The sequence below is a fragment of the Panthera onca genome, assembly GCF_046562875.1.
Source record: "Panthera onca isolate mPanOnc1 chromosome E1 unlocalized genomic scaffold, mPanOnc1 haplotype 2 h2.Chr16_ul_1, whole genome shotgun sequence".
Lineage (NCBI taxonomy): Eukaryota > Metazoa > Chordata > Mammalia > Carnivora > Felidae > Panthera > Panthera onca.
The window spans coordinates 437,600-1,591,032 of record NW_027675808.1 but is presented as its reverse complement, the minus strand read 5'-3'; the positions used below and the strand labels follow the sequence as shown (position 1 = coordinate 1,591,032).

At 40.4% G+C, this 1,153,433-nt stretch overlaps 18 protein-coding genes, 10 long non-coding RNA genes and 5 pseudogenes across 58 annotated transcripts in view; 14 read left to right on the top strand and 19 right to left on the bottom strand.

Moving 5' to 3' along the window:
* The window catches only part of LOC144615360 (uncharacterized), a 20,326-nt gene extending 4,116 nt beyond the window's left edge, over positions 1-16,210 (bottom strand). The window contains exons 1-4 of the mRNA XM_078442289.2: positions 16,105-16,210; positions 8,023-13,449; positions 5,687-5,758; positions 343-414 (exon numbers count right to left, since the gene is read on the bottom strand). Of these exons, the coding sequence (XP_078298415.2) occupies positions 343-414; positions 5,687-5,758; positions 8,023-13,391 (5,513 nt within the window). The 5' untranslated portion in view covers positions 13,392-13,449; positions 16,105-16,210. The remainder of the gene's footprint in view (positions 1-342; positions 415-5,686; positions 5,759-8,022; positions 13,450-16,104) is intronic.
* LOC145715112 (uncharacterized) lies at positions 6,389-7,849 on the top strand. Its single transcript, XR_014137125.1, has 2 exons — positions 6,389-6,720; positions 6,926-7,849. It is a non-coding gene; the product is annotated as an uncharacterized LOC145715112 (long non-coding RNA).
* A 21,244-nt stretch (positions 16,211-37,454) lies between the features above and the next one.
* Positions 37,455-61,015, bottom strand: LOC144615361 (integrin beta-3-like). 2 transcript variants are annotated; one of them, XM_081794703.1, is made up of 9 exons: positions 60,929-61,015; positions 60,414-60,503; positions 59,576-59,710; positions 57,704-58,133; positions 51,552-51,774; positions 50,287-50,387; positions 47,749-47,868; positions 41,901-42,067; positions 37,455-40,567 (listed from the first exon to the last, which is right to left on the bottom strand). In XM_081794703.1, exons 1-9 carry the CDS (start codon positions 61,001-61,003, stop codon positions 40,502-40,504), a joined length of 1,407 nt encoding a protein of 468 aa, XP_081650829.1. In that variant the 5' UTR covers positions 61,004-61,015; the 3' UTR covers positions 37,455-40,501. The 2 variants fall into 2 exon arrangements, 1 of the variants encoding a protein (XP_081650829.1); XR_014137112.1 differs by lacking the exon at positions 37,455-40,567 and adding an exon at positions 44,374-44,597 and having other exon boundaries at positions 41,998-42,067.
* On the top strand, positions 48,665-48,819 carry LOC144615366 (U2 spliceosomal RNA; annotated as a pseudogene).
* A 140,874-nt stretch (positions 61,016-201,889) lies between the features above and the next one.
* On the bottom strand, positions 201,890-300,563 carry LOC144615356 (EF-hand calcium-binding domain-containing protein 13-like; annotated as a pseudogene).
* On the top strand, positions 238,409-238,535 carry LOC144615368 (U4 spliceosomal RNA; annotated as a pseudogene).
* A 1,270-nt stretch (positions 300,564-301,833) lies between the features above and the next one.
* LOC144615267 (leucine-rich repeat-containing protein 37A2-like) lies at positions 301,834-646,149 on the top strand. Of its 9 annotated transcripts, XM_078442166.2 has the most exons (12): positions 616,914-617,064; positions 617,787-618,028; positions 618,122-618,176; positions 625,246-625,317; positions 625,881-625,955; positions 633,785-633,903; positions 635,932-638,093; positions 638,476-638,580; positions 642,768-642,817; positions 644,349-644,403; positions 644,483-644,625; positions 644,727-646,149. In XM_078442166.2, exons 5-12 carry the CDS (start codon positions 625,885-625,887, stop codon positions 644,827-644,829), a joined length of 2,808 nt encoding a protein of 935 aa, XP_078298292.1. In that variant the 5' UTR covers positions 616,914-617,064; positions 617,787-618,028; positions 618,122-618,176; positions 625,246-625,317; positions 625,881-625,884; the 3' UTR covers positions 644,830-646,149. The 9 variants fall into 9 exon arrangements, with proteins under 9 accessions (XP_081650816.1, XP_078298289.1, XP_078298292.1 ...); XM_078442164.2 differs by having other exon boundaries at positions 617,787-618,176; XM_078442165.2 differs by lacking the exons at positions 617,787-618,028; positions 618,122-618,176 and adding an exon at positions 617,671-617,727.
* On the bottom strand, positions 428,393-440,012 carry LOC145715115 (uncharacterized). The gene is made up of 6 exons (XM_081794710.1): positions 439,970-440,012; positions 437,833-437,973; positions 433,800-433,871; positions 432,769-432,912; positions 432,229-432,300; positions 428,393-428,913 (listed from the first exon to the last, which is right to left on the bottom strand). The coding sequence occupies exons 1-6, from the start codon at positions 440,010-440,012 to the stop codon at positions 428,627-428,629; spliced, it is 759 nt and encodes a 252-aa protein (XP_081650836.1). The 3' UTR covers positions 428,393-428,626.
* On the bottom strand, positions 448,089-471,429 carry LOC144615362 (EF-hand calcium-binding domain-containing protein 13-like). Its single transcript, XM_078442291.2, has 9 exons — positions 471,363-471,429; positions 468,185-468,328; positions 467,539-467,610; positions 463,582-463,731; positions 462,012-462,062; positions 458,218-458,361; positions 456,352-456,423; positions 452,060-452,203; positions 448,089-448,162 (listed from the first exon to the last, which is right to left on the bottom strand). The coding sequence occupies exons 2-9, from the start codon at positions 468,282-468,284 to the stop codon at positions 448,125-448,127; spliced, it is 771 nt and encodes a 256-aa protein (XP_078298417.2). The 5' UTR covers positions 468,285-468,328; positions 471,363-471,429; the 3' UTR covers positions 448,089-448,124.
* On the bottom strand, positions 471,575-492,305 carry LOC144615342 (pleckstrin homology domain-containing family M member 1-like). Of its 5 annotated transcripts, none has more exons than XM_081794698.1 (8): positions 492,169-492,304; positions 489,597-489,809; positions 486,351-486,439; positions 482,602-482,849; positions 480,241-480,867; positions 474,118-474,344; positions 473,030-473,188; positions 471,575-472,184 (listed from the first exon to the last, which is right to left on the bottom strand). In XM_081794698.1, exons 3-8 carry the CDS (start codon positions 486,396-486,398, stop codon positions 472,060-472,062), a joined length of 1,434 nt encoding a protein of 477 aa, XP_081650824.1. In that variant the 5' UTR covers positions 486,399-486,439; positions 489,597-489,809; positions 492,169-492,304; the 3' UTR covers positions 471,575-472,059. The 5 variants fall into 5 exon arrangements, with proteins under 5 accessions (XP_081650824.1, XP_081650825.1, XP_078298389.1 ...); XM_081794699.1 differs by lacking the exon at positions 492,169-492,304 and adding an exon at positions 491,200-491,873; XM_078442264.2 differs by having other exon boundaries at positions 471,577-472,162; positions 492,169-492,302.
* On the bottom strand, positions 504,446-536,339 carry LOC145712419 (leucine-rich repeat-containing protein 37A2-like). 9 transcript variants are annotated; one of them, XM_081794683.1, is made up of 13 exons: positions 532,935-533,091; positions 532,276-532,332; positions 529,923-530,094; positions 529,767-529,806; positions 524,672-524,743; positions 524,034-524,108; positions 515,835-515,953; positions 511,292-513,807; positions 510,805-510,909; positions 506,572-506,621; positions 504,980-505,034; positions 504,758-504,900; positions 504,446-504,656 (listed from the first exon to the last, which is right to left on the bottom strand). In XM_081794683.1, exons 3-13 carry the CDS (start codon positions 530,014-530,016, stop codon positions 504,554-504,556), a joined length of 3,372 nt encoding a protein of 1,123 aa, XP_081650809.1. In that variant the 5' UTR covers positions 530,017-530,094; positions 532,276-532,332; positions 532,935-533,091; the 3' UTR covers positions 504,446-504,553. The 9 variants fall into 9 exon arrangements, with proteins under 9 accessions (XP_081650809.1, XP_081650808.1, XP_081650807.1 ...); XM_081794682.1 differs by lacking the exons at positions 532,276-532,332; positions 532,935-533,091 and adding exons at positions 530,303-530,450; positions 531,827-531,878; XM_081794681.1 differs by lacking the exon at positions 532,276-532,332.
* Positions 539,733-553,047, bottom strand: LOC144615286 (integrin beta-3-like). Its single transcript, XM_078442196.2, has 10 exons — positions 553,043-553,047; positions 551,631-551,854; positions 550,243-550,495; positions 548,226-548,388; positions 547,438-547,599; positions 544,547-544,642; positions 544,032-544,121; positions 543,194-543,328; positions 541,312-541,741; positions 539,733-540,355 (listed from the first exon to the last, which is right to left on the bottom strand). Exons 1-10 carry the CDS (start codon positions 553,045-553,047, stop codon positions 540,147-540,149), a joined length of 1,767 nt encoding a protein of 588 aa, XP_078298322.2. The 3' UTR covers positions 539,733-540,146.
* LOC144615269 (integrin beta-3-like) lies at positions 572,846-603,467 on the top strand. Its single transcript, XM_078442176.2, has 6 exons — positions 572,846-573,107; positions 590,589-590,674; positions 598,179-598,374; positions 599,506-599,758; positions 601,614-601,776; positions 602,403-603,467. The coding sequence occupies exons 1-6, from the start codon at positions 573,041-573,043 to the stop codon at positions 602,640-602,642; spliced, it is 1,005 nt and encodes a 334-aa protein (XP_078298302.2). The 5' UTR covers positions 572,846-573,040; the 3' UTR covers positions 602,643-603,467.
* On the top strand, positions 605,365-610,316 carry LOC145715101 (integrin beta-3-like). Its single transcript, XM_081794704.1, has 5 exons — positions 605,365-605,453; positions 605,879-605,968; positions 606,672-606,811; positions 608,265-608,689; positions 609,647-610,316. Exons 1-5 carry the CDS (start codon positions 605,379-605,381, stop codon positions 609,853-609,855), a joined length of 939 nt encoding a protein of 312 aa, XP_081650830.1. The 5' UTR covers positions 605,365-605,378; the 3' UTR covers positions 609,856-610,316.
* Positions 614,104-615,569, bottom strand: LOC144615280 (uncharacterized). Its single transcript, XR_013553710.2, has 2 exons — positions 615,226-615,569; positions 614,104-614,529 (listed from the first exon to the last, which is right to left on the bottom strand). It is a non-coding gene; the product is annotated as an uncharacterized LOC144615280 (long non-coding RNA).
* LOC144615283 (uncharacterized) lies at positions 619,941-632,411 on the bottom strand. Of its 2 annotated transcripts, none has more exons than XR_013553713.1 (2): positions 632,253-632,411; positions 619,941-620,138 (listed from the first exon to the last, which is right to left on the bottom strand). It is a non-coding gene; the product is annotated as an uncharacterized LOC144615283 (long non-coding RNA). The 2 variants fall into 2 exon arrangements; XR_014137121.1 differs by lacking the exon at positions 632,253-632,411 and adding an exon at positions 620,579-620,660.
* Positions 646,150-647,305: 1,156 nt separating the features above from the next.
* LOC145715102 (uncharacterized) lies at positions 647,306-657,870 on the bottom strand. The gene is made up of 4 exons (XR_014137113.1): positions 657,772-657,870; positions 654,172-654,304; positions 648,843-650,955; positions 647,306-648,174 (listed from the first exon to the last, which is right to left on the bottom strand). It is a non-coding gene; the product is annotated as an uncharacterized LOC145715102 (long non-coding RNA).
* Positions 657,871-657,890: 20 nt separating this feature from the next.
* On the top strand, positions 657,891-678,347 carry LOC144615272 (pleckstrin homology domain-containing family M member 1-like). Of its 3 annotated transcripts, none has more exons than XM_078442185.2 (6): positions 657,891-658,009; positions 663,735-663,823; positions 667,321-667,568; positions 669,303-669,929; positions 675,576-675,802; positions 676,732-678,347. In XM_078442185.2, the coding sequence occupies exons 2-6, from the start codon at positions 663,776-663,778 to the stop codon at positions 676,998-677,000; spliced, it is 1,419 nt and encodes a 472-aa protein (XP_078298311.2). In that variant the 5' UTR covers positions 657,891-658,009; positions 663,735-663,775; the 3' UTR covers positions 677,001-678,347. The 3 variants fall into 3 exon arrangements, with proteins under 3 accessions (XP_078298311.2, XP_078298310.2, XP_078298312.2); XM_078442184.2 differs by lacking the exon at positions 657,891-658,009 and adding an exon at positions 660,488-660,576; XM_078442186.2 differs by lacking the exon at positions 657,891-658,009 and adding an exon at positions 662,890-663,334.
* On the top strand, positions 678,067-701,540 carry LOC145715114 (EF-hand calcium-binding domain-containing protein 13-like). The gene is made up of 10 exons (XM_081794709.1): positions 678,067-678,187; positions 678,485-678,556; positions 681,585-681,728; positions 682,303-682,374; positions 686,181-686,330; positions 687,850-687,900; positions 691,548-691,691; positions 693,474-693,545; positions 697,436-697,579; positions 701,467-701,540. Exons 1-10 carry the CDS (start codon positions 678,067-678,069, stop codon positions 701,502-701,504), a joined length of 1,008 nt encoding a protein of 335 aa, XP_081650835.1. The 3' UTR covers positions 701,505-701,540.
* Positions 701,541-838,861: 137,321 nt separating this feature from the next.
* Positions 838,862-862,425, top strand: LOC144614339 (integrin beta-3-like). Of its 2 annotated transcripts, none has more exons than XR_014137111.1 (9): positions 838,862-838,950; positions 839,376-839,465; positions 840,169-840,308; positions 841,753-842,177; positions 848,124-848,346; positions 849,511-849,611; positions 852,029-852,148; positions 855,296-855,519; positions 857,812-857,897. XR_014137111.1 is itself a non-coding variant. In XM_081794702.1 (9 exons), exons 1-9 carry the CDS (start codon positions 838,876-838,878, stop codon positions 859,375-859,377), a joined length of 1,407 nt encoding a protein of 468 aa, XP_081650828.1. In that variant the 5' UTR covers positions 838,862-838,875; the 3' UTR covers positions 859,378-862,425. The 2 variants fall into 2 exon arrangements, 1 of the variants encoding a protein (XP_081650828.1); XM_081794702.1 differs by lacking the exon at positions 855,296-855,519 and adding an exon at positions 859,312-862,425 and having other exon boundaries at positions 857,812-857,978.
* LOC132677247 (U2 spliceosomal RNA) lies at positions 851,078-851,232 on the bottom strand (annotated as a pseudogene).
* Positions 862,426-883,632: 21,207 nt separating the features above from the next.
* LOC132676114 (uncharacterized) lies at positions 883,633-890,132 on the top strand. Its single transcript, XM_081794708.1, has 4 exons — positions 883,633-883,741; positions 886,396-888,970; positions 889,175-890,011; positions 890,103-890,132. The coding sequence occupies exons 2-4, from the start codon at positions 886,454-886,456 to the stop codon at positions 890,130-890,132; spliced, it is 3,384 nt and encodes a 1,127-aa protein (XP_081650834.1). The 5' UTR covers positions 883,633-883,741; positions 886,396-886,453.
* LOC145715099 (leucine-rich repeat-containing protein 37A2-like) lies at positions 889,766-933,901 on the top strand. The gene is made up of 14 exons (XM_081794680.1): positions 889,766-891,087; positions 893,352-893,423; positions 898,681-898,752; positions 902,607-902,678; positions 903,399-903,479; positions 914,212-914,283; positions 914,847-914,921; positions 922,733-922,851; positions 924,885-927,046; positions 927,429-927,533; positions 931,721-931,770; positions 933,313-933,367; positions 933,447-933,589; positions 933,691-933,901. Exons 1-14 carry the CDS (start codon positions 890,135-890,137, stop codon positions 933,791-933,793), a joined length of 4,134 nt encoding a protein of 1,377 aa, XP_081650806.1. The 5' UTR covers positions 889,766-890,134; the 3' UTR covers positions 933,794-933,901.
* Positions 891,261-892,721, bottom strand: LOC145715109 (uncharacterized). The gene is made up of 2 exons (XR_014137122.1): positions 892,390-892,721; positions 891,261-892,184 (listed from the first exon to the last, which is right to left on the bottom strand). It is a non-coding gene; the product is annotated as an uncharacterized LOC145715109 (long non-coding RNA).
* On the bottom strand, positions 903,052-905,856 carry LOC145715103 (uncharacterized). The gene is made up of 3 exons (XR_014137114.1): positions 905,701-905,856; positions 904,173-904,314; positions 903,052-903,477 (listed from the first exon to the last, which is right to left on the bottom strand). It is a non-coding gene; the product is annotated as an uncharacterized LOC145715103 (long non-coding RNA).
* Positions 908,888-921,286, bottom strand: LOC145715107 (uncharacterized). The gene is made up of 2 exons (XR_014137119.1): positions 921,201-921,286; positions 908,888-909,085 (listed from the first exon to the last, which is right to left on the bottom strand). It is a non-coding gene; the product is annotated as an uncharacterized LOC145715107 (long non-coding RNA).
* LOC145715110 (uncharacterized) lies at positions 923,425-924,890 on the bottom strand. Its single transcript, XR_014137123.1, has 2 exons — positions 924,409-924,890; positions 923,425-924,088 (listed from the first exon to the last, which is right to left on the bottom strand). It is a non-coding gene; the product is annotated as an uncharacterized LOC145715110 (long non-coding RNA).
* A 3,450-nt stretch (positions 933,902-937,351) lies between the features above and the next one.
* Positions 937,352-946,011, bottom strand: LOC145715105 (uncharacterized). The gene is made up of 3 exons (XR_014137117.1): positions 945,952-946,011; positions 942,348-942,480; positions 937,352-939,130 (listed from the first exon to the last, which is right to left on the bottom strand). It is a non-coding gene; the product is annotated as an uncharacterized LOC145715105 (long non-coding RNA).
* A 44-nt stretch (positions 946,012-946,055) lies between these two features.
* Positions 946,056-966,546, top strand: LOC145715100 (pleckstrin homology domain-containing family M member 1-like). Of its 6 annotated transcripts, XM_081794695.1 has the most exons (9): positions 946,056-946,189; positions 948,545-948,757; positions 951,359-951,518; positions 951,919-952,007; positions 955,516-955,763; positions 957,498-958,124; positions 963,775-964,001; positions 964,931-965,089; positions 965,935-966,546. In XM_081794695.1, the coding sequence occupies exons 4-9, from the start codon at positions 951,960-951,962 to the stop codon at positions 966,057-966,059; spliced, it is 1,434 nt and encodes a 477-aa protein (XP_081650821.1). In that variant the 5' UTR covers positions 946,056-946,189; positions 948,545-948,757; positions 951,359-951,518; positions 951,919-951,959; the 3' UTR covers positions 966,060-966,546. The 6 variants fall into 6 exon arrangements, with proteins under 6 accessions (XP_081650821.1, XP_081650820.1, XP_081650818.1 ...); XM_081794694.1 differs by lacking the exon at positions 951,359-951,518 and having other exon boundaries at positions 946,057-946,189; positions 948,575-948,757; positions 965,935-966,545; XM_081794692.1 differs by lacking the exon at positions 951,359-951,518 and having other exon boundaries at positions 946,057-946,189; positions 965,935-966,545.
* LOC145715106 (uncharacterized) lies at positions 948,455-949,603 on the bottom strand. The gene is made up of 2 exons (XR_014137118.1): positions 949,327-949,603; positions 948,455-949,032 (listed from the first exon to the last, which is right to left on the bottom strand). It is a non-coding gene; the product is annotated as an uncharacterized LOC145715106 (long non-coding RNA).
* Positions 966,266-990,007, top strand: LOC144615285 (EF-hand calcium-binding domain-containing protein 13-like). The gene is made up of 10 exons (XM_081794707.1): positions 966,266-966,386; positions 966,685-966,756; positions 969,778-969,921; positions 970,496-970,567; positions 974,380-974,529; positions 976,049-976,099; positions 979,749-979,892; positions 981,677-981,748; positions 985,899-986,042; positions 989,934-990,007. The coding sequence occupies exons 1-10, from the start codon at positions 966,266-966,268 to the stop codon at positions 989,969-989,971; spliced, it is 1,008 nt and encodes a 335-aa protein (XP_081650833.1). The 3' UTR covers positions 989,972-990,007.
* A 137,533-nt stretch (positions 990,008-1,127,540) lies between these two features.
* Positions 1,127,541-1,151,113, top strand: LOC144615186 (integrin beta-3-like). Its single transcript, XM_081794705.1, has 9 exons — positions 1,127,541-1,127,627; positions 1,128,053-1,128,142; positions 1,128,846-1,128,985; positions 1,130,448-1,130,872; positions 1,136,803-1,137,025; positions 1,138,190-1,138,290; positions 1,140,709-1,140,828; positions 1,146,499-1,146,665; positions 1,147,999-1,151,113. Exons 1-9 carry the CDS (start codon positions 1,127,553-1,127,555, stop codon positions 1,148,062-1,148,064), a joined length of 1,407 nt encoding a protein of 468 aa, XP_081650831.1. The 5' UTR covers positions 1,127,541-1,127,552; the 3' UTR covers positions 1,148,065-1,151,113.
* On the bottom strand, positions 1,139,758-1,139,912 carry LOC144615337 (U2 spliceosomal RNA; annotated as a pseudogene).
* Positions 1,151,114-1,153,433: the final 2,320 nt, after the last annotated feature.

Here is a 1,153,433-nt window from a genome sequence, read left to right as displayed (position 1 = left end):
GGTATATGAACACTTACATAACAAGGTTCATATGGGTGTCCATAATTGCTCAGACTTCATTACCCCTTTTCCTCTACAACTGAAGGGCTTTTTCCTATATCTTGTCTATAAAATTAAAAAGTTGAAAATGCATAGGAGGTATTTAATGCTAGAGATGGGCTGGGTCCCCACAGACTTACAGAGTTATAGAATTTAATAGAGAGAATTATAGAATTCCACTATAGAGAATTATAGAATTCTACTGTTAGAAGAAATTGTTGCAATTATCCAATTTGAACCCTGTATTTTTTAATAAATAATATAACTAAAAACTCATAATAAATGATGAACTGATTAACTTACAAATACTGGAGGGATAGCAGGTCTTCAAATGTGTCTTTATGTAATTCGGTCAGATAATTGTCCCTGAGAATTCTGCAAAATGAAAAGGTCATTTCTGGGTCAAAATGCAAAAATAACTACAACTATTTGCTACACAGGACCGCTAGATGTGAGAGAAACCTGGGTAATGGTGCCACCAAATACACTAATTCTTATTTAATGTAGGGATGGTGATCTCTGCTGTTTGATTCAAATCTTTTCTTCTCACATACTCCTTTGTCTCTCCTCTCTCTCTCTCTCTCTCTCTCTCTCTCTCTCTCTCTCTCACACACACACACACACACACACACACACACACACCCCTATCCACTCTTCACACCAAAATGTACATTTAATGCCTACTCTCTGGATCATAAAATCTCTGTTAGAACCCAGCCCTGAGTGGCAAAAACATGGACAGAACTGCCACTTCCTCCTCTCTTTTCCCAAATTTTATTGTGGAAGCCCTATTTATAACCATATCAGTGCTACAAGTAAAGCCATCTAATTTTTTCCCCATCTAAAAAATATCTGTGAGAACTAAAAATGTGCATAAAATGCACATAACATAAATGCTCAGTTTAATAAGTATAGAGTAAATACCCGTGTAACACTATTTGTTCATTCTACTGTTGGTGGATACTAGATTTTTCTAATTTTTAGTTATTATAAACAGTGCTGCTTTGGACATTTTTCTGTTTATATCCTAGTACACATTTGCCTAAGTTTCTCCAGGATTTAACAGGGGTACAAAATTGTCTTCCTAAGAGGTTGTGCTATTTCAAGCTGGCAGATTGAAACATGCCAAGTCTCTACCAAACTCCAAACTCCACCAAAGTCCCTAAGGATGATTAGAAAAGATACAATTAGAAAATCCACAACCTTAGCTCAAAGCCAAGGGAGTAGCTCTACAAACACTCCCCACCAGAAATGCCTTGGAGCCACCTACAGGGTGATTAGCTGGGATACTGCAGTAGGACCAAGGACAGCACATCAACCCCACATCCTTCCTCCTTGGATCTGGCAGCAAAGGGTGTTTTCTTCCAGGCAGGAGCCATTGGTGTTAGAAGGGGGCAGGGTCCCAGAACCCTGGAGGAAGGGTATACACTCTGACTAGCCATTAGAAGTCACCTCCCACCTCTTCTTTAACTCTCAGGGGGACCTGTCACCAATAACAAGCCCCGTGGTTCATTTCACCTCTTCCTTAGGACCAGAAAACAGAAGCAAGTCAAATCTCAACTACAAAGATAAATTGCACTCAGGAATGACCAAATGGAGTGAGAAAGCCAATTCTATTCAGGACAGAAAATAAAAAACAAATATAACAGCTTATAGTCAATGACACAGTTAACAGAGAAAACACAAAAGGATTTGAGAATACCAACATTAATGGGGCACCTGCGTGGCTCAGTCGGTTAAGCATCCGACTTCGGCTCAGGTTGCAGTCCATGGGTTCAAGCCCTGCACTGGGCTCTGTGCTGAAGCTCAGAGCCTGGAGCCTGCTTCCGATTCTGTGTCTCCCTCTCTCTCTGCCCCTCCCCAACTTGCACTCTGTCTCTCACTCTCTCTCTCTCTCAAAACTAAACAGTATACAAAATTTAGAATGGCATCATTAATATATCCTCAGACAGAGGTAAACAGTACATCTAATAAAAAGAACCAACTCAAGATTATATGAATGAAAAGTATTATCATTAGTAAAAAACTCAGTCTATGAGCAGCAGAAACGGTCGTTGAATAAATTAGAAAACTTGAGAGATCTGGCCACTGATTTCTTACCAATACTTGAAATTCTATGTATTTATTATATTTACATATTTGTTTTTATATTATATATTTGTAAACCCCTTGACAAGTGGGATATTTGGTCAGTTTTGTTCTTGGGCTTATATCCCTGGCATGTAAAACAGTTCCTGGGACATAGGAGATGCTCCATAAATATTTGTTGAATGAATTCAGAAAGTGACAGGTATCAATTTGCAAATATACTACTTTTAATTAAAACAAATCATTCATTTATCATCATTTATGAGAATAAGTACAACTTCACAGGAAAACAAATGTCTTTCTCCACCTCCGCCCCAATTTGTGACTCAATCTTTTGAGACAAGAACCTTTTGAGAATTTCATAAAAGCTATGGAATGGACCCTTTCCCTAGAAAACTGCACTTTCTTGAATACGTGCAAAGGTGTGCATGCGATTTCAATTTGCAGACCATCCCTTTAGGGCTCAGGTCCGTGAATAGAATGGACTGAATTTGTGGGTGCCAAACTTGGATGGGAAATAGAATCACATCTCTATTTTCACAAACCTCTAACTAGAATTAGCATTTCCTTCCATTATGAATGTAGGCAACAAACCACAGATTAGTGTAGTTAATTTGGTCCCCAGCAGAAATCAGATATTTTCATATCACATATTTGGCATGGATATCTCAAAATATCATTTATTCTCATCAGTACCTTGAAGTTATAATAGTTAGTAGGCGTACCATTATATTTTGTTATTTAATATTCTAACAGAAGCAGATTTATTGCTATATCACTAATCTTTTTAAAAATTTTTTGAAAACTCTATTTCCACATAATTTCCTTTTCCTATATATTTTAACTTATTATACATTTGAAAACATCATCCCAAGAACATAAGCTTCTGCAGATCATCAATACATATATAGAAGGGTGCCTGGGTGGCTCAGTCTGTTAAGTGTCCAACTTCAGCTCAGGTCATGATCTCACGGTTCGTGGGTTCGAGCCCCACATTGGGCTCTCTGCTGACAGATCAGAGCCTGGAGCCTGCTTCCAATTCTGTGTCTCCCTCTCTTTCTGCCCCTCCCCTGTTCATGCTCTGTCTCTCAGCAATAAATAAATGTTGAAAAAAATTTTTTTAAAAATTTGATATATAGAAAAAAAGGTTAAAAATCCTGCCCCAGGGGACTATTGACCCATAGTTAAAAACTTCTGTCTTACAAGGCATAACCCTCAAGCTGAATTAGAAATCATCAAATCTTGGGGCACCTGGGTGGCTCAGTTGCTTAAGTGTCTGACTTCGGCTCAAGTCATCATTTCACAGTTTGTGGGGTCGAGCCCCACATCAGGCTCTGTGCTGACAGCTCGGAGCCTAGAGCCTGCTTAGGACTCTGTGTCTCCCTCTCTCTCTGCCCCTTCCCTGCTCACTCTCTCTCTCTCTCTCTCTCTCTCTCTCTCAAAAATAAATAAACATTTAAAAATTTTTTAAGAATCATCAAATCTTACCAGATTCATCTTCTAGTATATAAACTACCAAATACACGCTTTTCAAAAAATATTTTTTTAACTTCAGTTTATTTTTTTTAATAGGTAATATATATTTGCATGGCTCAGAATTCCAAAGGTATATAATACACAATTCAAAGTTTTTCTCCTACCCCTGTCCCTCAGCCTACCCACTCTCTCCACTCTCTCTTGTTCCTTGTGCCAAATTACTTTCATTTTTCTTACAAGTTTGGGAAATAAGATCTCCAAGTTAGATACTATCATGAGAAAATATAAACTATATATAGTATTTAAGAAATTCATAAAATTCATAAGAAAACAACTACCTTGTTCTACCATTTGTCCCTTACCAGTAAGGTTATCAGACTAAGGGGCAGGGGGGAATCTACTTTAGGGGGATCATAATCCCTACATTTAGATTACTATGACTGTTATGTCTTTTATTATTAATTCAGAAGTCATTTATGACTTATCTACCCAAGTTGAACTAATGATATGACACACAATCTGTCATGAAAAATGCCAGTCAGTTACTTTGAGTATAATATTGTTTCCAAAATTACTTGTGTCTACACTGACTTTTTCTACAAATCAATTTAAAAAAAAGATAACAAAAAAATTGGCAAAGGACAGAAAATTCAGACAAGAAACACAAATGCCCAGGAAACATACAGAGATATTTAAATGTATACGTAATCAGAAAAATTCAAATTCAGAAGGGACCCATTTTATTCACCCACCAGATCAGCCAAGAAATGGAGAATATCCAAGAGTGGGAGGGTAGGAGGAAATGAATGCTGTCATGGTGTATGGATTGGTGTGTAAATTGGCACACCTTTTTTGAGGGCAATTAAAATTGTATATATCGACATCGTCTTCATCCCAACAGTTCCATTTCCAGGGATCTATTCTACAGAAATACCCACCCACGTACACAAAGATGCATGTATGAGGTGGTCCATGCAGCAATGCATGTAATAAGAAAACTGGACACAGCCTAAACATCCATCAGGAGGGGAATTACTAAATCATAATACACTCATACTATGGAATATTATGCAGCAGCTTGCATGGATGGGGTAACCCTCTATGTACTGGAAGAAAAAAAGTCTAAGACATACCACGAAGCAAAAGAATCGAGTTGTAGGATGTTACAATTTATGTAAAAAAAAGATAAGAAAATCACACAACAAACCTATTTTGCTGTAAATATGTATGTAGGCAAATGCATGGAAAAAGGTCTGGAAGGATATATACTAAATCCAGAGTAGTGGCTATCCCAGCAGTGGGGGGATTAGAACATAAGGCAGGTGTTCACTAGATCTGTTATTTCATCAAAAAAATTTTTTTTAATGTTTATTTATTTTTGAGACAGAGAGAGAGAGGGAATGAATGAGCAGGAGAGGGGCAGAGAGAGAGGGAGACAGAATCTGAAGCAGGCTCCAGGCTCTGAGCTGTCAACACAGAGCCCAACGTGGGGCTTGAACCCACGAACCGTTGAGATTATGACCTGAGCCGAAGTTGGACACTTAACCGAATAAGCCCCCCAGGCCCCCCTGTTATTTCATTTTTATATATTGAGACTATAATCACGTATTCCTTGTATAATGGAAAATAAGTTGAAATTGATTCTAATTTTAAAGGGAACCTGCCAAATTTAATTTTTAAAATAAACACAGATGGGGCGCCTGGGTGGCTCAGTCGGTTAAGCGGCTGACTTCAGCTCAGGTCATGATCTCGCGGTCCGTGAGTTCGAGCCCTGCGTCGGGCTCTGTGCTGACAGCTCAGAGCCTGGAGCCTGTTTCAGATTCTCTGTCTCCCTCTCTCTGACCCTCCCCCGTTCATGCTCTGTCTCTCTCTGTTTCAAAAATAAATAAACGTTAAAAAAAAAAATTAACACAGAATTGCAATCGGTAGAGGTCGAGTTGGGATATGGAAGGGGAAACACCTTTCCTCAGAGCTACTGACTTCAAAGTTCTGGACCAAGAAGGACCTTAGAATGCAGTTAGTTTTTTTTTTTTTTTTTTTTTTTTTTTTTTTTTGTATTCGTATTTGGAGAGAATATACTCACAGTTTCTCAGCCCAACGGTATCCCTTCCATACATTTTCATCAATGTGAGAAATAGAGTTTCCTTGGAAATTTCTGTGAAGAAACACAGTTCAGATCCTTGAATAGGTAGGAAAGGAATGAACAGAATAAATAAAAGAATCACTGGCAACCTTGTGGGGAATATTCCAATGCAGTAAATGCCAACTTTCTAATTTCCGCGGCTATCAGCATCCCAGGTGGTGCAATTAATAAAGAGATAGCGTGGGGCCACTGGCACAAACAAGCCAGCTCCTTAGAACCTGAACTTCCTATTTGTTCCATTCCTTGGGTAGATAACGCCTGTTAATTACTCTGGAGATAAGTATTTTTTTCCCCCAAATCACTTATGTGTCTAAAATGGTTCCTTCCACAAATCAATGAGAAAATAATAATTCAACGAAAAAAATGGTAAAAAATTTACCATTATCAGCAAACAAATGTAAAGAAGCCCTCTACTGAAACCTCTCTAGGTGTTAGAAGGATAAGGGAAGTTAGAAATTAGAATAACTAACATGGAAAGATTTCTTAGACATATTGTATAGGGAAAAGCAACAAATCACTGGGCAAGGAATTAAAAAGTATCCCCTCATTAGGAAATTAGGAAAAAATGCAAAGGAAAGAGATGGGAAGGAAGGACACACACCAAAAAGGTGACAGGAGTTATCTTATGAGTGGTAGGGAGGGTGGGGTGGGATTTTCACGTTTTATCCTCTATACCTGTGACATTAAAAACAAAAAAAAGTATCCATGATAATTCATGTATCCATGAATTACACATGTTTAAGAGAAGCTATTAAATGCCTGAGGTTCAGTTTCAACCGCTAACTCTGCGTATGACTTTGAATCTTTACCTTTAGTTTTGTCCTCTTCCCTCAGCAACAGCTTACCTGGTCAGTTTATATACACATTTTTTTCAGGGGAGTCAGGAATAAATTCAAAACAGATACCCATCTGCCCATGTGCCTGGTGGACATTTCCAGTCAACCTGAAGCCTTCTGGTTGCTCTGTGTTCCCTGGTAAAAGATGCCTCAACTTCCATCATTCTTATCTGGGACAGAAGTTTCAGAGTAATATCTGAGTTTTCTCTTTCCCGTGCACACCCCACCCGCGACTGTCATCAGTTAGTCTATCTTGTCACTTCCTCCTTTGCAGTGCTCTCAAGGCTTTTCTTTCTACTCTTTTCAGCCACTCTGAGTCGGCCCCTTGTTACTTTATTCCCAGGTTTTGTTAGAACATTCTATCTGGTCTCGCTGGATCAAGCTCTCCTCTCCAGATCGGCCTATATGGGGAACTGAAAATAATCCTGTTTCAGCGGTCTGTATATCTCATGCTTGAAAACTTTCAATGGCTCTCTATAACTCAGAATCTAACGTTCAAACCTCTCTAGCTGATAGTCAAGGTTTCTCGTAATTGGATCTTTAACTGCTTAACCTAATTCTTAATTCCTGATCATTCCTGCAGCCGTGCCTTTGCCTAGACTTATACCCATTTTTTCTCTATTTAACACATCAGAGCCACTCTTTAAGTCTCAGCTAAAGTGTTAGCTTATCCATGCAGCTCTCCCTGACCTCCATACTCCGCTGATTACAGAGTCTGCTGAATTCCAACACCCATGGTACCTCTTTTAGTACTTAATTACATGCCACCTCCCTTTTTATGACCATTTCCTTTCTTCCCACCTGTCATTTCATGTTCTGAAGACGATTTCATCCTAGTGTGGCGCCCATAGTACTTACTCTTGGGTTGGGCCCAAACTGAGTACTGTATGTGGAAGGCCGGGCGTCAAAGATGAGGTCTGGGGAATCAAAATAATAACAGCTAACACTCATATTTCGCCAGGCACTGATCCAAGTGCTTCATATGTATTACCTCATCTAGATCTCACCATAATCCCATGAGATGGTAACTATCATAATTTCCATTTCACAGAAAAGGAAACTGAGTCACAAAGCTAATAGATGACAGACCTCGGCCCAAACGCAGGCAATCTAGTTCCAGAATCTCTACTCTTCACTACTCTGTTGTATCCTATTATAGAGGATGGAGCAAAAATGGGAGAGTAGAGGTTAAGGAATGAAATAATGGGGCTAAAAATTGGATAAGGAAAAAGAATAAGGACAATTACAAGTAAAAGATTGCAGAAGGGCGAACAGTAGTAAAAAGGAAAATGAAGATAAGGGATAGTTGACAAAGAAAAGGTAAAAACAGAAAGTCAGTCAACGTGGTTGGGGAGATGAGGAAGGCCCAGGGCGACATTGAGGAAGAGACTGCCATGTCAAGCAGGAGGCAGAGAACAAACAAGTAAAGGCGATTCTTACAAGATGGTGAAGGTGCCGTTGTAGGTGTCGGGCTCCAGCACGGGCACTCTGCGGAGCCTCTGCTGTGGGCTGAGACCAACACACGACAGTGTCTCCTCTTTGCAGGTACAGCGCTCACATATTTTGAGGTCTGTGGTGGCATTCTGTTCTGGTTGCCAAGTTAAAGTTGTGTATGCCTTTTCTGAGGTATACTTTACAAAATGCACCACAGGATGTTCAGTTGTTGGAGGAAAACCTGTCTCAAATGACTCTGGTTGCTGACTTACAGGAATTTCTAGGTCCATAGGTGGAACCGTGACTTCAGTCAGGTTTCGATGTTGACTCTGAACCTGTTTTGGATGTGCAAGTGTCACCTCAAGGTCCTTTGGGGGAGGAGTTGTAGTCTTCTTCAGGGTTGTCGAATGTTCAGCCTCTGTAATAGGTTCTGGAGTTATAGTAAGCTCCACATGACGAAATGGGATGATGGGTGATGCTGGATGCTGACCTTGATCCTTACTTGGAGTTGGAACTGTCACTTCCTGCTGGAATGGATATTGAACTACAACCTCCTTAGGTGGCTCTGGAGGCTGAGTTGGGGTGTCTCGCATGGTTGGAGAAGGTTCAGTCTCCACACTGGATCCTGCAGTTACAGTAAGTTCCAGGTCCATAGGTGGAACTGTGACTTCAGTCAGGTTTGGATGCTGACTCTGAACCTGCTCTGGATGTGCAAGTGTCACCTCAAGGTCCTTTGGAGGAGGAGCTGTAGTCTCCTTCACGGGTGTAGAATGTTCAGCCTCTGTAGTAGGTTCTGGAGTTATGGTAAGCCCCAAGTCCACACGATGAGCTGTGACACTGGGCAATGTTGGTTGCTGACCTTGATCCTTACTTGGAGTAGGAACTGTCACTTCCTGTTGGGACGGATACTGAACAACCTCCTTAGGTGGCTCTGGAGGCTGGGTTGGGGTCTCTTGCATGGTTAGAGAAGGTTCAGTCTCTGTAGTGGATTCTGGAGTTACGGTAAGCCCTGGGTCCAAAGGTTTAACTGTGACTTTAGTTAAGGTTGGATGCTGAATGTGCTCTGAATGTGGAAATGTCACCTCAAGGTCCTTTGGAGGAGCGGTAGTCTGCTGCAGGGCTGAGGAATGTTTAACATCCGTAGTGGGTTCTGTAGTTACAGTAAGCACCAAGTCCAAAGGCTGAACTGTTACATTCGGCAACCACAGACGCTGAGCTTGATCCTGATCTGGGGTTGGAACTGCTGCCTCTTGATATACTGGAGGTTGAGCTACAAGTTCCTTAGGCGGCTCTGGAGGCTGATCTGGGGTCTCTTGCATGGCTGGAGAAGGTTCAACCTCTGTAGTGGATTCTGGAGTTATGGTAAGCTCCAAGTCCAAAGGCTGAACTGTGACCTCAGTCAAGGTCGGATGGTGAGACTCAACCTGCTCTAGATGTGGAAATGTCACCTCAAGGTCCTTCGGAGGAGCTGTAGTTTTCTTCAGGACTGTAGAAGTTTTAACCTCCACAGTGGGCTCTGGAGTTATGGTAAGCTCCAGGTCCAAAGGTCGAACTGTTATATTGGGGAGTGATGAATGCTGAGCTTGATTCTGACCTGGTGTCAGAACAGTCTGCTCCTGATATACTGGAGGTTGAGCTCCAATAACCTCCTCAGGTGGCTTTGGAGGCTGAATTGGAGTCTCCTGCATAGGTAGAGGAAGTTCAATCTCCTTATTGAATTCTGGAGTTATAGTAAGCCCCAGGTCCAAATGTTGAGTTGTGGCCTTATTCAAGGTTGAATGCTGAACCTGAACCTGCTCTAGATGTGCAAATGTTACCTCAAGGTCCTTTGGAGGAGCTGTAGTTTTCTTCAGGGCTGTAGAAGCTTTAACCTCCATAGGGGGTTCTGGAGTTATGGTAAGCTCTAGGTCCAAAGGCTGAACTGTTACATTAGGTGACGATGGATGACGAGCTTGATCCAGACCTGGAGTTGGAACTGTCACCTCCTGAAACAGTGGAGGCTGAACTACAACCTCCTTAGGTGGCTCTGAAGGGTGACCTGGGATCTCTTGCGTGGTTGAAGTTTCAACCTCTGTAGTGGGTTCTGGAGTTATGGTCAGTTCCAGGTCTAAAGGCTGAACTCTGACTTCAGTCAAATTTGGATGCTGAGCCTGGACCTGCTCTGGATGTGGAGGTGTCGCCTCAGTGTCCTCTGGAGGAGCTAGAGTCTGCTGCATGATTGTAGACTGCTCAGCCTCCACAGTAGGTTCTGGAGTTACAGTAAGCTCCAGGTCAGCAGGCTGAACAGTAACATTGGGCAAGTTTGGATGCTGAGCTTGCTCTTGTCCTAGAGGTGGAACTGTCACCTCATTATGGACTGGAGGTTGTGCTACAACCTCCTCAGGTGGCTCTGGAGGCTGAACTGGGGCCTCCTGCTGGGCTGGAGGAGTTTCTGCCTCCTTAGAGGGCTCCGGAGGTTGAGTTGGAGACTGCTGCAGAATTGGAGATGGTTCTACCTTCTCAGGGGCCTCTGAAGGCTGAGCTTGTACCTCCTGTTGTGTTAGAGAAGGTTCTATCTCCTTAAGTGGCTCGAGAGGTAGAGATAGGGTTTCCTGCTGGACTGGAGATGGTTCCACCTTCTCAGGAGGGTCTGAAGGCTGAGGTGGGGCCTCCTGCTGTGTGGAAGGTTCTACCTCCTTAGGGGGCTCAGGGGATACAACTGGGGCTCCCTGCTGAGTTGGAAAAGATTCTGCCTCATTACCGGGCTCTGAAGGCTGAGCTGGGGGCTCCTGAGGTGTGGGAGAAGGTTCCACCTCCTTAGGGGGCTCAGGGGATATAGCTGGGGACTCCTGGAGGACTGGAAACTGAGCTGGGGCCACCTGCTGGGTTGAAGATTCAACCTCCTCAGGGGTCTGTGGATGCTGAGCTGGGGACTCCTCCTGGGTTGTAGGTGGTTCACTCCCCTCGGAGGCCTGTGGGTGCTGACCCTGGCCCTCCTCCTGGAGAGGGGAAGGTTCACCCTCTTCCTGGGCCTCTGGAAGCTGAGTCGGGGCCTCCTCCTGGGTTGAGGATGATTCACCCTCCTCAGGGGCCTGTGATTGCTGAGCTAGGGCCTCCTGATGGGTTGTAGAAGGTTCAACTTCTCCAGGATATTCTGGATACTGAACTGGGGTCTCCTGCTGTGTTGGAAGTTTCTCCTGTGTGGTAGATTCTGGAGATTGCGTTGGAGTCTCCTGTTGGACTGGCAAAGATTCAACCTCAGGGGACTGTGGAGGCAGAGTTGGGGCTTCATGCTGGGTTTCAAAAGCTTCCACATTAAGAGGCACTGAGGGCTGAGCTATAGTCTCGTGCCGAACTGCAGAAGGTCCCACCTCTGTAGTGGGTTCTGCAGTCATGGTAAGCTGCACATCTGGAGGTTTCACACTGACATTGGGCAGGTTTAAATGTTGATCATGGTAGTGACCTGGAGGTGAAACTGTCATCTTATGATGCCATAGAGGTTGAGCTGGGTGCTCCTGCTGGGTTGGAGAAGGTTCCACCTCCCTGGAAGGCAGCTCTGGAGGCTGAGCTGGTTGCTCTTGCAGGGTTGCAGAAGATTCTATCTCCCCTGGAGACTGAGCTGGAGTCTCCTGCTGGGTTGAAGATTCTGCCTCATTAAGGAGCTCTGCAAGCTGAGCTAAGGCCTCCTCCTGGGTTGGAGAAAGTTCAGCTTCTCCAAAACGGTCTGGAAGCTGAGCTGGGGGTTCCTGTTTGCTTAGAGAAGGCTTACCTTCCTCAGGAGGCACTGAAGGCTGAGCTGGGGTCTCCTGCTGCCTTAGAGAAGGATCAATCACCCCAGGAGGCTCGGAAGGCTGACCTGGGGTCTCCTGCTCACTTGAAGGCTCAACCTCCTCTGGAGGCTTACCCGAGGTCTCTTGCTGGGTTAGAGAAAGTTCTGCTTCCTCAGTATGTTCAAGAGGCTGAGGTGGGGCCTCTTGCTGGGCTATAGAAGATTCAACACCTTTATCAGGCCCTGGAGTTGTGGTAAATTCCACATCTAAAGGCTTACCTATAACCCTGGGAAACATTAAATAATCTGGATACTGACCTAGAGGTAGAGATGTCACCTCATCACTTACTGCAAGTTGAGTTAAATACTCGATAGGGAACTCTGGAACTAGAGTTGGGGCCTCCTGCTGGACTGGGGTAGGTTCAACCTCCTCGAGGCGCTCTGCAGGCTGAGGAGTGGCCTCCTGCTGGACTGGGGTAGGTTCAACCTCCTCGAGGCGCTCTGCACGCTGAGCAGGGGCCTCCTGCTGGACTGGGGTAGGTCCAGCCTCCTCAGGGTGCTCCGCAGGCTGAGTTAGAGTTATGGTAAGATCCAGAGGTTTAACAGTGACATTGGGGAAGCTTGGCTTCTGAGCTTCACTCTGACTTGGAGATAGCACATTTACTTCATGATGTGCTAACAGTTGAGATATGATGTCCTTAGATGGCTCTGGAGGCTGAGCAGGGGCCTCCTGGGGGGTTGGAGAAGGTTCCACTTCCTCGGGGGCCTCTGTAGGGTGAGCTGAGGCTTCCTGCTGGACTGAAGAAGGTTCGACCTCTTCAGGGGTACTTGAAGGCTCAGCTGGGGCTTCTTGTGGGTTTGCTGAATTTCCATCCTTAAGGGACTCTGGACGCTGAGATGGAGCCTCCTGCTCAAGTAGAGATGGTTCTGTCTCTTCAGAGGGCTCTGGATGCTGAGCCTGAGCCTCCCCTTGGGGCAAAAAAGATTCAGCTTCCTCAGGGGACTCTAGATGATGTGGGGTCTTCTGCAAGGGTGGAGGAATTTCAGCCTCCTCAGAGAAGTTTGGAAGTTGATCTGGTCCCCCTGGGAAACCCATAGGTAGGTTCTCCTCAGGATACAGGAGACCCATATTGGAATCAAATGACTGGTGATCTTCGGCCTGATCTAAACCTACAGTTTTAGTCTTACTTTTGAGATGAGGAGGCGGAGCTATGGTCTGATTCTGATCCCAACCTGGCACTGGAACCACCTCTGGGAGCCTTTGATGCTGGGTTAGCTGGTGATTCAGATCCTCATCTGGCCCTGGGGGTAGTTCTCCAAACGAATCCGTGTCCAGCAATGGAACCAAAGTCTCGGTCAACTCCTTAGGCGGGGCCAACATCTGGGCTGGAGCAGAGGACCCCGGGTAATTAAAGCCCCCCGGCTCAGCTGGGCGTGTAAGTGCCTGGGGCGATTCGGGCGGGGGATCAGAGGAGCGAGAAGACCAGGGCTCAGCCGCCTCCAGGGGGTCGGAAGTCAGCTGGGCAGGGTCCAGGGCCCACTCCGGAGGCTGAGCTGCCTGGACCAGCAGCCACAACGGTTGCCACATAAAGAGAAGCAGTGGGGCCAACAGGCGCAGCCGGGACATGACACGCGGAGGCTCCGGGGTGCAGCGACCCAGGCGAGTGGGGTACTGGCGCTGGGCCCTGAGCGGGAGCCAAACCATTATGGCAGCCCCATGATGCGCACGCGCAGTTAGCAACTGTGCGCCCTCCCCGCCCACGTCCCACCCTTTATTTATGATGTCTTTATTTACGCCACCTTTATTAGCTCCCTGGAGATGGGCTCCGCACCAGCAGAGCGGGCCCTTTTCCCAGAATCACTTGGGGCCCAGGCCTCCCTCCACCCTGCAAAGGCCACCACTCCCCCCCACTCCCCCCCTCCCCCCTCCCCCCCCCTCCCCGGCCCGGGGCTGCTCACAGCAAGGTAGTACTTGGACTCAGATCTGGGTGGCCCCGCACTCCCGCAGCTCTGAGGGGTGGAAGGGTGGGGGAGTGGAGCAGAGCTTCCAAGGAAGCCACAGGACCTGGCATCCTGGGAAATTAAAAAATGCTAGTCCAGCTCTAGCAATTTGAACTCTTGCTCTTCAAAGCTTAAATCCGAGAGACGTTCTTCCTCCCCCTGGCCATACTGCTTCCAAGAAAAGTAGCTGACCTGCAAAATAAGCACCAGTTAGGGCGATGGGGAGGAGAACACACTTCACAGTCAGATATTCTAAAATGTTGCCATTTCCTCTAAATTCTCAGTACCCATGGCTGATTATTAATTCACCACTCTGTTAGATGGGGGCCTACCACTGAATCTGCGATGGCCCCTAAATGTCTGTAGGAGGAGTTTGGGGGGAGTGCTAAGCAATTCATTCTGGGAAAGAGGGCCGGAAACCAATTCTAGCCCTTTATTTACACTGGGTGGGAAAACTTCCCCCATCTCATCTTGACTGGACATAGCCATTGATCTAGAAAAAGTAACAAGGCCACTTTTCAGAGGTCCACTCTGTGCGCCCACATGGAGAAGGCACTTAGGATGTTATAGTCAGCGTGTTAAACAATTTTCTTGAAATACTGCAACTAGCACTCAGTTTACTTCCTTCACAGCCCCTTTTCTAATGTATTTTTAGTCCTTGCTTATGGTCTGGCACAACCTCTAGCATGTAAAATGCAAGAGAGAGGGGATTTTTATCTTAATCCCAATGTCTAGCACACAGGAATAGTTTTTATATGGAACTGATTCCAAGACTGGCCTCATGCAGGAATGGATCTGTTGCTATAATCAGGTTTCTGAAATCTTTAGCATCAATGCTGAATCTTTTTCTCATCTTTTCACCTTTTTCAGGAAGCTAGACTTTTTTTTTTTAATTTTTTTTTTCCTGAGAGAGAGAAAGCGTGAGCGGAGGAGAGGGACAGAGGGAGAGACAGAGAGAATCCCAAGTAGGCTCCACGCTCAGCACAGAGCCCGACGTGGGGCTGACCCCACAAACTCTGGGATCGTGACCTGAGCCAAAATCAAGAGTCGGATGCTCAACCTATGGAGCCACCCAGGCACCCCAGGAAGCGAGACTTCTCAAAGCCTAAACTTGGAAACGTCTGAAGTTTCCTCGACTGGTTTGATTTAGATTCAATTAACATTATTATTTTGCACGAAAAATCTTCCAGTGCTTTTTCAGAAAGTAACCATCTTCTCTTTCTCCACTCTCTTCCCTTCAAAACAAACTTTGCAACTGTGGGGTGAGTGAAATATTCAGAAATCGAGGGGCGGCTGGGTGGCTCAGCTGGCTGAGTGCCTGATTTCGGCTCAGGTCATGATCTCGCAGTCTGTGAGTTCGAGCCCCGCGCCGGGCTCTGTGCTGACAGCTCCGAGCCTGGAGCCTGCTTCAGATTCTGCGTCTCCCTCTCTCTCTGCCCCTCCCCAGCTCACGCTCTTTCTCACTCTCAAAAATAAATAAACATTAAAAAAAAAAATCTAAAAAAAAAATTCACAAATCTAGCCCCAAATTAAGCTCTCAATGAGCTGAAACACATTTTTGCTTTTTTTTTTTTTTTTTTAACATTCTGTATGTGGCACATTACTATTTTCTTTTAGAAATTATTTTGGCGGGGCGCCTGGGTGGCTCAGTCGGTTGGGCGGCTGACTCCGGCTCAGGTCATGATCTCGTGGTCCGTGAGTTCGAGCCCCGCGTCGGGCTCTGTGCTGACAGCTCAGAGCCTGGAGCCTGTTTCAGATTCTGTGTCTCCCTCTCTCTCTGACCCTCCCCCGTTCATGCTCTGTCTCTCTCTGTCTCAAAAATAAATAAATGTAAAAAAAAAATTTTTTTTAGAAATTATTTCGGCAACTTCATCCCTAATTCAGGACATCCATGTGAGTGATTTACAGAAAAGTTCTTCAGCAAGATATTCACGCAAGATATATATGAGATGCCGACATCTGGGTGATACATCCTATTTGAATGGCATAATGGTTTCAAACGCTGTAGTATAATCACATTTAAGGCCATAGTTACTCTGTTCCCAAATCCTTGAGATTCTGTTTGAGGGGAGCTCTAAAAGGCTTGTGTCCTCTCCTATGTCCACAACTGTGGCAGTGCTCTGATGAAATTTGCTCTCCAAATTTCAAATAAGGGGTCAGAGCCAAGGGTCAGGACTTCAGGAAAAGCCCCAGAAATCCCCTGCAGTCAAAAGCAGTTTTTGAGTTTCACATTTCCCAAAGGATGATAGAGCTAATGCCAAAGTCTTCCAAATTCTGCTGGTTGCTTTACATTATGGCTACAGTGGCTATGTCACCCTTGAACTTTAATCTCCACATACTTGAATTAAATCCTGCAGCTCGTCTTCAGTACTGGCATCTGTGATCTCTTCACAGGGTCTGTATTCCACAGCTATTTTACCACTTTCTGAAATAAAGTGAATAAGGATTGGAAAAAAAAAAAAAAAAAAAAAGAGGGCGCCTGGATGGCTCAGTCAGTTAAGCGTCTGACTTCAGCTTAGGTCATGATCTCATGGTTCATGAGTTCAAGCCCCATACTGGGGTCTCTGCTGTAAGCACTAGAGCCCACTTCAGATCCTCTGTCCCCCTCTCTCCGCCTCTCCCCTGCTTACTCTCTCAAAAATCAACATTTAAAAAATAAAGTTAACAAGATCAATTCAGAATTTTCCTTGTTCTAAAACTAGCTGTATACAATGATAGCACCCAATAACTAGACATTCTTTTTATTTATAAAAGCAGAAAATAAAAGCATTTCCCTAGAAGTTTTCTCATCTCACACTTCAGTTTTTAATCATAACTATGTGTGAAAAAATACACATGAAGTTAACAACTGTGTAGTTCAAAAACGCTATCATCTTAAGAGATAGGAACTAAGGAATAATGACACAGGAAGTTAAAACTATGGAAACAACAATGTTCAAAATCAGATGACTAGACAGTAAGGCATTAGGTAGAGGTCAGTGTGAGTTCTGGAATACAGACCATGGACTATAGCTGATACTTCATGTTAGAAACAAGGCAAGTGTCTACTCCCCGGAAACAAAATCCCACCAGATACGATGAACAATGCTTTGGAGGGAGAGGGAGGGGGAGGGGGAGGGGGAGGGGGAGGGAGAGAATGCGCTTGGACAGTTTATTGGCAGAAATGGCCCATGTCCCTTATAGACAATACAATTCCCCTTAAGGCAAAGTACAGCTACAACATTTTGATCGTGTACAAGGGATACCATAGCATGTTAGGGAGAGGTCAGCAACCCAAAGGTTTAGTTTGGTTCTTAAAGGTTGTTACTCAGAATTGACAGCTAATGGAGATTCTACCTGATGACCAGGGAAGTCAACTTTCACTGCAAGAGCTGTCCAGGCTGGAAGCCTGAGACCAATCCAGGGTCAACTCTTATGGGCAAATAAGGCCTCTGAAACTTAGCTAGGATTTCTCAGTCTCTAAGCCTGCAAGACTGTGAAGCGGCGAGGGCGGGGTGGGGGCGGCAATTGTTTGGGGACTCGTTACTAATTATAAAATTCCCTTGGAGCACAGCCTGTAACATTCACACCATCGTAGAACTCAATAGAGAACACAATCGATGCTATTCAATAGCCTGACCACTTTCAAGGTTCACAAAAATATAGCTGACCCTAATATAAGAATCATATTCATGGCACAAAAACAGACACATAGACCAATGGAATAGAATAGAAACCCCAGAACTAGACCCACAAACGTATGGCCAACTCATCTTTGACAAAGCAGGAAAGAACATCCAATGGAAAAAAGACAGTCTCTTTAACAAATGGTGCTGGGAGAACTGGACAGCAACATGCAGAAGGTTGAAACTAGACCACTTTCTCACACCATTCACAAAAATAAACTCAAAATGGATAAAGGACCTGAATGTGAGACAGGAAACCACCAAAACCCTAGAGGAGAAAGCAGGAAAAGACCTCTCTGACCTCAGCCGTAGCAATCTCTTACTCGACACATCCCCAAAGGCAAGGGAATTAAAAGCAAAAGCGAACTACTGGGGCCTTATGAAGATAAAAAGCTTCTGCACAGCAAAGGAAACAACCAACAAAACTAAAAGGCAACCAACGGAATGGGAAAAGATATGTGCAAATGACATATCGGACAAAGGGCTAGTATCCAAAATCTATAAAGAGCTCACCAAACTCCACACCCGAAAAACAAGTAACCCAGTGAAGAAATGGGCAGAAAACATGAATAGACACTTCTCTAAAGAAGACATCCGGATGGCCAACAGGCACATGAAAAGATGTTCAACGTCGCTCCTTATCAGGGAAATACAAATCAAAACCACACTCGGATATCACCTCATGCCAGTCAGAGTGGCCAAAATGAACAAATCAGGAGACTATAGATGCTGGAGAGGATGTGGAGAAACGGGAACCCTCTTGCACTGTTGGTGGGAATGCAAATTGGTGCAGCCGCTCTGGAAAGCAGTGTGGAGGTTCCTCAGAAAATTAAAAATAGACCTACCCTATGACCCAGCACTAGCACTGCTAGGAATTTACCCAAGGGATACAGGAGTACTGATGCATAGGGGCACTTGTACCCCAATGTTGATAGCAGCACTCTCAACAATAGCCAAATTATGGAAAGAGCCTAAATGTCCATCAACTGATGAATGGAGAAAGAAATTGTGGTTTATATACACAATGGAATACTACGTGGCAATGAGAAAGAATGAAATATGGCCCTTTGTAGCAACGTGGATGGAACTGGAGAGTGTGATGCTAAGTGAAATAAGCCATACAGAGAAAGACAGATACCATATGGTTTCACTCTTATGTGGATCCTGAGAGACTTAACAGAAACCCATCGGGGAGGGGAAGGAAAAAAAAAAAAAAAGAGGTTAGAGTGGGAGAGAGCCAAAGCATAAGAGACTGTTAAAAACTGAGAACAAACTGAGGGTTGATGGGGGGTGGGAGGGAGGGTAGGGTGGGTGATGGGTATTGAGGAGGGCACCTTTTGGGATGAGCACTGGGTGTTGTATGGAAACCAATTTGACAATAAATTTCATATTAATTTTTTTTTTAATTTTTAAAGTTGTATTTATTTATTTTTAAGATTTTAAGTTGATTTATTTATTTTGAGAGAGAGAGAGAATGAATGGAGGAAGGGCAGAGAGAGAGGGGGACAGAGGATCCAAAGTGGGCTCTGTGCTGACAGCAGAGAGTCTGATGTGGGGCTCGAACTCACAAACTGTGAGATCATGACCTTAGTTGAAGTCAGATGCCGTATGAACTGAGCCATCCAGGTGCCCCTTAATTTTTAAAAAAACTTTATTTAAATCCAAGTTAGTTAACATATAATGTAATAATGGTTTCAGGAGTGGAATTTAGTGATTCATCACTTACATATTACTCTCAGTGCTCATCCCAACAAGTGCCCTCCTTAATGCCCATCACCCATTTAGCCCATCCCCTGCCCACCTCCCTCCATCAACCCTCATTTTGTTTTCTGCCATTAAGAGTCTTTTATGCTTTGCTTCCCGCTCTCTTAAGAATCTTTTATGGGGGCACCTGGGTGGTGGTTAAGTGTCTGACTTCAGCTCAGGTCATGATCTCAAGGTCCATGGGTTCACCCATGTCCGGCTCTGTGCTGACAGCTCAGAGCCTGGAGTCTGCTTCAGATTCTGTGTCTCCCTCTCTTTCTGCCCCTCCCCTGCTCACATTCTGTCTTTCTCTCTCTCAAAAATAAATAAACAATAAAAACTTTTTTTTAAAAGAATCTTTTTATGATTTGCCTCCCTCTCTGTTTCTATCTTATTTTTTCCTTCCCTTCCCCTATGTTCACATGCTTTGTGTCTTAGATTCCACATATGAGTGAAATCCTATGATATTTATCTTTCTCTGACTTATTTTCCTTAGTATAATACACTGTATCTCCATCCACGTTGTTGCAAGTGGCAGAATATCATTCTTTTTGATTGCTGAATAGTATTCCATTGCATATATATTTTGCATTTTCTTTATCTATTCATCAGTCGCTGGACCTTTGGGCTCTTTCCATAATTTGGCTATTGTTGACAGTACTGCTAAAAACATTGGGGTGCACGTGCCCCTTTGAATCAGCATTTTTGTATCCTTTTGGTAAATACCTAGTAGTGCAGTTGTATCATAGGGTAGTTCTATTTTTAATTTTTTGAGCAAACTCTACACTGTTTTCCAAAGTGGCTGCACAAGTTTGCATTCCCACCGACAGCACAAAAGTGTTCCCCTTTCTCTGCAATGTCACTAACATCTGTTGTTTCCTGAATTGTTAATGTTAGCCATTCTGACAGGCGTGAGGTGGTATCTCAGTGTGATTTTGATTTGTATTTCTGTGATGATAAGTGATGTTGAGCATCTTTTCATGTGTCTGTTAGCCATCTTCATTGGAAGCCATGTCTTCATTGGGTAAGTATCTGTTCATGTCTTTTGCCCATTTCTTCACTGAGTTGATAAGTTGAGTTTGATAAGTTCTTTATAGATTTTTAGGAGCTGGTTCTTTTAAAAGATCAGCAAAATTGATAAACTAGCCAGACTCATCATCAAAAGAGAGAGAGAGAGAGAGAGAGAGAGAGAGAGAGAGAGAGAGAGAGAGAAAGGACTCAAACAAACAAAATCACCAGTGAAAGAAGAGAAATAACAAACACCACCACATAAATACAATTATAAGAGAATATTAGAAAAAACTATACACCGACAAATTAGACAACTGAAAAGAAATGGATAAATTCCTAGAAATATATAACCTACCAAAATGGAAGCAGGAGGAAATAGAAAATTTGAAGTGAATGATTACCAGCAAGGAGATTAAATCAGTAACTAAAAAACTCTCAACAAACAAGAGACCAGGATCAGATGGCTTCACAGGTGAATCTTATCAAACATTTAAAGAATAGTTAATGCCTATTCTACTCCAACTATTCCAAAAATAGAAGAAGGAAAAATTCCAAATTCATTTTATTAGGTGAGTATCACCTTGATACTAAAACCGGATAAAGACACCACTGCCAATATTTCTGATAAACATAGATGCAAAAATCTTGAACAAAATACTAGCAAACAGAACCCAACAATACTTTTAAAAAATCATTCACCATGATCAAGTGGGATTTATTCCTAGGATGTAAGGGTGGTTCAGTATTCGCAAATCAATCAACGTCATACATCACATCAACAAACGAAAGGATAAAAACCATATGATCATCTCACTAGATGCAGAAAAAGAATTTGATAAAGTACAACATCCATTCATGACACAAGCCCTCAACAAAGTAGTTTTAGAGGGAACACACCTCAACATAATAAAGGTCACATATGAAAAATCCATGGCTAACAAAGACAAGGATGTCCATTCTCACCACTTTTATTCAACATAGTACTGGAAGTCATAGCCACAGCAATTAGACAACATAAAGAAATAAAAGGCATCCAAATTGGTAAGGAAGAAGTAAAACTCACTATTTGCAAATGACATGATACTCTATATAGAAAACCCCGGAGCCTTGTAGTTTTTCATTGCTGAGGAGACCCCAGGAAAGACAGTGTGCAAGCTAATTTTGAGCTGCCTCTTTTTGTAGTCTTAAGAGAGCAGAGCACCTGTTGTCTGACTATTAGCCTCTATGTTTCTGTAGACAAGTCTTATCTATACTCCTCACCATGGCTCAGCTCCAGACACGCTTCTTCATGCTTGTCTGGATTTGTTCAAAATCTCCAGACACTCTTTTGAACAACTTTTTTTTTTTTTTTTTTTTTTTTGGATGGGGGTGGCCAGGGTCTGCAGTCTTTCCATTACTAGCAGATATTGTTCTTGATTCAGAGATATCCACATAGCATTTGCCACAGGTGCTTATCTTTACTTCATCTGTTGATGTACAGAGATTCTTTTTTTTTTAAAGTTATTTATTTTGAGAGAGAGAAAGAGCAAGTGGGAAATGGGCAGAGAGAGAGGGAGAGAGAATCCCAGGCAGGCTCTGCACCATCAGCACGGAGCCTGAGATGGGGCTTGAACTCCTGAATCCTGAGATCATGACCTGAGCCAAAATCAAGGGTCAGACGCTTAGCCCGCTGAGCCAGCCAGGTGCCCAAGAGACTATGATACATAGTTACTTCTAAATTACAAGATTGTCATATAGTCTTCTTGTTGAAAAAGTCTTTGAACTAGAATAGGAATTATTCTTGTAATAAGAGCTTTGCAATACCAGTATATGGATGTTTGTTGTTACCCAAACAGTTGTATATTTTTCTAAATTTGTAGACTGAACATTGATTTCTTTTTGTATAAATCTAATAATTAAGTCATTGTTCTTAAGTTGAAGATGTAAGTGATTCAGATTTCAGATTTTTAAAAAGTAAAAATCCAAATAACTAGTGAGAGAATTCTTTCAGAAGTATTTTAGTTAATAAATGCAGGAAGAATGAAGAATTTTTACCATTTTGCAACTCCAAGTGAAATAATGGGTTTAAGTAGTGATTATCAATAGCTGCTAAAAACTATTAATTAGGTAAAAGGCTGACAGAGAATATTATGATGGATGGGATCAGAATGACATCATCAGAGTCCAGATGTAGATTTTCACATCATATAGAAAGAGATACAAAAAAAAAAAAAAAAAAAAAAAAACAAAAAAACAAACAAAAACAAAAAACAAAAAAAAAAGAAAGAGATATAAGCTAATGCACTTCCTCATGTGATGCAATATGAAGCACATGATACTAGGTGTAAATATTCTTTCTGGGGAAAAAAAGCAAACCTGAAATCTAATCAAGTGTTTAGGTCTGCCTAGTGTACAGAATGTGTAGGTGGTAGAGGAACATTTAAAGAACTCCCTGGAGGGCTGCCTGTGTGGCTCAGTTGATTGAGTGTCTGACTTTGGATCAGGTCATGATCTCACAGTTCATGGGTTCAAGCCCCACATCAGGCTCTGTGCTCACAGCTTGGAGCCTGGAGCCTGGAGCCTGCTTCGGAGCCTGTGTCTCCCACTCTCTCTGCTCCTGCCCCACTTGTGCTGTCTCTCTCTCTCTCTCTCTCTCTCTCTCTCTCAACAATAAATAAAACACTTAAAAAAATTTGAGGAACACCCTGGAGATATAATCAATGAAATCTAGAATGTAAGAAATATTAGAACAGATGACCCAGTTTCTTTAATAAATGAATGGCAAGAAAAAAGGGAGGGGGAACTGTTAAAGTTTAAATAAAACATACTAATAAAAAAGAAAACCCTAAAGACTTCACCAAAAACTACTACAACTGATAAATGAATTCAGTAAAGTCACAGGATACAAATCAATATTCAGAAATCTGTTGTATTTCTATACACTAATGATTAAGTAGTAGAAAGAAAAATGAAGAAAACAATCCCATTTACAACTACACCAAAAATAACAAAATACCTAGGAATAAACCTAATCAAAGAGGTGAAAGACCTCTACTCTGAAAACTGTAAAACACTGATGAAAGAAATTGAAGAAAACACAAATGAATGAAAAGACATTCCATGCTCATGGATTGAGAGAACAAATATTCTTAAAATGTTTATACTACCCAAAGCAACCTGTACATTATTGTAATCCTTATCAAAATACCAACGCATTTTTTAACTAGAAAAAAACCCTAAAATTTATATGGAACCACAAGAGACCCCAAATAGCCAAAGCAATTTTGAAAAAGAAAAGCAAAGCTGGAGGTATCACAATTCTGGACTTCAGGTTATATTACAAAGCCGTAGTAATCAAAACAGTATGGTACTGGCACAAAAAGACACATAGATCAATGTAACAGAATAGAAAACCCAGAAATAGAAGGTTCCGGAAGATGGCGGCGTAGGAGGATGCTGGGCTCACCGCGCGTCCTGCTGATCACTTAGATTCCACCTACACCTGCCTAAAGAATCCAGAAAACCGCCAGAGGATTAGCAGAACGGAGTCTCCGGAGCCAAGCGCAGACGAGAGGCCCACGGAAGAGGGTAGGAAGGGCGGCAAGGCGGGGCGCGCTCCACGGACTGGTGGGAGGGAGCTGGGGTGGAGGGGCGGCTCGCCAGCCAAGCAGAGCCCCCGAGTCTGGCTGGCAAAAGCGGAGGGGCCGGACGGACTGTGTTCCGACAGCAAGCGCGACTTAGCGTCTGGGAGGTCAGAAGTTAACAGCTCTGCTCAGAAAGCGGGAAGGCTGGAGGACAAAGGGAGGGAGAGCTGCTGAGCCCCCGGACGGCAGAGCTCAGCTTGGCGGGGAACAAAGGCGCTCGCCAGCGCCATCTCCCCCGCCCATCCCCCAGCCAAAATCCCAAAGGGAACCAGTTCCTGCCAGGGAACTTGCTCGCGCAGCGCAAACACCCAACTCTGTGCTTCTGCGGAGCCAAACCTCCGGCAGCGGATCTGACTCCCTTCCGCTGCCACAGGGCCCCTCCTGAAGTGGATCACCTAAGGAGAAGCGAGCTAAGCCTGCCCCTCCAGCCCCCGTGCACCTTGCCTACCCACCCCAGCTAATATGCCAGATCCCCAGCAACACAAGCCTGGCAGTGTGCAAGTAGCCCAGATGGGCCACGCCACCCCACAGTGAATCACGCCCCTAGGAGAGGGGAAGAGAAGGCACACACCAGTCTGACTGTGGCCCCAGCGGTGGGCTGGGGGCAGACATCAGGGTGGACTGTGGCCCCGCCCACCAACTCCAGTTATACACCACAGCACAGGGGAAGTGCCCTGCAGGTCCTCACCACGCCAGGGACTCTCCAAAATGACCAAACGGAAGAATTCCCCTCAGAAGAATCTCCAGAAATAACAACAGCTAATGAACTGATCAAAAAGGATTTAAATAATATAACAGAAAGTGAATTTAGAATAACAGTCATAAAATTAATCGCTGGGCTTGAAAACAGTATACAGGACAGCAGAGAATCTCTTGCCACAGAGATCAAGGGACTAAGGAACAGTCACGAGGAGCTGAAAAACGCTTTAAACGAAATGCAAAACAAAATGGAAACCACGACGGCTCGGCTTGAAGAGGCAGAGGAGAGAATAGGTGAACTAGAAGATAAAGTTATGGAGAAAGAGGAAGCTGAAAGAAAGAGAGATAAAAAAATCCAGGAGTATGAGGGGAAAATTAGAGAACTAAGTGATACACTAAAAAGAAATAATATACGCATAATTGGTATCCCAGAGGAAGAAGAGAGAGGGAAAGGTGCTGAAGGGGTACTTGAACAAATTATAGCTGAGAACTTCCCTGAACTGGGGAAGGAAAAAGGCATTGAAATCCAAGAGGCACAGAGAACTCCCTTCAGACGTAACTTGAATCGATCTTCTGCACGACATATCATAGTGAAACTGGCAAAATACAAGGATAAAGAGAAAATTCTGAAAGCAGCAAGGGATAAACGTGCCCTCACATATAAAGGGAGACCTATAAGACTTGTGACTGATCTCTCCTTTGAAACTTGGCAGGCCAGAAAGGCTTGGCATGATATCTACAGTGTGCTAAACAGAAAAAATATGCAGCCGAGAATCCTTTATCCAGCAAGTCTGTCATTTAGAATAGAAGGAGAGATAAAGGTCTCCCAAACAAACAAAAACTGAAGGAATTTGTCACCACGAAACCAGCCCTACAAGAGATCCTAAGGGGGATCCTGTGAGACAAAGTACCAGAGACATCGCTACAAGCATAAAACATACAGACATCACAATGACTCTAAACCCGTATCTTTCTATAATAACACTGAATGTAAATGGATTAAATGCGCCAACTAAAAGACATAGGGTATCAGAATGGATAAAAAAACAAGACCCATCTATTTGCTGTCTACAAGAGACTCATTTTAGATCTGAGGACACCTTTAGATTGAGAGTGAGGGGATGGAGAACTATTTATCATGCTACTGGAAGCCAAAAGAAAGCTGGAGTAGCCATACTTATATCAGAAAAACTAGACTTTAAATTAAAGGCTGTAACAAGAGATGAAGAAGGGCATTATATAATAATCACAGGGTCTATCCATCAGGAAGAGCTAACTATTATAAATGTCTATGCGCCAAATACCGGAGCCCCCAGATATATAAAACAATGACTCATAAACATAAGCAACCTTATTGATAAGAATGTGGTCATTGCAGGGGACTTTAACACCCCACTTACAGAAATGGATAGATCATCTAGACACACGGTCAATAAAGAAACAAGGGCCCTGAATGATACATTGGATCCGATGGACTTGACAGATCTATTTAGAACTCTGCATCCCAAAGCAACAGAATATACTTTCTTCTCGAGTGCACATGGAACATTCTCCAAGATAGATCACACACTGAGTCACAAAACAGCCCTTCATAAGTATACAAGAATTGAAATCATACCATGCATACTTTCAGACCACAATGCTATGAAGCTTGAAATCAACCACAGGAAAAAGTCTGGAAAACCTCCAAAAGCATGGAGGTTAAAGAACACCCTACTAACGAATGAGTGGGTCAACCAGGCAATTAGAGAAGAAATTAAAAAATATATGGAAACAAACAAAAATGAAAATACAACAATCCAAACGCTTTGGGACGCAGCGAAGGCAGTCCTGAGAGGAAAATACATTGCAATCCAGACCTATCTCAAGAAACAAGAAAAATCCCAAATACAAAATCTAACAGCACACCTAAAGGAAATAGAAGCAGAACAGCAAAGGCAGCCTAAACCCAGCAGAAGAAGAGAAATCATAAAGATCAGAGCAGAAATAAACAATATAGAATCTAAAAAAACTGTAGAGCAGATCAACGAAACCAAGAGTTGGTTTTTTGAAAAAATAAACAAAATTGATAAACCTCTAGCCAGGCTTCTCAAAAAGAAAAGGGAGGTGACCCAAATAGATAAAATCATGAATGAAAATGGAATGATTACAACCAATCCCTCAGAGATACAAACAATTATCAGGGAATACTATGAAAAATTATATGCCAGCAAATTGGACAACCTGGAAGAAATGGACAAATTTCTAAACACCCACACTCTTCCAAAACTCAATCAGGAGGAAATAGAAAGCTTGAACAGACCCATAACCAGCGAAGAAATTGAATCGGTTATCAAAAATCTCCCAACAAATAAGAGTCCAGGACCAGATGGCTTCCCAGGGGAGTTCTACCAGACGTTTAAAGCAGAGATAATACCTATCCTTCTCAAGCTATTCCAAGAAATAGAAAGGGAAGGAAAACTTCCAGACTCATTCTATGAAGCCAGTATTACTTTGATTCCTAAACCAGACAGAGACCCAGTAAAAAAAGAGAACTACAGGCCAATATCCCTGATGAATATGGATGCAAAAATTCTTAATAAGATACTAGCAAATCGAATTCAACAGCATATAAAAAGAATTATTCACCATGATCAAGTGGGATTCATTCCTGGGATGCAGGGCTGGTTCAACATTCGCAAATCGATCAACGTGATACATCACATTAACAAAAAAAAGAGAAGAACCATATGATCCTGTCAATCGATGCAGAAAAGGCCTTTGACAAAATCCAGCACCCTTTCTTAATAAAAACCCTTGAGAAAATCGGGATAGAAGGAACATACTTAAAGATCATAAAGGCCATTTATGAAAAGCCCACAGCTAACATCATCCTCAACGGGGAAAAACTGAGAGCTTTTTCCCTGAGATCAGGAACACGACAGGGATGCCCACTGTCACCGCTCTTGTTTAACATAGTGCTGGAAGTTCTAGCATCAGCAATCAGACAACAAAAGGAAATCAAAGGCATCAAAATTGGCAAAGATGAAGTCAAGCTTTCGCTTTTTGCAGATGACATGATATTATACATGGAAAATCCGACAGACTCCACCAAAAGTCTGCTAGAACTGATACATGAATTCAGCAAAGTTGCAGGATACAAAATCAATGTGCAGAAATCAGTTGCATTCTTATACACTAACAATGAAGCAACAGAAAGACAAATGAAGAAACTGATCCCATTCACAATTGCACCAAGAAGCATAAAATACCTAGGAATAAATCTAACCAAAGATGTAAAAGATCTGTATGCTGAAAACTATAGAAAGCTTATGCAGGTAATTGAAGAAGATATAAAGAAATGGAAAGACATTCCCTGCTCATGGATTGGAAGAATAAATATTGTCAAAATGTCAATACTACCCAAAGCTATCTACACATTCAATGCAATCCCAATCAAAATTGCACCAGCATTCTTCTGGAAACTAGAACAAGCAATCCTAACATTCATATGGAACCACAAAAGGCCCCGAATAGCCAAAGTAATTTTGAAGAAGAAGACCAAAGCAGGAGGCATCACAATCCCAGACTTTAGCCTCTACTACAAAGCTGTCATCATCAAGTCAGCATGGTATTGGCATAAAAACAGACACATAGACCAATGGAATAGAATAGAAACCCCAGAACTAGACCCACAAACGTATGGCCAACTCATCTTTGACAAAGCAGGAAAGAACATCCAATGGAAAAAAGACAGTCTCTTTAACAAATGGTGCTGGGAGAACTGGACAGCAACATGCAGAAGGTTGAAACTAGACCACTTTCTCACACCATTCACAAAAATAAACTCAAAATGGATAAAGGACCTGAATGTGAGACAGGAAACCATCAAAACCTTAGAGGAGAAAGCAGGAAAAGACCTCTCTGACCTCAGCCGTAGCAATCTCTTACTCGGCACATCCCCAAAGGCAAGGGAATTAAAAGCAAAAGTGAATTACTGGGACCTTATGAAGATAAAAAGCTTCTGCACAGCAAAGGAAACAACCAACAAAACTAAAAGGCAACCAACGGAATGGGAAAAGATATTTGCAAATGACACAACGGACAAAGGGCTAGTATCCAAAATCTATAAAGAGCTCATCAAACTCCACACCCGAAAAACAAATAACCCAGTGAAGAAATGGGCAGAAAACATGAATAGACACTTCTCTAAAGAAGACATCCGGATGGCCAACAGGCACATGAAAAGATGTTCAACGTCGCTCCTTATCAGGGAAATACAAATCAAAACCACACTCAGATATCACCTCACGCCAGTCAGAGTGGCCAAAATGAAGAAATCAGGAGACTATAGATGCTGGAGAGGATGTGGAGAAACAGGAACCCTCTTGCACTGTTGGTGGGAATGCAAATTGGTGCAGCCGCTCTGGAAAGCAGTGTGGAGGTTCCTCAGAAAATTAAAAATAGACCTACCCTATGACCCAGCAATAGCACTGCTAGGCATTTATCCAAGGGATACAGGAGTACTGATGCATAGGGGCACCTGTACCCCAATGTTTATAGCGGCACTCTCAACAATAGCCAAATTATGGAAAGAGCCTAAATGTCCATCAACTGATGAATGGAGAAAGAAATTGTGGTTTATATACACAATGGAATACTACGTGGCAATGAGAAAAAATGAAATATGGCCTTTTGTAGCAACATGGATGGAACTGGAGAGTGTGATGCTAAGTGAAATAAGCCATACAGAGAAAGACAGATACCATATGGTTTCACTCTTCTGTGGATCCTGAGAAAGGTAACAGAAACCCATGGGGGAGGGGAAGGAAAAAAAAAAAAAAAAAAGAGGCTAGAGTGGGAGAGAGCCAAAGCATAAGAGACTGTTAAAAACTGAGAACAAACTGAGGGTTGATGGGGGGTGGGAGGGAGGGCAGGGTGGGTGATGGGTATTGAGGAGGGCACCTTTTGGGATGAGCACTGGGTGTTGTATGGAAACCAATTTGACTGTAAATTTCATATATTAAAAAAAAAAAAAAAAAAAAACAAAACAAAAAACTATATGCACCCCTATGTTTACTGCAGCATTATCTACAATAGCCGAATTTTGGAAGCAGCTCAAGTGTTAGCAGCCCATCTATCCATTGATAGATGAATGGATAAAGAGGTGGTATACATATACACACACACACAAGCACACACACTGGAATATTACTCAGCCATAAAAAAGAATGAATAATCTTGCCATTTGCAACAGCACGGATGGAGCTAGACAGTATAATGCTAAGTGAAATGTGTCAGAAAAGACAAATACCACAAGATTTCACTCATATGTTATGAAACAAAGGGAAAAAAAGGGACAAACCAAGAAACACTCTTAACTATAGAAAATAAACTAATGGTTACAAGAGGGGAGGTGGGTGGAGAATGGGTCAAATAGCTGAAGGGATTAAGAGTACACTTATGATGAGCACTAAGTAATGTATACAATTGCTGAATATTGTACACCTAAAACTAACACTTTATGTTAACTATATTGAAATTTAAATAAACAAACTTTAAAAGCCGTAAATGAAGTCGGGGAGGAGTGCTTATTGTTACATGAAATCATAGAATCCACAACAGAGCTAGGATGATTTCAGAAATCTTTCTGGTCAGGGGTGCCTGAGTGGCTCAGTGGGTTAAGCTTCTGACTTCAGCTCAGCTCATGATCTTACGGGGCGGGGGGTTTCGAGCCCCACATCGGGCTCTGTGCTGACAATTCAGAGTCTGGGGGCTGCTGCAGATTCTGTGTCTTCCTCTCTCTCTGCCCCTGCCGCACTTGTACTCTCTCTCTCAAAAATAAACATTTAAAAAAAAAGAAATCTTTCTGGTCCAATACCTTAGTTATATATAAGGAAGCTGATACACAGAAAGATTGTGATTTGCTCACACAACGTACACAAAATAGTAGCAAAATTCAGGTCCCTGACTCCCAAATCCAGGGATACTTTCACTAAATTTACACTGCTGCTTAGTAAACCCAGAGGCACAGCTAGGCAGAAATATGGAGAATCTAACTTTATTTTGTTTTTAGCGCTCTGATGTTTGCACTGCGCTTTCACAACTGCACTTTCTCACTTGCTGAGTTACCACCACCTCCACATCTGCTTCCCTCCCATCACCCACCACTTCTGCAAAGTACTTTCTACTCTTTCCATTTGGGTTCCCTTCCAAACCGCCCCTCACTTCCTCCCTCACTTCCCTTGCAGCGATGACCGCAAACGTCCATTAACAGCAACTGCAGACACCTCTTCACCGCACCTGTTGCCCTTAACGTTCACACATGACCGGCACCACCCCCAACTACCACCTTTAACAATACTGACTGAACTTCCACTTCATGGAAGAACCTGTGCTGTGGAACATTCCAACAGGCCCTGCTCGTTTAGCCTTCTGGCGAAGAAAGTGAGTAGACCTGTGAACACGTTAAACCACTCACCAGATGAAAACAAGTGCTCTACTAGAGGTCTGAGGGTTTGCTCAAGAAGCAGGGAAGCGTCCCAGCCACCATGACCTCCACCCTTCTAGAACCACCACCATTTCCGAGGCACCACGGGATCCAGCCGCGTCTGCCCCTTTAGTGCCCGGCCCGCCCAGTCACATCGCTGCCCCTTCTGGAACCTTCGTCCATCTCCGTAATTGTTCTACTTTGTCCCTCGCACCGGGTGGCACGCTCCTCGGCAAGTCTTGCCTCTCCACCTGTGTCCCCCCGGGGGGGGGGGGGGGGGGGTGTCCCACCGTGAACCCCCTCGGGCTCCCAAGGGTGTCCCCGTCCTCCCGCCTCACGGGCCGAGGCCCTAGCCCAACGGGATCCGAAGGTCCTAGCTGCAGGCCGCTCAGCCCCCCCGCGTGGCCCGGCGCTCTCGCTGCGCCGCCTTCCCGGGCTCCCACGCGACGAAGCCCCGCCCCCAGGTCACCTGACCGAGGCCGACGCTCCGCCCACTGAGAGGCCCGCGCTGGAAGAGCGCGGGACCCAGGGCACGGCCACCGCCACCGCCTCCGCCACCGCGCAGGGGCTCCGGGGCAGCCGGGAGCGGCTGAGCTCGCCGCCGCCTCCGCGCCGACTGGACGGCGCTGCGGCCCCGCGGCTCCACCCCACCTCACAAGGGCCTGTGACCTCACCCGGCCCCGCTCGGCGGCCCAGACGCGAGCTCCTCCCCGCGCGCTGTCCTCCCGGCACCTGGATTTCGCCGTCCATCCCGCACTCCCTACCCTTCCTGCAGCTGTCTTCGTTCCCTGGTGCAGTGTCCCGCCCCAGTCTGACATCTTTTCAGGATTATCCTGTATCCATCCTTTGAATACTTCCCGCCCTGCCTTCGAAAACATTCCATCCTTCTTGGTTTCTACCGCTCTGTACCGGACAACAGCGCAGAGCTCTTTGTCCCGACACTTTGCTGAAATCTGTTCCAGGCTGCCCTTCAGAGGACTAACGCTCTCTTTGGGAAGAGATGCTTTGTGTTTCTTCGAAGATCAATTTCTTGTGTGTGTGCGTGCTGCAGATGAAATGTTACTGGTAAAAGACAACAAAGCGATTTTTCACGGCTTGCCCCAAATATTATGTCGCTAAAACGTTGTACGAATCCAAGACAGTGAAATTAATCATTTTTAAGGTTTTTGCTACACTAGAGTCGTAATGTTCTGTCAAGCGGAGAGCGTTTTGCAAATATGTTCCCTCTAAAGCTCATGATTTGAGGTGTAAAGGTAAATTTTCAAAAAGGTAAAATTCACATTGATTGAGCCAACCTGAGCTCTCCGTTGTTAACATTGTGGTGAGCAGCGTGGGCTTTAGAGCTGGATCTATGCAAATTCAATTATTGAGTCAATTATCCTAATTATTTACTGTATGCAGTGGGGCAAACTAAGCTCTCTAAGCCTCAGTTTTCTCATTCGTTCAGAATTGTGATAATTCAAAAATGTTTATGCAGTGCTCAAAAAATGTTAAAACATTTAATTACTTCAGAGATACTTGTGCCCATTTATATCTCAAATCCTGTTGTGTAGGCATTCTTTAGTATTCTTTAGTATTTTTAGTATTCTTTAGTATTTTAACATGTATGTGTTTTATCTCCCTAAACAGTCTGTAAGTAATGAGTGCTGAGACCATGTCTTTTATTTTTGTAAACACCCCACCCTCCATTCCCTACTTCCCCACCTACCCACACACACTGTTTACAGTCCACCTCTATTAATGAGCTGAGCCCATTTTCCATCTATTCATAAGACATCAACTTCTAACGTGTAAGGATTATAATGGTTTCAGTCTGTCTGATCACCAGATTGTGGACGCTTCACAATCTTGAGCACTTGTAGTTTGTTAGTACTGAGTCTATTGATGAGTTAGTTACTGTATTAGTCAGTTTCAGAGACGCTCACCAAATAGCACCAAGAGTATAGTAGTTAGGATTAGATTCTTTCACCTAACAGAAAATCCCTAAATAACAGTGGCCTAAGCAAGATAGAATTTTATTTCTCACATTCAAGAGGTTCAGAGATGGTCACTCAAGGGTGAATATTGCTAACCATAGTTGCAAGGACACAGTCTTCTATTTTACTGCTCCGGTGGCATTTTTTCCAGTGGTGGCTTAAGGGAGATATCACAGGCAAAAGACTCTCAAAAGATTTTAAGGTTATGCTTCTTGGATCCTCTCATTCAAATAATATGGCTTCTAAGAAGCTTAAGGCTTTTGTCCTTCTGCAGAAGCCCGAGGTAGCAAAAGATTTAGCTCAAAGATATTTATGGGTAGGGCTTTTATTTTATGGGACTGAAACCCAATTAAGATTTGCAGGAGATTCATAATTTTTTTAAAAGAGTATTGTAATTGTCAGAAACACTGCCAGCTTGGGCTGAAGGAGTCAGAGCATGAAAAGGAAAGAGGTCTTTGGACCCTCAAGCTCTATAAGCAGGAAGCAGGCTGAGAAAACTATTTCCATGTAAATATATGCTACCTTTAATGGAATAAAGATGGCTTAAAGGGTAAAACCAAAAGCCTAGAAGATAGAATGAAAATCCATGGAGAATTATTCCCAGGCCTTTCATATGGAACTGCCAGCCTATACCCAAGTGACTTTCAGAACTGCTATGGACTGGGGGCTTCTGCAAACCTGTTTTCTGCCCCTTGAAACTGGAATGTCTATAACAGTTACCCTATCTGTCCTGCCATTTTAATTGGTTGTTGCAGGAAGAGAGCATTATAGCTTTTTCCTTTAGTTCACAGGACTTCAGATTAAGAGGCACTATACTCAAGTAGCCAAATGTAAGGAACTATATCCAAGAAGACTCCTCTGCCCCAGGACCTATTTAGAGGACAAGACTCTGGACTTTGAGTGAATGCTATAATGAGATAAGACCCGGGGTCCTTGGGAAGGGGGAGCACTTGTTGCAAGTGAGGGAACTAGGAATAAGGAGTGACCAGAGGGTGGACTGTGGCAGTTTTGAACTATGTCCACAAGTTCTTTGGTGTATTAGTTTCTTGTTACTGTAACAACTTACCACAAACTTCAACAACAATGTATTACATTTCTGGAGGTCAGAAGTCCAAAATTGGCCTTACAAAGGCTGCATTTCTGGAGGCTCTAAAGGAAAATCTACTCCTTCCCTTTTCCCGCTTCTAGAGGCTTCTGCATCCCTTGACTCGTGGCAACCTCACACTGACCTGTTTCCATCATTACATTTCCTATTCTCACTCTGACCCCCTTATGATTGTATTAAGGCTATCCACATAATCCATGAAATTTCCCTGTTTCTGCCCTTAATTACATCAGCAAAATTCTTCATTCCATGCCAGGTAACATATCCGCTGGTTCTGGGGATTAGAACATGGGTGCCTTTGGGAGAGGGGGATGGGCAGGGGCAACAATTTTATCTACCAGGGCGCTCATACCTTCAAGAAGTGGCATCTAGGTTCATGAGTTCTAGCCCCGCGTCAGGCTCTGTGCGGACAGCTCAGAGCCTGGAGCCTGCTTCAGATTCTGTGTCTCCCTCTCTCTCTTTCTGCCCCTTCCCCACTCATACTCTGTCTCTGTCTCTCTCTCTCTCAAAGCGTAAACATTTAAAACAATTTAAAAAAAAAAAGTGGCATCTGGTCCACGCTTCTTGCATGTGGACTAGTTGTAGCGGGCTGCTTAACAACGAATAGAGTATGGTGGAAATGCTGACGTGACACGTACAAAACTACGTCACAAGAGATATTGCAGCTTCCTCCTGGCTCTCTCTTGGCTTCCGCACTTTGGGAGAAGCCAGCTAACATGCCGCAAAAACTGCAAGATCGCGTTTGTGGTTTTAAGCTGCTAAATCGTGGGGTAATTTATTATGCAGCAATAGATAACTACCACAATCCCTCAGGTCCCATCCTGTTCCGTGAGGTCTGCTTAAGTTCTAGCTATTGTCTCTACAGTCGGCCTACCTGAAGAAGGAAGGGGAGAGGGGAGGCATGCTCCCTTCTTAAATGGCACGCGATGGAAGTGGTATGAACCTCTTCCATTCACATCTGTCTACAAGATGGACAGGGCAGCCTAGGAGAAGCTTGGAGACATAGTATCTATTCCAGGCAGCCATGTGTCCAACGGGAAATTAGGAGTTCTGACTATGTGAGAAGAGGAAAACACATATGGGGGCACAATTAGCAACCTCTGTCACAATGGGGGATTATAAGGGTCAGGAGAAGCAAAGTTGAGCATAGATCCATTAACATTTTTCCTAACCAATCTCTTCATTGGCCACCGAATGATATTTACACACCCAGCACTGTGATCTCTCCAAAGAAATCATGCCAATTGTATGAGTCACAGGAAAACCCAACTAATAGAAAAAAAAAAAAAAACCCACAATGAATTGCGAAATTTTTTTTTTCTTACAAAGCTCTTTTCAGGGACACTGATAAAGAATTTACTGTGGAGATTTTGCCTGAAGGCTGTTAAATCTCCTAAATGTTGCTTTCTAAATGCTTCTATTCTGTGAGCATTCTCCCGTGTATTGTCAGAAAATACACAGCTGATGGAAAATGTCTTCTCTGTGCAAAAGTTTAGAGAGACAGCACTATGGCAGCAATCGCAAGGAACACAATCATGTTAACTGACCTATAATTTTCTTTTCACATGCTAACTATTCTTGGATAGTCTCATTAAGTGGATTTTTAAAAAAATTTTTTAAGTTTATTTTTGTGAAAGAGACAGAGCAAGTGGGGGAGGGGCAGAGAGAGGGAGAGAGAGAGAATCCCAAGCAGGCTCTGCACCATCAGCACAGAGCCCAATGTGGGGCTCAAACTCACAAACTGTGAGATCATGACCTAAGCCAAAACCGAGTCGGACACTTAACCGACTGGGCCATCCAGGCGCCCCTTAAAATTTAACAATATAGATAACCCCAATCACAAGCATTTAAAACTGCCTGTGTGCTTTAGTCAAACTACAAACTATCAGAAATAGATATTTCAAGAAATATGTTACAAAACCAAATAGAAATTATTTTTCAACAAGCATTAAATGGTTTTCTTGCACAGCATATGTTACTGTTTCCTTACATCAGTGTGAAAAATGAAAATTATAGTTGCACTATAATTCCAAGGCAACTTGCTTGTAATTGATCCCGGTGGTCATTACATGGCTGTCACTATAGAGTTCAGACTACACAGGCCAAGAGTTAGGGGATTACAAATATGATTTGATATATAGCTTTTCATTTCATTTTCACATAAAGTCCTCCATTTTACCCAGATATGTAGTCATCAGTTACCATGAAGTAAATAAAACACAGTGTACCTACAAAATTTCACCATAAAAGGTCTCAGTGTGTGTTCACATAATCCTTTTATGACGTCATGCACCGTCATGTTTTTTAAAAATGCACGTTATTTAAGGAATGGAAGACCCAAAGGCAAAGATGATGAGTGTGCCATAAAGTACTTCAACCCCACACTGTCAATGCTCAATACATTTTAAATAGCAAAAAGTGAAGTTGCAAATTCTAGAGTCTTACCCTATAAAGTGATAATGCTAATAATTTCGATATTCATCCCATCTCCTGTGAATTAAAGGTTTTCTTAGATGCCTGCCAAGTATCCTGTTAGTTGGGTTTCTTTCCCTGTGATTTTGATCTAGTACTTCTTTTAGTTTTTCATGGGAATTTGTGGCTGTGAGGGAACCAGAAGCCTCTGATCACTTAATTTGGAAAATGGATCAAAAGTGCATTTTCATTTTGTGTGGGTAGATATTTGGTTCTCTTAATATACCCGCCAAGCTGTATTCATAATCTTTTAGTAACTGAGATGATTTAACTGCAAACTTAGTAAGCCAGAAGGACAGGTAAGTGACTTCTTAAGTCAGTGGTTCTCAAACTTGAGTAAGCAGCAGAATCACAGGGAGGGCTTTGCTGAAACAGAACACCGGGCCCGGCCCCATCTCAGATTTTCTGAGTTAGTAGCCCTGGGGCGTGGCCTGTGCATTTTTATTCCTAACAACTTCCCAGGTGATATGGAGGCTGCTGGTCCTCAAACCACATTTTGAGACCCAATTCCTTAAATAAAAGTTGGGCATTTTTCCCCCTAAAGCTGGGCATTTAAATGATCCTGTCAATAATCTGCCATCAAGCCTTTATTGTACTGATTTATGCCTCCTGCAAACAAAACCTAGGCCAAACTGACAGTCTGTTCTATTGAGATTGCACAAGTTCCTAAAAAATCCCCAATTAAAAGACAAAAAACTCCAACTCTTAGAACAGCAATAACCTACTCAGTTTGAAAACATTATGAAAGTCTAAAGAAACACTCTGGGTTCTGGAGTAAACTTCAGTCCCCGTGGTGGTCATCATTTGGTTACATTTGGAAACAGGCTTGTTCTAAAATAATCATTTTTGAGGCGATGACATTTACTCTTTTCACCCAAAGAAAACAGAAATAACAACACAGGAAGAACTGGGCAGCCTTAGGTCAATTCTTTTTGGAAAGCACATTTAATTTACTGTTGCACAATTCAAACAGAGGGGGTGGTTAGGAAGTCAGGAAGGCACTTAAGTCATTTCAACCAGGAATACCTAACAAAGAGAGGGATCTTGAAATCATGGATGGTCTAGGAATATCTGAGAGAGAAAGAAGGGATTCGTTATGTGACAACTTGTCAGGAGCATCCCAAGCTTCCCATTACTATCCACACACCCTGAGACTGAACATACATTCTCTCCAGATGAGCTGAGCACAAATAAATAACTTCTTTGGGCTGTGCTGATACCAAAATACTATTTAGATGTTCACCCTACGTGATGCCCAAACTGACTGCCATTTGCTGTCTTGCGAACGCAGCTACAGGTTCTCCCCGCATACAAAGAGTATTGGTCTTTTTTTTTTTTTAATCTTTATTTATTTTTGAGAGAGCGTGAACAGAGAAGGAACAGAGAGAGAGGGAGACACAGAATCCGAAGCAGGCTCCAGGCTCTGAGCTGTCAGCACAGAGACTGATGTGGGGCTGGAACTCACGAAATGTGAGTTCATGACCTCAGCCAAAGTCAAACACCTAACTGAACCACCCGGTGCCTTTTTAAAGCCTAGGAGTCTCTTTCCAGAAGCTCAAAGAGTCCTACTGATTTTTTCATCCTTTAAATATATGTTCTTCCTCCTTTGATATAGTGTCTTCATATAAACCATCTTATCTAAAGAAAAGGTCCAACTACTGCTTTAATGGACTCTTGTCTCAGTAGCCAAAGGGTATAGTTAGGTTCTAAACTTCTGGGATTCATTATCGACCCTCCCCTCCCCCATTTACCCCTCTACTGTACTACCATCCCTTTCAGTAAAGAGTAATCCATGGGTGAGACAAGGCTCAGTCATTTGCCCTACTCCTAATTCCAAGGCTTATTCTCAGTGTTAACACACGAATACAGAATACACATTTCAGCTACTTCTTAATGGATTCCTCTCCCTTATATGTGGATGCAAACGTGTGCAAAGTGAGCTAAGGAATAATAAACTAAGTGGAGCTTAAGTGCTACATTAGGAAATGTGACTGCTAACAAACATTGGAGAAGGGGCTCTAAGAGAGGACAGAATGAGGCTTTTTCATTGAGAAAGGTGATGTGGAATGACATCTGCTCTTGCAAAAGCTGGTCTCTCAGATCTCCCAACTTAACAAAAAAAGTAGTATCAACATCTCATGGAATCTTGACTGTATGTCTGATGCCACAGTAAATCCCAGCATCTCAGATTATCAATATTGAAAGACACCTTCCAGACTGGCTGGTCCAAACTATCATTTTTCAAACTAGAAAACTGAGCCCCGAAGGGAAGGAAGAGAGGCTTGCCTTAATTAAGGGTAAAACTTCCTCAGCTGCAACAATGAGGCCAGGACTTACATTTTCTGATCGTCAGACCACTGTCTATAGCTCTTTCCTTTTTCTTGATGAATGGGGGGTGAGGGTGGTTGTTAATGTTTAGACCAATGTGAACACCAAGGAAGCAACTGCTAGGAGAAAAGAACCACTTGTACCCCTCCTGCTCAGAATGGCCCAGCATGCCCGTGGGGCCATCCCCACAGGCTCCCAGGATGAGAGAGCCCCTACAGATCCAGCAAATGGGCAGCAACTCCCTATGAATGATGCCAAGTGGGAGGGTCTGTATCCATCCCAAGTCTATGTGGGGTTGTTTGTTTGTTTTTAAATATGCTCCTTCCTCCTCAAATAAAACTACAAAATATAATGCAAATGTGTTTCTGTACATGTTCCTTTAGATTAAGCAAGCCTCATCATGGTTTCAGGTGACCCAATGAGAAAAATAAAATAAAATTGCACTTGTGGCCTCTCAGATTAAAGACTGAGTTAAAATGAGGTTGCCCAGCCCGTAGGAGAATAGGCCACACACGCTGATACAACTGGCCCATCATTCTAAATGTGGCACATATGCCCAGCAGACTCAGAGACCCATGGGAATGATTCCTTCACAAGACAGCCAAGAGGTAGATAAGTGCAATCAGCCCCATGGATGGATGTAGCACACAGAAGCACCAGATTGGGTGTAGGGGCGGGGGGGTGCCTTGGACAAGGGGCAGAGGGCCTGAAGGGTGGGGCCAGATCTCTGGCTCTCATCACAGCACTCTCCCTGGGAGGAAAAGCGTCCGGTCATGAAAGAAATTCCCAGTATGTAGCAAATGTCTACAGCAGTGAGAGTGTAGACGTAGCAGGTAAAGAGGTGATGCTGGTCTAAGGGTAACACGCGTCCTCCAATCGAACTTCTAGGGTGGGGTGCCAAGGAGACAAATGTGAAGGGTGATGATTATGAACTGGGGGACTCTGGCACATTCATCCAGGCCATGCATGACCCCTGAGTGGCCTTCCCATCCTCACTCCCAACAGAATTGCTGGCAAGGGCTCCCCTTGTGAGAGAACCATACTGGATTGAGGGGACAGCAAAAGACATAGGCAACTCCGATGGCTGCTCTTGCTTCTGATTTCTCCGTCAGCCTGAGGGAAGGCAAAGGAGATCAAAGTCCAGATGACACGACAAGGCTGCGGAGCCCAGCATTTGCTATCAGAGCTGCTGAGCGTCGGACCCAAGAACCGTCAACTCAAGGCAGAGTCAAGGCCCCTTCCTCTGGAACGAGAGGCTCAGCCCTGCCCTTCTCTTCGGGAGAAATGGCCGGAAAAGGAAAGCTGGCTTCTCAGTGAGGTAATGAACAGTACCTGCTCAGCTACGTGGGTCACCCTAAGGTTAAGCAGGAAGGATCCCTGAAGGAGGCATTCTGCGGACAAAGGCTGAGGAGCTCCACGTGTCTGGACACACCTCAAGTTTTAAATTACACACTCCCCCACATGCAGCACACTCACGCGCACACACGCACAGAGACCCACACCTCCACATACTGACATTCTTGTAACCCACCCCACTCCCAGCCCCCGATCCTGCCCCACGGATTTCGTTCCCTGTAAACATGACAGCAGATGTGTCCACAATTCTGGGACAGCCTGACAGTGAACTGAGGATGACTGCTTGTCATTAAGTGCCCCGGTAGGTGATGTTGGTGAAGGTGGATGTGGCCTCTTTATACAGTGGGTTGTTGGCCTGCGGAGAGAACAGAAATGTGTCTTACAGTGAATTCCTCAATTGTTCCCTGCCCTCAATGATTACATTTCGCCTGAAGAGTTTACCCAAGACACCTTTCTCCGGGCTACACCATCCATGAATCGCTTAATGCTCATTGTAACCCCATATTCGCTCCTGAGATGGGAGTGGGTAGGAAATAAGAGGAGAGAGAAAGTGGAATGCCATTGTGCTGCTGTTTCGAAGGGGTTGAATTCAACCCATTACTTTTTGGTGATCCCCAAACACCTCAGTACCACTTGTAGCCAGTATCTATTTCCTGCTTCTCTCCTGAACTCTCTCTTTTGCCCTTCTCCAATTTTTTTTTTCTTTTGTTGTGACTATGCTGGCGGATGCGGGCAGAGACGAGAAATGTAGCAGGTGGTAGCTGAAACAGAGAGGATAGCTTTCACTCAAAATAATTTTAATTTGTTCTCATCTCATCCTTCCAAGCGCTACCCACTGTCATGTTAGCAGGAAAAAATAAGACCCTCACTGGGTTGCCCAAATTATTTTCTAACAAAAAGTGATAAATCCCATAAGATCTGGCCGTCTTTAGGAGTCCCATTTCAAGAAATACAACACATTCTCATGTGCCGCTGAGATTCCAGATTTCTACACTGTACGAACAGAAACATCTCAAGTTTCTTGGGACCCTTGAGTACCAAGGCCTGAGGTGACCATCAAATGAGAACAAACTTTCAGCCTCCCGCTAGACATTCATGGACTCAAACAGCCATTTTGGAAGGTCCAGAAAAAAAAGTCAGAATGTGGAAGATGAGCCAAAGGAGAACAGAGCAAAATTAAGTATATAGAAAGTTCTCAATAGATGCTTGATTGAATGCAATCAGAATAAATTGCAGAGAGGATATGTTTTAAGAGGCTGGCCCAAAGAGTCATTTCTATCATAACTTGATTCTCTCCCACAATTGGGCAAGCTGTTGAACGTCTCTGTGCTCAGTTTTCTTATCTACAAACTGGCAATAATAACGTTCCCCACCCCCCATCATTTGTCCTGTCTTCCTCAATTAGAGAATATGTTTCCTTTTGATTATGTCAGTGTCCAGAGCAGAGCTGGGCCCTACCTGTACTCAGTCAGTTCTCACCTATGGGACCTATGGTCACTGTGTGGCAGTGAGAGACTCAGGTGGTTTTCAGGAATAATAAAGACAACAGGACCATCTCCCAATTTCCACAACAGAGACTAACTGGGAAATTATGGTGCTGGCTGAACCTGGCTCCCCTAAGTACCTACTATTTCCAGTTGAGGCTCTCAAACCAATGACTTAAGAAAATGCCCAGCCCCGACTCTTACTGTGTCCCATTTTGCTCTGGCTCGCTCTTCCTCAAATTTAGCAAACTCCTTCCGGTCATGGATGGTGATGAGGAGCTTCCAGATGAGCAGAGTAGCAAGGCCGATGAGCAAAATGGCCCCCATCACTGAGAGTAGGACCACCAGGATGTCAGGACCCTTGGGACACTCTGTCAGGAGAGAGCACAGAGCAGGGACGTTGTAAAGGCAACCTGACCAAGTAAGAAATTACTAGAAATCTCTCTGAGGGAAACAGGGCTTACAAAATAAATCAAAATTTTTAAAGGGGGGGGGGGGAGCACCAATATTTAAGACAGCAATAATCTGTCCTGAGTAGTTTAAATTAGAGGTCATAAGCAGGTCACCCCCGGTAGAATCTAACCTACTCAAGTGTTTATTAAAAAGTTGATTTTATGTTAACTCTACTGGATTTAAAACAAAAGCTTGATTAAATTTTTATTTTGTTGGCAGCATGGAATAATCAGGAGATTATCCCCCTAAAACTTCAGATTCTTCTTCTTCCCTTTAAAAACATGAATAAATAGAGGCGCCTGGGTGGCTCAGTCGGTTGAGCGTCTGACTTCGGCTCAGGTCATGATCTCACACTTTGTGGGTTCGAGCCCCGCATCAGGCTCTGTGCTGACTGCTTGCTCAGAGCCTGGAGCCTGCTTCAGATTCTGTGTCTCCTTCTCTCTCTGCCCCTCCCCTGCTCACGCTTTGTCTCACTCTGTTTCTCAAAAATAAATAAAAGTAAAAAAAAATTTTTTAAACATAAATAAAAAGGTCTGGAAACACTGCACCCACAGGGCAGCTCTGGTTAGATGTGAGTAGCTGCTGTCCCCTTTAGATGGGACACATTTTCTAGTTTGCCAGACTTGTCACCACCCTCTTTTCTCCACTAAACAGAGGCAACATGTTAACTTGTCATGGAGGCTGTGCTACTGTGGGTTCTGGAGCTAGACCGCCAGGGTTCGAATCCTGGCTGACAACTTACTTTGCTATGTGACCTTTGATAAACTATTTAACCTTTCTGGGTGTCTGTTTCCTATCTCTCCATGTTTAAAATGGAGAAAGTAATAGCACTGAATTCCAAAACTTATGAAGCATAGTTAAGTTAAATATATACTTTTAAAAATTGTTTTTAACGTTTATTTATTTTTGAGAGAGACAGAGCATGTATGGGGGAGGGGCAGAGAGACAGGGAGACACAGAATCCGAAGCAGGCTCCGGACTCCGAGCTGCCAGCACAGAGCCCAACGCGGGGCTCGATCTCACGAACTGTGAGATCATGACCTGAGCTGAAGTCGAACACCCACTGCGCCACCCAGGCACCCCAACTTATTTATTTTTTTAAGGATTATTTCTTTTTTAGAGAGAGAGAGAGAGAGTGCGCATGAGTGGGGGAGGAGCAGAGAGAGAGGGAGACACAGAATTTGAAGCAGGATCCAGGCTCTGAGCTGTCAGCACAGAGCCCAATAGGGGCTTGAACCCACGAACTGCAAGGTCGTGAGCTGAGCTGAAGTAGGACGCCTAACCAACTGAGCCACCCAGGCATCGGGCTCCATGCTGATCATGAAGCCTGCTTGGGACTCTCTCTCCCTCTCTCTCTGCCCCTCTCCCCAACTCGTGCATGCTCGCTCTCTCTCTCTCTCTCTCTCTCTCTCTCTCTCTCCCACAAAATAAATATTAAAAAAAAAAGAAACCTGTAAAAATAAACAAATAAGTTAAATATATTTAAAGAACTCAGAACACTGCCTAGCACAGACTCAGTGCTCAATAACTATCAGCTACCATTATTACTCGTGTTCTTGTTACACCTGTTTTCACTAATTTATTTACCTAGCTCCTTAGGCATTTGTATTTGTTTCTCTGGTTTGGATATGTACATCTCTGAGGGCTGGGAACCTAATGTCCTTGTTAGCACAGAGACCAGGAAGCCTGCCAACCCAGACAATATTTTGGGTTCCTTCCCAAAATATTTCGTCATCTTTAATCCTAACCCTATTGAAAGCCGACTTCCTGTTCAACCCTAGTCAACAACCAACACAGACAGAGGTGCATCACCCCTCTGAAGACCAAGCTGACTGTGCTCTGCAGAGCTCTGCTTCCCATAAACCACAGGTGTCTGATGGGTGACCTCACTCCAGTAACTTCTCAGGTGTTATGTAATTAGGTGTTTGAATATACGGGTATTGATGGGTCTGGAGAGGTGGTCATGCCTACTTTCCACACTGTCTCCCACCTTCTTCTCTAAACATACACCCTATGCTCACCACACATGACCCAAAAACAACCACCGATGCAGACCCAAGCTGGCTATTTCCCAAGCTACCAAATTATAACCTGTCTATAATTAAAGGAGCATCTGGAGAGAGGCTGTGAGGTTCCAGTGTCTGAGTTCCCAGGAGTGAAGGGCACCAGCTCTTCCGGGAACAACAATTATGAATTCTTGGGAAGAGAGGGCTGACCCTCAAACCTCAGAGTGAAATCTCTTCAATTCTGCATGTCAGTATGGGCAGGACAAGTAGAATGTCAAGAGGTCTTCAGGCAAAAACATCTATTAAGCATTTGTCCTGAAAGGAGTAGATGGCAGGATTCCCGGAAGAAGATGATGAGATCAGCTAGTCTCTAGAGAGCTCTCTCAGCCACGGTGATGAGGACCCATCGTGGAGACCCAAGGTCAGGAAAGACTGGGCAGGGCTGGCAGGTTTGACAAAAGCACAGGAAATCCAGTTAAACTTGAATTTCAGATAAACAATAATTTTTCAGCCTAAGTAGGTACTAAATGTTGAATGGGACATATTGTATTCGACGAGGCAACTCTATCTGGGAGTGATAAGGACCCAGCTCAGCGGAGCCCACTCCACATAGTAGGCTGAACACCACCCAGTCAAGGCCAAGCCCTTTGGCAGTGCTGTCTCTACTGCCTTGCAGTGGCCCAGCCCTTCAGGGAGACCATCCGCAAAGGCATGAGTTGGGGAAGAGAATGAGAATAATCCCCTCCTATGCTCTGGGACCTCAGATGACACATTCTGCACAAAGCCAGAACCCCTGAAAATAGTTGGGGGCGGTAGGTGAGAAGAGAGGTCAAATTCAGAATTCCAGGGCAACAAGATAGGGAATATGGGTCTGGGGTCCCATCTCCTCATGTGGAGGATGGAATCTACATCAGAAAAGCTACTCCACCCCCCACCCTGGGGGGTTATTTGTACCAGCTCAGGTTATCACCATCTTTCTGCCCCATAATTCCAAGTAGTGGATTCCATCTAAGAATATCAAGCCAAAAGATTTTGGTGTTACAGCAGAAGCACCTGCAAGGATTGTTATAGCAGAGATGAAGTAACGTTAAACCCCAAAGCAAGAACGTACTGCCCTTCAAAAATGAGAAAGCACAAAGGTGCAAATAGGGCGGGTGTGGAAAAATCCATGAAACGTGTTAACACAGGTGGGCGGGAAAGTGTGAGGGGTCATGGCCAAATAATCCACATGTGCTCCCCCACAGATACATACCCAGACTCTGCCCTCTCCCCTTCCCATGTCAGCTTTCCCTTGAGTCGCTAAATAAAATTAAGGTCATACCCTTTCCTTTACCTTCCTTCTCCCTTCTGAAGGGTGAGAGCCCTGGGAAAGGCAGGTGAACAATATCACGGTAGGGGGCGCCATGCTCTCCGGTACCCATGCAGCCAGCAACACCCTGGCTGACCCGGATGTAGTAGAGCTTCTTTCCACTGTCACCCGCTTCCTTCTCCAAGCAGCCAAAGTTCTCCGAGCAGGTTATCAACATGTATGCAAGCCTGCCTGTCAACTCGAATAATCAGTCCTAGTAACTCATTCAAAACCCGTTTACTAAGTATCTTCTCTGTAGATGACTGAGCCAAGTATGGAGATATAACGATAGATAAGACAGATGGTTCGTGTGTTCGTGGGGCACGTGATCTACTGAGGGAGATGGGTGATTAAAGAAGCAAGTTAATGGTGGAATGAAGGCCCATCTAAGGGAAACACAGCTGCTCTGGGACTCAAACAGGAGCACCCAACCGAATCAGAAGAAAGGATGATGGAGGAGGTCTGAGAAGGCTCACTAGGGGAAGTGATGTGTCCAAAGCAGAGGCACTCAAATATTGGGGCGTCTCACAACTGCCAGGAGCACTATTCAAGAACACAGAGGCTGGGGACACCTGGGTGGCTCAGTCGGTTAAGTGTCTGACTTTGGCTCAGGTCATGATCTCACAGTTCATGGGTTCGAGCCCTGCGTTGGGCTCAGAGCCTGGAGCCTGCTTCGGATTCTGTGTCTCCCTCTCCCTCTGCCCCTCCCATCTTTCTCTCGACTCGTGCTCCATCTTTCTCTCAAAAAATGAATGAACATTTAAAAATGTAATAAAAAATCAAATAAAAAGAACATAGAGGCTCATGGAAGCAGCATGGGGCTCAGGACTCTCGATTTTTTAGCAAGGGGAACATAGAAAAGTTGGAGACCCACTTTCCTAAAGCAGGGGCCAGCAAGCTATTGTCTGGGAGCCAAATGTGGCTTGCCACCTGTCTTTCTAAATATACTTAGGCTTGTGCATTAAATATAGACTATGGCTGCCTTCCTGTTACAATGGCAGAGTAGTCATGGCAGAGACCACAAGGCCCACAAAGCCTAAAATATTTATTTTGAGACAGAGAAAGCACGAGTGGGTGAGGGGCAGAGAGAGAGAGAGAGAGAGAGAGAGAGAGAGAGAGAGAGAGAGAATCCCAAGCAGGCTCCACACTGTCAGTGCGGAGCACAATGTGGGGCTCAAACCGATGAACCATGAGATCATGACCTGAGCTGAAATCAGGAGTCACACACCTAACCAACTGAGCCGCCCAGGTGCCGCCAAAGCCTAAAATATTTAACCCCTGGCCCTGAACAGAAAGTGTTTGCTGGACCCTGGTCTGAAGGAGGATTTGAAGAAATTTCTACAGCTGTAGGAATCAACTGACGAGCAACCAACTGACTTAGTCTCTGCCTTCAGACATTGTTCCTTCACTCATAGAAGCTCCTGTCTACCCCCCGCCTTGGCACAGCCCTTGTCCCTCAGCAGTATCACTATCAATTTACATGTCCCTCTCCCCCTGGCCTGTGAGTGCCACATCTGCTTGATTTATTGTTATATTCCCAGCACCTAGTCTACTGGCTGATATACAATAAGTACTCGAAAATATTTTCTAGTGATTCATCGCTTCGTCTGTTGTGTAAGAGAAAGGAAGGAGACGGGGGTGGTAAGGGGAAGAGAGCTAATCTACTACACTGGATGGCGACAAACCTGTGGTTGGTCTGTGTATGACGGATGAGCTCCTCCTGCTTCCAGAAGGCTGTGAGAGCAAGCACTATCTTTTCAGTGCTCAGAACACCTTGGCTTGGTGCCTCAAAGCCAGTACTGTGTCTCATGGTGACCCTGGTAAGGTCAACACCTCAAAGCATCAGGCCTTCCTCTGAAGCAGCGAACAGGTTGCCCTTGGCAACCACCTGACCTTAAGTGGAGCGGATGCTGAAGAGTCCCAGACTTTAAATTCCTCACTTCTTAATACTGTCACCTCAAAAAAATGCCAGGATGTATTTTGTCCCTTCGTGGGATCCATATCTACCTTCTTCCTTTCCTTACTCACCTTCTTTTTCTGCCTCCTCAATTAGCAAGTCACTTTCTCACAAAGATTGGTATTTAAATATCTCCCACCCCCAGATGACAGGCCCTAACTTACCACTTGTAAGGTAGTCTTAACTTGGCTGTTCTGTGTAAGAGGCGTAATGGGTGGAAATTGCTGCCTAACGTGGCTCTCCCTCTCCCTATAGGTGCAGTGTCAGGGGCCCTGGCGGTTCACGTACCTGGCTCCTCTACCACATAGAGAATGGACTTTCCACTGGAGTCTTCATAGTACTGGAATCTGACAACACAGTCATCTTCATTCTTGTACGTGCAGTTCACTGCATCCTTGCCAGTATCCTCTGAGGAAGGGGAAAATATGGGAGAGTGAAAAACAAGGCAATTCCTGGAAGACGGGGCCATCCCCAAACCCCAGTCATGGGACTTCTGAGAAAGTATGCAACAGGAAACCCTATGCCTGACATTAGGCAAGATGCCTAGACTTGAGATGGCTGTTGTGCCTGGCAATTGCCTCTAGATGACCCTCGCTGCTGAATTTTGTCCCTCCCAGACCCTTTTTGGTTCGTATTCCTTCCCTTGGAAGGGACATGACAGAACACATGACACAGTGTGATTCAAAGCCTGGCTCTACCACCTGTCAGCTGCGTAATATTGGGGAAGTTACTTGACCTCATTGGCTCTTTCTTCATCTATGAAAGGAAAAGGATAACCCACCTCACAACACTGGTAGAGAACTAAATGATGTCAAGTGAACAGTACCTAATAGAGAAGGGTGTTCCCTTCCCTCTCTTTCCTTTCCCTCCTGGCTCAACTATTCTCAATAGTTTGTTGGCAAAGCCCTTACATTTCTTCCGTTTCTGCGTCTGATCCAGTGTTCCTCTCCAGAGCCAGCCTCTCTTCTCTGACTCCCATCACTTTTTTGTAGGCTTCACCCCTTCTAATTCTGAAGCCTCTTATTCTGACAGGGAAACTATAGGTGCCCCTCTATCATTTGCACCACGTCCTATAGTGATGCAACCAGACAGGTAAAACTGACACACGATGATGTTAAGCAAATGCACCAAGATCACAACACAAGTACGTGATGGAACAGAACTAAAACAGGAGTCTCAGAGCACACCAGACTTGAACTCAATGATTGTTTCTCGGCCTTTTGGCTAAGATCAAGTGTAGTATCAGACTTGAACTCAATGAGCCGCCCGAAAACTAGTGGTATAAGAGTACAGTGGAAAGAGTAAGGATTTCCAGATTCATTCTAAGCTTAACTTGTTCGGGCAAGTTATGTAGCTTTCCTGAGATTCAGTTTCCTCATCTGCAAAATGAAGATAACAACAGTACCACAGTTCTACTCTACTAGGTGGCTGAGAAAAAGACAAGATCATGTGTATGAAAAGATACTTGCCTAACTTTTATAAGTTACACAATTCCATACAAACAAGCATTTATCTTTATGATTATCATGGCACGGGGGTGGGGGTAAGAGAAATACTTTCAACTAACCTGAGATTCCCCTCTGGTCTAGGTAATAAAAACATCTCACATCTCTCTCAGCAGTCTTGCCCGCCTGAGCTAATCACAGCATACCGATTCTCCTCAGGAGGAAAAGCCGTCTCTTCAAACTCAATCCCCAAATCATGCCCCTCACCCCCCCCCCCCCACCAGCCCCACTTCTGATATTAGCCAAAGGATCCAGAGAGCTGACCCTTTTCTGTAACACCCCAAGCCAGAAGCCGACTGACTGGCTGTGTCTCACTGTGGCTCTCACTGAAAACATGTTTCCTGCCTTCGTGAGAGACAGCTATCTCAGGAGAGATTGCCATCTCCCTAGACCAACCAATGCCTAGCTGACCCAGATAACATCAGATGTGCTGACAGCAACAAAGATTATCCCCTTTTTGGTCAAGGTGAAATTCAAACTACAGGGGCGCCTGGGTGGCGCAGTCGGTTAAGCGTCCGACTTCAGCCAGGTCACGATCTCACGGTCCGTGAGTTCGAGCCCTGCGTCAGGCTCTGGGCTGATGGCTCAGAGCCTGGAGCCTGTTTCCGATTCTGTGTCTCCCTCTCTCTCTGTCCCTCCCCCGTTCATGCTCTGTCTCTCTCTGTCCCAAAAATAAATAAACGTTGAAAAAAAAAAAAAAATTAAAAAAAAAAAAAAAAAAAAAAAAGAAATTCAAACTACAATGACTGCAGGCAAGAGTTTTGCTCACCACTGTATTTTTATCTGTCTTATTCTAGGAAGGGCTCCAGAGAGCCAAAAAAGGCTACAGCATTATGATTTTAGCTAAAATCCATAAGGGTGAAGGTTTCCCTCCAAACCAGCAGAGCAGTATGCCTGGGCATTGCTGAACACTCTCAGTTAAGTAAACTCAGTAAATGGTTACTAGCCTCCTAAACTGACATCACCTAGCCTAGGTTTCTTCATCCGTAAAATGGGATGCATTGTCTTCCTCTCCCTGGGGAGGTCAAGTTAGGGTTGATTTCTACATACTTTAAAAGTTATCTGTAGGGTCTTGCTGAGTCTGTGGGTGCCGGGAAGCAGCAGAATGGGGAGGGACTGTGGAACAAATTAGCAGAGGGCACAAGAGGACTCAGGGAAGCTGGCCTTTATTAAGTGCCTAGTGTGCATCAGGTCTGTACAACATGCCTTTGAGGCAGGGATTACTCTTCCATTTTACTGATGAGACATAGACACGTTTTGGGATCAACTGAAAACTTCAGCAGCCGCATATGTGCACAATTCTAAGACATGCTGAGCTTACTGAGCTCCTTCACAGGCTCAATCTCATCACGACAGTAACGGCTGCAGGTATTTTCTTTATGTAGGTCTCCTCGGTCAAATTTCTTACACTCCACACACTTCCTAAAAGAGAGACGACACAGAGATTAAGACAAGGGAGGAGAGGGACGCCTGGGTGGCTCAGTCAGTTAAGCATCCGACTTCGGCTCAGGTCATGATCTCGCCGTCTTCGAGTTCGAGCCCTGTGAGTTTGAGCCCTGCGTCAGGCTCTGCGCTGACAGCTCAGAGTCTGGAGTCTGTTTGAGATTCTATGTGTCCCTCTCTCTGCCCCTCCCCAATTGCACTCTGTCTCTCTCTCTCTCTCTCAAAAATAAAGAAACAAAAAAGACGAGAGAGGAGCAAACCTACGTGTGTGTCAGTCCAGCTCTGACATCCACACACCAGAAAGCTGCCCCACCTTGGAAAACAAACACCGAAACAAAAACCCCTGTAAGACAATTCTGGGGGACCCAGAGGGTCGGGTCTGGAGTTCAGGGGTGGGAGTTCCTCCTCACCCAGAGGCAGGGCCTGGCAGGCAGAAGGCCCCAGTCCCCTCATTAAACTTCTTCATGTCCCATCCGAGAGTGTGACAGGAGGTAAGGCGTGTGCCACTTCGAGGAGCCTTAAAGGCAGAACCGGTCATGTAATCTGGGGACCCAGCACAAAAGAAGATGTCAGGCCCCTTGTTCAAAAATCCCTAAGCATTACAAGACAGTGCCAGCAGAGCGGTAAACCAAGCATGGGGCCCTTCTAAGCACAGGGCTCTGTACAAATGCACAGGTTGCATGCCTATGAGCCCAGCCCTGCTGAAAGTGGCAAGAGAAATGGCAGGAGCTTCCCCTGACCCCAGATGAGTGGAGTTTGTACTAGCGAACATCTCCTGTTTCACAGAATCCTTCATAACTCCAGCCCAACTCTCCCACACGATCGGAACATGAGAACGTTCCCCAGAAGTTCCCTGGTTTAGCCTTCCTCCCAACTCAGGGATTCAGGATGCCATCCCAGGAGAGGGGTTTCTCCAACTGGAGTCCAGCGGGTGCTACTTTGGCCCCTGCATGGTTGGCTCTCCCTCCCTCTTTGCCCAAACTTTTCCGTGGGAAGAGGAAAACTAGCCTCTTAGCTGCAGCGGACGCCTCCTCCTGAAGCTTTGGTGAGTAAGAACCTGGAGGGTTGGGGATTCTAGCCTGGGGGACCCCCTCCCTCCTTCTAGCACCCGACTGGCTCCAACTCACTTCTCTGCCCACTCACTTCTTAAAGGTGCAGGCGTCAGGGCAGGTGGGGCACTTCTCACAGGTGTCCCCGTAGGAGCCGGGCTGGATGCACTTGCAGCTGCCGCACTTACACTCGCCCCGGCCGCTGCACAGCAGCCCGTTGCTGGACATGCAGGTGTCGGTGCGCGTGGTACAGTTGCAGTAGAAGCCGGTCCAGTCGGAGTCACATAGACAGTCCCCACAGCTGCACTGGCCGTGACCTGAAAGCACACAGCCCGAGGGGGCGGGCAGCAGGTGAGGGGCCCCAACCCGTGGCTCAGCCTGCTCTCCAGCTTTACCCTCATCCACCCTCCTCCCACGGCCACTCATTAACACCCCACGGAAGCGTCACCACCTTCTATCCTTCTAGCCTCATGCTGCTAGCTCTGCCTTGACGCCCTTTCGTCCTGTGATCGCTACCAAACTCCCACTTACCTTTCGAAGCTCAACTCAAAAGTTCCTTCCCCTCCATAACTTTTTCTGACCTCCCCGGAGCAAATTGTCTACTACGTGTTCTCCCAGCACTTACATATGCCTCTATTTTAACCCTCATGACCAGCCCATTTGCTTGCCTATCTGTTTCTCTTTCTAGATTTTGAGCTCCACAGTGAGAGAGGACATATCAATTTGTCCGTCGGCAGGGATTAGCGTAACGTCTGAAATACAGTAGGCATGCAATTAATGTTTCTTTATCCATTTATGCAACAAATATTTATTGAGCTCACACTGGGCACTGGAGATTCGGCAGTAAATGAGACAGGAAAGGTCCCTATTACCGTGGAGCTTGTGTCCTAGTTAAGTTCCTGGGTAGGGTGCCTGGTGGCTCAGTTGGTTAAGCATCTGACTCTTGATTTCAGCTCAGGTCATGATCTCACGGTTTGGTTAGTGAGGTCAAGCCCTGCATCAGGCTCTGGGCTGACAGCCTGGAGCCTGCTTGGGATTCTCTCTCTCCCTCTCTCTCTCTCTCACACACAAAATAAGTAAATAAACATTAAAAAAGAAAAAAAAATCCTGGGAACCACACACACATTCACCAGCATGTGCCCTGTGTTGTATCATCACAGTACTGCAGAGAGCCATCAGCCCTAGTAGGAAAGACCTACTCACTTTACTGCATGAATGTAGGAATGGGAAAGAGAGATTGGGGTAGGGGGTAGATTGGTTAAATGCAGGTGTTAACTCTCAGTGCTACATCCCCCTAATCACTTAACAAGGCTTGAAAACTTGGCTCTCCCAAACTCAGAAGAAAGGGTGACTCATTCTCAAGGATTCCGAATCAGGAAGAAGTGGATGAATAATAAAAATCTGACTGTTAATCAGAGGAAAGGCAGGGAGCCAAGGGGAAGTAACCTCAACGGGTCTCAAAATCATGTCACTGTGTGAGCGGATGGGCCCCAAGATGGTGGAGGAGAGCGAGGTGCATAGGCTCAAACAGACACTAGCTGGCATCTTCTGCTCCCCAGGGACCCCAGTGGGTCTGACTAGAGGCCCTTGGTCAATGAGTCTCTCTGCCAGTGATCCTAGCACCATCCTCTATTCAAGACTCAGACACACCTTTGCTGCCTTGGAAAGAGATGTCTGCTTCTTTCTGGATGGCAAACATAAGGTCAGCTGCCCCAGCTCCAAATATCTGGAGAGTAGAGCCCGCTCCACCCGGAGGCAAAGGGAATGGTCTTGTGTAACCTTTGTCCACCAGTCATTGGCCCAGGTCTGAGGGCAAGACAGCTCCTGTCAGCTGAAGATAATTCCAAGGAAGGGGCAGCTGTGAGCCATTATCAGCAGCCCTAACAGCAGCTGGAGGGGCCCCACAGTGTCTACTACAAGCAGCTTTCAGTGATGGCTCCCGAACAGGGAAAGGCAGACGCCACAGAGGTCTGGCAGCACCCGGAGGCCTCCGCCTCCTCAGAAACCCTTGTCCCATAGTGTTTCCTTTGTGAGGCCAAACAAAGTAACCTTTGAGAAGATGGTCTGCCAGGCCAGCCACGGAGCGAGGCTGGAAGTAGAGTGGCGGGCCGGAGCCGGCAGGCCGAGCCCGAGCCCTGGCAGGGTCAGCCCTCAGAAGGAAGCTACAGTGCGGTAATGTCACAGGACTGGCATCCCTCCAGCAAAAGGGTGGCTGAGCCTGGGTTCACAGCAAAGTCAGAGGAGGAGGGTGAGAAATGAAGAGAGAGTGTAAGAAAGAGGAGGGAAATAGAAAAGAAGGCAGCAGGGGAGGGGTGGAGATGAGGGAGGGGGAGGGGTAAGGGAGGAGCAAGTATTTTAGGTCAGAGGGAATGACCTCTCCCTATAGAGCGTGACTCCCAGGCCGATGTCAGCCCCACTCCTCCCTGCCTTATGAGCCGACCCTTTGTCTGACATCCTACTTCCTCCATGAAGCCACCCAGGCCTCCTCTGTTCACACTGGGTCTCTCTCCAGGAGACTCCTATAACATTCCCCAGGGACAACTCACTTCTTTTCTTTAATTTTTTAAAAATGTTTTATTTATTTTTGAGAGACAGAGTGAGAGTGGGTGGAGGGGCAGAGAGAGGGGAAGACACAGAATCGGAAGCAGGCTCCAGGCTCTGAGCTGTCAACACAGAGCCCAACGCGGGGCTCAAACTCACAAACCACGAGATCATGACCTGAGCCGAAGTTGGACGCTTAACCAACTGAGCCACCGAGGCGCCCCAAGGACGCCTCACTTCTAAGATCTGGCACGTTCTGCCTCATGTTGTGAATTATCCTCAGGTAAGTTAATTAAGGGCAAAACTGTCTTATTCATGCCTCCCTATCCCACAACACTACAGCACAGAACCTGGCTCAGGGGTGTCTGATCAATCTATGCTCATGGATGTCCCTCGGGGAGAAGGATGAGTCCCTCGGGGAGTCCCTCGGGGAGAAGGATGCACTCCCTGATGTTTCCGAAGGAAGTGCTGATAACAGATGACCACAAAAGACCATGCCTCCAGCGGGGAGGGGGAAGGCCAGAGGCTGGGGAAATGGCTAAGTCATAGCATGCCCCCCTCGTGAGCCACTGCTTGCAGCAAAGAACAGACCAGGCCAGCAGCCCAGGGAAGAGACAATGGTGAACTGGTCTACAAACTGAGTGGTCAGGAATCACGCATGCCCCCTGTTCACCCGTGTGGACTGAGCGCCTGGCACAGAACAGGTGCTCAATAAGTGTGTGTCCCTGAGCATCCGTCACTGGGGAGTGTGACGGCAGCACCACAGGATCCAGACCTGCAGCCAGTAGGCACACAACACCCGGGCTGGCAGTGGGGGAGGGAGGCCTCTGAGCTGCTGCCTGGGGTTCCCTCCTGAATTGGGTGGAGCGCATTGCTGACGAGCTGTGCTTGCACCAGTGAGAGGCAGGAAGCAGGCTGCTGAACCCGATGGCTTTGTTTCGCAGCATCGGTGGGGCCAGCAGCTGAAGGAAACACACTCTGCCCGCGGTCCCTCCCACCCTGCCTCATACCAGACCAGGAACCAGGAGGCTTGGAGGACAAGTGGCCCTCCCTCTGTCCCTGGTGCCCCCAAGGGGCTATCTGTAGGCCTCACGTAGGACAACCCTCTTCCCCTCAGCCCCACCCTACTCCCCGTGGTCTCCCACATCAAACTTACCATTCCTTTTGGTACTCTGAATATGATGTAAGTACTATTCACTAGTAAAATGAGCTGAAATGCCTCCCTCACCCTCTAATTCAAACTGCTGTTGGGGGGTCCGTGCCTGATCTCTTTCTCCCCTAATCTCCCTGCTACCATTTTTTTCCAATCTCTGTCAAATTTTGCTGACATGAATAAAGGAAACAATGTTGTAGATAATAAAAAGAAGTCTTTTTTATGTGACTTGGGCATGTTTTAGAATGACATAGATTTATGGGGCACCTGGGTGGCTCAGTCAGTTAAGCCTCCGACTTCAGCTCAGGTCATGATCTTAAGGTTTGTGAGTTCGAGCCCCATGTCGGGCTCTGTGCTGACAGCTTAGAACCTGGAGCCCACTTCGGATTCTGTGTCTCCCTCTCTCTCTCTCTCTCTGCCCCTCCCTCACTCATGCTCTGTCTCTGTCTCTCTCTCTCTCTCTCTCTCTCTCTCTCTCAAGAATAAATAAACATTAAAAAAAATTTTTTAAGTTTTTTTAGAATCAAATTGTTTTTTTAACATTTCTTATTGAGAGACAGAGACAGAGCATGGGCACAGGAGGAGCAAAGAGAGAGGGAGACACAGAATCTGAAGCAGGCTCCAGGCTCTGAGCAGTCAGCACAGAGCCTGACGCAGGGCTGAAACTCACAAACTGCAAGATCATGACCCGAGCTGAAGTAGGATGCTTAACCAACTGAGCCACCAGGTGCCCCCTTTTTAATTTTTTTTTAAAAGAATGACATAGATTTACCTTTCTAATCAAGTTTTCATATACATATATATATATATACATATATATATATAAATTTTAAAGTTTATTTATTTGAGAGAGAGAGCGAGCTCAAGCAGGAGAGGGGCAGAGAGAGAGGGAGAGAGAATCCTAAGCAAGCTCCACAGTGTCAGGGAGGAGCCCATCGTGGGGCTTAAACTCACAAACCCTGAGATTGTGACCTGAGCCGAAATCAAGAGTCAGTTAACCATCTGAACCACACTGGCAGCCCTTTCTAATCAAGCTTTCTTAAAGGCAGATGTTAAAGTGAACATCTGGTTGGATTAGTTCGGCTCCTTTAAGCCCCATTGCAAAGGAAGCCAATCTCCGCCATAGATTTGATCACCAAAGAAGCCAATTATAATCTGTGTTAATTAACCACACAATACACCCATAAACCAATCCTAAACAACTTGCAAATGTCTTTGATCTCTCTGTCACAAGAGGAATCAAGCCTCAGAGACCATAATCCAGCGAAAACCTATCCCCAGTGCCCCAGGAACTACTCAGGCTGCCTAGTTGCCTCTGCAAGTATTGTCAGCACATACAGACGACATTCACATTAGTTCCACTTGGTCTAGCTGGGGAAGTAGCCTAGGAGCAGTCTTTAGGGCAAGGAAAGACCAGGTTGAGATTTTCCGTGGGCCTCAAGACTTTACTGAATTTTGTAATGAGAAGGACAAAAAGTATCCTGCAGGTAGAAGGAGCCAAAATCGTAACCCCCAGTTTGCAGGCTGGGCCTCTCAATGGCAATCCTTTCCCATGTCTGTGCTGTCCAGCATGCCACGAGCCACGTGGAGCTCCTGAGCAACAGAGGAAATGAATTTTTCATTTTTCATTTATTTTTTAAATTTTTTTAAGTTCATTTGAGAGAGAGGAAAAAAAAAAAAAACCTCCAATGGGGGAGGGGCAGAGAGAGAGAGAGAATCCCAAGCGGGCTCTATGCAGTCAACACCCTGGCAGTGCAGTCAGAGCTTTAACCTACTGAGCCACCCAAGCGCCCCTCATTTTTCATTTAACTTAAATTTATTTAAATTTTATTTAAGTTATAATTCAATGTGACTAATTTACAAATAAATAGCCACACGGGGCTACTATATCTGACAGCACAGATCTAGAATCCAAAACGTTATAGTGCCAATAGCGATAACAAAATAGTGCCAGCATGTAAAAAGAGCTTATGATTTTCCACTCATTGTTCCGAGTGTATTGGCTGTTAAACGTGCTCCATTGCCTTGCTTTTTTACTATTTTCCAAGTCTTGTCATGAAAAGACAAATTCATGTAAAATAATTACTACCAACTTTACTACGCATTCTGATACCATGCAGTTTCCGAATCTGTAACTACTAAAAATCTAATTACCAGCAGCCAGAGATTTTTTTTTTTAACCTAAAAAGGGAGTTGTTCCGCATCCTTGAAATGATCAAGAGCCAGTGATTTAAAGTATTAGCAGGATGGCAGGTGGAAGAAAAGAAAATAACGGTCTTCACCTTCAGGCTCCCCCACTCGTTCCCATGCTCCAGGAGAGCAGAGGCTCCCTTCCGCTGTGTACCCCAGGAGCAAGGACGCGGGGAGCAGAGCGGAATTACAGAGAACCTCCTTCCTGTCTTCTGCCGTTGGAGTGGAAGGACCATCCACTCGGCTCTGCCTGCTGGGCCTTCCTGTGCCCACCTAAGCCCTGGCCTAAGTTTCCAGAGGCTGTGGATGTGCGAGCGAGCGTGCGCGGGTACAGGGGCGGGAGGGTGTGCAGTTTCACTCACCTGAGCACATCTCCCCCTTATAGCGGACGCAGGAGAAGTCATCACACTCGCAGTACTTGCCCGTGATCTTGCCAAAGTCACTGCTGTGGCAGACGCACTGGCCACACAGGCACTCGCCCCGCTGGCTGCAGGCGGGCTGGCCCTCCCGGGGGCTGCACTCTTCCTGCTGCGAGGGGCGGTAGTCCTCTTCGGAGCACTCGCACTGGGACCCCAGCCACCCGGGCCCGCAGCGGCACACCCCACACTCAAAGGTCCCGTTGCCATTGTTGCAGCGGCGGCTGTAAGGCTCAGCATGGGCCTGGCACGCACAGTCACAGTCGAAGGTGACCTGAACGGTGAGGCTGTCTTTGAAGCCTACAGGCTTGATGGTGAAGGACTTCTCCCTCTCCTGCGGGCAGCCTCGCACCTTGGCCTCAATGCTGAAGCTCACCTGGGTGGAAAGGAAGACCGCATTCAAACACAGGCGCACCCTGTTATCACTCCAGCCCTGGAGGGAAAGAAGCCCCGCCCTGCCCCGCCCTGCCCCGCCCTGCCCTGCCCGGGAATATCCAAACTGGGTGTCTCATCCCCCAGCAACCTGGAGTTCCTCAGCCTCCAAATGACCAAGGTCTGCAAAGCAAAAAGAAAAGCCTGGGGACAGTTGTCCAGTTGTATCTGGTTGGGTGCACAGACATAATTTACAGTCAGGAGAGAGGTTGGTTTTGGTTTTTTTTATATATATATCTATTTTTTGGGAGACTGCAAGTGGGGGAAGGGCAGAGAGAAGGACAGAGGATCTGAAGCAGGCTCTGCGCTGACAGACTGACAGCAGTGAGCCTGAGGTGGGGCTCGAACTCACGAACTACAAGATTATGACCTGAGCTGAAGTTGGATGCTCAACCAACTGAGCCACCCAGGTGCCCCTGGATATGTGTGTGTGTGTGTGTGTGTGTGTGTTTTAATTCCACCTGTGAAATAAGCCAGCTCAAGCAGAACAGAACCTGTGATCTTATAAAAATTCTTCTCTGGCCAATGAAGCCAGCTGGACTGATTATACACAAGGTCAGTCAGCCAGACACACAAAGCACTATATGGCACCACACGATGCCACACAGTGACCAAAGGCTCAGGATCTACTGTTTAATTTCCATATAGTACATCATCACTTGTGCAGTCAAACACCTTTCCGGCCAATATTTCTTAGACAGGATATGTGCACATGTTCTAGAATATAGATAGGTGTACGGACAGATGGATGGACCTAGATACAGAAATGATAGAGATACAGGTGATACCGGTGATAGAGATATAGCTATCCCCCTTTCTGCTTCCCTCCCTCTTCACCAACCCCTCCCCCCATCGGCAGAAGCAGAAGAGAACCAGTAAGGAAAGAAAGCCATAGAGGCCACAGAGGGACCTGAGAGGCAAAATGAACATTTGCGTTCTGGAAGTCTATGACAGTGGGTATTTGGTATTTTTGCCTGTTCCATTTGCTGTTGAATCTCCAGCAGCGAATGATGCCTGGCACAAAGTTGGCGCTCAGCAACTATCGGTAGATGTGACTGCCATTTCACATTGTAGAGGAAAGACAGGTATTACCTTAGGGGAGGCTGGAGACTGGGCCAAAGGTAAGAAATATTTTCATTTGCAATCAGCTGTGCATAAACAAACAGAGGTAAGCTAAACGCAAGTTTTTTAAAGATCTCCACGTAGCGGAGAAGTTTAGACAACAGGAGTCAGAGGAAAAGGTTGGCAGCTCCGTTATATCCAACTTGTAATGACCTTCGGGAAGAAGGTGCAGGGGAGGAATGGAAGGGTGCCCACAGACGCTCAGGGGCAAAGGCCAGGGCCAGAGCTGAAGCTTCAGCCCCTGCCCAGCCCAGCCCACCTCACCGTGTCTCCAATCTTGAGTCCGACACAAGACTTGAGCCCAGGGATGACCTCGTTGTTGAGACAGGTGGCGTTGAAGGATAGAGACAGCTCCTCGGGGAGGTCCCGCACTTCCAGCTCTACTTTAGAGCGGATTTTCTGAGCAGAAAGGGGGCAAAAGAAGGTTAAGGAGATGAGCCGAGAGGAAGTAGACAGGAACCAATTCCACCCCAAGTAAAATACCAGGTGGCCATGGACTCACCGCGGCAGTGCTGGGTGCTGGGGTTTGCTTAGAAGCTGCCAGAGGAGAGCATCCTTAGGAGCCTATTTCTTACAATATTTCCTGCCCAAGGTCTGCTCCTCTCTCTCTCTCTGTGCCCCCTGGTGTCTAGTTGAATCTGGGTAAAATCTAAACCAGCCACACCCTCCTGCAAGCCTCAGAGACATGCAAAAAGGGAGGGCTAGCACTGGTCACCTTGGATAGTAGCTTTTTTTACCTAATTTTTAACCAACCTCATCTTCCCCTTGGCTCAGCTCCCTCTTCTCTCTATTGTTGGAGCCCTATCCCTCACCCTGTCCTTCCTCATCACCACCCCCAACCTCTCTTTCCTTTCCACCTTCTCTAAGCTCTTCCACCCACTGCTCCTGACACTCCCTGGCAATTCTTTCTGAGCCATTTCCCTCTCAGAAGGCTGCATTCCTCCCAGTGCTGGCCATCAGCCAGCCTCTAGAAGAATAAGAGGAAGGCAGTGAAGGCTGCATCGTGGACTCACATCCAGGACTCCAAAATCTGCGTTCCCTCCTGGGGAATGCCGAGTGAGGTGGGTTCTTAGCAGACCCAACCCCAGTGCGAGACACTTACCCCATAAGCATCAACAATGAGCTGAAGGACGTTGCTGGAATTGGCAGACAGAACCCCCACTGTCGTCCCTGGGATGAGCTCGCTATAGTTCTAGAAGGTAAGACAGAGAGATGTGCAAGGCTGACTAAATGAAGAGGGTGATCTCAAAAGCCCTCCCCAAATCAGAATGAGGGTCTTGAAACGAAGATTGAGGGAAGGATGGGATATTTTACTTGTCACTTCCAGGAACAAACCTAGCAGTTTTGCAGCCCTGAGAAAAATTATAAAGAACTTCTCACACCCCTCTCCCCCAATAAATTACTCCCCTCCAGCACCACAAACACCAACACACCCATCCCGTGAGGTTCAAGGTTGGAGGAGAGAGACCATAAAAAGGAGCCATTTGCCCCTGGGAATAGGCTGGAGGAGGGGCTTTCCTGGTTGGGAAGCATGGCCCGTGCTAGTGTGCCTGGGTTCCCAGAGACGGCTCCACCCAATACAGACCCCACTCCCGAAATCCCTGAAGGCACAGTCACCTGGTAGAGACTGACTACATTTTCCGTTACAGCAAAGATCAAATTGATGTTTTTCTGGGATAGCTTCTCGGTCATCAGCCCCAGAGAGGGATACTCCTGTAAAATGGGAGGATGTGGAAGTCAGTTAAGAATTCACCTGAATTCTACACCTTAGAACTTGGCTGATTTGGGCTGTGGCCCAGACGGTGGTGGTGCTGAAACCTTTTCACGCCATGATCAGTGTGAGGCAATGGACTAAGTGGCAACGCAAACCCAGTTGTGAACTCCAGGGACAGATGAAGAGGCAAAGGCTGGTCAAAGCCAAGCATCTCAGGGCACCTGGCTGGCTCAGTTGGTTGAGTGTCTGACTCTTGATTTTGGCTTAGGTCATGATCTCACAGTTCATGAGACTGATCCCCGCATCAGGCTCTGCACTGACAGCGTGGAGCCTACTTGGGATTCTCGCTCCCTCCCTCCCTCTCTGCCCCTCCCTGCACACTGCGTGTGCTCTCTCTTTCTCTCAAAATAAATAAATAAACATTAAAGAGAACCCAGGCAGCTCAGTTGGTTGACGGGGTCATGATCTCACGGTTTGTGAGTTGAAGGCCCTCATCAGGCTTGCTGCTGTCTGCACAGAGCCCACTTCTGATCCTCTGTCTCCGTCTTTCTGCCCCTACCCCACCCATGCATGCGCACGTGCGCGCTCTCTCTCCCTCTCTCTCTCAAAAATAAATAAAACGTTTAAAATAAATAAGCATAGGGGTGCCTGGGTGGCTTAGTCGGTTGAGCATCCGACTTCGGCTCAGGTCATGATCTCACGGTCCGTGAGTTCGAGCCCCGCATCGGGCTCTGTGCTGACGGCTCAGAGCCTGGAGCCTGCTTCCGATTCTGTCTCTCTCTCTCTCTCTGCTCCTCCCCCGCTCACACTGTCTCTCTCTCCTTCAAAAATAAATAAACATTAAAAAAAATTTTTTTTTGGGGCGCCTGGGTGGCGCAGTCGGTTAAGCGTCCGACTTCAGCCAGGTCACGATCTCGCGGTCCGTGAGTTCGAGCCCCGCGTCAGGCTCTGGGCTGATGGCTCGGAGCCTGGAGCCTGTTTCCGATTCTGTGTCTCCCTCTCTCTCTGTCCCTCCCCCGTTCATGCTCTGTCTCTCTCTGTCCCAAAAATAAATAAAAAAAAACGTTGAAAAAAAAAAATTAAAAAAAAGGAATTGAAGATGTAAAGCTGAGGGCTATCACTCTTGCCAGCCTCAATTTTCTTAATGAATTAAAAAAAATCTGGTTGAAAAAAATGATGTTCAATGAATGCTTAGGGAATTCTGGTACTGGAGGCAAACATTATGTAGTTCTAAACAATAGTAGGTTGACTTTTGATGAATGAACTTCCAATTTAGTTTTTTCTATTTATTAAGTTCTCTGAATCACTGCTAATCATTTATATTTTTTCCCATGTAAACATGAAATTTGATATTTCTCTTCCTGAAAATTTCGAATATGACAAGAAAGTGTGGTGCTTTACTTCCAAGATAGAACATCAGATTCAACTGCTAAAATAAAGATTGAGGTCCAAAAAAGCATACATTTGCAATCAGTACATATGACAGATGGCAGCATTCAAATTCATATCTTGGAAACAGTATAAAATGAAGATCTCATATTCATTTGTATTCTTATTATGTTTCTCACTCACCTTTAAGGGACTTCACACCATCTAGCAACCTGTTTTTAAAGACCTTGTTATCATCTATAAAAAAGAACACAATTAAGGTCATAGAGAAATGATGTGGCTATTCACTAAAACTCTAGTAAAACTGAGATTTTCATGATTTGCCCTAGAAACTTCCCTCATTAAAATAAAGTTTGAGAGAAAATTAGGGAAAGTTTATAATATGGTAAGTCTATCTAAAATTTAGCATACAAGGCACTCTATAACATGCACAGCTTTTTTGGAAAATATCACCTCTGACCTTTTATCCCCTTCCGGTCTAACACCACTTCTTTCCCTTGGTTGCTTCCCACAACTGCCTATAGGTATCTAAAAAGGTAAGGGTAGCCTCAGAAATGTAGTCCCCTTGATGGCATGAGTCAGCATCATGGGGATGATTATTCCAAAACAGAGAGTTAAACTGCATAGATGGAAATTTCCCTCTACAATAAGTGAACATTTAAATTATTTTGTTTGGCATTTGCTTGTTTATTTACTGTTGCATCTTAGCAAATGGGGATAGTTTGAGTTTCTAAAAAAAAAAAAAAAAAAAAGCTTAAGAGGGGACAAAACAAACACGGGGTAAAAAAGAAAGGCAAACCAAGAAACAGACTCCTAACTATAGGGAACAAACTGATGGTCACCAGAGGGGAAGATGGTGAGGGAAGGGTGACACGGGTGATGGGGATGAAGGAGGGCACTTGAGATGAGCACAGGGTGATGTGTGGATGTGTTGAATCACCAAATTGTACACCTGAAACTAGTATTACACTGTATGTTAACTAACTGGAATTTAAATTAAAAAATCTTTAAAAGCTTCAAAGAACACTTTAAGGTCACATCAGTATATAAATGCCTACCATTGAAAGGCAGATTTTTCAGCAGCTTCAAACGTTCCTTATCTGTGAACTCTATTCCCATGTTTTTCAGAATAGCTTTCACATCTTTGACATCAACCTCCCCTCCTTAAAAAAATAGACATCATTACATATACGAATTTAAAGGATCATCTAATGACTCCAAACAGGGAAAATTAATCTATGGCTATATAGATTGAATCGGTACAGAATAAAGAGCATAGGCCAATGAGACCTCTCCAAATATACTGACGATGACTTTCACAGAAAAAGAATTTGATCTCTAAGTGCTAATAAAAGAAGTCACAGTCACAATGACAATGGCAAGGCAACTCTGAACCCTGTGAGATTTACATTATGTATCTGCTATTCAATTGGAATATTATAAATTACTTATTCAAATAAATGTATAAAATAAGGTAAGATCTGTTAGTCTCATTTTTTGTCAGTTATCTGTAGTCTTTATCAAAATTTTACTTCATATATTATTTCACTAGTACAGAGTTTGGCCATTCTAAAAAAGAGAAGAACAAAATATACAAATAAAAAATATACCAGAAAACAAATGAGTTGCTAGTAATTTAATGAACCAAGAAATAAATGCCATAACTAATATGGCAATTGAGGAATAATGATGAAATGTAATTATTATAAATACTAAATGTTTTAGATTCATAATTTCTCTCTTACCTGTAGTAGCTTTTACTCCATCCATCACCTCTTTCAGACCAACCATTCCATTAGCTACAAGAAAAGGCACAATGAAAATAATGTCAGAAGCCCAGAAGACAAATTTAAGACATATATTTTAAGGAAACAATTCCATTAAAAATTCCTTACATCTTCATTTTACCTGAGACCATTTAGAAAATGCCTGGATCTCAGGGAGTTAAGATGATCTCCATCAATACAAAGGTCTCTTGTATACTAGAAACTGGGTCAGGAAAAGTGTGCTCTTCCTAGTATTTTGGATGCCATTATAAGCCATAGCTGAAGATACTATTGGAGTTGGCCAGGTATTCTGGTAACTTTACTTCATGTACCCACAAACAGCTGAGGAAGGGACCACTAATCCAGCTTGGTATGTTCTAAGATTGCTTCCTGCAGGAGATGTGTGTGAACTACATTAATGTATCAGAGCAGTTGATACGAAATATGGAAGGATGGAAGAGCCTTCACATGGAGGAGAAGTTGAGAAAAATGTCCAGGGACATCATGCTATGTGGGTAAAACTACAAGCAGCTCAACATGGCTGGAACAGTAGAAAAATGAGAGAAGATATGTCCACACAGGCAGATGGAGCTTGAAGGTCTCATGCACTATGATAAAAATCTTTGAACACGTTTTCGAATGAAGATTTCATTAGACAGGAGGATAGATAGAAGAATGGCTTGTTGACTTCTCTATAAATAGATTTTCAGATCCCTATTATTTTGCTTTCTTATTGTTTAGACTATTAGAGTCCTGACAGCACCCTCTGCAGTTTTTGGTATATTTACGGAGAGGTGATGCTGTTTTAGGTTAATTGTAATGAAGATCCAAGATTTATTCTGACTTTAAAATTGGGCTCTCCTCCAAGTGTCCATCAATAGATGAATGGATAAAGACGTAGAACATGTGTGTGTGTGTGTGTGTGTGTGTGTGTGTGTGTGTGTGTGTATGATGGAGTATTATTCAGCCTTAAAAAAGAATGGAATCTTGCCATTTGCAACAACATGGATGGAGCTAAAGAGTATAATGCTAAGAGAAATGTTAAAGACAAATACTATATGATTTCACTCACATGTGAAATTTAAGAAACAAAATGAGTAAACAAAGAAAAAAAAAAGAAGAGAGAGACAAACCAAGAAGTAGACTCTTAACTATAGAGAACAAACTGGTAGTTACCAGAGGGGAGGTGGGTGGGGGAATGGGTGAAACAGGTGATGGGGACTAAAGAGTATACTTATCACATATATATAGAATTGTTAATATATTATATACCTGAAATAATATAATTTTCTATGTTAACTATATTGGAATTAAAATTAAAGACTTCAGTAAAAAAAATAAAATTGGGCTCTCCTCCAAGCTTTCTAACATGTATCTGTCAATTAAATCTATTTTCAAACATATCAGATATAAAGGAAAAATTAAAAAACGGCCTGAGGTCATCTGTAGTGTTCACCATCAACTTGTAGATTTTTTGACAGCTTTGCAAGTTCCTCTTCCGTGAGCTCAAGTCCCAATTTTTTAAGGGTGTTGTCCAGGTTATTTACATGAACCTTTCCCCCTTAGGAAAGATAGAAGGTAGGAACATGAAAAAAAGGTGTATTATGCCAAAATTCTGCATGCATATCAACTTTCTATTTATTTATTTATTATGTTTGTTTGTTTAAGGTGAAGTGATTTTTTCGTGCATAGAGAAGGGGTGTACAGAGTTGAAAAAAAATGCAAGTTCCATATGGAACTTCCTACAAGATAAAATATACGCTGTTATCAGTTAAAATGTGGGTAGACTGCAAGAATCATAAATAAGGAATGATACCAAAGTGAGGAGCCAGGATTCATAATTGGAATAAAATTGTCAAGTTGGGGAATGTCAGACAGTATGACTTTTAATTAGGTCTTACTCACCATTGAGAGATTTCACACCCTTTAGCAACCTGTTGTGATATACCTTTCCAGCAGCTGTAAGAAAAGCCATAATTCATGCAATGGGGAAATTAACATGAAATCGCAAAAATGGTGTGAAATAAATAATAATTTAAATAAACAATTTCAAAAATAACATTTTAAGAAGAGTTGTCTCTAATTTTTAGTTTATTTCATCTAATATAATGAAGGTTGGAAACAGAAACCTCTCTCCTTGTGACAAACCTCTTTATTCCAGTACCTGAGGAAGTCTCCTTGCTCAAACATGAGTATAGCTTCCCTTTGCTTTTAAATTTCTGCTTCCCATCTTTATTTTTTTTTCATGGATCTCCAATCTTTCTTTTTTTTTCTCTTCTCATGATATGAACAAATTAGTAGCTTGATAGGTAACAATATGTTTATCTGTTAATGTCAACTCTTGTCTAAAGGGTTATTTAACTTCCAATATAAATTCTAAGCGACAGTGACAGGTTGCTATATACTTATAACTCAATTTAATATTTTTTCTTTTATACTTTTGGGGAAAAATAAATAGAAACAAAGTTGAAAATATTTGCACAGACCTAAAGACCAACAAAAGACCTCCATGACACCTCTATCAATCTCACCATCAATTGGCAGTGTTTTCAGTAGCTTCTCTTTTTCCTGATCTGTGAGCTCAATCCCCAGGCTTCCCAGGAAAATTTTCAGGTTATTAGAATCAACCTTCTCATCTTTTAAGAGAGGGAACAATAGACATATAAGCTTTCGGAACTCTGGTATTATATCAAGTTGTAAAATATGTACTATGAAGTTTAATGATATCCTAATTTCAAGATGAGGTGTTAGGCGAAGATATTCTCAATTGCAGAACCCTTGAGCATATCTTATGGTAATAAAGCATATCTTTATGAGCGTATCTTATGGTATCTTATGGTAATAAAATACCACATTTATTATAAATTGAAGACCATTTTTCCTAAAGCTGGAAAAAAACAACTTTCAGAATAAAATCTGATGAGTGAATTAAGATAACGCAGATTCTTATATAAATTATTCTTCAAAAACATTTGCTTTGGTAAGAATTATTGATGATATCAGGAATACATTATCTTGATCATTTCTAAGCTTCACCATGCCATTTTCTATACATTTCTAGATATTTTTCATTTAAACATTTGTGACCCGAAGCATATTACTTGCACAAGTAACAGAAAACTTAGGATTTAAAATTGACATATAGTCTTGTATCCTAGTGTAGAAACTTTCCTAATGTCAATCCATGATTCATATATTTAAAAATAAAACATCAGAATTTATAAGATACCAGAAATACCACTGAAAAAAACTATTATAAAGGACTGAAACCCTAGATTTACATCAACTTCTCATTTACCTGTAAAAGTTTGCAGTTCCTTCATCGGTGTTTTAGGAGAAGTCCTCCTATCAACTGTAGAAGAAAATTAAAGTCATAATGAGATATAAAAGACTCATGAAATATTGTGAAAGACAATGTCGGAGTAAATATAATAAATCCTAACTTACTATGTGCCAGGCATTATCTTAAGTACTTTATATATGCTTACTTAAGAACTATTTACTGAAGAATATCTTTCTAGGCTATTAATTTATTCAGTTTTCATTGTCTTCATTAATACTAGAAAGAAAAGCCTAAACATAACAACATGCCATTTCAAAAATATTAATTTTACTTATAGTTCTATACTATTTCAAAGCTATATGCATTAGTAATGGGAAGAAATTCAGAAGTACTGTCATCTAAGTGGCCTGCATTTTTCTTTTTAAAATGTGGAAGACTGTCTTCTAGTGACCATAATATGGGTAAAGAACATAAAAGACATTCATACAAAGGGCAATGTTTTCACGGTGACTTGGTAGCTGGCTGCTTATATGCTCTTTACATGCTTTGCCCATATTTATAGCTTCTTACTATCAGTGTAGATTACCATTCCTAAGGGCCCTTTCCCCGCAACCTATATTGTCCAAGCTCTCCCAACATGGAACTATGGTATCTGGAAACTTGCTCACCATCACCAGGGAGATTTTGAGTCAGAGCCTCAAGTTCCTTATCTGAGAGCTTGATTCCCATATTATCCAGTATTGCGTTCAAGTCGTTGACATTGACTTTCCCATCTAAGGAAAGAGAGTCCATGAAGAAAATTATGTAACTTCAAAAAAGAGGTTCATAAACCTTTTAGAGACACATGCCCTGTTGTGAATTTCATGAGCTATATGCTAGTGTTCACAAAGATTACATATCATTTCAGGGGGGGTCATATATTCTCTAAAGCCTATTCACAGACCCCCCTTAGTAGTAAGGTTAATAATCCTTGTTCTAAAATGTGGAGAAAAAAAAACCACAGCAATTTTAGAACAAGAGACTAAGGACCTTATTATGCCTATAGAGAAAGTCAACTATGACATTAGAACGAAGGTCACTTCTCGTGAGATTTGTCTTGGGGATCAGACTACAAAATACAAAGTTTTAAATATCATTGAATAAATGCTAAGTGAATTCTAGTTCTGGAGGCAAACATTTTTTACTTCTAAACAATAGGTTTTGATGACTGAATTCCCAGTTTAGTATTTATCTGCAGCTGATTAAATTCCCTGAATCAGTACTAATTCTTGTCTGTCACATTTTGCTATGCAAACTTGAAATCTGGTATTTTTTCTCTTGAAAAGTTTGGAAGAATCTTGAGAAAGTAGAAGGCTTTCTTCCTAGATATAAAGTAAAAGATCAGCAGCTACCGTGAAGCTTGATCTTCAGTGGGAGCATAAATTTGCAATCAGTATATACGATCAGTATAGCAGCAACCACTAATACCTTGGAAACAGTATAAAAGCAAGGATCCCATATTGGTCTACACTCTCATTATGCCGCTCACGTACCTTTTAGAGACATCACAACTTCTAGCAACCTGTTTTGAAAGATCTTGTCATCATCTGTAAGAAAAGGCAGAATTTAAGTCACAGAGAAATGTGGAAAATCACAGAGAAATTAGGAAAAATGACTTTTCGAGAGTTTTCTCTTATTTTAATAAAATTTGAGAGAAAATTGGGTGAAATTTAGCACATCATGCACACCTCTGTTCTTCTTCCCAATCCTGCCTTTATTCACTTCCAATTATTAATCCTTTCTTCTTTCACAAATCCCAGTTTAACCTTTGTTTTTTCCTTTTTTGTTTTTCCCTATTGATAAAAAGACTCATCATAATGGAAATGCTGCTTCCTAATCTAAAAGTAAAACCACCTAGGGATTCATTTCAGGTATAAGTGGACTTTCTAAAAAAACATTTTTTTTTTTTTTTGAAATGGATTTTCTATATCCTAGAACTTAGGAAATGGAGGTAATTTTAGAGCTTCTCGCAGACGCAGAAATCTAAAACTTCTTTTTGGGGACAGCTGGGTGGCGCAGTTAATTAAGCATCCAACTCTTGGTTTTGGCTCAGGTCATATCTCACGGGTTGTGAGATCAAGCTCCGAGTCCAGCTCCGTGCTGACAGTGCGGAGCCTGCTTGGGATTCTCTCGCTCTCCCTCTCTCTCTGCTCCTCCCCAACTCACACATGCTCTCACCTTCTCAATATGAATAAATAAACTTAAAAAAAACCACTCTTTGAATACATCAATATTTAAAATGCTTACCCTTAAAAGGAAGAGTTTTCACCAGCTCCAAGCATTCTTTACCTTTGAGCTCGATCCCCATGTTTCCCAGAACAGCTTTAACGCTACTGACATCAACATTTTCTCCTTAACAAAAAGATCAAAACAATGACATACATGGAATTTAAGTACAATCAAATTATTGCAAATAATTAAACTAAATTATGATGCTAAAACAATAGGATTATGAGCTGGGGAAAGTAATGATCACTGAGCTCTGCCCAAATACATGGAGATAATGTCATTTATGGAAACATAATTGCCTTTTTTAAAAATAAGTTTATTTATTTTTGAGACAGAGAGAGACAGAGCATAAATGGGGGAGGGGCAGAGAGAGAGGGAGACACAGAATCAGAAGCAGGCTCCAGGCTCTGAGCCATCAGCCCAGAGCCCGACGCAGGGCTCGAACTCACGGACCATGAGATCGTGACCTGAGCTGAAGTCAGACGCTTAACCGATTGAGCCACCCAGGTGCCCCAGCTTTCTAAAGGCTAATAAGAGATGGCACTCTCACTCTTAAATACTGAGAACAATACTGAGGGGTGATCGGGGGTAGGGGAGAGGGGAAAGTGGGTGATGGGCATCAAGGAGGGCACCTGTTGGGATGAGCACTGGGTGTTGTATGGAAACCAATTTGACAATAAATTATACTTAATAAAAAAACAAGAGAGAGAGAGATGGCACTCTCAACGGCGGTCATGAGAATGTATCCACAGGAGTTCCAACTATGGAGAACATAATTAACCAAGGGCCCCACCTTCTGCTTTGAAATTAACCTGTGTTTTTTTGCACTAATGCCATATGTATCATTGGCACTGGCCAATCACAAGTGCAGCCAAGATACTAGGGGAGCCCTGTTCCTGGAAGATACAGAATGGTGATTCTAACCAGAGGATTCTTGAAAGCACTTTTGCCAGGCCCTCCTCAGACTGCATGACAATCTAGGATGCTTCCGCCCAAACATTTCTTCCTCTTTCCTTCACCTGGTGCCAGATTTGCCCTGCAGTCTGACAGCCTCCCAGCCTTTCAGGCATCCTCCTTATTTTCTCTTACGCAGGCATTTCCCCTAATAATGTCCTGGCATGTTTAACCCTGCCCCGGCTTTTGCTTCTTGGGAGGCTTGGACTAACATACTCAAAATGACAATGACACAAAGTGGGTATTATAGATCTCTTTTGCCAATTTTCAAGCTGCAGATGGCTTATCTTCATAATTCTATTGACATGAAGAATGTATCACCTCTCCTTTAAGTAATTACCAGGGTCTTTTCCAAAGATTCATTTCACCCTTTATTGTACGTTTTGGCTGTCTTAAAATAAGGAAAATGAAGCGTATTCGTGAAGAATACATCAGAAAATTCTCCAATTTCTGGGCTACTGGCTATGAAAACCTTAAACAAATAGGAGGTAAAAATGATAGAATTAGCCTAGCAATTAAGGCATGAAGAAAAACAGTACTGTAAAAATTAGGATCCTATGTTTACATTAACTTCTCAATCACCTGTGACAGCTTTCACGCCATCCATCACTTTATTCAGATCAACTTTTCCATTAGCTATGAAGAGAAGGGACAATTGAGACATGTAATCAATGTCATGAGCTCCAAAAAACATATACAAAGGATATATGTTGATGGAAAATTCCACATAAATTCCATTAATATCATAATTTTATACATACTTATATTAAATCTGTGAATTTCAAGGATTTAAGCTGATCTATTTTTCCAGTGTTTCTGGATCATTGGTATTTATCAGCTCTCTGGTAGCACTTCAGGTACTGCTGTGAGCCATGAGTGCCATAGCTCATATAGGAACCACTAATTCAAACTAGACTGTTAAATGTATACATCATAGAGTATGTAGTGCCTGGACAAGTTAAAATATCAGATTTTAACTAAAGGAAAGGGGAATGCATAGAAAGAGTCTTCTACATGGAAGAGGGGCTGAGAAATATAAAGTAAAACCACACCTGGGTACAACATATACAACATATACATATGCAGTGCATGGAGAACTATAGTCGGTTCAGCACTGCAGAAGAATAAAGTATGGATTTGGGAAAGGAAAGTTCATACAAGAGAGGTAGGTTGGACTCAGATTATTAAGGGATTTGTAAGTAATTTTAAGAAGCTTAGCCTTTATCTACTAGGTTATATAGAATCATTGAGTGGTTATAAGTTCAGGAATGATATGGACCAATTTGCATTTTATTTTAATTTTCTTTAACTTTAAATTATAATTAATTTTATTATTACAAAATTACATTTATATTGAAATATATAGAGAGTGATGTCATCAAGACGGTGACATAAGTTTTTCCTGACTTCAGTCCCCCTCACAAAAAGACCATCTTGCAAGTATCCACAGACAAGACACCATTGTGAAAATCCCAGGATATGGTTGTGAGGCTGATGAATCTCCCTGAACCACAGAGACTGAGAAGGACCACATTAGAAGGGTAAGACAATCAGCTATGCTCTGGCTGCACTGCCCCTCTCCCAGGCTAGTATAGTGCTGCACTGAGAGGGCTTCCCAGAGCTATGGTTTCTCTGGTGGGAAAAAGAGAGCCCAAGGTAGACATCCAGCTCCTCCAGAGTTGGGGGTTGCTTCCTGGAAGGCCCACTTGGGTCCTGTCCCATAGGTATTGGGGGGGGAGGTATCCGTGGGTCTTAACCATTTGAGATCAGAATGAGATGGAGAAGGGAAACATTAACCAGCACTTGGATCTTGGCAGATTGTTTCTCCTAGCAGCAGTGCCTGAGTAGATATCTGACACAGTGGTTTTGCCCATCTGCAGAGCCAAGATGGTGGTCCCTCTGGCCAGGGAACCATTCTGCTTGAGTTGGGTCCCCAGCCAATAAGCCTTTCTGGCCTTGGAGCCTCTTCTATCACCCCATCCAGATGAGGAAGCAAATTCATGGCTCCTGCCTATTGCTGAGTATAGATAGTCCTCTGTCCTGCCTGACCAGAAAACCTATTGAGAGCATCCCAGAGACTGTGTAGATTACCCTACAGCCCCTCTTACAGCAGTGCCTGAGTGAAGAGCCCACTCATTGGCTCTGCCTCTCTGCAGAACTGAGCTAGTGGCACTATCTGGCCAGGGATATTGATGGATACTCCTGCCTGACTCAGGTACCCAGCCAATAAGCCTTATCAGCAAAGGAGCCTATGATACAGAGACTGGGCTGGGAAGGAAATTCAAAGCCCTGACCAGGGATGAATATAGCTTCCAGCCTTATCTGACCAAGAAGCCTAACCAGAACACCTGGGAAGTTGCATAGTCCATCCTACAGATCTGGTTATAATGGTGCCTGAGCAGAGACCCCAAAACTGACAACCTAGAAGAAATGGATAAATTATTCCTAGAAACATACAACCTACTGAGATTGAATCATGAAGAAACAGAAAATCTGAAGAGACCAAAAACAAGTAAGGATATTGAGTCAATAATCAAAATCTTCTTCCCCAAAAGTCCAGGACAAATGGTTTTATTGCTGAATTTTTACCATTTAATGAAGAATTAATACCAATCCTTCTCAAATTCTTCCCAAAAAATTTAAGAGAAGGGAACACTGCCAAACTCATTTACAAGGTAGCATTTACCCTGATACCAAAGCCAGACAAAGATACTACAAAAAAATTAAAACTATAGGCCAATGTCCCTGACGAATATAAATGCAAAAATTCTCAACAAAATTCTAGCAAACAAATTCAATAGCACATTAAAAGGATAATATAGCATGATTAAGTGGGATTCATCCCTAGGATGCAAAGGTATTTCAACATGTGCAAATCAATAAATGTGACATACTGCATTAATAGAATGAAAGATAAAAATCACATGATCATCTCAATTGATGCAGAAAAAGCATATGACAAAATTCAACATCCATTCGTGATAAAAGCTGTCACTAATTTAGGTATAGAAGGAAAGAATCTCAACATAATAAAGGCCATGTATGACAATACTCAATACTTAACATCATACTCTAACAGTGAAAGGTTGAAAGCTTTTCCTCTATAATCAGAAATAAGACAAGTGCTCACTCTTACCACTCCTATTCAGTATAGTACTAGAAGTGTTAGCTAGAACAATTAGGCAAGAAAAGAAATAAAAGTCACCAGAATCAGAAAGAAAGAAAGAAAGAAAGAAAGAAAGAAAGAAAGAAAGAAGTAAAAGTGTGTCTATTTGCAGATGACATTATTTTAAGTATAGAAAATCCTAAAGACTCAACCAAAAAAAAAAAAAATAACAACTTGTTAAATTTAATGAATGAATTCAGTAAAGATGCAGGATACAAAATCAACATACAAACATCAATGGTGTTTCTATATACTAACAATGAATTATCAGAAAAAGAAATGAAGAAAATAATCTCACTTACAACAGCATCACAAACTATAAAGTACTTAGGAGTAAATTTGGAAGAGACACAAATAGAAAGATATCCTGTGTTCATAGATTAGAAGAATTATTAACATTAAAATGTCCACACTAAGGCAATGCCATCTATAGATTCAATGTAATTCTTAAGATTCCAATGGCATTTTTTACACATACATAAAACATAATCCTAAAATTCATTTGGAACCACAAAAGCTAAACCAATCCTCAAAAGAAGGGTAAAGCTGGAGGATCACAATTTTTTACCTCAAACCATATTATAAAGCTATAGTAATCAAAACAGTATGGCACTGGCATAAAACCACACACTTGGACCAATGAAAGAGAATCAAGGGCTTAGATACAAACTCATACATATATGGCCAACTTCTATTTGACACAGAAGCCAACAATATTCAAGCAAGCCTAGAATACTCAATGGAGAAAAGAGTGTCTTCATTAAATGGTGTTAGGAAAATTGGATATTTATATGACAAAGAGTGAGATTAGACCACTGTCTTAAACTGTTCACAAAAATCAACTCAAAATGAATTAAAGAATTAAATGTAAGGCCTGAAATCATACATAAAATTCCCAAGGGAAACGGAGAAAAAAGCTCTTTGATGTTGCTCTTGGGAATGATTTTTTGGATGTGACTCCTATAAAGCACAAGCAACAACATAAAAAATAAACAAATAAGTAGGGCTACATCAAACTGAAAAGCTTCTCTGCATGGCAAAATAACCATAAGAGACCCTTAAATACAGAGAACAAACTGAGGTTGATGAGGTTTGGAAGGGAGGTAAATGGGTGACAGGCACTGAGGAGGGCACTTTTCAGGATGAGCACTAGGTGTCATATGTAAGAGATGAATCTCTGGGTTCTACTCTTGAAGCTAAGACTACACTGTATGTTAACTAACTTGAGAATAATAATAATAAAAAAAGAATCAACAAAATGAAAAGACAGCCTATGTAATGGAAGAAAATATTTACAAACCATATATCTTATAAGAGGTTCATATCCAAACTATATAAGGAACTCATATACCTCAATAACAAAGAAACCAAATAACACAATTTAAAAATGGGTGAAATATCTGAAAAGACATTTTTCCAAAGAAGATATTCAAATGGCCAACAGGTCCATTAAAAGGTGGCTCATCCTCACTAATCATCAGGGAAATGTAAATCAAAACCACAATGAGGTATCACCCCACACCTGTTAGAATGGCTATCATCAAAAAGACAAGAGATAGAAAGTACTGGTAAGGATGTGGGGGAAAGGGAAGCCTCGTGCACTGCTGGTGAAGGTGTAAATTGGTGCAGCCAACGTGAAGAGTATGAAGGTTCCTCAAAAAATTAAAAATGGAACTACATATGATCCAGAAATTATGACTTGGGTATATATCCAAAGTAAACAAAATCTATGTCTTGAAGAGATAACTGCATCTTCACATCCATTATAGCATAATTTATAATAGCAAAGACATGGAAAAAACCTAAGCATCCATTGATGGAGGAATACATAAAGAAAATGTGGGGTATATATACAATGGGATATGAGGGTATATATGGGGTATGTATACAATGGGAATGAGTTTTGGAAGCGTGTGGGTGTTTAGGAATTTGTCCATTTCTTCCAGGTTGTCCAGTTTGCTGGCATATAATTTTTCATAGTATTCCCTGATAATTGCTTGTATCTCTGAGGGATTGGTTGTAATAATTCCATTTTCATTCATGATTTTATCTATTTGGGTCCTCTCCCTTTTCTTTTTGAGAAGCCTGGCTAGAGGTTTATCAATTTTGTTTATTTTTTCAAAAAACCAACTCTTGGTTTCCTTGATCTGCTCTACAGTTTTTTTAGATTCTATATTGTTTATTTCTGCTCTTTTCTTTTTTTTTTTTAATTTTTTTTAACGTTTATTTATTTTTGAGACAGAGAGAGACAGAGCATGAACGGGGGAGGGGCAGAGAGAGAGGGAGACACAGAATTGGAAACAGGCTCCAGGCTCTGAGCCATCTGCCCAGAGCCTGACGCGGGGCTCGAACTCACGGACCGCAAGATCGTGACCTGAGCCGAAGTCGGACGCTTAACCGACTGTCTGCTCTGATCTTAATTATTTCTCTTCTTCTGCTGGGTTTAGGCTGTCTTTGCTGTTCTGCTTCTATTTCCTTTAGGTGTGCTGTTAGATTTTGTATTTGGGATTTTTCTTGTTTCTTGAGATAGGCCTGGATTGCAATGTATTTTCCTCTCAGGACTGCCTTCGCTGCATCCCAAAGCGTTTGGATTGTTGTATTTTCATTTTCGTTTGTTTCCATATATTTTTTAATTTCTTCTCTAATTGCCTGGTTGACCCATGCAATCTTTAGTAGGGTGTTCTTTAACCTGCATGCTTTTGGAGGTTTTCCAGACTTTTTCCTGTGGCTGATTTCAAGCTTCATAGCATTGTGGTCTGAAAGTATGCATGGTATGATTTCAATTCTTGTATACTTATGAAGGGCTGTTTTGTGACCCAGTATGTGATCTATCTTGGAGAATGTTCCATGTGCACTCGAGAAGAAAGTATATTCTGTTGCTTTGGGATGCAGAGTTCTAAATATATCTGTCAAGTCCATCTGATCCAATGTGTCATTCAGGACCCTTGTTTCTTTATTGACTGTGTGTCTAGAAGATCTATCCATTTCTGTGAGTGGAGTGTTAAAGTCCCCTGCAATGACCACATTCTTATCAATAAGGTTGCTTATGTTTGTGAGTAATTGTTTTATATATTTGGGGGCTCCTGTATGCGGCGCATAGACATTTATAATTGTTAGCTCTTCCTGATGGATAGACCCTGTAATTATTATATCATGCCCTTCTTCATCTCTTGTTACAGCCTTTAATTTACAGTCTAGTTTGTCTGATATAAGTATGGCTACTCCAGCTTTCTTTTGGCTTCCAGTAGCATGATAAATAGTTCTCCATCCCCTCACTCTCAATCTGAAGGTGTCCTCAGGTCTAAAATGAGTCTCTTGTAGACAGCAAATAGATGGGTCTTGTTTTTTTATCCATTCTGATACCCTATGTCTTTTGGTTGGCACATTTAGTCCATTTACATTCAGTGTTATTATAGAAAGATACGGGTTTAGAGTCATTGTGATGTCTGTAGGTTTCATGCTTGTAGCGATGTCTCTGGTACTTTGTCTCACAGGATCCCCCTTAGGATCTCTTGTAGGGCTGGTTTAGTGGTGACAAATTCCTTCAGTTTTTGTTTGTTTGGGAAGACCTTTATCTCTCCTTCTATTCTAAATGACAGACTTGCTGGATAAAGGATTCTCGGCTGCATATTTTTTCCTGTTCATCACATTGAAGATCTCCTGCCATTCCTTTCTGGCCTGCCAAGTTTCAGAAGAGAGATCGATCATGAGTCTTATAGGTCTCCCTCTATATGTTAGAGCATGTTTATCCCTCGCTGCTTTCAGAATTTTCTCTTTATCCTTGTATTTTGCCAGTTTCACTATGATATGTCGTGCAGAAGATCGATTCAAGTTACGTCTGAAGGGAGTTCTCTGTGCCTCTTGGATTTCTATGCCTTTTTCCTTCCCCAGATCAGGGAAGTTCTCAGCTATGATTTCTTCAAGTACACCTTCAGCACCTTTCCCTCTCTCTTCCTCCTCTGGAATACCAATTATGTGTAGATTATTTCTCTTTAGTGCATCACTTAGTTCTCTAATTTTCCCCTCATATTCCTGGATTTTTTTTTATCTTTTTCTCAGTTTCTTCTTTTTCCATAATTTTATCTTCTAGTTCACCTATTCTCTCCTCTGCCTCTTCAGTCTGAAGCGTGGTCATTTCCATTTTATTTTGCAGCTCATTTATCGCATTTTTTAGCTCCTCCTGACTATTCCTTAGTCCCTTGATCTCTGTAGCAATAGATTCTCTGCTGTCCTCTATAGTGTTTTCAAGCCCAGCGATTAATTTTATGACTATTATTGTAAATTCACTTTCTGTTATATTGTTTAAATCCTTTTTGATCAGTTCGTTAGCTGTTGTTATTTCCTGGGGATACTTTTGAGGGGAATTCTTCCATTTGGTCATTTTGGATAGTTCCTAGAGTGGTGCGGAACTGCAGGGCACTTCCCCTGTGCTGTCTTGAATAACTCGCGTTGGCAGGCGGGCCGCAGTCAGACCTGATGTCTGCCCCCAGCCCACCGCTGGGGCCACAGTCAGACTGGTGTGTGCCTTCTCTTTCGCTCTCCTAGGGGCAGGATTCACTGTGGGGTGGCGTGGCCCGTCTGGGCTACTTGCACACTGCCTGGCTTGTGGTGCTGGGGATCTGGCGTATTAGCTGGGGTAGATAGGCAAGGTGCATGGGGGCGGGAGGGGCAGGCTTAGCTCGCTTCTCCTTCTGTGATCCGCTTTGGGAGGGGCCCTGCGGCAGCTGGAGGGAGTCAGGTGCGCCGCCGGAGGTGTGGGTCCGCAGAAGCACAGCGTTGGGTGTTTGCGTGGTGCAAGCAAGTTCCCTGGCAGGAACTGGTTCCCTTTGGGATTTTGGCTGGGGGGTGGGCGAGGGAGATGGCGCTGGCGAGTGCCTTTCTTCCCCGCCAAACTGAGCTCTGTCGTCCTGGGGCTCAGCAACTCTCCCTCCCATTGTCCTCCAGCCCTCCCATTCTCCGAGCAGAGCTGTTAGCTTATAACCTTCCAGATGTCAAGTCCCGCTTGCTGTCGGAACACACTCCGTCCAGCCCTTCCGCTTCTGCCAGCCAGACTCGGGGGGCTCCGCGTGGCCGGCGGGCTGCCCCTCCGCCCCGACTCCCTCCCGCCAGTCCGTAGCACGCACCGCCTCTCCGCCCTTCCTACCCTCTTCTGTGGGCCTCTCGTCTGCGCTTGGCTTCGGAGACTCCGTTCTGCTAGTCTTCTGGCAGTTTTCTGGGTTATTTAGGCAGGTGTAGGTGGAATCTAAGTGATCAGCAGGACGCGGTGAGCCCAGCATCCTCCTACACCGCCATCTTCCCCTCCGTCCTAACTCTATTATTCACTGATTTAATACAGAATATTTTTCCCCAACATAGAAGAGGTGTCATATATTAATGTCAAATTTAAAAAAAAAGAATTTGCTACCAAGACACAGAATTGAAATTATTTATTCTTATTTATTATTTTGAAAGAGAAAGAGAGACAGAGAGAGAGAGAGAGAATGAGTGAGGGAGGGGCAGAGATAAAGAGAGGGACAGAAATCCCAAGCAGGCTCCATGTTTTCAGGGCAGAGCCCCATGTGGTGCTTGATCTCATGAACCTCAGACCATGACCCGAGGCAAAATCAAAAGTCGTCTGCTTAACCAACTGAGCCACCCAGGCACCCCAGAATTTAAATTTTATTACTAACATGCAGAGATTTAAAAGTCTAACTCTAAGAAATTAGATAAAAAACGATCTATTAAATGAAGGATAAAATGGTAGAATAAGCAAAGAAATAAAAGTCTTTGAAATATAATTTTGAGTATATTCTTAGATTTATATTAACTTCTCACCTGTAAGAGTTTTCACTCCATCCATCAATTTATCAAGATCAACCTTCCCATTATCTATAAAAAAAAAGGTAAAGATAAAAATAATAAAATGATGCAGACTCAGAAAAACAGAGTATGAAAACCTTATATTGTGAAAGTCCACTTCTCTTCGTTGTGCTCTATGTCAATCCTCAACTTATAAATCCAGTTCTTCAGAAATCCTGTGATAGAAGACGTGCCCTATTCCCTGTCAGACATGAGCCAACTATCGTCCATTGGCCAAATCCAGCCCACTGCCACGTATCTTTTTATTTTTTCACCACCTATTTTTATATGGCCCATGAGCTAAGAATCATTTTTACATTTTCAAATGATTGTAAAACCCAAAAGGATATTATTTGTGACACATAAAACTTACACAAATTTAAAATTTTAGTGTCCATAAATAAAATTTTATTGGAACACAGCCACACTGATTTGTTTACACATTGTTTACAGCTGCTTTTGTACTACACCAACATAATGGAGAAGTATGACATCATCCACAAAGCCTGAAGTATTTATTATTTGCCCTTTATAGAAACATTGCTGACCCTGCCCTAGAAGATAGAGTCCACTCAGAGGCAATTTATACTCCTGAATTGTTTAGATTCACCCTACTTTATAAACCTGGAAGAAACTATTATTGATGTTGGCCATGTTCTATGACCCTCCTCAATTATGGTATATCCATAAATCCTACCTATCATTGTATAATAAAAGGAAAAATGAAGCAATCTTTCATATATTCCCAATATAATTTTTTAAAAAAGTCTTTTCAATTACTATGATAATCATGGAATGGCTAGTGACATATGACTGGTGTATTTTTGAAGCAATTGTTAAAAAACTTCATTCATCTCATTATAGGCAAATTTCCCTTTTTTTTTTTTTTCTTATTTTCCACTACTTTTATTTACTTAGTCATCATACATTAGTTACTGACAAGTGGTCAAGAAGTTCCTAAGAAGAGGTATGGTATTTAACAGGATCACAAAGATTGCCACTGAAACTGCTAGGTTGGCTCGTCACATTTCCACAGATTTTGATGGTAATGAGACAATGAGCCCAAATGGATTAAGATAGTTTATTACTTATACCCAAGAAGTAAGATCAGCATGGTGTTGGATCTCTGACACTTTAGTCCCAGAGTACAACACGGAACCAGCTGGACAGTGGACTGGTGGGACATACGATGAGTTGTTCTGCTGCTGGGGAGCTCACTCAAATGGTACGCAGCAAGTTTTATAGACTTATACAGAAATCTGCAGCTGTATCCTAAGGGAGAGAGGCGGAAAGTTGTGTTCAACTGAAACTAGGGAGATGAATGAGAAATGACCTGTGACTGTCTCCTGTAGATAGGGAAACAGATGGAGACACTGCTTGGTGGCAGCTCTTCACAAGGCTGTCTACTTCTCCTTATTCCAGGAGGAAGTGTGACGCTTTCAAGAAAGACTTTGGTAAGATTGTGGTCAAGATATATTTATGTGGCCTAGGTGGAGATGTGCAAAGTTGTTAGAGAAGAACCATTTCCCTCAAATTACATATCTAATATTTGAAATATGCTAGGTCTTAAGGGTACAAAGATAATTAAAGTACACTTTCTACTTTCAAGGACTTCAGAGTTTAGAAAAACTGGTATGCTGAGTAAATAAAATTCAGAGATAGTGTACTTTTATGGAAGACTCTGATCAAATTGCCTGAAATTTTCCCATATACACCACATAGTAATTTTCCTTTTCCATAAATAACAAGTTAAATTAGGAGATTATTATCTATTATTGTTGAGTCAAGTATTTTATTTATTTATATATATATTTTAATAGAATTTACTATCAAATTGGCTTACATACAACACTCAATACTCATCCCAACAAGTGCCCTCCTCAATGCCCATCACCCTCTTTCCCCTCTCCCCCACCCTCCATCAACCCTCAGTTTGTTCTCTGTATTTAAGTATCTGTTGTGGTTTGCCTCCCTCCCTCTCTGTTTGTAACTATTTCTTTTTTTTCCCCTTCCCATCTCCCATGGTCTTCTGTTAAGTTTCTCAAGATCCACATGAGTAAAAACATGTATCTGTCTTTCTCTGACTTACTTATTTCACTTAGCATAATACCTTCTGGTTCCATCCACGTTGCTGCAAATGGCATAATTTTATTCTTTCTCATTGCCAAGTAGTATTCCATTGTATATATAAACCATATTTGCTCTATCCATTCATCAGTTGATGGACATTTTGGCTCTTTCCATAATTTGGCTATTGTTGAAAGTGCTGCTATAAATATTGGGGTACATGAGCCCCTATGCATCAGCACTCCTGTATCCCTTGGGTAAATTCCTAGCAGTGCTATTGCTGGGTCAGAGGATAGTTCTATTTTTAGTTTTCTGAGGAACCTCCACACTGTTTTCCAGAGCGGCTCTACCAGTTTGCATTCCCACCAACAGTGCAAGAGGGTTCCCATTTCTTCACATCCTGGCCAGCATCTATAATCACCTGATTTGTTCATTTTAGCCACTCTGACCACTCTGATCACTTGGTGTGACGTGGTATCTCAGCGTGAGTGTGGCTTTGATTTGTATTTCCCTGATGATGAGTGATGTTGAGCATCGTTTCATGTGTCCATTGGCCATCTGGATGTCTTCTTTGGAAAAGTGTCTATTCATGTCTTCTGCCCATTTCTTCACTGGATTATTTGTTTTTCAGGTGTGGAGTTTGCAAGTTCTTTATAGATTTTGGATACTAGCCCTTTATCCGATGTGTCATTTGCAAATATCTTCTCCCGTTCCGTTCCATCGGTTGCCTTTTAGTTTTGTTGATTGTTTCCTTTGTAGTGCAGAAGCTTTTTAACTTGATGAGGTCCCAATAGTTCATTTTTGCTTTTAATTTCCTTGCCTTTGGAGAGGTGTCGAGCAAGAAATTGCTGTGGCTGAGGTCAAAGAGGTTGTTGCCTTTAAGGAAAGTATTTTAAATATACATATGTCCTATTGTAAAAGATAGATTACAAACTGTAAGAAGAATATGAAAATCATCTAGGCCTGGAAATCGGCTAACTTGCTTTTTTTTCCTTATAATTTAGAATATTTATTTTATATCATTGAATGATGTTTAGAGTTAAACCGATTTTTAAAATATCACTCTTATGCAGGGGCGCCTGGGTGGCTCAGTTGGTTGAGCATCCGACTTCGGCTCAGGTCATGATCTCGCAGTCTGTGAGGTCAAGCCCCCCACCTCGGGCTCTATGCTGACAGCTCAGAGCCTGGAGCCTGCTTCAGATTCTGTGTCTCCCTCTCTCTCTGCCCCTTCCCTCCTTGTAGTCTCTCTCTCTCTCTCAAAAATAAATAAGAAACATTAAAAAAAATTAAAAATTAAAAAAAATTAAAATGTCATGCTTATGTAAACATAAAAATATGCGAGATAAACTTGCAATTACTATAATTTCATATTTAGAATCTAATTCTTTTAAATTGCCATTCAGCTCTTCAACTCAGAATCACTGGTGTCTGCTTTTGTCTCCAAAATATTGTCCAGTGTGCTATCAACAGCACTGGTGACACAGCATTTCTTAGATGAGGGCTCCACTAGAGTTTTTTATTTAAAGCTAACAAGAAATTAAAAATGTTTTTTGAGAGTAGTTGACACATAAGGCTACATTGGTTTTAGGTGTACAACGCAGTCATCTGATAGGTTTTTACACGTGATGCCATAGCACCACAGGTCTAGCTACCATCTGTCACCATACAACACTATTACAATACAATTGACTATATTCCTTATACAGTGTCTTTTATTGCATGACTTATTCATTCCATTACTGGAAGCCTGCATCTCCTACTCCTCTGCATCCATTTTGCTAATACTCACATCCCCACCCCTCCGGCAATCAGTTTGTTCTCTGTATTTACAGGTCTGATTGTTTTTTTGTTCGTTTATTGACTTTTTTTTTAGATTCTACGTGTGAGTGAATTGATATATTTGTCTTTCTCTGACTTACTTCACTTAGCATAATACCCTCTAGGTCCATCCGTGTTGTCCCAAATGGCAAGATTTCATCTTTCTTGATGAATATGGCTGAGTAATATTCCAGTGTGTGTGTCTTCTTTGTCCATTCATCTATTGATAGGCACTTAGGATGCTTCCATATTGTGGCTATTATAAATAATGCTGCAATAAACATAGAGTGCATCTATCTTTTTGAATCAGTATTTTTGTTTACTTTGGGTAAATACTCAGTAGTGGAATTATTGGATTATATGGTATTTCTAGTTTTAATTTCTTGAGGAACCTCCATACTGTTTTCCATAGTAGCTGTACCAATTTACATTCCCATCAGTAGTGCACAAGAGTTCTTTTCCTCTACATCCTCACCAACAATTGTTATCCTCACCAACACTTATTATTCTCATTGTTTTGACTTTAGCCAGTCTGACAGGTCTGACTTGATATCTCATTGTGGTTTTTATTTGCACTTCTCTGATAATGAGCGATACTGAGCATCTTTTCATGTGTCTTTTGGCCATCTGTATGACTTCTTTGGAAAAGTATCTATTCAGATCCTATGCTCATTTTAAAAATCAGATTTTTTTTTTTGGTGTTGAGTTGTATAAGTTCTTCATATATTTTGGATATTAACCCCTTATTGGATATATCATTTGCAAATATTTTCTGCCATTCAGTAGGTTGCCTTTTTGTTTTGTTGATAGTTTCCACCACTGTGCAAAAAAGGCTTTTATTTTGAGGTAGTCCCAATAGTTTACTTTTGCTTTTGTTTCCCTTGTGTTAGAAGACATATCTAGAAAAATGTTGCTACAGCTGATATCAAAGAAATTACTGCTTGTGTTCTCTTCTAGGACTTTTATGGTTTCAGGTCTCACATTTAGGTTTTTAATACATTTTGAATTTATTTTTGTGTGTGGTATTAAAGAGTGGTCCAGTTTCATTATTTTATATGTAGCTGTCTAGTTTTCCGGACAAATGGTCCAACAATACCATTTGTTGAAGAAACTGTCTATTCTCTATTGTATATTCTTGCCTCTTTTGTCATAGATTAATTGACCATGTCATCACGGGTTTATTTCTGGGCTCTCTATTCTGTTCCTTTGATCCATGTGTCTATTTTTATGCCAGCATCATACTGTTTTGATTAGTATGGCTTTGAAGTAGATCTTGAAATATGGAATTGTGATATCTCCAACTTTGTTTTTCTTTCTCAAGATTACTTTGGCTATTTGGGGTCTTTTGCAGTTCCAAACAAATTTTAGGATTATTTTTTCTAGTTTTGTAGAACGCGCTTTTGGTAAATTGCACTGAATTGTAGGTTGCTTTGGATAGTATGGACATTTTAACAATATTTGTTCTTCCAATCCCTAAGCATGGAATATCTTTCTATTTGTTTGTTGTGTCATCTTCAAATTCTTTCACCAATGTGTTATAGTTTTCAGAGCACAGATTTTTTTCCCTCTTTGGTTAAGTTTATTCCCATTTCATTCTTTTTGGTGCAATTAAAGTTAACAAGAAATTTTGACAAGTTGATGTCTGATGTCCATCCTCATTGCTTTGAACTTTATTTTACCTTTGTGAGGGATTTGGCAGTTTCTTTTGCCTTCACTTACACTGTATGGTGTATCATAGGCAATTCTTTTGTGTATGCATCATTAACAACAGGTAGTATAGATTTTCTACTTGTGGGTTTCTTTCTTTCTTAGGTCCAAAAAGCATTTTGTTGTAGCTTTGCAATAAAATTTTGAAAAACAGAATTGTGGTCTTTCCTCCAATGGTGAGATGTTTTCTTCACTAATCATAAATTTATACTTTGCCACTGTTTCCATGCTTTTCCTGTAGACACAACTTTCCCTTCAATTCTTAATGACAGCGCAATTTTTTTGGAGAAGTTTTTAAACAGCAATTAAACTCAACACATGGGGTACCAACAATACACAACTTAAAGTGGTAACGTGCCACAGTGACAGGCTAAAACCAAATTCACAAATGCAGACTCAATGACAAGAATGTAATAACTCTACTATGTGATTGGTAACAATTATAAGATGCATCCTGATTCACATGCTAAAATGTGAAAGTATTATTTACATATATATATTTTTTATTTTTTTTTTAATTTTAAAGAATATATATTTTTTAAATAATGAAATATGAGGCTGATTCTGATTCTGCCATGGCCGTATCAGCTCTCTACAATCTATTTTTCCTGATGATTAGACTAAAAGTCTAAAGAAAACACAAAAAGCAACAACACTAGACTGTAGAAGAGAACCAAAACTTGCAGAAGTGACTGGCAAGGGGAGTGAGCCTTCTGTTTTTGTTTTCTCTTTTCCCTAATGTCTTTGTCCTGAGGGTGGGGCCCCAATCACAGAACTGCGAGGCAGAGCAGGAAGCTAAGATTGATAAAAACTCCATCTCTTTGACCAGGGAAACCTGGAAAAGAGGCCCCTTCAGGTTGGAAAATATGGCGTAATTCCAGAGAGGAGAGAACAATGGAGAAAGGGATCCCCTAATTCTGTGTATGAATCTGTAAAAGTCTTGGGCTCACTTTTGAGTTGTGCATGCATGAGACAGATACAAAGAAAGCATTCTTGCAACGGCTTTGAGAACTGAATTAAGATTTAAACCAGGGCCCAAGTCTCAGACTAACCCAAGTGGCACATGCAGACAGACCCACAGCAGTAAAACAAAGCTTTGTAGAATGAACTGAGACTGGAACCATCCAGAGAAATGGGAGATGGAATTTGTGTTCTGAATCTCAGAGTTGATTACCTGCTAAAACAAAACCCACCAGCATTGTTCAATGAATTTTAAAAGGACCCAGAGTCTACACAACAAAATAGTTGACAAAGTTGAGGATACAATTCAGAATTATTTAACATACAAAAAGTTAGGAAAATGAGATCAATTATCAAGTGAAAAGGCAATCAACACATGCCAATCCTTGGATGACTCAAGTGTTAGAATTATCAAAAAAAAAAAAAAAAAAAAAGGGCTCTAAAACAAATATTTTGGTCACAGAATCCCTTTATGCTGTTAGAAGTTTTTGGAGACTCCAAAGAGCGTCTGATTGTCTTGTATGCTAAATCGTAAAACAAGTGTTAACAAAATTCAAAGGACTGAAATCATGCAAAGTATGCTCGCTGACCACAACAGAGTTAAATTAGAAATGAACAACCAAAGGAAATCCGAGAAATTCAAATATTTTGAAATCAAACAACACATTTCAAAGTAATCCATGAGTCAAAGAAGAAATTACAAGAGAAATTAGAATGTATTTTTATCTGAATAAAAATTAAATACATGAGACACAGTGAAGGTGGCGCTTAAAGTAAAATTTATAGCCTTAAATAACTATGTTAGAGAAGAAGAGAGATCTCAAATCCATAATTAAGTCTTTATCTTCATCTAGGGAAGTAAGAGCAAGCCAAACCAAAGACAAGCAGAAGGAAGAAAATAATGAAGATTAGAGTGGATATGAGAACAATGACAGAGAAACTCAATGCAACCAAACATTTAGTCTTCGAAAACATCATCAAAATTGACTAGCCAAGAAAAAAAGAGAGAGGACACAGATGACTAAAATTAGTAATGAAAGAAAGGATTAACCTATTGAACTTAACAGTAATTTAAAGGCTAAAGAGGGAATACTGTGAACAACTTTATGCCAGAAATTAAACAACTTACATGAAATAGATTCCAAAATGGACACAAGCTGCCAAAATGGAATAAAAAAGAAACAGAAAATCTGAGTAGTGTTGTAACACACAAGAAAATTAAGCATTGGAAATTTTCTCAGAGAGAAGGGACTATGTCCAGATGGCTTCTTTGGTAAATTATTACAAATAATTAAAGAAATAATATCAGTCCTACATAAATTATTTCAGAAAACAGAAGTGGGAAAAAACACCAATTCATTCTATGAGGCTAGTGCTACCTTAATATGAAAGCTAGACAAAGACATCACAAGACAAACTCCAGTGGTGATGCCTTGTAATGATACTGGGAAGGAATGAGTTTTAGTAGAAAAATCAAGAGCTCAGACTAAGACAAGTTAAGTTACAAGTTATTTGAGCTATCCAAGTGGAGATTGCAAATAGGTAGTAAATAAGCCAAATAGAGATCCAAGGAGTGTTTTAGGTTAGGAATATCTATCAGTGATTCATTACCATACAGATAGAATTCAGAGCTCAAAAAGTAGGTAAGATCACTTAGAGAACCCATCAGAGCCTTGAGTTATTTCAACGTTTTGAAAGAAGGTACAGAAAAGTAGAAGAGGGGAAGATAAGATGGGGAGAAAAAAACCCCAACTAGTTTCATAGAAATGGATCATTCTGCCCACTGTGTGTAGAGTGGATTTAAAAGTAACAAAATTATAGGCAGAGAGAGAGAGAGTTATCTAGCAGTCTAAGAAGAGATAAAAAGAAATAGAAATAAGGGTAGTGATACAGGGCTAAAGAGTAGGAATGGATTTTAAAAATATTTAGGAGTTTAAATAGGCAGCAGCAAGTAATTAAGTGGACAGAGATTTCTGGCAGGGTCAGTGAAGGAGAAAAAAGGATGATCAGTTTAAAAAGATATGGAATATATTAGATTACGAATTTTATCCTTGAACAGCTATTTGGGGTGGACTAAATAGAAATGTCTCAGAAGATTTAGAATAAAATAGTTTGAAGACTGGGGAGAAGACTGGAAAGAATATAACTGATGGTTCAAACAGATGGTTAAAAGTAGGGGTTCATAAAATCACTCAGGGAGAACACATAAAGCAAAAAAGCAAATGGTTCAGATCGGAAGAACTAAGAAATGAAGCGTTAGCAAGCGTATGATCACTTTTAAATTTAATCCGTAGAAGTTTTATTCTACATTCTGACTATTCCTCAGATAAACATTCTGGCTTCTCTGGTTTCTATATGAAAACATGTTGATAACTTTACATTTTAAAAATGAGGCAGGATTTCTTTTTACTTTAGAATGGGTTCTACTCTAAGATACATTTCCTTTCAGCATCAAATAATCCTAATTTCAAAAATTCTCATATGCACATTCACAGGCAAAGCTCTGCAGAAACACAGAGTAATAACCACAGTGCTTACCGTTAACTGGTAGGTTATCTGTTAGACTTTGAAGCTCCTCTCCTGTGAGCACGATTCCCATGTTTTCTAGAACAGTATTGACCTTACTTCTTTCAACCTTCCCTCCTTAGGAAAGAGACACAAAGAATGACAAAAAATATTAAAATATGAAAGAACATTAAATACTAGAAATCTATCAGTGCTCTGTTACTATTATATTGAAAATGTTTTTACTATTAATATGAAAAAACTAGGAATAAGGAAAAATAGAATCCTTTTCAGTACTATTAATATTGCTTTGAAACATGAGTACCAAACTCTATTTTAACATTGTGTTAAAGAGCCTTAAGCTTTACCTTGATGAAACTATGGACAAGAAATAATTTATGAAGGGATTTTGCAACTTAAGCTAAAGACAACTAATTGAATTTGCAGTAGAGAAGGATTTTGAAAAAAACCTCTCAGTTGCCAAAAAACTTGTACTGCTTTCCACTGGAACCTGACAATTACTTTATGCCTGGTTTATCCATACTGTGAAACAGTTTATGAACACCGAGTTTTTGGTGAATATTTTAAGATAGAAAACTATTTGTATTAGTTAAAAAGAATAGATAATTATCTTGTAAACTACCTAGCATGGTAGTTTACAGAGGGCTTTAGTTAAAATGTTAAAAATTTAGTTAAAAATGTTCTGAAGCTGAAGCAGGAGCTGAGGCTCAGAGTGCATGGAAAGGAAAATTTATTATTAAAATTGTAAAACAGGAGGCCTAGAGACTAGAAAAACTAGATAGGTAGGGAAAGAGAACTACAGGGAGGCCGACAAGTATCTGGCTATCATTGTCTCATTGTTAAGGTGACGATTTAGTTGATAAAGACACATAGCAAGATGCTATCAAATGGGCAGCATGGTGGACAACTTCCACATTAAATTAAAAAATAATCCTGCTCCCACTCTTCTGGAGGGCCTAGGAGTGCGAAGAGGCACTCTTCTTTTGACAGGTGACTCCTCTCAATAGGTACCAAGTGGCAGAGCTTTTAAGTCATTTCTTCATTCTCTTTATGTTCTTCTCTTCTTTTGGACTAAGCACTAGGAGGGAAAGCAAAACCAAAACAAATCCTAGGCACAAGTTGGTACCTTTGCCTACATTTTTTTTTTTGTCTTAACTGAATCTCACACTAAAAACACATTCTTTTTAGGGGAATTATAATGAACATTAATTTATGATTTGGATTCTATCAGGAAACAATGTCCAATATTTCTAACAATAGAAACTATTTTTATTTTCTTTGCTTAACTAATTTTCAGACTACCTACCATTCTCTTCATGTTTTGTTTTATCTACCTAGAATTCAATTTACACTTTCAAGATTAAGTTATGAAAAATACAAGAAAATGTGGGACCTACAAAGATTTAAAAAAACTCATCACAAAATACCTCTTTTAAAATAAAGAAACTACATTTAAAAATCAGTTCATAAAAGGATGGCTTGGGTAAAGCTCTAATGATATAAATTAAAATGTTAAATCTCAAACTGCTCATTAACTCACCTTTGAAAGACTTCAGACCATCCAACAATCTATTTTGATAGATCTTCCCAGAAGCTACAATGCAAATCACACTCTATGTCAGACAAAGCATTATATAGATGCTCAGAAACATAATACATATACTTCAGAATTTCAGGGAGGGTTTTCATTTACTGAGTAAATATGTTCTTATTCATCCTCTAATAACAACAAAAAAATGAGACGGGATACAATAGTGACAATTATGCCATTCTAAACCCCTGACAGAACACTTGACAGTCTCCCTATGCTGGTTTCTTTATCCTTTGATTTCTCTTGTCCAATTCTTCTAAAATTCTCTCCCCTAATCACATTCCTTCATTTTTTTTCTTATAGTTTTGTCATTGGCTAGAGGGCATGACATGACAGCATTTATTTTGCCCCTGGTGGCCTGGGTTATATAGAGAGATAGAGATATATAGATTGATAGATATAACTTAAAATCTGCCTTTTCTAATTACTTTAAATATATATATATATATTTTTAAATGCTAAAAGAGAAATAAAAAAAATTAAGTTTATATATTTAGAGAGAGAGAGAGAGTGAGTGGGAGATGGGCGGAGAGAGCTAGGGAGAAAGAGAGAAAGAATCTCAAGCAGGCTCCATGCTGCCAGCACAGAGCCTGGAGCAGGGCTCAGTCTCACGAACTGTGAGATCATGACCTGAGCCAAAATCGAGAGTTGGACGCTCAACCGACTGAGCCACCCAGGCGCCCCTAAAAGAGAACTTTTAAAACTTCTCCCATGGTATCATAAAGCTAAGTATTCTAGAAAGCTACTAAAGTATCTTTATGGCTCACCATCAACTGGAAGCTTCTTTAGCAGCCTCTTTTGTTCTTTATCTGTTAGCTCAATACCCATGTTCCTCACAAAATCTGATAGATGTTGCACATTAATGTTTTTTCCTTTGAAAATATGAAACGTGATCATTCAAGAATTTTATAGAATTATTTCAAGTAATAATTTAATACTGTTAAGCATGTTTCTTCCTAACTTGAGGAAGTTCAAAGATATAATAAGATATATACATCCATACAGAATTGAGAAGGGTCATATATCAAATTTGCTTAAAAATACTGAAAAGTATGATTTCTTAATCTGACAAGAAGTCAAAGTCGAAGAGAATAGATTTTACCTAAATAACTGTCTGATTAATGAAATATCAACATCAATTCATTTATACATCTTACCAGAGAATACTATATATTTAAATTTTTTTTTCTGAAATATGTTATTTGCTCTTGATACTGACAACAAATAAGCTTTTTTAAATGAATATAATCTATTGTCAAATTGGCTTACATACAACACCCAGTGCTCATCCCAACAAGTGCCCTCCTCAATGCCCATCACCCATTTTCCCCTCTCCCCCACCCCTCCATCCACCCTTAGTTTGCTCTCTGTATTTAAGAGGCTCTTGTGGTTTGCCTCCCTCTCTCTCTGTTTGTAACTATTTTCTTCCCTTCCCTCCCTCCATCATCTTCTGTTCAATTTCTCAAGATCCACATATGAGTGAAAACATATGATATCTGTCCTCCTCTGACTTATTTCACTCAGCATAATTCTTTCCAGTTCCAAGAATGGGAAAAAAAAGCTTTATTTTGCTGTTGCTTGATATACTCTGACTTGGGAATCTATTAATAATGTTGAAGTGAGTATTATTAGTATAAAAACTCCAGAAAGTTCAGAAGTTATTAGTAAATTATAGGCTTTTAATTACTATATATAAAGGTAAACTGGGGGACATTAGGAGCAAATGTTTCATTAGAAAAGGTTGAAAGCTACAATTTACAAACCAGCAATAGAATGGTAAAAAATATGATTTAAAACTATACTACTATATAAAGTCTGCAGATCTTGGTTTTATATAACTTCCCACTGACCTGTAAAAGCGTTTAATCCACTACACAACTTTTTCATTGTAGCTCTCCCATATACTGTAAGAAGAAATGCAAATAATAAGAAGAGACAGTGAAACACACAAGTAATAGGAGAGGAAAATATTCCAGCAACACTTCCGTACTAATAATATTCTCTACTTTTACCCTCTTCTTGAGAATGAGTGTAAAGAAGTTGAATATGAAAAATATAACGTCAACAGTACAACTATGACTTAATCCTTCTATAAAAAATCAAACCTACAATAGTCAAGGGATAAGATTCAAAAGCCATTTGCTGTCCAGGGTCTACTTTTTAGCTCTAAGACTTTGAAGAACTTTCTTATTTCTATCAGGCCATGACAACGGGTTTATGTTTGGTACATGCTATTCAAAAATGTTTAAACTTGGGTTTCAGCAGTGATTTTCTCAGGTAATGTGTTCTCATTCAATATTCCCTGATGTTTTAACAGACCCAGAAAGATTTATTTCCTCCATTTGGATTACAAGATAAATTATTAAGCACTTTGAAGACAAATCCTTTATATTAGCAATTGGGGGGGGGCAGTTATCACACTGATAGACTAACAGATTTTATTTCCAATTTAATATTTTTTTTGAAAATTTTATTTGGGTAATTGTAGATGCATATGAAGTTAGTAGAAAAAAATAGAGAGAGATGCCTTGTACATTTTTGCCCAGCTTCCCTTAATGATAAGACTTACAAAGCCATAGAATAATACCAAAAACAGAATACTGGCATTGAGACAATCCACCGATGTTATTTAGATTTCGTTAGTGTTACTTGTACTCATGTGTATGTCTCTGTATTATTAAATTCCAGACAATTTTATTACCTGTGTAGGTTCATGTATGCACTGCCACAGTCAAGATACTGAACAGTTCCAGTCCCACAAGGACCCTATTATAACCACATCCACCTCCTTCTGCCTCCACCAATCCCCTATCTCTAAATCCAGGCAAGCTCTAATCTGTCCTCCATTTCTAAAATTTTGTTATTTCAAAAATGATATGTAAAGATCTTACAGTATGTAAGCTCTGAGGTTGGCTTTTTTTAGCTCTGGATAATTATCTGGAAATTTGTCCAAGATGTTGCATGAATCAGATAGTGTACTTTTACTGATGAATAATAGTATTCCATAATATGTATGTACCACAAGTTTGTTTAGTCATTTACCTGTTGAAGGAGACTTGGGCTGATTCCAGTTTTTGGCTCTTACGTTCATGTACAGATTTTGTGCGAACATAAGTTTCAAATGTGTAATTGCTACGGTAGCTCTATGCTTAGTTTTGTAAGAAACTGGTACTTTTTCTATAGTGATTGTATCACTACATCCCCACTACCAAGTATGAGTGGTCCGGTTTCTCTAGCATCCTCATCAACATTTGGTGTTGTCATTATTTTTTATTTTAGCTATTCTGATAGGTATGCAGTGATATCTCACTGCAGTTTCAAATTGCACTTCCTTAATACCTAATGACGTCAAGCATCTCTTCATGTGTTTATCTGATACCTGTATATCCTCTTTGGTGCAATGTATTTTCATTCATATAGTTTCATATATTTTCCCCATCTTCTTATTGGTTTGTCTGTATTTTATATTGCTGAGGTTTTCTCAAATCAAAAAAAAAAAAACCCTTTTAATGTTTATTTATTTTTGAGAGAGAGAGAGAAAGACAGAGCACGAGAGGGGGAGGGGCAGAGAGAGAGGAAGACACAGAATCTGAAGCAGGCTCCGGGCTCTGAGCTGTCAGCATAGAGCCCAAGACGAGGCTCAGCCAAAGTCAGACGCTCAACTGACTGAACCACCAGATGCCCCTATATTGCTGAGTTTTGCCATAGATGCTGCTTCTTTGTCAGATGTATCATTTGCAAATATTTTCTCCCAGACTGTAGGTTGTCTTCCACCATCTCCACACAGCTTTCCAGAGTGAAAGCTTTTAATTTTAATGAAGTACAATTTATCAATTTTTTCCTTTTGTGAATCATGCTTTTCGCATAATATGTTTCTAAATCAATGTATTCTTACTAGGCAGCATAAGCATAAATTACATAACTCAAATGTTACCAATAAGAATACAGTGAAAAATATATCTCCTTTATAAACATCTCCATTGTCAGAATTCTCTTCCTTCTAAGGAACAAACATTGACATTTTTTGTGTATCTTTTTTAGAGATATTCTATGCATATGTTTGTATATAAGAATAGAGCTGACTGGTTCTTTTGATGGCTCCATATATTAAATTGACTAGATGTTCTGTAATTATGGAATCAATTTTAAAATGCATCAAAATGGGTATAAATTGCTTTTCCTTGCATTTTCAGATACCATTGTTTTAAGAGAATATATCTTGTTTGTTCCAATATTCTCTTCCCCTCTGTATCAAGTCTGTCTTATGGGAGGATTATATTTCTGTTCCCAATGATACCATGCAATTTGCTTTGTCAAATGAAATATTTGAGTCTCTTCTGAGTAGAAACTTTAAGAACTATCACATGGCTCCATCATCTCTCTTTTTCCTGTTACAAAAGTGACACTGTCCAGACAGGGACTGTTCTTGCATCCTATGCCCTATAGTAGAGAACAGATGGACAGCCAACCTATGGGCAGTATCTAATATTGAGTGTCATGCAAAAAAACTCTGTTGCCACTGAGATTTGGGGGTTGTTTGTTGCTACTGCGGCATAGCTAGCTGATAATAGGAACTGGAACCACAGGGCGCCTGGGTGGCTCAGTCGGTTGAGCGTCTGACTCTTGGTTTCAGCTCAGGTCATGATCTCACAGTTCATGAGTTCGAGCACAATGTTGGGCTCTGCACTGACACTGAGGAGCCTCCTTGGGTTTCTCTGTCTCTCTCTCTCTCCCTCTTACTCTGCCCCTCCCCTGCTTAGGCCATCTCTGTCTCTCTCAAAATAAAGAAACTTAAAAAAAAGGAACTGGAACCACAAGTGTGTTGCTGTCTTAGCAACAACAAAAGTAGTAGCAAAAACACAAAAACTATGTGGCATTGGCTCTGGTCCTGGAAGTGTTTGGTGAAGAAATTGTTACTGGAGCCTGGAATGAACCCATGCCTTGCAATGGTGTTGGTGAGTTTATCAATTTCAACAACTTAGAAGGCAGATAATGTACTGAATATGCTTGTACTTTAAAAGAAGAAGCTGGGTGGGGCGCCTGAGTAACTCAGTCATGTAAGCCTCCAATTCTTGGTTTTGGCTCAGGTCATGATCGCACAGTTTGTGGGTTCGAGCCCCACATCGGGCTCCATGCTGAAGCCTGCTTGGGATTCTCTCTTTCTCTCCCCCTCTCTGCATCCCTCCTCCACTCCCTCTCTCTCTTTCTCTCAAAAATAAATAAATAAACTTTAAAAAAAAGAAGAAGAAGCTAGGAAATACAGTGTTACTAGAGTATCTGGTTGATATTGGCAGCAACGGACAAGTTACTACAAAAAGAAATGAACCCAGAAAACAACTGGCTGGCTAGCAAGCAAGGATAAAGGAGAACAGAGAGAATCCAGAGAGTCTGGGTGTGACATGGCACAAAAAATGAACTAGTTCTCATCTTCTACAAATCGAAGATAACACCTGGAATTTCTTTTAGTGACCAAGGGCATTCAAAACTAAGGCTTCTGGCAAAGACAATATGAAGAGTGTGATCATCATTCCTTTTGTTGAAACCTCTGATTTGATTAACATGGTGCCTAGTAAATCCTCCAAATTTGAAAAAATAATTCAGGAACAAGCATCTTAGGTTGTGCTTCTCCTCAGGGTAGTCTGATAAAACTCAAGGGGTCTACAATTAAATCTAATGAGAAGCACATCTCAAAAAGAATTGTAGATGTAACTACTGGCACATTAAGCAAGTCGTAATCAATCAGATAAAAAGTCAACCCTATTTTAGTGTAAAACTTAAACTAAAAGGTACTCTGTTCATGACTTAAAGTGGGGTTCCTGCCCTCTACAAATAGGAAGTACACTAAGAAAGTTGCCCCAGCCCCCAAGAAGGGGTTATTCTTCAATGCCTTCTTCAGATGTGAGAAGAAGAATAATGGAAAAGGGTAGAACTTCTTCAATCCCATAACCAAGATCCATAGAGAACAATGAGCTGGGAATCTAATCATCATGGTAAGATTTTTCCCAAAGAACTTAAAAATATTTTCAATGCTCACCATCAGTGGGCAGGTTGCATTTGAGATCCTTAATTTCATCTTCTGTGAGTTTCCATCCCATGGTTTTCAAAACTGAATCAAGTTTATTGGCATTAACAATCCCTCCTTAGAAAAGCAAAATGGTCAAGAAATAGCCAAAGGAAAGAAAAATACAGTTTCTATATTTAAATAACCTATGGGCCCACATGGCTGTAGTGTAGGTGGAAATATAAAGGGTGTCCCCTGTCAGAAATATTTTTCTTTTGCAGGCAAGGGATCTTTTTCTAAAATTTTTGTTTGGGGGATTTTAGTTCTTAGAAATTTCCGTCTGCAGAAAAAAAAAAAAACAAAACTGAAATCTTGAACTAATTGTCCAGAATGCATTTTATTATAGTCAATTAGCATGCTGTATAGTTTTTGGATTTAAATAACTTAAATAGGCTCATATATAGCATGACAGTTGACTTGTTTTAACAAATACATCAAATTGTTGACATATACTAATGTTATTTTCAGCAGGAACATCAAGTGTCTATAGTACAAAGAGGGTCAATAATAGATAATAATAGATAATAGCTCTTTAAAAAGAACCTCTTTCTTTAGTGGGATCATGGGGACAGGTTTACAAAGCATAAGCTTTAAAAGGGCCTGCATTACTATTTAATAATTCATAGTAATGAAAAACATTATTTTATCTTCTCACTAATAAGTGGGCTCATTTTTGTTTATTTTATTGATTGTCTCAACGCCTAACCAAATTCCCCAAATATTTTCCCTTTAATTTTACTGTTCTGACACAGACTTTATTTTCTCTTATGTAAAATATTATTTAAATTTCTATATGGAGATGATTTGCTCACAGGTCTATATCAGAAGCTAGGAATGATATCAGTATTTAAGGAGGTTAGTGAAGTTCACAATTGGATATCTAGGACATAGTATAATGTGTCTCTTAGAATCAACTGGCTTTGTATTATGCTTCTCACTTACCATTAAGAGACTTCAAACCATCCAGTAACCTATTCTTGTAGACTTTTCCTTTAGCTACGTGGAAACATAAATCAGGTCATACACAAGTAAGTGATGTGGAGATTCACCAAGGCAGCAAGTCATTATTTAATGTAAGGAGGATTTGTAATTTTCTCTAGAAAATTTCCAATTTACTTTCAAATTTTTAAAAATGATATAGCCACCAATGTATCCACTCTATTCAATTATTGACACTTAAGCATGTTAATCTTGTAATCTTAGTGCTTTTTTTTAAAATTCCTTTTCAGCTCTCTAATGTCCTTTTCTGTTCTCTCACCTAGTTAGTACCCAGTATAACTTTTACAATTCCCCATCTATAGAACCACAACTACAAAAGGTACTTCTTAGCCCTGATGGCAGGTTGTGAATAAAGCAGCAACTGATTTCCAACTAAAAATTAATGGAATTCCTTCTTAAAAATCTTCTCTTGAAATGTTTTTATTGTAAAGAATTTTAAATATATACAAAAGTAGAATAGAAACAATGAATCCCCATATACACTCAGCTTACAGTTACTGATGTTCTACCATTAGATAGCATCCTTTTAAGGTGAAAACGTACCATTCATTTTTTTAAAAAAATTATTTGCGTACATAAGTGTATAAATTGAACCATATCACAATGGCTGTACTTTTTCGGTCTTTGTTTTTGTTTAAGTGCCTTTTTCTATTTCTTCCTTCGGAGTCTATGGTGCAGCCACAAGTCCCTAGATGATTCATGTTAACAACCTAGAATATACCTACATATTATCTATCAGTATGTGAAGATACATAATTACATGAGTGAAATCATTCATACTAAGTAGTTTTTGAAAGCATTTTTTCTATGCTATCAGAAAGTATATAGAAGTTCCCATAAACAAAATAAGAAATGCGTGCTTCCTTCAAGACCATATTAATATTTTAAATGCTTACCATTAACTGGCAGGTTTTTTACGAGCTCTACACATTCCTTATCTGTGACAGTTACTCCCATGTTTTCCAGAACATCTCCTACATCACTGACATCAACCTCTCCCCCTTCAACATAACAAAATGGTCACAGATTAGTAGAGAGAAGGGCCTAACCACAGCCCCCCCCAAACCTGTTGACCCTTTGCAGCTTCAGCTACAATAGCTGAATGAGCAAACACACACAATATGTTAACTGTTCGCCACTGTCATTAATTGGGGGTAGAAATAGAATTTCTCTCTTACGCTTAGTAAAGTAATAGACATACTGATGCAGTTTATATAATACAAATTAGGACACTGTAGGCATAAGATCCATTTATTTTGTAAGGATATCATCTCTCCCCTAATCTCTTAACGATAACGGAATTTTATCTCTGTGAAAGTTTGCTGTATCATTAGCTATGCTAATTCAAATTTAGGCTTTCAAAATCAAGAATAGTGACTATTCTTGGCAAATATTCCAGAAACTAAGAAATTTGCTACTATAAATTCACACTGAAAAATTAGTGCTAAAATGCAAATGTTCTAATGTGTAATTCTGGGCAACTGTATGCAGATATTCATCAATATAGCAGAAAAATGGGTAGAATAGAATAAAAAAGGGAATGTGAAAATGATGGTTCTATATAAAAATATAAATTAGCTAAAGAATAAAGACATTAGATTTATAGAAACTTCTAATTAACCTGTAATAGTTTCCACTGCTTCCATCAATTTTTTGAGCTCCGTCTTCCCATTAGCTGTAAGAAATATCATAATTTGGCAATATTATAAAAAGATAAAGGAGCTAAATTAAGAAATAGAGATTCTCCCCACAATTTAATCTCACCAGCCAAAAACTTCTATGCAATGGATTGATTGCAAAGAATTCATTCTATGGTAGATAGAGGGTTAACCCAAGAAAGCTTTCTCTGTCTTATGCTTGCAGGAATGTTACAGTAGGCTAAGTATGTTGTTTGGTCTCTGATAGCCCTTCTGATGCAAACGCAAGCTTCTTCCCATGGTTGATGTTGAAAACATTTTTCATGTTCTATCTTTTACTAATACTTTTCTTTAGTTATTTCAACTATTAATTTGGAATGGCTGGTTATGTGTTCTCAATCTTTTGTTACCAGCACATGCATAAAGTTTGGGTAAATGTTTCTACCTTTCTATGTTTGGGAAAAAAGAAATCATTAGCTAAAGCTAGAGAGTTATAGCAATATGGCATTGTTCCAATATCAGGAAGGATTGATCAACCCCCTAAGACCAGCTACTTTATTTACTGGGCCAAGTACAAAATGAAAACGTGGGACCCCTTGTTCAAAAATCAGGAAAAAAAGCTTTGCTTTTTTTTTTTTCTTCCACAGTCTTGTTCCCAAACTGTCATGGTGGTGTTTTTGTTTTAGTTTTTGTTTATAAGTCAGCTGGTAAATGTTGCACTGTCACAGGCATGGCATCTTCTAGGGTTGAGTGCAGAACCTCACAGGCACCCTGGGTGGTCCCATTACTCAGCATGCACGAGGCTCACTAGCAGCAGACTTCCTTCCTTCCTCCTGCCGCCAGAACCACACATCTGAAAATTGAGTCACGTGTCTCACTTTCCTATGCACTGGTTGCCTCAACTCACTATGGACAGGCGACTCCCAAGAGTAATGCAGCCTTGACATGGGGACACACTAGATACCTGGAAGGGGATGAGGAACAGGCTTGACCCTGCCAGCCCAGAGTGGGGACTGCTGCTGCCATGTCTTGTCACAAGATGCCTTCAGGTACAGGTTGCCAATGCCAGCCCTCCCTGCAACCATGCCCAGGTCCCTGCTGGGGTCAGGGGATGCAGATGTTGCCAGGCATGGTGGTGAAAGGGAGGTTGGCCATACCAGAGGCTGTGGAGTGGTTGATCCAGAATACATCCTGGGGACTAAATGGCAGGGGCAGTAACATGCCTGAACCAGGGTGCCAAGCCCCAGCCATGCTCTAGTTTCCCATCAGACTTCAATTAGGAAACACAAATTCAAAGATAAAATTGTGAAGACTCTCTTGTGGCACTTGGGCAGCTCAGTCGGTTGGGCGGCCGACTTCGGCTCAGGTCACGATCTCACGACCCGTGGGTTCGAGCCCCGCGTCGGGCTCTGTGCTGACAGCTCGGAGCCTGGAGCCTACTTCAGATTCTGGGTCTCCCTCTCTCTCTGCCCCTCCCCTGCTCACGCTCTCTCTCAGTCTCCAAAATAAATAAACATTAAAAAATTTAAAAGCAAATTATGAAGACTCTCTTGATGGCCAAATCAGAGCACTAAACCCCAAGCATGGCACTCTTGAGATCACGGCTCTGTCCAACTAACCTCACTGGTTGCACACCACCATTCCTCAAAGCAAAATAAAGGAAGGCCTACAATTTCACAAATCTATAAACCAAAAGCCTCAAGAGGATAGCTGACTGCATAAACCATAACCCCTGTTCCTTAGGTCTTTCTAACATTTCTGAGTGATGTTTTAAAGCATAATGAGAAGGTAAGTGATTCGACTTGAAGAACATGAAGCTGGAATGGGCAGGTGACAGAGAAGCCAAGCGTGTGCAAGAGAAGCAAAGAAGCCTAAGACTACACCTTTTTTCTTTTTTTTTTTTTTTTTTTTTTTTAAATTTTTTTTTCAACGTTTATTTTTTTATTTTTGGGACAGAGAGAGACAGAGCATGAACGGGGGAGGGACAGAGAGAGAGGGAGACACAGAATCGGAAACAGGCTCCAGGCTCCGAGCCATCAGCCCAGAGCCCGACGCGGGGCTCGAACTCACGGACCGTGAGATCGTGACCTGGCTGAAGTCGGACGCTTAACCGACTGCGCCACCCAGGCGCCCCGACTACACCTTTTTTCTATTAATGAGCCAGTTTCCCCATTGCGGAACTTAAGGCTTGTCTAAGTTGTGGTTGGTTACAGGCTCCTTTAGGCATTAACAGTCCTCAGCTGGGGACAAAGCAAAACTATCTGCTGCAATCTGGTGTTGGGCTTGTTACCTGGAAATATATACTGTTAACCTCAATGAAGATGACTAGGAAACAGTGTTCCTTTATTGATTTATTTTGATTTGATTTAGTTTTATTTTATCTTCTTCAGTTCTAGTCTCACGGAGACTTTTTAGGGAAGGCCTCCTGGGCTTCAAATCACATGGTGCATGTATATTTGAGGCAACTGTCAATGAATACAAAACAAAACACAAAAAGCAGCCAACTACCTACCGATACTCTGATTTCCTCTCAGAGCGTAGAATCATAAATGGAAGTGGATGCCCAGACAGATACTACATCTCTACCGCCCCACCTCCGCCTCACATTTATTTAGGTGCAGCCACGTGACCGGTTCTCCACAAAGGGATGGCTAAGGAAATAACGTGTGCACTCTCTCTCCTTCATGCTCTCCTTTCCATTCCATTATTCGATAGAAACGATGACAAGGCCTTAAAAAGGAATCCAACAGGCAAGGAACCTGGATTCCTGTATCGCTGAATGGAGAAGAGCCACTGTCCGTTACCCAAAGATACTCTCGCCTTGGACTTTCACGGGGGAAAGAATTTAACTTCTGCTGCATTTAACCGGGACATAATTTCAGGTTTGTTTTTAAATAAAAATGTAGTTTACCCTAAATAATACGTGATCTGTTCTTAAATGAAGACTGTTCATCCCTATCTTTGCAAATGCTTCTAATTTCTTTTGGTATACCAAATATCACTAGTTAATATACATTCTCTTACACAAGCCCATAAATGTAAACTCCTAAGGCTCATTATTATCTACAATGCTTACCACTAAGTGGCAGATTTTCTGCCAGAGCTTCACGTTCCTTTTCAGTGAGTTCAATTCCCAGATTTTCCAGAACATTGTCTAGGTTATTGGCTTTAACCATTCCTAAGAAACAAACAGGAAGTAATCATAAAAAAAAATATTACGTGATTTCCAAAGATTATATATAATTTTTTTTCTCACATGCATTTTAGTATGATAAAAAAAACAAAGGAAAAGGTACAATTTATTTGTATTAGTGAACAGGCATATAAGGTTGACTCAGTAAATCACCTAAAATGATGTCAAGAACAACTTAGATAAAATGTTCTGAGGTTGGGGGTGCCTGGCTGGCTTAGTCAGTAGAATGTGTGACTCTTGATCTTGGCGTCGTGAGTTCAGGCCCCACATTGGGCATTTAGCCTACTTAAAAAATATTCTGAGGTTGAAGCATTACTGGGTGACAGGCTGTGATTATGTGTTTAAAGTTACTATTTGTAGTATTAAGTAATACTCATCTGTTAAAAGAGGGGCCAAAAGAATAGCAATGATAGGACTGTCCCCATGGGGAATACAGAGAGAATACTGTGCAGGTCTGTCCCCAAAACAAAGCCAAGGTATCAGCTGAGAGGGATAGTTCAAGATTCAGATCATCAATGTTCTGCTATTGCAATATACAAAAAGTATATTAAAGATGAAAAGACTATAAAAATGGACTCAATGCTCTCAAAGAGAAGTGTCACGAATAACACATTCACCACAAAATTCTCCAAGGAATGTTGCTGACTGGAATTATTCCAAGTATCTGGCATGTCAGGAGGCCAACTGCCACCTGCAAGAGGCTTCTCTCATTAAATAGCAGCAAACCTTCTACCCTTTTCCTCTTTCCCTTCCTACTTCCCCTTCTGGTCTCTTTTTCTAAGGACCTACAGGAAGAGGAAGTAAAAAAGCATTTTGGCCACAATACCATGCTTCTTTTCCACATTTGCTGTTGCTGCTATTGTTGTTAACTGGTCTTTAGGAAAGAATGTTTTATAGAAAATAACTTGAGGGGCGCCTGGGTGGCTCAGTTGGTTGGGCGTCCGACTTCGGCTCAGGTCATGATCTCACAGTTTGTGAGTTCGAGCCCCGCGTCGGGCTCTGTGCTCACAGCTCAGAGCCTGGAGCCTGCTTCCAGTTCTGTGTCTCCCTCTCTCTCTCTGCCCCATCCCCACTCATGCTCTGTCTCTCTTTGCCTTAAAAATAAATAAAATAAAAAAATAAATTAAAAAAATAAAAAATAAAATAACTTGATTTGTGCCATAAAATTATTAAAGATCACTCCAAAATCCTTTGTATTGTTGTTGGGCAAACACTCAGAAAAACTGCCTATGATATTCTGTATATTATGTGTTGTATAAATTAGATTTCAAATGATTCTTTGGGGGTGCTATTTAGAAATATTCTCCAAGAGTGAATGGATCCCTTGCAATACTATACCATGGGTGATTATGCAAAAGTACTTAACATAATGAAATAAAAAAAATCTAAATACAGGAATGTAGACATGACTCAAAACCTGGGGGTAAGATGTTTGTGTTGATATTTGTGTTGACATTTAGCAGACTTTTCTGCTAATCATGGTTCTTAAATACCTTTTACAGACTTCACACCATCCAACAATCTGTTCTTATACACCTTTCCAGTAGCTATTAAAAAAGAAAAACCATAATTTATATCCAAAGGAAAAGAACATGGACACACAGTTTTTGGGCAACTGGGTAATTCTAGGAGCAATCTTTTTTACTCTTTCCCTAGGAAATCTGTTCTATCTCCTCATCAAATAAAAATTATTTTAGGAAAAAAATTGTGACAAAAATGTACCCAGTGTTCAGCAACAAAGAAGACTGCTGGGAAGACTATACTGTGCAGGAAAAAAAAAAAAAATCACTACTTCTTTATGTCCCCTCCCCCTTTTTTTTTTAACCTGTGTCTCACTTCCCTCAGTTTCCTTCCTATCATGCAGGCCTCTCAGGGGCGTGACTGGGTAGTGTTATTACAACCTGCATCAACTCTGATGGCAATATGGTTATGGTTAAAGAGCTGGGTTGACAGGTTGAATCTGTACGTCAGCAAACTTAATTTGTTTTAAAAATTATTTTCAGTACTTTTTAGGAGAAACAAAGAGACAACAATTTAGAACTGCTGACAATGACCCCCAAAACCAATGTCCCCGGAAAGGCTGTTCTGAGACTTATATGGCTCACCGTCGATAGGCACCGTCTGTCTCAGCCTCACTAGTTCCTTTTCAGGGAGCTCGATCCCCAGGGCTCCCAGGACCTTTAGCAGATCGTTGGCATCAATCTTTTTTCCTTTCAAAAGACAGGAACATCAGTGCGTGACAATTTGGAATCTAATGATTCCAGATAATGAAAAAATGATCACCTTCAGCTCGGAAGTAGCGAGCGAGTAAAAGGAAACACATACAACTACACAGAATCACAGGGAGGCCACAAATAGAACACAGGTCCTTAATCTCCTAAAAGGCATACTCTCTTAGTGATGGATCTGTGTGCATCTAATGCAGCAGAGGGTAGATTTGCTTTTAAGATTGGCCAGCAAATTAGAATGATGGAAATCATGGAAATTTATAATTTTGGCAGGGGAACTTAGAATTCTGGGGAGATCCTAAATTATGTGATTTTTCTCTTCATATATGCCTATCAAGGTATGGGATTATTTGAATATTAGTGAGGTAAGTGATATTATTGCTTTATTAAGAACATTTGGGCCAGATTTCTTACCAAGACACAGAATTTTCATTGTATTTTTAAAATTTAAGTTGTACAAATAAATACAGCATAAGATTCTGAAAACAAGTATTCAATGAGACATAATATAAAGACATATAAACAGTTTGGGGAAGTCGAGGAGATATTTTAAAAATAGTACAATTTTATAGTAACTTGCCACTCACCAGAAAACATTTTCAATGCATCCATTAACTTTTTCACTTTAACCTTCCCATTATCTGTTAAGAGAGCCATGTAAATCAAATACAAATATAACACCGGCACTCATTAGCAATATGGAATTTAAAAAAGAAAGCAATATATGTATACTCTAATATTTTATCCTATATTCATCTTGAGCCAGAAGTTCTAAAATATTACTAGAGCTTTGATTCATTGAACTACAGAAAATTAAACCTCTGGTAGTTAAGGATGAGATATAAAATTAAGTCACCGTTTCCCACAGAGTCTGCTTCATGACTCCTATACGTTGGGAAACTCTCCACTGTTTACATCATGCACAAGGAACAGAATTTACAATTTTTGTGTGCTACATATTAATGTTTGTATCTGGCTCTTACAATTGATCTCCTTATGTAATAGGCTGGTACTTAGTAGTTCCTGACTTTTTTGTTTTTTTTTTTTTTGACACAGAGTTTCTTACTCCTTTATTCCCTATGAGTAAATTAATGATCACTTCAGTGATTGGCTTGAGATAATTTTAAAAGGAGAGATTCTGTATATTTTTAAATCAATATTTAAAGACATTAACATGAAAGCATATTACAAAGATAGAAATTTGGGATTCTATAGGATCTCAGATTCATTTTTCCTTACTAGACCAAAAACAACTAAGACATTGCATTTGCACAAATTATTATTTTTTGTCTAATTTGTAGATGACAAATATGTAAATAGAAGCTTCATGTCATTTTTGTTCTTTATTATCTTCTGGCTCTAAAAGTACAGAGCAGGCCAATACTCATTTTTAAACAATTTATTGAGATATAATTTGCATACCAAACAAATTCATCCATTTCAAGTATACAAGTGAACAGTTTTAGGATATAGACTGAATTCTGCAACTATCACTGTAATCTAATTTTGGAACATTTTCATATTCCACAAAAGAAACCTCATTATCAAAAAAGAAACCTCATACCATTAATTTGCAGTTCCCATCTATAGCCCCAACCGCAGTCCTAGACAATCACTAATCTATCTGTGTCAGGGAAAGTGTCAGGACTAAGTGTCAGTATATTATATGAGGAAAAGATTTCTAAAAATCCAAATGGAAACATTAATATGTAGTACATACAGATCTGCTTATTCTGGACATTTCCTATAAATGGAATCATACAATACGCGCTCTTTTGTGACTGGCTTCTTTCACTTAGCATAATATTTTCATTGAACCACTGCATTTCAGCCCTAATTCAGCTTCAATTGTATTTCAGTGTTTCTAGTTCTCCAAGGGAGCTGCCTGAGAATGTGGCCTTTATTTAGATCATGGAATTTGAAATAGGAGTGGGATATTATGTAGCTTCAGAAAAAGGCAAAATTCCGTATGTTATAGCCTGAGTGTTTGCAGACCGCTCTGAGAAAATGAATGAGTGCTATCATACGGCTTTGGAATGTGCCTCTCATGTTTAATCTCCCACATTTTCTCTTTTATTTTCCTATTTTTTTCTGTATCTCCTCTAGACCGTTTTTCATGTTATTTTCACCCCTAATTATTTATCTATTCCCTCACTTTTTGTAGTCCTAATCAAACAACTATGTTTTTAGCATTCCTTTGGATCCAGAATTAAAAAGATTGATGAAATATGTTAATAAAATGACAAGAAAGAATATTACTTTATTTTCTTTCTGAGCTCATTTTTAAGTTTTTACAAATATCTTCTTACTGGCAAACAAACTTCTTCAGAGATGATTTTATAGAAGCTCACAACTCAAGTTATATTCAGTGATGCAAAAATTTATATGCTTACTCACCATCAACAGGTAGGTTCTTTATCAAATCGCTATTTTCCATTCCTGTGAGATTCATTCCCATGTTTTGCAAAGCAGTGTCTAGGTTAGCAACATCAACAATCCCTCCTTGGAAGAAAGAGAAGAATGTAAGCAACATTGAATAACCTTAGAATGTGACAATAGCTATGAATTACTGTGTGTTATAGATATTGGTTTCACCTTAAAGAAAAAGGTCGAATGTATATTCGGTTGTATCTAAGAGTGTCAGTAATAAAGGTGGAATTAGAATTTCCTCCAATGAGTAATTGTGGGAATCCATTCATATAATTAGCTTTTAAAGACTGTGGCAGAACTTCAAGATGATTTACAGAAATACAGAAAACAAAATTCATATGCTTCTGCCAGTAGGAAAGTATTATTTTTGTTTGCTGAACAGTTTACATGGTTCTTTCCTCTGAATAAATTTTCCCAAAAATGTCTAATAATTTCTCTCATTTTGTGAGACTGAAATATATATATAGTAGAATATGCATGACATACATTTACCATTTTAACCATTTTTCAGGATAGAGTTCAGTGGCATGGAATATACTCACCTTGTTTTAGAACCATCACCCACTATCCATCCCAGAACCTTTTACCTTCCCAAATTAAAAGTCCGTACTCCTCAAACAATACTCCTCATTCCTCCCTACACCCAGCCTCTGTCTCTACGAATCTGACTGCTCCAGGTTATCTTACATTAATAGAATCATACAGTATCTGTCTTTTTGTGATTGGCTTATTTCACTTAGCAAAATGTCTTCAATGTTCACCATGTTGTAGCCTGTGTCACAATTTCTTTCCATTTTAAGGTTGATGAACACACAGACTGAGCCCATCTCTTGGCTCTTTGAATAGTGCTGGATATACAAATTTGGATACGCACTACAAAAGTCTGAATGTCTGTGTGCCCCCCTACCCCCTGCCATTCATATATTGAAAGCCTAATTCTCAAATTGATGGTATTAAGAGATGGGTCCTAGGGGCGCCTGGGTGGCTCAGTCGGTTAAGCGGCCGACTTCGGCTCAGGTCATGATCTCCCGGTCTGTGGGTTCGAGCCCCGCGTCGGGCTCTGTGCTGACAGCTCAGAGCCTGGAGCCTGCTTCCGATTCTGTGTCTCCCCCTCTCTCTGACCCTCCCCCGTTCATGCTCTGTCTCTCTCTGTCTCAAAAATAAATAAATGTTAAAAAAAAAAAAAATTAAAAAAAAAAAAAAAGAGATGGGTCCTTTGGGAGGTTATTAGGTCATGAGGGCAGAGCCCTTATGAATGAGATTAGTGTCTTTATAAAGGATAACCTGCAGAGATCCCTTGCCCCTCCCACCTTGAAATGATACAATGCGAAGTCACTGTACAAATACAACCCAAAGGAGGGCCCATGCTGGCATCCTGATCTTGGACTCTAGTCCCCAGAACTGTGAGAAATGAACTTCTGTTGTTTATAAGCCATCCAGTCCCTGGAAATTTATTATAGCAGCCTGAATGAACTAAGACACATGCCCAGAAATGGAATTGCTGAATCATGTAGTAATTTTAAGTTTTTGAGGAACTGCCATACTGGTTTTCATAGTGGCTGCACCATTTCACGCTTCCACCACCAGCGCACAAGTGTTCCAACTTCTCCACATTCTCACCAACACTTGTTATTTTCTGTTCCTTTTTGAAAAATTTTATTTTTTTAAATGTTTATTTTTGAGTGGGGGGAGTGGAGAAAGCATGAGCGGGGTGTAGTGGGGGGGGGGGGCAGAGCAAGGATAGAGGATCCAAAGCACAGCGTGATGTGGGTCTCAAACTCACGAACTGTGAGATCATGACCTGAGCTGAAGTTGGATGCTTAACTGACTGACTGAGCCATGCAGGCGCTTCTGTCCCTTTTTATAAAATCGCCATCCTATGGGGTGTAAGGTGGCATCTCATTGTAGTCCACTATAAGTCTAATTGTTCATTTGTAGGTAGTCAGAATGCACTGTGGTTGCCCGTAGGGTTTTTTGTTTTGTTCTGTTTTGGTGTTCTGTGACTTCCTTACGATATGATTAACCAGAGACCTCTTAAGCAACATTTTAGGACTCATTACGTGCCCTGTGTTTTAGGACCCATGTCTTTGAACAATCACAAAAAATTACCAACTGTTAGGTCTTCAAATTAGCATTTTCTTTCTTTGTCTCTGTTAGCTCTTTTGTATGCTGTTGGATAAATTGGCAGATTTTTCACTCTGACCCTCAGGCCTCTTACTCCTCCTTCCTGTTTGTAACGTTTTTGTCTCTATGCTGGAATCTTGGTAATTTTTTCAGAGTTCTATTCCAGTAATCCAATTAATTCTTCATTTACATCTGCTAATAAAACCATTATGTTTTTAAATTTTTCAGGCTAGACGTTTCATTTCTAGAAATTTTGACTCCTTTCAAATCCATTTTTTCCTGTGCTAGTTTTTAAGAGTATTTCCATTTTCCTTTTGTGAATTTAGTCATTTAAAGCATACTTATTTTATGGACTATCTAAAATATTTGTATCATATGAAGTCTTTGGGGGTTCCATTTTTTATCGTATATATTGGCAAATTTTTTTTAAATATACTTTATTGTCAAATTTGTTTCCATACAACACCCGGTGCTCATCCCAACAAGTGCCCTCCTCAATGCCCATCACCCACTTTCCCCTCTCCCCCAACGCCCATCAACCCTCAGTTTGTTCTCAGTTTTTAAGAGTCTCTTCTGGTTTGCCTCCTTCCCTCTCTAACTTTTTTTTTTTCCTCTTCCTCTCCCCCATGGTCTTCTGTTAAGTTTCTCAGGATCCACATAAGAGTGAAAGCATATGGTATCTGTCTTTCTCTGCCTGACTTATTTCACTTAGCATAATACCCTCCAGTTCCACCCACGTTGCTACAAAAGGCCAGATTTCATTCTTTCTCATTGCCAATGTAGTATTCCATTGCATATATAAACCACATCTTCTTTATCCATTCATCAGTTGATGGACAGTTAGGCTCTTTCCATAATTTGGCTATTGTTGAAAGCACTGCTATCAACATTGGGGTACATGTGCCCCAATGCATCAGCACTCCTGTATCCCTTGGGTAAATTCCTAACAGTGCTATTGCTGGGTCATAGGGTAGATCTATTTTTAATTTTTTGAGGAACCTCCACACTGTTTTCCAGAGCAGCTCTACCAGTTTGCATTCCCACCAACAGTGCAAGAGGGTTCCCATTTCTTCACATCCTGGCCAGCATCTATAATCACCTGATTTGTTCATTTTAGCCACTCTGACCACTCAGCGTGAGGTGGTATCTCAGTGTGGCTTTGATTTGTATTTCCCTGATGATGAGGGATGTTGAGCATCGTTTCATGTGTCTGTTGGCCATCTGGATGTCTTCTTTGGAAAAGTGCCTGTTCGTGTCTTCTGCCCATTTCTTCACGGGGTTATTTGTTTTTCAGGTGTGGAGTTTGCGAGTTCTTTATAGGTTTCGGATACTAGCCCTTTATCCAATATGTCGTTTGCAAATATCTTCTCCCATTCCGACGGTTGCCTTTTAGTTTTGTTGATTGTTTCCTTTGTAGTGCAGAAGCCTTTTATCTTGATGAGGTCCCAATAGTTCATTTTTGCTTTTAATTCCCTTTTGGCAAAATTTTTTCATCTTTTGTAATTTTCTGTTTCAAGTTCATTTTAAGAAAAGTTTTATAGGGAAAATTCTTCTGACCATGATGTGAGGATGAATTTCTTGAATACTAGAGTTACTACAATGCTGGTGCAAACTTTAAAAAAATTTTCTTTTAATATTTATTTCTGTTGAGAGAGAGAGAGAACGCACGTGCATGTGAGTGGGGGAGGTGCGGAGAGAGACTGAGACAGAGAACCCAAAGCAGGCTCTGCACTCTCAGCACAGAGCGTATCATGGGGCTCAAACCCACAAACCATGAGATCATGACCTGAGCCAAAGTCACACACTCAACTGACAGAGCCACCCAGGTGCCTCACTTTTTGTTAAATTTTTGTGAGTTCCTGGGCCATGCAGGGAGTGCAGATATGAATTGGAACCAACATGAACATAGGTCCATAGTCATGAATTTTCAAAGAAGACATTTCTTCATGATCTTAGAATCCATGACTATACACATAAACTTCCTTTTACCTACTTGTGCTGATTAGACATTTTTCTAGTTTACCATTTCCTTAAGGGTGAAGTTATTCAAGAGTTCTACTTTTATGTGGATTTTTGCTTCCATCTTAAGGTAAAAGAATGGTACAGGAGGCCATTTCGTAAAATAAATACAGAAAAGATCTTTGGAAAAAACATGAATGTAGTTTTACACACACATACACACACAGTGGTAAAGGCTTCTCATCTGCTTTTCAGATTCAGATTCATCTGCTTTTTTGCTATACCTGTCACTCACCTTTAAGGGTTTTTACACCATCCATCAACCTATTTTGGTACACCTTTCCAACAGCTGTAAGAAAGAAAGAAATCAGACCACACCCATGAGAGATTAAGTTAGGCATTTAGGAAAGACAGACATCATAATTTACCCCCAGAAAAGGCCTAATTTAATTGTAAATAACCAAGAAAACAATTAACAAGTAGAAAAAATTTTCAATATGGCTCCCTGGCTTCTGAGGGAGTTATTATGGGCACTCTACTATGCTGAAACACACACATCTTAATTCCCTAGGCCTCCCTTTAATTTCCCCATTTTCCCTTTCTGGTATTTTCTCACTCTTTTTACTTTCCTGTATGTCCCTGTTTATTCTTGAGGATGCCTTCTGACTAGAATCAAAAGTTAGAATAGACACTTCCTTGACTTAATACCAGGTTAGTGACTGAAGGGGCCAATGATTCTATAAATAAAGTGGCACTGCTGGGGTTACTTCTTAAACTGGAACTGCATAATTCCTTCTAAATCCTGTTCTTATCAAATGGAAATAATTCTAGAACTTCTCAAAAAATAAACACAAGTCTAAGTTCCTTAAAGGCTACATTGTTTTTTTTTAAATACTCACCATTGACTGGCAGATATTTCTTTAGTTTTGAGCACTCCTTATCTGTGAGCTCTATCCCCATTTTTTCCAGAATACTTTGAATATCACTGACATTAACTTCTCCTCCTTCAAAGAAAGAAATGTAAGTAGATGAAAAGTTTGGATATGACCTAAAATCTCCAAAATATGAAAAAAAGAAGTCATTTATCTATTTAGCAGATCATGCAACAGCTATGAACAAAGTAGCATGAGACCTTTGCGCCATCAGACATCATGGAAACAGAATTGTTCCCTTTACTCAAAAAATTCAATATCTATAATTATGGAGTAAAGCAATTTTTTTTGAGTAAAGCAATTTAAGCAAGATATAAGTGGCTTGGGGGATTCCAAGTTATTTAAAATATCACAGATATTTAAAATTCAGTGTCTCTGTTATTACCTTAATTATGAGTGTTGTGTCTGGTTTTACTTCACTACTTAATATGTTAATTCAGCATAATGTGCATTTGCCTTTGAGAACATTTAATTCTATTACACAAGTGAAGTAAGTACATTAGTTCAAGTTTGTAGTTTACAAAACACGGGCTACATCTTTTAAGATGTTTTGCAGTACAGACAAGTAGTTAAGTAAAGGGTATGTAAGTGAGATAGAAGGGAATGAAAGAACTGAGCAATATTTAATACTCACGAGGCATTACATGCACATGGAGAACCTGTTCACTAAATATATGCTAGGCTAAATGTATAAGAAGCGTTAAATATTTGCGATACTCTAAAATTGCTTGAGGCACCAAATATTCAAGATGTGGAAAATATTTATGACACTTGTTCAAATGACTCTAATTTGGCAATCCATTGGTGACACCATTTTTAGGTCTTCTGTGTCCTCTGCTCAAGGAACACAAAACCTATGGCTCTTTGATGGCCTTAATGGCAAGCTACAACTATTAGCTACAGGTACTTGTCCTTGTGTCTTTCTTTTTTTGTTTTTGTTTTTTTTTTTAAGTTTATTTACTTTGAGATAGAGTGGGGAGAGGGGCAGAGAGATTGAGAGAGAGAGAGAGAGAGAGAGAGAGAGAGAGAGAGAGAATATCCCATAATGCAGGCTCTGTGCTGTCAGTGCAGAGCCTGACATGGGGCTTGATCTCACGAACTGTGAGATCATGACCTGATACAAAGTCAAGAGTCAGATGCTCAACTGACTGAGCCACCCAGGTGCCCCTAACCCTGAGTCTTTCTGAAAGAGTTTGTGTCACAGGCTAGAGCACTTTCCATCTGTGGTCCATCTGCTTGAATCTCAATTCTGGTCCTTATAACCACATCAGCAGCAGGGAAAACTAATGCTGCTGAACAGAGAGAGACACAAAACTTATTATGCACATCACACACCTTAGATTCAAGTAGTGTAGTCCTTCCATTCACTCTACCCTGAATTTGTTAATGTATTCCATATTTCTGCCCCATTTTTGCTGTGTGTTTTTATTTTATTTTGTTTTGTTTTGTTTTGCTGTGTGTTTTTAAATGATGTAATACTGTGTGACTCAAACATTTTAACTGGGTCCATGAGCCTTTCTGTCCTGCGCACTCTGGGCTAGTACTTTGAGGCTACGTTTGCAGAAAGTCAGTTTCCCTTCATGACACTCAGATTATGCATATCGAAGTACTGTTTGGAAGAAACCTCAGAGGATAAAGAATTTTTTATCAAGCATTGCACTTCAGTATATAGTGTAAATATCAAAAGTTAAAATTCCATACAATTTATCACATATACAAGGACTACTTGGAGTAAAAGAGGGTATTAAAAATAATTCGTTAAAATTAATCTCCCTCCGTGGTAAACCATAACAATCGAGGATGTAAGATCACTCTGAAGTTAAACTCTAGGCTAGGAGTCAGCCAACTTTTCTATAAAAGTTTATAAACAATAGGAAATATTCTAGGTTTTGTAGGACTTATGATCTCTGTCACAACTACTCAGCTCCACCTTTGTATGGTAAAAGCAGCCATAAATAATGCACAAACTAATGGGCTGGATGTGTTCCAATGAAATTGTTTACACAAACGGAAGCAGATTTGGCCCAAGGGTCAGAGTTTGCCAACCCGTAGTTTAGACAATTAAAGTAGAAACACTTCCCCAATAAAATGGTAAAATGGCAGAGTAAAAAGGTAGTGAGGGAGAGTTGGAATAGAGCATTAAAATATAACTTAATGTACGAATTAGGAGCTTAGAGTCACAGTAATTGTTCACTAACCTGTAACAGTGGCCACTGCATCCATCAATGTGCTGAGCTCAACCTTCCCATTAGCTACAAGGAAAGCCAAAATAAGGTAATAAGGCCAGAGAGCCATATATAAACAGACAAAAAATAGGGTAAATTGGGAAATAAGAGATCGAAGTTCATTAGCTCCACTGCTTTATCTGACTCAACTATAAGGATATAAACCCTGGATTTAAAGAATTAACTCCACATTAGTTGAGGGAGAGTCTTTATCTCTTGGACAAAATGGAGTCTTGAATGAACCTCTTGAATTTGAAGGCTGCTCTCCATCTTACTGGCAGGGTGAGAGGTCCCAGTGACTTATTTGGCTGTGTAGCAATTTATCAGCTTTGGTTCAGCCACATTTGTCAGAGGAGTCTTTGGGGACCACCTTTCTTGTCTTCTTACCTTTTCCCAATTTGTCTTTCTCTAGTTTCTTTGTCTATCACAACTGTCTTGGGATTTTTGATCACATAAATTGGTGACCTGTTTCTTCGATTAACACTATATACACTTGTGTGTAAAGATACGTATGTATTTCTCTTTAACCCTAAAAGATGGGTAGATATTTCAGAGAGTCTCCAAACTGAAAGGACTTGTGGTAACACAATAACTAGTTACAAAGGGGATTCAACAGTTCACTGAAAGCTAATGGGTTAATAAAAATTCTACGTGATGAGTCGAATGTGCAGACTTGCTCTCCTATGTCCTAAGGCTTCATGAAGTCCTTGTGTAACACTAGTAATTATTTTTTTTTTAAAAAAGGGTCATGAGTCATAAAAAAAGCAATAAACTTTAGAAGAATATTATGCCTTATTGGTAATAACTTGGAAGTAGGATGGTTCTGAGGGGGGGTTTCAAGAGAAGGCCAAGTTTGCACCCGTGTGCTAAGTATGAACAAGTATTCCCTTGTATACCAATGAAATTGGCCAGGATGTTGCTGGTTGTTTCAAAATGAGTATAATTTCTGCCAAACCTTCTTTGGAAAGCAGAAAACTGCATGACTGATGATTAGGCAATTGTCTTTTTGCTTTGATAACATTTATACCAATGATTTGGAGCCCTTTGGTTATGTACTGCTCAAATGAAGTGTTAGAAGGCCAGCCTATATTTGACGTTCCTCTTGAAGACTTTCTGTCACTTTGAATTATTTGTATTTTTCACTGTTTTTCATTTGTTTAGTCTAATTATTCCATCATTCCATTCATTCTTCAATATTTATTGCCTCTAAATATAAAATGATGTAGGTATGGTTTCTACTTACAAGAAAATCACAGTTCATAAACAAAGAAGAGTGACATAAAGACACTCACTTTTTATACAATATGCTGAGTATATAATAATATATGTGTGAATAGGATGAATTTTAAACTAAGAGGAAGAGTAAATAAAGTGAATTCCAGGGATCAGGGAGCTCTGGAAAAGGTAAACTTTGAGATTAATTTTATAGACAAGAATTGGCCTGGTGAAATATGCCTAAGTATTTTTGTTCTAGGAGTTGGAGAGTATGTGGAAAAGGACAATTGGATAATCAAATCAGATGCCATGGTACAAGCATTAAATAACAAAGAAGATCTGTATATTAACTGAAGAAAATTTCATGAATTATCTACTAAATTTCAGGCACCATATGAGGCACTAAAAATTAAAATATATTTAATAATAAATTTAATATAATTTCTGAACAAGTCAGTTTCTGGGGTGAGACGGACAAGTAAACATACTGTAATAGAGCAGTTGGGTTGACGTACAGCAAATGATAAAATCAGGAGATGCTCCCGCTAAAATTCATCCATTTATAGCTACTGCTTTGCAACAGGGTGGAGAGCCGACTATATAAGAATCTTGAACCCTGCCTATATCCAATACTATGGTTCAGACACTGAGGTGTTATAGGGCAATGTGGAAGCAGGAAATAATATAAGATAAAGCCAAAAGGAAAGCAAGGGTCAGATCACAGACGTATGAAATAGTCAGCACTCCTAATTGGTAGGACTTGGTATTCAATGAGATGTGGCACTAAGAAAAAGTTGCAGTGAAAAATACCAATTCGGGTTTTCTAAAAAATATTTATTTATTTTTTGAGAGAGAGAGAGAGAGAGAGAGAGAGAGAGAGAAAGAGAAAACGAACAATTGGGGGAGGGGCAGAGAGAGACACACACACAGAATCTGAAGCAGGCTGTAGGCTCTGAGCTGTCAGCACAGAGCCCAGCACGGGACTCGAACTCATGGACAGCGAGATCATGACCTAAACCAAAGTTGGAGGCTTAACCGACTGAGCCACCCAGGTGCCCTGAAAAATGTCAATTTTTAAATTTGTTTTACTGAGAACATGATGGTGCCACCAGCTGAGAAAGGGAATGTATAATTAGGAGATAGTTTTTGGTAGGTATTTTTAAATATAGTGAATTTAAGATCTGAGGCTTTGCTGAGCAAGAATGAATTTGGCAGATACAACCCAACAGGAATCTGGATGTGGTTTTACCCAACCCATATTTGGGGAGGAATTTGGGCTGCAGAAAAACATCTAGAAGTTTTCAGCATATAATGACAGTTGGAAATAGGAGTGTGGATAATACTGTCCACTGAAAATTGTAACACGGAATTGTAAAAGTTAGAGTGATTAATGGGGCTTAGGACACAACTATTTGAGGGATACTAATAATAGGGAAATTAGTCATATTTTTCTTCCTTCCTTTCTATTCTATAGCCTATGAGATTCATTTTGCTTCTTGTAAATTCATTACTGGGTCAGAAAGTAGTTATAATAGTTCTGTGTGTGATGCTTGGAATCCAAAAGAGAAGAGGTTAAAGATATGGGGCTTATAGAAATGAAGAGAAGGCTAGTTTCTTCTCTAAGCTTTGCAAAAATGTCATTTCGATACTAGGTAAAACTAATTATGGACACACTCATGTACAAGTGCAGAAAGTCTCCTGTAAGATACAGTAGTATGTGAAACACGCACCGGTAAGTGGTAGATTTTCTGTCACATCTTCGTGTTCCTTTTGTGTGAGCTTGATTCCCAAGTTTTCCAGGACAGTGTCCAGGTTATTCACCTTGACTTTGCCTCCTTAGGAAACATACAGGAATGAAACATGAAAAAAAATGAGTTTAAAATATTAGAAATATATTTTTGAATGTGAATTGTTATCTGAATATATAGACTTTGTCATTATTACAATAAAAAACAAAAGAGAAAATGTACTTATGTGATTATTACTTTTCTGTATGAACTCCCATTTAACATGTCTAAGAGCATTAAATAATCAACAGAAAAATCAGAATTAGTAATTCTTCCTTTAAACCTTGAATAGAAGCCTGTATTATAAACAGCTCATGAAGGGATAGGCTACATGATTTGATTATAACCAATATTAGAGAGAATAGGAATGAGCTTTGATGATAGGACCTCATTAATTTATTAACTAGCTAATATTAAAACAGAGTGAAGATCATAAGGTAACCTTAAAAACAAGCAGAATCTTAGCACTTTTTTAGATAAAATTAATCATTTTAAAGTGAACACTTTAGTGGAATTTGGTACATAGTCACAATGTTGTACAGATATCACTTCTAGTTCCAAAACATTTTCATCATCCCCAAAGGAGAGCCCATACATATTAAGTAGTCACTCCCTACTTCCCTCTCCACCCAGCCCCCCGCAACCCTAATCTACTTTTTGTTTCTATGGATTTGCCTTCGATCTTCCTTCATAACAAGTTTTCCTTACACAACTCCCTAAAAATTTGGTAATCCTTTTCTTCATAATTTGCTGTGTATGATTAGATTTTTTGGGTTGTGAGTATGGATTCCTAGAAAGATGTATTGAGACATTATAGCATAAAATATTATGATGATGAAAGTAACTAAGTAACTGGGGTGCCTAGGTGGCTCAGTCAGTTAAGCATCTGACTCTTGATTTCAGCTCAGGTCATGATCTCAGGGATGGTGAGTTCAAGCCCTGCGTCTGGCTCTGCACTGTCAGTGCAGGGCCTGCTTGGGATTCCCCTTCTCTCTCTTTCTCTCTGCACTCCCCCACTTACTATCTTTCTCTCTCAAAGTAAATAAATAAACTTAAAATAAAAGAAAGTAACTAAGTAATCTATACATAGGAAGCTAGACGGGACTCGCATCTAAATGATAAATGTGAACCTTGAAGATTTCAGATGTCTCTGCCTTTCTTATCAGGCTTTTAACCTACCCTTAGTGGATTTCACCCCATCCAACATTGCATTCTGAAATACGTTTCCAGCAGCTAGAGGAAAAGGAACAATTCATGTCAGAAGGGAAATGGTATGAACATTCACTTACTTACAACTTCAGTAAAACAACTGTAATTGAGTGGGAAATGTGTTCTGTCTCGGTATTAAATTTAAAAAGAAGTTATGGAAAAGAAAACTGTCTCAGTGTGACAAATATATGTATTTTCTGGCAAGTAGGCGACTGACAGCTGAGGGAAACACTATTATGTTGGAACAATCACACATCTTTCCTTTTTCGGTTGACTTCCCCTTTTATTTCTTTTCCTAGTCCCCTCCAGTTTCCTTCCTTTTCTTCCTTAGGATATAGGCTGATCAACTACCTGACACTCAGATGGCAAAGCTATGGCTGAAGGGTTTGGTAAACTGCAGACTAAATCCAAATGACAATGCCTTTTCCTAATCAATTTCAGGATTTTTCAGAAAGCCCTCGACAGGTAAAAATTTTAAATTGTTCACACGGGCCACAAAACCAAGTTCCCTGGAAAGTCTTTGTGGCTTCTGTATAGCTCACCATCCACTGGCAGAGTTTCCTGCAGCTTTTTAAGCTCCTCAGCTGTGAGCTCGATCCCCATGCTTCCCAGAACTTTCTCCAGATCACTGACATGAACTGACATTTTTCCTTTGAAAATACAAGAACATTAATGTCTGAGAATAATCATTCCATGAAATGGTGAAAAATTCATTCTCATTATAATGCATCCCCCCCATCTGAGGAAATGGAAGGGGAAAAGGAAACACGTTTACACAGAATTATGGGGAAGTCACATAATAGAACATAACCCCTTAGTGTTTACAAAAGGAAGGTCTTTTATTTCTGGGAACAAGTCTGCCCTGCTGAGAACAAATTTGTTTTACAATTGGCCAGCAAATTAAGATACTAGATGGAAAACATATAAATTCAGCTATCATTTATTGTATTTATTCTTGTCTCTGAATAATGTGGCTTTTTTCTACATAATGACAATAATTTGATCCTGTCAAAGCTTTACAGTGTAACTGGAATAAGTGTGCAATGCACAATATAATGATTCCACAACTCTAGACATTAATCCGTGCTCATGATAACAAATGAACTCTTAATCCCATCAACTTATTTCACTCATCCCCTCACCGCCTCCCTTCTGGCAACAATGTGGTCTCTATAGTTAAGAGTCTAGTTTTTTTTTTGGCTTGTGTTTCTGTTTTGTTTTGTTTTGTTTTTTTAAATTTTTTTTTAATGTTTATTCATTTGTGTAGAAAGAGAGAAATACAAAGCGTGAGTGGGGGAGGGGCAGAGAAAGAGAGGGAGACACAGAAGCTGAAGCAGCTCCAGGCTCAGAGCTGTCAGCACAGAGCCCAATGAGGGGCTCAAACTCATGAACCATGAGATCATGACCTGAGTCGAAGTCGGATGCTTAATTGACTGAGCCACCCAGGCGCCCCATTCGTTTGTTTCTTAAATTCCACATGAGTGAAATCAAACGGCATTTGTCTTTTTCTGACTGATTTATTTCACTTAGCATTGTACCCTCTAGATCTACTTAAAAGTAATTTCTTATTGAAAGATTGAGCGACATTGGCAAAAACAGCTGAGCAGTGAGTGGGTTGCTTCATGAAACTATCCTTCCACCGAAACACTAAATGAGTGAGAAAGAACTACCAGAATCAGTTGATTCTGGAACTGATTAGAACTGATTAGAACTCTGGAAAAGAGTCCAAGTTTGGTACATCAACCAAGTGAAAGCAGAATTGAGAAAAAGGTGACTTATAGTAAGAGAGCTTTGTGGCATTTTGACCCCCTTCCCCAAACTGTTTTTGATCATCCATCCCTGTGAGCAAAATATTTTCCAGGACAAAAGTGACAGTCTCTTATTTACCTGTAAAAGGTTTCATTCCATCCATATGCGTTCTCATTTCAACCTTCCCATGAACTGTAAGAAAATGTAAATCAAATACACAGTGGTATTCACGGAGAAATGCAAAACAGGAAGCACAATGGCATTCATTGGCTACTGAATTTTATCCCCCACCTATCCCAAGGAGCACAAAAGGACATGGAAAATAATCATTCTACTTGTTACAAAGGTGCCTGTTTTAACAACTGCTTTCATCCATTGTCATATGGCAAAACTCTAAAGGTGTGAGATTCAAAAGTCACCTTTTCTCATCAGACTTTATTTTTAGCTTTAGACTTTGGAAAACCAAAGATGATTTGGGCCACACCAGGGAAAACAAAATTTAAAACTGGGATCTTATTCACCACTGTTTCAACTGGACTTTTGAAATTATCTCTTTCTTTACTGAGATTCTAATTACTATTTCCTTTCATGTTCACTGACCCAGGCAGACCAGTTTACTCTTGATTTGCATGACGTATGATTTGCTTGAGGGCAATATTCATTTTGAGCTTAACTTCCCAACTCTAATGATGTGCATAGTTTTCATAGTAGACACCCAATTGAATTTCATACAAATTAATATTTAAAAAGACATTAATATGTTAAAGAACAGAAATATCTCACAAATAGATGATTTTTGAGATCTATATTTTGCCAAGAAAGAAAAACGACCTAAAAAACTGTCACTGTTGGTAAGTTACTTGAAAAATTCCTGATTTTAGATTGTAAGTAATAAATTATAGTATACAATATCTAAAAACCCCTATACGGTGGAAAATTTACAAATGAAGGTCCTGGATAACTCAAAAATATTTACTGAAGTATTAGAAGTACGCAGTGACTCTTAGCAGAAGCTGTGTGACACTTACATGTACACAATAACAAGTATTAGAACAGGGAGCAGGATAAATATACATGTATTCATTGGTTGCTAAATCTAGGCTAACGAGAATCTTCCTTGTTTTTCTTCTGGATCTTTTGAGGCAGAATACTCCAAAAGTTATTTCTGTAGTAAAACCATTTAGTGAGGTCAGGAAAGCATGAAGATACATGTCAGTTTTATGGGGCCACTGGAAATTCTCAGAAACAAAGATGATAACACCTATTGGGTGTAAAACTTGCTATTTAACTTGGGTCCTACTTCAACTGAATCTTGCCCTCTCCAGTAAATTCATATCTCCGTCCTGACAGACACAGTATGAGAAAAGCTTTGCCCTAAATGGGGTCTTTCTGTCCCAAATGATATAATTGGGGCTCTATGCTTGAGCCTTAATCTTTCACAAAACTTCTTTTTAAGCTCAATACTGATGGTAACTCTTCAGATGAGCAGATCACCAATAAGCAATAACTTAAAAATTTTAACTCTGGGGGTGCCTGGGTGGCTCGGTCGGTTAAGCATCTGACTTCAGTTCAGGTCATAATCTCATGGTTCATGAGTTCAAGCCTGCATCAGGCTTGCTGCTGTCAGCACAGAGCCCACTTTGGATCCTCTGTCCACCCCCCTCTTTGTCCCAGCCCCCGCTTACGCTCTCTTCGTGTCTTTCAAAATAAATAAATTAACTTTAAAAAAATTCTAACTCTGACTTAAAGAAAAAAGGATTAATCATTCCACATGTCCATTTTATTTCATGTGTACTTTTTAATCTCACAATGATTTTCATTATGTTGGTTGATCTGAAATTATTATTTTAAAATAAGGAACAGAAATCAATGGCAATACCAGAGGATAGTTTCAAATAATAGCTATATTTCCACCCATAATTCTGCTTTTTTTAGCAATATTAAAAAAAATTCCACCATAATCTCAAATAGACAAAAAATAGTTTTCTATTATGAAAGCTGATTGTTCCATATCTAGTCTCATTCATGGATACACCATTGCAAGCAAAGAAAACAAGACAATGAAGACCACTTGCATGGTCCTTCTTGTATACTACTAGTGGTAAAAATTAGAGAATAAATTAAATGAATTAACAAAAATATTTTTAAGGGTACAGTGCTTATCTTACACAATGATGTGAATAAATGCGCCTTAATAAGATGAGCAAGTATTGATTCATCTAAGGTTATATGATAGTTAAGGAATGTTCCAGACAGATACTTCTTAGCCCTACTATAACGTTCTCAGGCTGATATTTAACATTTGCTTATTTAGCTTGAGAATTCTTTTAGCCCCAATTCAGAATGTACTAAACTTTAGACTTTGTCTCTAGCCCATCAAGGGAGATTAGAGCTTTGGGAACAGTCAGTCCTTGAACCATGGAATCCAGCTCAGAATGAGGGGATGTAAGCAGAGGCATAGGTGGGGGCCACTGAGCATTCAGGCATTCCACACATTCAGGCCTGAGTGGTTACTGTTCCTTTTCCCCTCAAGGGTATCTGGAAAACTTGGTCCTATTCCTTTGGTGCAGGAAATAGGTCCTACACTTCATATTCCTCCTTTATCACGCTTTTTTTTTTTATTTAAGAGAGAGAGAGTGAGCGCGCGTGTGCACGAGAGAGACAGACAGACAGAGAGAGAGAGAGAGAGAGAGAGAGAGAGACAGTCCAAAGCAGGCCACACTCTGCACAGAGTTGGATGCAGGGCTCGATCCCACATCCCTGGGACCATGACATGGGCCGAAATCAAGAGTTGGACGCTCAACAGACTGAACCGCCCAAACGCCCTTATTCTGGCTTTCTACATGTCCTTGAAAATGGTGAGGCGAAGACAGAAATGCTATTTTAATAACCTCCCACTTAGGGGTACCTGGCTGGCTCAGGTGGTAAAGCATGCAACTCTTGATCTCAGGTTGTGAACTGAGCTCCACACTGGGCCTAGAGCTTACTTAAAAGAAATTAAAAATAATTTCCCACTTTGGGCTCTGCTCTCTTTTCTCTATAATTTTTAAAAATTTTTTCTGTGTTAAAGCTTCTTCTATTTAATGCACCCCACTCCCTTCCCTCCACAGCAGGGTCTCTCTCTAATTTTGTTCAGTTCTAATAGTGGCCTTGGCCTTGGCCATACTCCAAGTGGAAATGAAGTTATTGAAAATGTCAAGGGGCAAAACATGTTTACTTTCAGTCTGAGTCATCTTTCATGTTTTCCGTCTTCTTAATGCCAAAGTAGAGTTTTCAGAGATTCTTTTATAGAAGCTCAGATTAACCAATTCTAACCAATTCAAACATATCTTAAATACTCACCGTCAGCTGGTAGATCACGTGTCAGATCATTAATTTCCTCTTCTGAAAGGTTCATCCCCATAGTTTGCAAAGGAGAATCCATTTTATCGACATCAATAATCTCTCCTTGTGAAAAAGTAAAGAATATGGGGAAAACTCACTGATTCCAAAATGTGACCACTCGCATTACTCACAGTGCATTAATGATTATCAGTCTCATGAGGAAAACAAGATGTAATATAGTCTATTCACATATATCAAGGGGGTCAATAAGGATGTTAGACTTTGAATAGAAATCTTCCAGGTGAATGAGCAATTTTCAAATCTTTCACAGCAAATGGTAAAATCAAACTGTGGCTGACAATGAGGGTTTTTTTTTTTTTTCCTGAACTCCCAGATTAGATGCCTCAACTCCCGACAAAAATCTATAATCAAGTTCTGTTTCCATTTATGTGGAGGACGATGTTATTCAGACCAACCTTCCTCTGGAAACTGAAATCTTGGATAAAATGTAAAAAGCATCTCCTCAAAAGTACTAAAGAGCTGATAAGAGAGTAAGTTACTAGTGCAAAGTCTCATCAAAAGTAGGAACCTAGGGAGGTAAGCAGAGCCCTGTTACTGTTTCTGTTCTAATGATACTTGCTCCATCTGGATTTGAACTGTCATGTTGATGACCTCATGGAGTGTGGGTGATTCTGTCCAAGTGCCCAGCAGCAGCAAAGGCAAGTATTCCTTAGGAACATGCTTCCATCCTTAGCCTCAAAGGTTTCTTTCTATAATTTTCCAAGGAAAATAGCTCACGCTCAAAAGAACCAAACACAGAACGAAACAAGTTACCTGAGAGACAATAAGCAGAAATAACGGGCAGCAGCAACATGCTCATAAAAACTTTAGATTTAGAAGTTATCAGGCACAAATTACAAAACTATTGTGCTTCCTATGTGTAAAGCAATGGAAAACAAGCTAAAAGTATCTGCATCTGCAGGAGATAGGAAACAATACAAAATGACCCAGGATAGCCGAAAAAGAGAAAAAAAAATGTTTAGAAATGAAAAGAAGGGGGAAAGAGGAGGAAGGAGGGAGGAAGGAAACAAGACAGCTGTATGGGAACATGAAGGGGACCTTGAACCACGTGGAACTCATCCTCTACCCACTAGTGAATCTAGGGCTGTGGGAAAGTCCTTTGGGACAATCCTCGGTTTAGTGCCAAGTAGAGGTGGTGTGTCTTTCCCGAGCTTCCTAGTGGGCAGCTCACGGTGTCTACGGGGCACTCTTACTGGTGCACACCGTGCATATGGCATTGTCTGCACCCATGGAGGCCGGAGCTACAGCCAAGTGGGTACATCACCACGTGGTTAAATCTTGACTCACAATAACGCGGATCTGTATTGAATGTGGAAGATTTCGATGTTAAAGTTGAAAGGCTAGTCAGTATTTCTATACCACAGAAAACAAGAAATAAGGGTGCATGATATGCTTTCATATTTCTTCATTATGTTGGGTTTTATTTTTTTATTTTTTTTAATTTTTTTTTTTTAACGTTTATTTATTTTTGAGACAGAGAGAGACAGAGCATGAATGGGGGAGGGTCAGAGAGAGGGAGACACAGAATTGAAACAGGCTCCGGGCTCTGAGCTGTCAGCACAGGGGCCCGATGCGGGGCTCGAACTCACAGACCGCGAGATCGTGACCTGAGCCGAAGTCGGCGCTCAACCGACTGAGCCACCCAGGCGCCCCTATGTTGGGATTTAAACTTGGCACAACAGTAAACACGTACATGTGATAAGTCCTCTCATAATATAAGTGGTTTTCAAACCCTAAGAAATCAATCTTCTCACCAGGAAATATGTCACACAGCAAGTGGAAAATGAAAGAAAAAAAACCAAGACAAATACACTCCTACTAAAAGTCACACAAAAAAGATGTTTCTATAAAGAACAGCCAGAACTGGGCGGGGTGGACAAGGGAGCGTGTGTGTGTGCGTGTGTGTGTGTGCGTACAAGGGCTGAGGAGTGAGGGGTTAGATCTACTCATAGCAAAAGATTATAAAGCTGTTATACTCAACACAATTTAGAGCATGAATAAGCAGACCAATAGAACAGAATGGAAATTCTCAAAATAGACAAGTGCACGTGGAAATCAAGTATATAGTTAGGATGGCATCTCAAATTCAAGGATGTGGTGACAGACTTTTAAATAAATGATTTGGGACAACTGTAGAGCCGTTTTCAAAAAGATAAACTAGATCTGTATTTCCCGATGGAATGCAATGTGAAATAAACGGTATTACTTATGAAGTATTCTTGTGAAAAAATGTTGAAGATGAAAATAACTAAGCCATCAGAGCTGACTCCTGGTTTATGAGGAATACGGACAACAGAGAAACAAGAGAGATGAGAAAACAGACAAAAACGGGTAAATTTAGTATATGGGAAATTTTTCTTTTTTTAGTATATAGAAATGCTACAAGACAATTGGCAACCCAGTTTCTTAAAAAAAAATCAGTGCCTAAAAAGAAAAGACGAAGAAGGTAGAGGAATAGCTGTAGAGTACATGAGATTTAAGTGTCATAATAGATGCAGTGTGTAAAGCTTGTTTGGTTCTTTATTTGAATAAGCTCACTGTAAAAAATATTTTAAAGAAGGGAAATTTAAAAATTAGCTGTATAATGGTATTGCAGTCATGTAAAAAAATCCATACTTTTAAGAAGATGTATACTGAAGTATATAAGGACTAAATGAAAATTTGCTTTGAAATATTTCAGTCAGAAATATAAAAAATAAATCAGAGGGGAGCCTGGGTGGCTCAGTCAGTTGAGCATTGGACTTCGGCTCAGGTCAGGATCTCGCGGTTTGTGAATTCAAGCCCCACGTCAGGCTCTGTGCTGACAGCTCAGAGCCTGAAGCCTGCTTTGGATTCTGTGTCTGCTTCTCTCTGCCCCTTCCCCGCTCATGCTCTGTCTCTGTCTGTCTCTCAAAAATGAATAAACGTTAAAATTTAAAAAATAAATAAATAAATAAGAAGCAAGTGAGATGAATCTTCATAACTGTTGAATCTAGGTTCATTCTATTATTCTTTATTCTTTATCATTCATTATATTATTCTTCCTACTTTGTATACATTTGGAAATGCTCATTATAGCCAAAAGGCAGAAAGAACCCAGATGCCCATCAAAGGATGAGTGAATAAACAAAACATATACACATACAACAGAATGTGTTATTAGGCAACAAAAAGGAATGAAATTGTATACCCATGTTCACAGAACATATTCACAATCACTAAAATGTGGAACCAACTCAAGTATCCACTGATGGATGAATGAACATATATACATATAGTAGAATATTATTCAGTCTTAAGAAGGAAGGAAATTTTGACATATGTTACAACCTGGATGAAACATGAGGACATTAGGGTAAGTAAAATAAACTAGTCACGAAAATAGACACTGCATGATTCCACTTATATAAAGTATTTAGATTAGTCAAAACCATACAGACAGAAAGTAGAATGGTGGTTGTCAGGGGCTCGTGGTAGGGGAGAATGGGAAGTGTTTGTTTAATGGATATAGAGGTTTTTTTTTTTTAATTTTTTTTAACGTTTATTGATTTTTGAGACAGAGAGAGACAAAGCATGAACAGGGGAGGGGCAGAGAGAGAGGGAGACACAGAATCTGAAACAGGCTCCAGGCTCTGAGCTGTCAGCACAAAGCCCGACGCGGGGCTCGAACTCACGGACCGTGAGATCATGACCTGAGCCGAAGTCGGACGCCTAACTGACCAAGCCACCCAGGCATCCCTAATGGATACAGAGTTTTAATTTTACAAAATGAAAAGAATTCTGGAGACGGATGGTGGTAGTCATTGCACAAAAAATGTGAAGGTGCTTAATAACACTGAACTGGACACTTAAAAATGGTTAAGGTAATAAACTTTATGTTATGTGCCTTTTACCACCATAAATAAATTGGAAAAAAGGAAGAATCGAATATTGATACATGCTACAATATAGATGAACCTGAAACCATCATACTAAGTGAAAGAAGCTAATCATAAAGACTACATACTATCCCACTTATATGAAATGTCCAGAATAGGTAAATCTATAGGGACAGAAAATAGATTAGTAAGTTGCCTAGGGCTTGTAGGGTGGTGGGGAGAGAATAAAAGGGTGATAGCTAAAGGATATAGGGTTTCCTTTTGGGGTGTTCTGGGTATTCACAAAGTCCTTTGATAAAGCTACTAACTATAATGAAATTGTAATTAGTCCCAATAAAGTAAATGATAACCCAAAAAGGGACATTCAGTGACTCAGACTAGAAGGACATGGGGTAGAATGGGGAGATGACAAAGAAGAAATTGGAAGAAAATAAGAAGAGAAGTTTCGGTCTCTATCTCTGTATTGTCTATGAAACCACCTTTTTACCATGTCATTGAGAATTGAAGAGACTGCAATAGGTTACAAGGTTCCTTGAGCGGAGCACGTGGGTAGCTCAGTCACTTAAGCATCTGACTCGATTTTGGCTCAGGTCATGATCTCAGGGTTGTGGGATCGAGCTCCACGTTAGGCTGTGGGCTGACAGTGTGGAACCTGCTTGGGGTTCTCTCCCTCCCTCTTTCTCTGCCCCTCCCCTGCATGCTCGGTCTCTCTCTATCCAAATAAATAAATACAAAATAAATAAACAAGCTTCCCTCAGAATACAAGTTCCCAAATACAAACAAAATAGCAGTACTTCTTATAATGTCAGAAGACAATTGATTCTGTGTGGGATAACCAGGAGAGCGTCTCGGTACCAAAGAACAGTTGGTATAAGATTACTACAAAGGGTTTATTCAAGTACAAAAGTCAGCAAATATTTGAGGCATCTGTTAATATTGTACTATCACTCGCTAGGATTGCCATTCTTTTTATTTGTTGCTCTCATTTGGGGAAGAAACTCCTTTCATTTATTCTATTCATTAATCAAATATTTATTACATAGCGAATATGTAAAAGATACTTTGCTGGGTCGGGGGAGAAAGATTTACAATGAAGGATCAGGCAGGGTCTCTGACAAAAGAAGCTCACGTTTTATAAAAGGCAAGAGTGGTACTCATTTGTAATACAACTAGTTAAGTGAGAGTGAGGTGAGGAAAGGTCTCTCGGTGTTTTAGCTTATATTACTAGGGTAATAACGATAGTACCACAATTGTAAAAGAGTATAAAAACAGAGTTTTCTCAGCTACTGGAAGAGCCACTGGCATCTTCCTGAGGAATAATTCTTCATTGTGTTGAAAAGCCCGATGAATTGCACAGCACTGAGTATCCTTGACGCTCAGGGAATATGATGCTAAGAGCATCCACTTTTACAATCACTTGGTGACAACAGTTTGTAACAACCAGATATTCCCCCAACATATTTCTAAAAGCCCCATGTAGCTGCTTTGGTCAAATACCACAATGAAAACTATGAATTCAGTTTCTGACAAAATCTATGATGTCTGAAGGACAGTCATAGAAATGTCCTACGCAGCACCTGGGTGGCTCGGTTGGTTAAGTGTCTGACTCTTGATCTCAGCTCAGGTCATGATCTCATGGTTCGTGGAATTCAGTCCTGCGTTGGGCTCTGTGCTGACAGTGCAGAGCCTGCTTGGGATTCTCTCTCTCTCCTCGCTCTCTGACCCTCCCCCACTCTCTCTGTCTCTGTCTCTCAAAATAAACTTTAAAAAGAAAGAAGTGTCCTATAAAACTTATAACACACAATATTTGAGTGAGAAAATTGATCTGAAGATATAAATCTAAATATTTTGAGGATATAGGGATGATGGGAGAAAGGAAGTTTTTTCAGAGAGTGTTAAATGAAACAATGAACTACAAACAGAACTTCATTCTGCTCCCTGGAGTTTATAAAAATGAAGAAATAGGACTTTTACATTAGGAATTAATCCCTCCTTAAGATCTGCAAATATCTTCTGAGTGCTTTAGAAATTCTGGTATGCATGTTCACAAGCGCTAACTCCCTTCAAAGACACAGTTATTTCTAAAATCCTCACCATTAAGTAGCAGGTTTTCTGTCAGTTTTTTCTGTTCCTTTCCTGGGGGCTTAATCCTCATTTCCCCCAGAATGCTGTCCAAGTTACTCACATTAACCTTCCCACCTTAGGAAAGCAATAGGGATGGGAAATAAGAAAAATGGAATGTTTCCACAATATTAAAAATGCATTCGTTTCTGTGTATTATTAACTTAATCAGCCCGTGCTAATGATATGAAAAAAGAGAGAAAGTGTAATTTATGTCTTCATATTATCATTTAACATTTTAAATAGTAGTACCAAGACTCATTTGACTTTTCTAATTATCTGGAAAAATTTAATAGGATGGGTAAAACCAGAACCTGTCTCCTTTCACCTTATCTTGGGACAGCTTGAGACAGCAAAAGGTGCTAAGGTATATTTTAGCACCTTAGGGCTATTAGACCACAGATCTCATTGCTGCAGACAAGAACAGGAGCCATTCTCATTTTCCTGAACTCCCAGGTCACTTCCACTGAACAATTGCCAGTCCTTCACTTCAGTGTCTGCGGTATAGACCTAGATTTGATTTTCCAATTTAAGATTTTTTTTTCATCTTATTTCCATGCTCCCTGTCCCCCTGACTCTTCTCTGGCCTTTTGTGGCCTGTGGAAACCTCAGCATTACTTATGATTCACAGTGAAAGAAGTTGTTGATATAATAAACTTAATATAAGTTTTTAGGATAGCATTCATTTCTATTTAGAGATGTGTTCTGTGAGTTTTTAAAATGTCTTCTTAGTGCCAAATTAGTGGCTTTCGAGAGTCTTTCCATCACTTCATACGCCCAAGACTTCCCAAGTGGTTCAATGCTATATTAAATGCTCAGCATTAATTTGTAGATTCTGTCTCATATTTTTAGGTTCCTTTTCTGTAAGATTCAACCTCATGTTTTCCAGAACAGTGATTGTTGTTATATCAACATGATTGTTGATATCAATCATCCTCACCCCTAGGAAACTGAAAGAAATAACACCAAAATGTAGTCACTCTTAAATGTGACCAAAACTATTAATTCGTGTATAATATACAGTTACAAGTTCTAGCACAAAAAACATAGCTAAATACATTGTTCAAATATTTAAAATATGTTCAATAATAGAGTTAGAGTAAAATATCTTCCTTTGGTCAGTCCATAGAGCAGAAAGCTTTAAAGGTAATCGGTGAGCTTCTCAGTGAAATACACTAGTGGGGATAACAAATTTCATCCTTCCATCCAATAAGCATGATTTTTTTGTTGATGATACCCAGAGAAAAATTTATTTTTCTGAGTAAATTTCCTTAACCATTACTAATTTTTTTGTTTATTAATCACTTTTCAGACTAGACTTATGTTCTTCTTTGCCACAAATTGTAAACTTTTCAATAAATTATGGAACTCTATCCCCCAGGATAGAACATACATTGTCTGCAAAAGCATGGGCGGATTAAAAGAAGCATAAATATCTTATCAAAATATCTGAAAAGTGGCAAGTATCAAAATTTAACATCTTATGTATATTTTCATCTTTAAAGGCCTTCATTGCACAGCAAAGGAAACCATCAACAAAACAAAAAGGCAACTACTGAATGGGAGAAGATATTTGCAAATGATATATCCAGTAAGGGGTTAAAATCCAAAATATGCAAAGAACTCATACGACTGAACACCGAAAAATGACAAATAATCCAATTTAAAAATGGGCAGAGCACATGAATAGACTTTTCCAAAGAAGACATGTAGATGGCCCACAGACACATGAAAAGATGCTCAGTATCACTAATCATCAGGAAAATGCAAATCAAAACCCAATGAGATATCACTTCACACCAATCAGAATGGGTAGTATCAAAAAGATAAATAATAAGTCTTGGTGAAGGTGAGGAGAAAAGGGAGCCCTTGTGCACTATTGGTGGGAATGTAAATTGGTGCAGCCACTCTGGAAAATAGTAGGGAGGTTCCTCCAAAAACTAAAAATAGAAGTACCATGTGGTCTAGTAATTCCACTTCTGGGTATTTACAAGAAACAAATGGAAACGCTAATTTGGCAAGATACTATGCCATTTTGTTTGCTGCAGCATTACTTACAATAGCCAAGATGGGGAAGCAACCTAGGTGTCCATTAACAGATGAATGGATATAAAGAAGATGTGGTGCACATACACATAATGGAATACTACTCGGCCGTAAAAAAGAATGAAATCTTGCCATTAATGACAACATGGATGGACCTGGAGGCTATTATGATAAATGAAGTAAGTGAGACAGAGAAATACAAATATCGTATGATTTTGCTTACTTGTGGAATCTAAAAAGTAAAACAAACAAACAACAGACTCATAAATAGAGAGAACAGGTGGTTGCCAAAGTAGAGGTGGGTGGGGGATTAGGTGAAATAGAAGATTAAGAGGTGCAAACTTCTAGTTATAAAGAAAATAAGTCAGAGGGATGAAAAGTATAGCATAGGGAACAGAGTCAATAATGTAATAACTATGACCACAGAAGGCAACTACACTTCCCATGGTGTTTCATAATGTGTGTAATTGTTGAATCACTATGTTGTACACACGAAACTAATGTTATATGTCAGTTATCCTTTGGTTTAGAATAAATTAATGAAAAAGGCCTCCGTGCCAACCATCAGCCTATCCTGACAGATGTATCAGCTTTAAGAAGCATACAAATCAAAATCTCACCAAAATTCGTTATTAAGCAACAGAGAAGCCATCATTTCACAAAGTCAGATTTTACATTTCCATACAGTACAAATATACTCTCAATAATTTTTAAAAATATATGAAATGGAGAAAATAAGGCCACTCTTCATTCATTGGCACCTAAGGCAGTTATTGCTGGCCCTCTAACAGGCAGAACCCCTCCCATCCATTTATTCTTTGTAATTTCTCATTTATTTCCATTTCATACTTTTCAATGCCTTCCTTTTCCTCTTCTCATTTTAAAATTTCAGAATCACAGTGTATTCAAGAATAATAGCCAGGATTTCTCAACCATGGTCGCAGGATTTCTGACTAAAGCCACCTCATTCCCAACTAAGAATGAGATGACACCGTTGGTATTTCTTCGTAAGAGAAAACAGTCATTACCTTGTAAAAGATTTTTTTGGACAATCTTTTTCACTTAGATATGAAATAGAATTATTAGAGAAATTCTCACCATCGACTGGCAGATTGTTCACCAACTCTCCCTGTTTCTTATCTTTGAGTTCTATCCCCATGTTTCCTGGAACTTTTTTCATGTCATTGACCTCAACCTCTCCTTCAAAGCAAAAGAAGGGAGACTTCTGGTATTATTGTGAATGATGTCGTGATTCCACACAATTAAAAAAAAAAAATTGCCTTTGTAGCATTACAGCTAACTGCTGAATGAAAAGAGACCCAGCCTAAAAAAATAGGCCTTTGGGCCTACAGAGAAGGTTTCTCGTTATTTCTAGCATAATCTCTGAATGATAGGCAGGGCAACAGGGCATGCGATTTGAGTATAAACTTTGCAGTACATTAGAATGATACAGATTGCTGATCTAAATAGTTTTATCAGCACCTTTATTGCTTTGAGATCGCCTCTAACTTTACCAAAACTTTCCTTCACTTTTTACTGTGTTAAACTGGAATTTAGCTTTCCGCCATAAAAGAAGGTATGCTAATTATTGGCAGAGATTTCAGATAATGACTTGGGAAACAACAAAGAGCACTGAAGTTTTATTGCTAAAAGTTCTGATAATCTATTATCTAACTGTAGGCATTTATACATAAACATTTTTATAAGATGTGTAAGACAGATTTTAAAAGTCCATGCAATCATGATGTGGAAAGAGCATTATATTGTAATTTAGTGGAAATAATTTGGTTCTTAGATTTCTAGTAGCATCTTACTCTTAGTTGTTATTCTATTACCTGTTTTGGCTTTTATTCCACCCATTCCATCCATTAAGATACCAACATCAAAGTTCCCATTAGTTGTTAAAAAAAAAAAAAAAAAAAAAAGACTTAGTTGGGATCCAGAAAATGATAGAGCTTTAGAATGAAAACATAAAGTACCCATACTGTAAAAAAACTTAAGGCAGAGTCCAGTATTTCCACTATTTTATTTGAGTCCATTTTTAATTTTTAATTTCAGGCTTTCTGGGGTTCAATTTGTATTTGCAAAATGGACTCGGAGTCTAGGAAAAACATTTTATGATGCCACACTAGTTCATAAACTCTACAGGACAGTTCATGCTCTCTGTGTTCATCTTTGTTCTGGCAGGGACAAGACTCATGCAGGTACCAAGAGTAAAAGAAGTAAAGGCCATAATTCTCATCTCATGTCTTTTACTAACATACTTTCTCCTCTTCTTTCTAATCACTGCGTCCATTTCAGTATGGCTGCTGACTAATTATTACTCTACCACTGCAGTAATTGCTATTAGTTCTTTATGACTCCAAACAATTATTATTTTTTCTTATTCTTTTCTGCTCTTTTCAGTTGATTCATCTTTCCATACTCATGGATTATTCATTTATCAATTCATACATAAAGGGAGACAGATATAAAGCCTCACTCCAAGGAACCACCAAACAGACCAAATAATGACAGTTCTTTGGCAATAAGGCTTTGAAAGAGCTCCAGTTCCCCTCTGCTCCCTCCAGTGGTTTCCAGGCTACTAGTTTTCACTGCAAATAGAAAATGTTATTTTTCAAGGCTATTATGGAGCTGTGAGACAGAGGATGGGAATAGGGCAAATTAAAATATCACAAAGCTCACTATTCTTACTGAGATTCAGTCTTTTTTCTCTTAAATCCTCCCCAGATTGCAGCAAACCTTTGGTTAATTTCCAGTTCTGAAAATGTTAATTTTGACAATTTTTGCCAGTTTGCTCATTGCTCTTATGGAGGAGAGAGTTTTTCGGTGGCTCCTATTCTGCCTTTTATCTGACATCGACAAGTGAGTTTCTGAAGCTAAAAATAACCTCTGGCAATTGTTGATAGTCCCACTTCATTATTTTTTCCAGATGTCCCAGGGAAACTTAAAAGCATAAAGAAAATAAGCAAATAAAAAACTAACTACATGTTTTTCATTGGTACACAGTAGTACTTGAAAATTAAGGAATGATTTAATAAAAATATCTTTTGGGGAAAAAAAAACTCACCCTATCAGAAGGGTATAAAACCCATGGCAAAGACATAACTAAATAGTATATGAATCAAGTGAAAAAAAATATTTTTCCAGGTAAGAGGCAGTATTCAGTAAAATGTTTCTAGGTGATATTGCTTGACCTCAGTGGATTGTGCTCAGCTAAATATATTCTTTTTTGGTTTATTTAAAGTGGGGATTACTTTGTGATACATCACACTTCAATCCTTATATTTTATTTAATACATACAATACTGACCTTGAATCGTGAAGTCTGGTCCAAGGATATGATGATCCATACCTACATAGAAGTAGCAAAAATGTCATTCATATTGGCTGAAACCAAAGCCCTTGTTCCTGTGAAAACTACTAACCTGACTGAGGCCCCAGCAACATTCTCAGCCTCTACTAGAATACTAAGAAATGTGATACACTAGACATTACGTTCCTTGGGTCAAGGACTATGTCTGTATTTCGTGGTCACTGTATTTCTGGCACTGAGCAGAATACATGATATATAGTGCTCAGTAAATGTTTGTTAAATAAACGAATAAGTATCAACTTTAGATTAATATATTGAGAGAAAAAATAATTCTTATTTCAGCTACATAAGTCCTATAAAAAATGTCAGCTGCAAAACCCAAATTTTCATGAAGGCATAATGATATCTAAATCATTCACCATCAACTGGTACATCTGAAGCATCTGAAGCAACTGGTACATCATTAAGTTCCTCAGCTGTAAGTCTGATTGCCATGTTTTCAAGAATAGAGTCAAGGTCATGGTCATCATCTTGCAACCCAACAAAAGAGAAAGATATGAGGACATTAAAATAAAAATCAAAATATAATATAAATTCCTAATGTATGGTGGTATCAATTTCATCATAAAAAAAGAGGCTAAGGACATTTAAATTTTTAAAGAGAAATACTAATGGACTAAAATTATCTATTCATTTATACCCAAAATATCCTACACTGAAGATAAGCTTACATAACACAATACATCAGAATAAGGCTGAGACACCACTCAGGTTAATTTTAGCAGCAAAACTGCAAACATAATAGTTTTTTTTATATAAACATTTATACAAGGAGATTCAGTTTGGTCACTGTATTTCAAGATATACTATCTTAAATTTTTATAGCTGGGCCTAAATTTTATTATTTCCACATCAAAAATCTAGGTAAACCTAAATATTTAGAACACCTTTTAAAAACAAGACAAAATTATTTAATCAGTATGAACATATGTGTGTATTAAAACTAATCGTGGAAATATATATGAGAATGGCAGGGGGCAATATTTAATAAGAAAAAAAGCAAAACACAAGAGTCTCAATCTGACATCTTTATTTGAATCTCACTCACCTTTTACATCTGCACAATTCAGCAAACTAGTCTTATATATTCTTCTACTAGCTGTAGCTGCAAGAAACACATAATTTAGGTCATAGAGAAAACATCTAGACATGCTAAAACAATATCAAATATCCAAGTTCAGAAATATACAGCATAAAATAATTTGCTCCTAAAATTTACCTAGTATCTTCTAGAAATAATAAAACAAAAAATGTAAACGAAATTCTTAATATGGTAAATCAATTCTTTAGCACCTGAGACAATTATTAATATTTACCAGGCCAAAGAAAAAACACTTCCTTATGTTGTATTTTTTCTGAGTCCACATTTTACCCCCTCTACTAGTAAGTATAGTTCTACATCTCTCCTCGTCCTCCTCTCCAACCCAAGGCATCTCAATGGAAGGAAAAATAACTATCAATATTCCTTAGTCCAAATGGCAAGACTGATGATTGATGAGCCTCTTGATTTAGACATATTTTTAAATGGTAATTTATGTGTTCCTAAATATTAAAAATAATTACCTTTAGAATTATGGATATTTTTAACTCTAACTTCTAAGTGATCTAGAATAAACATGGAGATTTGGATTATAAAAAAATTGTAGGCTATAATTCTAATTCCCTCAAGATTCTACCTGATACTTGCAATGGCTGAACAACTCCCTGGATGACTATATTAACTCTCTTGAAGACTATTCTGATATTTGAAATGCCCACCATTAATTGGAAGTAATTTCTTTAGCTCCGAATGCTCTGGTGAGGACTCTATCCCCGTATTTTGCAAGACATTTTCCAGGTCACTGAGGTCAACTTCTCCTCCTGCAGAACAAAAGAAGTAGAGAAAGATGACATTTTAAAAAATAGCATAATTTCCAATTATTAAAGAGAAATAAAGCATAATGATACCTGCTAAAAAATAAGCAGTCAGTTACAGACACAAAATGAACAGTGTTTCTTTAACACTGGTAAAAGAGATGCTCCCATAATAATGGTTATAAAGTAATATTTCACAATTGAATAAGGTTCATATAATTTAAAAATTATTAGAGTAATAAAGATGATCGGTACAAATAACTTAACATAGGGTATGGAAATTAAGCTAGAAATCAATAGCAAAAGCTACTAGGAAACTCCCCTAACTTTGGAAACTAAAGAATGCCTCTCTAAATAAATCATGTGTCAAAAAAATAAACCATACTGGAAGTTAGAATATTTTGAATTGAGTAAAAATAATAATATTACATATTAAAACTTGTAGGATATGGTAAGGTCGTGCTGAGGGAAATTCACAGCCTTAAATGCATGTAATAGAAAAGATGAAAAGATCAATAACCCAAGGTTCTATCTTAAAAAGTTAGGAAAGAACAGCAAATTAAACCCCTCAAAAGGAGAAGAAAAGTTCTAAGGACAAAAGCAGAAACTACTGAAATGAAAAGCAAACTTTAAATAAAATCAATACAACCAAATGTTGGGTTTTGGAAAGACCAACAAAAGTGATACATACCTGCACTAAGACTGACAAAGGAAAAAAAGAGAGAAAGCACAAAGAATAAATATTTCTAATGACAAAAAGGACATTACTAAGAATAGCCAAGAAGAGTTTAAAGAAGTAAATAAAATTGGGAGGATTTATGCTTCAGATATCAAGACATATTAAATCTACATTAAAATAGTAGGTATACTGGTGCAAGGACCAGCAAATAGAACAAAGAACAAAAAGAATAAAAAGTCCAGATATAGCAACACATTTATTATCTTTCATTTATGAAAAAGCTAGCCTTACATTAAAGTAGGGAAAGGATCACCTTGTCAATAAATGGTGAATATCCATTTAGAAGAAAAAGGGACCCTTATCCCACATCATATAGAAAAATCAATTAAGTGGATTATAGATCTAAATGTGAAAGGAAAATAATAAAGCTCCCAGAAGTTAAATAGGAGACGTTTTCATGACCGCGGCGTATGGAAGGATTTCTTCAACAGGCTCCCAAACATTCTAACTATAAAAGAAAAAAGGTTGACTAATTCAACTACGTGTCAAAGAGAAACTTTTGTTCATCAGAAGATAAAATACAAGAGGAGACACCACACGGCACTGCCAATGCCCCTGCGGAGAAGCTGAGATCGCCACCGAATTTGAAATATTTAAAGTGGATACAAAATTGTTTCAGTAATGCAGACAATTAAGTGCGTTGCTGTGGGTGACGGTGCTGTTGGTAAAACGTGTCTCCTGATATCCTACACAACAAACACATTTCTGAATATGTACCGACTCTTGGTGACAACTATGCAGTCACCATTATGATCGATAGGGGGCCATACACTCTTGGACTTTCTGATACTGCGGGGCAAGAGGACTATGACAGATTACAACTGCCAAGTTATTCTACAAACGTATTTCAACGTATTTACGAATACATTTCTACAAATGTATTCCAGTCTGTTATTCAGTGATCTCTGCCTCCTCACTCGAAAATGTGAAGGAAATGTGGGTGCCTGAGATAACTTACCACTGTCCCAAGACTTTCTTGCTTGTTGGGACCCAAATTGATCTTAAAGATGACTCCTCTACGATTGAGAAACCAAGAACAAAGAGAAGTCTATCCCTCCGGAGACTGCTGAAATGATGTGAAAAGCTGGCCCATGACCTGAAGGTGGTCAAATATGTGGCGGGTTCTGCACTCACAGAAAGGCCTAAAGAATGTATGTGACGAGGCAATATTGGCTGGCCTGGAGCCTCCAGAACCAAAGGAGAGCTGCTGCTATGAACAACTCTCCAGAGTCCTTTCTGCACTGCTGGTGTCAGCATTGTACTAAAAGCAATGTTAAACTAAAGATGAAAAATTAAAATTCATTTCTGCAATAATGACAAGTGCCTTGCACCTACAAACATGCACTTGTGTGAGACAAGGCCCATAGGTATGATTCCCTTCCCCTTCTCAATATTAGTTAATTCAGTAATTGTGTATTGTCAGAAAGTGATTAGTACTAGGTTTTTATCTTGTTGTTTCAAAAATATTTTTTTTGTTGTTTAAAAGCAAGGCATGCTTGTGATGACTCTGTAATCGACGAATTTGGGTTGTTAAAGCTACTCCCAGGCTCCATCCACTCTCGAGTTGCAAATATTTATGTACCCAACATGAAAGCAGCCAAATACATAAAGCAACTATTAATAGATATGTAAAGGAAGAAATTGATAGCAATGAACTAACAGTAAAGGACTTTAACATCCCACTTATACCAAATATATAAAGCAACTATTATTCTGGAGAATAATCTGGGAAATCCAGGTTTTTTCTTTTACCTTTATTGGGGGGGGGGGGGAGGAGAGAGTATGTGGGGCATTTGTTTTTATTTAGTCATGTTTTTTAAATTCATTAGCCACTGGACAGCTCTTAGAGGGAAGAGGATGGACTGACTCCACATTCCATTTCCTAGATCAAGTTTAGAACACTTGTCCCCCACCTGGTACTCTTAGGAAGGAGTATAGTAAACGCCTCATTTAATAACATACTCATAGTTAAAAGTTGCCTTTTCTCTCCACCCATGAGTAGGTCCAGTACTTGATGAAATTCCTGAAAGTAGGGAGAACCTGTCTGGCCCCTCCTCTTTTCTAGGATGTACTCTATACGTGACTGTGACTTTCAGGGAAATTTGATTGCCATATGCTATTTTTTTGACATTACTTTCTAACTTCTTTCACTGATAAATGAAGAAAAGTGTTTTGGGGGGTATTTTGAAATACATCCAATGGATTGAGTGTGTAATTAAAAAACATTTTTCCCTATCAAAAAAAAAGAAGATAAAATATAAGTGAAAAGTTAAACTATACAGTAAGATATTTATAATTTATATAACCTGCAAGGGACTTGTATCTAGAGTACATTAAAAAAAACAAACAGGTAAAAGATAAATGAAAAATGCAATATGAATTTCTGGGAAAGATGGCAAAGTAGGAGGATCCTAAGCTCATTTGTCTCATGGATACCCCTCGATACACCCGTATCAGTGTAACCAACCCAGAAAACAACCTGAAGACGGTCAGAACAGACCCTCCACAGTTAATTGAAGAGAAGAGGCCACAATGAAAAGAATGGGAGGAATAATGGAGATGTGGTTAGAACCAGACCCCCAGGAAAACCAACCACAAATGTGAGGGATGCCACAAGCACGGAAAAGGGAGAGGAAGAGATCTCCTGCCAGGCACCCCAGACATGGGTGACCTGCACTGTAAAGACAAACCCCCGTAATATTTGTCTTTGAAAGACAGAGGGGCTTAACTTTTTTTTTTTTTTTTTTTAACTTTTACAATCACTGGAGCTTAACACCTAGAATTTTAAAAATCACTTGGCTTGGCTCTGGGAGAGCTGGAGGGCAAGAGGAAACAGTCTCCATCCTTAAAGAGACAGCATAACAAACAGCCCTGCAGGGATACAGCATAGAAGTGGCAGTTTGAAAAGTGGCTGGGATATTGAGAAAGGAGATTTATTTACTAATCTCAGAACTTCTCCTGGAAGGGCAGGGATTTTTAGGAGACTTCTCCAAGAATAAAAGACCTGGCAGGCACCATTTCTCTCCCCTACCCCCACCCTAATCCAGATACCCAGACAGCTGCAGGAACCAGCTGGAACACTTGCCATGTAGCTTGCTAACACCGCTTCACCCACTCCTGCATTCTCCTGCAGGCTGCCCCCTCCAACCATCCCCACTGGGCAGGAGTCCATCCAAAGCAGCACTAGATGCCTCTCATCTTGTAAGCAGCAGGCAGCTCCAACACTGTCCAGGACCACTCCCAAGTGACTCTTGCCCTGGGAGAGGGAATATAATCACACACATCAGTTTGACTATATTCCCAGCTCTGGGATGGGTACAGACCTCTGACTGCCAGCTCTACCCACCAACGATGATCTCACAGCGGGCAGCAGAAAGTGAGCACCCTGAAGTTTGGTACAACCACAGTTCTGGCAAATGGGGTGAGGCCAGGCATCTGGTCTGACCCAACTCAAGCCCAAGGTGGCCCCAGACTGGCCCTTTAACATCACAGGGACCAAACCTTGTCCACAACAGGCAAAGAAGGCCATTGCAGATGACAACTGATGGCAAACATGACTCAACAATCACAGCCCTAGGGCATGCAACACCCAGAGAAGACACCTGAAATGCTAGTTTTTGGTGAACAGGGGACATTACACAACAGGACACTACAGGGCCTCTTCTTCATAAGACCACTTTTTTCAAGATCAGGGACATAGCTGACTTTCCCAATACATAGAAACAGACACAGGGAGTTAGACAAAATGAAACTGCGGCTTATGTCCCAAATGAAAGAACAGGTCAAAAGCACAGCAAAAGAGCTAAATGAAACAGAGATAAGCAATATACCCAATAGAGAATTCAAAGTAATGGTCATGAACATACTTACTGGATGTGAGAAAAGAGTAGAGGATCATAGTGAGAAATTCAACAAAGATATTAGAAAATATAAAAAAAGAACCAGAGATGAAGAACTCATTAACTAAAATTAAAAACACACTAGAGTGAATAAATAGTGGACTAGAGGAAGCAAAAGAACAGATCATTACTGAAAGAACAGTAATGGAAAGCAACTAAGCTGAAAAGGAAAGAGTAAAAGAACAATATAAAATGAGAAGAGAGAACTCAGTGACACCATCAAATGTAATAACATTAGCATTATAGGGATCCCAGAAGGAGAAGAGAGAGAAAAGCAGCCAGAAAAATTTGTTAGAAGAAATAATAGCTGAAAAATTCCCTAATGTGGAGAAGGAGACAAATCAAGATTCAGAAGACTCTGAGTCCCCAACAAAATAAACCCAAGGAAGTCTACACCAAGACACATAATAATTAAAATGGCAAAAAATAGTGGTAAAGAGAGAACTTTAAAAGCAGCAAGAGAAAAAAGTTATATGCAAGGGAAACTCCTTAAGTCTATCCGCTGATTTTTCAGAAGAAACTCTGCAGTCCAGAAGGGAGTGGTATGATATATTCAAAGTGCTGAAAGAAAAAAACCTGCAACCAAGAATACTCTATCCAGCAAGGCTATCATTCAGAATAGAAGGAGAGATAGACAAACAAAAGTAAAAGGCATTCCTCACCATTAAACCAGTCTTACAAGAAATGTTAAGAGGAATTCTTTGGAAAGGAAAGGCCATAATCAGGAGCAAGCAAATTAGGAAAGGAAAAAAATTCACGGGGGCATACAAACATAACCAAAGTGGTAGATCAATCACTTATAAAACCAGTATGGAAGCTAAAGCATAAAAGCAGTAAAATCAATTATAGCTATAGAAATCAGTCAAGGAATTCACAAAATAAAAGGAAGTAAAATATGAAATCATACATATAAAATGTGTGTGTGTGGGGGGGGGGGGTGAAATTTAGTGCTTTTAAAATGGGTTCAAACTTAAGCAACCAGTACCTAATATAGGCTGCTATACGCATAGGATATTATATATAAACCTGATGGCAACCACAAATAAAAAAACGTGTAATAGATATGCAAAAAACAAAAGAAAAAGATATTGAAGCATATCACTAAAGGCCATCAAACCACAACGGAAGAAAGCAAGAGAAGAAAGGAACAAAGAAGAACTACAAACGCCACCAAAAGCTACTAGAACCGATAAATGAAATCAGCCAAGTTACAGGGTACAAAATCAATATACAGAAATCTGTTGCATTTCTACACGTTAATAATGAAGTAGCAGAAAGAGAAATTAAGAAAACAATCCCATTTTCAATTGCACTAAAAATAATAAAATATTTAGGAGTAAATTCAACCACAGAGGTGAAAGACCCACTCATTGAAAACTATAAAATATTGATGAAAACATTTGAAGATGACATAAACAAATGGAAAGATATTCCATGCTCATGAAGTAGAAGAACAAATATTGTTAAAATGTCCATAGTATGCAAAGCAATCTACAGATTTAATGAATTCTCTATCAAAATACCAGTAACAACTATAACAAAGAGTCCTAAAATTTATACGGAACCTCAGAAACCCCAAACAGCCAAAACAATCTTGAAAAAGAAGAACAAAGCAGGTGGTATCACAATTCCAGATTTCAAGTTATACTACAAAGCGGTACAAATCAAAACAATATAGTACTGGTATAAAAGTAGACATATAGATCAATAGAAAAGGGTAGAAAGCATGTAAAGCATATTTAGGCATATAATCCACAATTATATGGTCAATTAATCTTTGACAAAAGATTATACAATGGGAAAAAAAGACAATCTCTTCAACAAATGGTGCCGGGAAAACTGGACAGCTACATATAACAGAATGAAACTGGACCACTTTACACCCCACACCAAGGTATACTAAAACGGATTAAAGACCTAAATAGGAGACTTAATACTATAAAAATCTAGAAAAGAGCACAGGCAGTAATTTCTCTGACATCGGCTGTAGCAACATTTTTTCTAGATATGTCTCCTGAGGCAAGGGGAATAAAAGCAAAAATAAACTATTGGGATGCCATCAAAATAAAAACTTCTGCATAGCAAAGGAAATAATCAACAAAATTAGAAGACAACCTATTGAATGGGAGAAGGTATTTGCAAATGATGTATCTGATAAAGAGTTAGTATCAAAATGTATAAAGAACTTACACCAAGTCAACATCAACAAAACCCCAAATAAACCAATTAAAAAATGGGCAGAAGACACAAGCAGACATTTCTCCAAAGAAGACATACAGATGACCAACAGACATGTGAAAACAAGCTCAATATCACCTATCATCAGGGATACACAAATCAAAACTACAATGAGATATCACCTCACACCGGTCAGGATAGCTAAAATCAAAAACACAAGAAACAACAAGTGTTGGTGCGGATGTGGAAAAAAAGGAACTCTCGTGCACTGTTGGTGGGAATGCAAAGTGGTGCAGCCACTGTGGAAGACATTATGGAGAGTCCTCAAAAAAACTAAAAATAGACTATCCTATGATCCAGTAATCACATTACTGGGTATTTATCCAAAGAATACAAAAACACTAATTCAGAAGGATATGTGCACCTCTATGTTTATTGCAGCATTATTTACAATAACCATACTATAGAAGCAGCCCAAGTGTCCATCAGCTGATGAATGGATAAAGAAGATGTAGTGTGTGTGTGTGTGTGTGTGTGTGTGTGTGTGTGTATGTATGTGTGTGTGTGTGTGTGTGTGTGTGTGTATATATATGTACACATACACACACACATACATATATATATATACACATACATACACATACATATGTGTATATATATATATAATGGATATATGGTATATATATATACATATACATATATATATAATGGACTATATATATAATGGAATATATATATAATGGAATATATATGTAATGGAATATATATAATGGAATATATATATAATGGAATATATATGTAATGGAATATATATAATGGAATATATATATAATGGAATATATATGTAATGGAATATTATTCAGCCATAAAAAGAATGAAATCTTGCCATTTGCAACAACATGGATGGAGCTAGAGACTATAATGCTAAGTGAAATAAGTCAATCAGAGAAAGCCAAATATCAAAGGATTTCACTCATATGTGGAATTTAAGAAAAAAACAAACAAAGAGAAAAAAAAAGAGTGAGAGAAACTAAGGAACAGACTCTGAAGTACAGAGAACACACCGATGGTTACCAGGAGGCAGATGGGTGGGTGGGTTGGGGGATGAGTGAAGTAGGTAATGAGGATTGAAGAGTACACTTAGCTGATGAGGACTGAGTAATGTATAGAGCTGTTGAATAATGTATAGCTGTCACTAGAATGTACACCTGAAACTAATATAACACCTTATGATAAATATACTTGAATTTAAAAAACAAATAAAAAATGTTTTAAAAATTCAGTATGTAGAACACAGACATCCAAGCAAATAGGCAACAGACATGAAAGGAGCTTTATCGTAGAGGTATCCAAATAACCAGTAAACATGAATGCTCAACATCATTAATCATTAGGGAAATCCAAAAATAACAGTGGTATACCACAGCATGCTCACCAGAATGGCTACAACGGAGAAGAGAGATAATACCAAGTATTAGCAAGGATGTAAAGCAATGGTTGATGTGTCAAATGGTACAACTGCTTTAGAAAATGGATTGACAACATCTAATCAAGTACACACAATCCCATCTAACAACAAAGAAATTTCATTTCTAGGTGGATGGCCTAGAATTGTGCACATATGTTCACCAAAAGGCATATACAAGAATATTCATAGCAATATGTTCTTCATAACTGCTCCAAACTAGAAATGTCCTGTGACGGTAGACTGGATACATATCTTGTGGTATACTGATGCAGTGGAATATCGCACGGCAATTCAGGTACAACGAGCTAGTCAGAAATCATTTTACCTACTACCGCACATTCTCTAAAGATCTCCTTGACTGTAATTTGGTAGACTGTACAATATGCAGCAATGAAAACTAACAAACTGCCGCTACATGCAACAATGTGGACAAATCTCAGAGAATAAGATGTAATACAATGTTACGTGAAAGAAGTCAGACATCATGGAACACAGATCAGATGACTGCATTTATACAAATTCCAAAAGCGGGTGAAACTAATCTGTGGTCCTAGAATACAGGATGCAGTTACCTCCAGAGAGTCCAGAGGACATGACTGTGAAGTGGTACAGTGGATCTTCTGTATTACTGATAATGTATTTCTTCATCCAGGTGATAGATAAATATGTATGTCCACTTTGTAATAATTCTTAAGCTGGACACACTATACAATGTAGTAATTACGTGTTTCATACTTCAGTAAAATATTTATCACAGGAAAAAATATAATTTAGTGTAGACTTGGGATCTCATATTTATAGTAATTTCTCACTGACCTGTAATAACTTGTACTGAATCTATCAATGTTTTTAGATCAGTCTTCCCTTCAGCTAAAAAATAAGACATAATGGAGATACAAAGCAGGTTCTTTAAAAAATTATAAAATAAGAAACCAGAAATAAGCTGAATTTCATTATTCCACATCACCATTTGGGCTCACTTGAATTGCTTAATTCTTAGTTTTATGACATTGATTCTATGTTACTTTTTAAAATTTTTTTAATGTTTTAATTTATTTTTCTTTGAGACAGAGAGAGACAGAGTGTGAGCAGGGGAGGGGTAGAGAGAGAGAGGGAGACACAGAATCCGAAGCAGGCTCCAGGTTCTGAGCTGTCAGCACAGAGCCTGACGCAGGGCTTGAACTCACGGACTGTGAGATCATGACCTGAGCTGAAGTCGGACGCTTAACCGACTGAGCCACCCAGGTGCCCCAAGACATTGATTCTATTTTAGTAAGCTGGCCTTTGACCCTTGAACCATAAAGTCTGGCCCATGGAAAAATATGCTTTTACTCAGCTATTTTAGTCCTTATAAACAGGATAGAAAATACCATCCATGCAAGTTAATTCTCTAAAGGCCCTCGATTCTGGTAATGCTATGACTCTTAAGTATGAGTCTCTAGTGAAGAAAAGTCTATTTTCATCTCTGGTTTACTGCTAATATACTCTGATTCTCCCTGTTGCTCAGAATTGCTGCAAATGATTACAATGTATTAGAAGTAAGTATTAGTGGCCCGACCAAAGGCAGTTTTTGTTTTCCTTAGGAATCATTCACTTTTTCGCTCATTTACTCTATCATCTCTCACTCAACATTTATAGGGTGCTTACTTATAGGCCAGACACTCTGCTAGGTACTAGATACAGAATACCCTTTTCTATTCTAAGGTCACATTAAAGTGACAAGACAGGCAAAGAAGCATACATTTACACAATGTGGCAATTATAATGAAAAATGTATGCAGTTATTGTGGAAACACAGAGAAGAGACATCTAATGGAGCCTGGGTATTTAAAGAACTTACTAGAAAAAGTGCCCTCAACTCTAATAAGCAATGGTGAGGAGTAGGTCAAACAAAGGGGAAGGGGAAACTCTCTGAATAGCGGGGAAAGTATAAGCAAAACAAAGATGCGACAAAAAGCATGATATATGTATGCTTGGAATAAAAGTTCAATGTTAGTGAGGGTAAAATACTAGATTGGACAGATAAGGCCAACCCAGATAATGAAAGAACTTGTTTGCCATAAAAAGGACTTGAGACATTCCCAAGTACCAAACTGAAAGCCATTAAAGGATTTTAAATTGGTGCAGAATGTCATCAGATTTGCATCTTATATGGATCACTCTAATGTCTAATATTTTGTGGAAGCCCTTGTAGTAGCTGAAGTCAGGAATGAGAGGACCTAAAATAGGGCAGTGGTAGCAGGGAGTGAGAGAAACTGATGGATTTACATATGGGATTTTTTCCAATGGTTTATTATGAAAATTTGTCAACATATAGCAAAGTTGAAGGAACTGTGCAATAAACACCCATATGCCCACCATCTGATTCTACTATTTAACATTTTACTATACTTGGCTTGTCACATATCCATCCATCTACCCATCTGTGTGCAGCAATTTTTAAATTTAGGTTTATATAAAGGTAAAACTTACAAAATTAGGTGGCAGATAATCCAGATCGTGGTTGACAGGAATTGGGGGAATCAAAAATGAATTCCATATATCTAGCTTAGGTGAATAGATGGATAGGGAGAGCACAAATGAGATTGAGAATACAGGACTAGGAGACTGGACAGGAAAATACTGAATTCAGTTCTAAATTCTAAATTCAGTTCAGTTGAGAAAAAGAAGCGTCCCACGGAATATCCAAGTAGAAATGTGTAGCAGGCATTTGGATACACCAGTTTGAAGCTGTATAGAAACACAGATTTACAGTCATAAGCATGTAGATGATAGGTTGAACAAAAGACAGTGATGAGATTACCCAGGTAGAGTATGCAAAATGAAAATCAAAAAATGAGAAGATCCAGGTTAGGAGGAAAAAAACACAGAAGCCAAAGGAGAATAATTTCAAGAAGGTGAGAATTATCACTGATACAAAAGACAGTAGAAAGCTCCAATAAAAAGTCAATAATGTCTAATGCAACTAGCAAATGGCAGGTTACTGGTGCCCAGAGAGAACTTTCAGTAGTATTATGGGGCTGTGTCAGAAGAGAGGAATGATGGGGAATGTGAGAAGGGTACACAGTGGGCTTGCATTTATTTCCTTTTCCGTCATTTAACTGTGCTTCCTCAACATTCCCAGATGTGAAAGATGGTCTTGGAATCAGTCTAGTCAAGTGCTTTGTATTCTATATACATTCAGAAAATGGAAGACAGGATTAGTTCTTGTTCTAGAACTACATTTTTCCCTAAGATTTTACATCACAAAATTAATCTGGTTTCAGAATAACTCTTACATAGACCCTCGAGACCAAATTTTCCTGAAAGACTTTTTATATCTAAAATGAGTCACCATAAAGTGGAAGTTTTCTTTTCATCTCTCCAGAATCTTCTTTGGTGAGTTCAAAGCCCATGTTCCCTAGTATCTTGTCCAGGTCTCTGACAGCTACTGTCTCTCCTTAGGGAAAGAGAAAAAAATATGAAAATGCCTACTAATGCTGAAATGTTCCATATATTTTACCCATTCATTATAGACTTGGCAGAAATATGCAAGATCCATGGAACATGTTTCAGTTTAAGGCAGAGCTTCAATATGGTTAGAATTAAGCTCACTTCTCTTAAACCTTTTTGGAAAAATAACCATATACCCCATAAACTTCTAAAGGAACGGAATTACTTTCCAGTGTATAATTTTTATGATAGAAACAGGCAGGGGGCGCCTGGGTGGCTCCGTCAGTTGTGTCCGACTTCAGCTCAGGTCATGATCCCACAGTTCCTGGGTTCAAGCCCCACATCTAGTTCTGTGCTGACGGCTCAGAGCCTGGAGCCTGCTTCAGATTCTGTCTGTCTGTATGTCTCTCTCTCTCTCTCTCTCTCTCTCTCTCTCTCTCTCTCTCTCTGTCCCTCCCCCACTCATGCTCTGTCTCTGTCTCTCAAAAGAAACTAAATGTTAAAAATTTTTAAGAAAAATAAATAGGCAGTTCCAGTGAAATGAGAAAATCACCATGGTTGGAGTAAGAACACAAGGGTTGAATATTGTTCTCTACTATATATTATCTACTGGAACTTAGGTAAATAACCTAACTTTGAGTCCTAGTTTTCTGTTGTATGAAACAAAGATGAGACTATCTCTCAGAGCTTCTGTGAAGATAAAATAACACTTATGAAAAGATCTAGAACTCTGTCAGGTATGTAGCAGACGTTTGATACGTTATGTTTTAATTTTTTTTTTTTACATTTATTTATTTTTTAGAGACAGAGTGAGACAGAGCAAAGTGGGGGAGGGGCAGAGAGCGAAGGAGACACAGAATCTGAAGCAGGCAAGCATTCAGCACAGAGCCCAACGTGGGGCTCGAACCCACGAACAGGGAGATCATGACCTGAGCTGAAGTCGGTCACCTAACCAACTGAGCCACCCAGGCGCCCCACGTGATACATTTTAATAACTACATCTAAGCCAAAGTAGCATTGGCTTCCTTTTTTTTTTTTTTTTTTTTTTTTAGCTCTAACTAGATCATTGCCTGTGCTAACCAAAATCACAGAATAATTACATTCTTATTCTGCGTTTCACAATTAACCTGCAATAATAAATTCTGTCTCTTGGAAAATTTGTTAAAATTCATATCAATAAGATCAATATAAAAGCCCCAAAGAAAACAACCTACCAAGATAAAATAATTTCAATTATATTGAATCCATATGTTGGAGAGTATCAGGATTCTTTATCACATGATTAGGAAATAAGACAATAAGTGATACATTGCGAGTGGTTTGTTGATTCATCATCAGTCTCACCTTGGAAAGGTAAGATTTCATAATGATACAGCTTCTTGTTAGCTAAAGACAAGGCAAAATTCAAATCACAGAGAAAGAGAAATGGAATTCATGAAACTGCTTAAGTTTCATAAAGAAGCACTTTTCTGATTTGGCTTATACATCTCGAATACCTATCTCCATAATAATATAAAAGCTAGGTCAAAATCTTTTCCCCTTGAAGCAGCTGTGAGTGACATCCTGCCATGTTGAAACATGTGGTACAGGTATGACATCGTAAATTGTACTCATGTATTTTTCTTTTTCATATTCCTTTTCTTCCATAAAACTTTTCTATTCAGCCATAGAATTTATATAACTCAGAGGAAAGAGGGTTTTTTTTTTTTTTAATTTTCAAAAGCTACTTTTTATAAAGCAAACCTGAAAATCTAACATTTCATTTTACTGTGAACCAGAGGGTTGAAAGGGAAAAAAAAAATGACACAAGGAAGCTCCCTTTCCTCCTTCTTCCCATAGCCTGTTTGGTAAGAAGAGGAGGGGAAAAGTCCGTTAACTACCTGAAGGGAGTGGGTGAGGGGAGGAGAAACAGGTGATGGAGGAGAAACAGTTTCACATCTGAAACTGGTATCACACTGTATGTTAACTAACTGGAATTTAAACAAAAACTTAAAAAATAGAGTTAACCTAGTTTCTTCCGGTTTAAAATAAAAAGTTCCTTTTTGGTTGACCTAGTTTATTTTGGGAAATTCTCAGTTTTTCAAACCTTTCCGCACTTCCGCTCTGAGAGGCCTCCTCGTAGTATCAGGGAAAGCTTGGGGGTCCTGCTGCCCGTGAAGGAGGGCGGCCAGACCTTGGGTTGCCCTCTGGATTCTCGATAGCCTCTTCAACAAAATCCACATTTCATGAGTCCTGACATCTCCTGCTGAAGCTGATGGCCTGAGAAACTTGTGGTCTGTGTCGTTGTGGTCTGTGTCATTGTTGTTTTGTTTTTTAGCAAAGTCAAGGTTCTTTGGTCCTTCCTTCACTAACTTGGTTGGCTAAGCCCTAGCATTCACTGGTGATGAGGTCCTCTGTGTCTCAGTCAAGTATTCTGTTAGTCCCCAGACCATACTGTCTACTCCATAGCCTCTGGAGGGATCACCTCTCCCTTTGACTTGGTGTCCCATGGCAGACCCACTGACCCCCATCTCTGAGAAACCTTCTACATTGCTTACTGGGAGTACGTGGGAAAACTGGATATCCTTCATACCACACAAAGCCAAAGGGGGCAAAGCGGTGGCCTGTTTCCAGCCCTCCCTCTGCCTAAGAACACCATACCGCAATATCTATTCTGGTGAAAATGGCATCCTGTCTGGACACTCAGTGAGGTGGTGACATCCCAGAGTTCCAAATAGGAAGCACGACAAAAGGTCTCCTTGGTTTTTTCTATACCCTCACTCCCATCCCATCAACACATCTAGAGTTTTTCTTCTATCTTACCTCCTATCAGGGTTTGATTAGAAAGAAGGGTTGAGGGTAGAGATGATGGGGGTGTGCAGCAGGCAGCAAGAACACTTGAACCTTCTTTTGAGAGAGAGAGAGAGAGAGAGAGAGAGAGAGATCTTTATCTCTATTTCTCCCCCCAGTTGCACTTTCTTAAACCATAGATTCATAAATACAGAGAACAAACTGTTGGTTGTCAGAGGAAAGGGGAGTGGGGGGGATACATGAAATAGGTGAACAGAGTCACAAAGATGAAAAGTACAGCATAGGGAATATAGTCAGTAATATCATAATAACGTTGCATGATGACAGATGGTAACGACATTTACCATGGTGAGCAGTTAGTTAAGTAGATAATTATTGAACCACTACATTGCACACCTGAAACTAGTATAACGTTGTATGTCAACTATACTTCAATACTTTAAAAAATATTGCTGAGAATACTCTTGCAAAAATATGTTTTAAAAGCATTACTATCTCAGGTGCGCCTGGGTGGCTCAGTTGGTTAAGTGTCTGACTTCAGCTAAGGTCATGATCTCATGGTTCGTGGGTGTGAGCCCTGCATCTGGCTCTGTGCTAACAGCTCAGAGCTTGGAGCCTGCTTCTGATTCTGTGTCTCCCCATCTCTCTGCCCCTCCCCCCCTCGCAAATCAATAAAACATTAAAAAAAGTTTAAAGCATTGCTCTCTCAGTTTTATATCAACTTCTTACCTGTAACAGCTTCAGCTTTATTCATTAGTTTATTAGGTTCAAGTCTTCCATCAGCTGTAAAATGAGGTACAAATTACAGAGATCATAATGAGGTTCAAACACATGAAATTCTTAACTGTGAAACAGCATAAGAAATCAACAATTTCCCATGATTTTTACTACAACTGTATTTCTCTCCCCCCCACCCCCGCCCATGCCTTCATATTCTTTTCTGTGCTCCACCCCACCAGGTACATAACCCCACACACCAGTATTTCCATTCAGAATGCTTTTATTACCTGCCCTGGTCTATAAAGTCCATGTTAGGACTACTTCACCTCTATTCCCACTTCTCTGCAAACTAGGGGGTCTAGGACATGAGCAGTCATCTTCCCTGTAAAATTCTATTTTTACAGACTGATTCATTTAGTCCTGTTTCCTTCACATCCAGTTCCCTGTCGATATCAGTTAGGCCCTTCCTCTTTCATGCTCCCCTTGCCTGTGGAGCCCTGTCTGGTCCTAGCTGTGGTTCCCATTGCTCGCTCATCACCCTCCTTGGCCAATCTTATGACTGTCCCAGGTATGATCATATCACCAAAAGGGGGGAGGCAAGATAAGGGCTTTTTATCACATTTTGATTTTTTTTAACATTTATTCATTTTTGAGAGACAGAGAGACAGAGCGTGAGAGGGGGAGGGGCAGAGAGAGAGGGAGACACAGAATCTGAAGCAGGCTCCAGGCTCTGAGCTGTCAGCACAGAGCCCGAAGCGGGGCTCAAACTCACCGACCGCCAGGTCATGAACTGAGCTGAAGTCAGACACTAAACCGGCTGAGCCACGCAGGTGCCCCTCACATTTTGTAATCATATAAAAATAGTAGATAAATTGCTTAATGGGTAGGTTGTTCCACAACTTTCAACATTTTGATATTTTTTAATCAGATTTGCAAGTTAAAGGATTTGTCAGTGTTTCCTTAAATAACAGTAATGCACGTTACCCTATGCATAAAATGTTCTTAGATTTATAAAGTTGAAACTCCTGCCTTTTAATATTGTAAAAAACACAAACAAACTTGTATCTTGTAAATTTTTTCCTGCATTGAGCTATTTAATAGCAGTGTAATACAGCTGTATTTATTCTATAGTAATCCTTTTCTTCAGAAGCTGATTCTTCATCATGTCTTGATTCTGTTTTCAAAGTGCAGAATAGCATTTTAAAAGGAGAAAGGAGGAAAAATTGAAAAAAAAAAGTTTAAAGAACAGAATGTTGTGTGCCAGGCCTTTCTTGGTGGATTGGACTGGGTATACATGGTAACGGTGGCAGTTTAGGGTGCTACCCCGCTCCCAAAGTTCGAGCCCTTCGTCGGGCTCGGTGCTGACAGCTCAGAGCCTGGAGCCTGCTTTGGATTCTGTGTCTCCCTCTCTTTCTGCTCCTTCCCTGTTCATGCTCTGTCTCTCTGTCTCTCAAAAATAGAAAACATTAACATTTTTTTTAAATAATAAAAAGAATATTGTGGGATCTTAATGATGCTTTTTGAATCAGTGATACAGAGGAAAGGTTGCCAAAGTATTCCTAGAAACGTAAGTTTGGATCTAAAGTACTAACAAAACAAATACATTTCCATCTTTCTTCCACACCTCCCAAATGGAACTTTTGGAAACCATAAAATTTATTCTCAAGGAAGAGAGCCTAAAGCATAACACTTAAGGTAATTTTTTATTATTTTTTATCATTTTCTATGGTTCTTTCTATAAGAATTTTATATCTAAGAAGTTTACATTAATAAAAAGACTTCTCACAACATAGAACCATGTGAACGATGTCTATGTAAATGTCACCTTCAACTGACAGGTGCTTCAGAATCTTACAAAATTCTTTACCTGACATCTCCATCTTCATGTTTCCTAGAAAAGTGTCTAAGTTGCTGTCATCAACCTTACTTCCTAGGAGAAAAATAGAAGCGGTAAAAGCTACGAGAATGGGAAATGCTAATAATTTTCAATTTCAGAAAAATACTTCCTATTATCTTCACATCGCTATATTCCATTTCAGTGTGAAAAGAAGAGTCTTTTGACATGTATTCAGATGCACACTTTCAGTTCTTCTATCAGAAATAGAAACATGGGGGCGCCTGGGTGGTGCAGTCGGTTAAGCGTCCGACTTCAGCCAGGTCACGATCTCGCGGTCTGTGAGTTCGAGCCCCGCGTCAGGCTCTGGGCTGATGGCTCGGAGCCTGGAGCCTGTTTCCGATTCTGTGTCTCCCTCTCTCTCTGCCCCTCCCCCATTCATGCTCTGTCTCTCTCTGTCCCAAAAATAAAATAAAAAACGTTGAAAAAAAAAAATTAAAAAAAAAAAAAAAAAAAAAAGAAATAGAAACATGTTCTTTTGATCATTTTAAAGAGAATATGGCTATAAGCACAGGAACATTTAACCCAGTACAGCCCATATGATATTAGACAAGAAGTGTTACTGGCTGATGTTGAGGGAACAGTTAGGAGCCACTATGTAAACTGTGGTAGGGGCACCTGGGTGGCTCAGTCGGTTGAGGGTCCGACTTCGGCTCAGGCCATGATCTCACAGTCTGTAAGTTCGAGCCCTGTGTCGGGCTCTGTGCTGACAGCTCAGAGCCTGGAGCACGCTTCGGATTCTGTGTCTCCCTGTCTCTCTGACCCTCCCCCGTTCATGCTCTGTCTCTCTCTGTCTCAAAAAAATAAATAAACATTAAAAAAATGTGGTAAATAAGGAGTCATGTAGCCATAGAATGGGGAATCAATTTTCAGCTTGTACTCAGAGGAAAAAGTGATTTCTCTTCCAAAATGATACATTCGGTATTCTCTGCCAGCCAATTCATCAGGAAGATATAACAATCATAAATGCAGATGAGCAAAATTAGAGAGTCTAAAAAGTATATAACAGAACTGACAAAATTTCATGGAGAAATAGAAAATATAACAATCATAATTAGAAATGTGAGCATCAAAAACACATGAGAAAAAGGTAGTAAATAACAAACAAGGCCAACATGGTTAATAGTGCTTAAATATTAAGTTTAGATCTGAAACTTTTTGGAAGCTAAGGCATAAAGGGGAACTCGGGTTATTACCTACACAAAGAAGCACACTGGTCTTTGGAAGAGAGATTTTTTTTTTTTCTGATATTAAATTTCAAGGAGTGCCTGGGTGTCTCAGTCAGTTAAGCATCCAGCTCTTGATTTCAGCTCAGCTCAGGATCTCATGGTAAATTGTGGGATGGAGAGCCACATCAGGCTTCACGATGGAGCCTACTTAAGATTCTTTCTCCCTCTCCCTCAGCCCCTCCCCTGCTGGTGAGCACACCTGCCCTGTCTCTCTCTAAAAAATCAATCAATCATCTAAATTTCAAGACACTTTTCATCACTAAATAATCTAATGGGCAACATCTTCTGAAGATATAGTGACACTCTTGATATGGCCATTTTTTTTTTAATTTTTTTTTTTCAACGTTTTTTATTTATTTTTGGGACAGAGTGAGACAGAGCATGAACGGGGGAGGGGCAGAGAGAGAGGGAGACACAGAATCGGAAACAGGCTCCAGGCTCCGAGCCATCAGCCCAGAGCCTGACGTGGGGCTCGAACTCACGGACCGCGAGATCGTGACCTGGCTGAAGTCGGACGCTCAACCGACTGCGCCACCCAGGCGCCCCTTGATATGGCCATTTTTAACACCAGTTCCCAAAAGCAGTTGATATATACTATTAGGAAGTTGTCTCAAAAAAGGCATTTCTAGGGACGCCAGAGTGGCTCAATCAATTAAGCATCCGACTCTTGATCTCAGCTCAGGTCTGGATCCCAGGCATCTCTACAAAACATCTCTTCATAAATATTTTTTTGCTTATCAAAGCTACATATATGTGCTTATCCAAAAGTAGGTGGACATGGTCAAAGAAGTAAACCTTGAATTTCTGCAACCATAGAGGGCACTTAAAAATGGACGATATGAAGTGGTTTGAATGTGTGTATAATTTTGGCTTGGTGTCAGAGATATTCTTCTCACTTACACGTGCAAAATGTAAATCATTCCTTCCTTTTCAGCACCATCGTGGCAAGAAAGGGCAGCTTATCAGAGAATTCAGAGGCCTAAGGTTACAGAAATACTATGCAAACCCAAAGAAGAAAAGGGTCCTTAACATTATAATTGACAAACATTGTGCTAAAATTAAACTTTGAATTAGTGTATAAAGAGAAACTAGGGGCAAAAACATGGAGCCCATACAAAGAAATAACCAAAGAAAACAACGTTGAAATAACAAAAGATGGGGCGCCTGGGTGGCTCAGTGGGTTAAGCGGCTGACTTCAGCTCAGGTCATGATCTCGCGGTCTGTGAGCTCGAGCCCCGCATCGGGCTCTGTGCTGACCGCTCAGAGCCTGGAGCCTGTTTCAGATTCTGTGTCTCCCTCTCTCTCTGATCCTCCCCCGTTCATGCTCTGTCTCTCTCTGTCTCAAAAATAAATAAACGTTAAAAAAAAAAAAAAAAGAGAAAAAAAAGAAATAACAAAAGAAAAAAAACAAACCTGAAGAAAAATTTTCCTAACAGTAACAAAGATTTTCACTCATTTCTTAAAGAAGAATTATTGTAAATCAATATCAGGAACCCACTATTTATCATTTTAATATGTCTCACACAATTACACTTGAGTTAAAGTAGAGTAACTTGCAAACAGTGTAATTCTAAGTGCTGGTTTAGTCATTCTAATTAATGTGATTTTTTTCTTCACAAGGTCCTCAGTGGAAAGATAACTGCAGTTAAGACTCTGGTCTCAGACTAGGCAGAAGAGGTAACTAGAGCTCTCTAAAGGGCATGTTCTCATGTGCTACATACACATTTGACATGTGTGGAGTAAAGATACTACACAATTATGCCAGTGGTAAATCAGTTTAAGACCATCTCAAAATCTAGCTAGGGTTTTCCCAAGAGATCTATAACCTACATATCATTAGCTATCTCCATTCAACTGAAAATTCTTACTTTCAGGTAGAAATGAAAATCCTGAATTGACTAAATTGCCAATGAACCCTTCTAAATTCACTTTCCCATCTTCTGAAAGAAAAAATGCATGTCAGAGAACAAGGAATATGAACAGAGATTGGCAACTGTAATTGCTATACTGAAAAACGTTTGATATTTTGTAGATTCCATCAAAAAGACAGACTCATGCGTATCATTCAGACACATACCCTCCTACCGTATAGATCCTCCTCTGTATGATGCTACTTAAAATAAGTAGAACCCAAGTGGGTAGTTGGTAGAAAAGAGCTCGGATAATCCATGAAGTGGATAAACCCTTTAAGGATTCTTGAAAAGTTCAAACACATGCATGTCAGCTAAGATAAAGGATACCTAGAAATGTTAAATGCTCACCCGTGATAGCCACATTCTTCAGGGATCTTTGAATCGCATCTTGGGATAATGGAACTCCTATATTTTTCATCATGGAGTCTAGATCATCAGGAGTGACCTCATTTTTCCTAATGGCGGCCAAAGTTTTCAAGGGGCCTTCTTTTTCTATATTCAAAAAAATATGCAATATACGAAGTTAAAAAATATGTAATATTCAGTGGGTCCTGAGTGACAATAATTACTACTAGTAGTACTACTACTGCTACTTCTACCACTTATTAAGTATTCAGCTTAGTGCTTGCTAAGCACTATGCTAAAGTGCTTTATACACACCATCCCATTTTATCATTTAAAAAAAATTTTAGAATGTTTATTTACTTTTGAGAGAGACAGAGACAGAGTGAGAGTGGGGGAGGGGCTGAGAAAGAAGGAGACGCAGAATCTAAAGCAGGCCCCAGGCCCTGAGCTGTCAGCACAGAGCCCTAGGCGGGGCTTGAACCCACAGACCGCGAGATCATGACCTGAGCTGAAGTCGGATGCTTAACTGACTGAGCCACCCAGGCACCCCTCCACCATCCCATTTTAATACAAAGATTCTGTGAGGTTGTTACCAATATTTCCCTTATTTAACAGATAAGGAAACCTAGCCTTAGAGAGGCTAGTCTGTCTAAGCATACACAGTTATTAAATGTAAAGCCAAGTGTGAAGTGCAGGCTATCTGATTTCATAGAACGTTTAGGCGCTAGGCTAAACAGGGCATTGTAAATATTTAATTTGAGATTGAGGAATGATTACATATAAAGGAATCTCAGGACATCCGCTTATACTCATCTCTGGCATATCAGAGGCTGGGAATTCCATTAAAGCTAGGATAACTAAGCATAAAAGTAATTCTAGCAATTCTCTTGCCAAAAATTAGATAACCAGCCATAGTTTGATGTGACTATTCTTAATTTTTTTCATTCAATGGATACTTGGATATATCCAACACATACATACAAAAAGTCCCCCAAATAATGGAAGGATCAGCACTGCTATCAATACCAAAAAAAAGGTAACATTCATTTCTGAAAGTATCATGGTTCAATTGTTCAAGTAAGAAAACAAATTTTAAATGTATTATGATAAACACTATCATATCATAAACATTAATCCTGTAAGAGATTTGCTTATAAACAACATACCTAGGAGAGTTTTATAGATCCCATTCAGAAAACCAGAGATTAAGGACAAAATATTTTGTCAGTTGAAAAAACATACCATTTTGGTTACATCCTAAACACCTACAATCTAGGGAATAATTTCATTTTTGTAGCTACCTAAATTAGGCCTTCTGAATTTTGTTCAGTTTCAATCTCGGGAATTAAAATTTAGAGGAAATTAAGCCATTTCAATTAATCTCAAGAACAAAGGCTCCAAGGAGACCCAGAAGTTCCACAGATATCACAGATATCTCACAGTTGGAGATGTCAATTAAATGAACACATTAAAACCAGATTACATTCAATGCCTCATGGCTAAGGCAGTGGAATAATGAGAAGAATACCTCTTACAAAATATGGAGGAAGCTTGTATGTTTCAACATATTCCTACATGTTTCAATAGTTAATCTTCTCATGATAAAATCCCATTTTTATGAACATATAATAGGATAAAAAAAGAAAAGGTAACATTGATTTTTTTTTTTTTTTTTTTAGTATAGCTGACACACAATGTTACATTAGTTCCAGGTATACAACTTAGTAATTTGACAAGTTTATACGTTACGCTCTGTTCACCACAAGGGTAACCACCATCTGTCCCATTACATCACTATTACAATATCATTGACTGTATTCTTTATGCTGTGCCTTTTATTCCTGTGACTTATTCATTTCATAACTGGAGGCCTGTATCTCCCTCTCACCTTCACCCTTTTTGTCCAACCCTCAAGACCCTCCCTTCTGGCAACCACGAAGTTGTTTCTGTATTTATAGGTCTGATTCTGCTATTTGCTTATTTATTTATTTGTTGTTTGTTTGGCTTTATTTATTTATTTATTTATTTATTTATTTATAATTCTTCTTTGTATTTTTAAGTGAACTCTACACCCAATTTGGGTCTTTTTTTTTTTTTTTAACATTTATTTATTTTTGAGACAGAGAGAGAGCATGAACAGGGGAGGGTCAGAGAAAGAGGGAGACACAGAATCTGAAACAGGCTCCAGGCTCTGAGCTGTCAGCACAGAGCCCGACGCGGGGCTCGAACCCACGGACCGTGAGATCATGACCTGAGCCGAAGTCGGACGCTTAACCGACTGAGCCACCCAGGCGCCCCCCCAATTTGGGTCTTGAACTTAAAAGCTTGAGATCAAGAGTCACATGCTCCACCAACTAAGCCAGCTAGGTGCCCCTGTTTGGCTTTTTTTAGATTCCACTTATAATTTGAATCATATGGCATTCATCTTTCTCTGTCTGATTTATTCCACTTAGCATAATACCCTCTAGGTCCATCTATGTTGTCTCCAATGGCATGATCTCATCCTTTTTATGGTTTCCTTATTCATTCAGCTATTAACACTTAGTTAATCCCTTTTGAGTGATGGAAAAATACTATAAGTTCATAAAATTTAAGTCAAGAAAAGGTCAGGACTAGGATCCCTTACTGATTCATCATCCAGAGTACATTTGTTATATACATGATGTGCTTCAGCATTAGAAAACTGCACAAATGCATATAATCAAAACTAAAGGTTTCCACTCAAAATTTTTATTGTTAAAAAATTCTCACTTACTTTGAACTTTTGTAAAATATGGCATTTTCATTAACTGAGTCAGGAAATCTTTTAAGTTCACTTTCCCCTCATCTGAAAATGAAACATCAAGAAATGAATGGTCTTTAACCCAAAGATACAAAGGGATGAGCTCAAAAGATATGCATGCTTACCAAATCTTCAGAACCAAGTTAGTCCTGTTTTCTAACTCTGATTCTGCTAAACACACCTCAGACTATAAAAAGGAACATGATTATGATAACTCTTGCAGTCTTTTTTGTTGTAGAGCCAATGAGTGTTTTATGAATTTTACATATATTTTAACCACTTGGGACCAGTGTTTTTTGGTATGTGACATTCTCTGAATTTTTCAGCATTACAAGTCCTACTACCACTATCTATGTTACGAAGGAAGAAGATATTCCCTACAAGTACCATAAACCAAACCCCAACCGAAATACCTAATGGAGACTATATATATACTTATAAGCAAAGATATATTAGTAAAGGAAGTGTGCATCTTTTGTTTTTTATTGGCCATGTATTTGGAACTGAAGAAGAAGAAAAGTACCCCTTTGCTTTGCATGTAAGTTAAACCTCCCACTGGCAGGATTCCAAAAACACCACTGTAGCCCTTTGAGGACTGTGGGGAAACCAAACTGGTAAGTGTGTGTCACCACACTAAGGCTTGGCCCTGCATTTCAGGGGCTTGAGAGAGCTGCACAGCTCCTGTCCAATAAAAACGTATGATTCAAACCTCAGGAGGCAAAGCAATGGGATGAAGACAGGATCCCTAGGATAATTCAACATCCCTAGGATATCCAACATCCCTAGGATAATTCAATATGAGAATAATCCAAAGCAAATTCTCACCCAAGCCTAATAGGGAAAATCTAATGTTGTTGAACTCACTGCATTTGATTCCTAATCAATCAGCTCTGTGGGTTTATGAGTGAAAGTAAACACAAGTGTGATATGTAATAAATGACTCAGAAAAGAAATACTTACTATCAAGAGAAATGGATGTAAGCATCTCCTGCAATTCTTCCTCTGGCAAATAAATCCCCAAGCCTTTCAGTATAGGTTTTATATCATCAACAACAACTTTTTCATTGGTGACTTTGTTTAAGGCCTTTGCAAGTTCATTAACCTCTATCAAGAGAAAATACTTTCAGTTTAGATGCAAATTCTAAACAATTAGCTTAAACTATGATTCAAAAAACTAATATAGATACCTAGCATTTTTTTAAGCATTCACCTTAAATATTCTCTTGAGGTACATACACATCTAACTCTCATTTTATACCTACAAAATAGATCACTTATAGGGCAAACTCGTAGTAGAAATTAAGCCTTGCTATCTGTCTCCTTCTGTCCATCTATCTTTGCCTCTCAAGTTTCTTACATCCTTTCGGTATGTGTCCAGGGATCTCTCTGCTGCCCCTAGTCACTGCCACCTCAAATCTACCTCTTTCCCGTTCCTTTATTAAACTTAATTTGTCTTATACTGATTCTCTTGTACTTAGATCTGAGAACCTTGGTATACACAAGTAACAGCTAATTAATCTGCTGATAGAATTGTTATTGTTTTTAATATATGAAATTTATTGTCAAATTGGTTTCCATACAACACCCAGTGCTCATCCCAAAAGATGCCCTCTTCAATACCCATCACCCACCCTCCCCTCCCTCCCACCCCCCATCAACCTAGAATTGTTATTTTTTAAATAATTTTTTAAATAATTTATTTAAAAAATTTTAATATTTTTTAATAATTTTTTAATAATTTAACAATAATAATTGTTAACAGAAGAGAGAGCTTTGCTTCCCCCTCCATGTCAGTTTCCTTCTTATTTAATAACAATACTTTAATAGTGGCCTAAGATAGGTAATACAAGAGAATGTCTTAATGATAGTAATTTCTGATGCTGTGAAAGATCCTACAGAGCTTTTTTTTTAGAGGTTAACTATCCTTCCTATCACTTTAAGTAGTTATGTATTCTGTCTAGGAAAAACCCGTATTTATTCTCTAATAGTATATAATCAATCTGAATTTAGCACTTTGGAATATGGATTTATAACTTCTGACTGTGATGACTGTACTTCCTAGGTACAAAATTTGCTGACACTGCCTTTGTATTCAGGTAAAACTTTTCTGCCTAGAAATAGACACCTAAAAATATGATAGCTATAAGGTAGTTAGTAATTCCATTATGTATTTGGGGAAAGACAAACTCAGCCATATTATAATTTGCAATGTTATAAAGTAGGTATTTTATCATTCAGATTTTGTGCATTCCCAAATCTATCCCACATCTTTCTACTTTATTCCTCATAGACATCTAAGTCATTCTCACATGTTTTGTTTGGGCAGGCTAGTCTCCTCATCTAGAATATACATCTAAATTCTCTCCCCAGTCCAGCAACCAGTTCAAGCTCTATCTGCTCCTTTAGGCTTCCCCAGATTATCATAGTTCGTTCTGATATACCATTATATATAATAATGGCATAATATCAGTATATATAAGATGTATTCTTCTCATTATACTTAAATTCTTGTAGCTCTTATGGCTGGTGCCACATGATCTAGTATACAATCTTCTAAATGTCTTTTTTTCTCTAATCTCACCATAATCTCCCTTGTGAGCACAAGACCCTTGTGCTATAATACTTCTACGATCTCTACTATGCATACCAAATAGACTCACTAATTGTTACTTGATTATTGACTATTTAATGTATTTTCTCCTCTGCTCCCTTAATGTTTCCATTCCTCTATCCTATTGTCATGCCTACCTACTATTCTACTTCCCTCCATTCTGTATTACTGAGCTTCTCAAATGAGTAATTTAGTATTTCTTGCCCCTATTTCATCACCCAATCCCTATTTTAAGCTCCCATAGCTCTCTTGGAACAATACTACTTTACATTTGACACTTTTTATAACTTATGGGGTACTTCTATATTAGTTCTTTTGACAGCCACAAAAAAATCTTATGAAATATATAGGACATGTACTATTATCTATAGTTCAGCACATATACCTGTATTTTATATTTAGATGAAGTGATTTGTCCAAGATCATGAGGAAGAAAACATTAGACTACAGGTCAAACATTCTGATGCAGAGCACAATGCTTCTGCTATTACAAAGAACAGCAAATAACCTCTCAATCCCCTTCTTTGTCAGATCTAATAATCTTAGCCTTCACTGTCCTCTGTACAATTTGGGTAGCTGACTACCTGCTCTCACGTCTTAATTAGCTTCCTTCCTTCCAATTACAGAATTAGTACACGCCGTGCCACGTGCTTAATGATTTACATTTTAACGGTGTTTGGTCTTAATACTCTTTAATATCAAGTTTCGTTTCATTTAGCAATGTATTTTCAACATTTTCCCTTGTCAGCATATTATTCTAGGAGTATTATTTTTAAATGACCACATAGTATTCCACTGCATCCTATCTTCCTAAACCAAAATTCAGTGGAATCTTAATAATGAACCCTCTTAGAATTTTCTTTCAGAAGAATTGGCCCAATTTACACAAATACGTAGGTAGTGAAAAAAAAAAAAAAAAAGCCATTCATTTCACCACATCCTTTCCAACTCCTATTTCTCCTTATTCTCTTCTTATTCTTCTGGAAGAACTTTAAGATCATGCTGTCAATCATTTCCTCCAACACCTTCCCACAAAAACATCTCTTCAGGAATTATATTACATTTATCAATTAAAGAGAAGTGACTTATGTATGATATGCGACATCTATCCATAAAATGGTAAAATCTTTCACATTTTACCTACCACAATCTTTCTCATTTTACCTTAAGGGGATTAGCATTAACTCAAAGATTGATAAAACAATCAAAGTAATGAAATTGACTAAACAGATTAAGAATCTAGGCTAGAAGGTCTTGGTCATTGCTTTTTCTTCTCTATATCATCTCTGAGATTTATTTCTCCTGATTGTTATCCAGCTGTTACCTCCATGAGGCAATTACATGGCCAAATTGCATCTCCAGCTTTTCTCATGTGCCTATTTCTCTGGATAGTCTCTGAGGTACCATCATTGCTACTAACTTGAAATAAATATACTTTCAACTAGATTCATTCCTTCATTAACCTAAGTTGGAACCCATGGTTCTGTTTTCATTTGTTTCTCTCTAAACCCAGACACCACAGTTTTTTCCCCTTTTAGCATATCTCTTTCATTCATTTTTCCTTACTAGTCCATACTGAGGACCCTATTCAGGTCCTCACCTCCCCAGGCCTGTATTATTTCCAAATTTTTCTAAATACCATTAAATACTTTCCCTCTCTCAATCCAATCTCCACACTGCAATGGGAGTGACTAAATTGATCATATCACTCTGTTGTTTAAAATCATTTCATTGGGGGCATCTGGGTGGCTCAGTCAGTTAAGCCTCTGACTTCGGTTCAGGTTATAATCTCGTGGTCCGCGAGTTCGAGCCCCACATTGGCCTCTGTACTGACAGCTCAGAGCCTGGAGCCTGTTCAGATTGTGCCTTCCTCTCTCTCTGCCCCTCCCCTTCTCACTCTCTCTCTCTCAAAAATAAACATTAAAAAAAAATAAAATAAAAACACTTCATTGGTTTCCATTATATTTTGAATTTGATTCAAATTCCTTACATTTTTTTTTTCAATATATGAAATTTATTGTCAAATTGGTTTGCATACAACACCCAGTGCTCATCCCAAAAGGTGCCCTCCTCAATACCCATCACCCACCCTCCCCTCCCTCCCACCCCCCATCAACCCTCAGTTTGTTCTCAGTTTTTAACAGTCTCTTATGCTTTCACTAGACTTCAGCCAGAAAGGCCTTTCAGTTTCTTAAACATATGTGTTATTTCCTACCCTAGAACCATTCACAGCTTCTTCCTCTTGTCTGAAAGACGCTTCTGCCAACTCTTCCAGCAGCTGATTCCTTCTAATCCTGTAGGTTTCAGCCTAAATGTCACATGTCAGAACATGCTTCCCTGGCCATCCTATTTAAATTAAGTCCCTGCACCTTAACGCTCTACCTCCTCCTTGTACATTTTCTCCTTAACATTTAGCACAATTTGTAGTTATTTATTTGCTCATCTGTCTTTCTTCAGTGAATTCTCTGGGGTCAGAGACCAGTATTTACCTATCTTGGTTACCGGCATAGTGTCACTCATTTGCTGACTGAATGGATTAAATAAACGATCTTCCTGCTTCTAGTGGCTCCTTAGTCCAATCCACTGTTAAATCAATTTTTAGAGACAGCTTAGTACCTGACACTCTCTTGCCCAAAGACTATAGTGAGACCTGTTTTGAGCAAAACATTTAATATCTCCTCCAATGTAGACCTACCAACTATCTCTCATTCCTTATCTTTCAAATCCTACTTACGCCTCTGATCTTTTCTTCCCTTTTAAATCTCTAGGTGTCAATGTTTTCTGGTTTTCCCTCTACCTATCAAGCAAGATGCTACCCTTCCTTCACAGTTCCTCCATTTTTTTCATAGGAATCTAATCTTCACCTAAACTCTTAAAATAATATGCATCACTAATTTGCCCTTACAGAATACTAGTTATATTTTTATGTAAATGACCTATCTTTTCATCTAGATTTTAAGATTTCTCACGGCCTACTTTATGCATATTTTTGTGTTCAATATATGTGTGCTGATCATGATAATACTAATCTGTAAGTTATAGCATTAAATGAATTTTGAAACCGAACCATTAACCTATAATACAGTAAAAAAAATAGCTGCACATGGAGTCCAACACTTGCTGTGGGGTCTTAGGTAAGGTACAATTTCCTCGAACTTTACTTTTCTCTTTCTTTATTGTAAGATTTCTACTTAACAGGATAGTCATAAAGAATAGTTAAAAAATAAATTATGTGAGGGGCGTCTGGGTGGCTCAGTCGGTTAAGCGTCCAACCTCGGCTGAGGTTATGATCTCACGACGATTTGTGAATTTGTGATTTCAAGCTCTGCATCAGGCTCTGTGCTGATAGCTCAGAGCCTGGAGACTGCTTCGGATTCTGTGTCCCTCTCTCTGTCCCTCCTCTGCTCATAGTCTCTGTCCCTCTCAATATAAATATATATTTTTAAAAAAAGAATAATTATTAAAAAATAAATTATGTGAAAGTGCTTGGTAAAACATCAAACACTATGCAAAAATATTATTTGCCAACCATTAATGATATTATTTGAAACCAAAGAAAATAAAGTATACCTTTAGAGACTATGAAATAAAACTATGTACTTTTGACCCTAAGATACTTTTAATACTGAAAATAAGAGTTAAAGAAGAGTTTTGGTAAGTTCATAAAACATTAGGCAATTAACTCTTTTTTTTTTCAATATATGATTTTTTGTCAAATTGGTTTCCATACAACACCCAGTGCTCATCCCAAAAGGTGCCCTCCTCAATACCCATCACCCACCCTCCTCTCCCTCCCACCCCGCATCAACCCTCAGTTTGTTCTCAGTTTTTAACAGTCTCTTATGCTTTGGCTCTCTCCCACTCTAACCTCTTTTTTTTTTTTTTTTTCCTTCCCCTCCCCCATGGGTTTCTGTTACGTTTCTCAGGATCCACGTAAGAATGAAAACATATGGTATCTGTCTTTCTCTGTATGGCTTATTTCACTTAGCATCACACTCTCCAGTTCCATCCACGTTGCTACAAAGGGCCATATTTCGTTCTTTCTCATTGTCACGTAGTATTCCATTGTGTATATAAACCACAATTTCTTTCTCCATTCATCAGTTGATGGACATTTAGGCTCTTTCCATAATTTGGCTATTGTTGAGAGTGCTGCTACAAACATTGGGGTACAAGTGCCCCTATGCATCAGTACTCCCGTATCCCTTGGGTAAATTCCTAGCAGTGCTAATGCTGGGTCATAGGGTAGGTCTATTTTTAATTTTCTGAGGAACCTCCACACTGCTTTCCAGAGTGGCTGCACCAATTTGCATTCCCACCAACAGTGCAAGAGGGTTCCCGTTTCTCCACATCCTCTCCAGCATCTATAGTCTCCTGATTTGTTCATTTTGGCCACTCTGACTGGCATGAAGTTATATCTGAGTGTGGTTTTGATTTGTATTCCCTGATAAGGAGCGACGTTGAGCATCTTTTCATGTGCTTGTTGGCCATCTGGATGTCTTCTTTAGAGAAGTGTCTATTCATGTTTTCTGCCCATTTCTTCACTGGGTTACTTGTTTTTCGGATGTGGAGTTTGGTGAGCTCTTTATAGATTTTGGATACTAGCCCTTTGTCCAATATGTCATTTGCAAATATCTTTTCCCATTCCGTTGGTTGCCTTTTAGTTTTGTTGGTTGTTTCCTGTGCTGTGCAGAAGCTTTTTATCTTCATAAGGTCCCAGTAGTTCATTTTTGCTTTTAATTCCCTTGCCGTTGGGGATGTGTCGAGTAAGAGATTGCTACGGCTGAGGTCAGAGAGGTCTTTTTCTGCTTTCTCCTCTAGGGTTTTGATGGTTTCCTGTCTCACATTCAGGTCCTTTATCCATTTTGAGTTTATTTTTGTGAATGGTGTGAGAAAGTGGTCTTGTTTCATTCTTCTACATGTTTCCGTCCAGTTCTCCCAGCACCATTTGTTAAAGAGACTGTCTTTTTTCCATTGGATGTTCTTTCCTGCTTTGTCAAAGATCAGTTGGCCATACGTTTGTGGGTCTAGCTTCTGGGGTTTCTATTCTATTCCATTGGTCTATGTGTCTGTCTTTGCGCCAATACCATGCTGTCTTGATGATTACAGCTTTGTAGTAGAGGTTAAAGTCTGGGATTGTGATGCCTCCTGCTTTGGTCTTCTTCAAAATTACTTTGGCTATTCAGGGCCTTTTGTGGTTCCATATGAATGTTAGAACTGCTTGTTCTAGTTTCGAGAAGAATGCTGGTGCAATTTTGATTGGGATTGCATTGGATGTGTAGATAGCTTTGGGTAGTATTGACATTTTGACAATATTTATTCTTCCAATCCATGAGCAGGGAATGTCTTTCCATTTCTTTATATCTTCTTCAATTACCTTCATAAGCTTTCTATAGTTTTCAGCATACAGATCTTTTACATCTTTGGTTAGATTTATTCCTAGGTATGATGCATAGGGGCACTTGTACCCCAATGTTGATAGCAGCACTCTCAACAATAGCCAAATTATGGAAAGAGCCTAAATGTCCATCAACTGATGAATGGAGAAAGAAATTGTGGTTTATATACACAATGGAATACTACGTGACAATGAGGAAAAATGAAATATGGCCTTTTGTAGCAACGTGGATGGAACTGGAGAGTGTGATGCTAAGTGAAATAAGCCATACAGAGAAAGACAGATACCATATGGTTTCACTCTTATGTGGATCCTGAGAAACGTAACAGAAACCCATGGGGGAGGGGAAGGAAAAAAAAAAGAGTGGGAGAGAGCCAAAGCATAAGAGACTGTTAAAAACTGAGAACAAACTGAGGGTTGATGGGGGGTGGGAGGGAGGGCAGGGTGGGTGATGGGTATTGAGGAGGGCACCTTTTGGGATGAGCACTGGGTGTTGTATGGAAACCAATTTGACAGTAAATTTCATATATTAAAAAAATAAATTAAAAAAAAAAAAAAGATTTATTCCTAGGTATTTTATGCTTCTTGGTGCAATTCAATTAACTCATTTTTAAAGTGAGTTAGATATTTTCAAAATTATACTCAAAAGTTAGATAATTCACACAGGGCATCCATCATGTGACGCTGCAAAATGTTTCTTGGTACCACAATCGAAAAGACAAAGATTCAAGTTGGAAGGATCACTGATCCCAATAAGTTAAATATATGAAGTTCCAAAGGGTGTCTGGGTGGCACAGTCAGTTGAGCGTCTGACTTTGGTTCAGGTCATGATCTCACGGTTCGTGAGTTCAAGCCCCATGTCGGGCTCTGTGCTGCCAGCTCAGAGCCTGGAGCCTGCTTCGGATTCTGGGTCTCCCTCTCTCTCTCTGCCCCTCCCCTGCTCACACTCTGCCTCTCTCTCTTTCCAAAATAAATAAACAAAAAAATTTTTTAAAAATAAATTAAAAGAATAAATTTCCATCAGAATGAGAATTCACATGTTCTCTATGCAACTATAAAAGGGAATGAGAAAGGCCTTTATATTCTGATAGGAACAAATATCCAAAATATATTACTGTATTAAAAAATCAAGGATACAGAACAATGTACATATCATGCTCTCACGTAAAAAGTGAGGGAGGGATATATATATATCATATATATATATATTCATACATATATATACATACATATATTCATATTTTCTTGAATGATCTAAGTACTTCCTGCCTCAAAAATAAATAAAACATTAACAAAAAATTAAAAAAAAAAAAGAAACTAGTTACTTATTAGTTAGTTACTGGGGAAAAGGAATAGGAACTGAATAGACCAGGCAAGAAGGTTTTCATTGTGTATCTTTTTTTTTTTTTTTTTTAACGTTTATTTATTTTTGAGACAGAGAGAGACAGAGCATGAACGGGGGAGGGTCACAGAGAGAGGGAGACACAGAATCTGAAACAGGCTCCAGGCTCTGAGCTGTCAGCACAGAGCCCAACGCGGGGCTCGAACTCACGGACCGCGAGATCGTGACCTGAGCCAAAGTCGGACGCTTAACCGACCGGGCCACCCAGGCGCCCCGCATTGTGTATCTTTAAATACTTTTTTACTTATTTTTACTTAAAAAAATTTTTTTAATGTTTTATTTTTATTTTTGAGACGGAGAGAGACAGAGCATGAGCAGGGGAGGGGCAGAGAGAGAGGGAGACACAGAATCCAAAGCAGGCTCCAGGCTCTGAGCTGTCAGCACAGAGCCTGATGCTGGGCTTGAACCCATGAATTGTGAGATCATGACCTGAGCCAAAGTCGGACGCTTAACCGACTGAGCCACCCAGGCACCCCAATACTTTTTTATTTATGATCTGTGTGAATGTATTACCTAATCAAAACCCTTAAATTTATTAAAATATTTTTAGGGTCATGTATTTTTGGCAACCTTGTTAGAAGATATATTATTTGCTTCAATTACAAACTTGCAATGTTTCAAACTAGACTTACATGAACACAGGAAGCTCACCTTCATCTGAATACCCAAAATACTGAGCGTATACCATTCATTTAATCTTGTAGCATATTAGTTATATGTTGATGTAAGTAGTCCATCACTTTTCAACAACTAGCTAAAAGTTTCCTATATTCTAACTGTGTTCAAAACTTCCTAATTATTCTCACCTCTAAAATCTCGAAAACGCTTAATGCTCTTCAGTGCTAAAAGGGCAGTCTTTAGAGAAGTATCTCCCTTTTCTGTGAAGACAAAAACAGAAGAAAAATTAGTAGATTCAAGAAACATAAAGTACTTCCACAGTGAGCTAAATCGGTTCTCTTGCTGCCCCTTAAAGCATCTTATGGTTTTCTAGCTACGTAAACTTTTGTCCTGAATGCAATCTACAGTCTGCCTATTTAAATCCTATTCATATGTCAAAACCAGCTCCTAAGTCTAGATTTCTAAAAAGCCTTCTGTTGAACCTAGATGATACCCTCTAACCACTACTCTTTCCTTTTTCTTTCCTTCCCAAACTATTTTCTGGAAAGAAATGTTCTTATTCATCATAATCATATTGTCATTCACACATCAAACTGGTCTTATCTAGCTTCCACCCTCTCAAAACTGCTTTTACCAAGTTCACCCATTAACTATTTACTGCCAAATCAATGAATACTTTTTTTTTGGTCTTATTTAATACTTTCCTCTTTCATTCCCAAATTAATGAATGCTTCTTAATTTGTTGGTCTTATCTAATACTTTCCTCCTTCAAACTCTTTTTTCTCTTTGTTTTGTTGCTATAGCTTTCTTTTGGTTTCTCTCCTACCGTTCGTTCTAGTTACTTCCTGTTACGTCCTTTATAAACTATTCTTTCTCCACCGTTACTTAAATGTTAGCATTTCAATGTCCTTGGCCCTCTTCTTGTTGCACTCTATAAACCATTCCTGAATTCTCTTGTAACTACAAACTGTATGTTGCTGACTCTCAAGTTTCTATTTCTAGGCTAGACCATTGTCTACTGCACATCTTCAACTCCGTGTCCACTCCATGCCCTCAAACACAATATTTCCTTTTTGTGTGATATATTGAATGTGGTTCAATGAATCCAATGTGCGATATATTGAATGTGATTCAATGAATTCAGTGAATTCAAATGAACTGATGATTTTATTTCCATGCAAATAACAACTCTTTGGGACAGATCAGATACATTTTTTTACTTCCATATTGCCAAATTTTAATTTGATCAGTTCTATATTTATCCCCCTGTGGCAGCTGGAGCACTGACAGTAGACGGAAACTTTCCTCATTCCAGTCTATCAAGGAAAATCTGCAGTTAAAAACTTTGATCAGCAGGCATTCAGAGAATGGTAGGTGGCAAATAAAGATCCTAGTGGATTATTCTAATTACATTTTGTTTTACCTTCATAACTTAAGAAGCTGTAAGAAAAGAGAGAGGACAACTTTCTGTGTGTGTGTGTTTTTAATATAATTTATTGTCAAGTTAGCTAACATTCAATGTATACAGTGTACTCTTGGCTTCAGGAGTAGAATCCATGATTCATTGCTTACATACAACAATATACAGTGCTCATCCCAATAAGTGCCCTCCTCAATGCCCATCACCCACTTTCCCCTGATCCCCACCCCCCCATAAATCCTTAGTTTGTTCTGTGTATTTAAGAGTCTCTTATGGTTTGCCTCCCTCTCTGTTTGAAACTATTTTTTCCCTTTCCCTTCCCCTATGATCTCTTGTTAAGTTTCTCAAATTCCACATGAGTGTACACATAGATCTCTCTTTCCTTGACTGACTTATTTCACTTAGCATAATACCCTCCAGTTCCATCCATGTTGTTGCAAATGGCCAGATTTCATTCGTTTTCATTGCCGAGTAGTATTCCACTGTATATATAAACTACATCTTCTTTATCCATTCATCAGTTGATGGACATTTGGGCTATTTCCATAATTTGGTTATTGTTGATAGTGCTGCTATAAACATTGTGGTACATTTGCCCCTATGAATCAGCACTCCTGTATCCTTTGGATAAATTCCTAGTAGTGCTATTGCTGGGTCGTAGGGTATTCTGCTTTTAATTTTTTGAGGAACCTCCACACTGTTTTCCAGAGAGGCTGCACCAGTTTTCATTCCCACCAACAAGTGCAAGAGAGTTCCCATTTCTCCACATCCTCACCCACATCTGTTGTTTCCTGAGTTGTTAATTTTAGCCACTCTGACCTGTGTGAGGTGGTATCTCAGTGTGGTTTTGATTTATATTTCCCTGATAATGAGTGATGTTGAGCATCTTTTCATGTGTCTGTTGGCCATCTGGATGTCTTCCTTGGAAAAGTGTCTGTTTGTGTCTTCTGCCTGTTTCTTCACAGGATTATTTGTTTTTCATGTGTTGAGTTTGGTAACATCTTTATAGATTTTGGATACTAGCCCTTTATCCAGTATGTCATTTGCAAATATCTTCTCCCATTCCATCAGTTGCCTTTCAGTTTTGTTGGTTGTTTCCTTTGCTGTACAGAAGCTTTTTATTTTGATGAGGTCCCAATAGTTCATTTTTGCTTTTATTTCCCTCGCTTTTGGAACTCTCATCACTGTTATTTAACAGAGTGTTGGAAGTCCTAGCTTAAGCAATCAGACAACAAAATGAAATAAAAGGCACCCACATTGGCTAAGAAGAAGTCAAACTTTCACTTTTTGCAGATGACATGATACTCTACGTGGAAAACCCGAAAAACTCCACCAAAAAGCTGCTAGAACTGATACATGAATTCAGTAAAGTCACAGGATATAAAATCAATGTACAGAAATTGGTTGCATTTCTATACACCAATAATGAAACAATAGAAAGAGAAAACAAGAAATCAACCCCATTTACAATTGCACCAAGAACCATAAAATACCTAGTAATAAACCTAACCAAAGATGTAAAAGATCTATATGCTGAAAACTATAGAAAACTTGCGAAAGAACTTGAAGAAGACACAAAGAAGCGGAAAAACATTCCACGCTCATGGATTGGAAAAACAAATATTGTTAAAATGTCGATACTACCCAAAGCAATCTACACATTCAAGGCAATCCCAATCAAAATTGCACCAGCATTCTTCTCAGCGCTAGAGCAAACAATGTTTTAATTTGTAGGGAACCACACAAGACCCTGAATAGCCAAAGTAATGTTGAACAGGAAAACCAAAGCAGGAGGCATCACAATCCCAGACTTCAGGCTCTACTACAAAGCTGTAAACATCAAGACAGTATGGTACTGGCACAAAAACAGACACATAGACCAATGGAATAGAATACAGAACCTAGAATTCGGCCCCCAAGTGTATGGCCAACGAATCTTTGACGAAGCAGGAAAGAGTATCCAATGGAAAAAAGACAGTCTCTTTAGCAAATGGTGCTGGGAGAACTGGACAGTAACATGCGGAAGAATGAAACTGGACCACTCTCTCACACCATACACGAAAATAAACCCAAAGCGGGTGAAAGACCTAAATGTGAGCCAGGAAACCATCAAAACCATAGAGGAGAAAACAGGCAACAACCTGTTTAACCTCAGCCGCAGCAACTTCTTACTCGACATGGCTCTGAACTTTCTGTGGTTTTGACAGTTGTATTAACATCCTTCTTTAATGAACGCTGTACGAAGTTTTCACAGACTCTAAGTATGAGTCTAGTTTGAAGTGTCTAGTGTCAATTGGCACAATGGATGCAGAGAAAAAAGAACTAGGATAATTGGATGCGCTAGATATATAAAAGTATTGACTAATGTTATTACAAATTATTTTTATGATATTCTCTTACTTATTTTCACCACTTTCTTTCCTGGTGTATTACTTTATATTGAAGACAGAAGAGGTAAACACAAAATTTAAATAAAAGAATGAAAAATTAAGATGAGGCAAAATTAGGTCTAAAGCAAGCAATAACTGGATTAATTTGCATCTTCTTTTTAAAACAAAATCATTTTATTATAAATCAACCCTCCCATCTCAGTTTAAACTGTTATTTTGGGTTTTATAACATATATCTGAAAGGAATTAGTTTTCACATATTAATTGGTTAAAAGAATGAGCATTTCTGAGAAGTCAGTTTTAATGTAAACCAATGACTATTTGTCTAACAATTTCTTACTTTTTAAACAATTGAAAACAAGAAACTTGAAGATTCATCTAGGGGGCAAACTTTAAAAATGACCACCTACCCAGTGGTAGTGTAGTTCCTATTAATTTTTTTATGTTTTTATTTTATTTCTGAGAGAGAGAGAGAGAGAGAGAGAGAGAGGGAGGAAGGGGCAGAGAGATAGGGAGACACAGAATTCAAAGCAGGCTCCAGGCTCTGAGCTGTCAGCACAGAGCCCGACACGGGGCTCGAACTCACAAATGGTGAGATCATGGTCTGAGCTGAAGTCTGATGCTGAGCCTCCCAGGCACCCCTCCTGTTAAATTTTTTTTTTTTTTTCAACGTTTATTTATTTTTGGGACAGAGAGAGACAAAGCATGAACGGGGGAAGGGGCAGAGAGAGAGGGAGACACAGAATCGGAAACAGGCTCCAGGCTCCGAGCCATCAGCCCAGAGCCCAACGCGGGGCTCGAACTCACGGACCGCGAGATCGTGACCTGGCTGAAGTCGGACGCTTAACCAACTGCGCCACCCAGGCGCCCCCCTCCTGTTAAATTTTTTAAAGCAATATGTACATATTGTATATTCAGAAATATGCAAGTACTTATATTTTTCCCGTTAGCTGGAAGAACCTGCAAAATAAATGAGATACTGTGATGTAGGTCAAAGTAAGAAGTGGAAACCCAAACAAAAACATATGTTTCTCATTTGATCTTTCTACCTACCTCACATTGTATTATGGCTGTAAATATTTAACCTGTTCTCCCCACAGAATACTTTTAATTTGCTTACAGTTTAAGTATTCATTTTTCATCAGTAACCAAATGCTCAAAATGTATCCTCTCCTCATAATTCTCATGGAAATTTCTCCAAAATAATATCACTTTTCTCAAACAGTTATAAAGCAAAATTGTCTCAATGATGCTAAACATGGCATGTTATTGAAATGTAAAAGGCTTCCACATCTAACTGAATGAATTAAGAAAAGCTTCAAGGAGGTTACATTTTTACTGACTTGGCGGCATATTTGAAGGTTGACAGAAAGACTCATACGGAAAATGTATATAAGTGAGTATGATGCGTTCTGGAAACTATAAGTAGTTTTTTAATTTTGGATTTAGTTTAAATTATTCTATTTGTGTCTAGTAAGTGTCTTGAAACCTTACAAAAATGTGTCAGAAAGTTTGTGGGCAAAGGTTAATCTTAACAGGTCCAGTAACGGGAACTAGATTTAAAAAGGCCTTGTGCATTTTGTGAAGGAATTTAGATTTATCTATTCTCATTTCAATCTCTTCCCTCCATCATGCCCTTCATCAAACACAATATATCCTAAGCTGAATTCATCTTTGCACTAAAGCCTCCTCCTATATTCCCCAGCTTATTAAAATGCATCACTTGGGTGCCTGGATGACTCGGTTAAGTGACCGACTCTTGATCTTGGCTCAGGTCATGATCTAGTGGTTCGTAAGTTTGAGCCCCACATCAGCTCTGCGCTGAGAGGATGGAGCCTGCTTGGGATTCTCTCTTTCCTTCTCTTTCTGCCCCTAGCCAGCTCACACTCTTTCTCTCAAAAATAAATCAATACACTTAAAAAAAAAAAAAAAAAAAAGACATCACCATGAAATGTCTCCCAAACCAGAAGTCTGTTAATCATTCTCAATTCCTCTCTCTTTTCCTTCCCTAACTTAACCAAACAATGAAGAATTTCTGCCTCCTAGAACTCATATCTGTTCACTTCTTCCCATCCCTGGAGCCAATGCCTTACATCAACACTCATTACTTTTAACCCGAATTCTTGCATGCCTTCTAAAATGTGTCCTTGCTTCCAATCTTGCCCCCCTCTGCTCTTTCTTAACACTGCTATCATAATGCCCATTACAAAGTGCAAAATTAGTCATGTCACTTTTCAAATTTGACTTCTTCAATGACTCCCTAGAGTCTTCAAGATAAAATTCAAACTCTGTTGCTCAGAGAACAACAAAGATAAAAACAAAGCCCTTCTGGATCTGCTCTTGACTATATGGCCACTTCATTTCTTTCTTTTCCCACTCCTTCCACCACTATGCACCATCAAGTTGATAGTCAAACATCAACCTGAACTGTAAAGCTTGTTAAACACACACACACACACACACGCACGCACGCACGCACGCACGCACACATACACCTTGGCCATGATTCAGATATTCTGGGTTTTTAACAAATTCCTAGGTAGTTCTGATGTAAATCAGTCTGAGATCCAATGCTGTAAGTCCTACTGGACTACTTAGAGTTCCTTGGCTTCTCCATGAGCTTTGTTCTTCTGTACTTTGTACATACTGAACATTCCTTCCTAACTCCTTTCAGCCCCTTTCCCTGCACCTGCAATTCTTGGCTAGTTCCTACTCATATTTCAAAACTCAACTCCAACAGCATCTCCTCCAAACAGCCTCTCTGACTACCTTATCCAACCCTGTGTGGGTTAGGTACCTATTGTATACGTTCCCATAACACTCTGTTTACCTCTGTCGTGGTATTTAACAATTGGAATTCGCGTTGTTTGTCATCTTGACAGACTGTAAGCTCTTTTATCTTTATATACTTAGTGTCTAGCAAGCAACAGTGCTTAATAAACTTTCATTGAATGAATGAAATAGCTCACCTCTGAACTCTCATACAACTCACTATCATCACTTGTGGAGGAAAAAACTCAGTCCTCCTCCTGTGTTTCTTCTTTACTCTCACTCTACGGCCACGCTTACAGCACTCTGACACTAGATATGTGGGGGGTTTTCTCCCACCAAGCAATTCTCTGCAACACCAACTGAGTGTCATACAATTTAACGCAATTCTGACACTATCTACCTGGAGATGGCATCAGGTCTCACAGGTTAAGGGTTCAGTCCCATGAGACTGCTCCCCCTCCACTGCAGATGCCAATCACAAGTAGTAGGTCCCCAGGTTACCTACAACTTCTGTCCAACTTGGCTACAAATTGGAGGTTCCCATGACTTTCTCTCCCTTGGACTCAATTATTTCCTAAAATAGTTCACAGAACTCAGGGAAATACTTAACATTCATCAGTTTATTAAAGGATATGATAAAATATACAAATGAACAGCCAGATGAAGAGATACATAGGGTCTGGGAGGTCTGGGAGCATCCCAAGCACGGCAGCTCTGTCCCTGTGGAGTTGGGTCAGTTATCTTTCTGGTATGTAGATGTGTTCACCAACGTGGAAACTCCCCAAACCCCATACTATTAGGATTTTATGGAGACCTCCTCACATAGGCATAATCAATGATTCACTCCATTTCCAGACCCTCTCCGTTTTCTGAAGAATGCGGGTGGGGGATAGAGCTGAAAATTCCAAAGTTCCAATCATGGCTTATCCTTATGGTGACAAGTCCCCACCTAGAAACCAGAAGCCTTCCCAGAATCACCTATTAGAACAACAGATGCCCCTAGAGTTCTCATCACTTAGGGATTTGCCAGTGTTTTAGGAGCTCCGTGCCAGGAATGGGGTTGAAGGGCAAATATATATTTCTTATTATAAATCACAACACATCACATCACTATGTCCCTGGCTATTACTCAAGTACTGCCATATACCATTGTAAATTCACTAAACCTTTATCTCTTATATTGTTATATACCCTTTTGTTGTTTACAGCTTGCCTCACCAACTAGACTGAAAGCTTCCTATGAATATTTTATATTTACTCGATTATCTGACACATTACATGACCCCTTACATATCAAAGACACTCAGGATCAGGTCTGTCCCATAGTCATACAGGCCAGGCACTGCCTAACGCTGAAGGGTGCTGTTTACAAGCACCCATAAGTTGTGCTGTACAGCGGCTCCAGTCAATATGATTAATGAAACAATGCTTAAACCCATTTAATAATGGGATAAAGAAAATACTTTTAGGAACTGAATTTAAATGAATAAAAGAACCACATAATAATTGGCAAAATTTGAAAATTATACATTGTTTTCTCTGAAACCTCTTAGGATTCAATCAGTCTCCTCCCACAAATGTCTCCTGCAGAGGGGAGAAAGTCCTCCCTCAGTCTCTTCCTGGCTCAGAGCAGTTTCCCTTCAGCACAGCTTTCACAGAGAATGACCTTGCCTTCCCTGAAGATGCTAAAAACATACACACAGATACACTCTGATGGAATCAACACAGGATACTTCATGGGTCATAAAAAATCTTATTAATCTTATTCAAAGATTTTTCTGTCAAGATAAATCTATGATCTCAGTAGACACGCTCTCTTAGAGTACTTTTTCCATTAGGATAATAAAGAAAAAAATTATTGGGGAGTGATGAATGGAGGATAGGGAAGGGGAATGGAAAATTTGCTATCACTTTATTTGGAAAGTCAACGTAGTTATATATACCATCAACATCAAGCGTTTTCACTAACATCTGGTGTTCTTCAGGCTTTACAGAAACACTGAGGTCATCAAAAGCATCTTTCAAGTCACCAATCTGAATTCTGTTGCAGTTCATCAAGTTGACAGTTTGGAGGGCAGTACATAAACCTGAAAACACAGGGGGATTCTATAGGTCATATATTTCAATTAATATTATCATTATGATTCCAAAATTAATAAGCCAAACATCCCTTTATTCCAAGCATATTTCCCTGAGATGTTCAGTTATTTTTGTCTCAAACTAAAAAAACTAAGATGACTCAGTTTTGTTTTTGTTTTTTAACTTAACTGCCTTACCAATGAGTTACACAAATCATCATACACTCAAGGTATCAGCTTCTCAAAAGTTAAAATAGGCCATTGCATCTTTTAGGGAAATGTTTCATTGTATATGCATGAGACAGAATTTGGGGCTTACTTCTGTCTATATGAAATAGCCCAAATTTCAGAGTATAAAAATATTAGTCCTGAATTTTCTTCTGCTTATTTTGCTACTGCTTTCAGTTTTTGCATATTCTTCATAACTTTCACTCTATTATTAGAAGTCCGCCAAGGAGTGTGGGAGTATTAAGGTGCCCCATTCCCAGCTCTTATCTAAAACCTCTAGGGATTTTCCCTTCTAAATGGGGTCCTTAGGATTAGAGCCAAGCCTCTGTCTGCCTTTTCAATGACTCCCACAAATCATGGTACACTCAAGGTCACTGTTTGGATTATAATCTCTAGTTTATCTAAGAGAATATTTAAAAGGAGGCAAAGTACTGGTACTCAAAAGAATTGCAGGAAAGAGTTGTACTATTTAGTAAGACATTATTAGATAAGACATTTTCCAACAAATCCTAATTCATGAGTGCCTTATTTCTCCAATAAATCCCAGCAGGTTTTTTTTGTAGACATTACAAACTGATTCTAAAATCCACATGGCAGTGTAAAAGTCCTAGAATAGTCAAAACAACTTTTTTTTTTACATTTTTTTAATGTTTATTTTTGAGAGAGAGAGAGCGCGAGAGAGCGAGCGAGCAAGCAGGGGAGGGGCAGGGAGAGAGGGAGACACAGAATCCGAAGCAGGCTCCAGGCTCTGAGCTGTCAGCACAGAGCCTGACATGGGGCTCAAACCCACGAACCATGAGATCATGACCTGAGCTGAAGTCGGACGTTCAACTGACTGAACCACCCAGGTGCCCCAGTCAAAACAACTTTTTAAAAGTAGAACAAAGTTAGAGGGCCAATACTACCTGAATGGTTTCAATGTTTATTGCAAAGCAACAGCAGTCAGACAATGTGGTTTGTGTAAAAACTGACAAAGAGGGGCGCCTGGGTGGCGCAGTCGGTTAAGCGTCCGACTTCAGCCAGGTCACGATCTCACGGTCCGTGAGTTCCAGCCCCGCGTCAGGCTCTGGGCTGATGGCTCGGAGCCTGGAGCCTGTTTCCGATTCTGTGTCTCCCTCTCTCTCTGCCCCTCCCCCATTCATGCTCTGTCTCTCTCTGTCCCAAAAATAAATAAAAAACGTTGGAAAAAAAAAAAAAAACTGACAAAGATTAATAGAACAGAAGAGAGAATCCAGGAAATAAATATATATGTATATTTATATGATTTGTTACAAAACTACAAAGGAATTTCCGTATAGAAAGTATAGAGAAAATACAATCTTTTCAACAGTGGTGCTGGAACAAATGAAGGTCCATATGCAAAAACAAAACAAAACAAAAAGGAACTCTGATCCATACTTTATTCCACATATAAAGATTAACTCAAAATAGATCACAGAGCTAAAATACAAAACCAGAGGTGCCAGGGTGGCTCAGTAAGTTAAGCATCCGACTTCAGCTCAGGTCATGATCTCCCCGTGAGTTTGAGCCCGCCTCAGGCTCTGTGCTGATAGCTCAGAGCCTGGAGTCTTGCTTTGGATTCTGTCGCCCTCTCTCTCTGCCCCTCCCCCACTTGTGCTTTTTCTCTCTCTCTCTCTCTCTCTCTCTCTCTCTCTCTCTCTCTCAAAAATAAATAAAAATATTAGAGAGGTCATGAGATCATGACCTGAGCTGAAGTCAGACGCTTAATTGACTGAGCCACCCAGGCGCCCCCCCATCCAACATTAAAAAAGATCTGTACAGACACTTTATAAAGATACACAGATGACAAATAAGCACATGAGAAGATGCTCAACATCATTAATCAGTGAGGAAACACAAATTAAAACCACAATGAGATACTACTACACACTTATTAGAATGATTAAAATTAAAAAGACTGACTCCACCAAGCACTCCCAAGGATATGGAGGAATTGGACCTCTTCATACACTGCTGGTGGAAATGTAAAATGGTGTGGCCACTCTGGAAACCAGTTGGCAGTTTCTTAAAAAGTGAAACATACACCTACCATGTGAACCAGCCAATCTTTGGTAACTACTCAAGAGAAAGGAAAGCATATATTCATACGATGAATATTGTTGTACACAACTGTTCATAACAGCTTTATTTATAAGAGCCCCAAACTGGAAATAGCCTAACGAGCCGCACCAGGTAAGTAGACAAACTTCAGTGTATCAGCAAAATGGAGTGCTATGCCAGTAATAAATGACAATGAACTGCTGATACATCCTACGTGGATGAATCTCAAAATAATTATGCTGAATGAAAGCATCTAGCAAAAAAGAATATACCCATTTTATAAAAGTCTGGTAAATGCCAATGGATCTATACTGGCAAAAAGCAGATCAGTCGTTGCCTACGGATGAGGAAGAGGATGGGAAAAAGGCAGGAGAGATTACAAAGGAGCATGAGGCAGCTTTGCAGGTCAGGGATGTGTTCATTACCTTGATTGTGATGACAGATTTATAGGTGTGTGCATATGTCAAACTGTGTACTTTTAATTATAAAAATATACAGCTTTTGAATATCATTTATAGCTCACAATACTGTTTAATAATAACAAAAGGCAATGGGAAATATGACCCACCTTCAAATTCAGGAGCTGGCTTATTTGTGTTCAAAGCCTCCAAAATTTGTTTGAGACTTACTTCACTATTTTCTAAAAAGTAAAGTATAAGGATTATAAAATGGCAAGGTGTCAATATTAATAATCATCATTAAAATAACCATGACAGGGAATGGTGTGTGTGTGTGGGGGGGGGTGGGGGGGGGAGGGGACAAATTTTGTTAATGTCTGAAAATTAGCCAGATAAAAACTAATCAATTTAAAATAATTTTACCACGAATCTATTCCCTTAAAACAAGAAAAAATTCTAACGGTATTATTTGTCTTAATTAAATATTGATGTATACATTTTACAAATGTGATGCCAGACAGAGGGTGACTCTTAAAAATATTTCCAAGAGTAAAAAAATATTAATTTTAATTTGTTCTCAGTATGCCTACATTCTCATTATGTTTCTAAGACCTAGTTTATCTAAAACATACATATATAAAACATATCCCAAGCACACAGTAAAACTAGGACTTCAACAGAGATTGTTCTTTTAAAAAGGACTCACCATCAATAGATGCTTGACCCAGAATTTCCTGGAACGTCTTGTTGCTTAATAGAATTCTAGCCTTCCGGAGTTGGGACCTCAGCTCATTTATAGGCATCTTATCATTTCTGATCTTATCAAGAGTTGTAATCTCTTTAAATAAATCTGTAAACATGTCAAGAATAGAGAAGTGATGAGGAAGTTGAGGCAAAGCCCTTTTTTAGACTTAACACCCTAACCTGCACAGAGTAGATGCATTACAAAAGGAATTCTGAGTTAGAGGGCTTTCAAAACATGTCAGTGGGCTCTGTTTTCAGAAGTCACTTAAACAATAAGCAAAATTTAACATACCCCTAGCCAGCTAAAAGTTGAGTTTCTGCAACATTTTGTAGAAGTTTGCTTTTATTTATTAACTATTTCTCCTCAAAGGTTTTTCTACTACATGCTCCAGTCTTTCATAGACTGTAAAGCATTTCAAGAACAGCTTGATAATAAATAGCTCTTAGAATGAAGTCAAATATCAAAAATAGAACCCAGCTAGTTGGCAAAAGGAAAACTGAAAAATATAAATCTGTTATACTCTGAAAAACAGTCACACCCTCTCCTAGGCATTAGAAAGCCTCTCTTTCTTGCTAGCCTACCTACTAGTATTACATGCAGTAAATCCTTTTTTTTTTTTTTTTTTGTACTTTTTTTTAACGTTTCACTATAGGTGAGAAAAAGAAGCATATGGAAATTATCGGAGGTGAGAGAAAATTGTATTAGATTCACCAGGGGAGAAAATGTGTACCTTATACTGGAGCATATACTGAGACAAACTATTTTGCTTTAAGAAAGCATATCCTAGGAATGTAATTCTAAATAATTCATTACAGTCAAAGCACAGATTAAATATGATAAGGAATAAGAAAGCAGATTATAACATCTTGATACAGCAAAGAAAACTTAAGGAATTAAAAATACAGGGGAAAACAAACTATATTTTAGAAAAAGAATACCATTGAATGATCTTAGAAATTTACTTTTAATTTTCATTCTTTTACTATACTTACTATTGAATGGTGTTGATGGTTTAGGTGAATTAATGAAAACATCAATTACATCTTTTAAGATCTTTTTACTTTCTGCAAAGTTAAGAAATAAAATGGAATTTAAATAGATTTTAAGCTCATTAAAGCAGGGATCTGGTATTGTTTCAATTTCATTCAGCTTTCAAACTTCTGTGACCATAATGCATGGTAAGAAATACACTTAGATTATGAGCATGTGCGTGTGCACACACACACACACACACACGTACACACACACAAAAAGGGAATGCAAGGAAACACAATCTGGGAATTGCAAGGTACAGTTAGGATTCAGACCTTCCCATCCCCTGCCCCGAGGCAGGTCATAAGACACTCATGTGAGAGATGCCCTTGCTATACCCAGAGGGAGGGTGCATCCTTATCTCTGAAGACTGAGGGTTGGAGGGACACCAAGAGGAATCTGAACGAACAGACCTTACTAAGTTTCCCCTGGTTTACCACGCTCAGCTCATCTCATTTTGTCCTATCACAGTTTTCTACCACTTTCCACACTTCATCAAAGCTAACACCAAAACATTCAGCTTTAACAACTCCTTATGAATATTTCCCTTTCATGTAAAATTTATATTAACTTTGAATGCTTTTCTCTTGTTGATCTGTCTCTTGTTACAGAGCTCCAGCTGGGAACCTAGAAGGGCAGAAGGAAAAGATTGTTTTCCCACTCCTACAGAAGCCTGCTTCAGGGGTCATAGGCTGGTAGCCCACAGACTGAATATAGCTGAGAGTCAGTCATGTCCATTGTCCTAGGGAGTGGTGGGGTTTTCTTTCCATTTGAATTTAACTATCTTCATCTAGGACACATGCTCTCAAGTTACCTTACAGTCCACACCCCTTCCTTTTGTCTTACAGCCAACTCATTTTATTAATTTTGCATTACGTGCCTGGCTACCGCAGGCATTTGAGTTAGCGGACTCTGCAGAGCCTGATTCAAAAGTTACCCTTCTCTATTGAAGTCTATTGTAATTTATCTAAATGGCAAATATTGGAGCTATGGCACTATACCTTTTGAAGTGGCAGGATAATTTGACCCATCTTTCCTATTCGAAGCAGTTAGCTTGGCCTTAAATATTTCCTCACTCCTGAGATTTTTGTAGACTGAGAGTTTTGGTAGGGACTATGTTTGCAAAAACCTAGAATCATTGAAGAAAATATGCCAAATGCCTAAATAGAGAGGAAGAGTTTGTCTGGAGACAGAGACAGAAGGAAAGAGAGGGACAGGGAGGGGTTGAGAGACTAGAGGTTTGATGGGAAAGAGTGAGAATTACCCTGTGGGAGCTTCCCTTCACACAGATGCAGGATTACCACAGGCTCCAACAACAAAGCATCAGTAGAAACACAATGCAAGGAAGTTTTAAAAGCTCTTCCTCTGTCTCCCACATTATGGTGTGACTTTGGAATGGGAGAGGGTGCCAGTAATCAACCACCCTGCCCCCAGGGTCTGATTTAATTTAATTGAAAGAAAAAAATGATTTCAATTTCTGGTATTTAGTAGCCAGATATCTGGATCAGCCCTCCTACTAAAAACAACTAAAAATTCTAAATAAAATTATTGCTATAAAAAAAAAAATCTTGGGGCGCCTGGGTGGCTCAGTCGGTTAAGCGTCCGACTCCAGCTCAGGTCATGATCTCACAGTCCGTGAGTTCGAGCCCCGCGTCGGGCTCTGTGCCGACAGCTTGGAGTCTGGAGCCTGTTTCAGATTCTGTGTCTCCCTCTCTCTTTCTGACCCTCCCCGACTCATGCTCTGTCTCTCTCTGTCTCAAAAATAAATGTTAAAAAAAAAATTTAAAAAAAATCTTGAATTCATCAATGTGTTGCCAAGAAAGTAAGAAATTCCCAGACCAAACAACTGATGAAAGGCTGTAATCCAGAAACACGGCGACTGTTTTTACCCAAAGAGTGTTTGCCAAAGACAAAACAAAACAAAATTGGATGAATTTTAGTTTGTAGTTTCAAAGGCTCAGACAAAGCCTAAGTTCCTCCCAAAGTGGAGGGGAACGTGGGGTGGTTATCCTCAATTTACAAAAATGTTTCTCTAGATTTCAAGACCCAGAAAAAAATATCAAGAATAAGAAAACGTTCCTCCTTTATAGATAATTTGACTTTTCTCTCTAGCTACCTTTAAGATTTTTCTTTCTCTTTGGTATGTCACAGTTTCATCATGATAACCCTATGTATGGATTTCCTTTCATCCTATGTGGGATTCACTGGAATTCTTGTATTGGTAGGTTTAGGTCTTTCTCATTCTGGAAAATTCTCAGCTATAGTTCTCCAAATATTTTCTCTGCAACCACTCTGTCTCTTCTCTCCTGTGTGGCTATATATCACATCTTTTCATTCTTTCTTTTTCTAGCTTTACTGAGATATAACTGACATGTAACATTATATTAGTTGTAACTAATATATAACGTAATCAGATACACATATATATTTCAAACTGATTGCCACAATAAGTAGACCTCTTCATTCTGCCTTCCTTTTAGCTTCTTCTTCTTCTTTTTTTTAATGTTTATTTATTTGGGGGAGAGAGAGAGAGTAGGAGATGTGCAGAGAGGGAGACAGAGGATCTGAAGAGGGCTCCATGTTTACAGCAGTGAGCCCAATGCAGGGCTCTAACTCACAAACCACAAGATCATGACCTGAGCAGAAATCTGATACTCAATCAACTGAGCCACCCCAGCGCCACTAACCTCTTTCCTATATTCCAACTCTGTCTTTCTATGCTGCATTCTGTATAATTTCTTCAAACTCCTTTGCACTTCATATTTCTCTCTTCACCTATGTTTAATCTGCTAATATTGTTGTCTGCTAATTAATTTTAATTATTATATTTTTAATTTCTTTAAGTCCTGTTTCTTTCTTTTCAAATTTTAGTTTCCCTTACATGTTTTCAAATTTATCTTTTTTTAGAAGAGTACAGAAAGAGTGAAATTAAAAGAATAGAAAATACATATATATCCAAAAATATACTGTATTGCATATTCGCAGGTTGCTCAGAGAGTAAATCTTAAAATTTCTCAACATAAGAAAAAAACCCCTTTTTAACTATGCATGGTGACGTGTTAACTAGATCTATCGTTGTGATCATTTCATTCTATATGTGAAATATATATACAAAATGTCACAAAATCAATGGTAGAGAAGAAAATGATACAGATGAAAACATAAATTGAGGAAACAATAAACACGATAGAGAGGATCAGAAAGCCAGGAATTAGTTAAGAGTTATTAAAATTGACAAACCGCTAGCATAAATGACCTAAAAAGAAAAAAGATGGGGCGCCTGGGTGGCTCAGTAGTCAAGCGTCTGACTTCGGCTCAGGTCATAATCTCGTGGTCCATGAGTTTGAGCCCCGTGTCAGGCTCTGTGCTGACACCTTAGAGCCTGGAGCCTGCTTCAGACTCTGTGTTCCCTCTCTCTGACCCTCCTCCACTCTCTCTCCCTCAAAAATAAATAAAAACATTTTTAAAAATCTTTAAAAAAGAAGTATCTGATTTTATTTATTTTTTAAAATGTTTGAAACATCTTTTTAAACATTTTTAATGGTTATTTATTTATGTTTGGAGGAAGAGAGAGAGGGAGAGAACAGGGGAAGGGCAGAGAGCAGAGAGAGAGAGAATCCCAGGCAGGCTCCGTCCGTCAGTGCAGAGCACTGTGAGATCGTGATCTCAAACCGTGAGATCATGACCTGAGCCAAAATCATGAGTTGGACGCTTAACTGACTGAGCTACCCAGGCACCCCAAGAAGTATCTGATTTTAAAACCTGGATAAAAACAGTACTTGTTTCTACTAGTCTTCTCCAAATAAAGAAGAGTATCCACACACTTTCCAAAAGGGTTACAACAATTCTCAGTAACCAGTTTATAAACATAGCAGTCCCATAACAATCTTCCTAAACCTATGGTATTAGTATTCTTAAAAAAAAAAAAAAAAAAAAAAATGAGCCAGCATGAACACGTATAGTCTAAACAGGAAAACTGAGAGGTAACTCAAGAACTCACCATCTGTTTCAGAGTTCAGTAACACCTCAGGTTTTTCTTCATTTAAAGGTTTCTCCAGGCCCTCCAACGCAGATAAAAGGTCTTTAACTTCAACTTTCCTATCAAAGACACTATTAACAACGTTACATGCATCTTCTATTCCTAAACAGAGACATGACAAAATACAAAGATATCTAGTTGGTCAGTCTATCCAGAGAAGCACATAACAACTTGATTTGGGTGAGATGTATTCATTTTCTAGAATACCCAGTCTTGAGAGATTTTGCCTCTCTGAAATATTCTCCAAACTGAAAGCTCTACAACATTTATAGGTTTACAATGCTTATATCAGAAAACAAGACACACTGAAATAGTTTACCTTACTAGTTCAACACAGGAAGGTAAACAAAACAACAAAATACCAAAATTATCTCTAAGAAAATAGTGCCATGATGGGGAAACAAAAGGGGGCACTTGGGTGGCTCAGTCAGTTAAGTGTCTGACTTTGGCTCAGGTCTTGATCTCACGGTTTGTGAGCTCGAGCCCCACATCAGGCTCTGTGCTGTCAGCGCAGAGCCAGCTTCAGATCTTCTGGCACTCTCTCTCTCTGCCCCTTCCCTACTCATGCTCGCTCACTCTCTCTCTCTCAAAAATAAATAAACAAACATTTAAAAAAAGGCAGCCCTTTCTGTCTTTATCTAAACATTTGGAAAGAATGACAGTGTTGTTGATGACATGCCAATAATTTGTTGCTTTACTAACTCAAGTGTTATTCATTTATATCTTTTAATCTCCCTTGTATCCAAGTTACAACTGTCTTCTTTATTATGTCCTCCCTATTTTTTCCCCTTCATCATACTTCCTAAAGAGTTCTTTATTAGTCTTTTGAAAGAACCAACTTTTGGTTATATGGATAAGTGCGTGTGTGTGTGTGTGTGTGTGTGTGTGTGTGTGTTCTATTTCACTAACTTCAACTTTCCACTTTGTTAGCTCCTGACTAGCACTTTTCAGGGGGATTGTACTGCTCTTTTGTTGTTTATGCTGCTGGTTAGCTCTGTAAACTGAACGTTTAAGATAAATTGTTCTGGAGGCGCCTGGGTGTCTCAGTCGGTTAAGCGTCCCACTCTTCATTTTGGCCCAGGTCATGATCATGTCAGCTGCGCTGACAGCAAGGAGCCTGCTTGGGATTCTGTCCTTCTCTCTCTCTGCTCTTCCCCCCCGTCATATGCACTCTCTCTCCGAAAATAAATAAACTTAAAAAAAGATAAATTATTTTTGATATTTCTTGTTTTCTAATAAAAGCATTTAATGCTATAAAATATCCTGTAAGATTGTTTTGGTCACACTCTACACGATTTGATACATAGTGCTTTCACTGTCATCATTTCTAAAATCTTTCAGGTTTCTTTTATTCTTCCACCAAGGAATTACTTACAAGGCAATTTGTTTTTCATCTTAAAAGCAACACTTTTCCTTTCTGTCACAAATAATTTTAATGTCACAACATCATGGTCAGACTATGTGGTCTGAATGACTTCTGATTTTCAGAATTCACTGAAATTTTTATTTGTGGCTTAAATACATCATCTATTTTTGTGGATATTCCATAAGTATTTGAAAAGAATGTGTATGTTTTTAGCATACAGAGTACTCTAATCTGTTTCTGAAGTCAACTTTGTTAATATTGTCACTTCAATCTCAATCTCTTTCTCAATTTCTTTCAATCCGTCTATTTCAATCTTATCTATTTAGAATTCAGTGTTTACCTGGAAATAGATATAAATATGGTTGTGTTTTATGGGCATTAGTAGAAATCCAACTTATATAAAGCATTCTTTGTTATACACGTATTCCATTTTTTCCTTTCTTCATGGAACCGTATTATTACTGAGGTCTCTCTCTGGTGCAAATGTAAATCTAGTTTACTGTTATGACGTGTATGTATGGACCATATTTTATTCAACCATTTCCCAAATCATGGACTCATAGATTGTTTTCATTTCTTCCCTCCCATAATGTTGCAGGGAGCATCCCTGTACATGTCTCTACAAGAAACTTCTCTGGGCTATTTATCTGACAATAGAATTATTGGATCATAAGAAATATGCATACTGAATTTGACAAGTACTGCTAGATTGCAATCTGGAATGCTGTACCATTTTACCTACTCACTAGCAATTTGTGAGTATTGCCAACTCTCTTCATACACATATTTAGCTATGTGGGTTTCTCCTCCTGTATACTAAGTCTTATATCCTTACTTATTTTTCCAATTGATTTCTTTCTTTCTACTGTTGATTTGCACTGATTTCTACTGTTGATTTCTACTGTTGATTTGTATTTCTTTCTACTGTTGATTTCTACTGTTGATTTCTTTCTTTCTACTGTAATATTTGCAGAATTCCCTTATATTTGAGATATTAATTTTTTGTTAGTTATCTTGTAATTATCTTCTTCCAGTCTGTTACATGTTTTAGAGTCCTTCATTTACCAGAAATCCTTAATTTTGATGTGATCAAATCCTTTTTTACCCCATGGTTGTGCTTTTGGGGAGTAACATCTTTAAGAAGGCATCCATAACCACAAGGCACAATAGTTTTTCTTGCATTTTCTTCCAACAGCTTTATAGTTTAATCTTTGAGATCCATTTTAACATTCATTTGATTCTTTGAAGGTTATTTTTGTATATGGTATGACATAGGGATTCTACTTCATTTTCTCTGCATTGTAAGGCAATTTTCTCAAATCAGAAGCTAAATAATACATCTTTTCCCCCACTAACTGATGATGTCATTTCTATCACATTCCGAGTTCCCATTAATAGAAGTCTCTACTGGGTTCCATATTGTGATGCACTGGTCTATTTTCACAGGTCTATATTAAAACAGCATTATGCTATGTACTAACATGTGACAAAGCAAGATCTTTATCTTTTTTTTTCCCAAAAGGGTCTTAGCTATTCATAGATCTATAATCTTCTATAATGAATATAGCATTAATTTGTCAAGGTTCCCACCAAACTTATCCTGAGATAGTGAGTGGAACTGCATTCCAAGTACAGATTATTTAGAGAGAATCCACTTATTTCAATACTTCTTTTAAAACCCCAGTTTTAGGACTACAGTTCTCAATCTCAATGTCTGTGGTCCAAGGCTGTTTTTAGTGTCCCCATGATAGAACTGTGCTGAAATTTCAAAACAAACCGAAAAAAGTTAAGCATTTAGCCAGTGTTTTTCACAAGGAGATAGAGAGCAAATGTAAAAAAATATATATATGAAGAAATAAACAAGAAAGATAAGAATACAGAGGGGAAAAGTCATTAGATGTGATTTAAAAAAGCAAACCTGTTACTTTGATTATAAGATGGATAACCCCATCAGCATTAGTGAGGACAAAAGAAAGAATATAGCAATAAAACACATGACAAGGAAGAAAGAGAGACAACAGAAATTTTTTTAAATAATTCAAGAATATTACAGTATGGAAAATATGCATCTATGTGTGAAAACCTAGAGTTTACAACATGAACTGAGTTTAAATGAGAAAATGCATAAAAGGGGGGTTTGGTAGAGTATATATAAAGTCTATATACACACATACCTATACATACACCAACCCCCAAAAATGAAGTTTCTGTTCATATGCATTTTGAATTTCATACTTACTGTGGCACTCGATAAATTCATCACTGTTGTTCAATTCTCTGATGAAATCCTTAAAACTCACCACTTCATCTTTTTTTAAAAAAGAAAAAAAGAAAGAATTTAGGTATTATTGTAAAAAGGACCATTTGATGTTATAACACCAGAGCTATAAACACAAAAATAATGGAGAGGACTGGTAATCCTATTGTGACACATGTGATATGCAGAATAGACCTAAAATAAAGCTGTCAGAGATGCACTTTGAACATCAATTCCTCTGATAAAAACCCGTAAATTGATAGACAAGAAACAACTTTTAATTTCTCTTTTAAAAGATATATGGCAGTATATTTCCTTTGGCATTTAGAGTGAAACTTCTGAAATATGCAAAATTTGTTATTTTAAATTGAAATAATTACTCACCGTTAGGATTAGTGTTATCCAAAGTCTCCTTTATTTTATCATCTGTTAGATAGATTCCAATGGCATTTAAATTTTGCTGAAGTACAGGAATGTCTTTAAGTTCATTTTTGTAAATGTTGATGTTGTAAAATTGATTTTTATTTCCTGGGAAGAGATAATCACCTTCAGTTAGAAAGGAATTTTCATGTTTCTCCTTTATATTTTAATTTTTTTTAATGTTTATTTATTTTTGACAGAGAGAGAGAGAAAGACAGAGCATGAGCTGGAGAGGGGCAGAGACAGAGGGAGACACAGAATCTGAAGCAGGCTCCAGGCTCTGAGCTGTCAGCACAGAGCCTGACACGGGGCTCGAACTCACAGACCGCGAGATCATGACCTGAGTTGAAGTCAGACGCTCAACCGACTGAGCCACCCAGACACCCGTCTCCTTTATATTTAAAAAAAAGTGGGGAAAAAAATCTCCCAAGATATAAAATTATACTTAAGAGAAAAGGCAGTATTTGTATTTATTTATGTACCTACAATAATTTAAAATAGGTGACAATAGGTACACAGAAATGTATAAATATAAGTAAGGAAACTGGGGGAAAGAAACAGAAGAGCAGCAAAAATAAGACAAAAGAGAGCAACAGACAAAGTACATTTCATAAGGTCATATACATTAAATTTTGCAACAATATCAAATGTGCATGCATCTAACAAGAGCCTTCCAAATATAGCAAAAACTTGCAGAATTAAAGGGAGGAATGCATGAACCCATAATCAGAACTGCAGATTTGAAAATCTTGCACTTAGTAATTAATAGAACAACTAGAATAAACATCAGGAAGAATTAAGGGCGCCTGGGTGGCTCAGTCAGTTAAGTGTCTGACTTTGGCTTAGGTCACGATCTCACAGTTCATGAGTTAGAGCCCTGTGTTGGGCTCTGTGCTGACAGCTCAGAGCCTGGAGCCTGCTTTGGATTCTGTGTTTCCCTCTCTCTCTGCCCTTCCCCTGCTCGTTCTCTCTCTCTCTCTCTCTCTATCTCTCTCTCTCTCTCTCTCTCTCTCCCTCCCTCCCTCCCTCTCTCTCTCAAAAATAAATATTAAAACAAAAAAAATTTTAATGTTTAAAAAGAATCAGAAATTAGAATATCCAACAAAACTAGCAAACAATCTAACCAAATGATATTTATAGAACACTACCCAACAACTACAGAATATACATTCTTTCAAGTGCACATGGAATATTCACCTAGGTAGACCACATGCTAGTCTTTGAACCAAATCTTAATGAATTTAAAAGAATTTAAATTGTACGAAATAAATTCTCTGACCAAGGTGTATTACATTAGAAATCAGTAACAAGATCCCTAGCACATGTCCAAATATTTGGAAATTAAATAATATAGTTCTTTAATTTTTTTAATGTTGATTTATTTTTGAGAGACAGAGAGAGGCAGAGCGTGGGTGGGAGAGGGGCAGACAGAGAGGGAGACACAGAATCCGAAGCAGCTCCAGGCTCTGAGCTGTCAGCACAGAGCCCGACACGAGGCTCCGACCCAGGAACCATGAGATCATGACCTGAGCCGAAGTTGGACACTTAACCAACTGAGCCACCCAGGTGCCCCTAAATAGTACATTTCTAAATAACTCATGTTTCAAATGAGATATCACAAGGTAAATTAGAAAATATTTTAGGGCGCCTGGGTGGCGCAGTCGGTTAAGCGTCCGACTTCAGCCAGGTCACGATCTCGCGGTCCGTGAGTTCGAGCCCCGCGTCAGGCTCTGGGCTGATGGCTCGGAGCCTGGAGCCTGTTTCCGATTCTGTGTCTCCCTCTCTCTCTGCCCCTCCCCCGTTCATGCTCTGTCTCTCTCTGTCCCAAAAATAAATAAAAAACGTTGAAAAAAAAATTTAAAAAAAAAAGAAAATATTTTAAATAAGTGATTATCAAATCACAACATATAAAATTTTGTGAGATGCTGTGAAAGTGCTCAGAGGGAAATTTGTAGTTTTAAATGCTGGAAAGGTATAAAATCAGTAGTACAAAAAGTAGTGGTATGAAATTCTTTTTTCTTAATGTTTATTTTTGAAAGAGAGAGAGAGCGCGCCTGCGAGCATGAGTAGGGGAGGGGCAGAGAGAGATGGAGACACAGAATCCAAGGCAGACTCCAGGCTGGCACGGGGCTTGAACTCAGGAGCCGTGAGATCATGACCTGAGCCAAAGTCGGACGCCTAACCGACTAAGTCATGCAGGCACCCCTGAAACTCCTTTTTAAAAAATTCTTTTTTAGAGTTGTATAATACTCTACTGTACATAGAAACTAAAGTTTATTCAACTAACCTCCAATGTTTACACATTAAGTATTTTCATTCTTTTGCCATCTCAAATAATTCTGTAATGAATAATCTTATGTATCTATATTTTCACATTGTTGGAAGGTATCTTCAGGGAAAATTCCTAGAAGCAGGATTGCTGGGTCCAAAGGTAAAGGCATATGTAGTTTTGTTAGACATTGCCAAATTCCCTCCATTAGACTGGTAGCATGTTAAACGCCCACCAGCTATAGGTAAACGTCTTTTTCTCTACAACCTAACAGTTGTGAAGGTTTTCAATTTTTGCCAATCTAATGGGTGAGAAATTGTATGTCCATTTCAATTTGCATATTTCTTATTATGAGTAAAATCAAACATCTCTTAATATGTTCATAAGCCATTTAAGATCTTTTTTATGATTTATATATCCATGACTTTTGCCCATTTTTCTATTTTTCTTCTGTGATATACATTATAGTTTCTACCATATTGTTATTTGTTCTTTGACTTTACCTATGATATTGTATTAATAGATAAAATTGTTTTTTTTTTAAATTTTTTCCAAGATGGATGTCAGAGAGCTTACTGCCTATGTTTTTTCCTAGATTTTTTTTAAACGTTAAAAAAATTTTTTTAACATTTTTCATTTGTTTTTGTGAGACAGAGAGAGAGAGAGAGAGAGAGAGAGCGAGCATGAGCCGGGGAGGGGAGGAGAGAGAGGGAGACACAGAATCCGAAGCAGGCTCCAGGCTCCGAGCTGTCAGCACAGAGCCCGACGCCCACAGACCGCGAGATCATGACCTGAGCCAAGCCAGACACTTACCTGAGTCACCCAGGCGCTCCTCTTCCAGGAGTTTTATGGTTTCAGGTCTTACAAGAGCAAGTATTTAATCATAGTCTAAGATAGGAATCCAGTTTCATTCTTTTGCATGTGGTTGTCTAGTTTTCCCAACACCACTTATTGAAGAATCTGTCCTTTCCCCACTATATATTCTTGCCTCGTTTGTCATAAATGAATTGACCGTATATGCAAGGGTTTATTTCTGAGCTCTCTGTTCTGTTCCACTGATGTCTGTTTTTATGCCAATACCATAGAGTTTTGATTACTATACTTTTGTAATAAAGTTTGGAATCAGAAAGTATGATGGCTCCAGCTTTGTTCTTTCTCAAGATTGCTTTGGCTATCAGGGTTTTCTATGGCTCCATACAAATTTTAGGATTGTTTGTTCTAGGTGTGAAAAATGCCATTGGAATTTTGATAGGGATTGCATTGAGCCCGTATATCGCTTTGGGTAGTATGGACATTTTAACATTATTAATTCTTTGACTCCACAAGCATGGAATATCTTTCCATTCATTTGCATCATCTTCAATTTCTTTCTTCAATGTCTTATAGTTTTCAGTGTACAGGTCTTTCACCTCCTTGGTTAAATTTATTCTTAGGTATTTTATTCTTTTCAATGCAATTGTAATGGGATAGTTTTCTTAATTTCTTTCTGATAGTTTATTAGCAAATAGAAATGCAACTGGTTTTTCTATTTGATTTCATATGGTGCAACTTTACTGAATTTGTTTATTAGTTCTAACAGTTTTTTTTTAATAGGGCCTTTAGGGTTTTCTACATATAATATTGTGTTATCTGCAAATAGTAACAGTTTTATTTCTTTCTTTCCAATTTGGATGACTTTGTTTCCTTTTCTTGCCTAATTGTTCTCGGTAGGACTTCCAATACTATGAACACAAGTTGAGTAAAAGTAGTGAGAAAAATTACGGCATAGGGAATATAGTCAATAACACTGTAATAACATTTTATTGTGACAGATGATAACTACACTTATCATGGTGAGACGTGAGCAATACATAGAATTATTGAATCACTATGTTGTATGCCTGAAACTAATATAACATTTTATGTAAACTATATTTTAGTAAACAAAACAAAACAAAAAAACTGGCAAGAATAGGCATCCTTGTCTTGTTCCTGATCTTAGAAGAAAAGCTTTCAGTTTTTCCCCATTGAGCATATATGTGGCCTTTCGTATATGGCCTTCATTAAGCTGAGGTATGTTTCTTCTGTACACACTTTGTTGAGAGGTTTTTTTTAATCATAAATGGATGTTATCTATCATAAATTGATGTTTGGCAGTTTCTATCAATTTAAATATATATCCCAGCAATCCCATTTCTAGGTATTCAACTAGGAGAAATGAAAATATATGTCCACACAAATACCTGTACATAAATATTTATAGCAGCTTCACTCATAATCACCAAAACCCAGGAAACTTCAATAGTTTATCAATTGGTAAATATACAAACATTACATTCATGTAATGGAATAATACTCATCAATAAAAATAAACACACTGCATGCAAAAAGTTGATGAATGTAAAGTATAATATGCTATGTGAAAGAAGCCAGACTCAAATGAGCTTCATATGTTATGATTCCATTTACATGACAACCTAGAAAAGGCAAAACTTTAGAGTCAAAGAATAGATCAGGGGTCACCAGGAATGAGGGTTAGCGAAATGGATGGACTACAAAAGGACACAAAGAAACTTCTGTGGTGATACAGTCTATGTGCTGTTTAGTAATGGTTACATGACATTATTTTTAAGAATTCAAAAAACAATATACCTAAAAAAAGGTGAATTTTACTACACGCAAGTTATACTGCAATAAATATAAATTTGCTCCTCAAAAATATAGTCAAGAGAGTAGTTGAGAATACATAAAAACAGAAAAGATAGGTATAAAATCCACTTTGCTAGGTTGGTCAAAAGTTTTAAAGTTGTCTTCTTTTTATTTTTCAAATTTTTATTCAAATTCTAGTTAGTCAACATATAGTGTACTATTGGTTTCAGTAGAATTTAGTGATTCATCACTTACATATGACACCCAGTGTTCAACGTAACAAATGCCCTCAATACCCATCATCCTTTTAGCCCATCCCCCGCCCACCTCCTTCCACCAACCCTCAGTTTGTTCACTATAGTTAAGACTCTTCATATGGTTTGCTTCTCTCTTTCCCCCACCTTCCCCTATGTTCATTCGTTTTGTTTCTTAAATTCCACATGTGTGAAATCATAGGTATTTGTCTTTCTCTGCCTGACTTATCTCACTTAGCATAATCCAGTCTGGTTCCATCCACATTGTTGCAAATGGCAAGATTTCATTCTTTTGATGGCTGAGTAATATTCCATTACATATACATATACATACACCATAACTTCTTTATTCATTCATCAATCCATGGACATTTGGGTTTTTCCCATAATTTGGCAATTGTTGACAATGCTGCTATAAACATCAGGGTGCATGTGGCCCTTCAAATTAGTATTTGTATACCTTTTGTGTAAATACCTAGTAGTGAAATTGCTGGGTCATAGGGTAGTTCTATTTTTAACTTTTTGAGGAAACTCCATATTGTCTTCCACAGTGGCTGCACCAATTTGCATTCTAAAAATTATTTTCTCATTGTTTATAATATTCTAATAAATTCAGGTCAGATATACCTAGTGAATAATCTCAGAGAACAGTATATAATCTAATATTTTTCTAGCACTATCAAAGTAAAACCACCCATAACTTTGAGTTTGGGGTAAATTTAGCAGTCTTTGCCATATAATTCAAACACAAGTTATATAAACTAATACTGTATTGTTTTATCTTTAAAAAAATTTAATGTTTGTTTATTTTTGAGAAAGAGAGAGACAGGGAAACCGAGAGCGAGTGGGGGAGGAGCAGTGAGGGAGGGAGACACAGAATCCGAAGCAGGCTCCAGGCTCTGAGCTGTCAGCACAGACCCTGATGGGGGGCTCCAACTCACAGACCACAAGATCATGACCTGAGCCGAAGTCTGACGCTTAAACAACTGAGCCACCAAGGTGCCCCTATATTGTTTTATCTTTATATTGTTTCTTACTTACCTGTGCTTTATCTAATCCTGTGTGTTTTTTAAAAGATGTTTTAAAAAACATCTTTTTTTTAAAAACATCTTTGTTTGTTTGTTTGTTTACTATTTTAGGGAGAGAGAGAGCACAAGCTGGGGAGAAGGATGAAGGGAGAGAGGAAATCTTAAGCAGGCTTCATACTCAGCGCGAATGGATGCAGGTTGAGCCCATGACCCTGGAATCATGACCTGAGCCGAAGTCAAGAGTCAGTTGCTCAACCAACTGAGTGACACAGACGCCCCAATCCTGTGTTGTTTTAACATGAAAACCACTGCCTGTCCTTCCACACAGAGCCAGTAGATACATATTAAGTGGAACTCACCTGAGGCTTTAGGCATGTTCAATGTATCACAGAACTTAATAAAAAAATTCTTCAAAGGTAATCTTGCCATTTTCTGTAATGCAAAGTAAAATGTAGATGAAGGAATTACTGCTTCTGAATTAATCTGTCAGCAGTTAATAGTCAAGTTATAACAAAGGTGAAAAGCCCGGGGGTCAGCCTGTACTGTTCCTTCTTCCTTAACTTCTGCATACATATGATTATCAATTTCTATTCAATTATTTCCAAATACTGCTTGAATATATCACTATATTAGTTAATGCCTATGCTATTACAATAGCATTGCTAAAAATCTATCGCATCAGTCTCATTTCTCTCCATTTATTTTAAACAATGCAGCAAGAGAGGTCTTTCTCTTTAAAAAAAAAATCTGGTTACTCCTCTGAATAAAACCCTTCAGTAGCTCCTACTTGTCCAAAAACTACAAAAGCAAAACAAAACAAACACACGGTGGGCAGGCAAAGAGGCTATAGGCCAATATTCCTTACAAATGTGTTAACATCTAAGTGAAATTCTAGAAAATAGGGTTTAGCAGTATAAGCAGAAACTAAAGTTCTAGATACCTTTAGGACATGCATTTTCACTGAGGGTGATAGGCTTTCAGGAAGGAAAACAGGTTCTTGGAGGGGAAAAAATCTTAGCCATTACAATGGTTTGTGGCCACAGTACATAAGCAAATATTTATTTTTGGCATTAAACATTCATAGCGTGTGGGATGGTGAAAAAGACAAAAATGTCTAAAAAGTCTCCTTAGGGGAGTGATATTTTTTTTTAAAGGTTAAGAAACACTACTTTTAGGATAATGGTAACCACCTAAATTTACTCTGGAGAAATCTAAGAAAAAGGCTTAGAAATCCATAGGACCAAAGATGGCATCTTGATGTGGAACTCAGTGCACAGAATTTGGTGGTGAAGGAAAAGAAAGAAGCAGTTAAAGATGAAGTCCCTACTAAACAGTATCAAAATGTCAGAAGGCTCACTACCCCCACCTCCCACCCTCTGCCCCAAAGGTGCCATTAAAGTAAACGGACTTCATTTACTTCAGTAGAAACTGAAGACAGAGCTCCACACTGAATGTGCCACCCAACACCCTCAACTCTTTCAACAAATCAGGATAGAAATGGACAAAGGAAGATCTGAGATGGGAGCCAACAACTCAGAAAATAGACTGTGTAGAAAGACCAAGTCAGCTCCAAAATAAAGACTCAAGTAAAGTAAAGGTACACAAGGTAGAATGGATATGACAAACTATAGTAAGGGACATAAAGGATAGACATGAAAAGAACCAAAAGGAAAAAAAAAAAAAAAAAAGGAGGGGGAGAGAGAAAAGGAAGAAAAAAAAAAAAACCCAATGCAAAAAAAAAAAAAAAAAAAAGTAGAAAAGTTTACAGCAGAAGTGACAGAGCCCAGAAATAAACCCCACATATGCTCAACTAATATTTGACGAGGCAGCCAAGAACATTCAATGGAGAAAGGATGGTCTCTTCAACAAATGGTGTTGGGAAACTGAATAACCACTTGGGATACTCCCCAAAATTACCTCAAAATGAATTAAAGATTTAATTGTAAGATCTGATACTGTAAAGAAAACATAAGGAAACAGCTTTCAGACATTGGTCTTGGCAATGATTTTTTGGACATGACACCAAAAGCACAAACAACAAAAGCAGAAATCAACAAGTAGAACTAGATGCCATTTAAGATTTTTCTTTTTTTTAATGTTTATTTATTTGTGAGAGAGAAAGACACAGAGCATGAGCAGGGAGGGGCAGAGAGAGAGGGAGACACAGAAACTGAAGCAAGCTCCAAGCTGTCAGCACAGAGCCCGACATGGTGCTTGAACTCAAGAATCATGAGATCAAGACCTGATGTCGAAAGCTTAACTGGCTGTAGTCGGACGCTTAACCGACTGAGCCACCCAGGCACCCCAGAACTACATTCAACTTAAAAACTTTTGTACAGCAAAAGAAACAATCGGCAAAATGAAAAGGCAACCTACAGAATGAGAGAAAATATTTGCAAACCATATATCTGATAAAGGATTATTATCCAAAATATATAACAAAGAATTCACACAGCTCAATAACAAACAAGCAAATGAACTATTTTAAAAATGGGCAGAGCAATAGAATAGGCATTTTCCCAAAGAAGACATCCAAATGACCAACAGGTGCATGAAAAGGTGTTCAACATCACTAACCATCAGGGAAATGCAAATCATAACCACAATGAGATATTGCTCAAACCCGTTAGAATGGCTATCATCAAGAAGACCGGAGATAAGGATTTGTGATGATGTGGAGAATGGGAACCCTCATACACTGTTGGTGGCAATGTAGATTGGTGCAGCCACTATGGACAATAGTATAGAAATTCCCCTCAAAATTAAAAATAGAACTATGATATGAACCATCAATTCCCCTTACAAGTGTATATTCAAAGGAAACGAAAACAGGATCTTGAAGACATACTCCTGTGTCTATTTCAGCATTATTCACAATAGCTAAAATATGGAAACAATCTAAGTGCTCATCAACAGATGAATAAACAGAGGTAGTGTGAAAATAGACAACAGAGTATTTTTCAGCCATGAGAAAGAGAGAAATCCTGTCATTTGCGACAAGATGGTAGGATCTTGAAGTCCTTATGCTTAGAGGAGATAAGCCAAAGACAAATGTTGTATATATCGCTAATATGTGGAATCTAAAAAAGCCGATCTCACAGAAAGAGAGCAGAATGGTGGTTACCAAGGACTTAGGGGGTGGGGTGATTGGGGAGATACTGTTAAAAAGTACAAATTTGCAGTTAAAATGAATAAATTCTGGAAATCTAATGCTGTGCTGATCTAATACTGTATTACATAATTGAAAGTTGCTAAGAGACTAGATCTTAAATGTTCTCACCACAAAAAAAGAAATTGTGATAATTACGTGATGTGATAGAGGTGTTAGATAACATTACAGTGATAATTATATTGCAATATATAAATGTATCATCAACACATTGGACACTCTAAACTTACATAATGTTATTATATGCCCATTATATCTCAATTTTACAAAAAGGAAAAGAAAAACTCTGTGGAGGTGGAGTGGGGGGAAAAAAAGCTCTAAGTCACTAATATTGAGGATGAAAATGAAGGTATCATTACAGATGAAGCAGAAATCAAAAAAGATAAAAAGCAGATGTCAAGGACAACTTTATCCAATACATTTGAAAAGTCAGATGAAATGGACAAATTCCTATAAAGACACAGCCTGCCAAAATTGACAGGAAAATAGAATATTTTCTTGGTAATACCATACAATTTCAGAAATTAAATCAATAATCCAGAATTTTTCCATAAATAAAACTCTAGGCCCATAAGGCTTCACCTGTGAGTTCTGCTTAACATTTGAGGAAGAAAAAAATCTCTTACAGAGAATAGGAAAGTAAAGAATATTCCCCAACTCTTTTGAAAACGTAACAAAAATGATATTCAACAATACCAGTCATTAAAATAACGCAGTTATTTTGTACATTTATAAACATCTGCTTCCTTGAGCCAATGCCGCAGGCAACACCCCCTGAGGTATTCCTGGATATCAGCATAGTTTACCTTCCAAAGGGTTAACACGTGGCGAAGGGCCTCACGGACTCTGTTGTACTCTGTGCATGGCACTCTGACTGAATACTGCCCGTGCCAGTCAGTTCACAAAGTGACCTCATCTCCCAAGTACCACCACCCACAGGGATAAAGTAGGCCCAGACTCACCCATCTGTTCAGTTTCACAGAGCTCAGGCTTGGCACACTATGGTGGCACTGGTGCTCACCAGTCATCTCACTGCAGCGCACCCCCCCCCCCCCCCGCCCCAGGGTGCCCTCCATTGCTGTATATCCCATCCATACATCTCCCATCCCCACTGGTAGATGATGGCCTTTACAACTAGATGCATTCAGACTACTAACCATGTTCAGGTCCATGTCTTAATACTTCATCAAGTAAAACATTAGCTGCATGAAAGTCATTGTTCATCAATAATGCCTTGAGGCTAGAGACATCAATTAGATCATTCTGGAGAATTTGAATAGTAATGAAGAGTAGCTGTGTAACTGAGAAAAAAAAAAAAGAGCAAAAACGTGCTTCAACAGCAGAAATAAGAGTACATTGTTCACTTTCACTTAATGGGCTTGAGTTGCATAAAAGAACTTTACATGAAATTACTAGTAGTTTTAAAAACCATTGTGTATTGTAACAGCTAGCAGTTACTGAACACTAAGTGCTGGAGACTCTTCTGAGTACTTCTACTTTACCTACTTAAGTCTATTATTACCTATAATAATTCCAAGATAGGCATTATTATCCCCATTTTTCAGATGAAGGAATTGAGGTTAGTGAGATTTAAAAAAAAAATTTAATGTTTATTTATTTTTGAGAGAGACAGACAGACAGACAGACCACGAGCGGGGAAGGGTCAGAGAGAGACAAAGATGCAGAATCTGAAGCAGGCTCCGGGTTCGGAGCTGTCAGCACAGACTCCAACGTGGGGCTCAAACTCACTAACCGCGAAATCATGACCTGAGCTGAAGTTGGGCGCTTAACCAACTGAGCCACCCAGGCGCCCCGAGGTTTGTGAGGTTAAGTGATTTACTAAAGAATACACTGGTATTAAGTGGCAGGGCCAGGATTCAAATCCAGGCACGATATTTCCAAAGCCCATGCTCTTAACTACTGTGCCTTTCAAGTAGACGTATGTAACTGGTCAACCATGATGCCTACAGCTACATAATACTTCATATGTGGACCCTGAAATAATTGTGAAGCATTACAAAGAAGTTTACATCAAAACTTTATTGCCTTATTTCACTTAAAGTTATGTTACAGAGACAAAATAAGAAGAAGAAGAAGGTGCTGTTTCTGTAAGTCGTGCTCTTTATATTTATCTTATAGCCCCACAAATCTTGACAGCCTTGGTCACTTTCCAATGCCTTCAAACAGTTGTGGTTGTTGATGCTGTTTAATTTAATCCACATTTTACTAGCTGTTCTCAGCAGGAGGGTTGGTTTCACATAAGCTACTCCATCATAGTCAGAAGTAGAACCAGGTAACTCAAGCTTTATAGGTAAATTTGATGCCCTGCTCTGGTTGAAAATTACTGTTTAGGTTATTACTTTACTACAAAGCTATAGTGATTAAGACCATGTGGCATAAGAATAAATAAAAATCAATGGAATGGAACTGGGAGTCTAGAAATAAATCCATACATTTCTGATCAATTGATTTTTTACAAGGATGGCAAAACCATTTATTTAAGGGGGAAAAGAATGATCTTGTCAACAAATGATGCTGGGGTAACTGGCTATCTGCATGCCAAAGAATTAAAGTGGACTCCCATCTCACACCACATACAAACATTAACTCAAAATGAATCAAAGATTGAAATTAAAAGGCTAAAACTATAAAATTCTTAGAAGAAAACATTAGTATAAATCTTAATGATCTTGGATTATGTTTAGACATGATATCAAAAGAAGTGACAAAAGAAAATATAAACTGGATTTCACCCAATTTAAAAACGTTTGTGCTTCAAAGGACACCACCAAGAAAGCGAAAAGACCCATAAAATTAGAGAAAAGATTTGCAAATCATCTATCTGATAAAGCTATAGTATCCAGGACATAAGAACCCTAACAACGTGACAAATAACCCAATTTTAAAATAAGCAAAGGGTACATATCTCTAAATGGCCAGTAAACACATGTAAAGATGTTCAAAGTTATTAGCCATCAGAAAAATGCAAAACAAAACCACGGTGAGATACTTGTGAGACTAGGCTAGAATAAAAAAGACAGACAATGTAACAAGTACTGACAAGGATTTAAAAACTTTTTTTTTATTTTTTAATGTTTTTATTTATTTTTGAGACAGAGACAGAGCATGAACGGGGGAGGGGCAGAGAGAGAGAGGGAGACACAGAATCGGAAGCAGGCTCCAGGCTCTGAGCCATCAGCCCAGAGCCTGACGCGGGGCTTGAACTCACGGACCGCGAGATCATGACCTGAGCCGAAGTCAGACGCTTAACAACTGAGCCACCCAGGCACCCCAGTACTGACAAGGATTTAAAGAAATGTACAATGCTGTTGGGAATGTAAAATGGGGCAGCTGCTTTGGAAAATGTTCCAGCAGCTCCTCAAGTTGAATGTAAAGTTACCACGTGACCCAGCAGTTCCATTCCTAGGTAGGTACCTGAGAGAAATGTAAATGTACGTCCACACAAAAACCTGTACTCAAAAAAATGTACACATGTTCATAACAGCATTATTCTTAGTGGCCAAAAAAGGGAAACAACCCAAATGTCTATGAACTGATAAATGGCCAAAGAAAATGTGGTATAACCACAGAATATTATTCTACCACGAAAAGGAATAAAGTACTCATTTATGTTATAATGCAGGTGAACCTTAAAAACAGTATGCTGGGGCGCCTGGGTGGCTCAGTCGGTTGAGCGGCCGACTTCAGCTCAGGTCATGATCTCATGGTTTCGTGGGTTCGAGCCCCATATCGTGCTGACAGCTCAGAGCCTGGAGCCTGCTTCAGATTCTGTGTCTCCCTCTCTCTCTGTCCCTTCCTCGCTCTCTCTCTCTCAAAAATAAACATTAAAAATTAAAAAAAAAAAACAAACAACAGTATGCCAAATGAAAGAAGCCAGACACAAAAAGCCACAAATTATATAATTCTAGTTATATGATGTTCAAAAATCAACACAGATAGAAAGCAGACTAGTGGTTGTCAGTGGCTGGGGAGAGTGGGGAAATAAGCACTACAGGGTACAGGGGTTTTTTTGACGTGATGAAAATGTCCCAGAAGTAGAGTGTGATGGTTGCACAACTTTGTGAATATACCAAAAACCACTGAATTGAACACCTTAAAAGGATGAGATTTGGGGCTCCTGGGTGGCTCAGTCGGTTAAGCAGCCGACTTCGGCTCAGGTCATGATCTCGCGGTCCGTGAGTTCGAGCCCTGCATCAGGCTCTGTGCTGACCGCTCAGAGCCTGGAGCCTGTTTCAGATTCTGTGTCTCCCTCTCTCTCTGACCCTCCCCCGTTCATGCTGTCTCTCCCTGTCTCAAAAATAAACATTAAAAAAAATTTTTTTTTAAAAAAAGGATGAGATTTTATGGTACGTGATTTATATCTCAGTAAAAATGTACATTTGATAAATAATGCCATTGATTATAAAGGTGTTCTAATTTTAGAGATATTCAAACGTGAAGAAAAAAAGACATTTGTTTCCCCAACGCATTTAGAAATACATTGTTGGCAGGGGTGTCTGCATTTGCGGAGAGTTCTTTGGTAGGTGTTCTCTGTAGACATGGGCGTTTAGGGAAAGATGCTGGTGTTGAAATGGTTTCCCTAATTTCAAGGAGCACGAGAGGAACTTTGGGGACAAAGACCAAGCAATTGTCTTTATGCAGCAGGGGCAAAATGATGTGGTTAGGCCACAGAAATGACATGGTAGTAAGAATGATACAGGGATTAATGGCCCAAGCATTTAAAGAAACTAGATAGATGAAGCTAAGATTTCTATAAATGAAATCAATGGCCAGTCCATTTGGGTAAACCTGAAAACTCCAAAGGCCTGTCTTGAGACAGCACAGAGGGTAGTGGTCCTTCACCCAATTTCCACACCTGATTTAATTCATAGATCCAGAACCCCTTGAGTGAAGAAAAATTTATCTCCTCTTGAGGAAGGACTTTATATTAACAGCAAAGGTATTTACTGTGTATCTTCTTCAACCCTGTTTTATTTCTTTTCCCTCCTTTATAACTTTGTCCCATTTTCACTTGTTTTTTTTTTTTTTTTTTTATATCGCATAAGCTGCTTGAAATCCTTTTTGACACTATAGAGACTACAAATTAAACACTTGAAATCCATTTAGTGATTTTTTTTAAATGTGATTTCATTATCTTTATTTTACAGTCACTTCTTTAAACTGGAAGTATTCACTTACCTACGGACTCTTTGAAAGGTGGACTTCCTTTAATTCTTTCAAAGAAATCTTTTAAATTCACCTCATTATTATCTGGAAATATCAAAATCAAGCATATTGTCATTAAAACCCTGATACTCAGTCAGTACACAAAATAAAGGCTCTGATTAACAATACCTAAAATCTCATTCTACCTTATTTTCTCTCTCAAATGGCTGAAACTATTTCAATGTAATTTTTCATACTTTCAGGAACCACACCTATTGATCAGTTAATGATATTAATAGTTCACTTTTTTTGACTTCTTACTCAAAAGTAAGAACTTAAAATAACTTTTGAGTTCCTTATGTATACTAAGTATCCTTTTATGATGCTTCACATTTATTAACTAAAATATGCACAAGAATTCATTCTATAACATGCTTGATGTGCCTATCCTTAAAAGATGAAAGCAAAGAGAAATTAAATAACTTGTCTAGGTCACAAGAGCCAGAAAGTGCTCGAGGCTGTATTTGAACTAAGGCAGTCTAAGGCCAGAGGTGACAATGTTAACTATTGGGACACACACACACACACACACACACACACACACACACACAGGAAATAAAATGCAGTAATGTAACCACAGCAGAAAATATAGGGCTATACCTACAATGAAAAGACTTTAACTTATAACAAAATGGCAAGCTGGGTAGCACAGGAATGATTACAAATTCCTAAAGATGCTGTATGAAATACTTTATTCTATAAATGCATTATCAAGTTGTATGAAAAGGAAATAATAAAACGTTAAGTGGGCACAGAGATCCAGAGGGGAAAACCAAGTGAATACTAAGCCTACAGCTATTTGGGGATACATATTAGATCCAAAAGCAGCAAGGTGCTTGATTTAAATGTTCATGCATATTCATAAAAGAAATCTTGGGTCCTGCTACACGGAGAGTTTGAATTTAGATACCAAATGAAACTGGGATGCTTAAAGAATTTCAATCCAGTGAAAGGGAGATTAAAATATTATATTCACTGGCCCATGTAAACACCAGGGTGACCTAAATCTTCCCAATTTTGAGAGGCAGTGGGTAAAAAAGATCACCTGTGAAAAATCTCCTGCAACTCATGTGGGCTTAGGGTCTAAATTTATACCACTCTCATGATATGAAAAACTCCAGGTCAAAACATAAAAATTGATTGAGGTCAATAATAATCTATGGCAAAAGCAATAACCAATCAATGCTGGGGAGGTACTCTTAAACCTAAGACATGCTCATGGGATTCCCATAGAAAAAACAAGCTGGTTAAGATAAACCCCAAATAAAAAGCCACCTAAAACTGGTAAAACTCACCAGCTTCTAGAAGTATTCCCACACGATTTGACACTTAAGAGTGGATGTAAATAGGAAAGGAGATCAAGTTCACAATACATGAAGTCAAAGATGGAAAACAAAGATAAATATGTGACCACTTGGAAACAATGATCAAGACTAAATAATTATTCTTCTGAGATGTAATGAAACCTTGGGTATTTCCTTTGGTTAAAAAAGCAGAATGGGACAAGCAAAATAAAAGGTGAAATTGGGTCTCCTCTGAAGAAAGACTGCAGATCAAAATGAAGCTGCTGATGTCATGTCTTTGTTTTATTACATAATGGTATTTTCCCACCCATGCTTACAAGAAATGAATGCTAATTATCTAAATAAGCATATGTAGAGTATGAACAGATAGATACGGTCAGTAAATAAATTAGCAGACTATTTTGGCTCTAATTTATATCAACCTAGGCCTCACTGCGACTGCCTTTAGCATTTTACCTCCATATAAAACACTCTAAAACTGGTTCCTATAAACAGGAAAAAATGAGCAGAATCTCAAGCCAAAAAAAATGCTCACCACCGATGTCACAATATTTAAGGGCTTCACTGACGTCCTCCTCAGCTAAATTAACATTCAAACTTTTCAGGGCATGCTCCAAGTTACGTATGCCAATCTTGCCATTATCAACACTTGTCAAGATATAAGCAGCTTCTTTAACTGCTACAAAGATAAATAAATATATATAAGATACTATTATTTTAAAAAATGCAAAATAGTTTGTCCAGAGTCCACTATAGGTGAACTCTCAATTTAAGTATATATATTTAACTAAAATCTCTGCAGAAAAAAAGCAAAGTATTTTCTACTTGTAACTGACAACCTATTTATTTCAAGCAGCATTTAAAAAAATTAAGGGCGCCTAGGTGGCTCAGTCGGTTAGGCATCCAACTTCAGCTCAGGTCATGATCTCATGGTTCCTGGGTTTAAGCCCCGCATTGGGCTCTGGGCTGAAAACTCAGAGCCTAGAGCCTGCTTCAGATTCTGTGTCTCTCTTTCTGCCCCTCTTCCACTTGTCCTCTCTCCCTCTCTCTCTCTCTCTCTCTCTCTCTCTCTCTCTCTCTGTCTCTTAAAACTAAACATTTTAAGAAAAGAAAAAATTAAACCAAAAAATTATATGCAGAATATGATGGGTTACCTGAATCCACTCATCCATTAAATACTGAGTAAGCTGTGACCCTTTCTTAAATAATAGTAACATCCTGTACATGTAGATCTAAAGACTTCTATCAACTGATGAAATAAACGAAAAAAAAATGCTAAAATTTGAGATTAAAGCTCTTGATCTCCAGGGCCACTACCAGTCTATATTGTGCTTTTGTGTGAATTGAAAAAAGGCACCCCTCTCTATGTATCAATTACAAAGAGGCATACCTTCCTCTAGGTAGCTGCAATCTAGCATTGGTGGTCCTAGCCTGGAGAGCACAGTGGAATGTAGAATGCATTTCAGTCTCTACTTGTACCCTCTCAACCAGGCATCTTTGTGCAAGCACAACCCATACAACCAAATGTAGTCCTGTTGATACCACACCAATTTAAAATATAAAACATGATCATTACTGGGAGTTTCAATTTTTTGTCAATACCATTTCTCACCCCATTTCTCTCTCAACCCCAAAACGAAGTTGTCATGTATGTTTCCACAGTCCGAAAATCGTTGCATTATACTAACAGATCTAAACCTTCAGTTGGAAAGAATACCATAATACCATTTTAGACCTATATTCATTTTTACTAACATTTATTTTATAGCTACTAAGACCAACAATGAAAATTTCAGCCCTCTTAAAGAGTTTCCTTTAAATTCCTTGAAGACAGGGACTGAATTTGTCATGTCTGTAAATAAAATTATAATACATTATATAGTTGGTACTATGAGAAAAATGTGTGCCAGATATGAGCACTGAGCACTCAGATATAAAGCACTGAGACAGTTCACCTAACCTATAACTCTGAAAAGTCTTATGGGTTGAGGAGTGATGTTTGAGCTGAGTTTGGGGGGAAAATGTGAATTTGTTTGACAGAAAATATACAGAAAGGAAACAGCACATGCAAATATACGGAACCAAAAGCACATGGAAGATATGGAACCAATTTAAATTATAATAAGTAATATGGTTACAGAATAAATACAAATGCAGAAGTGATGAGAGATGAGGCTAATGAGATAAGAAGACAGATTTATTGTCATTCTTTAATTCCATAAATATTCACAATTATATAAGTCAATAATATAAAAGATTTGAAACAATGCCTAGCACAGTAAATATCATCTAATATTAGCTATTCAATTAGCTATTAATAAGGGGCTTCTGAAAGCCAAAATTGTGCTAGGATCTGGAGAAACAATGCTAGGACTTGTAGCAAAATGGAAACATGGTTCTTGGCCCAATGATGCTTCCAGGCACGTAAGAAAAAGAATCATTAACCAAATAATCAAAAATATGACTAGAAAACAACCAGATTTTAACATGGGCAGAAGACCTAAATAGACATTTTTCTGAAGAAGACATACAGATGGCCAACAGACACACGAAAAGATATTCATCACCAATCTCAGGGAAATGCAAATCAAAATAACAATGAGATATCACCTTACACGTGTCAGAATGACTAAAATCAAAAACATAAGAAGTAACAAGTGCTGGCGAGGACGTGGAGAAAAAGCAGCCCTTGTGCAATGTTGGTGGAATGTAAATTGGTACAGCTGATGTGGAAACAGTATGGAGGTTCCTCAAAAAGTAAAAACAGAAATACTATTTGACCCAATAATTCCACTACTGGGTATTTACCCAAAGAGAACAAAAACACTAACTCAAAAAGGTATATGCACCCCTATATGTTTATTGCAGCATTATTTACAACAGCCATGATATGGAAGTATCTCAACTATCTATCAATAGGTGAATGAATAAAGATGTGGTATATTATGGAATTTGACAAAACCATGGAAAAGAATGAGATTTTTTTTGCCATTTGCAACAACATGGATGGACCTAGAGGGTATTATACTAAGTGAAATATGTCAGACTGAGAAAGACAAACACCATATGATTGCACTCATATGTGGAATCTAAAAAACAAATAAAAAAAAGAAAAGCAAAATCAGACCTATAAATACAGGAACAAACTGATGGTGGCCGGAGAGAAAGGGGGATAATGGGTAAAAGGGGTAAAGGAGAGTAGGAGATACAGGTTTCCAGGAATGTAATGACTATGTCATGGGAATAAAAGGCACAGGAAAGGGAATATAGTCAGTGATATTGTAATATTGTTGTATGGTGACAAATAGCTATGTTTGTGGTGAGCATAGCAAAATGTATAGAGAATCACTACACCTGAAACGAATATAACATTGTGTGTCCACCGTACTCAAATAAAAAAAGTTTAATGAGAAATTATATTATTTTGGTCTTAATGAATTAAGATAATTCAAAGTTCTCTAATATTTTTGCTACTTTTTTTCCTAAGTAAGCTCTACACCCAACATGGGGCTTGAACTCATGACCCTGAGGTCAAGAGTTGCATGTTCTACCAACTGAACCAGTCAGATGCTCCTACTTTTGTCACTATATAAGCTAAAATATATTGAGCATTTCTAGTGTCATTTAAAAAAATATTAATGGGTATTTATAGTATGAAGTAAATGCTATGAAAAAGACATAGTTTAATGAAAGCTTATAATAAAAGAAGCTGACCTCGACTAGCAGATAATGACAGGCTCCCTAGAGGAAATTGACATTCATTCAATTTTTTTTTTAATGTCTATTTTTGAGACAGAGAAGGAGACACAGAATCTGAAGCAGGCTCCGTGCTCTGAGCTGTCAGCACAAAGCTCAGCACAGGGCTCAAACTCACAGACTACGACATCATGACCTGAGCCAAAGTGAGACACTTAACCAACTGAGTCACCCAGGCACCCCATCACTCATTTGAAAGATGAGTAAACATTAACTAGGCAAAGAGTGTCAGGGAAAACTATTCCAGGGAACAAAATACGCAAAAGCTTTGTAGTTGGAGTTCTAAGGAAATGAAAGAAAGCCATTGTACTTGAAAATGCAGAAAGCAAGGGTAATGGTACAAAATTATACCAGAGAGCTAGGACATGCAGGATTTTGATCTTTAACAACAATGAAAAATGTTTAAAGAGTTGAAAATAGGGGGACATCACACAATCAGATTACTTTTTTGAAAAAAAAAAAATTACTCTGGCTGGAGTGGGAAGAATGGACTAGGAATCCATTGGCACCTGGCAATGATCCTAAAAAATAACTCCTTCATAGGGAATGCTTTCTTGTATACATATATAAAGTCCTTACCATCTGCTGTTGGTAGTTTCAGATTTGAAGACAAAGCCTCTTTCCTAAAGTCTGCAAATTTAAATAGAGAGATTATGCCATAAGGAACAGCATCCTGATTTTACCCAGTTTGGAAGAAAACCAATGGATAAATTACATACTTCATTTCTCAATAACATTTAGCATTGACCATCCCCTTCTTCTCAAAATCCTCCACTAGCTTCCAGAATAACGTTCTCTACTCATCTTCCTCTTACTTCTTAGACTCCATGGATTCGTCAAGCTCCACCAAGCTTCTTAAATGTGGCTGAGATTCTAATGTTACAAATGCTTCCTTTATCCCTAAGAGAACAGCTTAATCCCCAGGCTCATATATTCAATAACGTGTTTAATTATTAGTCTGAATTGTCCTTTTTTAGTCCTGCCTGCCTACCTATCTATCTAATTCTGGAGCTTTTCCTAAGGACAAGGTGCAGTTATACGCTTCATCCTATACATTTTCTACACAAATGCAAATTGATACAGAGATCTATTTGAGGGACAAGTGATAGAAACAAAATATGTCCATTTGCATAGATGGACCACATCGCAGTTAGAGAGCAGTTTAGAATAACTCACAACTAGTACAGGTATTACCTTGAAGCAAAAGGAGGTTAGAATCAAGATACATTATATTTACATTAATTTTTAAAATGTGATCCAAGCAGGATTAAAAAAATATAACTAACCTATTAAAAAGTACTTTCAAAATAGTAGGTTTGGCAATTTTACAAGATAACTCTAAAACAGAATTTCTCAACCTGAGCAAAATTACATTTGGGGCCAGCTAATTATGTGGGGGAGTGCTGTCCTATACATTATAGGGTGGTTAGTAGCATCCCTCACCTCTACTCACCAGATCCCAGCATTCCTCCCCCATCAGTTTTGACAATCTAAACTGTCTTTGCAGATTGCCAGTTTTCCCTGAGACACAGATCTGATCTCATTTTTTAGCTGAAGTTAAATTTAAAGGCAGGGGATGGCTTTCCAAGTATTGATAAAACCCATCTGGGTATATCCCAGATAAGAATATGGATGGATCAGGTAAATTCTTTGTAAATAGAGCAAATAGCCAGATCAACACTTACACAGAATGTTATATAGACCAATGGTTTAATTGTTCAACAATAACTTGTATTTTTCAAAGAGCCTGTCACCTAAAAGAAAAAGAAAGCTAGACAACTATTAGGACCTCTCTAAAATTCATAAAAGGAAAGGGATTAACTTTGAAATGAAATTACTCTAGAAAGAAACATTTTAAAGCCATATGACAACGTATATAAATACTTTCAGACCAAGTTTACAATGCAGTCCAAGAGATCATCCAGGAATTTGATACTGTAATAACTAAATCTCCGTGAATATAGAATATAAGATATATCTCTAAATCTGATCTGTAGTAAATTGCATTTCAATACATTTACAGTAGTATTTAGGAACTAAGTATTAAGATTTAATTAATTAGTATTTGGTAAAATATTTTAAAACCTTGGATAAAATTTTAGAAGAAATTTTTATTACAAGTTGCTGGTTATCTGCTCAATCAACTCACCGTCGAGCAAGGAATCATCCAACACTTCTTGAAAACTATTATCAGTGAAATAAATTCTATTGGTGTTTCCAAGTACATCTGCATAGTTGTCCTTGCCAGACTGATCACTTTCTTCCATACATTCCAATGTACCGATGATGTCATTCAATACTACAAACACAGAGAATATACATGCAACATGTAATTCAGTCCATGGATCTAAATTTTTGGAACATAACAGTAAAACTGATGGATTCTTCCAGTTTTGCACTGTCCAAAATGGCAGCCACTACCCACATGTGGCCATTTAAAAAGGTAGAGCAATCCGTTCTCCACTATAGTTTTCTATAGCCCCTTATCTTTATTCTTAAAATTATTTTGTTAAAACTCTGGGTTCTGCGTGGGCTATTCCTTTATGAACAAAAAAGTGTGCCAAAGTTTCTCTAGTGATTCTATTAACGAGCTCACCATTTCATAAAAAATACCCTCCATTCGTCACACCTGCTCCCAAACTCCAATCCTTCCCTTTCTACTTTCTTTCCCTACACCCCTTGCTCCTGTCAGCTCACTTTACCCAATTTAGAGAATCAGCAAAGCCTATTATGTTTAGCATGATAATATCAAACATCTGAACTAGGAAATCCATGACTGACCACCCCCCCCTTAATTAAAACAAACAAAAACCTCTTCACATTTCTAAAGTACATGTCTAAAAAAATAATCTTTCAGAATTCATTAAGAGAAATATATAATAAATTACTTTAAAATTAGCTAATTTATGTGAAAGTATAATTTAATATATTATGTTGTTCCATGAGTTAGTCATTAGTCATTGGTAAGAAGTTTCAAAAATAGGCCATGTGAGGAATGGTTGAAAGGAAATCTGAGTCCAGAGAAAAGATGATTCAACATAAAAGAAAGAAAATATAAGAGCTCTCCTCCCATCCCTGGAGGGCTACTGACGGGGAAGAGTCCAAATGTTAAGTTTGGGAATGGAATTATAAGGCAGGATTTCCATCAAATATGTGGAACAATTGACTAGTTCTACAGCTGTCCAAAAATTATGGAATGCGCTGCTTCAAAGAGTCATAAGGATTTCCAAGACAAACAGTAGGATGAGTGTCCCTTACGATTAGCCTGTCCCTGAAGCCCACTAATGTGTTTTTTAAATTTTTTTTTAATGTTTATTTCTGAGACAGAGAGAGACAGAGCATGAGTGGGAGAGGGGCAGAGAGAGAGGGAGACCCAGAATCTGAAGCAGACTCCAGGCTCTGAGCTGTCAGCACAGAGCCCGACACGGGGCTCGAACTCACAAACCGCGAGATCATGACCTGAGCCAAAGTCGGACGCTCAACCAACTGAGCCACCCAGGCACCCCTAATGCGGTTTTTAAATAAACATGTAAAAATCGAAAAAACTCCGTATCTAATTAACACAGAAACTATCAAATCCTCTACTATAGACCTCATTCTCTGACCACAGTAAACTAAAAATAAACAACAAAGAGAGGACAATAATGAAATTCAAATTCAAATTTAAAATTTTTAAATTCATTTAAAATTTTTCAAATAATTGCTTTCAAATTTAAGGTTTTTCTCTTAGGCAACTCTTACATCAAGGAGAAAATCAAAATACAACTGAATATGCTTAGAAAAAAACAAGAATAAAGACTTTGATAAACCAAAGTCTTACTGAAATGAAAATTGATAGTCTTAAACATTTATTTCTCAGTAAGAAGAAAAAAGTAAGTTCATAATTTAAACAACTTAGAAAAACTACAAAATGGACAAAAGGGAACAATAGAAAGGACATCCTAAAGATAAAAGCAGAATTTTTTTTTTACTACAAATAGAAACACTAAAGATAAATCTAAGATGTAGAGCTTTAAAAAGAGAGATAATTAAAAGATCTGCTAGGAAATCTAGAAGAAGATATATATATATATATGTGTATATATGTGTGTATATATACACACATATATACACACACACACACACACAAATATATATATACAAATTTAAGAATGAGAAAATAACCAGACACAAAAAAATCAAAAGAATTATCACTGCATAGGATTGTACTAATATTCCCAAAAAACACTTGAATAAAATAAATTTCCTAGGAGAATAAAAATTACCAAAACTGACAAAATAAAACAGAGGATGGCAATAAGCAGTCCACCAAAATCAAAGTCAAAGATGAATAATAAACTAGAAAAAAAATGGCAATAGACAAGACAGAACATTAATGTCCCTTATATATAAAGAGCTATTTAAAAAAAAAAAAAGAGCTATTTATAAATTCATATGAAAAAGACAATCTAATTAAAATAAAAGAAAAGCATATTCGACAATCATATGAAAAATGTTTTACCTCACTAGTCATTAAAGACATGCATATTAAAACAATAATAGAATTCTTTTACCAGCAGAATTTTCAATAAATAATATCCATTACTGATAAAAGTGTGAATTTTTACAAACTTTTTGGAGGATAATTAAGCAGTAGCTGTTAACATCTCACATCTGCATATATTTCAGTCTAGCAGTGTGACTTCTGAGGGTTTTATCCCCCAGGAGAACTTTATGCACATATATACATACAACAATGCTCATCAAAATGTTTCAGTGGTGAAAAATTGGCAAATTTTCAGATTTTTAATTGGCAAATATCATCAAAAGTGTTGTGGATAAAATGACAGTACATCCCCCAAATGGAATATTATTGCAGTCTTTAAAAAGAATGAGGTTGCGGGGCGCCTGGGTGGCGCAGTCGGTTAAGCGTCCGACTTCAGCCAGGTCACGATCTCGCGGTCCGTGAGTTCGAGCCCCGCGTCAGGCTCTGGGCTGATGGCTCGGAGCCTGGAGCCTGTTTCCGATTCTGTGTCTCCCTCTCTCTCTGCCCCTCCCCGGTTCATGCTCTGTCTCTCTCTGTCCCAAAAATAAATTAAAAAAAAGTTGAAAAAAAAAAAAAAAAAAGAATGAGGTTGTTTATGATACAATGGAACATGGAACAATATCTAAGATACACTGTTAATTTCTTTAAACCTGCAAGTCGTGGAATATTATGGACATGGTAATTTTATTTTAAATTTTTTTTTTAACGTTTTATTTATTTTTGAGACAGAGAGAGACAGCGCATGAACGGGGGAGGGGCAGAGAGAGAGGGAGACACAGAATCGGAAGCAGGCTCCAGGCTCTGAGCCATCAGCCCAGAGCCTGACGCGGGGCTCGAACTCACCGACCGCGAGATCGTGACCCGGGCTGAAGTCGGACGCTTAACCGACTGAGCCACCCGGGCGCCCCCATGGTAATTTTATTTTAATTAATTAATTATTAATTAATTGATTTATTTATTTAGAGAACAAGCAGGGGCAGAGAGAGAAGAAAACAGAGGATCTGAAGTGGGCTCTGTGCTGACAGCAGAGAGCCCAATGTGGGGCTTGAACTCACAAACCATGAGATCATAACCTGAGCCAAAATCAGACATTTAACCAACTGAGCCACCCAAGTGCGTCTAATTTTTAAATAATATCAGAATACACAAATATTCATAGATTCAAATAAAAAAGGCTAAAGGGATATTTACCACACTTTAACAGGGATATTTCCAGAAGGTGACATTACATGAGCCTTGCACTTTATATCTCTTACATTTCTGGTCACTAAATTTTTTTATAACAGTTTCAAAATTACCATTATTATATAATAAAATGTCCTTACTTTAGCTATTGGAAAACATCATAACCTTGTCATTTTCCCAATCTTTTCCATTCAAATACAAATTCTTAAATGAAAAACAAATGTAATCAAGTTTGCCATAACTGGAAGAGTTCAAATGTAGATGAAACAAACATTTGGCACAGATACTACAAAGAAGATCTGAGCACCAAATATAATGTTTGGCTACGTGACCTCTGAATGAGTCCTGTGTTGTTTGCCATTCAACAGTTTTACCATAAAGTTCTTACCAACAAAAGTGGAAAATTTCTGAGTGTCCTTCAAAGCCCTCATACAGTCTTTAACATTCACCACGTTGTCATCTGTAAGAGAGAGAGGGGAGGGGAACAGACAAGAATCCCTGGAAAACGTAATATTAAAAAGCTCATATGAAAATCAAAACCAGCATACAATTTCTTTACTTTACATACAAGATACTTGGGATTCATTTTCACCCACTGTGCCTTGCAATTAACCTTACAAGATTGTAGATACGCTAGTTCTGATTCTACCTGTAAGGCAACTAACCTACTAAGAAAGTTGTAAGTCCAATAACTTTACTTGGTACAAACCAGCAAAGCTAGGTTTTCTATTCACAGAGCTGGAATTTCCAAACTATGTGTTAGTCACTAAATCAAGATCTATCTAAAGAGAGTGGATACCAATGAGCCCACTCCCCCACAAAATTTCTACCTGCTTGCTAAGAGTATTCTCATTAACTGTAAAAAAGGACTTTAAAAGAAAGTCTCCTCTTTAAGGACATTTACAGCAATACAAGCAAATACCTATAGATATTAGCTCAAAGGAGCCCTATTCGCTTGAACAAAAACCTTGCACACTTTCTTCAGTTACTCCTACCCAAAACAAAAAAATGGATAATAATATTTAAATGCTTACCAGAAACAAGATCTGACTGAAGAATTTTCTCTACCTCTTCTTCAGGTGACTTAATCCCAATATTGCCTAGAAAGCTCTCCAAGTTCTTCCCAGATATCATGTCACCTTCAAGCCCATCAAGAGCTAAGACAATGTCTTGTAACTCTAGAAACAGAAAAAAGTGATTCGGTAATTGAACTAACCTCTGACTTAAAAAACAACAGTAGCCATCACTCAAGACTTTTGTCAGTGGTAGTCCATGAGTTATGATCACCTCTTGAATAAGAAATCTCAGTGAAGAATCCAGCCCTCAGGAAATTCTAAGTCCAGCAAAACAATATGCTTGGTCTGCCATGTTTCTTTGGTGCTAATATAAAATTGGCACAACCAAAATGGTTGCTATGGCTGAATTTTTCACTGCAATGACACAAAGTAGTTATTTTAAACTAGAGCTCTAATGGTAGCAAACAAAATTAACTCATCCTGGTGGAAGTGAAATAGATTTCAGAATCATGAGAAATGTAAAATTGTAAACACAAGTATCACAAAGACTCACTCACCTTTTCTTTTCAATTCTACCAAGATCCAGTTGTACTCTGGCATCTGGAATTTTGCTTTATTTCCAGCCCTTTCAAAGGAGGCAGTGTTAAGTACATTCAAATCCTGGCTCCAGGATTTGTGACCTGAAACTATCTGACCTTGAGCAAATTATTACTATTTAACCCCTCTATCAAATTCAGTAGTCTTATATCTAAAATAATTTAATAATACTATCTACCTCACACAGTTAATATGGAGATTAAATATATGATGTATGAAAAACACTTAAAACAACATTAGGTATATAGCAAACACTAAGTGTCATATTAATAGCAATAAAGTTACTATTATTATTATTATTATTATTATTATTATTATTATTAAGCCTTCAGGAATAGCTGCAAACAGTAATCACAGCTTCTTAGTACCTCCGATCCCGCTTCACTTTCTGTCCCCCTAACATCTCAGCGAGGCAACTGCAAATGACAGTCACCTAAAAACCTGTATCAGCTCTGCTTGTTTTACCTAAAGCTTGGTTCCCTTTAAAATATGGTTTCTTTGCACAGACACCTTAAGAGGAGTCTGCTCATCCTCCCATGCTCCACATAGGACCAGGAAGCAGAGAAACACTCCTAAGATACTGCTGTCTGGCTATTTTAGTTCCACCTTCAATCAAACCTATCCCTCCCCTGAGATTCAGGCCTGTCATTGACCTACACTACCCTCCGGACACCATCATCTACTGACTTTCTGATCACTCTTTCACCTTCTTGGAGGATCTTTGGTCACCCTGCTCATAATCCTCCCTCAGCCCCATTTCCCATTATCATCTGATGACAATAAGAATGACCTTGACCTCTCAACTCCAAAAACTTTCACTTCCTTTCCAAAGTCATCCAGATCAATGGCTATCCTTAATCCTCATCAATACCTAGAACTGCCTGCCCAACCTCTAAAATCTTCAACTACAAGATCAGACACTGACCATAATCCCTTAAAACTGTGTGTATACTGAAGGAAAGCATAGAACTTGATCCACAATATGCCTGTTTTCTCAGCCCCTCCAAGTTTGTCAACAAATAGTCCAGGCACAGTGAACTAACTTTATCAGTCAGTAATGAAGGGAACAGTCTGAGCATATGACAGTCAACCTTGCAAGGAGACTTTTCTAAAAAGAGCAGTTTCAGGCCTGCTATGTTAACACTTTTCTTCCAGGGTGGCCCTTCCTCACTCTTCCCTGTAATTATTGGCCTTTTCTTGCACTGGCTGACAGATTCCAGTGTCAACCCCCAATCATTATGACCAGCTCCCAGATTCAGGTACCTAAACTACACCTTTCTCCTTTTTCACTGTTCTCCTTTCTCAATGGTTTAGTTTCCACTTTTTTTTCCTTCCTCCACATAAAAAGTTATCTGTCCTGAATACCAGTCTTTCTGAACTCTGTTTTCTGATTTCAAAATTAACTACCATTTACCAAGTATATAGTATGTGCCTAATAATTAGATTATGTGCTTTATATGTGTTTTTGCAGTTGATCCTGACAACTCTAGGAGAAACGTGATTTTATTAGCTTCCTTGTTTTAAAGATGAGGAAACCAGAATGACCTACAGAGACTACCCAGCTGGTAAGTCAAAAACCCACAAACCACCATGTATCAAACTCCATAGCCCATGTTCTTTTCTACCTGTATGCATTGTTTCCTATAGCACGGCTAATCTATTTCACTATACTATATTGATGCTAATTATGTTACGTGACCCAGGTAACATATTTATATGTCAACAGGGAATTATTAAGTACTTTTCTTAACCTAAAAGAGAAACAATGATGTTAAAAATTTTATACCAGGGCAGAGTGGTTATGAAAAATCTGAAAAGTATCTATCTACTTCTTTACACCCAGAAATGACTCCGCTTCCGTTTTCCTAAACATATACCTATGTTGTTATTCTTCTCCTGACAGCGCTCATTGACCAAACAGTCATTTGAATGTTATTCAAATAAATTACCAGTGATAATTAAGTTTTAAACTTATTTTCCCAATAGAAAAGTACACAAACTCCATGAGTATGATCTCCATTGGTTTTAGGTCTATGATTTAACTTTTAAGCAAAAATGGAAGTCAAGTGGTAGGAAATAGCCATGGTACCAAAATGCACATGGTCACTCTTGTATGTTAACAAAATCCAAAGAAAGGAACATGAGGAATGTCTACTAAAGGAAGAGGTAGAAGATTTCTGAGAAATTCTATAATATATAAGCCTTTACACAGGGTAGAGTCCTAAGTCTGAGGCTAAAAATGGTATAGAAAATTTTCATATCTGAAAAATTGTAAAGCTAGTATCTGACTTTACATAAAGTCCAGAACAAAACACACACACACACACACACACACACACACACACACACACACAAATAACAACAACAAAAAAAGGGATTTAAAATAGGTTACACAGGCCCCATTCCAGAAAAAGGCATTTTTCTTTCATCATGGATGCTGCCAACTTTTAATCAAAATCAAGTTTTGCCTGCCTTAAAACAGATCAATGCCAACATGGTAAGCAGAAATTAACAGAACTAGAAATTCTAAAAAACAAAACACAAAGACATCCATTCAATAAAAGTAAATTTAACAGTCACAAATAATTTACTAGTTACCTTTTAACCTGGAGGCATCACGAATATCCTTTACCACTTGTCCAAATTCTTCTATTTGTACTTCATCATCTTCTGCAAGAAAAACATTTTTTTTCAGTTTATTTATTTATTTTGAGGGGGGGGGGAGGGGAAGAGAGAGAGGGAGAGAGAGAATCCCAAGCAGGCTCCATCCTGTCAGCACAGAGCCAGACAAGGGGCTCGAGTCCACGACTGTGAGATCATGACCTGAGCTGAAATCAAGAGTTGGACAGTTAACTGATTGAGCCATTCAGGCACACCCCCACCCTCCCAGCCTTTTTCCTTTTTTAACATACACCATGGTCAAAAAGAGGATCCTAGGTCGGGAATGCTTACGTTCTTTCTCACGTTTCTAAAGCTCTGTTGAAATACTTAAGCAGTTCACTTGGTCATTTCCCCCACTTTATTCAGAGAAACTCAACTTTTATGATTTATATATTGAGGGACTCTGTAAGATTTCATTTAGAAGAAAAGGATTCTACTGCTTTACCAGCACCAAATATAAATACAAAACCAAAAATAACAAGGTTCAAAACTTTGCAAACCACTGCATTAAAATAGGAATTAAATCACATTGTACTGAAGGTCCAATAAAAGGTCTCAGTAAAAGAGAGGGAAAAAAATCGCTATTATCAGGTAGTATCATATTTTCATCAACCCTCTTCATCTCAAATATGTTAATAAACAAAACAACCAACACACTTAAAGTTCAAAATTACCAGTCTCACTTAAACAGGAGCTTAATGAAGAAAAAGGGGTAAGTAATCCTCACAGGGAAAGACAGTTCTTTGACAAAGACCGTAGACAGCATGCTCTTGTTACGAGGCTAGTTTTGCATAAACATTTCACATAAAAGAGTGTAACAGTACATTTGTAACTTCAAGGTATGAAAAATACGAAGGAGTGGAAATGTTCACCTGTGGTTGTGTACTACCTGTCTCCTACATGCAGAACATCAGCAGTAAATAATAGTCTTATTTGAAAAACTGTAGAGGTGCCTGGGTGGCTCAGTTGGTTAAGCGTCCGACTTCGGCTCAGGTCATGATCTCATGGTTCATGAGTTTGAGGCCCACAACGGGCTCTGTGCTGACAGCCCAGACCCTGGAACCTGCTTCTGATTCTGTGTCTCCCTCTCTCTCTGCCCCTCCCCCCACTCCTGCTCTGTCTCTCTGTCTCTCTCTCTCTCAGAAATAAATGCTAAAAAAAAATTTTTTAAGAAAAATTATAGTCCATGGTCTTTGTTTTACTTTGTAAACTCATTTTTGTTTTGTTTGAATCTTTTTTTACTTGCTAACTTAGTAGTGGTGGTGGCCACCACAAAGTCTATTTTACAGTATGGATATCTGAAGTCATGTTAATAAAAAAACGGGAATAGATCTCTTAACATTTCCTAACAGTCCCCTCTGTGTTCACGGGATATGCCATTTTCCAGTTACATGTTACACAACTTGAAGGTAATCAATGCATATTTGATCAATTTAGAGTAACAATAAATTAGATATTAACATTTTTTCTGTTGGACAACCAAACAATCTGAGGTTTCTTTATATTTTCTAAGTGTATATATTGGCATATCAACCAAGTACAAGATACAAGGAAAAAAAAAAGATTGACGAAAGGCAGACCGACAGTCTTATGTATCTTTTAATTGTAATATTTGGAATACTTACCATCCACTGTTGTTAATTTCAGCACAGCTAGGAATTCATTTTTTTTCAAGTTACTATTCAAGTTAGACAGAGTGGTCCACAGGTGAGAAATCTTCATCTTCCCTTTGCTGAGATTATGGAGGTTTTCAATAGCATCAGGCAATACTGAAAGGTAGATCACACACAAGTTTTACAACACCCTTGTCCAAGAAGTTAGTACAGTTAAACTATTACCTGGAACAGTCAGGAATTAAGGTTTTTATGGCTAAGAAGAATAACAAATACGTTATAAATGATTGCCAATTTTCAAATATTAAAACACAATAAAATATTGAACACCAAAATTAGTGTTTCTTTGAGGATTCTGAAATATTTCAAGAACTTATAGTGACCCACTGCTGAATAACCAATATAAAGAGTCATTTTCATTGACTTATAGATTTACAGAAGTCTGAATTCATAAACAACTCCAACTGATTAAACCATGAATTAAACCATAAAACCAAAATAGCTTTTGCTCTACATCTCCCCCGAACATCGTTCCCTGGATCTTACTTTCTCTTCAATCTACTACTGCAGACCATGGAAAGAAATTTTGTGGGGTTTTTTGTTTTGTTTTGGTTTTGGTTTTAATTCCAATGGAAAACCTTTGGAAGGTTTAAGGGGCAGGGAGTGAAATTATCTCATTACCAATGTGTAAAAGGATCACTCTACTACTGTATAGAGAACAGACTCTCTGGAAGATCAAGCAGTTAGGAAGCTAGTTCAGAGAAAAAGATGACAGTGGCTTCAGCAAGGGTAACAGTGATGAGAACAAGAAGTGGACAAACATAGGACGTGTTTGGAGAATAAAACTGGAAGTATTTTTAAAATTTTTTTTTAATTTAAGATTTTATTTTTAAGCAATCTCTACACCTGATTGTGGGGCTCAAACTTACAACCCAGAGATTAAAAGTCGCTCGCTTTATCAACTGCACCAGCCAGGTGCCCCAAGACTGAGAGTATTTACTGATGAATTGAATGAGAAGCTGGGGCCATGAAGAACTCCTAGGTTTAGAACTTAGCAGCTGAGTGGACAGTGGTGTCGAAAACTGAGGTAAGAGAGCCTAGGTAAAGAATAAGATCGTTGGACAGCAAGAATTCTTTTTTATACATATTAAGTATGAGATACATGGGGAGTCAAAAGAACAGCAATATTATTTAAAGCAATAAGATGATTCGGGAAGAGGCTTAGAGAATGGGACTCAGAATGGATCCTGGGATCATGCTAATATAAAATCCAGTCAGAAAAGAAGGAGCCAGAAAACAAGACCAAAAAAGAGCTAGGTCTACAATGGAATATTATTCCGTTATGAGAAAGAAGGAAATCCTGACATTAGGGACAAAAGAGTGACAAGCACTATGCTTGGTAAGATAAATCAGAGAAAGACAAATACTTATAAGGTCTCACATCTGAAAAAGCAGAACTCAGAAACAGAGTAGAATGGTGGTTACCAGGAAATTAGGAAGAGGCTGGTCAAGGGTACTAATTTACAATTAGAAGATGAATAAATTCTGGGCATCTAAGGCACAGCATTGTGATTATAGTTAGCAATACTATATACTTGAATGTTGCTAAGAGAATAAATCTTGGTGTTCTCACCACAAAAAAAGAAATGATCATTATGTGATGTGATGATGCTGTTAGTTAACACTATGGTGGTAATCGTATTGCAATATATAAGTGTATCAAATCAACACTTTGTACACCTTAAATTCACACAATGTTATATGCCAATTATATCTCAATTTTAAAGAAAAAAAAGGAAGAGCCAATAAGGTGGGGAAAAAATGAGATGACGGTGTCACAGAAAACATAAGGAGAAGAATTTTGAAGAATAAACATATTAAATTAAAAATAATGGTTGAATCATTATGCTGCACACCTGAAACTAATGTAATACTGTATGTTAATTACACTTGAGTTAAAAAAAAACTATAGAGGTAAATAAGATGAAAATAGAAAATTGGCAAATGGAGTTAACAAAGTGAGATTTAACTTTTGTAAAAAGCTAAGGTGGAATGTCAAGGTCAAAAACCTGAATGAGTGGGTTTTTTTAAGTTTATTTTATTTCTATTTTGAGAGAGACAGAGAGAATGAGAGCAGGGAAGGGACAGAGAGACAGTGGGAGACAGAGAGACAGCAGGCTCCATGCTGTCAGTCAGCACAGAGCCCAACATAGGGCTTGAACCCACGAAACTGTGAGACCATGACCCGAGCCAAAATCGAGAGTTGGATGCTCAACCAACGGAGCCACCAAGGCACCCCATGAATGAGTGTTTTTATTTTTTATTTTTGAATGTTTATTTTTGAGAGAGAGAGAGAGAGAGAGAGAGAGAGAGAGAGAGAGCATGAGCTGGAGAGGGGCAGAGAAAGAGGGAGACACAGAATCTGAAGCAGGTTCCAGGCTCTGAGCTGTCAGCACAGAGCCTGACACAGGGCTCAAACAGCTCAAACAGCACAGAGCCTGACACAGGGCTCATGAACAGCATGATCATGACCTGAGGCAAAGTCCAACGCTTAGCCGACTGAGCCACCCAGGTGCCCCCTATAAAGAGAGAACTGGCAATATAGAATGACAATAGCCAGATTCCCCTTCAATTTCCAATGCAAAACACACTCTATACTGAGTTAAAATATCAATAAAAATAATATTTGGTGATGAATTGAATCAGGGAAGTGGAAGTGGTGGAGCTAGGGCCATAAGGAAAAAAAAGACCAAGAATGACTCCTAACTTTTCAGCCTAAACAACTGAGTGATAAGCTCAATAGAAAGGAAAATCACCAGATGCCAGAAGTGAGGAAGAATTATTGTGTGTGTGCCTGAGCTGACGCCATGGCAGTCAGATGGTATAATGCATAAGTAGAGAACATAAGCTCTGAGTTGCTTTTTTTAAAAATTAATGCACTTATTTTGAGTGAGAGAGAGGGCATGCGGAAGGAGCAGAGAGAGGGAATCCCAAGCAGGCTTCTCACCGTTGCATGGATCCTGATGCAGGGCTTGAGCTCACAAACTGTGAAATCATGACCTGAGGTGAAATCAACAGTCAGATGCTTAACTGACTGAGCCACCCAGGCGCCCCATGAGTTGCCTTTTTTTTTGAGAGAGAGACAGAGTGTGTGCATATGGGAGAGGGGCAGAGAGAGAGAGAGAATGCTTTTTTTTTTAAAATATAACTTATTGTCAAGTTAGCTAACATACAGTGTGCTCTTGGCTTTAAGAGTAGATTCCCATGATTCATCGCTTACATACAACACCCAGTACTCATCCCAACAAGTACCCTCCTCAATGCCCATCACCCATTTTCCCCTCCCCCACAGTCTCCCCATCAATCCTCAGTCGTTCTCTGTATTCAGGAGTCTCTTATGGTTTGCCTTCCTCCCTCTTTGTTTGAAACTATTTTTTTCCTCTTCCCTTCCCTCATGGTCTTTGGTTAAGTTTCTCAAATTCTACATATGAGTGAAAACATGATATCTCTCTTGCTCTGACTTATTTCACTTAACATAATACCCTCCAGTTCCATCCATGTTGTTGCAAATGGCAAGATTTCATTCTTTCTCATTGCCGGTAGTATTCTGGTGTGTGTGTGTGTGTGTGTGTGTGTGTGTGTGTGTGTGTGTGTATCACATCTTTTTTATCCATTCATCAGTGGATGGACATTGGCTCTTTCCATAATGTGGCTATTGTTGATAGTGCTATTATAAACATTGGGGTACACGTGCCCCTATGAATCAGCACTCCTGCATCCTTTGGATAAATTCCTAGTAGTGCTATTGCTGGGTTGTAGGGTAATTCTATTTTTAATTTCTTGAGGAACCTCTACACTGTTTTCCAGGGAGGCTGCACCAGTTTGCACTCCCACCAAAAGTGCAAGAGGGCTCCCATTTCTCCACATCCTCACCAACATCTGTTGTTTCCTGAGTTGTTAATTTTAGCCACTCTGACCTGTGTGAGGTGGTATCTCAGTGTGGTTTTGATTTGTATTTCCCTAATGATGAGCGATGTTGAGCATCTTTTCATGTGTCTGCTGGCCATCTGGATGTCTTCTTTGGAAAAGTGTCTGCTCATGTCATCTGTCCATTTCTTCACTGGTTTGTTTGTCGGGTGTTGAGCTTGGTAAGTTCTTTATAGATTTTGGATACTAACCTTTATCTGATATGTCATTTGTAAATATCGTCTTCCATTCGATCAGTTGCCTTTTAGTTTTGTTGATTGTTTCCTTGGCTGTGCAGAAACTTTTTATCTTGATGAGGTCCCAATAGTTCATTTTTGCTTTTATCTCCCTTGCCTTCAGAGACGTATCAAGTAAGAAGTTGCTGTGGCTGAGGTCAAAGAGGTTGTTGACTGTTTTCCCCTCTAGGGTTTTGATGGTTTCCTGTCTCACATTTAGGCCCTTCATCCACTTTGAGTTTATTTTTGTGTATGGTGTGAGAGAGTGGTCCAGTTTCATTCTTCTGCTTGTTACTGTACAGGTCTTCCAGCACTATTTGCCAAAGAGACTTTCTTTTTTTCCTTGGATACTCTTCCCTGCTTCATCAAAGATTAATTGGCCATACCTTTGTGAGTCCAATTCTGGGTTCTGTATTCTACTCCACTGGTCTATGTGCCTATTTTTGTGCCAATACCATACTGTCTTGATGATTACAGCTTTGTAGTAGAGGCTGAAGTCTGGGATTGTGATGCTTCCTACTTTGGTTTTCCTGTTCAACATTACTTTGGCTATTCAGGGTCTCATGTGGTTCCCTACAAATTTGAAAGATTGTTTGTTCTAGCTCTGAGAAGAATGCTGGTGCAATTTTGAGTGGGATTACACTGAATGTGTAGATTGCTTTGGGTACTATCCACATTTTAACAATATTTTTTCTTCCAATCCATGAGCCTGGAATGCCTTTCCATTTCTTTGTGTCTTCTTCAATTTCTTTCATAAGTTTTCTACAGTTTTCAGCATACAGATCTTTTACCTCTTTGGTTAAACTTATTCCTAGGTATTTTATGGTTCTCGATACAATTGTAAATGGGATCGATTCTTTGATTTCTCTTACTATTGCTTCATTCTTGGTGTATAGAAATGCAACCAATTTCCGTACATTGGTTTTATATCCTGCGACTTTGCTGAATTCATGTATCAGTTCTAGTTTTTTGGTGGAGTCTTTTGAGTTTTCCATGTAGAGTATCATGTCATCTGCAAAAAATGAAAGTTTGACTTCTTTGCCAATTTGGATGCCTTTTATTTCCTTTTGTTGTCTGATTGCTGAGGCTAGGACTTCCAACACTATATTAAACAACAGTGGTGAGAGTAGACATCCCTGTTGTATTCCTGATCTCAGTGGGTAAACTCTCAGTTTTTCCCCATTGAGGATGATATTAGCTTGGGCTTTTCATATGTAGATTTGATGATGTTAAGATATGTTCCTTCTATCCCAACTTTCTGGAGGGTTTTTACTAATGATGCTGTATTTTGTCAGATGCTTTTTCTGCATCTATTGACAGGATCATATTGTTCTTATCCTTTCTTCTATCGATGTGATATACCACATTGATTGATTTGCGAATATTGAACCAGTCCTGCAGCCCAGGAATGAATCCCACTTGATCATGGTTAATAATTCTTTTAATATACTGTTGAATTCAATTTGCTAGTATCTTGTTGAGAATTTTTGCATCCATGTTCATCGGGGATATTGGCCTGTAATTCTTTTTAGTGGGGTCTCTGTCTGGTTTGGGAATCGAGGTAATGCTGGCTACATAGAATTAGTCCAGAAGCCTTCCTTCCATTTCTATTGTTTGGAACAGCTTGAGAAGAATAGGTACTAACTCTGCTTTAAATGTCTGGTAGAAGTCCCTTGGGTAGCCATCTGGCCCATTTGTTGGGACTCATTTGTTGGGAGATTTTTGATAACTGATTCAATTTCTTCACTGGTTGTGGGTCTGTTCAAATTTTCTATTTCTTCCAGTTTGAGTTTTGGTAGTGTGTGGGTGTCTAGGAATTTGTCCAATTTCTTACAGATTGTCCAGTTTGTTGGCATATAATTTTTCACAGTATTCTCTAATAATTGTTTGTATTTCTGTGGTGTTGGTTGTGATCTCTCCTCTTTCATCTGTGATTTTATCTATTTGGGTTCTCTCTCTTTTCTTTTTGAGAAGTCTGGCTAGGGTTTTATCAATTTTGTTTATTGTTTCCAAAAACCACCTCTTAGATTAATTGATCTGTTCTACTGTGTTTTTTGTTTTTTGGGTTTTTTTGGATTCCATATTGTTTAGTTCTGCTCTAATCTTTATTATTTCTCTTCTTCTGCTGGCTTTGGGGTTTCTTTGCTGCTCTGCTTCTAGTTCCTTTAGGTGTGAGGGTAGATTCTGTTTTGGGGACTTTTCTTGTTTCTTGAGATAGGCCTGGATTGCAGTGTATTTTCCTCTTAGGACTGCCTTTGCTGCATCCCAAAGGGTTGGGAATGTTTTATTTTCATTCTCATTTGCTTCCATATATTTTTAAATTTCTTCTTTAACTGCCTAATTGACCCACTGATTCTTTAGTAGGATGTTCTTTAACCTCCATGCATTAGGAGGCTTTCCAAATTTTGTCTTGTGGTTGATTTCAAGTTTCATAGCATTGTGATCTGAAAATATTCATGGTATGATCTCAATCCTTTTATATTTATTTAGGGCTGCTTTGTGACCCAGTATGTGATCTATTTTGGAGAATATTCCATGTGCACTCGAGAAGAATGTGTATTCTGCTGCTTTTGGATAAAAAGTTCTGAATATATTTGTCAACTCCATCTGGTCCAGGGTATCATTCAAGACCGTTGTTTCTTTATTAATTTTCTGCCTAGGTCATCTCTCCATTACTGTAAGTGGAGTATTAAAGTCATCCACAGGGAAGATGGCGGCGTAGGAGGATGCCGGGCTCACCGCATCCTGCTGATCACATAGATTCCATCTACACCTGCCTAAATAACCCAGAAAACTGCCAGAAGACTAGCAGAACGGAGTCTCCGGAGCCAAGCATAGACGAGAGGACCATGGAAGAGGGTAGGAAGGGCGGAGAGGCAGTGCGTGCTACAGACTGGCGGGAGGGAGTCAGGGCAGAAGGGCAGCCCGCCGGGCAAGCAGAGCCCCCGAGTCTGGCTTGCAAAAGCGGAGGGGCTGGACGGAGTGTGTTCAGACAGCAAGCAGGACTTAACATCTGGAAGGTTATAAGTTAACAGCTCTGCTCAGAGAGCGGGAAGGCTGGAGGACAACGGGAGGGAGAGTTGTTGAGCCCCGGACGACAAAGCTCAAATTGGTGGGGAACAAAGGCGCTCGCCAGCGCCATCTCCCTCGCCCATCCCCCAGCCAAAATCCCAAAGGGAACCGGTTCCTGCCAGGGAACTTGCTTGCACCGCGCAAACATCCAACGTTGTGCTTCTGTGGATCCATCCCACTGGCGGCGGGTCTGACTCCCTCCCGGTGCCGCAGGGCCCCTCCAGAAGCTGATCACGGAAGGATAAGCTAGCTGAGCCTGCCCCTCCCGCCCCTGTGCACCTTGCCGATCCACCACAGCTAATACGCCAGATCCCCAGCACCATAAGCCTGGCAGTGTGCAAGTAGCCCAGATGGGCCACGGCACGCCACCCCACAGTGAATCCCGCCCCTAGGAGAGGGGAAGAGAAGGTACACACCAGTCTGACTGTGGCCCCAGTGGTGGGCTGGGGGCAGACATCAGGTCTGACTGCGGCCCCACCCACCAACGCAAGTTATTCAAGACAGCACAGGAGAAGTGCCCCGCAGTTCCGCACCACTCCAGGGACTATCCAAAATGACCAAACGGAAGAATTCCCCTCAAAAGAATCTCCAGGAAATAACGACAGCTAACGAACTGATCAAAAACAATTTAAACAATATAACAGAAAGTGAATTTAGAATAATAGTCATAAAATTAATCGCTGGGCTTGAAAAAAGTGTAAAGGACAGCACAGAATCTATTGCTACAGAGATCAAGGGACTAAGGAACAGCCAGGAGGAGCTAAAAAATGCTATAAATGAGCTGCAAAATAAAACAACCACGGCTCGGATTGAAGAGGCAGAGGAGAGAATAGGTGAACTAGAAGATAAAATTATGGAAAAAGAGGAAGCTGAGAAAAAGATAAAAAAAATCCAGGAGTATGAGGGGAACATTACAGAACTAAGTGATGCACTAAAGACAAATATTCTACACATAATTGGTATTCCAGAGGAGGAAGAGAGAGGGAAAGGTGCTGAAGATGTACTTGAAGAAATCATAGCTGAGAACTTCCCTGATCTGGGGAAGGAAAAAGGCATTGAAATCTAAGAGGCACAGAGAACTCCCTTCAGACGTAACTTGAATCGATCTTCTGCATGACATATCATAGTGAAACTGGAAAAGTACAAGGATAAAGAGAAAATTCTGAAAGCAGCGAGGGATAAATGTGCTCTTACATATAAAGGGAGACCTATAAGACTTGTGACTGATCTCTCTTCTGAAACTTGGCAGGCCAGAAAGGAATGGCAGGAGATCTTCAATGTGATGAACAGAAAAAAATATGCAGCCAAGAATCCTTTATCCAGCAAGTCTGTCATTTAGAACAGAAGGAGAGATAAAGGTCTTCCCAAACAAACAAAAACTGAAGGAATTCGTCACCACTAAACCAGCCCTACAAGAGATCCTAAGGGGGATCCTGTGAGACAAAGTACCAGAGACATCGCTACAAACATGAAACCTACAGACATCACAATGACTCTAAACCCATATCTTTCTATAATAACACTGAATGTAAATGGATTAAATGTGCCAACCAAAAGACATAGGGTATCAGAATGGATAAAAAAGCAAGACCCATCTATTTGCTGTCTACAAGAGACTCATTTTAGACCTGAGGACACCTTCAGATTGAGAGTGAGGGGATGGAGAACTATTTATCATGCCACTGGAAGTCAAAAGAAAGCTGGAATAGCCATACTTATATCAGACAAACTAAACTTTAAATTAAAGGCTGTAACAAGAGATGAAGAAGGGCATGATATAATGATTACAGGGTCTATCCATCAGGAAGAGCTAACAATTATAAATGTCTATGTGCCAAATACAGGAGCCCCCAAATATATAAAACAATTACTCACAAACATAAGTAACCTTATTGATAAGAATGTGGTAATTTCAGGGGACTTTAACACTCCACTTACAGAAATGGATAGATCATCTAGACACACAGTCAATAAAGAAACAAGGGCCCTGAATGATACATTAGATCAGATGGACTTGACAGATATATTTAGAGCTCTGCATCCCAAAGCAACAGAATATACTTTCTTCTCGAGTGCACATGGAACATTCTCCAAGATAGATCACATACTGGGTCACAAAACAGCCCTTCATAAGTATATAAGAATTGAAATCATACCATGCATACTTTCAGACCACAATGCTATGAAGCTTGAAATCAACCACAGGAAAAAGTCTGGAAAACCTCCAAAAGCATGGAGGTTAAAGAACACCCTACTAAAGAATGAATGGGTCAACCAGGCAATTAGAGAAGAAATTAAAAAATATATGGAAACAAACGAAAATGAAAATACAACAATCCAAACGCTTTGGGATGCAGCGAAGGCAGTCCTGAGAGGAAAATACATTGCAATCCAGGCCTATCTCAAGAAACAAGAAAAATCCCAAATACAAAATCTAACGGCACATCTAAAGGAAATATAAGCAGAACAGCAAAGACAGCCTAAACCCAGAAGAAGAGAAATAATAAAGATCAGAGCAGAAATAAACAATATAGAATCTAAAAAACTGTAGAGCAGATCAATGAAACCAAGAGTTGGTTTTTTGAAAAAATAAACAAAATTGATAAACCTCTAGCCAGGCTTCTCAAAAAGAAAAGGGAGAGGACCTAAACAGATAAAATCATGAATGAAATGGAATTATTACAACCAATCCCTCAGAGATACAAGCAATTATCAGGGAATACTATGAAAAATTATATGCCAGCAAACTGGACAACCTGGAAGAAATGGACAAATTCCTAAACACCCACACACTTCCAAAACTCAATCAGGAGGAAACAGAAAGCTTGAACAGACCCATAACCAGTGACGACATTGAATCAGTTATCAAAAATCTCCCAACAAATAAGAGTCCAGGACCAGATGGCTTCCCAGGGGAGTTCTACCAGACGTTTAAAGCAGAGATAATACCTATCCTTCTCAAGCTATTCCAAAAAATAGAAAGGGAAGGAAAACTTCCAGACTCATTCTATGAAGCCAGTATTACTTTGATTCCTAAACCAGACAGAAACCCAGTAATAAAAGAGAACTATAGGCCAATATTCCTGATGAATGTGGATGCAAAAATTCTCAATAAGATACTAGCAAATCGAATTCAACAGCTTCTAAAAAGAATTATTCACCATGATCAAGTGGGATTCATTCCTGGGATGCAGGGCTGGTTCAACATTCGCAAATCAATCAATGTGATACATCACATTAATAAAAGAGAAGATAAGAACCATATGATCCTGTCAATCGATGCAGAAGAGGCATTTGACAAAATTCAGCATCCTTTCCTAATAAAAACCCTCGAGAAAGTCGGGATAGAAGGAACATACTTTAACATCATAAAAGCCATTTATGAAAAACCCACAGCTAACATCATCCTCAATGGGGAAAAACTGACAGCTTTTTCCCTGAGATCAGGAACACGACAGGGATGTCCACTCTCACTGCTGTTGTTTAGCACAGTGTTGGAAGTTCTAGCATCAGCAATCAGACAACAAAAGGAAATCAAAGGCATCAAAATTGGCAAAGATGAAGTTAAGCATTTACTTTTTGCAGAAGACATGTTATTATACGTGGAAAATCCGACAGACTCCACCAAAAGTCTGCTAGAACTGATACATGATTTCAGCAAAGTTTCAGGATACAAAATCAATGTACAGAAATCAGTTGCATTCAACAGTTGCATTCATCAGTTGACAAATAAAGAAACTGATCCCATTCACAATTGTACCAAGAAGCATAAAATACCTGGGGATAAATCTAACCAAAGATGTAAAAGATCTGTATGCTGAAAACTATAGAAAGCTTATGAAGGTAATTGAAGAAGATATAAAGAAATGGAAAAACATTCCATGCTCATGGATTGGAAGAATAAATATTGTCAAAATGTCAATACTACCCAAAGCTATCTACACATTCGATGCAATCCCAATCAAAATTCCACCAGCAATCTTCTCGAAACTAGAACAAGCAATCCTAAAATTCATATGGAACCACAAAAGGCCCCGAATAGCCAAAGTAATTTTGAAGAAGACCAAAGCAGGAGGCATCACAATCCCAGACTTTAGCCTCTATTACAAAGCTATAATCATCAAGACAGCATGGTATTAGCACAAAAACAGACACATAGACCAATGGAATAGAATAGAAACCCCAGAACTAGACCCACAAATGTATGGCCAACTCATCTTTGACAAAGCAGGAAAGAACATCCAATGGAAAAAAGACAGTCTCTTTAACAAATGGTGCTGCGAGAACTGGACAGCAACATGCAGAAGAATGAAACAAGACCACTTTCTCACACCATTCACAAAAATAAACTCAAAATGGATAAAGGACCTGAATGTGAGACAGGAAACCATCAAAACCCTAGAGGAGAAAGCAGGAAAAGACCTCTCTGACCTCAGCCGTAGCAATCTCTTACTCGACACATCCCCAAAGGCAAGGGAATTAAAAGCAAAAATGAACTACTGGGACCTTATGAAGACAAAAAGCTTCTGCACAGCAAAGGAAACAACCAACAAAACTAAAAGGCAACCAACGGAATGGGAAAAGATATTTGCAAATGACATATCGGACAAAGGGCTAGTATCCAAAATCTATAAAGAGCTCACCAAACTCCACACCCGAAAAACAAATAACCCAGTGAAGAAATGGGCAGAAAACATGAATAGACACTTCTCTAAAGAAGACATCCGGATGGCCAACAGGCACATGAAAAGATGCTCAACATCGCTCCTCATCAGGGAAATACAAATCAAAACCACACTCAGATATCACCTCACGCCAGTCAGAGTGGCTAAAATGAACAAATCATGAGACTGTAGATGCTGGAGAGAATGTGGAGAAATGGGAACCCTCTTGCACTGTTGGTGGGAATGCAAATTGGTGCAGCTGCTCTGGAAAACAGTGTGGAGGTTCCTCAGAAAATTAAAAATAGACCTACCCTATGACCCAGCAATAGCACTGCTAGGAATTTACCCAAGGGATACAGGAGTACTGATGCATAGGGGCACTTGTACCCCAATGTTTATAGCGGCACTCTCAACAATAGCCAAATTATGGAAAGAGCCTAAATGTCCATCAACTGATGAATGGAGAAAGAAATTGTGGTTTATATACACAATGGAATACTACGTGGCAATGAGAAAGAATGAAATATGGCCCTTTGTAGCAACATGGATGGAACTGGAGAGTGTGATGCTAAGTGAAATAAGCCATACAGAGAAAGACAGATACCATATGGTTTTACTCTTACGTGGATCCTAAGAAACTTAACAGAAACCCATGGGGGAGGGGAAGGAGAAAAAAAAAAAGAGGTTAGAGTGGGAGAGAGCCAAAGCATAAGAGACTCTTAAAAACTGAGACCAAACTGAGGGTTGATGGGGGGTGGGAGGGAAGCGAAGGTGGGTGATGGGTATTGAGGAGGGCACCTTTTGGGATAAGCACTGGGTGTTGTATGGAAACTAATTTGACAATAAATTTCATATATTGAAAAAAAATAAAGTCATCTACAATTACCGTATTATTATCAGTAAGATTGCTTATGTTTGTGATTAATTTATAAATTTGGGTTCTACCAAGTTGGGGGCATAAACATTTACGATTGTTATCTCTTCTTGATGGATAGGCCCCTTAATTATGACAATAATGCCCTTCTTTATCATTTGCTACCGTCTTTACTTTAAAATCTAGTTTGTCTGATATAAGTATGGCTATTCCAGCTTTCTTTTGACTTCCAGTAGCATGATATATGGTTCTCCATCCCCTCACTTCCAATTTTCAGGTGTCCTCAGGTCTAAAATGAGTGTCTTGTAGACAGCATATAGATGGAACTTGGTTTTTTATCCATGTTGATACCTTATGCCTTTTGATTGGGGCATTTAGCCCATTTACATTCAGAGTTATGACTGAAAGATATGGATTTAGTGTCATTGTGTTATCTGTAGGTTTCATGATTGTGGCAATGTCTCTGGTCCTTTGTAGTCTTTGCAGCATTCCACTCACAGAGTGCCTGCAGGGTTGGTTTAGTGGTCATGAATTCCTTCAGTTTTTGTTTGTCTGGAAAAGCCTTGATCTCTCCTTTCACTCTGAATGACAGCCTTGATGGATAAAGGATTCCTGGCTGCATATTTTTCCTATTCAGCACATTGAATATTTCCAGCTACTCCCTTCTGGCCTGCCAAGTTTCAGTGGACAGGTCTGCTACTACCCTTGTGTGTCTGCCCTTGTAGGTTAAGGCCCGTTTGTCCCTAGCTGCTTTCAGAATTCTCTCTTTATCTTTGTATTTTGCCAATTTCACTATGACATGCCTTGGGGCTGACCTGCTTCTGTTAATTCTGAAGGGAATTCTCTGGGCCTCCTGGACTTGGATGTCTGCTTCCTCCCCCAGATTAGGGAAGCTCTCAACTATAATTTGGTGAAACAAACCTTCTGCCCCTGTCTCTTTCTTCTCCTTCTGGAATTCCTATGATACAGATATTATTATATCTCATTGAATCACTTAGGTCTCTAATTCTCCCCTCGTGGTCTAATATTTTCCTCTCTCTCTCTTTTTCAGCTTCATCATTTTCCATGTTATCTTCTATTTCACTTATTCTTCCCTCTGCTCCTTCATCCTTGCTGTCTCTGCATCTAGTTTATTTTGCATCTCATTTACTGCATTTCTTAATTCATCATGACTATCTCTTGTGTCCTTGATCTCTGCAGCAATAGATTCTCTGCTGTCTTCTATAGTTTTTTCAAGCCCAGCTCTTAGTCTTATGACTATTATTCCAAATTCTTGTTTAGATATATTGTTTATATCTGTTTTGAGCAATTTTTCTGGCTGTCATTTCTTCCTAGAATTTTTGAGAATTCTTCTGTCTAGTCATTTTGTCTAGTTTTCTGTCTTTTACGTGTTTTAATAGTTTGTTATGTGTCCTGCCCCTGTGAGTACTACTATGTTAAAAAGGGGTCATATACTATCCAGGGCCTGACCCTTCAGGAGGTGTTTTTGGAGTGTGTCACATGCTCTCTGTTGTTGTGACTCTGGTTGCTTTATACCCCTACTCGCACTGGTGGTTTGGACTTTCCACCAGGCGTGCTTTGATTTGTTCATTGAAGTAACCCTGGAAAAAATTAAAAAGGGGAGGGGGTGGAAGAAGCCTTATCCCATAGAAAGAGGGAAATGACAGAAGCAGGGAAAGAGAAAAAAAAATTGAGCAGGCAGAGAATCAGAGAAACTATATGGCTTAATCTAGAGAGAGAGAGAAAAATAAAGAAGGAGGAGATACAGAAGAGGTGTAAAATGCATAGATTAAAAATGCCTGCTTAAACAAATTAACAACCAGAATAGAGAAGGGAAGGAAGAAGAAGAAGGAGAAAAGACAAGAAAAGAAAATATGTATTTCCAAAAATCAAATCAGAAAATGAAAAACTGCCGGACCGTTGTCCGATGGTGCCCTGGAACCAGTGGTTGTGCTGGTCTGGAGGAGGGACCCTCTGGTTGGGTAAGGGTCAATTCTCCCTCCAGCAGATATGCAGTTGCCAGGCATGGTGAGGCAGGGTTTGGTGTAAGCAGTCCAACCTCCACTGGGGGCCTGCTGTCCTGTTCCCTGAAGCCCCACCATGTTGGTGATTGGAGGAAAATGGCATCGTCGCAGTTTCTCCTCCCTAGACCAAACCACCCTGTTCAGGCAGCCCTCACAGCACAGCACAGGCACGATCTGGTCAGTTTGTCCCGCTCCACAGTCTCCTGCACCTCCCAGGCACTCAGCTGGGATTCAAACCCCAACGTCTTAAAGGATCCCACTCCACACACCCGGGTTCTGGGGTGGCACCACTCTGCCAAGCTGACAAAGGGCCTCTCAGGACAGAATCTTAAGCAGGATCCATGCCCAGCACAGAGCCTGATGTGGGGCTCCATCTCACAACGCTGCGGTCATGACCTGAGCTAAAATCAAAAGTCGGACACTCAACTGACTGAACCAACCAGGCACCACTCTACCCGAGTTCTAATCTTAATTCTACCACATACTAGCTATGTGACTTCTTTAACCTCTGTGCTGTGGTTTTCCCATCCATAAAATAAAAATAATAGAGTTGATGTGAGAATTAAGTGAGTTAATAAATAAAAATTATTTAGAACAGTACTGGCACATAGTAAACCCTCAATAAATGTGAGTAATATAATAAGTATTATTGTTATTACTTGATACAGACAAGTCTAGAATTATAGAGGTGCGTACTTAACACCAGGGCCCAGGTAGCTCAGTCAGTTAAGCGTCGACTTCAACTAAGGTCACGATCTCTCAGTTTGTGAGTTCGAGTCCCCCATTGGGCTCTGTGCTGACAGCTCAGAACCTGGAGCCTGTTTCGGATTCTGTGTCTCCCTCTCTCTCTGCCTATCTGCTGCTCGCACTTTGTCTCTTGCTCTCTCAAAAATAAATAAACATTAAAAAAAAATTTAATACAAAACAAACAAACAAAAAAAAGACAGGGCCCAGCTTTGCACAGTGGCAGTATCATAGCCAATGAGGTTTATCCGAGGCGCGATTATTGCTAATTGAAAACTTTTCCCAAAAAAGACAGGGCCCCGGAAAATCTTTCCATCTGAAAATTATTAATAAAAACACTTTAGTCACCTTTTTAGGAATTCAAGAAGAAAGCCTGTTCTCTGCCAGAGGTATGACTAGAAGGAATAAAATCTCCAATGATAACCTAAATCCCAAGGCCATCATGTGTGAGTGTCAGGTTCCAAATCAATTTATATAATACATAAATCTCAAAGAATTAATATAAAACTGTCACCAGCTAATATCTTTATGGAAAAAAATTAAATTGGATCCCAATTTCACTCTAAACATAAAAATCAATTTCAGGTGAATTAAAGACTTAACTATGAAAAAGAAATACTTAAAAACTTTTAGGAGAAAATATTGGGAAATATCTTAACGTCCTCAAAATAGTGACAGGCTTCTATTTTCCTTATAAAGGCTAAGTTATCTGCTAAATGTGAGAAGGGCTAAGGTTGGAGTAGGAATGGAAGTTTGAGAGAATGGAGATTGTTAATTAGTTATTTCAGAGAGTAAAAGAATAAACTAACTGGGAGAGGGTGGGAATCACATAATTCCTAGGTAGTGCTGAGGGCCACCAGACACTGATGGTCAAGATTTCAAAGTGTTCAATCTGCTGAGCTATATAATTTTCTCTAGAAATGATGTCAGCCACGAGGAAAAGCCAGGGTTGGGAGTTTTGTAAGACAGGTGCAACCAAAGGGCAATTTAGGGTACTGAAGACTGTAGGGTATTCGAGGTACACAGACCAGTGATTTTCAAGTGGATAAGGAAGAAAAGTGAAAACAGGGAGACTGGTGGGTAAGGACAAAGTTGAGGGATAAATGGATAGAAGGTCCCAATGAGGTATACAGAACCAATAAGCTGTCTGGTGAAGAAATGAGCAGCCAGATGAAGAAAAAAGGAAAACAGTGAATATAAATGTGCAATATTTAACAACAAGAAAGGAAATTTAACTATAGATACGAGTAAGATAATATACTATACAACTCCGTGATAATAAAACTTTTTAACTCGGGGTGCCTGGGTGGATCAGTTGATTAAGCATCCTACTTCGGCTTGGGTCACGACCTCACTGTTTGTGAGTTCGAGCCCCACGTCGGGCTCTGTGCTGACAAGCTCAGAGCCTAGAGTCTGCTTAGATTCTGTGTTTCTGTCTCTTTCTGCCCCTCCCCGGCTCGTGCTCTCTCTGTCTCTCAAAAATAATAAAAATGTTTAAAAACAAAAACAAAAACTTTTTATCTCCACGAAACTAAAATTCCTAGGATAAATGAAGTGACTAACAATGCAAATAATCTCTTCATCCAATTAATCTATTATGTTCCACCTTGTATAGAAAGCAAATTAAATTGATTTCTAGTGTAAGGTAAAATAACTGTTACTTAAAATGCACTATTACCCAACAGCTAAGCACAAAATAACAAAATGCTACTTTTCGCTTCAATTTTTAAACTAGCTTCACTCCATTTAAAATGTACATATAAGACCTTGTATTTCTTTACAGTGAGCTTCTGAGTGGCCAAGACTGTCTTTCTCATCTTAACAGCTCATCAGCTTAACAGAAAGCATATATAACAATGGCTCAGTAAATATTACTGAATAAATTGGAAGATGGAAAAAAATATATAAACAAATGAAAGAGGAAATTCTGCATATGAGTACTCAGCGCTAGTCACTAGATGGCATCACTTCCCCAAACTGGGAAGACGTTTTACATCTTCCGAAAAGGAATTTTATATACACGGTTCTAGCTCTTTATAGTAAGTGTGAGGATAAACAGGAAGCTCATAAAAACTTTCAATTCATTTGCACATGGAAGTGCTCGAGATTTAGAAATCATTAACAGAGAAGATTGAAACCAAACATCAGCAGTAAGCCAGGCATCTGTTTGGCTGATGATCTACAGGATGACTACCTCTTCTAGTCTGCTACACTCTTCTAAAGTTTGTCACACCAGTTGGTCCACTAAAAGCACAATATATGTTGGGGTGGGTGGCTCAGTCGGGTAAGTGTGTCCAACTCTTGAGTTCCGCTCAGGTCACGATCTCATGGTTTGTGAGATCGAGCTGTGCACTGGGCTCTGTAACTGACAGTGTGGAGTCTTCTTGGGATTCTCTCTCTCTCCCTTTCTCTCTCTCTGCCCTGCCCCTGCTCTTTCTCTGTCTCTCAAAATAAATAAATAAACTTGAAAAAGTAAATAAAAGCACAAAATGTGATGTTCTTACATAATTTTTCAGAGAAGCGTTCCGTATTGGTCATCATTGTATCAATGAAATCTTTAAAATTCACTTTTTTCGTTTCTAAGGAGAAAAGAATATTTTCTTCAATATCTTCAAATGTTAATTATGACAACTATAGAATTATGTAAAATAAATTATAGGGAGATAACATGATTATAGCCATCAGCTAATACCACTAAAAATATATGGTTCTAAGAGGAAAAAGCAATTCAACACACAAGGAGAAAGTAAAACTGAAAAATGCCAGGAAAGTTAATCAAAATCTTTCTAGTTACAAGCGTACAACATTTTTAATTTTAACTTACATTATCTTGTCTTGGCCTGACAACAACTCAAAGATATGTCGGTAAAGAATTAGTGTATTATTTTATACATTTTAAAAAATACTTAGACATGATATCATGATTTTTTTCCCCAGGTCACAAAAGGAAATACAAGATCAGAGATTAGAAGTGAGCTTTCTTGACCTCTGGTTTCTCCCACCTCAGGCTACCATTCACTTTGTTATCTTTATTCCAGTATGCTTTTGAAACTATTAAACATTTTAATAGTCATTCTATACTTAGAAAATGTCTTTCTTTGATTATATATAATATCCCAATATTAGAATGGATAAAGATTTCTAAGAATTTTCTAAGGCCGCATATAAAGGTTTTATATAAATAGGATGAGCTTTTGATAACACTACTCCTTTGTTTATCCCACTAAAAAAATCAAATTCCAGTTCTAATCTATAAAAGATAAGGCACAGCCTATTGCCTATTTCCAAGATAAAGAATCTTTGAGAAGTTTACTTTAAGGAGCACCAAATTACTTTGTATTCTTAACCAAATATTTAAAGACTTGAAAAAAATGAGACTTTGAAAAATTCTAGGCGAATGTTAGAGTTAATGAAGATTTACATTCACTAACAGGAACATATAACTTTCTAAAGCAATAGATTCCCTATTTTTGATAATGTCTATTTGATACACAAATGTTTTAGCTGAACCACTGAACCCACCTCCCATTTGAAGAACATTATTGTTTTAAGGACAAAATTACTTTTTATTTTTATTATTTTTTAATATAGTTTATTGTCAAATTGGTTTCCATACAACACCCAGTACTCATCCCAACAAGTGCCCTCCTCAATGCCCATCAGCCACTTTCCCCTCTCCCCCACCCCCATCAACCCTCAGTTTGTTCTCAGTATTTAAGAGTCCTTATGGTTTGCCTCACTCCCTCTCTGTAACATTTTTCCCCCTTCCTCTCCCTCACAGTTGAAGAACATTATTAACACCACTGCATCTGCGTCTGTGCTTCCCCCATTCTATTCTACTGCTTCTCTACAGAGAGAACATTGCTGAATTTTTTAAAATTAACCAAGGTCTTGCTTTTTTACATAAAATTTTACACAGGATAAACAAAATATTCCTTAATTTTGTTTTACAGCTCTATAAAAATAATCACACTATAGCAACCTAGACTTGCTTTTTTCATTCAATATATTTCCAAGAACCATCCATATAGTATATTGCTATAGTTCATTTTCACTAACGTACACATTATCAGTATTTCATCATGCATCAGTGGTAAATACCACAATTTATTTATACATTCTATCACCGATCATGTTGTTTCTTTTTGTTCCTTCCTTCCTTCCTTCCTTCCTTCCTTCCTTCCTTCTTTCCTTCCTCCCTTCCTTCCTTTTTCTATTAGGATCAGAGCTGCTATGAGCACTTTTAACATGTCTCCTTGCACATCAGTGCAGAGATTTTCTGGGATGTATCACTAAAAAATGGATTTTCTAAGCCATGAAGTATGAAAACCTTACAGAATACTACATAATGTTTTTCAAAGTTCTTTCACCACTTTTGCCTTATTTACCAACAATTAAATTAACAGACCTTAATTTTTGCCAATTTGGTCAGCATCAAAAGGTATTTCATTGTGACCTAAATTTTGCATTTCCCTGATTACTATGATGTATAAAAAGACTTCATATGATTATTAGCAACTTATGTTTCTTCATCTGGCAATGGCTGTTCTTGTAATTTGGCCATTTTTCTCTTGGGTTGTTAATTTATAGGGGTTTTCTATTTATTCTCCACAATGATCTTTCGCTGTTATGAGTGTTACAAATAATCTTTACTCTGGAATGCCTGGGTGGCCCAGTCAGTTAAGCATCCAACTTTGGCTCAGGTCATGATCTCACAATTCATGAGTTCAAGCCCCGCTTAGGGCTCTGTGCTGACAGCTGGGAGCCTGGAGCCTGCTTCAGATTCTGTCTCCCTCTCTCTCTGCTCCTCCCCATCTCATACTCTGCACCTCTCTCTCTCTCAAAAATAAATAAACATTAAAAAAAATTTTTTTTAATAATAATCTTTGCTACATTTGTGGCTTGTATTTTCATTCTGTTTGTATTACCTTTTAATAAAGAGAAGTTCTTATTTTTAATGTAGTCAAATGTATAAATCTTTTCTTTTCTGGTTAGTGATTTTGTATCTTAAAAATAATTCCTTGTAACTCTAAGTCAGAAAATTTTTCTTCTTTCTCTAAAGAGAATTTTAGTGTTCGTATCTGGAAATCATTACTGAATATGATATATAGGTAGGGATCCAATTCTATTTTTTACATTTGAATAATTAATTATTCCAGCACCATTTATTAACTGGTGCTTCCCCTCCCCCCCAGTAATCTGCCACCTCATTATATATGTTTCCTTATATGTGTGTAGATATATTTGGAAGTTACTTATCCTGTCCTATCAGTCAATTTCTCTATCCCTGTGCCATTTTCACACTGTTTTACTTACTGTAACTTTATAATGAGTCTTAATATCCAGGGTAGCAAGATCCCTCCAACACCACTCATACACCCTATCCACGTTTTTCTTCCTCAAGAGTGTTTTAGCTACTCTTGATCTTTGTTTATGCATACAAATATTAGAATCAATTCATCAAAAAAGTCAGGGTTTTATTAGAATTGCTTTAGATAAGTAAATTAATTATGAGAATTGGCAGACTTGGGGGTCTCTGAGTCCATTAATATGGGATATATTCCAATTTATTTAGGTATTCTATAATGTCTTTTAACAAAGTCTTATTTTCTCACGTAAGGCACATAACTTCTATTTGTTCTATTCTTTTTTTGCTTTTCATTATGGAAAAATTTTAATACACACAAAATAAGAAATATATTGTAATAAAAGTTCACATACTCTTCCTGTACTCTTCACATACTCTTCATGGCCATTCTTATTTCATCGATAGCCCCACACACTTGTCTATCTCACAACCACCCTTTCTCTTTAGAAAAGATGCTGCTAAGTTATAAGGGTAGAGATACTCAAAACTAGTACCTTCCTTATGAATTATAGGCTTTGGCATAATAAAGAGTCATTTGTCCCATTTAATGACTTCTGTCCTGACCTCTTCCTTGTCAGAAAGCAAAACCACAAACTCTACTTTCTTTTTGTTTGTACTTTTGCCTATAGGAAAAAAATGTCTGGAAAGACTGTTAATACTGGATATTTCTGGATCATGGGATTTTGTGTGTTTTGTTGTGCTTTTGAGTATTTTTCTGTATTGACTTCATTTTAATGGACTTTTTTCTAATCAAAAAAATAAAGTCATTATTCTGAGGGAAAAAAATAGCAAAGTGACCATCTTTTCACATGTGTCAACCCAGTTTTCACTTACTGTCAGCTTCAGTCAACTCTGTGATCTTCTCAAATTCTGGCTTAGAAAGGTAAACTCCAAAATGCTGAAGACAAGTATTCATATCCTCATAATCAATATTTTCATCTTTAATTTTATCAATGGCTTTAATGACATCAGTCAACACTGAAAATAAAGCAGTATGCTAATGAGTATTAAATATAAGTCAAAAAGAAAACACCAATAGTAAGATGAATTTTAGTTCTAACACTAAATAAACAAGCATAGAAAATAACTTCAGAAATGTTATATATGAAAAGAATTACCAGAATCTTTAATACTGAAAACCAACAAAGTACAAAATGAGAGCCAAAAATATATTCTACTTTGCTATAATCTCTGTATCGAAGGAAGTGCCAATTTAATTGCAATTTAAGTGCACAGGAACAAAAATATTATACAATTTCCCCATTTAATTTTCTAACAATTTAAAGTTTCTTAGTAGTCTGTTTCTCGGTAGCAGATACAGAAATAAGTAGAAAACTTTCAATCCTGAATAATGAATTGGGGTAAGATTTTGTAGCAATACATGGCTCAGTCCCTGGTTAATCTTAGTTTATCTTCTGTGTACATAAATATTATCACTTGGAAATAACTATCCCACATGTCTTTTTATGATACTTTGGAATATATGCTTCACAAATTTGGGCAGTATTCCCTCCATTAAATTTAAACAAATTTTTACTGCAATGAAAGCTTTAATGTTTATTTTTGAGAGAGAGAGAAAGGCACAGCATGAGTCAGGGAGGGGCAGAGAGAGAGGGAGACACAGAATCTGAAGCAGGCTCCAGGCTGTCAACACAGAGCCAGACATGGGGCTCAAACTCAGGAACGGCGAGATCATGACCTGAGCCAAAGTGGACCCTCGATCAACTGAGCCACCCAGGTGCCCATGCAATAAAATTTTCTTAAAATAACTTAGAAACACATAGAATTATTAAGGGGGTCGACAGGTATGCATGCGGGTGTGTTTTTGTGTAAATTTTGGAACAAACTAAACTCAAATAGATTTTCTCTAATAGAAGATTAGGATAGGGAAAGTGAGGAAGCTGGGCAGTGGAGGGCATTAAAGCCATTATCAGGAGTTAATCGACTTTAGGCAGTCACTGGATGTCATTATGGATTACTAAACAAAGAAATGATCAAAATGATGTCTGAATTAGATGATTCTTAAAATGATTCTTAAAAAGGTAATTTTTATGTATAAATATGTAGAACAAGATATATGATACTATCTTGTGAAAGGAATTTTTAGATGAAAAAAATTCTCACTTAAAAGTAAATAGCTTTACTGGGCACCTGGGTGGCTCAGTTGGTTGGGCACCTGACGTCAGCTCACGTCATGATCTCATGACTCATGGGTTTAAGCTCTGTGTTGAGCACTGTGCTGACAGCTCAGAGCCTGAAACCTTCGGATTCTGTCTCCATCTCTCTCTGCCCCCTCCCACTCTCGTTCTCTCTCTCTCTCAAATATAAATAAACATTAAAAAATTTTTTTTAAAAAAGTAAACAGCTTGTGAGTGATGTCAGTAAGATGGTTGAGTAGGATGCCCTGGACCCTTCTTCTCCCCACAAACACACTGATTCAGCAGAAATTAAAAAATAAATTCCTTTTGTGAGAAATTAGAAACTAACGGACAGGCTCTTGTATCCCAGGAGAATGCAAAACCAGACGTACTGAAGCTGGTACAGAGATTTGGGACACCCTCCCACAAGTGCTGCCTCCAATGCAGCACCATATGATCCAAAAAAGACTCTAGCTCCCAGCTTCAACCAAGGGGAAGAAGAGTTTGGTCCACATATCCAGAAATTCAGCTTTTCCAAAATGCCTCCCCAGAAGATTGGCGTCTGTTTTGCCAGCCTTGGAGCTCTGATGGGTCTAGCACAGTCCAGTATTTGGGGTAGAATAAAGCGATGGCTTGGGCTGGTAGAAAGCAGTGATCTTCCCCTCTGTTCAGCACAGGATTAGATTAAAATTCCGAGCTGTTAGTTTCCTCCTGGAGAGGTAAAGAGTTTATCCAGCACATCAACTTTTTCAGGGCGTCCCAAAGAACCATCAGCTATCTTGTCAGTCCTAGAGCCTGGGGAAGGAAAAAGGTGGTAGAGGCCTAGGGCCTATCAGGCTGGGCCGATGGGTGGGGGTCTTCTCCTGTATAGGGACAGTATGTGAGGACTGGGAGAGCTGCCTGCTTTTTCTCTTGCACAAACACCAACACAGAAAGTCCAAATGGAGATTTAATGACTAAAAAATATGATGACTGAAATTAAAAGTTCAGTGGATGGACTCAACAGCTAAAAGGAGGAGAGAAAGGTAAGAATCAATGAATTGAAAGCAACTGAAATCATCCAATGAACAACACTGAGAAAATAAACTGAAGAAAAAAATGAACAGTTCCAGAGACCTGTAGGAATATAAAAATGATCTAACATTTGTGTCCATCAGAGTCCCAGAAGAAAAGAGACTTAAAAAGGCACTCAAAGAAATAATGCCTGCACACTTCCCAAATTTTTATCAAGAGACATTAACCTACAGATCCAAGACGAAAGTGGACCTCAAACAGGATAAATCCAAAGAAATCCATGTCAAGATCCATCATAATTAAACTTCTGAAAACTAAAGACAAGGGAACATTTTGAAAGCAGCCTAAGAAAAACACTATAGGGAAAGAAAACCAATTTGAATGACAGAATTTCCAGCAGAAACCATGGAAGCCAGAAATAAGTGACACAATATTTTTCAAGTGCTGAAAGTAAAGAACTATCAACGTAAAATCCCATATTCAGAAAAACTATTTTTCAGGAATGAAGAGGAAATCAAGATGTTCTCAGATGAGAGGAAACTAAAAGAATTTGTTGTCAATAGACCTAAGAATGGATAAAGGAAGTTCTTAAACAGAAAATAAAGGATAAAACAAAAAAACTCTGGAATATCAAGAAGGAAAAAAGAAAATGGTAAGTCAAAATATGGGTAAATATAGTAGGCTTTCCTTCTCTTGAATTTTTTAATCAAGTCTGATGGTTGAAGTAAAAATAATACCACCTGATGTGGTTTTAAATATATATAAGGAAATATTTAAGGTAATTATATCATAAAGGAGGGAGGGATGTATATGGAGATAAGGCTTCTGTATTTCACTTGAACTGGAAAAATGATGACACCAATAGTGTGATAAGTTATGTATATATACCTGAAGCAACAACTTTAAAAGAGATATACTCTGAAACACTATAGATAAATCAAAATGGAATTCTAAATATGGGCAAAAGATTTGAATATATATTTCACCAAAGATATATGAACAGCTAGTAAGCATGTGCAAATAAACTTGACATTATCAGTCATTAGGGAAATGCAAAATTAAAACCATAATGAAATTCCACTACACAATTATTAATTATAATGATTATAAACAAAAAGATAATACCTAAATGTGGAGGATAGGAAGAAACCAGAATCCTTACACATTGCTGGTGAGAATGAAAATGGTATAGCCACTTTGGAAAACAGTTTGGTAATTTCTTTAAAAGTAAAACATAAATTTACCATATACACTAGCAATTATTCTCCTAGGAATCTACCCAAAAGAAATGGAAACATGTCCACAGAAAGACTGCAATGCAAATATTAATTTCAACATTATGCATACCAGTCCCAAACTGCAAATAAGCAAAGGTCATACATTGGTGAATCATCAACAAAATGGAATATACCTATAAAATGTAATATGGACTTATTTAACCATACAAAGGAACAAACTACTGATACATACAACAACATGAATTAGCCTCAAAAAAAGTGAAGTCAGGCACAAAAGACCACATGTTTTATGATTTCATTTATATTAAATGTTTTTTAAAAAAAGGCAACTTTATGGAAACAGAAAGCAGATCAGTGGTTGCCTGGGAATGGAGGTAGAGATTAATGATAAATGGGCACAAGAGAATTTTAGGAGTGAAGGAAACGTTACAAACCTGGATTGTGTCCACTTCTGATTATATATCCCAAAGAATTGAAAGCAGGGGCTCAAAGAGGTATTTGCATACCCACATTCACAGCAGCACTAGTCACAATTGCCAAGAGGTAGAAGCAACACAGGTGTCTATTAATGGATGAATGGACAAACAGAATGTGGCATATACATGCAATGTGATATTAGCACGAAAAGGAAAGAAAAATCTGGCACGTGCTACGACATGGATGAATCCTGAGGGCATTATGATAAGTGAAATAAGCCATTCATTCACAAAGACAAATACTATATGATTCCACTCAAGTATCTGGAGTAGGCAAATTCACAGAAACAGAAAGTAGAATGATGGTTGTCAGAAGCTGGAGAGGCACAGATGGGTAGTTGTTGTTCACTGGGTATAGAGTTTCAGTTTTGCAAGATGAAAAAGTTCTAGAGATTCGTTGTACAACCGTGTGAATATACGTAACCCTAATGTTATTGAACTGTACAGTTACAAATGGTTAAGATGACAAATTTTATGTTACGTGTTAGATACCACCATTAAAAATAAATTTTAGGGGCACCTGGCTGGCTCAGTCCAAAGAGCATGAGACAATTGATCTTGGGGTTGTCAGTCTGAGCCCCATGTGGAGTGTAGAGATTATTTAAATAAATAAAACGTTAAAATAAGATAAATTTTAAAAACAGTATAACGGGGGAAATGGGAGGGAGAAGTCGGCTACAACCACGACACTACTTCACAAAACAGCAATGAAACGGTGACTAAGTTCGTGAATGAATGATTACAAGGTAAAGCACTCAAGAAATTTGCTAATATTGTCTTTAAGAACACCACTTAAGCAATTCATCATAACTGACAAATTATAATGTAGCTTTTTTTTTAAGTTTATTTATTTTGAGAGAGAGAGAGCACACAGGGTAGGGGCGGAGAGAGAAAGAGAGAATCCCAAGCAGGCCCTGTGTTGCCCACAAGAAGTCCAACACAGGGCTTGAACTCACAAACTGTGAGATCATGACCGGAGCCGAAACCAAGAGTCGGACGCTTAATGGACTGAGCCACCTAGGCGCCACAATAATGTAGTTTTTAACATGAGACTTCATGTAAGTATAAGAGAAAAATCTCTTCCTTTGGATTAATTTTTCTCTATCTGAGAAATCCTTTGGGAAGACACAAAAAGCTTATCTTTCATTTTTAGCATATGAATAAACAAAAGGAAATAAAAACAGCAAGGCTTAGTATCTTTCATTTCTCATTTTAATCTTGCTGAAAAATATTTAATTATTTGCATAAAAACCCAAATCATTGCAAGCAAAATTTTTAACAAACTGATTGTGGTGTTGATTGTATGACTCTATACATTTCATGAAAATTAGTGCATGAGTGAGTTTTATGTATGTAAATTATAGCTTAATACAGTTTTTTTAGAAATGTTCTAAAACAAGGGAAACAAAACCAGTATTTCATTCAAACAAGTTCCTTATAAAAAAATTAAAAATCAAATCACCCATCAGTTGCTAAAAATGGGGCTAATCACCTGTTGGAATCCCTCATTACCTTACTATACATTTATGTAGTACTTTACAGTTTTTAAAATCCATCTAACAATTCTGTGAGGGAAGCAAGTTAGCTATCACTACCCTAATACATCAAGTTTTCATGGCTTGCCTGAGAATTTCAGAACTATTAAGTATCTACCCAAAAAGCAAACTCAGTTCAGTTGAACCTCTTTTCAACCTAACCACTTCTTTCCTCCAAATCATTTTAAAATAAATTTCCTACCTACCATCACATTCAGGAAGACTTTGCTCCTTGGAGAGAGCGCTCATAAAGTCATCTAACTTCACCATTCCATTTCCTGTAAAATAAAGACTTTAGATCATGCATTCTTTATATTTTTGCATAAAAGGTAAATTCATAGTTTCATACAACTATGAAAAAAATTACTTCTTCACTTCATCATAATTCTATTTCTCCTTTCATATCCTGTCTCCCTAGATGAGTCTCTGAATTAGGTCAGTTCGTTTCATTTTGATAATTACTCAATAATTTTTAAATACCTATTATAAAGTGCAATGGACTGAGCTAGGTCCTCAATTTTTGATAGATATAGGAAAAAGGAAAGGTGACCATATAGATGGACCATGAGAAACTTAAGGAGTCTATTTCATACCATCATGAAAACCCAGTCAAAATGCTATCCATTAAGACACCTTGACAATACTGACCAATCCTGACAGACCCAAGTGTCCCCATTACTATCAGCTGATCCAATTAACTACCTATTTTTAGATATACACCCTCCACAGTGATCCTACCAATCCTGATAAGCAACATGAAAGGGCTCAATAATTTTAGTAGCACCTACACCTTAGGTTTTTTTTTTTTTTTAATCTTCTTTCCCATTTGCCTTAGCTAAGAAATTTTGCTCAGGTTCTAAGAATTCATTTCTAACATATTCCCAAGTCAGTCTTTCCCCAAAATGTTGCCTCTGCCCTCTCCTCAGCTGAACTTCTGTTGTGGATGGGTCTTACTTAATGATAAAACAACTTCTCCAATACAAAAGCTCTTCCTGGAAACTTAAAATCTGCCTTGAACTTAGGCTGGTGACCGGGATATGCTATTTAACATCTAGATGCTAATCATCTGCCTTGATTGGTTAAGTACCATTAGCCCTAAATTCCTAGTTGTAGCACTTCCTTACCATTTTGGAATCTCCGGTTATTTCTTCTTGGATGCTTTAGGCTATTTGCTCAGAGATTTTTGTACCCCTTGGATTTTGTGCTCTTATTGCCTGAACCTCCCTACAACTGGGCCAGCCTTTCCAGTACCTGTCCCATACGGGAAGGCATAGCTAGGGATAGTGATAGAGTGTTACATAACAATTCTGAGATATAAAAGGCCTAGTCCCTCCAAACCAATGCATTAGGGCAGATTTTCCAGGAATTTTTTTTTCCACTTTCCATTTTTATATCTGTTCTTTTAGAATCTTCTTTAGCATGGCCCATTCTGTTCCATTCCTAGTTGAGAACTTACTCCATCATTTAATACTATCCCATAAAAGTATCTAATTTTTTCAAAAAGTTTGGTATTATCAGTCTCACCATTTTGAGTAGTCTTTGCCACAATCTCCTTGAACTCTTTGTCTGATAAAGTAACTCCTATTGAAGGCAAAATGGATTGAAGTTCTTCTGCAGCAATGTAATTTTCTTGGAGTTTATTGATAGCTTCACAGATGTTTTGTAAATATACAAAATGTAGAAGACTATTCAGCCACAGAATTTATGTGTCTTAAGCAATAATTAGCCCCCAAAGTCTTTAGCAATTAGAAAACAAGTTTTATCTAATTATTATTACCTCATATGACTGCTTTTTTCTTCATATTTCTGTTGTAGCTTACATTATACCTAAATATTTCCCATATAGCTCAAACAGAAAACAATCTTGAAGTTCTATAAATGTTTATAAACTACTTGTTTGGAGGAACAGCCTGTTCCAGTGACCCAGCCAATGCTGCTTGGTTCTGATTAAAATATAATGAACGAGTTCAAGAGATCACAACAACAAAGTGTTTTGTCTAAATTCCAGGATTCCAAGCAAACAATGAGAGTTCTTCCCCTTCCCATCATTTTAGGCTACATGTTTTCAGTTCACAATCTTCAAAATCATAAAATCTTAGCAGTAGATACGCATGGCCGTCATGAGTCCCCTAATATCATGCACTGAGATAGGCATAGTATCACTTCTCTGTAATTCCCACCAAAAATGCATAACCTGAACTTACGAAGAAATATAAGGAAAACCCAAAACGAGGGACATTTTACAAATTAACTAGTCAATACTCTTCGAAAGTGTCATGGTCATGAAACTATCCTAGATCAGAGGAGACTAAGGGACACATGACAACTGAATGTAACGTGTGATCCTAGATGAGACCTTGAACCAGGAAAAATACATTTATGGACCAATTGAAAAAAATTGAATAAGGTCTTCAGATGAAATAGTAAATAATATTGTATCAGTGTCAATTTCCTGATTTAGTTCACTGTACTGTGATTATACAAGATCTTAATACCTGGGAAAACGAGATGAAGAGTATATAGAAATGTCTTTCCCTTTGTGTAATTCTTATGATTTAAAAATTATCATAACATGAAAAGTTAAAAATGTTTTTAAAATGTATATCAAATGACAGTCACATTTCAGAAATGCTCAATTACCATCAATTTATCTTGAGAAGTTATACCAGATAAACTATTTCACACTTCTCTTTACAAAGAATATTAAGTATGGCAAAGGTTGGCGACACCAGCAAGATAGATAAGCACTTTCTTCCACAGGCTGCTTCTACCCATGGGCTAAATGCCTACTATTCCACTGTTCCTTTAACAAGTGTTTTAATCTTACTGGAATATAAAGAACTCAGAATTAGGAATGAGGCACAGAGTAATAGTAGTGTATCAGTAAAGGAATCAGAAAGAACATTGTTGTGCCTCCTTAAAAGAGCACATTTTCTGTTCAACTGAGTTGTTTAAAATTTGTATTACTGTGTAAGAACCACTAGTATTTCACTAAGCACTCATTTTAACAATTACCTTCAATATTAAATGCAATAAAAAGATAAGTTTCTTTCAAGAAAATAAACAACTTGAGTAACTTCAGCCAAGGACTATAGGAAGGAGTATTTAATTAAGTTCCAAACACAGGACTTCTGTGATAGAGGTACCACGGAAGGAGGAAACTATATATTGGTTGGAAAGCCTTGCTCATCTTTGAGAAAGACCATAAAGCCCTGGGGACCCAAACTGTAAAATAGTAGTTATTTTATCTTTCTTCATATTCCCATGTCCAAAAGAGATGATATCTGAAGCATTATCATATCATGTTGGATATGGATATCATATATTTAAATTACGGAACCTGAACAAAAATTTCACATAGACTCCTTACATATTTAGTTTAAAAATTATAAAATAAGCATTTCCAAAAGAAAACAGGCCCTCTATTTCTAGGGAACTTGAGTGAGTTGAATTAATCTCTGAATAAACTTCTTGGTCAAAGTTAGGCATCTGAAAAAGGGAACACAACCATCTAAAAAGGCACAACTTAAAACCACTGTGTTGTATACACTGATCTATATACCAGAAGTGGTGATTACTCAATAGCACTGACAAATGAAATGCAAACAACTGTCTAATCAATGGTTAATTCAGCTTGTTTCTGTGATGACTCAAGAACTCAAGGACCTATATTTTGACTTACATATATGATACTGACCCAGAGCATTCACTGCAATCTTTTCTTTCGACGAAACCCGTTTTAGGAGGCTGGAATGCCTTCTCACAGCTGGCTTCTGAAGTTTCGGGATACTAAAATTATCACTTTTATCCAGAGACTTTTTGAGGCTTGTAATGCTCTTCAAGCTATGTGACGTAGACTTTGAGTCATGAATTTCAATCTTCTCTGAACTTTTCTTAAAGTTTATGCCATCCTTTGAATATGGTTCCCAGAATCCTGTATCACTGCTATCAACCCCATTTAGGAATTTTTTTATTTGCAAAGGATTTTTTGATCTTTTAAGTTCAAGGTAATCATTATCCTCCATAATTTTATGATATTGGAGGTGTTTTCCATTTAACTTTGGGAATAATGATGGTTCACGTAGTCTGGAAGAGAAACTGCTTTTCATCCTATACTGTGGATAACATTCTGATATATTTGATAACTTTCTGTTTGAAGTAGATTCATCCAAGGCAGATGATTCCATACCTGCTAAGCAAGAGAAACATATTTAATTATTCTATTTACCTGTACCATTTGTAATAGTTTTTAAAAAGTAACAACTAAGTCCTCATGAAAACTATTCAAGAAATTATCAATTGCTTAAATAAACAAAGTTTAAAAAGTTAAATAAGGTTAATATGTTGAAAAACTAACAGAGCTGATAACTAAGACTGAAATATTAACTAGGTTAAATATAATCTTCTGGTTTAATATATTTAAATTCTTTTATCCAAAGCTATTTGAAGTTGCACCAAATCAAAAGTGATAGCCTACTGAAGGTTGTAGTTCTCATTCCCCACTCTGCCAATTTTGAAAGATTATAGGCTAAATATGCCAATACAGCTACAAATCCCTTAGTTATGAGCATACTGAAGTATAAGGAAGTTGGAGTGGGGAAATTTTTATTTATAAAATCAGAATACAGGGGCACCTGGGTGGCTCAGTTCGTTGGGCATCCCAGTTCGGCTCGGGTCATGATCTCACTGCTCATGGGTTTGAGCCCCAGATTGGGCTCTGTGCTGACATCTCAGAGCCTGGAGCCTGCTTCAGATTCTGTCTCCCTCACTCTCTGCCCCTCCCCCACTCACGTTCTGTCTCCCTCTCTCTCAAAAATAAACATTAAAAAAATTGTTTTTCATTTAACATCAGAATACAAATATTTACCCTCCTAAAGATTCTCAGTACTTGTGGGAAAAAATAGTTTGTATATAAAATAACCTCTTCAGAAAAATATTAATACAATGTCCCACTGGGGCTTCCTTTATAAAATTCATCTGATGGCTCAGAATAGTACCTTACATTTGAATAACACATTTTAAAGTATTTCAAATGTTATAATACTTGATTTTATGATAGACTATTATTCTCCTCTTAGAAGTTTAAAATATGTTTGATCATTGAAGGCAAAACTTATAAAACATTGTCTGAAGTTTTCAGTGTGTATAGTGGTAATACATAATAAAATTACAGCTTAACAGAGGGAGGGTAAAAAGATCTATATAAGGGTAAAACTTCTATATTCCACTTGAAGTGGTAAAATATTTATTTTAGCATACTAGAAAAGGTTAAGTATGTATACTATAATCCTTAAAACAACCACTGGAAAAATACAGAGATATAGTGAAAATACATATAGAATAAATTCACATACTAAAAAAATGCTCCCCAAAAAAGAAGGGAGAAAATGGTTGAAAAACAGAGGAAAAAATAGAAAACAAATAATAATATGGTACACCTGGTCTGAATGTATAAGTAATTACATTACATATGATCTAAACACTCCAATTAAAATACAGGAATTATACAAATAAATACAAAAAACATCACCCAACTCTGTGTGGTTTACAAAATACTTCAAAACTGGTGATATAAGAAGGTTAAAAGTAAAAGGATGGAAAATACTTACCATCTAAGCACTAATCAAAAGAAAACTGGAGTTATATTAGAATCAGAAAAAGTAAACTTGAGAGAAAAGAAAATTACCAGTGATCACATACATATTGCATAATGATAAAAGAATCAGCTCACCAAGAAGATAGAACTATTCTAAATGTGAATTCACCTAGCAACAGAGATTCAAAATGCATGAACCAAAACCTGACAAAACTGAAAGGAGAAATAGACAAATCTACAATTATATTTGGAGACAATATTCCTTTCTCTATAACAGAACTAGTAAAAAAAAATCAGCAAGGATTCAGAAGAATGAATAACATGAATTATTATGCATGGGAGTGGGTATGTGATTATTAGTAATATCTATGTCAGAAAAGAAAAATTAATGAAAAAACTTCCACATCAAAGACAAAATTAGAATTCAAAATAAACTTTGAAACGTTCAGGTAATAATAGCAAATTGAACAGCCTTCAAACACTCCATTTAAACTAAGGAATTTTGGGGATGCCTGGCTGGCCCAGTCAGTTAGGTGTCCAACTTCAGCTCAGGCCATGATCTCGCGGTTTGTGAGTTGGAGCCCCACATCAGGCTCTGTACTAACAGCTTGAAGCCTGGAGCCTGCTTTGGATTCTGTGTCTTCCCCTCTCTCTGCCCTCCCCGGCTCGCTCTCTCTCTCTCTCTCAAAAATAAACTAAAGGAATTTTTAAAACATCACAAATCCATAATAACAAAAAAGAAGAGGAAAAGAAACTACTACAATTAAATTTTGGAATCTGGAAAGCTGATGAACTTAGTAGACCTGAAAAGGCTGAACCATAAGGCAGAATGGGGAAAGCCAAGAAGCAACCCAGTTCATAACACAAAAACTCCAAAAGCTCATAAATTAGTAGCATTTAGGTATCTCTAAAAGTGAGGGTAAGAGTGAAGCTAAAAAGAAAGAACTGGTTAAAATCCCTTTAAGTAGTAATTTGATACCTAGGGTCTCTTCACACGGCCAGATATTCACTTTTATCCACTGGGCACAGCCAGTTATTGATCTTCTCCTACTCCAGCAGGAAAGTGACAATTCATCAGAAAGGGTTAAACACAAGGGCTCTGGATTATGGAATACTAAACACAATAGAGGGTAGGAGTATTACCTGCAAAACTCGGAGGGAGGCTTACACTGAATAATGGGAACTTCAGTCTTTCGTCTTATTTAACACCTGGAATTCTATGAAGCAAGGCTATACCTGCGGGAAGGATATTCAAAGTTTCTTTGAACACTCTGACCATCTCAAAAGGAAATATACCCTAAAGACAGTCATATTAAGGGTTTTCCAGGCAAATAGCCCAGCCAGACCACCCGATAGCAGGGTTTCTCAGTCTCAGCAGTACAGGCATTTTGAGACAGATACTTCTTTATTGAGAGAGCTGTCCTGTGTATTGTAGGATACTCAGAAGCATCCCTGGCCTCTCACCACTTGATGCCAGTAATACAGATTGTGATGACCAAAAATGTCTCCAAATGTTTCCAAATGTTCCTGGGGGAAGGGGAAGTTCGGGGCGGGGGGCGGGGGAAATCTCCGAATCATCTCTGGTTAAGAATCATTATCCTACAATGGAACTGGAGAGTGTGATGCTAAGTGAAATAAGCCATACAGAGAAAGACAGATACCATATGGTTTCACTCTTATGTAGATCCTGAGAAACATAACAGAAACCCATGGGGGAGGGGGAGGAAAAAAAAAAAAAAAGAGGCCAGAGTGGGAGAGAGCCAAAGCATAAGAGACTGTTAAAAACTGAGAACAAACTGAGGGTTGATGGGGGGTGGGAGGGAGGGCAGGGTGGGTGATGGGTATTGAGGAGGGCACCTTTTGGGATGAGCACTGGGTGTTGTATGGAAACCAATTTGACAGTAAATTTCATATATTAAAAAATAAAAAAAAAAAAAAAAAAAAAGAAAAAAGAATCATTATCCTACAGCTCATAATCAGCTAGTTTTGCCCTCAGTCTCAGAGCTTCCAAATAGCTTTTGAGTTCACCATTCTCAAATATGAGTAGACAACCAAAGATCACCAGACATTTGAGGAACACTCCTAAAATGAAAAACAAACAGAAAAAAATACCTTGGAGGAGACAGAATATGAATGAAAAAGGAAATCTCAAAAGCATTGCAACAGAAGTTCTTAGTTGCAACAGAAGATATTGTTTGTGGAACAATAGAAATGCTCATGAAATAAGAGGAGGATATTATAATAAAATAACAGAGGGGAAAGAAATTATTGGAAATTTAAAAGTACAAATGAAAAACTAAATAGAAGCATTGGAAGATAAATTTAAGGAACTCTCTCAGAAAACATAACAAAGAGTGGCACCTGGGTGGCTCAGTCAGTTAAGCATCCGACTCTTGATTTCGGCCCAGGTCATGATCTCACAGTCGTGAGATTGAGCCCTATGTTGGGTTCTGCGCTGGGTGTGGAACCTGCTTAAGATTCCCTCTCCCTCTCCCTTTGCCCCTCTTCCACTCTCACTCATGAAATAAATAATAAATAAATAAAGCATAACAAAGAGATAAGAGAAAAAGGTTAAAAAAAAAAGGAATCATCCCATTATGTCACATATCCAAATATCAAGAGTTCCACAGAGACAGAAAAAATAGAGGAAAGGAAATCATCAACAAATTATTTTAATTTTCCAGAATCAAAGGACGCTGTATTCAGCACAATCGTTACAAAGAAACTTCTTTCAAGGAGACTTTCAGAAGACTAGAAAATATCCTATATGCTTGAAAAAAAAAAAAATCAGTGTCAAAGTCAAGAGTCAGAAAATTTTGCACTTCAATGGCAATACTGAAAAGTAGGAAACATAGAAAATTATTTACAATCTAGAATTCTGTACCCAAACTATCAATAAAATATGAAGACAGAATCTGTCATAGGAGGAGAGAAGTGAAAAGTCTCCAGCATGTTAATGAAGAAACATCTCAAGATGACAGTTGCACACAAAATGTAGAGGGCAACAAATTCATACTGAAGAACATCAAAATACTCTAAAGAAGATTTCTTCAAGAAGACAAAACTACTAGAATACCTTGTGCAGACAAACTTACGAAGAGGATATTTAGACAGTTGGCAGAGTCTAAGCTTCAATCAGTAATATATATACTTTTTTTTTAAACCAAGCAAATAAGTAAATAAGACAACTCAAAGAGGGAAAAATTGTACAGAAAGAGAAAGCAGCCACAAGATACTTACATGTGGCTCAGCAGTGAATAGTGTGTACATAAATATATTAACATAAATACAGAATTAAAACTTACTCAATTACCCTATGACTATATTAGGAGGATGGATAGGTATGGGAAGTGGATATGGTGGGGACAGGGAAAATGAAACAGAGCTAAATCCTTATTTTTCATATTAAGGAGTTTACTAGGTCTACCCAAAATTTTAAAAAATCAACAAGAAGCAATACAAACATGTTATTTACAGTCATGAAAACAAATATCAGGTAATCAGCTAAAATGTTTGCCTCTGGAGAAACTGAGGAAAGGATCAGGCAAGAGGCTGCTCTATTTGTAGCAAGTTTATTAGAACTATATAATTCTTTTTTCTAATCTTTTTGAATCTTTATTTATTTTTGAGGGAGGCAGAGACAGACTGTGAGCAGGGGAGGAAGAGAGAGAGAGGGAGACACAGAATCCGAAGCAGGTTCCAGGCTCTGAGCTGTCAGCACAGAGCCCAATGCGGGGCTCGAACTCATGAACCGTGAGATCACGACCTGAGCTGAAGTCAGACACTCAACCAACTGAGCCAAATTGAGCTTAAAATTATACACATAGATAATCTTGACCAAAGGATGTCCGGACAGAGAAAGAAAAGGGAGTGACACCATGTGTAATAGGAAGAGATTTTTAAAAACATACTTAATGGAGAAAAACAAAACTAATCATGAATGATACTGAATAATATACTAAAAACAATTTTTAAAAAATGTTTTAATGTTTATTTATTTTTGAGACAGACAAAGCACAAGCAGGGGAGGGTCAGAGAGAGAGAGGGAGACACAGAATCTGCAGCAGCCTCCAGGCTCTGAGCAGTCAGCACAGAGCCTGATGAGGGGCTCGAGCTCACGGACCATGAGATCATGACCTGAGCCGAATTTGGACATTTAACTGACTGAGCCACTCAGGCACCCCTATATTAAAAATTTTTAACTGTCAATGTCAGGATGTCAGAATGACCCACAAATTGCAAATTACATTTTTTTTCTTAGTGTTATTATTTTGTTTTAAAGTTGACTTCATGTTGCAAAATATTAAGGGAAAGATAAAAGAAAATTATGGTAGTTACATAATCAATACTGATTAGGTATATTTAGGATTTAAACTTTTATCTAAAGAGTTAGAGTAATGGGGGGGGGGGTGCACACGGGTGGCTCAGTCGGTTAAGCGTCTGACTTCAGCTCAGGTCGTGATCTCGCAGTCTGTGAGTTCGAGCCCCGTGTTGGGCTCTGTGCTGACAGCTCAGAGTCTGGAGCCTGTTTTGGATTCTGTGTCTCCCCCTCTCTTTCTGCCCCTCCCCCGCTCACGCTCTGTCTCTGTTGCTCTCAAAAAATAAGTAAAACATAAAAAAAAATTTAAAAGAGTTAGAGTTAATGGGGTCAGAGAAGGCTTTCAGATTCCATATGATAAAACCTACAAATTAGGATTTAATTTAAAGGCAATTTATTTATAAATAAAACTTGCTGTAGCAACAAGAGCTCACTTACAAAAATCTTCATACTGGTGCTGTAGTTCATCCAAAATAAATAGAATATCTCTAATATCCACCATGTGGTTACCTGTAATAGAAAGAGTAAGTTCAAGTGCTGTTATTTCTTTTTTGAACACAAATCTAGTTTCCATCCCATTCTAATACAAAAACAACACAGAGATGTGTGAAAGTAGGAACAGAGGTTGTGAATAATATCTAGAATTGTTAATAGCTCAGTATACACTGAAACATAAAAGACCATTATTTTCTTTTTCCCTTAATAAAAGAGTTTCCCATCAAAAGAAATTAGTCACATTTTAAGCTCCACAGCTAGGTAATCAGGTTAATATTTCATTCATTTAACAAATAGTGTTTTGAGAATTTACTATAGGTAGAATTTCAAGTTTTAGCTCTTTTGTCTTTCTCACTGGATTGTGAGCTCTTCAAGAGTACAGGATGTCATTTGTTTCCCCAATGCCTAGCAAATTATATACTTCCTAGCACTTAAAAACTAATTTTTTTGAGGGGCACCTGAGTGGCTCAGTCAGTTGAGTGTTTGACTCTTGATTTGGGCTCAGGTCATGATCTCAGAGTTCATGGGTTCGAGCCCCACGCTGGGCTCTGCGCTGACAGTGCAGAGCCTGCTTGGGATTCTCTCTTTCCCTCTCTCTCTGCCTCTCTCCCACTTGCACTGTCTCTCTCTCAAAATAAATAAATAAACTTTAAAAAAATTATTTTTTAAAAATTATTTTTGATAAAACAGGGAGGGGGACAAAACATAAGAGACTTGTAAATATGGAGAACAAATTGAGGGTTACTGGAGGGGTTGTGGGAGAGAGGGTGGGCTAAACGGGTAAGGGGCACTAAGGAATCTACTCCAGAAGTCCTTGTTGCACTATATACTAATTTGGACGTAAATTTAAAAAAATAAAAAATTAAATAAAAAAAATATTTTTGAATGAATAAATATACTAAAGGCTGTAAAGAATCATGCAATGTCTACATTGTGGATAGCAGTAAACCATTTACTTAGCATCTTACACATGTACAGCACTCCCATAATTATAACTTCTACCATTCCTTCCCTTGCCTCTGTCTAAAACCATTTTCCTTCTTGGACAGTGTATGACAGAGAATGGGGTCAGAGACAGTGACCTCAAATAATGTTGTTCCAATTGGACACCCAATAGTTCTTGCCTCCAAATGTCTAACTTCGCTTGACATTCAAGGTGAGAAAGACCAGGTGTTGACTTACCTACTTATAAAAATACTAGGTTTGTTCTTCAGCCTATGCCTAAAAAATCAACTATTCAGTTATAAGCATAAGCAAAGACCCTGAAAAGAAGATGCCAGTTTTTAATGTGCCTTTTGAGTCCAAGAATTATTATATACACTATGGTTTTGGTGTTGGGTAAGATTGATTCATTCTGCTTCTTTGAAAATTGGTAAGCTATGTCAGGTCCAGGACTTTAAATCACTGCAAAGCAAGTAAGTATTTGACCCAACCAAAGAAGTGCTACACCAATTGATGTTAAGTTGCCTTCTGATTAGAACTGCTTCTCACATTCTGGGGGTTTTTTTAATTATTTTTAATGTTTATTTATTTTTGAGAGAGACAGAGACAGAATGCAAGTGGGTTGGGGCAGAGAGAGGGGGAGACACAGAATCTGAAGCAGGTTCCAGGCTCTGAGCTGTCAGCACAGAGCCTGACGTGGGGCTCGAACTCACGAGCCACGAGACCATGACCTGAGCCGAAGTTGGACGCTTAACCGACTGAGCCACCCAGGCGCCACTCTTACATTCTGTTTTTTTATTTTCTTGGTATTTATTCTCATTCTGTTCTTGATTGTGGTTCTAACACCCCAGTGAACTTCTGGAACTTCTGTAGAGTCCATATCCCAAGTTCTTAGATCAAAGCATAAGTCCTAAAATAATTCAAGGCTTCAACCCTCAAACTCGTGAATTTGATCAGTGTAAAGTTTCTGTTGGATCATCCAAAAATTAATCCAATGGAGAAGGCTGTATTGTTTATATCTGGTCTCTACTTAAAGAACTCCCCTTTCTGGAAAGAGGTCCAACATTGACCAGTGAGCATGCAGTAGCCAACCATGTATAGATTTACTAGCTCTCGCTCAAATTTATTCCTTCTTCTATGCAATGACAAATACTTCTCACACACATCTAAGACAAATACTACCCATTTATATAGTCTCTGGTGGCCAAATAAGCATTACAGAATCTGAAATTACTATTTTGACCCCTATCTAGCTTATCAAAACCTCAATGAATAATTCCTGGTTGAGACTGAGACAATCAGTACAGTTACAGGTAGCATTTACTTCATAAGAGAAGTTCAAAACAGCTTCCCACTCTTACATTTGTCCTTCTGGAGGAAGCTCATATTGGAACTTTCCTTTCCATTCAACCTGGAAAATGTAACTATCTAATGTGAAAAAAAAGTATCCTAATCATCAAAGTCATATTCAAGGCAACATTACTTTGAAGGTGTTAAATGACTATTAACACATTTCCATAATCTCCACAATAGCTCCACAATATCAGAGACCTTCTCATCAAAAATCGTACTAGTTACTACTTTTCACCCAATTCAATTACTAGATCGGTAAATACCACGAGAGAAAAAACTACTGCACCAATATCCTATCTCAGAAACCAAACTACCAGAACTGTCATCAAGTGATTTTCCATATTCCTCTTGCCAGATCTTAATGAAGCAAATGCTTATTGGACTTCCTTGCAAATTCCAGCAGCATTCCTCTTCATCATGCATACTCATGAAGATATTCTCCATGTTATCAGTACTGCTCCAAAAAACCAAACCAAATACAAAAACAAGATGTTAAAACAGTACCTATATTGGGGCGCCTGGGTGGCGCAGTCGGTTAAGCGTCCGACTTCAGCCAGGTCACGATCTCGCGGTCCGTGAGTTCGAGCCCCGCGTCAGGCTCTGGGCTGATGGCTTGGAGCCTGGAGCCTGTTTCCGATTCTGTGTCTCCCTCTCTCTCTGCCCCTCCCCCGTTCATGCTCTGTCTCTCTCTGTCCCAAAAAAAAAATAAATAAAAAACGTTGAAAAAAAAAAAAACAAAAAAAAAACAAAAAAAAACCAGTACCTATACCAGGGTGCTACGACTTCTACTAGCAGGATAACCGACTTATATCACTCCTTACTTCAAAATTCTGTTACAGAAGAATCCATATCTCTTACCGGGGTAACCCAAAACTTTTGGCATTCTGAGGGTGTCCTTTCCTTTAATGTTTAAGTAAAATAGCCCCGACCCCACACCATACATTATATGAACAGCAATCAATACTCCCTCCAAAATTTGAAGATTCCTGAGTGTTTTATACTCTGGCAGTTGATTTTCGTTTTTTCTATTCCCGTGGACTCCTGATCTCTCTCACATTATCACATCCTATAGGTGCTATCTTCTCTCCACCCCAAGCCTACCTAACACAGAACCTACAGACCCTTTTCCTTTAAATCCACCCACCACATGACTAACACAAGGCTATTGTATATAACCAACTCTTACTAGATAACTTGAAATTAATGAGAGTAAGGGATTTCTTTATAGCACAGCAAGCACTACATAGTATTGTCCTAAAGTTCTACAGCCACTCTCTATTGATTGCTAGACCCCCATCCAATCTTAGGTTCCCTCAGTGTTCCTCTTCCAGCTGCCGATTAGCCACTGTTGTATTCTAAGTTCCTGTTGTTGTCTTATATAGAGTACTTTACCTTACCTTTTTGCTCAAACTAGGTATCTCCCAATAGGCTTTAGCTCTCATAATCAAACATACCTGTTAAAATGATTTTCCTAGTCAAAAGACAAGGACCTCCCCTATGAGGAATTTTACCTTAAGTCACAACCAGGTTATTAAAAATGACAAAATGAAAAAATCTTATTCTCTCTGGTTGGAGGAGATGGAGTGAAGGGTGAGACTTATTAATTCATTCAACATATATTTGTTGAGCAGTTAATATGTGCCACAAGCACTGTATGGAGTACTGAGGATACAATATTGAGCAAAAGTACACATGATATCTGCTTTCTTGGTATTTAGTCTTATTTGAGATACAGATCTTCACAAAACCATAAGAAATAGGGGTACCTGGGTGGCTCAGTCGGTTGGGCGTCTCATTTTGGCTCAGGTCGTGATCTCGTGGTTTGTGAGTTCGAGCCCCGCATTGGGCTCTGTGCTGACAGCTCAGAGCCTGGACCTTGCTTCAGATTCTGTGTCTTCCTCTCTCTCCCTGCCTCTCCCTCACTCACACTCTGTTTCTCTATCTCTCTCAAAAATAAACAATGAAAAAAATTTTTAAAAATATAAGAAATAAAAATTGCAACTGTGATTAGTGCTGTGAGAGTGTATGAGAACTTGACCTAGTCAGAAAAGTCATGGAAGCATCCTTAAAGAATAGAGTGGAGTTTAGATCCAAAGTATGAGTCGTAATTCACTAGGAGGGAAAGAATGCTCCAGGAAAAGAAAAGAATATATGTAAAGGCTATGGCAGGAGGAAGCCTGGTATATAACTGAAACTCTAAGAGGGCACAGTAAGCAAAGCAGAATGTGGTCTGAGATGACGCTGGAGATCTAAGGTAAAGGCCAGACATTGCAAGTCCTTGTACGTGACCTTAAAGGGCTCTTCATCCCAAGAAGTATTATTAGAGTTTATGCAAGGAGGTAACATGATCAGATGTGTGGGGTTTTTTTATTTTTTTATTATGTTTATTTATTTTTGAGAGGGGAGGTGGGGCAGAGAGAGAGAGGGAGACAGAATCTGAAGCAGGCTCCAGGCTCCGAACTGTCAACACAGAGCCCAACATGGGGCTTGAAACCACAAGCCTGAGATCATAACTTGAGCCAAAGTCGGACACTTAACTGACTGAGCCACCCAGGCGCCCCACAGATGTGTGTTTTGAAAAGATCATTCTGGCCATAGTGTTAAGGGGGATAAGACTGGGTGTGGGTGGGGGCACCTGGGTGGCTCAGTCGGTTGAGCGTCCGACTTCGGCTCAGGTCATGATCTCACAGCTCGTGAGTTCGAGCCCCCCGTTGGGCTCTGTGCTGGCAGCTCAGAGCCTGGAGCCTGCTTCGGATTCTCCCTCTCTCTCTGCCCCTAACCCACTCGCATTCTGTCTCTGTCTCTCTCAAAAATAAATAAACATTAAAAAAAAAAAAAAAAAAGACTGGATGTGGGTGGACTTGTTAGGATGAACAGTGATGGTCCTAAGGAAAAATTATGGTAACTTGGACTAAGGAAATGGTGGAAAATAGAGAGATTTAAGAGATATCTAGAAGTTTAAAATAATAGTAATTCACAACGGTTGCATGAGGAGAACAGAGAAAACAAGAGTTGTCAAGGATAATTCCCAGGTTTCTGCTTCCTATTTCTTGAGACTATTCTAGTGCCAATGGGTTCTATTTAATTCCTACAACAATCTATGAAATCAGCATAATTTTTCAGTTTAGCTCCCCAAGTACAAAGCCTAGAAATCCAGACCAGAATTCCATAAGCCAAAAAAAGAAAAAAAAAAAAAAAAAAAAAAAAAAGCCACAGTGGTTTCATATGTAATTTCTGTTGCTTCTGGTAGAGCATGCCCTAAAGGCTATTTAATAATATGACTTGAGATTAAGCTTTAAAATCCCTATTTTATGGGCATCTTTATGCTCCAGAACATCCCTCCACTTATGTCTATCAACCCAGAACTCACCATAAATGACTACCTACTAAAATCCATGCAGCCTGGTTCTATCTTCACACTACATCCCAGCCACCAAAGACCCCCTAAAAGCCACCACTGACAAATGACAAAAACCTGTGGAAGCCCATGGAAAAGGATGCCATGTCTGATAATGTTCCTGCCATATTTACACAAACTGTTCCCTCAGTCTAAAATGTCTTTCTCATTCTTCATTACCACCTTCAACCAACTAACCCCTATTGATCCTTCAAGATTTAGCTCAGACATCACATTCTCTGATTATCTTTCCCTGGTGTTTCCAGTATACATTTGCAGCCTAACTACATTCTGTAACAGTATTTGCTATATACGACATTAAATTTTCATTTTATTTGACTCTTTCCACGCTAGAATGTGAACTCCTTTGGAAAAAGAAATGTGTTCTATTCATCTCTGTATCACCTTGCATAGTTCCAAGCACAGTAGATATTAAATGACTGACTCATTAAATACATGGATAATCAATGAATCAATCATTTATCAATCCATTATTATCAGACACCCCTGGTGACATATAAACATGTAATACAAAACATCTGCTAAATATATTCATAATGTTTTTTTAAAAATCTACATTTTGCAAAGAGTAACTGAATAGCATGAGAAGATTGTGTAATCAAAGCTATCTAATAAAGTTAAAAATTCAAGAAATTTAGGTCTCCTAATTTGTGAAGCCAATGCCCTTGACATTAAAGAAACCATCTCTCCACAAACAAGAAATGGAAAAGAGAGGAAAGTTTGAAAAGAAAATAAATACATTTTTCTCTTAGATTTTTATCAAACATACCAAAATCTAATAATTTTAGAAATTTCTCATTTAATTTTTCTAGACTATCTCTTACCACAGACACCAGTAAGCAACATTGATAGGTGGCAAGAGGTAAGAATCAAGAAGGAGAGATAAAGGATGAATCAGAGCACTGATATCCAAGAAAGGTATATTTACATAGTAATTCAAATAACTCACTGTCTATACTAGCATGTTTTATCACTTCCTGGAAAAGTTTCAGGAATTACAGGAATATCCATGCTATCCAAAACAGCAGCCAGTTCATCAGTCGCAACTCGACCACTTTTTATCCTACAGAAAATCTTCAAGGCATTCTGGAATGCTGCAAAAATATAATAAACAAAGAAGTTATTTTATCATGAGAATCAACAGCTTTTCTTGGAGGGGCTGATTTTGTGTCAACAGCCTACCAGGGTACAATACCTTTACATAGGCATAGGGTTTTCTAAAAATTTACCTGCAAGTAGGCATTTGCCCAATTCCATTTGCCCAATTTATATTAGGACCACATTCCTAATATAAAATGTAATATTTGCTATTATCACTATTGATATAATATTAGCAAAGATAGGTGGTATTTATTGAATGCTATCTATATGCCAAACATTGTGCTAAAAGCTATAGGCATTGTGCTAAAAAGCTCTGGATTATCTGATTATTCTGTATTCACCGCTTAGTTAAGCCTTGTAACTAAAATAATTTCATATCTATCAGTGGTATAATCTATAATAGCAAGGCAGCTTAATCTAAAATTTGAGGGCATCATTGTTTTAAAATGTAATTTAGAAAAAATAGTGTAAAAGAAAGAACAGAATAGATGCAAAATTTCTCTTCAGATTTTTTATATTACAAAGAGTTTAGCAATGGTTTAACCACTATTTAAAGGTCTTCTATTTCTCCACAGAAACTTCATTTTCTTATGCTAACAGTCCTTAACATCAAAAATGAATTGGAAAGATTTGCAACAATATGGATAGAACTAGAGTGTATTGTGTAAGTGAAATAAGTCAGTTAGAAGAAGACAAATATGTTTTCACTCATATATGGAATTTAAAAAACACAACAGATGAACATAGGGGAAGGAAAGGAAAAATAAGATAAAAACAATGAGACTCTTAAATACAGAGAACAAACTGAGGGTTGCTGGAGCGGAGGTGGATGGGGGATGGGCTAAATGGGTGAGGGGTATTAAGGAGGGCACCTGTTGGGATGAGCACTGGGTATTATATGTAAGTGATGAATCAGTGGATTCTACTCCTGAAACCAATACAACACTGTATGTTAACTAATTTGACTTTAAATAAATAATTTTTTAAAAATGAATTGGACAGAACACAGTTAAATGAAAATATTCATATTAATGAGAGAATTTTCCCTAAACAGATGTCCTCCTTAAAATCTAAACAGATTGATACCTGTGTCCTAATGCTAAATTTAAGTGATCCTCCGACTACCGCACCCCTTAATTTGATAAGGAAACACAATTCCCATAATCAACTTCAGAGAGCGAATCACTTTTTGTCAGACTACATTTTCTCAGAATTCAGGATATAACAAGCCTAGTGATCCACAAGTTCTTAGATTTGCACAATCATGGCGGAAGAACTGGGCATTATTCACTCATCCAACCAACCAGTTGTTATTGACCAGGCGAGCAAAAGTAGCAGAGGAAGGACCTCTGGGAATCCTCTCCTCCATAAAAGCTGTGAGAACACGGACGCAAACTGTCAGAATCAACTTTTTTCAAAACTCTGGCTATAAATCAAAGGCTTAGAGTAATCCAAAGAGTGTTTTCTTTCAGAAAAACGGCTGAACTTCAGTAATAGTGAGCTTTGTGGCATTTTAGCTTGCCATTATTCCCATCTTACCATCCCAGCTTCCCAGGAGCCTTGAAAACTAAGAGCCTACCCTCATGATGAAAAACAGCCGCCTGACAGCCAATGGAGAAGAATGAGTTTGGAACTTCTTCAAAGCCCCATTCTCTAAGAACTGTCATTATTAGACCTGTCTTGTGGCTCCCTGGAAGACCCTACTTGCCAAGCTGCCTTATTTGACCGGACTCAAAGCTTGCCCAAGGCAAAGAGCCTTTTCCCTGGAAGTACTCCTCAAACACAATCAGAGGCAATTAGTTAACATTATAACGGTCTGAAGTGGTGGGTAATAGTTGGAGCAAGCACTGGATGTTACATGTGAATGATGAAGCACTAAATTCCACTCCCGAAACCAGTATTATACTATATACTAACTAATTAGTTTAAGTAAAAACTTGAGACAAATGAACAAAAACCAGTCAGATTCAGGAGCCCTGCTCTTAAATGCTATTGCTGCTCTTCCAATGACATACTAATATTTTTTAGGATTAAAAAAAATTTTTTTTTTTTGGAGAGAGAGAGAGAACAGGGGAGAGGGGCAGAGGGAGGGAGGGAGGGAGGGAGGGAGAGAGGGAGAGAGAGAGAGACAGAGAGAGAGAGAGAGAGAGACAGAGAGAGAATCCCAAGCAGGCTCCATGCTTAATGTGGAGCTTGACTTGGGGCTTGATCCCACAACCCTGGGATTGTGACCTGAGCCAAAATCAAGAGTTAGATACTCCACTGACTAAGCCACCCAGGGGCCCCGACCCACTGATTTTTAAAAATCAAATAAACCCACAACTGTACAAAGAAGAAAGATAAAAGCAACACAAATTTCCCAACCAGGGCATGCAAAAAATGATGCATTTTGATTAATATCCTACTTGGATACCTTTCTATGTCTCTTTACGTTCATCAACGATTGTGAACATTTCACTCAATTAAAACAGTACATATAGTATACTGCCTTTTCACTAAAAATATGCCATGGACCTATTTACAAGTCAATAAATGTAGATTCATGCCATTAAAAAAAAAACAATTGGGGCAAATAATAGGCTAACAAACAAGCTTAAAAGGAAAATCTGGGAAATGAGACGTCTGTAGAGGCCTTTGAAAAGTTCCAACATATTCCTGAGCATCTAGATGGCCACACACATAAACAGGTCTGTACCCAGGAATACCAGAGTAGGTTCTGAACTCTCAGGTCTGGCTTACGTTGAGGATATACACACGCAGGAAGTGAAGGCTAAGGAAGAGTTGAAAACTATCTGTCTGAGTGTTGAAGGCATGCCCCAATGCACACATAGGGGTCCCTCTGGTTCTCCTCTACCTAATAACTGGCAACTAATTTTGCCTTGAAAGGAACTTAAGGACACAAGCACACATATATAAACTATAATGTGAAAATAAATATGTATAAAATATAAAATATAAGAAAAGATATTCATTGTGAAAGTGTCTATAATAGGAAGATAATTAGAATCAATAAAGGATTAGTTAAATAAATTATAGTACATCTACATTTTTCAGACACCATGCAGCTATTAAAAAATAAAAGGATCGAGCACCTCGGTGGCTCAGTTGGTTAAGCATCCGACTATTCTGGCTCAGGTCATGACCTCATGGATTGTAAGATCAAGCCCCACATCAGGCTCTACACTGACAGCATGGAGCCTGCTTGGGATTCTATCTCCCTTACTTTCTGCCCTTCCCTCACTTGCTCTGTATCTCTCTCAAAATAAATAAAAATAAACTTAAAAACAATTTTTTTTAAGTAAAAGGCTGACCTACACTTACTGGCATGGGGAAAACTTTCCAAGACATATTACTCAGTTAAAAAAAAAAAAATCATGCTAGACAACAAAGTACATAGCATGATCCCTTTCTCTTAAAGTATAAGATGATCATATTTTTCCCTTTTATTTTCTTAGGGTCTCTTGATTTCTAACTGTATGCTTGATCTTTTCACTTGCCTCTATAAGACCCAGGTACTCTAGTTCTCTTCTGCCTAGTAACTGATAACTCATTTTCTCTTACAAAATATGTAAATATATACATTCATAAATGCATATAATAAAAGATGCTAAAGTCAACATTAACTTTAATATAGGAAGGATTAAAGAGGGTATTTTACATTTATATACTATTATATTGCTTGGATATTTTACTAAAAATAGTGTATTTGAGAATTAGGCATACTGTTTTAAGAGGAAGAAAAGAAATTTGGCACTTCTTGGTTGGTCTCAGAACATTTGACCATAAATAATAAATAAGGTCAAAATAGAAAACCAGAACTTGAAAAACAAAGGAATACATGATAGCTCAACTGTGGCTCGACAAGCAGGCAGTACTTAGGTACCCAAACACACTTACAAATCTAGTCAAGAAAAAGCTATAACCTGAAAACCAAGTAGACAAAGAGGAAACCCAGTGCTATAGGAGTTAATCAAAATGCCAAGTAGGAAGAAATTCAAAGAGGGAAAGCAAGCCAAGCATCACATCTATATTGCTAACTGATGCATACGGTAATGTATTAAATAACATTCACTACATTAATGAATAAACATTAAAGAGTTTTTCTTGCCTCTTGCTTCTTATCCAGGTATATAAAGATTATCACATTCATATATCCTTGATTCCAAGAAAATACAGGCTGGTTGACAGAAATATATAATCCCAAGGACAGATCATAGGAATTTGATCTTGCCTAATGGCAAAACCAAGGAACTGGTTTTTGTTTTGATTTGTTTTAACCCAAAGAACTGTTAAAATTAGGTCGCAAACCCTAGAGATCTCAGAATATTGGAAGCACTGTTTCTATCAGTAACATGAATATTTCTTCCAATCACTTTCTTTGCTATTTATAGGAGTGTAAACTAAAAGTTGTTAGGAGATCCATCAGTGTCGGAAATTTTTAGGGAGAAATACAAGCAGATTCCAAAGAGAGCAAAGAAAGTACTATTCACAATGGAGAAGAAAACAGATATGAGATTTCAAAGGGAAAAAAAGAAAAAAACACATGAACAAAGAAAGGCCTGGAAACAAGAATGAAATTGGCATGTATAGACATTTGTGTCTATAACTGGAGCATGGGGTTCTTGCCTGGAAAAGATTCTACCAAGAGGAAAGTGGCAAGAAAAATTATAAGGGGGTGAGGATGTCAAGCATAAGGGTTTGGACCACATTCATTTCATCACAGGAAAAGCATCTAAATTTTTGAGCAGGAGAATGATATGACAAAAATCGTGTGTTAAGAAAATCTAGCAGTTGCATGCAGGAATAAGTGGAGATTATGGATAGAAAATTAGGATACTCATTGGGGTGGACAGGTTTTTAGTGCCTTTTATGAAATAACTCGTGTCTAATTTTTCTCAACCTAGGCTACAGGGGAAAAAACTATGTAAGAGATCTGAAAAAAACATAAATTCATATAACCATCCCACCCTAAAATCAGTGACAATCAAAATCATTCTTTTCTGCAATTTTGAAGAATCGTTTTTTTTTTTACCTGGATCCTGGGAGACCAAATAACAAACATCATTCACAGTCTTAAGGAAATCTGAAAAATCCAGCATTCCATTAACTATAATAATGGTTCAGAAACAGAAGGAAAAAAACTGCATTAGCAAACTCATTAAGAACATAAGATAAAAATGCAAACTAAAAATGTGAATAGAATTAACTGATAGTCTAGAGGAGCATTAACATTAAATATAGAATGTAAAAAGAAAACCTATCATAAAAACATAATTACACATTTTAATTATATAGTAAATAGTGCCCAGCAATAATCAAAATGATATAGATTAGAATTTAAGATACTGCAATATTCTTTACTCAAAGCTCTAATTTTTATACTTGTCATTAGGTGCAAAAAAATCATGCAATTTGTCAATTTTACATATATAATGGTTTTACCTGAAAAGAATAGGACTGATTTCATCGTGTTCTAGCTAAGACCCTCTATACCAGTGGTTTTAGGGGAGATTACAGATCCAGATGAGACTCTAATGAAAGCTTTGCCTCAAATCATTCCATCTCCTTCTCTCCTCTCCTCCTTTCCTCTCTCTCTCTCTCTCTCTCTCTCTCTCTCTCTCATTACACACACACACACACAAAATGCATTAAACAAATGCACAAAATATTGCACAATATTAAAATCTTCATCCAAAAAATCATCTCATTTATCACGCAAAAAGTAATGCCTATTTATTAAAAGAAAGAAAGAAATCTAAATTGTACAAATGAAAATTTCAGTAAGAAATTATTGCTTGGTTTGAGTGAGAAGTTGAAATTATGGAGCTTTTTTTTCTGCATGTTAATGCACAGGTCATCTCTGATGAGCAGCTAGAGCTGAAAATCCAGATTTACAAAGTGTGACAAAACACAGAATCAGGATTCTTCTGCCTCATTTTCTAGACAAGCATAGATCTGTGTCAAGCAACATCTTAATTTTTCAAGACTCTTCAAGTTAAATAACTCTAATGTCATTTTCCTCTTCATATAGTAAATGAGGCCAATTTTGAAAGGGTTTATCTGTGTTTGGAAGAAACTTATTATAAATTTACATTTTAAATTAATGTAATCTGAACAAAGTAACTTATAAAAGAACATTTCAGTGCTTCTGGTGGTCTGCAGGCTTCTACGTTCAGAGAAATTGACAAGGCTTAGTTGTTCTCATTTCTAAACCACAGAAACACTTTCTGGATTGGAAAATTTGTCAAGTTGTCTACCTCAAAAATTTTTTTTCAGTGTAATAACTTGAGAGTGGTTTCTCCTTTCCTTCAAAGAAACAATGAAACATTTGTGCAAATTTCAATCAATTATTTTGATTTGTTTTCTGACTTCTATGTGATTTAGGTTTAAACAAAAACCTTATAGATAAAACATCAAGAGCACAATCCATACAAGAAATAGTTGTAGACTAGACTTCTTCAGAAGTATGAACTTAAGTTGAAAGATATTCTTCAAAAATTGGGGTGGCTGGGTGGCTCAGCTGGTTAAATTCCGACTCTTGATTTTGGCTCAGGTCATGATCTCACAGTTGGTGAGTTCAAGCCCCGCATAGGGCTCTGTGCTGACAGGGCAGAGCCTGCTTGGGATTCTCTTTCCTCTCTATTCCTCCCTTGCCTGTGCTCTCTCTCACATATCCAGTAAAGGACTCGTATTCAGAATATATACATTCAAAATGCAATAGTAGGAACACAAACACATTTTCAATGGGCATAAGATATACAGGTAGCAAAAAAAGCACATGAAGATATATTCAAAATCATTTGATCATTCAGGAAATGTAAATTAAAACCACAACGAGAAAACACCATACATCTATTAGAATGACAATTTTTAAAGGCTCACCAATTCCAGGATTGACAAGGATGAGAAGCATCTGAAACTGTCATAAATTGTTCATAACAATGTAAAATAATTCAGCTGCTTTGCAAGCACAGTTTAGCAGTTTCTAAAAAATTCAAATATACCTACCATATGACCCAGTCATCCTACCATCAGGTATTTACCCAAGATAAGTGAAAGTATATGACTACACAAAGACACATAAATGAATGTTTACACCAGCTTTATTTGTAATAGCCAAAAACTAGAAGCAATCCAAACATCATCAATTAATGAATGGATGAACAAATCATGGTACATCCATAAGAGAGAACGCTGCTTAGCAATAAAAAGAAATAAACCTGATATGTACCAAAGCATAGATGAATCTCAGTATAATTAAGCTGAGTGAAAGAAATCAAACTAAAAAAATGAGTACTTACTGCATGATATCATTTATATAAAGTTCTAGAAAATACAAACAATCTGTAGTGACAGAAGCAGGTTAGTGTTTGCTTGGGAAGTAGTGAGGGGGGGTTGTGGAAAGAGAATGGGGGCTTACAAAGGGGTATAATGGGATTGAGTTTTCACAAGTATATACATATGTAGAAATTTTCAAATTGTATACTTTAAATATGTCAAGTATATACCTCAATAAAACTATAAAATATGCAGATAATTTAAAATCCATTGGAATAGCCAATTCCAAAAACAGTACAGAGGTTTTGTCTAAAAATTAAAAACAGAACTATCATATCATCCAGCAAGCTCACTTTTGGATATATACCCAAAGGAAATAAAAGCACTGTCTCAAAGAGCTATGTGCACTTCAAACATTGCAGCATTATGCACAATAGCCAAGAAATGGAAACAGCCTAAATGCTCACCAACAGATGAATAAAGAAAATGTAACCTCTATGTATATGACATATTCTGGAGGGTGGAGGGAATGGGCAGATGTTTGTCAAAGGATACAAACTTTAGGTATAAGATGAACAAGTTCTGGGAATCTGATGTACAGCATGGTGACTATAGTTAATAATACTATATTGTATCTTTGAAATTTGCTGAGAGACTATATCCTAAGAGAGTAGTGTTCTCATCACACACAAAAAAGGTAACTATGTGAGGTGATGGAGATGTTCTTTACTTGATAGCTGGTAATCATTTCACAATGTATATGTATATCAAATCATTATGTTGTACACTTTAAATATATGCAATTTATATTTGTCAATTATATCTCAATAAAGCTGGACAAGATAACATGACTTGACATAAACCATGTTCCTATAGGTATATGCATATCCTATGACCCAGCTTCTTCATTTCTAGAAATCTATCCTATAAAAATATTTACACAAATGTGCAAGAATTGATGAACAAGGATGCTCTTTATAGCATTATTTGTAATAGCAAAAATTTTAGAGGTAACTTCACCATTAATCAATATGAGACCAATTAAAATGTATATAACAAATATCCAGGAAAAATACCTACCAAATTATTAAGTGTGTACTATGAAGAATTGTAGGGAAAGATTGAGGTGAAGAGATAATTTTCGTTTTGTAATTTGTAAACTTCTTTAAGCTAAAAATACTAACTTAAAACAAAAAAACCTTTATATTCAGTTATTAAACTTTTTCTTGTATTTGCAATTTTTACCAAGATATTCAATATAGGTCTACATTTTTTCAATGTAAAAATTAAGGAATAAAAATTTAAACTAACATATGTTATCTAAAATTGTTTGTATGGACACTAATAATGAAGCAGCAGAAAGCGAAATTAAGAAAACAATCCCATGTACAATGGCACCAAAAATAATAAAATACCAAGAATAAACTTAAGCAAGGAGGTGAAAGATCTGTACTCAGAAAACTATAAAACATTGATGAAAGAATGTGAAGATAACACAAACAAATGGAAAGACATTCCGGGCTCACGAATTAGAAGAATATTGTTAAAATATCCATACTACCCAAAGCAATCTACAAATGTAATGCAATCCCTATCAAAATACCAACAGCATTTCACAGAACTAGAACTAACAATCCTAAAATTTGTATGGAAACAGAAATGACTCCAAATAGCCAAAACAACCTTCAAAAATAAAAAGAAAGCTGGAGGTATCATAATTCCAGATTTCAAGTTATATTACAAAGCAGTAGTAATCAAACCAGTGTGGTACTGGCACAAAAATAGACACATAGATCAATGGAACAGAATAGAAAACACAGAAGTAAACATACAGTTAAATGGCCAATTAATCTTCAACAAAGGAGACAAGAATATGCATTTGGAAAAGAGAGTCCCTTCAACAAACGGTGTTGGGAAAACTGGACAGCAACATGCAACAGAATGAAACTGGACCACTTTCTTACACTATACACAAAAGTTCAAAATGGACTAAGAACTTAAATGTTAGACCTAAAACCATAAAAATCCTAATAGAGAGCAGAGGCAGTAATTTCTCTGACATCAGCCATAGCAACATCTTTTTAGATACATCTCCTGAGGCAAGGGAAACAAAAGTAAAAATAAACTACTGGGATTACCACAGAATAAAAAGCTTTGGTACAGCAAAGGAAACAACCAATAAAACTAAACAATAACCTACTGAATGGGATAAGATGTTTGCAAATGACATACCCAATAAAGGGTTAGTATCCAAAATATATAAAGAACCTATATAATTCAACACCAGAAAAACAAATAATCCATTTTAAATGGGCAGAAGACAGGAACAGACATTTCTTCAAAGAAGACCTACATATGGCCAACAGACACATGAAAAGGTGTTCAACATCACTCATCATCAGGGAAATGCAAATCAAAACCACAATGAGATATCACCTCACACCTATCAAAGTGGCTAAATTTAAAAACACAAGAAAAAACAAGTGTTAGCAATGATGTAGAAAAAAAAAAGGAACCCTTGTGCATTGTTGGTGGGAATGCAAACTGGTGTAGCCACTGTGGAATACAGTATGGAGATTCCTCAAAAAATGAAAACTACCATATGATCCAGTAATCGCACCTCTGGGAATTTACCCAAAGAATACATAAACATTAATTCATAGGTATATAGGCATCCCTATGTTTATTGCAGCATTACTTAAAATAGCCAAATTATGGGAGCAGTCCAAATGTCCATCGATAGATGAATGAAGATGTGGTGTGTGTGTGTGTGTGTGTGTATATATATATATACACACACACACACACACACACACACATACAATGGAATATTATTCAGCCATAAAAGGAATTAAATCTTGCCATTTGCAAAAACATGGATGGAGCTAGGGAGTATAATGCTGAGTGAAATAAGCCAGTCAGAGAAACACAAATACCATATGATTTTACTCACATGTAGAATTTATGAAACAAAACAAATGAACAAAGTGGTGGGGGGCGGGGGTGGGGAACAGGACAAACCAACAAACATACTCTTAACTATAGAGAACAAACTGGGGGTTACCAGAGGGAAAGTGGATGAGGGGATGGATGAAATAGGTGAAGGGGATGAAAAGTATACTTATCTTGATGAGCACTGTGTAATATAGGGAATTGCTGAATCACTATATTGTACACCTGAAACTAATACAACACTGTATGCTAACTAACTGGAATTAAAATAAAATAAAAACAAATAAAGTAAAATAGGTTGTATGGCTTTGGAGTAGACTTTTATCTTTCTGTCCCTCAGTTTCCCCAACGGTAAATCCAGGTAATTGGAAGAAACTCCATCTGAAGTCTTGAAATCTAAAGTTCTAAAGATTTATTGCTTTGAATTTCTTTTTTTTTTTTTTTAATTTTTTTTTTCAACGTTTTTTATTTATTTTGGGGACAGAGAGAGACAGAGCATGAACGGGGGAGGGGCAGAGAGAGAGGGAGACACAGAATCGGAAACAGGCTCCAGGCTCCGAGCCATCAGTCCAGAGCCTGACGCAGGGCTCGAACTCACAGACCGCGAGATCGTGACCTGGCTGAAGTCGGACGCTCAACCGACTGCGCCACCCAGGTGCCCCTGAATTTCTAATAACAGTATTACTTAAAAGCCTTAAAATGTTCACATCCTTTGACCTAGCAATTTCAATTTTAGTAACCTATCTTTTGCCTGATGAGATAAAGAGAAAAAACCCAGCTTATAACAGCAAAAATATTAGAAATAACATATTTATTTAGATTATTTGTTATATAGCTTATTTTTCAAAACAATTTGTTTTTGTGCTTTGATCTGTTCCACAGAATAATTCACAGCTGCCAAAAGCCAAGCTCTCCAACCAGCCTGATGGCAGGGCCCGGGCGGTGGACGGATCGGGACTGCATGGCGGCGCACCGACAGCGAAGCTTCTCGTACTCCTGCTTTTATGTAATTTGGCCTTAGCATTGGTCAGGGAAGCCCCCCTACCAATGAAAGTACCTGGGGATTTGTCGGTTGGGGAATTGCCCATGACAGGCCCCCTGGGAAAAGGACCACGGGGGAAAGAAATAAGATTCCGCAGGGAAATTATGCGGGCCTATATCCAGCCCTTGCCACCCCCTGTAAAGACTCCCCTACCTAAAGGAAGGATAGCCCCATATATTTCCCAGCCAGGGAGGGGGACAAATGGATTTGAAATCCCCACCCTGGCAACAAAGGAATGTATCTATGGATACAAATTACTCCAACCCTAGGCCCACTTGGCCCCCAGGAGGCATTCCAGATGATAACTGGACCTGGTGGGTTAAGGTACAGAATGGTTCATTAGTTCCTAGGTATACACTGTCTCCCTGGGAGCGCATAAGGCGTGGGTTCCCAGGGCCGTCTTGGCTCCCTCCTGGCACCCCGGACCAAAGCGAATAACTTTTGTTCCTTATACGCAAATGGTTCAAAGAAACAATTAAGAAGTCATGTCCCTGTAAATGTTCCACTTGAGGTGTTGAGAGATAGATGACCTTTCATGAAAATAGCAAAGCAAATGCTTTATAGACTATAAATAAACATAGATACATAATGAAAATAATATGAAGAAATTAATCAATTTCTTGTAACGTTACAAGAAAATAACCATGTTGTCCCTTAATGGGTGATTACACAAAGGAACATTTTTAGAATTAGGTAAAGCCAAGAAACATAGATGACGCACGCTACAAGGAAATTGCTAACAAACATAATGCCACGGTTGCCGCAATAAAGCGGCCAGTCTAACACACTGTTGTTGTCCGTGTCCATTTGTTATTTTCGCCGACACCGTGAATCCTTCAGGAACCCCAGGACCTGCTGGGGCTGGACCCTGGCACACAGCCATTTAAAAAGGCAGTGTTGGGGTGCCTGGGTGGCTCAGTCGGTTAAGCGTCCAACCTCGGCTCAGGTCATGATCTTGCGGTTTGTGAGTTCGAGCCCCACGCCCGGGCTCTGTGCTGACAGCTCAGAGCCTGGAGCCTGCTTCTGCTTCTGTGTCTCCCACTCTCTCTGCCCCTCCCCCACTCATGCTCTGTCTCTCTCTCAAAAATGAATAAATGTTATTAAACATTTAAAAAGGCAGTGTGGATCTGTATTTATTTACATGGAAAGTTGCCTAACATATAAAGTTAATAGAAAAAGGTAACAAAATTGTATGCATGTGAGTCAACATATATTTTTTCTAATTATGTGTTTATGCATATGTATATACCACAGTTACACACATACACGCACACACATGCTTAGAAAAATCCTAGAAAAATATATGTAAAAATACCAAAGTTCAGCTCTGGGTAGTGGGATTACACATAAGTTTTATTTTCTCCTTTCTATTCTCCTATGCTTTCAGAGAATAAAGTTATTTCCACTTTGAATAATTATTTTAATAATAAATCTCCAAAAAATTATATGTCAAGAGAATTAACATATGGATAAATAAACATGTCAGAAAAAATAGAGTTGCTTTTTAGTCTTTCTAAAAGTTAGATTTATATTTATTATTTTATTTTTATACCCTCTGAAAGTTGTGCACAGTAGACACTCAAAAAATGTTGGGGTGACTCGGATAGATAGACGAATGCACGCTATTGTAACTTGTCAATTCCTGTTAGGTTGCTAAGTAACGTTCTATTGGTGGTCCATTTGACTCCTAGTATTCTCCATCTACAAATTTTTTATAATAACCAATCCACATCTTTTATTTGAGTAGCTTGATGCTTTTAACCTCAGAGTATTACTGTGTCATTGTGGGTATTAAGTTTATTTTATTTCTGACCAATCCTTCAACTTATCTATACCATTTTTATTCTAAACTTATCTCTCCTCCTTAATAAGCTTGGAATGATCTGTAAATGTAATCAGTTCTCTATTTATTATTTACTTCTTTAAGTATTGGACACTGACAACAAAAGAACAATTACTTTTCCAGAGGTTTTAAAATAAAATTATTAGGATTTTGATTTGCATTTTTTTGACTACTGAGGATGGAAAATATTTTTATATGATTATTGGCTACATATATTTTCTTTTATGTGATATTCTTATCCATGTGTCTTACTCACTTTTCTATTCCATTGTTTGTTACTAATTTGTATGAGTTCTTTACACATTCTGAAAACTAACCACTAGTCACTTCTGTGAATTGCAAATATTTCCAAGTTCATAACTTGTCTTTTTACTTTAAAGTGTCTTTTGATAAATAAAAGTTCTTAATTTTAACATAAATATATTAATCTGGTCTTTTATACTCAAACACTTTTGCCTTAAGAAATCTTCCCTATCGTATGCAAGTAGCAAAAATTAAAAGTCTAAAAATATCAGATGTTGATGAAAGTATGTCATAATCCAATCTAGTAATCAACCAATCCAATTGTACCGGAGGCCCAATTTTTTAATATTATCGTAAATGTGCAAAAAAAGGTTTTAGAACATATTATAAAGCTTAGCTTTCCTATGATTTGTAATTAATCTGACCAACATAGAACTTACATCCATGTTTGCAAACCTTAAACTAATAATGAAAACACAAAACTTACCATCAATATCAACAGTCTTTAGTGCCTTTTGCATTTCCGAATCACTTATAAAAATCTTCAAGGTGTGATGGATCATTGGCAGATCATTCACATAAATTTTACCACTTTGAATTTTGCTAAAAATTTTACAGGCCTTCTGAAGTGCTAAATACACACGACAAAACGGTTAATTAATTCAAACGAATAATTATCGTCAACCCCGCTACACTCTCTCCCAATGAAAAAAACAACAATGATCAGTAAAGGAAGAAAGAGGAGCAAGTCTTTGTGTTCTAATTCTTTGCTTTAAAATCAATCTCATGATTTCTTTAGGTATGTCTAGAGTTAATGACCTCCAAGTCTACAAGTTTCCTAAACAACTCTCAGAAACTGAGAAAAGTCATGCAAAGCTCACATAGCAAAGGCAGTCACCATTTTCCCTGGGAATGTTTAAATCCTTCTTCCATGCTCCCATATCACTTGGTACATATCTCAGACAAAGCTATTGGTATTGTGATTGCTTGCATGTCAATATCCCTCACTCAACTATCAGGCTCTAGGGGGCAAGATTTTTCATTCTTCAAGTGCCAGTGTCTACTTCAGAACAGATCCTCAAAAAATGTCTGTTGAATTAAACTGAATTTAGTTCAGTGGGTACTACCCTTAGTTTTCAGAAAAAGAGGTGCTAGATGACAGTGCTAAATACCAGAGAAAGACTAACATATTGATAACAATGTGTTTTTTTTAATGTTTACTTATTCTTGAGAGAGAGAGAGAAACAGAGTGCAAGCTGGGGAGGGGCAGAGAGAGAGCGGGAGACACAGAGTCTGAAGCAGGCTCCAGGCTCTGAGCTGTCAGAACAACCTATGTGAGGCTCGAACCCATGAACTGCAAAATCATGACCAGGGCCGAAGTTGGACGCTTAACCGACTGAGCCACCCAGGCGCCCCACGATGGCTTTAATAACAGGAGTTTTAGTAGAGTATTAGGGGTGGAAACCAGGTTTCAGTGAAATAGGAAGTAAATAAATAATTAAGGAAACCAACTCTTTCAAGAAGCTTCTTTGAAAAACATAGAGTATAATATTGACACAGTCCCTGAGGAAGCATAAGAAAATTCAATGAAAGAAAATTAAGAGTGAAGGGATTAGTGACATGAAAGGGACTCTTCTCCAATGAGAAAATAGGGAAGGCTATGGATGTTGTTTACAATCCTAACAGTTCTCCTCATGAGGAAAACTTTTTTTCCTTTTTTTCTGTATCTATATGAGATGATGGATATTAATTAAACTTACTGTGGTAATCATCTCACAACATATGTAAGTCAAGTCATTATGCTATACACCTTAAACTTACACAGTGCTACATCTTAATTATATCCCAATAAAACTGGAGGATAAAAGATGTCTGGGGCACATGGGTGAGTCAGTTGATTAAGCATCCAACTGCAGCTCAGGTCATAATCTCGTGGTTCGTGAGTTCAAGCCCCACATTGGGCTGTGTGCTGACAGCTCAGAGCCTGGAGCCTGCTTACGATTCTGTGTCTCCCTCTCTCTCTGCCCCTCCCCTGCTCACGTTCTGTCTGTCTGTCTCTCTCTCTCAAACATAAATAAACATTAAAAATTAAAAAAAAAAAGGAAAAGATGCCTAACATAGGGGCACCTGGCTGGCTCAGTTAGTAGAACACGCAACTTCTGATCTCAGGGTTGTGAGTTTAAGGCCCACGTTGAGCACAGAGATTACTTATGAAAAAAAAAAAATAAAAAGATGCCTAATATGATGATCAGAAAGGAAAAATATGCTAAATGACTCCATAAATATAAAGGAGAGGCCCAAGATACGGGAGAGTTCAGTGTCAAGAAGTGAAGGGGGAAAAAAAAAGAAGTGAAGGGTACTATGTACCAAGAACTAAGTCCTAGTAAAATCAGTGACTCTAGTGCTTACTAATATATTCATTGGATGTAATATTCACACTTTTTTCCCAAAATATTTTAACTAAAATAAGCACATATGTTACATTTTGCCTATCAATATAACAGAAGATATTTCTAAAAAAAGACATTTATGAATCCTTATTTTACCTAGTTTGCTTATGCTTACTCACAGACTACAGCATTTGTCACATCATGTAATATTAGTTGATATCATATGCCATTAGGAGTAAAGAAAGCGACACTAATCACTGAAACAATTTCTAAAATGTACACAATCAGGTAATTTATTCAAGAAGTTCTAGAATCTATTATTACCGCTTAATTCTTGTGAGTGTAAGTGTCCTTGAGGTACTTCATTATATGATGTCTTGCAGAGGCTAGAAACCATTTCCCTTTTCCTGTCAAAGAAACAGCCACATTAGAAAGCAGCACAAAAACGAAACAAAACACCACACACACAAAATATTTATGCCATTTTTCCATTAAAATATTAGCAAACCTATCAACAGTTTGAGATTCTCCAGTCTCTTACTCCATAAAAACCTTTGTTAAAAGACCATCCAAGTGATAGTGAATTATATACTCTTCATCCCAGAATTCCCACCTTGCTTCTTTTAGACATCTCTCTATGGAGCAGAATTTACCCTGGTCAGTAAGCAGTGCCCATGATTCACTATCCTTTGGCTGTCGTCCAATTTTTGCTACTCTTAATTCAAGTCACAGCAAATTTTATAGAAAGTTATTATAGAAAGGAAAAACAAGAGTATCTTTAAATAGCAAAGAATCCCAGATTCCACAACCTGTCAGTAAAAATTTTTTGAAAAGATGATTTATCTAATCACCTAACATGTAAATAACTCAAATCATAGAATGTTAGTGTTAGAAGAAATCTCAAGGGTCCGTCTAGTACAAGATTCTTGTACAGATGTGGAGACTGAGGCCCAGAGATATAAAGTGAATTGTACAAGAGCCTAAGCTAGCAAGTGAGGTCAATAAGGACCCAACGTTAAGTTTTTGAATTCCACATACAGTGATCTTAGCTCTACGCCACCCTCCCTAGAGCATAGTCTTAGTTTGCACAAACTATTTTGCATACTTTATGTGGAAATGATAGATGATTCTGAAAAGAAAAACCCAAATCTTAATGCAACATTTAAGGGGAAAAAAAAAAAACAACAACAATGATTTAAATACCGAATAATTGAGGAAGATGTACAAAGGGGTGATAAAGTCTTGTGAACACTGTACTGATTCGGAAACTTGAGTGAAGACCTTTCTTTCTTAGTCATCTTCTCCTTCAACAGCTTCACTGAGGAAGAGGCAATCTAGAGCCAAATGCAGGAATGTTGGTGCCTGAGATCACACTGGTAAACCAGCATTACTGGAAAATAAACCTCTTAAAAAGATAGCTAATCATATCTGGGTTCCTCACTGATGTAAAATTGCTTTTTGTAATGGAATTAGAGTTTACATACACTAAAATTTTAAATAAACTATAGAATTTTTTTTGCAGAGTCATGTTTTTCTAAGTATGCAACTAAACCACCTTATTAATGTCGTGTCAATTTAAAATAGTGGATTTCACAAAGCAGGGCAAATCTATGGTATAGTGAAGAGAAGACCACCAGATTCTAGGCTACATATATGGGCTTTGACTAGATGAGCAAAATAATGTGGAGAATCAACACAGTTATTCAAATAACACAGGTACTTATGCTTTAAATCATCCTCATGACTGAGAAAATTATCCACTTAACATGTATATGCATAAGCATGATTCAAAAGTGGCAAGTAGCTGGGTAGACAGAAAAGCATCACTTTAGAAAATGAGGACTGTAGTAATAGGTGTCTTCAATTTTACGTGGAGCCTAGAACCTTGTTTACATGGAGTCTAGGCCCCTTTTGAAGCACAGAAGTATGCAGAGTAAAATCTGTCTTTGTCTCAGCTCCAGGCTGGAAAAAAAAGAGAGAGAGAGAGAAGAAAGAGTACTCCTCTGGATTAGTTATAGTGATAGATCTACCCACACAAGTACAGAACTCAAATCTACACTAAATATGTGGGGTAGGAGAATAGAAACCAAAAAAGTCATTTAAAGTTGTCCCATGTTCATCACATCTCTGAAGTGCAGTGCAGAAGAGAATTCAAATTCTCTTGGAGGAGAATACTCTAGATCCAGACTCACGTGAGATTCCCACAGATTTAGATCAACAATATATGAGAAAATAAACAAAAAGTACAAAGCACCCAAGGACATAAGTTAATGAGTAAGAAGCAGACAAAGCAATAAACAGAAGATTTAGATCCACCAGGGACTTTATATTATATTTATCAGGTATCAGTCTTGAAACAACTAAAGAACATGACCAAAAAACACGACATAAGGCAGATTATAAGAAGAACCAAATGGGGGTTCCAGGGTGGCTCAGTCGGTTGAGCGTCTGACTTCGGCTCGGGTCATGATCTGGCGGTTTGTGAGTTCAAGCCCCGCGTCAGGCTCTGTGCGCAAAGCTCAAAGCCTGGAGCCTGCTTCAGATTCTGTGTCTCCCTCTCTCTCTGCCTCTCCCCTGCTCATGCTCTGTCTCTCTCTGTCTCTCAAAAATAAATAAATGTTAAAAAAAAAATTCTTTTTAAAAAGAAGAACCAGGGGCGCCTGGGTGGCTCAGTTGGTTGAACGTCCGACTTCGGCTCAGGTCATGATCTCGCGGTCCATGAGTTCCAGCCCCGCATCGGGCCCTGTGCTGACTGACAGCTCAGAGCCTGGAGCCTGTTTCAGATTCTGTGTCTCCCTCTCTCTCTGACCCTCCCCCGTTCATGCTCTGTCTCGCTCTGTCTCAAAAATAAATAAACGTTAAAAAAATTTTTTTTTTAATTAAGAAAAAAGAAGAACCAAATAAAGTTTCTAGAGGTAAAAAATATAAGCACTGAAATTAAATTCTCAATAGACAATTTAAACTAGAGATTATATTCAGCTGGAGAAAGATAAACGAGAAAGCAGATGGGAGAAATTACCCAGATGAGATAGACAGTATATCTAAGTACATCATATAGTGAATGAAGCAGGCTGAATGGTGGCCCCAAAAAGATAGGTCCATGTCCTAATCCTTGGAACCTGTATATGTGACTTTATTTGGATAAAAGGTCTGTGGAGAGGGAACAAAGTTAAGGATCTCAAGATGAGATATACAATGAAGTGTTTATAAAAATGGAAGGAGACTTGAGATATAAACACAGGGGAGAAGACCATATATAGAGCAAGATGGGGGCCAAGATTAAAGTTATGCTGCCACAGCCAAGGAATGCTCAGGGTCACTGTTACAACAGCAGAAGTGTTAACAGAGAGTATAGTAATAAAAATAAAGATCTAATGGAGAAGGAAGGGGAAAATGTCATATTCTTCTGAATGGGTTCCTTGTTACATTTTTTGTAAAAAAAAAAAAAAAAGAAGAAGGAGGAGGAGGAGGAGGAAGAAAAAGAGGAGGAACAGGGGAAGGAAGAGAAAGAAGAAGAAATATTTAAGATTGTGACATTTCAGGGGTACCTAGGTGGCTCAGTAGGTTAAGTGTCTGCACAAATTTCAGTTAAGGTCATGATCTCATGGTCATGAGATCAAGTCCACGTCAGGCTCCAGGCTGGGTGTGGAGCCTGCTTAGGATTCTCTCTCTCCCTTTTCCTCTGCCCCTCTGCCCCTTTCCCCTGCTCACACTCTCTCTCTCTTCTCAAAAAAAAAATGATTTTGATTGATGTGACATTTCAATACTTGGACTAAAATGTGATGGAATGTTTGAAAGCTAAAAACAATGCTCAAAAGTAAAACATTTTCAGATCATATGTACCTCAGTTCTTTCAGTATGCAACTGTACTTGTAAACTTTTCTTTCTTCTGAACTTTTTCTCTCCTGAAAAATCAGAGGATTTCTCTTCTCCACAGAGGAATATTGATGTTTCATACCTAAATTGCACAGAAAATTGGAATAATTCCTGAGTTGCTTTTTTTCTTACTTTTTCTTTTTTTCATCTTTTACCTATAGAAAATTTCAAGCATATACAAAAGTAGACAGACTAATGTGATGATTGGGGCGACTGGGTGGGTCAGTCGGTTAAGTGACTTTGGTTCAGATCATGATCTCATGGTTCATGGGTTGGAGCCCCGCATTGGGCTCTGTGCTGACAGTTCAGGGTCTGGAGCCTGCTTCAGATTCTGTGTCTCCCTCTCTCTCTGTCCCTCCCCCACTCATGCTCTGTCTCTGTCTCTCAAAAATAAATAGACGTGAAAAAGAATAATGTGACAATCTTCCCATGTACCCATCACCCAGCTTCAATAATAGGCAATCCTATTTCAGCTATATCCCTACTCCAGTTTCTTATTATTTTGAAGCAAATTCCAACATCATATTATTTCATGAGTGAAAATTTTAATATTAATTTCTACAAGGTGCTTTTTCTTTTATTTTTGAAAAAAAAAATTTAATGTTTATTTGTGAGAGAGGCAGCGCACAAGCAGAGGAAGGGCAGAGAGAGAGAGAGAGAGAGAGAGAGAGAAAGAGAGACAGAATCCGAAGCAGGCCCCAGGCTCCCAACGCAGGGCTCGAACTCACAAACTGCGAGATCATGACCTGAGCAGAAGTCAGACGCTTAATAAGCCACCCAGGTGCCCCAAGGTGTTTTTTCTTTTAAAAAACCACATTTAAAACACAATTATGACACCCTAAAAGTTAACAATAATTTCTTAGTATCATCAAACATGGTCAGTGTTCAAATTTCCAATTGTTTCATAAATGTCAAAATTTATTAACACTCTGCATAAGGATTCAGTAAGGTCACCATTACAGTTTGTTGATTGATGTGTCTTTTAGATCTCTTTTTTTATCTATAGGCTCTTTTTCCAAGTCTTTTATCATCCTCATTATCACTATTGCCAGGCAATTTGTACTATAGATTTTCCAGTCTGGATTTTGCTAATTATATCACCATGGTTGTAGAATTTTAAAGACTTGATCAGATTAACTTCAACAGATTAAGTGTTGAACCACTAAACTGTACACCTAAAACTAGTACTATACTATATGTTAACTGGAATTCAAATTAAAACTTAAAAAAGATAGCCAGGTGATTTTAACGTGTAGATAAATTTGATAGTCACTATGCAAACCACAGGCTTGTTCCTATTCAGAACTCCCATCAATTGGTCTATAACTCAGTATTTTATAAGAAATACCTTATTCTTCCTTATAAAGGAACTAAAAGCAAAACTAAAAGCTCTTTAGCAGAAGTGGCTCCTTTTTAGAGTAACCTGCTATACAAGGGCTACTTAAGTAATACAAAGGACAATGATAGGATTGAATCTATAACATCTTCAGATGAATTTGGCCCCAAGCAAAATTGTGATGTAGAGGTAATTTTTATCATGCACCTACCTCAACTGCCCTTCCTTAGCAGGTACCTTGCCCTTTTGACTCTCTATCCCTTTAAATCTAATCCCATGAATTCCTGCCCTGAGAGTGCCATTACCTTGCTCTTAGCCCCCCTGAATCTGCCCTATTATTAGTCTCCTCTGCAGTCCTCCACTCACAAAGGGAATGACTTTAACTCTTTTGATTACGACCCAGAGTATAAAATACATTTCTATTGAGATGTAGTACACATATACAAAGAGAGAGAACTGAAGTAATTTCACAAAATAATACTTATTATGTGAAAAACACTCTAGTGTCTTCAATATTATTCAAATTTCTTTTTAAACAAAATACCAGTTAGTGACCTCCTAAGTTGATTTTATAACACACAAGTGAGTCATAATCTAGAATCTACTGCTACTTTATATCACCCATCCTCTCCCCATATATCTCCATTGAGATCTTCATATTTCTGGAATAATTATGATTTCCACATTACTACATGATTTTTCAAATCCTTTATTATTTTTCTAAAGTATAAGTGTGTTTATGTTATGAGCTGCCTCAAACATTTTACAGAATTGGGATGACTTACTATAAATAATGAATAAGTGAAAACATTTGTTCTGTATCCTATTCTCCTAGGGCATTGTGTCTCCCAGGTAACCTAGTTTATACAGTGCTAATGAAAGAATGTAAAGGAACACTTCCACCATCTCCCATTCCTTCCTAGGTGACAAGTTTTATTGCGATGTTCTAGAAATAATTATTTTGCCTTTTGTCACTGAACATAAAGGAATAGTGGGATTCTCCATGAGATTATCACCAGATTTGTCAGCAGGAACCTTGCAGGCCAGAAGGCAGTGGTATGGTATATTTAAAATCCTGGGGGCAAAAAAAACCAAAAACAAAAACTTGCCAACCAAGAGTACTCTACCCCCCAAAGCTGTCCTACAGAACCGAAAGACAGATAGTTTCCCAGACGACAAAAAAAAAAAAAAAAAAAGGCTAAAGGAGTTCATCACACTAGATAGACTGACCTTATAAGAAATGTTAAAGTGGGGGTGCCGAGGTGGCTCAGTCGGTTGAACGTCCACCTTCAGCTCAGGTCACGATCGCATAGCTCGTGAGTTCGAGCCCCATGTCAGGTTCTGTGCTCAAAGCTCAGAGCCTGGAGCCTGCTTCAGATTCTGTGTCTCCCTCTCTCTCTGCCCTTCCCTTGCTCACACTGTCTCTCTCTCTCTCTCAAAAATAATAAATAAACATTAAAAAAGAAAAAAGAAATGTTAAAGGGAGTTCTTCAAGCTAAAATGAAAGGATGCTAATTAGTAACATGAAAACAAATGAAAGTGTAAATCTCACTGGTAGAGGTAAACATATAGTTAAATTCAGAATACTGAAATCTTGTAATGGTGGAAGGTAAATCACATATAACTCTCACATAAAGGTTAAAAGATAAATGTATTAAAAACAACAATAATCTGTTAATGGATACACAAATATAAAAAGATGTAAGTGGTGACATCAAAAACAAAATGAGAGTGAGGTGTTAAAATGCTGAACTTTTGTATACATTTGAAGTTAAGTTGTTACCAGTTTAAAATAGGCTTATAAGATGTTTTAAATTTTTTTTTTTTAACGTTTATTTATTTTTGAGACAGAGAGAGACAGAGCATGAATGTGAGTGTCAGAGAGAGGGAGACACAGAATCTGAAACAGGCTCCAGGCTCTGAGCTGTCAGCACAGAGCCCGACGCGGGGCTCAAACTCACGGACCGCGAGATCATGACCTGAGCCGAAGTCGGACGCTTAACCGACTGAGCCACCCAGGCGCCCCAATGTTTTATATAAGCCTTATGGTAACCACAAAGCAGAAACCTACAGTAAATATACAAAAGATAAAAAGAAAGGAATCAAAGTATATCACTAGAAGGGCACCTGGCTGGCTCAGTCAGTGGAACATGTGATTCTTGATCTCGAGGTTGTAAGTTTGAGCCCCACATTGGTTGTAAAGATTACTTAAAAGTTAAAAAATATAATTTTAAGTATATCACTAGAGAAAATCATCAAATCACAAAGGGAGAGAGTAAGAGGAAGAAAGGAACAAAGAAAACAAGCAACCAAGCCAGAAAACAAGCAACAAAATGGCAACAGTAAGTCCATACCTATCAATAATCACCTTCAATGTAAATGGACTAAATTCTCCAATCAAAAGACAGAGTGGCTGAATAGATTAAAAGAAAAAAAAAAAAAGACCCAAATATCTGCTGCCTCCTAGAGACTCCCTGTAGCTTTAAGGACACTTATAGACTGAAAGTGAAGGGATGGAAAAAGATATTCCATGAAAATGGAAACCAAAAGAGGGCAAATCTAGCTATAGTCATATTAGACAAAATAAATTTCAATAAATATTTTTTGTTTTTTGCTTTTTTAATTTTTTTAATGTTTGTTTATTTTTGAGAGAAAGAGACACACAGAGAGTGAGCGGGGGAGGGGCAGAGACAGAGGGAGACACTGAATCCAAAGCAGGCTCCAGGCTCTGAGCTGTCAGCACAGAGAGCAACACGGGGCTCAAACCCATGAACCATGGGATCATGGCCTGAGCGAACGTCAGTCACTTAACCAACTGAGCCACCCAGGCACCCCTCAATACGTGTTTTTTTTTTAATGTTTATTTTTGAGAGAGAGAGACAGAGCATGATTGAGGGAGGGGCAGAGAGAGAGAGGGAGACACAGAATCTGAATCTGAGCTGTCAGCACAGAACCCCATGTGGAGCTCCAATTCACGAACCGTGAGAGCATGAACTGAGCTGAAGTTGGACGCTTAACTGACTGAGCCACCCAGGTGCTCCCATCAATGGATGTTGTTTTTTTTTTAATGTTTATTTATTTTTGAGAGAGACAGAGACAGAATGCAAGTGGGTTAGGGGCAGAAAGACAGGGAGACACAGAACCCGAAGCAGACTCCAGGCTCTGAGCTGTCAGTACAGAGCCTGATGTGGGGCTCAAACCCACGAGCTGTGAGATCATGACCTGAGCCAAAGTCGGACGCTCAACCGACTGAGCCACTCATGTGTCCCTCAATGTATGTTTTTAAGCCAAAAATTACAACAAGAGACAAACAAGAATCATTACATAATGATAAAGGGGTGAATTAATCAAGAGGATATAGCAATTGCAGTGTTTATGTATCCAATATTAGAGCATCTAAACATACAAAACAAATACTAACAGATCTGAAGGGAGAAATAGACAGCAATGCAGCAATAGTAAGGGACACTTAAATACCCCCACTTTCAACAGTAGATAGACTAACTAGAGAAAAATGAAGGAGAACATTGAACTTCAACTATACTGGAAACCAAATGGACCTAACAGACATATAGAGAGCATTCTATCCAACAGCAGCAGCATATACATTCTCCTCAAGCACACATGCAACATTCTCCAGGATAGATAATTTGTTAGGCCACCAAACAAGTCTTTAAAATCTTAAGAAGACTGAAATCATATCAAACATCTTCTGTGACCACAAAGGTATAAAACAAGAAATCAATTACAAGAAAAAAAATGAAAAAAATGACATATGTAGCGATTAAACAATATGTTCCTGAACAACCAATTGGTCAAAGAGAAAATCAAAAGGGAAATAAAAAATACCTGGAGACAAAGTAAATGAAAACACAGTATACCAAAACTTATTGGATGCAGCAAAAGCTGTTCTAAGAAAAATGTTTATAGAGATAAACACCTACATAAAGAAAAAAGAGGGGCACCTGGGTGGCTCAGTTGGTTGAGAGTCCGATCGGCTCAGGTCATGATCTCACATGACAGCTGATAGCACAGAGCCTGGAGCCTGCTTTGGATTCTGTGTCTCCCTCTCTCTCTGCCCCTCCCCCACTCACACTCTGTCTCTGTGTCTCAAAAATGGATAAACGTTAAAAAATAAAACTTAAAAAAAAGAAAAAAGAAAGATCTCGAATAAACAACTTAATTTTATACCTCAAGGAACTGGAAGGGAAAAAGGAACTAAGCCCAAAGTTAATAGAAGGAAGGAAATAACAAAGCTCAGAAATATAGACTAAAAAGACAATAGAAAAGATAAAAGAAGCTAAGAGTTTGTCTTTTGAAAAAATAATCAAAATTGACAAATCTTACTAGACTAAGAAAAAAAGAAAAGTCTCAAATAAAATCAGAAATAAAGAGGAGACATTCAACTGATAACAGAAATACTAAAGCTCATAAGAAATTACTATGAACAATTATATGCCAACAAATTAGATAACCTAAAAGAAATTTATAAATTTCTAGAAACATACAAGACTGAATCATGAAGACATAGAAAATGTGAACAGACCAATTATTAGTAAGGAGATTGAATCAGTAATCAAAGACCTCCCAACAAAGTCCAAGATGGCTTCACTGGTGATTTCTACTAAACATTTAAGAATTAACACCAATCCTTCTCAAACTCTTCCCAAAAACTGAAGAGGAGGGAACACTTCCAAACTTGTTTTATGAGGCCAACACTACGGGTAACAAAACCAGACAAGGACACTACAAGAAAAGAAATCTGCCGTCCAATATCCCTGATAAACATAGATGCAAAAATTCTCAACGCAATATTTCAATAGTACATTATATTAGTACAATATTATTACAATACAATATTAAAACTAATTAGTACAATACAATACTAATATTGTACAGTATTAGTACAATATGCTAATATTTCAATTGTACATTAAGAGGATCATAGACCATGATCTAGTGGGATTTACTTCTGGAATTCAAGGATGGTTCAACATAGGCAAAAAGGTAAATGTGATACCCCACAATATAGGGAAAAACCCATTCTTCTTCTGTGTTTCTCCTTTACTCCTCCATGACTACCACACTCACAACACTTCTGACACCAGATGTGTGAGGTATTCTTCCCCACCACCAAGCAATTCTCTGCCACACCAACTGGGTGTGGCACCAACTGGGTCCTACAATTTACCTCAATTCTAACACTATCTACCTGGATATACTGTCAGATTCCACAGGTTAAGGGATCAGTCCCACAAGACTGCTCCCACCCCACTTGTGCCAATCACAACTCCAGATTGTGACCTGTGCTTCGGACTCATCACCTATAAATGAGAGGCTCCCAAAAGACCCTCCTTGGATTTGATTAATTTGCTAGAAGAGCTCACAGAACTTAGAAAAATAGTTACATATGTTTACCAGTTTATTTTTTAAAATATGATAAAAGATACAGGTGAATAGCCAGATGAAGGGATACATAGGGCAATGTCTGGCAGGATCTTAGCACAGGAGCTTCTGTCCCCAAGGATTTGGGAGGACATCAGCCTCCTGGTATGTGGATGTGTTTACCAACCTGGAAGATCTCTGAATAGGCCTATACTATTGAGATTTTTATGGAGGCTTATTCATGTAGGTAGGATCAATTATTAATTCCATTTCCAGTCCCCTTCCCCTCTCTGGAGAACTTCTAGGTTGGTGAACACATCCACAGACTAGGAGGGTGACACATCCCAACCCCATGGGGACAGAAGCTCCTGTGCTTGGGACCCTCCCAAACCTCACCCAATGAATATCTTCATGTGACTATTCTTCTGTATACTCAGTCATGTCCTTTAATAAACTGCTGAACATAAATGTGTCCCTGAGTTCTGTGAGATGCTCTAGCAATTAATTAAACCTGAGTAGGGGTCATGGGGACCTCTGATTTGTACCCAAGTCAAACAGATTACAAAATCAATAGACAAAAATCAGTTGTATTTCTATACACTAACAAGAAACTATCAGAAAGATAAATTAAGAAAACAATCCCATTTACAATAGCATCAAAAAACAAAATACTTAGAAACAGATTTAACCAAGGAGGTGAAAGATGAGTACACTGAAAACCATAAAACATTAATGAAAAACACTGAAGAAGACACAAATAAATGGCAGGATGTTTTGTGTTTGTGGACTGGAAGAATTAATATTTTTAAAATGTCTTATACTACCCAAAGTGATTTATATATTAAATGCAATTCCTGTCCAAATTCCACTGGCATTTTTTGCACAGAAGTAGAATAAATAATCCTAAAATTTGTATAGAATCACAAGAGACCTCAAAGAGCTAAAGCAATTTTGAAAAGGAAATAGTAACACTTGTAGAACATAGTAAGCTCTTCGACATTGGACAATAATGTTTTGGATTTGACACAAAAAGCAAAGGCAACAAAAGCAAAATTAACAAGCGGGACTACATCAAACTAAAAAGTTTCTGGACAGCAAAGGAAACCATCAGCAAAATGAAAAGGGAATCTATAGAATGGGAGAAAATATTTGCAAACCATATATCTGATGAGTCAATATTCAAATATACAAGGAATTCATACAACTCAATAACATAAATAATCCAATTTTAAAAGGACTTGAATAGACATTTTTCCAAAAAAAGACATACAAATGGCCGACAGGTATATGAAATGGCTCACAATCGCTCATCATCAGGGAAATGCAAATCAAAACCATAATGACGTATCATCTCATACCTGCTAGAATAGCTGTTTTCAAGGAGGCAAGAAACGAGTATTGGCAAGAATGTGGAGGAAAGGAAACACTTGTGCACTGCTGGTGGGAATGTAAATTGGTGCAGCCACTATGGAAAACAATGTGGAGTTTCCTCAAAAAATTAAAAATATAACTACAATATGATCCTGCAATTCCATTTCTGGCTATATATCTGAAGGCAATGAAAACACTCTCAAAGAGATATCTGCACTCCTATATTCATCACAGCATTATTCACAACAGCCAAGGTATGGAAACAATATAAATGTCAATCAACAGATAAATGGCTAAAGATGTGTCATCACACACACACACACACACACACACACACACACACACACACACACAGGAATACTACCCAGCCATGCAACATGGATGGACCTTGAGGGCATCATGTGAAGTAAAACAGGTCAGACATAGAAAGGCAAATACTGGACGATCTTATATATATGTGGACTCTAAAAAAGCCAAATTCATAGAAACAGAGAGTAGAAGGGTGGTTTCCAGGGATGGAGGTGGGGGAAATAAGAAAAGAGAGAGGCTGGTAAAAGGGTAGAAACTTTCAGTTAAAAGATAAATAAGGTCTGTGGGCCTAATGTATAACATGGCTATAGTTGATAACACTATATTGCACAATGGAAATTTGCTAAGAGAGTAGAACCTAAGTGTTCTCACCAACATAGTAAGTAAATAAGGTAAACATGTGAAATGAGTAAAAGGTGGTAATCATTTCACAATGTAAACATATATTAAATCTTCACATTGTAGACTTAAATACATTATTTTGTCAAAAAAGACAAACTTGCAGGCATATGGATAATTGCTCTGCTGTAACTAGAAGCCCATGGTGGCTTATAGGCTTCCACATAGCTGTGAGAGAAATGAGAAAAAAAATGAAAAGAATGGCTACCTAGGAGTTAAAACTATACCAAAAGAAAGGCCACAAATATGCATGATCCTCCACACTTAGTACCTTATGAGAACACAGGAGCTACATTTTTGGTTCTCTCAAGCTTGCAGCAGTATAATTCCATTAAGTGAGTTCAGAGTTTAACTTACCTTTTTTTGTGCTCTAGCCTCAAACCCCTAATTTCATGTGAAATTGTCTTCTGTGTCATTTGAGAAAACTTGATGTCTTTCTTGTTGTCAATATGTCTCGATGGCAAGTTGGTTGCAAGAGAATTACAGCCTTCATCTGATAAATCGCTATTTTCTTCTGCCTGGGGAGTAACCAAGAGCCACAGTCAACCATGTTCTCTTTGCACAGGTAAGTTCAGTATGACCTTCTGGGTCAAATAATTCATTGTAGATAAATATTTTCTCTAAAGTGATGCTACCAGACAGAATTTTGTTGAAAAGGATTTAATTATCAGTGCATTAGTTCACATTAGGTACATGTTCTAAATGTCACCAACTATCCTTAGTGCATTATGTAGCTATAAAATGCCCAGCATTCGTGAACATAGCTAACGGTTGTGGAATCTAGTTCTTAAGGCATCTTTAAACTTACTTCATTAAATTAAAAACTCTTCTCCATGAACATAAGGGAAGGGAAGTGAAAATAATATAAAAACAGGGAGGGGGACGAAACATAAGAGACTCTTAAATATGGAGAACAAACAGAGGGTTACTGGAGGGGTTGTGGGAGGGGAGATGGGTTAAATGGGTAAGGGGCATTAAGGAGTCTCCTCCTGAAATCACTATTGCACTATATGCTAACTAACTTGGATGCAAATTAAAAATATATAAAGTAAAATTTAAAAAAATAATTAAAAAGAAATAAAAACTCTTCTCTACATCCACTATCAAGAGGATGAGAAGACAAGCCACAGACTGAGAGTAAATACTTAGAAAAGACATATCTGATAATGGGCTTTACTCAAAGTACTGTTATTCTGTATATTCAAAAATATATACAAAGAACTCTTAACAATAAGAAAAAGCACAACCCAACTTAAAAATGGGCAAAAGATCTTAACAAAGAAGACGTGCAGATGGCAAACAAGCAAATGAAAAGATCATTTGCTCAACATCATGTCAATAGGAAAGTGCAAATTAAAACATCAAGATACCACTACACATCTGTTAAAATGGCCAAATCCAAAATACTGACAAAACCAAATGCTGGCAAGGATGTGGAGCAAGAGGAACTCTTATTCATTGCTGGTGGGAATGCAAAATGGTACAACCACTTTGAAAGACAGTACTAAACATACTTATACCATATTTTGCAGCAATTACACCTTACTGGTATTTACCAAAGGAGTAGAAAACATATACCCACACAAAAACCTGCACACAGACGTTTAAAACAGCTTTATTCAGAATTGCCAGAACTTGGGGAAAAAAACAGTGCCCTTCAGCAGATGAATGGCAGTAGACTCAGTACATGAACTGTGGTACATCTAGAAAATGGAATACTATCTGGCACTAAAAAGAAAGGAACTATCAAGCCATGAAAAGACATGGAGGAAACTTAAATACATATTGCTAAGTAAAATAAGCCCATCTGCAAAGGCTACATACTATATGATTCCAACTATATGACATTCTGAATAGGTTAAACTATGAAGACTACAGAGACCAGCGGTAGTCAGTGGAGGAGGGAGAAAATGAATAAGCAGAGCACAGAAGATACGTAGGGCAGTGAAACTATTCTATATACTATAATAATGGCTACATGTCACTATACATTTGTCCAAACTCACAGAGTGCACAATACTGAATCAACCCCAATGTAAAGTATGGACTTTGGGTGATAAAGATATGTCCGTGTAGGTTTATTGATTGTAACAAATGTACCACGGTGGTGTAGGATGTTGATAGCGGAGGAGGCTGCACATGTATAGAGGCAGGGAGTATATGGGAACTCCCCACTCAACTTTGCTGTGAATCTAAAACTGCTCTAAAAAATAAAAGTCTATCGAGAAAAAAAATAAAGCAGCTATATTTCTTCTAAACAGACACCTCCCCCTCCAAAAAAGAACTAGGGCCTACGAGCAATGAACATGTTTAGAAAAAGAGGAATGAAGTGAGAAATATACTCTTTTGAAATGCGGCTGTTTGCAGGTCATCTGGGTAGCTCAGTGGGTTAAGCATCCAGCTCTTGGTTTCAGCTTAGGACATGATCTCACAGTTCATGAGTTCGAGCCCTGCATCGGGCTCTTTGCTGACAGTGCAGAGCCTGCTTGGGATTCTCTCTCTCCTTCTCTCTCTCCGCCCCTCCACTGTTCATCCTCACTTTCTCTCTCTCTCTCTCTCTCAAAAATAAAGAAACTTAAAAAAAAAAAAAAAAAACATGGCTGCTTGCTTAAAACAACTGGACTGCATCTAGCTGATCAAAGGTATATTAGTTTTTAACCCCTGAACAAATTACAAAGGCCATGTATAAAGCAGATCACTAAGGGAGTTTAGAGAATCTCTATTTCTACACAAAATGTAAATTAAGGGAACTATTTCAGTGACTTTTAGGGTCTGCATACATTCATCTTACAACAGAGGCACACCTTTAACAACCTGCTTCAAAAAGGCAATCTGATTTGCTGCCCTAATATTTATTAGGAATGATGAAAAGTTTCCTAGAGATGTTGAGAAAAATGACTCAAAACAGAAACCAGGAAAATAAAAGGAGGAAGATCTAAAAAGACAGAGAGGCACAAAAACCTGTTATCAAAGACCAGATGAACAGAAGCAGTCAAATAGTGAACAGAAACTTTGATGATACAGAAAAGGAAGAAAATAATCTCTGAAATTCTGTGGTTAAAGGTGAACTGTCTGTGAAGTATAAACTACACAGTCTAAGGAAGACAAACTGGTATGATATATTAATGCTGTTAATTATTTTAACTTTTAAGAATCAGCTCTTCCAAATCAGCTCATGAGGATACAATCAACTAAGTATTAGGTATAAAAAAGTGGAACAGGTTAATAGACATATCACACTTCTTGGTACTTAGCAAGAAGCCTTGAAATTTTTTTTTTTTTTTTTTTTTTTGCAGGGGTGGGGGGGCGCCTGAGTGGCTCGGTTGGTTAAACATCTGACTTTTGTTTTTAATTTTTTTAATGTTTATTTATTTTTGAGAGAAAAAGAGACACAGATGAGTGGGAGAGAGGCAGAGAGAGAGGAAGACACAGAATCCAAAGCAGGCTCCAGGCTCTGAGCTGTCAGCACATAGCCCGTCGTGGGGCTTGAACCCAAGAACCATGAGATCATGATCTGAACCAAAGATGGATGCTTAACCGACTGAGCTGCCCAGGTGCCCCTAACTTTTGATTTCAGCTCAGGTCATGATCTCACAGTTTGTGAGATCCAGCCTCACACCACGCTGTCTGCTGACAGCACAGAGCCTGCTTGGGATCCTCTCTCTACTTCTCTCTGCCCCTCTCCCACTCATGTTCTCTCTAGTGCACATGTGCTCTCTCTCAAAATAAATCAATAAACGTTAAAAAAATTTTTTTTTAATTTCTTTCGGATTACAGTATAGGTACATGTCATATGGTAGCACCAGATCCATTGAAAGCGTATATTTAAAAGGTTAAGACTCTCAGTTGACAATGTTGAATTTTTCCTGAGCCTTGTGCTCCTGGAAAACAGTGAAGATTAAAGGAATCCCTTCACCCTTTTGTGTTCTGAAAAATGGCTTGCTGCAAGGAATCACCCTTTTCCCCCATAAGCTTTAGATAAAACTCACAGATGCCACCCTTGTTTACCTATGTCAAGGCCAAATATCTTCAAAATTCCTTTTCTTTGCTCTACGAAATGATTTGCTAAACTGTTTTAACCCCACTGATTAATTAGAACAAAAGGATTATTAGCCAAAATGTGGTTAAGCTTTCCTCCTTCCTCCAGGCCCCTAAAATATTCTCTGATCTGTTTATCTCATCATGCCACTCTTTCATCCCACTTCCCCCAATCCAGTTCCTAGCCTTGTTGACTCCTCTCCATGAAAGAAAAGCCATTTTTGCCTAGCCCTTGAGCTCCTTGAAGATCTTATGGTCACAGCCTTCCCTCTCCTATTTCAATAAATAGTCCCTTTCCTCCCTTGGAATAATCCTTTCGAATAAAGTCTCTCCTTACTAAGTCCGGGTTTGTTTTTTGTTTGACACAATACTGGCCAATGGATAAGAACATCTCCTGAATCACAGGGGAGAAGGCTAGAGACACTTGGTATCTTTTAGATTACCTTCTGGTTAGACTCCCACATCATTAATTATGTTACCTACAACCATTTATGTAGGTTTAAATCCTTTATTCTCCTAAAAAATTATCCCAGTCCCCTACCCCGCAAAATACTCTCAACATACACCACAGACCTCTTGATATTGCTGGGATGAAAGTTCATTATATGCCCACTAAAAGAACTCAAAACTCACCTTAGTTATTAAAAGATCCTATAATTATATTGCTCTATGAATCTGCTTACTGATTATGGGTGTGAGATAAATATAAACTAATTTTTTAATGTAAACTATTTTTAAAGAAGAAGAAGAAGAAGCAGCAGCAGCAGCAGCAGCCTTTAGAAACTATTTTTGAAAAAAATACCTGGCAGAATAAAGGTACTTTACTTTCCATTTTTCAGTTTAGAGATAAATTCGGCCCTTGAGGACTCAAAGGTCTTGATGAACAAGTATGAATGAGCACAAAAGGATTTCCTGCCAAAAAAAAAAAAAAGATAAGAAAAAAATCATATGCCTGCTTAAGAGACTTAATTACATTTACCTACCTGGTTATCCCTGTAATGTAACACAGTATAATACCAAATAGATATTCCCCAAGCCATATATGTGTACAAAAACTAGAAAAAGCAGTTAGTAGATTGTAATTCGCAGGAGATCACACTGTACCTTAATTTTACCTTTTGTGGTATAAGAAGTAGAGAAATCCAAAACAAATGACATAAAAGGCAGAGAAATCCAGTTATATTTATTTATTCAAATAAACCCAGAGAAACAGAACTACTAACATAGCAGCAATTCCCAATGTTATTTAATGCTTACTATATACTAGACATTATGATGAACACTTTAACATAAATTATTTCATTTATTCCTTACAGATATTTTTTTAAGGAATTATCATTATCTTTATTTTACAGATGAGGAAAATAAAGACTCAGATCAAGTTGTCCAAGATTATACCGCCAACAAATAGCGGAGTCAGAATTTGAAGTCAGACAGCCTAACTCAAGAGCCATGGTCTTCAGCACCCTATAACATCGCCTCTCAAAAAAATACTATTGTAAACAAAAGATGCCTTAGCCTGTTTTAAATCAAAGATTTCCACATCACATACCAACCAATTTTCAAAATTCCTTGCATTTTCACAGGTTTTTTTTACTTATATCTGAGTTACAGTGGATGTGCTATTTATTACATTGCTAGTTATATTACATTGTTACAATTTTCAGGGTCATTTGCATACCATGAAGTTTTACTGCAAGTATTAATATTCTTAACAGAGATAGTACTTTAAAATCACTTACTTCTGAAATGTTATACTAATTACTGCTGAATGTGGTATGTCCAACATTCCTGGAATTCAAACCATGTTAAAAATCAAATGAAACCTTGTGACAAATAGCCATCTCAGAAGACATTAGGTGGCTATGCAGATTTCCCCAGCAACCCACTCGATGTAACCTCTTCGAGGTCTTCTCTCATGAGCTCAATCTTTACTTAGCAACTATTTGGTATAGTATGGTCTCCACCATTGTTACTGTCTTCACTATTCAACTGGCATTAATCATTTGCCTTGTATTTTTATTTGCCACATATACATCTCCTATATCAACTATAACTTATATTTCATGGATGGACTGAAAGAATGGATTGGTATCTTATCATTCTTTGAATTATTTCTCACAATAACAAGCACAATGCTATTTGTATAAAACAAAGGAAGGAGAGAGGTTCCGGAAGATGGCGGCGTAGGAGGACGCGGGGCTCACAGCGCGTCCTGCCGATCACTTAGATTCCACCTACACCTGCCTAAAGAACCCAGAAAACCGCCAGAGGATTAGCAGAAGGGAGTCTCCGGAGTCAAGCGCAGACTAGAGGCCCACGGAAGAGGGTAGGAAGGGCGGCGAGGCGGTGCGCGCTCCACGGACTGGCGGGAGGGAGCCGGGGCGGAGGGGCGGCTCGCCGGCCAAGCGGAGCCCCCGAGTCTGGCTGGCAAAAGCGGAGGGGCCGGACAGACTGTGTTCCGACAGCAAGCGGGACTTAGCGTCTGGGAGGTCATAAGTTAACAGCTCTGCTCGGAAAGCGGGAAGGCTGGAGGACAAAGGGAAGGAGAGCTGCTGAGCCCCCAGACGGCAGAGCTCAGCTTGGCGGGGAACAAAGGCGCTCGCCAGCGCCATCTCCCCCGCCCATCCCCCAGCCAAAATCCCAAAGGGAACCAGTTCCTGCCAGGGAACTTGCTCGCTCCACGCAAACACCCAACTCTGTGCTTCTGCGGAGACAAACCTCCGGCAGCGGATCTGACTCCCTCCCGCTGCCACAGGGCTCCTCCTGAAGTGGATCACCTAAGGAGAAGCGAGCTAAGCCTGCCCCTCCAGCCCCCGTGCACCTTGCCTACCCACCCCAGCTAATACGCCAGATCCCCAGCAACACAAGCCTGGCAGTGTGCAAGTAGCCCAGACGGGACACGCCACCCCACAGTGAATCCCGCCCCTAGGAGAGGGGAAGAGAAGGCACACACCAGTCTGACTGTGGCCCCAGCGGTGGGCTGGGGGCAGACATCGGGTCGGACTGCGGCCCCGCCCACTAACTCCAGTTATACACCACAGCACAGGGGAAGTGCACTGCAGGTCCTCACCACGCAAGGGACTCTCCAAAATGACCAAACGGAAGAATTCCCCTCAGAAGAATCTCCAGGAAATAACAACAGCTAATGAACTGATCAAAAAGGATTTAAATAATATAACAGAAAGTGAATTTAGAATAATAGTCATAAAATTAATCGCTGGGCTTGAAAACAGTATACAGGACAGCAGAGAATCTCTTGCCACAAAGATCGAGGGACTAAGGAACAGTCACGAGGAGTTGAAAAACGCTTTAAACGAAATGCAAAACAAAATGGAAACCACGATGGCTCGGCTTGAAGAGGCAGAGGAGAGAATAGGTGAACTAGAAGATAAAGTTATGGAGAAAGAGGAAGCTGAAAGAAAGAGAGATTAAAAAATCCAGGAGTATGAGGGGAAAATTAGAGAACTAAGTGATACACTAAAAAAAAATAATATACGCATAATTGGTATCCCAGAGGAGGAAGAGAGAGGGAAAGGTGCTGAAGGGGTACTTGAACAAATTATAGCTGAGAACTTCCCTGAACTGGGGAAGGAAAAAGGCATTGAAATCCAAGAGGCACAGAGAACTCCCTTCAGACGTAACTTGAATCGATCTTCTGCACGACATATCATAGTGAAACTGGCAAAATACAAGGATAAAGAGAAAATTCTGAAAGCAGCAAGGGATAAACGTGCCCTCACATATAAAGGGAGACCTATAAGACTCGTGACTGATCTCTCCTTTGAAACTTGGCAGGCCAGAAAGGCTTGGCACGATATCTACAGTGTGCTAAACAGAAAAAATATGCAGCCGAGAATCCTTTATCCAGCAAGTCTGTCATTTAGAATAGAAGGAGAGATAAAGGTCTTCCCAAACAAACAAAAACTGAAGGAATTTGTCACCACGAAACCAGCCCTACAAGAGATCCTAAGGGGGATCCTGTGAGACAAAGTACCAGAGACATCACTACAAGCATAAAACATACAGACATCACAATGACTCTAAACCCATATCTTTCTATAATAACACTGAATGTAAATGGATTAAATGCGCCAACTAAAAGACATAGGGTATCAGAATGGATAAAAAAGCAAGACCCATCTATTTGCTGTCTACAAGAGACTCATTTTAGAGCTGAGGACACCTTTAGATTGAGAGTGAGGGGATGGAGAACTATTTATCATGCTCCTGGAAGCCAAAAGAAAGCTGGAGTAGCCATACTTATATCAGACAAACTAGACTTTAAATTAAAGGCTGTAACAAGAGATGAAGAAGGGCATTATATAATAATCACAGGGTCTATCCACCAGGAAGAGCTAACTATTATAAATGTCTATGCGCCAAATACCCGAGCCCCCAGATATATAAAACAATTACTCATAAACATAAGCAACCTTATTGATAAGAATGTGGTCATTGCAGGGGACTTTAACACCCCACTTACAGAAATGGATAGATCATCTAGACACACAGTCAATAAAGAAACAAGGGCCCTGAATGATACATTGGATCAGATGGACTTGACAGATCTATTTAGAACTCTGCATCCCAAAGCAACAGAATATACTTTCTTCTCGAGTGCACATGGAACATTCTCCAAGATAGATCATATACTGGGTCACAAAACAGCCCTTCATAAGTTTACAAGAATTGAAATTATACCATGCATACTTTCAGACCACAATGCTATGAAGCTTGAAATCAACCACAGGAAAAAGTCTGGAAAACCTCCAAAAGCATGGAGGTTAAAGAACACCCTACTAACGAATGAGTGGGTCAACCAGGCAATTAGAGAAGAAATTAAAATATATATGGAAACAAGCGAAAATGAAAATACAACAATCCAAACGCTTTGGGACGCAGCGAAGGCAGTCCTGAGAGGAAAATACATTGCAATCCAGGCCTATCTCAAGAAACAAGAAAAATCCCAAATACAAAATCTAACAGCACACCTAAAGGAAATAGAAGCAGAACAGCAAAGGCAGCCTAAACCCAGCAGAAGAAGAGAAATCATAAAGATCAGAGCAGAAATAAACAATATAGAATCTAAAAAAACTGTAGAGCAGATCAACGAAACCAAGAGTTGGTTTTTTGAAAAAATAAACAAAATTGACAAACCTCTAGCCAGGCTTCTCAAAAAGAAAAGGGAGATGACCCAAATAGATAAAATCATGAATGAAAATGGAATGATTACAACCAATCCCTCAGAGATACAAACAATTATCAGGGAATACTATGAAAAATTATATGCCAGCAAATTGGACAACCTGGAAGAAATGGACAAATTCCTAAACACCCACACTCTTCCAAAACTCAATCAGGAGGAAATAGAAAGCTTGAACAGACCCATAACCAGCGAAGAAATCGAATCGGTTATCAAAAATCTCCCAACAAATAAGAGTCCAGGACCAGATGGCTTCCCAGTGGAGTTCTACCAGACATTTAAAGCAGAGATAATACCTATCCTTCTCAAGCTATTCCAAGAAATAGAAAGGGAAGGAAAACTTCCAGACTCATTCTATGAAGCCAGTATTACTTTGATTCCTAAACCAGACAGAGACCCAGTAAAAAAAGAGAACTACAGGCCAATATCCCTGATGAATATGGATGCAAAAATTCTTAATAAGATACTAGCAAATCGAATTCAACAGCATATAAAAAGAATTATTCACCATGATCAAGTGGGATTCATTCCTGGGATGCAGGGCTGGTTCAACATTCGCAAATCGATCAACGTGATACATCACATTAACAAAAAAAAAGAGAAGAACCATATGATCCTGTCAATCGATGCAGAAAAGGCCTTTGACAAAATCCAGCACCCTTTCTTAATAAAAACCCTCGAGAAAGTCGGGATAGAAGGAACATACTTAAAGATCATAAAGGCCATTTATGAAAAGCCCACAGCTAACATCATCCTCAACGGGGAAAAACTGAGAGCTTTTTCCCTGAGATCAGGAACACGACAGGGATGCCCACTGTCACCGCTGTTGTTTAACATAGTGCTGGAAGTTCTAGCATCAGCAATCAGACAACAAAGGAAATCAAAGGCATCAAAATTGGCAAAGATGAAGTCAAGCTTTCGCTTTTTGCAGATGACATGATATTATACATGGAAAATCCGATAGACTCCACCAAAAGTCTGCTAGAACTGATACATGAATTCAGCAAAGTTGCAGGATACAAAATCAATGTGCAGAAATCAGTTGCATTCTTATACACTAACAACGAAGCAACAGAAAGACAAATGAAGAAACTGATCCCATTCACAATTGCACCAAGAAGCATAAAATACCTAGGAATAAATCTAACCAAAGATGTAAAAGATCTGTATGCTGAAAACTATAGAAAGCTTATGCAGGTAATTGAAGAAGATATAAAGAAATGGAAAGACATTCCCTGCTCATGGATTGGAAGAATAAATATTGTCAAAATGTCAATACTACCCAAAGCTATCTACACATTCAATGCAATCCCAATCAAAATTGCACCAGCATTCTTCTCGAAACTAGAACAAGCAATCCTAAAATTCATATGGAACCACAAAAGGCCCCGAATAGCCAAAGTGATTTTAAAGAAGAAGACCAAAGCAGGAGGCATCACAATCCCAGACTTTAGCCTCTACTACAAAGCTGTCATCATCAAGACAGCATAGTATTGGCATAAAAACAGACACATAGACCAATGGAATAGAATAGAAACCCCAGAACTAGACCCACAAACGTATGGCCAACTCATCTTTGACAAAGCAGGAAAGAACATCCAATGGAAAAAAGACAGTCTCTTTAACAAATGGTGCTGGGAGAACTGGACAGCAACATGCAGAAGGTTGAAACTAGACCACTTTCTCACACCATTCACAAAAATAAACTCAAAATGGATAAACGACCTGAATGTGAGACAGGAAACCATCAAAACCTTAGAGGAGAAAGCAGGAAAAGACCTCTCTGACCTCAGCCGTAGCAATCTCTTACTCGGCACATCCCCAAAGGCAAGGGAATTAAAAGCAAAAGTGAATTACTGGGACCTTATGAAGATAAAAAGCTTCTGCACAGCAAAGGAAACAACCAACAAAACTAAAAGGCAACCAACGGAATGGGAAAAGATATTTGCAAATGACACATCGGACAAAGGGCTAGTATCCAAAATCTATAAAGAGCTCATCAAACTCCACACCCGAAAAACAAATAACCCAGTGAAGAAATGGGCAGAAAACATGAATAGACACTTCTCTAAAGAAGACATCCGGATGGCCAACAGGCACATGAAAAGATGTTCAACGTCGCTCCTTATCAGGGAAATACAAATCAAAACCACACTGAGATACCACCTCACGCCAGTCAGACTGGCCAAAATGAAGAAATCAGGAGACTATAGATGCTGGAGAGGATGTGGAGAAACAGGAACCCTCTTGCACTGTTGGTGGGAATGCAAATTGGTGCAGCCGCTCTGGAAAGCAGTGTGGAGGTTCCTCAGAAAATTAAAAATAGACCTACCCTATGACCCAGCAATAGCACTGCTAGGAATTTATCCAAGGGATACAGGAGTACTGATGCATAGGGGCACCTGTACCCCAATGTTTATAGCGGCACTCTCAACAATAGCCAAATTATGGAAAGAGCCTAAATGTCCATCAACTGATGAATGGAGAAAGAAATTGTGGTTTATATACACAATGGAATACTACGTGGCAATGAGAAAAAATGAAATATGGCCTTTTGTAGCAACATGGATGGAACTGGAGAGTGTGATGCTAAGTGAAATAAGCCATACAGAGAAAGACAGATACCATATGGTTTCACTCTTATGTGGATCCTGAGAAACATCACAGAAACCCACGGGGGAGGGGAAGGGAAAAAAAAAAAAAAAAAAAAAAAAGAGGTTAGAGTGGGAGAGAGCCAAAGCATAAGAGACTGTTAAAAACTGAGAACAAACTGAGGGTTGATGGGGGGTGGGAGGGAGGGCAGGGTGGGTGATGGGTATTGAGGAGGGCACCTTTTGGGATGAGCACTGGGTGTTGTATGGAAACCAATTTGACAGTAAATTTCATATATTAAAAAATAAAAAAAATAAAAAAAAAGAACTATGTAAAAAAAAAAAAAAGAATAATTTTAACAAAAGAAGTACAAAACTTATACTCTGGAGACTATAAACCATTATAGAAAGAAATTAAATAAGACCTAAATAAATGAAAAGACATCCTATGTTTATGGATTGGAAGACTTAATACTGTGAATGTGACAATATTCCCTAAACTGATCCATGGAGTCAATACATTCTTATAAAAAATTCCAGCTGGTTTGTTTGCAGAAACTGATGAGGTGGTCCTAATATTCATATGGTAAAGCTCAGGCTCCAAAAAGCAAAAATAATCTTAAAAAGGAAAAAGAAGTAGGGGACTCACACTTTTCAGTTTAAACTACAAAGTGACAGTAATCAAGACAGTGAGGTACTGGCATAAAACTAGATATATAGATTAATGGAATAGAATTTACAATCCAGAAATAAACCTTCCAATGTTTGGTCAGCTGATTTTTGACAAAGGTACTTGCACATTCAATGAAGAAAGAACAGTGTTTTTAATAAATGGTGCTGGGACAACTGGACAGTCACATGCAAAGAGAATATTCTTTTGGATCCCTATCTCACATTTTATACAAAAAGTAACTCAAAATGGATCAAAGACCTAATTATAAGTGTTAAAACTATAAAAATGTTGAAAGAAAACATAACTGTAAATTTTCTTAACCTTAGATTAGACGTTTTTTTAATATATGACACCCAAACACAAGCAACAAAAGAAAAAGTTATACCCTGGACATCATCAAAGTTAAAAATCTTTTGTGCATCAAGGAACACTGTCAAGAAAGTAAAAAGATAATTCACAGGACAGGAGAAAACTTTTGCAATCATGTATCTGATAAGGAACTTATATCTAGAAAATATAAGGGACTTGTATCTAGAATGTATAAAGAACTTCTACGATTCAATAATAAGAAGATAACCAAATTTAAAAACGGATGAGGGTTATGAGTGGATTTTTCTCCAAAGGAGGTATACGTTTAGCCAATATTCACATGAAAAGATGCTTAACATCATTAGCAATCAGGGTAATGCAAGTCGAAACCAGATAAGATACCACCTCATACCCACTAAGATATTATCAAAGGACAGAAGTAACAAGTGTTGACCAGGATGTGGAGGAACTGGGACTCTGATGCACCGCTGGTGGAAATGGAAAGTAATGCAGCCTCTTTGGAAAACAGCCTGCACTTCCTCAAAAGGTGAAACACAGAATTACCATATGACCCAACAATTTCTCTCTTAGGTATATACCCAAGACAAATGAAAATATATACCCATGTAAAAACTTGTACATGAACGTTCATAGGAGAATTATTCATAATAGCTAAAATGTGGAAACAATCCAAATGCGTATCAACCGATGAATGGATAAATAAAATGTGTTATATCCATAGAATAGCCTATTTTTCAGCAGTGAAAAGAAACAAAGTACAGTTGACTTTAGAAAAACAGAGGTTTGAACTGTGCAGGTCCATTTATACGTGGTTTTTTTTTTTATAGTATAGCACTGTAAATGTATTTCCTCTTCCTTAGGATTTTCTTAAATTATTTTTTTAATGTTGATTTAGTTTTGAGAGAGAGCTGTCAGCACAGATCCTGATGCAGGGCTCGAACCCACAAACCATGAGATCATGACCTGAGCTCAAGTCAGACGCTTAACTGACTGAGCCACCCAGGTGCCCCACCTTATGATTTTCTTATTAGCATTTTATTTTCTCTGGCTTACCTATTGTAAGAATAGGGTATATAATACATATAACAACAAAATGTATGTTAATTGACTTTATGTTATCAGTTAGGCTTCTTCTGGTCATCAGTAAGCAATTAGCAGTTAAGTTTTTGGAGAGTCAAAAGTTATACACAGATTTTTGACTGCACAGGGAGTCAGCGCTCTTTACCCCTGTGTTGTTCAAGCATCAACTGTATTAATACATAACAGGACAGAGATAAACCTGGAAAACATTATGTTAAGTGAAACTAGTCACTACGGACCACATATTATATGATTCTATTTATGTGGAATATCCAGAATAGGGAAACTGATGGAGACAGAAAATAGATTAGTGGTTGCCCAGGGCTGAGGGAGATGGAGAAATTGGGAGGTGACTGTTAATAGGTATGGAATATCTTTCTGGGATAATAAAAATGTTCTAAAATTGATTGTTGTGATGAATGTGGTGAATACATCAGAATTCACTTAATTGTATGCTATATTGGGTTACTTGTACAATATGTGGATGATAACTCAGTAGTACCATTATAAATATTTCACTTATGGGGTGCCTGGATGACTCAGGTGGCTAAGCGTCTGACTTCGGCTCAGGTCGTGATCTCGCAGTTTGTGAGTTTGAGCCTCGCGTCAGGCTCTGTGCTGACAACTCAGAGTCTGGAGCCTGCTTCGGATTCTGTGTCTCCCTCTCTCTCTCTGCCCCTCCCCTGCTCGTGCTCTATCACTCTGTGTCTCTCAAAAAAAAAAAAACATTAAAAATTTTTTAAAAAATGTTTCACCTAAAATTTTCATCTTTATAGAACAGTGAAATTAAGGAAGAGAAGGCTTTTTCAATATGATAAGCTGGTCCCCTTGAGTGGGCCTACTGTACTGTACAAATATCTCTTTCCTTTCTTTTTAATTCTTTTATTTTTAATTTCTTCCATTGCCCGCTTATCCCTCTCTTTTTCCTTCTTATGGTATAAGCCCCGAAGGGTGACAGTAGACATTTGTTGGCTCTGATGGCAACTTACATCTGAGGAGTTGCTTGGCTTCTAAAATAAACTCTAAACGACACTTACTGTTTTAAGATGTAGCTTACATTTTAGTTTTTTAAAAATGTTCCATCATGTTTGAGAAGAAGTGAAACTTTTCATGCAGATCTGTAAAAATCTAATTTCCCTGGAAGCTCCCACAGACACTTGTATGACTCACCATCAATTGGCAGGATTTTCAGCAGCTTCTCTAGTTCCTTATCTGTGAGCTCAATTCCGAGATTTCCCAGAACATTTTTTAGCTCACTAGATTCAATCTTCTCACCTTTGAAAATAAGAAATTTGGTATACATCTTCATTTCAGATAGCGGTAATCATTTCTTTTTTTTTAAAGTTTTTAAATGTTTTATCACTTATTTTTGAGAGAGAGAGCAAGTGGGCAAGGGGCAGAGAGAGAGGGAGACACAGAATCTGAAGCAGGCTCCAGGCCCTGAGCTGTCAGCACAGAGCCTGATGCGGGGCTTGAACTCACAAGCTGCGAGATCATGACCTGAGCTGAAGTCGGACGATTAACCGACTGAGCCACCCAGGCGCCTCCAGATAATAGTAATTATTTCTAATGAAAAAAGTTATTTTAGGATAATTAATACCATCTCCTTGTTTTCAGACTGAAAACTACAGTAATAAAAACAAACAAACATTTTCAACTACAGAATCAATGTAGATGATAGGTCAAATTTATTTTCTTAATGTGAACAAGAGAGTCTTCTAAAATCAGGACAGACTACTTTCAGATTGAAATTTGATCTATTAATTAAAAAAATAGATGCTTATATGAATTTTTCTTTGAAAAAGTATTTTAATTTAAAAAATAAGAATTATATGATAAATACAATAAATTCATTACTTCCATCAATTTTAGGCTTCACTCTCTAATTTGCTGTGCCATTCTATACTGTGGTTATTAAACACTGGCGAAGTGAATTACATTATTGGCATAAACAACAGAGATTGTAGAATTTGAAAGCAAGAAATCGTATGGTAATTTCATTGCAAAATCAGATAATTTTATATCAATACATGTAACACTAGAAGCAAATATTTCATTAATAAATATAGAGAAATGCCAGAATTTACAAGTCAGTGATGAAGTACCAGGAAATATTAGCAAAAACCAAAATTTAATGTAGATAATTGGAATCCTAATTTTATAGTAACTTTTCAGTCACCTGTAAAATCTGTGATGTTTTCCATCAGTGTTTCTAGAGGAATTTTCTCATCAACTATAAGAGAAGATAAAATCGCAGTATATTATAGATCCCATATATTATGGATCTCATATATTATATAGACTTCAAATATTACATTCTAGATATAATACAAAAGTTTGTGGGAAAACATGGGAAGAACTATAACAGTTGCACTTAACTATGTGTCAGGCCCCATCATAATTGCTAATATTTATTTAAACAAATATTTTTGAACACACTTTTTAGATTATTATTCTACTCAACTTTTATTCTAAGACAAGCATGAATAACAAGAAAATTCTAAACATGAAAACCACGCTATCGCAATGGTGCAGTTTGGCCTATAATATCTCAAATTTATTTGTGTTAGTAAGGGGAAGTTACTTAGAAGTGAATGTGTCTAAAGAATCTGCATTCTTGTATTCAAAACTGGAAAGACTCAACTACTAAACATGATACTTACAGAGAACATAAAAGTCATACATATCACACATATAAAAAACTGGTTTAATTTTGACTTTGTTAACTGGATACTCATAACCTCAAATGACATTCTCTGTGTTTTAGTCATTGATATGGTGTCTCACACTGCTCTTGGGCCTTCCCTTTTCCCTATGAAAAAGGGCATTCCCCCCCCCCCACCCAAGTTTCTTGTAATTAACCTCTCTCTAGGGTTAACTAGTATATATGATAATATGCTTACCACCAACATGCATGTTTTCAGCCAGATCTTTAAGTTCCGTATCTGCAAGCTTTATCCCCAGGTTGTTCAGAACAGTGCCCAGGTTGTTCATATTGACCTTCCCACCTAAGAAAAGTGACAGTCCATAAAGAATATTAAATGACTTCAAAAGAGAAGTTCTTACACTTTTTTGATACACATATCCCATTGTGAATTTCTTAAGCAGTAGATCATTATTCACAAAATTTGCTTCGGACCAAACAGAAAATGTTTGCTCTAAAGTGAAAAAAATAAATTAATGTTCAACAATTTTAGCACAGAGACAAAATATTTTAAGCAGTCAATTACAAATTTAGAACTATGGCTACTTCCCTTGAGACTTGTCTTGGGGACCAGCCTACAGAAACACAAGGTTTTAAATGGCATTTAATACTGAAATTAGTTTGAGAATTAGGTACAGAAATATGGGCTCAGAGTACAGAAAAGTCTCTCAAGAAATGGATGAAAAAGGGAAGAAAGAGATTGAGTTGTGGCCAAAAAGGGGTGTGGAGAGTTCTAGTTTGCTTATTTTATAGGATGGTGTATGTTGAACATGTAAATGGGCTGAAGAGGTTGAAAATGGCCAGTGGGGCAAGGTCTTAAAAGATATGGGAGACAGTGGAGTCAAGGGCATCCTGGTAAGCTTTGAGGAGGAAGAGGGACTTCTCACTCATCCTTTATACTAACATGGGTGTGCTTAAAGATACCTGAATAGGGAGGGATTGAAGATGTAAAGCTGAGGGCTATCACTCTTGCCAGCCTCAATTTTCTTAATGAATTAAAAAAAATCTGGTTGAAAAAAATGATGTTCAATGAATGCTTAGGGAATTCTGGTACTGGAGGCAAACATTATGTAGTTCTAAACAATAGTAGGTTGACTTTTGATGAATGAACTTCCAATTTAGTTTTTTCTATTTATTAAGTTCTCTGAATCACTGCTAATCATTTATATTTTTTCCCATGTAAACATGAAATTTGATATTTCTCTTCCTGAAAATTTCGAATATGACAAGAAAGTGTGGTGCTTTACTTCCAAGATAGAACATCAGATTCAACTGCTAAAATAAAGATTGAGGTCCAAAAAAGCATACATTTGCAATCAGTACATATGACAGATGGCAGCATTCAAATTCATATCTTGGAAACAGTATAAAATGAAGATCTCATATTCATTTGTATTCTTATTATGTTTCTCACTCACCTTTAAGGGACTTCACACCATCTAGCAACCTGTTTTTAAAGACCTTGTTATCATCTATAAAAAAGAACACAATTAAGGTCATAGAGAAATGATGTGGCTATTCACTAAAACTCTAGTAAAACTGAGATTTTCATGATTTGCCCTAGAAACTTCCCTCATTAAAATAAAGTTTGAGAGAAAATTAGGGAAAGTTTATAATATGGTAAGTCTATCTAAAATTTAGCATACAAGGCACTCTATAACATGCACAGCTTTTTTGGAAAATATCACCTCTGACCTTTTATCCCCTTCCGGTCTAACACCACTTCTTTCCCTTGGTTGCTTCCCACAACTGCCTATAGGTATCTAAAAAGGTAAGGGTAGCCTCAGAAATGTAGTCCCCTTGATGGCATGAGTCAGCATCATGGGGATGATTATTCCAAAACAGAGAGTTAAACTGCATAGATGGAAATTTCCCTCTACAATAAGTGAACATTTAAATTATTTTGTTTGGCATTTGCTTGTTTATTTACTGTTGCATCTTAGCAAATGGGGATAGTTTGAGTTTCTAAAAAAAAAAAAAAAAAAGCTTAAGAGGGGACAAAACAAACACGGGGTAAAAAAGAAAGGCAAACCAAGAAACAGACTCCTAACTATAGGGAACAAACTGATGGTCACCAGAGGGGAAGATGGTGAGGGAAGGGTGACACGGGTGATGGGGATGAAGGAGGGCACTTGTGATGAGCACAGGGTGATGTGTGGATGTGTTGAATCACCAAATTGTACACCTGAAACTAGTATTACACTGTATGTTAACTAACTGGAATTTAAATTAAAAAATCTTTAAAAGCTTCAAAGAACACTTTAAGGTCACATCAGTATATAAATGCCTACCATTGAAAGGCAGATTTTTCAGCAGCTTCAAACGTTCCTTATCTGTGAACTCTATTCCCATGTTTTTCAGAATAGCTTTCACATCTTTGACATCAACCTCCCCTCCTTAAAAAAATAGACATCATTACATATACGAATTTAAAGGATCATCTAATGACTCCAAACAGGGAAAATTAATCTATGGCTATATAGATTGAATCGGTACAGAATAAAGAGCATAGGCCAATGAGACCTCTCCAAATATACTGACGATGACTTTCACAGAAAAAGAATTTGATCTCTAAGTGCTAATAAAAGAAGTCACAGTCACAATGACAATGGCAAGGCAACTCTGAACCCTGTGAGATTTACATTATGTATCTGCTATTCAATTGGAATATTATAAATTACTTATTCAAATAAATGTATAAAATAAGGTAAGATCTGTTAGTCTCATTTTTTGTCAGTTATCTGTAGTCTTTATCAAAATTTTACTTCATATATTATTTCACTAGTACAGAGTTTGGCCATTCTAAAAAAGAGAAGAACAAAATATACAAATAAAAAATATACCAGAAAACAAATGAGTTGCTAGTAATTTAATGAACCAAGAAATAAATGCCATAACTAATATGGCAATTGAGGAATAATGATGAAATGTAATTATTATAAATACTAAATGTTTTAGATTCATAATTTCTCTCTTACCTGTAGTAGCTTTTACTCCATCCATCACCTCTTTCAGACCAACCATTCCATTAGCTACAAGAAAAGGCACAATGAAAATAATGTCAGAAGCCCAGAAGACAAATTTAAGACATATATTTTAAGGAAACAATTCCATTAAAAATTCCTTACATCTTCATTTTACCTGAGACCATTTAGAAAATGCCTGGATCTCAGGGAGTTAAGATGATCTCCATCAATACAAAGGTCTCTTGTATACTAGAAACTGGGTCAGGAAAAGTGTGCTCTTCCTAGTATTTTGGATGCCATTATAAGCCATAGCTGAAGATACTATTGGAGTTGGCCAGGTATTCTGGTAACTTTACTTCATGTACCCACAAACAGCTGAGGAAGGGACCACTAATCCAGCTTGGTATGTTCTAAGATTGCTTCCTGCAGGAGATGTGTGTGAACTACATTAATGTATCAGAGCAGTTGATATGAAATATGGAAGGATGGAAGAGCCTTCACATGGAGGAGAAGTTGAGAAAAATGTCCAGGGACATCATGCTATGTGGGTAAAACTACAAGCAGCTCAACATGGCTGGAACAGTAGAAAAATGAGAGAAGATATGTCCACACAGGCAGATGGAGCTTGAAGGTCTCATGCACTATGATAAAAATCTTTGAACACGTTTTCGAATGAAGATTTCATTAGACAGGAGGATAGATAGAAGAATGGCTTGTTGACTTCTCTATAAATAGATTTTCAGATCCCTATTATTTTGCTTTCTTATTGTTTAGACTATTAGAGTCCTGACAGCACCCTCTGCAGTTTTTGGTATATTTACGGAGAGGTGATGCTGTTTTAGGTTAATTGTAATGAAGATCCAAGATTTATTCTGACTTTAAAATTGGGCTCTCCTCCAAGTGTCCATCAATAGATGAATGGATAAAGACGTAGAACATATGTGTGTGTGTGTGTGTGTGTGTGTGTGTGTGTGTGTGTGTATGATGGAGTATTATTCAGCCTTAAAAAAGAATGGAATCTTGCCATTTGCAACAACATGGATGGAGCTAAAGAGTATAATGCTAAGAGAAATGTTAAAGACAAATACTATATGATTTCACTCATATGTGAAATTTAAGAAACAAAATGAGTAAACAAAGAAAAAAAAAAGAAGAGAGAGACAAACCAAGAAGTAGACTCTTAACTATAGAGAACAAACTGGTAGTTACCAGAGGGGAGGTGGGTGGGGGAATGGGTGAAACAGGTGATGGGGACTAAAGAGTATACTTATCACATATATATAGAATTGTTAATATATTATATACCTGAAATAATATAATTTTCTATGTTAACTATATTGGAATTAAAATTAAAGACTTCAGTAAAAAAAATAAAATTGGGCTCTCCTCCAAGCTTTCTAACATGTATCTGTCAATTAAATCTATTTTCAAACATATCAGATATAAAGGAAAAATTAAAAAACGGCCTGAGGTCATCTGTAGTGTTCACCATCAACTTGTAGATTTTTTGACAGCTTTGCAAGTTCCTCTTCCGTGAGCTCAAGTCCCAATTTTTTAAGGGTGTTGTCCAGGTTATTTACATGAACCTTTCCCCCTTAGGAAAGATAGAAGGTAGGAACATGAAAAAAAAGTGTATTATGCCAAAATTCTGCATGCATATCAACTTTCTATTTATTTATTTATTATGTTTGTTTGTTTAAGGTGAAGTGATTTTTTCGTGCATAGAGAAGGGGTGTACAGAGTTGAAAAAAAATGCAAGTTCCATATGGAACTTCCTACAAGATAAAATATACGCTGTTATCAGTTAAAATGTGGGTAGACTGCAAGAATCATAAATAAGGAATGATACCAAAGTGAGGAGCCAGGATTCATAATTGGAATAAAATTGTCAAGTTGGGGAATGTCAGACAGTATGACTTTTAATTAGGTCTTACTCACCATTGAGAGATTTCACACCCTTTAGCAACCTGTTGTGATATACCTTTCCAGCAGCTGTAAGAAAAGCCATAATTCATGCAATGGGGAAATTAACATGAAATCGCAAAAATGGTGTGAAATAAATAATAATTTAAATAAACAATTTCAAAAATAACATTTTAAGAAGAGTTGTCTCTAATTTTTAGTTTATTTCATCTAATATAATGAAGGTTGGAAACAGAAACCTCTCTCCTTGTGACAAACCTCTTTATTCCAGTACCTGAGGAAGTCTCCTTGCTCAAACATGAGTATAGCTTCCCTTTGCTTTTAAATTTCTGCTTCCCATCTTTATTTTTTTTTCATGGATCTCCAATCTTTCTTTTTTTTTCTCTTCTCATGATATGAACAAATTAGTAGCTTGATAGGTAACAATATGTTTATCTGTTAATGTCAACTCTTGTCTAAAGGGTTATTTAACTTCCAATATAAATTCTAAGCGACAGTGACAGGTTGCTATATACTTATAACTCAATTTAATATTTTTTCTTTTATACTTTTGGGGAAAAATAAATAGAAACAAAGTTGAAAATATTTGCACAGACCTAAAGACCAACAAAAGACCTCCATGACACCTCTATCAATCTCACCATCAATTGGCAGTGTTTTCAGTAGCTTCTCTTTTTCCTGATCTGTGAGCTCAATCCCCAGGCTTCCCAGGAAAATTTTCAGGTTATTAGAATCAACCTTCTCATCTTTTAAGAGAGGGAACAATAGACATATAAGCTTTCGGAACTCTGGTATTATATCAAGTTGTAAAATATGTACTATGAAGTTTAATGATATCCTAATTTCAAGATGAGGTGTTAGGCGAAGATATTCTCAATTGCAGAACCCTTGAGCATATCTTATGGTAATAAAGCATATCTTTATGAGCGTATCTTATGGTATCTTATGGTAATAAAATACCACATTTATTATAAATTGAAGACCATTTTTCCTAAAGCTGGAAAAAAACAACTTTCAGAATAAAATCTGATGAGTGAATTAAGATAACGCAGATTCTTATATAAATTATTCTTCAAAAACATTTGCTTTGGTAAGAATTATTGATGATATCAGGAATACATTATCTTGATCATTTCTAAGCTTCACCATGCCATTTTCTATACATTTCTAGATATTTTTCATTTAAACATTTGTGACCCGAAGCATATTACTTGCACAAGTAACAGAAAACTTAGGATTTAAAATTGACATATAGTCTTGTATCCTAGTGTAGAAACTTTCCTAATGTCAATCCATGATTCATATATTTAAAAATAAAACATCAGAATTTATAAGATACCAGAAATACCACTGAAAAAAACTATTATAAAGGACTGAAACCCTAGATTTACATCAACTTCTCATTTACCTGTAAAAGTTTGCAGTTCCTTCATCGGTGTTTTAGGAGAAGTCCTCCTATCAACTGTAGAAGAAAATTAAAGTCATAATGAGATATAAAAGACTCATGAAATATTGTGAAAGACAATGTCGGAGTAAATATAATAAATCCTAACTTACTATGTGCCAGGCATTATCTTAAGTACTTTATATATGCTTACTTAAGAACTATTTACTGAAGAATATCTTTCTAGGCTATTAATTTATTCAGTTTTCATTGGCTTCATTAATACTAGAAAGAAAAGCCTAAACATAACAACATGCCATTTCAAAAATATTAATTTTACTTATAGTTCTATACTATTTCAAAGCTATATGCATTAGTAATGGGAAGAAATTCAGAAGTACTGTCATCTAAGTGGCCTGCATTTTTCTTTTTAAAATGTGGAAGACTGTCTTCTAGTGACCATAATATGGGTAAAGAACATAAAAGACATTCATACAAAGGGCAATGTTTTCACGGTGACTTGGTAGCTGGCTGCTTATATGCTCTTTACATGCTTTGCCCATATTTATAGCTTCTTACTATCAGTGTAGATTACCATTCCTAAGGGCCCTTTCCCCGCAACCTATATTGTCCAAGCTCTCCCAACATGGAACTATGGTATCTGGAAACTTGCTCACCATCACCAGGGAGATTTTGAGTCAGAGCCTCAAGTTCCTTATCTGAGAGCTTGATTCCCATATTATCCAGTATTGTGTTCAAGTCGTTGACATTGACTTTCCCATCTAAGGAAAGAGAGTCCATGAAGAAAATTATGTAACTTCAAAAAAGAGGTTCATAAACCTTTTAGAGACACATGCCCTGTTGTGAATTTCATGAGCTATATGCTAGTGTTCACAAAGATTACATATCATTTCAGGGGGGGTCATATATTCTCTAAAGCCTATTCACAGACCCCCCTTAGTAGTAAGGTTAATAATCCTTGTTCTAAAATGTGGAGAAAAAAAAACCACAGCAATTTTAGAACAAGAGACTAAGGACCTTATTATGCCTATAGAGAAAGTCAACTATGACATTAGAACGAAGGTCACTTCTCGTGAGATTTGTCTTGGGGATCAGACTACAAAATACAAAGTTTTAAATATCATTGAATAAATGCTAAGTGAATTCTAGTTCTGGAGGCAAACATTTTTTACTTCTAAACAATAGGTTTTGATGACTGAATTCCCAGTTTAGTATTTATCTGCAGCTGATTAAATTCCCTGAATCAGTACTAATTCTTGTCTGTCACATTTTGCTATGCAAACTTGAAATCTGGTATTTTTTCTCTTGAAAAGTTTGGAAGAATCTTGAGAAAGTAGAAGGCTTTCTTCCTAGATATAAAGTAAAAGATCAGCAGCTACCGTGAAGCTTGATCTTCAGTGGGAGCATAAATTTGCAATCAGTATATACGATCAGTATAGCAGCAACCACTAATACCTTGGAAACAGTATAAAAGCAAGGATCCCATATTGGTCTACACTCTCATTATGCCGCTCACGTACCTTTTAGAGACATCACAACTTCTAGCAACCTGTTTTGAAAGATCTTGTCATCATCTGTAAGAAAAGGCAGAATTTAAGTCACAGAGAAATGTGGAAAATCACAGAGAAATTAGGAAAAATGACTTTTCGAGAGTTTTCTCTTATTTTAATAAAATTTGAGAGAAAATTGGGTGAAATTTAGCACATCATGCACACCTCTGTTCTTCTTCCCAATCCTGCCTTTATTCACTTCCAATTATTAATCCTTTCTTCTTTCACAAATCCCAGTTTAACCTTTGTTTTTTCCTTTTTTGTTTTTCCCTATTGATAAAAAGACTCATCATAATGGAAATGCTGCTTCCTAATCTAAAAGTAAAACCACCTAGGGATTCATTTCAGGTATAAGTGGACTTTCTAAAAAAACATTTTTTTTTTTTTGAAATGGATTTTCTATATCCTAGAACTTAGGAAATGGAGGTAATTTTAGAGCTTCTCGCAGACGCAGAAATCTAAAACTTCTTTTTGGGGACAGCTGGGTGGCGCAGTTAATTAAGCATCCAACTCTTGGTTTTGGCTCAGGTCATATCTCACGGGTTGTGAGATCAAGCTCCGAGTCCAGCTCCGTGCTGACAGTGCGGAGCCTGCTTGGGATTCTCTCGCTCTCCCTCTCTCTCTGCTCCTCCCCAACTCACACATGCTCTCACCTTCTCAATATGAATAAATAAACTTAAAAAAAACCACTCTTTGAATACATCAATATTTAAAATGCTTACCCTTAAAAGGAAGAGTTTTCACCAGCTCCAAGCATTCTTTACCTTTGAGCTCGATCCCCATGTTTCCCAGAACAGCTTTAACGCTACTGACATCAACATTTTCTCCTTAACAAAAAGATCAAAACAATGACATACATGGAATTTAAGTACAATCAAATTATTGCAAATAATTAAACTAAATTATGATGCTAAAACAATAGGATTATGAGCTGGGGAAAGTAATGATCACTGAGCTCTGCCCAAATACATGGAGATAATGTCATTTATGGAAACATAATTGCCTTTTTTTAAAATAAGTTTATTTATTTTTGAGACAGAGAGAGACAGAGCATAAATGGGGGAGGGGCAGAGAGAGAGGGAGACACAGAATCAGAAGCAGGCTCCAGGCTCTGAGCCATCAGCCCAGAGCCCGACGCAGGGCTTGAACTCACGGACCATGAGATCGTGACCTGAGCTGAAGTCAGACGCTTAACCGATTGAGCCACCCAGGTGCCCCAGCTTTCTAAAGGCTAATAAGAGATGGCACTCTCACTCTTAAATACTGAGAACAATACTGAGGGGTGATCGGGGGTAGGGGAGAGGGGAAAGTGGGTGATGGGCATCAAGGAGGGCACCTGTTGGGATGAGCACTGGGTGTTGTATGGAAACCAATTTGACAATAAATTATACTTAATAAAAAAACAAGAGAGAGAGAGATGGCACTCTCAACGGCGGTCATGAGAATGTATCCACAGGAGTTCCAACTATGGAGAACATAATTAACCAAGGGCCCCACCTTCTGCTTTGAAATTAACCTGTGTTTTTTTGCACTAATGCCATATGTATCATTGGCACTGGCCAATCACAAGTGCAGCCAAGATACTAGGGGAGCCCTGTTCCTGGAAGATACAGAATGGTGATTCTAACCAGAGGATTCTTGAAAGCACTTTTGCCAGGCCCTCCTCAGACTGCATGACAATCTAGGATGCTTCCGCCCAAACATTTCTTCCTCTTTCCTTCACCTGGTGCCAGATTTGCCCTGCAGTCTGACAGCCTCCCAGCCTTTCAGGCATCCTCCTTATTTTCTCTTACGCAGGCATTTCCCCTAATAATGTCCTGGCATGTTTAACCCTGCCCCGGCTTTTGCTTCTTGGGAGGCTTGGACTAACATACTCAAAATGACAATGACACAAAGTGGGTATTATAGATCTCTTTTGTCAATTTTCAAGCTGCAGATGGCTTATCTTCATAATTCTATTGACATGAAGAATGTATCACCTCTCCTTTAAGTAATTACCAGGGTCTTTTCCAAAGATTCATTTCACCCTTTATTGTACGTTTTGGCTGTCTTAAAATAAGGAAAATGAAGCGTATTCGTGAAGAATACATCAGAAAATTCTCCAATTTCTGGGCTACTGGCTATGAAAACCTTAAACAAATAGGAGGTAAAAATGATAGAATTAGCCTAGCAATTAAGGCATGAAGAAAAACAGTACTGTAAAAATTAGGATCCTATGTTTACATTAACTTCTCAATCACCTGTGACGGCTTTCACGCCATCCATCACTTTATTCAGATCAACTTTTCCATTAGCTATGAAGAGAAGGGACAATTGAGACATGTAATCAATGTCATGAGCTCCAAAAAACATATACAAAGGATATATGTTGATGGAAAATTCCACATAAATTCCATTAATATCATAATTTTATACATACTTATATTAAATCTGTGAATTTCAAGGATTTAAGCTGATCTATTTTTCCAGTGTTTCTGGATCATTGGTATTTATCAGCTCTCTGGTAGCACTTCAGGTACTGCTGTGAGCCATGAGTGCCATAGCTCATATAGGAACCACTAATTCAAACTAGACTGTTAAATGTATACATCATAGAGTATGTAGTGCCTGGACAAGTTAAAATATCAGATTTTAACTAAAGGAAAGGGGAATGCATAGAAAGAGTCTTCTACATGGAAGAGGGGCTGAGAAATATAAAGTAAAACCACACCTGGGTACAACATATACAACATATACATATGCAGTGCATGGAGAACTATAGTCGGTTCAGCACTGCAGAAGAATAAAGTATGGATTTGGGAAAGGAAAGTTCATACAAGAGAGGTAGGTTGGACTCAGATTATTAAGGGATTTGTAAGTAATTTTAAGAAGCTTAGCCTTTATCTACTAGGTTATATAGAATCATTGAGTGGTTATAAGTTCAGGAATGATATGGACCAATTTGCATTTTATTTTAATTTTCTTTAACTTTAAATTATAATTAATTTTATTATTACAAAATTACATTTATATTGAAATATATAGAGAGTGATGTCATCAAGACGGTGACATAAGTTTTTCCTGACTTCAGTCCCCCTCACAAAAAGACCATCTTGCAAGTATCCACAGACAAGACACCATTGTGAAAATCCCAGGATATGGTTGTGAGGCTGATGAATCTCCCTGAACCACAGAGACTGAGAAGGACCACATTAGAAGGGTAAGACAATCAGCTATGCTCTGGCTGCACTGCCCCTCTCCCAGGCTAGTATAGTGCTGCACTGAGAGGGCTTCCCAGAGCTATGGTTTCTCTGGTGGGAAAAAGAGAGCCCAAGGTAGACATCCAGCTCCTCCAGAGTTGGGGGTTGCTTCCTGGAAGGCCCACCTGGGTCCTGTCCCATAGGTATTGGGGAGGGGGGGGGAGGTATCCGTGGGTCTTAACCATTTGAGATCAGAATGAGATGGAGAAGGGAAACATGGCTTACATTAACCAGCACGTGGATCTTGGCAGATTGTTTCTCCTAGCAGCAGTGCCTGAGTAGATATCTGACACAGTGGTTTTGCCCATCTGCAGAGCCAAGATGGTGGTCCCTCTGGCCAGGGAACCATTCTGCTTGAGTTGGGTCCCGAGCCAATAAGCCTTTCTGACCTTGGAGCCTCTTCTATCACCCCATCCAGATGAGGAAGCAAATTCATGGCTCCTGCCTATTGCTGAGTATAGATAGTCCTCTGTCCTGCCTGACCAGAAAACCTATTGAGAGCATCCCAGAGACTGTGTAGATTACCCTACAGCCCCTCTTACAGCAGTGCCTGAGTGAAGAGCCCACTCATTGGCTCTGCCTCTCTGCAGAACTGAGCTAGTGGCACTATCTGGCCAGGGATATTGACGGATACTCCTGCCTGACTCAGGTACCCAGCCAATAAGACTTATCAGCAAAGGAGCCTATGATATAGAGACTGGGCTGGGAAGGAAATTCAAAGTCCTGACCAGGGATGAATATAGCTTCCAGCCTTATCTGACCAAGAAGCCTAACCAGAACACCTGGGAAGTTGCATAGTCCATCCTACAGATCTGGTTATAATGGTGCCTGAGCAGAGACCCCAAAATTGACAACCTAGAAGAAATGGATAAATTATTCCTAGAAACATACAACTTACTGAGATTGAATCATGAAGAAACAGAAAATCTGAAGAGACCAAAAACAAGTAAGGATATTGAGTCAATAATCAAAATCTTCTTCCCCAAAAGTCCAGGACAAATGGTTTTATTGCTGAATTTTTACCATTTAATGAAGAATTAATACCAATCCTTCTCAAATTCTTCCCAAAAAATTTAAGAGAAGGGAACACTGCCAAACTCATTTACAAGGTAGCATTTACCCTGATACCAAAGCCAGACAAAGATACTACAAAAAAATTAAAACTATAGGCCAATGTCCCTGATGAATATAAATGCAAAAATTCTCAACAAAATTCTAGCAAACCAATTCAATAGCACATTAAAAGGATAATATAGCATGATTAAGTGGGATTCATGCCTAGGATGCAAAGGTATTTCAACATGTGCGAATCAATAAATGTGACATACTGCATTAATAGAATGAAAGATAAAAATCACATGATCATCTCAATTGATGCAGAAAAAGCATATGACAAAATTCAACATCCATTCATGATAAAAGCTGTCACTAAATTAGGTAGAGAAGGAAAGAATCTCAACATAATAAAGGCCATGTATGACAATACTCAATACTTAACATCATACTGTAACAGTGAAAGGTTGAAAGCTTTTCCTCTATAATCAGAAATAAGACAAGTGCTCACTCTTACCACTCCTATTCAGTATAGTACTAGAAGTGTTAGCTAGAACAATTAGGCAAGAAAAGAAATAAAAGTCACCAGAATCAGAAAGAAAGAAAGAAAGAAAGAAAGAAAGAAAGAAAGAAAGAAAGAAAGAAAGAAGGAAGTAAAAGTGTGTCTATTTGCAGATGACATTATTTTAAGTATAGAAAATCCTAAAGACTCAACCAAAAAAAAAAAAAAAATAATAACTTGTTAAATTTAATGAATGAATTCAGTAAAGATCGAGGATACAAAATCAACATACAAAAATCAATGGTGTTTCTATATACTAACAATGAATTATCAGAAAAAGAAATGAAGAAAATAATCTCACTTACAACAGCATCACAAACTATAAAGTACTTAGGAGTAAATTTGGAAGAGACACAAATAGAAAGATATCCTGTGTTCATAGATTAGAAGAATTATTAACATTAAAATGTCCACACTAAGGCAATGCCATCTATAGATTCAATGTAATTCTTAAGATTCCAATGGCATTTTTTACACATGCATAAAATATAATCCTAAAATTCATTTGGAACCACAAAAGCTAAACCAATCCTCAAAAGAAGGGTAAAGCTGGACGATCACAATTTTTTACTTCAAACTATATTAGAAAGCTATAGTAATCAAAACAGTATGGCACTGGCATAAAAACACACACTTGGACCAATGAAAGAGAATCAAGGGCTTAGATACAAACTCATACATATATGGCCAACTTCTATTTGACACAGAAGCCAACAATATTCAAGCAAGCCTAGAATACTCAATGGAGAAAAGAGTGTCTTCATTAAATGGTGTTAGGAAAATTGGATATTTACATGACAAAGAGTGAGATTAGACCACTGTCTTATACTGTTCACAAAAAATCAACTCAAAATGAATTAAAGAATTAAATGTAAGGCCTGAAATCATACATAAAACTCTCAAGGGAAACGTAGAAAAAAGCTCTTTGATGTTGCTCTTGGCAATGATTTTTTGGATGTGACTCCTATAAAGCACAAGCAACAACATAAAAAATAAACAAATAAGTAGGGCTACATCAAACTGAAAAGCTTCTCTGCATGGCAAAATAACCATAAGAGACCCTTAAACACAGAGAACAAACTGAGGTTGATGAGGTTTGGAGGGGAGGTAAATGGGTGACAGGCACTAAGGAGGGCACTTTTCAGGATGAGCACTGGGTGTCATATGTAAGAGATGAATCTCTGGGTTCTACTCTTGAAGGTAAGACTACACTGTATGTTAACTAACTTGAGAATAATAATAACTAAAAAAAGAATCAACAAAATGAAAAGACAGCCTATGTAATGGAAGAAAATATTTACAAACCATATATCTTATAAGAGGTTAATATCCAAACTATATAAGGAACTCATATACCTCAATAACAAAGAAACCAAATAACACAATTTAAAAATGGGTGAAATATCTGAAAAGACATTTTTCCAAAGAAGATATTCAAATGGCCAACAGGTCCATTAAAAGGTGGCCTATCCTCACTAATCATCAGGGAAATGTAAATCAAAACCACAATGAGGTATCACCCCACACCTGTTAGAATGGCTATCATCAAAAAGACAAGAGATAGAAAGTACTGGTAAGGATGTGGGGGAAAGGGAAGCCTCGTGCACTGCTGGTGAAGGTGTAAATTGGTGCAGCCAACGTGAAGAGTATGAAGGTTCCTCAAAAAATTAAAAATGGAACTACATATGATCCAGAAATTATGACTTGGGTATATATCCAAAGTAAACAAAATCTATGTCTTGAAGAGATAACTGCATCTTCACATCCATTATAGCATAATTTATAATAGCAAAGACATGGAAAAAACCTAAGCATCCATTGATGGAGGAATACATAAAGAAAATGTGGGGTATATATACAATGGGATATGAGGGTATATATGGGGTATGTATACAATGGGAATGAGTTTTGGAAGCGTGTGGGTGTTTAGGAATTTGTCCATTTCTTCCAGGTTGTCCAGTTTGCTGGCATATAATTTTTCATAGTATTCCCTGATAATTGCTTGTATCTCTGAGGGATTGGTTGTAATAATTCCATTTTCATTCATGATTTTATCTATTTGGGTCCTCTCCCTTTTCTTTTTGAGAAGCCTGGCTAGAGGTTTATCAATTTTGTTTATTTTTTCAAAAAACCAACTCTTGGTTTCGTTGATCTGCTCTACAGTTTTTTTAGATTCTATATTGTTTATTTCTGCTCTGATCTTTTTTTTTTTTAATTTTTTTAACATTTATTTTTGAGACAGAGAGAGACAGAGCATGAACGGGGGAGGGGCAGAGAGAGAGGGAGACACAGAATTGGAAACAGGCTCCAGGCTCTGAGCCATCTGCCCAGAGCCTGACGCGGGGCTCGAACTCACGGACCGCAAGATTGTGACCTGAGCCGAAGTCGGACGCTTAACCGACTGTCTGCTCTGATCTTAATTATTTCTCTTCTTCTGCTGGGTTTAGGCTGTCTTTGCTGTTCTGCTTCTATTTCCTTTAGGTGTGCTGTTAGATTTTGTATTTGGGATTTTTCTTGTTTCTTGAGATAGGCCTGGATTGCAATGTATTTTCCTCTCAGGACTGCCTTCGCTGCATCCCAAAGCGTTTGGATTGTTGTATTTTCATTTTCGTTTGTTTCCATATATTTTTTAATTTCTTCTCTAATTGCCTGGTTGACCCATTCATTCTTTAGTAGGGTGTTCTTTAACCTGCATGCTTTTGGAGGTTTTCCAGACTTTTTCCTGTGGCTGATTTCAAGCTTCATAGCATTGTGGTCTGAAAGTATGCATGGTATGATTTCAATTCTTGTAAACTTATGAAGGGCTGTTTTGTGACCCAGTGTGTGATCTATCTTGGAGAATGTTCCATGTGCACTCGAGAAGAAAGTATATTCTGTTGCTTTGGGATGCAGAGTTCTAAATATATCTGTCAAGTCCATCTGATCCAATGTGTCATTCAGGACCCTTGTTTCTTTATTGACCGTGCGTGTGTCTAGAAGATCTATCCATTTCTGTGAGTGGAGTGTTAAAGTCCCCTGCAATTACCACATTCTTATCAATAAGGTTGCTTATGTTTGTGAGTATTTGTTTTATATATTTGGGGGCTCCTGTATTCAGCGCATAGACATTTATAATTGTTAGCTCTTCCTGATGGATAGACCCTGTAATTATTATATCATGCCCTTCTTCATCTCTTGTTACAGCCTTTAATTTACAGTCTAGTTTGTCTGATATAAGTATGGCTACTCCAGCTTTCTTTTGACTTCCAGTAGCATGATAAATAGTTCTCCATCCCCTCACTCTCAATCTGAAGGTGTCCTCAGGTCTAAAATGAGTCTCTTGTAGACAGCAAATAGATGGGTCTTGTTTTTTTTATCCATTCTGATACCCTATGTCTTTTGGTTGGCACATTTAGTCCATTTACATTCAGTGTTATTATAGAAAGATATGGGTTTAGAGTCATTGTGATGTCTGTAGGTTTCATGCTTGTAGTGATGTCTCTGGTACTTTGTCTCACAGGATCCCCCTTAGGATCTCTTGTAGGGCTGGTTTAGTGGTGACGAATTCCTTCAGTTTTTGTTTGTTTGGGAAGACCTTTATCTCTCCTTCTATTCTAAATGACAGACTTGCTGGATAAAGAATTCTCGGCTGCATATTTTTCCTGTTCATCACATTGAAGATATCCTGCCATTCCTTTCTGGCCTGCCAAGTTTCAGAAGAGAGATCGATCACGAGTCTTATAGGTCTCCCTCTATATGTTAGAGCATGTTTATCCCTCGCTGCTTTCAGAATTTTCTCTTTATTCTTGTATTTTGCCAGTTTCACTATGATATGTCATGCAGAAGATCGATTCAAGTTACGTCTGAAGGGAGTTTTCTGTGCCTCTTGGATTTCTATGCCTTTTTCCTTCCCCAGATCAGGGAAGTTCTCAGCTATGATTTATTCAAGTACACCTTCAGCACCTTTCCCTCTCTCTTCCTCCTCTGGAATACCAATTATGCGTAGATTATTTCTCTTTAGTGCATCACTTAGTTCTCTAATTTTTCCCTCATACTCCTGGATTTTTTTTATCTTTTTCTCAGTTTCTTCTTTTTCCATAATTTTATCTTGTAGTTCACCTATTCTCTTCTCTGCCTCTTCAATCTGAAGCATGGTCATTTCCATTTTATTTTGCAGCTCATTTATCGCATTTTTTAGCTCCTCCTGACTATTCCTTAGTCCCTTGATCTCTGTAGCAATAGATTCTCTGCTGTACTCTATACTGTTTTCAAGCCCAGCGATTAATTTTATGACTATTATTGTAAATTCACTTTCTGTTATATTGTTTAAATGATCAGTTTAAACCTTTTTGATCAGTTCGTTAGCTGTCGTTATTTCCTGGAGATTCTTTTGAGGGGAATTCTTCCGTTTGGTCATTTTGGATAGTTCCTGGAGTGGTGCGGAACTGCAGGGCACTTCCCCTGTGCTGTCTTGAATAACTCGCGTTGGCGGGTGGGGCTGCAGTCAGACCTGATGTCTGCCCCCAGCCCACAGTCAGACTGGTGTGTGCCTTCTCTTTCGCTCTCCTAGGGGCAGGATTCACTGTGGGGTGGCGTGGCCCGTCTGGGCTACTTGCACACTGCCTGGCTTGTGGTGCTGGGGATCTGGCGTATTAGCTGGGGTAGATAGGCAAGGTGCATGGGGGCGGGAGGGGCAGGCTTAGCTCGCTTCTCCTTCTGTGATCCGCTTTGGGAGGGGCCCTGCGGCAGCTGGAGGGAGTCAGGTGCGCCGCCGGAGGTGTGGGTCCGCAGAAGCACAGCGTTGGGTGTTTGCGTGGTGCAAGCAAGTTCCCTGGCAGGAACTGGTTCCCTTTGGGATTTTGGCTGGGGGGTGGGCGAGGGAGATGGCGCTGGCGAGTGCCTTTCTTCCCTGCCAAACTGAGCTCTGTCGTTCCGGGGCTCAGCAACTCTCCCTCCCATTGTCCTCCAGCCCTCCCACTCTCTGAGCAGAGCTGTTAGCTTATAACCTTCCAGATGTCAAGTCCCGCTTGCTGTCGGAACACACTCCGTCTGGCCCTTCCGCTTCTGCCAGCCAGACTCGGGGGGGGGGCTCTGCGTGGCCGGCGGGCTGCCCCTCCGCCCCGACTCCCTCCCGCCAGTCCGTAGCACGCACCGCCTCTCTGCCCTTCCTACCCTCTTCTGTGGGCCTCTCGTCTGCGCTTGGCTCCGGAGACTCCGTTCTGCTAGTCTTCTGGCAGTTTTCTGGGTTATTTAGGCAGGTGTAGGTGGAATCTAAGTGATCAGCAGGACACGGTGAGCCCAGCATCCTCCTACACCGCCATCTTCCTCTCCGTCCTAACTCTACTATTCACTGATTTAATACAGAATATTTTTCCCCAACATAGAAGAGGTGTCATATATTAATGTCAAATTAAAAAAAAAAGAATTTGCTACCAAGACACAGAATTGAAATTATTTATTCTTATTTATTATTTTGAAAGAGAAAGAGAGACAGAGAGAGAGAGAGAGAGAGAATGAGTGAGGGAGGGGCAGAGATAAAGAGAGGGACAGAAATCCCAAGCAGGCTCCATGTTTTCAGGGCAGAGCCCCATGTGGTGCTTGATCTCATGAACCTCAGACCATGACCCGAGGCAAAATCAAAAGTCGGCTGCTTAACCAACTGAGCCACCCAGGCACCCCAGAATTTAAATTTTATTACTAACATGTAGAGATTTAAAAGTCTAACTCTAAGAAATTAGATAAAAAGCGATCTATCAAATGAAGGATAAAATGGTAGAATAAGCAAAGAAATAAAAGTCTTTGAAATATAAATTTGAGTAAAACTTATATTCTTAGATTATATTAACTTCTCACCTGTAAGAGTTTTCACTCCATCCATCAATTTATCAAGATCAACCTTCCCATTATCTATAAAAAAAAAGGTAAAGATAAAAATAATAAAATGATGCAGACTCAGAAAAACAGAGTATGAAAACCTTATATTGTGAAAGTCGACTTCTCTTCGTTGTGCTCTATGTCAATCCTCAACTTATAAATCCATTTCTTCAGAAATTCTATGATAGAAGACGTGCCCTATTCCCTGTCAGAGGTGAGCCAACTATCGTCCATTGGCCAAATCCAGCCCACTGCCACGTATCTTTTTATTTTTTCACCACCTATTTTTATATGGCCCATGAGCTAAGAATCATTTTTACATTTTCAAATGATTGTAAAACCCAAAAGGATATTATTTGTGACACATAAAACTTACACAAATTTAAAATTTTAGTGTCCATAAATAAAATTTTATTGGAACACAGCCACACTGATTTGTTTACACATTGTTTATAGCTGCTTTTGTACTACAACAACATAATTGAGAAGTATGACATCATCCACAAAGCCTGAAATATTTATTATTTGCCCTTTATAGAAACATTGCTGACCCTGCCCTAGAAGATAGAGTCCACTCAGAGGCAATTTATACTCCTGAATTGTTTAGATTCACCCTACTTTATAAACCTGGAAGAAACTATTATTGATGTTGGCCATGTTCTATGACCCTGCTCAATTATGGTATATCCATAAAGCCTACCTATCATTGTATAATAAAAGGAAAAATGAAGTAATCTTTCATATATTCCCAATATAATTTTTTTAAAAAGCCTTTTCAATTACTATGATAATCATGGAATGGCTAGTGACATATGACCGGTGTATTTTTGAAGCAATTGTTAAAAAACTTCATTCATCTCATTATAGGCAAATTTCCCTTTTTTTTTTCTATTTTCCACTACTTTTATTTACTTAGTCATCATACATTAGTTACTGACAAGTGGTCAAGAAGTTCCTAAGAAGAGGTATGGTATTTAACAGGATCACAAAGATTGCCACTCAAACTGCTAGGTTGGCTCGTCACATTTCCACAGATTTTGATGGTAATGAGACAATGAGCCCAAATGGATTAAGATAGTTTATTACTTATACCCAAGAAGTAAGATCAGCATGGTGTTGGATCTCTGCCACTTTAGTCCCAGAGTACAACACGGAACCAGCTGGACAGTGGATTGGTGGGACATACGATGAGTTGTTCTGCTGCTGGGGAGCTCACTCAAATGGTACGCAGCAAGTTTTATAGACTTATACAGAAATCTGCAGCTGTATCCTAAGGGAGGGAGGCGGAAAGTTGTGTTCAACTGAAACTAGGGAGATGAATGAGAAATGACCCTGTGACCGTCTCCTGTAGATAGGGAAACAGATGGAGATACTGCTTGGTGGCAGCTCTTCACAAGGCTGTCTACTTCCCCTTGTTCCAGGAGGAACTGTGACGCTTTCAAGAAAGACTTTGGTAAGACTGTGGTCAAGATATATTTATGTGGCCTAGGTGGAGATGTGCAAAGTTGTTAGAGAAGAACCATTTCCCTCAAATTACATATCTAATATTTGAAATATGCTAGGTCTTAAGGGTACAAAGATAATTAAAGTACACTTTCTACTTTCAAGGACTTCGGAGTTTGGAAAAACTGGTATGCTGAGTAAACAAAATTCAGAGATAGTGTACTTTTATGGAAGACTCTGATCAAATTGCCTGAAATTTTCCCATATACACCACATAGTAATTTTCCTTTTCCATAAATAACAAGTTAAATTAGGAGATTATTATCTATTATTGTCGAGCCAAGTATTTTATTTATTTATATATATTTTTAATATAATATACTGTCAAATTGGCTTACATACAACACTCAATACTCATCCCAACAAGTGCCCTCCTCAATGCCCATCACCCTCTTTCCCCTCTCCCCCACCCTCCATCAACCCTCAGTTTGTTCTCTGTATTTAAGTATCTGTTGTGGTTTGCCTCCCTCCCTCTCTGTTTGTAACTATTTCTTTTTTTTCCCCTTCCCATCTCCCATGGTCTTCTGTTAAGTTTCTCAAGATCCACATGAGTAAAAACATGTATCTGTCTTTCTCTGACTTATTTCACTTAGCATAATACCTTCTGGTTCCATCCACGTTGCTGCAAATGGCATGATTTTATTCTTTCTCATTGCCAAGTAGTATTCCATTGTATATATAAACCATATTTGCTCTATCCATTCATCAGTTGATGGACATTTTGGCTCTTTCCATAATTTGGCTATTGTTGAAAGTGCTGCTATAAATATTGGGGTACATGAGCCCCTATGCATCAGCACTCCTGTATCCCTTGGGTAAATTCCTAGCAGTGCTATTGCTGGGTCAGAGGATAGTTCTATTTTTAGTTTTCTGAGGAACCTCCACATTGTTTTCCAGAGCGGCTCTACCAGTTTGCATTCCCACCAACAGTGCAAGAGGGTTCCCATTTCTTCACATCCTGGCCAGCATCTATAATCACCTGATTTGTTCATTTTAGCCACTCTGACCACTCTGATCACTTGGTGTGACATGGTATCTCAGCGTGAGTGTGGCTTTGATTTGTATTTCCCTGATGATGAGTGATATCGAGCATCGTTTCATGTGTCCATTGGCCATCTGGATGTCTTCTTTGGAAAAGTGTCTATTCATGTCTTCTGCCCATTTCTTCACTGGATTATTTGTTTTTCAGGTGTGGAGTTTGCAAGTTCTTTATAGATTTTGGATACTAGCCCTTTATCCGATGTGTCATTTGCAAATATCTTCTCCCGTTCCGTTCCATCGGTTGCCTTTTAGTTTTGTTGATTGTTTCCTTTGTAGTGCAGAAGCTTTTTAACTTGATGAGGTCCCAATAGTTCATTTTTGCTTTTAATTTCCTTCCCTTTGGAGAGGTGTCGAGCAAGAAATTGCTGTGGCTGAGGTCAAAGAGGTTGTTGCCTTTAAGCAAAGTATTTTAAATATACATATGTCCTATTGTAAAAGATAGATTACAAACTGTAAGAAGAATATGAAAATCATCTAGGCCTGGAAATCGGCTAACTTGCTTTTTTTTCCTTATAATTTAGAATATTTATTTTATATCATTGAATGTTTAGAGTTAAACCGATTTTTTTTTTTAATTTTTTTTTTTAACGTTTTATTTATTTTTGAGACAGAGAGAGACAGAGCATGAACGGGGCAGGGGCAGAGAGAGAGAGAGGGAGACACAGAATCGGAAGCAGGCTCCAGGCTCTGAGCCATCAGCCCAGAGCCCGACGCGGGGCTCGAACTCACGGACCGCGAGATCATGACCTGAGCTGAAGTCGGACGCTTAACCGGCTGAGCCACCCAGGCGCCCCAAGAGTTAAACCGATTTTTAAAATATCACTCTTATGCAGGGGCGCCTGGGTGGCTCAGTTGGTTGAGCGTCCGACTTCGGCTCAGGTCATGATCTCGCAGTCTGTGAGGTCAAGCCCCCCACCTCGGGCTCTATGCTGACGGCTCAGAGCCTGGAGCCTGCTTCCGATTCTGTGTCTCCCTCTCTCTCTGCCCCTTCCCTCCTTGTAGTCTCTCTCTCTCTCTCAAAAATAAATAAGAAACATTAAAAAAAATTAAAAATTAAAAAAAATTAAAATGTCATGCTTATGTAAACATAAAAATATGCGAGATAAACTTGCAATTACTATAATTTCATATTTAGAATCTAATTCTTTTAAATTGCCGTTCAGCTCTTCAACTCAGAATCACTGGTGTCTGCTTTTGTCTCCAAAATATTGTCCAGTGTGCTATCAACAGCACTGGTGACACAGCATTTCTTAGATGAGGGCTCCACTAGAGTTTTTTATTTAAAGCTAACAAGAAATTAAAAATGTTTTTTGAGAGTAGTTGACACATAAGGCTACATTGGTTTTAGGTGTACAACGCAGTCATCTGATAGGTTTTTACACGTGATGCCATAGCACCACAGGTCTAGCTACCATCTGTCACCATACAACGCTATTACAATATCATTGGCTATATTCCTTATACAGTGTCTTTTATTCCCACGACTTATTCATTCCATTACTGGAAGCCTGTATCTCCTACTCCTCTGCATCCATTTTGCTAATACTCACATCCCCACCTCTCTGGCAATCAGTTTGTTCTCTGTATTTACAGGTCTGATTGTTTTTTTGTTCGTTTATTGACTTTTTTTTAGATTCTACGTGTGAGTGAATTGATATATTTGTCTTTCTCTGACTTACTTCACTTAGCATAATACCCTCTAGGTCCATCCGTGTTGTCCCAAATGGCAAGATTTCATCTTTCTTGACAAATATGGCTGAGTAATATTCCAGTGTGTGTGTCTTCTTTGTCCATTCATCTATTGATAGGCACTTAGGATGCTTCCATATTGTGGCTATTATAAATAATGCTGCAATAAACATAGAGTGCATCTATCTTTTTGAATCAGTATTTTTGTTTTCTTTGGGTAAATACTCAGTAGTGGAATTATTGGATTATATGGTATTTCTAGTTTTAATTTCTTGAGGAACCTCCATACTGTTTTCCATAGTAGCTGTACCAATTTACATTCCCATCAGTAGTGCACAAGAGTTCTTTTCCTCTACATCCTCACCAACAATTGTTATCCTCACCAACACTTATTATTCTCATTGTTTTGATTTTAGCCAGTCTGACAGGTCTGAGTTGATATCTCATTGTGGTTTTTATTTGCACTTCTCTGATAATGAGCGATACTGAGCATCTTTTCATGTGTCTTTTGGCCATCTGTATGACTTCTTTGGAAAAGTGTCTATTCAGATCCTATGCTCATTTTAAAAATCAGATTTTGTTTTTGGTGTTGAGTTGTATAAGTTCTTTATATTTTTTGGATATTAACCCCTTATTGGATATATCATTTGCAAATATCTTCTCCCATTCAGTAGGTTGCCTTTTTGTTTTGTTGATAGTTTCCACCACTGTGCAAAAAGACTTTTATTTTGAGGTAGTCCCAATAGTTTACTTTTGCTTTTGTTTCCCTTGTGTTAGAAGACATATCTAGAAAAATGTTGCTACAGCTGATATCAAAGAAATTACTGCTTGTGTTCTCTTCTAGGACTTTTATGGTTTCAGGTCTCACATTTAGGTTTTTAATACATTTTGAATTTATTTTTGTGTATGGTATTAAAGAGTGGTCCAGTTTCATTATTTTATATGTAGCTGTCTAGTTTTCCGGACAAATGGTCCAACAATACCATTTGTTGAAGAAACTGTCTATTCTCTATTGTATATTCTTGCCTCTTTTGTCATAGATTAATTGACCATGTCATCACGGGTTTATTTCTGGGCTCTCTATTCTGTTCCTTTGATCCATGTGTCTATTTTTATGCCAGCATCATACTGTTTTGATTAGTATGGCTTTGAAGTAGATCTTGAAATATGGAATTGTGATATCTCCAACTTTGTTTTTCTTTCTCAAGATTACTTTGGCTATTTGGGGTCTTTTGCAGTTCCAAACAAATTTTAGGATTATTTTTTCTAGTTTTGTAGAACGCGCTTTTGGTAAATTGCACTGAATTGTAGGTTGCTTTGGATAGTATGGACATTTTAACAATATTTGTTCTTCCAATCCCTAAGCATGGAATATCTTTCTATTTGTTTGTTGTGTCATCTTCAAATTCTTTCACCAATGTGTTATAGTTTTCAGAGCACAGATTTTTTTCCCTCTTTGGTTAAATTTATTCCCATTTCATTCTTTTTGGTGCAATTAAAGTTAACAAGAAATTTTGACAAGTTGATGTCTGATGTCCATCCTCATTGCTTTGAACTTTATTTTACCTTTGTGAGGGATTTGGCAGTTTCTTTTGCCTTCACTTACACTGTATGGTGTATCATAGGCAATTCTTTTGTGTATGCATCATTAACAACAGGTAGTATAGATTTTCTACTTGTGGGTTTCTTTCTTTCTTAGGTCCAAAAAGCATTTTGTTGTAGCTTTGCAATAAAATTTTGAAAAACAGAATTGTGGTCTTTCCTCCAATGGTGAGATGTTTTCTTCACTAATCATAAATTTATACTTTGCCACTGTTTCCATGCTTTTCCTGTAGACACAACTTTCCCTTCAATTCTTAATGACAGCGCAATTTTTTTGGAGAAGTTTTTAAACAGCAATTAAACTCAACACATGGGGTACCAACAATACACAACTTAAAGTGGTAACGTGCCACAGTGACAGGCTAAAACCAAATTCACAAATGCAGACTCAATGACAAGAATGTAATAACTCTACTATGTGATTGGTAACAATTATAAGATGCATCCTGATTCACATGCTAAAATGTGAAAGTATTATTTACATATATATATTTTTTATTTTTTTTTTAATTTTAAAGAATATATATTTTTTAAATAATGAAATATGAGGCTGATTCTGATTCTGCCATGGCCGTATCAGCTCTCTACAATCTATTTTTCCTGATGATTAGACTAAAAGTCTAAAGAAAACACAAAAAGCAACAACACTAGACTGTAGAAGAGAACCAAAACTTGCAGAAGTGACTGGCAAGGGGAGTGAGCCTTCTGTTTTTGTTTTCTCTTTTCCCTAATGTCTTTGTCCTGAGGGTGGGGCCCCAATCACAGAACTGCGAGGCAGAGCAGGAAGCTAAGATTGATAAAAACTCCATCTCTTTGACCAGGGAAACCTGGAAAAGAGGCCCCTTCAGGTTGGAAAATATGGCGTAATTCCAGAGAGGAGAGAACAATGGAGAAAGGGATCCCCTAATTCTGTGTATGAATCTGTAAAAGTCTTGGGCTCACTTTTGAGTTGTGCATGCATGAGACAGATACAAAGAAAGCATTCTTGCAACGGCTTTGAGAACTGAATTAAGATTTAAACCAGGGCCCAAGTCTCAGACTAACCCAAGTGGCACATGCAGACAGACCCACAGCAGTAAAACAAAGCTTTGTAGAATGAACTGAGACTGGAACCATCCAGAGAAATGGGAGATGGAATTTGTGTTCTGAATCTCAGAGTTGATTACCTGCTAAAACAAAACCCACCAGCATTGTTCAATGAATTTTAAAAGGACCCAGAGTCTACACAACAAAATAGTTGACAAAGTTGAGGATACAATTCAGAATTATTTAACATACAAAAAGTTAGGAAAATGAGATCAATTATCAAGTGAAAAGGCAATCAACACATGCCAATCCTTGGATGACTCAAGTGTTAGAATTATCAAAAAAAAAAAAAAAAAAAAAAAAGGCTCTAAAACAAATATTTTGGTCACAGAATCCCTTTACGCTGTTAGAAGTTTTTGGAGACTCCAAAGAGCGTCTGATTGTCTTGTATGCTAAATCGTAAAACAAGTGTTAACAAAATTCAAAGGACTGAAATCATGCAAAGTATGCTCGCTGACCACAACAGAGTTAAATTAGAAATGAACAACCAAAGGAAATCCGAGAAATTCAAATATTTTGAAATCAAACAACACATTTCAAAGTAATCCATGAGTCAAAGAAGAAATTACAAGAGAAATTAGAATGTATTTTTATCTGAATAAAAATTAAATACATGAGACACAGTGAAGGTGGCGCTTAAAGTAAAATTTATAGCCTTAAATAACTATGTTAGAGAAGAAGAGAGATCTCAAATCCATAATTAAGTCTTTATCTTCATCTAGGGAAGTAAGAGCAAGCCAAACCAAAGACAAGCAGAAGGAAGAAAATAATGAAGATTAGAGTGGATATGAGAACAATGACAGAGAAACTCAATGCAACCAAACATTTAGTCTTCGAAAACATCATCAAAATTGACTAGCCAAGAAAAAAAGAGAGAGGACACAGATGACTAAAATTAGTAATGAAAGAAAGGATTAACCTATTGAATTTAACAGTAATTTAAAGGCTAAAGAGGGAATACTGTGAACAACTTTATGCCAGAAATTAAACAACTTACATGAAATAGATTCCAAAATGGACACAAGCTGCCAAAATGGAATAAAAAAGAAACAGAAAATCTGAATAGTGTTGTAACACACAAGAAAATTAAGCATTGGAAATTTTCTCAGAGAGAAGGGACTATGTCCAGATGGCTTCTTTGGTAAATTATTACAAATAATTAAAGAAATAATATCAGTCCTACATAAATTATTTCAGAAAACAGAAGTGGGAAAAAACACCAATTCATTCTATGAGGCTAGTGCTACCTTAATATGAAAGCTAGACAAAGACATCACAAGACAAACTCCAGTGGTGATGCCTTGTAATGATACTGGGAAGGAATGAGTTTTAGTAGAAAAATCAAGAGCTCAGACTAAGACAAGTTAAGTTACAAGTTATTTGAGCTATCCAAGTGGAGATTGCAAATAGGTAGTAAATAAGCCAAATAGAGATCCAAGGAGTGTTTTAGGTTAGGAATATCTATCAGTGATTCATTACCATACAGATAGAATTCAGAGCTCAAAAAGTAGGTAAGATCACTTAGAGAACCCATCAGAGCCTTGAGTTATTTCAACGTTTTGAAAGAAGGTACAGAAAAGTAGAAGAGGGGAAGATAAGATGGGGAGAAAAAAACCCCAACTAGTTTCATAGAAATGGATCATTCTGCCCACTGTGTGTAGAGTGGATTTAAAAGTAACAAAATTATAGGCAGAGAGAGAGAGAGTTATCTAGCAGTCTAAGAAGAGATAAAAAGAAATAGAAATAAGGGTAGTGATACAGGGCTAAAGAGTAGGAATGGATTTTAAAAATATTTAGGAGTTTAAATAGGCAGCAGCAAGTAATTAAGTGGACAGAGATTTCTGGCAGGGTCAGTGAAGGAGAAAAAAGGATGATCAGTTTAAAAAGATATGGAATATATTAGATTACGAATTTTATCCTTGAACAGCTATTTGGGGTGGACTAAATAGAAATGTCTCAGAAGATTTAGAATAAAATAGTTTGAAGACTGGGGAGAAGACTGGAAAGAATATAACTGATGGTTCAAACAGATGGTTAAAAGTAGGGGTTCATAAAATCACTCAGGGAGAACACATAAAGCAAAAAAGCAAATGGTTCAGATTGGAAGAACTAAGAAATGAAGCGTTAGCAAGCGTATGATCACTTTTAAATTTAATCCGTAGAAGTTTTATTCTACATTCTGACTATTCCTCAGATAAACATTCTGGCTTCTCTGGTTTCTATATGAAAACATGTTGATAACTTTACATTTTAAAAATGAGGCAGGATTTCTTTTTACTTTAGAATGGGTTCTACTCTAAGATACATTTCCTTTCAGCATCAAATAATCCTAATTTCAAAAATTCTCATATGCACATTCACAGGCAAAGCTCTGCAGAAACACAGAGTAATAACCACAGTGCTTACCGTTAACTGGTAGGTTATCTGTTAGACTTTGAAGCTCCTCTCCTGTGAGCACGATTCCCATGTTTTCTAGAACAGTATTGACCTTACTTCTTTCAACCTTCCCTCCTTAGGAAAGAGACACAAAGAATGACAAAAAATATTAAAATATGAAAGAACATTAAATACTAGAAATCTATCAGTGCTCTGTTACTATTATATTGAAAATGTTTTTACTATTAATATGAAAAAACTAGGAATAAGGAAAAATAGAATCCTTTTCAGTACTATTAATATTGCTTTGAAACATGAGTACCAAACTCTATTTTAACATTGTGTTAAAGAGCCTTAAGCTTTACCTTGATGAAACTATGGACAAGAAATAATTTATGAAGGGATTTTGCAACTTAAGCTAAAGACAACTAATTGAATTTGCAGTAGAGAAGGATTTTGAAAAAAAACTCTCAGTTGCCAAAAAACTTGTACTGCTTTCCACTGGAACCTGACAATTACTTTATGCCTGGTTTATCCATACTGTGAAACAGTTTATGAACACCGAGTTTTTGGTGAATATTTTAAGATAGAAAACTATTTGTATTAGTTAAAAAGAATAGATAATTATCTTGTAAACTACCTAGCATGGTAGTTTACAGAGGGCTTTAGTTAAAATGTTAAAAATTTAGTTAAAAATGTTCTGAAGCTGAAGCAGGAGCTGAGGCTCAGAGTGCATGGAAAGGAAAATTTATTATTAAAATTGTAAAACAGGAGGCCTAGAGACTAGAAAAACTAGATAGATAGGGAAAGAGAACTACAGGGAGGCCGACAAGTATCTGGCTATCATTGTCTCATTGTTAAGGTGACGATTTAGTTGATAAAGACACATAGCAAGATGCTATCAAATGGGCAGCATGGTGGACAACTTCCACATTAAATTAAAAAATAATCCTGCTCCCACTCTTCTGGAGGGCCTAGGAGTGCAAAGAGGCACTCTTCTTTTGACAGGTGACTCCTCTCAATAGGTACCAAGTGGCAGAGCTTTTAAGTCATTTCTTCATTCTCTTTATGTTCTTCTCTTCTTTTGGACTAAGCACTAGGAGGGAAAGCAAAACCAAAACAAATCCTAGGCACAAGTTGGTACCTTTGCCTACATTTTTTTTTTTTGTCTTAACTGAATCTCACACTAAAAACACATTCTTTTTAGGGGAATTATAATGAACATTAATTTATGATTTGGATTCTATCAGGAAACAATGTCCAATATTTCTAACAATAGAAACTATTTTTATTTTCTTTGCTTAACTAATTTTCAGACTACCTACCATTCTCTTCATGTTTTGTTTTATCTACCTAGAATTCAATTTACACTTTCAAGATTAAGTTATGAAAAATACAAGAAAATGTGGGACCTACAAAGATTTAAAAAAACTCATCACAAAATACCTCTTTTAAAATAAAGAAACTACATTTAAAAATCAGCTCATAAAAGGATGGCTTGGGTAAAGCTCTAATGATATAAATTAAAATGTTAAATCTCAAACTGCTCATTAACTCACCTTTGAAAGACTTCAGACCATCCAACAATCTATTTTGATAGATCTTCCCAGAAGCTACAATGCAAATCACACTCTATGTCAGACAAAGCATTATATAGATGCTCAGAAACATAATACATATACTTCAGAATTTCAGGGAGGGTTTTCATTTACTGAGTAAATATGTTCTTATTCATCCTCTAATAACAACAAAAAAATGAGACGGGATACAATAGTGACAATTATGCCATTCTAAACCCCTGACAGAACACTTGACAGTCTCCCTATGCTGGTTTCTTTATCCTTTGATTTCTCTTGTCCAATTCTTCTAAAATTCTCTCCCCTAATCACATTCCTTCATTTTTTTTCTTATAGTTTTGTCATTGGCTAGAGGGCATGGCATGACAGCATTTATTTTGCCCCTGGTGGCCTGGGTTATATAGAGAGATAGAGATATATAGATTGATAGATATAACTTAAAATCTGCCTTTTCTAATTACTTTAAATATATATATATATTTTTAAATGCTAAAAGAGAAATAAAAAAAAATTAAGTTTATATATTTAGAGAGAGAGAGAGTGAGTGGGAGATGGGCGGAGAGAGCTAGGGAGAAAGAGAGAAAGAATCTCAAGCAGGCTCCATGCTGCCAGCACAGAGCCTGGAGCAGGGCTCAGTCTCACGAACTGTGAGATCATGACCTGAGCCAAAATCGAGAGTTGGACGCTCAACCGACTGAGCCACCCAGGCGCCCCTAAAAGAGAACTTTTAAAACTTCTCCCATGGTATCATAAAGCTAAGTATTCTAGAAAGCTACTAAAGTATCTTTATGGCTCACCATCAACTGGAAGCTTCTTTAGCAGCCTCTTTTGTTCTTTATCTGTTAGCTCAATACCCATGTTCCTCACAAAATCTGATAGATGTTGCACATTAATGTTTTTTCCTTTGAAAATATGAAACGTGATCATTCAAGAATTTTATAGAATTATTTCAAGTAATAATTTAATACTGTTAAGCATGTTTCTTCCTAACTTGAGGAAGTTCAAAGATATAATAAGATATATACATCCATACAGAATTGAGAAGGGTCATATATCAAATTTGCTTAAAAATACTGAAAAGTATGATTTCTTAATCTGACAAGAAGTCAAAGTCGAAGAGAATAGATTTTACCTAAATAACTGTCTGATTAATGAAATATCAACATCAATTCATTTATACATCTTACCAGAGAATACTATATATTTAAATTTTTTTTTCTGAAATATGTTATTTGCTCTTGATACTGACAACAAATAAGCTTTTTTAAATGAATATAATCTATTGTCAAATTGGCTTACATACAACACCCAGTGCTCATCCCAACAAGTGCCCTCCTCAATGCCCATCACCCATTTTCCCCTCTCCCCCACCCCTCCATCCACCCTTAGTTTGCTCTCTGTATTTAAGAGGCTCTTGTGGTTTGCCTCCCTCTCTCTCTGTTTGTAACTATTTTCTTCCCTTCCCTCCCTCCATCATCTTCTGTTCAATTTCTCAAGATCCACATATGAGTGAAAACATATGATATCTGTCCTCCTCTGACTTATTTCACTCAGCATAATTCTTTCCAGTTCCAAGAATGGGAAAAAAAAGCTTTATTTTGCTGTTGCTTGGTATACTCTGACTTGGGAATCTATTAATAATGTTGAAGTGAGTATTATTAGTATAAAAACTCCAGAAAGTTCAGAAGTTATTAGTAAATTATAGGCTTTTAATTACTATATATAAAGGTAAACTGGGGGACATTAGGAGCAAATGTTTCATTAGAAAAGGTTGAAAGCTACAATTTACAAACCAGCAATAGAATGGTAAAAAATATGATTTAAAACTATACTACTATATAAAGTCTGCAGATCTTGGTTTTATATAACTTCCCACTGACCTGTAAAAGCGTTTAATCCACTACACAACTTTTTCATTGTAGCTCTCCCATATACTGTAAGAAGAAATGCAAATAATAAGAAGAGACAGTGAAACACACAAGTAATAGGAGAGGAAAATATTCCAGCAACACTTCCGTACTAATAATATTCTCTACTTTTACCCTCTTCTTGAGAATGAGTGTAAAGAAGTTAAATAGGAAAAATATAACGTCAACAGTACAACTATGACTTAATCCTTCTATAAAAAATCAAACCTACAATAGTCAAGGGATAAGATTCAAAAGCCATTTGCTGTCCAGGGTCTACTTTTTAGCTCTAAGACTTTGAAGAACTTTCTTATTTCTATCAGGCCATGACAACGGGGTTATGTTTGGTACATGCTATTCAAAAATGTTTAAACTTGGGTTTCAGCAGTGATTTTCTCAGGTAATGTGTTCTCATTCAATATTCCCTGATGTTTTAACAGACCCAGAAAGATTTATTTCCTCCATTTGGATTACAAGATAAATTATTAAGCACTTTGAAGACAAATCCTTTATATTAGCAATTGGGGGGGGGGCAGTTATCACACTGATAGACTAACAGATTTTATTTCCAATTTAATATTTTTTTTGAAAATTTTATTTGGGTAATTGTAGATGCATATGAAGTTAGTAGAAAAAAATAGAGAGAGATGCCTTGTACATTTTTGCCCAGCTTCCCTTAATGATAAGACTTACAAAGCCATAGAATAATACCAAAAACAGAATACTGGCATTGAGACAATCCACCGATGTTATTTAGATTTCGTTAGTGTTACTTGTACTCATGTGTATGTCTCTGTATTATTAAATTCCAGACAATTTTATTACCTGTGTAGGTTCATGTATGCACTGCCACAGTCAAGATACTGAACAGTTCCAGTCCCACAAGGACCCTATTATAACCACATCCACCTCCTTCTGCCTCCACCAATCCCCTATCTCTAAATCCAGGCAAGCTCTAATCTGTCCTCCATTTCTAAAATTTTGTTATTTCAAAAATGATATGTAAAGATCTTACAGTATGTAAGCTCTGAGGTTGGCTTTTTTTAGCTCTGGATAATTATCTGGAAATTTGTCCAAGATGTTGCATGAATCAGATAGTGTACTTTTACTGATGAATAATAGTATTCCATAATATGTATGTACCACAAGTTTGTTTAGTCATTTACCTGTTGAAGGAGACTTGGGCTGATTCCAGTTTTTGGCTCTTACGTTCATGTACAGATTTTGTGCGAACATAAGTTTCAAATGTGTAATTGCTACGGTAGCTCTATGCTTAGTTTTGTAAGAAACTGGTACTTTTTCTATAGTGATTGTATCACTACATCCCCACTACCAAGTATGAGTGGTCCGGTTTCTCTAGCATCCTCATCAACATTTGGTGTTGTCATTATTTTTTATTTTAGCTATTCTGATAGGTATGCAGTGATATCTCACTGCAGTTTCAAATTGCACTTCCTTAATACCTAATGACGTCAAGCATCTCTTCATGTGTTTATCTGATACCTGTATATCCTCTTTGGTGCAATGTATTTTCATTCATATAGTTTCATATATTTTCCCCATCTTCTTATTGGTTTGTCTGTATTTTATATTGCTGAGGTTTTCTCAAATCAAAAAAAAAAAAACCCTTTTAATGTTTATTTATTTTTGAGAGAGAGAGAGAAAGACAGAGCACGAGAGGGGGAGGGGCAGAGAGAGAGGAAGACACAGAATCTGAAGCAGGCTCCGGGCTCTGAGCTGTCAGCATAGAGCCCAAGACGAGGCTCAGCCAAAGTCAGACGCTCAACTGACTGAACCACCAGATGCCCCTATATTGCTGAGTTTTGCCATAGATGCTGCTTCTTTGTCAGATGTATCATTTGCAAATATTTTCTCCCAGACTGTAGGTTGTCTTCCACCATCTCCACACAGCTTTCCAGAGTGAAAGCTTTTAATTTTAATGAAGTACAATTTATCAATTTTTTCCTTTTGTGAATCATGCTTTTCGCATAATATGTTTCTAAATCAATGTATTCTTACTAGGCAGCATAAGCATAAATTACATAACTCAAATGTTACCAATAAGAATACAGTGAAAAATATATCTCCTTTATAAACATCTCCATTGTCAGAATTCTCTTCCTTCTAAGGAACAAACATTGACATTTTTTGTGTATCTTTTTTAGAGATATTCTATGCATATGTTTGTATATAAGAATAGAGCTGACTGGTTCTTTTGATGGCTCCATATATTAAATTGACTAGATGTTCTGTAATTATGGAATCAATTTTAAAATGCATCAAAATGGGTATAAATTGCTTTTCCTTGCATTTTCAGATACCATTGTTTTAAGAGAATATATCTTGTTTGTTCCAATATTCTCTTCCCCTCTGTATCAAGTCTGTCTTATGGGAGGATTATATTTCTGTTCCCAATGATACCATGCAATTTGCTTTGTCAAATGAAATATTTGAGTCTCTTCTGAGTAGAAACTTTAAGAACTATCACATGGCTCCATCATCTCTCTTTTTCCTGTTACAAAAGTGACACTGTCCAGACAGGGACTGTTCTTGCATCCTATGCCCTATAGTAGAGAACAGATGGACAGCCAACCTATGGGCAGTATCTAATATTGAGTGTCATGCAAAAAAACTCTGTTGCCACTGAGATTTGGGGGTTGTTTGTTGCTACTGCGGCATAGCTAGCTGATAATAGGAACTGGAACCACAGGGCGCCTGGGTGGCTCAGTCGGTTGAGCGTCTGACTCTTGGTTTCAGCTCAGGTCATGATCTCACAGTTCATGAGTTCGAGCACAATGCTGGGCTCTGCACTGACACTGAGGAGCCTCCTTGGGTTTCTCTGTCTCTCTCTCTCTCCCTCTTACTCTGCCCCTCCCCTGCTTAGGCCATCTCTGTCTCTCTCAAAATAAAGAAACTTAAAAAAAAGGAACTGGAACCACAAGTGTGTTGCTGTCTTAGCAACAACAAAAGTAGTAGCAAAAACACCAAAACTATGTGGCATTGGCTCTGGTCCTGGAAGTGTTTGGTGAAGAAATTGTTACTGGAGCCTGGAATGAACCCATGCCTTGCAATGGTGTTGGTGAGTTTATCAATTTCAACAACTTAGAAGGCAGATAATGTACTGAATATGCTTGTACTTTAAAAGAAGAAGCTGGGTGGGGCGCCTGAGTAACTCAGTCATGTAAGCCTCCAATTCTTGGTTTTGGCTCAGGTCATGATCGCACAGTTTGTGGGTTCGAGCCCCACATCGGGCTCCATGCTGAAGCCTGCTTGGGATTCTCTCTTTCTCTCCCCCTCTCTGCATCCCTCCTCCACTCCCTCTCTCTCTTTCTCTCAAAAATAAATAAATAAACTTTAAAAAAAAGAAGAAGAAGCTAGGAAATACAGTGTTACTAGAGTATCTGGTTGATATTGGCAGCAACGGACAAGTTACTACAAAAAGAAATGAACCCAGAAAACAACTGGCTGGCTAGCAAGCAAGGATAAAGGAGAACAGAGAGAATCCAGAGAGTCTGGGTGTGACATGGCACAAAAAATGAACTAGTTCTCATCTTCTACAAATCGAAGATAACACCTGGAATTTCTTTTAGTGACCAAGGGCATTCAAAACTAAGGCTTCTGGCAAAGACAATATGAAGAGTGTGATCATCATTCCTTTTGTTGAAACCTCTGATTTGATTAACATGGTGCCTAGTAAATCCTCCAAATTTGAAAAAATAATTCAGGAACAAGCATCTTAGGTTGTGCTTCTCCTCAGGGTAGTCTGATAAAACTCAAGGGGTCTACAATTAAATCTAATGAGAAGCACATCTCAAAAAGAATTGTAGATGTAACTACTGGCACATTAAGCAAGTCGTAATCAATCAGATAAAAAGTCAACCCTATTTTAGTGTAAAACTTAAACTAAAAGGTACTCTGTTCATGACTTAAAGTGGGGTTCCTGCCCTCTACAAATAGGAAGTACACTAAGAAAGTTGCCCCAGCCCCCAAGAAGGGGTTATTCTTCAATGCCTTCTTCAGATGTGAGAAGAAGAATAATGGAAAAGGGTAGAACTTCTTCAATCCCATAACCAAGATCCATAGAGAACAATGAGCTGGGAATCTAATCATCATGGTAAGATTTTTCCCAAAGAACTTAAAAATATTTTCAATGCTCACCATCAGTGGGCAGGTTGCATTTGAGATCCTTAATTTCATCTTCTGTGAGTTTCCATCCCATGGTTTTCAAAACTGAATCAAGTTTATTGGCATTAACAATCCCTCCTTAGAAAAGCAAAATGGTCAAGAAATAGCCAAAGGAAAGAAAAATACAGTTTCTATATTTAAATAACCTATGGGCCCACATGGCTGTAGTGTAGGTGGAAATATAAAGGGTGTCCCCTGTCAGAAATATTTTTCTTTTGCAGGCAAGGGATCTTTTTCTAAAATTTTTGTTTGGGGGATTTTAGTTCTTAGAAATTTCCGTCTGCAGAAAAAAAAAAAACAAAACTGAAATCTTGAACTAATTGTCCAGAATGCATTTTATTATAGTCAATTAGCATGCTGTATAGTTTTTGGATTTAAATAACTTAAATAGGCTCATATATAGCATGACAGTTGACTTGTTTTAACAAATACATCAAATTGTTGACATATACTAATGTTATTTTCAGCAGGAACATCAAGTGTCTATAGTACAAAGAGGGTCAATAATAGATAATAATAGATAATAGCTCTTTAAAAAGAACCTCTTTCTTTAGTGGGATCATGGGGACAGGTTTACAAAGCATAAGCTTTAAAAGGGCCTGCATTACTATTTAATAATTCATAGTAATGAAAAACATTATTTTATCTTCTCACTAATAAGTGGGCTCATTTTTGTTTATTTTATTGATTGTCTCAACGCCTAACCAAATTCCCCAAATATTTTCCCTTTAATTTTACTGTTCTGACACAGACTTTATTTTCTCTTATGTAAAATATTATTTAAATTTCTATATGGAGATGATTTGCTCACAGGTCTATATCAGAAGCTAGGAATGATATCAGTATTTAAGGAGGTTAGTGAAGTTCACAATTGGATATCTAGGACATGGTATAATGTGTCTCTTAGAATCAACTGGCTTTGTATTATGCTTCTCACTTACCATTAAGAGACTTCAAACCATCCAGTAACCTATTCTTGTAGACTTTTCCTTTAGCTACGTGGAAACATAAATCAGGTCATACACAAGTAAGTGATGTGGAGATTCACCAAGGCAGCAAGTCATTATTTAATGTAAGGAGGATTTGTAATTTTCTCTAGAAAATTTCCAATTTACTTTCAAATTTTTAAAAATGATATAGCCACCAATGTATCCACTCTATTCAATTATTGACACTTAAGCATGTTAATCTTGTAATCTTAGTGCTTTTTTTTAAAATTCCTTTTCAGCTCTCTAATGTCCTTTTCTGTTCTCTCACCTAGTTAGTACCCAGTATAACTTTTACAATTCCCCATCTATAGAACCACAACTACAAAAGGTACTTCTTAGCCCTGATGGCAGGTTGTGAATAAAGCAGCAACTGATTTCCAACTAAAAATTAATGGAATTCCTTCTTAAAAATCTTCTCTTGAAATGTTTTTATTGTAAAGAATTTTAAATATATACAAAAGTAGAATAGAAACAATGAATCCCCATATACACTCAGCTTACAGTTACTGATGTTCTACCATTAGATAGCATCCTTTTAAGGTGAAAACGTACCATTCATTTTTTTAAAAAAATTATTTGCGTACATAAGTGTATAAATTGAACCATATCACAATGGCTGTACTTTTTCGGTCTTTGTTTTTGTTTAAGTGCCTTTTTCTATTTCTTCCTTCGGAGTCTATGGTGCAGCCACAAGTCCCTAGATGATTCATGTTAACAACCTAGAATATACCTACATATTATCTATCAGTATGTGAAGATACATAATTACATGAGTGAAATCATTCATACTAAGTAGTTTTTGAAAGCATTTTTTCTATGCTATCAGAAAGTATATAGAAGTTCCCATAAACAAAATAAGAAATGCGTGCTTCCTTCAAGACCATATTAATATTTTAAATGCTTACCATTAACTGGCAGGTTTTTTACGAGCTCTACACATTCCTTATCTGTGACAGTTACTCCCATGTTTTCCAGAACATCTCCTACATCACTGACATCAACCTCTCCCCCTTCAACATAACAAAATGGTCACAGATTAGTAGAGAGAAGGGCCTAACCACAGCCCCCCCCAAACCTGTTGACCCTTTGCAGCTTCAGCTACAATAGCTGAATGAGCAAACACACACAATATGTTAACTGTTCGCCACTGTCATTAATTGGGGGTAGAAATAGAATTTCTCTCTTACGCTTAGTAAAGTAATAGACATACTGATGCAGTTTATATAATACAAATTAGGACACTGTAGGCATAAGATCCATTTATTTTGTAAGGATATCATCTCTCCCCTAATCTCTTAACGATAACGGAATTTTATCTCTGTGAAAGTTTGCTGTATCATTAGCTATGCTAATTCAAATTTAGGCTTTCAAAATCAAGAATAGTGACTATTCTTGGCAAATATTCCAGAAACTAAGAAATTTGCTACTATAAATTCACACTGAAAAATTAGTGCTAAAATGCAAATGTTCTAATGTGTAATTCTGGGCAACTGTATGCAGATATTCATCAATATAGAAGAAAAATGGGTAGAATAGAATAAAAAAGGGAATGTGAAAATGATGGTTCTCTATAAAAATATAAATTAGCTAAAGAATAAAGACATTAGATTTATAGAAACTTCTAATTAACCTGTAATAGTTTCCACTGCTTCCATCAATTTTTTGAGCTCCGTCTTCCCATTAGCTGTAAGAAATATCATAATTTGGCAATATTATAAAAAGATAAAGGAGCTAAATTAAGAAATAGAGATTCTCCCCACAATTTAATCTCACCAGCCAAAAACTTCTATGCAATGGATTGATTGCAAAGAATTCATTCTATGGTAGATAGAGGGTTAACCCAAGAAAGCTTTCTCTGTCTTATGCTTGCAGGAATGTTACAGTAGGCTAAGTATGTTGTTTGGTCTCTGATAGCCCTTCTGATGCAAACGCAAGCTTCTTCCCATGGTTGATGTTGAAAACATTTTTCATGTTCTATCTTTTACTAATACTTTTCTTTAGTTATTTCAACTATTAACTTGGAATGGCTGGTTATGTGTTCTCAATCTTTTGTTACCAGCACATGCATAAAGTTTGGGTAAATGTTTCTACCTTTCTATGTTTGGGAAAAAAGAAATCATTAGCTAAAGCTAGAGAGTTATAGCAATATGGCATTGTTCCAATATCAGGAAGGATTGATCAACCCCCTAAGACCAGCTACTTTATTTACTGGGCCAAGTACAAAATGAAAACGTGGGACCCCTTGTTCAAAAATCAGGAAAAAAAGCTTTGCTTTTTTTTTTTCTTCCACAGTCTTGTTCCCAAACTGTCATGGTGGTGTTTTTGTTTTAGTTTTTGTTTATAAGTCAGCTGGTAAATGTTGCACTGTCACAGGCATGGCATCTTCTAGGGTTGAGTGCAGAACCTCACAGGCACCCTGGGTGGTCCCATTACTCAGCACGCACGAGGCTCACTAGCAGCAGACTTCCTTCCTTCCTCCTGCCGCCAGAACCACACATCTGAAAATTGAGTCACGTGTCTCACTTTCCTATGCACTGGTTGCCTCAACTCACTATGGACAGGCGACTCCCAAGAGTAATGCAGCCTTGACATGGGGACACACTAGATACCTGGAAGGGGATGAGGAACAGGCTTGACCCTGCCAGCCCAGAGTGGGGACTGCTGCTGCCATGTCTTGTCACAAGATGCCTTCAGGTACAGGTTGCCAATGCCAGCCCTCCCTGCAACCATGCCCAGGTCCCTGCTGGGGTCACGGGATGCAGATGTTGCCAGGCATGGTGGTGAAAGGGAGGTTGGCCATACCAGAGGCTGTGGAGTGGTTGATCCAGAATACATCCTGGGGACTAAATGGCAGGGGCAGTAACATGCCTGAACCAGGGTGCCAAGCCCCAGCCATGCTCTAGTTTCCCATCAGACTTCAATTAGGAAACACAAATTCAAAGATAAAATTGTGAAGACTCTCTTGTGGCACTTGGGCAGCTCAGTCGGTTGGGCGGCCGACTTCGGCTCAGGTCACGATCTCACCACCCGTGGGTTCGAGCCCCGCGTCGGGCTCTGTGCTGACAGCTCGGAGCCTGGAGCCTACTTCAGATTCTGGGTCTCCCTCTCTCTCTGCCCCTCCCCTGCTCACGCTCTCTCTCAGTCTCCAAAATAAATAAACATTAAAAAATTTAAAAGCAAATTATGAAGACTCTCTTGATGGCCAAATCAGAGCACTAAACCCCAAGCATGGCACTCTTGAGATCACGGCTCTGTCCAACTAACCTCACTGGTTGCACACCACCATTCCTCAAAGCAAAATAAAGGAAGGCCTACAATTTCACAAATCTATAAACCAAAAGCCTCAAGAGGATAGCTGACTGCATAAACCATAACCCCTGTTCCTTAGGTCTTTCTAACATTTCTGAGTGATGTTTTAAAGCATAATGAGAAGGTAAGTGATTCGACTTGAAGAACATGAAGCTGGAATGGGCAGGTGACAGAGAAGCCAAGCGTGTGCAAGAGAAGCAAAGAAGCCTAAGACTACACCTTTTTTCTTTTTTTTTTTTTTTTTTTTTTTTTAAATTTTTTTTTCAACGTTTATTTTTTTATTTTTGGGACAGAGAGAGACAGAGCATGAACGGGGGAGGGACAGAGAGAGAGGGAGACACAGAATCGGAAACAGGCTCCAGGCTCCGAGCCATCAGCCCAGAGCCCGACGCGGGGCTCGAACTCACGGACCGTGAGATCGTGACCTGGCTGAAGTCGGACGCTTAACCGACTGCGCCACCCAGGCGCCCCGACTACACCTTTTTTCTATTAATGAGCCAGTTTCCCCATTGCGGAACTTAAGGCTTGTCTAAGTTGTGGTTGGTTGCAGGCTCCTTTAGGCATTAACAGTCCTCAGCTGGGGACAAAGCAAAACTATCTGCTGCAATCTGGTGTTGGGCTTGTTACCTGGAAATATATACTGTTAACCTCAATGAAGATGACTAGGAAACAGTGTTCCTTTATTGATTTATTTTGATTTGATTTAGTTTTATTTTATCTTCTTCAGTTCTAGTCTCACGGAGACTTTTTAGGGAAGGCCTCCTGGGCTTCAAATCACATGGTGCATGTATATTTGAGGCAACTGTCAATGAATACAAAACAAAACACAAAAAGCAGCCAACTACCTACCGATACTCTGATTTCCTCTCAGAGCGTAGAATCATAAATGGAAGTGGATGCCCAGACAGATACTACATCTCTACCGCCCCACCTCCGCCTCACATTTATTTAGGTGCAGCCACGTGACCGGTTCTCCACAAAGGGATGGCTAAGGAAATAACGTGTGCACTCTCTCTCCTTCATGCTCTCCTTTCCATTCCATTATTCGATAGAAACGATGACAAGGCCTTAAAAAGGAATCCAACAGGCAAGGAACCTGGATCCCTGTATCGCTGAATGGAGAAGAGCCACTGTCCGTTACCCAAAGATACTCTCGCCTTGGACTTTCACGGGGGAAAGAATTTAACTTCTGCTGCATTTAACCGGGACATAATTTCAGGTTTGTTTTTAAATAAAAATGTAGTTTACCCTAAATAATACGTGATCTGTTCTTAAATGAAGACTGTTCATCCCTATCTTTGCAAATGCTTCTAATTTCTTTTGGTATACCAAATATCACTAGTTAATATACATTCTCTTACACAAGCCCATAAATGTAAACTCCTAAGGCTCATTATTATCTACAATGCTTACCACTAAGTGGCAGATTTTCTGCCAGAGCTTCACGTTCCTTTTCAGTGAGTTCAATTCCCAGATTTTCCAGAACATTGTCTAGGTTATTGGCTTTAACCATTCCTAAGAAACAAACAGGAAGTAATCATAAAAAAAAATATTACGTGATTTCCAAAGATTATATATAATTTTTTTTCTCACATGCATTTTAGTATGATAAAAAAAACAAAGGAAAAGGTACAATTTATTTGTATTAGTGAACAGGCATATAAGGTTGACTCAGTAAATCACCTAAAATGATGTCAAGAACAACTTAGATAAAATGTTCTGAGGTTGGGGGTGCCTGGCTGGCTTAGTCAGTAGAATGTGTGACTCTTGATCTTGGCGTCGTGAGTTCAGGCCCCACATTGGGCATTTAGCCTACTTAAAAAATATTCTGAGGTTGAAGCATTACTGGGTGACAGGCTGTGATTATGTGTTTAAAGTTACTATTTGTAGTATTAAGTAATACTCATCTGTTAAAAGAGGGGCCAAAAGAATAGCAATGATAGGACTGTCCCCATGGGGAATACAGAGAGAATACTGTGCAGGTCTGTCCCCAAAACAAAGCCAAGGTATCAGCTGAGAGGGATAGTTCAAGATTCAGATCATCAATGTTCTGCTATTGCAATATACAAAAAGTATATTAAAGATGAAAAGACTATAAAAATGGACTCAATGCTCTCAAAGAGAAGTGTCACGAATAACACATTCACCACAAAATTCTCCAAGGAATGTTGCTGACTGGAATTATTCCAAGTATCTGGCATGTCAGGAGGCCAACTGCCACCTGCAAGAGGCTTCTCTCATTAAATAGCAGCAAACCTTCTACCCTTTTCCTCTTTCCCTTCCTACTTCCCCTTCTGGTCTCTTTTTCTAAGGACCTACAGGAAGAGGAAGTAAAAAAGCATTTTGGCCACAATACCATGCTTCTTTTCCACATTTGCTGTTGCTGCTATTGTTGTTAACTGGTCTTTAGGAAAGAATGTTTTATAGAAAATAACTTGAGGGGCGCCTGGGTGGCTCAGTTGGTTGGGCGTCCGACTTCGGCTCAGGTCATGATCTCACAGTTTGTGAGTTCGAGCCCCGCGTCGGGCTCTGTGCTCACAGCTCAGAGCCTGGAGCCTGCTTCCAGTTCTGTGTCTCCCTCTCTCTCTCTGCCCCATCCCCACTCATGCTCTGTCTCTCTTTGCCTTAAAAATAAATAAAATAAAAAAATAAATTAAAAAAATAAAAAATAAAATAACTTGATTTGTGCCATAAAATTATTAAAGATCACTCCAAAATCCTTTGTATTGTTGTTGGGCAAACACTCAGAAAAACTGCCTATGATATTCTGTATATTATGTGTTGTATAAATTAGATTTCAAATGATTCTTTGGGGGTGCTATTTAGAAATATTCTCCAAGAGTGAATGGATCCCTTGCAATACTATACCATGGGTGATTATGCAAAAGTACTTAACATAATGAAATAAAAAAAATCTAAATACAGGAATGTAGACATGACTCAAAACCTGGGGGTAAGATGTTTGTGTTGATATTTGTGTTGACATTTAGCAGACTTTTCTGCTAATCATGGTTCTTAAATACCTTTTACAGACTTCACACCATCCAACAATCTGTTCTTATACACCTTTCCAGTAGCTATTAAAAAAGAAAAACCATAATTTATATCCAAAGGAAAAGAACATGGACACACAGTTTTTGGGCAACTGGGTAATTCTAGGAGCAATCTTTTTTACTCTTTCCCTAGGAAATCTGTTCTATCTCCTCATCAAATAAAAATTATTTTAGGAAAAAAATTGTGACAAAAATGTACCCAGTGTTCAGCAACAAAGAAGACTGCTGGGAAGACTATACTGTGCAGGAAAAAAAAAAAAATCACTACTTCTTTATGTCCCCTCCCCCCTTTTTTTTTTAACCTGTGTCTCACTTCCCTCAGTTTCCTTCCTATCATGCAGGCCTCTCAGGGGCGTGACTGGGTAGTGTTATTACAACCTGCATCAACTCTGATGGCAATATGGTTATGGTTAAAGAGCTGGGTTGACAGGTTGAATCTGTACGTCAGCAAACTTAATTTGTTTTAAAAATTATTTTCAGTACTTTTTAGGAGATACAAAGAGACAACAATTTAGAACTGCTGACAATGACCCCCAAAACCAATGTCCCCGGAAAGGCTGTTCTGAGACTTATATGGCTCACCGTCGATAGGCACCGTCTGTCTCAGCCTCACTAGTTCCTTTTCAGGGAGCTCGATCCCCAGGGCTCCCAGGACCTTTAGCAGATCGTTGGCATCAATCTTTTTTCCTTTCAAAAGACAGGAACATCAGTGCGTGACAATTTGGAATCTAATGATTCCAGATAATGAAAAAATGATCACCTTCAGCTCGGAAGTAGCGAGCGAGTAAAAGGAAACACATACAACTACACAGAATCACAGGGAGGCCACAAATAGAACACAGGTCCTTAATCTCCTAAAAGGCATACTCTCTTAGTGATGGATCTGTGTGCATCTAATGCAGCAGAGGGTAGATTTGCTTTTAAGATTGGCCAGCAAATTAGAATGATGGAAATCATGGAAATTTATAATTTTGGCAGGGGAACTTAGAATTCTGGGGAGATCCTAAATTATGTGATTTTTCTCTTCATATATGCCTATCAAGGTATGGGATTATTTGAATATTAGTGAGGTAAGTGATATTATTGCTTTATTAAAAACATTTGGGCCAGATTTCTTACCAAGACACAGAATTTTCATTGTATTTTTAAAATTTAAGTTGTACAAATAAATACAGCATAAGATTCTGAAAACAAGTATTCAATGAGACATAATATAAAGACATATAAACAGTTTGGGGAAGTCGAGGAGATATTTTAAAAATAGTACAATTTTATAGTAACTTGCCACTCACCAGAAAACATTTTCAATGCATCCATTAACTTTTTCACTTTAACCTTCCCATTATCTGTTAAGAGAGCCATGTAAATCAAATACAAATATAACACCGGCACTCATTAGCAATATGGAATTTAAAAAAGAAAGCAATATATGTATACTCTAATATTTTATCCTATATTCATCTTGAGCCAGAAGTTCTAAAATATTACTAGAGCTTTGATTCATTGAACTACAGAAAATTAAACCTCTGGTAGTTAAGGATGAGATATAAAATTAAGTCACCGTTTCCCACAGAGTCTGCTTCATGACTCCTATACGTTGGGAAACTCTCCACTGTTTACATCATGCACAAGGAACAGAATTTACAATTTTTGTGTGCTACATATTAATGTTTGTATCTGGCTCTTACAATTGATCTCCTTATGTAATAGGCTGGTACTTAGTAGTTCCTGACTTTTTTGTTTTTTTTTTTTTTGACACAGAGTTTCTTACTCCTTTATTCCCTATGAGTAAATTAATGATCACTTCAGTGATTGGCTTGAGATAATTTTAAAAGGAGAGATTCTGTATATTTTTAAATCAATATTTAAAGACATTAACATGAAAGCATATTACAAAGATAGAAATTTGGGATTCTATAGGATCTCAGATTCATTTTTCCTTACTAGACCAAAAACAACTAAGACATTGCATTTGCACAAATTATTATTTTTTGTCTAATTTGTAGATGACAAATATGTAAATAGAAGCTTCATGTCATTTTTGTTCTTTATTATCTTCTGGCTCTAAAAGTACAGAGCAGGCCAATACTCATTTTTAAACAATTTATTGAGATATAATTTGCATACCAAACAAATTCATCCATTTCAAGTATACAAGTGAACAGTTTTAGGATATAGACTGAATTCTGCAACTATCACTGTAATCTAATTTTGGAACATTTTCATATTCCACAAAAGAAACCTCATTATCAAAAAAGAAACCTCATACCATTAATTTGCAGTTCCCATCTATAGCCCCAACCGCAGTCCTAGACAATCACTAATCTATCTGTGTCAGGGAAAGTGTCAGGACTAAGTGTCAGTATATTATATGAGGAAAAGATTTCTAAAAATCCAAATGGAAACATTAATATGTAGTACATACAGATCTGCTTATTCTGGACATTTCCTATAAATGGAATCATACAATACGCGCTCTTTTGTGACTGGCTTCTTTCACTTAGCATAATATTTTCATTGAACCACTGCATTTCAGCCCTAATTCAGCTTCAATTGTATTTCAGTGTTTCTAGTTCTCCAAGGGAGCTGCCTGAGAATGTGGCCTTTATTTAGATCATGGAATTTGAAATAGGAGTGGGATATTATGTAGCTTCAGAAAAAGGCAAAATTCCGTATGTTATAGCCTGAGTGTTTGCAGACCGCTCTGAGAAAATGAATGAGTGCTATCATACGGCTTTGGAATGTGCCTCTCATGTTTAATCTCCCACATTTTCTCTTTTATTTTCCTATTTTTTTCTGTATCTCCTCTAGACCGTTTTTCATGTTATTTTCACCCCTAATTATTTATCTATTCCCTCACTTTTTGTAGTCCTAATCAAACAACTATGTTTTTAGCATTCCTTTGGATCCAGAATTAAAAAGATTGATGAAATATGTTAATAAAATGACAAGAAAGAATATTACTTTATTTTCTTTCTGAGCTCATTTTTAAGTTTTTACAAATATCTTCTTACTGGCAAACAAACTTCTTCAGAGATGATTTTATAGAAGCTCACAACTCAAGTTATATTCAGTGATGCAAAAATTTATATGCTTACTCACCATCAACAGGTAGGTTCTTTATCAAATCGCTATTTTCCATTCCTGTGAGATTCATTCCCATGTTTTGCAAAGCAGTGTCTAGGTTAGCAACATCAACAATCCCTCCTTGGAAGAAAGAGAAGAATGTAAGCAACATTGAATAACCTTAGAATGTGACAATAGCTATGAATTACTGTGTGTTATAGATATTGGTTTCACCTTAAAGAAAAAGGTCGAATGTATATTCGGTTGTATCTAAGAGTGTCAGTAATAAAGGTGGAATTAGAATTTCCTCCAATGAGTAATTGTGGGAATCCATTCATATAATTAGCTTTTAAAGACTGTGGCAGAACTTCAAGATGATTTACAGAAATACAGAAAACAAAATTCATATGCTTCTGCCAGTAGGAAAGTATTATTTTTGTTTGCTGAACAGTTTACATGGTTCTTTCCTCTGAATAAATTTTCCCAAAAATGTCTAATAATTTCTCTCATTTTGTGAGACTGAAATATATATATAGTAGAATATGCATGACATACATTTACCATTTTAACCATTTTTCAGGATAGAGTTCAGTGGCATGGAATATACTCACCTTGTTTTAGAACCATCACCCACTATCCATCCCAGAAGCTTTTACCTTCCCAAATTAAAAGTCCGTACTCCTCAAACAATACTCCTCATTCCTCCCTACACCCAGCCTCTGTCTCTACGAATCTGACTGCTCCAGGTTATCTTACATTAATAGAATCATACAGTATCTGTCTTTTTGTGATTGGCTTATTTCACTTAGCAAAATGTCTTCAATGTTCACCATGTTGTAGCCTGTGTCACAATTTCTTTCCATTTTAAGGTTGATGAACACACAGACTGAGCCCATCTCTTGGCTCTTTGAATAGTGCTGGATATACAAATTTGGATACACACTACAAAAGTCTGAATGTCTGTGTGCCCCCCTACCCCCTGCCATTCATATATTGAAAGCCTAATTCTCAAATTGATGGTATTAAGAGATGGGTCCTAGGGGCGCCTGGGTGGCTCAGTCGGTTAAGCAGCCGACTTCGGCTCAGGTCATGATCTCCCGGTCTGTGGGTTCGAGCCCCGCGTCGGGCTCTGTGCTGACAGCTCAGAGCCTGGAGCCTGCTTCCGATTCTGTGTCTCCCCCTCTCTCTGACCCTCCCCCGTTCATGCTCTGTCTCTCTCTGTCTCAAAAATAAATAAATGTTAAAAAAAAAAAAAATTAAAAAAAAAAAAAAAGAGATGGGTCCTTTGGGAGGTTATTAGGTCATGAGGGCAGAGCCCTTATGAATGAGATTAGTGTCTTTATAAAGGATAACCTGCAGAGATCCCTTGCCCCTCCCACCTTGAAATGATACAATGCGAAGTCACTGTACAAATACAACCCAAAGGAGGGCCCATGCTGGCATCCTGATCTTGGACTCTAGTCCCCAGAACTGTGAGAAATGAACTTCTGTTGTTTATAAGCCATCCAGTCCCTGGAAATTTATTATAGCAGCCTGAATGAACTAAGACACATGCCCAGAAATGGAATTGCTGAATCATGTAGTAATTTTAAGTTTTTGAGGAACTGCCATACTGGTTTTCATAGTGGCTGCACCATTTCACGCTTCCACCACCAGCGCACAAGTGTTCCAACTTCTCCACATTCTCACCAACACTTGTTATTTTCTGTTCCTTTTTGAAAAATTTTATTTTTTTAAATGTTTATTTTTGAGTGGGGGGAGTGGAGAAAGCATGAGCGGGGTGTAGTGGGGGGGGGCAGAGCAAGGATAGAGGATCCAAAGCACAGCGTGATGTGGGTCTCAAACTCACGAACTGTGAGATCATGACCTGAGCTGAAGTTGGATGCTTAACTGACTGACTGAGCCATGCAGGCGCTTCTGTCCCTTTTTATAAAATCGCCATCCTATGGGGTGTAAGGTGGCATCTCATTGTAGTCCACTATAAGTCTAATTGTTCATTTGTAGGTAGTCAGAATGCACTGTGGTTGCCCGTAGGGTTTTTTGTTTTGTTCTGTTTTGGTGTTCTGTGACTTCCTTACGATATGATTAACCAGAGACCTCTTAAGCAACATTTTAGGACTCATTACGTGCCCTGTGTTTTAGGACCCATGTCTTTGAACAATCACAAAAAATTACCAACTGTTAGGTCTTCAAATTAGCATTTTCTTTCTTTGTCTCTGTTAGCTCTTTTGTATGCTGTTGGATAAATTGGCAGATTTTTCACTCTGACCCTCAGGCCTCTTACTCCTCCTTCCTGTTTGTAACGTTTTTGTCTCTATGCTGGAATCTTGGTAATTTTTTCAGAGTTCTATTCCAGTAATCCAATTAATTCTTCATTTACATCTGCTAATAAAACCATTATGTTTTTAAATTTTTCAGGCTAGACGTTTCATTTCTAGAAATTTTGACTCCTTTCAAATCCATTTTTTCCTGTGCTAGTTTTTAAGAGTATTTCCATTTTCCTTTTGTGAATTTAGTCATTTAAAGCATACTTATTTTATGGACTATCTAAAATATTTGTATCATATGAAGTCTTTGGGGGTTCCATTTTTTATCGTATATATTGGCAAATTTTTTTTAAATATACTTTATTGTCAAATTTGTTTCCATACAACACCCGGTGCTCATCCCAACAAGTGCCCTCCTCACTGCCCATCACCCACTTTCCCCTCTCCCCCAACGCCCATCAACCCTCAGTTTGTTCTCAGTTTTTAAGAGTCTCTTCTGGTTTGCCTCCTTCCCTCTCTAACTTTTTTTTTTCCTCTTCCTCTCCCCCATGGTCTTCTGTTAAGTTTCTCAGGATCCACATAAGAGTGAAAGCATATGGTATCTGTCTTTCTCTGCCTGACTTATTTCACTTAGCATAATACCCTCCAGTTCCACCCACGTTGCTACAAAAGGCCAGATTTCATTCTTTCTCATTGCCAATGTAGTATTCCATTGCATATATAAACCACATCTTCTTTATCCATTCATCAGTTGATGGACAGTTAGGCTCTTTCCATAATTTGGCTATTGTTGAAAGCACTGCTATCAACATTGGGGTACATGTGCCCCAATGCATCAGCACTCCTGTATCCCTTGGGTAAATTCCTAACAGTGCTATTGCTGGGTCATAGGGTAGATCTATTTTTAATTTTTTGAGGAACCTCCACACTGTTTTCCAGAGCAGCTCTACCAGTTTGCATTCCCACCAACAGTGCAAGAGGGTTCCCATTTCTTCACATCCTGGCCAGCATCTATAATCACCTGATTTGTTCATTTTAGCCACTCTGACCACTCAGCGTGAGGTGGTATCTCAGTGTGGCTTTGATTTGTATTTCCCTGATGATGAGGGATGTTGAGCATCGTTTCATGTGTCTGTTGGCCATCTGGATGTCTTCTTTGGAAAAGTGCCTGTTCGTGTCTTCTGCCCATTTCTTCACGGGGTTATTTGTTTTTCAGGTGTGGAGTTTGCGAGTTCTTTATAGGTTTCGGATACTAGCCCTTTATCCAATATGTCGTTTGCAAATATCTTCTCCCATTCCGACGGTTGCCTTTTAGTTTTGTTGATTGTTTCCTTTGTAGTGCAGAAGCCTTTTATCTTGATGAGGTCCCAATAGTTCATTTTTGCTTTTAATTCCCTTTTGGCAAAATTTTTTCATCTTTTGTAATTTTCTGTTTCAAGTTCATTTTAAGAAAAGTTTTATAGGGAAAATTCTTCTGACCATGATGTGAGGATGAATTTCTTGAATACTAGAGTTACTACAATGCTGGTGCAAACTTTAAAAAAATTTTCTTTTAATATTTATTTCTGTTGAGAGAGAGAGAGAACGCACGTGCATGTGAGTGGGGGAGGTGCGGAGAGAGACTGAGACAGAGAACCCAAAGCAGGCTCTGCACTCTCAGCACAGAGCGTATCATGGGGCTCAAACCCACAAACCATGAGATCATGACCTGAGCCAAAGTCACACACTCAACTGACAGAGCCACCCAGGTGCCTCACTTTTTGTTAAATTTTTGTGAGTTCCTGGGCCATGCAGGGAGTGCAGATATGAATTGGAACCAACATGAACATAGGTCCATAGTCATGAATTTTCAAAGAAGACATTTCTTCATGATCTTAGAATCCATGACTATACACATAAACTTCCTTTTACCTACTTGTGCTGATTAGACATTTTTCTAGTTTACCATTTCCTTAAGGGTGAAGTTATTCAAGAGTTCTACTTTTATGTGGATTTTTGCTTCCATCTTAAGGTAAAAGAATGGTACAGGAGGCCATTTCGTAAAATAAATACAGAAAAGATCTTTGGAAAAAACATGAATGTAGTTTTACACACACATACACACACAGTGGTAAAGGCTTCTCATCTGCTTTTCAGATTCAGATTCATCTGCTTTTTTGCTATACCTGTCACTCACCTTTAAGGGTTTTTACACCATCCATCAACCTATTTTGGTACACCTTTCCAACAGCTGTAAGAAAGAAAGAAATCAGACCACACCCATGAGAGATTAAGTTAGGCATTTAGGAAAGACAGACATCATAATTTACCCCCAGAAAAGGCCTAATTTAATTGTAAATAACCAAGAAAACAATTAACAAGTAGAAAAAATTTTCAATATGGCTCCCTGGCTTCTGAGGGAGTTATTATGGGCACTCTACTATGCTGAAACACACACATCTTAATTCCCTAGGCCTCCCTTTAATTTCCCCATTTTCCCTTTCTGGTATTTTCTCACTCTTTTTACTTTCCTGTATGTCCCTGTTTATTCTTGAGGATGCCTTCTGACTAGAATCAAAAGTTAGAATAGACACTTCCTTGACTTAATACCAGGTTAGTGACTGAAGGGGCCAATGATTCTATAAATAAAGTGGCACTGCTGGGGTTACTTCTTAAACTGGAACTGCATAATTCCTTCTAAATCCTGTTCTTATCAAATGGAAATAATTCTAGAACTTCTCAAAAAATAAACACAAGTCTAAGTTCCTTAAAGGCTACATTGTTTTTTTTTAAATACTCACCATTGACTGGCAGATATTTCTTTAGTTTTGAGCACTCCTTATCTGTGAGCTCTATCCCCATTTTTTCCAGAATACTTTGAATATCACTGACATTAACTTCTCCTCCTTCAAAGAAAGAAATGTAAGTAGATGAAAAGTTTGGATATGACCTAAAATCTCCAAAATATGAAAAAAAGAAGTCATTTATCTATTTAGCAGATCATGCAACAGCTATGAACAAAGTAGCATGAGACCTTTGCGCCATCAGACATCATGGAAACAGAATTGTTCCCTTTACTCAAAAAATTCAATATCTATAATTATGGAGTAAAGCAATTTTTTTTGAGTAAAGCAATTTAAGCAAGATATAAGTGGCTTGGGGGATTCCAAGTTATTTAAAATATCACAGATATTTAAAATTCAGTGTCTCTGTTATTACCTTAATTATGAGTGTTGTGTCTGGTTTTACTTCACTACTTAATATGTTAATTCAGCATAATGTGCATTTGCCTTTGAGAACATTTAATTCTATTACACAAGTGAAGTAAGTACATTAGTTCAAGTTTGTAGTTTACAAAACACGGGCTACATCTTTTAAGATGTTTTGCAGTACAGACAAGTAGTTAAGTAAAGGGTATGTAAGTGAGATAGAAGGGAATGAAAGAACTGAGCAATATTTAATACTCACGAGGCATTACATGCACATGGAGAACCTGTTCACTAAATATATGCTAGGCTAAATGTATAAGAAGCGTTAAATATTTGCGATACTCTAAAATTGCTTGAGGCACCAAATATTCAAGATGTGGAAAATATTTATGACACTTGTTCAAATGACTCTAATTTGGCAATCCATTGGTGACACCATTTTTAGGTCTTCTGTGTCCTCTGCTCAAGGAACACAAAACCTATGGCTCTTTGATGGCCTTAATGGCAAGCTACAACTATTAGCTACAGGTACTTGTCCTTGTGTCTTTCTTTTTTTGTTTTTGTTTTTTTTTTTAAGTTTATTTACTTTGAGATAGAGTGGGGAGAGGGGCAGAGAGATTGAGAGAGAGAGAGAGAGAGAGAGAGAGAGAGAGAGAGAGAATATCCCATAATGCAGGCTCTGTGCTGTCAGTGCAGAGCCTGACATGGGGCTTGATCTCACGAACTGTGAGATCATGACCTGATACAAAGTCAAGAGTCAGATGCTCAACTGACTGAGCCACCCAGGTGCCCCTAACCCTGAGTCTTTCTGAAAGAGTTTGTGTCACAGGCTAGAGCACTTTCCATCTGTGGTCCATCTGCTTGAATCTCAATTCTGGTCCTTATAACCACATCAGCAGCAGGGAAAACTAATGCTGCTGAACAGAGAGAGACACAAAACTTATTATGCACATCACACACCTTAGATTCAAGTAGTGTAGTCCTTCCATTCACTCTACCCTGAATTTGTTAATGTATTCCATATTTCTGCCCCATTTTTGCTGTGTGTTTTTATTTTATTTTGTTTTGTTTTGTTTTGCTGTGTGTTTTTAAATGATGTAATACTGTGTGACTCAAACATTTTAACTGGGTCCATGAGCCTTTCTGTCCTGCGCACTCTGGGCTAGTACTTTGAGGCTACGTTTGCAGAAAGTCAGTTTCCCTTCATGACACTCAGATTATGCATATCGAAGTACTGTTTGGAAGAAACCTCAGAGGATAAAGAATTTTTTATCAAGCATTGCACTTCAGTATATAGTGTAAATATCAAAAGTTAAAATTCCATACAATTTATCACATATACAAGGACTACTTGGAGTAAAAGAGGGTATTAAAAATAATTCGTTAAAATTAATCTCCCTCCGTGGTAAACCATAACAATCGAGGATGTAAGATCACTCTGAAGTTAAACTCTAGGCTAGGAGTCAGCCAACTTTTCTATAAAAGTTTATAAACAATAGGAAATATTCTAGGTTTTGTAGGACTTATGATCTCTGTCACAACTACTCAGCTCCACCTTTGTATGGTAAAAGCAGCCATAAATAATGCACAAACTAATGGGCTGGATGTGTTCCAATGAAATTGTTTACACAAACGGAAGCAGATTTGGCCCAAGGGTCAGAGTTTGCCAACCCGTAGTTTAGACAATTAAAGTAGAAACACTTCCCCAATAAAATGGTAAAATGGCAGAGTAAAAAGGTAGTGAGGGAGAGTTGGAATAGAGCATTAAAATATAACTTAATGTACGAATTAGGAGCTTAGAGTCACAGTAATTGTTCACTAACCTGTAACAGTGGCCACTGCATCCATCAATGTGCTGAGCTCAACCTTCCCATTAGCTACAAGGAAAGCCAAAATAAGGTAATAAGGCCAGAGAGCCATATATAAACAGACAAAAAATAGGGTAAATTGGGAAATAAGAGATCGAAGTTCATTAGCTCCACTGCTTTATCTGACTCAACTATAAGGATATAAACCCTGGATTTAAAGAATTAACTCCACATTAGTTGAGGGAGAGTCTTTATCTCTTGGACAAAATGGAGTCTTGAATGAACCTCTTGAATTTGAAGGCTGCTCTCCATCTTACTGGCAGGGTGAGAGGTCCCAGTGACTTATTTGGCTGTGTAGCAATTTATCAGCTTTGGTTCAGCCACATTTGTCAGAGGAGTCTTTGGGGACCACCTTTCTTGTCTTCTTACCTTTTCCCAATTTGTCTTTCTCTAGTTTCTTTGTCTATCACAACTGTCTTGGGATTTTTGATCACATAAATTGGTGACCTGTTTCTTCGATTAACACTATATACACTTGTGTGTAAAGATACGTATGTATTTCTCTTTAACCCTAAAAGATGGGTAGATATTTCAGAGAGTCTCCAAACTGAAAGGACTTGTGGTAACACAATAACTAGTTACAAAGGGGATTCAACAGTTCACTGAAAGCTAATGGGTTAATAAAAATTCTACGTGATGAGTCGAATGTGCAGACTTGCTCTCCTATGTCCTAAGGCTTCATGAAGTCCTTGTGTAACACTAGTAATTATTTTTTTTTTAAAAAAGGGTCATGAGTCATAAAAAAAGCAATAAACTTTAGAAGAATATTATGCCTTATTGGTAATAACTTGGAAGTAGGATGGTTCTGAGGGGGGGTTTCAAGAGAAGGCCAAGTTTGCACCCGTGTGCTAAGTATGAACAAGTATTCCCTTGTATACCAATGAAATTGGCCAGGATGTTGCTGGTTGTTTCAAAATGAGTATAATTTCTGCCAAACCTTCTTTGGAAAGCAGAAAACTGCATGACTGATGATTAGGCAATTGTCTTTTTGCTTTGATAACATTTATACCAATGATTTGGAGCCCTTTGGTTATGTACTGCTCAAATGAAGTGTTAGAAGGCCAGCCTATATTTGACGTTCCTCTTGAAGACTTTCTGTCACTTTGAATTATTTGTATTTTTCACTGTTTTTCATTTGTTTAGTCTAATTATTCCATCATTCCATTCATTCTTCAATATTTATTGCCTCTAAATATAAAATGATGTAGGTATGGTTTCTACTTACAAGAAAATCACAGTTCATAAACAAAGAAGAGTGACATAAAGACACTCACTTTTTATACAATATGCTGAGTATATAATAATATATGTGTGAATAGGATGAATTTTAAACTAAGAGGAAGAGTAAATAAAGTGAATTCCAGGGATCAGGGAGCTCTGGAAAAGGTAAACTTTGAGATTAATTTTATAGACAAGAATTGGCCTGGTGAAATATGCCTAAGTATTTTTGTTCTAGGAGTTGGAGAGTATGTGGAAAAGGACAATTGGATAATCAAATCAGATGCCATGGTACAAGCATTAAATAACAAAGAAGATCTGTATATTAACTGAAGAAAATTTCATGAATTATCTACTAAATTTCAGGCACCATATGAGGCACTAAAAATTAAAATATATTTAATAATAAATTTAATATAATTTCTGAACAAGTCAGTTTCTGGGGTGAGACGGACAAGTAAACATACTGTAATAGAGCAGTTGGGTTGACGTACAGCAAATGATAAAATCAGGAGATGCTCCCGCTAAAATTCATCCATTTATAGCTACTGCTTTGCAACAGGGTGGAGAGCCGACTATATAAGAATCTTGAACCCTGCCTATATCCAATACTATGGTTCAGACACTGAGGTGTTATAGGGCAATGTGGAAGCAGGAAATAATATAAGATAAAGCTAAAAGGAAAGCAAGGGTCAGATCACAGACGTATGAAATAGTCAGCACTCCTAATTGGTAGGACTTGGTATTCAATGAGATGTGGCACTAAGAAAAAGTTGCAGTGAAAAATACCAATTCGGGTTTTCTAAAAAATATTTATTTATTTTTTGAGAGAGAGAGAGAGAGAGAGAGAGAGAGAGAGAGAAAGAGAAAACGAACAATTGGGGGAGGGGCAGAGAGAGACACACACACAGAATCTGAAGCAGGCTGTAGGCTCTGAGCTGTCAGCACAGAGCCCAGCACGGGACTCGAACTCATGGACAGCGAGATCATGACCTAAACCAAAGTTGGAGGCTTAACCGACTGAGCCACCCAGGTGCCCTGAAAAATGTCAATTTTTAAATTTGTTTTACTGAGAACATGATGGTGCCACCAGCTGAGAAAGGGAATGTATAATTAGGAGATAGTTTTTGGTAGGTATTTTTAAATATAGTGAATTTAAGATCTGAGGCTTTGCTGAGCAAGAATGAATTTGGCAGATACAACCCAACAGGAATCTGGATGTGGTTTTACCCAACCCATATTTGGGGAGGAATTTGGGCTGCAGAAAAACATCTAGAAGTTTTCAGCATATAATGACAGTTGGAAATAGGAGTGTGGATAATACTGTCCACTGAAAATTGTAACACGGAATTGTAAAAGTTAGAGTGATTAATGGGGCTTAGGACACAACTATTTGAGGGATACTAATAATAGGGAAATTAGTCATATTTTTCTTCCTTCCTTTCTATTCTATAGCCTATGAGATTCATTTTGCTTCTTGTAAATTCATTACTGGGTCAGAAAGTAGTTATAATAGTTCTGTGTGTGATGCTTGGAATCCAAAAGAGAAGAGGTTAAAGATATGGGGCTTATAGAAATGAAGAGAAGGCTAGTTTCTTCTCTAAGCTTTGCAAAAATGTCATTTCGATACTAGGTAAAACTAATTATGGACACACTCATGTACAAGTGCAGAAAGTCTCCTGTAAGATACAGTAGTATGTGAAACACGCACCGGTAAGTGGTAGATTTTCTGTCACATCTTCGTGTTCCTTTTGTGTGAGCTTGATTCCCAAGTTTTCCAGGACAGTGTCCAGGTTATTCACCTTGACTTTGCCTCCTTAGGAAACATACAGGAATGAAACATGAAAAAAAATGAGTTTAAAATATTAGAAATATATTTTTGAATGTGAATTGTTATCTGAATATATAGACTTTGTCATTATTACAATAAAAAACAAAAGAGAAAATGTACTTATGTGATTATTACTTTTCTGTATGAACTCCCATTTAACATGTCTAAGAGCATTAAATAATCAACAGAAAAATCAGAATTAGTAATTCTTCCTTTAAACCTTGAATAGAAGCCTGTATTATAAACAGCTCATGAAGGGATAGGCTACATGATTTGATTATAACCAATATTAGAGAGAATAGGAATGAGCTTTGATGATAGGACCTCATTAATTTATTAACTAGCTAATATTAAAACAGAGTGAAGATCATAAGGTAACCTTAAAAACAAGCAGAATCTTAGCACTTTTTTAGATAAAATTAATCATTTTAAAGTGAACACTTTAGTGGAATTTGGTACATAGTCACAATGTTGTACAGATATCACTTCTAGTTCCAAAACATTTTTCATCATCCCCAAAGGAGAGCCCATACATATTAAGTAGTCACTCCCTACTTCCCTCTCCACCCAGCCCCCCGCAACCCTAATCTACTTTTTGTTTCTATGGATTTGCCTTCGATCTTCCTTCATAACAAGTTTTCCTTACACAACTCCCTAAAAATTTGGTAATCCTTTTCTTCATAATTTGCTGTGTATGATTAGATTTTTTGGGTTGTGAGTATGGATTCCTAGAAAGATGTATTGAGACATTATAGCATAAAATATTATGATGATGAAAGTAACTAAGTAACTGGGGTGCCTAGGTGGCTCAGTCAGTTAAGCATCTGACTCTTGATTTCAGCTCAGGTCATGATCTCAGGGATGGTGAGTTCAAGCCCTGCGTCTGGCTCTGCACTGTCAGTGCAGGGCCTGCTTGGGATTCCCCTTCTCTCTCTTTCTCTCTGCACTCCCCCACTTACTATCTTTCTCTCTCAAAGTAAATAAATAAACTTAAAATAAAAGAAAGTAACTAAGTAATCTATACATAGGAAGCTAGACGGGACTCGCATCTAAATGATAAATGTGAACCTTGAAGATTTCAGATGTCTCTGCCTTTCTTATCAGGCTTTTAACCTACCCTTAGTGGATTTCACCCCATCCAACATTGCATTCTGAAATACGTTTCCAGCAGCTAGAGGAAAAGGAACAATTCATGTCAGAAGGGAAATGGTATGAACATTCACTTACTTACAACTTCAGTAAAACAACTGTAATTGAGTGGGAAATGTGTTCTGTCTCGGTATTAAATTTAAAAAGAAGTTATGGAAAAGAAAACTGTCTCAGTGTGACAAATATATGTATTTTCTGGCAAGTAGGCGACTGACAGCTGAGGGAAACACTATTATGTTGGAACAATCACACATCTTTCCTTTTTCGGTTGACTTCCCCTTTTATTTCTTTTCCTAGTCCCCTCCAGTTTCCTTCCTTTTCTTCCTTAGGATATAGGCTGATCAACTACCTGACACTCAGATGGCAAAGCTATGGCTGAAGGGTTTGGTAAACTGCAGACTAAATCCAAATGACAATGCCTTTTCCTAATCAATTTCAGGATTTTTCAGAAAGCCCTCGACAGGTAAAAATTTTAAATTGTTCACACGGGCCACAAAACCAAGTTCCCTGGAAAGTCTTTGTGGCTTCTGTATAGCTCACCATCCATTGGCAGAGTTTCCTGCAGCTTTTTAAGCTCCTCAGCTGTGAGCTCGATCCCCATGCTTCCCAGAACTTTCTCCAGATCACTGACATGAACTGACATTTTTCCTTTGAAAATACAAGAACATTAATGTCTGAGAATAATCATTCCATGAAATGGTGAAAAATTCATTCTCATTATAATGCATCCCCCCCATCTGAGGAAATGGAAGGGGAAAAGGAAACACGTTTACACAGAATTATGGGGAAGTCACATAATAGAACATAACCCCTTAGTGTTTACAAAAGGAAGGTCTTTTATTTCTGGGAACAAGTCTGCCCTGCTGAGAACAAATTTGTTTTACAATTGGCCAGCAAATTAAGATACTAGATGGAAAACATATAAATTCAGCTATCATTTATTGTATTTGTTCTTGTCTCTGAATAATGTGGCTTTTTTCTACATAATGACAATAATTTGATCCTGTCAAAGCTTTACAGTGTAACTGGAATAAGTGTACAATGCACAATATAATGATTCCACAACTCTAGACATTAATCGGTGCTCATGATAACAAATGAACTCTTAATCCCATCAACTTATTTCACTCATCCCCTCACCGCCTCCCTTCTGGCAACAATGTGGTCTCTATAGTTAAGAGTCTAGTTTTTTTTTTTGGCTTGTGTTTCTGTTTTGTTTTGTTTTGTTTTTTTAAATTTTTTTTTAATGTTTATTCATTTGTGTAGAAAGAGAGAAATACAAAGCGTGAGTGGGGGAGGGGCAGAGAAAGAGAGGGAGACACAGAAGCTGAAGCAGCTCCAGGCTCAGAGCTGTCAGCACAGAGCCCAATGAGGGGCTCAAACTCATGAACCATGAGATCATGACCTGAGTCGAAGTCGGATGCTTAATTGACTGAGCCACCCAGGCGCCCCATTCGTTTGTTTCTTAAATTCCACATGAGTGAAATCAAACGGCATTTGTCTTTTTCTGACTGATTTATTTCACTTAGCATTGTACCCTCTAGATCTACTTAAAAGTAATTTCTTATTGAAAGATTGAGCGACATTGGCAAAAACAGCTGAGCAGTGAGTGGGTTGCTTCATGAAACTATCCTTCCACCGAAACACTAAATGAGTGAGAAAGAACTACCAGAATCAGTTGATTCTGGAACTGATTAGAACTGATTAGAACTCTGGAAAAGAGTCCAAGTTTGGTACATCAACCAAGTGAAAGCAGAATTGAGAAAAAGGTGACTTATAGTAAGAGAGCTTTGTGGCATTTTGACCCCCTTCCCCAAACTGTTTTTGATCATCCATCCCTGTGAGCAAAATATTTTCCAGGACAAAAGTGACAGTCTCTTATTTACCTGTAAAAGGTTTCATTCCATCCATATGCGTTCTCATTTCAACCTTCCCATGAACTGTAAGAAAATGGAAATCAAATACACAGTGGTATTCACGGAGAAATGCAAAACAGGAAGCACAATGGCATTCATTGGCTACTGAATTTTATCCCCCACCTATCCCAAGGAGCACAAAAGGACATGGAAAATAATCATTCTACTTGTTACAAAGGTGCCTGTTTTAACAACTGCTTTCATCCATTGTCATATGGCAAAACTCTAAAGGTGTGAGATTCAAAAGTCACCTTTTCTCATCAGACTTTATTTTTAGCTTTAGACTTTGGAAAACCAAAGATGATTTGGGCCACACCAGGGAAAACAAAATTTAAAACTGGGATCTTATTCACCACTGTTTCAACTGGACTTTTGAAATTATCTCTTTCTTTACTGAGATTCTAATTACTATTTCCTTTCATGTTCACTGACCCAGGCAGACCAGTTTACTCTTGATTTGCATGACGTATGATTTGCTTGAGGGCAATATTCATTTTGAGCTTAACTTCCCAACTCTAATGATGTGCATAGTTTTCATAGTAGACACCCAATTGAATTTCATACAAATTAATATTTAAAAAGACATTAATATGTTAAAGAACAGAAATATCTCACAAATAGATGATTTTTGAGATCTATATTTTGCCAAGAAAGAAAAACGACCTAAAAAACTGTCACTGTTGGTAAGTTACTTGAAAAATTCCTGATTTTAGATTGTAAGTAATAAATTATAGTATACAATATCTAAAAACCCCTATACGGTGGAAAATTTACAAATGAAGGTCCTGGATAACTCAAAAATATTTACTGAAGTATTAGAAGTACGCAGTGACTCTTAGCAGAAGCTGTGTGACACTTACATGTACACAATAACAAGTATTAGAACAGGGAGCAGGATAAATATACATGTATTCATTGGTTGCTAAATCTAGGCTAACGAGAATCTTCCTTGTTTTTCTTCTGGATCTTTTGAGGCAGAATACTCCAAAAGTTATTTCTGTAGTAAAACCATTTAGTGAGGTCAGGAAAGCATGAAGATACATGTCAGTTTTATGGGGCCACTGGAAATTCTCAGAAACAAAGATGATAACACCTATTGGGTGTAAAACTTGCTATTTAACTTGGGTCCTACTTCAACTGAATCTTGCCCTCTCCAGTAAATTCATATCTCCGTCCTGACAGACACAGTATGAGAAAAGCTTTGCCCTAAATGGGGTCTTTCTGTCCCAAATGATATAATTGGGGCTCTATGCTTGAGCCTTAATCTTTCACAAAACTTCTTTTTAAGCTCAATACTGATGGTAACTCTTCAGATGAGCAGATCACCAATAAGCAATAACTTAAAAATTTTAACTCTGGGGGTGCCTGGGTGGCTCGGTCGGTTACGCATCTGACTTCAGTTCAGGTCATAATCTCACGGTTCATGAGTTCAAGCCTGCATCAGGCTTGCTGCTGTCAGCACAGAGCCCACTTTGGATCCTCTGTCCACCCCCCTCTTTGTCCCAGCCCCCGCTTACGCTCTCTTCGTGTCTTTCAAAATAAATAAATTAACTTTAAAAAAATTCTAACTCTGACTTAAAGAAAAAAGGATTAATCATTCCACATGTCCATTTTATTTCATGTGTACTTTTTAATCTCACAATGATTTTCATTATGTTGGTTGATCTGAAATTATTATTTTAAAATAAGGAACAGAAATCAATGGCAATACCAGAGGATAGTTTCAAATAATAGCTATATTTCCACCCATAATTCTGCTTTTTTTAGCAATATTAAAAAAAATTCCACCATAATCTCAAATAGACAAAAAATAGTTTTCTATTATGAAAGCTGATTGTTCCATATCTAGTCTCATTCATGGATACACCATTGCAAGCAAAGAAAACAAGACAATGAAGACCACTTGCATGGTCCTTCTTGTATACTACTAGTGGTAAAAATTAGAGAATAAATTAAATGAATTAACAAAAATATTTTTAAGGGTACAGTGCTTATCTTACACAATGATGTGAATAAATGCGCCTTAATAAGATGAGCAAGTATTGATTCATCTAAGGTTATATGATAGTTAAGGAATGTTCCAGACAGATACTTCTTAGCCCTACTATAACGTTCTCAGGCTGATATTTAACATTTGCTTATTTAGCTTGAGAATTCTTTTAGCCCCAATTCAGAATGTACTAAACTTTAGACTTTGTCTCTAGCCCATCAAGGGAGATTAGAGCTTTGGGAACAGTCAGTCCTTGAACCATGGAATCCAGCTCAGAATGAGGGGATGTAAGCAGAGGCATAGGTGGGGGCCACTGAGCATTCAGGCATTCCACACATTCAGGCCTGAGTGGTTACTGTTCCTTTTCCCCTCAAGGGTATCTGGAAAACTTGGTCCTATTCCTTTGGTGCAGGAAATAGGTCCTACACTTCATATTCCTCCTTTATCACGCTTTTTTTTTTCTTTTAAGAGAGAGAGAGTGAGCGCGCGTGTGCACGAGAGAGACAGAGAGAGAGAGAGAGAGAGAGAGAGAGAGAGAGAGAGAGAGAGACAGTCCAAAGCAGGCCACACTCTGCACAGAGTTGGATGCAGGGCTCGATCCCACATCCCTGGGACCATGACATGGGCCGAAATCAAGAGTTGGACGCTCAACAGACTGAACCACCCAAACGCCCTTATTCTGGCTTTCTACATGTCCTTGAAAATGGTGAGGCGAAGACAGAAATGCTATTTTAATAACCTCCCACTTAGGGGTACCTGGCTGGCTCAGGTGGTAAAGCATGCAACTCTTGATCTCAGGTTGTGAACTGAGCTCCACCCTGGGCCTAGAGCTTACTTAAAAGAAATTAAAAATAATTTCCCACTTTGGGCTCTGCTCTCTTTTCTCTATAATTTTTAAAAATTTTTTCTGTGTTAAAGCTTCTTCTATTTAATGCACCCCACTCCCTTCCCTCCACAGCAGGGTCTCTCTCTAATTTTGTTCAGTTCTAATAGTGGCCTTGGCCTTGGCCATACTCCAAGTGGAAATGAAGTTATTGAAAATGTCAAGGGGCAAAACATGTTTACTTTCAGTCTGAGTCATCTTTCATGTTTTCCGTCTTCTTAATGCCAAAGTAGAGTTTTCAGAGATTCTTTTATAGAAGCTCAGATTAACCAATTCTAACCAATTCAAACATATCTTAAATACTCACCGTCAGCTGGTAGATCACGTGTCAGATCATTAATTTCCTCTTCTGAAAGGTTCATCCCCATAGTTTGCAAAGGAGAATCCATTTTATCGACATCAATAATCTCTCCTTGTGAAAAAGTAAAGAATATGGGGAAAACTCACTGATTCCAAAATGTGACCACTCGCATTACTCACAGTGCATTAATGATTATCAGTCTCATGAGGAAAACAAGATGTAATATAGTCTATTCACATATATCAAGGGGGTCAATAAGGATGTTAGACTTCGAATAGAAATCTTCCAGGTGAATGAGCAATTTTCAAATCTTTCACAGCAAATGGTAAAATCAAACTGTGGCTGACAATGAGGGTTTTTTTTTTTTTTTTTTCCTGAACTCCCAGATTAGATGCCTCAACTCCCGACAAAAATCTATAATCAAGTTCTGTTTCCATTTATGTGGAGGACGATGTTATTCAGACCAACCTTCCTCTGGAAACTGAAATCTTGAATAAAATGTAAAAAGCATCTCCTCAAAAGTACTAAAGAGCTGATAAGAGAGTAAGTTACTAGTGCAAAGTCTCATCAAAAGTAGGAACCTAGGGAGGTAAGCAGAGCCCTGTTACTGTTTCTGTTCTAATGATACTTGCTCCATCTGGCTTTGAACTGTCATGTTGATGACCTCATGGAGTGTGGGTGATTCTGTCCAAGTGCCCAGCAGCAGCAAAGGCAAGTATTCCTTAGGAACATGCTTCCATCCTTAGCCTCAAAGGTTTCTTTCTATAATTTTCCAAGGAAAATAGCTCACGCTCAAAAGAACCAAACACAGAACGAAACAAGTTACCTGAGAGACAATAAGCAGAAATAACGGGCAGCAGCAACATGCTCATAAAAACTTTAGATTTAGAAGTTATCAGGCACAAATTACAAAACTATTGTGCTTCCTATGTGTAAAGCAATGGAAAACAAGCTAAAAGTATCTGCATCTGCAGGAGATAGGAAACAATACAAAATGACCCAGGATAGCCGAAAAAGAGAAAAAAAAATGTTTAGAAATGAAAAGAAGGGGGAAAGAGGAGGAAGGAGGGAGGAAGGAAACAAGACAGCTGTATGGGAACATGAAGGGGACCTTGAACCACGTGGAACTCATCCTCTACCCACTAGTGAATCTAGGGCTGTGGGAAAGTCCTTTGGGACAATCCTCGGTTTAGTGCCAAGTAGAGGTGGTGTGTCTTTCCCGAGCTTCCTAGTGGGCAGCTCACGGTGTCTACGGGGCACTCTTACTGGTGCACACCGTGCATATGGCATTGTCTGCACCCATGGAGGCCGGAGCTACAGCCAAGTGGGTACATCACCACGTGGTTAAATCTTGACTCACAATAACGCGGATCTGTATTGAATGTGGAAGATTTCGATGTTAAAGTTGAAAGGCTAGTCAGTATTTCTATACCACAGAAAACAAGAAATAAGGGTGCATGATATGCTTTCATATTTCTTCATTATGTTGGGATTTATTTTTTTATTTTTTTTAATTTTTTTTTTTTAACGTTTATTTATTTTTGAGACAGAGAGAGACAGAGCATGAATGGGGGAGGGTCAGAGAGAGGGAGACACAGAATTGAAACAGGCTCCGGGCTCTGAGCTGTCAGCACAGGGGCCCGATGCGGGGCTCGAACTCACGGACCGCGAGATCGTGACCTGAGCCGAAGTCGGCGCTCAACCGACTGAGCCACCCAGGCGCCCCTATGTTGGGATTTAAACTTGGCACAACAGTAAACACGTACATGTGATAAGTCCTCTCATAATATAAGTGGTTTTCAAACCCTAAGAAATCAATCTTCTCACCAGGAAATATGTCACACAGCAAGTGGAAAATGAAAGAAAAAAAACCAAGACAAATACACTCCTACTAAAAGTCACACAAAAAAGATGTTTCTATAAAGAACAGCCAGAACTGGGCGGGGTGGACAAGGGAGCGTGTGTGTGTGCGTGTGTGTGTGTGCGTACAAGGGCTGAGGAGTGAGGGGTTAGATCTACTCATAGCAAAAGATTATAAAGCTGTTATACTCAACACAATTTAGAGCATGAATAAGCAGACCAATAGAACAGAATGGAAATTCTCAAAATAGACAAGTGCACGTGGAAATCAAGTATATAGTTAGGATGGCATCTCAAATTCAAGGATGTGGTGACAGACTTTTAAATAAATGATTTGGGACAACTGTAGAGCCGTTTTCAAAAAGATAAACTAGATCTGTATTTCCCGATGGAATGCAATGTGAAATAAACGGTATTACTTATGAAGTATTCTTGTGAAAAAATGTTGAAGATGAAAATAACTAAGCCATCAGAGCTGACTCCTGGTTTATGAGGAATACGGACAACAGAGAAACAAGAGAGATGAGAAAACAGACAAAAACGGGTAAATTTAGTATATGGGAAATTTTTCTTTTTTTAGTATATAGAAATGCTACAAGACAATTGGCAACCCAGTTTCTTAAAAAAAAATCAGTGCCTAAAAAGAAAAGACGAAGAAGGTAGAGGAATAGCTGTAGAGTACATGAGATTTAAGTGTCATAATAGATGCAGTGTGTAAAGCTTGTTTGGTTCTTTATTTGAATAAGCTCACTGTAAAAAATATTTTAAAGAAGGGAAATTTAAAAATAAGCTGTATAATGGTATTGCAGTCATGTAAAAAAATCCATACTTTTAAGAAGATGTATACTGAAGTATATAAGGACTAAATGAAAATTTGCTTTGAAATATTTCAGTCAGAAATATAAAAAATAAATCAGAGGGGAGCCTGGGTGGCTCAGTCAGTTGAGCATTGGACTTCGGCTCAGGTCAGGATCTCGCGGTTTGTGAATTCAAGCCCCACGTCAGGCTCTGTGCTGACAGCTCAGAGCCTGGAGCCTGCTTTGGATTCTGTGTCTGCTTCTCTCTGCCCCTTCCCCGCTCATGCTCTGTCTCTGTCTGTCTCTCAAAAATGAATAAACGTTAAAATTTAAAAAATAAATAAATAAATAAGAAGCAAGTGAGATGAATCTTCATAACTGTTGAATCTAGGTTCATTCTATTATTCTTTATTCTTTATCATTCATTATATTATTCTTCCTACTTTGTATACATTTGGAAATGCTCATTATAGCCAAAAGGCAGAAAGAACCCAGATGCCCATCAAAGGATGAGTGAATAAACAAAACATATACACATACAACAGAATGTGTTATTAGGCAACAAAAAGGAATGAAATTGTATACCCATGTTCACAGAACATATTCACAATCACTAAAATGTGGAACCAACTCAAGTATCCACTGATGGATGAATGAACATATATACATATAGTAGAATATTATTCAGTCTTAAGAAGGAAGGAAATTTTGACATATGTTACAACCTGGATGAAACATGAGGACATTAGGGTAAGTAAAATAAACTAGTCACGAAAATAGACACTGCATGATTCCACTTATATAAAGTATTTAGATTAGTCAAAACCATACAGACAGAAAGTAGAATGGTGCTTGTCAGGGGCTCGTGGTAGGGGAGAATGGGAAGTGTTTGTTTAATGGATATAGAGGTTTTTTTTTTTTTAATTTTTTTTAACGTTTATTGATTTTTGAGACAGAGAGAGACAAAGCATGAACAGGGGAGGGGCAGAGAGAGAGGGAGACACAGAATCTGAAACAGGCTCCAGGCTCTGAGCTGTCAGCACAAAGCCCGACGCGGGGCTCGAACTCACGGACCGTGAGATCATGACCTGAGCCGAAGTCGGACGCCTAACTGACCAAGCCACCCAGGCATCCCTAATGGATACAGAGTTTTAATTTTACAAAATGAAAAGAATTCTGGAGACGGATGGTGGTAGTCATTGCACAAAAAATGTGAAGGTGCTTAATAACACTGAACTGGACACTTAAAAATGGTTAAGGTAATAAACTTTATGTTATGTGCCTTTTACCACCATAAATAAATTGGAAAAAAGGAAGAATCGAATATTGATACATGCTACAATATAGATGAACCTGAAACCATCATACTAAGTGAAAGAAGCTAATCATAAAGACTACATACTATCCCACTTATATGAAATGTCCAGAATAGGTAAATCTATAGGGACAGAAAATAGATTAGTAAGTTGCCTAGGGCTTGTAGGGTGGTGGGGAGAGAATAAAAGGGTGATAGCTAAAGGATATAGGGTTTCCTTTTGGGGTGTTCTGGGTATTCACAAAGTCCTTTGATAAAGCTACTAACTATAATGAAATTGTAATTAGTCCCAATAAAGTAAATGATAACCCAAAAAGGGACATTCAGTGACTCAGACTAGAAGGACATGGGGTAGAATGGGGAGATGACAAAGAAGAAATTGGAAGAAAATAAGAAGAGAAGTTTCGGTCTCTATCTCTGTATTGTCTATGAAACCACCTTTTTACCATGTCATTGAGAATTGAAGAGACTGCAATAGGTTACAAGGTTCCTTGAGCGGAGCACGTGGGTAGCTCAGTCACTTAAGCATCTGACTCGATTTTGGCTCAGGTCATGATCTCAGGGTTGTGGGATCGAGCTCCACGTTAGGCTGTGGGCTGACAGTGTGGAACCTGCTTGGGGTTCTCTCCCTCCCTCTTTCTCTGCCCCTCCCCCGCATGCTCGGTCTCTCTCTATCCAAATAAATAAATACAAAATAAATAAACAAGCTTCCCTCAGAATACAAGTTCCCAAACACAAACAAAATAGCAGTACTTCTTATAATGTCAGAAGACAATTGATTCTGTGTGGGATAACCAGGAGAGCGTCTCGGTACCAAAGAACAGTTGGTATAAGATTACTACAAAGGGTTTATTCAAGTACAAAAGTCAGCAAATATTTGAGGCATCTGTTAATATTGTACTATCACTCGCTAGGATTGCCATTCTTTTTATTTGTTGCTCTCATTTGGGGAAGAAACTCCTTTCATTTATTCTATTCATTAATCAAATATTTATTACATAGCGAATATGTAAAAGATACTTTGCTGGGTCGGGGGAGAAAGATTTACAATGAAGGATCAGGCAGGGTCTCTGACAAAAGAAGCTCACGTTTTATAAAAGGCAAGAGTGGTACTCATTTGTAATACAACTAGTTAAGTCAGAGTGAGGTGAGGAAAGGTCTCTCAGTGTTTTAGCTTATATTACTAGGGTAATAACGATAGTACCACAATTGTAAAAGAGTATAAAAACAGAGTTTTCTCAGCTACTGGAAGAGCCACTGGCATCTTCCTGAGGAATAATTCTTCATTGTGTTGAAAAGCCCGATGAATTGCACAGCACTGAGTATCCTTGACGCTCAGGGAATATGATGCTAAGAGCATCCACTTTTACAATCACTTGGTGACAACAGTTTGTAACAACCAGATATTCCCCCAACATATTTCTAAAAGCCCCATGTAGCTGCTTTGGTCAAATACCACAATGAAAACTATGAATTCAGTTTCTGACAAAATCTATGATGTCTGAAGGACAGTCATAGAAATGTCCTACGCAGCACCTGGGTGGCTCGGTTGGTTAAGTGTCTGACTCTTGATCTCAGCTCAGGTCATGATCTCATGGTTCGTGGAATTCAGTCCTGCGTTGGGCTCTGTGCTGACAGTGCAGAGCCTGCTTGGGATTCTCTCTCTCTCCTCGCTCTCTGACCCTCCCCCACTCTCTCTGTCTCTGTCTCTCAAAATAAACTTTAAAAAGAAAGAAGTGTCCTATAAAACTTATAACACACAATATTTGAGTGAGAAAATTGATCTGAAGATATAAATCTAAATATTTTGAGGATATAGGGATGATGGGAGAAAGGAAGTTTTTTCAGAGAGTGTTAAATGAAACAATGAACTACAAACAGAACTTCATTCTGCTCCCTGGAGTTTATAAAAATGAAGAAATAGGACTTTTACATTAGGAATTAATCCCTCCTTAAGATCTGCAAATATCTTCTGAGTGCTTTAGAAATTCTGGTATGCATGTTCACAAGCGCTAACTCCCTTCAAAGACACAGTTATTTCTAAAATCCTCACCATTAAGTAGCAGGTTTTCTGTCAGTTTTTTCTGTTCCTTTCCTGGGGGCTTAATCCTCATTTCCCCCAGAATGCTGTCCAAGTTACTCACATTAACCTTCCCACCTTAGGAAAGCAATAGGGATGGGAAATAAGAAAAATGGAATGTTTCCACAATATTAAAAATGCATTCGTTTCTGTGTATTATTAACTTAATCAGCCCGTGCTAATGATATGAAAAAAGAGAGAAAGTGTAATTTATGTCTTCATATTATCATTTAACATTTTAAATAGTAGTACCAAGACTCATTTGACTTTTCTAATTATCTGGAAAAATTTAATAGGATGGGTAAAACCAGAACCTGTCTCCTTTCACCTTATCTTGGGACAACTTGAGACAGCAAAAGGTGCTAAGGTATATTTTAGCACCTTAGGGCTATTAGACCACAGATCTCATTGCTGCAGACAAGAACAGGAGCCATTCTCATTTTCCTGAACTCCCAGGTCACTTCCACTGAACAATTGCCAGTCCTTCACTTCAGTGTCTGCGGTATAGACCTAGATTTGATTTTCCAATTTAAGATTTTTTTTCATCTTATTTCCATGCTCCCTGTCCCCCTGACTCTTCTCTGGCCTTTTGTGGCCTGTGGAAACCTCAGCATTACTTATGATTCACAGTGAAAGAAGTTGTTGATATAATAAACTTAATATAAGTTTTTAGGATAGCATTCATTTCTATTTAGAGATGTGTTCTGTGAGTTTTTAAAATGTCTTCTTAGTGCCAAATTAGTGGCTTTCGAGAGTCTTTCCATCACTTCATACGCCCAAGACTTCCCAAGTGGTTCAATGCTATATTAAATGCTCAGCATTAATTTGTAGATTCTGTCTCATATTTTTAGGTTCCTTTTCTGTAAGATTCAACCTCATGTTTTCCAGAACAGTGATTGTTGTTATATCAACATGATTGTTGATATCAATCATCCTCACCCCTAGGAAACTGAAAGAAATAACACCAAAATGTAGTCACTCTTAAATGTGACCAAAACTATTAACTCGTGTATAATATACAGTTACAAGTTCTAGCACAAAAAACATAGCTAAATACATTGTTCAAATATTTAAAATATGTTCAATAATAGAGTTAGAGTAAAATATCTTCCTTTGGTCAGTCCATAGAGCAGAAAGCTTTAAAGGTAATCGGTGAGCTTCTCAGTGAAATACACCAGTGGGGATAACAAATTTCATCCTTCCATCCAATAAGCATGATTTTTTTGTTGATGATACCCAGAGAAAAATTTCTTTTTCTGAGTAAATTTCCTTAACCATTACTAATTTTTTTGTTTATTATAATCACTTTTCAGACTAGACTTATGTTCTTCTTTGCCACAAATTGTAAACTTTTCAATAAATTATGGAACTCTATCCCCCAGGATAGAACATACATTGTCTGCAAAAGCACGGGCGGATTAAAAGAAGCATAAATATCTTATCAAAATATCTGAAAAGTGGCAAGTATCAAAATTTAACATCTTATGTATATTTTCATCTTTAAAGGCCTTCATTGCACAGCAAAGGAAACCATCAACAAAACAAAAAGGCAACTACTGAATGGGAGAAGATATTTGCAAATGATATATCCAGTAAGGGGTTAAAATCCAAAATATGCAAAGAACTCATACGACTGAACACCGAAAAATGACAAATAATCCAATTTAAAAATGGGCAGAGCACATGAATAGACTTTTCCAAAGAAGACATGTAGATGGCCCACAGACACATGAAAAGATGCTCAGTATCACTAATCATCAGGAAAATGCAAATCAAAACCCAATGAGATATCACTTCACACCAATCAGAATGGGTAGTATCAAAAAGATAAATAATAAGTCTTGGTGAAGGTGAGGAGAAAAGGGAGCCCTTGTGCACTATTGGTGGGAATGTAAATTGGTGCAGCCACTCTGGAAAATAGTAGGGAGGTTCCTCCAAAAACTAAAAATAGAAGTACCATGTGGTCTAGTAATTCCACTTCTGGGTATTTACAAGAAACAAATGGAAACGCTAATTTGGCAAGATACTATGCCATTTTGTTTGCTGCAGCATTACTTACAATAGCCAAGATGGGGAAGCAACCTAGGTGTCCATTAACAGATGAATGGATATAAAGAAGATGTGGTGCACATACACATAATGGAATACTACTCGGCCGTAAAAAAGAATGAAATCTTGCCATTAATGACAACATGGATGGACCTGGAGGCTATTATGATAAATGAAGTAAGTGAGACAGAGAAATACAAATATCGTATGATTTTGCTTACTTGTGGAATCTAAAAAGTAAAACAAACAAACAACAGACTCATAAATAGAGAGAACAGGTGGTTGCCAAAGTAGAGGTGGGTGGGGGATTAGGTGAAATAGAAGATTAAGAGGTGCAAACTTCTAGTTATAAAGAAAATAAGTCAGAGGGATGAAAAGTATAGCATAGGGAACAGAGTCAATAATGTAATAACTATGACCACAGAAGGCAACTACACTTCCCATGGTGTTTCATAATGTGTGTAATTGTTGAATCACTATGTTGTACACACGAAACTAATGTTATATGTCAGTTATCCTTTGGTTTAGAATAAATTAATGAAAAAGGCCTCCGTGCCAACCATCAGCCTATCCTGACAGATGTATCAGCTTTAAGAAGCATACAAATCAAAATCTCACCAAAATTCGTTATTAAGCAACAGAGAAGCCATCATTTCACAAAGTCAGATTTTACATTTCCATACAGTACAAATATACTCTCAATAATTTTTAAAAATATATGAAATGGAGAAAATAAGGCCACTCTTCATTCATTGGCACCTAAGGCAGTTATTGCTGGCCCTCTAACAGGCAGAACCCCTCCCATCCATTTATTCTTTGTAATTTCTCATTTATTTCCATTTCATACTTTTCAATGCCTTCCTTTTCCTCTTCTCATTTTAAAATTTCAGAATCACAGTGTATTCAAGAATAATAGCCAGGATTTCTCAACCATGGTCGCAGGATTTCTGACTAAAGCCACCTCATTCCCAACTAAGAATGAGATGACACCGTTGGTATTTCTTCGTAAGAGAAAACAGTCATTACCTTGTAAAAGATTTTTTTGGACAATCTTTTTCACTTAGATATGAAATAGAATTATTAGAGAAATTCTCACCATCGACTGGCAGATTGTTCACCAACTCTCCCTGTTTCTTATCTTTGAGTTCTATCCCCATGTTTCCTGGAACTTTTTTCATGTCATTGACCTCAACCTCTCCTTCAAAGCAAAAGAAGGGAGACTTCTGGTATTATTGTGAATGATGTCGTGATTCCACACAATTAAAAAAAAAAAATTGCCTTTGTAGCATTACAGCTAACTGCTGAATGAAAAGAGACCCAGCCTAAAAAAATAGGCCTTTGGGCCTACAGAGAAGGTTTCTCGTTATTTCTAGCATAATCTCTGAATGATAGGCAGGGCAACAGGGCATGCGATTTGAGTATAAACTTTGCAGTACATTAGAATGATACAGATTGCTGATCTAAATAGTTTTATCAGCACCTTTATTGCTTTGAGATCGCCTCTAACTTTACCAAAACTTTCCTTCACTTTTTACTGTGTTAAACTGGAATTTAGCTTTCCGCCATAAAAGAAGGTATGCTAATTATTGGCAGAGATTTCAGATAATGACTTGGGAAACAACAAAGAGCACTGAAGTTTTATTGCTAAGAGTTCTGATAATCTATTATCTAACTGTAGGCATTTATACATAAACATTTTTATAAGATGTGTAAGACAGATTTTAAAAGTCCATGCAATCATGATGTGGAAAGAGCATTATATTGTAATTTAGTGGAAATAATTTGGTTCTTAGATTTCTAGTAGCATCTTACTCTTAGTTGTTATTCTATTACCTGTTTTGGCTTTTATTCCACCCATTCCATCCATTAAGATACCAACATCAAAGTTCCCATTAGTTGTTAAAAAAAAAAAAAAAAAAAAAGACTTAGTTGGGATCCAGAAAATGATAGAGCTTTAGAATGAAAACATAAAGTACCCATACTGTAAAAAAACTTAAGGCAGAGTCCAGTATTTCCACTATTTTATTTGAGTCCATTTTTAATTTTTAATTTCAGGCTTTCTGGGGTTCAATTTGTATTTGCAAAATGGACTCGGAGTCTAGGAAAAACATTTTATGATGCCACACTAGTTCATAAACTCTACAGGACAGTTCATGCTCTCTGTGTTCATCTTTGTTCTGGCAGGGACAAGACTCATGCAGGTACCAAGAGTAAAAGAAGTAAAGGCCATAATTCTCATCTCATGTCTTTTACTAACATACTTTCTCCTCTTCTTTCTAATCACTGCGTCCATTTCAGTATGGCTGCTGACTAATTATTACTCTACCACTGCAGTAATTGCTATTAGTTCTTTATGACTCCAAACAATTATTATTTTTTCTTATTCTTTTCTGCTCTTTTCAGTTGATTCATCTTTCCATACTCATGGATTATTCATTTATCAATTCATACATAAAGGGAGACAGATATAAAGCCTCACTCCAAGGAACCACCAAACAGACCAAATAATGACAGTTCTTTGGCAATAAGGCTTTGAAAGAGCTCCAGTTCCCCTCTGCTCCCTCCAGTGGTTTCCAGGCTACTAGTTTTCACTGCAAATAGAAAATGTTATTTTTCAAGGCTATTATGGAGCTGTGAGACAGAGGATGGGAATAGGGCAAATTAAAATATCACAAAGCTCACTATTCTTACTGAGATTCAGTCTTTTTTCTCTTAAATCCTCCCCAGATTGCAGCAAACCTTTGGTTAATTTCCAGTTCTGAAAATGTTAATTTTGACAATTTTTGCCAGTTTGCTCATTGCTCTTATGGAGGAGAGAGTTTTTCGGTGGCTCCTATTCTGCCTTTTATCTGACATCGACAAGTGAGTTTCTGAAGCTAAAAATAACCTCTGGCAATTGTTGATAGTCCCACTTCATTATTTTTTCCAGATGTCCCAGGGAAACTTAAAAGCATAAAGAAAATAAGCAAATAAAAAACTAACTACATGTTTTTCATTGGTACACAGTAGTACTTGAAAATTAAGGAATGATTTAATAAAAATATCTTTTGGGGAAAAAAAAACTCACCCTATCAGAAGGGTATAAAACCCATGGCAAAGACATAACTAAATAGTATATGAATCAAGTGAAAAAAAATATTTTTCCAGGTAAGAGGCAGTATTCAGTAAAATGTTTCTAGGTGATATTGCTTGACCTCAGTGGATTGTGCTCAGCTAAATATATTCTTTTTTGGTTTATTTAAAGTGGGGATTACTTTGTGATACATCACACTTCAATCCTTATATTTTATTTAATACATACAATACTGACCTTGAATCGTGAAGTCTGGTCCAAGGATATGATGATCCATACCTACATAGAAGTAGCAAAAATGTCATTCATATTGGCTGAAACCAAAGCCCTTGTTCCTGTGAAAACTACTAACCTGACTGAGGCCCCAGCAACATTCTCAGCCTCTACTAGAATACTAAGAATTGTGATACACTAGACATTACGTTCCTTGGGTCAAGGACTATGTCTGTATTTCGTGGTCACTGTATTTCTGGCACTGAGCAGAATACATGATATATAGTGCTCAGTAAATGTTTGTTAAATAAACGAATAAGTATCAACTTTAGATTAATATATTGAGAGAAAAAATAATTCTTATTTCAGCTACATAAGTCCTATAAAAAATGTCAGCTGCAAAACCCAAATTTTCATGAAGGCATAATGATATCTAAATCATTCACCATCAACTGGTACATCTGAAGCATCTGAAGCAACTGGTACATCATTAAGTTCCTCAGCTGTAAGTCTGATTGCCATGTTTTCAAGAATAGAGTCAAGGTCATGGTCATCATCTTGCAACCCAACAAAAGAGAAAGATATGAGGACATTAAAATAAAAATCAAAATATAATATAAATTCCTAATGTATGGTGGTATCAATTTCATCATAAAAAAAGAGGCTAAGGACATTTAAATTTTTAAAGAGAAATACTAATGGACTAAAATTATCTATTCATTTATACCCAAAATATCCTACACTGAAGATAAGCTTACATAACACAATACATCAGAATAAGGCTGAGACACCACTCAGGTTAATTTTAGCAGCAAAACTGCAAACATAATAGTTTTTTTTATATAAACATTTATACAAGGAGATTCAGTTTGGTCACTGTATTTCAAGATATACTATCTTAAATTTTTATAGCTGGGCCTAAATTTTATTATTTCCACATCAAAAATCTAGGTAAACCTAAATATTTAGAACACCTTTTAAAAACAAGACAAAATTATTTAATCAGTATGAACATATGTGTGTATTAAAACTAATCGTGGAAATATATATGAGAATGGCAGGGGGCAATATTTAATAAGAAAAAAAGCAAAACACAAGAGTCTCAATCTGACATCTTTATTTGAATCTCACTCACCTTTTACATCTGCACAATTCAGCAAACTAGTCTTATATATTCTTCTACTAGCTGTAGCTGCAAGAAACACATAATTTAGGTCATAGAGAAAACATCTAGACATGCTAAAACAATATCAAATATCCAAGTTCAGAAATATACAGCATAAAATAATTTGCTCCTAAAATTTACCTAGTATCTTCTAGAAATAATAAAACAAAAAATGTAAACGAAATTCTTAATATGGTAAATCAATTCTTTAGCACCTGAGACAATTATTAATATTTACCAGGCCAAAGAAAAAACACTTCCTTATGTTGTATTTTTTCTGAGTCCACATTTTACCCCCTCTACTAGTAAGTATAGTTCTACATCTCTCCTCGTCCTCCTCTCCAACCCAAGGCATCTCAATGGAAGGAAAAATAACTATCAATATTCCTTAGTCCAAATGGCAAGACTGATGATTGATGAGCCTCTTGATTTAGACATATTTTTAAATGGTAATTTATGTGTTCCTAAATATTAAAAATAATTACCTTTAGAATTATGGATATTTTTAACTCTAACTTCTAAGTGATCTAGAATAAACATGGAGATTTGGATTATAAAAAAATTGTAGGCTATAATTCTAATTCCCTCAAGATTCTACCTGATACTTGCAATGGCTGAACAACTCCCTGGATGACTATATTAACTCTCTTGAAGACTATTCTGATATTTGAAATGCCCACCATTAATTGGAAGTAATTTCTTTAGCTCCGAATGCTCTGGTGAGGACTCTATCCCCGTATTTTGCAAGACATTTTCCAGGTCACTGAGGTCAACTTCTCCTCCTGCAGAACAAAAGAAGTAGAGAAAGATGACATTTTAAAAAATAGCATAATTTCCAATTATTAAAGAGAAATAAAGCATAATGATACCTGCTAAAAAATAAGCAGTCAGTTACAGACACAAAATGAACAGTGTTTCTTTAACACTGGTAAAAGAGATGCTCCCATAATAATGGTTATAAAGTAATATTTCACAATTGAATAAGGTTCATATAATTTAAAAATTATTAGAATAATAAAGATGATCGGTACAAATAACTTAACATAGGGTATGGAAATTAAGCTAGAAATCAATAGCAAAAGCTACTAGGAAACTCCCCTAACTTTGGAAACTAAAGAATGCCTCTCTAAATAAATCATGTGTCAAAAAAATAAACCATACTGGAAGTTAGAATATTTTGAATTGAGTAAAAATAATAATATTACATATTAAAACTTGTAGGATATGGTAAGGTCGTGCTGAGGGAAATTCACAGCCTTAAATGCATGTAATAGAAAAGATGAAAAGATCAATAACCCAAGGTTCTATCTTAAAAAGTTAGGAAAGAACAGCAAATTAAACCCCTCAAAAGGAGAAGAAAAGTTCTAAGGACAAAAGCAGAAACTACTGAAATGAAAAGCAAACTTTAAATAAAATCAATACAACCAAATGTTGGGTTTTGGAAAGACCAACAAAAGTGATACATACCTGCACTAAGACTGACAAAGGAAAAAAAGAGAGAAAGCACAAAGAATAAATATTTCTAATGACAAAAAGGACATTACTAAGAATAGCCAAGAAGAGTTTAAAGAAGTAAATAAAATTGGGAGGATTTATGCTTCAGATATCAAGACATATTAAATCTACATTAAAATAGTAGGTATACTGGTGCAAGGACCAGCAAATAGAACAAAGAACAAAAAGAATAAAAAGTCCAGATATAGCAACACATTTATTATCTTTCATTTATGAAAAAGCTAGCCTTACATTAAAGTAGGGAAAGGATCACCTTGTCAATAAATGGTGAATATCCATTTAGAAGAAAAAGGGACCCTTATCCCACATCATATAGAAAAATCAATTAAGTGGATTATAGATCTAAATGTGAAAGGAAAATAATAAAGCTCCCAGAAGTTAAATAGGAGACGTTTTCATGACCGCGGTGTATGGAAGGATTTCTTCAACAGGCTCCCAAACATTCTAACTATAAAAGAAAAAAGGTTGACTAATTCAACTACGTGTCAAAGAGAAACTTTTGTTCATCAGAAGATAAAATACAAGAGGAGACACCACACGGCACTGCCAATGCCCCTGCGGAGAAGCTGAGATCACCACCGAATTTGAAATATTTAAAGTGGATACAAAATTGTTTCAGTAATGCAGACAATTAAGTGCGTTGCTGTGGGTGACGGTGCTGTTGGTAAAACGTGTCTCCTGATATCCTACACAACAAACACATTTCTGAATATGTACCGACTCTTGGTGACAACTATGCAGTCACCATTATGATCGATAGGGGGCCATACGCTCTTGGACTTTCTGATACTGCGGGGCAAGAGGACTATGACAGATTACAACTGCCAAGTTATTCTACAAACGTATTTCAACGTATTTACGAATACATTTCTACAAATGTATTCCAGTCTGTTATTCAGTGATCTCTGCCTCCTCACTCGAAAATGTGAAGGAAATGTGGGTGCCTGAGATAACTTACCACTGTCCCAAGACTTTCTTGCTTGTTGGGACCCAAATTGATCTTAAAGATGACTCCTCTACGATTGAGAAACCAAGAACAAAGAGAAGTCTATCCCTCCGGAGACTGCTGAAATGATGTGAAAAGCTGGCCCATGACCTGAAGGTGGTCAAATATGTGGCGGGTTCTGCACTCACAGAAAGGCCTAAAGAATGTATGTGACGAGGCAATATTGGCTGGCCTGGAGCCTCCAGAACCAAAGGAGAGCTGCTGCTATGAACAACTCTCCAGAGTCCTTTCTGCACTGCTGGTGTCAGCATTGTACTAAAAGCAATGTTAAACTAAAGATGAAAAATTAAAATTCATTTCTGCAATAATGACAAGTGCCTTGCACCTACAAACATGCACTTGTGTGAGACAAGGCCCATAGGTATGATTCCCTTCCCCTTCTCAATATGAGTTAATTCAGTAATTGTGTATTGTCAGAAAGTGATTAGTACTAGGTTTTTATCTTGTTGTTTCAAAAATATTTTTTTTGTTGTTTAAAAGCAAGGCATGCTTGTGATGACTCTGTAATCGACGAATTTGGGTTGTTAAAGCTACTCCCAGGCTCCATCCACTCTCGAGTTGCAAATATTTATGTACCCAACATGAAAGCAGCCAAATACATAAAGCAACTATTAATAGATATGTAAAGGAAGAAATTGATAGCAATGAACTAACAGTAAAGGACTTTAACATCCCACTTATACCAAATATATAAAGCAACTATTATTCTGGAGAATAATCTGGGAAATCCAGGTTTTTTCTTTTACCTTTATTGGGGGGGGGGGGAGGAGAGAGTATGTGGGGCATTTGTTTTTATTTAGTCATGTTTTTTAAATTCATTAGCCACTGGACAGCTCTTAGAGGGAAGAGGATGGACTGACTCCACATTCCATTTCCTAGATCAAGTTTAGAACACTTGTCCCCCACCTGGTACTCTTAGGAAGGAGTATAGTAAACGCCTCATTTAATAACATACTCATAGTTAAAAGTTGCCTTTTCTCTCCACCCATGAGTAGGTCCAGTACTTGATGAAATTCCTGAAAGTAGGGAGAACCTGTCTGGCCCCTCCTCTTTTCTAGGATGTACTCTATACGTGACTGTGACTTTCAGGGAAATTTGATTGCCATATGCTATTTTTTTGACATTACTTTCTAACTTCTTTCACTGATAAATGAAGAAAAGTGTTTTGGGGGGTATTTTGAAATACATCCAATGGATTGAGTGTGTAATTAAAAAACATTTTTCCCTATCAAAAAAAAAGAAGATAAAATATAAGTGAAAAGTTAAACTATACAGTAAGATATTTATAATTTATATAACCTGCAAGGGACTTGTATCTAGAGTACATTAAAAAAAACAAACAGGTAAAAGATAAATGAAAAATGCAATATGAATTTCTGGGAAAGATGGCAAAGTAGGAGGATCCTAAGCTCATTTGTCTCATGGATACCCCTCGATACACCCGTATCAGTGTAACCAACCCAGAAAACAACCTGAAGACGGTCAGAACAGACCCTCCACAGTTAATTGAAGAGAAGAGGCCACAATGAAAAGAATGGGAGGAATAATGGAGATGTGGTTAGAACCAGACCCCCAGGAAAACCAACCACAAATGTGAGGGATGCCACAAGCACGGAAAAGGGAGAGGAAGAGATCTCCTGCCAGGCACCCCAGACATGGGTGACCTGCACTGTAAAGACAAACCCCCGTAATATTTGTCTTTGAAAGACAGAGGGGCTTAACTTTTTTTTTTTTTTTTTTTTTTTTTTAACTTTTACAATCACTGGAGCTTAACACCTAGAATTTTAAAAATCACTTGGCTTGGCTCTGGGAGAGCTGGAGGGCAAGAGGAAACAGTCTCCATCCTTAAAGAGACAGCATAACAAACAGCCCTGCAGGGATACAGCATAGAAGTGGCAGTTTGAAAAGTGGCTGGGATATTGAGAAAGGAGATTTATTTACTAATCTCAGAACTTCTCCTGGAAGGGCAGGGATTTTTAGGAGACTTCTCCAAGAATAAAAGACCTGGCAGGCACCATTTCTCTCCCCTACCCCCACCCTAATCCAGATACCCAGACAGCTGCAGGAACCAGCTGGAACACTTGCCATGTAGCTTGCTAACACCGCTTCACCCACTCCTGCATTCTCCTGCAGGCTGCCCCCTCCAACCATCCCCACTGGGCAGGAGTCCATCCAAAGCAGCACTAGATGCCTCTCATCTTGTAAGCAGCAGGCAGCTCCAACACTGTCCAGGACCACTCCCAAGTGACTCTTGCCCTGGGAGAGGGAATATAATCACACACATCAGTTTGACTATATTCCCAGCTCTGGGATGGGTACAGACCTCTGACTGCCAGCTCTACCCACCAACGATGATCTCACAGCGGGCAGCAGAAAGTGAGCACCCTGAAGTTTGGTACAACCACAGTTCTGGCAAATGGGGTGAGGCCAGGCATCTGGTCTGACCCAACTCAAGCCCAAGGTGGCCCCAGACTGGCCCTTTAACATCACAGGGACCAAACCTTGTCCACAACAGGCAAAGAAGGCCATTGCAGATGACAACTGATGGCAAACATGACTCAACAATCACAGCCCTAGGGCATGCAACACCCAGAGAAGACACCTGAAATGCTAGTTTTTGGTGAACAGGGGACATTACACAACAGGACACTACAGGGCCTCTTCTTCATAAGACCACTTTTTTCAAGATCAGGGACATAGCTGACTTTCCCAATACATAGAAACAGACACAGGGAGTTAGACAAAATGAAACTGCGGCTTATGTCCCAAATGAAAGAACAGGTCAAAAGCACAGCAAAAGAGCTAAATGAAACAGAGATAAGCAATATACCCAATAGAGAATTCAAAGTAATGGTCATGAACATACTTACTGGATGTGAGAAAAGAGTAGAGGATCATAGTGAGAAATTCAACAAAGATATTAGAAAATATAAAAAAAGAACCAGAGATGAAGAACTCATTAACTAAAATTAAAAACACACTAGAGTGAATAAATAGTGGACTAGAGGAAGCAAAAGAACAGATCATTACTGAAAGAACAGTAATGGAAAGCAACTAAGCTGAAAAGGAAAGAGTAAAAGAACAATATAAAATGAGAAGAGAGAACTCAGTGACACCATCAAATGTAATAACATTAGCATTATAGGGATCCCAGAAGGAGAAGAGAGAGAAAAGCAGCCAGAAAAATTTGTTAGAAGAAATAATAGCTGAAAAATTCCCTAATGTGGAGAAGGAGACAAATCAAGATTCAGAAGACTCTGAGTCCCCAACAAAATAAACCCAAGGAAGTCTACACCAAGACACATAATAATTAAAATGGCAAAAAATAGTGGTAAAGAGAGAACTTTAAAAGCAGCAAGAGAAAAAAGTTATATGCAAGGGAAACTCCTTAAGTCTATCCGCTGATTTTTCAGAAGAAACTCTGCAGTCCAGAAGGGAGTGGTATGATATATTCAAAGTGCTGAAAGAAAAAAACCTGCAACCAAGAATACTCTATCCAGCAAGGCTATCATTCAGAATAGAAGGAGAGATAGACAAACAAAAGTAAAAGGCATTCCTCACCATTAAACCAGTCTTACAAGAAATGTTAAGAGGAATTCTTTGGAAAGGAAAGGCCATAATCAGGAGCAAGCAAATTAGGAAAGGAAAAAAATTCACGGGGGCATACAAACATAACCAAAGTGGTAGATCAATCACTTATAAAACCAGTATGGAAGCTAAAGCATAAAAGCAGTAAAATCAATTATAGCTATAGAAATCAGTCAAGGAATTCACAAAATAAAAGGAAGTAAAATATGAAATCATACATATAAAATGTGTGTGTGTGGGGGGGGGGGGTGTGAAATTTAGTGCTTTTAAAATGGGTTCAAACTTAAGCAACCAGTACCTAATATAGGCTGCTATACGCATAGGATATTATATATAAACCTGATGGCAACCACAAATAAAAAAACGTGTAATAGATATGCAAAAAACAAAAGAAAAAGATATTGAAGCATATCACTAAAGGCCATCAAACCACAACGGAAGAAAGCAAGAGAAGAAAGGAACAAAGAAGAACTACAAAAGCCCCCAAAAGCTACTAGAACCGATAAATGAAATCAGCCAAGTTACAGGGTACAAAATCAATATACAGAAATCTGTTGCATTTCTACACGTTAATAATGAAGTAGAAGAAAGAGAAATTAAGAAAACAATCCCATTTTCAATTGCACTAAAAATAATAAAATATTTAGGAGTAAATTCAACCACAGAGGTGAAAGACCCACTCATTGAAAACTATAAAATATTGATGAAAACATTTGAAGATGACATAAACAAATGGAAAGATATTCCATGCTCATGAAGTAGAAGAACAAATATTGTTAAAATGTCCATAGTATGCAAAGCAATCTACAGATTTAATGAATTCTCTATCAAAATACCAGTAACAACTATAACAAAGAGTCCTAAAATTTATACGGAACCTCAGAAACCCCAAACAGCCAAAACAATCTTGAAAAAGAAGAACAAAGCAGGTGGTATCACAATTCCAGATTTCAAGTTATACTACAAAGCGGTACAAATCAAAACAATATAGTACTGGTATAAAAGTAGACATATAGATCAATAGAAAAGGGTAGAAAGCATGTAAAGCATATTTAGGCATATAATCCACAATTATATGGTCAATCAATCTTTGACAAAAGATTATACAATGGGAAAAAAAGACAATCTCTTCAACAAATGGTGCCGGGAAAACTGGACAGCTACATATAACAGAATGAAACTGGACCACTTTACACCCCACACCAAGGTATACTAAAACGGATTAAAGACCTAAATAGGAGACTTAATACTATAAAAATCTAGAAAAGAGCACAGGCAGTAATTTCTCTGACATCGGCTGTAGCAACATTTTTTCTAGATATGTCTCCTGAGGCAAGGGGAATAAAAGCAAAAATAAACTATTGGGATGCCATCAAAATAAAAACTTCTGCATAGCAAAGGAAATAATCAACAAAATTAGAAGACAACCTATTGAATGGGAGAAGGTATTTGCAAATGATGTATCTGATAAAGAGTTAGTATCAAAATGTATAAAGAACTTACACCAAGTCAACATCAACAAAACCCCAAATAAACCAATTAAAAAATGGGCAGAAGACACAAGCAGACATTTCTCCAAAGAAGACATACAGATGACCAACAGACATGTGAAAACAAGCTCAATATCACCTATCATCAGGGATACACAAATCAAAACTACAATGAGATATCACCTCACACCGGTCAGGATAGCTAAAATCAAAAACACAAGAAACAACAAGTGTTGGTGAGGATGTGGAAAAAAAGGAACTCTCGTGCACTGTTGGTGGGAATGCAAAGTGGTGCAGCCACTGTGGAAGACATTATGGAGAGTCCTCAAAAAAACTAAAAATAGACTATCCTATGATCCAGTAATCACATTACTGGGTATTTATCCAAAGAATACAAAAACACTAATTCAGAAGGATATGTGCACCTCTATGTTTATTGCAGCATTATTTACAATAACCATACTATAGAAGCAGCCCAAGTGTCCATCAGCTGATGAATGGATAAAGAAGATGTAGTGTGTGTGTGTGTGTGTGTGTGTGTGTGTGTGTGTGTGTATGTATGTGTGTGTGTGTGTGTGTGTGTGTATATATGTACACATACACACACACATACATATATATATATACACATACATACACATACATATGTGTATATATATATATATAATGGATATATGGTATATATATATACATATACATATATATATAATGGACTATATATATAATGGAATATATATATAATGGAATATATATGTAATGGAATATATATAATGGAATATATATATAATGGAATATATATGTAATGGAATATTATTCAGCCATAAAAAGAATGAAATCTTGCCATTTGCAACAACATGGATGGAGCTAGAGACTATAATGCTAAGTGAAATAAGTCAATCAGAGAAAGCCAAATATCAAAGGATTTCACTCATATGTGGAATTTAAGAAAAAAACAAACAAAGAGAAAAAAAAAGAGTGAGAGAAACTAAGGAACAGACTCTGAAGTACAGAGAACACACCGATGGTTACCAGGAGGCAGATGGGTGGGTGGGTTGGGGGATGAGTGAAGTAGGTAATGAGGATTGAAGAGTACACTTAGCTGATGAGGACTGAGTAATGTATAGAGCTGTTGAATAATGTATAGCTGTCACTAGAATGTACACCTGAAACTAATATAACACCTTATGATAAATATACTTGAATTTAAAAAACAAATAAAAAATGTTTTAAAAATTCAGTATGTAGAACACAGACATCCAAGCAAATAGGCAACAGACATGAAAGGAGCTTTATCGTAGAGGTATCCAAATAACCAGTAAACATGGATGCTCAACATCATTAATCATTAGGGAAATCCAAAAATAACAGTGGTATACCACAGCATGCTCACCAGAATGGCTACAACGGAGAAGAGAGATAATACCAAGTATTAGCAAGGATGTAAAGCAATGGTTGATGTGTCAAATGGTACAACTGCTTTAGAAAATGGATTGACAACATCTAATCAAGTACACACAATCCCATCTAACAACAAAGAAATTTCATTTCTAGGTGGATGGCCTAGAATTGTGCACATATGTTCACCAAAAGGCATATACAAGAATATTCATAGCAATATGTTCTTCATAACTGCTCCAAACTAGAAATGTCCTGTGACGGTAGACTGGATACATATCTTGTGGTATACTGATGCAGTGGAATATCGCACGGCAATTCAGGTACAACGAGCTAGTCAGAAATCATTTTACCTACTACCGCACATTCTCTAAAGATCTCCTTGACTGTAATTTGGTAGACTGTACAATATGCAGCAATGAAAACTAACAAACTGCCGCTACATGCAACAATGTGGACAAATCTCAGAGAATAAGATGTAATACAATGTTACGTGAAAGAAGTCAGACATCATGGAACACAGATCAGATGACTGCATTTATACAAATTCCAAAAGCGGGTGAAACTAATCTGTGGTCCTAGAATACAGGATGCAGTTACCTCCAGAGAGTCCAGAGGACATGACTGTGAAGTGGTACAGTGGATCTTCTGTATTACTGATAATGTATTTCTTCATCCAGGTGATAGATAAATATGTATGTCCACTTTGTAATAATTCTTAAGCTGGACACACTATACAATGTAGTAATTACGTGTTTCATACTTCAGTAAAATATTTATCACAGGAAAAAATATAATTTAGTGTAGACTTGGGATCTCATATTTATAGTAATTTCTCACTGACCTGTAATAACTTGTACTGAATCTATCAATGTTTTTAGATCAGTCTTCCCTTTAGCTAAAAAATAAGACATAATGGAGATACAAAGCAGGTTCTTTAAAAAATTATAAAATAAGAAACCAGAAATAAGCTGAATTTCATTATTCCACATCACCATTTGGGCTCACTTGAACTGCTTAATTCTTAGTTTTATGACATTGATTCTATGTTACTTTTTAAAATTTTTTTTAATGTCTTAATTTATTTTTCTTTGAGACAGAGAGAGACAGAGTGTGAGCAGGGGAGGGGTAGAGAGAGAGAGGGAGACACAGAATCCGAAGCAGGCTCCAGGTTCTGAGCTGTCAGCACAGAGCCTGACGCAGGGCTTGAACTCACGGACTGTGAGATCATGACCTGAGCTGAAGTCGGACGCTTAACCGACTGAGCCACCCAGGTGCCCCAAGACATTGATTCTATTTTAGTAAGCTGGCCTTTGACCCTTGAACCATAAAGTCTGGCCCATGGAAAAATATGCTTTTACTCAGCTATTTTAGTCCTTATAAACAGGATAGAAAATACCATCCATGCAAGTTAATTCTCTAAAGGCCCTTGATTCTGGTAATGCTATGACTCTTAAGTATGAGTCTCTAGTGAAGAAAAGTCTATTTTCATCTCTGGTTTACTGCTAATATACTCTGATTCTCCCTGTTGCTCAGAATTGCTGCAAATGATTACAATGTACAATGTATTAGAAGTAAGTATTAGTGGCCCGACCAAAGGCAGTTTTTGTTTTCCTTAGGAATCATTCACTTTTTCGCTCATTTACTCTATCATCTCTCACTCAACATTTATAGGGTGCTTACTTATAGGCCAGACACTCTGCTAGGTACTAGATACAGAATACCCTTTTCTATTCTAAGGTCACATTAAAGTGACAAGACAGGCAAAGAAGCATACATTTACACAATGTGGCAATTATAATGAAAAATGTATGCAGTTATTGTGGAAACACAGAGAAGAGACATCTAATGGAGCCTGGGTATTTAAAGAACTTACTAGAAAAAGTGCCCTCAACTCTAATAAGCAATGGTGAGGAGTAGGTCAAACAAAGGGGAAGGGGAAACTCTCTGAATAGCGGGGAAAGTATAAGCAAAACAAAGATGCGACAAAAAGCATGATATATGTATGCTTGGAATAAAAGTTCAATGTTAGTGAGGGTAAAATACTAGATTGGACAGATAAGGCCAACCCAGATAATGAAAGAACTTGTTTGCCATAAAAAGGACTTGAGACATTCCCAAGTACCAAACTGAAAGCCATTAAAGGATTTTAAATTGGTGCAGAATGTCATCAGATTTGCATCTTATATGGATCACTCTAATGTCTAATATTTTGTGGAAGCCCTTGTAGTAGCTGAAGTCAGGAATGAAAGGACCTAAAATAGGGCAGTGGTAGCAGGGAGTGAGAGAAACTGATGGATTTACATATGGGATTTTTTCCAATGGTTTATTATGAAAATTTGTCAACATATAGCAAAGTTGAAGGAACTGTGCAATAAACACCCATATGCCCACCATCTGATTCTACTATTTAACATTTTACTATACTTGGCTTGTCACATATCCATCCATCTACCCATCTGTGTGCAGCAATTTTTAAATTTAGGTTTATATAAAGGTAAAACTTACAAAATTAGGTGGCAGATAATCCAGATCGTGGTTGACAGGAATTGGGGGAATCAAAAATGAATTCCATATATCTAGCTTAGGTGAATAGATGGATAGGGAGAGCACAAATGAGATTGAGAATACAGGACTAGGAGACTGGACAGGAAAATACTGAATTCAGTTCTAAATTCTAAATTCAGTTCAGTTGAGAAAAAGAAGCGTCCCACGGAATATCCAAGTAGAAATGTGTAGCAGGCATTTGGATACACCAGTTTGAAGCTGTATAGAAACACAGATTTACAGTCATAAGCATGTAGATGATAGGTTGAACAAAAGACAGTGATGAGATTACCCAGGTAGAGTATGCAAAATGAAAATCAAAAAATGAGAAGATCCAGGTTAGGAGGAAAAAAACACAGAAGCCAAAGGAGAATAATTTCAAGAAGGTGAGAATTATCACCGATACAAAAGACAGTAGAAAGCTCCAATAAAAAGTCAATAATGTCTAATGCAACTAGCAAATGGCAGGTTACTGGTGCCCAGAGAGAACTTTCAGTAGTATTATGGGGCTGTGTCAGAAGAGAGGAATGATGGGGAATGTGAGAAGGGTACACAGTGGGCTTGCATTTATTTCCTTTTCCGTCGTTTAACTGTGCTTCCTCAACATTCCCAGATGTGAAAGATGGTCTTGGAATCAGTCTAGTCAAGTGCTTTGTATTCTATATACATTCAGAAAATGGAAGACAGGATTAGTTCTTGTTCTAGAACTACATTTTTCCCTAAGATTTTACATCACAAAATTAATCTGGTTTCAGAATAACTCTTACATAGACCCTCGAGACCAAATTTTCCTGAAAGACTTTTTATATCTAAAATGAGTCACCATAAAGTGGAAGTTTTCTTTTCATCTCTCCAGAATCTTCTTTGGTGAGTTCAAAGCCCATGTTCCCTAGTATCTTGTCCAGGTCTCTGACAGCTACTGTCTCTCCTTAGGGAAAGAGAAAAAAATATGAAAATGCCTACTAATGCTGAAATGTTCCATATATTTTACCCATTCATTATAGACTTGGCAGAAATATGCAAGATCCATGGAACATGTTTCAGTTTAAGGCAGAGCTTCAATATGGTTAGAATTAAGCTCACTTCTCTTAAACCTTTTTGGAAAAATAACCATATACCCCATAAACTTCTAAAGGAACAGAATTACTTTCCAGTGTATAATTTTTATGATAGAAACAGGCAGGGGGCGCCTGGGTGGCTCCGTCAGTTGTGTCCGACTTCAGCTCAGGTCATGATCCCACAGTTCCTGGGTTCAAGCCCCACATCTAGTTCTGTGCTGATGGCTCAGAGCCTGGAGCCTGCTTCAGATTCTGTCTGTCTGTATGTCTCTCTCTCTCTCTCTCTCTCTCTCTCTCTCTGTCCCTCCCCCACTCATGCTCTGTCTCTGTCTCTCAAAAGAAACTAAATGTTAAAAATTTTTAAGAAAAATAAATAGGCAGTTCCAGTGAAATGAGAAAATCACCATGGTTGGAGTAAGAACACAAGGGTTGAATATTGTTCTCTACTATATATTATCTACTGGAACTTAGGTAAATAACCTAACTTTGAGTCCTAGTTTTCTGTTGTATGAAACAAAGATGAGACTATCTCTCAGAGCTTCTGTGAAGATAAAATAACACTTATGAAAAGATCTAGAACTCTGTCAGGTATGTAGCAGACGTTTGATACGTTTTGTTTTAATTTTTTTTTTTTTACATATATTTATTTTTTAGAGACAGAGCGAGACAGAGCAAAGTGGGGGAGGGGCAGAGAGCGAAGGAGACACAGAATCTGAAGCAGGCAAGCATTCAGCACAGAGCCCAACGTGGGGCTCGAACCCACGAACAGGGAGATCATGACCTGAGCTGAAGTCGGTCACCTAACCAACTGAGCCACCCAGGCGCCCCACGTGATACATTTTAATAACTACATCTAAGCCAAAGTAGCATTGGCTTCCTTTTTTTTTTTTTTTTTTTTTTTAGCTCTAACTAGATCATTGCCTGTGCTAACCAAAATCACAGAATAATTACATTCTTATTCTGCGTTTCACAATTAACCTGCAATAATAAATTCTGTCTCTTGGAAAATTTGTTAAAATTCATATCAATAAGATCAATATAAAAGCCCCAAAGAAAACAACCTACCAAGATAAAATAATTTCAATTATATTGAATCCATATGTTGGAGAGTATCAGGATTCTTTATCACATGATTAGGAAATAAGACAATAAGTGATACATTGCGAGTGGTTTGTTGATTCATCATCAGTCTCACCTTGGAAAGGTAAGATTTCATAATGATACAGCTTCTTGTTAGCTAAAGACAAGGCAAAATTCAAATCACAGAGAAAGAGAAATGGAATTCATGAAACTGCTTAAGTTTCATAAAGAAGCACTTTTCTGATTTGGCTTATACATCTCGAATACCTATCTCCATAATAATATAAAAGCTAGGTCAAAATCTTTTCCCCTTGAAGCAGCTGTGAGTGACATCCTGCCATGTTGAAACATGTGGTACAGGTATGACATCGTAAATTGTACTCATGTATTTTTCTTTTTCATATTCCTTTTCTTCCATAAAACTTTTCTATTCAGCCATAGAATTTATATAACTCAGAGGAAAGAGGGTTTTTTTGTTTTAATTTTCAAAAGCTACTTTTTATAAAGCAAACCTGAAAATCTAACATTTCATTTTACTGTGAACCAGAGGGTTGAAAGGGAAAAAAAAAATGACACAAGGAAGCTCCCTTTCCTCCTTCTTCCCATAGCCTGTTTGGTAAGAAGAGGAGGGGAAAAGTCCGTTAACTACCTGAAGGGAGTGGGTGAGGGGAGGAGAAACAGGTGATGGAGGAGAAACAGTTTCACATCTGAAACTGGTATCACACTGTATGTTAACTAACTGGAATTTAAACAAAAACTTAAAAAATAGAGTTAACCTAGTTTCTTCCGGTTTAAAATAAAAAGTTCCTTTTTGGTTGACCTAGTTTATTTTGGGAAATTCTCAGTTTTTCAAACCTTTCCGCACTTCCGCTCTGAGAGGCCTCCTCGTAGTATCAGGGAAAGCTTGGGGGTCCTGCTGCCCGTGAAGGAGGGCGGCCAGACCTTGGGTTGCCCTCTGGATTCTCGATAGCCTCTTCAACAAAATCCACATTTCATGAGTCCTGACATCTCCTGCTGAAGCTGATGGCCTGAGAAACTTGTGGTCTGTGTCGTTGTGGTCTGTGTCATTGTTGTTTTGTTTTTTAGCAAAGTCAAGGTTCTTTGGTCCTTCCTTCACTAACTTGGTTGGCTAAGCCCTAGCATTCACTGGTGATGAGGTCCTCTGTGTCTCAGTCAAGTATTCTGTTAGTCCCCAGACCATACTGTCTACTCCATAGCCTCTGGAGGGATCACCTCTCCCTTTGACTTGGTGTCCCATGGCAGACCCACTGACCCCCATCTCTGAGAAACCTTCTACATTGCTTACTGGGAGTACGTGGGAAAACTGGATATCCTTCATACCACACAAAGCCAAAGGGGGCAAAGCGGTGGCCTGTTTCCAGCCCTCCCTCTGCCTAAGAACACCATACCGCAATATCTATTCTGGTGAAAATGGCATCCTGTCTGGACACTCAGTGAGGTGGTGACATCCCAGAGTTCCAAATAGGAAGCACGACAAAAGGTCTCCTTGGTTTTTTCTATACCCTCACTCCCATCCCATCAACACATCTAGAGTTTTTCTTCTATCTTACCTCCTATCAGGGTTTGATTAGAAAGAAGGGTTGAGGGTAGAGATGATGGGGGTGTGCAGCAGGCAGCAAGAACACTTGAACCTTCTTTTGAGAGAGAGAGAGAGAGAGAGAGAGAGAGAGAGAGATCTTTATCTCTATTTCTCCCCCCAGTTGCACTTTCTTAAACCATAGATTCATAAATACAGAGAACAAACTGTTGGTTGTCAGAGGAAAGGGGAGTGGGGGGGATACATGAAATAGGTGAACAGAGTCACAAAGATGAAAAGTACAGCATAGGGAATATAGTCAGTAATATCATAATAACGTTGCATGATGACAGATGGTAACGACATTTACCATGGTGAGCAGTTAGTTAAGTAGATAATTATTGAACCACTACATTGCACACCTGAAACTAGTATAACGTTGTATGTCAACTATACTTCAATACTTTAAAAAATATTGCTGAGAATACTCTTGCAAAAATATGTTTTAAAAGCATTACTATCTCAGGTGCGCCTGGGTGGCTCAGTTGGTTAAGTGTCTGACTTCAGCTAAGGTCATGATCTCATGGTTCGTGGGTGTGAGCCCTGCATCTGGCTCTGTGCTAACAGCTCAGAGCTTGGAGCCTGCTTCTGATTCTGTGTCTCCCCATCTCTCTGCCCCTCCCCCCCTCGCAAATCAATAAAACATTAAAAAAAGTTTAAAGCATCGCTCTCTCAGTTTTATATCAACTTCTTACCTGTAACAGCTTCAGCTTTATTCATTAGTTTATTAGGTTCAACTCTTCCATCAGCTGTAAAATGAGGTACAAATTACAGAGATCATAATGAGGTTCAAACACATGAAATTCTTAACTGTGAAACAGCATAAGAAATCAACAATTTCCCATGATTTTTACTACAACTGTATTTCTCTCCCCCCCACCCCCGCCCATGCCTTCATATTCTTTTCTGTGCTCCACCCCACCAGGTACATAACCCCACACACCAGTATTTCCATTCAGAATGCTTTTATTACCTGCCCTGGTCTATAAAGTCCATGTTAGGACTACTTCACCTCTATTCCCACTTCTCTGCAAACTAGGGGGTCTAGGACATGAGCAGTCATCTTCCCTGTATAATTCTATTTTTACAGACTGATTCATTTAGTCCTGTTTCCTTCACATCCAGTTCCCTGTCGATATCAGTTAGGCCCTTCCTCTTTCATGCTCCCCTTGCCTGTGGAGCCCTGTCTGGTCCTAGCTGTGGTTCCCATTGCTCGCTCATCACCCTCCTTGGCCAATCTTATGACTGTCCCAGGTATGATCATATCACCAAAAGGGGGGAGGCAAGATAAGGGCTTTTTATCACATTTTGATTTTTTTTAACATTTATTCATTTTTGAGAGACAGAGAGACAGAGTGTGAGAGGGGGAGGGGCAGAGAGAGAGGGAGACACAGAATCTGAAGCAGGCTCCAGGCTCTGAGCTGTCAGCACAGAGCCCGAAGCGGGGCTCAAACTCACCGACCGCCAGGTCATGAACTGAGCTGAAGTCAGACACTAAACCGGCTGAGCCACGCAGGTGCCCCTCACATTTTGTAATCATATAAAAATAGTAGATAAATTGCTTAATGGGTAGGTTGTTCCACAACTTTCAACATTTTGATATTTTTTAATCAGATTTGCAAGTTAAAGGATTTGTCAGTGTTTCCTTAAATAACAGTAATGCACGTTACCCTATGCATAAAATGTTCTTAGATTTATAAAGTTGAAACTCCTGCCTTTTAATATTGTAAAAAACACAAACAAACTTGTATCTTGTAAATTTTTTCCTGCATTGAGCTATTTAATAGCAGTGTAATACAGCTGTATTTATTCTATAGTAATCCTTTTCTTCAGAAGCTGATTCTTCATCATGTCTTGATTCTGTTTTCAAAGTGCAGAATAGCATTTTAAAAGGAGAAAGGAGGAAAAATTGAAAAAAAAAAGTTTAAAGAACAGAATGTTGTGTGCCAGGCCTTTCTTGGTGGATTGGACTGGGTATACATGGTAACGGTGGCAGTTTAGGGTGCTACCCTGCTCCCAAAGTTCGAGCCCTTCGTCGGGCTCGGTGCTGACAGCTCAGAGCCTGGAGCCTGCTTTGGATTCTGTGTCTCCCTCTCTTTCTGCTCCTTCCCTGTTCATGCTCTGTCTCTCTGTCTCTCAAAAATAGAAAACATTAACATTTTTTTTAAATAATAAAAAGAATATTGTGGGATCTTAATGATGCTTTTTGAATCAGTGATACAGAGGAAAGGTTGCCAAAGTATTCCTAGAAACGTAAGTTTGGATCTAAAGTACTAACAAAACAAATACATTTCCATCTTTCTTCCACACCTCCCAAATGGAACTTTTGGAAACCATAAAATTTATTCTCAAGGAAGAGAGCCTAAAGCATAACACTTAAGGTAATTTTTTATTATTTTTTTATCATTTTCTATGGTTCTTTCTATAAGAATTTTATATCTAAGAAGTTTACATTAATAAAAAGACTTCTCACAACATAGAACCATGTGAACGATGTCTATGTAAATGTCACCTTCAACTGACAGGTGCTTCAGAATCTTACAAAATTCTTTACCTGACATCTCCATCTTCATGTTTCCTAGAAAAGTGTCTAAGTTGCTGTCATCAACCTTACTTCCTAGGAGAAAAATAGAAGCGGTAAAAGCTACGAGAATGGGAAATGCTAATAATTTTCAATTTCAGAAAAATACTTCCTATTATCTTCACATCGCTATATTCCATTTCAGTGTGAAAAGAAGAGTCTTTTGACATGTATTCAGATGCACACTTTCAGTTCTTCTATCAGAAATAGAAACATGTTCTTTTGATCATTTTAAAGAGAATATGGCTATAAGCACAGGAACATTTAACCCAGTACAGCCCATATGATATTAGACAAGAAGTGTTACTGGCTGATGTTGAGGGAACAGTTAGGAGCCACTATGTAAACTGTGGTAGGGGCACCTGGGTGGCTCAGTCGGTTGAGGGTCCGACTTCGGCTCAGGCCATGATCTCACAGTCTGTAAGTTCGAGCCCTGTGTCGGGCTCTGTGCTGACAGCTCAGAGCCTGGAGCACGCTTCGGATTCTGTGTCTCCCTGTCTCTCTGACCCTCCCCCGTTCATGCTCTGTCTCTCTCTGTCTCAAAAAAATAAATAAACATTAAAAAAATGTGGTAAATAAGGAGTCATGTAGCCATAGAATGGGGAATCAATTTTCAGCTTGTACTCAGAGGAAAAAGTGATTTCTCTTCCAAAATGATACATTCGGTATTCTCTGCCAGCCAATTCATCAGGAAGATATAACAATCATAAATGCAGATGAGCAAAATTAGAGAGTCTAAAAAGTATATAACAGAACTGACAAAATTTCATGGAGAAATAGAAAATATAACAATCATAATTAGAAATGTGAGCATCAAAAACACATGAGAAAAAGGTAGTAAATAACAAACAAGGCCAACATGGTTAATAGTGCTTAAATATTAAGTTTAGATCTGAAACTTTTTGGAAGCTAAGGCATAAAGGGGAACTCGGGTTATTACCTACACAAAGAAGCACACTGGTCTTTGGAAGAGAGATTTTTTTTTTTTCTGATATTAAATTTCAAGGAGTGCCTGGGTGTCTCAGTCAGTTAAGCATCCAGCTCTTGATTTCAGCTCAGCTCAGGATCTCATGGTAAATTGTGGGATGGAGAGCCACATCAGGCTTCACGATGGAGCCTACTTAAGATTCTTTCTCCCTCTCCCTCAGCCCCTCCCCTGCTGGTGAGCACACCTGCCCTGTCTCTCTCTAAAAAATCAATCAATCATCTAAATTTCAAGACACTTTTCATCACTAAATAATCTAATGGGCAACATCTTCTGAAGATATAGTGACACTCTTGATATGGCCATTTTTTTTTTAATTTTTTTTTTTCAACGTTTTTTATTTATTTTTGGGACAGAGTGAGACAGAGCATGAACGGGGGAGGGGCAGAGAGAGAGGGAGACACAGAATCGGAAACAGGCTCCAGGCTCCGAGCCATCAGCCCAGAGCCTGACGTGGGGCTCGAACTCACGGACCGCGAGATCGTGACCTGGCTGAAGTCGGACGCTCAACCGACTGCGCCACCCAGGCGCCCCTTGATATGGCCATTTTTAACACCAGTTCCCAAAAGCAGTTGATATATACTATTAGGAAGTTGTCTCAAAAAAGGCATTTCTAGGGACGCCAGAGTGGCTCAATCAATTAAGCATCCGACTCTTGATCTCAGCTCAGGTCTGGATCCCAGGCATCTCTACAAAACATCTCTTCATAAATATTTTTTTGCTTATCAAAGCTACATATATGTGCTTATCCAAAAGTAGGTGGACATGGTCAAAGAAGTAAACCTTGAATTTCTGCAACCATAGAGGGCACTTAAAAATGGACGATATGAAGTGGTTTGAATGTGTGTATAATTTTGGCTTGGTGTCAGAGATATTCTTCTCACTTACACGTGCAAAATGTAAATCATTCCTTCCTTTTCAGCACCATCGTGGCAAGAAAGGGCAGCTTATCAGAGAATTCAGAGGCCTAAGGTTACAGAAATACTATGCAAACCCAAAGAAGAAAAGGGTCCTTAACATTATAATTGACAAACATTGTGCTAAAATTAAACTTTGAATTAGTGTATAAAGAGAAACTAGGGGCAAAAACATGGAGCCCATACAAAGAAATAACCAAAGAAAACAACGTTGAAATAACAAAAGATGGGGCGCCTGGGTGGCTCAGTGGGTTAAGAGGCTGACTTCAGCTCAGGTCATGATCTCGCGGTCTGTGAGCTCGAGCCCCGCATCGGGCTCTGTGCTGACCGCTCAGAGCCTGGAGCCTGTTTCAGATTCTGTGTCTCCCTCTCTCTCTGATCCTCCCCCGTTCATGCTCTGTCTCTCTCTGTCTCAAAAATAAATAAACGTTAAAAAAAAAAAGAGAGAGAAAAAAAAGAAATAACAAAAGAAAAAAAACAAACCTGAAGAAAAATTTTCCTAACAGTAACAAAGATTTTCACTCATTTCTTAAAGAAGAATTATTGTAAATCAATATCAGGAACCCACTATTTATCATTTTAATATGTCTCACACAATTACACTTGAGTTAAAGTAGAGTAACTTGCAAACAGTGTAATTCTAAGTGCTGGTTTAGTCATTTTAATTAATGTGATTTTTTTCTTCACAAGGTCCTCAGTGGAAAGATAACTGCAGTTAAGACTCTGGTCTCAGACTAGGCAGAAGAGGTAACTAGAGCTCTCTAAAGGGCATGTTCTCATGTGCTACATACACATTTGACATGTGTGGAGTAAACATACTAGACAATTATGCCAGTGGTAAATCAGTTTAAGACCATCTCAAAATCTAGCTAGGGTTTTCCCAAGAGATCTATAACCTACATATCATTAGCTATCTCCATTCAACTGAAAATTCTTACTTTCAGGTAGAAATGAAAATCCTGAATTGACTAAATTGCCAATGAACCCTTCTAAATTCACTTTCCCATCTTCTGAAAGAAAAAATGCATGTCAGAGAACAAGGAATATGAACAGAGATTGGCAACTGTAATTGCTATACTGAAAAACGTTTGATATTTTGTAGATTCCATCAAAAAGACAGACTCATGCGTATCATTCAGACACATACCCTCCTACCGTATAGATCCTCCTCTGTATGATGCTACTTAAAATAAGTAGAACCCAAGTGGGTAGTTGGTAGAAAAGAGCTCGGATAATCCATGAAGTGGATAAACCCTTTAAGGATTCTTGAAAAGTTCAAACACATGCATGTCAGCTAAGATAAAGGATACCTAGAAATGTTAAATGCTCACCCGTGATAGCCACATTCTTCAGGGATCTTTGAATCGCATCTTGGGATAATGGAACTCCTATATTTTTCATCATGGAGTCTAGATCATCAGGAGTGACCTCATTTTTCCTAATGGCGGCCAAAGTTTTCAAGGGGCCTTCTTTTTCTATATTCAAAAAAATATGCAATATACGAAGTTAAAAAATATGTAATATTCAGTGGGTCCTGAGTGACAATAATTACTACTAGTAGTACTACTACTGCTACTTCTACCACTTATTAAGTATTCAGCTTAGTGCTTGCTAAGCACTATGCTAAGTGCTTTATACACACCATCCCATTTTATCACTTAAAAAAAATTTTAGAATGTTTATTTACTTTTGAGAGAGACAGAGACAGAGTGAGAGTGGGGGAGGGGCTGAGAAAGAAGGAGACGCAGAATCTAAAGCAGGCTCCAGGCCCTGAGCTGTCAGCACAGAGCGCTAGGCGGGGCTTGAACCCACAGACCGCGAGATCATGACCTGAGCTGAAGTCGGATGCTTAACTGACTGAGCCACCCAGGCACCCCTCCACCATCCCATTTTAATACAAAGATTCTGTGAGGTTGTTACCAATATTTCCCTTATTTAACAGATAAGGAAACCTAGCCTTAGAGAGGCTAGTCTGTCTAAGCATACACAGTTATTAAATGTAAAGCCAAGTGTGAAGTGCAGGCTATCTGATTTCATAGAACGTTTAGGCGCTAGGCTAAACAGGGCATTGTATATATTTAATTTGAGATTGAGGAATGATTACATATAAAGGAATCTCAGGACATCCGCTTATACTCATCTCTGGCATATCAGAGGCTGGGAATTCCATTAAAGCTAGGATAACTAAGCATAAAAGTAATTCTAGCAATTCTCTTGCCAAAAATTAGATAACCAGCCATAGTTTGATGTGACTATTCTTAATTTTTTTCATTCAATGGATACTTGGATATATCCAACACATACATACAAAAAGTCCCCCAAATAATGGAAGGATCAGCACTGCTATCAATACCAAAAAAAAGGTAACATTCATTTCTGAAAGTATCATGGTTCAATTGTTCAAGTAAGAAAACAAATTTTAAATGTATTATGATAAACACTATCATATCATAAACATTAATCCTGTAAGAGATTTGCTTATAAACAACATACCTAGGAGAGTTTTATAGATCCCATTCAGAAAACCAGAGATTAAGGACAAAATATTTTGTCAGTTGAAAAAACATACCATTTTGGTTACATCCTAAACACCTACAATCTAGGGAATAATTTCATTTTTGTAGCTACCTAAATTAGGCCTTCTGAATTTTGTTCAGTTTCAATCTCGGGAATTAAAATTTAGAGGAAATTAAGCCATTTCAATTAATCTCAAGAACAAAGGCTCCAAGGAGACCCAGAAGTTCCACAGATATCACAGATATCTCACAGTTGGAGATGTCAATTAAATGAACACATTAAAACCAGATTACATTCAATGCCTCATGGCTAAGGCAGTGGAATAATGAGAAGAATACCTCTTACAAAATATGGAGGAAGCTTGTATGTTTCAACATATTCCTACATGTTTCAATAGTTAATCTTCTCATGATAAAATCCCATTTTTATGAACATATAATAGGATAAAAAAAGAAAAGGTAACATTGATTTTTTTTTTTTTTTTTTAGTATAGCTGACACACAATGTTACATTAGTTCCAGGTATACAACTTAGTAATTTGACAAGTTTATACGTTACGCTCTGTTCACCACAAGGGTAACCACCATCTGTCCCATTACATCACTATTACAATATCATTGACTGTATTCTTTATGCTGTGCCTTTTATTCCTGTGACTTATTCATTTCATAACTGGAGGCCTGTATCTCCCTCTCACCTTCACCCTTTTTGTCCAACCCTCAAGACCCTCCCTTCTGGCAACCACGAAGTTGTTTCTGTATTTATAGGTCTGATTCTGCTATTTGCTTATTTATTTATTTGTTGTTTGTTTGGCTTTATTTATTTATTTATTTATTTATTTATTTATTTATAATTCTTCTTTGTATTTTTAAGTGAACTCTACACCCAATTTGGGTCTTTTTTTTTTTTTTTTAACATTTATTTATTTTTGAGACAGAGAGAGAGCATGAACAGGGGAGGGTCAGAGAAAGAGGGAGACACAGAATCTGAAACAGGCTCCAGGCTCTGAGCTGTCAGCACAGAGCCCGACGCGGGGCTCGAACCCACGGACCGTGAGATCATGACCTGAGCCGAAGTCGGACGCTTAACCGACTGAGCCACCCAGGCGCCCCCCCCAATTTGGGTCTTGAACTTAAAAGCTTGAGATCAAGAGTCACATGCTCCACCAACTAAGCCAGCTAGGTGCCCCTGTTTGGCTTTTTTTAGATTCCACTTATAATTTGAATCATATGGCATTCATCTTTCTCTGTCTGATTTATTCCACTTAGCATAATACCCTCTAGGTCCATCTATGTTGTCTCCAATGGCATGATCTCATCCTTTTTATGGTTTCCTTATTCATTCAGCTATTAACACTTAGTTAATCCCTTTTGAGTGATGGAAAAATACTATAAGTTCATAAAATTTAAGTCAAGAAAAGGTCAGGACTAGGATCCCTTACTGATTCATCATCCAGAGTACATTTGTTATATACATGATGTGCTTCAGCATTAGAAAACTGCACAAATGCATATAATCAAAACTAAAGGATTCCACTCAAAATTTTTATTGTTAAAAAATTCTCACTTACTTTGAACTTTTGTAAAATATGGCATTTTCATTAACTGAGTCAGGAAATCTTTTAAGTTCACTTTCCCCTCATCTGAAAATGAAACATCAAGAAATGAATGGTCTTTAACCCAAAGATACAAAGGGATGAGCTCAAAAGATATGCATGCTTACCAAATCTTCAGAACCAAGTTAGTCCTGTTTTCTAACTCTGATTCTGCTAAACACACCTCAGACTATAAAAAGGAACATGATTATGATAACTCTTGCAGTCTTTTTTGTTGTAGAGCCAATGAGTGTTTTATGAATTTTACATATATTTTAACCACTTGGGACCAGTGTTTTTTGGTATGTGACATTCTCTGAATTTTTCAGCATTACAAGTCCTACTACCACTATCTATGTTACGAAGGAAGAAGATATTCCCTACAAGTACCATAAACCAAACCCCAACCGAAATACCTAATGGAGACTATATATATACTTATAAGCAAAGATATATTAGTAAAGGAAGTGTGCATCTTTTGTTTTTTATTGGCCATGTATTTGGAACTGAAGAAGAAGAAAAGTACCCCTTTGCTTTGCATGTAAGTTAAACCTCCCACTGGCAGGATTCCAAAAACACCACTGTAGCCCTTTGAGGACTGTGGGGAAACCAAACTGGTAAGTGTGTGTCACCACACTAAGGCTTGGCCCTGCATTTCAGGGGCTTGAGAGAGCTGCACAGCTCCTGTCCAATAAAAACGTATGATTCAAACCTCAGGAGGCAAAGCAATGGGATGAAGACAGGATCCCTAGGATAATTCAACATCCCTAGGATATCCAACATCCCTAGGATAATTCAATATGAGAATAATCCAAAGCAAATTCTCACCCAAGCCTAATAGGGAAAATCTAATGTTGTTGAACTCACTGCATTTGATTCCTAATCAATCAGCTCTGTGGGTTTATGAGTGAAAGTAAACACAAGTGTGATATGTAATAAATGACTCAGAAAAGAAATACTTACTATCAAGAGAAATGGATGTAAGCATCTCCTGCAATTCTTCCTCTGGCAAATAAATCCCCAAGCCTTTCAGTATAGGTTTTATATCATCAACAACAACTTTTTCATTGGTGACTTTGTTTAAGGCCTTTGCAAGTTCATTAACCTCTATCAAGAGAAAATACTTTCAGTTTAGATGCAAATTCTAAACAATTAGCTTAAACTATGATTCAAAAAACTAATATAGATACCTAGCATTTTTTTAAGCATTCACCTTAAATATTCTCTTGAGGTACATACACATCTAACTCTCATTTTATACCTACAAAATAGATCACTTATAGGGCAAACTCGTAGTAGAAATTAAGCCTTGCTATCTGTCTCCTTCTGTCCATCTATCTTTGCCTCTCAAGTTTCTTACATCCTTTCGGTATGTGTCCAGGGATCTCTCTGCTGCCCCTAGTCACTGCCACCTCAAATCTACCTCTTTCCCGTTCCTTTATTAAACTTAATTTGTCTTATACTGATTCTCTTGTACTTAGATCTGAGAACCTTGGTATACACAAGTAACAGCTAATTAATCTGCTGATAGAATTGTTATTGTTTTTAATATATGAAATTTATTGTCAAATTGGTTTCCATACAACACCCAGTGCTCATCCCAAAAGATGCCCTCTTCAATACCCATCACCCACCCTCCCCTCCCTCCCACCCCCCATCAACCTAGAATTGTTATTTTTTAAATAATTTTTTAAATAATTGATTTAAAAAATTTTAATATTTTTTAATAATTTTTTAATAATTTAACAATAATAATTGTTAACAGAAGAGAGAGCTTTGCTTCCCCCTCCATGTCAGTTTCCTTCTTATTTAATAACAATACTTTAATAGTGGCCTAAGATAGGTAATACAAGAGAATGTCTTAATGATAGTAATTTCTGATGCTGTGAAAGATCCTACAGAGCTTTTTTTTTAGAGGTTAACTATCCTTCCTATCACTTTAAGTAGTTATGTATTCTGTCTAGGAAAAACCCGTATTTATTCTCTAATAGTATATAATCAATCTGAATTTAGCACTTTGGAATATGGATTTATAACTTCTGACTGTGATGACTGTACTTCCTAGGTACAAAATTTGCTGACACTGCCTTTGTATTCAGGTAAAACTTTTCTGCCTAGAAATAGACACCTAAAAATATGATAGCTATAAGGTAGTTAGTAATTCCATTATGTATTTGGGGAAAGACAAACTCAGCCATATTATAATTTGCAATGTTATAAAGTAGGTATTTTATCATTCAGATTTTGTGCATTCCCAAATCTATCCCACATCTTTCTACTTTATTCCTCATAGACATCTAAGTCATTCTCACATGTTTTGTTTGGGCAGGCTAGTCTCCTCATCTAGAATATACATCTAAATTCTCTCCCCAGTCCAGCAACCAGTTCAAGCTCTATCTGCTCCTTTAGGCTTCCCCAGATTATCATAGTTCGTTCTGATATACCATTATATATAATAATGGCATAATATCAGTATATATAAGATGTATTCTTCTCATTATACTTAAATTCTTGTAGCTCTTATGGCTGGTGCCACATGATCTAGTATACAATCTTCTAAATGTCTTTTTTTCTCTAATCTCACCATAATCTCCCTTGTGAGCACAAGACCCTTGTGCTATAATACTTCTACGATCTCTACTATGCATACCAAATAGACTCACTAATTGTTACTTGATTATTGACTATTTAATGTATTTTCTCCTCTGCTCCCTTAATGTTTCCATTCCTCTATCCTATTGTCATGCCTACCTACTATTCTACTTCCCTCCATTCTGTATTACTGAGCTTCTCAAATGAGTAATTTAGTATTTCTTGCCCCTATTTCATCACCCAATCCCTATTTTAAGCTCCCATAGCTCTCTTGGAACAATACTACTTTACATTTGACACTTTTTATAACTTATGGGGTACTTCTATATTAGTTCTTTTGACAGCCACAAAAAAATCTTATGAAATATATAGGACATGTACTATTATCTATAGTTCAGCACATATACCTGTATTTTATATTTAGATGAAGTGATTTGTCCAAGATCATGAGGAAGAAAACATTAGACTACAGGTCAAACATTCTGATGCAGAGCACAATGCTTCTGCTATTACAAAGAACAGCAAATAACCTCTCAATCCCCTTCTTTGTCAGATCTAATAATCTTAGCCTTCACTGTCCTCTGTACAATTTGGGTAGCTGACTACCTGCTCTCACGTCTTAATTAGCTTCCTTCCTTCCAATTACAGAATTAGTACACGCCGTGCCACGTGCTTAATGATTTACATTTTAACGGTGTTTGGTCTTAATACTCTTTAATATCAAGTTTCGTTTCATTTAGCAATGTATTTTCAACATTTTCCCTTGTCAGCATATTATTCTAGGAGTATTATTTTTAAATGACCACATAGTATTCCACTGCATCCTATCTTCCTAAACCAAAATTCAGTGGAATCTTAATAATGAACCCTCTTAGAATTTTCTTTCAGAAGAATTGGCCCAATTTACACAAATACGTAGGTAGTGAAAAAAAAAAAAAAAAAGCCATTCATTTCACCACATCCTTTCCAACTCCTATTTCTCCTTATTCTCTTCTTATTCTTCTGGAAGAACTTTAAGATCATGCTGTCAATCATTTCCTCCAACACCTTCCCACAAAAACATCTCTTCAGGAATTATATTACATTTATCAATTAAAGAGAAGTGACTTATGTATGATATGCGACATCTATCCATAAAATGGTAAAATCTTTCACATTTTACCTACCACAATCTTTCTCATTTTACCTTAAGGGGATTAGCATTAACTCAAAGATTGATAAAACAATCAAAGTAATGAAATTGACTAAACAGATTAAGAATCTAGGCTAGAAGGTCTTGGTCATTGCTTTTTCTTCTCTATATCATCTCTGAGATTTATTTCTCCTGATTGTTATCCAGCTGTTACCTCCATGAGGCAATTACATGGCCAAATTGCATCTCCAGCTTTTCTCATGTGCCTATTTCTCTGGATAGTCTCTGAGGTACCATCATTGCTACTAACTTGAAATAAATATACTTTCAACTAGATTCATTCCTTCATTAACCTAAGTTGGAACCCATGGTTCTGTTTTCATTTGTTTCTCTCTAAACCCAGACACCACAGTTTTTTCCCCTTTTAGCATATCTCTTTCATTCATTTTTCCTTACTAGTCCATACTGAGGACCCTATTCAGGTCCTCACCTCCCCAGGCCTGTATTATTTCCAAATTTTTCTAAATACCATTAAATACTTTCCCTCTCTCAATCCAATCTCCACACTGCAATGGGAGTGACTAAATTGATCATATCACTCTGTTGTTTAAAATCATTTCATTGGGGGCATCTGGGTGGCTCAGTCAGTTAAGCCTCTGACTTCGGTTCAGGTTATAATCTCGTGGTCCGCGAGTTCGAGCCCCACATTGGCCTCTGTACTGACAGCTCAGAGCCTGGAGCCTGTTCAGATTGTGCCTTCCTCTCTCTCTGCCCCTCCCCTTCTCACTCTCTCTCTCTCAAAAATAAACATTAAAAAAAAATAAAATAAAAACACTTCATTGGTTTCCATTATATTTTGAATTTGATTCAAATTCCTTACATTTTTTTTTCAATATATGAAATTTATTGTCAAATTGGTTTGCATACAACACCCAGTGCTCATCCCAAAAGGTGCCCTCCTCAATACCCATCACCCACCCTCCCCTCCCTCCCACCCCCCATCAACCCTCAGTTTGTTCTCAGTTTTTAACAGTCTCTTATGCTTTCACTAGACTTCAGCCAGAAAGGCCTTTCAGTTTCTTAAACATATGTGTTATTTCCTACCCTAGAACCATTCACAGCTTCTTCCTCTTGTCTGAAAGACGCTTCTGCCAACTCTTCCAGCAGCTGATTCCTTCTAATCCTGTAGGTTTCAGCCTAAATGTCACATGTCAGAACATGCTTCCCTGGCCATCCTATTTAAATTAAGTCCCTGCACCTTAACGCTCTACCTCCTCCTTGTACATTTTCTCCTTAACATTTAGCACAATTTGTAGTTATTTATTTGCTCATCTGTCTTTCTTCAGTGAATTCTCTGGGGTCAGAGACCAGTATTTACCTATCTTGGTTACCGGCATAGTGTCACTCATTTGCTGACTGAATGGATTAAATAAACGATCTTCCTGCTTCTAGTGGCTCCTTAGTCCAATCCACTGTTAAATCAATTTTTAGAGACAGCTTAGTACCTGACACTCTCTTGCCCAAAGACTATAGTGAGACCTGTTTTGAGCAAAACATTTAATATCTCCTCCAATGTAGACCTACCAACTATCTCTCATTCCTTATCTTTCAAATCCTACTTACGCCTCTGATCTTTTCTTCCCTTTTAAATCTCTAGGTGTCAATGTTTTCTGGTTTTCCCTCTACCTATCAAGCAAGATGCTACCCTTCCTTCACAGTTCCTCCATTTTTTTCATAGGAATCTAATCTTCACCTAAACTCTTAAAATAATATGCATCACTAATTTGCCCTTACAGAATACTAGTTATATTTTTATGTAAATGACCTATCTTTTCATCTAGATTTTAAGATTTCTCACGGCCTACTTTATGCATATTTTTGTGTTCAATATATGTGTGCTGATCATGATAATACTAATCTGTAAGTTATAGCATTAAATGAATTTTGAAACCGAACCATTAACCTATAATACAGTAAAAAAAATAGCTGCACATGGAGTCCAACACTTGCTGTGGGGTCTTAGGTAAGGTACAATTTCCTCGAACTTTACTTTTCTCTTTCTTTATTGTAAGATTTCTACTTAACAGGATAGTCATAAAGAATAGTTAAAAAATAAATTATGTGAGGGGCGTCTGGGTGGCTCAGTCGGTTAAGCGTCCAACCTCGGCTGAGGTTATGATCTCACGACGATTTGTGAATTTGTGATTTCAAGCTCTGCATCAGGCTCTGTGCTGATAGCTCAGAGCCTGGAGACTGCTTCGGATTCTGTGTCCCTCTCTCTGTCCCTCCTCTGCTCATAGTCTCTGTCCCTCTCAATATAAATATATATTTTTAAAAAAAGAATAATTATTAAAAAATAAATTATGTGAAAGTGCTTGGTAAAACATCAAACACTATGCAAAAATATTATTTGCCAACCATTAATGATATTATTTGAAACCAAAGAAAATAAAGTATACCTTTAGAGACTATGAAATAAAACTATGTACTTTTGACCCTAAGATACTTTTAATACTGAAAATAAGAGTTAAAGAAGAGTTTTGGTAAGTTCATAAAACATTAGGCAATTAACTCTTTTTTTTTTCAATATATGATTTTTTGTCAAATTGGTTTCCATACAACACCCAGTGCTCATCCCAAAAGGTGCCCTCCTCAATACCCATCACCCACCCTCCTCTCCCTCCCACCCCGCATCAACCCTCAGTTTGTTCTCAGTTTTTAACAGTCTCTTATGCTTTGGCTCTCTCCCACTCTAACCTCTTTTTTTTTTTTTTTTTTTCCTTCCCCTCCCCCATGGGTTTCTGTTACGTTTCTCAGGATCCACATAAGAATGAAAACATATGGTATCTGTCTTTCTCTGTATGGCTTATTTCACTTAGCATCACACTCTCCAGTTCCATCCACGTTGCTACAAAGGGCCATATTTCGTTCTTTCTCATTGTCACGTAGTATTCCATTGTGTATATAAACCACAATTTCTTTCTCCATTCATCAGTTGATGGACATTTAGGCTCTTTCCATAATTTGGCTATTGTTGAGAGTGCTGCTATAAACATTGGGGTACAAGTGCCCCTATGCATCAGTACTCCCGTATCCCTTGGGTAAATTCCTAGCAGTGCTAATGCTGGGTCATAGGGTAGGTCTATTTTTAATTTTCTGAGGAACCTCCACACTGCTTTCCAGAGTGGCTGCACCAATTTGCATTCCCACCAACAGTGCAAGAGGGTTCCCGTTTCTCCACGTCCTCTCCAGCATCTATAGTCTCCTGATTTGTTCATTTTGGCCACTCTGACTGGCATGAAGTTATATCTGAGTGTGGTTTTGATTTGTATTCCCTGATAAGGAGCGACGTTGAGCATCTTTTCATGTGCTTGTTGGCCATCTGGATGTCTTCTTTAGAGAAGTGTCTATTCATGTTTTCTGCCCATTTCTTCACTGGGTTACTTGTTTTTCGGATGTGGAGTTTGGTGAGCTCTTTATAGATTTTGGATACTAGCCCTTTGTCCAATATGTCATTTGCAAATATCTTTTCCCATTCCGTTGGTTGCCTTTTAGTTTTGTTGGTTGTTTCCTGTGCTGTGCAGAAGCTTTTTATCTTCATAAGGTCCCAGTAGTTCATTTTTGCTTTTAATTCCCTTGCCGTTGGGGATGTGTCGAGTAAGAGATTGCTACGGCTGAGGTCAGAGAGGTCTTTTTCTGCTTTCTCCTCTAGGGTTTTGATGGTTTCCTGTCTCACATTCAGGTCCTTTATCCATTTTGAGTTTATTTTTGTGAATGGTGTGAGAAAGTGGTCTTGTTTCATTCTTCTACATGTTTCCGTCCAGTTCTCCCAGCACCATTTGTTAAAGAGACTGTCTTTTTTCCATTGGATGTTCTTTCCTGCTTTGTCAAAGATCAGTTGGCCATACGTTTGTGGGTCTAGCTTCTGGGGTTTCTATTCTATTCCATTGGTCTATGTGTCTGTCTTTGCGCCAATACCATGCTATCTTGATGATTACAGCTTTGTAGTAGAGGTTAAAGTCTGGGATTGTGATGCCTCCTGCTTTGGTCTTCTTCAAAATTACTTTGGCTATTCAGGGCCTTTTGTGGTTCCATATGAATGTTAGAACTGCTTGTTCTAGTTTCGAGAAGAATCTCACGGTTCGTGAGTTCAAGCCCCATGTCGGGCTCTGTGCTGCCAGCTCAGAGCCTGGAGCCTGCTTCGGATTCTGGGTCTCCCTCTCTCTCTCTGCCCCTCCCCTGCTCACACTCTGCCTCTCTCTCTTTCCAAAATAAATAAACAAAAAAATTTTTTAAAAATAAATTAAAAGAATAAATTTCCATCAGAATGAGAATTCACATGTTCTCTATGCAACTATAAAAGGGAATGAGAAAGGCCTTTATATTCTGATAGGAACAAATATCCAAAATATATTACTGTATTAAAAAATCAAGGATACAGAACAATGTACATATCATGCTCTCACGTAAAAAGTGAGGGAGGGATATATATATATCATATATATATATATATATATTCATACATATATATACATACATATATTCATATTTTCTTGAATGATCTAAGTACTTCCTGCCTCAAAAATAAATAAAACATTAACAAAAAATTAAAAAAAAAAAGAAACTAGTTACTTATTAGTTAGTTACTGGGGAAAAGGAATAGGAACTGAATAGACCAGGCAAGAAGATTTTCATTGTGTATCTTTTTTTTTTTTTTTTTTTAACGTTTATTTATTTTTGAGACAGAGAGAGACAGAGCATGAACGGGGGAGGGTCACAGAGAGAGGGAGACACAGAATCTGAAACAGGCTCCAGGCTCTGAGCTGTCAGCACAGAGCCCAACGCGGGGCTCGAACTCACGGACCGCGAGATCGTGACCTGAGCCAAAGTCGGACGCTTAACCGACCGGGCCACCCAGGCGCCCCGCATTGTGTATCTTTAAATACTTTTTTACTTATTTTTACTTAAAAAAATTTTTTTAATGTTTTATTTTTATTTTTGAGACGGAGAGAGACAGAGCATGAGCAGGGGCAGAGAGAGAGGGAGACACAGAATCCAAAGCAGGCTCCAGGCTCTGAGCTGTCAGCACAGAGCCTGATGCTGGGCTTGAACCCATGAATTGTGAGATCATGACCTGAGCCAAAGTCGGACGCTTAACCGACTGAGCCACCCAGGCACCCCAATACTTTTTTATTTATGATCTGTGTGAATGTATTACCTAATCAAAACCCTTAAATTTATTAAAATATTTTTAGGGTCATGTATTTTTGGCAACCTTGTTAGAAGATATATTATTTGCTTCAATTACAAACTTGCAATGTTTCAAACTAGACTTACATGAACACAGGAAGCTCACCTTCATCTGAATACCCAAAATACTGAGCGTATACCATTCATTTACTCTTGTAGCATATTAGTTATATGTTGATGTAAGTAGTCCATCACTTTTCAACAACTAGCTAAAAGTTTCCTATATTCTAACTGTGTTCAAAACTTCCTAATTATTCTCACCTCTAAAATCTCGAAAACGCTTAATGCTCTTCAGTGCTAAAAGGGCAGTCTTTAGAGAAGTATCTCCCTTTTCTGTGAAGACAAAAACAGAAGAAAAATTAGTAGATTCAAGAAACATAAAGTACTTCCACAGTGAGCTAAATCGGTTCTCTTGCTGCCCCTTAAAGCATCTTATGGTTTTCTAGCTACGTAAACTTTTGTCCTGAATGCAATCTACAGTCTGCCTATTTAAATCCTATTCATATGTCAAAACCAGCTCCTAAGTCTAGATTTCTAAAAAGCCTTCTGTTGAACCTAGATGATACCCTCTAACCACTACTCTTTCCTTTTTCTTTCCTTCCCAAACTATTTTCTGGAAAGAAATGTTCTTATTCATCATAATCATATTGTCATTCACACATCAAACTGGTCTTATCTAGCTTCCACCCTCTCAAAACTGCTTTTACCAAGTTCACCCATTAACTATTTACTGCCAAATCAATGAATACTTTTTTTTGGTCTTATTTAATACTTTCCTCTTTCATTCCCAAATTAATGAATGCTTCTTAATTTGTTGGTCTTATCTAATACTTTCCTCCTTCAAACTCTTTTTTCTCTTTGTTTTGTTGCTATAGCTTTCTTTTGGTTTCTCTCCTACCGTTCGTTCTAGTTACTTCCTGTTACGTCCTTTATAAACTATTCTTTCTCCACCGTTACTTAAATGTTAGCATTTCAATGTCCTTGGCCCTCTTCTTGTTGCACTCTATAAACCATTCCTGAATTCTCTTGTAACTACAAACTGTATGTTGCTGACTCTCAAGTTTCTATTTCTAGGCTAGACCATTGTCTACTGCACATCTTCAACTCCGTGTCCACTCCATGCCCTCAAACACAATATTTCCTTTTTGTGTGATATATTGAATGTGGTTCAATGAATCCAATGTGCGATATATTGAATGTGATTCAATGAATTCAGTGAATTCAAATGAACTGATGATTTTATTTCCATGCAAATAACAACTCTTTGGGACAGATCAGATACATTTTTTTACTTCCATATTGCCAAATTTTAATTTGATCAGTTCTATATTTATCCCCCTGTGGCAGCTGGAGCACTGACAGTAGACGGAAACTTTCCTCATTCCAGTCTATCAAGGAAAATCTGCAGTTAAAAACTTTGATCAGCAGGCATTCAGAGAATGGTAGGTGGCAAATAAAGATCCTAGTGGATTATTCTAATTACATTTTGTTTTACCTTCATAACTTAAGAAGCTGTAAGAAAAGAGAGAGGACAACTTTCTGTGTGTGTGTGTTTTTAATATAATTTATTGTCAAGTTAGCTAACATTCAATGTATACAGTGTACTCTTGGCTTCAGGAGTAGAATCCATGATTCATTGCTTACATACAACAATATACAGTGCTCATCCCAATAAGTGCCCTCCTCAATGCCCATCACCCACTTTCCCCTGATCCCCACCCCCCCATAAATCCTTAGTTTGTTCTGTGTATTTAAGAGTCTCTTATGGTTTGCCTCCCTCTCTGTTTGAAACTATTTTTTCCCTTTCCCTTCCCCTATGATCTCTTGTTAAGTTTCTCAAATTCCACATGAGTGTACACATAGATCTCTCTTTCCTTGACTGACTTATTTCACTTAGCATAATACCCTCCAGTTCCATCCATGTTGTTGCAAATGGCCAGATTTCATTCGTTTTCATTGCCGAGTAGTATTCCACTGTATATATAAACTACATCTTCTTTATCCATTCATCAGTTGATGGACATTTGGGCTATTTCCATAATTTGGTTATTGTTGATAGTGCTGCTATAAACATTGTGGTACATTTGCCCCTATGAATCAGCACTCCTGTATCCTTTGGATAAATTCCTAGTAGTGCTATTGCTGGGTCGTAGGGTATTCTGCTTTTAATTTTTTGAGGAACCTCCACACTGTTTTCCAGAGAGGCTGCACCAGTTTTCATTCCCACCAACAAGTGCAAGAGAGTTCCCATTTCTCCACATCCTCACCCACATCTGTTGTTTCCTGAGTTGTTAATTTTAGCCACTCTGACCTGTGTGAGGTGGTATCTCAGTGTGGTTTTGATTTATATTTCCCTGATAATGAGTGATGTTGAGCATCTTTTCATGTGTCTGTTGGCCATCTGGATGTCTTCCTTGGAAAAGTGTCTGTTTGTGTCTTCTGCCTGTTTCTTCACAGGATTATTTGTTTTTCATGTGTTGAGTTTGGTAACATCTTTATAGATTTTGGATACTAGCCCTTTATCCAGTATGTCATTTGCAAATATCTTCTCCCATTCCATCAGTTGCCTTTCAGTTTTGTTGACTGTTTCCTTTGCTGTACAGAAGCTTTTTATTTTGATGAGGTCCCAATAGTTCATTTTTGCTTTTATTTCCCTCGCTTTTGGAACTCTCATCACTGTTATTTAACAGAGTGTTGGAAGTCCTAGCTTAAGCAATCAGACAACAAAATGAAATAAAAGGCACCCACATTGGCTAAGAAGAAGTCAAACTTTCACTTTTTGCAGATGACATGATACTCTACGTGGAAAACCCGAAAAACTCCACCAAAAAGCTGCTAGAACTGATACATGAATTCAGTAAAGTCACAGGATATAAAATCAATGTACAGAAATTGGTTGCATTTCTATACACCAATAATGAAACAATAGAAAGAGAAAACAAGAAATCAACCCCATTTACAATTGCACCAAGAACCATAAAATACCTAGTAATAAACCTAACCAAAGATGTAAAAGATCTATATGCTGAAAACTATAGAAAACTTGCGAAAGAACTTGAAGAAGACACAAAGAAGCGGAAAAACATTCCACGCTCATGGACTGGAAAAACAAATATTGTTAAAATGTCGATACTACCCAAAGCAATCTACACATTCAAGGCAATCCCAATCAAAATTGCACCAGCATTCTTCTCAGCGCTAGAGCAAACAATGTTTTAATTTGTAGGGAACCACACAAGACCCTGAATAGCCAAAGTAATGTTGAACAGGAAAACCAAAGCAGGAGGCATCACAATCCCAGACTTCAGGCTCTACTACAAAGCTGTAAACATCAAGACAGTATGGTACTGGCACAAAAACAGACACATAGACCAATGGAATAGAATACAGAACCTAGAATTCGGCCCCCAAGTGTATGGCCAACGAATCTTTGACGAAGCAGGAAAGAGTATCCAATGGAAAAAAGACAGTCTCTTTAGCAAATGGTGCTGGGAGAACTGGACAGTAACATGCGGAAGAATGAAACTGGACCACTCTCTCACACCATACACGAAAATAAACCCAAAGCGGGTGAAAGACCTAAATGTGAGCCAGGAAACCATCAAAACCATAGAGGAGAAAACAGGCAACAACCTGTTTAACCTCAGCCGCAGCAACTTCTTACTCGACATGGCTCTGAACTTTCTGTGGTTTTGACAGTTGTATTAACATCCTTCTTTAATGAACGCTGTACGAAGTTTTCACAGACTCTAAGTATGAGTCTAGTTTGAAGTGTCTAGTGTCAATTGGCACAATGGATGCAGAGAAAAAAGAACTAGGATAATTGGATGCGCTAGATATATAAAAGTATTGACTAATGTTATTACAAATTATTTTTATGATATTCTCTTACTTATTTTCACCACTTTCTTTCCTGGTGTATTACTTTATATTGAAGACAGAAGAGGTAAACACAAAATTTAAATAAAAGAATGAAAAATTAAGATGAGGCAAAATTAGGTCTAAAGCAAGCAATAACTGGATTAATTTGCATCTTCTTTTTAAAACAAAATCATTTTATTATAAATCAACCCTCCCATCTCAGTTTAAACTGTTATTTTGGGTTTTATAACATATATCTGAAAGGAATTAGTTTTCACATATTAATTGGTTAAAAGAATGAGCATTTCTGAGAAGTCAGTTTTAATGTAAACCAATGACTATTTGTCTAACAATTTCTTACTTTTTAAACAATTGAAAACAAGAAACTTGAAGATTCATCTAGGGGGCAAACTTTAAAAATGACCACCTACCCAGTGGTAGTGTAGTTCCTATTAATTTTTTTATGTTTTTATTTTATTTCTGAGAGAGAGAGAGAGAGAGAGAGAGAGAGAGGAAGGGGCAGAGAGATAGGGAGACACAGAATTCAAAGCAGGCTCCAGGCTCTGAGCTGTCAGCACAGAGCCCGACACGGGGCTCGAACTCACAAATGGTGAGATCATGGTCTGAGCTGAAGTCTGATGCTGAGCCTCCCAGGCACCCCTCCTGTTAAAATTTTTTTTTTTTTTCAACGTTTATTTATTTTTGGGACAGAGAGAGACAAAGCATGAACGGGGGAAGGGGCAGAGAGAGAGGGAGACACAGAATCGGAAACAGGCTCCAGGCTCCGAGCCATCAGCCCAGAGCCCAACGCGGGGCTCGAACTCACGGACCGCGAGATCGTGACCTGGCTGAAGTCGGACGCTTAACCAACTGCGCCACCCAGGCGCCCCCCTCCTGTTAAATTTTTTAAAGCAATATGTACATATTGTATATTCAGAAATATGCAAGTACTTATATTTTTCCCGTTAGCTGGAAGAACCTGCAAAATAAATGAGATACTGTGATGTAGGTCAAAGTAAGAAGTGGAAACCCAAACAAAAGCATATGTTTCTCATTTGATCTTTCTACCTACCTCACATTGTATTATGGCTGTAAATATTTAACCTGTTCTCCCCACAGAATACTTTTAATTTGCTTACAGTTTAAGTATTCATTTTTCATCAGTAACCAAATGCTCAAAATGTATCCTCTCCTCATAATTCTCATGGAAATTTCTCCAAAATAATATCACTTTTCTCAAACAGTTATAAAGCAAAATTGTCTCAATGATGCTAAACATGGCATGTTATTGAAATGTAAAAGGCTTCCACATCTAACTGAATGAATTAAGAAAAGCTTCAAGGAGGTTACATTTTTACTGACTTGGCGGCATATTTGAAGGTTGACAGAAAGACTCATACGGAAAATGTATATAAGTGAGTATGATGCGTTCTGGAAACTATAAGTAGTTTTTTAATTTTGGATTTAGTTTAAATTATTCTATTTGTGTCTAGTAAGTGTCTTGAAACCTTACAAAAATGTGTCAGAAAGTTTGTGGGCAAAGGTTAATCTTAACAGGTCCAGTAACGGGAACTAGATTTAAAAAGGCCTTGTGCATTTTGTGAAGGAATTTAGATTTATCTATTCTCATTTCAATCTCTTCCCTCCATCATGCCCTTCATCAAACACAATATATCCTAAGCTGAATTCATCTTTGCACTAAAGCCTCCTCCTATATTCCCCAGCTTATTAAAATGCATCACTTGGGTGCCTGGATGACTCGGTTAAGTGACCGACTCTTGATCTTGGCTCAGGTCATGATCTAGTGGTTCGTAAGTTTGAGCCCCACATCAGCTCTGCGCTGAGAGGATGGAGCCTGCTTGGGATTCTCTCTTTCCTTCTCTTTCTGCCCCTAGCCAGCTCACACTCTTTCTCTCAAAAATAAATCAATACACTTAAAAAAAAAAAAAAAAAAAGACATCACCATGAAATGTCTCCCAAACCAGAAGTCTGTTAATCATTCTCAATTCCTCTCTCTTTTCCTTCCCTAACTTAACCAAACAATGAAGAATTTCTGCCTCCTAGAACTCATATCTGTTCCCTTCTTCCCATCCCTGGAGCCAATGCCTTACATCAACACTCATTACTTTTAACCCGAATTCTTGCATGCCTTCTAAAATGTGTCCTTGCTTCCAATCTTGCCCCCCTCTGCTCTTTCTTAACACTGCTATCATAATGCCCATTACAAAGTGCAAAATTAGTCATGTCACTTTTCAAATTTGACTTCTTCAATGACTCCCTAGAGTCTTCAAGATAAAATTCAAACTCTGTTGCTCAGAGAACAACAAAGATAAAAACAAAGCCCTTCTGGATCTGCTCTTGACTATATGGCCACTTCATTTCTTTCTTTTCCCACTCCTTCCACCACTATGCACCATCAAGTTGATAGTCAAACATCAACCTGAACTGTAAAGCTTGTTAAACACACACACACACACACACGCACGCACGCACGCACGCACACATACACCTTGGCCATGATTCAGATATTCTGGGTTTTTAACAAATTCCTAGGTAGTTCTGATGTAAATCAGTCTGAGATCCAATGCTGTAAGTCCTACTGGACTACTTAGAGTTCCTTGGCTTCTCCATGAGCTTTGTTCTTCTGTACTTTGTACATACTGAACATTCCTTCCTAACTCCTTTCAGCCCCTTTCCCTGCACCTGCAATTCTTGGCTAGTTCCTACTCATATTTCAAAACTCAACTCCAACAGCATCTCCTCCAAACAGCCTCTCTGACTACCTTATCCAACCCTGTGTGGGTTAGGTACCTATTGTATACGTTCCCATAACACTCTGTTTACCTCTGTCGTGGTATTTAACAATTGGAATTCGCGTTGTTTGTCATCTTGACAGACTGTAAGCTCTTTTATCTTTATATACTTAGTGTCTAGCAAGCAACAGTGCTTAATAAACTTTCATTGAATGAATGAAATAGCTCACCTCTGAACTCTCATACAACTCACTATCATCACTTGTGGAGGAAAAAACTCAGTCCTCCTCCTGTGTTTCTTCTTTACTCTCACTCTACGGCCACGCTTACAGCACTCTGACACTAGATATGTGGGGGGTTTTCTCCCACCAAGCAATTCTCTGCAACACCAACTGAGTGTCATACAATTTAACGCAATTCTGACACTATCTACCTGGAGATGGCATCAGGTCTCACAGGTTAAGGGTTCAGTCCCATGAGACTGCTCCCCCTCCACTGCAGATGCCAATCACAAGTAGTAGGTCCCCAGGTTACCTACAACTTCTGTCCAACTTGGCTACAAATTGGAGGTTCCCATGACTTTCTCTCCCTTGGACTCAATTATTTCCTAAAATAGTTCACAGAACTCAGGGAAATACTTAACATTCATCAGTTTATTAAAGGATATGATAAAATATACAAATGAACAGCCAGATGAAGAGATACATAGGGTCTGGGAGGTCTGGGAGCATCCCAAGCACGGCAGCTCTGTCCCTGTGGAGTTGGGTCAGTTATCTTTCTGGTATGTAGATGTGTTCACCAACGTGGAAACTCCCCAAACCCCATACTATTAGGATTTTATGGAGACCTCCTCACATAGGCATAATCAATGATTCACTCCATTTCCAGACCCTCTCCGTTTTCTGAAGAATGCGGGTGGGGGATAGAGCTGAAAATTCCAAAGTTCCAATCATGGCTTATCCTTATGGTGACAAGTCCCCACCTAGAAACCAGAAGCCTTCCCAGAATCACCTATTAGAACAACAGATGCCCCTAGAGTTCTCATCACTTAGGGATTTGCCAGTGTTTTAGGAGCTCCGTGCCAGGAATGGGGTTGAAGGGCAAATATATATTTCTTATTATAAATCACAACACATCACATCACTATGTCCCTGGCTATTACTCAAGTACTGCCATATACCATTGTAAATTCACTAAACCTTTATCTCTTATATTGTTATATACCCTTTTGTTGTTTACAGCTTGCCTCACCAACTAGACTGAAAGCTTCCTATGAATATTTTATATTTACTCGATTATCTGACACATTACATGACCCCTTACATATCAAAGACACTCAGGATCAGGTCTGTCCCATAGTCATACAGGCCAGGCACTGCCTAACGCTGAAGGGTGCTGTTTACAAGCACCCATAAGTTGTGCTGTACAGCGGCTCCAGTCAATATGATTAATGAAACAATGCTTAAACCCATTTAATAATGGGATAAAGAAAATACTTTTAGGAACTGAATTTAAATGAATAAAAGAACCACATAATAATTGGCAAAATTTGAAAATTATACCTTGTTTTCTCTGAAACCTCTTAGGATTCAATCAGTCTCCTCCCACAAATGTCTCCTGCAGAGGGGAGAAAGTCCTCCCTCAGTCTCTTCCTGGCTCAGAGCAGTTTCCCTTCAGCACAGCTTTCACAGAGAATGACCTTGCCTTCCCTGAAGATGCTAAAAACATACACACAGATACACTCTGATGGAATCAACACAGGATACTTCATGGGTCATAAAAAATCTTATTAATCTTATTCAAAGATTTTTCTGTCAAGATAAATCTATGATCTCAGTAGACACGCTCTCTTAGAGTACTTTTTCCATTAGGATAATAAAGAAAAAAATTATTGGGGAGTGATGAATGGAGGATAGGGAAGGGGAATGGAAAATTTGCTATCACTTTATTTGGAAAGTCAACGTAGTTATATATACCATCAACATCAAGCGTTTTCACTAACATCTGGTGTTCTTCAGGCTTTACAGAAACACTGAGGTCATCAAAAGCATCTTTCAAGTCACCAATCTGAATTCTGTTGCAGTTCATCAAGTTGACAGTTTGGAGGGCAGTACATAAACCTGAAAACACAGGGGGATTCTATAGGTCATATATTTCAATTAATATTATCATTATGATTCCAAAATTAATAAGCCAAACATCCCTTTATTCCAAGCATATTTCCCTGAGATGTTCAGTTATTTTTGTCTCAAACTAAAAAAACTAAGATGACTCAGTTTTGTTTTTGTTTTTTAACTTAACTGCCTTACCAATGAGTTACACAAATCATCATACGCTCAAGGTATCAGCTTCTCAAAAGTTAAAATAGGCCATTGCATCTTTTAGGGAAATGTTTCATTGTATATGCATGAGACAGAATTTGGGGCTTACTTCTGTCTATATGAAATAGCCCAAATTTCAGAGTATAAAAATATTAGTCCTGAATTTTCTTCTGCTTATTTTGCTACTGCTTTCATTTTTTGCATATTCTTCATAACTTTCACTCTATTATTAGAAGTCCGCCAAGGAGTGTGGGAGTATTAAGGTGCCCCATTCCCAGCTCTTATCTAAAACCTCTAGGGATTTTCCCTTCTAAATGGGGTCCTTAGGATTAGAGCCAAGCCTCTGTCTGCCTTTTCAATGACTCCCACAAATCATGGTACACTCAAGGTCACTGTTTGGATTATAATCTCTAGTTTATCTAAGAGAATATTTAAAAGGAGGCAAAGTACTGGTACTCAAAAGAATTGCAGGAAAGAGTTGTACTATTTAGTAAGACATTATTAGATAAGACATTTTCCAACAAATCCTAATTCATGAGTGCCTTATTTCTCCAATAAATCCCAGCAGGGTTTTTTTGTAGACATTACAAACTGATTCTAAAATCCACATGGCAGTGTAAAAGTCCTAGAATAGTCAAAACAACTTTTTTTTTTACATTTTTTTAATGTTTATTTTTGAGAGAGAGAGAGCGCGAGAGAGCGAGCGAGCAAGCAGGGGAGGGGCAGGGAGAGAGGGAGACACAGAATCCGAAGCAGGCTCCAGGCTCTGAGCTGTCAGCACAGAGCCTGACATGGGGCTCAAACCCACGAACCATGAGATCATGACCTGAGCTGAAGTCGGACGTTCAACTGACTGAACCACCCAGGTGCCCCAGTCAAAACAACTTTTTAAAAGTAGAACAAAGTTAGAGGGCCAATACTACCTGAATGGTTTCAATGTTTATTGCAAAGCAACAGGAGTCAGACAATGTGGTTTGTGTAAAAACTGACAAAGATTAATAGAACAGAAGAGAGAATCCAGGAAATAAATATATATGTATATTTATATGATTTGTTACAAAACTACAAAGGAATTTCCGTATAGAAAGTATAGAGAAAATACAATCTTTTCAACAGTGGTGCTGGAACAAATGAAGGTCCATATGCAAAAACAAAACAAAACAAAAAGGAACTCTGATCCATACTTTATTCCACATATAAAGATTAACTCAAAATAGATCACAGAGCTAAAATACAAAACCAGAGGTGCCAGGGTGGCTCAGTAAGTTAAGCATCCGACTTCAGCTCAGGTCATGATCTCCCCGTGAGTTTGAGCCCGCCTCAGGCTCTGTGCTGATAGCTCAGAGCCTGGAGTCTTGCTTTGGATTCTGTCGCCCTCTCTCTCTGCCCCTCCCCCACTTGTGCTTTTTCTCTCTCTCTCTCTCTCTCTCTCTCTCTCTCTCTCAAAAATAAATAAAAATATTAAAAAAATATTTTTTAATGCAAAACCAAAACCCATAATACTTTTAGAAGAAAATATAATAAAACATTTGTAACCTTGGGTGAGGCAAAGATTTCATACATGTGACACCAAAAGCACAATATATAAAAGAAAAAAAAAACTAATTAACTGGACTTCATCAAAATTAAAACTAATGCTCTTGACACTTAAGAAAATGAAGACACTCAGAGAAAAATGTGCTCAGTAGAAGACTCGGAGAAAATATTTGCTAAGTATATATCTCATAAAGGACATGTATCCAGAATACAAACAGAAATACAAAAAAACCCATCCAACTTTATTTTTTTTTATTTTTTTTTAACGTTTATTTATTTTTGAGACAGAGAGAGACAGAGCATGAACAGGGAAGGGTCAGAGAGAGAGAGGGAGACACAGAATCCGAAACAGGCTCCAGGTTCTGAGCTGTCAGCACAGAGCCTGACGCAGGGCTTGAACTCACGAACCGTGAGATCATGACCTGAGCCGAGTCGGACGCTTAACCGACTGAGCCACCCAAGCGCCCCAAAACCCATCCAACTTTTTAATTTTTTTTTAACGTTTATTTATTTTTGAGACAGAGAGAGACAGAGCATGAACGGGGGAGGGGCAGAGAGAGAGGGAGACACAGAACTGGAAGCAGGCTCCAGGCTCCGAGCCATCAGCCCAGAGCCCAACGCAGGGCTCGAACTCACGGACCGTGAGATCATGACCTGAGCTGAAGTCAGACGCTTAATTGACTGAGCCACCCAGGCGCCCCCCCATCCAACATTAAAAAAGATCTGTACAGACACTTTATAAAGATACACAGATGACAAATAAGCACATGAGAAGATGCTCAACATCATTAATCAGTGAGGAAACACAAATTAAAACCACAATGAGATACTACTACACACTTATTAGAATGATTAAAATTAAAAAGACTGACTCCACCAAGCACTCCCAAGGATATGGAGGAATTGGACCTCTTCATACACTGCTGGTGGAAATGTAAAATGGTGTGGCCACTCTGGAAACCAGTTGGCAGTTTCTTAAAAAGTGAAACATACACCTACCATGTGAACCAGCCAATCTTTGGTAACTACTCAAGAGAAAGGAAAGCATATATTCATACGATGAATATTGTTGTACACAACTGTTCATAACAGCTTTATTTATAAGAGCCCCAAACTGGAAATAGCCTAACGAGCCGCACCAGGTAAGTAGATAAACTTCAGTGTATCAGCAAAATGGAGTGCTATGCCAGTAATAAATGACAATGAACTGCTGATACATCCTACGTGGATGAATCTCAAAATAATTATGCTGAATGAAAGCATCTAGCAAAAAAGAATATACCCATTTTATAAAAGTCTGGTAAATGCCAATGGATCTATACTGGCAAAAAGCAGATCAGTCGTTGCCTACGGATGAGGAAGAGGATGGGAAAAAGGCAGGAGAGATTACAAAGGAGCATGAGGCAGTTTTGCAGGTCAGGGATGTGTTCATTACCTTGATTGTGATGACAGATTTATAGGTGTGTGCATATGTCAAACTGTGTACTTTTAATTATAAAAATATACAGCTTTTGAATATCATTTATAGCTCACAATACTGTTTAATAATAACAAAAGGCAATGGGAAATATGACCCACCTTCAAATTCAGGAGCTGGCTTATTTGTGTTCAAAGCCTCCAAACTTTGTTTGAGACTTACTTCACTATTTTCTAAAAAGTAAAGTATAAGGATTATAAAATGGCAAGGTGTCAATATTAATAATCATCATTAAAATAACCATGACAGGGAATGGTGTGTGTGTGTGTGGGGGGGGGGGTGGGGGGGGGAGGGGACAAATTTTGTTAATGTCTGAAAATTAGCCAGATAAAAACTAATCAATTTAAAATAATTTTACCACGAATCTATTCCCTTAAAACAAGAAAAAATTCTAACGGTATTATTTGTCTTAATTAAATATTGATGTATACATTTTACAAATGTGATGCCAGACAGAGGGTGACTCTTAAAAATATTTCCAAGAGTAAAAAAATATTAATTTTAATTTGTTCTCAGTATGCCTACATTCTCATTATGTTTCTAAGACCTAGTTTATCTAAAACATACATATATAAAACATATCCCAAGCACACAGTAAAACTAGGACTTCAACAGAGATTGTTCTTTTAAAAAGGACTCACCATCAATAGATGCTTGACCCAGAATTTCCTGGAACGTCTTGTTGCTTAATAGAATTCTAGCCTTCCGGAGTTGGGACCTCAGCTCATTTATAGGCATCTTATCATTTCTGATCTTATCAAGAGTTGTAATCTCTTTAAATAAATCTGTAAACATGTCAAGAATAGAGAAGTGATGAGGAAGTTGAGGCAAAGCCCTTTTTTAGACTTAACACCCTAACCTGCACAGAGTAGATGCATTACAAAAGGAATTCTGAGTTAGAGGGCTTTCAAAACATGTCAGTGGGCTCTGTTTTCAGAAGTCACTTAAACAATAAGCAAAATTTAACATACCCCTAGCCAGCTAAAAGTTGAGTTTCTGCAACATTTTGTAGAAGTTTGCTTTTATTTATTAACTATTTCTCCTCAAAGGTTTTTCTACTACATGCTCCAGTCTTTCATAGACTGTAAAGCATTTCAAGAACAGCTTGATAATAAATAGCTCTTAGAATGAAGTCAAATATCAAAAATAGAACCCAGCTAGTTGGCAAAAGGAAAACTGAAAAATATAAATCTGTTATACTCTGAAAAACAGTCACACCCTCTCCTAGGCATTAGAAAGCCTCTCTTTCTTGCTAGCCTACCTACTAGTATTACATGCAGTAAATCCTTTTTTTTTTTTTTTTTTGTACTTTTTTTTAACGTTTCACTATAGGTGAGAAAAAGAAGCATATGGAAATTATCGGAGGTGAGAGAAAATTGTATTAGATTCACCAGGGGAGAAAATGTGTACCTTATACTGGAGCATATACTGAGACAAACTATTTTGCTTTAAGAAAGCATATCCTAGGAATGTAATTCTAAATAATTCATTACAGTCAAAGCACAGATTAAATATGATAAGGAATAAGAAAGCAGATTATAACATCTTGATACAGCAAAGAAAACTTAAGGAATTAAAAATACAGGGGAAAACAAACTATATTTTAGAAAAAGAATACCATTGAATGATCTTAGAAATTTACTTTTAATTTTCATTCTTTTACTATACTTACTATTGAATGGTGTTGATGGTTTAGGTGAATTAATGAAAACATCAATTACATCTTTTAAGATCTTTTTACTTTCTGCAAAGTTAAGAAATAAAATGGAATTTAAATAGATTTTAAGCTCATTAAAGCAGGGATCTGGTATTGTTTCAATTTCATTCAGCTTTCAAACTTCTGTGACCATAATGCATGGTAAGAAATACACTTAGATTATGAGCATGTGCGTGTGCGCACACACACACACACGTACACACACACAAAAAGGGAATGCAAGGAAACACAATCTGGGAATTGCAAGGTACAGTTAGGATTCAGACCTCCCCATCCCCTGCCCCGAGGCAGGTCATAAGACACTCATGTGAGAGATGCCCTTGCTATACCCAGAGGGAGGGTGCATCCTTATCTCTGAAGACTGAGGGTTGGAGGGACACCAAGAGGAATCTGAACGAACAGACCTTACTAAGTTTCCCCTGGTTTACCACGCTCAGCTCATCTCATTTTGTCCTATCACAGTTTTCTACCACTTTCCACACTTCATCAAAGCTAACACCAAAACATTCAGCTTTAACAACTCCTTATGAATATTCCCCTTTCATGTAAAATTTATATTAACTTTGAATGCTTTTCTCTTGTTGATCTGTCTCTTGTTACAGAGCTCCAGCTGGGAACCTAGAAGGGCAGAAGGAAAAGATTGTTTTCCCACTCCTACAGAAGCCTGCTTCAGGGGTCATAGGCTGGTAGCCCACAGACTGAATATAGCTGAGAGTCAGTCATGTCCATTGTCCTAGGGAGTGGTGGGGTTTTCTTTCCATTTGAATTTAACTATCTTCATCTAGGACACATGCTCTCAAGTTACCTTACAGTCCACACCCCTTCCTTTTGTCTTACAGCCAACTCATTTTATTAATTTTGCATTACGTGCCTGGCTACCGCAGGCATTTGAGTTAGCGGACTCTGCAGAGCCTGATTCAAAAGTTACCCTTCTCTATTGAAGTCTATTGTAATTTATCTAAATGGCAAATATTGGAGCTATGGCACTATACCTTTTGAAGTGGCAGGATAATTTGACCCATCTTTCCTATTCGAAGCAGTTAGCTTGGCCTTAAATATTTCCTCACTCCTGAGATTTTTGTAGACTGAGAGTTTTGGTAGGGACTATGTTTGCAAAAACCTAGAATCATTGAAGAAAATATGCCAAATGCCTAAATAGAGAGGAAGAGTTTGTCTGGAGACAGAGACAGAAGGAAAGAGAGGGACAGGGAGGGGTTGAGAGACTAGAGGTTTGATGGGAAAGAGTGAGAATTACCCTGTGGGAGCTTCCCTTCACACAGATGCAGGATTACCACAGGCTCCAACAACAAAGCATCAGTAGAAACACAATGCAAGGAAGTTTTAAAAGCTCTTCCTCTGTCTCCCACATTATGGTGTGACTTTGGAATGGGAGAGGGTGCCAGTAATCAACCACCCTGCCCCCAGGGTCTGATTTAATTTAATTGAAAGAAAAAAATGATTTCAATTTCTGGTATTTAGTAGCCAGATATCTGGATCAGCCCTCCTACTAAAAACAACTAAAAATTCTAAATAAAATTATTGCTATAAAAAAAAAAATCTTGGGGCGCCTGGGTGGCTCAGTCGGTTAAGCGTCCGACTCCAGCTCAGGTCATGATCTCACAGTCCGTGAGTTCGAGCCCCGCGTCGGGCTCTGTGCCGACAGCTTGGAGTCTGGAGCCTGTTTCAGATTCTGTGTCTCCCTCTCTCTTTCTGACCCTCCCCGACTCATGCTCTGTCTCTCTCTGTCTCAAAAATAAATGTTAAAAAAAAAAATTTTTTAAAAATCTTGAATTCATCAATGTGTTGCCAAGAAAGTAAGAAATTCCCAGACCAAACAACTGATGAAAGGCTGTAATCCAGAAACACGGCGACTGTTTTTACCCAAAGAGTGTTTGCCAAAGACAAAACAAAACAAAATTGGATGAATTTTAGTTTGTAGTTTCAAAGGCTCAGACAAAGCCTAAGTTCCTCCCAAAGTGGAGGGGAACGTGGGGTGGTTATCCTCAATTTACAAAAATGTTTCTCTAGATTTCAAGACCCAGAAAAAAATATCAAGAATAAGAAAACGTTCCTCCTTTATAGATAATTTGACTTTTCTCTCTAGCTACCTTTAAGATTTTTCTTTCTCTTTGGTATGTCACAGTTTCATCATGATAACCCTATGTATGGATTTCCTTTCATCCTATGTGGGATTCACTGGAATTCTTGTATTGGTAGGTTTAGGTCTTTCTCATTCTGGAAAATTCTCAGCTATAGTTCTCCAAATATTTTCTCTGCAACCACTCTGTCTCTTCTCTCCTGTGTGGCTATATATCACATCTTTTCATTCTTTCTTTTTCTAGCTTTACTGAGATATAACTGACATGTAACATTATATTAGTTGTAACTAATATATAACGTAATCAGATACACATATATATTTCAAACTGATTGCCACAATAAGTAGACCTCTTCATTCTGCCTTCCTTTTAGCTTCTTCTTCTTCTTTTTTTTAATGTTTATTTATTTGGGGGAGAGAGAGAGAGTAGGAGATGTGCAGAGAGGGAGACAGAGGATCTGAAGAGGGCTCCATGTTTACAGCAGTGAGCCCAATGCAGGGCTCTAACTCACAAACCACAAGATCATGACCTGAGCAGAAATCTGATACTCAATCAACTGAGCCACCCCAGCGCCACTAACCTCTTTCCTATATTCCAACTCTGTCTTTCTATGCTGCATTCTGTATAATTTCTTCAAACTCCTTTGCACTTCATATTTCTCTCTTCACCTATGTTTAATCTGCTAATATTGTTGTCTGCTAATTAATTTTAATTATTATATTTTTAATTTCTTTAAGTCCTGTTTCTTTCTTTTCAAATTTTAGTTTCCCTTACATGTTTTCAAATTTATCTTTTTTTAGAAGAGTACAGAAAGAGTGAAATTAAAAGAATAGAAAATACATATATATCCAAAAATATACTGTATTGCATATTCGCAGGTTGCTCAGAGAGTAAATCTTAAAATTTCTCAACATAAGAAAAAAACCCCTTTTTAACTATGCATGGTGACGTGTTAACTAGATCTATCGTTGTGATCATTTCATTCTATATGTGAAATATATATACAAAATGTCACAAAATCAATGGTAGAGAAGAAAATGATACAGATGAAAACATAAATTGAGGAAACAATAAACACGATAGAGAGGATCAGAAAGCCAGGAATTAGTTAAGAGTTATTAAAATTGACAAACCGCTAGCATAAATGACCTAAAAAGAAAAAAGATGGGGCGCCTGGGTGGCTCAGTAGTCAAGCGTCTGACTTCGGCTCAGGTCATAATCTCGTGGTCCATGAGTTTGAGCCCCGTGTCAGGCTCTGTGCTGACACCTTAGAGCCTGGAGCCTGCTTCAGACTCTGTGTTCCCTCTCTCTGACCCTCCTCCACTCTCTCTCCCTCAAAAATAAATAAAAACATTTTTAAAAATCTTTAAAAAAGAAGTATCTGATTTTATTTATTTTTTAAAATGTTTGAAACATCTTTTTAAACATTTTTAATGGTTATTTATTTATGTTTGGAGGAAGAGAGAGAGGGAGAGAACAGGGGAAGGGCAGAGAGCAGAGAGAGAGAGAATCCCAGGCAGGCTCCGTCCGTCAGTGCAGAGCACTGTGAGATCGTGATCTCAAACCGTGAGATCATGACCTGAGCCAAAATCATGAGTTGGACGCTTAACTGACTGAGCTACCCAGGCACCCCAAGAAGTATCTGATTTTAAAACCTGGATAAAAACAGTACTTGTTTCTACTAGTCTTCTCCAAATAAAGAAGAGTATCCACACACTTTCCAAAAGGGTTACAACAATTCTCAGTAACCAGTTTATAAACATAGCAGTCCCATAACAATCTTCCTAAACCTATGGTATTAGTATTCTTAAAAAAAAAAAAAAAAAAATGAGCCAGCATGAACACGTATAGTCTAAACAGGAAAACTGAGAGGTAACTCAAGAACTCACCATCTGTTTCAGAGTTCAGTAACACCTCAGGTTTTTCTTCATTTAAAGGTTTCTCCAGGCCCTCCAACGCAGATAAAAGGTCTGTAACTTCAACTTTCCTATCAAAGACACTATTAACAACGTTACATGCATCTTCTATTCCTAAACAGAGACATGACAAAATACAAAGATATCTAGTTGGTCAGTCTATCCAGAGAAGCACATAACAACTTGATTTGGGTGAGATGTATTCATTTTCTAGAATACCCAGTCTTGAGAGATTTTGCCTCTCTGAAATATTCTCCAAACTGAAAGCTCTACAACATTTATAGGTTTACAATGCTTATATCAGAAAACAAGACACACTGAAATAGTTTACCTTACTAGTTCAACACAGGAAGGTAAACAAAACAACAAAATACCAAAATTATCTCTAAGAAAATAGTGCCATGATGGGGAAACAAAAGGGGGCACTTGGGTGGCTCAGTCAGTTAAGTGTCTGACTTTGGCTCAGGTCTTGATCTCACGGTTTGTGAGCTCGAGCCCCACATCAGGCTCTGTGCTGTCAGCGCAGAGCCAGCTTCAGATCTTCTGGCACTCTCTCTCTCTGCCCCTTCCCTACTCATGCTCGCTCACTCTCTCTCTCTCAAAAATAAATAAACAAACATTTAAAAAAAGGCAGCCCTTTCTGTCTTTATCTAAACATTTGGAAAGAATGACAGTGTTGTTGATGACATGCCAATAATTTGTTGCTTTACTAACTCAAGTGTTATTCATTTATATCTTTTAATCTCCCTTGTATCCAAGTTACAACTGTCTTCTTTATTATGTCCTCCCTATTTTTTCCCCTTCATCATACTTCCTAAAGAGTTCTTTATTAGTCTTTTGAAAGAACCAACTTTTGGTTATATGGATAAGTGCGTGTGTGTGTGTGTGTGTGTGTGTTCTATTTCACTAACTTCAACTTTCCACTTTGTTAGCTCCTGACTAGCACTTTTCAGGGGGATTGTACTGCTCTTTTGTTGTTTATGCTGCTGGTTAGCTCTGTAAACTGAACGTTTAAGATAAATTGTTCTGGAGGCGCCTGGGTGTCTCAGTCGGTTAAGCGTCCCACTCTTCATTTTGGCCCAGGTCATGATCATGTCAGCTGCGCTGACAGCAAGGAGCCTGCTTGGGATTCTGTCCTTCTCTCTCTCTGCTCTTCCCCCCCGTCATATGCACTCTCTCTCCAAAAATAAATAAACTTAAAAAAAGATAAATTATTTTTGATATTTCTTGTTTTCTAATAAAAGCATTTAATGCTATAAAATATCCTGTAAGATTGTTTTGGTCACACTCTACACGATTTGATACATAGTGCTTTCACTGTCATCATTTCTAAAATCTTTCAGGTTTCTTTTATTCTTCCACCAAGGAATTACTTACAAGGCAATTTGTTTTTCATCTTAAAAGCAACACTTTTCCTTTCTTTCACAAATAATTTTAATGTCACAACATCATGGTCAGACTATGTGGTCTGAATGACTTCTGATTTTCAGAATTCACTGAAATTTTTATTTGTGGCTTAAATACATCATCTATTTTTGTGGATATTCCATAAGTATTTGAAAAGAATGTGTATGTTTTTAGCATACAGAGTACTCTAATCTGTTTCTGAAGTCAACTTTGTTAATATTGTCACTTCAATCTCAATCTCTTTCTCAATTTCTTTCAATCCGTCTATTTCAATCTTATCTATTTAGAATTCAGTGTTTACCTGGAAATAGATATAAATATGGTTGTGTTTTATGGGCATTAGTAGAAATCCAACTTATATAAAGCATTCTTTGTTATACACGTATTCCATTTTTTCCTTTCTTCATGGAACCGTATTATTACTGAGGTCTCTCTCTGGTGCAAATGTAAATCTAGTTTACTGTTATGACGTGTATGTATGGACCATATTTTATTCAACCATTTCCCAAATCATGGACTCATAGATTGTTTTCATTTCTTCCCTCCCATAATGTTGCAGGGAGCATCCCTGTACATGTCTCTACAAGAAACTTCTCTGGGCTATTTATCTGACAATAGAATTATTGGATCATAAGAAATATGCATACTGAATTTGACAAGTACTGCTAGATTGCAATCTGGAATGCTGTACCATTTTACCTACTCACTAGCAATTTGTGAGTATTGCCAACTCTCTTCATACACATATTTAGCTATGTGGGTTTCTCCTCCTGTATACTAAGTCTTATATCCTTACTTATTTTTCCAATTGATTTCTTTCTTTCTACTGTTGATTTGCAGAATTCCCTTATATTTGAGATATTAATTTTTTGTTAGTTATCTTGTAATTATCTTCTTCCAGTCTGTTACATGTTTTAGAGTCCTTCATTTACCAGAAATCCTTAATTTTGATGTGATCAAATCCTTTTTTACCCCATGGTTGTGCTTTTGGGGAGTAACATCTTTAAGAAGGCATCCATAACCACAAGGCACAATAGTTTTTCTTGCATTTTCTTCCAACAGCTTTATAGTTTAATCTTTGAGATCCATTTTAACATTCATTTGATTCTTTGAAGGTTATTTTTGTATATGGTATGACATAGGGATTCTACTTCATTTTCTCTGCATTGTAAGGCAATTTTCTCAAATCAGAAGCTAAATAATACATCTTTTCCCCCACTAACTGATGATGTCATTTCTATCACATTCCGAGTTCCCATTAATAGAAGTCTCTACTGGGTTCCATATTGTGATGCACTGGTCTATTTTCACAGGTCTATATTAAAACAGCATTATGCTATGTACTAACATGTGACAAAGCAAGATCTTTATCTTTTTTTTTCCCAAAAGGGTCTTAGCTATTCATAGATCTATAATCTTCTATAATGAATATAGCATTAATTTGTCAAGGTTCCCACCAAACTTATCCTGAGATAGTGAGTGGAACTGCATTCCAAGTACAGATTATTTAGAGAGAATCCACTTATTTCAATACTTCTTTTAAAACCCCAGTTTTAGGACTACAGTTCTCAATCTCAATGTCTGTGGTCCAAGGCTGTTTTAGTGTCCCCATGATAGAACTGTGCTGAAATTTCAAAACAAACCGAAAAAAGTTAAGCATTTAGCCAATGTTTTTCACAAGGAGATAGAGAGCAAATGTAAAAAAATATATATATGAAGAAATAAACAAGAAAGATAAGAATACAGAGGGGAAAAGTCATTAGATGTGATTTAAAAAAGCAAACCTGTTACTTTGATTATAAGATGGATAACCCCATCAGCATTAGTGAGGACAAAAGAAAGAATATAGCAATAAAACACATGACAAGGAAGAAAGAGAGACAACAGAAATTTTTTTAAATAATTCAAGAATATTACAGTATGGAAAATATGCATCTATGTGTGAAAACCTAGAGTTTACAACATGAACTGAGTTTAAATGAGAAAATGCATAAAAGGGGGGTTTGGTAGAGTATATATAAAGTCTATATACACACATACCTATACATACACCAACCCCCAAAAATGAAGTTTCTGTTCATATGCATTTTGAATTTCATACTTACTGTGGCACTCGATAAATTCATCACTGTTGTTCAATTCTCTGATGAAATCCTTAAAACTCACCACTTCATCTTTTTTTAAAAAAGAAAAAAAGAAAGAATTTAGGTATTATTGTAAAAAGGACCATTTGATGTTATAACACCAGAGCTATAAACACAAAAATAATGGAGAGGACTGGTAATCCTATTGTGACACATGTGATATGCAGAATAGACCTAAAATAAAGCTGTCAGAGATGCACTTTGAACATCAATTCCTCTGATAAAAACCCGTAAATTGATAGACAAGAAACAACTTTTAATTTCTCTTTTAAAAGATATATGGCAGTATATTTCCTTTGGCATTTAGAGTGAAACTTCTGAAATATGCAAAATTTGTTATTTTAAATTGAAATAATTACTCACCGTTAGGATTAGTGTTATCCAAAGTCTCCTTTATTTTATCATCTGTTAGATAGATTCCAATGGCATTTAAATTTTGCTGAAGTACAGGAATGTCTTTAAGTTCATTTTTGTAAATGTTGATGTTGTAAAATTGATTTTTATTTCCTGGGAAGAGATAATCACCTTCAGTTAGAAAGGAATTTTCATGTTTCTCCTTTATATTTTAATTTTTTTTAATGTTTATTTATTTTTGACAGAGAGAGAGAGAAAGACAGAGCATGAGCTGGAGAGGGGCAGAGACAGAGGGAGACACAGAATCTGAAGCAGGCTCCAGGCTCTGAGCTGTCAGCACAGAGCCTGACACGGGGCTCGAACTCACAGACCGCGAGATCATGACCTGAGTTGAAGTCAGACGCTCAACCGACTGAGCCACCCAGACACCCGTCTCCTTTATATTTAAAAAAAAGTGGGGAAAAAAATCTCCCAAGATATAAAATTATACTTAAGAGAAAAGGCAGTATTTGTATTTATTTATGTACCTACAATAATTTAAAATAGGTGACAATAGGTACACAGAAATGTATAAATATAAGTAAGGAAACTGGGGGAAAGAAACAGAAGAGCAGCAAAAATAAGACAAAAGAGAGCAACAGACAAAGTACATTTCATAAGGTCATATACATTAAATTTTGCAACAATATCAAATGTGCATGCATCTAACAAGAGCCTTCCAAATATAGCAAAAACTTGCAGAATTAAAGGGAGGAATGCATGAACCCATAATCAGAACTGCAGATTTGAAAATCTTGCACTTAGTAATTAATAGAACAACTAGAATAAACATCAGGAAGAATTAAGGGCGCCTGGGTGGCTCAGTCAGTTAAGTGTCTGACTTTGGCTTAGGTCACGATCTCACAGTTCATGAGTTAGAGCCCTGTGTTGGGCTCTGTGCTGACAGCTCAGAGCCTGGAGCCTGCTTTGGATTCTGTGTTTCCCTCTCTCTCTGCCCTTCCCCTGCTCGTTCTCTCTCTCTCTCTCTCTCTCTCTCTCTCTCTCAAAAATAAATATTAAAACAAAAAAAATTTTAATGTTTAAAAAAAATCAGAAATTAGAATATCCAACAAAACTAGCAAACAATCTAACCAAATGATATTTATAGAACACTACCCAACAACTACAGAATATACATTCTTTCAAGTGCACATGGAATATTCACCTAGGTAGACCACATGCTAGTCTTTGAACCAAATCTTAATGAATTTAAAAGAATTTAAATTGTACGAAATAAATTCTCTGACCAAGGTGTATTACATTAGAAATCAGTAACAAGATCCCTAGCACATGTCCAAATATTTGGAAATTAAATAATATAGTTCTTTAATTTTTTTAATGTTGATTTATTTTTGAGAGACAGAGAGAGGCAGAGCGTGGGTGGGAGAGGGGCAGACAGAGAGGGAGACACAGAATCCGAAGCAGCTCCAGGCTCTGAGCTGTCAGCACAGAGCCCGACACGAGGCTCCGACCCAGGAACCATGAGATCATGACCTGAGCCGAAGTCGGACACTTAACCAACTGAGCCACCCAGGTGCCCCTAAATAGTACATTTCTAAATAACTCATGTTTCAAATGAGATATCACAAGGTAAATTAGAAAATATTTTAAATAAGTGATTATCAAATCACAACATATAAAATTTTGTGAGATGCTGTGAAAGTGCTCAGAGGGAAATTTGTAGTTTTAAATGCTGGAAAGGTATAAAATCAGTAGTACAAAAAGTAGTGGTATGAAATTCTTTTTTCTTAATGTTTATTTTTGAAAGAGAGAGAGAGCGCCCGCGAGCATGAGTAGGGGAGGGGCAGAGAGAGATGGAGACACAGAATCCAAGGCAGACTCCAGGCTGGCACGGGGCTTGAACTCACGAGCCGTGAGATCATGACCTGAGCCAAAGTCGGACGCCTAACCGACTAAGTCATGCAGGCACCCCTGAAACTCCTTTTTAAAAAATTCTTTTTTAGAATATAATATATTGTATAATATATTGTATAATACTCTACTGTACATAGAAACTAAAGTTTATTCAACCAACCTTCAATGTTTACACATTAAGTATTTTCATTCTTTTGCCATCTCAAATAATTCTGTAATGAATAATCTTATGTATCTATATTTTCACATTGTTGGAAGGTATCTTCAGGGAAAATTCCTAGAAGCAGGATTGCTGGGTCCAAAGGTAAAGGCATATGTAGTTTTGTTAGACATTGCCAAATTCCCTCCATTAGACTGGTAGCATGTTAAACGCCCACCAGCTATAGGTAAACGTCTTTTTCTCTACAACCTAACAGTTGTGAAGGTTTTCAATTTTTGCCAATCTAATGGGTGAGAAATTGTATGTCCATTTCAATTTGCATATTTCTTATTATGAGTAAAATCAAACATCTCTTAATATGTTCATAAGCCATTTAAGATCTTTTTTATGATTTATATATCCATGACTTTTGCCCATTTTTCTATTTTTCTTCTGTGATATACATTATAGTTTCTACCATATTGTTATTTGTTCTTTGACTTTACCTATGATATTGTATTAATAGATAAAATTGTTTTTTTAAAAAATTTTTTCCAAGATGGATGTCAGAGAGCTTACTGCCTATGTTTTTTCCTAGATTTTTTTTAAACGTTAAAAAAATTTTTTTAACATTTTTCATTTGTTTTTGTGAGACAGAGAGAGAGAGAGAGAGAGAGAGAGCGAGCATGAGCCGGGGAGGGGAGGAGAGAGAGGGAGACACAGAATCCGAAGCAGGCTCCAGGCTCCGAGCTGTCAGCACAGAGCCCGACGCCCACAGACCGCGAGATCATGACCTGAGCCAAGCCAGACACTTACCTGAGTCACCCAGGCGCTCCTCTTCCAGGAGTTTTATGGTTTCAGGTCTTACAAGAGCAAGTATTTAATCATAGTCTAAGATAGGAATCCAGTTTCATTCTTTTGCATGTGGTTGTCTAGTTTTCCCAACACCACTTATTGAAGAATCTGTCCTTTCCCCACTATATATTCTTGCCTCGTTTGTCATAAATGAATTGACCGTATATGCAAGGGTTTATTTCTGAGCTCTCTGTTCTGTTCCACTGATGTCTGTTTTTATGCCAATACCATAGAGTTTTGATTACTATACTTTTGTAATAAAGTTTGGAATCAGAAAGTATGATGGCTCCAGCTTTGTTCTTTCTCAAGATTGCTTTGGCTATCAGGGTTTTCTATGGCTCCATACAAATTTTAGGATTGTTTGTTCTAGGTGTGAAAAATGCCATTGGAATTTTGATAGGGATTGCATTGAGCCCGTATATCGCTTTGGGTAGTATGGACATTTTAACATTATTAATTCTTTGACTCCACAAGCATGGAATATCTTTCCATTCATTTGCATCATCTTCAATTTCTTTCTTCAATGTCTTATAGTTTTCAGTGTACAGGTCTTTCACCTCCTTGGTTAAATTTATTCTTAGGTATTTTATTCTTTTCAATGCAATTGTAATGGGATAGTTTTCTTAATTTCTTTCTGATAGTTTATTAGCAAATAGAAATGCAACTGGTTTTTCTATTTGATTTCATATGGTGCAACTTTACTGAATTTGTTTATTAGTTCTAACAGTTTTTTTTTAATAGGGCCTTTAGGGTTTTCTACATATAATATTGTGTTATCTGCAAATAGTAACAGTTTTATTTCTTTCTTTCCAATTTGGATGACTTTGTTTCCTTTTCTTGCCTAATTGTTCTCGGTAGGACTTCCAATACTATGAACACAAGTTGAGTAAAAGTAGTGAGAAAAATTACGGCATAGGGAATATAGTCAATAACACTGTAATAACATTTTATTGTGACAGATGATAACTACACTTATCATGGTGAGACGTGAGCAATACATAGAATTATTGAATCACTATGTTGTATGCCTGAAACTAATATAACATTTTATGTAAACTATATTTTAGTAAACAAAACAAAACAAAAAAACTGGCAAGAATAGGCATCCTTGTCTTGTTCCTGATCTTAGAAGAAAAGCTTTCAGATTTTCCCCATTGAGCATATATGTGGCCTTTCGTATATGGCCTTCATTAAGCTGAGGTATGTTTCTTCTGTACACACTTTGTTGAGAGGTTTTTTTTAATCATAAATGGATGTTATCTATCATAAATTGATGTTTGGCAGTTTCTATCAATTTAAATATATATCCCAGCAATCCCATTTCTAGGTATTCAACTAGGAGAAATGAAAATATATGTCCACACAAATACCTGTACATAAATATTTATAGCAGCTTCACTCATAATCACCAAAACCCAGGAAACTTCAATAGTTTATCAATTGGTAAATATACAAACATTACATTCATGTAATGGAATAATACTCATCAATAAAAATAAACACACTGCATGCAAAAAGTTGATGAATGTAAAGTATAATATGCTATGTGAAAGAAGCCAGACTCAAATGAGCTTCATATGTTATGATTCCATTTACATGACAACCTAGAAAAGGCAAAACTTTAGAGTCAAAGAATAGATCAGGGGTCACCAGGAATGAGGGTTAGCGAAATGGATGGACTACAAAAGGACACAAAGAAACTTCTGTGGTGATACAGTCTATGTGCTGTTTAGTAATGGTTACATGACATTATTTTTAAGAATTCAAAAAACAATATACCTAAAAAAAGGTGAATTTTACTACACGCAAGTTATACTGCAATAAATATAAATTTGCTCCTCAAAAATATAGTCAAGAGAGTAGTTGAGAATACATAAAAACAGAAAAGATAGGTATAAAATCCACTTTGCTAGGTTGGTCAAAAGTTTTAAAGTTGTCTTCTTTTTATTTTTCAAATTTTTATTCAAATTCTAGTTAGTCAACATATAGTGTACTATTGGTTTCAGTAGAATTTAGTGATTCATCACTTACATATGACACCCAGTGTTCAACGTAACAAATGCCCTCAATACCCATCATCCTTTTAGCCCATCCCCCGCCCACCTCCTTCCACCAACCCTCAGTTTGTTCACTATAGTTAAGACTCTTCATATGGTTTGCTTCTCTCTTTCCCCCACCTTCCCCTATGTTCATTCGTTTTGTTTCTTAAATTCCACATGTGTGAAATCATAGGTATTTGTCTTTCTCTGCCTGACTTATCTCACTTAGCATAATCCAGTCTGGTTCCATCCACATTGTTGCAAATGGCAAGATTTCATTCTTTTGATGGCTGAGTAATATTCCATTACATATACATATACATGCACCATAACTTCTTTATTCATTCATCAATCCATGGACATTTGGGTTTTTCCCATAATTTGGCAATTGTTGACAATGCTGCTATAAACATCAGGGTGCATGTGGCCCTTCAAATTAGTATTTGTATACCTTTTGTGTAAATACCTAGTAGTGAAACTGCTGGGTCATAGGGTAGTTCCATTTTTAACTTTTTGAGGAAACTCCATATTGTCTTCCACAGTGGCTGCACCAATTTGCATTCTAAAAATTATTTTCTCATTGTTTATAATATTCTAATAAATTCAGGTCAGATATACCTAGTGAATAATCTCAGAGAACAGTATATAATCTAATATTTTTCTAGCACTATCAAAGTAAAACCACCCATAACTTTGAGTTTGGGGTAAATTTAGCAGTCTTTGCCATATAATTCAAACACAAGTTATATAAACTAATACTGTATTGTTTTATCTTTAAAAAAATTTAATGTTTGTTTATTTTTGAGAAAGAGAGAGACAGGGAAACCGAGAGCGAGTGGGGGAGGAGCAGTGAGGGAGGGAGACACAGAATCCGAAGCAGGCTCCAGGCTCTGAGCTGTCAGCACAGACCCTGATGGGGGGCTCCAACTCACAGACCACAAGATCATGACCTGAGCCGAAGTCTGACGCTTAAACAACTGAGCCACCAAGGTGCCCCTATATTGTTTTATCTTTATATTGTTTCTTACTTACCTGTGCTTTATCTAATCCTGTGTGTTTTTTAAAAGATGTTTTAAAAAACATCTTTTTTTTGAAAACATCTTTGTTTGTTTGTTTGTTTACTATTTTAGGGAGAGAGAGAGCACAAGCTGGGGAGAAGGATGAAGGGAGAGAGGAAATCTTAAGCAGGCTTCATACTCAGCGCGAATGGATGCAGGTTGAGCCCATGACCCTGGAATCATGACCTGAGCCGAAGTCAAGAGTCAGTTGCTCAACCAACTGAGTGACACAGACGCCCCAATCCTGTGTTGTTTTAACATGAAAACCACTGCCTGTCCTTCCACACAGAGCCAGTAGATACATATTAAGTGGAACTCACCTGAGGCTTTAGGCATGTTCAATGTATCACAGAACTTAATAAAAAAATTCTTCAAAGGTAATCTTGCCATTTTCTGTAATGCAAAGTAAAATGTAGATGAAGGAATTACTGCTTCTGAATTAATCTGTCAGCAGTTAATAGTCAAGTTATAACAAAGGTGAAAAGCCCGGGGGTCAGCCTGTACTGTTCCTTCTTCCTTAACTTCTGCATACATATGATTATCAATTTCTATTCAATTATTTCCAAATACTGCTTGAATATATCACTATATTAGTTAATGCCTATGCTATTACAATAGCATTGCTAAAAATCTATCGCATCAGTCTCATTTCTCTCCATTTATTTTAAACAATGCAGCAAGAGAGGTCTTTCTCTTTAAAAAAAAAATCTGGTTACTCCTCTGAATAAAACCCTTCAGTAGCTCCTACTTGTCCAAAAACTACAAAAGCAAAACAAAACAAACACACGGTGGGCAGGCAAAGAGGCTATAGGCCAATATTCCTTACAAATGTGTTAACATCTAAGTGAAATTCTAGAAAATAGGGTTTAGCAGTATAAGCAGAAACTAAAGTTCTAGATACCTTTAGGACATGCATTTTCACTGAGGGTGATAGGCTTTCAGGAAGGAAAACAGGTTCTTGGAGGGGAAAAAATCTTAGCCATTACAATGGTTTGTGGCCACAGTACATAAGCAAATATTTATTTTTGGCATTAAACATTCATAGCGTGTGGGATGGTGAAAAAGACAAAAATGTCTAAAAAGTCTCCTTAGGGGAGTGATATTTTTTTTTAAAGGTTAAGAAACACCACTTTTAGGATAATGGTAACCACCTAAATTTACTCTGGAGAAATCTAAGAAAAAGGCTTAGAAATCCATAGGACCAAAGATGGCATCTTGATGTGGAACTCAGTGCATAGAATTTGGTGGTGAAGGAAAAGAAAGAAGCAGTTAAAGATGAAGTCCCTACTAAACAGTATCAAAATGTCAGAAGGCTCACTACCCCCACCTCCCACCCTCTGCCCCAAAGGTGCCATTAAAGTAAACGGACTTCATTTACTTCAGTAGAAACTGAAGACAGAGCTCCACACTGAATGTGCCACCCAACACCCTCAACTCTTTCAACAAATCAGGATAGAAATGGACAAAGGAAGATTTGAGATGGGAGCCAACAACTCAGAAAATAGACTGTGTAGAAAGACCAAGTCAGCTCCAAAATAAAGACTCAAGTAAAGTAAAGGTACACAAGGTAGAATGGATATGACAAACTATAGTAAGGGACATAAAGGATAGACATGAAAAGAACCAAAAGGAAAAAAAAAAAAAAAAAAGGAGGGGGAGAGAGAAAAGGAAGAAAAAAAAAAAAAAACCCAATGCAAAAAAAAAAAAAAAAAAAAAAAAAAGTAGAAAAGTTTACAGCAGAAGTGACAGAGCCCAGAAATAAACCCCACATATGCTCAACTAATATTTGACGAGGCAGCCAAGAACATTCAATGGAGAAAGGATGGTCTCTTCAACAAATGGTGTTGGGAAACTGAATAACCACTTGGGATACTCCCCAAAATTACCTCAAAATGAATTAAAGATTTAATTGTAAGATCTGATACTGTAAAGAAAACATAAGGAAACAGCTTTCAGACATTGGTCTTGGCAATGATTTTTTGGACATGACACCAAAAGCACAAACAACAAAAGCAGAAATCAACAAGTAGAACTAGATGCCATTTAAGATTTTTCTTTTTTTTAATGTTTATTTATTTGTGAGAGAGAAAGACACAGAGCATGAGCAGGGAGGGGCAGAGAGAGAGGGAGACACAGAAACTGAAGCAAGCTCCAAGCTGTCAGCACAGAGCCCGACATGGTGCTTGAACTCAAGAATCATGAGATCAAGACCTGATGTCGAAAGCTTAACTGGCTGTAGTCGGACGCTTAACCGACTGAGCCACCCAGGCACCCCAGAACTACATTCAACTTAAAAACTTTTGTACAGCAAAAGAAACAATCGGCAAAATGAAAAGGCAACCTACAGAATGAGAGAAAATATTTGCAAACCATATATCTGATAAAGGATTATTATCCAAAATATATAACAAAGAATTCACACAGCTCAATAACAAACAAGCAAATGAACTATTTTAAAAATGGGCAGAGCAATAGAATAGGCATTTTCCCAAAGAAGACATCCAAATGACCAACAGGTGCATGAAAATGTGTTCAACATCACTAACCATCAGGGAAATGCAAATCATAACCACAATGAGATATTGCTCAAACCCGTTAGAATGGCTATCATCAAGAAGACCGGAGATAAGGATTTGTGATGATGTGGAGAATGGGAACCCTCATACACTGTTGGTGGCAATGTAGATTGGTGCAGCCACTATGGACAATAGTATAGAAATTCCCCTCAAAATTAAAAATAGAACTACGATATGAACCATCAATTCCCCTTACAAGTGTATATTCAAAGGAAACGAAAACAGGATCTTGAAGACATACTCCTGTGTCTATTTCAGCATTATTCACAATAGCTAAAATATGGAAACAATCTAAGTGCTCATCAACAGATGAATAAACAGAGGTAGTGTGAAAATAGACAACAGAGTATTTTTCAGCCATGAGAAAGAGAGAAATCCTGTCATTTGCGACAAGATGGTAGGATCTTGAAGTCCTTATGCTTAGAGGAGATAAGCCAAAGACAAATGTTGTATATATCGCTAATATGTGGAATCTAAAAAAGCCGATCTCACAGAAAGAGAGCAGAATGGTGGTTACCAAGGACTTAGGGGGTGGGGTGATTGGGGAGATACTGTTAAAAAGTACAAATTTGCAGTTAAAATGAATAAATTCTGGAAATCTAATGCTGTGCTGATCTAATACTGTATTACATAATTGAAAGTTGCTAAGAGACTAGATCTTAAATGTTCTCACCACAAAAAAAGAAATTGTGATAATTACGTGATGTGATAGAGGTGTTAGATAACATTACAGTGATAATTATATTGCAATATATAAATGTATCAAATCAACACATTGGACACTCTAAACTTACATAATGTTATTATATGCCCATTATATCTCAATTTTACAAAAAGGAAAAGAAAAACTCTGTGGAGGTGGAGTGGGGGGAAAAAAAAGCTCTAAGTCACTAATATTGAGGATGAAAATGAAGGTATCATTACAGATGAAGCAGAAATCAAAAAAGATAAAAAGCAGATGTCAAGGACAACTTTATCCAATACATTTGAAAAGTCAGATGAAATGGACAAATTCCTATAAAGACACAGCCTGCCAAAATTGACAGGAAAATAGAATATTTTCTTGGTAATACCATACAATTTCAGAAATTAAATCAATAATCCAGAATTTTTCCATAAATAAAACTCTAGGCCCATAAGGCTTCACCTGTGAGTTCTGCTTAACATTTGAGGAAGAAAAAAATCTCTTACAGAGAATAGGAAAGTAAAGAATATTCCCCAACTCTTTTGAAAACGTAACAAAAATGATATTCAACAATACCAGTCATTAAAATAACGCAGTTATTTTGTACATTTATAAACATCTGCTTCCTTGAGCCAATGCCGCAGGCAACACCCCCTGAGGTATTCCTGGATATCAGCATAGTTTACCTTCCAAAGGGTTAACACGTGGCGAAGGGCCTCACGGACTCTGTTGTACTCTGTGCATGGCATTCTGACTGAATACTGCCCGTGCCAGTCAGTTCACAAAGTGACCTCATCTCCCAAGTACCACCACCCACAGGGATAAAGTAGGCCCAGACTCACCCATCTGTTCAGTTTCACAGAGCTCAGGCTTGGCACACTATGGTGGCACTGGTGCTCACCAGTCATCTCACTGCAGCGCCCCCCCCCCCCCCAGGGTGCCCTCCATTGCTGTATATCCCATCCATACATCTCCCATCCCCACTGGTAGATGATGGCCTTTACAACTAGATGCATTCAGACTACTAACCATGTTCAGGTCCATGTCTTAATACTTCATCAAGTAAAACATTAGCTGCATGAAAGTCATTGTTCATCAATAATGCCTTGAGGCTAGAGACATCAATTAGATCATTCTGGAGAATTTGAATAGTAATGAAGAGTAGCTGTGTAACTGAGAAAAAAAAAAAAAGAGCAAAAACGTGCTTCAACAGCAGAAATAAGAGTACATTGTTCACTTTCACTTAATGGGCTTGAGTTGCATAAAAGAACTTTACATGAAATTACTAGTAGTTTTAAAAACCATTGTGTAGGGGCGCCTGGGTGGCGCAGTCGGTTAAGCGTCCGACTTCAGCCAGGTCACGATCTCGCGGTCCGTGAGTTCGAGCCCCGCGTCAGGCTCTGGGCTGATGGCTCGGAGCCTGGAGCCTGTTTCTGATTCTGTGTCTCCCTCTCTCTCTGCCCCTCCCCCGTTCATGCTCTGTCTCTCTCTGTCCCAAAAATAAATAAAAAATGTTGAAAAAAAAAAAAAAAAAAAAAAAAAACAAAAAAAACCATTGTGTATTGTAACAGCTAGCAGTTACTGAACACTAAGTGCTGGAGACTCTTCTGAGTACTTCTACTTTACCTACTTAAGTCTATTATTACCTATAATAATTCCAAGATAGGCATTATTATCCCCATTTTTCAGATGAAGGAATTGAGGTTAGTGAGATTTAAAAAAAAAATTTAATGTTTATTTATTTTTGAGAGAGACAGACAGACAGACAGACCACGAGCGGGGAAGGGTCAGAGAGAGACAAAGATGCAGAATCTGAAGCAGGCTCCGGGTTCGGAGCTGTCAGCACAGACTCCAACGTGGGGCTCAAACTCACTAACCGCGAAATCATGACCTGAGCTGAAGTTGGGCGCTTAACCAACTGAGCCACCCAGGCGCCCCGAGGTTTGTGAGGTTAAGTGATTTACTAAAGAATACACTGGTATTAAGTGGCAGGGCCAGGATTCAAATCCAGGCACGATATTTCCAAAGCCCATGCTCTTAACTACTGTGCCTTTCAAGTAGACGTATGTAACTGGTCAACCATGATGCCTACAGCTACATAATACTTCATATGTGGACCCTGAAATAATTGTGAAGCATTACAAAGAAGTTTACATCAAAACTTTATTGCCTTATTTCACTTAAAGTTATGTTACAGAGACAAAATAAGAAGAAGAAGAAGGTGCTGTTTCTGTAAGTCGTGCTCTTTATATTTATCTTATAGCCCCACAAATCTTGACAGCCTTGGTCACTTTCCAATGCCTTCAAACAGTTGTGGTTGTTGATGCTGTTTAATTTAATCCACATTTTACTAGCTGTTCTCAGCAGGAGGGTTGGTTTCACATAAGCTACTCCATCATAGTCAGAAGTAGAACCAGGTAACTCAAGCTTTATAGGTAAATTTGATGCCCTGCTCTGGTTGAAAATTACTGTTTAGGTTATTACTTTACTACAAAGCTATAGTGATTAAGACCATGTGGCATAAGAATAAATAAAAATCAATGGAATGGAACTGGGAGTCTAGAAATAAATCCATACATTTCTGATCAATTGATTTTTTACAAGGATGGCAAAACCATTTATTTAAGGGGGAAAAGAATGATCTTGTCAACAAATGATGCTGGGGTAACTGGCTATCTGCATGCCAAAGAATTAAAGTGGACTCCCATCTCACACCACATACAAACATTAACTCAAAATGAATCAAAGATTGAAATTAAAAGGCTAAAACTATAAAATTCTTAGAAGAAAACATTAGTATAAATCTTAATCATCTTGGATTATGTTTAGACATGATATCAAAAGAAGTGACAAAAGAAAATATAAACTGGATTTCACCCAATTTAAAAACGTTTGTGCTTCAAAGGACACCACCAAGAAAGCGAAAAGACCCATAAAATTAGAGAAAAGATTTGCAAATCATCTATCTGATAAAGCTATAGTATCCAGGACATAAGAACCCTAACAACGTGACAAATAACCCAATTTTAAAATAAGCAAAGGGTACATATCTCTAAATGGCCAGTAAACACATGTAAAGATGTTCAAAGTTATTAGCCATCAGAAAAATGCAAAACAAAACCACGGTGAGATACTTGTGAGACTAGGCTAGAATAAAAAAGACAGACAATGTAACAAGTACTGACAAGGATTTAAAAACTTTTTTTTTATTTTTTAATGTTTTTATTTATTTTTGAGACAGAGACAGAGCATGAACGGGGGAGGGGCAGAGAGAGAGAGGGAGACACAGAATCGGAAGCAGGCTCCAGGCTCTGAGCCATCAGCCCAGAGCCTGACGTGGGGCTTGAACTCACGGACCGCGAGATCATGACCTGAGCCGAAGTCGGACGCTTAACAACTGAGCCACCCAGGCACCCCAGTACTGACAAGGATTTAAAGAAATGTACAATGCTGTTGGGAATGTAAAATGGGGCAGCTGCTTTGGAAAATGTTCCAGCAGCTCCTCAAGTTGAATGTAAAGTTACCACGTGACCCAGCAGTTCCATTCCTAGGTAGGTACCTGAGAGAAATGTAAATGTACGTCCACACAAAAACCTGTACTCAAAAAAATGTACACATGTTCATAACAGCATTATTCTTAGTGGCCAAAAAAGGGAAACAACCCAAATGTCTATGAACTGATAAATGGCCAAAGAAAATGTGGTATAACCACAGAATATTATTCTACCACGAAAAGGAATAAAGTACTCATTTATGTTATAATGCAGGTGAACCTTAAAAACAGTATGCTGGGGCGCCTGGGTGGCTCAGTCGGTTGAGCGGCCGACTTCAGCTCAGGTCATGATCTCATGGTTTCGTGGGTTCGAGCCCCATATCGTGCTGACAGCTCAGAGCCTGGAGCCTGCTTCAGATTCTGTGTCTCCCTCTCTCTCTGTCCCTTCCTCGCTCTCTCTCTCTCAAAAATAAACATTAAAAATTAAAAAAAAAAAACAAACAACAGTATGCCAAATGAAAGAAGCCAGACACAAAAAGCCACAAATTATATGATTCTAGTTATATGATGTTCAAAAATCAACACAGATAGAAAGCAGACTAGTGGTTGTCAGTGGCTGGGGAGAGTGGGGAAATAAGCACTACAGGGTACAGGGGTTTTTTTGATGTGATGAAAATGTCCCAGAATTAGAGTGTGATGGTTGCACAACTTTGTGAATATACCAAAAACCACTGAATTGAACACCTTAAAAGGATGAGATTTGGGGCTCCTGGGTGGCTCAGTCGGTTAAGCAGCCGACTTCGGCTCAGGTCATGATCTCGCGGTCCGTGAGTTCGAGCCCTGCATCAGGCTCTGTGCTGACCGCTCAGAGCCTGGAGCCTGTTTCAGATTCTGTGTCTCCCTCTCTCTCTGACCCTCCCCCGTTCATGCTGTCTCTCCCTGTCTCAAAAATAAACATTAAAAAAATTTTTTTTTTAAAAAAAGGATGAGATTTTATGGTACGTGATTTATATCTCAGTAAAAATGTACATTTGATAAATAATGCCATTGATTATAAAGGTGTTCTAATTTTAGAGATATTCAAACGTGAAGAAAAAAAGACATTTGTTTCCCCAACGCATTTAGAAATACATTGTTGGCAGGGGTGTCTGCATTTGCGGAGAGTTCTTTGGTAGGTGTTCTCTGTAGACATGGGCGTTTAGGGAAAGATGCTGGTGTTGAAATGGTTTCCCTAATTTCAAGGAGCACGAGAGGAACTTTGGGGACAAAGACCAAGCAATTGTCTTTATGCAGCAGGGGCAAAATGATGTGGTTAGGCCACAGAAATGACATGGTAGTAAGAATGATACAGGGATTAATGGCCCAAGCATTTAAAGAAACTAGATAGATGAAGCTAAGATTTCTATAAATGAAATCAATGGCCAGTCCATTTGGGTAAACCTGAAAACTCCAAAGGCCTGTCTTGAGACAGCACAGAAGGTAGTGGTCCTTCACCCAATTTCCACACCTGATTTAATTCATAGATCCAGAACCCCTTGAGTGAAGAAAAATTTATCTCCTCTTGAGGAAGGACTTTATATTAACAGCAAAGGTATTTACTGTGTATCTTCTTCGACCCTGTTTTATTTCTTTTCCCTCCTTTATAACTTTGTCCCATTTTCACTTGTTTTTTTTTTTTTTTTTATATCGCATAAGCTGCTTGAAATCCTTTTTGACACTATAGAGACTACAAATTAAACACTTGAAATCCATTTAGTGATTTTTTTTAAATGTGATTTCATTATCTTTATTTTACAGTCACTTCTTTAAACTGGAAGTATTCACTTACCTACGGACTCTTTGAAAGGTGGACTTCCTTTAATTCTTTCAAAGAAATCTTTTAAATTCACCTCATTATTATCTGGAAATATCAAAATCAAGCATATTGTCATTAAAACCCTGATACTCAGTCAGTACACAAAATAAAGGCTCTGATTAACAATACCTAAAATCTCATTCTACCTTATTTTCTCTCTCAAATGGCTGAAACTATTTCAATGTAATTTTTCATACTTTCAGGAACCACACCTATTGATCAGTTAATGATATTAATAGTTCACTTTTTTTGACTTCTTACTCAAAAGTAAGAACTTAAAATAACTTTTGAGTTCCTTATGTATACTAAGTATCCTTTTATGATGCTTCACATTTATTAACTAAAATATGCACAAGAATTCTATAACATGCTTGATGTGCCTATCCTTAAAAGATGAAAGCAAAGAGAAATTAAATAACTTGTCTAGGTCACAAGAGCCAGAAAGTGCTCGAGGCTGTATTTGAACTAAGGCAGTCTAAGGCCAGAGGTGACAATGTTAACTATTGGGACACACACACACACACACACACACACACACACACACACACACAGGAAATAAAATGCAGTAATGTAACCACAGCAGAAAATATAGGGCTATACCTACAATGAAAAGACTTTAACTTATAACAAAATGGCAAGCTGGGTAGCACAGGAATGATTACAAATTCCTAAAGATGCTGTATGAAATACTTTATTCTATAAATGCATTATCAAGTTGTATGAAAAGGAAATGATAAAACGTTAAGTGGGCACAGAGATCCAGAGGGGAAAACCAAGTGAATACTAAGCCTACAGCTATTTGGGGATACATATTAGATCCAAAAGCAGCAAGGTGCTTGATTTAAATGTTCATGCATATTCATAAAAGAAATCTTGGGTCCTGCTACACGGAGAGTTTGAATTTAGATACCAAATGAAACTGGGATGCTTAAAGAATTTCAATCCAGTGAAAGGGAGATTAAAATATTATATTCACTGGCCCATGTAAACACCAGGGTGACCTAAATCTTCCCAATTTTGAGAGGCAGTGGGTAAAAAAGATCACCTGTGAAAAATCTCCTGCAACTCATGTGGGCTTAGGGTCTAAATTTATACCACTCTCATGATATGAAAAACTCCAGGTCAAAACATAAAAATTGATTGAGGTCAATAATAATCTATGGCAAAAGCAATAACCAATCAATGCTGGGGAGGTACTCTTAAACCTAAGACATGCTCATGGGATTCCCATAGAAAAAACAAGCTGGTTAAGATAAACCCCAAATAAAAAGCCACCTAAAACTGGTAAAACTCACCAGCTTCTAGAAGTATTCCCACACGATTTGACACTTAAGAGTGGATGTAAATAGGAAAGGAGATCAAGTTCACAATACATGAAGTCAAAGATGGAAAACAAAGATAAATATGTGACCACTTGGAAACAATGATCAAGACTAAATAATTATTCTTCTGAGATGTAATGAAACCTTGGGTATTTCCTTTGGTTAAAAAAGCAGAATGGGACAAGCAAAATAAAAGGTGAAATTGGGTCTCCTCTGAAGAAAGACTGCAGATCAAAATGAAGCTGCTGATGTCATGTCTTTGTTTTATTACATAATGGTATTTTCCCACCCATGCTTACAAGAAATGAATGCTAATTATCTAAATAAGCATATGTAGAGTATGAACAGATAGATACGGTCAGTAAATAAATTAGCAGACTATTTTGGCTCTAATTTATATCAACCTAGGCCTCACTGCGACTGCCTTTAGCATTTTACCTCCATATAAAACACTCTAAAACTGGTTCCTATAAACAGGAAAAAATGAGCAGAATCTCAAGCCAAAAAAAATGCTCACCACCGATGTCACAATATTTAAGGGCTTCACTGACGTCCTCCTCAGCTAAATTAACATTCAAACTTTTCAGGGCATGCTCCAAGTTACGTATGCCAATCTTGCCATTATCAACACTTGTCAAGATATAAGCAGCTTCTTTAACTGCTACAAAGATAAATAAATATATATAAGATACTATTATTTTAAAAAATGCAAAATAGTTTGCCCAGAGTCCACTATAGGTGAACTCTCAATTTAAGTATATATATTTAACTAAAATCTCTGCAGAAAAAAAGCAAAGTATTTTCTACTTGTAACTGACAACCTATTTATTTCAAGCAGCATTTAAAAAAATTAAGGGCGCCTAGGTGGCTCAGTCGGTTAGGCATCCAACTTCAGCTCAGGTCATGATCTCATGGTTCCTGGGTTTAAGCCCCGCATTGGGCTCTGGGCTGAAAACTCAGAGCCTAGAGCCTGCTTCAGATTCTGTGTCTCTCTTTCTGCCCCTCTTCCACTTGTCCTCTCTCCCTCTCTCTCCCTCTCTCTCTCTCTCTCTCTCTGTCTCTTAAAACTAAACATTTTAAGAAAAGAAAAAATTAAACCAAAAAATTATATGCAGAATATGATGGGTTACCTGAATCCACTCATCCATTAAATACTGAGTAAGCTGTGACCCTTTCTTAAATAATAGTAACATCCTGTACATGTAGATCTAAAGACTTCTATCAACTGATGAAATAAACGAAAAAAAAATGCTAAAATTTGAGATTAAAGCTCTTGATCTCCAGGGCCACTACCAGTCTATATTGTGCTTTTGTGTGAATTGAAAAAAGGCACCCCTCTCTATGTATCAATTACAAAGAGGCATACCTTCCTCTAGGTAGCTGCAATCTAGCATTGGTGGTCCTAGCCTGGAGAGCACAGTGGAATGTAGAATGCATTTCAGTCTCTACTTGTACCCTCTCAACCAGGCATCTTTGTGCAAGCACAACCCATACAACCAAATGTAGTCCTGTTGATACCACACCAATTTAAAATATAAAACATGATCATTACTGGGAGTTTCAATTTTTTGTCAATACCATTTCTCACCCCATTTCTCTCTCAACCCCAAAACGAAGTTGTCATGTATGTTTCCACAGTCCGAAAATCGTTGCATTATACTAACAGATCTAAACCTTCAGTTGGAAAGAATACCATAATACCATTTTAGACCTATATTCATTTTTACTAACATTTATCTTATAGCTACTAAGACCAACAATGAAAATTTCAGCCCTCTTAAAGAGTTTCCTTTAAATTCCTTGAAGACAGGGACTGAATTTGTCATGTCTGTAAATAAAATTATAATACATTATATAGTTGGTACTATGAGAAAAATGTGTGCCAGATATGAGCACTGAGCACTCAGATATAAAGCACTGAGACAGTTCACCTAACCTATAACTCTGAAAAGTCTTATGGGTTGAGGAGTGATGTTTGAGCTGAGTTTGGGGGGAAAATGTGAATTTGTTTGACAGAAAATATACAGAAAGGAAACAGCACATGCAAATATATGGAACCAAAAGCACATGGAAGATATGGAACCAATTTAAATTATAATAAGTAATATGGTTACAGAATAAATACAAATGCAGAAGTGATGAGAGATGAGGCTAATGAGATAAGAAGACAGATTTATTGTCATTCTTTAATTCCATAAATATTCACAATTATATAAGTCAATAATATAAAAGATTTGAAACAATGCCTAGCACAGTAAATATCATCTAATATTAGCTATTAAATTAGCTATTAATAAGGGGCTTCTGAAAGCCAAAATTGTGCTAGGATCTGGAGAAACAATGCTAGGACTTGTAGCAAAATGGAAACATGGTTCTTGGCCCAATGATGCTTCCAGGCACGTAAGAAAAAGAATCATTAACCAAATAATCAAAAATATGACTAGAAAACAACCAGATTTTAACATGGGCAGAAGACCTAAATAGACATTTTTCTGAAGAAGACATACAGATGGCCAACAGACACACGAAAAGATATTCATCACCAATCTCAGGGAAATGCAAATCAAAATAACAATGAGATATCACCTTACACGTGTCAGAATGACTAAAATCAAAAACATAAGAAGTAACAAGTGCTGGCGAGGACGTGGAGAAAAAGCAGCCCTTGTGCAATGTTGGTGGAATGTAAATTGGTACAGCTGATGTGGAAACAGTATGGAGGTTCCTCAAAAAGTAAAAACAGAAATACTATTTGACCCAATAATTCCACTACTGGGTATTTACCCAAAGAGAACAAAAACACTAACTCAAAAAGGTATATGCACCCCTATATGTTTATTGCCGCATTATTTACAACAGCCATGATATGGAAGTATCTCAACTATCTATCAATAGGTGAATGAATAAAGATGTGGTATATTATGGAATTTGACAAAACCATGGAAAAGAATGAGATTTTTTTTGCCATTTGCAACAACATGGATGGACCTAGAGGGTATTATACTAAGTGAAATATGTCAGACTGAGAAAGACAAACACCATATGATTGCACTCATATGTGGAATCTAAAAAACAAATAAAAAAAAGAAAAGCAAAATCAGACCTATAAATACAGGAACAAACTGATGGTGGCCGGAGAGAAAGGGGGATAATGGGTAAAAGGGGTAAAGGAGAGTAGGAGATACAGGTTTCCAGGAATGTAATGACTATGTCATGGGAATAAAAGGCACAGGAAAGGGAATATAGTCAGTGATATTGTAATATTGTTGTATGGTGACAAATAGCTATGTTTGTGGTGAGCATAGCAAAATGTATAGAGAATCACTACACCTGAAACGAATATAACATTGTGTGTCCACCGTACTCAAATAAAAAAAGTTTAATGAGAAATTATATTATTTTGGTCTTAATGAATTAAGATAATTCAAAGTTCTCTAATATTTTTGCTACTTTTTTTCCTAAGTAAGCTCTACACCCAACATGGGGCTTGAACTCATGACCCTGAGGTCAAGAGTTGCATGTTCTACCAACTGAACCAGTCAGATGCTCCTACTTTTGTCACTATATAAGCTAAAATATATTGAGCATTTCTAGTGTCATTTAAAAAAATATTAATGGGTATTTATAGTATGAAGTAAATGCTATGAAAAAGACATAGTTTAATGAAAGCTTATAATAAAAGAAGCTGACCTCGACTAGCAGATAATGACAGGCTCCCTAGAGGAAATTGACATTCATTCAATTTTTTTTTTAATGTCTATTTTTGAGACAGAGAAGGAGACACAGAATCTGAAGCAGGCTCCGTGCTCTGAGCTGTCAGCACAAAGCTCAGCACAGGGCTCAAACTCACAGACTACGACATCATGACCTGAGCCAAAGTGAGACACTTAACCAACTGAGTCACCCAGGCACCCCATCACTCATTTGAAAGATGAGTAAACATTAACTAGGCAAAGAGTGTCAGGGAAAACTATTCCAGGGAACAAAATACGCAAAAGCTTTGTAGTTGGAGTTCTAAGGAAATGAAAGAAAGCCATTGTACTTGAAAATGCAGAAAGCAAGGGTAATGGTACAAAATTATACCAGAGAGCTAGGACATGCAGGATTTTGATCTTTAACAACAATGAAAAATGTTTAAAGAGTTGAAAATAGGGGGACATCACACAATCAGATTACTTTTTTGAAAAAAAAAAAATTACTCTGGCTGGAGTGGGAAGAATGGACTAGGAATCCATTGGCACCTGGCAATGATCCTAAAAAATAACTCCTTCATAGGGAATGCTTTCTTGTATACATATATAAAGTCCTTACCATCTGCTGTTGGTAGTTTCAGATTTGAAGACAAAGCCTCTTTCCTAAAGTCTGCAAATTTAAATAGAGAGATTATGCCATAAGGAACAGCATCCTGATTTTACCCAGTTTGGAAGAAAACCAATGGATAAATTACATACTTCATTTCTCAATAACATTTAGCATTGACCATCCCCTTCTTCTCAAAATCCTCCACTAGCTTCCAGAATAACGTTCTCTACTCATCTTCCTCTTACTTCTTAGACTCCATGGATTCGTCAAGCTCCACCAAGCTTCTTAAATGTGGCTGAGATTCTAATGTTACAAATGCTTCCTTTATCCCTAAGAGAACAGCTTAATCCCCAGGCTCATATATTCAATAAGGTGTTTAATTATTAGTCTGAATTGTCCTTTTTTAGTCCTGCCTGCCTACCTATCTATCTAATTCTGGAGCTTTTCCTAAGGACAAGGTGCAGTTATACGCTTCATCCTATACATTTTCTACACAAATGCAAATTGATACAGAGATCTATTTGAGGGACAAGTGATAGAAACAAAATATGTCCATTTGCATAGATGGACCACATCGCAGTTAGAGAGCAGTTTAGAATAACTCACAACTAGTACAGGTATTACCTTGAAGCAAAAGGAGGTTAGAATCAAGATACATTATATTTACATTAATTTTTAAAATGTGATCCAAGCAGGATTAAAAAAATATAACTAACCTATTAAAAAGTACTTTCAAAATAGTAGGTTTGGCAATTTTACAAGATAACTCTAAAACAGAATTTCTCAACCTGAGCAAAATTACATTTGGGGCCAGCTAATTATGTGGGGGAGTGCTGTCCTATACATTATAGGGTGGTTAGTAGCATCCCTCACCTCTACTCACCAGATCCCAGCATTCCTCCCCCATCAGTTTTGACAATCTAAACTGTCTTTGCAGATTGCCAGTTTTCCCTGAGACACAGATCTGATCTCATTTTTTAGCTGAAGTTAAATTTAAAGGCAGGGGATGGCTTTCCAAGTATTGATAAAACCCATCTGGGTATATCCCAGATAAGAATATGGATGGATCAGGTAAATTCTTTGTAAATAGAGCAAATAGCCAGATCAACACTTACACAGAATGTTATATAGACCAATGGTTTAATTGTTCAACAATAACTTGTATTTTTCAAAGAGCCTGTCACCTAAAAGAAAAAGAAAGCTAGACAACTATTAGGACCTCTCTAAAATTCATAAAAGGAAAGGGATTAACTTTGAAATGAAATTACTCTAGAAAGAAACATTTTAAAGCCATATGACAACATATATAAATACTTTCAGACCAAGTTTACAATGCAGTCCAAGAGATCATCCAGGAATTTGATACTGTAATAACTAAATCTCCGTGAATATAGAATATAAGATATATCTCTAAATCTGATCTGTAGTAAATTGCATTTCAATACATTTACAGTAGTATTTAGGAACTAAGTATTAAGATTTAATTAATTAGTATTTGGTAAAATATTTTAAAACCTTGGATAAAATTTTAGAAGAAATTTTTATTACAAGTTGCTGGTTATCTGCTCAATCAACTCACCGTCGAGCAAGGAATCATCCAACACTTCTTGAAAACTATTATCAGTGAAATAAATTCTATTGGTGTTTCCAAGTACATCTGCATAGTTGTCCTTGCCAGACTGATCACTTTCTTCCATACATTCCAATGTACCGATGATGTCATTCAATACTACAAACACAGAGAATATACATGCAACATGTAATTCAGTCCATGGATCTAAATTTTTGGAACATAACAGTAAAACTGATGGATTCTTCCAGTTTTGCACTGTCCAAAATGGCAGCCACTACCCACATGTGGCCATTTAAAAAGGTAGAGCAATCCGTTCTCCACTATAGTTTTCTATAGCCCCTTATCTTTATTCTTAAAATTATTTTGTTAAAACTCTGGGTTCTGCGTGGGCTATTCCTTTATGAACAAAAAAGTATGCCAAAGTTTCTCTAGTGATTCTATTAACGAGCTCACCATTTCATAAAAAATACCCTCCATTCGTCACACCTGCTCCCAAACTCCAATCCTTCCCTTTCTACTTTCTTTCCCTACACCCCTTGCTCCTGTCAGCTCACTTTACCCAATTTAGAGAATCAGCAAAGCCTATTATGTTTAGCATGATAATATCAAACATCTGAACTAGGAAATCCATGACTGACCACCCCCCCCTTAATTAAAACAAACAAAAACCTCTTCACATTTCTAAAGTACATGTCTAAAAAAATAATCTTTCAGAATTCATTAAGAGAAATATATAATAAATTACTTTAAAATTAGCTAATTTATGTCAAAGTATAATTTAATATATTATGTTGTTCCATGAGTTAGTCATTAGTCATTGGTAAGAAGTTTCAAAAATAGGCCATGTGAGGAATGGTTGAAAGGAAATCTGAGTCCAGAGAAAAGATGATTCAACATAAAAGAAAGAAAATATAAGAGCTCTCCTCCCATCCCTGGAGGGCTACTGACGGGGAAGAGTCCAAATGTTAAGTTTGGGAATGGAATTATAAGGCAGGATTTCCATCAAATATGTGGAACAATTGACTAGTTCTACAGCTGTCCAAAAATTATGGAATGCGCTGCTTCAAAGAGTCATAAGGATTTCCAAGACAAACAGTAGGATGAGTGTCCATTACGATTAGCCTGTCCCTGAAGCCCACTAATGTGTTTTTTAAATTTTTTTTTAATGTTTATTTCTGAGACAGAGAGAGACAGAGCATGAGTGGGAGAGGGGCAGAGAGAGAGGGAGACCCAGAATCTGAAGCAGACTCCAGGCTCTGAGCTGTCAGCACAGAGCCCGACACGGGGCTCGAACTCACAAACCGCGAGATCATGACCTGAGCCAAAGTCGGACGCTCAACCAACTGAGCCACCCAGGCACCCCTAATGCGGTTTTTAAATAAACATGTAAAAATCGAAAAAACTCCGTATCTAATTAACACAGAAACTATCAAATCCTCTACTATAGACCCCATTCTCTGACCACAGTAAACTAAAAATAAACAACAAAGAGAGGACAATAATGAAATTCAAATTCAAATTTAAAATTTTTAAATTCATTTAAAATTTTTCAAATAATTGCTTTCAAATTTAAGGTTTTTCTCTTAGGCAACTCTTACATCAAGGAGAAAATCAAAATACAACTGAATATGCTTAGAAAAAAACAAGAATAAAGACTTTGATAAACCAAAGTCTTACTGAAATGAAAATTGATAGTCTTAAACATTTATTTCTCAGTAAGAAGAAAAAAGTAAGTTCATAATTTAAACAACTTAGAAAAACTACAAAATGGACAAAAGGGAACAATAGAAAGGACATCCTAAAGATAAAAGCAGAATTTTTTTTTTACTACAAATAGAAACACTAAAGATAAATCTAAGATGTAGAGCTTTAAAAAGAGAGATAATTAAAAGATCTGCTAGGAAATCTAGAAGAAGATATATATATATATATGTGTGTATATATGTGTGTATATATACACACATATATACACACACACACACACACACACAAATATATATATACAAATTTAAGAATGAGAAAATAACCAGACACAAAAAAATCAAAAGAATTATCACTGCATAGGATTGTACTAATATTCCCAAAAAACACTTGAATAAAATAAATTTCCTAGGAGAATAAAAATTACCAAAACTGACAAAATAAAACAGAGGATGGCAATAAGCAGTCCACCAAAATCAAAGTCAAAGATGAATAATAAACTAGAAAAAAAATGGCAATAGACAAGACAGAACATTAATTTCCCTTATATATAAAGAGCTATTTAAAAAAAAAAAAGAGCTATTTATAAATTCATATGAAAAAGACAATCTAATTAAAATAAAAGAAAAGCATATTCGACAATCATATGAAAAATGTTTTACCTCACTAGTCATTAAAGACATGCATATTAAAACAATAATAGAATTCTTTTACCAGCAGAATTTTCAATAAATAATATCCATTACTGATAAAAGTGTGAATTTTTACAAACTTTTTGGAGGATAATTAAGCAGTAGCTGTTAACATCTCACATCTGCATATATTTCAGTCTAGCAGTGTGACTTCTGAGGGTTTTATCCCCCAGGAGAACTTTATGCACATATATACATACAACAATGCTCATCAAAATGTTTCAGTGGTGAAAAATTGGCAAATTTTCAGATTTTTAATTGGCAAATATCATCAAAAGTGTTGTGGATAAAATGACAGTACATCCCCCAAATGGAATATTATTGCAGTCTTTAAAAAGAATGAGGTTGCGGGGCGCCTGGGTGGCGCAGTCGGTTAAGCGTCCGACTTCAGCCAGGTCACGATCTCGCGGTCCGTGAGTTCGAGCCCCGCGTCAGGCTCTGGGCTGATGGCTCGGAGCCTGGAGCCTGTTTCCGATTCTGTGTCTCCCTCTCTCTCTGCCCCTCCCCGGTTCATGCTCTGTCTCTCTCTGTCCCAAAAATAAATAAAAAAAAAGTTGAAAAAAAAAAAAAAAAAAAAAGAATGAGGTTGTTTATGATACAATGGAACATGGAACAATATCTAAGATACACTGTTAATTTCTTTAAACCTGCAAGTCATGGAATATTATGGACATGGTAATTTTATTTTAAATTTTTTTTTTAACGTTTTATTTATTTTTGAGACAGAGAGAGACAGAGCATGAACGGGGGAGGGGCAGAGAGAGAGGGAGACACAGAATCGGAAGCAGGCTCCAGGCTCTGAGCCATCAGCCCAGAGCCTGACGCGGGGCTCGAACTCACCGACCGCGAGATCGTGACCCGGGCTGAAGTCGGACGCTTGACCGACTGAGCCACCCAGGCGCCCCCATGGTAATTTTATTTTAATTAGTTAATTATTAATTAATTGATTTATTTATTTAGAGAACAAGCAGGGGCAGAGAGAGAAGAAAACAGAGGATCTGAAGTGGGCTCTGTGCTGACAGCAGAGAGCCCAATGTGGGGCTTGAACTCACAAACCATGAGATCATAACCTGAGCCAAAATCAGACATTTAACCAACTGAGCCACCCAAGTGCGTCTAATTTTTAAATAATATCAGAATACACAAATATTCATAGATTCAAATAAAAAAGGCTAAAGGGATATTTACCACACTTTAACAGGGATATTTCCAGAAGGTGACATTACATGAGCCTTGCACTTTATATCTCTTACATTTCTGGTCACTAAATTTTTTTATAACAGTTTCAAAATTACCATTATTATATAATAAAATGTCCTTACTTTAGCTATTGGAAAACATCATAACCTTGTCATTTTCCCAATCTTTTCCATTCAAATACAAATTCTTAAATGAAAAACAAATGTAATCAAGTTTGCCATAACTGGAAGAGTTCAAATGTAGATGAAACAAACATTTGGCACAGATACTACAAAGAAGATCTGAGCACCAAATATAATGTTTGGCTACGTGACCTCTGAATGAGTCCTGTGTTGTTTGCCATTCAACAGTTTTACCATAAAGTTCTTACCAACAAAAGTGGAAAATTTCTGAGTGTCCTTCAAAGCCCTCATACAGTCTTTAACATTCACCACGTTGTCATCTGTAAGAGAGAGAGGGGAGGGGAACAGACAAGAATCCCTGGAAAACGTAATATTAAAAAGCTCATATGAAAATCAAAACCAGCATACAATTTCTTTACTTTACATACAAGATACTTGGGATTCATTTTCACCCACTGTGCCTTGCAATTAACCTTACAAGATTGTAGATATGCTAGTTCTGATTCTACCTGTAAGGCAACTAACCTACTAAGAAAGTTGTAAGTCCAATAACTTTACTTGGTACAAACCAGCAAAGCTAGGTTTTCTATTCACAGAGCTGGAATTTCCAAACTATGTGTTAGTCACTAAATCAAGATCTATCTAAAGAGAGTGGATACCAATGAGCCCACTCCCCCACAAAATTTCTACCTGCTTGCTAAGAGTATTCTCATTAACTGTAAAAAAGGACTTTAAAAGAAAGTCTCCTCTTTAAGGACATTTACAGCAATACAAGCAAATACCTATAGATATTAGCTCAAAGGAGCCCTATTCGCTTGAACAAAAACCTTGCACACTTTCTTCAGTTACTCCTACCCAAAACAAAAAAATGGATAATAATATTTAAATGCTTACCAGAAACAAGATCTGACTGAAGAATTTTCTCTACCTCTTCTTCAGGTGACTTAATCCCAATATTGCCTAGAAAGCTCTCCAAGTTCTTCCCAGATATCATGTCACCTTCAAGCCCATCAAGAGCTAAGACAATGTCTTGTAACTCTAGAAACAGAAAAAAGTGATTCGGTAATTGAACTAACCTCTGACTTAAAAAACAACAGTAGCCATCACTCAAGACTTTTGTCAGTGGTAGTCCATGAGTTATGATCACCTCTTGAATAAGAAATCTCAGTGAAGAATCCAGCCCTCAGGAAATTCTAAGTCCAGCAAAACAATATGCTTGGTCTGCCATGTTTCTTTGGTGCTAATATAAAATTGGCACAACCAAAATGGTTGCTATGGCTGAATTTTTCACTGCAATGACACAAAGTAGTTATTTTAAACTAGAGCTCTAATGGTAGCAAACAAAATTAACTCATCCTGGTGGAAGTGAAATAGATTTCAGAATCATGAGAAATGTAAAATTGTAAACACAAGTATCACAAAGACTCACTCACCTTTTCTTTTCAATTCTACCAAGATCCAGTTGTACTCTGGCATCTGGAATTTTGCTTTATTTCCAGCCCTTTCAAAGGAGGCAGTGTTAAGTACATTCAAATCCTGGCTCCAGGATTTGTGACCTGAAACTATCTGACCTTGAGCAAATTATTACTATTTAACCCCTCTATCAAATTCAGTAGTCTTATATCTAAAATAATTTAATAATACTATCTACCTCACACAGTTAATATGGAGATTAAATATATGATGTATGAAAAACACTTAAAACAACATTAGGTATATAGCAAACACTAAGTGTCATATTAATAGCAATAAAGTTACTATTATTATTATTATTATTATTATTATTAAGCCTTCAGGAATAGCTGCAAACAGTAATCACAGCTTCTTAGTACCTTCGATCCCGCTTCACTTTCTGTCCCCCTAACATCTCAGCGAGGCAACTGCAAATGACAGTCACCTAAAAACCTGTATCAGCTCTGCTTGTTTTACCTAAAGCTTGGTTCCCTTTAAAATATGGTTTCTTTGCACAGACACCTTAAGAGGAGTCTGCTCATCCTCCCATGCTCCACATAGGACCAGGAAGCAGAGAAACACTCCTAAGATTCTGCTGTCTGGCTATTTTAGTTCCACCTTCAATCAAACCTATCCCTCCCCTGAGATTCAGGCCTGTCATTGACCTACACTACCCTCCGGACACCATCATCTACTGACTTTCTGATCACTCTTTCACCTTCTTGGAGGATCTTTGGTCACCCTGCTCATAATCCTCCCTCAGCCCCATTTCCCATTATCATCTGATGACAATAAGAATGACCTTGACCTCTCAACTCCAAAAACTTTCACTTCCTTTCCAAAGTCATCCAGATCAATGGCTATCCTTAATCCTCATCAATACCTAGAACTGCCTGCCCAACCTCTAAAATCTTCAACTACAAGATCAGACACTGACCATAATCCCTTAAAACTGTGTGTATACTGAAGGAAAGCATAGAACTTGATCCACAATATGCCTGTTTTCTCAGCCCCTCCAAGTTTGTCAACAAATAGTCCAGGCACAGTGAACTAACCTTATCAGTCAGTAATGAAGGGAACAGTCTGAGCATATGACAGTCAACCTTGCAAGGAGACTTTTCTAAAAAGAGCAGTTTCAGGCCTGCTATGTTAACACTTTTCTTCCAGGGTGGCCCTTCCTCACTCTTCCCTGTAATTATTGGCCTTTTCTTGCACTGGCTGACAGATTCCAGTGTCAACCCCCAATCATTATGACCAGCTCCCAGATTCAGGTACCTAAACTACACCTTTCTCCTTTTTCACTGTTCTCCTTTCTCAATGGTTTAGTTTCCATTTTTTTTTCCTTCCTCCACATAAAAAGTTATCTGTCCTGAATACCAGTCTTTCTGAACTCTGTTTTCTGATTTCAAAATTAACTACCATTTACCAAGTATATAGTATGTGCCTAATAATTAGATTATGTGCTTTATATGTGTTTTTGCAGTTGATCCTGACAACTCTAGGAGAAACGTGATTTTATTAGCTTCCTTGTTTTAAAGATGAGGAAACCAGAATGACCTACAGAGACTACCCAGCTGGTAAGTCAAAAACCCACAAACCACCATGTATCAAACTCCATAGCCCATGTTCTTTTCTACCTGTATGCATTGTTTCCTATAGCACAGCTAATCTATTTCACTATACTATATTGATGCTAATTATGTTATGTGACCCAGGTAACATATTTATATGTCAACAGGGAATTATTAAGTACTTTTCTTAACCTAAAAGAGAAACAATGATGTTAAAAATTTTATACCAGGGCAGAGTGGTTATGAAAAATCTGAAAAGTATCTATCTACTTCTTTACACCCAGAAATGACTCCGCTTCCGTTTTCCTAAACATATACCTATGTTGTTATTCTTCTCCTGACAGCGCTCATTGACCAAACAGTCATTTGAATGTTATTCAAATAAATTACCAGTGATAATTAAGTTTTAAACTTATTTTCCCAATAGAAAAGTACACAAACTCCATGAGTATGATCTCCATTGGTTTTAGGTCTATGATTTAACTTTTAAGCAAAAATGGAAGTCAAGTGGTAGGAAATAGCCATGGTACCAAAATGCACATGGTCACTCTTGTATGTTAACAAAATCCAAAGAAAGGAACATGAGGAATGTCTACTAAAGGAAGAGGTAGAAGATTTCTGAGAAATTCTATAATATATAAGCCTTTACACAGGGCAGAGTCCTAAGTCTGAGGCTAAAAATGGTATAGAAAATTTTCATATCTGAAAAATTGTAAAGCTAGTATCTGACTTTACATAAAGTCCAGAACAAAACACACACACACACACACACACACACACACACACACACACACACACACACACAAATAACAACAACAAAAAAAGGGATTTAAAATAGGTTACACAGGCCCCATTCCAGAAAAAGGCATTTTTCTTTCATCATGGATGCTGCCAACTTTTAATCAAAATCAAGTTTTGCCTGCCTTAAAACAGATCAATGCCAACATGGTAAGCAGAAATTAACAGAACTAGAAATTCTAAAAAACAAAACACAAAGACATCCATTCAATAAAAGTAAATTTAACAGTCACAAATAATTTACTAGTTACCTTTTAACCTGGAGGCATCACGAATATCCTTTACCACTTGTCCAAATTCTTCTATTTGTACTTCATCATCTTCTGCAAGAAAAACATTTTTTTTCAGTTTATTTATTTATTTTGAGGGGGGGGGGAGGGGAAGAGAGAGAGGGAGAGAGAGAATCCCAAGCAGGCTCCATCCTGTCAGCACAGAGCCAGACAAGGGGCTCGAGTCAATCAGATTCTCTATCCCAGCCCCTTGGACTCTGGGGCTGAGACTAGCCAGTCTCCGTGACTGCTCAGAACATTAGCCCGTTAACTTGGGGGCAGCCACAGTCTGTCCTCTGGAATGGGGAGCAGAATATACTGCTCTACAAAGAAAGTAGTGAAGGAAATGCACGAGGAGGCAGAAACTTGTCAGGAAAGCCACACTGACAGTTCCCAGCTCCGCCTCCGTTCTCTTCCAGAGAAGAGACCCCTTGGGTAAGCTCGGTGAGACACCTTGTCCCCTCCGAAGCCATCTCCCTCAGCTAACTCAAGTTCCTTTGCTACTGTGTCCAAAACAGTTTTAATACAACATCAGAGAAAGACCCAGATCCCAAGTCTTGTAAGTCCCAGTTCCAAGCCCGCCGCTCTCCCACATTTTTCTAGATGGTTAGAAGGGGTGGAGTCCTTGCCTCCTGTCCCCTCCTGTCACTACATCCTTCTTGGGGCTCTGCCTGCTGACTTAGTCCCACAGTGACCTCCTCACCAGTTCTTCATTCCCCCTGCTCCAGACACAATCTTTTTCACACAGTTGATGGTTGAGAGAAGATCGGGGCTCAGCAGTTCTGAAGGGGAGACAGAGAATACCTGTGAGAACACAGAGGACAGTCCCAGAGACTGAGGCACACACCGGCTCTCCCCGCCCCCCGGGGGCTGAGTCCTTCCAGATTAGGCAAGGGCTCCCTCCCAGAGGCCCATGGAGATATCCCTACAATGGCTGCTAGAGGTCAAGGGTGGCTAGGGGTGGGGGCAGGAGGGGCAGGAGTAAATGTATGTTTACTACCACACATCCTAGCTAGGGTACATGCTGGTTCGCGCCACGTTTGAGGGTTTCTAGGGAAAGGAAATGTCAAAACAGGCAGCACAGAGGCCGAGGTAAACCTTGCCTAATGAGAGAGGCTCTTCAGGTGAAGAGTGCAGGGATGTTGATCAGAGTACGAAAGAGGGAGTAAGGGGCAAAGTCATGGACCTGTGGAGCCTCCACGAGTGGCTCTGAGGTGGGGAGTTTGCCCTTGGCCTCGAATCAATCAGGCCATTGACCAAAGTCAGGACTTGATGGTTAGAGCTGAGCCTTCAGGGCCACCAGTCTGGCATTCAGCACTGGTTCTATGAGCCTCAGTTTGCTCGTCTGTAAAGCGGGGATCATAATAGTTTCCACCGCATGAGAAGCTGGCATGTGAAGTGCTCAGCATACAACACACTCTCGCTAAATGTTGGCCGCTGCTGTCCTCTGTTACTGGGTGTGCAGAGCCTTTCTGGAGCCTGCACCCCGGAGAATCTCCTAACCGGAGGGGCATCGTAGCCACTAGTGAAATCCTCTGCTCAGCAAAGGCACTCCTGGGTGCATTCCCAGGCTTGGAGTGGGACGAGAAGTCCTGTGAGTAGACCCCACTCATCCTCTCCCCTCTCCCACCCTGAGACCCCGGCCAGACCTTTGCAGTCCTCGTGGCAAATGTTTTCCGAGTGACTCTTGTGATCATTGCACCAATAGTGGCTGTTGATCTGGAAGACGCCATAGTCGAAGCTGCCGTCTGCATTTTCATTTACCTTTGATAGGTTGAAGTTGCTCTCCACAAAAGCCAGGCACAGCCCTTAGAACAGGGAGAAGAAGGTTTTTAGAGGGCTCTGAACTGAGGGACAAAGGACACGGAGGAGAAAGGGAGACGGGGAAGCAGAAGAAAGGAACAAGGCCTAAGAGGCTAGACGGGGCGAGCTGGCCGGAAACACCCATTAGCTTCTCTCCTCGCCCTTCGGTCCATCCACCTGCCCCTCAGTACAACCGCTCATCATCCCGCTGTCCATCCGCATCTCCTGCACTTGATGATCGCCTACTGTGTGCCATGACCCGTGCAAAGCCCAGTGAGGGACATTCAGCTGGGGCAAAGGCAGCTGGTGCCTTCAGCAAGAACGAAGACGCACCCCTTAAAGGACCACAAGACAAGATAAAACGAGAAGGACGGCACAAGACAGGTGTGTGCAAAATCTGGGCAAAAGGAAGCTAGCCCCACCAGGGAGGAGGACGAAGCCTTTGCACTGCCTGCTCCCTCTGCCTGGAATGCTCTTCCCCAGACATTTGGGTGACCCGGTCCTTTGCCTCATTCAGTGCTGCTCAATGTCACCTCCTCAGAGAGGTATTCCTTGACTTCCCCTTCAAGGACAAGGTTACCTCTCACTCCCCTGGCTTTATTCTGCTGCATAACATTTATCACCACCAGGAAGTGCTTCATATGTTTGTGTGTTTGTTTGGGACTCGCCTCTCCCCCTAGAATGCGAACACTGTGAAGGAAGGGGCTTTGTTGATGTCTCTGTCCCCAGCCCCTAAAATAGTTCCCGGTACATAGTAAGTGCTCAGTTAATAATATTCAGTGGAAGGAATATAGAATGTTGGGAGGGGCTTCTCGGGGAGGGCTGCTTTTTGAACTTGGCTTCGAAAGATGAATGATGGAAAGATGGCCACATAGGAGGTGACCAGGAGCAGAAGAGGAATGGGGGGGCGGGAGTGTGAGAAAGCAGCACTCACAGTCACTCAGGGAGTAGCCCTCACACCTATCCAGATCCTCCTTGTGCAGCACTCTGGCCAAGTCACAGCGACTGATGAGCTTGGCCTCATTTATGGCAACGAGGCAGCTGACCAAGGACATGAGTAGCATCCTCATCATCTTCGGAGGGGAGAAGGTGCAGCTGAGGGCCTGTGGTCCCGAGGATCTCCCAGACGTGCTGCTGGTCTCCTCTGAGCACCTGAGGAATCTGGAGACAGCAGCCAAATGTCCCGGCTCACTCACGGCTCCCCGCCTGGCTATTTCTCTTTCCTCTCACCATTTTATACTTTCTTTTACTACAGAAACTTTCAAACATTTACAAAATAAGAGAGAATAATATCATGAATCTCCATGTAGCCACTGCCCAGCGTCAACAGTGAAAAACCGAGGCTGATCTCCTTTCATCTATAGGTTTTCTCCTGTTTTAGCCATTCTCACTCTTGTAAAGGACACCTGGCTATGGGCAGCATTTGGGTACAGGGGTGGGGAGTGAGGCTGGCAAAGGAGACTGATGAGCACTGGACTTTACTGGTACTTGCGTGTGTGGGTTTGAACATGTGCTCTCGTAGGAAGGGCCAGGCCACTGGGTGTTGGTCTGCCCTCAACCCCACGCTCCCAGACGCATGATATGTGACTTTTCCCAAGGGTATACCCTGCCATGTGCAATTCCTGAGAGGCTGTCTTATAAGCTCTACACCTTTGTTTCCACTCAAAACTGGGGTCACTCAAGTAAAAGTGACCTTGTTGAAGAAATAAACTTCACTTTCACACTCTGTGTGTGTGTGTGTGTGTGTGTAGGGGGAGGTGCAAGGGGCGGGGACTCTGGATTCACATCGCCTGCTTTCAAAGGTTGGGCTGCAGTGTGACCTTGGGCAATATACTTTACCTCTCCGGGCCTCATTTGTAAAAGGAAGATATGCCAGTACCCACTTACTAGGGTTGTCATGATGATTAAACGAAATGATAAATGCCTAAATCTTGGTTTTGCATTCCCCCCCAAAATAGGAAGCAAGACTTCTGGGACAAAGGTTGATTCCTAGGCTGGAGTTAGGAAAGAGTATAAAATAAGTCTGAATTATCTTGTGCTAGAAAGTAAGAAAGTGCTCAAAATATGGATTGGGGCACGTCAAATGGACATGAGAGCCAGCTCAGAGGGGCACCCGCTGGCCAAATCTGGAACACTTTCTTGGTAACAGCTTTATTGAGATAAAATTCACAGTACATAATTCACATACCGCACAATCACTTAATTTAAAGCGTGCAGCTCAATAGTGTGTTTGCAGAGCCGTGCGACTATGATCGCGGTCAATTTTAAAACATTTTCATCAACCCAACAGGAAACCCCATACCCATTAGCTGTCACTAATCCACCCCTCCTCCAACCCCTGCCCACCACAAGCCTACTTTCCATTTCTCTAGATTTACCTAACCTGGACACTGCACACAAATAGTCACACCATAGGTGGCCTTTGAGCCCGGCTTCTTTCGCTTAACGATGTTTTCAAGATTTATTCATGTTGTGGCAGCCACTGGGATCTCATTCCTTGTGATGAATCCTTCTTTTGTCTCTCTATTGATCGTTTTATAGACTTTTGGGCTACTTTGGGGCTATTATGAATGACGGTGCTGTGAACATTCACGCACAAGTGTTTGTGTGGACAAATGTTTTCATTCCTTCGGGCATATACGCCAAGGAATGGAACTGCTGAGCCATAGAGTAACTTCAAGTTTCAACTTTGGAGCAACTGCCTGACTTCAAAGTGGCTGTACCATTTTACATTGCCATCGGCTTTTCCACATCCTTACCAACACTGGTTACTTTAAAAAAAAAAAATTATAAAGTTTATTTAGTTATTTTGAGAGAGAGAGAGAGAGAGAGAGAGAGGGTGCACAAAAGCTAGGGAGGGGCAGAGAGAGAGGGAGAGAGGGAGAATCCCAAGCAGGCTCCTCACTGTCAACGCAGAGCCCAATGCGGGGCTTGAGCCCACAGACTGTGAGATCATGACCTGAGCTGATATCAAGAGGCTCAACTGACTGAGTCACCCAGGTGCCCCAACGCTTGTTTGTTTTTTTAATTCAATTTACTCTTTTTTTTTAAGTAGGTTCTGCCCATGACCCTGATGTTGAGAGTCACCATGCTCTATACCAATGGAGCCCACCAGCACCCCCCCCCACTAACACTTGCTATTAACTGTCTTTCTGATCAAAGCTCTCCTAATGGGTGCCAAGTCGTACACATGATGGTTTGGATCTGCATTTTCCTGGTGGCTAATGACGCTGAGCATCTTTCTATGTGCTCTTTGGCCATTTGCATATCTTTGGGGAAATTCAGTATTCAGATCTTTTGCCCATTTTCTAGTTGGGTTATTTGTCCTTCTTTATTGAGTTGTAAAAATTCTTTATCAGATGGGAATGCAAGCTGGTGCAGCCACTCTGGAAAACAGGATGGGGGTTCCTCAAAAAACTAAAAATAGAACTACCCTACAACCCAGCAATTGCACTACTAGGCATTTATCCACGGGATACAGGTGTGCTGTTTTGAAGGGACACATGCACCCCCATGTTTATAGCAGCACTATCAACAATAGCTGAAGTATGAAAAGAGCCCAAATGCCCATCGATGGATGAATGGATAAAGAAGGTGTGGTATATATATACAATGAAGTGTTACTCGGCAATCAAAAAGAATGAAATCTTGCCATTTGCAACTATGTGGATGGAACTGGAGGGTATTATGCTAAGTGAAATTAGTCAGAGAAAGACAAACATCATATGACTTCACTCATATGAGGACTTTAAGAGACAAAACAGATGAACATAAGGGAAGGGAAACAAAAATAATATAAAAACAGGGAGGGGGACAAAACAGAAGAGACTCATAAATATAGAGAGCAAACAGAGGGTTACTGGAGGGGGTGTGGGAGGGGGGATGGGCTAAATGGGTAAGGGGCACTAAGGAATCTACTCCTGAAATCATTGTTGCACTAGATGCTAACTAATTTGCATGTAACTCTTAACAAATAAAAAATAAAATTAAAAACAATAAATTAAAAAAAATAAAAAATAAAAAATTCTTTATCAGATACATGGCTTGCAAATATTTTCTCGCATTCTGTGGGTTGCCTTTCACTTTCTTGATGGTATTCTTAGAAACAAAAGAATTCAATGATGATGAAGACTGTTTTCTCTATCTTTTGTTGCTTACGCTTTTGGTATCGTAGCTACAGAATTAATACAGAATGGTTTCTAAGGTAGTCTGGGACAGTTTGGCCATCAACACAAATAAAGATAGTGACAGGGGAGCTTGGCCGGCTCAGTTGGTGGAGCGAGCGACTCTTGGTTTCAGGGTCATGAGTTAGCACCCCACCTTGGGCCTAGAGCGTTTTTGAAAAAAATAAGGATAGGGACAGATTATAATCTAGTGAAAGAGATAGGAATCCCTGAGTCCTTAATAGTAATAAATAGACAAACAGATACATAACGGGGATGGGGTTGGAGCTCTTCCTGACAATAAGATGGTGAGTGATAAACGTGGAGGTGGTCATGAGGTTGGAAAATCATCACTCTGCAGCCATCATAGATTAGTTTGGGCAAGAATCATCAATGGATATTAAATCTAAGGTGGTGGGAAGCTTGGTGAAGAACTGGATGGGGCACCTGGGCTGGCTCAGTCGGTTAAGCATCCAACTTCGGCTCAGGTCATGATCTCGTGGTTCATGGGTTCAGGCCCAGCATCGGGCTCTGTGCTGACAGCTTGGAGCCTGGAGCCTGCTTTGGGTTCTGTGTCTCCCTCTCTCTCTCCCCCTCTGCCGCTCACACTCTGTCTCTCTCTCTCTCTCTCAAAAATAAATAAACATTGGAAAAAAAAAACTATCAATGCCATGAAAACACAGAATGGGGCTATTTCTGTCACCGTGTGCATGTGTGTGTGTGTGGTGGGTGTGTGCATGCGTATCTTTCCCCTGAAAGCAGGTGTATGTTCCTGAGAGCAAAGGCCTAGGTTCCTCCACCCACAGGCTGCTGCTTGGGCAAGATGGCTGCCCTAATGGCCTTGTTTCCTCACAGATGTCTTCTAAGCTCACTCCGTACCAGCCCGACTCTTGATTTTGGCTTGGGTCATGATCTCACAGTTCCTGGGATCAAGCTCTGCATCACGCTCTGCACTGACAGCGAGGGGCCTGCTTGGGATTCTCTCTCTCTCCCCCCGCCTCTCTCTCTGCCCTTCCCCCACTCATGCTCGCTTGCTGTCTCTCTCTCTCTCTCTCAAAACAAGTAAATAAACTTGAAAAAAAAGTTTATCATGTTCTACCTATTAGATGAGCAAATATCCAAAAGTTTGATAATACCTTCTTTTTTTTTTTTTTTTTTTTTTTTTTTTTTTAATTTTTTTTTCAACGTTTTTTATTTATTTTTGGGACAGAGAGAGACAGAGCATGAACGGGAGAGGGGCAGAGAGAGAGGGAGACACAGAATCGGAAACAGGCTCCAGGCTCCGAGCCATCAGCCCAGAGCCTGACGCGGGGCTCGAACTCACAGACCGTGAGATCGTGACCTGGCTGAAGTCGGACGCTTAACCGACTGCGCCACCCAGGGGCCCCAATAATACCTTCTGCCTACAAGGCCGAGGGGGCACAGGTACATTCCTGACAGAGTGTAAACAGGCGATTATCTATGAAAATTGTAGATTCATTTATCCTTTGCCTCAGCAATTCTGTTTCTGGGACTTTACTGAACAGAGATAGTTGCATAGAATTAAAAGATCACATACACACGGTTATTTATAGAAAGAGTGAACTCCAGTGTCCAGGAAATACAGGGCTGGTCAAATAAACTAAGGTACATTCATACAATGGAAACACATGCCATGGGGGGAAAAAAAATTAAGAAACTGATATGAAGCTCCAAAACAAAAATTCTGATCTCTTCTAAGACAAGGTATCAAACAGTATATTTATAATAGCTTTGTGGGGATGGGGCAGAGATAAGAAATATAAAAGACATTTAAAAAGTCTATTACAGATCTATTAACAGATATTAACAGTTATTAACAGATCTATTCATATCTGTTAGATGCATTTAGAAACATCAGAAAAAGACATGTAAAGGGGGTGCCTGGGTGGCTCGGTCAGTTAAATGTCTGACTTCAGCCTAGCTCATGATCTCACGGTTCGTGAGTTCGAGCCCCACGTTGGGCTCTCTGCTGTCAGCACAGAATCTGCTTCAGATCCTCTGTCCCCCTTTCTCACTGCCCCTCCCCTGCTCATTCTCTCTCTCAAAAATAAATAAATAAACTTTAAAGAAAAGAAAAAGAAAGATGTAAGGAATTAATAATTATGGTTACAAAGGTGGAGAAGACGTTTCACTGTAGGTAGACTTTTTTTTCTTACCATAAAAATAAATCTATTAAAAAATGAGTGTTTAAAAAGGGCCTGAACGAAGAAGGCTCTGCTGGGGTGAGCATGGTACAACATAGAGAGATGGTGACTCACTACCTTGTACACCTGAGACTAATATAACACCGTGTGTCAGCAATACTCAAATAGAAAAAAGTTCTTTTAAAGAGACAGCTCTGCCCAGCGTCCCTTCTCTAGTCAAGTTCATTGCTCCCTGTGCTCTTCCTCCACTCACTCGCTTGGCCCCTTTTGTGCACCACCTCCTCCAGGCCTCATTCAGGGTCTGTGTCCTTCAGAGGCCTTCTGGGAGGTCGCAGCGGAGCACCCAGACGCGCTGGGCTTCACTGCGTCTTTTGGAAGTTGTATATCTAACTCCGAACCGTTGGTTTCCGCCCTAGAGGCAATAATATTTTACACGAAGCCTCAGAGAAATTAGGTAACTTGTCGAAGATCAGCCAGGGGCAGAGCTGGAGCCTGATTCAGCTCTGAGCCCTCCCTGAATCCATTCTCCTCGCTGCCCCATGTTGCCTCCAGTTACAAGTCCCGGCAACTCCAGTCCCTGAGGAAGAGCCACGATCCCCTTTTCCTTTATGCCCTTAGAGAGGTCAATGCTCAGTGACAGGCAATCACATGCTATAGGGAGGGAGAGAAAGAGGAAGAGGAGAAGGAAGGAAGGCAGGGGGAGGAGAGGAGTGGGGGAAGGACACTCACTCTTGCAGAGACGGGTCTGAATCATCGGCATTTGCTGTCCCCAGGTCGGAGTCGTAGGACATGGGCTCCTCGGAACGGTCTGGACTCTTGGAGCCATTCTCTTGGAGTAGGCAGCTATCAGAGTTTAGGCTGCAAGACAGCTGGGATGAACCGGCGGTGTCCAGGCTGAGGGAGGAGGCCGTGAGCTTCCGGTTCCGTCGGATCTTATGGCCTGAGTGCTGGACTTCGATGTCCTCCGAGCCTGAGGAATGGGAAATTGAATCCAGAGACTCTTTCCGCTGTAGTTCTGTCCCAGAGGTGGTGAGGGGGTCGAGCTCAGAGAGCGGGCAAAGCCCAGAGAGAGCCAGCGGGGTGAGCGTCCACTCGTTTAAGATGGCGGACTTGTAGGAGGGCTCGAAGGATAAGGACGTCAGTCCCTGCAGGAAGCTGAGGAGGAACTCGCCCTCCTCGGCGTCTCGAAGCAGGGCTGTGGGCTGATAGTACTCGCACAGGCGGGCGGGCTCCTGGAGGAGCAGCTTCAGGTAGCACTCCATCAGGCCGTCATTGAGGGCCAGCCTCAGCCAGGCCCGGCAGCGGCCCACGTCCGTGCTGACAAAGATCAGGTGCTCCAATTCCGAGACGATGTGCCTGGGGGTGGAGAGGACAGGCTTGTTTCAAGAAGTGAGTTCAGATCACAGAGGATCATTTTATCCACTGGTGAGCAGGAGCCAGTAATAACGACTGCAAGTATATACAGGCTTGGGAAAATATCTCAGATAGCAGTGTTCTACAGGGAATTGAGAAATATTTAGCTACAACTCCCCACTTTTTCAAGGTTACTGTCATGCAGGATAATTGCCATTTTAGTTTCAACTCCCCAGGCGCCCTTGACATCACCTGCTCATCCGGCATACATGTGATGAGCCCCTAAGTGCCAGGTCTTTGGAGCTGTGAAGATACAGGATACAGACATGGTCCTGCCCTCAGTCCAGGTTACTACCTTTCAAGGGCACACGGAAGTGAACCCTGTTGTCAGTAGAGCTGGGGTGGGGGGAAGGCAATCACTTCCAGGTTGCAGTAAGGACAATGCCTTAGGCAAGGCATTGCGGGATTAGGCATAGGGATTAGGCACAGGCAAGGCATTGAGCTGGGCCTTGAGCGATTTCAAGCCGCAAAGATGGAAGGGGAACCTCAGGCACCAAGGACTGACAGAGAAAAGGCACCAAGGGTAGGGAAGCAGCAGCTGTGTAACAGGAGTGGTGAGCACTCCCGTTACAGCACGGGGAGGAGGAGGAGTGGCTGATTGGGTTGCAAAGTCAGGTGATGCAGGGTCTTGAGCATCCAACCGGTGAGGCAAGGTGGGGCAAGGGTCCCCACACCTGGCTGTGCGTCAGAATCACCTGGGAACCTGGTCAGGATACAGATTCCGGGGCCCCAACGAAGTGAATGGAACTCCAGGCTAGCACTGGGGAGCCTGAGAGTTTTTACACCGGGAAATGACTTGACCGCAGTCGCGCAGACTTCTGGGTGGGCTGCTCGGGATAAGATCATGTACCCAACTCAGTTCCCGAACCCTTGGTCTGATGTAAATGCCCTTCCTCTGACCATCACAGTGCCCTGAGCACGTCTCGCCCATAGGAGTGCGTGCTCCACAGGGCTCAGGGAATGAGCTCGGGTTAGCTTAAGCTCAATAAATGTTGACCAGCTGCCTGACCTAAGGACAGACACAATGAGATAAGGGGGACAATCAGAAAGCCACTGCCACCTAGGAGTGAGGTAAGAACCTGAGATAGGGCGGTGGCAGTCAGCATGAAAAGGAAGATACAGACTGACAAGGCACCTTCAGGCTGAAGGTGGCATTTAATAGCCCTTAGAGGCAACGTGCCAGCAGCTGCTTGCTCCAAAGCCCAGGCAGTTAGGGCCAGGGCCGCAGAGGCAAACGTCCCAGGGTGGATATTCAGATGATCTGGATTCCACGTCTTTAAAAAATGCCATAGCCTGTTAGGATATAATACTTAGCATAGAGATGTTCAAACATTCCAAGGCAGGGTCAGCAAACCTCTTCTGTTAAGGGCCACTTAGTAAAGATTTTAGGCTTTGCAGGCCACACATTCTCTGTTCCAACTACCTAACTTTGCCACGGTGTGGCAAAAAGGCGGCTCCTGCTAAAGGCGACCAGCCAGGGGCCTGAGCAGCCCCAGGCCATTGCCTGTGCGCTGAGGGGCTCTTGAGGCTTGGTCTAACAATAACCCCTATCTCACCCATCTCCATTCTAGAACACAGAGCATCTCTGCTGCTTTCCCATATAGCTGTAGAGGGAGAGCCCAGGGTCACCCACACTGAAGCTCCTCCCCAAAGCAAAGCCTCCCCTGCTGATCTCACTTGTGGGTGACAGCTTTCAGGAGGGGCCAGAAGACAGGCTGAGGCAGAGGCTTCTGGTGGGCGCTCTTCTTCCTTTTCCCTCCGGCCTCGGCTCGGATGTGCTTGGCATGCAGGCCGTGGATAAATACGGCCTCCAGGGCACTGCACATGGTGTTGGCATCTCCGTCTTCGCTAGTGACCACTGTGTCCGAGGACACGTACTGCTTCTGCAACGCCTTCACAGATCCCACTAGCTTCTTCTTGATGACCTAGTCGGTGTCAGACATAACACAGGCCTTTAGAAGATCCTGCGGTGACCCCTGGAAGGTAAGTGCTTATCACCAAATACACGCACACCCACACACGTGCTCACGTCTACCTGTGGGTGTGTATACAGCAAAACTAGCACAAGCTAATCATAGAAAACAAAGATGGGCGCCTGGGTGGCTCAGTCGGTTGAGCGTCCGACTTCGGCTCAGGTCGTGATCTCACGGTTCATGGGTTCGAGCCCCACGTCGGGCTCTGTGCTGCCAGCTCAGAGCCTGGAGCCTGCTTTGGATTCTGTGCCTCCCTCTCTCTCTGCCCCTCCCCCACTTGCACACGCACGCACGCTCTCTCTTTCTCTCAAAAATAAATAAACGTTGGAAAAAATTTTAAAAAAAGAAAGAAAACAGAGACAAAGCATAGAGGAGAAAAGGAAAATTACGTACTTATACCACCCAGAGATAGTTATTTTTTTGCAAAGATATTTGTATATTTTTCTTTTGTTTTGCTTTTTAAACCGAACTTCAGTGATTTGATAGCCATAGAAATCTTGTGTTTAAATACCGGCTCCATCATAGTTACAGGTGTGGGAGCCTGGGTGATCCATCTAGGGCAGGGGTGAAGCTTTCCACCTTGTTTAGGGGTCTACGATTCCATGAAGAGGCAACAAGTGCCACTTTAGAACCATAAAAACACCAAGAAAACAGGAGCATGGTCCACATTAAGAAAGATCGTAGGGGGGCGCCTGGGTGGCGCAGTCGGTTAAGCATCCGACTTCAGCCAGGTCACGATCTCGCGGTCTGTGAGTTCGAGCCCCGCGTCGGGCTCTGGGCTGATGCCTCGGAGCCTGGAGCCTGTTTCCGATTCTGTGTCTCCCTCTCTCTCTGCCCCTCCCCCGTTCATGCTCTGTCTCTCTCTGTCCCAAAAATAAATAAAAAACGTTGAAAAAAAAAAAATTCAAAAAAAAAAAAAAGATCCTAGGGGCACCTGGGCGGCTCAGTCAGTTAAGCATCTGACTCTTGATTTCAGCTCAGGTCATGATCTCACGGTTTTTGAGTTTGAGCTCCGTATCTGGCTCTGTGCTGACAGTGTGGAGCCTGCTTGAGATTCTCTCTCTCTCTCTCTCTCTCTCTCTCTCTCTCTCTCTCTCTCTCCCTCTCTCTGCCCCTCCTCTGCTCATGCTCACTCTCCCTTTCAAAATAAATAAAATAAACGTTATTTATTTAAAAATATCTTTTTAATGTTTATTTTTGAGAGAGAGAGAGAGAGAGAGAGAGACAAAGTATGAGGAGGGGGGAGGGGCAGAGAGAGAGGAAGACACAGAATCCGAAGCAGGCTCCAGGCTCTGAGCTGTCAGCACAGAGCCTGATGCAGGGCTCAAACCCACGAGCCGTGAGATCATGACCTGAGCTGAAATAGGACGCTTAACTGACTGAGCCACCCAGGCGCCCCTAAAATAAATAAATAAACTTTAAAAAGAAAGAAAGAAAAAAGGAAAGATCCTTGACCTGGCAGTCAGAGGCAGATGTTAGTCTCAGCTCTGTTGGTCAACAGCTGGGTCACTACAGACATTTCACTTAACCTCACTGAGCTTAATTTCCTCATCTGTTAAACGGAACGAATACTTCCTGACCTACAGCACAGGAGTTGGGGGGCGGGGGGATTACTCTGAGGGCAGGACTTGCTTTTTTTTTTTCATTCTTGCATCCTCAACACTTGGCTTGGTTCCTGACACATGTAAGTATTCCGTTAAGGTCTGTTACATAAATCAATTATAAAATACATATATGTAAAATCCTTTGGAAAGATAAAGACAGTTCTGTCATAGTATAAGCATGTCAAAATTACCTATGTGTTTTGGAAAAGGATTGGGAGGGAATACAGAAAACCTGGTTTGAACTGTTAGCTGATAGGATTATGGATAAATATTTTACTGTTTTATTTTTATCTTAGCCCAAACAGTTCATGTTAATGTTCTTTGAAAAGTCGAATGTTCTTTTTTTTTTAAAAAAAAAAATTTTTTTTTTTAATGTTTATGTATTTTTGAGACAGAGAGAGACAGAGCATGAACGGGGGAGGGTCAGAGAGAGAGGGAGACACAGAATCTGAAACAGGCTCCAGGCTCTGAGCGGTCAGCACAGGGCCCGACGCGGGGCTCGAACTCACGGACCGTGAGATCATGACCTGAGCCGAAGTCGGACGCTCCATCAACTGAGCCACCCAGGAGCCCCTGTTTTTTTTTTTTTTTTTTTTCTTTATAACAGCTTTAATGAGACACAATTTACATTGCCTAAAATTCACTCATTTAAACTATACAGTTCAGTGATTTTTGGTATGTTCACAGAATAGTGAAACTACAGCCACTACCTAATTTTAGGACATTTTCATTGTCTCAAAAAGGAACACTGTGCCCATGAGCAGTCACTCCTCTCTAGTCCCCTCTCCCTCAACCCCTAGCAACTACTAATCTACTTTCTGTCTTTATGGATTTGCCAATTCTGGACATTTTGTGTAAATGAAGTCATACAGTATGCAGTCTTTTGATGTTAGACATCTTTTCATATGACTTATGGGTCATATACTTCTTTTATTGTTTGCTTATTTGACTGGAGAGAGAGAGAGAGAGAGAGAGAGAGAGGCAAAGAGAGAGGAGGACAGAGGATTCAAAGTGGGCTAGGGAGTGACAGCAGCAAACTCCCAAATCGTGAGATCATGACCTGAGCCAAATGGACGCTCAACCGTCTGAGGCACCCAGGCCACCCTAATGCCCTCTTTTCTTTTTTTTAATGTTTATTTATTTTTGAGAGACAGAGAGAGACAGCATGGGAGGGAGAGGGCAGAGAGAGAGAGGGAGACCCAGAATATGAAGCAGCCTCCAGGCACTGAGCTGGCAGCACAGAGCCCGATGCGGGCCTCCAGCCCATGAGCCGTGAGATCATGACCTGAGCCGAAGTCGGATGCTCAACCGACTGAGCCACCCAGCTGCCCCTTCTTTTAATGTTTACTTATTTTTGAGAGAGAGAGAGAGAGAGAGAGAGAGAGAGAGAGAGAGAGAGAGGGAGAGAGAATGTGCATACATGTATGTGCCTGTGGGGGAGGGGGCAGAGACAGAGCGGACCGAGGATCCAAAGCAGGCTCTGCTCTGACAGCAGAGAGCCCAATGCAGGGCTTGACCTCACAAACTGCAAGACCATGAGCCGCTTACGATCATGACGCTTAACCGTGTGAGCCACCCAGGCGCCCCATATGTATGACTTCCTTTGAGAAATCCTTGGTCTTCAGGCAGCCCCTATTAAAATCCGTTGTTTTTTATCAATTCCCATTCTATCACCAATAAGATGTTCTAGAAAGGGCAGGGTCTCCTCAGAGCCTGCTTCTGCTATAACTCTTTCTCAGCCCGAAGCCTCGCTTTCCAGACAGTACTCATTCATTTCAAAGTGAGGAAGACCAATGACATGGCTGTCCCGTGCCCCCTTCCCCACCCTTGAGCCTCTCCGACTGCCTACCGGGATGGCAGCCCGGGGGTCCAGTCCATTCTCCACCACCGAGAGCATTTCCGCTCACACTGCAGCTCCCTCGGAGAATCACATGACACCTGCAGAGACAGACGGCGCGGCCAGATGAGCAGGTTCCAGCTCACCACCCCCAGCCAATTCTCCCCCTCCCCCCAGCAGGCAGCGGGTCAGCCCATCTTCCTCAAACTGCAATGCAAAGGCCTCTGAATTCAAAAGTAAAAGCCAAGAGTGGATTTTAAGGAAGGAAACAAGGGAAGAGAAGAAATCTGAGGGCTCGAATCTCAGGAGGTGGGGAATCCTATGTGCCGTGGGTGGGTCCACCCTAATCAGGGCATGGAGAGGCCTCTGTATGCCACACCAAACGCTGGCACAAAAAAGCAGGGAATGAGGGGCCGATTTGGATACAGAACTAAGGGTGCGAGGGGGATGCTGCCGCTGGAGGTGCCAAGAGCCCACGTGGACCAGGAAGCAGGGGCTCACAATTCACATTCGGAGCCTCTGACTCCTGTGCCAGCCCGATGTCTGCCAGCTCGGCAGGGACAAGCACAACTGAAGGAAGTTTCCAAAGGGAGGGCCTCTTGCTACATAGCTGCTTCCCCTCCAGGCACGAGGGTCCAGCTGGAGCAGCACAGGGACACGCCTAAAGGGAAACAACACGGGTTCGAATCTCAATTTGCCACTAACCACTTAGGCATGCTAGGTGGGGCACCACGGCAGACGTCTCAAACGGAGGTTATGAATGTGGAAAACGCCCAGCACAGTGCCTGACGGTACTAAGGATAAATGGTATCTATTACCCCGGTTGGATGTGGCCAAGCCTTATAGGCAAAGGCCACTGTCTGAATGAGTCCGCTCAACTACCTGAAGTCAGTACACAGGTAAATCCCTCAGGGCACTGGCTTCCCCCCCACCCCCCCGGGGGTGGCTTAGGTGGGGGGGGGGGGGGGCTCAACCTGAGCCTCGGGGGGTGGCTGTTGGCTCGCCTGGACCGCCCCAGCCACTTGGACGGACCAGGATTGGGCAGGCACATTCCCATCTAAACAGATCTCTAGTGACCACGCTGCCGAGCATGGAGGGACACCAAAAAATAGGTCATCGCTGTCTCTGTTCTCAAAAACCTATGGCCCAAAGAAGTTATCAAATGGAGGCATGATGAATGGATTTTGTACTGTTTACACACATTGCTTCATTCATTCCTTGTAACCACCCTAGGCGAGCTCTTTTATTATCCAGATAAATCAAAGCTGACCCAGGTCAGGGAACTTCCCAAGATCCCAGGGCTGATCAGTGGCGGGCTCTACCACCTTCGGCCAGGATGACATCCACCCTTCTGGAAGAGGCGGGTGTGAGCTAGGGCTAAGGGGTGGCTGGGGAGGGGGCAGGGAAGTCTTGGGAGGAGGGCTCTCCAGCTGGGGGCCCAGGTGGCGGGATGCAAGGGAGCATCAGGGTTGAGTCTGGCAGGAAAGGTTTACAGGCGAACAGTGAGGCATGGAGAACGGCAGGGTGGCCCTAAATGATGAAAGACGCTCTGATTCAAGCCCTGGCCTCTGGATCCGGCAGAGGGTGAACAGGACCCAGCGCCGACCTTCCTAAGTAAGGACATGCAAAGGCAGATAGGTGTGTGGAGGACGGCCCCCACGAAACCAGCTCTGGTCAGCGCACAACAGACTGACAGGAGGAACACTAGCCCCTGGCCACAGCCCATCAGACTGTCTCTCCCTCCACCACTTTCCCAGCTCCTACCCACTGGGAATCCTCAGGACCCTTCGCTGGAGACCAGCTCCATGCTCTGGCCACCAGGGCACCGGGAGAAGGGGACATACTATAGAGTCGGTCCTGAAACCGTGCCTGATCCTAGAGGCTGGGTTTCTTCAAGGCTACCCTACGCAGCCCTGCAGGCCACGTTCAGGCTCGCTGGCTTTGAGACCCTGGCATCCAATCCCCTCTGGCAATTCCGGGGGCCTGCCCTTCTAGACAGAGCCTCAAGCCCTAAAACTGCCCTTCCCTCAGCCGGCCTCAAGGCTTGGGCCTCAGCAATCTGAAGAGGAAGACCATTGAGGCCTCATCAACTAATTCACTGAATATAATATTCACTGGAGGGAGGGAGGCTTATCATTAAGTGGGTGCTCTGGCCAAGTCAGGGTCTGCTGAAAAAACAAAGTAAACTGACACTGAGGTCAGAGCAGGGCCAGACAAGAGACAACTGTGACCTAAAACAGTGTCGGGAACGTCACAAAAGGACAACAGTGCAGAGAAACCTAGAAGAATTGCCACTTGACAATTCACAAAACAGAACTGAGACGTGGGGGTCAGGCCAAAGTTCCGGGCACATCTTTCCTTGCAGGAAGCCAAAGCTCCCTACATAGGCCTGTCGGTTCTAGAACGCCTCAGGAAGGCAGGAAATGGCTCAGAGGCAGGACCACGACCATCTACGATGTGAGATCTCTGGGCTCTGGGTCTCCTGACTGCTAGGTCAGCACTCCAGCAGGCTCCTTGGGTGAGCCAGACCCCCATCTACCATGCTATGGGACTGGTTTCACTTTCTATCTTCAGAGCTGTCTTCACTGACACCAAGAAGCAAACGAAAGAGGGGTGGGTCTTCAGGAGACCCAGAAGAAAGAGAGCAAGTAGAGAGTTCAAACATCCCTGATACAGTGGAGCAGAAAAGGTGAGTGCCGTGTGCCTTTAGGAAACTCTTAAGTCACCCTTCGTCTACCTCTGCCCCTCTGTATTGGTTCACTCTGGCACAGGATCTCATTCTCTATCCTCATTTAATTCTTAAAACAATCCTGTGAGAGAAGGATGAGTATCCCTCATTCACAGAAGAGAAAACTGAGGCTCAGTAGAAACATGCCTCAGGTGAGGGACAGAATTTTCTCATTCCAAGCTCTGTGCCTTTCGTCAGTTCATACTGTCCCAGGTCCTTGGTTCAAAGAGTTTCAGGCAAACTTATTATTCACAGACTCTTCAGAAGCTCCACCTTATCAAAGAAGGCCTAACACTGACAAGAAACAATCTTGCCCATCAGATCTGTGGCCCCAACTAGCTGACCACAGGTCCTTTCCATGGCAGCCAGGTTTCCGAGCTGTCCCTCCTCAAATGTTCCAACACACAGGAAGGAATCGTTGGGGTTGATTCTCTTCGTGATACTGCCTGGCCTTCTATAAACATCCAATTTCACTTCCTCCAGAGACTAAGGAAGAACGAAAAGAGGAGAAGGACTCAGATGAGACTTACATTAGAAGAAGAAATGGATAACCTGGCTTCACCACTTTCGAAACACTCCGTTCATCAGTAAACAGCAACCTCTTCTTCTTAGAGACTTCCCCGCCATCCGCGACAGCCTCGTCTCTACGGCCTGACTCCGATCCTGCACCTGGCTATGCACGACAACAGGCCGGTGTTTAAGCCCTCCAGCTGCTGTACCAGGTGATGAGTCAGGGTTTTCAGCTGGAAACAAATGACAAAGTTATCTTCTGATTCAGAAAGACAGCTGATACTTCAGACATGTGAGTGCTGAGTAAACAGCACCTCCTTCTACCTGAAGAAAGTTGGATTTCTAGACAAGAGCCCTGTGGGGGGTGGGATGGGTGTGGGGGGGGGGGGGAGTGGGTAGGGCGACAAAGCAACTGAATATCAGCTGGAGGGCAAGCAACTTCTAGCTCGTGATTCCCAGTCCAAAGGCTAGTGGGTGAGGCCAGAAATGTGAGGTCTAGGAACACTGGGTATCTTTCTTTCCTCCCTCCCTCCTTCCATCCAACAACACCCATCTCTCCCATATTCTTGTCCCAGATCCCTTAAGATTCTGGCAAGGACCAAACTCTGAGTGAATGAAAGCAGGACCTTTGCCTGACTCATTCACCATTGTCTTTCTAATGCTTCAAACAGTGCACGGCACACAGTGGTGCTCACAAAATACTTGCTGAATGAACAGATGAGTAAAATAAAAAGGCTCAGACCGTTTCAGACTGTAAGAAGTTGAGGTATACAACTTCTCAGTGGTGGGGTCACTGCAGAACTCCTTCCATTACACCAAGCTGCCAACAGGCTGAAACCCTTCAGAGATCACACCTTAACGGAAGGGGATATTGAAGGTAAAAGGACATCCGATTCTCAAAGGCGTGAGACTATAAATGCAAGCAAACACAAGGGGTCTTCTTTGGGGTCCTTTACAATGGCTGTCAAGTGGCCAATCCTTTGGAGTTTGGTCACCAGAACTTAGAGGGGATGTGCACCCCCAAATCCCAGGAGATTATAAATGTTAACCATGGAGCCTGGGTGCCTCAAGAATGTCTAGCTACTCTGAGATAACTTGACTCTCTGTGTTCATGGGTAATCAAAATGGTCAAAACTCAATGATCCAGCACCTGCAAAAAGAGGAAGCAATTCAACAGCCTCCACGGAGGCCTCGGCGTCCCCAGGATCCACTCATCTCTACTCTTCACAACATGTAACGTCACCTCTGGCACATTCGGTAGCGGGACTAATCTACAACCAGTTCTGGCCAGGAGGAGCACTGGGTGAGGGTCCTTTCTGAGCGGCAGGGCAATGCACATGGACATGATTCTGTGACCACAGCCAACCCCACACAGTGGAACCGCTTGAGTTTCTCCAGATCGTCACCCAAAAGGAAGTGATAAGCTTCCACTGCCCCAGCTGAATGAGTAGCTCCCTCACCTTCCAGGTATTTGGATGATACCTATCATTCCAGCAGCCAACGCGAGTAATGTAATATGGATGCCAGGAATACAATCCTTAAGGACAGGTACAGGGGGCCTGACATCCAGGAAAAGCACTTGACCCACGGGAGAAGGATCTCTACTCCTCCACACTTACTTACCATCTGAGGCCCTGCCTCAATTGAGGTGTTCGGCAAGTGCCTGGCTCTGAGAAAGCAGGTGGGGTTGGCAGGGGACTGCACTAGGTTCTCAGATCAAATGGGGACCACATCAAGGGAAGAGTGGGCACAGAGCTGGGATGAAGAGTTGAAATGGGGATAGGAAGACGTCAATCTAACAAGATTGGGTAGGGGTGGTGGGAACTAGGGCAGCAAGAGTTGGGGGGTGGTTTAGCAAAGACTCAGGAATGAAGTGTCCTCAGGCTGGCTGGGGATGGAAAGAAAGTATGCGGTGGGCTTGGAAGTTAGGGGTTGAGTGGGTGAGGGCAAGAAGATACATACAAGACTTGAGATAGGGCTGAGATCAGAGTTATCAAGAAGAGGGGGGTAAGCGCAATAGGGCATCTACTGTAGTGGTAGGTATTAAATGAGTGGGGGGAGGTGGGTGTTTTGGCTGAGCAGACCTTGGGGGGCTGAGCAGGGGGGCTGGGATAAGAAAGCTGAGCCTGAAAAGGGGTAAGCCAGAAAGACGGGGAGGGGGAGGGGGGGCTCGAGGAGGTTTGCGTGGAGCACTGGGATTGCCAAAGGGGTTGAGGGGTGAGAAGGAGATGCGTTAGAGGGAGGCGGAGGGAAGTGGCTGTCCTAGGGGTTGGAAGTGGGCTACCGTGGGGTCGAGTGTGGCTGCACTTACGCAAGACCAGTGGTGAAGGGGTGAGGGTAAGGGCTGGGCTCGGGTCACGGGTGGAGAAGAGGAAGGGGACGGGTCAGCACTGGCTGTTTGGGCTGAAGGCTCGGGTCCGAGTGGGGTAGGGTGCGGGGCTCAGGCCGGGCAGGGAAAAGGCTCTGAAGCAGGACAGTTTCAAAGCAACCAAGGGTTTGCGATCACGGACAGGGCTGGTGACCCATCGCCCGTTCTCGTCTCGGCCCCGCCGTCCCCTTCTCACCCTCCTCGCCCTCTGACCCCTAACTCACCAGAGGGAGCGGGGAGGGGGCGCGGGGCACTCCTGGCCACTGCAGCCCCTAAGCCTCCGACCAGGCGCTGCGGCCTCCGGGCCAGGGACAACAGGAAACGGCGCTCGCGGCGCCTGACGCCATCACGTTGGTTCGGCGTCCGGCCCCGCCCCCGGACCGCGGAGCCCAGCGCAGGGCCGGCGGAGCCTCGGGGCGGGGCCAGCGCTCAGGAAAGCCCAAGTTCCCAGCTCCAGAGCAGGTGAGTGATCTGGGAGGCTGGGGACTCTGCGACCCGAGATGCGCACGAAGAGGCGAGGCCACCAGGCTAGCCCACCAGTGTCGGGCGGAACGTGTCCTACTGCCCGCCCCCAGCAGTGTCTGCGTCTCACTAGATCCCGGCCGCCTTCTGGGTTCACGACCTTGCCTGGGCACAGCACTATCTACCGTGCTGTCTACCGAGGCTGTCTGTTGGCCTCCTGCCCGGAAGGTTCCCACTTGTAAAATCGGACCAATAACGTCTACCCTAGTTTTGCCTCCCTGAGGGCATCAGTGCAGTTGGTGCTTCCCGCCTGGTGGTTCTCAGGACAAGCATACAGGTTTTGATCACCCCTATCACCAAGGGAGCACCTTTAGGTACCCGTCAGCCCCCAGGCATGAAGCTTAAGGTTCTGGTTATTCTCATCTAGCCAGGAAGTTGTTTGTTTCCTTTACTTGGTAGAGTTGACATTTCTCTTTCACATGGACCCAGAACAAAAGGTCAAGAGTGTGTGTTGGTGGGGGTGGGGACAGATGTCTTGTGCTTTGGACACTTCATACCTGCAGGCTCAGGTCAAGTGGGATCTTAGGGCCTGAGTGTGGGGTGAGTACTGGGGTGGAGAGGTACTGCTACCTGCAGGTCCAGGGGGACTTTGGGGGTGTCTACAGGGCTGGTCTGGGAACGGGACAGTTCTTGGAAGAAAGCTCCACTGATCTGGGCCAGGCTCTCCATCAGCCTTTCTGGGAAGGGGAGAAGAAGGGGTCCCAGTGCCTGTTTCCATTTATAAAACCAGCTGTTGGAGATGTGGCACCTGAGTGTGTGCGGGCTGCCTCTTCAATAATTCTGTCTCTAGGAGCGAGAACCACCTCTCCTCGATTTTAGACTAGATGAATCTGAGTACATTTAGTATGGTTAACAGTTGAACAGAAAGTTAGAAATAAGGACACGGAGGGACGCCTGGGTGGCTCGGTCGGTTAAGTGTCTGACTTCGGCTCAGGTCACAATCTCACAGTTGTGAGTTCCAGCCCTGCATTGGGCTCTGCGCTGACCGTGCAGAGCCTGCTTGGGATTCTCTCTCTCTCTCTCTCTCTCTCTCTCTCTCTCTCTGCCCCTCCCTCGCTTGTGCTCTCCCTCTCCAAAGTAAATAAACGTTAAAGATAAATAAATAAGGACACAGAAGCAAAGCATTATCTTAGCGTTAAACAACTTGGAAAGTAAGGAATTTACTGGGAAATCCAGTTTCCTGGGCAAAAGGATAGTGTTTCTGGTTATAATTATAGCACATCAAGAGCATCAGTGTCTTGATACAAGCATGCCCTCCCCCAGATGGAGCCAGCAACATTCCTCAGTTCTTCCAATGAATTTTTGCGCAGCCGCTGTCTGCAAAAGCTGTGGGAACCCCGCATGGTAATCTCTTATCTATCTTTTCAGGAGCCCCTGTCTCCTGGTCTTCTCTTACTTCTCAGGCCTCTCGGCCCCTCTGCAAAGTCTACGGGCTTGTCCTCCTCTCTCCATCTTACTCTGGCGCACATTTCCACCATTCGTGGGCCACGAGTCCACCAGGTAATCTGAGGCCGGAAAAAAAAATCTCCCATTACCCTGTTATTTGAGCAATAATAAAGGTACGTGCAAAGTGCCATGGTGCCAGGGAAGAGGCCTTGAAGGTTATCCTGGCGGAAGCAACTTTTATCTGAGCCTTCCGGGTGGACACAGGAAAGGGCAATGCCTGCGAAGAGACTGGTAGAGAAACGGCCGGTGGGTAGGAATGCAGACTGAGCTCAGGGGAGGGTGCACGGAGAGGTGGAGAGGAAGCTAGGAAGTAAGGCTAGAGTAAGGGGAGGGGCTTAGAATGGAAGGGGGAGATAAAGACAGATTGGGCAATGGGGAAAGGGAGGAGGCACAGACACAGCTGGAGGCCAGTGCAGGAAGGGCTCAGACGCTCACAAAGGCACTGGTCTGTCAGATTTCAAGCACTACGCATAGTCATTCAAAGCCAGGCAGGAGGACTGCAGGCATCTGAATTTCTCGGGGGTCTAAGGTGTAGATTCCTGAACCCCGCCCCTGCCCTGGAGAGTCACTCTGGGATGAGGTCCAAGTATTTAGCCTTGACCCAAACCTTTTCTGTCTCTTGCCCTACCACCCGTGGATCTGAAGGGTGAGAAAATGTGAGAATCTCTCCTTAACCTAGGAGCTGAAGGGCAAGGGATTTAACAGGTGTGGAAAATAGAGGCTCCTATTTGCCAGATAGGAATTTTGATTTATCCTTAGCAACCACCCTGAAGGTAAGCACCATTGTTATCCCCATGGCATAGATGATAAAACAGGCTTAAGAGAGGTTAAGGAACTTGGGGGCCCAAGGCCATACAACTCATAATTACTACAGGTGGGATCCTCACCCAGCTCTGATTCTAGCTGGAGAACTAGCATAATTCAGTGGCCGAGCAAGTGGGCTTTGGAGCCGGGAATGCTTAGGTTTGAATACCGGCTCTACCCCATACTGTTTTCTAGGCCTTCCCTAAGACAGCGCAGGGCCCAGCACAACCCAGCAAGTGTGGGCCTGAGACCACTGCCACAGTCAGTGGTTTTCATAGGCCCCTCGAGATGGCACCAGAGATAGAAACTTCTAAGTTTGATTGGTGGTTAGAAAAGAGAAGTAAATCACAACACGCTGAGGCCCCTCCGCCTCAGGCAGAGGGGCCAGAGTGTGTGACTTCCGGGAAGTTCCCCAAACTATCTGAGCCTCAGTTCCTCATCTGTAAATTGGGGAAAATATCAGTTGCCATGAGGATTAAATAAGATAATATCCTCAGGACGGTTTCTGGTCTGAAGTAAGCACTTGAGGATAACTAGCTATATTATTATTATTATTATTATTATTGTTACAGTTTTGGCTAATTCGTACCTACCCAGTTCAGTCAGATCTCCGTTTTCTAACTGGTCTTTGAGCACTGGAGTGAGAGCCTCTCTTGTTTGAACCCCAGATGTATGCTTACTTGGTCTCTGACCGAAATCATCTAAGCAGAACTAATGCCACCATTTCTTTTGAAACCGGAATAGGTAATGTTCTCATGGCTTCTGTTGCAGGAAGCTGGTTCTTCCCACTCTCTTTAAAAAATGGATTTAAAGGGTTCGTAAAAATTATGTGTCAATTCTATCTCAATAAAGTTGGACACAAATACAGCTTTGAGGTGCCGTTGACAAAAGAATGGACTCTTTAAGCCTCCCAAATGTTATCACACATAGTTTACAGTTCAAATAGTACGAAATGAAGTGGTGAGGAAACAGAATGACCCGCAGCAGCTTCTTGCCTCGACCATCCCCACCCTCCTGGGCCAGCTCGCCAGTCCTCGGTCCTCCTTACCTCTCGCTGGATCTTCTGGTGCTTATCTCCACCTATCTTGTGTTTCTAGCTCTTAATTCTTCCATTTAAAAGAGTTTTTTAATTTTTTTTTTTTTTTGAAAGAGAGAGAAGGAGAGAGAGAATCCCAAGCAGGCTCTGCGCTGTCAACACAAAGTCCGATGCGGGGCTCGAACCCACGAACCGTGAAATCGTGACCTGAGCTGACGTCAGACGCTCAACCGACTGAGCCACCCAGGTGCTCTGATTCACCCATTTTAGACGCTATCTGTGGACTTCCTAGCAACACAGGCAAGGAGTTAGGTCTTTAACACCCCCCACCCATTCCATTCTTGGGGTTTAGTTTTGTCACTCTTGCCCCATGATTGATAGTGGTTGCAGAATTGTGACTAGGTAAGCATTGTTCACCGCAGAGCTTGCTCATGTAGTCCGATGGCACTCGTTTCTGTCCCCTGACCCCCCGGGGTTTAATTTCTTCTCCTTCTCTTTCTGTGCTGCCCGCCACGATCACTCCTCCACTCCGCTCCAGTGCTCTGGCATGACAGTTAGTGCCGTTTCCCTCGGCTACCTCCTTGACCTGTCATACGCTGCTGTCCTGGAACCTTCCTTCGCTGCTTCCTGGGCTGGGGTTTTCCTGGCTCCCTTCTCTTCTTGCTTTCTTTACTCTCTCTCTTAATCTGCAGTTAAGAATCCCTTTCTAATATTAAAAAATAGAATGGTCTTCGGACCTGCTCGTGATCGTAGGGATCCTTTCGATATCTATTAATTGGGACAAAAAATACAGAAAGACCAAAAGTTACTATGAAGGCACTCCTGCTCTTAAGTGAATTTGTGTTTTACTCACAATAGCATCTATGAACGTGTGAAAGCCTGTTCAAAGTTTAGGCTTAGGGTTAGTTCAATCTAGCCTCAATGTCTGGTCTTCCATTTGTCACCTCGCCCCCTCAACTTGCCGTGAGACAACCCCCTCTCTTGACTTTCTATTCAGTTCCTGTGCCCTAGCAGAGACTTAAGTACTGGTTTAAGGCCCACCTTGCAGGTGCACGCTGACCATGGCTGGCCAATCAGGGTCTCCTCCTGCCAGATACAGGGTCCAAGCAGACCAATCAGAGGCTTTTTGAAGACTGGCTTTCCTTTATGAGGCTTGCTCAACCTCAGTGGAGAGTTGGAGTTACTAAGGACTATCTTTGCAGTCTTGGGGCATCCATCCTGTGGCCTGAAGCCGTCATGGAGGAAAGCACAACTGAGGGATAGTTGGGGAGAGAATGACGTTTGAGCGCTAGATGCGGCCAGCTTGAAGATCTTAGGCTTCCCGGTTATGTGAGCCGATACACCGTATGACATTTTTGGCTTAAGCATATTTTAGTTGGATTTCTTTCACTGGGAGCATAAAGAGCGGCGACTGATATCCTGTCTTTGTGAACTTGGGCAGGTTATACAAGCGGTGCGTACAGACTTGGACCGTGACAACGCAGCTCCCACTAGGTCCCCTATGGCTGCCCTGTTATCAGCCTGAGCCTGAGACAGCTTGACATTGAATAGCCCGTTTTAGGGACTGGAGGAAACGACTTACCATGAGTCACTGCCCTAAAATATGCTTTCTACCCACATGCCCGGTGCCTGGAATTCTGTGGTGATGGTGGCATTCGTCAGGGTTAACCATGGCTCTCTTCAAACGGTTCTCCTTTGGAGTGTGAAGTCTGCGATATTTAACTTGTAGAAGTCCTTTCTTCTGGAGGTCCCTCTGGCAGGCAGTGGATCCAGGATGCGGTGTAGACAGACCTAGGTACACATCTCAGTTCCCAATGGCACAGTCCCTTTGCAGCTTTGCGGGCAAACCCCTAGCACTGTGTGCTGACCTTTAGGAGGTCAGTCTGTATCACATAAGGAATCCGACGCAGAGAGTGAAGAAATGGTCTCAGATTCACCCAGTAATCTCCCTGAGTCAGCCCTGAGGGCAGGGCCTGGCCCTAGGCGTTGGGAAGAGGAAGGAGATGTGATTCTTGTCTTGTCAGGGCTCCTGACCTGATAGAGAACTGCGGTTGAGTCTTCACATGGACGGACGCTGTCTTTCACTCTGCGCCATTCGTAGGTGACGCCTAGAAGAGCAGGGCCACCGTGTTGTAGCCTCTGACCCAGGACTCTGTCACATTCTGGGAGAGAGAATTATGGGCCCTCCCCGCATCCCCGCTCCTGCTGTGTCTCCTCGTGGCCACAGTGTACTTTCCCATCCCCTGGCTTGGGGCTGGGGGCTGGTTCCGTGCTTAGGCTCGAAGAGGCCCGATGGCTCTTTTGCTTGCTCTCTTACGCTTCTCTTGGGTAGCCGCTGCCTCTTCAGCCTGGGTCCCGGCAGCAACACAGGGAGAAAAGACCAGCAGTGAGAAGCAGCGCCGATCCAGCCAGCAGGGCATTAAAGTACAGCGGTAACGGCCAACCTGTGAGAATCGGTTTCCCAGCCTCCTCTGAGTTTTGAGGATGGTCTATTAGTTAGCACTGTTGTGGCAAAAGATAACAGATACATGGATTCCCTCCGTTATCAGGTTACGTACAGGTTCAGCTGCTGCAGTAGAGACCCAACACAACAGTGGTTAAGTGATTTTTTTTAGTTCTTTTTTTTTAATCCTTTTTTTCGGGGGGCGGGGGGGAGAGTGCAAGCGGGGGAGGGGCAGAGAGAGTGGGGCAGAGGATCCAAAGCGGGCTCTGTGCTGACAGGCTGACAGCACAGAACCCGATGTGGGACTCAAACTCACGAACCCCGAGATCGTGACCTGAGCTGAAGTTGGATGCTTAACCGACTGAGCCACCCAGGCGCCCTTTAATTCCTTTGTTTTTAAATGTTTATTTATTTTTGAGACAGAGACAGAGATTGAGTGGGGGAAGGGCAGAGGGAGACACAGAGTCTGAAGCGGGCTCCAGGCTCCGAGCCGTCAGCACAGAGCCCGATGTGGGGCTTGAACCCACGAACGGTGAGATCCTGACCTGAGCCGAAGTCGGACACCTAACCGACTGAGCCATCCAGGCGCCCCAACAGTGGGTTAAATTAAAAAACAGCTTCTTGGGGGCACCCGGGTGGCTCAGTCGGTCAGGTGTCTGACTTTGGCTCAGGTCACGATCTTGCCGTTCATGGGTTCGAGCCCCATGTCGGGATGTGTGCGGACGGCTCAGAGCCTGGAGCCTGCTTCACGTTCTGTGTCTCCCTCTCTCTCTGCCCCTCCCCTGCTCATGCTCTGTCTCTGTCTCTCAAAAATAAGTAAACATTGAAAAGAAATTTTTTTAAGAAGCAGCTTCTTGATCTCTCATATGATAATCCGGTTAAGTACTGGATCTGGGGCTGGTTCGGTGGCTCTTATGTCAGGGAGCCAGGCTCCTTCTGTTTTCCTGCTCTACCACCCTGGGGTGTAGCCCTCATCCAGACGAGGCCTTTGTACCGTTGAAATCTTCATTTCCTCCACAGTGTGGTGCCAGACCGCTCTCTGCCGCTGCCCTGGAAACACACGCAGCCTAAGCACCATTCCTGCCTCTGCTCTGGGCCTCGGGACTTTTCTTCTTCTTGAATGAGTGTGCTCCCGCCCCCCAGCTGGTGCTCCACGCCATCCCCCAGGTCTCAACAACATACCCCCACCAGGACCACAGGAGCCAGAGCTGGTCGTGCCTGGTGGTCCTCAGGACTGAGAGGCCCTGACCTCCGTGGGGGCAGGAGCCGGCCAGCATGACCAGTCGGGACTCCCAGGTTAAGAATCCAGTTGAGCCTCCTGGTCATCCTCAATCTGCTCTGCCCTTCGTCTCCCACCCCCAAATCCCTGCCGACCTCCAGCCCTGAAGAAGCCGGAGAACCTCTGCTTCCCCCACCTCCCCGTCTGCCTTGTCCTACTTCAGTCGTTTGGTGAGCATAAAAAGGCCTGTCAAAGTGGTCCCTCTGTTTGGGGGATGGGCTCAGGAGGGGTGGGCATGTGGGTTCGGAGGGTGACAGATTCTTTCTCCAAATGCTCGCCAGGCTCCTCCGAGCCCTCTTCTTGATTCGACCTTGCTTGGCCTGTGAAGGCGAACAAACACGGACGTGGTTGCTGGCAGCTCGTGGCCGCATCCCTAGTAGGACCCTAGCCTCCCTTAAAGTGCCTGCCTGCAAAACTCCCGGCTGTCTAAAGGATTGGCTGCTGAGTCCAGCCAACGCCTGAAGATCGGGCCCCTGTCTCCCAGCTTCTGTGAGAGGGCAGGAGCTTAACTTTGAGAAGTGTCAGCAAAGCCAGATGGGTCTCATATGGGCCAGCGTCCCTTCCTGCTTTTTGTCATCTTTCACTTCTGATTATAGAGCCCCCCACTCATTCCCTTCCCTAGTCCCTCATTCTCCCTGTGAAATACCCCATCACCTCTGTAATAATCCCAGTCGGGTGCCTGCTCACGATGAACCCTTTCCCCTACGGCACTGCAATACTATGTTACTGACTGAAATCTGTCTGGATTACTTTAAGTAGTGTCTGCTTTTGTTTGTTTTCATCAGGGGAGGTGTGCAGGATCAGCCTTTTAATTTTTTTATTTTTAATATTTATTTTTGAGAGAGAGGCAGGGTGCAAGCAGGGGGGTGGGGGAGGGGCAGAGAGCGAGTTAGACACAGACTCCAAAGTGGGCTCCAGGCTCCGCGCTGTCAGCACAGAGCCCGACGTGGGGCTCAAACCCAAGAACCGTGAGATCATGACCTGAGCCGAAGTCGGTCGCTCAACTGACTGAACCACCCAGGTGCCCCAACAGCCTTTGAAATTAAATTATTTTCAGGATCAGCTTTTTAAGTAAGCATCCCAGGGATGTTTGCGTATAGAGGTCCAAAGGCTGTATTTTGAGAAAACATGTTTCCCTGTGGAGATCTTTTCTCTGGCAGCCCTTTTGAATGGGGGCTATGTTTTCTCAGATACTGCATTGCCAATAGTCCATCCAGCTTTAATTCCAGTGAGAACGTTCCAGAGATGAAACTAAGAATCAACTCCAGGCGCTTCTCCAGTCACCTCTGGGGATGAGTGTATGTCGTCAGCATCCAGCGCCTCACCTGCTGCCCAGCTAGAATGACACCTTTCAGGGTTTCCGACTTAGAAACACGACCACCAGGTTACTCCACGTGGACACCACCCCCCTTTTACAAAGCCTTTGAACACCCCCCCATCAGGAGGGGTTTGCTGGATGATGTTGGTTGGCTCTTGACACCCATTTCTAGCCCCTTCTTTGCAGGTCCTGGAAACCCACGAACCATCGTTGACAGATTCCCTCGACAGCAGAATTCTGCCAATAAAGCGTACCTGTGTGAAATTTGGAAGGCGGAGGTGGAAGGAGGTGGAAGCCATGCTTTTCTCCTCTGTAGCAGCAGACATGCGGGCCGAATGTTGGAGTCCATACTCCCCACCAGTCAGGCTTGGGGCCATGGGGCTGTAGTGACCCCGGCAGTGGCTTCCCGAAGTTTCCTGACCGAGTGGCAGCAGCAGCTTTGAATCTATGGAGAGCAACTGTGGTAAAGTAACCTGAGAGCTAGTGGTGCGATTCCCCCCTGGCCCTGACCTTCACCACCGCGAGCCCCACCAGTGGTGAGCACCAATTGCTTGTATGACCTTTGTGTGTGTGTGTGTGTTTGCAATATCTAGAATGGTTTGTTTTCCTGGCTATGGTAGTTTTAAAATATGTTCACAAAACTGACGGTTGATGGGGGGTGGGAGGGAGGGGAGGGTTGGGGATGGGTATTGCGCCTGGGTGGCTCAGTTGGTTGAGCGTCTGACTTTGGCTCAGGTCATGGTCTCACCATTCATGGCTTCGGGCCCCGCATTGGGCTCTGTGCTGACAGCTCAGAGCCTGGAGCCTGCTTCAGATTCTGTGTCTCCCTCTCTCTCTTGTTCTCTCTTCAAAATAAACATTAAAAAAGATGTTTTTTGAGGAATAAATGTTTATTGTTGTTTTTAAAAAATTTTTTTAAATGTTTATTTTGGAGAGAGAAAGAGACAGAGACATAGAGTGCGAGTGGAGGGGTGGCAGAGAGGGTCATAATCTCGTGGTTGGTTCATGGGTTCGAGACCCGCATCGGGCTCTGTGCTGACAGCTCAGAGCCTGGAGCCTGCTTCATATTCTGTGTCTCCCTCTCTCTCTGCCCGCATGCTCTGTCTCTCTCTCTCCCTCTCTCTCAAAAATAAACATTAAAAAAATTAAAAGAAATACGGCAAGGTAGCATTTGAGACTGATAAGTATTGTGCAAATTTGAGGTCGTGTTATAGAAACAACATTTTCTAAGCTTCACTTTATGAACCACATTTGAGCTAATGGAAATATTCCAAAATAGGAGAATGGAGTTGCCTGGAATCCCGGCCCACACTTCGGGAAGCCCAACTATGCACAGATGGGTCTTCTTGGTTTCTCGTCAGCTCTGTCTCTGTGTCCACCTCTCTTCTTCAAAAAGTCACCACCGGCCCCCGCTCCACCCAGCTCATGAAGGAGTTTGAGCTGGCATGAGGAGTTTCTGCCCTTGTGACCTAAGAGTGACTAAAGGGCCTAGTACTGCGCCTGGCTCAAAGCAGGTGCTCAACAAACAGTAGCGGCCACCATCCTCATCGTTATAATTATTGATTCTTTGATGGTAACCATGGCTTAGACGTCTCTGTACCCCTGCACCCTGCAGCAGGGCAGTATAACCGTCAGCAGGCTTTGGAGTTAACAGGCCTGGATTAAACCCCTACCTGGCAGTTTTGGATTTGCGGCCTTGGGCACCTGAACAGGGTACCTACATCCTTTAAGCCCTGTCCCCTTATCTGCCAGATGGGGATAATAAAGTACGTTTTCACGGACTGTTGGGCTAAATTAAGACTGCAAAACACCCAACCCAGGCCTTGACACCAAGTAAGCAAATAGTAAACTAGGTGCTGCTGCCGCTTCCGATTACTGTTACTCTCTAGTCTTGTGCTTTCAACACAGTTATTTGTTGGCTCACTGACGTCACCACACAGAGACAGACACTTGGTGGCCGTTCTCACTAAAACGCTGGGGGAACGGGAGCAGGCACCAGGAGAACAGGTGTCCTTGCCCAGCAGCAGCAAACTAATAAAGCCGAAGAGGCACTGATGGGCCAATCACCCCGCTTGGAACCGTTCCTACCAACCCTGCCAAACCTGCTGGGCTGTGCCCCAGTCCTACTGTCCCCTCGGGGGACTCTGTTGGTGGCCAGCGGTTGGTGCCATATTCCATCACCTATCGCTAAGCCACCAGCATTTATTTGGGGGCATTTAAAGAGATTGTCAGGGGCGCCTGGGCGGCTCAGTCGGTTAAGCATCCGACTCTTGACTTCAGCTCAGGCTGTGATCTCACGGTCGTAAGATCGAGTCCCTCGCATCGGGTTCCACACTGAGCACACAGCCCGCTTGGGACTCTTTCTCTCCCTCTCTCTCTGCCCCTCCCCCCTTGCTCTCTTTCAAAATAAACAGACATTAAGAAAAGAGATTATCAAACCTTGTTAATTCAGGATTTCTTTTATTCACTACTGTATTTTGACTCTGACGTCCTTTTTCTAAAACCTGTCATTCATGTACTCAGAAAGCATAGATGACTTCATTATTTTTAATGTTTATCTATTTTTGAGAGACAGTGTGTGAGCTGGGGGGAGGGACAGAGAGAAAGGGAGACAGAGGATCTGAAGTGGGCTCTGTGCTGACAGCAGAGAGCCCAATGCAGGGCTCAAACTCCCACACCATGAGGTCATGACCTGAGCCAAAGTCGGATGCTCACTGGACTGAGCCACCCAGGCACCCCGACTCCTCCCAACATCCTAAATGTGACTGGTTAACGCCCTCCTCTGCAGAAGTGGAGGGATGTTTGCGTCTTCTGCACGTTGTGCTGCATTATCTCTTGGAATCGTGCAGCCCTGATCTGAGCTGGGTAGGAAAGCAGTGGTAGGTGTGGTGCTGGGCTGAACTGGAGAGAGCCCAGCCGCACGCATCCGACCCTCAGTGGGGTCAGCAGAGGCTAGTGGGGTACAGGTGAACAGTAAGTGCCCCCACCAATAAGTGTTCTGAAATAAAGGCCTGAGCAGGGCAGTCCTGGGTAATTACTGCTCTCACACATTCTTTACTCTAACCCTCCAGCATCTCCCTGCTAGCTCTCTGAGGGTGGGGACTTTTTTTTTTTTTTTTTTTAAAGAAAACAAACAAAAAAACCCAATGGGAATTATCTACTAGCTTGTAAGGTTGAGGAACACCCTACTTCCAACTACACATTTTGTGTCTGAGTTTGAGCTCTTGGGAAGAAAGACAGGCCTCAGCCCTACAGTGGAGGTCGGCTCAGCGATCCAAATATTCTGGCAACCCCAAAGACCTCACAGAGGGGCCAGAGAGAGATGATCCTCTATGGGCAGGGGGTCAAGCGCGTTGTGAATAACTGGTATTTGGTGAGCCAGGGGAGAGAGCACCAGAATAGGCTGTTAATTAACTTAATAGTCTAAGCCCCTTGAAGATACGTTTTCCAGTTTCCAGAGACTGACCGTATCAGGGAAATGACGGAAAGACGCCCCGTTCACCCTACTTTGCCCATACTGTGTCTTGTGGAAATACTGGCTACCACGAGGGACTCTGGCTTCAGTCCTGCTTCTCTCGCCTGTGGCCCCTGTTGTCTGTAGATAAATATTTAACCGTTTACGTTTTAATTCCTTACCACGTGGCTAGAATTGGTTATGGATTTATACATTTTAATATGAGAAAAACAAGTATTTTACAAGCAATGCTGAGAAGCCAGTATCGGAAAGTAAACTTTGTAGGTGGCCTGAGGCAGGACGGCGTTCACTCTGTGACAATCTCACATGCTGTCTCACTCTCGTCACCCAGCTCTTCAGTAGTGGAATCTGTGGTCCGAGTCTTCTCTGCTGTGGCTTTGCCAGCCTCCCTGGGAAAAGGAGAAGAATGCCAAGGCTTTGACTCTCGAAAGGAACAATTCAACTCTTCATAATTTCCTCGTTTTAGAGAAAATCTTCCCCAATCACGTACCCTAGTTCCATGTTGAAAATCTCATCTTCATCAGAAGAATCCTTGTCGTGTAGCTTCTGTGCCATGTTTTTCTTGCGTGTGGCATTGAGGGGTCTGTACATGTCCCTAAGCCAAAGTGGCCGCCTTCTCCAGAAAAAGCCCTCCTAGAAAACAGAAAGGACAACGTTAGGTCTGTTTCCCCTGCCTTCTCCAGCCACGGTACTTTATCCTCCTCAGATTTACCTGATTGTCACTTTCCTCTGAGCATCTCTTACGCAGCAGAGATCCAAAGAAGCCCCTTGAAGGAAACACACACACACAGACAATTAGTGATTCGTACCATTTTCCATGCCTCTCACAATGTATTTCTCCAGTCTTATTAGCAAGCAAAATCAACACAGACCTGGGATCTCAGAAATAATTCCATACATGCTGGGCTTTCAGAATTTTCCTGTGTCTGTCCATAATGGCCCCACAGTGTCCCTGGGAGACCTTTGTATGTAACTTGACATGAAGTATAGGCAGGATTTTCACCCTGCTCACCTTCTGGCCCTTGGCCAAGTGCCCTTGTACAGTCAACAAACTGGGTGACCACACGGCAGAAGCACCAACTCTCTCCAGAAGCATTTTACATCAGTCCCCGCCAGGCTTAGCCTCACAGGCATCATTTGCTGGCGGGTGGGGAGGTGTTTCTATTTTCCTAGCTGCTTTACCTTACAAGATGAATCGCACCGAGTGAATGCCTGAGTCCAACCAGCAGTTATCTAGCTCACTGACTTTCACACTGCAGGCAGATGAGTGAGTGAGTCGTGAAATCACCTGAAAACACACGGCTAGCGCTAAAACACAAAATACTCTTTTTGAATACAAATGGAATAGGGGGTACCTGGGTGGCTCAGTCAGGTGAGCAGCCCAAGTCTCGATTTTGCCTCAAGTGATGATCTCACAGATTGTGACATCGAGCCCTGTGTCTGGCTCTGTGCTGATAGTGTAGAACCTGCTTGGGATTCTCTCTCACTCTCTCTCTCTCTCTCTGCTCCACCCTCCCCCCCAAATAAATAATAAACTTAAAAAAAACAGAACAGAAAGAATCAGAGTGTATGGTAAGTTTGTTTTAGAAGGTACTTATGTCTATACTGTATGTGTGCACTGAGTTGTGACATAAAATGCAGTTCACAGCCCAAGCACAGTGTAGTCAGAGACGTGCCCAACTGGAAAGGAACCATCTTCTTTCTGGTTCTAGTGGTACTAGTGATACAACCGTCCGGCAAGATATCTTCCTTTTCTCCTTCTCCATCTCATTATTATAAAAGGAAGAGATAAATGATTATCTAAGGTCTCTCCCAGTTCAAATTCTATTGGGTCTGGATAAAGGGAATGGAGAGCGGGGCCTCGAAAACCAGAAGGAGGAAGAAGGAAGTTTTCCCCCTACTTTACGGGAAGGACTCATGTATTCTACCTTCCATCATGCTTGAAGACTAGCCCCTTCACCCCACGACTTTTGGCCCTCCCTATCCCTTCTCCAGAGCCTCTGAGAAGGTCTGTGGCCAGGCCTGATGCCCACCGCCAGCGGGAACGGGTCTGAACATTTCTACCCCCGTCCCCCCACGATCTTTCTTTAAAGGTCTAGTGAGCAGGTGCTCTGTGCCAGTCCCATTCTAACTCGGGTTTGGCTGGGCAGCTAACTTTGCTGGATCCAGGCAAAGCATTAGGCCAAATATGTATTCTTTCTGCCTTTGGTGATTTCCTGGCTGTAAAACAAGGGGATTGAAATAGATGAGTTTGAAAATCTAGTTCTAAAATTCTACTTTAACGATTGCCAGACTAATATTTACCTTGAGCTTCCTTCTTTACCTTCCTTGGCTGCTGTTCTATGAGAATAAATCTGTTTTGGAAGAAAACATGATCACAGTTACCCATCACAATAACCACTCCCTCCACATCTTTATTCATTCCTTTGCGTTTTAGGTCTTATCTACCCAGTGAGATGATAACTTTTCCTAGGACAGGAATTTGTTGAATAGTCCTTTGACTCTTCAATAACACCTAACTCGCGTGCAGCTGGTAATACATTTTACTGACTGCCTCAGATAACATTCAACAGGTAATTCCTAATAAAAATTCTTGGGAGGAGGAAAAGAAAAGTGTCTACCAGAAACCTAAACAGCAGCACTGTTTTAAAATCAAGGACAAGAGTAGGATGTCTGTTATCACTGCTGCTATTCATTGGTGTTGAGGAGGTCCTAACTGATGCACTGGGAAAAAATGGAGTCGTGGAAAGGAAGAACTAAGACGTATTTGCATATGAAATTACAGACAAACTAAAAGGCCCAAGAGAATCAACTAAAATTTTGTTGGAAGAAACATGAGAATTCAGCAAGATGGCTAGATATATATAAAATCAAGAGATCAACATGTAAACCTCAATGACTTTCCTATGTTCCATAAATAATTAATCAAAAGATGGAAGAATTATCCCATTTACAATTATCAATAAAAAGGCATAAAGTACCTAGGAATAAACTTAGCAAAGAATGGGTAAGACCTATGAGATGAAAACACTAAAGCTCTTCTGAAGGACATTAAGAAGAAACGAATACGTGATGTGAGACACTATTTTCCGAGAATAGTGTAAAGATGTCAGTTCCCTTCAAATTAACCTACAAATTCGGGGCAATCCCATTCAAATCCCAAGACAGTTTTTCAAACAAAAACTGGCCAGCTGACATTTGGTAGAGAAAATGTGCAAGCATAGCTACAAAATGGATGAAGAAGAAGATCACAGAGCAGACGTTAAAATACGTTCTTACAGAGCAACTGCAGTTAAGTATGTAGCGTGATACTGATACAGGAAAAGAAAACCAGGTTGATAGAATAGAGTCCAGATAACACTAGTATTTTGGATCCATGAAGAAAGAATGAACCATTCAATAAAAGATTTTAAAGTAACTGGATCTTTATGCAAGGGAAAAAAGTTAGATCCCCTACCTCGACCGTACCAAAACACCAGACAGATTCCATACAGATTAAAAATAAATAAATCACAACAAATATTATAAGAGTACAGAAGAAAATATCAGAGACTATTTTTATACCATGAGGCGAAAAGGCCTTGTTAACGAGGCCCATGTCCCATAAGCCATGAGGCAGATATGGTGACGGACTGTCCACACCCCCTGTTCATCGTAGTCCTTGCCCCCTTGATCCCCTGGATTGTTTGTCCTCTTCCTGTTGATTTATAAAACTCTCTTCATATGAAATATATTAATCCTTTCAAAGGCTTTCACTGAATTTCAATGTTTCAAATATTTGTCAGTGTTTTTATCGTGAAGGAGATGGAACAGTGGGATAGGAGCACAGGCTGACTGCAGGCACAGCTGGGTTCTGCTTTGGGTTTTGCCACAGGGGCCTTAAGCTGATCCCCTTCTATGTAGGAAAGAAGGATGGTGATATCATCCTCACAGGACTGTGGGGATTAAATCAGATGTCTGGTTTATTCCAAGCAGAAATCAGACAAGACGATCAAATCTATCAAATGTTTCTGCATGTGGTATCAGGTCACAAAGCTTTTTCTCACCACAAGATTATAAAAGTATTGATTCTGTTTTCTTCTAGCACTTTGATGGGTTCCTGTTTCTCTTTTGTTACATGTACTGAAATATGTTTTTTTAAGGTGAGAAATAGGGATCTGTTGTTATTTTCCTCCCAAATAATTAAGCAGTTGTTCTATTACCATTTATTTATTTTCTTCCACTGATTTGAATACTAAAAGGTAACATTTCAATGTTTATTTATTTATTTTTGAGAGCGACAGAGAGAGAGAGTAAGAGTGAGAGAGGGGCAAAGAGAGAGAGACACACACACAGAATCCAGAGCAGGCTCCAGGTTCTGAGCTGTCAGCACAGAGCCCAACACAGGGCTCGAACTCCTGAACCATGAAATTATGACCTGAGCCAAAGTAGGACGCTTAACCAACTGAGCCACCCAGGCGCCTCTAAAAGGTAACATTTTAAAAGTCCTCGTCACCCACGGATCTGTCTATTGCTGGACTCTGTAGGCTACTTCACATAAATATTACGTTGCATTATTCCTCATTGTGAAATTGACACAATGCCTCATCTCTTCCTTTGAACATCATTATTGTCCACTACAGGAAAAAAACTGCATGGTCTCTGACCTCAAAAAGTGTATCATCTAAGTAGGGAGAGGAAATAATGAAACCACATAAAAAAATATAAACACAAGGTTAAACCACATAGGAATTTAAAACAGCAATAGGAGTTTATAGAACTTCCCAAAAGCAAAAGGCTGCAGGCCACCTCAAGATGCAGAGTACTGACTGGACAATGGCCAATGATTTCTCTTCCCAGAGGTCATGGTAAGTTGACCCCACGCTAGTTCCTAGGCTCTTAGGCTGAGAAATCAGACTCTGATCTCATCAAGAGAGAACGCACTTCTTTCTGCATGGAGGCAATATCACCTCACCAATGTCACAGGATTGATCAAAATCAGAATGTCAGGCCATGACTTGACAATAAGGAAAACATCCATTCCACCCATTCCACAGATAGGGCATCTGTGTCCACATGATTGGGACTCCTGTCTCCTGTGGAGACAGGCCTCTGTGGCACACTGAAGTATAATCAGAAGGCTATTTGGTGAGAAGAGAAGTGGAAGAAAAGTAATTAGCTGAATCCAGTGTTTCATGGAAAGGACGGAGGTAGCTAGATCCATCCATCTGCCCCGCGGGCACAGCCCGGCTGGTGGGCCTGACTCTCATCTGCTGCCTGAGGTGCCATCTCTACTCTTAGGCAAGGCTAGGTGGGCACTGCCCATGTTGGTCTCTTCCTCACCATTTCTATGCTTTTACTACTGACCAACCCTCCAGAAGACAGACATGTTTCTCCTTAGCAGTTAATACATCCAGTCAGGTTTTACTCAAGTCTGATAGACCAGGAAGCCTTACATATCTCTGCTCTGATCCATGACCCTGATATTTCTCTCTTGAGGAGCTGCCTTTTAACAAACTGTTTAGCATATTTTTGTTATCAGGGGAGGGGAATGCGTCACTGCAGACCCGAAGAAATGGTGACCATCTCACAGAAGGACTAGGTCCAGGAGTATTACAGTATTCGGGGAAGGCTTTGTGAAGAAAGATGAACTCGAGTTGGCTTTTGAAGGCTCACGGGACTTCCACCAGCAGAGTGAAATAAAGGAATTTCAAGTGGGCAAAGTCACCAACAAAAGTAGGAATGGGCATGGTCTGACTAGGGGATGGTGAGGGGCTGCTTTGGCTGAAATGGAGGGTTGCCATGACAGATGGCAATATAGATATAGATATAGATATAGATATATATAGATAGATATAGATATAGATATATAATAAGCATATGTATATTTGAATAAATATATTGAATATATATTCAATTCATACATAATTGAATAAAAGGTAAACAGGCAAGCTCCAGGAATAGGCAACTGTAATTATGACACGCTCTGAGTAGCCTGATGCAGGATTTTAGCTGCAGGGTTTTAACTGAACCTGTTTACACAATGCCTTGCGAAGTGGAGGAGAGAGCTGTAGGCACATCTAATTAATCAACAAGATGACACTTTTATCTCTAAGCCATGCCCTTTCTTCCAAGATGACTGATAGCTCCATGAAGGTGAAGACTATTTCTCTCTCATCATTTTAGCCAACGAGGAAAGAAATCAGTGGTAGTAGGAGGATGACTGGTGAGTGCATCGAATCGACATCATTTTTTTGAGTTGAAGAAATTTTACTATCATGTCAACTGTGGCCTTCTTAGACCTAATGTCTCAGAACAAGCTAATGGCTTGTTATCTTGGTTACAATCCACAGATGTCTCCCGGCAGTGGGGTTCCTTTTAAAATCCCTGGAATATACTTTGCAATAAAAGGACAAAGCATATCTCAGTCCTCCAGACTGAAGAGGGATATCACGTCGTGATAGGTGGGAAAGTGGCTTTGATTTTCAGTTTGTGGGTTCTGAATCTACTGTAAAGAAGGAATATAGTCTGGGAATCTGAATTAATTGTTGTCCTTACCTCAATGAGACAGAACACTATGATCAAAATCATCACTACTACAGTCACAGATATTGCCAAGATGAGTTTGTTGTTATAGCCATAGCCTGGAACTTCTTTTGTGAGCTAAAAAAAAGGGAAAGAACAATTTTTTTAGAAAACAGAGATAGGATGAAAGTTAACTATTCTTTAACGACTCTAAAACCCCATTCTTTCCGATGAATCGCTTATAGGTTCTTAAGGAATATACCAAATCTAATGTGATATGTAATCTTAATCATTAGCATTTTCTTCAAGACTTGATGTATCTTGTATGTTAGGTCCTCTTTTTGTCTCCTCTGGGAACAGCGGCACTGTTTCCTAAATGAGCAAAGTGGCAGATCACTGCCTTAGCCAAAATTATGTGGCCAAGACAAGACCCGGACTAGGAGCCCCCGGTCCTTGTGCTTGGGTCCATGTCCTAAACCACCTAAATGTCGAGACCCCACATTTGGGGATTTATCCTCACCTCCCTTGACTCCTGCTCTCTCTGTTCACTCTGGACTTCTGTGCTCTCATTGATATAATTCTCATTTTTCCATTGGTCCGTATCCCACTCTGCCTTGGACACCTTTACTTCTTGCTGCTCGCTGAGAAGCTTCATCAGGAGGCCTGTTCTGGAGATGAGCTTGGCACAGGCCAGCTGCACCTGGGTCTCAGAGCAGTCCATTTTCAAAGTCCGGATAACATGAGAAATGAGCCTTCTCACATCATTGCTGGGGATGAGGGACTGTAGCTGCTGGTTTAACTGAATTTCAAACAGATCACCTGAGGACGAGAGCTTTGACACAGTGAAGCCTGTGGCTTTTGGGGGCAAGCCAGTGCCCGCATTGTGGTATTCCCGTTGTGTATCATTGGTTTGTTTAACTGTCGGCATAGAGTTGTCTGCAGTAACAGTAGAATTAGCAGTGGAAAGATTCTTACGGTCTGTGAATTCAGGGAGGGTTTGTTCTGGCATAGTAGTGTTTCCTGTAGAAATATTTTCTTCAGAAACATGTTGAGCAGTAGTGTTCTCTACAGTAGTGTTTTCTCTGTAAGTTCCTGAAGGAGCAAATAATTCTGGAAAAGGATTTTTCTGAGGACTCAGTTCTCCCGGAGATGAAAAATCCTCTCGTGAAGGGGAATTTATGAGGCTCCTGACTGCAGAGGATGGAGGCCTCTTTGCAAGCAGCTGTCTATTACTGAGTGAACTTTCCTTTCTGGACTTTCGATTCAGTTTGGCCTTGGGTGTTCTGTGGACCACATGGGAGCGACTTTTATGAAAGCGGTGTGTCTTTCTGGGGAGTGAGGCTGGTCTGAAAGCCTTCATATTTCTAACTCTAGCATTTGCATCTTCTAAAACAAAAATGGTGTACGTTAAGTCTTTTGATTCTTTTTTCACGTCAGGTGGGGATTTTGGAGCGGGGGTGGCAGAAGGCCTGCCCAAAGAGTATTGCTTCAGGAAAGAAGAGACCGCTGCCTTGTGCTCATCTACGAACGAAGGCTCTGTATTGAAGGAGCTTCCCACTAATTTGCTGGGCCTGTGCGCCACGGGAAGCTCCCCTGGGGATGGTCTCCTGAGCCTTCTTTCCTTGGGAGCGGGGGTGGCAGAAGGCCTGTCCAAAAAGTATTGCTTCATGAGAGAAGAGACCGCTGCCTTGTGCTCATCTATGAACGAAGGCTCTGTATTGAAGGAGCTTCCCACTAATTTGCTGGGCCTGTGCGCCACGGGAAGCTCCCCTGGGGATGGTGTCCTGAGCCTTCTTTCCTTGGGAGCGGGGGTGGCAGAAGGCCTGTCCAAAAAGTATTGCTTCATGAGAGAAGAGACCGCTGCCTTGTGCTCATCTATGAACGAAGGCTCTGTATTGAAGGAGCTTCCCACTAATTTGCTGGGCCTGTGCGCCACGGGAAGCTCCCCTGGGGATGGTGTCCTGAGCCTTCTTTCCTTGGGAGCGGGGGTGGCAGAAGGCCTGTCCAAAAAGTATTGCTTCATGAGAGAAGAGACCGCTGCCTTGTGCTCATCTATGAACGAAGGCTCTGTATTGAAGGAGCTTCCCACTAATTTGCTGGGCCTGTGCGCCACGGGAAGCTCCCCTGGGGATGGTGTCCTGAGCCTTCTTTCCTTGGGAGCGGGGGTGGCAGAAGGCCTGTCCAAAAAGTATTGCTTCATGAGAGAAGAGACCGCTGCCTTGTGCTCATCTATGAACGAAGGCTCTGTATTGAAGGAGCTTCCCACTGATTTGCTGGGCCTGTGCGCCACGTGAAGCTCCCCTGGGGATGGTGTCCTGAGCCTTCTTTCCTTGGCCATGTTCTCCACAGATGGCTGGGCGCTCTGTTTCCTCTGGATGTTCTGACGTCTCAGTTCTTTTAAGTGCCTTTTCCGTATGCCCTTTGGGCCCTTGATGACCTTTTTCACTCTCAGGAACTTTTTCCCCACACTCTCAACCTCGTCTAGGCTCTTCTCCTGCGGTTGGGCAGTTTCCAATTTCTTTGGAAAGATTTGACGTTTAAACTTGGGACCTAAAAGGCTGGAATGTATAAGCATGGCCATTTTTTCTTTCTTTTTCACGTCATCAATTTTTTCCTGAATTTCTGCATCTAACAAATTTTCCAGAAAGTAGAGTTTTCTCAGTTTATTCTTGTAAGTTGAATTGTTGGATCCAGGTTTAAGAGAAGGGTCCCCTGTGTCGTTCATCGAGTGACCCACGGGCTTGTCTCCCTCTTGCACATTTGAAAACAGAAGTTTAATGAACGGTAACAGCGTCGATTCTACGTCTTCTAGATTGCCCTCCGAGAAATAAGGCAATATGTAATTCAGTGCACTAATGACATCACTTTCGTCATTGAAGTCTAGCTGCTCGTTCATAAAGGCTGACAAACTGACACGATCTATGTCTGAGGACGCCTTCTCTGGCTCAATAGTCAGCTCCGTGCTGGCGCTCTTCTTTCGAGCTGTCAATACCTTCATGAATGATCCTTCTGCCTTCCTTAGGTATACTTCCTGATCTGTCGAAGAAGAAGAAGAGATGAGTTTTGATAATGAAAGACTGACAGCACAGCTCTTTGTCAATGCACAGTCATACGTCCCAGTCAAGCAAATTAAGAATCAGCAAATACTCGAGCGCCATTTAGAGAGGAGACGAACTCAAACTTGGACCCACGATTGGCAACAACAAAAGGACAAAAAGATGTGTTTTGAAAAAGTAGCTATTTCCTCAGAACATTCCACAGTGTGAATAAGTATATTTAGAGTTATTCCATTGGTCCCTAAGGGCCGATTGCCCAGGCCTCAAGAAAAGCCAAGGCCAGAAGATACTCGGCTAAACTGTGTGCAGCTCTAGTGCGACTCCTGGCATTCACATACCCCACCCTGTCCTGCTTCGGGGGCAGAGGGAGCGCGAGTCTTCCTCCTTCTACGTCTTCAGTGGGCTTGAGTTCTTGCTACCATCACATATGCCCGGGACAACACCCGTCACCAGCAGGTCCTCATCTGGACACGCCCTCTCCGCCCACCCACCAATTCTTTTGCTTGGTCCCTGCTCCCATATATCGCACCTCCCGTAACATAAGCTCTAGACAGAAAAAACTAAACACAAGACCCGCTAAGTCCACCCTGGTTCTTTGCTTAAATTTGGGCAGAGATGTGGGGTATAGGTTAAGAGATTTTCCAGGTATGAGAGAGATGCCACTGTGGGGCGTTCAAAAAAAATCAACGGAATGATACTTGAGGTTTTAAAATGCAGAAGGGATAAAGAAACTTTGGTCAAATGCCTACTTTGCTTTCATTTCCTTTCATTTCCAGATTTCTAGCTTTACTGAGAGAACCATCCAGAGCTTCCAACTACATGAAGGTCAAGCGTACAGCTTGTGTCCACTGAACAGCACTGTGCAGCTGGGTTTTTCCAGAAGAATTAAAAGTATTTTTAGTGGTGCTGGTGAGAGTCGGAGGAGGAGGTGATAAAGGTCACGAGAGAGGAGGAGCAGTGGGCTGGCGGAGCACCCAAAACGGGAGAGGAGACTCGAGTGCTAGGCTAAGGCACCTCTGATCTCATTTTTCCTCGCCTGTCAAAGGAGATAAAAAAAAAAATGCCTATTCTGCCCACCTCTAAGGGAGACGGGAGTAAGATAATTGGTAAAACATTGTTTTGGAAAATAAGCAACACCACTTATAGAAGTAGCAAAGTGTAATTTATGCTGTGCCCTAGACCATTGACAGGGACCCATATTCAAGCTATCCAGGTGCAAAAGCACATTTTGGAAGTCACCAAGTTAGTGCCAATAAAACCTAAGAACAGAAAAATACCTAAAAGCACCCGTGTTTTGGATAGAAAAGCTTAAGATTCAGAACAAGAGTTGGACAGCCCAAGGATAGAAGAGCCCTCTCATCCGTTAGAACGGTTGGGTAGCAGCTTCTGGTTAGGGCACAGAAACACAGAGGCTCCAAATAAAACTTTTTCAGAAATCAGCATCACTTGTACTCTTACACACTTATAAAAACAACAAAATAAACAAAAAGGTATCTCCACCTGTCCTATAAGACAAAGGGCACCTGAGACCTAACGCACGTAAAATCAGCTTATAAGCTGTGATGCACTATGTGAACAGGTTTTCATTTGGGGGTAGTTGACTTAATAATGTAACTGAGAATCTGACTTTTAACAAAGGAATAGTTCTTAGAAATTTAGGGATCTGAACTCTGAATGAGTAAAAATAATGCAATGACATCATTAGTTTAAAAATTTACCATTGTTAGGGTGCCTGGGTGGCCCAGTCAGTTAAGCATCCCTTTGGCTCAGGTCATGATATCACAGTTCAGCCCCGCATGGGGCTTGCTGCTGTCAGTGTAGAGCTTGCTTCGGATTCTCTGTCCCCCTCACTCACTCTCTGCCCCCTCCCAGCTCACGCACGTGAATGCTCTCTCTCTCAAAAATGAATAAACATTAAAAAAAATTATCATTGTTGATTAAAAATAAAAGTTAAACCACAAATAAAATAAAAATTTACAAATTTATCATCAGGCAATTAGGACTTACCACAACGTGTGCCATTTGTCAGACATGCACTGTCACAATGTAGCTTGACTGTCTTACAGACAACCTCAATAGTATTTTTAAATTGGCAGAGACAGCAGGCCATACGGCTAGGTAAAATCCTATAAATGGAAACACAGACAATTAAATTAGTGGTAAAGGAGTTACTTGAGTAGGTAGAAGAGGCGGGCCAAAGTCATCACAGGGCTTTGCAAAAAGGAATTCTTGAGGCACATGGCCTGGATGGTTGGGTAGGGACCAGTTGGCCAACTGCTGCTCTTGAATATTATAAATACACAGATAGAAGGACAGAGGTGCCCAACGGAAAGGTAAGGATGACATGGGGTATGGTACCCTTAGAATGAGATAGAGATTAGAACTGGGTGACACTGATCAGTAGTTTAATACACAGGTAACTCCTTCCAAGCCAAAAGTCTCACTTCGGGTTGAGAGCACACAGAAAGAGGGTAGACTTCTAAGAGTTTGAATAAATCTGAAATATGGCCCATACTGAGGATAAAAAGCAATCAACTTTGGCTCAGGTCATAATCTCGTGGTTCATGGGTTTGAGCCCCACATCAGGCTCTGTGCTGAGAGCTCGGAGCCTGGAACCTGCTTCAGATTTAACTTCCTCTCTCTCTACCCCTTCCCTGATCACTCTCTGTGTCTTAAAAATAAATAAATGTTAATTTTTTTTTTTTAAAAAGCAATCAATCAAAAACTAATCCATAATCTACACAAATGCTACAATTAGCAGACAAGGACATTTAAAAAAGTTATTATAACAGTATTTCATATATGGAAAAAACCCCATGCCTCTCCTTAACTCAATGAATTGTGCAACAACTTCAAGTGGCCTAATATATGTATACTTAGAGTCCACGAAGGAGAGGAGATATAAAAAAAATTTGAAAAACTAATAGCCCCCACATTTCCAAATAAGTAAACCCTATAACCTCACAAATCCAGCAAGGTCAATGAAATCTGAGCACAACATGGATTAAACTACATGTTTAGTTTAATCCATTAAACACGGATAAAACTACACCACGGCACATGATAATCAAACTGGTCAAAGCCAGTGATAAAGAGCAAATCTTAAAAGCAGCCAAAGGAACAAAACCACACATGACACACAGAGCAACAAAGATATAACAATGACAACATATTTCTTGTTGGAAATAATGTAAGCCAGAACTCGGTGGGGCAACATCTTTCAGGCAGTGAAAAGGAGAGGGGGACCAAATAGCCATCAAGCTAGAATTCTATACCCAAATCTTTCAAAAATAAAAGCAAGGTAGACTATCTGAGACATACAAGAGCTGGAAGAATTCATCATTAGCAGGCTTACACTGTAGAAATGCCAAAGGAAGTATTTTTTTATTTTTTTTTTTTTTTTTTTTTTTTTAAATTTTTTATTTATTTTTGGGACAGAGAGAGACAGAGCATGAACGGGGGAGGGGCAGAGAGAGAGGGAGACACAGAATCGGAAACAGGCTCCAGGCTCCGAGCCATCAGCCCAGAGCCTGACGCGGGGCTCGAACTCACGGACCGCGAGATCGTGACCTGGCTGAAGTCGGACGCTTAACCGACTGCGCCACCCAGGCGCCCCAGGAAGTATTTTTTTAAATGTTTATTTGAGAGACAGAGAGAGAGGGCACGTGCAGTATGCGTGTACAAGGGGGAAAGAGCACTGAGGAGACAGAGAATCCCAAGCAAAGCCCAACGCGGGACTTGAGCTCACAAACTGTGAGATTATGACCTGGGCCAAAATCAAGAGTTGGATGCTTAACTGACTGAGCCACCCAGGTGCCCCTAAAGAAAATATTTTTAAGCAGAAGGAAAAGGATAGCAGACGGAAATGTGGATCCACACAAAGGAATGAAGAACATTAGAACTGGTAACTATATAGGTTATGATTTCACTTCACTATATGTATGTATATCATTTCACTATATGATTTCACTTATATGTAGAATCTCAGAAACAAACAAACAAACAAGGGGTGCCTGGATGGGCTAAGTCAATGAAGCATCCTACTCTTGATTTCGGCTCAGGATCTCAGGGTCGTGAGATCGAGCCCTGTGTCAGGCTCCACGCTCAGCATGGATTAGATTAAGATTCTCTTAAGATATTCTCTCTCTCTCTCTCTCTCTCTCTCTCTCTCTCTCTCCTCTGCCCCTTTTCCCAACTTGTACACTCTGTCTCTAAGATTTAAAAAAAAAAACAAACACCAAAAACCATAAGATACCTAGGAATAAACCTAATCAAAGAGGTAAAAGATCTGTATGCTGAAAACAATAGAACGCTTATGAAAATAAATTGAAGAAGACGAAAGAAATGGAAAAACATCCCATGCTCAAGGATTGGAAGAACAAATATTGTTAAAATGTCTATACTACTCAAAGCAAACTACACATTCAATTCAATCCCTATCAAACACCAGTATTTTTCACAGAGCGAGAACAAACAATTCTAAAAGTTGTATGGAACAAGAAAAGACCCCGAATTATAATGTTGGGAAAAAACAAACAAACAAAGCTGGAGGCATCATGATTCTGGACTTCAAACTGTATTACAAAGCTGGAATCATCAAGACAGTGTGGTACTGCACAAAAACAGACACATAGATCAATAGAATAGAATAGAGAACCGAGAAATGGAGCCACAAATATATGGTCAACTAATCTTCGATAAAGCAGAATATCCAATGGAAAAAAAGATAGTCTTTGCAATAAATGGTGTTGGGAAAACTGGACCGTAACATGCAGAAGAATGAAACTAAACCACTTTTTTACACCATACACAAAAATAAATTCAAAATGGATGAAAGACCTAAATGTGAGACAGGAAACCATCAAAATCCTAGAGGAGAACACAGGCAGAAACCTCTTTGATCTCAGCTAAAGCAACTTCTTACTAGAGACACGTCTCCAGAGGCAAGGGAAACAAAAGTACAAATGAACTACTGAGGAGTGCCTGGGTGGCTTAGCGGGTTGAATGCCTGACTCTTGGTGTTGGCTCAGGTCGTGATCTCAGGGTCGTGGATTGAACCCCGCATCAGGATTCTCTCTCCACTTGAGATTCTCTCTCTCCCTCTCTCTCTGCTCCCCCCCATGTATACATGTATGTGTGTGTCCATGTTCTTAATTAATTAATTAATTAATTAATAGGGGCACCTGGGTGGCTCAGTTGGTTAAGTATCTGACTTGGCTCAGATCATGATCTTACAGTTCGTGAGTCTGAGCCCCGTGTCAGGCTCTGTGCTGACAGCTTGGAGCCTGGAGCCTGTTTCAGATGCTGTGTCTCCCTCTCTCTCTCTGCCCCTCCCCTGCTTGCACTCTGTCTCTCTCTCTCAAAAATAAACGTAAACAAACAAACAAACAAACAAACAAACATTTTTTTAAATGAATTATTGGGACCTCATCAAGATAAAAACCTTCTGGGGCACCTGGGTGTCTCAGTCGGTTAAGCTTCTGACTTCAGCTCAGGTCATAATCTCACGGTTTGTGAGTTCGAGTTCCGCATCGACTCTCTGTTGACAGTGCGGAGCCTGCTCAGATCCTCTGTCTCCCTCACTCTCTGCCCCTACCCCACTCTTGTGCTCTCTCTCTCAAAAACAAACATCCATGAAAAAAAGATAAAAAGCTGTACAGCAAAGGAAACAATCAACAAAATTAAAAGGCAACTGATGAAATGGGAGAACATATTTGCAAATGACATAATCTGATAAAGGGCTAGTATCCAAAATATATAAAGGACTCAACACCCAAAAAATCAAATACATAATCCAGTTAAGAAAAGGGCAGAAGACATGAATAGACAGTTTTTCAAAGAAGACATCCGGAAGGCTAACAGACACATGAAAAGATGCTCAATATCACTCATCATCAAGGAAATACAAATCAAAATCACAATGAGATACCACCTCACATGTGTCAGAATGGCTAAAATTAATAACTCAGGAAACAACAGATGTGGAGAAAGGGGAACCCTTCTGCACTGCTGGTGGGAATGCAAACTGCTGTAGCCACTCTGGAAAACAGTATGGAGGTTTTTAAAAAGTTAAGAATAGAACTACCCTACAACCCAGCAATTGTACTACTAGGCATTTAACCAAAGGGTACAAAAATGCTGATTTGAAGGGGCATGTGCACCCAATGTTTATAGCAGCACTATCAACAATAGCCAAAGTATGGAAAGAGCCCAAATGTCCATTGATGGATGAATGGATGAAAGATGCGGTGTATATATATACAATGGAGTATTACTTGGCAATCAAAAAGAATGAAATCTTGCCGTTTGCAACTACATGGATGGAACTGGAGGGTATTACGCTAAGTGAAATTAGTCAGTGAAAGACAAAAATCCTATCACTTCACTCATATGAGGACTTTAAGAGACAAAACAGATGAACATAGGGAAGGGAAACAAAAATAATATAAGAACAGGGAGGGGGACAAAACAGAAGAGACTCATAAATATGGAAAACAAACTGAGGGTTACTGGAGGGGTTGTGGGAGGGGGGATGGGCTAAATGGGTAAGGGGCACTAAGGACTCTACTCCTGAAATCATTGTTGCACTATATGCTAACTAATTTGGATGCAAATTTTAAAAAATAAAAAATAAAACAAGGTAAAAAATAAACAAAAAATAAACAAAAAACCAAATGAATGAATAAACAACAACAAAAAAGAGAAAACACTTGTAAATACGGAGAACAAACTGGGGATATGGACAAAATGAGTGAAAAGGGTTAAGAGGTACCAACTTGCAGTTATAAAATAAATAAGTCACCAGATGAAAAGTACAGCATAGGGAATATAGTCAATAATACTGTAATATACTTATTGTGGTGAGCATTTCATAATGTATATAATTGATCACTGTGTTGTGAGCATTTCATAATGTATATAAAAGATCACTGTGTTGTACACCTGAAACTAATTTAATATTACATGATCTATATATACTTCAATAAAAGAGATAATTGAGGGGCACCCAGGTGGCTCAGTCAGTTAAGCATCTGACTTCAGCTCAGGTCATGATCTCATAGTCTGTGATTTCAGGCCCCACATCAGGCTCTGTGTCTACAGCTCAGAGCCTGGAGCCTGCTTCAGATTCTGTGTCTCCCTCTCTCTCTGCCCCTCCCCCACTTGCACTCTGTCTCTCTCAAAAATACAAAAATAAAAAAAGATAACTGACTATTTAAACAAAAAAAATAATATGGTGTGCTAAAAGTAAAATGTATGAAAACAATAGCACAAAGGTCAGGAGGGGAACAATGGAAGTACACTATTTATTGTAAGGTTCTTATACTATTCATGAAATCATATAATATCATTTGAAGATAGACTGTGATAAGTTAAACATGAACACTACAAACCATTAAACAGCTACTAAAATAACAAAACCTGAGTTGTAACTATTTATCCCCCCACCAAAAAATAATAAAACGTACTAAATCAACCCAAGAGCAGGAAGAAGAAGAAAAAGAAAAAGAAAAGAAACAAAGAACAGATGGGATACATAGAAAAGAGTAGACAGTAGCTTTAAATGTAAGCATATAAATAATTACATTAAATATAAATGGTATAATCACCTAATTAAAAGATAGAGTTGTCATACTGGATAAAAAAGCAAAAGCCAACTATATGCTGTCTATAAGATTCATCTTCAATACAAAGATATAAGTAGGTTAAAAATATGGAAGAAATTATGCTTTGCTAACACTAATCAAACGAAACCTTGAGTGGCTATATTTACTATAGGACAAAGTCAATTTCAAAGCAAAGATATTACCAGGGATAAATGAGGTTATTCCATTGTGATAGAAATGTCAACTATTAGAAAAGACATAACTTAAGAATTTATGTATCTGATAATAGAACTTCCAAATATATTAAGGAGAATAGGAAAGAGAGACACATAAGCACTCAGTTATAGTTGGAGATTTCAATATCCCTCTCTCAATAATTGACAGAAAAAATATATAGAAAATGAGTAATGATACATCAGACTTGAAAAATACTACCAACCTACTTGACCTAGTTGACATTTATAGAATACTCCACACCAAATCAGCAGACTACATATTTTCTTTCAAGTGGACACATAATATTTATCAAAATAGGCCATATTCTCATCTATTACCAGAATTCATTGGCTATAAAACAAGCCTCAATAAATTTAAAAGGATTTCAGTCATCCAACATATTGTTCTGTGACCACAATGGAATTAAATAACAAATTAACAGATCTGTAAAATCTCCAAATATTTAGAAACTAACCAACACACTCCTAAGTAACCCTATTGGTCAAATAAGTCAAAATGGATATTAGAAACTATTTTGTACCAACTGAAACTGAAAACACAACATGTCAACATGTGGGATGTTGCTCATATAGTATTCATCTTCCCCAGTGTCCACTTTTAAGAAACTAGAAAAAGAAAAGGAAATTCATCACTGAGTAAGGAGAGAAAATGGAATGATAAAGATCAAAGCAGAAATTTTTGAAAAGGAAAACAAAAATAGAGAAGTCAGTGTAATGAAAAGGCACTTTTTAGAGAAGATAAGTAAAACTGATAAACTTCTGGCCAGATTTATCAAGAAAAGACAAGAGAAGACACAAATTATCAATATCAAAAATGAGAGGAATGACATCACTACAATTCTACAGATACTAAAAGGATAATAAGGGATTATTATAAAATACTTTATGTCAATAACTTCAAGATGAAATAGATTCCCTGAAAGACATGAACTACTCAAAAAAATAAAGTATGTAATTTAAGTAGCACTATTACAAAAATAAAATCTGTAGTTTAACACTTTCTCACAAAGAAAGCTTCAAGCCCACATGGCTTCACTGGTGAATTCTAGCAAACATTTAAGGAAAAAATAATGCCAATTCTGCACAAACTGTACTAGAGAATTGAAGAGAGGGGAATACTTCCCAACTCAATTTTAAGGCCAACATTCACCTTATGAAAAATAGATAAAGACATTAGAAGAAAGGATAGATAGAAGATCTCATATACTGCTGGCTGGAATGCAAAATGGTACATCCACTTTAGAAAACAGGTAAGCAGTTTCTTAAAAAGTTAAATATACACTCAGCATATGATGTAGCAATCCTGCCATTAGGTATTTTACCACCTGCCCCCCTCCCCCAATGAAAACATATGCTCACACGAAGACCTGCATGTAAGTGTTTTAAGCAACTTTATTCATAAAGGCCAAAAAGCTAGAAACAACTCAAATGCCCATTAACTGATGAATGCATAAACAAACTGGTATATCCTCACAACTGCAATACTACTCGGCAATAAAAAGGAAATGAACTACTGACATGTGCAAAAACATGGATGAGTCTCTGGGGTGCCTGGGTGGCTCAGTCAGATAAGTGACCGACTTTGGCTCAGGCCATGATCTCATGTTCCGCAGGTTCATGCCCTGTATTGGGCTCTGTGCTGACAGAGCCTGGAGCCTGCTTCGGGTTCTGTGTCTCTCTCTCTCTCTCTGCCCCTCTCCTGCTTATGCTCTCTGTTTCTCAAAAATAAATAAACGTTAAAAAAGTTAAAAAAAAAACAAACATGGATGAATCTCAAAAGGATTATGCTGAAAGGAACCAATCACAGAAGACTGCATACTGTATGATTTCGTTTATTTATTTTTTTTAATGTTCATTTATTTTTGAGAGAGAGAGAGAGATGGAGTGCAAATGGGGAAGGGGTAGAGAGACAGGGAGACACAGAATCCGAAGCAGGCTCCAGGCTCTGAGCTGTCAGGACAGAGTCCGATGCAGGGCTTGAACTCACAGACCGCGAGATCATGACCTGAGCTGAAGTCGGACGCTTAACTGCCTGAGCCACCCAGGTGCCCCTTGTATGATTTCATTTATAAGACACTGTAGAAAAGGCAAAACTATAGGGACAAAAATTAGGTTGGTGGTTGCCAGGGCTGGTGGTGAGAAAAGGGGATTGGCTGCAAAGGCACATAGGGGCCTTTTGGGGTGACAGAAACGTTCTACGTCTCAAATGTGGTGGTGGTTACATAACTACACGTTTGTCAAAACTCATCAAACTGTATGCTTAAAAAGAGTAAATTTTATACCTCAATAAATCTGACTTAAGAAAACAATAAAACAAATCTAAGTAAACAACTAAGTGAAAATACACATAAGAAAAATCAACTTACAGTGTTTCCAATTCAACGGTCATCATGAGGATGCTCTCAACTGTTGTAAGTGACACCTGTGTTGATCCCATGTCTCTGAAGGAGAAAGCCCAAACATGCGTGATTTGAACCCAAGGATAAAAATTCTGTACCTAAAAAGATACTTAGCAACATGTGATTACTTCAATTCTGGCTTCTTTGTCAAGTCAGCTCAAGAGTTTTCTTGCTATGGACAATAATTTCAGAAAGCTCCCAATGAAGACATTTTATGTGCATCATCAAATTAATCACCTTGGTGCTCAACAGTACAATCCTTTTTACTCTTATCCTCATTTTCATTCTCAATTGCATCCACCTCTCTTGATTAGTCTTTTTTTCTTTTAATATACACCTTACTCCACTTTCCACTTTGAGATAAATGGTATTTCTACCTACATCTACAAGTCCCATGTCTGTTATGTGTTCTTCAATACTACTCCTTCCTCTGCAGGCTATCTTGCCCATATACGTTTTTTCTTTGCTAATAATGCTTATTTCAATAACCCAGTTAAAATTTAAATTACGACTTTTTAACCAAAACGCAAAATACTTAATCTTTTGATGACAACAAAAAAGATCAGAAATCATCTCATGAGCCATGAGATTGTTGCAATACTTACAAATATTTTAATGCTGGCAACTTAAAAAGATAGGAATCTTCAACAGTTGACAGAGGGTTACGACTGATAATTCTGAAAAATGCAATGGAATTAAAATTATCTGCATTTCCAGTAATGACTACCATGAAAGTTTATGTTCATTTTGGGGGTATGGAACTGGAAGGTGAAAACTAATCATTTTCTGCCTTTGCCTATAAATCACCCTTAGATTCTGTAAAGCACTCTTCCTTTGGGAACTACCCAGCTCTCTGGACGATAAAGTGGAGAACAGAAAGAGGAAAAAAAAAAATTTTTTTTTTACGTGGACAGCAAAGCAAAGATATGCCAAAGAACTTTTTTGGGCTGAAAATCCTAGAAGTGACTATGCTGGTAGGAAGCCCAGGCTCTGTAGGAAATACTGTTTCTAGTGTCCTCTGTAATTCTAGGTGCTTTTCCTTTATCTCTAGAAATGTAAAAAATTCCACAGTTTAAAACACCCGGTTAAAGACAAAAATAGGACCAATTCCTCAGTTTGGGGGCCAAAGACAAAGGGATTAATCTAAGAGGAAATGGTGAAAGCTATACCCCCACCATGTGTATTCTCCTATGACAGCCTTTGTTAGGTGGCATATGATCCCGTTTCCTTATCCATCTCCTGGACTGCCAGCTCCTTGAGGGCAGGGACCATACTCTATTGTCATTTTTGTCCCTGTGCCTGACAGAGTGCTTGTTATTTACTAGTTACTTAGTGAAGGCTTGTTGAATAAATAACTTTTTGTCACTGCTTGACACAAGTTTTTATTCCAAAATGCCGAGTAGATTTTCTTCTCAGTTCTTTACAGCAAAAATAAAGTGAAGGAAACAGGAAGAAAGAAAAGAAAATCTGCCTTTAGGTTGACTCTGCTCAAGAATCATCACTGTACTTTTGCAAAATTATAAGGATAATCATCACAACCAATACTATTGAGCCATAGGGCATCTGTGATCAGCATTTCACATTTAAACCTCACAATAACCTTATGTGATAGATACATCATTACCCCATTTTACAAGTGAGGAAACTGAAGTACAGAGAGGTTGTATAATTTGTCCCAGTTTGTCAAGCCAGTCAAGAAGCAGAGCTGGAATCTGAACTCAGTTCTGACTCCAAAGCCTGTATTTAACTTGTATGAAAAAAAAAGGGGGTTTAAAATAGCCGTTACCTTAAACTTAACTTTGAGAGCATTAAATATAGAAACACTTTGCTGAACTTCATCTCTCCATCTGGGAGAGCTTCTCTAAGAATTACATTTTCTATTTTTATTCCTTTCCTCTAATCATCTCTCATGATTAAGTATTTAATTAGCCTGTGATCATTGAGACTTTAGAGATTTCATTTTTTATTTTTGTATTCTATTTTTTGAGAGAGAGAGTACAAGAGTGTGAGTGAAGGAGAGGCAGAGGAAGAGAGAGAGAGAGAATCCCAAGCAGGCTCCATGCCCAGTGCAGAGCCTGACATGGGGCTTGATCCCATGACCGCAAGATCATGACCTGAGCCGAAATCAAGAGTCAGGCAGTTAACTGAGCCACCCAGGTGCCCTGAGACTTTAGACATTTTAAAGCCCTGTTACAGGTGAATCAGTGAAAATGAGAAAGGAAGGACGTCTGAAAATTCATCCTTCCGTAAAAGCAACAACAACAACAAAAAACTAGCAAAAATGGTCAAAATCAACTTTCTCAGAACTTTGGAAATTTTAACCAATGGGCTTGCAGCAACCCGGAGAGCATTTATTAAAGAAAAAATTACTAATTTCTATGAGAACAGTGAGCTCTGTTGTTTTAACTTGTCCTCAACCTCTGCTCTCCATCGTGATGGTAGCCTTAAAAATTGCCCACATCCCAGGGGAACAGAAGGGAGCTCAAGTTCCTTAAAGCCTCGTTCCCAAGGAACAAACTGTCATTGTTTTACCTGTCTAGTGGGGTCCCTAAAAAACTTCACTTGAAAGCCTTGCCCTTGACCTCACTGAGAACTGCACAGTGCTAAAATAGCCTCTTCCCAAGGGGCATTTTTTGAAAACAATTATAGATAAATGTTTTAATCTGGCAGCTATGTGAGGCAATTGATAACAAGACAAAAAATAGCCTAAACAAAAAGCCTAAAAGGAAAAAGCTGAGAAATGAGATGTCCATAGGGACTTTGAAATGCTCCAACATCTTCCTGGGTAACTAGAAGACCACAAGACATATTCCTGGGAATGTAGAAAAAAAACCTTAGCACTAATAAATGAGTTCAGCAAGGTTACAGGACACAAGATCAATATGTAAAAATTAGCTTTATTTCTATACATCAGCAATGACTATTCCAAAAATGAAATTAGAAAAACAATTCCATGTATAACAGTACTCAAAAGAACAAAATACTTAGGAAAACATTTAACCAAAGAAGTGCAAGAATCACACTAAAAACCACAAAACGTTGTTGAAAGAAATTAAAGAAGATTGAAATAAGTGTAAAGATATGCCATGTTCACGGATCAGAAGAAAATATTGTTAAAATGGCACTATACCCCAAATTGAACTGTGGTTTCAGTATAATCCCTATCCAAACCCCAACTGACTTCTTTCCAAAAATTGGCAAGCTAATTCTAAAATCTGTATGTCAATTCAAGGGACCGAGAATAGCCAAAATGATCTTTTTAAAAAAAAAAAAAAAGTTTATCTATTCATTTTGAGAGACAGCGAGCATACACACCCGTGCAGAAGAGCAAACATGAGCGAGTGTGAGTGGGGAAAAGTGTGAGCAGGGGAGGGGCAGAGGGAGAAGGAGAGGGAGCATCCCAAGCAGGCTCCATGCTGTCAGTGCAGATTGCAACACGGGGTTCCATCTCACAAACCATGAGGTCATGACCTGAGCTGAAATCAAGAGCCGGCCACTTAACCAACTGAGCTACCCGGGTGCTCCAAAACGATTTTGACACAGAACAACAAAATGGGAAGACTCACACGCCCTGGTTTCAAAACCTACTTCAAAACTACAGTAATCACGGTGTGGTACTGGCAAAAGAACAGACATGTAAGTTGATGGAACAGAACTGACAGTCCAGGAACAAATCCTCACATTTATGGCCCACTGATTTTCAACAAGGGTGCCAACACCATTCAACGTGGGAAGACTAGTCTTTTCAAATGATGCTGGGACAACCGTATATCCCCATACAAAATAATGTAGTTGGATTCCTACACTTCACACCATATATAAATATTAACTCAAAATGAGTCAAAGACCTAGAAGGAAGAGCTCAAGCTATAAAACTCTCAGGAGAGAAATCTTTATGACCTTGGATTTAGGCGACGGTTTCTTAGACATGACACAAAAAGCACAACAAACCAAAGGAAAAATAGATAAACTGGACTTTATTTAAAAATAAAAAAACAACCCAAAACTATCATATGTCTGATACAAGTCTAGTATCCAGAACATCCAGAATATATAAAGAACTCTTAAAACTCAGTGAAAAGACAAATAATCAAATGTTTAAATGGGTAAAGGATTTGAAGAGACATTTCGCCAAAGAAAATACATGAATGGCCAATAAGCACATGAAAAGATGCTCAATGTCTTAGGTCATTAGGGAAATATAAATCAAAGCTACAATGAGATACTACTCTACACTCACTAAGATGGCTATGATCGAACAGAGAGACAATGATAAGTGGTAGCAAGATTTGGGGAAACCAGAATCTTCATACATTGGTGGGAATGTAAAATGGTGTAGTCACTGTGGAAAACAGTTCGGCAGTTCCTCAAAAGGGTTAAATATAGAGTTACTACATGACCCAGCAATTCCACTCTTAGGTATGTACCCAAGAGAATTAAAAACATATGACCACACAAAAACTTGTACATGAATACTCATAGCAGCATTATTCACAATAGCCAAAAAGTCAAAATAATCCAAATGTCCAATAACTCACGAATGGATGAACAAAATGTGACTGGAGCACCTGGGTGGCTCAGTCGGTTAAGCATCTGACTTTGGCTCAGGTCGTCATCTCACAGTTCATGAGTTCGAGCTCTACATCAGGCTCTGTGGTTTTGGATCCTCTGTCCCCCTCTCTCTCTGCCGCTTCCCCGCTTGTGTGTGCGCTCTCTTTCAAAAATAAATAAACATTAAAAAAAGGAATGAAGTACTGAAACATGCTACAACCGGATAAATCTTGAAGCCAACAAGCCATGTGAAAGAAACTAGACACACATTTCTATGAAATGTCCAGAATAGGCAAATCCATAGGGGCAGAAGGTAAATTAGTTGTTGCCAGGGGCCTGGGAGGAGGGGGGAATGGGGAGTAAAGGCTGATGGGTATGGTATTTCTTTCCAGGGGGGCAATGACAATGTTCTGGAATTAGCAGTGATTATTGTCTATCAAAGTATACCATTGGACTATATACTTTATAATGTTGCATATTCTATTATGCGGACTATATCTCAATTTGAAGAAAAAAAAAAAGAACCATGTTGTGATAAATAGAGAACCAGTTGCCAGAAGATCAAACATGTTAGTAGGTGGAGAAAAGGGGAGCGAAGATTCAAACTCTTCCACAACGGAGGTCAGAGGGAGTTAGCGGTGCGGCTGGGAGCCATGCATTTTTGTTCTTGCCTTGGAAACTCCCCTATTCTTCCTATTCCAGCCCCTTCTTCTACGTTTTTTCAGGCCCATTAACATGTCGGGTTTGTGTAACACTAGTTAATATCCAGTCAGACAATGTTATGAAGAGAAAGAACGTGAGTGTCACATGTCTGGTTAAACACAGTTCCTCAACCTTGAGGCTCCGAATGTCCTTTGGCTTTGAAAAAATAAAAATGGCATTAATACCTACAAGCTTACTGGCGGGCTCTGTGCAAGTAACCTCTTCCACGTGTGTGTCTTCCCCTGCCCACTTCTCCCCGCCCCTGCTCCCCCCCCCCCCCCCCGCTCCCTATTAAGAAAAACTATGAAGAATTATGCAGCCAAAACAATTTAGTAGTTTGTTATCCTTCCCCCCAACTATCTCAGTGCTCTACCCCCACTGTCCCCCCCCTCTTTCCTGGTAGCTCACCCATGGCCTTATACCCATCGGCTCGGTGCTTCCTCTTACCCAGGCAGCCCTCCTGCTGAGATGAATGCCCTGTGTTTATCTGTAGTGAAAACAAAATACAGGCCACTCCAAGTTATCCTATCTCCTCCTGTCTTTAGTGCCGCCTTCTCTTCATGGAGCTATTGTGCCCGAGCCAAGGGGAGAATGAGAACTGACCCGACAGGTTACATCTGCTGGACCGACAGCAATTGTCTTTCCACAGACTGCGATACGAACGAACGGTGGACGCTGCACTAGACATCATCTCCATTTCCGTTCAATTCCCTCATTTTACAGATAAAACGTGTGCTGACTCAGTCTATTGGCTTTTGGATATTCGTGGGCTTATCTTTATGGGAGTAAAACATAACAACAGTTATCCTCAAAGACTGTCTCATAATCAAAGTTGAAGAAATACTGTTCTAGATATTTTTTTGTTTTTTAAAAAACTCTATCTTATTTGAAGAGGAAAACTCAAGTATTTTTGCAAAAGCTTTCCGTTGCAGAGCAACGGGACAGACTAAAGGTAGCTCACAAAATAAGGGAACATTTCTTACGTGTTATTTTTTTTTTCTCCAAATTCTTCTACAGAGGTCCAGACAGATGGGCTACGTTTCCTTTCTATTAACTGAGGAGACAGAGAAGACTTGAGGACTGAAGCTTGTCACCACTGTCCTGAATGTACTGAAATCCTAACAGCTTTAGCTGAAAAAATGTCCAAAGCAGGCAGTGAAAATACATTTCAAATAGGACAGACTCCAAACTCTCTATGCTGGAATCCCAAGGCATGGAGGGAAAACTGGCTCCTTGGAGGAAAGCAGTTGAAGAAATAAGTAGAGTGATCTAGACCCTATTCCAGTATGTTTGAAGTACTTGGGGATAGAATAACCCCTTTCCTTTATTCATCTACATAGGTTCATGAGCCATGAGAACATGACTCCCCATGCGAAGCTCCTCAATACAAGACATCTAACGGCATCACGTAGATCCTCTCTCAGGGGTTGGGCGGGGGGAGGGGCGAAGCCTAAAGAATCTGAAATGGTGAGCCCATGTTTTAATTCAAGTTCTGAGAACAGCCTTGAAGAGGAGTTTCTGGCAGTGAGGAACAGCCCAAGAAGCAAGGGCCCCGGAATCAGGCAGACCTAGGTCTGAATTCTGGCTGTCACTTCCTGGTGAAGGGACTTAAGTAACGAACGTCTCCGAGTCTTTTTAGCAGCATTTACCTCATAAGGCAATTTGAGGATTAAAGGAAAGAGCATGTGCAAAGCACCTAGCATAAGGCTGGGCACAGAGTGGGTGCCTAGCAGTGACGATGTGATATTTGCACCAGGCGGTGAGCAGGAAGCCTGGGGATGCCCATAGGTGGCATGGCCAGGAGCTCCCGAAGCATAGGGAAAAGGAGCTCCCTGCTCGAAAGGTCCTATTCCAGTGAGAAGCTGACTCCAAGGGACGACGCCCAAAAGGCCGGTTGTCATTCAGGTCCTACCTAGTGCCAGGGAATGCGGAATTGTATTACTCTCGAAGCTTCTTAAGTGGTTCTGTCACTTATTGACAGTGTGAACCTAGGCAAGTCACCCGATGTCTCTGAGTTTCAACTTCCTCATCCCCGAAATGAGGATGATACTACCTGTATCACAAGAGTTGCTGGAAAAACGAAAATGAAGTGGCGTGTGAGGGGCCACATCCGGAGCATTTCCCACGTGCCAAGCTCTATTCTAAGAGTTTAAGACACACTGTCTTACTTGCAGCACAAGCGAAAGGTCTCAGCGTAGTGCCGGAGCGCAGTAAATACCTAACAGAGGTAGGTATTAAAGAAATGATATGGGGCAGAGGAGCAACTACCATGCTTCCCAGAGAAAGAAGATGCCTTGGCATATACGTGGGAAGAATCAGATGCAGCTGGGAGAAGAAAAGTAACAGTTGGGTATGACTATCGCAAAGCTTCTGAACTACCACACACGGAAAATAATAAAAGTTACCCTAAATCACCCCAAAAGGACAGCCCTGAGTTGTCATCTTCATCCTTAACGTTGATGCCTTTCTGAATCTGAGAAGAAGCTGTCAGGATTTCCAGTACATACCAAAAAGCGATGACAATATCCTGAAGTGTGTCAACTTGTGTGGGCACGCAGCCGTCTAAAAGGAAGCAGATGGCGGTTGACTGGGGGAGCGTTAGGGCATCTCTGTGACTGCGGCTCGACTTTGCCTTCAGAGGGTGGCCACACCTACCTCAACGATATTCTCAACAATAATTCAAAAGGGGTAAGGCTTAGATTTTCCTTATTCTCCCTTAGAGCTTATGTTCTTGGCACAATACTGATGCGCCACAGACGAGCCAGCATGTGAATGTGCTCTATCCCGATAAGGTACAGCCTTTCTACATCGTAGAGTCCTTCGGCTTCTAAACTCATGGAGCTCGTACTGTTAGAAGCAATGAAGTGAATTTTTTAAAATAAGCCATCGGTCTGCACCTGTGTAGGTGAATGAAGGAGAAGCACTTTAAAGTCAGGAAAAAAAAAGTATACTTAACATTTAGGATTATCAACCACTGTTGGTTTTCCATAATATATTTCATTCCTGATTTCATCTGAAAGAAATAGGATTATTACTACCATTCAAAAAGTGGTACCTTATTAATAAACTCTTGGCATGGCTTTGAGGTGGATTTCAGATTCAAAATAGACTTTACCACACCGCTAACGTGTTCACTCAGTGTTTATCAATAACTTAAGAGGCTTCATTCAAAAAACTTACTGAGATAGAATTACCTGAAACCCAGGGGTGAATCGAGGCCTTGTAGGGTCTGGACCTCATCTACTTTGGGAAATCCTGCCTCATCAAAACATGCAAAATTATGCGTACAGGAACTGCGAGGGTCCCTCCCAAGACTTCGGAAGGGGCCTATGTAAGTGAGAAGACCTGAAGTTTAAGCTTCAGTCAGTTCAAGATAAATCCACCTCAGCTGGGGCCCAAAAGGTTTACAAACTTATTTAATGCTGGAGAAAATATTGTTTCAACTTATAAACACCCCAGTAATTAAGTCACATAGGTAATAACGTGACTGAATTCACGGGATGGCATCTCCCTTGCGCATGCTCTCTTTCTCTCAGAATAAATAAACGTTAAAAAGAAAAAAGAAAAGAAAAGTTTGGCCCCAAACAAGGAGCCCAGCCTCCAATACACACTTACTGTACTGTGATAATTTTTTGGAAGTTAACTGTGAATTCGTTTTAGTAGTACAGCTCTATTCAAACCACATTGAAAGGGCGGGCCTACGCCGGCTGACTCCATCTTGTTCTGTGTCCTTCACCTTGACCACACCTCCTCCCCTTGAGTAACCCCCCCCCCCACCTGCCTAACAGCACTCTTCCCCAGGACCCTTCCCCAGCCAATCAGCTGAGGCCACAGCCATTACCTCACCAACTGCCCCTAGGCCCCAATAAAACCTTTGTCCTTTTGAAACTGGCTCTCTCTCCCCGGTATCTCACCTCTGCATCAGTGCAGGTAGGGGATTGAGCTCGAGCTAGCTCGAATAAAGGCTCTTTTGCTTTTACATCGGACTCGGCTCCCTGGCGGTATTTGGGGATCACGAATTCTGGGCATAACACACATGACATGAGTATTAATTTATTCTCAATACCAGCTAGCTCTGGTTCTTTAATTACCTTTTTCTGTCATGTAAGATCGATGAGGGAGCATGAGGCAAGTTGAGGGCAAGATACAAGTTAGCACATGCCCCCGCCCCAGGTGGGATATGTGTGATTCTGGCTGCTCGAGGACAAAGGAAAGGAAAGAAAACAAATGGTTAACTGATAAGAGATCTCAGTCGGGCAAGATAGGAGTTTCCATCAGTTTACAAATATCTTAGTAAATTACAAGAAAAAGGCAATCTTATCAATAGCCTAATCGCCAGAAACCTACAGAATCAGCTTCCTGGAGCCCCCACATCACCCCTCCATAGTGATATGGGGAACAAAGGCAAGAAGGAAATCTCAGGTAAAATTAAATTTCCTTATAACCTGCAGCCTATTGACAGATACTTGAGGCAGGCAAATAAAATATTTCTCCAGGAACTCCCTACTGTCTTAATGCTTTGCTAGACGGAAAAACAACCTTAGCTTGACAATAGCAAGGCCTCTGGTATCTTAGGAGTCCTCTTTCACATATCACAGTCCCTCTGGAGACTTCCCTTTTGACTTGACCTCCCAATTCCATAGCATATAACCTGTCACTCTTCACAACCCCAGTGCAGTTCTTTCTGCCCACGGTCCTGTCCCTGTGCTTTCATAAAATCGCCTTTTTGCACCAAAGACATGTTCAAGAATTCTTTCTTGGCCGTCGGCTCCCGACTCCCCACCATCTCCCCAAAACTTCATCAAGATGAACGTGGAAACTCAACACAAGCAAGTTGTTGCCTTGTCCACGACAAATCTGTTCTATTCCACAACCATCCCCTACTTTGTCACCCCCTAGCTCGTTACCCTGCTGCACTGATGCCAGCATGGCTCACATACGTTTTCCCATCAACGGCCATCTTTTTCTCCTTCCAGTATGAAAGATTCTTGGGGACAGTCCCTGTGTATTCTTTGTACCCCCAGTACTTAGTACACTGTCGACACAGAGTGCGCGTGGCACTGAGTGTTTTTCAATGAATTCATTCATTGTTATCAACGGATTCCACCCTATTTTGTCCTGTATTGCCTACATAACTATGAAATTCAGATTCTTAGAAGAGACTCTCGGTGTTATAAGATGCTTAGTAGAGGTGGTGAGTTTTAAGACATTATATTGACACCACTAAAACCTCTTGGTGGAGAAACTCAATGAGCCCGTTCTCTGGCATGCCGGCAAAACAAAAAACTGACCCTCAGTATTCTTTCCCCAAGTTAGGCATCAGCAAATTAATGAGAGGAGAGAGGAGGCCCCTGCTCTTGGGCACCCGCAGGAACTTACTCCAGCTCCGGACACACCGTAAACACTTTCATCTAATGGAAGATAAGTTGTGAAATCGGATTTCTGAACCACAAGACAGTAAGACAGTCTTTTCCAGCGTCTGCTTTAGAGGAGGGTCTTCAACCTTGAGTCTAAAAATCCCCCTCAGGCCACTGAACATGTCCAGTATGATTTGCTTTTTTACAGAGAAATCACAGAATTTTCCGGCTGAAAGGGAATAACACACTTCTTAATTGAAGAGTGGTCAGGAAAGAAAACACATGGAGAGCAGTGCCCTGTGGCAGGCATTCAGGAGTTCTTTCTGCTTTCCTGATGGCTCAAGAAGCACCCACACCTTTTGCTGCCTGGAGAACTCTGTGCTAAACTTAGTTCTTTGAAGTTCTCTTTTGCATAGGAAACTTGCACATGAGCAGGAATCAAAGTTAAATTCAAAAGTGGATTTCAAGGGCCATGCACACCTTGGGGAAGCATCACTGTCACGAATTCCCATGATAATACTGACTTGGGTGTTACTTGCTTGGGGCTTTCACTGCCCACACAAAGCTGGGTACGAGGGAGGGCAGAGAGTGCCATTTAGGAGTTAAGACAAGTCCCTTGGCCTCTTTGTACCTTAGTTTCCTCATTTGAAAAAAAAAAATGGATTTTAAGACCTACTTTCCAGAATTCATACTGGGTTTATTAACACACACCTAACCAATCACTGTATGATATTTTTACATGTAGTTTTTTTTTGTTTTTTTTTTTACATGTATTCATTTTCTATTTCACTTACAGCTTGTGTAAAAACGGCATTCCATGCCAGGCCTGAAATGTTCCAAAGCTCAGTTCGGTGAGTAAATTGCAACGAAGATTTCTACACACACACACACACACACACACAAAACAAGACACAAACAAAGAGAAAAAAAAGATATTCTTTCAGAATATTTATCCTTTGGCAGTGATTCTAATTTATAGATAATGAAACATAACCACAATACTCTCTCCATACACTAAAGAAATCTCACTATGAAAGATACTTGCCTTTTTAAAAAAATATTTGCATGAAAGATTTATACTTTCATGTTTATACATGTGGTGCATTAGATACAAATCAGTAAATGCTCAATAAATACTTGTGTTAAGTAAGTATTTTTTTCTAGAGAAGTAAGTTTATTTCTCTAGAAAAACGTTTCACAACTTTAGCACTGTTGAGATTTATGGTTGGATAATCTTTGTTATGGGGGGGGGGGGGTGCTGCCCTGTGAACTGTAGGGTGTGACAGCAGCCCTGGCCTCCACCCACTAGATGCCAGGAGCACATCTACAGTCTGACAATCAAAAATGTCTCCAGACACTACCAAGTGTCACCTGGATGCAAAATCACCCTGGCAGAGAACTGCTGCTCTAGAACGATTCACTCTGATCTCTATAATAACTCTCACACCAAACTTTGCCACAGACAAAAAAGATTTGCTACATAATTTTAGTAGCTTTCGACTAATAAAGTTTCATTCATTCCAAATGAATAACAAAGAGGTTTACAATTAAGTTTAATACAAATTCCAAATATAATGAATTTATATTTGTAACTTACATAAACTTCAAAAAAGGTAGTGATTCAAATGTACGTCTTTCAATAGATTGTATTTTATTGCAGGATAAATCTCTAGGAAAAGGAAAAGGAAAATATTGCCTCAATTAGCTATAAGATATCTAATTAGTAGGATGGTAGTATTGAATAAGTAGCTTTTGGCTAAACTCTGAGTATTAGGAATTGTTATTTGAACCTTCCAGAGCCCCTAACCCTGTCCTCACCTTTCTTAAGAGTCTCACCTTTGTGATCTTCATACATAAAATATACAACTATAGATCTTGATAGATCTTGGAAGTAATCTTTCCTGAGAGCAGAAGAATTGATTAAATGACTGTTTGTGGCCTCATCAATTTCTAAATTATGAGCTCAAAGTTGTGATCGCCACATATAATTTCTAATATTAAAAGGGATATTCTCACATTAGCACACCTTCCTGGTTTAGTTCTATTTCTTGACACCAAGTCAATACCAGAAGAGGTAAAAGATACCTTTTCATTTAACTTGAAAAGAAGTTACTCCTCTAATCAATACCTAACTTTGAACGAACTCAGAATTATATTATCATATTAATAGAAATTTATTTTTGGTTGTACGTTGCCTAAACGGTCTATGAATTTATCAATTGCTTCAGCTGCAAGTGGGGCCAACAAAAAAACAACATGGTCCTGGATTTTTATTTGGAAACACCCATTCTTGATTATGGTTGACCCTCTTATTTCCATGGATTTCAGCCGAGTCCCTCACTTTCCACCTACATGGGTACCACCATCTTCTGACTGGCATTTTCATCTCTGGTCTCTCCCATTCTAATCTATACTGCACACAGTCACCAGATTAATTCTCCAGGAGTGGTTCTCAAATATCAGAGTCACTTGGGAACTTACTCAAGATGCAAATTCTCAGCTCTACTCTGGACTGAGTGAATCAGGAACTGTGGAGGTGGAACCTGTGTTCTGACAAGGCCTCCCGGTGACCCTGGTGCAGTCTAAAGTTTGTCCTAGAGCACTGCTGTGATAACACGGTAGCCTGGCATATTATCCAAGGCCTTCAAAATCCTAAATCCGGCTCTAGTTTCCTACTCTACAGATACCAAAGAAATTTCTCCTGCATTTTGCCTTTCACTCACTCTATCTTGCAAGCATATTCTTCCCAAGATGTCTATCTGATGATACGTCATAGCCATTCAAGGTTCTGCTCAAACAGCATTTCTCTAGTAACTTCCCTGATCCAACTTGAAGTCTTCCCCCCTCTTCTGTGTTCCAAAAACAACTTATACTTCTCATTGCCCAAATCCATTTCTTCCCCTCCCCCTCTCCTCCTCCTCCTTCTTCTCCTTCTTTTAATTTTTTAAAGTAGACTCCACGCCCAACCTGGGGCTTGAACTCACGACCCTGAGATCAAGAGTCGCATGCTCTACTGACTCAGCCGGTCAGGTGCCCCAATTTCTTCTTAATATAGTTATTCTGGCATTCCATTTCCTCTGGGCATAAACTCCATGAAAGTATGGACTAGTCTTGCTCATCTGCGTTGTCTACTGTGTTTAAAACTGATGCATGGACAAAGAACAAACTCAAATATTTATAAACTAAATTAACAGCTGGGTAGTGAGTAGAAGGAGCAAAACGACTGAAAAGAAATGTGGTTTTATGACTTTGTGGCTCCCTCTTCTGCACTTTGTCAGTGCTTCATCATCCATTTAGTGCTTAGGCGTTATGGTTTAAGCTTCTGTTTATTTTCCCTGTGAAATCATGAGTTCCTACAAGGGTGGGAAGCCTGTCTTAACCATCTGCGTGCCTATGGTACTGGGCATAGGGCCTGTCACATTCTTTTTTAGGTTTTGATTCACATTTTTTTTGAATGAATGAATGAATGAGAACACTTCACCTGACATGAAATAATTGGCTTACAAAGTACCTCATAGTAGAAATAATGAAAGGCCCTATCCATTGCGCAGTTTGTCTCTTTTGTTTTTCTCCAAACTGTGTTTGTAATGTTTGGAGCCCAGATGGCAGAGGTAGCCAAGAAGACCAATACAAAGTGGTTGTCCCCTAAGACTTGGAAGGTTTGATAATTTGAAGGACTATTTTTAGTGTCATATGAGATTCTTTTTACTCACTACCCTTAAGCCTTCCACATTTGCAAGAAGAATCTATGTTCTAAAGCACATCATTAATAAGGATTAATGAGGGGCGCCTGGATGGCTTAGTCGATTGAGTATCTGACTTCGTTCGGTTCAGGTCATGATCTCACTGCTCATGAATTCGAGCCCCGCATCGGGCTCTGGGCCAACAGCTCAGAGACTGAAGCCCGCTTCGGATTCTGTGTCTCCCTCTCTCTCTGTGCCTACCCTGCTCATACTCTGTCTCTCTCTCTCTCAAAAATAAATAAACATTAAAAAAATTTTTTAAAAAGGATTAATGAAATACACAGCTTTGCATGGCATGGACAAAGAATAAACACTGAACCTCCATAGCAAAGAACATTAGTATCTCTGTAAGTACTATTCACTAGTAAAATGAGCTGAAATGCCTCCCTCACCCTCTAATTCAAACTGCTGTTGGGGGGTCCGTGCCTGATCTCTTTCTCCCCTAATCTCCCTGCTACCATTTTTTTCCAATCTCTGTCAAATTTTGCTGACATGAATAAAGGAAACAATGTTGTAGATAATAAAAAGAAGTCTTTTTTATGTGACTTGGGCATGTTTTAGAATGACATAGATTTATGGGGCACCTGGGTGGCTCAGTCAGTTAAGCCTCCGACTTCAGCTCAGGTCATGATCTTAAGGTTTGTGAGTTCGAGCCCCATGTCGGGCTCTGTGCTGACAGCTTAGAACCTGGAGCCCACTTCGGATTCTGTGTCTCCCTCTCTCTCTCTCTCTCTGCCCCTCCCTCACTCATGCTCTGTCTCTGTCTCTCTCTCTCTCTCTCTCTCTCTCTCTCTCAAGAATAAATAAACATTAAAAAAAATTTTTTAAGTTTTTTTAGAATCAAATTGTTTTTTTAACATTTCTTATTGAGAGACAGAGACAGAGCATGGGCACAGGAGGAGCAAAGAGAGAGGGAGACACAGAATCTGAAGCAGGCTCCAGGCTCTGAGCAGTCAGCACAGAGCCTGACGCAGGGCTGAAACTCACAAACTGCAAGATCATGACCCGAGCTGAAGTAGGATGCTTAACCAACTGAGCCACCAGGTGCCCCCTTTTTAATTTTTTTTTAAAAGAATGACATAGATTTACCTTTCTAATCAAGTTTTCATATACATATATATATATACATATATATATATACATATATATATACATATATATATATATAAATTTTAAAGTTTATTTATTTGAGAGAGAGAGCGAGCTCAAGCAGGAGAGGGGCAGAGAGAGAGGGAGAGAGAATCCTAAGCAAGCTCCACAGTGTCAGGGAGGAGCCCATCGTGGGGCTTAAACTCACAAACCCTGAGATTGTGACCTGAGCCGAAATCAAGAGTCAGTTAACCATCTGAACCACACTGGCAGCCCTTTCTAATCAAGCTTTCTTAAAGGCAGATGTTAAAGTGAACATCTGGTTGGATTAGTTCGGCTCCTTTAAGCCCCATTGCAAAGGAAGCCAATCTCCGCCATAGATTTGATCACCAAAGAAGCCAATTATAATCTGTGTTAATTAACCACACAATACACCCATAAACCAATCCTAAACAACTTGCAAATGTCTTTGATCTCTCTGTCACAAGAGGAATCAAGCCTCAGAGACCATAATCCAGCGAAAACCTATCCCCAGTGCCCCAGGAACTACTCAGGCTGCCTAGTTGCCTCTGCAAGTATTGTCAGCACATACAGACGACATTCACATTAGTTCCACTTGGTCTAGCTGGGGAAGTAGCCTAGGAGCAGTCTTTAGGGCAAGGAAAGACCAGGTTGAGATTTTCCGTGGGCCTCAAGACTTTACTGAATTTTGTAATGAGAAGGACAAAAAGTATCCTGCAGGTAGAAGGAGCCAAAATCGTAACCCCCAGTTTGCAGGCTGGGCCTCTCAATGGCAATCCTTTCCCATGTCTGTGCTGTCCAGCATGCCACGAGCCACGTGGAGCTCCTGAGCAACAGAGGAAATGAATTTTTCATTTTTCATTTATTTTTTAAATTTTTTAAGTTCATTTGAGAGAGAGGAAAAAAAAAAAACCTCCAATGGGGGAGGGGCAGAGAGAGAGAGAGAATCCCAAGCGGGCTCTATGCAGTCAACACCCTGGCAGTGCAGTCAGAGCTTTAACCTACTGAGCCACCCAAGCGCCCCTCATTTTTCATTTAACTTAAATTTATTTAAATTTTATTTAAGTTATAATTCAATGTGACTAATTTACAAATAAATAGCCACACGGGGCTACTATATCTGACAGCACAGATCTAGAATCCAAAACGTTATAGTGCCAATAGCGATAACAAAATAGTGCCAGCATGTAAAAAGAGCTTATGATTTTCCACTCATTGTTCCGAGTGTATTGGCTGTTAAACGTGCTCCATTGCCTTGCTTTTTTACTATTTCCCAAGTCTTGTCATGAAAAGACAAATTCACGTAAAATAATTACTACCAACTTTACTACGCATTCTGATACCATGCAGTTTCCGAATCTGTAACTACTAAAAATCTAATTACCAGCAGCCAGAGATTTTTTTTTTTAACCTAAAAAGGGAGTTGTTCCGCATCCTTGAAATGATCAAGAGCCAGTGATTTAAAGTATTAGCAGGATGGCAGGTGGAAGAAAAGAAAATAACGGTCTTCACCTTCAGGCTCCCCCACTCGTTCCCATGCTCCAGGAGAGCAGAGGCTCCCTTCCGCTGTGTACCCCAGGAGCAAGGACGCGGGGAGCAGAGCGGAATTACAGAGAACCTCCTTCCTGTCTTCTGCCGTTGGAGTGGAAGGACCATCCACTCGGCTCTGCCTGCTGGGCCTTCCTGTGCCCACCTAAGCCCCGGCCTAAGTTTCCAGAGGCTGTGGATGTGCGAGCGAGCGTGCGCGGGTACAGGGGCGGGAGGGTGTGCAGTTTCACTCACCTGAGCACATCTCCCCCTTATAGCGGACGCAGGAGAAGTCATCACACTCGCAGTACTTGCCCGTGATCTTGCCAAAGTCACTGCTGTGGCAGACGCACTGGCCACACAGGCACTCGCCCCGCTGGCTGCAGGCGGGCTGGCCCTCCCGGGGGCTGCACTCTTCCTGCTGCGAGGGGCGGTAGTCCTCTTCGGAGCACTCGCACTGGGACCCCAGCCACCCGGGCCCGCAGCGGCACACCCCACACTCAAAGGTCCCGTTGCCATTGTTGCAGCGGCGGCTGTAAGGCTCAGCATGGGCCTGGCACGCACAGTCACAGTCGAAGGTGACCTGAACGGTGAGGCTGTCTTTGAAGCCTACAGGCTTGATGGTGAAGGACTTCTCCCTCTCCTGCGGGCAGCCTCGAACCTTGGCCTCAATGCTGAAGCTCACCTGGGTGGAAAGGAAGACCGCATTCAAACACAGGCGCACCCTGTTATCACTCCAGCCCTGGAGGGAAAGAAGCCCCGCCCTGCCCCGCCCTGCCCCGCCCTGCCCCGCCCTGCCCTGCCCGGGAATATCCAAACTGGGTGTCTCATCCCCCAGCAACCTGGAGTTCCTCAGCCTCCAAATGACCAAGGTCTGCAAAGCAAAAAGAAAAGCCTGGGGACAGTTGTCCAGTTGTATCTGGTTGGGTGCACAGACATAATTTACAGTCAGGAGAGAGGTTGGTTTTGGTTTTTTTTATATATATATCTATTTTTTGGGAGACTGCAAGTGGGGGAAGGGCAGAGAGAAGGACAGAGGATCTGAAGCAGGCTCTGCGCTGACAGACTGACAGCAGTGAGCCTGAGGTGGGGCTCGAACTCACGAACTACAAGATTATGACCTGAGCTGAAGTTGGATGCTCAACCAACTGAGCCACCCAGGTGCCCCTGGATATGTGTGTGTGTGTGTGTGTGTGTGTGTTTTAATTCCACCTGTGAAATAAGCCAGCTCAAGCAGAACAGAACCTGTGATCTTATAAAAATTCTTCTCTGGCCAATGAAGCCAGCTGGACTGATTATACACAAGGTCAGTCAGCCAGACACACAAAGCACTATATGGCACCACACGATGCCACACAGTGACCAAAGGCTCAGGATCTACTGTTTAATTTCCATATAGTACATCATCACTTGTGCAGTCAAACACCTTTCCGGCCAATATTTCTTAGACAGGATATGTGCACATGTTCTAGAATATAGATAGGTGTACGGACAGATGGATGGACCTAGATACAGAAATGATAGAGATACAGGTGATACCGGTGATAGAGATATAGCTATCCCCCTTTCTGCTTCCCTCCCTCTTCACCAACCCCTCCCCCCATCGGCAGAAGCAGAAGAGAACCAGTAAGGAAAGAAAGCCATAGAGGCCACAGAGGGACCTGAGAGGCAAAATGAACATTTGCGTTCTGGAAGTCTATGACAGTGGGTATTTGGTATTTTTGCCTGTTCCATTTGCTGTTGAATCTCCAGCAGCGAATGATGCCTGGCACAAAGTTGGCGCTCAGCAACTATCGGTAGATGTGACTGCCATTTCACATTGTAGAGGAAAGACAGGTATTACCTTAGGGGAGGCTGGAGACTGGGCCAAAGGTAAGAAATATTTTCATTTGCAATCAGCTGTGCATAAACAAACAGAGGTAAGCTAAACGCAAGTTTTTTAAAGATCTCCACGTAGCGGAGAAGTTTAGACAACAGGAGTCAGAGGAAAAGGTTGGCAGCTCCGTTATATCCAACTTGTAATGACCTTCGGGAAGAAGGTGCAGGGGAGGAATGGAAGGGTGCCCACAGACGCTCAGGGGCAAAGGCCAGGGTCAGAGCTGAAGCTTCAGCCCCTGCCCAGCCCAGCCCACCTCACCGTGTCTCCAATCTTGAGTCCGACACAAGACTTGAGCCCAGGGATGACCTCGTTGTTGAGACAGGTGGCGTTGAAGGATAGAGACAGCTCCTCGGGGAGGTCCCGCACTTCCAGCTCTACTTTAGAGCGGATTTTCTGAGCAGAAAGGGGGCAAAAGAAGGTTAAGGAGATGAGCCGAGAGGAAGTAGACAGGAACCAATTCCACCCCAAGTAAAATACCAGGTGGCCATGGACTCACCGCGGCAGTGCTGGGTGCTGGGGTTTGCTTAGAAGCTGCCAGAGGAGAGCATCCTTAGGAGCCTATTTCTTACAATATTTCCTGCCCAAGGTCTGCTCCTCTCTCTCTCTCTGTGCCCCCTGGTGTCTAGTTGAATCTGGGTAAAATCTAAACCAGCCACACCCTCCTGCAAGCCTCAGAGACATGCAAAAAGGGAGGGCTAGCACTGGTCACCTTGGATAGTAGCTTTTTTTACCTAATTTTTAACCAACCTCATCTTCCCCTTGGCTCAGCTCCCTCTTCTCTCTATTGTTGGAGCCCTATCCCTCACCCTGTCCTTCCTCATCACCACCCCCAACCTCTCTTTCCTTTCCACCTTCTCTAAGCTCTTCCACCCACTGCTCCTGACACTCCCTGGCAATTCTTTCTGAGCCATTTCCCTCTCAGAAGGCTGCATTCCTCCCAGTGCTGGCCATCAGCCAGCCTCTAGAAGAATAAGAGGAAGGCAGTGAAGGCTGCATCGTGGACTCACATCCAGGACTCCAAAATCTGCGTTCCCTCCTGGGGAATGCCGAGTGAGGTGGGTTCTTAGCAGACCCAACCCCAGTGCGAGACACTTACCCCATAAGCATCAACAATGAGCTGAAGGACGTTGCTGGAATTGGCAGACAGAACCCCCACTGTCGTCCCTGGGATGAGCTCGCTATAGTTCTAGAAGGTAAGACAGAGAGATGTACAAGGCTGACTAAATGAAGAGGGTGATCTCAAAAGCCCTCCCCAAATCAGAATGAGGGTCTTGAAACGAAGATTGAGGGAAGGATGGGATATTTTACTTGTCACTTCCAGGAACAAACCTAGCAGTTTTGCAGCCCTGAGAAAAATTATAAAGAACTTCTCACACCCCTCTCCCCCAATAAATTACTCCCCTCCAGCACCACAAACACCAACACACCCATCCCCTGAGGTTCAAGGTTGGAGGAGAGAGACCATAAAAAGGAACCATTTGCCCCTGGGAATAGGCTGGAGGAGGGGCTTTCCTGGTTGGGAAGCATGGCCCGTGCTAGTGTGCCTGGGTTCCCAGAGACGGCTCCACCCAATACAGACCCCACTCCCGAAATCCCTGAAGGCACAGTCACCTGGTAGAGACTGACTACATTTTCCGTTACAGCAAAGATCAAATTGATGTTTTTCTGGGATAGCTTCTCGGTCATCAGCCCCAGAGAGGGATAATCCTGTAAAATGGGAGGATGTGGAAGTCAGTTAAGAATTCACCTGAATTCTACACCTTAGAACTTGGCTGATTTGGGCTGTGGCCCAGACGGTGGTGGTGCTGAAACCTTTTCACGCCATGATCAGTGTGAGGCAATGGACTAAGTGGCAACACAAACCCAGTTGTGAACTCCAGGGACAGATGAAGAGGCAAAGGCTGGTCAAAGCCAAGCATCTCAGGGCACCTGGCTGGCTCAGTTGGTTGAGTGTCTGACTCTTGATTTTGGCTTAGGTCATGATCTCACAGTTCATGAGACTGATCCCCGCATCAGGCTCTGCACTGACAGCGTGGAGCCTACTTGGGATTCTCGCTCCCTCCCTCCCTCTCTGCCCCTCCCTGCACACTGCGTGTGCTCTCTCTTTCTCTCAAAATAAATAAATAAACATTAAAGAGAACCCAGGCAGCTCAGTTGGTTGACGGGGTCATGATCTCACGGTTTGTGAGTTGAAGGCCCTCATCAGGCTTGCTGCTGTCTGCACAGAGCCCACTTCTGATCCTCTGTCTCCGTCTTTCTGCCCCTACCCCACCCATGCATGCGCACGTGCGCGCTCTCTCTCCCTCTCTCTCTCAAAAATAAATAAAACGTTTAAAATAAATAAGCATAGGGGTGCCTGGGTGGCTCAGTCGGTTGAGCATCCGACTTCGGCTCAGGTCATGATCTCACGGTCCGTGAGTTCGAGCCCCGCATCGGGCTCTGTGCTGACGGCTCAGAGCCTGGAGCCTGCTTCCGATTCTGTCTCTCTCTCTCTCTCTCTGCTCCTCCCCCGCTCACACTGTCTCTCTCTCCTTCAAAAATAAATAAACATTAAAAAAAAATTTTTTTTTTCAACGTTTTTTATTTATTTTTGGAACAGAGAGAGAGAGAGACAGAGCATGAACGGGGGAGGGGCAGAGAGAGAGGGAGACACAGAATCGGAAACAGGCTCCAGGCTCCGAGCCATCAGCCCAGAGCCTGACGCGGGGCTCGAACTCACGGACCGCGAGATCGTGACCTGGCTGAAGTCGGACGCTTAACCGACTGCGCCACCCAGGCGCCCCTAAAAAAAATTTTTTTAAATAAAATAAATAAGCATAGAAAGAAAGAAAGGAAGAAAGGAAACCAAGCATCTTTCTTCCTACTGGACTTTGATGCATTCACACCAGTTAGTTGTCAGGCCTCGTTTTTTCCCCCCACTAATTCGCTTAACAAACATTTATTGAGTGATACACATATTACAGTCTCTGCTGCCAAGGAGCTCAGAGTCTAGTGCCGAAGCCAGGTACATACGACACAAAGCGAAGTGCAGAGAGGGGCATCGCAAGGGAATGTTGGGGCTCCGAGGAGAGAGGGGCGGGTGACGAGCGGGAAGGAAGGAGGGAGCTGCAAGGCAGAACTCCGAGTCTCCCTACCCACTGCTCTCCATCCAGCATGTGTCAAGCCCCATTTTGAAGCTTCTTCTTGTTTTGCAACTACTGACAAACGCCTCAGCCTGGCGTGTGTAATCCTCCCCAACGTGGTCTCAGCCTTCTGGTCCACACGGCATACACCTCTCTCCCTCTTCCGCTGACCACTGAGCTGCCCGCCCCCTCCCCGCCATGGACTGGCCTTCTTTCTGGTAACCCTCCTCCTTCCTTAGGACCCAGCTCAGGTCCCACCTTCTCTGGGAGTCCTTCCTTGACTATCCCAGTTCATGATGAGCTTTCCCCCTTTGAATACCTAAAGCCCTTATTGAGCGTGCTACCCCACTGCACACTAATCAATCATGCATCTTGTATTCTTGGTAGCACGTCTCCTCAACTAAACCAAAAAGGGTAGGACCTTACGTAGTCCCTTTATCCCCCTCAGCCCCTGGTAAGGTGCCTTGCGTACATTAGGTGTCAATGATTACTGACTCACCCAGTGCCCGGTCCTGCCCACTTGGACATGGCTGACACCAAAGAACCCAAGCCACAATGGGGATGCTGGTGAACTGCGAACATGTCCCTGGGATCCTAGACCTTGCAGAGAACTCATGAGATCATCCAGCTTGGGGGCGGGGGCGGGGGGGGGGGGGCGAGGAACTCCCGCCTTTACACAGGTGTACCGTTAAGCCACCTAGACAAGGAGGGGCTATACTGTCTTTAAGAGACGTAGAGTTCACACCTCCCCCCAGATGCCCAGGTATCAGTATTCTGAGGGTCTTACATTTCTTCCTGGCTTACAGCCACTTAACTCCTCTCCTGTTACTTGACCTACTAAGGCCACAGAAAACAACTTAGAAGAAGTCGTCTTCTGTATCAGCTACATCATCCTTTCACCTTCTTCCTTTTTGTCCCTTTAACCTTTCCTCACAGGAACAGATCGCCATTCTTCAGATGATCTTTGTCTCTTTTTCCTCTGTCTTCTTCCAATAATCACAAGTGAGCGCGGTATTCCAAGAAGAGGCTAATCTGTGCACAGTAGACAGGAAGGCCCGCTTCCCAGCTGGACCTGCAAAAGTCCTTTGGGTCCATTCTGGATGCCATGCTGCTGCTGCTGCTGTTGCTTCTGCTGCTGGAGGCAGGGGAGGTGGTGGCGACAATGCCACAGCCAGGACCACTTATAATGGCTGTGCAGGCCGTACCGGGGGTGAGGGTGTCCAGTTGGTATGGGGGGCAGCGGGAGGACAGGCTGAAACAAGCCTTGCACCCTGCCCAGGGGAAGTGCCGCCATTTCCACATTCACACAAAGACTCTGCCTGGGTTAGGGCAGCCTTGGCCAGAGTGAATTGGGACCATAGGTGGTACCAAGAATCTCACCATGGTAGTGGAGGCAGAGCAATGGTTGTCACTGCCAACGTGGCACTGCCCATCATTGGGCTGGACAATGCCTGCCAGCCTTCCATCCAGCGCAATATGGGTCTTGGCATCAGTGGTAAACACCAGCAAGTGGGAGGCATCATTCCTCCAGCCAATCTTCTCCTGTTAAAAAAAAAAAAAAGCAAAAGAGAGAAAGCAACTTAAGCCACATCATTGGTAGAAAACAAAGATCCAAGGACTTCCACGCGTGAAGGGCTGAACAAGTCGTCTCGAAGAGGGGCCTCAGTCCCAGTCCTCAGAACACAAGCCAGAGCTTTTCCAAGTTGAAGGTTTCTGTCTCTTAGGAAAAGAGTCTCAGCTGATTAGTTCAGGCAGCTGAAAGACACCTACTTCAACTCCAAATATAACTTTTCCAGTGATAATCACATGGCCCATCTAGAAAGCCACCGGCAAGTACGAGCCCGGGCTGGGCTAGAGAAATCCCAACTGAACACCTGCCCGCTTTGCTAAGGTTCATCCAGCCTTGACTCTGACACCCTTCTAGAAAAGGTGGGAAGATGCTCTTCCCAGAAAACATCTGGGATCACTGAGGTTCAGAAAAACGTCTGCTCTGGCCAGGGAACGATACAAACAAAGGCTGCATAACAGGAGAAATGTGCTGCTCATACTATACAAAACTCTTTGTTCCTCTCTCTTATTTCGCACAGAAACCCCCACAGTTGGACCACCTTCTTCCCCATTTTAATCTACGCCAACCACACCCGCCACTCCCTGCCGTCCAAACTCACATCACAGACTGTAGCCTGCATGATGGCATCAAAGCCACCCTCTGGGGCATCTCGGTTCCGCGACACACTCTGCTTCTTCACTTCCTCATTGAAGCGGGTCACCTGGTCAGTTAGTGTCAGCACATGTTTGTAGCCAAACATAGGCAAGCAGGTGTTCTTCATACTGGTGGAGGGAGGGAGATAATTGAAGCAGAAACCCTAACTGGAAAAGGCTGCATGAGGAGTAAGAGGGAGAAAGGGGGAGACAAGCATGGGTAGCACAAGGCCCAGGCCGATTCCATACAACCGCCACTACCCAGACTGTTCAGACTCCAAACCCCTCTAATGACCCAAGTCATCATGGTGGCTTTGCCTCCAGCTGGCCTCCAAGATAAGATAGTGAGCTATGGAACCAGTCTGCCTGGGTTCAAGTCCCAGCTCCTCCACTTACTAGCCATGAGACTGTCATATGATAGGTCAAAATGAGAGGGTCAAAATGATAGGTCATATCTCCTAAGAGTTATTGTGAGGCTTCCATGAGTTGACTCATGGAAAGCGCTTATATCAGAGTGAGGCTCCAGTTGTTACCATCACCTTGGACTTAACACCTCTCCAAGGTAACACTGACACAACAATAAAGCAAAAGCTCATCAACAACTTCATATCCGTGAACCACCAACAAATTGATAGATCTGCAGCAGACTAAACCAACCAACAGTTTAACTGATGGCTGACATCTTTACTGGGGAACTTAACAACCCAGACAGAAAGTCAAAAGGGTACCTCGTATAACTCTGAAAACGAAAAGGTAAATTCATCCATTGTCTGGCTCAGTAACCATCCTTTGAAATGATTACACTCCATGGATGTTCAGGGTCTTTACCAATTAAATAAGCCATTCAGTTATAAGCCAAAGTGTCAACAGAAACACACATATCAATTTTCAGACTATTAGAGAGGTCAGTAAATATCATTTCCACTCTTTTTATATTCCTCCAGGACTTAATCCCCCTTGCATATTAACTCTGTAGTACTCATAACCTTGATGATGAGGAGACAATGGAATCAATCCTTCCAAAATTATAATTCCTCTATTTATTCATCCATAAATGTCTCTCTACTTTTTTATCTCCTTTCCCTCTCGTTTTCTCTTGTCTCCTACTTCTTTGTAACAAGACCAAGAAGCTGATGAGTTTTCTTTCTGGAAATTCTCCACCCTTTCTTTTTTTTTTTTTTTTTTTTTTTTTTGAATTTTTTTTAATGTTTTATTTTTGAGAGAGAGAGAGAGAGACAGAGTGCGAGCCGGGGAGGGGCAGAGAGAGAGGGAGACACAGAATCCGTAGCAGGCTCCAGGCCCTGAGCTATCAGCACAGAGCCCGACACAGGACTCAGACCCACAAACTGTGAGATCATGACCTGAGCCAAAGTCGGACACTCAACCGACTGAGCCACCCAGGCGCCCCAATTCTCCACCCTTTCTTTTTTTTTTTTTTTTTTTTTTTTTTTTTTTTTTTTAATTTTTTTTTCCAACGTTTTTTATTTATTTTTGGGACAGAGAGAGACAGAGCATGAACGGGGGAGGGGCAGAGAGAGAGAGGGAGACACAGAATCGGAAACAGGCTCCAGGCTCCGAGCCATCAGCCCAGCGCCTGACGCGGGGCTCAGAGCCTGACGCGGGGCTCGAACTCACGGACCGTGAGATCGTGACCTGGCTGAAGTCGGATGCTTAACCGACTGCGCCACCCAGGCGCCCCTCTCCACCCTTTCTAAATGCCCATCTGTCTAATCCTCTTCCCAAGAGTCACAAAGATTTTGGCAGTTACTACACTCCAAACAGCCTTGGATTCTACTGCCACAATGCTCCGGATCAACAGGCCAGCTCACTTGCCAGACAGGAAGACCAAGGTAGAAAACAGACAGGATTTGGCCAGACGGCAGCCAACGAATCTACCCCAGAGCTAGAAACAGGCAACAGGACTTGCACCTGCCTGAGACAATGGCAAGTGATGCTGCCCTGGCTTCTCGGAGAGGGACTTACTCATAGCAGGGGTTTTTGAGGGCCTCTGGTGGGGAGATATACATGTATGGTGACACAGGCTTGTCCACAAAAGCTCCAAAGCCAATCCGCAAGTTACTGGTGAGCTTGCGCATCTGGGAGGCCAGCTTGGTGCCCAGGTTCTGGATGCTCCACAGATCATCCTTCATGGAGTAAGACAGGTCCATCAAGTAGTAGATGTCCACAGGGTAATCCTCCACCTGCCGGACTTGGACGGAGAAAATCTTCGAATCATCTGGAAGGCAAGAGGATGTTTGTTTTTCTCCTTTTCCCGCTCTAAGACTTAATAAGTGGATTTGGACACAGTTGGGATTGAGTAACTTCTTGATCAAACCAGACTGGAAAGCCCTGATCCTTTCTCTTCTCCCCCTAATTCTATTCCTCTTACAATTCTTGATCCTCTTATTTTATTAATTAATTAATTAATTAATTAATTTATTTATTTATTTATTTAGAGAATGAGCAGGGGAGGGGCAGAGGGAGAGAGAAAGAGAGAGAGAGTGAGCGAGAGAGAGAGAGACCCAAGCAGGCTCCATGTTTCACGCTGAGCCAAACACGGGGCTTGATCCCACAACCGTGAGATCATGAGCTGTGCCAAAATCAAGAGTGGGATCCTTAACCAACTGAGCCACCCAGGCACCCCAATCCTCTTATTTTAACCTCTTTTTTTTTTTTCCACCTAAAATTCTCCACCCTTTCTAAATGCCCATCTGTCTAACCCTCTAGGTCCCAAGGGTCACAGAGGTTTTGGCAGTCACAACACTTTCAACTCTGTAAAAGGCACGAACTATGTCCCACCCTCCTCTGAACCCCCTAGCACCTAACACATGCCTTGCATGAAGAGGGTATTTGGTAAAATTCTTCTTGATGTAATTGGAGAGTCTAAATCAATGCTTCAAAAAGCCTGTCTCAGCCTAATCCTTGTCCCCCGAAAGTCTCCTGCCCCTATTTTATCTGCTGCCATGCCTTTGCCCTAATCTTACCTGGAAAGGGGGCTTACAATTACAGATTACTTTCTCATTTTGTATCTCATCGGAGCCTCAACACAAAGCTATAAGTTAGGTAAAACAAGCATTGGGAAAAGAAGAAATAAACATTTTTTCCAGTTCCTACTATCTTAGAAGAGTTAAGTAACTTGCGCAAGGTCAGATAGCTAATATATGGGGCAGTCAAGATTCAAACTCAGATCTTTCTGATTTGAAGTCCCAATACCTTTCATTTTCTTCTGTTCTCCTGCCCATACCACCCCCAACATCCTTCTCTTCCCACCCCATTTCCATTGTGAGCTACATCCCCAAGGTTCAGGCCTCCACCTTGTACCCTGTGCCCATCTGTCCGGGATCTCTCCCCAGAAAGAGCCCCATCCCTACCTGGCCGGAGCCGGAGCGCAATCCTCTGGGGGCTGACTTGAGTAATCTGGGAGCTGTCTCCAGAGCCCTTGTCGCTGAGGGGCCTGGCCTCTAAGATGCGGGCCTCACTGACGGGGAACTCGATGGACTCCAACGCACAGTCATCCTTCAGCAGATTCTCTTTCAGGTTACAGCGGGGCGAGCCCAGAGGGAGGGCCTGTAAGACAAGAGCCCAAGGTGAGGCCCTGTGGTCAGAGCCATGTGGCTCTCTGCGTCCTCCAGGCTTTGCCAACTCCCAACAGCCTAGAGTTTACCCAGCACTCCGGAGCTAAACCAGCATAAATGAACTCGGGTGGTCCCTCCTAAGAGAGCCCATTGTACAGAAGGGGAAAATTGAGGTACCGGAAATGCTGGGTGAGCGCCTGTTGGTGGATTGATAGCTAGGAAGAGGGCCAGTAGAGTAGGATGCCTGCTAGACCAGCAGTTTTCAAACAGAAATGCAACCCGCACGTGAGTCCCAGAAATCAATGTAGAGGATCTCAACCATCAATGTATTAAATAAAGTACAGAGCACAGGAGTAGACTGGCAGAGACTCTTCAGCACTGCCTCTTACTAGCTGGCTCCGAGGGCGAGTCACGGAAGCTCTCCATGCCTCGATTCCTCAGCTGTCATGTGAAGATAATAATAGCGCCCCACACAGGGATGTTATGCAGGACTAAATAAGACAATGCACATGAAACACAGAGTATAGTGCCTGCCTGAGGATAAGTGCTCAATAAAAGGTAGCTATTGTTATGAGATGCTCTATAAATAGTTCCTGGATAAGTCGGTTATAAATAAACTCCACAAGCTGGGGCGAATCCCATGATGCCAGGCACTGACCAGAGCCTCCCCTATCACTTTAAGCTTCCTCCCTTACCCTGGACACAGGGCATTGAGCGCCCTTCCAAAAACCCTGGCGTATATCCCACAGCCCTTGGAAGCTCTGTGTGTGTCTACACTGGAGTACTGAGTGGGGGGCATGCTGCACTGGAAAGAAATCAGGAAACAGGCTCAATGCTAGGTCTACCACTAATGAGCACGTGACCCCAGATAAGTCATTTCACGCCTTTGAGCCTCAGTTTCCTCACCTGTGGGACGAGGGGGTCAGGTGACATGGTGTTTTCAGTTCCTTCCTGCTCTGACGTCCAGCACATTTAGCCAGCACTAAATGTGGGCACAGATCCAGGAGGGCTCCTTGCCAGGTTGGGAGAACTGGCCAGAAAGCCGGAAAGCCCTTCCCTGGACCTATTTCACAATATTTAGGCCTTCAGGCCCTCGATCCTCACCCCCATCCCTACCCACTCCCTCTCACAACCATTTCCAGAAGTCAGCTGAACAGCCCGCACCAATATCCCAGAAAAACTGGTGTTAACATTTACTGAGAACTCACCGCATATCCCGCACAGCGACACGCACTTTATGTGGACACAGCTCTGGTTACAGTTCCCTCGTGCTGGAACTGTTGTTATTTTCTAAGTGAAAAACCTGAGGCCCGGAGGCTTCACAAATGAGGAACCCGATCTTGCAGGAAAGACATCTAAGGCTTGGAGAAGTTAAGTAACTTGCCCAAAGTTACAGAGCTAAGAATGGCAGAAGAGAGGTCTAACTAGATTATCTGACTGTAATTATCCTCTTAAAGTGATAGTTTGTATTAAATTCTGTATAGAGTGAGGAACAAGGCAGAGAAACAGGAGTGTGGAAGCGACGGTCCTGGGAAGAGTCACACATGAGAAGGCCCGGGTAGGGAACAGAATGCAGGATGGGGATGTGGCTGGTGTGGGAAGGATAGATAATGTTCTGCCTCCTTAGCCCCTGCAGGTGACTAGTAGCCATATTGCCAAGGGAGGGATGTGGCCACAAGGAACCATCCATACTCAAAAAATCAGGACTCTGTAGCCTAAAACTCCTCCTGATGCTTGAAGTCTCTCTCCCTCTCATGCCCAGCCCTTGCCTGATAGACTGAAAGTCTTCCCCATGTGGAGGGAAACATGAAACCAATAATGCTATAGACTGAATGCCTGTATCCCCCCCAGAACTCACATGTTAAACCCTAACCCCCAAGGTATTAGGAGGTTGGGCCTTGAGAGGTGATTAGGTCTTGAGGTGGAGCCCTCATGATGGGAGTAGTACCCTTAGAAAAAAGGCCCCATGGGGCACCTGGGTGGCTCTGTCAGTTAAGCATCTGACTTCGGCTCAGGTCATGGTCTCACGGTTCGTGAGTTCGAGCCCCGTGTCGGGCTCTGTGCTGACAGCTCAGAGCCTAGAGCCTGCTTCGGATTCTGTGTCTCCCTCTCTCTGTGCCCCACACACACTCTCTCTCTCTCTCAAAAATAAATAAAACATTAAAAAAAATTTTTTTTAAGAAAAAAGGTCCCAGAGAGCTCCCTGGCCCCTTCTGCCATGTCATAGCAAAAAGACAGCCACTATGACACAAAATTTGCTGGTACCTTGATCTTGGACTTCTCAGCCTCCAGAATTATGGGAAATAAATGTTCTCAAGCCATCCAGCCTGTGGTATTTTAAGTTTATTTATTTATTTCGAGAGAGAAAGAAAGAGTTAGCATGGGGTGGGGGGCAGAGGAGCAGAGAAAGAGAGAGAGAGCCCTGATGCAGGGCTCGATCTCACAAACCGTGAGATCATGACCTGAGCCAAAACCAAGGGACGCTTAACCGACTGAGCCACCCAGGCCCCCTATGGTATTTTTGTTATAGCTGCCTGAATAGACTAAGAGAAACGGAATGAGGACCATCCTGGCCCAGGCAAAAAGGCTATTAGCCAGACCTAATTGTAAAAATAAAAGAAATGGATCAATTGAAGTGAAGTGACTTATCCAAGGTCACAGCTAATAGTAGTCGAGCCCACTTTCCCAGAATCCTATCTTTTCCCCATTTTCAACACCAACCTGCCTTTGAAATTTTTTTTCAAGTTAGGCTCTCGGGAGTCTTTCACTCTTGTTTACTCCCTCCCATTCTGACTGCTCTTTTTTGACCTTATTTATTTCTCCTTTTTGAAAATCACCCTCCCCAACTTGAAATCTGACATTCTTCCTCCACGTTGGGGCCTCATCAGATTTCCTCCCTTCTTTTCTTCATGAAGTGTTTATTGTTCACTATATGCATTTCTAAGGAACTGGGGCTAAGGCTCCCAATGATTACAAAACTGAAAGTGTTTTCCCTGCCAAAGAGTAGCGTATGGTCCAGTTCAGCAATGACAGAAGCATCCAGGGACTAACCAGGAAATGACTGCCCAGTGGCGTAACAGCAGCAGGATGGCTTCATCCTTGTAACTTATGGTGTAAGTTCCAAGAGGCCTGTAAGAAGAGGAACCAGAAGGAAGTGAGGTGTGACAGGGAAGATTTTCCTTGGGAGATGGGCTTGAAGTGAGACCTTAAAGATGCCCCAAGGCTGGTGCTCAGCCCCAGGGAGAAAGAAGGTCTCGAGCAGGGATTTTACCAACTCCTTCAATAGACACTGGGTGCCTGCTGTGTGGATGGCACTGGCTTGGGCCTTGGGGATTCACTGCCCAGCCATGGTCCCTGCCCTCATGGAGCCTACAGTCTAACAGGAAGACAGACATTAAATGGTTGTAATCACGTGACAGAGAACAGCCAACATTTTTGGAACACAGTAGCAGTTATGCTTGTGTTTGGCTGTGAGTCACGAAGACCAAAAGTGGCTTAAAAGAAACAAAAGTGCATCTTTCCCTCCCGTCGAAGTCCAGAGGCTGGCCGTCCACGGCTGGGATGGCAGCCATTCTGCACAAAGCCCTCCGGACCCAGGCTCCTTGTACCTTATGGCCCCGCTGTGTGTGACCTCTCTTCATGGTCTAACATGGCTGTTCTGGCTCAGCTACCGCTTCTACCGGGGGAGGAGCTCCGGAAGCATTTCCTACTTGGTGAGCCTCCTCGGGCACCAGCACGACCTCTGTGGTGGTGGGCTTGTTCACGCGAAGACAGAAGAAACCCCTGTCCTCTTAGTCACCCCTTCCCTCCCCAGCCTCCCTCCGGCCTGACATGCCAGTCAGCACTTGCCCCACCAGGGAAGAGGTGTGGGTGAAAGGCGACCTATTTCCAAGTTTTTCTTTGGACTGACTTCCAGGATTTCAAACCATGACCCGGGCCATGTCTTCGTCTGCTCGGGCTGCTGTGACAAATTGCCACAGACCAGGGGGGCTTAAACAAAAGGCATTTATGTTTCACAGTTCTGGGGGCTGGAAGTCCGAGATCAGGATGCCAGTCTGCTTGGGTTGGTGAGGACTCTCTTCCTGTCTTCCTGTCGTATCCCTAGAGAGGAGAAAAAGTGGGGAGAGAAGGAGAGGGAGAGAAGAAGAGAGGCAGAGGCTAACCCCATATGAGGGCTCTACAATCGTGACTTTGCCCAAACATGGTTATCAAAGGCCCCACCTCCAAATACCTTCACACTGAGAGTAGCAAGCTGGGGCTTCAACATATGAATTTGGGGAATTCAATTTGGGAACCGAATTTGGGAACATAATTCAGTTCTGTAGCAGACCATATACTCTATAGGAATAGGACTGAGCCCACTGTGGTCCCTTCCACCACCCTGAGGGGGGGCCGACTGTTGACCTAAGAGGGTGGCCCTTCAAGGAGGTCGAATGAAGGTTGGGGGAAGGGCCATCCCAGATCCTGTGCAGATGGGAGGAGGGCTCCGGCCTGGGGCTAGCAATGCCATCGTCCCCGTGGGGTGACGGCCAGTGATGGCACACGGAACAGCTGCTTTTGTGGAAGGATGAAGGCGACTGGATGTGCCCACAGGCCAGACTTCCCATCTCCCAGCGCCTGGGACAGTAAACACAGACCCTGGTGTAGCTTCCTCACCACCCGAGCCCTGCGGACAGATGCTGCAGAGGAAGCTTCCTGCTCCAGCTCAGAGAGGATGGGCAGCTTCACTGAAAGTTCCCACCATCAGAGGGGATGAACCAAAGCAGGACACAGGGAGGAGATTTAGGGAAGGTTCCTGCTTACACTCTCCCCTGCTCTGCCCCTTCACCACTGCCCGTCCAAAGGTCATTGTGTGCGTCCTGGCTCCTAAGCCCAGAGCCTGTCCTGCCCCCTGGAGACAAAATGGGGAAGGCAGTCACTAGGGCCAAGGTGATTACGGAATGGGGTCTGCTGAGGCCACAGGCAAATTTCAGAGAGATGACGATAAAGAGCATTATCAACTTAGCGAACACCTACTATGTGCTGGGCGCTGTGCTAAGCACTTCACTTTTTCTCATAGCAGCCTGCGAGATAAGAGTCCTTATCCCTGTTAAGATTTTTAAGACATGACAGAGAATGACAAGCTCTATTCTTTAGTCTCTTAATTTCCCTGCTGCAGTCGAAGGCTGTAGCATGGTATAATATTAATATTCCCAGAACGCCATTTTCATCAAGTTGCTTCCTCAATTAGGACTTCCAAAACCTCCCTAAAAGCTACTGGTCACTCCCAAACTTTTCTGTCAGTTTCTTCCTTTATTTGGCCCTATGCTCCTAGGGACACCACTTGCTGTGGCCAGCTGACCTCTTTCCCCTCAGTTAGCTCCCCCATTCTGCTTCCTCCTCCTCCCCCCTTCCTCCTCCTCCTCCTCCTCGTCTCCCTCCTCCTCCTCCTCCTAGTCTCCCTCCTCCTCCTCATCTCCCTCCTCCTCCTCCTTGTCTCCCTCCTCCTCCTCGTCTCCCTCCTCCTCCTCGTCTCCCTCCTCCTCCTCGTCTCCCTCCTCCTCCTCCTCCCCGTCTCCCTCCTCTTCCTCCCCGTCTCCCTCCTCCTCTTCTCCGTCTTTCTCCTCCTCCTCCTCCTCGTCTCCCTCCTCCTCCTCCTCCTCGTCTCCCTCCTCCTCCTCCTCCTCCTCGTCTCCCTCCTCCTCCTCGTCTCCCTCCTCCTCCCCGTCTCCCTCCTCCTCCTCGTCTCCCTCCTCCTCCTCGTCTCCCTCCTCCTCCTCCTCCCCGTCTCCCTCCTCTTCCTCCCCGTCTCCCTCCTCCTCTTCTCCGTCTTTCTCCTCCTCCTCCTCCTCGTCTCCCTCCTCCTCCTCCTCCTCCTCGTCTCCCTCCTCCTCCTCCTCCTCCTCGTCTCCCTCCTCCTCCTCGTCTCCCTCCTCCTCCCTGTCTCCCTCCTTCTCCTCCTCCTCGTCTCCCTCCTCCTCCTCCTCCTCCTCCTCATCTCCCTCCTCCTCCTCGTCTCCCTCCTCCTCCCCGTCTCCCTCCTCCTCCTCCTCCTCGTCTCCCTCCTCGCCTCCACGTCCTCTTGATCCATCTCATTCCTCCCTCCTGATGCGTGCTCTTCTTTCTGCGCAAATGATTCCCACCCTTCAAGACCCAAGTCAGGCTGCCCCCCCGCCCCGCACCCCCAGCTTTCCCCGCTGCCAGAGGTCTGTGCTAATTATCGATGGCCACAATTTAGTCTCCTTAACACAGCTGTCAAGTTGGAACCCAAGATATCAGAGCTAGAGGAGACCCTGGAGACTTCCAGTGGAGTGTAATCACCCGAGAGCAGCATTTCGCGTAGTGACATCACGTGCCTGGGTGGCGGTCTGTAAAACGTCCTTGGTTACCAGGGCTTTCAGGTGGAAGGTGTGTTGGTGGAGACTGCCAGTGGTGCAATACCCGCCTCACACCGCTAGATGGCAGAATTGCAGCGGCATGTTTCCGCTGGGCGCCCAGGTGTGATCGCACAGCTGGACCCGAGAAGCGGAGGAAGAGGAATTCTCAGGCTGGGCTGGAAGGAACCCTAAGAAGTCACTCAGTCCATCACTATGCCTTCAGGGAAATGGGGGGTTTATTCACTTGCAAAGACTCACAACTATTAGCCAGCTTGCTTCAGTAACCCCACAAAATTTTGCAATGAGGGGTCAAAGGGAGGACACTATCCCGGACACGTCCAGTCGGCTCCTAAGTCGCTTCTGTGCTCGTCTTCAGTCCCACAGGTTGCAAAATGAGGAGGATGATGAGCTCATCGTTAATCCCTTGCAGCTTTCTGATACTGACCATTTAGAACTCGACAAACTTCTTGCTATTCAGTTTTAGTCCATTTGCTCTCTTTTCATAGTCATTGTGGTTCTAGAACTTTCAGTGGTAGAAAGCATTCACTCAGAAGAACTATGGAGTGCACCGTAGTAGGTGCTTTGGGAGATTAACAAAACAAAACAAAGTTTTGAGTTTAAGCTCTCTTGGAGGACAAACAACCTGCATGTGAATAGTTAAACTACGTTAAAAGACGAAATAGAAGAAAGGACACCAGGCAGTATAAGTCTATGTATCAAAGGAGAGGCTTGGGATCCCACAGAGCAGTGGGAGCTCAGAGGAGATGTAGTCAGGGAGGGTTTCCCAAGAGGTGTGGCAAGCTTGGATCTCCACCAACTAGAACCAGTCTCTGTCTTTTAGGACTTGGTAAAAAGAAATAGGGAAGAATGAAAGGACAGGGAGAAAAAGAACTGGAGAATGGGACGAGAGGCGAGCAGAATGGAAGAGAGATAGAGGGGTGAGCAGGGACCACACTCTGGAGTGATGTGCACCAATTCAGAGGTAGAGAAGACATATAAAAACAATCTAAAGGTAAACTGGGAAAGTACTTTCTTTTCTCCCCTAACCTTGTAGAACCACAGAATTATAGACTTCCAGGCTGGGAAGAGACCTCTAGTTCAAACCCTTCCATCAGAGCTGTGTAACATGACTACCCATTGTTCACTCGAATACTTACTGTGATGTGGGACTCGCCACCTCTCAAGGTAACCCATTCCATTTGAGAGAAACTCTAATATTCTTCTTAGTAAGAATCTGATATTTACACTTCTGAGATTTCTATCAAATGGTCCTGGCTTTGTCTTCCAAAGTAACCCAGAAAAGATGTAAGAACATTCCCCATGACAGAAGTTGGCATTTCTTCTTTCCTCAGCTGAGGGCCTACCAGCAGGTGCTTGTTCCAGGCCCAAATCCTTGAATCCATTTAACGTGGCCAGTTGCTTTCTAACTTGTTCTATCTGGGGCTCAGTTCTCTCTTAGCAGTGTACTTGCACACTTAATTTTTTTTTAATGTTTATTTTTGAGAGAGACAGACATGAGTGGGGGAGGGGTAGAGAGAGGGAGACACAGAATCCGAAGGTAGGCTCCAGGCTCTGAGCTGTCAGCACAGAGCCCAACACAAGGCTTGAACTCACAAACGGCGAGATCATGACCTGAGCCGAAGTCGGACGCTTAACCGACTGAGCCACCCAGGCGCCCTACTTGCACACTTTAGAGTCTGGAAATTAATCTTCTGGACAGAAAAGATGTAATTGAGGTCAAAACTGCCAGCACAAAGGACTGTACTCTTCCCGTTCTTCTTGCTCTGAACATATGCACATCATATTCTTATTGATTCTAACATTAAAAAAATTTCCTCATTTAGGACTTATGCCTTCTTGGCCTTATTGCTCACAGCCCCATGCCCCAAGTTTATGTTCACAATCAGCCCTCAGCTGCCCCTCCTTCCACCTTTACGGATAAGAACCCTCAGAACCTCTTTCCTCAGCTCCATCGGCCTCTTTGGAGCTCCTTCCCCACCTTTTTCCTTATTTAGTTGTTTGTGATTTGCTTTTGAATACCATCCATTCCGCTGGTGCTAGGAACAGAGATTTAACCATAAAAGGCCCTTGTGGGCATATTCATGCTCTTTTTCCAAGAAGATTTATACTTTTCATCATATTTTCAAAGGGGTCAGAGAACCAGAAAAGGTTAATAACCATTGTTTCACAGTCTTTGTGGGATTCTGTTTATCTTTTCCCTCATTGTTCTGACATTGCATCTGGTGTGGCCAGAGTTCCTTCCAGACTACCATGACCTCTAAGATAGCTCACCCCCTTCTCGAAGGACTCTCTTCACTTCTGCCTCTCTCCCAGACATCCCTGAGTCACACTTAGGTTTAAAGAGGCAATTCCACTTCCTCTGTGGCCCCCCTTTGAGCTGACTAAATGTTCCTACCAAGCTGGACCCACGTGGGTGTGCACCACTGCCCCCCTCCCAGCTGGAGCTCGTTGAATTTCTACCGTCACTTCTCTTCCCTTATCACATTCGATGGCCTCCTCTGGGCTTCCAGACAGTGGGTTCCCTGTGGATGTGAGTCTTCTTGGTGGTCAGTATTCTCATGCCTACTCTCCTACCAGTTTCATTTTTCTTAGACAGAGTCCATTGTCAAATGGAGATGAATCCCATCTCATAAATTTTTGGTCATCCCCAAGACAGTATGTGCAATTTCTACAAGAACTTAGTCATTCTGTGTTTATATGAATCTTATCTGGTGCCTCTGACAACTAAGGGCCACAGTCAGTGTGGAGATAGGGGCTTGGGGTTGTCTGCGTCTCAGTTTTCTCTGTGGCACGTGAGACTTTGGTCCCAGCCTTTGAGGACCGGGAACTGCACATCTGGCTGGGCTGGTCTCAGGGCTCCCTCAGCCTCCTGACCCTCAGGCTTCAAAGGAGATTTAAAGGTAGCCCCCTGGGCCCTACCACCCCTTCTCCCATTCCATCCCAACCCAGGCTCACTGTCTGAACTCAGCTCCTCTGTGCCCTACATGCTATGGAGAAGCCAGGGCTAAACATCCAGCGTTGACAGCGCGGTTACCAGTTGGAATGTGAAGAATTCCACACCGACTTCATGCGTTTTACTGCTGGTACTGCAACTTTTCGTTTGCCTTAGAATTTCGTCTTTGTGACAGTTTGCCAGGGTCTAGTCTCTTGTACTGAAAAAGCTGGCATGGTGCCAGGACTTTGTTGTTTAGGAAATTGAATAGAATCTGGTCCTTGCCCTCAAGGAATATCGAGACTGATGGGTAAGCTAAGACATGTTTTGTGCACAAACACGAAAACATCAAGCAGAAGACAAAGGCTTGTAAGACTGATACTCGCAAAGAAGTGGGGGGGGGGGGAGCTTGAGAGGGAGAAGCAGGCTTATTTCCAGTTAGGAGATCACAGAAAGCTCGTTGGAGGAGGAGGAGCTGACATTGAAAGAGTAGAGGTGGGGGGGGGGGGGTTGATCCACACCCACAGAAGCGGTAGAGCAGTGGGTTAAGAGTAGAATCTCAAGGGAGTAGATCCCAAGCACTTGGGTCACTCAGTCGGTTGAATGTCCGACTTCAGCTCAGGTCATGATCTCATGGTTTGTGAGTTCGAGCCCCGCATCGGGCGTGTGGCTGTCAGCGCAGAGCCCGCTTCGGATCCTCTGTCTCCCTCTCTCTCTGCCCCTCCCCTGCGCATGCTCTCCCTCTCAAAAATGAATAAACATTAAAAAAAAAAAAAAAGAGTATAGTCTCAGGGTCACAATGGGTCTATGCTCAGGAGCGGTGTGACCTCCAGCAAGTTTCTCAACCTCTCTGAGCCTCAATTTCCCAATCTACAAAATGGAGATAACAGTAGCACTGACCTCATTTGGTTATTAGGAGATGGATTAGTGAATGAATACATGTAAAACACTTAAAACACTGTCTGTCACTGTTTGAAGGATTCAGTAACTATTAGCTCTATAGGGGAGAAGAATATTCTAGGAAGAGGCAACAACTCCAGCAAAAGAAGGAAAATGGAAGAACAATTCTTCTTTAAAAAAAAAAAAATTAATTCCAGTATAGTTATCATATGGTGTTATATTGGTTTCAGGTGTACAAGATACTGATTCAACAATTCCATATATCACCCAGTGCTCACCATGGCAAGTGCACTCAAGAGCTACTATTCTTTTGGGAATAATAAAATAATGATAAAAGTAATAAATATACCAAAATAATAAAAATACCTTGCAAACAAATGGAGAAGAAATAATGTTCATTAGAATACAATTGCCTTTACTGCATACCTATCCTGTGCTAATTCTCTTCTGTGCTTTCCATGCAATGTTCATTTACTGGTTTTTTTTTTTTAATTAAGATTTTTTTTAAAAAAGTTTAATTATTTTTGAGAGAGAGAGAGAGAGAGAGAGAGACAGAGTGCACGTGGAGGAGGGGCAGAGAGAGACAGAGACACAGAATCTGAAGCAGGCTCCAGGCTGTGAGCTGTCAGACAGAGAGAGAGAGAGAGAAAGAGAGAGAGAGAGAATCCCAAGGAGGCTCTGTGCTGTCTGCACAGACCCTGAGGCAGGGCTCGATCTCGCAAACCATGAGCTCCTGACCTGAGCCAAAATCAAGAGTCAGACGCTTAACCGACTGAGCCACCCAGGTGCCCCATTTCTTCTTTCCAGTGCTCTTCCTGGGGCAGGCATGATTATCCCCATTCTACAAATGAGGAAACTGAGGCTGATAGAGACTAAGTATCACAAGAGCACTTAGAGAGCGAGCAGAAACTTCAGGAATCAGACCCGCATCCGTTTACTGCCTAAGCCTGGGTTGAGTTTCTAGCTATAGTCTCCTTGCCTTCCTTGGATCCCCCTTCCCCACCCCTGAGTCCTTCACCCCACAGCTTTGCATATACAAACCTGCCAGCAGGTTAAAACAAACAAACAAACAAACAAACAAACAAACCAAGGCTACAAACTCCAAAATACCAAGGTGATTTGGAATAAGGAAGTGACCAGAGACCCTTCCCAGGGAGCAGACCTCAAAGGAACCGGGGAATGCTACTCTGGGCTCCAGTTGAGAAAGTGAGAGGAGGGGACACCTTCCCGGTGACCCTGTCCCTTTTTTTGTAGCATCTGAGGCGTCTGGTTGAGCTGAATTTGAGGGTTGCTGGGTGGGGGAGATGGGACAGGAAGAGAGTATTCCAGGGCAGAGTCGGAGAGGCAGTGAGTCACTGGTGTGATAAGATCTGCTGCTTGGGTGGATAGGTTACTAAATTTCTTTTTTCCTGCAGGTTTGGACTTGTTAGGAGTAGTCCTGATACACAATCACTCCAGCATTTATTTGCCTTTTTTTTTTTTCTATCTCGATAAGAAATACAATTAAAAATTGCTGCAGATAGATAGGGCTGGGACTTACGGCTTAGAGCCCGCGTAGCTCGTTTCTTGAATCTTCGGCGAGTTTGTCATGTGCTTGTCCTCCATGTGTTGCCACACTCCAATTAGTTTTTGAGGGACTTTGAAAGTTCTGTCCTCTTGCCTCAAAGGGCACCCATGGTCCCTGCCAGAGTGTCCCAAATGTCCATTATCAACCACTTTTGGCGGGCGTAGGCATTGAAGGGTCCTGGGTGTAGCTTGTTAATTGAATGTTTGGGCTTGGGAGTTGGAATGCCAGGGTTTGACGCTGAGGACTATGGTTTATCAATGAATGAGCTTGGGCGAGTGGACTGTTCCTTTCTGTACTTTATTGTCCTCATCTGAGAAATGGGGATAAAAACAATACTCATCTCGCTGAGGGGTTCTGTGAAGATTTTACAAGGTAACATGTATGAAGCATTTAGCACAGTGGCTGTGACATAATAAAATTGCCCTCAATTGGGGCGCCCGGGTGGCTCAGCTGGTTAAGCGTCCGACTTCGGCTCAGGTCATGGTCTCACGATTCGTGGGTTCGAGCGCTACGTCGGGCTCTGTGCTGACAGCTTGGAGCCTGGAACCTCCTTTGGATTCTATGTCTCCCTCTCTCTCTGCTCCACCCCTGCTCGTGCTCTGTCTCTCTCTGTCTCAAAAATAAATAAGCTTTGAAAAACAACAACAAAATAAACCCTTAATAAATGTTGGCTATGAAGTTGTTACCACTCTGTCATCTTGCCTTATTCAGTGGATTGCCCAGTAACAGTTCTGAGGCAAGAGGAAACATCACATTTTGTGATCCGGGCAAAGGAAAGCTCCAGAAAGAACAGGGCATTCATTAAAGTAGGATGGTTTCAGTTGAAGATTTGATCACGTACAAGTTCCGCTGAGCATTTAAGGGTTGGGGGTGAGGGTGCAAGCTCCTAGGGAAGGACCAAAGAAACAGGATCAGGAGGACAGATGAAAGGTGGTTGGGAGAAACTAGCGAGGGATGGGGAATAAGGCCCTTGGGGTGGTCACAAGTGTGAGCCCCTGAGGGGAGGAGAATGGAGCAAGAGGGGTGGAGAGGAGAGTGGGGGGAGGGAGGGCCAGAGAAGTGGTGGTGTCCTCCTGCCAGGGGTCCTGGTGAGGGTGAAGGAGGCATGACTCTCCCCTTCCACACCTTCCTCAGTTCCTCAGGCCTCGTGGCTTCCAGGTCAGGGCCTAGGACCGCAGGTCTTACTGGGTTGGAAACAACAAGAGCCATGGGGAAGTGAGCCATACTGCTGATCACACTCCCAGCTCACCATCATCCCACTCTTTGTCATCCTTTCAGGGAAAAGCTGAATCCCAGGGGCCCTCTGTTCGGCCCAGACCTTGGTCTAGTGCCCAGGTTTTTCCGGTGTGGCTGCCGTATCTCAGAAGTCAGCCGGGCATGGCTGAGAACTTCTTATAATTGTCAAGACAGGAAGTGGTCAGGACCTGGAAATAGAGCAGTCCTAGGGGGTGGGAGGGTAGGGAGAAGGCTTTTCTGGTGGAAAAAGGCCTTGGGTGCCTCCATGGGCCATAATTCCCTTGCGTAGACTTCCTGGGCTTGACCTGGACTGCAGAGACCCTACGGGTAACTGTTTCTTTGTAGACTTCCCAGTTTTATCTCAGAAGTGGGCAGCGCGAGAATGTTGTATTCCAATAGGAATTTCTCCCATTAACATGGCAATGCCCACCTGAAACATTTGGGGGTGTCTGCCATCCTGTACCCACACTTAGTGTGAGGGAGACAATGGGTTGTAGAATCAGGTCAACCGGTTTTTTTTTTTTTTTTGTAATGTTCATTTATTTTTGAGAGAGAGAGAGAGAGAGAGAAAGAGAGAGAGAGAGGACAGAGCATGAGTGGGAGAGGGGCAGAAAGAGAGAGAGATACAGGATTCAAAGCAGGCTCCAGGCTCTGAGCTGTCAGCACAGAGCCCAGTGCGGGGCTCAAACTCACAAACTGTGAGATCATGACCTGAGCCAAAGTCAGATGCTCCACCGACTGAGCCACCCAGGCACCCCAGATCAACCTGTTCTTCGTTCTAGCTTTACTACCTTCCACCCGGGTGCCTTGACTACTACTGCTACTAATTGCCTCTTTATCCCTCCAAGCCTTACTTTCTGCCTCTGTTAAAAGTTATTATGCGGTTATTATGAGGATTAAGGAAGATGATCAATATTTGTAAAGAAGGAGGTATACAAAAAGAGGAGGGTATATATGCAATGTACTATTGTATATGTGCCAAAGATCACCCATGGATCGGTACAGGGGCAGGGAATCTGACCTAGGAGCTGTCAGAGGATGCTCAGTTTGACCAGCAACAGCCTCACCCATAGCCTATAATGTCCTCTCACCTTAACTGGGCCAACATTGCCCAGGGGTCTAGCGATAGGAGCAATGAAGAAGCAGATGGGTGTCTTGACTTCTAGGCAGAATCTGGGGATTTTGACTAGGAATCCAGCAGAGATGAGTTGATCCTAAGGTGGAAAAGCTAACTCACATTTATTGACTACTTACTACATGCCAGTGACTGTGCTGTCTTACGTTAATTTTTTTCCCATCTAACTCCCATCTTGAAGATGAGGAAACTGAGGCCGAGTGAAGTTAAGTAACTTGCCCCAGGTTACTAACAAATGGCAGAGCTAGTTTTTGAATCCTGGCCACCGGACTATGGTGAGTTCAATCCTGACATTACTCTCTCTTAAGAGGGGGAGTAAGGAGGGGCGCCTGAGTGGCTCAGTCGGTTGAGCGACCGACTTCGGCTCAGGTCATGATCTCGCAGTCCGTGAGTTCAAGCCCCGCGTCGGGCTCTGTGCTGAGAGCTCAGAGCCTGGAGCCTGCTTCCGATTCTGTGTCTTCCTCTCTCTCTGACCCTTCCCTGTTCATGCTCTGTTTCTCTCTGTCTCAAAAATAAAATAAACATTAAAAAAAAAAATTAAAAAAAAAAAAAAAAGAGGGGGAGTAAGGAGAGCCTGAAAGGGCTAAGACATGTGTCTGGAGCCCAGCTGCAAGCTTGTATTCACTGGAGCAGAGACTCAATGACTGGGGATTTAGAAAGACACAAAACAGGAATTGGGTGCCAGAAGCCAAGCAGCAGCTCTGTTATCAGAACATGGTGTTACCCTGGCTTCAGGGTTGGTTGGGGAAAGGGCCTGAATTGGTTTCAGATGGAGTGTAAGCAGTTACGCTATGCCTTCTATGGGCATAGAGCCTGAATCCTTGAGTCTTGGCCAGGTGGTACCTTGTATGCTGAGCTGGGATGCAAAGTCCTCGGCTCTCACTTTTTTTTTTCTCAGCAGAGATAGTCCTGGTTCATGAGAGGATGCACCCCAAGACAGAAGTTGATTGTCTTGGGCCCAACTGGGCTCAAGCCCCAGGAGGGCGGGCCCCTGGTGTTCTTTGCTACTGTATCTCGAGAAGGACCTGGAACATAGCAGGTACTTGATATGTGCTAGGGAATGAATGTAAAATGCCAAGGCTGAGCTCCTCTCTCCCCAACTATCCTGATAAAATCTAGGAGTACTTTCTCAGAGAGCTCCCCGGAGTCTAGACATTCCAAGCTATACCAGTTTTAGTCATTTTGGACTCTAAAAAGTCCATTTTCCTTCAGGCCAAAGGAACAGCTAGGTCAGCCTTTTCTCAATGGACAGAAGGACCTCTGCCAAATGTGTAGGAGGAGAAGATTCTGAGCCAATTTGCGACTCCACACTTAGTCTCCTTAACTACAGGAATGGATTTGCATTGAGAGATCTACAGTCTTTCCACAAATAGTAACAATAATAATTACATATTCCTCTGTGCTTTTCAGAGTCCAAAGGGCTTTCACATCCATGGTCTCATAGAACCTCATAACGATGTGTGTGTGTTGAAGGGCGGGGGTTAGAGTTAGAGTGGGATTGGTGGTGAGGAAAAGGGCAGGGACCAGATGGGTTATTTTTTACAGATACAGGAAATGACTATAGAGAAGATTTGGACTTTTTCAAGATCACGTAACTAGTATGACTTTTAAGGCAAGCATGACTTTTAAGGCAAGAGGTCTAGGAAATGGCCAAAACCTGGTTCCTCCAATGAAGATCTGAACAGGGGTGGGGCTTCCCCAGTGGGGCAGATAACTGGTGAGAGCACAGGTAAAGGATCCCTAGTTTGGTGTCAGCTCAGCTATGGTCAGGCAAGGGGCCAGATAACATGATTTTTGCCTCTTAAAGGGGCAAAAGTCTTGGAGAAGATCTACATGTCATGCCTTCAACACCCCTCCCCTCCATCCACAGACTCTCAAGAAGACCGCAGAATGGACGCTCTGTGTCCACCATTGTTGCTCAATTAATATTTTATTTCATTATTTATTTATTTAATTAAAATTTTTAACATTTGTTTATTTTTAAGAGACAGAGCACGAGGAGGGGAGGGGTGGAGAGAGAAGGTGGGGGGGGGGGGGGACACAGAATCCGAAACAGGCTCCAGGTTCTGAGCTGTCAGCACAGAGCTCGACGCGGGGCTGGAACTCATGGACCACAAGATCATGACCTGAGCCGAAGTCGGGCGCTTAACCGACTGAGCCCCCCAGGCGCCCCAATATTTTATGAAAATTAGTTAAGAAATTAGTAGAAAGTAATTAGTAGTTAAAATTAGTTGCTAAGAAAGTAAGAAAAAAAAAATAGAAGAGATTCTCTTACATGCTGAGGTCCTACTGGGCGATGTAAAGATAACGAACTACAGTTCCCGCTCTCCAGGAGCTCATTGTTCAGCAGCGATGGAGAGGTGAGCGTGAAAAAACTCATAATCGCAGAACTTCTGCTTCTGACTCTGACAAAGTGGTATGGGGCTCTCTCTCCCATGTTAAACAATACATTTAGACAAAATGTTTGAGGAGCTGCTTTGGACGCCGAACTAAAACCACCGAGGGAAGGGAAACACGTGCGGTGAGCCCTACGGCTGCCCCACTTTCTGCTTGGGGGGACTGTCTGGATGGCATTGCGAGGAAGTGAACCTAAGAAGTGCATGGCGGTCTCACCCAAGAGCACAGCTTAGAGCTGGAGGCTGCTGAGGGGGCTGTCATCTGTGGGGAAGGTTCTTAGAGTGGAAGTGGCTGACTGGAGAGGCGCCCCCAGAAGTCTGCATGGGTGTCCTCCGGGGTCTTTGGATGAGGGAGAAGCAGCACATGTACACGGTGAGGTTCTGGAAGTCTTAGCAGAAGGCAGCTGGGAGCTGAACAGAAGTTGCACATCGCCTAGAGACGTTGGAGTTTCAGCTCAGTCGGAGTGCAGAGACCTCACTGAACAACTTGGGTCCCTAGATGATACAGGAGGTCTACACGCTTTAGGAGTAAGGACCGTGTTCTATAGTCAAAAATAAAAACGACTCAAAATTAAAAATATATATAAAAGACTAGTCTTGTAAACGAATAAAACCAAGCTTGACTGCGTCAAGATTATTTGCCAGTAATTTAAATGCCTAATAGGACGACACTCAACGCTCTTCGAGGGAAGATCACATAAACTCTAAAATGAATCATCTACAATGTGTAGTATGTAGTCTAATATTACTATATATTTGAAGAAGCAGGAAATTGGGACCCACAGTTTTTAAAAAAAGCAATCAAGTAGAACAGTCCCTGAGAGGAGTCAGAATGAGCAGACAGGCATTTTTAAAGGATTATAAACATGCTTAAGGACATAAAAGGAAACATAGATATAATAACTGAAGATATGGTGAATCTCAGCAGAGAAACTGAAACTATGAAAGAGAAGTGAAGGGAAATTATTCGAACTTAAAAACACAATGTCTGAAAAATTCCCTGGATAGGCTTAGCGGCATATTAGAGACTGCAAAATATAGAATTGAGAGACTTAAAGAGAGATCAATAGTCTAATCTGAAAAACAAAAAGAAAAAAGGGATTAAAAAAAAAAGAATAGTGCCTCAGTAGTCTGTGGGATAATATCTAAATATTTATAATTATATAAATAATTATAAATATTTAGATGACATCTAAAATATGTGTAATTGGAATTTCAGAAGGTAAGGAGAGAGAATGAGCAGAAAAAATATTTGAAGAAATAATACCTTAAAAGTTCCTATATTTGGTGATTGGAGTGCCTGGGTGGCTCAGTTGGTTAAGCATCAGACTCTCAATTTTGGCTCAGGTCATGACCTCATGGTTGGTGAGATTGAGCCCTGCATCGGGCTCTGCGCTGACAGAGTGGAGCCTGCTTAGGATTCTCTCTCCCTCTCCCTCCACCCTTCTCCCCCATGCACACGCTCTGTGTCTCTCTCTCTCAAAATAAAAAAAATATTTTTAAGAAAGTTCCTATATTTGGTGAAAAATAAGCCACTTACATATTCAAAAGACTCATCAGCCCAAAGCAGGATAAATACCAAGAAAACAACACCTATTCGCCTTATAGTCAAGCTGGTAAAAAAAGCAAAGATAAAGAGAAAACTTAAAAGCAACTGGAGACCATCCTGAGACAGTTTGAGCAACAAAATAATGATGGCCCTGCATTATGACTTGTGGAATAAAATAAATATCCACGAATTCATACTGATATAAGTAAATAACTGAAATTTTATTTTATTTATTAAAATGTTTTTAACATCTTTATTTTTGAGAGAGAGAGAGAGCATGAGTGGGAGAGGGGCAGAGAGAGACAGAGACACAGAATCCAAAGCAGGCTTTAGGCTCTGAGCTGTCAGCACAAAGCCCAATGCGGAGCTCGAACTCACAAACTGTGAGATCATGACCTGAGCCGAAGTCGGTCGTTTGACTGACTGAAGCACCCAGGCGTCCCAATAATTGAAATTTTAAAATAAGAGAAAAGGGGCAACTCTTCCTTATTGTGGAACTCCAATTGCTAGCAGTGAAAGGAAAAAAAGGAAGTAGAGATCACTCTTAATCAAACACCATGGGACCGATAGCAGTCAAGAACCATTAACAGGTGCTAAAATTATTGAAAGTATGAACAAAAACATATTTGTATAGAATTGAAGTGTCTTTCCATAAAACATTTATTAATTACAAAAAGGAAAGCAGTAACTTTATGGTGAAGAAGTCTGGCACACACCACCTGAACCATGTGACCGAGGTTAACATTGTGGTTAACATTGACCGAGGTTAACCAATGACCGAGGTTAACATTGTAAGTAACAAGACATACTGTCATCAGGTACCACCTGATATGACGTGTCCACGAGTACATCATTACTGTGGTATTCTGTCTAGAATCCCTCAATACAATCATGAGAAAACATCAGACCATCCCAAACTGGGAAACATACTGTAAAATAACTGGCCTAACAATTGACACAAAAGTGTCAAGGTGAGGAAAGAAATAGGCTGAGAAGATGTCACGTTGGATCCTGGACTGGAAAAAGGACCTTAGTGGGAAGATTGGCAAAATCCAAATACTGTATCTCGATTCGTTAATACTATTGTGTCTATGTTAATTTCCTGCGTCTGATAATTAGGACTTGGTAATAAGATGTGGACATTAGAGGAAACCGGGTGAAGGATTGGAGAGAAGTCTTTAGTATTTTGTAATTTTTCTGTAAATGATTTCAAAACAAATAAACAAAAACCAAAACCAGAGGGAAAAGACAGGGGAACCACAATGTTAGGGGTGGCTGACTGCTCATAAGAAACAGTGGAGGCCAGAAAACAGTGGAACGACATCTTTAAAGTACAAGAAAACCACCTCCCCTACCGCTGTCAACATAGAAATGTAGATCTAAGAAATATTGCAAACGAGCAGGAAACGAATGAATATTGAGCATATTTGTTGCCAGGAGACCTTCACTGCAAGGTTTGTTAAAGGAAGTTTTTCAGGCTGAAGGGGCTGGGGAGTGGGACAGCAGGTTTATTGAACCTCTGGTGCCAACAGAGCTAGGCTGAGGAGACACCTGGGTGATTGGGAGATTGGTTATAATTGTGGGAATTGAGCAAATAAGTAAATACGTGGGCAGACATGTGACCAGGCCGTGTGATCTGGATTTTGTGCCAGGGCAAGGACAGCACTGTGAACATGGTTTAGAGACTCTTCCCCAGCTGAGAGAGGCATGTGCAGCTGGTGTCTCAAACCCCGGGTCAGGAAGCCCAGCTACCCTTTGTGGGCTGGCTCCTCCTCTGTCCCCTTCAACTTGCTAGTGACATTTCTGCTGATGGGTGCTGCTCTTTTGCTGTATCCTAATGTTTAGGAGGTCTGAGGAGGAAGTGCCCACCTCTGCAGAGGGTGGGGCTGGAGGAACGGGCCCAGACAAGCCTACCTGGAAGAGATTACATCGGGGATATTTTGAAAGAGAAGTGTAATTTTCCAGGTGGAAGATTTAGGAAGGTCAGTCAGATGGAAAGCCATGGAGTGTCTGAGAATGCCAAGTTAATTTCCTGGGCTTAGGGTGGGAGATGAGGCTGGAAAGCTGAGTCAGGGCCAGGTTTCAGGTATCTTGCGTGTCTCGAGAGGGCTTAGGGAAGCCCAGGGGCAGGTTGAAAGCCCTTAGGGGAGCCCAGGAGCTGGAGAGACTTCCATATCCTCTTTGATGCATCAGGTTTGGTTTTTATGTCATTAGAGCTACCCATTGCGTCAGGAGCACCAGCCCCAGCCCCTGGCGGTCTGCTGCTCACATCCGCGGCGTTTTGCCCCTCTGAGCCGGCGTTTTGCCCCTCTGAGCCGGCTGATTTCTGGTCTTGGGAAAGACCCAGAGACCCAGGGGAGGGATTGGCGGGGGGGGCAGGCAGAGAGTGGGAAGGAAACCTTGGAGGAAAATACGATAAAGCTGCAAAGCCTGTGAGTTTGCGTTTGCAGGAAGTGTATTGGCCCTACGTTGTTGATCACTTTCCATACGCAAGCCAAGTATTTGTAGAGAGAGGCCCTTTATGGACATCATTGCTTACACAAGCTTGAGATGCGGTCTTGTCAAGAGGCTTTCTGGAAAACCAAAGTAACCCAAAGGGGGAAAAACAGTGAATAACGAAGGACTAGACCGGTGCTTGGCATAGAGTAAACATTCAAAAGGTTGTCAAATACACAAATTAAAGTGTGCATGAATGAAACTCAAGGTACAGAGGGAAAGTGCCTGGGAGTTCAGGTGAAAGAGAAAGCCCTCAGGAGGTGAGACTGGGTCAGGAGACGGGCCACAGGCTCCTGGCTTTTCTAAGCATACCCGGGATCCGGACGCGGACCCCGGGACCAGGATGTCTGCGGAGAACGTGCCCACGACCCCGCTCCGGTCCCAGCCTCGCCTCTCGAGGCGGGTCCCGGCCAGGCAGGGGGAGAGGAGCCGAGGTTTCCCACCACCCCCTTGCCGGCGCAGGGTCCAGAAAAGAGCGGGAGGGGAGGAAGCGCGAGTCGGCGGCCCGCCCCGTTTGTCCCACCCACCGCGTCCGCTCCCCTCCCCTCCCCTCCCGCTGCGGGAAAAGTGGCCGCGGGCGCCGCTACTCGCTGTGGGGCGGGCGCGGCGGCGGACGAGATGGGAGCGCGGCCGCTCTGGGCCGCCGTGCTGGTGCTGGGGGCGCTGGCGGGCGTCGGTGTCGGAGGTGGGTGAGGCTCCCGCGCTGCGGGGACGCGGCTCCCCGGAGATCCGCGCCGCGCATCCTGCCGCCGCGGTGTCTGCGGACTCGGAGCCGGGAAACCCGCGGGCCGCCCCCACGCGTCTGCGCTCCGAGTGCGCGGGGCCAGGCTGGGCCGCCGGAGCCCGCAGCCGGGGAGCTTCCCGACCCCGCGGTAGCAGGGCTCAGAGGCCACCTAGGGGCGGGTCCTCCAGGACGCCGGAGCCCTTAGGGGAGTCGGGCGCCTGCCCCCGGCAGCCTCGGCGCGCGCGCGGGGGGTGGCGGGCGCACCTTCGGGGCGGCGCGCATCGCAGGTGGTCTGGGGCGTGCGGAGGCCGGCTGGCTCGGGTGGGCGCGGCGAGCTGCGGCTTCCCGGGGCTGTTCCCGCGCGCTGTCGAGGGATGTGGTTGTAGCTGCTCGGGATGAGAGTGTGTGCGCGCGCGGGTGTGCCCGCTCCTGCACATTCCTCTCTCTCCTTGGGTTACACTTTCTCCCAAGTTTTCTTTTCTTCTTTTTCCTTGGTGGCTCCCGGCAGGAGCGGTTCGGAGGAGGGTGAGGGCTCTGGCTCCCACCCTCCTCCTGGGTCCTGGGTTACAGCAGTGCCTCCGCTTCCGGGATCGCCCTCCAGTATATGCGAGGAGCCACACCACGGGTCCCTGTTACTGGCTTCGATCCCTGGCTTTGTCTCTCCTGCTGTTGCACACACCATGCCAAGGCGGTTAGCATTCGATTCGGCCTCATTGGGCCTGGGGAGCGGGTGGAGGGGCAGAGATTACAGTCTAGGGATGCTGCCCGTGGTCCTTCCGGAGCCCTAGTGACCTTGCCAGGGAGAACTCTGGCTCCTGGTCCGCTAGGGCGTTCCTCTGCAGAGGACACCCATGTGTACATATATGTACTCTTAATGAAACCAGTAGTACTCCTTGTAAGACCATTTAAATCCTGCAGGAGGTATTTAAAAGAGATAAGTCCATATCAAAGATAGCTCTTCAGAAATACTTTGATGACTGCCTTCAAGATCTTGTGTGTGTGTGTGTGTGTGTGTGTGTGTGTGTGTGTGTATAAAAGATTATACAGGACAAGGCAACAATATTAAAAAAAACACTTTAGTGTATGGTTGACATACAAAAAGCTGTATATATTTAATGTATATGACTTGATGAGTTTGTAGATAAATGTACACCCAGGAAACCATCCCCACAATCTGTATGAATGATATGATGGGGGAGTTACAGATCATTTATAGGGGACTAAGCTGTTTTTACCGAAGCTTCCCATGCGATAGATGCTCAAACATGTCAACTGATGTCTTCAGCCTACAGTGAGCAGCCTGGTGACCATAGGACAGAAATACGCATCTCCAGCCTTGTGTCCTGGGAGGTGTTAGAGCCGGGGTTCAGATGCTGCCTGGTGTCGACGAGGGCAGTGGGGCTGCCTGCTTCCGTGAACTTAAAACATTTTCTTTTTACGTCTACAGCTTTCTGAATTTCTGAATGATTTCTGAGTCTAATCATTATATTCTTATAGTCTTAGAAGGAAATAAAGTAACCTAAGGTAGAGCCTAGCATCGTGCAGGTGCCAGTATTAGTGAAGATGAGGAGTGTACCTGTCATTTTGGTGTCTCTTCCTCCACCCCTCCCTCCTGGTCTTTTTTGTAGATCTGGTTTACAGAGTTGTAATGATCCATATAGGATACCACCACATTGACATACTTAAGTTTGCATTAAATATCCTTTGGGAGATCTGTTCACAGATTCGTCGTTGATTGGGATCATTCCAGCTGTTGTGATGGGTTGTGCTGAGCCAGCCCCAGACTCCTTCTGAGAGCCAGGGTGGAGAAGTATTTAAGAGCTTGCTCTCTAGAGTCAGACCTCCAAAATAATAGACTCCTGGTAAAAGCAATTTCAATTACGTTTAAATCCCCTACCCCAGGGTTGAATCCCCCGCTGCTGGGTTGCAGGTGTTGTCAGATTCCTGGGGAAGCAGGAGGTTAGGATGAGAGCGGAAGAGGGTTGTTGGTCCACACAGTGTTGAAGGGACACACAGAAAGAGCTGGGTGGTGGCACAGAGAGGCTGTCCCAGAATAGGAGAGTCTGGTATGGGGAGAAGCGAGGTCGTTTGAGGGTAGAATTGAAATTTGGAATTTACATGCAAAGATGATCTTTCTGGCTTCACCCAAGAGGTATTGGGTTTTGTGGCTTCCCGAGTTTAAGTCTTTATTCTAACCTGAGACCTGAGGGATAACTAGTTTTGTTTGCTGTCACCATCTAAGTTGATTAGTTCTGAGCTGAAGTGCTAATTTCTTCTTCTGAGTTTATATCCTGGAAACTCTCCAGATGAAGCTTCTGCAGGAACCTTCAGGGCCTGGAGAGACATGGCAGGAAGGCTTGTTGGCTGGGGAAAGGGACAGCTATGGTTTAAAACCAGCCAGATGCGTGTTTAATTCTTGATTTTGCCTCTTATTGGCTGTGTGACCTTGGGCAAGTTACTTCATCTCTTGGGAATCTCAGTTTCCTCATCTGTAAAGTGGAGAAAACAGTACTTCGATGATTATGCCAATTAAATGAGATAAAGGCACAAAATAAGCATTCAACAAATGGCATTTACTATTTTATTATTATTATCAGTTATTATTTTAGAGAGAGAGAATGTGAGTAGGGGATCGGGCAGAGGGAGAGAGAGAATCAGCACAGAGCCCTACACGGGTCTGGATGTGGGGCTCGATCCCATGACCCTGGGATTATGACCTGAGCCGAATCAAGGGTCAAACGTGCAACCGACTGAGCCACTCAGGCACCCCAAATGGTGTTTACTATTGCCATTATTCCTATCCATGGTACCTACCATGTGTTGGAGACAAGAACTATTACTGCTTCATGCAGGCATGCAACCCAGGCTCCCAGAGTGAGACCAATGGAGTCCCTTATTCCATACCCTTGTGACATTCCGCCATTGGTGGTGTGGCATATCTCAGCCACTCTCACCCAGCAAGAAGCCACAGAAGAGACCAAGGAGAAAAGAGGCCCATCATTTGCTTTATATACTAGAAAACCTTAAGTTCTGTCTCTGGGAAAAGAGGAAAGTGAAAGACATTCACAAGATTTCAGGTGCTGTGAGGAGAAGGACATGTCTGTTTTGTTCAGTGCTGTAGGCCCAGTGACTGGCACCCTGGCAGCCAAAATAAATACCTAGGGAAGGCTAGCAAAAGGCATCTGGAGGTGATGTGCCTCATTGCAAGAAACCCAGTATTTGAATATCTGCACTGATTCACAGAGGAGCCTCCAGTGTTCCATCTGGGCATTCTGGAGATTTTTAGAATACAGCTGAGACCATGAATTCTTTGGGCATTTGGATCTCTGCACTATGGTGCCTTAGACCTCTGTTCTCAGGGGACCCTCTGTGGATTGTCTGCTTTTTTCCCCTCTCTCCTGGGAGGAGACACTCAGGAGGGAAGCTTTCTCCTTTACCTCCCTCAAAACCGTGTGAGTGGTAGAGATCTCCTGGGGACAGCATAAGATGGGGTAAGGAGGCGACAGTGAGAAGGGGGAAAATGGATATGACTCTGGAATTTCCTAATAGAAATTCTTCCTCTGTAACTCCCCACCACACTCAGGATCTCTGGTTATCATCCCCTCCCAGCCCTGCGAATCCTTCTGCCTCTGTTGGCAGAAATAGCCAAGAAGCATGCCCACAGGAACCACAACTCATGAATCAGCAGACAGATAATTAACTGGGGGAGTGACTGAGCAGCTTCAGGGATAAACCACTTGGCCTGAGCCAGCCCCCTCTGCTGCCCACAGAGCTGGCCTGCTACTTCACCCCATCGCCTCGCCTCCTTGCCCCTGAGCTCTGCCCGTTCCTAGATGGGAAGATCATTGTGTTTGAAGGAACTCGGTTCCTGAGTGCCAATGCAGGTGGGAGTGGGAGAATGATACTGTCTATTCCTGTGTAAGCTGCTGCTGTTTATTGCAACGTGAAACTATCCAGCAAAAGAAATGTGTAAAATCTGCCTTTTTCCCCCATGTACATAGTGTCTCCGGGAACACTCTTTTTATTATTTATTTATTTTTTAGAGAGAGAGTGTGCACATACAAGCAGGAGGGGGGGCAGGAGGTAGGGAAGGGGCAGAGAGAGAGAGAGAGAGAGAGAGAGAGAGAGTCTTAAGCAAGCTCCACGCTCAGTACAGAGCCCAATGTGGGGCTTGGCTGGGGGCTCCATCCCATAACCTTGGGATGGTAACCTGAGCCAATATTAAGAGTCAGACACTTAACTGACTGAGCCACCCAGATGCCCCTCCAGGAACACTCTTTTTAAAGTGAGGTTTACTGAAGGGTAATTTACATGCAATAAAATCCATCCTTTTTAGGTATATGGTTTTTTGAATTGTGACACACGTTTAATCAAGTATCCATCACCATGATCAAGATACAGAATATTTCCATCATCCCAAAAGGTTCCCTTGAACTCCTTTGTCATCAGTACCCTATCCCCACCTTTAGTTCCTGGCAACCTCTGATCTGTTTCCCGTCCTTACAGTCCTACCTTTAATGGAACGTCATATAAATGAAGTCATAGCCCATTAAGTCTGCCTTCTTTCACATAGCGTGACACATCTGAGATTCATCCATGTTGTGGAGAACCCCAGAAAGCCCAGGGGTTATCTAGGTCTACTTCATCTTCCTCAGGTGCTGAGGCGGTTACCCTGATGGGGTTCCTGGGTGGCTCAGTCTGTTAAGCGTCCGACTTCAGCTCGGGTCATGATCTCACAGTCCATGAGTTCGAGCCCTGCATCAGGCTCTGTGCTGACAGCTCAGAGCCTGGAGACTGCGTCGGACTCCGTCTCTGTCTCAAAAATAAATAAAAACATTAAAAAAATTAAAAAAGAAAAGAAAGCAGGGGACCATGTGAATGAAACCCAGATGCAACTTTCCATTTCTAAATTTTCTAACGGGATCAATGCCTTTGAGCCATGTATAACCCATTTGATTTCCCCAGTGCTAAGTAGTGATCTCTTCAGGATATTGGAGAGGACTTTGCAGCAACCAGCACTTTTATTATTAGTCTGGAAAGGAATGCGTATTTTGTGGCCAAATATGGTACATCACAATCCTTGTTAAGTAAACCTGGAGCTATTCTACCTTTTAAAATTTTTTTGCGGGGGTGGGGGGCACCTGAGTGGCTCAATTGGTTAAGCGTTGGTCTTCACCTCAGGTCATGATCTTGTGGTTCGTGGGTTGGAGCCCTGCGTTGGGCTCTGTGCTGGCAGCTCACAGCCTGGAGCCTGCTTCGGATTCTGTGTCTCCCTCTCTCTCTCTCTGCCCCTCCCCCATTCACACTTTTTCTTTCTTAAAAATAAATTAAAAAAAAATTTAAAAATTTTTTAAAAATGTTTAATTAAAATTTTTGATAGCATATCTGAAAATAATAAGTCTTCCTTCTGGTTTTTAGTCATATTCCCACAAAAAGACTAGTCTCCTTCCCCGCCCCCCCCACCCAGCATTTCTTAGCTCAATTGGTGAAGACATTCAGACATTCAAGGAGAGAATGAGGTGATATGTGCTCATTTTAAGAAAGTCAAACATTGGAGAGTAAAATGGCTAGTTTCCCTTTAATTCTGTTCTCCCATAACGTTCAATATTAAATAGATGGTGTGTTCTATTTTTTTTAATGTTTATTTATTTTGAGATAGAGCACGCGTGCTCGATCACAACTGGGGGAAGGGAGAGAGAGAGGGCGAGAGAGAGAGAGAGAGGGAGAGAGAGAATCTCAGGCAGGCTCTGCAGGGTCAGCACACAGCCCCAATGCAGGGCTCGGATTCATGAACTGTGTGAGATCATGACCTGAGCAGAAATCAAGAGTCAGACGCTTAACCGACTGATCCGCCCCAGTGCCCCCAGGTGGTGTGCTCGATTCAGATTTTCCTCCATGTATATATAATAATTCTCATGTGTGTTCCTATGCCTCTACCTAAACTTGTGCTATTTCTTTTTTTAAGCTTACAAAAAACACCTCCTTTCATGCAGAAAAAAAAAAAAAAAGTCAGTGTGAAAAGATCTGCGGGTCGGAAACTGAGAAACCTATATTCGATTCCCAGCTGTGCAAGCTTTTTCATCCGTTTGCTGGGTGACTTTGCACAAGCCATCTTCCCCCTGAACCTGGTCGGGCTCTTGGTGTCTCAGGGGCTGCAAAATGGAAGGAGATGGAGGGAGAGACTTTGGTTCACACCTGCCCCTCCTCACCTTCAACTGGAGAAGCTTTTCCTTTAACTAATTCATATCATGGAACTCCATGTAAAGATTTCTTTGTGGGGGGTGGGGGGCAGGGAAGGGGGAGATCTACAGTTAAAAACAGGCTTGAAAAATTTCGCACCAGAAGAGAGCTCCAGAGGTTTGGCAAAAGGCACATTCAGTAGCCACTTTAAGAAGTCCCCGTAGTTATGGGGCGCCTGGGTGGCGCAGTCGGTTAAGCGTCCGACTTCAGCCAGGTCATGATCTCGCGGTCTGTGAGTTCGAGCCCCGCGTCAGGCTCTGGGCTGATGGCTCGGAGCCTGGAGCCTGTTTCCGATTCTGTGTCTCCCTCTCTCTCTGCCCCTCCCCCGTTCATGCTCTGTCTCTCTCTGTCCCAAAAATAAATAAAAAACGTTGAAAAAAAAAAATTAAAAAAAAAAAAAAAGTCCCCGTAGTTAACCTAAATCTCTGTGCTAAATGGGATTCCTGGGTCGAGAAACCCCGGGCCTGTGAGATCCACCCGTGGTTTCAAACCCTTGCTTTAGCCACTACACGAGGTAAGCTCCTCCAGGTTAAACCTCTGCTGGAGCTGCGGGAGGGCGGGTGTGACCACCTCTCTGAGATGAGGGGAACGTGGCTACATATTGAGACTGATGAGCGATCTGGGACTGCTACATATTGAGAACAGACCATACCCTGCTCTCTCCCGGGCGGTTCCTGAAGGGAGTGGGCCAAAGTCTATTCCTGAGTTCCCGCTGGATTTCAGATTCAAAGAGGCTAACGGGTGCTGATGCTGCAGATGTCCCGGCTTGTCGGAAGCCTGGCATGCTCTGGGGAGCCTACATGTAGGTGAATGCCAGTGTACAAAATGAGACAGGACTGAGGACATTCAGAATTAGCTCTAATTTTTTTTTTTTTTAGCTTATAAAAGTAATTCCGCTTGTAAAAAAAAAAAAAAAAAGTTGAAGCAGTGCAGAAGTAGGATAATGCAAAGTACCAAGTCCTTTGTAGTCTTGTCCTTAAAGATACCCACTGTTAATAGTTACTCCAGTTTTTTTCCCCCATGTGTGTCACCATATGCAGTTATTTATTCTTATTGTTATTTCTTTTAAAAAAAATTTAAAACCTGTTTTGAGAGAGAGACAGTACAAGCTGTGCAGGGGCAGAGAGAGAGGGAGGCGTAGAATCCGAAGCAGGCTCCAGGCTCTGAGCTGTCGGCACAGAGACCGACCCGGCGCTCGAACTCGTGAACTGTGAGATCGTGACATGAGCCGAAGTCAAGACGCTTAACCGACTGAGCCACCCAGGCGCCCCTCGAAGCATGTTTTATGTCAGTTTATATCTTTCCATTATTTATCCTAAGAGATATAATTCTTGCCAGAAGGCATACTGTTATATGGATGTAGCAGAATTTACTTAATGGATTCCCTGCTGGCGGACTTTGGGATCATTCCCATGTATTTGCTACTACAAATAAAGCGTCAGGGAGTCTCCTTGTTCATTGTCTGCACCTTTGTTCAAGTGTTTCTGCAGGTTCAATTTCTTGAACCGAAGCTGCTGGGTCAAAGGACATGAATGTTTTACATCTAAATTGTAATAGGTTTTGCTGAGTTGTTTTCCAAAACGGTGGGAGTAATTTGCCTTCCTACCAAGACAGGGTGGGGAGGGGAGGGGGTGGGGACCGTGAGGACCATTGCCTGCTGTCCGTACCCACCAGACGTGAGCTGGAGGAGGAGGAGGAGTAGCAGAACTGGACAGCTGCATGCCAAGGAGGTCACCAACAGGGCACCGCTGGGCTGGGCCTCAAACAGAGCTTGGTACCAGCTCGCTTCTTCTCTGTGCTGAGTGTGTCACTTGGGAGGTGGGGCCTGTGCTGATAACATTTTCCAGAGCTTGAGATGCAGCATTTGAATCAAATGTCTGTCAAGCTGTTAAGAAGAAATGGGCGTTTGTGCATTGTGTGAGTGGTCTTGGGCCCAGGGATGCTAGGCCTCCTAGACTGGGAGTCACTCGTGATGCTTTCTGGCTGGAATATAGACGTCCAGGACTGGCGGAACCTTGAAGATCTTCTAACCCAACACTGTTTGCTTTACAGAGAAGGAGAAAGGGAGACCCTGAGCGTTGAAGGGACCCTCCCAAGGTCATACAGCTCGTTTAGTGGCATTGGTAGGCTCTAGCCCTGGGGGCTCTTGTCTCCAGGCCAGCGATTTCTTCAGCATATCCTTTTAGAGGCAGAGGGTCCTGTGAGTCTGACCCTGGGGCAGGGCTGGGGCAGCGGTGGGGATGGCATTCCTAACGCAGGAAGCAGTTAGAGGGAAGGTGAGGAGGAAGGAAGCCAACATTTACTGAGCATCCACCACAGGTGGTTCTTCCACATAAATTATCTCATTTAATCCAAACAACGCCTGAGATAAGTACTATGTCCATATTTGGGAGCATGGGGAAAGGAAGCAGCCATTTGGGGTCTCCCGTGTTTGGCCGATGTGGCTGCATCAGGCCCTTTAAATACCAATGAGCAATTACGAGTCCTTGAGTAGAGACTACAAGAGTCACTGTTGTCGGAGCCCCAGGGAGACGAATGGGCCTGCTGGAGGCTACCTAGCCGGCCGAATGGCAAAGAAGTGGCTTTGGACCTGAGATCCCCTGCCTACAGTTCTGCTTGTTTTCCCCACCACGTTCACTGTTACGCAATAATAATGATCATTGATTTTACCACGGCTGCCCTATGGTGTTGCTCAGGGTCTGGGTGTTAATGTTATATGACAACCATACAGAAGGTAGGACTCGGTCCGAGGAGGGGCCTTCTGCAGTGTTCTGCACACGGCTACCTCATTAACCCAGTTGGAGATGCAAACCAGGCATGATCTGGCTTTACTTACGAGGGCAGGGCCTACTGGCTGAAGAGTCAGTGAAAGGGTATGGCCGGTGGTGAAAACATTCGAACTTTGTCCAAGCAGGTCCACTTGCTAGGGAGCAAACCTGTCTTTCTACCGTGCCCCACATGCCATCCGGCAGTAAGTCCTTGGAACATGTCTAGGGTCTGACCACACTGTTAACACCATTACTATCCCGATCCAAATCCCTGCCGTCTGTTGCCTGAATTATTGTAATAGCTTCCTAACTGGTTTCTTTTCATCTTGTTCCCCTTAGGTCTGCCTTCCTTTCAGTGGCCAGGAGGACCTTTTCTCTACTCACGTTTGCTCAAATTCCTCTCGTGGCTTTCCATCATATGGAGAATGAAAGCCATACTCCTTACCATGGTTGTAGCTTTCTAGCGTTTTGGTCCCTGACTGCTTCTCCAGCCACTTCTCTGCCTCTTTCCTCCTCCCTCTCTCTTCCTGCTACTTCTTTAACAGGCTGAAGTCCATCTCGCACTTGTGGATTCTTTCTGGAATGCTTGTCCCCTAGATCTTCTCATGACCCACTTGTATCATTTTGAAATGTCAACTCAGAGAGGCCTTTCTTTTTCTCTTTTTTCCCCCTTTTCTTAATTGTTTTTTTTATTTGAGTACACTTGACATACATGTTACATTAGTTTCAGGTGTGCAACGTAGTGATTCAACATCTCTATACATTATGCTACATTCCCGAGTGTAGCCGCCCATTGTCCCCATGCGACGCCATTGTAATACCATCGACTGTATTCCCTATTCCCATGACTTACTCATCCCAATGCTGGAAGCCTCTATCTCCCAGTCCCCTTCACCCATTTTGCCCATCCACTTATCCCCTTTTCCCTCTGGCAAACATTGTTTGTTCTCTGTATTTATAGGTCTGATTCTGCTTTTTGTTCGTTCATTAATTTGTTTTCAAGATTCCACATATAAGTGAATCATATAGTATTTGTCTTTCTCAGTCTGACTTATTTCACTTAGCATAATACCCTCTGGGTCCATCCATGTTATCACCAATGGCAAGATCTCATCCTTTTTTATGGCTGTGCAATATTCTAGTGTGTGTGTGTGTGTGTGCGTGTGTGTGTGTGTGTGTGTGTGTGTGTGTGTGTGTGTATTACATCTTCTTTATCCACTTATCTATTGATGGACACTTAAGTTGCTTCCAAAGTTGGGTATTGTAGATAATGCTTCAGTAAACATAGGGGTGCATGTATCTTTTTGAATTAGTGTTTTTGTTTTCTTTGGGTAAATACCCAGTAGTGGAATTATTGGATCATATGATGTTTCTGTTCTTAATTTTTGAGGAACCTCCCTACTGTTTTCCATAGTGGCTGCACCAACTTACATTCCTACCAACAGTGAATGAGGGTTCCTTTTTCTCCACATCCTCATCAACACGTGTTATTTCTTGTCTTTTTGATTTTAGCCATTCTGACAGGTGTGAGGTGATATCTTATTGTAGTTTTGATTTGCATTTCCTTGATAATGAGTGATGTTGAGCACCTTTTCATGTGTCTGTTGGCCATCTGTAGGTCTCTGGAAAAATGCTTATTCAGGTTCAGAGAAGCCTTTCTTGACCATGTTCTCTAGAAGAGACTTCTTCCCCTCATTGATGTTATTCTTTTATTCTCCTTTTGTTTTTTTTAAAAGCATTTGCCACTGGTTGAAATTGTCCATTTTTGTTGTAAGTTTTTGTTTTTGTTTTTGCACTAAAATTTGAGCTCCACAAGACTAGGGGGCTTGTTTCGTTCCACAATATGTCTCCAGTGCCTAGGAGAGCGCCAGGCATAGGTAGGTGCTTCATGAATAGTTGTTGAGTAAATGAATGAATGAACACCAACACCACTGATGTATATTAGTATAAAAGTATAAAGCTGAAGTGGCCATGTTCCTATTATCTATAGATGGATTAGCCATAGCAAAATTTTCATTCCAGAATGGCTTTTTTTTTTCTCAATCACATAAAGTATTTAAGGGCAGTGTTTCTCGAAATCGTGTCATATATGCTATAGAAATGCAAAACCTTTTTGTATTATCTTCTTAGGGGTGCTACAACTGTGGGGCTTAACGCAATGAACTTTATTCTAGTCTCCCTGGAGGCTAGAAAATTGGAGGCAAGGTATCAGCAGGGCCCTGCTTTCTCAGAGACTCTGGATAGAATCCTTCCCTGATGCTTCCTGTCTCCTGGTGGTTGTTGGTACTCTGGCATTCCTTCCCTTCCAGTTGGATCACTCCGATCTCTGCCTCTGTCATCACATGGCATTTTCTCTGTATGTTTGTCTTCACATGGTGTTTTTCCCCTGCAAGGATATCAGTCAGGCTGGGTTAGGCCTCCCCTAAGGACCTTATCTTGATTATATCTGCAAAGATCTTGTTTCCAAATAAGGTCACAGTGGTAGGCACTGGGGGTTAGGACGTCAGCATATTTTTCTGGGGGCACAGAATTCAACCCATAACACATTTTAATATTGGTAGAGGCAAATTATACACAAATGCCTTCTGATGTCACATGCCATATTTAACGAACTGTGATGCACTTTTTTAAATCTCTGAAATTATGGTACATCCTACATCCATAGTCTTAGATATGGTGAAACGTGGAAATTTGGATTTCCTGCCATTTTGGGTGATGCTTCCTGGAGCTTTATGCTCAGAGGTGCGTGTTACCTTGAACTTCACTTTTCCCTTCCCCTTCCCCTTCCTTAGATTACTGAGCTGCTGCTACATGTAATGAAGGAACAAAAATAAAATAAACTTTCTTAGCAGATTGCTCTAAGAAAGCTCTAGAGAAACTTGTGGATCCATATGGCAGTTAGCATGAGATGTTTTGTTCTTGGATGACTCACTCAGCCAGGTGACTGCAATGGAAGATCAGGCCCCGCCAAGTCAGCCGGTGTCCCCGTGGACCTAATTGGGAAGTGACTAGTCAAAGGTCAGTGGCAGGGCTGGAGAGCCAGGCCAGACCTCCTTTCTGGCAGATAGCAAGACAGTCCGTGGTGTATGCAGTGTGGATCACCCTCCCTTCCCACTAAACACCTCTCCTTTTGACTTAGCCCTTTCCTGAAGCACCCTGGCTTCACTAGGGTGGCCCATTCCTGCATTCTGGCATCCTGGCTCATTGGACAGTGTGTCCTCAAAATAGCTCTCATTGACGCATTATGACTTCCACTTGTTCCAACTCCCTTCCTAGTTCCTCTTTTTTCCCCCATTTTCCCCATCCTTTGTCTCTCTTCTGGTTTTGTGAATTGGGCTGACGTGCCAAACCACAGCCTTTCCTTCCACTGCTTTTCAGGCAAATTTCTTGGCGGTCTTGTCTATATTTTCTTTTCTTTCTTTTTTAATGTTTATTTACTTAGAGAGAGAGAGAGAGAGAGAGAGAGAGAGATTGAATCCTAAGCAGGCTCCAAGCCACCAGCACAGAGCATGACGTGGGGCTCGATCTCACGAACGGTGAGATCATGACCTGAGCTGAAATCAAGAGTTGGACGCTTCACCGGCTGAGCCACCCAGGCGCCCCTCTCTCTATTTTCTACTTGGCCTTCTCCTCTTGGCCATCCCTCCTGGACTGGATTTTCAAACACTAATATTCCTGACTCCATTTAGAAGTTAGATCTGACAACTGATCGTTTTACTGTAGTCTGATGCTTTCTGGCTCTGTGCTCCCACCACCCCCCTGTTCAGGGCATGCTCAGCAGTGTGTCTAGTGTCGTGTAGAAGAGTGGCTTCAGGGAAAAAATAAGAAGAAAGTAAAACATTCACCTGCCTCAAACAGCTTGGGACTCAGGATGAAAACAGCAAGGACAAAAATGACAGCCACTGTAGCAGCAGCAGCAGCCTTTAGGGAGTGCTTCCTGTGTGCCAGCCCTTTGTGCTCAGAGTTTGACAGGGACTTGTTTCATTTAATCCTTATAGCCACCCTGTGAGGACCAGGGCCCTGTTTGCTTGCTCTGGCTAAACCATCAGAGGAAATGGGTGGTGGGGTTGCTGATTGTTTTCAGCGACAAAGTTCTGATGAAGATTGCCACTTCTCTGGCAGGGCTGAGTCTGGGCCCTTGAGGCTGAGCAAGAACACAGGCCTTATGAATGGCTGGAAACAGAGGCCCAAACTCCTTCCACATGTTCAGGAGGGAGGGGTGGTCTCAGAGCTGAAGCTCATTGAATCAGCGTGGCCCAGGCGCAGAAACTTCTGATGAGTCAGTCACTTTTAGCCACGGCGATCCGGGGAACCTGCCTTTGGTGGTAGGTCTTGGTGGGGGGTATTGTGGGGGGAATCACTGGTTCTCATGAAATCAACCTATGATTCACTAAGAGAGGAAAGGGGAACGGGCTCTCATGACTCCCCAGGCATGACTTCCTAAAGAACAGATCCCAGCGGCTTGTCTCATCCTCTGGGGTCATGGGCTGCCCATTCACCGGGAGGGGGCCTGCTGTTATTTATTTCCCATCTGGCAAGGCTTTCTATTGTGGCTACGAGAGTCAAGGGCTCCTAGGCAAATACATGCTAATTTGAGAGTGAATGGGTGGAAAAATGGATAGCCTGGGGAGAGTTTTCAAAAATAATTGGAGGTGCCCACACCTCCCATGGTCCTCTTCTCTAGTCTCACTCTTCCCGAGGTCTCCCCCTGCCTCTTCCCCCCAACCCCAGTGAAAACCGATGGCATTTATGTCTGGAATTACCCCCCTCGATGCTGATTCCCATGGAAACTTTGAGGAGGGAGACAGAGACCTAAAACATTTTGAGCTATGCTTCCAGTAAGGCAGTAAAGGTGGGGGGGGGGGGGGGCGGCGGGGGGTGTGTGCTCACATCTGGCCAGGGAAAGAGCCACCACGAGCTGAGACATGGCCAGGCAGTCCTCGCAAGGGGAGGCCTCCTGGTTGCCTCGTGGATTCTGAACTGTGAGGTCCTCTGAGGCCAGCAGCTCCTGGCTACCTTCCTTCCATTATAGACAATGCGTGGCTGAGGGCTGCCCCAACTCAGAGGTGGCCTTGGTAGCTCAGCGCCAGGCCGGGAGCCACTGCTGTGATTCCCACGACACGGTCCTCGCGCTCGCTCGGTGAGAGTGTCAGTCAAGTCAGAGCCTGGGGCCCAGAGGTTCCTCATGGGCTGGTAGCGGCACCCCACTTGGGGAACTGTGGATTTGGGAAAAGCCTTTGAAAGTTAGACTCGAGCTCTGAGGAAGTCTGGGGCTTCCGGGATTCCACATGTGATGCTGGTGTTTTTAGGAGAACAGTGGAAGTTTAAATTGTCACAGGCACTGTTTCAATGCATTTGCATGTTTTATAATGGAACTCAATGCATAATTTGGAGACGTGAGCTCGGTTGCTTAAAAACACAAAATATAACTGATCCAGGCCAGTGCCTTTCAATGTGTTCCACTGTATATCTATGGAGCATCTCCTGTGAGCAAGGATTGGGGCTGGATGGGGCTGGTTGGGGCTGGACGGGGCTGGATGGGACTGGATGGGGCTGGACGGGGCAAGCCTCAAGAGGCTTATTAAAATCTATTGGGTGGCAGTGTTGTTAAGATAGATAGATGAACAATTGTAACGTTAGGAGTTACGAGTGAAGAAACAGGCTAAGAGGAGATGCATACTCTCCCAAGGCCACGTTAGCAGTGGTGACTCAACGAGGACCGCAGTCCACTGATTGCACGCTTCCCTCTTCTGTTAGCTCCCTCCACCCCCTGGTGAGGCCCTGAGATGGATATCGGTAAAACGTAATTTTTTAAAGAGGTAAAAGTACGTTACCATACAAGTGTAACACGCACATGTGCCAAAGATTTTATTCAGCTTAATTAATGAGGGAGTCAGGTTAAGTCAAAAGAAAATTCAGGGAAGGGAGGGGCGCCTGGCTGGCTCAGGGCATAGGACATGCGACTCTTGATCTCAGGGTTGTAAGTTCAAACCCCACGTTGGGTGGAGAGATTAATTAAAAATAATTTAAAACAATCTTTAGAAAATTCAGGGAAGGGAGATTTATAGTTGGTAGTTGAAAGGAACGCTGAAATCAGTTACCTAATATTTTCAAAATTGGTTAAAGGCAATAAAACCAGACAGAAATCATTTGCATCGCTGTTGGATAAGAACCATATACACTGTTATTATCAAGAATCATTTCTTTTTGTTTGTTTATTTTTATTTATTTTGGGAAAGATACAGAGAGCAAGCAGGGGAGGGGCAGAAAGAGAAGGAGACAGAATCCCAAGCAGGCTCCATGCTGTCAGCGCAGTGCCCCGTGCGGGGCTTGAACTCACAAACCATGAGATCGTGACCTGAGCTGAAATCAAGAGTCAGACACTTAACCGACTGAGCTACCCGGGCACCCCAAGAATCATTTCTATTGTTACTGGTTTTCTACAAGTTAACCTCTACTTTTATAGAGTTCTAAAATGTCCTAATCAATAGAAGTCAAACAAAGGTATGCACTCCTAGAAAATCAGATAATCCCTAAGTATGGTGGGTCTACTTGTCAACACTGGATACAACAGATAAAAATGGATAATTTTTCTTGACAATATTCTGTGTGTGTGTGTGTGTGTGTATGTGTGTGTATACACACATTTTCTGGGTATGTTTTGTCTAGGTGTTGGAAGGGAGTTCACACACGTTATAATAAAATAGACTTGAGACTTGCAGCTTGATAGGAAGTTTTGGGGGCATTGGGAAAACAATCTTTTTTTGATCAGGCTGATTTCCCTAAAAATAGATTTGCTGGTCTTACCAGCCGGGAGCAAAGGGACTACTTTAGGAAATTGGATGAAGGACCTGGGTCATGGAGAGGAATGTATCTTCCTCAGTATGTTCCTTACATTGGAAAAAGCCTTCCTGGGGACCACTGCGGAAGGGAGGAGGTTTACCTGGCTGAGCCCAGAAAGGCTGAACTAGGGGAAGCAGGGAGGATGAGAGCTTCCGCCCAAGCCAATGCCTGCGGTTTGCTTCCTGGCTAGGCTTCTCTGGGTTATTTCGATCTCTGTGGTGGCCTCTGCTCTTCCCCCTCCCTCCCCACACCCCAGGCTTTTCTCTGTCCCATGACAATGTGAAAACTGTTCACATTCGAATGGCCTTTTGTCATGTGCTGAGTGCTTCTCCTTCACCTCCCTGAATTCTTTGCACAAATCCTGTGAGGTGGGTGTTACCATTTCATAAAGGTTAACTGAGCAGCTCAGTTAGTCCTGGTACAGCTAGTAAAAGGAGCATTCAGAATTCAAATACAGGGGTGCCTGGGTTGCTCAGTCGGTTAAGTGTCCGACTCTTGATTTCGGCTCAGGTCATGATCTCGTGGTTCATGGGTTCAAGCCCCACATCGGGCTCTGCTCTGACAGCTCTGACATCGGGCTCTCCCTGCTTGGGTTTCTCTCTCTCCCTTTCTCTTTGCCCCTCCCCTGCTGTCTGTCTCTCTCTTTCAAGATAAATACATAAAAACTTTTTTTATACGTTTGTTTGTTTGTTTGTTTGTTTATTTATTTTGAAGGAGAGAGAGAGAGACAGAGCACAAGCGCGGGAGGGGTGGAGAGAGAGGGAGACACAGAATCCAAAGCAGGCTCCAGGCTCTGAGCTGTCAGCACAGAGCCTGATTCAGGGCTCGAACCCACAGAGTGGGAGATCACGACCTGAGCTGAAGTCGGATGCTCAGCCGACTGAGCCACCCAGGTGCCCCTGAATATGAAAACTTAAAAATTAAAAAATAATTCAAATACAGGCCTTCCAACTCCAATTCCTGCTCTTCCAGCTTATCTCACTCAGCCTTTTCTGACATTTCTGGCATTCTCCCTGGACCATTCTACACCCTGACACCTTGATATATGTATTGGGAGTTTTGAGAGGGCTTCAGAAGATTTGCTTTGTCCTGGAAGGCCAGTGGAACACTGCCTGGCAGTGACCCCCACCACTGCCCCCCACCATATTTAGGCTGTGTGTTAATGTTAGTGCATCAGGGCCTGGGATCCCCACATAGTGGCTGTGAATCCGTCGCACGAATAATTGGAGAGAGGGCACACTGCATTGCTCTGGGCCTCAGATTTTCCTGTGCACAATGTGGGTGTCAAACCAGTTGTTAATGAAAGCCTTTCCATCTGTTATGATCTGACACTGTGGGTCCATCTTGCTCCAAAGCTTGTCATCACTGGGGCCTCATCAGTGAGGGTGGCGGTGAGTTTCTCCTGACCTTTCTCGTTCTCTTTCCTCCTTACGAAACAGCCTGTGTTTGGTGAAGGTCTATGGTATGGTCAGACCTGCTGTGTGCATCTGAGAGCTATACATCTGAGCATTTGGGGAAGTTGGGAAGGATGGGGCAGGCCAGTTACCCTGTCAGGCCAAGTCGGTTGCTAACGCCTTTGTCTCCTTTGCAGTGTCCAACATCTGTACCACACGAGGCATCCACTCCTGCCAGGAGTGTCTGGCTGTGAGTCCTGCGTGTGCCTGGTGCTCAGATGAGGTAAGGAGAGGACATCTGACCTTCCTTCTTAACCCAGGCTTCGCTGCTTTTGTGCAGGAATGGACCCATAGGGTTATCTCCTCCCTGCTAAATACACAAGCCCCCGTGTCCCTTCTGAGCAGAACTAGAAGGAAGCCTTCAAATTGGTAGATGTCAACGTGAGCTGTCATGGGGTTGTTGCCGGGAACGCCGTCCAGACTCTGCGGTGTGACCCCCAGCACGAGCCAATGTGGTTAAGCTCCTGGCGTCACTGTAGCCATTGTCTCCCTTTGCCACACTTTGATTGCTTTTTTGTTGGGGTGGAGCACCCCGGGAAAGCAGGGTATCAAAAAGAGAGGCAGCAGAGGGTTATTGGTATAGAGGGGATGCTGGCATACAAACATCCTAGAGTTTTTAAAAGACCGGTAAAAGAAGAATCTTACACTTAACATGGCAGGGGTGGGGGACGTTCAGTCAGAAGATCTTTTCTCTTCCCTTTTCCTCTGTGATGTCTGGACCCCCACAGCTTTACCTGCTCCTCTCTCTCTTATTTTCCTCCTTCCTTCCCTCGCTTAGGTGTCAATGAGGGAAGGCGCTGGGCCCATTTGGTGAGGATACGAGGGTGACAGGAAAGGGTTAGCTGTGTCTAGGCAGAGGGTTTGTTGTGTCTGGGGCCCTAGGGAATGAGTGTGTCTGAGGGAATGGCTATGTTTGTGGCTGGGACGGGAATTTGGAGCTGGTGAGAGCTGGGGGGTGAGTGTGGCTGGAGGGAGTCCAGTGATTACAGACCGAGACTGAGTCATTGGCCTGGCCCCCGGCAGGTGTTTACCTGAACTCCTGGCCTGGCTGCTTCCCCACTACCTGAGGCGCCCTCTCTGTCACCACAGCACCTCTCTGCCCTCTGCAGTTTTCTGACTGCTCTAACCCAGCCTCCTCGTCCCTTTGCTTCTCTTCCTGATCTGCTGAGTTTCCTAAAAAGGCAACCTCCCTGGCAGGCTGGTGGGGGTGTGGGGAGAGAGAGTGGGAGCTGGGAGGCTGTGTTTATCCTTAGACAGGAGGACTGCCAGAGCTGCGGGGGCCAGCCCAACACACTACTTTGCCTCTGTACAGTTCAGCACAGGAACTGCTTCCAGAGGCAGCTGCCCAACATCTGGGCCACGTTGACTTCATTTAGCAAACGAAACATTCCCTGGGGCTGGGAGGGAGAGGTGGGGAGGGGGCGGGTGAATCCATCCTCCCTCCCCCCACCCCCATAGGTTCTCCACCCCTCTGGGCTGAGCTGGCTGCTCCAGTGTGATGGGGCCTCCTCCCTTGTCCTTTGCCATGTCCTCCTTCCCTTGGTTGCCATCATAATATCACTCAGCCGCTCTTGTAAGGAAGTTGGAATTCTGCAACAGAAGAAGGGAGAGCTGGATGGGGCGGATGCCTCCTTCTTGGATTGGATGGCCTGAAGCTGGCTGGAGCAGATGGGTAGCCAGGGGAGAAGCCCTAGTGTCACTCAAAGGATGCTCCCATCCCCTTTCCCTCCTTTTCAACCCAAAGTGAGAGAAAATGCAGGCAGCTGTGGCCAAGAGGCATCTGGGGAAAAAGAAAACATATTCTTGGAGTGTCCGTCACCCCTTTTGCTCTGCATAAGGACATGCCCTGTAGCTGAGGTATGTTGAGGCCGAACCAGACAAAGCCCGTAGGTCATGTGACCAGATTTTGGAAATGCAAGTGCAGAATATTTATGGATGACCGTGGTGAATTTTGTCTCCTGGGGCAGACCAGGGGAGGATGGGGGGAGCGGGAAGGTGAGGGTAGGATCAAAGCGTAAGGTAGGACCTGCCTAGGAATGGTGGTGGTGGTGGTGGGGGGGGATGGGGTGAGTCAGAGAGGAAATGAGTGTATCAAGGACCAAAGAAAACTAATGAGTAGAAGTAGAAGGTCCAATAAGATATTCTCTGGGAGAATGGAATATAAACAGGAAAGTGGGGGAGGCCAAGGGGTTAGAGAATGACTACAACTATCTCTGAGAAAGGGGGAGGAGGGGAGGAGAGATAGCGGAGGAGCCCAGTATGAGGCAAAGTGTGTCAGCCAGGGAGGAGTGGGGGGGTGGGAATCCCAGCCTGTAACCTGAACATGACTGCTGGTGGTGGTTGTTTTTTTGTTTTTTTGTTTTTTTTTGTCCGAGGGCTTCCCCTACACAGGCCAAGTTTAACTGCTGAAAGTGTCTTGGCTGTCGGCTTAAAAACCCAGAAGTGAACCATCTGGGCCATTTTGTATGTGACTTGTTGAATAATTGACCCTAGAGGGCCCTCTGCCTCTGCCTCCCTTACCTTAGCCATTGCAGGAAGGGTTGGCAGTGCCTGGAAAAACAACTGGTTGGGCTCAGCTTTCCCTTGGTCCTAGAGGACAGCAGCTCTGGGTGTGTATCACAAGTGTTTGGCCGGGTAATAGGAAAACATAGCCAAAGTGGATGAGTGCAGTTTTGGGTCCATCTGCACAGGGTGTGTTCCTGGAGGATTGGATACTGATACGGGTGGGGGCGGTGTACTGTCTCTGGGATGTGAATGTAACAAAGAGGCCAAGCTCCCCCAGAGATTCAACTCATGGTCTCGGCCTCCGTGGCGCCATGTTGGAATCTAGAACCTTCCAAACTTGCCTCGCTGTAAGAACCACCTGGGGTGCTTTTTAAATATCAAGGTTCCCCGGATGGATCCTGGACCTTTTGCACCAGCATGGGTTCTTATAGTAGCAAGTTTGGCAAATACTCCTGATCAAAGGGGCTGATCACTGGGGTCATGGTCGGTGGAGGTGGAGTTAAGGCAGCCAGCTAAAATTCAAGACACCCAGTAAAATTAGAATTAAATAACAAATAATTTTTAATGTAAGTATGTCCCAGATATTTGCTACATTTGGCAACTCTAAGTAGAGGGGAGGTACTAGAAATTCTTCTGTAGTCCTGAGTTTGCATCAGAAGGTGGACCAGCTGACACTCAGCCTGACAACCGAGGATGAAAGAAGAGGAATGGGTTTGGGTTTAGCTAAGTAGAAGACTCCAGTAGAGGTGACTTATTTTCTTCTCTGCATCTATCGGGGAAAGGTTTGAGGCTACTATTGAATTCTTTTTCAGTCGCATTATAATTTTGTTCTCACTTCTCTGCTGCTTTTTCTTTCTAGTTTTCTTTTAATCTGGAGGGTAAATGTTCATCTTGAGAGTTTTGCTAAATGTGTTATTGTAAAAATAAAAGGTATAATATTGAAAGTGTTCCCCTTCCCATAAACAATGGGGTATGGATACCAATAATCATAAACTAAAGTGCTTTTCTTTTCCTCTCCTTCTTTCTGTCCCTTCCACACTTTTGTCACTGTATGGTCAAGCGATTTCTTGTCCTCACTGGATGTCAATCAAGAAAACAATGTTAATTTATTTGGGTTGGAGGCATTTGGTAGAAAAGAGTCACCCTCTTTTTTTTTTTTTTTAACTTTATTTGAGAGAGAGAAAGAGAGCGAGAGAGACATTGTGCGTAGGGGAGGGGTAGGGAGCGAGAAAATCCCAAGCAAGCTCTGCTCTGCCAACGCAGAGCCTGACGTGGGGCTTAAACTCGTGAAACTATGAGATCATGATCTGAGCCAGAGCCGAGAGTTGGATGCTTAACCAACTGAGCCGCCCAGGTGCCCCCCAAACAGTCACCTTCTATTTGCATTTATTGGTTTATATCATATCAAAAGAGTTTGAGTATATTTGACTTCTGTTGAGATTTTTCATATTTTGAAAGCATTTCGTGCTCACAGTCTTATTTTATCCCCTGACCAAGCCTGTGAGAGAGGTAGGATAATGAGAGTTATTCATGCTGTACTTTTGCAGTTTCCAAATCAGGATGAATGGAGAATAGGACTAATAGCATGCATCAGTCTCCCAGGAGAGGGAGGGGATTCAGCTCACACAGCATGTGGGCTGGAACCTCCCACCCCTGTGCTCAGGATCTTCCCCTGGGTCTTGGTTATTTCTGTCCTTTTTGTGTCACATCCGGTATCACCAGGAACTGGAACTTTAACCTTCGTCCTCCCTCCTTTCAGTTTTTTTCTCTGAGTAACCTAGAGACGTTCCTTCTACCTTCCTAATCTGGGTTATTAAGAAAGGGAATGTTGCCCAAGTGTGTTGAGGTCACCACCTTGGTATCCTCCCGGGACAGGAGGCTCTCTGGGAGAGCGTGGCTGAAGGGCCCGCCTGTTATATTCCTGACCTCTGATGTCAGTGACCGCAGAAGGAGGGAGGGAGACAGTTTTTGTTTGTCAGTGTTTCTATTTCTAAGGAAATTCATAACAAACCATAAGGACTATCAGCAGGGCTTAGTACTTCAAACCTTCTCATAATAAGCACTGTCATATTGGGAAATGGGCACTCAAGAAACCCCGCCTTCAAGGGTGTAGCTTAAAGACCCACGAAGGCCTTGCTGCTCTCCTTCAGTTCCCTGGTCTCCCCTTTGCTCTCTCCTTTGGCAAATGTCTTAGTACTGGAAAGGGTCAGCTCCTCCGTGCATCTTGGTCTCTCCAGTCATTGCCTTTTTTGGAAGGTTTTCTCCCTGGGGCTTTGTGGGTAGCTGGGCTCAGAGATAAGGTAGGGAGCACTGTGAGCAGGAAGATGTTTCCTGGGGGAGAGGGGTTGGGAGAGATGTGCAGGGGCAGCCAGAGAAGATTGGGCACAAAAACTCCAAGTGCCCCTAAGTTCACTCCGCCATCTGTCCTTGGCCAGGGCTGGGAGCGGAGAGGACATTTTCATCTATCCCAGAGATTTGGAGGATCTGTGATGTCCCCGTTGGAATCTTTTGGGCCAAGAAGGTTAAGTCCTTTGCACTGTTTCCCACTGCTGATGTCATTTAATCACCTCATACTCATGAAGCTGAGAGGGAAAGAAGGAAGCTGCCAACTTCCAGAAGCTTTTTCCACTTTTTGCCTGGGCCAGGATGGTCCTCATTCCGTTTCTCTTAGTCTATTCAGGCAGCTATAACAAAAATACCATAGGGGGCCTGGGTGGCTCAGTCGGTTAAGCGTCCCTTGGTTTTGGCTCAGGTCATGATCTCACGGTTTGTGAGATCGAGCCCTGCATCAGGGCTCTCTCTCTCTTTCTCTGCTCCTCTGCCCCCCACCCCATGCTAACTCTTTCTTTCTCTCTCGAAATAAATAAATAAACTTAAAATACCACAGGCTGGATGGCTTGAGAACATTTATTTCCCATAATTCTGGAGGCTGAGAAGTCCAAGATCAAGGTACCAGCAAATTTTGTGTCATAGTGGCTGTCTTTTTGCTATGACATGGCAGAAGGGGCCAGGGAGCTCTCTGGGACCTTTTTTCTTAAAAAAAATTTTTTTTAATGTTTTATTTATTTTTGAGAGAGAGAGAGAGTGTGTGTGGGGCACAGAGAGAGGGAGACACAGAATCCGAAGCAGGCTCTAGGCTCTGAGCTGTCAGCACAGAGCCCGACACGGGGCTCGAACTCACGAACCGTGAGACCATGACCTGAGCCGAAGTCAGATGCTTAACTGACAGAGCCACCCAGGTGCCCCATGGGGCCTTTTTTCTAAGGGTACTACTCCCATCATGAGGGCTCCACCTCAAGACCTAATCACCTCTCAAGGCCCAACCTCCTAATACCTTGGGGGTTAGGGTTTAACATGTGAGTTCTGGGGGGGATACAGGCATTCAGTCTATAGCATTATTGGTTTCATGTTTCCCTCCACATGGGGAAGACTTTCAGTCTATCAGGCAAGGGCTGGGCATGAGAGGGAGAGAGACTTCAAGCATCAGGAGGAGTTTTAGGCTACAGAGTCCTGATTTTTTGAGTATGGATGGTTCCTTGTGGCCACATCCCTCCCTTGGCAATATGGCTACTAGTCACCTGCAGGGGCTAAGGAGGCAGAACATTATCTATCCTTCCCACACCAGCCACATCCCCATCCTGCATTCTGTTCCCTACCCGGGCCTTCTCATGTGTGACTCTTCCCAGGACCGTCGCTTCCACACTCCTGTTTCTCTGCCTTGTTCCTCACTCTATACAGAATTTAATACAAACTATCACTTTAAGAGGATAATTACAGTCAGATAATCTAGTTAGACCTCTCTTCTGCCATTCTTAGCTCTGTAACTTTGGGCAAGTTACTTAACTTCTCCAAGCCTTAGATGTCTTTCCTGCAAGATCGGGTTCCTCATTTGTGAAGCCTCCGGGCCTCAGGTTTTTCACTTAGAAAATAACAACAGTTCCAGCACGAGGGAACTGTAACCAGAGCTGTGTCCACATAAAGTGCGTGTCGCTGTGCGGGATATGCGGTGAGTTCTCAGTAAATGTTAACACCAGTTTTTCTGGGATATTGGTGCGGGCTGTTCAGCTGACTTCTGGAAATGGTTGTGAGAGGGAGTGGGTAGGGATGGGGGTGAGGATCGAGGGCCTGAAGGCCTAAATATTGTGAAATAGGTCCAGGGAAGGGCTTTCCGGCTTTCTGGCCAGTTCTCCCAACCTGGCAAGGAGCCCTCCTGGATCTGTGCCCACATTTAGTGCTGGCTAAATGTGCTGGACGTCAGAGCAGGAAGGAACTGAAAACACCATGTCACCTGACCCCCTCGTCCCACAGGTGAGGAAACTGAGGCTCAAAGGCGTGAAATGACTTATCTGGGGTCACGTGCTCATTAGTGGTAGACCTAGCATTGAGCCTGTTTCCTGATTTCTTTCCAGTGCAGCATGCCCCCCACTCAGTACTCCAGTGTAGACACACACAGAGCTTCCAAGGGCTGTGGGATATACGCCAGGGTTTTTGGAAGGGCGCTCAATGCCCTGTGTCCAGGGTAAGGGAGGAAGCTTAAAGTGATAGGGGAGGCTCTGGTCAGTGCCTGGCATCATGGGATTCGCCCCAGCTTGTGGAGTTTATTTATAACCGACTTATCCAGGAACTATTTATAGAGCATCTCATAACAATAGCTACCTTTTATTGAGCACTTATCCTCAGGCAGGCACTATACTCTGTGTTTCATGTGCATTGTCTTATTTAGTCCTGCATAACATCCCTGTGTGGGGCGCTATTATTATCTTCACATGACAGCTGAGGAATCGAGGCATGGAGAGCTTCCGTGACTCGCCCTCGGAGCCAGCTAGTAAGAGGCAGTGCTGAAGAGTCTCTGCCAGTCTACTCCTGTGCTCTGTACTTTATTTAATACATTGATGGTTGAGATCCTCTACATTGATTTCTGGGACTCACGTGCGGGTTGCATTTCTGTTTGAAAACTGCTGGTCTAGCAGGCATCCTACTCTACTGGCCCTCTTCCTAGCTATCAATCCACCAACAGGCGCTCACCCAGCATTTCCGGTACCTCAATTTTCCCCTTCTGTACAATGGGCTCTCTTAGGAGGGACCACCCGAGTTCATTTATGCTGGTTTAGCTCCGGAGTGCTGGGTAAACTCTAGGCTGTTGGGAGTTGGCAAAGCCTGGAGGACGCAGAGAGCCACATGGCTCTGACCACAGGGCCTCACCTTGGGCTCTTGTCTTACAGGCCCTCCCTCTGGGCTCGCCCCGCTGTAACCTGAAAGAGAATCTGCTGAAGGATGACTGTGCGTTGGAGTCCATCGAGTTCCCCGTCAGTGAGGCCCGCATCTTAGAGGCCAGGCCCCTCAGCGACAAGGGCTCTGGAGACAGCTCCCAGATTACTCAAGTCAGCCCCCAGAGGATTGCGCTCCGGCTCCGGCCAGGTAGGGATGGGGCTCTTTCTGGGGAGAGATCCCGGACAGATGGGCACAGGGTACAAGGTGGAGGCCTGAACCTTGGGGATGTAGCTCACAATGGAAATGGGGTGGGAAGAGAAGGATGTTGGGGGTGGTATGGGCAGGAGAACAGAAGAAAATGAAAGGTATTGGGACTTCAAATCAGAAAGATCTGAGTTTGAATCTTGACTGCCCCATATATTAGCTATCTGACCTTGCGCAAGTTACTTAACTCTTCTAAGATAGTAGGAACTGGAAAAAATGTTTATTTCTTCTTTTCCCAATGCTTGTTTTACCTAACTTATAGCTTTGTGTTGAGGCTCCGATGAGATACAAAATGAGAAAGTAATCTGTAATTGTAAGCCCCCTTTCCAGGTAAGATTAGGGCAAAGGCATGGCAGCAGATAAAATAGGGGCAGGAGACTTTCGGGGGACAAGGATTAGGCTGAGACAGGCTTTTTGAAGCATTGATTTAGACTCTCCAATTACATCAAGAAGAATTTTACCAAATACCCTCTTCATGCAAGGCATGTGTTAGGTGCTAGGGGGTTCAGAGGAGGGTGGGACATAGTTCGTGCCTTTTACAGAGTTGAAAGTGTTGTGACTGCCAAAACCTCTGTGACCCTTGGGACCTAGAGGGTTAGACAGATGGGCATTTAGAAAGGGTGGAGAATTTTAGGTGGAAAAAAAAAAAAGAGGTTAAAATAAGAGGATTGGGGTGCCTGGGTGGCTCAGTTGGTTAAGGATCCCACTCTTGATTTTGGCACAGCTCATGATCTCACGGTTGTGGGATCAAGCCCCGTGTTTGGCTCAGCGTGAAACATGGAGCCTGCTTGGGTCTCTCTCTCTCTCGCTCACTCTCTCTCTCTTTCTCTCTCCCTCTGCCCCTCCCCTGCTCATTCTCTAAATAAATAAATAAATTAATTAATTAATTAATTAATTAATAAAATAAGAGGATCAAGAATTGTAAGAGGAATAGAATTAGGGGGAGAAGAGAAAGGATCAGGGCTTTCCAGTCTGGTTTGATCAAGAAGTTACTCAATCCCAACTGTGTCCAAATCCACTTATTAAGTCTTAGAGCGGGAAAAGGAGAAAAACAAACATCCTCTTGCCTTCCAGATGATTCGAAGATTTTCTCCGTCCAAGTCCGGCAGGTGGAGGATTACCCTGTGGACATCTACTACTTGATGGACCTGTCTTACTCCATGAAGGATGATCTGTGGAGCATCCAGAACCTGGGCACCAAGCTGGCCTCCCAGATGCGCAAGCTCACCAGTAACTTGCGGATTGGCTTTGGAGCTTTTGTGGACAAGCCTGTGTCACCATACATGTATATCTCCCCACCAGAGGCCCTCAAAAACCCCTGCTATGAGTAAGTCCCTCTCCGAGAAGCCAGGGCAGCATCACTTGCCATTGTCTCAGGCAGGTGCAAGTCCTGTTGCCTGTTTCTAGCTCTGGGGTAGATTCGTTGGCTGCCGTCTGGCCAAATCCTGTCTGTTTTCTACCTTGGTCTTCCTGTCTGGCAAGTGAGCTGGCCTGTTGATCCGGAGCATTGTGGCAGTAGAATCCAAGGCTGTTTGGAGTGTAGTAACTGCCAAAATCTTTGTGACTCTTGGGAAGAGGATTAGACAGATGGGCATTTAGAAAGGGTGGAGAGGGGCGCCTGGGTGGCGCAGTCGGTTAAGCATCCGACTTCAGCCAGGTCACGATCTCACGGTCCGTGAGTTCGAGCCCCGCGTCAGGCTCTGAGCCCCGCGTCAGGCGCTGGGCTGATGGCTCGGAGCCTGGAGCCTGTTTCCGATTCTGTGTCTCCCTCTCTCTCTCTGCCCCTCCCCCGTTCATGCTCTGTCTCTCTCTGTCCCAAAAATAAATAAAAAACGTTGGAAAAAAAAATAAAAAAAAAAAAAAAAAAAAAAAAAAAAAAAAAAAAAAGAAAGGGTGGAGAATTGGGGCGCCTGGGTGGCTCAGTCGGTTGAGTGTCCGACTTTGGCTCAGGTCATGATCTCACAGTTTGTGGGTCTGAGTCCTGTGTCGGGCTCTGTGCTGATAGCTCAGGGCCTGGAGCCTGCTACGGATTCTGTGTCTCCCTCTCTCTCTGCCCCTCCCCGGCTCGCACTCTGTCTCTCTCTCTCTCTCTCAAAAATAAAACATTAAAAAAAATTCAAAAAAAAAAAAAAAAAAAAAAAAAAGAAAGGGTGGAGAATTTCCAGAAAGAAAACTCATCAGCTTCTTGGTCTTGTTACAAAGAAGTAGGAGACAAGAGAAAACGAGAGGGAAAGGAGATAAAAAAGTAGAGAGACATTTATGGATGAATAAATAGAGGAATTATAATTTTGGAAGGATTGATTCCATTGTCTCCTCATCATCAAGGTTATGAGTACTACAGAGTTAATATGCAAGGGGGATTAAGTCCTGGAGGAATATAAAAAGAGTGGAAATGATATTTACTGACCTCTCTAATAGTCTGAAAATTGATATGTGTGTTTCTGTTGACACTTTGGCTTATAACTGAATGGCTTATTTAATTGGTAAAGACCCTGAACATCCATGGAGTGTAATCATTTCAAAGGATGGTTACTGAGCCAGACAATGGATGAATTTACCTTTTCGTTTTCAGAGTTATACGAGGTACCCTTTTGACTTTCTGTCTGGGTTGTTAAGTTCCCCAGTAAAGATGTCAGCCATCAGTTAAACTGTTGGTTGGTTTAGTCTGCTGCAGATCTATCAATTTGTTGGTGGTTCACGGATATGAAGTTGTTGATGAGCTTTTGCTTTATTGTTGTGTCAGTGTTACCTTGGAGAGGTGTTAAGTCCAAGGTGATGGTAACAACTGGAGCCTCACTCTGATATAAGCGCTTTCCATGAGTCAACTCATGGAAGCCTCACAATAACTCTTAGGAGATATGACCTATCATTTTGACCCTCTCATTTTGACCTATCATATGACAGTCTCATGGCTAGTAAGTGGAGGAGCTGGGACTTGAACCCAGGCAGGCTGGTTCCATAGCTCACTATCTTATCTTGGAGGCCAGCTGGAGGCAAAGCCACCATGATGACTTGGGTCATTAGAGGGGTTTGGAGTCTGAACAGTCTGGGTAGTGGCGGTTGTATGGAATCGGCCTGGGCCTTGTGCTACCCATGCTTGTCTCCCCCTTTCTCCCTCTTACTCCTCATGCAGCCTTTTCCAGTTAGGGTTTCTGCTTCAATTATCTCCCTCCCTCCACCAGTATGAAGAACACCTGCTTGCCTATGTTTGGCTACAAACATGTGCTGACACTAACTGACCAGGTGACCCGCTTCAATGAGGAAGTGAAGAAGCAGAGTGTGTCGCGGAACCGAGATGCCCCAGAGGGTGGCTTTGATGCCATCATGCAGGCTACAGTCTGTGATGTGAGTTTGGACGGCAGGGAGTGGCGGGTGTGGTTGGCGTAGATTAAAATGGGGAAGAAGGTGGTCCAACTGTGGGGGTTTCTGTGCGAAATAAGAGAGAGGAACAAAGAGTTTTGTATAGTATGAGCAGCACATTTCTCCTGTTATGCAGCCTTTGTTTGTATCGTTCCCTGGCCAGAGCAGACGTTTTTCTGAACCTCAGTGATCCCAGATGTTTTCTGGGAAGAGCATCTTCCCACCTTTTCTAGAAGGGTGTCAGAGTCAAGGCTGGATGAACCTTAGCAAAGCGGGCAGGTGTTCAGTTGGGATTTCTCTAGCCCAGCCCGGGCTCGTACTTGCCGGTGGCTTTCTAGATGGGCCATGTGATTATCACTGGAAAAGTTATATTTGGAGTTGAAGTAGGTGTCTTTCAGCTGCCTGAACTAATCAGCTGAGACTCTTTTCCTAAGAGACAGAAACCTTCAACTTGGAAAAGCTCTGGCTTGTGTTCTGAGGACTGGGACTGAGGCCCCTCTTCGAGACAACTTGTTCAGCCCTTCACGCGTGGAAGTCCTTGGATCTTTGTTTTCTACCAATGATGTGGCTTAAGTTGCTTTCTCTCTTTTGCTTTTTTTTTTTTTTAACAGGAGAAGATTGGCTGGAGGAATGATGCCTCCCACTTGCTGGTGTTTACCACTGATGCCAAGACCCATATTGCGCTGGATGGAAGGCTGGCAGGCATTGTCCAGCCCAATGATGGGCAGTGCCACGTTGGCAGTGACAACCATTGCTCTGCCTCCACTACCATGGTGAGATTCTTGGTACCACCTATGGTCCCAATTCACTCTGGCCAAGGCTGCCCTAACCCAGGCAGAGTCTTTGTGTGAATGTGGAAATGGCGGCACTTCCCCTGGGCAGGGTGCAAGGCTTGTTTCAGCCTGTCCTCCCGCTGCCCCCCATACCAACTGGACACCCTCACCCCCGGTACGGCCTGCACAGCCATTATAAGTGGTCCTGGCTGTGGCATTGTCGCCACCACCTCCCCTGCCTCCAGCAGCAGAAGCAACAGCAGCAGCAGCAGCATGGCATCCAGAATGGACCCAAAGGACTTTTGCAGGTCCAGCTGGGAAGCGGGCCTTCCTGTCTACTGTGCACAGATTAGCCTCTTCTTGGAATACCGCGCTCACTTGTGATTATTGGAAGAAGACAGAGGAAAAAGAGACAAAGATCATCTGAAGAATGGCGATCTGTTCCTGTGAGGAAAGGTTAAAGGGACAAAAAGGAAGAAGGTGAAAGGATGATGTAGCTGATACAGAAGACGACTTCTTCTAAGTTGTTTTCTGTGGCCTTAGTAGGTCAAGTAACAGGAGAGGAGTTAAGTGGCTGTAAGCCAGGAAGAAATGTAAGACCCTCAGAATACTGATACCTGGGCATCTGGGGGGAGGTGTGAACTCTACGTCTCTTAAAGACAGTATAGCCCCTCCTTGTCTAGGTGGCTTAACGGTACACCTGTGTAAAGGCGGGAGTTCCTCGCCCCCCCCCCCCCGCCCCCGCCCCCAAGCTGGATGATCTCATGAGTTCTCTGCAAGGTCTAGGATCCCAGGGACATGTTCGCAGTTCACCAGCATCCCCATTGTGGCTTGGGTTCTTTGGTGTCAGCCATGTCCAAGTGGGCAGGACCGGGCACTGGGTGAGTCAGTAATCATTGACACCTAATGTACGCAAGGCACCTTACCAGGGGCTGAGGGGGATAAAGGGACTACGTAAGGTCCTACCCTTTTTGGTTTAGTTGAGGAGACGTGCTACCAAGAATACAAGATGCATGATTGATTAGTGTGCAGTGGGGTAGCACGCTCAATAAGGGCTTTAGGTATTCAAAGGGGGAAAGCTCATCATGAACTGGGATAGTCAAGGAAGGACTCCCAGAGAAGGTGGGACCTGAGCTGGGTCCTAAGGAAGGAGGAGGGTTACCAGAAAGAAGGCCAGTCCATGGCGGGGAGGGGGCGGGCAGCTCAGTGGTCAGCGGAAGAGGGAGAGAGGTGTATGCCGTGTGGACCAGAAGGCTGAGACCACGTTGGGGAGGATTACACACGCCAGGCTGAGGCGTTTGTCAGTAGTTGCAAAACAAGAAGAAGCTTCAAAATGGGGCTTGACACATGCTGGATGGAGAGCAGTGGGTAGGGAGACTCGGAGTTCTGCCTTGCAGCTCCCTCCTTCCTTCCCGCTCGTCACCCGCCCCTCTCTCCTCGGAGCCCCAACATTCCCTTGCGATGCCCCTCTCTGCACTTCGCTTTGTGTCGTATGTACCTGGCTTCGGCACTAGACTCTGAGCTCCTTGGCAGCAGAGACTGTAATATGTGTATCACTCAATAAATGTTTGTTAAGCGAATTAGTGGGGGGAAAAAACGAGGCCTGACAACTAACTGGTGTGAATGCATCAAAGTCCAGTAGGAAGAAAGATGCTTGGTTTCCTTTCTTCCTTTCTTTCTTTCTATGCTTATTTATTTTATTTAAAAAAATTTTTTTTAGGGGCGCCTGGGTGGCGCAGTCGGTTAAGCGTCCGACTTCAGCCAGGTCACGATCTCGCGGTCCGTGAGTTCGAGCCCCGCGTCAGGCTCTGGGCTGATGGCTCGGAGCCTGGAGCCTGTTTCCGATTCTGTGTCTCCCTCTCTCTCTGCCCCTCCCCCGTTCATGCTCTGTCTCTCTCTCTCTCTGTTCCAAAAATAAATAAAAAACGTTGAAAAAAAAAATTTTTTTTTAATGTTTATTTATTTTTGAAGGAGAGAGAGACAGTGTGAGCGGGGGAGGAGCAGAGAGAGAGAGAGAGACAGAATCGGAAGCAGGCTCCAGGCTCTGAGCCGTCAGCACAGAGCCCGATGCGGGGCTCGAACTCACGGACCGTGAGATCATGACCTGAGCCGAAGTCGGATGCTCAACCGACTGAGCCACCCAGGCACCCCTATGCTTATTTATTTTAAACGTTTTATTTATTTTTGAGAGAGAGAGGGAGAGAGAGCGCGCACGTGCGCATGCATGGGTGGGGTAGGGGCAGAAAGACGGAGACAGAGGATCAGAAGTGGGCTCTGTGCAGACAGCAGCAAGCCTGATGAGGGCCTTCAACTCACAAACCGTGAGATCATGACCCCGTCAACCAACTGAGCTGCCTGGGTTCTCTTTAATGTTTATTTATTTATTTTGAGAGAAAGAGAGAGCACACGCAGTGTGCAGGGAGGGGCAGAGAGGGAGGGAGGGAGCGAGAATCCCAAGTAGGCTCCACGCTGTCAGTGCAGAGCCTGATGCGGGGATCAGTCTCATGAACTGTGAGATCATGACCTAAGCCAAAATCAAGAGTCAGACACTCAACCAACTGAGCCAGCCAGGTGCCCTGAGATGCTTGGCTTTGACCAGCCTTTGCCTCTTCATCTGTCCCTGGAGTTCACAACTGGGTTTGCGTTGCCACTTAGTCCATTGCCTCACACTGATCATGGCGTGAAAAGGTTTCAGCACCACCACCGTCTGGGCCACAGCCCAAATCAGCCAAGTTCTAAGGTGTAGAATTCAGGTGAATTCTTAACTGACTTCCACATCCTCCCATTTTACAGGAGTATCCCTCTCTGGGGCTGATGACCGAGAAGCTATCCCAGAAAAACATCAATTTGATCTTTGCTGTAACGGAAAATGTAGTCAGTCTCTACCAGGTGACTGTGCCTTCAGGGATTTCGGGAGTGGGGTCTGTATTGGGTGGAGCCGTCTCTGGGAACCCAGGCACACTAGCACGGGCCATGCTTCCCAACCAGGAAAGCCCCTCCTCCAGCCTATTCCCAGGGGCAAATGGCTCCTTTTTATGGTCTCTCTCCTCCAACCTTGAACCTCACGGGATGGGTGTGTTGGTGTTTGTGGTGCTGGAGGGGAGTAATTTATTGGGGGAGAGGGGTGTGAGAAGTTCTTTATAATTTTTCTCAGGGCTGCAAAACTGCTAGGTTTGTTCCTGGAAGTGACAAGTAAAATATCCCATCCTTCCCTCAATCTTCGTTTCAAGACCCTCATTCTGATTTGGGGAGGGCTTTTGAGATCACCCTCTTCATTTAGTCAGCCTTGTACATCTCTCTGTCTTACCTTCTAGAACTATAGCGAGCTCATCCCAGGGACGACAGTGGGGGTTCTGTCTGCCAATTCCAGCAACGTCCTTCAGCTCATTGTTGATGCTTATGGGGTAAGTGTCTCGCACTGGGGTTGGGTCTGCTAAGAATCCACCTCACTCGGCATTCCCCAGGAGGGAACGCAGATTTTGGAGTCCTGGATGTGAGTCCACGATGCAGCCTTCACTGCCTTCCTCTTATTCTTCTAGAGGCTGGCTGGTGGCCAGCACTGGGAGGAATGCAGCCTTCTGAGAGGGAAATGGCTCAGAAAGAATTGCCAGGGAGTGTCAGGAGCAGTGGGTGGAAGAGCTTAGAGAAGGTGGAAAGGAAAGAGAGGTTGGGGGTGGTGATGAGGAAGGACAGGGTGAGGGATAGGGCTCCAACAATAGAGAGAAGAGGGAGCTGAGCCAAGGGGAAGATGAGGTTGGTTAAAAATTAGGTAAAAAAAGCTACTATCCAAGGTGACCAGTGCTAGCCCTCCCTTTTTGCATGTCTCTGAGGCTTGCAGGAGGGTGTGGCTGGTTTAGATTTTACCCAGATTCAACTAGACACCAGGGGGCACAGAGAGAGAGAGAGGAGCAGACCTTGGGCAGGAAATATTGTAAGAAATAGGCTCCTAAGGATGCTCTCCTCTGGCAGCTTCTAAGCAAACCCCAGCACCCAGCACTGCCGCGGTGAGTCCATGGCCACCTGGTATTTTACTTGGGGTGGAATTGGTTCCTGTCTACTTCCTCTCGGCTCATCTCCTTAACCTTCTTTTGCCCCCTTTCTGCTCAGAAAATCCGCTCTAAAGTAGAGCTGGAAGTGCGGGACCTCCCCGAGGAGCTGTCTCTATCCTTCAACGCCACCTGTCTCAACAACGAGGTCATCCCTGGGCTCAAGTCTTGTGTCGGACTCAAGATTGGAGACACGGTGAGGTGGGCTGGGCTGGGCAGGGGCTGAAGCTTCAGCTCTGACCCTGGCCTTTGCCCCTGAGCGTCTGTGGGCACCCTTCCATTCCTCCCCTGCACCTTCTTCCCGAAGGTCATTACAAGTTGGATATAACGGAGCTGCCAACCTTTTCCTCTGACTCCTGTTGTCTAAACTTCTCCGCTACGTGGAGATCTTTAAAAAACTTGCGTTTAGCTTACCTCTGTTTGTTTATGCACAGCTGATTGCAAATGAAAATATTTCTTACCTTTGGCCCAGTCTCCAGCCTCCCCTAAGGTAATACCTGTCTTTCCTCTACAATGTGAAATGGCAGTCACATCTACCGATAGTTGCTGAGCGCCAACTTTGTGCCAGGCATCATTCGCTGCTGGAGATTCAACAGCAAATGGAACAGGCAAAAATACCAAATACCCACTGTCATAGACTTCCAGAACGCAAATGTTCATTTTGCCTCTCAGGTCCCTCTGTGGCCTCTATGGCTTTCTTTCCTTACTGGTTCTCTTCTGCTTCTGCCGATGGGGGGAGGGGTTGGTGAAGAGGGAGGGAAGCAGAAAGGGGGATAGCTATATCTCTATCACCGGTATCATCTGTATCTCTATCATTTCTGTATCTAGGTCCATCCATCTGTCCGTACACCTATCTATATTCTAGAACATGTGCACATATCCTGTCTAAGAAATATTGGCCGGAAAGGTGTTTGACTGCACAAGTGATGATGTACTATATGGAAATTAAACAGTAGATCCTGAGCCTTTGGTCACTGTGTGGCATCGTGTGGTGCCATATAGTGCTTTGTGTGTCTGGCTGACTGACCTTGTGTATAATCAGTCCAGCTGGCTTCATTGGCCAGAGAAGAATTTTTATAAGATCACAGGTTCTGTTCTGCTTGAGCTGGCTTATTTCACAGGTGGAATTAAAACACACACACACACACACACACACACACATATCCAGGGGCACCTGGGTGGCTCAGTTGGTTGAGCATCCAACTTCAGCTCAGGTCATAATCTTGTAGTTCGTGAGTTCGAGCCCCACCTCAGGCTCACTGCTGTCAGTCTGTCAGCGCAGAGCCTGCTTCAGATCCTCTGTCCTTCTCTCTGCCCTTCCCCCACTTGCAGTCTCCCAAAAAATAGATATATATATAAAAAAAACCAAAACCAACCTCTCTCCTGACTGTAAATTATGTCTGTGCACCCAACCAGATACAACTGGACAACTGTCCCAGGCTTTTCTTTTTGCTTTGCAGACCTTGGTCATTTGGAGGCTGAGGAACTCCAGGTTGCTGGGGGATGAGACACCCAGTTTGGATATTCCCGGGCAGGGCAGGGCGGGGCAGGGCGGGGCAGGGCGGGGCAGGGCGGGGCTTCTTTCCCTCCAGGGCTGGAGTGATAACAGGGTGCGCCTGTGTTTGAATGCGGTCTTCCTTTCCACCCAGGTGAGCTTCAGCATTGAGGCCAAGGTGCGAGGCTGCCCGCAGGAGAGGGAGAAGTCCTTCACCATCAAGCCTGTAGGCTTCAAAGACAGCCTCACCGTTCAGGTCACCTTCGACTGTGACTGTGCGTGCCAGGCCCATGCTGAGCCTTACAGCCGCCGCTGCAACAATGGCAACGGGACCTTTGAGTGTGGGGTGTGCCGCTGCGGGCCCGGGTGGCTGGGGTCCCAGTGCGAGTGCTCCGAAGAGGACTACCGCCCCTCGCAGCAGGAAGAGTGCAGCCCCCGGGAGGGCCAGCCCGCCTGCAGCCAGCGGGGCGAGTGCCTGTGTGGCCAGTGCGTCTGCCACAGCAGTGACTTTGGCAAGATCACGGGCAAGTACTGCGAGTGTGATGACTTCTCCTGCGTCCGCTATAAGGGGGAGATGTGCTCAGGTGAGTGAAACTGCACACCCTCCCGCCCCTGTACCCGCGCACGCTCGCTCGCACATCCACAGCCTCTGGAAACTTAGGCCGGGGCTTAGGTGGGCACAGGAAGGCCCAGCAGGCAGAGCCGAGTGGATGGTCCTTCCACTCCAACGGCAGAAGACAGGAAGGAGGTTCTCTGTAATTCCGCTCTGCTCCCCGCGTCCTTGCTCCTGGGGTACACAGCGGAAGGGAGCCTCTGCTCTCCTGGAGCATGGGAACGAGTGGGGGAGCCTGAAGGTGAAGACCGTTATTTTCTTTTCTTCCACCTGCCATCCTGCTAATACTTTAAATCACTGGCTCTTGATCATTTCAAGGATGCGGAACAACTCCCTTTTTAGGTTAAAAAAAAAAATCTCTGGCTGCTGGTAATTAGATTTTTAGTAGTTACAGATTCGGAAACTGCATGGTATCAGAATGCGTAGTAAAGTTGGTAGTAATTATTTTACGTGAATTTGTCTTTTCATGACAAGACTTGGGAAATAGTAAAAAAGCAAGGCAATGGAGCACGTTTAACAGCCAATACACTCGGAACAATGAGTGGAAAATCATAAGCTCTTTTTACATGCTGGCACTATTTTGTTATCGCTATTGGCACTATAACGTTTTGGATTCTAGATCTGTGCTGTCAGATATAGTAGCCCCGTGTGGCTATTTATTTGTAAATTAGTCACATTGAATTATAACTTAAATAAAATTTAAATAAATTTAAGTTAAATGAAAAATGAGGGGCGCTTGGGTGGCTCAGTAGGTTAAAGCTCTGACTGCACTGCCAGGGTGTTGACTGCATAGAGCCCGCTTGGGATTCTCTCTCTCTCTCTGCCCCTCCCCCATTGGAGGTTTTTTTTTTTTCCTCTCTCTCAAATGAACTTAAAAAAATTTAAAAAATAAATGAAAAATGAAAAATTCATTTCCTCTGTTGCTCAGGAGCTCCACGTGGCTCGTGGCATGCTGGACAGCACAGACATGGGAAAGGATTGCCATTGAGAGGCCCAGCCTGCAAACTGGGGGTTACGATTTTGGCTCCTTCTACCTGCAGGATACTTTTTGTCCTTCTCATTACAAAATTCAGTAAAGTCTTGAGGCCCACGGAAAATCTCAACCTGGTCTTTCCTTGCCCTAAAGACTGCTCCTAGGCTACTTCCCCAGCTAGACCAAGTGGAACTAATGTGAATGTCGTCTGTATGTGCTGACAATACTTGCAGAGGCAACTAGGCAGCCTGAGTAGTTCCTGGGGCACTGGGGATAGGTTTTCGCTGGATTATGGTCTCTGAGGCTTGATTCCTCTTGTGACAGAGAGATCAAAGACATTTGCAAGTTGTTTAGGATTGGTTTATGGGTGTATTGTGTGGTTAATTAACACAGATTATAATTGGCTTCTTTGGTGATCAAATCTATGGCGGAGATTGGCTTCCTTTGCAATGGGGCTTAAAGGAGCCGAACTAATCCAACCAGATGTTCACTTTAACATCTGCCTTTAAGAAAGCTTGATTAGAAAGGGCTGCCAGTGTGGTTCAGATGGTTAACTGACTCTTGATTTCGGCTCAGGTCACAATCTCAGGGTTTGTGAGTTTAAGCCCCACGATGGGCTCCTCCCTGACACTGTGGAGCTTGCTTAGGATTCTCTCTCCCTCTCTCTCTGCCCCTCTCCTGCTTGAGCTCGCTCTCTCTCTCAAATAAATAAACTTTAAAATTTATATATATATATATGTATATATATATATGTATATATATATATATGTATATATATATATATGTATATGAAAACTTGATTAGAAAGGTAAATCTATGTCATTCTTTTAAAAAAAAATTAAAAAGGGGGCACCTGGTGGCTCAGTTGGTTAAGCATCCTACTTCAGCTCGGGTCATGATCTTGCAGTTTGTGAGTTTCAGCCCTGCGTCAGGCTCTGTGCTGACTGCTCAGAGCCTGGAGCCTGCTTCAGATTCTGTGTCTCCCTCTCTCTTTGCTCCTCCTGTGCCCATGCTCTGTCTCTGTCTCTCAATAAGAAATGTTAAAAAAACAATTTGATTCTAAAAAAACTTAAAAATTTTTTTTTAATGTTTATTTATTCTTGAGAGAGAGAGAGAGAGAGAGAGAGACAGAGACAGAGCATGAGTGAGGGAGGGGCAGAGAGAGAGAGAGAGAGGGAGACACAGAATCCGAAGTGGGCTCCAGGTTCTAAGCTGTCAGCACAGAGCCCGACATGGGGCTCGAACTCACAAACCTTAAGATCATGACCTGAGCTGAAGTCGGAGGCTTAACTGACTGAGCCACCCAGGTGCCCCATAAATCTATGTCATTCTAAAACATGCCCAAGTCACATAAAAAAGACTTCTTTTTATTATCTACAACATTGTTTCCTTTATTCATGTCAGCAAAATTTGACAGAGATTGGAAAAAAATGGTAGCAGGGAGATTAGGGGAGAAAGAGATCAGGCACGGACCCCCCAACAGCAGTTTGAATTAGAGGGTGAGGGAGGCATTTCAGCTCATTTTACTAGTGAATAGTACTTACAGAGATACTAATGTTCTTTGCTATGGAGGTTCAGTGTTTATTCTTTGTCCATGCCATGCAAAGCTGTGTATTTCATTAATCCTTTTTAAAAAATTTTTTTAATGTTTATTTATTTTTGAGAGAGAGAGAGACAGAGTATGAGCAGGGTAGGCACAGAGAGAGAGGGAGACACAGAATCCGAAGCGGGCTTCAGTCTCTGAGCTGTTGGCCCAGAGCCCGATGCGGGGCTCGAATTCATGAGCAGTGAGATCATGACCTGAACCGAACGAAGTCAGATACTCAATCGACTAAGCCATCCAGGCGCCCCTCATTAATCCTTATTAATGATGTGCTTTAGAACATAGATTCTTCTTGCAAATGTGGAAGGCTTAAGGGTAGTGAGTAAAAAGAATCTCATATGACACTAAAAATAGTCCTTCAAATTATCAAACCTTCCAAGTCTTAGGGGACAACCACTTTGTATTGGTCTTCTTGGCTACCTCTGCCATCTGGGCTCCAAACATTACAAACACAGTTTGGAGAAAAACAAAAGAGACAAACTGCGCAATGGATAGGGCCTTTCATTATTTCTACTATGAGGTACTTTGTAAGCCAATTATTTCATGTCAGGTGAAGTGTTCTCATTCATTCATTCATTCAAAAAAAATGTGAATCAAAACCTAAAAAAGAATGTGACAGGCCCTATGCCCAGTACCATAGGCACGCAGATGGTTAAGACAGGCTTCCCACCCTTGTAGGAACTCATGATTTCACAGGGAAAATAAACAGAAGCTTAAACCATAACGCCTAAGCACTAAATGGATGATGAAGCACTGACAAAGTGCAGAAGAGGGAGCCACAAAGTCATAAAACCACATTTCTTTTCAGTCGTTTTGCTCCTTCTACTCACTACCCAGCTGTTAATTTAGTTTATAAATATTTGAGTTTGTTCTTTGTCCATGCATCAGTTTTAAACACAGTAGACAACGCAGATGAGCAAGACTAGTCCATACTTTCATGGAGTTTATGCCCAGAGGAAATGGAATGCCAGAATAACTATATTAAGAAGAAATTGGGGCACCTGACCGGCTGAGTCAGTAGAGCATGCGACTCTTGATCTCAGGGTCGTGAGTTCAAGCCCCAGGTTGGGCGTGGAGTCTACTTTAAAAAATTAAAAGAAGGAGAAGAAGGAGGAGGAGGAGAGGGGGAGGGGAAGAAATGGATTTGGGCAATGAGAAGTATAAGTTGTTTTTGGAACACAGAAGAGGGGGGAAGACTTCAAGTTGGATCAGGGAAGTTACTAGAGAAATGCTGTTTGAGCAGAACCTTGAATGGCTATGACGTATCATCAGATAGACATCTTGGGAAGAATATGCTTGCAAGATAGAGTGAGTGAAAGGCAAAATGCAGGAGAAATTTCTTTGGTATCTGTAGAGTAGGAAACTAGAGCCGGATTTAGGATTTTGAAGGCCTTGGATAATATGCCACGCTACCGTGTTATCACAGCAGTGCTCTAGGACAAACTTTAGACTGCACCAGGGTCACCGGGAGGCCTTGTCAGAACACAGGTTCCACCTCCACAGTTCCTGATTCACTCAGTCCAGAGTAGAGCTGAGAATTTGCATCTTGAGTAAGTTCCCAAGTGACTCTGATATTTGAGAACCACTCCTGGAGAATTAATCTGGTGACTGTGTGCAGTATAGATTAGAATGGGAGAGACCAGAGATGAAAATGCCAGTCAGAAGATGGTGGTACCCATGTAGGTGGAAAGTGAGGGACTCGGCTGAAATCCATGGAAATAAGAGGGTCAACCATAATCAAGAATGGGTGTTTCCAAATAAAAATCCAGGACCGTGTTGTTTTTTTGTTGGCCCCACTTGCAGCTGAAGCAATTGATAAATTCATAGACCGTTTAGGCAACGTACAACCAAAAATAAATTTCTATTAATATGATAATATAATTCTGAGTTCGTTCAAAGTTAGGTATTGATTAGAGGAGTAACTTCTTTTCAAGTTAAATGAAAAGGTATCTTTTACCTCTTCTGGTATTGACTTGGTGTCAAGAAATAGAACTAAACCAGGAAGGTGTGCTAATGTGAGAATATCCCTTTTAATATTAGAAATTATATGTGGCGATCACAACTTTGAGCTCATAATTTAGAAATTGATGAGGCCACAAACAGTCATTTAATCAATTCTTCTGCTCTCAGGAAAGATTACTTCCAAGATCTATCAAGATCTATAGTTGTATATTTTATGTATGAAGATCACAAAGGTGAGACTCTTAAGAAAGGTGAGGACAGGGTTAGGGGCTCTGGAAGGTTCAAATAACAATTCCTAATACTCAGAGTTTAGCCAAAAGCTACTTATTCAATACTACCATCCTACTAATTAGATATCTTATAGCTAATTGAGGCAATATTTTCCTTTTCCTTTTCCTAGAGATTTATCCTGCAATAAAATACAATCTATTGAAAGACGTACATTTGAATCACTACCTTTTTTGAAGTTTATGTAAGTTACAAATATAAATTCATTATATTTGGAATTTGTATTAAACTTAATTGTAAACCTCTTTGTTATTCATTTGGAATGAATGAAACTTTATTAGTCGAAAGCTACTAAAATTATGTAGCAAATCTTTTTTGTCTGTGGCAAAGTTTGGTGTGAGAGTTATTATAGAGATCAGAGTGAATCGTTCTAGAGCAGCAGTTCTCTGCCAGGGTGATTTTGCATCCAGGTGACACTTGGTAGTGTCTGGAGACATTTTTGATTGTCAGACTGTAGATGTGCTCCTGGCATCTAGTGGGTGGAGGCCAGGGCTGCTGTCACACCCTACAGTTCACAGGGCAGCACCCCGCCCCCCCCATAACAAAGATTATCCAACCATAAATCTCAACAGTGCTAAAGTTGTGAAACGTTTTTCTAGAGAAATAAACTTACTTCTCTAGAAAAAAATACTTACTTAACACAAGTATTTATTGAGCATTTACTGATTTGTATCTAATGCACCACATGTATAAACATGAAAGTATAAATCTTTCATGCAAATATTTTTTTAAAAAGGCAAGTATCTTTCATAGTGAGATTTCTTTAGTGTATGGAGAGAGTATTGTGGTTATGTTTCATTATCTATAAATTAGAATCACTGCCAAAGGATAAATATTCTGAAAGAATATCTTTTTTTTCTCTTTGTTTGTGTCTTGTTTTGTGTGTGTGTGTGTGTGTGTGTGTAGAAATCTTCGTTGCAATTTACTCACCGAACTGAGCTTTGGAACATTTCAGGCCTGGCATGGAATGCCGTTTTTACACAAGCTGTAAGTGAAATAGAAAATGAATACATGTAAAAAAAAAAACAAAAAAAAACTACATGTAAAAATATCATACAGTGATTGGTTAGGTGTGTGTTAATAAACCCAGTATGAATTCTGGAAAGTAGGTCTTAAAATCCATTTTTTTTTTTCAAATGAGGAAACTAAGGTACAAAGAGGCCAAGGGACTTGTCTTAACTCCTAAATGGCACTCTCTGCCCTCCCTCGTACCCAGCTTTGTGTGGGCAGTGAAAGCCCCAAGCAAGTAACACCCAAGTCAGTATTATCATGGGAATTCGTGACAGTGATGCTTCCCCAAGGTGTGCATGGCCCTTGAAATCCACTTTTGAATTTAACTTTGATTCCTGCTCATGTGCAAGTTTCCTATGCAAAAGAGAACTTCAAAGAACTAAGTTTAGCACAGAGTTCTCCAGGCAGCAAAAGGTGTGGGTGCTTCTTGAGCCATCAGGAAAGCAGAAAGAACTCCTGAATGCCTGCCACAGGGCACTGCTCTCCATGTGTTTTCTTTCCTGACCACTCTTCAATTAAGAAGTGTGTTATTCCCTTTCAGCCGGAAAATTCTGTGATTTCTCTGTAAAAAAGCAAATCATACTGGACATGTTCAGTGGCCTGAGGGGGATTTTTAGACTCAAGGTTGAAGACCCTCCTCTAAAGCAGACGCTGGAAAAGACTGTCTTACTGTCTTGTGGTTCAGAAATCCGATTTCACAACTTATCTTCCATTAGATGAAAGTGTTTACGGTGTGTCCGGAGCTGGAGTAAGTTCCTGCGGGTGCCCAAGAGCAGGGGCCTCCTCTCTCCTCTCATTAATTTGCTGATGCCTAACTTGGGGAAAGAATACTGAGGGTCAGTTTTTTGTTTTGCCGGCATGCCAGAGAACGGGCTCATTGAGTTTCTCCACCAAGAGGTTTTAGTGGTGTCAATATAATGTCTTAAAACTCACCACCTCTACTAAGCATCTTATAACACCGAGAGTCTCTTCTAAGAATCTGAATTTCATAGTTATGTAGGCAATACAGGACAAAATAGGGTGGAATCCGTTGATAACAATGAATGAATTCATTGAAAAACAGTGCCACGCGCACTCTGTGTCGACAGTGTACTAAGTACTGGGGGTACAAAGAATACACAGGGACTGTCCCCAAGAATCTTTCATACTGGAAGGAGAAAAAGATGGCCGTTGATGGGAAAACGTATGTGAGCCATGCTGGCATCAGTGCAGCAGGGTAACGAGCTAGGGGGTGACAAAGTAGGGGATGGTTGTGGAATAGAACAGATTTGTCGTGGACAAGGCAACAACTTGCTTGTGTTGAGTTTCCACGTTCATCTTGATGAAGTTTTGGGGAGATGGTGGGGAGTCGGGAGCCGACGGCCAAGAAAGAATTCTTGAACATGTCTTTGGTGCAAAAAGGCGATTTTATGAAAGCACAGGGACAGGACCGTGGGCAGAAAGAACTGCACTGGGGTTGTGAAGAGTGACAGGTTATATGCTATGGAATTGGGAGGTCAAGTCAAAAGGGAAGTCTCCAGAGGGACTGTGATATGTGAAAGAGGACTCCTAAGATACCAGAGGCCTTGCTATTGTCAAGCTAAGGTTGTTTTTCCGTCTAGCAAAGCATTAAGACAGTAGGGAGTTCCTGGAGAAATATTTTATTTGCCTGCCTCAAGTATCTGTCAATAGGCTGCAGGTTATAAGGAAATTTAATTTTACCTGAGATTTCCTTCTTGCCTTTGTTCCCCATATCACTATGGAGGGGTGATGTGGGGGCTCCAGGAAGCTGATTCTGTAGGTTTCTGGCGATTAGGCTATTGATAAGATTGCCTTTTTCTTGTAATTTACTAAGATATTTGTAAACTGATGGAAACTCCTATCTTGCCCGACTGAGATCTCTTATCAGTTAACCATTTGTTTTCTTTCCTTTCCTTTGTCCTCGAGCAGCCAGAATCACACATATCCCACCTGGGGCGGGGGCATGTGCTAACTTGTATCTTGCCCTCAACTTGCCTCATGCTCCCTCATCGATCTTACATGACAGAAAAAGGTAATTAAAGAACCAGAGCTAGCTGGTATTGAGAATAAATTAATACTCATGTCATGTGTGTTATGCCCAGAATTCGTGATCCCCAAATACCGCCAGGGAGCCGAGCCCGATGTAAAAGCAAAAGAGCCTTTATTCGAGCTAGCTCGAGCTCAATCCCCTACCTGCACTGATGCAGAGGTGAGATACCGGGGAGAGAGAGCCAGTTTCAAAAGGACAAAGGTTTTATTGGGGCCTAGGGGCAGTTGGTGAGGTAATGGCTGTGGCCTCAGCTGATTGGCTGGGGAAGGGTCCTGGGGAAGAGTGCTGTTAGGCAGGTGGGGGGGGGGGGTTACTCAAGGGGAGGAGGTGTGGTCAAGGTGAAGGACACAGAACAAGATGGAGTCAGCCGGCGTAGGCCCGCCCTTTCAATGTGGTTTGAATAGAGCTGTACTACTAAAACGAATTCACAGTTAACTTCCAAAAAATTATCACAGTACAGTAAGTGTGTATTGGAGGTTGGGCTCCTTGTTTGGGGCCAAACTTTTCTTTTCTTTTTTCTTTTTAACGTTTATTTATTTATTCTGAGAGAAAGAGAGCATGCGCAAGGGAGATGCCATCCCGTGAATTCAGTCACGTTATTACCTATGTGACTTAATTACTGGGGTGTTTATAAGTTGAAACAATATTTTCTCCAGCATTAAATAAGTTTGTAAACCTTTTGGGCCCCAGCTGAGGTGGATTTATCTTGAACTGACTGAAGCTTAAACTTCAGGTCTTCTCACTTACATAGGCCCCTTCCGAAGTCTTGGGAGGGACCCTCGCAGTTCCTGTACGCATAATTTTGCATGTTTTGATGAGGCAGGATTTCCCAAAGTAGATGAGGTCCAGACCCTACAAGGCCTCGATTCACCCCTGGGTTTCAGGTAATTCTATCTCAGTAAGTTTTTTGAATGAAGCCTCTTAAGTTATTGATAAACACTGAGTGAACACGTTAGCGGTGTGGTAAAGTCTATTTTGAATCTGAAATCCACCTCAAAGCCATGCCAAGAGTTTATTAATAAGGTACCACTTTTTGAATGGTAGTAATAATCCTATTTCTTTCAGATGAAATCAGGAATGAAATATATTATGGAAAACCAACAGTGGTTGATAATCCTAAATGTTAAGTATACTTTTTTTTTCCTGACTTTAAAGTGCTTCTCCTTCATTCACCTACACAGGTGCAGACCGATGGCTTATTTTAAAAAATTCACTTCATTGCTTCTAACAGTACGAGCTCCATGAGTTTAGAAGCCGAAGGACTCTACGATGTAGAAAGGCTGTACCTTATCGGGATAGAGCACATTCACATGCTGGCTCGTCTGTGGCGCATCAGTATTGTGCCAAGAACATAAGCTCTAAGGGAGAATAAGGAAAATCTAAGCCTTACCCCTTTTGAATTATTGTTGAGAATATCGTTGAGGTAGGTGTGGCCACCCTCTGAAGGCAAAGTCGAGCCGCAGTCACAGAGACGCCCTAACGCTCCCCCAGTCAACCGCCATCTGCTTCCTTTTAGACGGCTGCGTGCCCACACAAGTTGACACACTTCAGGATATTGTCATCGCTTTTTGGTATGTACTGGAAATCCTGACAGCTTCTTCTCAGATTCAGAAAGGCATCAACGTTAAGGATGAAGATGACAACTCAGGGCTGTCCTTTTGGGGTGATTTAGGGTAACTTTTATTATTTTCCGTGTGTGGTAGTTCAGAAGCTTTGCGATAGTCATACCCAACTGTTACTTTTCTTCTCCCAGCTGCATCTGATTCTTCCCACGTATATGCCAAGGCATCTTCTTTCTCTGGGAAGCATGGTAGTTGCTCCTCTGCCCCATATCATTTCTTTAATACCTACCTCTGTTAGGTATTTACTGCGCTCCGGCACTACGCTGAGACCTTTCGCTTGTGCTGCAAGTAAGACAGTGTGTCTTAAACTCTTAGAATAGAGCTTGGCACGTGGGAAATGCTCCGGATGTGGCCCCTCACACGCCACTTCATTTTCGTTTTTCCAGCAACTCTTGTGATACAGGTAGTATCATCCTCATTTCGGGGATGAGGAAGTTGAAACTCAGAGACATCGGGTGACTTGCCTAGGTTCACACTGTCAATAAGTGACAGAACCACTTAAGAAGCTTCGCGAGTAATACAATTCCGCATTCCCTGGCACTAGGTAGGACCTGAATGACAACCGGCCTTTTGGGCGTCGTCCCTTGGAGTCAGCTTCTCACTGGAATAGGACCTTTCGAGCAGGGAGCTCCTTTTCCCTATGCTTCGGGAGCTCCTGGCCATGCCACCTATGGGCATCCCCAGGCTTCCTGCTCACCGCCTGGTGCAAATATCACATCGTCACTGCTAGGCACCCACTCTGTGCCCAGCCTTATGCTAGGTGCTTTGCACATGCTCTTTCCTTTAATCCTCAAATTGCCTTATGAGGTAAATGCTGCTAAAAAGACTCGGAGACGTTCGTTACTTAAGTCCCTTCACCAGGAAGTGACAGCCAGAATTCAGACCTAGGTCTGCCTGATTCCGGGGCCCTTGCTTCTTGGGCTGTTCCTCACTGCCAGAAACTCCTCTTCAAGGCTGTTCTCAGAACTTGAATTAAAACATGGGCTCACCATTTCAGATTCTTTAGGCTTCGCCCCTCCCCCCGCCCAACCCCTGAGAGAGGATCTACGTGATGCCGTTAGATGTCTTGTATTGAGGAGCTTCGCATGGGGAGTCATGTTCTCATGGCTCATGGACCTATGTAGATGAATAAAGGAAAGGGGTTATTCTATCCCCAAGTACTTCAAACATACTGGAATAGGGTCTAGATCACTCTACTTATTTCTTCAACTGCTTTCCTCCAAGGAGCCAGTTTTCCCTCCATGCCTTGGGATTCCAGCATAGAGAGTTTGGAGTCTGTCCTATTTGAAATGTATTTTCACTGCCTGCTTTGGACATTTTTTCAGCCAAAGCTGTTAGGATTTCAGTACATTCAGGACAGTGGTGACAAGCTTCAGTCCTCAAGTCTTCTCTGTCTCCTCAGTTAATAGAAAGGAAACGTAGCCCATCTGTCTGGACCTCTGTAGAAGAATTTGGAGAAAAAAAAAATAACACGTAAGAAATGTTCCCTTATTTTGTGAGCTACCTTTAGTCTGTCCCGTTGCTCTGCAACGGAAAGCTTTTGCAAAAATACTTGAGTTTTCCTCTTCAAATAAGATAGAGTTTTTTAAAAAACAAAAAAATATCTAGAACAGTATTTCTTCAACTTTGATTATGAGACAGTCTTTGAGGATAACTGTTGTTATGTTTTACTCCCATAAAGATAAGCCCACGAATATCCAAAAGCCAATAGACTGAGTCAGCACACGTTTTATCTGTAAAATGAGGGAATTGAACGGAAATGGAGATGATGTCTAGTGCAGCGTCCACCGTTCGTTCGTATCGCAGTCTGTGGAAAGACAATTGCTGTCGGTCCAGCAGATGTAACCTGTCGGGTCAGTTCTCATTCTCCCCTTGGCTCAGGCACAATAGCTCCATGAAGAGAAGGCGGCACTAAAGACAGGAGGAGATAGGATAACTTGGAGTGGCCTGTATTTTGTTTTCACTACAGATAAACACAGGGCATTCATCTCAGCAGGAGGGCTGCCTGGGTAAGAGGAAGCACCGAGCCGATGGGTATAAGGCCATGGGTGAGCTACCAGGAAAGAGGGGGGGACAGTGGGGGTAGAGCACTGAGATAGTTGGGGGAAGGATAACAAACTACTAAATTGTTTTGGCTGCATAATTCTTCATAGTCTTTCTTAATAGGGAGCCAGGGGGGCGGGGCGGGGGGGGGGAGAAGTGGGCAGGGGAAGACACACACGTGGAAGAGGTTACTTGCACAGAGCCCGCCAGTAAGCTTGTAGGTATTAATGCCATTTTTATTTTTTCAAAGCCAAAGGACATTCGGAGCCTCAAGGTTGAGGAACTGTGTTTAACCAGACATGTGACACGTTCTTTCTCTTCATAACATCGTCTGACTGGATATTAACTAGTGTTACACAAACCCGACATGTTAATGGGCCTGAAAAAACGTAGAAGAAGGGGCTGGAATAGGAAGAATAGGGGAGTTTCCAAGGCAAGAACAAAAATGCATGGCTCCCAGCCGCACCGCTAACTCCCTCTGACCTCCGTTGTGGAAGAGTTTGAATCTTCGCTCCCCTTTTCTCCACCTACTAACATGTTTGATCTTCTGGCAACTGGTTCTCTATTTATCACAACATGGTTCTTTTTTTTTTTCTTCAAATTGAGATATAGTCCGCATAATAGAATATGCAACATTATAAAGTATATAGTCCAATGGTATACTTTGATAGACAATAATCACTGCTAATTCCAGAACATTGTCATCGCCCCCCTCGAAAGAAATACCATACCCATCAGCCTTTACTCCCCATTCCCCCCTCCTCCCAGGCCCCTGGCAACAACTAATTTACCTTCTGCCCCTATGGATTTGCCTATTCTGGACATTTCATAGAAATGTGTGTCTAGTTTCTTTCACATGGCTTGTTGGCTTCAAGATTTATCCGGTTGTAGCATGTTTCAGTACTTCATTCCTTTTTTTAATGTTTATTTATTTTTGAAAGAGAGCGCACACACAAGCGGGGAAGCGGCAGAGAGAGAGGGGGACAGAGGATCCAAAACCACAGAGCCTGATGTAGAGCTCGAACTCATGAACTGTGAGATGACGACCTGAGCCAAAGTCAGATGCTTAACCGACTGAGCCACCCAGGTGCTCCAGTCACATTTTGTTCATCCATTCGTGAGTTATTGGACATTTGGATTATTTTGACTTTTTGGCTATTGTGAATAATGCTGCTATGAGTATTCATGTACAAGTTTTTGTGTGGTCATATGTTTTTAATTCTCTTGGGTACATACCTAAGAGTGGAATTGCTGGGTCATGTAGTAACTCTATATTTAACCCTTTTGAGGAACTGCCGAACTGTTTTCCACAGTGACTACACCATTTTACATTCCCACCAATGTATGAAGATTCTGGTTTCCCCAAATCTTGCTACCACTTATCATTGTCTCTCTGTTCGATCATAGCCATCTTAGTGAGTGTAGAGTAGTATCTCATTGTAGCTTTGATTTATATTTCCCTAATGACCTAAGACATTGAGCATCTTTTCATGTGCTTATTGGCCATTCATGTATTTTCTTTGGCGAAATGTCTCTTCAAATCCTTTACCCATTTAAACATTTGATTATTTGTCTTTTCACTGAGTTTTAAGAGTTCTTTATATATTCTGGATGTTCTGGATACTAGACTTGTATCAGACATATGATAGTTTTGGGTTGTTTTTTTATTTTTAAATAAAGTCCAGTTTATCTATTTTTCCTTTGGTTTGTTGTGCTTTTTGTGTCATGTCTAAGAAACCGTCGCCTAAATCCAAGGTCATAAAGATTTCTCTCCTGAGAGTTTTATAGCTTGAGCTCTTCCTTCTAGGTCTTTGACTCATTTTGAGTTAATATTTATATATGGTGTGAAGTGTAGGAATCCAACTACATTATTTTGTATGGGGATATACGGTTGTCCCAGCATCATTTGAAAAGACTAGTCTTCCCACGTTGAATGGTGTTGGCACCCTTGTTGAAAATCAGTGGGCCATAAATGTGAGGATTTGTTCCTGGACTGTCAGTTCTGTTCCATCAACTTACATGTCTGTTCTTTTGCCAGTACCACACCGTGATTACTGTAGTTTTGAAGTAGGTTTTGAAACCAGGGCGTGTGAGTCTTCCCATTTTGTTGTTCTGTGTCAAAATCGTTTTGGAGCACCCGGGTAGCTCAGTTGGTTAAGTGGCCGGCTCTTGATTTCAGCTCAGGTCATGACCTCATGGTTTGTGAGATGGAACCCCGTGTTGCAATCTGCACTGACAGCATGGAGCCTGCTTGGGATGCTCCCTCTCCTTCTCCCTCTGCCCCTCCCCTGCTCACACTTTTCCCCACTCACACTCGCTCATGTTTGCTCTTCTGCACGGGTGTGTATGCTCGCTGTCTCTCAAAATGAATAGATAAACTTTTTTTTTTTTTTAAAAAGATCATTTTGGCTATTCTCGGTCCCTTGAATTGACATACAGATTTTAGAATTAGCTTGCCAATTTTTGGAAAGAAGTCAGTTGGGGTTTGGATAGGGATTATACTGAAACCACAGTTCAATTTGGGGTATAGTGCCATTTTAACAATATTTTCTTCTGATCCGTGAACATGGCATATCTTTACACTTATTTCAATCTTCTTTAATTTCTTTCAACAACGTTTTGTGGTTTTTAGTGTGATTCTTGCACTTCTTTGGTTAAATGTTTTCCTAAGTATTTTGTTCTTTTGAGTACTGTTATACATGGAATTGTTTTTCTAATTTTATTTTTGGAATAGTCATTGCTGATGTATAGAAATAAAGCTAATTTTTACATATTGATCTTGTGTCCTGTAACCTTGCTGAACTCATTTATTAGTGCTAAGGTTTTTTTTCTACATTCCCAGGAATATGTCTTGTGGTCTTCTAGTTACCCAGGAAGATGTTGGAGCATTTCAAAGTCCCTATGGACATCTCATTTCTCAGCTTTTTCCTTTTAGGCTTTTTGTTTAGGCTATTTTTTGTCTTGTTATCAATTGCCTCACATAGCTGCCAGATTAAAACATTTATCTATAATTGTTTTCAAAAAATGCCCCTTGGGAAGAGGCTATTTTAGCACTGTGCAGTTCTCAGTGAGGTCAAGGGCAAGGCTTTCAAGTGAAGTTTTTTAGGGACCCCACTAGACAGGTAAAACAATGACAGTTTGTTCCTTGGGAATGAGGCTTTAAGGAACTTGAGCTCCATTCTGTTCCCCTGGGATGTGGGCAATTTTTAAGGCTACCATCAGGATGGAGAGCAGAGGTTGAGGACAAGTTAAAACAACAGAGCTCACTGTTCTCATAGAAATTAGTAATTTTTTCTTTAATAAATGCTCTCCGGGTTGCTGCAAGCCCATTGGTTAAAATTTCCAAAGTTCTGAGAAAGTTGATTTTGACCATTTTTGCTAGTTTTTTGTTGTTGTTGTTGCTTTTACGGAAGGATGAATTTTCAGACGTCCTTCCTTTCTCATTTTCACTGATTCACCTGTAACAGGGCTTTAAAATGTCTAAAGTCTCAGGGCACCTGGGTGGCTCAGTTAACTGCCTGACTCTTGATTTCGGCTCAGGTCATGATCTTGCGGTCATGGGATCAAGCCCCATGTCAGGCTCTGCACTGGGCATGGAGCCTGCTTGGGATTCTCTCTCTCTCTCTTCCTCTGCCTCTCCTTCACTCATACTCTTGTACTCTCTCTCTCAAAAAATAGAATACAAAAATAAAAAATGAAATCTCTAAAGTCTCAATGATCACAGGCTAATTAAATACTTAATCACGGGAGATGATTAGAGGAAAGGAATAAAAATAGAAAATGTAATTCTTAGAGAAGCTCTCCCAGATGGAGAGATGAAGTTCAGCAAAGTGTTTCTATATTTAATGCTCTCAAAGTTAAGTTTAAGGTAACGGCTATTTTAAACCCCCTTTTTTTTTCATACAAGTTAAATACAGGCTTTGGAGTCAGAACTGAGTTCAGATTCCAGCTCTGCTTCTTGACTGGCTTGACAAACTGGGACAAATTATACAACCTCTCTGTACTTCAGTTTCCTCACTTGTAAAATGGGGTAATGATGTATCTATCACATAAGGTTATTGTGAGGTTTAAATGTGAAATGCTGATCACAGATGCCCTATGGCTCAATAGTATTGGTTGTGATGATTATCCTTATAATTTTGCAAAAGTACAGTGATGATTCTTGAGCAGAGTCAACCTAAAGGCAGATTTTCTTTTCTTTCTTCCTGTTTCCTTCACTTTATTTTTGCTGTAAAGAACTGAGAAGAAAATCTACTTGGCATTTTGGAATAAAAACTTGTGTCAAGCAGTGACAAAAAGTTATTTATTCAACAAGCCTTCACTAAGTAACTAGTAAATAACAAGCACTCTGTCAGGCACAGGGACAAAAATGACAATAGAGTATGGTCCCTGCCCTCAAGGAGCTGGCAGTCCAGGAGATGGATAAGGAAACGGGATCATATGCCACCTAACAAAGGCTGTCATAGGAGAATACACATGGTGGGGGTATAGCTTTCACCATTTCCTCTTAGATTAATCCCTTTGTCTTTGGCCCCCAAACTGAGGAATTGGTCCTATTTTTGTCTTTAACCGGGTGTTTTAAACTGTGGAATTTTTTACATTTCTAGAGATAAAGGAAAAGCACCTAGAATTACAGAGGACACTAGAAACAGTATTTCCTACAGAGCCTGGGCTTCCTACCAGCATAGTCACTTCTAGGATTTTCAGCCCAAAAAGTTCTTTGGCATATCTTTGCTTTGCTGTCCACGTAAAAAAAAAATTTTTTTTTTCCTCTTTCTGTTCTCCACTTTATCGTCCAGAGAGCTGGGTAGTTCCCAAAGGAAGAGTGCTTTACAGAATCTAAGGGTGATTTATAGGCAAAGGCAGAAAATGATTAGTTTTCACCTTCCAGTTCCATACCCCCAAAATGAACATAAACTTTCATGGTAGTCATTACTGGAAATGCAGATAATTTTAATTCCATTGCATTTTTCAGAATTATCAGTCGTAACCCTCTGTCAACTGTTGAAGATTCCTATCTTTTTAAGTTGCCAGCATTAAAATATTTGTAAGTATTGCAACAATCTCATGGCTCATGAGATGATTTCTGATCTTTTTTGTTGTCATCAAAAGATTAAGTATTTTGCGTTTTGGTTAAAAAGTCGTAATTTAAATTTTAACTGGGTTATTGAAATAAGCATTATTAGCAAAGAAAAAACGTATATGGGCAAGATAGCCTGCAGAGGAAGGAGTAGTATTGAAGAACACATAACAGACATGGGACTTGTAGATGTAGGTAGAAATACCATTTATCTCAAAGTGGAAAGTGGAGTAAGGTGTATATTAAAAGAAAAAAAGACTAATCAAGAGAGGTGGATGCAATTGAGAATGAAAATGAGGATAAGAGTAAAAAGGATTGTACTGTTGAGCACCAAGGTGATTAATTTGATGATGCACATAAAATGTCTTCATTGGGAGCTTTCTGAAATTATTGTCCATAGCAAGAAAACTCTTGAGCTGACTTGACAAAGAAGCCAGAATTGAAGTAATCACATGTTGCTAAGTATCTTTTTAGGTACAGAATTTTTATCCTTGGGTTCAAATCACGCATGTTTGGGCTTTCTCCTTCAGAGACATGGGATCAACACAGGTGTCACTTACAACAGTTGAGAGCATCCTCATGATGACCGTTGAATTGGAAACACTGTAAGTTGATTTTTCTTATGTGTATTTTCACTTAGTTGTTTACTTAGATTTGTTTTATTGTTTTCTTAAGTCAGATTTATTGAGGTATAAAATTTACTCTTTTTAAGCATACAGTTTGATGAGTTTTGACAAACGTGTAGTTATGTAACCACCACCACATTTGAGACGTAGAACGTTTCTGTCACCCCAAAAGGCCCCTATGTGCCTTTGCAGCCAATCCCCTTTTCTCACCACCAGCCCTGGCAACCACCAACCTAATTTTTGTCCCTATAGTTTTGCCTTTTCTACAGTGTCTTATAAATGAAATCATACAAGGGGCACCTGGGTGGCTCAGGCAGTTAAGCGTCCGACTTCAGCTCAGGTCATGATCTCGCGGTCTGTGAGTTCAAGCCCTGCATCGGACTCTGTCCTGACAGCTCAGAGCCTGGAGCCTGCTTCGGATTCTGTGTCTCCCTGTCTCTCTACCCCTTCCCCATTTGCACTCCATCTCTCTCTCTCTCTCAAAAATAAATGAACATTAAAAAAAATAAATAAATGAAATCATACAGTATGCAGTCTTCTGTGATTGGTTCCTTTCAGCATAATCCTTTTGAGATTCATCCATGTTTGTTTTTTTTTTAACTTTTTTAACGTTTATTTATTTTTGAGAAACAGAGAGCATAAGCAGGAGAGGGGCAGAGAGAGAGAGAGAGACACAGAACCCGAAGCAGGCTCCAGGCTCTGTCAGCACAGAGCCCAATACAGGGCATGAACCTGCGGAACATGAGATCATGGCCTGAGCCAAAGTCGGTCACTTATGTGACTGAGCCACCCAGGCACCCCAGAGACTCATCCATGTTTTTGCACATGTCAGTAGTTCATTTCCTTTTTATTGCCGAGTAGTATTGCAGTTGTGAGGATATACCAGTTTGTTTATGCATTCATCAGTTAATGGGCATTTGAGTTGTTTCTAGCTTTTTGGCCTTTATGAATAAAGTTGCTTAAAACACTTACATGCAGGTCTTCGTGTGAGCATATGTTTTCATTGGGGGAGGGGGGCAGGTGGTAAAATACCTAATGGCAGGATTGCTACATCATATGCTGAGTGTATATTTAACTTTTTAAGAAACTGCTTACCTGTTTTCTAAAGTGGATGTACCATTTTGCATTCCAGCCAGCAGTATATGAGATCTTCTATCTATCCTTTCTTCTAATGTCTTTATCTATTTTTCATAAGGTGAATGTTGGCCTTAAAATTGAGTTGGGAAGTATTCCCCTCTCTTCAATTCTCTAGTACAGTTTGTGCAGAATTGGCATTATTTTTTCCTTAAATGTTTGCTAGAATTCACCAGTGAAGCCATGTGGGCTTGAAGCTTTCTTTGTGAGAAAGTGTTAAACTACAGATTTTATTTTTGTAATAGTGCTACTTAAATTACATACTTTATTTTTTTGAGTAGTTCATGTCTTTCAGGGAATCTATTTCATCTTGAAGTTATTGACATAAAGTATTTTATAATAATCCCTTATTATCCTTTTAGTATCTGTAGAATTGTAGTGATGTCATTCCTCTCATTTTTGATATTGATAATTTGTGTCTTCTCTTGTCTTTTCTTGATAAATCTGGCCAGAAGTTTATCAGTTTTACTTATCTTCTCTAAAAAGTGCCTTTTCATTACACTGACTTCTCTATTTTTGTTTTCCTTTTCAAAAATTTCTGCTTTGATCTTTATCATTCCATTTTCTCTCCTTACTCAGTGATGAATTTCCTTTTCTTTTTCTAGTTTCTTAAAAGTGGACACTGGGGAAGATGAATACTATATGAGCAACATCCCACATGTTGACATGTTGTGTTTTCAGTTTCAGTTGGTACAAAATAGTTTCTAATATCCATTTTGACTTATTTGACCAATAGGGTTACTTAGGAGTGTGTTGGTTAGTTTCTAAATATTTGGAGATTTTACAGATCTGTTAATTTGTTATTTAATTCCATTGTGGTCACAGAACAATATGTTGGATGACTGAAATCCTTTTAAATTTATTGAGGCTTGTTTTATAGCCAATGAATTCTGGTAATAGATGAGAATATGGCCTATTTTGATAAATATTATGTGTCCACTTGAAAGAAAATATGTAGTCTGCTGATTTGGTGTGGAGTATTCTATAAATGTCAACTAGGTCAAGTAGGTTGGTAGTATTTTTCAAGTCTGATGTATCATTTCTCATTTTCTATATATTTTTTCTGTCAATTATTGAGAGAGGGATATTGAAATCTCCAACTATAAGTGAGTGCTTATGTGTCTCTCTTTCCTATTCTCCTTAATATATTTGGAAGTTCTATTATCAGATACATAAATTCTTAAGTTATGTCTTTTCTAATAGTTGACATTTCTATCACAATGGAATAACCTCATTTATCCCTGGTAATATCTTTGCTTTGAAATTGACTTTGTCCTATAGTAAATATAGCCACTCAAGGTTTCGTTTGATTAGTGTTAGCAAAGCATAATTTCTTCCATATTTTTAACCTACTTATATCTTTGTATTGAAGATGAATCTTATAGACAGCATATAGTTGGCTTTTGCTTTTTTATCCAGTATGACAACTCTATCTTTTAATTAGGTGATTATACCATTTATATTTAATGTAATTATTTATATGCTTACATTTAAAGCTACTGTCTACTCTTTTCTATGTATCCCATCTGTTCTTTGTTTCTTTTCTTTTTCTTTTTCTTCTTCTTCCTGCTCTTGGGTTGATTTAGTACGTTTTATTATTTTTTGGTGGGGGGATAAATAGTTACAACTCAGGTTTTGTTATTTTAGTAGCTGTTTAATGGTTTGTAGTGTTCATGTTTAACTTATCACAGTCTATCTTCAAATGATATTATATGATTTCATGAATAGTATAAGAACCTTACAATAAATAGTGTACTTCCATTGTTCCCCTCCTGACCTTTGTGCTATTGTTTTCATACATTTTACTTTTAGCACACCATATTATTTTTTTTGTTTAAATAGTCAGTTATCTTTTTTTATTTTTGTATTTTTGAGAGAGACAGAGTGCAAGTGGGGGAGGGGCAGAGAGAGAGGGAGACACAGAATCTGAAGCAGGCTCCAGGCTCTGAGCTGTAGACACAGAGCCTGATGTGGGGCCTGAAATCACAGACTATGAGATCATGACCTGAGCTGAAGTCAGATGCTTAACTGACTGAGCCACCTGGGTGCCCCTCAATTATCTCTTTTATTGAAGTATATATAGATCATGTAATATTAAATTAGTTTCAGGTGTACAACACAGTGATCTTTTATACACATTATGAAATGCTCACAACACAGTGATCAATTATATACATTATGAAATGCTCACCACAATAAGTATATTACAGTATTATTGACTATATTCCCTATGCTGTACTTTTCATCTGGTGACTTATTTATTTTATAACTGCAAGTTGGTACCTCTTAACCCTTTTCACTCATTTTGTCCATATCCCCAGTTTGTTCTCCATATTTACAAGTGTTTTCTCTTTTTTGTTGTTGTTTATTCATTCATTTGGTTTTTTGTTTATTTTTTGTTTATTTTTTACCTTGTTTTATTTTTTATTTTTTAAAATTTGCATCCAAATTAGTTAGCATATAGTGCAACAATGATTTCAGGAGTAGAGTCCTTAGTGCCCCTTACCCATTTAGCCCATCCCCCCTCCCACAACCCCTCCAGTAACCCTCAGTTTGTTTTCCATATTTATGAGTCTCTTCTGTTTTGTCCCCCTCCCTGTTCTTATATTATTTTTGTTTCCCTTCCCTATGTTCATCTGTTTTGTCTCTTAAAGTCCTCATATGAGTGAAGTGATAGGATTTTTGTCTTTCACTGACTAATTTCACTTAGCGTAATACCCTCCAGTTCCATCCATGTAGTTGCAAACGGCAAGATTTCATTCTTTTTGATTGCCAAGTAATACTCCATTGTATATATATACACCGCATCTTTCATCCATTCATCCATCAATGGACATTTGGGCTCTTTCCATACTTTGGCTATTGTTGATAGTGCTGCTATAAACATTGGGTGCACATGCCCCTTCAAATCAGCATTTTTGTACCCTTTGGTTAAATGCCTAGTAGTACAATTGCTGGGTTGTAGGGTAGTTCTATTCTTAACTTTTTAAAAACCTCCATACTGTTTTCCAGAGTGGCTACAGCAGTTTGCATTCCCACCAGCAGTGCAGAAGGGTTCCCCTTTCTCCACATCTGTTGTTTCCTGAGTTATTAATTTTAGCCATTCTGACACATGTGAGGTGGTATCTCATTGTGATTTTGATTTGTATTTCCTTGATGATGAGTGATATTGAGCATCTTTTCATGTGTCTGTTAGCCTTCCGGATGTCTTCTTTGAAAAATTGTCTATTCATGTCTTCTGCCCTTTTCTTAACTGGATTATGTATTTGATTTTTTGGGTGTTGAGTCCTTTATATATTTTGGATACTAGCCCTTTATCAGATTATGTCATTTGCAAATATGTTCTCCCATTTCATCAGTTGCCTTTTAATTTTGTTGATTGTTTCCTTTGCTGTACAGCTTTTTATCTTTTTTTCATGGATGTTTGTTTTTGAGAGAGAGAGCACAAGAGTGGGGTAGGGGCAGAGAGTGAGGGAGACAGAGGATCTGAGCAGGCTCCGCACTGTCAACAGAGAGTCGATGCGGAACTCGAACTCACAAACCGTGAGATTATGACCTGAGCTGAAGTCAGAAGCTTAACCGACTGAGACACCCAGGTGCCCCAGAAGGTTTTTATCTTGATGAGGTCCCAATAATTCATTTAAAAAAATGTTTGTTTGTTTGTTTGTTTGTTTACGTTTATTTTTGAGAGAGAGAGACAGGGTGCAAGCAGGGGAGGGGCAGAGAGAGAGAGGGAGACACAGCATCTGAAACAGGCTCCAGGCTCCAAGCTGTCAGCACAGAGCCTGACACGGGGCTCAGACTCACGAACTGTAAGATCATGATCTGAGCCAAGTCAGATACTTAACCAACTGAGCCACCCAGGTGCCCCTATTAATTAATTAATTAATTAAGAACATGGACACACACATACATGTATGCATGGGGGGGAGCAGAGAGAGAGGGAGAGAGAGAATCTCAAGTGGAGAGAGAATCCTGATGCGGGGTTCAATCCACGACCCTGAGATCACGACCTGAGCCAACACCAAGAGTCAGGCATTCAACCCGCTAAGCCACCCAGGCACTCCTCAGTAGTTCATTTGTACTTTTGTTTCCCTTGCCTCTGGAGACGTGTCTCTAGTAAGAAGTTGCTTTAGCTGAGATCAAAGAGGTTTCTGCCTGTGTTCTCCTCTAGGATTTTGATGGTTTCCTGTCTCACATTTAGGTCTTTCATCCATTTTGAATTTATTTTTGTGTATGGTGTAAAAAAGTGGTTTAGTTTCATTCTTCTGCACGTTACGGTCCAGTTTTCCCAACACCATTTATTGCGAAGACTATCTTTTTTCCATTGGATATTCTGCTTTATCGAAGATTAGTTGACCATATATTTGTGGCTCCATTTCTCGGTTCTCTATTCTATTCTATTGATCTATGTGTCTGTTTTTGTGCAGTACCACACTGTCTTGATGATTCCAGCTTTGTAATACAGTTTGAAGTCCAGAATCATGATGCCTCCAGCTTTGTTTGTTTGTTTTTTCCCAACATTATAATTCGGGGTCTTTTCTTGTTCCATACAACTTTTAGAATTGTTTGTTCTCGCTCTGTGAAAAATACTGGTGTTTGATAGGGATTGAATTGAATGTGTAGTTTGCTTTGAGTAGTATAGACATTTTAACAATATTTGTTCTTCCAATCCTTGAGCATGGGATGTTTTTCCATTTCTTTCGTCTTCTTCAATTTATTTTCATAAGCGTTCTATTGTTTTCAGCATACAGATCTTTTACCTCTTTGATTAGGTTTATTCCTAGGTATCTTATGGTTTTTGGTGTTTGTTTTTTTTTTTAAATTTTAGAGACAGAGTGTACAAGTTGGGAAAAGGGGCAGAGGAGAGAGAGAGAGAGAGAGAGAGAGAGAGAGAGAGAGAATATCTTAAGAGAATCTTAATCTAATCCATGCTGAGCGTGGAGCCTGACACAGGGCTCGATCTCACGACCCTGAGATCCTGAGCCGAAATCAAGAGTAGGATGCTTCATTGACTTAGCCCATCCAGGCACCCCTTGTTTGTTTGTTTGTTTGTTTCTGAGATTCTACATATAAGTGAAATCATATAGTGAAATGATATACATACATATAGTGAAGTGAAATCATAACCTATATAGTTACCAGTTCTAATGTTCTTCATTCCTTTGTGTGGATCCACATTTCCATCTGCTATCCTTTTCCTTCTGCTTAAAAATACTTTCTTTAGGGGCACCTGGGTGGCTCAGTCAGTTAAGCATCCAACTCTTGATTTTGGCTCAGGTCATAATCTCACAGTTTGTGAGCTCAAGTCCCGCGTTGGGCTTTGCTTGGGATTCTCTGTCTCCTCAGTGCTCTTTCCCCCTTGTACACGCATACTGCACGTGCCCTCTCTCTCTGTCTCTCAAATAAACATTTAAAAAAATACTTCCTTTGGCATTTCTACAGTGTAAGCCTGCTAATGATGAATTCTTCCAGCTCTTGTATGTCTCAGATAGTCTATCTTGCTTTTATTTTTGAAAGATTTGGGTATAGAATTCTAGCTTGATGGCTATTTGGTCCCCCTCTCCTTTTCACTGCCTGAAAGATGTTGCCCCACCGAGTTCTGGCTTACATTATTTCCAACAAGAAATATGTTGTCATTGTTATATCTTTGTTGCTCTGTGTGTCATGTGTGGTTTTGTTCCTTTGGCTGCTTTTAAGATTTGCTCTTTATCACTGGCTTTGACCAGTTTGATTATCATGTGCCGTGGTGTAGTTTTATCCGTGTTTAATGGATTAAACTAAACATGTAGTTTAATCCATGTTGTGCTCAGATTTCATTGACCTTGCTGGATTTGTGAGTTTATAGGGTTTACTTATTTGGAAATGTGGGGGCTATTAGTTTTTCAAATTTTTTTTATATCTCCTCTCCTTCGTGGACTCTAAGTATACATATATTAGGCCACTTGAAGTTGTTGCACAATTCATTGAGTTAAGGAGAGGCATGGGGTTTTTTCCATATATGAAATACTGTTATAATAACTTTTTTAAATGTCCTTGTCTGCTAATTGTAGCATTTGTGTAGATTATGGATTAGTTTTTGATTGATTGCTTTTTAAAAAAAAAAATTAACATTTATTTATTTTTAAGACACAGAGAGTGATCAGGGAAGGGGTAGAGAGAGAGGAAGTTAAATCTGAAGCAGGTTCCAGGCTCCGAGCTCTCAGCACAGAGCCTGATGTGGGGCTCAAACCCATGAACCACGAGATTATGACCTGAGCCAAAGTTGATTGCTTTTTATCCTCAGTATGGGCCATATTTCAGATTTATTCAAACTCTTAGAAGTCTACCCTCTTTCTGTGTGCTCTCAACCCGAAGTGAGACTTTTGGCTTGGAAGGAGTTACCTGTGTATTAAACTACTGATCAGTGTCACCCAGTTCTAATCTCTATCTCATTCTAAGGGTACCATACCCCATGTCATCCTTACCTTTCCGTTGGGCACCTCTGTCCTTCTATCTGTGTATTTATAATATTCAAGAGCAGCAGTTGGCCAACTGGTCCCTACCCAACCATCCAGGCCATGTGCCTCAAGAATTCCTTTTTGCAAAGCCCTGTGATGACTTTGGCCCGCCTCTTCTACCTACTCAAGTAACTCCTTTACCACTAATTTAATTGTCTGTGTTTCCATTTATAGGATTTTACCTAGCCGTATGGCCTGCTGTCTCTGCCAATTTAAAAATACTATTGAGGTTGTCTGTAAGACAGTCAAGCTACGTTGTGACAGTGCATGTCTGACAAATGGCACACGTTGTGGTAAGTCCTAATTGCCTGATGATAAATTTGTAAATTTTTATTTTATTTGTGGTTTAACTTTTATTTTTAATCAACAATGATAATTTTTTTTAATGTTTATTCATTTTTGAGAGAGAGAGCATTCACGTGCGTGAGCTGGGAGGGGGCAGAGAGTGAGTGAGGGGGACAGAGAATCCGAAGCAAGCTCTACACTGACAGCAGCAAGCCCCATGCGGGGCTGAACTGTGATATCATGACCTGAGCCAAAGGGATGCTTAACTGACTGGGCCACCCAGGCACCCTAACAATGGTAAATTTTTAAACTAATGATGTCATTGCATTATTTTTACTCATTCAGAGTTCAGATCCCTAAATTTCTAAGAACTATTCCTTTGTTAAAAGTCAGATTCTCAGTTACATTATTAAGTCAACTACCCCCAAATGAAAACCTGTTCACATAGTGCATCACAGCTTATAAGCTGATTTTACGTGCGTTAGGTCTCAGGTGCCCTTTGTCTTATAGGACAGGTGGAGATACCTTTTTGTTTATTTTGTTGTTTTTATAAGTGTGTAAGAGTACAAGTGATGCTGATTTCTGAAAAAGTTTTATTTGGAGCCTCTGTGTTTCTGTGCCCTAACCAGAAGCTGCTACCCAACCGTTCTAACGGATGAGAGGGCTCTTCTATCCTTGGGCTGTCCAACTCTTGTTCTGAATCTTAAGCTTTTCTATCCAAAACACGGGTGCTTTTAGGTATTTTTCTGTTCTTAGGTTTTATTGGCACTAACTTGGTGACTTCCAAAATGTGCTTTTGCACCTGGATAGCTTGAATATGGGTCCCTGTCAATGGTCTAGGGCACAGCATAAATTACACTTTGCTACTTCTATAAGTGGTGTTGCTTATTTTCCAAAACAATGTTTTACCAATTATCTTACTCCCGTCTCCCTTAGAGGTGGGCAGAATAGGCATTTTTTTTTTTTATCTCCTTTGACAGGCGAGGAAAAATGAGATCAGAGGTGCCTTAGCCTAGCACTCGAGTCTCCTCTCCCGTTTTGGGCGCTCCGCCAGCCCACTGCTCCTCCTCTCTCGTGACCTTTATCACCTCCTCCTCCGACTCTCACCAGCACCACTAAAAATACTTTTAATTCTTCTGGAAAAACCCAGCTGCACAGTGCTGTTCAGTGGACACAAGCTGTACGCTTGACCTTCATGTAGTTGGAAGCTCTGGATGGTTCTCTCAGTAAAGCTAGAAATCTGGAAATGAAAGGAAATGAAAGCAAAGTAGGCATTTGACCAAAGTTTCTTTATCCCTTCTGCATTTTAAAACCTCAAGTATCATTCCGTTGATTTTTTTTGAACGCCCCACAGTGGCATCTCTCTCATACCTGGAAAATCTCTTAACCTATACCCCACATCTCTGCCCAAATTTAAGCAAAGAACCAGGGTGGACTTAGCGGGTCTTGTGTTTAGTTTTTTCTGTCTAGAGCTTATGTTACGGGAGGTGCGATATATGGGAGCAGGGACCAAGCAAAAGAATTGGTGGGTGGGCGGAGAGGGCGTGTCCAGATGAGGACCTGCTGGTGACGGGTGTTGTCCCGGGCATATGTGATGGTAGCAAGAACTCAAGCCCACTGAAGACGTAGAAGGAGGAAGACTCGCGCTCCCTCTGCCCCCGAAGCAGGACAGGGTGGGGTATGTGAATGCCAGGAGTCGCACTAGAGCTGCACACAGTTTAGCCGAGTATCTTCCGGCCTTGGCTTTTCTTGAGGCCTGGGCAATCGGCCCTTAGGGACCAATGGAATAACTCTAAATATACTTATTCACACTGTGGAATGTTCTGAGGAAATAGCTACTTTTTCAAAACACATCTTTTTGTCCTTTTGTTGTTGCCAATCGTGGGTCCAAGTTTGAGTTCGTCTCCTCTCTAAATGGCGCTCAAGTATTTGCTGATTCTTAATTTGCTTGACTGGGACGTATGACTGTGCATTGACAAAGAGCTGTGCTGTCAGTCTTTCATTATCAAAACTCATCTCTTCTTCTTCTTCGACAGATCAGGAAGTATACCTAAGGAAGGCAGAAGGATCATTCATGAAGGTATTGACAGCTCGAAAGAAGAGCGCCAGCACGGAGCTGACTATTGAGCCAGAGAAGGCGTCCTCAGACATAGATCGTGTCAGTTTGTCAGCCTTTATGAACGAGCAGCTAGACTTCAATGACGAAAGTGATGTCATTAGTGCACTGAATTACATATTGCCTTATTTCTCGGAGGGCAATCTAGAAGACGTAGAATCGACGCTGTTACCGTTCATTAAACTTCTGTTTTCAAATGTGCAAGAGGGAGACAAGCCCGTGGGTCACTCGATGAACGACACAGGGGACCCTTCTCTTAAACCTGGATCCAACAATTCAACTTACAAGAATAAACTGAGAAAACTCTACTTTCTGGAAAATTTGGTAGATGCAGAAATTCAGGAAAAAATTGATGACGTGAAAAAGAAAGAAAAAATGGCCATGCTTATACATTCCAGCCTTTTAGGTCCCAAGTTTAAACGTCAAATCTTTCCAAAGAAATTGGAAACTGCCCAACCGCAGGAGAAGAGCCTAGACGAGGTTGAGAGTGTGGGGAAAAAGTTCCTGAGAGTGAAAAAGGTCATCAAGGGCCCAAAGGGCATACCGAAAAGGCACTTAAAAGAACTGAGACGTCAGAACATCCAGAGGAAACAGAGCGCCCAGCCATCTGTGGAGAACATGGCCAAGGAAAGAAGGCTCAGGAGACCATCCCCAGGGGAGCTTCCCGTGGCGCACAGGCCCAGCAAATTAGTGGGAAGCTCCTTCAATACAGAGCCTTCGTTCATAGATGAGCACAAGGCAGCGGTCTCTTCTCTCATGAAGCAATACTTTTTGGACAGACCTTCTGCCACCCCCGCTCCCAAGGAAAGAAGGCTCAGGAGACCATCCCCAGGGGAGCTTCCCGTGGCGCACAGGCCCAGCAAATTAGTGGGAAGCTCCTTCAATACAGAGCCTTCGTTCATAGATGAGCACAAGGCAGCGGTCTCTTCTCTCATGAAGCAATACTTTTTGGACAGGCCTTCTGCCACCCCCGCTCCCAAGGAAAGAAGGCTCAGGAGACCATCCCCAGGGGAGCTTCCCGTGGCGCACAGGCCCAGCAAATTAGTGGGAAGCTCCTTCAATACAGAGCCTTCGTTCGTAGATGAGCACAAGGCAGCGGTCTCTTCTTTCCTGAGGCAATACTCTTTGGGCAGGCCTTCTGCCACCCCCGCTCCAAAATCCCCACCTGACGTGAAAAAAGAATCAAAAGACTTAACGTACACCATTTTTGTTTTAGAAGATGCAAATGCTAGAGTTAGAAATATGAAGGCTTTCAGACCAGCCTCACTCCCCAGAAAGACACACCGCTTTCATAAAAGTCGCTCCCGTGTGGTCCACAGAACACCCAAGGCCAAACTGAATCGAAAGTCCAGAAAGGAAAGTTCACTCAGTAATAGACAGCTGCTTGCAAAGAGGCCTCCATCCTCTGCAGTCAGGAGCCTCATAAATTCCCCTTCACGAGAGGATTTTTCATCTCCGGGAGAACTGAGTCCTCAGAAAAATCCTTTTCCAGAATTATTTGCTCCTTCAGGAACTTACAGAGAAAACACTACTGTAGAGAACACTACTGCTCAAAATGTTTCTGAAGAAAATATTTCTACAGGAAACACTACTATGCCAGAACAAACCCTCCCTGAATTCACAGACCGTAAGAATCTTTCCACTGCTAATTCTACTGTTACTGCAGACAACTCTATGCCGACCGTTAAACAAACCAATGATACACAACGGGAATACCACAATGCGGGCACTGGCTTGCCCCCAAAAGCCACAGGCTTCACTGTGTCAAAGCTCTCGTCCTCAGGTGATCTGTTTGAAATTCAGTTAAACCAGCAGCTACAGTCCCTCATCCCCAGCAATGATGTGAGAAGGCTCATTTCTCATGTTATCCGGACTTTGAAAATGGACTGCTCTGAGACCCAGGTGCAGCTGGCCTGTGCCAAGCTCATCTCCAGAACAGGCCTCCTGATGAAGCTTCTCAGCGAGCAGCAAGAAGTAAAGGTGTCCAAGGCAGAGTGGGATACGGACCAATGGAAAAATGAGAATTATATCAATGAGAGCACAGAAGTCCAGAGTGAACAGAGAGAGCAGGAGTCAAGGGAGGTGAGGATAAATCCCCAAATGTGGGGTCTCGACATTTAGGTGGTTTAGGACATGGACCCAAGCACAAGGACCGGGGGCTCCTAGTCCGGGTCTTGTCTTGGCCACATAATTTTGGCTAAGGCAGTGATCTGCCACTTTGCTCATTTAGGAAACAGTGCCGCTGTTCCCAGAGGAGACAAAAAGAGGACCTAACATACAAGATACATCAAGTCTTGAAGAAAATGCTAATGATTAAGATTACATATCACATTAGATTTGGTATATTCCTTAAGAACCTATAAGCGATTCATCGGAAAGAATGGGGTTTTAGAGTCGTTAAAGAATAGTTAACTTTCATCCTATCTCTGTTTTCTAAAAAAATTGTTCTTTCCCTTTTTTTTAGCTCACAAAAGAAGTTCCAGGCTATGGCTATAACAACAAACTCATCTTGGCAATATCTGTGACTGTAGTAGTGATGATTTTGATCATAGTGTTCTGTCTCATTGAGGTAAGGACAACAATTAATTCAGATTCCCAGACTATATTCCTTCTTTACAGTAGATTCAGAACCCACAAACTGAAAATCAAAGCCACTTTCCCACCTATCACGACGTGATATCCCTCTTCAGTCTGGAGGACTGAGATATGCTTTGTCCTTTTATTGCAAAGTATATTCCAGGGATTTTAAAAGGAACCCCACTGCCGGGAGACATCTGTGGATTGTAACCAAGATAACAAGCCATTAGCTTGTTCTGAGACATTAGGTCTAAGAAGGCCACAGTTGACATGATAGTAAAATTTCTTCAACTCAAAAAAATGATGTCGATTCGATGCACTCACCAGTCATCCTCCTACTACCACTGATTTCTTTCCTCGTTGGCTAAAATGATGAGAGAGAAATAGTCTTCACCTTCATGGAGCTATCAGTCATCTTGGAAGAAAGGGCATGGCTTAGAGATAAAAGTGTCATCTTGTTGATTAATTAGATGTGCCTACAGCTCTCTCCTCCACTTCGCAAGGCATTGTGTAAACAGGTTCAGTTAAAACCCTGCAGCTAAAATCCTGCATCAGGCTACTCAGAGCGTGTCATAATTACAGTTGCCTATTCCTGGAGCTTGCCTGTTTACCTTTTATTCAATCATGTATGAATTGAATATATATTCAATATATTTATTCAAATATACATATGCTTATTATATATCTATATCTATATCTATCTATCTATATATATCTATATCTATATCTATATCTATATTGCCATCTGTCATGGCAACCCTCCATTTCAGCCAAAGCAGCCCCTCACCATCCCCTAGTCAGACCATGCCCATTCCTACTTTTGTTGGTGACTTTGCCCACTTGAAATTCCTTTATTTCACTCTGCTGGTGGAAGTCCCGTGAGCCTTCAAAAGCCAACTCGAGTTCATCTTTCTTCACAAAGCCTTCCCCGAATACTGTAATACTCCTGGACCTAGTCCTTCTGTGAGATGGTCACCATTTCTTAGGGTCTGCAGTGACGCATTCCCCTCCCCTGATAACAAAAATATGCTAAACAGTTTGTTAAAAGGCAGCTCCTCAAGAGAGAAATATCAGGGTCATGGATCAGAGCAGAGATATGTAAGGCTTCCTGGTCTATCAGACTTGAGTAAAACCTGACTGGATGTATTAACTGCTAAGGAGAAACATGTCTGTCTTCTGGAGGGTTGGTCAGTAGTAAAAGCATAGAAATGGTGAGGAAGAGACCAACATGGGCAGTGCCCACCTAGCCTTGCCTAAGAGTAGAGATGGCACCTCAGGCAGCAGATGAGAGTCAGGCCCACCAGCCGGGCTGTGCCCGCGGGGCAGATGGATGGATCTAGCTACCTCCGTCCTTTCCATGAAACACTGGATTCAGCTAATTACTTTTCTTCCACTTCTCTTCTCACCAAATAGCCTTCTGATTATACTTCAGTGTGCCACAGAGGCCTGTCTCCACAGGAGACAGGAGTCCCAATCATGTGGACACAGATGCCCTATCTGTGGAATGGGTGGAATGGATGTTTTCCTTATTGTCAAGTCATGACCTGACATTCTGATTTTGATCAATCCTGTGACATTGGTGAGGTGATATTGCCTCCATGCAGAAAGAAGTGCGTTCTCTCTTGATGAGATCAGAGTCTGATTTCTCAGCCTAAGAGCCTAGGAACTAGCGTGGGGTCAACTTACCATGACCTCTGGGAAGAGAAATCATTGGCCATTGTCCAGTCAGTACTCTGCATCTTGAGGTGGCCTGCAGCCTTTTGCTTTTGGGAAGTTCTATAAACTCCTATTGCTGTTTTAAATTCCTATGTGGTTTAACCTTGTGTTTATATTTTTTTATGTGGTTTCATTATTTCCTCTCCCTACTTAGATGATACACTTTTTGAGGTCAGAGACCATGCAGTTTTTTTCCTGTAGTGGACAATAATGATGTTCAAAGGAAGAGATGAGGCATTGTGTCAATTTCACAATGAGGAATAATGCAACGTAATATTTATGTGAAGTAGCCTACAGAGTCCAGCAATAGACAGATCCGTGGGTGACGAGGACTTTTAAAATGTTACCTTTTAGAGGCGCCTGGGTGGCTCAGTTGGTTAAGCGTCCTACTTTGGCTCAGGTCATAATTTCATGGTTCAGGAGTTCGAGCCCTGTGTTGGGCTCTGTGCTGACAGCTCAGAACCTGGAGCCTGCTCTGGATTCTGTGTGTGTGTCTCTCTCTCTTTGCCCCTCTCTCACTCTTACTCTCTCTCTCTGTCGCTCTCAAAAATAAATAAATAAACATTGAAATGTTACCTTTTAGTATTCAAATCAGTGGAAGAAAATAAATAAATGGTAATAGAACAACTGCTTAATTATTTGGGAGGAAAATAACAACAGATCCCTATTTCTCACCTTAAAAAAACATATTTCAGTACATGTAAAAAAAGAGAAACAAGAACCCATCAAAGTACTAGAAGAAAACAGAATCAATACTTTTATAATCTTGTGGTGAGAAAAAGCTTTGTGACCTGATACCACATGCAGAAACATTTGATAGATTTGATCGTCTTGTCTGATTTCTGCTTGGAATAAACCAGACATCTGATTTAATCCCCACAGTCCTGTGAGGATGATATCACCATCCTTCTTTCCTACATAGAAGGGGATCAGCTTAAGGCCACTGTGGCAAAATCCAAAGCAGAACCCAGCTGTGCCTGCAGTCAGCCTGTGCTCCTATCCCACTGTTCCGTCTCCTTCACGATAAAAACACTGACAAATATTTGAAACATTGAAATTCAGTGAAAGCCCTTGAAAGGATTAATATATTTCATATGAAGAGAGTTTTATAAATCAACAGGAAGAGGACAAACAATCCAGGGGATCAAGGGGGCAAGGACTACGATGAACAGGAGGTGTGGACAGTCCGTCACCATATCTGCCTCATGGCTTATGGGACATGGGTCTCGTTAACAAGGCCTTTTCGCCTCATGGTATAAAAATAGTCTCTGATATTTTCTTCTGTACTCTTATAATATTTGTTGTGATTTATTTATTTTTAATCTGTATGGAATCTGTCTGGTGTTTTGGTACGGTCGAGGTAGGGGATCTAACTTTTTTCCCTTGCATAAAGATCCAGTTACTTTAAAATCTTTTATTGAATGGTTCATTCTTTCTTCATGGATCCAAAATACTAGTGTTATCTGGACTCTATTCTATCAACCTGGTTTTCTTTTCCTGTATCAGTATCACGCTACATACTTAACTGCAGTTGCTCTGTAAGAACGTATTTTAACGTCTGCTCTGTGATCTTCTTTTTCATCCATTTTGTAGCTATGCTTGCACGTTTTCTCTACCAAATGTCAGCTGGCCAGTTTTTGTTTAAAAAACTGTCTTGGGATTTGAATGGGATTGCCTCGAATTTGTAGGTTAATTTGAAGGGAACTGACATCTTTACACTATTCCAGGAAAAAGGTGTCTCAGATCACGTATTTGTTTCTTCTTAATGTCCTTCAGAAGAGCTTTAGTGTTTTCATCTCATAGGTCTTACCCATTCTTTGCTAAGTTTATTCCTAGGTACTTTATGCCTTTTTACTGATAATTGTAAATGGGATAATTCTTCCGTTTTTTGATTAATTGTTTATGGAACATAGGAAAGTCATTGAGGTTTACATGTTGATCTCTTGATTTTATATATATCTAGCCATCTTGCTGAATTCTCATGTTTCTTCCAATAAAATTTTAGTTGATTCTCTTGGGCCTTTTAGTTTGTCTGTAATTTCGTATGCAAATACATCTTAGTTCTTCCTTTCCACGACTCCATTTTTTCCCAGTGCATCAGTTAGGACCCCCTCAACACCAATGAATAGCAGCAGTGATAACAGACATCCTACTCTTGTCCTTGATTTTAAAACAGTGCTGCTGTTTAGGTTTCTGGTAGACACTTTTCTTTTCCTCCTCCCAAGAATTTTTATTAGGAATTACCTGTTGAATGTTATCTGAGGCAGTCAGTAAAATGTATTACCAGCTGCACACGAGTTAGGTGTTATTGAAGAGTCAAAGGACTATTCAACAAATTCCTGTCCTAGGAAAAGTTATCATCTCACTGGGTAGATAAGACCTAAAATGCAAAGGAATGAATAAAGATGTGGAGGGAGTGGTTATTGTGATGGGTAACTGTGATCATGTTTTCTTCCAAAACAGATTTATTCTCATAGAACAGCAGCCAAGGAAGGTAAAGAAGGAAGCTCAAGGTAAATATTAGTCTGGCAATCGTTAAAGTAGAATTTTAGAACTAGATTTTCAAACTCATCTATTTCAATCCCCTTGTCTTACAGCCAGGAAATCACCAAAGGCAGAAAGAATACATATTTGGCCTAATGCTTTGCCTGGATCCAGCAAAGTTAGCTGCCCAGCCAAACCCGAGTTAGAATGGGACTGGCACAGAGCACCTGCTCACTAGACCTTTAAAGAAAGATCGTGGGGGGATGGGGGTGGAAATGTTCAGACCCGTTCCCGCTGGCGGTGGGCATCAGGCCTGGCCACAGACCTTCTCAGAGGCTCTGGAGAAGGGATAGGGAGGGCCAAAAGTCGTGGGGTGAAGGCGCTAGTCTTCAAGCATGATGGAGGGTAGAATACATGAGTCCCCCCCGTAAAGTAGGGGGAAAACTTCCTTCTTCCTCCTTCTGGTTTTCGAGGCCCCGCTCTCCATTCCCTTTATCCAGACCCAATAGAATTTGAACTGGGAGAGACCTTAGATAATCATTTATCTCTTCCTTTTATAATAATGAGATGGAGAAGGAGAAAAGGAAGATGTCTTGCCGGACGGTTGTATCACTAGTACCACTAGAACCAGAAAGAAGATGGTTCCTTTCCAGTTGGGCACGTCTCTGACTACACTGTTCTTGGGCTGTGAACTGCATTTTATGTCACAACTCAGTGCACACATACCGTATAGACATAAGTACCTTCTAAAACAAACTTACCATACACTCTTGATTCTTTCTGTTCTGTTTTTTTTAAGTTTATTATTTATTTGGGGGGGAGGGTGGAGCAGAGAGAGAGAGAGAGAGAGAATCCCAAGCAGGTTCTACACTATCAGCACAGAGCCAGACACAGGGCTCAATGTCACAATCTGTGAGATCATCACTTGAGGCAAAATCGAGACTTGGGCTGCTCACCTGACTGAGCCACCCAGGTATCCCCTATTCCGTTTGTATTCAAAAAGAGTATTTTGTGTTTTAGCGCTAGCCGTGTGTTTTCAGGTGATTTCACGACTCACTCACTCATCTGCCTGCAGTGTGAAAGTCAGTGAGCTAGATAACTGCTGGTTGGACTCAGGCATTCACTCGGTGCGATTCATCTTGTAAGGTAAAGCAGCTAGGAAAATAGAAACACCTCCCCACCCACCAGCAAATGATGCCTGTGAGGCTAAGCCTGGCGGGGACTGATGTAAAATGCTTCTGGAGAGAGTTAGGTGCTTCTGCCGTGTGGTCACCCAGTTTGTTGACTGCACAAGGGCACTTGGCCAAGGGCCAGAAGGTGAGCAGGGTGAAAATCCTGCCTATACTTCATGTCAAGTTACATACAAAGGTCTCCCAGGGACACTGTGGGGCCATTATGGACAGACACAGGAAAATTCTGAAAGCCCAGCATGTATGGAATTATTTCTGAGATCCCAGGTCTGTGTTGATTTTGCTTGCTAATAAGACTGGAGAAATACATTGTGAGAGGCACGGAAAATGGTACGAATCACCAATTGTCTGTGTGTGTGTTTCCTTCCAGGGGCTTCTTTGGATCTCTGCTGCGTAAGAGATGCTCAGAGGAAAGTGACAATCAGGTAAATCTGAGGAGGATAAAGTACCGTGGCTGGAGAAGGCAGGGGAAACAGACCTAACGTTGTCCTTTCTGGTTTCTAGAAGGGCTTTTTCTGGAGAAGGCGGCCACTTTGGCTTAGGGACATGTACAGACCTCTCAATGCCACACGCAAGAAAAACATGGCACAGAAGCTACACGACAAGGATTCTTCTGATGAAGATGAGATTTTCAACATGGAACTAGGGTACGTGATTGGGGAAGATTTTCTCTAAAATGAGGAAATTATGAAGAGTTGAATTGTTCCTTTCGAGAGTCAAAGCCTTGGCATTCTCCTCCTTTTCCCAGGGAGGCTGGCAAAGCCACAGCAGAGAAGACTCGGACCACAGATTCCACTACTGAAGAGCTGGGTGACGAGAGTGAGACAGCACGTGAGATTGTCACAGAGTGAACGCCGTCCTGCCTCAGGCCACCTACAAAGTTTACTTTCCGATACTGGCTTCTCAGCATTGCTTGTAAAATACTTTTTTTCTCATATTAAAATGTATAAATCCATAACCAATTCTAGCCACGTGGTAAGGAATTAAAACGTAAACGGTTAAATATTTATCTACAGACAACAGGGGCCACAGGCGAGAGAAGCAGGACTGAAGCCAGAGTCCCTCGTGGTAGCCAGTATTTCCACAAGACACAGTATGGGCAAAGTAGGGTGAACGGGGCGTCTTTCCGTCATTTCCCTGATACGGTCAGTCTCTGGAAACTGGAAAACGTATCTTCAAGGGGCTTAGACTATTAAGTTAATTAACAGCCTATTCTGGTGCTCTCTCCCCTGGCTCACCAAATACCAGTTATTCACAACGCGCTTGACCCCCTGCCCATAGAGGATCATCTCTCTCTGGCCCCTCTGTGAGGTCTTTGGGGTTGCCAGAATATTTGGATCGCTGAGCCGACCTCCACTGTAGGGCTGAGGCCTGTCTTTCTTCCCAAGAGCTCAAACTCAGACACAAAATGTGTAGTTGGAAGTAGGGTGTTCCTCAACCTTACAAGCTAGTAGATAATTCCCATTGGGTTTTTTTGTTTGTTTTCTTTAAAAAAAAAAAAAAAAAAAGTCCCCACCCTCAGAGAGCTAGCAGGGAGATGCTGGAGGGTTAGAGTAAAGAATGTGTGAGAGCAGTAATTACCCAGGACTGCCCTGCTCAGGCCTTTATTTCAGAACACTTATTGGTGGGGGCACTTACTGTTCACCTGTACCCCACTAGCCTCTGCTGACCCCACTGAGGGTCGGATGCGTGCGGCTGGGCTCTCTCCAGTTCAGCCCAGCACCACACCTACCACTGCTTTCCTACCCAGCTCAGATCAGGGCTGCACGATTCCAAGAGATAATGCAGCACAACGTGCAGAAGACGCAAAAATCCCTCCACTTCTGCAGAGGAGGGCGTTAACCAGTCACATTTAGGATGTTGGGAGGAGTCGGGGTGCCTGGGTGGCTCAGTCCAGTGAGCATCCGACTTTGGCTCAGGTCATGACCTCATGGTGTGGGAGTTTGAGCCCTGCATTGGGCTCTCTGCTGTCAGCACAGAGCCCACTTCAGATCCTCTGTCTCCCTTTCTCTCTGTCCCTCCCCCCAGCTCACACACTGTCTCTCAAAAATAGATAAACATTAAAAATAATGAAGTCATCTATGCTTTCTGAGTACATGAATGACAGGTTTTAGAAAAAGGACGTCAGAGTCAAAATACAGTAGTGAATAAAAGAAATCCTGAATTAACAAGGTTTGATAATCTCTTTTCTTAATGTCTGTTTATTTTGAAAGAGAGCAAGGGGGGAGGGGCAGAGAGAGAGGGAGAGAAAGAGTCCCAAGCGGGCTGTGTGCTCAGTGTGGAACCCGATGCGAGGGACTCGATCTTACGACCGTGAGATCACAGCCTGAGCTGAAGTCAAGAGTCGGATGCTTAACCGACTGAGCCGCCCAGGCGCCCCTGACAATCTCTTTAAATGCCCCCAAATAAATGCTGGTGGCTTAGCGATAGGTGATGGAATATGGCACCAACCGCTGGCCACCAACAGAGTCCCCCGAGGGGACAGTAGGACTGGGGCACAGCCCAGCAGGTTTGGCAGGGTTGGTAGGAACGGTTCCAAGCGGGGTGATTGGCCCATCAGTGCCTCTTCGGCTTTATTAGTTTGCTGCTGCTGGGCAAGGACACCTGTTCTCCTGGTGCCTGCTCCCGTTCCCCCAGCGTTTTAGTGAGAACGGCCACCAAGTGTCTGTCTCTGTGTGGTGACGTCAGTGAGCCAACAAATAACTGTGTTGAAAGCACAAGACTAGAGAGTAACAGTAATCGGAAGCGGCAGCAGCACCTAGTTTACTATTTGCTTACTTGGTGTCAAGGCCTGGGTTGGGTGTTTTGCAGTCTTAATTTAGCCCAACAGTCCGTGAAAACGTACTTTATTATCCCCATCTGGCAGATAAGGGGACAGGGCTTAAAGGATGTAGGTACCCTGTTCAGGTGCCCAAGGCCGCAAATCCAAAACTGCCAGGTAGGGGTTTAATCCAGGCCTGTTAACTCCAAAGCCTGCTGACGGTTATACTGCCCTGCTGCAGGGTGCAGGGGTACAGAGACGTCTAAGCCATGGTTACCATCAAAGAATCAATAATTATAACGATGAGGATGGTGGCCGCTACTGTTTGTTGAGCACCTGCTTTGAGCCAGGCGCAGTACTAGGCCCTTTAGTCACTCTTAGGTCACAAGGGCAGAAACTCCTCATGCCAGCTCAAACTCCTTCATGAGCTGGGTGGAGCGGGGGCCGGTGGTGACTTTTTGAAGAAGAGAGGTGGACACAGAGACAGAGCTGACGAGAAACCAAGAAGACCCATCTGTGCATAGTTGGGCTTCCCGAAGTGTGGGCCGGGATTCCAGGCAACTCCATTCTCCTATTTTGGAATATTTCCATTAGCTCAAATGTGGTTCATAAAGTGAAGCTTAGAAAATGTTGTTTCTATAACACGACCTCAAATTTGCACAATACTTATCAGTCTCAAATGCTACCTTGCCGTATTTCTTTTAATTTTTTTAATGTTTATTTTTGAGAGAGAGGGAGAGAGAGAGACAGAGCATGCGGGCAGAGAGAGAGGGAGACACAGAATATGAAGCAGGCTCCAGGCTCTGAGCTGTCAGCACAGAGCCCGATGCGGGTCTCGAACCCATGAACCAACCACGAGATTATGACCCTCTCTGCCACCCCTCCACTCGCACTCTATGTCTCTGTCTCTTTCTCTCTCCAAAATAAACATTTAAAAAAATTTTTTAAAAACAACAATAAACATTTATTCCTCAAAAAACATCTTTTTTAATGTTTATTTTGAAGAGAGAACAAGAGAGAGAGGGAGACACAGAATCTGAAGCAGGCTCCAGGCTCTGAGCTGTCAGCACAGAGCCCAATGCGGGGCCCGAAGCCATGAATGGTGAGACCATGACCTGAGCCAAAGTCAGACGCTCAACCAATTGAGCCACCCAGGCGCCCCATTCCTCAAAAGTTTTGAGGCAAAATTTCGGGAATAGCTTGGGCACTTCTGCCCCTGGGTCTTTTGTGAGATTCTCAAGATCCCACAGGGCTGCAGTCATCTGAAGGCTCCACTGAGTCGGAAGGGTCCACTTCCAAGGTGGTTCACTCACTTAACATGGCTGTCAAGGGGGTTGGAGGGAGGCCTCAGATCCCTGCCATATGAGCCTGCCCACATGCTGTTTGACTGAATGTCCTCACAGCATGATGGCTGGGTACCTCCAGAGTGAGTGATCTGAGACAGAAATGACAGAAGGTATCCTTCCTATGACCTCACCTCAGACGGCACAGAGCAGCATTTAGCAGGGACTTAGTCACTAAATCCAGTTCACATTCAAGGGGTGGGAATTTAGACCCCACCTTTTAAAGAGAGAGGAGTCGGGGTGCCTGGGTGGCTCAGTCGGTTAAGCGTCTGGCTTCAACTCAGGTCACGATCTCGCAGTCCATGAGTTCAAGCCCTGCATCGGGCTCTGGGCTGATGGCTCAGAGCCTGGAGCCTGCTTCGGATTCTGTGTTTCCCTCTCTCTGCCCCTCCCCCGTTCATGCTCTCTGTCTCAAAAATAAATAAACGTTAAAAAAAAAATAAAAATAGAGAAGAGTCAAAGAATTTGTGAACATATTTTATTCTATTTTTTATTTTTTTCCAGCACTCATTCAGTAGATCTTTATTTCTTTTCAATATATGAAATTTATTGTCAAATTGGTTTCCATACAACACCCAGTGCTCATCCCAAAAGGTGCCCTCCTCGATACCCATCCCCCACCCTCCCCTCCCTCCCACCCCCCATCAACCGTCAGTTTTGTGAACATATTTTAAAACTACCATAGCCAGGAAAACAAACCATTCTAGATATTGCAAACACACACACACACACAAAGGTCATACAAGCAATTGGTGCTCACCACTGGTGGGGCTCGCGGTGGTGAAGGTCAGGGCCAGGGGGGAATCGCACCACTAGCTCTCAGGTTACTTTACCACAGTTGCTCTCCATAGATTCAAAGCTGCTGCTGCCACTCGGTCAGGAAACTTCGGGAAGCCACTGCCGGGGTCACTACAGCCCCATGGCCCCAAGCCTGACTGGTGGGGAGTATGGACTCCAACATTCGGCCCGCATGTCTGCTGCTACAGAGGAGAAAAGCATGGCTTCCACCTCCTTCCACCTCCGCCTTCCAAATTTCACACAGGTACGCTTTATTGGCACAATTCTGCTGTCGAGGGAATCTGTGAACGATGGTTCGTGGGTTTCCAGGACCTGCAAAGAAGGGGCTAGAAATGGGTGTCAAGAGCCAACCAACATCATCCAGCAAACCCCTCCTGATGGGTGGGTGTTCAAAGGCTTTGTAAAAGGGGGGTGGTGTCCACGTGGAGTAACCTGGTGGTCGTGTTCCTAAGTCAGAAACCCTGAAAGGTGTCATTCTAGCTGGGCAGCAGGTGAGGCGCTAGATGCTGACGACATACACTCAACCCCAGAGGTGACTGGAGAAGCGCCTGGCGTTGATTCTTAGTTTCATCTCTGGAACGTTCTCACTGGAATTAAAGCTGGATGGACTATTGGCAATGCAGTATCTGAGAAAACATAGCCCCCATTCAAAAGGGCTGCCAGAGAAAAGATCTCCACAGGGAAACATGATTTCTCAAAATACAGCCTTTGGACCTCTATACGCAAACATCCCTAGGATGCTTACTTAAAAAGCTGATCCTGAAAATAATTTAATTTCAAAGGCTGTTGGGGCACCTGGGTGGTTCAGTCAGTTGAGCGACCGACTTCGGCTCAGGTCATGATCTCACAGTTCTTGGGTTTGAGCCCCACGTCGGGCTCTGTGCTGACAGCGCGGAGCCTGGAGCCCGCTTTGGAGTCTGTGTCTTCCTCGCTCTCTGCCCCTCCCCCACCCCCCTGCTTGCACCCTGCCTCTCTCTCAAAAATAAATATTAAAAATAAAAAAATTAAAAGGCTGATCCTGCACACCTCCCCTGATGAAAACAAACAAAAGCAGACACTACTTAAAGTAATCCAGACAGATTTCAGTCAGTAACATAGTATTGCAGTGCCGTAGGGGAAAGGGTTCATCGTGAGCAGGCACCCGACTGGGATTATTACAGAGGTGATGGGGTATTTCACAGGGAGAATGAGGGACTAGGGAAGGGAATGAGTGGGGGGCTCTATAATCAGAAGTGAAAGATGACAAAAAGCAGGAAGGGACGCTGGCCCATATGAGACCCATCTGGCTTTGCTGACACTTCTCAAAGTTAAGCTCCTGCCCTCTCACAGAAGCTGGGAGACAGGGGCCCGATCTTCAGGCATTGGCTGGACTCAGCAGCCAATCCTTTAGACAGCCAGGAGTTTTGCAGGCAGGCACTTTAAGGGAGGCTAGGGTCCTACTAGGGATGCGGCCACGAGCTGCCAGCAACCACGTCCGTGTTTGTTCGCCTTCACAGGCCAAGCAAGGTCGAATCAAGAAGAGGGCTCGGAGGAGCCTGGCGAGCATTTGGAGAAAGAATCTGTCACCCTCCGAACCCACATGCCCACCCCTCCTGAGCCCATCCCCCAAACAGAGGGACCACTTTGACAGGCCTTTTTATGCTCACCAAACGACTGAAGTAGGACAAGGCGGACGGGGAGGTGGGGGAAGCAGAGGTTCTCCGGCTTCTTCAGGGCTGGAGGTCGGCAGGGATTTGGGGGTGGGAGACGAAGGGCAGAGCAGATTGAGGATGACCAGGAGGCTCAACTGGATTCTTAACCTGGGAGTCCCGACTGGTCATGCTGGCCGGCTCCTGCCCCCACGGAGGTCAGGGCCTCTCAGTCCTGAGGACCACCAGGCACGACCAGCTCTGGCTCCTGTGGTCCTGGTGGGGGTATGTTGTTGAGACCTGGGGGATGGCGTGGAGCACCAGCTGGGGGGCGGGAGCACACTCATTCAAGAAGAAGAAAAGTCCCGAGGCCCAGAGCAGAGGCAGGAATGGTGCTTAGGCTGCGTGTGTTTCCAGGGCAGCGGCAGAGAGCGGTCTGGCGCCACACTGTGGAGGAAATGAAGATTTCAACGGTACAAAGGCCTCGTCTGGATGAGGGCTACACCCCAGGGTGGTAGAGCAGGAAAACAGAAGGAGCCTGGCTCCCTGACATAAGAGCCACCGAACCAGCCCCAGATCCAGTACTTAACCGGATTATCATATGAGAGATCAAGAAGCTGCTTCTTAAAAAAATTTCTTTTCAATGTTTACTTATTTTTGAGAGACAGAGACAGAGCACGAGCAGGGGAGGGGCAGAGAGAGAGGGAGACACAGAACGTGAAGCAGGCTCCAGGCTCTGAGCCGTCCGCACACATCCCGACATGGGGCTCGAACCCATGAACGGCAAGATCGTGACCTGAGCCAAAGTCAGACACCTGACCGACTGAGCCACCCGGGTGCCCCCAAGAAGCTGTTTTTTAATTTAACCCACTGTTGGGGCGCCTGGATGGCTCAGTCGGTTAGGTGTCCGACTTCGGCTCAGGTCAGGATCTCACCGTTCGTGGGTTCAAGCCCCACATCGGGCTCTGTGCTGACGGCTCGGAGCCTGGAGCCCGCTTCAGACTCTGTGTCTCCCTCTGCCCTTCCCCCACTCAATCTCTGTCTCTGTCTCAAAAATAAATAAACATTTAAAAACAAAGGAATTAAAGGGCGCCTGGGTGGCTCAGTCGGTTAAGCATCCAACTTCAGCTCAGGTCACGATCTCGGGGTTCGTGAGTTTGAGTCCCACATCGGGTTCTGTGCTGTCAGCCTGTCAGCACAGAGCCCGCTTTGGATCCTCTGCCCCACTCTCTCTGCCCCTCCCCCGCTTGCACTCTCCCCCCCGCCCCCCGAAAAAAAGGATTAAAAAAAAAGAATTAAAAAAAATCACTTAACCACTGTTGTGTTGGGTCTCTACTGCAGCAGCTGAACCTGTACGTAACCTGATAACGGAGGGAATCCATGTATCTGTTATCTTTTGCCACAACAGTGCTAACTAATAGACCATCCTCAAAACTCAGAGGAGGCTGGGAAACCGATTCTCACAGGTTGGCCGTTACTGCTGTACTTTAATGCCCTGCTGGCTGGATCGGCGCTGCTTCTCACTGCTGGTCTTTTCTCCCTGTGTTGCTGCCGGGACCCAGGCTGAAGAGGCAGCGGCTACCCAAGAGAAGCGTAAGAGAGCAAGCAAAAGAGCCATCGGGCCTCTTCGAGCCTAAGCACGGAACCAGCCCCCAGCCCCAAGCCAGGGGATGGGAAAGTACACTGTGGCCACGAGGAGACACAGCAGGAGCGGGGATGCGGGGAGGGCCCATAATTCTCTCTCCCAGAATGTGACAGAGTCCTGGGTCAGAGGCTACAACACGGTGGCCCTGCTCTTCTAGGCGTCACCTACGAATGGCGCAGAGTGAAAGACAGCGTCCGTCCATGTGAAGACTCAACCGCAGTTCTCTATCAGGTCAGGAGCCCTGACAAGACAAGAATCACATCTCCTTCCTCTTCCCAACGCCTAGGGCCAGGCCCTGCCCTCAGGGCTGACTCAGGGAGATTACTGGGTGAATCTGAGACCATTTCTTCACTCTCTGCGTCGGATTCCTTATGTGATACAGACTGACCTCCTAAAGGTCAGCACACAGTGCTAGGGGTTTGCCCGCAAAGCTGCAAAGGGACTGTGCCATTGGGAACTGAGATGTGTACCTAGGTCTGTCTACACCGCATCCTGGATCCACTGCCTGCCAGAGGGACCTCCAGAAGAAAGGACTTCTACAAGTTAAATATCGCAGACTTCACACTCCAAAGGAGAACCGTTTGAAGAGAGCCATGGTTAACCCTGACGAATGCCACCATCACCACAGAATTCCAGGCACCGGGCATGTGGGTAGAAAGCATATTTTAGGGCAGTGACTCATGGTAAGTCGTTTCCTCCAGTCCCTAAAACGGGCTATTCAATGTCAAGCTGTCTCAGGCTCAGGCTGATAACAGGGCAGCCATAGGGGACCTAGTGGGAGCTGCGTTGTCACGGTCCAAGTCTGTACGCACCGCTTGTATAACCTGCCCAAGTTCACAAAGACAGGATATCAGTCGCCGCTCTTTATGCTCCCAGTGAAAGAAATCCAACTAAAATATGCTTAAGCCAAAAATGTCATACGGTGTATCGGCTCACATAACCGGGAAGCCTAAGATCTTCAAGCTGGCCGCATCTAGCGCTCAAACGTCATTCTCTCCCCAACTATCCCTCAGTTGTGCTTTCCTCCATGACGGCTTCAGGCCACAGGATGGATGCCCCAAGACTGCAAAGATAGTCCTTAGTAACTCCAACTCTCCACTGAGGTTGAGCAAGCCTCATAAAGGAAAGCCAGTCTTCAAAAAGCCTCTGATTGGTCTGCTTGGACCCTGTATCTGGCAGGAGGAGACCCTGATTGGCCAGCCATGGTCAGCGTGCACCTGCAAGGTGGGCCTTAAACCAGTACTTAAGTCTCTGCTAGGGCACAGGAACTGAATAGAAAGTCAAGAGAGGGGGTTGTCTCACGGCAAGTTGAGGGGGCGAGGTGACAAATGGAAGACCAGACATTGAGGCTAGATTGAACTAACCCTAAGCCTAAACTTTGAACAGGCTTTCACACGTTCATAGATGCTATTGTGAGTAAAACACAAATTCACTTAAGAGCAGGAGTGCCTTCATAGTAACTTTTGGTCTTTCTGTATTTTTTGTCCCAATTAATAGATATCGAAAGGATCCCTACGATCACGAGCAGGTCCGAAGACCATTCTATTTTTTAATATTAGAAAGGGATTCTTAACTGCAGATTAAGAGAGAGAGTAAAGAAAGCAAGAAGAGAAGGGAGCCAGGAAAACCCCAGCCCAGGAAGCAGCGAAGGAAGGTTCCAGGACAGCAGCGTATGACAGGTCAAGGAGGTAGCCGAGGGAAACGGCACTAACTGTCATGCCAGAGCACTGGAGCGGAGTGGAGGAGTGATCGTGGCGGGCAGCACAGAAAGAGAAGGAGAAGAAATTAAACCCCGGGGGGTCAGGGGACAGAAACGAGTGCCATCGGACTACATGAGCAAGCTCTGCGGTGAACAATGCTTACCTAGTCACAATTCTGCAACCACTATCAATCATGGGGCAAGAGTGACAAAACTAAACCCCAAGAATGGAATGGGTGGGGGGTGTTAAAGACCTAACTCCTTGCCTGTGTTGCTAGGAAGTCCACAGATAGCGTCTAAAATGGGTGAATCAGAGCACCTGGGTGGCTCAGTCGGTTGAGCGTCTGACGTCAGCTCAGGTCACGATTTCACGGTTCGTGGGTTCGAGCCCCGCATCGGACTTTGTGTTGACAGCGCAGAGCCTGCTTGGGATTCTCTCTCTCCTTCTCTCTCTTTCAAAAAAAAAAAAAAAAATTAAAAAACTCTTTTAAATGGAAGAATTAAGAGCTAGAAACACAAGATAGGTGGAGATAAGCACCAGAAGATCCAGCGAGAGGTAAGGAGGACCGAGGACTGGCGAGCTGGCCCAGGAGGGTGGGGATGGTCGAGGCAAGAAGCTGCTGCGGGTCATTCTGTTTCCTCACCACTTCATTTCGTACTATTTGAACTGTAAACTATGTGTGATAACATTTGGGAGGCTTAAAGAGTCCATTCTTTTGTCAACGGCACCTCAAAGCTGTATTTGTGTCCAACTTTATTGAGATAGAATTGACACATAATTTTTACGAACCCTTTAAATCCATTTTTTAAAGAGAGTGGGAAGAACCAGCTTCCTGCAACAGAAGCCATGAGAACATTACCTATTCCGGTTTCAAAAGAAATGGTGGCATTAGTTCTGCTTAGATGATTTCGGTCAGAGACCAAGTAAGCATACATCTGGGGTTCAAACAAGAGAGGCTCTCACTCCAGTGCTCAAAGACCAGTTAGAAAACGGAGATCTGACTGAACTGGGTAGGTACGAATTAGCCAAAACTGTAACAATAATAATAATAATAATAATAATATAGCTAGTTATCCTCAAGTGCTTACTTCAGACCAGAAACCGTCCTGAGGATATTATCTTATTTAATCCTCATGGCAACTGATATTTTCCCCAATTTACAGATGAGGAACTGAGGCTCAGATAGTTTGGGGAACTTCCCGGAAGTCACACACTCTGGCCCCTCTGCCTGAGGCGGAGGGGCCTCAGCGTGTTGTGATTTACTTCTCTTTTCTAACCACCAATCAAACTTAGAAGTTTCTATCTCTGGTGCCATCTCGAGGGGCCTATGAAAACCACTGACTGTGGCAGTGGTCTCAGGCCCACACTTGCTGGGTTGTGCTGGGCCCTGCGCTGTCTTAGGGAAGGCCTAGAAAACAGTATGGGGTAGAGCCGGTATTCAAACCTAAGCATTCCCGGCTCCAAAGCCCACTTGCTCGGCCACTGAATTATGCTAGTTCTCCAGCTAGAATCAGAGCTGGGTGAGGATCCCACCTGTAGTAATTATGAGTTGTATGGTCTTGGGCCCCCAAGTTCCTTAACCTCTCTTAAGCCTGTTTTATCATCTATGCCATGGGGATAACAATGGTGCTTACCTTCAGGGTGGTTGCTAAGGATAAATCAAAATTCCTATCTGGCAAATAGGAGCCTCTATTTTCCACACCTGTTAAATGCCTTGCCCTTCAGCTCCTAGGTTAAGGAGAGATTCTCACATTTTCTCACCCTTCAGATCCACGGGTGGTAGGGCAAGAGACAGAAAAGGTTTGGGTCAAGGCTAAATACTTGGACCTCATCCCAGAGTGACTCTCCAGGGCAGGGGCGGGGTTCAGGAATCTACACCTTAGACCCCCGAGAAATTCAGATGCCTGCAGTCCTCCTGCCTGGCTTTGAATGACTATGCGTAGTGCTTGAAATCTGACAGACCAGTGCCTTTGTGAGCGTCTGAGCCCTTCCTGCACTGGCCTCCAGCTCTGTCTGTGCCTCCTCCCTTTCCCCATTGCCCAATCTGTCTTTATCTCCCCCTTCCATTCTAAGCCCCCTCCCCTTACTCTAGCCTTACTTCCTAGCTTCCTCTCCACCTCTCCGTGCACCCTCCCCTGAGCTCAGTCTGCATTCCTACCCACCGGCCGTTTCTCTACCAGTCTCTTCGCAGGCATTGCCCTTTCCTGTGTCCACCCGGAAGGCTCAGATAAAAGTTGCTTCCGCCAGGATAACCTTCAAGGCCTCTTCCCTGGCACCATGGCACTTTGCACGTACCTTTATTATTGCTCAAATAACAGGGTAATGGGAGATTTTTTTTTCCGGCCTCAGATTACCTGGTGGACTCGTGGCCCACGAATGGTGGAAATGTGCGCCAGAGTAAGATGGAGAGAGGAGGACAAGCCCGTAGACTTTGCAGAGGGGCCGAGAGGCCTGAGAAGTAAGAGAAGACCAGGAGACAGGGGCTCCTGAAAAGATAGATAAGAGATTACCATGCGGGGTTCCCACAGCTTTTGCAGACAGCGGCTGCGCAAAAATTCATTGGAAGAACTGAGGAATGTTGCTGGCTCCATCTGGGGGAGGGCATGCTTGTATCAAGACACTGATGCTCTTGATGTGCTATAATTATAACCAGAAACACTATCCTTTTGCCCAGGAAACTGGATTTCCCAGTAAATTCCTTACTTTCCAAGTTGTTTAACGCTAAGATAATGCTTTGCTTCTGTGTCCTTATTTATTTATCTTTAACGTTTATTTACTTTGGAGAGGGAGAGCACAAGCGAGGGAGGGGCAGAGAGAGAGAGAGAGAGAGAGAGAGAGAGAGAGAGAGAGAATCCCAAGCAGGCTCTGCACGGTCAGCGCAGAGCCCAATGCAGGGCTGGAACTCACAACTGTGAGATTGTGACCTGAGCCGAAGTCAGACACTTAACCGACCGAGCCACCCAGGCATCCCTCCGTGTCCTTATTTCTAACTTTCTGTTCAACTGTTAACCATACTAAATGTACTCAGATTCATCTAGTCTAAAATCGAGGAGAGGTGGTTCTCGCTCCTAGAGACAGAATTATTGAAGAGGCAGCCCGCACACACTCAGGTGCCACATCTCCAACAGCTGGTTTTATAAATGGAAACAGGCACTGGGACCCCTTCTTCTCCCCTTCCCAGAAAGGCTGATGGAGAGCCTGGCCCAGATCAGTGGAGCTTTCTTCCAAGAACTGTCCCGTTCCCAGACCAGCCCTGTAGACACCCCCAAAGTCCCCCTGGACCTGCAGGTAGCAGTACCTCTCCACCCCAGTACTCACCCCACACTCAGGCCCTAAGATCCCACTTGACCTGAGCCTGCAGGTATGAAGTGTCCAAAGCACAAGACATCTGTCCCCACCCCCACCAACACACACTCTTGACCTTTTGTTCTGGGTCCATGTGAAAGAGAAATGTCAACTCTACCAAGTAAAGGAAACAAACAACTTCCTGGCTAGATGAGAATAACCAGAACCTTAAGCTTCATGCCTGGGGGCTGACGGGTACCTAAAGGTGCTCCCTTGGTGATAGGGGTGATCAAAACCTGTATGCTCGTCCTGAGAACCACCAGGCGGGAAGCACCAACTGCACTGATGCCCTCAGGGAGGCAAAACTAGGGTAGACGTTATTGGTCCGATTTTACAAGTGGGAACCTTCCGGGCAGGAGGCCAACAGACAGCCTCGGTAGACAGCACGGTAGATAGTGCTGTGCCCAGGCAAGGTCGTGAACCCAGAAGGCGGCCGGGATCTAGTGAGACGCAGACACTGCTGGGGGCGGGCAGTAGGACACGTTCCGCCCGACACTGGTGGGCTAGCCTGGTGGCCTCGCCTCTTCGTGCGCATCTCGGGTCGCAGAGTCCCCAGCCTCCCAGATCACTCACCTGCTCTGGAGCTGGGAACTTGGGCTTTCCTGAGCGCTGGCCCCGCCCCGAGGCTCCGCCGGCCCTGCGCTTGGCTCCGCGGTCCGGGGGCGGGGCCGGACGCCGAACCAACGTGATGGCGTCAGGCGCCGCGAGCGCCGTTTCCTGTTGTCCCTGGCCCGGAGGCCGCAGCGCCTGGTCGGAGGCTTAGGGGCTGCAGTGGCCAGGAGTGCCCCGCGCCCCCTCCCCGCTCCCTCTGGTGAGTTAGGGGTCAGAGGGCGAGGAGGGTGAGAAGGGGACGGCGGGGCCGAGACGAGAACGGGCGATGGGTCACCAGCCCTGTCCGTGATCGCAAACCCTTGGTTGCTTTGAAACTGTCCTGCTTCAGAGCCTTTTCCCTGCCCGGCCTGAGCCCCGCACCCTACCCCACTCGGACCCGAGCCTTCAGCCCAAACAGCCAGTGCTGACCCGTCCCCTTCCTCTTCTCCACCCGTGACCCGAGCCCAGCCCTTACCCTCACCCCTTCACCACTGGTCTTGCGTAAGTGCAGCCACACTCGACCCCACGGTAGCCCACTTCCAACCCCTAGGACAGCCACTTCCCTCCGCCTCCCTCTAACGCATCTCCTTCTCACCCCTCAACCCCTTTGGCAATCCCAGTGCTCCACGCAAACCTCCTCGAGCCCCCCCTCCCCCTCCCCGTCTTTCTGGCTTACCCCCTTTCAGGCTCAGCTTTCTTATCCCAGCCCCCCTGCTCAGCCCCCCAAGGTCTGCTCAGCCAAAACACCCACCTCCCCCCACTCATTTAATACCTACCACTACAGTAGATGCCCTATTGCGCTTACCCCCCTCTTCTTGATAACTCTGATCTCAGCCCTATCTCAAGTCTTGTATGTATCTTCTTGCCCTCACCCACTCAACCCCTAACTTCCAAGCCCACCGCATACTTTCTTTCCATCCCCAGCCAGCCTGAGGACACTTCATTCCTGAGTCTTTGCTAAACCACCCCCCAACTCTTGCTGCCCTAGTTCCCACCACCCCTACCCAATCTTGTTAGATTGACGTCTTCCTATCCCCATTTCAACTCTTCATCCCAGCTCTGTGCCCACTCTTCCCTTGATGTGGTCCCCATTTGATCTGAGAACCTAGTGCAGTCCCCTGCCAACCCCACCTGCTTTCTCAGAGCCAGGCACTTGCCGAACACCTCAATTGAGGCAGGGCCTCAGATGGTAAGTAAGTGTGGAGGAGTAGAGATCCTTCTCCCGTGGGTCAAGTGCTTTTCCTGGATGTCAGGCCCCCTGTACCTGTCCTTAAGGATTGTATTCCTGGCATCCATATTACATTACTCGCGTTGGCTGCTGGAATGATAGGTATCATCCAAATACCTGGAAGGTGAGGGAGCTACTCATTCAGCTGGGGCAGTGGAAGCTTATCACTTCCTTTTGGGTGACGATCTGGAGAAACTCAAGCGGTTCCACTGTGTGGGGTTGGCTGTGGGCACAGAATCATGTCCATGTGCATTGCCCTGCCGCTCAGAAAGGACCCTCACCCAGTGCTCCTCCTGGCCAGAACTGGTTGTAGATTAGTCCCGCTACCGAATGTGCCAGAGGTGACGTTACATGTTGTGAAGAGTAGAGATGAGTGGATCCTGGGGACGCCGAGGCCTCCGTGGAGGCTGTTGAATTGCTTCCTCTTTTTGCAGGTGCTGGATCATTGAGTTTTGACCATTTTGATTACCCATGAACACAGAGAGTCAAGTTATCTCAGAGTAGCTAGACATTCTTGAGGCACCCAGGCTCCATGGTTAACATTTATAATCTCCTGGGATTTGGGGGTGCACATCCCCTCTAAGTTCTGGTGACCAAACTCCAAAGGATTGGCCACTTGACAGCCATTGTAAAGGACCCCAAAGAAGACCCCTTGTCTTTGCTTGCATTTATAGTCTCACGCCTTTGAGAATCGGATGTCCTTTTACCTTCAATATCCCCTTCCATTAAGGTGTGATCTCTGAAGGGTTTCAGCCTGTTGGCAGCTTGGTGTAATGGAAGGAGTTCCGCAGTGACCCCACCACTGAGAAGTTGTATACCTCAACTTCTTACAGTCTGAAACGGTCTGAGCCTTTTTATTTTACTCATCTGTTCATTCAGCAAGTATTTTGTGAGCACCACTGTGTGCCGTGCACTGTTTGAAGCATTAGAAAGACAATGGTGAATGAGTCAGGCAAAGGTCCTGCTTTCATTCACTCAGAGTTTGGTCCTTGCCAGAATCTTAAGGGATCTGGGACAAGAATATGGGAGAGATGGGTGTTGTTGGATGGAAGGAGGGAGGGAGGAAAGAAAGATACCCAGTGTTCCTAGACCTCACATTTCTGGCCTCACCCACTAGCCTTTGGACTGGGAATCACGAGCTAGAAGTTGCTTGCCCTCCAGCTGATATTCAGTTGCTTTGTCGCCCTACCCACCCCCCCCCCACACCCATCCCACCCCCCACAGGGCTCTTGTCTAGAAATCCAACTTTCTTCAGGTAGAAGGAGGTGCTGTTTACTCAGCACTCACATGTCTGAAGTATCAGCTGTCTTTCTGAATCAGAAGATAACTTTGTCATTTGTTTCCAGCTGAAAACCCTGACTCATCACCTGGTACAGCAGCTGGAGGGCTTAAACACCGGCCTGTTGTCCTGCATAGCCAGGTGCAGGATCGGAGTCAGGCCGTAGAGACGAGGCTGTCGCGGATGGCGGGGAAGTCTCTAAGAAGAAGAGGTTGCTGTTTACTGATGAACGGAGTGTTTCGAAAGTGGTGAAGCCAGGTTATCCATTTCTTCTTCTAATGTAAGTCTCATCTGAGTCCTTCTCCTCTTTTCGTTCTTCCTTAGTCTCTGGAGGAAGTGAAATTGGATGTTTATAGAAGGCCAGGCAGTATCACGAAGAGAATCAACCCCAACGATTCCTTCCTGTGTGTTGGAACATTTGAGGAGGGACAGCTCGGAAACCTGGCTGCCATGGAAAGGACCTGTGGTCAGCTAGTTGGGGCCACAGATCTGATGGGCAAGATTGTTTCTTGTCAGTGTTAGGCCTTCTTTGATAAGGTGGAGCTTCTGAAGAGTCTGTGAATAATAAGTTTGCCTGAAACTCTTTGAACCAAGGACCTGGGACAGTATGAACTGACGAAAGGCACAGAGCTTGGAATGAGAAAATTCTGTCCCTCACCTGAGGCATGTTTCTACTGAGCCTCAGTTTTCTCTTCTGTGAATGAGGGATACTCATCCTTCTCTCACAGGATTGTTTTAAGAATTAAATGAGGATAGAGAATGAGATCCTGTGCCAGAGTGAACCAATACAGAGGGGCAGAGGTAGACGAAGGGTGACTTAAGAGTTTCCTAAAGGCACACGGCACTCACCTTTTCTGCTCCACTGTATCAGGGATGTTTGAACTCTCTACTTGCTCTCTTTCTTCTGGGTCTCCTGAAGACCCACCCCTCTTTCGTTTGCTTCTTGGTGTCAGTGAAGACAGCTCTGAAGATAGAAAGTGAAACCAGTCCCATAGCATGGTAGATGGGGGTCTGGCTCACCCAAGGAGCCTGCTGGAGTGCTGACCTAGCAGTCAGGAGACCCAGAGCCCAGAGATCTCACATCGTAGATGGTCGTGGTCCTGCCTCTGAGCCATTTCCTGCCTTCCTGAGGCGTTCTAGAACCGACAGGCCTATGTAGGGAGCTTTGGCTTCCTGCAAGGAAAGATGTGCCCGGAACTTTGGCCTGACCCCCACGTCTCAGTTCTGTTTTGTGAATTGTCAAGTGGCAATTCTTCTAGGTTTCTCTGCACTGTTGTCCTTTTGTGACGTTCCCGACACTGTTTTAGGTCACAGTTGTCTCTTGTCTGGCCCTGCTCTGACCTCAGTGTCAGTTTACTTTGTTTTTTCAGCAGACCCTGACTTGGCCAGAGCACCCACTTAATGATAAGCCTCCCTCCCTCCAGTGAATATTATATTCAGTGAATTAGTTGATGAGGCCTCAATGGTCTTCCTCTTCAGATTGCTGAGGCCCAAGCCTTGAGGCCGGCTGAGGGAAGGGCAGTTTTAGGGCTTGAGGCTCTGTCTAGAAGGGCAGGCCCCCGGAATTGCCAGAGGGGATTGGATGCCAGGGTCTCAAAGCCAGCGAGCCTGAACGTGGCCTGCAGGGCTGCGTAGGGTAGCCTTGAAGAAACCCAGCCTCTAGGATCAGGCACGGTTTCAGGACCGACTCTATAGTATGTCCCCTTCTCCCGGTGCCCTGGTGGCCAGAGCATGGAGCTGGTCTCCAGCGAAGGGTCCTGAGGATTCCCAGTGGGTAGGAGCTGGGAAAGTGGTGGAGGGAGAGACAGTCTGATGGGCTGTGGCCAGGGGCTAGTGTTCCTCCTGTCAGTCTGTTGTGCGCTGACCAGAGCTGGTTTCGTGGGGGCCGTCCTCCACACACCTATCTGCCTTTGCATGTCCTTACTTAGGAAGGTCGGCGCTGGGTCCTGTTCACCCTCTGCCGGATCCAGAGGCCAGGGCTTGAATCAGAGCGTCTTTCATCATTTAGGGCCACCCTGCCGTTCTCCATGCCTCACTGTTCGCCTGTAAACCTTTCCTGCCAGACTCAACCCTGATGCTCCCTTGCATCCCGCCACCTGGGCCCCCAGCTGGAGAGCCCTCCTCCCAAGACTTCCCTGCCCCCTCCCCAGCCACCCCTTAGCCCTAGCTCACACCCGCCTCTTCCAGAAGGGTGGATGTCATCCTGGCCGAAGGTGGTAGAGCCCGCCACTGATCAGCCCTGGGATCTTGGGAAGTTCCCTGACCTGGGTCAGCTTTGATTTATCTGGATAATAAAAGAGCTCGCCTAGGGTGGTTACAAGGAATGAATGAAGCAATGTGTGTAAACAGTACAAAATCCATTCATCATGCCTCCATTTGATAACTTCTTTGGGCCATAGGTTTTTGAGAACAGAGACAGCGATGACCTATTTTTTGGTGTCCCTCCATGCTCGGCAGCGTGGTCACTAGAGATCTGTTTAGATGGGAATGTGCCTGCCCAATCCTGGTCCGTCCAAGTGGCTGGGGCGGTCCAGGCGAGCCAACAGCCACCCCCCGAGGCTCAGGTTGAGCCCCCCCCCCCCCCCCACCTAAGCCACCCCCGGGGGGGTGGGGGGGAAGCCAGTGCCCTGAGGGATTTACCTGTGTACTGACTTCAGGTAGTTGAGCGGACTCATTCAGACAGTGGCCTTTGCCTATAAGGCTTGGCCACATCCAACCGGGGTAATAGATACCATTTATCCTTAGTACCGTCAGGCACTGTGCTGGGCGTTTTCCACATTCATAACCTCCGTTTGAGACGTCTGCCGTGGTGCCCCACCTAGCATGCCTAAGTGGTTAGTGGCAAATCGAGATTCGAACCCGTGTTGTTTCCCTTTAGGCGTGTCCCTGTGCTGCTCCAGCTGGACCCTCGTGCCTGGAGGGGAAGCAGCTATGTAGCAAGAGGCCCTCCCTTTGGAAACTTCCTTCAGTTGTGCTTGTCCCTGCCGAGCTGGCAGACATCGGGCTGGCACAGGAGTCAGAGGCTCCGAATGTGAATTGTGAGCCCCTGCTTCCTGGTCCACGTGGGCTCTTGGCACCTCCAGCGGCAGCATCCCCCTCGCACCCTTAGTTCTGTATCCAAATCGGCCCCTCATTCCCTGCTTTTTTGTGCCAGCGTTTGGTGTGGCATACAGAGGCCTCTCCATGCCCTGATTAGGGTGGACCCACCCACGGCACATAGGATTCCCCACCTCCTGAGATTCGAGCCCTCAGATTTCTTCTCTTCCCTTGTTTCCTTCCTTAAAATCCACTCTTGGCTTTTACTTTTGAATTCAGAGGCCTTTGCATTGCAGTTTGAGGAAGATGGGCTGACCCGCTGCCTGCTGGGGGGAGGGGGAGAATTGGCTGGGGGTGGTGAGCTGGAACCTGCTCATCTGGCCGCGCCGTCTGTCTCTGCAGGTGTCATGTGATTCTCCGAGGGAGCTGCAGTGTGAGCGGAAATGCTCTCGGTGGTGGAGAATGGACTGGACCCCCGGGCTGCCATCCCGGTAGGCAGTCGGAGAGGCTCAAGGGTGGGGAAGGGGGCACGGGACAGCCATGTCATTGGTCTTCCTCACTTTGAAATGAATGAGTACTGTCTGGAAAGCGAGGCTTCGGGCTGAGAAAGAGTTATAGCAGAAGCAGGCTCTGAGGAGACCCTGCCCTTTCTAGAACATCTTATTGGTGATAGAATGGGAATTGATAAAAAACAACGGATTTTAATAGGGGCTGCCTGAAGACCAAGGATTTCTCAAAGGAAGTCATACATATGGGGCGCCTGGGTGGCTCACACGGTTAAGCGTCATGATCGTAAGCGGCTCATGGTCTTGCAGTTTGTGAGGTCAAGCCCTGCATTGGGCTCTCTGCTGTCAGAGCAGAGCCTGCTTTGGATCCTCGGTCCGCTCTGTCTCTGCCCCCTCCCCCACAGGCACATACATGTATGCACATTCTCTCTCTCTCTCTCCCTCTCTCTCCCTCTCTCTCCCTCTCTCTCTCTCTCTCTCTCAAAAATAAGTAAACATTAAAAGAAGGGGCAGCTGGGTGGCTCAGTCGGTTGAGCATCCGACTTCGGCTCAGGTCATGATCTCACGGCTCATGGGCTGGAGGCCCGCATCGGGCTCTGTGCTGCCAGCTCAGTGCCTGGAGGCTGCTTCATATTCTGGGTCTCCCTCTCTCTCTCTGCCCTCTCCCTCCCATGCTGTCTCTCTCTGTCTCTCAAAAATAAATAAACATTAAAAAAAAGAAAAAAGAAAAGAGGGCATTAGGGTGGCCTGGGTGCCTCAGACGGTTGAGCGTCCATTTGGCTCAGGTCATGATCTCACGATTTGGGAGTTTGCTGCTGTCACTCCCTAGCCCACTTTGAATCCTCTGTCCTCCTCTCTCTTTGCCTCTCTCTCTCTCTCTCTCTCTCTCTCTCCAGTCAAATAAGCAAACAATAAAAGAAGTATATGACCCATAAGTCATATGAAAAGATGTCTAACATCAAAAGACTGCATACTGTATGACTTCATTTACACAAAATGTCCAGAATTGGCAAATCCATAAAGACAGAAAGTAGATTAGTAGTTGCTAGGGGTTGAGGGAGAGGGGACTAGAGAGGAGTGACTGCTCATGGGCACAGTGTTCCTTTTTGAGACAATGAAAATGTCCTAAAATTAGGTAGTGGCTGTAGTTTCACTATTCTGTGAACATACCAAAAATCACTGAACTGTATAGTTTAAATGAGTGAATTTTAGGCAATGTAAATTGTGTCTCATTAAAGCTGTTATAAAGAAAAAAAAAAAAAAAAAACAGGGGCTCCTGGGTGGCTCAGTTGATGGAGCGTCCGACTTCGGCTCAGGTCATGATCTCACGGTCCGTGAGTTCGAGCCCCGCGTCGGGCCCTGTGCTGACCGCTCAGAGCCTGGAGCCTGTTTCAGATTCTGTGTCTCCCTCTCTCTCTGACCCTCCCCCGTTCATGCTCTGTCTCTCTCTGTCTCAAAAATACATAAACATTAAAAAAAAAAAATTTTTTTTTTTAAAAAAAAAAGAACATTCGACTTTTCAAAGAACATTAACATGAACTGTTTGGGCTAAGATAAAAATAAAACAGTAAAATATTTATCCATAATCCTATCAGCTAACAGTTCAAACCAGGTTTTCTGTATTCCCTCCCAATCCTTTTCCAAAACACATAGGTAATTTTGACATGCTTATACTATGACAGAACTGTCTTTATCTTTCCAAAGGATTTTACATATATGTATTTTATAATTGATTTATGTAACAGACCTTAACGGAATACTTACATGTGTCAGGAACCAAGCCAAGTGTTGAGGATGCAAGAATGAAAAAAAAAAAGCAAGTCCTGCCCTCAGAGTAATCCCCCCGCCCCCCAACTCCTGTGCTGTAGGTCAGGAAGTATTCGTTCCGTTTAACAGATGAGGAAATTAAGCTCAGTGAGGTTAAGTGAAATGTCTGTAGTGACCCAGCTGTTGACCAACAGAGCTGAGACTAACATCTGCCTCTGACTGCCAGGTCAAGGATCTTTCCTTTTTTCTTTCTTTCTTTTTAAAGTTTATTTATTTATTTTAGGGGCGCCTGGGTGGCTCAGTCAGTTAAGCGTCCTATTTCAGCTCAGGTCATGATCTCACGGCTCGTGGGTTTGAGCCCTGCATCAGGCTCTGTGCTGACAGCTCAGAGCCTGGAGCCTGCTTCGGATTCTGTGTCTTCCTCTCTCTCTGCCCCTCCCCCCTCCTCATACTTTGTCTCTCTCTCTCTCTCTCTCTCTCAAAAATAAACATTAAAAAGATATTTTTAAATAAATAACGTTTATTTTATTTATTTTGAAAGGGAGAGTGAGCATGAGCAGAGGAGGGGCAGAGAGAGGGAGAGAGAGAGAGAGAGAGAGAGAGAGAGAGAGAATCTCAAGCAGGCTCCACACTGTCAGCACAGAGCCAGATACGGAGCTCAAACTCAAAAACCGTGAGATCATGACCTGAGCTGAAATCAAGAGTCAGATGCTTAACTGACTGAGCCGCCCAGGTGCCCCTAGGATCTTTTTTTTTTTTTTGAATTTTTTTTTTTTCAACGTTTTTTATTTATTTTTGGGACAGAGAGAGACAGAGCATGAACGGGGGAGGGGCAGAGAGAGAGGGAGACACAGAATCGGAAACAGGCTCCAGGCTCCGAGGCATCAGCCCAGAGCCCGACGCGGGGCTCGAACTCACAGACCGCGAGATCGTGACCTGGCTGAAGTCGGATGCTTAACCGACTGCGCCACCCAGGCGCCCCCCTACGATCTTTCTTAATGTGGACCATGCTCCTGTTTTCTTGGTGTTTTTATGGTTCTAAAGTGGCACTTGTTGCCTCTTCATGGAATCGTAGACCCCTAAACAAGGTGGAAAGCTTCACCCCTGCCCTAGATGGATCACCCAGGCTCCCACACCTGTAACTATGATGGAGCCGGTATTTAAACACAAGATTTCTATGGCTATCAAATCACTGAAGTTCGGTTTAAAAAGCAAAACAAAAGAAAAATATACAAATATCTTTGCAAAAAAATAACTATCTCTGGGTGGTATAAGTACGTAATTTTCCTTTTCTCCTCTATGCTTTGTCTCTGTTTTCTTTCTTTTTTTAAAATTTTTTCCAACGTTTATTTATTTTTGAGAGAAAGAGAGAGCGTGCGTGCGTGTGCAAGTGGGGGAGGGGCAGAGAGAGAGGGAGGCACAGAATCCAAAGCAGGCTCCAGGCTCTGAGCTGGCAGCACAGAGCCCGACGTGGGGCTCGAACCCATGAACCGTGAGATCACGACCTGAGCCGAAGTCGGACGCTCAACCGACTGAGCCACCCAGGCGCCCATCTTTGTTTTCTATGATTAGCTTGTGCTAGTTTTGCTGTATACACACCCACAGGTAGACGTGAGCACGTGTGTGGGTGTGCGTGTATTTGGTGATAAGCACTTACCTTCCAGGGGTCACCGCAGGATCTTCTAAAGGCCTGTGTTATGTCTGACACCGACTAGGTCATCAAGAAGAAGCTAGTGGGATCTGTGAAGGCGTTGCAGAAGCAGTACGTGTCCTCGGACACAGTGGTCACTAGCGAAGACGGAGATGCCAACACCATGTGCAGTGCCCTGGAGGCCGTATTTATCCACGGCCTGCATGCCAAGCACATCCGAGCCGAGGCCGGAGGGAAAAGGAAGAAGAGCGCCCACCAGAAGCCTCTGCCTCAGCCTGTCTTCTGGCCCCTCCTGAAAGCTGTCACCCACAAGTGAGATCAGCAGGGGAGGCTTTGCTTTGGGGAGGAGCTTCAGTGTGGGTGACCCTGGGCTCTCCCTCTACAGCTATATGGGAAAGCAGCAGAGATGCTCTGTGTTCTAGAATGGAGATGGGTGAGATAGGGGTTATTGTTAGACCAAGCCTCAAGAGCCCCTCAGCGCACAGGCAATGGCCTGGGGCTGCTCAGGCCCCTGGCTGGTCGCCTTTAGCAGGAGCCGCCTTTTTGCCACACCGTGGCAAAGTTAGGTAGTTGGAACAGAGAATGTGTGGCCTGCAAAGCCTAAAATCTTTACTAAGTGGCCCTTAACAGAAGAGGTTTGCTGACCCTGCCTTGGAATGTTTGAACATCTCTATGCTAAGTATTATATCCTAACAGGCTATGGCATTTTTTAAAGACGTGGAATCCAGATCATCTGAATATCCACCCTGGGACGTTTGCCTCTGCGGCCCTGGCCCTAACTGCCTGGGCTTTGGAGCAAGCAGCTGCTGGCACGTTGCCTCTAAGGGCTATTAAATGCCACCTTCAGCCTGAAGGTGCCTTGTCAGTCTGTATCTTCCTTTTCATGCTGACTGCCACCGCCCTATCTCAGGTTCTTACCTCACTCCTAGGTGGCAGTGGCTTTCTGATTGTCCCCCTTATCTCATTGTGTCTGTCCTTAGGTCAGGCAGCTGGTCAACATTTATTGAGCTTAAGCTAACCCGAGCTCATTCCCTGAGCCCTGTGGAGCACGCACTCCTATGGGCGAGACGTGCTCAGGGCACTGTGATGGTCAGAGGAAGGGCATTTACATCAGACCAAGGGTTCGGGAACTGAGTTGGGTACATGATCTTATCCCGAGCAGCCCACCCAGAAGTCTGCGCGACTGCGGTCAAGTCATTTCCCGGTGTAAAAACTCTCAGGCTCCCCAGTGCTAGCCTGGAGTTCCATTCACTTCGTTGGGGCCCCGGAATCTGTATCCTGACCAGGTTCCCAGGTGATTCTGACGCACAGCCAGGTGTGGGGACCCTTGCCCCACCTTGCCTCACCGGTTGGATGCTCAAGACCCTGCATCACCTGACTTTGCAACCCAATCAGCCACTCCTCCTCCTCCCCGTGCTGTAACGGGAGTGCTCACCACTCCTGTTACACAGCTGCTGCTTCCCTACCCTTGGTGCCTTTTCTCTGTCAGTCCTTGGTGCCTGAGGTTCCCCTTCCATCTTTGCGGCTTGAAATCGCTCAAGGCCCAGCTCAATGCCTTGCCTGTGCCTAATCCCTATGCCTAATCCCGCAATGCCTTGCCTAAGGCATTGTCCTTACTGCAACCTGGAAGTGATTGCCTTCCCCCCACCCCAGCTCTACTGACAACAGGGTTCACTTCCGTGTGCCCTTGAAAGGTAGTAACCTGGACTGAGGGCAGGACCATGTCTGTATCCTGTATCTTCACAGCTCCAAAGACCTGGCACTTAGGGGCTCATCACATGTATGCCGGATGAGCAGGTGATGTCAAGGGCGCCTGGGGAGTTGAAACTAAAATGGCAATTATCCTGCATGACAGTAACCTTGAAAAAGTGGGGAGTTGTAGCTAAATATTTCTCAATTCCCTGTAGAACACTGCTATCTGAGATATTTTCCCAAGCCTGTATATACTTGCAGTCGTTATTACTGGCTCCTGCTCACCAGTGGATAAAATGATCCTCTGTGATCTGAACTCACTTCTTGAAACAAGCCTGTCCTCTCCACCCCCAGGCACATCGTCTCGGAATTGGAGCACCTGATCTTTGTCAGCACGGACGTGGGCCGCTGCCGGGCCTGGCTGAGGCTGGCCCTCAATGACGGCCTGATGGAGTGCTACCTGAAGCTGCTCCTCCAGGAGCCCGCCCGCCTGTGCGAGTACTATCAGCCCACAGCCCTGCTTCGAGACGCCGAGGAGGGCGAGTTCCTCCTCAGCTTCCTGCAGGGACTGACGTCCTTATCCTTCGAGCCCTCCTACAAGTCCGCCATCTTAAACGAGTGGACGCTCACCCCGCTGGCTCTCTCTGGGCTTTGCCCGCTCTCTGAGCTCGACCCCCTCACCACCTCTGGGACAGAACTACAGCGGAAAGAGTCTCTGGATTCAATTTCCCATTCCTCAGGCTCGGAGGACATCGAAGTCCAGCACTCAGGCCATAAGATCCGACGGAACCGGAAGCTCATGGCCTCCTCCCTCAGCCTGGACACCGCCGGTTCATCCCAGCTGTCTTGCAGCCTAAACTCTGATAGCTGCCTACTCCAAGAGAATGGCTCCAAGAGTCCAGACCGTTCCGAGGAGCCCATGTCCTACGACTCCGACCTGGGGACAGCAAATGCCGATGATTCAGACCCGTCTCTGCAAGAGTGAGTGTCCTTCCCCCACTCCTCTCCTCCCCCTGCCTTCCTTCCTTCTCCTCTTCCTCTTTCTCTCCCTCCCTATAGCATGTGATTGCCTGTCACTGAGCATTGACCTCTCTAAGGGCATAAAGGAAAAGGGGATCGTGGCTCTTCCTCAGGGACTGGAGTTGCCGGGACTTGTAACTGGAGGCAACATGGGGCAGCGAGGAGAATGGATTCAGGGAGGGCTCAGAGCTGAATCAGGCTCCAGCTCTGCCCCTGGCTGATCTTCGACCAGTTACCTAATTTCTCTGAGGCTTCGTGTAAAATATTATTGCCTCTAGGGCGGAAACCAACGGTTCGGAGTTAGATATACAACTTCCAAAAGACGCAGTGAAGCCCAGCGCGTCTGGGTGCTCCGCTGCGACCTCCCAGAAGGCCTCTGAAGGACACAGACCCTGAATGAGGCCTGGAGGAGGTGGTGCACAAAAGGGGCCAAGCGAGTGAGTGGAGGAAGAGCACAGGGAGCAATGAACTTGACTAGAGAAGGGACACTGGGCAGAGCTGTCTCTTTAAAAGAACTTTTTTCTATTTGAGTATTGTTGACACACGGTGTTACATTAGTCTCAGGTGTACAAGGTAGTGAGTCACCATCTCTCTATGTTGTACCATGCTCACCCCAGCAGAGCCTTCTTCGTTCAGGCCCTTTTTAAACACTCATTTTTTAATAGATTTATTTTTATGGTAAGAAAAAAAAGTCTACCTACAGTGAAACGTCTTCTCCACCTTTGTAACCATAATTATTAATTCCTTACATCTTTCTTTTTCTTTTCTTTAAAGTTTATTTATTTATTTTTGAGAGAGAGAATGAGCAGGGGAGGGGCAGTGAGAAAGGGGGACAGAGGATCTGAAGCAGATTCTGTGCTGACAGCAGAGAGCCCAACGTGGGGCTCGAACTCACGAACCGTGAGATCATGAGCTAGGCTGAAGTCAGACATTTAACTGACCGAGCCACCCAGGCACCCCCTTTACATGTCTTTTTCTGATGTTTCTAAATGCATCTAACAGATATGAATAGATCTGTTAATAACTGTTAATATCTGTTAATAGATCTGTAATAGACTTTTAAATGTCTTTTATATTTCTTATCTCTGCCCCATCCCCACAAAGCTATTATAAATATACTGTTTGATACCTTGTCTTAGAAGAGATCAGGATTTTTGTTTTGGAGCTTCATATCAGTTTCTTAATTTTTTTTCCCCCCTATGGCATGTGTTTCCATTGTATGAATGTACCTTAGTTTATTTGACCAGCCCTGTATTTCCTGGACACTGGAGTTCACTCTTTCTGTAAATAACCGTGTGTATGTGATCTTTGAATTCTATGCAACTATCTCTGTTCAGTAAAGTCCCAGAAACAGAATTGCTGAGGCAAAGGATAAATGAATCTACAATTTTCATAGATAATCGCCTGTTTACACTCTGTCAGGAATGTACCTGTGCCCCCTCGGCCTTGTAGGCAGAAGGTATTATCAAACTTTTGGATATTTGCTCATCTAATAGGTAGAACATGATAAACTTTTTTTTCAAGTTTATTTACTTGTTTTGAGAGAGAGAGAGAGAGAGAGAGACAGCAAGCGAGCATGAGTGGGGGAAGGGCAGAGAGAGAGGCGGGGGGAGAGAGAGAGAATCCCAAGCAGGCCCCTCGCTGTCAGTGCAGAGCGTGATGCAGAGCTTGATCCCAGGAACTGTGAGATCATGACCCAAGCCAAAATCAAGAGTCGGGCTGGTACGGAGTGAGCTTAGAAGACATCTGTGAGGAAACAAGGCCATTAGGGCAGCCATCTTGCCCAAGCAGCAGCCTGTGGGTGGAGGAACCTAGGCCTTTGCTCTCAGGAACATACACCTGCTTTCAGGGGAAAGATACGCATGCACACACCCACCACACACACACACATGCACACGGTGACAGAAATAGCCCCATTCTGTGTTTTCATGGCATTGATAGTTTTTTTTTTCCAATGTTTATTTATTTTTGAGAGAGAGAGAGAGAGAGACAGAGTGTGAGCGGCAGAGGGGGAGAGAGAGAGGGAGACACAGAACCCAAAGCAGGCTCCAGGCTCCAAGCTGTCAGCACAGAGCCCGATGCTGGGCCTGAACCCATGAACCACGAGATCATGACCTGAGCCGAAGTTGGATGCTTAACCGACTGAGCCAGCCCAGGTGCCCCATCCAGTTCTTCACCAAGCTTCCCACCACCTTAGATTTAATATCCATTGATGATTCTTGCCCAAACTAATCTATGATGGCTGCAGAGTGATGATTTTCCAACCTCATGACCACCTCCACGTTTATCACTCACCATCTTATTGTCAGGAAGAGCTCCAACCCCATCCCCGTTATGTATCTGTTTGTCTATTTATTACTATTAAGGACTCAGGGATTCCTATCTCTTTCACTAGATTATAATCTGTCCCTATCCTTATTTTTTTCAAAGACGCTCTAGGCCCAAGGTGGGGTGCTAACTCATGACCCTGAAACCAAGAGTCGCTCGCTCCACCAACTGAGCCGGCCAAGCTCCCCTGTCACTATCTTTATTTGTGTCGATGGCCAAACTGTCCCAGACTACCTTAGAAACCATTCTGTATTAATTCTGTAGCTACGATACCAAAAGCGTAAGCAACAAAAGAAAAGATAGAGAAAACAGTCTTCGTCATCATTGAATTCTTTTGTTTCTAAGAATACCATCAAGAAAGTGAAAGGCAACCCACAGAATGCGAGAAAATATTTGCAAGCCATGCATCTCATAAAGAATTTTTTATTTTTTATTTTTTTTAATTTATTGTTTTTAATTTTATTTTTTATTTGTTAAGAGTTACATGCAAATTAGTTAGCATCTAGTGCAACAATGATTTCAGGAGTAGATTCCTTAGTGCCCCTTACCCATTTAGCCCATCCCCCCTCCCACACCCCCTCCAGTAACCCTCTGTTTGCTCTCTATATTTATGAGTCTCTTCTGTTTTGTCCCCCTCCCTGTTTTTATATTATTTTTGTTTCCCTTCCCTTATGTTCATCTGTTTTGTCTCTTAAAGTCCTCATATGAGTGAAGTCATATGATGTTTGTCTTTCTCTGACTAATTTCACTTAGCTTAATACCCTCCAGTTCCATCCACATAGTTGCAAATGGCAAGATTTCATTCTTTTTGCTTGCCGAGTAATACTTCATTGTATATATATATACAGTCATCCATCATCCATCGATGGGCATTTGGGCTCTTTTCATACTTCAGCTATTGTTGATAGTGCTGCTATAAACATGGGGGTGCATGTGTCCCTTCAAAACAGCACACCTGTATCCCGTGGATAAATGCCTAGTAGTGCAATTGCTGGGTTGTAGGGTAGTTCTATTTTTAGTTTTTTGAGGAACCCCCATCCTGTTTTCCAGAGTGGCTGCACCAGCTTGCATTCCCATCTGATAAAGAATTTTTACAACTCAATAAAGAAGGACAAATAACCCAACTAGAAAATGGGCAAAAGATCTGAATACTGAATTTCCCCAAAGATATGCAAATGGCCAAAGAGCACATAGAAAGATGCTCAGCGTCATTAGCCACCAGGAAAATGCAGATCCAAACCATCATGTGTACGACTTGGCACCCATTAGGAGAGCTTTGATCAGAAAGACAGTTAATAGCAAGTGTTAGTGGGGGGGGGTGCTGGTGGGCTCAGTTGGTATAGAGCATGGTGACTCTCAACATCAGGGTCATGGGCAGAACCTACTTAAAAAAAAAGAGTAAATTGAATTAAAAAAACAAACAAGCGTTGGGGCACCTGGGTGACTCAGTCAGTTGAGCCTCTTGATATCAGCTCAGGTCATGATCTCACAGTCTGTGGGCTCAAGCCCCGCATTGGGCTCTGCGTTGACAGTGAGGAGCCTGCTTGGGATTCTCCCTCTCTCCCTCTCTCTCTGCCCCTCCCTAGCTTTTGTGCACCCTCTCTCTCTCTCTCTCTCTCTCTCTCTCAAAATAACTAAATAAACTTTATAATTTTTTTTTTTTAAAGTAACCAGTGTTGGTAAGGATGTGGAAAAGCCGATGGCAATGTAAAATGGTACAGCCACTTTGAAGTCAGGCAGTTGCTCCAAAGTTGAAACTTGAAGTTACTCTATGGCTCAGCAGTTCCATTCCTTGGCGTATATGCCCGAAGGAATGAAAACATTTGTCCACACAAACACTTGTGCGTGAATGTTCACAGCACCGTCATTCATAATAGCCCCAAAGTAGCCCAAAAGTCTATAAAACGATCAATAGAGAGACAAAAGAAGGATTCATCACAAGGAATGAGATCCCAGTGGCTGCCACAACATGAATAAATCTTGAAAACATCGTTAAGCGAAAGAAGCCGGGCTCAAAGGCCACCTATGGTGTGACTATTTGTGTGCAGTGTCCAGGTTAGGTAAATCTAGAGAAATGGAAAGTAGGCTTGTGGTGGGCAGGGGTTGGAGGAGGGGTGGATTAGTGACAGCTAATGGGTATGGGGTTTCCTGTTGGGTTGATGAAAATGTTTTAAAATTGACCGCGATCATAGTCGCACGGCTCTGCAAACACACTATTGAGCTGCACGCTTTAAATTAAGTGATTGTGCGGTATGTGAATTATGTACTGTGAATTTTATCTCAATAAAGCTGTTACCAAGAAAGTGTTCCAGATTTGGCCAGTGGGTGCCCCTCTGAGCTGGCTCTCATGTCCATTTGACGTGCCCCAATCCATATTTTGAGCACTTTCTTACTTTCTAGCACAAGATAATTCAGACTTATTTTATACTCTTTCCTAACTCCAGCCTAGGAATCAACCTTTGTCCCAGAAGTCTTGCTTCCTATTTTGGGGGGGAATGCAAAACCAAGATTTAGGCATTTATCATTTCGTTTAATCATCATGACAACCCTAGTAAGTGGGTACTGGCATATCTTCCTTTTACAAATGAGGCCCGGAGAGGTAAAGTATATTGCCCAAGGTCACACTGCAGCCCAACCTTTGAAAGCAGGCGATGTGAATCCAGAGTCCCCGCCCCTTGCACCTCCCCCTACACACACACACACACACACACACAGAGTGTGAAAGTGAAGTTTATTTCTTCAACAAGGTCACTTTTACTTGAGTGACCCCAGTTTTGAGTGGAAACAAAGGTGTAGAGCTTATAAGACAGCCTCTCAGGAATTGCACATGGCAGGGTATACCCTTGGGAAAAGTCACATATCATGCGTCTGGGAGCGTGGGGTTGAGGGCAGACCAACACCCAGTGGCCTGGCCCTTCCTACGAGAGCACATGTTCAAACCCACACACGCAAGTACCAGTAAAGTCCAGTGCTCATCAGTCTCCTTTGCCAGCCTCACTCCCCACCCCTGTACCCAAATGCTGCCCATAGCCAGGTGTCCTTTACAAGAGTGAGAATGGCTAAAACAGGAGAAAACCTATAGATGAAAGGAGATCAGCCTCGGTTTTTCACTGTTGACGCTGGGCAGTGGCTACATGGAGATTCATGATATTATTCTCTCTTATTTTGTAAATGTTTGAAAGTTTCTGTAGTAAAAGAAAGTATAAAATGGTGAGAGGAAAGAGAAATAGCCAGGCGGGGAGCCGTGAGTGAGCCGGGACATTTGGCTGCTGTCTCCAGATTCCTCAGGTGCTCAGAGGAGACCAGCAGCACGTCTGGGAGATCCTCGGGACCACAGGCCCTCAGCTGCACCTTCTCCCCTCCGAAGATGATGAGGATGCTACTCATGTCCTTGGTCAGCTGCCTCGTTGCCATAAATGAGGCCAAGCTCATCAGTCGCTGTGACTTGGCCAGAGTGCTGCACAAGGAGGATCTGGATAGGTGTGAGGGCTACTCCCTGAGTGACTGTGAGTGCTGCTTTCTCACACTCCCGCCCCCCCATTCCTCTTCTGCTCCTGGTCACCTCCTATGTGGCCATCTTTCCATCATTCATCTTTCGAAGCCAAGTTCAAAAAGCAGCCCTCCCCGAGAAGCCCCTCCCAACATTCTATATTCCTTCCACTGAATATTATTAACTGAGCACTTACTATGTACCGGGAACTATTTTAGGGGCTGGGGACAGAGACATCAACAAAGCCCCTTCCTTCACAGTGTTCGCATTCTAGGGGGAGAGGCGAGTCCCAAACAAACACACAAACATATGAAGCACTTCCTGGTGGTGATAAATGTTATGCAGCAGAATAAAGCCAGGGGAGTGAGAGGTAACCTTGTCCTTGAAGGGGAAGTCAAGGAATACCTCTCTGAGGAGGTGACATTGAGCAGCACTGAATGAGGCAAAGGACCGGGTCACCCAAATGTCTGGGGAAGAGCATTCCAGGCAGAGGGAGCAGGCAGTGCAAAGGCTTCGTCCTCCTCCCTGGTGGGGCTAGCTTCCTTTTGCCCAGATTTTGCACACACCTGTCTTGTGCCGTCCTTCTCGTTTTATCTTGTCTTGTGGTCCTTTAAGGGGTGCGTCTTCGTTCTTGCTGAAGGCACCAGCTGCCTTTGCCCCAGCTGAATGTCCCTCACTGGGCTTTGCACGGGTCATGGCACACAGTAGGCGATCATCAAGTGCAGGAGATGCGGATGGACAGCGGGATGATGAGCGGTTGTACTGAGGGGCAGGTGGATGGACCGAAGGGCGAGGAGAGAAGCTAATGGGTGTTTCCGGCCAGCTCGCCCCATCTAGCCTCTTAGGCCTTGTTCCTTTCTTCTGCTTCCCCGTCTCCCTTTCTCCTCCGTGTCCTTTGTCCCTCAGTTCAGAGCCCTCTAAAAACCTTCTTCTCCCTGTTCTAAGGGCTGTGCCTGGCTTTTGTGGAGAGCAACTTCAACCTATCAAAGGTAAATGAAAATGCAGACGGCAGCTTCGACTATGGCGTCTTCCAGATCAACAGCCACTATTGGTGCAATGATCACAAGAGTCACTCGGAAAACATTTGCCACGAGGACTGCAAAGGCCTGGCCGGGGTCTCAGGGTGGGAGAGGGGAGAGGATGAGTGGGGTCTACTCACAGGACTTCTCGTCCCACTCCAAGCCTGGGAATGCACCCAGGAGTGCCTTTGCTGAGCAGAGGATTTCACTAGTGGCTACGATGCCCCTCCGGTTAGGAGATTCTCCGGGGTGCAGGCTCCAGAAAGGCTCTGCACACCCAGTAACAGAGGACAGCAGCGGCCAACATTTAGCGAGAGTGTGTTGTATGCTGAGCACTTCACATGCCAGCTTCTCATGCGGTGGAAACTATTATGATCCCCGCTTTACAGACGAGCAAACTGAGGCTCATAGAACCAGTGCTGAATGCCAGACTGGTGGCCCTGAAGGCTCAGCTCTAACCATCAAGTCCTGACTTTGGTCAATGGCCTGATTGATTCGAGGCCAAGGGCAAACTCCCCACCTCAGAGCCACTCGTGGAGGCTCCACAGGTCCATGACTTTGCCCCTTACTCCCTCTTTCGTACTCTGATCAACATCCCTGCACTCTTCACCTGAAGAGCCTCTCTCATTAGGCAAGGTTTACCTCGGCCTCTGTGCTGCCTGTTTTGACATTTCCTTTCCCTAGAAACCCTCAAACGTGGCGCGAACCAGCATGTACCCTAGCTAGGATGTGTGGTAGTAAACATACATTTACTCCTGCCCCTCCTGCCCCCACCCCTAGCCACCCTTGACCTCTAGCAGCCATTGTAGGGATATCTCCATGGGCCTCTGGGAGGGAGCCCTTGCCTAATCTGGAAGGACTCAGCCCCCGGGGGGCGGGGAGAGCCGGTGTGTGCCTCAGTCTCTGGGACTGTCCTCTGTGTTCTCACAGGTATTCTCTGTCTCCCCTTCAGAACTGCTGAGCCCCGATCTTCTCTCAACCATCCACTGTGTGAAAAAGATTGTGTCTGGAGCAGGGGGAATGAAGAACTGGTGAGGAGGTCACTGTGGGACTAAGTCAGCAGGCAGAGCCCCAAGAAGGATGTAGTGACAGGAGGGGACAGGAGGCAAGGACTCCACCCCTTCTAACCATCTAGAAAAATGTGGGAGAGCGGCGGGCTTGGAACTGGGACTTACAAGACTTGGGATCTGGGTCTTTCTCTGATGTTGTATTAAAACTGTTTTGGACACAGTAGCAAAGGAACTTGAGTTAGCTGAGGGAGATGGCTTCGGAGGGGACAAGGTGTCTCACCGAGCTTACCCAAGGGGTCTCTTCTCTGGAAGAGAACGGAGGCGGAGCTGGGAACTGTCAGTGTGGCTTTCCTGACAAGTTTCTGCCTCCTCGTGCATTTCCTTCACTACTTTCTTTGTAGAGCAGTATATTCTGCTCCCCATTCCAGAGGACAGACTGTGGCTGCCCCCAAGTTAACGGGCTAATGTTCTGAGCAGTCACGGAGACTGGCTAGTCTCAGCCCCAGAGTCCAAGGGGCTGGGATAGAGAATCTGATTGACTCGAGCCCCTTGTCTGGCTCTGTGCTGACAGGATGGAGCCTGCTTGGGATTCTCTCTCTCCCTCTCTCTCTTCCCCTCCCCCCCCCCCAAAATAAATAAATAAACTGAAAAAAAATGTTTTTCTTGCAGAAGATGATGAAGTACAAATAGAAGAATTTGGACAAGTGGTAAAGGATATTCGTGATGCCTCCAGGTTAAAAGGTAACTAGTAAATTATTTGTGACTGTTAAATTTACTTTTATTGAATGGATGTCTTTGTGTTTTGTTTTTTAGAATTTCTAGTTCTGTTAATTTCTGCTTACCATGTTGGCATTGATCTGTTTTAAGGCAGGCAAAACTTGATTTTGATTAAAAGTTGGCAGCATCCATGATGAAAGAAAAATGCCTTTTTCTGGAATGGGGCCTGTGTAACCTATTTTAAATCCCTTTTTTTGTTGTTGTTATTTGTGTGTGTGTGTGTGTGTGTGTGTGTGTGTGTGTGTGTGTGTGTGTTTTGTTCTGGACTTTATGTAAAGTCAGATACTAGCTTTACAATTTTTCAGATATGAAAATTTTCTATACCATTTTTAGCCTCAGACTTAGGACTCTACCCTGTGTAAAGGCTTATATATTATAGAATTTCTCAGAAATCTTCTACCTCTTCCTTTAGTAGACATTCCTCATGTTCCTTTCTTTGGATTTTGTTAACATACAAGAGTGACCATGTGCATTTTGGTACCATGGCTATTTCCTACCACTTGACTTCCATTTTTGCTTAAAAGTTAAATCATAGACCTAAAACCAATGGAGATCATACTCATGGAGTTTGTGTACTTTTCTATTGGGAAAATAAGTTTAAAACTTAATTATCACTGGTAATTTATTTGAATAACATTCAAATGACTGTTTGGTCAATGAGCGCTGTCAGGAGAAGAATAACAACATAGGTATATGTTTAGGAAAACGGAAGCGGAGTCATTTCTGGGTGTAAAGAAGTAGATAGATACTTTTCAGATTTTTCATAACCACTCTGCCCTGGTATAAAATTTTTAACATCATTGTTTCTCTTTTAGGTTAAGAAAAGTACTTAATAATTCCCTGTTGACATATAAATATGTTACCTGGGTCACGTAACATAATTAGCATCAATATAGTATAGTGAAATAGATTAGCCGTGCTATAGGAAACAATGCATACAGGTAGAAAAGAACATGGGCTATGGAGTTTGATACATGGTGGTTTGTGGGTTTTTGACTTACCAGCTGGGTAGTCTCTGTAGGTCATTCTGGTTTCCTCATCTTTAAAACAAGGAAGCTAATAAAATCACGTTTCTCCTAGAGTTGTCAGGATCAACTGCAAAAACACATATAAAGCACATAATCTAATTATTAGGCACATACTATATACTTGGTAAATGGTAGTTAATTTTGAAATCAGAAAACAGAGTTCAGAAAGACTGGTATTCAGGACAGATAACTTTTTATGTGGAGGAAGGAAAAAAAAATGGAAACTAAACCATTGAGAAAGGAGAACAGTGAAAAAGGAGAAAGGTGTAGTTTAGGTACCTGAATCTGGGAGCTGGTCATAATGATTGGGGGTTGACACTGGAATCTGTCAGCCAGTGCAAGAAAAGGCCAATAATTACAGGGAAGAGTGAGGAAGGGCCACCCTGGAAGAAAAGTGTTAACATAGCAGGCCTGAAACTGCTCTTTTTAGAAAAGTCTCCTTGCAAGGTTGACTGTCATATGCTCAGACTGTTCCCTTCATTACTGACTGATAAGGTTAGTTCACTGTGCCTGGACTATTTGTTGACAAACTTGGAGGGGCTGAGAAAACAGGCATATTGTGGATCAAGTTCTATGCTTTCCTTCAGTATACACACAGTTTTAAGGGATTGTGGTCAGTGTCTGATCTTGTAGTTGAAGATTTTAGAGGTTGGGCAGGCAGTTCTAGGTATTGATGAGGATTAAGGATAGCCATTGATCTGGATGACTTTGGAAAGGAAGTGAAAGTTTTTGGAGTTGAGAGGTCAAGGTCATTCTTATTGTCATCAGATGATAATGGGAAATGGGGCTGAGGGAGGATTATGAGCAGGGTGACCAAAGATCCTCCAAGAAGGTGAAAGAGTGATCAGAAAGTCAGTAGATGATGGTGTCCGGAGGGTAGTGTAGGTCAATGACAGGCCTGAATCTCAGGGGAGGGATAGGTTTGATTGAAGGTGGAACTAAAATAGCCAGACAGCAGAATCTTAGGAGTGTTTCTCTGCTTCCTGGTCCTATGTGGAGCATGGGAGGATGAGCAGACTCCTCTTAAGGTGTCTGTGCAAAGAAACCATATTTTAAAGGGAACCAAGCTTTAGGTAAAACAAGCAGAGCTGATACAGGTTTTTAGGTGACTGTCATTTGCAGTTGCCTCGCTGAGATGTTAGGGGGACAGAAAGTGAAGCGGGATCGAAGGTACTAAGAAGCTGTGATTACTGTTTGCAGCTATTCCTGAAGGCTTAATAATAATAATAATAATAATAATAATAGTAACTTTATTGCTATTAATATGACACTTAGTGTTTGCTATATACCTAATGTTGTTTTAAGTGTTTTTCATACATCATATATTTAATCTCCATATTAACTGTGTGAGGTAGATAGTATTATTAAATTATTTTAGATATAAGACTACTGAATTTGATAGAGGGGTTAAATAGTAATAATTTGCTCAAGGTCAGATAGTTTCAGGTCACAAATCCTGGAGCCAGGATTTGAATGTACTTAACACTGCCTCCTTTGAAAGGGCTGGAAATAAAGCAAAATTCCAGATGCCAGAGTACAACTGGATCTTGGTAGAATTGAAAAGAAAAGGTGAGTGAGTCTTTGTGATACTTGTGTTTACAATTTTACATTTCTCATGATTCTGAAATCTATTTCACTTCCACCAGGATGAGTTAATTTTGTTTGCTACCATTAGAGCTCTAGTTTAAAATAACTACTTTGTGTCATTGCAGTGAAAAATTCAGCCATAGCAACCATTTTGGTTGTGCCAATTTTATATTAGCACCAAAGAAACATGGCAGACCAAGCATATTGTTTTGCTGGACTTAGAATTTCCTGAGGGCTGGATTCTTCACTGAGATTTCTTATTCAAGAGGTGATCATAAATCATGGACTACCACTGACAAAAGTCTTGAGTGATGGCTACTGTTGTTTTTAAAGTCAGAGGTTAGTTCAATTACCGAATCACTTTTTTCTGTTTCTAGAGTTACAAGACATTGTCTTAGCTCTTGATGGGCTTGAAGGTGACATGATATCTGGGAAGAACTTGGAGAGCTTTCTAGGCAATATTGGGATTAAGTCACCTGAAGAAGAGGTAGAGAAAATTCTTCAGTCAGATCTTGTTTCTGGTAAGCATTTAAATATTATTATCCATTTTTTTGTTTTGGGTAGGAGTAACTGAAGAAAGTGTGCAAGGTTTTTGTTCAAGCGAATAGGGCTCCTTTGAGCTAATATCTATAGGTATTTGCTTGTATTGCTGTAAATGTCCTTAAAGAGGAGACTTTCTTTTAAAGTCCTTTTTTACAGTTAATGAGAATACTCTTAGCAAGCAGGTAGAAATTTTGTGGGGGAGTGGGCTCATTGGTATCCACTCTCTTTAGATAGATCTTGATTTAGTGACTAACACATAGTTTGGAAATTCCAGCTCTGTGAATAGAAAACCTAGCTTTGCTGGTTTGTACCAAGTAAAGTTATTGGACTTACAACTTTCTTAGTAGGTTAGTTGCCTTACAGGTAGAATCAGAACTAGCGTATCTACAATCTTGTAAGGTTAATTGCAAGGCACAGTGGGTGAAAATGAATCCCAAGTATCTTGTATGTAAAGTAAAGAAATTGTATGCTGGTTTTGATTTTCATATGAGCTTTTTAATATTACGTTTTCCAGGGATTCTTGTCTGTTCCCCTCCCCTCTCTCTCTTACAGATGACAACGTGGTGAATGTTAAAGACTGTATGAGGGCTTTGAAGGACACTCAGAAATTTTCCACTTTTGTTGGTAAGAACTTTATGGTAAAACTGTTGAATGGCAAACAACACAGGACTCCTTCAGAGGTCACGTAGCCAAACATTATATTTGGTGCTCAGATCTTCTTTGTAGTATCTGTGCCAAATGTTTGTTTCATCTACATTTGAACTCTTCCAGTTATGGCAAACTTGATTACATTTGTTTTTCATTTAAGAATTTGTATTTGAATGGAAAAGATTGGGAAAATGACAAGGTTATGATGTTTTCCAATAGCTAAAGTAAGGACATTTTATTATATAATAATGGTAATTTTGAAACTGTTATAAAAAAATTTAGTGACCAGAAATGTAAGAGATATAAAGTGCAAGGCTCATGTAATGTCACCTTCTGGAAATATCCCTGTTAAAGTGTGGTAAATATCCCTTTAGCCTTTTTTATTTGAATCTATGAATATTTGTGTATTCTGATATTATTTAAAAATTAGACGCACTTGGGTGGCTCAGTTGGTTAAATGTCTGATTTTGGCTCAGGTTATGATCTCATGGTTTGTGAGTTCAAGCCCCACATTGGGCTCTCTGCTGTCAGCACAGAGCCCACTTCAGATCCTCTGTTTTCTTCTCTCTCTGCCCCTGCTTGTTCTCTAAATAAATCAATCAATTAATAATTAACTAATTAAAATAAAATTACCATGGGGGCGCCTGGGTGGCTCAGTCGGTCAAGCGTCCGACTTCAGCCCGGGTCACGATCTCGCGGTCGGTGAGTTCGAGCCCCGCGTCAGGCTCTGGGCTGATGGCTCAGAGCCTGGAGCCTGCTTCCGATTCTGTGTCTCCCTCTCTCTCTGCCCCTCCCCCGTTCATGCTCTGTCTCTCTCTGTCTCAAAAATAAATAAAACGTTAAAAAAAAAATTTAAAATAAAATTACCATGTCCATAATATTCCACGACTTGCAGGTTTAAAGAAATTAACAGTGTATCTTAGATATTGTTCCATGTTCCATTGTATCATAAACAACCTCATTCTTTTTTTTTTTTTTTTTTTTCAACTTTTTTTTAATTTATTTTTGGGACAGAGAGAGACAGAGCATGAACCGGGGAGGGGCAGAGAGAGAGGGAGACACAGAATCGGAAACAGGCTCCAGGCTCCGAGCCATCAGCCCAGAGCCTGACGCGGGGCTCGAACTCACGGACCGCGAGATCGTGACCTGGCTGAAGTCGGACGCTTAACCGACTGCGCCACCCAGGCGCCCCGCAACCTCATTCTTTTTAAAGACTGCAATAATATTCCATTTGGGGGATGTACTGTCATTTTATCCACAACACTTTTGATGATATTTGCCAATTAAAAATCTGAAAATTTGCCAATTTTTCACCACTGAAACATTTTGATGAGCATTGTTGTATGTATATATGTGCATAAAGTTCTCCTGGGGGATAAAACCCTCAGAAGTCACACTGCTAGACTGAAATATATGCAGATGTGAGATGTTAACAGCTACTGCTTAATTATCCTCCAAAAAGTTTGTAAAAATTCACACTTTTATCAGTAATGGATATTATTTATTGAAAATTCTGCTGGTAAAAGAATTCTATTATTGTTTTAATATGCATGTCTTTAATGACTAGTGAGGTAAAACATTTTTCATATGATTGTCGAATATGCTTTTCTTTTATTTTAATTAGATTGTCTTTTTCATATGAATTTATAAATAGCTCTTTTTTTTTTTTAAATAGCTCTTTATATATAAGGGACATTAATGTTCTGTCTTGTCTATTGCCATTTTTTTTCTAGTTTATTATTCATCTTTGACTTTGATTTTGGTGGACTGCTTATTGCCATCCTCTGTTATATTTTGTCAGTTTTGGTAATTTTTATTCTCCTAGGAAATTTATTTTATTCAAGTGTTTTTTGGGAATATTAGTACAATCCTATGCAGTGATAATTCTTTTGATTTTTTTGTGTCTGGTTATTTTCTCATTCTTAAATTTGTATATATATATTTGTGTGTGTGTGTGTGTGTGTGTATATATGTGTGTATATATACACACATATATACACATATATATATATATATATATATCTTCTTCTAGATTTCCTAGCAGATCTTTTAATTATCTCTCTTTTTAAAGCTCTACATCTTAGATTTATCTTTAGTGTTTCTATTTGTAGTAAAAAAAAAATTCTGCTTTTATCTTTAGGATGTCCTTTCTATTGTTCCCTTTTGTCCATTTTGTAGTTTTTCTAAGTTGTTTAAATTATGAACTTACTTTTTTCTTCTTACTGAGAAATAAATGTTTAAGACTATCAATTTTCATTTCAGTAAGACTTTGGTTTATCAAAGTCTTTATTCTTGTTTTTTTCTAAGCATATTCAGTTGTATTTTGATTTTCTCCTTGATGTAAGAGTTGCCTAAGAGAAAAACCTTAAATTTTAAAGCAATTATTTGAAAAATTTTAAATGAATTTAAAAATTTTAAATTTGAATTTGAATTTCATTATTGTCCTCTCTTTGTTGTTTATTTTTAGTTTACTGTGGTCAGAGAATGGGGTCTATAGTAGAGGATTTGATAGTTTCTGTGTTAATTAGATACGGAGTTTTTTCGATTTTTACATGTTTATTTAAAAACCGCATTAGGGGTGCCTGGGTGGCTCAGTTGGTTGAGCGTCCGACTTTGGCTCAGGTCATGATCTCGCGGTTTGTGAGTTCGAGCCCCGTGTCGGGCTCTGTGCTGACAGCTCAGAGCCTGGAGTCTGCTTCAGATTCTGGGTCTCCCTCTCTCTCTGCCCCTCTCCCACTCATGCTCTGTCTCTCTCTGTCTCAGAAATAAACATTAAAAAAAAATTAAAAAAACACATTAGTGGGCTTCAGGGACAGGCTAATCGTAAGGGACACTCATCCTACTGTTTGTCTTGGAAATCCTTATGACTCTTTGAAGCAGCGCATTCCATAATTTTTGGACAGCTGTAGAACTAGTCAATTGTTCCACATATTTGATGGAAATCCTGCCTTATAATTCCATTCCCAAACTTAACATTTGGACTCTTCCCCGTCAGTAGCCCTCCAGGGATGGGAGGAGAGCTCTTATATTTTCTTTCTTTTATGTTGAATCATCTTTTCTCTGGACTCAGATTTCCTTTCAACCATTCCTCACATGGCCTATTTTTGAAACTTCTTACCAATGACTAATGACTAACTCATGGAACAACATAATATATTAAATTATACTTTGACATAAATTAGCTAATTTTAAAGTAATTTATTATATATTTCTCTTAATGAATTCTGAAAGATTATTTTTTTAGACATGTACTTTAGAAATGTGAAGAGGTTTTTGTTTGTTTTAATTAAGGGGGGGGTGGTCAGTCATGGATTTCCTAGTTCAGATGTTTGATATTATCATGCTAAACATAATAGGCTTTGCTGATTCTCTAAATTGGGTAAAGTGAGCTGACAGGAGCAAGGGGTGTAGGGAAAGAAAGTAGAAAGGGAAGGATTGGAGTTTGGGAGCAGGTGTGACGAATGGAGGGTATTTTTTATGAAATGGTGAGCTCGTTAATAGAATCACTAGAGAAACTTTGGCATACTTTTTTGTTCATAAAGGAATAGCCCACGCAGAACCCAGAGTTTTAACAAAATAATTTTAAGAATAAAGATAAGGGGCTATAGAAAACTATAGTGGAGAACGGATTGCTCTACCTTTTTAAATGGCCACATGTGGGTAGTGGCTGCCATTTTGGACAGTGCAAAACTGGAAGAATCCATCAGTTTTACTGTTATGTTCCAAAAATTTAGATCCATGGACTGAATTACATGTTGCATGTATATTCTCTGTGTTTGTAGTATTGAATGACATCATCGGTACATTGGAATGTATGGAAGAAAGTGATCAGTCTGGCAAGGACAACTATGCAGATGTACTTGGAAACACCAATAGAATTTATTTCACTGATAATAGTTTTCAAGAAGTGTTGGATGATTCCTTGCTCGACGGTGAGTTGATTGAGCAGATAACCAGCAACTTGTAATAAAAATTTCTTCTAAAATTTTATCCAAGGTTTTAAAATATTTTACCAAATACTAATTAATTAAATCTTAATACTTAGTTCCTAAATACTACTGTAAATGTATTGAAATGCAATTTACTACAGATCAGATTTAGAGATATATCTTATATTCTATATTCACGGAGATTTAGTTATTACAGTATCAAATTCCTGGATGATCTCTTGGACTGCATTGTAAACTTGGTCTGAAAGTATTTATATATGTTGTCATATGGCTTTAAAATGTTTCTTTCTAGAGTAATTTCATTTCAAAGTTAATCCCTTTCCTTTTATGAATTTTAGAGAGGTCCTAATAGTTGTCTAGCTTTCTTTTTCTTTTAGGTGACAGGCTCTTTGAAAAATACAAGTTATTGTTGAACAATTAAACCATTGGTCTATATAACATTCTGTGTAAGTGTTGATCTGGCTATTTGCTCTATTTACAAAGAATTTACCTGATCCATCCATATTCTTATCTGGGATATACCCAGATGGGTTTTATCAATACTTGGAAAGCCATCCCCTGCCTTTAAATTTAACTTCAGCTAAAAAATGAGATCAGATCTGTGTCTCAGGGAAAACTGGCAATCTGCAAAGACAGTTTAGATTGTCAAAACTGATGGGGGAGGAATGCTGGGATCTGGTGAGTAGAGGTGAGGGATGCTACTAACCACCCTATAATGTATAGGACAGCACTCCCCCACATAATTAGCTGGCCCCAAATGTAATTTTGCTCAGGTTGAGAAATTCTGTTTTAGAGTTATCTTGTAAAATTGCCAAACCTACTATTTTGAAAGTACTTTTTAATAGGTTAGTTATATTTTTTTAATCCTGCTTGGATCACATTTTAAAAATTAATGTAAATATAATGTATCTTGATTCTAACCTCCTTTTGCTTCAAGGTAATACCTGTACTAGTTGTGAGTTATTCTAAACTGCTCTCTAACTGCGATGTGGTCCATCTATGCAAATGGACATATTTTGTTTCTATCACTTGTCCCTCAAATAGATCTCTGTATCAATTTGCATTTGTGTAGAAAATGTATAGGATGAAGCGTATAACTGCACCTTGTCCTTAGGAAAAGCTCCAGAATTAGATAGATAGGTAGGCAGGCAGGACTAAAAAAAGACAATTCAGACTAATAATTAAACACCTTATTGAATATATGAGCCTGGGGATTAAGCTGTTCTCTTAGGGATAAAGGAAGCATTTGTAACATTAGAATCTCAGCCACATTTAAGAAGCTTGGTGGAGCTTGACGAATCCATGGAGTCTAAGAAGTAAGAGGAAGATGAGTAGAGAACGTTATTCTGGAAGCTAGTGGAGGATTTTGAGAAGAAGGGGATGGTCAATGCTAAATGTTATTGAGAAATGAAGTATGTAATTTATCCATTGGTTTTCTTCCAAACTGGGTAAAATCAGGATGCTGTTCCTTATGGCATAATCTCTCTATTTAAATTTGCAGACTTTAGGAAAGAGGCTTTGTCTTCAAATCTGAAACTACCAACAGCAGATGGTAAGGACTTTATATATGTATACAAGAAAGCATTCCCTATGAAAGAGTTATTTTTTAGGATCATTGCCAGGTGCCAATGGATTCCTAGTCCATTCTTCCCACTCCAGCCAGAGTAATTTTTTTTTTTTCAAAAAAGTAATCTGATTGTGTGATGTCCCCCTATTTTCAACTCTTTAAACATTTTTCATTGTTGTTAAAGATCAAAATCCTGCATGTCCTAGCTCTCTGGTATAATTTTGTACCATTACCCTTGCTTTCTGCATTTTCAAGTACAATGGCTTTCTTTCATTTCCTTAGAACTCCAACTACAAAGCTTTTGCGTATTTTGTTCCCTGGAATAGTTTTCCCTGACACTCTTTGCCTAGTTAATGTTTACTCATCTTTCAAATGAGTGATGGGGTGCCTGGGTGACTCAGTTGGTTAAGTGTCTCACTTTGGCTCAGGTCATGATGTCGTAGTCTGTGAGTTTGAGCCCTGTGCTGAGCTTTGTGCTGACAGCTCAGAGCACGGAGCCTGCTTCAGATTCTGTGTCTCCTTCTCTGTCTCAAAAATAGACATTAAAAAAAAAATTGAATGAATGTCAATTTCCTCTAGGGAGCCTGTCATTATCTGCTAGTCGAGGTCAGCTTCTTTTATTATAAGCTTTCATTAAACTATGTCTTTTTCATAACATTTACTTCATACTATAAATACCCATTAATATTTTTTTAAATGACACTAGAAATGCTCAATATATTTTAGCTTATATAGTGACAAAAGTAGGAGCATCTGACTGGTTCAGTTGGTAGAACATGCAACTCTTGACCTCAGGGTCATGAGTTCAAGCCCCATGTTGGGTGTAGAGCTTACTTAGGAAAAAAAGTAGCAAAAATATTAGAGAACTTTGAATTATCTTAATTCATTAAGACCAAAATAATATAATTTCTCATTAAACTTTTTTTATTTGAGTACGGTGGACACACAATGTTATATTCGTTTCAGGTGTAGTGATTCTCTATACATTTTGCTATGCTCACCACAAACATAGCTATTTGTCACCATACAACAATATTACAATATCACTGACTATATTCCCTTTCCTGTGCCTTTTATTCCCATGACATAGTCATTACATTCCTGGAAACCTGTATCTCCTACTCTCCTTTACCCCTTTTACCCATTATCCCCCTTTCTCTCTGGCCACCATCAGTTTGTTCCTGTATTTATAGGTCTGATTTTGCTTTTCTTTTTTTTATTTGTTTTTTAGATTCCACATATGAGTGCAATCATATGGTGTTTGTCTTTCTCAGTCTGACATATTTCACTTAGTATAATACCCTCTAGGTCCATCCATGTTGTTGCAAATGGCAAAAAAAATCTCATTCTTTTCCATGGTTTTGTCAAATTCCATAATATACCACATCTTTATTCATTCACCTATTGATAGATAGTTGAGATACTTCCATATCATGGCTGTTGTAAATAATGCTGCAATAAACATATAGGGGTGCATATACCTTTTTGAGTTAGTGTTTTTGTTCTCTTTGGGTAAATACCCAGTAGTGGAATTATTGGGTCAAATAGTATTTCTGTTTTTACTTTTTGAGGAACCTCCATACTGTTTCCACATCAGCTGTACCAATTTACATTCCACCAACATTGCACAAGGGCTGCTTTTTCTCCACGTCCTCGCCAGCACTTGTTACTTCTTATGTTTTTGATTTTAGTCATTCTGACACGTGTAAGGTGATATCTCATTGTTATTTTGATTTGCATTTCCCTGAGATTGGTGATGAATATCTTTTCGTGTGTCTGTTGGCCATCTGTATGTCTTCTTCAGAAAAATGTCTATTTAGGTCTTCTGCCCATGTTAAAATCTGGTTGTTTTCTAGTCACATTTTTGATTATTTGGTTAATGATTCTTTTTCTTACGTGCCTGGAAGCATCATTGGGCCAAGAACCATGTTTCCATTTTGCTACAAGTCCTAGCATTGTTTCTCCAGATCCTAGCACAATTTTGGCTTTCAGAAGCCCCTTATTAATAGCTAATTTAATAGCTAATATTAGATGATATTTACTGTGCTAGGCATTGTTTCAAATCTTTTATATTATTGACTTATATAATTGTGAATATTTATGGAATTAAAGAATGACAATAAATCTGTCTTCTTATCTCATTAGCCTCATCTCTCATCACTTCTGCATTTGTATTTATTCTGTAACCATATTACTTATTATAATTTAAATTGGTTCCATATCTTCCATGTGCTTTTGGTTCCGTATATTTGCATGTGCTGTTTCCTTTCTGTATATTTTCTGTCAAACAAATTCACATTTTCCCCCCAAACTCAGCTCAAACATCACTCCTCAACCCATAAGACTTTTCAGAGTTATAGGTTAGGTGAACTGTCTCAGTGCTTTATATCTGAGTGCTCAGTGCTCATATCTGGCACACATTTTTCTCATAGTACCAACTATATAATGTATTATAATTTTATTTACAGACATGACAAATTCAGTCCCTGTCTTCAAGGAATTTAAAGGAAACTCTTTAAGAGGGCTGAAATTTTCATTGTTGGTCTTAGTAGCTATAAAATAAATGTTAGTAAAAATGAATATAGGTCTAAAATGGTATTATGGTATTCTTTCCAACTGAAGGTTTAGATCTGTTAGTATAATGCAACGATTTTCGGACTGTGGAAACATACATGACAACTCGTTTTGGGGTTGAGAGAGAAATGGGGTGAGAAATGGTATTGACAAAAAATTGAAACTCCCAGTAATGATCATGTTTTATATTTTAAATTGGTGTGGTATCAACAGGACTACATTTGGTTGTATGGGTTGTGCTTGCACAAAGATGCCTGGTTGAGAGGGTACAAGTAGAGACTGAAATGCATTCTACATTCCACTGTGCTCTCCAGGCTAGGACCACCAATGCTAGATTGCAGCTACCTAGAGGAAGGTATGCCTCTTTGTAATTGATACATAGAGAGGGGTGCCTTTTTTCAATTCACACAAAAGCACAATATAGACTGGTAGTGGCCCTGGAGATCAAGAGCTTTAATCTCAAATTTTAGCATTTTTTTTTCGTTTATTTCATCAGTTGATAGAAGTCTTTAGATCTACATGTACAGGATGTTACTATTATTTAAGAAAGGGTCACAGCTTACTCAGTATTTAATGGATGAGTGGATTCAGGTAACCCATCATATTCTGCATATAATTTTTTGGTTTAATTTTTTCTTTTCTTAAAATGTTTAGTTTTAAGAGACAGAGAGAGAGAGAGAGAGAGAGAGAGAGAGGGAGAGAGGACAAGTGGAAGAGGGGCAGAAAGAGAGACACAGAATCTGAAGCAGGCTCTAGGCTCTGAGTTTTCAGCCCAGAGCCCAATGCGGGGCTTAAACCCAGGAACCATGAGATCATGACCTGAGCTGAAGTTGGATGCCTAACCGACTGAGCCACCTAGGCGCCCTTAATTTTTTTAAATGCTGCTTGAAATAAATAGGTTGTCAGTTACAAGTAGAAAATACTTTGCTTTTTTTCTGCAGAGATTTTAGTTAAATATATATAGTTAAATTGAGAGTTCACCTATAGTGGACTCTGGACAAACTATTTTGCATTTTTTAAAATAATAGTATCTTATATATATTTATTTATCTTTGTAGCAGTTAAAGAAGCTGCTTATATCTTGACAAGTGTTGATAATGGCAAGATTGGCATACGTAACTTGGAGCATGCCCTGAAAAGTTTGAATGTTAATTTAGCTGAGGAGGACGTCAGTGAAGCCCTTAAATATTGTGACATCGGTGGTGAGCATTTTTTTTGGCTTGAGATTCTGCTCATTTTTTCCTGTTTATAGGAACCAGTTTTAGAGTGTTTTATATGGAGGTAAAATGCTAAAGGCAGTCGCAGTGAGGCCTAGGTTGATATAAATTAGAGCCAAAATAGTCTGCTAATTTATTTACTGACCGTATCTATCTGTTCATACTCTACATATGCTTATTTAGATAATTAGCATTCATTTCTTGTAAGCATGGGTGGGAAAATACCATTATGTAATAAAACAAAGACATGACATCAGCAGCTTCATTTTGATCTGCAGTCTTTCTTCAGAGGAGACCCAATTTCACCTTTTATTTTGCTTGTCCCATTCTGCTTTTTTAACCAAAGGAAACACCCAAGGTTTCATTACATCTCAGAAGAATAATTATTTAGTCTTGATCATTGTTTCCAAGTGGTCACATATTTATCTTTGTTTTCCATCTTTGACTTCATGTATTGTGAACTTGATCTCCTTTCCTATTTACATCCACTCTTAAGTGTCAAATCGTGTGGGAATACTTCTAGAAGCTGGTGAGTTTTACCAGTTTTAGGTGGCTTTTTATTTGGGGTTTATCTTAACCAGCTTGTTTTTTCTATGGGAATCCCATGAGCATGTCTTAGGTTTAAGAGTACCTCCCCAGCATTGATTGGTTATTGCTTTTGCCATAGATTATTATTGACCTCAATCAATTTTTATGTTTTGACCTGGAGTTTTTCATATCATGAGAGTGGTATAAATTTAGACCCTAAGCCCACATGAGTTGCAGGAGATTTTTCACAGGTGATCTTTTTTACCCACTGCCTCTCAAAATTGGGAAGATTTAGGTCACCCTGGTGTTTACATGGGCCAGTGAATATAATATTTTAATCTCCCTTTCACTGGATTGAAATTCTTTAAGCATCCCAGTTTCATTTGGTATCTAAATTCAAACTCTCCGTGTAGCAGGACCCAAGATTTCTTTTATGAATATGCATGAACATTTAAATCAAGCACCTTGCTGCTTTTGGATCTAATATGTATCCCCAAATAGCTGTAGGCTTAGTATTCACTTGGTTTTCCCCTCTGGATCTCTGTGCCCACTTAACGTTTTATTATTTCCTTTTCATACAACTTGATAATGCATTTATAGAATAAAGTATTTCATACAGCATCTTTAGGAATTTGTAATCATTCCTGTGCTACCCAGCTTGCCATTTTGTTATAAGTTAAAGTCTTTTCATTGTAGGTATAGCCCTATATTTTCTGCTGTGGTTACATTACTGCATTTTATTTCCTGTGTGTGTGTGTGTGTGTGTGTGTGTCCCAATAGTTAACATTGTCACCTCTGGCCTTAGACTGCCTTAGTTCAAATACAGCCTCGAGCACTTTCTGGCTCTTGTGACCTAGACAAGTTATTTAATTTCTCTTTGCTTTCATCTTTTAAGGATAGGCACATCAAGCATGTTATAGAATGAATTCTTGTGCATATTTTAGTTAATAAATGTGAAGCATCATAAAAGGATACTTAGTATACATAAGGAACTCAAAAGTTATTTTAAGTTCTTACTTTTGAGTAAGAAGTCAAAAAAAGTGAACTATTAATATCATTAACTGATCAATAGGTGTGGTTCCTGAAAGTATGAAAAATTACATTGAAATAGTTTCAGCCATTTGAGAGAGAAAATAAGGTAGAATGAGATTTTAGGTATTGTTAATCAGAGCCTTTATTTTGTGTACTGACTGAGTATCAGGGTTTTAATGACAATATGCTTGATTTTGATATTTCCAGATAATAATGAGGTGAATTTAAAAGATTTCTTTGAAAGAATTAAAGGAAGTCCACCTTTCAAAGAGTCCGTAGGTAAGTGAATACTTCCAGTTTAAAGAAGTGACTGTAAAATAAAGATAATGAAATCACATTTAAAAAAAATCACTAAATGGATTTCAAGTGTTTAATTTGTAGTCTCTATAGTGTCAAAAAGGATTTCAAGCAGCTTATGCGATATAAAAAAAAAAAAAACAAGTGAAAATGGGACAAAGTTATAAAGGAGGGAAAAGAAATAAAACAGGGTTGAAGAAGATACACAGTAAATACCTTTGCTGTTAATATAAAGTCCTTCCTCAAGAGGAGATAAATTTTTCTTCACTCAAGGGGTTCTGGATCTATGAATTAAATCAGGTGTGGAAATTGGGTGAAGGACCACTACCCTCTGTGCTGTCTCAAGACAGGCCTTTGGAGTTTTCAGGTTTACCCAAATGGACTGGCCATTGATTTCATTTATAGAAATCTTAGCTTCATCTATCTAGTTTCTTTAAATGCTTGGGCCATTAATCCCTGTATCATTCTTACTACCATGTCATTTCTGTGGCCTAACCACATCATTTTGCCCCTGCTGCATAAAGACAATTGCTTGGTCTTTGTCCCCAAAGTTCCTCTCGTGCTCCTTGAAATTAGGGAAACCATTTCAACACCAGCATCTTTCCCTAAACGCCCATGTCTACAGAGAACACCTACCAAAGAACTCTCCGCAAATGCAGACACCCCTGCCAACAATGTATTTCTAAATGCGTTGGGGAAACAAGTGTCTTTTTTTCTTCACGTTTGAATATCTCTAAAATTAGAACACCTTTATAATCAATGGCATTATTTATCAAATGTACATTTTTACTGAGATATAAATCACGTACCATAAAATCTCATCCTTTTTTTAAAAAAAAAATTTTTTTAATGTTTATTTTTGAGACAGGGAGAGACAGCATGAACGGGGGAGGGTCAGAGAGAGAGGGAGACACAGAATCTGAAACAGGCTCCAGGCTCTGAGCGGTCAGCACAGAGCCTGATGCAGGGCTCGAACTCACGGACCGCGAGATCATGACCTGAGCCGAAGTCGGCTGCTTAACCGACTGAGCCACCCAGGAGCCCCAAATCTCATCCTTTTAAGGTGTTCAATTCAGTGGTTTTTGGTATATTCACAAAGTTGTGCAACCATCACACTCTACTTCTGGGACATTTTCATCACGTCAAAAAAACCCCTGTACCCTGTAGTGCTTATTTCCCCACTCTCCCCAGCCACTGACAACCACTAGTCTGCTTTCTATCTGTGTTGATTTTTGAACATCATATAACTAGAATCATATAATTTGTGGCTTTTTGTGTCTGGCTTCTTTCATTTGGCATACTGTTGTTTGTTTTTTTTTTTTAATTTTTAATGTTTATTTTTGAGAGAGAGCGAGGAAGGGACAGAGAGAGAGGGAGACACAGAATCTGAAGCAGGCTCCAGGCTCTGAGCTGTCAGCACGATATGGGGCTCGAACCCACGAAACCATGAGATCATGACCTGAGCTGAAGTCGGCCGCTCAACCGACTGAGCCACCCAGGCGCCCCAGCATACTGTTTTTAAGGTTCACCTGCATTATAACATAAATGAGTACTTTATTCCTTTTCGTGGTAGAATAATATTCTGTGGTTATACCACATTTTCTTTGGCCATTTATCAGTTCATAGACATTTGGGTTGTTTCCCTTTTTTGGCCACTAAGAATAATGCTGTTATGAACATGTGTACATTTTTTTGAGTACAGGTTTTTGTGTGGACGTACATTTACATTTCTCTCAGGTACCTACCTAGGAATGGAACTGCTGGGTCACGTGGTAACTTTACATTCAACTTGAGGAGCTGCTGGAACATTTTCCAAAGCAGCTGCCCCATTTTACATTCCCAACAGCATTGTACATTTCTTTAAATCCTTGTCAGTACTGGGGTGCCTGGGTGGCTCAGTTGTTAAGCGTCCGACTTCGGCTCAGGTCATGATCTCGCGGTCCGTGAGTTCAAGCCCCGCGTCAGGCTCTGGGCTGATGGCTCACAGCCTGGAGCCTGCTTCCGATTCTGTGTCTCCCTCTCTCTCTCTGCCCCTCCCCCGTTCATGCTCTGTCTCTGTCTCAAAAATAAATAAAAACATTAAAAAATTAAAAAAAAGTTTTTAAATCCTTGTCAGTACTTGTTACATTGTCTGTCTTTTTTATTCTAGCCTAGTCTCACAAGTATCTCACCGTGGTTTTGTTTTGCATTTTTCTGATGGCTAATAACTTTGAACATCTTTACATGTGTTTACTGGCCATTTAGAGATATGTACCCTTTGCTTATTTTAAAATTGGGTTATTTGTCACGTTGTTAGGGTTCTTATGTCCTGGATACTATAGCTTTATCAGATAGATGATTTGCAAATCTTTTCTCTAATTTTATGGGTCTTTTCGCTTTCTTGGTGGTGTCCTTTGAAGCACAAACGTTTTTAAATTGGGTGAAATCCAGTTTATATTTTCTTTTGTCACTTCTTTTGATATCATGTCTAAACATAATCCAAGATCATTAAGATTTATACTAATGTTTTCTTCTAAGAATTTTATAGTTTTAGCCTTTTAATTTCAATCTTTGATTCATTTTGAGTTAATGTTTGTATGTGGTGTGAGATGGGAGTCCACTTTAATTCTTTGGCATGCAGATAGCCAGTTACCCCAGCATCATTTGTTGACAAGATCATTCTTTTCCCCCTTAAATAAATGGTTTTGCCATCCTTGTAAAAAATCAATTGATCAGAAATGTATGGATTTATTTCTAGACTCCCAGTTCCATTCCATTGATTTTTATTTATTCTTATGCCACATGGTCTTAATCACTATAGCTTTGTAGTAAAGTAATAACCTAAACAGTAATTTTCAACCAGAGCAGGGCATCAAATTTACCTATAAAGCTTGAGTTACCTGATTCTACTTCTGACTATGATGGAGTAGCTTATGTGAAACCAACCCTCCTGCTGAGAACAGCTAGTAAAATGTGGATTAAATTAAACAGCATCAACAACCACAACTGTTTGAAGGCATTGGAAAGTGACCAAGGCTGTCAAGATTTGTGGGGCTATAAGATAAATATAAAGAGCACGACTTACAGAAACAGCACCTTCTTCTTCTTCTTATTTTGTCTCTGTAACATAACTTTAAGTGAAATAAGGCAATAAAGTTTTGATGTAAACTTCTTTGTAATGCTTCACAATTATTTCAGGGTCCACATATGAAGTATTATGTAGCTGTAGGCATCATGGTTGACCAGTTACATACGTCTACTTGAAAGGCACAGTAGTTAAGAGCATGGGCTTTGGAAATATCGTGCCTGGATTTGAATCCTGGCCCTGCCACTTAATACCAGTGTATTCTTTAGTAAATCACTTAATCTCACAAACCTCGGGGCGCCTGGGTGGCTCAGTTGGTTAAGCGCCCAACTTCAGCTCAGGTCATGATTTCGCGGTTAGTGAGTTTGAGCCCCACGTTGGAGTCTGTGCTGACAGCTCCGAACCCGGAGCCTGCTTCAGATTCTGCATCTTTGTCTCTCTCTGACCCTTCCCCGCTCGTGGTCTGTCTGTCTGTCTGTCTCTCTCAAAAATAAATAAACATTAAATTTTTTTTTTAAATCTCACTAACCTCAATTCCTTCATCTGAAAAATGGGGATAATAATGCCTATCTTGGAATTATTATAGGTAATAATAGACTTAAGTAGGTAAAGTAGAAGTACTCAGAAGAGTCTCCAGCACTTAGTGTTCAGTAACTGCTAGCTGTTACAATACACAATGGTTTTTAAAACTACTAGTAATTTCATGTAAAGTTCTTTTATGCAACTCAAGCCCATTAAGTGAAAGTGAACAATGTACTCTTATTTCTGCTGTTGAAGCACGTTTTTGCTCTTTTTTTTTTTTTCTCAGTTACACAGCTACTCTTCATTACTATTCAAATTCTCCAGAATGATCTAATTGATGTCTCTAGCCTCAAGGCATTATTGATGAACAATGACTTTCATGCAGCTAATGTTTTACTTGATGAAGTATTAAGACATGGACCTGAACATGGTTAGTAGTCTGAATGCATCTAGTTGTAAAGGCCATCATCTACCAGTGGGGATGGGAGATGTATGGATGGGATATACAGCAATGGAGGGCACCCTGGGGGGGGGGGGGCGCTGCAGTGAGATGACTGGTGAGCACCAGTGCCACCATAGTGTGCCAAGCCTGAGCTCTGTGAAACTGAACAGATGGGTGAGTCTGGGCCTACTTTATCCCTGTGGGTGGTGGTACTTGGGAGATGAGGTCACTTTGTGAACTGACTGGCACGGGCAGTATTCAGTCAGAGTGCCATGCACAGAGTACAACAGAGTCCGTGAGGCCCTTCGCCACGTGTTAACCCTTTGGAAGGTAAACTATGCTGATATCCAGGAATACCTCAGGGGGTGTTGCCTGCGGCATTGGCTCAAGGAAGCAGATGTTTATAAATGTACAAAATAACTGCGTTATTTTAATGACTGGTATTGTTGAATATCATTTTTGTTACGTTTTCAAAAGAGTTGGGGAATATTCTTTACTTTCCTATTCTCTGTAAGAGATTTTTTTCTTCCTCAAATGTTAAGCAGAACTCACAGGTGAAGCCTTATGGGCCTAGAGTTTTATTTATGGAAAAATTCTGGATTATTGATTTAATTTCTGAAATTGTATGGTATTACCAAGAAAATATTCTATTTTCCTGTCAATTTTGGCAGGCTGTGTCTTTATAGGAATTTGTCCATTTCATCTGACTTTTCAAATGTATTGGATAAAGTTGTCCTTGACATCTGCTTTTTATCTTTTTTGATTTCTGCTTCATCTGTAATGATACCTTCATTTTCATCCTCAATATTAGTGACTTAGAGCTTTTTTTCCCCCCACTCCACCTCCACAGAGTTTTTCTTTTCCTTTTTGTAAAATTGAGATATAATGGGCATATAATAACATTATGTAAGTTTAGAGTGTCCAATGTGTTGATTTGATACATTTATATATTGCAATATAATTATCACTGTAATGTTATCTAACACCTCTATCACATCACGTAATTATCACAATTTCTTTTTTTGTGGTGAGAACATTTAAGATCTAGTCTCTTAGCAACTTTCAATTATGTAATACAGTATTAGATCAGCACAGCATTAGATTTCCAGAATTTATTCATTTTAACTGCAAATTTGTACTTTTTAACAGTATCTCCCCAATCACCCCACCCCCTAAGTCCTTGGTAACCACCATTCTGCTCTCTTTCTGTGAGATCGGCTTTTTTAGATTCCACATATTAGCGATATATACAACATTTGTCTTTGGCTTATCTCCTCTAAGCATAAGGACTTCAAGATCCTACCATCTTGTCGCAAATGACAGGATTTCTCTCTTTCTCATGGCTGAAAAATATTCTGTTGTCTATTTTCACACTACCTCTGTTTATTCATCTGTTGATGAGCACTTAGATTGTTTCCATATTTTAGCTATTGTGAATAATGCTGAAATAGACACAGGAGTATGTCTTCAAGATCCTGTTTTCGTTTCCTTTGAATATACACTTGTAAGGGGAATTGATGGTTCATATCGTAGTTCTATTTTTAATTTTGAGGGGAATTTCTATACTATTGTCCATAGTGGCTGCACCAATCTACATTGCCACCAACAGTGTATGAGGGTTCCCATTCTCCACATCATCACAAATCCTTATCTCCGGTCTTCTTGATGATAGCCATTCTAACGGGTTTGAGCAATATCTCATTGTGGTTATGATTTGCATTTCCCTGATGGTTAGTGATGTTGAACACCTTTTCATGCACCTGTTGGTCATTTGGATGTCTTCTTTGGGAAAATGCCTATTCTATTGCTCTGCCCATTTTTAAAATAGTTCATTTGCTTGTTTGTTATTGAGCTGTGTGAATTCTTTGTTATATATTTTGGATAATAATCCTTTATCAGATATATGGTTTGCAAATATTTTCTCTCATTCTGTAGGTTGCCTTTTCATTTTGCCGATTGTTTCTTTTGCTGTACAAAAGTTTTTAAGTTGAATGTAGTTCTGGGGTGCCTGGGTGGCTCAGTCGGTTAAGCGTCCGACTACAGCCAGTTAAGCTTTCGACATCAGGTCTTGATCTCATGATTCTTGAGTTCAAGCACCATGTCGGGCTCTGTGCTGACAGCTTGGAGCTTGCTTCAGTTTCTGTGTCTCCCTCTCTCTCTGCCCCTCCCTGCTCATGCTCTGTGTCTTTCTCTCTCACAAATAAATAAACATTAAAAAAAAGAAAAATCTTAAATTGCATCTAGTTCTACTTGTTGATTTCTGCTTTTGTTGTTTGTGCTTTTGGTGTCATGTCCAAAAAATCATTGCCAAGACCAATGTCTGAAAGCTGTTTCCTTATGTTTTCTTTACAGTATCAGATCTTACAATTAAATCTTTAATTCATTTTGAGGTAATTTTGGGGAGTATCCCAAGTGGTTATTCAGTTTCCCAACACCATTTGTTGAAGAGACCATCCTTTCTCCATTGAATGTTCTTGGCTGCCTCGTCAAATATTAGTTGAGCATATGTGGGGTTTATTTCTGGGCTCTGTCACTTCTGCTGTAAACTTTTCTACTTTTTTTTTTTTTTTTTTTTGCATTGGGTTTTTTTTTTTTTTCTTCCTTTTCTCTCTCCCCCTCCTTGTTTTTTTTTTTTTTCCTTTTGGTTCTTTTCATGTCTATCCTTTATGTCCCTTACTATAGTTTGTCATATCCATTCTACCTTGTGTACCTTTACTTTACTTGAGTCTTTATTTTGGAGCTGACTTGGTCTTTCTACACAGTCTATTTTCTGAGTTGTTGGCTCCCATCTCAGATCTTCCTTTGTCCATTTCTATCCTGATTTGTTGAAAGAGTTGAGGGTGTTGGGTGGCACATTCAGTGTGGAGCTCTGTCTTCAGTTTCTACTGAAGTAAATGAAGTCCGTTTACTTTAATGGCACCTTTGGGGCAGAGGGTGGGAGGTGGGGGTAGTGAGCCTTCTGACATTTTGATACTGTTTAGTAGGGACTTCATCTTTAACTGCTTCTTTCTTTTCCTTCACCACCAAATTCTATGCACTGAGTTCCACATCAAGATGCCATCTTTGGTCCTATGGATTTCTAAGCCTTTTTCTTAGATTTCTCCAGAGTAAATTTAGGTGGTTACCATTATCCTAAAAGTAGTGTTTCTTAACCTTTAAAAAAAAATATCACTCCCCTAAGGAGACTTTTTAGACATTTTTGTCTTTTTCACCATCCCACACGCTATGAATGTTTAATGCCAAAAATAAATATTTGCTTATGTACTGTGGCCACAAACCATTGTAATGGCTAAGATTTTTTCCCCTCCAAGAACCTGTTTTCCTTCCTGAAAGCCTATCACCCTCAGTGAAAATGCATGTCCTAAAGGTATCTAGAACTTTAGTTTCTGCTTATACTGCTAAACCCTATTTTCTAGAATTTCACTTAGATGTTAACACATTTGTAAGGAATATTGGCCTATAGCCTCTTTGCCTGCCCACCGTGTGTTTGTTTTGTTTTGCTTTTGTAGTTTTTGGACAAGTAGGAGCTACTGAAGGGTTTTATTCAGAGGAGTAACCAGATTTTTTTTTTAAAGAGAAAGACCTCTCTTGCTGCATTGTTTAAAATAAATGGAGAGAAATGAGACTGATGCGATAGATTTTTAGCAATGCTATTGTAATAGCATAGGCATTAACTAATATAGTGATATATTCAAGCAGTATTTGGAAATAATTGAATAGAAATTGATAATCATATGTATGCAGAAGTTAAGGAAGAAGGAACAGTACAGGCTGACCCCCGGGCTTTTCACCTTTGTTATAACTTGACTATTAACTGCTGACAGATTAATTCAGAAGCAGTAATTCCTTCATCTACATTTTACTTTGCATTACAGAAAATGGCAAGATTACCTTTGAAGAATTTTTTTATTAAGTTCTGTGATACATTGAACATGCCTAAAGCCTCAGGTGAGTTCCACTTAATATGTATCTACTGGCTCTGTGTGGAAGGACAGGCAGTGGTTTTCATGTTAAAACAACACAGGATTGGGGCGTCTGTGTCACTCAGTTGGTTGAGCAACTGACTCTTGACTTCGGCTCAGGTCATGATTCCAGGGTCATGGGCTCAACCTGCATCCATTCGCGCTGAGTATGAAGCCTGCTTAAGATTTCCTCTCTCCCTTCATCCTTCTCCCCAGCTTGTGCTCTCTCTCTCCCTAAAATAGTAAACAAACAAACAAACAAAGATGTTTTCAAAAAAAAGATGTTTTTTAAAACATCTTTTAAAAAACACACAGGATTAGATAAAGCACAGGTAAGTAAGAAACAATATAAAGATAAAACAATATAGGGGCACCTTGGTGGCTCAGTTGTTTAAGCGTCAGACTTCGGCTCAGGTCATGATCTTGTGGTCTGTGAGTTGGAGCCCCCCATCAGGGTCTGTGCTGACAGCTCAGAGCCTGGAGCCTGCTTCGGATTCTGTGTCTCCCTCCCTCACTGCTCCTCCCCCACTCGCTCTCGGTTTCCCTGTCTCTCTCTTTCTCAAAAATAAACAAACATTAAATTTTTTTAAAGATAAAACAATACAGTATTAGTTTATATAACTTGTGTTTGAATTATATGGCAAAGACTGCTAAATTTACCCCAAACTCAAAGTTATGGGTGGTTTTACTTTGATAGTGCTAGAAAAATATTAGATTATATACTGTTCTCTGAGATTATTCACTAGGTATATCTGACCTGAATTTATTAGAATATTATAAACAATGAGAAAATAATTTTTAGAATGCAAATTGGTGCAGCCACTGTGGAAGACAATATGGAGTTTCCTCAAAAAGTTAAAAATGGAACTACCCTATGACCCAGCAATTTCACTACTAGGTATTTACACAAAAGGTATACAAATACTAATTTGAAGGGCCACATGCACCCTGATGTTTATAGCAGCATTGTCAACAATTGCCAAATTATGGGAAAAACCCAAATGTCCATGGATTGATGAATGAATAAAGAAGTTATGGTGTATGTATATGTATATGTAATGGAATATTACTCAGCCATCAAAAGAATGAAATCTTGCCATTTGCAACAATGTGGATGGAACCAGACTGGATTATGCTAAGTGAGATAAGTCAGGCAGAGAAAGACAAATACCTATGATTTCACACATGTGGAATTTAAGAAACAAAACGAATGAACATAGGGGAAGGTGGGGGAAAGAGAGAAGCAAACCATATGAAGAGTCTTAACTATAGTGAACAAACTGAGGGTTGGTGGAAGGAGGTGGGCGGGGGATGGGCTAAAAGGATGATGGGTATTGAGGGCATTTGTTACGTTGAACACTGGGTGTCATATGTAAGTGATGAATCACTAAATTCTACTGAAACCAATAGTACACTATATGTTGACTAACTAGAATTTGAATAAAAATTTGAAAAATAAAAAGAAGACAACTTTAAAACTTTTGACCAACCTAGCAAAGTGGATTTTATACCTATCTTTTCTGTTTTTATGTATTCTCAACTACTCTCTTGACTATATTTTTGAGGAGCAAATTTATATTTATTGCAGTATAACTTGCGTGTAGTAAAATTCACCTTTTTTTAGGTATATTGTTTTTTGAATTCTTAAAAATAATGTCATGTAACCATTACTAAACAGCACATAGACTGTATCACCACAGAAGTTTCTTTGTGTCCTTTTGTAGTCCATCCATTTCGCTAACCCTCATTCCTGGTGACCCCTGATCTATTCTTTGACTCTAAAGTTTTGCCTTTTCTAGGTTGTCATGTAAATGGAATCATAACATATGAAGCTCATTTGAGTCTGGCTTCTTTCACATAGCATATTATACTTTACATTCATCAACTTTTTGCATGCAGTGTGTTTATTTTTATTGATGAGTATTATTCCATTACATGAATGTAATGTTTGTATATTTACCAATTGATAAACTATTGAAGTTTCCTGGGTTTTGGTGATTATGAGTGAAGCTGCTATAAATATTTATGTACAGGTATTTGTGTGGACATATATTTTCATTTCTCCTAGTTGAATACCTAGAAATGGGATTGCTGGGATATATATTTAAATTGATAGAAACTGCCAAACATCAATTTATGATAGATAACATCCATTTATGATTAAAAAAAACCTCTCAACAAAGTGTGTACAGAAGAAACATACCTCAGCTTAATGAAGGCCATATACGAAAGGCCACATATATGCTCAATGGGGAAAAACTGAAAGCTTTTCTTCTAAGATCAGGAACAAGACAAGGATGCCTATTCTTGCCAGTTTTTTTGTTTTGTTTTGTTTACTAAAATATAGTTTACATAAAATGTTATATTAGTTTCAGGCATACAACATAGTGATTCAATAATTCTATGTATTGCTCACGTCTCACCATGATAAGTGTAGTTATCATCTGTCACAATAAAATGTTATTACAGTGTTATTGACTATATTCCCTATGCCGTAATTTTTCTCACTACTTTTACTCAACTTGTGTTCATAGTATTGGAAGTCCTACCGAGAACAATTAGGCAAGAAAAGGAAACAAAGTCATCCAAATTGGAAAGAAAGAAATAAAACTGTTACTATTTGCAGATAACACAATATTATATGTAGAAAACCCTAAAGGCCCTATTAAAAAAAAACTGTTAGAACTAATAAACAAATTCAGTAAAGTTGCACCATATGAAATCAAATAGAAAAACCAGTTGCATTTCTATTTGCTAATAAACTATCAGAAAGAAATTAAGAAAACTATCCCATTACAATTGCATTGAAAAGAATAAAATACCTAAGAATAAATTTAACCAAGGAGGTGAAAGACCTGTACACTGAAAACTATAAGACATTGAAGAAAGAAATTGAAGATGATGCAAATGAATGGAAAGATATTCCATGCTTGTGGAGTCAAAGAATTAATAATGTTAAAATGTCCATACTACCCAAAGCGATATACGGGCTCAATGCAATCCCTATCAAAATTCCAATGGCATTTTTCACACCTAGAACAAACAATCCTAAAATTTGTATGGAGCCATAGAAAACCCTGATAGCCAAAGCAATCTTGAGAAAGAACAAAGCTGGAGCCATCATACTTTCTGATTCCAAACTTTATTACAAAAGTATAGTAATCAAAACTCTATGGTATTGGCATAAAAACAGACATCAGTGGAACAGAACAGAGAGCTCAGAAATAAACCCTTGCATATACGGTCAATTCATTTATGACAAACGAGGCAAGAATATATAGTGGGGAAAGGACAGATTCTTCAATAAGTGGTGTTGGGAAAACTAGACAACCACATGCAAAAGAATGAAACTGGATTCCTATCTTAGACTATGATTAAATACTTGCTCTTGTAAGACCTGAAACCATAAAACTCCTGGAAGAGGAGTGCCTGGGTGACTCAGGTAAGTGTCTGGCTTGGCTCAGGTCATGATCTCGCGGTCTGTGGGCGTCGGGCTCTGTGCTGACAGCTCGGAGCCTGGAGCCTGCTTCGGATTCTGTGTCTCCCTCTCTCTCCTCCCCTCCCCGGCTCATGCTCGCTCGCTCTCGCTCTCTCTCTCTCTCTCTCTCTGTCTCACAAAAACAAATGAAAAATGTTAAAAAAATTTTTTTAACGTTTAAAAAAAATCTAGGAAAAAACATAGGCAGTAAGCTCTCTGACATCCATCTTGGAAAAAATTTAAAAAAAAAACAATTTTATCTATTAATACAATATCATAGGTAAAGTCAAAGAACAAATAACAATATGGTAGAAACTATAATGTATATCACAGAAGAAAAATAGAAAAATGGGCAAAAGTCATGGATATATAAATCATAAAAAAGATCTTAAATGGCTTATGAACATATTAAGAGATGTTTGATTTTACTCATAATAAGAAATATGCAAATTGAAATGGACATACAATTTCTCACCCATTAGATTGGCAAAAATTGAAAACCTTCACAACTGTTAGGTTGTAGAGAAAAAGACGTTTACCTATAGCTGGTGGGCGTTTAACATGCTACCAGTCTAATGGAGGGAATTTGGCAATGTCTAACAAAACTACATATGCCTTTACCTTTGGACCCAGCAATCCTGCTTCTAGGAATTTTCCCTGAAGATACCTTCCAACAATGTGAAAATATAGATACATAAGATTATTCATTACAGAATTATTTGAGATGGCAAAAGAATGAAAATACTTAATGTGTAAACATTGGAGGTTAGTTGAATAAACTTTAGTTTCTATGTACAGTAGAGTATTATACAACTCTAAAAAAGAATTTTTTAAAAAGGAGTTTCAGGGGTGCCTGCATGACTTAGTCGGTTAGGCGTCCGACTTTGGCTCAGGTCATGATCTCACGGCTCGTGAGTTCAAGCCCCGTGCCAGCCTGGAGTCTGCCTTGGATTCTGTGTCTCCATCTCTCTCTGCCCCTCCCCTACTCATGCTCGCAGGCGCGCTCTCTCTCTTTCAAAAATAAACATTAAGAAAAAAGAATTTCATACCACTACTTTTTGTACTACTGATTTTATACCTTTCCAGCATTTAAAACTACAAATTTCCCTCTGAGCACTTTCACAGCATCTCACAAAATTTTATATGTTGTGATTTGATAATCACTTATTTAAAATATTTTCTAATTTACCTTGTGATATCTCATTTGAAACATGAGTTATTTAGAAATGTACTATTTAGGGGCACCTGGGTGGCTCAGTTGGTTAAGTGTCCGACTTCGGCTCAGGTCATGATCTCATGGTTCCTGGGTCGGAGCCTCGTGTCGGGCTCTGTGCTGACAGCTCAGAGCCTGGAGCTGCTTCGGATTCTGTGTCTCCCTCTCTGTCTGCCCCTCTCCCACCCACGCTCTGCCTCTCTCTGTCTCTCAAAAATAAATCAACATTAAAAAAATTAAAGAACTATATTATTTAATTTCCAAATATTTGGACATGTGCTAGGGATCTTGTTACTGATTTCTAATGTAATACACCTTGGTCAGAGAATTTATTTCGTACAATTTAAATTCTTTTAAATTCATTAAGATTTGGTTCAAAGACTAGCATGTGGTCTACCTAGGTGAATATTCCATGTGCACTTGAAAGAATGTATATTCTGTAGTTGTTGGGTAGTGTTCTATAAATATCATTTGGTTAGATTGTTTGCTAGTTTTGTTGGATATTCTAATTTCTGATTCTTTTTAAACATTAAAATTTTTTTTGTTTTAATATTTATTTTTGAGAGAGAGAGGGAGGGAGGGAGGGAGGGAGAGAGAGAGAGAGAGAGAGAGAGAGAGAGAGAGAGAGAACGAGCAGGGGAAGGGCAGAGAGAGAGGGAAACACAGAATCCAAAGCAGGCTCCAGGCTCTGAGCTGTCAGCACAGAGCCCAACACAGGGCTCTAACTCATGAACTGTGAGATCGTGACCTAAGCCAAAGTCAGACACTTAACTGACTGAGCCACCCAGGCGCCCTTAATTCTTCCTGATGTTTATTCTAGTTGTTCTATTAATTACTAAGTGCAAGATTTTCAAATCTGCAGTTCTGATTATGGGTTCATGCATTCCTCCCTTTAATTCTGCAAGTTTTTGCTATATTTGGAAGGCTCTTGTTAGATGCATACACATTTGATATTGTTGCAAAATTTAATGTATATGACCTTATGAAATGTACTTTGTCTGTTGCTCTCTTTTGTCTTATTTTTGCTGCTCTTTTGTTTCTTTCCCCCAGTTTCCTTACTTATATTTATACATTTCTGTGTACCTATTGTCACCTATTTTAAATTATTGTAGGTACATAAATAAATACAAATACTGCCTTTTCTCTTAAGTATAATTTTATATCTTGGGAGATTTTTTTCCCCACTTTTTTTTAAATATAAAGGAGACGGGTGTCTGGGTGGCTCAGTCGGTTGAGCGTCTGACTTCAACTCAGGTCATGATCTCGCGGTCTGTGAGTTCGAGCCCCGTGTCAGGCTCTGTGCTGACAGCTCAGAGCCTGGAGCCTGCTTCAGATTCTGTGTCTCCCTCTGTCTCTGCCCCTCTCCAGCTCATGCTCTGTCTTTCTCTCTCTCTCTGTCAAAAATAAATAAACATTAAAAAAAATTAAAATATAAAGGAGAAACATGAAAATTCCTTTCTAACTGAAGGTGATTATCTCTTCCCAGGAAATAAAAATCAATTTTACAACATCAACATTTACAAAAATGAACTTAAAGACATTCCTGTACTTCAGCAAAATTTAAATGCCATTGGAATCTATCTAACAGATGATAAAATAAAGGAGACTTTGGATAACACTAATCCTAACGGTGAGTAATTATTTCAATTTAAAATAACAAATTTTGCATATTTCAGAAGTTTCACTCTAAATGCCAAAGGAAATATACTGCCATATATCTTTTAAAAGAGAAATTAAAAGTTGTTTCTTGTCTATCAATTTACGGGTTTTTATCAGAGGAATTGATGTTCAAAGTGCATCTCTGACAGCTTTATTTTAGGTCTATTCTGCATATCACATGTGTCACAATAGGATTACCAGTCCTCTCCATTATTTTTGTGTTTATAGCTCTGGTGTTATAACATCAAATGGTCCTTTTTACAATAATACCTAAATTCTTTCTTTTTTTCTTTTTTAAAAAAAGATGAAGTGGTGAGTTTTAAGGATTTCATCAGAGAATTGAACAACAGTGATGAATTTATCGAGTGCCACAGTAAGTATGAAATTCAAAATGCATATGAACAGAAACTTCATTTTTGGGGGTTGGTGTATGTATAGGTATGTGTGTATATAGACTTTATATATACTCTACCAAACCCCCCTTTTATGCATTTTCTCATTTAAACTCAGTTCATGTTGTAAACTCTAGGTTTTCACACATAGATGCATATTTTCCATACTGTAATATTCTTGAATTATTTAAAAAAATTTCTGTTGTCTCTCTTTCTTCCTTGTCATGTGTTTTATTGCTATATTCTTTCTTTTGTCCTCACTAATGCTGATGGGGTTATCCATCTTATAATCAAAGTAACAGGTTTGCTTTTTTAAATCACATCTAATGACTTTTCCCCTCTGTATTCTTATCTTTCTTGTTTATTTCTTCATATATATATTTTTTTACATTTGCTCTCTATCTCCTTGTGAAAAACATTGGCTAAATGCTTAACTTTTTTCGGTTTGTTTTGAAATTTCAGCACAGTTCTATCATGGGGACACTAAAACAGCCTTGGACCACAGACATTGAGATTGAGAACTGTAGTCCTAAAACTGGGGTTTTAAAAGAAGTATTGAAATAAGTGGATTCTCTCTAAATAATCTGTACTTGGAATGCAGTTCCACTCACTATCTCAGGATAAGTTTGGTGGGAACCTTGACAAATTAATGCTATATTCATTATAGAAGATTATAGATCTATGAATAGCTAAGACCCTTTTGGGAAAAAAAAGATAAAGATCTTGCTTTGTCACATGTTAGTACATAGCATAATGCTGTTTTAATATAGACCTGTGAAAATAGACCAGTGCATCACAATATGGAACCCAGTAGAGACTTCTATTAATGGGAACTCGGAATGTGATAGAAAGGACATCATCAGTTAGTGGGGGAAAAGATGTATTATTTAGCTTCTGATTTGAGAAAATTGCCTTACAATGCAGAGAAAATGAAGTAGAATCCTTATGTCATACCATATACAAAAATAACCTTCAAAGAATCAAATGAATGTTAAAATGGATCTCAAAGATTAAACTATAAAGCTGTTGGAAGAAAATGTAAGAAAAACTATTGTGCCTTGTGGTTATGGATGCCTTCTTAAAGATGTTACTCCCCAAAAGCACAACCATGGGGTAAAAAAGGATTTGATCACATCAAAATTAAGGATTTCTGGTAAATGAAGGACTCTAAAACATGTAACAGACTGGAAGAAGATAATTACAAGATAACTAACAAAAAATTAATATCTCAAATATAAGGGAATTCTGCAAATCAACAGTAGAAAGAAAGAAATCAATTGGAAAAATAAGTAAGGATATAAGACTTAGTATACAGGAGGAGAAACCCACATAGCTAAATATGTGTATGAAGAGAGTTGGCAATACTCACAAATTGCTAGTGAGTAGGTAAAATGGTACAGCATTCCAGATTGCAATCTAGCAGTACTTGTCAAATTCAGTATGCATATTTCTTATGATCCAATAATTCTATTGTCAGATAAATAGCCCAGAGAAGTTTCTTGTAGAGACATGTACAGGGATGCTCCCTGCAACATTATGGGAGGGAAGAAATGAAAACAATCTATGAGTCCATGATTTGGGAAATGGTTGAATAAAATATGGTCCATACATACACGTCATAACAGTAAACTAGATTTACATTTGCACCAGAGAGAGACCTCAGTAATAATACGGTTCCATGAAGAAAGGAAAAAATGGAATACGTGTATAACAAAGAATGCTTTATATAAGTTGGATTTCTACTAATGCCCATAAAACACAACCATATTTATATCTATTTCCAGGTAAACACTGAATTCTAAATAGATAAGATTGAAATAGACGGATTGAAAGAAATTGAGAAAGAGATTGAGATTGAAGTGACAATATTAACAAAGTTGACTTCAGAAACAGATTAGAGTACTCTGTATGCTAAAAACATACACATTCTTTTCAAATACTTATGGAATATCCACAAAAATAGATGATGTATTTAAGCCACAAATAAAAATTTCAGTGAATTCTGAAAATCAGAAGTCATTCAGACCACATAGTCTGACCATGATGTTGTGACATTAAAATTATTTGTGAAAGAAAGGAAAAGTGTTGCTTTTAAGATGAAAAACAAATTGCCTTGTAAGTAATTCCTTGGTGGAAGAATAAAAGAAACCTGAAAGATTTTAGAAATGATGACAGTGAAAGCACTATGTATCAAATCGTGTAGAGTGTGACCAAAACAATCTTACAGGATATTTTATAGCATTAAATGCTTTTATTAGAAAACAAGAAATATCAAAAATAATTTATCTTTTTTTAAGTTTATTTATTTTCGGAGAGAGAGTGCATATGACGGGGGGGAAGAGCAGAGAGAGAGAAGGACAGAATCCCAAGCAGGCTCCTTGCTGTCAGCGCAGCTGACATGATCATGACCTGGGCCAAAATGAAGAGTGGGACGCTTAACCGACTGAGACACCCAGGCGCCTCCAGAACAATTTATCTTAAACGTTCAGTTTACAGAGCTAACCAGCAGCATAAACAACAAAAGAGCAGTACAATCCCCCTGAAAAGTGCTAGTCAGGAGCTAACAAAGTGGAAAGTTGAAGTTAGTGAAATAGAACACACACACACACACACACACACACACACACACGCACGCACTTATCCATATAACCAAAAGTTGGTTCTTTCAAAAGACTAATAAAGAACTCTTTAGGAAGTATGATGAAGGGGAAAAAATAGGGAGGACATAATAAAGAAGACAGTTGTAACTTGGATACAAGGGAGATTAAAAGATATAAATGAATAACACTTGAGTTAGTAAAGCAACAAATTATTGGCATGTCATCAACAACACTGTCATTCTTTCCAAATGTTTAGATAAAGACAGAAAGGGCTGCCTTTTTTTAAATGTTTGTTTATTTATTTTTGAGAGAGAGAGAGTGAGCGAGCATGAGTAGGGAAGGGGCAGAGAGAGAGAGTGCCAGAAGATCTGAAGCTGGCTCTGCGCTGACAGCACAGAGCCTGATGTGGGGCTCGAGCTCACAAACCGTGAGATCAAGACCTGAGCCAAAGTCAGACACTTAACTGACTGAGCCACCCAAGTGCCCCCTTTTGTTTCCCCATCATGGCACTATTTTCTTAGAGATAATTTTGGTATTTTGTTGTTTTGTTTACCTTCCTGTGTTGAACTAGTAAGGTAAACTATTTCAGTGTGTCTTGTTTTCTGATATAAGCATTGTAAACCTATAAATGTTGTAGAGCTTTCAGTTTGGAGAATATTTCAGAGAGGCAAAATCTCTCAAGACTGGGTATTCTAGAAAATGAATACATCTCACCCAAATCAAGTTGTTATGTGCTTCTCTGGATAGACTGACCAACTAGATATCTTTGTATTTTGTCATGTCTCTGTTTAGGAATAGAAGATGCATGTAACGTTGTTAATAGTGTCTTTGATAGGAAAGTTGAAGTTAAAGACCTTTTATCTGCGTTGGAGGGCCTGGAGAAACCTTTAAATGAAGAAAAACCTGAGGTGTTACTGAACTCTGAAACAGATGGTGAGTTCTTGAGTTACCTCTCAGTTTTCCTGTTTAGACTATACGTGTTCATGCTGGCTCATTTTTTTTTTTTTTTTTTTTTTTAAGAATACTAATACCATAGGTTTAGGAAGATTGTTATGGGACTGCTATGTTTATAAACTGGTTACTGAGAATTGTTGTAACCCTTTTGGAAAGTGTGTGGATACTCTTCTTTATTTGGAGAAGACTAGTAGAAACAAGTACTGTTTTTATCCAGGTTTTAAAATCAGATACTTCTTGGGGTGCCTGGGTAGCTCAGTCAGTTAAGCGTCCAACTCATGATTTTGGCTCAGGTCATGATCTCACGGTTTGAGATCACGATCTCACAGTGCTCTGCACTGACGGACGGAGCCTGCCTGGGATTCTCTCTCTCTCTGCTCTCTGCCCTTCCCCTGTTCTCTCCCTCTCTCTCTTCCTCCAAACATAAATAAATAACCATTAAAAATGTTTAAAAAGATGTTTCAAACATTTTAAAAAATAAATAAAATCAGATACTTCTTTTTTAAAGATTTTTAAAAATGTTTTTATTTATTTTTGAGGGAGAGAGAGTGGAGGAGGGTCAGAGAGAGGGAACACAGAGTCTGAAGCAGGCTCCAGGCTCTAAGGTGTCAGCACAGAGCCTGACACGGGGCTCAAACTCATGGACCACGAGATTATGACCTGAGCCGAAGTCAGACGCTTGACTACTGAGCCACCCAGGCGCCCCATCTTTTTTCTTTTTAGGTCATTTATGCTAGCGGTTTGTCAATTTTAATAACTCTTAACTAATTCCTGGCTTTCTGATCCTCTCTATCGTGTTTATTGTTTCCTCAATTTATGTTTTCATCTGTATCATTTTCTTCTCTACCATTGATTTTGTGACATTTTGTATATATATTTCACATAGAGAATGAAATGATCACAACGATAGATCTAGTTAACACGTCACCATGCATAGTTAAAAAGGGGTTTTTTTCTTATGTTGAGAAATTTTAAGATTTACTCTCTGAGCAACCTGCGAATATGCAATACAGTATATTTTTGGATATATATGTATTTTCTATTCTTTTAATTTCACTCTTTCTGTACTCTTCTAAAAAAAGATAAATTTGAAAACATGTAAGGGAAACTAAAATTTGAAAAGAAAGAAACAGGACTTAAAGAAATTAAAAATATAATAATTAAAATTAATTAGCAGACAACAATATTAGCAGATTAAACATAGGTGAAGAGAGAAATATGAAGTGCAAAGGAGTTTGAAGAAATTATACAGAATGCAGCATAGAAAGACAGAGTTGGAATATAGGAAAGAGGTTAGTGGCGCTGGGGTGGCTCAGTTGATTGAGTATCAGATTTCTGCTCAGGTCATGATCTTGTGGTTTGTGAGTTAGAGCCCTGCATTGGGCTCACTGCTGTAAACATGGAGCCCTCTTCAGATCCTCTGTCTCCCTCTCTGCACATCTCCTACTCTCTCTCTCTCCCCCAAATAAATAAACATTAAAAAAAAGAAGAAGAAGAAGCTAAAAGGAAGGCAGAATGAAGAGGTCTACTTATTGTGGCAATCAGTTTGAAATATATATGTGTATCTGATTACGTTATATATTAGTTACAACTAATATAATGTTACATGTCAGTTATATCTCAGTAAAGCTAGAAAAAGAAAGAATGAAAAGATGTGATATATAGCCACACAGGAGAGAAGAGACAGAGTGGTTGCAGAGAAAATATTTGGAGAACTATAGCTGAGAATTTTCCAGAATGAGAAAGACCTAAACCTACCAATACAAGAATTCCAGTGAATCCCACATAGGATGAAAGGAAATCCATACATAGGGTTATCATGATGAAACTGTGACATACCAAAGAGAAAGAAAAATCTTAAAGGTAGCTAGAGAGAAAAGTCAAATTATCTATAAAGGAGGAACGTTTTCTTATTCTTGATATTTTTTTCTGGGTCTTGAAATCTAGAGAAACATTTTTGTAAATTGAGGATAACCACCCCACGTTCCCCTCCACTTTGGGAGGAACTTAGGCTTTGTCTGAGCCTTTGAAACTACAAACTAAAATTCATCCAATTTTGTTTTGTTTTGTCTTTGGCAAACACTCTTTGGGTAAAAACAGTCGCCGTGTTTCTGGATTACAGCCTTTCATCAGTTGTTTGGTCTGGGAATTTCTTACTTTCTTGGCAACACATTGATGAATTCAAGATTTTTAAAAAATTTTTTTTTTTAACATTTATTTTTGAGACAGAGAGAGACAGAGCATGAGTCGGGGAGGGTCAGAAAGAGAGAGGGAGACACAGAATCTGAAACAGGCTCCAGACTCCAAGCTGTCGGCACAGAGCCCGACGCGGGGCTCGAACTCACGGACTGTGAGATCATGACCTGAGCTGGAGTCGGACGCTTAACCGACTGAGCCACCCAGGCGCCCCAAGATTTTTTTTTTTATAGCAATAATTTTATTTAGAATTTTTAGTTGTTTTTAGTAGGAGGGCTGATCCAGATATCTGGCTACTAAATACCAGAAATTGAAATCATTTTTTTCTTTCAATTAAATTAAATCAGACCCTGGGGGCAGGGTGGTTGATTACTGGCACCCTCTCCCATTCCAAAGTCACACCATAATGTGGGAGACAGAGGAAGAGCTTTTAAAACTTCCTTGCATTGTGTTTCTACTGATGCTTTGTTGTTGGAGCCTGTGGTAATCCTGCATCTGTGTGAAGGGAAGCTCCCACAGGGTAATTCTCACTCTTTCCCATCAAACCTCTAGTCTCTCAACCCCTCCCTGTCCCTCTCTTTCCTTCTGTCTCTGTCTCCAGACAAACTCTTCCTCTCTATTTAGGCATTTGGCATATTTTCTTCAATGATTCTAGGTTTTTGCAAACATAGTCCCTACCAAAACTCTCAGTCTACAAAAATCTCAGGAGTGAGGAAATATTTAAGGCCAAGCTAACTGCTTCGAATAGGAAAGATGGGTCAAATTATCCTGCCACTTCAAAAGGTATAGTGCCATAGCTCCAATATTTGCCATTTAGATAAATTACAATAGACTTCAATAGAGAAGGGTAACTTTTGAATCAGGCTCTGCAGAGTCCGCTAACTCAAATGCCTGCGGTAGCCAGGCACGTAATGCAAAATTAATAAAATGAGTTGGCTGTAAGACAAAAGGAAGGGGTGTGGACTGTAAGGTAACTTGAGAGCATGTGTCCTAGATGAAGATAGTTAAATTCAAATGGAAAGAAAACCCCACCACTCCCTAGGACAATGGACATGACTGACTCTCAGCTATATTCAGTCTGTGGGCTACCAGCCTATGACCCCTGAAGCAGGCTTCTGTAGGAGTGGGAAAACAATCTTTTCCTTCTGCCCTTCTAGGTTCCCAGCTGGAGCTCTGTAACAAGAGACAGATCAACAAGAGAAAAGCATTCAAAGTTAATATAAATTTTACATGAAAGGGGAATATTCATAAGGAGTTGTTAAAGCTGAATGTTTTGGTGTTAGCTTTGATGAAGTGTGGAAAGTGGTAGAAAACTGTGATAGGACAAAATGAGATGAGCTGAGGGTGGTAAACCAGGGGAAACTTAGTAAGGTCTGTTCGTTCAGATTCCTCTTGGTGTCCCTCCAACCCTCAGTCTTCAGAGATAAGGATGCACCCTCCCTCTGGGTATAGCAAGGGCATCTCTCACATGAGTGTCTTATGACCTGCCTTGGGGCAGGGGATGGGGAGGTCTGAATCCTAACTGTACCTTGCAATTCCCAGATTGTGTTTCCTTGCATTCCCTTTTTGTGTGTGTGTACGTGTGTGTGTGTGTGCGCACACGCACATGCTCATAATCTAAGTGTATTTCTTACCATGCATTATGGTCACAGAAGTTTGAAAGCTGAATGAAATTGAAACAATACCAGATCCCTGCTTTAATGAGCTTAAAATCTATTTAAATTCCATTTTATTTCTTAACTTTGCAGAAAGTAAAAAGATCTTAAAAGATGTAATTGATGTTTTCATTAATTCACCTAAACCATCAACACCATTCAATAGTAAGTATAGTAAAAGAATGAAAATTAAAAGTAAATTTCTAAGATCATTCAATGGTATTCTTTTTCTAAAATATAGTTTGTTTTCCCCTGTATTTTTAATTCCTTAAGTTTTCTTTGCTGTATCAAGATGTTATAATCTGCTTTCTTATTCCTTATCATATTTAATCTGTGCTTTGACTGTAATGAATTATTTAGAATTACATTCCTAGGATATGCTTTCTTAAAGCAAAATAGTTTGTCTCAGTATATGCTCCAGTATAAGGTACACATTTTCTCCCCTGGTGAATCTAATACAATTTTCTCTCACCTCCGATAATTTCCATATGCTTCTTTTTCTCACCTATAGTGAAACGTTAAAAAAAAGTACAAAAAAAAAAAAAAAAAAGGATTTACTGCATGTAATACTAGTAGGTAGGCTAGCAAGAAAGAGAGGCTTTCTAATGCCTAGGAGAGGGTGTGACTGTTTTTCAGAGTATAACAGATTTATATTTTTCAGTTTTCCTTTTGCCAACTAGCTGGGTTCTATTTTTGATATTTGACTTCATTCTAAGAGCTATTTATTATCAAGCTGTTCTTGAAATGCTTTACAGTCTATGAAAGACTGGAGCATGTAGTAGAAAAACCTTTGAGGAGAAATAGTTAATAAATAAAAGCAAACTTCTACAAAATGTTGCAGAAACTCAACTTTTAGCTGGCTAGGGGTATGTTAAATTTTGCTTATTGTTTAAGTGACTTCTGAAAACAGAGCCCACTGACATGTTTTGAAAGCCCTCTAACTCAGAATTCCTTTTGTAATGCATCTACTCTGTGCAGGTTAGGGTGTTAAGTCTAAAAAAGGGCTTTGCCTCAACTTCCTCATCACTTCTCTATTCTTGACATGTTTACAGATTTATTTAAAGAGATTACAACTCTTGATAAGATCAGAAATGATAAGATGCCTATAAATGAGCTGAGGTCCCAACTCCGGAAGGCTAGAATTCTATTAAGCAACAAGACGTTCCAGGAAATTCTGGGTCAAGCATCTATTGATGGTGAGTCCTTTTTAAAAGAACAATCTCTGTTGAAGTCCTAGTTTTACTGTGTGCTTGGGATATGTTTTATATATGTATGTTTTAGATAAACTAGGTCTTAGAAACATAATGAGAATGTAGGCATACTGAGAACAAATTAAAATTAATATTTTTTTACTCTTGGAAATATTTTTAAGAGTCACCCTCTGTCTGGCATCACATTTGTAAAATGTATACATCAATATTTAATTAAGACAAATAATACCGTTAGAATTTTTTCTTGTTTTAAGGGAATAGATTCGTGGTAAAATTATTTTAAATTGATTAGTTTTTATCTGGCTAATTTTCAGACATTAACAAAATTTGTCCCCTCCCCCCCCCCCCCCCCCCCACACACACACCATTCCCTGTCATGGTTATTTTAATGATGATTATTAATATTGACACCTTGCCATTTTATAATCCTTATACTTTACTTTTTAGAAAATAGTGAAGTAAGTCTCAAACAAATTTTGGAGGCTTTGAACACAAATAAGCCAGCTCCTGAATTTGAAGGTGGGTCATATTTCCCATTGCCTTTTGTTATTATTAAACAGTATTGTGAGCTATAAATGATATTCAAAAGCTGTATATTTTTATAATTAAAAGTACACAGTTTGACATATGCACACACCTATAAATCTGTCATCACAATCAAGGTAATGAACACATCCCTGACCTGCAAAACTGCCTCGTGCTCCTTTGTAATCTCTCCTGCCTTTTTCCCATCCTCTTCCTCATCCGTAGGCAACGACTGATCTGCTTTTTGCCAGTATAGATCCATTGGCATTTACCAGACTTTTATAAAATGGGTATATTCTTTTTTGCTAGATGCTTTCATTCAGCATAATTATTTTGAGATTCATCCACGTAGGATGTATCAGCAGTTCATTGTCATTTATTACTGGCATAGCACTCCATTTTGCTGATACACTGAAGTTTATCTACTTACCTGGTGCGGCTCGTTAGGCTATTTCCAGTTTGGGGCTCTTATAAATAAAGCTGTTATGAACAGTTGTGTACAACAATATTCATCGTATGAATATATGCTTTCCTTTCTCTTGAGTAGTTACCAAAGATTGGCTGGTTCACATGGTAGGTGTATGTTTCACTTTTTAAGAAACTGCCAACTGGTTTCCAGAGTGGCCACACCATTTTACATTTCCACCAGCAGTGTATGAAGAGGTCCAATTCCTCCATATCCTTGGGAGTGCTTGGTGGAGTCAGTCTTTTTAATTTTAATCATTCTAATAAGTGTGTAGTAGTATCTCATTGTGGTTTTAATTTGTGTTTCCTCACTGATTAATGATGTTGAGCATCTTCTCATGTGCTTATTTGTCATCTGTGTATCTTTATAAAGTGTCTGTACAGATCTTTTTTAATGTTGGATGGGGGGGCGCCTGGGTGGCTCAGTCAATTAAGCGTCTGACTTCAGCTCAGGTCATGATCTCACGGTCCGTGAGTTCGAGCCCTGCGTTGGGCTCTGGGCTGATGGCTCGGAGCCTGGAGCCTGCTTCCAGTTCTGTGTCTCCCTCTCTCTCTGCCCCTCCCCCGTTCATGCTCTGTCTCTCTCTGTCTCAAAAATAAATAAACGTTAAAAAAAAATTAAAAAGTTGGATGGGTTTTGGGGCGCTTGGGTGGCTCAGTCGGTTAAGCGTCCGACTCGGCTCAGGTCATGATCTCACGGTTCGTGAGTTCAAGCCCTGCGTCAGGCTCTGTGCTGACAGCTCAGAACCTGGAGCCTGTTTTGGATTCTGTGTCTCCCTCTCTCTCTCTGACCCTTCCCTGTTCATGCTCTGTCTCTCTCTGTCACAAAAATAAATAAACGTTAAAAAAAAATAAAAAAAAATAAAGTTGGATGGGTTTTTTTGTATTTCTGTTTGTATTCTGGATACATGTCCTTTATGAGATATATACTTAGCAAATATTTTCTCCGAGTCTTCTACTGAGCACATTTTTCTCTGAGTGTCTTCATTTTCTTAAGTGTCAAGAGCATTAGTTTTAATTTTGATGAAGTCCAGTTAATTAGTTTTTTTTTTCTTTTATATATTGTGCTTTTGGTGTCACATGTATGAAATCTTTGCCTCACCCAAGGTTACAAATGTTTTATTATATTTTCTTCTAAAAGTATTATGGGTTTTGGTTTTGCATTAAAAAATATTTTTTTAATATTTTTATTTATTTTTGAGAGAGAGAGAGAGAGAGAGAGAGAGAAAGCACAAGTGGGGGAGGGGCAGAGAGAGAGGGCGACAGAATCCAAAGCAAGACTCCAGGCTCTGAGCTATCAGCACAGAGCCTGAGGCGGGCTCAAACTCACGGGGAGATCATGACCTGAGCTGAAGTCGGATGCTTAACTTACTGAGCCACCCTGGCACCTCTGGTTTTGTATTTTAGCTCTGTGATCTATTTTGAGTTAATCTTTATATGTGGAATAAAGTATGGATCAGAGTTCCTTTTTGTTTTGTTTTGTTTTTGCATATGGACCTTCATTTGTTCCAGCACCACTGTTGAAAAGATTGTATTTTCTCTATACTTTCTATACGGAAATTCCTTTGTAGTTTTGTAACAAATCATATAAATATACATATATATTTATTTCCTGGATTCTCTCTTCTGTTCTATTAATCTTTGTCAGTTTTTTTTTTTTTTTCAACGTTTTTTATTTATTTTTGGGACAGAGAGAGACAGAGCATGAATGGGGGAGGGGCAGAGAGAGAGGGAGACACAGAATCGGAAACAGGCTCCAGGCTCCGAGCCATCAGCCCAGAGCCTGACGCGGGGCTGGAACTCACGGACCGTGAGATCGTGACCTGGCTGAAGTCGGACGCTTAACCGACTGCGCCACCCAGGCGCCCCTCTTTGTCAGTTTTTACACAAACCACATTGTCTGACTGCTGTTGCTTTGCAATAAACATTGAAACCATTCAGGTAGTATTGGCCCTCTAACTTTGTTCTACTTTTAAAAAGTTGTTTTGACTGGGGCACCTGGGTGGTTCAGTCAGTTGAACGTCCGACTTCAGCTCAGGTCATGATCTCATGGTTCGTGGGTTTGAGCCCCATGTCAGGCTCTGTGCTGACAGCTCAGAGCCTGGAGCCTGCTTCGGATTCTGTGTCTCCCTCTCTCCCTGCCCCTCCCCTGCTTGCTCGCTCGCTCTCTCGCGCTCTCTCTCTCTCAAAAATAAACATTAAAAAAATGTAAAAAAAAAAGTTGTTTTGACTATTCTAGGACTTTTACACTGCCATGTGGATTTTAGAATCAGTTTGTAATGTCTACAAAAAAAACCTGCTGGGATTTATTGGAGAAATAAGGCACTCATGAATTAGGATTTGTTGGAAAATGTCTTATCTAATAATGTCTTACTAAATAGTACAACTCTTTCCTGCAATTCTTTTGAGTACCAGTACTTTGCCTCCTTTTAAATATTCTCTTAGATAAACTAGAGATTATAATCCAAACAGTGACCTTGAGTGTACCATGATTTGTGGGAGTCATTGAAAAGGCAGACAGAGGCTTGGCTCTAATCCTAAGGACCCCATTTAGAAGGGAAAATCCCTAGAGGTTTTAGATAAGAGCTGGGAATGGGGCACCTTAATACTCCCACACTCCTTGGCGGACTTCTAATAATAGAGTGAAAGTTATGAAGAATATGCAAAAAATGAAAGCAGTAGCAAAATAAGCAGAAGAAAATTCAGGACTAATATTTTTATACTCTGAAATTTGGGCTATTTCATATAGACAGAAGTAAGCCCCAAATTCTGTCTCATGCATATACAATGAAACATTTCCCTAAAAGATGCAATGGCCTATTTTAACTTTTGAGAAGCTGATACCTTGAGTGTATGATGATTTGTGTAACTCATTGGTAAGGCAGTTAAGTTAAAAAACAAAAACAAAACTGAGTCATCTTAGTTTTTTTAGTTTGAGACAAAAATAACTGAACATCTCAGGGAAATATGCTTGGAATAAAGGGATGTTTGGCTTATTAATTTTGGAATCATAATGATAATATTAATTGAAATATATGACCTATAGAATCCCCCTGTGTTTTCAGGTTTATGTACTGCCCTCCAAACTGTCAACTTGATGAACTGCAACAGAATTCAGATTGGTGACTTGAAAGATGCTTTTGATGACCTCAGTGTTTCTGTAAAGCCTGAAGAACACCAGATGTTAGTGAAAACGCTTGATGTTGATGGTATATATAACTACGTTGACTTTCCAAATAAAGTGATAGCAAATTTTCCATTCCCCTTCCCTATCCTCCATTCATCACTCCCCAATAATTTTTTTCTTTATTATCCTAATGGAAAAAGTACTCTAAGAGAGCGTGTCTACTGAGATCATAGATTTATCTTGACAGAAAAATCTTTGAATAAGATTAATAAGATTTTTTATAACCCATGAAGTATCCTGTGTTGATTCCATCAGAGTGTATCTGTGTGTATGTTTTTAGCATCTTCAGGGAAGGCAAGGTCATTCTCTGTGAAAGCTGTGCTGAAGGGAAACTGCTCTGAGCCAGGAAGAGACTGAGGGAGGACTTTCTCCCCTCTGCAGGAGACATTTGTGGGAGGAGACTGATTGAATCCTAAGAGGTTTCAGAGAAAACAATGTATAATTTTCAAATTTTGCCAATTATTATGTGGTTCTTTTATTCATTTAAATTCAGTTCCTAAAAGTATTTTCTTTATTCCATTATTAAATGGGTTTAAGCATTGTTTCATTAATCATATTGACTGGAGCCGCTGTACAGCACAACTTATGGGTGCTTGTAAACAGCACCCTTCAGCGTTAGGCAGTGCCTGGCCTGTATGACTATGGGACAGACCTGATCCTGAGTGTCTTTGATATGTAAGGGGTCATGTAATGTGTCAGATAATCGAGTAAATATAAAATATTCATAGGAAGCTTTCAGTCTAGTTGGTGAGGCAAGCTGTAAACAACAAAAGGGTATATAACAATATAAGAGATAAAAGTTTAGTGAATTTACAATGGTATATGGCAGTACTTGAGTAATAGCCAGGGACATAGTGATGTGATGTGTTGTGATTTATAATAAGAAATATATATTTGCCCTTCAACCCCATTCCTGGCACGGAGCTCCTAAAACACTGGCAAATCCCTAAGTGATGAGAACTCTAGGGGCATCTGTTGTTCTAATAGGTGATTCTGGGAAGGCTTCTGGTTTCTAGGTGGGGACTTGTCACCATAAGGATAAGCCATGATTGGAACTTTGGAATTTTCAGCTCTATCCCCCACCCGCATTCTTCAGAAAACGGAGAGGGTCTGGAAATGGAGTGAATCATTGATTATGCCTATGTGAGGAGGTCTCCATAAAATCCTAATAGTATGGGGTTTGGGGAGTTTCCACGTTGGTGAACACATCTACATACCAGAAAGATAACTGACCCAACTCCACAGGGACAGAGCTGCCGTGCTTGGGATGCTCCCAGACCTCCCAGACCCTATGTATCTCTTCATCTGGCTGTTCATTTGTATATTTTATCATATCCTTTAATAAACTGATGAATGTTAAGTATTTCCCTGAGTTCTGTGAACTATTTTAGGAAATAATTGAGTCCAAGGGAGAGAAAGTCATGGGAACCTCCAATTTGTAGCCAAGTTGGACAGAAGTTGTAGGTAACCTGGGGACCTACTACTTGTGATTGGCATCTGCAGTGGAGGGGGAGCAGTCTCATGGGACTGAACCCTTAACCTGTGAGACCTGATGCCATCTCCAGGTAGATAGTGTCAGAATTGCGTTAAATTGTATGACACTCAGTTGGTGTTGCAGAGAATTGCTTGGTGGGAGAAAACCCCCCACATATCTAGTGTCAGAGTGCTGTAAGCGTGGCCGTAGAGTGAGAGTAAAGAAGAAACACAGGAGGAGGACTGAGTTTTTTCCTCCACAAGTGATGATAGTGAGTTGTATGAGAGTTCAGAGGTGAGCTATTTCATTCATTCAATGAAAGTTTATTAAGCACTGTTGCTTGCTAGACACTAAGTATATAAAGATAAAAGAGCTTACAGTCTGTCAAGATGACAAACAACGCGAATTCCAATTGTTAAATACCACGACAGAGGTAAACAGAGTGTTATGGGAACGTATACAATAGGTACCTAACCCACACAGGGTTGGATAAGGTAGTCAGAGAGGCTGTTTGGAGGAGATGCTGTTGGAGTTGAGTTTTGAAATATGAGTAGGAACTAGCCAAGAATTGCAGATGCAGGGAAAGGGGCTGAAAGGAGTTAGGAAGGAATGTTCAGTATGTACAAAGTACAGAAGAACAAAGCTCATGGAGAAGCCAAGGAACTCTAAGTAGTCCAGTAGGACTTACAGCATTGGATCTCAGACTGATTTACATCAGAACTACCTAGGAATTTGTTAAAAACCCAGAATATCTGAATCATGGCCAAGGTGTATGTGTGCGTGCGTGCGTGCGTGCGTGCGTGTGTGTGTGTGTGTTTAACAAGCTTTACAGTTCAGGTTGATGTTTGACTATCAACTTGATGGTGCATAGTGGTGGAAGGAGTGGGAAAAGAAAGAAATGAAGTGGCCATATAGTCAAGAGCAGATCCAGAAGGGCTTTGTTTTTATCTTTGTTGTTCTCTGAGCAACAGAGTTTGAATTTTATCTTGAAGACTCTAGGGAGTCATTGAAGAAGTCAAATTTGAAAAGTGACATGACTAATTTTGCACTTTGTAATGGGCATTATGATAGCAGTGTTAAGAAAGAGCAGAGGGGGGCAAGATTGGAAGCAAGGACACATTTTAGAAGGCATGCAAGAATTCGGGTTAAAAGTAATGAGTGTTGATGTAAGGCATTGGCTCCAGGGATGGGAAGAAGGGAACAGATATGAGTTCTAGGAGGCAGAAATTCTTCATTGTTTGGTTAAGTTAGGGAAGGAAAAGAGAGAGGAATTGAGAATGATTAACAGACTTCTGGTTTGGGAGACATTTCATGGTGATGTCTTTTTTTTTTTTTTTTTAAAGTGTATTGATTTATTTTTGAGAGAAAGAGTGTGAGCTGGCTAGGGGCAGAAAGAGAAGGAAAGAGAGAATCCCAAGCAGGCTCCATCCTCTCAGCGCAGAGCTGATGTGGGGCTCAAACTTACGAACCACTAGATCATGACCTGAGCCAAGATCAAGAGTCGGTCACTTAACCGAGTCATCCAGGCACCCAAGTGATGCATTTTAATAAGCTGGGGAATATAGGAGGAGGCTTTAGTGCAAAGATGAATTCAGCTTAGGATATATTGTGTTTGATGAAGGGCATGATGGAGGGAAGAGATTGAAATGAGAATAGATAAATCTAAATTCCTTCACAAAATGCACAAGGCCTTTTTAAATCTAGTTCCCGTTACTGGACCTGTTAAGATTAACCTTTGCCCACAAACTTTCTGACACATTTTTGTAAGGTTTCAAGACACTTACTAGACACAAATAGAATAATTTAAACTAAATCCAAAATTAAAAAACTACTTATAGTTTCCAGAACGCATCATACTCACTTATATACATTTTCCGTATGAGTCTTTCTGTCAACCTTCAAATATGCCGCCAAGTCAGTAAAAATGTAACCTCCTTGAAGCTTTTCTTAATTCATTCAGTTAGATGTGGAAGCCTTTTACATTTCAATAACATGCCATGTTTAGCATCATTGAGACAATTTTGCTTTATAACTGTTTGAGAAAAGTGATATTATTTTGGAGAAATTTCCATGAGAATTATGAGGAGAGGATACATTTTGAGCATTTGGTTACTGATGAAAAATGAATACTTAAACTGTAAGCAAATTAAAAGTATTCTGTGGGGAGAACAGGTTAAATATTTACAGCCATAATACAATGTGAGGTAGGTAGAAAGATCAAATGAGAAACATATGTTTTTGTTTGGGTTTCCACTTCTTACTTTGACCTACATCACAGTATCTCATTTATTTTGCAGGTTCTTCCAGCTAACGGGAAAAATATAAGTACTTGCATATTTCTGAATATACAATATGTACATATTGCTTTAAAAAATTTAACAGGAGGGGGGCGCCTGGGTGGCGCAGTTGGTTAAGCGTCCGACTTCAGCCAGGTCACGATCTCGCGGTCCGTGAGTTCGAGCCCCGCGTTGGGCTCTGGGCTGATGGCTCGGAGCCTGGAGCCTGTTTCCGATTCTGTGTCTCCCTCTCTCTCTGCCCCTTCCCCCGTTCATGCTTTGTCTCTCTCTGTCCCAAAAATAAATAAACGTTGAAAAAAAAAAAAAAAATTTAACAGGAGGGGTGCCTGGGAGGCTCAGCATCAGACTTCAGCTCAGACCATGATCTCACCATTTGTGAGTTCGAGCCCCGTGTCGGGCTCTGTGCTGACAGCTCAGAGCCTGGAGCCTGCTTTGAATTCTGTGTCTCCCTATCTCTCTGCCCCTTCCTCCCTCTCTCTCTCTCTCTCTCTCTCTCTCTCTCTCTCTCTCAGAAATAAAATAAAAACATAAAAAAATTAATAGGAACTACACTACCACTGGGTAGGTGGTCATTTTTAAAGTTTGCCCCCTAGATGAATCTTCAAGTTTCTTGTTTTCAATTGTTTAAAAAGTAAGAAATTGTTAGACAAATAGTCATTGGTTTACATTAAAACTGACTTCTCAGAAATGCTCATTCTTTTAACCAATTAATATGTGAAAACTAATTCCTTTCAGATATATGTTATAAAACCCAAAATAACAGTTTAAACTGAGATGGGAGGGTTGATTTATAATAAAATGATTTTGTTTTAAAAAGAAGATGCAAATTAATCCAGTTATTGCTTGCTTTAGACCTAATTTTGCCTCATCTTAATTTTTCATTCTTTTATTTAAATTTTGTGTTTACCTCTTCTGTCTTCAATATAAAGTAATACACCAGGAAAGAAAGTGGTGAAAATAAGTAAGAGAATATCATAAAAATAATTTGTAATAACATTAGTCAATACTTTTATATATCTAGCGCATCCAATTATCCTAGTTCTTTTTTCTCTGCATCCATTGTGCCAATTGACACTAGACACTTCAAACTAGACTCATACTTAGAGTCTGTGAAAACTTCGTACAGTGTTCATTAAAGAAGGATGTTAATACAACTGTCAAAACCACAGAAAGTTCAGAGCCATGTCGAGTAAGAAGTTGCTGCGGCTGAGGTTAAACAGGTTGTTGCCTGTTTTCTCCTCTATGGTTTTGATGGTTTCCTGGCTCACATTTAGGTCTTTCACCCGCTTTGGGTTTATTTTCGTGTATGGTGTGAGAGAGTGGTCCAGTTTCATTCTTCCGCATGTTACTGTCCAGTTCTCCCAGCACCATTTGCTAAAGAGACTGTCTTTTTTCCATTGGATACTCTTTCCTGCTTCGTCAAAGATTCGTTGGCCATACACTTGGGGGCCGAATTCTAGGTTCTGTATTCTATTCCATTGGTCTATGTGTCTGTTTTTGTGCCAGTACCATACTGTCTTGATGTTTACAGCTTTGTAGTAGAGCCTGAAGTCTGGGATTGTGATGCCTCCTGCTTTGGTTTTCCTGTTCAACATTACTTTGGCTATTCAGGGTCTTGTGTGGTTCCCTACAAATTAAAACATTGTTTGCTCTAGCGCTGAGAAGAATGCTGGTGCAATTTTGATTGGGATTGCCTTGAATGTGTAGATTGCTTTGGGTAGTATCGACATTTTAACAATATTTGTTTTTCCAGTCCATGAGCGTGGAATGTTTTTCCGCTTCTTTGTGTCTTCTTCAAGTTCTTTCGCAAGTTTTCTATAGTTTTCAGCATATAGATCTTTTACATCTTTGGTTAGGTTTATTACTAGGTATTTTATGGTTCTTGGTGCAATTGTAAATGGGGTTGATTTCTTGTTTTCTCTTTCTATTGTTTCATTATTGGTGTATAGAAATGCAACCAATTTCTGTACATTGATTTTATATCCTGTGACTTTACTGAATTCATGTATCAGTTCTAGCAGCTTTTTGGTGGAGTTTTTCGGGTTTTCCACGTAGAGTATCATGTCATCTGCAAAAAGTGAAAGTTTGACTTCTTCTTAGCCAATGTGGGTGCCTTTTATTTCATTTTGTTGTCTGATTGCTTAAGCTAGGACTTCCAACACTCTGTTAAATAACAGTGATGAGAGTTCCAAAAGCGAGGGAAATAAAAGCAAAAATGAACTATTGGGACCTCATCAAAATAAAAAGCTTCTGTACAGCAAAGGAAACAGTCAACAAAACTGAAAGGCAACTGATGGAATGGGAGAAGATATTTGCAAATGACATACTGGATAAAGGGCTAGTATCCAAAATCTATAAAGATGTTACCAAACTCAACACATGAAAAACAAATAATCCTGTGAAGAAACAGGCAGAAGACACAAACAGACACTTTTCCAAAGAAGACATCCAGATGGCCAACAGACACATGAAAAGATGCTCAACATCACTCATTATCAGGGAAATATAAATCAAAACCACACTGAGATACCACCTCACACAGGTCAGAGTGGCTAAAATTAACAACTCAGGAAACAACAGATGTGGGTGAGGATGTGGAGAAATGGGAACTCTCTTGCACTTGTTGGTGGGAATGAAAACTGGTGCAGCCTCTCTGGAAAACAGTGTGGAGGTTCCTCAAAAAATTAAAAGCAGAATACCCTACGACCCAGCAATAGCACTACTAGGAATTTATCCAAAGGATACAGGAGTGCTGATTCATAGGGGCAAATGTACCACAATGTTTATAGCAGCACTATCAACAATAACCAAATTATGGAAATAGCCCAAATGTCCATCAACTGATGAATGGATAAAGAAGATGTAGTTTATATATACAGTGGAATACTACTCGGCAATGAAAACGAATGAAATCTGGCCATTTGCAACAACATGGATGGAACTGGAGGGTATTATGCTAAGTGAAATAAGTCAGTCAAGGAAAGAGAGATCTATGTGTACACTCATGTGGAATTTGAGAAACTTAACAAGAGATCATAGGGGAAGGGAAAGGGAAAAAATAGTTTCAAACAGAGAGGGAGGCAAACCATAAGAGACTCTTAAATACACAGAACAAACTAAGGATTTATGGGGGGGTGGGGATCAGGGGAAAGTGGGTGATGGGCATTGAGGAGGGCACTTATTGGGATGAGCACTGTATATTGTTGTATGTAAGCAATGAATCATGGATTCTACTCCTGAAGCCAAGAGTACACTGTATACATTGAATGTTAGCTAACTTGACAATAAATTATATTAAAAAAACACACACACAGAAAGTTGTCCTCTCTCTTTTCTTACAGCTTCTTAAGTTATGAAGGTAAAACAAAATGTAATTAGAATAATCCACTAGGATCTTTATTTGCCACCTACCATTCTCTGAATGCCTGCTGATCAAAGTTTTTAACTGCAGATTTTCCTTGATAGACTGGAATGAGGAAAGTTTCCGTCTACTGTCAGTGCTCCAGCTGCCACAGGGGGATAAATATAGAACTGATCAAATTAAAATTTGGCAATATGGAAGTAAAAAAATGTATCTGATCTGTCCCAAAGAGTTGTTATTTGCATGGAAATAAAATCATCAGTTCATTTGAATTCACTGAATTCATTGAATCACATTCAATATATCGCACATTGGATTCATTGAACCACATTCAATATATCACACAAAAAGGAAATATTGTGTTTGAGGGCATGGAGTGGACACGGAGTTGAAGATGTGCAGTAGACAATGGTCTAGCCTAGAAATAGAAACTTGAGAGTCAGCAACATACAGTTTGTAGTTACAAGAGAATTCAGGAATGGTTTATAGAGTGCAACAAGAAGAGGGCCAAGGACATTGAAATGCTAACATTTAAGTAACGGTGGAGAAAGAATAGTTTATAAAGGACGTAACAGGAAGTAACTAGAACGAACGGTAGGAGAGAAACCAAAAGAAAGCTATAGCAACAAAACAAAGAGAAAAAAGAGTTTGAAGGAGGAAAGTATTAGATAAGACCAACAAATTAAGAAGCATTCATTAATTTGGGAATGAAAGAGGAAAGTATTAAATAAGACCAAAAAAAAGTATTCATTGATTTGGCAGTAAATAGTTAATGGGTGAACTTGGTAAAAGCAGTTTTGAGAGGGTGGAAGCTAGATAAGACCAGTTTGATGTGTGAATGACAATATGATTATGATGAATAAGAACATTTCTTTCCAGAAAATAGTTTGGGAAGGAAAGAAAAAGGAAAGAGTAGTGGTTAGAGGGTATCATCTAGGTTCAACAGAAGGCTTTTTAGAAATCTAGACTTAGGAGCTGGTTTTGACATATGAATAGGATTTAAATAGGCAGACTGTAGATTGCATTCAGGACAAAAGTTTACGTAGCTAGAAAACCATAAGATGCTTTAAGGGGCAGCAAGAGAACCGATTTAGCTCACTGTGGAAGTACTTTATGTTTCTTGAATCTACTAATTTTTCTTCTGTTTTTGTCTTCACAGAAAAGGGAGATACTTCTCTAAAGACTGCCCTTTTAGCACTGAAGAGCATTAAGCGTTTTCGAGATTTTAGAGGTGAGAATAATTAGGAAGTTTTGAACACAGTTAGAATATAGGAAACTTTTAGCTAGTTGTTGAAAAGTGATGGACTACTTACATCAACATATAACTAATATGCTACAAGATTAAATGAATGGTATACGCTCAGTATTTTGGGTATTCAGATGAAGGTGAGCTTCCTGTGTTCATGTAAGTCTAGTTTGAAACATTGCAAGTTTGTAATTGAAGCAAATAATATATCTTCTAACAAGGTTGCCAAAAATACATGACCCTAAAAATATTTTAATAAATTTAAGGGTTTTGATTAGGTAATACATTCACACAGATCATAAATAAAAAAGTATTGGGGTGCCTGGGTGGCTCAGTCGGTTAAGCGTCCGACTTTGGCTCAGGTCATGATCTCACAATTCATGGGTTCAAGCCCAGCATCAGGCTCTGTGCTGACAGCTCAGAGCCTGGAGCCTGCTTTGGATTCTGTGTCTCCCTCTCTCTCTGCCCCTGCTCATGCTCTGTCTCTCTCCGTCTCAAAAATAAAAATAAAACATTAAAAAAATTTTTTTAAGTAAAAATAAGTAAAAAAGTATTTAAAGATACACAATGCGGGGCGCCTGGGTGGCCCGGTCGGTTAAGCGTCCGACTTTGGCTCAGGTCACGATCTCGCGGTCCGTGAGTTCGAGCCCCGCGTTGGGCTCTGTGCTGACAGCTCAGAGCCTGGAGCCTGTTTCAGATTCTGTGTCTCCCTCTCTCTGTGACCCTCCCCCGTTCATGCTCTGTCTCTCTCTGTCTCAAAAATAAATAAACGTTAAAAAAAAAAAAAAAAAGATACACAATGAAAATCTTCTTGCCTGGTCTATTCAGTTCCTATTCCTTTTCCCCAGTAACTAACTAATAAGTAACTAGTTTCTTTTTTTTTTTAATTTTTTGTTAATGTTTTATTTATTTTTGAGGCAGGAAGTACTTAGATCATTCAAGAAAATATGAATATATGTATGTATATATATGTATGAATATATATATATATGATATATATATATCCCTCCCTCACTTTTTACGTGAGAGCATGATATGTACATTGTTCTGTATCCTTGATTTTTTAATACAGTAATATATTTTGGATATTTGTTCCTATCAGAATATAAAGGCCTTTCTCATTCCCTTTTATAGTTGCATAGAGAACATGTGAATTCTCATTCTGATGGAAATTTATTCTTTTAATTTATTTTTAAAAAATTTTTTTGTTTATTTATTTTGGAAAGAGAGAGAGGCAGAGTGTGAGCAGGGGAGGGGCAGAGAGAGAGAGGGAGACCCAGAATCCGAAGCAGGCTCCAGGCTCTGAGCTGGCAGCACAGAGCCCGACATGGGGCTTGAACTCACGAACCGTGAGATCATGACCTGAACCAAAGTCAGACGCTCAACTGACTGTGCCACCCAGACACCCTTTGAAACTTCATATATTTAACTTATTGGGATCAGTGATCCTTCCAACTTGAATCTTTGTCTTTTCGATTGTGGTACCAAGAAACATTTTGCAGCATCACATGATGGATGCCCTGTGTGAATTATCTAACTTTTGAGTATAATTTTGAAAATATCTAACTCACTTTAAAAATGAGTTAATTGAATTGCACCAAGAAGCATAAAATACCTAGGAATAAATCTTTTTTTTTTTTTAATTTATTTTTTTAATATATGAAATTTACTGTCAAATTGGTTTCCATACAACACCCAGTGCTCATCCCAAAAGGTGCCCTCCTCAATACCCATCACCCACCCTGCCCTCCCTCCCACCCCCCATCAACCCTCAGTTTGTTCTCAGTTTTTAACAGTCTCTTATGCTTTGGCTCTCTCCCACTCTTTTTTTTTTCCTTCCCCTCCCCCATGGGTTTCTGTTACGTTTCTCAGGATCCACATAAGAGTGAAACCATATGGTATCTGTCTTTCTCTGTATGGCTTCTTTCACTTAGCATCACACTCTCCAGTTCCATCCACGTTGCTACAAAAGGCCATATTTCATTTTTCCTCATTGTCACGTAGTATTCCATTGTGTATATAAACCACAATTTCTTTCTCCATTCATCAGTTGATGGACATTTAGGCTCTTTCCATAATTTGGCTATTGTTGAGAGTGCTGCTATCAACATTGGGGTACAAGTGCCCCTATGCATCATACCTAGGAATAAATCTAACCAAAGATGTAAAAGATCTGTATGCTGAAAACTATAGAAAGCTTATGAAGGTAATTGAAGAAGATATAAAGAAATGGAAAGACATTCCCTGCTCATGGATTGGAAGAATAAATATTGTCAAAATGTCAATACTACCCAAAGCTATCTACACATCCAATGCAATCCCAATCAAAATTGCACCAGCATTCTTCTCGAAACTAGAACAAGCAGTTCTAACATTCATATGGAACCACAAAAGGCCCTGAATAGCCAAAGTAATTTTGAAGAAGACCAAAGCAGGAGGCATCACAATCCCAGACTTTAACCTCTACTACAAAGCTGTAATCATCAAGACAGCATGGTATTGGCGCAAAGACAGACACATAGACCAATGGAATAGAATAGAAACCCCAGAAGCTAGACCCACAAACGTATGGCCAACTGATCTTTGACAAAGCAGGAAAGAACATCCAATGGAAAAAAGACAGTCTCTTTAACAAATGGTGCTGGGAGAACTGGACGGAAACATGTAGAAGAATGAAACAAGACCACTTTCTCACACCATTCACAAAAATAAACTCAAAATGGATAAAGGACCTGAATGTGAGACAGGAAACCATCAAAACCCTAGAGGAGAAAGCAGAAAAAGACCTCTCTGACCTCAGCCGTAGCAATCTCTTACTCGACACATCCCCAACGGCAAGGGAATTAAAAGCAAAAATGAACTACTGGGACCTTATGAAGATAAAAAGCTTCTGCACAGCACAGGAAACAACCAACAAAACTAAAAGGCAACCAACGGAATGGGAAAAGATATTTGCAAATGACATATTGGACAAAGGGCTAGTATCCAAAATCTATAAAGAGCTCACCAAACTCCACATCCGAAAAACAAGTAACCCAGTGAAGAAATGGGCAGAAAACATGAATAGACACTTCTCTAAAGAAGACATCCAGATGGCCAACAAGCACATGAAAAGATGCTCAACGTCGCTCCTTATCAGGGAATACAAATCAAAACCACACTCAGATATAACTTCATGCCAGTCAGAGTGGCCAAAATGAACAAATCAGGAGACTATAGATGCTGGAGAGGACGTGGAGAAACGGGAACCCTCTTGCACTGTTGGTGGGAATGCAAATTGGTGCAGCCACTCTGGAAAGCAGTGTGGAGGTTCCTCAGAAAATTAAAAATAGACCTACCCTATGACCCAGCATTAGCACTGCTAGGAATTTACCCAAGGGATACGGGAGTACTGATGCATAGGGGCACTTGTACCCCAATGTTTATAGCAGCACTCTCAACAATAGCCAAATTATGGAAAGAGCCTAAATGTCCATCAACTGATGAATGGAGAAAGAAATTGTGGTTTATATACACAATGGAATACTACGTGACAATGAGAAAGAACGAAATATGGCCCTTTGTAGCAACGTGGATGGAACTGGAGAGTGTGATGCTAAGTGAAATAAGCCATACAGAGAAAGACAGATACCATATGTTTTCATTCTTACGTGGATCCTGAGAAACGTAACAGAAACCCATGGGGGAGGGGAAGGGAAAAAAAAAAAAAAAAAAGAGGTTAGAGTGGGAGAGAGCCAAAGCATAAGAGACTCTTAAAAACTGAGAACAAACTGAGGGTTGATGCGGGGTGGGAGGGAGAGGAGGGTGGGTGATGGGTATTGAGGAGGGCACCTTTTGGGATGAGCACTGGGTGTTGTATGGAAACCAATTTGACAAAAAATCATATATTGAAAAAAAAAAGAGTTAATTGCCTAATGTTTTATGAACTTACCAAAACTCTTCTTTAACTCTTATTTTCAGTATTAAAAGTATCTTAGGGTCAAAAGTACATAGTTTTATTTCATAGTCTCTAAAGGTATACTTTATTTTCTTTGGTTTCAAATAATATCATTAATGGTTGGCAAATAATATTTTTGCATAGTGTTTGATGTTTTACCAAGCACTTTCACATAATTTATTTTTTAATAATTATTCTTTTTTTAAAAATATATATTTATATTGAGAGGGACAGAGACTATGAGCAGAGGAGGGACAGAGAGAGGGACACAGAATCCGAAGCAGTCTCCAGGCTCTGAGCTATCAGCACAGAGCCTGATGCAGAGCTTGAAATCACAAATTCACAAATCGTCGTGAGATCATAACCTCAGCCGAGGTTGGACGCTTAACCGACTGAGCCACCCAGACGCCCCTCACATAATTTATTTTTTAACTATTCTTTATGACTATCCTGTTAAGTAGAAATCTTACAATAAAGAAAGAGAAAAGTAAAGTTCGAGGAAATTGTACCTTACCTAAGACCCCACAGCAAGTGTTGGACTCCATGTGCAGCTATTTTTTTTACTGTATTATAGGTTAATGGTTCGGTTTCAAAATTCATTTAATGCTATAACTTACAGATTAGTATTATCATGATCAGCACACATATATTGAACACAAAAATATGCATAAAGTAGGCCGTGAGAAATCTTAAAATCTAGATGAAAAGATAGGTCATTTACATAAAAATATAACTAGTATTCTGTAAGGGCAAATTAGTGATGCATATTATTTTAAGAGTTTAGGTGAAGATTAGATTCCTATGAAAAAAATGGAGGAACTGTGAAGGAAGGGTAGCATCTTGCTTGATAGGTAGAGGGAAAACCAGAAAACATTGACACCTAGAGATTTAAAAGGGAAGAAAAGATCAGAGGCGTAAGTAGGATTTGAAAGATAAGGAATGAGAGATAGTTGGTAGGTCTACATTGGAGGAGATATTAAATGTTTTGCTCAAAACAGGTCTCACTATAGTCTTTGGGCAAGAGAGTGTCAGGTACTAAGCTGTCTCTAAAAATTGATTTAACAGTGGATTGGACTAAGGAGCCACTAGAAGCAGGAAGATCGTTTATTTAATCCATTCAGTCAGCAAATGAGTGACACTATGCCGGTAACCAAGATAGGTAAATACTGGTCTCTGACCCCAGAGAATTCACTGAAGAAAGACAGATGAGCAAATAAATAACTACAAATTGTGCTAAATGTTAAGGAGAAAATGTACAAGGAGGAGGTAGAGCGTTAAGGTGCAGGGACTTAATTTAAATAGGATGGCCAGGGAAGCATGTTCTGACATGTGACATTTAGGCTGAAACCTACAGGATTAGAAGGAATCAGCTGCTGGAAGAGTTGGCAGAAGCGTCTTTCAGACAAGAGGAAGAAGCTGTGAATGGTTCTAGGGTAGGAAATAACACATATGTTTAAGAAACTGAAAGGCCTTTCTGGCTGAAGTCTAGTGAAAGCATAAGAGACTGTTAAAAACTGAGAACAAACTGAGGGTTGATGGGGGGTGGGAGGGAGGGGAGGGTGGGTGATGGGTATTGAGGAGGGCACCTTTTGGGATGAGCACTGGGTGTTGTATGCAAACCAATTTGACAATAAATTTCATATATTGAAAAAAAAAATGTAAGGAATTTGAATCAAATTCAAAATATAATGGAAACCAATGAAGTGTTTTTATTTTATTTTTTTTTAATGTTTATTTTTGAGAGAGAGAGAGTGAGAAGGGGAGGGGCAGAGAGAGAGGAAGGCACAATCTGAACAGGCTCCAGGCTCTGAGCTGTCAGTACAGAGGCCAATGTGGGGCTCGAACTCGCGGACCACGAGATTATAACCTGAACCGAAGTCAGAGGCTTAACTGACTGAGCCACCCAGATGCCCCCAATGAAATGATTTTAAACAACAGAGTGATATGATCAATTTAGTCACTCCCATTGCAGTGTGGAGATTGGATTGAGAGAGGGAAAGTACTTAATGGTATTTAGAAAAATTTGGAAATAATACAGGCCTGGGGAGGTGAGGACCTGAATAGGGTCCTCAGTATGGACTAGTAAGGAAAAATGAATGAAAGAGATATGCTAAAAGGGGAAAAAACTGTGGTGTCTGGGTTTAGAGAGAAACAAATGAAAACAGAACCATGGGTTCCAACTTAGGTTAATGAAGGAATGAATCTAGTTGAAAGTATATTTATTTCAAGTTAGTAGCAATGATGGTACCTCAGAGACTATCCAGAGAAATAGGCACATGAGAAAAGCTGGAAATGCAATTTGGCCATGTAATTGCCTCATGGAGGTAACAGCTGGATAACAATCAGGAGAAATAAATCTCAGAGATGATATAGAGAAGAAAAAGCAATGACCAAGACCTTCTAGCCTAGATTCTTAATCTGTTTAGTCAATTTCATTACTTTGATTGTTTTATCAATCTTTGAGTTAATGCTAATCCCCTTAAGGTAAAATGAGAAAGATTGTGGTAGGTAAAATGTGAAAGATTTTACCATTTTATGGATAGATGTCGCATATCATACATAAGTCACTTCTCTTTAATTGATAAATGTAATATAATTCCTGAAGAGATGTTTTTGTGGGAAGGTGTTGGAGGAAATGATTGACAGCATGATCTTAAAGTTCTTCCAGAAGAATAAGAAGAGAATAAGGAGAAATAGGAGTTGGAAAGGATGTGGTGAAATGAATGGCTTTTTTTTTTTTTTTTTTTTCACTACCTACGTATTTGTGTAAATTGGGCCAATTCTTCTGAAAGAAAATTCTAAGAGGGTTCATTATTAAGATTCCACTGAATTTTGGTTTAGGAAGATAGGATGCAGTGGAATACTATGTGGTCATTTAAAAATAATACTCCTAGAATAATATGCTGACAAGGGAAAATGTTGAAAATACATTGCTAAATGAAACGAAACTTGATATTAAAGAGTATTAAGACCAAACACCGTTAAAATGTAAATCATTAAGCACGTGGCACGGCGTGTACTAATTCTGTAATTGGAAGGAAGGAAGCTAATTAAGACGTGAGAGCAGGTAGTCAGCTACCCAAATTGTACAGAGGACAGTGAAGGCTAAGATTATTAGATCTGACAAAGAAGGGGATTGAGAGGTTATTTGCTGTTCTTTGTAATAGCAGAAGCATTGTGCTCTGCATCAGAATGTTTGACCTGTAGTCTAATGTTTTCTTCCTCATGATCTTGGACAAATCACTTCATCTAAATATAAAATACAGGTATATGTGCTGAACTATAGATAATAGTACATGTCCTATATATTTCATAAGATTTTTTTGTGGCTGTCAAAAGAACTAATATAGAAGTACCCCATAAGTTATAAAAAGTGTCAAATGTAAAGTAGTATTGTTCCAAGAGAGCTATGGGAGCTTAAAATAGAGATTGGGTGATGAAATAGGGGCAAGAAATACTAAATTACTCATTTGAGAAGCTCAGTAATACAGAATGGAGGGAAGTAGAATAGTAGGTAGGCATGACAATAGGATAGAGGAATGGAAACATTAAGGGAGCAGAGGAGAAAATACATTAAATAGTCAATAATCAAGTAACAAGTAGTGAGTCTATTTGGTATGCATAGTAGAGATCGTAGAAGTATTATAGCACAAGGGTCTTGTGCTCACAAGGGAGATTATGGTGAGATTAGAGAAAAAAAGACATTTAGAAGATTGTATACTAGATCATGTGGCACCAGCCATAAGAGCTACAAGAATTTAAGTATAATGAGAAGAATACATCTTATATATACTGATATTATGCCATTATTATATATAATGGTATATCAGAACGAACTATGATAATCTGGGGAAGCCTAAAGGAGCAGATAGAGCTTGAACTGGTTGCTGGACTGGGGAGAGAATTTAGATGTATATTCTAGATGAGGAGACTAGCCTGCCCAAACAAAACATGTGAGAATGACTTAGATGTCTATGAGGAATAAAGTAGAAAGATGTGGGATAGATTTGGGAATGCACAAAATCTGAATGATAAAATACCTACTTTATAACATTGCAAATTATAATATGGCTGAGTTTGTCTTTCCCCAAATACATAATGGAATTACTAACTACCTTATAGCTATCATATTTTTAGGTGTCTATTTCTAGGCAGAAAAGTTTTACCTGAATACAAAGGCAGTGTCAGCAAATTTTGTACCTAGGAAGTACAGTCATCACAGTCAGAAGTTATAAATCCATATTCCAAAGTGCTAAATTCAGATTGATTATATACTATTAGAGAATAAATACGGGTTTTTCCTAGACAGAATACATAACTACTTAAAGTGATAGGAAGGATAGTTAACCTCTAAAAAAAAAGCTCTGTAGGATCTTTCACAGCATCAGAAATTACTATCATTAAGACATTCTCTTGTATTACCTATCTTAGGCCACTATTAAAGTATTGTTATTAAATAAGAAGGAAACTGACATGGAGGGGGAAGCAAAGCTCTCTCTTCTGTTAACAATTATTATTGTTAAATTATTAAAAAATTATTAAAAAATATTAAAATTTTTTAAATCAATTATTTAAAAAATTATTTAAAAAATAACAATTCTAGGTTGATGGGGGGTGGGAGGGAGGGGAGGGTGGGTGATGGGTATTGAAGAGGGCATCTTTTGGGATGAGCACTGGGTGTTGTATGGAAACCAATTTGACAATAAATTTCATATATTAAAAACAATAACAATTCTATCAGCAGATTAATTAGCTGTTACTTGTGTATACCAAGGTTCTCAGATCTAAGTACAAGAGAATCAGTATAAGACAAATTAAGTTTAATAAAGGAACGGGAAAGAGGTAGATTTGAGGTGGCAGTGACTAGGGGCAGCAGAGAGATCCCTGGACACATACCGAAAGGATGTAAGAAACTTGAGAGGCAAAGATAGATGGACAGAAGGAGACAGATAGCAAGGCTTAATTTCTACTACGAGTTTGCCCTATAAGTGATCTATTTTGTAGGTATAAAATGAGAGTTAGATGTGTATGTACCTCAAGAGAATATTTAAGGTGAATGCTTAAAAAAATGCTAGGTATCTATATTAGTTTTTTGAATCATAGTTTAAGCTAATTGTTTAGAATTTGCATCTAAACTGAAAGTATTTTCTCTTGATAGAGGTTAATGAACTTGCAAAGGCCTTAAACAAAGTCACCAATGAAAAAGTTGTTGTTGATGATATAAAACCTATACTGAAAGGCTTGGGGATTTATTTGCCAGAGGAAGAATTGCAGGAGATGCTTACATCCATTTCTCTTGATAGTAAGTATTTCTTTTCTGAGTCATTTATTACATATCACACTTGTGTTTACTTTCACTCATAAACCCACAGAGCTGATTGATTAGGAATCAAATGCAGTGAGTTCAACAACATTAGATTTTCCCTATTAGGCTTGGGTGAGAATTTGCTTTGGATTATTCTCATATTGAATTATCCTAGGGATGTTGGATATCCTAGGGATGTTGAATTATCCTAGGGATCCTGTCTTCATCCCATTGCTTTGCCTCCTGAGGTTTGAATCATACGTTTTTATTGGACAGGAGCTGTGCAGCTCTCTCAAGCCCCTGAAATGCAGGGCCAAGCCTTAGTGTGGTGACACACACTTACCAGTTTGGTTTCCCCACAGTCCTCAAAGGGCTACAGTGGTGTTTTTGGAATCCTGCCAGTGGGAGGTTTAACTTACATGCAAAGCAAAGGGGTACTTTTCTTCTTCTTCAGTTCCAAATACATGGCCAATAAAAAACAAAAGATGCACACTTCCTTTACTAATATATCTTTGCTTATAAGTATATATATAGTCTCCATTAGGTATTTCGGTTGGGGTTTGGTTTATGGTACTTGTAGGGAATATCTTCTTCCTTCGTAACATAGATAGTGGTAGTAGGACTTGTAATGCTGAAAAATTCAGAGAATGTCACATACCAAAAAACACTGGTCCCAAGTGGTTAAAATATATGTAAAATTCATAAAACACTCATTGGCTCTACAACAAAAAAGACTGCAAGAGTTATCATAATCATGTTCCTTTTTATAGTCTGAGGTGTGTTTAGCAGAATCAGAGTTAGAAAACAGGACTAACTTGGTTCTGAAGATTTGGTAAGCATGCATATCTTTTGAGCTCATCCCTTTGTATCTTTGGGTTAAAGACCATTCATTTCTTGATGTTTCATTTTCAGATGAGGGGAAAGTGAACTTAAAAGATTTCCTGACTCAGTTAATGAAAATGCCATATTTTACAAAAGTTCAAAGTAAGTGAGAATTTTTTAACAATAAAAATTTTGAGTGGAAACCTTTAGTTTTGATTATATGCATTTGTGCAGTTTTCTAATGCTGAAGCACATCATGTATATAACAAATGTACTCTGGATGATGAATCAGTAAGGGATCCTAGTCCTGACCTTTTCTTGACTTAAATTTTATGAACTTATAGTATTTTTCCATCACTCAAAAGGGATTAACTAAGTGTTAATAGCTGAATGAATAAGGAAACCATAAAAAGGATGAGATCATGCCATTGGAGACAACATAGATGGACCTAGAGGGTATTATGCTAAGTGGAATAAATCAGACAGAGAAAGATGAATGCCATATGATTCAAATTATAAGTGGAATCTAAAAAAAGCCAAACAGGGGCACCTAGCTGGCTTAGTTGGTGGAGCATGTGACTCTTGATCTCAAGCTTTTAAGTTCAAGACCCAAATTGGGGGGGCGCCTGGGTGGCTCAGTCGGTTAAGCGTCCGACTTCGGCTCAGGTCATGATCTCACGGTCCGTGGGTTCGAGCCCCGCGTCGGGCTCTGTGCTGACAGCTCAGAGCCTGGAGCCTGTTTCAGATTCTGTGTCTCCCTCTTTCTCTGACCCTCCCCTGTTCATGCTCTCTCTCTGTCTCAAAAATAAATAAATGTTAAAAAAAAAAAAAAAGACCCAAATTGGGTGTAGAGTTCACTTAAAAATACAAAGAAGAATTATAAATAAATAAATAAATAAATAAATAAATAAATAAATAAAGCCAAACAAACAACAAATAAATAAATAAGCAAATAGCAGAATCAGACCTATAAATACAGAAACAACTTCGTGGTTGCCAGAAGGGAGGGTCTTGAGGGTTGGACAAAAAGGGTGAAGGTGAGAGGGAGATACAGGCCTCCAGTTATGAAATGAATAAGTCACAGGAATAAAAGGCACAGCATAAAGAATACAGTCAATGATATTGTAATAGTGATGTAATGGGACAGATGGTGGTTACCCTTGTGGTGAACAGAGCGTAACGTATAAACTTGTCAAATTACTAAGTTGTATACCTGGAACTAATGTAACATTGTGTGTCAGCTATACTAAAAAAAAAAAAAAAAAAATCAATGTTACCTTTTCTTTTTTTATCCTATTATATGTTCATAAAAATGGGATTTTATCATGAGAAGATTAACTATTGAAACATGTAGGAATATGTTGAAACATACAAGCTTCCTCCATATTTTGTAAGAGGTATTCTTCTCATTATTCCACTGCCTTAGCCATGAGGCATTGAATGTAATCTGGTTTTAATGTGTTCATTTAATTGACATCTCCAACTGTGAGATATCTGTGATATCTGTGGAACTTCTGGGTCTCCTTGGAGCCTTTGTTCTTGAGATTAATTGAAATGGCTTAATTTCCTCTAAATTTTAATTCCCGAGATTGAAACTGAACAAAATTCAGAAGGCCTAATTTAGGTAGCTACAAAAATGAAATTATTCCCTAGATTGTAGGTGTTTAGGATGTAACCAAAATGGTATGTTTTTTCAACTGACAAAATATTTTGTCCTTAATCTCTGGTTTTCTGAATGGGATCTATAAAACTCTCCTAGGTATGTTGTTTATAAGCAAATCTCTTACAGGATTAATGTTTATGATATGATAGTGTTTATCATAATACATTTAAAATTTGTTTTCTTACTTGAACAATTGAACCATGATACTTTCAGAAATGAATGTTACCTTTTTTTTGGTATTGATAGCAGTGCTGATCCTTCCATTATTTGGGGGACTTTTTGTATGTATGTGTTGGATATATCCAAGTATCCATTGAATGAAAAAAATTAAGAATAGTCACATCAAACTATGGCTGGTTATCTAATTTTTGGCAAGAGAATTGCTAGAATTACTTTTATGCTTAGTTATCCTAGCTTTAATGGAATTCCCAGCCTCTGATATGCCAGAGATGAGTATAAGCGGATGTCCTGAGATTCCTTTATATGTAATCATTCCTCAATCTCAAATTAAATATTTACAATGCCCTGTTTAGCCTAGCGCCTAAACGTTCTATGAAATCAGATAGCCTGCACTTCACACTTGGCTTTACATTTAATAACTGTGTATGCTTAGACAGACTAGCCTCTCTAAGGCTAGGTTTCCTTATCTGTTAAATAAGGGAAATATTGGTAACAACCTCACAGAATCTTTGTATTAAAATGGGATGGTGGAGGGGTGCCTGGGTGGCTCAGTCAGTTAAGCATCCGACTTCAGCTCAGGTCATGATCTCGCGGTCTGTGGGTTCAAGCCCCGCCTAGGGCTCTGTGCTGACAGCTCAGGGCCTGGGGCCTGCTTTAGATTCTGCGTCTCCTTCTTTCTCAGCCCCTCCCCCACTCTCACTCTGTCTCTGTCTCTCTCAAAAGTAAATAAACATTCTAAAATTTTTTTTAAATGATAAAATGGGATGGTGTGTATAAAGCACTTTAGCATAGTGCTTAGCAAGCACTAAGCTGAATACTTAATAAGTGGTAGAAGTAGCAGTAGTAGTACTACTAGTAGTAATTATTGTCACTCAGGACCCACTGAATATTACATATTTTTTAACTTCGTATATTGCATATTTTTTTGAATATAGAAAAAGAAGGCCCCTTGAAAACTTTGGCCGCCATTAGGAAAAATGAGGTCACTCCTGATGATCTAGACTCCATGATGAAAAATATAGGAGTTCCATTATCCCAAGATGCGATTCAAAGATCCCTGAAGAATGTGGCTATCACGGGTGAGCATTTAACATTTCTAGGTATCCTTTATCTTAGCTGACATGCATGTGTTTGAACTTTTCAAGAATCCTTAAAGGGTTTATCCACTTCATGGATTATCCGAGCTCTTTTCTACCAACTACCCACTTGGGTTCTACTTATTTTAAGTAGCATCATACAGAGGAGGATCTATACGGTAGGAGGGTATGTGTCTGAATGATACGCATGAGTCTGTCTTTTTGATGGAATCTACAAAATATCAAACGTTTTTCAGTATAGCAATTACAGTTGCCAATCTCTGTTCATATTCCTTGTTCTCTGACATGCATTTTTTCTTTCAGAAGATGGGAAAGTGAATTTAGAAGGGTTCATTGGCAATTTAGTCAATTCAGGATTTTCATTTCTACCTGAAAGTAAGAATTTTCAGTTGAATGGAGATAGCTAATGATATGTAGGTTATAGATCTCTTGGGAAAACCCTAGCTAGATTTTGAGATGGTCTTAAACTGATTTACCACTGGCATAATTGTCTAGTATCTTTACTCCACACATGTCAAATGTGTATGTAGCACATGAGAACATGCCCTTTAGAGAGCTCTAGTTACCTCTTCTGCCTAGTCTGAGACCAGAGTCTTAACTGCAGTTATCTTTCCACTGAGGACCTTGTGAAGAAAAAAATCACATTAATTAGAATGACTAAACCAGCACTTAGAATTACACTGTTTGCAAGTTACTCTACTTTAACTCAAGTGTAATTGTGTGAGACATATTAAAATGATAAATAGTGGGTTCCTGATATTGATTTACAATAATTCTTCTTTAAGAAATGAGTGAAAATCTTTGTTACTGTTAGGAAAATTTTTCTTCAGGTTTGTTTTTTTTCTTTTGTTATTTCTTTTTTTTCTCTTTTTTTTTTTTTTTTTAACGTTTATTTATTTTTGAGACAGAGAGAGACAGAGCATGAACGGGGGAGGATCAGAGAGAGAGGGAGACACAGAATCTGAAACAGGCTCCAGGCTCTGAGCGGTCAGCACAGAGCCCGATGCGGGGCTCGAGCTCACAGACCGCGAGATCATGACCTGAGCTGAAGTCAGCCGCTTAACCGACTGAGCCACCCAGGCGCCCCATCTTTTGTTATTTCAACGTTGTTTTCTTTGGTTATTTCTTTGTATGGGCTCCATGTTTTTGCCCCTAGTTTCTCTTTATACACTAATTCAAAGTTTAATTTTAGCACAATGTTTGTCAATTATAATGTTAAGGACCCTTTTCTTCTTTGGGTTTGCATAGTATTTCTGTAACCTTAGGCCTCTGAATTCTCTGATAAGCTGCCCTTTCTTGCCACGATGGTGCTGAAAAGGAAGGAATGATTTACATTTTGCACGTGTAAGTGAGAAGAATATCTCTGACACCAAGCCAAAATTATACACACATTCAAACCACTTCATATCGTCCATTTTTAAGTGCCCTCTATGGTTGCAGAAATTCAAGGTTTACTTCTTTGACCATGTCCACCTACTTTTGGATAAGCACATATATGTAGCTTTGATAAGCAAAAAAATATTTATGAAGAGATGTTTTGTAGAGATGCCTGGGATCCAGACCTGAGCTGAGATCAAGAGTCGGATGCTTAATTGATTGAGCCACTCTGGCGTCCCTAGAAATGCCTTTTTTGAGACAACTTCCTAATAGTATATATCAACTGCTTTTGGGAACTGGTGTTAAAAATGGCCATATCAAGGGGCGCCTGGGTGGCGCAGTCGGTTGAGCGTCCGACTTCAGCCAGGTCACGATCTCGCGGTCCGTGAGTTCGAGCCCCACGTCAGGCTCTGGGCTGATGGCTCGGAGCCTGGAGCCTATTTCCGATTCTGTGTCTCCCTCTCTCTCTGCCCCTCCCCCGTTCATGCTCTGTCTCACTCTGTCCCAAAAATAAATAAAAAACGTTGAAAAAAAAAAATTAAAAAAAAAATGGCCATATCAAGAGTGTCACTATATCTTCAGAAGATGTTGCCCATTAGATTATTTAGTGATGAAAAGTGTCTTGAAATTTAGATGATTGATTGATTTTTTAGAGAGAGACAGGGCAGGTGTGCTCACCAGCAGGGGAGGGGCTGAGGGAGAGGGAGAAAGAATCTTAAGTAAGCTCCATCGTGAAGCCTGATGTGGCTCTCCATCCCACAATTTACCATGAGATCCTGAGCTGAGCTGAAATCAAGAGCTGGATGCTTAACTGACTGAGACACCCAGGCACTCCTTGAAATTTAATATCAGAAAAAAAAAAAATCTCTCTTCCAAAGACCAGTGTGCTTCTTTGTGTAGGTAATAACCCGAGTTCCCCTTTATGCCTTAGCTTCCAAAAAGTTTCAGATCTAAACTTAATATTTAAGCACTATTAACCATGTTGGCCTTGTTTGTTATTTACTACCTTTTTCTCATGTGTTTTTGATGCTCACATTTCTAATTATGATTGTTATATTTTCTATTTCTCCATGAAATTTTGTCAGTTCTGTTATATACTTTTTAGACTCTCTAATTTTGCTCATCTGCATTTATGATTGTTATATCTTCCTGATGAATTGGCTGGCAGAGAATACCGAATGTATCATTTTGGAAGAGAAATCACTTTTTCCTCTGAGTACAAGCTGAAAATTGATTCCCCATTCTATGGCTACATGACTCCTTATTTACCACATTTTTTTAATGTTTATTTATTTTTTTGAGACAGAGAGAGACAGAGCATGAACGGGGGAGGGTCAGAGAGACAGGGAGACACAGAATCCGAAGCGTGCTCCAGGCTCTGAGCTGTCAGCACAGAGCCCGACACAGGGCTCGAACTTACAGACTGTGAGATCATGGCCTGAGCCGAAGTCGGACCCTCAACCGACTGAGCCACCCAGGTGCCCCTACCACAGTTTACATAGTGGCTCCTAACTGTTCCCTCAACATCAGCCAGTAACACTTCTTGTCTAATATCATATGGGCTGTACTGGGTTAAATGTTCCTGTGCTTATAGCCATATTCTCTTTAAAATGATCAAAAGAACATGTTTCTATTTCTGATAGAAGAACTGAAAGTGTGCATCTGAATACATGTCAAAAGACTCTTCTTTTCACACTGAAATGGAATATAGCGATGTGAAGATAATAGGAAGTATTTTTCTGAAATTGAAAATTATTAGCATTTCCCATTCTCGTAGCTTTTACCGCTTCTATTTTTCTCCTAGGAAGTAAGGTTGATGACAGCAACTTAGACACTTTTCTAGGAAACATGAAGATGGAGATGTCAGGTAAAGAATTTTGTAAGATTCTGAAGCACCTGTCAGTTGAAGGTGACATTTACATAGACATCGTTCACATGGTTCTATGTTGTGAGAAGTCTTTTTATTAATGTAAACTTCTTAGATATAAAATTCTTATAGAAAGAACCATAGAAAATGATAAAAAATAATAAAAAATTACCTTAAGTGTTATGCTTTAGGCTCTCTTCCTTGAGAATAAATTTTATGGTTTCCAAAAGTTCCATTTGGGAGGTGTGGAAGAAAGATGGAAATGTATTTGTTTTGTTAGTACTTTAGATCCAAACTTACGTTTCTAGGAATACTTTGGCAACCTTTCCTCTGTATCACTGATTCAAAAAGCATCATTAAGATCCCACAATATTCTTTTTATTATTTAAAAAAAATGTTAATGTTTTCTATTTTTGAGAGACAGAGAGACAGAGCATGAACAGGGAAGGAGCAGAAAGAGAGGGAGACACAGAATCCAAAGCAGGCTCCAGGCTCTGAGCTGTCAGCACCGAGCCCGACGAAGGGCTCGAACTTTGGGAGCGGGGTAGCACCCTAAACTGCCACCGTTACCATGTATACCCAGTCCAATCCACCAAGAAAGGCCTGGCACACAACATTCTGTTCTTTAAACTTTTTTTTTTCAATTTTTCCTCCTTTCTCCTTTTAAAATGCTATTCTGCACTTTGAAAACAGAATCAAGACATGATGAAGAATCAGCTTCTGAAGAAAAGGATTACTATAGAATAAATACAGCTGTATTACACTGCTATTAAATAGCTCAATGCAGGAAAAAATTTACAAGATACAAGTTTGTTTGTGTTTTTTACAATATTAAAAGGCAGGAGTTTCAACTTTATAAATCTAAGAACATTTTATGCATAGGGTAACGTGCATTACTGTTATTTAAGGAAACACTGACAAATCCTTTAACTTGCAAATCTGATTAAAAAATATCAAAATGTTGAAAGTTGTGGAACAACCTACCCATTAAGCAATTTATCTACTATTTTTATATGATTACAAAATGTGAGGGGCACCTGCGTGGCTCAGCCGGTTTAGTGTCTGACTTCAGCTCAGTTCATGACCTGGCGGTCGGTGAGTTTGAGCCCCGCTTCGGGCTCTGTGCTGACAGCTCAGAGCCTGGAGCCTGCTTCAGATTCTGTGTCTCCCTCTCTCTCTGCCCCTCCCCCTCTCACGCTCTGTCTCTCTGTCTCTCAAAAATGAATAAATGTTAAAAAAAATCAAAATGTGATAAAAAGCCCTTATCTTGCCTCCCCCCTTTTGGTGATATGATCATACCTGGGACAGTCATAAGATTGGCCAAGGAGGGTGATGAGCGAGCAATGGGAACCACAGCTAGGACCAGACAGGGCTCCACAGGCAAGGGGAGCATGAAAGAGGAAGGGCCTAACTGATATCGACAGGGAACTGGATGTGAAGGAAACAGGACTAAATGAATCAGTCTGTAAAAATAGAATTTTACAGGGAAGATGACTGCTCATGTCCTAGACCCCCTAGTTTGCAGAGAAGTGGGAATAGAGGTGAAGTAGTCCTAACATGGACTTTATAGACCAGGGCAGGTAATAAAAGCATTCTGAATGGAAATACTGGTGTGTGGGGTTATGTACCTGGTGGGGTGGAGCACAGAAAAGAATATGAAGGCATGGGCGGGGGTGGGGGGGAGAGAAATACAGTTGTAGTAAAAATCATGGGAAATTGTTGATTTCTTATGCTGTTTCACAGTTAAGAATTTCATGTGTTTGAACCTCATTATGATCTCTGTAATTTGTACCTCATTTTACAGCTGATGGAAGAGTTGAACCTAATAAACTAATGAATAAAGCTGAAGCTGTTACAGGTAAGAAGTTGATATAAAACTGAGAGAGCGATGCTTTAAACTTTTTTTAATGTTTTATTGATTTGCGAGGGGGGGAGGGGCAGAGAGATGGGGAGACACAGAATCAGAAGCAGGCTCCAAGCTCTGAGCTGTTAGCACAGAGCCAGATGCAGGGCTCACACCCACGAACCATGAGATCATGACCTTAGCTGAAGTCAGACACTTAACCAACTGAGCCACCCAGGCGCACCTGAGATAGTAATGCTTTTAAAACATATTTTTGCAAGAGTATTCTCAGCAATATTTTTTAAAGTATTGAAGTATAGTTGACATACAACGTTATACTAGTTTCAGGTGTGCAATGTAGTGGTTCAATAATTATCTACTTAACTAACTGCTCACCATGGTAAATGTCGTTACCATCTGTCATCATGCAACGTTATTATGATATTACTGACTATATTCCCTATGCTGTACTTTTCATCTTTGTGACTCTGTTCACCTATTTCATGTATCCCCCCCACTCCCCTTTCCTCTGACAACCAACAGTTTGTTCTCTGTATTTATGAATCTATGGTTTAAGAAAGTGCAACTGGGGGGAGAAATAGAGATAAAGATCTCTCTCTCTCTCTCTCTCTCTCTCTCTCTCTCAAAAGAAGGTTCAAGTGTTCTTGCTGCCTGCTGCACACCCCCATCATCTCTACCCTCAACCCTTCTTTCTAATCAAACCCTGATAGGAGGTAAGATAGAAGAAAAACTCTAGATGTGTTGATGGGATGGGAGTGAGGGTATAGAAAAAACCAAGGAGACCTTTTGTCGTGCTTCCTATTTGGAACTCTGGGATGTCACCACCTCACTGAGTGTCCAGACAGGATGCCATTTTCACCAGAATAGATATTGCGGTATGGTGTTCTTAGGCAGAGGGAGGGCTGGAAACAGGCCACCGCTTTGCCCCCTTTGGCTTTGTGTGGTATGAAGGATATCCAGTTTTCCCACGTACTCCCAGTAAGCAATGTAGAAGGTTTCTCAGAGATGGGGGTCAGTGGGTCTGCCATGGGACACCAAGTCAAAGGGAGAGGTGATCCCTCCAGAGGCTATGGAGTAGACAGTATGGTCTGGGGACTAACAGAATACTTGACTGAGACACAGAGGACCTCATCACCAGTGAATGCTAGGGCTTAGCCAACCAAGTTAGTGAAGGAAGGACCAAAGAACCTTGACTTTGCTAAAAAACAAAACAACAATGACACAGACCACAACGACACAGACCACAAGTTTCTCAGGCCATCAGCTTCAGCAGGAGATGTCAGGACTCATGAAATGTGGATTTTGTTGAAGAGGCTATCGAGAATCCAGAGGGCAACCCAAGGTCTGGCCGCCCTCCTTCACGGGCAGCAGGACCCCCAAGCTTTCCCTGATACTACGAGGAGGCCTCTCAGAGCGGAAGTGCGGAAAGGTTTGAAAAACTGAGAATTTCCCAAAATAAACTAGGTCAACCAAAAAGGAACTTTTTATTTTAAACCGGAAGAAACTAGGTTAACTCTATTTTTTAAGTTTTTGTTTAAATTCCAGTTAGTTAACATACAGTGTGATACCAGTTTCAGATGTGAAACTGTTTCTCCTCCATCACCTGTTTCTCCTCCCCTCACCCACTCCCTTCAGGTAGTTAACGGACTTTTCCCCTCCTCTTCTTACCAAACAGGCTATGGGAAGAAGGAGGAAAGGGAGCTTCCTTGTGTCATTTTTTTTTTCCCTTTCAACCCTCTGGTTCACAGTAAAATGAAATGTTAGATTTTCAGGTTTGCTTTATAAAAAGTAGCTTTTGAAAATTAAAAAAAAAAAAAACCCTCTTTCCTCTGAGTTATATAAATTCTATGGCTGAATAGAAAAGTTTTATGGAAGAAAAGGAATATGAAAAAGAAAAATACATGAGTACAATTTACGATGTCATACCTGTACCACATGTTTCAACATGGCAGGATGTCACTCACAGCTGCTTCAAGGGGAAAAGATTTTGACCTAGCTTTTATATTATTATGGAGATAGGTATTCGAGATGTATAAGCCAAATCAGAAAAGTGCTTCTTTATGAAACTTAAGCAGTTTCATGAATTCCATTTCTCTTTCTCTGTGATTTGAATTTTGCCTTGTCTTTAGCTAACAAGAAGCTGTATCATTATGAAATCTTACCTTTCCAAGGTGAGACTGATGATGAATCAACAAACCACTCGCAATGTATCACTTATTGTCTTATTTCCTAATCATGTGATAAAGAATCCTGATACTCTCCAACATATGGATTCAATATAATTGAAATTATTTTATCTTGGTAGGTTGTTTTCTTTGGGGCTTTTATATTGATCTTATTGATATGAATTTTAACAAATTTTCCAAGAGACAGAATTTATTATTGCAGGTTAATTGTGAAACGCAGAATAAGAATGTAATTATTCTGTGATTTTGGTTAGCACAGGCAATGATCTAGTTAGAGCTAAAAAAAAAAAAAAAAAAAAAAAAGGAAGCCAATGCTACTTTGGCTTAGATGTAGTTATTAAAATGTATCACGTGGGGCGCCTGGGTGGCTCAGTTGGTTAGGTGACCGACTTCAGCTCAGGTCATGATCTCCCTGTTCGTGGGTTCGAGCCCCACGTTGGGCTCTGTGCTGAATGCTTGCCTGCTTCAGATTCTGTGTCTCCTTCGCTCTCTGCCCCTCCCCCACTTTGCTCTGTCTCGCTCTGTCTCTAAAAAATAAATAAATGTAAAAAAAAAAAATTAAAACAAAACGTATCAAACGTCTGCTACATACCTGACAGAGTTCTAGATCTTTTCATAAGTGTTATTTTATCTTCACAGAAGCTCTGAGAGATAGTCTCATCTTTGTTTCATACAACAGAAAACTAGGACTCAAAGTTAGGTTATTTACCTAAGTTCCAGTAGATAATATATAGTAGAGAACAATATTCAACCCTTGTGTTCTTACTCCAACCATGGTGATTTTCTCATTTCACTGGAACTGCCTATTTATTTTTCTTAAAAATTTTTAACATTTAGTTTCTTTTGAGAGACAGAGACAGAGCATGAGTGGGGGAGGGACAGAGAGAGAGAGAGAGAGAGAGAGAGAGAGAGAGAGAGAGAGAGACATACAGACAGACAGAATCTGAAGCAGGCTCCAGGCTCTGAGCCGTCAGCACAGAACTAGATGTGGGGCTTGAACCCAGGAACTGTGGGATCATGACCTGAGCTGAAGTCGGACACAACTGACGGAGCCACCCAGGCGCCCCCTGCCTGTTTCTATCATAAAAATTATACACTGGAAAGTAATTCTGTTCCTTTAGAAGTTTATGGGGTATATGGTTATTTTTCCAAAAAGGTTTAAGAGAAGTGAGCTTAATTCTAACCATATTGAAGCTCTGCCTTAAACTGAAACATGTTCCATGGATCTTGCATATTTCTGCCAAGTCTATAATGAATGGGTAAAATATATGGAACATTTCAGCATTAGTAGGCATTTTCATATTTTTTTCTCTTTCCCTAAGGAGAGACAGTAGCTGTCAGAGACCTGGACAAGATACTAGGGAACATGGGCTTTGAACTCACCAAAGAAGATTCTGGAGAGATGAAAAGAAAACTTCCACTTTATGGTGACTCATTTTAGATATAAAAAGTCTTTCAGGAAAATTTGGTCTCGAGGGTCTATGTAAGAGTTATTCTGAAACCAGATTAATTTTGTGATGTAAAATCTTAGGGAAAAATGTAGTTCTAGAACAAGAACTAATCCTGTCTTCCATTTTCTGAATGTATATAGAATACAAAGCACTTGACTAGACTGATTCCAAGACCATCTTTCACATCTGGGAATGTTGAGGAAGCACAGTTAAACGACGGAAAAGGAAATAAATGCAAGCCCACTGTGTACCCTTCTCACATTCCCCATCATTCCTCTCTTCTGACACAGCCCCATAATACTACTGAAAGTTCTCTCTGGGCACCAGTAACCTGCCATTTGCTAGTTGCATTAGACATTATTGACTTTTTATTGGAGCTTTCTACTGTCTTTTGTATCAGTGATAATTCTCACCTTCTTGAAATTATTCTCCTTTGGCTTCTGTGTTTTTTTCCTCCTAACCTGGATCTTCTCATTTTTTGATTTTCATTTTGCATACTCTACCTGGGTAATCTCATCACTGTCTTTTGTTCAACCTATCATCTACATGCTTATGACTGTAAATCTGTGTTTCTATACAGCTTCAAACTGGTGTATCCAAATGCCTGCTACACATTTCTACTTGGATATTCCGTGGGACGCTTCTTTTTCTCAACTGAACTGAATTTAGAATTTAGAACTGAATTCAGTATTTTCCTGTCCAGTCTCCTAGTCCTGTATTCTCAATCTCATTTGTGCTCTCCCTATCCATCTATTCACCTAAGCTAGATATATGGAATTCATTTTTGATTCCCCCAATTCCTGTCAACCACGATCTGGATTATCTGCCACCTAATTTTGTAAGTTTTACCTTTATATAAACCTAAATTTAAAAATTGCTGCACACAGATGGGTAGATGGATGGATATGTGACAAGCCAAGTATAGTAAAATGTTAAATAGTAGAATCAGATGGTGGGCATATGGGTGTTTATTGCACAGTTCCTTCAACTTTGCTATATGTTGACAAATTTTCATAATAAACCATTGGAAAAAATCCCATATGTAAATCCATCAGTTTCTCTCACTCCCTGCTACCACTGCCCTATTTTAGGTCCTTTCATTCCTGACTTCAGCTACTACAAGGGCTTCCACAAAATATTAGACATTAGAGTGATCCATATAAGATGCAAATCTGATGACATTCTGCACCAATTTAAAATCCTTTAATGGCTTTCAGTTTGGTACTTGGGAATGTCTCAAGTCCTTTTTATGGCAAACAAGTTCTTTCATTATCTGGGTTGGCCTTATCTGTCCAATCTAGTATTTTACCCTCACTAACATTGAACTTTTATTCCAAGCATACATATATCATGCTTTTTGTCGCATCTTTGTTTTGCTTATACTTTCCCCGCTATTCAGAGAGTTTCCCCTTCCCCTTTGTTTGACCTACTCCTCACCATTGCTTATTAGAGTTGAGGGCACTTTTTCTAGTAAGTTCTTTAAATACGCAGGCTCCATTAGATGTCTCTTCTCTGTGTTTCCACAATAACTGCATACATTTTTCATTATAATTGCCACATTGTGTAAATGTATGCTTCTTTGCCTGTCTTGTCACTTTAATGTGACCTTAGAATAGAAAAGGGTATTCTGTATCTAGTACCTAGCAGAGTGTCTGGCCTATAAGTAAGCACCCTATAAATGTTGAGTGAGAGATGATAGAGTAAATGAGCGAAAAAGTGAATGATTCCTAAGGAAAACAAAAACTGCCTTTGGTCGGGCCACTAATACTTACTTCTAATACATTGTAATCATTTGCAGCAATTCTGAGCAACAGGGAGAATCAGAGTATATTAGCAGTAAACCAGAGATGAAAATAGACTTTTCTTCACTAGAGACTCATACTTAAGAGTCATAGCATTACCAGAATCGAGGGCCTTTAGAGAATTAACTTGCATGGATGGTATTTTCTATCCTGTTTATAAGGACTAAAATAGCTGAGTAAAAGCATATTTTTCCATGGGCCAGACTTTATGGTTCAAGGGTCAAAGGCCAGCTTACTAAAATAGAATCAATGTCTTGGGGCACCTGGGTGGCTCAGTCGGTTAAGCGTCCGACTTCAGCTCAGGTCATGATCTCACAGTCCGTGAGTTCAAGCCCTGCGTCAGGCTCTGTGCTGACAGCTCAGAACCTGGAGCCTGCTTCGGATTCTGTGTCTCCCTCTCTCTCTCTACCCCTCCCCTGCTCACACTCTGTCTCTCTCTGTCTCAAAGAAAAATAAATTAAAACATTAAAAAAATTTTAAAAAGTAACATAGAATCAATGTCATAAAACTAAGAATTAAGCAATTCAAGTGAGCCCAAATGGTGATGTGGAATAATGAAATTCAGCTTATTTCTGGTTTCTTATTTTATAATTTTTTAAAGAACCTGCTTTGTATCTCCATTATGTCTTATTTTTTAGCTGAAGGGAAGACTGATCTAAAAACATTGATAGATTCAGTACAAGTTATTACAGGTCAGTGAGAAATTACTATAAATATGAGATCCCAAGTCTACACTAAATTATATTTTTTCCTGTGATAAATATTTTACTGAAGTATGAAACACGTAATTACTACATTGTATAGTGTGTCCAGCTTAAGAATTATTACAAAGTGGACATACATATTTATCTATCACCTGGATGAAGAAATACATTATCAGTAATACAGAAGATCCACTGTACCACTTCACAGTCATGTCCTCTGGACTCTCTGGAGGTAACTGCATCCTGTATTCTAGGACCACAGATTAGTTTCACCCGCTTTTGGAATTTGTATAAATGCAGTCATCTGATCTGTGTTCCATGATGTCTGACTTCTTTCACGTAACATTGTATTACATCTTATTCTCTGAGATTTGTCCACATTGTTGCATGTAGCGGCAGTTTGTTAGTTTTCATTGCTGCATATTGTACAGTCTACCAAATTACAGTCAAGGAGATCTTTAGAGAATGTGCGGTAGTAGGTAAAATGATTTCTGACTAGCTCGTTGTACCTGAATTGCCGTGCGATATTCCACTGCATCAGTATACCACAAGATATGTATCCAGTCTACCGTCACAGGACATTTCTAGTTTGGAGCAGTTATGAAGAACATATTGCTATGAATATTCTTGTATATGCCTTTTGGTGAACATATGTGCACAATTCTAGGCCATCCACCTAGAAATGAAATTTCTTTGTTGTTAGATGGGATTGTGTGTACTTGATTAGATGTTGTCAATCCATTTTCTAAAGCAGTTGTACCATTTGACACATCAACCATTGCTTTACATCCTTGCTAATACTTGGTATTATCTCTCTTCTCCGTTGTAGCCATTCTGGTGAGCATGCTGTGGTATACCACTGTTATTTTTGGATTTCCCTAATGATTAATGATGTTGAGCATCCATGTTTACTGGTTATTTGGATACCTCTACGATAAAGCTCCTTTCATGTCTGTTGCCTATTTGCTTGGATGTCTGTGTTCTACATACTGAATTTTTAAAACATTTTTTATTTGTTTTTTAAATTCAAGTATATTTATCATAAGGTGTTATATTAGTTTCAGGTGTACATTCTAGGGACAGCTATACATTATTCAACAGCTCTATACATTACTCAGTCCTCATCAGCTAAGTGTACTCTTCAATCCTCATTACCTACTTCACTCATCCCCCAACCCACCCACCCATCTGCCTCCTGGTAACCATCGGTGTGTTCTCTGTACTTCAGAGTCTGTTCCTTAGTTTCTCTCACTCTTTTTTTTTCTCTTTGTTTGTTTTTTTCTTAAATTCCACATATGAGTGAAATCCTTTGATATTTGGCTTTCTCTGATTGACTTATTTCACTTAGCATTATAGTCTCTAGCTCCATCCATGTTGTTGCAAATGGCAAGATTTCATTCTTTTTATGGCTGAATAATATTCCATTACATATATATTCCATTATATATATATTCCATTATATATATTCCATTACATATATATTCCATTATATATATATTCCATTATATATATTCCATTACATATATATTCCATTATATATATATTCCATTATATATATAGTCCATTATATATATATGTATATGTATATATATATACCATATATCCATTATATATATATATACACATATGTATGTGTATGTATGTGTATATATATATATATATGTATGTGTGTGTGTATGTGTACATATATATACACACACACACACACACACATACATACACACACACACACACACACACACACACACACACACTACATCTTCTTTATCCATTCATCAGCTGATGGACACTTGGGCTGCTTCTATAGTATGGTTATTGTAAATAATGCTGCAATAAACATAGAGGTGCACATATCCTTCTGAATTAGTGTTTTTGTATTCTTTGGATAAATACCCAGTAATGTGATTACTGGATCATAGGATAGTCTATTTTTAGTTTTTTTGAGGACTCTCCATAATGTCTTCCACAGTGGCTGCACCACTTTGCATTCCCACCAACAGTGCACGAGAGTTCCTTTTTTTCCACATCCTCACCAACACTTGTTGTTTCTTGTGTTTTTGATTTTAGCTATCCTGACCGGTGTGAGGTGATATCTCATTGTAGTTTTGATTTGTGTATCCCTGATGATAGGTGATATTGAGCTTGTTTTCACATGTCTGTTGGTCATCTGTATGTCTTCTTTGGAGAAATGTCTGCTTGTGTCTTCTGCCCATTTTTTAATTGGTTTATTTGGGGTTTTGTTGATGTTGACTTGGTGTAAGTTCTTTATACATTTTGATACTAACTCTTTATCAGATACATCATTTGCAAATACCTTCTCCCATTCAATAGGTTGTCTTCTAATTTTGTTGATTATTTCCTTTGCTATGCAGAAGTTTTTATTTTGATGGCATCCCAATAGTTTATTTTTGCTTTTATTCCCCTTGCCTCAGGAGACATATCTAGAAAAAATGTTGCTACAGCCGATGTCAGAGAAATTACTGCCTGTGCTCTTTTCTAGATTTTTATAGTATTAAGTCTCCTATTTAGGTCTTTAATCCGTTTTAGTATACCTTGGTGTGGGGTGTAAAGTGGTCCAGTTTCATTCTGTTATATGTAGCTGTCCAGTTTTCCCGGCACCATTTGTTGAAGAGATTGTCTTTTTTTCCCATTGTATAATCTTTTGTCAAAGATTGATTGACCATATAATTGTGGATTATATGCCTAAATATGCTTTACATGCTTTCTACCCTTTTCTATTGATCTATATGTCTACTTTTATACCAGTACTATATTGTTTTGATTTGTACCGCTTTGTAGTATAACTTGAAATCTGGAATTGTGATACCACCTGCTTTGTTCTTCTTTTTCAAGATTGTTTTGGCTGTTTGGGGTTTCTGAGGTTCCGTATAAATTTTAGGACTCTTTGTTATAGTTGTTACTGGTATTTTGATAGAGAATTCATTAAATCTGTAGATTGCTTTGCATACTATGGACATTTTAACAATATTTGTTCTTCTACTTCATGAGCATGGAATATCTTTCCATTTGTTTATGTCATCTTCAAATGTTTTCATCAATATTTTATAGTTTTCAATGAGTGGGTCTTTCACCTCTGTGGTTGAATTTACTCCTAAATATTTTATTATTTTTAGTGCAATTGAAAATGGGATTGTTTTCTTAATTTCTCTTTCTGCTACTTCATTATTAACGTGTAGAAATGCAACAGATTTCTGTATATTGATTTTGTACCCTGTAACTTGGCTGATTTCATTTATCGGTTCTAGTAGCTTTTGGTGGCTTTTGTAGTTCTTTGTTCCTTTCTTCTCTTGCTTTCTTCCGTTGTGGTTTGATGGCCTTTAGTGATATGCTTCAATATCTTTTTCTTTTGTTTTTTGCATATCTATTACACGTTTTTTTATTTGTGGTTGCCATCAGGTTTATATATAATATCCTATGCGTATAGCAGCCTATATTAGGTACTGGTTGCTTAAGTTTGAACCCATTTTAAAAGCACTAAATTTCACCCCCCCACACACACACACATTTTATATGTATGATTTCATATTTTACTTCCTTTTATTTTGTGAATTCCTTGACTGATTTCTATAGCTATAATTGATTTTACTGCTTTTATGCTTTAGCTTCCATACTGGTTTTATAAGTGATTGATCTACCACTTTGGTTATGTTTGTATGCCCCCGTGAATTTTTTTCCTTTCCTAATTTGCTTGCTCCTGATTATGGCCTTTCCTTTCCAAAGAATTCCTCTTAACATTTCTTGTAAGACTGGTTTAATGGTGAGGAATGCCTTTTACTTTTGTTTGTCTATCTCTCCTTCTATTCTGAACGATAGCCTTGCTGGATAGAGTATTCTTGGTTGCAGGTTTTTTTCTTTCAGCACTTTGAATATATCATACCACTCCCTTCTGGACTGCAGAGTTTCTTCTGAAAAATCAGCGGATAGACTTAAGGAGTTTCCCTTGCATATAACTTTTTTCTCTTGCTGCTTTTAAAGTTCTCTCTTTACCACTATTTTTTGCCATTTTAATTATTATGTGTCTTGGTGTAGACTTCCTTGGGTTTATTTTGTTGGGGACTCAGAGTCTTCTGAATCTTGATTTGTCTCCTTCTCCACATTAGGGAATTTTTCAGCTATTATTTCTTCTAACAAATTTTTCTGGCTGCTTTTCTCTCTCTTCTCCTTCTGGGATCCCTATAATGCTAATGTTATTACATTTGATGGTGTCACTGAGTTCTCTCTTCTCATTTTATATTGTTCTTTTACTCTTTCCTTTTCAGCTTAGTTGCTTTCCATTACTGTTCTTTCAGTAATGATCTGTTCTTTTGCTTCCTCTAGTCCACTATTTATTCACTCTAGTGTGTTTTTAATTTTAGTTAATGAGTTCTTCATCTCTGGTTCTTTTTTTATATTTTCTAATATCTTTGTTGAATTTCTCACTATGATCCTCTACTCTTTTCTCACATCCAGTAAGTATCTTCATGACCATTACTTTGAATTCTCTATTGGGTATATTGCTTATCTCTGTTTCATTTAGCTCTTTTGCTGTGCTTTTGACCTGTTCTTTCATTTGGGACATAAGCCGCAGTTTCATTTTGTCTAACTCCCTGTGTCTGTTTCTATGTATTGGGAAAGTCAGCTATGTCCCTGATCTTGAAAAAAGTGGTCTTATGAAGAAGAGGCCCTGTAGTGTCCTGTTGTGTAATGTCCCCTGTTCACCAAAAACTAGCATTTCAGGTGTCTTCTCTGGGTGTTGCATGCCCTAGGGCTGTGATTGTTGAGTCATGTTTGCCATCAGTTGTCATCTGCAATGGCCTTCTTTGCCTGTTGTGGACAAGGTTTGGTCCCTGTGATGTTAAAGGGCCAGTCTGGGGCCACCTTGGGCTTGAGTTGGGTCAGACCAGATGCCTGGCCTCACCCCATTTGCCAGAACTGTGGTTGTACCAAACTTCAGGGTGCTCACTTTCTGCTGCCCGCTGTGAGATCATCGTTGGTGGGTAGAGCTGGCAGTCAGAGGTCTGTACCCATCCCAGAGCTGGGAATATAGTCAAACTGATGTGTGTGATTATATTCCCTCTCCCAGGGCAAGAGTCACTTGGGAGTGGTCCTGGACAGTGTTGGAGCTGCCTGCTGCTTACAAGATGAGAGGCATCTAGTGCTGCTTTGGATGGACTCCTGCCCAGTGGGGATGGTTGGAGGGGGCAGCCTGCAGGAGAATGCAGGAGTGGGTGAAGCGGTGTTAGCAAGCTACATGGCAAGTGTTCCAGCTGGTTCCTGCAGCTGTCTGGGTATCTGGATTAGGGTGGGGGTAGGGGAGAGAAATGGTGCCTGCCAGGTCTTTTATTCTTGGAGAAGTCTCCTAAAAATCCCTGCCCTTCCAGGAGAAGTTCTGAGATTAGTAAATAAATCTCCTTTCTCAATATCCCAGCCACTTTTCAAACTGCCACTTCTATGCTGTATCCCTGCAGGGCTGTTTGTTATGCTGTCTCTTTAAGGATGGAGACTGTTTCCTCTTGCCCTCCAGCTCTCCCAGAGCCAAGCCAAGTGATTTTTAAAATTCTAGGTGTTAAGCTCCAGTGATTGTAAAAGTTAAAAAAAAAAAAAAAAAAAAAAAAAGTTAAGCCCCTCTGTCTTTCAAAGACAAATATTACGGGGGTTTGTCTCTACAGTGCAGGTCACCCATGTCTGGGGTGCCTGGCAGGAGATCTCTTCCTCTCCCTTTTCCGTGCTTGTGGCATCCCTCACATTTGTGGTTGGTTTTCCTGGGGGTCTGGTTCTAACCACATCTCCATTATTCCTCCCATTCTTTTCATTGTGGCCTCTTCTCTTCAATTAACTGTGGAGGGTCTGTTCTGACCGTCTTCAGGTTGTTTTCTGGGTTGGTTACACTGATACGGGTGTATCGAGGGGTATCCATGAGACAAATGAGCTTAGGATCCTCCTACTTTGCCATCTTTCCCAGAAATTCATATTGCATTTTTCATTTATCTTTTACCTGTTTGTTTTTTTTAATGTACTCTAGATACAAGTCCCTTGCAGGTTATATAAATTATAAATATCTTACTGTATAGTTTAACTTTTCACTTATATTTTATCTTCTTTTTTTTTGATAGGGAAAAATGTTTTTTAATTACACACTCAATCCATTGGATGTATTTCAAAATACCCCCCAAAACACTTTTCTTCATTTATCAGTGAAAGAAGTTAGAAAGTAATGTCAAAAAAATAGCATATGGCAATCAAATTTCCCTGAAAGTCACAGTCACGTATAGAGTACATCCTAGAAAAGAGGAGGGGCCAGACAGGTTCTCCCTACTTTCAGGAATTTCATCAAGTACTGGACCTACTCATGGGTGGAGAGAAAAGGCAACTTTTAACTATGAGTATGTTATTAAATGAGGCGTTTACTATACTCCTTCCTAAGAGTACCAGGTGGGGGACAAGTGTTCTAAACTTGATCTAGGAAATGGAATGTGGAGTCAGTCCATCCTCTTCCCTCTAAGAGCTGTCCAGTGGCTAATGAATTTAAAAAACATGACTAAATAAAAACAAATGCCCCACATACTCTCTCCTCCCCCCCCCCCAATAAAGGTAAAAGAAAAAACCTGGATTTCCCAGATTATTCTCCAGAATAATAGTTGCTTTATATATTTGGTATAAGTGGGATGTTAAAGTCCTTTACTGTTAGTTCATTGCTATCAATTTCTTCCTTTACATATCTATTAATAGTTGCTTTATGTATTTGGCTGCTTTCATGTTGGGTACATAAATATTTGCAACTCGAGAGTGGATGGAGCCTGGGAGTAGCTTTAACAACCCAAATTCGTCGATTACAGAGTCATCACAAGCATGCCTTGCTTTTAAACAACAAAAAAAATATTTTTGAAACAACAAGATAAAAACCTAGTACTAATCACTTTCTGACAATACACAATTACTGAATTAACTAATATTGAGAAGGGGAAGGGAATCATACCTATGGGCCTTGTCTCACACAAGTGCATGTTTGTAGGTGCAAGGCACTTGTCATTATTGCAGAAATGAATTTTAATTTTTCATCTTTAGTTTAACATTGCTTTTAGTACAATGCTGACACCAGCAGTGCAGAAAGGACTCTGGAGAGTTGTTCATAGCAGCAGCTCTCCTTTGGTTCTGGAGGCTCCAGGCCAGCCAATATTGCCTCGTCACATACATTCTTTAGGCCTTTCTGTGAGTGCAGAACCCGCCACATATTTGACCACCTTCAGGTCATGGGCCAGCTTTTCACATCATTTCAGCAGTCTCCGGAGGGATAGACTTCTCTTTGTTCTTGGTTTCTCAATCGTAGAGGAGTCATCTTTAAGATCAATTTGGGTCCCAACAAGCAAGAAAGTCTTGGGACAGTGGTAAGTTATCTCAGGCACCCACATTTCCTTCACATTTTCGAGTGAGGAGGCAGAGATCACTGAATAACAGACTGGAATACATTTGTAGAAATGTATTCGTAAATACGTTGAAATACGTTTGTAGAATAACTTGGCAGCTGTAATCTGTCATAGTCCTCTTGCCCCGCAGTATCAGAAAGTCCAAGAGGGGGCGCCTGGGTGGCGCAGTTGGTTAAGCGTCCGACTTCAGCCAGGTCACGATCTCGTGGTCGGTGAGTTCGAGCCCCGCGTCAGGCTCTGGGCTGATGGCTCGGAGCCTGGAGCCTGTTTCCGATTCTGTGTCTCCCTTCTCTCTGCCCCTCCCCCGTTCATGCTCTGTCTCTCTCTGTCCCAAAAATAAATAAAAAACGTTGAAAAAAAAAAAAAATTTAAAAAAAAAAAAAAAAAAAAAAAAAAAAGAAAGTCCAAGAGTGCATGGCCCCCTATCGATCATAATGGTGACTGCATAGTTGTCACCAAGAGTCGGTACATATTCAGAAATGTGTTTGTTGTGTAGGATATCAGGAGACACGTTTTACCAACAGCACCGTCACCCACAGCAACGCACTTAATTGTCTGCATTACTGAAACAATTTTGTATCCACTTTAAATATTTCAAATTCGGTGGTGATCTCAGCTTCTCCGCAGGGGCATTGGCAGTGCCGTGTGGTGTCTCCTCTTGTATTTTATCTTCTGATGAACAAAAGTTTCTCTTTGACACGTAGTTGAATTAGTCAACCTTTTTTCTTTTATAGTTAGAATGTTTGGGAGCCTGTTGAAGAAATCCTTCCATACACCGCGGTCATGAAAACGTCTCCTATTTAACTTCTGGGAGCTTTATTATTTTCCTTTCACATTTAGATCTATAATCCACTTAATTGATTTTTCTATATGATGTGGGATAAGGGTCCCTTTTTCTTCTAAATGGATATTCACCATTTATTGACAAGGTGATCCTTTCCCTACTTTAATGTAAGGCTAGCTTTTTCATAAATGAAAGATAATAAATGTGTTGCTATATCTGGACTTTTTATTCTTTTTGTTCTTTGTTCTATTTGCTGGTCCTTGCACCAGTATACCTACTATTTTAATGTAGATTTAATATGTCTTGATATCTGAAGCATAAATCCTCCCAATTTTATTTACTTCTTTAAACTCTTCTTGGCTATTCTTAGTAATGTCCTTTTTGTCATTAGAAATATTTATTCTTTGTGCTTTCTCTCTTTTTTTCCTTTGTCAGTCTTAGTGCAGGTATGTATCACTTTTGTTGGTCTTTCCAAAACCCAACATTTGGTTGTATTGATTTTATTTAAAGTTTGCTTTTCATTTCAGTAGTTTCTGCTTTTGTCCTTAGAACTTTTCTTCTCCTTTTGAGGGGTTTAATTTTCTGTTCTTTCCTAACTTTTTAAGATAGAACCTTGGGTTATTGATCTTTTCATCTTTTCTATTACATGCATTTAAGGCTGTGAATTTCCCTCAGCACGACCTTACCATATCCTACAAGTTTTAATATGTAATATTATTATTTTTACTCAATTCAAAATATTCTAACTTCCAGTATGGTTTATTTTTTTGACACATGATTTATTTAGAGAGGCATTCTTTAGTTTCCAAAGTTAGGGGAGTTTCCTAGTAGCTTTTGCTATTGATTTCTAGCTTAATTTCCATACCCTATGTTAAGTTATTTGTACCGATCATCTTTATTACTCTAATAATTTTTAAATTATATGAACCTTATTCAATTGTGAAATATTACTTTATAACCATTATTATGGGAGCATCTCTTTTACCAGTGTTAAAGAAACACTGTTCATTTTGTGTCTGTAACTGACTGCTTATTTTTTAGCAGGTATCATTATGCTTTATTTCTCTTTAATAATTGGAAATTATGCATTTTTTAAAATGTCATCTTTCTCTACTTCTTTTGTTCTGCAGGAGGAGAAGTTGACCTCAGTGACCTGGAAAATGTCTTGCAAAATACGGGGATAGAGTCCTCACCAGAGCATTCGGAGCTAAAGAAATTACTTCCAATTAATGGTGGGCATTTCAAATATCAGAATAGTCTTCAAGAGAGTTAATATAGTCATCCAGGGAGTTGTTCAGCCATTGCAAGTATCAGGTAGAATCTTGAGGGAATTAGAATTATAGCCTACAATTTTTTTATAATCCAAATCTCCATGTTTATTCTAGATCACTTAGAAGTTAGAGTTAAAAATATCCATAATTCTAAAGGTAATTATTTTTAATATTTAGGAATACATAAATTACCATTTAAAAATATGTCTAAATCAAGAGGCTCATCAATCATCAGTCTTGCCATTTGGACTAAGGAATATTGATAGTTATTTTTCCTTCCATTGAGATGCCTTGGGTTGGAGAGGAGGACGAGGAGAGATGTAGAACTATACTTACTAGTAGAGGGGGTAAAATGTGGACTCAGAAAAAATACAACATAAGGAAGTGTTTTTTCTTTGGCCTGGTAAATATTAATAATTGTCTCAGGTGCTAAAGAATTGATTTACCATATTAAGAATTTCGTTTACATTTTTTGTTTTATTATTTCTAGAAGATACTAGGTAAATTTTAGGAGCAAATTATTTTATGCTGTATATTTCTGAACTTGGATATTTGATATTGTTTTAGCATGTCTAGATGTTTTCTCTATGACCTAAATTATGTGTTTCTTGCAGCTACAGCTAGTAGAAGAATATATAAGACTAGTTTGCTGAATTGTGCAGATGTAAAAGGTGAGTGAGATTCAAATAAAGATGTCAGATTGAGACTCTTGTGTTTTGCTTTTTTTCTTATTAAATATTGCCCCCTGCCATTCTCATATATATTTCCACGATTAGTTTTAATACACACATATGTTCATACTGATTAAATAATTTTGTCTTGTTTTTAAAAGGTGTTCTAAATATTTAGGTTTACCTAGATTTTTGATGTGGAAATAATAAAATTTAGGCCCAGCTATAAAAATTTAAGATAGTATATCTTGAAATACAGTGACCAAACTGAATCTCCTTGTATAAATGTTTATATAAAAAAAACTATTATGTTTGCAGTTTTGCTGCTAAAATTAACCTGAGTGGTGTCTCAGCCTTATTCTGATGTATTGTGTTATGTAAGCTTATCTTCAGTGTAGGATATTTTGGGTATAAATGAATAGATAATTTTAGTCCATTAGTATTTCTCTTTAAAAATTTAAATGTCCTTAGCCTCTTTTTTTATGATGAAATTGATACCACCATACATTAGGAATTTATATTATATTTTGATTTTTATTTTAATGTCCTCATATCTTTCTCTTTTGTTGGGTTGCAAGATGATGACCATGACCTTGACTCTATTCTTGAAAACATGGCAATCAGACTTACAGCTGAGGAACTTAATGATGTACCAGTTGCTTCAGATGCTTCAGATGTACCAGTTGATGGTGAATGATTTAGATATCATTATGCCTTCATGAAAATTTGGGTTTTGCAGCTGACATTTTTTATAGGACTTATGTAGCTGAAATAAGAATTATTTTTTCTCTCAATATATTAATCTAAAGTTGATACTTATTCGTTTATTTAACAAACATTTACTGAGCACTATATATCATGTATTCTGCTCAGTGCCAGAAATACAGTGACCACGAAATACAGACATAGTCCTTGACCCAAGGAACGTAATGTCTAGTGTATCACAATTCTTAGTATTCTAGTAGAGGCTGAGAATGTTGCTGGGGCCTCAGTCAGGTTAGTAGTTTTCACAGGAACAAGGGCTTTGGTTTCAGCCAATATGAATGACATTTTTGCTACTTCTATGTAGGTATGGATCATCATATCCTTGGACCAGACTTCACGATTCAAGGTCAGTATTGTATGTATTAAATAAAATATAAGGATTGAAGTGTGATGTATCACAAAGTAATCCCCACTTTAAATAAACCAAAAAAGAATATATTTAGCTGAGCACAATCCACTGAGGTCAAGCAATATCACCTAGAAACATTTTACTGAATACTGCCTCTTACCTGGAAAAATATTTTTTTTCACTTGATTCATATACTATTTAGTTATGTCTTTGCCATGGGTTTTATACCCTTCTGATAGGGTGAGTTTTTTTTTCCCCAAAAGATATTTTTATTAAATCATTCCTTAATTTTCAAGTACTACTGTGTACCAATGAAAAACTTGTAGTTAGTTTTTTATTTGCTTATTTTCTTTATGCTTTTAAGTTTCCCTGGGACATCTGGAAAAAATAATTAAGTGGGACTATCAACAATTGCCAGAGGTTATTTTTAGCTTCAGAAACTCACTTGTCGATGTCAGATAAAAGGCAGAATAGGAGCCACCGAAAAACTCTCTCCTCCATAAGAGCAATGAGCAAACTGGCAAAAATTGTCAAAATTAACATTTTCAGAACTGGAAATTAACCAAAGGTTTGCTGCAATCTGGGGAGGATTTAAGAGAAAAAAGACTGAATCTCAGTAAGAATAGTGAGCTTTGTGATATTTTAATTTGCCCTATTCCCATCCTCTGTCTCACAGCTCCATAATAGCCTTGAAAAATAACATTTTCTATTTGCAGTGAAAACTAGTAGCCTGGAAACCACTGGAGGGAGCAGAGGGGAACTGGAGCTCTTTCAAAGCCTTATTGCCAAAGAACTGTCATTATTTGGTCTGTTTGGTGGTTCCTTGGAGTGAGGCTTTATATCTGTCTCCCTTTATGTATGAATTGATAAATGAATAATCCATGAGTATGGAAAGATGAATCAACTGAAAAGAGCAGAAAAGAATAAGAAAAAATAATAATTGTTTGGAGTCATAAAGAACTAATAGCAATTACTGCAGTGGTAGAGTAATAATTAGTCAGCAGCCATACTGAAATGGACGCAGTGATTAGAAAGAAGAGGAGAAAGTATGTTAGTAAAAGACATGAGATGAGAATTATGGCCTTTACTTCTTTTACTCTTGGTACCTGCATGAGTCTTGTCCCTGCCAGAACAAAGATGAACACAGAGAGCATGAACTGTCCTGTAGAGTTTATGAACTAGTGTGGCATCATAAAATGTTTTTCCTAGACTCCGAGTCCATTTTGCAAATACAAATTGAACCCCAGAAAGCCTGAAATTAAAAATTAAAAATGGACTCAAATAAAATAGTGGAAATACTGGACTCTGCCTTAAGTTTTTTTACAGTATGGGTACTTTATGTTTTCATTCTAAAGCTCTATCATTTTCTGGATCCCAACTAAGTCTTTTTTTTTTTTTTTTTTTTTTAACAACTAATGGGAACTTTGATGTTGGTATCTTAATGGATGGAATGGGTGGAATAAAAGCCAAAACAGGTAATAGAATAACAACTAAGAGTAAGATGCTACTAGAAATCTAAGAACCAAATTATTTCCACTAAATTACAATATAATGCTCTTTCCACATCATGATTGCATGGACTTTTAAAATCTGTCTTACACATCTTATAAAAATGTTTATGTATAAATGCCTACAGTTAGATAATAGATTATCAGAACTTTTAGCAATAAAACTTCAGTGCTCTTTGTTGTTTCCCAAGTCATTATCTGAAATCTCTGCCAATAATTAGCATACCTTCTTTTATGGCGGAAAGCTAAATTCCAGTTTAACACAGTAAAAAGTGAAGGAAAGTTTTGGTAAAGTTAGAGGCGATCTCAAAGCAATAAAAGTGCTGATAAAACTATTTAGATCAGCAATCTGTATCATTCTAATGTACTGCAAAGTTTATACTCAAATCGCATGCTCTGTTGCCCTGCCTATCATTCAGAGATTATGCTAGAAATAACGAGAAACCTTCTCTGTAGGCCCAAAGGCCTATTTTTTTAGGCTGGGTCTCTTTTCATTCAGCAGTTAGCTGTAATGCTACAAAGGCAATTTTTTTTTTTTAATTGTGTGGAATCACGACATCATTCACAATAATACCAGAAGTCTCCCTTCTTTTGCTTTGAAGGAGAGGTTGAGGTCAATGACATGAAAAAAGTTCCAGGAAACATGGGGATAGAACTCAAAGATAAGAAACAGGGAGAGTTGGTGAACAATCTGCCAGTCGATGGTGAGAATTTCTCTAATAATTCTATTTCATATCTAAGTGAAAAAGATTGTCCAAAAAAATCTTTTACAAGGTAATGACTGTTTTCTCTTACGAAGAAATACCAACGGTGTCATCTCATTCTTAGTTGGGAATGAGGTGGCTTTAGTCAGAAATCCTGCGACCATGGTTGAGAAATCCTGGCTATTATTCTTGAATACACTGTGATTCTGAAATTTTAAAATGAGAAGAGGAAAAGGAAGGCATTGAAAAGTATGAAATGGAAATAAATGAGAAATTACAAAGAATAAATGGATGGGAGGGGTTCTGCCTGTTAGAGGGCCAGCAATAACTGCCTTAGGTGCCAATGAATGAAGAGTGGCCTTATTTTCTCCATTTCATATATTTTTAAAAATTATTGAGAGTATATTTGTACTGTATGGAAATGTAAAATCTGACTTTGTGAAATGATGGCTTCTCTGTTGCTTAATAACGAATTTTGGTGAGATTTTGATTTGTATGCTTCTTAAAGCTGATACATCTGTCAGGATAGGCTGATGGTTGGCACGGAGGCCTTTTTCATTAATTTATTCTAAACCAAAGGATAACTGACATATAACATTAGTTTCGTGTGTACAACATAGTGATTCAACAATTACACACATTATGAAACACCATGGGAAGTGTAGTTGCCTTCTGTGGTCATAGTTATTACATTATTGACTCTGTTCCCTATGCTATACTTTTCATCCCTCTGACTTATTTTCTTTATAACTAGAAGTTTGCACCTCTTAATCTTCTATTTCACCTAATCCCCCACCCACCTCTACTTTGGCAACCACCTGTTCTCTCTATTTATGAGTCTGTTGTTTGTTTGTTTTACTTTTTAGATTCCACAAGTAAGCAAAATCATACGATATTTGTATTTCTCTGTCTCACTTACTTCATTTATCATAATAGCCTCCAGGTCCATCCATGTTGTCATTAATGGCAAGATTTCATTCTTTTTTACGGCCGAGTAGTATTCCATTATGTGTATGTGCACCACATCTTCTTTATATCCATTCATCTGTTAATGGACACCTAGGTTGCTTCCCCATCTTGGCTATTGTAAGTAATGCTGCAGCAAACAAAATGGCATAGTATCTTGCCAAATTAGCGTTTCCATTTGTTTCTTGTAAATACCCAGAAGTGGAATTACTAGACCACATGGTACTTCTATTTTTAGTTTTTGGAGGAACCTCCCTACTATTTTCCAGAGTGGCTGCACCAATTTACATTCCCACCAATAGTGCACAAGGGCTCCCTTTTCTCCTCACCTTCACCAAGACTTATTATTTATCTTTTTGATACTACCCATTCTGATTGGTGTGAAGTGATATCTCATTGGGTTTTGATTTGCATTTTCCTGATGATTAGTGATACTGAGCATCTTTTCATGTGTCTGTGGGCCATCTACATGTCTTCTTTGGAAAAGTCTATTCATGTGCTCTGCCCATTTTTAAATTGGATTATTTGTCATTTTTCGGTGTTCAGTCGTATGAGTTCTTTGCATATTTTGGATTTTAACCCCTTACTGGATATATCATTTGCAAATATCTTCTCCCATTCAGTAGTTGCCTTTTTGTTTTGTTGATGGTTTCCTTTGCTGTGCAATGAAGGCCTTTAAAGATGAAAATATACATAAGATGTTAAATTTTGATACTTGCCACTTTTCAGATATTTTGATAAGATATTTATGCTTCTTTTAATCCGCCCGTGCTTTTGCAGACAATGTATGTTCTATCCTGGGGGATAGAGTTCCATAATTTATTGAAAAGTTTACAATTTGTGGCAAAGAAGAACATAAGTCTAGTCTGAAAAGTGATTAATAAACAAAAAAATTAGTAATGGTTAAGGAAATTTACTCAGAAAAATAAATTTTTCTCTGGGTATCATCAACAAAAAAATCATGCTTATTGGATGGAAGGATGAAATTTGTTATCCCCACTGGTGTATTTCACTGAGAAGCTCACCGATTACCTTTAAAGCTTTCTGCTCTATGGACTGACCAAAGGAAGATATTTTACTCTAACTCTATTATTGAACATATTTTAAATATTTGAACAATGTATTTAGCTATGTTTTTTGTGCTAGAACTTGTAACTGTATATTATACACGAATTAATAGTTTTGGTCACATTTAAGAGTGACTACATTTTGGTGTTATTTCTTTCAGTTTCCTAGGGGTGAGGATGATTGATATCAACAATCATGTTGATATAACAACAATCACTGTTCTGGAAAACATGAGGTTGAATCTTACAGAAAAGGAACCTAAAAATATGAGACAGAATCTACAAATTAATGCTGAGCATTTAATATAGCATTGAACCACTTGGGAAGTCTTGGGCGTATGAAGTGATGGAAAGACTCTCGAAAGCCACTAATTTGGCACTAAGAAGACATTTTAAAAACTCACAGAACACATCTCTAAATAGAAATGAATGCTATCCTAAAAACTTATATTAAGTTTATTATATCAACAACTTCTTTCACTGTGAATCATAAGTAATGCTGAGGTTTCCACAGGCCACAAAAGGCCAGAGAAGAGTCAGGGGGACAGGGAGCATGGAAATAAGATGAAAAAAAATCTTAAATTGGAAAATCAAATCTAGGTCTATACCGCAGACACTGAAGTGAAGGACTGGCAATTGTTCAGTGGAAGTGACCTGGGAGTTCAGGAAAATGAGAATGGCTCCTGTTCTTGTCTGCAGCAATGAGATCTGTGGTCTAATAGCCCTAAGGTGCTAAAATATACCTTAGCACCTTTTGCTGTCTCAAGCTGTCCCAAGATAAGGTGAAAGGAGACAGGTTCTGGTTTTACCCATCCTATTAAATTTTTCCAGATAATTAGAAAAGTCAAATGAGTCTTGGTACTACTATTTAAAATGTTAAATGATAATATGAAGACATAAATTACACTTTCTCTCTTTTTTCATATCATTAGCACGGGCTGATTAAGTTAATAATACACAGAAACGAATGCATTTTTAATATTGTGGAAACATTCCATTTTTCTTATTTCCCATCCCTATTGCTTTCCTAAGGTGGGAAGGTTAATGTGAGTAACTTGGACAGCATTCTGGGGGAAATGAGGATTAAGCCCCCAGGAAAGGAACAGAAAAAACTGACAGAAAACCTGCTACTTAATGGTGAGGATTTTAGAAATAACTGTGTCTTTGAAGGGAGTTAGCGCTTGTGAACATGCATACCAGAATTTCTAAAGCACTCAGAAGATATTTGCAGATCTTAAGGAGGGATTAATTCCTAATGTAAAAGTCCTATTTCTTCATTTTTATAAACTCCAGGGAGCAGAATGAAGTTCTGTTTGTAGTTCATTGTTTCATTTAACACTCTCTGAAAAAACTTCCTTTCTCCCATCATCCCTATATCCTCAAAATATTTAGATTTATATCTTCAGATCAATTTTCTCACTCAAATATTGTGTGTTATAAGTTTTATAGGACACTTCTTTCTTTTTAAAGTTTATTTTGAGAGACAGAGACAGAGAGAGTGGGGGAGGGTCAGAGAGCGAGGAGAGAGAGAGAATCCCAAGCAGGCTCTGCACTGTCAGCACAGAGCCCAACGCAGGACTGAATTCCACGAACCATGAGATCATGACCTGAGCTGAGATCAAGAGTCAGACACTTAACCAACCGAGCCACCCAGGTGCTGCGTAGGACATTTCTATGACTGTCCTTCAGACATCATAGATTTTGTCAGAAACTGAATTCATAGTTTTCATTGTGGTATTTGACCAAAGCAGCTACATGGGGCTTTTAGAAATATGTTGGGGGAATATCTGGTTGTTACAAACTGTTGTCACCAAGTGATTGTAAAAGTGGATGCTCTTAGCATCATATTCCCTGAGCGTCAAGGATACTCAGTGCTGTGCAATTCATCGGGCTTTTCAACACAATGAAGAATTATTCCTCAGGAAGATGCCAGTGGCTCTTCCAGTAGCTGAGAAAACTCTGTTTTTATACTCTTTTACAATTGTGGTACTATCGTTATTACCCTAGTAATATAAGCTAAAACACCGAGAGACCTTTCCTCACCTCACTCTGACTTAACTAGTTGTATTACAAATGAGTACCACTCTTGCCTTTTATAAAACGTGAGCTTCTTTTGTCAGAGACCCTGCCTGATCCTTCATTGTAAATCTTTCTCCCCCGACCCAGCAAAGTATCTTTTACATATTCGCTATGTAATAAATATTTGATTAATGAATAGAATAAATGAAAGGAGTTTCTTCCCCAAATGAGAGCAACAAATAAAAAGAATGGCAATCCTAGCGAGTGATAGTACAATATTAACAGATGCCTCAAATATTTGCTGACTTTTGTACTTGAATAAACCCTTTGTAGTAATCTTATACCAACTGTTCTTTGGTACCGAGACGCTCTCCTGGTTATCCCACACAGAATCAATTGTCTTCTGACATTATAAGAAGTACTGCTATTTTGTTTGTGTTTGGGAACTTGTATTCTGAGGGAAGCTTGTTTATTTATTTTGTATTTATTTATTTGGATAGAGAGAGACCGAGCATGCGGGGGAGGGGCAGAGAAAGAGGGAGGGAGAGAACCCCAAGCAGGTTCCACACTGTCAGCCCACAGCCTAACGTGGAGCTCGATCCCACAACCCTGAGATCATGACCTGAGCCAAAATCGAGTCAGATGCTTAAGTGACTGAGCTACCCACGTGCTCCGCTCAAGGAACCTTGTAACCTATTGCAGTCTCTTCAATTCTCAATGACATGGTAAAAAGGTGGTTTCATAGACAATACAGAGATAGAGACCGAAACTTCTCTTCTTATTTTCTTCCAATTTCTTCTTTGTCATCTCCCCATTCTACCCCATGTCCTTCTAGTCTGAGTCACTGAATGTCCCTTTTTGGGTTATCATTTACTTTATTGGGACTAATTACAATTTCATTATAGTTAGTAGCTTTATCAAAGGACTTTGTGAATACCCAGAACACCCCAAAAGGAAACCCTATATCCTTTAGCTATCACCCTTTTATTCTCTCCCCACCACCCTACAAGCCCTAGGCAACTTACTAATCTATTTTCTGTCCCTATAGATTTACCTATTCTGGACATTTCATATAAGTGGGATAGTATGTAGTCTTTATGATTAGCTTCTTTCACTTAGTATGATGGTTTCAGGTTCATCTATATTGTAGCATGTATCAATATTCGATTCTTCCTTTTTTCCAATTTATTTATGGTGGTAAAAGGCACATAACATAAAGTTTATTACCTTAACCATTTTTAAGTGTCCAGTTCAGTGTTATTAAGCACCTTCACATTTTTTGTGCAATGACTACCACCATCCGTCTCCAGAATTCTTTTCATTTTGTAAAATTAAAACTCTGTATCCATTAGGGATGCCTGGGTGGCTTGGTCAGTTAGGCGTCCGACTTCGGCTCAGGTCATGATCTCACGGTCCGTGAGTTCGAGCCCCGCGTCGGGCTTTGTGCTGACAGCTCAGAGCCTGGAGCCTGTTTCAGATTCTGTGTCTCCCTCTCTCTCTGCCCCTCCCCTGTTCATGCTTTGTCTCTCTCTGTCTCAAAAATCAATAAACGTTAAAAAAAATTAAAAAAAAAAAAACCTCTATATCCATTAAACAAACACTTCCCATTCTCCCCTACCACGAGCCCCTGACAACCACCATTCTACTTTCTGTCTGTATGGTTTTGACTAATCTAAATACTTTATATAAGTGGAATCATGCAGTGTCTATTTTCGTGACTAGTTTATTTTACTTACCCTAATGTCCTCATGTTTCATCCAGGTTGTAACATATGTCAAAATTTCCTTCCTTCTTAAGACTGAATAATATTCTACTATATGTATATATGTTCATTCATCCATCAGTGGATACTTGAGTTGGTTCCACATTTTAGTGATTGTGAATATGTTCTGTGAACATGGGTATACAATTTCATTCCTTTTTGTTGCCTAATAACACATTCTGTTGTATGTGTATATGTTTTGTTTATTCACTCATCCTTTGATGGGCATCTGGGTTCTTTCTGCCTTTTGGCTATAATGAGCATTTCCAAATGTATACAAAGTAGGAAGAATAATATAATGAATGATAAAGAATAAAGAATAATAGAATGAACCTAGATTCAACAGTTATGAAGATTCATCTCACTTGCTTCTTATTTATTTATTTATTTTTTAAATTTTAACGTTTATTCATTTTTGAGAGACAGACAGAGACAGAGCATGAGCGGGGAAGGGGCAGAGAGAAGCAGACACAGAATCCAAAGCAGGCTCCAGGCTCTGAGCTGTCAGCACAGAGCCTGACGTGGGGCTTGAATTCACAAACCGCGAGATCCTGACCTGAGCCGAAGTCCAATGCTCAACTGACTGAGCCACCCAGGCTCCCCTCTGATTTATTTTTTATATTTCTGACTGAAATATTTCAAAGCAAATTTTCATTTAGTCCTTATATACTTCAGTATACATCTTCTTAAAAGTATGGATTTTTTTACATGACTGCAATACCATTATACAGCTTATTTTTAAATTTCCCTTCTTTAAAATATTTTTTACAGTGAGCTTATTCAAATAAAGAACCAAACAAGCTTTACACACTGCATCTATTATGACACTTAAATCTCATGTACTCTACAGCTATTCCTCTACCTTCTTCGTCTTTTCTTTTTAGGCACTGATTTTTTTTTAAGAAACTGGGTTGCCAATTGTCTTGTAGCATTTCTATATACTAAAAAAAGAAAAATTTCCCATATACTAAATTTACCCGTTTTTGTCTGTTTTCTCATCTCTCTTGTTTCTCTGTTGTCCGTATTCCTCATAAACCAGGAGTCAGCTCTGATGGCTTAGTTATTTTCATCTTCAACATTTTTTCACAAGAATACTTCATAAGTAATACCGTTTATTTCACATTGCATTCCATCGGGAAATACAGATCTAGTTTATCTTTTTGAAAACGGCTCTACAGTTGTCCCAAATCATTTATTTAAAAGTCTGTCACCACATCCTTGAATTTGAGATGCCATCCTAACTATATACTTGATTTCCACGTGCACTTGTCTATTTTGAGAATTTCCATTCTGTTCTATTGGTCTGCTTATTCATGCTCTAAATTGTGTTGAGTATAACAGCTTTATAATCTTTTGCTATGAGTAGATCTAACCCCTCACTCCTCAGCCCTTGTACGCACACACACACACGCACACACACACGCTCCCTTGTCCACCCCGCCCAGTTCTGGCTGTTCTTTATAGAAACATCTTTTTTGTGTGACTTTTAGTAGGAGTGTATTTGTCTTGGTTTTTTTTCTTTCATTTTCCACTTGCTGTGTGACATATTTCCTGGTGAGAAGATTGATTTCTTAGGGTTTGAAAACCACTTATATTATGAGAGGACTTATCACATGTACGTGTTTACTGTTGTGCCAAGTTTAAATCCCAACATAGGGGCGCCTGGGTGGCTCAGTCGGTTGAGCGCCGACTTCGGCTCAGGTCACGATCTCGCGGTCCGTGAGTTCGAGCCCCGCATCGGGCCCCTGTGCTGACAGCTCAGAGCCCGGAGCCTGTTTCAATTCTGTGTCTCCCTCTCTCTGACCCTCCCCCATTCATGCTCTGTCTCTCTCTGTCTCAAAAATAAATAAACGTTAAAAAAAAAAAATTAAAAAAAATAAAAAAATAAAACCCAACATAATGAAGAAATATGAAAGCATATCATGCACCCTTATTTCTTGTTTTCTGTGGTATAGAAATACTGACTAGCCTTTCAACTTTAACATCGAAATCTTCCACATTCAATACAGATCCGCGTTATTGTGAGTCAAGATTTAACCACGTGGTGATGTACCCACTTGGCTGTAGCTCCGGCCTCCATGGGTGCAGACAATGCCATATGCACGGTGTGCACCAGTAAGAGTGCCCCGTAGACACCGTGAGCTGCCCACTAGGAAGCTCGGGAAAGACACACCACCTCTACTTGGCACTAAACCGAGGATTGTCCCAAAGGACTTTCCCACAGCCCTAGATTCACTAGTGGGTAGAGGATGAGTTCCACGTGGTTCAAGGTCCCCTTCATGTTCCCATACAGCTGTCTTGTTTCCTTCCTCCCTCCTTCCTCCTCTTTCCCCCTTCTTTTCATTTCTAAACATTTTTTTTTCTCTTTTTCGGCTATCCTGGGTCATTTTGTATTGTTTCCTATCTCCTGCAGATGCAGATACTTTTAGCTTGTTTTCCATTGCTTTACACATAGGAAGCACAATAGTTTTGTAATTTGTGCCTGATAACTTCTAAATCTAAAGTTTTTATGAGCATGTTGCTGCTGCCCGTTATTTCTGCTTATTGTCTCTCAGGTAACTTGTTTTGTTCTGTGTTTGGTTCTTTTGAGCGTGAGCTATTTTCCTTGGAAAATTATAGAAAGAAACCTTTGAGGCTAAGGATGGAAGCATGTTCCTAAGGAATACTTGCCTTTGCTGCTGCTGGGCACTTGGACAGAATCACCCACACTCCATGAGGTCATCAACATGACAGTTCAAATCCAGATGGAGCAAGTATCATTAGAACAGAAACAGTAACAGGGCTCTGCTTACCTCCCTAGGTTCCTACTTTTGATGAGACTTTGCACTAGTAACTTACTCTCTTATCAGCTCTTTAGTACTTTTGAGGAGATGCTTTTTACATTTTATCCAAGATTTCAGTTTCCAGAGGAAGGTTGGTCTGAATAACATCGTCCTCCACATAAATGGAAACAGAACTTGATTATAGATTTTTGTCGGGAGTTGAGGCATCTAATCTGGGAGTTCAGGAAAAAAAAAAAAAAAACCCTCATTGTCAGCCACAGTTTGATTTTACCATTTGCTGTGAAAGATTTGAAAATTGCTCATTCACCTGGAAGATTTCTATTCGAAGTCTAACATCCTTATTGACCCCCTTGATATATGTGAATAGACTATATTACATCTTGTTTTCCTCATGAGACTGATAATCATTAATGCACTGTGAGTAATGCGAGTGGTCACATTTTGGAATCAGTGAGTTTTCCCCATATTCTTTACTTTTTCACAAGGAGAGATTATTGATGTCGATAAAATGGATTCTCCTTTGCAAACTATGGGGATGAACCTTTCAGAAGAGGAAATTAATGATCTGACACGTGATCTACCAGCTGACGGTGAGTATTTAAGATATGTTTGAATTGGTTAGAATTGGTTAATCTGAGCTTCTATAAAAGAATCTCTGAAAACTCTACTTTGGCATTAAGAAGACGGAAAACATGAAAGATGACTCAGACTGAAAGTAAACATGTTTTGCCCCTTGACATTTTCAATAACTTCATTTCCACTTGGAGTATGGCCAAGGCCAAGGCCACTATTAGAACTGAACAAAATTAGAGAGAGACCCTGCTGTGGAGGGAAGGGAGTGGGGTGCATTAAATAGAAGAAGCTTTAACACAGAAAAAATTTTTAAAAATTATAGAGAAAAGAGAGCAGAGCCCAAAGTGGGAAATTATTTTTAATTTCTTTTAAGTAAGCTCTAGGCCCAGGGTGGAGCTCAGTTCACAACCTGAGATCAAGAGTTGCATGCTTTACCACCTGAGCCAGCCAGGTACCCCTAAGTGGGAGGTTATTAAAATAGCATTTCTGTCTTCGCCTCACCATTTTCAAGGACATGTAGAAAGCCAGAATAAGGGCGTTTGGGTGGTTCAGTCTGTTGAGCGTCCAACTCTTGATTTCGGCCCATGTCATGGTCCCAGGGATGTGGGATCGAGCCCTGCATCCAACTCTGTGCAGAGTGTGGCCTGCTTTGGACTGTCTCTCTCTCTCTCTCTCTCTCTCTCTCTCTCTCTCTCTGTCTCTCTCGTGCACACGCGCGCTCACTCTCTCTCTCTTAAAAGAAAAAAAAAAGCGTGATAAAGGAGGAATATGAAGTGTAGGACCTATTTCCTGCACCAAAGGAATAGGACCAAGTTTTCCAGATACCCTTGAGGGGAAAAGGAACAGTAACCACTCAGGCCTGAATGTGTGGAATGCCTGAATGCTCAGTGGCCCCCACCTATGCCTCTGCTTACATCCCCTCATTCTGAGCTGGATTCCATGGTTCAAGGACTGACTGTTCCCAAAGCTCTAATCTCCCTTGATGGGCTAGAGACAAAGTCTAAAGTTTAGTACATTCTGAATTGGGGCTAAAAGAATTCTCAAGCTAAATAAGCAAATGTTAAATATCAGCCTGAGAACGTTATAGTAGGGCTAAGAAGTATCTGTCTGGAACATTCCTTAACTATCATATAACCTTAGATGAATCAATACTTGCTCATCTTATTAAGGCGCATTTATTCACATCATTGTGTAAGATAAGCACTGTACCCTTAAAAATATTTTTGTTAATTCATTTAATTTATTCTCTAATTTTTACCACTAGTAGTATACAAGAAGGACCATGCAAGTGGTCTTCATTGTCTTGTTTTCTTTGCTTGCAATGGTGTATCCATGAATGAGACTAGATATGGAACAATCAGCTTTCATAATAGAAAACTATTTTTTGTCTATTTGAGATTATGGTGGAATTTTTTTTAATATTGCTAAAAAAAGCAGAATTATGGGTGGAAATATAGCTATTATTTGAAACTATCCTCTGGTATTGCCATTGATTTCTGTTCCTTATTTTAAAATAATAATTTCAGATCAACCAACATAATGAAAATCATTGTGAGATTAAAAAGTACACATGAAATAAAATGGACATGTGGAATGATTAATCCTTTTTTCTTTAAGTCAGAGTTAGAATTTTTTTAAAGTTAATTTATTTATTTTGAAAGACACGAAGAGAGCGTAAGCGGGGGCTGGGACAAAGAGGGGGGTGGACAGAGGATCCAAAGTGGGCTCTGTGCTGACAGCAGCAAGCCTGATGCAGGCTTGAACTCATGAACCGTGAGATTATGACCTGAACTGAAGTCAGATGCGTAACCGACCGAGCCACCCAGGCACCCCCAGAGTTAAAATTTTTAAGTTATTGCTTATTGGTGATCTGCTCATCTGAAGAGTTACCATCAGTATTGAGCTTAAAAAGAAGTTTTGTGAAAGATTAAGGCTCAAGCATAGAGCCCCAATTATATCATTTGGGACAGAAAGACCCCATTTAGGGCAAAGCTTTTCTCATACTGTGTCTGTCAGGACGGAGATATGAATTTACTGGAGAGGGCAAGATTCAGTTGAAGTAGGACCCAAGTTAAATAGCAAGTTTTACACCCAATAGGTGTTATCATCTTTGTTTCTGAGAATTTCCAGTGGCCCCATAAAACTGACATGTATCTTCATGCTTTCCTGACCTCACTAAATGGTTTTACTACAGAAATAACTTTTGGAGTATTCTGCCTCAAAAGATCCAGAAGAAAAACAAGGAAGATTCTCGTTAGCCTAGATTTAGCAACCAATGAATACATGTATATTTATCCTGCTCCCTGTTCTAATACTTGTTATTGTGTACATGTAAGTGTCACACAGCTTCTGCTAAGAGTCACTGCGTACTTCTAATACTTCAGTAAATATTTTTGAGTTATCCAGGACCTTCATTTGTAAATTTTCCACCGTATAGGGGTTTTTAGATATTGTATACTATAATTTATTACTTACAATCTAAAATCAGGAATTTTTCAAGTAACTTACCAACAGTGACAGTTTTTTAGGTCGTTTTTCTTTCTTGGCAAAATATAGATCTCAAAAATCATCTATTTGTGAGATATTTCTGTTCTTTAACATATTAATGTCTTTTTAAATATTAATTTGTATGAAATTCAATTGGGTGTCTACTATGAAAACTATGCACATCATTAGAGTTGGGAAGTTAAGCTCAAAATGAATATTGCCCTCAAGCAAATCATACGTCATGCAAATCAAGAGTAAACTGGTCTGCCTGGGTCAGTGAACATGAAAGGAAATAGTAATTAGAATCTCAGTAAAGAAAGAGATAATTTCAAAAGTCCAGTTGAAACAGTGGTGAATAAGATCCCAGTTTTAAATTTTGTTTTCCCTGGTGTGGCCCAAATCATCTTTGGTTTTCCAAAGTCTAAAGCTAAAAATAAAGTCTGATGAGAAAAGGTGACTTTTGAATCTCACACCTTTAGAGTTTTGCCATATGACAATGGATGAAAGCAGTTGTTAAAACAGGCACCTTTGTAACAAGTAGAATGATTATTTTCCATGTCCTTTTGTGCTCCTTGGGATAGGTGGGGGATAAAATTCAGTAGCCAATGAATGCCATTGTGCTTCCTGTTTTGCATTTCTCCGTGAATACCACTGTGTATTTGATTTCCATTTTCTTACAGTTCATGGGAAGGTTGAAATGAGAACGCATATGGATGGAATGAAACCTTTTACAGGTAAATAAGAGACTGTCACTTTTGTCCTGGAAAATATTTTGCTCACAGGGATGGATGATCAAAAACAGTTTGGGGAAGGGGGTCAAAATGCCACAAAGCTCTCTTACTATAAGTCACCTTTTTCTCAATTCTGCTTTCACTTGGTTGATGTACCAAACTTGGACTCTTTTCCAGAGTTCTAATCAGTTCTAATCAGTTCCAGAATCAACTGATTCTGGTAGTTCTTTCTCACTCATTTAGTGTTTCGGTGGAAGGATAGTTTCATGAAGCAACCCACTCACTGCTCAGCTGTTTTTGCCAATGTCGCTCAATCTTTCAATAAGAAATTACTTTTAAGTAGATCTAGAGGGTACAATGCTAAGTGAAATAAATCAGTCAGAAAAAGACAAATGCCGTTTGATTTCACTCATGTGGAATTTAAGAAACAAACGAATGGGGCGCCTGGGTGGCTCAGTCAATTAAGCATCCGACTTCGACTCAGGTCATGATCTCATGGTTCATGACTTTGAGCCCCTCATTGGGCTCTGTGCTGACAGCTCTGAGCCTGGAGCTGCTTCAGCTTCTGTGTCTCCCTCTCTTTCTCTGCCCCTCCCCCACTCACGCTTTGTATTTCTCTCTTTCTACACAAATGAATAAACATTAAAAAAAAATTTAAAAAAACAAAACAAAACAAAACAGAAACACAAGCCAAAAAAAAAACTAGACTCTTAACTATAGAGACCACATTGTTGCCAGAAGGGAGGCGGTGAGGGGATGAGTGAAATAAGTTGATGGGATTAAGAGTTCATTTGTTATCATGAGCACCGATTAATGTCTAGAGTTGTGGAATCATTATATTGTGCATTGTACACTTATTCCAGTTACACTGTAAAGCTTTGACAGGATCAAATTATTGTCATTATGTAGAAAAAAGCCACATTATTCAGAGACAAGAATAAATACAATAAATGATAGCTGAATTTATATGTTTTCCATCTAGTATCTTAATTTGCTGGCCAATTGTAAAACAAATTTGTTCTCAGCAGGGCAGACTTGTTCCCAGAAATAAAAGACCTTCCTTTTGTAAACACTAAGGGGTTATGTTCTATTATGTGACTTCCCCATAATTCTGTGTAAACGTGTTTCCTTTTCCCCTTCCATTTCCTCAGATGGGGGGGATGCATTATAATGAGAATGAATTTTTCACCATTTCATGGAATGATTATTCTCAGACATTAATGTTCTTGTATTTTCAAAGGAAAAATGTCAGTTCATGTCAGTGATCTGGAGAGAGTTCTGGGAAGCATGGGGATCGAGCTCACAGCTGAGGAGCTTAAAAAGCTGCAGGAAACTCTGCCAATGGATGGTGAGCTATACAGAAGCCACAAAGACTTTCCAGGGAACTTGGTTTTGTGGCCCGTGTGAACAATTTAAAATTTTTACCTGTCGAGGGCTTTCTGAAAAATCCTGAAATTGATTAGGAAAAGGCATTGTCATTTGGATTTAGTCTGCAGTTTACCAAACCCTTCAGCCATAGCTTTGCCATCTGAGTGTCAGGTAGTTGATCAGCCTATATCCTAAGGAAGAAAAGGAAGGAAACTGGAGGGGACTAGGAAAAGAAATAAAAGGGGAAGTCAACCGAAAAAGGAAAGATGTGTGATTGTTCCAACATAATAGTGTTTCCCTCAGCTGTCAGTCGCCTACTTGCCAGAAAATACATATATTTGTCACACTGAGACAGTTTTCTTTTCCATAACTTCTTTTTAAATTTAATACCGAGACAGAACACATTTCCCACTCAATTACAGTTGTTTTACTGAAGTTGTAAGTAAGTGAATGTTCATACCATTTCCCTTCTGACATGAATTGTTCCTTTTCCTCTAGCTGCTGGAAACGTATTTCAGAATGCAATGTTGGATGGGGTGAAATCCACTAAGGGTAGGTTAAAAGCCTGATAAGAAAGGCAGAGACATCTGAAATCTTCAAGGTTCACATTTATCATTTAGATGCGAGTCCTGTCTAGCTTCCTATGTATAGATTACTTAGTTACTTTCTTTTATTTTAAGTTTATTTATTTACTTTGAGAGAGAAAGATAGTAAGTGGGGGAGTGCAGAGAGAAAGAGAGAGAAGGGGAATCCCAAGCAGGCCCTGCACTGACAGTGCAGAGCCAGACGCAGGGCTTGAACTCACCATCCCTGAGATCATGACCTGAGCTGAAATCAAGAGTCAGATGCTTAACTGACTGAGCCACCTAGGCACCCCAGTTACTTAGTTACTTTCATCATCATAATATTTTATGCTATAATGTCTCAATACATCTTTCTAGGAATCCATACTCACAACCCAAAAAATCTAATCATACACAGCAAATTATGAAGAAAAGGATTACCAAATTTTTAGGGAGTTGTGTAAGGAAAACTTGTTATGAAGGAAGATCGAAGGCAAATCCATAGAAACAAAAAGTAGATTAGGGTTGCGGGGGGCTGGGTGGAGAGGGAAGTAGGGAGTGACTACTTAATATGTATGGGCTCTCCTTTGGGGATGATGAAAATGTTTTGGAACTAGAAGTGATATCTGTACAACATTGTGACTATGTACCAAATTCCACTAAAGTGTTCACTTTAAAATGATTAATTTTATCTAAAAAAGTGCTAAGATTCTGCTTGTTTTTAAGGTTACCTTATGATCTTCACTCTGTTTTAATATTAGCTAGTTAATAAATTAATGAGGTCCTATCATCAAAGCTCATTCCTATTCTCTCTAATATTGGTTATAATCAAATCATGTAGCCTATCCCTTCATGAGCTGTTTATAATACAGGCTTCTATTCAAGATTTAAAGGAAGAATTACTAATTCTGATTTTTCTGTTGATTATTTAATGCTCTTAGACATGTTAAATGGGAGTTCATACAGAAAAGTAATAATCACATAAGTACATTTTCTCTTTTGTTTTTTTTTTTTTTTTTTTAAATTTTTTTTTTTTCAACGTTTTTTATTTTATTTTTGGGACAGAGAGAGACAGAGCATGAACGGGGGAGGGGCAGAGAGAGAGGGAGACACAGAATCGGAAACAGGCTCCAGGCTCCGAGCCATCAGCCCAGAGCCTGACGCGGGGCTCGAACTCACGGACCGCGAGATCGTGACCTGGCTGAAGTCGGACGCTTAACCGACTGCGCCACCCAGGCGCCCCTCTCTTTTGTTTTTTATTGTAATAATGACAAAGTGTATATATTCAGATAACAATTCACATTCAAAAATATATTTCTAATATTTTAAACTCATTTTTTTTCATGTTTCATTCCTGTATGTTTCCTAAGGAGGCAAAGTCAAGGTGAATAACCTGGACACTGTCCTGGAAAACTTGGGAATCAAGCTCACACAAAAGGAACACGAAGATGTGACAGAAAATCTACCACTTACCGGTGCGTGTTTCACATACTACTGTATCTTACAGGAGACTTTCTGCACTTGTACATGAGTGTGTCCATAATTAGTTTTACCTAGTATCGAAATGACATTTTTGCAAAGCTTAGAGAAGAAACTAGCCTTCTCTTCATTTCTATAAGCCCCATATCTTTAACCTCTTCTCTTTTGGATTCCAAGCATCACACACAGAACTATTATAACTACTTTCTGACCCAGTAATGAATTTACAAGAAGCAAAATGAATCTCATAGGCTATAGAATAGAAAGGAAGGAAGAAAAATATGACTAATTTCCCTATTATTAGTATCCCTCAAATAGTTGTGTCCTAAGCCCATTAATCACTCTAACTTTTACAATTCCGTGTTACAATTTTCAGTGGACAGTATTATCCACACTCCTATTTCCAACTGTCATTATATGCTGAAAACTTCTAGATGTTTTTCTGCAGCCCAAATTCTTCCCCAAATATGGGTTGGGTAAAACCACATCCAGATTCCTGTTGGGTTGTATCTGCCAAATTCATTCTTGCTCAGCAAAGCCTCAGATCTTAAATTCACTATATTTAAAAATACCTACCAAAAACTATCTCCTAATTATACATTCCCTTTCTCAGCTGGTGGCACCATCATGTTCTCAGTAAAACAAATTTAAAAATTGACATTTTTCAGGGCACCTGGGTGGCTCAGTCGGTTAAGCCTCCAACTTTGGTTTAGGTCATGATCTCGCTGTCCATGAGTTCGAGTCCCGTGCTGGGCTCTGTGCTGACAGCTCAGAGCCTACAGCCTGCTTCAGATTCTGTGTGTGTGTCTCTCTCTGCCCCTCCCCCAATTGTTCGTTTTCTCTTTCTCTCTCTCTCTCTCTCTCTCTCTCTCTCTCTCTCAAAAAATAAATAAACATTTTTTAGAAAACCCGAATTGGTATTTTTCACTGCAACTTTTTCTTAGTGCCACATCTCATTGAATACCAAGTCCTACCAATTAGGAGTGCTGACTATTTCATACGTCTGTGATCTGACCCTTGCTTTCCTTTTGGCTTTATCTTATATTATTTCCTGCTTCCACATTGCCCTATAACACCTCAGTGTCTGAACCATAGTATTGGATATAGGCAGGGTTCAAGATTCTTATATAGTCGGCTCTCCACCCTGTTGCAAAGCAGTAGCTATAAATGGATGAATTTTAGCGGGAGCATCTCCTGATTTTATCATTTGCTGTACGTCAACCCAACTGCTCTATTACAGTATGTTTACTTGTCCGTCTCACCCCAGAAACTGACTTGTTCAGAAATTATATTAAATTTATTATTAAATATATTTTAATTTTTAGTGCCTCATATGGTGCCTGAAATTTAGTAGATAATTCATGAAATTTTCTTCAGTTAATATACAGATCTTCTTTGTTATTTAATGCTTGTACCATGGCATCTGATTTGATTATCCAATTGTCCTTTTCCACATACTCTCCAACTCCTAGAACAAAAATACTTAGGCATATTTCACCAGGCCAATTCTTGTCTATAAAATTAATCTCAAAGTTTACCTTTTCCAGAGCTCCCTGATCCCTGGAATTCACTTTATTTACTCTTCCTCTTAGTTTAAAATTCATCCTATTCACACATATATTATTATATACTCAGCATATTGTATAAAAAGTGAGTGTCTTTATGTCACTCTTCTTTGTTTATGAACTGTGATTTTCTTGTAAGTAGAAACCATACCTACATCATTTTATATTTAGAGGCAATAAATATTGAAGAATGAATGGAATGATGGAATAATTAGACTAAACAAATGAAAAACAGTGAAAAATACAAATAATTCAAAGTGACAGAAAGTCTTCAAGAGGAACGTCAAATATAGGCTGGCCTTCTAACACTTCATTTGAGCAGTACATAACCAAAGGGCTCCAAATCATTGGTATAAATGTTATCAAAGCAAAAAGACAATTGCCTAATCATCAGTCATGCAGTTTTCTGCTTTCCAAAGAAGGTTTGGCAGAAATTATACTCATTTTGAAACAACCAGCAACATCCTGGCCAATTTCATTGGTATACAAGGGAATACTTGTTCATACTTAGCACACGGGTGCAAACTTGGCCTTCTCTTGAAACCCCCCCTCAGAACCATCCTACTTCCAAGTTATTACCAATAAGGCATAATATTCTTCTAAAGTTTATTGCTTTTTTTATGACTCATGACCCTTTTTTAAAAAAAAAATAATTACTAGTGTTACACAAGGACTTCATGAAGCCTTAGGACATAGGAGAGCAAGTCTGCACATTCGACTCATCACGTAGAATTTTTATTAACCCATTAGCTTTCAGTGAACTGTTGAATCCCCTTTGTAACTAGTTATTGTGTTACCACAAGTCCTTTCAGTTTGGAGACTCTCTGAAATATCTACCCATCTTTTAGGGTTAAAGAGAAATACATACGTATCTTTACACACAAGTGTATATAGTGTTAATCGAAGAAACAGGTCACCAATTTATGTGATCAAAAATCCCAAGACAGTTGTGATAGACAAAGAAACTAGAGAAAGACAAATTGGGAAAAGGTAAGAAGACAAGAAAGGTGGTCCCCAAAGACTCCTCTGACAAATGTGGCTGAACCAAAGCTGATAAATTGCTACACAGCCAAATAAGTCACTGGGACCTCTCACCCTGCCAGTAAGATGGAGAGCAGCCTTCAAATTCAAGAGGTTCATTCAAGACTCCATTTTGTCCAAGAGATAAAGACTCTCCCTCAACTAATGTGGAGTTAATTCTTTAAATCCAGGGTTTATATCCTTATAGTTGAGTCAGATAAAGCAGTGGAGCTAATGAACTTCGATCTCTTATTTCCCAATTTACCCTATTTTTTGTCTGTTTATATATGGCTCTCTGGCCTTATTACCTTATTTTGGCTTTCCTTGTAGCTAATGGGAAGGTTGAGCTCAGCACATTGATGGATGCAGTGGCCACTGTTACAGGTTAGTGAACAATTACTGTGACTCTAAGCTCCTAATTCGTACATTAAGTTATATTTTAATGCTCTATTCCAACTCTCCCTCACTACCTTTTTACTCTGCCATTTTACCATTTTATTGGGGAAGTGTTTCTACTTTAATTGTCTAAACTACGGGTTGGCAAACTCTGACCCTTGGGCCAAATCTGCTTCCGTTTGTGTAAACAATTTCATTGGAACACATCCAGCCCATTAGTTTGTGCATTATTTATGGCTGCTTTTACCATACAAAGGTGGAGCTGAGTAGTTGTGACAGAGATCATAAGTCCTACAAAACCTAGAATATTTCCTATTGTTTATAAACTTTTATAGAAAAGTTGGCTGACTCCTAGCCTAGAGTTTAACTTCAGAGTGATCTTACATCCTCGATTGTTATGGTTTACCACGGAGGGAGATTAATTTTAACGAATTATTTTTAATACCCTCTTTTACTCCAAGTAGTCCTTGTATATGTGATAAATTGTATGGAATTTTAACTTTTGATATTTACACTATATACTGAAGTGCAATGCTTGATAAAAAATTCTTTATCCTCTGAGGTTTCTTCCAAACAGTACTTCGATATGCATAATCTGAGTGTCATGAAGGGAAACTGACTTTCTGCAAACGTAGCCTCAAAGTACTAGCCCAGAGTGCGCAGGACAGAAAGGCTCATGGACCCAGTTAAAATGTTTGAGTCACACAGTATTACATCATTTAAAAACACACAGCAAAACAAAACAAAACAAAATAAAATAAAAACACACAGCAAAAATGGGGCAGAAATATGGAATACATTAACAAATTCAGGGTAGAGTGAATGGAAGGACTACACTACTTGAATCTAAGGTGTGTGATGTGCATAATAAGTTTTGTGTCTCTCTCTGTTCAGCAGCATTAGTTTTCCCTGCTGCTGATGTGGTTATAAGGACCAGAATTGAGATTCAAGCAGATGGACCACAGATGGAAAGTGCTCTAGCCTGTGACACAAACTCTTTCAGAAAGACTCAGGGTTAGGGGCACCTGGGTGGCTCAGTCAGTTGAGCATCTGACTCTTGACTTTGTATCAGGTCATGATCTCACAGTTCGTGAGATCAAGCCCCATGTCAGGCTCTGCACTGACAGCACAGAGCCTGCATTATGGGATATTCTCTCTCTCTCTCTCTCTCTCTCTCTCTCTCAATCTCTCTGCCCCTCTCCCCACTCTATCTCAAAGTAAATAAACTTAAAAAAAAAAAACAAAAACAAAAAAAGAAAGACACAAGGACAAGTACCTGTAGCTAATAGTTGTAGCTTGCCATTAAGGCCATCAAAGAGCCATAGGTTTTGTGTTCCTTGAGCAGAGGACACAGAAGACCTAAAAATGGTGTCACCAATGGATTGCCAAATTAGAGTCATTTGAACAAGTGTCATAAATATTTTCCACATCTTGAATATTTGGTGCCTCAAGCAATTTTAGAGTATCGCAAATATTTAACGCTTCTTATACATTTAGCCTAGCATATATTTAGTGAACAGGTTCTCCATGTGCATGTAATGCCTCGTGAGTATTAAATATTGCTCAGTTCTTTCATTCCCTTCTATCTCACTTACATACCCTTTACTTAACTACTTGTCTGTACTGCAAAACATCTTAAAAGATGTAGCCCGTGTTTTGTAAACTACAAACTTGAACTAATGTACTTACTTCACTTGTGTAATAGAATTAAATGTTCTCAAAGGCAAATGCACATTATGCTGAATTAACATATTAAGTAGTGAAGTAAAACCAGACACAACACTCATAATTAAGGTAATAACAGAGACACTGAATTTTAAATATCTGTGATATTTTAAATAACTTGGAATCCCCCAAGCCACTTATATCTTGCTTAAATTGCTTTACTCAAAAAAAATTGCTTTACTCCATAATTATAGATATTGAATTTTTTGAGTAAAGGGAACAATTCTGTTTCCATGATGTCTGATGGCGCAAAGGTCTCATGCTACTTTGTTCATAGCTGTTGCATGATCTGCTAAATAGATAAATGACTTCTTTTTTTCATATTTTGGAGATTTTAGGTCATATCCAAACTTTTCATCTACTTACATTTCTTTCTTTGAAGGAGGAGAAGTTAATGTCAGTGATATTCAAAGTATTCTGGAAAAAATGGGGATAGAGCTCACAGATAAGGAGTGCTCAAAACTAAAGAAATATCTGCCAGTCAATGGTGAGTATTTAAAAAAAACAATGTAGCCTTTAAGGAACTTAGACTTGTGTTTATTTTTTGAGAAGTTCTAGAATTATTTCCATTTGATAAGAACAGGATTTAGAAGGAATTATGCAGTTCCAGTTTAAGAAGTAACCCCAGCAGTGCCACTTTATTTATAGAATCATTGGCCCCTTCAGTCACTAACCTGGTATTAAGTCAAGGAAGTGTCTATTCTAACTTTTGATTCTAGTCAGAAGGCATCCTCAAGAATAAACAGGGACATACAGGAAAGTAAAAAGAGTGAGAAAATACCAGAAAGGGAAAATGGGGAAATTAAAGGGAGGCCTAGGGAATTAAGATGTGTGTGTTTCAGCATAGTAGAGTGCCCATAATAACTCCCTCAGAAGCCAGGGAGCCATATTGAAAATTTTTTCTACTTGTTAATTGTTTTCTTGGTTATTTACAATTAAATTAGGCCTTTTCTGGGGGTAAATTATGATGTCTGTCTTTCCTAAATGCCTAACTTAATCTCTCATGGGTGTGGTCTGATTTCTTTCTTTCTTACAGCTGTTGGAAAGGTGTACCAAAATAGGTTGATGGATGGTGTAAAAACCCTTAAAGGTGAGTGACAGGTATAGCAAAAAAGCAGATGAATCTGAATCTGAAAAGCAGATGAGAAGCCTTTACCACTGTGTGTGTATGTGTGTGTAAAACTACATTCATGTTTTTTCCAAAGATCTTTTCTGTATTTATTTTACGAAATGGCCTCCTGTACCATTCTTTTACCTTAAGATGGAAGCAAAAATCCACATAAAAGTAGAACTCTTGAATAACTTCACCCTTAAGGAAATGGTAAACTAGAAAAATGTCTAATCAGCACAAGTAGGTAAAAGGAAGTTTATGTGTATAGTCATGGATTCTAAGATCATGAAGAAATGTCTTCTTTGAAAATTCATGACTATGGACCTATGTTCATGTTGGTTCCAATTCATATCTGCACTCCCTGCATGGCCCAGGAACTCACAAAAATTTAACAAAAAGTGAGGCACCTGGGTGGCTCTGTCAGTTGAGTGTGTGACTTTGGCTCAGGTCATGATCTCATGGTTTGTGGGTTTGAGCCCCATGATACGCTCTGTGCTGAGAGTGCAGAGCCTGCTTTGGGTTCTCTGTCTCAGTCTCTCTCCGCACCTCCCCCACTCACATGCACGTGCGTTCTCTCTCTCTCTCAACAGAAATAAATATTAAAAGAAAATTTTTTTAAAGTTTGCACCAGCATTGTAGTAACTCTAGTATTCAAGAAATTCATCCTCACATCATGGTCAGAAGAATTTTCCCTATAAAACTTTTCTTAAAATGAACTTGAAACAGAAAATTACAAAAGATGAAAAAATTTTGCCAAAAGGGAATTAAAAGCAAAAATGAACTATTGGGACCTCATCAAGATAAAAGCCTTCTGCACTACAAAGGAAACAATCAACAAAACTAAAAGGCAACCGTCGGAATGGGAGAAGATATTTGCAAACGACATATTGGATAAAGGGCTAGTATCCGAAACCTATAAAGAACTCGCAAACTCCACACCTGAAAAACAAATAACCCCGTGAAGAAATGGGCAGAAGACACGAACAGGCACTTTTCCAAAGAAGACATCCAGATGGCCAACAGACACATGAAACGATGCTCAACATCCCTCATCATCAGGGAAATACAAATCAAAGCCACACTGAGATACCACCTCACGCTGAGTGGTCAGAGTGGCTAAAATGAACAAATCAGGTGATTATAGATGCTGGCCAGGATGTGAAGAAATGGGAACCCTCTTGCACTGTTGGTGGGAATGCAAACTGGTAGAGCTGCTCTGGAAAACAGTGTGGAGGTTCCTCAAAAAATTAAAAATAGATCTACCCTATGACCCAGCAATAGCACTGTTAGGAATTTACCCAAGGGATACAGGAGTGCTGATGCATTGGGGCACATGTACCCCAATGTTGATAGCAGTGCTTTCAACAATAGCCAAATTATGGAAAGAGCCTAACTGTCCATCAACTGATGAATGGATAAAGAAGATGTGGTTTATATATGCAATGGAATACTACATTGGCAATGAGAAAGAATGAAATCTGGCCTTTTGTAGCAACGTGGGTGGAACTGGAGGGTATTATGCTAAGTGAAATAAGTCAGGCAGAGAAAGACAGATACCATATGCTTTCACTCTTATGTGGATCCTGAGAAACTTAACAGAAGACCATGGGGGAGAGGAAGAGGAAAAAAAAAAAGTTAGAGAGGGAAGGAGGCAAACCAGAAGAGACTCTTAAAAACTGAGAACAAACTGAGGGTTGATGGGCGTTGGGGGAGAGGGGAAAGTGGGTGATGGGCATTGAGGAGGGCACTTGTTGGGATGAGCACCGGGTGTTGTATGGAAACAAATTTGACAATAAAGTATATTTAAAAAAAATTTGCCAATATATACGATAAAAAATGGAACCCCCAAAGACTTCATATGATACAAATATTTTAGATAGTCCATAAAATAAGTATGCTTTAAATGACTAAATTCACAAAAGGAAAATGGAAATACTCTTAAAAACTAGCACAGGAAAAAATGGATTTGAAAGGAGTCAAAATTTCTAGAAATGAAACGTCTAGCCTGAAAAATTTAAAAACATAATGGTTTTATTAGCAGATGTAAATGAAGAATTAATTGGATTACTGGAATAGAACTCTGAAAAAATTACCAAGATTCCAGCATAGAGACAAAAACGTTACAAACAGGAAGGAGGAGTAAGAGGCCTGAGGGTCAGAGTGAAAAATCTGCCAATTTATCCAACAGCATACAAAAGAGCTAACAGAGACAAAGAAAGAAAATGCTAATTTGAAGACCTAACAGTTGGTAATTTTTTGTGATTGTTCAAAGACATGGGTCCTAAAACACAGGGCACGTAATGAGTCCTAAAATGTTGCTTAAGAGGTCTCTGGTTAATCATATCGTAAGGAAGTCACAGAACACCAAAACAGAACAAAACAAAAAACCCTACGGGCAACCACAGTGCATTCTGACTACCTACAAATGAACAATTAGACTTATAGTGGACTACAATGAGATGCCACCTTACACCCCATAGGATGGCGATTTTATAAAAAGGGACAGAAGCGCCTGCATGGCTCAGTCAGTCAGTTAAGCATCCAACTTCAGCTCAGGTCATGATCTCACAGTTCGTGAGTTTGAGACCCACATCACGCTGTGCTTTGGATCCTCTATCCTTGCTCTGCCCCCCCCCCACTACACCCCGCTCATGCTTTCTCCACTCCCCCCACTCAAAAATAAACATTTAAAAAAATAAAATTTTTCAAAAAGGAACAGAAAATAACAAGTGTTGGTGAGAATGTGGAGAAGTTGGAACACTTGTGCGCTGGTGGTGGAAGCGTGAAATGGTGCAGCCACTATGAAAACCAGTATGGCAGTTCCTCAAAAACTTAAAATTACTACATGATTCAGCAATTCCATTTCTGGGCATGTGTCTTAGTTCATTCAGGCTGCTATAATAAATTTCCAGGGACTGGATGGCTTATAAACAACAGAAGTTCATTTCTCACAGTTCTGGGGACTAGAGTCCAAGATCAGGATGCCAGCATGGGCCCTCCTTTGGGTTGTATTTGTACAGTGACTTCGCATTGTATCATTTCAAGGTGGGAGGGGCAAGGGATCTCTGCAGGTTATCCTTTATAAAGACACTAATCTCATTCATAAGGGCTCTGCCCTCATGACCTAATAACCTCCCAAAGGACCCATCTCTTTTTTTTTTTTTTTAATTTTTTTTTTTTTAACATTTATTTATTTTTGAGACAGAGAGAGACAGAGCATGAACGGGGGAGGGTCAGAGAGAGGGGGAGACACAGAATCGGAAGCAGGCTCCAGGCTCTGAGCTGTCAGCACAGAGCCCGACGCGGGGCTCGAACCCACAGACCGGGAGATCATGACCTGAGCCGAAGTCGGCCGCTTAACCGACTGAGCCACCCAGGCGCCCCTAGGACCCATCTCTTAATACCATCAATTTGAGAATTAGGCTTTCAATATATGAATGGCAGGGGGTAGGGGGGCACACAGACATTCAGACTTTTGTAGTGCGTATCCAAATTTGTATATCCAGCACTATTCAAAGAGCCAAGAGATGGGCTCAGTCTGTGTGTTCATCAACCTTAAAATGGAAAGAAATTGTGACACAGGCTACAACATGGTGAACATTGAAGACATTTTGCTAAGTGAAATAAGCCAATCACAAAAAGACAGATACTGTATGATTCTATTAACGTAAGATAACCTGGAGCAGTCAGATTCGTAGAGACAGAGGCTGGGTGTAGGGAGGAATGAGGAGTATTGTTTGAGGAGTACGGACTTTTAATTTGGGAAGGTAAAAGGTTCTGGGATGGATAGTGGGTGATGGTTCTAAAACAAGGTGAGTATATTCCATGCCACTGAACTCTATCCTGAAAAATGGTTAAAATGGTAAATGTATGTCATGCATATTCTACTATATATATATTTCAGTCTCACAAAATGAGAGAAATTATTAGACATTTTTGGGAAAATTTATTCAGAGGAAAGAACCATGTAAACTGTTCAGCAAACAAAAATAATACTTTCCTACTGGCAGAAGCATATGAATTTTGTTTTCTGTATTTCTGTAAATCATCTTGAAGTTCTGCCACAGTCTTTAAAAGCTAATTATATGAATGGATTCCCACAATTACTCATTGGAGGAAATTCTAATTCCACCTTTATTACTGACACTCTTAGATACAACCGAATATACATTCGACCTTTTTCTTTAAGGTGAAACCAATATCTATAACACACAGTAATTCATAGCTATTGTCACATTCTAAGGTTATTCAATGTTGCTTACATTCTTCTCTTTCTTCCAAGGAGGGATTGTTGATGTTGCTAACCTAGACACTGCTTTGCAAAACATGGGAATGAATCTCACAGGAATGGAAAATAGCGATTTGATAAAGAACCTACCTGTTGATGGTGAGTAAGCATATAAATTTTTGCATCACTGAATATAACTTGAGTTGTGAGCTTCTATAAAATCATCTCTGAAGAAGTTTGTTTGCCAGTAAGAAGATATTTGTAAAAACTTAAAAATGAGCTCAGAAAGAAAATAAAGTAATATTCTTTCTTGTCATTTTATTAACATATTTCATCAATCTTTTTAATTCTGGATCCAAAGGAATGCTAAAAACATAGTTGTTTGATTAGGACTACAAAAAGTGAGGGAATAGATAAATAATTAGGGGTGAAAATAACATGAAAAACGGTCTAGAGGAGATACAGAAAAAAATAGGAAAATAAAAGAGAAAATGTGGGAGATTAAACATGAGAGGCACATTCCAAAGCCGTATGATAGCACTCATTCATTTTCTCAGAGCGGTCTGCAAACACTCAGGCTATAACATACGGAATTTTGCCTTTTTCTGAAGCTACATAATATCCCACTCCTATTTCAAATTCCATGATCTAAATAAAGGCCACATTCTCAGGCAGCTCCCTTGGAGAACTAGAAACACTGAAATACAATTGAAGCTGAATTAGGGCTGAAATGCAGTGGTTCAATGAAAATATTATGCTAAGTGAAAGAAGCCAGTCACAAAAGAGCGCGTATTGTATGATTCCATTTATAGGAAATGTCCAGAATAAGCAGATCTGTATGTACTACATATTAATGTTTCCATTTGGATTTTTAGAAATCTTTTCCTCATATAATATACTGACACTTAGTCCTGACACTTTCCCTGACACAGATAGATTAGTGATTGTCTAGGACTGCGGTTGGGGCTATAGATGGGAACTGCAAATTAATGGTATGAGGTTTCTTTTTTGATAATGAGGTTTCTTTTGTGGAATATGAAAATGTTCCAAAATTAGATTACAGTGATAGTTGCAGAATTCAGTCTATATCCTAAAACTGTTCACTTGTATACTTGAAATGGATGAATTTGTTTGGTATGCAAATTATATCTCAATAAATTGTTTAAAAATGAGTATTGGCCTGCTCTGTACTTTTAGAGCCAGAAGATAATAAAGAACAAAAATGACATGAAGCTTCTATTTACATATTTGTCATCTACAAATTAGACAAAAAATAATAATTTGTGCAAATGCAATGTCTTAGTTGTTTTTGGTCTAGTAAGGAAAAATGAATCTGAGATCCTATAGAATCCCAAATTTCTATCTTTGTAATATGCTTTCATGTTAATGTCTTTAAATATTGATTTAAAAATATACAGAATCTCTCCTTTTAAAATTATCTCAAGCCAATCACTGAAGTGATCATTAATTTACTCATAGGGAATAAAGGAGTAAGAAACTCTGTGTCAAAAAAAAAAAAAACAAAAAAGTCAGGAACTACTAAGTACCAGCCTATTACATAAGGAGATCAATTGTAAGAGCCAGATACAAACATTAATATGTAGCACACAAAAATTGTAAATTCTGTTCCTTGTGCATGATGTAAACAGTGGAGAGTTTCCCAACGTATAGGAGTCATGAAGCAGACTCTGTGGGAAACGGTGACTTAATTTTATATCTCATCCTTAACTACCAGAGGTTTAATTTTCTGTAGTTCAATGAATCAAAGCTCTAGTAATATTTTAGAACTTCTGGCTCAAGATGAATATAGGATAAAATATTAGAGTATACATATATTGCTTTCTTTTTTAAATTCCATATTGCTAATGAGTGCCGGTGTTATATTTGTATTTGATTTACATGGCTCTCTTAACAGATAATGGGAAGGTTAAAGTGAAAAAGTTAATGGATGCATTGAAAATGTTTTCTGGTGAGTGGCAAGTTACTATAAAATTGTACTATTTTTAAAATATCTCCTCGACTTCCCCAAACTGTTTATATGTCTTTATATTATGTCTCATTGAATACTTGTTTTCAGAATCTTATGCTGTATTTATTTGTACAACTTAAATTTTAAAAATACAATGAAAATTCTGTGTCTTGGTAAGAAATCTGGCCCAAATGTTTTTAATAAAGCAATAATATCACTTACCTCACTAATATTCAAATAATCCCATACCTTGATAGGCATATATGAAGAGAAAAATCACATAATTTAGGATCTCCCCAGAATTCTAAGTTCCCCTGCCAAAATTATAAATTTCCATGATTTCCATCATTCTAATTTGCTGGCCAATCTTAAAAGCAAATCTACCCTCTGCTGCATTAGGTGCACACAGATCCATCACTAAGAGAGTATGCCTTTTAGGAGATTAAGGACCTGTGTTCTATTTGTGGCCTCCCTGTGATTCTGTGTAGTTGTATGTGTTTCCTTTTACTCGCTCGCTACTTCCGAGCTGAAGGTGATCATTTTTTCATTATCTGGAATCATTAGATTCCAAATTGTCACGCACTGATGTTCCTGTCTTTTGAAAGGAAAAAAGATTGATGCCAACGATCTGCTAAAGGTCCTGGGAGCCCTGGGGATCGAGCTCCCTGAAAAGGAACTAGTGAGGCTGAGACAGACGGTGCCTATCGACGGTGAGCCATATAAGTCTCAGAACAGCCTTTCCGGGGACATTGGTTTTGGGGGTCATTGTCAGCAGTTCTAAATTGTTGTCTCTTTGTTTCTCCTAAAAAGTACTGAAAATAATTTTTAAAACAAATTAAGTTTGCTGACGTACAGATTCAACCTGTCAACCCAGCTCTTTAACCATAACCATATTGCCATCAGAGTTGATGCAGGTTGTAATAACACTACCCAGTCACGCCCCTGAGAGGCCTGCATGATAGGAAGGAAACTGAGGGAAGTGAGACACAGGTTAAAAAAAAAAGGGGGGAGGGGACATAAAGAAGTAGTGATTTTTTTTTTTTCCTGCACAGTATAGTCTTCCCAGCAGTCTTCTTTGTTGCTGAACACTGGGTACATTTTTGTCACAATTTTTTTCCTAAAATAATTTTTATTTGATGAGGAGATAGAACAGATTTCCTAGGGAAAGAGTAAAAAAGATTGCTCCTAGAATTACCCAGTTGCCCAAAAACTGTGTGTCCATGTTCTTTTCCTTTGGATATAAATTATGGTTTTTCTTTTTTAATAGCTACTGGAAAGGTGTATAAGAACAGATTGTTGGATGGTGTGAAGTCTGTAAAAGGTATTTAAGAACCATGATTAGCAGAAAAGTCTGCTAAATGTCAACACAAATATCAACACAAACATCTTACCCCCAGGTTTTGAGTCATGTCTACATTCCTGTATTTAGATTTTTTTTATTTCATTATGTTAAGTACTTTTGCATAATCACCCATGGTATAGTATTGCAAGGGATCCATTCACTCTTGGAGAATATTTCTAAATAGCACCCCCAAAGAATCATTTGAAATCTAATTTATACAACACATAATATACAGAATATCATAGGCAGTTTTTCTGAGTGTTTGCCCAACAACAATACAAAGGATTTTGGAGTGATCTTTAATAATTTTATGGCACAAATCAAGTTATTTTATTTTTTATTTTTTTAATTTATTTTTTTATTTTATTTATTTTTAAGGCAAAGAGAGACAGAGCATGAGTGGGGATGGGGCAGAGAGAGAGAGGGAGACACAGAACTGGAAGCAGGCTCCAGGCTCTGAGCTGTGAGCACAGAGCCCGACGCGGGGCTCGAACTCACAAACTGTGAGATCATGACCTGAGCCGAAGTCGGACGCCCAACCAACTGAGCCACCCAGGCGCCCCTCAAGTTATTTTCTATAAAACATTCTTTCCTAAAGACCAGTTAACAACAATAGCAGCAACAGCAAATGTGGAAAAGAAGCATGGTATTGTGGCCAAAATGCTTTTTTACTTCCTCTTCCTGTAGGTCCTTAGAAAAAGAGACCAGAAGGGGAAGTAGGAAGGGAAAGAGGAAAAGGGTAGAAGGTTTGCTGCTATTTAATGAGAGAAGCCTCTTGCAGGTGGCAGTTGGCCTCCTGACATCCCAGATACTTGGAATAATTCCAGTCAGCAACATTCCTTGGAGAATTTTGTGGTGAATGTGTTATTCGTGACACTTCTCTTTGAGAGCATTGAGTCCATTTTTATAGTCTTTTCATCTTTAATATACTTTTTGTATATTGCAATAGCAGAACATTGATGATCTGAATCTTGAACTATCCCTCTCAGCTGATACCTTGGCTTTGTTTTGGGGACAGACCTGCACAGTATTCTCTCTGTATTCCCCATGGGGACAGTCCTATCATTGCTATTCTTTTGGCCCCTCTTTTAACAGATGAGTATTACTTAATACTACAAATAGTAACTTTAAACACATAATCACAGCCTGTCACCCAGTAATGCTTCAACCTCAGAATATTTTTTAAGTAGGCTAAATGCCCAATGTGGGGCCTGAACTCACGACGCCAAGATCAAGAGTCACACATTCTACTGACTAAGCCAGCCAGGCACCCCCAACCTCAGAACATTTTATCTAAGTTGTTCTTGACATCATTTTAGGTGATTTACTGAGTCAACCTTATATGCCTGTTCACTAATACAAATAAATTGTACCTTTTCCTTTGTTTTTTTTATCATACTAAAATGCATGTGAGAAAAAAAATTATATATAATCTTTGGAAATCACGTAATATTTTTTTTTATGATTACTTCCTGTTTGTTTCTTAGGAATGGTTAAAGCCAATAACCTAGACAATGTTCTGGAAAATCTGGGAATTGAACTCACTGAAAAGGAACGTGAAGCTCTGGCAGAAAATCTGCCACTTAGTGGTAAGCATTGTAGATAATAATGAGCCTTAGGAGTTTACATTTATGGGCTTGTGTAAGAGAATGTATATTAACTAGTGATATTTGGTATACCAAAAGAAATTAGAAGCATTTGCAAAGATAGGGATGAACAGTCTTCATTTAAGAACAGATCACGTATTATTTAGGGTAAACTACATTTTTATTTAAAAACAAACCTGAAATTATGTCCCGGTTAAATGCAGCAGAAGTTAAATTCTTTCCCCCGTGAAAGTCCAAGGCGAGAGTATCTTTGGGTAACGGACAGTGGCTCTTCTCCATTCAGCGATACAGGGATCCAGGTTCCTTGCCTGTTGGATTCCTTTTTAAGGCCTTGTCATCGTTTCTATCGAATAATGGAATGGAAAGGAGAGCATGAAGGAGAGAGAGTGCACACGTTATTTCCTTAGCCATCCCTTTGTGGAGAACCGGTCACGTGGCTGCACCTAAATAAATGTGAGGCGGAGGTGGGGCGGTAGAGATGTAGTATCTGTCTGGGCATCCACTTCCATTTATGATTCTACGCTCTGAGAGGAAATCAGAGTATCGGTAGGTAGTTGGCTGCTTTTTGTGTTTTGTTTTGTATTCATTGACAGTTGCCTCAAATATACATGCACCATGTGATTTGAAGCCCAGGAGGCCTTCCCTAAAAAGTCTCCGTGAGACTAGAACTGAAGAAGATAAAATAAAACTAAATCAAATCAAAATAAATCAATAAAGGAACACTGTTTCCTAGTCATCTTCATTGAGGTTAACAGTATATATTTCCAGGTAACAAGCCCAACACCAGATTGCAGCAGATAGTTTTGCTTTGTCCCCAGCTGAGGACTGTTAATGCCTAAAGGAGCCTGCAACCAACCACAACTTAGACAAGCCTTAAGTTCCGCAATGGGGAAACTGGCTCATTAATAGAAAAAAGGTGTAGTCGGGGCGCCTGGGTGGCGCAGTCGGTTAAGCGTCCGACTTCAGCCAGGTCACGATCTCACGGTCCGTGAGTTCGAGCCCCGCGTCGGGCTCTGGGCTGATGGCTCGGAGCCTGGAGCCTGTTTCCGATTCTGTGTCTCCCTCTCTCTCTGTCCCTCCCCCGTTCATGCTCTGTCTCTCTCTGTCCCAAAAATAAAAAAATAAACGTTGAAAAAAAAAATTTAAAAAAAAAAAAAAAAAAGAAAAGAAAAAAGGTGTAGTCTTAGGCTTCTTTGCTTCTCTTGCACACGCTTGGCTTCTCTGTCACCTGCCCATTCCAGCTTCATGTTCTTCAAGTCGAATCACTTACCTTCTCATTATGCTTTAAAACATCACTCAGAAATGTTAGAAAGACCTAAGGAACAGGGGTTATGGTTTATGCAGTCAGCTATCCTCTTGAGGCTTTTGGTTTATAGATTTGTGAAATTGTAGGCCTTCCTTTATTTTGCTTTGAGGAATGGTGGTGTGCAACCAGTGAGGTTAGTTGGACAGAGCCGTGATCTCAAGAGTGCCATGCTTGGGGTTTAGTGCTCTGATTTGGCCATCAAGAGAGTCTTCATAATTTGCTTTTAAATTTTTTAATGTTTATTTATTTTGGAGACTGAGAGAGAGCGTGAGCAGGGGAGGGGCAGAGAGAGAGGGAGACCCAGAATCTGAAGTAGGCTCCAGGCTCCGAGCTGTCAGCACAGAGCCCGACGCGGGGCTCGAACCCACGGGTGGTGAGATCGTGACCTGAGCCGAAGTCGGCCGCCCAACCGACTGAGCTGCCCAAGTGCCACAAGAGAGTCTTCACAATTTTATCTTTGAATTTGTGTTTCCTAATTGAAGTCTGATGGGAAACTAGAGCATGGCTGGGGCTTGGCACCCTGGTTCAGGCATGTTACTGCCCCTGCCATTTAGTCCCCAGGATGTATTCTGGATCAACCACTCCACAGCCTCTGGTATGGCCAACCTCCCTTTCACCACCATGCCTGGCAACATCTGCATCCCCTGACCCCAGCAGGGACCTGGGCATGGTTGCAGGGAGGGCTGGCATTGGCAACCTGTACCTGAAGGCATCTTGTGACAAGACATGGCAGCAGCAGTCCCCACTCTGGGCTGGCAGGGTCAAGCCTGTTCCTCATCCCCTTCCAGGTATCTAGTGTGTCCCCATGTCAAGGCTGCATTACTCTTGGGAGTCGCCTGTCCATAGTGAGTTGAGGCAACCAGTGCATAGGAAAGTGAGACACGTGACTCAATTTTCAGATGTGTGGTTCTGGCGGCAGGAGGAAGGAAGGAAGTCTGCTGCTAGTGAGCCTCGTGCATGCTGAGTAATGGGACCACCCAGGGTGCCTGTGAGGTTCTGCACTCAACCCTAGAAGATGCCATGCCTGTGACAGTGCAACATTTACCAGCTGACTTATAAACAAAAACTAAAACAAAAACACCACCATGACAGTTTGGGAACAAGACTGTGGAAGAAAAAAAAAAAGCAAAGCTTTTTTTCCTGATTTTTGAACAAGGGGTCCCACGTTTTCATTTTGTACTTGGCCCAGTAAATAAAGTAGCTGGTCTTAGGGGGTTGGTCAATCCTTCCTGATATTGGAACAATGCCATATTGCTATAACTCTCTAGCTTTAGCTAATGATTTCTTTTTTCCCAAACATAGAAAGGTAGAAACATTTACCCAAACTTTATGCATGTGCTGGTAACAAAAGATTGAGAACACATAACCAGCCATTCCAAGTTAATAGTTGAAATAACTAAAGAAAAGTATTAGTAAAAGATAGAACATGAAAAATGTTTTCAACATCAACCATGGGAAGAAGCTTGCGTTTGCATCAGAAGGGCTATCAGAGACCAAACAACATACTTAGCCTACTGTAACATTCCTGCAAGCATAAGACAGAGAAAGCTTTCTTGGGTTAACCCTCTATCTACCATAGAATGAATTCTTTGCAATCAATCCATTGCATAGAAGTTTTTGGCTGGTGAGATTAAATTGTGGGGAGAATCTCTATTTCTTAATTTAGCTCCTTTATCTTTTTATAATATTGCCAAATTATGATATTTCTTACAGCTAATGGGAAGACGGAGCTCAAAAAATTGATGGAAGCAGTGGAAACTATTACAGGTTAATTAGAAGTTTCTATAAATCTAATGTCTTTATTCTTTAGCTAATTTATATTTTTATATAGAACCATCATTTTCACATTCCCTTTTTTATTCTATTCTACCCATTTTTCTTCTATATTGATGAATATCTGCATACAGTTGCCCAGAATTACACATTAGAACATTTGCATTTTAGCACTAATTTTTCAGTGTGAATTTATAGTAGCAAATTTCTTAGTTTCTGGAATATTTGCCAAGAATAGTCACTATTCTTGATTTTGAAAGCCTAAATTTGAATTAGCATAGCTAATGATACAGCAAACTTTCACAGAGATAAAATTCCGTTATCGTCAAGAGATTAGGGGAGAGATGATATCCTTAGAAAATAAATGGATCTTATGCCTACAGTGTCCTAATTTGTATTATATAAACTGCATCAGTATGTCTATTACTTTACTAAGCGTAAGAGAGAAATTCTATTTCTACCCCCAATTAATGACAGTGGCGAACAGTTAACATATTGTGTGTGTTTGCTCATTCAGCTATTGTAGCTGAAGCTGCAAAGGGTCAACAGGTTTGGGGGGGGCTGTGGTTAGGCCCTTCTCTCTACTAATCTGTGACCATTTTGTTATGTTGAAGGGGGAGAGGTTGATGTCAGTGATGTAGGAGATGTTCTGGAAAACATGGGAGTAACTGTCACAGATAAGGAATGTGTAGAGCTCGTAAAAAACCTGCCAGTTAATGGTAAGCATTTAAAATATTAATATGGTCTTGAAGGAAGCACGCATTTCTTATTTTGTTTATGGGAACTTCTATATACTTTCTGATAGCATAGAAAAAATGCTTTCAAAAACTACTTAGTATGAATGATTTCACTCATGTAATTATGTATCTTCACATACTGATAGATAATATGTAGGTATATTCTAGGTTGTTAACATGAATCATCTAGGGACTTGTGGCTGCACCATAGACTCCGAAGGAAGAAATAGAAAAAGGCACTTAAACAAAAACAAAGACCGAAAAAGTACAGCCATTGTGATATGGTTCAATTTATACACTTATGTACGCAAATAATTTTTTTAAAAAAATGAATGGTACGTTTTCACCTTAAAAGGATGCTATCTAATGGTAGAACATCAGTAACTGTAAGCTGAGTGTATGTGGGGATTCATTGTTTCTATTCTACTTTTGTATATATTTAAAATTCTTTACAATAAAAACATTTCAAGAGAAGATTTTTAAGAAGGAATTCCATTAATTTTTAGTTGGAAATCAGTTGCTGCTTTATTCACAACCTGCCATCAGGGCTAAGAAGTACCTTTTGTAGTTGTGGTTCTATAGATGGGGAATTGTAAAAGTTATACTGGGTACTAACTAGGTGAGAGAACAGAAAAGGACATTAGAGAGCTGAAAAGGAATTTAAAAAAAAGCACTAAGATTACAAGATTAACATGCTTAAGTGTCAATAATTGAATAGAGTGGATACATTGGTGGCTATATCATTTTTAAAAATTTGAAAGTAAATTGGAAATTTTCTAGAGAAAATTACAAATCCTCCTTACATTAAATAATGACTTGCTGCCTTGGTGAATCTCCACATCACTTACTTGTGTATGACCTGATTTATGTTTCCACGTAGCTAAAGGAAAAGTCTACAAGAATAGGTTACTGGATGGTTTGAAGTCTCTTAATGGTAAGTGAGAAGCATAATACAAAGCCAGTTGATTCTAAGAGACACATTATACTATGTCCTAGATATCCAATTGTGAACTTCACTAACCTCCTTAAATACTGATATCATTCCTAGCTTCTGATATAGACCTGTGAGCAAATCATCTCCATATAGAAATTTAAATAATATTTTACATAAGAGAAAATAAAGTCTGTGTCAGAACAGTAAAATTAAAGGGAAAATATTTGGGGAATTTGGTTAGGCGTTGAGACAATCAATAAAATAAACAAAAATGAGCCCACTTATTAGTGAGAAGATAAAATAATGTTTTTCATTACTATGAATTATTAAATAGTAATGCAGGCCCTTTTAAAGCTTATGCTTTGTAAACCTGTCCCCATGATCCCACTAAAGAAAGAGGTTCTTTTTAAAGAGCTATTATCTATTATTATCTATTATTGACCCTCTTTGTACTATAGACACTTGATGTTCCTGCTGAAAATAACATTAGTATATGTCAACAATTTGATGTATTTGTTAAAACAAGTCAACTGTCATGCTATATATGAGCCTATTTAAGTTATTTAAATCCCAAAACTATACAGCATGCTAATTGACTATAATAAAATGCATTCTGGACAATTAGTTCAAGATTTCAGTTTTGTTTTTTTTTTTTCTGCAGACGGAAATTTCTAAGAACTAAAATCCCCCAAACAAAAATTTTAGAAAAAGATCCCTTGCCTGCAAAAGAAAAATATTTCTGACAGGGGACACCCTTTATATTTCCACCTACACTACAGCCATGTGGGCCCATAGGTTATTTAAATATAGAAACTGTATTTTTCTTTCCTTTGGCTATTTCTTGACCATTTTGCTTTTCTAAGGAGGGATTGTTAATGCCAATAAACTTGATTCAGTTTTGAAAACCATGGGATGGAAACTCACAGAAGATGAAATTAAGGATCTCAAATGCAACCTGCCCACTGATGGTGAGCATTGAAAATATTTTTAAGTTCTTTGGGAAAAATCTTACCATGATGATTAGATTCCCAGCTCATTGTTCTCTATGGATCTTGGTTATGGGATTGAAGAAGTTCTACCCTTTTCCATTATTCTTCTTCTCACATCTGAAGAAGGCATTGAAGAATAACCCCTTCTTGGGGGCTGGGGCAACTTTCTTAGTGTACTTCCTATTTGTAGAGGGCAGGAACCCCACTTTAAGTCATGAACAGAGTACCTTTTAGTTTAAGTTTTACACTAAAATAGGGTTGACTTTTTATCTGATTGATTACGACTTGCTTAATGTGCCAGTAGTTACATCTACAATTCTTTTTGAGATGTGCTTCTCATTAGATTTAATTGTAGACCCCTTGAGTTTTATCAGACTACCCTGAGGAGAAGCACAACCTAAGATGCTTGTTCCTGAATTATTTTTTCAAATTTGGAGGATTTACTAGGCACCATGTTAATCAAATCAGAGGTTTCAACAAAAGGAATGATGATCACACTCTTCATATTGTCTTTGCCAGAAGCCTTAGTTTTGAATGCCCTTGGTCACTAAAAGAAATTCCAGGTGTTATCTTCGATTTGTAGAAGATGAGAACTAGTTCATTTTTTGTGCCATGTCACACCCAGACTCTCTGGATTCTCTCTGTTCTCCTTTATCCTTGCTTGCTAGCCAGCCAGTTGTTTTCTGGGTTCATTTCTTTTTGTAGTAACTTGTCCGTTGCTGCCAATATCAACCAGATACTCTAGTAACACTGTATTTCCTAGCTTCTTCTTCTTTTTTTTAAAGTTTATTTATTTATTTTTGAGAGAAAGAGAGAGAGGGAGTGGAGGAGGGATGCAGAGAGGGGGAGAGAAAGAGAGAATCCCAAGCAGGCTTCAGCATGGAGCCCGATGTGGGGCTCGAACCCACAAACTGTGCGATCATGACCTGAGCCAAAACCAAGAATTGGAGGCTTACATGACTGAGTTACTCAGGCGCCCCACCCAGCTTCTTCTTTTAAAGTACAAGCATATTCAGTACATTATCTGCCTTCTAAGTTGTTGAAATTGATAAACTCACCAACACCATTGCAAGGCATGGGTTCATTCCAGGCTCCAGTAACAATTTCTTCACCAAACACTTCCAGGACCAGAGCCAATGCCACATAGTTTTGGTGTTTTTGCTACTACTTTTGTTGTTGCTAAGACAGCAACACACTTGTGGTTCCAGTTCCTTTTTTTTAAGTTTCTTTATTTTGAGAGAGACAGAGATGGCCTAAGCAGGGGAGGGGCAGAGTAAGAGGGAGAGAGAGAGAGACAGAGAAACCCAAGGAGGCTCCTCAGTGTCAGTGCAGAGCCCAGCATTGTGCTCGAACTCATGAACTGTGAGATCATGACCTGAGCTGAAACCAAGAGTCAGACGCTCAACCGACTGAGCCACCCAGGCGCCCTGTGGTTCCAGTTCCTATTATCAGCTAGCTATGCCGCAGTAGCAACAAACAACCCCCAAATCTCAGTGGCAACAGAGTTTTTTTGCATGACACTCAATATTAGATACTGCCCATAGGTTGGCTGTCCATCTGTTCTCTACTATAGGGCATAGGATGCAAGAACAGTCCCTGTCTGGACAGTGTCACTTTTGTAACAGGAAAAAGAGAGATGATGGAGCCATGTGATAGTTCTTAAAGTTTCTACTCAGAAGAGACTCAAATATTTCATTTGACAAAGCAAATTGCATGGTATCATTGGGAACAGAAATATAATCCTCCCATAAGACAGACTTGATACAGAGGGGAAGAGAATATTTGAACAAACAAGATATATTCTCTTAAAACAATGGTATCTGAAAATGCAAGGAAAAGCAATTTATACCCATTTTGATGCATTTTAAAATTGATTCCATAATTACAGAACATCTAGTCAATTTAATATATGGAGCCATCAAAAGAACCAGTCAGCTCTATTCTTATATACAAACATATGCATAGAATATCTCTAAAAAAGATACACAAAAAATGTCAATGTTTGTTCCTTAGAAGGAAGAGAATTCTGACAATGGAGATGTTTATAAAGGAGATATATTTTTCACTGTATTCTTATTGGTAACATTTGAGTTATGTAATTTATGCTTATGCTGCCTAGTAAGAATACATTGATTTAGAAACATATTATGCGAAAAGCATGATTCACAAAAGGAAAAAATTGATAAATTGTACTTCATTAAAATTAAAAGCTTTCACTCTGGAAAGCTGTGTGGAGATGGTGGAAGACAACCTACAGTCTGGGAGAAAATATTTGCAAATGATACATCTGACAAAGAAGCAGCATCTATGGCAAAACTCAGCAATATAGGGGCATCTGGTGGTTCAGTCAGTTGAGCGTCTGACTTTGGCTGAGCCTCGTCTTGGGCTCTATGCTGACAGCTCAGAGCCCGGAGCCTGCTTCAGATTCTGTGTCTTCCTCTCTCTCTGCCCCTCCCCCTCTCGTGCTCTGTCTTTCTCTCTCTCTCTCAAAAATAAATAAACATTAAAAGGGTTTTTTTTTTTTTGATTTGAGAAAACCTCAGCAATATAAAATACAGACAAACCAATAAGAAGATGGGGAAAATATATGAAACTATATGAATGAAAATACATTGCACCAAAGAGGATATACAGGTATCAGATAAACACATGAAGAGATGCTTGACGTCATTAGGTATTAAGGAAGTGCAATTTGAAACTGCAGTGAGATATCACTGCATACCTATCAGAATAGCTAAAATAAAAAATAATGACAACACCAAATGTTGATGAGGATGCTAGAGAAACCGGACCACTCATACTTGGTAGTGGGGATGTAGTGATACAATCACTATAGAAAAAGTACCAGTTTCTTACAAAACTAAGCATAGAGCTACCGTAGCAATTACACATTTGAAACTTATGTTCGCACAAAATCTGTACATGAACGTAAGAGCCAAAAACTGGAATCAGCCCAAGTCTCCTTCAACAGGTAAATGACTAAACAAACTTGTGGTACATACATATTATGGAATACTATTATTCATCAGTAAAAGTACACTATCTGATTCATGCAACATCTTGGACAAATTTCCAGATAATTATCCAGAGCTAAAAAAAGCCAACCTCAGAGCTTACATACTGTAAGATCTTTACATATCATTTTTGAAATAACAAAATTTTAGAAATGGAGGACAGATTAGAGCTTGCCTGGATTTAGAGATAGGGGATTGGTGGAGGCAGAAGGAGGTGGATGTGGTTATAATAGGGTCCTTGTGGGACTGGAACTGTTCAGTATCTTGACTGTGGCAGTGCATACATGAACCTACACAGGTAATAAAATTGTCTGGAATTTAATAATACAGAGACATACACATGAGTACAAGTAACACTAACGAAATCTAAATAACATCGGTGGATTGTCTCAATGCCAGTATTCTGTTTTTGGTATTATTCTATGGCTTTGTAAGTCTTATCATTAAGGGAAGCTGGGCAAAAATGTACAAGGCATCTCTCTCTATTTTTTTCTACTAACTTCATATGCATCTACAATTACCCAAATAAAATTTTCAAAAAAAATATTAAATTGGAAATAAAATCTGTTAGTCTATCAGTGTGATAACTGCCCCCCCCCCAATTGCTAATATAAAGGATTTGTCTTCAAAGTGCTTAATAATTTATCTTGTAATCCAAATGGAGGAAATAAATCTTTCTGGGTCTGTTAAAACATCAGGGAATATTGAATGAGAACACATTACCTGAGAAAATCACTGCTGAAACCCAAGTTTAAACATTTTTGAATAGCATGTACCAAACATAAACCCGTTGTCATGGCCTGATAGAAATAAGAAAGTTCTTCAAAGTCTTAGAGCTAAAAAGTAGACCCTGGACAGCAAATGGCTTTTGAATCTTATCCCTTGACTATTGTAGGTTTGATTTTTTATAGAAGGATTAAGTCATAGTTGTACTGTTGACGTTATATTTTTCATATTCAACTTCTTTACACTCATTCTCAAGAAGAGGGTAAAAGTAGAGAATATTGTTAGTACGGAAGTGTTGCTGGAATATTTTCCTCTCCTATTACTTGTGTGTTTCACTGTCTCTTCTTATTATTTGCATTTCTTCTTACAGTATATGGGAGAGCTACAATGAAAAAGTTGTGTAGTGGATTAAACGCTTTTACAGGTCAGTGGGAAGTTATATAAAACCAAGATCTGCAGACTTTATATAGTAGTATAGTTTTAAATCATATTTTTTACCATTCTATTGCTGGTTTGTAAATTGTAGCTTTCAACCTTTTCTAATGAAACATTTGCTCCTAATGTCCCCCAGTTTACCTTTATATATAGTAATTAAAAGCCTATAATTTACTAATAACTTCTGAACTTTCTGGAGTTTTTATACTAATAATACTCACTTCAACATTATTAATAGATTCCCAAGTCAGAGTATATCAAGCAACAGCAAAATAAAGCTTTTTTTTCCCATTCTTGGAACTGGAAAGAATTATGCTGAGTGAAATAAGTCAGAGGAGGACAGATATCATATGTTTTCACTCATATGTGGATCTTGAGAAATTGAACAGAAGATGATGGAGGGAGGGAAGGGAAGAAAATAGTTACAAACAGAGAGAGAGGGAGGCAAACCACAAGAGCCTCTTAAATACAGAGAGCAAACTAAGGGTGGATGGAGGGGTGGGGGAGAGGGGAAAATGGGTGATGGGCATTGAGGAGGGCACTTGTTGGGATGAGCACTGGGTGTTGTATGTAAGCCAATTTGACAATAGATTATATTCATTTAAAAAAGCTTATTTGTTGTCAGTATCAAGAGCAAATAACATATTTCAGAAAAAAAAATTTAAATATATAGTATTCTCTGGTAAGATGTATAAATGAATTGATGTTGATATTTCATTAATCAGACAGTTATTTAGGTAAAATCTATTCTCTTCGACTTTGACTTCTTGTCAGATTAAGAAATCATACTTTTCAGTATTTTTAAGCAAATTTGATATATGACCCTTCTCAATTCTGTATGGATGTATATATCTTATTATATCTTTGAACTTCCTCAAGTTAGGAAGAAACATGCTTAACAGTATTAAATTATTACTTGAAATAATTCTATAAAATTCTTGAATGATCACGTTTCATATTTTCAAAGGAAAAAACATTAATGTGCAACATCTATCAGATTTTGTGAGGAACATGGGTATTGAGCTAACAGATAAAGAACAAAAGAGGCTGCTAAAGAAGCTTCCAGTTGATGGTGAGCCATAAAGATACTTTAGTAGCTTTCTAGAATACTTAGCTTTATGATACCATGGGAGAAGTTTTAAAAGTTCTCTTTTAGGGGCGCCTGGGTGGCTCAGTCGGTTGAGCGTCCAACTCTCGATTTTGGCTCAGGTCATGATCTCACAGTTCGTGAGACTGAGCCCTGCTCCAGGCTCTGTGCTGGCAGCATGGAGCCTGCTTGAGATTCTTTCTCTCTTTCTCCCTAGCTCTCTCCGCCCATCTCCCACTCACTCTCTCTCTCTCTCTCTAAATATATAAACTTAATTTTTTTTATTTCTCTTTTAGCATTTAAAAATATATATATATATATTTAAAGTAATTAGAAAAGGCAGATTTTAAGTTATATCTATCAATCTATATATCTCTATCTCTCTATATAACCCAGGCCACCAGGGGCAAAATAAATGCTGTCATGTCATGCCCTCTAGCCAATGACAAAACTATAAGAAAAAAAATGAAGGAATGTGATTAGGGGAGAGAATTTTAGAAGAATTGGACAAGAGAAATCAAAGGATAAAGAAACCAGCATAGGGAGACTGTCAAGTGTTCTGTCAGGGGTTTAGAATGGCATAATTGTCACTATTGTATCCCGTCTCATTTTTTTGTTGTTATTAGAGGATGAATAAGAACATATTTACTCAGTAAATGAAAACCCTCCCTGAAATTCTGAAGTATATGTATTATGTTTCTGAGCATCTATATAATGCTTTGTCTGACATAGAGTGTGATTTGCATTGTAGCTTCTGGGAAGATCTATCAAAATAGATTGTTGGATGGTCTGAAGTCTTTCAAAGGTGAGTTAATGAGCAGTTTGAGATTTAACATTTTAATTTATATCATTAGAGCTTTACCCAAGCCATCCTTTTATGAGCTGATTTTTAAATGTAGTTTCTTTATTTTAAAAGAGGTATTTTGTGATGAGTTTTTTTAAATCTTTGTAGGTCCCACATTTTCTTGTATTTTTCATAACTTAATCTTGAAAGTGTAAATTGAATTCTAGGTAGATAAAACAAAACATGAAGAGAATGGTAGGTAGTCTGAAAATTAGTTAAGCAAAGAAAATAAAAATAGTTTCTATTGTTAGAAATATTGGACATTGTTTCCTGATAGAATCCAAATCATAAATTAATGTTCATTATAATTCCCCTAAAAAGAATGTGTTTTTAGTGTGAGATTCAGTTAAGACAAAAAAAAAAAATGTAGGCAAAGGTACCAACTTGTGCCTAGGATTTGTTTTGGTTTTGCTTTCCCTCCTAGTGCTTAGTCCAAAAGAAGAGAAGAACATAAAGAGAATGAAGAAATGACTTAAAAGCTCTGCCACTTGGTACCTATTGAGAGGAGTCACCTGTCAAAAGAAGAGTGCCTCTTCGCACTCCTAGGCCCTCCAGAAGAGTGGGAGCAGGATTATTTTTTAATTTAATGTGGAAGTTGTCCACCATGCTGCCCATTTGATAGCATCTTGCTATGTGTCTTTATCAACTAAATCGTCACCTTAACAATGAGACAATGATAGCCAGATACTTGTCGGCCTCCCTGTAGTTCTCTTTCCCTACCTATCTAGTTTTTCTAGTCTCTAGGCCTCCTGTTTTACAATTTTAATAATAAATTTTCCTTTCCATGCACTCTGAGCCTCAGCTCCTGCTTCAGCTTCAGAACATTTTTAACTAAATTTTTAACATTTTAACTAAAGCCCTCTGTAAACTACCATGCTAGGTAGTTTACAAGATAATTATCTATTCTTTTTAACTAATACAAATAGTTTTCTATCTTAAAATATTCACCAAAAACTCGGTGTTCATAAACTGTTTCACAGTATGGATAAACCAGGCATAAAGTAATTGTCAGGTTCCAGTGGAAAGCAGTACAAGTTTTTTGGCAACTGAGAGTTTTTTTTCAAAATCCTTCTCTACTGCAAATTCAATTAGTTGTCTTTAGCTTAAGTTGCAAAATCCCTTCATAAATTATTTCTTGTCCATAGTTTCATCAAGGTAAAGCTTAAGGCTCTTTAACACAATGTTAAAATAGAGTTTGGTACTCATGTTTCAAAGCAATATTAATAGTACTGAAAAGGATTCTATTTTTCCTTATTCCTAGTTTTTTCATATTAATAGTAAAAACATTTTCAATATAATAGTAACAGAGCACTGATAGATTTCTAGTATTTAATGTTCTTTCATATTTTAATATTTTTTGTCATTCTTTGTGTCTCTTTCCTAAGGAGGGAAGGTTGAAAGAAGTAAGGTCAATACTGTTCTAGAAAACATGGGAATCGTGCTCACAGGAGAGGAGCTTCAAAGTCTAACAGATAACCTACCAGTTAACGGTAAGCACTGTGGTTATTACTCTGTGTTTCTGCAGAGCTTTGCCTGTGAATGTGCATATGAGAATTTTTGAAATTAGGATTATTTGATGCTGAAAGGAAATGTATCTTAGAGTAGAACCCATTCTAAAGTAAAAAGAAATCCTGCCTCATTTTTAAAATGTAAAGTTATCAACATGTTTTCATATAGAAACCAGAGAAGCCAGAATGTTTATCTGAGGAATAGTCAGAATGTAGAATAAAACTTCTACGGATTAAATTTAAAAGTGATCATACGCTTGCTAACGCTTCATTTCTTAGTTCTTCCAATCTGAACCATTTGCTTTTTTGCTTTATGTGTTCTCCCTGAGTGATTTTATGAACCCCTACTTTTAACCATCTGTTTGAACCATCAGTTATATTCTTTCCAGTCTTCTCCCCAGTCTTCAAACTATTTTATTCTAAATCTTCTGAGACATTTCTATTTAGTCCACCCCAAATAGCTGTTCAAGGATAAAATTCGTAATCTAATATATTCCATATCTTTTTAAACTGATCATCCTTTTTTCTCCTTCACTGACCCTGCCAGAAATCTCTGTCCACTTAATTACTTGCTGCTGCCTATTTAAACTCCTAAATATTTTTAAAATCCATTCCTACTCTTTAGCCCTGTATCACTACCCTTATTTCTATTTCTTTTTATCTCTTCTTAGACTGCTAGATAACTCTCTCTCTCTCTGCCTATAATTTTGTTACTTTTAAATCCACTCTACACACAGTGGGCAGAATGATCCATTTCTATGAAACTAGTTGGGGTTTTTTTCTCCCCATCTTATCTTCCCCTCTTCTACTTTTCTGTACCTTCTTTCAAAACGTTGAAATAACTCAAGGCTCTGATGGGTTCTCTAAGTGATCTTACCTACTTTTTGAGCTCTGAATTCTATCTGTATGGTAATGAATCACTGATAGATATTCCTAACCTAAAACACTCCTTGGATCTCTATTTGGCTTATTTACTACCTATTTGCAATCTCCACTTGGATAGCTCAAATAACTTGTAACTTAACTTGTCTTAGTCTGAGCTCTTGATTTTTCTACTAAAACTCATTCCTTCCCAGTATCATTACAAGGCATCACCACTGGAGTTTGTCTTGTGATGTCTTTGTCTAGCTTTCATATTAAGGTAGCACTAGCCTCATAGAATGAATTGGTGTTTTTTCCCACTTCTGTTTTCTGAAATAATTTATGTAGGACTGATATTATTTCTTTAATTATTTGTAATAATTTACCAAAGAAGCCATCTGGACATAGTCCCTTCTCTCTGAGAAAATTTCCAATGCTTAATTTTCTTGTGTGTTACAACACTACTCAGATTTTCTGTTTCTTTTTTATTCCATTTTGGCAGCTTGTGTCCATTTTGGAATCTATTTCATGTAAGTTGTTTAATTTCTGGCATAAAGTTGTTCACAGTATTCCCTCTTTAGCCTTTAAATTACTGTTAAGTTCAATAGGTTAATCCTTTCTTTCATTACTAATTTTAGTCATCTGTGTCCTCTCTCTTTTTTTCTTGGCTAGTCAATTTTGATGATGTTTTCGAAGACTAAATGTTTGGTTGCATTGAGTTTCTCTGTCATTGTTCTCATATCCACTCTAATCTTCATTATTTTCTTCCTTCTGCTTGTCTTTGGTTTGGCTTGCTCTTACTTCCCTAGATGAAGATAAAGACTTAATTATGGATTTGAGATCTCTCTTCTTCTCTAACATAGTTATTTAAGGCTATAAATTTTACTTTAAGCGCCACCTTCACTGTGTCTCATGTATTTAATTTTTATTCAGATAAAAATACATTCTAATTTCTCTTGTAATTTCTTCTTTGACTCATGGATTACTTTGAAATGTGTTGTTTGATTTCAAAATATTTGAATTTCTCGGATTTCCTTTGGTTGTTCATTTCTAATTTAACTCTGTTGTGGTCAGCGAGCATACTTTGCATGATTTCAGTCCTTTGAATTTTGTTAACACTTGTTTTACGATTTAGCATACAAGACAATCAGACGCTCTTTGGAGTCTCCAAAAACTTCTAACAGCGTAAAGGGATTCTGTGACCAAAATATTTGTTTTAGAGCCTTTTTTTTTTTTTTTTTTTTTTTGATAATTCTAACACTTGAGTCATCCAAGGATTGGCATGTGTTGATTGCCTTTTCACTTGATAATTGATCTCATTTTCCTAACTTTTTGTATGTTAAATAATTCTGAATTGTATCCTCAACTTTGTCAACTATTTTGTTGTGTAGACTCTGGGTCCTTTTAAAATTCATTGAACAATGCTGGTGGGTTTTGTTTTAGCAGGTAATCAACTCTGAGATTCAGAACACAAATTCCATCTCCCATTTCTCTGGATGGTTCCAGTCTCAGTTCATTCTACAAAGCTTTGTTTTACTGCTGTGGGTCTGTCTGCATGTGCCACTTGGGTTAGTCTGAGACTTGGGCCCTGGTTTAAATCTTAATTCAGTTCTCAAAGCCGTTGCAAGAATGCTTTCTTTGTATCTGTCTCATGCATGCACAACTCAAAAGTGAGCCCAAGACTTTTACAGATTCATACACAGAATTAGGGGATCCCTTTCTCCATTGTTCTCTCCTCTCTGGAATTACGCCATATTTTCCAACCTGAAGGGGCCTCTTTTCCAGGTTTCCCTGGTCAAAGAGATGGAGTTTTTATCAATCTTAGCTTCCTGCTCTGCCTCGCAGTTCTGTGATTGGGGCCCCACCCTCAGGACAAAGACATTAGGGAAAAGAGAAAACAAAAACAGAAGGCTCACTCCCCTTGCCAGTCACTTCTGCAAGTTTTGGTTCTCTTCTACAGTCTAGTGTTGTTGCTTTTTGTGTTTTCTTTAGACTTTTAGTCTAATCATCAGGAAAAATAGATTGTAGAGAGCTGATACGGCCATGGCAGAATCAGAATCAGCCTCATATTTCATTATTTAAAAAATATATATTCTTTAAAATTAAAAAAAAATTAAAAAATATATATATGTAAATAATACTTTCACATTTTAGCATGTGAATCAGGATGCATCTTATAATTGTTACCAATCACATAGTAGAGTTATTACATTCTTGTCATTGAGTCTGCATTTGTGAATTTGGTTTTAGCCTGTCACTGTGGCACGTTACCACTTTAAGTTGTGTATTGTTGGTACCCCATGTGTGGAGTTTAATTGCTGTTTAAAAACTTCTCCAAAAAAATTGCGCTGTCATTAAGAATTGAAGGGAAAGTTGTGTCTACAGGAAAAGCATGGAAACAGTGGCAAAGTATAAATTTATGATTAGTGAAGAAAACATCTCACCATTGGAGGAAAGACCACAATTCTGTTTTTCCAAATTTTATTGCAAAGCTACAACAAAATGCTTTTTGGACCTAAGAAAGAAAGAAACCCACAAGTAGAAAATCTATACTACCTGTTGTTAATGATGCATACACAAAAGAATTGCCTATGATACACCATACAGTGTAAGTGAAGGCAAAAGAAACTGCCAAATCCCTCACAAAGGTAAAATAAAGTTCAAAGCAATGAGGATGGACATCAGACATCAACTTGTCAAAATTTCTTGTTAACTTTAATTGCACCAAAAAGAATGAAATGGGAATAAACTTAACCAAAGAGGGAAAAAAATCTGTGCTCTGAAAACTATAACACATTGGTGAAAGAATTTGAAGATGACACAACAAACAAATAGAAAGATATTCCATGCTTAGGGATTGGAAGAACAAATATTGTTAAAATGCCCATACTATCCAAAGCAACCTACAATTCAGTGCAATTTACCAAAAGCGCGTTCTACAAAACTAGAAAAAATAATCCTAAAATTTGTTTGGAACTGCAAAAGACCCCAAATAGCCAAAGTAATCTTGAGAAAGAAAAACAAAGTTGGAGATATCACAATTCCATATTTCAAGATCTACTTCAAAGCCATACTAATCAAAACAGTATGATGCTGGCATAAAAATAGACACATGGATCAAAGGAACAGAATAGAGAGCCCAGAAATAAACCCGTGATGACATGGTCAATTAATCTATGACAAAAGAGGCAAGAATATACAATAGAGAATAGACAGTTTCTTCAACAAATGGTATTGTTGGACCATTTGTCCGGAAAACTAGACAGCTACATATAAAATAATGAAACTGGACCACTCTTTAATACCATACACAAAAATAAATTCAAAATGTATTAAAAACCTAAATGTGAGACCTGAAACCATAAAAGTCCTAGAAGAGAACACAAGCAGTAATTTCTTTGATATCAGCTGTAGCAACATTTTTCTAGATATGTCTTCTAACACAAGGGAAACAAAAGCAAAAGTAAACTATTGGGACTACCTCAAAATAAAAGCCTTTTTTGCACAGTGGTGGAAACTCAACAAAACAAAAAGGCAACCTACTGAATGGCAGAAAATATTTGCAAATGATATATCCAATAAGGGGTTAATATCCAAAATATATGAAGAACTTATACAACTCAACACCAAAAAAAAAAATCTGATTTTTAAAATGAGCATAGGATCTGAATAGATACTTTTCCAAAGAAGTCATACAGATGGCCAAAAGACACATGAAAAGATGCTCAGTATCACTATCAGAGAAGTGCAAATAAAAACCACAATGAGATATCAAGTCAGACCTGTCAGACTGGCTAAAGTCAAAACAATGAGAATAATAAGTGTTGGTGAGGATAACAATTGTTGGTGAGGATGTAGAGGAAAAGAACTCTTGTGCACTACTGATGGGAATGTAAATTGGTACAGCTACTATGGAAAACAGTATGGAGGTTCCTCAAGAAATTAAAACTAGAAATACCATATAATCCAATAATTCCACTACTGAGTATTTACCCAAAGTAAACAAAAATACTGATTCAAAAAGATAGATGCACTCTATGTTTATTGCAGCATTATTTATAATAGCCACAATATGGAAGCATCCTAAGTGCCTATCAATAGATGAATGGACAAAGAAGACACACACACTGGAATATTACTCAGCCATATTCATCAAGAAAGATGAAATCTTGCCATTTGGGACAACACGGATGGACCTAGAGGGTATTATGCTAAGTGAAGTAAGTCAGAGAAAGACAAATATATCAATTCACTCACACGTAGAATCTAAAAAAAAAGTCAATAAACGAACAAAAAAACAATCAGACCTGTAAATACAGAGAACAAACTGATTGCCGGAGGGGTGGGGATGTGAGTATTAGCAAAATGGATGCAGAGGAGTAGGAGATGCAGGCTTCCAGTAATGGAATGAATAAGTCATGCAATAAAAGACACTGTATAAGGAATATAGTCAATTGTATTGTAATAGTGTTGTATGGTGACAGATGGTAGCTAGACCTGTGGTGCTATGGCATCACGTGTAAAAACCTATCAGATGACTGCGTTGTACACCTAAAACCAATGTAGCCTTATGTGTCAACTACTCTCAAAAAACATTTTTAATTTCTTGTTAGCTTTAAATAAAAAACTCTAGTGGAGCCCTCATCTAAGAAATGCTGTGTCACCAGTGCTGTTGATAGCACACTGGACAATATTTTGGAGACAAAAGCAGACACCAGTGATTCTGAGTTGAAGAGCTGAATGGCAATTTAAAAGAATTAGATTCTAAATATGAAATTATAGTAATTGCAAGTTTATCTCGCATATTTTTATGTTTACATAAGCATGACATTTTAATTTTTTTTAATTTTTAATTTTTTTTAATGTTTCTTATTTATTTTTGAGAGAGAGAGAGAGACTACAAGGAGGGAAGGGGCAGAGAGAGAGGGAGACACAGAATCTGAAGCAGGCTCCAGGCTCTGAGCTGTCAGCATAGAGCCCGAGGTGGGGGGCTTGACCTCACAGACTGCGAGATCATGACCTGAGCCGAAGTCGGATGCTCAACCAACTGAGCCACCCAGGCGCCCCTGCATAAGAGTGATATTTTAAAAATCGGTTTAACTCTAAACATCATTCAATGATATAAAATAAATATTCTAAATTATAAGGAAAAAAAAGCAAGTTAGCCGATTTCCAGGCCTAGATGATTTTCATATTCTTCTTACAGTTTGTAATCTATCTTTTACAATAGGACATATGTATATTTAAAATACTTTGCTTAAAGGCAACAACCTCTTTGACCTCAGCCACAGCAATTTCTTGCTCGACACCTCTCCAAAGGCAAGGAAATTAAAAGCAAAAATGAACTATTGGGACCTCATCAAGTTAAAAAGCTTCTGCACTACAAAGGAAACAATCAACAAAACTAAAAGGCAACCGATGGAACGGAACGGGAGAAGATATTTGCAAATGACACATCGGATAAAGGGCTAGTATCCAAAATCTATAAAGAACTTGCAAACTCCACACCTGAAAAACAAATAATCCAGTGAAGAAATGGGCAGAAGACATGAATAGACACTTTTCCAAAGAAGACATCCAGATGGCCAATGGACACATGAAACGATGCTCGATATCACTCATCATCAGGGAAATACAAATCAAAGCCACACTCACGCTGAGATACCACGTCACACCAAGTGATCAGAGTGGTCAGAGTGGCTAAAATGAACAAATCAGGTGATTATAGATGCTGGCCAGGATGTGAAGAAATGGGAACCCTCTTGCACTGTTGGTGGGAATGCAAACTGGTAGAGCCGCTCTGGAAAACAGTGTGGAGGTTCCTCAGAAAACTAAAAATAGAACTATCCTCTGACCCAGCAATAGCACTGCTAGGAATTTACCCAAGGGATACAGGAGTGCTGATGCATAGGGGCTCATGTACCCCAATATTTATAGCAGCACTTTCAACAATAGCCAAATTATGGAAAGAGCCAAAATGTCCATCAACTGATGAATGGATAGAGCAAATATGGTTTATATATACAATGGAATACTACTTGGCAATGAGAAAGAATAAAATTATGCCATTTGCAGCAACGTGGATGGAACCAGAAGGTATTATGCTAAGTGAAATAAGTAAGTCAGAGAAAGACAGATACATGTTTTTACTCATGTGGATCTTGAGAAACTTAACAGAAGACCATGGGAGATGGGAAGGGGAAAAAAAAAGAAATAGTTAAAAACAGAGAGGGAGGGAGGCAAACCACAACAGATACTTAAATACAGAGAACAAACTGAGGGTTGATGGAGGGTGGGGGAGAGGGGAAAGAGGGTGATGGGCATTGAGGAGGGCACTTGTTGGGATGAGTATTGAGTGTTGTATGTAAGCCAATTTGATAGTAAATTCTATTAAAATATATATATAAATAAATAAAATACTTGACTCAACAATAATAGATAATAATCTCCTAATTTAACTTGTTATTTATGGAAAAGGAAAATTACTATGTGGTGTATATGGGAAAATTTCAGGCAATTTGATCAGAGTCTTCCATAAAAGTACACTATCTCTGAATTTTATTTACTCAGCATACCAGTTTTTCTAAACTCTGAAGTCCTTGAAAGTAGAAAGTGTACTTTAATTATCTTTGTACCCTTAAGACCTAGCATATTTCAAATATTAGATATGTAATTTGAGGGAAATGGTTCTTCTCTAACAACTTTGCACATCTCCACCTAGGCCACATAAATATATCTTGACCACAATCTTACCAAAGTCTTTCTTGAAAGCGTCACACTTCCTCCTGGAATAAGGAGAAGTAGACAGCCTTGTGAAGAGCTGCCACCAAGCAGTGTCTCCATCTGTTTCCCTATCTACAGGAGACAGTCACAGGTCATTTCTCATTCATCTCCCTAGTTTCAGTTGAACACAACTTTCCGCCTCTCTCCCTTAGGATACAGCTGCAGATTTCTGTATAAGTCTATAAAACTTGCTGCGTACCATTTGAGTGAGCTCCCCAGCAGCAGAACAACTCATCGTATGTCCCACCAGTCCACTGTCCAGCTGGTTCCGTGTTGTACTCTGGGACTAAAGTGTCAGAGATCCAACACCATGCTGATCTTACTTCTTGGGTATAAGTAATAAACTATCTTAATCCATTTGGGCTCATTGTCTCATTACCATCAAAATCTGTGGAAATGTGACGAGCCAACCTAGCAGTTTCAGTGGCAATCTTTGTGATCCTGTTAAATACCATACCTCTTCTTAGGAACTTCTTGACCACTTGTCAGTAACTAATGTATGATGACTAAGTAAATAAAAGTAGTGGAAAATAAGAAAAAAAAAAAAAAAGGGAAATTTGCCTATAATGAGATGAATGAAGTTTTTTAACAATTGCTTCAAAAATACACCAGTCATATGTCACTAGCCATTCCATGATTATCATAGTAATTGAAAAGACTTTTTAAAAAAATTATATTGGGAATATATGAAAGATTACTTCATTTTTCCTTTTATTATACAATGATAGGTAGGATTTATGGATATACCATAATTGAGGAGGGTCATAGAACATGGCCAACATCAATAATAGTTTCTTCCAGGTTTATAAAGTAGGGTGAATCTAAACAATTCAGGAGTATAAATTGCCTCTGAGTGGACTCTATCTTCTAGGGCAGGGTCAGCAATGTTTCTATAAAGGGCAAATAATAAATACTTCAGGCTTTGTGGATGATGTCATACTTCTCAATTATGTTGGTGTAGTACAAAAGCAGCTGTAAACAATGTGTAAACAAATCAGTGTGGCTGTGTTCCAATAAAATTTTATTTATGGACACTAAAATTTTAAATTTGTGTAAGTTTTATGTGTCACAAATAATATCCTTTTGGGTTTTACAATCATTTGAAAATGTAAAAATGATTCTTAGCTCATGGGCCATATAAAAATAGGTGGTGAAAAAATAAAAAGATACGTGGCAGTGGGCTGGATTTGGCCAATGGACGATAGTTGGCTCATGTCTGACAGGGAATAGGGCACGTCTTCTATCATAGGATTTCTGAAGAACTGGATTTATAAGTTGAGGATTGACATAGAGCACAACGAAGAGAAGTGGACTTTCACAATATAAGGTTTTCATACTCTGTTTTTCTGAGTCTGCATCATTTTATTATTTTTATCTTTACCTTTTTTTTTATAGATAATGGGAAGGTTGATCTTGATAAATTGATGGATGGAGTGAAAACTCTTACAGGTGAGAAGTTAATATAAATCTAAGAATATACTCAAAATTATATTTCAAAGACTTTTATTTCTTTGCTTATTCTACCATTTTATCCTTCATTTAATAGATCGTTTTTTATCTAATTTCTTAGAGTTAGACTTTTAAATCTCTGCATGTTAGTAATAAAATTTAAATTCTGGGGTGCCTGGGTGGCTCAGTTGGTTAAGCAGACGACTTGATTTTGCCTCGGGTCATGGTCTGAGGTTCATGAGATCAAGCACCACATGGGGCTCTGCCCTGAAAACATGGAGCCTGCTTGGGATTTCTGTCCCTCTCTTTATCTCTGCCCCTCCCTCACTCATTCTCTCTCTCTCTCTCTGTCTCTCTTTCTCTTTCAAAATAATAAATAAGAATAAATAATTTCAATTCTGTGTCTTGGTAGCAAATTCTTTTTTTTTAAATTTGACATTAATATATGACACCTCTTCTATGTTGGGGAAAAATATTCTGTATTAAATCAGTGAATAATAGAGATAGGATGGAGGGGAAGATGGCGGTGTAGGAGGATGCTGGGCTCACCGCGTCCTGCTGATCACTTAGATTCCACCTACACCTGCCTAAATAACCCAGAAAACTGCCAGAAGACTAGCAGAACGGAGTCTCCGAAGCCAAGCGCAGACGAGAGGCCCACAGAAGAGGGTAGGAAGGGCGGAGAGGCGGTGCGTGCTACGGACTGGCGGGAGGGAGTCGGGGCGGAGGGGCAGCCCGCCGGCCACGCGGAGCCCCCCGAGTCTGGCTGGCAGAAGCGGAAGGGCTGGACGGAGTGTGTTCCGACAGCAAGCGGGACTTGACATCTGGAAGGTTATAAGCTAACAGCTCTGCTCGGAGAATGGGAGGGCTGGAGGACAATGGGAGGGAGAGTTGCTGAGCCCCGGGACGACAGAGCTCAGTTTGGCGGGGAAGAAAGGCACTCGCCAGCGCCATCTCCCTCGCCCACCCCCCAGCCAAAATCCCAAAGGGAACCAGTTCCTGCCAGGGAACTTGCTTGCACCACACAAACACCCAACGCTGTGCTTCTGCGGACCCACACCTCCGGCGGCGCACCTGACTCCCTCCAGCTGCCGCAGGGCCCCTCCCAAAGCGGATCACAGAAGGAGAAGCGAGCTAAGCCTGCCCCTCCCGCCCCCATGCACCTTGCCTATCTACCCCAGCTAATACGCCAGATCCCCAGCACCACAAGCCAGGCAGTGTGCAAGTAGCCCAGACGGGCCACGCCACCCCACAGTGAATCCTGCCCCTAGGAGAGCGAAAGAGAAGGCACACACCAGTCTGACTGTGGCCCCAGCGGTGGGCTGGGGGCAGACATCAGGTCTGACTGCAGCCCGCCTGCCAACGCGAGTTATTCAAGACAGCACAGGGGAAGTGCCCTGCAGTTCCGCACCACTCTAGGAACTATCCAAAATGACCAAATGGAAGAATTCCCCTCAAAAGTATCCCCAGGAAATAACAACAGCTAACGAACTGATCAAAAAGGATTTAAACAATATAACAGAAAGTGAATTTACAATAATAGTCATAAAATTAATCGCTGGGCTTGAAAACACTATAGAGGACAGCAGAGAATCTATTGCTACAGAGATCAAGGGACTAAGGAATAGTCAGGAGGAGCTAAAAAATGCGATAAATGAGCTGCAAAATAAAATGGAAATGACCACGCTTCAGACTGAAGAGGCAGAGGAGAGAATAGGTGAACTAGAAGATAAAATTATGGAAAAAGAAGAAACTGAGAAAAAGATAAAAAAAAATCCAGGAATATGAGGGGAAAATTAGAGAACTAAGTGATGCACTAAAGAGAAATAATCTACACATAATTGGTATTCCAGAGGAGGAAGAGAGAGGGAAAGGTGCTGAAGGTGTACTTGAAGAAATCATAGCTGAGAACTTCCCTGATCTGGGGAAGGAAAAAGGCATAGAAATCCAAGAGGCACAGAGAACTCCCTTCAGACGTAACTTGAATCGATCTTCTGCACGACATATCATAGTGAAACTGGCAAAATACAAGGATAAAGAGAAAATTCTGAAAGCAGCGAGGGATAAACATGCTCTAACATATAGAGGGAGACCTATAAGACTCATGATCGATCTCTCTTCTGAAACTTGGCAGGCCAGAAAGGAATGGCAGGAGATCTTCAATGTGATGAACAGGAAAAAATATGCAGCCGAGAATCCTTTATCCAGCAAGTCTGTCATTTAGAATAGAAGGAGAGATAAAGGTCTTCCCAAACAAACAAAAACTGAAGGAATTTGTCACCACTAAACCAGCCCTACAAGAGATCCTAAGGGGGATCCTGTGAGACAAAGTACCAGAGACATCGCTACAAGCATGAAACCTACAGACATCACAATGACTCTAAACCCGTATCTTTCTATAATAACACTGAATGTAAATGGACTAAATGTGCCAACCAAAAGACATAGGGTATCAGAATGGATAAAAAAAACAAGACCCATCTATTTGCTGTCTACAAGAGACTCATTTTAGACCTGAGGACACCTTCAGATTGAGAGTGAGGGGATGGAGAACTATTTATCATGCTACTGGAAGTCAAAAGAAAGCTGGAGTAGCCATACTTATATCAGACAAACTAGACTGTAAATTAAAGGCTGTAACAAGAGATGAAGAAGGGCATGATATAATAATTACAGGGTCTATCCATCAGGAAGAGCTAACAATTATAAATGTCTATGCGCCGCATACAGGAGCCCCCAAATATATAAAACAATTACTCACAAACATAAGCAACCTTATTGATAAGAATGTGGTAATTGCAGGGGACTTTAACACTCCACTTACAGAAATGGATAGATCATCTAGACACACAGTCAATAAAGAAACAAGGGTCCTGAATGACACATTGGATCAGATGGACTTGACAGATATATTTAGAACTCTGCATCCCAAAGCAACAGAATATACTTTCTTCTCGAGTGCACATGGAACATTCTCCAAGATAGATCACATACTGGGTCACAAAACAGCCCTTCATAAGTATACAAGAATTGAAATCATACCATGCATACTTTCAGACCACAATGCTATGAAGCTTGAAATCAGCCACAGGAAAAAGTCTGGAAAACCTCCAAAAGCATGGAGGTTAAAGAACACCCTACTAAAGATTGCATGGGTCAACCAGGCAATTAGAGAAGAAATTAAAAAATATATGGAAACAAACGAAAATGAAAATACAACAATCCAAACGCTTTGGGATGCAGCGAAGGCAGTCCTGAGAGGAAAATACATTGCAATCCAGGCCTATCTCAAGAAACAAGAAAAATCCCAAATACAAAATCTAACAGCACACCTAAAGGAAATAGAAGCAGAACAGCAAAGGCAGCCTAAACCCAGCAGAAGAAGAGAAATCATTAAGATCAGAGCAGAAATAAACAATATAGAATCTAAAAAAACTGTAGAGCAGATCAACGAAACCAAGAGTTGGTTTTTTGAAAAAATAAACAAAATCGATAAACCTCTAGCCAGGCTTCTCAAAAAGAAAAGGGAGATGACCCAAATAGATAAAATCATGAATGAAAATGGAATGATTACAACCAATCCCTCAGAGATACAAGCAATTATCAGGGAATACTATGAAAAATTATATGCCAACAAACTGGACAACCTGGAAGAAATGGACAAATTCCTAAACACCCACACGCTTCCAAAACTCATTCCCATTGTATATATGCCCCATATATACCCTCATATCCCATTGTATATATACCCCACATTTGCTTTATGTATTCCTCCATCAATGGATGCTTAGGTTTTTTCCATGTCTTTGCTATTATAAATTATGCTATAATGGATGTGAAGATGCAGTTATCTCTTCAAGACAGTGATTTTGTTTACTTTAGATATATACCCAAGTCATAATTTCTGGATCATATGTAGTTCCATTTTTAATTTTTTGAGGAACCTTCATACTCTTCACGTTGACTGCACCAATTTACACTTTCACTAGCAGTGCACGAGGCTTCCCTTTCCCCCACATCCTTACCAGTACTTTCTATCTCTTGTCTTTTTGATGATAGCCATTCTAACAGGTGTGGGGTGATACCTCATTGTGGTTTTGATATACATTTCCCTGATGATTAGTGAGGATGAGCCACCTTTTAATGGACCTGTTGGCCATTTGAATATCTTCTTTGGAAAAATGTCTTCTCAGATATTTCACCCATTTTTAAATTGTGTTATTTGGTTTCTTTGTTATTGAGGTATATGAGTTCCTTATATAGTTTGGATATGAACCTCTTATAAGATATATGGTTTGTAAATATTTTCTTCCATTACATAGGCTGTCTTTTCATTTTGTTGATTCTTTTTTTATTATTATTATTCTCAAGTTAGTTAACATACAGTGTAGTCTTAGCTTCAAGAGTAGAACCCAGAGATTCATCTCTTACATATGACACCTAGTGCTCATCCTGAAAAGTGCCCTCCTCAGTGCCTGTCACCCATTTACCTCCCCTCCAAACCTCATCAACCTCAGTTTGTTCTCTGTATTTAAGGGTCTCTTATGGTTATTTTGCCATGCAGAGAAGCTTTTCAGTTTGATGTAGCCCTACTTATTTGTTTATTTTTTATGTTGTTGCTTGTGCTTTATAGGAGTCACATCCAAAAAATCATTCCCAAGAGCAACATCAAAGAGCTTTTTTCTCCGTTTCCCTTGGGAATTTTATGTATGATTTCAGGCCTTACATTTAATTCTTTAATTCATTTTGAGTTGATTTTTGTGAACAGTTTAAGACAGTGGTCTAATCTCACTCTTTGTCATATAAATATCCAATTTTCCTAACACCATTTAATGAAGACACTCTTTTCTCCATTGAGTATTCTAGGCTTGCTTGAATATTGTTGGCTTCTGTGTCAAATAGAAGTTGGCCATATATGTATGAGTTTGTATCTAAGCCCTTGATTCTCTTTCATTGGTCCAAGTGTGTGGTTTTATGCCAGTGCCATACTGTTTTGATTACTATAGCTTTATAATATGGTTTGAGGTAAAAAATTGTGATCCTCCAGCTTTACCCTTCTTTTGAGGATTGGTTTAGCTTTTGTGGTTCCAAATGAATTTTAGGATTATGTTTTATGTATGTGTAAAAAATGCCATTGGAATCTTAAGAATTACATTGAATCTATAGATGGCATTGCCTTAGTGTGGACATTTTAATGTTAATAATTCTTCTAATCTATGAACACAGGATATCTTTCTATTTGTGTCTCTTCCAAATTTACTCCTAAGTACTTTAGAGTTTGTGATGCTGTTGTAAGTGAGATTATTTTCTTCATTTCTTTTTCTGATAATTCATTGTTAGTATATAGAAACACCATTGATTTTTGTATGTTGATTTTGTATCCTGCATCTTTACTGAATTCATTCATTAAATTTAACAAGTTGTTATTTTTTTTTTTTGGTTGAGTCTTTAGGATTTTCTATACTTAAAATAATGTCATCTGCAAATAGACACACTTTTACTTCTTTCTTTCTTTCTTTCTTTCTTTCTTTCTTTCTTTCTTTCTTTCTTTCTTTCTTTCTGATTCTGGTGACTTTTATTTCTTTTCTTGCCTAATTGTTCTAGCTAACACTTCTAGTACTATACTGAATAGGAGTGGTAAGAGTGAGCACTTGTCTTATTTCTGATTATAGAGGAAAAGCTTTCAACCTTTCACTGTTACAGTATGATGTTAAGTATTGAGTATTGTCATACATGGCCTTTATTATGTTGAGATTCTTTCCTTCTCTACCTAATTTAGTGACAGCTTTTATCATGAATGGATGTTGAATTTTGTCATATGCTTTTTCTGCATCAATTGAGATGATCATGTGATTTTTATCTTTCATTCTATTAATGCAGTATGTCACATTTATTGATTCGCACATGTTGAAATACCTTTGCATCCTAGGGATGAATCCCACTTAATCATGCTATATTATCCTTTTAATGTGCTATTGAATTGGTTTGCTAGAATTTTGTTGAGAATTTTTGCATTTATATTCATCAGGGACATTGGCCTATAGTTTTAATTTTTTTGTAGTATCTTTGTCTGGCTTTGGTATCAGGGTAAATGCTACCTTGTAAATGAGTTTGGCAGTGTTCCCTTCTCTTAAATTTTCTGGGAAGAATTTGAGAAGGATTGGTATTAATTCTTCATTAAATGGTAAAAATTCAGCAATAAAACCATTTGTCCTGGACTTTTGGGGAAGAAGATTTTGATTATTGACTCAATATCCTTACTTGTTTTTGGTCTCTTCAGATTTTCTGTTTCTTCATGATTCAATCTCAGTAAGTTGTATGTTTCTAGGAATAATTTATCCGTTTCTTCTAGGTTGTCAATTTTGGGGTCTCTGCTCAGGCACCATTATAACCAGATCTGTAGGATGGACTATGCAACTTCCCAGGTGTTCTGGTTAGGCTTCTTGGTCAGATAAGGCTGGAAGCTATATTCATCCCTGGTCAGGACATTGAATTTCCTTCCCAGCCCAGTCTCTATATCATAGGCTCCTTTGCTGATAAGTCTTATTGGCTGGGTACCTGAGTCAGGCAGGAGTATCCGTCAATATCCCTGGCCAGATAGTGCCACTAGCTCAGTTCTGCAGAGAGGCAGAGCCAATGAGTGGGCTCTTCACTCAGGCACTGCTGTAAGAGGGGCTGTAGGGTAATCTACACAGTCTCTGGGATGCTCTCAATAGGTTTTCTGGTCAGGCAGGACAGAGGACTATCTATACTCAGCAATAGGCAGGAGCCATGAATTTGCTTCCTCATCTGGATGGGGTGATAGAAGAGGCTCCAAGGTCAGAAAGGCTTATTGGCTCGGGACCCAACTCAAGCAGAATGGTTCCCTGGCCAGAGGGACCACCATCTTGGCTCTGCAGATGGGCAAAACCACTGTGTCAGATATCTACTCAGGCACTGCTGCTAGGAGAAACAATCTGCCAAGATCCACGTGCTGGTTAATGTAAGCCATGTTTCCCTTCTCCATCTCATTCTGATCTCAAATGGTTAAGACCCACGGATACCTCCCCCCCCCTCCCCAATACCTATGGGACAGGACCCAGGTGGGCCTTCCAGGAAGCAACCCCCAACTCTGGAGGAGCTGGATGTCTACCTTGGGCTCTCTTTTTCCCACCAGAGAAACCATAGCTCTGGGAAGCCCTCTCAGTGCAGCACTATACTAGCCTGGGAGAGGGGCAGTGCAGCCAGAGCATAGCTGATTGTCTTACCCTTCTAATGTGGTCCTTCTCAGTCTCTGTGGTTCAGGGAGATTCATCAGCCTCACAACCATATCCTGGGATTTTCACAATGGTGTCTTGTCTGTGGATACTTGCAAGATGGTCTTTTTGTGAGGGGGACTGAAGTCAGGAAAAACTTATGTCACCGTCTTGATGACATCACTCTCTATATATTTCAATATAAATGTAATTTTGTAATAATAAAATTAATTATAATTTAAAGTTAAAGAAAATTAAAATAAAATGCAAATTGGTCCATATCATTCCTGAACTTATAACCACTCAATGATTCTATATAACCTAGTAGATAAAGGCTAAGCTTCTTAAAATTACTTACAAATCCCTTAATAATCTGAGTCCAACCTACCTCTCTTGTATGAACTTTCCTTTCCCAAATCCATACTTTATTCTTCTGCAGTGCTGAACCGACTATAGTTCTCCATGCACTGCATATGTATATGTTGTATATGTTGTACCCAGGTGTGGTTTTACTTTATATTTCTCAGCCCCTCTTCCATGTAGAAGACTCTTTCTATGCATTCCCCTTTCCTTTAGTTAAAATCTGATATTTTAACTTGTCCAGGCACTACATACTCTATGATGTATACATTTAACAGTCTAGTTTGAATTAGTGGTTCCTATATGAGCTATGGCACTCATGGCTCACAGCAGTACCTGAAGTGCTACCAGAGAGCTGATAAATACCAATGATCCAGAAACACTGGAAAAATAGATCAGCTTAAATCCTTGAAATTCACAGATTTAATATAAGTATGTATAAAATTATGATATTAATGGAATTTATGTGGAATTTTCCATCAACATATATCCTTTGTATATGTTTTTTGGAGCTCATGACATTGATTACATGTCTCAATTGTCCCTTCTCTTCATAGCTAATGGAAAAGTTGATCTGAATAAAGTGATGGATGGCGTGAAAGCTGTCACAGGTGATTGAGAAGTTAATGTAAACATAGGATCCTAATTTTTACAGTACTGTTTTTCTTCATGCCTTAATTGCTAGGCTAATTCTATCATTTTTACCTCCTATTTGTTTAAGGTTTTCATAGCCAGTAGCCCAGAAATTGGAGAATTTTCTGATGTATTCTTCACGAATACGCTTCATTTTCCTTATTTTAAGACAGCCAAAACGTACAATAAAGGGTGAAATGAATCTTTGGAAAAGACCCTGGTAATTACTTAAAGGAGAGGTGATACATTCTTCATGTCAATAGAATTATGAAGATAAGCCATCTGCAGCTTGAAAATTGGCAAAAGAGATCTATAATACCCACTTTGTGTCATTGTCATTTTGAGTATGTTAGTCCAAGCCTCCCAAGAAGCAAAAGCCGGGGCAGGGTTAAACATGCCAGGACATTATTAGGGGAAATGCCTGCGTAAGAGAAAATAAGGAGGATGCCTGAAAGGCTGGGAGGCTGTCAGACTGCAGGGCAAATCTGGCACCAGGTGAAGGAAAGAGGAAGAAATGTTTGGGCGGAAGCATCCTAGATTGTCATGCAGTCTGAGGAGGGCCTGGCAAAAGTGCTTTCAAGAATCCTCTGGTTAGAATCACCATTCTGTATCTTCCAGGAACAGGGCTCCCCTAGTATCTTGGCTGCACTTGTGATTGGCCAGTGCCAATGATACATATGGCATTAGTGCAAAAAAACACAGGTTAATTTCAAAGCAGAAGGTGGGGCCCTTGGTTAATTATGTTCTCCATAGTTGGAACTCCTGTGGATACATTCTCATGACCGCCGTTGAGAGTGCCATCTCTCTCTCTCTTGTTTTTTTATTAAGTATAATTTATTGTCAAATTGGTTTCCATACAACACCCAGTGCTCATCCCAACAGGTGCCCTCCTTGATGCCCATCACCCACTTTCCCCTCTCCCCTACCCCCGATCACCCCTCAGTATTGTTCTCAGTATTTAAGAGTGAGAGTGCCATCTCTTATTAGCCTTTAGAAAGCTGGGGCACCTGGGTGGCTCAATCGGTTAAGCGTCTGACTTCAGCTCAGGTCACGATCTCATGGTCCGTGAGTTCGAGCCCTGCGTCGGGCTCTGGGCTGATGGCTCAGAGCCTGGAGCCTGCTTCTGATTCTGTGTCTCCCTCTCTCTCTGCCCCTCCCCCATTTATGCTCTGTCTCTCTCTGTCTCAAAAATAAATAAACTTATTTTAAAAAAAGGCAATTATGTTTCCATAAATGACATTATCTCCATGTATTTGGGCAGAGCTCAGTGATCATTACTTTCCCCAGCTCATAATCCTATTGTTTTAGCATCATAATTTAGTTTAATTATTTGCAATAATTTGATTGTACTTAAATTCCATGTATGTCATTGTTTTGATCTTTTTGTTAAGGAGAAAATGTTGATGTCAGTAGCGTTAAAGCTGTTCTGGGAAACATGGGGATCGAGCTCAAAGGTAAAGAATGCTTGGAGCTGGTGAAAACTCTTCCTTTTAAGGGTAAGCATTTTAAATATTGATGTATTCAAAGAGTGGTTTTTTTTAAGTTTATTTATTCATATTGAGAAGGTGAGAGCATGTGTGAGTTGGGGAGGAGCAGAGAGAGAGGGAGAGCGAGAGAATCCCAAGCAGGCTCCGCACTGTCAGCACGGAGCTGGACTCGGAGCTTGATCTCACAACCCGTGAGATATGACCTGAGCCAAAACCAAGAGTTGGATGCTTAATTAACTGCGCCACCCAGCTGTCCCCAAAAAGAAGTTTTAGATTTCTGCGTCTGCGAGAAGCTCTAAAATTACCTCCATTTCCTAAGTTCTAGGATATAGAAAATCCATTTCAAAAAAAAAAAAAAATGTTTTTTTAGAAAGTCCACTTATACCTGAAATGAATCCCTAGGTGGTTTTACTTTTAGATTAGGAAGCAGCATTTCCATTATGATGAGTCTTTTTATCAATAGGGAAAAACAAAAAAGGAAAAAACAAAGGTTAAACTGGGATTTGTGAAAGAAGAAAGGATTAATAATTGGAAGTGAATAAAGGCAGGATTGGGAAGAAGAACAGAGGTGTGCATGATGTGCTAAATTTCACCCAATTTTCTCTCAAATTTTATTAAAATAAGAGAAAACTCTCGAAAAGTCATTTTTCCTAATTTCTCTGTGATTTTCCACATTTCTCTGTGACTTAAATTCTGCCTTTTCTTACAGATGATGACAAGATCTTTCAAAACAGGTTGCTAGAAGTTGTGATGTCTCTAAAAGGTACGTGAGCGGCATAATGAGAGTGTAGACCAATATGGGATCCTTGCTTTTATACTGTTTCCAAGGTATCAGTGGTTGCTGCTATACTGATCGTATATACTGATTGCAAATTTATGCTCCCACTGAAGATCAAGCTTCACGGTAGCTGCTGATCTTTTACTTTATATCTAGGAAGAAAGCCTTCTACTTTCTCAAGATTCTTCCAAACTTTTCAAGAGAAAAAATACCAGATTTCAAGTTTGCATAGCAAAATGTGACAGACAAGAATTAGTACTGATTCAGGGAATTTAATCAGCTGCAGATAAATACTAAACTGGGAATTCAGTCATCAAAACCTATTGTTTAGAAGTAAAAAATGTTTGCCTCCAGAACTAGAATTCACTTAGCATTTATTCAATGATATTTAAAACTTTGTATTTTGTAGTCTGATCCCCAAGACAAATCTCACGAGAAGTGACCTTCGTTCTAATGTCATAGTTGACTTTCTCTATAGGCATAATAAGGTCCTTAGTCTCTTGTTCTAAAATTGCTGTGGTTTTTTTTTCTCCACATTTTAGAACAAGGATTATTAACCTTACTACTAAGGGGGGTCTGTGAATAGGCTTTAGAGAATATATGCCCCCCCCTGAAATGATATGTAATCTTTGTGAACACTAGCATATAGCTCATGAAATTCACAACAGGGCATGTGTCTCTAAAAGGTTTATGAACCTCTTTTTTGAAGTTACATAATTTTCTTCATGGACTCTCTTTCCTTAGATGGGAAAGTCAATGTCAACGACTTGAACGCAATACTGGATAATATGGGAATCAAGCTCTCAGATAAGGAACTTGAGGCTCTGACTCAAAATCTCCCTGGTGATGGTGAGCAAGTTTCCAGATACCATAGTTCCATGTTGGGAGAGCTTGGACAATAAAGGTTGCGGGGAAAGGGCCCTTAGGAATGGTAATCTACACTGATAGTAAGAAGCTATAAATATGGGCAAAGCATGTAAAGAGCATATAAGCAGCCAGCTACCAAGTCACCGTGAAAACATTGCCCTTTGTATGAATGTCTTTTATGTTCTTTACCCATATTATGGTCACTAGAAGACAGTCTTCCACATTTTAAAAAGAAAAATGCAGGCCACTTAGATGACAGTACTTCTGAATTTCTTCCCATTACTAATGCATATAGCTTTGAAATAGTATAGAACTATAAGTAAAATTAATATTTTTGAAATGGCATGTTGTTATGTTTAGGCTTTTCTTTCTAGTATTAATGAAGCCAATGAAAACTGAATAAATTAATAGCCTAGAAAGATATTCTTCAGTAAATAGTTCTTAAGTAAGCATATATAAAGTACTTAAGATAATGCCTGGCACATAGTAAGTTAGGATTTATTATATTTACTCCGACATTGTCTTTCACAATATTTCATGAGTCTTTTATATCTCATTATGACTTTAATTTTCTTCTACAGTTGATAGGAGGACTTCTCCTAAAACACCGATGAAGGAACTGCAAACTTTTACAGGTAAATGAGAAGTTGATGTAAATCTAGGGTTTCAGTCCTTTATAATAGTTTTTTTCAGTGGTATTTCTGGTATCTTATAAATTCTGATGTTTTATTTTTAAATATATGAATCATGGATTGACATTAGGAAAGTTTCTACACTAGGATACAAGACTATATGTCAATTTTAAATCCTAAGTTTTCTGTTACTTGTGCAAGTAATATGCTTCGGGTCACAAATGTTTAAATGAAAAATATCTAGAAATGTATAGAAAATGGCATGGTGAAGCTTAGAAATGATCAAGATAATGTATTCCTGATATCATCAATAATTCTTACCAAAGCAAATGTTTTTGAAGAATAATTTATATAAGAATCTGCGTTATCTTAATTCACTCATCAGATTTTATTCTGAAAGTTGTTTTTTTCCAGCTTTAGGAAAAATGGTCTTCAATTTATAATAAATGTGGTATTTTATTACCATAAGATACCATAAGATACGCTCATAAAGATATGCTTTATTACCATAAGATATGCTCAAGGGTTCTGCAATTGAGAATATCTTCGCCTAACACCTCATCTTGAAATTAGGATATCATTAAACTTCATAGTACATATTTTACAACTTGATATAATACCAGAGTTCCGAAAGCTTATATGTCTATTGTTCCCTCTCTTAAAAGATGAGAAGGTTGATTCTAATAACCTGAAAATTTTCCTGGGAAGCCTGGGGATTGAGCTCACAGATCAGGAAAAAGAGAAGCTACTGAAAACACTGCCAATTGATGGTGAGATTGATAGAGGTGTCATGGAGGTCTTTTGTTGGTCTTTAGGTCTGTGCAAATATTTTCAACTTTGTTTCTATTTATTTTTCCCCAAAAGTATAAAAGAAAAAATATTAAATTGAGTTATAAGTATATAGCAACCTGTCACTGTCGCTTAGAATTTATATTGGAAGTTAAATAACCCTTTAGACAAGAGTTGACATTAACAGATAAACATATTGTTACCTATCAAGCTACTAATTTGTTCATATCATGAGAAGAGAAAAAAAAAGAAAGATTGGAGATCCATGAAAAAAAAATAAAGATGGGAAGCAGAAATTTAAAAGCAAAGGGAAGCTATACTCATGTTTGAGCAAGGAGACTTCCTCAGGTACTGGAATAAAGAGGTTTGTCACAAGGAGAGAGGTTTCTGTTTCCAACCTTCATTATATTAGATGAAATAAACTAAAAATTAGAGACAACTCTTCTTAAAATGTTATTTTTGAAATTGTTTATTTAAATTATTATTTATTTCACACCATTTTTGCGATTTCATGTTAATTTCCCCATTGCATGAATTATGGCTTTTCTTACAGCTGCTGGAAAGGTATATCACAACAGGTTGCTAAAGGGTGTGAAATCTCTCAATGGTGAGTAAGACCTAATTAAAAGTCATACTGTCTGACATTCCCCAACTTGACAATTTTATTCCAATTATGAATCCTGGCTCCTCACTTTGGTATCATTCCTTATTTATGATTCTTGCAGTCTACCCACATTTTAACTGATAACAGCGTATATTTTATCTTGTAGGAAGTTCCATATGGAACTTGCATTTTTTTTCAACTCTGTACACCCCTTCTCTATGCACGAAAAAATCACTTCACCTTAAACAAACAAACATAATAAATAAATAAATAGAAAGTTGATATGCATGCAGAATTTTGGCATAATACACTTTTTTTTCATGTTCCTACCTTCTATCTTTCCTAAGGGGGAAAGGTTCATGTAAATAACCTGGACAACACCCTTAAAAAATTGGGACTTGAGCTCACGGAAGAGGAACTTGCAAAGCTGTCAAAAAATCTACAAGTTGATGGTGAACACTACAGATGACCTCAGGCCGTTTTTTAATTTTTCCTTTATATCTGATATGTTTGAAAATAGATTTAATTGACAGATACATGTTAGAAAGCTTGGAGGAGAGCCCAATTTTATTTTTTTTACTGAAGTCTTTAATTTTAATTCCAATATAGTTAACATAGAAAATTATATTATTTCAGGTATATAATATATTAACAATTCTATATATATGTGATAAGTATACTCTTTAGTCCCCATCACCTGTTTCACCCATTCCCGCACCCACCTCCCCTCTGGTAACTACCAGTTTGTTCTCTATAGTTAAGAGTCTACTTCTTGGTTTGTCTCTCTCTTCTTTTTTCTTTGTTTACTCATTTTGTTTCTTAAATTTCACATATGAGTGAAATCATATAGTATTTGTCTTTAACATTTCTCTTAGCATTATACTCTTTAGCTCCATCCATGTTGTTGCAAATGGCAAGATTCCATTCTTTTTTAAGGCTGAATAATACTCCATCATACACACACACACACACACACACACACACACACACACACACACACACACATATGTTCTACGTCTTTATCCATTCATCTATTGATGGACACTTGGAGGAGAGCCCAATTTTAAAGTCAGAATAAATCTTGGATCTTCATTACAATTAACCTAAAACAGCATCACCTCTCCGTAAATATACCAAAAACTGCAGAGGGTGCTGTCAGGACTCTAATAGTCTAAACAATAAGAAAGCAAAATAATAGGGATCTGAAAATCTATTTATAGAGAAGTCAACAAGCCATTCTTCTATCTATCCTCCTGTCTAATGAAATCTTCATTCGAAAACGTGTTCAAAGATTTTTATCATAGTGCATGAGACCTTCAAGCTCCATCTGCCTGTGTGGACATATCTTCTCTCATTTTTCTACTGTTCCAGCCATGTTGAGCTGCTTGTAGTTTTACCCACATAGCATGATGTCCCTGGACATTTTTCTCAACTTCTCCTCCATGTGAAGGCTCTTCCATCCTTCCATATTTCGTATCAACTGCTCTGATACATTAATGTAGTTCACACACATCTCCTGCAGGAAGCAATCTTAGAACATACCAAGCTGGATTAGTGGTCCCTTCCTCAGCTGTTTGTGGGTACATGAAGTAAAGTTACCAGAATACCTGGCCAACTCCAATAGTATCTTCAGCTATGGCTTATAATGGCATCCAAAATACTAGGAAGAGCACACTTTTCCTGACCCAGTTTCTAGTATACAAGAGACCTTTGTATTGATGGAGATCATCTTAACTCCCTGAGATCCAGGCATTTTCTAAATGGTCTCAGGTAAAATGAAGATGTAAGGAATTTTTAATGGAATTGTTTCCTTAAAATATATGTCTTAAATTTGTCTTCTGGGCTTCTGACATTATTTTCATTGTGCCTTTTCTTGTAGCTAATGGAATGGTTGGTCTGAAAGAGGTGATGGATGGAGTAAAAGCTACTACAGGTAAGAAAGAAATTATGAATCTAAAACATTTAGTATTTATAATAATTACATTTCATCATTATTCCTCAATTGCCATATTAGTTATGGCATTTATTTCTTGGTTCATTAAATTACTAGCAACTCATTTGTTTTCTGGTATATTTTTTATTTGTATATTTTGTTCTTCTCTTTTTTAGAATGGCCAAACTCTGTACTAGTGAAATAATATATGAAGTAAAATTTTGATAAAGACTACAGATAACTGACAAAAAATGAGACTAACAGATCTTACCTTATTTTATACATTTATTTGAATAAGTAATTTATAATATTCCAATTGAATAGCAGATACATAATGTAAATCTCACAGGGTTCAGAGTTGCCTTGCCATTGTCATTGTGACTGTGACTTCTTTTATTAGCACTTAGAGATCAAATTCTTTTTCTGTGAAAGTCATCGTCAGTATATTTGGAGAGGTCTCATTGGCCTATGCTCTTTATTCTGTACCGATTCAATCTATATAGCCATAGATTAATTTTCCCTGTTTGGAGTCATTAGATGATCCTTTAAATTCGTATATGTAATGATGTCTATTTTTTTAAGGAGGGGAGGTTGATGTCAAAGATGTGAAAGCTATTCTGAAAAACATGGGAATAGAGTTCACAGATAAGGAACGTTTGAAGCTGCTGAAAAATCTGCCTTTCAATGGTAGGCATTTATATACTGATGTGACCTTAAAGTGTTCTTTGAAGCTTTTAAAGATTTTTTAATTTAAATTCCAGTTAGTTAACATACAGTGTAATACTAGTTTCAGGTGTACAATTTGGTGATTCAACACATCCACACATCACCCTGTGCTCATCTCAAGTGCCCTCCTTCATCCCCATCACCCGTGTCACCCTTCCCTCACCATCTTCCCCTCTGGTGACCATCAGTTTGTTCCCTATAGTTAGGAGTCTGTTTCTTGGTTTGCCTTTCTTTTTTACCCCGTGTTTGTTTTGTCCCCTCTTAAGCTTTTTTTTTTTTTTTTTAGAAACTCAAACTATCCCCATTTGCTAAGATGCAACAGTAAATAAACAAGCAAATGCCAAACAAAATAATTTAAATGTTCACTTATTGTAGAGGGAAATTTCCATCTATGCAGTTTAACTCTCTGTTTTGGAATAATCATCCCCATGATGCTGACTCATGCCATCAAGGGGACTACATTTCTGAGGCTACCCTTACCTTTTTAGATACCTATAGGCAGTTGTGGGAAGCAACCAAGGGAAAGAAGTGGTGTTAGACCGGAAGGGGATAAAAGGTCAGAGGTGATATTTTCCAAAAAAGCTGTGCATGTTATAGAGTGCCTTGTATGCTAAATTTTAGATAGACTTACCATATTATAAACTTTCCCTAATTTTCTCTCAAACTTTATTTTAATGAGGGAAGTTTCTAGGGCAAATCATGAAAATCTCAGTTTTACTAGAGTTTTAGTGAATAGCCACATCATTTCTCTATGACCTTAATTGTGTTCTTTTTTATAGATGATAACAAGGTCTTTAAAAACAGGTTGCTAGATGGTGTGAAGTCCCTTAAAGGTGAGTGAGAAACATAATAAGAATACAAATGAATATGAGATCTTCATTTTATACTGTTTCCAAGATATGAATTTGAATGCTGCCATCTGTCATATGTACTGATTGCAAATGTATGCTTTTTTGGACCTCAATCTTTATTTTAGCAGTTGAATCTGATGTTCTATCTTGGAAGTAAAGCACCACACTTTCTTGTCATATTCGAAATTTTCAGGAAGAGAAATATCAAATTTCATGTTTACATGGGAAAAAATATAAATGATTAGCAGTGATTCAGAGAACTTAATAAATAGAAAAAACTAAATTGGAAGTTCATTCATCAAAAGTCAACCTACTATTGTTTAGAACTACATAATGTTTGCCTCCAGTACCAGAATTCCCTAAGCATTCATTGAACATCATTTTTTTCAACCAGATTTTTTTTAATTCATTAAGAAAATTGAGGCTGGCAAGAGTGATAGCCCTCAGCTTTACATCTTCAATTCCTTTTTTTTAATTTTTTTTTTTCAACGTTTTTTTTTATTTATTTTTGGGACAGAGAGAGACAGAGCATGAACGGGGGAGGGACAGAGAGAGAGGGAGACACAGAATCGGAAACAGGCTCCAGGCTCCGAGCCATCAGCCCAGAGCCTGACGCGGGGCTCGAACTCACGGACCGCGAGATCGTGACCTGGCTGAAGTCGGACGCTTAACCGACTGCGCCACCCAGGCGCCCCAAAAAAAAATTTTTTTTAATGTTTATTTATTTTTGAAGGAGAGAGAGACAGTGTGAGCGGGGGAGGAGCAGAGAGAGAGAGAGAGACAGAATCGGAAGCAGGCTCCAGGCTCTGAGCCGTCAGCACAGAGCCCGATGCGGGGCTCGAACTCACGGACCGTGAGATCATGACCTGAGCCGAAGTCGGATGCTCAACCGACTGAGCCACCCAGGCACCCCTATGCTTATTTATTTTAAACGTTTTATTTATTTTTGAGAGAGAGAGGGAGAGAGAGCGCGCACGTGCGCATGCATGGGTGGGGTAGGGGCAGAAAGACGGAGACAGAGGATCAGAAGTGGGCTCTGTGCAGACAGCAGCAAGCCTGATGAGGGCCTTCAACTCACAAACCGTGAGATCATGACCCCGTCAACCAACTGAGCTGCCTGGGTTCTCTTTAATGTTTATTTATTTATTTTGAGAGAAAGAGAGAGCACACGCAGTGTGCAGGGAGGGGCAGAGAGGGAGGGAGGGAGCGAGAATCCCAAGTAGGCTCCACGCTGTCAGTGCAGAGCCTGATGCGGGGATCAGTCTCATGAACTGTGAGATCATGACCTAAGCCAAAATCAAGAGTCAGACACTCAACCAACTGAGCCAGCCAGGTGCCCTGAGATGCTTGGCTTTGACCAGCCTTTGCCTCTTCATCTGTCCCTGGAGTTCACAACTGGGTTTGCGTTGCCACTTAGTCCATTGCCTCACACTGATCATGGCGTGAAAAGGTTTCAGCACCACCACCGTCTGGGCCACAGCCCAAATCAGCCAAGTTCTAAGGTGTAGAATTCAGGTGAATTCTTAACTGACTTCCACATCCTCCCATTTTACAGGAGTATCCCTCTCTGGGGCTGATGACCGAGAAGCTATCCCAGAAAAACATCAATTTGATCTTTGCTGTAACGGAAAATGTAGTCAGTCTCTACCAGGTGACTGTGCCTTCAGGGATTTCGGGAGTGGGGTCTGTATTGGGTGGAGCCGTCTCTGGGAACCCAGGCACACTAGCACGGGCCATGCTTCCCAACCAGGAAAGCCCCTCCTCCAGCCTATTCCCAGGGGCAAATGGCTCCTTTTTATGGTCTCTCTCCTCCAACCTTGAACCTCACGGGATGGGTGTGTTGGTGTTTGTGGTGCTGGAGGGGAGTAATTTATTGGGGGAGAGGGGTGTGAGAAGTTCTTTATAATTTTTCTCAGGGCTGCAAAACTGCTAGGTTTGTTCCTGGAAGTGACAAGTAAAATATCCCATCCTTCCCTCAATCTTCGTTTCAAGACCCTCATTCTGATTTGGGGAGGGCTTTTGAGATCACCCTCTTCATTTAGTCAGCCTTGTACATCTCTCTGTCTTACCTTCTAGAACTATAGCGAGCTCATCCCAGGGACGACAGTGGGGGTTCTGTCTGCCAATTCCAGCAACGTCCTTCAGCTCATTGTTGATGCTTATGGGGTAAGTGTCTCGCACTGGGGTTGGGTCTGCTAAGAATCCACCTCACTCGGCATTCCCCAGGAGGGAACGCAGATTTTGGAGTCCTGGATGTGAGTCCACGATGCAGCCTTCACTGCCTTCCTCTTATTCTTCTAGAGGCTGGCTGGTGGCCAGCACTGGGAGGAATGCAGCCTTCTGAGAGGGAAATGGCTCAGAAAGAATTGCCAGGGAGTGTCAGGAGCAGTGGGTGGAAGAGCTTAGAGAAGGTGGAAAGGAAAGAGAGGTTGGGGGTGGTGATGAGGAAGGACAGGGTGAGGGATAGGGCTCCAACAATAGAGAGAAGAGGGAGCTGAGCCAAGGGGAAGATGAGGTTGGTTAAAAATTAGGTAAAAAAAGCTACTATCCAAGGTGACCAGTGCTAGCCCTCCCTTTTTGCATGTCTCTGAGGCTTGCAGGAGGGTGTGGCTGGTTTAGATTTTACCCAGATTCAACTAGACACCAGGGGGCACAGAGAGAGAGAGAGGAGCAGACCTTGGGCAGGAAATATTGTAAGAAATAGGCTCCTAAGGATGCTCTCCTCTGGCAGCTTCTAAGCAAACCCCAGCACCCAGCACTGCCGCGGTGAGTCCATGGCCACCTGGTATTTTACTTGGGGTGGAATTGGTTCCTGTCTACTTCCTCTCGGCTCATCTCCTTAACCTTCTTTTGCCCCCTTTCTGCTCAGAAAATCCGCTCTAAAGTAGAGCTGGAAGTGCGGGACCTCCCCGAGGAGCTGTCTCTATCCTTCAACGCCACCTGTCTCAACAACGAGGTCATCCCTGGGCTCAAGTCTTGTGTCGGACTCAAGATTGGAGACACGGTGAGGTGGGCTGGGCTGGGCAGGGGCTGAAGCTTCAGCTCTGGCCCTGGCCTTTGCCCCTGAGCGTCTGTGGGCACCCTTCCATTCCTCCCCTGCACCTTCTTCCCGAAGGTCATTACAAGTTGGATATAACGGAGCTGCCAACCTTTTCCTCTGACTCCTGTTGTCTAAACTTCTCCGCTACGTGGAGATCTTTAAAAAACTTGCGTTTAGCTTACCTCTGTTTGTTTATGCACAGCTGATTGCAAATGAAAATATTTCTTACCTTTGGCCCAGTCTCCAGCCTCCCCTAAGGTAATACCTGTCTTTCCTCTACAATGTGAAATGGCAGTCACATCTACCGATAGTTGCTGAGCGCCAACTTTGTGCCAGGCATCATTCGCTGCTGGAGATTCAACAGCAAATGGAACAGGCAAAAATACCAAATACCCACTGTCATAGACTTCCAGAACGCAAATGTTCATTTTGCCTCTCAGGTCCCTCTGTGGCCTCTATGGCTTTCTTTCCTTACTGGTTCTCTTCTGCTTCTGCCGATGGGGGGAGGGGTTGGTGAAGAGGGAGGGAAGCAGAAAGGGGGATAGCTATATCTCTATCACCGGTATCACCTGTATCTCTATCATTTCTGTATCTAGGTCCATCCATCTGTCCGTACACCTATCTATATTCTAGAACATGTGCACATATCCTGTCTAAGAAATATTGGCCGGAAAGGTGTTTGACTGCACAAGTGATGATGTACTATATGGAAATTAAACAGTAGATCCTGAGCCTTTGGTCACTGTGTGGCATCGTGTGGTGCCATATAGTGCTTTGTGTGTCTGGCTGACTGACCTTGTGTATAATCAGTCCAGCTGGCTTCATTGGCCAGAGAAGAATTTTTATAAGATCACAGGTTCTGTTCTGCTTGAGCTGGCTTATTTCACAGGTGGAATTAAAACACACACACACACACACACACACACACATATCCAGGGGCACCTGGGTGGCTCAGTTGGTTGAGCATCCAACTTCAGCTCAGGTCATAATCTTGTAGTTCGTGAGTTCGAGCCCCACCTCAGGCTCACTGCTGTCAGTCTGTCAGCGCAGAGCCTGCTTCAGATCCTCTGTCCTTCTCTCTGCCCTTCCCCCACTTGCAGTCTCCCAAAAAATAGATATATATATAAAAAAAACCAAAACCAACCTCTCTCCTGACTGTAAATTATGTCTGTGCACCCAACCAGATACAACTGGACAACTGTCCCCAGGCTTTTCTTTTTGCTTTGCAGACCTTGGTCATTTGGAGGCTGAGGAACTCCAGGTTGCTGGGGGATGAGACACCCAGTTTGGATATTCCCGGGCAGGGCAGGGCGGGGCAGGGCGGGGCAGGGCGGGGCTTCTTTCCCTCCAGGGCTGGAGTGATAACAGGGTGCGCCTGTGTTTGAATGCGGTCTTCCTTTCCACCCAGGTGAGCTTCAGCATTGAGGCCAAGGTGCGAGGCTGCCCGCAGGAGAGGGAGAAGTCCTTCACCATCAAGCCTGTAGGCTTCAAAGACAGCCTCACCGTTCAGGTCACCTTCGACTGTGACTGTGCGTGCCAGGCCCATGCTGAGCCTTACAGCCGCCGCTGCAACAATGGCAACGGGACCTTTGAGTGTGGGGTGTGCCGCTGCGGGCCCGGGTGGCTGGGGTCCCAGTGCGAGTGCTCCGAAGAGGACTACCGCCCCTCGCAGCAGGAAGAGTGCAGCCCCCGGGAGGGCCAGCCCGCCTGCAGCCAGCGGGGCGAGTGCCTGTGTGGCCAGTGCGTCTGCCACAGCAGTGACTTTGGCAAGATCACGGGCAAGTACTGCGAGTGTGATGACTTCTCCTGCGTCCGCTATAAGGGGGAGATGTGCTCAGGTGAGTGAAACTGCACACCCTCCCGCCCCTGTACCCGCGCACGCTCGCTCGCACATCCACAGCCTCTGGAAACTTAGGCCGGGGCTTAGGTGGGCACAGGAAGGCCCAGCAGGCAGAGCCGAGTGGATGGTCCTTCCACTCCAACGGCAGAAGACAGGAAGGAGGTTCTCTGTAATTCCGCTCTGCTCCCCGCGTCCTTGCTCCTGGGGTACACAGCGGAAGGGAGCCTCTGCTCTCCTGGAGCATGGGAACGAGTGGGGGAGCCTGAAGGTGAAGACCGTTATTTTCTTTTCTTCCACCTGCCATCCTGCTAATACTTTAAATCACTGGCTCTTGATCATTTCAAGGATGCGGAACAACTCCCTTTTTAGGTTAAAAAAAAAAATCTCTGGCTGCTGGTAATTAGATTTTTAGTAGTTACAGATTCGGAAACTGCATGGTATCAGAATGCGTAGTAAAGTTGGTAGTAATTATTTTACATGAATTTGTCTTTTCATGACAAGACTTGGAAAATAGTAAAAAAGCAAGGCAATGGAGCACGTTTAACAGCCAATACACTCGGAACAATGAGTGGAAAATCATAAGCTCTTTTTACATGCTGGCACTATTTTGTTATCGCTATTGGCACTATAACGTTTTGGATTCTAGATCTGTGCTGTCAGATATAGTAGCCCCGTGTGGCTATTTATTTGTAAATTAGTCACATTGAATTATAACTTAAATAAAATTTAAATAAATTTAAGTTAAATGAAAAATGAGGGGCGCTTGGGTGGCTCAGTAGGTTAAAGCTCTGACTGCACTGCCAGGGTGTTGACTGCATAGAGCCCGCTTGGGATTCTCTCTCTCTCTCTGCCCCTCCCCCATTGGAGGTTTTTTTTTTTTTCCTCTCTCTCAAATGAACTTAAAAAAATGTAAAAAATAAATGAAAAATGAAAAATTCATTTCCTCTGTTGCTCAGGAGCTCCACGTGGCTCGTGGCATGCTGGACAGCACAGACATGGGAAAGGATTGCCATTGAGAGGCCCAGCCTGCAAACTGGGGGTTACGATTTTGGCTCCTTCTACCTGCAGGATACTTTTTGTCCTTCTCATTACAAAATTCAGTAAAGTCTTGAGGCCCACGGAAAATCTCAACCTGGTCTTTCCTTGCCCTAAAGACTGCTCCTAGGCTACTTCCCCAGCTAGACCAAGTGGAACTAATGTGAATGTCGTCTGTATGTGCTGACAATACTTGCAGAGGCAACTAGGCAGCCTGAGTAGTTCCTGGGGCACTGGGGATAGGTTTTCGCTGGATTATGGTCTCTGAGGCTTGATTCCTCTTGTGACAGAGAGATCAAAGACATTTGCAAGTTGTTTAGGATTGGTTTATGGGTGTATTGTGTGGTTAATTAACACAGATTATAATTGGCTTCTTTGGTGATCAAATCTATGGCGGAGATTGGCTTCCTTTGCAATGGGGCTTAAAGGAGCCGAACTAATCCAACCAGATGTTCACTTTAACATCTGCCTTTAAGAAAGCTTGATTAGAAAGGGCTGCCAGTGTGGTTCAGATGGTTAACTGACTCTTGATTTCGGCTCAGGTCACAATCTCAGGGTTTGTGAGTTTAAGCCCCACGATGGGCTCCTCCCTGACACTGTGGAGCTTGCTTAGGATTCTCTCTCCCTCTCTCTCTGCCCCTCTCCTGCTTGAGCTCGCTCTCTCTCTCAAATAAATAAACTTTAAAATTTATATATATATATATATGTATATATATATATGTATATATATATATGTATATGAAAACTTGATTAGAAAGGTAAATCTATGTCATTCTTTTAAAAAAAAATTAAAAAGGGGGCACCTGGTGGCTCAGTTGGTTAAGCATCCTACTTCAGCTCGGGTCATGATCTTGCAGTTTGTGAGTTTCAGCCCTGCGTCAGGCTCTGTGCTGACTGCTCAGAGCCTGGAGCCTGCTTCAGATTCTGTGTCTCCCTCTCTCTTTGCTCCTCCTGTGCCCATGCTCTGTCTCTGTCTCTCAATAAGAAATGTTAAAAAAACAATTTGATTCTAAAAAAACTTAAAAAATTTTTTTTAATGTTTATTTATTCTTGAGAGAGAGAGAGAGAGAGAGAGAGAGAGAGAGACAGAGACAGAGCATGAGTGAGGGAGGGGCAGAGAGAGAGAGAGAGAGGGAGACACAGAATCCGAAGTGGGCTCCAGGTTCTAAGCTGTCAGCACAGAGCCCGACATGGGGCTCGAACTCACAAACCTTAAGATCATGACCTGAGCTGAAGTCGGAGGCTTAACTGACTGAGCCACCCAGGTGCCCCATAAATCTATGTCATTCTAAAACATGCCCAAGTCACATAAAAAAGACTTCTTTTTATTATCTACAACATTGTTTCCTTTATTCATGTCAGCAAAATTTGACAGAGATTGGAAAAAAATGGTAGCAGGGAGATTAGGGGAGAAAGAGATCAGGCACGGACCCCCCAACAGCAGTTTGAATTAGAGGGTGAGGGAGGCATTTCAGCTCATTTTACTAGTGAATAGTACTTACATCATATTCAGAGTACCAAAAGGAATGGTAAGTTTGATGTGGGAGACCACGGGGAGTAGGGTGGGGCTGAGGGGAAGAGGGTTGTCCTACGTGAGGCCTACAGATAGCCCCTTGGGGGCACCAGGGACAGAGGGAGGGCCACTTGTCCTCCAAGCCTCCTGGTTCCTGGTCTGGTATGAGGCAGGGTGGGAGGGACCGCGGGCAGAGTGTGTTTCCTTCAGCTGCTGGCCCCACCGATGCTGCGAAACAAAGCCATCGGGTTCAGCAGCCTGCTTCCTGCCTCTCACTGGTGCAAGCACAGCTCGTCAGCAATGCGCTCCACCCAATTCAGGAGGGAACCCCAGGCAGCAGCTCAGAGGCCTCCCTCCCCCACTGCCAGCCCGGGTGTTGTGTGCCTACTGGCTGCAGGTCTGGATCCTGTGGTGCTGCCGTCACACTCCCCAGTGACGGATGCTCAGGGACACACACTTATTGAGCACCTGTTCTGTGCCAGGCGCTCAGTCCACACGGGTGAACAGGGGGCATGCGTGATTCCTGACCACTCAGTTTGTAGACCAGTTCACCATTGTCTCTTCCCTGGGCTGCTGGCCTGGTCTGTTCTTTGCTGCAAGCAGTGGCTCACGAGGGGGGCATGCTATGACTTAGCCATTTCCCCAGCCTCTGGCCTTCCCCCTCCCCGCTGGAGGCATGGTCTTTTGTGGTCATCTGTTATCAGCACTTCCTTCGGAAACATCAGGGAGTGCATCCTTCTCCCCGAGGGACTCCCCGAGGGACTCATCCTTCTCCCCGAGGGACATCCATGAGCATAGATTGATCAGACACCCCTGAGCCAGGTTCTGTGCTGTAGTGTTGTGGGATAGGGAGGCATGAATAAGACAGTTTTGCCCTTAATTAACTTACCTGAGGATAATTCACAACATGAGGCAGAACGTGCCAGATCTTAGAAGTGAGGCGTCCTTGGGGCGCCTCGGTGGCTCAGTTGGTTAAGCGTCCAACTTCGGCTCAGGTCATGATCTCGTGGTTTGTGAGTTTGAGCCCCGCGTTGGGCTCTGTGTTGACAGCTCAGAGCCTGGAGCCTGCTTCCGATTCTGTGTCTTCCCCTCTCTCTGCCCCTCCACCCACTCTCACTCTGTCTCTCAAAAATAAATAAAACATTTTTAAAAAATTAAAGAAAAGAAGTGAGTTGTCCCTGGGGAATGTTATAGGAGTCTCCTGGAGAGAGACCCAGTGTGAACAGAGGAGGCCTGGGTGGCTTCATGGAGGAAGTAGGATGTCAGACAAAGGGTCGGCTCATAAGGCAGGGAGGAGTGGGGCTGACATCGGCCTGGGAGTCACGCTCTATAGGGAGAGGTCATTCCCTCTGACCTAAAATACTTGCTCCTCCCTTACCCCTCCCCCTCCCTCATCTCCACCCCTCCCCTGCTGCCTTCTTTTCTATTTCCCTCCTCTTTCTTACACTCTCTCTTCATTTCTCACCCTCCTCCTCTGACTTTGCTGTGAACCCAGGCTCAGCCACCCTTTTGCTGGAGGGATGCCAGTCCTGTGACATTACCGCACTGTAGCTTCCTTCTGAGGGCTGACCCTGCCAGGGCTCGGGCTCGGCCTGCCGGCTCCGGCCCGCCACTCTACTTCCAGCCTCGCTCCGTGGCTGGCCTGGCAGACCATCTTCTCAAAGGTTACTTTGTTTGGCCTCACAAAGGAAACACTATGGGACAAGGGTTTCTGAGGAGGCGGAGGCCTCCGGGTGCTGCCAGACCTCTGTGGCGTCTGCCTTTCCCTGTTCGGGAGCCATCACTGAAAGCTGCTTGTAGTAGACACTGTGGGGCCCCTCCAGCTGCTGTTAGGGCTGCTGATAATGGCTCACAGCTGCCCCTTCCTTGGAATTATCTTCAGCTGACAGGAGCTGTCTTGCCCTCAGACCTGGGCCAATGACTGGTGGACAAAGGTTACACAAGACCATTCCCTTTGCCTCCGGGTGGAGCGGGCTCTACTCTCCAGATATTTGGAGCTGGGGCAGCTGACCTTATGTTTGCCATCCAGAAAGAAGCAGACATCTCTTTCCAAGGCAGCAAAGGTGTGTCTGAGTCTTGAATAGAGGATGGTGCTAGGATCACTGGCAGAGAGACTCATTGACCAAGGGCCTCTAGTCAGACCCACTGGGGTCCCTGGGGAGCAGAAGATGCCAGCTAGTGTCTGTTTGAGCCTATGCACCTCGCTCTCCTCCACCATCTTGGGGCCCATCCGCTCACACAGTGACATGATTTTGAGACCCGTTGAGGTTACTTCCCCTTGGCTCCCTGCCTTTCCTCTGATTAACAGTCAGATTTTTATTATTCATCCACTTCTTCCTGATTCGGAATCCTTGAGAATGAGTCACCCTTTCTTCTGAGTTTGGGAGAGCCAAGTTTTCAAGCCTTGTTAAGTGATTAGGGGGATGTAGCACTGAGAGTTAACACCTGCATTTAACCAATCTACCCCCTACCCCAATCTCTCTTTCCCATTCCTACATTCATGCAGTAAAGTGAGTAGGTCTTTCCTACTAGGGCTGATGGCTCTCTGCAGTACTGTGATGATACAACACAGGGCACATGCTGGTGAATGTGTGTGTGGTTCCCAGGATTTTTTTTTCTTTTTTAATGTTTATTTACTTATTTTGTGTGTGAGAGAGAGAGAGAGGGAGAGAGAGAATCCCAAGCAGGCTCCAGGCTGTCAGCCCAGAGCCTGATGCAGGGCTTGACCTCACTAACCAAACCGTGAGATCATGACCTGAGCTGAAATCAAGAGTCAGATGCTTAACCAACTGAGCCACCAGGCACCCTACCCAGGAACTTAACTAGGACACAAGCTCCACGGTAATAGGGACCTTTCCTGTCTCATTCACTGCCGAATCTCCAGTGCCCAGTGTGAGCTCAATAAATATTTGTTGCATAAATGGATAAAGAAACATTAATTGCATGCCTACTGTATTTCAGACGTTACGCTAATCCCTGCCGACGGACAAATTGATATGTCCTCTCTCACTGTGGAGCTCAAAATCTAGAAAGAGAAACAGATAGGCAAGCAAATGGGCTGGTCATGAGGGTTAAAATAGAGGCATATGTAAGTGCTGGGAGAACACGTAGTAGACAATTTGCTCCGGGGAGGTCAGAAAAAGTTATGGAGGGGAAGGAACTTTTGAGTTGAGCTTCGAAAGGTAAGTGGGAGTTTGGTAGCGATCACAGGACGAAAGGGCGTCAAGGCAGAGCTAGCAGCATGAGGCTAGAAGGATAGAAGGTGGTGACGCTTCCGTGGGGTGTTAATGAGTGGCCGTGGGAGGAGGGTGGATGAGGGTAAAGCTGGAGAGCAGGCTGAGCCACGGGTTGGGGCCCCTCACCTGCTGCCCGCCCCCTCGGGCTGTGTGCTTTCAGGTCACGGCCAGTGCAGCTGTGGGGACTGTCTGTGTGACTCCGACTGGACCGGCTTCTACTGCAACTGTACCACGCGCACCGACACCTGCATGTCCAGCAACGGGCTGCTGTGCAGCGGCCGGGGCGAGTGTAAGTGCGGCAGCTGCAAGTGCATCCAGCCCGGCTCCTACGGGGACACCTGTGAGAAGTGCCCCACCTGCCCTGACGCCTGCACCTTTAAGAAGTGAGTGGGCAGAGAAGTGAGTTGGAGCCAGTCGGGTGCTAGAAGGAGGGAGGGGGTCCCCCAGGCTAGAATCCCCAACCCTCCAGGTTCTTACTCACCAAAGCTTCAGGAGGAGGCGTCCGCTGCAGCTAAGAGGCTAGCTTTCCTCTTCCCACGGAAAAGTTTGGGCAAAGAGGGAGGGAGAGCCAACCATGCAGGGGCCAAAGTAGCACCCGCTGGACTCCAGTTGGAGAAACCCCTCTCCTGGGATGGCATCCTGAATCCCTGAGTTGGGAGGAAGGCTAAACCAGGGAACTTCTGGGGAACGTTCTCATGTTCCGATCGTGTGGGAGAGTTGGGCTGGAGTTATGAAGGATTCTGTGAAACAGGAGATGTTCGCTAGTACAAACTCCACTCATCTGGGGTCAGGGGAAGCTCCTGCCATTTCTCTTGCCACTTTCAGCAGGGCTGGGCTCATAGGCATGCAACCTGTGCATTTGTACAGAGCCCTGTGCTTAGAAGGGCCCCATGCTTGGTTTACCGCTCTGCTGGCACTGTCTTGTAATGCTTAGGGATTTTTGAACAAGGGGCCTGACATCTTCTTTTGTGCTGGGTCCCCAGATTACATGACCGGTTCTGCCTTTAAGGCTCCTCGAAGTGGCACACGCCTTACCTCCTGTCACACTCTCGGATGGGACATGAAGAAGTTTAATGAGGGGACTGGGGCCTTCTGCCTGCCAGGCCCTGCCTCTGGGTGAGGAGGAACTCCCACCCCTGAACTCCAGACCCGACCCTCTGGGTCCCCCAGAATTGTCTTACAGGGGTTTTTGTTTCGGTGTTTGTTTTCCAAGGTGGGGCAGCTTTCTGGTGTGTGGATGTCAGAGCTGGACTGACACACACGTAGGTTTGCTCCTCTCTCGTCTTTTTTGTTTCTTTATTTTTGAGAGAGAGAGAGAGAGACAGAGTGCAATTGGGGAGGGGCAGAGAGAGGGACACATAGAATCTCAAACAGACTCCAGACTCTGAGCTGTCAGCGCAGAGCCTGACGCAGGGCTCAAACTCACAGGGCTCGAACTCGAAGACGGCGAGATCATGACCTGAGCCGAAGTCGGATGCTTAACTGACTGAGCCACCCAGGCGTCCCTCTCCTCCCTTGTCTTAATCTCTGTGTCGTCTCTCTTTTAGGAAGTGTGTGGAGTGTAAGAAATTTGACCGAGGAGACCTACATAAAGAAAATACCTGCAGCCGTTACTGTCGTGATGAGATTGAGCCTGTGAAGGAGCTCAGTAAGCTCAGCATGTCTTAGAATTGTGCACATATGCGGCTGCTGAAGTTTTCAGTTGATCCCAAAACGTGTCTATGTCTCATCAGTAAAATGGAAGAGTAATCCCTGCCTCAAAGGCATGTTGTACAGACCTGATGCACACTAGGCACTTAATAAAGGCCAGCTTCCCTGAGTCCTCTTGTGCCCTCTGCTAATTTGTTCCACAGTCCCTCCCCATTCTGCTGCTTCCCGGCACCCACAGACTCAGCAAGACCCTACAGATAACTTTTAAAGTATGTAGAAATCAACCCTAACTTGACCTCCCCAGGGAGAGGAAGACAATGCATCCCATTTTACGGATGAAGAAACCTAGGCTAGGTGATGTCAGTTTAGGAGGCTAGTAACCATTTACTGAGTTTACTTAACTGAGAGTGTTCAGCAATGCCCAGGCATACTGCTCTGCTGGTTTGGAGGGAAACCTTCACCCTTATGGATTTTAGCTAAAATCATAATGCTGTAGCCTTTTTTGGCTCTCTGGAGCCCTTCCTAGAATAAGACAGATAAAAATACAGTGGTGAGCAAAACTCTTGCCTGCAGTCATTGTAGTTTGAATTTCTTTTTTTTTTTTTTTTTTTTTTTTAATTTTTTTTTTTTTTTCAACGTTTATTTATTTTTGGGACAGAGAGAGACAGAGCATGAACGGGGGAGGGACAGAGAGAGAGGGAGACACAGAATCGGAAACAGGCTCCAGGCTCTGAGCCATCAGCCCAGAGCCTGACGCAGGGCTCGAACTCACGGACCGTGAGATCGTGACCTGGCTGAAGTCGGACGCTTAACCGACTGCGCCACCCAGGCGCCCCTGTAGTTTGAATTTCACCTTGACCAAAAAGGGGATAATCTTTGTTGCTGTCAGCACATCTGATGTTATCTGGGTCAGCTAGGCATTGGTTGGTCTAGGGAGATGGCAATCTCTCCTGAGATAGCTGTCTCTCACGAAGGCAGGAAACATGTTTTCAGTGAGAGCCACAGTGAGACACAGCCAGTCAGTCGGCTTCTGGCTTGGGGTGTTACAGAAAAGGGTCAGCTCTCTGGATCCTTTGGCTAATATCAGAAGTGGGGCTGGTGGGGGGGGGGGGTGAGGGGCATGATTTGGGGATTGAGTTTGAAGAGACGGCTTTTCCTCCTGAGGAGAATCGGTATGCTGTGATTAGCTCAGGCGGGCAAGACTGCTGAGAGAGATGTGAGATGTTTTTATTACCTAGACCAGAGGGGAATCTCAGGTTAGTTGAAAGTATTTCTCTTACCCCCACCCCCGTGCCATGATAATCATAAAGATAAATGCTTGTTTGTATGGAATTGTGTAACTTATAAAAGTTAGGCAAGTATCTTTTCATACACATGATCTTGTCTTTTTCTCAGCCACCTAGTAGAGTAGAACTGTGGTACTGTTGTTATCTTCATTTTGCAGATGAGGAAACTGAATCTCAGGAAAGCTACATAACTTGCCCGAACAAGTTAAGCTTAGAATGAATCTGGAAATCCTTACTCTTTCCACTGTACTCTTATACCACTAGTTTTCGGGCGGCTCATTGAGTTCAAGTCTGATACTACACTTGATCTTAGCCAAAAGGCCGAGAAACAATCATTGAGTTCAAGTCTGGTGTGCTCTGAGACTCCTGTTTTAGTTCTGTTCCATCACGTACTTGTGTTGTGATCTTGGTGCATTTGCTTAACATCATCGTGTGTCAGTTTTACCTGTCTGGTTGCATCACTATAGGACGTGGTGCAAATGATAGAGGGGCACCTATAGTTTCCCTGTCAGAATAAGAGGCTTCAGAATTAGAAGGGGTGAAGCCTACAAAAAAGTGATGGGAGTCAGAGAAGAGAGGCTGGCTCTGGAGAGGAACACTGGATCAGACGCAGAAACGGAAGAAATGTAAGGGCTTTGCCAACAAACTATTGAGAATAGTTGAGCCAGGAGGGAAAGGAAAGAGAGGGAAGGGAACACCCTTCTCTATTAGGTACTGTTCACTTGACATCATTTAGTTCTCTACCAGTGTTGTGAGGTGGGTTATCCTTTTCCTTTCATAGATGAAGAAAGAGCCAATGAGGTCAAGTAACTTCCCCAATATTACGCAGCTGACAGGTGGTAGAGCCAGGCTTTGAATCACACTGTGTCATGTGTTCTGTCATGTCCCTTCCAAGGGAAGGAATACGAACCAAAAAGGGTCTGGGAGGGACAAAATTCAGCAGCGAGGGTCATCTAGAGGCAATTGCCAGGCACAACAGCCATCTCAAGTCTAGGCATCTTGCCTAATGTCAGGCATAGGGTTTCCTGTTGCATACTTTCTCAGAAGTCCCATGACTGGGGTTTGGGGATGGCCCCGTCTTCCAGGAATTGCCTTGTTTTTCACTCTCCCATATTTTCCCCTTCCTCAGAGGATACTGGCAAGGATGCAGTGAACTGCACGTACAAGAATGAAGATGACTGTGTTGTCAGATTCCAGTACTATGAAGACTCCAGTGGAAAGTCCATTCTCTATGTGGTAGAGGAGCCAGGTACGTGAACCGCCAGGGCCCCTGACACTGCACCTATAGGGAGAGGGAGAGCCACGTTAGGCAGCAATTTCCACCCATTACGCCTCTTACACAGAACAGCCAAGTTAAGACTACCTTACAAGTGGTAAGTTAGGGCCTGTCATCTGGGGGTGGGAGATATTTAAATACCAATCTTTGTGAGAAAGTGACTTGCTAATTGAGGAGGCAGAAAAAGAAGGTGAGTAAGGAAAGGAAGAAGGTAGATATGGATCCCACGAAGGGACAAAATACATCCTGGCATTTTTTTGAGGTGACAGTATTAAGAAGTGAGGAATTTAAAGTCTGGGACTCTTCAGCATCCGCTCCACTTAAGGTCAGGTGGTTGCCAAGGGCAACCTGTTCGCTGCTTCAGAGGAAGGCCTGATGCTTTGAGGTGTTGACCTTACCAGGGTCACCATGAGACACAGTACTGGCTTTGAGGCACCAAGCCAAGGTGTTCTGAGCACTGAAAAGATAGTGCTTGCTCTCACAGCCTTCTGGAAGCAGGAGGAGCTCATCCGTCATACACAGACCAACCACAGGTTTGTCGCCATCCAGTGTAGTAGATTAGCTCTCTTCCCCTTACCACCCCCGTCTCCTTCCTTTCTCTTACACAACAGACGAAGCGATGAATCACTAGAAAATATTTTCGAGTACTTATTGTATATCAGCCAGTAGACTAGGTGCTGGGAATATAACAATAAATCAAGCAGATGTGGCACTCACAGGCCAGGGGGAGAGGGACATGTAAATTGATAGTGATACTGCTGAGGGACAAGGGCTGTGCCAAGGCGGGGGGTAGACAGGAGCTTCTATGAGTGAAGGAACAATGTCTGAAGGCAGAGACTAAGTCAGTTGGTTGCTCGTCAGTTGATTCCTACAGCTGTAGAAATTTCTTCAAATCCTCCTTCAGACCAGGGTCCAGCAAACACTTTCTGTTCAGGGCCAGGGGTTAAATATTTTAGGCTTTGGCGGCACCTGGGCGGCTCAGTTGGTTAGGTGTGTGACTCCTGATTTCAGCTCAGGTCATGATCTCATGGTTCATCGGTTTGAGCCCCACATTGTGCTCCGCACTGACAGTGTGGAGCCTGCTTGGGATTCTCTCTCTCTCTCTCTCTCTCTCTCTCTCTCTCTCTCTCTGCCCCTCACCCACTCGTGCTTTCTCTGTCTCAAAATAAATATTTTAGGCTTTGTGGGCCTTGTGGTCTCTGCCATGACTACTCTGCCATTGTAACAGGAAGGCAGCCATAGTCTATATTTAATGCACAAGCCTAAGTATATTTAGAAAGACAGGTGGCAAGCCACATTTGGCTCCCAGACAATAGCTTGCTGGCCCCTGCTTTAGGAAAGTGGGTCTCCAACTTTTCTATGTTCCCCTTGCTAAAAAATCGAGAGTCCTGAGCCCCATGCTGCTTCCATGAGCCTCTATGTTCTTTTTATTTGATTTTTTATTACATTTTTAAATGTTCATTCATTTTTTGAGAGAAAGATGGAGCACGAGTCGAGAGAAAGATGGGAGGGGCAGAGGGAGAGGGAGACACAGAATCCGAAGCAGGCTCCAGGCTCTGAGCCCAACGCAGGGCTCGAACCCATGAACTGTGAGATCATGACCTGAGCCAAAGTCAGACACTTAACCGACTGAGCCACCCAGGTGTCCCCAGCCTCTGTGTTCTTGAATAGTGCTCCTGGCAGTTGTGAGACGCCCCAATATTTGAGTGCCTCTGCTTTGGACACATCACTTCCCCTAGTGAGCCTTCTCAGACCTCCTCCATCATCCTTTCTTCTGATTCGGTTGGGTGCTCCTGTTTGAGTCCCAGAGCAGCTGTGTTTCCCTTAGATGGGCCTTCATTCCACCATTAACTTGCTTCTTTAATCACCCATCTCCCTCAGTAGATCACGTGCCCCACGAACACACGAACCATCTGTCTTATCTATCGTTATATCTCCATACTTGGCTCAGTCATCTACAGAGAAGATACTTAGTAAACGGGTTTTGAATGAGTTACTAGGACTGATTATTCGAGTTGACAGGCAGGCTTGCATACATGTTGATAACCTGCTCGGAGAACTTTGGCTGCTTGGAGAAGGAAGCGGGTGACAGTGGAAAGAAGCTCTACTACATCCGGGTCAGCCAGGGTGTTGCTGGCTGCATGGGTACCGGAGAGCATGGCGCCCCCTACCGTGATATTGTTCACCTGCCTTTCCCAGGGCTCTCACCCTTCAGAAGGGAGAAGGAAGGTAAAGGAAAGGGTATGACCTTAATTTTATTTAGCGACTCAAGGGAAAGCTGACATGGGAAGGGGAGAGGGCAGAGTCTGGGTATGTATCTGTGGGGGAGCACATGTGGATTATTTGGCCATGACCCCTCACACTTTCCCGCCCACCTGTGTTAACACGTTTCATGGATTTTTCCACATCCGCCCTATTTGCACCTTTGTGCTTTCTCATTTTTGAAGGGCAGTACGTTCTTGCTTTGGGGTTTAACGTTACTTCATCTCTGCTATAACAATCCTTGCAGGTGCTTCTGCTGTAACACCAAAATCTTTTGGCTTGATATTCTTAGATGGAATCCACTACTTGGAATTATGGGGCAGAAAGATGGTGATAACCTGAGCTGGTACAAATAACCCCCCAGGGTGGGGGGTGGAGTAGCTTTTCTGATGTAGATTCCATCCTCCACATGAGGAGATGGGACCCCAGACCCATATTCCCTATCTTGTTGCCCTGGAATTCTGAATTTGACCTCTCTTCTCACCTACCGCCCCCAACTATTTTCAGGGGTTCTGGCTTTGTGCAGAATGTGTCATCTGAGGTCCCAGAGCATAGGAGGGGATTATTCTCATTCTCTTCCCCAACTCATGCCTTTGCGGATGGTCTCCCTGAAGGGCTGGGCCACTGCAAGGCAGTAGAGACAGCACTGCCAAAGGGCTTGGCCTTGACTGGGTGGTGTTCAGCCTACTATGTGGAGTGGGCTCCGCTGAGCTGGGTCCTTATCACTCCCAGATAGAGTTGCCTCGTCGAATACAATATGTCCCATTCAACATTTAGTACCTACTTAGGCTGAAAAATTATTGTTTATCTGAAATTCAAGTTTAACTGGATTTCCTGTGCTTTTGTCAAACCTGCCAGCCCTGCCCAGTCTTTCCTGACCTTGGGTCTCCACGATGGGTCCTCATCACCGTGGCTGAGAGAGCTCTCTAGAGACTAGCTGATCTCATCATCTTCTTCCGGGAATCCTGCCATCTACTCCTTTCAGGACAAATGCTTAATAGATGTTTTTGCCTGAAGACCTCTTGACATTCTACTTGTCCTGCCCATACTGACATGCAGAATTGAAGAGATTTCACTCTGAGGTTTGAGGGTCAGCCCTCTCTTCCCAAGAATTCATAATTGTTGTTCCCGGAAGAGCTGGTGCCCTTCACTCCTGGGAACTCAGACACTGGAACCTCACAGCCTCTCTCCAGATGCTCCTTTAATTATAGACAGGTTATAATTTGGTAGCTTGGGAAATAGCCAGCTTGGGTCTGCATCGGTGGTTGTTTTTGGGTCATGTGTGGTGAGCATAGGGTGTATGTTTAGAGAAGAAGGTGGGAGACAGTGTGGAAAGTAGGCATGACCACCTCTCCAGACCCATCAATACCCGTATATTCAAACACCTAATTACATAACACCTGAGAAGTTACTGGAGTGAGGTCACCCATCAGACACCTGTGGTTTATGGGAAGCAGAGCTCTGCAGAGCACAGTCAGCTTGGTCTTCAGAGGGGTGATGCACCTCTGTCTGTGTTGGTTGTTGACTAGGGTTGAACAGGAAGTCGGCTTTCAATAGGGTTAGGATTAAAGATGACGAAATATTTTGGGAAGGAACCCAAAATATTGTCTGGGTTGGCAGGCTTCCTGGTCTCTGTGCTAACAAGGACATTAGGTTCCCAGCCCTCAGAGATGTACATATCCAAACCAGAGAAACAAATACAAATGCCTAAGGAGCTAGGTAAATAAATTAGTGAAAACAGGTGTAACAAGAACACGAGTAATAATGGTAGCTGATAGTTATTGAGCACTGAGTCTGTGCTAGGCAGTGTTCTGAGTTCTTTAAATATATTTAACTTATTTGTTTATTTTTACAGGTTTCTTTTTTTTTAAATATTTATTTTGTGGGAGGGAGAGAGAGAGAGAGAGAGAGAGAGAGAGCATGCACGAGTTGGGGAGAGGGGCAGAGAGAGAGGGAGAGAGAGTCCCAAGCAGGCTTCATGATCAGCATGGAGCCCGATGCCTGGGTGGCTCAGTTGGTTAGGCGTCCTACTTCAGCTCAGCTCACGACCTTGCAGTTCGTGGGTTCAAGCCCCTATTGGGCTCTGTGCTGACAGCTCAGAGCCTGGATCCTGCTTCAAATTCTGTGTCTCCCTCTCTCTCTGCTCCTCCCCCACTCATGCGCACTCTCTCTCTCTAAAAAAGAAATAATCCTTAAAAAAATAAATAAGTTGGGGTGCCTGGGTGGCGCAGTGGGTGTTCGACTTCAGCTCAGGTCATGATCTCACAGTTCGTGAGATCGAGCCCCGCGTTGGGCTCTGTGCTGGCAGCTCGGAGTCCGGAGCCTGCTTCGGATTCTGTGTCTCCCTGTCTCTCTGCCCCTCCCCCATACATGCTCTGTCTCTCTCAAAAATAAATAAACGTTAAAAACAATTTTTAAAAGTATATATTTAACTTAACTATGCTTCATAAGTTTTGGAATTCAGTGCTATTACTTTCTGCATTTTAAACATGGAGAGATAGGAAACAGACACCCAGAAAGGTTAAATAGTTTATCAAAGGTCACATAGCAAAGTAAGTTGTCAGCCAGGATTCGAACCCTGGCGGTCTAGCTCCAGAACCCACAGTAGCACAGCCTCCATGACAAGTTAACATGTTGCCTCTGTTTAGTGGAGAAAAGAGGGTGGTGACAAGTCTGGCAAACTAGAAAATGTGTCCCATCTAAAGGGGACAGCAGCTACTCACATCTAACCAGAGCTGCCCTGTGGGTGCAGTGTTTCCAGACCTTTTTATTTATGTTTAAAAAATTTTTTTTTACTTTTATTTATTTTTGAGAAACAGAGTGAGACAAAGCGTGAGCAGGGGAGGGGCAGAGAGAGAAGGAGACACAGAATCTGAAGCAGGCTCCAGGCTCTGAGCAAGCAGTCAGCACAGAGCCTGATGCGGGGCTCGAACCCACAAAGTGTGAGATCATGACCTGAGCCGAAGTCAGACGCTCAACCGACTGAGCCACCCAGGCGCCTCTATTTATTCATGTTTTTAAAGGGAAGAAGAAGAATCTGAAGTTTTAGGGGGATAATCTCCTGATTATTCCATGCTGCCAACAAAATAAAAATTTAATCAAGCTTTTGTTTTAAATCCAGTAGAGTTAACATAAAATCAACTTTTTAATAAACACTTGAGTAGGTTAGATTCTACCGGGGGTGACCTGCTTATGACCTCTAATTTAAACTACTCAGGACAGATTATTGCTGTCTTAAATATTGGTGCTCCCCCCCCCCTTTAAAAATTTTGATTTATTTTGTAAGCCCTGTTTCCCTCAGAGAGATTTCTAGTAATTTCTTACTTGGTCAGGTTGCCTTTACAACGTCCCTGCTCTGTGCTCTCTCCTGACAGAGTGTCCCAAGGGTCCTGACATCCTGGTGGTCCTACTCTCAGTGATGGGGGCCATTTTGCTCATCGGCCTTGCTACTCTGCTCATCTGGAAGCTCCTCATCACCATCCATGACCGGAAGGAGTTTGCTAAATTTGAGGAAGAGCGAGCCAGAGCAAAATGGGACACAGTAAGAGTCGGGGCTGGGCATTTTCTTAAGTCATTGGTTTGAGAGCCTCAACTGGAAATAGTAGGTACTTAGGGGAGCCAGGTTCAGCCAGCACCATAATTTCCCAGTTAGTCTCTGTTGTGGAAATTGGGAGATGGTCCTGTTGTCTTTATTATTCCTGAAAACCACCTGAGTCTCTCACTGCCACACAGTGACCATAGGTCCCATAGGTGAGAACTGACTGAGTACAGGTAGGGCCCAGCTCTGCTCTGGACACTGACATAATCAAAAGGAAACATATTCTCTAATTGAGGAAGACAGGACAAATGATGGGGGGTGGGGAACGTTATTATTGCCAGTTTGTAGATAAGAAAACTGAGCACAGAGACGTTCAACAGCTTGCCCAATTGTGGGAGAGAATCAAGTTATGATAGAAATGACTCTTTGGGCCAGCCTCTTAAAACATATCCTCTCTGCAATTTATTCTGATTGCATTCAATCAAGCATCTATTGAGAACTTTCTATATACTTAATTTTGCTCTGTTCTCCTTTGGCTCATCTTCCACATTCTGACTTTTTTTTCTGGACCTTCCAAAATGGCTGTTTGAGTCCATGAATGTCTAGCGGGAGGCTGAAAGTTTGTTCTCATTTGATGGTCACCTCAGGCCTTGGTACTCAAGGGTCCCAAGAAACTTGAGATGTTTCTGTTCGTACAGTGTAGAAATCTGGAATCTCAGCGGCACATGAGAATGTGTTGTATTTCTTGAAATGGGACTCCTAAAGACGGCCAGATCTTATGGGATTTATCACTTTTTGTTAGAAAATAATTTGGGCAACCCAGTGAGGGTCTTATTTTTTCCTGCTAACATGACAGTGGGTAGCGCTTGGAAGGATGAGATGAGAACAAATTAAAATTATTTTGAGTGAAAGCTATCCTCTCTGTTTCAGCTACCACCTGCTACATTTCTCGTCTCTGCCCGCATCCGCCAGCATAGTCACAACAAAAGAAAAAAAAAATTGGAGAAGGGCAAAAGAGAGAGTTCAGGAGAGAAGCAGGAAATAGATACTGGCTACAAGTGGTACTGAGGTGTTTGGGGATCACCAAAAAGTAATGGGTTGAATTCAACCCCTTCGAAACAGCAGCACAATGGCATTCCACTTTCTCTCTCCTCTTATTTCCTACCCACTCCCATCTCAGGAGCGAATATGGGGTTACAATGAGCATTAAGCGATTCATGGATGGTGTAGCCCGGAGAAAGGTGTCTTGGGTAAACTCTTCAGGCGAAATGTAATCATTGAGGGCAGGGAAGAATTGAGGAATTCACTGTAAGACACATTTCTGTTCTCTCCGCAGGCCAACAACCCACTGTATAAAGAGGCCACATCCACCTTCACCAACATCACCTACCGGGGCACTTAATGACAAGCAGTCATCCTCAGTTCACTGTCAGGCTGTCCCAGAATTGTGGACACATCTGCTGTCATGTTTACAGGGAACGAAATCCGTGGGGCAGGATCGGGGGCTGGGAGTGGGGTGGGTTACAAGAATGTCAGTATGTGGAGGTGTGGGTCTCTGTGCGTGTGTGCGCGTGAGTGTGCTGCATGTGGGGGAGTGTGTAATTTAAAACTTGAGGTGTGTCCAGACACGTGGAGCTCCTCAGCCTTTGTCCGCAGAATGCCTCCTTCAGGGATCCTTCCTGCTTAACCTTAGGGTGACCCACGTAGCTGAGCAGGTACTGTTCATTACCTCACTGAGAAGCCAGCTTTCCTTTTCCGGCCATTTCTCCCGAAGAGAAGGGCAGGGCTGAGCCTCTCGTTCCAGAGGAAGGGGCCTTGACTCTGCCTTGAGTTGACGGTTCTTGGGTCCGACGCTCAGCAGCTCTGATAGCAAATGCTGGGCTCCGCAGCCTTGTCGTGTCATCTGGACTTTGATCTCCTTTGCCTTCCCTCAGGCTGACGGAGAAATCAGAAGCAAGAGCAGCCATCGGAGTTGCCTATGTCTTTTGCTGTCCCCTCAATCCAGTATGGTTCTCTCACAAGGGGAGCCCTTGCCAGCAATTCTGTTGGGAGTGAGGATGGGAAGGCCACTCAGGGGTCATGCATGGCCTGGATGAATGTGCCAGAGTCCCCCAGTTCATAATCATCACCCTTCACATTTGTCTCCTTGGCACCCCACCCTAGAAGTTCGATTGGAGGACGCGTGTTACCCTTAGACCAGCATCACCTCTTTACCTGCTACGTCTACACTCTCACTGCTGTAGACATTTGCTACATACTGGGAATTTCTTTCATGACCGGACGCTTTTCCTCCCAGGGAGAGTGCTGTGATGAGAGCCAGAGATCTGGCCCCACCCTTCAGGCCCTCTGCCCCTTGTCCAAGGCACCCCCCCGCCCCTACACCCAATCTGGTGCTTCTGTGTGCTACATCCATCCATGGGGCTGATTGCACTTATCTACCTCTTGGCTGTCTTGTGAAGGAATCATTCCCATGGGTCTCTGAGTCTGCTGGGCATATGTGCCACATTTAGAATGATGGGCCAGTTGTATCAGCGTGTGTGGCCTATTCTCCTACGGGCTGGGCAACCTCATTTTAACTCAGTCTTTAATCTGAGAGGCCACAAGTGCAATTTTATTTTATTTTTCTCATTGGGTCACCTGAAACCATGATGAGGCTTGCTTAATCTAAAGGAACATGTACAGAAACACATTTGCATTATATTTTGTAGTTTTATTTGAGGAGGAAGGAGCATATTTAAAAACAAACAAACAACCCCACATAGACTTGGGATGGATACAGACCCTCCCACTTGGCATCATTCATAGGGAGTTGCTGCCCATTTGCTGGATCTGTAGGGGCTCTCTCATCCTGGGAGCCTGTGGGGATGGCCCCACGGGCATGCTGGGCCATTCTGAGCAGGAGGGGTACAAGTGGTTCTTTTCTCCTAGCAGTTGCTTCCTTGGTGTTCACATTGGTCTAAACATTAACAACCACCCTCACCCCCCATTCATCAAGAAAAAGGAAAGAGCTATAGACAGTGGTCTGACGATCAGAAAATGTAAGTCCTGGCCTCATTGTTGCAGCTGAGGAAGTTTTACCCTTAATTAAGGCAAGCCTCTCTTCCTTCCCTTCGGGGCTCAGTTTTCTAGTTTGAAAAATGATAGTTTGGACCAGCCAGTCTGGAAGGTGTCTTTCAATATTGATAATCTGAGATGCTGGGATTTACTGTGGCATCAGACATACAGTCAAGATTCCATGAGATGTTGATACTACTTTTTTTGTTAAGTTGGGAGATCTGAGAGACCAGCTTTTGCAAGAGCAGATGTCATTCCACATCACCTTTCTCAATGAAAAAGCCTCATTCTGTCCTCTCTTAGAGCCCCTTCTCCAATGTTTGTTAGCAGTCACATTTCCTAATGTAGCACTTAAGCTCCACTTAGTTTATTATTCCTTAGCTCACTTTGCACACGTTTGCATCCACATATAAGGGAGAGGAATCCATTAAGAAGTAGCTGAAATGTGTATTCTGTATTCATGTGTTAACACTGAGAATAAGCCTTGGAATTAGGAGTAGGGCAAATGACTGAGCCTTGTCTCACCCATGGATTACTCTTTACTGAAAGGGATGGTAGTACAGTAGAGGGGTAAATGGGGGAGGGGAGGGTCGATAATGAATCCCAGAAGTTTAGAACCTAACTATACCCTTTGGCTACTGAGACAAGAGTCCATTAAAGCAGTAGTTGGACCTTTTCTTTAGATAAGATGGTTTATATGAAGACACTATATCAAAGGAGGAAGAACATATATTTAAAGGATGAAAAAATCAGTAGGACTCTTTGAGCTTCTGGAAAGAGACTCCTAGGCTTTAAAAAGGCGCCGGGTGGTTCAGTTAGGTGTTTGACTTTGGCTGAGGTCATGAACTCACATTTCGTGAGTTCCAGCCCCACATCAGTCTCTGTGCTGACAGCTCAGAGCCTGGAGCCTGCTTCGGATTCTGTGTCTCCCTCTCTCTCTGTTCCTTCTCTGTTCACGCTCTCTCAAAAATAAATAAAGATTAAAAAAAAAAAAAAGACCAATACTCTTTGTATGCGGGGAGAACCTGTAGCTGCGTTCGCAAGACAGCAAATGGCAGTCAGTTTGGGCATCACGTAGGGTGAACATCTAAATAGTATTTTGGTATCAGCACAGCCCAAAGAAGTTATTTATTTGTGCTCAGCTCATCTGGAGAGAATTTATGTTCAGTCTCAGGGTGTGTGGATAGTAATGGGAAGCTTGGGATGCTCCTGACAAGTTGTCACATAACGAATCCCTTCTTTCTCTCTCAGATATTCCTAGACCATCCATGATTTCAAGATCCCTCTCTTTGTTAGGTATTCCTGGTTGAAATGACTTAAGTGCCTTCCTGACTTCCTAACCACCCCCTCTGTTTGAATTGTGCAACAGTAAATTAAATGTGCTTTCCAAAAAGAATTGACCTAAGGCTGCCCAGTTCTTCCTGTGTTGTTATTTCTGTTTTCTTTGGGTGAAAAGAGTAAATGTCATCGCCTCAAAAATGATTATTTTAGAACAAGCCTGTTTCCAAATGTAACCAAATGATGACCACCACGGGGACTGAAGTTTACTCCAGAACCCAGAGCGTTTCTTTAGACTTTCATAATGTTTTCAAACTGAGTAGGTTATTGCTGTTCTAAGAGTTGGAGTTTTTTGTCTTTTAATTGGGGATTTTTTAGGAACTTGTGCAATCTCAATAGAACAGACTGTCAGTTTGGCCTAGGTTTTGTTTGCAGGAGGCATAAATCAGTACAATAAAGGCTTGATGGCAGATTATTGACAGGATCATTTAAATGCCCAGCTTTAGGGGGAAAAATGCCCAACTTTTATTTAAGGAATTGGGTCTCAAAATGTGGTTTGAGGACCAGCAGCCTCCATATCACCTGGGAAGTTGTTAGGAATAAAAATGCACAGGCCACGCCCCAGGGCTACTAACTCAGAAAATCTGAGATGGGGCCGGGCCCGGTGTTCTGTTTCAGCAAAGCCCTCCCTGTGATTCTGCTGCTTACTCAAGTTTGAGAACCACTGACTTAAGAAGTCACTTACCTGTCCTTCTGGCTTACTAAGTTTGCAGTTAAATCATCTCAGTTACTAAAAGATTATGAATACAGCTTGGCGGGTATATTAAGAGAACCAAATATCTACCCACACAAAATGAAAATGCACTTTTGATCCATTTTCCAAATTAAGTGATCAGAGGCTTCTGGTTCCCTCACAGCCACAAATTCCCATGAAAAACTAAAAGAAGTACTAGATCAAAATCACAGGGAAAGAAACCCAACTAACAGGATACTTGGCAGGCATCTAAGAAAACCTTTAATTCACAGGAGATGGGATGAATATCGAAATTATTAGCATTATCACTTTATAGGGTAAGACTCTAGAATTTGCAACTTCACTTTTTGCTATTTAAAATGTATTGAGCATTGACAGTGTGGGGTTGAAGTACTTTATGGCACACTCATCATCTTTGCCTTTGGGTCTTCCATTCCTTAAATAACGTGCATTTTTAAAAAACATGACGGTGCATGACGTCATAAAAGGATTATGTGAACACACACTGAGACCTTTTATGGTGAAATTTTGTAGGTACACTGTGTTTTATTTACTTCATGGTAACTGATGACTACATATCTGGGTAAAATGGAGGACTTTATGTGAAAATGAAATGAAAAGCTATATATCAAATCATATTTGTAATCCCCTAACTCTTGGCCTGTGTAGTCTGAACTCTATAGTGACAGCCATGTAATGACCACCGGGATCAATTACAAGCAAGTTGCCTTGGAATTATAGTGCAACTATAATTTTCATTTTTCACACTGATGTAAGGAAACAGTAACATATGCTGTGCAAGAAAACCATTTAATGCTTGTTGAAAAATAATTTCTATTTGGTTTTGTAACATATTTCTTGAAATATCTATTTCTGATAGTTTGTAGTTTGACTAAAGCACACAGGCAGTTTTAAATGCTTGTGATTGGGGTTATCTATATTGTTAAATTTTAAGGGGCGCCTGGATGGCCCAGTCGGTTAAGTGTCCGACTCGGTTTTGGCTTAGGTCATGATCTCACAGTTTGTGAGTTTGAGCCCCACATTGGGCTCTGTGCTGATGGTGCAGAGCCTGCTTGGGATTCTCTCTCTCTCCCTCTCTCTGCCCCTCCCCCACTTGCTCTGTCTCTTTCACAAAAATAAACTTAAAAAATTTTTTTAAAAATCCACTTAATGAGACTATCCAAGAATAGTTAGCATGTGAAAAGAAAATTATAGGTCAGTTAACATGATTGTGTTCCTTGCGATTGCTGCCATAGTGCTGTCTCTCTAAACTTTTGCACAGAGAAGACATTTTCCATCAGCTGTGTATTTTCTGACAATACACGGGAGAATGCTCACAGAATAGAAGCATTTAGAAAGCAACATTTAGGAGATTTAACAGCCTTCAGGCAAAATCTCCACAGTAAATTCTTTATCAGTGTCCCTGAAAAGAGCTTTGTAAGAAAAAAAAAAAATTTCGCAATTCATTGTGGGTTTTTTTTTTTTTTTTTCTATTAGTTGGGTTTTCCTGTGACTCATACAATTGGCATGATTTCTTTGGAGAGATCACAGTGCTGGGTGTGTAAATATCATTCGGTGGCCAATGAAGAGATTGGTTAGGAAAAATGTTAATGGATCTATGCTCAACTTTGCTTCTCCTGACCCTTATAATCCCCCATTGTGACAGAGGTTGCTAATTGTGCCCCCATATGTGTTTTCCTCTTCTCACATAGTCAGAACTCCTAATTTCCCGTTGGACACATGGCTGCCTGGAATAGATACTATGTCTCCAAGCTTCTCCTAGGCTGCCCTGTCCATCTTGTAGACAGATGTGAATGGAAGAGGTTCATACCACTTCCATCGCGTGCCATTTAAGAAGGGAGCATGCCTCCCCTCTCCCCTTCCTTCTTCAGGTAGGCCGACTGTAGAGACAATAGCTAGAACTTAAGCAGACCTCACGGAACAGGATGGGACCTGAGGGATTGTGGTAGTTATCTATTGCTGCATAATAAATTACCCCACGATTTAGCAGCTTAAAACCACAAACGCGATCTTGCAGTTTTTGCGGCATGTTAGCTGGCTTCTCCCAAAGTGCGGAAGCCAAGAGAGAGCCAGGAGGAAGCTGCAATATCTCTTGTGACGTAGTTTTGTACGTGTCACGTCAGCATTTCCACCATACTCTATTCGTTGTTAAGCAGCCCGCTACAACTAGTCCACATGCAAGAAGCGTGGACCAGATGCCACTTTTTTTTTTTAAATTGTTTTAAATGTTTACGCTTTGAGAGAGAGAGAGAGACAGAGACAGAGTATGAGTGGGGAAGGGGCAGAAAGAGAGAGAGGGAGACACAGAATCTGAAGCAGGCTCCAGGCTCTGAGCTGTCAGCACAGAGCCTGACGCGGGGCTAGAACTCATGAACCTAGATGCCACTTCTTGAAGGTATGAGCGCCCTGGTAGATAAAATTGTTGCCCCTGCCCATCCCCCTCTCCCAAAGGCACCCATGTTCTAATCCCCAGAACCAGCGGATATGTTACCTGGCATGGAATGAAGAATTTTGCTGATGTAATTAAGGGCAGAAACAGGGAAATTTCATGGATTATGTGGATAGCCTTAATACAATCATAAGGGGGTCAGAGTGAGAATAGGAAATGTAATGATGGAAACAGGTCAGTGTGAGGTTGCCACGAGTCAAGGGATGCAGAAGCCTCTAGAAGCGGGAAAAGGGAAGGAGTAGATTTTCCTTTAGAGCCTCCAGAAATGCAGCCTTTGTAAGGCCAATTTTGGACTTCTGACCTCCAGAAATGTAATACATTGTTGTTGAAGTTTGTGGTAAGTTGTTACAGTAACAAGAAACTAATACACCAAAGAACTTGTGGACATAGTTCAAAACTGCCACAGTCCACCCTCTGGTCACTCCTTATTCCTAGTTCCCTCACTTGCAACAAGTGCTCCCCCTTCCCAAGGACCCCGGGTCTTATCTCATTATAGCATTCACTCAAAGTCCAGAGTCTTGTCCTCTAAATAGGTCCTGGGGCAGAGGAGTCTTCTTGGATATAGTTCCTTACATTTGGCTACTTGAGTATAGTGCCTCTTAATCTGAAGTCCTGTGAACTAAAGGAAAAAGCTATAATGCTCTCTTCCTGCAACAACCAATTAAAATGGCAGGACAGATAGGGTAACTGTTATAGACATTCCAGTTTCAAGGGGCAGAAAACAGGTTTGCAGAAGCCCCCAGTCCATAGCAGTTCTGAAAGTCACTTGGGTATAGGCTGGCAGTTCCATATGAAAGGCCTGGGAATAATTCTCCATGGATTTTCATTCTATCTTCTAGGCTTTTGGTTTTACCCTTTAAGCCATCTTTATTCCATTAAAGGTAGCATATATTTACATGGAAATAGTTTTCTCAGCCTGCTTCCTGCTTATAGAGCTTGAGGGTCCAAAGACCTCTTTCCTTTTCATGCTCTGACTCCTTCAGCCCAAGCTGGCAGTGTTTCTGACAATTACAATACTCTTTTAAAAAAATTATGAATCTCCTGCAAATCTTAATTGGGTTTCAGTCCCATAAAATAAAAGCCCTACCCATAAATATCTTTGAGCTAAATCTTTTGCTACCTCGGGCTTCTGCAGAAGGACAAAAGCCTTAAGCTTCTTAGAAGCCATATTATTTGAATGAGAGGATCCAAGAAGCATAACCTTAAAATCTTTTGAGAGTCTTTTGCCTGTGATATCTCCCTTAAGCCACCACTGGAAAAAATGCCACCGGAGCAGTAAAATAGAAGACTGTGTCCTTGCAACTATGGTTAGCAATATTCACCCTTGAGTGACCATCTCTGAACCTCTTGAATGTGAGAAATAAAATTCTATCTTGCTTAGGCCACTGTTATTTAGGGATTTTCTGTTAGGTGAAAGAATCTAATCCTAACTACTATACTCTTGGTGCTATTTGGTGAGCGTCTCTGAAACTGACTAATACAGTAACTAACTCATCAATAGACTCAGTACTAACAAACTACAAGTGCTCAAGATTGTGAAGCGTCCACAATCTGGTGATCAGACAGACTGAAACCATTATAATCCTTACACGTTAGAAGTTGATGTCTTATGAATAGATGGAAAATGGGCTCAGCTCATTAATAGAGGTGGACTGTAAACAGTGTGTGTGGGTAGGTGGGGAAGTAGGGAATGGAGGGTGGGGTGTTTACAAAAATAAAAGACATGGTCTCAGCACTCATTACTTACAGACTGTTTAGGGAGATAAAACACATACATGTTAAAATACTAAAGAATACTAAAAATACTAAAGAATACTAAAGAATGCCTACACAACAGGATTTGAGATATAAATGGGCACAAGTATCTCTGAAGTAATTAAATGTTTTAACATTTTTTGAGCACTGCATAAACATTTTTGAATTATCACAATTCTGAACGAATGAGAAAACTGAGGCTTAGAGAGCTTAGTTTGCCCCACTGCATACAGTAAATAATTAGGATAATTGACTCAATAATTGAATTTGCATAGATCCAGCTCTAAAGCCCACGCTGCTCACCACAATGTTAACAACGGAGAGCTCAGGTTGGCTCAATCAATGTGAATTTTACCTTTTTGAAAATTTACCTTTACACCTCAAATCATGAGCTTTAGAGGGAACATATTTGCAAAACGCTCTCCGCTTGACAGAACATTACGACTCTAGTGTAGCAAAAACCTTAAAAATGATTAATTTCACTGTCTTGGATTCGTACAACGTTTTAGCGACATAATATTTGGGGCAAGCCGTGAAAAATCGCTTTGTTGTCTTTTACCAGTAACATTTCATCTGCAGCACGCACACACACAAGAAATTGATCTTCGAAGAAACACAAAGCATCTCTTCCCAAAGAGAGCGTTAGTCCTCTGAAGGGCAGCCTGGAACAGATTTCAGCAAAGTGTCGGGACAAAGAGCTCTGCGCTGTTGTCCGGTACGGAGCGGTAGAAACCAAGAAGGATGGAATGTTTTCGAAGGCAGGGCGGGAAGTATTCAAAGGATGGATACAGGATAATCCTGAAAAGATGTCAGACTGGGGCGGGACACTGCACCAGGGAACGAAGACAGCTGCAGGAAGGGTAGGGAGTGCGGGATGGACGGCGAAATCCAGGTGCCGGGAGGACAGCGCGCGGGGAGGAGCTCGCGTCTGGGCCGCCGAGCGGGGCCGGGTGAGGTCACAGGCCCTTGTGAGGTGGGGTGGAGCCGCGGGGCCGCAGCGCCGTCCAGTCGGCGCGGAGGCGGCGGCGAGCTCAGCCGCTCCCGGCTGCCCCGGAGCCCCTGCGCGGTGGCGGAGGCGGTGGCGGTGGCCGTGCCCTGGGTCCCGCGCTCTTCCAGCGCGGGCCTCTCAGTGGGCGGAGCGTCGGCCTCGGTCAGGTGACCTGGGGGCGGGGCTTCGTCGCGTGGGAGCCCGGGAAGGCGGCGCAGCGAGAGCGCCGGGCCACGCGGGGGGGCTGAGCGGCCTGCAGCTAGGACCTTCGGATCCCGTTGGGCTAGGGCCTCGGCCCGTGAGGCGGGAGGACGGGGACACCCTTGGGAGCCCGAGGGGGTTCACGGTGGGACACCCCCCCCCCCCCCCGGGGGGACACAGGTGGAGAGGCAAGACTTGCCGAGGAGCGTGCCACCCGGTGCGAGGGACAAAGTAGAACAATTACGGAGATGGACGAAGGTTCCAGAAGGGGCAGCGATGTGACTGGGCGGGCCGGGCACTAAAGGGGCAGACGCGGCTGGATCCCGTGGTGCCTCGGAAATGGTGGTGGTTCTAGAAGGGTGGAGGTCATGGTGGCTGGGACGCTTCCCTGCTTCTTGAGCAAACCCTCAGACCTCTAGTAGAGCACTTGTTTTCATCTGGTGAGTGGTTTAACGTGTTCACAGGTCTACTCACTTTCTTCGCCAGAAGGCTAAACGAGCAGGGCCTGTTGGAATGTTCCACAGCACAGGTTCTTCCATGAAGTGGAAGTTCAGTCAGTATTGTTAAAGGTGGTAGTTGGGGGTGGTGCCGGTCATGTGTGAACGTTAAGGGCAACAGGTGCGGTGAAGAGGTGTCTGCAGTTGCTGTTAATGGACGTTTGCGGTCATCGCTGCAAGGGAAGTGAGGGAGGAAGTGAGGGGCGGTTTGGAAGGGAACCCAAATGGAAAGAGTAGAAAGTACTTTGCAGAAGTGGTGGGTGATGGGAGGGAAGCAGATGTGGAGGTGGTGGTAACTCAGCAAGTGAGAAAGTGCAGTTGTGAAAGCGCAGTGCAAACATCAGAGCGCTAAAAACAAAATAAAGTTAGATTCTCCATATTTCTGCCTAGCTGTGCCTCTGGGTTTACTAAGCAGCAGTGTAAATTTAGTGAAAGTATCCCTGGATTTGGGAGTCAGGGACCTGAATTTTGCTACTATTTTGTGTACGTTGTGTGAGCAAATCACAATCTTTCTGTGTATCAGCTTCCTTATATATAACTAAGGTATTGGACCAGAAAGATTTCTTTTTTTTTAAATGTTTATTTTTGAGAGAGAGAGTACAAGTGCGGCAGGGGCAGAGAGAGAGGAAGACACAGAATCTGCAGCAGCCCCCAGACTCTGAATTGTCAGCACAGAGCCCGATGTGGGGCTCGAAACCCCCCGCCCCGTAAGATCATGAGCTGAGCTGAAGTCAGAAGCTTAACCCACTGAGCCACTCAGGCACCCCTGACCAGAAAGATTTCTGAAATCATCCTAGCTCTGTTGTGGATTCTATGATTTCATGTAACAATAAGCACTCCTCCCCGACTTCATTTACGGCTTTTAAAGTTTGTTTATTTAAATTTCAATATAGTTAACATAAAGTGTTAGTTTTAGGTGTACAATATTCAGCAATTGTATACATTACTTAGTGCTCATCATAAGTGTACTCTTAATCCCTTCAGCTATTTGACCCATTCTCCACCCACCTCCCCTCTTGTAACCATTAGTTTATTTTCTATAGTTAAGAGTGTTTCTTGGTTTGTCCCTTTTTTTCCCTTTGTTTCATAACATATGAGTGAAATCTTGTGGTATTTGTCTTTTCTGACACATTTCACTTAGCATTATACTGTCTAGCTCCATCCGTGCTGTTGCAAATGGCAAGATTATTCATTCTTTTTTATGGCTGAGTAATATTCCAGTGTGTGTGCTTGTGTGTGTGTGTATATGTATACCACCTCTTTATCCATTCATCTATCAATGGATAGATGGGCTGCTAACACTTGAGCTGCTTCCAAAATTCGGCTATTGTAGATAATGCTGCAGTAAACATAGGGGTGCATATAGTTTTTTTGTTTTTTTTTTTGTTTTTTTTTTTTTTTAATATATGAAATTTACTGTTAAATTGGTTTCCATACAACACCCAGTGCTCATCCCAAAAGGTGCCCTCCTCAATACCCATCACCCACCCTGCCCTCCCTCCCACCCCCCATCAACCCTCAGTTTGTTCTCAGTTTTTAACAGTCTCTTATGCTTTGGCTCTCTCCCACTCTAGCCTCTTTTTTTTTTTTTTTTTTTCCTTCCCCTCCCCCATGGGTTTCTGTTACCTTTCTCAGGATCCACAGAAGAGTGAAACCATATGGTATCTGTCTTTCTCTGTATGGCTTATTTCACTTAGCATCACACTCTCCAGTTCCATCCATGTTGCTACAAAAGGCCATATTTCATTTTTTCTCATTGCCACGTAGTATTCCATTGTGTATATAAACCACAATTTCTTTATCCATTCATCAGTTGATGGACATTTAGGCTCTTTCCATAATTTGGCTATTGTTGAGAGTGCCGCTATAAACATTGGGGTACAGGTGCCCCTATGCATCAGTACTCCTGTATCCCTTGGATAAATGCCTAGCAGTGCTATTGCTGGGTCATAGGGTAGGTCTATTTTTAATTTTCTGAGGAACCTCCACACTGCTTTCCAGAGCGGCTGCACCAATTTGCATTCCCACCAACAGTGCAAGAGGGTTCCTGTTTCTCCACATCCTCTCCAGCATCTATAGTCTCCTGATTTCTTCATTTTGGCCACTCTGACTGGCGTGAGGTGGTATCTGAGTGTGGTTTTGATTTGTATTTCCCTGATAAGGAGCGACGTTGAACATCTTTTCATGTGCCTGTTGGCCATCCGGATGTCTTCTTTAGAGAAGTGTCTATTCATGTTTTCTGCCCATTTCTTCACTGGGTTATTTGTTTTTCGGGTGTGGAGTTTGATGAGCTCTTTATAGATTTTGGATACTAGCCCTTTGTCCGTTGTGTCATTTGCAAATATCTTTTCCCATTCCGTTGGTTGCCTTTTAGTTTTGTTGGTTGTTTCCTTTGCTGTGCAGAAGCTTTTTATCTTCATAAGGTCCCAGTAATTCACTTTTGCTTTTAATTCCCTTGCCTTTGGGGATGTGCCGAGTAAGAGATTGCTACGGCTGAGGTCAGAGAGGTCTTTTCCTGCTTTCTCCTCTAAGGTTTTGATGGTTTCCTGTCTCACATTCAGGTCCTTTATCCATTTTGAGTTTATTTTTGTGAATGGTGTGAGAAAGTGGTCTAGTTTCAACCTTCTGCATGTTGCTGTCCAGTTCTCCCAGCACCATTTGTTAAAGAGACTGTCTTTTTTCCATTGGATGTTCTTTCCTGCTTTGTCAAAGATGAGTTGGCCATACGTTTGTGGGTCTAGTTCTGGGGTTTCTATTCTATTCCATTGGTCTATGTGTCTGTTTTTATGCCAATACCATGCTGACTTGATGATGACAGCTTTGTAGTAGAGGCTAAAGTCTGGGATTGTGATGCCTCCTGCTTTGGTCTTCTTCTTCAAAATTACTTTGGCTATTCGGGGCCTTTTGTGGTTCCATATGAATGTTAGGATTGCTTGTTCTAGTTTCCAGAAGAATGCTGGTGCAATTTTGATTGGGATTGCATTGAATGTGTAGATAGCTTTGGGTAGTATTGACATTTTGACAATATTTATTCTTCCAATCCATGAGCAGGGAATGTCTTTCCATTTCTTTATATCTTCTTCAATTACCTGCATAAGCTTTCTATAGTTTTCAGCATACAGATCTTTTACATCTTTGGTTAGATTTATTCCTAGGTATTTTATGCTTCTTGGTGCAATTGTGAATGGGATCAGTTTCTTCATTTGTCTTTCTGTTGCTTCATTGTTAGTGTATAAGAATGCAACTGATTTCTGCACATTGATTTTGTATCCTGCAACTTTGCTGAATTCATGTATCAGTTCTAGCAGACTTTTGGTGGAGTCTGTCGGATTTTCCATGTATAATATCATGTCATCTGCAAAAAGCGAAAGCTTGACTTCATCTTTGCCAATTTTGATGCCTTTGATTTCCTTTTGTTGTCTGATTGCTGATGCTAGAACTTCCAGCACTATGTTAAACAAGAGCGGTGACAGTGGGCATCCCTGTCGTGTTCCTGATCTCAGGGAAAAAGCTCTCAGTTTTTCCCCGTTGAGGATGATGTTAGCTGTGGGCTTTTCATAAATGGCCTTTATGATCTTTAAGTATGTTCCTTCTATCCCGACTTTCTCAAGGGTTTTTATTAAGAAAGGGTGCTGGATTTTGTCAAAGGCCTTTTCTGCATCGATTGACAGGATCATATGGTTCTTCTCTTTTTTTTGTTAATGTGATGTATCACGTTGATCGATTTGCGAATGTTGAACCAGCCCTGCATCCCAGGAATGAATCCCACTTGATCATGGTGAATAATTCTTTTTATATGCTGTTGAATTCGATTTGCTAGTATCTTATTAAGAATTTTTGCATCCATATTCATCAGGGATATTGGCCTGTAGTTCTCTTTTTTTACTGGGTCTCTGTCTGGTTTAGGAATCAAAGTAATACTGGCTTCATAGAATGAGTCTGGAAGTTTTCCTTCCCTTTCTATTTCTTGGAATAGCTTGAGAAGGATAGGTATTATCTCTGCTTTAAACGTCTGGTAGAACTCCCCTGGGAAGCCATCTGGTCCTGGACTCTTATTTGTTGGGAGATTTTTGATAACCGATTCAATTTCTTCGCTGGTTATGGGTCTGTTCAAGCTTTCTATTTCCTCCTGATTGAGTTTTGGAAGAGTGTGGGTGTTTAGGAATTTGTCCATTTCTTCCAGGTTGTCCAATTTGCTGGCATATAATTTTTCATAGTATTCCCTGATAATTGTTTGTATCTCTGAGGGATTGGTTGTAATCATTCCATTTTCATTCATGATTTTATCTATTTGGGTCACCTCCCTTTTCTTTTTGAGAAGCCTGGCTAGAGGTTTATCAATTTTGTTTATTTTTTCAAAAAACCAACTCTTGGTTTCGTTGATCTGCTCTACAGTTTTTTTAGATTCTATATTGTTTATTTCTGCTCTGATCTTTATGATTTCTCTTCTTCTGCTGGGTTTAGGCTGCCTTTGCTGTTCTGCTTCTATTTCCTTTAGGTGTGCTGTTAGATTTTGTATTTGGGATTTTTCTTGTTTCTTGAGATAGGTCTGGATTGCAATGTATTTTCCTCTCAGGACTGCCTTCGCTGCGTCCCAAAGCGTTTGGATTGTTGTATTTTCATTTTTGTTTGTTTCCATATATTTTTTAATTTCTTCTCTAATTGCCTGGTTGACCCACTCATTCGTTAGTAGGGTGTTCTTTAACCTCCATGCTTTTGGAGGTTTTCCAGACTTTTTCCTGTGGTTGATTTCAAGCTTCATAGCATTGTGGTCTGAAAGTATGCATGGTATGATTTCAATTCTTGTATACTTATGAAGGGCTGTTTTGTGACTCAGTGTGTGATCTATCTTGGAGAATGTTCCATGTGCACTCGAGAAGAAAGTATATTCTGTTGCTTTGGGATGCAGAGTTCTAAATAGATCTGTCAAGTCCATCGGATCCAATGTATCATTCAGGGCCCTTGTTTCTTTATTGACCGTGTGTCTAGATGATCTATCCATTTCTGTAAGTGGGGTGTTAAAGTCCCCTGCAATGACCACATTCTTATCAATAAGGTTGCTTATGTTTATGAGTCATTGTTTTATATATCTGGGGGCTCCGGTATTTGGCGCATAGACATTTATAATAGTTAGCTCTTCCTGATGGATAGACCCTGTGATTATTATATAATGCCCTTCTTCATCTCTTGTTACAGCCTTTAATTTAAAGTCTAGTTTTTCTGATATAAGTATGGCTACTCCAGCTTTCTTTTGGCTTCCAGTAGCATGATAAATAGTTCTCCATCCCCTCACTCTCAATCTAAAGGTGTCCTCAGATCTAAAATGAGTCTCTTGTAGACAGCAAATAGATGGGTCTTGTTTTTTTATCCATTCTGATACCCTATGTCTTTTAGTTGGCGCATTTAATCCATTTACATTCAGTGTTATTATAGAAAGATACGGGTTTAGAGTCATTGTGATGTCTGTATGTTTTATGCTTGTAGCGATGTCTCTGGTACTTTGTCTCACAGGATCCCCCTTAGGATCTCTTGTAGGGCTGGTTTCGTGGTGACAAATTCCTTCAGTTTTTGTTTGTTTGGGAGACCTTTATCTCTCCTTCTATTCTAAATGACAGACTTGCTGGATAAAGGATTCTCGGCTGCATATTTTTTCTGTTTAGCACACTGTAGATATCGTGCCAAGCCTTTCTGGCCTGCCAAGTTTCAAAGGAGAGATCAGTCACGAGTCTTATAGGTCTCCCTTTATATGTGAGGGCACGTTTATCCCTTGCTGCTTTCAGAATTTTCTCTTTATCCTTGTATTTTGCCAGTTTCACTATGATATGTCGTGCAGAAGATCGATTCAAGTTACGTCTGAAGGGAGTTCTCTGTGCCTCTTGGATTTCAATGCCTTTTTCCTTCCCCAGTTCAGGGAAGTTCTCAGCTATAATTTGTTCAAGTACCCCTTCAGCACCTTTCCCTCTCTCTTCTTCCTCTGGGATACCAATTATGCGTATATTATTTCTTTTTAGTGTATCACTTAGTTCTCTAATTTTCCCCTCATACTCCTGGATTTTTTTATCTCTCTTTCTTTCAGCTTCCTCTTTCTCCATAACTTTATCTTCTAGTTCACCTATTCTCTCCTCTGCCTCTTCAAGCCGAGCCGTCGTGGTTTCCATTTTGTTTTGCATTTCGTTTAAAGCGTTTTTCAGCTCCTCGTGACTGTTCCTTAGTCCCTTGATCTCTGTGGCAAGAGATTCTCTGCTGTCCTGTATACTGTTTTCAAGCCCAGCGATTAATTTTATGACTGTTATTCTAAATTCACTTTCTGTTATATTATTTAAATCCTTTTTGATCAGTTCATTAGCTGTTGTTATTTCTGGAGATTCTTCTGAGGGGAATTCTTCCGTTTGGTCATTTTGGAGAGTCCCTGGCGTGGTGAGGACCTGCAGGGCACTTCCCCTGTGCTGTGGTGTATAACTGGAGTTGGTGGGCGGGGCCACAGTCCACCCTGATGTCTGCCCCCAGCCCACCGCTGGGGCCACAGTCAGACTGGTGTGTGCCTTCTCTTCCCCTCTCCTAGGGGCGGGATTCACTGTGGGGTGGCGTGGCCCATCTGGGCTACTTGCACACTGCCAGGCTTGTGTTGCTGGGGATCTGGCATATTAGCTGGGGTGGGTAGGCAAGGTGCACGGGGGCTGGAGGGGCAGGCTTAGCTCGCTTCTCCTTAGGTGATCCACTTCAGGAGGGGCCCTGTGGCAGCGGAAGGGAGTCAGATCCGCTGCCGGAGGTTTGGCTCCGCAGAAGCACAGAGTTGGGTGTTTGCGTGGAGCGAGCAAGTTCCCCGGCAGGAACTGGTTCCCTTTGGGATTTTGGCTGGGGGATGGGCGGGGGAGATGGCGCTGGCGAGCGCCTTTGTTCCCCGCCAAGCTGAGCTCTGCCGTCCGGGGGCTCAGCAGCTCTCCCTCCCTTTGTCCTCCAGCCTTCCCACTTTCTGAGCAGAGCTGTTAACTTCTGACCTCCCAGACGCTAAGTCGCGCTTGCTGTCGGAACACAGTCCGTCCGGCCCCTCCGCTTTTGCCAGCCAGACTCGGGGGCTCTGCTTGGCTGGCGAGCCGCCCCTCCACCCCAGCTCCCTCCCGCCAGTCCGTGGAGCGCGCCCCGCCTTGCCGCCCTTCCTACCCTCTTCCGTGGGCCTCTCGTCTGCGCTTGGCTCCGGAGACTCCGTTCTGCTAATCCTCTGGCGGTTTTCTGGGTTCTTTAGGCAGGTGTAGGTGGAATCTAAGTGATCAGCAGGACGCGCGGTGAGCCCAGCATCCTCCTACGCCGCCATCTTCCGGAACCTTCTATTTCTGGGTTTTCTATTCTGTTACATTGATCTATGTGTCTTTTTGTGCCAGTACCATACTGTTTTGATTACTACGGCTTTGTAATATAACCTGAAGTCCAGAATTGTGATACCTCCAGCTTTGCTTTTCTTTTTCAAAATTGCTTTGGCTATTTGGGGTCTCTTGTGGTTCCATATAAATTTTAGGGTTTTTTTCTAGTTAAAAAATGTGTTGGTATTTTGATAAGGATTACAATAATGTACAGGTTGCTTTGGGTAGTATAAACGTTTTAAGAATATTTGTTCTCTCAATCCATGAGCATGGAATGTCTTTTCATTCATTTGTGTTTTCTTCAATTTCTTTCATCAGTGTTTTACAGTTTTCAGAGTAGAGGTCTTTCACCTCTTTGATTAGGTTTATTCCTAGGTATTTTGTTATTTTTGGTGTAGTTGTAAATGGGATTGTTTTCTTCATTTTTCTTTCTACTACTTAATCATTAGTGTATAGAAATACAACAGATTTCTGAATATTGATTTGTATCCTGTGACTTTACTGAATTCATTTATCAGTTGTAGTAGTTTTTGGTGAAGTCTTTAGGGTTTTCTTTTTTATTAGTATGTTTTATTTAAACTTTAACAGTTCCCCCTCCCTTTTTTCTTGCCATTCATTTATTAAAGAAACTGGGTCATCTGTTCTAATATTTCTTACATTCTAGATTTCATTGATTATATCTCCAGGGTGTTCCTCAAATTTTTTTAAGTGTTTTATTTATTGTTGAGAGAGAGAGAGAGAGAGAGAGAGAGAGACAGCACAAGTGGGGCAGGAGCAGAGAGAGTGGGAGACACAGGCTCCGAAGCAGGCTCCAGGCTCCAGGCTCCAAGCTGTGAGCACAGAGCCTGATGTGGGGCTTGAACCCATGAACTGTGAGATCATGACCTGATCCAAAGTCAGACACTCAATCAACTGAGCCACACAGGCAGCCCTCCAGGGAGTTCTTTAAATGTTCCTCTACCACCTACACATTCTGTACACTAGGCAGACCTAAACACTTGATTAGATTTCAGGTTTGCTTTTTTTCCCCAGAAAGAATATTTACACCTAGTATCATGTGCTTCATATTGCATCACATGAGGAAGTGCATTAGCTTATATCTCTTTCTTTTTTTTTTGTTTTTTGTTTTTGTTTGTTTTTTTGTTTTGTTTTTTTTTTTTTTTTTTGTATCTCTTTCTATATGATGTGAAAATCTACATCTGGACTCTGATGATGTCATTCTGATCCCATCCATCATAATATTCTCTGTCAGCCTTTTACCTAATTAATAGTTTTTAGCAGCTATTGATAATCACTACTTAAACCCATTATTTCACTTGGAGTTGCAAAATGGTAAAAATTCTTCATTCTTCCTGCATTTATTAACTAAAATACTTCTGAAAGAATTCTCTCACTAGTTATTTGGATTTTTACTTTTTAAAAATCTGAAATCTGAATCACTTACATCTTCAACTTAAGAACAATGACTTAATTATTAGATTTATACAAAAAGAAATCAATGTTCAGTCTACAAATTTAGAAAAATATACAACTGTTTGGGTAACAACAAACATCCATATACTGGTATTGCAAAGCTCTTATTACAAGAATAATTCCTATTCTAGTTCAAAGACTTTTTCAACAAGAAGACTATATGACAATCTTGTAATTTAGAAGTAACTATGTATCATAGTCTCTTGGGCACCTGGCTGGCTCAGCGGGCTAAGCGTCTGACCCTTGATTTTGGCTCAGGTCATGATCTCAGGATTCAGGAGTTCAAGCCCCATCTCAGGCTCCGTGCTGATGGTGCAGAGCCTGCCTGGGATTCTCTCTCCCTCTCTCTCTGCCCATTTCCCACTTGCTCTTTCTCTCTCTCAAAATAAATAACTTTAAAAAAAAAAGAATCTCTGTACATCAACAGATGAAGTAAAGATAAGCACCTGTGGCAAATGCTATGTGGATATCTCTGAATCAAGAACAATATCTGCTAGTAATGAAAAGACTGCAGACCCTGGCCACCCCCATCCAAAAAAAAAAAAAAAAAAAAAAAAGTTGTTCAAAAGAGTGTCTGGAGATTTTGAACAAATCCAGACAAGCATGAAGAAGCGTGTCTGGAGCTGAGCCATGGTGAGGAGTATAGATAAGACTTGTCTACAGAAACATAGAGGGTAATAGTCAGACAACAGGTGCTCTGCTCTCTTAAGACTACAAAAAGAGGCAGCTCAAAATTAGCTTGCACACTGTCTTTCCTGGGGTCTCCTCAGCAATGAAAAACTACAAGGCTCCGGGGTTTTCTATATAGAGTATCATGTCATTTGCAAATAGTGAGTTTTACTTCTTCCTTACCAATTTGGATGCCTTTTATTTCTTTATGTTGTCTAATTGCTGTGGCTATGACTTCCAGTACTATGTTGAATAAAAGTGGTGAGAATGGACATCCTTGTCTTTGTTAGCCATGGATTTTTCATATGTGACCTTTATTATGTTGAGGTGTGTTCCCTCTAAAACTACTTTGTTGAGGGCTTGTGTCATGAATGGATGTTGTACTTTATCAAATTCTTTTTCTGCATCTAGTGAGATGATCATATGGTTTTTATCCTTTCGTTTGTTGATGTGATGTATGACGTTGATTGATTTGCGAATACTGAACCACCCTTACATCCTAGGAATAAATCCCACTTGATCATGGTGAATGATTTTTTAAAAGTATTGTTGGGTTCTGTTTGCTAGTATTTTGTTCAAGATTTTTGCATCTATGTTTATCAGAAATATTGGCAGTGGTGTCTTTATCCGGTTTTAGTATCAAGGTGATACTCACCTAATAAAATGAATTTGGAATTTTTCCTTCTTCTATTTTTGGAATAGTTGGAGTAGAATAGGCATTAACTATTCTCTAAATGTTTGATAAGATTCACCTGTGAAGCCATCTGATCCTGGTCTCTTGTTTGTTGAGAGTTTTTTAGTTACTGATTTAATCTCCTTGCTGGTAAACATTCACTTCAAATTTTCTATTTCCTCCTGCTTCCATTTTGGTAGGTTATATATTTCTAGGAATTTATCCATTTCTTTTCAGTTGTCTAATTTGTCGGTGTATAGTTTTTTCTAATATTCTCTTATAATTGTATTTATGTGGTGGTGTTTGTTATTTCTCTTCTTTCACTGGTGATTTTGTTTGTTTGAGTCCTTTCTCTCTCTCTCTCTCTCTCTCTCTCTTTTGATGATGAGTCTGGCTAGTTTATCAATTTTGCTGATCTTTTAAAAGAACCAGCTCCTAAAAATCTATAAAGAACTTATCAAACTCAACTTATCAACTCAGTGAAGAAATGGGCAAAAGACATGAACAGATACTTACCCAATGAAGACATGGCTTCCAATGAAGATGGCTAACAGACACATGAAAAGATGCTCAACATCACTTATCATCACAGAAATACAAATCAAAATCACACTGAGATACCACCTCACGCCTGTCAGAATGGCTAACATTAACAATTCAGGAAACAACAGATGTTAGTGACATTGCAGAGAAAGGGGAACACTTTTGTGCTGTCGGTGGGAATGCAAACTTGTGCAGCCACTTTGGAAAACAGTGTAGAGTTTGCTCAAAAAATTAAAAATAGAACTACCCTATGATACAACTGCACTACTAGGTATTTACCAAAAGGATACAAAAATGCTGATTCAAAGGGGCACGTGCACCCCAATGTTTTTAGCAGTACTGTCAACAATAGCCAAATTATGGAAAGAGCCCAAAGGTCCAGCGACTGATGAATAGATAAAGAAAATGCAAAATATATATGCAATGGAATACTATTCAGCAATCAAAAAGAATGATATTCTGCCACTTGCAACAACGTGGATGGAGATACAGTGTATTATACTAAGGAAAATAAGTCAGAGAAAGATAAATATCATAGGATTTCACTCATATGTGGAATCTAAGACACAAAGCATGTGAACATAGGGGAAGGGAAGGAAAAAATAAGATAGAAACAGAGAGGGAGGCAAATCATAAAAAGATTCTTTTAAAAAAAAGTTTTTATTGTTTATTTATTTTTGAGAGAGAGAAAGACAGAATGTGAGCAGGGGAGGGGCAGAAAGAGAGGGAGACACAGAATCTGAAGCAGACTCCAGTCTCTGAGCTGTCAGCACAGAGCCGGACATGGGTGAACCCATGGACCTTGAGATCATGACCTGAGCTGAAGTCAGACACTTAACCACCACCCAGGTGCCCCCATAAAAGATTCTTAAGAGAGCGGGAAGCAAAGCATAAAAGACTCTTAATGGCAGAAAACAAAATGAGGGTTGATGGAGGGAGGTGGGCAGGGGATGGGCTAAATGGGTGATGGGCATTAAGGAGGGCACTTGTTGGGATGAGCACTGAGAGTAATATGTAAGTGATGAATCACTAAATTCCACTCCTGAAACCATTATTACATTATATGTTAACTAACTTGGATTTAAATAAAGTTTTTTTAAAAATTAAGGGGCACCTGGATGGCTCAGTTCATACGGCATCTGACTTCAACTAAGGTCATGATCTCACAGTTTGTGAGTTCGAGCCCCACATCAGACTCTCTGCTGTCAGCACAGAGCCCACTTTGGATCCTCTGTCCCCCTCTCTCTCTGCCCTTCCTCCATTCATTCTCTCTCTCTCTCAAAATAAATAAATCAACTTAAAATCTTAAAAATAAATAAATACAACTTTAAAAATTAAAAAAAAAATTAATATGAAATTTATTGTCAAATTGGTTTCCATACAACACCCAGTGCTCATCCCAAAAGGTGCCCTCCTCAATACCCATCACCCACCCTACCCTCCCTCCCACCCCCCATCAACCCTCAGTTTGGTCTCAGTTTTTAACAGTCTCTTATGCTTTGGCTCTCTCCCACTCTAACCTCTTTTTTTTTTTTTTCCTTCCCCTCCCCGATGGGTTTCTGTTAAGTCTCTCAGGATCCACATAAGAGTGAAACCATATGGTATCTGTCTTTCTCTGTATGGCTTATTTCACTTAGCATCACACTCTCCAGTTCCATCCACGTTGCTACAAAGGGCCATATTTCATTCTTTCTCATTGCCACGTAGTATTCCATTGTGTATATAAACCACAATTTCTTTCTCCATTCATCAGTTGATGGACATTTAGGCTCTTTCCATAATTTGGCTATTGTTGAGAGTGCTGCTATCAACATTGGGGTACAAGTGCCCCTATGCATCAGTACTCCTGTATCCCTTGGGTAAATTCCTAGCAGTGCTAGTGCTGGGTCATAGGGTAGGTCTATTTTTAATTTTCTGAGGAACCTCCACACTGCTTTCCAGAGCGGCTGCACCAATTTGCATTCCCACCAACAGTGCAAGAGGGTTCCCGTTTCTCCACATCCTCTCCAGCATCTATAGTCTCCTGATTTCTTCATTTTGGCCACTCTGACTGGCGTGAGGTGATATCCGAGTGTGGTTTTGATTTGTATTTCCCTGATAAGGAGCGACGTTGAACATCTTTTCATGTGCCTGTTGGCCATCCGGATGTCTTCTTTAGAGAAGTGTCTATTCATGTTTTCTGCCCATTTCTTCACTGGGTTATTTGTTTTTCGGGTGTGGAGTTTGGTGAGCTCTTTATAGATTTTGGATACTAGCCCTTTGTCCGATATGTCATTTGCACATATCTTTTCCCATTCCGTTGGTTGCCTTTTAGTTTTGTTGGTTGTTTCCTTTGCTGTGCAGAAGCTTTTTATCTTCATAAGGCCCCAGTAGTTCACTTTTGCTTTTAATTCCCTTGCCTTTGGGGATGTGTCGAGTAAGAGATTGCTACGGCTGAGGTCAGAGAGGTCTTTTCCTGCTTTCTCCTCTAGGGTTTTGGTGGTTTCCTGTCTCACATTCAGGTCCTTTATCCATTTTGAGTTTATTTTTGTGAATGGTGTGAGAAAGTGGTCTAGTTTCAACCTTCTGCATGTTGCTGTCCAGTTCTCCCAGCACCATTTGTTAAAGAGACTGTCTTTTTTCCATTGGATGTTCTTTCCTGCTTTGTCAAAGATGAGTTGGCCATACGTTTGTGGGTCTAGTTCTGGGGTCTCTATTCTATTCCATTGGTCTATGTGTCTGTTTTTGTGCCATGAATATGATTCTTATATTAGGGTCAGCTATATTTTTGTGAACCTTGAAAGTGGTCAGGCTATTGAATAGCATCGATTGTGTTCTCTATTGAGTTCTACGATGGTGTGAATGTTACAGGCTGTGCTCCAAGGGAATTTTATAATTAGTAACGAGTCCCCAAACAATTGCCCCCCCCCACCCCACCCTCGCCGCTTCACAGTCTTGCAGGCTTAGAGACTGAGAAATCCTAGCTAAGTTTCAGAGGCCTTATTTGCCCATAAGAGTTGACCCTGGATTGGTCTCAGGCTTCCAGCCTGGACAGCTCTTGCAGTGAAAGTTGACTTCCCTGGTCATCAGGTAGAATCTCCATTAGCTGTCAATTCTGAGTAACAACCTTTAAGAACCAAACTAAACCTTTGGGTTGCTGACCTCTCCCTAACATGCTATGGTATCCCTTGTACACGATCAAAATGTTGTAGCTGTACTTTGCCTTAAGGGGAATTGTATTGTCTATAAGGGACATGGGCCATTTCTGCCAATAAACTGTCCAAGCGCATTCTCTCCCTCCCCCTCCCCCTCCCCCTCCCTCCAAAGCATTGTTCATCGTATCTGGTGGGATTTTGTTTCCGGGGAGTAGACACTTGCCTTGTTTCTAACATGAAGTATCAGCTATAGTCCATGGTCTCTATTCCAGAACTCACACTGACCTCTACCTAATGCCTTACTGTCTAGTCATCTGATTTTGAACATTGTTGTTTCCATAGTTTTAACTTCCTGTGTCATTATTCCTTAGTTCCTATCTCTTAAGATGATAGCGTTTTTGAACCACACAGTTGTTAACTTCATGTGTATTTTTTCACACATAGTTATGATTAAAAACTGAAGTGTGAGATGAGAAAACTTCTAGGGAAATGCTTTTATTTTCTGCTTTTATAAATAAAAAGAATGTCTAGTTATTGGGTGCTATCATTGTATACAGCTAGTTTTAGAACAAGGAAAATTCTGAATTGATCTTGTTAACTTTATTTTTTAAATGTTGATTTTTGAGAGAGTAAGCAGGGGAGAGGCGGAGAGAGGGGGACAGAGGATCTGAAGTGGGCTCTAGTGCTTACAGCAGAGACCCCAGTATGGGGCTTGAACTCATGAACCATGAGATCATGACCTAAGCTGAAGTCAGACGCTTAACTGACTGAGCCATCCAGGCGCCCTCTTTTTTTTTTTTTTTTTTTTCCAATCCTTATTCACTTTATTTCAGAAAGTGGTAAAATAGCTGTGGAATACAGACCCTGTGAAGAGATCACAGATGCCAGTACTGAAGACGAGCTGCAGGATTTAATTCAAGTATGTGGAGATTAAAGTTCAAGGGTGACATAGCCACTGTAGCCATAATGTAAAGCAACCAGCAGAATTTGGAAGACTTTGGCATTAGCTCTATCATCCTTTGGGAAATGTGAAACTCAAAAACTGCTTTTGACTGCAGGGGATTTCTGGGGCTTTTCCTGAAGTCCTGACCCTTGGCTCTGACCCCTTATTTGAAATTTGGAGAGCAAATTTCATCAGAGCACTGCCACAGTTGTGGACATAGGAGAGGACACAAGCCTTTTAGAGCTCCCCTCAAACAGAATCTCAAGGATTTGGGAACAGAGTAACTATGGCCTTAAATGTGATTATACTACAGCGTTTGAAACCATTATGCCATTCAAATAGGATGTATCACCCAGATGTCGGCATCTCATATATATCTTGCGTGAATATCTTGCTGAAGAACTTTTCTGTAAATCACTCACATGGATGTCCTGAATTAGGGATGAAGTTGCCGAAATAATTTCTAAAAAAAATTTTTTTTTTACATTTATTTATTTTTGAGACAGAGAGAGACAGAGCATGAACGGGGGAGGGTCAGAGAGAGAGGGAGACACAGAATCTGAAACAGGCTCCAGGCTCTGAGCTGTCAGCACAGAGCCCGACGCGGGGCTCGAACTCACGGACCACGAGATCATGACCTGAGCCGGAGTCAGCCGCCCAACCGACTGAGCCACCCAGGCGCCCCGCCAAAATAATTTCTAAAAGAAAATAGTAATGTGCCACATACAGAATGTTAAAAAAAAAAAAAAAAAGCAAAAATGTGTTTCAGCTCATTGAGAGCTTAATTTGGGGCTAGATTTGTGAATTTTTTTTTTAGATTTTTTTTTTTAATGTTTATTTATTTTTGAGAGTGAGAAAGAGCGTGAGCTGGGGAGGGGCAGAGAGAGAGGGAGACGCAGAATCTGAAGCAGGCTCCAGGCTCGGAGCTGTCAGCACAGAGCCCGGCGCGGGGCTCGAACTCACAGACTGCGAGATCATGACCTGAGCCGAAATCAGGCACTCAGCCAGCTGAGCCACCCAGCCGCCCCTCGATTTCTGAATATTTCACTCACCCCACAGTTGCAAAGTTTGTTTTGAAGGGAAGAGAGTGGAGAAAGAGAAGATGGTTACTTTCTGAAAAAGCACTGGAAGATTTTTCGTGCAAAATAATAATGTTAATTGAATCTAAATCAAACCAGTCGAGGAAACTTCAGACGTTTCCAAGTTTAGGCTTTGAGAAGTCTCGCTTCCTGGGGTGCCTGGGTGGCTCCATAGGTTGAGCATCCGACTCTTGATTTTGGCTCAGGTCACGATCCCAGAGTTTGTGGGGTCAGCCCCACGTCGGGCTCTGTGCTGAGCGTGGAGCCTACTTGGGATTCTCTCTGTCTCTCCCTCTGTCCCTCTCCTCCGCTCACGCTTTCTCTCTCTCAGGAAAAAAAAAATTAAAAAAAAAAAGTCTAGCTTCCTGAAAAAGGTGAAAAGATGAGAAAAAGATTCAGCATTGATGCTAAAGATTTCAGAAACCTGATTATAGCAACAGATCCATTCCTGCATGAGGCCAGTCTTGGAATCAGTTCCATATAAAAACTATTCCTGTGTGCTAGACATTGGGATTAAGATAAAAACCCCCTCTCTCTTGCATTTTACATGCTAGAGGTTGTGCCAGACCATAAGCAAGGACTAAAAATACATTAGAAAAGGGGCTGTGAAGGAAGTAAACTGAGTGCTAGTTGCAGTATTTCAAGAAAATTGTTTAACACGCTGACTATAACATCCTAAGTGCCTTCTCCATGTGGGCGCACAGAGTGGACCTCTGAAAAGTGGCCTTGTTACTTTTTCTAGATCAATGGCTATGTCCAGTCAAGATGAGATGGGGGAAGTTTTCCCACCCAGTGTAAATAAAGGGCTAGAATTGGTTTCCGGCCCTCTTTCCCAGAATGAATTGCTTAGCACTCCCCCCAAACTCCTCCTACAGACATTTAGGGGCCATCGCAGATTCAGTGGTAGGCCCCCATCTAACAGCGTGGTGAATTAATAATCAGCCATGGGTATTGAGAATTTAGAGGAAATGGCAACATTTTAGAATATCTGACTGTGAAGTGTGTTCTCCTCCCCATCGCCCTAACTGGTGCTTATTTTGCAGGTCAGCTACTTTTCTTGGAAGCAGTATGGCCAGGGGGAGGAAGAACGTCTCTCGGATTTAAGCTTTGAAGAGCAAGAGTTCAAATTGCTAGAGCTGGACTAGCATTTTTTAATTTCCCAGGATGCCAGGTCCTGTGGCTTCCTTGGAAGCTCTGCTCCACTCCCCCACCCTTCCACCCCTCAGAGCTGCGGGAGTGCGGGGCCACCCAGATCTGAGTCCAAGTACTACCTTGCTGTGAGCAGCCCCGGGCCGGGGAGGGGGGGGGAGGGGGGAGGGGGGGAGTGGGGGGGAGTGGTGGCCTTTGCAGGGTGGAGGGAGGCCTGGGCCCCAAGTGATTCTGGGAAAAGGGCCCGCTCTGCTGGTGCGGAGCCCATCTCCAGGGAGCTAATAAAGGTGGCGTAAATAAAGACGTCATAAATAAAGGGTGGGACGTGGGCGGGGAGGGCGCACAGTTGCTAACTGCACGTGCGCATCACGGGGCTGCCATAATGGTTTGGCTCCCGCTCAGGGCCCAGCGCCAGTACCCCACTCGCCTGGGTCGCTGCACCCCGGAGCCTCCGCGTGTCATGTCCCGGCTGCGCCTGTTGGCCCCACTGCTTCTCTTTATGTGGCAACCGTTGTGGCTGCTGGTCCAGGCAGCTCAGCCTCCGGAGTGGGCCCTGGACCCTGCCCAGCTGACTTCCGACCCCCTGGAGGCGGCTGAGCCCTGGTCTTCTCACTCCTCTGATCCCCCGCCCAAATCGCCCCAGGCACTTACACCCCCAGCTGAGCCGGGGGGCTTTAATTACCTGGGGTCCTCTGCTCCAGCCCAGATGTTGGCCCCGCCTAAGGAGTTGACCGAGACTTTGGTTCCATTGCTGGACACGGATTCGTTTGGAGAACTACCCCCAGGGCCAGATGAGGATCTGAATGACCAGCTAACCCAGCATCAAAGGCTCCCAGAGGTGGTTCCAGTGCCAGGTTGGGATCAGAATCAGACCATAGCTCCGCCTCCTCATCTCAAAAGTAAGACTAAAACTGTAGGTTTAGATCAGGCCGAAGATCACCAGTCATTTGATTCCAATATGGGTCTCCTGTATCCTGAGGAGAACCTACCTATGGGTTTCCCAGGGGGACCAGATCAACTTCCAAACTTCTCTGAGGAGGCTGAAATTCCTCCACCCTTGCAGAAGACCCCACATCATCTAGAGTCCCCTGAGGAAGCTGAATCTTTTTTGCCCCAAGGGGAGGCTCAGGCTCAGCATCCAGAGCCCTCTGAAGAGACAGAACCATCTCTACTTGAGCAGGAGGCTCCATCTCAGCGTCCAGAGTCCCTTAAGGATGGAAATTCAGCAAACCCACAAGAAGCCCCAGCTGAGCCTTCAAGTACCCCTGAAGAGGTCGAACCTTCTTCAGTCCAGCAGGAAGCCTCAGCTCACCCTACAGAGGCCCCCGAGGAAGTGGAACCTTCTCCAACCCCCCAGGAGGCCCCTGCTCAGCCTCCAGAGCCATCTAAGGACATCATATCTCAACTGTTAGCACATCATGAAGTAAATGTGCTATCTCCAAGTCAGAGTGAAGCTCAGAAGCCAAGCTTCCCCAATGTCACTGTTAAACCTCTGGATCTTACCATAACTCTAACTCAGCCTGCGGAGCACCCTGAGGAGGCTGGACCTACCCCAGTCCAGCAGGAGGCCCCTGCTCAGCCTGCAGAGCGCCTCGAGGAGGTTGAACCTACCCCAGTCCAGCAGGAGGCCCCTCCTCAGCCTGCAGAGCGCCTCGAGGAGGTTGAACCTACCCCAGTCCAGCAGGAGGCCCCAACTCTAGTTCCAGAGTTCCCTATCGAGTATTTAACTCAACTTGCAGTAAGTGATGAGGTGACATCTCTACCTCTAGGTCAGTATCCAGATTATTTAATGTTTCCCAGGGTTATAGGTAAGCCTTTAGATGTGGAATTTACCACAACTCCAGGGCCTGATAAAGGTGTTGAATCTTCTATAGCCCAGCAAGAGGCCCCACCTCAGCCTCTTGAACATACTGAGGAAGCAGAACTTTCTCTAACCCAGCAAGAGACCTCGGGTAAGCCTCCAGAGGAGGTTGAGCCTTCAAGTGAGCAGGAGACCCCAGGTCAGCCTTCCGAGCCTCCTGGGGTGATTGATCCTTCTCTAAGGCAGCAGGAGACCCCAGCTCAGCCTTCAGTGCCTCCTGAGGAAGGTAAGCCTTCTCTAAGCAAACAGGAACCCCCAGCTCAGCTTCCAGACCGTTTTGGAGAAGCTGAACTTTCTCCAACCCAGGAGGAGGCCTTAGCTCAGCTTGCAGAGCTCCTTAATGAGGCAGAATCTTCAACCCAGCAGGAGACTCCAGCTCAGTCTCCAGGGGAGATAGAATCTTCTGCAACCCTGCAAGAGCAACCAGCTCAGCCTCCAGAGCTGCCTTCCAGGGAGGTGGAACCTTCTCCAACCCAGCAGGAGCACCCAGCTCAACCTCTATGGCATCATAAGATGACAGTTTCACCTCCAGGTCACTACCATGATCAACATTTAAACCTGCCCAATGTCAGTGTGAAACCTCCAGATGTGCAGCTTACCATGACTGCAGAACCCACTACAGAGGTGGGACCTTCTGCAGTTCGGCACGAGACTATAGCTCAGCCCTCAGTGCCTCTTAATGTGGAACCTTTTGAAACCCAGCATGAAGCCCCAACTCTGCCTCCACAGTCCCCTGAGGTTGAATCTTTGCCAGTCCAACAGGAGACTCCAACGCAATCTCCAGAATCTACCACACAGGAGAAACTTCCAACACAGCAGGAGACCCCAGTTCAGTATCCAGAATATCCTGGAGAAGTTGAACCTTCTACAACCCAGCAGGAGGCCCTAGCTCAGCAATCACAGGCCCCTGAGGAGGGTGAATCATCCTCAACCCAGGAGGAGGCCCCGACTCAGCTTCCAGAGGCCCAGGAAGAGGGTGAACCTTCCCCTCTCCAGGAGGAGGGCCAGGGTCAGCACCCACAGGCCTCCGAGGGGAGTGAACCACGTACAACCCAGGAGGAGTCCCCAGCTCAGCATCCACAGACCCCTGAGGAGGTTGAATCTTCAACCCAGCAGGTGGCCCCAGCTCAGTTTCCAGTCCTCCAGGAGTCCCCAGCTATATCCCCTGAGCCCCCTAAGGAGGTGGAACCTTCTCCCACACCTCAGGAGCCCCCAGCTCAGCCTTCAGAGCCCGGTAATGAGGCAGAATCTTTTCCAACTCAGCAGGGAGCCCCAGTTGTATCCCCTGAGCCCCCTAAGGAGGTAGAACCTTCCACACAGCAGGAGGCCCCACCTCAGCCTTCAGACCCTCCTGAGAAGGTGGAACCATCTCCAGTCCAGCAGGAAACCCTATCTCTACCTCTCGAGCCACTTAAGGAGATAGAACCTTCTCTAACACAACAGGAGGTACAAGCTCAGCCTTCAGAGGCCCCTGAGAAGGTAGAACCATCTCCAATTCTGCAGCAGTCTCCAACTCAACCTCCGGAGCCCTCTAAGGAGGCAGAAACTCCTCCAGCCCAGCAGGAGGCCCCAGTTCAGCCTCCAGAGCCACCTGAGGAGGTTGTAGCACAACCTCCAGTCCATAATGAGGTGACAGTTCCACCTCTAGGACAAGAGCAAGCTCAGCATCCAAACTTGCCCAATGTTACTGTTCAGCCTGCTGACCTGGAGCTTACTGTAACTCCAGAACCTACTGTGGAGGCTGAGCAGTCTACAATCATGCAGCAGACTCTAGCTCCTCCAGAGGACACTGAGGTGACACCTCCACATCCAGAGCAGGTCCAGGCTCAGCATCCAAATTTGACTGAAGTCAGAGTTCAGCCTTTAGACCTGGAACTGACCATAACTCCAGAACCCACTACAGAGGTTGAAACTTCAACCACGCAAGAGATCCCAGGTCACCCTTCAGAGCCACCTAAGGAGGTTGTAGTTCAGCCTCCACTGTTTCAGGAGGTGACAGTTCCAACTCCAGGTCTGGATCAAGCTCGTCATCCATCGTCACCTAATGTAACAGTTCAGCCTTTGGACTTGGTGCTTACTGTAACTACAGAACCCACTACGGATGTTAAACATTCCTCAGCCCTGCAGCAGACTACCGCTCCTCCAAAGGACCTTGAGGTGACATTTCCACATTCAGAGCACATTCAGCATCCAACCTTAACTAAAGTCACAGTTAAACCTTTGGACCCAGGGCTTACCGTAACTCCAGAATCCACTACAGAGACTGAACCTTCTCTAACCATGCAAGAGACCCCAACCCAGCCTCCAGAGCCACCTAAGGAGGTTGTTCAGTATCCGTCCCAACAGGAAGTGACAGTTCCTACTCCAAGTAAGGATCAAGGTCAGCAACCAACATTGCCCAGTGTCACAGCTCATCGTGTGGACTTGGGGCTTACCATAACTCCAGAACCTACTACAGAGGCTGAACATTCTACACCCGTGAAGGAGACTACAGCTCCTCCTCCAAAGGACCTTGAGGTGACACTTGCACATCCAGAGCAGGTTCAGAGTCAGCATCCAAACCTGACTGAAGTCACAGTTCCACCTATGGACCTGGAACTTACTGTAACTGCAGGATCCAGTGTGGAGACTGAACCTTCTCCAACCATGCGAGACACCCCAACTCAGCCTCCAGAGCCACCTAAGGAGGTTGTAGTTCAATATCCATTCCAGCAGGAAGTGACAGTTCCAACTCCAAGTAAGGATCAAGGTCAGCATCCAGCATCACCCATCATCCCATTTCGTCATGTGGAGCTTACTATAACTCCAGAACCTATTACAGAGGCTGAACATTCGACAACCCTGAAGAAGACTACAACTCCTCCCCCAAAGGACCTTGAGGTGACACTTGCACATCCAAAACAGGTTCAGAGTCAACATCGAAACCTGACTGAAGTCACGGTTCCACCTATGGACCTAGAAATTCCTGTAAGTCAGCAACCAGAGTCATTTGAGACAGGTTTTCCTCCAACAACTGAACATCCTGTGGTGCATTTTGTAAAGTATACCTCAGAAAAGGCATACACAACTTTAACTTGGCAACCAGAACAGAATGCCACCACAGACCTCAAAATATGTGAGCGCTGTACCTGCAAAGAGGAGACACTGTCGTGTGTTGGTCTCAGCCCACAGCAGAGGCTCCGCAGAGTGCCCGTGCTGGAGCCCGACACCTACAACGGCACCTTCACCATCTTGTAAGAATCGCCTTTACTTGTTTGTTCTCTGCCTCCTGCTTGACATGGCAGTCTCTTCCTCAATGTCGCCCTGGGCCTTCCTCATCTCCCCAACCACGTTGACTGACTTTCTGTTTTTACCTTTTCTTTGTCAACTATCCCTTATCTTCATTTTCCTTTTTACTACTGTTCGCCCTTCTGCAATCTTTTACTTGTAATTGTCCTTATTCTTTTTCCTTATCCAATTTTTAGCCCCATTATTTCATTCCTTAACCTCTACTCTCCCATTTTTGCTCCATCCTCTATAATAGGATACAACAGAGTAGTGAAGAGTAGAGATTCTGGAACTAGATTGCCTGCGTTTGGGCCGAGGTCTGTCATCTATTAGCTTTGTGACTCAGTTTCCTTTTCTGTGAAATGGAAATTATGATAGTTACCATCTCATGGGATTATGGTGAGATCTAGATGAGGTAATACATATGAAGCACTTGGATCAGTGCCTGGCGAAATATGAGTGTTAGCTGTTATTATTTTGATTCCCCAGACCTCATCTTTGACGCCCGGCCTTCCACATACAGTACTCAGTTTGGGCCCAACCCAAGAGTAAGTACTATGGGCGCCACACTAGGATGAAATCGTCTTCAGAACATGAAATGACAGGTGGGAAGAAAGGAAATGGTCATAAAAAGGGAGGTGGCATGTAATTAAGTACTAAAAGAGGTACCATGGGTGTTGGAATTCAGCAGACTCTGTAATCAGCGGAGTATGGAGGTCAGGGAGAGCTGCATGGATAAGCTAACACTTTAGCTGAGACTTAAAGAGTGGCTCTGATGTGTTAAATAGAGAAAAAATGGGTATAAGTCTAGGCAAAGGCACGGCTGCAGGAATGATCAGGAATTAAGAATTAGGTTAAGCAGTTAAAGATCCAATTACGAGAAACCTTGACTATCAGCTAGAGAGGTTTGAACGTTAGATTCTGAGTTATAGAGAGCCATTGAAAGTTTTCAAGCATGAGATATACAGACCGCTGAAACAGGATTATTTTCAGTTCCCCATATAGGCCGATCTGGAGAGGAGAGCTTGATCCAGCGAGACCAGATAGAATGTTCTAACAAAACCTGGGAATAAAGTAACAAGGGGCCGACTCAGAGTGGCTGAAAAGAGTAGAAAGAAAAGCCTTGAGAGCACTGCAAAGGAGGAAGTGACAAGATAGACTAACTGATGACAGTCGCGGGTGGGGTGTGCACGGGAAAGAGAAAACTCAGATATTACTCTGAAACTTCTGTCCCAGATAAGAATGATGGAAGTTGAGGCATCTTTTACCAGGGAACACAGAGCAACCAGAAGGCTTCAGGTTGACTGGAAATGTCCACCAGGCACATGGGCAGATGGGTATCTGTTTTGAATTTATTCCTGACTCCCCTGAAAAAAATGTGTATATAAACTGACCAGGTAAGCTGTTGCTGAGGGAAGAGGACAAAACTAAAGGTAAAGATTCAAAGTCATACGCAGAGTTAGCGGTTGAAACTGAACCTCAGGCATTTAATAGCTTCTCTTAAACATGTGTAATTCATGGATACATGAATTATCATGGATACTTTTTTTTGTTTTTAATGTCACAGGTATAGAGGATAAAACGTGAAAATCCCACCCCACCCTCCCTACCACTCATAAGATAACTCCTGTCACCTTTTTGGTGTGTGTCCTTCCTTCCCATCTCTTTCCTTTGCATTTTTTCCTAATTTCCTAATGAGGGGATACTTTTTAATTCCTTGCCCAGTGATTTGTTGCTTTTCCCTATACAATATGTCTAAGAAATCTTTCCATGTTAGTTATTCTAATTTCTAACTTCCCTTATCCTTCTAACACCTAGAGAGGTTTCAGTAGAGGGCTTCTTTACATTTGTTTGCTGATAATGGTAAATTTTTTACCATTTTTTTCGTTGAATTATTATTTTCTCATTGATTTGTGGAAGGAACCATTTTAGACACATAAGTGATTTGGGGAAAAAAAATACTTATCTCCAGAGTAATTAACAGGCGTTATCTACCCAAGGAATGGAACAAATAGGAAGTTCAGGTTCTAAGGAGCTGGCTTGTTTGTGCCAGTGGCCCCACGCTATCTCTTTATTAATTGCACCACCTGGGATGCTGATAGCCGCGGAAATTAGAAAGTTGGCATTTACTGCATTGGAATATTCCCCACAAGGTTGCCAGTGATTCTTTTATTTATTCTGTTCATTCCTTTCCTACCTATTCAAGGATCTGAACTGTGTTTCTTCACAGAAATTTCCAAGGAAACTCTATTTCTCACATTGATGAAAATGTATGGAAGGGATACCGTTGGGCTGAGAAACTGTGAGTATATTCTCTCCAAATACGAATACAAAAAAAAAAAAAAAAAAAAAAAAAAACTAACTGCATTCTAAGGTCCTTCTTGGTCCAGAACTTTGAAGTCAGTAGCTCTGAGGAAAGGTGTTTCCCCTTCCATATCCCAACTCGACCTCTACCGATTGCAATTCTGTGTTAATTTTTTTTTTAACGTTTATTTATTTTTGAAACAGAGAGAGACAGAGCATGAACGGGGGAGGGTCAGAGAGAGGGAGACAGAGAATCTGAAACAGGCTCCAGGCTCTGAGCTGTCAGCACAGAGCCCGACGCAGGGCTCGAACTCACGGACCGCGAGATCATGACCTGAGCTGAAGTCAGCCGCTTAACCGACTGAGCCACCCAGGCGCCCCATCTGTGTTTATTTTAAAAATTAAATTTGGCAGGTTCCCTTTAAAATTAGAATCAATTTCAACTTATTTTCCATTATACAAGGAATACGTGATTATAGTCTCAATATATAAAAATGAAATAACAGGGGGGCCTGGGGGGCTTATTCGGTTAAGTGTCCAACTTCGGCTCAGGTCATAATCTCAACGGTTCGTGGGTTCAAGCCCCACGTTGGGCTCTGTGTTGACAGCTCAGAGCCTGGAGCCTGCTTCAGATTCTGTCTCCCTCTCTCTCTGCCCCTCTCCTGCTCATTCATTCCCTCTCTCTCTCTGTCTCAAAAATAAATAAACATTAAAAAAAATTTTTTTGATGAAATAACAGATCTAGTGAACACCTGCCTTATGTTCTAATCCCCCCACTGCTGGGATAGCCACTACTCTGGATTTAGTATATATCCTTCCAGACCTTTTTCCATGCATTTGCCTACATACATATTTACAGCAAAATAGGTTTGTTGTGTGATTTTCTTATCTTTTTTTTACATAAATTGTAACATCCTACAACTCGATTCTTTTGCTTCGTGGTATGTCTTAGACTTTTTTTCTTCCAGTACATAGAGGGTTACCCCATCCATGCAAGCTGCTGCATAATATTCCATAGTATGAGTGTATTACGATTTAGTAATTCCCCTCCTGATGGATGTTTAGGCTGTGTCCAGTTTTCTTATTACATGCATTGCTGCATGGACCACCTCATACATGCATCTTTGTGTACGTGGGTGGGTATTTCTGTAGAATAGATCCCTGGAAATGGAACTGTTGGGATGAAGACGATGTCGATATATACAATTTTAATTGCCCTCAAAAAAGGTGTGCCAATTTACACACCAATCCATACACCATGACAGCATTCATTTCCTCCTACCCTCCCACTCTTGGATATTCTCCATTTCTTGGCTGATCTGGTGGGTGAATAAAATGGGTCCCTTCTGAATTTGAATTTTTCTGATTACGTATACATTTAAATATCTCTGTATGTTTCCTGGGCATTTGTGTTTCTTGTCTGAATTTTCTGTCCTTTGCCAATTTTGTTGTTATCTTTTTTTTAAATTGATTTGTAGAAAAAGTCAGTGTAGACACAAGTAATTTTGGAAACAATATTATACTCAAAGTAACTGACTGGCATTTTTCATGACAGATTGTGTGTCATATCATTAGTTCAACTTGGGTAGATAAGTCATAAATGACTTCTGAATTAATAATAAAAGACATAACAGTCATAGTAATCTAAATGTAGGGATTATGATCCCCCTAAAGTAGATTCCCCCCTGCCCCTTAGTCTGATAACCTTACTGGTAAGGGACAAATGGTAGAACAAGGTAGTTGTTTTCTTATGAATTTTATGAATTTCTTAAATACTATATATAGTTTATATTTTCTCATGATAGTATCTAACTTGGAGATCTTATTTCCCAAACTTGTAAGAAAAATGAAAGTAATTTGGCACAAGGAACAAGAGAGAGTGGAGAGAGTGGGTAGGCTGAGGGACAGGGGTAGGAGAAAAACTTTGAATTGTGTATTATATACCTTTGGAATTCTGAGCCATGCAAATATATATTACCTATTAAAAAAAATAAACTGAAATTAAAAAAATATTTTTTGAAAAGCATGTATTTGGTAGTTTATATACTAGAAGATGAATCTGGTAAGATTTGATGATTCTTAAAAAATTTTTAAATGTTTATTTATTTTTGAGAGAGAGAGAGAGAGAGAGAGAGAGAGAGAGAGCAGGGAAGGGGCAGAGAGAGAGGGAGACACAGAGTCCTAAGCAGGCTCTAGGCTCCGAGCTGTCAGCACAGAGCCTGATGTGGGGCTCGACCCCACAAACTGTGAAATGATGACTTGAGCCGAAGTCAGACACTTAAGCAACTGAGCCACCCAGGTGCCCCAAGATTTGATGATTTCTAATTCAGCTTGAGGGTTATGCCTTGTAAGACAGAAGTTTTTAACTATGGGTCAATAGTCCCCTGGGGCAGGATTTTTAACCTTTTTTTCTATATATCAAATTTTTAAAAAAATTTTTTTCAACATTTATTTATTGCTGAGAGACAGAGCATGAACAGGGGAGGGGCAGAAAGAGAGGGAGACACAGAATTGGAAGCAGGCTCCAGGCTCTGATCTGTCAGCAGAGAGCCCAATGTGGGGCTCGAACCCACGAACCGTGAGATCATGACCTGAGCTGAAGTTGGACACTTAACAGACTGAGCCACCCAGGCACCCTTCTATATATGTATTGATGATCTGCAGAAGCTTATGTTCTTGGGATAATGTTTTCAAATGTATAATAAGTTAAAATATATAGGAAAAGGAAATTATGTGGAAATAGAGTTTTCAAAAAATTTTTAAAAAGATTAGTGATATAGCAATAAATCTGCTTCTGTTAGAATATTAAATAACAAAATATAATGGTACGCCTACTAACTATTATAACTTCAAGGTACTGATGAGAATAAATGATATTTTGAGATATCCATGCCAAATATGTGATATGAAAATATCTGATTTCTGCTGGGGACCAAATTAACTACACTAATCTGTGGTTTGTTGCCTACATTCATAATGGAAGGAAATGCTAATTCTAGTTAGAGGTTTGTGAAAATAGAGATGTGATTCTATTTCCCATCCAAGTTTGGCACCCACAAATTCAGTCCATTCTATTCACGGACCTGAGCCCTAAAGGGATGGTCTGCAAATTGAAATCGCATGCACACCTTTGCACGTATTCAAGAAAGTGCAGTTTTCTAGGGAAAGGGTCCATTCCATAGCTTTTATGAAATTCTCAAAAGGTTCTTGTCTCAAAAGATTGAGTCACAAATTGGGGCGGAGGTGGAGAAAGACATTTGTTTTCCTGTGAAGTTGTACTTATTCTCATAAATGATGATAAATGAATGATTTGTTTTAATTAAAAGTAGTATATTTGCAAATTGATACCTGTCACTTTCTGAATTCATTCAACAAATATTTATGGAGCATCTCCTATGTCCCAGGAACTGTTTTACATGCCAGGGATATAAGCCCAAGAACAAAACTGACCAAATATCCCACTTGTCAAGGGGTTTACAAATATATAATATAAAAACAAATATGTAAATATAATAAATACATAGAATTTCAAGTATTGGTAAGAAATCAGTGGCCAGATCTCTCAAGTTTTCTAATTTATTCAACGACCGTTTCTGCTGCTCATAGACTGAGTTTTTTACTAATGATAATACTTTTCATTCATATAATCTTGAGTTGGTTCTTTTTATTAGATGTACTGTTTACCTCTGTCTGAGGATATATTAATGATGCCATTCTAAATTTTGTATACTGTTTAGTTTTGAGAGAGAGAGAGAGTGAGAGACAGAGTGCAAGTTGGGGAGGGGCAGAGAGAGAGGGAGACACAGAATCGGAAGCAGGCTCCAGGCTCTGAGCTTCAGCACAGAGCCCAGTGCAGGGCTTGAACCCATGGACTGCAACCTGAGCCGAAGTCGGATGCTTAACCGACTGAGCCACGCAGGTGCCCCATTAATGTTGGTATTCTCAAATCCTTTTGTGTTTTCTCTGTTAACTGTGTCATTGACTATAAGCTGTTATATTTGTTTTTTATTTTCTGTCCTGAATAGAATTGGCTTTCTCACTCCATTTGGTCATTCCTGAGTGCAATTTATCTTTGTAGTTGAGATTTGACTTGCTTCTGTTTTCTGGTCCTAAGGAAGAGGTGAAATGAACCACGGGGCTTGTTATTGGTGACAGGTCCCCCTGAGAGTTAAAGAAGAGGTGGGAGGTGACTTCTAATGGCTAGTCAGAGTGTATACCCTTCCTCCAGGGTTCTGGGACCCTGCCCCCTTCTAACACCAATGGCTCCTGCCTGGAAGAAAACACCCTTTGCTGCCAGATCCAAGGAGGAAGGATGTGGGGTTGATGTGCTGTCCTTGGTCCTACTGCAGTATCCCAGCTAATCACCCTGTAGGTGGCTCCAAGGCATTTCTGGTGGGGAGTGTTTGTAGAGCTACTCCCTTGGCTTTGAGCTAAGGTTGTGGATTTTCTAATTGTATCTTTTCTAATCATCCTTAGGGACTTTGGTGGAGTTTGGAGTTTGGTAGAGACTTGGCATGTTTCAATCTGCCAGCTTGAAATAGCACAACCTCTTAGGAAGACAATTTTGTACCCCTGTTAAATCCTGGAGAAACTTAGGCAAATGTGTACTAGGATATAAACAGAAAAATGTCCAAAGCAGCACTGTTTATAATAACTAAAAATTAGAAAAATCTAGTATCCACCAACAGTAGAATGAACAAATAGTGTTACACGGGTATTTACTCTATACTTATTAAACTGAGCATTTATGTTATGTGCATTTTATGCACATTTTTAGTTCTCACAGATATTTTTTAGATGGGGAAAAAAATTAGATGGCTTTACTTGTAGCACTGATATGGTTATAAATAGGGCTTCCACAATAAAATTTGGGAAAAGAGAGGAGGAAGTGGCAGTTCTGTCCATGTTTTTGCCACTCAGGGCTGGGTTCTAACAGAGATTTTGTGATCCAGAGAGTAGGCATTAAATGTACATTTTGGTGTGAAGAGTGGATAGGGGTGTGTGTGTGTGTGTGTGTGTGTGTGTGTGTGTGTGTGAGAGAGAGAGAGAGAGAGAGAGAGAGGGAGAGACAAAGGAGTATGTGAGAAGAAAAGATTTGAATCAAACAGCAGAGATCACCATCCCTACATTAAATAAGAATTAGTGTATTTGGTGGCACCATTACCCAGGTTTCTCTCACATCTAGCGGTCCTGTGTAGCAAATAGTTGTAGTTATTTTTGCATTTTGACCCAGAAATGACCTTTTCATTTTGCAGAATTCTCAGGGACAATTATCTGACCGAATTACATAAAGACACATTTGAAGACCTGCTATCCCTCCAGTATTTGTAAGTTAATCAGTTCATCATTTATTATGAGTTTTTAGTTATATTATTTATTAAAAAATACAGGGTTCAAATTGGATAATTGCAACAATTTCTTCTAACAGTAGAATTCTATAATTCTCTATAGTGGAATTCTATAATTCTCTCTATTAAATTCTATAACTCTGTAAGTCTGTGGGGACCCAGCCCATCTCTAGCATTAAATACCTCCTATGCATTTTCAACTTTTTAATTTTATAGACAAGATATAGGAAAAAGCCCTTCAGTTGTAGAGGAAAAGGGGTAATGAAGTCTGAGCAATTATGGACACCCATATGAACCTTGTTATGTAAGTGTTCATATACCATCTGCTTTTATTTATATTTATTATTTGTGGCCCATGGATCAAATCCTGTGTATGGTCTGTCTTGATACAACCTATGAGTTCAGAATGATTTTCATGTTCTTAAAGGGCTGTAAAAGAGAAAAGAAGAGAAAGAAACAGAGAATATGTGACAGAGACCGTATATGGCCTGCAAAGCCTAAAATATTTACTGTCTGGCCTTTACAGAAAAGGTTTGAAAAAGTTGGCTTAGTAAAATGAGAGGAATTGAAGTTAACCTCAAATTGTCACCTACAAGACAAGAAAATATAGAACACTTACATTAATTTGAATGCCATTAACCCAGAATTTTTAAATAATTTAATCTAAATTAAATATTTAAATATTAAATATTTAACTAAGCAGGTGAATTATGTAAGCAGTATTACCAAGTACATATTAAATTATTAAGAGATTAAGGATTTCAGTGTGGGAAATTTTATTAGTTTATTTTTTTATTATTATTTTTTATGTCATTTATTGTTAAGTTAGCTAACATACAATGTGCACTTGGCTTCAGGAGTAGATTCCTGTGATCAGTGTGGAAATTCTTATGCCACCATAAAAATAGATGTTTAAAATGATGGTTAAGGGGTTGGGGCTCCTGGGTGGCTCAGTTGGTTGGGTGTCCGACTTTGACTCAGGTCGTGATCTCACAGTTTGTGGGTTCGAGCCCCGTGTCGGGCTCTGTGCTGACAGCTCAGAGCCCGGAGCCTGTTTCAGATTCTGTCTCCCTCTCTCTCTGCCCCTCCCCCACTCATGCTCTGTCTCTCTCAAAAATAAATAAACATTAAAAAAATGATGGCTAAGGGGCACGTGGCTGTCTCAGTCATTAGAGTCTGCAACTCTTGATCTCGAGGTTGTAGGTTAGAGCCCCATGTTAGGTATAGAGATTACTTAAAAAAAATGAAATCTTTAAAAATATAATGATGGTTAAGTGGTATAGTTAGAAATGTTTACACTAAACAAACATCAGAAATGCCTCTAACTTCGCTAATTACAGAATAAACATCTCTCCAGCCTCATTGTCAAGGAAGAAATGTTTGCATATATCTCTGTACATTAGACATACAGAGATACTAATGTTCTTTGCTATGGAGGTTCAGTGTTTATTCTTTGTCCATGCCATGCAAAGCTGTGTATTTCATTAATCCTTTTTAAAAAAATTTTTTAATGTTTATTTATTTTTGAGAGAGAGAGAGAGAGAGACAGAGTATGAGCAGGGTAGGCACAGAGAGAGAGGGAGACACAGAATCCGAAGCGGGCTTCAGTCTCTGAGCTGTTGGCCCAGAGCCTGATGCGGGGCTCGAATTCATGAGCAGTGAGATCATGACCTGAACCGAACGAAGTCAGATGCTCAATCGACTAAGCCATCCAGGCACCCCTCATTAATCCTTATTAATGATGTGCTTTAGAAAATAGATTCTTCTTGCAAATGTGGAAGGCTTAAGGGTAGTGAGTAAAAAGAATCTCATATGACACTAAAAATAGCCCTTCAAATTATCAAACCTTCCAAGTCTTAGGGGACAACCACTTTGTATTGGTCTTCTTGGCTACCTCTGCCATCTGGGCTCCAAACGTTACAAACACAGTTTGGAGAAAACCAAAAGAGACAAACTGCGCAATGGATAGGGCCTTTCATTATTTCTACTATGAGGTACTTTGTAAGCCAATTATTTCATGTCAGGTGAAGTGTTCTCATTCATTCATTCAAAAAAAATGTGAATCAAAACCTAAAAAAGAATGTGACAGGCCCTATGCCCAGTACCATAGGCACGCAGATGGTTAAGACAGGCTTCCCACCCTTGTAGGAACTCATGATTTCACAGGGAAAATAAACAGAAGCTTAAACCATAACGCCTAAGCACTAAATGGATGATGAAGCACTGACAAAGTGCAGAAGAGGGAGCCACAAAGTCATAAAACCACATTTCTTTTCAGTCGTTTTGCTCCTTCTACTCACTACCCAGCTGTTAATTTAGTTTATAAATATTTGAGTTTGTTCTTTGTCCATGCATCAGTTTTAAACACAGTAGACAACGCAGATGAGCAAGACTAGTCCATACTTTCATGGAGTTTATGCCCAGAGGAAATGGAATGCCAGAATAACTATATTAAGAAGAAATTGGGGCACCTGACCGGCTGAGTCAGTAGAGCATGCGACTCTTGATCTCAGGGTCGTGAGTTCAAGCCCCAGGTTGGGCGTGGAGTCTACTTTAAAAAATTAAAAGAAGGAGAAGAAGGAGGAGGAGGAGAGGGGGAGGGGAAGAAATGGATTTGGGCAATGAGAAGTATAAGTTGTTTTTGGAACACAGAAGAGGGGGGGAAGACTTCAAGTTGGATCAGGGAAGTTACTAGAGAAATACTGTTTGAACAGAACCTTGAATGGCTATGACGTATCATCAGATAGACATCTTGGGAAGAATATGCTTGCAAGATAGAGTGAGTGAAAGGCAAAATGCAGGAGAAATTTCTTTGGTATCTGTAGAGTAGGAAACTAGAGCCGGATTTAGGATTTTGAAGGCCTTGGATAATATGCCACGCTACCGTGTTATCACAGCAGTGCTCTAGGACAAACTTTAGACTGCACCAGGGTCACCGGGAGGCCTTGTCAGAACACAGGTTCCACCTCCACAGTTCCTGATTCACTCAGTCCAGAGTAGAGCTGAGAATTTGCATCTTGAGTAAGTTCCCAAGTGACTCTGATATTTGAGAACCACTCCTGGAGAATTAATCTGGTGACTGTGTGCAGTATAGATTAGAATGGGAGAGACCAGAGATGAAAATGCCAGTCAGAAGATGGTGGTACCCATGTAGGTGGAAAGTGAGGGACTCGGCTGAAATCCATGGAAATAAGAGGGTCAACCATAATCAAGAATGGGTGTTTCCAAATAAAAATCCAGGACCGTGTTGTTTTTTTGTTGGCCCCACTTGCAGCTGAAGCAATTGATAAATTCATAGACCGTTTAGGCAACGTACAACCAAAAATAAATTTCTATTAATATGATAATATAATTCTGAGTTCGTTCAAAGTTAGGTATTGATTAGAGGAGTAACTTCTTTTCAAGTTAAATGAAAAGGTATCTTTTACCTCTTCTGGTATTGACTTGGTGTCAAGAAATAGAACTAAACCAGGAAGGTGTGCTAATGTGAGAATATCCCTTTTAATATTAGAAATTATATGTGGCGATCACAACTTTGAGCTCATAATTTAGAAATTGATGAGGCCACAAACAGTCATTTAATCAATTCTTCTGCTCTCAGGAAAGATTACTTCCAAGATCTATCAAGATCTATAGTTGTATATTTTATGTATGAAGATCACAAAGGTGAGACTCTTAAGAAAGGTGAGGACAGGGTTAGGGGCTCTGGAAGGTTCAAATAACAATTCCTAATACTCAGAGTTTAGCCAAAAGCTACTTATTCAATACTACCATCCTACTAATTAGATATCTTATAGCTAATTGAGGCAATATTTTCCTTTTCCTTTTCCTAGAGATTTATCCTGCAATAAAATACAATCTATTGAAAGACGTACATTTGAATCACTACCTTTTTTGAAGTTTATGTAAGTTACAAATATAAATTCATTATATTTGGAATTTGTATTAAACTTAATTGTAAACCTCTTTGTTATTCATTTGGAATGAATGAAACTTTATTAGTCGAAAGCTACTAAAATTATGTAGCAAATCTTTTTTGTCTGTGGCAAAGTTTGGTGTGAGAGTTATTATAGAGATCAGAGTGAATCGTTCTAGAGCAGCAGTTCTCTGCCAGGGTGATTTTGCATCCAGGTGACACTTGGTAGTGTCTGGAGACATTTTTGATTGTCAGACTGTAGATGTGCTCCTGGCATCTAGTGGGTGGAGGCCAGGGCTGCTGTCACACCCTACAGTTCACAGGGCAGCACCCCCCCCCCCATAACAAAGATTATCCAACCATAAATCTCAACAGTGCTAAAGTTGTGAAACGTTTTTCTAGAGAAATAAACTTACTTCTCTAGAAAAAAATACTTACTTAACACAAGTATTTATTGAGCATTTACTGATTTGTATCTAATGCACCACATGTATAAACATGAAAGTATAAATCTTTCATGCAAATATTTTTTTAAAAAGGCAAGTATCTTTCATAGTGAGATTTCTTTAGTGTATGGAGAGAGTATTGTGGTTATGTTTCATTATCTATAAATTAGAATCACTGCCAAAGGATAAATATTCTGAAAGAATATCTTTTTTTTCTCTTTGTTTGTGTCTTGTTTTGTGTGTGTGTGTGTGTGTGTGTGTAGAAATCTTCGTTGCAATTTACTCACCGAACTGAGCTTTGGAACATTTCAGGCCTGGCATGGAATGCCGTTTTTACACAAGCTGTAAGTGAAATAGAAAATGAATACATGTAAAAAAAAAAACAAAAAAAAACTACATGTAAAAATATCATACAGTGATTGGTTAGGTGTGTGTTAATAAACCCAGTATGAATTCTGGAAAGTAGGTCTTAAAATCCATTTTTTTTTTCAAATGAGGAAACTAAGGTACAAAGAGGCCAAGAGACTTGTCTTAACTCCTAAATGGCACTCTCTGCCCTCCCTCGTACCCAGCTTTGTGTGGGCAATGAAAGCCCCAAGCAAGTAACACCCAAGTCAGTATTATCATGGGAATTCGTGACAGTGATGCTTCCCCAAGGTGTGCATGGTCCTTGAAATCCACTTTTGAATTTAACTTTGATTCCTGCTCATGTGCAAGTTTCCTATGCAAAAGAGAACTTCAAAGAACTAAGTTTAGCACAGAGTTCTCCAGGCAGCAAAAGGTGTGGGTGCTTCTTGAGCCATCAGGAAAGCAGAAAGAACTCCTGAATGCCTGCCACAGGGCACTGCTCTCCATGTGTTTTCTTTCCTGACCACTCTTCAATTAAGAAGTGTGTTATTCCCTTTCAGCCGGAAAATTCTGTGATTTCTCTGTAAAAAAGCAAATCATACTGGACATGTTCAGTGGCCTGAGGGGGATTTTTAGACTCAAGGTTGAAGACCCTCCTCTAAAGCAGACGCTGGAAAAGACTGTCTTACTGTCTTGTGGTTCAGAAATCCGATTTCACAACTTATCTTCCATTAGATGAAAGTGTTTACGGTGTGTCCGGAGCTGGAGTTAAGTTCCTGCGGGTGCCCAAGAGCAGGGGCCTCCTCTCTCCTCTCATTAATTTGCTGATGCCTAACTTGGGGAAAGAATACTGAGGGTCAGTTTTTTGTTTTGCCAGCATGCCAGAGAACGGGCTCATTGAGTTTCTCCACCAAGAGGTTTTAGTGGTGTCAATATAATGTCTTAAAACTCACCACCTCTACTAAGCATCTTATAACACCGAGAGTCTCTTCTAAGAATCTGAATTTCATAGTTATGTAGGCAATACAGGACAAAATAGGGTGGAATCCGTTGATAACAATGAATGAATTCATTGAAAAACACTCAGTGCCACGCGCACTCTGTGTCGACAGTGTACTAAGTACTGGGGGTACAAAGAATACACAGGGACTGTCCCCAAGAATCTTTCATACTGGAAGGAGAAAAAGATGGCCGTTGATGGGAAAACGTATGTGAGCCATGCTGGCATCAGTGCAGCAGGGTAACGAGCTAGGGGGTGACAAAGTAGGGGATGGTTGTGGAATAGAACAGATTTGTCGTGGACAAGGCAACAACTTGCTTGTGTTGAGTTTTCACGTTCATCTTGATGAAGTTTTGGGGAGATGGTGGGGAGTCGGGAGCCGACGGCCAAGAAAGAATTCTTGAACATGTCTTTGGTGCAAAAAGGCGATTTTATGAAAGCACAGGGACAGGACCGTGGGCAGAAAGAACTGCACTGGGGTTGTGAAGAGTGACAGGTTATATGCTATGGAATTGGGAGGTCAAGTCAAAAGGGAAGTCTCCAGAGGGACTGTGATATGTGAAAGAGGACTCCTAAGATACCAGAGGCCTTGCTATTGTCAAGCTAAGGTTGTTTTTCCGTCTAGCAAAGCAATAAGACAGTAGGGAGTTCCTGGAGAAATATTTTATTTGCCTGCCTCAAGTATCTGTCAATAGGCTGCAGGTTATAAGGAAATTTAATTTTACCTGAGATTTCCTTCTTGCCTTTGTTCCCCATATCACTATGGAGGGGTGATGTGGGGGCTCCAGGACGCTGATTCTGTAGGTTTCTGGCGATTAGGCTATTGATAAGATTGCCTTTTTCTTGTAATTTACTAAGATATTTGTAAACTGATGGAAACTCCTATCTTGCCCGACTGAGATCTCTTATCAGTTAACCATTTGTTTTCTTTCCTTTCCTTTGTCCTCGAGCAGCCAGAATCACACATATCCCACCTGGGGCGGGGGCATGTGCTAACTTGTATTTTGCCCTCAACTTGCCTCATGCTCCCTCATCGATCTTACATGACAGAAAAAGGTAATTAAAGAACCAGAGCTAGCTGGTATTGAGAATAAATTAATACTCATGTCATGTGTGTTATGCCCAGAATTCGTGATCCCCAAATACCGCCAGGGAGCCGAGTCCGATGTAAAAGCAAAAGAGCCTTTATTCGAGCTAGCTCGAGCTCAATCCCCTACCTGCACTGATGCAGAGGTGAGATACCGGGGAGAGAGAGCCAGTTTCAAAAGGACAAAGGTTTTATGGGGGCCTAGGGGCAGTTGGTGAGGTAATGGCTGTGGCCTCAGCTGATTGGCTGGGGAAGGGTCCTGGGGAAGAGTGCTGTTAGGCAGTTGGGGGGGGGGGTTACTCAAGGGGAGGAGGTGTGGTCAAGGTGAAGGACACAGAACAAGATGGAGTCAGCCGGCGTAGGCCCGCCCTTTCAATGTGGTTTGAATAGAGCTGTACTACTAAAACGAATTCACAGTTAACTTCCAAAAAATTATCACAGTACAGTAAGTGTGTATTGGAGGCTGGGCTCCTTGTTTGGGGCCAAACTTTTCTTTTCTTTTTTCTTTTTAACGTTTATTTATTCTGAGAGAAAGAGAGCATGCGCAAGGGAGATGCCATCCCGTGAATTCAGTCACGTTATTACCTATGTGACTTAATTACTGGGGTGTTTATAAGTTGAAACAATATTTTCTCCAGCATTAAATAAGTTTGTAAGCCTTTTGGGCCCCAGCTGAGGTGGATTTATCTTGAACTGACTGAAGCTTAAACTTCAGGTCTTCTCACTTACATAGGCCCCTTCCGAAGTCTTGGGAGGGACCCTCGCAGTTCCTGTACGCATAATTTTGCATGTTTTGATGAGGCAGGATTTCCCAAAGTAGATGAGGTCCAGACCCTACAAGGCCTCGATTCACCCCTGGGTTTCAGGTAATTCTATCTCAGTAAGTTTTTTGAATGAAGCCTCTTAAGTTATTGATAAACACTGAGTGAACACGTTAGCGGTGTGGTAAAGTCTATTTTGAATCTGAAATCCACCTCAAAGCCATGCCAAGAGTTTATTAATAAGGTACCACTTTTTGAATGGTAGTAATAATCCTATTTCTTTCAGATGAAATCAGGAATGAAATATATTATGGAAAACCAACAGTGGTTGATAATCCTAAATGTTAAGTATACTTTTTTTTTCCTGACTTTAAAGTGCTTCTCCTTCATTCACCTACACAGGTGCAGACCGATGGCTTATTTTAAAAAATTCACTTCATTGCTTCTAACAGTACGAGCTCCATGAGTTTAGAAGCCGAAGGACTCTACGATGTAGAAAGGCTGTACCTTATCGGGATAGAGCACATTCACATGCTGGCTCGTCTGTGGCGCATCAGTATTGTGCCAAGAACATAAGCTCTAAGGGAGAATAAGGAAAATCTAAGCCTTACCCCTTTTGAATTATTGTTGAGAATATCGTTGAGGTAGGTGTGGCCACCCTCTGAAGGCAAAGTCGAGCCGCAGTCACAGAGACGCCCTAACGCTCCCCCAGTCAACCGCCATCTGCTTCCTTTTAGACGGCTGCGTGCCCACACAAGTTGACACACTTCAGGATATTGTCATCGCTTTTTGGTATGTACTGGAAATCCTGACAGCTTCTTCTCAGATTCAGAAAGGCATCAACGTTAAGGATGAAGATGACAACTCAGGGCTGTCCTTTTGGGGTGATTTAGGGTAACTTTTATTATTTTCCGTGTGTGGTAGTTCAGAAGCTTTGCGATACTCATACCCAACTGTTACTTTTCTTCTCCCAGCTGCCTCTGATTCTTCCCACGTATATGCCAAGACATCTTCTTTCTCTGGGAAGCATGGTAGTTGCTCCTCTGCCCCATATCATTTCTTTAATACCTACCTCTGTTAGGTATTTACTGCGCTCCGGCACTACGCTGAGACCTTTCGCTTGTGCTGCAAGTAAGACAGTGTGTCTTAAACTCTTAGAATAGAGCCTGGCACGTGGGAAATGCTCCGGACGTGGCCCCTCACACGGCACTTCATTTTCGTTTTTCCAGCAACTCTTGTGATACAGGTAGTATCATCCTCATTTCGGGGATGAGGAAGTTGAAACTCAGAGACATCGGGTGACTTGCCTAGGTTCACACTGTCAATAAGTGACAGAACCACTTAAGAAGCTTCGCGAGTAATACAATTCCGCATTCCCTGGCACTAGGTAGGACCTGAATGACAACCGGCCTTTTGGGCGTCGTCCCTTGGAGTCAGCTTCTCACTGGAATAGGACCTTTCGAGCAGGGAGCTCCTTTTCCCTATGCTTCGGGAGCTCCTGGCCATGCCACCTATGGGCATCCCCAGGCTTCCTGCTCACCGCCTGGTGCAAATATCACATCGTCACTGCTAGGCACCCACTCTGTGCCCAGCCTTATGCTAGGTGCTTTGCACATGCTCTTTCCTTTAATCCTCAAATTGCCTTATGAGGTAAATGCTGCTAAAAAGACTCGGAGACGTTCGTTACTTAAGTCCCTTCACCAGGAAGTGACAGCCAGAATTCAGACCTAGGTCTGCCTGATTCCGGGGCCCTTGCTTCTTGGGCTGTTCCTCACTGCCAGAAACTCCTCTTCAAGGCTGTTCTCAGAACTTGAATTAAAACATGGGCTCACCATTTCAGATTCTTTAGGCTTCGCCCCTCCCCCCGCCCAACCCCTGAGAGAGGATCTACGTGATGCCGTTAGATGTCTTGTATTGAGGAGCTTCGCATGGGGAGTCATGTTCTCATGGCTCATGGACCTATGTAGATGAATAAAGGAAAGGGGTTATTCTATCCCCAAGTACTTCAAACATACTGGAATAGGGTCTAGATCACTCTACTTATTTCTTCAACTGCTTTCCTCCAAGGAGCCAGTTTTCCCTCCATGCCTTGGGATTCCAGCATAGAGAGTTTGGAGTCTGTCCTATTTGAAATGTATTTTCACTGCCTGCTTTGGACATTTTTTCAGCCAAAGCTGTTAGGATTTCAGTACATTCAGGACAGTGGTGACAAGCTTCAGTCCTCAAGTCTTCTCTGTCTCCTCAGTTAATAGAAAGGAAACGTAGCCCATCTGTCTGGACCTCTGTAGAAGAATTTGGAGAAAAAAAAAATAACACGTAAGAAATGTTCCCTTATTTTGTGAGCTACCTTTAGTCTGTCCCGTTGCTCTGCAACGGAAAGCTTTTGTAAAAATACTTGAGTTTTCCTCTTCAAATAAAATAGAGTTTTTTAAAAAACAAAAAAATATCTAGAACAGTATTTCTTCAACTTTGATTATGAGACAGTCTTTGAGGATAACTGTTGTTATGTTTTACTCCCATAAAGATAAGCCCACGAATATCCAAAAGCCAATAGACTGAGTCAGCACACGTTTTATCTGTAAAATGAGGGAATTGAACGGAAATGGAGATGATGTCTAGTGCAGCGTCCACCGTTCGTTCGTATCGCAGTCTGTGGAAAGACAATTGCTGTCGGTCCAGCAGATGTAACCTGTCGGGTCAGTTCTCATTCTCCCCTTGGCTCAGGCACAATAGCTCCATGAAGAGAAGGCGGCACTAAAGACAGGAGGAGATAGGATAACTTGGAGTGGCCTGTATTTTGTTTTCACTACAGATAAACACAGGGCATTCATCTCAGCAGGAGGGCTGCCTGGGTAAGAGGAAGCACCGAGCCGATGGGTATAAGGCCATGGGTGAGCTACCAGGAAAGAGGGGGGGACAGTGGGGGTAGAGCACTGAGATAGTTGGGGGAAGGATAACAAACTACTAAATTGTTTTGGCTGCATAATTCTTCATAGTCTTTCTTAATAGGGAGCCAGGGGGGCGGGGCGGGGGGGGGGGAGAAGTGGGCAGGGGAAGACACACACGTGGAAGAGGTTACTTGCACAGAGCCCGCCAGTAAGCTTGTAGGTATTAATGCCATTTTTATTTTTTCAAAGCCAAAGGACATTCGGAGCCTCAAGGTTGAGGAACTGTGTTTAACCAGACATGTGACACTCACGTTCTTTCTCTTCATAACATCGTCTGACTGGATATTAACTAGTGTTACACAAACCCGACATGTTAATGGGCCTGAAAAAACGTAGAAGAAGGGGCTGGAATAGGAAGAATAGGGGAGTTTCCAAGGCAAGAACAAAAATGCATGGCTCCCAGCCGCACCGCTAACTCCCTCTGACCTCCGTTGTGGAAGAGTTTGAATCTTCGCTCCCCTTTTCTCCACCTACTAACATGTTTGATCTTCTGGCAACTGGTTCTCTATTTATCACAACATGGTTCTTTTTTTTTTTCTTCAAATTGAGATATAGTCCGCATAATAGAATATGCAACATTATAAAGTATATAGTCCAATGGTATACTTTGATAGACAATAATCACTGCTAATTCCAGAACATTGTCATCGCCCCCCTCGAAAGAAATACCATACCCATCAGCCTTTACTCCCCATTCCCCCCTCCTCCCAGGCCCCTGGCAACAACTAATTTACCTTCTGCCCCTATGGATTTGCCTATTCTGGACATTTCATAGAAATGTGTGTCTAGTTTCTTTCACATGGCTTGTTGGCTTCAAGATTTATCCGGTTGTAGCATGTTTCAGTACTTCATTCCTTTTTTTAATGTTTATTTATTTTTGAAAGAGAGTGCACACACAAGCGGGGAAGCGGCAGAGAGAGAGGGGGACAGAGGATCCAAAACCACAGAGCCTGATGTAGAGCTCGAACTCATGAACTGTGAGATGACGACCTGAGCCAAAGTCAGATGCTTAACCGACTGAGCCACCCAGGTGCTCCAGTCACATTTTGTTCATCCATTCGTGAGTTATTGGACATTTGGATTATTTTGACTTTTTGGCTATTGTGAATAATGCTGCTATGAGTATTCATGTACAAGTTTTTGTGTGGTCATATGTTTTTAATTCTCTTGGGTACATACCTAAGAGTGGAATTGCTGGGTCATGTAGTAACTCTATATTTAACCCTTTTGAGGAACTGCCGAACTGTTTTCCACAGTGACTACACCATTTTACATTCCCACCAATGTATGAAGATTCTGGTTTCCCCAAATCTTGCTACCACTTATCATTGTCTCTCTGTTCGATCATAGCCATCTTAGTGAGTGTAGAGTAGTATCTCATTGTAGCTTTGATTTATATTTCCCTAATGACCTAAGACATTGAGCATCTTTTCATGTGCTTATTGGCCATTCATGTATTTTCTTTGGCGAAATGTCTCTTCAAATCCTTTACCCATTTAAACATTTGATTATTTGTCTTTTCACTGAGTTTTAAGAGTTCTTTATATATTCTGGATGTTCTGGATACTAGACTTGTATCAGACATATGATAGTTTTGGGTTGTTTTTTTATTTTTAAATAAAGTCCAGTTTATCTATTTTTCCTTTGGTTTGTTGTGCTTTTTGTGTCATGTCTAAGAAACCGTCGCCTAAATCCAAGGTCATAAAGATTTCTCTCCTGAGAGTTTTATAGCTTGAGCTCTTCCTTCTAGGTCTTTGACTCATTTTGAGTTAATATTTATATATGGTGTGAAGTGTAGGAATCCAACTACATTATTTTGTATGGGGATATACGGTTGTCCCAGCATCATTTGAAAAGACTAGTCTTCCCACGTTGAATGGTGTTGGCACCCTTGTTGAAAATCAGTGGGCCATAAATGTGAGGATTTGTTCCTGGACTGTCAGTTCTGTTCCATCAACTTACATGTCTGTTCTTTTGCCAGTACCACACCGTGATTACTGTAGTTTTGAAGTAGGTTTTGAAACCAGGGCGTGTGAGTCTTCCCATTTTGTTGTTCTGTGTCAAAATCGTTTTGGAGCACCCGGGTAGCTCAGTTGGTTAAGTGGCCGGCTCTTGATTTCAGCTCAGGTCATGACCTCATGGTTTGTGAGATGGAACCCCGTGTTGCAATCTGCACTGACAGCATGGAGCCTGCTTGGGATGCTCCCTCTCCTTCTCCCTCTGCCCCTCCCCTGCTCACACTTTTCCCCACTCACACTCGCTCATGTTTGCTCTTCTGCACGGGTGTGTATGCTCGCTGTCTCTCAAAATGAATAGATAAACTTTTTTTTTTTTTTTAAAAAGATCATTTTGGCTATTCTCGGTCCCTTGAATTGACATACAGATTTTAGAATTAGCTTGCCAATTTTTGGAAAGAAGTCAGTTGGGGTTTGGATAGGGATTATACTGAAACCACAGTTCAATTTGGGGTATAGTGCCATTTTAACAATATTTTCTTCTGATCCGTGAACATGGCATATCTTTACACTTATTTCAATCTTCTTTAATTTCTTTCAACAACGTTTTGTGGTTTTTAGTGTGATTCTTGCACTTCTTTGGTTAAATGTTTTCCTAAGTATTTTGTTCTTTTGAGTACTGTTATACATGGAATTGTTTTTCTAATTTTATTTTTGGAATAGTCATTGCTGATGTATAGAAATAAAGCTAATTTTTACATATTGATCTTGTGTCCTGTAACCTTGCTGAACTCATTTATTAGTGCTAAGGTTTTTTTTCTACATTCCCAGGAATATGTCTTGTGGTCTTCTAGTTACCCAGGAAGATGTTGGAGCATTTCAAAGTCCCTATGGACATCTCATTTCTCAGCTTTTTCCTTTTAGGCTTTTTGTTTAGGCTATTTTTTGTCTTGTTATCAATTGCCTCACATAGCTGCCAGATTAAAACATTTATCTATAATTGTTTTCAAAAAATGCCCCTTGGGAAGAGGCTATTTTAGCACTGTGCAGTTCTCAGTGAGGTCAAGGGCAAGGCTTTCAAGTGAAGTTTTTTAGGGACCCCACTAGACAGGTAAAACAATGACAGTTTGTTCCTTGGGAATGAGGCTTTAAGGAACTTGAGCTCCATTCTGTTCCCCTGGGATGTGGGCAATTTTTAAGGCTACCATCACGATGGAGAGCAGAGGTTGAGGACAAGTTAAAACAACAGAGCTCACTGTTCTCATAGAAATTAGTAATTTTTTCTTTAATAAATGCTCTCCGGGTTGCTGCAAGCCCATTGGTTAAAATTTCCAAAGTTCTGAGAAAGTTGATTTTGACCATTTTTGCTAGTTTTTTGTTGTTGTTGTTGCTTTTACGGAAGGATGAATTTTCAGACGTCCTTCCTTTCTCATTTTCACTGATTCACCTGTAACAGGGCTTTAAAATGTCTAAAGTCTCAGGGCACCTGGGTGGCTCAGTTAACTGCCTGACTCTTGATTTCGGCTCAGGTCATGATCTTGCGGTCATGGGATCAAGCCCCATGTCAGGCTCTGCACTGGGCATGGAGCCTGCTTGGGATTCTCTCTCTTTCTCTCTCTCTCTCTCTTCCTCTGCCTCTCCTTCACTCATACTCTTGTACTCTCTCTCTCAAAAAATAGAATACAAAAATAAAAAATGAAATCTCTAAAGTCTCAATGATCACAGGCTAATTAAATACTTAATCATGGGAGATGATTAGAGGAAAGGAATAAAAATAGAAAATGTAATTCTTAGAGAAGCTCTCCCAGATGGAGAGATGAAGTTCAGCAAAGTGTTTCTATATTTAATGCTCTCAAAGTTAAGTTTAAGGTAACGGCTATTTTAAACCCCCTTTTTTTTTCATACAAGTTAAATACAGGCTTTGGAGTCAGAACTGAGTTCAGATTCCAGCTCTGCTTCTTGACTGGCTTGACAAACTGGGACAAATTATACAACCTCTCTGTACTTCAGTTTCCTCACTTGTAAAATGGGGTAATGATGTATCTATCACATAAGGTTATTGTGAGGTTTAAATGTGAAATGCTGATCACAGATGCCCTATGGCTCAATAGTATTGGTTGTGATGATTATCCTTATAATTTTGCAAAAGTACAGTGATGATTCTTGAGCAGAGTCAACCTAAAGGCAGATTTTCTTTTCTTTCTTCCTGTTTCCTTCACTTTATTTTTGCTGTAAAGAACTGAGAAGAAAATCTACTTGGCATTTTGGAATAAAAACTTGTGTCAAGCAGTGACAAAAAGTTATTTATTCAACAAGCCTTCACTAAGTAACTAGTAAATAACAAGCACTCTGTCAGGCACAGGGACAAAAATGACAATAGAGTATGGTCCCTGCCCTCAAGGAGCTGGCAGTCCAGGAGATGGATAAGGAAACGGGATCATATGCCACCTAACAAAGGCTGTCATAGGAGAATACACATGGTGGGGGTATAGCTTTCACCATTTCCTCTTAGATTAATCCCTTTGTCTTTGGCCCCCAAACTGAGGAATTGGTCCTATTTTTGTCTTTAACCGGGTGTTTTAAACTGTGGAATTTTTTACATTTCTAGAGATAAAGGAAAAGCACCTAGAATTACAGAGGACACTAGAAACAGTATTTCCTACAGAGCCTGGGCTTCCTACCAGCATAGTCACTTCTAGGATTTTCAGCCCAAAAAGTTCTTTGGCATATCTTTGCTTTGCTGTCCACGTAAAAAAAAAATTTTTTTTTTTCCTCTTTCTGTTCTCCACTTTATCGTCCAGAGAGCTGGGTAGTTCCCAAAGGAAGAGTGCTTTACAGAATCTAAGGGTGATTTATAGGCAAAGGCAGAAAATGATTAGTTTTCACCTTCCAGTTCCATACCCCCAAAATGAACATAAACTTTCATGGTAGTCATTACTGGAAATGCAGATAATTTTAATTCCATTGCATTTTTCAGAATTATCAGTCGTAACCCTCTGTCAACTGTTGAAGATTCCTATCTTTTTAAGTTGCCAGCATTAAAATATTTGTAAGTATTGCAACAATCTCATGGCTCATGAGATGATTTCTGATCTTTTTTGTTGTCATCAAAAGATTAAGTATTTTGCGTTTTGGTTAAAAAGTCGTAATTTAAATTTTAACTGGGTTATTGAAATAAGCATTATTAGCAAAGAAAAAACGTATATGGGCAAGATAGCCTGCAGAGGAAGGAGTAGTATTGAAGAACACATAACAGACATGGGACTTGTAGATGTAGGTAGAAATACCATTTATCTCAAAGTGGAAAGTGGAGTAAGGTGTATATTAAAAGAAAAAAAGACTAATCAAGAGAGGTGGATGCAATTGAGAATGAAAATGAGGATAAGAGTAAAAAGGATTGTACTGTTGAGCACCAAGGTGATTAATTTGATGATGCACATAAAATGTCTTCATTGGGAGCTTTCTGAAATTATTGTCCATAGCAAGAAAACTCTTGAGCTGACTTGACAAAGAAGCCAGAATTGAAGTAATCACATGTTGCTAAGTATCTTTTTAGGTACAGAATTTTTATCCTTGGGTTCAAATCACGCATGTTTGGGCTTTCTCCTTCAGAGACATGGGATCAACACAGGTGTCACTTACAACAGTTGAGAGCATCCTCATGATGACCGTTGAATTGGAAACACTGTAAGTTGATTTTTCTTATGTGTATTTTCACTTAGTTGTTTACTTAGATTTGTTTTATTGTTTTCTTAAGTCAGATTTATTGAGGTATAAAATTTACTCTTTTTAAGCATACAGTTTGATGAGTTTTGACAAACGTGTAGTTATGTAACCACCACCACATTTGAGACGTAGAACGTTTCTGTCACCCCAAAAGGCCCCTATGTGCCTTTGCAGCCAATCCCCTTTTCTCACCACCAGCCCTGGCAACCACCAACCTAATTTTTGTCCCTATAGTTTTGCCTTTTCTACAGTGTCTTATAAATGAAATCATACAAGGGGCACCTGGGTGGCTCAGGCAGTTAAGCGTCCGACTTCAGCTCAGGTCATGATCTCGCGGTCTGTGAGTTCAAGCCCTGCATCGGACTCTGTCCTGACAGCTCAGAGCCTGGAGCCTGCTTCAGATTCTGTGTCTCCCTGTCTCTCTACCCCTTCCCCATTTGCACTCCATCTCTCTCTCTCTCTCAAAAATAAATGAACATTAAAAAAAATAAATGAAATCATACAGTATGCAGTCTTCTGTGATTGGTTCCTTTCAGCATAATCCTTTTGAGATTCATCCATGTTTGTTTTTTTTTTAACTTTTTTAACGTTTATTTATTTTTGAGAAACAGAGAGCATAAGCAGGAGAGGGGCAGAGAGAGAGAGAGAGACACAGAACCCGAAGCAGGCTCCAGGCTCTGTCAGCACAGAGCCCAATACAGGGCATGAACCTGCGGAACATGAGATCATGGCCTGAGCCAAAGTCGGTCACTTATCTGACTGAGCCACCCAGGCACCCCAGAGACTCATCCATGTTTTTGCACATGTCAGTAGTTCATTTCCTTTTTATTGCCGAGTAGTATTGCAGTTATGAGGATATACCAGTTTGTTTATGCATTCATCAGTTAATGGGCATTTGAGTTGTTTCTAGCTTTTTGGCCTTTATGAATAAAGTTGCTTAAAACACTTACATGCAGGTCTTCGTGTGAGCATATGTTTTCATTGGGGGAGGGGGGCAGGTGGTAAAATACCTAATGGCAGGATTGCTACATCATATGCTGAGTGTATATTTAACTTTTTAAGAAACTGCTTACCTGTTTTCTAAAGTGGATGTACCATTTTGCATTCCAGCCAGCAGTATATGAGATCTTCTATCTATCCTTTCTTCTAATGTCTTTATCTATTTTTCATAAGGTGAATGTTGGCCTTAAAATTGAGTTGGGAAGTATTCCCCTCTCTTCAATTCTCTAGTACAGTTTGTGCAGAATTGGCATTATTTTTTCCTTAAATGTTTGCTAGAATTCACCAGTGAAGCCATGTGGGCTTGAAGCTTTCTTTGTGAGAAAGTGTTAAACTACAGATTTTATTTTTGTAATAGTGCTACTTAAATTACATACTTTATTTTTTTGAGTAGTTCATGTCTTTCAGGGAATCTATTTCATCTTGAAGTTATTGACATAAAGTATTTTATAATAATCCCTCATTATCCTTTTAGTATCTGTAGAATTGTAGTGATGTCATTCCTCTCATTTTTGATATTGATAATTTGTGTCTTCTCTTGTCTTTTCTTGATAAATCTGGCCAGAAGTTTATCAGTTTTACTTATCTTCTCTAAAAAGTGCCTTTTCATTACACTGACTTCTCTATTTTTGTTTTCCTTTTCAAAAATTTCTGCTTTGATCTTTATCATTCCATTTTCTCTCCTTACTCAGTGATGAATTTCCTTTTCTTTTTCTAGTTTCTTAAAAGTGGACACTGGGGAAGATGAATACTATATGAGCAACATCCCACATGTTGACATGTTGTGTTTTCAGTTTCAGTTGGTACAAAATAGTTTCTAATATCCATTTTGACTTATTTGACCAATAGGGTTACTTAGGAGTGTGTTGGTTAGTTTCTAAATATTTGGAGATTTTACAGATCTGTTAATTTGTTATTTAATTCCATTGTGGTCACAGAACAATATGTTGGATGACTGAAATCCTTTTAAATTTATTGAGGCTTGTTTTATAGCCAATGAATTCTGGTAATAGATGAGAATATGGCCTATTTTGATAAATATTATGTGTCCACTTGAAAGAAAATATGTAGTCTGCTGATTTGGTGTGGAGTATTCTATAAATGTCAACTAGGTCAAGTAGGTTGGTAGTATTTTTCAAGTCTGATGTATCATTTCTCATTTTCTATATATTTTTTCTGTCAATTATTGAGAGAGGGATATTGAAATCTCCAACTATAAGTGAGTGCTTATGTGTCTCTCTTTCCTATTCTCCTTAATATATTTGGAAGTTCTATTATCAGATACATAAATTCTTAAGTTATGTCTTTTCTAATAGTTGACATTTCTATCACAATGGAATAACCTCATTTATCCCTGGTAATATCTTTGCTTTGAAATTGACTTTGTCCTATAGTAAATATAGCCACTCAAGGTTTCGTTTGATTAGTGTTAGCAAAGCATAATTTCTTCCATATTTTTAACCTACTTATATCTTTGTATTGAAGATGAATCTTATAGACAGCATATAGTTGGCTTTTGCTTTTTTATCCAGTATGACAACTCTATCTTTTAATTAGGTGATTATACCATTTATATTTAATGTAATTATTTATATGCTTACATTTAAAGCTACTGTCTACTCTTTTCTATGTATCCCATCTGTTCTTTGTTTCTTTTCTTTTTCTTTTTCTTCTTCTTCCTGCTCTTGGGTTGATTTAGTACGTTTTATTATTTTTTGGTGGGGGGATAAATAGTTACAACTCAGGTTTTGTTATTTTAGTAGCTGTTTAATGGTTTGTAGTGTTCATGTTTAACTTATCACAGTCTATCTTCAAATGATATTATATGATTTCATGAATAGTATAAGAACCTTACAATAAATAGTGTACTTCCATTGTTCCCCTCCTGACCTTTGTGCTATTGTTTTCATACATTTTACTTTTAGCACACCATATTATTTTTTTTGTTTAAATAGTCAGTTATCTTTTTTTATTTTTGTATTTTTGAGAGAGACAGAGTGCAAGTGGGGGAGGGGCAGAGAGAGAGGGAGACACAGAATCTGAAGCAGGCTCCAGGCTCTGAGCTGTAGACACAGAGCCTGATGTGGGGCCTGAAATCACAGACTATGAGATCATGACCTGAGCTGAAGTCAGATGCTTAACTGACTGAGCCACCTGGGTGCCCCTCAATTATCTCTTTTATTGAAGTATATATAGATCATGTAATATTAAATTAGTTTCAGGTGTACAACACAGTGATCTTTTATATACATTATGAAATGCTCACAACACAGTGATCAATTATATACATTATGAAATGCTCACCACAATAAGTATATTACAGTATTATTGACTATATTCCCTATGCTGTACTTTTCATCTGGTGACTTATTTATTTTATAACTGCAAGTTGGTACCTCTTAACCCTTTTCACTCATTTTGTCCATATCCCCAGTTTGTTCTCCGTATTTACAAGTGTTTTCTCTTTTTTGTTGTTGTTTATTCATTCATTTGGTTTTTTGTTTATTTTTTGTTTATTTTTTACCTTGTTTTATTTTTTATTTTTTAAAATTTGCATCCAAATTAGTTAGCATATAGTGCAACAATGATTTCAGGAGTAGAGTCCTTAGTGCCCCTTACCCATTTAGCCCATCCCCCCTCCCACAACCCCTCCAGTAACCCTCAGTTTGTTTTCCATATTTATGAGTCTCTTCTGTTTTGTCCCCCTCCCTGTTCTTATATTATTTTTGTTTCCCTTCCCTATGTTCATCTGTTTTGTCTCTTAAAGTCCTCATATGAGTGAAGTGATAGGATTTTTGTCTTTCACTGACTAATTTCACTTAGCGTAATACCCTCCAGTTCCATCCATGTAGTTGCAAACGGCAAGATTTCATTCTTTTTGATTGCCAAGTAATACTCCATTGTATATATATACACCGCATCTTTCATCCATTCATCCATCAATGGACATTTGGGCTCTTTCCATACTTTGGCTATTGTTGATAGTGCTGCTATAAACATTGGGTGCACATGCCCCTTCAAATCAGCATTTTTGTACCCTTTGGTTAAATGCCTAGTAGTACAATTGCTGGGTTGTAGGGTAGTTCTATTCTTAACTTTTTAAAAACCTCCATACTGTTTTCCAGAGTGGCTACAGCAGTTTGCATTCCCACCAGCAGTGCAGAAGTGTTCCCCTTTCTCCACATCTGTTGTTTCCTGAGTTATTAATTTTAGCCATTCTGACACATGTGAGGTGGTATCTCATTGTGATTTTGATTTGTATTTCCTTGATGATGAGTGATATTGAGCATCTTTTCATGTGTCTGTTAGCCTTCCGGATGTCTTCTTTGAAAAACTGTCTATTCATGTCTTCTGCCCTTTTCTTAACTGGATTATGTATTTGATTTTTTGGGTGTTGAGTCCTTTATATATTTTGGATACTAGCCCTTTATCAGATTATGTCATTTGCAAATATGTTCTCCCATTTCATCAGTTGCCTTTTAATTTTGTTGATTGTTTCCTTTGCTGTACAGCTTTTTATCTTTTTTTCATGGATGTTTGTTTTTGAGAGAGAGAGCACAAGAGTGGGGTAGGGGCAGAGAGTGAGGGAGACAGAGGATCTGAGCAGGCTCCGCACTGTCAACAGAGAGTCGATGCGGAACTCGAACTCACAAACCGTGAGATTATGACCTGAGCTGAAGTCAGAAGCTTAACCGACTGAGACACCCAGGTGCCCCAGAAGGTTTTTATCTTGATGAGGTCCCAATAATTCATTTAAAAAAATGTTTGTTTGTTTGTTTGTTTGTTTACGTTTATTTTTGAGAGAGAGAGACAGAGTGCAAGCAGGGGAGGGGCAGAGAGAGAGAGGGAGACACAGCATCTGAAACAGGCTCCAGGCTCCAAGCTGTCAGCACAGAGCCTGACACGGGGCTCAGACTCACGAACTGTAAGATCATGATCTGAGCCAAGTCAGATACTTAACCAACTGAGCCACCCAGGTGCCCCTATTAATTAATTAATTAATTAAGAACATGGACACACACATACATGTATGCATGGGGGGGAGCAGAGAGAGAGGGAGAGAGAGAATCTCAAGTGGAGAGAGAATCCTGATGCGGGGTTCAATCCACGACCCTGAGATCACGACCTGAGCCAACACCAAGAGTCAGGCATTCAACCCGCTAAGCCACCCAGGCACTCCTCAGTAGTTCATTTGTACTTTTGTTTCCCTTGCCTCTGGAGACGTGTCTCTAGTAAGAAGTTGCTTTAGCTGAGATCAAAGAGGTTTCTGCCTGTGTTCTCCTCTAGGATTTTGATGGTTTCCTGTCTCACATTTAGGTCTTTCATCCATTTTGAATTTATTTTTGTGTATGGTGTAAAAAAGTGGTTTAGTTTCATTCTTCTGCATGTTACGGTCCAGTTTTCCCAACACCATTTATTGCGAAGACTATCTTTTTTCCATTGGATATTCTGCTTTATCGAAGATTAGTTGACCATATATTTGTGGCTCCATTTCTCGGTTCTCTATTCTATTCTATTGATCTATGTGTCTGTTTTTGTGCAGTACCACACTGTCTTGATGATTCCAGCTTTGTAATACAGTTTGAAGTCCAGAATCATGATGCCTCCAGCTTTGTTTGTTTGTTTTTTCCCAACATTATAATTCGGGGTCTTTTCTTGTTCCATACAACTTTTAGAATTGTTTGTTCTCGCTCTGTGAAAAATACTGGTGTTTGATAGGGATTGAATTGAATGTGTAGTTTGCTTTGAGTAGTATAGACATTTTAACAATATTTGTTCTTCCAATCCTTGAGCATGGGATGTTTTTCCATTTCTTTCGTCTTCTTCAATTTATTTTCATAAGCGTTCTATTGTTTTCAGCATACAGATCTTTTACCTCTTTGATTAGGTTTATTCCTAGGTATCTTATGGTTTTTGGTGTTTGTTTTTTTTTTTAAATCTTAGAGACAGAGTGTACAAGTTGGGAAAAGGGGCAGAGGAGAGAGAGAGAGAGAGAGAGAGAGAGAATATCTTAAGAGAATCTTAAGCTAATCCATGCTGAGCGTGGAGCCTGACACAGGGCTCGATCTCACGACCCTGAGATCCTGAGCCGAAATCAAGAGTAGGATGCTTCATTGACTTAGCCCATCCAGGCACCCCTTGTTTGTTTGTTTTTTTCTGAGATTCTACATATAAGTGAAATCATATAGTGAAATGATATACATACATATAGTGAAGTGAAATCATAACCTATATAGTTACCAGTTCTAATGTTCTTCATTCCTTTGTGTGGATCCACATTTCCGTCTGCTATCCTTTTCCTTCTGCTTAAAAATACTTTCTTTAGGGGCACCTGGGTGGCTCAGTCAGTTAAGCATCCAACTCTTGATTTTGGCTCAGGTCATAATCTCACAGTTTGTGAGCTCAAGTCCCGCGTTGGGCTTTGCTTGGGATTCTCTGTCTCCTCAGTGCTCTTTCCCCCTTGTACACGCATACTGCACGTGCCCTCTCTCTCTGTCTCTCAAATAAACATTTAAAAAAATACTTCCTTTGGCATTTCTACAGTGTAAGCCTGCTAATGATGAATTCTTCCAGCTCTTGTATGTCTCAGATAGTCTATCTTGCTTTTATTTTTGAAAGATTTGGGTATAGAATTCTAGCTTGATGGCTATTTGGTCCCCCTCTCCTTTTCACTGCCTGAAAGATGTTGCCCCACCGAGTTCTGGCTTACATTATTTCCAACAAGAAATATGTTGTCATTGTTATATCTTTGTTGCTCTGTGTGTCATGTGTGGTTTTGTTCCTTTGGCTGCTTTTAAGATTTGCTCTTTATCACTGGCTTTGACCAGTTTGATTATCATGTGCCGTGGTGTAGTTTTATCCGTGTTTAATGGATTAAACTAAACATGTAGTTTAATCCATGTTGTGCTCAGATTTCATTGACCTTGCTGGATTTGTGAGTTTATAGGGTTTACTTATTTGGAAATGTGGGGGCTATTAGTTTTTCAAATTTTTTTTATATCTCCTCTCCTTCGTGGACTCTAAGTATACATATATTAGGCCACTTGAAGTTGTTGCACAATTCATTGAGTTAAGGAGAGGCATGGGGTTTTTTCCATATATGAAATACTGTTATAATAACTTTTTTAAATGTCCTTGTCTGCTAATTGTAGCATTTGTGTAGATTATGGATTAGTTTTTGATTGATTGCTTTTTAAAAAAAAAAATTAACATTTATTTATTTTTAAGACACAGAGAGTGATCAGGGAAGGGGTAGAGAGAGAGGAAGTTAAATCTGAAGCAGGTTCCAGGCTCCGAGCTCTCAGCACAGAGCCTGATGTGGGGCTCAAACCCATGAACCACGAGATTATGACCTGAGCCAAAGTTGATTGCTTTTTATCCTCAGTATGGGCCATATTTCAGATTTATTCAAACTCTTAGAAGTCTACCCTCTTTCTGTGTGCTCTCAACCCGAAGTGAGACTTTTGGCTTGGAAGGAGTTACCTGTGTATTAAACTACTGATCAGTGTCACCCAGTTCTAATCTCTATCTCATTCTAAGGGTACCATACCCCATGTCATCCTTACCTTTCCGTTGGGCACCTCTGTCCTTCTATCTGTGTATTTATAATATTCAAGAGCAGCAGTTGGCCAACTGGTCCCTACCCAACCATCCAGGCCGTGTGCCTCAAGAATTCCTTTTTGCAAAGCCCTGTGATGACTTTGGCCTGCCTCTTCTACCTACTCAAGTAACTCCTTTACCACTAATTTAATTGTCTGTGTTTCCATTTATAGGATTTTACCTAGCCGTATGGCCTGCTGTCTCTGCCAATTTAAAAATACTATTGAGGTTGTCTGTAAGACCGTCAAGCTACATTGTGACAGTGCATGTCTGACAAATGGCACACGTTGTGGTAAGTCCTAATTGCCTGATGATAAATTTGTAAATTTTTATTTTATTTGTGGTTTAACTTTTATTTTTAATCAACAATGATAATTTTTTTAATGTTTATTCATTTTTGAGAGAGAGAGCATTCACGTGCGTGAGCTGGGAGGGGGCAGAGAGTGAGTGAGGGGGACAGAGAATCCGAAGCAGGCTCTACACTGACAGCAGCAAGCCCCATGCGGGGCTGAACTGTGATATCATGACCTGAGCCAAAGTCGGATGCTTAACTGACTGGGCCACCCAGGCACCCTAACAATGGTAAATTTTTAAACTAATGATGTCATTGCATTATTTTTACTCATTCAGAGTTCAGATCCCTAAATTTCTAAGAACTATTCCTTTGTTAAAAGTCAGATTCTCAGTTACATTATTAAGTCAACTACCCACCCCCAAATGAAAACCTGTTCACATAGTGCATCACAGCTTATAAGCTGATTTTACGTGCGTTAGGTCTCAGGTGCCCTTTGTCTTATAGGACAGGTGGAGATACCTTTTTGTTTATTTTGTTGTTTTTATAAGTGTGTAAGAGTACAAGTGATGCTGATTTCTGAAAAAGTTTTATTTGGAGCCTCTGTGTTTCTGTGCCCTAACCAGAAGCTGCTACCCAACCGTTCTAACGGATGAGAGGGCTCTTCTATCCTTGGGCTGTCCAACTCTTGTTCTGAATCTTAAGCTTTTCTATCCAAAACACGGGTGCTTTTAGGTATTTTTCTGTTCTTAGGTTTTATTGGCACTAACTTGGTGACTTCCAAAATGTGCTTTTGCACCTGGATAGCTTGAATATGGGTCCCTGTCAATGGTCTAGGGCACAGCATAAATTACACTTTGCTACTTCTATAAGTGGTGTTGCTTATTTTCCAAAACAATGTTTTACCAATTATCTTACTCCCGTCTCCCTTAGAGGTGGGCAGAATAGGCATTTTTTTTTTTTATCTCCTTTGACAGGCGAGGAAAAATGAGATCAGAGGTGCCTTAGCCTAGCACTCGAGTCTCCTCTCCCGTTTTGGGCGCTCCGCCAGCCCACTGCTCCTCCTCTCTCGTGACCTTTATCACCTCCTCCTCCGACTCTCACCAGCACCACTAAAAATACTTTTAATTCTTCTGGAAAAACCCAGCTGCACAGTGCTGTTCAGTGGACACAAGCTGTACGCTTGACCTTCATGTAGTTGGAAGCTCTGGATGGTTCTCTCAGTAAAGCTAGAAATCTGGAAATGAAAGGAAATGAAAGCAAAGTAGGCATTTGACCAAAGTTTCTTTATGCCTTCTGCATTTTAAAACCTCAAGTATCATTCCGTTGATTTTTTTTGAACGCCCCACAGTGGCATCTCTCTCATACCTGGAAAATCTCTTAACCTATACCCCACATCTCTGCCCAAATTTAAGCAAAGAACCAGGGTGGACTTAGCGGGTCTTGTGTTTAGTTTTTTCTGTCTAGAGCTTATGTTACGGGAGGTGCGATATATGGGAGCAGGGACCAAGCAAAAGAATTGGTGGGTGGGCGGAGAGGGCGTGTCCAGATGAGGACCTGCTGGTGACGGGTGTTGTCCCGGGCATATGTGATGGTAGCAAGAACTCAAGCCCACTGAAGACGTAGAAGGAGGAAGACTCGCGCTCCCTCTGCCCCCGAAGCAGGACAGGGTGGGGTATGTGAATGCCAGGAGTCGCACTAGAGCTGCACACAGTTTAGCCGAGTATCTTCCGGCCTTGGCTTTTCTTGAGGCCTGGGCAATCGGCCCTTAGGGACCAATGGAATAACTCTAAATATACTTATTCACACTGTGGAATGTTCTGAGGAAATAGCTACTTTTTCAAAACACATCTTTTTGTCCTTTTGTTGTTGCCAATCGTGGGTCCAAGTTTGAGTTCGTCTCCTCTCTAAATGGCGCTCAAGTATTTGCTGATTCTTAATTTGCTTGACTGGGACGTATGACTGTGCATTGACAAAGAGCTGTGCTGTCAGTCTTTCATTATCAAAACTCATCTCTTCTTCTTCTTCGACAGATCAGGAAGTATACCTAAGGAAGGCAGAAGGATCATTCATGAAGGTATTGACAGCTCGAAAGAAGAGCGCCAGCACGGAGCTGACTATTGAGCCAGAGAAGGCGTCCTCAGACATAGATCGTGTCAGTTTGTCAGCCTTTATGAACGAGCAGCTAGACTTCAATGACGAAAGTGATGTCATTAGTGCACTGAATTACATATTGCCTTATTTCTCGGAGGGCAATCTAGAAGACGTAGAATCGACGCTGTTACCGTTCATTAAACTTCTGTTTTCAAATGTGCAAGAGGGAGACAAGCCCGTGGGTCACTCGATGAACGACACAGGGGACCCTTCTCTTAAACCTGGATCCAACAATTCAACTTACAAGAATAAACTGAGAAAACTCTACTTTCTGGAAAATTTGGTAGATGCAGAAATTCAGGAAAAAATTGATGACGTGAAAAAGAAAGAAAAAATGGCCATGCTTATACATTCCAGCCTTTTAGGTCCCAAGTTTAAACGTCAAATCTTTCCAAAGAAATTGGAAACTGCCCAACCGCAGGAGAAGAGCCTAGACGAGGTTGAGAGTGTGGGGAAAAAGTTCCTGAGAGTGAAAAAGGTTATCAAGGGCCCAAAGGGCATACCGAAAAGGCACTTAAAAGAACTGAGACGTCAGAACATCCAGAGGAAACAGAGCGCCCAGCCATCTGTGGAGAACATGGCCAAGGAAAGAAGGCTCAGGAGACCATCCCCAGGGGAGCTTCCCGTGGCGCACAGGCCCAGCAAATTAGTGGGAAGCTCCTTCAATACAGAGCCTTCGTTCATAGATGAGCACAAGGCAGCGGTCTCTTCTCTCATGAAGCAATACTTTTTGGACAGACCTTCTGCCACCCCCGCTCCCAAGGAAAGAAGGCTCAGGAGACCATCCCCAGGGGAGCTTCCCGTGGCGCACAGGCCCAGCAAATTAGTGGGAAGCTCCTTCAATACAGAGCCTTCGTTCATAGATGAGCACAAGGCAGCGGTCTCTTCTCTCATGAAGCAATACTTTTTGGACAGGCCTTCTGCCACCCCCGCTCCCAAGGAAAGAAGGCTCAGGAGACCATCCCCAGGGGAGCTTCCCGTGGCGCACAGGCCCAGCAAATTAGTGGGAAGCTCCTTCAATACAGAGCCTTCGTTCGTAGATGAGCACAAGGCAGCGGTCTCTTCTTTCCTGAGGCAATACTCTTTGGGCAGGCCTTCTGCCACCCCCGCTCCAAAATCCCCACCTGACGTGAAAAAAGAATCAAAAGACTTAACGTACACCATTTTTGTTTTAGAAGATGCAAATGCTAGAGTTAGAAATATGAAGGCTTTCAGACCAGCCTCACTCCCCAGAAAGACACACCGCTTTCATAAAAGTCGCTCCCGTGTGGTCCACAGAACACCCAAGGCCAAACTGAATCGAAAGTCCAGAAAGGAAAGTTCACTCAGTAATAGACAGCTGCTTGCAAAGAGGCCTCCATCCTCTGCAGTCAGGAGCCTCATAAATTCCCCTTCACGAGAGGATTTTTCATCTCCGGGAGAACTGAGTCCTCAGAAAAATCCTTTTCCAGAATTATTTGCTCCTTCAGGAACTTACAGAGAAAACACTACTGTAGAGAACACTACTGCTCAAAATGTTTCTGAAGAAAATATTTCTACAGGAAACACTACTATGCCAGAACAAACCCTCCCTGAATTCACAGACCGTAAGAATCTTTCCACTGCTAATTCTACTGTTACTGCAGACAACTCTATGCCGACCGTTAAACAAACCAATGATACACAACGGGAATACCACAATGCGGGCACTGGCTTGCCCCCAAAAGCCACAGGCTTCACTGTGTCAAAGCTCTCGTCCTCAGGTGATCTGTTTGAAATTCAGTTAAACCAGCAGCTACAGTCCCTCATCCCCAGCAATGATGTGAGAAGGCTCATTTCTCATGTTATCCGGACTTTGAAAATGGACTGCTCTGAGACCCAGGTGCAGCTGGCCTGTGCCAAGCTCATCTCCAGAACAGGCCTCCTGATGAAGCTTCTCAGCGAGCAGCAAGAAGTAAAGGTGTCCAAGGCAGAGTGGGATACGGACCAATGGAAAAATGAGAATTATATCAATGAGAGCACAGAAGTCCAGAGTGAACAGAGAGAGCAGGAGTCAAGGGAGGTGAGGATAAATCCCCAAATGTGGGGTCTCGACATTTAGGTGGTTTAGGACATGGACCCAAGCACAAGGACCGGGGGCTCCTAGTCCGGGTCTTGTCTTGGCCACATAATTTTGGCTAAGGCAGTGATCTGCCACTTTGCTCATTTAGGAAACAGTGCCGCTGTTCCCAGAGGAGACAAAAAGAGGACCTAACATACAAGATACATCAAGTCTTGAAGAAAATGCTAATGATTAAGATTACATATCACATTAGATTTGGTATATTCCTTAAGAACCTATAAGCGATTCATCGGAAAGAATGGGGTTTTAGAGTCGTTAAAGAATAGTTAACTTTCATCCTATCTCTGTTTTCTAAAAAAATTGTTCTTTCCCTTTTTTTTAGCTCACAAAAGAAGTTCCAGGCTATGGCTATAACAACAAACTCATCTTGGCAATATCTGTGACTGTAGTAGTGATGATTTTGATCATAGTGTTCTGTCTCATTGAGGTAAGGACAACAATTAATTCAGATTCCCAGACTATATTCCTTCTTTACAGTAGATTCAGAACCCACAAACTGAAAATCAAAGCCACTTTCCCACCTATCACGACGTGATATCCCTCTTCAGTCTGGAGGACTGAGATATGCTTTGTCCTTTTATTGCAAAGTATATTCCAGGGATTTTAAAAGGAACCCCACTGCCGGGAGACATCTGTGGATTGTAACCAAGATAACAAGCCATTAGCTTGTTCTGAGACATTAGGTCTAAGAAGGCCACAGTTGACATGATAGTAAAATTTCTTCAACTCAAAAAAATGATGTCGATTCGATGCACTCACCAGTCATCCTCCTACTACCACTGATTTCTTTCCTCGTTGGCTAAAATGATGAGAGAGAAATAGTCTTCACCTTCATGGAGCTATCAGTCATCTTGGAAGAAAGGGCATGGCTTAGAGATAAAAGTGTCATCTTGTTGATTAATTAGATGTGCCTACAGCTCTCTCCTCCACTTCGCAAGGCATTGTGTAAACAGGTTCAGTTAAAACCCTGCAGCTAAAATCCTGCATCAGGCTACTCAGAGCGTGTCATAATTACAGTTGCCTATTCCTGGAGCTTGCCTGTTTACCTTTTATTCAATCATGTATGAATTGAATATATATTCAATATATTTATTCAAATATACATATGCTTATTATATATCTATATCTATATCTATCTATCTATATATATCTATATCTATATCTATATCTATATTGCCATCTGTCATGGCAACCCTCCATTTCAGCCAAAGCAGCCCCTCACCATCCCCTAGTCAGACCATGCCCATTCCTACTTTTGTTGGTGACTTTGCCCACTTGAAATTCCTTTATTTCACTCTGCTGGTGGAAGTCCCGTGAGCCTTCAAAAGCCAACTCGAGTTCATCTTTCTTCACAAAGCCTTCCCCGAATACTGTAATACTCCTGGACCTAGTCCTTCTGTGAGATGGTCACCATTTCTTAGGGTCTGCAGTGACGCATTCCCCTCCCCTGATAACAAAAATATGCTAAACAGTTTGTTAAAAGGCAGCTCCTCAAGAGAGAAATATCAGGGTCATGGATCAGAGCAGAGATATGTAAGGCTTCCTGGTCTATCAGACTTGAGTAAAACCTGACTGGATGTATTAACTGCTAAGGAGAAACATGTCTGTCTTCTGGAGGGTTGGTCAGTAGTAAAAGCATAGAAATGGTGAGGAAGAGACCAACATGGGCAGTGCCCACCTAGCCTTGCCTAAGAGTAGAGATGGCACCTCAGGCAGCAGATGAGAGTCAGGCCCACCAGCCGGGCTGTGCCCGCGGGGCAGATGGATGGATCTAGCTACCTCCGTCCTTTCCATGAAACACTGGATTCAGCTAATTACTTTTCTTCCACTTCTCTTCTCACCAAATAGCCTTCTGATTATACTTCAGTGTGCCACAGAGGCCTGTCTCCACAGGAGACAGGAGTCCCAATCATGTGGACACAGATGCCCTATCTGTGGAATGGGTGGAATGGATGTTTTCCTTATTGTCAAGTCATGACCTGACATTCTGATTTTGATCAATCCTGTGACATTGGTGAGGTGATATTGCCTCCATGCAGAAAGAAGTGCGTTCTCTCTTGATGAGATCAGAGTCTGATTTCTCAGCCTAAGAGCCTAGGAACTAGCGTGGGGTCAACTTACCATGACCTCTGGGAAGAGAAATCATTGGCCATTGTCCAGTCAGTACTCTGCATCTTGAGGTGGCCTGCAGCCTTTTGCTTTTGGGAAGTTCTATAAACTCCTATTGCTGTTTTAAATTCCTATGTGGTTTAACCTTGTGTTTATATTTTTTTATGTGGTTTCATTATTTCCTCTCCCTACTTAGATGATACACTTTTTGAGGTCAGAGACCATGCAGTTTTTTTCCTGTAGTGGACAATAATGATGTTCAAAGGAAGAGATGAGGCATTGTGTCAATTTCACAATGAGGAATAATGCAACGTAATATTTATGTGAAGTAGCCTACAGAGTCCAGCAATAGACAGATCCGTGGGTGACGAGGACTTTTAAAATGTTACCTTTTAGAGGCGCCTGGGTGGCTCAGTTGGTTAAGCGTCCTACTTTGGCTCAGGTCATAATTTCATGGTTCAGGAGTTCGAGCCCTGTGTTGGGCTCTGTGCTGACAGCTCAGAACCTGGAGCCTGCTCTGGATTCTGTGTGTGTGTCTCTCTCTCTTTGCCCCTCTCTCACTCTTACTCTCTCTCTCTGTCGCTCTCAAAAATAAATAAATAAACATTGAAATGTTACCTTTTAGTATTCAAATCAGTGGAAGAAAATAAATAAATGGTAATAGAACAACTGCTTAATTATTTGGGAGGAAAATAACAACAGATCCCTATTTCTCACCTTAAAAAAACATATTTCAGTACATGTAAAAAAAGAGAAACAAGAACCCATCAAAGTGCTAGAAGAAAACAGAATCAATACTTTTATAATCTTGTGGTGAGAAAAAGCTTTGTGACCTGATACCACATGCAGAAACATTTGATAGATTTGATCGTCTTGTCTGATTTCTGCTTGGAATAAACCAGACATCTGATTTAATCCCCACAGTCCTGTGAGGATGATATCACCATCCTTCTTTCCTACATAGAAGGGGATCAGCTTAAGGCCCCTGTGGCAAAACCCAAAGCAGAACCCAGCTGTGCCTGCAGTCAGCCTGTGCTCCTATCCCACTGTTCCGTCTCCTTCACGATAAAAACACTGACAAATATTTGAAACATTGAAATTCAGTGAAAGCCCTTGAAAGGATTAATATATTTCATATGAAGAGAGTTTTATAAATCAACAGGAAGAGGACAAACAATCCAGGGGATCAAGGGGGCAAGGACTACGATGAACAGGGGGTGTGGACAGTCCGTCACCATATCTGCCTCATGGCTTATGGGACATGGGCGTCGTTAACAAGGCCTTTTCGCCTCATGGTATAAAAATAGTCTCTGATATTTTCTTCTGTACTCTTATAATATTTGTTGTGATTTATTTATTTTTAATCTGTATGGAATCTGTCTGGTGTTTTGGTACGGTCGAGGTAGGGGATCTAACTTTTTTCCCTTGCATAAAGATCCAGTTACTTTAAAATCTTTTATTGAATGGTTCATTCTTTCTTCATGGATCCAAAATACTAGTGTTATCTGGACTCTATTCTATCAACCTGGTTTTCTTTTCCTGTATCAGTATCACGCTACATACTTAACTGCAGTTGCTCTGTAAGAACATATTTTAACGTCTGCTCTGTGATCTTCTTCTTCATCCATTTTGTAGCTATGCTTGCACATTTTCTCTACCAAATGTCAGCTGGCCAGTTTTTGTTTGAAAAACTGTCTTGGGATTTGAATGGGATTGCCCCGAATTTGTAGGTTAATTTGAAGGGAACTGACATCTTTACACTATTCTCGGAAAATAGTGTCTCACATCACGTATTCGTTTCTTCTTAATGTCCTTCAGAAGAGCTTTAGTGTTTTCATCTCATAGGTCTTACCCATTCTTTGCTAAGTTTATTCCTAGGTACTTTATGCCTTTTTATTGATAATTGTAAATGGGATAATTCTTCCATCTTTTGATTAATTATTTATGGAACATAGGAAAGTCATTGAGGTTTACATGTTGATCTCTTGATTTTATATATATCTAGCCATCTTGCTGAATTCTCATGTTTCTTCCAACAAAATTTTAGTTGATTCTCTTGGGCCTTTTAGTTTGTCTGTAATTTCATATGCAAATACGTCTTAGTTCTTCCTTTCCACGACTCCATTTTTTCCCAGTGCATCAGTTAGGACCTCCTCAACACCAATGAATAGCAGCAGTGATAACAGACATCCTACTCTTGTCCTTGATTTTAAAACAGTGCTGCTGTTTAGGTTTCTGGTAGACACTTTTCTTTTCCTCCTCCCAAGAATTTTTATTAGGAATTACCTGTTGAATGTTATCTGAGGCAGTCAGTAAAATGTATTACCAGCTGCACGCGAGTTAGGTGTTATTGAAGAGTCAAAGGACTATTCAACAAATTCCTGTCCTAGGAAAAGTTATCATCTCACTGGGTAGATAAGACCTAAAACGCAAAGGAATGAATAAAGTTGTGGAGGGAGTGGTTATTGTGATGGGTAACTGTGATCATGTTTTCTTCCAAAACAGATTTATTCTCATAGAACAGCAGCCAAGGAAGGTAAAGAAGGAAGCTCAAGGTAAATATTAGTCTGGCAATCGTTAAAGTAGAATTTTAGAACTAGATTTTCAAACTCATCTATTTCAATCCCCTTGTTTTACAGCCAGGAAATCACCAAAGGCAGAAAGAATACATATTTGGCCTAATGCTTTGCCTGGATCCAGCAAAGTTAGCTGCCCAGCCAAACCCGAGTTAGAATGGGACTGGCACAGAGCACCTGCTCACTAGACCTTTAAAGAAAGATCGTGGGGGGACGGGGGTAGAAATGTTCAGACCCGTTCCCGCTGGCGGTGGGCATCAGGCCTGGCCACAGACCTTCTCAGAGACTCTGGAGAAGGGATAGGGAGGGCCAAAAGTCGTGGGGTGAAGGGGCTAGTCTTCAAGCATGATGGAAGGTAGAATACATGAGTCCCTCCCGTAAAGTAGGGGGAAAACTTCCTTCTTCCTCCTTCTGGTTTTCGAGGCCCCGCTCTCCATTCCCTTTATCCAGACCCAATAGAATTTGAACTGGGAGAGACCTTAGATAATCATTTATCTCTTCCTTTTATAATAATGAGATGGAGAAGGAGAAAAGGAAGATATCTTGCCGGACGGTTGTATCACTAGTACCACTAGAACCAGAAAGAAGATGGTTCCTTTCCAGTTGGGCACGTCTCTGACTACACTGTTCTTGGGCTGTGAACTGCATTTTATGTCACAACTCAGTGCACACATACCGTATAGACATAAGTACCTTCTAAAACAAACTTACCATACACTCTGATTCTTTCTGTTCTGTTTTTTTTAAGTTTATTATTTATTTGGGGGGGAGGGTGGAGCAGAGAGAGAGAGAGAGAGAGAGAGAGAGAGAATCCCAAGCAGGTTCTACACTATCAGCACAGAGCCAGACACAGGGCTCGATGTCACAATCTGTGAGATCATCACTTGAGGCAAAATCGAGACTTGGGCTGCTCACCTGACTGAGCCACCCAGGTACCCCCTATTCCGTTTGTATTCAAAAAGAGTATTTTGTGTTTTAGCGCTAGCCGTGTGTTTTCAGGTGATTTCACGACTCACTCACTCATCTGCCTGCAGTGTGAAAGTCAGTGAGCTAGATAACTGCTGGTTGGACTCAGGCATTCACTCAGTGCGATTCATCTTGTAAGGTAAAGCAGCTAGGAAAATAGAAACACCTCCCCACCCGCCAGCAAATGATGCCTGTGAGGCTAAGCCTGGCGGGGACTGATGTAAAATGCTTCTGGAGAGAGTTAGGTGCTTCTGCCGTGTGGTCACCCAGTTTGTTGACTGCACAAGGGCACTTGGCCAAGGGCCAGAAGGTGAGCAGGGTGAAAATCCTGCCTATACTTCATGTCAAGTTACATACAAAGGTCTCCCAGGGACACTGTGGGGCCATTATGGACAGACACAGGAAAATTCTGAAAGCCCAGCATGTATGGAATTATTTCTGAGATCCCAGGTCTGTGTTGATTTTGCTTGCTAATAAGACTGGAGAAATACATTGTGAGAGGCATGGAAAATGGTACGAATCACTAATTGTCTGTGTGTGTGTGTTTCCTTCCAGGGGCTTCTTTGGATCTCTGCTGCGTAAGAGATGCTCAGAGGAAAGTGACAATCAGGTAAATCTGAGGAGGATAAAGTACCGTGGCTGGAGAAGGCAGGGGAAACAGACCTAACGTTGTCCTTTCTGTTTTCTAGGAGGGCTTTTTCTGGAGAAGGCGGCCACTTTGGCTTAGGGACATGTACAGACCCCTCAATGCCACACGCAAGAAAAACATGGCACAGAAGCTACACGACAAGGATTCTTCTGATGAAGATGAGATTTTCAACATGGAACTAGGGTACGTGATTGGGGAAGATTTTCTCTAAAACGAGGAAATTATGAAGAGTTGAATTGTTCCTTTCGAGAGTCAAAGCCTTGGCATTCTTCTCCTTTTCCCAGGGAGGCTGGCAAAGCCACAGCAGAGAAGACTCGGACCACAGATTCCACTACTGAAGAGCTGGGTGACGAGAGTGAGACAGCATGTGAGATTGTCACAGAGTGAACGCCGTCCTGCCTCAGGCCACCTACAAAGTTTACTTTCCGATACTGGCTTCTCAGCATTGCTTGTAAAATACTTGTTTTTCTCATATTAAAATGTATAAATCCATAACCAATTCTAGCCACGTGGTAAGGAATTAAAACGTAAACGGTTAAATATTTATCTACAGACAACAGGGGCCACAGGCGAGAGAAGCAGGACTGAAGCCAGAGTCCCTCGTGGTAGCCAGTATTTCCACAAGACACAGTATGGGCAAAGTAGGGTGAACAGGGCGTCTTTCCGTCATTTCCCTGATACGGTCAGTCTCTGGAAACTGGAAAACATATCTTCAAGGGGCTTAGACTATTAAGTTAATTAACAGCCTATTCTGGTGCTCTCTCCCCTGGCTCACCAAATACCAGTTATTCACAACGCGCTTGACCCCCTGCCCATAGAGGATCATCTCTCTCTGGCCCCTCTGTGAGGTCTTTGGGGTTGCCAGAATATTTGGATCGCTGAGCCGACCTCCACTGTAGGGCTGAGGCCTGTCTTTCTTCCCAAGAGCTCAAACTCAGACACAAAATGTGTAGTTGGAAGTAGGGTGTTCCTCAACCTTACAAGCTAGTAGATAATTCCCATTGGGTTTTTTTGTTTGTTTTCTTTAAAAAAAAAAAAAAAAAAGTCCCCACCCTCAGAGAGCTAGCAGGGAGATGCTGGAGGGTTAGAGTAAAGAATGTGTGAGAGCAGTAATTACCCAGGACTGCCCTGCTCAGGCCTTTATTTCAGAACACTTATTGGTGGGGGCACTTACTGTTCACCTGTACCCCACTAGCCTCTGCTGACCCCACTGAGGGTCGGATGCGTGCGGCTGGGCTCTCTCCAGTTCAGCCCAGCACCACACCTACCACTGCTTTCCTACCCAGCTCAGATCAGGGCTGCACGATTCCAAGAGATAATGCAGCACAACGTGCAGAAGACGCAAACATCCCTCCACTTCTGCAGAGGAGGGCGTTAACCAGTCACATTTAGGATGTTGGGAGGAGTCGGGGTGCCTGGGTGGCTCAGTCCAGTGAGCATCCGACTTTGGCTCAGGTCATGACCTCATGGTATGGGAGTTTGAGCCCTGCATTGGGCTCTCTGCTGTCAGCACAGAGCCCACTTCAGATCCTCTGTCTCCCTTTCTCTCTGTCCCTCCCCCCAGCTCACACACTGTCTCTCAAAAATAGATAAACATTAAAAATAATGAAGTCATCTATGCTTTCTGAGTACATGAATGACAGGTTTTAGAAAAAGGACGTCAGAGTCAAAATACAGTAGTGAATAAAAGAAATCCTGAATTAACAAGGTTTGATAATCTCTTTTCTTAATGTCTGTTTATTTTGAAAGAGAGCAAGGGGGGAGGGGCAGAGAGAGAGGGAGAGAAAGAGTCCCAAGCGGGCTGTGTGCTCAGTGTGGAACCCGATGCGAGGGACTCGATCTTACGACCGTGAGATCACAGCCTGAGCTGAAGTCAAGAGTCGGATGCTTAACCGACTGAGCCGCCCAGGCGCCCCTGACAATCTCTTTAAATGCCCCCAAATAAATGCTGGTGGCTTAGCGATAGGTGATGGAATATGGCACCAACCGCTGGCCACCAACAGAGTCCCCCGAGGGGACAGTAGGACTGGGGCACAGCCCAGCAGGTTTGGCAGGGTTGGTAGGAACGGTTCCAAGCGGGGTGATTGGCCCATCAGTGCCTCTTCGGCTTTATTAGTTTGCTGCTGCTGGGCAAGGACACCTGTTCTCCTGGTGCCTGCTCCCGTTCCCCCAGCGTTTTAGTGAGAACGGCCACCAAGTGTCTGTCTCTGTGTGGTGACGTCAGTGAGCCAACAAATAACTGTGTTGAAAGCACAAGACTAGAGAGTAACAGTAATCGGAAGCGGCAGCAGCACCTAGTTTACTATTTGCTTACTTGGTGTCAAGGCCTGGGTTGGGTGTTTTGCAGTCTTAATTTAGCCCAACAGTCCGTGAAAACGTACTTTATTATCCCCATCTGGCAGATAAGGGGACAGGGCTTAAAGGATGTAGGTACCCTGTTCAGGTGCCCAAGGCCGCAAATCCAAAACTGCCAGGTAGGGGTTTAATCCAGGCCTGTTAACTCCAAAGCCTGCTGACGGTTATACTGCCCTGCTGCAGGGTGCAGGGGTACAGAGACGTCTAAGCCATGGTTACCATCAAAGAATCAATAATTATAACGATGAGGATGGTGGCCGCTACTGTTTGTTGAGCACCTGCTTTGAGCCAGGCGCAGTACTAGGCCCTTTAGTCACTCTTAGGTCACAAGGGCAGAAACTCCTCATGCCAGCTCAAACTCCTTCATGAGCTGGGTGGAGCGGGGGCCGGTGGTGACTTTTTGAAGAAGAGAGGTGGACACAGAGACAGAGCTGACGAGAAACCAAGAAGACCCATCTGTGCATAGTTGGGCTTCCCGAAGTGTGGGCCGGGATTCCAGGCAACTCCATTCTCCTATTTTGGAATATTTCCATTAGCTCAAATGTGGTTCATAAAGTGAAGCTTAGAAAATGTTGTTTCTATAACACGACCTCAAATTTGCACAATACTTATCAGTCTCAAATGCTACCTTGCCGTATTTCTTTTAATTTTTTTAATGTTTATTTTTGAGAGAGAGGGAGAGAGAGAGACAGAGCATGCGGGCAGAGAGAGAGGGAGACACAGAATATGAAGCAGGCTCCAGGCTCTGAGCTGTCAGCACAGAGCCCGATGCGGGTCTCGAACCCATGAACCAACCACGAGATTATGACCCTCTCTGCCACCCCTCCACTCGCACTCTATGTCTCTGTCTCTTTCTCTCTCCAAAATAAACATTTAAAAAAATTTTTTAAAAACAACAATAAACATTTATTCCTCAAAAAACATCTTTTTTAATGTTTATTTTGAAGAGAGAACAAGAGAGAGAGGGAGACACAGAATCTGAAGCAGGCTCCAGGCTCTGAGCTGTCAGCACAGAGCCCAATGCGGGGCCCGAAGCCATGAATGGTGAGACCATGACCTGAGCCAAAGTCAGACGCTCAACCAACTGAGCCACCCAGGCGCAATACCCATCCCCAACCCTCCCCTCCCTCCCACCCCCCATCAACCGTCAGTTTTGTGAACATATTTTAAAACTACCATAGCCAGGAAAACAAACCATTCTAGATATTGCAAACACACACACACACACAAAGGTCATACAAGCAATTGGTGCTCACCACTGGTGGGGCTCGCGGTGGTGAAGGTCAGGGCCAGGGGGGAATCGCACCACTAGCTCTCAGGTTACTTTACCACAGTTGCTCTCCATAGATTCAAAGCTGCTGCTGCCACTCGGTCAGGAAACTTCGGGAAGCCACTGCCGGGGTCACTACAGCCCCATGGCCCCAAGCCTGACTGGTGGGGAGTATGGACTCCAACATTCGGCCCGCATGTCTGCTGCTACAGAGGAGAAAAGCATGGCTTCCACCTCCTTCCACCTCCGCCTTCCAAATTTCACACAGGTACGCTTTATTGGCACAATTCTGCTGTCGAGGGAATCTGTCAATGATGGTTCGTGGGTTTCCAGGACCTGCAAAGAAGGGGCTAGAAATGGGTGTCAAGAGCCAACCAACATCATCCAGCAAACCCCTCCTGATGGGGGGGTGTTCAAAGGCTTTGTAAAAGGGGGGTGGTGTCCACGTGGAGTAACCTGGTGGTCGTGTTTCTAAGTCGGAAACCCTGAAAGGTGTCATTCTAGCTGGGCAGCAGGTGAGGCGCTGGATGCTGACGACATACACTCATCCCCAGAGGTGACTGGAGAAGCGCCTGGAGTTGATTCTTAGTTTCATCTCTGGAACGTTCTCACTGGAATTAAAGCTGGATGGACTATTGGCAATGCAGTATCTGAGAAAACATAGCCCCCATTCAAAAGGGCTGCCAGAGAAAAGATCTCCACAGGGAAACATGTTTTCTCAAAATACAGCCTTTGGACCTCTATACGCAAACATCCCTGGGATGCTTACTTAAAAAGCTGATCCTGAAAATAATTTAATTTCAAAGGCTGTTGGGGCACCTGGGTGGTTCAGTCAGTTGAGCGACCGACTTCGGCTCAGGTCATGATCTCACGGTTCTTGGGTTTGAGCCCCACGTCGGGCTCTGTGCTGACAGCGCGGAGCCTGGAGCCCACTTTGGAGTCTGTGTCTTCCTCGCTCTCTGCCCCTCCCCCACCCCCCTGCTTGCACCCTGCCTCTCTCTCAAAAATAAATATTAAAAATAAAAAAATTAAAAGGCTGATCCTGCACACCTCCCCTGATGAAAACAAACAAAAGCAGACACTACTTAAAGTAATCCAGACAGATTTCAGTCAGTAACATAGTATTGCAGTGCCGTAGGGGAAAGGGTTCATCGTGAGCAGGCACCCGACTGGGATTATTACAGAGGTGATGGGGTATTTCACAGGGAGAATGAGGGACTAGGGAAGGGAATGAGTGGGGGGCTCTATAATCAGAAGTGAAAGATGACAAAAAGCAGGAAGGGACGCTGGCCCATATGAGACCCATCTGGCTTTGCTGACACTTCTCAAAGTTAAGCTCCTGCCCTCTCACAGAAGCTGGGAGACAGGGGCCCGATCTTCAGGCGTTGGCTGGACTCAGCAGCCAATCCTTTAGACAGCCGGGAGTTTTGCAGGCAGGCACTTTAAGGGAGGCTAGGGTCCTACTAGGGATGCGGCCACGAGCTGCCAGCAACCACGTCCGTGTTTGTTCGCCTTCACAGGCCAAGCAAGGTCGAATCAAGAAGAGGGCTCGGAGGAGCCTGGCGAGCATTTGGAGAAAGAATCTGTCACCCTCCGAACCCACATGCCCACCCCTCCTGAGCCCATCCCCCAAACAGAGGGACCACTTTGACAGGCCTTTTTATGCTCACCAAACGACTGAAGTAGGACAAGGCGGACGGGGAGGTGGGGGAAGCAGAGGTTCTCCGGCTTCTTCAGGGCTGGAGGTCGGCAGGGATTTGGGGGTGGGAGACGAAGGGCAGAGCAGATTGAGGATGACCAGGAGGCTCAACTGGATTCTTAACCTGGGAGTCCCGACTGGTCATGCTGGCCGGCTCCTGCCCCCACGGAGGTCAGGGCCTCTCAGTCCTGAGGACCACCAGGCACGACCAGCTCTGGCTCCTGTGGTCCTGGTGGGGGTATGTTGTTGAGACCTGGGGGATGGCGTGGAGCACCAGCTGGGGGGCGGGAGCACACTCATTCAAGAAGAAGAAAAGTCCCGAGGCCCAGAGCAGAGGCAGGAATGGTGCTTAGGCTGCGTGTGTTTCCAGGGCAGCGGCAGAGAGCGGTCTGGCGCCACACTGTGGAGGAAATGAAGATTTCAACGGTACAAAGGCCTCGTCTGGATGAGGGCTACACCCCAGGGTGGTAGAGCAGGAAAACAGAAGGAGCCTGGCTCCCTGACATAAGAGCCACCGAACCAGCCCCAGATCCAGTACTTAACCGGATTATCATATGAGAGATCAAGAAGCTGCTTCTTAAAAAAATTTCTTTTCAATGTTTACTTATTTTTGAGAGACAGAGACAGAGCACGAGCAGGGGAGGGGCAGAGAGAGAGGGAGACACAGAACGTGAAGCAGGCTCCAGGCTCTGAGCCGTCCGCACACATCCCGACATGGGGCTCGAACCCATGAACGGCAAGATCGTGACCTGAGCCAAAGTCAGACACCTGACCGACTGAGCCACCCGGGTGCCCCCAAGAAGCTGTTTTTTAATTTAACCCACTGTTGGGGCGCCTGGATGGCTCAGTCGGTTAGGTGTCCGACTTCGGCTCAGGTCAGGATCTCACCGTTCGTGGGTTCAAGCCCCACATCGGGCTCTGTGCTGACGGCTCGGAGCCTGGAGCCCGCTTCAGACTCTGTGTCTCCCTCTGCCCTTCCCCCACTCAATCTCTGTCTCTGTCTCAAAAATAAATAAACATTTAAAAACAAAGGAATTAAAGGGCGCCTGGGTGGCTCAGTCGGTTAAGCATCCAACTTCAGCTCAGGTCACGATCTCGGGGTTCGTGAGTTTGAGTCCCACATCGGGTTCTGTGCTGTCAGCCTGTCAGCACAGAGCCCGCTTTGGATCCTCTGCCCCACTCTCTCTGCCCCTCCCCCGCTTGCACTCTCCCCCCCGCCCCCCGAAAAAAAGGATTAAAAAAAAAGAATTAAAAAAAATCACTTAACCACTGTTGTGTTGGGTCTCTACTGCAGCAGCTGAACCTGTACGTAACCTGATAACGGAGGGAATCCATGTATCTGTTATCTTTTGCCACAACAGTGCTAACTAATAGACCATCCTCAAAACTCAGAGGAGGCTGGGAAACCGATTCTCACAGGTTGGCCGTTACCGCTGTACTTTAATGCCCTGCTGGCTGGATCGGCGCTGCTTCTCACTGCTGGTCTTTTCTCCCTGTGTTGCTGCCGGGACCCAGGCTGAAGAGGCAGCGGCTACCCAAGAGAAGCGTAAGAGAGCAAGCAAAAGAGCCATCGGGCCTCTTCGAGCCTAAGCACGGAACCAGCCCCCAGCCCCAAGCCAGGGGATGGGAAAGTACACTGTGGCCACGAGGAGACACAGCAGGAGCGGGGATGCGGGGAGGGCCCATAATTCTCTCTCCCAGAATGTGACAGAGTCCTGGGTCAGAGGCTACAACACGGTGGCCCTGCTCTTCTAGGCGTCACCTACGAATGGCGCAGAGTGAAAGACAGCGTCCGTCCATGTGAAGACTCAACCGCAGTTCTCTATCAGGTCAGGAGCCCTGACAAGACAAGAATCACATCTCCTTCCTCTTCCCAACGCCTAGGGCCAGGCCCTGCCCTCAGGGCTGACTCAGGGAGATTACTGGGTGAATCTGAGACCATTTCTTCACTCTCTGCGTCGGATTCCTTATGTGATACAGACTGACCTCCTAAAGGTCAGCACACAGTGCTAGGGGTTTGCCCGCAAAGCTGCAAAGGGACTGTGCCATTGGGAACTGAGATGTGTACCTAGGTCTGTCTACACCGCATCCTGGATCCACTGCCTGCCAGAGGGACCTCCAGAAGAAAGGACTTCTACAAGTTAAATATCGCAGACTTCACACTCCAAAGGAGAACCGTTTGAAGAGAGCCATGGTTAACCCTGACGAATGCCACCATCACCACAGAATTCCAGGCACCGGGCATGTGGGTAGAAAGCATATTTTAGGGCAGTGACTCATGGTAAGTCGTTTCCTCCAGTCCCTAAAACGGGCTATTCAATGTCAAGCTGTCTCAGGCTCAGGCTGATAACAGGGCAGCCATAGGGGACCTAGTGGGAGCTGCGTTGTCACGGTCCAAGTCTGTACGCACCGCTTGTATAACCTGCCCAAGTTCACAAAGACAGGATATCAGTCGCCGCTCTTTATGCTCCCAGTGAAAGAAATCCAACTAAAATATGCTTAAGCCAAAAATGTCATACGGTGTATCGGCTCACATAACCGGGAAGCCTAAGATCTTCAAGCTGGCCGCATCTAGCGCTCAAACGTCATTCTCTCCCCAACTATCCCTCAGTTGTGCTTTCCTCCATGACGGCTTCAGGCCACAGGATGGATGCCCCAAGACTGCAAAGATAGTCCTTAGTAACTCCAACTCTCCACTGAGGTTGAGCAAGCCTCATAAAGGAAAGCCAGTCTTCAAAAAGCCTCTGATTGGTCTGCTTGGACCCTGTATCTGGCAGGAGGAGACCCTGATTGGCCAGCCATGGTCAGCGTGCACCTGCAAGGTGGGCCTTAAACCAGTACTTAAGTCTCTGCTAGGGCACAGGAACTGAATAGAAAGTCAAGAGAGGGGGTTGTCTCACGGCAAGTTGAGGGGGCGAGGTGACAAATGGAAGACCAGACATTGAGGCTAGATTGAACTAACCCTAAGCCTAAACTTTGAACAGGCTTTCACACGTTCATAGATGCTATTGTGAGTAAAACACAAATTCACTTAAGAGCAGGAGTGCCTTCATAGTAACTTTTGGTCTTTCTGTATTTTTTGTCCCAATTAATAGATATCGAAAGGATCCCTACGATCACGAGCAGGTCCGAAGACCATTCTATTTTTTAATATTAGAAAGGGATTCTTAACTGCAGATTAAGAGAGAGAGTAAAGAAAGCAAGAAGAGAAGGGAGCCAGGAAAACCCCAGCCCAGGAAGCAGCGAAGGAAGGTTCCAGGACAGCAGCGTATGACAGGTCAAGGAGGTAGCCGAGGGAAACGGCACTAACTGTCATGCCAGAGCACTGGAGCGGAGTGGAGGAGTGATCGTGGCGGGCAGCACAGAAAGAGAAGGAGAAGAAATTAAACCCCGGGGGGGTCAGGGGACAGAAACGAGTGCCATCGGACTACATGAGCAAGCTCTGCGGTGAACAATGCTTACCTAGTCACAATTCTGCAACCACTATCAATCATGGGGCAAGAGTGACAAAACTAAACCCCAAGAATGGAATGGGTGGGGGGTGTTAAAGACCTAACTCCTTGCCTGTGTTGCTAGGAAGTCCACAGATAGCGTCTAAAATGGGTGAATCAGAGCACCTGGGTGGCTCAGTCGGTTGAGCGTCTGACGTCAGCTCAGGTCACGATTTCACGGTTCGTGGGTTCGAGCCCCGCATCGGACTTTGTGTTGACAGCGCAGAGCCTGCTTGGGATTCTCTCTCTCCTTCTCTCTCTTTCAAAAAAAAAAAAAAAAATTAAAAAACTCTTTTAAATGGAAGAATTAAGAGCTAGAAACACAAGATAGGTGGAGATAAGCACCAGAAGATCCAGCGAGAGGTAAGGAGGACCGAGGACTGGCGAGCTGGCCCAGGAGGGTGGGGATGGTCGAGGCAAGAAGCTGCTGCGGGTCATTCTGTTTCCTCACCACTTCATTTCGTACTATTTGAACTGTAAACTATGTGTGATAACATTTGGGAGGCTTAAAGAGTCCATTCTTTTGTCAACGGCACCTCAAAGCTGTATTTGTGTCCAACTTTATTGAGATAGAATTGACACATAATTTTTACGAACCCTTTAAATCCATTTTTTAAAGAGAGTGGGAAGAACCAGCTTCCTGCAACAGAAGCCATGAGAACATTACCTATTCCGGTTTCAAAAGAAATGGTGGCATTAGTTCTGCTTAGATGATTTCGGTCAGAGACCAAGTAAGCATACATCTGGGGTTCAAACAAGAGAGGCTCTCACTCCAGTGCTCAAAGACCAGTTAGAAAACGGAGATCTGACTGAACTGGGTAGGTACGAATTAGCCAAAACTGTAACAATAATAATAATAATAATAATAATATAGCTAGTTATCCTCAAGTGCTTACTTCAGACCAGAAACCGTCCTGAGGATATTATCTTATTTAATCCTCATGGCAACTGATATTTTCCCCAATTTACAGATGAGGAACTGAGGCTCAGATAGTTTGGGGAACTTCCCGGAAGTCACACACTCTGGCCCCTCTGCCTGAGGCGGAGGGGCCTCAGCGTGTTGTGATTTACTTCTCTTTTCTAACCACCAATCAAACTTAGAAGTTTCTATCTCTGGTGCCATCTCGAGGGGCCTATGAAAACCACTGACTGTGGCAGTGGTCTCAGGCCCACACTTGCTGGGTTGTGCTGGGCCCTGCGCTGTCTTAGGGAAGGCCTAGAAAACAGTATGGGGTAGAGCCGGTATTCAAACCTAAGCATTCCCGGCTCCAAAGCCCACTTGCTCGGCCACTGAATTATGCTAGTTCTCCAGCTAGAATCAGAGCTGGGTGAGGATCCCACCTGTAGTAATTATGAGTTGTATGGCCTTGGGCCCCCAAGTTCCTTAACCTCTCTTAAGCCTGTTTTATCATCTATGCCATGGGGATAACAATGGTGCTTACCTTCAGGGTGGTTGCTAAGGATAAATCAAAATTCCTATCTGGCAAATAGGAGCCTCTATTTTCCACACCTGTTAAATGCCTTGCCCTTCAGCTCCTAGGTTAAGGAGAGATTCTCACATTTTCTCACCCTTCAGATCCACGGGTGGTAGGGCAAGAGACAGAAAAGGTTTGGGTCAAGGCTAAATACTTGGACCTCATCCCAGAGTGACTCTCCAGGGCAGGGGCGGGGTTCAGGAATCTACACCTTAGACCCCCGAGAAATTCAGATGCCTGCAGTCCTCCTGCCTGGCTTTGAATGACTATGCGTAGTGCTTGAAATCTGACAGACCAGTGCCTTTGTGAGCGTCTGAGCCCTTCCTGCACTGGCCTCCAGCTCTGTCTGTGCCTCCTCCCTTTCCCCATTGCCCAATCTGTCTTTATCTCCCCCTTCCATTCTAAGCCCCCTCCCCTTACTCTAGCCTTACTTCCTAGCTTCCTCTCCACCTCTCCGTGCACCCTCCCCTGAGCTCAGTCTGCATTCCTACCCACCGGCCGTTTCTCTACCAGTCTCTTCGCAGGCATTGCCCTTTCCTGTGTCCACCCGGAAGGCTCAGATAAAAGTTGCTTCCGCCAGGATAACCTTCAAGGCCTCTTCCCTGGCACCATGGCACTTTGCACGTACCTTTATTATTGCTCAAATAACAGGGTAATGGGAGATTTTTTTTTCCGGCCTCAGATTACCTGGTGGACTCGTGGCCCACGAATGGTGGAAATGTGCGCCAGAGTAAGATGGAGAGAGGAGGACAAGCCCGTAGACTTTGCAGAGGGGCCGAGAGGCCTGAGAAGTAAGAGAAGACCAGGAGACAGGGGCTCCTGAAAAGATAGATAAGAGATTACCATGCGGGGTTCCCACAGCTTTTGCAGACAGCGGCTGCGCAAAAATTCATTGGAAGAACTGAGGAATGTTGCTGGCTCCATCTGGGGGAGGGCATGCTTGTATCAAGACACTGATGCTCTTGATGTGCTATAATTATAACCAGAAACACTATCCTTTTGCCCAGGAAACTGGATTTCCCAGTAAATTCCTTACTTTCCAAGTTGTTTAACGCTAAGATAATGCTTTGCTTCTGTGTCCTTATTTATTTATCTTTAACGTTTATTTACTTTGGAGAGGGAGAGCACAAGCGAGGGAGGGGCAGAGAGAGAGAGAGAGAGAGAGAGAGAGAGAGAGAGAGAGAGAGAATCCCAAGCAGGCTCTGCACGGTCAGCGCAGAGCCCAATGCAGGGCTGGAACTCACAACTGTGAGATTGTGACCTGAGCCGAAGTCAGACACTTAACCGACCGAGCCACCCAGGCATCCCTCCGTGTCCTTATTTCTAACTTTCTGTTCAACTGTTAACCATACTAAATGTACTCAGATTCATCTAGTCTAAAATCGAGGAGAGGTGGTTCTCGCTCCTAGAGACAGAATTATTGAAGAGGCAGCCCGCACACACTCAGGTGCCACATCTCCAACAGCTGGTTTTATAAATGGAAACAGGCACTGGGACCCCTTCTTCTCCCCTTCCCAGAAAGGCTGATGGAGAGCCTGGCCCAGATCAGTGGAGCTTTCTTCCAAGAACTGTCCCGTTCCCAGACCAGCCCTGTAGACACCCCCAAAGTCCCCCTGGACCTGCAGGTAGCAGTACCTCTCCACCCCAGTACTCACCCCACACTCAGGCCCTAAGATCCCACTTGACCTGAGCCTGCAGGTATGAAGTGTCCAAAGCACAAGACATCTGTCCCCACCCCCACCAACACACACTCTTGACCTTTTGTTCTGGGTCCATGTGAAAGAGAAATGTCAACTCTACCAAGTAAAGGAAACAAACAACTTCCTGGCTAGATGAGAATAACCAGAACCTTAAGCTTCATGCCTGGGGGCTGACGGGTACCTAAAGGTGCTCCCTTGGTGATAGGGGTGATCAAAACCTGTATGCTTGTCCTGAGAACCACCAGGCGGGAAGCACCAACTGCACTGATGCCCTCAGGGAGGCAAAACTAGGGTAGACGTTATTGGTCCGATTTTACAAGTGGGAACCTTCCGGGCAGGAGGCCAACAGACAGCCTCGGTAGACAGCACGGTAGATAGTGCTGTGCCCAGGCAAGGTCGTGAACCCAGAAGGCGGCCGGGATCTAGTGAGACGCAGACACTGCTGGGGGCGGGCAGTAGGACACGTTCCGCCTGACACTGGTGGGCTAGCCTGGTGGCCTCGCCTCTTCGTGCGCATCTCGGGTCGCAGAGTCCCCAGCCTCCCAGATCACTCACCTGCTCTGGAGCTGGGAACTTGGGCTTTCCTGAGCGCTGGCCCCGCCCCGAGGCTCCGCCGGCCCTGCGCTGGGCTCCGCGGTCCGGGGGCGGGGCCGGACGCCGAACCAACGTGATGGCGTCAGGCGCCGCGAGCGCCGTTTCCTGTTGTCCCTGGCCCGGAGGCCGCAGCGCCTGGTCGGAGGCTTAGGGGCTGCAGTGGCCAGGAGTGCCCCGCGCCCCCTCCCCGCTCCCTCTGGTGAGTTAGGGGTCAGAGGGCGAGGAGGGTGAGAAGGGGACGGCGGGGCCGAGACGAGAACGGGCGATGGGTCACCAGCCCTGTCCGTGATCGCAAACCCTTGGTTGCTTTGAAACTGTCCTGCTTCAGAGCCTTTTCCCTGCCCGGCCTGAGCCCCGCACCCTACCCCACTCGGACCCGAGCCTTCAGCCCAAACAGCCAGTGCTGACCCGTCCCCTTCCTCTTCTCCACCCGTGACCCGAGCCCAGCCCTTACCCTCACCCCTTCACCACTGGTCTTGCGTAAGTGCAGCCACACTCGACCCCACGGTAGCCCACTTCCAACCCCTAGGACAGCCACTTCCCTCCGCCTCCCTCTAACGCATCTCCTTCTCACCCCTCAACCCCTTTGGCAATCCCAGTGCTCCACGCAAACCTCCTCGAGCCCCCCCTCCCCCTCCCCGTCTTTCTGGCTTACCCCTTTTCAGGCTCAGCTTTCTTATCCCAGCCCCCCTGCTCAGCCCCCCAAGGTCTGCTCAGCCAAAACACCCACCTCCCCCCACTCATTTAATACCTACCACTACAGTAGATGCCCTATTGCGCTTACCCCCCTCTTCTTGATAACTCTGATCTCAGCCCTATCTCAAGTCTTGTATGTATCTTCTTGCCCTCACCCACTCAACCCCTAACTTCCAAGCCCACCGCATACTTTCTTTCCATCCCCAGCCAGCCTGAGGACACTTCATTCCTGAGTCTTTGCTAAACCACCCCCCAACTCTTGCTGCCCTAGTTCCCACCACCCCTACCCAATCTTGTTAGATTGACGTCTTCCTATCCCCATTTCAACTCTTCATCCCAGCTCTGTGCCCACTCTTCCCTTGATGTGGTCCCCATTTGATCTGAGAACCTAGTGCAGTCCCCTGCCAACCCCACCTGCTTTCTCAGAGCCAGGCACTTGCCGAACACCTCAATTGAGGCAGGGCCTCAGATGGTAAGTAAGTGTGGAGGAGTAGAGATCCTTCTCCCGTGGGTCAAGTGCTTTTCCTGGATGTCAGGCCCCCTGTACCTGTCCTTAAGGATTGTATTCCTGGCATCCATATTACATTACTCGCGTTGGCTGCTGGAATGATAGGTATCATCCAAATACCTGGAAGGTGAGGGAGCTACTCATTCAGCTGGGGCAGTGGAAGCTTATCACTTCCTTTTGGGTGACGATCTGGAGAAACTCAAGCGGTTCCACTGTGTGGGGTTGGCTGTGGGCACAGAATCATGTCCATGTGCATTGCCCTGCCGCTCAGAAAGGACCCTCACCCAGTGCTCCTCCTGGCCAGAACTGGTTGTAGATTAGTCCCGCTACCGAATGTGCCAGAGGTGACGTTACATGTTGTGAAGAGTAGAGATGAGTGGATCCTGGGGACGCCGAGGCCTCCGTGGAGGCTGTTGAATTGCTTCCTCTTTTTGCAGGTGCTGGATCATTGAGTTTTGACCATTTTGATTACCCATGAACACAGAGAGTCAAGTTATCTCAGAGTAGCTAGACATTCTTGAGGCACCCAGGCTCCATGGTTAACATTTATAATCTCCTGGGATTTGGGGGTGCACATCCCCTCTAAGTTCTGGTGACCAAACTCCAAAGGATTGGCCACTTGACAGCCATTGTAAAGGACCCCAAAGAAGACCCCTTGTCTTTGCTTGCATTTATAGTCTCACGTCTTTGAGAATCGGATGTCCTTTTACCTTCAATATCCCCTTCCGTTAAGGTGTGATCTCTGAAGGGTTTCAGCCTGTTGGCAGCTTGGTGTAATGGAAGGAGTTCCGCAGTGACCCCACCACTGAGAAGTTGTATACCTCAACTTCTTACAGTCTGAAACGGTCTGAGCCTTTTTATTTTACTCATCTGTTCATTCAGCAAGTATTTTGTGAGCACCACTGTGTGCCGTGCACTGTTTGAAGCATTAGAAAGACAATGGTGAATGAGTCAGGCAAAGGTCCTGCTTTCATTCACTCAGAGTTTGGTCCTTGCCAGAATCTTAAGGGATCTGGGACAAGAATATGGGAGAGATGGGTGTTGTTGGATGGAAGGAGGGAGGGAGGAAAGAAAGATACCCAGTGTTCCTAGACCTCACATTTCTGGCCTCACCCACTAGCCTTTGGACTGGGAATCACGAGCTAGAAGTTGCTTGCCCTCCAGCTGATATTCAGTTGCTTTGTCGCCCTACCCACCCCCCCCCCCACACCCATCCCACCCCCCACAGGGCTCTTGTCTAGAAATCCAACTTTCTTCAGGTAGAAGGAGGTGCTGTTTACTCAGCACTCACATGTCTGAAGTATCAGCTGTCTTTCTGAATCAGAAGATAACTTTGTCATTTGTTTCCAGCTGAAAACCCTGACTCATCACCTGGTACAGCAGCTGGAGGGCTTAAACACCGGCCTGTTGTCGTGCATAGCCAGGTGCAGGATCGGAGTCAGGCCGTAGAGACGAGGCTGTCGCGGATGGCGGGGAAGTCTCTAAGAAGAAGAGGTTGCTGTTTACTGATGAACGGAGTGTTTCGAAAGTGGTGAAGCCAGGTTATCCATTTCTTCTTCTAATGTAAGTCTCATCTGAGTCCTTCTCCTCTTTTCGTTCTTCCTTAGTCTCTGGAGGAAGTGAAATTGGATGTTTATAGAAGGCCAGGCAGTATCACGAAGAGAATCAACCCCAACGATTCCTTCCTGTGTGTTGGAACATTTGAGGAGGGACAGCTCGGAAACCTGGCTGCCATGGAAAGGACCTGTGGTCAGCTAGTTGGGGCCACAGATCTGATGGGCAAGATTGTTTCTTGTCAGTGTTAGGCCTTCTTTGATAAGGTGGAGCTTCTGAAGAGTCTGTGAATAATAAGTTTGCCTGAAACTCTTTGAACCAAGGACCTGGGACAGTATGAACTGACGAAAGGCACAGAGCTTGGAGTGAGAAAATTCTGTCCCTCACCTGAGGCATGTTTCTACTGAGCCTCAGTTTTCTCTTCTGTGAATGAGGGATACTCATCCTTCTCTCACAGGATTGTTTTAAGAATTAAATGAGGATAGAGAATGAGATCCTGTGCCAGAGTGAACCAATACAGAGGGGCAGAGGTAGACGAAGGGTGACTTAAGAGTTTCCTAAAGGCACACGGCACTCACCTTTTCTGCTCCACTGTATCAGGGATGTTTGAACTCTCTACTTGCTCTCTTTCTTCTGGGTCTCCTGAAGACCCACCCCTCTTTCGTTTGCTTCTTGGTGTCAGTGAAGACAGCTCTGAAGATAGAAAGTGAAACCAGTCCCATAGCATGGTAGATGGGGGTCTGGCTCACCCAAGGAGCCTGCTGGAGTGCTGACCTAGCAGTCAGGAGACCCAGAGCCCAGAGATCTCACATCGTAGATGGTCGTGGTCCTGCCTCTGAGCCATTTCCTGCCTTCCTGAGGCGTTCTAGAACCGACAGGCCTATGTAGGTAGGGAGCTTTGGCTTCCTGCAAGGAAAGATGTGCCCGGAACTTTGGCCTGACCCCCACGTCTCAGTTCTGTTTTGTGAATTGTCAAGTGGCAATTCTTCTAGGTTTCTCTGCACTGTTGTCCTTTTGTGACGTTCCCGACACTGTTTTAGGTCACAGTTGTCTCTTGTCTGGCCCTGCTCTGACCTCAGTGTCAGTTTACTTTGTTTTTTCAGCAGACCCTGACTTGGCCAGAGCACCCACTTAATGATAAGCCTCCCTCCCTCCAGTGAATATTATATTCAGTGAATTAGTTGATGAGGCCTCAATGGTCTTCCTCTTCAGATTGCTGAGGCCCAAGCCTTGAGGCCGGCTGAGGGAAGGGCAGTTTTAGGGCTTGAGGCTCTGTCTAGAAGGGCAGGCCCCCGGAATTGCCAGAGGGGATTGGATGCCAGGGTCTCAAAGCCAGCGAGCCTGAACGTGGCCTGCAGGGCTGCGTAGGGTAGCCTTGAAGAAACCCAGCCTCTAGGATCAGGCACGGTTTCAGGACCGACTCTATAGTATGTCCCCTTCTCCCGGTGCCCTGGTGGCCAGAGCATGGAGCTGGTCTCCAGCGAAGGGTCCTGAGGATTCCCAGTGGGTAGGAGCTGGGAAAGTGGTGGAGGGAGAGACAGTCTGATGGGCTGTGGCCAGGGGCTAGTGTTCCTCCTGTCAGTCTGTTGTGCGCTGACCAGAGCTGGTTTCGTGGGGGCCGTCCTCCACACACCTATCTGCCTTTGCATGTCCTTACTTAGGAAGGTCGGCGCTGGGTCCTGTTCACCCTCTGCCGGATCCAGAGGCCAGGGCTTGAATCAGAGCGTCTTTCATCATTTAGGGCCACCCTGCCATTCTCCATGCCTCACTGTTCGCCTGTAAACCTTTCCTGCCAGACTCAACCCTGATGCTCCCTTGCATCCCGCCACCTGGGCCCCCAGCTGGAGAGCCCTCCTCCCAAGACTTCCCTGCCCCCTCCCCAGCCACCCCTTAGCCCTAGCTCACACCCGCCTCTTCCAGAAGGGTGGATGTCATCCTGGCCGAAGGTGGTAGAGCCCGCCACTGATCAGCCCTGGGATCTTGGGAAGTTCCCTGACCTGGGTCAGCTTTGATTTATCTGGATAATAAAAGAGCTCGCCTAGGGTGGTTACAAGGAATGAATGAAGCAATGTGTGTAAACAGTACAAAATCCATTCATCATGCCTCCATTTGATAACTTCTTTGGGCCATAGGTTTTTGAGAACAGAGACAGCGATGACCTATTTTTTGGTGTCCCTCCATGCTCGGCAGCGTGGTCACTAGAGATCTGTTTAGATGGGAATGTGCCTGCCCAATCCTGGTCCGTCCAAGTGGCTGGGGCGGTCCAGGCGAGCCAACAGCCACCCCCCGAGGCTCAGGTTGAGCCCCCCCCCCCCCCCACCTAAGCCACCCCCGGGGGGGTGGGGGGGAAGCCAGTGCCCTGAGGGATTTACCTGTGTACTGACTTCAGGTAGTTGAGCGGACTCATTCAGACAGTGGCCTTTGCCTATAAGGCTTGGCCACATCCAACCGGGGTAATAGATACCATTTATCCTTAGTACCGTCAGGCACTGTGCTGGGCGCTTTCCACATTCATAACCTCCGTTTGAGACGTCTGCCGTGGTGCCCCACCTAGCATGCCTAAGTGGTTAGTGGCAAATCGAGATTCGAACCCGTGTTGTTTCCCTTTAGGCGTGTCCCTGTGCTGCTCCAGCTGGACCCTCGTGCCTGGAGGGGAAGCAGCTATGTAGCAAGAGGCCCTCCCTTTGGAAACTTCCTTCAGTTGTGCTTGTCCCTGCCGAGCTGGCAGACATCGGGCTGGCACAGGAGTCAGAGGCTCCGAATGTGAATTGTGAGCCCCTGCTTCCTGGTCCACGTGGGCTCTTGGCACCTCCAGCGGCAGCATCCCCCTCGCACCCTTAGTTCTGTATCCAAATCGGCCCCTCATTCCCTGCTTTTTTGTGCCAGCGTTTGGTGTGGCATACAGAGGCCTCTCCATGCCCTGATTAGGGTGGACCCACCCACGGCACATAGGATTCCCCACCTCCTGAGATTCGAGCCCTCACATTTCTTCTCTTCCCTTGTTTCCTTCCTTAAAATCCACTCTTGGCTTTTACTTTTGAATTCAGAGGCCTTTGCATTGCAGTTTGAGGAAGATGGGCTGACCCGCTGCCTGCTGGGGGGAGGGGGAGAATTGGCTGGGGGTGGTGAGCTGGAACCTGCTCATCTGGCCGCGCCGTCTGTCTCTGCAGGTGTCATGTGATTCTCCGAGGGAGCTGCAGTGTGAGCGGAAATGCTCTCGGTGGTGGAGAATGGACTGGACCCCCGGGCTGCCATCCCGGTAGGCAGTCGGAGAGGCTCAAGGGTGGGGAAGGGGGCACGGGACAGCCATGTCATTGGTCTTCCTCACTTTGAAATGAATGAGTACTGTCTGGAAAGCGAGGCTTCGGGCTGAGAAAGAGTTATAGCAGAAGCAGGCTCTGAGGAGACCCTGCCCTTTCTAGAACATCTTATTGGTGATAGAATGGGAATTGATAAAAAACAACGGATTTTAATAGGGGCTGCCTGAAGACCAAGGATTTCTCAAAGGAAGTCATACATATGGGGCGCCTGGGTGGCTCACACGGTTAAGCGTCATGATCGTAAGCGGCTCATGGTCTTGCAGTTTGTGAGGTCAAGCCCTGCATTGGGCTCTCTGCTGTCAGAGCAGAGCCTGCTTTGGATCCTCGGTCCGCTCTGTCTCTGCCCCCTCCCCCACAGGCACATACATGTATGCACATTCTCTCTCTCTCTCTCCCTCTCTCTCCCTCTCTCTCTCTCTCTCTCTCTCTCTCTCAAAAATAAGTAAACATTAAAAGAAGGGGCAGCTGGGTGGCTCAGTCGGTTGAGCATCCGACTTCGGCTCAGGTCATGATCTCACGGCTCATGGGCTGGAGGCCCGCATCGGGCTCTGTGCTGCCAGCTCAGTGCCTGGAGGCTGCTTCATATTCTGGGTCTCCCTCTCTCTCTCTGCCCTCTCCCTCCCATGCTGTCTCTCTCTGTCTCTCAAAAATAAATAAACATTAAAAAAAAGAAACAAGAAAAGAGGGCATTAGGGTGGCCTGGGTGCCTCAGACGGTTGAGCGTCCATTTGGCTCAGGTCATGATCTCACGATTTGGGAGTTTGCTGCTGTCACTCCCTAGCCCACTTTGAATCCTCTGTCCTCCTCTCTCTTTGCCTCTCTCTCTCTCTCTCTCTCTCTCTCTCTCCAGTCAAATAAGCAAACAATAAAAGAAGTATATGACCCATAAGTCATATGAAAAGATGTCTAACATCAAAAGACTGCATACTGTATGACTTCATTTACACAAAATGTCCAGAATTGGCAAATCCATAAAGACAGAAAGTAGATTAGTAGTTGCTAGGGGTTGAGGGAGAGGGGACTAGAGAGGAGTGACTGCTCATGGGCACAGTGTTCCTTTTTGAGACAATGAAAATGTCCTAAAATTAGGTAGTGGCTGTAGTTTCACTATTCTGTGAACATACCAAAAATCACTGAACTGTATAGTTTAAATGAGTGAATTTTAGGCAATGTAAATTGTGTCTCATTAAAGCTGTTATAAAGAAAAAAAAAAAAAAAAAAAACAGGGGCTCCTGGGTGGCTCAGTTGATGGAGCGTCCGACTTCGGCTCAGGTCATGATCTCACGGTCCGTGAGTTCGAGCCCTGCGTCGGGCCCTGTGCTGACCGCTCAGAGCCTGGAGCCTGTTTCAGATTCTGTGTCTCCCTCTCTCTCTGACCCTCCCCCGTTCATGCTCTGTCTCTCTCTGTCTCAAAAATACATAAACATTAAAAAAAAAAAATTTTTTTTTTTAAAAAAAAAAGAACATTCGACTTTTCAAAGAACATTAACATGAACTGTTTGGGCTAAGATAAAAATAAAACAGTAAAATATTTATCCATAATCCTATCAGCTAACAGTTCAAACCAGGTTTTCTGTATTCCCTCCCAATCCTTTTCCAAAACACATAGGTAATTTTGACATGCTTATACTATGACAGAACTGTCTTTATCTTTCCAAAGGATTTTACATATATGTATTTTATAATTGATTTATGTAACAGACCTTAACGGAATACTTACATGTGTCAGGAACCAAGCCAAGTGTTGAGGATGCAAGAATGAAAAAAAAAAAGCAAGTCCTGCCCTCAGAGTAATCCCCCCGCCCCCCAACTCCTGTGCTGTAGGTCAGGAAGTATTCGTTCCGTTTAACAGATGAGGAAATTAAGCTCAGTGAGGTTAAGTGAAATGTCTGTAGTGACTCAGCTGTTGACCAACAGAGCTGAGACTAACATCTGCCTCTGACTGCCAGGTCAAGGATCTTTCCTTTTTTCTTTCTTTCTTTTTAAAGTTTATTTATTTATTTTAGGGGCGCCTGGGTGGCTCAGTCAGTTAAGCGTCCTATTTCAGCTCAGGTCATGATCTCACGGCTCGTGGGTTTGAGCCCTGCATCAGGCTCTGTGCTGACAGCTCAGAGCCTGGAGCCTGCTTCGGATTCTGTGTCTTCCTCTCTCTCTGCCCCTCCCCCCTCCTCATACTTTGTCTCTCTCTCTCTCTCTCTCTCTCAAAAATAAACATTAAAAAGATATTTTTAAATAAATAACGTTTATTTTATTTATTTTGAAAGGGAGAGTGAGCATGAGCAGAGGAGGGGCAGAGAGAGGGAGAGAGAGAGAGAGAGAGAGAGAGAGAGAGAGAGAGAGAGAGAATCTCAAGCAGGCTCCACACTGTCAGCACAGAGCCAGATACGGAGCTCAAACTCAAAAACCGTGAGATCATGACCTGAGCTGAAATCAAGAGTCAGATGCTTAACTGACTGAGCTGCCCAGGTGCCCCTAGGATCTTTTTTTTTTTTTTGAATTTTTTTTTTTCAACGTTTTTTATTTATTTTTGGGACAGAGAGAGACAGAGCATGAACGGGGGAGGGGCAGAGAGAGAGGGAGACACAGAATCGGAAACAGGCTCCAGGCTCCGAGGCATCAGCCCAGAGCCCGACGCGGGGCTCGAACTCACAGACCGCGAGATCGTGACCTGGCTGAAGTCGGATGCTTAACCGACTGCGCCACCCAGGCGCCCCCCTACGATCTTTCTTAATGTGGACCATGCTCCTGTTTTCTTGGTGTTTTTATGGTTCTAAAGTGGCACTTGTTGCCTCTTCATGGAATCGTAGACCCCTAAACAAGGTGGGAAGCTTCACCCCTGCCCTAGGTGGATCACCCAGGCTCCCACACCTGTAACTATGATGGAGCCGGTATTTAAACACAAGATTTCTATGGCTATCAAATCACTGAAGTTCGGTTTAAAAAGCAAAACAAAAGAAAAATATACAAATATCTTTGCAAAAAAATAACTATCTCTGGGTGGTATAAGTATGTAATTTTCCTTTTCTCCTCTATGCTTTGTCTCTGTTTTCTTTCTTTTTTTAAAATTTTTTCCAACGTTTATTTATTTTTGAGAGAAAGAGAGAGCGTGCGTGCGTGTGCAAGTGGGGGAGGGGCAGAGAGAGAGGGAGGCACAGAATCCAAAGCAGGCTCCAGGCTCTGAGCTGGCAGCACAGAGCCCGACGTGGGGCTCGAACCCATGAACCGTGAGATCACGACCTGAGCCGAAGTCGGACGCTCAACCGACTGAGCCACCCAGGCGCCCATCTTTGTTTTCTATGATTAGCTTGTGCTAGTTTTGCTGTATACACACCCACAGGTAGACGTGAGCACGTGTGTGGGTGTGCGTGTATTTGGTGATAAGCACTTACCTTCCAGGGGTCACCGCAGGATCTTCTAAAGGCCTGTGTTATGTCTGACACCGACTAGGTCATCAAGAAGAAGCTAGTGGGATCTGTGAAGGCGTTGCAGAAGCAGTACGTGTCCTCGGACACAGTGGTCACTAGCGAAGACGGAGATGCCAACACCATGTGCAGTGCCCTGGAGGCCGTATTTATCCACGGCCTGCATGCCAAGCACATCCGAGCCGAGGCCGGAGGGAAAAGGAAGAAGAGCGCCCACCAGAAGCCTCTGCCTCAGCCTGTCTTCTGGCCCCTCCTGAAAGCTGTCACCCACAAGTGAGATCAGCAGGGGAGGCTTTGCTTTGGGGAGGAGCTTCAGTGTGGGTGACCCTGGGCTCTCCCTCTACAGCTATATGGGAAAGCAGCAGAGATGCTCTGTGTTCTAGAATGGAGATGGGTGAGATAGGGGTTATTGTTAGACCAAGCCTCAAGAGCCCCTCAGCGCACAGGCAATGGCCTGGGGCTGCTCAGGCCCCTGGCTGGTCGCCTTTAGCAGGAGCCGCCTTTTTGCCACACCGTGGCAAAGTTAGGTAGTTGGAACAGAGAATGTGTGGCCTGCAAAGCCTAAAATCTTTACTAAGTGGCCCTTAACAGAAGAGGTTTGCTGACCCTGCCTTGGAATGTTTGAACATCTCTATGCTAAGTATTATATCCTAACAGGCTATGGCATTTTTTAAAGACGTGGAATCCAGATCATCTGAATATCCACCCTGGGACGTTTGCCTCTGCGGCCCTGGCCCTAACTGCCTGGGCTTTGGAGCAAGCAGCTGCTGGCACGTTGCCTCTAAGGGCTATTAAATGCCACCTTCAGCCTGAAGGTGCCTTGTCAGTCTGTATCTTCCTTTTCATGCTGACTGCCACCGCCCTATCTCAGGTTCTTACCTCACTCCTAGGTGGCAGTGGCTTTCTGATTGTCCCCCTTATCTCATTGTGTCTGTCCTTAGGTCAGGCAGCTGGTCAACATTTATTGAGCTTAAGCTAACCCGAGCTCATTCCCTGAGCCCTGTGGAGCACGCACTCCTATGGGCGAGACGTGCTCAGGGCACTGTGATGGTCAGAGGAAGGGCATTTACATCAGACCAAGGGTTCGGGAACTGAGTTGGGTACATGATCTTATCCCGAGCAGCCCACCCAGAAGTCTGCGCGACTGCGGTCAAGTCATTTCCCGGTGTAAAAACTCTCAGGCTCCCCAGTGCTAGCCTGGAGTTCCATTCACTTCGTTGGGGCCCCGGAATCTGTATCCTGACCAGGTTCCCAGGTGATTCTGACGCACAGCCAGGTGTGGGGACCCTTGCCCCACCTTGCCTCACCGGTTGGATGCTCAAGACCCTGCATCACCTGACTTTGCAACCCAATCAGCCACTCCTCCTCCTCCCCGTGCTGTAACGGGAGTGCTCACCACTCCTGTTACACAGCTGCTGCTTCCCTACCCTTGGTGCCTTTTCTCTGTCAGTCCTTGGTGCCTGAGGTTCCCCTTCCATCTTTGCGGCTTGAAATCGCTCAAGGCCCAGCTCAATGCCTTGCCTGTGCCTAATCCCTATGCCTAATCCCGCAATGCCTTGCCTAAGGCATTGTCCTTACTGCAACCTGGAAGTGATTGCCTTCCCCCCACCCCAGCTCTACTGACAACAGGGTTCACTTCCGTGTGCCCTTGAAAGGTAGTAACCTGGACTGAGGGCAGGACCATGTCTGTATCCTGTATCTTCACAGCTCCAAAGACCTGGCACTTAGGGGCTCATCACATGTATGCCGGATGAGCAGGTGATGTCAAGGGCGCCTGGGGAGTTGAAACTAAAATGGCAATTATCCTGCATGACAGTAACCTTGAAAAAGTGGGGAGTTGTAGCTAAATATTTCTCAATTCCCTGTAGAACACTGCTATCTGAGATATTTTCCCAAGCCTGTATATACTTGCAGTCGTTATTACTGGCTCCTGCTCACCAGTGGATAAAATGATCCTCTGTGATCTGAACTCACTTCTTGAAACAAGCCTGTCCTCTCCACCCCCAGGCACATCGTCTCGGAATTGGAGCACCTGATCTTTGTCAGCACGGACGTGGGCCGCTGCCGGGCCTGGCTGAGGCTGGCCCTCAATGACGGCCTGATGGAGTGCTACCTGAAGCTGCTCCTCCAGGAGCCCGCCCGCCTGTGCGAGTACTATCAGCCCACAGCCCTGCTTCGAGACGCCGAGGAGGGCGAGTTCCTCCTCAGCTTCCTGCAGGGACTGACGTCCTTATCCTTCGAGCCCTCCTACAAGTCCGCCATCTTAAACGAGTGGACGCTCACCCCGCTGGCTCTCTCTGGGCTTTGCCCGCTCTCTGAGCTCGACCCCCTCACCACCTCTGGGACAGAACTACAGCGGAAAGAGTCTCTGGATTCAATTTCCCATTCCTCAGGCTCGGAGGACATCGAAGTCCAGCACTCAGGCCATAAGATCCGACGGAACCGGAAGCTCACGGCCTCCTCCCTCAGCCTGGACACCGCCGGTTCATCCCAGCTGTCTTGCAGCCTAAACTCTGATAGCTGCCTACTCCAAGAGAATGGCTCCAAGAGTCCAGACCGTTCCGAGGAGCCCATGTCCTACGACTCCGACCTGGGGACAGCAAATGCCGATGATTCAGACCCGTCTCTGCAAGAGTGAGTGTCCTTCCCCCACTCCTCTCCTCCCCCTGCCTTCCTTCCTTCTCCTCTTCCTCTTTCTCTCCCTCCCTATAGCATGTGATTGCCTGTCACTGAGCATTGACCTCTCTAAGGGCATAAAGGAAAAGGGGATCGTGGCTCTTCCTCAGGGACTGGAGTTGCCGGGACTTGTAACTGGAGGCAACATGGGGCAGTGAGGAGAATGGATTCAGGGAGGGCTCAGAGCTGAATCAGGCTCCAGCTCTGCCCCTGGCTGATCTTCGACCAGTTACCTAATTTCTCTGAGGCTTCGTGTAAAATATTATTGCCTCTAGGGCGGAAACCAACGGTTCGGAGTTAGATATACAACTTCCAAAAGACGCAGTGAAGCCCAGCGCGTCTGGGTGCTCCGCTGCGACCTCCCAGAAGGCCTCTGAAGGACACAGACCCTGAATGAGGCCTGGAGGAGGTGGTGCACAAAAGGGGCCAAGCGAGTGAGTGGAGGAAGAGCACAGGGAGCAATGAACTTGACTAGAGAAGGGACGCTGGGCAGAGCTGTCTCTTTAAAAGAACTTTTTTCTATTTGAGTATTGTTGACACACGGTGTTACATTAGTCTCAGGTGTACAAGGTAGTGAGTCACCATCTCTCTACGTTGTACCATGCTCACCCCAGCAGAGCCTTCTTCGTTCAGGCCCTTTTTAAACACTCATTTTTTAATAGATTTATTTTTATGGTAAGAAAAAAAAGTCTACCTACAGTGAAACGTCTTCTCCACCTTTGTAACCATAATTATTAATTCCTTACATCTTTCTTTTTCTTTTCTTTAAAGTTTATTTATTTATTTTTGAGAGAGAGAATGAGCAGGGGAGGGGCAGTGAGAAAGGGGGACAGAGGATCTGAAGCAGATTCTGTGCTGACAGCAGAGAGCCCAACGTGGGGCTCGAACTCACGAACCGTGAGATCATGAGCTAGGCTGAAGTCAGACATTTAACTGACCGAGCCACCCAGGCACCCCCTTTACATGTCTTTTTCTGATGTTTCTAAATGCATCTAACAGATATGAATAGATCTGTTAATAACTGTTAATATCTGTTAATAGATCTGTAATAGACTTTTAAATGTCTTTTATATTTCTTATCTCTGCCCCATCCCCACAAAGCTATTATAAATATACTGTTTGATACCTTGTCTTAGAAGAGATCAGGATTTTTGTTTTGGAGCTTCATATCAGTTTGTTAATTTTTTCCCCCCTATGTCATGTGTTTCCATTGTATGAATGTACCTTAGTTTATTTGACCAGCCCTGTATTTCCTGGACACTGGAGTTCACTCTTTCTGTAAATAACCGTGTGTATGTGATCTTTGAATTCTATGCAACTATCTCTGTTCAGTAAAGTCCCAGAAACAGAATTGCTGAGGCAAAGGATAAATGAATCTACAATTTTCATAGATAATCGCCTGTTTACACTCTGTCAGGAATGTACCTGTGCCCCCTCGGCCTTGTAGGCAGAAGGTATTATCAAACTTTTGGATATTTGCTCATCTAATAGGTAGAACATGATAAACTTTTTTTTCAAGTTTATTTACTTGTTTTGAGAGAGAGAGAGAGAGAGAGAGACAGCAAGCGAGCATGAGTGGGGGAAGGGCAGAGAGAGAGGCGGGGGGAGAGAGAGAGAATCCCAAGCAGGCCCCTCGCTGTCAGTGCAGAGCGTGATGCAGAGCTTGATCCCAGGAACTGTGAGATCATGACCCAAGCCAAAATCAAGAGTCGGGCTGGTACGGAGTGAGCTTAGAAGACATCTGTGAGGAAACAAGGCCATTAGGGCAGCCATCTTGCCCAAGCAGCAGCCTGTGGGTGGAGGAACCTAGGCCTTTGCTCTCAGGAACATACACCTGCTTTCAGGGGAAAGATACGCATGCACACACCCACCACACACACACACATGCACACGGTGACAGAAATAGCCCCATTCTGTGTTTTCATGGCATTGATAGTTTTTTTTTTCCAATGTTTATTTATTTTTGAGAGAGAGAGAGAGAGAGACAGAGTGTGAGCGGCAGAGGGGGAGAGAGAGAGGGAGACACAGAACCCAAAGCAGGCTCCAGGCTCCAAGCTGTCAGCACAGAGCCCGATGCTGGGCCTGAACCCATGAACCACGAGATCATGACCTGAGCCGAAGTTGGATGCTTAACCGACTGAGCCAGCCCAGGTGCCCCATCCAGTTCTTCACCAAGCTTCCCACCACCTTAGATTTAATATCCATTGATGATTCTTGCCCAAACTAATCTATGATGGCTGCAGAGTGATGATTTTCCAACCTCATGACCACCTCCACGTTTATCACTCACCATCTTATTGTCAGGAAGAGCTCCAACCCCATCCCCGTTATGTATCTGTTTGTCTATTTATTACTATTAAGGACTCAGGGATTCCTATCTCTTTCACTAGATTATAATCTGTCCCTATCCTTATTTTTTTCAAAGACGCTCTAGGCCCAAGGTGGGGTGCTAACTCATGACCCTGAAACCAAGAGTCGCTCGCTCCACCAACTGAGCCGGCCAAGCTCCCCTGTCGCTATCTTTATTTGTGTCGATGGCCAAACTGTCCCAGACTACCTTAGAAACCATTCTGTATTAATTCTGTAGCTACGATACCAAAAGCGTAAGCAACAAAAGAAAAGATAGAGAAAACAGTCTTCATCATCATTGAATTCTTTTGTTTCTAAGAATACCATCAAGAAAGTGAAAGGCAACCCACAGAATGCGAGAAAATATTTGCAAGCCATGTATCTCATAAAGAATTTTTTATTTTTTATTTTTTTTAATTTATTGTTTTTAATTTTATTTTTTATTTGTTAAGAGTTACATGCAAATTAGTTAGCATCTAGTGCAACAATGATTTCAGGAGTAGATTCCTTAGTGCCCCTTACCCATTTAGCCCATCCCCCCTCCCACACCCCCTCCAGTAACCCTCTGTTTGCTCTCTATATTTATGAGTCTCTTCTGTTTTGTCCCCCTCCCTGTTTTTATATTATTTTTGTTTCCCTTCCCTTATGTTCATCTGTTTTGTCTCTTAAAGTCCTCATATGAGTGAAGTCATATGATGTTTGTCTTTCTCTGACTAATTTCACTTAGCTTAATACCCTCCAGTTCCATCCACATAGTTGCAAATGGCAAGATTTCATTCTTTTTGCTTGCCGAGTAATACTTCATTGTATATATATATACAGTCATCCGTCATCCATCGATGGGCATTTGGGCTCTTTTCATACTTCAGCTATTGTTGATAGTGCTGCTATAAACATGGGGGTGCATGTGTCCCTTCAAAACAGCACACCTGTATCCCGTGGATAAATGCCTAGTAGTGCAATTGCTGGGTTGTAGGGTAGTTCTATTTTTAGTTTTTTGAGGAACCCCCATCCTGTTTTCCAGAGTGGCTGCACCAGCTTGCATTCCCATCTGATAAAGAATTTTTACAACTCAATAAAGAAGGACAAATAACCCAACTAGAAAATGGGCAAAAGATCTGAATACTGAATTTCCCCAAAGATATGCAAATGGCCAAAGAGCACATAGAAAGATGCTCAGCGTCATTAGCCACCAGGAAAATGCAGATCCAAACCATCATGTGTACGACTTGGCACCCATTAGGAGAGCTTTGATCAGAAAGACAGTTAATAGCAAGTGTTAGTGGGGGGGGGGTGCTGGTGGGCTCAGTTGGTATAGAGCATGGTGACTCTCAACATCAGGGTCATGGGCAGAACCTACTTAAAAAAAAAGAGTAAATTGAATTAAAAAAACAAACAAGCGTTGGGGCACCTGGGTGACTCAGTCAGTTGAGCCTCTTGATATCAGCTCAGGTCATGATCTCACAGTCTGTGGGCTCAAGCCCCGCATTGGGCTCTGCGTTGACAGTGAGGAGCCTGCTTGGGATTCTCCCTCTCTCCCTCTCTCTCTGCCCCTCCCTAGCTTTTGTGCACCCTCTCTCTCTCTCTCTCTCTCTCTCTCTCTCTCAAAATAACTAAATAAACTTTATAATTTTTTTTTTTTTAAAGTAACCAGTGTTGGTAAGGATGTGGAAAAGCCGATGGCAATGTAAAATGGTACAGCCACTTTGAAGTCAGGCAGTTGCTCCAAAGTTGAAACTTGAAGTTACTCTATGGCTCAGCAGTTCCATTCCCTGGCGTATATGCCCGAAGGAATGAAAACATTTGTCCACACAAACACTTGTGCGTGAATGTTCACAGCACCGTCATTCATAATAGCCCCAAAGTAGCCCAAAAGTCTATAAAACGATCAATAGAGAGACAAAAGAAGGATTCATCACAAGGAATGAGATCCCAGTGGCTGCCACAACATGAATAAATCTTGAAAACATTGTTAAGCGAAAGAAGCCGGGCTCAAAGGCCACCTATGGTGTGACTATTTGTGTGCAGTGTCCAGGTTAGGTAAATCTAGAGAAATGGAAAGTAGGCTTGTGGTGGGCAGGGGTTGGAGGAGGGGTGGATTAGTGACAGCTAATGGGTATGGGGTTTCCTGTTGGGTTGATGAAAATGTTTTAAAATTGACCGCGATCATAGTCGCACGGCTCTGCAAACACACTATTGAGCTGCACGCTTTAAATTAAGTGATTGTGCGGTATGTGAATTATGTACTGTGAATTTTATCTCAATAAAGCTGTTACCAAGAAAGTGTTCCAGATTTGGCCAGCGGGTGCCCCTCTGAGCTGGCTCTCATGTCCATTTGACGTGCCCCAATCCATATTTTGAGCACTTTCTTACTTTCTAGCACAAGATAATTCAGACTTATTTTATACTCTTTCCTAACTCCAGCCTAGGAATCAACCTTTGTCCCAGAAGTCTTGCTTCCTATTTTGGGGGGGAATGCAAAACCAAGATTTAGGCATTTATCATTTCATTTAATCATCATGACAACCCTAGTAAGTGGGTACTGGCATATCTTCCTTTTACAAATGAGGCCCGGAGAGGTAAAGTATATTGCCCAAGGTCACACTGCAGCCCAACCTTTGAAAGCAGGCGATGTGAATCCAGAGTCCCCGCCCCTTGCACCTCCCCCTACACACACACACACACACACACACAGAGTGTGAAAGTGAAGTTTATTTCTTCAACAAGGTCACTTTTACTTGAGTGACCCCAGTTTTGAGTGGAAACAAAGGTGTAGAGCTTATAAGACAGCCTCTCAGGAATTGCACATGGCAGGGTATACCCTTGGGAAAAGTCACATATCATGCGTCTGGGAGCGTGGGGTTGAGGGCAGACCAACACCCAGTGGCCTGGCCCTTCCTACGAGAGCACATGTTCAAACCCACACACGCAAGTACCAGTAAAGTCCAGTGCTCATCAGTCTCCTTTGCCAGCCTCACTCCCCACCCCTGTACCCAAATGCTGCCCATAGCCAGGTGTCCTTTACAAGAGTGAGAATGGCTAAAACAGGAGAAAACCTATAGATGAAAGGAGATCAGCCTCGGTTTTTCACTGTTGACGCTGGGCAGTGGCTACATGGAGATTCATGATATTATTCTCTCTTATTTTGTAAATGTTTGAAAGTTTCTGTAGTAAAAGAAAGTATAAAATGGTGAGAGGAAAGAGAAATAGCCAGGCGGGGAGCCGTGAGTGAGCCGGGACATTTGGCTGCTGTCTCCAGATTCCTCAGGTGCTCAGAGGAGACCAGCAGCACGTCTGGGAGATCCTCGGGACCACAGGCCCTCAGCTGCACCTTCTCCCCTCCGAAGATGATGAGGATGCTACTCATGTCCTTGGTCAGCTGCCTCGTTGCCATAAATGAGGCCAAGCTCATCAGTCGCTGTGACTTGGCCAGAGTGCTGCACAAGGAGGATCTGGATAGGTGTGAGGGCTACTCCCTGAGTGACTGTGAGTGCTGCTTTCTCACACTCCCGCCCCCCCATTCCTCTTCTGCTCCTGGTCACCTCCTATGTGGCCATCTTTCCATCATTCATCTTTCGAAGCCAAGTTCAAAAAGCAGCCCTCCCCGAGAAGCCCCTCCCAACATTCTATATTCCTTCCACTGAATATTATTAACTGAGCACTTACTATGTACCGGGAACTATTTTAGGGGCTGGGGACAGAGACATCAACAAAGCCCCTTCCTTCACAGTGTTCGCATTCTAGGGGGAGAGGCGAGTCCCAAACAAACACACAAACATATGAAGCACTTCCTGGTGGTGATAAATGTTATGCAGCAGAATAAAGCCAGGGGAGTGAGAGGTAACCTTGTCCTTGAAGGGGAAGTCAAGGAATACCTCTCTGAGGAGGTGACATTGAGCAGCACTGAATGAGGCAAAGGACCGGGTCACCCAAATGTCTGGGGAAGAGCATTCCAGGCAGAGGGAGCAGGCAGTGCAAAGGCTTCGTCCTCCTCCCTGGTGGGGCTAGCTTCCTTTTGCCCAGATTTTGCACACACCTGTCTTGTGCCGTCCTTCTCGTTTTATCTTGTCTTGTGGTCCTTTAAGGGGTGCGTCTTCGTTCTTGCTGAAGGCACCAGCTGCCTTTGCCCCAGCTGAATGTCCCTCACTGGGCTTTGCACGGGTCATGGCACACAGTAGGCGATCATCAAGTGCAGGAGATGCGGATGGACAGCGGGATGATGAGCGGTTGTACTGAGGGGCAGGTGGATGGACCGAAGGGCGAGGAGAGAAGCTAATGGGTGTTTCCGGCCAGCTCGCCCCGTCTAGCCTCTTAGGCCTTGTTCCTTTCTTCTGCTTCCCCGTCTCCCTTTCTCCTCCGTGTCCTTTGTCCCTCAGTTCAGAGCCCTCTAAAAACCTTCTTCTCCCTGTTCTAAGGGCTGTGCCTGGCTTTTGTGGAGAGCAACTTCAACCTATCAAAGGTAAATGAAAATGCAGACGGCAGCTTCGACTATGGCGTCTTCCAGATCAACAGCCACTATTGGTGCAATGATCACAAGAGTCACTCGGAAAACATTTGCCACGAGGACTGCAAAGGTCTGGCCGGGGTCTCAGGGTGGGAGAGGGGAGAGGATGAGTGGGGTCTACTCACAGGACTTCTCGTCCCACTCCAAGCCTGGGAATGCACCCAGGAGTGCCTTTGCTGAGCAGAGGATTTCACTAGTGGCTACGATGCCCCTCCGGTTAGGAGATTCTCCGGGGTGCAGGCTCCAGAAAGGCTCTGCACACCCAGTAACAGAGGACAGCAGCGGCCAACATTTAGCGAGAGTGTGTTGTATGCTGAGCACTTCACATGCCAGCTTCTCATGCGGTGGAAACTATTATGATCCCCGCTTTACAGACGAGCAAACTGAGGCTCATAGAACCAGTGCTGAATGCCAGACTGGTGGCCCTGAAGGCTCAGCTCTAACCATCAAGTCCTGACTTTGGTCAATGGCCTGATTGATTCGAGGCCAAGGGCAAACTCCCCACCTCAGAGCCACTCGTGGAGGCTCCACAGGTCCATGACTTTGCCCCTTACTCCCTCTTTCGTACTCTGATCAACATCCCTGCACTCTTCACCTGAAGAGCCTCTCTCATTAGGCAAGGTTTACCTCGGCCTCTGTGCTGCCTGTTTTGACATTTCCTTTCCCTAGAAACCCTCAAACGTGGCGCGAACCAGCATGTACCCTAGCTAGGATGTGTGGTAGTAAACATACATTTACTCCTGCCCCTCCTGCCCCCACCCCTAGCCACCCTTGACCTCTAGCAGCCATTGTAGGGATATCTCCATGGGCCTCTGGGAGGGAGCCCTTGCCTAATCTGGAAGGACTCAGCCCCCGGGGGGCGGGGAGAGCCGGTGTGTGCCTCAGTCTCTGGGACTGTCCTCTGTGTTCTCACAGGTATTCTCTGTCTCCCCTTCAGAACTGCTGAGCCCCGATCTTCTCTCAACCATCAACTGTGTGAAAAAGATTGTGTCTGGAGCAGGGGGAATGAAGAACTGGTGAGGAGGTCACTGTGGGACTAAGTCAGCAGGCAGAGCCCCAAGAAGGATGTAGTGACAGGAGGGGACAGGAGGCAAGGACTCCACCCCTTCTAACCATCTAGAAAAATGTGGGAGAGCGGCGGGCTTGGAACTGGGACTTACAAGACTTGGGATCTGGGTCTTTCTCTGATGTTGTATTAAAACTGTTTTGGACACAGTAGCAAAGGAACTTGAGTTAGCTGAGGGAGATGGCTTCGGAGGGGACAAGGTGTCTCACCGAGCTTACCCAAGGGGTCTCTTCTCTGGAAGAGAACGGAGGCGGAGCTGGGAACTGTCAGTGTGGCTTTCCTGACAAGTTTCTGCCTCCTCGTGCATTTCCTTCACTACTTTCTTTGTAGAGCAGTATATTCTGCTCCCCATTCCAGAGGACAGACTGTGGCTGCCCCCAAGTTAACGGGCTAATGTTCTGAGCAGTCACGGAGACTGGCTAGTCTCAGCCCCAGAGTCCAAGGGGCTGGGATAGAGAATCTGATTGACTCGAGCCCCTTGTCTGGCTCTGTGCTGACAGGATGGAGCCTGCTTGGGATTCTCTCTCTCCCTCTCTCTCTTCCCCTCCCCCCCCCCTCAAAATAAATAAATAAACTGAAAAAAAATGTTTTTCTTGCAGAAGATGATGAAGTACAAATAGAAGAATTTGGACAAGTGGTAAAGGATATTCGTGATGCCTCCAGGTTAAAAGGTAACTAGTAAATTATTTGTGACTGTTAAATTTACTTTTATTGAATGGATGTCTTTGTGTTTTGTTTTTTAGAATTTCTAGTTCTGTTAATTTCTGCTTACCATGTTGGCATTGATCTGTTTTAAGGCAGGCAAAACTTGATTTTGATTAAAAGTTGGCAGCATCCATGATGAAAGAAAAATGCCTTTTTCTGGAATGGGGCCTGTGTAACCTATTTTAAATCCCTTTTTTTGTTGTTGTTATTTGTGTGTGTGTGTGTGTGTGTGTGTGTGTGTGTGTGTTTTGTTCTGGACTTTATGTAAAGTCAGATACTAGCTTTACAATTTTTCAGATATGAAAATTTTCTATACCATTTTTAGCCTCAGACTTAGGACTCTACCCTGTGTAAAGGCTTATATATTATAGAATTTCTCAGAAATCTTCTACCTCTTCCTTTAGTAGACATTCCTCATGTTCCTTTCTTTGGATTTTGTTAACATACAAGAGTGACCATGTGCATTTTGGTACCATGGCTATTTCCTACCACTTGACTTCCATTTTTGCTTAAAAGTTAAATCATAGACCTAAAACCAATGGAGATCATACTCATGGAGTTTGTGTACTTTTCTATTGGGAAAATAAGTTTAAAACTTAATTATCACTGGTAATTTATTTGAATAACATTCAAATGACTGTTTGGTCAATGAGCGCTGTCAGGAGAAGAATAACAACATAGGTATATGTTTAGGAAAACGGAAGCGGAGTCATTTCTGGGTGTAAAGAAGTAGATAGATACTTTTCAGATTTTTCATAACCACTCTGCCCTGGTATAAAATTTTTAACATCATTGTTTCTCTTTTAGGTTAAGAAAAGTACTTAATAATTCCCTGTTGACATATAAATATGTTACCTGGGTCACATAACATAATTAGCATCAATATAGTATAGTGAAATAGATTAGCTGTGCTATAGGAAACAATGCATACAGGTAGAAAAGAACATGGGCTATGGAGTTTGATACATGGTGGTTTGTGGGTTTTTGACTTACCAGCTGGGTAGTCTCTGTAGGTCATTCTGGTTTCCTCATCTTTAAAACAAGGAAGCTAATAAAATCACGTTTCTCCTAGAGTTGTCAGGATCAACTGCAAAAACACATATAAAGCACATAATCTAATTATTAGGCACATACTATATACTTGGTAAATGGTAGTTAATTTTGAAATCAGAAAACAGAGTTCAGAAAGACTGGTATTCAGGACAGATAACTTTTTATGTGGAGGAAGGAAAAAAAAATGGAAACTAAACCATTGAGAAAGGAGAACAGTGAAAAAGGAGAAAGGTGTAGTTTAGGTACCTGAATCTGGGAGCTGGTCATAATGATTGGGGGTTGACACTGGAATCTGTCAGCCAGTGCAAGAAAAGGCCAATAATTACAGGGAAGAGTGAGGAAGGGCCACCCTGGAAGAAAAGTGTTAACATAGCAGGCCTGAAACTGCTCTTTTTAGAAAAGTCTCCTTGCAAGGTTGACTGTCATATGCTCAGACTGTTCCCTTCATTACTGACTGATAAGGTTAGTTCACTGTGCCTGGACTATTTGTTGACAAACTTGGAGGGGCTGAGAAAACAGGCATATTGTGGATCAAGTTCTATGCTTTCCTTCAGTATACACACAGTTTTAAGGGATTATGGTCAGTGTCTGATCTTGTAGTTGAAGATTTTAGAGGTTGGGCAGGCAGTTCTAGGTATTGATGAGGATTAAGGATAGCCATTGATCTGGATGACTTTGGAAAGGAAGTGAAAGTTTTTGGAGTTGAGAGGTCAAGGTCATTCTTATTGTCATCAGATGATAATGGGAAATGGGGCTGAGGGAGGATTATGAGCAGGGTGACCAAAGATCCTCCAAGAAGGTGAAAGAGTGATCAGAAAGTCAGTAGATGATGGTGTCCGGAGGGTAGTGTAGGTCAATGACAGGCCTGAATCTCAGGGGAGGGATAGGTTTGATTGAAGGTGGAACTAAAATAGCCAGACAGCAGAATCTTAGGAGTGTTTCTCTGCTTCCTGGTCCTATGTGGAGCATGGGAGGATGAGCAGACTCCTCTTAAGGTGTCTGTGCAAAGAAACCATATTTTAAAGGGAACCAAGCTTTAGGTAAAACAAGCAGAGCTGATACAGGTTTTTAGGTGACTGTCATTTGCAGTTGCCTCGCTGAGATGTTAGGGGGACAGAAAGTGAAGCGGGATCGAAGGTACTAAGAAGCTGTGATTACTGTTTGCAGCTATTCCTGAAGGCTTAATAATAATAATAATAATAATAATAATAATAGTAACTTTATTGCTATTAATATGACACTTAGTGTTTGCTATATACCTAATGTTGTTTTAAGTGTTTTTCATACATCATATATTTAATCTCCATATTAACTGTGTGAGGTAGATAGTATTATTAAATTATTTTAGATATAAGACTACTGAATTTGATAGAGGGGTTAAATAGTAATAATTTGCTCAAGGTCAGATAGTTTCAGGTCACAAATCCTGGAGCCAGGATTTGAATGTACTTAACACTGCCTCCTTTGAAAGGGCTGGAAATAAAGCAAAATTCCAGATGCCAGAGTACAACTGGATCTTGGTAGAATTGAAAAGAAAAGGTGAGTGAGTCTTTGTGATACTTGTGTTTACAATTTTACATTTCTCATGATTCTGAAATCTATTTCACTTCCACCAGGATGAGTTAATTTTGTTTGCTACCATTAGAGCTCTAGTTTAAAATAACTACTTTGTGTCATTGCAGTGAAAAATTCAGCCATAGCAACCATTTTGGTTGTGCCAATTTTATATTAGCACCAAAGAAACATGGCAGACCAAGCATATTGTTTTGCTGGACTTAGAATTTCCTGAGGGCTGGATTCTTCACTGAGATTTCTTATTCAAGAGGTGATCATAAATCATGGACTACCACTGACAAAAGTCTTGAGTGATGGCTACTGTTGTTTTTTAAGTCAGAGGTTAGTTCAATTACCGAATCACTTTTTTCTGTTTCTAGAGTTACAAGACATTGTCTTAGCTCTTGATGGGCTTGAAGGTGACATGATATCTGGGAAGAACTTGGAGAGCTTTCTAGGCAATATTGGGATTAAGTCACCTGAAGAAGAGGTAGAGAAAATTCTTCAGTCAGATCTTGTTTCTGGTAAGCATTTAAATATTATTATCCATTTTTTTGTTTTGGGTAGGAGTAACTGAAGAAAGTGTGCAAGGTTTTTGTTCAAGCGAATAGGGCTCCTTTGAGCTAATATCTATAGGTATTTGCTTGTATTGCTGTAAATGTCCTTAAAGAGGAGACTTTCTTTTAAAGTCCTTTTTTACAGTTAATGAGAATACTCTTAGCAAGCAGGTAGAAATTTTGTGGGGGAGTGGGCTCATTGGTATCCACTCTCTTTAGATAGATCTTGATTTAGTGACTAACACATAGTTTGGAAATTCCAGCTCTGTGAATAGAAAACCTAGCTTTGCTGGTTTGTACCAAGTAAAGTTATTGGACTTACAACTTTCTTAGTAGGTTAGTTGCCTTACAGGTAGAATCAGAACTAGCGTATCTACAATCTTGTAAGGTTAATTGCAAGGCACAGTGGGTGAAAATGAATCCCAAGTATCTTGTATGTAAAGTAAAGAAATTGTATGCTGGTTTTGATTTTCATATGAGCTTTTTAATATTACGTTTTCCAGGGATTCTTGTCTGTTCCCCTCCCCTCTCTCTCTTACAGATGACAACGTGGTGAATGTTAAAGACTGTATGAGGGCTTTGAAGGACACTCAGAAATTTTCCACTTTTGTTGGTAAGAACTTTATGGTAAAACTGTTGAATGGCAAACAACACAGGACTCATTCAGAGGTCACGTAGCCAAACATTATATTTGGTGCTCAGATCTTCTTTGTAGTATCTGTGCCAAATGTTTGTTTCATCTACATTTGAACTCTTCCAGTTATGGCAAACTTGATTACATTTGTTTTTCATTTAAGAATTTGTATTTGAATGGAAAAGATTGGGAAAATGACAAGGTTATGATGTTTTCCAATAGCTAAAGTAAGGACATTTTATTATATAATAATGGTAATTTTGAAACTGTTATAAAAAAATTTAGTGACCAGAAATGTAAGAGATATAAAGTGCAAGGCTCATGTAATGTCACCTTCTGGAAATATCCCTGTTAAAGTGTGGTAAATATCCCTTTAGCCTTTTTTATTTGAATCTATGAATATTTGTGTATTCTGATATTATTTAAAAATTAGACGCACTTGGGTGGCTCAGTTGGTTAAATGTCTGATTTTGGCTCAGGTTATGATCTCATGGTTTGTGAGTTCAAGCCCCACATTGGGCTCTCTGCTGTCAGCACAGAGCCCACTTCAGATCCTCTGTTTTCTTCTCTCTCTGCCCCTGCTTGTTCTCTAAATAAATCAATCAATTAATTAATAATTAACTAATTAAAATAAAATTACCATGGGGGCGCCTGGGTGGCTCAGTCGGTCAAGCGTCCGACTTCAGCCCGGGTCACGATCTCGCGGTCGGTGAGTTCGAGCCCCGCGTCAGGCTCTGGGCTGATGGCTCAGAGCCTGGAGCCTGCTTCCGATTCTGTGTCTCCCTCTCTCTCTGCCCCTCCCCCGTTCATGCTCTGTCTCTCTCTGTCTCAAAAATAAATAAAACGTTAAAAAAAAAATTTAAAATAAAATTACCATGTCCATAATATTCCACGACTTGCAGGTTTAAAGAAATTAACAGTGTATCTTAGATATTGTTCCATGTTCCATTGTATCATAAACAACCTCATTCTTTTTTTTTTTTTTTTTTCAACTTTTTTTTAATTTATTTTTGGGACAGAGAGAGACAGAGCATGAACCGGGGAGGGGCAGAGAGAGAGGGAGACACAGAATCGGAAACAGGCTCCAGGCTCCGAGCCATCAGCCCAGAGCCTGACGCGGGGCTCGAACTCACGGACCGCGAGATCGTGACCTGGCTGAAGTCGGACGCTTAACCGACTGCGCCACCCAGGCGCCCCGCAACCTCATTCTTTTTAAAGACTGCAATAATATTCCATTTGGGGGATGTACTGTCATTTTATCCACAACACTTTTGATGATATTTGCCAATTAAAAATCTGAAAATTTGCCAATTTTTCACCACTGAAACATTTTGATGAGCATTGTTGTATGTATATATGTGCATAAAGTTCTCCTGGGGGATAAAACCCTCAGAAGTCACACTGCTAGACTGAAATATATGCAGATGTGAGATGTTAACAGCTACTGCTTAATTATCCTCCAAAAAGTTTGTAAAAATTCACACTTTTATCAGTAATGGATATTATTTATTGAAAATTCTGCTGGTAAAAGAATTCTATTATTGTTTTAATATGCATGTCTTTAATGACTAGTGAGGTAAAACATTTTTCATATGATTGTCGAATATGCTTTTCTTTTATTTTAATTAGATTGTCTTTTTCATATGAATTTATAAATAGCTCTTTTTTTTTTTTAAATAGCTCTTTATATATAAGGGACATTAATGTTCTGTCTTGTCTATTGCCATTTTTTTTCTAGTTTATTATTCATCTTTGACTTTGATTTTGGTGGACTGCTTATTGCCATCCTCTGTTTTATTTTGTCAGTTTTGGTAATTTTTATTCTCCTAGGAAATTTATTTTATTCAAGTGTTTTTTGGGAATATTAGTACAATCCTATGCAGTGATAATTCTTTTGATTTTTTTGTGTCTGGTTATTTTCTCATTCTTAAATTTGTATATATATATTTGTGTGTGTGTGTGTGTGTGTGTATATATGTGTGTATATATACACACATATATACACATATATATATATATATATATCTTCTTCTAGATTTCCTAGCAGATCTTTTAATTATCTCTCTTTTTAAAGCTCTACATCTTAGATTTATCTTTAGTGTTTCTATTTGTAGTAAAAAAAAAATTCTGCTTTTATCTTTAGGATGTCCTTTCTATTGTTCCCTTTTGTCCATTTTGTAGTTTTTCTAAGTTGTTTAAATTATGAACTTACTTTTTTCTTCTTACTGAGAAATAAATGTTTAAGACTATCAATTTTCATTTCAGTAAGACTTTGGTTTATCAAAGTCTTTATTCTTGTTTTTTTCTAAGCATATTCAGTTGTATTTTGATTTTCTCCTTGATGTAAGAGTTGCCTAAGAGAAAAACCTTAAATTTGAAAGCAATTATTTGAAAAATTTTAAATGAATTTAAAAATTTTAAATTTGAATTTGAATTTCATTATTGTCCTCTCTTTGTTGTTTATTTTTAGTTTACTGTGGTCAGAGAATGAGGTCTATAGTAGAGGATTTGATAGTTTCTGTGTTAATTAGATACGGAGTTTTTTCGATTTTTACATGTTTATTTAAAAACCGCATTAGGGGTGCCTGGGTGGCTCAGTTGGTTGAGCGTCCGACTTTGGCTCAGGTCATGATCTCGCGGTTTGTGAGTTCGAGCCCCGTGTCGGGCTCTGTGCTGACAGCTCAGAGCCTGGAGTCTGCTTCAGATTCTGGGTCTCCCTCTCTCTCTGCCCCTCTCCCACTCATGCTCTGTCTCTCTCTGTCTCAGAAATAAACATTAAAAAAAAATTAAAAAAACACATTAGTGGGCTTCAGGGACAGGCTAATCGTAAGGGACACTCATCCTACTGTTTGTCTTGGAAATCCTTATGACTCTTTGAAGCAGCGCATTCCATAATTTTTGGACAGCTGTAGAACTAGTCAATTGTTCCACATATTTGATGGAAATCCTGCCTTATAATTCCATTCCCAAACTTAACATTTGGACTCTTCCCCGTCAGTAGCCCTCCAGGGATGGGAGGAGAGCTCTTATATTTTCTTTCTTTTATGTTGAATCATCTTTTCTCTGGACTCAGATTTCCTTTCAACCATTCCTCACATGGCCTATTTTTGAAACTTCTTACCAATGACTAATGACTAACTCATGGAACAACATAATATATTAAATTATACTTTCACATAAATTAGCTAATTTTAAAGTAATTTATTATATATTTCTCTTAATGAATTCTGAAAGATTATTTTTTTAGACATGTACTTTAGAAATGTGAAGAGGTTTTTGTTTGTTTTAATTTTAATTAAGGGGGGGGTGGTCAGTCATGGATTTCCTAGTTCAGATGTTTGATATTATCATGCTAAACATAATAGGCTTTGCTGATTCTCTAAATTGGGTAAAGTGAGCTGACAGGAGCAAGGGGTGTAGGGAAAGAAAGTAGAAAGGGAAGGATTGGAGTTTGGGAGCAGGTGTGACGAATGGAGGGTATTTTTTATGAAATGGTGAGCTCGTTAATAGAATCACTAGAGAAACTTTGGCATACTTTTTTGTTCATAAAGGAATAGCCCACGCAGAACCCAGAGTTTTAACAAAATAATTTTAAGAATAAAGATAAGGGGCTATAGAAAACTATAGTGGAGAACGGATTGCTCTACCTTTTTAAATGGCCACATGTGGGTAGTGGCTGCCATTTTGGACAGTGCAAAACTGGAAGAATCCATCAGTTTTACTGTTATGTTCCAAAAATTTAGATCCATGGACTGAATTACATGTTGCATGTATATTCTCTGTGTTTGTAGTATTGAATGACATCATCGGTACATTGGAATGTATGGAAGAAAGTGATCAGTCTGGCAAGGACAACTATGCAGATGTACTTGGAAACACCAATAGAATTTATTTCACTGATAATAGTTTTCAAGAAGTGTTGGATGATTCCTTGCTCGACGGTGAGTTGATTGAGCAGATAACCAGCAACTTGTAATAAAAATTTCTTCTAAAATTTTATCCAAGGTTTTAAAATATTTTACCAAATACTAATTAATTAAATCTTAATACTTAGTTCCTAAATACTACTGTAAATGTATTGAAATGCAATTTACTACAGATCAGATTTAGAGATATATCTTATATTCTATATTCACGGAGATTTAGTTATTACAGTATCAAATTCCTGGATGATCTCTTGGACTGCATTGTAAACTTGGTCTGAAAGTATTTATATACGTTGTCATATGGCTTTAAAATGTTTCTTTCTAGAGTAATTTCATTTCAAAGTTAATCCCTTTCCTTTTATGAATTTTAGAGAGGTCCTAATAGTTGTCTAGCTTTCTTTTTCTTTTAGGTGACAGGCTCTTTGAAAAATACAAGTTATTGTTGAACAATTAAACCATTGGTCTATATAACATTCTGTGTAAGTGTTGATCTGGCTATTTGCTCTATTTACAAAGAATTTACCTGATCCATCCATATTCTTATCTGGGATATACCCAGATGGGTTTTATCAATACTTGGAAAGCCATCCCCTGCCTTTAAATTTAACTTCAGCTAAAAAATGAGATCAGATCTGTGTCTCAGGGAAAACTGGCAATCTGCAAAGACAGTTTAGATTGTCAAAACTGATGGGGGAGGAATGCTGGGATCTGGTGAGTAGAGGTGAGGGATGCTACTAACCACCCTATAATGTATAGGACAGCACTCCCCCACATAATTAGCTGGCCCCAAATGTAATTTTGCTCAGGTTGAGAAATTCTGTTTTAGAGTTATCTTGTAAAATTGCCAAACCTACTATTTTGAAAGTACTTTTTAATAGGTTAGTTATATTTTTTTAATCCTGCTTGGATCACATTTTAAAAATTAATGTAAATATAATGTATCTTGATTCTAACCTCCTTTTGCTTCAAGGTAATACCTGTACTAGTTGTGAGTTATTCTAAACTGCTCTCTAACTGCGATGTGGTCCATCTATGCAAATGGACATATTTTGTTTCTATCACTTGTCCCTCAAATAGATCTCTGTATCAATTTGCATTTGTGTAGAAAATGTATAGGATGAAGCGTATAACTGCACCTTGTCCTTAGGAAAAGCTCCAGAATTAGATAGATAGGTAGGCAGGCAGGACTAAAAAAGGACAATTCAGACTAATAATTAAACACGTTATTGAATATATGAGCCTGGGGATTAAGCTGTTCTCTTAGGGATAAAGGAAGCATTTGTAACATTAGAATCTCAGCCACATTTAAGAAGCTTGGTGGAGCTTGACGAATCCATGGAGTCTAAGAAGTAAGAGGAAGATGAGTAGAGAACGTTATTCTGGAAGCTAGTGGAGGATTTTGAGAAGAAGGGGATGGTCAATGCTAAATGTTATTGAGAAATGAAGTATGTAATTTATCCATTGGTTTTCTTCCAAACTGGGTAAAATCAGGATGCTGTTCCTTATGGCATAATCTCTCTATTTAAATTTGCAGACTTTAGGAAAGAGGCTTTGTCTTCAAATCTGAAACTACCAACAGCAGATGGTAAGGACTTTATATATGTATACAAGAAAGCATTCCCTATGAAAGAGTTATTTTTTAGGATCATTGCCAGGTGCCAATGGATTCCTAGTCCATTCTTCCCACTCCAGCCAGAGTAATTTTTTTTTTTTCAAAAAAGTAATCTGATTGTGTGATGTCCCCCTATTTTCAACTCTTTAAACATTTTTCATTGTTGTTAAAGATCAAAATCCTGCATGTCCTAGCTCTCTGGTATAATTTTGTACCATTACCCTTGCTTTCTGCATTTTCAAGTACAATGGCTTTCTTTCATTTCCTTAGAACTCCAACTACAAAGCTTTTGCGTATTTTGTTCCCTGGAATAGTTTTCCCTGACACTCTTTGCCTAGTTAATGTTTACTCATCTTTCAAATGAGTGATGGGGTGCCTGGGTGACTCAGTTGGTTAAGTGTCTCACTTTGGCTCAGGTCATGATGTCGTAGTCTGTGAGTTTGAGCCCTGTGCTGAGCTTTGTGCTGACAGCTCAGAGCACGGAGCCTGCTTCAGATTCTGTGTCTCCTTCTCTGTCTCAAAAATAGACATTAAAAAAAAAATTGAATGAATGTCAATTTCCTCTAGGGAGCCTGTCATTATCTGCTAGTCGAGGTCAGCTTCTTTTATTATAAGCTTTCATTAAACTATGTCTTTTTCATAGCATTTACTTCATACTATAAATACCCATTAATATTTTTTTAAATGACACTAGAAATGCTCAATATATTTTAGCTTATATAGTGACAAAAGTAGGAGCATCTGACTGGTTCAGTTGGTAGAACATGCAACTCTTGACCTCAGGGTCATGAGTTCAAGCCCCATGTTGGGTGTAGAGCTTACTTAGGAAAAAAAGTAGCAAAAATATTAGAGAACTTTGAATTATCTTAATTCATTAAGACCAAAATAATATAATTTCTCATTAAACTTTTTTTATTTGAGTACGGTGGACACACAATGTTATATTCGTTTCAGGTGTAGTGATTCTCTATACATTTTGCTATGCTCACCACAAACATAGCTATTTGTCACCATACAACAATATTACAATATCACTGACTATATTCCCTTTCCTGTGCCTTTTATTCCCATGACATAGTCATTACATTCCTGGAAACCTGTATCTCCTACTCTCCTTTACCCCTTTTACCCATTATCCCCCTTTCTCTCCGGCCACCATCAGTTTGTTCCTGTATTTATAGGTCTGATTTTGCTTTTCTTTTTTTTATTTGTTTTTTAGATTCCACATATGAGTGCAATCATATGGTGTTTGTCTTTCTCAGTCTGACATATTTCACTTAGTATAATACCCTCTAGGTCCATCCATGTTGTTGCAAATGGCAAAAAAAATCTCATTCTTTTCCATGGTTTTGTCAAATTCCATAATATACCACATCTTTATTCATTCACCTATTGATAGATAGTTGAGATACTTCCATATCATGGCTGTTGTAAATAATGCGGCAATAAACATATAGGGGTGCATATACCTTTTTGAGTTAGTGTTTTTGTTCTCTTTGGGTAAATACCCAGTAGTGGAATTATTGGGTCAAATAGTATTTCTGTTTTTACTTTTTGAGGAACCTCCATACTGTTTCCACATCAGCTGTACCAATTTACATTCCACCAACATTGCACAAGGGCTGCTTTTTCTCCACATCCTCGCCAGCACTTGTTACTTCTTATGTTTTTGATTTTAGTCATTCTGACACGTGTAAGGTGATATCTCATTGTTATTTTGATTTGCATTTCCCTGAGATTGGTGATGAATATCTTTTCGTGTGTCTGTTGGCCATCTGTATGTCTTCTTCAGAAAAATGTCTATTTAGGTCTTCTGCCCATGTTAAAATCTGGTTGTTTTCTAGTCACATTTTTGATTATTTGGTTAATGATTCTTTTTCTTACGTGCCTGGAAGCATCATTGGGCCAAGAACCATGTTTCCATTTTGCTACAAGTCCTAGCATTGTTTCTCCAGATCCTAGCACAATTTTGGCTTTCAGAAGCCCCTTATTAATAGCTAATTGAATAGCTAATATTAGATGATATTTACTGTGCTAGGCATTGTTTCAAATCTTTTATATTATTGACTTATATAATTGTGAATATTTATGGAATTAAAGAATGACAATAAATCTGTCTTCTTATCTCATTAGCCTCATCTCTCATCACTTCTGCATTTGTATTTATTCTGTAACCATATTACTTATTATAATTTAAATTGGTTCCATATCTTCCATGTGCTTTTGGTTCCGTATATTTGCATGTGCTGTTTCCTTTCTGTATATTTTCTGTCAAACAAATTCACATTTTCCCCCCAAACTCAGCTCAAACATCACTCCTCAACCCATAAGACTTTTCAGAGTTATAGGTTAGGTGAACTGTCTCAGTGCTTTATATCTGAGTGCTCAGTGCTCGTATCTGGCACACATTTTTCTCATAGTACCAACTATATAATGTATTATAATTTTATTTACAGACATGACAAATTCAGTCCCTGTCTTCAAGGAATTTAAAGGAAACTCTTTAAGAGGGCTGAAATTTTCATTGTTGGTCTTAGTAGCTATAAAATAAATGTTAGTAAAAATGAATATAGGTCTAAAATGGTATTATGGTATTCTTTCCAACTGAAGGTTTAGATCTGTTAGTATAATGCAACGATTTTCGGACTGTGGAAACATACATGACAACTCGTTTTGGGGTTGAGAGAGAAATGGGGTGAGAAATGGTATTGACAAAAAATTGAAACTCCCAGTAATGATCATGTTTTATATTTTAAATTGGTGTGGTATCAACAGGACTACATTTGGTTGTATGGGTTGTGCTTGCACAAAGATGCCTGGTTGAGAGGGTACAAGTAGAGACTGAAATGCATTCTACATTCCACTGTGCTCTCCAGGCTAGGACCACCAATGCTAGATTGCAGCTACCTAGAGGAAGGTATGCCTCTTTGTAATTGATACATAGAGAGGGGTGCCTTTTTTCAATTCACACAAAAGCACAATATAGACTGGTAGTGGCCCTGGAGATCAAGAGCTTTAATCTCAAATTTTAGCATTTTTTTTTCGTTTATTTCATCAGTTGATAGAAGTCTTTAGATCTACATGTACAGGATGTTACTATTATTTAAGAAAGGGTCACAGCTTACTCAGTATTTAATGGATGAGTGGATTCAGGTAACCCATCATATTCTGCATATAATTTTTTGGTTTAATTTTTTCTTTTCTTAAAATGTTTAGTTTTAAGAGACAGAGAGAGAGAGAGAGAGAGAGAGAGAGAGAGGGAGAGAGGACAAGTGGAAGAGGGGCAGAAAGAGAGACACAGAATCTGAAGCAGGCTCTAGGCTCTGAGTTTTCAGCCCAGAGCCCAATGCGGGGCTTAAACCCAGGAACCATGAGATCATGACCTGAGCTGAAGTTGGATGCCTAACCGACTGAGCCACCTAGGCGCCCTTAATTTTTTTAAATGCTGCTTGAAATAAATAGGTTGTCAGTTACAAGTAGAAAATACTTTGCTTTTTTTCTGCAGAGATTTTAGTTAAATATATATAGTTAAATTGAGAGTTCACCTATAGTGGACTCTGGACAAACTATTTTGCATTTTTTAAAATAATAGTATCTTATATATATTTATTTATCTTTGTAGCAGTTAAAGAAGCTGCTTATATCTTGACAAGTGTTGATAATGGCAAGATTGGCATACGTAACTTGGAGCATGCCCTGAAAAGTTTGAATGTTAATTTAGCTGAGGAGGACGTCAGTGAAGCCCTTAAATATTGTGACATCGGTGGTGAGCATTTTTTTTGGCTTGAGATTCTGCTCATTTTTTCCTGTTTATAGGAACCAGTTTTAGAGTGTTTTATATGGAGGTAAAATGCTAAAGGCAGTCGCAGTGAGGCCTAGGTTGATATAAATTAGAGCCAAAATAGTCTGCTAATTTATTTACTGACCGTATCTATCTGTTCATACTCTACATATGCTTATTTAGATAATTAGCATTCATTTCTTGTAAGCATGGGTGGGAAAATACCATTATGTAATAAAACAAAGACATGACATCAGCAGCTTCATTTTGATCTGCAGTCTTTCTTCAGAGGAGACCCAATTTCACCTTTTATTTTGCTTGTCCCATTCTGCTTTTTTAACCAAAGGAAATACCCAAGGTTTCATTACATCTCAGAAGAATAATTATTTAGTCTTGATCATTGTTTCCAAGTGGTCACATATTTATCTTTGTTTTCCATCTTTGACTTCATGTATTGTGAACTTGATCTCCTTTCCTATTTACATCCACTCTTAAGTGTCAAATCGTGTGGGAATACTTCTAGAAGCTGGTGAGTTTTACCAGTTTTAGGTGGCTTTTTATTTGGGGTTTATCTTAACCAGCTTGTTTTTTCTATGGGAATCCCATGAGCATGTCTTAGGTTTAAGAGTACCTCCCCAGCATTGATTGGTTATTGCTTTTGCCATAGATTATTATTGACCTCAATCAATTTTTATGTTTTGACCTGGAGTTTTTCATATCATGAGAGTGGTATAAATTTAGACCCTAAGCCCACATGAGTTGCAGGAGATTTTTCACAGGTGATCTTTTTTACCCACTGCCTCTCAAAATTGGGAAGATTTAGGTCACCCTGGTGTTTACATGGGCCAGTGAATATAATATTTTAATCTCCCTTTCACTGGATTGAAATTCTTTAAGCATCCCAGTTTCATTTGGTATCTAAATTCAAACTCTCCGTGTAGCAGGACCCAAGATTTCTTTTATGAATATGCATGAACATTTAAATCAAGCACCTTGCTGCTTTTGGATCTAATATGTATCCCCAAATAGCTGTAGGCTTAGTATTCACTTGGTTTTCCCCTCTGGATCTCTGTGCCCACTTAACGTTTTATTATTTCCTTTTCATACAACTTGATAATGCATTTATACAATAAAGTATTTCATACAGCATCTTTAGGAATTTGTAATCATTCCTGTGCTACCCAGCTTGCCATTTTGTTATAAGTTAAAGTCTTTTCATTGTAGGTATAGCCCTATATTTTCTGCTGTGGTTACATTACTGCATTTTATTTCCTGTGTGTGTGTGTGTGTGTGTGTGTGTGTCCCAATAGTTAACATTGTCACCTCTGGCCTTAGACTGCCTTAGTTCAAATACAGCCTCGAGCACTTTCTGGCTCTTGTGACCTAGACAAGTTATTTAATTTCTCTTTGCTTTCATCTTTTAAGGATAGGCACATCAAGCATGTTATAGAATGAATTCTTGTGCATATTTTAGTTAATAAATGTGAAGCATCATAAAAGGATACTTAGTATACATAAGGAACTCAAAAGTTATTTTAAGTTCTTACTTTTGAGTAAGAAGTCAAAAAAAGTGAACTATTAATATCATTAACTGATCAATAGGTGTGGTTCCTGAAAGTATGAAAAATTACATTGAAATAGTTTCAGCCATTTGAGAGAGAAAATAAGGTAGAATGAGATTTTAGGTATTGTTAATCAGAGCCTTTATTTTGTGTACTGACTGAGTATCAGGGTTTTAATGACAATATGCTTGATTTTGATATTTCCAGATAATAATGAGGTGAATTTAAAAGATTTCTTTGAAAGAATTAAAGGAAGTCCACCTTTCAAAGAGTCCGTAGGTAAGTGAATACTTCCAGTTTAAAGAAGTGACTGTAAAATAAAGATAATGAAATCACATTTAAAAAAAATCACTAAATGGATTTCAAGTGTTTAATTTGTAGTCTCTATAGTGTCAAAAAGGATTTCAAGCAGCTTATGCGATATAAAAAAAAAAAAACAAACAAGTGAAAATGGGACAAAGTTATAAAGGAGGGAAAAGAAATAAAACAGGGTTGAAGAAGATACACAGTAAATACCTTTGCTGTTAATATAAAGTCCTTCCTCAAGAGGAGATAAATTTTTCTTCACTCAAGGGGTTCTGGATCTATGAATTAAATCAGGTGTGGAAATTGGGTGAAGGACCACTACCCTCTGTGCTGTCTCAAGACAGGCCTTTGGAGTTTTCAGGTTTACCCAAATGGACTGGCCATTGATTTCATTTATAGAAATCTTAGCTTCATCTATCTAGTTTCTTTAAATGCTTGGGCCATTAATCCCTGTATCATTCTTACTACCATGTCATTTCTGTGGCCTAACCACATCATTTTGCCCCTGCTGCATAAAGACAATTGCTTGGTCTTTGTCCCCAAAGTTCCTCTCGTGCTCCTTGAAATTAGGGAAACCATTTCAACACCAGCATCTTTCCCTAAACGCCCATGTCTACAGAGAACACCTACCAAAGAACTCTCCGCAAATGCAGACACCCCTGCCAACAATGTATTTCTAAATGCGTTGGGGAAACAAATGTCTTTTTTTCTTCACGTTTGAATATCTCTAAAATTAGAACACCTTTATAATCAATGGCATTATTTATCAAATGTACATTTTTACTGAGATATAAATCACGTACCATAAAATCTCATCCTTTTTTTAAAAAAAAAATTTTTTTAATGTTTATTTTTGAGACAGGGAGAGACAGCATGAACGGGGGAGGGTCAGAGAGAGAGGGAGACACAGAATCTGAAACAGGCTCCAGGCTCTGAGCGGTCAGCACAGAGCCTGATGCAGGGCTCGAACTCACGGACCGCGAGATCATGACCTGAGCCGAAGTCGGCTGCTTAACCGACTGAGCCACCCAGGAGCCCCAAATCTCATCCTTTTAAGGTGTTCAATTCAGTGGTTTTTGGTATATTCACAAAGTTGTGCAACCATCACACTCTAATTCTGGGACATTTTCATCACGTCAAAAAAACCCCTGTACCCTGTAGTGCTTATTTCCCCACTCTCCCCAGCCACTGACAACCACTAGTCTGCTTTCTATCTGTGTTGATTTTTGAACATCATATAACTAGAATTATATAATTTGTGGCTTTTTGTGTCTGGCTTCTTTCATTTGGCATACTGTTGTTTTTTTTTTTTTTTAATTTTTAATGTTTATTTTTGAGAGAGAGAGAGCGAGGAAGGGACAGAGAGAGAGGGAGACACAGAATCTGAAGCAGGCTCCAGGCTCTGAGCTGTCAGCACGATATGGGGCTCGAACCCACGAAACCATGAGATCATGACCTGAGCTGAAGTCGGCCGCTCAACCGACTGAGCCACCCAGGCGCCCCAGCATACTGTTTTTAAGGTTCACCTGCATTATAACATAAATGAGTACTTTATTCCTTTTCGTGGTAGAATAATATTCTGTGGTTATACCACATTTTCTTTGGCCATTTATCAGTTCATAGACATTTGGGTTGTTTCCCTTTTTTGGCCACTAAGAATAATGCTGTTATGAACATGTGTACATTTTTTTGAGTACAGGTTTTTGTGTGGACGTACATTTACATTTCTCTCAGGTACCTACCTAGGAATGGAACTGCTGGGTCACGTGGTAACTTTACATTCAACTTGAGGAGCTGCTGGAACATTTTCCAAAGCAGCTGCCCCATTTTACATTCCCAACAGCATTGTACATTTCTTTAAATCCTTGTCAGTACTGGGGTGCCTGGGTGGCTCAGTTGTTAAGCGTCCGACTTCGGCTCAGGTCATGATCTCGCGGTCCGTGAGTTCAAGCCCCGCGTCAGGCTCTGGGCTGATGGCTCAGAGCCTGGAGCCTGCTTCCGATTCTGTGTCTCCCTCTCTCTCTCTGCCCCTCCCCCGTTCATGCTCTGTCTCTGTCTCAAAAATAAATAAAAACATTAAAAAATAAAAAAAAAGTTTTTAAATCCTTGTCAGTACTTGTTACATTGTCTGTCTTTTTTATTCTAGCCTAGTCTCACAAGTATCTCACCGTGGTTTTGTTTTGCATTTTTCTGATGGCTAATAACTTTGAACATCTTTACATGTGTTTACTGGCCATTTAGAGATATGTACCCTTTGCTTATTTTAAAATTGGGTTATTTGTCACGTTGTTAGGGTTCTTATGTCCTGGATACTATAGCTTTATCAGATAGATGATTTGCAAATCTTTTCTCTAATTTTATGGGTCTTTTCGCTTTCTTGGTGGTGTCCTTTGAAGCACAAACGTTTTTAAATTGGGTGAAATCCAGTTTATATTTTCTTTTGTCACTTCTTTTGATATCATGTCTAAACATAATCCAAGATGATTAAGATTTATACTAATGTTTTCTTCTAAGAATTTTATAGTTTTAGCCTTTTAATTTCAATCTTTGATTCATTTTGAGTTAATGTTTGTATGTGGTGTGAGATGGGAGTCCACTTTAATTCTTTGGCATGCAGATAGCCAGTTACCCCAGCATCATTTGTTGACAAGATCATTCTTTTCCCCCTTAAATAAATGGTTTTGCCATCCTTGTAAAAAATCAATTGATCAGAAATGTATGGATTTATTTCTAGACTCCCAGTTCCATTCCATTGATTTTTATTTATTCTTATGCCACATGGTCTTAATCACTATAGCTTTGTAGTAAAGTAATAACCTAAACAGTAATTTTCAACCAGAGCAGGGCATCAAATTTACCTATAAAGCTTGAGTTACCTGGTTCTACTTCTGACTATGATGGAGTAGCTTATGTGAAACCAACCCTCCTGCTGAGAACAGCTAGTAAAATGTGGATTAAATTAAACAGCATCAACAACCACAACTGTTTGAAGGCATTGGAAAGTGACCAAGGCTGTCAAGATTTGTGGGGCTATAAGATAAATATAAAGAGCACGACTTACAGAAACAGCACCTTCTTCTTCTTCTTATTTTGTCTCTGTAACATAACTTTAAGTGAAATAAGGCAATAAAGTTTTGATGTAAACTTCTTTGTAATGCTTCACAATTATTTCAGGGTCCACATATGAAGTATTATGTAGCTGTAGGCATCATGGTTGACCAGTTACATACGTCTACTTGAAAGGCACAGTAGTTAAGAGCATGGGCTTTGGAAATATCGTGCCTGGATTTGAATCCTGGCCCTGCCACTTAATACCAGTGTATTCTTTAGTAAATCACTTAACCTCACAAACCTCGGGGCGCCTGGGTGGCTCAGTTGGTTAAGCGCCCAACTTCAGCTCAGGTCATGATTTCGCGGTTAGTGAGTTTGAGCCCCACGTTGGAGTCTGTGCTGACAGCTCCGAACCCGGAGCCTGCTTCAGATTCTGCATCTTTGTCTCTCTCTGACCCTTCCCCGCTCGTGGTCTGTCTGTCTGTCTGTCTCTCTCAAAAATAAATAAACATTAAATTTTTTTTTTAAATCTCACTAACCTCAATTCCTTCATCTGAAAAATGGGGATAATAATGCCTATCTTGGAATTATTATAGGTAATAATAGACTTAAGTAGGTAAAGTAGAAGTACTCAGAAGAGTCTCCAGCACTTAGTGTTCAGTAACTGCTAGCTGTTACAATACACAATGGTTTTTTTTGTTTTTTTGTTTTTTTTTTTTTTTTTTTTTCAACATTTTTTATTTATTTTTGGGACAGAGAGAGACAGAGCATGAACGGGGGAGGGGCAGAGAGAGAGGGAGACACAGAATCAGAAACAGGCTCCAGGCTCCGAGCCATCAGCCCAGAGCCTGACGCGGGGCTCGAACTCACGGACCGCGAGATCGTGACCTGGCTGAAGTCGGACGTTTAACCGACTGCGCCACCCAGGCGCCCCTACACAATGGTTTTTAAAACTACTAGTAATTTCATGTAAAGTTCTTTTATGCAACTCAAGCCCATTAAGTGAAAGTGAACAATGTACTCTTATTTCTGCTGTTGAAGCACGTTTTTGCTCTTTTTTTTTTTTTCTCAGTTACACAGCTACTCTTCATTACTATTCAAATTCTCCAGAATGATCTAATTGATGTCTCTAGCCTCAAGGCATTATTGATGAACAATGACTTTCATGCAGCTAATGTTTTACTTGATGAAGTATTAAGACATGGACCTGAACATGGTTAGTAGTCTGAATGCATCTAGTTGTAAAGGCCATCATCTACCAGTGGGGATGGGAGATGTATGGATGGGATATACAGCAATGGAGGGCACCCTGGGGGGGGGGGGGGGCGCTGCAGTGAGATGACTGGTGAGCACCAGTGCCACCATAGTGTGCCAAGCCTGAGCTCTGTGAAACTGAACAGATGGGTGAGTCTGGGCCTACTTTATCCCTGTGGGTGGTGGTACTTGGGAGATGAGGTCACTTTGTGAACTGACTGGCACGGGCAGTATTCAGTCAGAATGCCATGCACAGAGTACAACAGAGTCCGTGAGGCCCTTCGCCACGTGTTAACCCTTTGGAAGGTAAACTATGCTGATATCCAGGAATACCTCAGGGGGTGTTGCCTGCGGCATTGGCTCAAGGAAGCAGATGTTTATAAATGTACAAAATAACTGCGTTATTTTAATGACTGGTATTGTTGAATATCATTTTTGTTACGTTTTCAAAAGAGTTGGGGAATATTCTTTACTTTCCTATTCTCTGTAAGAGATTTTTTTTCTTCCTCAAATGTTAAGCAGAACTCACAGGTGAAGCCTTATGGGCCTAGAGTTTTATTTATGGAAAAATTCTGGACTATTGATTTAATTTCTGAAATTGTATGGTATTACCAAGAAAATATTCTATTTTCCTGTCAATTTTGGCAGGCTGTGTCTTTATAGGAATTTGTCCACTTCATCTGACTTTTCAAATGTATTGGATAAAGTTGTCCTTGACATCTGCTTTTTATCTTTTTTGATTTCTGCTTCATCTGTAATGATACCTTCATTTTCATCCTCAATATTAGTGACTTAGAGCTTTTTTTTCCCCCCACTCCACCTCCACAGAGTTTTTCTTTTCCTTTTTGTAAAATTGAGATATAATGGGCATATAATAACATTATGTAAGTTTAGAGTGTCCAATGTGTTGATTTGATACATTTATATATTGCAATATAATTATCACTGTAATGTTATCTAACACCTCTATCACATCACGTAATTATCACAATTTCTTTTTTTGTGGTGAGAACATTTAAGATCTAGTCTCTTAGCAACTTTCAATTATGTAATACAGTATTAGATCAGCACAGCATTAGATTTCCAGAATTTATTCATTTTAACTGCAAATTTGTACTTTTTAACAGTATCTCCCCAATCACCCCACCCCCTAAGTCCTTGGTAACCACCATTCTGCTCTCTTTCTGTGAGATCGGCTTTTTTAGATTCCACATATTAGCGATATATACAACATTTGTCTTTGGCTTATCTCCTCTAAGCATAAGGACTTCAAGATCCTACCATCTTGTCGCAAATGACAGGATTTCTCTCTTTCTCATGGCTGAAAAATATTCTGTTGTCTATTTTCACACTACCTCTGTTTATTCATCTGTTGATGAGCACTTAGATTGTTTCCATATTTTAGCTATTGTGAATAATGCTGAAATAGACACAGGAGTATGTCTTCAAGATCCTGTTTTCGTTTCCTTTGAATATACACTTGTAAGGGGAATTGATGGTTCATATCGTAGTTCTATTTTTAATTTTGAGGGGAATTTCTATACTATTGTCCATAGTGGCTGCACCAATCTACATTGCCACCAACAGTGTATGAGGGTTCCCATTCTCCACATCATCACAAATCCTTATCTCCGGTCTTCTTGATGATAGCCATTCTAACGGGTTTGAGCAATATCTCATTGTGGTTATGATTTGCATTTCCCTGATGGTTAGTGATGTTGAACACCTTTTCATGCACCTGTTGGTCATTTGGATGTCTTCTTTGGGAAAATGCCTATTCTATTGCTCTGCCCATTTTTAAAATAGTTCATTTGCTTGTTTGTTATTGAGCTGTGTGAATTCTTTGTTATATATTTTGGATAATAATCCTTTATCAGATATATGGTTTGCAAATATTTTCTCTCATTCTGTAGGTTGCCTTTTCATTTTGCCGATTGTTTCTTTTGCTGTACAAAAGTTTTTAAGTTGAATGTAGTTCTGGGGTGCCTGGGTGGCTCAGTCGGTTAAGCGTCCGACTACAGCCAGTTAAGCTTTCGACATCAGGTCTTGATCTCATGATTCTTGAGTTCAAGCACCATGTCGGGCTCTGTGCTGACAGCTTGGAGCTTGCTTCAGTTTCTGTGTCTCCCTCTCTCTCTGCCCCTCCCTGCTCATGCTCTGTGTCTTTCTCTCTCACAAATAAATAAACATTAAAAAAAAGAAAAATCTTAAATGGCATCTAGTTCTACTTGTTGATTTCTGCTTTTGTTGTTTGTGCTTTTGGTGTCATGTCCAAAAAATCATTGCCAAGACCAATGTCTGAAAGCTGTTTCCTTATGTTTTCTTTACAGTATCAGATCTTACAATTAAATCTTTAATTCATTTTGAGGTAATTTTGGGGAGTATCCCAAGTGGTTATTCAGTTTCCCAACACCATTTGTTGAAGAGACCATCCTTTCTCCATTGAATGTTCTTGGCTGCCTCGTCAAATATTAGTTGAGCATATGTGGGGTTTATTTCTGGGCTCTGTCACTTCTGCTGTAAACTTTTCTACTTTTTTTTTTTTTTTTTTTTGCATTGGGTTTTTTTTTTTTTCTTCCTTTTCTCTCTCCCCCTCCTTTTTTTTTTTTTTTTTTCCTTTTGGTTCTTTTCATGTCTATCCTTTATGTCCCTTACTATAGTTTGTCATATCCATTCTACCTTGTGTACCTTTACTTTACTTGAGTCTTTATTTTGGAGCTGACTTGGTCTTTCTACACAGTCTATTTTCTGAGTTGTTGGCTCCCATCTCAGATCTTCCTTTGTCCATTTCTATCCTGATTTGTTGAAAGAGTTGAGGGTGTTGGGTGGCACATTCAGTGTGGAGCTCTGTCTTCAGTTTCTACTGAAGTAAATGAAGTCCGTTTACTTTAATGGCACCTTTGGGGCAGAGGGTGGGAGGTGGGGGTAGTGAGCCTTCTGACATTTTGATACTGTTTAGTAGGGACTTCATCTTTAACTGCTTCTTTCTTTTCCTTCACCACCAAATTCTGTGCACTGAGTTCCACATCAAGATGCCATCTTTGGTCCTATGGATTTCTAAGCCTTTTTCTTAGATTTCTCCAGAGTAAATTTAGGTGGTTACCATTATCCTAAAAGTAGTGTTTCTTAACCTTTAAAAAAAAATATCACTCCCCTAAGGAGACTTTTTAGACATTTTTGTCTTTTTCACCATCCCACACGCTATGAATGTTTAATGCCAAAAATAAATATTTGCTTATGTACTGTGGCCACAAACCATTGTAATGGCTAAGATTTTTTCCCCTCCAAGAACCTGTTTTCCTTCCTGAAAGCCTATCACCCTCAGTGAAAATGCATGTCCTAAAGGTATCTAGAACTTTAGTTTCTGCTTATACTGCTAAACCCTATTTTCTAGAATTTCACTTAGATGTTAACACATTTGTAAGGAATATTGGCCTATAGCCTCTTTGCCTGCCCACCGTGTGTTTGTTTTGTTTTGCTTTTGTAGTTTTTGGACAAGTAGGAGCTACTGAAGGGTTTTATTCAGAGGAGTAACCAGATTTTTTTTTTAAAGAGAAAGACCTCTCTTGCTGCATTGTTTAAAATAAATGGAGAGAAATGAGACTGATGCGATAGATTTTTAGCAATGCTATTGTAATAGCATAGGCATTAACTAATATAGTGATATATTCAAGCAGTATTTGGAAATAATTGAATAGAAATTGATAATCATATGTATGCAGAAGTTAAGGAAGAAGGAACAGTACAGGCTGACCCCCGGGCTTTTCACCTTTGTTATAACTTGACTATTAACTGCTGACAGATTAATTCAGAAGCAGTAATTCCTTCATCTACATTTTACTTTGCATTACAGAAAATGGCAAGATTACCTTTGAAGAATTTTTTTATTAAGTTCTGTGATACATTGAACATGCCTAAAGCCTCAGGTGAGTTCCACTTAATATGTATCTACTGGCTCTGTGTGGAAGGACAGGCAGTGGTTTTCATGTTAAAACAACACAGGATTGGGGCGTCTGTGTCACTCAGTTGGTTGAGCAACTGACTCTTGACTTCGGCTCAGGTCATGATTCCAGGGTCATGGGCTCAACCTGCATCCATTCGCGCTGAGTATGAAGCCTGCTTAAGATTTCCTCTCTCCCTTCATCCTTCTCCCCAGCTTGTGCTCTCTCTCTCCCTAAAATAGTAAACAAACAAACAAACAAAGATGTTTTTAAAAAAAAGATGTTTTTTAAAACATCTTTTAAAAAACACACAGGATTAGATAAAGCACAGGTAAGTAAGAAACAATATAAAGATAAAACAATATAGGGGCACCTTGGTGGCTCAGTTGTTTAAGCGTCAGACTTTGGCTCAGGTCATGATCTTGTGGTCTGTGAGTTGGAGCCCCCCATCAGGGTCTGTGCTGACAGCTCAGAGCCTGGAGCCTGCTTCGGATTCTGTGTCTCCCTCCCTCACTGCTCCTCCCCCACTCGCTCTCGGTTTCCCTGTCTCTCTCTTTCTCAAAAATAAACAAACATTAAATTTTTTTAAAGATAAAACAATACAGTATTAGTTTATATAACTTGTGTTTGAATTATATGGCAAAGACTGCTAAATTTACCCCAAACTCAAAGTTATGGGTGGTTTTACTTTGATAGTGCTAGAAAAATATTAGATTATATACTGTTCTCTGAGATTATTCACTAGGTATATCTGACCTGAATTTATTAGAATATTATAAACAATGAGAAAATAATTTTTAGAATGCAAATTGGTGCAGCCACTGTGGAAGACAATAATGGAGTTTCCTCAAAAAGTTAAAAATAGAACTACCCTATGACCCAGCAATTTCACTACTAGGTATTTACACAAAAGGTATACAAATACTAATTTGAAGGGCCACATGCACCCTGATGTTTATAGCAGCATTGTCAACAATTGCCAAATTATGGGAAAAACCCAAATGTCCATGGATTGATGAATGAATAAAGAAGTTATGGTGTATGTATATGTATATGTAATGGAATATTACTCAGCCATCAAAAGAATGAAATCTTGCCATTTGCAACAATGTGGATGGAACCAGACTGGATTATGCTAAGTGAGATAAGTCAGGCAGAGAAAGACAAATACCTATGATTTCACACATGTGGAATTTAAGAAACAAAACGAATGAACATAGGGGAAGGTGGGGGAAAGAGAGAAGCAAACCATATGAAGAGTCTTAACTATAGTGAACAAACTGAGGGTTGGTGGAAGGAGGTGGGCGGGGGATGGGCTAAAAGGATGATGGGTATTGAGGGCATTTGTTACGTTGAACACTGGGTGTCATATGTAAGTGATGAATCACTAAATTCTACTGAAACCAATAGTACACTATATGTTGACTAACTAGAATTTGAATAAAAATTTGAAAAATAAAAAGAAGACAACTTTAAAACTTTTGACCAACCTAGCAAAGTGGATTTTATACCTATCTTTTCTGTTTTTATGTATTCTCAACTACTCTCTTGACTATATTTTTGAGGAGCAAATTTATATTTATTGCAGTATAACTTGCGTGTAGTAAAATTCACCTTTTTTTAGGTATATTGTTTTTTGAATTCTTAAAAATAATGTCATGTAACCATTACTAAACAGCACATAGACTGTATCACCACAGAAGTTTCTTTGTGTCCTTTTGTAGTCCATCCATTTCGCTAACCCTCATTCCTGGTGACCCCTGATCTATTCTTTGACTCTAAAGTTTTGCCTTTTCTAGGTTGTCATGTAAATGGAATCATAACATATGAAGCTCATTTGAGTCTGGCTTCTTTCACATAGCATATTATACTTTACATTCATCAACTTTTTGCATGCAGTGTGTTTATTTTTATTGATGAGTATTATTCCATTACATGAATGTAATGTTTGTATATTTACCAATTGATAAACTATTGAAGTTTCCTGGGTTTTGGTGATTATGAGTGAAGCTGCTATAAATATTTATGTACAGGTATTTGTGTGGACATATATTTTCATTTCTCCTAGTTGAATACCTAGAAATGGGATTGCTGGGATATATATTTAAATTGATAGAAACTGCCAAACATCAATTTATGATAGATAACATCCATTTATGATTAAAAAAAACCTCTCAACAAAGTGTGTACAGAAGAAACATACCTCAGCTTAATGAAGGCCATATACGAAAGGCCACATATATGCTCAATGGGGAAAAACTGAAAGCTTTTCTTCTAAGATCAGGAACAAGACAAGGATGCCTATTCTTGCCAGTTTTTTTGTTTTGTTTTGTTTACTAAAATATAGTTTACATAAAATGTTATATTAGTTTCAGGCATACAACATAGTGATTCAATAATTCTATGTATTGCTCACGTCTCACCATGATAAGTGTAGTTATCATCTGTCACAATAAAATGTTATTACAGTGTTATTGACTATATTCCCTATGCCGTAATTTTTCTCACTACTTTTACTCAACTTGTGTTCATAGTATTGGAAGTCCTACCGAGAACAATTAGGCAAGAAAAGGAAACAAAGTCATCCAAATTGGAAAGAAAGAAATAAAACTGTTACTATTTGCAGATAACACAATATTATATGTAGAAAACCCTAAAGGCCCTATTAAAAAAAAACTGTTAGAACTAATAAACAAATTCAGTAAAGTTGCACCATATGAAATCAAATAGAAAAACCAGTTGCATTTCTATTTGCTAATAAACTATCAGAAAGAAATTAAGAAAACTATCCCATTACAATTGCATTGAAAAGAATAAAATACCTAAGAATAAATTTAACCAAGGAGGTGAAAGACCTGTACACTGAAAACTATAAGACATTGAAGAAAGAAATTGAAGATGATGCAAATGAATGGAAAGATATTCCATGCTTGTGGAGTCAAAGAATTAATAATGTTAAAATGTCCATACTACCCAAAGCGATATACGGGCTCAATGCAATCCCTATCAAAATTCCAATGGCATTTTTCACACCTAGAACAAACAATCCTAAAATTTGTATGGAGCCATAGAAAACCCTGATAGCCAAAGCAATCTTGAGAAAGAACAAAGCTGGAGCCATCATACTTTCTGATTCCAAACTTTATTACAAAAGTATAGTAATCAAAACTCTATGGTATTGGCATAAAAACAGACATCAGTGGAACAGAACAGAGAGCTCAGAAATAAACCCTTGCATATACGGTCAATTCATTTATGACAAACGAGGCAAGAATATATAGTGGGGAAAGGACAGATTCTTCAATAAGTGGTGTTGGGAAAACTAGACAACCACATGCAAAAGAATGAAACTGGATTCCTATCTTAGACTATGATTAAATACTTGCTCTTGTAAGACCTGAAACCATAAAACTCCTGGAAGAGGAGCGCCTGGGTGACTCAGGTAAGTGTCTGGCTTGGCTCAGGTCATGATCTCGCGGTCTGTGGGCGTCGGGCTCTGTGCTGACAGCTCGGAGCCTGGAGCCTGCTTCGGATTCTGTGTCTCCCTCTCTCTCCTCCCCTCCCCGGCTCATGCTCGCTCTCTCTCTCTCTCTCTCTCTCTCTGTCTCACAAAAACAAATGAAAAATGTTAAAAAAATTTTTTTAACGTTTAAAAAAAATCTAGGAAAAAACATAGGCAGTAAGCTCTCTGACATCCATCTTGGAAAAAATTTAAAAAAAAAACAATTTTATCTATTAATACAATATCATAGGTAAAGTCAAAGAACAAATAACAATATGGTAGAAACTATAATGTATATCACAGAAGAAAAATAGAAAAATGGGCAAAAGTCATGGATATATAAATCATAAAAAAGATCTTAAATGGCTTATGAACATATTAAGAGATGTTTGATTTTACTCATAATAAGAAATATGCAAATTGAAATGGACATACAATTTCTCACCCATTAGATTGGCAAAAATTGAAAACCTTCACAACTGTTAGGTTGTAGAGAAAAAGACGTTTACCTATAGCTGGTGGGCGTTTAACATGCTACCAGTCTAATGGAGGGAATTTGGCAATGTCTAACAAAACTACATATGCCTTTACCTTTGGACCCAGCAATCCTGCTTCTAGGAATTTTCCCTGAAGATACCTTCCAACAATGTGAAAATATAGATACATAAGATTATTCATTACAGAATTATTTGAGATGGCAAAAGAATGAAAATACTTAATGTGTAAACATTGGAGGTTAGTTGAATAAACTTTAGTTTCTATGTACAGTAGAGTATTATACAACTCTAAAAAAGAATTTTTTAAAAAGGAGTTTCAGGGGTGCCTGCATGACTTAGTCGGTTAGGCGTCCGACTTTGGCTCAGGTCATGATCTCACGGCTCGTGAGTTCAAGCCCCGTGCCAGCCTGGAGTCTGCCTTGGATTCTGTGTCTCCATCTCTCTCTGCCCCTCCCCTACTCATGCTCGCAGGCGCGCTCTCTCTCTTTCAAAAATAAACATTAAGAAAAAAGAATTTCATACCACTACTTTTTGTACTACTGATTTTATACCTTTCCAGCATTTAAAACTACAAATTTCCCTCTGAGCACTTTCACAGCATCTCACAAAATTTTATATGTTGTGATTTGATAATCACTTATTTAAAATATTTTCTTTTTTTTTTAAATTTTTTTTTTCAACGTTTTTTATTTATTTTTGGGACAGAGAGAGACAGAGCATGAACGGGGGAGGGGCAGAGAGAGAGGGAGACACAGAATCGGAAACAGGCTCCAGGCTCCGAGCCATCAGCCCAGAGCCTGACGCGGGGCTCGAACTCACGGACCGCGAGATCGTGACCTGGCTGAAGTCGGACGCTTAACCGACTGCGCCACCCAGGCGCCCTAAAATATTTTCTAATTTACCTTGTGATATCTCATTTGAAACATGAGTTATTTAGAAATGTACTATTTAGGGGCACCTGGGTGGCTCAGTTGGTTAAGTGTCCAACTTCGGCTCAGGTCATGATCTCATGGTTCCTGGGTCGGAGCCTCGTGTCGGGCTCTGTGCTGACAGCTCAGAGCCTGGAGCTGCTTCGGATTCTGTGTCTCCCTCTCTGTCTGCCCCTCTCCCACCCACGCTCTGCCTCTCTCTGTCTCTCAAAAATAAATCAACATTAAAAAAATTAAAGAACTATATTATTTAATTTCCAAATATTTGGACATGTGCTAGGGATCTTGTTACTGATTTCTAATGTAATACACCTTGGTCAGAGAATTTATTTCGTACAATTTAAATTCTTTTAAATTCATTAAGATTTGGTTCAAAGACTAGCATGTGGTCTACCTAGGTGAATATTCCATGTGCACTTGAAAGAATGTATATTCTGTAGTTGTTGGGTAGTGTTCTATAAATATCATTTGGTTAGATTGTTTGCTAGTTTTGTTGGATATTCTAATTTCTGATTCTTTTTAAACATTAAAATTTTTTTTGTTTTAATATTTATTTTTGAGAGAGAGAGGGAGGGAGGGAGGGAGGGAGGGAGGGAGAGAGAGAGAGAGAGAGAGAGAGAGAGAGAGAGAACGAGCAGGGGAAGGGCAGAGAGAGAGGGAAACACAGAATCCAAAGCAGGCTCCAGGCTCTGAGCTGTCAGCACAGAGCCCAACACAGGGCTCTAACTCATGAACTGTGAGATCGTGACCTAAGCCAAAGTCAGACACTTAACTGACTGAGCCACCCAGGCGCCCTTAATTCTTCCTGATGTTTATTCTAGTTGTTCTATTAATTACTAAGTGCAAGATTTTCAAATCTGCAGTTCTGATTATGGGTTCATGCATTCCTCCCTTTAATTCTGCAAGTTTTTGCTATATTTGGAAGGCTCTTGTTAGATGCATGCACATTTGATATTGTTGCAAAATTTAATGTATATGACCTTATGAAATGTACTTTGTCTGTTGCTCTCTTTTGTCTTATTTTTGCTGCTCTTCTGTTTCTTTCCCCCAGTTTCCTTACTTATATTTATACATTTCTGTGTACCTATTGTCACCTATTTTAAATTATTGTAGGTACATAAATAAATACAAATACTGCCTTTTCTCTTAAGTATAATTTTATATCTTGGGAGATTTTTTTCCCCACTTTTTTTTAAATATAAAGGAGACGGGTGTCTGGGTGGCTCAGTCGGTTGAGCGTCTGACTTCAACTCAGGTCATGATCTCGCGGTCTGTGAGTTCGAGCCCCGTGTCAGGCTCTGTGCTGACAGCTCAGAGCCTGGAGCCTGCTTCAGATTCTGTGTCTCCCTCTGTCTCTGCCCCTCTCCAGCTCATGCTCTGTCTTTCTCTCTCTCTCTGTCAAAAATAAATAAACATTAAAAAAAATTAAAATATAAAGGAGAAACATGAAAATTCCTTTCTAACTGAAGGTGATTATCTCTTCCCAGGAAATAAAAATCAATTTTACAACATCAACATTTACAAAAATGAACTTAAAGACATTCCTGTACTTCAGCAAAATTTAAATGCCATTGGAATCTATCTAACAGATGATAAAATAAAGGAGACTTTGGATAACACTAATCCTAACGGTGAGTAATTATTTCAATTTAAAATAACAAATTTTGCATATTTCAGAAGTTTCACTCTAAATGCCAAAGGAAATATACTGCCATATATCTTTTAAAAGAGAAATTAAAAGTTGTTTCTTGTCTATCAATTTACGGGTTTTTATCAGAGGAATTGATGTTCAAAGTGCATCTCTGACAGCTTTATTTTAGGTCTATTCTGCATATCACATGTGTCACAATAGGATTACCAGTCCTCTCCATTATTTTTGTGTTTATAGCTCTGGTGTTATAACATCAAATGGTCCTTTTTACAATAATACCTAAATTCTTTCTTTTTTTCTTTTTTAAAAAAAGATGAAGTGGTGAGTTTTAAGGATTTCATCAGAGAATTGAACAACAGTGATGAATTTATCGAGTGCCACAGTAAGTATGAAATTCAAAATGCATATGAACAGAAACTTCATTTTTGGGGGTTGGTGTATGTATAGGTATGTGTGTATATAGACTTTATATATACTCTACCAAACCCCCCTTTTATGCATTTTCTCATTTAAACTCAGTTCATGTTGTAAACTCTAGGTTTTCACACATAGATGCATATTTTCCATACTGTAATATTCTTGAATTATTTAAAAAAATTTCTGTTGTCTCTCTTTCTTCCTTGTCATGTGTTTTATTGCTATATTCTTTCTTTTGTCCTCACTAATGCTGATGGGGTTATCCATCTTATAATCAAAGTAACAGGTTTGCTTTTTTAAATCACATCTAATGACTTTTCCCCTCTGTATTCTTATCTTTCTTGTTTATTTCTTCATATATATATTTTTTTACATTTGCTCTCTATCTCCTTGTGAAAAACACTGGCTAAATGCTTAACTTTTTTCGGTTTGTTTTGAAATTTCAGCACAGTTCTATCATGGGGACACTAAAAACAGCCTTGGACCACAGACATTGAGATTGAGAACTGTAGTCCTAAAACTGGGGTTTTAAAAGAAGTATTGAAATAAGTGGATTCTCTCTAAATAATCTGTACTTGGAATGCAGTTCCACTCACTATCTCAGGATAAGTTTGGTGGGAACCTTGACAAATTAATGCTATATTCATTATAGAAGATTATAGATCTATGAATAGCTAAGACCCTTTTGGGAAAAAAAAAGATAAAGATCTTGCTTTGTCACATGTTAGTACATAGCATAATGCTGTTTTAATATAGACCTGTGAAAATAGACCAGTGCATCACAATATGGAACCCAGTAGAGACTTCTATTAATGGGAACTCGGAATGTGATAGAAATGACATCATCAGTTAGTGGGGGAAAAGATGTATTATTTAGCTTCTGATTTGAGAAAATTGCCTTACAATGCAGAGAAAATGAAGTAGAATCCCTATGTCATACCATATACAAAAATAACCTTCAAAGAATCAAATGAATGTTAAAATGGATCTCAAAGATTAAACTATAAAGCTGTTGGAAGAAAATGCAAGAAAAACTATTGTGCCTTGTGGTTATGGATGCCTTCTTAAAGATGTTACTCCCCAAAAGCACAACCATGGGGTAAAAAAGGATTTGATCACATCAAAATTAAGGATTTCTGGTAAATGAAGGACTCTAAAACATGTAACAGACTGGAAGAAGATAATTACAAGATAACTAACAAAAAATTAATATCTCAAATATAAGGGAATTCTGCAAATCAACAGTAGAAAGAAAGAAATCAATTGGAAAAATAAGTAAGGATATAAGACTTAGTATACAGGAGGAGAAACCCACATAGCTAAATATGTGTATGAAGAGAGTTGGCAATACTCGCAAATTGCTAGTGAGTAGGTAAAATGGTACAGCATTCCAGATTGCAATCTAGCAGTACTTGTCAAATTCAGTATGCATATTTCTTATGATCCAATAATTCTATTGTCAGATAAATAGCCCAGAGAAGTTTCTTGTAGAGACATGTACAGGGATGCTCCCTGCAACATTATGGGAGGGAAGAAATGAAAACAATCTATGAGTCCATGATTTGGGAAATGGTTGAATAAAATATGGTCCATACATACACGTCATAACAGTAAACTAGATTTACATTTGCACCAGAGAGAGACCTCAGTAATAATACGGTTCCATGAAGAAAGGAAAAAATGGAATACGTGTATAACAAAGAATGCTTTATATAAGTTGGATTTCTACTAATGCCCATAAAACACAACCATATTTATATCTATTTCCAGGTAAACACTGAATTCTAAATAGATAAGATTGAAATAGACGGATTGAAAGAAATTGAGAAAGAGATTGAGATTGAAGTGACAATATTAACAAAGTTGACTTCAGAAACAGATTAGAGTACTCTGTATGCTAAAAACATACACATTCTTTTCAAATACTTATGGAATATCCACAAAAATAGATGATGTATTTAAGCCACAAATAAAAATTTCAGTGAATTCTGAAAATCAGAAGTCATTCAGACCACATAGTCTGACCATGATGTTGTGACATTAAAATTATTTGTGAAAGAAAGGAAAAGTGTTGCTTTTAAGATGAAAAACAAATTGCCTTGTAAGTAATTCCTTGGTGGAAGAATAAAAGAAACCTGAAAGATTTTAGAAATGATGACAGTGAAAGCACTATGTATCAAATCGTGTAGAGTGTGACCAAAACAATCTTACAGGATATTTTATAGCATTAAATACTTTTATTAGAAAACAAGAAATATCAAAAATAATTTATCTTTTTTTAAGTTTATTTATTTTCGGAGAGAGAGTGCATATGACGGGGGGGAAGAGCAGAGAGAGAGAAGGACAGAATCCCAAGCAGGCTCCTTGCTGTCAGCGCAGCTGACATGATCATGACCTGGGCCAAAATGAAGAGTGGGACGCTTAACCGACTGAGACACCCAGGCGCCTCCAGAACAATTTATCTTAAACGTTCAGTTTACAGAGCTAACCAGCAGCATAAACAACAAAAGAGCAGTACAATCCCCCTGAAAAGTGCTAGTCAGGAGCTAACAAAGTGGAAAGTTGAAGTTAGTGAAATAGAACACACACACACACACACACACACACACACACACACACACGCACTTATCCATATAACCAAAAGTTGGTTCTTTCAAAAGACTAATAAAGAACTCTTTAGGAAGTATGATGAAGGGGAAAAAATAGGGAGGACATAATAAAGAAGACAGTTGTAACTTGGATACAAGGGAGATTAAAAGATATAAATGAATAACACTTGAGTTAGTAAAGCAACAAATTATTGGCATGTCATCAACAACACTGTCATTCTTTCCAAATGTTTAGATAAAGACAGAAAGGGCTGCCTTTTTTTAAATGTTTGTTTATTTATTTTTGAGAGAGAGAGAGTGAGCGAGCATGAGTAGGGAAGGGGCAGAGAGAGAGAGTGCCAGAAGATCTGAAGCTGGCTCTGCGCTGACAGCACAGAGCCTGATGTGGGGCTCGAGCTCACAAACCGTGAGATCAAGACCTGAGCCAAAGTCAGACACTTAACTGACTGAGCCACCCAAGTGCCCCCTTTTGTTTCCCCATCATGGCACTATTTTCTTAGAGATAATTTTGGTATTTTGTTGTTTTGTTTACCTTCCTGTGTTGAACTAGTAAGGTAAACTATTTCAGTGTGTCTTGTTTTCTGATATAAGCATTGTAAACCTATAAATGTTGTAGAGCTTTCAGTTTGGAGAATATTTCAGAGAGGCAAAATCTCTCAAGACTGGGTATTCTAGAAAATGAATACATCTCACCCAAATCAAGTTGTTATGTGCTTCTCTGGATAGACTGACCAACTAGATATCTTTGTATTTTGTCATGTCTCTGTTTAGGAATAGAAGATGCATGTAACGTTGTTAATAGTGTCTTTGATAGGAAAGTTGAAGTTACAGACCTTTTATCTGCGTTGGAGGGCCTGGAGAAACCTTTAAATGAAGAAAAACCTGAGGTGTTACTGAACTCTGAAACAGATGGTGAGTTCTTGAGTTACCTCTCAGTTTTCCTGTTTAGACTATACGTGTTCATGCTGGCTCATTTTTTTTTTTTTTTTTTTTTTTAAGAATACTAATACCATAGGTTTAGGAAGATTGTTATGGGACTGCTATGTTTATAAACTGGTTACTGAGAATTGTTGTAACCCTTTTGGAAAGTGTGTGGATACTCTTCTTTATTTGGAGAAGACTAGTAGAAACAAGTACTGTTTTTATCCAGGTTTTAAAATCAGATACTTCTTGGGGTGCCTGGGTAGCTCAGTCAGTTAAGCGTCCAACTCATGATTTTGGCTCAGGTCATGATCTCACGGTTTGAGATCACGATCTCACAGTGCTCTGCACTGACGGACGGAGCCTGCCTGGGATTCTCTCTCTCTCTGCTCTCTGCCCTTCCCCTGTTCTCTCCCTCTCTCTCTTCCTCCAAACATAAATAAATAACCATTAAAAATGTTTAAAAAGATGTTTCAAACATTTTAAAAAATAAATAAAATCAGATACTTCTTTTTTAAAGATTTTTAAAAATGTTTTTATTTATTTTTGAGGGAGAGAGAGTGGAGGAGGGTCAGAGAGAGGGAACACAGAGTCTGAAGCAGGCTCCAGGCTCTAAGGTGTCAGCACAGAGCCTGACACGGGGCTCAAACTCATGGACCACGAGATTATGACCTGAGCCGAAGTCAGACGCTTGACTACTGAGCCACCCAGGCGCCCCATCTTTTTTCTTTTTAGGTCATTTATGCTAGCGGTTTGTCAATTTTAATAACTCTTAACTAATTCCTGGCTTTCTGATCCTCTCTATCGTGTTTATTGTTTCCTCAATTTATGTTTTCATCTGTATCATTTTCTTCTCTACCATTGATTTTGTGACATTTTGTATATATATTTCACATATAGAATGAAATGATCACAACGATAGATCTAGTTAACACGTCACCATGCATAGTTAAAAAGGGGTTTTTTTCTTATGTTGAGAAATTTTAAGATTTACTCTCTGAGCAACCTGCGAATATGCAATACAGTATATTTTTGGATATATATGTATTTTCTATTCTTTTAATTTCACTCTTTCTGTACTCTTCTAAAAAAAGATAAATTTGAAAACATGTAAGGGAAACTAAAATTTGAAAAGAAAGAAACAGGACTTAAAGAAATTAAAAATATAATAATTAAAATTAATTAGCAGACAACAATATTAGCAGATTAAACATAGGTGAAGAGAGAAATATGAAGTGCAAAGGAGTTTGAAGAAATTATACAGAATGCAGCATAGAAAGACAGAGTTGGAATATAGGAAAGAGGTTAGTGGCGCTGGGGTGGCTCAGTTGATTGAGTATCAGATTTCTGCTCAGGTCATGATCTTGTGGTTTGTGAGTTAGAGCCCTGCATTGGGCTCACTGCTGTAAACATGGAGCCCTCTTCAGATCCTCTGTCTCCCTCTCTGCACATCTCCTACTCTCTCTCTCTCCCCCAAATAAATAAACATTAAAAAAAAGAAGAAGAAGAAGCTAAAAGGAAGGCAGAATGAAGAGGTCTACTTATTGTGGCAATCAGTTTGAAATATATATGTGTATCTGATTACGTTATATATTAGTTACAACTAATATAATGTTACATGTCAGTTATATCTCAGTAAAGCTAGAAAAAGAAAGAATGAAAAGATGTGATATATAGCCACACAGGAGAGAAGAGACAGAGTGGTTGCAGAGAAAATATTTGGAGAACTATAGCTGAGAATTTTCCAGAATGAGAAAGACCTAAACCTACCAATACAAGAATTCCAGTGAATCCCACATAGGATGAAAGGAAATCCATACATAGGGTTATCATGATGAAACTGTGACATACCAAAGAGAAAGAAAAATCTTAAAGGTAGCTAGAGAGAAAAGTCAAATTATCTATAAAGGAGGAACGTTTTCTTATTCTTGATATTTTTTTCTGGGTCTTGAAATCTAGAGAAACATTTTTGTAAATTGAGGATAACCACCCCACGTTCCCCTCCACTTTGGGAGGAACTTAGGCTTTGTCTGAGCCTTTGAAACTACAAACTAAAATTCATCCAATTTTGTTTTGTTTTGTCTTTGGCAAACACTCTTTGGGTAAAAACAGTCGCCGTGTTTCTGGATTACAGCCTTTCATCAGTTGTTTGGTCTGGGAATTTCTTACTTTCTTGGCAACACATTGATGAATTCAAGATTTTTTTTTAATTTTTTTTTTTAACATTTATTTTTGAGACAGAGAGAGACAGAGCATGAGTCGGGGAGGGTCAGAAAGAGAGAGGGAGACACAGAATCTGAAACAGGCTCCAGACTCCAAGCTGTCGGCACAGAGCCCGACGCGGGGCTCGAACTCACGGACTGTGAGATCATGACCTGAGCTGGAGTCGGACGCTTAACCGACTGAGCCACCCAGGCGCCCCAAGATTTTTTTTTTTATAGCAATAATTTTATTTAGAATTTTTAGTTGTTTTTAGTAGGAGGGCTGATCCAGATATCTGGCTACTAAATACCAGAAATTGAAATCATTTTTTTCTTTCAATTAAATTAAATCAGACCCTGGGGGCAGGGTGGTTGATTACTGGCACCCTCTCCCATTCCAAAGTCACACCATAATGTGGGAGACAGAGGAAGAGCTTTTAAAACTTCCTTGCATTGTGTTTCTACTGATGCTTTGTTGTTGGAGCCTGTGGTAATCCTGCATCTGTGTGAAGGGAAGCTCCCACAGGGTAATTCTCACTCTTTCCCATCAAACCTCTAGTCTCTCAACCCCTCCCTGTCCCTCTCTTTCCTTCTGTCTCTGTCTCCAGACAAACTCTTCCTCTCTATTTAGGCATTTGGCATATTTTCTTCAATGATTCTAGGTTTTTGCAAACATAGTCCCTACCAAAACTCTCAGTCTACAAAAATCTCAGGAGTGAGGAAATATTTAAGGCCAAGCTAACTGCTTCGAATAGGAAAGATGGGTCAAATTATCCTGCCACTTCAAAAGGTATAGTGCCATAGCTCCAATATTTGCCATTTAGATAAATTACAATAGACTTCAATAGAGAAGGGTAACTTTTGAATCAGGCTCTGCAGAGTCCGCTAACTCAAATGCCTGCGGTAGCCAGGCACGTAATGCAAAATTAATAAAATGAGTTGGCTGTAAGACAAAAGGAAGGGGTGTGGACTGTAAGGTAACTTGAGAGCATGTGTCCTAGATGAAGATAGTTAAATTCAAATGGAAAGAAAACCCCACCACTCCCTAGGACAATGGACATGACTGACTCTCAGCTATATTCAGTCTGTGGGCTACCAGCCTATGACCCCTGAAGCAGGCTTCTGTAGGAGTGGGAAAACAATCTTTTCCTTCTGCCCTTCTAGGTTCCCAGCTGGAGCTCTGTAACAAGAGACAGATCAACAAGAGAAAAGCATTCAAAGTTAATATAAATTTTACATGAAAGGGAAATATTCATAAGGAGTTGTTAAAGCTGAATGTTTTGGTGTTAGCTTTGATGAAGTGTGGAAAGTGGTAGAAAACTGTGATAGGACAAAATGAGATGAGCTGAGGGTGGTAAACCAGGGGAAACTTAGTAAGGTCTGTTCGTTCAGATTCCTCTTGGTGTCCCTCCAACCCTCAGTCTTCAGAGATAAGGATGCACCCTCCCTCTGGGTATAGCAAGGGCATCTCTCACATGAGTGTCTTATGACCTGCCTCGGGGCAGGGGATGGGAAGGTCTGAATCCTAACTGTACCTTGCAATTCCCAGATTGTGTTTCCTTGCATTCCCTTTTTGTGTGTGTGTACGTGTGTGTGTGTGTGTGTGTGTGCACACGCACATGCTCATAATCTAAGTGTATTTCTTACCATGCATTATGGTCACAGAAGTTTGAAAGCTGAATGAAATTGAAACAATACCAGATCCCTGCTTTAATGAGCTTAAAATCTATTTAAATTCCATTTTATTTCTTAACTTTGCAGAAAGTAAAAAGATCTTAAAAGATGTAATTGATGTTTTCATTAATTCACCTAAACCATCAACACCATTCAATAGTAAGTATAGTAAAAGAATGAAAATTAAAAGTAAATTTCTAAGATCATTCAATGGTATTCTTTTTCTAAAATATAGTTTGTTTTCCCCTGTATTTTTAATTCCTTAAGTTTTCTTTGCTGTATCAAGATGTTATAATCTGCTTTCTTATTCCTTATCATATTTAATCTGTGCTTTGACTGTAATGAATTATTTAGAATTACATTCCTAGAATATGCTTTCTTAAAGCAAAATAGTTTGTCTCAGTATATGCTCCAGTATAAGGTACACATTTTCTCCCCTGGTGAATCTAATACAATTTTCTCTCACCTCCGATAATTTCCATATGCTTCTTTTTCTCACCTATAGTGAAACGTTAAAAAAAAGTACAAAAAAAAAAAAAAAAAAGGATTTACTGCATGTAATACTAGTAGGTAGGCTAGCAAGAAAGAGAGGCTTTCTAATGCCTAGGAGAGGGTGTGACTGTTTTTCAGAGTATAACAGATTTATATTTTTCAGTTTTCCTTTTGCCAACTAGCTGGGTTCTATTTTTGATATTTGACTTCATTCTAAGAGCTATTTATTATCAAGCTGTTCTTGAAATGCTTTACAGTCTATGAAAGACTGGAGCATGTAGTAGAAAAACCTTTGAGGAGAAATAGTTAATAAATAAAAGCAAACTTCTACAAAATGTTGCAGAAACTCAACTTTTAGCTGGCTAGGGGTATGTTAAATTTTGCTTATTGTTTAAGTGACTTCTGAAAACAGAGCCCACTGACATGTTTTGAAAGCCCTCTAACTCAGAATTCCTTTTGTAATGCATCTACTCTGTGCAGGTTAGGGTGTTAAGTCTAAAAAAGGGCTTTGCCTCAACTTCCTCATCACTTCTCTATTCTTGACATGTTTACAGATTTATTTAAAGAGATTACAACTCTTGATAAGATCAGAAATGATAAGATGCCTATAAATGAGCTGAGGTCCCAACTCCGGAAGGCTAGAATTCTATTAAGCAACAAGACGTTCCAGGAAATTCTGGGTCAAGCATCTATTGATGGTGAGTCCTTTTTAAAAGAACAATCTCTGTTGAAGTCCTAGTTTTACTGTGTGCTTGGGATATGTTTTATATATGTATGTTTTAGATAAACTAGGTCTTAGAAACATAATGAGAATGTAGGCATACTGAGAACAAATTAAAATTAATATTTTTTTACTCTTGGAAATATTTTTAAGAGTCACCCTCTGTCTGGCATCACATTTGTAAAATGTATACATCAATATTTAATTAAGACAAATAATACCGTTAGAATTTTTTCTTGTTTTAAGGGAATAGATTCGTGGTAAAATTATTTTAAATTGATTAGTTTTTATCTGGCTAATTTTCAGACATTAACAAAATTTGTCCCCTCCCCCCCCCACCCCCCCCCACACACACACACCATTCCCTGTCATGGTTATTTTAATGATGATTATTAATATTGACACCTTGCCATTTTATAATCCTTATACTTTACTTTTTAGAAAATAGTGAAGTAAGTCTCAAACAAATTTTGGAGGCTTTGAACACAAATAAGCCAGCTCCTGAATTTGAAGGTGGGTCATATTTCCCATTGCCTTTTGTTATTATTAAACAGTATTGTGAGCTATAAATGATATTCAAAAGCTGTATATTTTTATAATTAAAAGTACACAGTTTGACATATGCACACACCTATAAATCTGTCATCACAATCAAGGTAATGAACACATCCCTGACCTGCAAAACTGCCTCATGCTCCTTTGTAATCTCTCCTGCCTTTTTCCCATCCTCTTCCTCATCCGTAGGCAACGACTGATCTGCTTTTTGCCAGTATAGATCCATTGGCATTTACCAGACTTTTATAAAATGGGTATATTCTTTTTTGCTAGATGCTTTCATTCAGCATAATTATTTTGAGATTCATCCACGTAGGATGTATCAGCAGTTCATTGTCATTTATTACTGGCATAGCACTCCATTTTGCTGATACACTGAAGTTTGTCTACTTACCTGGTGCGGCTCGTTAGGCTATTTCCAGTTTGGGGCTCTTATAAATAAAGCTGTTATGAACAGTTGTGTACAACAATATTCATCGTATGAATATATGCTTTCCTTTCTCTTGAGTAGTTACCAAAGATTGGCTGGTTCACATGGTAGGTGTATGTTTCACTTTTTAAGAAACTGCCAACTGGTTTCCAGAGTGGCCACACCATTTTACATTTCCACCAGCAGTGTATGAAGAGGTCCAATTCCTCCATATCCTTGGGAGTGCTTGGTGGAGTCAGTCTTTTTAATTTTAATCATTCTAATAAGTGTGTAGTAGTATCTCATTGTGGTTTTAATTTGTGTTTCCTCACTGATTAATGATGTTGAGCATCTTCTCATGTGCTTATTTGTCATCTGTGTATCTTTATAAAGTGTCTGTACAGATCTTTTTTAATGTTGGATGGAGGGGCGCCTGGGTGGCTCAGTCAATTAAGCGTCTGACTTCAGCTCAGGTCATGATCTCACGGTCCGTGAGTTCGAGCCCTGCGTTGGGCTCTGGGCTGATGGCTCGGAGCCTGGAGCCTGCTTCCAGTTCTGTGTCTCCCTCTCTCTCTGCCCCTCCCCCGTTCATGCTCTGTCTCTCTCTGTCTCAAAAATAAATAAACGTTAAAAAAAAATTAAAAAGTTGGATGGGTTTTGGGGCGCTTGGGTGGCTCAGTCGGTTAAGCGTCCGACTCGGCTCAGGTCATGATCTCACGGTTCGTGAGTTCAAGCCCTGCGTCAGGCTCTGTGCTGACAGCTCAGAACCTGGAGCCTGTTTCGGATTCTGTGTCTCCCTCTCTCTCTCTGACCCTTCCCTGTTCATGCTCTGTCTCTCTCTGTCTCAAAAATAAATAAACGTTAAAAAAAATAAAAAAAAATAAAGTTGGATGGGTTTTTTTGTATTTCTGTTTGTATTCTGGATACATGTCCTTTATGAGATATATACTTAGCAAATATTTTCTCCGAGTCTTCTACTGAGCACATTTTTCTCTGAGTGTCTTCATTTTCTTAAGTGTCAAGAGCATTAGTTTTAATTTTGATGAAGTCCAGTTAATTAGTTTTTTTTTTCTTTTATATATTGTGCTTTTGGTGTCACATGTATGAAATCTTTGCCTCACCCAAGGTTACAAATGTTTTATTATATTTTCTTCTAAAAGTATTATGGGTTTTGGTTTTGCATTAAAAAATATTTTTTTAATATTTTTATTTATTTTTGAGAGAGAGAGAGAGAGAGAGAGAGAGAGAGAGAGAGAAAAAGCACAAGTGGGGGAGGGGCAGAGAGAGAGGGCGACAGAATCCAAAGCAAGACTCCAGGCTCTGAGCTATCAGCACAGAGCCTGAGGCGGGCTCAAACTCACGGGGAGATCATGACCTGAGCTGAAGTCGGATGCTTAACTTACTGAGCCACCCTGGCACCTCTGGTTTTGTATTTTAGCTCTGTGATCTATTTTGAGTTAATCTTTATATGTGGAATAAAGTATGGATCAGAGTTCCTTTTGTTTTGTTTTGTTTTTGCATATGGACCTTCATTTGTTCCAGCACCACTGTTGAAAAGATTGTATTTTCTCTATACTTTCTATACGGAAATTCCTTTGTAGTTTTGTAACAAATAATATAAATATACATATATATTTATTTCCTGGATTCTCTCTTCTGTTCTATTAATCTTTGTCAGTTTTTTTTTTTTTTTTTTCAACGTTTTTTATTTATTTTTGGGACAGAGAGAGACAGAGCATGAATGGGGGAGGGGCAGAGAGAGAGGGAGACACAGAATCGGAAACAGGCTCCAGGCTCCGAGCCATCAGCCCAGAGCCTGACGCGGGGCTGGAACTCACGGACCGTGAGATCGTGACCTGGCTGAAGTCGGACGCTTAACCGACTGCGCCACCCAGGCGCCCCTCTTTGTCAGTTTTTACACAAACCACATTGTCTGACTGCTGTTGCTTTGCAATAAACATTGAAACCATTCAGGTAGTATTGGCCCTCTAACTTTGTTCTACTTTTAAAAAGTTGTTTTGACTGGGGCACCTGGGTGGTTCAGTCAGTTGAACGTCCGACTTCAGCTCAGGTCATGATCTCATGGTTCGTGGGTTTGAGCCCCATGTCAGGCTCTGTGCTGACAGCTCAGAGCCTGGAGCCTGCTTCGGATTCTGTGTCTCCCTCTCTCCCTGCCCCTCCCCTGCTTGCTCGCTCGCTCTCTCGCGCTCTCTCTCTCTCAAAAATAAACATTAAAAAAATGTAAAAAAAAAAGTTGTTTTGACTATTCTAGGACTTTTACACTGCCATGTGGATTTTAGAATCAGTTTGTAATGTCTACAAAAAAAACCTGCTGGGATTTATTGGAGAAATAAGGCACTCATGAATTAGGATTTGTTGGAAAATGTCTTATCTAATAATGTCTTACTAAATAGTACAACTCTTTCCTGCAATTCTTTTGAGTACCAGTACTTTGCCTCCTTTTAAATATTCTCTTAGATAAACTAGAGATTATAATCCAAACAGTGACCTTGAGTGTACCATGATTTGTGGGAGTCATTGAAAAGGCAGACAGAGGCTTGGCTCTAATCCTAAGGACCCCATTTAGAAGGGAAAATCCCTAGAGGTTTTAGATAAGAGCTGGGAATGGGGCACCTTAATACTCCCACACTCCTTGGCGGACTTCTAATAATAGAGTGAAAGTTATGAAGAATATGCAAAAAATGAAAGCAGTAGCAAAATAAGCAGAAGAAAATTCAGGACTAATATTTTTATACTCTGAAATTTGGGCTATTTCATATAGACAGAAGTAAGCCCCAAATTCTGTCTCATGCATATACAATGAAACATTTCCCTAAAAGATGCAATGGCCTATTTTAACTTTTGAGAAGCTGATACCTTGAGTGTATGATGATTTGTGTAACTCATTGGTAAGGCAGTTAAGTTAAAAAACAAAAACAAAACTGAGTCATCTTAGTTTTTTTAGTTTGAGACAAAAATAACTGAACATCTCAGGGAAATATGCTTGGAATAAAGGGATGTTTGGCTTATTAATTTTGGAATCATAATGATAATATTAATTGAAATATATGACCTATAGAATCCCCCTGTGTTTTCAGGTTTATGTACTGCCCTCCAAACTGTCAACTTGATGAACTGCAACAGAATTCAGATTGGTGACTTGAAAGATGCTTTTGATGACCTCAGTGTTTCTGTAAAGCCTGAAGAACACCAGATGTTAGTGAAAACGCTTGATGTTGATGGTATATATAACTACGTTGACTTTCCAAATAAAGTGATAGCAAATTTTCCATTCCCCTTCCCTATCCTCCATTCATCACTCCCCAATAATTTTTTTCTTTATTATCCTAATGGAAAAAGTACTCTAAGAGAGCGTGTCTACTGAGATCATAGATTTATCTTGACAGAAAAATCTTTGAATAAGATTAATAAGATTTTTTATGACCCATGAAGTATCCTGTGTTGATTCCATCAGAGTGTATCTGTGTGTATGTTTTTAGCATCTTCAGGGAAGGCAAGGTCATTCTCTGTGAAAGCTGTGCTGAAGGGAAACTGCTCTGAGCCAGGAAGAGACTGAGGGAGGACTTTCTCCCCTCTGCAGGAGACATTTGTGGGAGGAGACTGATTGAATCCTAAGAGGTTTCAGAGAAAACAAGGTATAATTTTCAAATTTTGCCAATTATTATGTGGTTCTTTTATTCATTTAAATTCAGTTCCTAAAAGTATTTTCTTTATTCCATTATTAAATGGGTTTAAGCATTGTTTCATTAATCATATTGACTGGAGCCGCTGTACAGCACAACTTATGGGTGCTTGTAAACAGCACCCTTCAGCGTTAGGCAGTGCCTGGCCTGTATGACTATGGGACAGACCTGATCCTGAGTGTCTTTGATATGTAAGGGGTCATGTAATGTGTCAGATAATCGAGTAAATATAAAATATTCATAGGAAGCTTTCAGTCTAGTTGGTGAGGCAAGCTGTAAACAACAAAAGGGTATATAACAATATAAGAGATAAAGGTTTAGTGAATTTACAATGGTATATGGCAGTACTTGAGTAATAGCCAGGGACATAGTGATGTGATGTGTTGTGATTTATAATAAGAAATATATATTTGCCCTTCAACCCCATTCCTGGCACGGAGCTCCTAAAACACTGGCAAATCCCTAAGTGATGAGAACTCTAGGGGCATCTGTTGTTCTAATAGGTGATTCTGGGAAGGCTTCTGGTTTCTAGGTGGGGACTTGTCACCATAAGGATAAGCCATGATTGGAACTTTGGAATTTTCAGCTCTATCCCCCACCCGCATTCTTCAGAAAACGGAGAGGGTCTGGAAATGGAGTGAATCATTGATTATGCCTATGTGAGGAGGTCTCCATAAAATCCTAATAGTATGGGGTTTGGGGAGTTTCCACGTTGGTGAACACATCTACATACCAGAAAGATAACTGACCCAACTCCACAGGGACAGAGCTGCCGTGCTTGGGATGCTCCCAGACCTCCCAGACCCTATGTATCTCTTCATCTGGCTGTTCATTTGTATATTTTATCATATCCTTTAATAAACTGATGAATGTTAAGTATTTCCCTGAGTTCTGTGAACTATTTTAGGAAATAATTGAGTCCAAGGGAGAGAAAGTCATGGGAACCTCCAATTTGTAGCCAAGTTGGACAGAAGTTGTAGGTAACCTGGGGACCTACTACTTGTGATTGGCATCTGCAGTGGAGGGGGAGCAGTCTCATGGGACTGAACCCTTAACCTGTGAGACCTGATGCCATCTCCAGGTAGATAGTGTCAGAATTGCGTTAAATTGTATGACACTCAGTTGGTGTTGCAGAGAATTGCTTGGTGGGAGAAAACCCCCCACATATCTAGTGTCAGAGTGCTGTAAGTGTGGCCGTAGAGTGAGAGTAAAGAAGAAACACAGGAGGAGGACTGAGTTTTTTCCTCCACAAGTGATGATAGTGAGTTGTATGAGAGTTCAGAGGTGAGCTATTTCATTCATTCAATGAAAGTTTATTAAGCACTGTTGCTTGCTAGACACTAAGTATATAAAGATAAAAGAGCTTACAGTCTGTCAAGATGACAAACAACGCGAATTCCAATTGTTAAATACCACGACAGAGGTAAACAGAGTGTTATGGGAACGTATACAATAGGTACCTAACCCACACAGGGTTGGATAAGGTAGTCAGAGAGGCTGTTTGGAGGAGATGCTGTTGGAGTTGAGTTTTGAAATATGAGTAGGAACTAGCCAAGAATTGCAGGTGCAGGGAAAGGGGCTGAAAGGAGTTAGGAAGGAATGTTCAGTATGTACAAAGTACAGAAGAACAAAGCTCATGGAGAAGCCAAGGAACTCTAAGTAGTCCAGTAGGACTTACAGCATTGGATCTCAGACTGATTTACATCAGAACTACCTAGGAATTTGTTAAAAACCCAGAATATCTGAATCATGGCCAAGGTGTATGTGTGCGTGCGTGCGTGCGTGCGTGCGTGCGTGTGTGTGTGTGTGTGTGTTTAACAAGCTTTACAGTTCAGGTTGATGTTTGACTATCAACTTGATGGTGCATAGTGGTGGAAGGAGTGGGAAAAGAAAGAAATGAAGTGGCCATATAGTCAAGAGCAGATCCAGAAGGGCTTTGTTTTTATCTTTGTTGTTCTCTGAGCAACAGAGTTTGAATTTTATCTTGAAGACTCTAGGGAGTCATTGAAGAAGTCAAATTTGAAAAGTGACATGACTAATTTTGCACTTTGTAATGGGCATTATGATAGCAGTGTTAAGAAAGAGCAGAGGGGGGCAAGATTGGAAGCAAGGACACATTTTAGAAGGCATGCAAGAATTCGGGTTAAAAGTAATGAGTGTTGATGTAAGGCATTGGCTCCAGGGATGGGAAGAAGGGAACAGATATGAGTTCTAGGAGGCAGAACTTCTTCATTGTTTGGTTAAGTTAGGGAAGGAAAAGAGAGAGGAATTGAGAATGATTAACAGACTTCTGGTTTGGGAGACATTTCATGGTGATGTCTTTTTTTTTTTTTTTTTTTTTTAAGTGTATTGATTTATTTTTGAGAGAAAGAGTGTGAGCTGGCTAGGGGCAGAAAGAGAAGGAAAGAGAGAATCCCAAGCAGGCTCCATCCTCTCAGCGCAGAGCTGATGTGGGGCTCAAACTTACGAACCACTAGATCATGACCTGAGCCAAGATCAAGAGTCGGTCACTTAACCGAGTCATCCAGGCACCCAAGTGATGCATTTTAATAAGCTGGGGAATATAGGAGGAGGCTTTAGTGCAAAGATGAATTCAGCTTAGGATATATTGTGTTTGATGAAGGGCATGATGGAGGGAAGAGATTGAAATGAGAATAGATAAATCTAAATTCCTTCACAAAATGCACAAGGCCTTTTTAAATCTAGTTCCCGTTACTGGACCTGTTAAGATTAACCTTTGCCCACAAACTTTCTGACACATTTTTGTAAGGTTTCAAGACACTTACTAGACACAAATAGAATAATTTAAACTAAATCCAAAATTAAAAAAATACTTATAGTTTCCAGAACGCATCATACTCACTTATATACATTTTCCGTATGAGTCTTTCTGTCAACCTTCAAATATGCCGCCAAGTCAGTAAAAATGTAACCTCCTTGAAGCTTTTCTTAATTCATTCAGTTAGATGTGGAAGCCTTTTACATTTCAATAACATGCCATGTTTAGCATCATTGAGACAATTTTGCTTTATAACTGTTTGAGAAAAGTGATATTATTTTGGAGAAATTTCCATGAGAATTATGAGGAGAGGATACATTTTGAGCATTTGGTTACTGATGAAAAATGAATACTTAAACTGTAAGCAAATTAAAAGTATTCTGTGGGGAGAACAGGTTAAATATTTACAGCCATAATACAATGTGAGGTAGGTAGAAAGATCAAATGAGAAACATATGTTTTTGTTTGGGTTTCCACTTCTTACTTTGACCTACATCACAGTATCTCATTTATTTTGCAGGTTCTTCCAGCTAACGGGAAAAATATAAGTACTTGCATATTTCTGAATATACAATATGTACATATTGCTTTAAAAAATTTAACAGGAGGGGGGCGCCTGGGTGGCGCAGTTGGTTAAGCGTCCGACTTCAGCCAGGTCACGATCTCGCGGTCCGTGAGTTCGAGCCCCGCGTTGGGCTCTGGGCTGATGGCTCGGAGCCTGGAGCCTGTTTCCGATTCTGTGTCTCCCTCTCTCTCTGCCCCTTCCCCCGTTCATGCTTTGTCTCTCTCTGTCCCAAAAATAAATAAACGTTGAAAAAAAAAAAAAATTTAACAGGAGGGGTGCCTGGGAGGCTCAGCATCAGACTTCAGCTCAGACCATGATCTCACCATTTGTGAGTTCGAGCCCCGTGTCGGGCTCTGTGCTGACAGCTCAGAGCCTGGAGCCTGCTTTGAATTCTGTGTCTCCCTATCTCTCTGCCCCTTCCTCCCTCTCTCTCTCTCTCTCTCTCTCTCTCTCTCAGAAATAAAATAAAAACATAAAAAAATTAATAGGAACTACACTACCACTGGGTAGGTGGTCATTTTTAAAGTTTGCCCCCTAGATGAATCTTCAAGTTTCTTGTTTTCAATTGTTTAAAAAGTAAGAAATTGTTAGACAAATAGTCATTGGTTTACATTAAAACTGACTTCTCAGAAATGCTCATTCTTTTAACCAATTAATATGTGAAAACTAATTCCTTTCAGATATATGTTATAAAACCCAAAATAACAGTTTAAACTGAGATGGGAGGGTTGATTTATAATAAAATGATTTTGTTTTAAAAAGAAGATGCAAATTAATCCAGTTATTGCTTGCTTTAGACCTAATTTTGCCTCATCTTAATTTTTCATTCTTTTATTTAAATTTTGTGTTTACCTCTTCTGTCTTCAATATAAAGTAATACACCAGGAAAGAAAGTGGTGAAAATAAGTAAGAGAATATCATAAAAATAATTTGTAATAACATTAGTCAATACTTTTATATATCTAGCGCATCCAATTATCCTAGTTCTTTTTTCTCTGCATCCATTGTGCCAATTGACACTAGACACTTCAAACTAGACTCATACTTAGAGTCTGTGAAAACTTCGTACAGTGTTCATTAAAGAAGGATGTTAATACAACTGTCAAAACCACAGAAAGTTCAGAGCCATGTCGAGTAAGAAGTTGCTGCGGCTGAGGTTAAACAGGTTGTTGCCTGTTTTCTCCTCTATGGTTTTGATGGTTTCCTGGCTCACATTTAGGTCTTTCACCCGCTTTGGGTTTATTTTCGTGTATGGTGTGAGAGAGTGGTCCAGTTTCATTCTTCCGCATGTTACTGTCCAGTTCTCCCAGCACCATTTGCTAAAGAGACTGTCTTTTTTCCATTGGATACTCTTTCCTGCTTCGTCAAAGATTCGTTGGCCATACACTTGGGGGCCGAATTCTAGGTTCTGTATTCTATTCCATTGGTCTATGTGTCTGTTTTTGTGCCAGTACCATACTGTCTTGATGTTTACAGCTTTGTAGTAGAGCCTGAAGTCTGGGATTGTGATGCCTCCTGCTTTGGTTTTCCTGTTCAACATTACTTTGGCTATTCAGGGTCTTGTGTGGTTCCCTACAAATTAAAACATTGTTTGCTCTAGCGCTGAGAAGAATGCTGGTGCAATTTTGATTGGGATTGCCTTGAATGTGTAGATTGCTTTGGGTAGTATCGACATTTTAACAATATTTGTTTTTCCAATCCATGAGCGTGGAATGTTTTTCCGCTTCTTTGTGTCTTCTTCAAGTTCTTTCGCAAGTTTTCTATAGTTTTCAGCATATAGATCTTTTACATCTTTGGTTAGGTTTATTACTAGGTATTTTATGGTTCTTGGTGCAATTGTAAATGGGGTTGATTTCTTGTTTTCTCTTTCTATTGTTTCATTATTGGTGTATAGAAATGCAACCAATTTCTGTACATTGATTTTATATCCTGTGACTTTACTGAATTCATGTATCAGTTCTAGCAGCTTTTTGGTGGAGTTTTTCGGGTTTTCCACATAGAGTATCATGTCATCTGCAAAAAGTGAAAGTTTGACTTCTTCTTAGCCAATGTGGGTGCCTTTTATTTCATTTTGTTGTCTGATTGCTTAAGCTAGGACTTCCAACACTCTGTTAAATAACAGTGATGAGAGTTCCAAAAGCGAGGGAAATAAAAGCAAAAATGAACTATTGGGACCTCATCAAAATAAAAAGCTTCTGTACAGCAAAGGAAACAGTCAACAAAACTGAAAGGCAACTGATGGAATGGGAGAAGATATTTGCAAATGACATACTGGATAAAGGGCTAGTATCCAAAATCTATAAAGATGTTACCAAACTCAACACATGAAAAACAAATAATCCTGTGAAGAAACAGGCAGAAGACACAAACAGACACTTTTCCAAAGAAGACATCCAGATGGCCAACAGACACATGAAAAGATGCTCAACATCACTCATTATCAGGGAAATATAAATCAAAACCACACTGAGATACCACCTCACACAGGTCAGAGTGGCTAAAATTAACAACTCAGGAAACAACAGATGTGGGTGAGGATGTGGAGAAATGGGAACTCTCTTGCACTTGTTGGTGGGAATGAAAACTGGTGCAGCCTCTCTGGAAAACAGTGTGGAGGTTCCTCAAAAAATTAAAAGCAGAATACCCTACGACCCAGCAATAGCACTACTAGGAATTTATCCAAAGGATACAGGAGTGCTGATTCATAGGGGCAAATGTACCACAATGTTTATAGCAGCACTATCAACAATAACCAAATTATGGAAATAGCCCAAATGTCCATCAACTGATGAATGGATAAAGAAGATGTAGTTTATATATACAGTGGAATACTACTCGGCAATGAAAACGAATGAAATCTGGCCATTTGCAACAACATGGATGGAACTGGAGGGTATTATGCTAAGTGAAATAAGTCAGTCAAGGAAAGAGAGATCTATGTGTACACTCATGTGGAATTTGAGAAACTTAACAAGAGATCATAGGGGAAGGGAAAGGGAAAAAATAGTTTCAAACAGAGAGGGAGGCAAACCATAAGAGACTCTTAAATACACAGAACAAACTAAGGATTTATGGGGGGGTGGGGATCAGGGGAAAGTGGGTGATGGGCATTGAGGAGGGCACTTATTGGGATGAGCACTGTATATTGTTGTATGTAAGCAATGAATCATGGATTCTACTCCTGAAGCCAAGAGTACACTGTATACATTGAATGTTAGCTAACTTGACAATAAATTATATTAAAAAAACACACACACAGAAAGTTGTCCTCTCTCTTTTCTTACAGCTTCTTAAGTTATGAAGGTAAAACAAAATGTAATTAGAATAATCCACTAGGATCTTTATTTGCCACCTACCATTCTCTGAATGCCTGCTGATCAAAGTTTTTAACTGCAGATTTTCCTTGATAGACTGGAATGAGGAAAGTTTCCGTCTACTGTCAGTGCTCCAGCTGCCACAGGGGGATAAATATAGAACTGATCAAATTAAAATTTGGCAATATGGAAGTAAAAAAATGTATCTGATCTGTCCCAAAGAGTTGTTATTTGCATGGAAATAAAATCATCAGTTCATTTGAATTCACTGAATTCATTGAATCACATTCAATATATCGCACATTGGATTCATTGAACCACATTCAATATATCACACAAAAAGGAAATATTGTGTTTGAGGGCATGGAGTGGACACGGAGTTGAAGATGTGCAGTAGACAATGGTCTAGCCTAGAAATAGAAACTTGAGAGTCAGCAACATACAGTTTGTAGTTACAAGAGAATTCAGGAATGGTTTATAGAGTGCAACAAGAAGAGGGCCAAGGACATTGAAATGCTAACATTTAAGTAACGGTGGAGAAAGAATAGTTTATAAAGGACGTAACAGGAAGTAACTAGAACGAACGGTAGGAGAGAAACCAAAAGAAAGCTATAGCAACAAAACAAAGAGAAAAAAGAGTTTGAAGGAGGAAAGTATTAGATAAGACCAACAAATTAAGAAGTATTCATTAATTTGGGAATGAAAGAGGAAAGTATTAAATAAGACCAAAAAAAAGTATTCATTGATTTGGCAGTAAATAGTTAATGGGTGAACTTGGTAAAAGCAGTTTTGAGAGGGTGGAAGCTAGATAAGACCAGTTTGATGTGTGAATGACAATATGATTATGATGAATAAGAACATTTCTTTCCAGAAAATAGTTTGGGAAGGAAAGAAAAAGGAAAGAGTAGTGGTTAGAGGGTATCATCTAGGTTCAACAGAAGGCTTTTTAGAAATCTAGACTTAGGAGCTGGTTTTGACATATGAATAGGATTTAAATAGGCAGACTGTAGATTGCATTCAGGACAAAAGTTTACGTAGCTAGAAAACCATAAGATGCTTTAAGGGGCAGCAAGAGAACCGATTTAGCTCACTGTGGAAGTACTTTATGTTTCTTGAATCTACTAATTTTTCTTCTGTTTTTGTCTTCACAGAAAAGGGAGATACTTCTCTAAAGACTGCCCTTTTAGCACTGAAGAGCATTAAGCGTTTTCGAGATTTTAGAGGTGAGAATAATTAGGAAGTTTTGAACACAGTTAGAATATAGGAAACTTTTAGCTAGTTGTTGAAAAGTGATGGACTACTTACATCAACATATAACTAATATGCTACAAGATTAAATGAATGGTATACGCTCAGTATTTTGGGTATTCAGATGAAGGTGAGCTTCCTGTGTTCATGTAAGTCTAGTTTGAAACATTGCAAGTTTGTAATTGAAGCAAATAATATATCTTCTAACAAGGTTGCCAAAAATACATGACCCTAAAAATATTTTAATAAATTTAAGGGTTTTGATTAGGTAATACATTCACACAGATCATAAATAAAAAAGTATTGGGGTGCCTGGGTGGCTCAGTCGGTTAAGCGTCCGACTTTGGCTCAGGTCATGATCTCACAATTCATGGGTTCAAGCCCAGCATCAGGCTCTGTGCTGACAGCTCAGAGCCTGGAGCCTGCTTTGGATTCTGTGTCTCCCTCTCTCTCTGCCCCTCCCCTGCTCATGCTCTGTCTCTCTCCGTCTCAAAAATAAAAATAAAACATTAAAAAAATTTTTTTAAGTAAAAATAAGTAAAAAAGTATTTAAAGATACACAATGCGGGGCGCCTGGGTGGCCCGGTCGGTTAAGCGTCCGACTTTGGCTCAGGTCACGATCTCGCGGTCCGTGAGTTCGAGCCCCGCGTTGGGCTCTGTGCTGACAGCTCAGAGCCTGGAGCCTGTTTCAGATTCTGTGTCTCCCTCTCTCTGTGACCCTCCCCCGTTCATGCTCTGTCTCTCTCTGTCTCAAAAATAAATAAACGTTAAAAAAAAAAAAAAAAAAGATACACAATGAAAATCTTCTTGCCTGGTCTATTCAGTTCCTATTCCTTTTCCCCAGTAACTAACTAATAAGTAACTAGTTTCTTTTTTTTTTTAATTTTTTGTTAATGTTTTATTTATTTTTGAGGCAGGAAGTACTTAGATCATTCAAGAAAATATGAATATATGTATGTATATATATGTATGAATATATATATATATGATATATATATATCCCTCCCTCACTTTTTACGTGAGAGCATGATATGTACATTGTTCTGTATCCTTGATTTTTTAATACAGTAATATATTTTGGATATTTGTTCCTATCAGAATATAAAGGCCTTTCTCATTCCCTTTTATAGTTGCATAGAGAACATGTGAATTCTCATTCTGATGGAAATTTATTCTTTTAATTTATTTTTAAAAAATTTTTTTGTTTATTTATTTTGGAAAGAGAGAGAGGCAGAGTGTGAGCAGGGGAGGGGCAGAGAGAGAGAGGGAGACCCAGAATCCGAAGCAGGCTCCAGGCTCTGAGCTGGCAGCACAGAGCCCGACATGGGGCTTGAACTCACGAACCGTGAGATCATGACCTGAACCAAAGTCAGACGCTCAACTGACTGTGCCACCCAGACACCCTTTGGAACTTCATATATTTAACTTATTGGGATCAGTGATCCTTCCAACTTGAATCTTTGTCTTTTCGATTGTGGTACCAAGAAACATTTTGCAGCGTCACATGATGGATGCCCTGTGTGAATTATCTAACTTTTGAGTATAATTTTGAAAATATCTAACTCACTTTAAAAATGAGTTAATTGAATTGCACCAAGAAGCATAAAATACCTAGGAATAAATCTTTTTTTTTTTTTTAATTTATTTTTTTAATATATGAAATTTACTGTCAAATTGGTTTCCATACAACACCCAGTGCTCATCCCAAAAGGTGCCCTCCTCAATACCCATCACCCACCCTGCCCTCCCTCCCACCCCCCATCAACCCTCAGTTTGTTCTCAGTTTTTAACAGTCTCTTATGCTTTGGCTCTCTCCCACTCTTTTTTTTTTCCTTCCCCTCCCCCATGGGTTTCTGTTACGTTTCTCAGGATCCACATAAGAGTGAAACCATATGGTATCTGTCTTTCTCTGTATGGCTTATTTCACTTAGCATCACACTCTCCAGTTCCATCCACGTTGCTACAAAAGGCCATATTTCATTTTTCCTCATTGTCACGTAGTATTCCATTGTGTATATAAACCACAATTTCTTTCTCCATTCATCAGTTGATGGACATTTAGGCTCTTTCCATAATTTGGCTATTGTTGAGAGTGCTGCTATCAACATTGGGGTACAAGTGCCCCTATGCATCATACCTAGGAATAAATCTAACCAAAGATGTAAAAGATCTGTATGCTGAAAACTATAGAAAGCTTATGAAGGTAATTGAAGAAGATATAAAGAAATGGAAAGACATTCCCTGCTCATGGATTGGAAGAATAAATATTGTCAAAATGTCAATACTACCCAAAGCTATCTACACATCCAATGCAATCCCAATCAAAATTGCACCAGCATTCTTCTCGAAACTAGAACAAGCAGTTCTAACATTCATATGGAACCACAAAAGGCCCTGAATAGCCAAAGTAATTTTGAAGAAGACCAAAGCAGGAGGCATCACAATCCCAGACTTTAACCTCTACTACAAAGCTGTAATCATCAAGACAGCATGGTATTGGCGCAAAGACAGACACATAGACCAATGGAATAGAATAGAAACCCCAGAAGCTAGACCCACAAACGTATGGCCAACTGATCTTTGACAAAGCAGGAAAGAACATCCAATGGAAAAAAGACAGTCTCTTTAACAAATGGTGCTGGGAGAACTGGACGGAAACATGTAGAAGAATGAAACAAGACCACTTTCTCACACCATTCACAAAAATAAACTCAAAATGGATAAAGGACCTGAATGTGAGACAGGAAACCATCAAAACCCTAGAGGAGAAAGCAGAAAAAGACCTCTCTGACCTCAGCCGTAGCAATCTCTTACTCGACACATCCCCAACGGCAAGGGAATTAAAAGCAAAAATGAACTACTGGGACCTTATGAAGATAAAAAGCTTCTGCACAGCACAGGAAACAACCAACAAAACTAAAAGGCAACCAACGGAATGGGAAAAGATATTTGCAAATGACATATTGGACAAAGGGCTAGTATCCAAAATCTATAAAGAGCTCACCAAACTCCACATCCGAAAAACAAGTAACCCAGTGAAGAAATGGGCAGAAAACATGAATAGACACTTCTCTAAAGAAGACATCCAGATGGCCAACAAGCACATGAAAAGATGCTCAACGTCGCTCCTTATCAGGGAATACAAATCAAAACCACACTCAGATATAACTTCATGCCAGTCAGAGTGGCCAAAATGAACAAATCAGGAGACTATAGATGCTGGAGAGGATGTGGAGAAACGGGAACCCTCTTGCACTGTTGGTGGGAATGCAAATTGGTGCAGCCACTCTGGAAAGCAGTGTGGAGGTTCCTCAGAAAATTAAAAATAGACCTACCCTATGACCCAGCATTAGCACTGCTAGGAATTTACCCAAGGGATACGGGAGTACTGATGCATAGGGGCACTTGTACCCCAATGTTTGTAGCAGCACTCTCAACAATAGCCAAATTATGGAAAGAGCCTAAATGTCCATCAACTGATGAATGGAGAAAGAAATTGTGGTTTATATACACAATGGAATACTACGTGACAATGAGAAAGAACGAAATATGGCCCTTTGTAGCAACGTGGATGGAACTGGAGAGTGTGATGCTAAGTGAAATAAGCCATACAGAGAAAGACAGATACCATATGTTTTCATTCTTACGTGGATCCTGAGAAACGTAACAGAAACCCATGGGGGAGGGGAAGGGAAAAAAAAAAAAAAAAAGAGGTTAGAGTGGGAGAGAGCCAAAGCATAAGAGACTCTTAAAAACTGAGAACAAACTGAGGGTTGATGCGGGGTGGGAGGGAGAGGAGGGTGGGTGATGGGTATTGAGGAGGGCACCTTTTGGGATGAGCACTGGGTGTTGTATGGAAACCAATTTGACAAAAAATCATATATTGAAAAAAAAAAGAGTTAATTGCCTAATGTTTTATGAACTTACCAAAACTCTTCTTTAACTCTTATTTTCAGTATTAAAAGTATCTTAGGGTCAAAAGTACATAGTTTTATTTCATAGTCTCTAAAGGTATACTTTATTTTCTTTGGTTTCAAATAATATCATTAATGGTTGGCAAATAATATTTTTGCATAGTGTTTGATGTTTTACCAAGCACTTTCACATAATTTATTTTTTAATAATTATTCTTTTTTTAAAAATATATATTTATATTGAGAGGGACAGAGACTATGAGCAGAGGAGGGACAGAGAGAGGGACACAGAATCCGAAGCAGTCTCCAGGCTCTGAGCTATCAGCACAGAGCCTGATGCAGAGCTTGAAATCACAAATTCACAAATCGTCGTGAGATCATAACCTCAGCCGAGGTTGGACGCTTAACCGACTGAGCCACCCAGACGCCCCTCACATAATTTATTTTTTAACTATTCTTTATGACTATCCTGTTAAGTAGAAATCTTACAATAAAGAAAGAGAAAAGTAAAGTTCGAGGAAATTGTACCTTACCTAAGACCCCACAGCAAGTGTTGGACTCCATGTGCAGCTATTTTTTTTTACTGTATTATAGGTTAATGGTTCGGTTTCAAAATTCATTTAATGCTATAACTTACAGATTAATATTATCATGATCAGCACACATATATTGAACACAAAAATATGCATAAAGTAGGCCGTGAGAAATCTTAAAATCTAGATGAAAAGATAGGTCATTTACATAAAAATATAACTAGTATTCTGTAAGGGCAAATTAGTGATGCATATTATTTTAAGAGTTTAGGTGAAGATTAGATTCCTATGAAAAAAATGGAGGAACTGTGAAGGAAGGGTAGCATCTTGCTTGATAGGTAGAGGGAAAACCAGAAAACATTGACACCTAGAGATTTAAAAGGGAAGAAAAGATCAGAGGCGTAAGTAGGATTTGAAAGATAAGGAATGAGAGATAGTTGGTAGGTCTACATTGGAGGAGATATTAAATGTTTTGCTCAAAACAGGTCTCACTATAGTCTTTGGGCAAGAGAGTGTCAGGTACTAAGCTGTCTCTAAAAATTGATTTAACAGTGGATTGGACTAAGGAGCCACTAGAAGCAGGAAGATCGTTTATTTAATCCATTCAGTCAGCAAATGAGTGACACTATGCCGGTAACCAAGATAGGTAAATACTGGTCTCTGACCCCAGAGAATTCACTGAAGAAAGACAGATGAGCAAATAAATAACTACAAATTGTGCTAAATGTTAAGGAGAAAATGTACAAGGAGGAGGTAGAGCGTTAAGGTGCAGGGACTTAATTTAAATAGGATGGCCAGGGAAGCATGTTCTGACATGTGACATTTAGGCTGAAACCTACAGGATTAGAAGGAATCAGCTGCTGGAAGAGTTGGCAGAAGCGTCTTTCAGACAAGAGGAAGAAGCTGTGAATGGTTCTAGGGTAGGAAATAACACATATGTTTAAGAAACTGAAAGGCCTTTCTGGCTGAAGTCTAGTGAAAGCATAAGAGACTGTTAAAAACTGAGAACAAACTGAGGGTTGATGGGGGGTGGGAGGGAGGGGAGGGTGGGTGATGGGTATTGAGGAGGGCACCTTTTGGGATGAGCACTGGGTGTTGTATGCAAACCAATTTGACAATAAATTTCATATATTGAAAAAAAAAATGTAAGGAATTTGAATCAAATTCAAAATATAATGGAAACCAATGAAGTGTTTTTATTTTATTTTTTTTTAATGTTTATTTTTGAGAGAGAGAGAGTGAGAAGGGGAGGGGCAGAGAGAGAGGAAGGCACAATCTGAACAGGCTCCAGGCTCTGAGCTGTCAGTACAGAGGCCAATGTGGGGCTCGAACTCGCGGACCACGAGATTATAACCTGAACCGAAGTCAGAGGCTTAACTGACTGAGCCACCCAGATGCCCCCAATGAAATGATTTTAAACAACAGAGTGATATGATCAATTTAGTCACTCCCATTGCAGTGTGGAGATTGGATTGAGAGAGGGAAAGTATTTAATGGTATTTAGAAAAATTTGGAAATAATACAGGCCTGGGGAGGTGAGGACCTGAATAGGGTCCTCAGTATGGACTAGTAAGGAAAAATGAATGAAAGAGATATGCTAAAAGGGGAAAAAACTGTGGTGTCTGGGTTTAGAGAGAAACAAATGAAAACAGAACCATGGGTTCCAACTTAGGTTAATGAAGGAATGAATCTAGTTGAAAGTATATTTATTTCAAGTTAGTAGCAATGATGGTACCTCAGAGACTATCCAGAGAAATAGGCACATGAGAAAAGCTGGAGATGCAATTTGGCCATGTAATTGCCTCATGGAGGTAACAGCTGGATAACAATCAGGAGAAATAAATCTCAGAGATGATATAGAGAAGAAAAAGCAATGACCAAGACCTTCTAGCCTAGATTCTTAATCTGTTTAGTCAATTTCATTACTTTGATTGTTTTATCAATCTTTGAGTTAATGCTAATCCCCTTAAGGTAAAATGAGAAAGATTGTGGTAGGTAAAATGTGAAAGATTTTACCATTTTATGGATAGATGTCGCATATCATACATAAGTCACTTCTCTTTAATTGATAAATGTAATATAATTCCTGAAGAGATGTTTTTGTGGGAAGGTGTTGGAGGAAATGATTGACAGCATGATCTTAAAGTTCTTCCAGAAGAATAAGAAGAGAATAAGGAGAAATAGGAGTTGGAAAGGATGTGGTGAAATGAATGGCTTTTTTTTTTTTTTTTCACTACCTACGTATTTGTGTAAATTGGGCCAATTCTTCTGAAAGAAAATTCTAAGAGGGTTCATTATTAAGATTCCACTGAATTTTGGTTTAGGAAGATAGGATGCAGTGGAATACTATGTGGTCATTTAAAAATAATACTCCTAGAATAATATGCTGACAAGGGAAAATGTTGAAAATACATTGCTAAATGAAACGAAACTTGATATTAAAGAGTATTAAGACCAAACACCGTTAAAATGTAAATCATTAAGCACGTGGCACGGCGTGTACTAATTCTGTAATTGGAAGGAAGGAAGCTAATTAAGACGTGAGAGCAGGTAGTCAGCTACCCAAATTGTACAGAGGACAGTGAAGGCTAAGATTATTAGATCTGACAAAGAAGGGGATTGAGAGGTATTTGCTGTTCTTTGTAATAGCAGAAGCATTGTGCTCTGCATCAGAATGTTTGACCTGTAGTCTAATGTTTTCTTCCTCATGATCTTGGACAAATCACTTCATCTAAATATAAAATACAGGTATATGTGCTGAACTATAGATAATAGTACATGTCCTATATATTTCATAAGATTTTTTTGTGGCTGTCAAAAGAACTAATATAGAAGTACCCCATAAGTTATAAAAAGTGTCAAATGTAAAGTAGTATTGTTCCAAGAGAGCTATGGGAGCTTAAAATAGAGATTGGGTGATGAAATAGGGGCAAGAAATACTAAATTACTCATTTGAGAAGCTCAGTAATACAGAATGGAGGGAAGTAGAATAGTAGGTAGGCATGACAATAGGATAGAGGAATGGAAACATTAAGGGAGCAGAGGAGAAAATACATTAAATAGTCAATAATCAAGTAACAATTAGTGAGTCTATTTGGTATGCATAGTAGAGATCGTAGAAGTATTATAGCACAAGGGTCTTGTGCTCACAAGGGAGATTATGGTGAGATTAGAGAAAAAAAGACATTTAGAAGATTGTATACTAGATCATGTGGCACCAGCCATAAGAGCTACAAGAATTTAAGTATAATGAGAAGAATACATCTTATATATACTGATATTATGCCATTATTATATATAATGGTATATCAGAACGAACTATGATAATCTGGGGAAGCCTAAAGGAGCAGATAGAGCTTGAACTGGTTGCTGGACTGGGGAGAGAATTTAGATGTATATTCTAGATGAGGAGACTAGCCTGCCCAAACAAAACATGTGAGAATGACTTAGATGTCTATGAGGAATAAAGTAGAAAGATGTGGGATAGATTTGGGAATGCACAAAATCTGAATGATAAAATACCTACTTTATAACATTGCAAATTATAATATGGCTGAGTTTGTCTTTCCCCAAATACATAATGGAATTACTAACTACCTTATAGCTATCATATTTTTAGGTGTCTATTTCTAGGCAGAAAAGTTTTACCTGAATACAAAGGCAGTGTCAGCAAATTTTGTACCTAGGAAGTACAGTCATCACAGTCAGAAGTTATAAATCCATATTCCAAAGTGCTAAATTCAGATTGATTATATACTATTAGAGAATAAATACGGGTTTTTCCTAGACAGAATACATAACTACTTAAAGTGATAGGAAGGATAGTTAACCTCTAAAAAAAAAGCTCTGTAGGATCTTTCACAGCATCAGAAATTACTATCATTAAGACATTCTCTTGTATTACCTATCTTAGGCCACTATTAAAGTATTGTTATTAAATAAGAAGGAAACTGACATGGAGGGGGAAGCAAAGCTCTCTCTTCTGTTAACAATTATTATTGTTAAATTATTAAAAAATTATTAAAAAATATTAAAATTTTTTAAATAAATTATTTAAAAAATTATTTAAAAAATAACAATTCTAGGTTGATGGGGGGTGGGAGGGAGGGGAGGGTGGGTGATGGGTATTGAAGAGGGCATCTTTTGGGATGAGCACTGGGTGTTGTATGGAAACCAATTTGACAATAAATTTCATATATTAAAAACAATAACAATTCTATCAGCAGATTAATTAGCTGTTACTTGTGTATACCAAGGTTCTCAGATCTAAGTACAAGAGAATCAGTATAAGACAAATTAAGTTTAATAAAGGAACGGGAAAGAGGTAGATTTGAGGTGGCAGTGACTAGGGGCAGCAGAGAGATCCCTGGACACATACCGAAAGGATGTAAGAAACTTGAGAGGCAAAGATAGATGGACAGAAGGAGACAGATAGCAAGGCTTAATTTCTACTACGAGTTTGCCCTATAAGTGATCTATTTTGTAGGTATAAAATGAGAGTTAGATGTGTATGTACCTCAAGAGAATATTTAAGGTGAATGCTTAAAAAAATGCTAGGTATCTATATTAGTTTTTTGAATCATAGTTTAAGCTAATTGTTTAGAATTTGCATCTAAACTGAAAGTATTTTCTCTTGATAGAGGTTAATGAACTTGCAAAGGCCTTAAACAAAGTCACCAATGAAAAAGTTGTTGTTGATGATATAAAACCTATACTGAAAGGCTTGGGGATTTATTTGCCAGAGGAAGAATTGCAGGAGATGCTTACATCCATTTCTCTTGATAGTAAGTATTTCTTTTCTGAGTCATTTATTACATATCACACTTGTGTTTACTTTCACTCATAAACCCACAGAGCTGATTGATTAGGAATCAAATGCAGTGAGTTCAACAACATTAGATTTTCCCTATTAGGCTTGGGTGAGAATTTGCTTTGGATTATTCTCATATTGAATTATCCTAGGGATGTTGGATATCCTAGGGATGTTGAATTATCCTAGGGATCCTGTCTTCATCCCATTGCTTTGCCTCCTGAGGTTTGAATCATACGTTTTTATTGGACAGGAGCTGTGCAGCTCTCTCAAGCCCCTGAAATGCAGGGCCAAGCCTTAGTGTGGTGACACACACTTACCAGTTTGGTTTCCCCACAGTCCTCAAAGGGCTACAGTGGTGTTTTTGGAATCCTGCCAGTGGGAGGTTTAACTTACATGCAAAGCAAAGGGGTACTTTTCTTCTTCTTCAGTTCCAAATACATGGCCAATAAAAAACAAAAGATGCACACTTCCTTTACTAATATATCTTTGCTTATAAGTATATATATAGTCTCCATTAGGTATTTCGGTTGGGGTTTGGTTTATGGTACTTGTAGGGAATATCTTCTTCCTTCGTAACATAGATAGTGGTAGTAGGACTTGTAATGCTGAAAAATTCAGAGAATGTCACATACCAAAAAACACTGGTCCCAAGTGGTTAAAATATATGTAAAATTCATAAAACACTCATTGGCTCTACAACAAAAAAGACTGCAAGAGTTATCATAATCATGTTCCTTTTTATAGTCTGAGGTGTGTTTAGCAGAATCAGAGTTAGAAAACAGGACTAACTTGGTTCTGAAGATTTGGTAAGCATGCATATCTTTTGAGCTCATCCCTTTGTATCTTTGGGTTAAAGACCATTCATTTCTTGATGTTTCATTTTCAGATGAGGGGAAAGTGAACTTAAAAGATTTCCTGACTCAGTTAATGAAAATGCCATATTTTACAAAAGTTCAAAGTAAGTGAGAATTTTTTAACAATAAAAATTTTGAGTGGAAACCTTTAGTTTTGATTATATGCATTTGTGCAGTTTTCTAATGCTGAAGCACATCATGTATATAACAAATGTACTCTGGATGATGAATCAGTAAGGGATCCTAGTCCTGACCTTTTCTTGACTTAAATTTTATGAACTTATAGTATTTTTCCATCACTCAAAAGGGATTAACTAAGTGTTAATAGCTGAATGAATAAGGAAACCATAAAAAGGATGAGATCATGCCATTGGAGACAACATAGATGGACCTAGAGGGTATTATGCTAAGTGGAATAAATCAGACAGAGAAAGATGAATGCCATATGATTCAAATTATAAGTGGAATCTAAAAAAAGCCAAACAGGGGCACCTAGCTGGCTTAGTTGGTGGAGCATGTGACTCTTGATCTCAAGCTTTTAAGTTCAAGACCCAAATTGGGGGGGCGCCTGGGTGGCTCAGTCGGTTAAGCGTCCGACTTCGGCTCAGGTCATGATCTCACGGTCCGTGGGTTCGAGCCCCGCGTCGGGCTCTGTGCTGACAGCTCAGAGCCTGGAGCCTGTTTCAGATTCTGTGTCTCCCTCTTTCTCTGACCCTCCCCTGTTCATGCTCTCTCTCTGTCTCAAAAATAAATAAATGTTAAAAAAAAAAAAAAAGACCCAAATTGGGTGTAGAGTTCACTTAAAAATACAAAGAAGAATTATAAATAAATAAATAAATAAATAAATAAATAAAGCCAAACAAACAACAAATAAATAAATAAGCAAATAGCAGAATCAGACCTATAAATACAGAAACAACTTCGTGGTTGCCAGAAGGGAGGGTCTTGAGGGTTGGACAAAAAGGGTGAAGGTGAGAGGGAGATACAGGCCTCCAGTTATGAAATGAATAAGTCACAGGAATAAAAGGCACAGCATAAAGAATACAGTCAATGATATTGTAATAGTGATGTAATGGGACAGATGGTGGTTACCCTTGTGGTGAACAGAGCGTAACGTATAAACTTGTCAAATTACTAAGTTGTATACCTGGAACTAATGTAACATTGTGTGTCAGCTATACTAAAAAAAAAAAAAAAAAAATCAATGTTACCTTTTCTTTTTTTATCCTATTATATGTTCATAAAAATGGGATTTTATCATGAGAAGATTAACTATTGAAACATGTAGGAATATGTTGAAACATACAAGCTTCCTCCATATTTTGTAAGAGGTATTCTTCTCATTATTCCACTGCCTTAGCCATGAGGCATTGAATGTAATCTGGTTTTAATGTGTTCATTTAATTGACATCTCCAACTGTGAGATATCTGTGATATCTGTGGAACTTCTGGGTCTCCTTGGAGCCTTTGTTCTTGAGATTAATTGAAATGGCTTAATTTCCTCTAAATTTTAATTCCCGAGATTGAAACTGAACAAAATTCAGAAGGCCTAATTTAGGTAGCTACAAAAATGAAATTATTCCCTAGATTGTAGGTGTTTAGGATGTAACCAAAATGGTATGTTTTTTCAACTGACAAAATATTTTGTCCTTAATCTCTGGTTTTCTGAATGGGATCTATAAAACTCTCCTAGGTATGTTGTTTATAAGCAAATCTCTTACAGGATTAATGTTTATGATATGATAGTGTTTATCATAATACATTTAAAATTTGTTTTCTTACTTGAACAATTGAACCATGATACTTTCAGAAATGAATGTTACCTTTTTTTTGGTATTGATAGCAGTGCTGATCCTTCCATTATTTGGGGGACTTTTTGTATGTATGTGTTGGATATATCCAAGTATCCATTGAATGAAAAAAATTAAGAATAGTCACATCAAACTATGGCTGGTTATCTAATTTTTGGCAAGAGAATTGCTAGAATTACTTTTATGCTTAGTTATCCTAGCTTTAATGGAATTCCCAGCCTCTGATATGCCAGAGATGAGTATAAGCGGATGTCCTGAGATTCCTTTATATGTAATCATTCCTCAATCTCAAATTAAATATTTACAATGCCCTGTTTAGCCTAGCGCCTAAACGTTCTATGAAATCAGATAGCCTGCACTTCACACTTGGCTTTACATTTAATAACTGTGTATGCTTAGACAGACTAGCCTCTCTAAGGCTAGGTTTCCTTATCTGTTAAATAAGGGAAATATTGGTAACAACCTCACAGAATCTTTGTATTAAAATGGGATGGTGGAGGGGTGCCTGGGTGGCTCAGTCAGTTAAGCATCCGACTTCAGCTCAGGTCATGATCTCGCGGTCTGTGGGTTCAAGCCCCGCCTAGGGCTCTGTGCTGACAGCTCAGGGCCTGGGGCCTGCTTTAGATTCTGCGTCTCCTTCTTTCTCAGCCCCTCCCCCACTCTCACTCTGTCTCTGTCTCTCTCAAAAGTAAATAAACATTCTAAAATTTTTTTTAAATGATAAAATGGGATGGTGTGTATAAAGCACTTTAGCATAGTGCTTAGCAAGCACTAAGCTGAATACTTAATAAGTGGTAGAAGTAGCAGTAGTAGTACTACTAGTAGTAATTATTGTCACTCAGGACCCACTGAATATTACATATTTTTTAACTTCGTATATTGCATATTTTTTTGAATATAGAAAAAGAAGGCCCCTTGAAAACTTTGGCCGCCATTAGGAAAAATGAGGTCACTCCTGATGATCTAGACTCCATGATGAAAAATATAGGAGTTCCATTATCCCAAGATGCGATTCAAAGATCCCTGAAGAATGTGGCTATCACGGGTGAGCATTTAACATTTCTAGGTATCCTTTATCTTAGCTGACATGCATGTGTTTGAACTTTTCAAGAATCCTTAAAGGGTTTATCCACTTCATGGATTATCCGAGCTCTTTTCTACCAACTACCCACTTGGGTTCTACTTATTTTAAGTAGCATCATACAGAGGAGGATCTATACGGTAGGAGGGTATGTGTCTGAATGATACGCATGAGTCTGTCTTTTTGATGGAATCTACAAAATATCAAACGTTTTTCAGTATAGCAATTACAGTTGCCAATCTCTGTTCATATTCCTTGTTCTCTGACATGCATTTTTTCTTTCAGAAGATGGGAAAGTGAATTTAGAAGGGTTCATTGGCAATTTAGTCAATTCAGGATTTTCATTTCTACCTGAAAGTAAGAATTTTCAGTTGAATGGAGATAGCTAATGATATGTAGGTTATAGATCTCTTGGGAAAACCCTAGCTAGATTTTGAGATGGTCTTAAACTGATTTACCACTGGCATAATTGTGTAGTATCTTTACTCCACACATGTCAAATGTGTATGTAGCACATGAGAACATGCCCTTTAGAGAGCTCTAGTTACCTCTTCTGCCTAGTCTGAGACCAGAGTCTTAACTGCAGTTATCTTTCCACTGAGGACCTTGTGAAGAAAAAAATCACATTAATTAGAATGACTAAACCAGCACTTAGAATTACACTGTTTGCAAGTTACTCTACTTTAACTCAAGTGTAATTGTGTGAGACATATTAAAATGATAAATAGTGGGTTCCTGATATTGATTTACAATAATTCTTCTTTAAGAAATGAGTGAAAATCTTTGTTACTGTTAGGAAAATTTTTCTTCAGGTTTGTTTTTTTTCTTTTGTTATTTCTTTTTTTTCTCTTTTTTTTTTTTTTTTAACGTTTATTTATTTTTGAGACAGAGAGAGACAGAGCATGAACGGGGGAGGATCAGAGAGAGAGGGAGACACAGAATCTGAAACAGGCTCCAGGCTCTGAGCGGTCAGCACAGAGCCCGATGCGGGGCTCGAGCTCACAGACCGCGAGATCATGACCTGAGCTGAAGTCAGCCGCTTAACCGACTGAGCCACCCAGGCGCCCCATCTTTTGTTATTTCAACGTTGTTTTCTTTGGTTATTTCTTTGTATGGGCTCCATGTTTTTGCCCCTAGTTTCTCTTTATACACTAATTCAAAGTTTAATTTTAGCACAATGTTTGTCAATTATAATGTTAAGGACCCTTTTCTTCTTTGGGTTTGCATAGTATTTCTGTAACCTTAGGCCTCTGAATTCTCTGATAAGCTGCCCTTTCTTGCCACGATGGTGCTGAAAAGGAAGGAATGATTTACATTTTGCACGTGTAAGTGAGAAGAATATCTCTGACACCAAGCCAAAATTATACACACATTCAAACCACTTCATATCGTCCATTTTTAAGTGCCCTCTATGGTTGCAGAAATTCAAGGTTTACTTCTTTGACCATGTCCACCTACTTTTGGATAAGCACATATATGTAGCTTTGATAAGCAAAAAAATATTTATGAAGAGATGTTTTGTAGAGATGCCTGGGATCCAGACCTGAGCTGAGATCAAGAGTCGGATGCTTAATTGATTGAGCCACTCTGGCGTCCCTAGAAATGCCTTTTTTGAGACAACTTCCTAATAGTATATATCAACTGCTTTTGGGAACTGGTGTTAAAAATGGCCATATCAAGGGGCGCCTGGGTGGCGCAGTCGGTTGAGCGTCCGACTTCAGCCAGGTCACGATCTCGCGGTCCGTGAGTTCGAGCCCCACGTCAGGCTCTGGGCTGATGGCTCGGAGCCTGGAGCCTGTTTCCGATTCTGTGTCTCCCTCTCTCTCTGCCCCTCCCCCGTTCATGCTCTGTCTCACTCTGTCCCAAAAATAAATAAAAAACGTTGAAAAAAAAAAATTAAAAAAAAAATGGCCATATCAAGAGTGTCACTATATCTTCAGAAGATGTTGCCCATTAGATTATTTAGTGATGAAAAGTGTCTTGAAATTTAGATGATTGATTGATTTTTTAGAGAGAGACAGGGCAGGTGTGCTCACCAGCAGGGGAGGGGCTGAGGGAGAGGGAGAAAGAATCTTAAGTAGGCTCCATCGTGAAGCCTGATGTGGCTCTCCATCCCACAATTTACCATGAGATCCTGAGCTGAGCTGAAATCAAGAGCTGGATGCTTAACTGACTGAGACACCCAGGCACTCCTTGAAATTTAATATCAGAAAAAAAAAAAATCTCTCTTCCAAAGACCAGTGTGCTTCTTTGTGTAGGTAATAACCCGAGTTCCCCTTTATGCCTTAGCTTCCAAAAAGTTTCAGATCTAAACTTAATATTTAAGCACTATTAACCATGTTGGCCTTGTTTGTTATTTACTACCTTTTTCTCATGTGTTTTTGATGCTCACATTTCTAATTATGATTGTTATATTTTCTATTTCTCCATGAAATTTTGTCAGTTCTGTTATATACTTTTTAGACTCTCTAATTTTGCTCATCTGCATTTATGATTGTTATATCTTCCTGATGAATTGGCTGGCAGAGAATACCGAATGTATCATTTTGGAAGAGAAATCACTTTTTCCTCTGAGTACAAGCTGAAAATTGATTCCCCATTCTATGGCTACATGACTCCTTATTTACCACATTTTTTTAATGTTTATTTATTTTTTTGAGACAGAGAGAGACAGAGCATGAACGGGGGAGGGTCAGAGAGACAGGGAGACACAGAATCCGAAGCGTGCTCCAGGCTCTGAGCTGTCAGCACAGAGCCCGACACAGGGCTCGAACTTACAGACTGTGAGATCATGGCCTGAGCCGAAGTCGGACCCTCAACCGACTGAGCCACCCAGGTGCCCCTACCACAGTTTACATAGTGGCTCCTAACTGTTCCCTCAACATCAGCCAGTAACACTTCTTGTCTAATATCATATGGGCTGTACTGGGTTAAATGTTCCTGTGCTTATAGCCATATTCTCTTTAAAATGATCAAAAGAACATGTTTCTATTTCTTTTTTTTTTTTTTTTTTTTTTTTAATTTTTTTTTTTCAACGTTTTTTATTTTATTTTTGGGACAGAGAGAGACAGAGCATGAATGGGGGAGGGGCAGAGAGAGAGGGAGACACAGAATCGGAAACAGGCTCCAGGCTCCGAGCCATCAGCCCAGAGCCTGACGCGGGGCTCGAACTCACAGACCGCGAGATCGTGACCTGGCTGAAGTCGGACGCTTAACCGACTGCACCACCCAGGCGCCCCCATGTTTCTATTTCTGATAGAAGAACTGAAAGTGTGCATCTGAATACATGTCAAAAGACTCTTCTTTTCACACTGAAATGGAATATAGCGATGTGAAGATAATAGGAAGTATTTTTCTGAAATTGAAAATTATTAGCATTTCCCATTCTCGTAGCTTTTACCGCTTCTATTTTTCTCCTAGGAAGTAAGGTTGATGACAGCAACTTAGACACTTTTCTAGGAAACATGAAGATGGAGATGTCAGGTAAAGAATTTTGTAAGATTCTGAAGCACCTGTCAGTTGAAGGTGACATTTACATAGACATCGTTCACATGGTTCTATGTTGTGAGAAGTCTTTTTATTAATGTAAACTTCTTAGATATAAAATTCTTATAGAAAGAACCATAGAAAATGATAAAAAATAATAAAAAATTACCTTAAGTGTTATGCTTTAGGCTCTCTTCCTTGAGAATAAATTTTATGGTTTCCAAAAGTTCCATTTGGGAGGTGTGGAAGAAAGATGGAAATGTATTTGTTTTGTTAGTACTTTAGATCCAAACTTACGTTTCTAGGAATACTTTGGCAACCTTTCCTCTGTATCACTGATTCAAAAAGCATCATTAAGATCCCACAATATTCTTTTTATTATTTAAAAAAAATGTTAATGTTTTCTATTTTTGAGAGACAGAGAGACAGAGCATGAACAGGGAAGGAGCAGAAAGAGAGGGAGACACAGAATCCAAAGCAGGCTCCAGGCTCTGAGCTGTCAGCACCGAGCCCGACGAAGGGCTCGAACTTTGGGAGCGGGGTAGCACCCTAAACTGCCACCGTTACCATGTATACCCAGTCCAATCCACCAAGAAAGGCCTGGCACACAACATTCTGTTCTTTAAACTTTTTTTTTTCAATTTTTCCTCCTTTCTCCTTTTAAAATGCTATTCTGCACTTTGAAAACAGAATCAAGACATGATGAAGAATCAGCTTCTGAAGAAAAGGATTACTATAGAATAAATACAGCTGTATTACACTGCTATTAAATAGCTCAATGCAGGAAAAAATTTACAAGATACAAGTTTGTTTGTGTTTTTTACAATATTAAAAGGCAGGAGTTTCAACTTTATAAATCTAAGAACATTTTATGCATAGGGTAACGTGCATTACTGTTATTTAAGGAAACACTGACAAATCCTTTAACTTGCAAATCTGATTAAAAAATATCAAAATGTTGAAAGTTGTGGAACAACCTACCCATTAAGCAATTTATCTACTATTTTTATATGATTACAAAATGTGAGGGGCACCTGCGTGGCTCAGCCGGTTTAGTGTCTGACTTCAGCTCAGTTCATGACCTGGCGGTCGGTGAGTTTGAGCCCCGCTTCGGGCTCTGTGCTGACAGCTCAGAGCCTGGAGCCTGCTTCAGATTCTGTGTCTCCCTCTCTCTCTGCCCCTCCCCCTCTCACGCTCTGTCTCTCTGTCTCTCAAAAATGAATAAATGTTAAAAAAAATCAAAATGTGATAAAAAGCCCTTATCTTGCCTCCCCCCTTTTGGTGATATGATCATACCTGGGACAGTCATAAGATTGGCCAAGGAGGGTGATGAGCGAGCAATGGGAACCACAGCTAGGACCAGACAGGGCTCCACAGGCAAGGGGAGCATGAAAGAGGAAGGGCCTAACTGATATCGACAGGGAACTGGATGTGAAGGAAACAGGACTAAATGAATCAGTCTGTAAAAATAGAATTTTACAGGGAAGATGACTGCTCATGTCCTAGACCCCCTAGTTTGCAGAGAAGTGGGAATAGAGGTGAAGTAGTCCTAACATGGACTTTATAGACCAGGGCAGGTAATAAAAGCATTCTGAATGGAAATACTGGTGTGTGGGGTTATGTACCTGGTGGGGTGGAGCACAGAAAAGAATATGAAGGCATGGGCGGGGGTGGGGGGGAGAGAAATACAGTTGTAGTAAAAATCATGGGAAATTGTTGATTTCTTATGCTGTTTCACAGTTAAGAATTTCATGTGTTTGAACCTCATTATGATCTCTGTAATTTGTACCTCATTTTACAGCTGATGGAAGACTTGAACCTAATAAACTAATGAATAAAGCTGAAGCTGTTACAGGTAAGAAGTTGATATAAAACTGAGAGAGCAATGCTTTAAACTTTTTTTAATGTTTTATTGATTTGCGAGGGGGGGAGGGGCAGAGAGATGGGGAGACACAGAATCAGAAGCAGGCTCCAAGCTCTGAGCTGTTAGCACAGAGCCAGATGCAGGGCTCACACCCACGAACCATGAGATCATGACCTTAGCTGAAGTCAGACACTTAACCAACTGAGCCACCCAGGCGCACCTGAGATAGTAATGCTTTTAAAACATATTTTTGCAAGAGTATTCTCAGCAATATTTTTTAAAGTATTGAAGTATAGTTGACATACAACGTTATACTAGTTTCAGGTGTGCAATGTAGTGGTTCAATAATTATCTACTTAACTAACTGCTCACCATGGTAAATGTCGTTACCATCTGTCATCATGCAACGTTATTATGATATTACTGACTATATTCCCTATGCTGTACTTTTCATCTTTGTGACTCTGTTCACCTATTTCATGTATCCCCCCCACTCCCCTTTCCTCTGACAACCAACAGTTTGTTCTCTGTATTTATGAATCTATGGTTTAAGAAAGTGCAACTGGGGGGAGAAATAGAGATAAAGATCTCTCTCTCTCTCTCTCTCTCTCTCTCTCAAAAGAAGGTTCAAGTGTTCTTGCTGCCTGCTGCACACCCCCATCATCTCTACCCTCAACCCTTCTTTCTAATCAAACCCTGATAGGAGGTAAGATAGAAGAAAAACTCTAGATGTGTTGATGGGATGGGAGTGAGGGTATAGAAAAAACCAAGGAGACCTTTTGTCGTGCTTCCTATTTGGAACTCTGGGATGTCACCACCTCACTGAGTGTCCAGACAGGATGCCATTTTCACCAGAATAGATATTGCGGTATGGTGTTCTTAGGCAGAGGGAGGGCTGGAAACAGGCCACCGCTTTGCCCCCTTTGGCTTTGTGTGGTATGAAGGATATCCAGTTTTCCCACGTACTCCCAGTAAGCAATGTAGAAGGTTTCTCAGAGATGGGGGTCAGTGGGTCTGCCATGGGACACCAAGTCAAAGGGAGAGGTGATCCCTCCAGAGGCTATGGAGTAGACAGTATGGTCTGGGGACTAACAGAATACTTGACTGAGACACAGAGGACCTCATCACCAGTGAATGCTAGGGCTTAGCCAACCAAGTTAGTGAAGGAAGGACCAAAGAACCTTGACTTTGCTAAAAAACAAAACAACAATGACACAGACCACAACGACACAGACCACAAGTTTCTCAGGCCATCAGCTTCAGCAGGAGATGTCAGGACTCATGAAATGTGGATTTTGTTGAAGAGGCTATCGAGAATCCAGAGGGCAACCCAAGGTCTGGCCGCCCTCCTTCACGGGCAGCAGGACCCCCAAGCTTTCCCTGATACTACGAGGAGGCCTCTCAGAGCGGAAGTGCGGAAAGGTTTGAAAAACTGAGAATTTCCCAAAATAAACTAGGTCAACCAAAAAGGAACTTTTTATTTTAAACCGGAAGAAACTAGGTTAACTCTATTTTTTAAGTTTTTGTTTAAATTCCAGTTAGTTAACATACAGTGTGATACCAGTTTCAGATGTGAAACTGTTTCTCCTCCATCACCTGTTTCTCCTCCCCTCACCCACTCCCTTCAGGTAGTTAACGGACTTTTCCCCTCCTCTTCTTACCAAACAGGCTATGGGAAGAAGGAGGAAAGGGAGCTTCCTTGTGTCATTTTTTTTTTCCCTTTCAACCCTCTGGTTCACAGTAAAATGAAATGTTAGATTTTCAGGTTTGCTTTATAAAAAGTAGCTTTTGAAAATTAAAAAAAAAAAAAACCCTCTTTCCTCTGAGTTATATAAATTCTATGGCTGAATAGAAAAGTTTTATGGAAGAAAAGGAATATGAAAAAGAAAAATACATGAGTACAATTTACGATGTCATACCTGTACCACATGTTTCAACATGGCAGGATGTCACTCACAGCTGCTTCAAGGGGAAAAGATTTTGACCTAGCTTTTATATTATTATGGAGATAGGTATTCGAGATGTATAAGCCAAATCAGAAAAGTGCTTCTTTATGAAACTTAAGCAGTTTCATGAATTCCATTTCTCTTTCTCTGTGATTTGAATTTTGCCTTGTCTTTAGCTAACAAGAAGCTGTATCATTATGAAATCTTACCTTTCCAAGGTGAGACTGATGATGAATCAACAAACCACTCGCAATGTATCACTTATTGTCTTATTTCCTAATCATGTGATAAAGAATCCTGATACTCTCCAACATATGGATTCAATATAATTGAAATTATTTTATCTTGGTAGGTTGTTTTCTTTGGGGCTTTTATATTGATCTTATTGATATGAATTTTAACAAATTTTCCAAGAGACAGAATTTATTATTGCAGGTTAATTGTGAAACGCAGAATAAGAATGTAATTATTCTGTGATTTTGGTTAGCACAGGCAATGATCTAGTTAGAGCTAAAAAAAAAAAAAAAAAAAAAAAAGGAAGCCAATGCTACTTTGGCTTAGATGTAGTTATTAAAATGTATCACGTGGGGCGCCTGGGTGGCTCAGTTGGTTAGGTGACCGACTTCAGCTCAGGTCATGATCTCCCTGTTCGTGGGTTCGAGCCCCACGTTGGGCTCTGTGCTGAATGCTTGCCTGCTTCAGATTCTGTGTCTCCTTCGCTCTCTGCCCCTCCCCCACTTTGCTCTGTCTCGCTCTGTCTCTAAAAAATAAATAAATGTAAAAAAAAAAAATTAAAACAAAACGTATCAAACGTCTGCTACATACCTGACAGAGTTCTAGATCTTTTCATAAGTGTTATTTTATCTTCACAGAAGCTCTGAGAGATAGTCTCATCTTTGTTTCATACAACAGAAAACTAGGACTCAAAGTTAGGTTATTTACCTAAGTTCCAGTAGATAATATATAGTAGAGAACAATATTCAACCCTTGTGTTCTTACTCCAACCATGGTGATTTTCTCATTTCACTGGAACTGCCTATTTATTTTTCTTAAAAATTTTTAACATTTAGTTTCTTTTGAGAGACAGAGACAGAGCATGAGTGGGGGAGGGACAGAGAGAGAGAGAGAGAGAGAGAGAGAGAGAGAGAGAGAGACATACAGACAGACAGAATCTGAAGCAGGCTCCAGGCTCTGAGCCGTCAGCACAGAACTAGATGTGGGGCTTGAACCCAGGAACTGTGGGATCATGACCTGAGCTGAAGTCGGACACAACTGACGGAGCCACCCAGGCGCCCCCTGCCTGTTTCTATCATAAAAATTATACACTGGAAAGTAATTCCGTTCCTTTAGAAGTTTATGGGGTATATGGTTATTTTTCCAAAAAGGTTTAAGAGAAGTGAGCTTAATTCTAACCATATTGAAGCTCTGCCTTAAACTGAAACATGTTCCATGGATCTTGCATATTTCTGCCAAGTCTATAATGAATGGGTAAAATATATGGAACATTTCAGCATTAGTAGGCATTTTCATATTTTTTTCTCTTTCCCTAAGGAGAGACAGTAGCTGTCAGAGACCTGGACAAGATACTAGGGAACATGGGCTTTGAACTCACCAAAGAAGATTCTGGAGAGATGAAAAGAAAACTTCCACTTTATGGTGACTCATTTTAGATATAAAAAGTCTTTCAGGAAAATTTGGTCTCGAGGGTCTATGTAAGAGTTATTCTGAAACCAGATTAATTTTGTGATGTAAAATCTTAGGGAAAAATGTAGTTCTAGAACAAGAACTAATCCTGTCTTCCATTTTCTGAATGTATATAGAATACAAAGCACTTGACTAGACTGATTCCAAGACCATCTTTCACATCTGGGAATGTTGAGGAAGCACAGTTAAATGACGGAAAAGGAAATAAATGCAAGCCCACTGTGTACCCTTCTCACATTCCCCATCATTCCTCTCTTCTGACACAGCCCCATAATACTACTGAAAGTTCTCTCTGGGCACCAGTAACCTGCCATTTGCTAGTTGCATTAGACATTATTGACTTTTTATTGGAGCTTTCTACTGTCTTTTGTATCAGTGATAATTCTCACCTTCTTGAAATTATTCTCCTTTGGCTTCTGTGTTTTTTTCCTCCTAACCTGGATCTTCTCATTTTTTGATTTTCATTTTGCATACTCTACCTGGGTAATCTCATCACTGTCTTTTGTTCAACCTATCATCTACATGCTTATGACTGTAAATCTGTGTTTCTATACAGCTTCAAACTGGTGTATCCAAATGCCTGCTACACATTTCTACTTGGATATTCCGTGGGACGCTTCTTTTTCTCAACTGAACTGAATTTAGAATTTAGAACTGAATTCAGTATTTTCCTGTCCAGTCTCCTAGTCCTGTATTCTCAATCTCATTTGTGCTCTCCCTATCCATCTATTCACCTAAGCTAGATATATGGAATTCATTTTTGATTCCCCCAATTCCTGTCAACCACGATCTGGATTATCTGCCACCTAATTTTGTAAGTTTTACCTTTATATAAACCTAAATTTAAAAATTGCTGCACACAGATGGGTAGATGGATGGATATGTGACAAGCCAAGTATAGTAAAATGTTAAATAGTAGAATCAGATGGTGGGCATATGGGTGTTTATTGCACAGTTCCTTCAACTTTGCTATATGTTGACAAATTTTCATAATAAACCATTGGAAAAAATCCCATATGTAAATCCATCAGTTTCTCTCACTCCCTGCTACCACTGCCCTATTTTAGGTCCTTTCATTCCTGACTTCAGCTACTACAAGGGCTTCCACAAAATATTAGACATTAGAGTGATCCATATAAGATGCAAATCTGATGACATTCTGCACCAATTTAAAATCCTTTAATGGCTTTCAGTTTGGTACTTGGGAATGTCTCAAGTCCTTTTTATGGCAAACAAGTTCTTTCATTATCTGGGTTGGCCTTATCTGTCCAATCTAGTATTTTACCCTCACTAACATTGAACTTTTATTCCAAGCATACATATATCATGCTTTTTGTCGCATCTTTGTTTTGCTTATACTTTCCCCGCTATTCAGAGAGTTTCCCCTTCCCCTTTGTTTGACCTACTCCTCACCATTGCTTATTAGAGTTGAGGGCACTTTTTCTAGTAAGTTCTTTAAATACCCAGGCTCCATTAGATGTCTCTTCTCTGTGTTTCCACAATAACTGCATACATTTTTCATTATAATTGCCACATTGTGTAAATGTATGCTTCTTTGCCTGTCTTGTCACTTTAATGTGACCTTAGAATAGAAAAGGGTATTCTGTATCTAGTACCTAGCAGAGTGTCTGGCCTATAAGTAAGCACCCTATAAATGTTGAGTGAGAGATGATAGAGTAAATGAGCGAAAAAGTGAATGATTCCTAAGGAAAACAAAAACTGCCTTTGGTCGGGCCACTAATACTTACTTCTAATACATTGTAATCATTTGCAGCAATTCTGAGCAACAGGGAGAATCAGAGTATATTAGCAGTAAACCAGAGATGAAAATAGACTTTTCTTCACTAGAGACTCATACTTAAGAGTCATAGCATTACCAGAATCGAGGGCCTTTAGAGAATTAACTTGCATGGATGGTATTTTCTATCCTGTTTATAAGGACTAAAATAGCTGAGTAAAAGCATATTTTTCCATGGGCCAGACTTTATGGTTCAAGGGTCAAAGGCCAGCTTACTAAAATAGAATCAATGTCTTGGGGCACCTGGGTGGCTCAGTCGGTTAAGCGTCCGACTTCAGCTCAGGTCATGATCTCACAGTCCGTGAGTTCAAGCCCTGCGTCAGGCTCTGTGCTGACAGCTCAGAACCTGGAGCCTGCTTCGGATTCTGTGTCTCCCTCTCTCTCTCTACCCCTCCCCTGCTCACACTCTGTCTCTCTCTGTCTCAAAGAAAAATAAATTAAAACATTAAAAAAATTTTAAAAAGTAACATAGAATCAATGTCATAAAACTAAGAATTAAGCAATTCAAGTGAGCCCAAATGGTGATGTGGAATAATGAAATTCAGCTTATTTCTGGTTTCTTATTTTATAATTTTTTAAAGAACCTGCTTTGTATCTCCATTATGTCTTATTTTTTAGCTGAAGGGAAGACTGATCTAAAAACATTGATAGATTCAGTACAAGTTATTACAGGTCAGTGAGAAATTACTATAAATATGAGATCCCAAGTCTACACTAAATTATATTTTTTCCTGTGATAAATATTTTACTGAAGTATGAAACACGTAATTACTACATTGTATAGTGTGTCCAGCTTAAGAATTATTACAAAGTGGACATACATATTTATCTATCACCTGGATGAAGAAATACATTATCAGTAATACAGAAGATCCACTGTACCACTTCACAGTCATGTCCTCTGGACTCTCTGGAGGTAACTGCATCCTGTATTCTAGGACCACAGATTAGTTTCACCCGCTTTTGGAATTTGTATAAATGCAGTCATCTGATCTGTGTTCCATGATGTCTGACTTCTTTCACGTAACATTGTATTACATCTTATTCTCTGAGATTTGTCCACATTGTTGCATGTAGCGGCAGTTTGTTAGTTTTCATTGCTGCATATTGTACAGTCTACCAAATTACAGTCAAGGAGATCTTTAGAGAATGTGCGGTAGTAGGTAAAATGATTTCTGACTAGCTCGTTGTACCTGAATTGCCGTGCGATATTCCACTGCATCAGTATACCACAAGATATGTATCCAGTCTACCGTCACAGGACATTTCTAGTTTGGAGCAGTTATGAAGAACATATTGCTATGAATATTCTTGTATATGCCTTTTGGTGAACATATGTGCACAATTCTAGGCCATCCACCTAGAAATGAAATTTCTTTGTTGTTAGATGGGATTGTGTGTACTTGATTAGATGTTGTCAATCCATTTTCTAAAGCAGTTGTACCATTTGACACATCAACCATTGCTTTACATCCTTGCTAATACTTGGTATTATCTCTCTTCTCCGTTGTAGCCATTCTGGTGAGCATGCTGTGGTATACCACTGTTATTTTTGGATTTCCCTAATGATTAATGATGTTGAGCATTCATGTTTACTGGTTATTTGGATACCTCTACGATAAAGCTCCTTTCATGTCTGTTGCCTATTTGCTTGGATGTCTGTGTTCTACATACTGAATTTTTAAAACATTTTTTATTTGTTTTTTAAATTCAAGTATATTTATCATAAGGTGTTATATTAGTTTCAGGTGTACATTCTAGTGACAGCTATACATTATTCAACAGCTCTATACATTACTCAGTCCTCATCAGCTAAGTGTACTCTTCAATCCTCATTACCTACTTCACTCATCCCCCAACCCACCCACCCATCTGCCTCCTGGTAACCATCGGTGTGTTCTCTGTACTTCAGAGTCTGTTCCTTAGTTTCTCTCACTCTTTTTTTTTCTCTTTGTTTGTTTTTTTCTTAAATTCCACATATGAGTGAAATCCTTTGATATTTGGCTTTCTCTGATTGACTTATTTCACTTAGCATTATAGTCTCTAGCTCCATCCATGTTGTTGCAAATGGCAAGATTTCATTCTTTTTATGGCTGAATAATATTCCATTACATATATATTCCATTATATATATATTCCATTATATATATTCCATTACATATATATTCCATTATATATATATTCCATTATATATATTCCATTACATATATATTCCATTATATATATATTCCATTATATATATAGTCCATTATATATATATGTATATGTATATATATATACCATATATCCATTATATATATATATACACATATGTATGTGTATGTATGTGTATATATATATGTATGTGTGTGTGTATGTGTACATATATACACACACACACACACACACACACACACACATACATACACACACACACACACACACACACACACACACACACTACATCTTCTTTATCCATTCATCAGCTGATGGACACTTGGGCTGCTTCTATAGTATGGTTATTGTAAATAATGCTGCAATAAACATAGAGGTGCACATATCCTTCTGAATTAGTGTTTTTGTATTCTTTGGATAAATACCCAGTAATGTGATTACTGGATCATAGGATAGTCTATTTTTAGTTTTTTTGAGGACTCTCCATAATGTCTTCCACAGTGGCTGCACCACTTTGCATTCCCACCAACAGTGCACGAGAGTTCCTTTTTTTCCACATCCTCACCAACACTTGTTGTTTCTTGTGTTTTTGATTTTAGCTATCCTGACCGGTGTGAGGTGATATCTCATTGTAGTTTTGATTTGTGTATCCCTGATGATAGGTGATATTGAGCTTGTTTTCACATGTCTGTTGGTCATCTGTATGTCTTCTTTGGAGAAATGTCTGCTTGTGTCTTCTGCCCATTTTTTAATTGGTTTATTTGGGGTTTTGTTGATGTTGACTTGGTGTAAGTTCTTTATACATTTTGATACTAACTCTTTATCAGATACATCATTTGCAAATACCTTCTCCCATTCAATAGGTTGTCTTCTAATTTTGTTGATTATTTCCTTTGCTATGCAGAAGTTTTTATTTTGATGGCATCCCAATAGTTTATTTTTGCTTTTATTCCCCTTGCCTCAGGAGACATATCTAGAAAAAATGTTGCTACAGCCGATGTCAGAGAAATTACTGCCTGTGCTCTTTTCTAGATTTTTATAGTATTAAGTCTCCTATTTAGGTCTTTAATCCGTTTTAGTATACCTTGGTGTGGGGTGTAAAGTGGTCCAGTTTCATTCTGTTATATGTAGCTGTCCAGTTTTCCCGGCACCATTTGTTGAAGAGATTGTCTTTTTTTCCCATTGTATAATCTTTTGTCAAAGATTAATTGACCATATAATTGTGGATTATATGCCTAAATATGCTTTACATGCTTTCTACCCTTTTCTATTGATCTATATGTCTACTTTTATACCAGTACTATATTGTTTTGATTTGTACCGCTTTGTAGTATAACTTGAAATCTGGAATTGTGATACCACCTGCTTTGTTCTTCTTTTTCAAGATTGTTTTGGCTGTTTGGGGTTTCTGAGGTTCCGTATAAATTTTAGGACTCTTTGTTATAGTTGTTACTGGTATTTTGATAGAGAATTCATTAAATCTGTAGATTGCTTTGCATACTATGGACATTTTAACAATATTTGTTCTTCTACTTCATGAGCATGGAATATCTTTCCATTTGTTTATGTCATCTTCAAATGTTTTCATCAATATTTTATAGTTTTCAATGAGTGGGTCTTTCACCTCTGTGGTTGAATTTACTCCTAAATATTTTATTATTTTTAGTGCAATTGAAAATGGGATTGTTTTCTTAATTTCTCTTTCTGCTACTTCATTATTAACGTGTAGAAATGCAACAGATTTCTGTATATTGATTTTGTACCCTGTAACTTGGCTGATTTCATTTATCGGTTCTAGTAGCTTTTGGTGGCTTTTGTAGTTCTTCTTTGTTCCTTTCTTCTCTTGCTTTCTTCCGTTGTGGTTTGATGGCCTTTAGTGATATGCTTCAATATCTTTTTCTTTTGTTTTTTGCATATCTATTACACGTTTTTTTATTTGTGGTTGCCATCAGGTTTATATATAATATCCTATGCGTATAGCAGCCTATATTAGGTACTGGTTGCTTAAGTTTGAACCCATTTTAAAAGCACTAAATTTCACCCCCCCCCCACACACACACACATTTTATATGTATGATTTCATATTTTACTTCCTTTTATTTTGTGAATTCCTTGACTGATTTCTATAGCTATAATTGATTTTACTGCTTTTATGCTTTAGCTTCCATACTGGTTTTATAAGTGATTGATCTACCACTTTGGTTATGTTTGTATGCCCCCGTGAATTTTTTTCCTTTCCTAATTTGCTTGCTCCTGATTATGGCCTTTCCTTTCCAAAGAATTCCTCTTAACATTTCTTGTAAGACTGGTTTAATGGTGAGGAATGCCTTTTACTTTTGTTTGTCTATCTCTCCTTCTATTCTGAATGATAGCCTTGCTGGATAGAGTATTCTTGGTTGCAGGTTTTTTTCTTTCAGCACTTTGAATATATCATACCACTCCCTTCTGGACTGCAGAGTTTCTTCTGAAAAATCAGCGGATAGACTTAAGGAGTTTCCCTTGCATATAACTTTTTTCTCTTGCTGCTTTTAAAGTTCTCTCTTTACCACTATTTTTTGCCATTTTAATTATTATGTGTCTTGGTGTAGACTTCCTTGGGTTTATTTTGTTGGGGACTCAGAGTCTTCTGAATCTTGATTTGTCTCCTTCTCCACATTAGGGAATTTTTCAGCTATTATTTCTTCTAACAAATTTTTCTGGCTGCTTTTCTCTCTCTTCTCCTTCTGGGATCCCTATAATGCTAATGTTATTACATTTGATGGTGTCACTGAGTTCTCTCTTCTCATTTTATATTGTTCTTTTACTCTTTCCTTTTCAGCTTAGTTGCTTTCCATTACTGTTCTTTCAGTAATGATCTGTTCTTTTGCTTCCTCTAGTCCACTATTTATTCACTCTAGTGTGTTTTTAATTTTAGTTAATGAGTTCTTCATCTCTGGTTCTTTTTTTATATTTTCTAATATCTTTGTTGAATTTCTCACTATGATCCTCTACTCTTTTCTCACATCCAGTAAGTATGTTCATGACCATTACTTTGAATTCTCTATTGGGTATATTGCTTATCTCTGTTTCATTTAGCTCTTTTGCTGTGCTTTTGACCTGTTCTTTCATTTGGGACATAAGCCGCAGTTTCATTTTGTGTAACTCCCTGTGTCTGTTTCTATGTATTGGGAAAGTCAGCTATGTCCCTGATCTTGAAAAAAGTGGTCTTATGAAGAAGAGGCCCTGTAGTGTCCTGTTGTGTAATGTCCCCTGTTCACCAAAAACTAGCATTTCAGGTGTCTTCTCTGGGTGTTGCATGCCCTAGGGCTGTGATTGTTGAGTCATGTTTGCCATCAGTTGTCATCTGCAATGGCCTTCTTTGCCTGTTGTGGACAAGGTTTGGTCCCTGTGATGTTAAAGGGCCAGTCTGGGGCCACCTTGGGCTTGAGTTGGGTCAGACCAGATGCCTGGCCTCACCCCATTTGCCAGAACTGTGGTTGTACCAAACTTCAGGGTGCTCACTTTCTGCTGCCCGCTGTGAGATCATCGTTGGTGGGTAGAGCTGGCAGTCAGAGGTCTGTACCCATCCCAGAGCTGGGAATATAGTCAAACTGATGTGTGTGATTATATTCCCTCTCCCAGGGCAAGAGTCACTTGGGAGTGGTCCTGGACAGTGTTGGAGCTGCCTGCTGCTTACAAGATGAGAGGCATCTAGTGCTGCTTTGGATGGACTCCTGCCCAGTGGGGATGGTTGGAGGGGGCAGCCTGCAGGAGAATGCAGGAGTGGGTGAAGCGGTGTTAGCAAGCTACATGGCAAGTGTTCCAGCTGGTTCCTGCAGCTGTCTGGGTATCTGGATTAGGGTGGGGGTAGGGGAGAGAAATGGTGCCTGCCAGGTCTTTTATTCTTGGAGAAGTCTCCTAAAAATCCCTGCCCTTCCAGGAGAAGTTCTGAGATTAGTAAATAAATCTCCTTTCTCAATATCCCAGCCACTTTTCAAACTGCCACTTCTATGCTGTATCCCTGCAGGGCTGTTTGTTATGCTGTCTCTTTAAGGATGGAGACTGTTTCCTCTTGCCCTCCAGCTCTCCCAGAGCCAAGCCAAGTGATTTTTAAAATTCTAGGTGTTAAGCTCCAGTGATTGTAAAAGTTAAAAAAAAAAAAAAAAAAAAAGTTAAGCCCCTCTGTCTTTCAAAGACAAATATTACGGGGGTTTGTCTTTACAGTGCAGGTCACCCATGTCTGGGGTGCCTGGCAGGAGATCTCTTCCTCTCCCTTTTCCGTGCTTGTGGCATCCCTCACATTTGTGGTTGGTTTTCCTGGGGGTCTGGTTCTAACCACATCTCCATTATTCCTCCCATTCTTTTCATTGTGGCCTCTTCTCTTCAATTAACTGTGGAGGGTCTGTTCTGACCGTCTTCAGGTTGTTTTCTGGGTTGGTTACACTGATACGGGTGTATCGAGGGGTATCCATGAGACAAATGAGCTTAGGATCCTCCTACTTTGCCATCTTTCCCAGAAATTCATATTGCATTTTTCATTTATCTTTTACCTGTTTGTTTTTTTTTAATGTACTCTAGATACAAGTCCCTTGCAGGTTATATAAATTATAAATATCTTACTGTATAGTTTAACTTTTCACTTATATTTTATCTTCTTTTTTTTTGATAGGGAAAAATGTTTTTTAATTACACACTCAATCCATTGGATGTATTTCAAAATACCCCCCAAAACACTTTTCTTCATTTATCAGTGAAAGAAGTTAGAAAGTAATGTCAAAAAAATAGCATATGGCAATCAAATTTCCCTGAAAGTCACAGTCACGTATAGAGTACATCCTAGAAAAGAGGAGGGGCCAGACAGGTTCTCCCTACTTTCAGGAATTTCATCAAGTACTGGACCTACTCATGGGTGGAGAGAAAAGGCAACTTTTAACTATGAGTATGTTATTAAATGAGGCGTTTACTATACTCCTTCCTAAGAGTACCAGGTGGGGGACAAGTGTTCTAAACTTGATCTAGGAAATGGAATGTGGAGTCAGTCCATCCTCTTCCCTCTAAGAGCTGTCCAGTGGCTAATGAATTTAAAAAACATGACTAAATAAAAACAAATGCCCCACATACTCTCTCCTCCCCCCCCCCCCAATAAAGGTAAAAGAAAAAACCTGGATTTCCCAGATTATTCTCCAGAATAATAGTTGCTTTATATATTTGGTATAAGTGGGATGTTAAAGTCCTTTACTGTTAGTTCATTGCTATCAATTTCTTCCTTTACATATCTATTAATAGTTGCTTTATGTATTTGGCTGCTTTCATGTTGGGTACATAAATATTTGCAACTCGAGAGTGGATGGAGCCTGGGAGTAGCTTTAACAACCCAAATTCGTCGATTACAGAGTCATCACAAGCATGCCTTGCTTTTAAACAACAAAAAAAATATTTTTGAAACAACAAGATAAAAACCTAGTACTAATCACTTTCTGACAATACACAATTACTGAATTAACTAATATTGAGAAGGGGAAGGGAATCATACCTATGGGCCTTGTCTCACACAAGTGCATGTTTGTAGGTGCAAGGCACTTGTCATTATTGCAGAAATGAATTTTAATTTTTCATCTTTAGTTTAACATTGCTTTTAGTACAATGCTGACACCAGCAGTGCAGAAAGGACTCTGGAGAGTTGTTCATAGCAGCAGCTCTCCTTTGGTTCTGGAGGCTCCAGGCCAGCCAATATTGCCTCGTCACATACATTCTTTAGGCCTTTCTGTGAGTGCAGAACCTGCCACATATTTGACCACCTTCAGGTCATGGGCCAGCTTTTCACATCATTTCAGCAGTCTCCGGAGGGATAGACTTCTCTTTGTTCTTGGTTTCTCAATCGTAGAGGAGTCATCTTTAAGATCAATTTGGGTCCCAACAAGCAAGAAAGTCTTGGGACAGTGGTAAGTTATCTCAGGCACCCACATTTCCTTCACATTTTCGAGTGAGGAGGCAGAGATCACTGAATAACAGACTGGAATACATTTGTAGAAATGTATTCGTAAATACGTTGAAATACGTTTGTAGAATAACTTGGCAGTTGTAATCTGTCATAGTCCTCTTGCCCCGCAGTATCAGAAAGTCCAAGAGTGTATGGCCCCCTATCGATCATAATGGTGACTGCATAGTTGTCACCAAGAGTCGGTACATATTCAGAAATGTGTTTGTTGTGTAGGATATCAGGAGACACGTTTTACCAACAGCACCGTCACCCACAGCAACGCACTTAATTGTCTGCATTACTGAAACAATTTTGTATCCACTTTAAATATTTCAAATTCGGTGGCGATCTCAGCTTCTCCGCAGGGGCATTGGCAGTGCCGTGTGGTGTCTCCTCTTGTATTTTATCTTCTGATGAACAAAAGTTTCTCTTTGACACGTAGTTGAATTAGTCAACCTTTTTTCTTTTATAGTTAGAATGTTTGGGAGCCTGTTGAAGAAATCCTTCCATACGCCGCGGTCATGAAAACGTCTCCTATTTAACTTCTGGGAGCTTTATTATTTTCCTTTCACATTTAGATCTATAATCCACTTAATTGATTTTTCTATATGATGTGGGATAAGGGTCCCTTTTTCTTCTAAATGGATATTCACCATTTATTGACAAGGTGATCCTTTCCCTACTTTAATGTAAGGCTAGCTTTTTCATAAATGAAAGATAATAAATGTGTTGCTATATCTGGACTTTTTATTCTTTTTGTTCTTTGTTCTATTTGCTGGTCCTTGCACCAGTATACCTACTATTTTAATGTAGATTTAATATGTCTTGATATCTGAAGCATAAATCCTCCCAATTTTATTTACTTCTTTAAACTCTTCTTGGCTATTCTTAGTAATGTCCTTTTTGTCATTAGAAATATTTATTCTTTGTGCTTTCTCTCTTTTTTTCCTTTGTCAGTCTTAGTGCAGGTATGTATCACTTTTGTTGGTCTTTCCAAAACCCAACATTTGGTTGTATTGATTTTATTTAAAGTTTGCTTTTCATTTCAGTAGTTTCTGCTTTTGTCCTTAGAACTTTTCTTCTCCTTTTGAGGGGTTTAATTTGCTGTTCTTTCCTAACTTTTTAAGATAGAACCTTGGGTTATTGATCTTTTCATCTTTTCTATTACATGCATTTAAGGCTGTGAATTTCCCTCAGCACGACCTTACCATATCCTACAAGTTTTAATATGTAATATTATTATTTTTACTCAATTCAAAATATTCTAACTTCCAGTATGGTTTATTTTTTTGACACATGATTTATTTAGAGAGGCATTCTTTAGTTTCCAAAGTTAGGGGAGTTTCCTAGTAGCTTTTGCTATTGATTTCTAGCTTAATTTCCATACCCTATGTTAAGTTATTTGTACCGATCATCTTTATTATTCTAATAATTTTTAAATTATATGAACCTTATTCAATTGTGAAATATTACTTTATAACCATTATTATGGGAGCATCTCTTTTACCAGTGTTAAAGAAACACTGTTCATTTTGTGTCTGTAACTGACTGCTTATTTTTTAGCAGGTATCATTATGCTTTATTTCTCTTTAATAATTGGAAATTATGCTATTTTTTAAAATGTCATCTTTCTCTACTTCTTTTGTTCTGCAGGAGGAGAAGTTGACCTCAGTGACCTGGAAAATGTCTTGCAAAATACGGGGATAGAGTCCTCACCAGAGCATTCGGAGCTAAAGAAATTACTTCCAATTAATGGTGGGCATTTCAAATATCAGAATAGTCTTCAAGAGAGTTAATATAGTCATCCAGGGAGTTGTTCAGCCATTGCAAGTATCAGGTAGAATCTTGAGGGAATTAGAATTATAGCCTACAATTTTTTTATAATCCAAATCTCCATGTTTATTCTAGATCACTTAGAAGTTAGAGTTAAAAATATCCATAATTCTAAAGGTAATTATTTTTAATATTTAGGAACACATAAATTACCATTTAAAAATATGTCTAAATCAAGAGGCTCATCAATCATCAGTCTTGCCATTTGGACTAAGGAATATTGATAGTTATTTTTCCTTCCATTGAGATGCCTTGGGTTGGAGAGGAGGACGAGGAGAGATGTAGAACTATACTTACTAGTAGAGGGGGTAAAATGTGGACTCAGAAAAAATACAACATAAGGAAGTGTTTTTTCTTTGGCCTGGTAAATATTAATAATTGTCTCAGGTGCTAAAGAATTGATTTACCATATTAAGAATTTCGTTTACATTTTTTGTTTTATTATTTCTAGAAGATACTAGGTAAATTTTAGGAGCAAATTATTTTATGCTGTATATTTCTGAACTTGGATATTTGATATTGTTTTAGCATGTCTAGATGTTTTCTCTATGACCTAAATTATGTGTTTCTTGCAGCTACAGCTAGTAGAAGAATATATAAGACTAGTTTGCTGAATTGTGCAGATGTAAAAGGTGAGTGAGATTCAAATAAAGATGTCAGATTGAGACTCTTGTGTTTTGCTTTTTTTCTTATTAAATATTGCCCCCTGCCATTCTCATATATATTTCCACGATTAGTTTTAATACACACATATGTTCATACTGATTAAATAATTTTGTCTTGTTTTTAAAAGGTGTTCTAAATATTTAGGTTTACCTAGATTTTTGATGTGGAAATAATAAAATTTAGGCCCAGCTATAAAAATTTAAGATAGTATATCTTGAAATACAGTGACCAAACTGAATCTCCTTGTATAAATGTTTATATAAAAAAAACTATTATGTTTGCAGTTTTGCTGCTAAAATTAACCTGAGTGGTGTCTCAGCCTTATTCTGATGTATTGTGTTATGTAAGCTTATCTTCAGTGTAGGATATTTTGGGTATAAATGAATAGATAATTTTAGTCCATTAGTATTTCTCTTTAAAAATTTAAATGTCCTTAGCCTCTTTTTTTATGATGAAATTGATACCACCATACATTAGGAATTTATATTATATTTTGATTTTTATTTTAATGTCCTCATATCTTTCTCTTTTGTTGGGTTGCAAGATGATGACCATGACCTTGACTCTATTCTTGAAAACATGGCAATCAGACTTACAGCTGAGGAACTTAATGATGTACCAGTTGCTTCAGATGCTTCAGATGTACCAGTTGATGGTGAATGATTTAGATATCATTATGCCTTCATGAAAATTTGGGTTTTGCAGCTGACATTTTTTATAGGACTTATGTAGCTGAAATAAGAATTATTTTTTCTCTCAATATATTAATCTAAAGTTGATACTTATTCGTTTATTTAACAAACATTTACTGAGCACTATATATCATGTATTCTGCTCAGTGCCAGAAATACAGTGACCACGAAATACAGACATAGTCCTTGACCCAAGGAACGTAATGTCTAGTGTATCACATTTCTTAGTATTCTAGTAGAGGCTGAGAATGTTGCTGGGGCCTCAGTCAGGTTAGTAGTTTTCACAGGAACAAGGGCTTTGGTTTCAGCCAATATGAATGACATTTTTGCTACTTCTATGTAGGTATGGATCATCATATCCTTGGACCAGACTTCACGATTCAAGGTCAGTATTGTATGTATTAAATAAAATATAAGGATTGAAGTGTGATGTATCACAAAGTAATCCCCACTTTAAATAAACCAAAAAAGAATATATTTAGCTGAGCACAATCCACTGAGGTCAAGCAATATCACCTAGAAACATTTTACTGAATACTGCCTCTTACCTGGAAAAATATTTTTTTTCACTTGATTCATATACTATTTAGTTATGTCTTTGCCATGGGTTTTATACCCTTCTGATAGGGTGAGTTTTTTTTTCCCCAAAAGATATTTTTATTAAATCATTCCTTAATTTTCAAGTACTACTGTGTACCAATGAAAAACATGTAGTTAGTTTTTTATTTGCTTATTTTCTTTATGCTTTTAAGTTTCCCTGGGACATCTGGAAAAAATAATTAAGTGGGACTATCAACAATTGCCAGAGGTTATTTTTAGCTTCAGAAACTCACTTGTCGATGTCAGATAAAAGGCAGAATAGGAGCCACCGAAAAACTCTCTCCTCCATAAGAGCAATGAGCAAACTGGCAAAAATTGTCAAAATTAACATTTTCAGAACTGGAAATTAACCAAAGGTTTGCTGCAATCTGGGGAGGATTTAAGAGAAAAAAGACTGAATCTCAGTAAGAATAGTGAGCTTTGTGATATTTTAATTTGCCCTATTCCCATCCTCTGTCTCACAGCTCCATAATAGCCTTGAAAAATAACATTTTCTATTTGCAGTGAAAACTAGTAGCCTGGAAACCACTGGAGGGAGCAGAGGGGAACTGGAGCTCTTTCAAAGCCTTATTGCCAAAGAACTGTCATTATTTGGTCTGTTTGGTGGTTCCTTGGAGTGAGGCTTTATATCTGTCTCCCTTTATGTATGAATTGATAAATGAATAATCCATGAGTATGGAAAGATGAATCAACTGAAAAGAGCAGAAAAGAATAAGAAAAAATAATAATTGTTTGGAGTCATAAAGAACTAATAGCAATTACTGCAGTGGTAGAGTAATAATTAGTCAGCAGCCATACTGAAATGGACGCAGTGATTAGAAAGAAGAGGAGAAAGTATGTTAGTAAAAGACATGAGATGAGAATTATGGCCTTTACTTCTTTTACTCTTGGTACCTGCATGAGTCTTGTCCCTGCCAGAACAAAGATGAACACAGAGAGCATGAACTGTCCTGTAGAGTTTATGAACTAGTGTGGCATCATAAAATGTTTTTCCTAGACTCCGAGTCCATTTTGCAAATACAAATTGAACCCCAGAAAGCCTGAAATTAAAAATTAAAAATGGACTCAAATAAAATAGTGGAAATACTGGACTCTGCCTTAAGTTTTTTTACAGTATGGGTACTTTATGTTTTCATTCTAAAGCTCTATCATTTTCTGGATCCCAACTAAGTCTTTTTTTTTTTTTTTTTTTTTTTAACAACTAATGGGAACTTTGATGTTGGTATCTTAATGGATGGAATGGGTGGAATAAAAGCCAAAACAGGTAATAGAATAACAACTAAGAGTAAGATGCTACTAGAAATCTAAGAACCAAATTATTTCCACTAAATTACAATATAATGCTCTTTCCACATCATGATTGCATGGACTTTTAAAATCTGTCTTACACATCTTATAAAAATGTTTATGTATAAATGCCTACAGTTAGATAATAGATTATCAGAACTTTTAGCAATAAAACTTCAGTGCTCTTTGTTGTTTCCCAAGTCATTATCTGAAATCTCTGCCAATAATTAGCATACCTTCTTTTATGGCGGAAAGCTAAATTCCAGTTTAACACAGTAAAAAGTGAAGGAAAGTTTTGGTAAAGTTAGAGGCGATCTCAAAGCAATAAAGGTGCTGATAAAACTATTTAGATCAGCAATCTGTATCATTCTAATGTACTGCAAAGTTTATACTCAAATCGCATGCCCTGTTGCCCTGCCTATCATTCAGAGATTATGCTAGAAATAACGAGAAACCTTCTCTGTAGGCCCAAAGGCCTATTTTTTTAGGCTGGGTCTCTTTTCATTCAGCAGTTAGCTGTAATGCTACAAAGGCAATTTTTTTTTTTTAATTGTGTGGAATCACGACATCATTCACAATAATACCAGAAGTCTCCCTTCTTTTGCTTTGAAGGAGAGGTTGAGGTCAATGACATGAAAAAAGTTCCAGGAAACATGGGGATAGAACTCAAAGATAAGAAACAGGGAGAGTTGGTGAACAATCTGCCAGTCGATGGTGAGAATTTCTCTAATAATTCTATTTCATATCTAAGTGAAAAAGATTGTCCAAAAAAATCTTTTACAAGGTAATGACTGTTTTCTCTTACGAAGAAATACCAACGGTGTCATCTCATTCTTAGTTGGGAATGAGGTGGCTTTAGTCAGAAATCCTGCGACCATGGTTGAGAAATCCTGGCTATTATTCTTGAATACACTGTGATTCTGAAATTTTAAAATGAGAAGAGGAAAAGGAAGGCATTGAAAAGTATGAAATGGAAATAAATGAGAAATTACAAAGAATAAATGGATGGGAGGGGTTCTGCCTGTTAGAGGGCCAGCAATAACTGCCTTAGGTGCCAATGAATGAAGAGTGGCCTTATTTTCTCCATTTCATATATTTTTAAAAATTATTGAGAGTATATTTGTACTGTATGGAAATGTAAAATCTGACTTTGTGAAATGATGGCTTCTCTGTTGCTTAATAACGAATTTTGGTGAGATTTTGATTTGTATGCTTCTTAAAGCTGATACATCTGTCAGGATAGGCTGATGGTTGGCACGGAGGCCTTTTTCATTAATTTATTCTAAACCAAAGGATAACTGACATATAACATTAGTTTCGTGTGTACAACATAGTGATTCAACAATTACACACATTATGAAACACCATGGGAAGTGTAGTTGCCTTCTGTGGTCATAGTTATTACATTATTGACTCTGTTCCCTATGCTATACTTTTCATCCCTCTGACTTATTTTCTTTATAACTAGAAGTTTGCACCTCTTAATCTTCTATTTCACCTAATCCCCCACCCACCTCTACTTTGGCAACCACCTGTTCTCTCTATTTATGAGTCTGTTGTTTGTTTGTTTTACTTTTTAGATTCCACAAGTAAGCAAAATCATACGATATTTGTATTTCTCTGTCTCACTTACTTCATTTATCATAATAGCCTCCAGGTCCATCCATGTTGTCATTAATGGCAAGATTTCATTCTTTTTTACGGCCGAGTAGTATTCCATTATGTGTATGTGCACCACATCTTCTTTATATCCATTCATCTGTTAATGGACACCTAGGTTGCTTCCCCATCTTGGCTATTGTAAGTAATGCTGCAGCAAACAAAATGGCATAGTATCTTGCCAAATTAGCGTTTCCATTTGTTTCTTGTAAATACCCAGAAGTGGAATTACTAGACCACATGGTACTTCTATTTTTAGTTTTTGGAGGAACCTCCCTACTATTTTCCAGAGTGGCTGCACCAATTTACATTCCCACCAATAGTGCACAAGGGCTCCCTTTTCTCCTCACCTTCACCAAGACTTATTATTTATCTTTTTGATACTACCCATTCTGATTGGTGTGAAGTGATATCTCATTGGGTTTTGATTTGCATTTTCCTGATGATTAGTGATACTGAGCATCTTTTCATGTGTCTGTGGGCCATCTACATGTCTTCTTTGGAAAAGTCTATTCATGTGCTCTGCCCATTTTTAAATTGGATTATTTGTCATTTTTCGGTGTTCAGTCGTATGAGTTCTTTGCATATTTTGGATTTTAACCCCTTACTGGATATATCATTTGCAAATATCTTCTCCCATTCAGTAGTTGCCTTTTTGTTTTGTTGATGGTTTCCTTTGCTGTGCAATGAAGGCCTTTAAAGATGAAAATATACATAAGATGTTAAATTTTGATACTTGCCACTTTTCAGATATTTTGATAAGATATTTATGCTTCTTTTAATCCGCCCATGCTTTTGCAGACAATGTATGTTCTATCCTGGGGGATAGAGTTCCATAATTTATTGAAAAGTTTACAATTTGTGGCAAAGAAGAACATAAGTCTAGTCTGAAAAGTGATTAATAAACAAAAAAATTAGTAATGGTTAAGGAAATTTACTCAGAAAAATAAATTTTTCTCTGGGTATCATCAACAAAAAAATCATGCTTATTGGATGGAAGGATGAAATTTGTTATCCCCACTAGTGTATTTCACTGAGAAGCTCACCGATTACCTTTAAAGCTTTCTGCTCTATGGACTGACCAAAGGAAGATATTTTACTCTAACTCTATTATTGAACATATTTTAAATATTTGAACAATGTATTTAGCTATGTTTTTTGTGCTAGAACTTGTAACTGTATATTATACACGAATTAATAGTTTTGGTCACATTTAAGAGTGACTACATTTTGGTGTTATTTCTTTCAGTTTCCTAGGGGTGAGGATGATTGATATCAACAATCATGTTGATATAACAACAATCACTGTTCTGGAAAACATGAGGTTGAATCTTACAGAAAAGGAACCTAAAAATATGAGACAGAATCTACAAATTAATGCTGAGCATTTAATATAGCATTGAACCACTTGGGAAGTCTTGGGCGTATGAAGTGATGGAAAGACTCTCGAAAGCCACTAATTTGGCACTAAGAAGACATTTTAAAAACTCACAGAACACATCTCTAAATAGAAATGAATGCTATCCTAAAAACTTATATTAAGTTTATTATATCAACAACTTCTTTCACTGTGAATCATAAGTAATGCTGAGGTTTCCACAGGCCACAAAAGGCCAGAGAAGAGTCAGGGGGACAGGGAGCATGGAAATAAGATGAAAAAAAAATCTTAAATTGGAAAATCAAATCTAGGTCTATACCGCAGACACTGAAGTGAAGGACTGGCAATTGTTCAGTGGAAGTGACCTGGGAGTTCAGGAAAATGAGAATGGCTCCTGTTCTTGTCTGCAGCAATGAGATCTGTGGTCTAATAGCCCTAAGGTGCTAAAATATACCTTAGCACCTTTTGCTGTCTCAAGTTGTCCCAAGATAAGGTGAAAGGAGACAGGTTCTGGTTTTACCCATCCTATTAAATTTTTCCAGATAATTAGAAAAGTCAAATGAGTCTTGGTACTACTATTTAAAATGTTAAATGATAATATGAAGACATAAATTACACTTTCTCTCTTTTTTCATATCATTAGCACGGGCTGATTAAGTTAATAATACACAGAAACGAATGCATTTTTAATATTGTGGAAACATTCCATTTTTCTTATTTCCCATCCCTATTGCTTTCCTAAGGTGGGAAGGTTAATGTGAGTAACTTGGACAGCATTCTGGGGGAAATGAGGATTAAGCCCCCAGGAAAGGAACAGAAAAAACTGACAGAAAACCTGCTACTTAATGGTGAGGATTTTAGAAATAACTGTGTCTTTGAAGGGAGTTAGCGCTTGTGAACATGCATACCAGAATTTCTAAAGCACTCAGAAGATATTTGCAGATCTTAAGGAGGGATTAATTCCTAATGTAAAAGTCCTATTTCTTCATTTTTATAAACTCCAGGGAGCAGAATGAAGTTCTGTTTGTAGTTCATTGTTTCATTTAACACTCTCTGAAAAAACTTCCTTTCTCCCATCATCCCTATATCCTCAAAATATTTAGATTTATATCTTCAGATCAATTTTCTCACTCAAATATTGTGTGTTATAAGTTTTATAGGACACTTCTTTCTTTTTAAAGTTTATTTTGAGAGACAGAGACAGAGAGAGTGGGGGAGGGTCAGAGAGCGAGGAGAGAGAGAGAATCCCAAGCAGGCTCTGCACTGTCAGCACAGAGCCCAACGCAGGACTGAATTCCACGAACCATGAGATCATGACCTGAGCTGAGATCAAGAGTCAGACACTTAACCAACCGAGCCACCCAGGTGCTGCGTAGGACATTTCTATGACTGTCCTTCAGACATCATAGATTTTGTCAGAAACTGAATTCATAGTTTTCATTGTGGTATTTGACCAAAGCAGCTACATGGGGCTTTTAGAAATATGTTGGGGGAATATCTGGTTGTTACAAACTGTTGTCACCAAGTGATTGTAAAAGTGGATGCTCTTAGCATCATATTCCCTGAGCGTCAAGGATACTCAGTGCTGTGCAATTCATCGGGCTTTTCAACACAATGAAGAATTATTCCTCAGGAAGATGCCAGTGGCTCTTCCAGTAGCTGAGAAAACTCTGTTTTTATACTCTTTTACAATTGTGGTACTATCGTTATTACCCTAGTAATATAAGCTAAAACACCGAGAGACCTTTCCTCACCTCACTCTCACTTAACTAGTTGTATTACAAATGAGTACCACTCTTGCCTTTTATAAAACGTGAGCTTCTTTTGTCAGAGACCCTGCCTGATCCTTCATTGTAAATCTTTCTCCCCCGACCCAGCAAAGTATCTTTTACATATTCGCTATGTAATAAATATTTGATTAATGAATAGAATAAATGAAAGGAGTTTCTTCCCCAAATGAGAGCAACAAATAAAAAGAATGGCAATCCTAGCGAGTGATAGTACAATATTAACAGATGCCTCAAATATTTGCTGACTTTTGTACTTGAATAAACCCTTTGTAGTAATCTTATACCAACTGTTCTTTGGTACCGAGACGCTCTCCTGGTTATCCCACACAGAATCAATTGTCTTCTGACATTATAAGAAGTACTGCTATTTTGTTTGTATTTGGGAACTTGTATTCTGAGGGAAGCTTGTTTATTTATTTTGTATTTATTTATTTGGATAGAGAGAGACCGAGCATGCAGGGGAGGGGCAGAGAAAGAGGGAGGGAGAGAACCCCAAGCAGGTTCCACACTGTCAGCCCACAGCCTAACGTGGAGCTCGATCCCACAACCCTGAGATCATGACCTGAGCCAAAATCGAGTCAGATGCTTAAGTGACTGAGCTACCCACGTGCTCCGCTCAAGGAACCTTGTAACCTATTGCAGTCTCTTCAATTCTCAATGACATGGTAAAAAGGTGGTTTCATAGACAATACAGAGATAGAGACCGAAACTTCTCTTCTTATTTTCTTCCAATTTCTTCTTTGTCATCTCCCCATTCTACCCCATGTCCTTCTAGTCTGAGTCACTGAATGTCCCTTTTTGGGTTATCATTTACTTTATTGGGACTAATTACAATTTCATTATAGTTAGTAGCTTTATCAAAGGACTTTGTGAATACCCAGAACACCCCAAAAGGAAACCCTATATCCTTTAGCTATCACCCTTTTATTCTCTCCCCACCACCCTACAAGCCCTAGGCAACTTACTAATCTATTTTCTGTCCCTATAGATTTACCTATTCTGGACATTTCATATAAGTGGGATAGTATGTAGTCTTTATGATTAGCTTCTTTCACTTAGTATGATGGTTTCAGGTTCATCTATATTGTAGCATGTATCAATATTCGATTCTTCCTTTTTTCCAATTTATTTATGGTGGTAAAAGGCACATAACATAAAGTTTATTACCTTAACCATTTTTAAGTGTCCAGTTCAGTGTTATTAAGCACCTTCACATTTTTTGTGCAATGACTACCACCATCCGTCTCCAGAATTCTTTTCATTTTGTAAAATTAAAACTCTGTATCCATTAGGGATGCCTGGGTGGCTTGGTCAGTTAGGCGTCCGACTTCGGCTCAGGTCATGATCTCACGGTCCGTGAGTTCGAGCCCCGCGTCGGGCTTTGTGCTGACAGCTCAGAGCCTGGAGCCTGTTTCAGATTCTGTGTCTCCCTCTCTCTCTGCCCCTCCCCTGTTCATGCTTTGTCTCTCTCTGTCTCAAAAATCAATAAACGTTAAAAAAAATTAAAAAAAAAAAACCTCTATATCCATTAAACAAACACTTCCCATTCTCCCCTACCACGAGCCCCTGACAACCACCATTCTACTTTCTGTCTGTATGGTTTTGACTAATCTAAATACTTTATATAAGTGGAATCATGCAGTGTCTATTTTCGTGACTAGTTTATTTTACTTACCCTAATGTCCTCATGTTTCATCCAGGTTGTAACATATGTCAAAATTTCCTTCCTTCTTAAGACTGAATAATATTCTACTATATGTATATATGTTCATTCATCCATCAGTGGATACTTGAGTTGGTTCCACATTTTAGTGATTGTGAATATGTTCTGTGAACATGGGTATACAATTTCATTCCTTTTTGTTGCCTAATAACACATTCTGTTGTATGTGTATATGTTTTGTTTATTCACTCATCCTTTGATGGGCATCTGTGTTCTTTCTGCCTTTTGGCTATAATGAGCATTTCCAAATGTATACAAAGTAGGAAGAATAATATAATGAATGATAAAGAATAAAGAATAATAGAATGAACCTAGATTCAACAGTTATGAAGATTCATCTCACTTGCTTCTTATTTATTTATTTATTTTTTAAATTTTAACGTTTATTCATTTTTGAGAGACAGACAGAGACAGAGCATGAGCGGGGAAGGGGCAGAGAGAAGCAGACACAGAATCCAAAGCAGGCTTCAGGCTCTGAGCTGTCAGCACAGAGCCTGACGTGGGGCTTGAATTCACAAACCGCGAGATCCTGACCTGAGCCGAAGTCCAATGCTCAACTGACTGAGCCACCCAGGCTCCCCTCTGATTTATTTTTTATATTTCTGACTGAAATATTTCAAAGCAAATTTTCATTTAGTCCTTATATACTTCAGTATACATCTTCTTAAAAGTATGGATTTTTTTACATGACTGCAATACCATTATACAGCTAATTTTTAAATTTCCCTTCTTTAAAATATTTTTTACAGTGAGCTTATTCAAATAAAGAACCAAACAAGCTTTACACACTGCATCTATTATGACACTTAAATCTCATGTACTCTACAGCTATTCCTCTACCTTCTTCGTCTTTTCTTTTTAGGCACTGATTTTTTTTTAAGAAACTGGGTTGCCAATTGTCTTGTAGCATTTCTATATACTAAAAAAAGAAAAATTTCCCATATACTAAATTTACCCGTTTTTGTCTGTTTTCTCATCTCTCTTGTTTCTCTGTTGTCCGTATTCCTCATAAACCAGGAGTCAGCTCTGATGGCTTAGTTATTTTCATCTTCAACATTTTTTCACAAGAATACTTCATAAGTAATACCGTTTATTTCACATTGCATTCCATCGGGAAATACAGATCTAGTTTATCTTTTTGAAAACGGCTCTACAGTTGTCCCAAATCATTTATTTAAAAGTCTGTCACCACATCCTTGAATTTGAGATGCCATCCTAACTATATACTTGATTTCCACGTGCACTTGTCTATTTTGAGAATTTCCATTCTGTTCTATTGGTCTGCTTATTCATGCTCTAAATTGTGTTGAGTATAACAGCTTTATAATCTTTTGCTATGAGTAGATCTAACCCCTCACTCCTCAGCCCTTGTACGCACACACACACGCACACACACACGCTCCCTTGTCCACCCCGCCCAGTTCTGGCTGTTCTTTATAGAAACATCTTTTTTGTGTGACTTTTAGTAGGAGTGTATTTGTCTTGGTTTTTTTTCTTTCATTTTCCACTTGCTGTGTGACATATTTCCTGGTGAGAAGATTGATTTCTTAGGGTTTGAAAACCACTTATATTATGAGAGGACTTATCACATGTACGTGTTTACTGTTGTGCCAAGTTTAAATCCCAACATAGGGGCGCCTGGGTGGCTCAGTCGGTTGAGCGCCGACTTCGGCTCAGGTCACGATCTCGCGGTCTGTGAGTTCGAGCCCCGCATCGGGCCCCTGTGCTGACAGCTCAGAGCCCGGAGCCTGTTTCAATTCTGTGTCTCCCTCTCTCTGACCCTCCCCCATTCATGCTCTGTCTCTCTCTGTCTCAAAAATAAATAAACGTTAAAAAAAAAAAATTAAAAAAAATAAAAAAATAAAACCCAACATAATGAAGAAATATGAAAGCATATCATGCACCCTTATTTCTTGTTTTCTGTGGTATAGAAATACTGACTAGCCTTTCAACTTTAACATCGAAATCTTCCACATTCAATACAGATCCGCGTTATTGTGAGTCAAGATTTAACCACGTGGTGATGTACCCACTTGGCTGTAGCTCCGGCCTCCATGGGTGCAGACAATGCCATATGCACGGTGTGCACCAGTAAGAGTGCCCCGTAGACACCGTGAGCTGCCCACTAGGAAGCTCGGGAAAGACACACCACCTCTACTTGGCACTAAACCGAGGATTGTCCCAAAGGACTTTCCCACAGCCCTAGATTCACTAGTGGGTAGAGGATGAGTTCCACGTGGTTCAAGGTCCCCTTCATGTTCCCATACAGCTGTCTTGTTTCCTTCCTCCCTCCTTCCTCCTCTTTCCCCCTTCTTTTCATTTCTAAACATTTTTTTTTCTCTTTTTCGGCTATCCTGGGTCATTTTGTATTGTTTCCTATCTCCTGCAGATGCAGATACTTTTAGCTTGTTTTCCATTGCTTTACACATAGGAAGCACAATAGTTTTGTAATTTGTGCCTGATAACTTCTAAATCTAAAGTTTTTATGAGCATGTTGCTGCTGCCCGTTATTTCTGCTTATTGTCTCTCAGGTAACTTGTTTCGTTCTGTGTTTGGTTCTTTTGAGCGTGAGCTATTTTCCTTGGAAAATTATAGAAAGAAACCTTTGAGGCTAAGGATGGAAGCATGTTCCTAAGGAATACTTGCCTTTGCTGCTGCTGGGCACTTGGACAGAATCACCCACACTCCATGAGGTCATCAACATGACAGTTCAAATCCAGATGGAGCAAGTATCATTAGAACAGAAACAGTAACAGGGCTCTGCTTACCTCCCTAGGTTCCTACTTTTGATGAGACTTTGCACTAGTAACTTACTCTCTTATCAGCTCTTTAGTACTTTTGAGGAGATGCTTTTTACATTTTATCCAAGATTTCAGTTTCCAGAGGAAGGTTGGTCTGAATAACATCGTCCTCCACATAAATGGAAACAGAACTTGATTATAGATTTTTGTCGGGAGTTGAGGCATCTAATCTGGGAGTTCAGGAAAAAAAAAAAAAACCCTCATTGTCAGCCACAGTTTGATTTTACCATTTGCTGTGAAAGATTTGAAAATTGCTCATTCACCTGGAAGATTTCTATTCAAAGTCTAACATCCTTATTGACCCCCTTGATATATGTGAATAGACTATATTACATCTTGTTTTCCTCATGAGACTGATAATCATTAATGCACTGTGAGTAATGCGAGTGGTCACATTTTGGAATCAGTGAGTTTTCCCCATATTCTTTACTTTTTCACAAGGAGAGATTATTGATGTCGATAAAATGGATTCTCCTTTGCAAACTATGGGGATGAACCTTTCAGAAGAGGAAATTAATGATCTGACACGTGATCTACCAGCTGACGGTGAGTATTTAAGATATGTTTGAATTGGTTAGAATTGGTTAATCTGAGCTTCTATAAAAGAATCTCTGAAAACTCTACTTTGGCATTAAGAAGACGGAAAACATGAAAGATGACTCAGACTGAAAGTAAACATGTTTTGCCCCTTGACATTTTCAATAACTTCATTTCCACTTGGAGTATGGCCAAGGCCAAGGCCACTATTAGAACTGAACAAAATTAGAGAGAGACCCTGCTGTGGAGGGAAGGGAGTGGGGTGCATTAAATAGAAGAAGCTTTAACACAGAAAAAATTTTTAAAAATTATAGAGAAAAGAGAGCAGAGCCCAAAGTGGGAAATTATTTTTAATTTCTTTTAAGTAAGCTCTAGGCCCAGTGTGGAGCTCAGTTCACAACCTGAGATCAAGAGTTGCATGCTTTACCACCTGAGCCAGCCAGGTACCCCTAAGTGGGAGGTTATTAAAATAGCATTTCTGTCTTCGCCTCACCATTTTCAAGGACATGTAGAAAGCCAGAATAAGGGCGTTTGGGCGGTTCAGTCTGTTGAGCGTCCAACTCTTGATTTCGGCCCATGTCATGGTCCCAGGGATGTGGGATCGAGCCCTGCATCCAACTCTGTGCAGAGTGTGGCCTGCTTTGGACTGTCTCTCTCTCTCTCTCTCTCTCTCTCTCTCTCTCTCTCTGTCTCTCTCGTGCACACGCGCGCTCACTCTCTCTCTCTTAAATAAAAAAAAAAAGCGTGATAAAGGAGGAATATGAAGTGTAGGACCTATTTCCTGCACCAAAGGAATAGGACCAAGTTTTCCAGATACCCTTGAGGGGAAAAGGAACAGTAACCACTCAGGCCTGAATGTGTGGAATGCCTGAATGCTCAGTGGCCCCCACCTATGCCTCTGCTTACATCCCCTCATTCTGAGCTGGATTCCATGGTTCAAGGACTGACTGTTCCCAAAGCTCTAATCTCCCTTGATGGGCTAGAGACAAAGTCTAAAGTTTAGTACATTCTGAATTGGGGCTAAAAGAATTCTCAAGCTAAATAAGCAAATGTTAAATATCAGCCTGAGAACGTTATAGTAGGGCTAAGAAGTATCTGTCTGGAACATTCCTTAACTATCATATAACCTTAGATGAATCAATACTTGCTCATCTTATTAAGGCGCATTTATTCACATCATTGTGTAAGATAAGCACTGTACCCTTAAAAATATTTTTGTTAATTCATTTAATTTATTCTCTAATTTTTACCACTAGTAGTATACAAGAAGGACCATGCAAGTGGTCTTCATTGTCTTGTTTTCTTTGCTTGCAATGGTGTATCCATGAATGAGACTAGATATGGAACAATCAGCTTTCATAATAGAAAACTATTTTTTGTCTATTTGAGATTATGGTGGAATTTTTTTTAATATTGCTAAAAAAAGCAGAATTATGGGTGGAAATATAGCTATTATTTGAAACTATCCTCTGGTATTGCCATTGATTTCTGTTCCTTATTTTAAAATAATAATTTCAGATCAACCAACATAATGAAAATCATTGTGAGATTAAAAAGTACACATGAAATAAAATGGACATGTGGAATGATTAATCCTTTTTTCTTTAAGTCAGAGTTAGAATTTTTTTAAAGTTAATTTATTTATTTTGAAAGACACGAAGAGAGCGTAAGCGGGGGCTGGGACAAAGAGGGGGGTGGACAGAGGATCCAAAGTGGGCTCTGTGCTGACAGCAGCAAGCCTGATGCAGGCTTGAACTCATGAACCATGAGATTATGACCTGAACTGAAGTCAGATGCTTAACCGACCGAGCCACCCAGGCACCCCCAGAGTTAAAATTTTTAAGTTATTGCTTATTGGTGATCTGCTCATCTGAAGAGTTACCATCAGTATTGAGCTTAAAAAGAAGTTTTGTGAAAGATTAAGGCTCAAGCATAGAGCCCCAATTATATCATTTGGGACAGAAAGACCCCATTTAGGGCAAAGCTTTTCTCATACTGTGTCTGTCAGGACGGAGATATGAATTTACTGGAGAGGGCAAGATTCAGTTGAAGTAGGACCCAAGTTAAATAGCAAGTTTTACACCCAATAGGTGTTATCATCTTTGTTTCTGAGAATTTCCAGTGGCCCCATAAAACTGACATGTATCTTCATGCTTTCCTGACCTCACTAAATGGTTTTACTACAGAAATAACTTTTGGAGTATTCTGCCTCAAAAGATCCAGAAGAAAAACAAGGAAGATTCTCGTTAGCCTAGATTTAGCAACCAATGAATACATGTATATTTATCCTGCTCCCTGTTCTAATACTTGTTATTGTGTACATGTAAGTGTCACACAGCTTCTGCTAAGAGTCACTGCGTACTTCTAATACTTCAGTAAATATTTTTGAGTTATCCAGGACCTTCATTTGTAAGTTTTCCACCGTATAGGGGTTTTTAGATATTGTATACTATAATTTATTACTTACAATCTAAAATCAGGAATTTTTCAAGTAACTTACCAACAGTGACAGTTTTTTAGGTCGTTTTTCTTTCTTGGCAAAATATAGATCTCAAAAATCATCTATTTGTGAGATATTTCTGTTCTTTAACATATTAATGTCTTTTTAAATATTAATTTGTATGAAATTCAATTGGGTGTCTACTATGAAAACTATGCACATCATTAGAGTTGGGAAGTTAAGCTCAAAATGAATATTGCCCTCAAGCAAATCATACGTCATGCAAATCAAGAGTAAACTGGTCTGCCTGGGTCAGTGAACATGAAAGGAAATAGTAATTAGAATCTCAGTAAAGAAAGAGATAATTTCAAAAGTCCAGTTGAAACAGTGGTGAATAAGATCCCAGTTTTAAATTTTGTTTTCCCTGGTGTGGCCCAAATCATCTTTGGTTTTCCAAAGTCTAAAGCTAAAAATAAAGTCTGATGAGAAAAGGTGACTTTTGAATCTCACACCTTTAGAGTTTTGCCATATGACAATGGATGAAAGCAGTTGTTAAAACAGGCACCTTTGTAACAAGTAGAATGATTATTTTCCATGTCCTTTTGTGCTCCTTGGGATAGGTGGGGGATAAAATTCAGTAGCCAATGAATGCCATTGTGCTTCCTGTTTTGCATTTCTCCGTGAATACCACTGTGTATTTGATTTCCATTTTCTTACAGTTCATGGGAAGGTTGAAATGAGAACGCATATGGATGGAATGAAACCTTTTACAGGTAAATAAGAGACTGTCACTTTTGTCCTGGAAAATATTTTGCTCACAGGGATGGATGATCAAAAACAGTTTGGGGAAGGGGGTCAAAATGCCACAAAGCTCTCTTACTATAAGTCACCTTTTTCTCAATTCTGCTTTCACTTGGTTGATGTACCAAACTTGGACTCTTTTCCAGAGTTCTAATCAGTTCTAATCAGTTCCAGAATCAACTGATTCTGGTAGTTCTTTCTCACTCATTTAGTGTTTCGGTGGAAGGATAGTTTCATGAAGCAACCCACTCACTGCTCAGCTGTTTTTGCCAATGTCGCTCAATCTTTCAATAAGAAATTACTTTTAAGTAGATCTAGAGGGTACAATGCTAAGTGAAATAAATCAGTCAGAAAAAGACAAATGCCGTTTGATTTCACTCATGTGGAATTTAAGAAACAAACGAATGGGGCGCCTGGGTGGCTCAGTCAATTAAGCATCCGACTTCGACTCAGGTCATGATCTCATGGTTCATGAGTTTGAGCCCCTCATTGGGCTCTGTGCTGACAGCTCTGAGCCTGGAGCTGCTTCAGCTTCTGTGTCTCCCTCTCTTTCTCTGCCCCTCCCCCACTCACGCTTTGTATTTCTCTCTTTCTACACAAATGAATAAACATTAAAAAAAAATTTAAAAAAACAAAACAAAACAAAACAGAAACACAAGCCAAAAAAAAAACTAGACTCTTAACTATAGAGACCACATTGTTGCCAGAAGGGAGGCGGTGAGGGGATGAGTGAAATAAGTTGATGGGATTAAGAGTTCATTTGTTATCATGAGCACCGATTAATGTCTAGAGTTGTGGAATCATTATATTGTGCATTGCACACTTATTCCAGTTACACTGTAAAGCTTTGACAGGATCAAATTATTGTCATTATGTAGAAAAAAGCCACATTATTCAGAGACAAGAATAAATACAATAAATGATAGCTGAATTTATATGTTTTCCATCTAGTATCTTAATTTGCTGGCCAATTGTAAAACAAATTTGTTCTCAGCAGGGCAGACTTGTTCCCAGAAATAAAAGACCTTCCTTTTGTAAACACTAAGGGGTTATGTTCTATTATGTGACTTCCCCATAATTCTGTGTAAACGTGTTTCCTTTTCCCCTTCCATTTCCTCAGATGGGGGGGATGCATTATAATGAGAATGAATTTTTCACCATTTCATGGAATGATTATTCTCAGACATTAATGTTCTTGTATTTTCAAAGGAAAAATGTCAGTTCATGTCAGTGATCTGGAGAAAGTTCTGGGAAGCATGGGGATCGAGCTCACAGCTGAGGAGCTTAAAAAGCTGCAGGAAACTCTGCCAGTGGATGGTGAGCTATACAGAAGCCACAAAGACTTTCCAGGGAACTTGGTTTTGTGGCCCGTGTGAACAATTTAAAATTTTTACCTGTCGAGGGCTTTCTGAAAAATCCTGAAATTGATTAGGAAAAGGCATTGTCATTTGGATTTAGTCTGCAGTTTACCAAACCCTTCAGCCATAGCTTTGCCATCTGAGTGTCAGGTAGTTGATCAGCCTATATCCTAAGGAAGAAAAGGAAGGAAACTGGAGGGGACTAGGAAAAGAAATAAAAGGGGAAGTCAACCGAAAAAGGAAAGATGTGTGATTGTTCCAACATAATAGTGTTTCCCTCAGCTGTCAGTCGCCTACTTGCCAGAAAATACATATATTTGTCACACTGAGACAGTTTTCTTTTCCATAACTTCTTTTTAAATTTAATACCGAGACAGAACACATTTCCCACTCAATTACAGTTGTTTTACTGAAGTTGTAAGTAAGTGAATGTTCATACCATTTCCCTTCTGACATGAATTGTTCCTTTTCCTCTAGCTGCTGGAAACGTATTTCAGAATGCAATGTTGGATGGGGTGAAATCCACTAAGGGTAGGTTAAAAGCCTGATAAGAAAGGCAGAGACATCTGAAATCTTCAAGGTTCACATTTATCATTTAGATGCGAGTCCCGTCTAGCTTCCTATGTATAGATTACTTAGTTACTTTCTTTTATTTTAAGTTTATTTATTTACTTTGAGAGAGAAAGATAGTAAGTGGGGGAGTGCAGAGAGAAAGAGAGAGAAGGGGAATCCCAAGCAGGCCCTGCACTGACAGTGCAGAGCCAGACGCAGGGCTTGAACTCACCATCCCTGAGATCATGACCTGAGCTGAAATCAAGAGTCAGATGCTTAACTGACTGAGCCACCTAGGCACCCCAGTTACTTAGTTACTTTCATCATCATAATATTTTATGCTATAATGTCTCAATACATCTTTCTAGGAATCCATACTCACAACCCAAAAAATCTAATCATACACAGCAAATTATGAAGAAAAGGATTACCAAATTTTTAGGGAGTTGTGTAAGGAAAACTTGTTATGAAGGAAGATCGAAGGCAAATCCATAGAAACAAAAAGTAGATTAGGGTTGCGGGGGGCTGGGTGGAGAGGGAAGTAGGGAGTGACTACTTAATATGTATGGGCTCTCCTTTGGGGATGATGAAAATGTTTTGGAACTAGAAGTGATATCTGTACAACATTGTGACTATGTACCAAATTCCACTAAAGTGTTCACTTTAAAATGATTAATTTTATCTAAAAAAGTGCTAAGATTCTGCTTGTTTTTAAGGTTACCTTATGATCTTCACTCTGTTTTAATATTAGCTAGTTAATAAATTAATGAGGTCCTATCATCAAAGCTCATTCCTATTCTCTCTAATATTGGTTATAATCAAATCATGTAGCCTATCCCTTCATGAGCTGTTTATAATACAGGCTTCTATTCAAGGTTTAAAGGAAGAATTACTAATTCTGATTTTTCTGTTGATTATTTAATGCTCTTAGACATGTTAAATGGGAGTTCATACAGAAAAGTAATAATCACATAAGTACATTTTCTCTTTTGTTTTTTATTGTAATAATGACAAAGTCTATATATTCAGATAACAATTCACATTCAAAAATATATTTCTAATATTTTAAACTCATTTTTTTTCATGTTTCATTCCTGTATGTTTCCTAAGGAGGCAAAGTCAAGGTGAATAACCTGGACACTGTCCTGGAAAACTTGGGAATCAAGCTCACACAAAAGGAACACGAAGATGTGACAGAAAATCTACCACTTACCGGTGCGTGTTTCACATACTACTGTATCTTACAGGAGACTTTCTGCACTTGTACATGAGTGTGTCCATAATTAGTTTTACCTAGTATCGAAATGACATTTTTGCAAAGCTTAGAGAAGAAACTAGCCTTCTCTTCATTTCTATAAGCCCCATATCTTTAACCTCTTCTCTTTTGGATTCCAAGCATCACACACAGAACTATTATAACTACTTTCTGACCCAGTAATGAATTTACAAGAAGCAAAATGAATCTCATAGGCTATAGAATAGAAAGGAAGGAAGAAAAATATGACTAATTTCCCTATTATTAGTATCCCTCAAATAGTTGTGTCCTAAGCCCCATTAATCACTCTAACTTTTACAATTCCGTGTTACAATTTTCAGTGGACAGTATTATCCACACTCCTATTTCCAACTGTCATTATATGCTGAAAACTTCTAGATGTTTTTCTGCAGCCCAAATTCCTCCCCAAATATGGGTTGGGTAAAACCACATCCAGATTCCTGTTGGGTTGTATCTGCCAAATTCATTCTTGCTCAGCAAAGCCTCAGATCTTAAATTCACTATATTTAAAAATACCTACCAAAAACTATCTCCTAATTATACATTCCCTTTCTCAGCTGGTGGCACCATCATGTTCTCAGTAAAACAAATTTAAAAATTGACATTTTTCAGGGCACCTGGGTGGCTCAGTCGGTTAAGCCTCCAACTTTGGTTTAGGTCATGATCTCGCTGTCCATGAGTTCGAGTCCCGTGCTGGGCTCTGTGCTGACAGCTCAGAGCCTACAGCCTGCTTCAGATTCTGTGTGTGTGTCTCTCTCTGCCCCTCCCCCAATTGTTCGTTTTCTCTTTCTCTCTCTCTCTCTCTCTCTCTCTCTCTCTCTCAAAAAATAAATAAATATTTTTTAGAAAACCCGAATTGGTATTTTTCACTGCAACTTTTTCTTAGTGCCACATCTCATTGAATACCAAGTCCTACCAATTAGGAGTGCTGACTATTTCATACGTCTGTGATCTGACCCTTGCTTTCCTTTTGGCTTTATCTTATATTATTTCCTGCTTCCACATTGCCCTATAACACCTCAGTGTCTGAACCATAGTATTGGATATAGGCAGGGTTCGAGATTCTTATATAGTCGGCTCTCCACCCTGTTGCAAAGCAGTAGCTATAAATGGATGAATTTTAGCGGGAGCATCTCCTGATTTTATCATTTGCTGTACGTCAACCCAACTGCTCTATTACAGTATGTTTACTTGTCCGTCTCACCCCAGAAACTGACTTGTTCAGAAATTATATTAAATTTATTATTAAATATATTTTAATTTTTAGTGCCTCATATGGTGCCTGAAATTTAGTAGATAATTCATGAAATTTTCTTCAGTTAATATACAGATCTTCTTTGTTATTTAATGCTTGTACCATGGCATCTGATTTGATTATCCAATTGTCCTTTTCCACATACTCTCCAACTCCTAGAACAAAAATACTTAGGCATATTTCACCAGGCCAATTCTTGTCTATAAAATTAATCTCAAAGTTTACCTTTTCCAGAGCTCCCTGATCCCTGGAATTCACTTTATTTACTCTTCCTCTTAGTTTAAAATTCATCCTATTCACACATATATTATTATATACTCAGCATATTGTATAAAAAGTGAGTGTCTTTATGTCACTCTTCTTTGTTTATGAACTGTGATTTTCTTGTAAGTAGAAACCATACCTACATCATTTTATATTTAGAGGCAATAAATATTGAAGAATGAATGGAATGATGGAATAATTAGACTAAACAAATGAAAAACAGTGAAAAATACAAATAATTCAAAGTGACAGAAAGTCTTCAAGAGGAACGTCAAATATAGGCTGGCCTTCTAACACTTCATTTGAGCAGTACATAACCAAAGGGCTCCAAATCATTGGTATAAATGTTATCAAAGCAAAAAGACAATTGCCTAATCATCAGTCATGCAGTTTTCTGCTTTCCAAAGAAGGTTTGGCAGAAATTATACTCATTTTGAAACAACCAGCAACATCCTGGCCAATTTCATTGGTATACAAGGGAATACTTGTTCATACTTAGCACACGGGTGCAAACTTGGCCTTCTCTTGAAACCCCCCCTCAGAACCATCCTACTTCCAAGTTATTACCAATAAGGCATAATATTCTTCTAAAGTTTATTGCTTTTTTTATGACTCATGACCCTTTTTTAAAAAAAAAATAATTACTAGTGTTACACAAGGACTTCATGAAGCCTTAGGACATAGGAGAGCAAGTCTGCACATTCGACTCATCACGTAGAATTTTTATTAACCCATTAGCTTTCAGTGAACTGTTGAATCCCCTTTGTAACTAGTTATTGTGTTACCACAAGTCCTTTCAGTTTGGAGACTCTCTGAAATATCTACCCATCTTTTAGGGTTAAAGAGAAATACATACGTATCTTTACACACAAGTGTATATAGTGTTAATCGAAGAAACAGGTCACCAATTTATGTGATCAAAAATCCCAAGACAGTTGTGATAGACAAAGAAACTAGAGAAAGACAAATTGGGAAAAGGTAAGAAGACAAGAAAGGTGGTCCCCAAAGACTCCTCTGACAAATGTGGCTGAACCAAAGCTGATAAATTGCTACACAGCCAAATAAGTCACTGGGACCTCTCACCCTGCCAGTAAGATGGAGAGCAGCCTTCAAATTCAAGAGGTTCATTCAAGACTCCATTTTGTCCAAGAGATAAAGACTCTCCCTCAACTAATGTGGAGTTAATTCTTTAAATCCAGGGTTTATATCCTTATAGTTGAGTCAGATAAAGCAGTGGAGCTAATGAACTTCGATCTCTTATTTCCCAATTTACCCTATTTTTTGTCTGTTTATATATGGCTCTCTGGCCTTATTACCTTATTTTGGCTTTCCTTGTAGCTAATGGGAAGGTTGAGCTCAGCACATTGATGGATGCAGTGGCCACTGTTACAGGTTAGTGAACAATTACTGTGACTCTAAGCTCCTAATTCGTACATTAAGTTATATTTTAATGCTCTATTCCAACTCTCCCTCACTACCTTTTTACTCTGCCATTTTACCATTTTATTGGGGAAGTGTTTCTACTTTAATTGTCTAAACTACGGGTTGGCAAACTCTGACCCTTGGGCCAAATCTGCTTCCGTTTGTGTAAACAATTTCATTGGAACACATCCAGCCCATTAGTTTGTGCATTATTTATGGCTGCTTTTACCATACAAAGGTGGAGCTGAGTAGTTGTGACAGAGATCATAAGTCCTACAAAACCTAGAATATTTCCTATTGTTTATAAACTTTTATAGAAAAGTTGGCTGACTCCTAGCCTAGAGTTTAACTTCAGAGTGATCTTACATCCTCGATTGTTATGGTTTACCACGGAGGGAGATTAATTTTAACGAATTATTTTTAATACCCTCTTTTACTCCAAGTAGTCCTTGTATATGTGATAAATTGTATGGAATTTTAACTTTTGATATTTACACTATATACTGAAGTGCAATGCTTGATAAAAAATTCTTTATCCTCTGAGGTTTCTTCCAAACAGTACTTCGATATGCATAATCTGAGTGTCATGAAGGGAAACTGACTTTCTGCAAACGTAGCCTCAAAGTACTAGCCCAGAGTGCGCAGGACAGAAAGGCTCATGGACCCAGTTAAAATGTTTGAGTCACACAGTATTACATCATTTAAAAACACACAGCAAAACAAAACAAAACAAAATAAAATAAAAACACACAGCAAAAATGGGGCAGAAATATGGAATACATTAACAAATTCAGGGTAGAGTGAATGGAAGGACTACACTACTTGAATCTAAGGTGTGTGATGTGCATAATAAGTTTTGTGTCTCTCTCTGTTCAGCAGCATTAGTTTTCCCTGCTGCTGATGTGGTTATAAGGACCAGAATTGAGATTCAAGCAGATGGACCACAGATGGAAAGTGCTCTAGCCTGTGACACAAACTCTTTCAGAAAGACTCAGGGTTAGGGGCACCTGGGTGGCTCAGTCAGTTGAGCATCTGACTCTTGACTTTGTATCAGGTCATGATCTCACAGTTCGTGAGATCAAGCCCCATGTCAGGCTCTGCACTGACAGCACAGAGCCTGCATTATGGGATATTCTCTCTCTCTCTCTCTCTCTCTCTCTCTCTCTCTCTCTCTCTCAATCTCTCTGCCCCTCTCCCCACTCTATCTCAAAGTAAATAAACTTAAAAAAAAAAACAAAAACAAAAAAAGAAAGACACAAGGACAAGTACCTGTAGCTAATAGTTGTAGCTTGCCATTAAGGCCATCAAAGAGCCATAGGTTTTGTGTTCCTTGAGCAGAGGACACAGAAGACCTAAAAATGGTGTCACCAATGGATTGCCAAATTAGAGTCATTTGAACAAGTGTCATAAATATTTTCCACATCTTGAATATTTGGTGCCTCAAGCAATTTTAGAGTATCGCAAATATTTAACGCTTCTTATACATTTAGCCTAGCATATATTTAGTGAACAGGTTCTCCATGTGCATGTAATGCCTCGTGAGTATTAAATATTGCTCAGTTCTTTCATTCCCTTCTATCTCACTTACATACCCTTTACTTAACTACTTGTCTGTACTGCAAAACATCTTAAAAGATGTAGCCCGTGTTTTGTAAACTACAAACTTGAACTAATGTACTTACTTCACTTGTGTAATAGAATTAAATGTTCTCAAAGGCAAATGCACATTATGCTGAATTAACATATTAAGTAGTGAAGTAAAACCAGACACAACACTCATAATTAAGGTAATAACAGAGACACTGAATTTTAAATATCTGTGATATTTTAAATAACTTGGAATCCCCCAAGCCACTTATATCTTGCTTAAATTGCTTTACTCAAAAAAAATTGCTTTACTCCATAATTATAGATATTGAATTTTTTGAGTAAAGGGAACAATTCTGTTTCCATGATGTCTGATGGCGCAAAGGTCTCATGCTACTTTGTTCATAGCTGTTGCATGATCTGCTAAATAGATAAATGACTTCTTTTTTTCATATTTTGGAGATTTTAGGTCATATCCAAACTTTTCATCTACTTACATTTCTTTCTTTGAAGGAGGAGAAGTTAATGTCAGTGATATTCAAAGTATTCTGGAAAAAATGGGGATAGAGCTCACAGATAAGGAGTGCTCAAAACTAAAGAAATATCTGCCAGTCAATGGTGAGTATTTAAAAAAAACAATGTAGCCTTTAAGGAACTTAGACTTGTGTTTATTTTTTGAGAAGTTCTAGAATTATTTCCATTTGATAAGAACAGGATTTAGAAGGAATTATGCAGTTCCAGTTTAAGAAGTAACCCCAGCAGTGCCACTTTATTTATAGAATCATTGGCCCCTTCAGTCACTAACCTGGTATTAAGTCAAGGAAGTGTCTATTCTAACTTTTGATTCTAGTCAGAAGGCATCCTCAAGAATAAACAGGGACATACAGGAAAGTAAAAAGAGTGAGAAAATACCAGAAAGGGAAAATGGGGAAATTAAAGGGAGGCCTAGGGAATTAAGATGTGTGTGTTTCAGCATAGTAGAGTGCCCATAATAACTCCCTCAGAAGCCAGGGAGCCATATTGAAAATTTTTTCTACTTGTTAATTGTTTTCTTGGTTATTTACAATTAAATTAGGCCTTTTCTGGGGGTAAATTATGATGTCTGTCTTTCCTAAATGCCTAACTTAATCTCTCATGGGTGTGGTCTGATTTCTTTCTTTCTTACAGCTGTTGGAAAGGTGTACCAAAATAGGTTGATGGATGGTGTAAAAACCCTTAAAGGTGAGTGACAGGTATAGCAAAAAAGCAGATGAATCTGAATCTGAAAAGCAGATGAGAAGCCTTTACCACTGTGTGTGTATGTGTGTGTAAAACTACATTCATGTTTTTTCCAAAGATCTTTTCTGTATTTATTTTACGAAATGGCCTCCTGTACCATTCTTTTACCTTAAGATGGAAGCAAAAATCCACATAAAAGTAGAACTCTTGAATAACTTCACCCTTAAGGAAATGGTAAACTAGAAAAATGTCTAATCAGCACAAGTAGGTAAAAGGAAGTTTATGTGTATAGTCATGGATTCTAAGATCATGAAGAAATGTCTTCTTTGAAAATTCATGACTATGGACCTATGTTCATGTTGGTTCCAATTCATATCTGCACTCCCTGCATGGCCCAGGAACTCACAAAAATTTAACAAAAAGTGAGGCACCTGGGTGGCTCTGTCAGTTGAGTGTGTGACTTTGGCTCAGGTCATGATCTCATGGTTTGTGGGTTTGAGCCCCATGATACGCTCTGTGCTGAGAGTGCAGAGCCTGCTTTGGGTTCTCTGTCTCAGTCTCTCTCCGCACCTCCCCCACTCACATGCACGTGCGTTCTCTCTCTCTCTCAACAGAAATAAATATTAAAAGAAAATTTTTTTAAAGTTTGCACCAGCATTGTAGTAACTCTAGTATTCAAGAAATTCATCCTCACATCATGGTCAGAAGAATTTTCCCTATAAAACTTTTCTTAAAATGAACTTGAAACAGAAAATTACAAAAGATGAAAAAATTTTGCCAAAAGGGAATTAAAAGCAAAAATGAACGATTGGGACCTCATCAAGATAAAAGGCTTCTGCACTACAAAGGAAACAATCAACAAAACTAAAAGGCAACCGTCGGAATGGGAGAAGATATTTGCAAACGACATATTGGATAAAGGGCTAGTATCCGAAACCTATAAAGAACTCGCAAACTCCACACCTGAAAAACAAATAACCCCGTGAAGAAATGGGCAGAAGACACGAACAGGCACTTTTCCAAAGAAGACATCCAGATGGCCAACAGACACATGAAACGATGCTCAACATCCCTCATCATCAGGGAAATACAAATCAAAGCCACACTGAGATACCACCTCACGCTGAGTGGTCAGAGTGGCTAAAATGAACAAATCAGGTGATTATAGATGCTGGCCAGGATGTGAAGAAATGGGAACCCTCTTGCACTGTTGGTGGGAATGCAAACTGGTAGAGCTGCTCTGGAAAACAGTGTGGAGGTTCCTCAAAAAATTAAAAATAGATCTACCCTATGACCCAGCAATAGCACTGTTAGGAATTTACCCAAGGGATACAGGAGTGCTGATGCATTGGGGCACATGTACCCCAATGTTGATAGCAGTGCTTTCAACAATAGCCAAATTATGGAAAGAGCCTAACTGTCCATCAACTGATGAATGGATAAAGAAGATGTGGTTTATATATGCAATGGAATACTACATTGGCAATGAGAAAGAATGAAATCTGGCCTTTTGTAGCAACGTGGGTGGAACTGGAGGGTATTATGCTAAGTGAAATAAGTCAGGCAGAGAAAGACAGATACCATATGCTTTCACTCTTATGTGGATCCTGAGAAACTTAACAGAAGACCATGGGGGAGAGGAAGAGGAAAAAAAAAAGTTAGAGAGGGAAGGAGGCAAACCAGAAGAGACTCTTAAAAACTGAGAACAAACTGAGGGTTGATGGGCGTTGGGGGAGAGGGGAAAGTGGGTGATGGGCAGTGAGGAGGGCACTTGTTGGGATGAGCACCGGGTGTTGTATGGAAACAAATTTGACAATAAAGTATATTTAAAAAAAATTTGCCAATATATACGATAAAAAATGGAACCCCCAAAGACTTCATATGATACAAATATTTTAGATAGTCCATAAAATAAGTATGCTTTAAATGACTAAATTCACAAAAGGAAAATGGAAATACTCTTAAAAACTAGCACAGGAAAAAATGGATTTGAAAGGAGTCAAAATTTCTAGAAATGAAACGTCTAGCCTGAAAAATTTAAAAACATAATGGTTTTATTAGCAGATGTAAATGAAGAATTAATTGGATTACTGGAATAGAACTCTGAAAAAATTACCAAGATTCCAGCATAGAGACAAAAACGTTACAAACAGGAAGGAGGAGTAAGAGGCCTGAGGGTCAGAGTGAAAAATCTGCCAATTTATCCAACAGCATACAAAAGAGCTAACAGAGACAAAGAAAGAAAATGCTAATTTGAAGACCTAACAGTTGGTAATTTTTTGTGATTGTTCAAAGACATGGGTCCTAAAACACAGGGCACGTAATGAGTCCTAAAATGTTGCTTAAGAGGTCTCTGGTTAATCATATCGTAAGGAAGTCACAGAACACCAAAACAGAACAAAACAAAAAACCCTACGGGCAACCACAGTGCATTCTGACTACCTACAAATGAACAATTAGACTTATAGTGGACTACAATGAGATGCCACCTTACACCCCATAGGATGGCGATTTTATAAAAAGGGACAGAAGCGCCTGCATGGCTCAGTCAGTCAGTTAAGCATCCAACTTCAGCTCAGGTCATGATCTCACAGTTCGTGAGTTTGAGACCCACATCACGCTGTGCTTTGGATCCTCTATCCTTGCTCTGCCCCCCCCCACTACACCCCGCTCATGCTTTCTCCACTCCCCCCACTCAAAAATAAACATTTAAAAAAATAAAATTTTTCAAAAAGGAACAGAAAATAACAAGTGTTGGTGAGAATGTGGAGAAGTTGGAACACTTGTGCGCTGGTGGTGGAAGCGTGAAATGGTGCAGCCACTATGAAAACCAGTATGGCAGTTCCTCAAAAACTTAAAATTACTACATGATTCAGCAATTCCATTTCTGGGCATGTGTCTTAGTTCATTCAGGCTGCTATAATAAATTTCCAGGGACTGGATGGCTTATAAACAACAGAAGTTCATTTCTCACAGTTCTGGGGACTAGAGTCCAAGATCAGGATGCCAGCATGGGCCCTCCTTTGGGTTGTATTTGTACAGTGACTTCGCATTGTATCATTTCAAGGTGGGAGGGGCAAGGGATCTCTGCAGGTTATCCTTTATAAAGACACTAATCTCATTCATAAGGGCTCTGCCCTCATGACCTAATAACCTCCCAAAGGACCCATCTCTTTTTTTTTTTTTTTAATTTTTTTTTTTTTTAACATTTATTTATTTTTGAGACAGAGAGAGACAGAGCATGAACGGGGGAGGGTCAGAGAGAGGGGGAGACACAGAATCGGAAGCAGGCTCCAGGCTCTGAGCTGTCAGCACAGAGCCCGACGCGGGGCTCGAACCCACAGACCGGGAGATCATGACCTGAGCCGAAGTCGGCCGCTTAACCGACTGAGCCACCCAGGCGCCCCTAGGACCCATCTCTTAATACCATCAATTTGAGAATTAGGCTTTCAATATATGAATGGCAGGGGGTAGGGGGGCACACAGACATTCAGACTTTTGTAGTGCGTATCCAAATTTGTATATCCAGCACTATTCAAAGAGCCAAGAGATGGGCTCAGTCTGTGTGTTCATCAACCTTAAAATGGAAAGAAATTGTGACACAGGCTACAACATGGTGAACATTGAAGACATTTTGCTAAGTGAAATAAGCCAATCACAAAAAGACAGATACTGTATGATTCTATTAATGTAAGATAACCTGGAGCAGTCAGATTCGTAGAGACAGAGGCTGGGTGTAGGGAGGAATGAGGAGTATTGTTTGAGGAGTACGGACTTTTAATTTGGGAAGGTAAAAGGTTCTGGGATGGATAGTGGGTGATGGTTCTAAAACAAGGTGAGTATATTCCATGCCACTGAACTCTATCCTGAAAAATGGTTAAAATGGTAAATGTATGTCATGCATATTCTACTATATATATATTTCAGTCTCACAAAATGAGAGAAATTATTAGACATTTTTGGGAAAATTTATTCAGAGGAAAGAACCATGTAAACTGTTCAGCAAACAAAAATAATACTTTCCTACTGGCAGAAGCATATGAATTTTGTTTTCTGTATTTCTGTAAATCATCTTGAAGTTCTGCCACAGTCTTTAAAAGCTAATTATATGAATGGATTCCCACAATTACTCATTGGAGGAAATTCTAATTCCACCTTTATTACTGACACTCTTAGATACAACCGAATATACATTCGACCTTTTTCTTTAAGGTGAAACCAATATCTATAACACACAGTAATTCATAGCTATTGTCACATTCTAAGGTTATTCAATGTTGCTTACATTCTTCTCTTTCTTCCAAGGAGGGATTGTTGATGTTGCTAACCTAGACACTGCTTTGCAAAACATGGGAATGAATCTCACAGGAATGGAAAATAGCGATTTGATAAAGAACCTACCTGTTGATGGTGAGTAAGCATATAAATTTTTGCATCACTGAATATAACTTGAGTTGTGAGCTTCTATAAAATCATCTCTGAAGAAGTTTGTTTGCCAGTAAGAAGATATTTGTAAAAACTTAAAAATGAGCTCAGAAAGAAAATAAAGTAATATTCTTTCTTGTCATTTTATTAACATATTTCATCAATCTTTTTAATTCTGGATCCAAAGGAATGCTAAAAACATAGTTGTTTGATTAGGACTACAAAAAGTGAGGGAATAGATAAATAATTAGGGGTGAAAATAACATGAAAAACGGTCTAGAGGAGATACAGAAAAAAATAGGAAAATAAAAGAGAAAATGTGGGAGATTAAACATGAGAGGCACATTCCAAAGCCGTATGATAGCACTCATTCATTTTCTCAGAGCGGTCTGCAAACACTCAGGCTATAACATACGGAATTTTGCCTTTTTCTGAAGCTACATAATATCCCACTCCTATTTCAAATTCCATGATCTAAATAAAGGCCACATTCTCAGGCAGCTCCCTTGGAGAACTAGAAACACTGAAATACAATTGAAGCTGAATTAGGGCTGAAATGCAGTGGTTCAATGAAAATATTATGCTAAGTGAAAGAAGCCAGTCACAAAAGAGCGCGTATTGTATGATTCCATTTATAGGAAATGTCCAGAATAAGCAGATCTGTATGTACTACATATTAATGTTTCCATTTGGATTTTTAGAAATCTTTTCCTCATATAATATACTGACACTTAGTCCTGACACTTTCCCTGACACAGATAGATTAGTGATTGTCTAGGACTGCGGTTGGGGCTATAGATGGGAACTGCAAATTAATGGTATGAGGTTTCTTTTTTGATAATGAGGTTTCTTTTGTGGAATATGAAAATGTTCCAAAATTAGATTACAGTGATAGTTGCAGAATTCAGTCTATATCCTAAAACTGTTCACTTGTATACTTGAAATGGATGAATTTGTTTGGTATGCAAATTATATCTCAATAAATTGTTTAAAAATGAGTATTGGCCTGCTCTGTACTTTTAGAGCCAGAAGATAATAAAGAACAAAAATGACATGAAGCTTCTATTTACATATTTGTCATCTACAAATTAGACAAAAAATAATAATTTGTGCAAATGCAATGTCTTAGTTGTTTTTGGTCTAGTAAGGAAAAATGAATCTGAGATCCTATAGAATCCCAAATTTCTATCTTTGTAATATGCTTTCATGTTAATGTCTTTAAATATTGATTTAAAAATATACAGAATCTCTCCTTTTAAAATTATCTCAAGCCAATCACTGAAGTGATCATTAATTTACTCATAGGGAATAAAGGAGTAAGAAACTCTGTGTCAAAAAAAAAAAAAACAAAAAAGTCAGGAACTACTAAGTACCAGCCTATTACATAAGGAGATCAATTGTAAGAGCCAGATACAAACATTAATATGTAGCACACAAAAATTGTAAATTCTGTTCCTTGTGCATGATGTAAACAGTGGAGAGTTTCCCAACGTATAGGAGTCATGAAGCAGACTCTGTGGGAAACGGTGACTTAATTTTATATCTCATCCTTAACTACCAGAGGTTTAATTTTCTGTAGTTCAATGACTCAAAGCTCTAGTAATATTTTAGAACTTCTGGCTCAAGATGAATATAGGATAAAATATTAGAGTATACATATATTGCTTTCTTTTTTAAATTCCATATTGCTAATGAGTGCCGGTGTTATATTTGTATTTGATTTACATGGCTCTCTTAACAGATAATGGGAAGGTTAAAGTGAAAAAGTTAATGGATGCATTGAAAATGTTTTCTGGTGAGTGGCAAGTTACTATAAAATTGTACTATTTTTAAAATATCTCCTCGACTTCCCCAAACTGTTTATATGTCTTTATATTATGTCTCATTGAATACTTGTTTTCAGAATCTTATGCTGTATTTATTTGTACAACTTAAATTTTAAAAATACAATGAAAATTCTGTGTCTTGGTAAGAAATCTGGCCCAAATGTTCTTAATAAAGCAATAATATCACTTACCTCACTAATATTCAAATAATCCCATACCTTGATAGGCATATATGAAGAGAAAAATCACATAATTTAGGATCTCCCCAGAATTCTAAGTTCCCCTGCCAAAATTATAAATTTCCATGATTTCCATCATTCTAATTTGCTGGCCAATCTTAAAAGCAAATCTACCCTCTGCTGCATTAGATGCACACAGATCCATCACTAAGAGAGTATGCCTTTTAGGAGATTAAGGACCTGTGTTCTATTTGTGGCCTCCCTGTGATTCTGTGTAGTTGTATGTGTTTCCTTTTACTCGCTCGCTACTTCCGAGCTGAAGGTGATCATTTTTTCATTATCTGGAATCATTAGATTCCAAATTGTCACGCACTGATGTTCCTGTCTTTTGAAAGGAAAAAAGATTGATGCCAACGATCTGCTAAAGGTCCTGGGAGCCCTGGGGATCGAGCTCCCTGAAAAGGAACTAGTGAGGCTGAGACAGACGGTGCCTATCGACGGTGAGCCATATAAGTCTCAGAACAGCCTTTCCGGGGACATTGGTTTTGGGGGTCATTGTCAGCAGTTCTAAATTGTTGTCTCTTTGTTTCTCCTAAAAAGTACTGAAAATAATTTTTAAAACAAATTAAGTTTGCTGACGTACAGATTCAACCTGTCAACCCAGCTCTTTAACCATAACCATATTGCCATCAGAGTTGATGCAGGTTGTAATAACACTACCCAGTCACGCCCCTGAGAGGCCTGCATGATAGGAAGGAAACTGAGGGAAGTGAGACACAGGTTAAAAAAAAAAGGGGGAGGGGACATAAAGAAGTAGTGATTTTTTTTTTTTTTCCTGCACAGTATAGTCTTCCCAGCAGTCTTCTTTGTTGCTGAACACTGGGTACATTTTTGTCACAATTTTTTTCCTAAAATAATTTTTATTTGATGAGGAGATAGAACAGATTTCCTAGGGAAAGAGTAAAAAAGATTGCTCCTAGAATTACCCAGTTGCCCAAAAACTGTGTGTCCATGTTCTTTTCCTTTGGATATAAATTATGGTTTTTCTTTTTTAATAGCTACTGGAAAGGTGTATAAGAACAGATTGTTGGATGGTGTGAAGTCTGTAAAAGGTATTTAAGAACCATGATTAGCAGAAAAGTCTGCTAAATGTCAACACAAATATCAACACAAACATCTTACCCCCAGGTTTTGAGTCATGTCTACATTCCTGTATTTAGATTTTTTTTATTTCATTATGTTAAGTACTTTTGCATAATCACCCATGGTATAGTATTGCAAGGGATCCATTCACTCTTGGAGAATATTTCTAAATAGCACCCCCAAAGAATCATTTGAAATCTAATTTATACAACACATAATATACAGAATATCATAGGCAGTTTTTCTGAGTGTTTGCCCAACAACAATACAAAGGATTTTGGAGTGATCTTTAATAATTTTATGGCACAAATCAAGTTATTTTATTTTTTATTTTTTTAATTTATTTTTTTATTTTATTTATTTTTAAGGCAAAGAGAGACAGAGCATGAGTGGGGATGGGGCAGAGAGAGAGAGGGAGACACAGAACTGGAAGCAGGCTCCAGGCTCTGAGCTGTGAGCACAGAGCCCGACGCGGGGCTCGAACTCACAAACTGTGAGATCATGACCTGAGCCGAAGTCGGACGCCCAACCAACTGAGCCACCCAGGCGCCCCTCAAGTTATTTTCTATAAAACATTCTTTCCTAAAGACCAGTTAACAACAATAGCAGCAACAGCAAATGTGGAAAAGAAGCATGGTATTGTGGCCAAAATGCTTTTTTACTTCCTCTTCCTGTAGGTCCTTAGAAAAAGAGACCAGAAGGGGAAGTAGGAAGGGAAAGAGGAAAAGGGTAGAAGGTTTGCTGCTATTTAATGAGAGAAGCCTCTTGCAGGTGGCAGTTGGCCTCCTGACATGCCAGATACTTGGAATAATTCCAGTCAGCAACATTCCTTGGAGAATTTTGTGGTGAATGTGTTATTCGTGACACTTCTCTTTGAGAGCATTGAGTCCATTTTTATAGTCTTTTCATCTTTAATATACTTTTTGTATATTGCAATAGCAGAACATTGATGATCTGAATCTTGAACTATCCCTCTCAGCTGATACCTTGGCTTTGTTTTGGGGACAGACCTGCACAGTATTCTCTCTGTATTCCCCATGGGGACAGTCCTATCATTGCTATTCTTTTGGCCCCTCTTTTAACAGATGAGTATTACTTAATACTACAAATAGTAACTTTAAACACATAATCACAGCCTGTCACCCAGTAATGCTTCAACCTCAGAATATTTTTTAAGTAGGCTAAATGCCCAATGTGGGGCCTGAACTCACGACGCCAAGATCAAGAGTCACACATTCTACTGACTAAGCCAGCCAGGCACCCCCAACCTCAGAACATTTTATCTAAGTTGTTCTTGACATCATTTTAGGTGATTTACTGAGTCAACCTTATATGCCTGTTCACTAATACAAATAAATTGTACCTTTTCCTTTGTTTTTTTTATCATACTAAAATGCATGTGAGAAAAAAAATTATATATAATCTTTGGAAATCACGTAATATTTTTTTTTATGATTACTTCCTGTTTGTTTCTTAGGAATGGTTAAAGCCAATAACCTAGACAATGTTCTGGAAAATCTGGGAATTGAACTCACTGAAAAGGAACGTGAAGCTCTGGCAGAAAATCTGCCACTTAGTGGTAAGCATTGTAGATAATAATGAGCCTTAGGAGTTTACATTTATGGGCTTGTGTAAGAGAATGTATATTAACTAGTGATATTTGGTATACCAAAAGAAATTAGAAGCATTTGCAAAGATAGGGATGAACAGTCTTCATTTAAGAACAGATCACGTATTATTTAGGGTAAACTACATTTTTATTTAAAAACAAACCTGAAATTATGTCCCGGTTAAATGCAGCAGAAGTTAAATTCTTTCCCCCGTGAAAGTCCAAGGCGAGAGTATCTTTGGGTAACGGACAGTGGCTCTTCTCCATTCAGCGATACAGGGATCCAGGTTCCTTGCCTGTTGGATTCCTTTTTAAGGCCTTGTCATCGTTTCTATCGAATAATGGAATGGAAAGGAGAGCATGAAGGAGAGAGAGTGCACACGTTATTTCCTTAGCCATCCCTTTGTGGAGAACCGGTCACGTGGCTGCACCTAAATAAATGTGAGGCGGAGGTGGGGCGGTAGAGATGTAGTATCTGTCTGGGCATCCACTTCCATTTATGATTCTACGCTCTGAGAGGAAATCAGAGTATCGGTAGGTAGTTGGCTGCTTTTTGTGTTTTGTTTTGTATTCATTGACAGTTGCCTCAAATATACATGCACCATGTGATTTGAAGCCCAGGAGGCCTTCCCTAAAAAGTCTCCGTGAGACTAGAACTGAAGAAGATAAAATAAAACTAAATCAAATCAAAATAAATCAATAAAGGAACACTGTTTCCTAGTCATCTTCATTGAGGTTAACAGTATATATTTCCAGGTAACAAGCCCAACACCAGATTGCAGCAGATAGTTTTGCTTTGTCCCCAGCTGAGGACTGTTAATGCCTAAAGGAGCCTGTAACCAACCACAACTTAGACAAGCCTTAAGTTCCGCAATGGGGAAACTGGCTCATTAATAGAAAAAAGGTGTAGTCGGGGCGCCTGGGTGGCGCAGTCGGTTAAGCGTCCGACTTCAGCCAGGTCACGATCTCACGGTCCGTGAGTTCGAGCCCCGCGTCGGGCTCTGGGCTGATGGCTCGGAGCCTGGAGCCTGTTTCCGATTCTGTGTCTCCCTCTCTCTCTGTCCCTCCCCCGTTCATGCTCTGTCTCTCTCTGTCCCAAAAATAAAAAAATAAACGTTGAAAAAAAAAATTAAAAAAAAAAAAAAAAAAAGAAAAAAGGTGTAGTCTTAGGCTTCTTTGCTTCTCTTGCACACGCTTGGCTTCTCTGTCACCTGCCCATTCCAGCTTCATGTTCTTCAAGTCGAATCACTTACCTTCTCATTATGCTTTAAAACATCACTCAGAAATGTTAGAAAGACCTAAGGAACAGGGGTTATGGTTTATGCAGTCAGCTATCCTCTTGAGGCTTTTGGTTTATAGATTTGTGAAATTGTAGGCCTTCCTTTATTTTGCTTTGAGGAATGGTGGTGTGCAACCAGTGAGGTTAGTTGGACAGAGCCGTGATCTCAAGAGTGCCATGCTTGGGGTTTAGTGCTCTGATTTGGCCATCAAGAGAGTCTTCATAATTTGCTTTTAAATTTTTTAATGTTTATTTATTTTGGAGACTGAGAGAGAGCGTGAGCAGGGGAGGGGCAGAGAGAGAGGGAGACCCAGAATCTGAAGTAGGCTCCAGGCTCCGAGCTGTCAGCACAGAGCCCGACGCGGGGCTCGAACCCACGGGTCGTGAGATCGTGACCTGAGCCGAAGTCGGCCGCCCAACCGACTGAGCTGCCCAAGTGCCACAAGAGAGTCTTCACAATTTTATCTTTGAATTTGTGTTTCCTAATTGAAGTCTGATGGGAAACTAGAGCATGGCTGGGGCTTGGCACCCTGGTTCAGGCATGTTACTGCCCCTGCCATTTAGTCCCCAGGATGTATTCTGGATCAACCACTCCACAGCCTCTGGTATGGCCAACCTCCCTTTCACCACCATGCCTGGCAACATCTGCATCCCCTGACCCCAGCAGGGACCTGGGCATGGTTGCAGGGAGGGCTGGCATTGGCAACCTGTACCTGAAGGCATCTTGTGACAAGACATGGCAGCAGCAGTCCCCACTCTGGGCTGGCAGGGTCAAGCCTGTTCCTCATCCCCTTCCAGGTATCTAGTGTGTCCCCATGTCAAGGCTGCATTACTCTTGGGAGTCGCCTGTCCATAGTGAGTTGAGGCAACCAGTGCATAGGAAAGTGAGACACGTGACTCAATTTTCAGATGTGTGGTTCTGGCGGCAGGAGGAAGGAAGGAAGTCTGCTGCTAGTGAGCCTCGTGCATGCTGAGTAATGGGACCACCCAGGGTGCCTGTGAGGTTCTGCACTCAACCCTAGAAGATGCCATGCCTGTGACAGTGCAACATTTACCAGCTGACTTATAAACAAAAACTAAAACAAAAACACCACCATGACAGTTTGGGAACAAGACTGTGGAAGAAAAAAAAAAAAGCAAAGCTTTTTTTCCTGATTTTTGAACAAGGGGTCCCACGTTTTCATTTTGTACTTGGCCCAGTAAATAAAGTAGCTGGTCTTAGGGGGTTGATCAATCCTTCCTGATATTGGAACAATGCCATATTGCTATAACTCTCTAGCTTTAGCTAATGATTTCTTTTTTCCCAAACATAGAAAGGTAGAAACATTTACCCAAACTTTATGCATGTGCTGGTAACAAAAGATTGAGAACACATAACCAGCCATTCCAAATTAATAGTTGAAATAACTAAAGAAAAGTATTAGTAAAAGATAGAACATGAAAAATGTTTTCAACATCAACCATGGGAAGAAGCTTGCGTTTGCATCAGAAGGGCTATCAGAGACCAAACAACATACTTAGCCTACTGTAACATTCCTGCAAGCATAAGACAGAGAAAGCTTTCTTGGGTTAACCCTCTATCTACCATAGAATGAATTCTTTGCAATCAATCCATTGCATAGAAGTTTTTGGCTGGTGAGATTAAATTGTGGGGAGAATCTCTATTTCTTAATTTAGCTCCTTTATCTTTTTATAATATTGCCAAATTATGATATTTCTTACAGCTAATGGGAAGACGGAGCTCAAAAAATTGATGGAAGCAGTGGAAACTATTACAGGTTAATTAGAAGTTTCTATAAATCTAATGTCTTTATTCTTTAGCTAATTTATATTTTTATATAGAACCATCATTTTCACATTCCCTTTTTTATTCTATTCTACCCATTTTTCTGCTATATTGATGAATATCTGCATACAGTTGCCCAGAATTACACATTAGAACATTTGCATTTTAGCACTAATTTTTCAGTGTGAATTTATAGTAGCAAATTTCTTAGTTTCTGGAATATTTGCCAAGAATAGTCACTATTCTTGATTTTGAAAGCCTAAATTTGAATTAGCATAGCTAATGATACAGCAAACTTTCACAGAGATAAAATTCCGTTATCGTTAAGAGATTAGGGGAGAGATGATATCCTTACAAAATAAATGGATCTTATGCCTACAGTGTCCTAATTTGTATTATATAAACTGCATCAGTATGTCTATTACTTTACTAAGCGTAAGAGAGAAATTCTATTTCTACCCCCAATTAATGACAGTGGCGAACAGTTAACATATTGTGTGTGTTTGCTCATTCAGCTATTGTAGCTGAAGCTGCAAAGGGTCAACAGGTTTGGGGGGGGCTGTGGTTAGGCCCTTCTCTCTACTAATCTGTGACCATTTTGTTATGTTGAAGGGGGAGAGGTTGATGTCAGTGATGTAGGAGATGTTCTGGAAAACATGGGAGTAACTGTCACAGATAAGGAATGTGTAGAGCTCGTAAAAAACCTGCCAGTTAATGGTAAGCATTTAAAATATTAATATGGTCTTGAAGGAAGCACGCATTTCTTATTTTGTTTATGGGAACTTCTATATACTTTCTGATAGCATAGAAAAAATGCTTTCAAAAACTACTTAGTATGAATGATTTCACTCATGTAATTATGTATCTTCACATACTGATAGATAATATGTAGGTATATTCTAGGTTGTTAACATGAATCATCTAGGGACTTGTGGCTGCACCATAGACTCCGAAGGAAGAAATAGAAAAAGGCACTTAAACAAAAACAAAGACCGAAAAAGTACAGCCATTGTGATATGGTTCAATTTATACACTTATGTACGCAAATAATTTTTTTAAAAAAATGAATGGTACGTTTTCACCTTAAAAGGATGCTATCTAATGGTAGAACATCAGTAACTGTAAGCTGAGTGTATATGGGGATTCATTGTTTCTATTCTACTTTTGTATATATTTAAAATTCTTTACAATAAAAACATTTCAAGAGAAGATTTTTAAGAAGGAATTCCATTAATTTTTAGTTGGAAATCAGTTGCTGCTTTATTCACAACCTGCCATCAGGGCTAAGAAGTACCTTTTGTAGTTGTGGTTCTATAGATGGGGAATTGTAAAAGTTATACTGGGTACTAACTAGGTGAGAGAACAGAAAAGGACATTAGAGAGCTGAAAAGGAATTTTAAAAAAAAGCACTAAGATTACAAGATTAACATGCTTAAGTGTCAATAATTGAATAGAGTGGATACATTGGTGGCTATATCATTTTTAAAAATTTGAAAGTAAATTGGAAATTTTCTAGAGAAAATTACAAATCCTCCTTACATTAAATAATGACTTGCTGCCTTGGTGAATCTCCACATCACTTACTTGTGTATGACCTGATTTATGTTTCCACGTAGCTAAAGGAAAAGTCTACAAGAATAGGTTACTGGATGGTTTGAAGTCTCTTAATGGTAAGTGAGAAGCATAATACAAAGCCAGTTGATTCTAAGAGACACATTATACTATGTCCTAGATATCCAATTGTGAACTTCACTAACCTCCTTAAATACTGATATCATTCCTAGCTTCTGATATAGACCTGTGAGCAAATCATCTCCATATAGAAATTTAAATAATATTTTACATAAGAGAAAATAAAGTCTGTGTCAGAACAGTAAAATTAAAGGGAAAATATTTGGGGAATTTGGTTAGGCGTTGAGACAATCAATAAAATAAACAAAAATGAGCCCACTTATTAGTGAGAAGATAAAATAATGTTTTTCATTACTATGAATTATTAAATAGTAATGCAGGCCCTTTTAAAGCTTATGCTTTGTAAACCTGTCCCCATGATCCCACTAAAGAAAGAGGTTCTTTTTAAAGAGCTATTATCTATTATTATCTATTATTGACCCTCTTTGTACTATAGACACTTGATGTTCCTGCTGAAAATAACATTAGTATATGTCAACAATTTGATGTATTTGTTAAAACAAGTCAACTGTCATGCTATATATGAGCCTATTTAAGTTATTTAAATCCAAAAACTATACAGCATGCTAATTGACTATAATAAAATGCATTCTGGACAATTAGTTCAAGATTTCAGTTTTGTTTTTTTTTTTTTCTGCAGACGGAAATTTCTAAGAACTAAAATCCCCCAAACAAAAATTTTAGAAAAAGATCCCTTGCCTGCAAAAGAAAAATATTTCTGACAGGGGACACCCTTTATATTTCCACCTACACTACAGCCATGTGGGCCCATAGGTTATTTAAATATAGAAACTGTATTTTTCTTTCCTTTGGCTATTTCTTGACCATTTTGCTTTTCTAAGGAGGGATTGTTAATGCCAATAAACTTGATTCAGTTTTGAAAACCATGGGATGGAAACTCACAGAAGATGAAATTAAGGATCTCAAATGCAACCTGCCCACTGATGGTGAGCATTGAAAATATTTTTAAGTTCTTTGGGAAAAATCTTACCATGATGATTAGATTCCCAGCTCATTGTTCTCTATGGATCTTGGTTATGGGATTGAAGAAGTTCTACCCTTTTCCATTATTCTTCTTCTCACATCTGAAGAAGGCATTGAAGAATAACCCCTTCTTGGGGGCTGGGGCAACTTTCTTAGTGTACTTCCTATTTGTAGAGGGCAGGAACCCCACTTTAAGTCATGAACAGAGTACCTTTTAGTTTAAGTTTTACACTAAAATAGGGTTGACTTTTTATCTGATTGATTACGACTTGCTTAATGTGCCAGTAGTTACATCTACAATTCTTTTTGAGATGTGCTTCTCATTAGATTTAATTGTAGACCCCTTGAGTTTTATCAGACTACCCTGAGGAGAAGCACAACCTAAGATGCTTGTTCCTGAATTATTTTTTCAAATTTGGAGGATTTACTAGGCACCATGTTAATCAAATCAGAGGTTTCAACAAAAGGAATGATGATCACACTCTTCATATTGTCTTTGCCAGAAGCCTTAGTTTTGAATGCCCTTGGTCACTAAAAGAAATTCCAGGTGTTATCTTCGATTTGTAGAAGATGAGAACTAGTTCATTTTTTGTGCCATGTCACACCCAGACTCTCTGGATTCTCTCTGTTCTCCTTTATCCTTGCTTGCTAGCCAGCCAGTTGTTTTCTGGGTTCATTTCTTTTTGTAGTAACTTGTCCGTTGCTGCCAATATCAACCAGATACTCTAGTAACACTGTATTTCCTAGCTTCTTCTTCTTTTTTTTAAAGTTTATTTATTTATTTTTGAGAGAAAGAGAGAGAGGGAGTGGAGGAGGGATGCAGAGAGGGGGAGAGAAAGAGAGAATCCCAAGCAGGCTTCAGCATGGAGCCCGATGTGGGGCTCGAACCCACAAACTGTGCGATCATGACCTGAGCCAAAACCAAGAATTGGAGGCTTACATGACTGAGTTACTCAGGCGCCCCACCCAGCTTCTTCTTTTAAAGTACAAGCATATTCAGTACATTATCTGCCTTCTAAGTTGTTGAAATTGATAAACTCACCAACACCATTGCAAGGCATGGGTTCATTCCAGGCTCCAGTAACAATTTCTTCACCAAACACTTCCAGGACCAGAGCCAATGCCACATAGTTTTGGTGTTTTTGCTACTACTTTTGTTGTTGCTAAGACAGCAACACACTTGTGGTTCCAGTTCCTTTTTTTTAAGTTTCTTTATTTTGAGAGAGACAGAGATGGCCTAAGCAGGGGAGGGGCAGAGTAAGAGGGAGAGAGAGAGAGACAGAGAAACCCAAGGAGGCTCCTCAGTGTCAGTGCAGAGCCCAACATTGTGCTCGAACTCATGAACTGTGAGATCATGACCTGAGCTGAAACCAAGACTCAGACGCTCAACCGACTGAGCCACCCAGGCGCCCTGTGGTTCCAGTTCCTATTATCAGCTAGCTATGCCGCAGTAGCAACAAACAACCCCCAAATCTCAGTGGCAACAGAGTTTTTTTGCATGACACTCAATATTAGATACTGCCCATAGGTTGGCTGTCCATCTGTTCTCTACTATAGGGCATAGGATGCAAGAACAGTCCCTGTCTGGACAGTGTCACTTTTGTAACAGGAAAAAGAGAGATGATGGAGCCATGTGATAGTTCTTAAAGTTTCTACTCAGAAGAGACTCAAATATTTCATTTGACAAAGCAAATTGCATGGTATCATTGGGAACAGAAATATAATCCTCCCATAAGACAGACTTGATACAGAGGGGAAGAGAATATTGGAACAAACAAGATATATTCTCTTAAAACAATGGTATCTGAAAATGCAAGGAAAAGCAATTTATACCCATTTTGATGCATTTTAAAATTGATTCCATAATTACAGAACATCTAGTCAATTTAATATATGGAGCCATCAAAAGAACCAGTCAGCTCTATTCTTATATACAAACATATGCATAGAATATCTCTAAAAAAGATACACAAAAAATGTCAATGTTTGTTCCTTAGAAGGAAGAGAATTCTGACAATGGAGATGTTTATAAAGGAGATATATTTTTCACTGTATTCTTATTGGTAACATTTGAGTTATGTAATTTATGCTTATGCTGCCTAGTAAGAATACATTGATTTAGAAACATATTATGCGAAAAGCATGATTCACAAAAGGAAAAAATTGATAAATTGTACTTCATTAAAATTAAAAGCTTTCACTCTGGAAAGCTGTGTGGAGATGGTGGAAGACAACCTACAGTCTGGGAGAAAATATTTGCAAATGATACATCTGACAAAGAAGCAGCATCTATGGCAAAACTCAGCAATATAGGGGCATCTGGTGGTTCAGTCAGTTGAGCGTCTGACTTTGGCTGAGCCTCGTCTTGGGCTCTATGCTGACAGCTCAGAGCCCGGAGCCTGCTTCAGATTCTGTGTCTTCCTCTCTCTCTGCCCCTCCCCCTCTCGTGCTCTGTCTTTCTCTCTCTCTCTCAAAAATAAATAAACATTAAAAGGGGTTTTTTTTTTTTGATTTGAGAAAACCTCAGCAATATAAAATACAGACAAACCAATAAGAAGATGGGGAAAATATATGAAACTATATGAATGAAAATACATTGCACCAAAGAGGATATACAGGTATCAGATAAACACATGAAGAGATGCTTGACGTCATTAGGTATTAAGGAAGTGCAATTTGAAACTGCAGTGAGATATCACTGCATACCTATCAGAATAGCTAAAATAAAAAATAATGACAACACCAAATGTTGATGAGGATGCTAGAGAAACCGGACCACTCATACTTGGTAGTGGGGATGTAGTGATACAATCACTATAGAAAAAGTACCAGTTTCTTACAAAACTAAGCATAGAGCTACCGTAGCAATTACACATTTGAAACTTATGTTCGCACAAAATCTGTACATGAACGTAAGAGCCAAAAACTGGAATCAGCCCAAGTCTCCTTCAACAGGTAAATGACTAAACAAACTTGTGGTACATACATATTATGGAATACTATTATTCATCAGTAAAAGTACACTATCTGATTCATGCAACATCTTGGACAAATTTCCAGATAATTATCCAGAGCTAAAAAAAGCCAACCTCAGAGCTTACATACTGTAAGATCTTTACATATCATTTTTGAAATAACAAAATTTTAGAAATGGAGGACAGATTAGAGCTTGCCTGGATTTAGAGATAGGGGATTGGTGGAGGCAGAAGGAGGTGGATGTGGTTATAATAGGGTCCTTGTGGGACTGGAACTGTTCAGTATCTTGACTGTGGCAGTGCATACATGAACCTACACAGGTAATAAAATTGTCTGGAATTTAATAATACAGAGACATACACATGAGTACAAGTAACACTAACGAAATCTAAATAACATCGGTGGATTGTCTCAATGCCAGTATTCTGTTTTTGGTATTATTCTATGGCTTTGTAAGTCTTATCATTAAGGGAAGCTGGGCAAAAATGTACAAGGCATCTCTCTCTATTTTTTTCTACTAACTTCATATGCATCTACAATTACCCAAATAAAATTTTCAAAAAAAATATTAAATTGGAAATAAAATCTGTTAGTCTATCAGTGTGATAACTGCCCCCCCCCCCCAATTGCTAATATAAAGGATTTGTCTTCAAAGTGCTTAATAATTTATCTTGTAATCCAAATGGAGGAAATAAATCTTTCTGGGTCTGTTAAAACATCAGGGAATATTGAATGAGAACACATTACCTGAGAAAATCACTGCTGAAACCCAAGTTTAAACATTTTTGAATAGCATGTACCAAACATAAACCCGTTGTCATGGCCTGATAGAAATAAGAAAGTTCTTCAAAGTCTTAGAGCTAAAAAGTAGACCCTGGACAGCAAATGGCTTTTGAATCTTATCCCTTGACTATTGTAGGTTTGATTTTTTATAGAAGGATTAAGTCATAGTTGTACTGTTGACGTTATATTTTTCATATTCAACTTCTTTACACTCATTCTCAAGAAGAGGGTAAAAGTAGAGAATATTGTTAGTACGGAAGTGTTGCTGGAATATTTTCCTCTCCTATTACTTGTGTGTTTCACTGTCTCTTCTTATTATTTGCATTTCTTCTTACAGTATATGGGAGAGCTACAATGAAAAAGTTGTGTAGTGGATTAAACGCTTTTACAGGTCAGTGGGAAGTTATATAAAACCAAGATCTGCAGACTTTATATAGTAGTATAGTTTTAAATCATATTTTTTACCATTCTATTGCTGGTTTGTAAATTGTAGCTTTCAACCTTTTCTAATGAAACATTTGCTCCTAATGTCCCCCAGTTTACCTTTATATATAGTAATTAAAAGCCTATAATTTACTAATAACTTCTGAACTTTCTGGAGTTTTTATACTAATAATACTCACTTCAACATTATTAATAGATTCCCAAGTCAGAGTATATCAAGCAACAGCAAAATAAAGCTTTTTTTTCCCATTCTTGGAACTGGAAAGAATTATGCTGAGTGAAATAAGTCAGAGGAGGACAGATATCATATGTTTTCACTCATATGTGGATCTTGAGAAATTGAACAGAAGATGATGGAGGGAGGGAAGGGAAGAAAATAGTTACAAACAGAGAGAGAGGGAGGCAAACCACAAGAGCCTCTTAAATACAGAGAGCAAACTAAGGGTGGATGGAGGGGTGGGGGAGAGGGGAAAATGGGTGATGGGCATTGAGGAGGGCACTTGTTGGGATGAGCACTGGGTGTTGTATGTAAGCCAATTTGACAATAGATTATATTCATTTAAAAAAGCTTATTTGTTGTCAGTATCAAGAGCAAATAACATATTTCAGAAAAAAAAATTTAAATATATAGTATTCTCTGGTAAGATGTATAAATGAATTGATGTTGATATTTCATTAATCAGACAGTTATTTAGGTAAAATCTATTCTCTTCGACTTTGACTTCTTGTCAGATTAAGAAATCATACTTTTCAGTATTTTTAAGCAAATTTGATATATGACCCTTCTCAATTCTGTATGGATGTATATATCTTATTATATCTTTGAACTTCCTCAAGTTAGGAAGAAACATGCTTAACAGTATTAAATTATTACTTGAAATAATTCTATAAAATTCTTGAATGATCACGTTTCATATTTTCAAAGGAAAAAACATTAATGTGCAACATCTATCAGATTTTGTGAGGAACATGGGTATTGAGCTAACAGATAAAGAACAAAAGAGGCTGCTAAAGAAGCTTCCAGTTGATGGTGAGCCATAAAGATACTTTAGTAGCTTTCTAGAATACTTAGCTTTATGATACCATGGGAGAAGTTTTAAAAGTTCTCTTTTAGGGGCGCCTGGGTGGCTCAGTCGGTTGAGCGTCCAACTCTCGATTTTGGCTCAGGTCATGATCTCACAGTTCGTGAGACTGAGCCCTGCTCCAGGCTCTGTGCTGGCAGCATGGAGCCTGCTTGAGATTCTTTCTCTCTTTCTCCCTAGCTCTCTCCGCCCATCTCCCACTCACTCTCTCTCTCTCTCTCTAAATATATAAACTTAATTTTTTTTATTTCTCTTTTAGCATTTAAAAATATATATATATATATTTAAAGTAATTAGAAAAGGCAGATTTTAAGTTATATCTATCAATCTATATATCTCTATCTCTCTATATAACCCAGGCCACCAGGGGCAAAATAAATGCTGTCATGTCATGCCCTCTAGCCAATGACAAAACTATAAGAAAAAAAATGAAGGAATGTGATTAGGGGAGAGAATTTTAGAAGAATTGGACAAGAGAAATCAAAGGATAAAGAAACCAGCATAGGGAGACTGTCAAGTGTTCTGTCAGGGGTTTAGAATGGCATAATTGTCACTATTGTATCCCGTCTCATTTTTTTGTTGTTATTAGAGGATGAATAAGAACATATTTACTCAGTAAATGAAAACCCTCCCTGAAATTCTGAAGTATATGTATTATGTTTCTGAGCATCTATATAATGCTTTGTCTGACATAGAGTGTGATTTGCATTGTAGCTTCTGGGAAGATCTATCAAAATAGATTGTTGGATGGTCTGAAGTCTTTCAAAGGTGAGTTAATGAGCAGTTTGAGATTTAACATTTTAATTTATATCATTAGAGCTTTACCCAAGCCATCCTTTTATGAGCTGATTTTTAAATGTAGTTTCTTTATTTTAAAAGAGGTATTTTGTGATGAGTTTTTTTAAATCTTTGTAGGTCCCACATTTTCTTGTATTTTTCATAACTTAATCTTGAAAGTGTAAATTGAATTCTAGGTAGATAAAACAAAACATGAAGAGAATGGTAGGTAGTCTGAAAATTAGTTAAGCAAAGAAAATAAAAATAGTTTCTATTGTTAGAAATATTGGACATTGTTTCCTGATAGAATCCAAATCATAAATTAATGTTCATTATAATTCCCCTAAAAAGAATGTGTTTTTAGTGTGAGATTCAGTTAAGACAAAAAAAAAAATGTAGGCAAAGGTACCAACTTGTGCCTAGGATTTGTTTTGGTTTTGCTTTCCCTCCTAGTGCTTAGTCCAAAAGAAGAGAAGAACATAAAGAGAATGAAGAAATGACTTAAAAGCTCTGCCACTTGGTACCTATTGAGAGGAGTCACCTGTCAAAAGAAGAGTGCCTCTTCGCACTCCTAGGCCCTCCAGAAGAGTGGGAGCAGGATTATTTTTTAATTTAATGTGGAAGTTGTCCACCATGCTGCCCATTTTATAGCATCTTGCTATGTGTCTTTATCAACTAAATCGTCACCTTAACAATGAGACAATGATAGCCAGATACTTGTCGGCCTCCCTGTAGTTCTCTTTCCCTACCTATCTAGTTTTTCTAGTCTCTAGGCCTCCTGTTTTACAATTTTAATAATAAATTTTCCTTTCCATGCACTCTGAGCCTCAGCTCCTGCTTCAGCTTCAGAACATTTTTAACTAAATTTTTAACATTTTAACTAAAGCCCTCTGTAAACTACCATGCTAGGTAGTTTACAAGATAATTATCTATTCTTTTTAACTAATACAAATAGTTTTCTATCTTAAAATATTCACCAAAAACTCGGTGTTCATAAACTGTTTCACAGTATGGATAAACCAGGCATAAAGTAATTGTCAGGTTCCAGTGGAAAGCAGTACAAGTTTTTTGGCAACTGAGAGTTTTTTTTCAAAATCCTTCTCTACTGCAAATTCAATTAGTTGTCTTTAGCTTAAGTTGCAAAATCCCTTCATAAATTATTTCTTGTCCATAGTTTCATCAAGGTAAAGCTTAAGGCTCTTTAACACAATGTTAAAATAGAGTTTGGTACTCATGTTTCAAAGCAATATTAATAGTACTGAAAAGGATTCTATTTTTCCTTATTCCTAGTTTTTTCATATTAATAGTAAAAACATTTTCAATATAATAGTAACAGAGCACTGATAGATTTCTAGTATTTAATGTTCTTTCATATTTTAATATTTTTTGTCATTCTTTGTGTCTCTTTCCTAAGGAGGGAAGGTTGAAAGAAGTAAGGTCAATACTGTTCTAGAAAACATGGGAATCGTGCTCACAGGAGAGGAGCTTCAAAGTCTAACAGATAACCTACCAGTTAACGGTAAGCACTGTGGTTATTACTCTGTGTTTCTGCAGAGCTTTGCCTGTGAATGTGCATATGAGAATTTTTGAAATTAGGATTATTTGATGCTGAAAGGAAATGTATCTTAGAGTAGAACCCATTCTAAAGTAAAAAGAAATCCTGCCTCATTTTTAAAATGTAAAGTTATCAACATGTTTTCATATAGAAACCAGAGAAGCCAGAATGTTTATCTGAGGAATAGTCAGAATGTAGAATAAAACTTCTACGGATTAAATTTAAAAGTGATCATACGCTTGCTAACGCTTCATTTCTTAGTTCTTCCGATCTGAACCATTTGCTTTTTTGCTTTATGTGTTCTCCCTGAGTGATTTTATGAACCCCTACTTTTAACCATCTGTTTGAACCATCAGTTATATTCTTTCCAGTCTTCTCCCCAGTCTTCAAACTATTTTATTCTAAATCTTCTGAGACATTTCTATTTAGTCCACCCCAAATAGCTGTTCAAGGATAAAATTCGTAATCTAATATATTCCATATCTTTTTAAACTGATCATCCTTTTTTCTCCTTCACTGACCCTGCCAGAAATCTCTGTCCACTTAATTACTTGCTGCTGCCTATTTAAACTCCTAAATATTTTTAAAATCCATTCCTACTCTTTAGCCCTGTATCACTACCCTTATTTCTATTTCTTTTTATCTCTTCTTAGACTGCTAGATAACTCTCTCTCTCTCTGCCTATAATTTTGTTACTTTTAAATCCACTCTACACACAGTGGGCAGAATGATCCATTTCTATGAAACTAGTTGGGGTTTTTTTCTCCCCATCTTATCTTCCCCTCTTCTACTTTTCTGTACCTTCTTTCAAAACGTTGAAATAACTCAAGGCTCTGATGGGTTCTCTAAGTGATCTTACCTACTTTTTGAGCTCTGAATTCTATCTGTATGGTAATGAATCACTGATAGATATTCCTAACCTAAAACACTCCTTGGATCTCTATTTGGCTTATTTACTACCTATTTGCAATCTCCACTTGGATAGCTCAAATAACTTGTAACTTAACTTGTCTTAGTCTGAGCTCTTGATTTTTCTACTAAAACTCATTCCTTCCCAGTATCATTACAAGGCATCACCACTGGAGTTTGTCTTGTGATGTCTTTGTCTAGCTTTCATATTAAGGTAGCACTAGCCTCATAGAATGAATTGGTGTTTTTTCCCACTTCTGTTTTCTGAAATAATTTATGTAGGACTGATATTATTTCTTTAATTATTTGTAATAATTTACCAAAGAAGCCATCTGGACATAGTCCCTTCTCTCTGAGAAAATTTCCAATGCTTAATTTTCTTGTGTGTTACAACACTACTCAGATTTTCTGTTTCTTTTTTATTCCATTTTGGCAGCTTGTGTCCATTTTGGAATCTATTTCATGTAAGTTGTTTAATTTCTGGCATAAAGTTGTTCACAGTATTCCCTCTTTAGCCTTTAAATTACTGTTAAGTTCAATAGGTTAATCCTTTCTTTCATTACTAATTTTAGTCATCTGTGTCCTCTCTCTTTTTTTCTTGGCTAGTCAATTTTGATGATGTTTTCGAAGACTAAATGTTTGGTTGCATTGAGTTTCTCTGTCATTGTTCTCATATCCACTCTAATCTTCATTATTTTCTTCCTTCTGCTTGTCTTTGGTTTGGCTTGCTCTTACTTCCCTAGATGAAGATAAAGACTTAATTATGGATTTGAGATCTCTCTTCTTCTCTAACATAGTTATTTAAGGCTATAAATTTTACTTTAAGCGCCACCTTCACTGTGTCTCATGTATTTAATTTTTATTCAGATAAAAATACATTCTAATTTCTCTTGTAATTTCTTCTTTGACTCATGGATTACTTTGAAATGTGTTGTTTGATTTCAAAATATTTGAATTTCTCGGATTTCCTTTGGTTGTTCATTTCTAATTTAACTCTGTTGTGGTCAGCGAGCATACTTTGCATGATTTCAGTCCTTTGAATTTTGTTAACACTTGTTTTACGATTTAGCATACAAGACAATCAGACGCTCTTTGGAGTCTCCAAAAACTTCTAACAGCATAAAGGGATTCTGTGACCAAAATATTTGTTTTAGAGCCCTTTTTTTTTTTTTTTTTTTTTGATAATTCTAACACTTGAGTCATCCAAGGATTGGCATGTGTTGATTGCCTTTTCACTTGATAATTGATCTCATTTTCCTAACTTTTTGTATGTTAAATAATTCTGAATTGTATCCTCAACTTTGTCAACTATTTTGTTGTGTAGACTCTGGGTCCTTTTAAAATTCATTGAACAATGCTGGTGGGTTTTGTTTTAGCAGGTAATCAACTCTGAGATTCAGAACACAAATTCCATCTCCCATTTCTCTGGATGGTTCCAGTCTCAGTTCATTCTACAAAGCTTTGTTTTACTGCTGTGGGTCTGTCTGCATGTGCCACTTGGGTTAGTCTGAGACTTGGGCCCTGGTTTAAATCTTAATTCAGTTCTCAAAGCCGTTGCAAGAATGCTTTCTTTGTATCTGTCTCATGCATGCACAACTCAAAAGTGAGCCCAAGACTTTTACAGATTCATACACAGAATTAGGGGATCCCTTTCTCCATTGTTCTCTCCTCTCTGGAATTACGCCATATTTTCCAACCTGAAGGGGCCTCTTTTCCAGGTTTCCCTGGTCAAAGAGATGGAGTTTTTATCAATCTTAGCTTCCTGCTCTGCCTCGCAGTTCTGTGATTGGGGCCCCACCCTCAGGACAAAGACATTAGGGAAAAGAGAAAACAAAAACAGAAGGCTCACTCCCCTTGCCAGTCACTTCTGCAAGTTTTGGTTCTCTTCTACAGTCTAGTGTTGTTGCTTTTTGTGTTTTCTTTAGACTTTTAGTCTAATCATCAGGAAAAATAGATTGTAGAGAGCTGATACGGCCATGGCAGAATCAGAATCAGCCTCATATTTCATTATTTAAAAAATATATATTCTTTAAAATTAAAAAAAAATTAAAAAATATATATATGTAAATAATACTTTCACATTTTAGCATGTGAATCAGGATGCATCTTATAATTGTTACCAATCACATAGTAGAGTTATTACATTCTTGTCATTGAGTCTGCATTTGTGAATTTGGTTTTAGCCTGTCACTGTGGCACGTTACCACTTTAAGTTGTGTATTGTTGGTACCCCATGTGTTGAGTTTAATTGCTGTTTAAAAACTTCTCCAAAAAAATTGCGCTGTCATTAAGAATTGAAGGGAAAGTTGTGTCTACAGGAAAAGCATGGAAACAGTGGCAAAGTATAAATTTATGATTAGTGAAGAAAACATCTCACCATTGGAGGAAAGACCACAATTCTGTTTTTCAAAATTTTATTGCAAAGCTACAACAAAATGCTTTTTGGACCTAAGAAAGAAAGAAACCCACAAGTAGAAAATCTATACTACCTGTTGTTAATGATGCATACACAAAAGAATTGCCTATGATACACCATACAGTGTAAGTGAAGGCAAAAGAAACTGCCAAATCCCTCACAAAGGTAAAATAAAGTTCAAAGCAATGAGGATGGACATCAGACATCAACTTGTCAAAATTTCTTGTTAACTTTAATTGCACCAAAAAGAATGAAATGGGAATAAACTTAACCAAAGAGGGAAAAAAATCTGTGCTCTGAAAACTATAACACATTGGTGAAAGAATTTGAAGATGACACAACAAACAAATAGAAAGATATTCCATGCTTAGGGATTGGAAGAACAAATATTGTTAAAATGTCCATACTATCCAAAGCAACCTACAATTCAGTGCAATTTACCAAAAGCGCGTTCTACAAAACTAGAAAAAATAATCCTAAAATTTGTTTGGAACTGCAAAAGACCCCAAATAGCCAAAGTAATCTTGAGAAAGAAAAACAAAGTTGGAGATATCACAATTCCATATTTCAAGATCTACTTCAAAGCCATACTAATCAAAACAGTATGATGCTGGCATAAAAATAGACACATGGATCAAAGGAACAGAATAGAGAGCCCAGAAATAAACCCGTGATGACATGGTCAATTAATCTATGACAAAAGAGGCAAGAATATACAATAGAGAATAGACAGTTTCTTCAACAAATGGTATTGTTGGACCATTTGTCCGGAAAACTAGACAGCTACATATAAAATAATGAAACTGGACCACTCTTTAATACCACACACAAAAATAAATTCAAAATGTATTAAAAACCTAAATGTGAGACCTGAAACCATAAAAGTCCTAGAAGAGAACACAAGCAGTAATTTCTTTGATATCAGCTGTAGCAACATTTTTCTAGATATGTCTTCTAACACAAGGGAAACAAAAGCAAAAGTAAACTATTGGGACTACCTCAAAATAAAAGCCTTTTTTGCACAGTGGTGGAAACTATCAACAAAACAAAAAGGCAACCTACTGAATGGCAGAAAATATTTGCAAATGATATATCCAATAAGGGGTTAATATCCAAAATATATGAAGAACTTATACAACTCAACACCAAAAAAAAAAATCTGATTTTTAAAATGAGCATAGGATCTGAATAGATACTTTTCCAAAGAAGTCATACAGATGGCCAAAAGACACATGAAAAGATGCTCAGTATCACTATCAGAGAAGTGCAAATAAAAACCACAATGAGATATCAAGTCAGACCTGTCAGACTGGCTAAAGTCAAAATAATGAGAATAATAAGTGTTGGTGAGGATAACAATTGTTGGTGAGGATGTAGAGGAAAAGAACTCTTGTGCACTACTGATGGGAATGTAAATTGGTACAGCTACTATGGAAAACAGTATGGAGGTTCCTCAAGAAATTAAAACTAGAAATACCATATAATCCAATAATTCCACTACTGAGTATTTACCCAAAGTAAACAAAAATACTGATTCAAAAAGATAGATGCACTCTATGTTTATTGCAGCATTATTTATAATAGCCACAATATGGAAGCATCCTAAGTGCCTATCAATAGATGAATGGACAAAGAAGACACACACACTGGAATATTACTCAGCCATATTCATCAAGAAAGATGAAATCTTGCCATTTGGGACAACACGGATGGACCTAGAGGGTATTATGCTAAGTGAAGTAAGTCAGAGAAAGACAAATATATCAATTCACTCACACGTAGAATCTAAAAAAAAAGTCAATAAACGAACAAAAAAACAATCAGACCTGTAAATACAGAGAACAAACTGATTGCCGGAGGGGTGGGGATGTGAGTATTAGCAAAATGGATGCAGAGGAGTAGGAGATGCAGGCTTCCAGTAATGGAATGAATAAGTCATGCAATAAAAGACACTGTATAAGGAATATAGTCAATTGTATTGTAATAGTGTTGTATGGTGACAGATGGTAGCTAGACCTGTGGTGCTATGGCATCACGTGTAAAAACCTATCAGATGACTGCGTTGTACACCTAAAACCAATGTAGCCTTATGTGTCAACTACTCTCAAAAAACATTTTTAATTTCTTGTTAGCTTTAAATAAAAAACTCTAGTGGAGCCCTCATCTAAGAAATGCTGTGTCACCAGTGCTGTTGATAGCACACTGGACAATATTTTGGAGACAAAAGCAGACACCAGTGATTCTGAGTTGAAGAGCTGAATGGCAATTTAAAAGAATTAGATTCTAAATATGAAATTATAGTAATTGCAAGTTTATCTCGCATATTTTTATGTTTACATAAGCATGACATTTTAATTTTTTTTAATTTTTAATTTTTTTTAATGTTTCTTATTTATTTTTGAGAGAGAGAGAGAGACTACAAGGAGGGAAGGGGCAGAGAGAGAGGGAGACACAGAATCTGAAGCAGGCTCCAGGCTCTGAGCTGTCAGCATAGAGCCCGAGGTGGGGGGCTTGACCTCACAGACTGCGAGATCATGACCTGAGCCGAAGTCGGATGCTCAACCAACTGAGCCACCCAGGCGCCCCTGCATAAGAGTGATATTTTAAAAATCGGTTTAACTCTAAACATCATTCAATGATATAAAATAAATATTCTAAATTATAAGGAAAAAAAAGCAAGTTAGCCGATTTCCAGGCCTAGATGATTTTCATATTCTTCTTACAGTTTGTAATCTATCTTTTACAATAGGACATATGTATATTTAAAATACTTTGCTTAAAGGCAACAACCTCTTTGACCTCAGCCACAGCAATTTCTTGCTCGACACCTCTCCAAAGGCAAGGAAATTAAAAGCAAAAATGAACTATTGGGACCTCATCAAGTTAAAAAGCTTCTGCACTACAAAGGAAACAATCAACAAAACTAAAAGGCAACCGATGGAACGGAACGGGAGAAGATATTTGCAAATGACACATCGGATAAAGGGCTAGTATCCAAAATCTATAAAGAACTTGCAAACTCCACACCTGAAAAACAAATAATCCAGTGAAGAAATGGGCAGAAGACATGAATAGACACTTTTCCAAAGAAGACATCCAGATGGCCAATGGACACATGAAACGATGCTCGATATCACTCATCATCAGGGAAATACAAATCAAAGCCACACTCACGCTGAGATACCACGTCACACCAAGTGATCAGAGTGGTCAGAGTGGCTAAAATGAACAAATCAGGTGATTATAGATGCTGGCCAGGATGTGAAGAAATGGGAACCCTCTTGCACTGTTGGTGGGAATGCAAACTGGTAGAGCCGCTCTGGAAAACAGTGTGGAGGTTCCTCAGAAAACTAAAAATAGAACTATCCTCTGACCCAGCAATAGCACTGCTAGGAATTTACCCAAGGGATACAGGAGTGCTGATGCATAGGGGCTCATGTACCCCAATATTTATAGCAGCACTTTCAACAATAGCCAAATTATGGAAAGAGCCAAAATGTCCATCAACTGATGAATGGATAGAGCAAATATGGTTTATATATACAATGGAATACTACTTGGCAATGAGAAAGAATAAAATTATGCCATTTGCAGCAACGTGGATGGAACCAGAAGGTATTATGCTAAGTGAAATAAGTAAGTCAGAGAAAGACAGATACATGTTTTTACTCATGTGGATCTTGAGAAACTTAACAGAAGACCATGGGAGATGGGAAGGGGAAAAAAAAGAAATAGTTACAAACAGAGAGGGAGGGAGGCAAACCACAACAGATACTTAAATACAGAGAACAAACTGAGGGTTGATGGAGGGTGGGGGAGAGGGGAAAGAGGGTGATGGGCATTGAGGAGGGCACTTGTTGGGATGAGTATTGAGTGTTGTATGTAAGCCAATTTGATAGTAAATTCTATTAAAATATATATATAAATAAATAAAATACTTGACTCAACAATAATAGATAATAATCTCCTAATTTAACTTGTTATTTATGGAAAAGGAAAATTACTATGTGGTGTATATGGGAAAATTTCAGGCAATTTGATCAGAGTCTTCCATAAAAGTACACTATCTCTGAATTTTATTTACTCAGCATACCAGTTTTTCTAAACTCTGAAGTCCTTGAAAGTAGAAAGTGTACTTTAATTATCTTTGTACCCTTAAGACCTAGCATATTTCAAATATTAGATATGTAATTTGAGGGAAATGGTTCTTCTCTAACAACTTTGCACATCTCCACCTAGGCCACATAAATATATCTTGACCACAATCTTACCAAAGTCTTTCTTGAAAGCGTCACACTTCCTCCTGGAATAAGGAGAAGTAGACAGCCTTGTGAAGAGCTGCCACCAAGCAGTGTCTCCATCTGTTTCCCTATCTACAGGAGACAGTCACAGGTCATTTCTCATTCATCTCCCTAGTTTCAGTTGAACACAACTTTCCGCCTCTCTCCCTTAGGATACAGCTGCAGATTTCTGTATAAGTCTATAAAACTTGCTGCGTACCATTTGAGTGAGCTCCCCAGCAGCAGAACAACTCATCGTATGTCCCACCAGTCCACTGTCCAGCTGGTTCCGTGTTGTACTCTGGGACTAAAGTGTCAGAGATCCAACACCATGCTGATCTTACTTCTTGGGTATAAGTAATAAACTATCTTAATCCATTTGGGCTCATTGTCTCATTACCATCAAAATCTGTGGAAATGTGACGAGCCAACCTAGCAGTTTCAGTGGCAATCTTTGTGATCCTGTTAAATACCATACCTCTTCTTAGGAACTTCTTGACCACTTGTCAGTAACTAATGTATGATGACTAAGTAAATAAAAGTAGTGGAAAATAAGAAAAAAAAAAAAAAGGGAAATTTGCCTATAATGAGATGAATGAAGTTTTTTAACAATTGCTTCAAAAATACACCAGTCATATGTCACTAGCCATTCCATGATTATCATAGTAATTGAAAAGACTTTTTTAAAAAATTATATTGGGAATATATGAAAGATTACTTCATTTTTCCTTTTATTATACAATGATAGGTAGGATTTATGGATATACCATAATTGAGGAGGGTCATAGAACATGGCCAACATCAATAATAGTTTCTTCCAGGTTTATAAAGTAGGGTGAATCTAAACAATTCAGGAGTATAAATTGCCTCTGAGTGGACTCTATCTTCTAGGGCAGGGTCAGCAATGTTTCTATAAAGGGCAAATAATAAATACTTCAGGCTTTGTGGATGATGTCATACTTCTCCATTATGTTGGTGTAGTACAAAAGCAGCTGTAAACAATGTGTAAACAAATCAGTGTGGCTGTGTTCCAATAAAATTTTATTTATGGACACTAAAATTTTAAATTTGTGTAAGTTTTATGTGTCACAAATAATATCCTTTTGGGTTTTACAATCATTTGAAAATGTAAAAATGATTCTTAGCTCATGGGCCATATAAAAATAGGTGGTGAAAAAATAAAAAGATACGTGGCAGTGGGCTGGATTTGGCCAATGGACGATAGTTGGCTCATGTCTGACAGGGAATAGGGCACGTCTTCTATCACAGGATTTCTGAAGAACTGGATTTATAAGTTGAGGATTGACATAGAGCACAACGAAGAGAAGTGGACTTTCACAATATAAGGTTTTCATACTCTGTTTTTCTGAGTCTGCATCATTTTATTATTTTTATCTTTACCTTTTTTTTTATAGATAATGGGAAGGTTGATCTTGATAAATTGATGGATGGAGTGAAAACTCTTACAGGTGAGAAGTTAATATAAATCTAAGAATATACTCAAAATTATATTTCAAAGACTTTTATTTCTTTGCTTATTCTACCATTTTATCCTTCATTTAATAGATCGTTTTTTATCTAATTTCTTAGAGTTAGACTTTTAAATCTCTGCATGTTAGTAATAAAATTTAAATTCTGGGGTGCCTGGGTGGCTCAGTTGGTTAAGCAGACGACTTTTGATTTTGCCTCGGGTCATGGTCTGAGGTTCATGAGATCAAGCACCACATGGGGCTCTGCCCTGAAAACATGGAGCCTGCTTGGGATTTCTGTCCCTCTCTTTATCTCTGCCCCTCCCTCACTCATTCTCTCTCTCTCTCTCTGTCTCTCTTTCTCTTTCAAAATAATAAATAAGAATAAATAATTTCAATTCTGTGTCTTGGTAGCAAATTCTTTTTTTTTAAATTTGACATTAATATATGACACCTCTTCTATGTTGGGGAAAAATATTCTGTATTAAATCAGTGAATAATAGAGTTAGGACGGAGGGGAAGATGGCGGTGTAGGAGGATGCTGGGCTCACCGCGTCCTGCTGATCACTTAGATTCCACCTACACCTGCCTAAATAACCCAGAAAACTGCCAGAAGACTAGCAGAACGGAGTCTCCGAAGCCAAGCGCAGACGAGAGGCCCACAGAAGAGGGTAGGAAGGGCGGAGAGGCGGTGCGTGCTACGGACTGGCGGGAGGGAGTCGGGGCGGAGGGGCAGCCCGCCGGCCACGCGGAGCCCCCCGAGTCTGGCTGGCAGAAGCGGAAGGGCTGGACGGAGTGTGTTCCGACAGCAAGCGGGACTTGACATCTGGAAGGTTATAAGCTAACAGCTCTGCTCGGAGAATGGGAGGGCTGGAGGACAATGGGAGGGAGAGTTGCTGAGCCCCAGGACGACAGAGCTCAGTTTGGCGGGGAAGAAAGGCACTCGCCAGCGCCATCTCCCTCGCCCACCCCCCAGCCAAAATCCCAAAGGGAACCAGTTCCTGCCAGGGAACTTGCTTGCACCACGCAAACACCCAACGCTGTGCTTCTGCGGACCCACACCTCCGGCGGCGCACCTGACTCCCTCCAGCTGCCGCAGGGCCCCTCCCAAAGCGGATCACAGAAGGAGAAGCGAGCTAAGCCTGCCCCTCCCGCCCCCATGCACCTTGCCTATCTACCCCAGCTAATACGCCAGATCCCCAGCACCACAAGCCAGGCAGTGTGCAAGTAGCCCAGACGGGCCACGCCACCCCACAGTGAATCCTGCCCCTAGGAGAGCGAAAGAGAAGGCACACACCAGTCTGACTGTGGCCCCAGCGGTGGGCTGGGGGCAGACATCAGGTCTGACTGCGGCCCGCCTGCCAACGCGAGTTATTCAAGACAGCACAGGGGAAGTGCCCTGCAGTTCCGCACCACTCTAGGAACTATCCAAAATGACCAAATGGAAGAATTCCCCTCAAAAGTATCCCCAGGAAATAACAACAGCTAACGAACTGATCAAAAAGGATTTAAACAATATAACAGAAAGTGAATTTACAATAATAGTCATAAAATTAATCGCTGGGCTTGAAAACACTATAGAGGACAGCAGAGAATCTATTGCTACAGAGATCAAGGGACTAAGGAATAGTCAGGAGGAGCTAAAAAATGCGATAAATGAGCTGCAAAATAAAATGGAAATGACCACGCTTCAGACTGAAGAGGCAGAGGAGAGAATAGGTGAACTAGAAGATAAAATTATGGAAAAAGAAGAAACTGAGAAAAAGATAAAAAAAAATCCAGGAATATGAGGGGAAAATTAGAGAACTAAGTGATGCACTAAAGAGAAATAATCTACACATAATTGGTATTCCAGAGGAGGAAGAGAGAGGGAAAGGTGCTGAAGGTGTACTTGAAGAAATCATAGCTGAGAACTTCCCTGATCTGGGGAAGGAAAAAGGCATAGAAATCCAAGAGGCACAGAGAACTCCCTTCAGACGTAACTTGAATCGATCTTCTGCACGACATATCATAGTGAAACTGGCAAAATACAAGGATAAAGAGAAAATTCTGAAAGCAGCGAGGGATAAACATGCTCTAACATATAGAGGGAGACCTATAAGACTCATGATCGATCTCTCTTCTGAAACTTGGCAGGCCAGAAAGGAATGGCAGGAGATCTTCAATGTGATGAACAGGAAAAAATATGCAGCCGAGAATCCTTTATCCAGCAAGTCTGTCATTTAGAATAGAAGGAGAGATAAAGGTCTTCCCAAACAAACAAAAACTGAAGGAATTTGTCACCACGAAACCAGCCCTACAAGAGATCCTAAGGGGGATCCTGTGAGACAAAGTACCAGAGACATCGCTACAAGCATGAAACCTACAGACATCACAATGACTCTAAACCCGTATCTTTCTATAATAACACTGAATGTAAATGGACTAAATGTGCCAACCAAAAGACATAGGGTATCAGAATGGATAAAAAAACAAGACCCATCTATTTGCTGTCTACAAGAGACTCATTTTAGACCTGAGGACACCTTCAGATTGAGAGTGAGGGGATGGAGAACTATTTATCATGCTACTGGAAGCCAAAAGAAAGCTGGAGTAGCCATACTTATATCAGACAAACTAGACTGTAAATTAAAGGCTGTAACAAGAGATGAAGAAGGGCATGATATAATAATTACAGGGTCTATCCATCAGGAAGAGCTAACAATTATAAATGTCTATGCGCCGCATACAGGAGCCCCCAAATATATAAAACAATTACTCACAAACATAAGCAACCTTATTGATAAGAATGTGGTCATTGCAGGGGACTTTAACACTCCACTCACAGAAATGGATAGATCTTCTAGACACACAGTCAATAAAGAAACAAGGGTCCTGAATGACACATTGGATCAGATGGACTTGACAGATATATTTAGAACTCTGCATCCCAAAGCAACAGAATATACTTTCTTCTCGAGTGCACATGGAACATTCTCCAAGATAGATCACATACTGGGTCACAAAACAGCCCTTCATAAGTATACAAGAATTGAAATCATACCATGCATACTTTCAGACCACAATGCTATGAAGCTTGAAATCAGCCACAGGAAAAAGTCTGGAAAACCTCCAAAAGCATGCAGGTTAAAGAACACCCTACTAAAGATTGCATGGGTCAACCAGGCAATTAGAGAAGAAATTAAAAAATATATGGAAACAAACGAAAATGAAAATACAACAATCCAAACGCTTTGGGACGCAGCGAAGGCAGTCCTGAGAGGAAAATACATTGCAATCCAGGCCTATCTCAAGAAACAAGAAAAATCCCAAATACAAAATCTAACAGCACACCTAAAGGAAATAGAAGCAGAACAGCAAAGACAGCCTAAACCCAGCAGAAGAAGAGAAATAATTAAGATCAGAGCAGACAGTCGGTTAAGCGTCCGACTTCGGCTCAGGTCACGATCTTGCGGTCCGTGAGTTCGAGCCCCGCGTCAGGCTCTGGGCAGATGGCTCAGAGCCTGGAGCCTGTTTCCAATTCTGTGTCTCCCTCTCTCTCTGCCCCTCCCCCGTTCATGCTCTGTCTCTCTCTGTCTCAAAAATAAATAAACGTTAAAAAAAATTAAAAAAAAAAAAGAAAAGAGCAGAAATAAACAATATAGAATCTAAAAAAACTGTAGAGCAGATCAACGAAACCAAGAGTTGGTTTTTTGAAAAAATAAACAAAATTGATAAACCTCTAGCCAGGCTTCTCAAAAAGAAAAGGGAGAGGACCCAAATAGATAAAATCATGAATGAAAATGGAATTATTACAACCAATCCCTCAGAGATACAAGCAATTATCAGGGAATACTATGAAAAATTATATGCCAGCAAACTGGACAACCTGGAAGAAATGGACAAATTCCTAAACACCCACACGCTTCCAAAACTCATTCCCATTGTATACATACCCCATATATACCCTCATATCCCATTGTATATATACCCCACATTTTCTTTATGTATTCCTCCATCAATGGATGCTTAGGTTTTTTCCATGTCTTTGCTATTATAAATTATGCTATAATGGATGTGAAGATGCAGTTATCTCTTCAAGACATAGATTTTGTTTACTTTGGATATATACCCAAGTCATAATTTCTGGATCATATGTAGTTCCATTTTTAATTTTTTGAGGAACCTTCATACTCTTCACGTTGGCTGCACCAATTTACACCTTCACCAGCAGTGCACGAGGCTTCCCTTTCCCCCACATCCTTACCAGTACTTTCTATCTCTTGTCTTTTTGATGATAGCCATTCTAACAGGTGTGGGGTGATACCTCATTGTGGTTTTGATTTACATTTCCCTGATGATTAGTGAGGATGAGCCACCTTTTAATGGACCTGTTGGCCATTTGAATATCTTCTTTGGAAAAATGTCTTTTCAGATATTTCACCCATTTTTAAATTGTGTTATTTGGTTTCTTTGTTATTGAGGTATATGAGTTCCTTATATAGTTTGGATATGAACCTCTTATAAGATATATGGTTTGTAAATATTTTCTTCCATTACATAGGCTGTCTTTTCATTTTGTTGATTCTTTTTTTATTATTATTATTCTCAAGTTAGTTAACATACAGTGTAGTCTTAGCTTCAAGAGTAGAACCCAGAGATTCATCTCTTACATATGACACCTAGTGCTCATCCTGAAAAGTGCCCTCCTCAGTGCCTGTCACCCATTTACCTCCCCTCCAAACCTCATCAACCTCAGTTTGTTCTCTGTATTTAAGGGTCTCTTATGGTTATTTTGCCATGCAGAGAAGCTTTTCAGTTTGATGTAGCCCTACTTATTTGTTTATTTTTTATGTTGTTGCTTGTGCTTTATAGGAGTCACATCCAAAAAATCATTCCCAAGAGCAACATCAAAGAGCTTTTTTCTCCGTTTCCCTTGGGAATTTTATGTATGATTTCAGGCCTTACATTTAATTCTTTAATTCATTTTGAGTTGATTTTTGTGAACAGTTTAAGACAGTGGTCTAATCTCACTCTTTGTCATATAAATATCCAATTTTCCTAACACCATTTAATGAAGACACTCTTTTCTCCATTGAGTATTCTAGGCTTGCTTGAATATTGTTGGCTTCTGTGTCAAATAGAAGTTGGCCATATATGTATGAGTTTGTATCTAAGCCCTTGATTCTCTTTCATTGGTCCAAGTGTGTGGTTTTATGCCAGTGCCATACTGTTTTGATTACTATAGCTTTATAATATGGTTTGAGGTAAAAAATTGTGATCCTCCAGCTTTACCCTTCTTTTGAGGATTGGTTTAGCTTTTGTGGTTCCAAATGAATTTTAGGATTATGTTTTATGTATGTGTAAAAAATGCCATTGGAATCTTAAGAATTACATTGAATCTATAGATGGCATTGCCTTAGTGTGGACATTTTAATGTTAATAATTCTTCTAATCTATGAACACAGGATATCTTTCTATTTGTGTCTCTTCCAAATTTACTCCTAAGTACTTTATAGTTTGTGATGCTGTTGTAAGTGAGATTATTTTCTTCATTTCTTTTTCTGATAATTCATTGTTAGTATATAGAAACACCATTGATGTTTGTATGTTGATTTTGTATCCTGCATCTTTACTGAATTCATTCATTAAATTTAACAAGTTGTTATTTTTTTTTTTTTGGTTGAGTCTTTAGGATTTTCTATACTTAAAATAATGTCATCTGCAAATAGACACACTTTTACTTCTTTCTTTCTTTCTTTCTTTCTTTCTTTCTTTCTTTCTTTCTTTCTTTCTTTCTGATTCTGGTGACTTTTATTTCTTTTCTTGCCTAATTGTTCTAGCTAACACTTCTAGTACTATACTGAATAGGAGTGGTAAGAGTGAGCACTTGTCTTATTTCTGATTATAGAGGAAAAGCTTTCAACCTTTCACTGTTAGAGTATGATGTTAAGTATTGAGTATTGTCATACATGGCCTTTATTATGTTGAGATTCTTTCCTTCTATACCTAAATTAGTGACAGCTTTTATCACGAATGGATGTTGAATTTTGTCATATGCTTTTTCTGCATCAATTGAGATGATCATGTGATTTTTATCTTTCATTCTATTAATGCAGTATGTCACATTTATTGATTTGCACATGTTGAAATACCTTTGCATCCTAGGGATGAATCCCACTTAATCATGCTATATTATCCTTTTAATGTGCTATTGAATTTGTTTGCTAGAATTTTGTTGAGAATTTTTGCATTTATATTCGTCAGGGACATTGGCCTATAGTTTTAATTTTTTTGTAGTATCTTTGTCTGGCTTTGGTATCAGGGTAAATGCTACCTTGTAAATGAGTTTGGCAGTGTTCCCTTCTCTTAAATTTTTTGGGAAGAATTTGAGAAGGATTGGTATTAATTCTTCATTAAATGGTAAAAATTCAGCAATAAAACCATTTGTCCTGGACTTTTGGGGAAGAAGATTTTGATTATTGACTCAATATCCTTACTTGTTTTTGGTCTCTTCAGATTTTCTGTTTCTTCATGATTCAATCTCAGTAGGTTGTATGTTTCTAGGAATAATTTATCCATTTCTTCTAGGTTGTCAGTTTTGGGGTCTCTGCTCAGGCACCATTATAACCAGATCTGTAGGATGGACTATGCAACTTCCCAGGTGTTCTGGTTAGGCTTCTTGGTCAGATAAGGCTGGAAGCTATATTCATCCCTGGTCAGGGCTTTGAATTTCCTTCCCAGCCCAGTCTCTGTATCATAGGCTCCTTTGCTGATAAGGCTTATTGGCTGGGTACCTGAGTCAGGCAGGAGTATCCATCAATATCCCTGGCCAGATAGTGCCACTAGCTCAGTTCTGCAGAGAGGCAGAGCCAATGAGTGGGCTCTTCACTCAGGCACTGCTGTAAGAGGGGCTGTAGGGTAATCTACACAGTCTCTGGGATGCTCTCAATAGGTTTTCTGGTCAGGCAGGACAGAGGACTATCTATACTCAGCAATAGGCAGGAGCCATGAATTTGCTTCCTCATCTGGATGGGGTGATAGAAGAGGCTCCAAGGCCAGAAAGGCTTATTGGCTGGGGACCCAACTCAAGCAGAATGGTTCCCTGGCCAGAGGGACCACCATCTTGGCTCTGCAGATGGGCAAAACCACTGTGTCAGATATCTACTCAGGCACTGCTGCTAGGAGAAACAATCTGCCAAGATCCAAGTGCTGGTTAATGTTTCCCTTCTCCATCTCATTCTGATCTCAAATGGTTAAGACCCACGGATACCTCCCCCCCCAATACCTATGGGACAGGACCCAAGTGGGCCTTCCAGGAAGCAACCCCCAACTCTGGAGGAGCTGGATGTCTACCTTGGGCTCTCTTTTTCCCACCAGAGAAACCATAGCTCTGGGAAGCCCTCTCAGTGCAGCACTATACTAGCCTGGGAGAGGGGCAGTGCAGCCAGAGCATAGCTGATTGTCTTACCCTTCTAATGTGGTCCTTCTCAGTCTCTGTGGTTCAGGGAGATTCATCAGCCTCACAACCATATCCTGGGATTTTCACAATGGTGTCTTGTCTGTGGATACTTGCAAGATGGTCTTTTTGTGAGGGGGACTGAAGTCAGGAAAAACTTATGTCACCGTCTTGATGACATCACTCTCTATATATTTCAATATAAATGTAATTTTGTAATAATAAAATTAATTATAATTTAAAGTTAAAGAAAATTAAAATAAAATGCAAATTGGTCCATATCATTCCTGAACTTATAACCACTCAATGATTCTATATAACCTAGTAGATAAAGGCTAAGCTTCTTAAAATTACTTACAAATCCCTTAATAATCTGAGTCCAACCTACCTCTCTTGTATGAACTTTCCTTTCCCAAATCCATACTTTATTCTTCTGCAGTGCTGAACCGACTATAGTTCTCCATGCACTGCATATGTATATGTTGTATATGTTGTACCCAGGTGTGGTTTTACTTTATATTTCTCAGCCCCTCTTCCATGTAGAAGACTCTTTCTATGCATTCCCCTTTCCTTTAGTTAAAATCTGATATTTTAACTTGTCCAGGCACTACATACTCTATGATGTATACATTTAACAGTCTAGTTTGAATTAGTGGTTCCTATATGAGCTATGGCACTCATGGCTCACAGCAGTACCTGAAGTGCTACCAGAGAGCTGATAAATACCAATGATCCAGAAACACTGGAAAAATAGATCAGCTTAAATCCTTGAAATTCACAGATTTAATATAAGTATGTATAAAATTATGATATTAATGGAATTTATGTGGAATTTTCCATCAACATATATCCTTTGTATATGTTTTTTGGAGCTCATGACATTGATTACATGTCTCAATTGTCCCTTCTCTTCATAGCTAATGGAAAAGTTGATCTGAATAAAGTGATGGATGGCGTGAAAGCTGTCACAGGTGATTGAGAAGTTAATGTAAACATAGGATCCTAATTTTTACAGTACTGTTTTTCTTCATGCCTTAATTGCTAGGCTAATTCTATCATTTTTACCTCCTATTTGTTTAAGGTTTTCATAGCCAGTAGCCCAGAAATTGGAGAATTTTCTGATGTATTCTTCACGAATACGCTTCATTTTCCTTATTTTAAGACAGCCAAAACGTACAATAAAGGGTGAAATGAATCTTTGGAAAAGACCCTGGTAATTACTTAAAGGAGAGGTGATACATTCTTCATGTCAATAGAATTATGAAGATAAGCCATCTGCAGCTTGAAAATTGGCAAAAGAGATCTATAATACCCACTTTGTGTCATTGTCATTTTGAGTATGTTAGTCCAAGCCTCCCAAGAAGCAAAAGCCGGGGCAGGGTTAAACATGCCAGGACATTATTAGGGGAAATGCCTGCATAAGAGAAAATAAGGAGGATGCCTGAAAGGCTGGGAGGCTGTCAGACTGCAGGGCAAATCTGGCACCAGGTGAAGGAAAGAGGAAGAAATGTTTGGGCGGAAGCATCCTAGATTGTCATGCAGTCTGAGGAGGGCCTGGCAAAAGTGCTTTCAAGAATCCTCTGGTTAGAATCACCATTCTGTATCTTCCAGGAACAGGGCTCCCCTAGTATCTTGGCTGCACTTGTGATTGGCCAGTGCCAATGATACATATGGCATTAGTGCAAAAAAACACAGGTTAATTTCAAAGCAGAAGGTGGGGCCCTTGGTTAATTATGTTCTCCATAGTTGGAACTCCTGTGGATACATTCTCATGACCGCCGTTGAGAGTGCCATCTCTCTCTCTCTTGTTTTTTTATTAAGTATAATTTATTGTCAAATTGGTTTCCATACAACACCCAGTGCTCATCCCAACAGGTGCCCTCCTTGATGCCCATCACCCACTTTCCCCTCTCCCCTACCCCCGATCACCCCTCAGTATTGTTCTCAGTATTTAAGAGTGAGAGTGCCATCTCTTATTAGCCTTTAGAAAGCTGGGGCACCTGGGTGGCTCAATCGGTTAAGCGTCTGACTTCAGCTCAGGTCACGATCTCATGGTCCGTGAGTTCGAGCCCTGCGTCGGGCTCTGGGCTGATGGCTCAGAGCCTGGAGCCTGCTTCTGATTCTGTGTCTCCCTCTCTCTCTGCCCCTCCCCCATTTATGCTCTGTCTCTCTCTGTCTCAAAAATAAATAAACTTATTTTTAAAAAAGGCAATTATGTTTCCATAAATGACATTATCTCCATGTATTTGGGCAGAGCTCAGTGATCATTACTTTCCCCAGCTCATAATCCTATTGTTTTAGCATCATAATTTAGTTTAATTATTTGCAATAATTTGATTGTACTTAAATTCCATGTATGTCATTGTTTTGATCTTTTTGTTAAGGAGAAAATGTTGATGTCAGTAGCGTTAAAGCTGTTCTGGGAAACATGGGGATCGAGCTCAAAGGTAAAGAATGCTTGGAGCTGGTGAAAACTCTTCCTTTTAAGGGTAAGCATTTTAAATATTGATGTATTCAAAGAGTGGTTTTTTTTAAGTTTATTTATTCATATTGAGAAGGTGAGAGCATGTGTGAGTTGGGGAGGAGCAGAGAGAGAGGGAGAGCGAGAGAATCCCAAGCAGGCTCCGCACTGTCAGCACGGAGCTGGACTCGGAGCTTGATCTCACAACCCGTGAGATATGACCTGAGCCAAAACCAAGAGTTGGATGCTTAATTAACTGCGCCACCCAGCTGTCCCCAAAAAGAAGTTTTAGATTTCTGCGTCTGCGAGAAGCTCTAAAATTACCTCCATTTCCTAAGTTCTAGGATATAGAAAATCCATTTCAAAAAAAAAAAAAAATGTTTTTTTAGAAAGTCCACTTATACCTGAAATGAATCCCTAGGTGGTTTTACTTTTAGATTAGGAAGCAGCATTTCCATTATGATGAGTCTTTTTATCAATAGGGAAAAACAAAAAAGGAAAAAACAAAGGTTAAACTGGGATTTGTGAAAGAAGAAAGGATTAATAATTGGAAGTGAATAAAGGCAGGATTGGGAAGAAGAACAGAGGTGTGCATGATGTGCTAAATTTCACCCAATTTTCTCTCAAATTTTATTAAAATAAGAGAAAACTCTCGAAAAGTCATTTTTCCTAATTTCTCTGTGATTTTCCACATTTCTCTGTGACTTAAATTCTGCCTTTTCTTACAGATGATGACAAGATCTTTCAAAACAGGTTGCTAGAAGTTGTGATGTCTCTAAAAGGTACGTGAGCGGCATAATGAGAGTGTAGACCAATATGGGATCCTTGCTTTTATACTGTTTCCAAGGTATTAGTGGTTGCTGCTATACTGATCGTATATACTGATTGCAAATTTATGCTCCCACTGAAGATCAAGCTTCACGGTAGCTGCTGATCTTTTACTTTATATCTAGGAAGAAAGCCTTCTACTTTCTCAAGATTCTTCCAAACTTTTCAAGAGAAAAAATACCAGATTTCAAGTTTGCATAGCAAAATGTGACAGACAAGAATTAGTACTGATTCAGGGAATTTAATCAGCTGCAGATAAATACTAAACTGGGAATTCAGTCATCAAAACCTATTGTTTAGAAGTAAAAAATGTTTGCCTCCAGAACTAGAATTCACTTAGCATTTATTCAATGATATTTAAAACTTTGTATTTTGTAGTCTGATCCCCAAGACAAATCTCACGAGAAGTGACCTTCGTTCTAATGTCATAGTTGACTTTCTCTATAGGCATAATAAGGTCCTTAGTCTCTTGTTCTAAAATTGCTGTGGTTTTTTTTTCTCCACATTTTAGAACAAGGATTATTAACCTTACTACTAAGGGGGGTCTGTGAATAGGCTTTAGAGAATATATGACCCCCCCTGAAATGATATGTAATCTTTGTGAACACTAGCATATAGCTCATGAAATTCACAACAGGGCATGTGTCTCTAAAAGGTTTATGAACCTCTTTTTTGAAGTTACATAATTTTCTTCATGGACTCTCTTTCCTTAGATGGGAAAGTCAATGTCAACGACTTGAACGCAATACTGGATAATATGGGAATCAAGCTCTCAGATAAGGAACTTGAGGCTCTGACTCAAAATCTCCCTGGTGATGGTGAGCAAGTTTCCAGATACCATAGTTCCATGTTGGGAGAGCTTGGACAATATAGGTTGCGGGGAAAGGGCCCTTAGGAATGGTAATCTACACTGATAGTAAGAAGCTATAAATATGGGCAAAGCATGTAAAGAGCATATAAGCAGCCAGCTACCAAGTCACCGTGAAAACATTGCCCTTTGTATGAATGTCTTTTATGTTCTTTACCCATATTATGGTCACTAGAAGACAGTCTTCCACATTTTAAAAAGAAAAATGCAGGCCACTTAGATGACAGTACTTCTGAATTTCTTCCCATTACTAATGCATATAGCTTTGAAATAGTATAGAACTATAAGTAAAATTAATATTTTTGAAATGGCATGTTGTTATGTTTAGGCTTTTCTTTCTAGTATTAATGAAGCCAATGAAAACTGAATAAATTAATAGCCTAGAAAGATATTCTTCAGTAAATAGTTCTTAAGTAAGCATATATAAAGTACTTAAGATAATGCCTGGCACATAGTAAGTTAGGATTTATTATATTTACTCCGACATTGTCTTTCACAATATTTCATGAGTCTTTTATATCTCATTATGACTTTAATTTTCTTCTACAGTTGATAGGAGGACTTCTCCTAAAACACCGATGAAGGAACTGCAAACTTTTACAGGTAAATGAGAAGTTGATGTAAATCTAGGGTTTCAGTCCTTTATAATAGTTTTTTTCAGTGGTATTTCTGGTATCTTATAAATTCTGATGTTTTATTTTTAAATATATGAATCATGGATTGACATTAGGAAAGTTTCTACACTAGGATACAAGACTATATGTCAATTTTAAATCCTAAGTTTTCTGTTACTTGTGCAAGTAATATGCTTCGGGTCACAAATGTTTAAATGAAAAATATCTAGAAATGTATAGAAAATGGCATGGTGAAGCTTAGAAATGATCAAGATAATGTATTCCTGATATCATCAATAATTCTTACCAAAGCAAATGTTTTTGAAGAATAATTTATATAAGAATCTGCGTTATCTTAATTCACTCATCAGATTTTATTCTGAAAGTTGTTTTTTTCCAGCTTTAGGAAAAATGGTCTTCAATTTATAATAAATGTGGTATTTTATTACCATAAGATACCATAAGATACGCTCATAAAGATATGCTTTATTACCATAAGATATGCTCAAGGGTTCTGCAATTGAGAATATCTTCGCCTAACACCTCATCTTGAAATTAGGATATCATTAAACTTCATAGTACATATTTTACAACTTGATATAATACCAGAGTTCCGAAAGCTTATATGTCTATTGTTCCCTCTCTTAAAAGATGAGAAGGTTGATTCTAATAACCTGAAAATTTTCCTGGGAAGCCTGGGGATTGAGCTCACAGATCAGGAAAAAGAGAAGCTACTGAAAACACTGCCAATTGATGGTGAGATTGATAGAGGTGTCATGGAGGTCTTTTGTTGGTCTTTAGGTCTGTGCAAATATTTTCAACTTTGTTTCTATTTATTTTTCCCCAAAAGTATAAAAGAAAAAATATTAAATTGAGTTATAAGTATATAGCAACCTGTCACTGTCGCTTAGAATTTATACTGGAAGTTAAATAACCCTTTAGACAAGAGTTGACATTAACAGATAAACATATTGTTACCTATCAAGCTACTAATTTGTTCATATCATGAGAAGAGAAAAAAAAAGAAAGATTGGAGATCCATGAAAAAAAAATAAAGATGGGAAGCAGAAATTTAAAAGCAAAGGGAAGCTATACTCATGTTTGAGCAAGGAGACTTCCTCAGGTACTGGAATAAAGAGGTTTGTCACAAGGAGAGAGGTTTCTGTTTCCAAACTTCATTATATTAGATGAAATAAACTAAAAATTAGAGACAACTCTTCTTAAAATGTTATTTTTGAAATTGTTTATTTAAATTATTATTTATTTCACACCATTTTTGCGATTTCATGTTAATTTCCCCATTGCATGAATTATGGCTTTTCTTACAGCTGCTGGAAAGGTATATCACAACAGGTTGCTAAAGGGTGTGAAATCTCTCAATGGTGAGTAAGACCTAATTAAAAGTCATACTGTCTGACATTCCCCAACTTGACAATTTTATTCCAATTATGAATCCTGGCTCCTCACTTTGGTATCATTCCTTATTTATGATTCTTGCAGTCTACCCACATTTTAACTGATAACAGCGTATATTTTATCTTGTAGGAAGTTCCATATGGAACTTGCATTTTTTTTCAACTCTGTACACCCCTTCTCTATGCACGAAAAAATCACTTCACCTTAAACAAACAAACATAATAAATAAATAAATAGAAAGTTGATATGCATGCAGAATTTTGGCATAATACACCTTTTTTTCATGTTCCTACCTTCTATCTTTCCTAAGGGGGAAAGGTTCATGTAAATAACCTGGACAACACCCTTAAAAAATTGGGACTTGAGCTCACGGAAGAGGAACTTGCAAAGCTGTCAAAAAATCTACAAGTTGATGGTGAACACTACAGATGACCTCAGGCCGTTTTTTAATTTTTCCTTTATATCTGATATGTTTGAAAATAGATTTAATTGACAGATACATGTTAGAAAGCTTGGAGGAGAGCCCAATTTTATTTTTTTTACTGAAGTCTTTAATTTTAATTCCAATATAGTTAACATAGAAAATTATATTATTTCAGGTATATAATATATTAACAATTCTATATATATGTGATAAGTATACTCTTTAGTCCCCATCACCTGTTTCACCCATTCCCCCACCCACCTCCCCTCTGGTAACTACCAGTTTGTTCTCTATAGTTAAGAGTCTACTTCTTGGTTTGTCTCTCTCTTCTTTTTTTTTTCTTTGTTTACTCATTTTGTTTCTTAAATTTCACATGTGAGTGAAATCATATAGTATTTGTCTTTAACATTTCTCTTAGCATTATACTCTTTAGCTCCATCCATGTTGTTGCAAATGGCAAGATTCCATTCTTTTTTAAGGCTGAATAATACTCCATCATACACACACACACACACACACACACACACACACACACACACACATATGTTCTACGTCTTTATCCATTCATCTATTGATGGACACTTGGAGGAGAGCCCAATTTTAAAGTCAGAATAAATCTTGGATCTTCATTACAATTAACCTAAAACAGCATCACCTCTCCGTAAATATACCAAAAACTGCAGAGGGTGCTGTCAGGACTCTAATAGTCTAAACAATAAGAAAGCAAAATAATAGGGATCTGAAAATCTATTTATAGAGAAGTCAACAAGCCATTCTTCTATCTATCCTCCTGTCTAATGAAATCTTCATTCGAAAACGTGTTCAAAGATTTTTATCATAGTGCATGAGACCTTCAAGCTCCATCTGCCTGTGTGGACATATCTTCTCTCATTTTTCTACTGTTCCAGCCATGTTGAGCTGCTTGTAGTTTTACCCACATAGCATGATGTCCCTGGACATTTTTCTCAACTTCTCCTCCATGTGAAGGCTCTTCCATCCTTCCATATTTCGTATCAACTGCTCTGATACATTAATGTAGTTCACACACATCTCCTGCAGGAAGCAATCTTAGAACATACCAAGCTGGATTAGTGGTCCCTTCCTCAGCTGTTTGTGGGTACATGAAGTAAAGTTACCAGAATACCTGGCCAACTCCAATAGTATCTTCAGCTATGGCTTATAATGGCATCCAAAATACTAGGAAGAGCACACTTTTCCTGACCCAGTTTCTAGTATACAAGAGACCTTTGTATTGATGGAGATCATCTTAACTCCCTGAGATCCAGGCATTTTCTAAATGGTCTCAGGTAAAATGAAGATGTAAGGAATTTTTAATGGAATTGTTTCCTTAAAATATATGTCTTAAATTTGTCTTCTGGGCTTCTGACATTATTTTCATTGTGCCTTTTCTTGTAGCTAATGGAATGGTTGGTCTGAAAGAGGTGATGGATGGAGTAAAAGCTACTACAGGTAAGAGAGAAATTATGAATCTAAAACATTTAGTATTTATAATAATTACATTTCATCATTATTCCTCAATTGCCATATTAGTTATGGCATTTATTTCTTGGTTCATTAAATTACTAGCAACTCATTTGTTTTCTGGTATATTTTTTATTTGTATATTTTGTTCTTCTCTTTTTTAGAATGGCCAAACTCTGTACTAGTGAAATAATATATGAAGTAAAATTTTGATAAAGACTACAGATAACTGACAAAAAATGAGACTAACAGATCTTACCTTATTTTATACATTTATTTGAATAAGTAATTTATAATATTCCAATTGAATAGCAGATACATAATGTAAATCTCACAGGGTTCAGAGTTGCCTTGCCATTGTCATTGTGACTGTGACTTCTTTTATTAGCACTTAGAGATCAAATTCTTTTTCTGTGAAAGTCATCGTCAGTATATTTGGAGAGGTCTCATTGGCCTATGCTCTTTATTCTGTACCGATTCAATCTATATAGCCATAGATTAATTTTCCCTGTTTGGAGTCATTAGATGATCCTTTAAATTCGTATATGTAATGATGTCTATTTTTTTAAGGAGGGGAGGTTGATGTCAAAGATGTGAAAGCTATTCTGAAAAACATGGGAATAGAGTTCACAGATAAGGAACGTTTGAAGCTGCTGAAAAATCTGCCTTTCAATGGTAGGCATTTATATACTGATGTGACCTTAAAGTGTTCTTTGAAGCTTTTAAAGATTTTTTAATTTAAATTCCAGTTAGTTAACATACAGTGTAATACTAGTTTCAGGTGTACAATTTGGTGATTCAACACATCCACACATCACCCTGTGCTCATCTCAAGTGCCCTCCTTCATCCCCATCACCCGTGTCACCCTTCCCTCACCATCTTCCCCTCTGGTGACCATCAGTTTGTTCCCTATAGTTAGGAGTCTGTTTCTTGGTTTGCCTTTCTTTTTTACCCCGTGTTTGTTTTGTCCCCTCTTAAGCTTTTTTTTTTTTTTTTTTTAGAAACTCAAACTATCCCCATTTGCTAAGATGCAACAGTAAATAAACAAGCAAATGCCAAACAAAATAATTTAAATGTTCACTTATTGTAGAGGGAAATTTCCATCTATGCAGTTTAACTCTCTGTTTTGGAATAATCATCCCCATGATGCTGACTCATGCCATCAAGGGGACTACATTTCTGAGGCTACCCTTACCTTTTTAGATACCTATAGGCAGTTGTGGGAAGCAACCAAGGGAAAGAAGTGGTGTTAGACCGGAAGGGGATAAAAGGTCAGAGGTGATATTTTCCAAAAAAGCTGTGCATGTTATAGAGTGCCTTGTATGCTAAATTTTAGATAGACTTACCATATTATAAACTTTCCCTAATTTTCTCTCAAACTTTATTTTAATGAGGGAAGTTTCTAGGGCAAATCATGAAAATCTCAGTTTTACTAGAGTTTTAGTGAATAGCCACATCATTTCTCTATGACCTTAATTGTGTTCTTTTTTATAGATGATAACAAGGTCTTTAAAAACAGGTTGCTAGATGGTGTGAAGTCCCTTAAAGGTGAGTGAGAAACATAATAAGAATACAAATGAATATGAGATCTTCATTTTATACTGTTTCCAAGATATGAATTTGAATGCTGCCATCTGTCATATGTACTGATTGCAAATGTATGCTTTTTTGGACCTCAATCTTTATTTTAGCAGTTGAATCTGATGTTCTATCTTGGAAGTAAAGCACCACACTTTCTTGTCATATTCGAAATTTTCAGGAAGAGAAATATCAAATTTCATGTTTACATGGGAAAAAATATAAATGATTAGCAGTGATTCAGAGAACTTAATAAATAGAAAAAACTAAATTGGAAGTTCATTCATCAAAAGTCAACCTACTATTGTTTAGAACTACATAATGTTTGCCTCCAGTACCAGAATTCCCTAAGCATTCATTGAACATCATTTTTTTCAACCAGATTTTTTTTAATTCATTAAGAAAATTGAGGCTGGCAAGAGTGATAGCCCTCAGCTTTACATCTTCAATTCCTTTTTTTTAATTTTTTTTTTCAACGTTTTTTTTTATTTATTTTTGGGACAGAGAGAGACAGAGCATGAACGGGGGAGGGACAGAGAGAGAGGGAGACACAGAATCGGAAACAGGCTCCAGGCTCCGAGCCATCAGCCCAGAGCCTGACGCGGGGCTCGAACTCACGGACCGCGAGATCGTGACCTGGCTGAAGTCGGACGCTTAACCGACTGCGCCACCCAGGCGCCCCAAAAAAAAATTTTTTTTAATGTTTATTTATTTTTGAAGGAGAGAGAGACAGTGTGAGCGGGGGAGGAGCAGAGAGAGAGAGAGAGACAGAATCGGAAGCAGGCTCCAGGCTCTGAGCCGTCAGCACAGAGCCCGATGCGGGGCTCGAACTCACGGACCGTGAGATCATGACCTGAGCCGAAGTCGGATGCTCAACCGACTGAGCCACCCAGGCACCCCTATGCTTATTTATTTTAAACGTTTTATTTATTTTTGAGAGAGAGAGGGAGAGAGAGCGCGCACGTGCGCATGCATGGGTGGGGTAGGGGCAGAAAGACGGAGACAGAGGATCAGAAGTGGGCTCTGTGCAGACAGCAGCAAGCCTGATGAGGGCCTTCAACTCACAAACCGTGAGATCATGACCCCGTCAACCAACTGAGCTGCCTGGGTTCTCTTTAATGTTTATTTATTTATTTTGAGAGAAAGAGAGAGCACACGCAGTGTGCAGGGAGGGGCAGAGAGGGAGGGAGGGAGCGAGAATCCCAAGTAGGCTCCACGCTGTCAGTGCAGAGCCTGATGCGGGGATCAGTCTCATGAACTGTGAGATCATGACCTAAGCCAAAATCAAGAGTCAGACACTCAACCAACTGAGCCAGCCAGGTGCCCTGAGATGCTTGGCTTTGACCAGCCTTTGCCTCTTCATCTGTCCCTGGAGTTCACAACTGGGTTTGCGTTGCCACTTAGTCCATTGCCTCACACTGATCATGGCGTGAAAAGGTTTCAGCACCACCACCGTCTGGGCCACAGCCCAAATCAGCCAAGTTCTAAGGTGTAGAATTCAGGTGAATTCTTAACTGACTTCCACATCCTCCCATTTTACAGGAGTATCCCTCTCTGGGGCTGATGACCGAGAAGCTATCCCAGAAAAACATCAATTTGATCTTTGCTGTAACGGAAAATGTAGTCAGTCTCTACCAGGTGACTGTGCCTTCAGGGATTTCGGGAGTGGGGTCTGTATTGGGTGGAGCCGTCTCTGGGAACCCAGGCACACTAGCACGGGCCATGCTTCCCAACCAGGAAAGCCCCTCCTCCAGCCTATTCCCAGGGGCAAATGGCTCCTTTTTATGGTCTCTCTCCTCCAACCTTGAACCTCACGGGATGGGTGTGTTGGTGTTTGTGGTGCTGGAGGGGAGTAATTTATTGGGGGAGAGGGGTGTGAGAAGTTCTTTATAATTTTTCTCAGGGCTGCAAAACTGCTAGGTTTGTTCCTGGAAGTGACAAGTAAAATATCCCATCCTTCCCTCAATCTTCGTTTCAAGACCCTCATTCTGATTTGGGGAGGGCTTTTGAGATCACCCTCTTCATTTAGTCAGCCTTGCACATCTCTCTGTCTTACCTTCTAGAACTATAGCGAGCTCATCCCAGGGACGACAGTGGGGGTTCTGTCTGCCAATTCCAGCAACGTCCTTCAGCTCATTGTTGATGCTTATGGGGTAAGTGTCTCGCACTGGGGTTGGGTCTGCTAAGAACCCACCTCACTCGGCATTCCCCAGGAGGGAACGCAGATTTTGGAGTCCTGGATGTGAGTCCACGATGCAGCCTTCACTGCCTTCCTCTTATTCTTCTAGAGGCTGGCTGATGGCCAGCACTGGGAGGAATGCAGCCTTCTGAGAGGGAAATGGCTCAGAAAGAATTGCCAGGGAGTGTCAGGAGCAGTGGGTGGAAGAGCTTAGAGAAGGTGGAAAGGAAAGAGAGGTTGGGGGTGGTGATGAGGAAGGACAGGGTGAGGGATAGGGCTCCAACAATAGAGAGAAGAGGGAGCTGAGCCAAGGGGAAGATGAGGTTGGTTAAAAATTAGGTAAAAAAAGCTACTATCCAAGGTGACCAGTGCTAGCCCTCCCTTTTTGCATGTCTCTGAGGCTTGCAGGAGGGTGTGGCTGGTTTAGATTTTACCCAGATTCAACTAGACACCAGGGGGCACAGAGAGAGAGAGAGGAGCAGACCTTGGGCAGGAAATATTGTAAGAAATAGGCTCCTAAGGATGCTCTCCTCTGGCAGCTTCTAAGCAAACCCCAGCACCCAGCACTGCCGCGGTGAGTCCATGGCCACCTGGTATTTTACTTGGGGTGGAATTGGTTCCTGTCTACTTCCTCTCGGCTCATCTCCTTAACCTTCTTTTGCCCCCTTTCTGCTCAGAAAATCCGCTCTAAAGTAGAGCTGGAAGTGCGGGACCTCCCCGAGGAGCTGTCTCTATCCTTCAACGCCACCTGTCTCAACAACGAGGTCATCCCTGGGCTCAAGTCTTGTGTCGGACTCAAGATTGGAGACACGGTGAGGTGGGCTGGGCTGGGCAGGGGCTGAAGCTTCAGCTCTGGCCCTGGCCTTTGCCCCTGAGCGTCTGTGGGCACCCTTCCATTCCTCCCCTGCACCTTCTTCCCGAAGGTCATTACAAGTTGGATATAACGGAGCTGCCAACCTTTTCCTCTGACTCCTGTTGTCTAAACTTCTCCGCTACGTGGAGATCTTTAAAAAACTTGCGTTTAGCTTACCTCTGTTTGTTTATGCACAGCTGATTGCAAATGAAAATATTTCTTACCTTTGGCCCAGTCTCCAGCCTCCCCTAAGGTAATACCTGTCTTTCCTCTACAATGTGAAATGGCAGTCACATCTACCGATAGTTGCTGAGCGCCAACTTTGTGCCAGGCATCATTCGCTGCTGGAGATTCAACAGCAAATGGAACAGGCAAAAATACCAAATACCCACTGTCATAGACTTCCAGAACGCAAATGTTCATTTTGCCTCTCAGGTCCCTCTGTGGCCTCTATGGCTTTCTTTCCTTACTGGTTCTCTTCTGCTTCTGCCGATGGGGGGAGGGGTTGGTGAAGAGGGAGGGAAGCAGAAAGGGGGATAGCTATATCTCTATCACCGGTATCACCTGTATCTCTATCATTTCTGTATCTAGGTCCATCCATCTGTCCGTACACCTATCTATATTCTAGAACATGTGCACATATCCTGTCTAAGAAATATTGGCCGGAAAGGTGTTTGACTGCACAAGTGATGATGTACTATATGGAAATTAAACAGTAGATCCTGAGCCTTTGGTCACTGTGTGGCATCGTGTGGTGCCATATAGTGCTTTGTGTGTCTGGCTGACTGACCTTGTGTATAATCAGTCCAGCTGGCTTCATTGGCCAGAGAAGAATTTTTATAAGATCACAGGTTCTGTTCTGCTTGAGCTGGCTTATTTCACAGGTGGAATTAAAACACACACACACACACACACACACACACACACACACACACACACACATATCCAGGGGCACCTGGGTGGCTCAGTTGGTTGAGCATCCAACTTCAGCTCAGGTCATAATCTTGTAGTTCGTGAGTTCGAGCCCCACCTCAGGCTCACTGCTGTCAGTCTGTCAGCGCAGAGCCTGCTTCAGATCCTCTGTCCTTCTCTCTGCCCTTCCCCCACTTGCAGTCTCCCAAAAAATAGATATATATATAAAAAAAACCAAAACCAACCTCTCTCCTGACTGTAAATTATGTCTGTGCACCCAACCAGATACAACTGGACAACTGTCCCCAGGCTTTTCTTTTTGCTTTGCAGACCTTGGTCATTTGGAGGCTGAGGAACTCCAGGTTGCTGGGGGATGAGACACCCAGTTTGGATATTCCCGGGCAGGGCAGGGCGGGGCAGGGCGGGGCAGGGCGGGGCTTCTTTCCCTCCAGGGCTGGAGTGATAACAGGGTGCGCCTGTGTTTGAATGCGGTCTTCCTTTCCACCCAGGTGAGCTTCAGCATTGAGGCCAAGGTGCGAGGCTGCCCGCAGGAGAGGGAGAAGTCCTTCACCATCAAGCCTGTAGGCTTCAAAGACAGCCTCACCGTTCAGGTCACCTTCGACTGTGACTGTGCGTGCCAGGCCCATGCTGAGCCTTACAGCCGCCGCTGCAACAATGGCAACGGGACCTTTGAGTGTGGGGTGTGCCGCTGCGGGCCCGGGTGGCTGGGGTCCCAGTGCGAGTGCTCCGAAGAGGACTACCGCCCCTCGCAGCAGGAAGAGTGCAGCCCCCGGGAGGGCCAGCCCGCCTGCAGCCAGCGGGGCGAGTGCCTGTGTGGCCAGTGCGTCTGCCACAGCAGTGACTTTGGCAAGATCACGGGCAAGTACTGCGAGTGTGATGACTTCTCCTGCGTCCGCTATAAGGGGGAGATGTGCTCAGGTGAGTGAAACTGCACACCCTCCCGCCCCTGTACCCGCGCACGCTCGCTCGCACATCCACAGCCTCTGGAAACTTAGGCCGGGGCTTAGGTGGGCACAGGAAGGCCCAGCAGGCAGAGCCGAGTGGATGGTCCTTCCACTCCAACGGCAGAAGACAGGAAGGAGGTTCTCTGTAATTCCGCTCTGCTCCCCGCGTCCTTGCTCCTGGGGTACACAGCGGAAGGGAGCCTCTGCTCTCCTGGAGCATGGGAACGAGTGGGGGAGCCTGAAGGTGAAGACCGTTATTTTCTTTTCTTCCACCTGCCATCCTGCTAATACTTTAAATCACTGGCTCTTGATCATTTCAAGGATGCGGAACAACTCCCTTTTTAGGTTAAAAAAAAAAATCTCTGGCTGCTGGTAATTAGATTTTTAGTAGTTACAGATTCGGAAACTGCATGGTATCAGAATGCGTAGTAAAGTTGGTAGTAATTATTTTACATGAATTTGTCTTTTCATGACAAGACTTGGAAAATAGTAAAAAAGCAAGGCAATGGAGCACGTTTAACAGCCAATACACTCGGAACAATGAGTGGAAAATCATAAGCTCTTTTTACATGCTGGCACTATTTTGTTATCGCTATTGGCACTATAACGTTTTGGATTCTAGATCTGTGCTGTCAGATATAGTAGCCCCGTGTGGCTATTTATTTGTAAATTAGTCACATTGAATTATAACTTAAATAAAATTTAAATAAATTTAAGTTAAATGAAAAATGAGGGGCGCTTGGGTGGCTCAGTAGGTTAAAGCTCTGACTGCACTGCCAGGGTGTTGACTGCATAGAGCCCGCTTGGGATTCTCTCTCTCTCTCTGCCCCTCCCCCATTGGAGGTTTTTTTTTTTTTTCCTCTCTCTCAAATGAACTTAAAAAAATTTAAAAAATAAATGAAAAATGAAAAATTCATTTCCTCTGTTGCTCAGGAGCTCCACGTGGCTCGTGGCATGCTGGACAGCACAGACATGGGAAAGGATTGCCATTGAGAGGCCCAGCCTGCAAACTGGGGGTTACGATTTTGGCTCCTTCTACCTGCAGGATACTTTTTGTCCTTCTCATTACAAAATTCAGTAAAGTCTTGAGGCCCACGGAAAATCTCAACCTGGTCTTTCCTTGCCCTAAAGACTGCTCCTAGGCTACTTCCCCAGCTAGACCAAGTGGAACTAATGTGAATGTCGTCTGTATGTGCTGACAATACTTGCAGAGGCAACTAGGCAGCCTGAGTAGTTCCTGGGGCACTGGGGATAGGTTTTCGCTGGATTATGGTCTCTGAGCACATGTCTCCTCTTGTGACAGAGAGATCAAAGACATTTGCAAGTTGTTTAGGATTGGTTTATGGGTGTATTGTGTGGTTAATTAACACAGATTATAATTGGCTTCTTTGGTGATCAAATCTATGGCGGAGATTGGCTTCCTTTGCAATGGGGCTTAAAGGAGCCGAACTAATCCAACCAGATGTTCACTTTAACATCTGCCTTTAAGAAAGCTTGATTAGAAAGGGCTGCCAGTGTGGTTCAGATGGTTAACTGACTCTTGATTTCGGCTCAGGTCACAATCTCAGGGTTTGTGAGTTTAAGCCCCACGATGGGCTCCTCCCTGACACTGTGGAGCTTGCTTAGGATTCTCTCTCCCTTTCTCTCTGCCCCTCTCCTGCTTGAGCTCGCTCTCTCTCTCAAATAAATAAACTTTAAAATTTATATATATATATATATATATATGTATATATATGTATATGAAAACTTGATTAGAAAGGTAAATCTATGTCATTCTTTTAAAAAAAAATTAAAAAGGGGGCACCTGGTGGCTCAGTTGGTTAAGCATCCTACTTCAGCTCGGGTCATGATCTTGCAGTTTGTGAGTTTCAGCCCTGCGTCAGGCTCTGTGCTGACTGCTCAGAGCCTGGAGCCTGCTTCAGATTCTGTGTCTCCCTCTCTCTTTGCTCCTCCTGTGCCCATGCTCTGTCTCTGTCTCTCAATAAGAAATGTTAAAAAAACAATTTGATTCTAAAAAAACTTAAAAAATTTTTTTTAATGTTTATTTATTCTTGAGAGAGAGAGAGAGAGAGAGAGACAGAGACAGAGACAGAGCATGAGTGAGGGAGGGGCAGAGAGAGAGAGAGAGAGGGAGACACAGAATCCGAAGTGGGCTCCAGGTTCTAAGCTGTCAGCACAGAGCCCGACATGGGGCTCGAACTCACAAACCTTAAGATCATGACCTGAGCTGAAGTCGGAGGCTTAACTGACTGAGCCACCCAGGTGCCCCATAAATCTATGTCATTCTAAAACATGCCCAAGTCACATAAAAAAGACTTCTTTTTATTATCTACAACATTGTTTCCTTTATTCATGTCAGCAAAATTTGACAGAGATTGGAAAAAAATGGTAGCAGGGAGATTAGGGGAGAAAGAGATCAGGCACGGACCCCCCAACAGCAGTTTGAATTAGAGGGCGAGGGAGGCATTTCAGCTCATTTTACTAGTGAATAGTACTTACATCATATTCAGAGTACCAAAAGGAATGGTAAGTTTGATGTGGGAGACCACGGGGAGTAGGGTGGGGCTGAGGGGAAGAGGGTTGTCCTACGTGAGGCCTACAGATAGCCCCTTGGGGGCACCAGGGACAGAGGGAGGGCCACTTGTCCTCCAAGCCTCCTGGTTCCTGGTCTGGTATGAGGCAGGGTGGGAGGGACCGCGGGCAGAGTGTGTTTCCTTCAGCTGCTGGCCCCACCGATGCTGCGAAACAAAGCCATCGGGTTCAGCAGCCTGCTTCCTGCCTCTCACTGGTGCAAGCACAGCTCGTCAGCAATGCGCTCCACCCAATTCAGGAGGGAACCCCAGGCAGCAGCTCAGAGGCCTCCCTCCCCCACTGCCAGCCCGGGTGTTGTGTGCCTACTGGCTGCAGGTCTGGATCCTGTGGTGCTGCCGTCACACTCCCCAGTGACGGATGCTCAGGGACACACACTTATTGAGCACCTGTTCTGTGCCAGGCGCTCAGTCCACACGGGTGAACAGGGGGCATGCGTGATTCCTGACCACTCAGTTTGTAGACCAGTTCACCATTGTCTCTTCCCTGGGCTGCTGGCCTGGTCTGTTCTTTGCTGCAAGCAGTGGCTCACGAGGGGGGCATGCTATGACTTAGCCATTTCCCCAGCCTCTGGCCTTCCCCCTCCCCGCTGGAGGCATGGTCTTTTGTGGTCATCTGTTATCAGCACTTCCTTCGGAAACATCAGGGAGTGCATCCTTCTCCCCGAGGGACTCCCCGAGGGACTCATCCTTCTCCCCGAGGGACATCCATGAGCATAGATTGATCAGACACCCCTGAGCCAGGTTCTGTGCTGTAGTGTTGTGGGATAGGGAGGCATGAATAAGACAGTTTTGCCCTTAATTAACTTACCTGAGGATAATTCACAACATGAGGCAGAACGTGCCAGATCTTAGAAGTGAGGCGTCCTTGGGGCGCCTCGGTGGCTCAGTTGGTTAAGCGTCCAACTTCGGCTCAGGTCATGATCTCGTGGTTTGTGAGTTTGAGCCCCGCGTTGGGCTCTGTGTTGACAGCTCAGAGCCTGGAGCCTGCTTCCGATTCTGTGTCTTCCCCTCTCTCTGCCCCTCCACCCACTCTCACTCTGTCTCTCAAAAATAAATAAAACATTTTTAAAAAATTAAAGAAAAGAAGTGAGTTGTCCCTGGGGAATGTTATAGGAGTCTCCTGGAGAGAGACCCAGTGTGAACAGAGGAGGCCTGGGTGGCTTCATGGAGGAAGTAGGATGTCAGACAAAGGGTCGGCTCATAAGGCAGGGAGGAGTGGGGCTGACATCGGCCTGGGAGTCACGCTCTATAGGGAGAGGTCATTCCCTCTGACCTAAAATACTTGCTCCTCCCTTACCCCTCCCCCTCCCTCATCTCCACCCCTCCCCTGCTGCCTTCTTTTCTATTTCCCTCCTCTTTCTTACACTCTCTCTTCATTTCTCACCCTCCTCCTCTGACTTTGCTGTGAACCCAGGCTCAGCCACCCTTTTGCTGGAGGGATGCCAGTCCTGTGACATTACCGCACTGTAGCTTCCTTCTGAGGGCTGACCCTGCCAGGGCTCGGGCTCGGCCTGCCGGCTCCGGCCCGCCACTCTACTTCCAGCCTCGCTCCGTGGCTGGCCTGGCAGACCATCTTCTCAAAGGTTACTTTGTTTGGCCTCACAAAGGAAACACTATGGGACAAGGGTTTCTGAGGAGGCGGAGGCCTCCGGGTGCTGCCAGACCTCTGTGGCGTCTGCCTTTCCCTGTTCGGGAGCCATCACTGAAAGCTGCTTGTAGTAGACACTGTGGGGCCCCTCCAGCTGCTGTTAGGGCTGCTGATAATGGCTCACAGCTGCCCCTTCCTTGGAATTATCTTCAGCTGACAGGAGCTGTCTTGCCCTCAGACCTGGGCCAATGACTGGTGGACAAAGGTTACACAAGACCATTCCCTTTGCCTCCGGGTGGAGCGGGCTCTACTCTCCAGATATTTGGAGCTGGGGCAGCTGACCTTATGTTTGCCATCCAGAAAGAAGCAGACATCTCTTTCCAAGGCAGCAAAGGTGTGTCTGAGTCTTGAATAGAGGATGGTGCTAGGATCACTGGCAGAGAGACTCATTGACCAAGGGCCTCTAGTCAGACCCACTGGGGTCCCTGGGGAGCAGAAGATGCCAGCTAGTGTCTGTTTGAGCCTATGCACCTCGCTCTCCTCCACCATCTTGGGGCCCATCCGCTCACACAGTGACATGATTTTGAGACCCGTTGAGGTTACTTCCCCTTGGCTCCCTGCCTTTCCTCTGATTAACAGTCAGATTTTTATTATTCATCCACTTCTTCCTGATTCGGAATCCTTGAGAATGAGTCACCCTTTCTTCTGAGTTTGGGAGAGCCAAGTTTTCAAGCCTTGTTAAGTGATTAGGGGGATGTAGCACTGAGAGTTAACACCTGCATTTAACCAATCTACCCCCTACCCCAATCTCTCTTTCCCATTCCTACATTCATGCAGTAAAGTGAGTAGGTCTTTCCTACTAGGGCTGATGGCTCTCTGCAGTACTGTGATGATACAACACAGGGCACATGCTGGTGAATGTGTGTGTGGTTCCCAGGATTTTTTTTTCTTTTTTAATGTTTATTTACTTATTTTGTGTGTGAGAGAGAGAGAGGGAGAGAGAGAATCCCAAGCAGGCTCCAGGCTGTCAGCCCAGAGCCTGATGCAGGGCTTGACCTCACTAACCAAACCGTGAGATCATGACCTGAGCTGAAATCAAGAGTCAGATGCTTAACCAACTGAGCCACCAGGCACCCTACCCAGGAACTTAACTAGGACACAAGCTCCACGGTAATAGGGACCTTTCCTGTCTCATTCACTGCCGAATCTCCAGTGCCCAGTGTGAGCTCAATAAATATTTGTTGCATAAATGGATAAAGAAACATTAATTGCATGCCTACTGTATTTCAGACGTTACGCTAATCCCTGCCGACGGACAAATTGATATGTCCTCTCTCACTGTGGAGCTCAAAATCTAGAAAGAGAAACAGATAGGCAAGCAAATGGGCTGGTCATGAGGGTTAAAATAGAGGCATATGTAAGTGCTGGGAGAACACGTAGTAGACAATTTGCTCCGGGGAGGTCAGAAAAAGTTATGGAGGGGAAGGAACTTTTGAGTTGAGCTTCGAAAGGTAAGTGGGAGTTTGGTAGCGATCACAGGACGAAAGGGCGTCAAGGCAGAGCTAGCAGCATGAGGCTAGAAGGATAGAAGGTGGTGACGCTTCCGTGGGGTGTTAATGAGTGGCCGTGGGAGGAGGGTGGATGAGGGTAAAGCTGGAGAGCAGGCTGAGCCACGGGTTGGGGCCCCTCACCTGCTGCCCGCCCCCTCGGGCTGTGTGCTTTCAGGTCACGGCCAGTGCAGCTGTGGGGACTGTCTGTGTGACTCCGACTGGACCGGCTTCTACTGCAACTGTACCACGCGCACCGACACCTGCATGTCCAGCAACGGGCTGCTGTGCAGCGGCCGGGGCGAGTGTAAGTGCGGCAGCTGCAAGTGCATCCAGCCCGGCTCCTACGGGGACACCTGTGAGAAGTGCCCCACCTGCCCTGACGCCTGCACCTTTAAGAAGTGAGTGGGCAGAGAAGTGAGTTGGAGCCAGTCGGGTGCTAGAAGGAGGGAGGGGGTCCCCCAGGCTAGAATCCCCAACCCTCCAGGTTCTTACTCACCAAAGCTTCAGGAGGAGGCGTCCGCTGCAGCTAAGAGGCTAGTTTTCCTCTTCCCACGGAAAAGTTTGGGCAAAGAGGGAGGGAGAGCCAACCATGCAGGGGCCAAAGTAGCACCCGCTGGACTCCAGTTGGAGAAACCCCTCTCCTGGGATGGCATCCTGAATCCCTGAGTTGGGAGGAAGGCTAAACCAGGGAACTTCTGGGGAACGTTCTCATGTTCCGATCGTGTGGGAGAGTTGGGCTGGAGTTATGAAGGATTCTGTGAAACAGGAGATGTTCGCTAGTACAAACTCCACTCATCTGGGGTCAGGGGAAGCTCCTGCCATTTCTCTTGCCACTTTCAGCAGGGCTGGGCTCATAGGCATGCAACCTGTGCATTTGTACAGAGCCCTGTGCTTAGAAGGGCCCCATGCTTGGTTTACCGCTCTGCTGGCACTGTCTTGTAATGCTTAGGGATTTTTGAACAAGGGGCCTGACATCTTCTTTTGTGCTGGGTCCCCAGATTACATGACCGGTTCTGCCTTTAAGGCTCCTCGAAGTGGCACACGCCTTACCTCCTGTCACACTCTCGGATGGGACATGAAGAAGTTTAATGAGGGGACTGGGGCCTTCTGCCTGCCAGGCTCTGCCTCTGGGTGAGGAGGAACTCCCACCCCTGAACTCCAGACCCGACCCTCTGGGTCCCCCAGAATTGTCTTACAGGGGTTTTTGTTTCGGTGTTTGTTTTCCAAGGTGGGGCAGCTTTCTGGTGTGTGGATGTCAGAGCTGGACTGACACACACGTAGGTTTGCTCCTCTCTCGTCTTTTTTGTTTCTTTATTTTTGAGAGAGAGAGAGAGAGACAGAGTGCAATTGGGGAGGGGCAGAGAGAGGGACACATAGAATCTCAAACAGACTCCAGACTCTGAGCTGTCAGCGCAGAGCCTGACGCAGGGCTCAAACTCACAGGGCTCGAACTCGAAGACGGCGAGATCATGACCTGAGCCGAAGTCGGATGCTTAACTGACTGAGCCACCCAGGCGTCCCTCTCCTCCCTTGTCTTAATCTCTGTGTCGTCTCTCTTTTAGGAAGTGTGTGGAGTGTAAGAAATTTGACCGAGGAGACCTACATAAAGAAAATACCTGCAGCCGTTACTGTCGTGATGAGATTGAGCCTGTGAAGGAGCTCAGTAAGCTCAGCATGTCTTAGAATTGTGCACATATGCGGCTGCTGAAGTTTTCAGTTGATCCCAAAACGTGTCTATGTCTCATCAGTAAAATGGAAGAGTAATCCCTGCCTCAAAGGCATGTTGTACAGACCTGATGCACACTAGGCACTTAATAAAGGCCAGCTTCCCTGAGTCCTCTTGTGCCCTCTGCTAATTTGTTCCACAGTCCCTCCCCATTCTGCTGCTTCCCGGCACCCACAGACTCAGCAAGACCCTACAGATAACTTTTAAAGTATGTAGAAATCAACCCTAACTTGACCTCCCCAGGGAGAGGAAGACAATGCATCCCATTTTACGGATGAAGAAACCTAGGCTAGGTGATGTCAGTTTAGGAGGCTAGTAACCATTTACTGAGTTTACTTAACTGAGAGTGTTCAGCAATGCCCAGGCATACTGCTCTGCTGGTTTGGAGGGAAACCTTCACCCTTATGGATTTTAGCTAAAATCATAATGCTGTAGCCTTTTTTGGCTCTCTGGAGCCCTTCCTAGAATAAGACAGATAAAAATACAGTGGTGAGCAAAACTCTTGCCTGCAGTCATTGTAGTTTGAATTTCTTTTTTTTTTTTTTTTTTTTTTTTTTAATTTTTTTTTTTTTTCAACGTTTATTTATTTTTGGGACAGAGAGAGACAGAGCATGAACGGGGGAGGGACAGAGAGAGAGGGAGACACAGAATCGGAAACAGGCTCCAGGCTCTGAGCCATCAGCCCAGAGCCTGACGCAGGGCTCGAACTCACGGACCGTGAGATCGTGACCTGGCTGAAGTCGGACGCTTAACCGACTGCGCCACCCAGGCGCCCCTGTAGTTTGAATTTCACCTTGACCAAAAAGGGGATAATCTTTGTTGCTGTCAGCACATCTGATGTTATCTGGGTCAGCTAGGCATTGGTTGGTCTAGGGAGATGGCAATCTCTCCTGAGATAGCTGTCTCTCACGAAGGCAGGAAACATGTTTTCAGTGAGAGCCACAGTGAGACACAGCCAGTCAGTCGGCTTCTGGCTTGGGGTGTTACAGAAAAGGGTCAGCTCTCTGGATCCTTTGGCTAATATCAGAAGTGGGGCTGGTGGGGGGGGGGGGTGAGGGGCATGATTTGGGGATTGAGTTTGAAGAGACGGCTTTTCCTCCTGAGGAGAATCGGTATGCTGTGATTAGCTCAGGCGGGCAAGACTGCTGAGAGAGATGTGAGATGTTTTTATTACCTAGACCAGAGGGGAATCTCAGGTTAGTTGAAAGTATTTCTCTTACCCCCACCCCCGTGCCATGATAATCATAAAGATAAATGCTTGTTTGTATGGAATTGTGTAACTTATAAAAGTTAGGCAAGTATCTTTTCATACACATGATCTTGTCTTTTTCTCAGCCACCTAGTAGAGTAGAACTGTGGTACTGTTGTTATCTTCATTTTGCAGATGAGGAAACTGAATCTCAGGAAAGCTACATAACTTGCCCGAACAAGTTAAGCTTAGAATGAATCTGGAAATCCTTACTCTTTCCACTGTACTCTTATACCACTAGTTTTCGGGCGGCTCATTGAGTTCAAGTCTGATACTACACTTGATCTTAGCCAAAAGGCCGAGAAACAATCATTGAGTTCAAGTCTGGTGTGCTCTGAGACTCCTGTTTTAGTTCTGTTCCATCACGTACTTGTGTTGTGATCTTGGTGCATTTGCTTAACATCATCGTGTGTCAGTTTTACCTGTCTGGTTGCATCACTATAGGACGTGGTGCAAATGATAGAGGGGCACCTATAGTTTCCCTGTCAGAATAAGAGGCTTCAGAATTAGAAGGGGTGAAGCCTACAAAAAAGTGATGGGAGTCAGAGAAGAGAGGCTGGCTCTGGAGAGGAACACTGGATCAGACGCAGAAACGGAAGAAATGTAAGGGCTTTGCCAACAAACTATTGAGAATAGTTGAGCCAGGAGGGAAAGGAAAGAGAGGGAAGGGAACACCCTTCTCTATTAGGTACTGTTCACTTGACATCATTTAGTTCTCTACCAGTGTTGTGAGGTGGGTTATCCTTTTCCTTTCATAGATGAAGAAAGAGCCAATGAGGTCAAGTAACTTCCCCAATATTACGCAGCTGACAGGTGGTAGAGCCAGGCTTTGAATCACACTGTGTCATGTGTTCTGTCATGTCCCTTCCAAGGGAAGGAATACGAACCAAAAAGGGTCTGGGAGGGACAAAATTCAGCAGCGAGGGTCATCTAGAGGCAATTGCCAGGCACAACAGCCATCTCAAGTCTAGGCATCTTGCCTAATGTCAGGCATAGGGTTTCCTGTTGCATACTTTCTCAGAAGTCCCATGACTGGGGTTTGGGGATGGCCCCGTCTTCCAGGAATTGCCTTGTTTTTCACTCTCCCATATTTTCCCCTTCCTCAGAGGATACTGGCAAGGATGCAGTGAACTGCACGTACAAGAATGAAGATGACTGTGTTGTCAGATTCCAGTACTATGAAGACTCCAGTGGAAAGTCCATTCTCTATGTGGTAGAGGAGCCAGGTACGTGAACCGCCAGGGCCCCTGACACTGCACCTATAGGGAGAGGGAGAGCCACGTTAGGCAGCAATTTCCACCCATTACGCCTCTTACACAGAACAGCCAAGTTAAGACTACCTTACAAGTGGTAAGTTAGGGCCTGTCATCTGGGGGTGGGAGATATTTAAATACCAATCTTTGTGAGAAAGTGACTTGCTAATTGAGGAGGCAGAAAAAGAAGGTGAGTAAGGAAAGGAAGAAGGTAGATATGGATCCCACGAAGGGACAAAATACATCCTGGCATTTTTTTGAGGTGACAGTATTAAGAAGTGAGGAATTTAAAGTCTGGGACTCTTCAGCATCCGCTCCACTTAAGGTCAGGTGGTTGCCAAGGGCAACCTGTTCGCTGCTTCAGAGGAAGGCCTGATGCTTTGAGGTGTTGACCTTACCAGGGTCACCATGAGACACAGTACTGGCTTTGAGGCACCAAGCCAAGGTGTTCTGAGCACTGAAAAGATAGTGCTTGCTCTCACAGCCTTCTGGAAGCAGGAGGAGCTCATCCGTCATACACAGACCAACCACAGGTTTGTCGCCATCCAGTGTAGTAGATTAGCTCTCTTCCCCTTACCACCCCCGTCTCCTTCCTTTCTCTTACACAACAGACGAAGCGATGAATCACTAGAAAATATTTTCGAGTACTTATTGTATATCAGCCAGTAGACTAGGTGCTGGGAATATAACAATAAATCAAGCAGATGTGGCACTCACAGGCCAGGGGGAGAGGGACATGTAAATTGATAGTGATACTGCTGAGGGACAAGGGCTGTGCCAAGGCGGGGGGTAGACAGGAGCTTCTATGAGTGAAGGAACAATGTCTGAAGGCAGAGACTAAGTCAGTTGGTTGCTCGTCAGTTGATTCCTACAGCTGTAGAAATTTCTTCAAATCCTCCTTCAGACCAGGGTCCAGCAAACACTTTCTGTTCAGGGCCAGGGGTTAAATATTTTAGGCTTTGGCGGCACCTGGGCGGCTCAGTTGGTTAGGTGTGTGACTCCTGATTTCAGCTCAGGTCATGATCTCATGGTTCATCGGTTTGAGCCCCACATTGTGCTCCGCACTGACAGTGTGGAGCCTGCTTGGGATTCTCTCTCTCTCTCTCTCTCTCTCTCTCTCTCTCTCTGCCCCTCACCCACTCGTGCTTTCTCTGTCTCAAAATAAATATTTTAGGCTTTGTGGGCCTTGTGGTCTCTGCCATGACTACTCTGCCATTGTAACAGGAAGGCAGCCATAGTCTATATTTAATGCACAAGCCTAAGTATATTTAGAAAGACAGGTGGCAAGCCACATTTGGCTCCCAGACAATAGCTTGCTGGCCCCTGCTTTAGGAAAGTGGGTCTCCAACTTTTCTATGTTCCCCTTGCTAAAAAATCGAGAGTCCTGAGCCCCATGCTGCTTCCATGAGCCTCTATGTTCTTTTTATTTGATTTTTTATTACATTTTTAAATGTTCATTCATTTTTTGAGAGAAAGATGGAGCACGAGTCGAGAGAAAGATGGGAGGGGCAGAGGGAGAGGGAGACACAGAATCCGAAGCAGGCTCCAGGCTCTGAGCCCAACGCAGGGCTCGAACCCATGAACTGTGAGATCATGACCTGAGCCAAAGTCAGACACTTAACCGACTGAGCCACCCAGGTGTCCCCAGCCTCTGTGTTCTTGAATAGTGCTCCTGGCAGTTGTGAGACGCCCCAATATTTGAGTGCCTCTGCTTTGGACACATCACTTCCCCTAGTGAGCCTTCTCAGACCTCCTCCATCATCCTTTCTTCTGATTCGGTTGGGTGCTCCTGTTTGAGTCCCAGAGCAGCTGTGTTTCCCTTAGATGGGCCTTCATTCCACCATTAACTTGCTTCTTTAATCACCCATCTCCCTCAGTAGATCACGTGCCCCACGAACACACGAACCATCTGTCTTATCTATCGTTATATCTCCATACTTGGCTCAGTCATCTACAGAGAAGATACTTAGTAAACGGGTTTTGAATGAGTTACTAGGACTGATTATTCGAGTTGACAGGCAGGCTTGCATACATGTTGATAACCTGCTCGGAGAACTTTGGCTGCTTGGAGAAGGAAGCGGGTGACAGTGGAAAGAAGCTCTACTACATCCGGGTCAGCCAGGGTGTTGCTGGCTGCATGGGTACCGGAGAGCATGGCGCCCCCTACCGTGATATTGTTCACCTGCCTTTCCCAGGGCTCTCACCCTTCAGAAGGGAGAAGGAAGGTAAAGGAAAGGGTATGACCTTAATTTTATTTAGCGACTCAAGGGAAAGCTGACATGGGAAGGGGAGAGGGCAGAGTCTGGGTATGTATCTGTGGGGGAGCACATGTGGATTTTTGGCCATGACCCCTCACACTTTCCCGCCCACCTGTGTTAACACGTTTCATGGATTTTTCCACACACGCCCTATTTGCACCTTTGTGCTTTCTCATTTTTGAAGGGCAGTACGTTCTTGCTTTGGGGTTTAACGTTACTTCATCTCTGCTATAACAATCCTTGCAGGTGCTTCTGCTGTAACACCAAAATCTTTTGGCTTGATATTCTTAGATGGAATCCACTACTTGGAATTATGGGGCAGAAAGATGGTGATAACCTGAGCTGGTACAAATAACCCCCCAGGGTGGGGGGTGGAGTAGCTTTTCTGATGTAGATTCCATCCTCCACATGAGGAGATGGGACCCCAGACCCATATTCCCTATCTTGTTGCCCTGGAATTCTGAATTTGACCTCTCTTCTCACCTACCGCCCCCAACTATTTTCAGGGGTTCTGGCTTTGTGCAGAATGTGTCATCTGAGGTCCCAGAGCATAGGAGGGGATTATTCTCATTCTCTTCCCCAACTCATGCCTTTGCGGATGGTCTCCCTGAAGGGCTGGGCCACTGCAAGGCAGTAGAGACAGCACTGCCAAAGGGCTTGGCCTTGACTGGGTGGTGTTCAGCCTACTATGTGGAGTGGGCTCCGCTGAGCTGGGTCCTTATCACTCCCAGATAGAGTTGCCTCGTCGAATACAATATGTCCCATTCAACATTTAGTACCTACTTAGGCTGAAAAATTATTGTTTATCTGAAATTCAAGTTTAACTGGATTTCCTGTGCTTTTGTCAAACCTGCCAGCCCTGCCCAGTCTTTCCTGACCTTGGGTCTCCACGATGGGTCCTCATCACCGTGGCTGAGAGAGCTCTCTAGAGACTAGCTGATCTCATCATCTTCTTCCGGGAATCCTGCCATCTACTCCTTTCAGGACAAATGCTTAATAGATGTTTTTGCCTGAAGACCTCTTGACATTCTACTTGTCCTGCCCATACTGACATGCAGAATTGAAGAGATTTCACTCTGAGGTTTGAGGGTCAGCCCTCTCTTCCCAAGAATTCATAATTGTTGTTCCCGGAAGAGCTGGTGCCCTTCACTCCTGGGAACTCAGACACTGGAACCTCACAGCCTCTCTCCAGATGCTCCTTTAATTATAGACAGGTTATAATTTGGTAGCTTGGGAAATAGCCAGCTTGGGTCTGCATCGGTGGTTGTTTTTGGGTCATGTGTGGTGAGCATAGGGTGTATGTTTAGAGAAGAAGGTGGGAGACAGTGTGGAAAGTAGGCATGACCACCTCTCCAGACCCATCAATACCCGTATATTCAAACACCTAATTACATAACACCTGAGAAGTTACTGGAGTGAGGTCACCCATCAGACACCTGTGGTTTATGGGAAGCAGAGCTCTGCAGAGCACAGTCAGCTTGGTCTTCAGAGGGGTGATGCACCTCTGTCTGTGTTGGTTGTTGACTAGGGTTGAACAGGAAGTCGGCTTTCAATAGGGTTAGGATTAAAGATGACGAAATATTTTGGGAAGGAACCCAAAATATTGTCTGGGTTGGCAGGCTTCCTGGTCTCTGTGCTAACAAGGACATTAGGTTCCCAGCCCTCAGAGATGTACATATCCAAACCAGAGAAACAAATACAAATGCCTAAGGAGCTAGGTAAATAAATTAGTGAAAACAGGTGTAACAAGAACACGAGTAATAATGGTAGCTGATAGTTATTGAGCACTGAGTCTGTGCTAGGCAGTGTTCTGAGTTCTTTAAATATATTTAACTTATTTGTTTATTTTTACAGGTTTCTTTTTTTTTAAATATTTATTTTGTGGGAGAGAGAGAGAGAGAGAGAGAGAGAGAGAGAGAGAGCATGCACGAGTTGGGGAGAGGGGCAGAGAGAGAGGGAGAGAGAGTCCCAAGCAGGCTTCATGATCAGCATGGAGCCCGATGCCTGGGTGGCTCAGTTGGTTAGGCGTCCTACTTCAGCTCAGCTCACGACCTTGCAGTTCGTGGGTTCAAGCCCCTATTGGGCTCTGTGCTGACAGCTCAGAGCCTGGATCCTGCTTCAAATTCTGTGTCTCCCTCTCTCTCTGCTCCTCCCCCACTCATGCGCACTCTCTCTCTCTCTCTCTAAAAAAGAAATAATCCTTAAAAAAATAAATAAGTTGGGGTGCCTGGGTGGCGCAGTGGGTGTTCGACTTCAGCTCAGGTCATGATCTCACAGTTCGTGAGATCGAGCCCCGCGTTGGGCTCTGTGCTGGCAGCTCGGAGTCCGGAGCCTGCTTCGGATTCTGTGTCTCCCTGTCTCTCTGCCCCTCCCCCATACATGCTCTGTCTCTCTCAAAAATAAATAAACGTTAAAAACAATTTTTAAAAGTATATATTTAACTTAACTATGCTTCATAAGTTTTGGAATTCAGTGCTATTACTTTCTGCATTTTAAACATGGAGAGATAGGAAACAGACACCCAGAAAGGTTAAATAGTTTATCAAAGGTCACATAGCAAAGTAAGTTGTCAGCCAGGATTCGAACCCTGGCGGTCTAGCTCCAGAACCCACAGTAGCACAGCCTCCATGACAAGTTAACATGTTGCCTCTGTTTAGTGGAGAAAAGAGGGTGGTGACAAGTCTGGCAAACTAGAAAATGTGTCCCATCTAAAGGGGACAGCAGCTACTCACATCTAACCAGAGCTGCCCTGTGGGTGCAGTGTTTCCAGACCTTTTTATTTATGTTTAAAAAATTTTTTTTTACTTTTATTTATTTTTGAGAAACAGAGTGAGACAAAGCGTGAGCAGGGGAGGGGCAGAGAGAGAAGGAGACACAGAATCTGAAGCAGGCTCCAGGCTCTGAGCAAGCAGTCAGCACAGAGCCTGATGCGGGGCTCGAACCCACAAAGTGTGAGATCATGACCTGAGCCGAAGTCAGACGCTCAACCGACTGAGCCACCCAGGCGCCTCTATTTATTCATGTTTTTAAAGGGAAGAAGAAGAATCTGAAGTTTTAGGGGGATAATCTCCTGATTATTCCATGCTGCCAACAAAATAAAAATTTAATCAAGCTTTTGTTTTAAATCCAGTAGAGTTAACATAAAATCAACTTTTTAATAAACACTTGAGTAGGTTAGATTCTACCGGGGGTGACCTGCTTATGACCTCTAATTTAAACTACTCAGGACAGATTATTGCTGTCTTAAATATTGGTGCTCCCCCCCCCCCCTTTAAAAATTTTGATTTATTTTGTAAGCCCTGTTTCCCTCAGAGAGATTTCTAGTAATTTCTTACTTGGTCAGGTTGCCTTTACAACGTCCCTGCTCTGTGCTCTCTCCTGACAGAGTGTCCCAAGGGTCCTGACATCCTGGTGGTCCTACTCTCAGTGATGGGGGCCATTTTGCTCATCGGCCTTGCTACTCTGCTCATCTGGAAGCTCCTCATCACCATCCATGACCGGAAGGAGTTTGCTAAATTTGAGGAAGAGCGAGCCAGAGCAAAATGGGACACAGTAAGAGTCGGGGCTGGGCATTTTCTTAAGTCATTGGTTTGAGAGCCTCAACTGGAAATAGTAGGTACTTAGGGGAGCCAGGTTCAGCCAGCACCATAATTTCCCAGTTAGTCTCTGTTGTGGAAATTGGGAGATGGTCCTGTTGTCTTTATTATTCCTGAAAACCACCTGAGTCTCTCACTGCCACACAGTGACCATAGGTCCCATAGGTGAGAACTGACTGAGTACAGGTAGGGCCCAGCTCTGCTCTGGACACTGACATAATCAAAAGGAAACATATTCTCTAATTGAGGAAGACAGGACAAATGATGGGGGGTGGGGAACGTTATTATTGCCAGTTTGTAGATAAGAAAACTGAGCACAGAGACGTTCAACAGCTTGCCCAATTGTGGGAGAGAATCAAGTTATGATAGAAATGACTCTTTGGGCCAGCCTCTTAAAACATATCCTCTCTGCAATTTATTCTGATTGCATTCAATCAAGCATCTATTGAGAACTTTCTATATACTTAATTTTGCTCTGTTCTCCTTTGGCTCATCTTCCACATTCTGACTTTTTTTTCTGGACCTTCCAAAATGGCTGTTTGAGTCCATGAATGTCTAGCGGGAGGCTGAAAGTTTGTTCTCATTTGATGGTCACCTCAGGCCTTGGTACTCAAGGGTCCCAAGAAACTTGAGATGTTTCTGTTCGTACAGTGTAGAAATCTGGAATCTCAGCGGCACATGAGAATGTGTTGTATTTCTTGAAATGGGACTCCTAAAGACGGCCAGATCTTATGGGATTTATCACTTTTTGTTAGAAAATAATTTGGGCAACCCAGTGAGGGTCTTATTTTTTCCTGCTAACATGACAGTGGGTAGCGCTTGGAAGGATGAGATGAGAACAAATTAAAATTATTTTGAGTGAAAGCTATCCTCTCTGTTTCAGCTACCACCTGCTACATTTCTCGTCTCTGCCCGCATCCGCCAGCATAGTCACAACAAAAGAAAAAAAAAATTGGAGAAGGGCAAAAGAGAGAGTTCAGGAGAGAAGCAGGAAATAGATACTGGCTACAAGTGGTACTGAGGTGTTTGGGGATCACCAAAAAGTAATGGGTTGAATTCAACCCCTTCGAAACAGCAGCACAATGGCATTCCACTTTCTCTCTCCTCTTATTTCCTACCCACTCCCATCTCAGGAGCGAATATGGGGTTACAATGAGCATTAAGCGATTCATGGATGGTGTAGCCCGGAGAAAGGTGTCTTGGGTAAACTCTTCAGGCGAAATGTAATCATTGAGGGCAGGGAACAATTGAGGAATTCACTGTAAGACACATTTCTGTTCTCTCCGCAGGCCAACAACCCACTGTATAAAGAGGCCACATCCACCTTCACCAACATCACCTACCGGGGCACTTAATGACAAGCAGTCATCCTCAGTTCACTGTCAGGCTGTCCCAGAATTGTGGACACATCTGCTGTCATGTTTACAGGGAACGAAATCCGTGGGGCAGGATCGGGGGCTGGGAGTGGGGTGGGTTACAAGAATGTCAGTATGTGGAGGTGTGGGTCTCTGTGCGTGTGTGCGCGTGAGTGTGCTGCATGTGGGGGAGTGTGTAATTTAAAACTTGAGGTGTGTCCAGACACGTGGAGCTCCTCAGCCTTTGTCCGCAGAATGCCTCCTTCAGGGATCCTTCCTGCTTAACCTTAGGGTGACCCACGTAGCTGAGCAGGTACTGTTCATTACCTCACTGAGAAGCCAGCTTTCCTTTTCCGGCCATTTCTCCCGAAGAGAAGGGCAGGGCTGAGCCTCTCGTTCCAGAGGAAGGGGCCTTGACTCTGCCTTGAGTTGACGGTTCTTGGGTCCGACGCTCAGCAGCTCTGATAGCAAATGCTGGGCTCCGCAGCCTTGTCGTGTCATCTGGACTTTGATCTCCTTTGCCTTCCCTCAGGCTGACGGAGAAATCAGAAGCAAGAGCAGCCATCGGAGTTGCCTATGTCTTTTGCTGTCCCCTCAATCCAGTATGGTTCTCTCACAAGGGGAGCCCTTGCCAGCAATTCTGTTGGGAGTGAGGATGGGAAGGCCACTCAGGGGTCATGCATGGCCTGGATGAATGTGCCAGAGTCCCCCAGTTCATAATCATCACCCTTCACATTTGTCTCCTTGGCACCCCACCCTAGAAGTTCGATTGGAGGACGCGTGTTACCCTTAGACCAGCATCACCTCTTTACCTGCTACGTCTACACTCTCACTGCTGTAGACATTTGCTACATACTGGGAATTTCTTTCATGACCGGACGCTTTTCCTCCCAGGGAGAGTGCTGTGATGAGAGCCAGAGATCTGGCCCCACCCTTCAGGCCCTCTGCCCCTTGTCCAAGGCACCCCCCCGCCCCTACACCCAATCTGGTGCTTCTGTGTGCTACATCCATCCATGGGGCTGATTGCACTTATCTACCTCTTGGCTGTCTTGTGAAGGAATCATTCCCATGGGTCTCTGAGTCTGCTGGGCATATGTGCCACATTTAGAATGATGGGCCAGTTGTATCAGCGTGTGTGGCCTATTCTCCTACGGGCTGGGCAACCTCATTTTAACTCAGTCTTTAATCTGAGAGGCCACAAGTGCAATTTTATTTTATTTTTCTCATTGGGTCACCTGAAACCATGATGAGGCTTGCTTAATCTAAAGGAACATGTACAGAAACACATTTGCATTATATTTTGTAGTTTTATTTGAGGAGGAAGGAGCATATTTAAAAACAAACAAACAACCCCACATAGACTTGGGATGGATACAGACCCTCCCACTTGGCATCATTCATAGGGAGTTGCTGCCCATTTGCTGGATCTGTAGGGGCTCTCTCATCCTGGGAGCCTGTGGGGATGGCCCCACGGGCATGCTGGGCCATTCTGAGCAGGAGGGGTACAAGTGGTTCTTTTCTCCTAGCAGTTGCTTCCTTGGTGTTCACATTGGTCTAAACATTAACAACCACCCTCACCCCCCATTCATCAAGAAAAAGGAAAGAGCTATAGACAGTGGTCTGACGATCAGAAAATGTAAGTCCTGGCCTCATTGTTGCAGCTGAGGAAGTTTTACCCTTAATTAAGGCAAGCCTCTCTTCCTTCCCTTCGGGGCTCAGTTTTCTAGTTTGAAAAATGATAGTTTGGACCAGCCAGTCTGGAAGGTGTCTTTCAATATTGATAATCTGAGATGCTGGGATTTACTGTGGCATCAGACATACAGTCAAGATTCCATGAGATGTTGATACTACTTTTTTTGTTAAGTTGGGAGATCTGAGAGACCAGCTTTTGCAAGAGCAGATGTCATTCCACATCACCTTTCTCAATGAAAAAGCCTCATTCTGTCCTCTCTTAGAGCCCCTTCTCCAATGTTTGTTAGCAGTCACATTTCCTAATGTAGCACTTAAGCTCCACTTAGTTTATTATTCCTTAGCTCACTTTGCACACGTTTGCATCCACATATAAGGGAGAGGAATCCATTAAGAAGTAGCTGAAATGTGTATTCTGTATTCGTGTGTTAACACTGAGAATAAGCCTTGGAATTAGGAGTAGGGCAAATGACTGAGCCTTGTCTCACCCATGGATTACTCTTTACTGAAAGGGATGGTAGTACAGTAGAGGGGTAAATGGGGGAGGGGAGGGTCGATAATGAATCCCAGAAGTTTAGAACCTAACTATACCCTTTGGCTACTGAGACAAGAGTCCATTAAAGCAGTAGTTGGACCTTTTCTTTAGATAAGATGGTTTATATGAAGACACTATATCAAAGGAGGAAGAACATATATTTAAAGGATGAAAAAATCAGTAGGACTCTTTGAGCTTCTGGAAAGAGACTCCTAGGCTTTAAAAAGGCGCCGGGTGGTTCAGTTAGGTGTTTGACTTTGGCTGAGGTCATGAACTCACATTTCGTGAGTTCCAGCCCCACATCAGTCTCTGTGCTGACAGCTCAGAGCCTGGAGCCTGCTTCGGATTCTGTGTCTCCCTCTCTCTCTGTTCCTTCTCTGTTCACGCTCTCTCAAAAATAAATAAAGATTAAAAAAAAAAAAAAAGACCAATACTCTTTGTATGCGGGGAGAACCTGTAGCTGCGTTCGCAAGACAGCAAATGGCAGTCAGTTTGGGCATCACGTAGGGTGAACATCTAAATAGTATTTTGGTATCAGCACAGCCCAAAGAAGTTATTTATTTGTGCTCAGCTCATCTGGAGAGAATGTATGTTCAGTCTCAGGGTGTGTGGATAGTAATGGGAAGCTTGGGATGCTCCTGACAAGTTGTCACATAACGAATCCCTTCTTTCTCTCTCAGATATTCCTAGACCATCCATGATTTCAAGATCCCTCTCTTTGTTAGGTATTCCTGGTTGAAATGACTTAAGTGCCTTCCTGACTTCCTAACCACCCCCTCTGTTTGAATTGTGCAACAGTAAATTAAATGTGCTTTCCAAAAAGAATTGACCTAAGGCTGCCCAGTTCTTCCTGTGTTGTTATTTCTGTTTTCTTTGGGTGAAAAGAGTAAATGTCATCGCCTCAAAAATGATTATTTTAGAACAAGCCTGTTTCCAAATGTAACCAAATGATGACCACCACGGGGACTGAAGTTTACTCCAGAACCCAGAGCGTTTCTTTAGACTTTCATAATGTTTTCAAACTGAGTAGGTTATTGCTGTTCTAAGAGTTGGAGTTTTTTGTCTTTTAATTGGGGATTTTTTAGGAACTTGTGCAATCTCAATAGAACAGACTGTCAGTTTGGCCTAGGTTTTGTTTGCAGGAGGCATAAATCAGTACAATAAAGGCTTGATGGCAGATTATTGACAGGATCATTTAAATGCCCAGCTTTAGGGGGAAAAATGCCCAACTTTTATTTAAGGAATTGGGTCTCAAAATGTGGTTTGAGGACCAGCAGCCTCCATATCACCTGGGAAGTTGTTAGGAATAAAAATGCACAGGCCACGCCCCAGGGCTACTAACTCAGAAAATCTGAGATGGGGCCGGGCCCGGTGTTCTGTTTCAGCAAAGCCCTCCCTGTGATTCTGCTGCTTACTCAAGTTTGAGAACCACTGACTTAAGAAGTCACTTACCTGTCCTTCTGGCTTACTAAGTTTGCAGTTAAATCATCTCAGTTACTAAAAGATTATGAATACAGCTTGGCGGGTATATTAAGAGAACCAAATATCTACCCACACAAAATGAAAATGCACTTTTGATCCATTTTCCAAATTAAGTGATCAGAGGCTTCTGGTTCCCTCACAGCCACAAATTCCCATGAAAAACTAAAAGAAGTACTAGATCAAAATCACAGGGAAAGAAACCCAACTAACAGGATACTTGGCAGGCATCTAAGAAAACCTTTAATTCACAGGAGATGGGATGAATATCGAAATTATTAGCATTATCACTTTATAGGGTAAGACTCTAGAATTTGCAACTTCACTTTTTGCTATTTAAAATGTATTGAGCATTGACAGTGTGGGGTTGAAGTACTTTATGGCACACTCATCATCTTTGCCTTTGGGTCTTCCATTCCTTAAATAACGTGCATTTTTAAAAAACATGACGGTGCATGACGTCATAAAAGGATTATGTGAACACACACTGAGACCTTTTATGGTGAAATTTTGTAGGTACACTGTGTTTTATTTACTTCATGGTAACTGATGACTACATATCTGGGTAAAATGGAGGACTTTATGTGAAAATGAAATGAAAAGCTATATATCAAATCATATTTGTAATCCCCTAACTCTTGGCCTGTGTAGTCTGAACTCTATAGTGACAGCCATGTAATGACCACCGGGATCAATTACAAGCAAGTTGCCTTGGAATTATAGTGCAACTATAATTTTCATTTTTCACACTGATGTAAGGAAACAGTAACATATGCTGTGCAAGAAAACCATTTAATGCTTGTTGAAAAATAATTTCTATTTGGTTTTGTAACATATTTCTTGAAATATCTATTTCTGATAGTTTGTAGTTTGACTAAAGCACACAGGCAGTTTTAAATGCTTGTGATTGGGGTTATCTATATTGTTAAATTTTAAGGGGCGCCTGGATGGCCCAGTCGGTTAAGTGTCCGACTCGGTTTTGGCTTAGGTCATGATCTCACAGTTTGTGAGTTTGAGCCCCACATTGGGCTCTGTGCTGATGGTGCAGAGCCTGCTTGGGATTCTCTCTCTCTCCCTCTCTCTGCCCCTCCCCCACTTGCTCTGTCTCTTTCACAAAAATAAACTTAAAAAATTTTTTTAAAAATCCACTTAATGAGACTATCCAAGAATAGTTAGCATGTGAAAAGAAAATTATAGGTCAGTTAACATGATTGTGTTCCTTGCGATTGCTGCCATAGTGCTGTCTCTCTAAACTTTTGCACAGAGAAGACATTTTCCATCAGCTGTGTATTTTCTGACAATACACGGGAGAATGCTCACAGAATAGAAGCATTTAGAAAGCAACATTTAGGAGATTTAACAGCCTTCAGGCAAAATCTCCACAGTAAATTCTTTATCAGTGTCCCTGAAAAGAGCTTTGTAAGAAAAAAAAAATTTCGCAATTCATTGTGGGTTTTTTTTTTTTTTTCTATTAGTTGGGTTTTCCTGTGACTCATACAATTGGCATGATTTCTTTGGAGAGATCACAGTGCTGGGTGTGTAAATATCATTCGGTGGCCAATGAAGAGATTGGTTAGGAAAAATGTTAATGGATCTATGCTCAACTTTGCTTCTCCTGACCCTTATAATCCCCCATTGTGACAGAGGTTGCTAATTGTGCCCCCAT

Coding starts and splice junctions, on each gene's coding strand:
- LOC144614339 (XM_081794702.1), top strand. CDS start 838,876: ATGACCGAGAAGCTATCCCAGAAAAACATCAATTTGATCTTTGCTGTA. Junction 848,347..849,510: donor GACGCCTGCACCTTTAAGAA/GTGAGTGGGCAG, acceptor TCTCTCTTTTAG/GAAGTGTGTGGAGTGTAAGA. Junction 857,979..859,311: donor CCAGAGCAAAATGGGACACA/GTAAGAGTCGGG, acceptor TTCTCTCCGCAG/GCCAACAACCCACTGTATAA.
- LOC144615361 (XM_081794703.1), bottom strand. CDS start 61,003: ATGACCGAGAAGCTATCCCAGAAAAACATCAATTTGATCTTTGCTGTA. Junction 59,711..60,413: donor TCATTGTTGATGCTTATGGG/GTAAGTGTCTCG, acceptor CTTTCTGCTCAG/AAAATCCGCTCTAAAGTAGA. Junction 51,775..57,703: donor TAAGGGGGAGATGTGCTCAG/GTGAGTGAAACT, acceptor GTGTGCTTTCAG/GTCACGGCCAGTGCAGCTGT.
- LOC145715115 (XM_081794710.1), bottom strand. CDS start 440,012: ATGTGTATGAAGAGAGTTGGCAATACTCACAAATTGCTAGTGA. Junction 433,872..437,832: donor ACTGAACTCTGAAACAGATG/GTGAGTTCTTGA, acceptor TTAACTTTGCAG/AAAGTAAAAAGATCTTAAAA. Junction 428,914..432,228: donor GCCAGCTCCTGAATTTGAAG/GTGGGTCATATT, acceptor CTGTGTTTTCAG/GTTTATGTACTGCCCTCCAA.
- LOC144615269 (XM_078442176.2), top strand. CDS start 573,041: ATGGGAGCGCGGCCGCTCTGGGCCGCCGTGCTGGTGCTGGGGGCGCTG. Junction 590,675..598,178: donor GTGCCTGGTGCTCAGATGAG/GTAAGGAGAGGA, acceptor CTTGTCTTACAG/GCCCTCCCTCTGGGCTCGCC. Junction 598,375..599,505: donor TGCGCTCCGGCTCCGGCCAG/GTAGGGATGGGG, acceptor CTTGCCTTCCAG/ATGATTCGAAGATTTTCTCC.
- LOC144615362 (XM_078442291.2), bottom strand. CDS start 468,284: ATGATATCTGGGAAGAACTTGGAGAGCTTTCTAGGCAATATTGGGATT. Junction 467,611..468,184: donor TCAGTCAGATCTTGTTTCTG/GTAAGCATTTAA, acceptor TCTCTCTTACAG/ATGACAACGTGGTGAATGTT. Junction 452,204..456,351: donor ACCTTTCAAAGAGTCCGTAG/GTAAGTGAATAC, acceptor TTTTTTTCTCAG/TTACACAGCTACTCTTCATT.
- LOC144615267 (XM_078442158.2), top strand. CDS start 619,987: ATGGAGATGATGTCTAGTGCAGCGTCCACCGTTCGTTCGTATCGCAGT. Junction 638,094..638,475: donor GAGAGCAGGAGTCAAGGGAG/GTGAGGATAAAT, acceptor CCTTTTTTTTAG/CTCACAAAAGAAGTTCCAGG. Junction 638,581..642,767: donor TAGTGTTCTGTCTCATTGAG/GTAAGGACAACA, acceptor CTTCCAAAACAG/ATTTATTCTCATAGAACAGC.
- LOC144615342 (XM_078442263.2), bottom strand. CDS start 486,398: ATGCTCTCGGTGGTGGAGAATGGACTGGACCCCCGGGCTGCCATCCCG. Junction 473,189..474,117: donor GGGCTACTCCCTGAGTGACT/GTGAGTGCTGCT, acceptor CCCTGTTCTAAG/GGCTGTGCCTGGCTTTTGTG. Junction 472,185..473,029: donor TTGCCACGAGGACTGCAAAG/GTCTGGCCGGGG, acceptor GTGTTCTCACAG/GTATTCTCTGTCTCCCCTTC.
- LOC144615272 (XM_078442185.2), top strand. CDS start 663,776: ATGCTCTCGGTGGTGGAGAATGGACTGGACCCCCGGGCTGCCATCCCG. Junction 663,824..667,320: donor ACCCCCGGGCTGCCATCCCG/GTAGGCAGTCGG, acceptor GACACCGACTAG/GTCATCAAGAAGAAGCTAGT. Junction 669,930..675,575: donor TCAGACCCGTCTCTGCAAGA/GTGAGTGTCCTT, acceptor TGCTGTCTCCAG/ATTCCTCAGGTGCTCAGAGG.
- LOC145715114 (XM_081794709.1), top strand. CDS start 678,067: ATGGCTTCGGAGGGGACAAGGTGTCTCACCGAGCTTACCCAAGGGGTC. Junction 681,729..682,302: donor TCAGTCAGATCTTGTTTCTG/GTAAGCATTTAA, acceptor TCTCTCTTACAG/ATGACAACGTGGTGAATGTT. Junction 691,692..693,473: donor TAAATATTGTGACATCGGTG/GTGAGCATTTTT, acceptor TGATATTTCCAG/ATAATAATGAGGTGAATTTA.
- LOC144615285 (XM_081794707.1), top strand. CDS start 966,266: ATGGCTTCGGAGGGGACAAGGTGTCTCACCGAGCTTACCCAAGGGGTC. Junction 970,568..974,379: donor GAAATTTTCCACTTTTGTTG/GTAAGAACTTTA, acceptor CTGTGTTTGTAG/TATTGAATGACATCATCGGT. Junction 979,893..981,676: donor TAAATATTGTGACATCGGTG/GTGAGCATTTTT, acceptor TGATATTTCCAG/ATAATAATGAGGTGAATTTA.
- LOC145712419 (XM_081794683.1), bottom strand. CDS start 530,016: ATGGAGATGATGTCTAGTGCAGCGTCCACCGTTCGTTCGTATCGCAGT. Junction 515,954..524,033: donor ACCGTTGAATTGGAAACACT/GTAAGTTGATTT, acceptor TTCCATTTATAG/GATTTTACCTAGCCGTATGG. Junction 510,910..511,291: donor GAGAGCAGGAGTCAAGGGAG/GTGAGGATAAAT, acceptor CCTTTTTTTTAG/CTCACAAAAGAAGTTCCAGG.
- LOC145715099 (XM_081794680.1), top strand. CDS start 890,135: ATGCAAGAGACCCCAACCCAGCCTCCAGAGCCACCTAAGGAGGTTGTT. Junction 898,753..902,606: donor CTGCTATCCCTCCAGTATTT/GTAAGTTAATCA, acceptor TCCTTTTCCTAG/AGATTTATCCTGCAATAAAA. Junction 902,679..903,398: donor CTACCTTTTTTGAAGTTTAT/GTAAGTTACAAA, acceptor GTGTGTGTGTAG/AAATCTTCGTTGCAATTTAC.
- LOC144615286 (XM_078442196.2), bottom strand. Junction 550,496..551,630: donor TGCGCTCCGGCTCCGGCCAG/GTAGGGATGGGG, acceptor CTTGCCTTCCAG/ATGATTCGAAGATTTTCTCC. Junction 543,329..544,031: donor TCATTGTTGATGCTTATGGG/GTAAGTGTCTCG, acceptor CTTTCTGCTCAG/AAAATCCGCTCTAAAGTAGA.
- LOC132676114 (XM_081794708.1), top strand. CDS start 886,454: ATGTCCCGGCTGCGCCTGTTGGCCCCACTGCTTCTCTTTATGTGGCAA. Junction 888,971..889,174: donor TTGAATCTTCAACCCAGCAG/GTGGCCCCAGCT, acceptor CCTTCCACACAG/CAGGAGGCCCCACCTCAGCC. Junction 890,012..890,102: donor CTCCTCCAAAGGACCTTGAG/GTGACATTTCCA, acceptor CCGTAACTCCAG/AATCCACTACAGAGACTGAA.
- LOC144615186 (XM_081794705.1), top strand. CDS start 1,127,553: ATGACCGAGAAGCTATCCCAGAAAAACATCAATTTGATCTTTGCTGTA. Junction 1,128,143..1,128,845: donor TCATTGTTGATGCTTATGGG/GTAAGTGTCTCG, acceptor CTTTCTGCTCAG/AAAATCCGCTCTAAAGTAGA. Junction 1,137,026..1,138,189: donor GACGCCTGCACCTTTAAGAA/GTGAGTGGGCAG, acceptor TCTCTCTTTTAG/GAAGTGTGTGGAGTGTAAGA.
- LOC145715100 (XM_081794695.1), top strand. CDS start 951,960: ATGCTCTCGGTGGTGGAGAATGGACTGGACCCCCGGGCTGCCATCCCG. Junction 952,008..955,515: donor ACCCCCGGGCTGCCATCCCG/GTAGGCAGTCGG, acceptor GACACCGACTAG/GTCATCAAGAAGAAGCTAGT. Junction 965,090..965,934: donor TTGCCACGAGGACTGCAAAG/GTCTGGCCGGGG, acceptor GTGTTCTCACAG/GTATTCTCTGTCTCCCCTTC.
- LOC145715101 (XM_081794704.1), top strand. CDS start 605,379: ATGACCGAGAAGCTATCCCAGAAAAACATCAATTTGATCTTTGCTGTA. Junction 605,454..605,878: donor ATGTAGTCAGTCTCTACCAG/GTGACTGTGCCT, acceptor CTTACCTTCTAG/AACTATAGCGAGCTCATCCC. Junction 608,690..609,646: donor TAAGGGGGAGATGTGCTCAG/GTGAGTGAAACT, acceptor TCTGTTGCTCAG/GAGCTCCACGTGGCTCGTGG.